The following is a 1,153,433-nucleotide window of genomic DNA, read 5'->3' on the forward strand; positions in this document are numbered from 1 at the left end:
AGCATGAGCCATTTGCGAAATGGCGGTCCTGGGACGACTACCTCAATTGGTTTAACTGTGAGGAAAACTAATCAAAACGTTTTTAAAAAAATCACATGCTAGTATGGGTACCCACAATTTTGGACATGTGGAAATAACTACTGCTTCTAAACTCTATATTTTGTTTCCATTTTATAAATACATAGATGTCCTTCATACCTGTTTTTACCCTCTTTACATTTCACTAAATGAATTGCTATATACCTGGTACACAATGAAAAACCATTCCAAAATGCAGCTCAGTTATTGGCTCTGGGTTCCTCGGGTTCTTGGTGAACCTACAAGTCCTATGTATTCCGACAACAAGAAGGGTCCACGGATGTAACGGTATATAGTTTTAAAAAATGTGTCCTTTTTAGAAGAAGTTACAGGCGTAAACATTGGCACAAATGGCTGTTTCTTTCAACTCGTTTTCAACATTTCTTATTTTCAACTGTTAGTTTATATAAAAAAACCTTGAAGGATCTACACAAATGACCCCTTTCTGAATTTAGAATGTTGTCTACTATTCAGAAATGTATAGCTTTCCAAGATCCACTATTGTTTTTACACCATTTCTACCACTAACTGGAAGGAGGTTGAAAGCCCAAAAAGTAGGAAAAAAATAAGTTATGTCCCAGTAAAATGCCAAAATTGTGCAGAAAATGTTGTTTTTTTTGGCAAAATTCTGCCTGTCTCTGAAAGCTAGGAATATGGTGATTTCAGCACCACAACCTCTTTGTTGATACCATTTGCAGGGAAAAAACAGATGCTTTCTTCTGCAGCACTTTTTCCTCCTTAAAAAATAAAAACAAAACATTTGCTGTATTTTGGCAAATTTCTGAGTCCCCTTAAAGGAATTCACAAATACTGGGAACATTTAAAATGCCCATTATGTTGGAAGAAGAGGACAAAACATTATAGGGGCCTAGCGCGAACTACGAACAGGGGGAAAAGCGATGAAAGGGTTAAAGACCATATGAACCATTAACCATGAATGAATGGTCTCTTTTAGACAGCACATTTATTTATTTATTTATTTGCGGTTTTTATAGAGCGCATCAATCATCCCGAAGGATATCACGGCGCTAAGAGCCAGAGAAGCTGCTAGGGTGACAGCTGGGATTTATGGTTTAGTATAGAGATACGTTTTGAGATTCCTTCTGAACTGAAGATAGTTGGAGGTGTGTCTTAGCTTGGGGGGGAGCTCGTTCCATCTCTTGGCTGCTAGGTGGGAAAAGGAACGTCCACCTGTTCTGACCTTATGGATGCGTTTAGGCTTTGCCAATGCAGATTGGCAAGATCGCAGATTTCTGTTAGGTTTGTAAAATTCGATCCTTCCTTGCAGTATCGAAGGGCCAGTTCCATGTAGGGTCTTGTGAGCATGACTGAGTAGCTTGAAGGCAGCCCTCTGACGCATTGGGAGCCAGTGGAGTTTATTTAGGCACTCTGATGCTGAGTCGCGCTTACTTTTGTTAAGAATAAGTTTAGCCGCCTGGTTTTGCACAATCTGCAGACGTGAGAATAGATGGTCGTTCATCCCATTGAAAAGTGCATTACCATAATCCAGGCGACTGACCAGTAGTGCCTGCGTAACGGACCGTCTGCAGTCCAAGGGTAGCCAAGGGAATATTTTAGCAAGGAGTTTGAGTATGGCAAAACTTTTCCCGCAGAGTGATCTGACATGATCTTTCATGGAAAGAGTATCGTCCATAATGATTCCCAGGTTCCTGGCCTGTTGACTGGGAGAGGGGGCCGTTCCCAGTGAAGGGGGCCACCATGTGGCATCCCATACATGTTTTGCTCCCCCAAATAGTAGGATCTCTGATTTCCCGGCATTCAGCTTCAGGGAATGCTTGTGCATCCAGTGGGCCATCTCTCCTAGACAGTTGTGTAGTTTGGATTTGATGACCTCAGGGCCTTCATCCATAGTCACCACCAGCTGTGTGTCGTCAGCGTATGAGCAGACTCCAATGCCCCACTTCCTCCCAATGTCGGCTAAAGATGAAACATAGACATTGAAGAGGGTGGGGCTCAAAGAGGCACCCTGTGGTACCCCACAGCCGATGGTGCTTGGTTTAGAGTGATACTGTCCCATGTGTACAGCTTGGGTACGGTTGGATAAGAAGGAGTGGAGCCAGCCCAAGGCTTTGGACTGTACTCCCTTGCTTCGAAGTATATGAAGCAGGTGTTCGTGGGAGACCGTATCAAACGCCGCTGACAGGTCGAGCAATATCAGCGCCACCGCCCCACCCTGGTCGGCGGTGGATCTGATACCGTCCGACACTGCCAGCAACGTTGCTTCGGTACTGTTATTGGCTCTAAACCCTGTTTGGGACGGGTCTAGGAGGGAGTTGGTCTCTAGGTATTTAGTCAGCTGTATGTTGACCAGTTTCTCCAGGGCTTTTGAGAGAAAAGGGAGCTGTGATATTGGTCTATAGTTTTCGGGATTTAAGATGTCGGTTCCAGCTTTCTTTAGTAAGGGAGTGACAGAGGCTTGCTTCCAGGCTTGTGGGAAGGTGGCTGCGGTTAGTGATTTATTGAACAGTTGGGTGATGAGGGGACAAAGCGCGGATATAATTTTTGAAAACACAAAATGGGGGCAGGGATCTGAAGGGGATCCAGATTTAATTGTGTTCAGTACTGCCAGGACCTCTTCGGTTGAAAATAATTCGAAGCTGGTGAGATTGGGCCCGGTGTCTAGGTCTGAGGAGTTTAGGAGGTCTGTACGGGATTCTGATGGGGGGATTCTGTTCTTTAAGGACACAATCTTTTTTCCTAATCCGTTTATAACTCTGTTAAATGCAGCTTGAGAAAAGGATACAAGGCTCATCTGCCCTTAAAGTGGAATGGGTCAAGTTAAAATGTTGCTGTGCTGTGGTGTTTCTGTTATCACTTATTGCTTCCAGCACAATTGTGCTTAGTGTACATCTTGGATCATTTTTTAGCTTACTGCAGAATTTCAGGTACGGTCCAAGACTACTTGTGCACTGCATCCTAAGGCCAAACTATAAAGATTTGAGCCAGCTGATGTTCGCACCTTTTGCTCTTAAAGGAACCTCTCTTCTATGCAATGTAGAAACCCAAGTACAGTCTTTAACGAACTCCAAGGAAAGTCAAGGGACATCAGTAGTGAGCTGCACACAGAATACTGTTCTAAGGGATAAAAAGTTGCCAGGAAAGAATTCAGATACAAAAGCTCATTTAGTAAGAAGAGGCCATGTTGGTGATGGAGCAAACATTTCAAATAGGGCCTCATTATGACTTTGGCGGTGTGGAACTGCCGCACCGCCAAACCAGTGTGCTCACCGCCAACCAGATAATGACTTTTTCAGTCACTGGTGCCTCTTTGGCATTCCCACAGAAGTGCATAGGAAATAGGCACCACAATGGGAACTTCCAAAGGGAGTACCTGTACCGCATGGACTGTGGCAGTCCATGCTGTGCAGGTACTGGGTGCATGCACACAGATGGGCACAAGATGTAACCCAGAGGCAACAAGGGGCCCTGAAGGGAGTCCTTTGTTTCCTCTCCGCCAAGGTTTTCATGGAGGAGAAACCACCATGAAAACCATGGGGGAGAGAAAACCCGTAATATTATTTGCGGGACTGCGGCTGCCCCAACAAGCATATTGCGGCCTCAAGATCACTGCGCCACCAACAGGAATCTCTGATCCCTGTTGTTTGCATCAGTGCAATTGCAGTCTGACCTCCATAGCTGTAATAATGCAGTTGGATTTCCACAATCGCCGTGCCCACGCAGGTCTGGTTGTCTATAAATTGCCAGACTCATAATCAGGCCCATAGTGACCCGTATCAAGAAGCAAATCATCCGGGCAGTACTTTTCAACTGCAGCTGGAGAAAATGTAGGAGTTTCCTGTTTAATACATTTCTTGAGAGAGATTGCAGTCTTCAGTTGATTTATTTTTACAGAAGGAACTACATTTTAGGGGGACTGAAAAAGATTGCTTTACGCATATCCTTTGAAATCCAGTGCAATCTTTAGAGCTTTCACAGCAACTATTAAGGGAAAGTCCCTGTTCATCTTGTTTTGTTCACTTTGAGATAAGAAATCTATTATGCCCAGGGGTTGTGTGAATGATTTATTGCTCAGATGTTGGTGTTTTCAAAGAACATGCCATTTCTTTAATTTGCCTTGCAATTGTCAATGAACAGTATTCTCTCCTTTGTTTATTTTTAGTGAAGCACATTCAAATCACACCAAAAACAGACCGTTGTGAAATCTCAAGAAATATATGAGCTATGCAAAGAACAGTTTAAGAAACTGTCGTAAATAACAATTAGAATTATTCTCCATGTATTCTGTCAGGTGCATATTTGGTCCATTACCAGCAGGGTCCACCTCTACCAAGAACCAGCTGCTGTTTTTTGTCTACCCCTTCACCTTCCTCCAAATAACGTAAATGTAAATGTAAATGTATTGGCATTTATATAGCGCACTACTTACCCGTAGGGTCCCAAGGCGCTTCGACCGCTTCAAAACCCTTCCTGGCTTCCCTGAGAGATGGTCCCTTAATGGGTATCTCCAGGGTGAGACCAGGCATCCCCGGCGGTCTGGTGGGGCCGTTAGTGAAGATGAGGCAAGCTAATGCCCCGAGTTGCCGAGTGTGATCGCTGATCAGAGTGGGCACCGAGGCGAGAGAATTATCGAGTCCGCTGGCCCTGGTCCAGAAACCTGCCACGCCGGGAATCGAACCCTGGTCCCGGGTCGTCCTCTGCTCTCGGGTCTGCCGCCTCTAACCAGTGAGCCACACTACATAACCAGTTCTTGAGTTTCCTGTAGTAGGCTCAGGTCCTGTTTCAGGATATACAAAGTCAAAATTTCATCTCAGCATATGACATCCATGCAGACCAAATCAGGTTCCATGACACCTACTTTCATTAGGGTAGTTCAAGTATTGTGGAGCTGGACTGTTTTTGGTTGATTTCGTTTTTGTGTCAGTCTTGGAGGCTTAGTCGTGCCATATCCTTCCTTAGTTCTCCAACTACTCGTTCATCAGGATTTCGATGTACTTGTCTGATTTCATATGCCCGGGCTGCGCTCCTCCTCGCGGTGGTCGTTCTTGCCAGTCTCGAACCCCTACATTGTATGTCTGGCAAGAACAGCGCATGTGTGCACACGCGCATGTTCAGACCTCCCAAGACCTGTTTACTTCAAACCCACTATTTGAAAAAGTACTTACCTGATTTTGATTAACTTGGTGTCTAAAATTATATAAAAATATGTGTTATTTTTATAACTCGGTCATGTGCATAATTTATTGACTATTTTGTATATGTGCAGATATTTAACACTCTCTGATAAGCGTGAGGCTTCTCGACCACATTACCCTCTAGAAGAGCACCTCAGAATTGCTAGAGCAAGCCCCTGTCCACTAAAAAGGAAATACTTGGACTTTTTGCTCAGCATAAACATTTTTGGTATACCATATAAGGAGCCAGCTTCCTACAGGAGGTAACACACTTGGAATAAGACAGACAGGAAATCCATCAGGTTTGTGATGGAGTAACTCATCAGCAAAACTCTCACTTCCTATATTCTTTTGAACCCAACAGGATTTGCTTTTCTGTAGGGGTGGGCATAACTTGTATAATTTTCTGTAGCATAATTACACTAAATTAAAGCAATAGTATACAAGATTACGCAAAACCACTTCAGGAGCATTATCCAGCATGTAGCAATATTTTCTTATCGAAAAATGCAGCAGCTGCTTATGCTTACTTAATTTGTTGTTCCTGTGATCCTGTTGTAAGGATTTTGTAGCAGATTACTCATGATTACACCAACAGGCACAATCATGGAATTTTCAGTAATAGCGTATAAAAATAATGCAAAATTATCAAAATAACTCTGGCAAAATTGAAATTTCACCCAGACCCACTTTTCTCCTCTCAAGGCATAGTAATAATGTGTGGATTGATGAGGAGTAGCGTTTTGAGAAGTGGAGTCAATGGAAAGGTGATAATTTATTATTTTTTTCAAAATTATGACACCACAAGTATTGGCAACAAGGAAAACTATAAAAATAAAATTTAATTTGTTTATCGAATTGGCCACAACTTAATCAGAAAGATGAGAGGTTTTAATAGCCTTAAGCAAGCTGATACCGGGGCTCTTTCAAGAGAAACGGCCCTATTCACAAAGGTAAACTGAGCCGAAATTCTAACTTTTCGACTTTTGGTATTCACAAAGGGTATTTACGAGTAGTAACGTTAGACTTTTGTCTCAGTTAAACTTAAGTTGTGGTGTAGAGGCAACAGGGGACCCTGTAGGGCCCCCTTTGGTCCATATCCACCACAGTTTTCATGGCAGACTCACTGCCATAAAAACTGTGAGATAGAGGAATCTCATAATATGCTTGGTGGGGCCGCTACGGCTCACCAAGAATATTGCGGCCTCAAGACCACTGCAAAACTGCCAGGGATCACGGATCCCTGGCGGCAGCAGCATCCCATGGTGATCCGAGCACCCAACTTGTTATAGGGCAGGGTTATGGACCACTGGTGCAGCGGTAGCCGCATCCCCACAGTGAGTTTGGTGGTCCAATAGACCGGCAAACTCATAATAAGTCTTTTTTTGGAGCTTGATTTTCGCAAGTGGGACAAGCCAGGAATCTGTAGCCATCTCAAGTCTTATTTTGAGTGGCCTAAAACGTGTTGTGTATAAAAATATTTTTAACCGAATTGAGGACTAGTGAGAACGACTGATTTGAGCGACTTGTCAGACATGTCAAATGAACTGTCATTGCGCTCGCCTTAGGCTTTGAGCTTATCCTAGAAAAAAATATGCTTATGCAAAAGCTGTTCGGGAGAAGCAGTTTAAAATAGTTACTATACTGCAGTCGTTTGTCAGTGCCAGTATGTAATGAAATTTGTCTTGTGGACTTTTATTAACTCTATGGCAGGACCGGAGGCTTCGGATTATGCCATTCTTTCATCGCTTTATTCTCCACAGCAGCAAGAAAAAATATATCACAAACTACTTTTCCCATGAACATTCGGGAAAAAAACAAAGTCAAACATGAGTCCTATCACAGTGTCCATGCTCCGGTAGCTCCCATCATGCTCCGCTGTTCTTGCCTCCTCCTCTTTCTTCGCTGCTCGCAGCAAGTTAAGTTAGTTTTTTTCTTCTCTCCTGGGTTTTTTCGGGCTCTGTGTGGTACGCTTAGGCTTTGGGCCAAGTGTTGGTTCTGTTATTTCTTCACAGATTCCCCTCTTCAGTCGCGGGACGCCTAGTGCGCTCCTTACGCGATTCTGGTGCCCAGTAGTGTGCGGTGCGGTTGATTCGCCGCTAGGGGCCGGTGTCTCATCTGCTGAAGGGCCGTTGTCAGGTGCTTTCCAGAGTGTTCTGGCACGGTTCTGTCACCAGCGGGTAGCCCGTGCCCAGCCTCCCGGCTCTGACACCCTTCGGGGTCGCAATTAGGTCTTCCCTTGTTTTCTTGACGCCCTCTGGGTTGTATTGTATTCTTGAACACCCTTCGGGGTCGTAATTGTGCCATGGTTCGGCGTGGGAACGCTTTGCCGGGGGGCACCCCAGAACTCTGAGGGCTGTAGCGTTTCCAGGGCTAGGCCCGTAAATTGTGTGCCTTTGGCCACCCATATCGCTGGGACACCCCCAGACCATAGAGTGCCCTGTGGAGGGTCAATTGGGTTTCCTTACGTCCTCTCTGCTCTGAGCCTAATTGACCTCACCATGCAGAAGGATTCGGACCAGTACCCGGAGGAGGACCCTCTGAATTACGTCCCCTTGGACGATGATTTTTACCAGGCAGTCAACGACTCGATATACCGTGCGGTGGACCAGGCTATGTTCCCCCTCGAGCAGCGACTCTCGGCACGCCTGGATGAGGCTTACGCTAAGCTCGCCGCCATTATTCCTGCACCTGCTCCGGCCTCCGGCCCGGACACAACCCCTCCCGCCCTCCTCCGAAAAAGCCTTGCACTGAGGGGGTTGACTCGGCGGCTTTCGCACGGGTGAAGAGCGCCTTCAAGGCCTTAGAGGACTCGCAGCCTCCTCAAACCCTCCCTTCGGAAGTTCCTCCTCCTTCACCCCGTACTATGTCCCCAGAACCGCAGCAGGACGACGACTCTCCGGACTCGGAGGAGGAAGCGTGTTCTTCCCGTTTGTGGCTGCCGTCACAACCCTCCTCCTCCGCAGGTCCATCCGACATGCTGGACCCGGACGACATCGTCCACCCCAGATCCTCCGAGTGGGTCCCATGCGACAAGATGACCCAATATGTCGCGAATCGCCTGAGGAAGCCGGTGGATAAGGATGCCCGGAGCCGCCTGCGAGCGGAGTGTCCCCGGCCCTCGTTGGAAGGTAAAGTGGCCATGACCCCTGATATCGACCCGAAGATGGCGACCTTCCTCCAGAAGTTGGTCAAGGATCCCCGGAAAGGGATCGACAGGTCCTGGCGTACCTGCCAGGACAAGCTTTTGGACGCCATTGGCCCCATGACAAAAATTTTGGACATGGCGGAGGAGGCCAAGGTGTCGGGCGACGTGATTTCCCCGGAAGTACTATCCAACTGGGCCCAGAGGGCCATCATTTTTTTTTGGGCAACGCCAACTGCGCCCTCTCTACGGAGAGGAGGCGCTCTCTCCTGATCAAGGTGGACCCCAAGCTGGGTGACCTCGCCTCGTCGGAGGCGGGCGCTGTGGCCCAAGGGGGCTTGTTCGGTGACCCGTTTATTAGGGAGCTCAGGAAATTCGTAGCTACCTTTACTTCCCTAGACGGTGCTCAGTCAAACATCAAGAAGGTTTTCGCCCCTCGTGTTTTTGACAAGACCAGACGAGGCAGGGGCCGCTCGTTCGGTCGGGGCACCAGCTCAGACAGAGGACAAGGCTCCGGACACGGGCAGTTTCAGGACAAGGCCCGATTCGAACAATTTCTACCCCACAAGAGGGCAGAAGTTTGGAGGACGTGGTGGTCAGAGAGGCCAACAACAGGGCGGTGATCGAGGTGAGTGTGCTACCTTCCGCGAGATTGCGAGTGGGGAGGGCGACTGGCGCAGTTCTTTCCAGCGTGGGCCTCCCTTACCAGTGATGCCTGGGTGCTGCAGACGGTGCAGGGCTTCCAATTGGAGTTCCATGGCCGTCCATGTCAGCTTCAACGTCCTCGCCCCATTACCTTTTCCCAGCGCGATGCGGCTTTGGTGAGCGAAGAGGTCGCGACCCTCCTCCAAAAAGGGGCGATTTGTTGCACTTGCGAACACCCCTCAGGTTTCATCAGCAATCTCTTCTTGGTCGACAAGGTCGACGGGGGCAGGCGCCCGGTGATCAATTTAACCCCTTCCAGGCTCATGACGAGCTGGGCTCGTCATGGTGTAGCCTCCTCGCACACTGATGACGGGCCCAGCTCGTCATGAATAATGGGATTTATGGAATGTCAGCACAGGAGGGGAATTCAACTAGCGCGGATGTGGTTAAAGGAGTTCAACGAATGGCTGGTTTATCGCCTTTTCAAAATGGAGGGGATTCATCTCTTGCGGGATGTTTTACGCCCGTCTGATTGGATGGTCAGGCTCGACTTAAAAGACGCCTACTTGGCAGTCCCGATCTTCCCTCCACACCGGCGTTTCCTCCAGTTCAGGTGGGACGAACTGGTCTACGAGTTCACCACTCTACCTTTCGGGCTATCCTCGGCGCCATGGTGCTTCACAAAAGTGTTGCGTCCGGCAGTGGAGGCCTTGAGGGCCCAAGGTGTCAGAATGATCATATATCTAGACGACATGCTGCTCATGGACCAATGTCTCAGACGGCTGTGGTCTCCGTTGCAGTCAGCAGTCAACCTTCTGCAAGGCTTAGGGTTCGTGATCAACGAGAAAAAGTCTCTTCTGGTTCCCGCGCAGTGCGCGACCTTTCTCGGCTTCAACATAGACTCGGTATCATCCACCTTGAGTCTGCCGGCCAGGAAGATGTCGAGGATCACACAAGAATTGCGCCAAACCCTGGCGAAACAGTTGATAACCTTGCGTCACCTGGCGCGGTTAGTGGGCCTGTTGTCGTCTTCGATTCAGGCTATCTTCCCAGGCCCCCTCCATTATCGCGCCATGCAACGCTTGAAGGTGTACCATCTCCGGAGGGGGCTAACGTACTCTCAATTGATTCCTTTATCGGACGATGTGAGGGACGAGATGAGGTGGTGGCTCACACACATGGAACAAAAAGTCAAGAAGGGATCCCTGGGATATATTTATTAGATCGTAGTATCTTTACCCATACAGTTATACCATGGTACCCAAGTTACAGGTTACCATAGATCACTGTTTAACAGGACGAAATTTATATAATGATTCCCACAAAGAAAGAATATTTGTTAACAATCTAAATTTTTATTAAAATGAAAAGATCATTCACATTAAAAATACACACGTTTAAAATTTCAAAGGAACTTTCCCTGAAAAGTAAAAGTTAATCTTTACAGAAACAATAGACAATATGAAACAATAAAACATGTAAGTACATTATATATCACAGACTTCAAGATTATATTTCCAAAAAACAACAATACATAGCATAAAGTAAAATAAAGTAAAAAGACCCCTATTAAAACGGTGGCACTCAGATATTATTACCACTATAGATTACTCGATCCACTGGCTACAGATGGCATGTACACAAGTAGAGAGCAGATCGAACGAGGCAGAAGCTAGGAGCCACGGAAAAAGAGAACATATCCAGTTCCGGCGAGGCCCCCAACATATGCCCGTTCGAAGCAAGTTTTAAAATATTACAGATACCGTGTCTTAAGAAAAAGAAATTGGAAGACAAAAGAACACCATTAGAGGAGTCTTAAAAAGACATAGAGGCCAAAACAGCCATCGATCACATAGAATTGACCTGGAAGAATCCAAGTGGTGCACACTACCCAATCTAGGGAGAGTGAAGCCCCCTGTAGCTTGGAAAACCCCTGCTAAGAAGTCCTGAAGAAGGTGCCACATTATCGAGTGTATCGCACCGAAACGCGTCGACGCATCTCTATACGAGAATCCACTTTAAGCTCAAACACACTGGATGTACATATATTTTTGTCACATGTGTGTATTTGTGTACATGCCATCTGTAGCCAGTGGATTGAGTAATCTATAGTGGTAATAATATCTGAGTGCCACCGTTTTAATAGGGGTCTTTTTACTTTATTTTACTTTATGCTATGTATTGTTGTTTTTTGGAAATATAATCTTGAAGTCTGTGATATATAATGTACTTACATGTTTTATTGTTTCATATTGTCTATTGTTTCTGTAAAGATTAACTTTTACTTTTCAGGGAAAGTTCCTTTGAAATTTTAAACGTGTGTATTTTTAATGTGAATGATCTTTTCATTTTAATAAAAATTTAGATTGTTAACAAATATTCTTTCTTTGTGGGAATCATTATATAAATTTCGTCCTGTTAAACAGTGATCTATGGTAACCTGTAACTTGGGTACCATGGTATAACTGTATGGGTAAAGATACTACGATCTAATAAATATATCCCAGGGATCCCTTCTTGACTTTTTGTACTTTGTACCCTGTTCCCTGGTGAAAGTGGGTAACCTCTCTTTTGAAATCTCACACACATGGAAGCCTGGAATGGCCGTGCGATTTTCGGCTCGGCTCCCGACATTGTAATAGAGTCGGACTCCAGTCTTTCAGGCTGGGGTGCCAGATGTGGAGATTTCTCCACGGGCGGCGCCTGGTCCGCTTTCGAGCAATCCTTACATATCAACTGCTTGGAGTTGCTAGCGGGCTCCTTCGCAGTGCAATGTTGGACCAAGGACAGAGTGCAATCTTGGGTCCTTCTCAGGATGGACAACGTGTCGGCGGTCCGTTACATCAACCATCTGGGCGGCACCAGGTCCAAAATGCTGGCAGGCCTCGCCAGGGACTTTTGGCACTTTTGCCTGGACGATCAGGTGTCGGTCACGGCAGAATATTTGCCGGGACGCCAGAACGAGGTGGCCAATTGGCACTCAAGGAATATCAAGGACACCAGCGTTTGGAAGCTGGATCCTCTTCTGTTCTCCAGACTCTCGGACCGGTGGGGTCCGTTCTCGGTGGACCTTTTTGCATCCCGCCTGGATCATCAACTCCCGAGATATTTCAGCTGGCGCCCGACCCTCTAGCAGAGGCGACCGATGCATTCCTCCAGGACTGGTCGGGCGTGCAGGGGTATGCTTTTCCACCGTTCTCGATGATAACGTGCGTGTCAGCGTTGCTCCGCCGTTAGTTAGCGCAGGTGGTGATGATCACTCCGTGGTGGAGGTCACAAGTTTGGTTTCCGGTTCTACTGGAACTTTCCTGGGATTCTCCAATCCTACTCCCCCAGTCTCCTCACATTCTGCTGAATCCAGAAGGAGCTCCCCACAGGTTAGTCCAGGAGGGCTCGCTGCGCCTGATGGCGTGGAGGCTCTCAGGCGTCGCTGGACGCTGCCTGGCCTTTCGGGAAAAGCAGAGGACTGGCTTTCCAAGGCTTGGGCTGACAGCACGACCAAACGCTACCGATCAGCATGGCATAGTTGGAGCCGTTGGTGTTTGCGATGGGGTTTTGATCCCGTGGGGGCAGCTGTAGTCCATGTCCTGAATTTTTTGGCCGACCTGGCTCACCAAGGACTGGCTTATCGATCGATCAATACTTTCAGGTCTGCGATCTCAGCGGGACACGATCTGTTGCAGGGTTCCCCGGTTGGTGAACACCCTTTTGTTTGCAGGCTTTTGAGAGGTATACGGCTTTCATTGCCGTCGGTATTCCATCCTGTGGGACGTGAACAGGGTGTTGAATTTGTTCCTTTCTTGGCAGCCGAACAGGTTCTTATCTCGTAAAGAGTTGACGGCTAAGTTGGCCATGTTGTTGTGCCTGGTGTCTTGCAGGCGAGTCTCGGACGTGCGAGCGCTGGATATCACGGTCAGGGTTTTTTCTCCGGAGGGAGTTTCTTTTACTGTCAGCAGGCGAACCAAGACCCTTACTAGGGTTATTTCCTACCCGGCCTTTCAGGACTCCCCCAAACTGTGTGTTGTACAGTGCCTCTGTGCTTATGAAGATATGACTGAAGATACTCGCCCTCCAGGTGAGCGGCAACTACTTATTGCCCTACGAAAACTGTATAAGGCAGTTACTTCGCCAACGATCGCCCGTTGGGTGCGTTGGGTGATGCAGGAGGCGGGGATTGATACCAAGCAATTTGGGGCTCACTCGCGAGAGGAGCTATGGCCTCTAAAGCTTTTGCCCTTGGGGCTCGACTGGAGGATTTGATGAGAGCGGCTGATTGGTCCTCGGACTCCACGTTCAAGAGGTTCTATTTCAAGCCAGTTATCGAAGTGGCTCGGCTGGTGGTCGATAAGCTTTGAACTGGCATAATCCGAAGCCTCCGGTCCTGCCATAGAGTGAGAATTTGCCTAGCCTTGGTGCTGGTAAGTTCCAATTCTATTAAGGACTCGGAGGCGAGGATTATCCCCCCCAGTGACTTCCTTGAAGTGGACCCTTCCCGTATGCATAGTAAGTAAAGCGTTTATGTTCCTCTAATGGATGTACGGCTATTGCTCTGCGATGTAATGCTCTTCCTTTTTACTGCTGACGTTCTGTTGGAACGGGATAGATTTGATGATGTGTTCTCTTGCAGGTACGGATAATTCAAAACAAGATGCGTGATTGGACTAGGGTTAAGGCTTCGCGCGAAGAAAGAGGAGGAGGCAAGAACAGCGGAGCATGATGGGAGCTACCGGTGCATGGACACTGTGATAGGACTCATGTTTGACTTTGTTTTTTCCCCGAATGTTCATGGGAAAAGTAGTTTGTGATATATTTTTTCTTGCTGCTGTGGAGAATAAAGCGATGAAAGAATGGCATAATCCTCGCCTCCGAGTCCTTAATAGAATTGGAACTTACCAGCACCAAGGCTAGGCAAATTCTCATTCTTCGTCATAACTAAGAGGGGACAAGATCAGTGTAATCATGTCCCTGCTTAAGGCTGTGAGCTTTTCCAGGTGAAAAGTGCTTATGCAAGAAGATAACTTATGCAAAGGACTATTTCAATGCAGCAGTTAAAAGTAGTTGCCTTACTTCAGTCCTATGGCTGATATAGCTGGTTCTGCCCCAGGAGTGGTAAATGCTTCCATATATGTCGTTAAGCCGGGAAACTTGTGGAGAGTTTGGCTTCCTTGTTTCCTAGGATACCGGATGGAGGTATTTAGGAAATGGGTCTGAATTGAGTGGGGGTGCATATTCCTTGGGAGGGGCAAGTGTTTGAAGTTGGCAATTTTGGTTTGGCTGATTGGGTGTCTTCCTTAATGCCCTGTCGACTCCTTAGCAGTATTTAAAATGTCTGGATTTTACTTTCGGGACTCAAAGAGTACAAGGAAGGCTAATGTGGCTTGTCTGCAAGAATACATGCTTGCATGATTCCAGAAAGTCTGCAGCAGTTGTCAGCGAAGGCTTAAAGTAGACCTGCAGAGGCAGATGGTGTGTATTTTGTCCTCCTTTGGGTGACTGCACAGCCTGCAGGCCACTTCTCCTTCTGCCCTCAGTCATGGTGCCACACGTGTGTTTGATGGAAGGATGCCTAGGCAGTATTTTAAGAAGTTGCCTTTTATCCTGCTGCCAAAGGCCTTACTCAGGTATTGCTGCAGGTTTAGAGAGATATAGCTGTTTAAACCATCCAGGCATTGACACGTTTCTCAAGGGAAATCCTGTCTTCTAGGGACGATTCTTCTTTTGATATTTGATTGACAACTCTTTTGAAAATGTCAAGGCTGGGCAATGCAGACCACAGCTGTGCTAGTCCAAACAAGTTGGTTGATCTTATGGGATAGTCTCCGGCCACTGAATGGGATTTGTCGGTTATTTTCCGCCAGATGTTGTGTTTATGGTGTTGTTGTTAGTGGACTTGAACCTGTAGCATATGTTGGTAAATGTGGCACGCCTGGTGACTGACTGTTTGACTTGACCAAATTCCAACCTATTTTGGGTGGATGAGGTGTATCTGGGGAGTTGAAAGTGTTCCCTGTAGATTCTTACCATGGTTGTGTCCAGGGTTTGTGAGCCCCTAACTAAAGGGCCTTGCTTCTGTATGCCAGTGTTAGCCCTTACTATTTCTAAGTTGGGGCCTTACGGCAGACTGTTCAAATTTCTAAACAGAGCCTTCAGCTCTGCTGCCAGTGCAAATCCCTTTCTTTTTCTCTCCTCTTTTTGGGGCTTAAGTTCCCCTTGATATCAAATATAAGACCAATGCATTTATATTTGCTGACTTTATCAACCTAGGTGGAGTCAAGAAACCAGCTAACTGTGCTACTTGTTTTTCTAGAACAGTTCATGATTTTGGTTTTCTTGGCATTGATGGTTGGGCTTTTTCTCTCTTGGGTGGCATTCAGAAGACATTGCAGCCCGACCTTTGTCCGGCTAATCAGCACCAGGTAGTTGTCGTAGAAGAGATTTGAAAGGTATGTGGAGCCAGAATTTGGGGTGGTGTGAGTTGATGGAAGACAAGAATTAAGGAAGGTCTGCCAGAAAAAAATTGAAGAGAAAGGGGGCCAAGACACACCCCTGTTTGAAGCCACAGGATGTTGGAATTGGGCTAGAGAGGTTGACCCGCTGCCCAGCTTAATTATGAACCAGGTGTTTGAGTGCAGATTTTCAATTGCTCTTTAGAGCACCAGTGTTACTGACCAATATATTAGTATTCTCCAAAGCTTGTTTTGGTTGGCAAAGTTGAAGGCAGCTTTGTAGTCAATGTAGCAGGGATGAAGAGGCAGTTTGGCAGTTTTAGAGTAGTCGAGCAGTAGTGAGAATGCCATGATGTTTGTCAAGATCCTGTTTTTTTTTTGGAACCCTGCCAGGTTGATCGGGATGAATGAGTTTGTGCTAGCCCAATCAAGAAGCTGCTCCAACCGAATGCCAGCCTAATGCTTCGCCTCCTTGTCAATAAGGGCTGTCAGTCGATAGTTCATGGCCTTTGATTTGTTGCTTCCCTATAAAATGGGTGCTATGATGGACCCTTTCCAGGATGCAATTATTGTAGTTCCTTCTAGAACATGATTGAATAAAGGGACCATATACCCTGGCCATTTCATTTGATTGATCTTGTAGGTGGCCTGAGGGATTCCGTTATGGCCTGGCTCCAGTGGTCTACCTTTATTTAGCTGTCATTGGATTGCAGTGTCATCTATGCTTTGCTCATCGTCTATTTTGCTGGGCACAGCTGCTAATATGCCATGCCCCCATTTATGTTCTGGTGCATCCGCTGTACTTTTGTTTTTCTTAAAATGTGCAAAAAAGAAGGTGGCCCAAGCTTCTACAGACAGGCTGGGTTCCCCATTAATTCTTCAAGGACCCTCCACTACAGTGGTTCATGGAATAAGAGCTAGATTCTGGTTTGACTAGTGTATTTTTTAGGACTGAGGAGGGCATCAGTGGTGTTCTCATTTTCCCGAGCTCAGTGCTTTTGGCTTTGGGTGTGCTGATTTTAGATGTTGACTCAGGCTGTTTCATCTCCTTTTTGAGGAATCCGACCCGGTGGAGGTGGTTTACCCATGGTTGCTTGAGGCCTAAGAACATCATTCAGAGCTTTTTTTTTGGAACCCTGCCAGGTTGATCGGGATGAATGAGTTTGTGCTAGCCCAATCAAGAAGCTGCTCCAACCGAATGCCAGCCTAATGCTTCGCCTCCTTGTCAATAAGGGCTGTCAGTCGATAGTTCATGGCCTTTGATTTGTTGCTTCCCTATAAAATGGGTGCTATGATGGACCCTTTCCAGGATGCAATTATTGTAGTTCCTTCTAGAACATGATTGAATAAAGGGACCATATACCCTGGCCATTTCATTTGATTGATCTTGTAGGTGGCCTGAGGGATTCCGTTATGGCCTGGCTCCAGTGGTCTACCTTTATTTAGCTGTCATTGGATTGCAGTGTCATCTATGCTTTGCTCATCGTCTATTTTGCTGGGCACAGCTGCTAATATGCCATGCCCCCATTTATGTTCTGGTGCATCCGCTGTACTTTTGTTTTTCTTAAAATGTGCAAAAAAGAAGGTGGCCCAAGCTTCTACAGACAGGCTGGGTTCCCCATTAATTCTTCAAGGACCCTCCACTACAGTGGTTCATGGAATAAGAGCTAGATTCTGGTTTGACTAGTGTATTTTTTAGGACTGAGGAGGGCATCAGTGGTGTTCTCATTTTCCCGAGCTCAGTGCTTTTGGCTTTGGGTGTGCTGATTTTAGATGTTGACTCAGGCTGTTTCATCTCCTTTTTGAGGAATCCGACCCGGTGGAGGTGGTTTACCCATGGTTGCTTGAGGCCTAAGAACATCATTCAGAGCTTCAAAGAGGATGCTTAAGGTGTCAGGAATAGCAACTTAATCGAGGATGGGGGACATGTACACCTTACAGTTAGCTCCATTGACTTATTTTGAGTTCTTTTGATGAGGTTTTTTTAGTTATTGATTTTCTTGGACACATGCATTGCCAGGATATTCAGTATCTCTATTGGTGAGCCCATTTTTGCTCAGTGAAAGTCCATTGCATCAACCACGGATTGGATAGTTCTTAGCATGGAGGGCCAGCCTCTTTTATCTGGGGAATTGTTCCCTTTTGCAGCATTCCTTTGTTGAGGGGTCCTGGCCGGTGATCAGGTTTTCTATTGTGTGACGTCTTGATCATTTTCAGTGGTGTAAGAAGCTAGCATCTTGTCCCATTCGTCCTTTGTTAAGTAGGAGAGCTCCATATGCTCCCTGGGTTCCTGGGCTGTTAGCTTGGTTCTACCTTCTTGGCTTTGAGTTGTTCTTATCTTCCAATTGGAGGGGGGCAGTCCTAGGAAACAGGGCTGTTGATTCATTTGGCACTGCTGGGAATAATTACTTGGCGTAGGCCTTGAAGTGTCATGCTGTTCCCTACCTTGGGATTGCTTGCAGCCATGGTAACTTGATTGATTGGCACTTGCCTGGGTTGTAGGTTACATCAATGATCTCCTCCAGCTCGGAGTACCTGCTTGCTGGACTGGCTGGACGACCCCCTTCAGCCTTGTTTTTGTTGCCTTTATGGCCAGGTGTTGGGATTGACAGTTTGAGGTCCCCTCATGAGTGGTATCAGACGTGGGGGCCATATCCAGGGGCAGGCACCGGGATGTGGTCCTTGTGCGTACTATAGTTGGTGTTAAAGGGGTTAGTATGTCAATACTGTCAGTTGTGCTCAGAAAAATGGCTACATTTATGTCGTTCAAGAACTAGAATTTAGAAAAGATTTTGGGTTGGTTGTCAGAGAAGGCCACTGGGGCCTGAACCACTGTAGTCAATCGAGTGAGCTTTCTCTGTTTGCTCTCCTGCAGCAGTGAGTGTATGGTCTTCTCTAACTTCATGCTACTGGTTCGCTGTTTGGAGTGAGTTTAAACAGTTCCCACTATGCCAAGTCTTGCTAGGCCAAAATGGAAGTTGGGAAGGGACGACTCTTGTTATGTACTACTCCAGAGCCTATTTCTAGGGTAAGTCTGGGCTGCGCGCTTCAAGTCTCTGGGTGCCAGGCTCTTGACCTTTCGTAAATCAATCCCTGCCACCTTTTATGAGCTCCCCTAAGTGATACACTACTGCCGGTTGCAGGGAAGAGGCATGAGTACGCTTTTCTCAAGTTCCCAAGGGCCTTAGGGTTGTGGCGGTTATTTCTTTTTGCAGTTATAATGCTTGATGCTATAGCTTAGTGCATCTTTTGTGAGGGGATTGGGGTTATTGCGCCAATGGGATTGACAGTCATGTGACGTCGCTGGGCCCTCAGGTTTGTTTGGCTCGCTGGGCCTTTCTTTTACAGGATTGGGGTGGAAGATTCGTTAGGAGGCCCCTTGTCTTTGCCTTCGTAGCCTTGTAGTGTCTTGAACTTGAGCTTAGCATGGGCCAGCCGCTAAGTCTCGATATTGGAACCAGCACAATGCATTCGGAACTGATGCTTCAGAACCAGTGCATCACCGTCACTGCATGGAGAAGATCGACACATCACTTCTACTTTGTGGAGAAACCCAGTGCATCACCTTCAAAAGGGATGCATCACTGACATTGTGTGGAAAAAATTCACGTATCAGTCCAACAGCATGGGCAACACCTTGACTGCACCTCACATCTTTGTTGATGCAAACCAGAATTAGGTAGTTTTCATCAGTGGGCCTCACTGGGTCCCTGTACCTGGCCCCCGCTCCAGTGTGGTCAGCCTGAACTCTAGATTTTGTCCGGGTCCAGCATGAGCAGATATCCCATATGATCGCTTATTGATTCCCCACGCTATTTTACAGTTTATTCTTTAAAAAGTAATATCTTAAGTTCTACTTATTGGATTTTTTTTATTTTAGTCTGGTTTTATTTATAAAATTAAGCTCTATTATTCTAACCTGGTATATGTTTGTGGTGCTTTCACTGTGTTACTGTTCAAAGTTTTACACAAACACTTTACACATTGCCTCTTAAGCCGAGCCTCACTGCTCTTTACCAAGCTACCCGAGGGTGAGCACAAGATATCTTAGGGAGGGTATGTGACTTATCAGGACTACGATTGTGATTGCTGCTAGGCAGGGTGCATACCTCTTCCACCCAGAAACCAATTTTCAACACAGCCCCTTTATCTCCCTGAAAGAGGTCCACCCAAGACTGTATCTATGATAATGTACAATCCTCTCCTAACTAGCCACACTAAACTGGTTCCAAGACCAGCTCTTCTCCTAATGTTATTATTAATGGAGCTGGAAAAGCTCACATGTACACTGGGATCAAAAAGCCTTTGCTCCTCAGGTGCTACCTTACACTAAAGTATGAATCAACAGGCCTCACCCTGATCCCTTTAAATTTAATTAATTTCTAGAACTTCTAAATGGTCCTTCCTTAGATACACTGAGCTACATTGCTCAAACCTATGCCGTCCCGCCAAACAGCATAAGCCATGGTTTCTTTTTTGGAATCAGTTTCACACCTACTCATGGTGTGAAGCAGTGGTAGGAATGGCATTCCAGGAAGGCTAAATGCTAAATAAGCCAACTGGACCTTCATTCAGAAAAAGTATAATTTTCAAAGTTTCACTTTTCCTTGATATTTATCAAAAATCTGATTTCACTATTAGTTTTGAAATGTAAAAAATATTAGAAAGAGTAGTTAAATGGAATGCACCATTTTTCAAACCCAAGATGCAACCTATCATTTAACAGTACCCTAGTTTTTCCCATAGAAAAAGCTACAGCTCCTATGCAATGAGAATAGCTTTTGTAAGGCTAGTTAATTTGGGAAAATGACAGCCTTTCATTTCTACATTTCCACTTTTACATACCTGGCACCCTGCCTTGTGTTCTGCAAGCCTTGATCAGGGGTGATTTATTTTGTATTTAGAAACAGGTTTTTCTCCTGCCAGCAATGTTTTATTTTGACAGGGCTGCCTATAGGTTTTAAAGCTGCAGCAGTCAGTTTATTAATGCATGTGTGAAGCCATGTTTTTGTCTGGTCTGCATAGTATATGGCATAATACACGCTACAGTCCACAAGTGACATTTTGTTTTGTGTTGTCATTTTTTTATTGAATTAGGGGAGTCTCGAACTCCATGTTGGCCGTATTTGACACAGACTACAATTAGGGGCATTGTAGTTTTTCCGGGCACTCGCACTAACGAGAATGAGTAGCCTTGAATTATGTAATGGGCGTCTATTTTTGCCCCCTGCACACAGGGACTCTCTTTTTTACCAGGGGTGCCTTGAACTCCTTACAAGCTGTGTTCACATAGCGGACTACAATTGCCATCGATTCATAAAGAATTGTGGTTTGTTGAGGTGTACACAAATATCTGAATGGGCTGGCGTGATTATTTCATGTGTTGTCCCCTCTTTTTAACAGAAGTGCTTGGTAAACTTTATCAAGTGTTTAAGTAGCTAACTTCGAAGCAATGTTGCTTTTCTCGATTTCTAAAACATCGTTTGGCTTGCTCTTACAAGACTACAATTCGCAATACTCGTTGGGTTTTTGTGTAGTTTTGGTCACGTGTGCCGGATGGTCACGTGATCGCGTTGTGCTTTGGAGAGAAAACAAATACGGACAACGCTTGTACACCAGCGCCCCCCAGATTGCTCAGAGGGACGCCTGGTGTACCGACGGACAAGTTAGTACTGTTGTAACCTCTTGCGGATATTTGGAGCAATTACACCACCTCGCTCCATTTAAAATGCCAAAAGTAGAGAGCATTTATTTGGCAACACGATAATGGGTCCTCGTACTTTGAGTGGGGTGGGTTAATGTCACCACACTGCTTTTCGCGCGTTGCACTACTAACAAACTGTTCACAACATCTTTGCCTTCAGCGGCAGTTATCAAGTTGGGCGACATTGCTGGGAAGCATTGTCTAGCCCGTACAGTATTTGTTACCTTCATTCTGCACTATTTACGCTTCACTAGAGCACCTGAACTCGATGCACTTATCACGCTTTATTAGAGCATCTGAACTTGATGTCATTTGGTCGTGCTCTACATTATGCTGTGTATGGTGCTTGATTAACGATCTGATAAATCTATATAATCATTATAAGCTGACTGCACCATGAGACGGGCGCTCCTAGGTGATGTGAGTCCTAGAGACTGTTCCTTCACTTATTATGATTCTAAAACAACATGCCTGTGAATGTTTAAATGTGAGTTTGTCTTGTTTGTTCTGTTTTTTTACCAGAGCGGTGCTCCACACACCTGAGCTGCAGCCAGGTGGGGTGAGGTAATTTCCACCTACCAAATAGGTAAGCAGGGGTTGGTTTGGATAATGGAATTGATTACTATATTCATGTGACATGGTGTACTAGAGGCACTTAATGGTTTAACAACATACTAATGTTCAGTTTTCTTCTTTTTTTCTCCTTGTGGTTCTCTGTGTTTTCCTGTTTGGGCGCAAACTTTTTCCTCAGTTTTTTGGAGGAGATTGAGCAAGACCTGAAACTATACCGGTGACAATTTTTATTATTATTGCAGTAGCTGTTAATACTCCGGTCCTGAAGATGCAGTGGCGTAACTCTAGCCACATTTGCCGAAACATGTCGACCCTACTTGCAGGCAGATATTTTGTTAAATCTGTCTGTTACCTATACTTTTAATATTGGGAGAATTGAGAGAAATTATTAAAATTGCCTACCTTTACTCTATTCTACCCAATTGTATAACACTTCACTCTTTTTTCACTTAACACCCATGCACTGCAATTCAGTTACCCTGGTGTACTAATTTTTTCGGTTCCACCCTTTATCAACAATTTCCATCTTGCTTTGTTTGTCTGTCACAAAAAACATCTAGTGGCAGACCAAACTTTCTCCTGGGTTAGGTGAGCCCAGATGATGAATAGGGTGTTACCGAATGGGAACTGATGGGCACTTTTTCCCTACTTAAGAAATTTAGTGCGTTCTGTTGCACATTTGCACTAGTCACTTTTTAGTTTGCCTTGGTTGTGCTACACTTTAGGTTACACACTAGAACCCTATTTCTTCTTTTCTGACCCACAGACATATTTTGTTATGTATATGCAGTTTGGGGGCACATGTCTGTTATGGGTCGTTAATCTAGCCCTTGGACCCTCACCAAGTTGTTTATTTTTTGTTTACACTTGAAAATATCACTCACCCGGCATGAAAAAATACATATGTCAATTGTGGTTTAGCTATGTTTACCATGTTCTAGGGGTCAGGGCACAACATTTGGAACTAGACAGCAGCGTCCTAGTGGGCAGAGTTAAAAAAAAAACAATGGCATCAGTCTAAAAAATGGGGCGACCATGCAAAAAAGGCAATTTCTGACATTCATGGTATAGGCTTTGACATTAAGAATGCAACACATTCAAATTCAGAATAAAAATTAGAAAGTCAAGCCACAAGTTGGCTCAGAGTGCAGTCTCGACAGCTGAATCTCATCCTTGAAAGTCATGCATTCTCCGTTTCAGTGGATGACTGCACCTAATTAGCTACATTTCTAAAGTTATTGTAGTCTTCTTCAATGAAGTTGTCCATTGAGTCCACTACAGAAGTGAAATGATGGTTCAATAAACCTATCATTTCGGCCAGCACATTATTAACATTCACCTTTCTCTGTGGTACATGTAAAAGTGACTATTCCAAGCACCTGAATTTAATACCTGAGGTACCCATGTCACTGCGAAGGGAATACAATGTAGATACACTGTGTCTTTGGCATTTTCTTCTAGAGCCTGAGATAGCAGGTGCATGTGCTTGAGGTTGATGTGTCTGTGACACATTTGATATATAATGTCCTGGTGCTGTAGAGGTGATGTCATGGGGGATGAGACTGGTGATCTCCTTATCATCTGTATCGTTCTGAATGTTTCTGCTTTTTTTGTGAAAATCAATGGGTTGTTATGGTGATGGAAAAGGTCTTGTATTTACAAAGGTATACTTAAATATATAAATGTTTAGGTGTGAGTCAATTCAAGCTACTATATGACACTTCTGTAGAATCCTTTTGCATTGAGCAACATGTGAACAATTTATATTGGTGAGTGTAAATAATCTAATAAAGGCAGAACTGTTAGATTAGATCGCTTAAGTTTTCCAGTTGATTACATTAGTAGCGTATTAATTTAAGGTTTTTAGTAGTCTTCCTTTTTCTTGTAGTGTTAAATTGAAAATGGCACGTACAGGACAAGTAGCAAAATTGAAGGAAAAGGACCGTTAATGGATGACCTGATAATGCTTGGCCAAAGATTACTTGGAAGCTCTGTACAGTGCCTTCTGTGGTATAACTATTGTAATATGTTCATGTGATATTCTATTTAACTGACTTTAATACACCCATGCAGTAAGTGACTATGTAGAATAGCTGTTCTTCATGTCTCTGGTACCCAGAGTTCTGTTCTCTTCTGTTAAAACTTTGGCCTAGGAAGTGCCTAAATATCAATGCCACTGTACAATTTACATTTTTGCAGCTCAACTCCTAGGTTCAGATGTACTAAGCATGTTAATGGTTGCAAAAACTCCAATTTGGCGTTTGCGACCATTAACATGATTTTAATTAGGTACTAATCACATTTTAGTTGTTCTGATTCTTAAAATGGGAATCCAAATGGATATTGATTCGATATCTAGAAGGGACGAGTTATAGCTTACTCTCTGAAATACCAAATCAATATCTTTTGTTTCCATGTTTTCAGACTAGAATCCAAGCGGAAAACATTGGTATTTTACCAACGTCTCAAAGAATGTTTTAATGCATTTACAAAACAAAGTTGATCCTTTGGGCCCCCCTTCTCTTTGCGAATATAATTTTTTTTATAGGAATAAACAGTGGTACAGAGGACCACTAACATAGCTTAAATAAACTAAAACAGTGAACTTTACTTCATAACCAGAGTCCTGTTTACTTTAAGGAAATAGGCTGCAATAAAAAAAAAACAATCTTCATTTAAAAGGAAACACAGACATGGTGGTATACTGACTCCAGCAGGCCACCATCCATGTGATGAACTCCAACCATAGTAAGTTGCATTTTTGAAACCTACCTCATTAATATTCATGAGGTGTTGTAATTCTAACCCTCTAAGATTCAGAATTATGAGAACCAATCTAATAGTATTAATATTACTTCTTACAATTCTTTACTTGTCACAAAAATAGTGGTTCTAAATTGGGATCACTATTTTGCAATGAGTAAAAAGTACATCTGGCCCCTGAGTTATGCTGATTATATCTGTGGTGACCATTGGCGTTGAAATGCATAAGTTATTCTGTCTCTACTAAACAAAGAGAGAGTAAGGGTATAACAGATCACTCTCGTACCCCCAAGGAATGACTACAAAAACAACTGGAGAGTGATAGAACAAACCACACTTAAAAAGAAATTTAGGTGGGAAGAAAGGAGTAGATAGAAGGTGAAGGAGAACCAAAGGAGGTTTAGTAAGAACCCTCACTCACCACCTAGTGGTGACATGCTTCATCACTGGGTTCCCACTGGAAAGACCTAGCGTCTTTCCAGTGTGCTACAACGCCTGTTTTGCAGCGGAGCTGGTTGTTGTGAGTGTTGAGGAAGCAGACGTGAAGAAACCAAAGAGTGCTATGTGAGTGCAAATTAAAAAGTGCGTAGTTGTGACAGTAAACTATTTTATTGAAGGTCCAATTAGCACTAGTAAAAACAATGTTGAGTGGAAACTTAGGGAAGGTATCTGTAATTAAAGACACCTAGTCCACTGGGTGAAAAAAATGGTCGACATGTTTCTGCTATTGGTGAGCCCAAGTTGCTCAGCTTTCGTCAGGACCAAAGGACAGTGATCCTCCGGTGGTATGCACACACTAAGGTGCACCCAACCGTAAGGAATGTTATGTGAAAAAAGATTTAAAATATCCGGAACATTGTTCCAAAATAAATAACGGCTTAGAGCCGGTTGTGACCCATGCAGCCAGTCGCTGGGGTCTGTACCTGTAGGGAAAAAAGTTATGTACTGTTACCATAACATCATTCCGATACGTTAGTCACAATAATCATAATCTATACCTGTATACCGCAGGATGACACCGTCAAGGTAGTAACAGAGGTCCTTGAACAAACAGAATGGAATTTCTCAGTACCAAAAGGCTTTGTGGTAGATTGTGCCACTTTAGCACTCAAGAGAAATTATTTTGAGTATGAGAACCAAATCTATCTCCAAACCACAGGGACCTCAATGGGCAGCACGTTTGCCCCTTCGGTGGCCGGACTGTACGTGTACAATTTTGAAAAGAAGTTCACTCTGAGTCACACGAACCCTTTCAATTCCAATATGATCTTATGGCAACGTTATATTGACGATGTCCTGTTGCTATGGAAGGGAGATGAAGCCTCTCTTATTCCTTTTTTCACATGGATAAACACCTGCGACCCCCATCTGAGGTTCACACATGAATATGCCAGTGATAGCGTCACCTTTCTCGATATCACCATAAATAATAGAGAACATCTGCTTCACACAAAGACGTACTATAAGCCGACGACGAAAAACAACTTGTTGTTGTTTAATAGTTTTCATCCCCGTCCTCTACGGGAGAATCTCCCCTATGGACAATATCTTCGCATTAGAAGAAATTGTAGTGAACAGTCTGATTTCAAAAAACAAGCAGATGATTTGACAGAGAAACTGGCAGCACGCAATTACCCAAAGAGGATCCTCAACAAGAGTCGGAAAAGAGCCTTAAACCAGAACAGAGACGCTCTGCTGGAGAACACCCCTAAAAATACAGCACAAGAATTCCCACTAACGTGTGTAACAACTTATAACACGATGTCCAACATGGTGAGCCGATGCATCCAGAAAAATTGGAAAATTCTAACAACAACAAATTGAAATGGGAAAAACCGCTCTTTTTGTACAGAAGAGCGAGCAGTCTGAAGGACGCGCTAGTCCATACACGCCCAGCCAAAAAACAAAACAACGCTGTTTCTACTGTCCTATCATCCTGGGGGCTCCCAGCAGTGAAGGGACATTTCCCTTGTGGAGATTGTAGTATTTGTCACCTTACCACCCACTCGAGATTTTTGAACCGTGAACCAGGCAAACAATGGGAACAACGTGGTCATACCAATTGCAATACCAGTAATGTGGTATATTTGATCATCTGTACTTGTGGTTTAAAGTATATTGGTATGGCCACCAGAAGAGTAAAGTTGAGAATCTGCGAGCACCGCAGTAACATTCGGTGCAAACGCAATGCAACGAAACTCACCAATCATTTCATTGCCAATAATCACACACCGAATGATATGCGGTGGACGGTGGTGGAGCACGTCCAGGGTGACGAAAGACTTCTGTTTGAAAAAGAGCAGCGGTGGATTAATTGTCTATCAAGTCACAAACATGGATTAAACGATGATATCCCATGGGGTTCTGTACTTAGGCGTTAAATGTGATAATAATCGATACCCCTATAAAGCAGATACCCCTTCCCCTTCTGTTCATGAAATTACCCTCTCAGAGCTCTTTGGGTAAACTTATGAGTATAAATTTGATATTGAACATCTAATCTAGCACTCAGCCACGCCATGTGCCTGATCGCAGGTACTTATGCAATAGCCTGCCTCAGCCTCCCTCCGCTTGACACACTACTAGCCGGAGTCCTACGGGAGCTAGTAATACACAAATTAGTGCACCAATATCACCATGGTACACTGACTCCTAGTGGGACAAAAAATACCTGATATAATTATTGGATACAAACCTTTGGTATCGAATCCCTGGTGACAAAGCTCAGTCACGCCATGCACAGGATCTCCTGCATTGATAAACAGCTTGCCATTTAGGATCTCCTGCACTGATAAACAGCCTGCCATTCCCGATCCCTACCTCTGCTTGAAATACCATCAGCCTCAACCTCCATGACATTTAATCTTATATAGGCAGTTTACTATTTTATGATCTATGATCTACCAATGAGTTGTATAATAACTAACTAATTTTCCAACATGCAGTAGTTATCACTCTACCGAATACGATCAGTTCACATAAATTGCACGCTCCCAAATAAAATATTGAAAAACGATTGATCTTGCGATATGAATACTGATAACTGCGATGTAATTATAAAAACTCAAACTGTATTACAAATTGTTTGCAATAATGCCATCTGTTATAACGTAAACTGAACCATGAATTAATAACGACGGGGCCCCTTTAACTAACCATGGCTCACACCAGGTCACGTATTCATCACGTGACCTCGTCATAGACATTGTAAACCCATACTGCGCAGACTCGGCGTTCTTCCGGGCCGCGGTGTTTGACGAACTTAGGTCCCGAGTGGGGAGTCGTCAGCGGAAACGTAAGTGTTTTGTATTTCACCCCCAGAGCCCACGCTTGTATACAGCTTGTTGTTAGAGCTCAAATCTACCACTAAGTACGGATGCTTATTTAAATGTTAGCCGCACGCAGCACAGCTCAGATAAGACCGACGCTGCGGAGGAGACTTCAGACATAATGCATTTCAATACCGGAGTACGGATGCTAATTTAAATTTAAGCTGCACGCATCACAGCTCAGAAATGACCGGCACTGCGTAGGAGACTTCAGGCATAATGCTTCTTAATACCGGAGTCACCGGGTAGAACTCGCTGTTTATCTGCAGGCTTTGTTTTCCTTTACTATTTCCAAGATCGGGCACATGTGCAGGCTTTGTGTTGCACATTAATAACCACCGACGTGCACATAACAACCTGTATTAATGTGCGCAAGGCACTGCCATACCAGACATCTTATCAGATGATGTTAACTACTATTATGATGTGAAACACTATGATTGTCTCTCCCCAGAAACGCGACGTGAAGCTTTCCCTCCATCGCGTTTTGCCCATGAGGTGAGTTTGTCTTCCTCCAAAAGTGAGTTAGAGCCTGACTCTCACCTTCCTGACTTAACCCCACCGCTTGGCAATAATTTCCTACTCACTTTATCATCTCTTGTTAAGAGTAGATATGGACTTACTATGTTTCTTCAAATAATTGCTTGCACCTTGGGCTAAAAGAGCCGTGATTTATAGATTAAATCCCTATTACTTCTGAGGATCTGTTTATAAGTAATGGGACAGATTAGTGTTCATGATGAGTATTAAAAATAATATTGGACCCACATGACCCTGATAATTATGAATTATCGTTGGGAATCCTTTAAGAACGATTGTACAACATGTCATGACTCCCCATGTAGCATAAGCATTGACACTGCCCGTTGATATTAGTTCCATCACCCGGGTGGTTAGTTGTGGTGAAGGATTATCATGATTTAATTATTATTGTGACTAACGTATCGGAATGATGTTATGGTAACGGTACCTAACTTTTTTCCCTACAGGTACAGACCCCAGCGACTGGCTGCATGGGTCACAACCGGCTCTAAGCCGTTATTTATTTTGGAACAATCTTCCGGATATTTTAAATCTTTTTTCACATAATATTCCTTACGGTTGGGTGCACCTTAGTGTGTGCATACCACCGGAGGATCACTGTCCTTTGGTCCTGACGAAAGCTGAGCGACTTGGGCTCACCAATAGCAGAAACATGTCGACCATTTTTTTCACCCAGTGGACTAGGTGTCTTTAATTACAGATACCTTCCCTAAGTTTCCACTCAACATTGTTTTTACTAGTGCTAGTTGGACCTTGAATAAAATAGTTTACTGTCACAACTACGCACTTTTTAATTTGCACTCACATAGCACTCTTTGGTTTCTTCACGTCTGCACCCTCAACACTCACAACAACCAGCTCCGCTGCAAAACAGGCGTTGTAGCACACTGGAAAGACGCTAGGTCTTTCCAGTGGGAACCCAGTGATGAAGCATGTCACCACTAGGTGGTGAGTGAGGGTTCTTACTAAACCTCCCTAAGTTATTCTGTCACCAGGGTGCTCTCCATTATGTGTTGCACTATTATGCTGGGTCCTTTTCCAGTCATAGGAGCCTAATACAGATCACCAGGAAGATGATCCTTGCTACCAGAAGAGATATCATACTACCCTTAGCAAATATGTTCTATGCTGTAATATGTGTTTTGAACAGAATTGATACATGTATAAACTCAATGACATTTTCTTATGTTGACTCCTGCACTTTTCTCATAGTATTGCCAAAGCTTCAGTCATGTTCTGCAGGTGGTTTTTATGTGGGTACAAATGCCTTGTCAGTAGGCATTTGTTTCCATCTCCTCTGTTCCTCCTGTATGAGCTTGTTTCCTGGCTGGACATGTGTGAATTTCTAGGCATCTTGTGATACCTGCCTTACTGGACTTGTCAACTCCTTAGTTGCATTGTTTGTTTGTAGCAGTGGACACAGGTTTGTGATGTCATTATTGACTACTACAGTAACAGTTGCAATTTGTGACAACATACGAATTGCATGTTATACTTTTTTGTTTTGCATATGTCAATCATACTGATTTCTTTTTTTCCTGCCACAGCAGCTGTTTATATATTCAGTTTAGCATTTCACAAACTAGCATCGATTGGATTTGTAATTAGGAAATTATTAAAATAGTTGTTTGTACCTCTGGCTCTACACTTGTTTGCACTATGCTTCTATTATTAATGTACTGTGAGTGCAATTGTTCATGTGATAATGTACTTACATTTAGATTTCAATGCATCTTTTGATTTATACTTTGCTCTTTTTAGCCATTTCTTCATCACTTTTGAGTGGTGACACAAATGGAGCTGTGGGTAGACCTGCAGCTACTCACATATGTAAATAATACCCCTGGATATGACTAAAATGTCAAAAGAGGCTGGTGTGTAGTACTGTCTATAAGCTGGTGGAGGGCACAACTTTGGTTATAACAGTATAGTAGCTACTGTATGTAGTGTGTAAGAAAGTGTTAGTTTAAGGAGCTAGTTGTCGCCACTGGATCTCATCATTAAGTCCCTCCTTCCATGTGCGAAGGCGGTACACCCATCTCTGTTCTCTGATGTGTGGTGCTCTAGTTAGGTCGGTCTTCTGTTTCTTCAGGACTTCAAGGATCTCCATTTGAGATCTGTGTCCCTGTGATTGTATTCCAGGACGTGTCTAGTGAGATTGGTATTTTTTTTTTACATCGCATGGTGCTCCGATGTTCATTGATGCAGATTTTGATCTTCCAGGTAGTCATGCCTACGTACTTGAGGTCACATGGGCACATAAGGAGATAAACCACATTCTCCGTTTTGCAGTTGCTGAAGGTATTCAATCTCCAAGTGTGGAAAATTAATACAGTTTTGGTGAACATTATCTACGCCATCTTGCCTTTCTCCGATGCCACACTTTCCGTCATGCACATCTGCCATATTTTAGCCGTCACGATCAGAATCACCCTCACGTAAGACCCCCCCACACCGGTCATTCCCACTCTCACATGCCTTGCGCATAGGCAGCAGCCATTTTGAGCATCATGGTCTCCCGGCCCCTCGCTGATAGCCAGCGCGTCTCTCTCTCTCTCTCTCTCCTAAACCTCGCAAACATCCCCCGCACGTTGACAACCCCGCTCTCTCATGCCTTGGGTCATAAACCCCTCTTCAGCGCAGCTCCGCCACAGAATCCCATCCTGTCCCCAGCGCGACACCTCCCTTCATTCCTTTCATGGTCTCAGATCCTTTTGATGCAAACCCCCTTTTCCTGTGTCCCCGTTTGTCTTCCTTATTCCCAGGCCGCCACCTGGCCCTGCGGATACTGTTTATTACCCCGTACAGTAGGAAGCTTCCCCTCCCCATCAAAAGACCCTCGAGCCGATCAAAGCCCCCACCCTATGAGATCCGATCAACCCCATGCATTCCGTGAATCGGCGGAATGCCCTGCTGCGCGACAATCATCACCTGTTGTGACCGGGGTGGGGAATTCAACTGTAAATGTATGTGGGAACGGGCCTGTAGGGGAGATTCCGAGGATGTTCTTTCAAATATCAAAGTGTTGCGAGAATGTGTTACGTGCAATAAAGGTCATAAACCCTAGTATAAGAGGCCAGGCCTCAGAAATGTGGTTAGAGCACCTCGTGACGATACTTGCTGTCTGAATTGATGTGTTCTCCTCCGGAGAGAATAAAATCCTCGTTTCCTGCCTTCCAGTCTCCAGCGCCTGCTTCTTCATTGATTAATATTGGTGGGTCATAGAGGCGGCACCGCCGGGCAACAGAAAAGGGTCTTTGGTTACTGGTTGTCTTTGAACCCCTTTTTACAATTGGCGTCCCAAACGTGGGGCCCATCAGCGACTCGTGGATCCAGTGGGAGAGGTCCTGACGACAGAGTGAACGACTGCAACGATCGGAAGGTACCCTGTCCGATAGACCCTCGTCTGACAGCCGATCATCCGAACTTCACTGGTTCCGAACAGACCTCTCTCGAGTGATCTGCGGTCCTGACTGGGAACCATCAGGAGTGCCACGTGGATTATGAAGAGAAGAGGACGATCGGGCGCTGGATTCGGAAGACAAGAAACTGTCCATGCGGTCCGGGTAAGGTCGTGTAAACACGACGAATTGCGAAAGTGATTGATAATTGAAAGTGATTGATAATTGATGAGAAAATACTAGTATTACTTTTTGTTAATTTATTTGGAGATTCGCTGTCTGCAAACGGAGAAACAACAGGCTCTCCCTTTATAAACAGCGAAGGATAGGTACGCATCCGTCGGACCTATCTTTCTCCCCCACTGAACAATTGCCCCTCCCCCATTGATTAACTGTTATAGATTGTTTTCTGGAGATTCTCTGTCTGCAAACAGGGAAGAATAGGTCCCCTCTTTGCAGATAGTGAAAGGGTAGGTGACGCGGACCTTTGCGAGCCTACTTATTCTCCCCATTGACCATATTGATTTTTTATTTTTGACCTAACATTGATTGCTCAAGATTGGTTCATGAGGTATTCACTACCTGCAAACAACGTAGAATAGAAATATTCTGTCTAGTCTTTGCAAGCAGTGATAAGATAGGTAGTGCTGACTATTATCCCATTGTGATCCGTCATGCCTGTCTTCTCCCCACTGGTTAGTAGCCTGTTTAGCCCGGACCGCTTATTAGAGATGAACCATCCGGCTCCGCTGGAAGGCACCCCTAATAAGGACATGTTCATGAAGCATGGATTGATCGCTATAGCCTATAGTGAGCTGTGGCATAATTATACGAAAAGGGATCGAGAAAGTCAGTGTCCACTGAGAGGATCCTTCGATCTTGACAAAATAGAAACGGTAGAAATAGCCCTTCATAGGAATGAAACAACACCTATTATGCTCGATAGTCTCGGTATGTGGCGCAAAGAAGCCACACGACGAAGGGAAAGCGGCGAATTCAGAAAAGGTGAAGGGACACGGCGGACAACCCTCCAAACGTCTAGTAGGCAAAGGGAAGGGCCAGCGATGGCACAGCTCCGAGGAGTAGACATGAAAAGGGAACGGTATAAAGGGATGTGTCGACAGGACAACCCCGGGACGCGACGACCCGAAAGTAATCCCCCGACACTATGCACAGGACGAACAGATTTAAAACAAAACCAATGTGCTTTCTGTAGACGTCTCGGGCACTGGAAAGCCCAATGCCCGACTCTGCAGAGCATAGGTAAGAACGAAGGGTCGACAGAAAGAACAGGCCGACAGAAAGGGAAAAGGCGCGAGATAAAAACCAATCAGACTAGTGCAGACGGAACAGATAGAACCACCCCGTTTGATTATGCTCGATGGCATAGATTTCGTCAGACCAATTTTAACGACATGTTAGAGTTCTGGGACTGATTGCTCTCTGTTGCTCCCCCCGCTCTGAAAAACAAGCACAATTACAGGCCAGTGTAAACAACCCCCGTTAGAGAAAGGACTCAAGGAAGCCAAACGTCTATTATATAACTTAGGATTTAATTACGGTAAAGAAAACACACAACCAACGGTAAATAGAATAACTAGTAGAACTCTCTCTAAAACAAACTGTACTAATAGGAGAAATACAAAACATATTATGCTCACTCCGGAAGTCCTCGAAATGTAACAGTTCGATGGTCCCGCCCACCTGAAACACATAGCACGTGTGGGGCGGGGCCTTCCAGCAGCCATGGACCAAAAGAGATCACCGGCGAGAAGGTACCGGAGGCTCCACAAAGCAGGCAATGAAATGGTCTTCCCATACTACCCTTCCAGGGATGGCGTCCCCCGGGCCGCGAGTAGGGAGGGGGCGGATGCAAATGACCCCCTCCCTCGTATCTCCTGGTCCGGCCATCACGAATTCCTCCATCGAACGGATGCAGGGTGGGCGGGGAGGGAGAGGCGACACGGACGAGCCCTCTCCCGCCTCCGCAGGTAGGAGGCCTCCCTGCCCTGGTCCGGCGCCGATGTCCTCCAGCCGGGCGACGGCCATATACCTGCGCTGCACAGAACTTACAATGTCCGACTGGTATATTTGCGCAGCACAGGACATACAATGTCCGACGGGCATACCTGAATAGCACCGGACGTACAATGGTCCCCCAAGAGTCGGAATCAGGGGTGTAGGGTGGTCATCATGTGCACCCCTGATTCGAAGGGACGGCGTGGGATGCGCCGGGAGAGGGAGGCGGCACGGACGAGCCTCCCTCACCTCCCCAGATGAAGGCTCCACTGCTGCACCCTGGCGCCCCGAACCAAAATGTCCTGCTCCAACAGCATGATGTTCTGTCATTTTCGCCACAAGAAGTTTCTTCCACTCCTGAAAGATACGACGGAGGGCGGCTGCCGCAGGGTCTCAAAATGGCGTCTGGGCCCTCGGAAGGCGGGTCTAGGCCTCTGGAGTAACTTTGTCCGAAATTGCAACTCGGGCATTTGCCCACCTGGGCGCAAGCCCCCACCATCGACAAACATCCCCTCGACTTTGAAGATTCTACCAAAGTCCCAAGAGCCCTCAGCCCCTTCAGACTTCCGGTGGGGAACAGCTGCATTGATCACAAATGAAATAACCACGGCACAGCAACAAGATGGCGGTGCTCTCGTGTCTGCATCAGCTTCCGTCTGAACCACCCAGGAACATTATGGGCTAACGAACTCGAGTAAGTTCCGGCTGAACATCAACATGACCCGGTAAGAAAGACTCTACCCCCCCCTCCCTCTCTTGATTGACGGTCCACACCACCAGCCCCTCTGTTAGCACAGGTTTTTTTGAACTGCCGAAAGGGACCCTGGTCCAACCGCCAAATCGTCGGAGACATTTTTTGCCCCTGATGCTACTTCCGGACTAAACCGGCTTCGCCCAAAAATGGCGCCGGTATCAATAGGAACTAACAGATGCCTCGTGGTTTTCCTTAGCCACTGAAACTTGATGTACTAAGATTTATATACGAACCTTTGTGCACTTGATGAAAAAGGGAGGAGGGTTCACTTGACGAACATTTGAAAGGGGTCCCGTAAAAATGTTGATTTCAATGAACGATTTATTTTGATATTTATTTTAACTGGTACATAACGTCGCTTATGATGCACACCCATGGTATACATCTAGGAAATGTGATTACAATGAGCTTGACTGTGTTTCCATTTATGGACTGAAATGCCCCTGATCCCTCATCACGCAATGAAACGTTTTTAGTTACTTGCAAATAATTAATTAGGCCTTTTTAACATGTTCTTGTGCCGCAAAATAACCCCCTACTGTATGTGCTTCCATCGTCGACATGTCCGACCAGAATATGATTGCGCTCTCACATTTTACGTACTGAACGATTATGCAAATAAAGGTTTTCCAAACTATGAATAGGCATCACATGCTTTTGTAAATGTGGGGATTGGTGGGAGGGCTTTTTCTGTGCACAACCGTTCTGCTCTTTTTTTATCTGAGAAATGGTTGTTCGACCCTGAATTGATGATCGAATCAAAAGGTATGATACGCTGCCTCCAAAATATGCAACTAAGATGTGTGAACTAACGTATGAAGAAGGACCTCGACTTCTGAGAATGGGTAAAGTAATGCGGTGTGATTGTTAAAATGTTATAAAGGTATGGTGGTCGAAAATACTAAGGGACAGGGTTGACCGAAGAACTGATATGCCTTAGAACATCACAGCTTTGGGAATGATTTAAGGATCCCGGTGGCCAGATACATCTACAAAACCGGGTACCTCGCGCTAGGCACCTCTGATTCCTCTTTTTAGCATTTCCCTACACACGATCCATAATGCCATCCTCGAACCCCCCCATGAACCACCTATCACACTGTCCGCCCCCTCGACTTCAGAAACCAAGACCCTAGGGATTATATCCCGAGGAGATAAGTACGAGTATGCGGTAAGTAAAGGACTTTCGTGCCCGTACATTTGATGTGCTCGAATGTTGTCCCCCTCCCTTTTCCTCCTTTTTTCCCTCTGCAGGTTACATTGGAGTCCCGATTAGGGTATCGTAAGGGATCTGGAGTCGCGTCACGTCCGATGCATGAAAACGGACTAACGCTGCAAGACGACACAAAAAGACGCCCTACCCAATGCGCGACCTTTTTGTACCTGACCTAATGCTCTTCCGTCCCAAAACTGCATGCTTTCTACATCCTAACACAGACCCGAAACGACTAACGTTGGGTAACGCACTGAATAGCCCAAACAATACACGGTCATTCTCCATGTCACACGTGTACTGTTTGGCCTATTGTTACTCTCTCTCTCTCTCTCTCTCTCTCTCTTTCTCTCTCTCTCTCTCTCTCTCTCTCTCTCTCTCTCTTTCACCCCTCCACACTTTCCCTCTTCCTAGCGACTGGCACCTAATTGGCGAACCTGGTGCACCTCCTGATTGGCCCCAAATACCACAAGTATTTGCACAAATTCGTCCTAAATAAAACTGTATCGATACCACGTTACTACCTCTCCTTTTCTGCTAAATATGGATGAAATTTAAATTGGCCAAAAGGAAAGGGACAGGTAAGACGACTAAGGTTCCCTAAATTTGACCCACAGTCAGGGAGCTATTTGTCAGTGGCTTCTATGATAAAAATGTGTCTGTGGTAATGCGACCTTCCCCATTCCAAATTGTCTCCATACCCCAAGCAGTAAGAAATGATCGAGACACCCCCGTCTTCCCAAAATGCCCCCAGTTTGGTATCAGCTGCCCTGAACGAGAATCTGAAAAACGCCCTTGCTCCAATTCGCTGTGTTCCTATCGTTTTCCATAAGATCCCACCCGCCCCAAGGATAAGTTTAATAATGATCGCAAGCCCCCCCGAGTTTTTGTAGTAACCAGGTTGCGAGAATTTATATAGAAAGTTAGAAAGATGTGTGCAAAGTTAAAATTAGATCGAAAACCGAAAGAACTTGTTGCAGTAAACCTTGTTGAAAATAGGATGTTTTGATGTAATGGAGAGTCGTTTAGCCTATGTTCATCCCTCAGAAGGATGCCTATCAGACTATGGTGAATAGCACGTTGCACTTTTTCGTAAGATACAAAGCCCTGAAGACCGGCCTAGCCTTGCAAGACTCGTACTAGGGAAATGGGTCTCTACCAGAAGAACTGACATCTACTGTAATAGACGAATGCAATGAATGGGTACCAGACCTCATACCACGACAAATGAATGTGATAACCAACAAAACGCCAAAGAATTAGCCACAAAGGAAAGTTGTAGGAAAATCCAGCAAACCCATCATCAATTGTTTATACGTTGGCTGCAAATCTCAAATGTAGCGGGTGTTTACCCCAGTTGCTTGGTGTTGGGAGAGAAATAGATTTATGTAATTACCTTCTTCTGCAAAATCTCTAAAGACTGTCTTTTCAAACTCATTTAAGGGAACCACTGTCGGAGGAGAAAGAGACCGGATGTGGGAGCACGCGGCCTGACTGCGGATCGTGGAACCTCAGCGACGGAGGCCAAGGCGAGAACACAGCAGTAAAGAGTCGCAGGATGAGGCACTGTTTCAGACAAAAGCTAAGGAAAGGGCTGACCCGAAGCCCCTGCTCTATGATCGACGTGTGCCAAAAAGTCCCCGCTCTCTGAACCTGGTTATGGACCCGCCTGTCTCAAATTCTCCGTCCCCCTGATCTGTTCCCGACTTGGCCCTGCTCCATCCCCTCCTCCTCCGACCTACCATAAGGACTGTTCACACACACACCTCTCCACCTGAACTTCCAAGTTCCTCCAAATCCTACTGAGCTATCCAGAGAAGGGTATTCCCTGCGTCAAAAGGGAGGGAGCTCCGACTAAGTAGACCACGAACTATGTTAATCTCAGAACGGTGACCTAGAACTCCACCAAGGGTCGCCCCTAAAGAGAAGATGAACGAAGTATGTGGTTCTACCCGCTGCTGAACGCCTCGATGATGATGGAAGCAACAGGAAATACCCACCACAGAGACTCAAGAAACAAACAGACCCCACAACTCAAAGACAATTGCACTTTTCATCACAATCCTTCCTCTGCCTCCTAATAACTATGCTCTGGGTCACGGAAGAAAATGCACCTGCTCCAAAACCGTAACGCATTTCTCCTATGAGGTCTGGCGAAACAAAACAAAATGTACCCCTGCCCGCAGACCTCCAACGGCTCAATCCACAGGAACATTCCTGTTGACAGAAGGAATTGTAATCCGGGTGCTTAACAGTGCCAACAGAAGACGACAAAGACACTGTGAACTCTGATTTTTATTTTTATTATATCTCATTTCTCTCCCAACCACCATTGGACTGACTATGCTCTCGCCGAGTACAAAAAGGACTTACTTATATGATAACTTACCAGTTCCTATTCCAAATGACTATAAGTATCTATGATCTGTACCCAACGCCCTCGCTACATAATTCTAGTCTGATATTGCATTACGATGACTTTTTCTGCAACCAACTTAACGATGAACCCACCTACTAGACGATGTGATGGTTATAATGTGATGTTTATGTACAGTTCATTTGCCTAAGTCCCCTCTCCCTTATTTATGACCGCTGCAATAGGTATAGATAGGAAATAGGCCAGCAAGATGTCTTGGAAATGTTAAAGGGAGGACTGTGGAAAATTAATACAGTTTTGGTGAACATTATCTACGCCATCTTGCCTTTCTCCGATGCCACACTTTCCGTCATGCACATCTGCCATATTTTAGCCGTCACGATCAGAATCACCCTCACGTAAGACCCCCCCACACCGGTCATTCCCACTCTCACATGCCTTGCGCATAGGCAGCAGCCATTTTGAGCATCATGGTCTCCCGGCCCCTCGCTGATAGCCAGCGCGTCTCTCTCTCTCTCTCTCTCCTAAACCTCGCAAACATCCCCCGCACGTTGACAACCCCCGCTCTCTCATGCCTTGGGTCATAAACCCCTCTTCAGCGCAGCTCCGCCACAGAATCCCATCCTGTCCCCAGCGCGACACCTCCCTTCATTCCTTTCATGGTCTCAGATCCTTTTGATGCAAACCCCCTTTTCCTGTGTCCCCGTTTGTCTTCCTTATTCCCAGGCCGCCACCTGGCCCTGCGGATACTGTTTATTACCCCGTACAGTAGGAAGCTTCCCCTCCCCATCAAAAGACCCTCGAGCCGATCAAAGCCCCCACCCTATGAGATCCGATCAACCCCATGCATTCCGTGAATCGGCGGAATGCCCTGCTGCGCGACAATCATCACCTGTTGTGACCGGGGTGGGGAATTCAACTGTAAATGTATGTGGGAACGGGCCTGTAGGGGAGATTCCGAGGATGTTCTTTCAAATATCAAAGTGTTGCGAGAATGTGTTACGTGCAATAAAGGTCATAAACCCTAGTATAAGAGGCCAGGCCTCAGAAATGTGGTTAGAGCACCTTGTGACGATACTTGCTGTCTGAATTGATGTGTTCTCCTCCGGAGAGAATAAAATCCTCGTTTCCTGCCTTCCAGTCTCCAGCGCCTGCTTCTTCATTGATTAATATTGGTGGGTCATAGAGGCGACACCGCCGGGCAACAGAAAAGGGTCTTTGGTTACTGGTTGTCTTTGAACCCCTTTTTACACAAGGGCATGTAGTGCCAATGTCAACTTCCTTGGTAGACAGAGTGAGTGGACATGCAACACAGCCATTGCAGGCGTAGTGTCCTGTGGGTCCTTGGGTATTCCAGAGGGTCATTTGGTCATTCCTCCCTGGGGGGGTCTTTAGCATGTACCAGCTCGTCTAGTAAATTCTTGGTTCTCTGGAACGCAAACAGTGGTGGTTCCCAGCGTTTGCCTGCACCATGGAGGATGTTCCAGTTTTTTCTTATAATTTTCTGGACGGTGTTGGATACTGGTGTGTACGTAGTAAAACACACAATTCTGTTTTGCTTGTCCCTTTAATTATTCTCCAATAGTGTCGCGATTATTATTCCTCGATCTTTTCTTTGCTTTTCTGACCAATTTCTTGGGGTAGTGTTGGTCTAGTAGTTTCATCTCAAGCTCCTCTGATTGTTAAAGTACATTTTCCATCTCTGAGCAATTTCTTCAGACTCAGAGGAACTGGCCCATTGGTAAATTGTCCGCAGGGCCTTTGGGTGGTAGCTTTCATAAAGCAATAAACTGTTCTTATCTGTCAGCTTAATATGTGCTTTAGTACTGATGCCATCCGTCTTCATCGTGATGTCCAGATCCAAAAAGACAGCATGATCTTTGCTAATGGAGTGGGTGAATCGCAGATGTTGATCTTTTGTGTTTTACAAAGGTTCTGGCTGTGTGTCTCCTCGCCAGAGGATGAAGATGTTGTCGATGTAACGCTTCCATGTCCTCAGATTCTCTGCGTAGGGATTGCTTTCATGGAAGATGTAGTCCTCTTCAAACTGGTGCACATATATGCATGCCAAGCTTGAAGAGAAAGTGCTACCCATTGATGTGCCAGTGATTTGATGGTACTGCACTTCCTCAAATTCAAAAAAGTTTTCAGTTAAGGCTACCTCAGCGCATTCTATGATGAAGTGCCGTGGTGTGAGGAATTCCCAGTCGGTATTGAATAAAATCTGTTCCACGACTTCCAGTGTACGCTTTTGTGGGATACTCGTGTACAGTGCCTCTATGTCCATGGTGATGAACATGTCTTCCGTGTGATTGGTTTACAGGTCTCTCAGGAGACAGAGTACATCTTTTGTGTCTCGAAGGTAGGAACATGACTTCTGAAGAATTGGTTTAAGGAACCAATCACAAAACTGTGATAGAGGTTCAAGAATAGAACTGATGCCGGTCACAATCGGTCAACCCTATGGAGGGATCTTCCCTCTATGAATCTTTGGCAAGGTGTAAAACCGCGGTATTCTGGGGTTCTCATTTGTCAGGAAGTCAGCCTTTTGGCGAGTGATCCAATCGTTGCTCAATGCTTCATTGGATAGGCATAGAGGTGGGGATCATATTGTGTCACAGTAAGAGTATGAGTGGGTGGATGAAAGTTTTTTCCTTTTCAGGCAATCAGTTCCTGATACACTACTGAAGCCCACTTGTGGTCTCTGTATTTTTTACCTACCTTATTCATCTGGTACCCTATTGTTTCTCTCCCAACTTTTTTTTACCAATTTCGACCAAAGGGGTCTCCTGCCTTCACCCTCCTATGGGGCACAGTGTCCCCAAGTCTGGGTAAGCCACATGGAGATAACTGCTCCATTTTTCTTTGGTGCACAGATGAGTGTCATGACTGATGCACCTATAGCCACTCACAATAGACCTGTGTTGTTTGTGGCTGATTGCATATTCATCTATACTGTGTTGTTAGTGTTTTGTTTCACTACACCTTGTCCAACCACTTTGTTTTCTCTTTCAGGCTCTAGATACAGACCCTACCTTGGTGGAGAGTGATTAACATCACCCCACTCAGTGGAAACCCTCTCACAATAGTTTGGTAAGAGTGGAGCCTGCATTCTGCATTCTGGGATAAGATACAACAATAGATTACATAGTATTAGCAAATGATATAAAAACATTACAAAAAGTCTATAGCCAAAAAAGAACCAGTATTAAGGGAGTCATGCTGTAGGGGTCGACAACCAGGGCAGACCCATCAAGCAGATGCCCCTCTGTTAGAAATGGGATTTCTGGTTGGCACCTAAGGCAGGCAGAACCCACCACTCTAGTCACGGTGTTACCCACCCAAGATAACCCCTTGGTAGCTTGGCAGAGCAATCAGGCTTACCCTAGAGGCAATGTGTAAATCGCCTCCACTGATTTATATGACCGCGTTTGGCACTACCAGTGATCGACTATGACTGGTGCTTAACTTACTCTAAGGCTCAGCTGCAGTACATTTAAGCCTGTTTTTTTCAGCGTACTACAGTAGTAGATTGAATGAGTAGTTTGCAAATTGTAATTTTCATACTCCTATTTTGGTATGTTTTTGTATTTCCATGTCCCTCCCTACTTCCTCCTTGAATATCTTAATCCCACTATTTAGGAGCAATATTCCAATTTACAACCACAATTTAACAATTGTTAAATCTAAAGTGAGAAGAAAATATTTTACGAGTAAATTATCCTCTACAGACAAGAAAACACACTTATATCCATATTTAGGGCTCGAATAGGATTGCGGTGAATCCGCATCCTCCGTGCCAGCGGAAGCCACCGCCGGCCCGGAGGATGCGGATTCACCGCTGCGGTGCATGAAAAGACCCCCCGCCACATTAGGATGGCTGGGGGGTCATCGGCGGATGGGAAGACCGTCCGCCGCTTTTCCGCTGCGGTCGGCTTCCGACCGTGGTGGAAAAGCTCTAATATGGTGGCGGTGTCCATCAGACACCGCCAGCCATATTAGGATGTGCTGCAGGACATGCCTTTCCCTGGCGGCAATGCCGCCACAGAAAGGCATACAGTCTTTTCTTTGGGGGCCCGTTGCGGGCCCCCGGGGTGAAGGAGGGGTGGGGGGTGCACATTGGGGGTACCTATGGTACCCACCTGCATTTGCATGCACAATGCAGCAGGCACTGCGCAGTGCTTGCCGCTTTGTGCATGCAAATGCACAGCATGCATATTCAACTTTGCGGAAGGTGCTGCTTAAAGCAGCACCCGTCGCAATGTTAAATATAGGGGATGTGACCACCAGGGTGGCGGTCACATCCTAATTCAACCAGAGGGACCGCTGCTGCCCCTGCGGACGGTCCCTCCACCTCGGGGGTTGGGGACGGACGCAGGTCCGTCTGCCATCCTAATAGGCGCCTTAGTCTGGCAGCATATGAAGAAGCTTTTTGACTATGCCAATTTATATGATATGCCTTTTGGATGCGTGAGGTTGTTTTGCACTGTTAGAAATGGGGGTTTCTAGTTGGCAGTGGCATGCACTGTGTCCAAGTCAGGACCTATCCTTCTAGTCAGGGTAAGGGAGTTACACACTCAGACAACCCCTGCTCACCTCCATGATAGATTGGCTTGAGCAGTCAGGCTTACCTCAGAGACAATTTGTAAAGCATTTGTATATAACACATGGCGTAACTCAGTAAAAAAACACAAATGGACACCACATCAGCTTAGAAAAATAGAGTATCTTTATCTAAATAAAACAAGACCAAAATGACAAAAATACAACCCACACAACTCAAAATATGATTTTTAAAGGCTTAAGTAATTCTGTCCATAGAACTTTATGGATGCAGTGATTTACACATAGTGCCTCAAATGTGTCAAAACAGCCACAAAGGAGGGAAGCATCTGAAAACACAGCAATACTTAGGTTCTTGAGTCCACTGGGAGGTGATGCGTCAGCTCTGCTTCACGCAGGAGAAGTATTGCGTCAAATCCAGAAGTTAGGGGGAAGAAATGCGTTGAAATTCAGGATGCTTCTGGTCTGAAAGTGATGTGCGTTTATATTACTAATATTGCCGGTCCTATTAATCACCAATGGTCCTATTCAAAGGATTCAGATAACAAGGATGAACCTACAATGAGGATGCAGTAGTGGGTATTACTCATACTGTGGTGTGATAGATTAGGTAGCCTGGTGATGTAGGAAAAGCTTTTACATCCACTGAGTAGAACCATTTGTGATTAATAGGACTGGTAATATTGGTGCTTTAGGCTTGAGCCTAAGTGCCCTTAGGTAAGCCTTGCACCTCCTTTATAATTCTAGTAGCCCTTAGGTTGTTTTATGTAATCCCTTTAAATTTGTAATGATCATTTTGACTTTACCAGTAAGGATGATTTATCATTACAATGCCATAGGTACTAAACATGACAGTTCTACCTCCTTCTAATTATGAATTGCAGCTTATTAGAATCCCCAAAGTTAACCTATGGAACGGGTATGCCTCACTGTAGTGTAAAACAAATGTGTGAGTTTTTACACTACCAAGACATGGAAAGCTCAAACGTACATGTTCTACCTTTAAATTACACATCATGCTGCCCTATGGGCTACCTATGGCCTACCTGAGAGGTGATGTATATTTAATAAAAGGGGAGTTTAAGACTTGGCAAGGGCTTTTAAATGCAAAGTCGACAAGTCAGTGTAACCTGTGCACACAGGCTCTGCAGTGGCAGGCCTGAGGAATGTTTAAAGAGCTACTTAAGTGGTTGGCACAATCGGTGTTGCATGCCCACTAGTAGCGTTTAATTTACAGGCCCTGGGCACATGTAGTGCACTTTATCACCGACTTATAGGTAAATTAAATATGCCAATTGTGGATAATCCAACAAAACCAAGTTTAGCGAATAGAGCATAAGCGCTTCAGCACTGGTCAGCTGTGGAAAAGGGCACAGAGTCCTATGGCCAACAAAATGAATTTAGCAAAAAGTAGTAGGAGGAAAGCAAAACATTTGGAGCCAGCCTTTCAAAAAGGGCCTTATCCAACAAACGCAAATAAATTGCATGCATGAATTAGATTTTGAAGCAGTGTAAATATATATGTTTATTGTAGTCAGCTAAGGTAACCTGCAGGTAGTAGAACAGTATGATCGCTCAGGTTAAAAATGGCACCAGCATAAAACGTTTCATTGTGTTATTGTTTTGGTGAAAATTACAAGCAACCATTGCATGCAAAATCTACTTGCTTTGCATATCAATGAGGTTTCTCCTATAATTCAAATCCATGCTTATTTATTAGTAGTTTTATTGAGCCGAAGCAGGCCAGGCGCATAAGAGTGATTTACACAGAAGATTTCACATCATTAAAAAGAAATAGAAACGTCCTGAAAAAAGGAGAAAACATTTTGTACTGTCGCCCACTTCCACCAATGGCACCACTGCTCTTGCCACAGGTGCAGGCCCTATTATCATTTTCAAACTACTTTAATCAAAGAAAGAATGACTGCACTCCAAAAGCCATTATCCTTTAGGCTCTATTGATTTTTCTAATGTTGGAAACATTTCCACTATGCACCCTTGTAAACAGCAATTACGAGTGCAACCCCATTCAAAATAAAGTGAACAGTTCAAAGAAATGGATACATATACTGTTTAATATAATTGTTTAGTGTAGGGGGTCGTGACTTACAGGAGGTGAAGCCTTGCATGGGTCATTATCTCTCACCCCTCAACTTTGGTGATGGAAATACCATTATACTCTGCAAATATCCATATCATTTCGTGATTTTCAGAGGCCTCCTGTCTATCATGAGAGTTTATTTTCTTAGTGTACATTTTTCATGTAATCCGTCAAGCTGTAAACAGCCTATGTTATTGTCAATTTTTTTGTACCGTGGTAATGAACTAGAAATTGATATGTGCAATATAGAAATACATGCTTGAATGTCTGTTTATTAGTGCAGCTATTAGATTATTGGTTGAGAGAAGGGGAAGCCCCCCTCAGACAACAATCACAATTCTTTTCAGAGCGAACCTTAAACATCACTAAATGAACCTGTGCTTAACCCTCTGGTAGCTTGACAAATCAGGCTTAACTTAGAGGCAATGTGTAAAGAATGTATGCAACACACAAACAGTAATAAAGAGGGCACACAGCATAAAAGTCCCCCCAAACTAATTTAGACAAATAGAGTACATTTAAGAGAAAATAGCACCTGAAAGCATAAAGCACCACTCACGGTCATTTGGTTGCACTGGACTGGGGGAAAGTCACAAGTTTAGGCCGGTCACAATGGATCACTGGTCGAATACATGAACCAGATTAATCCAGCTGAAAAGTTACCTTCAAAGTCTGGCGCAAAGAGTTCTGTTTGCAGTGGAGCAAACCGCAAGGAGCTGGCTGAGCATTACAGATGGTCATTGCTGTAAAAAGAAGCTTTGCAGGAGGTCGTTGCTCTAGGTTTACATTGATGATTGTCATGGGCTGCCTTTCTTTAGTGCGAAATGCAGGTCTTGTGTTGCTGGTTATTCTTTGCGGTCACTGTTATCTTAATGAGCAGGTCTCACCAGAATGTAGAATGACAATTGGTAACCAGTTCCAAATAGGGCGCACAGCTAAGTAAAGGGAAAGTAAACAAGATAAAGATCTTATACGGTGCTCCTATGGGTGTAGGATGTGGTTACCAAACACACCCAATCCAGTCCACATAAGTGGATCCTTTCAAAACATAAGAAGTTCTCCATGAGCACCCTAACCTAATATATAAACCAAATGTCCTCAAAGTCTATAATTATTTCAAAAAGTAGTCCAATCGCAGGAAGTTAGAAACATTCCATGTATTGATCCAATCGACAATTCCTTATATTCTAGATAATTTTATTTCATCGAATGTTCACTCCAAAGCGGCAGCCAACACGTGTTTCATTGTGCTATGTGAGGCACAATGACTTCGTCAGGGCTTTCTTGTACCGTCTCACATAGGTCTTCCTCAGCTTCTTTGCAAAGAACCAGTAAGCTCAATAACCATATAGTTGCAGTCCATTCTTTTGGCAAAACTGGGAATAGCTATGCATTGGAGTTCCCCCACGGGACCACCGGAAGCGGCGTGGATAGGCGCGAAGCATAAGTGGGGCAAGGCGGAGGAGGAGATACTCCGGAAGGAGGAAGTGAGGGGACACCACAAACACCCCATATCCTTAGATTGGGCCCAGTTAATGTACAAATTTACACAGGCAACATGCCCCCAAGAGTCCCCAACGGCCTCGCAATCCCAGACACGAATAGCCACACTAGCCCCCGCACCTCAATGACACTGCCCCGAACATCGCAAGAAGCCGCGCCCCAAAACCTTTGTGACTTGACGCGCGCCACTAACTCCCCACACGCTGTTGTACCCTGTAACCCAGGAGCACTGACACCACACCCCGACACAGCGGTTCACCCCCGCTCCCCCCTAGACTCCCCCCCACCCCACCAAGTTCACCCCTAAGTTTTGAAAAAGTTTGAAAGTTTAGATTGGAGGGGTTATTACCCCCCTACTAATGGTTCATTGGGAAGACCCATAGATATTGACATCATGACGACATGCAGCTACGGATCATGCTGACTTAGTCGGCGCTATTTGCGACGACCAAATAACAGTTAGCACACCATGAGGTTATTACCTTGCCTAGAATAGTAGACCGCTCACCACAGACAGTCTTTGCTCTTCTCAGGGATGAACAACCGGCCCTGCAGGGGACCATAAGGTAAATGTTACTGGACCGCACAGCTAGGTGTGGTCGAAGGACACGTGATTACTGAACGGGACAGACTACTAAGTGTTTTTCTGGAACTGTGTACTTATGGTCATGCATTACTATACCGTATAATCACTTTCATGTTGGTTGTAAAATGCAAACAAAAACCCAATAAACAAATGTAAACAAAAAAAACATATAGTTGCAGTCCATCGCCGTATAATCACAAACTTACTATCTTCTGTTAGTAAATCCTCTCCGTGAGTATTTGTCAATATAGTTGTAGTCAATCGCCGTGTAATCACAATCTAAATATCTTCTGTTAATAAATCCTTACAGTATATATCCTTCCTCTTGTTATCCAAAATGCACAAACTATGTCCTCTCCAGCTCCTCATCCCCAGTTAGCAACACACCTGAGTACAGGTACCCAGGGTTAATCCAGGATCTCTTCAAAGACGTATCCCCATCTCCGGTAGCCGGCTGTTTTGAAAGGTCTCACCAGAACTTTGCATTGGCGGTCATTGTAGGCGGGAGAATCTTGGCACAAATTTGCCCATTCACAGCTACAAAGAACCCAAACTTCAGGATTTTCACTTTTTCTTGAGAAAGCATATGCTCTGATGCCAGACAAATGTCCAGGACCTTGGAAGGTGTGTCTTTGGGATCAGTAACTCACTGCAGCAGAGGCGAGCATAGCTCAGTCAGGTCCAGTTGTAGGTCCAGACAGGTCCAGTAGCAGCAGGTCAGCTATACAGTTGTAGGGACACCTCTAAAGCTTGCTGTGAACCTGTAGCTCACTCAGGGGGCCAGTGAACTGACTCTTGGGTTCACTCTGGGTTAGCCTGGGATAAAGGTAAGCAGGTCCAGACTTCCTTCTCAGACATCAAGTCACTCCTCAGCAGCAGGGTTGTCCTCTGACAGCAGGGCTGTCCATTTTCTGTAACTTCCACAGACCAGGAGTGTTCTGAGGAGTGGCTTTGGAGGTCTAATAGTTATACCTGGTGCCTGCATTTGTGTGGTGAGATTCCTTGAGCTGCCCCACACTTCTGGTTTTGCAAAGTCTTTCCCCTTCCTCTGTCAATGTTCCAAACTGTCTGGAGGTGACAAAAGGCAGGGCAGGCCTGGTCAGATTCATTTGTGTACTCTGGAAGCAAAGCTCTTTGTACTATAAGTGGGGCTAGGTTCAGCTCCTACCAGTTAATCTGCCAGGATAGTATATCCTGCCCACATGTAAGCCCTCTTTGTGTTACTGTCTGGAAGTAGCATACAAACCCCAACAGCAGAGCCATTCACAAGGATGTGACCGAGGACACAGGCAGCAGGCACTCAATGGTTAGGACAAGAAAATACCAACTTTCTAAATGTGGCATTTCCAGAATTGTGACTCAAAATCCAACTTTACCAATGAAGAGTATTGTAAATTACAATTCATTTGAGTGTAAACAGTAAATTTCTATCTTTTTCCATTCCAAAGATAGCACTTATTAAATGTAATAACATAGCCCAGCATTAGTGAATTGGATAGATAGGCCTTACAATGGTGAAAAACAAACTTTATGAGTTTTTGACTGCCAAGACATGTAAAACTTAAGTGCACATATCATACGTTTTTAGTACAATGAACCCTCCCCCTATGAGCATTTAGGCTCTTCCTTAGGGTTGACTTATATGTTTTAAAAATGAATGGTTAGGCCTAGCAAATGTTTATTTTTCTGGGTCAAATGGCTGTGTAAACCTGCACTGCTTGATGCAGGGGCAGGCTTGAGACATATTTAAAAATGCTACTTTAGTGGGTGGCACAATGAGTGCTACAGGCCCACTAGAAGCATTTAATTTACAGGACCTGGGTACATTTAGGACCATTTACTTGGGACTTATAAGTAAATTAAATGTGCCAATTAGTTGTAAGACAATTTCCACATGTATAAAGGTGATAGCACAAGCACTTTAGCACTGGTTAGCAGTAGTAAAGTGCTCAGAGTCCTAAAGTCAACAAAAACTAATTAAGCAACACTCAAGGGGTGAAGGGAAAAATGCTTGTGGGAATACCATTCCAAGAATGTCAGGTCTAACATGTGGTTCCCCGCAGATGAAAGCAGGGAGAACTACCCACTATCAAGCCAGTTTTCATCACTATGGTAGAAGAGCCTTAGAATACCATCAGCATTGGCCCGGTCCGTTTCAGGGCAGTGTTCCACCATAAAGTCTATTCTCTGTAGTGAGATGGATCACACCAACATTTTGGGATCCTCATCCTTCTCTGCATTAGCTATCTGAGAAGTCTGTTATCTGTCTGAACCCAGAAGAGAGTTCCAAACAAGTATCAATCAGGACTCTGTTGACCAACCTGTGGATAGATCAAACATATAAAAGCTGATGGGAGGATGCTTGCAATAAGTCTAACCACTAGCAATTGTTTAGGGGAGCAACCCAATCCATCATTCTTTTGCCCACCATGACACCTCAGATTATACCCAGCTATATGCATTGCAAAATAAGTCTTGACCCAGCTCCAGTAGGAACAATCCAACCCGGACTGCCAGGCCCTCTCCGACCTGAAACACAAGCGTCCCAAGACCAGTTTTACCCTGATTAGTACTTTTCAGCAGATGTCACTTGGTTTCAGTGGTACAGTGATCAAGGGAATAGATACTTGAATCTTCTATAGGGTAATTTAACAATATGTGCTTGCTATAATAGTTACTATCCTTCCTCGAATACCTCTTCCTCATCATGTACTTGTCATTAAAAACTTATTGGGAACAATTGTGGAAATGATGGGCAAGGGTAGAATAGTTAGTTGTTGTATTTACATAGAGGTGTGCGCTGCAGAGGGAAAAATAGTACTACTGCACAATATTTGGGTAAAACACATTTAATAGGCATTAGTTTCACTTCTAATGTAGGTTTATGCTGCAATTGAATTATCAAGGGGATTCTCATTATAATATAACAACACACTACTGTTTGTTAATAAAGGGGCTATAGTACACAAGGTGAATAAGAATGTAATTACTCTGAGTAACGGGAATTTTCACAACCCCTCATATATATCTTCTGTTGTCATCCACAGATGGCTAGCTGTGCCTGCTATTTCTTTCACATGCGTACACGTTTGAGTATGTCACATTTTGCCACCACGTTTTTGCCCTGGCTAGTAAAGTGGTGTACATACATAACTCTAGTTCGCTCCTAGCTTTTCTGAAATCTCTGTACACTTTTTGTGGGAACAAGTCAATTTGTGCTGGTATTGGAGGAAGTCTATTTTTCTTTCTAATTCAGCTTGTGTTCCTTTGGCACCCTAAGAAATACAGATGTGGGCCTTATGTTTGCTGCTTGTGTACCACCCAACATGAGAGGCCGAGACATGTTTTGCTACCGAATGAAAGAATGTCCATGAATATGATATCATTGATCCTCTACTGTCTGGTATACTTATCTAATGAATCCAAGTCATTTACACTGGACATGCTTTGATAGAACCTAGGGATTTATCAAAGAGTAAAATAAGCACTGTGCCAGGAGAAATGAATACATTCTAAACTTACTTTGGTGGAGAGGCGTGCGACCGGCGAGTCAAGATGGCCGCGCCTTAGGGAGCTCCGATGTGACGAGCGGCGCTCGGAAAACAAAAGGCGATTTTTTGGAGGCGGTTCCTGGTTTCAATTGCAGATTCCAGCGTCGGAACCATCATGCTAACCCAGGGTGTATTTGCACTTGCCAAAGTGGCCGTTTAAGTGAGTTTTTTCGCACTTTTCACTCCTCCTGTGAAACTGCCGCCATTTTTTTTTTCAAACGCAGCACTTTTTTTTCTTTTCGTTCCCTTCTTACTGTTTTTTGATGCTGGACACTCGCTGCATCTCTATTTTGATTCACAATCAATAAGTGTAGCTGTTACTGCTCCTTGGATCTCAAGATGTGCCATTATCCTCGCTGAACATCTTTTTATTATGCTGCTGGCTGCCTGCATCTATTATACTTCTTGACTGGTATTTCGGTTTCATAACTCTTCAAGTCTGGATTACTCAGTCACTTTTCTCCTCATATTTTCTCTGTCACAATGATGGCCCCTTGGCAATTGTCTCATTGGTGTTTTTTTTGCTGCCATTTAAAATTTTTGGTTCCAGGTGATCAATTCTTCTTAATAAGTGAGCTTCTTTTTTCAACATGGACACCTCTCATAAATCTAAAGCACATAGCAACGCCTCTAACTTGCGCAAAGACCCCACAACTGGCAAGCGTCTTAAAAAAGACCCTCTATCGCCTTCCAAATCTCCGCTTCCTGTCACTTTGGAAGACATTATGGAGGAATTAAGTCTTATTCGCCCTTTTATGACAGACACAGCCACAATTTTAAAAAGGTTGGATGATAAATGGTCTAGTCTGGCTATGAGGCTAATGGATGTGGAACAGGGGGCTAGTGACGCTCAGGATGTTTCTGCCAAGGTCGCCAATCTAAGTAAGGAAGTCGACCAACTTAAGAAAACCTCAGAATATTTAGAAAATCGCAACTGACGTAATAATCTCCGAATATATGGAATTCCGGAAACCTCTGAAGGAACAGACATCATTCAATTTTTTAAAACTCAAGTCCTTTCTATAACTGGTATTCCTAAGCATTTATATGTAAATATTTAAAGGGCTCATCGTCTGGGACCGCAGAACTCCTCCTCTACTTCAAAGCCCAGAGGGATCATTGCGTATTTTCTATTATATTCAGATCTCATGATGATCCTTCAAAATGCCAAGCAACATAAACAATTACTATGGTCTGGGCATAAGGTCTTTTTCACTCAGGATGTTTCCAAAGCAACTGCTGCTCGACTGAAAGAATTCCTGGACTCAACCTACACTTTGCTCAATGAATGCTAGATATGGCCTCATACACCCATGTTTCTTCAAAGTAACCTACAAGGAACGCTCTTTCAGCTTTGACGATCCGGCTGACCTTCGCAAATTCATCCATACCCACAAAGATGATCCCATGGAACTCAGCAAAACCTAGTTCTTGTGTAGTTTTATTTGTTGTCTCTTCGGTTAATATGTTGGTTTTCCTCACTTCTCTTTCCATGATAAAATGTTTCTAATATTTCTTCACGTTATAGGTTCCCCTTCTGAAATTTTACTGCATCATTCCCTTCCTCATGTTATCCTGATGTTTGTATTATCCGACCCAGCCCGTTGCCATTCCTTCCTACTCAATGGTAAGTCGCCTTTGCTTGTTATTCTTAGTCGCAACTAGCCATTGGTCTTTCTTTTTCTACTTGTTTTGTCTTTTCCCTCTCATTATGACTATTGTGACTTCTGGTTTCTCTTAATTTTGTCTCCTGCTCGTGCGGTAGTCTGTTTTTCGCCGCCCACCTCTCACTTTATTGCTTTTTTTTCCTGCATGTTTATCGTGACTGAAGCCGCGTGGCTTTTTGTCTTCTTTTTTTTGCTCATTTTTTTAGAGGTATTATCCCTCTTTTTCCTTTTATCTTCTTCCTACGTCTTCCCCTTTACACTTTTCCTCCTCCCTCTGCTCTGTTTTCTCTGTATTCTTGATTCTTTCTCATGCTCTTCCTATCATCTACTCCTGTACCTTTCTTTGAACCCTCTTACTGTTCACTCACTTTCTGTTTCTTTTGGTGCAGTTACAGATAGAGTGCATTTTCCCTATCCTCTTTTCTTTAGCTTTTTATTCATTCTTTCCTGCTTTTTTTTCTTCCTTATCTACTTTCCACTTTTTTTTTTCTCTCAGGTTTTTCAAATGTTTTCTTACTCTTTCCATCTCCTTTTAAATGAATAGTCTTAGAATAATCTCCTGGAATGCTAAAGGACTTCGGAATCCTATAAAAAAAACAGTGTGTCCATTCTCCCCTAGGGAGATTGAAATGTCAGATTGCTCTTTTGCAAGAAACACATTTATCTTTACAGGATTTGTCCTCATTGCGCAAACAATGGGTTGGAGCAGTGTTCTGCTCCCCAGCTGTTAATAACAAAAAACAGTGTTATTATTTTATTTCACAAATCGTTAACTGGTCAAGTGTTGAATGAATCACAGGATACTGATGGTTTATGGTTGTTTTTGGATTGTATTATTAATAATGTTAAGCTTTCTTTTTGCAATGTTTATGGTCCGACTGGTGTAGACAACACATTTTGGAATGATTTTTCTTTCCTCCTTTCCTCTTACGATACTGAAGATTTAATTTTGGGGGGTAATTGCAATCAGCTAATGGATCCCTTTTTAGACAGGAAATCGAAAACTAAATACATTCCTAATAAAATGCAAAAGTCTTTTCATAAGGCAATCTCCTCCAGAGACCTTATCGACTCATGGAGAATATCCCACCCTGACTTTCTTGAGTTCTCCTTTTTTTCCCCAGTTCACACCTCACACTTCTATATTGACTACATTTTTCTCACCCAACATTCTTTTCAGTTCATGACTAATTCAGAAATAGCATCTATCCTATAATCTTGGATATGGATTATCCTTCTCCTGTTCCCTCTTCCAAACGCTGGCGCTTTAATAATTCCCTCCTTCTAGACCCTTCATTTGTAGAGCATTTTTCTTTGTTCATGACAGAATTTTTTCATACTAGTCTTCACTCCACCTCTGAATTTCACTTTATATGGGACGCTCTTAAAACTGCTGCTGAGGCTGCATTATTGATTTTGTATCTTGTAAAAAAAAGCCATAGCCCAATCCACCCAATTTCATAAACAAATTAAGAATCTGGAACATTTATATTTCACTACTAACTCCCCAGATACACTGTCTTCTCTTATTAAAGCCAAAATGCAGTTCAACAAACATTCATGGGGCTCTGCTTCTAATAATCTTCTTAAATTCAATGCAAAAATGTATGGCGGACGCAATAAGGCGGGGTAATCACTTGCAAATTATCTTTAAATTAAAAAGCAAAAGAATAAAATCATTTCTATTACAGACTCTCAGGGTGTCTCACAGTCTTCTGATGCCAAGATTCTTGATTGTTTTGTTAAACATTATTTTAATCTGTACACTCCAGAATCCAACCCTTCCTCAGCACAGATTGATTCTTTCTTACAATCTATCCCTAAATCCTCTACAAATGTTGTCGATCTCTCCTCTTTAGATGCTCCTATATCAGATACTGAAATCCTTTATGCCATCACACTTTTACCCAAGGATAAAACGCCTGGCCCTGACGGCTTTACAATATGTTTTTATCTGCATTTTAAATATGTTTTAATACCACATCTACTTTCCTTAATTAATTCTTTTCTTGCTAAGGGTGAATCACAAGGTTCATTTACTCAAGCCATGCTCTGTCTCATTCCTAAAAAAGACAAAGACCCCACCTTATGTAAAAATTATTGGCCAATATCCCTTATAAATACTGACTGCAAAATATATGCAAAGATTTTAGCTTTACGGATTAACCAAATTATTCCTGATCTCACAAACATATGTCAGTCTGGATTTGTTAAAGGAAGATCCATTACAGACAATTTGAGAACTCTTCTTAATATTATTCACCTTGCCTCTAAAATGAACTCCCCTATTGCGGCTATTACATTGGATGCCAAGAAGGCTTTTGATCGTGTAAATTGGGATTTTCTGTTTGAAGATTTAAGATGGCATTAATTCAGTCCTTCTATTATACGTTATATTCAATTACTTTACTCTGCCCCCTCTACTTCTATTTGGGTTAATGGTGTACAATCTGATTACTTTTCTCTCAGTAGAGGCACTAGGCAAGGATGCCCCCTTTCACCCCTTCTTTTTGTACTTGCTTTAGAACCGTTTTTAGAAACAATTCGTCGCTCCTCTTCTTATACCGGCTTTCTTTATAAAAATATCGAGATCAAATACACAGCTTATGCAGATGACATCATGCTATATATATCCAAACCATCCACTTCTTTACCTGCTCTCTTTTTCTTGTTACCGGATTACTCTTTAGTCTCAGGCTATAAATTGAACATAGACAAATCCAAAGTTTTACTTCTTAATACATTTTGTCTTTCTCATCTCTTTCATAGCTCTGGTTTTGAATGGAACCCTGCTCATATCAAATGTCTTCATGCCAACACCATCAGAGAAACCATTAAAATTAATCATAAAGATATACTTAAAAAACTTTCTTCTCTTATAAATGGTTGGTCTCCCCTCTTCCTTTCCTGGTGGGGTAGACTTGCAACGGTCAAAATGATGTTACTATTAATTTTTATCTTTCTATGCTTCCTATCTCACTCCCGCATTATTTTTTCAAATCCATAAATAGCTTACTAACCAAATTCTTATGGAATAATCGTAAAGCTCGTCTGTCTCTTTCTCGCCTCCAACAACCCAAACACTTGGGTGGTGTAAATTTCCCCAACATTTCTATTTCCACTCCGCTTTTACTCTTAAACAAATATGGTCGCTTTTGGACGATACTGTATCTCCTCCCACAACCGCATGGAGTTCTTTGGAACTTGAGCAAATTGCCCCCTTTTCCTTCCTTAATGCTACTTGTCTTACTCACCCTCCGACATGTTTTCTTTCCCCTACTCTCAAGCACTCTAAAACACTTGCTTTATCTCTTTTTCGCTCTTTTCTCTTGCAAGCTGATTTACATTCTCTTACTCCTATCTGGTATAACAAATCCCTTAAATTTACTAACAAAGAGAATTTTTGGGAAAAAAAGGATAGATAAAGGAATCATGACTTACTCTCAAATACTCAATAATAACGCACTACTCACTTTTCCTCAGATTTGCGATATTTTCCACATTACCAATGCACACTCCTCTCGATATCCTGCATTTAAACATCTTCTAACTGACTTTATTTCGCAACAATCTCTATTACCCACCTCTTCCCCAACTTCCCTCCCCGTGCCAAATTTTTCACTCCCCCTCAAAGCCGCTGTGATTTATAAAGCACTTTTTCTCCAACGGTACTAGAACTCAAACTAAACTTGAATTACTCTGGGAACAAGACTTAGCTCAGGAATTTTCCTTTCAGACATGGGATTATATATTTGGTCTAAAATACACACAGTTTCCTGTTCGGCTAGCACTACACAGACCTGTAACTTTTTTATAACAGACTTTTTTTTACCCCTTATGATTTATGCAAATTTAAGTTACTTGAGTCTCAAAAATGTTGGTCTTGTTCTCATGATAATGCTGATTTCATGCACATGTCTTTTTACTGTCCACTAGTCAAATCCCTTTGGTTGCGAATTTGGTCACAACTGAACAAAATTCTAAATACTGTCTTTCCTTTTGAAATTGTACATATTTTCTTGGTTGGCTTTTCACCTATTTGGGATGTTCATTGTAATTTTCTTAAATGTATAGACCTTGATATAGCAATTTCCTTCCAGATCATCAACACCAACTGGAAAGACACTTCCAAAATATCTTATAATGCCTGGTGGAACCTATTATGCCATCATCATAGACTTCATCGTGCCTTTGCCACCACAACTACCTTACTAATTAAAAGGGAATATGGCTGCCGTTAACTGATTTTCTTTCCAGAAATGTTTGAAGATATGATACCATATGTTTCACCCTTTTCTTCTATTCCATATACATAGAATTGTTCTTATTACTTTTCTACTTAATATAAGAGCTGTTTTCTTAGGCTATTCCCTTCCTCTTTCTTTATTTCTTCTTTTTCCTTCCTCTTATTCTTCTTTTTCTCTCCTTTTCCCCCTCTTTTCCTTTCTTTTCTCTCTTAAAACGGAAATCTTCTTTAAAAGCTTTTTCCCTTAGTAATGCTCATGTACCCCCTTTGGGGTAATTATCTTCAATGTTATATTTTATCAATTCATGAATAGTTCTGCTGCCTATTTCTTATGTACTGATGTTTACATTGTATATTTACTTCAATAAAGCTTTTTAAATGTTAAACTTGCTTTGGTGCACACTGGAATAAAAGGTGTAGACTCATGAATGTGATGTGCTCTCCATTTCTCTATCAAACAAAAATCAATTGCTCTAACCTTGGCTTGTGGTATGCTAGAGTAGCAGTATGGGGTGACAGGGCAGTATGTTGAAGTGGATGACCAAACAGGCTCAATTAGAATGGTGTGGAGGGTCCCACCCAGGATCAGTTTAATGATGATATTTTCAGCTTTTATGTGAGTTAAATACATGTAAATGCTCGACCTCTTCATTGGGATCATATGTTGACACATTTCTGGCTGCCCCGTGCCTCATTGAATCCTTGCACTGTGGCCTTATTTTCCCCTGAGTACATTAAATACGGAAAGAAATATCCACACTCAACAATATTGCAAAAGCGTTGATCTTACTGAAAAATCAAAATTCAACTTGTGACGATTGCAGGCTAGTTACTTCTTAAATAAAAAAAAAGCATGGGATAGAGACAATTGCTTCTATCTGGATGGATACACCTCATCTTTTTTCCCTGCTTTAACTTCATAATCTGCCAGTCCTACGGGCGGCTTACTAACATTGGTATCCTTAAATTTAAGACATCTCAATTAGAGACTAGTTCTAGTTATTTGCTTGTGGTATAGGTAGATTAAAAAAACACCAAGCCTATTACTTGTAAACCTTTATAACTCCTTTGCACAGTCTAATCCCGTGGAACACCTGCTGGCCTTGAAGTTTTTTCTAGAGACCTGTGCAGAAGGGTTTAACTTTCCACATTTGGTGATTCGAGTTGCAGATTTTACATTCACCCATGTGAGCCCTTGTGCCATGTTAATGAGGAGTCAATTTCAGATGATTTTAATTAAGGCCACTTTGAGCATACCAGTCAGGGGAATTTTCTTAATGATATCAGAGCTGACCACAACCTGGCACATACACTTCATAGCAGAAAAGATAAGGATATGACTTGGGGCATGCATACCTTAGTTGGCAGATGTTCGAGCCAGATTATTGATTACATACACATCTCAGCCTCGTTAGTGCAGTTGTTTTTGAATTTTTTTTTAAAGTCAAATGGAATCAGTATACTGATCATAATCCTTTAATCCTAGATATTTAGTGGTGAATGGAGGAGGAAGTTAAAACTAGAGTAGGGCTTATGAATCTTGACATTACACCTTGTGATCAAGCATTCAGAGTATAATGGAATAGGGTCCCCAGACTCCTTTTTTAAATAATCTCCATCTCGAATGTGGCCAGGATATTAGCCTGTGTCTAGGGCTTCAACGCAACCAGAAGTTCTACTGATCTCTTTTGACAGGGTATGCTGGTATGTTTCAAAATGCTTAACAAGAGTGGGTGGAAATCTAAGTTCTTGGTCGAAAGGTGGTTTGATCACAACTGTTCTAAGTCACTTCAAAGCATGCAAGTAGCCTTGGAAAAAATCCAGAGGGGTAACACTGAGATACCAAATTGCAGGAAGAGATATATACTTCTTCAATTTTTGGTGTGATTTTTGAAACGTAGGAACATCAACATTTCTAATTTGATACCAATATAATAGTGCCATGCGTTTAAAGGAGATATTGAAATATCGTATATCATGGGTTAGAAACGTAGGTGCAATCCAGTGATAAAAGCAATAAACTCAAAGTATCACCTATCATTTCCACTATCGTATGGCTCCCAAAAGACCAGGAAACCAACTGCCCAAATAGTGTTGTTGAGCAACAAAGTCAGATAATTATCTGAGTCAGCCGCCAGCTTGTCTCCCTCCAAATAGAAAATTAGCGCGTATACCAGAGCCTTTCCTAGTTTTTTTTTAGAACTGTTGCAATCAAGAGCTAATTTTAGCAAATAAAAAAAGCACACATCTCAAAGCTAACACACCATGTATCTGAAATTTAAAAAAAAGCGAAAATTGAGGAAAAGCAGTAATGAGACATTACAAAAATGTAGAGGCAGCTATCATTTCTCACTGGTCCCCCAGCAACTCCTCCATCAATAAAGACACTTCTTAAGGAAGCAAACATTGTTAGTATTCCTTTAATATTGGAGGAAAATATGTGTCAGTCCCAAACTCTGGTAAAATACAATTTTCCAGTATTTTGGTAGAAAGGTATGTGAAAAAAACACATGATAATTGTTTCCGAAAGCCAACAGCCCTAGAGGTCTCGTGGGGAAGACATAACACCTGAAGACTAAACCTTTATTCCTCTTTATAGAAGCAAGATAAGATTTACTGTCCACATTTAGTTAAGCTTGTAGCATCATCAGAGACTTCTTTTTTTATGTCTGTTCTCAAGTATCTTCTCAGTGGACAGATACATGTGAACTGCTGGTGGCTATCATGATGATGAGACTTCATTCGAAATCAAAATTGCCTTTTGGTTACTACGGATAGATATATCACTTCTTGCTACAGCATACTCTTTTCTAAAGATGCACCTTACTTGGGATCAATTAATATTTATTATTTAATCCACTTTAGACAAATGTGTCGTCCTTACTTTCATCCCACACCCTATAAAAGATAATACTGTCAAAATGTTTCAGGCCCTGATGAATCGATATTTATATTCATAAGTCAAAAAACATGTACTTCCTTGAGATGATCTAGGGAATACCTATTTATAAGTTAATGTTTAAGTATTGTTATTTACCACATTTCTTCAAATTTATGAGATATCATTCTCAGATTCATAGCCTCAGAATCTGTCTTCCTCGTGTATTGCTATGCCCAAGTTGCTGGGTCCTTCATCAAGTAGTTGTTTCAAATGCAATATGTTATTCAATCAAGTGAGAGTGATTTCCTGATCCTCGGAACATGCTGGGATCAGGCAGGTCCAGTTGAAGGTTCAGGCAGGTCCGGAGCAGGAGGTCAGCTGAGAAGATGCTAGTGGGACTTGTTATGGACCTGTTGCACAAAGCAGGTGGCCAGTCAGCTGACCCTTGGAGTCACTCAGCCTAGGATGGAGGGAGCAAGTCCAACTTTCTTTCTCAGCAAGCAGGGTAATGTCACACAGCAGGGCAGCAGGGTGTCCTTCTATATTATCGTAGCTAGAGGTCTAGAAGTGTACTGAAGAGTGGGTCTGAGTGTCCTCTTTTTAAAGCTGGTGCCCACTTTGAAGTGGGAGAAACCTCTGGGATTTACTCAACAGATGTGTCCTGCCACTCTGCCCTGATCCCAGTCTGCCTGGGGAGACAATAGTATGAAATTCTTTGAGCGTGAACTGGACCAATGCCTTTGAAGTGCAAGTGTGGTGGGAAAAAGCTCCACCTCAGTGAGCTTGGGGCACTCATTCTGCCAACACCCAGATCCTCCTTTGTGTAACTGTCTAGGAGGAATATACAAAAAGCCAACTGACAACTACACCTAGTCATCTGACCCAGCAACAAGCTGCAGGTACCATATATTTAGGATACGAAAAAGCCACATTTCTAAAAGTGGCATTTTCAAAATGTTTACTTTATATCCTCTTAGACCATTAAAGAGGGTTTTAAGTTATAATTCCTTAGACACCAAGTATATCTTTCCTTCCATTCCCAATCATAAGTTATCACTTATAAAATGTACTAAGGTAACCCAATATTATCTAATGGAAGAAGTTAGTCTCACAGTAGTGAAAAACAAATGTAGTAGTTGTTCACTACTAGAACATATAAAAATTAAAAATACATCTCTAACTATTTAAATACTTTGAACCCTATCATATGGAATGTTTAGAGCCTACCTTAGGAGTGACTAATATGTACTAAAAGGGGAGAAAAGGGAGGTTTAGGCCTGACACAAGGTTTATTTTGATAGCTCGAAATGATAGTTTAAAACTGCAACCACATGCTGCAGTGGCAGGCCTGAGGCATTTTTGAAAGGCTACCTAAGTGGGTGGCACAAACAGTGGTGCTGGACCACTAATAGCATTTGATTTACAGGCTCTGAGTGCCTGTAGAACCACCTTACTCAAGACTCAAAAGTAAATTAAACAAGCCTATGTTCACCATGTGTAATGCAGATAACACAAGTACATTAGTACTGGTTAGCAGTGGTAAAATTCATAGAGTTCTAAAAGCCAATAAAATAGGTTCACAAACAAGAGGGGTGAAAGCTAAATATTGAGAGTGACCTGCAGATACAACCAAGTCCAAAAATCATGAGTTTTAAATATTTATTTGACTAAGTCCTGATTATCATTCATTGATAAAAAAGAATGCAAAATTATGCTAGAATAAATATATCCATGGTCACAGAAAAGCAAAGCCTTGGCTGTTCCAGGATCAATTTACCAATATAAAATGTTAAATGCTATGCACTTTTACCAAAAAAGACAGTCAGATGCCTGAAAACTGGCATAATGTGAGCTTCTGTAACTGTGTAAGTGTTCTTGAAGCAGCTCATGAATTTTGCATTCTGAAATAGCACTCTATATCTAATCAACAAGTCTGCCGAGCCAGACAAGATCACACTTGCATATATCTGATGGCTTCTACAAATAAGGAAATATCATTCTTAGTAAGCTAAAATAGAAAGCTCCATCATAAATGTAACTGCAGCTAGGCCCAGGAGGAATTCTAATTCTACATGCAGAAGGAGAAACAGCCATTACAACGCAACTTTCACAACGCACTACCATTACAACAAAACTTTTACAACGCAGGATCCATTACAACGCATGCCATCACAACGCAGATGTTATTACAACGCATGCCATTACAACGCAAGTATGGGTAAGTATTTAATTTAATTGTAACCACTACACTAACAAGCACTGACCTATCTATTACACCCCCTTGAGTTAGAATAGTAATTTTAACCCCTACACTAACCAACATTTACACTACTATTACATTCCCATTAATTAAAATTAAAAAAAATACTTACATTGTAATTGCATGCTTTGTAATAGCACCTGCGTTGTAATGGCATGCGTTGTAATGGATCCTGCATTGTAAAAGTTTTGTTATAATGGTATGCGTTGTGAATGTATGTGTTGTAACGTCATACATTCATGCAGAATTGGTGAAATTTGGATAATTCCGTGTAAGACTTGTGACGCAGAGTTCCTGCTGAATTCCATCAATTGGTGCATGGCAGAATGTTTCTGCCCTTTGCGTCTCGCAGAAACAGCCTGGGGCTCCACAATGCATACTTGCAAGCCTGACTGAGATCTTCCGGCCACAGGCAAGATTTCCAGTTGCTACGGAGCCTTCCAGCGCCCTTCTATAATGCTGTTGGATGTGAGCAGTCGTGGTCTGAGAGGGCTACCATTCGACTAGATTTGCTGCCGTTCAAGTAGATTTTCTACTCAAGAAGCAGCAAAATCATCTCAAATGGCTGCACACTCTTGCACAAGGCGTGGTACTGTTTGTTCTGATTTTCAGTGCTGCTCATGCTACCGGCCCTAAATTGCAGCACATTCAGTATATCTTCCACCCGTTGGTGGAATTCCATGGATTCTCATAGAGTCTTTCTGTACCTCTGCAGAATTCTGCAGAGTGAAACTCCACAAGTTCTGCCCACCCTTAACTGCACCGTAGGCATTTACATAGGTGTCTCCTTTCCATCATGGATGGGGAAGGGTTGAGTCCAGAACCATACACCATATTTAGTCTACATCTACACACAAAATATTACCAACCACACACATCCCAGTTTCAACGGTGTTTAGTGGAAAGTCGTCCTCATATATCCATCTCGTTATTGCTTTTATGCATTGATTAATTGAAGACCCAATGACTAACTTGGAGATGGTTTGTACCTCTATGGTTATCTATATGTTTGTCACTTAGTTCAGGAGGGAGATATCCTAGGATTGTATAAGTGTCTCAAAGAGTTATTTTAAATGTTAAAAAATGTGAGAACAAAAAGGATCCCTGTGCACTCTGCAGCTTGGCCTGTGGACTAGGAGTAGCCTAGCAGTGGGCAAACTATTTGCCTGATTCTAGTGCTAATCAAAAGCACCTAATATATCACTATCTTTGCATACAAAATTATGATGCTTCTTTCTACAGTATTGCATCCTCAAATCGCATACTGTCTCAAAAAGCATCCTCTATATTTTTAAATATGGCATGGAAAATTCCTTAACTTAAAACGTTTCACTTTTGCCTCTGATTTTCTTCAAATGTCCCTCAACTTTCCTTCTCAAAGTCACATGGATGTTTGCCTTAACGTCTAAGACTGAATTTCTGAAAATCGGTCACAACTCATATCAAAGATAGCAGCTTTCCTTCTATGAAAATCATTCCCCTATAAACTAACAATACCTATCTCTTCATTTTCATCAACTAACCCCACCAACCATCTACACAAACTAACCTTCCCCTTCACTAATGATCCCGCCTAATTCCTGCCAATTTAATCTACCACAAAAAAACTGGAATGAAGATATGGAATGATTTGCTGAACACACAAGGCTAATCCCAGTAACCAATGATACTGACTAAACGCTAACCTTGGTTTCTGGAGCAGCATGCTGCCCGGCATAAAGCACGTCAATGCCTCGTCATGGGTAGTAAGCTGTATATAAATGCAATTACAATATTTAGATTGTAGAAAATGGATGAAATAATATATGCCTTTAAGGAAGGATCTGGCCCAACTGAGAATGCCATCTCTGATTGCGCTCTCATTCAAGTGAGCCTGCGAATGTTGGCATCAATCACTGCTGACTGCTCCAAAAGTATCGAAGCACGGCCATGTCATCTGAATACTAAAAAACCTTAAATTCCTCACATTTCCTACTCGGCATACATTTTGTAAAATTGCACAAAAATGACAGCAAATTCTGTAAAAGTCTTTAAAATGTACTGTTAGTATCTTGTGTCAAAAACCTGATTGTGAGGACATTGAGCACATTCATATTTCACCAAAGAAACAGCAAATATCTCTAGGCAGAGGTTTTACTGGTCCCATGAGAGATTGTGTGCTTACGCCTGACTTTTGCAAGTGAAAATCAAATGAAATTTCCAGCAGCAAAATCTCAAATAATTGCGAAGTTCATATAACTTGAAATTTACAATTTTCTCAAAATGTCATGGAAATAACACTAAATTGCCTTCATCTAACTTAAACTGAGCATGGTGGATATCATCGAGCTTACTGAAATCAAGAGAGGATTGGAATTGATAGCTCATCACTGTCGCCTTGAGATTTGGTCGCCATGATTTGATATGGATGATAGTATTTCGGAGAGTACAGTGAAGGTTTTTTTGAAAAGGTAAGGTCTAGAGGCACAGCTCATATGGTAGTGATGCATTTATGAGGTATGGGATAACCCTAAAGAAGTTTCAGCAGGGTGGAATGTGCCCGGTCATTTACAGAATGAGTGTGCGAACAAGCTTTTAAAGTTGAGAACTGGGCCTTTTAAATGTTATCCATCCCCTGATGTGTGCATGGATTACCGACATATTTTGCCTCTGGTCACTGGAACTTTGGCAGTAGTGTTCCAGTACATGTTCAGCTGACTACAAATAACTACGAATGACTGCCTAATATCAATCAGAGCATTTATATATATATAGCGCACTACTCACCCGGAGGGTCTCAAGGCGCTAGGGGAGGGGGGTCCGTTACTGCTCGAACAGCCAGGTCTTGAGCTGCTTCCTGAAGGCAAGGTGGTCGTGGGTCAGGCGGAGGTGGGTCGGGAGGGAGTTCCAAGTCTTGGCGGCCAGGTAGGAGAAGGACCTTCCTCCTGTGGTGGCTCTTCGGATGCGGGGGACGGCGGCGAGGGCATGGCCGGTCGATCAAAGTTGGTGTGTTGGAGCGTAGAAGTTGAGGCGGCTGTTGAGGTATCCTGGGCCTTGGTTGTGTAGGACTTTGTGTGCGTGGGTGAGGAGACGGAAGTTGATTCTCTTGTTGACCGGTTAATAATTTACTAAAGAGCTGGCTATGCTTTATATTGACAATTCATTCTTGTAAAACCAGCTCTTCTTTGGACGGCTGTGTGATCTAAACCAGAGACTTTTGTTTCTAGAGATATCTTAAAAGATTGTCACACCCTGGGTCATGCCTTCAAGATCCCTTGGCTCCATATTCACGTTCTTTTAAATTAGCTGGATGGTCGCGATCTTCCAAAAACCCAGATGGCCATAATTCGCTACTCCAAAAAAGATCTTACATTATGAGTTATTGAAATGAGAGAACAGGAGAGATTAGGGTTGGAGCCCAACCAAGCACCACCTAAAGACTTGCCACCTATTGAATATTTGCTTAACGTCCCGAATTTGTATTATAGATTCGTTTGAACACACTTCCGATTAGACTTTGTACACCAAATGGTAGATATCCCTAGAATGAGACAATGGAATTAGGAAAGGCATCCATGCCCCTGTAATTAGACATCATCACACAGGAATAATAGAACATTGTTATATGTTGTATGTAATACAGTTGTAAGCAATGTGTGGCAAGAAATACACATTAGGATATGACTAACTCTTTTGGAGAACATGGACTTTGAATTATTGGTTGTGTTACATTGATTGTTTTACATGTACTATCATAAACTGCTTTTAATTATTTATTGATACCAGGATGTTTGATGTTTTATTAATGTTCTTTTATGGTTTATGTATTCATCAACTGAATAAAGATGTTTGAGCTCAGCTGAACTAAACTGACATGGTTAACTTTTAAGTCAGGTCACAGTATAATGGTTCAGGAAGTGCATCAGTTGTGTAAAGGTTAAATGTCACGAATCAGCTACATAGTACATTTCTGCTACTCTCATTACTTTAAAAGCAAGTTTCCAGGCCTGCAAATGGTCTACTGTGAGTAAAACTGCATCGGTCTCATGCCTCTTGGTTCTCTCAGCTTGACAGCCTAAACAGTAGTTGAACCATCCCCGACTAGGCTATCCGTTCTCCAGTGACAGTGAGTAGGTTTATTGCGATTTGAAAATAGGCGAGGCTTGCATTCAGGAATGTAGGAAGGTGTCAATTATGAGCTATTCCCTGAAACATATCTTAGAATGTCAGAAATGGGGAATATGATGGTAACTCAAAGATCAGGCAGCGGGCAGAACATTTGGCCTATTGGTGAAAGTCGGGCTCTTATGTGAGGAAGCCGTCTAAGGCTGACCTGTTCACAGGCAATTTGTTTCCGCTAGCAGCAGGCTAGGACCTGTCCTCAAAAAGGCTGAGATTAATGCCACTTCCTAAGGAAAGACTTCCTTGATGGTGGGCATTCAGTCACTTCACCCTCAGTGTCTCTCTAATTCATGTCATCATTCAACAACCTCCCTCAAACTCAATGATCAATGGTTATCTCTTTGGAAGTCTAAGGGGTCTTCTAATTGGACCATTTCTGTGTGAACAAGGATGATAGCTGAAATTATGATGTTTGATGGGTTCCAGCAGTTTCAAGGTGGAGGAAGAAAGTACTTCATTGTTCTACCAAGGATTACAAAAAAATTGCTTACCCATCAATAACACAAGATACATAAAACTTAACAGGATGCTAAAGTAGTGCTTGTGAATTCTACCAAAGGCCCAAGAACATAATAACAGCATTAATTAACTGGAACCCCTGCAAGTGATTAGCATTGTTTGGCCTATAACTAAATATGAATAAAGAGGATCCATAAAATTAATCTCTATGTCTTATTGCTGGTCAAGGCATTGTGAAATGAGTTGTAAGATGTCAAATTCCACACTGAAAATGGTGCCCGAACAATGACTAATAACTGACAATCACCCCTTTCAAACATGGGCCATCTACAACATGGACATTGTTGGGCTGACTCAGACGTTCATCCTTAAAGTCTGATTTTAGCTTTATGCGTATTTTCATGATATTTAGACACTCATATTCAGTTTCATCACAAACCAATTAATTTACTGACATTTCTATATTTCTATAGGCAATGAGAGAGCGCAGCAAATTGATGTATTTTCTTTCAAATAAACTTTTATTCCTAGTGCTAGGGCGCCCCATTTTTTCTCTTTCAACTCTAGGAATGCTTTTGTGCAATTGTTGTCCAATGGAAGCTGATCAGACACATCCTTATGTGTCAGCCTCAGTAAAGGCTTAGCCACTAGGGAAATGTTTAGTAACTACTCTCTACAGCAGCTAACCATTCCCAAACATTTCCTGACTTCTTTCTGAATTTGAGGTTGATTCATCTGGTAAATTATTTCCACTTTCTCTGGTGACACCTTTCTACCTCTCTTTCCAATTTTGTGTCTCATGTATTCATCTTCTTTTTGACAGCACTCCTGACTATTTATTTGAGTTTTAACTAGCGCTGGCTAGACCCGGAAGTATCACAGAGCTTAATATAAGGTTTCACATAATTACAAAATTACACCAATTACAAGTTGCATCAGTTACAAGAGAACATTTCAAGAGCGTTGGAAGATGTAATAAATGGAGCTTAGAAGGGTAAGGAAGTGGGGTAAGATGTAGGAGGGCGAAAGGATGGAGATAGGATGGATGGAGAGACAAAGGAGAGTCTGCCCAAAGTCCGGCTTGGTAAGTGACGGCGGAGGGGGAAGTCCACAGTCCATCTCCTCTACAGCTATCAGGAAGCTCCACCGGGCGTCAGTCAAGTGGCTAGGTCTCAATGAGAAACCAATTAGAGAGCAAAGAGGAGGGATATATGGAGTATAGAAGTGGGTGAAGTAAAGGGGTATGATGGAGAGTACGGCGGAGAGACAAAGTAAGATCTGCCCAATGTCCGGCTGGGTAGGTGACGGCCGAAGGGGTAGCCCACAGCCCATCTCCTCTATAGCTATCATTTAGGTCTCCATGGTCGGAGGCAGGTTCACAGATTTGGTATACTGGTGGGTAGGCTGGATGGGGGATGTCTTCGATGTCTGGACGAAGTGCATTTTTTTCTCAGAGGAGTAGCATGATGTGGTAGGAAACACGGTGGCAGTTATCGTGGGGTCAGGCAGTCCAAATGATTTTAAACAAGTGATCTTACATTTGAGACGGAGGCTGGTGGTAATCCTGTTGCACTTCTGCATCATCGCTGGAGGGTTGTTTCCGCACTGAGAATTGCAGTTTTGGCTGCTTACCCTCAGTGCGGCTCATTGTTCTCCTCCCTTCCCTTAGGCTTGATTCAGGTCCCAAGTAGCAAACAGTGATCGCCTCCAGGAGCAACAAGGACAAGACTGCAAAGGAGTCACAGATAAGCAGAAAAGGGACGATTATGCTCTCTGCACCAGGGTCTATGTGGTGCCGCACATCTTCCCATCACTCGCAATCATGGGACTAATGGGGGCGCGAAGCATACACTGCAGCCCACAAGGTTCACAGGACGTTATCCTGCAGTGTGTGAAGAGTTAGTGTAAGTCTTCTGCAGAGAGGTGATTCTCCCATGTTTCAATGCCACAATTTGGAAGGTGCATATGCAATTGGTTGTGCATTTGTGGGGTCCACGGGCACTCCCACAATCCACTGTTGCTGTGCTCAATGCATGTCATGCACCGCTGCCGACACTTGTACCAATTAGTCTTGTGATGTGTCGCCTGCATTCCCTGCGTTCGGCACCCAACGTAGATTCGCAGTTGTAAGCAGACTCACGCTTCTGTATTATGAGCCGGAAGCCCATGCCCACACAAACACCATGGAACATCTCGCAGGGGTCTCGGGCTGTTAGTCTATGAGGTAGCAGACCACACCCGCTGCTGTGCAGAAGCTGCCCAACTCCGCAATTCCGATGCACTCACGTGTACGTCCGCAATATACTTGTCAAATAGATGTGTCCCTGGGCCTCTCCAGGCAGAGTAGCACTGTATGTGGGCTTCAGAGCAATCACCCCGTATGCGCTCCACCGGGAGAATAGCAGCATTAGGTTGGGCAATCACCCGCGCGGTGGATCCTGCAGGCAGCGCGTCTGTTTCCTGAGCCTCTTTGCAGGAACCATGGCGTCCGCTCAGAACAGAATCCCTGACGGGTCTCACCAGGATAGTTCAGCCGCACCGGTGGCCCCCACATCCAATCCCAGCTGGCTCCGATATTAAATGAGCACAGGAGGCACAAAGGTAATGCCACGGCGATACAAAGTGCCTCGGGGGTTCCAGCTCTCACCTCCTTAAAGCCGGGGTGCCACCTCGTACCTCTCAATGTGTGAAGGCAGGTGTAGTCAGAAATGGGAGTTCGTCCCCCCCGGAGGGCCAGCCAGCAAGCCCGTTAGTTGGGAAGAGGGCAAGAGGTGATGAGAGCCTCATCTGCTGAAAGGGTGTGGTTCAGCAACATCACAGGTGGATTCTCTCAGTAACCGGGTGCCGTCTAGCAGCTCCTCGGGTGCCATCTTATTGTCCGCGTCTACGGGGACGTCGCGATTCAGTTCTCGGTCAGGTAGGGTCGGAGCGAGGCAATGCTTAGTTTTATGTAAGCTGCCTGTATTCCGATTACAAAGAATTGGTTTTCCAATGGAAATTGAGTGCGTAAATGCACCGCTCTGGGACTGGTGTGTGACTTAGCAACGGAGCATCTGCTCCGAGCAGGCATCTTGGTCAAGAATGTTCCAGTTCTATTCTCATGCAATGGCACTGTGACATGAACTTTGCAAAAAGCAATAAAAGTAAGCCATTCTTCAGCACATGTAATGTGAAAATATGTATTGGCTGGATTCGGTTCCACAGGACAACATGGAAAAAATATGCTTTTAAATTTCCTGCACTATTCAGTTCTTTTCATTTATTTTCTGTGAACCTGTGATCAGAAAGTTACATAAACTTCCAATCAATTCCATCAAAAATCCTTTTATTGCTAAATGTCCTGCAACTGATGGTGTTCCTGAATACATGTCATTTGGTTCTAATTTTAATAAGACATGTTCTGCACAATTTATTAATCTGGCATCCTTCTCTGTGAACTCTCTTATTTCTGTGTTTATTATTTCTTTCAAATCAGAAGGTAATTTTTTCAACTGTCTTTTCTTCAAGCAATGCTACAGCTGTCTCTTGTTGGGCCATTTTAAAATGTACATCCTCGTCAGGAATCTGATATTTGACCTCATCAGGTGTACGGTAATTTGTGCTGTTTAATTTGCAAAAAAATTGTTTTCCTGCTAGGCCTAAATCACAGACAACAGTTTTGTAATCTTCCTCAAATGGGCCTATTTTGGGTGCAAATTCTTCTAAAACTGGGTTCGTAATTTCTTTGTTTAAAACTCCTGCATCTAAATCTGGACTTTCCACTGCCAACACAATGGACTTGGTAACTTCAGAATTGTGAGGGTTAAAACTCTCATTTTCAAACACAGCAATCTGTTGGACTCTGGAAATAATTCACATTTGCTCTGGACAACCTATTTAAATTAGTTTGAGTATTTTCCATATTTTCTGGGACCATCTGTGCTTGAAAAATTCCTGCCATTGGTACCTGTTTCTGAACTGCCATTTGCATTTGCTTAGCTGGCATATTTTGCATCTGCTTTTCTCTATGTCTTTGTGCATCATTTTTAAAGTTATTTTTCTTCTTCCAAAGCTCAAATCTGTTATAAAGATGGCAAAAGGACACATTTTCCAGCAGTACAACATCCATACTTGAATTTGCACAAACCAAAACACCCTTACTTCCATCCAGTGTTAATTTAATATGTACCCAATCAACATCCTTTGCTGGCACCCTTCAGGAAAGTAATCACTGCTATGTTTTCCTCCATTACAACGGAAAATAATGGTGCATTCATGTAAACCCTTTTCTTTGTCTCTTCACCTGGCATTTGCACAACAACATTAGATTCAAACCACAATTTAGTCTGCATGGCAATGTAAAAGAACAATTCCAAATTAATGCACAAGTCTTTTATATTTTCAACAAGTCCATCATCTTGTGGGTACCACAGCATATGTCTGTCTCTCAATTGTGGGAATGTGTTCAGAATTGTTGAAAGTTCACTTTTATTCTGTGGCATATGCACATACATTTCTCCCACCATTTCTCTCAATGAGTAAGCAAAAGCTTCTCCCTCATTCTGCTTATTATTTTTCTCAACTAGATCTGGTAGCTTCTTTTCCTTATCCAGTTTCCTTGCTAGGTCTGGTGGTTTCTTTTTCTTCTCATGTTTTCTTGCCCACTTGTCTCCTAATTTCTCAAACCCATTGCATTTAAATATATTTTATTACTGCAATGTGCAATTGCATTCCCGAAGAACATATTTTCTCATTTGCTTCATCATCCATATGTACCCTAAAACTTTTCTGAAATGGAAAACTTCCTGAACCAACAGTTTCATATTTCTGAGCCAAATCTGTCAGTTCATTATGTGTAGTTAATGCTGTTTCCATACTCAGGGAAATTAATTATTTTTCCTGACACTGGTTCACATGTTCATTATTTACACAGCAGGAACTGTTAATTTCATCATGTTCAAATGCTGAATTTAAAACACTAAGCTGTTTCTCTTTTTCAGGGTCTGGGTTAATATGTTTCCCCTTGTTCTCCATCTTTTTATTCACTGCTGGTTCCTCTAAGCAGGTTTGAAAATCCCATTTTCAAATATATTTATTTTATCCTGGGCTGCAGATGTTGTAAATACCATTTCCCTCACCTTTCAGTGCTTGGGGTAATTTCTGTTAAAAAATCTGTGTATTCTGAGTTTCTGAAATAAACCCTGCCATAATCACTCCTTCTGCAGCTATTTGAACCTTTTCAGTAGGGACCATATTATTCGGGACAGTCATAATTTTTCTAGGCATTATCTGTGCAACTGCAGTTTGCAATTCTTGGACTGAATCAGGCACATTTGAAGCACTAACACCTGGAGGTATCACCGTCAGTGCTGAATCAACAGGTATTGGGTCAATATAAAATGTCTGCACAGTTCTCTCAGTCTGTGTTTCTCTCTGTTCAACAGAAGCAGTAGCCACTGTAGTACTTAATGGTACACTATGCTCAGTATTTTTAATGGGAACCACATAAAGTGGTGGACCCTCAGTTATCAATGCATCAATTATTTCATTCCCTAAATCATTATTTATTTGAAGCTCTTTTTCATCATTAATTCGCTTCTTCTGCATCTGGTGCTTTACCTTTTTATCCACATTTGCTTTGTCTCTTGCTGTCTTTTCCCCCAGGCTTAAGGCCTCAAATTGTGCAGCTTTATATGGTGTCTTTATTTCACATAACACTTCCCTTAATTTGTCAATAATTTGCAATTCAAAAGTACCATCTTTTGGAAACCTCAAAGCACCCTCTTTTTCAGTAATCTTGCACCATTGGTGAACCCACTTTCAGTAATTTTGTCCCAAATTGGTAGACATAAAATGCACAGGTGTTCCTTCAGGAGCATCACCAAAACAAAACTATTTTTTCATTTTACCTCCAAACAGTTTCTTTAAACCTTAAAACATTTTCACTTTTTTGCAATAGTTAAATGCAATTTCTTTTCTCCAAACCTGTCAGTCTCAATCTTAGCCAGTTGTACTCCTACCACTGACCCTCCTCAAAATCTTACTGCAATATTTTCTGAGTTTCCTTAATCACAATTCTGTTAATAACAACATAAAAACGTTTGCTACTCTGTCTGTTCCACTAAATAAAGGATAGATTTATTTTCACTGCAAGTAACACATTCCACACACTCTTCTGAAAGTAAGAACTTCCGTTTACTCTTCAAACACCACAGGTAAATCCCTTCCGCTTACCTTTCACTCAAGCTCAGAAGAACCTGCTACTCCTTCAGTGTTACCCTTTCTATGTTATGTAAGACCAAAGTTTCACCAGCGAACTCTTTTGCTGTCAATCAAGCTCAGAATAACCTGCTACTCCTTCAGGGTGACCCTTCTCTAGGTGATATCACACCAAAGTCTCACCAGCGAACTCTTTGCTATCAATCACTCACACTTTTACACAGAAAATAGTCCCTAATTTAACACTGCCAGCCCTACTTAGCTTCTCAGTGTTATTCTAACTGACGAGTAACCTCGGAGCAGTGTGGCTTCCATTTACCACCCGCTATTCCTTCCCAGGATTCCCGCAGGTGTGCATACCTGCGTTTCCAGACAATATAGAACAAGACACTAACTTACTTAACATGAAGAGTTAAAACATGAAATCAATAATCAAAAAAAATACGTCCTATGAAATTACCAATATAATCAATAACACCATCAATTCAAAATGAGTAAAATTTCACCAACAGTCAAAAAAACCTTATTATTTTCAACACTTCAAAAAATACATCCTAGCACATTAACAACATTTCACAACCCTATTGATACTCACACTACTTCAGCAATCACCTTTTTGCATCACCTTCCAGTACTGCTTTGCCAGTCTTCAGGTTCTGAGCATTGGAGTCAGGAATCAGGACTTGAACATTTATCTAACTTGGGCAAATATTTTACTTTCCTACTAGGGTCAATGATCCATTAGTTGAATAATTGATGGTGAAATCAGTAATCATTAATCACCAACTAATCAATAATAACCATCCTCTGCTACCAGAAACTGATGCAGCGGTAATTTCATCTGGTAATTTCTCAATGCAAACCCTCAGGCTACCTCTATTTACCGCTGAAAAGGTGTTGGGTCTTTGACACCATGTATTACCTTCAGGAGACATCAAATACACATGCCCAGTCAACATTGCAATTATTATTTAAGCCAATAAAGAGAGTTGTTGAGTATTTTAAAGGGTTTTATTTTCTAGTCAAAAGTACATTTTTCTCTGACCCTTTATTCATTAGTAAAATATCAATCAGGTAACAGAATTTGGAAAACAGGAAAAATAGCATTAATACAGAACATATTACAGTCTGCATATAAGCATCACATGTAGAAAGGAAAATGTGGCGCAAAATATCAGTCAAAACTCTTCTAAGAAAAAAAGTGGGTTTGCAAGGCTAATAGTTGGCAAAAATCTCCCATAAAGAGAAATAAATGCATAAGACAAATAAATCCTTGCAGACCTAATTAATTAGTCAAAGCATTAACTTAAAATTTAGCATCTAATTCTATCCTAATCCACTGCACTTTCTGCATCTCTGTGTCTAAAGAGCAAATAATGAGTGAGACAGCCCACCCTTCACAGACCACAGAGGAATGTGGCCTGCCGTGCCAAAAATATGACGTGCCAGGACTCTCTGAAAAAACCTCCCCTCTCCTTGGTAGCAATCTCCACCCTCAGCAATTTCCTGAAACGTTTCTCGTACCTAACCCATATGAATGAAGCAGAGTCTGAGCCAAAGCCAAAATGACCTAAAAAGCCAACCACATCTCCAAAGAGGTATTTATTTATACTGTAATTCTTGGCAGACTACACAAAAATTTTGCATCTTCAAGAAAACTTGTGCCTGATTGGTCAGCCACGATGGCATGATGTCTCCTAGTCCTGATTCATTCTAAAATTCTAGAGCATACCAGTTTTAACAAAAGAAGCAGAAATGATGAATACATTTTATATGTTTAGCAACATTTACTAGGAAAAATGTTTCTATCTTTTCCTCCCTACCTGACATATGGTAGGCTGGACAGATACTTTAACTAACTCTGGTACATTGGCACAATCACAAGAATGTACAGTTCATGGTAGCCTTGACTCCCTCTTGTCATGAGGAAAGCTGGCAAAATTCTGCGCATGCTCTCTTCTTTTAATGCAAGTCACAGCCTTGCTGGTTTCACAGGAAGCCATGGTATTTGTAGGCCCCAAAACAAACAAACAAAAGAGAATATTAATTTTATGTAAATCAGCTCATTATGTTTCCCTCCCTCATACTAATACCCCCTATAAATGCATACCTAGCCAAGCTATTAGTTTAAAGCAGCTTTTTCTATCACTTGTGTACAACATGCAAAAATGTGCAATGTCCAACATAGCATTATTGTGCATTAGTGTAAAATTTAAAAGCGCACACAGTTAATACAGTGCACACAGTTAATACAGCGCACACAGCAACATGCTTTAATGTTTTAGAGAGCTCCGGTGCAGCGGGCTCACTTTCGCTACATTTAGGGGAAAGACGCTTCCCTACCTCGCTCTTCCCTGACCCTGCTGCATCCAGCACCAGACCCTTTGTCTCCAGTGTTGGTCTCCCTCCGCTGCCGCAGCCACCAGAACAACAGCGCGGACCCGGAGTGGGGGGGACTATGTGTCCCAGGAGCCTTTGTGGCCGGAAGCCGCACAGGAACATCCCGCGCCCGCTGGCGCTTAAGAGGAGGAGAGAGCTCCGGTGGAGCGGGCTCATTTTCCCTACATTTAGGGGAATGACGCTTCCCTACCTCGCTCTTCCCTGATTCCTGCTGCATCCAGCACCAGACCCTTTGACTCCAGTGTTGGTCTCCCCCCGCTGCTGCAGCCACCAGAACAACAGCGCGGCCGCTGAGTGGGGGGGACTATGTGTCCCAGGAGCCTTTGTGGCCGGAAGCCGCACACGAACATCCTGCACCCGCAGGTGCCTAAGAGGAGGAGAGAGCTCCGATGGAGTGGGCTCACTTTCGCTACATTTAGGGGAAAGACGCTTCCCTACCTCGCTCTTCCCTGATTCCTGCTGCATCCAGCACCAGACCCTTTGCCTCCAGTGTTCGTCTGCCCCTGCTGCCGCAGCCACCAGAAGAACAGGGCGGCCGCTGAGTTGGGGGGACTAAGTGTCCCAGGAGCCTTTGTGGCCGGAAGCCGCACACGAACATCCCGCGCCCGCTAGCGCTTAAGAGGAGGAGAGAGCTCCCGCGTCGCGGGACTTGCGCGGGCGGCGCCGGGAAAAGCCCGGGCCAAGGGCGGGCCGGTCTGTGCCCATCAGGGCCAGGAGGAGGCCAGGGCAGGGCCCATCCCCTTGGTTTTTATTTACTTTAATTTCTATTTTATTTTATTTTTATGCTTGATTGATAGTTTTTTATTCCCCTACATCCATTTATCCAACTTTTCCACTGAGCTGAATGCCCTGTGCATTTTCATTGACTGAGCAAACCATTTAACGTGTTCATTGTTGCCTTCCTATACCCTGTGGAACTTTACCCTTTTGATCTCGCCCATATGTGATTAACTGCCTATCTGCAGCTACCGGAGGATAGCCTGGTACATCGAGGGGGCCTCCGTGCTTGAGCAGATCAGTAAGCTCCGCCAAGAGCCTCCATTGCTGAGCTGACGTGTGAGGACTATATACTCCAGCGTCCCACCGCGCTAACACTACACGGGGCCACGTGCACCAGGAAGTGCCTTAAATTGCGAAGGTGCGAAGGGGCTACTGCTGCGTGGGACGCGTGGGTGCGCCCGTTATAATTTGACAGAGACTGAACTGAGCCATCTCTTCGATTTTTGGTGCCCAAGATGGTCGCTATCTCCTACTAGCTGTCGCTAACTGGTGTTAGTGACAGCTAGGTAATAGGGAGATAATTTTATCTGCGCTTTCTTGGCTATTAACCCCTTTAGTGCTTCTGACGGCCAATGGTCGTCAGAAGCACTACCTCCCAGGTGCTGCGCACGTCCATTGGACGTCACCAGGGAGGGTTGTATTTCATTATTTGCTGCATCGCACCTGTGTTTTTTTTTTAATGGTTTGCTGTGGGGGAGACGTGGAAGGCTTCAGGCATCATCTCCCGCCCCCCTTTCCGCCCATCTGTGACGTCAGCGCGCCACGAGGCGCTCTGACGTCACTGAGTTCCCCACCGGAGCCGAGGACAGCAGCAGGTAAGGCCGCGCTCGACTCCGAGGGGGAAATCTCGCTGGAAACAGCCTCCCCAGCTTTCAGGGAGGCCTCGTTTGAAAGGGGAGAATCTCCCCTTTCAAACGAGGCCTTCCTGAGAGGGTTTCCTGGCCGTGGATCGCACCAGCGCTGCGATCAACGGCCAGGAAACCCCACTAGACACCAGGGATGTCTTTGGGGGGGTCGGCCTTTGTGGTGACGGGTCGTCCCCCCCCCCTGGGGGCACATTTTTTAATTATTTGTCTCTGCTTTCCCTGGGGGGGTGCGATCGACCCCCCCAAAATATCGATAATACGCAGTAAATAAAAAAAAAAATGGCGGCGATATTTACAGAGGGTCGGTCCTTTTGATCAGTGGCCGACCCCCTCTGGGGGACATTTTTTTTTTGTATGTATATTTCTAAGGCCCAGACTTTACCCAAAGGTCTCTGTGCGCCTGACATTACGTTACATGAGGCAAACGTGCCAATTGTGAGCAAACACATGCAAGAGGTAGCACACAGTACATTGCAGGAGGAAAAGGTGATGTGTGTGCAGGTTACAGAAGCATACAAAGTACAAGTTGAGTATCTGCCATTGCAGTATTATACCTCTAACTCAAGATCAAACGTTAGGTAGGCAATGGTGGCACTTGTGCAACTATCAAAAGCAATCAAAATGTAAGCTTTGAAAAAAGTGACGTGTGCATGTTACAAAAGTCAGAGAGCTTCACAATAGCATCAGTACTGATACATGATGTGAAATTTGTAACTGATCAATTTACAAAAGCAAACATTAGGGTACATGAGGCATAAGTGACAATTGTGAGCAAACACATGCAAGAGGTTGCAAACAGTTTATTACAGGATGGAAAAGGTGATATGTGTGCAGGTTACAGACGCATACAAAGTACATGTTGAGTATCTGCCATTGCAGTATTATACCTCTAACTCAAGATCAAACGTTACATAGGCAATGGTGGCACATGTGCAAGTATCAAAAGCAATCAAAATGTAAGATTTGAAAAAAGTGACGTGTGCATGTTACAAAAGTCAGAGAGCTTCACAATAGCATCAGTACTGATACATGATGTGAAAGTTGTAACTGATCAATTTACAAAAGCAAACATTAGGGTACATGAGGCATAAGTGACAATTGTGAGCAAACACATGCAAGAGGTAGCAAACAGTTTATTACAGGATGGAAAAGGTTATATGTGTGCAGGTTACAGAAGCATACAAAGTACAAGTTGAGTATCTGCCATTGCAGTATTATACCTCTAACTCAAGATCAAACGTTATGTAGGCAATGGTGGCACTTGTGCAAGTATCAAAAGCAATCAAAATGTAAGATTTGAAAAAAGTGACGTGTGCATGTTACAAAAGTCAGAGAGCTTCACAATGTCAAGTCAAAGAATTTATATAGCGCACTACATACCCATAGGGTCTCAAGGCGCTTAGGGAGGGGAAGAGGATTACTTGTCAAATATCCACGTTTTAAGTTGCTTTCTGAATGCTAGGTGGTTCTGGGTAAGGCGAAGGTAAGTGGGGAGTGAATTCCATGTTTTAGCAGCCAGGTATGAGAAGGATCTGCCTCCCATGGTTGTCTTGTTGATGCGAGGTACAGTGGCGAGGGCTTGGCTGGAAGAACGTAGTTGGCGGGAGGGGGTGTAGAAGGACAGTCGTGAGTTGAGGCATTCTGGTCCGATGTCGTAGAGTGATTTGTGTGCGTGGGTTAGCAGTCGGAAAGTGATCCTCTTATTGACGGGTAGCCAGTGGAGGTCTTTCAGGTGACCAGAAAAGTGTTCGTTGCGCGGGATGTCTAATATGATCCTGGCTGAGGCGTTTTGGATTCGTTGGAGTTTCTTCTGGAGTTTAGTGGTAGTACCTGCGTAGAGGGTGTTTCCGTAGTCCAGTCGGCTCGTGACCAGAGCATGGGTGACTGTTTTTCTGGTTTCGGTGGGGATCCAGCGAAATGTTTTTTTGAGCATGCGAAGAATGTTGAAGCAGGATGAGGATACGGCGCTGACTTGTTTGTTCATTGAGAGTGAAGAATCCAGGATAACGCCTAGGTTCCGTGCGTGGTCTTTCGGGATGGGTGCTTTTCCAAGGGCTTCCGGCCACCAAGAGTCGTCCCATGCAGAGGGGGATGTACCTAAGATGAGGACTTCTGTTTTATCTGAGTTCAGTTTCAGACGGCTGTGTTTCATCCATTCGGCAACTTCTTTCATTCCTTTGTGTAGGTTAGTTTTGGCGGTGCTGGGGTCATTGGTGAGAGATAGGATCAGTTGAGTGTCATCCGCGTAAGAGATGATGTTGAGGTTGTGTTGGTGGGCGATGGCCGCGAGGGGGCTCTAGCATCAGTACTGATACATGATGTGAAATTTGTAACTGATCAATTTACAAAAGCAAACATTATGGTACATGAGGCATAAGTGACAATTGTGAGCAAACACATGCAAGAGGTTGCAAACAGTTTATTACAGGATGGAAAAGGTGATATGTGTGCAGGTTACAGAAGCATACAAAGTACAAGTTGAGTATCTGCCATTGCAGTATTATACCTCTAACTCAAGATCAAACGTTACGTAGGCAATGGTGGCACTTGTGCAAGTATCAAAAGCAATCAAAATGTAAGATTTCCAAAAAGTGACGTGTGCATGTTACAAAAGTCAGAGAGCTTCACAATAGCATCAGTACTGATACATGATGTGAAATTTGTAACTGATCAATTTACAAAAGCAAACATTAGGGTACATGAGGCATAAGTGACAATTGTGAGCAAACACATGCAAGAGGTTGTAAACAGTTTATTACAGGATGGAAAAGGTGATATGTGTGCAGGTTACAGAAGCATACAAAGTACAAGTAGAGGTATAATACTGCAATAAATGGCAGATTTTCAAACACAAGATCAAACGTTACGTAGGCCATGGTTGCACTTGTGCAAGTATCTAAAGCAAACAAAATGTAAGAGTAGAAAACTGTGTAACAACAGAAAAATGACGTGTGCATGTTACAAAAGAGTACCAAAGACAAGTAGAAGGATAATGCTGCAATAAATGGCAGACACTCAAACCACAAGAATACACAGGAGGCACTTACATAGTCATGGAGAATAGAATTTTCTATAATGCAAGGGATTCCTTCAGATAAAAGAGAGGGCGTGAATTGAATTTGGAAGTGTCTTTGAAGGAGGAGAATTTTGAGGTCAGATTTGAGTGCCTGGGAGGAGGTGGTGGTCTGGAGCTGATGCGGAAGTGACTTCCTGATTCCCAATTTTTTTTTAAAGTAAATGAAAAATGGTACTGATATTGACAGGGGGTTGGGCCTTCTGATCAGTGGCTGACCCCCTGTGGGGGACATGCAATCAAGTATGGGGGCATACTTGATCATTTATGTGCCTGGATTTAACTGGGGGCGAGATCGCCCTTCAAATATTGAAAGACAAATGTAATGGAAAATGGTAGCGATATTGGCAGGGGGTTGGTCCTTCTGCTCAGTGGCCGACCCCCTGTGGGGGCAATGTTGAAAATCTATATATATCGGAAAATATTGGAATTTCTGTTGGGTGCACCATTGGCTTCCAGGAGAGGCATAGGCATGCACATAGCAAAGTGCATATGTGAAGAGGTTAGTGGGTTACTGCTTTTGTGCCCTTTTGTTTTTCGTGCTTTCCCAGTATAAGGACTCAAACTATATTGCCTACCAGTATAGATGGCATGTTACTGCTAGACTACATCATGTCCTGTATGATGTAGCATTTCCTATAAAGTGATGTGCAAATGTCTCTGTGCAATGTGTGTGTGTTGTAAAGTGCTCTGACAACGTACACTGGTGTGAGTGTTATTATAAAAGTGAAAGAATCTGAGACACAGTTGTTATTGAAATTTGAGGGGCACTATGGAGCTTGTGGGGGAATCCATGGCAGAGGTGGTCATTGGTGGGCTTCCTTTGAGTTATAGTATAGCTTGATTTTTATTTGGAATAGTAAAGCGGTGATATCGCAACAAAACACTGGTCCACCTGGAAGGGCGCCTTTTCTTGTAATGATTTATGTGGATATATATATAGGTATATATAAATTCAGAAACACAAAGGATGCTGTACTCCAGAGATTGGTTTCTGCGTTGTTTTATTTTCACCACAACAGGTGGTGGTGAAAATAAAGCAACTATGAAACCTGTAGTGCGGCATCCTTTGTGTTTTCGAATTTCAATCTTGGGTAAGGTTTCTACCCGTTGCTGCCTGCACCAGGTATTGAGCACGCTGACATTTTGAATTGTTATATTTATATACATATATATTTGCAGAGATATTTCTTAGTGCTGAAGATCTGCATTATGTAGTCAGGTAGGTGGATAAGTAAAGCCACACAGTAGAAACACTTTGTAACAGATTAAGTGTATGTGAGAGAGGGGCTATGGAGAGATGAGGGGCACGTTTGCAAGATTGGTAGTGGGCGCATCAAAGATGGTCATAATGTGCAATTGTAAATCACACGTTCCTCCGTAGGCATCTTGGTGCCAAAATGATGGTCGCACTGGCTCCCACCAGCGCTAAAAGGCTGTGATGATGGGTATGTGGCAAGGTAAAGTAATACTGCGTTTTTGTTTCTTTCTTTCTTAGTCTTTTTTGGAGAGTTTACTGATTTTTCAAAGGTAAGGTGACTTCGTCATTATTGATTGAAACACTTTACTCTTGCACACACCCACTTACACGTTAAAACCAACAATCTATCTGCCTTCTACATAGGTTAGTGTTTTAAACGGATAGTTTAGGCACTAAAAGAGATGGCCCATCGTTGGATGAATGCCACCCAGGCCCTAAATCTGGTTCTGGAGTCCAGCTCTGAGGCGGGATCAGAGACTGAAACAGCAGATACTGAAACAGCATCTGAGGGAGAGGACAACGGAGCCGAATCTGGGAGTGAATTTTCAGTCGGCGCAGTTCAATCCGATGACTCATCGTCCAGCGATTCTGAAGGAGACGATGTCAGTTGTGCTGTCCCTTTGCCAGCACAGTCTGTGCAGCAGGACACCCGTAACCGGTTACCTCAACCCAGAGTGCAGGCACGTGCGGCTGCACACACAGACGGTGTGCTGTCTTGGCAGCCTCCCAATTTAGTTCAGCCCCAAATTCCGCCTTTCACTGGCGATGCTGGATGTAAAGTCGATACTGCAAATTTTTTGCCAATTGACTACTTCCATCTCTTTTTTGGGTTTGACTTCCTAGAAAAAATTGTGGAGCAAACAAATTTGCGTGCCGAACAATTTCTGAGGGAGCAAGGAGGCACTCTAGGGCCTCATTCTCGGGTGCGCAAGTGGACTCCCACTTCTGTAGGGGAGTTGAAGATATTTTTAGGCCTCACGCTTAAAATGGGGATAGTGCATAAACCAACCTTGCTATCCTATTGGTCTACTCGCGCGGTTTGGTTAACCCCCATCTTTGCACCATACATGAGCAGAGATCGTTTTTTGCTTTTGCAGCGCATGCTGCATTTCAATGACAATTCTGCTGCATTGCCCCGGAACCATCCAGACCATGACAGGTTGTTCAAAATTCGGCCTGTTGTGGATCATTTGTCTGCCAGGTTTCCAGAGGTTTGTACTCCTGAAAAGAATATAGCCATCGATGAGTCCTTGATCTTGTATAAAAGGCGGCTGCTGTTTAGGCAGTACATTCCGAGCAAACGTGCTCGCTATGGCATCAAGCTGGATTGGTGTCAGTACAACGCAATGTTTTACAACGCGTTCCGTTACAACGCGATTTTTACATCGCAAATACCATTACAATGCATGCCATTACAACGCATGGCATTACATAGCAGATGGTATTACAACGCATACCATTACATCGTAAGTATTGGTAAGTATATCTTTTTTTTAAAAAATGTAATAAAGTTAATTAAATTAATTTAAAATAATAAAAATAATATAACATTTTTAAAACAGTAATTAATTTAATTATAGTAATTTAAAATAATATAATTAATGATATATAAAAAATTTATAAATAGAAAATAATATAATGCAATTAATTACAATAAATATAATTATAATTTAATTAAGTTATAAATAATACATAATATAATTATATTTAATAAAATTAAAAGAATTTAATTAATTAAACATTTTTAAATAATATAATTTAATTGTAATCGTTTATTAATACAATTAAATTAATAATTGTAAATATTGTTATTAATTTAATTAAATTAAATAAAATTAATTTGATTAATTTAATTTATATAAAGTCGTAATACCCCTGTACCCCAAAACCCAAACCCTGCCCTAAAACCTAAAAACACCCCTGTACCCCAAAACCCAAACCCTGCCCTAAAACCTAAAAACACCCCTGTACCCCAAAACCCAAACCCTGCCCTAAAACCTAAAAACACCCCTGTACCCCAAAACCCAAACCCTACCCTAAAACCTAAAAACACCCCTGTACCCCAAAACCCAAACCCTACCCTAAAACCTAAAAACACCCCTGTACCCCAAAACCCAAACCCTGCCCTAAAACCTAAAAACACCCCTGTACCCCAAAACCCAAACACTGCCCTAAAACCTAAAAACACCCCTGTACCCCAAAACCCAAACACTGCCCTAAAACCTAAAAACACCCCTGTACCCCAAAACCCAAACCCTGCCCTAAAACCTAAAAACACCCCTGTACCCCAAAACCCAAACCCTGCCCTAAAACCTAAAAACACCCCTGTACCCCAAAACCCAAACCCTGCCCTAAAACCTAAAAACACCCCTGTACCCCAAAACCCAAACCCTACCCTAAAACCTAAAAACACCCCTGTACCCCAAAACCCAAACCCTACCCTAAAACCTAAAAACACCCCTGTACCCCAAAACCCAAACCCTGCCCTAAAACCTAAAAACACCCCTGTACCCCAAAACCCAAACACTGCCCTAAAACCTAAAAATACCCAAACACCCCAAAACATATACATCAGTACCCCAAAACATATACTCCTATACTCATACTTATTTTAAAAAATACTTAAATTAATATATTTAATTTATAATATTTAAAAACGAAATAAATATTTTTTTATAATTAATAATAATTAAATCAATAATAACATATTAAATAAAATAAAATAAAAATTAAATACTTACCAATACTTACGATGTAATGGTATGCGTTGTAATACCATCTGCTATGTAATGCCATGCGTTGTAATGGCATGCATTGTAATGGTATTTGCGATGTAATAGCTGCGTTGTAACAGCATTACGTTGTAAAAGATGCGTTGTAGCGGTAACACACATCAAGCTGTACATGTTGTGTGAGAGCACGACTGGCTATGTGTATAGCTTGAGAGTGTATACAGGGAAGGACACAACGCTTAACCCTGTAGGTTGCCCTCCTATGCTAGGAGTCACAGGAAAGATCGTATGGGAGCTTGTCCAGCCACTTCTTCACAAAGGTTATAACCTTTATGTGGACAATTTCTATACAGGAGTAGAGCTGTTCAGTGAGCTCTACAAAGCTGGCACCGTGGCTTGCGGTACAGTTCGTTGTCGCCGCAAAGGATTTCCGCAGGAGCTTGTTTGCAAGAAGCTCCAGAAATGCCAGAGCCTTGCGTTGCGTTCCAAAGAACTGCTCGCAGTCAAGTTCTCAGATAGGCGTGACGTGTATCTGCTCACTACAATTCATGATGAGAGCACTTCCCCTGTCACGGTTTGGGGTCAAATGGCCGAAGTCCACAAGCCTACATGTATACTTGATTACAACAAGTACATGGGCGGTGTGGACAAGAACGACCAGGTTCTTCAGCCATACAATGCGAGTCGTAAAACTCGCACTTGGTATAAGAAACTGTTTACGCACCTGATGCAGATGTCAACATACAATGCGTATGTTGTTTATCGTCAGACCACCACAGGAATTCACATGTCTTTCCTTGACTTTCAGTTGTCCGTGATTGAAAGTCTTACTGCAACAGAAGCAGCGGCCTCTACTTCAGGTGTTCTGGAGGACTTGGCAAGGCTGCAGGAGCGACACTTTGCAGATCAACTTCCTGCAACAGGCAAAAAGGAGCGACCATGTCGTCGTTGTAAAGTGTGCTCAATGCAGGGAAAAAGGCAGGAGAGTCGTGTTTACTGTCCTCAGTGCCCAAGTACGCCCGGCTTATGTTTTCCTACTTGCTTTATGTTGTATCACACTAAAGCAAAATACTGGGAAATTGACTGAGGTGGAGCTGACAATAGGTTAACCGTTCAGTTGGTGTGCATGGATACCTACTGTGGGCCACACCTTTATCTGTTTTCAAAACTTGGTAGTTGTTCTGTTCGCCAATTGACAAGTGCATTATAGTCCCCAAGCTGCTCATACTGGTGGACAGAACATATGCCACGTTGTCATGGAGTATCCGCGTTTCCCATTCCACCGTTCATCGTAGTTTATTATTTTCTTTTTTGCAAGTTTTTGAAAATTCCAGCATGTTTGTCTTAGTTTCAAAGGTAGATATGCTTGCTCAGCTCGAGATATGGCCTTGCGGAATACTCGGGCACCCACCAACTTGCATCCACACACTGGAGGGAGTTGGATAGAGCATTGTGAGAGCATTGATTGCTCGTGGCAGAAATGATCACTCAAGCTTCAAGTTGCTAGTGATAGAAGGCATTAGTATAGAGGTTCTTAACAATTTGATAGGGTTAGTGTGGACTCTGAGGACAGACACACAAACGGGTTAGAACACCTTACGGTATGTATGCTTTCCAATGGATATTACAAAGGTAGAAGGCAGATAGTAAAGGTAGTATAGATACACGTTCTGCCTTTTTTCTTCTCCATAACTCGAAATCCATTGCTGCCACATTCACACTGAATTTCCTGTAGCACTTATGGGTCAATGCTGCTTGCCATGTTCATCCTCCGTTAGAACTTAGTAGATGGTCAGTTTGCTGTTTGATAAGTGCATTACAGTCACTGCACATAACGGTTTATTGCACATATGCTACGTTGTCACGGACTACCCTTGGTTCACAATCCTCCGTTCATAGTTTATATCGTTATTTTTTGAACATTTCCAGCATGTTTGTCTTAGTTTCAAAGGCAGATATGCTTGCTCAGCTCGAGATATGGCCTTGCGGAATACTCGAGCACCCCCCAACTTGCATCCACTAACTGGACGGAGTTAGATTTAGCATAGTGAGTGCACTAAAGGTGCATGAAAGACATGTCTTCCTGAGCCTCATGTGGCTGTCATGGAAGCCATTAGTATAGGTTCACTGGGCATGCATTTGGTAATGTTTCTGAAAGGTGGGGGTAGAGACTTGACAGGTTGGTAAAAAGTCATTATGTTTTGTGGCATATGACTTATGATATGTTTTGAACATTTTCAGCATGTTTGCCTTAGTTTCAAAGGTAGATATGCTTGCTCAGCTCGAGATATGTCCTTGCGGAATACTCGAGCACCCCCCAACTTGCATCCACAAACTGGAAGGAGCTGGATTTAGCATAGTGAATGCACTAAAGGTGCATGAAAGTCATGTCTTCCTGAGCCTTGTGTGGCTGTCATGAAAGCCATTAGTATAGGTTCACTGGGCATGTGTTTGGGAACATTTCTGTAGAAGGATGTTGAGACTTGACAGGTCTGTAAAATACAGTCAAAGTCATTATGTCTTGTGGCGTATGAATGTGATGGGCCCTTGCATGGCAGCAGTATTTTTCTGTGAGTGCAAGTGAAATGGTTGTTTGGGCCCGTGGCTGGCGGTATGGAAGTCTTGTGTGTGGTGTGTGAATGGCGTGTGAATGGACCATAAAGTGGTTGGTGCCATGACGTGGCTTTATGGCTCCCCTTCAGAAGGCTTGGCTTTAATATTTTAATATTTTAAGTATTTGTCCTTTGAAGCCAGCGTTTCTGGAGGTGCTAAAACCAATCTGTGTAAGTGGTGGATTTGCTTTATCAAATTAGTGTTAGATTTATATTTGTGTTGGTTTAATGGTCTTTTGTGAGATTTTGTTTTTTTGTTAAAATGGGTAGCAGGGGACTTTCCGCCCTACCTCAATCCTCACATAGGCAAACCTTTACATTTTTGAGTAGTAGGAAAACCATTGTCACCATTGTCAAAACCACCAGCTTTTGCAAGAGGGGTTACCTGGGTTTTTGGCCCCGTGCTAGACGGCCATCTAGGGCAATCTACCAAACCCACACATTTCTGAAAAGTAGACACCCGGGGGCTTCCAAGGAGGTATGGCTTGCGTGGATCCTCCAACGTCCCTTTACCCAGAATCCATTGCAAACATCAATTTTTGCAGAAAAAATCATTTTTTTCACACTTTTTTTGTGTGGGAAAGCGTGGCGTCACTGGGCTCACACAAATTTCCTCCCACCCAGCGTTCCCCCAGGTCTCCCGATAAAAATGGTACCTCACTTGCGTGGGTAGGCATTGTGGCTGCAACAGGAAACGGTTCAAATCGAACGGTGGTGAATTTACAACACCCAATTGCAAAACAACCTTGATTTTTGGGGGGGGCACCTGAGTTTACGGCCCGGGGCTCGGTGGTATTCTTTGGAAAGTACTAAACCCAAACAGTTCTTAAAAGTAGACACCTGGGGGAGTCCAGGGAGGTATGGCATGCGTAGGTCCCCCAATGTTTTCCTACCCAGAACTCCTTGCAAACCTTAAAATTATTTAAAAATATCACTTTTCCAAACTTTTTTGCGTGGGATCTCCGTGCCGGCAAAAATGTCCTACCACCCAGCGTTCCCCTTGATCTCCTGAGTAAAAGGATACCTCACTTGTGTGGGTGCCCCAAAGCAGAACAGTCCGAAAATGAATTTTGAAAAAGTAGTATTTACGTTTTACAAGTTAAGCCCCCCTGCCTTAGTCACAGGCCTTGGGCCCACCCACACAAGTGAGGTATCATTTTACTCGGGAGAACAAGGAGAACGCTGGGTGGAAGGACATTTGTGCCGACACGGAGATCACACCCAAAAATGTATGGAAAACTGTTTTTTTAACCTAAATTTATGGTTTCCAGGGATTTCTGGGTAGGAAAACATTGGGGGACCCACGCATGCCATACCTCCCTGGACTCCCTAGGGTGTCTAGTTTTCAGAACTGTTTGGGTTTGGTAGTTTCCAAAGATGCCCGCCGAGCCCCGGGCTGTAAACTCAGCCTCCCCCCCAAAAAAAGAAGGTAATGTTGCTATTGGTTATTGTAATTTCTCCACCGTACGATTTGGACCTTTTCCTGTTGCAGCCACTATGCCTACCCACGCAAGTGAGGTACCATTTTTATTGGGAGACCTGGGAGAACGCTGGGTGGGAGGAAATTTGTGTGAGCCCAGTGATGCCACGCTTTCCCACACAAAAAAAGTGTGAAAAAACTGATTTTTTTCTGCAAAAATTGATGTTTGCAAGGGATTCTGGGTAAAGGGACGTTGGAGGATCCACGCAAGCCATACCTCCTTGGAAGCCCCCGGGTGTCTACTTTTCAGAAATGTGTGGGTTTGGTAGATTTCCCTAGATGGCCGTCTAGCACAGGGCCAAAAACCCAGGTAACCCCTCTTGCAAAAGCTGGTTGTATTGAATGTCAATAACACCAGTTTTTGCAAGAGGGGTTACCTGGGTTTTTGGCCCCGTGCTAGACGGCCATCTAGGGAAACCTACCAAAACGAAACATTTCTGAAAAGTAGACACCCGGGGGCTTCCAAGGAGGTATGGCTTGCGTGGATCCTCCAACGTTCCTTTACCCAGAATCCCTTGCAAACATCAATTTTTGCTGAAAAAATTCAATTTTTTCACATTTTTTTTGTGTGGGAAAGCGTGGCATCACTGGGCTCACACAAATTTCCTCCCACCCAGCGTTCTCCCAGGTCTCCCGATAAAAATGGTACCTCACTTGCGTGGGTAGGCATAGTGGCTGCAACAGGAAACGGTTCAAATCGAACGGTGGTGAATTTACAACACCCAATTGCAAAACAACCTTGATTTTTGGGGGGGGGGCACCTGAGTTTACGGCCCGGGGCTCGGTGGTATTCTTTGGAAAGTACTAAACCCAAACAGTTCTGAAAACTAGACACCCTAGGGAGTCCAGGGAGGTATGGCATGCGTGGGTCCCCCAATGTTTTCCTACCCAGAAATCCCTGCAAACCATAAATTTAGGTTAAAAAAACAGTTTTCCATACATTTTTGGGTGGGATCTCCGTGTCGGCACAAATGTCCTTCCACCCAGCGTTCTCCTTGTTCTCCCAAGTAAAATGATACCTCACTTGTGTGGGTGGGCCCAAGGCCTGTGAGTAAGGCAGGGGGGCTTAACTTGTAAAACGTAAATACTACTTTTTCAAAATTCATTTTCGGACTGTTCTGCTTTGGGGCACCCACACAAGTGAGGTATCCTTTTACTCAGGAGATCAAGGGGAACGCTGGGTGGTAGGACATTTTTGCCGGCACGGAGATCCCACGCAAAAAAGTTTGGAAAAGTGATATTTTTAACTAATTTTAAGGTTTGCAAGGATTTCTGGGTAGGAAAACATTGGGGGACCTACGCATGCCATACCTCCCTGGACTCCCCCAGGTGTCTACTTTTCAGAACTGTTTGGGTTTAGTACTTTCCAAAGAATACCACCGAGCCCCGGGCCGTAAACTCAGGTGCCCCCCCCCATAAATCAAGGTTGTTTTGCAATTGGGTGTTGTAAATTCACCACCGTTCGATTTGAACCGTTTCCTGTTGCAGCCACTATGCCTACCCACGCAAGTGAGGTACCATTTTTATCGGGAGACCGGGGCGAACGCTGGGTGGGAGGAAATTTGTGTGAGCCCAGTGACGCCACGCTTTCCCACACAAAAAAAGTGTGAAAAAACTGATTTTTTTCTGCAAAAATTGATGTTTGCAAGGGATTCTGGGTAAAGGGACGTTGGAGGATCCACGCAAGCCATACCTCCTTGGAAGCCCCCGGGTGTCTACTTTTCAGAAATGTGTGGGTTTGGTAGATTTCCCTAGATGGCCGTCTAGCACGGGGCCAAAAACCCAGGTAACCCCTCTTGCAAAAGCTGGTTGTATTGAATGTCAATAACACCAGTTTTTGCAAGAGGGGTTACCTGGGTTTTTGGCCCCGTGCTAGACGGCCATCTAGGGAAACCTACCAAAACGAAACATTTCTGAAAAGTAGACACCCGGGGGCTTCCAAGGAGGTATGGCTTGCGTGGATCCTCCAACGTTCCTTTACCCAGAATCCCTTGCAAACATCAATTTTTGCTGAAAAAATCAATTTTTTCACATTTTTTTTGTGTGGGAAAGCGTGGCATCACTGGGCTCACACAAATTTCCTCCCACCCAGCGTTCTCCCAGGTCTCCCGATAAAAATGGTACCTCACTTGCGTGGGTAGGCATAGTGGCTGCAACAGGAAACGGTTCAAATCGAACGGTGGTGAATTTACAACACCCAATTGCAAAACAACCTTGATTTTTGGGGGGGGGCACCTGAGTTTACGGCCCGGGGCTCGGTGGTATTCTTTGGAAAGTACTAAACCCAAACAGTTCTGAAAACTAGACACCCTAGGGAGTCCAGGGAGGTATGGCATGCGTGGGTCCCCCAATGTTTTCCTACCCAGAAATCCCTGCAAACCATGAATTTAGGTTAAAAAAGCAGTTTTCCATACATTTTTGGGTGGGATCTCCGTGTGGGCACAAATGTCCTTCCACCCAGCGTTCTCCTTGTTCTCCCGAGTAAAATGATACCTCACTTGTGTGGGTGGGCCCAAGGCCTGTGACTAAGGCAGGGGGGCTTAACTTGTAAAACGTAAATACTACTTTTTCAAAATTCATTTTCGGACTGTTCTGCTTTGGGGCACCCACACAAGTGAGGTATACTTTTACTCAGGAGATCAAGGGGAACGCTGGGTGGTAGGACATTTTTGCCGGCACGGAGATCCCACGCAAAAAAGTTTGGAAAAGTGATATTTTTAACTAATTTTAAGGTTTGCAAGGAGTTCTGGGTAGGAAAACATTGGGGGACCTACGCATGCCATACCTCCCTGGACTCCCCCAGGTGTCTACTTTTAAGAACTGTTTGGGTTTAGTACTTTCCAAAGAATACCACCGATCCCCGGGCCGTAAACTCAGGTGCCCCCCCCAAAAATCAAGGTTGTTTTGCAATTGGATGTTGTAAATTCACCACCGTTCGATTTGAACCGTTTCCTGTTGCAGCCACTATGCCTACCCACGCAAGTGAGGTACCATTTTTATCGGGAGACCTGGGGGAACGCTGGGTGGGATGAAATTTGTGTGAGCCCAGTGACGCCACGCTTTCCCACACAAAAAAAGTGTGAAAAAACTGATTTTTTTCTGCAAAAATTGATGTTTGCAAGGGATTCTGGGTAAAGGGACGTTGGAGGATCCACACAAGCCATACCTCCTTGGAAGCCCCCGGGTGTCTACTTTTCAGAAATGTGTGGGTTTGGTAGATTTCCCTAGATGGCCGTCTAGCACAGGGCCAAAAACGCAGGTAACCCCTCTTGCAAAAGCTGGTTGTATTGTATGTCAATAACACCAGTTTTTGCAAGAGGGGTTACCTGGGTTTTTGGCCCCGTGCTAGACGGCCATCTAGGGAAACCTACCAAAACGAAACATTTCTGAAAAGTAGACACCCGGGGGCTTCCAAGGAGGTATGGCTTGCGTGGATCCTCCAACCTTCGTATACCCAGAATCCCTTGCAAACATCAATTTTTGCTGAAAAAATCTATTTTTTCACATTTTTTTGTGTGGGAAAGCGTGGCATCACTGGGCTCACACAAATTTCCTCCCACCCAGCGATCTCCCAGGTCTCCCGATAAAAATGGTACCTCACTTGCGTGGGTAGGCATAGTGGCTGCAACAGGAAACGGTTCAAATCGAACGGTGGTGAATTTACAACACCCAATTGCAAAACAACCTTGATTTTTGGGGGGGGGGGCACCTGAGTTTACGGCCCGGGGCTCGGTGGTATTCTTTGGAAAGTACTAAACCCAAACAGTTCTGAAAACTAGACACCCTAGGGAGTCCAGGGAGGTATGGCATGCGTGGGTCCCCCAATGTTTTCCTACCCAGAAATCCCTGCAAACCATAAATTTAGGTTAAAAAAAACAGTTTTCCATACATTTTTGGGTGGGATCTCCGTGTCGGCACAAATGTCCTTCCACCCAGCGTTCTCCTTGTTCTCCCGAGTAAAATGATACCTCACTTGTGTGGGTGGGCCCAAGGCCTGTGACTAAGGCAGGGGGGCTTAACTTGTAAAACGTAAATACTACTTTTTCAAAATTCATTTTCGGACTGTTCTGCTTTGGGGCACCCACACAAGTGAGGTATCCTTTTACTCAGGAGATCAAGGGGAACGCTGGGTGGTAGGACATTTTTGCCGGCACGGAGATCCCACGCAAAAAAGTTTGGAAAAGTGATATTTTTAAATAATTTTAAGGTTTGCAAGGAGTTCTGGGTAGGAAAACATTGGGGGACCTACGCATGCCATACCTCCCTGGACTCCCCCAGGTGTCTACTATTAAGAACTGTCTGGGTTTAGTACTTTCCAAAGAATACCACCGAGCCCCGGGCCGTAAACTCAGGTGCCCCCCCCAAAAATCAAGGTTGTTTTGCAATTGGGTGTTGTAAATTCACCACCGTTCGATTTGAACCGTTTCCTGTTGCAGCCACTATGCCTACCTACGCAAGTGAGGTACCATTTTTATCGGGAGACCTGGGGGAACGCTGGGTGGGAGGAAATTTGTGTGAGCCCAGTGACGCCACGCTTTCCCACACAAAAAAGTGTGAAAAAAATGATTTTTTTCTGCAAAAATTCATGTTTGCAAGGGATTCTGGGTAAAGGGACGTTGGAGGATCCATGCAAGCCATACCTCCTTGGAAGCCCCCGGGTGTCTACTTTTCAGAAATGTGTGGGTTTGGTAGATTTCCCTAGATGGCCGTCTAGCACGGGGCCAAAAACCCAGGTAACCCCTCTTGCAAAAGCTGGTTGTATTGTATGTCAATAACACCAGTTTTTGCAAGACGGGTTACCTAGGTTTTTGGCCCCGTGCTAGACGGCCATCTAGGGAAACCTACCAAAACAAAACATTTCTGAAAAGTAGACACCCGGGGGCTTCCAAGGAGGTATGGCTTGCGTGGATCCTCCAACCTTCGTATACCCAGAATCCCTTGCAAACATCAATTTTTGCTGAAAAAATAAATTTTTTCAAATTTTTTTTGTGTGGGAAAGCGTGGCATCACTGGGCTCACACAAATTTCCTCCCACCCAGCGTTCTCCCAGGTCTCCCGATAAAAATGGTACCTCACTTGCGTGGGTAGGCATAGTGGCTGCAACAGGAAACGGTTCAAATCGAACGGTGGTGAATTTACAACACCCAATTGCAAAACAACCTTGATTTTTGGGGGGGGGCACCTGAGTTTACGGCCCGGGGCTCGGTGGTATTCTTTGGAAAGTACTAAACCCAAACAGTTCTGAAAACTAGACACCCTAGGGAGTCCAGGGAGGTATGGCATGCGTAGGTCCCCCAATGTTTTCCTACCCAGAAATCCCTGCAAACCATAAATTTAGGTTAAAAAAAACAGTTTTCCATACATTTTTGGGTGGGATCTCCGTGTCGGCACAAATGTCCTTCCACTTAGCGTTCTCCTTATTCTCCCGAGTAAAATGATACCTCACTTGTGTGGGTGGGCCCAAGGCCTGTGACTAAGGCAGGGGGGCTTAACTTGTAAAACGTAAATACTTCATTTTCAAAATTCATTTTCGGACTGTTCTGCTTTAGGTCACCCACACAAGTGAGGTATCCTTTTACTCAGGAGATCAAGGGGAACGCTGGGTGGTAGGACATTTTTGCCGGCACGGAGATCCCACGCAAAAAAGTTTGGAAAAGTGATATTTTTAAATAATTTTAAGGTTTGCAAGGAGTTCTGTGTAGGAAAACATTGGGGGACCTACGCATGCCATACCTCCCTGGACTCCCCCAGGTGTCTACTTTTCAGAACTGTTTGGGTTTAGTACTTTCCAAAGAATACCACCGAGCCCCGGGCCGTAAACTCAGGTGCCCCCCCCCAAAAATCAAGGTTGTTTTGCAATTGGGTGTTGTAAATTCACCACCGTTCGATTTGAACCATTTCCTGTTGCAGCCACTATGCCTACCCACGCAAGTGAGGTACCATTTTTATCGGGAGACCTGGGGGAACGCTGGGTGGGAGGAAATTTGTGTAAGCCCAGTGACGCCACGCTTTCCCACACAAAAAAAGTGTGAAAAAACTGATTTTTTCTGCAAAAATTGATGTTTGCAAGGGATTCTGGGTAAAGGGACGTTGGAGGATCCACGCAAGCCATACCTCCTTGGAAGCCCCCGGGTGTCTACTTTTCAGAAATGTGTGGGTTTGGTAGATTTCCCTAGATGGCCGTCTAGCACGGGGCCAAAAACCCAGGTAACCCCTCTTGCAAAAGCTGGTTGTATTGAATGTCAATAACACCAGTTTTTGCAAGAGGGGTTACCTGGGTTTTTGGCCCCGTGCTAGACGGCCATCTAGGGAAACCTACCAAAATGAAACATTTCTGAAAAGTAGACACCCGGGGGCTTCCAAGGAGGTATGGCTTGCGTGGATCCTCCAACGTTCCTTTACCCAGAATCCCTTGCAAACATCAATTTTTGCTGAAAAAATCAATTTTTTCACATTTTTTTGTGTGGGAAAGCGTGGCATCACTGGGCTCACACAAATTTCCTCCCACCCAGCGTTCTCCCAGGTCTCCCGATAAAAATGGTACCTCACTTGCGTGGGTAGGCATAGTTGGTGCAACAGGAAAAGGTCCAAATCGTACGGTGGAGAAATTACAATAACCAATAGCAACATTACCTTCTTTTTTTGGGGGGGAGGCTGAGTTTACAGCCCGGGGCTCGGCGGGCATCTTTGGAAACTACCAAACCCAAACAGTTCTGAAAACTAGACACCCTAGGGAGTCCAGGGAGGTATGGCATGCGTGGGTCCCCCAATGTTTTCCTACCCAGAAATCCCTGCAAACCATAAATTTAGGTTAGAAAAACAGTTTCCCATACATTTTTGGGTGGGATCTCCGTGTCGGCACAAATGTCCTTCCACCCAGCGTTCTCCTTGTTCTCCCGAGTAAAATGATACCTCACTTGTGTGGGTGGGCCCAAGGCCTGTGACTAAGGCAGGGGGGCTTAACTTGTAAAACGTAAATACTACTTTTTCAAAATTCATTTTCGGACTGTTCTGCTTTGGGGCACCCACACAAGTGAGGTATCCTTTTACTCAGGAGATCAAGGGGAACTCTGGGTGGTAGGATATTTTTGCCGGCACGGAGATCCCACGCAAAAAAGTTTGGAAAAGTGATATTTTTACCTAATTTTAAGGTTTGCAAGGAGTTCTGGGTAGGAAAACATTGGGGGACCTACGCATGCCATACCTCCCTGGAGTCCCCCGGGTGTCTAATTTTCAGAACTGATTGGGTTTGGTACTTTCCAAAGAATACCACTGAGCCCTGGGCCAAAAACTCAGGTGCCCCCTCCCCAAAAATCAAGGTCGTTTTGCAATTGGGTGTTGTAAATTCACCACCGTTCGATTTGAACCGTTTCCTGTTGCAGCCACTATGCCTACCCACGCAAGTGAGGTACCATTTTTTTCGGGAGACCTGGGGGAACGCTGGGTGGGTGGAAATTTGTTGATCCACGCAGATTCCAGAACTTTCCACCACAGAAATGTCAGGAAAATGTGTTTTTTTGTCAAAATCTTAGCTTTGCAAGGGATTCTGGGTAACAAAACCTGAGGGTAGGCAACGGAGTCACCCCATCCTGAATTCCCCTGGGTGTCTAGTTTTCAAAAATGTATAGGTTTGCTAGGTTTGCCTAGGTGCTGGCAGAGCTAGGGCGCAAAAACAAAAGGTAGTCTTTTTGTCCAAAAGGCCAAAATTTCATTGGGAAATTGAGGTGCGACCATGTTGCGTTTTGCGCTGTTTCATGTCGCAGCCACTATGCCTTCCCACGCAAGTGAGGTACCATTTTTTTCGGGAGACCTGGGGGAACGCTGGGTGGGTGGAAATTTGTTGATCCACGCAGATTCCAGAACTTTCCACCACAGAAATGTCAGGAAAATGTGTTTTTTTTGTCAAAATCTTAGCTTTGCAAGGGATTCTGGGTAACAAAACCTGAGGGTAGGCCAAGGAGTCACCCCATCCTGAATTCCCCTGGGTGTCTAGTTTTCAAAAATGTATAGGTTTGCTAGGTTTGCCTAGGTGCTGGCAGAGCTAGGGCGCAAAACAAAAGGTAGTCTTTTTGTCCAAAAAGGCCAAAATTTCATTGGGAAATTGAGGTGCGACCATGTTGCGTTTTGCGCTGTTTCATGTCGCAGCCACTATGCCTTCCCACGCAAGTGAGGTACCATTTTTTTGGGGAGACCTGGGGGAACACTGGGTGGGTGGAAATTTGTTGATCAACGCAGATTCCAGAACTTTTCACCACAGAATTGTCAGGAAAATGTGTTTTTTTTGTCAAAATCTTAGCTTTGCAAGGGATTCTGGGTAACAAAACCTGAGGGTAGGCAGAGGAGTCACCCCATCCCGAATTTCCCTGGGTGTCTAGTTTTCAAAAATGTATAGGTTTGCTAGGTTTGCCTAGGTGCTGGCAGAGCTAGGGTGCAAAAACAAAAGGTAGTCTTTTTGTCCAAAAAGGCCAAAATTTCATTGGGAAATTGAGGTGCGACCATGTTGCGTTTTGCGCTGTTTCATGTCGCAGCCACTATGCCTTCCCACGCAAGTGAGGTAGCATTTTTTTTGGGAGACCTGGGGGAACACTGGGTGGGTGGAAATTTGTTGATCCACGCAGATTCCAGAACTTTCCACCACAGAATTGTCAGGAAAAAGTATTTTTTTTTTTGTCAAAATCTTAGCTTTGCAAGGGATTCTGGGTAACAAAACCTGAGGGTAGGCAGAGAAGTTACCTCATACTGAATTCCCCTAGGAGTCTAGTTTTAAAAAATGTATAGGTTTGCTAGGTTTGCCTAGGTGCTGGCAGAGCTAGGGCGCAAAAACAAAAGGTAGTCTTTTTGTCCAAAAAGGCTAAAATTTCATTGGGAAATTGAGGTGCGACCATGTTGCGTTTTGCGCTGTTTCATGTCGCAGCCACTATGCCTTCCCACGCAAGTGAGGTACCATTTTTTTTGGGAGACCTGGGGGAACACTGGGTGGGTGGAAATTTGTTGATCCACGCAGATTCCAGAACTTTCCACCACAGAATTGTCAGGAAAATGTGTTTTTTTTGTTAAAATCTTAGCTTTGCAAGGGATTCTGGGTAACAAAACCTGAGGGTAGGCAGAGAAGTCACCTCATACTGAGTTCCCCTAGGTGTCTAGTTTTGAAAAATGTATAGGTTTACTAGGTTTGCCTAGGTGCTGGCAGAGCTAGGGCGCAAAAACAAAAGGTAGTATTTTTGTCCAAAAAGGCCAAAATTTCATTGGGAAATTGAGGTGCGACCATGTTGCGTTTTGCGCTGTTTCATGTCGCAGCCACTATGCCTTCCCACGCAAGTGAGGTACCATTTTTTTCGGGAGACCTGGGGGAACGCTGGGTGGGTGGAAATTTGTTGATCCACGCAGATTCCAGAACTTTCCACCACAGAAATGTCAGGAAAATGTGTTTTTTTTGTCAAAATCTTAGCTTTGCAAGGGATTCTGGGTAACAAAACCTGAGGGTAGGCAGAGGAGTCACCCCATCCTGAATTCCCCTGGGTGTCTACTTTTTAAAAATGTATAGGTTTGCTAGGTTTGCCTAGGTGCTGGCAGAGCTAGGGCGCAAAAACAAAAGGTACTCTTTTTGTCCAAAAAGGCCAAAATTTCATTGGGAAATTGAGGTGCGACCATGTTGCGTTTTGCGCTGTTTCATGTCGCAGCCACTATGCCTTCCCACGCAAGTGAGGTACCATTATTTTCGGGAGACCTGGGAGAACGCTGGGTGGGTGGAAATTTGTTGATCCACGCAGATTCAAGAACTTTCCACCACAGAAATGTCAGGAAAATGTGTTTTTTTTGTCAAGATCTTAGCTTTGCAAGGGATTCTGGGTAACAAAACCTGAGGGCAGGCAGAGGAGTCACCCCATCCTAAATTCCCCTGGGTGTCAAGTTTTCAAAAATGTATAGTTTTGCTAGGTTTGCCTAGGTGCTGGCAGAGCTAGGGCGCAAAAACAAAAGGTAGTCTTTTTGTCCAAAAAGGCCAAAATTTCAGTGGGAAATTGAGGTGCGACCATGTTGCGTTTTGCGCTGTTTCATGTCGCAGCCACTATGCCTACCCACGCAAGTGAGGTACCATTTTTTTCGGGAGACCTGGGGGAACGCTGGGTGTGTAGAAATTTGGTGATCCACGCAGATTCCAGAACTTTCCATCACAGAAATGTCAGGAAAATGTGTTTTTTTGTCAAAATCTTAGCTTTGCAAGGGATTCTGGGTAACAAAACCTGAGGGTAGGCAGAGGAGTCACCCCATCCTGATTTCCCCTGGGTGTCTAGTTTTCAGAAATGTATAGGTTTAATAGGTTTGCCTAGGTTCTGGCAGAGCTAGGGCGCAAAAACAAAAGGTAGTATTTTTGTCCAAAAAGGCCAAAATTTCATTGGGAAATTGAGGTGAGACCATGTTGCGTTTTGCGCTGTTTCATGTCGCAGCCACTATGCCTTCCCACGCAAGTGAGGTACCATTTTTTTCGGGAGACCTGGGGGAACGCTGGGTGGGTGGAAATTTGTTGATCCACGCAGATTCCAGAACTTTCCACCACAGAAATGTCAGGAAAATGTGTTTTTTTTGTCAAAATCTTAGCTTTGCAAGGGATTCTGGGTAACAAAACCTGAGGGTAGGCAGAGGAGTCACCCCATCCTGAATTCCCCTTGGTGTCTACTTTTTAAAAATGTATAGGTTTGCTAGGTTTGCCTAGGTGCTGGCAGAGCTAGGGCGCAAAAACAAAAGGTACTCTTTTTGTCCAAAAAGGCCAAAATTTCATTGGGAAATTGAGGTGCGACCATGTTGCGTTTTGCGCTGTTTCATGTCGCAGCCACTATGCCTTCCCACGCAAGTGAGGTACCATTTTTTTGGGAGACCTGGGAGAACGCTGGGTGGGTGGAAATTTGTTGATCCACGCAGATTCCAGAACTTTCCACCACAGAAATGTCAGGAAAATGTGTTTTTTTTGTCAAGATCTTAGCTTTGCAAGGGATTCTGGGTAACAAAACCTGAGGGCAGGCAGAGGAGTCACCCCATCCTAAATTCCCCTGGGTGTCAAGTTTTCAAAAATGTATAGTTTTGCTAGGTTTGCCTAGGTGCTGGCAGAGCTAGGGCGCAAAAACAAAAGGTAGTCTTTTTGTCCAAAAAGGCCAAAATTTCAGTGGGAAATTGAGGTGCGACCATGTTGCGTTTTGCGCTGTTTCATGTCGCAGCCACTATGCCTACCCACGCAAGTGAGGTACCATTTTTTTCGGGAGACCTGGGGGAACGCTGGGTGTGTAGAAATTTGGTGATCCACGCAGATTCCAGAACTTTCCATCACAGAAATGTCAGGAAAATGTGTTTTTTTGTCAAAATCTTAGCTTTGCAAGGGATTCTGGGTAACAAAACCTGAGGGTAGGCAGAGGAGTCACCCCATCCTGAATTCCCCTGGGTGTCTAGTTTTCAGAAATGTATAGGTTTAATAGGTTTGCCTAGGTGCTGGCAGAGCTAGGGCGCAAAAACAAAAGGTAGTCTTTTTGTCCAAAAAGGCCAAAATTTCATTGGGAAATTGAGGTGCGACCATGTTGCGTTTTGCGCTGTTTCATGTCGCAGCCACTATGCCTTCCCACGCAAGTGAGGTACCATTTTTTTCGGGAGACCTGGGGGAACGCTGGGTGGGTGGAAATTTGTTGATCCACGCAGATTCCAGGACTTTCCATCACAGAAATGTCAGGAAAATTTGTTTTTTTTGTCAAAATCTTAGCTTTGCAAGGGATTCTGGGTAACAAAACCTGAGGGTAGGCAGAGGAGTCACCCCATCCTGAATTCCCCTGGGTGTCTAGTTTTCAAAAATGTATAGGTTTGCTAGGTTTGCCTAGGTGCTGGCAGAGCTAGGGCGCAAAAACAAAAGGTAGTCTTTTTGTCCAAAAAGGCCAAAATTTCATTGGGAAATTGAGGTGCGACCATGTTGCGTTTTGCGCTGTTTCATGTCGCAGCCACTATGCCTTCCCACGCAAGTGAGGTACCATTTTATTTGGGAGACCTGGGGGAACACTGGGTGGGTGGAAATTTGTTGATCCACGCAGATTCCAGAACTTTCCACCACAGAATTGTCAGGAAAATGTGTTTTTTTTGTCAGAATCTTAGCTTTGCAAGGGATTCTGGGTAACAAAACCTGAGGGTAGGCAGAGAAGTCACCTCATACTAAATTCCCCTAGGTGTCTAGTTTTCACAAATGTATAGGTTTGCTAGGTTTGCCTAGGTGCTGGCAGAGCTAGGGCGCAAAAACAAAAGGTAGTCTTTTTGTCCAAAAAGGCCAAAATTTCATAGGGAAATTGAGGTGCGACCATGTTGTGTTTTGCGCTGTTTCATGTCGCAGCCACTATGCCTACCCACGCAAGTGAGGTACCATTTTTTTCGGGAGACCTGGGGGAACGCTGGGTGTGTAGAAATTTGGTGATCCACGCAGATTCCAGAACTTTCCATCACAGAAATGTCAGGAAAATGTGTTTTTTTGTCAAAATCTTAGCTTTGCAAGGGATTCTGGGTAACAAAACCTGAGGGTAGGCAGAGGAGTCACCCCATCCTGAATTTCCCTGGGTGTCTAGTTTTCAGAAATGTATAGGTTTAATAGGTTTGCCTAGGTGCTGGCAGAGCTAGGGCGCAAAAACAAAAGGTAGTCTTTTTGTCCAAAAAGGCCAAAATTTCATTGGGAAATTGAGGTGCGACCATGTTGCGTTTTGCGCTGTTTCATGTCGCAGCCACTATGCCTTCCCACGCAAGTGAGGTACCATTTTTTTCGGGAGACCTGGGGGAACGCTGGGTGGGTGGAAATTTGTTGATCCACGCAGATTCCAGAACTTTCCATCACAGAAATGTCAGGAAAATGTGTTTTTTTTGTCAAAATCTTAGCTTTGCAAGGGATTCTGGGTAACAAAACCTGAGGGTAGGCAGAGGAGTCACCCCATCCTGAATTCCCCTGGGTGTCTAGTTTTCAGAAATGTATAGGTTTAATAGGTTTGCCTAGGTGCTGGCAGAGCTAGGGCGCAAAAACAAAAGGTAGTCTTTTTGTCCAAAAAGGCCAAAATTTCATTGGGAAATTGAGGTGCGACCATGTTGCGTTTTGCGCTGTTTCATGTCGCAGCCACTATGCCTTCCCACGCAAGTGAGGTACCATTTTTTTTGGGAGACCTGGGGGAACGCTGGGTGGGTGGAAATTTGTTGATCCACGCAGATTCCAGAACTTTCCATCACAGAAATGTCAGGAAAATGTGTTTTTTTTGTCAAAATCTTAGCTTTGCAAGGGATTCTGGTTAACAAAACCTGAGGGTAGGCAGAGGAGTCACCCCATCCTGAATTCCCCTGGGTGTCTAGTTTTCAAAAATGTATAGGTTTGCTAGGTTTGCCTAGGTGCTGGCAGAGCTAGGGCGCAAAAACAAAAGGTAGTCTTTTTGTCCAAAAAGGCCAAAATTTCATTGGGAAATTGAGGTGCGACCATGTTGCGTTTTGCGCTGTTTCATGTCGCAGCCACTATGCCTTCCCACGCAAGTGAGGTACCATTTTTTTTGGGAGACCTGGGGGAACGCTGGGTGGGTGGAAATTTGTTGATCCACACAGATTCCAGAACTTTCCACCACAGAAATGTCAGGAAAATGTGTTTTTTTTGTCAAAATATTAGCTCTGCAAGGGATTCTGGGTAACAAAACCTGAGGGCAGGCAGAGGAGTCACCCCATCCTGAATTCCCCTGGGTATCTAGTTTTCAAAAATGTATAGTTTTGCTAGGTTTGCTTAGGTGCTGGCAGAGCTAGGGCCCAAAAACAAAAGATAGTCTTTTTGTCCAAAAAGGCCAAAATTTCATTGGGAAATTGAGGTGCGACCATGTTGCGTTTTGCGCTGTTTCATGTCGCAGCCACTATGCCTTCCCACGCAAGTGAGGTACCATTTTTTTCGGGAGACCTGGGGGAACGCTGGGTGGGTGGAAATTTGTTGATCCACACAGATTCCAGAACTTTCCACCACAGAAATGTCAGGAAAATGTGTTTTTTTTGTCAAAATATTAGCTTTGCAAGGGGTTCTGGGTAACAAAACCTGAGGGCAGGCAGAGGAGTCACCCCATCCTGAATTCCCCTGGGTATCTAGTTTTCAAAAATGTATAGTTTTGCTAGGTTTGCTTAGGTGCTGGCAGAGCTAGGGCCCAAAAACAAAAGATAGTCTTTTTGTCCAAAAAGGCCAAAATTTCATTGGGAAATTGAGGTGCGACCATGTTGCGTTTTGCGCTGTTTCATGTCGCAGCCACTATGCCTTCCCACGCAAGTGAGGTACCATTTTATTTGGGAGACCTGGGGGAACACTGGGTGGTGGAAATTTGTTGATCCACGCAGATTCCAGAACTTTCCACCACAGAATTGTCAGGAAAATGTGTTTTTTTTGTCAGAATCTTAGCTTTGCAAGGGATTCTGGGTAACAAAACCTGAGGGTAGGCAGAGAAGTCACCTCATACTGAATTCCCCTAGGTGTCTAGTTTTCAAAAATGTATAGGTTTGCTAGGTTTGCCTAGGTGCTGGCAGAGCTAGGGCGCAAAAACAAAAGGTAGTCTTTTTGTCCAAAAAGGCCAAAATTTAATTGGGAAATTGAGGTGCGACCATGTTGCGTTTTGCGCTGTTTCATGTCGCAGCCACTATGCCTTCCCACGCAAGTGAGGTACCATTTTTTTTGGGAGACCTGGGGGAACACTGGGTGGGTGGAAATTTGTTGATCCACGCAGATTCCAGAACTTTCCACCACAGAATTGTCAGGAAAATTTGTTTTTTTTGTCAAAATCTTAGCTTTGCAAGGGATTCTGGGTAACAAAACCTGAGGGTAGGCAAAGAAGTCACCTCATACTGAATTCCCCTAGGTGTCTAGTTTTCAAAAATGTATAGGTTTGCTAGGTTTGCCTAGGTGCTGGCAGAGCTAGGGCGCAAAAACAAAAGGTAGTCTTTTTGTCCAAAAAGGCCAAAATTTCATTGGGAAATTGAGGTGCGACCATGTTGCGTTTTGCGCTGTTTCATGTCGCAGCCACTATGCCTACCCACGCAAGTGAGGTACCATTTTTTTCGGGAGACCTGGGGGAACGCTGGGTGGATCGAAATTTGTTGATCCACACAGATTCCAGAACTTTCCACCACAGAAATGTCAGGAAAATGTGTTTTTTTGTCAAAATCTTAGCTGTGCAAGGGATTCTGGGTAACAAAACCTGAGGGTAGGCAGAGGAGTCACCCCATCCTGAATTCCCCTGGATGTCTAGTTTTCAAATATGTATAGGTTTGCTAGGTTTGCCTAGGTGCTGGCAGAGCTAGGGCGCAAAAACAAAAGGTAGTCTTTTTGTCCAAAAAGGCCAAAATTTAATTGGGAAATTGAGGTGCGACCATGTTGCGTTTTGCGCTGTTTCCTGTCGCAGCCACTATGCCTTCCCACGCAAGTGAGGTACCATTTTTTTCGGGAGACCTGGGGGAACGCTGGGTGGGTGGAAATTTGTTGATCCACGCAGATTCCAGAACTTTCCACCACAGAAATGTCAGGAAAATGTGTTTTTTTTGTCAAAATCTTAGATTTGCAAGGGATTCTGGGTAACAAAACCTGAGGGCAGGCAGAGGAGTCACCCCATCCTAAATTCCCCTGGGTGTCTAGTTTTCAAAAATGTATAGTTTTGCTAGGTTTGCCGAGGTGCTGGCAGAGCTAGGGCGCAAAAACAAAAGATAGTCTTTTTGTCCAAAAAGGCCAAAATTTCAGTGGGAAATTGAGGTGCGACCATGTTGCGTTTTGCGCTGTTTCATGTCACAGCCACTATGCCTACCCACGCAAGTGAGGTACCATTGTTTTCGGGAGACCTGGGGAAACGCTGGGTGGGTGGAAATTTGTTGATCCACGCAGATTCCAGAACTTTCCACCACAGAAATGTCAGGAAAATGTGTTTTTTTTGGCAAAATCCTAGCTTTGCAAGGGATTCTGGGTAACAAAACCTGAGGGTAGGCAGAGGAGTCACCCCATCCTGAATTCCCCTGGGTGTCTAGTTTTCAAAAATGTATAGGTTTGCTAGGTTTCCCTCGGTTCTGGCAGAGCTAGGGCTCAAAAACAAAAGGTAGTCTCTTTGTCCAAAGAGCACAAGATTTCACTGGGACATTGAGGTACGACCACGTTGCGTTTTGCGCTGTTTCGTGTCGCAGCCACTATGCCTACCCACGCAAGTGAGGTATCATTTTTTTGGGGAGACGTGGGGGAACGCTGGGTGGGTGGAAATTTGTTGATCCACGCAGATTCCAGAACTTTCCAACACAGAAATGTGAGGAAAAAGTGTTTTTTTTCAATTTTTTTTAGGTTTCCAGGGGATTCTGGGTAACAGAACCTGGTGGGAGGCAGTTGAGTCACCCCATCATGAAATTCCCTGGGTGTCTAGTTTTCAAAAATGTATAGGTTTGCTAGGTTTCCCTATGTGCCGGCCGAGCTAGGGTACAAAAACTACAGCTAGGCATTCTGTCAAAAATGGGTCATTTTTCACTGCGAAAATTGAGGAGTGTCCACATCGCGTTTTACGCCATTTCCTGTCGCAGGCACAAGGCCAACCCACACAAGTGAGGTACCGTTTTTATTGAGAGACTTAGGGTAATTCAGATTTGTAAAGTAACTGTTATTGCCTGTTGATTTTTGATGCTTTTCTGCCTTCCAAATGAAAGACATTGTGTAAAAAAGAAGTCATTTTGAAAAATGACCAATATTTCTCATGCTAGTATGAGTATTCCCAATTTTGAAAATGTGTAAATATGAACTATTTCTAAAATCTATAATTTGTACCCGTTTCAGAAATACATTGGTGTATTTCATAACGATTATTCCAAGTATACATTTTCAAAGAATAATTGCTCTAAAGCCAGTAGATAATAAAATTCCATTGCAAGTTGCTGCGCAGTTTTTGGCTCTGGATTCATCGGGTTCTTGGTAAACCTACAAGTCCTATATATCCCCACAACCAGGAACGTCCAGCAAATGTAACGGTATATTGCTTGCAGAGAGCAGTCATAAATATAAGAAGTTACAGGTGAAAACGTTGACACAAAAGGCTGTTTTTTTCAACTAATTTTCATTTTTTCCAAAAAGTAAATGCATGTTTCTATAAAGAAACCTTCATGGATTTAGACAAATAACCCCATTCTGAATTCAGAATTCTGTCTACTTTAATTAAATGTATAGTATTCCAGGATCCATTATTGCTTTCATACTAATTTTTACCATTAACTAGAAGGAGGTTGGAAGCACTAAAAATAGCAAAAAAAGGCTATGTCCCAGAAAAATGCCAAAACTGTGTGAAAAATGTTTTTTCTATGACAAAAGACTGCCATTCCCTAACAACTGGGGAAATGGTGATTTCAGCCCCACAAACCCTTTTTTGATACCATTTTCAGGGAAAAACCCAGAGGCCTTCCTTTGCAGCCCGTTTTTCAAATTTTTCAAAAAAACCTAAAAATTCACTGTATTTTGCTTAATTTCTGGGACCCCTCAAAGGGGATCCACAAACTCTGGGTACCTTTAGAATCTCCATGATGTTGGAAGAAAAGGACGCAAAAATGACATGGATCCCTTATGTGGTCAAAAAGTTACAGAGGCTTAATCGCGAACTACTACAAATAGCCAAAAAAGGGCTCAGCACTGGGGGGGGGAAAGGCCCAGCAGTTAAGGGGTTAAAGCCAAAAAAACAGAGATAAACCCCCTTGATAATATGCCCCTGTGTCCTGTGTATCCAAACTGCAATCAAGGAAACAACCATGAGCAAGCGTAAGGGAGCACCGGCCACTTTAGACGCTTTTTTGTAAGGGCTGAAACCCTCATAAACCATGAGATCCAGATTGCTGAAAGAAGGCTGTCTTTAGAGCCCACTTTTGCACGGAGCGATTCATCGCGCCTTTCAGGGTCTCCGTTAAATCAATCACGGCCCTCAGAGTTTCTGGTATCCTAACCGCGGATAGCCCCAGTTGTTGGGGAAGAGGGTGTTTTGCCCCCTGATTGTATTGACTTATCTGTCTCCATTGAATCAAATGATAAATCTAGTTTACATATGGAGACAAGACCTTGAAATAAAAATCGACCAATGAGGAAAAAAAAGATGCCAAAAACTCAAATAAAACATTGGTGTCTAGGAAATCCAGGACTAGGGGGCGCTGGGGACACAGCGTCAAGAGGGAAAACAGTAACCCCCACAGAATCAAACAGAGCTCTTGGGAAAGATATGTCCACGCAGACAGAGCCCTACTATAATGAATGTTACCCTGCTTCTGTTGATTACAAAAAGGATATTGAATCTATTTTAAAGAAATCTTTGGATTCTGCTAGGGAAGGAATCCTAATAGATCTAGCATTTCATATTGGTTAGGCCCTAAAACCATTAGAAGAGAAGTTGGCTCTTTTTGAAAATGCTATAGGTCAAAGGAGCACTAGTAGCTCTGTTGCAGGGGAAAGACCTAAGGAGAAAGGAAATTCCCAAAGACCAAGTAACCATGCAGAGCATCAGCATATTCCCCTTGAACCTATGATAATTATCTGTCGAGACCAGGCAGGGAGTAACCCCAGCATAAAAAATAAACCTTCACCTAAAACTAGAGAAGTTTTCATGGTTGCTAAGCCAGGGGGCAGCACACTAGTTTGTGAAACTATAGATTGTGCTTCACGATCAAATCTAGAAAGTGATAGGGGTAAAAAAGATAAACCACCCATATACAGCCCAAAATGTACTGACCTAATCCCCAATGAGGAGGTTCTCATGCTTCCGCGAGAATCATGCCCATACATGCTAATTCTAACAGGGGTACCAGTGCTCAGGAGAGAGCAGAAGGAGAACTGGCCTAGCCTGAAAAATATAGTAATTAACTGGCTGACAAAATTCAGGCAATTTAACCCAATGAGGGAGGCAGACATTTTGATGGTACGTAGGGTGGGATGGGTAGGAGACTCCAAGAAGAACATTAGTGGTGATTGTGTAGTAGTGAATTTTAGGCATCCATAATTAATAAGAGCAATCCTAGGTATAAAATACATGACTGACCGGGGGTATACAAGTATCAGCACCCTACCTCTGGGACATTTTTACAGACCTAGGGAGGCGAGTCACGAAGCCACATAGATTATATCTTGGTGTCACTCGGCTGCTGGTGTTACTTGCGTGATCTTAAAATAGATTTTAGAACTGAGAGTGATCATCTACCTCTGGGTTTGAAGATTTCACTGGAAATCCTTTCTATAGTATTGCCTGGTGGAGCTGTTACTGGTAGTATAGATGATGAAATTATACTGAAGAGGAATAATCGGGCTATAAAGTGGCAAAATATCCTAGGGGACAAAACGGCGATGTCTTGCATTTATTCAATCTTCGCAGACATTCTTTCTCCTTTCACAGATGGAAATATAGACCCATTGGTACAAGCTCTAGGCCCAGTTTTAAGTAAAATTCCTAAAGCAAGGAAGGCAGAAACATCTGAAAGAGTTAGACATGGTAAGCCATGGTATAGTAAGGAGTGCTGAACTGCGAAACATGACCTAATCAAAGCTATACAGGGCAAGGAGATTGGAAATATTAGGGAAAAAAGGAGCACTTACAACCAGATATTAAAAACTGCAAAGAAAATATGGGATGAGGAGATATGGGCTGACCTAATATGTGCAGCCAAAGCTAAGGACCAGGCTGGATTCTGGAACCTGACAGCTAAAGATAATAGGACAGGCAAAGCATGAAGAGATCTCTTTTTAGATGAGGACACCTGGGTAACTAATTTTTCCGCACTCTATATCGAATCCAATGAAGACAAATTTGAAATTACAGAGGATATGATTAGGAAAGCAAAGACAGCTAATTTACACTTTACACTAAAGGAAACTAATCAAGTTTTAGATTTAGTCAAATCCGGTAAAACACCAGGACGGACAAGATACCCGGTGATCTTCTAAAACATGATCTGAACATCTGGGGACCATATATAAACAAGCTTTGTAATGCAATTGTAAATTTTGGGCCTATACAAAATAGCTGGAAGGGGGCAGAGTTTGTAACTGTTTTTAAAAAGGGGAACAGACTTGATCCGGCGAAGTATCGCCCAGTCAGTCTGATTCATATCCCACAAAAAGTATTTGCCAGGCACATACTGTCCAGGTTGCGGTCCTGGATTGATCAGGTCGATTTATTAACAAAATTTCAAGCAGGGTTCAGAAAGCGGACCAGTACTATTGATCTGGTCTTCAGGTTCTTATGCCTTTGCTGGAAATACATAACGGTAAGGCATGGCACATTATATCTACCTTTCGTGGACTTGAGAGCTGAGTTCGATTTTTTCCCCAGAAGTAGCCTTTGGTCCTATTTGAAGAGCCTAGGGATCCCTATTGAACTATTAGTCCAGATAATAAGGTTGCATGATGGGAACTATGCAAAAGTGAGGTGGGATCCAAGGGGAGAACTTACAAGGGAAATACCTGTCAAGCGAGGTGTACGACAAGGGTGCGTGTTGGCACCTACCTTGTTTACACTATATGTAAATGATATTCCCTCCTACCTGGAAGGATGTAAAAAAGATTCACCTAAGCTGAAGGGGGGAGGGATTGGATACCTGCATTACTCTTCGCTGATGACACTATTTTAATTTCTCAAACTCCCATTGGCCTCCAAAACTTGCTAAACTCCTTTAATCTGTACTGTGCTAAAAGGGGACTTGAGATCAACCCTACCAAGACTAAATATATGTCTATCAATCCAACTAAAGCTTTTAAGAAGAATCTGGAGCTTAATGGCAAAAGGCTAGAATATATGAGTAGTTTTAACTACCTAGGAATTACATTGGACTCTAAATTGTCATGGAAATCACAATTAGAGAAAAACAGATGAGCTCTGCTCCAAAATTGTAACCCCATTATAAAAAAACATAGCAGGAGCTCCTCTAAGGCGGTTTCTCCCGCCATTGAGGTTTATAAATTCAAGGCCCAAGCAGCAGCCTTGTATGGGGCAGAACTTTGGGGACCACAATGCAAACATAGTTTCGAATCGCAAGAAAATAAATTCATCCGCAAGCTACTTTTACTACCAAACAGAAACCCAATGCTTCCAGTTTTCTTTGACATAAACTTAAAACACACTGATAGTCTTGCTGCACTACGCCCCCTTTTATTTTGGGTTAGGATTTGGTCCACGGAAGAGCTCTCACATTACAAAAAGGGGTTACAGGAGATAATGCCTTTTGGTGTCTCAAAAGGCATTCCTTGGTTTAAACACATCTCGAGTTGGTTTAAAAAAATAGGATTATCTCAATATTGGGACAACCCTCTAGACCTAACCAGGGCATGTAGAAAAATAGTAAAATTATCATACTGGAACTACTTAGGTAACAATCTGCAAGATGATCCCACTTTAGGATCCCTAACCACATCTTTTCTCCTGTTTAAGGATATTCCCCAATTTGAAACACTGTTGGACGAGGTAAACCCACTAACTGCTAAATTGTTATATTTAAAATTTAGATAAGGGGTCTTACAAACTAATGATAAGACATCTAAATGGGGTAGTACTGCAAATGAGAAAGCTGCTGATAAGTGCATTTTCTGCAAAAACCAGTTGCAAGTAAAGGAGGAGGATTTGCATATTTTATTTTTCTGTACTGCTTATGAACAAGCAAGGAAAAAGTGGATTAAACCCCTATGTAACAACTTAAAACTAAGACATTGTGGCCAGGCGGAACGGATTTTACGTTCCGACACAACACAATAGGTGATATTTTGTGTATCGAGATTCCTCTGTAATGTAATGTATTTTAGAGCCAAGAATGGCTTGAAACTTTAAAAGTGGTAAGATAAAAAACTAACAACTAAATGCTAACAACTAGCCTATTTAATCTATATAAATTGATTGTTCTAAACCTGTTAAAAATGCTGCTTTATACTTATTTAGCACTGGGACGAACTTACAGTAACATTGTGATTGTGTTCAAACAATTGAATTTCCTGGTAGCAAATGTTATTTTAAGTTTTCTACTTGTTTTTAAATTTATATTTATTGAATCTGTAAATTAATTGTTTTAATTGGAAATAGATGTTTAAACTGTGGAAAATATGACCCCGTTTTAGCCTAACAGTGATTCATTTGGAAAATAGCTGCGATCGTGGAATAGATGTGATGTAAATTGTTTTATTTATGAACTTTTATGGTCTAAATAGACCGAAATAAAGTACTGATTGATTGATTGATTGATTGATAGCTTTTCATGCAAAAAGCATTTAGCCCCATGTGTAGTGTTTGGTGCATTTGTTAATTTACACTCATTATAAAAAGAGGTGTTATAAACTGAAGTATACATATATTTTTTTAAATATATAACATGCTAAAGTCCTTTAAGACAGGGACAGGGGTGTACATTATAAGGAAAAGGCTGGGAAAACAGAACACATTGTATAGTTATTCTTCACAACTAAAAAGGCCACTTCTCTCTACACTGCAAAAACCTATGTTAAGTCAGCACAAGAATTTCAAACTGACTAGGCCTCACTTTCATATTCTTCATGTGCCATGTTTTTAACTTGCACCAAAATATGCTTGTCAATTTAAATGCAGTCTGTCTGAAGCACAAAAAATAAAACAATGCCTGACTCCAGATGGAATCTGCTCCATCACCCTAGCCTATATTATTAATATGGTTTGTGTGGCTATACAGATAGACCACGAAGGACATTGCTGGTGTTAATAGTTTTGGACTCACTGGCAGTTTCATTGATGACCTGATCGCCATGCCCCAATTCAAGATTAGCTTGTAGATAGTTTGGCTCACTTTACAAGATCCATTAGTCTGCTGAGGAAGAAGGACGGTGTTAGGTTTACATGGAAATTTGATTACATCTGCAAAAATAATCAAAATCTAAAAATCATGTTACTTAAATTTATGAAATGCAATAAACTGTGCAGAATACAATTTCACGTACATGTTTCAGGGAATGCACTCTTCACTTAATAAAAAAGTCTTGTGAGATACGGGTCAAATATTGTTTTGCTGAGAGACTCTGTATATAAAATGTTTGTTTTGGCATTAGTCACCCAAGTGGGGCAGGTAGGCCCAGGCGTGGGTCTTGTGCTCTCTGTGCAACTAAAGTCAAACTAGCCTGGCTGATGAGGGGTGAAACCCTGAAACTTGTCTTAGGATGCTTGTTTCAATTCCAGAGAGGACCTGGCCTGGCAGTTCAGGCTGGACTGTTCCCATGGGAAGCAGGGTCAAGTCTGATTTGAATATGGCTGGGTTTAAACTGGAATAGCATGAGGAGCAAAAAACGATGGACTTATGCCCAGATCTCCGTGGGGTGAATGTCTGACATTGTTCAACATTCTGTCCATCAATAGATTTTTTTGCATTTGTCAACCCTAGTAGGACGGGTATGCCAAGATGTGGGTCCAGTGCTCTCCATGCTACTGGAGTCAAGCTAGCCCGGATGATGAGGTTTGAAACCCCAAAACCAGTCTGATATGCTTGTCTCCAGTCCATGGAGGACCTGGTCTTATAGTTCGGGCTGGACTGTTCCTATGGGGAGCTGGATCAGGACTGATTTGCATATGGCTGGGTTTAAACTGGAATGGCATGGGGAGCAAAAAACAATGGACGTTGGCACATATCTCTGTGTTGGGGTGAATGTTTGACATTGTTCAACATTCTGTCCATCAATTGTTCTTTTTGCATTTGTCACCTTGAGTGGGACGGGTATTCCCTGCCGTGGGTCCCGTTCTATCCATGTCACTGGAGTCAAGCAAGTCTGGCTGATAAGAGGTGTAACACTGAAACCGGTCCCAGGATGCTTGTTCCCCGTCCAGAGAGAACCTGGCTTGGCAACTTGGGCTAGACTATCGCCATGGGGAGCAGAGTCACGACTGATTTGTATATGACTGGCTTTAAATTGGAATGGCATGGTGAGCAAAGAAAATTATGGCCTTAGGCCCAGATCTCTGCACTGGGGTGAATGTTTGACATTGTTCAACATTCTGTCCTTCAATAGTTATTTTTGCTCAAAAGAGTCTCCTGATCGTCTCTTGCAATCTTTTTTACATGAAATGCACACACCCCTAAAGAACTTATGCAAGATACCAATAACCCACATTTATTCCTGACAGAGCAAATTTGCACAGTTCAGGATAATGTTCATAGAATTTTGTATGCCACTGTGTAAGAAAATGGGATGTTGGTTGACTGGGGTGTGAGCCTTCTCAAGCAGCAACCACAATCCTTATCAGGGTAATTCGAAAGCCGACCCTAAATTAGCCTGTTCTCAGCCCTCTTGTAGCTTGGCAGAGAGAAGTCAGGCTTATGTAAGAGGCAAGTATTTGTGCAACAAGTCAAGCAGTAATAAAGTGAAAAACACCACACAAAAAGGATCCCACACCAAGTTAGAAATATGGTTACTTTTAATAAATAAAACATGGCCTAAATGACAAATATCTAATCAGTACAAGAAGAGATTTGTAATAATAAATCATTCAGTAAAAGTAGCACCAACTATGGGTATTTGGCCACACCAGACCAGAACAAAGAGACAAGTTCGGGCCGACTATGATTGAGTACAGACTGGCTACAAGGACCAGGTTAGGCACACTGAGCAAAGTACCTGAAATCCTAGTGTCCGGTCTGTACAGCGTTGCTTTGGAAGGCACCGCACTATCCGTTCTGAGGAAGCTATGTGGTGAGGCTTTGCAGGACTTGGCGCCACTTCGCATCAGTTTTGGTGAGCTGTGTGGCAAAGCTTGGTGGGGCTGTACATATTTTGGCATCGGTTCCAATGGAGCTAGCAGCTCAGTGATGAGGCTTTGCATCATCCGCCCTTGGTTCCACTAGCAGTTGTGCGGTGAAACTTTGCAGAGTTTTGCAGCACTTCACATCAGTTCCGATTGGGACCACATCTGAGTTTAGCAGAAAAACTTTCAGGGGTACTTCCAAGAGCCAAGGACTGGGGTGTCCCCACTTGGGAGGGCAGGACTCACAGATGGCAGAATCCAGGCGATGGGTCCAAGGTTGTTGGAAGCTATTATGTCCCTTAGGCTCATTCTGGTGCTTTAGGCTCAGAGTTTCAGGTTAAGTCCTTCTCACCCAGGTAAGAGAGCACCAGGCAGCAGTTCAGCACAGCAGGACAGCAGTCCTCGCAGCTACACAGCAGTCAGGCAGTCCTTTCAGCAGCACAGCAGTTCTTCTTCCTGGCAGAGTACCACAGGTCCAGAAGTGTACTGAGGAGTCGGTGTTTGGGGTCCAGTATTTATACCTACAGAGCCTTACAAGTGGGGAAGAAGCATCTTGAGCTTTCCTTTGGAAGTCCCTGTGAATACTGACTTCCCTGCTGTGGCTCCAGACTAACTACAGGGGGTATGGAGGTAGAACACAGCCTATGCAAGTTTAAGTATGGCTGGGCACAGGTACTCCCTCTAATCCTATCAGTGATGGCCCATCCAGGAACACCTAGGCTCCCCTTTGTGTGAGATTGTCTAAGAGGAATGCACACAATTCAACTGTCAATCACACCCAGTCTTGTGACCCAGAGACAGGCTGCAGGCACCAAATGGCTTAGGCAAGAAAATACAAAAAAGTCACCACTCACTCCCTACGGAATGACTGCAAACGTCAACCAGCACCACTGCCCTTGGTTTCCCATCTACCTTGGTACCTACAGCATGAGCCAACACCTGCCTGGCTATCCTTTCAGGTGCCACAATCTGCTGGAGTGGAGAAAAACAAGATCAGAACAGCCATCAACTCCTCTACACACTTTTGTGCTCAATTCTCCCCCGACCACAACGCCCAGGTGGCCCTCAGTGGGGAGGCCATAATGCCATATTCATTGATGCCTATACAGTGCCAGAAAGCAACCTGTCCCCTCTAAGACACTCCAACTGCAGCCTGGCTCACTCCCCCTGTCTTTGCACACAGTCTCTATGTATTGGCGCTTTCCCCATGTAACAGTATCTAACCCCTTGTTATCTCTACCATCTATGTAAAGGGCTCTGAAACCTTCGTGTCAAATTTGTGCTATACAAATAAATAATAAACAAATAAATAAAGAAACCTAAAACCAGTGTTGCCCTACTTATGGGCTCATCAGGCAGGCACAGCTCAGTTCATTTGATGCACTGTGCATGTTACCTATGTGTGAGAATACCCATCCCACATAGGGTGACACAATTAGTATATAAAACAGAGATGGATGGAATACTTGAATTAATCTAAGCCACTGGTGATCACTCAGGCCGAGTCCCAATCCATCGATATTCTGCACATCATGACACCTTAGTTTGGATCCATCACTCTTTTGTATACTTTAGTGTGCTGTCCTGAGTAGGATGGTTATTCTAAGACATGGGCATATTCACACTGTGTCACTGGAACCAATCTGTACTCAGCTCATGAGCCCATAGCAAGGGCGAAACTGGTCCTGGGTCGCGTGTGTCTGGTTCAGGGAGGACCTGACTTGGCAGTTCGGTCTGGACTGTTCCGTTTGGAGCAGGGTCAAGACTGATTTGGATATAACTGGGTCCAAATTGAAGTGAAAGGATGTGCAAATTAACAATGGGATGCAGCCATAGTATTACCTGTGGCTGAGAGGGAATGGAAGTAATGCATGAAAACATTAAATGCTTTAAAACTCTTCATGGAGCAAACCATGCCTACTCTACAGCAACTGGATTATAAATGGTCATCTCTAGACACCAGAATCTCAATGGTGGAGAAGAGGGTTGACGACGTACAAGATACTCTATCACGCATAGCTCTTTTGTAATAAGAAATCTTAACACTTAAGAAATAAACGGAGGACCTTGAAAACCGAAGCCACAGGGACAATATACAAATTTACTGCCTTCCTGGAGAAACTGAAGGCTCAGAACCCATAGCTTATTTTCCGACATTCCTTCCAAAACTCCCACATCTACCTAATACTATATTCTTCAATGTTCAGAGGGCTTCCAGACTTGGCCTAACAATTTTGTCTAAACCAAGAGGAGCTATTTTGTTCTTTCCACAATATACTGATCTTCAAAAAGTTATGAATCTTGACAAAACTAGGTAGCAAACATTTTGGAAATAATGCAGACTCTTTTTTTCCAAAGATGTAGCAAAGGTTACTGCAGACCACAGGAAGCAGTTTTTTGGACATGCGACCTACTCTCAGAGCCATGAATGCTAGATTTGGCCTACTCCACCCTTACTTATCCAAAGTGATTTATAAGAACAAAACAACTACTTACGAGGATCAAGCTGCTCTCAAGACATTTCTTCAACGACATGTAGAAGAAGATATGCATACCTCAGTTATACCTAAATTGTTTATCTTCTCATTTGTGTCATATTTACTATGCATTTTCACATCTTCAGTAATATGTTCTACTTACAAGTTCTTATTTCTTTTTTATCTCATACATATCTTTGGTCCTTGCATCTAGTTCTTCCCACAATCCAATTCCATGTGATGTTTTGCCATATTCCCTACCCACCCTGCCTGTCTATGGGGTGAAGTTGTTGTTGCCATTGTCTTGTGGTGTTGCCAGTCCCCATTCATGTTACGAGCACATATAGGTAATCTTTCAGTTGTAATTACTTTGATTGGTACTGTCTCCTCTTCCTTTTTTTTTGTACTATCTCTCTCTCCCTTTTATTTCCTCTCCTTATCCAATCATATTGTTCTACCTTTCTCGCCTCTACATGCTTACTTTTTCCCTTTTTTCTTTTTTTCTCCATTTTCCAGTTCATAATTGATTCATTGGCGTAATGCTCATGTATGTGATTATCTCAAATTTGTATTACTACTTATTACTGTAGACATGTATATTGCTCATGTTATGATGTTGATTTTATTCTTTCATGGAATGTTAAAGGTTTAGGCAACCCTATCAAATGACAAGCCATCATTTCCCATTTTTCAAAGCTTACAACTGATATCACACCTATTCAGGAGTCACATTTATGTGAACTAGAAGCTGTTAAATTTAAGAAATGTTGGGTTGGCAATGTTTTCATCTCCCCTGCTTTGGGTAAAAATGGTGGTGTATTAATCATCTGTCATAAAAAAGTACATAAAAAGTACAATCTCAGTTGTTAGTCAAGAACATAACTCTGATGGCATATAGATTATAGATAAACTGCTTGTTAATTCCGGTTGGAGACTGGGTTTGTGTTAGGGAGTAGGACGTAGTGGCGCTCTAAGCAGTATGATACTGTAGCTGAGAATGGTGTGCAGTAAGCACGCGGTGCAAGACAGGACAGGGGAACACAAACCCTTCGGAAAAGAGACCCCTGAATGTGGTCTAGGCAGGTCTAGACCAACTGTACTGAGAATGAATCCTGTGCAAACGCATGTGTGGTTGATGGTCCGATTGTGCGGACTGCGTTATCTACTCATGCAGAGTAAAAGGTTGAGAAAGAAGCGTAAGATTCAAATTTCTTGTGAATGAAGTTTTTTATAAGTCAAACAATGAACAGTACAGTGAGGAGGTAGCCAGCTGACACCTGTTCTGGGTGGTGGAATACCACATCCAAGCAGTCAGACGCACGGACTCGGTGCGCTCGTTTCTTACCCAGCCCTGATGAGTCACATCTCCTTCACGGTGTGAGGAAACACGTGTCGGCTGGCTACCTCCTCACTGTACTGTCCATTGTTTGACTTATAAAAAACTTCATTCACAAGAAATTTTAATCTTACGCTTCTTTTTCAACCTTTTACTCTGCATGAGTAGATAACACAGTCCGCACAATCAGACCATTAACCACACATGCGTGTGCACAGGATCCATTCTCAAACTTCTTGTTAATAACTTTCCAATTACTATCTCCAATGTATATAGGCCAGTTTCCGTTGACAATACTTTTTGGGTCAAAATCTCAAATAAATTAAATGAGAACAATGATGAATATACTATTGTTGGGGTGACTGTAATCAGGTCTAGCATCTCATTCTAGATAGGAGCTCTAAAGTCAAATGTATCCAAACCAAAATGCATGGACAATTCAAATCTGCAATCAATAGTGAATCTCTAATTGAAGTCTGGAGGCAATGCCACCCCAACCTTCATTAATTCTCCTTTTATTCATCACCACATTACTCTCAGTCTCGTATTGATTATCTCTTTCTCAGCAAGAATCTTACTCAACTCATCCCGCAATCTGTTATAGGTTCTATTCTATTTATTTATTGATTTGAGGAGTTGTATATAGCGCGAACATGACCCAAAGGCGTCAGAGTGCTTTACAAGGTAAGCACAACTGAATAACAGAAGAGACCTAAACAGTAAATAAAAATACATAGTAGCGATAAAAAAGTAAATGATAAACAGTGGGATATGTAAACAAAATAGCAACAATTACTCAGGTTACATAATCGTAAAAAAATAAAAAGTAACAGATTCTAAAAACTTTAAACACAACAATATACTGTAGACTATGTGAATACATGGTTCTGATGTAGAAGAGGGCGGTAGTTACAGGGTGGGGAGAATAGAGGCCTAGTTTTCTCAGAGGTAGTAATGCACAGGTTATGTAGGGGTGGGGGGAAGGGCTACCAGTGGCCTAGTCCTAGTGAGAGAGGAATTTGTTGGATAGAATTATTTTTTACTTCTTTCCGGAAGAGGGATGTGGATGGGTTGCATCTGATCTCCTTGGGTAGAGAGTTCCAAATGGTTGTGGCCATTCCAGATACGGAACAGTTTTAGGTTTTCTTTGTCTTGAAATTTTGTGGCTTGAGAATTAGGAGCTCATGCTTCTGGAGGATCTATTTCCTCCGGATTGGGTCAATTTCTGGACAGGTTGGATGGTATATTGTGGTGCAGCGCTTTCTCGTTCATGCATATGACTTTGAAATGCATCCTGTCCTCAAAGGGAAGCCACATCAATGCATGAAGGTCAAGGGTGATGTGATCCCAGTTTTTTAACCTGTGATGAGCCTAGCTGGCGCATTAAGGGTAGCCTTCAGAGGTGCAAGTGAGTTTTTTGGGAGGCCTACAAAGGTAGAGCTACCGTTGTCAAGTGCATGAGTTGTGAGGTCAGCCGCAGTGAGGAAATGTTTTAGTTTCCCAAGGATATGCAGCTGATGGATAGCTCCTCTAGTGATAGCTCTGATGTGTTTATGCATGGATAGGCCTTTGCCTTGTGTTATACCTAGGGATGTGATAGAATCAACGATGTGTGGAGTGCAATTCAAGGCAGAGAAAAGAGGGAGCCAGTCGGTGACATTAGGGTTAGAAGTGTGTGAAGCAATCAGTAAGAATTCAGTTTTAAGGGCATTGAGTCTGGTTATGAGCTACCCATTGGTGTGTTCTTGTTAGGTTGAGATTGAGAGTGTGGGTATCTTCAATGGAGTTTTTCTCATGTAGATTTGGGTGTTGTCAGCATACAAATGGTAGGAGATGTGGGAAAGTTTCTGGACTTCAGTAAGGGTCTCCATATAGATGTTGAACAGTGTCAGGCAGAGGACAGAACCTTTGGGAACGACCAGCAATTGCTGCTTGGAAAGAGTGTGATTGATTAGGAAGCACTGTAATCAGTTCTTATAAGAAGGAAGAGAACCTTTTTAGCATGTTGCAGAAGAGGTCCACTCTAAGTTCTAAAAGGTCAAGTAGGGTATCATAGTTGATGGCGCTAAAGGGGTCAGGCATATCCAGCAGAATCAGGAGGCAAGATTAATTTTGCTTGAGGGCATTGTTGTCAATATGGACCATGGCAGTTTCAGTGCCAGGATCCCAATGTAAGCCGAAATGACAGTGGTCAAGGAGCAGGAATCATTCAATGGGATTGTGGAGCTGCACATTTATACATTTATCTAGGAGTTTGGCAAAAATGGGGCGGTAGTTATACGGGTCGGACAGGTCAGAGTTGAAATGTTTTAGAATTGGGTAACATGACCAATTTTGAGGTAGGGAGCCTTGGGTGAGAGACGTATTGATTATCCTAGTGGGAGTAGGAGGTGAATAGACTAATTAAGGAGTTTGGAGGGGAAAATCAATGAAGTGGTGTGAATATTTCAAGGAGGTCAGAAGATTGAGAGTGTCAATCTCATCGAAGGGTAAGAAGCTAGACCAGGAGCTGTTATTTTTGGGTGAGACAGGGCAATCATACAGGCATGCTTCATTATCCATTGTGGATGGGTGTTGGAGGGATGGGTGTAGGAATAGAAAAGAAATCTGGATGTAGAGGTAATTTGTGAGGTTTTCTCAATGAAAAAGGAGGCAAAGGTTTTACAGTCAGGAGGTGCTATATTGTTGGTGGAAGCAAGGTCGCTTCTGTAAGCAGATTGATTCCTGATGAGTTTGAACAGTTTCTTGGGTCTATTAGAAGCAGTGTCTAGTTAGTATTGAAAGAAGACTGCTTTGGAGTTCCTAAAATGCCTGTTGTAGGCTATGTGCCTTTGACGCAGGAGTGTAAAGCTGGGCAAAGAAGGGGTGTGTCCACGCTCTTTCCGCAAGTTTGAGGTATCACCGTTCCATTCTTCGTTAAGGTTACTGTTGAATCGGGGTGGATGGTTTTGATGGAATTCTTTTCAATTGATTAGGGCTTTGTACCCATGGAGTTCAAAAATGTGATCTGTGAGGTCCTGAGCATTGGCCATGGTGTGAGGCGGGAGCAGGGTCTCATTACTGATTGTTGACCTAGTGTGTGAGTTAATGTTTCTGGAGCTCAAAACTGCTGCTGATCTTTTGTTCCCAATTCTGCTGTGCAAGAAAACCAGTTTCACCGTCTACAACCTGTGCTGGCTGTTTGGAGCTGACGTTGATTGCTCACCGTATCGTGGCGCTGCCTCCCCCTGACTCGCTGGTGTGAGCGTGAGCTGCACTCGGCACGCTCTGCCTGTCGCTCCCAGCTGGAGTCAGAGGGGTTGAGGCCAGGGTGCAAACAGCGAGTGCACCTAGCCTGGGGGACTGCGAGGACCAGAAACCTTAGCGGAGATCACCTGGTTCCTCTTCCCCCAGGCGACCCACCCACGGACACGCCCCCAACGAGCTGGTTATAGATTCGTGACACCCGCTTTGCGGGCGCCACTCACTGGAGCTCAAAACTGCTGCTGATCTTTTGTTCCCAATTCTGCTGTGCAAGAAAACCAGTTTCACCGTCTACAACCTGTGCTGGCTGTTTGGAGCTGACGTTGATTGCTCACCGTATCGTGGCGCTGCCTCCCCCTGACTCGCTGGTGTGAGCGTGAGCTGCACTCGGCACGCTCTGCCTGTCGCTCCCAGCTGGAGTCAGAGGGGTTGAGGCCAGGGTGCAAACAGCGAGTGCACCTAGCCTGGGGGACTGCGAGGACCAGAAACCTTAGCGGAGATCACCTGGTTCCTCTTCCCCCAGGCGACCCGCCCACGGACACGCCCCCAATGAAACGTATATAGATAACATCTCGCTCCCCGCGACGCGGGACGAAGCGCGGGGATAAGCCCGGGCAAAGGGCGGGCCGTCTGTGGCCGTCCGGGGACGTCTGAGGACGGGCCGGGCCCCCCCCCTTTCATCCCGACTATTACTACAGAGTACACCGCACTCGGTAAGTCACCTAGCAGCTTACATCAGAGCTTACATCGGTGTTATTGCCTGAGAACCCATAACCCACAACAATCTAAAGTATATAGGTTAATAAATGGGCTTCAAAAAATTACGTTCCCGCACGATATTTATGAAAAGAATGGGGACAGAAAATGCTGTTCGGAAATCTACCGACAAGGCAATTAAACCTGGTCGGATAACGTTAACACCGGCAATTAGCACATACTTTACTCCACTTACAACTAAAGACACCCAAGAATTGAATACATTTGCCAGAGAAGCCTCTCCCAACGTTTCCGTAATCTTAAGGGAATTAGAAAGCACTCCAACGATACCTAACCAACAATCAAAACTGTGTCTTCTGGCCACCGATCTAAGTAGTAAATCACCTTGCACTCCAGCTGATTTACTAAACCCTCAACAAGAACAGACTACTTTAAAAACTTCTACTCCTATCAAAAACGGAGGGAGTTCAGCGCTATTTGACAACTCAAATATCAATAAATCAGTTCTAGGACTGCAAAACTTGGAACATGCAGCAAGCCAGAACAATAAGGATAAAACATCTCTTCCAATCACCTTAATCGATCTCTCATCCGATCCTTTCAATATCAACTTTAAAACAAATAATAATATTATTAACACGACATCACCCATATCAAAAGCCCTGTTTACACTGCAAGAGATTCTAGAATCGGTTCTCTCCTTCCTGGGAAATATTCTTGATAATTCTGATCAAACCCTGGACGTCCAAATAGGGATACTAAAACATCTAGTTAATAAGAAAAAGAAAAAAGACCTCCTCTTAGTAGAGGCAAACAATTTACCAACGAAAACAAAATCTGAGCAAAATGATATATCGAAAGAACATAATAATGAACAGAAGAAAAGTACACGTGATTTCGGTACCCAAACTTTTAAGACTCAAACACAACAAAAACAAAAGATGGAACATCCAAATGATACAACAATATATTCCTTAAAAAAACTTTTCAAAGAAGAACATCAGCAAAAAATTAACAATTTCCCAATATTCAAAAAAAGAAGCGAAACAACTACACTGGTAAATAATTCTGTATCAGATAACCAGGAATTACATACGTCTAATATATCAGTACAAGATAATGGAAAACCTACAGTTAAAAAGAATTTGGAAAGTGACATCGAAGGAAGGAAAAGAAGGAGAAAAAAAACAATCAGGAGGATTCAAAAAAAGAAAGCTCACAAACTAAAATTTCGACAGTCAGCTATAAAACAAAACCCTGAAGAGGAAAAAGTTGGAAAAATAATAGCATCTGAAAGTATTGCAAAATCAGCAATTAGGAAAAACCTTGAAGAGAAGTCGCCACAACTAGACCCAAGAGCGCAAGAATTTGTCTCTTTCAGACTTCTAGAGGAACCAACTCAAATAAATAATAATAAAGCCATGGAACATCTAGACAGGAACAAACAAAGAGAAAAAGAGTCTTCTCCTAAAATTATACAATTCGAAGAACTTTTTCCTAGTGACTCATCCCCACTCAACAGAAGAAGGATAATACATCTACTACGCCATATTAAGCCTCTACAATCATTGAGTAGTAACAAACTTGATTTAGTAACTTTTCCCATTAAAGACAACACTAAATTAGCAAGGGTAACATTTTGGTCGTCTGTTATCCCAGAAATCATCCTGAATGATAAGGAGATACTTTACAAACAAGGCTATGATGTTGTGGAAAGAAAAGAATCAATGGTCAGTATAGTTCCAATTGGGTATGATGCCCAAATCAGTGCACTCGCCAATTCATACAGGAAACAATTTCCAAGACATGATGAAGCGTTGGAAGATCAAGCAATCATGCACTCAGATACTTATTCTGTAGGGCAAGAAAAACTAAAAATTCTGGTGAACAAAAGTCAACGGGCCGTTTGGTATCAAGCTCCTAAGATACCTGTGAACGATAATAGCACAAAATCTTGGGCTTGGGTCTCAGAGACTCTAAATAGCAACAAGCCCAAGAGATCTCAACAACAATCTGTTTAGCACTGGCATAAAAATAACCTCCTGGAACATCGCAGGTGGAATTAAGAACAAACTGTCCACTGCTACCAGAAATCGGCCGGATATCTTGATTTTACAAGAAACATGGGCAACCGAACCTATTACTGTTCAAAACTATTATGTTTACGAAATTCCAGCAATAAACACTCATCGAGGTCATGCTAAAGGCGGTTTAGCTATTCTATTAAGTGAAGAATATCTATGGGCCCAGGAACTATTAGATACCAACTTAGAAAACCTACAGTGCATCAAAATCTCCGCTAAAACATGCAGTACAGCTCACCCTAAAACAATTCTCCTCTTTAATGTATACGCTCCTCCAGGTAAAAAGCATGATATAATACTCTTAAATATCATGGAAAGGATTGAGATCATAACAGAAAACGATCCTCTCTCATCCTTTTTAATTGTCGGCGACTTCAATAGTAAAATTTCTAATTTTGAAATTAATAAATGGGCAAAACAACACTCAGAAGAAGGTCTGGACATCATAGCTCCACAATTCCCGGAGGGCATACTGACTGACAAAAGAGGGAAACTGTTATTATCAACACTAACAAACATAAATGGAGTAATATTGAATGGTAGCATGGAAGGGGATATCCCTGCAAATTATACCAGACAGGGAAATGGGACATCATCTATAATTGATTATATAATCACAAGTAATGATTTGCTAGAAACAGTCTCATATCTGCTCAACCAGTTCTGTCTAGAAAGCGATCATGCCATGATGCACCTGACAACAGATTGGTTACCTAAATCTTCTGCAGCCTGTCACATAATATATCAAAAAAGCAATGTAGTGGTGAACAATGAAAAGAGACGCATATTCTGGAACTCTCATACCATCGACAAAATTACGTCTCTGATTGATCATTCACAACTCTTAACGAGAATATACTCAGAAAATCCCATTGAAAATGTTGAATCCATCATAAAAGAGTTCAGATCTCTCATCCTTAATATGACAGCAAAGGATTCAGCAGGCAACAGTAAGAATAAAGATAAAAATCAGCGCACCTTTAAGAACTCTGAAGTAAAGAAAAAACTAAACAAATACATACGCGCCCAATATATGAATCCCACTCCAGAAATAAAAAAGGAAATAAATAAAACCAAAAATCAATTAAGACGTGAGAATCTGAAACATAAAAAAACCTTACAAGATCGTAACTGGGTAGATATCCAGATAGCGGCAAACAAGAACGACCAGCGCAAATATTGGTACCTAATAGGAAAACTTACTGGATCCAAAAAGAAATTACAATCAATACCGGTCCCTCCGGATGCCTGGGAAAGTTTTCTGACAGACCTTTATAGACCAAACTTAATAGTTCCATCGGAAAGCAGTGGGGTCTACAATAAAGAAAAAGTTAAACTTCCATTAAGTAAAATCACCGCAACATCTGTCGAACTAAACATACGTAAAGTTTCCTTTGTGAAACCTACAGCATGTGTTAGCGTGGATGATTTCTCACTGCCACTTTGTGAAGAGATATCTCTGTTTTTCGAGAATAAAATCAACCTTATTTACGATAAAATCTTGAACAACACCTCTACCAATATCTGCAGCCCCACCCCCATTGTTAGCTCCGCTAACACCACCTTTCAACAAAAAACAATATCATTACTTTCCTTTCCCCTTATATCCGACACCGATCTCCACCTTCTAACTAACCATATAAAATCTGGTTCCCCTAACGACCTTATACCCGCAAGAATGATGGCCCCTCTCAACTCCTTTCTTGGCCCACTCCTACAAATCATAATAGATCAATCCCTCGGTGAAGGACGGGTGCCTTCTGAGTGGAAACAAGCAGTTGTAAATCCAATTCGGAAAAATACCACTCTGCCCTGGTCTGATTTATCTAACCTCAGGCCCATCTCCCTCCTACCCTATCTTGGTAAACTTACAGAGAAGCATGTGAATACCCACCTGTCTAATTACATCGAGGCAGCGGAGGGCCTGGACCCCTCTCAATCTGGCTTCAGGCCCAACCACAGCACTGAATCAGCCCTCCTCTCCGTGACCGACAACATCAGGATGTCACTGGACAGGGGGGAATCAGTGATTCTAGTGCTGTTGGACCTGTCCGCTGCCTTCGACAAGGTATCACATGCTCTCCTTCTCGAAAGACTGAGTAACGTAGGGGTAGGAGGAACAGCTCTATCGTGGTTGCACAGTTTCCTTTCTGATCGAACCCAAGGTGTCAGACTGGGCTCCCATTCATCACCATCAAGAGAGCTAACTAAGGGTGTGCCACAGGGCTCGTGTCTCAGCCCCACACGGTTTAACATTTACGTGGCCCCCTTAGCTAATTTGATAAGATCTTTTGGATTTACTCCTGTACCATACGCTGACGACACCCAGCTGCTTTTCCCCTTCCAAACCCTCACGCCGGCAACTCAATCATCATTTGCCAGCGGGATGAGGGCAGTAGCACATTGGATGGCTCAAAACTTTTTACAATGTAATGTATCCAAAACGGAGGTCATGCTGTTTGGAGGGGCCACTCTTCTCTGGTCCCCAGATTGGTGGCCTCTGGAACTTGGCCCCATCCCTAAGCCCAAACAAACAGCAAAAAATCTAGGTGTTAAATTAGACCAAGCGCTCCTGCTTAAAGAGCACACCACGCAAGTCGCAGGTGCCTGCCTCCATGTGGTGGGGCTTCTGAGACGAGCCTTCCCGTTTCTACCCCCTAACCATAGGAAGACTCTCATCCAGACCCTTATCATAAGCAGAATGGATTACTGCAATGGTTTATACATCTCAGCTAATGAAGCACAGCTGAACAAACTTCAGGTCGTACAGAATACGGCGGCCAGACTGGCCCTCAACGCCCCTCCCAGAACACCGTCCAGTCCCTTACTTCACCAACTCCATTGGCTACCCGTGAAGCAGCGCATCAAATTTAAAATCTGTAATGTCATACACAGATGCCTGTTTAGCACCAGCCCCAGCTATCTAAAAGAAAAATTCCTGCCCTACATCCCTGCCCGCACACTTCGGTCCAGTAACCATCTCTTGCTTCAGGTCCCAAAGATTAGAAGGGCCAGACAGGGAGGCCGAGCACTGTCCTACAGAGGGCCAATTCTTTGGAACTCCCTGCCCACTGAACTAAAACAGACTAGGAGCCTGGAACTATTCAGGAAGAAACTGAAAACCTACTTGTTTACCATGCTTTAAAATTTTCAGGTTCTCTTCCTCAGCTCTAATCCTTGCAGCAACCCTCTAATATGCGAGCACCAGCGCAGAGATATCCCTTCGGGAATTTATTCATGCGCTTAACAAGCAAATAAATAAATAAATAAAGCAAGATCAACAGGAGCGTCTGGCCCTGATCAGATTCCGATCAAAGCACTAAAAATCGCCCCAAAAGAATGGAGTCAGTTGCTATATCCCCTTTTCAATTATATCTTAGATACTGGCCAAGTTCCAAAATCATGGCAGGGAAGTATAATCATTCCGATCCATAAAAAGGGAAGTAAAACTCGGGCAAGCAATTTCCGTCAAATAGCACTTATGGACTCCGTGGGCAAGGTATTTGCAGCAGAAATCTTACACCGTCTAAAAGAATGGGCCTTCACGACTGGCCAGATACCGATGTTTCAAGCAGGTTTCAGACCTAAACATTCGGTAACTGACAACATCGCTGTTATCCAAACCATCATTGACAAATATATAACACAAAAAAATCAGGTTGTATACGCTGCCTTCATAGATTATTCTACAGCATTTGACCGGGTAGACCGACCAACATTGTGGGAAAAATTGAGGAAACTTGGCATAAACGAACAACTACTACAGTCTATAATTAGCTTACACACCAATACTTGGTGTCAAGTCCAAATGGGGGGAGAAAGAGGTTACACGGGAAGAATTAAAACTGAAAACGGACTAAAGCAAGGGTGCCTCCTAGCCCCAATATTATTCTCCCTCTACCTAAGCGGCCTGTGCCATTACCTGCAATTGGGCTCCAACCTACCTCCAAAAATTGCTGATCAAAAAATAATTGCTTTACTGTATGCTGACGACATAGTGTTGTTGGATCTTACCCCTTTTGGACTACAAATGTCACTTGACATTCTGCACAAATACTCTAAAGAAAACTACCTAGTCCCAAACATTCAAAAAACAAAAGTGCTGGCCTTCTCGGGGAGGAAACAAAGCGCAAAATATACCTGGAGATTAGGAGGGGAAAAGATAGAAGAAGTTAAGGACTATCCCTACCTTGGCAGGATCCTTTCAAAAAACGTATCTAACACCGTGCAACTGAATAATTTGTCAAGGAAATCAGATATACATGTCGCGGCCCTTCTGAGACTCTATAGCGCAACAGGGAATAGACATTTCTCCTCTCTGATAAACCTTTATAAAGTAAAAATATCTCCTGTACTTTCTTACGCGACGGAGTACATCCCCATAAAACAATGGGCTTTTATGGATCGAAAAGAGGGGAAGATTTTAAGAAAAATTGTGAAACTGTCAGATGCAGTTCCTGTCCAAGCACTGAGACTGGAACTATCAGTGACAAGTTCCTATGCAGTAGCAATTGCAAATGTAATAAGGTGGGCCTACAACTTATTGCACGCAAAAGAGAACACACTAAGGTCACTGTTGAAAAAAGAAACCTTTGAGCATGATGCTAAAAAGCAAGTCTTCAGAGAGAATATGGCTGAAGCATTTCGTGTAGCAAATATTACCGTTGAAATGCTGCTAAATTGGTCACCAGCACAACTAAAACTATTCTTAAAATGCTTCACCCCAAAGCTCAGCTACGAAGTGGACTCTCGACACTGCACCAAATTACCTACCTATAAACCATTTGTTGATTCCTTAGAATTTAAACAAAGTCGGCCTTATATTGGGCTAACCTTAACACATGGTGCAAGGAGAACAATTGCTATGCTTCAACTGGGCATCCTCCCCTTACTTTCATTTACCTCAAGATGGTCCCCGGGGGAATCTGCTTTATGTACATTGTGCGCAGGGGGTGATCAGACTCTGGAACATGTTCTATTTGTATGTCCGAACCAGATCGTAATTTCTGCCCGCACTAGATTTTTAGCACCAATATATTGCTCATGTAGAATCACGACAGTGAGAGAACTTATCGCTCTTTGCAAGCAACCTCCGAATGAATTTGTTTGTTTTAACTTGTATAAATTTCTAAAATCGTTTTTATCTCTGTATTGACAAAATTGAATCTCTTTTTATATGTAACTTGTATAATATATTTTGTGGTCCTCTGTTGAGTACCAGAACAAATAAACTTTTTGACTTTGACTTTGACTTTGACTTTGATGTTTCGGGTGTCACAAATCCTGTGTATGGCTTTCTTTTGTTGGCCTTTGGAGGTGATTGCCTCTATATTTAGGGAGAAGGGGACACAGTGCTGGTTGGTCCAGTAGCATGGGAGAATATAATCAACTAGTACTTGTTCTCTTTAGCAATGATTAGGTCAAGGGTGGTTCCTTTTTTATTTGTCAGGCTATTGCCGGTTACTATAATCTCTGACCATGCCCCAGTATACACAGATTTAGATTGTATTACCTTTTCACCACATTCTGGTAGATGGTGTTTCAACATCTCATTATGTTTAGCCAAAAGTTTGACCCCTCATTTTAAAGAGTTTATTCAATAATGTTGTACCATCATTAACACAAAAGAATCTTTTTAAGGCAACAGCTTGTGGATTCATCATTAATTATAATCACATAAAATGAAATTTATGGAAACCCAATCAAATAATCTTCTGGATAATATTGAAAAACTTGAACACACATTTTATCATTCAAAAATTGAAGTCTCATTACAGGAACTAATCAATGCTAAGTTAAAGTTCAATTGTCTTGCCACTACTGTTGTTTCTGCCTATTTATTAAATTGCGGTACAAAAGGGGGTGGTGATGGACGGAGCATCTGAATCAATCAAACACTCACACCCAGTCAAAAGACCTGGGTGTAATCCATCACCGTATTTATTAAATTGCAGCACACACTACCATGGAGGACAAAATAAGATGGGAAAGCTACTCGCCAATTACTTAGATGTTAAAAAAGAACGTTAAAAAATGTAATCTTTCCTTAGTCAATGGGGATGTCCTTCTTAAAGTTAAAGACATTCTGAATACATTTTTCCAGTTTTATAAACCTTTACATATCCCTAAGACACAAATCCCTCTCCACCAGACATATCTACTTTCTTTCAAACTACTAACTCATCATGAGATCCTTCTGTTGATTTTGAAACTTTAGAGGGGATTTCTATCTAATCTACATCACTAACATAGTATCTCCTATAAAGAAGGGGATAGCCCCTGGACAAGATGGTTTTATCATTGAATTGTTTGTTCATTTTGCAAAGATTTTTCTCACATACCTTCTACTTTTTTTTAATTAAACAAGATGCTTTTCAAGGTGGTTTTCAGGAAGCGATGATGTGTTTAATTCCAAAAGAGAATGGAGATCATAATTGTTGTGTAAAAGTACAGCCCCACATCCTTAATTAATACGAAATATAAAATCCTTGAGAAAATACTAGCCATGTGCATTGGTCCTATTCTGCTAGACCTTATTGGTCCGGAACAATCTAGTTTATTATTCTTTAGTAACCACTGTTTTGGATGCTGAGAAAGCGTTCAACAGGATTGGGTAGAATTTCATGTTTGAAGCATCAAAATTGGTAGACTCACTTCATTACGTTACACTGGCCCTAAGCTGACATTTTTGTTAACTGCATTATATGTGATTATTACCCTTGATTCTGGGGAGTACATTATGGGTACCTCTTATCAGCCGCGATCCATGCAGGTAACAGCAGTGGGGCCAAATATGGGGGGTTTTCAAGGGATGATGCAGAGGAAAAATTACATAAATAATCAATTTTTCCTCTCGAAATCCAGCCATACTGGGCCCCACAGCCCTAACGCTGTTACCTACACAGACCGCAGCTGCCTCTTATCCTGTCTGCTATTTATAAATGCACTGGAAGCCTCCATGACTTGGTGATAAGCATGTTAAATTATCTTTGTACGCCGATTGTAACACTTTTTATTGCTCCAACCCTACTCAACCCATCCCATCCTTCATGGATCATGTTTCAGTTTGTTCTCTTCTCACCGATTATACGTTAACTACTGACAAATCGGAAATACTCTCTTTAACTAGCCACTGCGCCAAATAACATTTCGAATCTTTCGACTTCACTTGGCAATCTACCAAACCATTAAAGACACTATTAAATAAAATGTTGATTGTATTATCAGCTTACTTACTTAATTCGCCCTCTCCCTATGACTTTTGCTGGAAAATCCCTAGGAGCACCCTTTTGATTTTCAAGATGCACTGTCATTTATTCATATTACATCGCATTCTATGGTACCTACATTCTATTTTTCATATATCTCGCCCCAATCTTCTACAACAATTTATTTGGTGTAACCACAACATCCAAATGAATTTATAGACTTAAAGACATGAAGGAACAGAGGTATACATGTTTTGCCTTCGCTCTTTACTAACGGTCAACTTTTATCCGTTCTAAAACTTCAGAATACATTTCCCCCACTTTCTTTGTCTAAGAAGCAATGTGATCTCCTTCACACATCTCTTACACAGATTATATCAAAAGTACCTCAAAATCTTTCTTCCTCCTCTAACTCAGATTTGCTGCTTCAACTATTAAACACTAGTATCAAGGCTTCTGCAATCTATGAAACATTACATTCTTCTAATGATAGAACTAAATCAAAAACTGCAATTGCACGGAAAGCAGACAAAATTTGGACCAAGATACATACATACACCAGAGCTTCCAATACCTTACAATCCCCTTTTAAGTTTCGCCTACACATGGAATGTATGGGGTATGGGTACAGTTCAGAAGCGGCATAGGATGCATGCGCAGCTACAGCATCGTAAAGAGCACGTAGTATATTTACAAGAGTCTCACATGATAGGAAGCGAAGTAGCGAAACTGCGCAAGAAATGGAGGGGGCACATTTTTTCCACCTCTTACTCCAGTTATGCAAGGGGAACCACTATTTGGGTATGACATGGAGTACCATTTATAGCTCTGGAACAGAGGGTGGACAAACTAGGAAGATACATATTTGTAAAATATGATGGGCAACCCGTAGTCCTGGGCACAATGTATGCTCCGAACTTCAAACAAGATAAGTACTGGGACATAGTGAGCGGGGCACTGGCGGGATGGGAATCGCAGCCTTGGATACTGGGTGGAGACTGTAATGCGGTAATGGACATGGCCCTTGATAGGCCGCATCCGCCACTACATGGGGTGAGTGTGTTCAAGCAAGCTGAGGCATTGGCTAGGTGGGCACAAGGATGGGAGTTATCTGACGTCTGGAGGATGAGACACCCCACGCACAGGGAATACTCCTATTATTTAGCAGTGCATGACCTACACACCAGAATAGACATGATATACTGCTCCACCAGGATAGCAATGCAAACACTTCAATCCACGTATGTATCAAAAACCTTTTCGGATCACAACCCAATGGAGATAACTAGGGCATGGGGAGGGTACCCACACCAGTTCCCACGTGGTGTTTATGGCCACAGCTGCTGGAGGACTCCGTAATGAACTCTCAGTGACCATTGACCATTATTTTCCTGAAAATAGCAATACAGTGATGAACAGGCTCATAGAGTGGGACGCTTTTAAAGCTGTGATTAGGGGGAAAGCGATAAGCACGACAGAGGGTGTCCGACAGGAACTCTATAAGGCTTTGATAGATGTAGAAGACAACATGGGTAAATTGGAGCAGGAGGCTGTAATGAACAATGACCAAAAGGGGCCACTGCAAGAAGTAAGAATAAAAAATGCAGAACTTTTAGAGTCTCTGCGGGTCATAGACTATCAAGCATATACAAGGAAAGCACACATCGAAGCGTATAGATATGGGGCCCTACTTGCCAAATTGATCTGAGATGCCCCCCCAGGGTGAATATACATGAATTTGTAACAATGGCTGCGTCAAAAGGTAATACACAGGCAGATATCAACAATACTGCACAGCATTATACAGTGAAACAGACCATAACGCGAAATCCCAAACAGAAGTCTCTATAAACTGACATACCCAAGACTCACAGCTGCAGCTCAGAAAGCTCTCACGAGTCCCATCACCCAATCCGAGATTAGAGTAGCCCTGAAGGGACTTCCACAGAACAAAACCCCTGGCAAAGACGGTCTCCCCATAGAATTCTATTGTACGTACACAGACTGCCTAGTACCTCAATTGGAGGTGTTATCTAAAACAGCATGGGAGATGGATTATCTACCAAGTACAATGGTGAAAGCATTAGTAATATCCCATCTGAAGGCGGGGAGGGATCTCACGGATATGGCAAACTACTGGCCGCTGACCCTCCTAAGTATTGAATATAAAATCCTAAGCAAGGTACTGGCTAATAGGCCACTGCCATCTCTGTCCGCATTACTCCACATTGACCAAACCAGGTTCTTGCCATCAAGTAGCACATCAATAAATATTAGGAAGTTACACCACTTAATGACGGAGGCCCCGAGTAGATACCCACAAGCAGGCTGTCTTTCATTAGATTTAAGACAAGCCTTTGATTCCATTAACTGGGAATATATGTTTCAGGCCCTGGCGAAATTTGGGATACCTGAGGGGTATATCACCTGGTTATGTCTGTTGTATAAGACCCCTACGGCGAGAGCCCGCACTGGTAACCACATTTTTGAGGACTACTCAATACATAAATGGATTGGGCAGGGCTTTCCCCTATCACCTCTTATTTTCATACTTGCACTGGAACCACTGGCCATAGAACTGCGAAAAGAGTTTGCAGGTTGGGGCATATTGCTGGGAAATACATTACACCTGTTCTCAGCATATGCAGACAACATCATTTTGTATCTACAGGACCTCAATACGCCACTAACCTCAATATACAACACATAATGTCGATTTGAAACTATGTCTAGATTGGCTATCAATGTGGGGAAATCACATACTTTCTTCTTCACCAAACATGCAGAACTTGAAAGTACAGACTTTGGAGATGCTCGACTAGCGGTGGCCCAGACTACATTTAAATACCTAGGCATACAAATTTATAGGGCACGTGAAGATATGCTAGATGGTAACCTGCACAAAGCAATCCGGGCACTGAGGTCTAGTATTGTTTTATGGACGGCATTGCCACTATCTACTATGGGGAGGGTGGCCCTAGCAAAAATGGTAGTGCTGCCGAGGCTCTTGTACTATTTCACAAATTTACCATTAATTGTACTGCAGGCCATGTTCAAACTGCTAAACACGATGTTTACTGACCTTATTTGAAGGAACGGTAGAAGGCGTATAAGCTTGAAGAAGCTACAAATGGGCACACGACTGGGAGGCCTGGTTGTCCTGGACCTGCGAGCGTACTACTATGCAAGCCAGCTGCAGTGGCTATCATACTGTACGGCGGGTCACAATTTACAAGAAATAGGGTTCACTGAGACAGACATTGATAATGTTGCATTGCATATGCTATTATTACCTGGTAGTAGACCCCCCAAAAGACCTTCCTCCATTGTTGGCCACGGCGCTCCTATGCTGGAAGGCGGCACTACAGTACACACGAGCACCCCCGGCATATGCAGGTAACATCCCTCTGTTGGGGCTCCCACTAACGAGAGACAAAATCATGAACGTAAGCTGAAGCCCTGGTTGGAGCAGGGGTTAGCACGGTGTCAGATCTGTTTGGGGATGGAATATTGCTAGACCATGATACATTTGTCAACGAGACTGGGGTCCCGGCACACTTATACATACTACATGCCACATTGCTGAGATACATAAAAACGCACAGGGCCCCGTAAAGGCAGGAACCCCCCACCAATGACCTGGTCAAGATGATATATTACATGGGGAGAGGTGGACACCTTATAAGATGGCTCTATACAGGAATCAGCACACATACGAAGGCCGCTCTAGACACACTGAGGATGGCATGGGCCGGGGACATAGGTAAGGACATAACAGATAAAGAATGGACAAAGATACTGGAACACCCAAGTAAGACATTGAGGAACACGACATTTAAATTCATACAGACAATGGTGTTGCACCGAGTCTATCTTACTCCACATAAATTAGATAGAATGTTCCCCCAAACTCACATTATTGCCCGAGATGCTTACTAGAAGGAGAGCACTAACACCACATGTTATGGACCTGTCCAGAGGTGCGGGGATACTGGGACACTGTCAGCCAAAGAACAGGGGAACCGGCAAGCTGGAAAATACAGAACACAATAAAGGAGTGCATCTTAGGACTCCACAAACAATTATCCAAACACAAAGTGCAATACCGCTTTATAGATTTAGTGCTCATCTTAGCTATACGTAATATAACTATGAGATGGAAATTGTGGAAACCCTCAGATGTATTGACCTGGCACATGGAATTACTGCGATGGGGTACTGCTGAGAGTGTGGAATTGCATAGAGAAGAACTAAAGGGCCTGCGAAAAAACCCAATAGCAATGGAATGGGACGTGATGCTGGAAGCCATAGAATCAGTAGATGAAGTTTAAGGCCATAATCAGAATATACAACTGATTATGCAGAGGGAGACCTAAGTCTAGTTAACAACGCATAATCAGGGGGATGTAATATGAACACATACAGATACGAAGTGCGCATCTACCGGATGATGCAGAATGCACAAGATTCAGACATGTACGTGAGACTCGGGAGGGACGGGAGGGGGAAGTTGGGGACTGTTTACTGTACTAATGTGACAATGTACTACAATCACTTGGGATTGCTAACCCAAAGAAAAGTGACTTGTTGCAAATATTGTATAGACTGGTTATAGACAATTATACTGCAGCAGGAATATGTTGCAAATGTACGTTTTTGACATACAGAGAGCACTATTAATGTCACAAGAATGTAACATGATGGTATATGATATATATAAAGCTTCAAAAACCAAAAAAATGTGTTTAAGAAAAAAAAGTTTCGCCTACACAGCTGTGTTTGTGAAAGCTTTTGTATTGAATATATCTTAAAATGGGCTTTCATCCCACCCACTTGCTTTTCTTGCTTTTCATTGGTTTGTGTAATTGCCACTTACTTTTCCTCCAATTCTATTGGCCATAGAATATTTTCCTGATTTTAACAATGCGTTTTCCTCCAGTTGCTTCTCTTATCAGTTTCTTGCCATCCACTTTTGGAGAACTATTTCATTATGGTTTTGCATATGCAGCACTTGCTTTCTCTCTGCAGTTGGTCATGGATCCTCATCTTGTTCTCCAACCCCTTTTCCCTCCTCGCACACACCACTTCAACAACCATTTCTACACAACCCGGTCTCCTCCATTGTTAGACTGGTGCCATCCTGGAGTCATGTTTCATATGAGAATGCAATTTGTGATTTTCTTGTGAATGAGACAGGGCAATAATGAAAAAAAATGTATTACTACTTATGTACCATGTTTACAGCTGAACCCTCAATGGCTTTAACTTTGCACCTCTAATTCATATACATGTTAAATATCTTCCCCTCTGCACAGTTATCTTCAATATCTTAGGATTCTTGGGATTACCTTGCTTTAGTCCCTCATTACTATCTACTCCTTATTTATGGACACAATGCTCAGCTCCCTTAATTGCTACACAATTCCCTTTTGCCTTGACTGCCAGTGTTGTCTGTTATGAAAAATGAATCACAGAGAGATAAAATAATTTGTCTAGGTTCACACAGTTTTAGGGCCAGATGTACGACCGGGGCATTTAGCGACTCGCAAATTGCGCTTTATTGCGAGTCGCAATTTGCGAGTTGCTAAATGCCTTGGACAACAGTGTCAGAGACACGGTTTACGATTCCCTTTGGGGTTACAAATTGCATGCCTCATGAATATTTGTGACCCCATTGGGAATGGCTGGGCCTCCCAGGGATGGTGGCCTGCTGAGCTCAGCAGACATACACGTCTGGGACTGCTTTGAAAAAAAAAGTTTGTTTTAATGCAGCTTGTTTTCCTTAAAGGAAAATGGGATGCATTTAAAGAAAAGAAAAATTAAACGGAAACGTTTCATTTTCTAAGTGTAGGCAGTGGTCCCAGGGACCACTGCCTACTCTTAAAAAAAGTTTGCACATACATTTCCAAAGGGGAAGGGTCCCTTGGGGACCCCTTCAGCTGCAGCTGCAGCAGGTAAAAGCGGTGGGCCGTGGGGCCGGCTGGGGTGGATTTCCAAAGATGACTACGAGGGAAAATTAGCTATTTATTTAAATGTCCCTTGTGGTTGTCTTCTCGAAATACCCCCCGTTTCCCCCCCCCTCCCCCCCCCCCCCCCAGCCAGCCCCACTGCTAATACCTGCAGCGGCCGCGCCTGGCCTCATCCACCTTGCAAGTGCTTTACCACCCTCTTGAAGAGGGTGGTAAACTGTGAGTATTTTGCATAAATTGTGGTCGCAAAACATTCCTACATGGCTTGTGGGGTCGCTATTAGGAAGGGAATGCCACTTCCTGATAGCGAGTCGCAAAACACTGGTTTACGAGTCGCAAATTATATGTGAGTCACAAAATTGTGTTAGTACATTGCCCACAGGATTTATGCATGCGCAAACGGGTCGCAAACCCGTTTACACATGCAATTTTCCATCGTACATCTGGCCCTTAAACATTTAGACCAGTGTCAAACATTAATAATAAACTATTGTATATTAAACTATGTGAAAGTATGCTATGTGGTTGCACAGGATATAAAGACTTCTGGTAGAGATAGTATATGATTCAATTGTGAAGACATTTTTAAATTCAAAGATAAATTCAAAAGTAAAGGTATTATACATCTAGGTTTGTTCAATTTGAGTTCACCATTCGGGATAGTGTTTAATATGTCACCTAACTATGTTGAATTGTATGAGTACATTTTATCTGACCAATACTGTGCGCAGTCTGTTGCTTAAAAACAAGAGAGGTTACTGGTAGAAAGGCATGGCTCTTCATATGCATTGCAGCAGCCGGATATGAAACCAGTTGTAGTGTAGTATTCACCAATGCTTATTTTGTAAACAGATACGTGTAGAGCCCCAAAGTTTTTCTTAGAGTAATCCGATGGCATTGCAAAATACTGTGACTGCCTATTCCACCTAGTTCCTCTGTCTTTAACCACCCCATATCTCTTGGCCTAATCTCATTCTTACAGGTTTTTTTTCAAACCTGCTTTATCCTTTCTCAGTGGCTTTATCCTTCTCCCCTTCTCCATTTCTTTGTTTTGCTCTGTGCCAAAGTCTAAGAGTGAAAAAAAGTCATGTGAGCAAAAATGAGTGCCGATGCCCGCAATTGTACAAATTAAACACTGGTGTTTGATTACTGATGCCATGACCTGCCCTCTCTAAAGGTAGGGGTAGATCGGCAAAACCTGTGCAAATCAATCCTTACAAGCGCCCCTGTTGGTTTGCCTATTTTTTACTGCCAAGTAATGCCTGTCCATTTTTGCCTGTGCATCATTTTCTCTTTACTGCATCAACGTGCACTTAGTCAAATGTAACCCTACTTGCCTTCAGTCTGGCAGATTACCTTCCGCACTCACATCCTTTTGCTATGCGGGCATTTTTCTGTTTTGTAATCATGGTCACATTATCTGCAAAGAAAGATACTTGACCTCATATGGGTTGCAACTACTTGAACAAATCTCAATTGCCTCTAAACCAACAATCAATCAACAATTAGGAGTCCTACAGCCCATGGTGAGGAGAAAGATAATGGAGATCCTACTAAAAGTTGCAGAATCCCTTCTGCACATCTAGCAATGTAAAATCACTATTTAATGACTATTGGAAGCAGACTTTCCACTTGTGGAACAGCTCTGGCTACATCATCATCCCCACCTCCACCGTCAGCTACGCCAACACTGTAACTATCATGTTTTGCTTGTGTATAAAGTAAGATTCTTCAATGATGTATTAGAGTTGGAGCTCTAAGAGATAATACTAGCCACATAGGACGTTACAAGCAGTGTGTCACCGTATAGAACCTAGGAGCATCAAACATTTTTCAGGAAACATTTTGTTGAAATGTCACTTCACTGGTGAGACAAAACATTTGCTCGGCCTCTGCTTTTTTGTACATTATTGCTCCCTCCATCCATATTGTTGAACTTATGCACGTTGAGCGAAACAAACATGATCCTGCCCATTTGTGCACTCTTCTATTCTATGCTCCACAATTTTTGTTTTTAAAGATTGTTTTTAGAGACTCCTTTTAAATGTAACCTTACTTTCTTTTTAACCTTTTATGTTTCTCCTAACATAGCACACATGCGGTGGCATGGGCAAGAGATATATTTTTTATATAAGGGGTTGGAGCCCACCCCATTGCTTACCATTTGTTGGCTTCATTGTCACAATTGGCCGGGGGGCCGCCAGTTCCACTTCCACTCCTTTCATAAAGATCTGTGACCTTGATGAGGATCAAGGACTGACCTGGTTCTTTGTGTTCATTGATGACTTGGCTCTTAGGTAAGAAGATGGATTCGACATACTGGGTGACTGCAAGTCACATCTGCTGTTAACCCTGAAGTGTGCCCGAGCCATACCTTACAGCCCTCTGAAAGGCCCTCAGATGTGCGCAGTAACATCGCCACATTGATGCTCCTTAAAAGGCTATTCCCTTGGATCCCACTAGAAAGCAGGACGACCATCACACAGGCCCTGCTTGTCAGCAGGCTGGTTTATGGAAATGCACTTTTTGTTGGCATGCCAGATTACCTTTTTAAACGCCTGCAGGTCATACAGAATGCAGCGGTTAGACTGCTGTGCAACGAGGGCAGATACAGTTCCGCGACAAAATGCCTGAAGCAACTTCACTGGTTGCCCATATTCCAAAGAGCACGTTTTACACTCCTAGGACATGCCCAAAGGGCATTTTATCGCACAGGCCCCAAGAGTCTCCAGAACAGAATCATATTTTACATCCCACCCAGATGCTTAAGGTCATGCTCCTTAGCATTAGCTGAGACTAAAGGAATCAGTAAGAGCAGGACAGGTGGACGTACTTTTTCGCACCTTGGAGCACTTTATTGAAATGAGCTTCGCTGGAGTTACGGCTAACTGAAGAACACATGGTGTTCAGGAAGAAGCTTACAACATTTTTATCTCCCTAGCAACTGCCGTTCTTGCCATCAATTAAAATAACCTGACTCATCACTCTCCAGCTACAACTAGCACTGTGATATCCCACTGGAATACATGTTGCGCTTTATAAATACATAAATACATAAATAAATAAATAAATAAACAATCACCCCGAAAAGATGAGAGGTACGGAGAGGTATTGTCTGTGGCATACTCCAGGTTGTTGCTTTCTCTGGCGCCCTGCCACTTTAACAGTCATACCTTAAAAGTGCACAGGGTACAGCACATTCTCTTTCTCCACAGAAGCCATGCTAATGCTGCAATATATATTTCAGCTTCACTTAGCATCTTCTGCTCAAATGACCTCCGAAATGCAGTACAGTCCTGCCAAGGCATTTGTTATGTCCACTTTTGACACTAGGGGCAATATTACATACAGTGCCCCGGGAGCGCAACAGGCATTTGCACTCACTCTGCGCATCCCTGGGGCACTTTGGTATTACAGAAGGGGTAACAGATGCTTGTGTTGACTCTTCTATGATACTGATAGGGCTTGTCCACATAAAGTGGCAATGCTATCTGAATGGGTGCTCCCTCATTTGCATGAGGGAAATCATTTGCCTAAGTGCCGTATTTCAGACTCTGCCACAGGTGCAAAGAAGCCCTCAGAAGGCGCACTGAGCGTGCACCATCTAAAAGGTGGGCAACTGACAGTGTTCCCCCTGATGGCAGCCCTCTGCAAGGGTTTCCATGGACACTCCTGACACCTACTTGCAGACGGATGCAGTCACTGACAGCACCCACCTCCAAGTGGATCTCTAAACCCCTTCAAAAGTACAGGCAGGTTGCTGCCTGCACTGTGAAAACACAGAACAGCTGTGAAAGCATTGTTCCATTTTTCACAGGAATGTACTGCCCCCCGGGCACCACAAGTTTGCGGCTGCCCTGGGGGCAGTGCATTCATGGTAATAGGAAGCAAACAATGAAAATGCGCATTTACCATAATACATCCCTAGGTCTGCCAGAAAGCATCAGCGTGAGTTGCCCAACGAGATTGCTTTCAGGCATGGAGACATTTGCTGCCTTGTGAAATTCTGGCTTCCCCCACTCATTGATAAGCTGATTTTGTTGTAAGTTGTAGCTTAGTGAGCAGTTGTGCAATATAAGTTTCTGAAACCTTAATGATTTCCAGGCCATTGCATTTCATTTTCTTTAGCATTGCCAATATGTTGAGAGCTGTGTTCCTCCTTTACACACTTTTGCAGAGATTCAAAATTGCAATTGGCATTATCTTGTTGACTCATAGGAGTGCACAATATACAGCCTTGCTCCATAAACAAGCCATAACACTTTAACGGATTTTCTGTAACTTATATTGCACAACTGCTCACTAAGCTGCAATTTACAACAAAAACTGCTTATTAATTATCACATAGGTGAAACCGATGCATTACCAATGCTTGTTTTCATTTACCATCATTTATTGCTCTCTCCTGTCAGACTACACCATTTGTCTTCTGATTCAAGCCCATGTTGTTGGTCTTGCAGCGTTTTACAAGCTGATTTAAAATATATGCTCTTCAAATATCCTACTATTCACATATTTTGGAAACAAGTATGGAATCAGATTAATACAATTTTTAAAATCAACATTGCATTTTCGTTTTCAAATATTTTCCTAGATAGTATTGCCGCTACCTAGTCTGACTTTTCTCATGGATTTACTGCATAGATTGGTAGCAGTGGAGGCTCCTCCACTAAGGTGAAGGAGCGTGGCCTCACTGCTGCGCAGTAGCGAAATAAAGGAAAAATAAAATGATAATAACTTGAGGATAGTATAATTTTATTTTGTCCTGCTGCGGCAGCTCTGCAGGGTGGCGGGTGGGCTACTCTGACACAGGAGGCATGGGAGTAGTGATCACACTTTGCAAGTGTGCATGAATGTTTGGACGGCCGTCTGGCTCCGACCAAACATTCATGCACACCTATCATGTTCTCCACCCAGGCTGCAATATAGCCTGGGTGGAGAACATGCCCAAGCTCCCATTCTTTAGCTGAGCACTGACAACTGAGTCCATTAACAATGCTTTAAAGCGTTGTGATTGGCTTATGGGAGCAAGGGTGTGCTTCCTGATCCTTCCATTGGTGCTGAGCAGCTAGAAAGATAAACGGAGAAGAGACTCAGCAATACGGTAAGTTTAAAAGATTTTTTAAAAATTATTTTAATTTTCCTTAACCCCCTGTACAACTTCCCTCGCCCTGCTATCCCCGATCGGTGCTGGACGCGACTGACTGGTAGACTTACTGTTGGTTGTTGTCTTTTGTGCAAATGAGGAAATCCCTTTGCCTCAGAAGCGGTCGTTCCTCACGCTGCACCCCGCTCTCAACCTGGTATCGTAGCGCCATACTGTCAAATTGCTCTTTGCCTTAAAAACCAGCTGTCCGTTGCATCTATTTGTTCCTTATTTGTGCTTGATTGTAACTGCATCGTAGCGCTATATTGCCTGCTGAGCTGCGCAATATTTAATTAATCAACTGTGCATTGCTGCCTTTAGCTGATTGAGCTATTGTGCCTGATTGTGCCGGTGACGCTTCCTTTTTTAGACCGATTGTTGGGTCCCAGTCTCGTCCTGTTTGGCTCTTGGCTTACTGCCATTTTGTTGTTTGTTGTTGTGCCTTCCCAGCCCGGCTCTCTGCCCCGCTCCCGCCTCCTAGCTGCTCCTCCCTCGCCCCGCCCCTTCCACTATCTACATATGACAGATGCTTTTGCGCGCAGCATTCAAGCGCAGCGATTGCGCCCCATGCTCGCCGAAGGTGCGCCAAAGGTACGCCCGTCCATGCCTGGACCGCGCCCAGCGCCAGACCCCCTGGCCCTCGCAAAAGCCACTCCACCTGCATAACATACGACGCCGCAACCCTCTCTGCACTTAATCCCGGCAAACTCCAAAACTGCAACCTAGCCGCCCCAGGACAAACCCATGGACCCTTCACCTGCCACTCCTGCAAGTTCGACTGCATCAGGATCCACACCAAACCCACAGACTCCACACAGAACTCCGACACTAACCACCTGAAGTGCATCCTACTCAACACCCGCTCGGTCCACAGACACGCCATTGAACTTTGGAACCTACTCGACACCACATCGCCGGATGTCGCCTTTCTTACAGAAACATGGATGAGCGCCTCATCAACGCCCGACATCGCCATAGCCATCCCGGAAGGCTACAAGATCATCCGAAAGGACCGCATCAACCAAACTGGAGAAGGCATCGCTATCGTCCACAAGAACACTATCCGCATCACGACCAGTTCCGACGACAACCTCACATCCGCCGAACACCTTCACTTCCAGATAACCCCAAGACCACACTCAGAGGCACCCTCATCTACAGGCCACCAGGACCCGCACACAATTCAGCGAAGACATCACTGACTTCATCAGCCCACACTCTCTCCCCTCCGAGGACTACATTCTACTTGGAGACTTCAACTTCCACCTGGAAAAGAAAAACGCCAGCAACACCACCACCCTTCTGGACAACCTGGCCAACCTCGGACTCGAACAATTGGTTGATACTCCCACCCACTATGCCGGGCACACGCTCGACCCAATCTTCACCTCCAGCAAGCACATCTCCTTCAACCACACCACAGCTCTCTATTGGACGGACCACATCTGCGTTCACTTCAACTACAAAAAGACCACGACCCACAACCTCCCACAACCAATTCCCTGAAGAAACTGGAACAAAATTACCACCGACCAGCTCTTCACATCGCTTCACCAAAACCCTCCTGCCAAATCATCGGACCCAAACCAAGCAGCCACCAACCTCACACAATGGATCACCCACAGCGCCGACGAACTAGTACCCTTGAAAAAACAACAAATCAAGCAAGGTAGCAAAAAAGCCCCCTGGTTCAATGATGACCTTAAGAAATCCAAGAAGTCCTGTTGCACCCTCGAGAAAGCCTGGAGAAAAAACCCAACCACTGATAACCTGACCACCTTCAAGAACGCCACCCGCAAACACCACCAACTGATCCGATCCACCAAGAAATCTGCATTCAAGGATCGACTTGACAACAATGCCCATAACAGCAAGGAACTATTCAACATCGTCAAAGAATTTACCAACCCCACCGCCGGCACCAACGATATCACTCCCTCTCAAGACCTCTGCGACTCCCTAGCCTCATTCTTCCACAACAAAATCGCCGACATACATAACAGCTTTGAAAACCAGTCCGGAGACCAGTCCAATCCACCCACCTCCGAATCAAAAGCCCCCTCGAACAACCTTTGCGCCTGGAACCCAATCACCACCGAAGACACCATCCACCTGATGAACTCCATCCACTCAGGATCGCCAACTGACCCATGTCCCCACCACATCTTCAACAAAGCAGACTCCATTATCGCACCCCATCTCCGAGACGTCATCAACTGCTCCCTCAACTCCGCGATCTTCCCGGAAAGCTGGAAACATGCCGAACTCAGCGCCCTTCTGAAGAAATCCACAGCAGACCCCACTGAACTTAAGAACTACCGCCCCATCTCGCTCCTCCCATTCCCTGCCAAAGTCATTGAGAAAGCCGTCAACAGTCAGCTCGCCGCCTTCCTTGAATCCAACAAATCCCTCGACCCCTCACAGTCCGACTTTCGAGCCAAACACAGCACCGAAACCGCCCTAATCGCAGCAACAGATGACATTCGAACACTACTGGACAACGGAGAAACAGTTGCCCTCATCCTACTTGACCTCTCCGCAGCCTTCGACACAGTCTGTCATAGCACCCTCATACAACGCCTCAGCAACGTCGGAATACAAGGAAAAGCATTGGACTGGATCATCTCGTTCCTCGCCGGAAGAACCCAGAGAGTCCGTCTCCCCCCTTTTAGATCAGAGGCCACCGAAGTCATCTGCGGCGTACCACAAGGATCATCACTCAGTCCCACCCTCTTCAACGTATACATGAGTCCCCTCGCATCCATCGCTCACCAACACAACCTCAACATCATCTCCTACGCAGACGACACCCAGCTGATCCCCTCCCTCACCAAAGACCCAAACACCGCCAAAACCAACCTACACGAAGGGATGAAAGAAGTAGCCGAGTGGATGAAGAACAGCCGTTTAAAACTGAACTCGGAAAAAACGGAAGTTCTCATCTTAGGATCATCCCCCTCTGCCTGGGACGACTCATGGTGGCCACTGGCCCTGGGAACCGCACCCATACCTACGGACCACGCACGTAACCTGGGCTTCATCCTGGACTCCTCCCTCTCGATGACCAGACAAGTCAACGCTGTCTCATCATCATGCTTCAACATCCTACGCATGCTCAAAAAAATCTTCCGTTGGATCCCCACCGAAACAAGAAAGACGGTCACCCACGCACTGATCACAAGCCGACTGGATTACGGAAACACCCTGTACGCCGGAACTACAGCCAAACTTCAGAAAAAACTCCAACGCATCCAAAACGCCTCAGCCAGACTCATACTAGACTCATACTAGACATCCCCCGTCAAGCTCATATTTCCAACCACCTGAAAGACCTCCACTGGCTCCCCATCAACAAGAGAATAACGTTCCGTCTCCTCACCCACGCACACAAAGCCCTCTACGATCTAGGACCCGAATGCCTCAACACGCGCCTGTCCTTTTACACCCTCACCCGCCAACTACGATCGTCCAATCAAGCCCTCGCCACAATTCCACGCTTCCATAGATCCACCATGGGGGGAAGATCCTTCTCCTACTTAGCGGCCAAAACCTGGAACTCTCTCCCCACCCACCTCCGCCTTACACAGAACCACCTCTCCTTCAGAAAGCAACTAAAAACTTGGATATTCGATAAGTAGAGTACCCCCCCTCCCTCAAGCGCCTTGAGACCCTCTGGGTGAGTAGTGCGCTATACAGATTACTGAACTTGAACTTGAACTTGAACTCTTCACCCGTGCCCTATCACAGACACGGCGGCAGAGGCAAAGATGCTCTCAGGAAGTGCACTGACAGTGCGCCCCCTGAGAGCAGTCCTCTGGAGGGGGAAAAGGGGGTCCTATAGACGCTCCCCAGATATCCCTTTGCCGGTGGATGCAGTCACTGACTGCACCCGCCTGCACGGGGATCTCTATTCTCCCTTAAAGTGCAGGCGGATTGCCGCCTGCACTGTAAAAACACGGATTAGCTGTAAAGTAGCCCCTGTGTTTTTCACAACATGTGCTGCACCAAGGGCAGTACGAGTTCACAGCTGCCCTGAGGACAACGCATTGAAAGTAATAGGGCGCATTTTCATTGTTTGCGCTGGGCACAAACAATGCAAATGTGAGTTTACCATAATACGGCCCCTGGTCCACAGATTTGTAAAGCTAATTGTCATATGTCTCTGTTCATTGCTGAAACTGATAAAGAGAGAGTAGAACCGCCATTTTAGAATAAAATAAGTAATATAGCCACAATTTCTAAATTGGTTTGGTATGGCTCTGCTGTGCTTTCACTTTATTAGAATTTCTATTGTATTTGCTGCTAAGTTAAGCCTGGTTTATTTGTGCCAAGCTGCCAAAAGAATAAGCAGAAGGTGAATTTAGTTACTTTTGTGGTTCACCTTGACAAGGACTGTGGTTGTTTTCTGAATGGTTGTTGACCATTATCCAATCACCCAATTTCATAAATTTCCTTTAACCAAAATATGGATGCATTTGAAATGCAGTGTAAAATATCAATCATCTTTCAATTTTTCTGGTGTTCTTATTGATAGTGCAAGAGAGCAACTGATTTAGGGCCCGATTACGAGTTTGGCAGCGTGGGCCGCCACGCCACCGCCACACTCTCACACCATCAAACAGGGCTGCTGCCCTCCTGACAGATTACGAGTAAAATTGTGGTTTGGTGGGCGGGCAGTGTGACAGTCCCTTTTGTAATGCAGTAAAAAGGCTCAAATGTGAGCCTTAATGCTGCATCGCCATTGGACTGCCACAGCCCATTCCAACACAGCATGGACTGTGAAGTTTATGCCATGCTGGAACTGTGGGTGCATGCACACGGGGGGACAGCATGTGCCCCCTGCATGCACCAACATGCATGGGATAAGGATGGCTTGGAGGGCCCACTTTGATTCCTGACCGCCAGCAGGTTCATGGAGTAAGAACCTTCATGAGACTGCTGACGGTCAAGAAACTCCTAATATGGATGGCAGTGCCGCAGTGGCACTGCCAGCATATTGTGAGCCCTTGCCTGCTCTGCTACCACACAGGAATATTGTTCCCTGGTGGTTGTGGCAGTTCAATGGCCCACCACCAAAGTTGTAATACGGAGGTCAGACCACGAGGGCAGCAGTGGCCAGACTGCCACCACCGTGCTACCACAGCGCCACCATGAGTTTAGGAGTCCATGGACCACCAAACTCCTAATCAAGCTCTTAATCTGAAAAAAGACTGCTTGTTTTTGATTCATCCAGAAAACAATTTCAGTGACTGGAAATAAAACTTGAAAATAAAATAAATGTCTCTGAAACATGATATTAACATTGATAAAGCCAGCTAATTGTCAGGGTACGATAGATTTGATTAACATTTTACTGAATAACAAGTGAGATTTCACTTCAAGCAATGCTTTTAGGGAAGAAGTAGTGATTAAATATTCAGTTCAGAATTCTGATTAGCAATGGAAAAGAAAGATGTACTTTGCTTATTAGAGTAGAAAACGCTTTCAATGTATCCTTTTAGCACAGATAAAACATGACTACATTTTAAACAGTTTTTTTGGTAGAAATTATTATTAACCAGAAGTTTGACGGCAGGGATATTACAGGTTCAATGAGTGACAAGCGTACCGCCACTTGTTGTGATCTTAGTTAATTGAACATTCTTAAATCTTACATTTTCCTTTGTTTTTTATAAGCACATACTCTACCTGAAATTAGAAGAGTGCACAGCCATAGTTATAAATACTGTATCAAAAATAAGGTAAATAAAATGAGTGGACTTTTAAAATTGCCTTTTGAATGTTTTGGTCTACGCACAAGCTTATTGACCTAAGAGTATCTCAGGCTCACAAAATCAACTTTTGATGTTGCAAGCCTAGTCCTGGTAAATACACTTATAAATGTGAGAAATATACAGTATTTCCAGGACTATAACTATGGGTTTGAAATACGATCCCTGTGCAAAACAATTTTAGCAAATAAATAAGAATTATGAGTTTTTTGATAAGTATCACTGCATCTTTTTTCCCCTCACAGATTTCTTCCACTTTCTCCCTCAAAGCATAGCAATTGACAGGACAGGAAACTAGAACTAATTTTGTGGTATTCTCGGCTCTTTCTGAGATTGCAGATTGTAGAAATATCCCATAGTTTGCAGCTGGAATGCTACTCAGGGCAAGCTAATTGAGGCAAGCCAATATGAACCTCATTGAAACATTTCCGACTTTGGAATATTTGCTTTGCTTTGGGCATTATGAGAGCTCTGCAATAACTTGCATCAGGATTTTGACAGTCTCTTCCTCCATCTCTTTCATCACCTACCGGTGGAAAATGTTGGAGTCCGGTCTTTAAAATTGACTAATACATTCACACCTAGAAATTGGTCAATAGTCGAAACATCAGATGCAAATAATAATAATACACTTCACAAACTGTAAAACATGTCTGGAGACATAGTGGATCTTAATTCGAAGAACATGAAATACACCATGCATCCAAAACGGCAAATTTTTCATTAGCAATCTGTTTCAAATTGCATATTATTTTAAATGCAAAAAATTGAATAGTAGTCAATTTAAATTAAACATATTTCTGGTCTCTTCTTTTTTATCATCTAATTTCATCCATCATTCCTACCACAATCCACACTCATTAAATGCTGAAGAAGAGCTGAGGAGGATCTAAGGAGTCGCCATGGCTAGTGGGTCGAGAGTTTACTTCTGATGTAGTTCGGGACAGGCTGTTTTGATGTTTGTGTGTCAGGTACAGTGCTTTAAAGATTATGACCTTCATTACAGACAGTAAGTGTAAAGTTTTAGAAGTTTGGAGGGAGAAGAGTGGCTCAGGGGCCCTAGGAATAAATCTAGTTCCCATATTTTTCAGCATCTGCAGTTGATGTATGAGGGACTCGGGAATGCCTATATATTGTGTATTGCCATAATCCAGGTGTGAGGGTAGTAGAGTCTGGATCAGGATCTTTCCTTCAGATTCAGGTTAGAGATGCCTCTTACATAGTTTAATTGCCAGGGGTTACCATCCAAGATCAGACATCAATTCCTTAAGGAGATATTATTGTGGAGATGTGCCCTACCTGATCTGTATAGGCTCTATCATCAGTTTCTAGTCTCCTCTCACAAGAAGTCTGGACAAATTCCATATATAATGTATTCATTCATTTGTGAGATAAATGACCCATCTGGGTATTCAGGGCACATACTAAGCCTATTTTGTGTACTGGCAATATGGCGAATATATGTCATCCATCCTCCAGGTTAACCATAGTCTTTATTACTCTTGCATGTAAACTATTGTGTATGAAGATGGTGACACCTCTTTTCCAGTGGATCAATAATTAGGAGAGTGACTTCTGATTCTGATTGTGTCATCTAGAAGTGGGGATTACTTTACCAATCCAGCCTCTTTTTAGTTTTTATTATTCCTTTTTAGAAATATCAGTTTCTTGAAGCAAAACAATCTCGAGTTTTTTTGGGTGCTAGAAATGTTAGAATGTTTTTGCTTTTAATGAAAGAGTATTCATATTGAAGGATAACAGACATAAAGCTCTAATAGAAGGAGGTAAGTTGGGTTACAATCTATGATCGCACATAGGTTAAACTGATTAAATTGCAGCTTTTGGCAATTATGAAGGGTCAAGGTTGTGTGTTTGAGAGTATTCAAAAGTGAATTACCACGTGTGTTGTTATTAGGATCAGTGGGCTCTGACGGGAAAATGTACAATTCCGAGTGTTAAACTATATGAACTCTAATATACTAATATAGGGGTCAGTCAAAAGGTTAATGGAAAAAGAAATTGCGAGAGTTCGACGTTTGCTGACTGTCTATATTTTTAACATTATCCCCTTCTTCGAACATAGGCCGGCTCGTGTCCTTGTTTTGCAAGGCTGGACTTAAGCCTATTGGGCATCCTTATGGACCTTCTATGAACTTCTATGAACTTCTCATCCTAGTTTTTTGTGCCTTTCTGCCCTCTATTCCACTCGTTTTTCCCTAGTTTTTGTGCCCCTTTTGCCTTCTGTTCCACTCGTTTTTTTGTGCCCGTCTGCCTTTTGTGCCACTCATTTTTCCCTTGTTGTTGTGCCCCTTTTGCCTTCTGTTCCACTTGTTTTTTGTGCTCTTCTGCCCTCTGTTCCACTCGTTTTTGTGCCCTTCTGCCCTCTGTGCCACTCGTTTTTCCCTTGTCTTTGTGCCCCTTTTGCCTTCTGTTCCACTCGTGTTTTGTGCCCTTCTGCCCTCTGTTCCACTTGTTTTTTGTGCCCTTCTGCCCTCTGTGCCACTCGTTTTCCCCTCGTTTCTGTGCCCCTTTTGCCTTCTGTTCCACTCATTTTTTGTGCCCCTTTTGCCTTCTGTTCCACTCGTTTTTTGTGCCCTTTTACCTTCTGTGCCACTGGTTTTTCCTTCGATTTCGAGCCCCTTTTTCCTTCTGTTACCTTCATTGTCCCTCACTGCCCTCGCCGCTGTGTTCCCTGTGGCCCCGCCCCTCCTGATGTCCCACTGCCCATTTGCTGGCCCCACCTCCTGCCAGCCAGCTGATCCTCCCTCCCACCTCCCCATATATGCCGGTTGCTGCGCGGCCGTGCTGCTGGCACGCCGAAGGCACACCTAAGGCAAGCCCGTCTGCGCCCGTCCGCGCCTGGACCACCCCCAGCGCTAGAACCCCTGGCCCCCGCAACGATGAATGCCGCCACTACCACGCCAGCACTCTGCACGCTCTCAACTCTGGACGGAGCCACACCTGCTTCAAGGCTGCCCCGAAACGCACACACACACGGCCCCTTCACCTGCCAGAACTGCAGGAACACCAGCCTCAGAGCCGATGAACCACCTGCCAAGAAAGACACTAACTACCTCTGATCCATACTACTGAATACTCGTTCCGCGTGCAAGCAAGCCGTAGAGCTCTGGGACCTGCTCGATACAACATCCCCAGACGTCACCTCCCTGACAGAGACCTGGTTTAACAACTCCTCTGCACCCGACATCGCCATAGCCATCCCAGACGGCTACAATATCACCCGCAGAGACTGCACCAACGGAGTCGGAGGAGGAATCGCCCGCGTCCACAAGAACAGCATCAGGGTCTCGACTAGCACTGATGACGCGCTCAGCATCTCCGAACACATGCATTTCCAGATCCACACAGACCCTAACTCCACCCTCAGAGGCACCCTTGTCTATCGACCTCCCGGACCCCAACCCCAGTTCAGCGACTCTATCGCCTACTTGATAAGCACGCACGCCCTGACCTCCACCGACTACATCCTCCTCGGATACCTGAACTTTCATCTTGAGAACAACAATAACAACAACTCCACAACCCTGATCGATAACCTCACCAACCTTGTGCTGAAGCAACTCGTCACAACGCCCATCCACTCCGCCGGCCACAGGCTCGACCCAGTCTTCTCTTCAAGTTCGCACGTCTCCGTCAGCCACACCACTGAACTCCTCTGGGCCGACCACCGCTGCATCCACTTTGCCTTCCAGAAGCCCACCACACACCACCGCACCCAACAGATCCCCCACCGCTGCTGGAGCAAAATCTCAGAAGACCACCTACACGCAAACCTCGCTCTCAGCCCGCCCACTGAACCGTCCAACACCGATGACGCTAGCCTCCAAGCAAGCCTGCTGAAAACTAGAGAAGAAATGGCACAAATGGCACTTTCAAAGAACGCCTCGACAACAACGCACAAAATAGCAAGGAGCTCTTCAACATCATGAAGGATCTCTCCAACACCAACGACATCCCTTCTGCCCTCGCTGACTCCTGCCCAGAGCTGCCTGGTATCGTGTGCATTGCGCTGCTGAGCTTTCCTGACGCTTTAAGTGGCTTGCTGCACTGTACTTTCACTTTTGCCTGCATAGCGCTGCTGCCCTCATTAAGCGCTTGAACATGCCTGCCTGTTTGTGCGCTCGACTGTGCCTGCATTTATTCAATGTGTTGTAATCCTTTTGCTTAAAACCTGCATTTGTTCACTGTTTTTAATCGTTTTTGGTTAAAACCTCTGCTCCTTCCTCTAACCCGGTCTGCACTCGCGTTATAGCCGCCATTTGCTGTGTTTTTGTTGTTTTGCCCTGAGACCGCCCCCTCCACCACGCACCCGCCTCCCATCTGATCCTCCCTCGCCCCTCCCCCTTCCCTACCCACTTATGACAGATGCCATCGCGTGCAGCGTTCACGCGCAGCGACCGCGCCTCATTCGCGCCGAAGGTGCGCCAAAGGTAAGCCTGTCTACGCCCGTCCGCGCCTGGACCGCGCCCAGTGCCAGACCCCCTGGCCCCTGTACCCCCCACCCCACCCGCATCCCATACGACGCCTCCACCCTCTCAGCCCTAAACTCCGGCCGACTCCCCAACTGCGCCCAAGCCGCTCCCGGACACATCCATGGACCCTTCTCTTGCTACTCCTGCAAGTTCGACGGCACCAAGAACAACTTCTCATCCACGAACACAAAACAGATACCTGACACCAGCCACCTACAATGCATCCTGCTCAATACCCGCTCAGTCCACAGGCACGCCATCGACCTCTGGAATCTACTAGACACCATCTCTCCAGATGTCGCCTTCCTAACAGAGGGCCAATGGGCCTTGGCCTCTGAATTTTCAGACGTTACTCCAAGTTTGAAGTTGAATATGTTTTTATTCACATTATATCAACATTGCAGTATATTCAAATATCATATATTCAATTGTAGATTGGTTATTGGAATCGTTATAATCCTTTAGAAATCCCGTAGTTAATCCCAATGCATTTCGGGACAAGAAGTCCCTTCATCAGGGGATCTGGTGAGGAGATAAACATCGTATTAGGGCGGACACTAGGGTAAAGCTCATCTATCACCCGTGAAATTAAAGAAACAGAAAAGTGAAATGCGTCGCGTAAACCCAATCTGGTTACTAGTTATAGGATCCATTCTGTGTCGAGGTGATCTTAGCATGCAGGTGATTTAAAAAAATATGGGCGTCCAAAAATCTAGCGTCAAGAGAAACGGCATAAAAATAATAATAAAAGTCTGGCAGGAATCTTTGCGAAAGTGCTCCAGTGATCGAGAACGTAAACACACTGTTACACGCGAGGGTAAAGATCGAGTGTATGAATCGACCCGCAGTCAGGATAGTTATAGTGAATAAACAAGAGTGCTCGAGTTATAGTGAATAAATAAGAGTGCTCGAGGCGCAACCAGTTCTAACGGACTCAAAGGTCCGGTGTAAAGTGCCTGTTGGAACTCACCAAAAGGTCGGGCGTGCAGTTAGTAATCCGGCGTTTCCGCGTTCTGTGAAGCTGGATGGCGTGTTATGGCAGTTAATAAAGTAAAAGACGGACTGCGTGATTAGGGGAGTACGTGAAACGAAAAGTGGACTAAAAAACGGACTGCGTGATTAGGGGAGTACGTGAAACAAAAAGTGGACTAAAGTGGAAGAATTATGGGTGAAACAGTAACAAGTAAGAAAACGGACCATAGGAGAAGGCTGAGATACTTGACACAAACAAGGGACTATGTAAACATCTAACGAGGGAGTTTGCTGCTAAACATGACAAAATCTAAATCATAGACATTAAATGATGCGGTTAAAACGAGAAAAAATGATATATATAAAAGATGATATATATAAAAAAACACAAATGGTAGAACTGAAAATATGAGAGATAGAAACTGAGAGTAAGAAAGTTATAAAGGTGGGTAAGGAAGATAGGAGAAAATGAGTGAGTGAAGATGAGCTGGAAGGTTTGGAGAAAGGACAGTTTTATAAGAAACAACTAAATTCTGTACGGTCATTAAGACCAAAAGGTTGACACGAGTCCAAGATTTTCATCCATATTAGTTCTCGTTGTAAAAGTCTTTTATGATTGTCAACTCCCGGTCTCATGGGGACAACCTCCAGTGCCAGGAACCTCAACTGACTGATGTTATGTGAGGCAGATATGAAATGAGCGGCTAGCGGAGATTTAGTGTTTTGGGTTCTGATGGTACTTTTATGTTCCGTGAGACGGGTCCGACCAAACAGGAGGAGGCATCACCATCGTCCATAAGAAATCCATCAGCATCTCAACCAGCTCAGACGTCAATCTCGCCAACACTGAACACCTTCACTTCCAGATCCACATCGACCCCAAGACCACACTCAGAGGCACCCTCCTCTACAGGCCACCAGGACCCCGTGCACAATTCAGTGAGGACATCACGGACTTCATCACCACACACGCCCTCCCCTCCGAGGATTACATTCTTTTGGGAGACCTCAACTTTCACCTTGAAAAGAACAACGACCGCAACGCCACCACCCTTCTGGACAATCTCGCCAACCTCGGACTTAAACAACTTGTCACTACCCCCACCCACATCGCAGGTCACACACTCGACCCAATCTTCACCTCCAGCAAACATGTCTCCTTCAGCCACACCACAGCTCTCCTTTGGACGGACCACAGCTGCGTTCACTTTACCTACAACAAGACCACAACCAACAACCATCCTCAACCCACTCTGCAAAGAAACTGGAACAAAATCACCATCGACCAGATCTCCTCATCGCTTCTTCTAAACCCCCCTGCCCACTCCTCAAACCCCGACCAAGCAGCCATTAACCTCACCCAATGGCTATCCAACAGCGCCGACATCCTAGCACCGTTGAAAAAACGTCAAATCAAACTAGGCAGAAAGAAGGCCTCCTGGTTCAACGATGATCTTAAGAAATCTAAGAAACTCTGTCGCTCCCTTGAGAAGGCCTGGAAAAAAGACCCAAACACCAGCACCAAGGACGCCTTCAAAAACGCCACCCGTTTACACCACCAACTGATCAGGAATGCCAAGAAAGCCGCTCTCAAGGACCGACTAGATAGCAACGCCCACAACAGCAAGGAATTATTCAACATCGTCAAGGAATTTACCAACCCCTCAGCCAACTCCAACAACATCACCCCCTCTCAAGCCCTCTGCGACTCCCTAGCCTCATTCTTCCACAACAAGATTGCAGACATCCACAACAGCTTCGACAACCGACCCGAAGACCAACCCACTCAACCCTCTGCAGGACCCCCACCCCCCTTGAACATCCTCAATGGCTGGAACCCAATCTCCACTGAGGACACCATCTGCCTGATGAACTCCATCCACTCAGGATCCCCCACAGACCCATGCCCTCACCACATCTTTAACAAAGCAGACTCCATTATAGCACCGCACCTCCGAGACGTCATCAACTGCTCCCTCAACTCCGCCACCTTCCCGGAAAGTTGGAAACATGCCGAACTCAGCGCCCTTCTGAAGAAACCCACAGCTGACCCCACCGAACTCAAAAACTACCGCCCTATCTCGCTCCTTCCATTCCCGGCCAAAGTCATCGAGAAAGCTGTCAACAACCAGCTCGCCGCCTTCCTCGAAACCAACAAATCCCTCGACTCCTCACAGTCCGGCTTCCGAGCCAAACACAGCACTGAGACCGCACTCATCGCAGCAACAGACGACATTCGAACTCTGTTAGACAACGGAGACACAGTCGCCCTCATCCTACTCGACCTCTCCGCAGCCTTCGACACAGTTTGTCATAGCACCTTAATACAACGCCTCAGAAACATCGGAATCCAAGGAAAGCACTGGAATGGATCACCTCGTTCCTCACCGGAAAAACCCAGAGAGTCCGCCTCCCACCATTCAAATCAGAGGCCACTGAAGTCATCTGCGGCGTGTCACAAGGATCCTCACTCAGCCCCACCCTCTTCAACGTATACATGAGCCTCCTCGCGACCATCGCACGACAACACAACCTCAACATCATCTCCTACGCTGACAACACTCAACTGATCCTCTCACTCACCAAAGACCCTAACACCGCCAAAACCAACCTACACGAAGGAATGAAAGAAGTAGCCGAGTGGATGAAGTACAGCCGTCTTAAACTGAATTCTGACTAAACTGAAGTCCTTATCCTTGGTACCTCCCCCTCCGCCTGGGATGACTCTTGGTGGCCAGAGGCCCTTGGAAAAGCACCCATCCCGATGGACCACGCACGGAACTTAGGTGTCATCCTGGACTCCTCTCTCTCTATGAACAGACAAGTCAACGCCGTCTCATCTTCTTGCTTCAATATTCTTCGCATGCTCAAAAAAACATTTCGCTGGATCCCCACCGAAACCAGAAAATCGGTCACCCACGCACTGGTCACGAGCCGCCTGGACTACGGAAACACCCTATACGCCGGTACCACCGCAAAACTCCAGAAAAAACTCCAACGCATCCAGAACGCCTCAGCCAGACTCATACTAGACATCCCGCGTAAAGACCACATCTCTGGACACCTAAAAAACCTCCACTGGCTCCCCGTTAACAAGAGGATTACTTTCCGCCTCCTAACCCACGCACACAAAGCACTCTAGGAACTTGGACCCGAATGCCTCAACTCACGACTTTCCTTCTACACCCCCTCCCGCCACCTACGATCCTCCAACCAAGCCCTTGCCACTGTACCTCGCATCAACAAAACCACCATGGGAGGCAGATCCTTCTCCTACCTGGCAGCTCAAACCTGGAACTCACTTCCCACTCACCTTCGCCTCACTCAGAACCACCTTACATTCAGAAAGCAACTTAAAACCTGGATATTCGACAAGTAATTCCCCACCCTTCCTCAAGCGCCTTGAGACCCTCTGGGTATGTAGCGCGCTATATAAATCACTTGACTTGACTTGACTTGACATCCACAACAGCTTCAACACCCAGACAGCCTCAACAGACAGCAACACAACAGACCTTCTGCACACCATCGATCACAACCCCCTGCCAGTGTGAGCATCGATGACACCATCAAGACCATGCGCACAACCCATTCCGGCGCTCCGTCAGACCCATTCCTGCACCACGTCTTCAACAGAGCAAGCCGCTCCATCGCACCCCACCTGCGCAACGTCATCAATCTCTCCCTCGAGACCGCGACCTTCCCAGAGATCTGGAAACACGCCGAGATCAACGCCCAACTCAAGAAACCAAAGGCAAACCCAAGAGACCTCAAGAACTTCAGGCCCGTCCCTTTGCTCCCCTTCTTAGCTAAGCTTATCGAGAAAACTGTCAACATACAGCTAACCCAATACCTGAAAGAAAACAGAATCCTGGACCCTTCCCAGTCAGGGTTCCACAGCAACCACAGCACGGAGACTGCCCTCATCAGTGCCAGCGATGACATCAGGACTCTGCTGGACAACGGCGAGACCGCAGCACTCATCCTCCTAGACCTCTCTGCCGCCTTCAGCACCGTCTGCCACCGCACACTACATGCACGCTTCTACGCCACAGGGATCCGAGACGGCTCTGTATTGGACCAACTTCTTCCTCTCCGGCAGAACCCAGAGCGTCCTTCTCCCCCATTCCGTTCCAAAGCCTCAGAGACCTGCGGCGTACCCCAGGGACCCTCCCTCAGCCCGACGCTGTTAAACATTCACATGGCCGTGCTCGCACACGTAATCCGACAGCACAACCTCAACATATTCTCCTACACCGACAACACTCAGCTGATCCTCTCCCTCACCAAGGACCCCATCACCGCCAAAGCCAAACTCCACGAAGAAATGAAGGCCGTCGCCGACTGGATGAAGACTAGCCGTCTGAAGCTGAACTCGGAAAAGACGGAGTTCCTCATCCTCGGCTCCAACGCTTCAGCCTGGGACGACTCCTGGTAGCCGAAGGCACTGGGGGCAGCCCCGACACTCACCGACCACACATGCAACCTGGGAATCATCCTTGATTCAACGCTCTCAATGACCAAGCAAGTCAACGCCGTCTCCTCCTCCTGCTTCAACACCCTCTGCATGCTCTGCAAGATCTACAAATGGATCCCGACAGATACAAGACGGACAGTCACCCAGGTCCTCTTCAGCAGCTGACTCGACTACGGAAACGCCCTCTACACGGGAGCCCCAACCAAGCTCATCAGGCGACTACAACGCATCCAAAATATCTCAGTACAACGGATCCTCGACGTACCACGCCACGGCCACATCACCCTCCACCTGAGAAACCTGCACAGGCTCCCTGTCAACAAAAGGATATCCTTCAAGCTCCTCACCCACGCACACAAGGCACTCCACAAGACCAGCCCAGCCTACCTCAACAGATGGCTCTCCTTCTACATCCCCAACTGCCAGCTACGCTCCGCAGACCTCTCACTCGCCACCGTCCCGCGCATCCGAAGAACATCCACCGGTGGAGAGATCCTTCTCCCACCTCGCTGCCAAGTAATGGTACACCCTCCTACTGAGCTTACGACAGACCCAAGACCTGCTGACCTTCAGAAGGATACTCAGGACCTGGCTGTTCGATCAGTAGTGCCCCCCCGCGCCTTGAGACCCTTGTGGGTATATAGTGCGCTTTACAAATGACTGATTGAGTGATTGAATGATTGATCGATTGATTGATAGACGAGAAGGGTCTACTGCATAAATCAATCACAAATGAAGATACTACAGCACTCAAATGTAATTCTGAAAAAGTGAAAGCCCATAAAGTAAGATTCATAGACAGTAAGTCCAGTTATATCGATTTATTGAGATGTAGAGAATTCAGTAGTCCACAATGCATACGTCATCATAACAACTAGCCGACACATGTTTTGTCATAATAGATAACTTTTTCAGGGTTATTAGTAAGTAGAATATCAAGCACACAATGAGATGTATTAAGGACCCCAAAATGGGTTCCCCATGTTCAGATAGTTTGTCTGAAAGGGTCATTGAGTGCCCATACAGGGAGGTAATAAGGTTGCAGTAGTGCGCGTCCTGAAACTTGGGTCGAAGATCCTTGGAAGGAGGATATACTTCAGGAAAATGGACAAATAGATGTCTGATGGAGAAAACAAAAAATATTTGTTTCTGCTTGTTTCTTCCAAACAAACTGGGGCTGCTGGCACACCCAACAGTCAGTGTGAGACAGAATTCCACAAATGGCTCCCCCACATGAGTCCACTAAGAAAAGACACCTATTGAAGTCCAGAATGGTACCAGTGCTGTGGAAAGTCACTTGTCACATTATGTATGTTGAGGAATCCATGGGTAGATATTCTTAAGTACTAGAAGGTGCCAAGGAAGAAAAAACACTGTAATGGAATTCACAAAACTATGAAGTGTTGTGAAACATGCCCAAAGGACCGGCCAGGAAGTCCTTGGTAAGCTCGTATGTGTGAAACGAGGTTTCAGAATGCAATGTAGCATTCAAATTAAAGGACAGCACATGTGTCGACTTTTGGAATGATGACGAATGCATTGTGGGCTACTGAATTCTCCATGTCTCAATACATCCATAACACTGGGCTTACTATATATGAACCTTACTTTATGGACTTTGACTTTTATAGAATTTCATTTTATTGCTGTGGAATCTTCATTTGTGAACAGTAGCTACTTGCATGGACAAGAGAAGGTATCTTTCAGCAGGATGTATCCTTGTATCTGAAATGCACTACATTGCAGTTAGCCTGAACTTGTGACTTTGCCCCGGTCCAATGCAACCAGATATCCACGAGTGCCTTGTTGAGCTCTTTGGTGCTATTTTCACCTAAAACATATTAAAAATCATATCTCGGGGGCGTGGCCAGGCAAGATGGCCGGGTGGATGTGATTCCAGTATGCTACTTAATGTAAGGGATAGCCAAACACTCACCCAGTCGGTGCCTGAACCACTATGACACCGGCGGAGCAGTAAAGGAGAGTCCTAATGAGTTGGAAGCAGAGGAATCAATGGCAGAAGGGACTGCAAGGCAGCCACGTCAGAGATCCACAAGATGGTGGCGGCGATTGGTGAAACAGCAATCCCGCTGAAAGGTAGTTCTGAGGGACACTGTGGGGACTGGCGCCAACCTGCAGTGAGGTGATTAAGTGCAGAATATCAAGGAGGAAGCAACGCGACTAGGCATCACACCTGGTGCAAAAGACGTTAACCCTGAGGTGAGGCATGAGTCAGCCACTTCTGCACTGATGGTGAGAGGGGAGTGGTGTGGTAGTGCTGACACCCCTGTGTAGTCCCAGGGGCTCTAAACAGGCAGACCCCACAATAATCAAGCAATACTGGAGGCGATTTGGGCTAGCACTAGGTTCCGGTACCAGAATGTCTGATTTAAAGATGGCGGCCGTCCCCAGGGAACCAATGTGGCCATGAGCGGAGGGCCTACATGGGGCTAATGCATTGCGGGGTGCCCAGAACACCACCACAGCGTGAGTGCCCACCTAGTGCATAAAAGCCCTGAAGCTACACGCTATGCTGAAGCTACACACTATGCACACGATATGTGATCTGGAATTGGCCCATTACACCCTAAAAAGTTTACATAATATTCCACCAGGGGTGCTGATCACAATTGGAGGGGAGGAGTGCCCCCCAAGGCAATGTTAGCTACAGGAGGTGAAGGCTGCCTTTGTGGTGGGGTTCCCGGTCACCTGCTGAAGGCTACTTGCACACGGGAGGAGGGGGCACCCGGTCTGCATCTATCTCACTGAAGGAAGTGACAAGCAGAGTTTCCAACTACTTCACCCCTACTGAGAAGAGACAGCTCTTGGAACAAAGGGAAGACACCGCCACCATGGTTCTCACGAAAAATGACCTAATGCCCTCCCCCAGGGAATTCATGGTTTAAATCTACTCCAAGGTTAAATTAGACATCAAGTTCTCAGTGGATCAGCTCAGAGCCAACCTAAACAAGTGCATGTCTGCCCTTCAGCAGGACGTGGACTCCGTGGGCACTACCGTTTTGGTGGTGGAAGCCCGGGAGCAGGACCTGGATAAACGAGCCATGACCACTTAAGACAAAATGCAGGGCCTTCAAAGGTAACTACCATTGGCCCTGCTGAGGACAGAGGATTTGGAAAATAAATCAAGAAGAGACAACATCAGAATCAGGGATCCAGAGGAGGGAGCTGAGGGACCAGATGGCCTCTTTGCGGATATTTTGGGACCACACCAGCCAAAAATCAAGATCGAAAGGGTGCACTGTGTAGGGAACCAATCAACAGGGGAGTGACGTCGCAAGCGCCACATCGTCGTCAAACTCCACTCCTTTAAAGTAAAAGAGGCAATCCTGCAAGCAAGCAGGAAAAAAGATGAGGTAGCCTTTCAGGAGTTCCGATGCCGACTATACCAAGATCTGGTTCCCTCCACATTACTCCAGAGGCAACAGTTTAGGCCATCACCACGAAACTGAGAATGGAAAAGGTCAAATATAGATGGACATATCCCTTTCGGCTTGGTCTTTGAACACAACAACAAAGTGCGTCACATCACAGAGTTGGATGAGAGCCTGAGAGTATTGGGACTCCCTCCATGGAGGCAGAGCGCAGCCGGGAACCTTCGAGGGGGTAGAACGCAACAGCACTAAGCCCCCACAATGGAGTACAAGTTCCAAAGGCGGACGCTCCAGAACATGAAATGAGCAGTGGGAAGAGGGTCTGAGGGTAGGCCTCGGAGGGGCCACACCGCAGGGACATATGAGACGGGAAAGAGGAATTAACTAGAGGATATGGAGGAATCAGATTAATGGAAGGCACCCGCTGCTAGATGATCCTGGCTCCAGATGGATCGTGATACGTGTTGGCTACCTACATCTTGCATGAAAGTCAGCACAGGCTGTGGGCACTGGCCAGGGCATACACCAGCACAAACCTACACTACAAAAATATTATGACTGGAAGCGCAAGGGCCGGCCGGAACAGTTTACTTATGAACAATCATTTTCAATGTTGGGGGAGGTGTTTAAAGGGGGTTGGTGGTGGTCATCTGGGGGAACTGAACCTGCAACATCACTGGGCCAAAAAGACGTTTTCCTCGTTTGCGATCAGCAACATCAAGTTGCCGATCGCGAGCGTGGAAAATAAACTTCCCGGCGAGATTCGCAAAGCGGGGAGGTCAGGTTTCTCATTGCGAGTGGTCGCGTATGCTCTCGACCGCTTGTGATGAGAAACTACCAGTCCTACTCGATCGGCAGAAAATGAACGCTTGCACTTTGCAAGATGCCGTTTGCAATGATTGCACAGTCCGGACAAGCATCCGGCACTGTGTAATTAGTGCGAACAGCATTTTCCTTACCGCACTACGCAGTTTGCATATCTACGCGTAGCTTGCATAGTGCGAAGTGCACTTCGCGTAGCGCTACTATGCAAACTATGCCCAGGGTTAATGGTGATTTCCCTTGCTTCTTCGAACATGAAAGGGCTGAACTCGCTGCTTAGAAGTCATAAAATATGAAAGTACCTGGTAGACCATCATTTTGAACAAGTGGCACTCCAAGAAGCGCACTTAAACGTTCAGGGGAGCATAGGCTGCGCCATAGAAACAACTCCTCAATCTACAGATCCTCAGCGGGCTCCAAACAGAGGGAGGTGGCACTTTTATTTCATAATTCCACTACATTTCAACCAGAGCTTTAAAATCAGATAAAGAGGGCAGGATCATCATGGTGAAGGGAAAGCCGAGGGGTTGACTATGTACTTTTATTTCTGCATACGCACCCAACATAGGTCAACCTGAATTTCTGTCCTCTCTGCTTGACCTGATGGGAGAATATGCCAAAGGCCCGACATTCCTTACGGGGGATTTTAACCTCACATGGCACGCAGAAATAGATAGCACCCAACCTCATAGAAATGCTGCAGGCAGTTTCTCCAGAGGGATTAAACAGGCTCTGCATAAACTGGACCTAAAAGATGCTTGGAGAGTTCTCTACCCTACTACCAAAGATTATATGTTCTTTTCCCACTTACACCAAATGTATTCACGGATTGATTATATTTTTATCAGCCAAAGTATACTGGGTTCTATTCACGCCGCAACAATTCTCCCGATGACTTTCTCCGATCACAGTTTTGTCACAATCTGCTTGGCCTGGGGCAGCACCACTCCCAAGATGCCAAGATGGTACTTCCCTGTGTCATTGACAAGAGACAGACTGTTAAGAGATTAATTAAGGGGGGCTATTGAAAAATGTTTTCAACTAAACTTACCACCAGATACCTTCACCCTGAACAACTGGGATGCATTTAAAGTGGTTCTGAGGGGTAAATGCTTAGAGTTCAATACCACTATTAGACCTGGCACCATTAGCATGGGTCTCCCTTTCACTTTTTGCTGTTGCCTCCTGTGTTTTTCCTATGTTTTTGCTGGTCTAGATGCTGTGGGCACTTTGACACTGCTATTCAGTGCCAAAGTGCAAGTTCTCCCTATTGTAAATTGTTGTAATGGATTAGTGACTCCATGGTTGGCTTATTTGATTTACTTGTCAGACCTTAGTACAGTGCACCATGTTTGCCCAGGGCCTGTAAATCAAATACTGCTGGTGGTCTTGCAGCACTGGTTGTGCCACCCACAGAAGCAGCTTGTAAAATATGGCTCAGGCCTGCCATTGCGGAGCCTTTCTGCAGTATGGGACTGCCATGTCAACTTGGCAAGGGCACCTACTTGCAAGTCCCTAAACCTTCCCTTTTCTACATGTTAGTCACCCCTAGGGTAGGCTCCAGGGCAGGGTACATTGTATGTGAGATATAGGACATGCCCTGATGTGTGTGGCATGTCCTGATAGTGCATTACAGTCAATTTTGTTTTTCACTATTGCAAGGTACCTGGTCCCATGGGCCAGTATGTGCAGTTTGATTATAACATCTTATAATCCTAACTACCCCAGGGAACAAGGTGATGCCTGAACTCAGAATTTTGAAATACATCTTTTGGTGTGGGTGATTTTGACATCCTGTGTTTGAAAATACCACTTTTAGAAAGTCAGTATTTTCTAGCCTAATCATTCAATATGCCTCTGCTAGGTTTGTGTATACCATGTCTAGTTTGTGAGTGAGAAGAGGCTGGAGAGGGCCTTGGCTCCAGCAGTCCAATGGGTCAGAGTTGGGCTGAATAGGACCTGTATTGAATAGAGAGTAGAGGGAGGAGATGTGCTTTCACTTGCCTGAGCGTTCATAGAATAGAGAGTAGAGGGAGGAGATTTCCTTTCAGCTACCTGGGCCATGTCTGCTTTAAACAATATTGTCTCCACCCCCTGTCAGGAAGGTGCAGCAGGGAGGACAGAACTGGTTTTGGCTGGGCACAGACATTCTATGACTTCTGAGAACAAATGATTTTGCAGTATAAATATTGGGGCCCAGACCAAAGAACTTTAGATCACTTCTTGGAATCAAGACAAACTCTTGGCCAAGTAGAGAAACCAAGGAAGCTGAAGGAGGAGACTGCCCCTGTGCTGTTTGCTGTTTGGGTTTGGCCTGCAGTGGTTACGTATTGCCAAGGAAAGGAGAAAAGGAACTTTGTGTGTCCTCTTACTCTCTTGAGGAAGATCTCCAAGGGCTTGAAGCTGAGCTTACCTCCTGTTCTGAAGTCTCAGGGACATAAAGACTTCACCACCAGCTCCCCCTGAATTTCCTTGCTGGGAATTCTACCTGCAGTGAGGTGCAATCTGTTGTTTTGGGCCCTCTGGAGACTGCGTGTCGCTGGGAGCTGGAAGCACGATGCTACAACGAAGAAGCTTGTCGCCACGGCAGCAGTTGCTGTTGCCTCACAGAAGAAGTGTGTCCCGCTGCAGCTGTTTGCTGTTGCATCTCTGAAGAAGCGTGTTCCATCACAGAAGAAGCGGTTTGCCGCTGCAGCGGTTATCGTCGCATCACCAGAGAAGCGTGACGCAGGGCCTGTCGCAGCTCAAGAAACCATGGATTTTGCCACACGGCCATTGGGCATGCAAGCACCATATCCAAGTTGTCGCATCACATCAAAGATGCCATTTTGTCGCCTCCCACTGGATCGTCATAGCGCATAGAGGCGCCAGCTTGTCGCATCGTAACCGGAATGCAGTAAGAAACCGACGCATCATCTTCTCTCCGGTAAGGAACCGACACATCACCTCTCCTGAGCTGCAGTAAGGAACCGATGCATCACCTTCCCCAAAGCAAGGAACACATGCATCACCTTCCCTGCGACCCTTTTGTTTGTTTTGTGTATGCATCCAAGGTACTTTGAGAGTAAAGTGTTGCATTTACCATCTAAATTGAACTAAACTCTTTCTGCCATTTTAAAGTCATATTCTTGATATTGTGTTGTAGATTTTTGTCGTTTGGTCTTGTGTGAAGTCTAGAAAAGATTGCTTTTTTTTCTAAACTGGTGTGGTGTCCATTTGTAGTGTTTTCACTGTATTACTGTATGTGTTCACAAATGCTTTACACACTGCCTCTGAGATAAGCCAGTGTGCTTGTTCCAAGCTACCAATGGGGGTGAGCAGGGGTTATTTTAGGAGTGTGTCCCCCTTTCCCTGACTAGAAGCAGGGTTCCCTATTTAGACAAAGGTGCAAACCATTGCAAACTAGAGACCCCCATTTCTAACAGCCACATTGAATAAATGGAGGGTCAAAGAGAGGATAGCCTTGGAGTCGGAACTGGAGATAATTGAAAAGGAACACAAAAAGTCACCCTCCCGGGCTCTGCTGTGTAAATTACGTGCCCTAAAAGGGAAAATCAAAGTAATCTACACCAACCTTGCTACGACTCCGTCAAATTTCATACACACGAGGTAATAAAGTGGGAACCCATTTAGCCAGACAGCTACGGGAAAACAGGGAAAGAACACATTCGAGGCATATGCGATGGAGGGCAATATAATGCACTCCCACACAGACAAGGCCAACCTATATAGGGCATTCTAAAAGGAGTTATACACATGTTAGTCACATGACACAGCTACACAACACCATTACTTGCAGTCGCTGGAGATACCGCAGGTCTCCTGGGCCTGGAATGATACTCTTAACACACCCATCACCGACAAGGAGGTAGGGAAAGCGATCAAGACACTTAATCCCAACAAATTCCCCGTGCCTAATGGCCTGACGGCTCACTTTTATAAAACATTTGCATCAGATATCATTCCACATCTCACCCAGCTGTTTAACACTTTGGCTGAGGGCGCCAGGGTGACACTAACCATGCTCCAGAGTGCAGGTTAATGGGACCAGCTCAGATCAGTTCCTGCTGGATAGAGGGACAAGGCATGGCTGCTCGCTCTCGCCTTTGCTATTTTCCTTAAGCATAGAGCCGCTGGCATTGCGGATTCGGGCATCCCCATTAGGTTTGGGTCAGAGGAACATAAAATGTCATTATTCTGATGTTCTGATGATGCTCACTGCCCCTGACCACTCGCTTCAGACCCTACAGGGGGAACTACATGAGTTTGAAGATGTGGCGGGTTTTAGAGTCAATCTGATCAAATTGTCCATACTAAATCTCATGTTAGCAGAGGTTGAGGCTAATCTTCTTTGTGAGCGTAACCCCTTTTAGTGGGCCAAACGCTCGCTCCAATATCTGGGCATACAATTAACACCATGACTAGAGGGCCTCTATATGGTAAAACAACCAGCCAGTCTTGCTCCAACTCTAGCAAGCTCTCAAACGCTGGAAACCAATATTCATTTCTTAGCTAGGATGCATACATGATATAAAAATGACGGTGTTTCCCAGGCGCTTCCAATTGACCTAGATATGGAACTCCTGACTAGAATGCGCTCACTGATCACTCAATATACCTGGCAGAATAGCAGGGCTTGCCTTCCCTTCCACACCCTGATACACGAGAAGAACGAGGGAGGGGTGGCTCTTCCTGACTTTAGTCTATATTACAAAGTTGCCCAACTGAAGATAAGTGGATAAGCACTGGTTGCATATGGACAGGATGATAGTGGAAAGAACAACATGAGATGTAATATGGAAACATAAAAAGTCAGATCCACAAATGCTTACATTAGCACCCCTCCTTGAACTTAAGGTGTGAGACGAGGTGTCCAGAAGAATGGGGTGGACTACATTTCCGTCACCCTATACTCCGATCCATTACAATCTGGAATTCCCCAATGCACCACATAATGGTCCGTTTGACGCATGGAGGGAGGGTGGTTGTCTCATGCTTTCAGACCTATTTCACAACTACTATATACTCACATTTGAAAGTTGCCAAAGGGAGTTTCAAGTATCTTCTAACAAGCATTTCTGCAACTCAAGCTCTGGGCCCTATACCTGCAGGTCAGGAAGGGAGCAACACAAGAATGAACACCAATAGAAAAATTTTGTGGCTGGTGGGCTCAATGAGGGGAGTAATCTCCTTTTTATACACATTGCGGCTTTCTACACAACACTCACCAAGACCGAGATATTTGAATTTCTGGGAACATATGACAGGGAGGGAAATCCTTGACATTGAGTGGAATCACCTATGGATAGACATCACCAAGAAGAATCACTCCCTAGACTTGAGGGAAGCTCATTATAAAACTCTCTTCGATTGGTACATGTATCCCAAGAAACTTTAAAAGGTATTACTGCACACCTCAGGTCAGTGTTGGAGGGGGTGTGCCCTTCTCTGGGACTTCTGACAAATCTGGTGGGATTGCCCCACAATCAAAACAATTTTGTAGGTAATCCTGGTACACATGAAAGATATGTTGGGTTACCCTATTCCGACTTCCATAGAGGGGACTCTCCTGGGTCTGCGAGACCCAAAGCTGGAACATCAAACTAAAGCGGACAGAGCCATTTTGTGGGCATGCATTGGTGCCGCCAAAATTGCAATCGCTGTGGCATGGAAGAAGAAAGCGTTACCCGAGGTGCCGCAATGGCACTCATGCCTCTGGGAAATTCTCACCATGGAACGAATGGCAGACATTTTCAGAGACCACTACAAAAACTTTGAATACAAATTGGGTCCTTTAGTCACATATCTCATACAAGGCCTTCCCTTGGTGGTCTGCCCACCCTCACTTCGGCCTATGAACTTGTTCCAGTTTTAGACCACACAGCACTTGGTAGTTCCAAAAAGGTGGAGGGAACCTCCTCTGTGGGGATATGATTGGATCCCAGAGCCCTGTAAAGTGCCTTTAGACTCACACTTCACGCTACATGGCCAGGGAACATACCACTTACCTACCACCACCTTTGTTTGTTCTTTGTTTGGGGGAGGAATAGGGGGGGGGGACAGTTAGATAGGGGTTACCAAGTTAGGTGAACTACGAGGCTCAACACATAAGAAGGGTAGGGATAGCTTGATATCAGATCGAAGCAGACGATACCGCTCCCCCATGTGAAGAATCTGTACCTTCATTGGCGTGCTTCACAAATGCGGGAAGTGTTTGCTTCCCTTTAATGTAATATAATCCTGCTTTTTGCTTATGTCTAATAAAAGGACATTTAAAGACACAAATGGCAATGCCCAAGGCCGTCATGGTTACATAAAATTGAACAGGGACTTGGTCCCATGAAGCTATTCTACACATTGGGTCGTTAAGGATAGTGCTGTACTGTGCTGTACTAAACATTGGAGAGGGCGGCTTGAGCTTATCTGAATACTGTAATGATATGCTATATTGTGAATTGACTACCATGTAATGCGCTGAGCTGATACGTTTGTCAAATAATAAACCACATGCTAAAAATAAGTTTGAAAAAAAATAATATCTCCAGTTCTATTGATTAAATTGTTATCATTTTGTTGAATTTTATTTATTTATTATCACTCTATTTTTTTAAATCAGATTCACATTTGTATTGACTAGTTTTACTGGCTGAGTGCTGCCTAAATACCTTGCCTCTATGGGGAAGCCTCACTGCTTTTGTGCCAAACTATCAGAGAGTTAAACACAGTTTTATTTAATGAATTTTGTTGTTCACCCTGATGAAGATTGTGGTTATTATTTGAGTGAGTCTTCTACCCATCGCAACCAATAACCCAATTTCTTTCAGCTCTGATATACACAAAGCACACAGTTCTGTCAGTGGGAAAAGTCACACCTGAACTAATGTGGCCTAGTCAGACAATGTCTGTGGAACTTAAATAGTAGTCTAAAAATCTTTGGAATAATCTCCAGTTTACTAACAATAAGGTCAGTTGAAGTGTTTTCTATCATCTAGAGCCCCTGTAGATGACAGATGATAAGCCTGTTCTATCGGATGACTAAGATGGGCACCACCTTGGGTCCTAAAAGCAAATGAGCTCTTTTAGCGCTATAATCCAACAAATGATTTTAGGAAGAAATACATTTCTGAATCTCGACCAGCAGATCTGTAGTTATATTTACAAATTTCCAGATATCCTATTGAAACATCACACCCAAGGACCTTATGGGAATAATATTTTCTTGTAGAATGTCACAGGAAAGACAATAGTGGGATATTCTCAAGAATGCGCGATAATCATTGTCAAAATCAGTTAATGCAATCTTTCATTTCACTGTATATCGCGGGAAAATTACTCTGTGTCAACGTCATATTCTCAACACGCCGGTAACATACAATAGTTTTCCGACAATGTGTCAAATGTCCATGATAAAAGTCCCTGGATGGCAATAAAAATCTACACCGACGCACTCCAACAGCTCAGGAATATCACTGTCCCCCCCCTGCAGCAGCAGGGCAGCCCAGCTGCATCCATGAGACCCCACCCGCTGCACATACCACACAGCAGGAAGCACCCACCACTACGGCTGTCTCCCAGGACCCCAAAGACCAACACATGGGCTTCCAACGCTGTGTGTTAGGGTACCAGGAGGAGATGTCTGACCAGCTGCGGGTGGGTTTCGACCTCATGGCAGCCAAACTAGGTGCCATATGTGGGTGTCTATGTCCCATCAGGGACCACTCACAGTCCCTAATAGACACCCACTGTCCACCCCTTGCTCTACCACAAGCCATGGCTGACATCGCTGGAGTCATGACTCTGAGCCAATAACAACTGTCTAGTCAGAGTAGGTCCAGCAATGTCATCCGGGAGTTGGGACACATGCCGAGAAACATGGAGAACATGGAGCGGATGCAGGTGGAAAGAATGTTTGCCATGACTGCACACCAGCAAGATGTAGCTGCGATCTTCCATGCCCTGCAGATCCTTGTCATGGCATTGCCACCACAAGGCCAGGCGCGATGGATGCTGGTGCTACTACTACATCCACAGCTGACAAAACTAAGATGGAGGCGTTATCAGGACGGAGCTCTGGTCTGATTTCGAATGGTGTGGTCCTTCTTCCATCTCTCAGGATAGAGAGTGCTTAACGTGCCTTACCAATATGGCGCTTGCTTAGCACGCCGTCATTTCTCACAAGGACTTCTTGCCATACGGGCAGGATGCCACTCTCAGGTATTTATACCATTACAAGTAGTGTTCTGGTTTATTTTGTCTTCTTGTAACCCTCATTTTCCTGTTGCCTTGGATAATAGACATGAGACTTATTTAGTCTCAGTTGTACGTTTAGAGCCAATGGTAGAGCTCTGACACTTACCGGTGCGTTTCAAATCTTTTTGTAGAGGGATATGTATTTTGTTAATTATCAATGTGATAATCAGCTTCTATGCTCCCGCGTTTATCTTGATTACTTGTCGACTCTTTAAATTAAACTTTTGTAGCGATGTATTAGCTAGTGCTTCCTCTAATTCGGACCCTTCTAACGTCCTAAACATGCTTGTTCTCATTATGATATTATGTATACGAGCGATTACATTAAAATAATTCCTGGTCCTTGATGCAGGTTAGCACCATATAAGAACGGATTACTTTACTGGATATGGCATTTTTTCCTAATTTGAGACATGAGTGGTGATTGTATTTTAGGTGTCATATATGATAGTTTTTAAGGGTGCTTTTTCCTTTTTCTGTTCATTGGATTTGTGGCTGATTGTGACCACTTTTAAACATTGTATTATTGACCACCGAAATACGCGTACCTTACAGATGAGTGGAGACGCTTAGGATTTTGGGTATGAATTATATTTCCTACTTTTGCTTACTTTTGCATTTAAATTATTAACATGCACATATGCATGAAAGTTAAATATTGGTCATCATGGAAATATGACCCTATGTATAATGTGTTTGATGGAAATTGCTATTGTTTTTTATTTACATTGCATGGTGACATACACCTGTATTTAAGGTTACTGTGCCTTTGATTATTCCAGGAATTTAAGAAACTACCTTTTTGATACTACTGGGAAACACAAGATGTTCTTTTTTTTTGTTCATTTGGTAAGCGCACTTTGCACTTATATAAATATGCACTATAGGGTTAGGGGTGGTTTATTATTACTTTACTACTTTATCCTCATGTCTCCTTGGGGTATGAGGAAGACTAGCATCTTTTAATTTTATAATTTCATATTTTTATCTTTAATTCCACTTTTATATATTTTTTCCCAACTTTGTGAGCACACTTTGATTGTATTTTTGAGTTTGTTTGAGGTCTTCACTTCACTCACAACTTGTCACTTCCCAGGATTCTAAGGGAAGTAGATAGTTGTTCTTTTCTTTGCACTTGGTCATTCCTGTTCTCACCAACTATCCATCTGTTTGTCGCACTAGCAGTACTCTATATGGGTGATGGACACTAATTACCCTATGTGTATATAACTATGTGCAGTAATGTAATTAGGTCAAAATGTTTCTGTTCTAGCCCTGATGAAGTCTGTGACTTATAGCCAGATGGACAAAACACGTGTTGACATGTACTTTGGCTTGAACTTACTTTGTTAAGAAGATGGATATCATGAAAATACTTCTTGCAAACATGGAATAAAAACAAGAAGAATATATCCATTTACTTATGTGCGCTGCGCGATTGCATCACTTGCACTTCTACGGCACAGTATTGTCAAGCCTGTCTGCTCATATCCACAAGCCTGACAATGATACTGTGATGTTGGCAGTTGACGGCGGTGGGACTATGGTAGGGATAGGGTGAACACAGATGTAGAGTACATGCCTGGCTGAACTGGTGCTGCTAATGTGGCTAGGCATTTGCTCATGCTGCGGCAATACAGATACACAAAACACTGGCATGTATGATCCTGGACCCCGAGCGGTTTTGCGCTCCTTCATTACTCTGTTCGTGCGCGCCCGCCCTCCAGGTGCATGCTACATTGCAACATTGTCGCTAACAGGGGGGGATGACTTAGCTACATGTCCAAGCTCTTACACACTGCCTGAAGTGATATGGTTGCGTCCGCTGTCCATAGCACAATGTAATGTGGTAGGGCCCGGGGCCATCATTCATACATAAGGACCACACTGACACACTTGAATAGGTAGTGGAACTGTCTACCGGCATGTGCGCCCTGCCCCTTTTTATTACCAGGATCACATATCTAGTGACGCCTGTGCTGAATGGGTGTACGGTGAGCGTGAGCCAGCCCCCAGTGAGTGGTTGGTGCTGGCAACAAGCTGAACAGTGATCACTATTAAAGTGGAAACGGAAAACACCAACATAACACAAACAACTGCGAAGCATCATAGAGGAGCCAGAGCAAGCACAGAGGTCATTCAATATTCAATCAGAAGGGGCCATAACTTGTGGTGCACTGAGGTATGGGCACCAGAACTGAGCGTGCTCATGTGAAGAAATTGTCAATGAGTGTGTCCCTTAGGGATATTCCTGCTTCATCTGCAGTGGGGTGTGTTACATCTGCCTCATCTTCATCATCATCGTCCCAGTCTTCCGCACTGCCTGAGGTGACATTGTAGCGGCCACAGTCCACAGCAGGAAACAACCTTTACAACGCAGTCATCACATCGCACTACATTTATATCGCAGTCATTAAATCGCAACATCCTTTACAATGCATGTCATTACTTCCACCATTACATTGCATGTTACTACAACGCATGACACTACAATGCAGGCATTACATCGCATGTCATTAGAAGCCATACCGTTAGAATGCATAGTACCCCTACACTATCCAACACTTAGCCTACTGTTGCAACCCCTGGAGTTAGACTAGTAATTTTTACCCCTACACTATCCAACACTTACCCTATTGTTGCACCCCCTGGATTTAGAGTAGTCATTTTTACCCCTACACTATCCAACACTTACCTTAAATGCAATGTAATGTTATGCGTTGTAATGGTATGCATTGCTAAAGTATAATGCGATGTAATGGAATGTGTTTTAAAAAATGTGTTGTAATGGCATGCAATGTAAATGTATGCATTGTAAGGGATGATCAGGAATGGATTGGATGTGTGTGAGCCCTTCTGACCGCAGTGTAGGCCGGAGGCAGAGGTCAGCAGGGGCCCACAGCTACGTGACATTGACTTGTGGTGCACAGAGTTAGTGGCACCTGAAGCGCTCAGGGGGTGCGCAGCCAGCGATGATGCATCGCCCGTGAAGGTTGAGAATAGATTGGATGTATGTGAGCCCTGCTGACCACAGTGTAGGCCGGAGGCAGAGGTCAGCAGGGGACCACAACCACGTGGTGTTGACTTGTGGTGCACAGAGTTAGTGGCACCTGAAGCTCTCAGGGAGTGCGCAGCCAGCGATGATGCATCATCCGGGCGGGACGCACTGGGAGCAATGTCTTTTGCCTAATGAATTCTGCCTCAATAAGGCCAAGTGGCATTGATTTGTGGTGCACAGAGTCAGTGGCACCTGTGGCGCTCAGCGTGTGCGCAGCCTGCAATGATGCGTGGTCCGGGTGGGCTGCACTGGTAGCAATGTCAGTTGCGTACTGGACTGCGTCATTTTTGAGGAAGCTATCGCTGGAAAACTGGCGATATCGGCAGTTTGCACCAGCTTGAGAATGGGGCGATAATTCTTACAACACTTTTGCTGCACTAAAGTGCTGATAACTCTGTGATAAGTCCTTGAGAATATGCCCCAATGTGAGAAAAAGTTTGTGAAGCAGTTACTGGATCGTTGCTTACTCCCATGTTTGTAAGCATTGTAGCAAAGTTTCATTTGATACATTTATTTTAAATCCATTTGAAATGTTGATTAATATCTTCAGTATATCGAAATACAAAACAATAACATTGTGTTATAAGAATAGAAATATAAACAGAAAGGTTTCAGATGATAAATTATGTTAATTATGATAGTAATGTCATCAGTGATATCACTGACCATGTCATGAGTGATGTTATATGTGTGGTCATAAGCAGTGCATTGTGGGGGTGTGAGTTGTAGGTAGCTCAGCTAACTATATCTGCAGAATTTCTCTCGTTTTATACGAGTGTAATATCAGCCTAACTAGAACGTCCTTGTAAAGTTTATTTTTTCAGTGTTTTTTTAATTCCATTTCCAAACTATAATGTCCCTGTAATCTTTGTTTTTTTCTGTGAATTTCCATGTTTTTTAACTAATAGTCACTTTTGCAGAGTGGTGGAGACAGGGAGCTGGGACTTCGACCAGCTCTCAGGAATCTCGCTGTGTAGGACTTACAAGAGGAACCAGGGTAGCTTCTTGGCCCCCAAGGTCCCTCAGAAGTAAATTGGACTTCTAGCCCAAACCACTAGTGAACCTTGAACTGTGTTTGCAGAGTGATGGAGAAAGTGGGAATGGCCTCCAAAGAGTTCTTAGCAAACCCGCTGTGGGTTACATATTGGAGAAAACAAGAGGGGAAGATGGCCCAGAAGGATGTGCTTGGGGGCCTACTGCCCCTCCTGTTACCACCAGCAAGTCCCTCACAGAGGTATTGCTGAGAGATTTTTGGTGACTAAATCCCATTTCTCCACCACTCTACAAATGCGCCTCCTGGCACATTACTAGTTGGGGGATGAAGTCTCCTTGACTCTTGAGGGTCTATGGGGGCAAACTAGCCCACCTGTTACGTCCAGTAAGATCCACACAGCTGGATTGCTGAGAGGTCATCAGAAGGCAAGCCCCATTTCTCCACCTCTCTGCAAATGAACCTTATTTAGCAAGATTAGGAATAGATAATGAAAGACAGGGAAAAAAACATTACATACTAATCTATTTCATTCAATTTGCATGCAGCTCTTTGATGACAATTCATGACAGTCACTGTTCTATACATGATGCACATTCTTTGCAGCAGGCATATTATTCCACTGCATTACTTTATGGGGTGTCAAAACTGCCACTAGTCAAAACTCCGATCTCATTAGGGATCTACACGATGCACATTCTTTGCAGCAGGTATAATATTCCACTGCATTACTTTATGGGGTGTAAAAACTGCCACTAGTCAAAACTCCGAACTCTCTAGCCGGAACATTAAGCACAAGAGTTATCTTGATATTTTAGTTGCTGCCTGAAAGCTGGACACACAAGGAACTCTGCAGCAACTGTTTTTAAATCCTAAGTTATTGCTAAGCACAGCGCCCCCCTCCCCAGATGTGTGCCCAGTGTGGCCAAACCGGCGTCACCGCCCTAAAGCTGGCCCTGGCATAGTTTTTTCTATTTGTACTTATAATGTGTATATTCAGTGAACGTTACTATTTTAGCCCCATTTTAGAAGTTTTGGGATCCATTCTAAAAAGTGTGTATGATAACTCAAAAGAGTGCACCTGCAGTACTACTTCCTGTATGCAACAGGTCCTTTGAGAATCGACTTGAAGGGTTAACCTGGCGCAGAACATTTCGAGTGCATCAATCGTCCAACATGTGCTTGCTCGTGCCCTTGTTTCTTGCTGCAAACAAGGCTATGCTTTATGGAGCCACAGCATTAAACTTTAACCTTCAGCCTCTACTGTTCAGGAGAAGGACGCAATGAATGTATTGAGTTAGTGACACCTTTTGTCAGGCATTGTAATACAGGTCGTCCTGAAATAGAGGTCGGAAGTAGTGGAACTGCATTATTTACTGTAATACAGAATGACATTCAACTGCATGTGACCACCAACACAGCATAGTACATCTTCATGATTACAAAATGTCCTGCCCTTTGAGCACCTGATTCGTTGCAAAAAATGGTGCATATATCAACTTCATTTTTTGGATAACCTTTGTCAGCTTGTTATGTAGGAAGGGCAGACGGCATCAGATAAGCAAATTCACTGACTTTACTTTCAACCTAGCTATTTTTGGTTCAGTAGAAGTGAGCTAGTGCCATTCATCTGAATGTCCTGATGGAATTAGTGTTCTGGAAAAAAGAGAAGAGGTATTCAGTATTTGGTTGCTTGAGTTGTAATTGTGAGTACAGAATCATGCAGCTTGTAAGCGATGAAACTGCAAAAGTGTGATACGGAAAGCTAGAAGTAAAAATACTACACTGATTGCAGGGAGAAAAGAGAATCAAATTTAAATTTCTTGGTGTGATCCATAAACGCATAAGGCACACACAAATGTTCACCTCCTTATAACTTTGTACAGTTTTTAGTGCTTAAGTTGTGCAACAATTAAGTGCAAGAAGTTCAAAGGACCCCCACGGTGCCCGAGGCCAGCTCTGCTGAATGCCAGGTATGCTTAACATTAACATGTCTAGTCTTGCTTCCACTTCAGCCTTTTTTCTTTCACCACCTTCTGCTCCACTTCCCTTCATCTAACTCTTTGAGGTTCTTTTTCATTCATGCTTTCTACCTATGTCATTGTCCCTCATGAGTAAAGTGATTTCAAGTCCCAACCAGTAGTGCACCTTGTAAATGTAAATGTACATGTATTTATATAGCGCAAATCACTGACCGAGGTTGGTATCTAAGTGCTTGCTTATGGAACCCGTCCTGGTATTCCCCTGTGAGATAACCCCGCCAGGGTATCCACAAGGTGAAAGCCAGGCATCCCGCCGCGAGGGGCCGTTGTGGAGATTAAGCAAGCTATTGCCCAGAGTCGCAGAGTGTGAACCCGTGAGTCGAGAAGGCACCAGAGCGAGAATTATCGAGTCCGTGGAATTTTTTAGCCCAAGACCCGCCGAGGCGGGGAATTGAACCCTGGTCCAGGGCCAATCTCGGCTTCCGGGTCTGCCGCCTCTAACCCCTGAGCCACACTTCTCCACAAGCCTCCTTGAGCCGTGTTTGCAGAGTGGTGGAGAAAGAGGGTGTTGCCTCCAAATACCTCTTACCAATCCCTCTGTGTAGGATTTATTGGAGAAAACAGGGGAGATTGTTTTCCTTAGGGGACGTCCTAGGGGACGTCCTAGGGGCCCCCAAGGACGTCCGGCCAGCTACCCCTCCTGTTACCTCCAACAAGTCCCATACAGTGGGTTTGCTAAGAGGTTTTTGGTGGCCATGACCCTTTCCCCACCACTCTGCAAACGCAGCTCCTGGCACACTACTAGATGGGGGATGAAGACCACTTTGGCTCTTGATAGCTCATGGGGGCCAACTAGCCCTCCTGTTATATCCAGTAAGACCCACACAGCTGGATTGCTGAGAAGTTATCCAAAACCATGCCCCCCTTTCTCCACCACTCTGCAAACATGCCTCCTGGTGCACTGTTGCTTTGGGAAAGAAGTCCACTCTCAGGAGGAAAGGGCAGTGCGCCGAGAGGCACATTTGGAGAGTAATGGAGAAAGGCAGCATGGACAACCTCATGGAAATCCCACTGTGGTCGGTTTGCTGGAGGTAACTGGAGGTCTTGTTGGCCCCTAAGGACCCTCAGCAGCCAAGGGGACTTCATTCTCAACCAGCAGCGTGTCAAGAGGGATGTTTGCAGAGTGGTGGAGAAAGGGTGCGGTGCCTCGGGCGAGTTGCCAAACTTTTTGTTTCAATGGGATGGGTGGGCTGCATAGCCCCCTTCCTTGGGCTGATTGTGGCCCCAGGGACCCCATCCTCTTTGGCCAGGCATTATAAGAATGGGGAGGAAGGCTGCGTGGCCTGCCTGCTTGGGCTGATTTTGGTTCCGGGGACCCCATGCCTCGGGATGTGGCCTTACTTTTTCTTTTGTTTCTTTTCTTTTTTTCCTAGTCATTGTCCCTTTGTTAAATTCCACCATGTTCGACCTGCTGAAATGTAAATAAGGGCGTGATTTTTATTGTGCCTATAATTACAAGGTGCAATACGCATCGTATTTTTTTTTTAAGTTTGATTTATTAAGGAAAATAAGAGGGAAAATGAGGGGAAAGGGAGGCGGGGAGAAGAGTTACAATAAGCAAATGGCAAGAATGAATATGAAAAATAAAAAACATCATAAAAAAGCATTACAAGCATGAAAAAGCATGAACATATCATAAAGACAGAAATATTGAAGCAGAGATATACTGTAAAGAAATACAATAATAATGTCAATCAAGTATGAATACACAAGTAATAAAGAAATTATGGGGGTTTACGGACTTCAACTATGTGTGGAGCGGGAGAGGGAGGACCTGGAGCAGAAGAGGAAAGATATGTTACCAAAGGGAGCCAAAGTAGATCTCGTTTAATAGCCAAGGAAATGGGAGATACGTAGTTGGTGTCTAAACGGTGATTAAAACAAATTGCATTCCACCAGGATTGATAAGTAACATTTGCAGCTTGTTTCCAATTAGAGGTAATAACATGAAAAGCTACAGCAAGGAATAGGTCAAGTAAAGAATATTGGTTGGGAGGATGGGGAAGTTCTGACGAAAGGGAGCCTAGAAAAACTAGTAAAGGTGAAAAGGGAATCTGGAATTGAAAAATCTTTTGAATTTGTTTCCAGACCAACTGCCAAAACTTGGAAATAGGGGGGGCATTCAAACAACATGTGTTTGAGATCAGCAGAGGGAAATGAACAGGACCAACAGGAGGAGGGAGTGTCTGGAGCAAAGCGGGATAGGGCGAGTGGGGTAAATAAAGTTCTATGGTAAATAAAAAATAAGGTTTGGGTAGTGTTAGCAGCTCTAGAGGTCTTATGGATTTTAGTCCAAATGTTGTCCCAAAGAGGAACTGGCCATGTCTGAGAAAAGTCCAGTTCCCAAGCGAGTTCAGTTCGAGATTTTAATCTATCGTTGGTAAGGCGAAAAGAGTTATATAAAGCAGAGGCAGAGGGGGACGAATCCAGTAAGAGGGAAGTGGGTTTGTAAGATGCCGGAATTTCGTCAGTAGAAGGGAGAGCTTGAAGATATGAAAGTAAGGCTGGATGAAGGGCGTCGTATTGAGCTCGCGCAGAAGCGGGTAAAGAAAAAAGAGATTGAAGGCGTTGAAATGATATAGGTAAATCCTAATTGTGATATCCAGGAAAGGCCTCGAGAATGCCAAGTTTTCCAATATATGGTACGGTTTTTTATTTTAAGAAGGGCATTATTCCAAATTGGTTGTTCATAAACAGAAAGAAGAGATGAGTACGAGGACGAGACGTAAGGTGAAAGGAGAGTACGAGAGTATGAAAGAATAGGAGAGCGAAGACGAGATAAGGAGGATGAAAAAGATAAGAATTCTTGAAAGGTGAAGGGAGAAATGAAAGAGGATTCCATGCTTAACCAGACAGGGGGATAATAGGGTAGGGTAGATGATAACCAACGAGTTGTTTGCTTCAAAGAGAATGCGCGATGATAAAGTCTGAAATCAGGAAAGCGAACTCCAGAGTTAATTTTGTCTTTGCGTAATGAAGCAAGGGCTATACGGGATCTTTTACCATTCCAGAGGAATTTCAGTAGTAGGGAATCAATTTTCCTAAAAAAAGAAAGCGGAATGTGCAAAGGGAGCATTGAAATAGTATAAAGAAGTAGGGGAGATAGCATAATTTTTATAGAATTAAGGCGACCCCACCAGGACAAAAAGAGTGGTTGCCAGCGAGTGATAGCTGTATCCATTTAATTATATACATAATCAAAGTTTAGCTTGAGAGTATCAGAGATTAAAGGAGCAAACCAGACCCCTAAATATTTGATTTTAGAGGGTTGCCATGAAAAACCTGTAGAAGAGAAAAAGTGCTTCTGACAAAGAGGATTTAAAGGTAGAATTTCACACTTATCAGCATTCAAACGATATCCGGAGACCGCAGAAAATGAGGAGACTTGATTAAGAAAAGAAGGAATGGAAGTAGCAGGGTCATAACAATAAAAAAGAATATCATCGGCATATACCGAGAGCTTAACTTGTTGAGAGCCAAAAGGAAAACCAGAAATGGTGTCATCTAAACGAATTTTTGTAAGGAAGGGTTCCAAAGCCAAAACGAAAAGTAAGGGAGATAGTGGGCAGCCTTGTCGGACTCCTCTATGAAGGGAGAAATAGTCTGAAGTCATGCCATTAACAGAAGCTTGAGGGTTAGAATAAAGCAAAGAGATAACAGAGATAAATTTAGGAGGAATGCCAATCCAACGTAGAGCTTGAAACATAAAATCCCAACTGATGCGATCGAAAGCTTTTTCCGCGTCAAGGGAAATAGCAGCAAAGGGAAGAGTAAGTGAAGAAGATTTACCAAGTATGTTAAGAAAAACTCGAGAATTGTCGGAGGAAAGACGTCCTTTTACAAAGCCAGATTGTTCAGGTCCAATGAGGTCCGGTAAAAGAGAATCCAAACGTAGGGCCAGTATTTTTGCTAGGATTTTATAATCAGTATTAACCAAAGATATTGGTCTGTAATTTTTGCATAGGGAGTGATCTTTATTCTCTTTTGGAATCAAACAAATCAAGGCTTGTTGAAAAGTGCCGCTAGAGAAACCAGATTCGGAAAAGGATTGAAATAAAAAGAGGAGTTTGGGAAGGAGAAGAGAAGCGAAGTGACTGAAAAACTCAATTGTAAAGCCATCAGGGCCTGGAGACTTACCATGATGAAGTTTAGAAACAGCATGGGAAAGTTCAGAAAGAGAAATATCACGTTCTAAAGGATGAAAATCAACATGTGAGGTTGAGGGAGAAGGCAAGGATTGAAAATAAGCAAGAAGATTATCAGGAGTAGGAGTTTGTTCAGGAGTATAAAGTGCATCGTAGAATTTAGCGAATTCTGCAAGGATCTCTTTATCTTTAAAAGTGGATTCACCAGAGGAGGTCTTAATAGACTGAATTTTTGTGCGCTCCTTACGAATCTTTAAATAGTTAGCTAGAAGTTTTCCCATTTTGTTCTTACCTCCGTAATACCTAGAATTACATTTGAGGAGAATATTGGAAGCGGCTTCAGTTGTAAATTTGTTGAATGAGATTTTGGCATCAATAAGGTCTTTAAGGGAAGATTCAGATTTAGAAGTAAAATAGGCTTGTTCTAAGGTCTTAATGTCGGCTAGAATTTTCTCTGATTTGGCCGCAAGTAGTTTTTTCCGTTGGGACACAAAATTAATAATAAAACCCCTAGAAGCTGCTTTAAATGAATCCCAAACCATAACAAAGGAAGAATCAGGGGTTTGATTCAAAAGAAAGAAATCCTTAGCAAAAGCAGTAAACTCAGTGTTAAAAATGGGATCTGTAAGTAAAGCATTATTAAAACGCCATCTACCAGCATGAGGAGAGAATGGAAGTAAGTCCAGGTCAACAAAAACAGGGGCATGGTCGGAGAGTAAAATGGAGCCAATCTCTGAACGGATAGCGTGTTGGGATAAGGGTTTACTAAGAAAAATATGATCAATACGGGACTGGGATTGGTGAGGAGCGGAAAAGAAGCTATATTCACAGAGGTCGGGGTTACAAAGTCTCCAAATATCCACAAGGGCATTATTGCTGAATGAGTTGAGAAATTGTGCGTGCATTCTAGAGGGGTTAAATTTAACTTTTGAGTGTCTATCAAGGAAAGGATCGACAATCTGATTACAATCTCCAGCGAGGAGTATATACTCTCCAGTAAGGGAAGATAATTTGGTGGAAATACTAGGCCAGAAAGATCTATCAATTGCAGTGGGAGCATACACATTAAAAAGGGTGAGAGGAATAGTATCAATAAGTAAATTAACAATAAGCCATCGGCCATCAACATCACATTCATGGGTAATCGAAGAAACATTCAACTTTTTGTGTAATAAGAGTACAACTCCATTCTTCCTAGAAGTAGTAGGTGAACAAAGAACATGGCCCACCCAGCAACGCTTAAGTTTCAAAGCCTCAGATTCAGTAAGATGAGACTCTTGAAGGAGGGCAACATCAGTTTTAAGTCTTGCTAAATGCGAGAGAACCCTCTGTCTTTTAATGGGATTATTTAAACCCTTAACGTTCCATGTCGTTACACGGAATGAAACAAATTAGAAACTAGCTATAAACAACATGCTTAATAATGCATAAAAATACATTTGAGAAGAAATGCGAAAGGTAGAAAAGAAAGAGAGAGAGGTGAAAGATAGTCTAGAAAAGGAGGAGAAGAGAATGCAAGAAATGAGAAAGGGAAAGAAAAAGGGGACAGAGATGAGCATAGAGACAGTACAAGTTCGAAGTGAACGACTGAAGGACATACTTACGAGAACGGAAAAACTCGAACAGGAATGGGGGTGGTGGTCGCAGGAGATGACGACGCTAACAACCAGAGCGGGCAACCAACCAGTGATACGTAGAGCCAATGGGCAAGACAGAAAACATTAGGAAGCATCAAAAGGGGTCGACGAGAGGAACATCTAAAGGAAGGAGATACAAATTAGAGAGTAACATATGAAGTGACAATGAAAACACAACTCCATAAAATAGTACAATATAGAAAACAGAAAAATGAATTAACAAGATCAGAAAAAAAATGAGAGAGAAAGCAACAACATCAAATGCTCAACATTGAAGAAGAACAAATAGAAAACACAATCAGGCAAGAACAAGTAGATACAGTTAGCAATAGCAACAAGTGTCCTCAGCCAGGTTTGAAGATATCCATAACATCCGGATTCAGTTGGCAAAGAAAAGCTTGCAGGACCGCAGGATCATCATAAGTGGTGGTTTTGTCTTTATACGTGACCTTGAAAAGGCAAGGATGTAATAGACCGTATCTGGCGTTGATAGCTCGTAACTGAGGTCTCAAGTCCAAAAATCTTTTCCTTCGATCTGCAGTAGCCCTGGAAACATCTTGTGAAAGATAAAGACGGTGACCCTCCCAGATGATTTGTTTCTTGAGCTTGGCAGCAGAGAGGACCTGCAGGAGGTCCGTATATTGTAAGAATAGCATGATAACACCTCTAGGCTTGGTAGCGACTCTGGGGCCAAGACGATGTGCTCTCTGGATATTTATGGAGGATAAAGCCGGAGTGTCCAGTACCTTTGCAAGAAAGGATTGGAAAAAGACAGTAGGGTTTGACCCTTCTGAAAGTTCCGGAAGGCCGTATGGCGAAGGTTGTTCCTGCGGTTTCTATTTTCCAAATCTTCAGTTTGACGCCGGAGGAGAAGAAGTTCAGCCTCTATTGATGGGATCCGGGAGCATGAATAGTGTAAAGAGTCCGAGGATTGCTCCAAAGTAGCAACTCGAGAGTCCAAAGATGTCCATTTCTCCTGCATAGCCTGCATATTCTTTGTGGTGGCTTCCATAAAAGATCTGAAGGCTCGAAGCTCCTCCAGAATGAGGTCCATGGAGGAAGAAGAAGAAGAATTACTCCCAGGTGAAGGAGGGTCTTTCTTCAGCCGTTTGGAGGAGGTCAACGAAGATTGTGCCTTTCCTACCGTTTGAGCTTTAGGGATAGCTCCATGGGCCGAATCAGATTTTGAAGATTTGCTTTCTTCCATTTCGAGGGTCGGAGAATCAGAATCAGATCCAGATGGAAGTTTCGGCAAAGGAGTAAGCTTCAAGGTACGGAGTTTCCCCATAAAAGACAACCAAGCACCAGTAGATAATGAAGAAAGAGGAGAAACCCCACAAAGTCAGTTGAGAGCATGTGAATAATGATGCCACTGTTTAGAGTAGACACTCCATAGCCAGTCAATCAAGAACTCAGGGACAGAGGAAAGTTCTGTCAAAAATGACCAAGCATGAGGAGAACTGAAGCGCCAAAAATGAGGAGAAGCGCTGTACTTGGAAAATAATTTGCAGAGACTATGAGGGAGCGGACGTAGGAGTGGGTGTGAGGCAATTAGTTCCAGATATGTATCAGAAGATGTGAGTGGCAGTACTGGAGAGAAGAAGGCATCTCACTAAAGTTCAAAAAGCAATGTCGTGGAGGCGAACGTTGCATATAAGTAGATGAACATGAGCGGAAACAGTCCTTGTTAAATAAAACATTAGCATTCGTTGTAAATGACACCAATGATATGAAGCTGGATGTCAAAAGAGCGAATGCAGGATCTCACAGAAGCTGAGCAGTGACCGGTAGTTGTAAATGAGGCAAGCTGTGACACAACTTATAGTGCAGTGCAGTTGAGAGACCACCCGAAGGGCAATGAAGAAAGTGTGCAGTAGAAGTACAGATGATAGTCTCCTGAAGTGCTCCCGGGTCACATGTGCAAATAATTACATTGCGTTTTATTCAATGGTGGTAGAGGCTGAGTGGAAAGCGCTCGAGAGCAGGCAGTGAAAGCATAAAGCTTACCAAGAAGCACCCTCGAAGTCGGTGCGCAGCAACTGCCGTCCGGTCGCGGGAAACTGCCAGGTGAAGAGAGTCCTCGGGTCTTCAGCAGTCGCCGCGCTCCGCGGCCGATAATCAAAATGGTGGCGGTAGCCGCGAACGAAAGTCGTCACAAAACTCCCTCGGCAGGTCGCAGAAAGTGAAACCAAGGAGAGCGCCGTGTTCCGCTCAGGTTCCGATGCTTGGAACTGCCAGTGGACTGGAAAACCTCGCCGACATAATGCCCTTCGTGAAGTGATGTAGAGCAGTCGGTAGCGGAGCGCTCGGTTTACGCCGCCATCTTGGCCGGCGTACAAGCCACCGCAATACGCATCGTATAACTTGCATTTGCGATCACATGGAATGCAATTAGATGGACAATTGTGACGAGGCCCTAAGTAGGATTTTGCTTTAAAAAAAGTGCATAAACGTATGACTTTGCAGTGGCTGGTAACGTGACTGTATTTTGAATCACTTTAGGGCTGGTGAAAAAATTATTCATTATTGAACCTTGTTAGTTGAAGACACAGTGATCTTTCAGAAATGGAAATTCCATCTGCTTTAAACATTGATATCTGGCTGACTGATATGAGCAGACAGCTCGAAATCAAGTGCATACCTTTTAAAAGGAGAGAGGATCTAGATAAGATTGAAGATATTTTGGCAATTTACTTGTAAAGTTAATAACGTTCTGAATATTCTGAAGAGTGTCAAGTGAAAATCTTTTCAAAGGTATTTCGACAATGCGGACGTGTTCTCATTTGTTTCATTTGAAACATCTTATTTTCGTTACCTGAAGTATGTTGATGTTTTTGAGTGTGGTAGTCTAGTGAGAAGTAACTTTTAGATTATTAACAGAGCATAGAACTAATTAATTAAAATGGTATTTAAAATGAATATATCTTTAAGGTTTGTGGTTTCAAAATATTTCTATTGATCATGGTGCTAGTGTACTAAAATACGTAGAGACTGATTCACATACCATTTGTGAGAACAGGAAGGAATACTAAAGCAGTACTCCTTTACGTACACTTACACACGTTTATGAATCCATCTGAATCAACCAACTCCCTAGTAATAAAAGTGAAAAAACAAGGCACAGTCCAAGGCAGGCTTTAGCACAGGTGGCGCCTGGTGGCCAGATTATTTAAGGCACCCTCCAAAAAGACCTCCTCCTTCTCGGATTTCCTCACTGCCACTAGGTAGAAGTGCCCCTTATCTCTCCACAGCCCTCTCCAACACGCATTTCATTTGTTTTAAAGTACTGCAAAGGCAGGCTTAATAAGAATGTATATGTACCCAAACACACCCTTTTTAGCAACATTAGGAATAAATAATGACATGAAATACAGGAAAAAAAACATAACGTTGTAACCTATTTCATTGAATTTGCATGCAGCTCTTTGATGACAGTTTGAAACAGTCACTGTTCTATATTAGGGATGTATCGTATAAAGTGCTGTAACAAAAGCAGTAATCCAGTCAGCCAGCCGCATAAAATGCAGATCTGTGATCTACAGGTATGCGTACTTTGCAGTTTTACAGTATGCATATTAACCCACTGATTCACTTTATGGCAAGTCACAATTGTCACTGTACAAAACTCTGATCTCTCTCTCTAGAGGGAGCATTAATTACAAGAGTTAAATTGATATTTTAATGGCTGCCTGAAAGCTGGACCACAAGGAAATCTGCAGCAGGTGTTTTCAAATGGTAATTTATTGCTAAACACAGACCCTCCCCCCAAGTCAGCGCCGCCCTACCCAGGTGTGCACCCAGGGCCTCATTTATGAGAAATGACGCATCGCTGCATGAAAGCAGCGATGCGTCACTTCTCAGTGCGCACTCCTTGCGATATTCCTGATGCGTCATATTTAATGTATGACGCATCATGTTGCAAGGAGTTACAGATACGTCAGTATTTCTGACGTATCTGTAAGCGCAAAAGTGACGCATTGCTGGAGTGTGTCACAAAAGTGACGCAACTCCAGCAATGCGTTCTTTCACATGGGACAAGCCCCATGTGGAAGGGCCTGTGTCAGTCTTACGCCTGCTGTGAGGCAGGCGCAAGATTTTGACGCAACGGCGTCCTAAAAGTGACGCAGTGAAATCTCATAGATTTCACTGCGTCACTTCTACAACCCTTCCTTGCGTAAATACGCCCCCCTTGCATACATTATACCTGGCACAGGTATAATGTGGCGCAGGGGTTTCCAAAGTGACGCATCTACCTAGATGCGTCACTTTGTAAATATGGCGCAACAAGGAGCATTTTTTTACGCCACTGGTGCGTCACAAAAAGTGACGCACCGGCTGCGTAAAAGTGACGCACAGCCTCATAAATGAGGCCCCTAGTGTGGGCCTGTAGAGTTGTGGGCCCTAGGCCCACATGCTACTAAAATGATGACAGACACTGTGGCTATGCTTAATAAAGTGGCCTTGAGCACATGCACTCCGGACCTTGTATTAGCAGGCTCCCGTCACTCATGACGCTTGTGCTGAATGGGTGTTGGTTGTGAGCATGTGTGGCCAGCCCTCCAGGGAGTCGCTGGTAAAACAAGTTTCTGCTGAGACACTAGAATGTGTCCTGAAAGATACTATGGGGCATATTACCAAGGAATAGCGATAATTATCGCTATTGCTTGGTTAGCGTGAAAAAATAATCGCCGAGCTGCGGCGATTTTTATCGCAGATAAACCTTGGTATTACCAAGGTTTATCGCAAATGCGATAAAAATCGGCCGCAATGCATGAATATCGCTGAAAAGTCAGCGATATTCATGCATTAGCGAGCTAATGCTCTTAGCCATGTTATCCACCTCCCATTGGATAACATGGCTAAGAACTGCTCAGGGCAGGTGTTAGCTTTTGGAGATATTCGCGCTTAGCGCGAATATCTCTAAAAGTTGGTAATAGGAGATAGCGATGTTAGCGACTGTTTCCAGTCGCTAACATCTTGGCACGCCCACTTTGCATGTCATTAGTGATAAATATCACTGACATGCAAAGTGGGGCCCAAGATGGTCGCTATCTCCTACTGGCTGTCGCTAACTGGTGTTAGCGACAGCTAGGTAATAGGGAGATAATTTTATCTCCGCTTTTTTGGCTTTTAAAGCCAAAAAAGCAGAGATAAACCCCCTTGATAATATGCCCCTATATTCCTACCAAAAAATGATTGAAAGACAAAATAAAACACCAGTTCAACCTGTGGGAGTAAACTAAAATCAAATAAACACCACAGGGTCCATCAGCCTCTAGAATCGTGCAGCGGAAAATAGCAGACATGGGGCTGATGACTAGGACCGCAGCAGGGCATCTTTGCGTGTACTCATAATTTAACCTGACTGGTTCAGGAACAAATGTTGGCTTGGAGATGTCACCCACAGTCTGGCAGCATATCAGTGGACACATGTCCTTTGGTTTGAAGTTGCACGACTCATCTGACATTGTCAATTAGTATGGTAACGGTGTAGGAATCCAGTCCACTTGTCCGGTACTCTAGGGATGGTAGTGTTTGGAGCATTTGACATGGTTGGCGTGATGGGGTTGCCAACGTGTGTTGAAACTGGACAACCTTTGGTGAGGGCTTGCCCTGATGATTTCAGGCCATTGTTCTTGAGTCGTTGATCACCGGGAGTGAGGGGGGCAGGCCTTTCCATTTCCTTTAGGGAGGCATCTGCATCCTCGCGCATGGATGTCTTGGGTTACTGAGCCATCAGTGAATTTGTTCGGATAGGCGCGCTAAGAAGCGTGAGGCAGAGACTCTGTTTGTGCATGCTTGCTGCTTACTATCAGGTGTTTCGACGTGCAATTGTCACTTCGCTCTTGTATCATGTCACATTGTTAGCTTGCTGCTTGTGTGTCTGGATGCACTCCTTCAGCAGCTTGAGTCTTCTAGAGGTTCAGGTCCCATCTCTCACACTTTCTCCTCCTAAACTTGGTAGGTCAACAGGGCCTCTCAACATGTAATGGTCTCTGGCCCATGCAGGTGAGACTTCCAGTCACATGAGTCTCTTATTCCGTGTGCAGCGGCAAGTATCTTCTCTGGGGTTAGTCAACTGAGCCGCGCTGTGGTCGACTGTTTGCGCAGTCCTTGCACAGGCATCGGGTGTTGGGCCCCAGGGCAGTCGCTGTTCTGTTTCTCCTCTTCCTTCTGAGTGCTGGGTGGTGTCCAACAACATGTCTTAAGTGTTCCTCTTCAGGGACCTTTTTTAAGCTCCTACTCGTGGTGTTCCCTTTTCTGGAAAATTGCTTCCACAGGCGGTAGGAAGCTGGGGGGTTGGCAGCTTGCCTCTCAGGTTGTGCGACTCTCCTCTTTGCTGTATTGGGTAACTGGCATCTCCATTTTGAGGACGTGTTGGGAGGACACACTCTGTGTAGTCTTTGGTCCACTGCGGGGCAGTACTAGTGCAGATGTAAAGGCTCTCCCTCCTGCATCCTGGCGACGCTAGGCCTTTGCTCCCCTCTCTTCTGGGGGGAAGGCTGGTGGGCTTGGCGTTGTCCATAGTCCCTTTTGCAGGTGCCTGACAGGCACCCAGGCTTCCTGTAAATTCTCTTAACCCCTTCGATGCTGATGACGAGCTCAGCTCGTCATCACCCACGGGTGGCGTGTGCTGATGACAAGCTGAGCTCGTCATGTAATGCGGAAAAATGAAAAAAGCCGCGTAGCGCAAAAATCGCCGCAGCAGCGATGCGGTTAAAGAGTGTGCTCGCCTATGTTCTTATGGTTTCACACTGTATGCATTGCCTTTTTTGGAAACAACCAAAAACAACTTTTGAACATGAAGCTCGGCTGGCTCGTTGTATGCTTGCTTTGCTTTGCTTTGTGTGTGGAGGTGGCAGACAGGTGCTAGGAGGAGTGCATGTACAGCACACGCTTGCTCACTTTGTTTGTGGTGGCAGATCAGTACTCAGTCTTTTCCACTGGGTTTAGAGTCTGTTGGCATGTTCTCCTCACAGGGAGTGTATACTGTCCGTTGTCAAATCTGTTGACCCCTCTCACCTTTTCTCCTTGCACCTCTCAATGCTCACTCTGGGAGGCTGCAACAGCTTTGTTGACGCCACTGCTGGCTTCTTAACCAGGTTTTTTTAAAGAACTAAGTAATCACCACTAAGGGTCTCAAGGCACTGGGGGCCTTCAGGAAGATTACGCAAGCTGTTAACCAGAATCACATGGTGCTGGGCTGAGCTGCCGTTAGCTCCGGGATCGAACCAGGGGCCTTGTGCCCCGGTGTGAGCCACCCTGACCACTGCGCCACACCTCTCCCACCTTTTTGGGGTGCTGTACTGGAGCTTAATGTTGCAGCCCAGCCTAGTCGTGGATGGGCTGTTTCGGCAGGCCTCTCTTGACCTCCAGGCACCTACAGACATGTGGAGACATTCTTAATGTTCACTGTGCTGATGTTCTACCTTTGCTTACCACCATGGGCAGCAAAAGTCTCTTTTGAAAATGCTTTGCTGGGGCTGTTTTTTGTTACTAGCCTCCATGTTTGTACTGCCGGAGCTTGCGATGCAGACCTGCTTGTCTGCAGTCGGTGTTGCATTTTCATTGACTCCTTTCCACCCTGTCACGGGCTCCACGAGGCCATGGAGATGCAAATGCAAGGAGCTGATTCTGCAGTACACAGTGCTCCCTGTGGCTTGGTTGCTGTATAGCAGGGCTTGCTATATGTGCTGAACCATTCCTACTCCCTCTGGGGACCAGGAAATCCTTGCTGATGTTATGCCTTGTGATTCTCCTTACTGTGATTCAGTAGCCTGCGCTGCATTGTTCCTCTTCCCCCTGCTAGGCACTGCCTCTGCTTATGCACTGCTGCGTGGGGCTTCTTAGATCTTTTTGCTGGGGATTAGCAGTCTCTCCCCTTCTTTTTGAGCCATTCAGTTCAAAGCAGGGGCGTTGCAGGCCATGATATTGTCTGCTTGGGGCAGTGCAGCTTGGCTTCTTAAATTTAACCTGTACGGGCTACTTACACTGTTTATGCCAGGAGATGTGGAATCACCCATTGTGCTTTTGGAGCTGACGGTCCATACTGGGGCAGTAAATGCAAGTGCAGGGCTGTGCACTTGGCTGCCACCAGGGGCCACGGCAGCCACTGTCCTCACATGTGGTAGGCACCTCTGTCGTAGTCTCCACACCTCACAGCTTCAAGCACAGCCTCCCTCCCTAGGAGGCGGTTGCCAAATCCAACATCACGAAGAGATGAGAGCCATCTCACCCGCAGGTAATGACAATGCGGTGCCGGCCGAATTGCCGGGGGATGCTGCATTTTTTTCTGTCTTTCCCCCTCTCCTCTGGGGAGACTCTGGGTAGTGCAAAGCTTTCAGTACTGCTGATGCAGGCAGATACTTGCAGGATGCCCGTGGTCCCTGCAGGGGACCCCATAGGAGGGCAGGCCCCTTAGGAGGTCCGAGGGTAGCCGGGTGGCCCATCGCTCAGGGGGGGGTTTACAGGGCGGCGCCACCCTAAGGGGGCTGGGCGAAGGGTGGGGCTAATGGGGGCGTTCTTAAGGGTGGCCCCTCCTTTCGCACGCTCTCTTTGCTGCTGCCCCCCTTCGCACATAGACGTCCTCTGGCTGCTCCCCACAGTAGCCCCTCTCCCTGCAGATGCTAGACCCCCTTTCTTCTCGGATCGTCGAGTGTCAGTTTGAGGTAAGCAGACACTTGCTGGCCTCCCCCTGGGCCCTGTCCTTGGGCAACACCCAAGTTGTACGGGGCCCCGTGACCACGGTCACGGGGGGGGCAAAAGGTCCGTGTGCGGATTTTATGTTGTGTTGGGGGCAAAGGGGGCAGCAATATTGGAGGTGGGTGTTTACCGAGCTGGCTAGGCCTCGGCCAGGCCGTGCGGGCCTCGGCCACGTGGGTAGGCCCTGTGCAGGTTTTTGAATCACGGGCTTGGCATTCAGGAGGCCGCCGGTGCAACGCACTGCAGCCCTCGCGCAGCACGGGTAACGCCAAGTGTTAAATCGGAAATGTTTCCCAGTATGAACACAGTCAGGAATAGGTGGGGAGATGCGGGGCTCAACGAGCGGCAGATGTTAGGCCGCGGCCAGGCAATGCGGGTTTCGGCCACGTGGGTAGGCCCTGGACAGAATTTTGAATCGCGCTCGGCATGCAGGAGGACGCCGGTGCAACGCACCACAGCCACGCGCAGCAAAGTTAAACGGCAGCTAGGCGAAAAGTCAAGGTGCCAAAGTCGGCCTTTACGCTCATGTAGACCTTTAAACGGGTGACGCCAGGTGTAAATCGCAACGATTCCCCATTTTATCCAACCAGGAATTGCAGTGCCTCGCGGCTTACATCTCTGCTATGTGGGTCTAAAGGATATCACCCACAGAGAGGGCGTTGAGTCTGACACAGGAAATTATTTCAACACGCCAGATGACTGCTCCTCCCCGGGACATCTTTTTTAGAACCCGGTGCTGTTAGTTAACAAAGGGTTACCTTGTTTAAAACCCGGCACTTTTATTTAAGAAAGTAGTTATATTGTTTAAAACCTGGTGCTTTTAGGCCAGGTTAGCGTGGCCGAGCGGTCTAAGGCACTGGATTACGGCTCCAGTCTCGTTGTAGGCGCGGGTTCGGATCCCGCTGCTGCCAGCTGATTGCATGAATAATCTAGTACCATTAAGTTTTCATAAAGTAGTTGGGAGGATCTGCTTGCTCATACCTCATGTATTGCTGAGGTGAACGTGAATATTACGAACTTCATTTGGTCATCATCAATATTGCGTACACCATGTGGAAGCCATCAGGATTTGCGATAACAATGTCACGGGCGGGAAAGCCAGGGTGGCGGGGGGCAATGGGCCCAGCAGAGTGAGCCTCTTCCTTTGCAACTACAGTGGGAGCGGCAGGTAGAAATGCCGAGCGGTTCCTGGCAAAATGCCGTGCGGGTCCCTGCAACCCCCTCCCCTTCCTCCAACTAAAACTTTGTGCAATAATACGGGTAAACTGAGGTTGCCGGTGAAAGGTTCGACACCAGCCGGACGGGTAAACGGAGGTTGCCGGTGAAAGGTTCAACATCAGCCGGATCGCTAATTTTACTGGCTTTATAATCGGCTTGGCTACAAATAATTTATATCGCAGACCCCGGGGATAGCAGCCTCTGTGAGCGGGTGATTCCTACCCCGCATCGATATAGTTCTCATGGCCGTTAACATTAAATTAGCTTGTGTTGGCTTATCGGCTAGGGCGCACGTCCTCGAACTGGGTGAACTGGGTTCGAGTCACAGCAATGTCACTAGGGCGTCCTGTGATTCTGGGCAAATCACTTAATTTCTCATTCGAAGCAAAACTGAATGTGTGTTTTAATGTGATAAAGGCCTATCTTATACCGGCCCGACTTTCAGGGAACAATTAAATCAAGTATGTCCTCGAACTGGGTGGACTGGGTTCGAGTCTCGGTAAGGTCACTAAAACATCCTGTGAGTCTGGGCAAATCACTTAATTTCTCATTTCTAACAAAACTGAATGTGTGTTCTGATAAGGGCCTATCTTAGACCGGCCTGACCTTCAGTGAGCAATTAAATCAAGTCAAATAAGGAGGCACAAACATTTTTGGAGAGCAACACTTGAATACCGTAGTGCAATGTCACCATTGGGTGTGTGGTCTAGGGAGGCACGTCAATTATAATACGTTTTAGTGCGATAAGGTCTGCCTTTCCCAACTGTGACTGACGTTATTAGTAGATGTGTAACGCGTGTTCCTTGTTACAGGCAGGGGTGGGCAAGCTCCACGGGATCTCAAGAGCACGGGGCAAAGGCACAGTAAGAAGGTAAGCGCGAGACAGGGGGGGGCGGGGGTGTTGGTCAACAGTTTGGCCGAATGTTAAATACACACGCCTCCGGGCGACCGGGGTACTTCCTCGTTCCTCTTGCTTCCTCCTCAGGACGGCTGAGGCAGGCTAGGACGTATTTTGAAACGATGCTCTTGTCACAACAATACGCAATACAGGTGCAGGACGCTAAGTCGGATTAGCGATCGCATCATCACTGGAAGACCGGTCGACGTTCATTAGGCATCGCAGAGCGCAAGGGCACGAAGGAAGTAAACAAAGGGCAAGGTATCGGCGGAAGCAAAGGGGGGGGAGGTCTCCCAAACCAGCTGTGTTTTCAGATGGCGCTAGGCCAGTTGGTCACCGTCCAATTTTCTTACAGGAGTGAGAGACCACGCAGGATGTCCGGACAAAGATCGGCACCCGAGTCGGCAGCAGACGTGCAAGAGGCGACCTTTTCACAGCTTGTCAAGACCAATGGCCTGCCTTGGGCCACCGATCTGCTCTATGCCAGCACCCCTGACTCGTGTGGTCATAACGACATTATAGCCATTGAGGAGGATGACATGGTTGGGGCAGGACACTCTCGTGCGTCAAAGAAGGTGTGGGTTACCACCAACAAAGAATTCTCAGCCCCGCGGGGCCAAAACGACAATTGCAATGGTACATGATGCACCCGGCCCCTCGGGATTGCATAACGCTGCGCAACCTACGGCGGAATACGCCACAAAGAGCGATCTTGGTAAGATCATGTCCACCTTAAACATGCTTATGACAGAATTGAAAGAAAGTGTAGCAAACATTGGTGGGGGGGCCGGCCTAGCGAACTTATGGGGCTCAGGCCCCAGCCCCGCCGCACCCGCCCGGCCAAGCGCTGGGACCTCCCTTGCGGGGGCCTCGGCGGTACCGCTACCCGATCCCAATGTGGCACCTGCACCCAGGGTAACTGATCTAACCTCCTCCCCGGCGCCAACACCCCTGGTCCAGACACCCCGGTACCCATGACATTACCCTTGGCACCTGAGTTACCTGCACACGCACCTCCAACGATACTTACCGCACCAAGTACGGTGCCAACCCTCCCGGTAGCCCCGATTCCTCCCTTGCCAGCTCCCTCCACGGCGACGCCACCGAGCGAGGAGGAGGAGGTGGTGCTGGATGCTCCCTTGCCGTCAGGGCGCTCTTCCCTGGCATGGGAGGTTCCACTAGCGATGAAAGAACTCATCTGGAAGAGGGAGTTCATTGATATATTCTCGCTACTAATATTAGGGCAACAAGGTACAGACATGCGTGCGCAGGGCAGGGCTAAAGGAGGATGGAAAGAAAGTTACGTTTCAACCATGGCCGGAGAAAATTATTGACACTTGGTTTGAAGCTTTTGCCATACTATCTTCCATAGTTATGGAAAATTTTCAGATCAAGGCCCCGCCCTGGTACAGTATGGCAGGCTTATCCATACTGAAGCAAAGAAATGGGGGGGCGTAGGTTGGTTGAACTTCGACAGGGAGTTCAGAAAGAAATTGTCCGGATCTCCCAAGATGCACTGGGATCATAAAGAGGTGCAACTATGGTTGGATCACATGGGTTCTAGAGCACTCTCGGGGGTTGCAATAGACAGCAAAGTGCAGGTCTCACAGGTGGCAACAACTGATATAAAGTCGCCCTCAGCAGCATACTGACCAAGGCAACCCGCCCTTTCGGGGTGGCCACCGGGGGAAGGGCCAGAGAAGTGGAGGCGGGAGGCCCCAGGCCGGGTCTTGAAGGTTATTCAACAGCGGGCATTGCCACTGGTGTAAGTCCTGTAAGTTCACACACACGCATGCAGTAATTGTGGAGGGCAACACCAGGCAGGTTCATGTAGGACGCACAAAGGGCAAAAGCAGGGAGGAAATTATGGGGGGAGAGGTGGCGCTTGGGAGAATAAGTAGCACAAATGTGCAGCCCCCATCCACCCCGCCGCACATCCCCCCCCTTAAAACACAGTGCGCCGCCTCTGCACTAGGCAGCATTCCCTTACGCCCTGCATTCATTCCCTCCCCCATGCAGCCATCCATCCAGGCAATAGCAGTGAAGGGTCCCTCTCCTGTTAATTTGGCGCGCCTGATCCCTGTGCTGAATAAATACCCTAACAAAGTAGACGGGAGACTGCTCCTGGGGGTCTTTGCAGAAGGCTTTGTGATACCTTATATAGGAACCCCGCAGGCGCGAGATGCTCAAATTTTGAAGTCAGCTAAGGACAATCCAGAGGTGGTAAGAGCAAAATTTGGGAAGGAATTGGAGTTCGGGATAGTAGCTTTCCCTTCTTGCAGCCACCACTCGCAAATTTCATAGTCTGGGTATAGTACCCAAAAAAGACCCTGGTGCATTCAGACTAATACACCACCTGTCATACCCGAGGGCGAGTCGGTCAACCACAACTTGGAAGAAGGAGTGTGCTCAGTGTCCTACTGAAGGGCAGGCAAGGGGGCATGGCTAGCCAAAGCGGATATAGAATCGGCCTTCCGCCTGCTGCCGGTGCACCCCAGCAGCCAGCACCTACTGGGGTTCCAGTTGGGGCAAGAACACTACTATGACAAATGCATGCCGATGGGATGCTCCAATTCATGCGTGTTTTGAGGCATCCACCACCTTCCTCCAGTGGGTACTGCAAGCAACAGAGGGAGTTGAAAGTTTGACTCACTATTTGGATGATTTCCTGTTTGTAGGAAGAGAGGACTCGCAAGACTGCTCGGAGGCGTTAGCGAAATTCCAGAAGGTTACTGAGACACTTTGCCAGACATCGTTCTTGGATTTTCCTGCAACCTATCTTCACTTCTTGCGGAACACGCTTCGCGGGTCCCGCTGCGGCGTGCCAGCCACCCGCGTGCAGAGACTTGGACTGTACCTGCGAGGGACTGGGTGAGTGCAGGGCTGCGAGCGGCGGGACAGGACTACGTTTCCCAGCAGTCCTGGTAACCGGCACCACCTGCCACCTGGCCGCTCTCCCTGCAAGCCCCGCCCCACTTACAGCCTAACTCTCCTCCTTTAAAATCAAACCTCATTCCCCGTGTCGCGGGAGCGTGCAGGAGCGCCCGGGGCTAAGCCCGGGCAAAGGGCGGGCCGTTTGAGGCCGTTCGAGGACTGGAGAGACTGGACTGGGCCAGCCCTCTAACTTCTAACTTTATCGCAAACTATATTATTTCTGCTCTTCTCTCCTCATCTCGACGACATGCAAACTAGAGGTAATAAATCGAAACCAACTGGGAGTGTGGGAAAACTGTTAGGCCCAATGGATGATTTCATCACAAAGGCGAATACTTTCATAGATCAAAGTATTTTGCTAATGGAGGAAAGAGTCTCCCTGGACATAGCGTTCGCCAAAAGATCCTCTATGGGACTTCTGGCCGACGCTAGAACCCCACTGCCAGGTAATAACAACGAAGGGCAAAGGGCCCTTGGGGAGGGTAGGCGCAGTCTACAAAACAATGTGGACCTGTCGGCTTCTCAGCTTTCAGACCTACACTTAAGTTCCGACCTCGAAAAAACACCTGATCTATTGCCACAAACACCTCCGAAAAACAACATCAGCTGATAGAGAGAAAGCGAGGGGAATAAGGGAATGAGCCATAAGAAAAACAAAGTTACAATCGAGAAAGTCCAGATCCAAGGAGATAGTTAATATTCCCGGAACACCACAGATTCCACCTCCTACTAGAGAACAGATAGTAATACCTGTAATGGTTCATCATCCTGTCCCTGATATACCCACCCCTATCAATTTGGAATCTCCAATCCCTTCTCCTTGCAGCAAGGATTTAATGGACAGAGGTAATTCCCATCTGTTAATTATGATCGCGGACCTTTTTAAATCCTTATTGCAACCAGTCGAAGCTAAGCTTGCACTAATGGAATCCCAACTATCTAAATTGGTCAACCTCTCACAGCAAAAACAAATGTTAGGGCCACAACAAGCGGGGGGTAAACAAAACAAACAAGCACCTCCCAAGTCTGGTAACATTGTTTTGAAACCTGTAACTATCCCAAAAAACCTATCTTTAGCCACAACCCCTGCCCCAACGAAAGGAAAATCTATAGCTAGTACAGCTACTACTGCCACAACCACCACACAGGGAAACCCCACTCTAACTATAACACCTGCTCCGAAGACAGTGGTAGATAATAAAACAACATCTAAAACTTCAGCAACACAAAATCCTGCCCCTAATCCACTGATCCCTGCTCCCAACAAAGATCCCACTAGTGTATTTACTGAATTTAAATTTCCAAAAGACATGCCTGCGGATGCATCCCCTTACGTTGTGGTAATGACCGGAGTGCCTGAATTGGTGGACCATAGTACTGAACCCACATGGTCCCTGAAAAATAAGGTTCAATATTGGCTACATAATAACTGACCAATGCCCCCGAACTGGTATGGTAGAATATTGACAGTACGAAGGACCTCATGGGTGGGAAAAGGTAGAAAAACGATCCCAGGAGATTGTATCGTGATCACTTTTGAAGATCCTCAAGTGGTAGAATATATTTGTTCCCGAGACCATCCGAAGCTAAACGGAGGGGTTGATATCAAACCCCTTTCCTTCTTTTACCCCTCTAGACAACCCCATGGACCTTTTCAGAGCCACAAACTCCCCTGGTATGCACCACCCTTACGTCCCATAGAATCTACAAATACAAGACAATTTGGAGGCCCCCGTTACCGTGACCAGGATAATCCCTGGCATCTTGTGGGGTCGCGTCATCAGGGAGGACGTTGAGATGAATGGGCCCCACAAACGCTGAGGCCTATTTACAGAGAACCGACCTATAGAGATCCGCCACACTGGGATAACTGGTACACCATCCCGGTGAGCAATAGATTTAGCGGCCTCGAAATGGTCGATTGACCATCAACGGAAACCTATTCCAACAATCTAAACGTACTGCAAACACCGTTAAAAACAGATATTTTCCAAACACTGTCAAAAATAGATACCTCCCCGGCTATGACAGAGCCCGCAGCAACAAACCCCGACAATTCTTCCATATCCATCCTTGTCTGGAACGTAGCGGGCTTACGCCCTAAGGTAGAGGATGGGACAGCGCACCAGTTCTTAAAATCATTTAAAATAATTTGCCTCCAAGAGACGTGGACCACAACTGAGCTCCACCTCATGGGATATAAAACGTACTTCGTCCCAGCCGTTCGAAGCTTAGCAGGTAGACCCAAAGGTGGGTTAACAACATACATTGCAAATACCATAAAGCCTCTTAGAGTGACCAACGATCACTCTGACCCAAACTTTCAAATTCTCTCGCTCTCCTTCGAGGATAAGGAAACGATTACCCTGGTCAACTCCTATAACAACTTGGAGGATGACCAATTTTTTGTGTCTCCTACAAGATGTTCAGGAGAAGCTAATCCACCCCCATCGGATGAAGCGAGGAAATGGGGTAACTCATCTCTTGTGGGGAGGGGACTTTAATCTTCATCCTTGCCCGTTGATAAAATCAGCCCGTTGCGGGATTGTTGATGAATCTGGTGCACCACTAGTGCATTTTACCCACACAAAGGTGGGAAATGCCTTGAATAACCTACTTCTCTGGATCTTGAAATAGCTAGCACCATAAATCCAGACCAAAACACCCTGAATCCTACCTATATGGGCAGAGGCCACCAAACGGCAGCAGATTATATCATGCTGTCTCCGGGGCTGTCGCAGACAGCTCGAGCCTTTCAGGTTATAGCCAATTCATTAAGTGATCATAATGCACTGAAGTTAGACATCACCTTAAAAAACTAGCCCCAAAAGACAATGATAGCAAAAACCCTTGAACAGAATAATCTATCCTTGGGCAAATGCAACGGCTATAGTATAAAATGGGGAAAAATAAATCCTGATGAAATTACAAAAAAACTTGTGGCCGAGGTTCACCCCAATATTAATAAGTGCCTGGACTTATCGGCCACGCACAAAGAAGTCCTAAATAACTTTGGCCATATTCTTGAGAAGATCAAGGGATTACTAACAGTAAATTCTAAATCTAAGACCCATACAAAGAGTGGATGGTTCAACCATACTTGTACCGTCGCCCTCACTAATTTAAAACTTGCACTACATACTAAACCTAGAGACGCGGGCCAAATTCAACTTCTTAGATCACAATACGTAAAGGCACGCAAATTAAGAATAGAGGAACTTAAAAAAAAACTATGGGAAGACCTCCATACGAGTGCACTTGAAAAAAACAGTGAGGTTTTCTGGCGAACGGTTAGCGCTCCGTACTTAACCAATAACACCAGCCCAAACATTGAAGTGGCCATTGATGAAGATACATGGGTCGCTCATTTCACAAACATCTTCAAAAATACCTCTATCACCACCGATCCTGTTAATATCTTCCCCACAGTGGAATACCCAATTCCACTATATTTTGACATCCATGATATAATGGTGGCCCTAGATTCAAGTAAGAGTGGAAAAGCCCCTGGCCCAGACGGGGTCCCAGTAGACCTCTTTAAATACAACGTAGAGCTCTGGGCCCCCATCCTCACTAGAGTATGCACAGCAGCTGCTAGCGTAGGCCTCTTAAACTCCTGGACTAAGTCCATCATGGTCCCCATCTTTAAGAAAGGGGACCGCCAGAATGTGAAATGCTACCGTCCCATCTCATTGCTGGACTCGCTAGGAAAGGTTGTAGGGAGGGTAATACTCGAGCGACTCCAGCAATGGGCGGACGATAGTGCCATCGTCTCGGACCTCCAGTTCGGTTTTCGAGAGGGGTTCGGAACGGTGGAGCAGGCCCTAAATCTTAGCCTGATATTAGGGAAATATATGCAGGCAAAGAATAGTGTGGTATATATGGTTTATGTAGACCTGTCCGCAGCTTTCGACTGCGTTTCGCACACGAAACTGTGGACGGTTTTAGGGCAAATGGGAGTGGATCCCTCCCTCCTAGATTTCCTGAGGGAACTCTATTCCAGAGCCTAGGCCAGAGTGCGCTCCGGTCTGAATGGAGAGCTGACGGCGTCTTTCGGAGTAGAACGTGGAGTCAGGCAGGGTTGTGTCTTGGCCCCCTTCCTCTTCTCGTTGTATACCAACGGACTGGAGGTGGAGATGTTGAGGGGGCCAAGGACCTCCCACGAGTAAAACAACGCCTGATCCCCGCGTTGCTCTATGCCGACGACGCCGTCATCCTCGCACGCACACCGCGAGAATTACAGCGCGCTCTGAACAGGTACACAGCCTTTATGGGCGGACTTGACCTGAAAGTGAAAGTTAAAAAAACGTTTGTCATGACCACTGCCCCTAGAAAAAAGCGTGTAAAAGACATCTACCTTGATAATCAAACACTCAAGGTTACCTCTCAGTATCCATACCTCGGAATCATGGTAGACGAAAAATTGTAATGGAAGCCAGCAGTGGAGGCAAGATCCCATTTGTTCAGAAGATCCACAGCGGCTTTAATGAGTTTCTCCCAAAGACTAGGCAAGAGAGAACCAGTAGAGCTCCTGAAAATATATAGCGCGAAGTGTCAGGCCATTGCTTTGTACGGAGCGGGAGTATGGGGACACACAGACACCAGCCCACTGCAGGTAGTGGAAAACACTTTTTTAAGATTTCTTTTAGCGACCCCGAGAGGAACATCAATTTACGCTTTGCACCTGGAACTAGGAATAGCATATCTAGAAGATCTGGTAAAGTTCCAACCATTGATGTTGTGGAGACGCGTTTGGACCTCGGACAAAAACGTCTTTACCAAAACAATTGTAGCAGATACTATGGCTCTTGATCAGTCACAAAAAGTAAAATGGCTTAGCTACGTTAGAAGCTTCCTAAAAGATCTTGGTTTGGAGAATTATTAACTCCACCCAGAGACATTGATCAACCTCTCTAGGAGGTCTCTAAAGAAGCTAGCACTCAGTCATTTAGAGTCATTGAGACTGATGTCTGAGGTATCCAAACCTTCGGTTTTGCACGCAAATATGGTCCAAATAACATATTTTATTCAACCGTATTTAACTCTCCAGCTCTCTACATATGAGAGGATGTTACTAACAAGATTCAGATTGGACACTTTCTTCAGATTGGTGACATTCCCCGAAACTAATAGATGGGGCCAGATTCTTCCTTTATGTCCATGCGATGGGGAATCAAAACAATCAAACATACACGTTATTATGTTTTGTAAATTTCATCACCCACATAGGAGAACCTCGATTTTACCAACTTTGAGGCGATGAGGTTGTAAGCAATACCGCCCCGCAATGCTTCGCCTCCAAAAGCTTGACTCTGAATTTGTTTGTTACATTGTCTTAAACTTCCTGAAATGTATTAGGAAACACAGAAGAAATCTTTAAAAAAGTCATATAGGCTTAGTTTTAACACAATAGATTGAATAGATCACTATGAATGTTTATGTATGAATTTTCTTGGAACAATGAATCGTAAATTGTATGTTTGTGTAAATACTGTATAAATGTATTTTTTTTAAAAATGTTCCTTTTATGGTTTTCCAATGTGAAAAGCGGAATAAAGAAATTTATATATACTGAGCACTTAGGAGGGCCCCTGGCTCCAGGGAAAACAGTTGGGCCAGCGCAAGTACTAGTCTTCCTGGGTGTAGAGATTGACACCAAGGCAGGGGAAGCCAGACTCCGGGCGGACAAAGTCGGCGAACTGCCCTCGCAGATCCAAACAGTGTTAGGTCAAGAAAAGGTATCTTTGGAGGACACAAAGAGTTTGCATGGCAGGTTAAATTTCACGACCAAAGTGATCCCCGCGGGTAGGGCATTTGCGCGCAGACTGGATTAAGCGGAGACAACATGAGGTGAGGCTGAGCATGGGCGTGAAGGATGATTTGAAGATATGGGGGGAGTTTGTGCAACAGTTTAATGGTTATGTAATCTGGAGAGAACCCTGGACTAGCTGCCAGGAACTGACGCTGTTTACTGATGCGTCAGGCAGGGAAGGATTTGGCGCAATCCTGAATAGGGAGTGGTGCGCGGAGAATTGGCCGAACACTTGGAGGAAGAAAAGAATAACAGGGAACATAACTGTCTTAGAGCTATTTCCAAATGTGGTGGCATTTCACCTCTGGCCGGCCATGTTAACTGCAAAAAGGGTGGTCCTGTGGTCCGACAATCTAGCTGTGGTCCAAGCCATTAATACCCAGTCAGCCAGTTGCGCGCTCGTACTAAGTTTGCTCAGGGAATTAGTGAAGGTATGCCTGTACAACAACGTAGAAGGTAGAGCCAGACACATTACAGGAGCGCAAAACACGGCTCTTTCACGTTTTCATTGGCAGCGTTTCCGGGAGGCGTTGCCGAGAGCGAGGGTAGAGATGACACCTTTCCCGGCACGGCTCTGGCACCTGCAGCGGTGGCGCAGTGCATTAGAGAATGAGGCGAGCTGTCCCTGGCACCACAGACCATGAGGAGATATCAGACATCCGTGGATAGTTTTGTGGAATCATGGGCCCCTGGGAGCAAACATCTTACCCCAGGGTGGACAGGGTGCAGGCTTTTATGAATTGGGCCAAAGATGGGGGGAAGAGCCACTCTTGGATGACAGGGCACCTATCAGCCATCGGGCACCATCCAGACTGCTCGGCCAGGATTATCCTACCGCCCTATTTACGACCAGGGAGACGTTAATAGGCTGGGCCAGAGTGGTGCCCAAGCAGCTTGACCAGAGGGCCCCCCCAATGACTATGAGACTTTACAGAGGATGGTGGAGGCCCTCCCCTCGGTTGCCCAGTCCGCCTACGAGGCAACACTCTTTGCCGCCACTTTCAGCTTAGCGTTCTGTGGGGCCTTTAGAATAGGTGAACTGGTGGTACGCTCTAGACAGAAAGCAACTCCAGGGCACTACAGATGAGGGATGTGCGCTTGACAGCTGAATCAGTGGAAATATTCCTGCAGTACTCACAAACGGACCTGGCGGGCAGGGGGAGGGGCATCTCCCTTGCATCGCCTGGGTAACAACAGCTATTGCCCGGTAGCCCTGCTGGCTGCCTTCCTGTCCTGCCGGCCACGCACGAATGGGCTATTACTGATACACAAGGACGGCTCCCCGGTCACGAATTATCAAGTGGAGCACGTAATGCAGGGTTGCCTGTTTCTAGCGGGTTTCACTAGGGGGGGCCAAGTACAGCTCCCATTCATTCCGGATTGGGGCGGCCACCACTGCTTTTAGGGAGGGTCTGCCAGCAGAGGCAATCAAAAGAGTGGGCCGATGGGATTCCAATTGCTACAAAATATATGTGAGACCAGAACGAATGTGCGGGTGTTGGGGCATTCCCATGTCGCAAGAATTGCAAGATGGGTGGAGGCAGTCACCTGGAAGCATGGTTTCAGCAACACCAGGATAGCTTGGTCTGGTTTCCCGGGAATGCATTGGGCAGACCTCCGAGGAACGCTGCGCAGGACTCTGAGGGAGAGTAGCCTCCTGCCAAACATCATAGTGGTACCCCTTGGGGGGAATGATTTGGCAGCTGAAGGCAAGAGGCGGCTGCTGGATGCATGAGGATGGACCTTAGAATACTGAGCAGTGAGCTGGGATCGTGTGGCTTTTGGTGGTCAGAAATACCTCCTAGACCCATGTGGCATGGGGCTAGATCCCAGGAGGCACCAGGAGTGGCCCGCAAGCGCGTAAACGCAGCCATGCGTAATTCACCGAAATGCGTGGGTTGGGTTACATAAGACACGGTTGGCTACATGCGAAATCCATTGGCTGCTGGGAATCTGATGGGGTGCATTGGTCCAAAGTAGGCATTGCTATATTCCTGTTAGACCTGGGGGAGGCTCTAGAAGCAGCGGAGTACAAATAAGGGGAAGTAGGGAGCTAAGTGGTGGGGGCTCTGGGCGCAGAGGTCGCCACGCGCAGGGCTGTGGAGGAGTTACAGGGCGATCCCTATACAAGACAGGTGCAGGAACAGGACCTGTAGCCTCCAGTGCAAGCGCACCATACTAAGTCATACATGCTCCAAGGGGTCCTTCTTGGGAACTTGGGGTACGACAGCGCCCCGTTAGTCCTTAGGGCGGTTGTAAACCTGAACAACCGGGGGCTTGCTTATAGCGCTCCGACCAGCTGTGGAAGGTGTGAGTTAACTCTCCCTTGTTCAGAAGGCGGAGAGGGTTGACGATAGGTCCGCCGGTGAGAGGAGTAATCCTCCCAGGTACAACACCGGGCTATGGCCGCAGGTGTTCTCTTTGACTAAAACTTCAGGTACCCTGCAACGAGAGGTTGCGGGGCAGACGAGATCGCAAGTAAGATAACCCACCTTTTATTTGTACAACAAATAAACCTGCAGCTTCTTTTCCATATACCTGGTGTCTGTGTGTTATTTGGGATTGGGGGCTGTGGGCAGCGGCATACCGATGGAGATACTATGCAGGATGCCCGTGGTCCCTGCAGGGGACTCCGTAGGAGGGCAGACCCCTAAGGAGGTCCGAGGGCAGCCGGGTGGCCCATCCCTCAGGGGAGGGGGTTTACAGGGCGGTGCCACCCTAAGGGGGCTGGGAGAGGGGTGGGGTTATGGGGGGGTTCTTAGGAGTGGCCCCTCCTTTTGCGTGCTCTCTTTGCTGCTGCCCCCCTTCGCACCTAGACGTCCTCTGGCTGCTCCCCGCAGCAACCCCATATTTAGGTAGACCCTCTCCCCGCCAGACGCTAGACCCCCTTTCTTCTCCCCTCCCTACCACGCACCCGCTGAAAGGGGGGAAGTGGGGAGGGGGACTGTATTGATGTATTAATGTTTTGTCTCTTGTTGCAGGAGGAGTTACAGGGCGATCCCTATACAAGACAGGCGCAGGAACAGGACCTGAAGCCTCCAGTGCAGGCGCACCATACTAAGTCATACATGCTCCAAGGGGTTCTTCTTGGGAAATTGGGGTACGACGGTGCCCCGTTAGTCCTTAGGGCGGTTGTAAACCTTAACAACCGGGGGCTTGCCTATAGCGCTCCGACCAGCTGGGGAAGGTGTGAGTTAACTCTCCCTTGTTCAGAAGGCGGAGTGGGTGGACGATAGGTCCACCTGTGGGAGGAGTAATCCTCCCAGGTACAACACTGGGCTATGGCCGCAGGTGTTCTCTTTGACTAAAACTTCAGGTATCCTGCAACGAGGAGTTGCGGGGAGGACGGGATCGCCTGTAAGATAACCCACCTTTTATTTGTACAACAAATAAACCTGCAGCTTCTTTTCCATATACCTGTTGTCTGTGTGTTATTTGGGATCGGGAGCTGTGGGCAGCGGCGTACCAATGGAGATACAATGGTTCGGGCACGGTCTGGGGAAGTGGGATGCTCCAGGGAATGTGGAAATGTGATATCCACTCCTCTCACCTGCTGGGACTCCAACAGCCGTCCACAGTACCTCTTCCGGTGTAGCAAGGTGTCAGCGGTGCAGGCTGCTTTACTTGCATTAGTGGCCGCCTGGGCCTGAGCGCAGCAACAGGCTTTTGCCATATCTCCATGCTACAAAGGTGGGTGATAGAATCTGCAGGGCGGGTCCGTGCTCTTCTTGCCTGCCAGTCTTGAGGCCACTTTAGTGTGGGCCAGTGCTTTAAATGGAAAAAATAAGTGAAGTTACTCACCAAAAGGAACAGTGGGCAGAGTTTAGGGCTGGGCTAAGGGGGAACAAGGGGCGGGGTTAGCTTTTTGAACGTGCCAAGGTTGTATGCATGAAATCTGCATGTATTTTATCAACCGATTAAGGATTACATGCTACTTCAGCCTGCCTTAAATCGAACCGGTGGCCTACAGCCCACCGAGCCATCTGTCCAGTACTGGTACTTTTTTGTAACATGCACACATTACATTTCTCTTGTAACATACTGTTTGATACCTCTTACATTTTGTTTGCTTTAGATACTTGCGCAAGTGCCACCATTGCCTCATGTAACGTTTGTTCTTGTGCTGGAGTGTCTGCCATTTATTGCAGTACTATACCTCTACGTGTACTTTGTATGCTTTTGTAACCTGCACACATATCACTTTTTCCTCCTGTAATGTATCGTTTGCTACCTCTTGTATTTTGTTTGCTCACAATTGTCACTTTTGCCTCATGTAACTTAACGTTTGCTTTTGTAATTTGTTCACTTGTAATTTTCTCCTCATCTATCATTACTGTTTCTATTGTGAAGCGCTCTGACACCTTCGGGTAAAGTCCGCGCTTTATAAAAACGCTTACAATAAATAAACAAGGCTCCCCTGGAACATTTGTAAACCGGAGTTAGGGCCAGAGCTGACAACGTCTGTACTCGGGAACCAGGTGCCAATATCCACATTTTTGATTGGTCTTAAGGTCTGTCCAAGTTTTATGAAATAGGAATCAGCGAGTGTGGAAGTGGAAGTGTGCAAGAAAGCAATTCAGATTCGTGGCCACTGTAAAAGCCTTCCCATACATTCTTTTGTTATGTCCTGAATAGTGCCTCCCACCGCCACCCATTAGATTTTACAGCCCCCTCTTAGCGCCCACTGTGAAAGATCTTTGGATAAGCAAATGACTCAGCAGACACACCCCTGCTCTGATTGACAAAGCAGCTCACGCTGGGTCCTGGTGACGAGCTCCATTGATTCATTCCGTGCAGTGCTTGAAAGGTGCTGCCGTAGTATAACTTAAGGGATAAAGGGAGCGCGCTGCCTCGGTTAAAGTCAGATCCCCAAGAGTACCGGTACTCTCTTTCTTCTAGAAAAAAGTGCCGGCCCATTTAAAGCACTAGTGTTGAAACAGTCTTGCGCACCTTGCAGTGGCATAGCTAGACTTACTGCCACCCAGGGCAGACCTTAATTTTGCCGTCCAGTGCAGGTAAGAGTGGGGGTGTGTGGTGGATGACTTGTTCCAGGGGGGTGTCTAGCGGCCATCGGGCAGCTTGTTCTTGGGGGTGGTGGGATGGTGGTAGTCGACAGACACAACCTGCTCACCCCCAATCACAGTGCTGCCCACTGCCCCCTCCGCCCCCGCAGCTACGCCACTGGCACCTTGGTCTGGTCACTACGGTGAGTGGTATCAGAGGCGTGATCATGCAGGAGGCTGCAGTGGCCGTACTGCTCCAGGTCAGCCTGGTGGGCAGTGCTGCATGCCCACCTTGGGGGCCGACATCCGGTATCGTTGGCCTCCTCCAACAGAGCTGCGTGCCCTCTTCTTCCTGAGCAAGAGATAGTAGCAGTTCCTTATGTGCTGCTTACTCTTCTCCCAAAGAGGAACTGCAAGGAGGCTGCTACCCCACATGCAGGATAAGGTCCACTCAGTGGCATTGTAAAGTTGTTGGCCCTAAGCCCACATGCTTCTAAAATTATGACCTAGACACCATGGTTATGCTTAACCCCTTCCCTGCAGGGCTAATTTCCCCGCTGTGATGGGGGGAAGCGGGGTGCGCGTAGCACCCCGGTGCTCGTGACAAGCTCAGCTCATCATGAGCCACGGTGGCTGTGTGCTCATGACGAGCTGAGCTCATCATGACCACGCCCGTACCAATGGAACGCCCAGCACAGCAGGGGAATTATCCCCGCGTTGGCTCGGCGCAACGGTATGAGCACATGGCCACCGTGGCTCATGACGAGCTGAGCTCGTCATGAGCATGGGAGGGGTGTTTTAACTGGCCTCAAGCACGTGCATGCGGGCCCTTTTATTAGTAGGCTCATGTCACTTGTGACGCCGTTGTTGAACGGGTGTGGGGTGTGAGTGTGGCCTGCCCTCAAGGGAGAGGCTTGTAAAGTAAGTGCCTGCCGAGACACTAGAATGTGACCAGCAGGACACTACAGGGCGGATCTGGGTTGCACTGCCCTAAAGCCAGCCCTTGAATAGTCCTTTCTACATGTACTAATTATCTGTATAATAATGAATGTGCCTATTTTAGCCCCATTTAAGATGTTTTGGGATCCATTCTCAAAAGTGTGTAAGATAACGTAAATAGTACTCCTGCAGTACTACTTCCTATATGCAACAGGTCCTTTCAGAATTGACCTGAAGGGTTAACCTGGCGCAGAACATTCTGAGTGCATCAATCATTCAAAATGTATTTGCACTTGCCCTTGTTTCTTGATGCAAACAAGTCTTTGCTTTATGGAGCTGCGTCATTAAACTGTGCTCTGTGCTGAAGATATTAACCTTCAGCCTCCACTGTGCACAAAAAGGACGCAATAAAGGTATTGCGTTAGTGACCCCTTTTGTCAGGCTTTGTAATAAAGGTTGTCTGGAACTAGAGGTTGCAAGTACTGGATCTGCATTATTTACTGTAATGTAGAATGACATTCAGCTGCATGTAACCACCAGCACAGCAGAGTCACTTTTCATGATTACAAAATGTACTGCCTTTTGAACACCTAATTTGTTGCATAAAATGGTGCAAATTCATTTTTTGGATAACCTTTGTCAGCTTGTTATGTAGAAAGGGCATAAACAACAACAATTAAACCTGCTCAGGCAAACATTTTATTCACTTTATGAGAGGACAGTAGGAATTTAATTTCTTCCTCAGCCACAACCTTTAATTTTTTATAGGTGTTGTCCCTACTCATATGTTCCCTATATCTTATTCTTTAAAAGAACCAACCTATGAGTCAACAGTCACTGTGTTCAAGCAAAAATACCCTACAAATTAACAGGTATATATAACACACAAATGCGTACCAATGTGCAAAATAATTGTGAACAAACAAGGTAGTACCTCACGTGCACACCACCAGAGGGGCTTACTAGTTAACCTCATCGCTGCTGCCGATGGCCAACGGCCGTCACGTGCACTACCTCGGTAGTGCTGCGCATGTCCGTTGGCCGTCGTGGCCCCGCCCGCTCAATAGAACGTTCCACACTAGCGCGTAACGTTCGTCGCAGTTAAGAGGTTATTTATCACCAGTTATGCCCACTTTTCTCATGATAGGTCGCTACCTCGTACAAACAAAAAATATTAGTGTCCAGAAAATCAGTGAAAACGGTGAACATGTGTATAATAATAACATAACTCAACCCCATGTGAATAAAATTGAGATAAGCCACACAGTCACCCATGAGCCACTTCTATTCTACACTCGTGGGTTTATTAAAAATAAAAACATACTGCATGTTTGCAGTCCATGTAATGATGGACCGACATGTTTCATTTCCTGGAAATTGTAGTGGCAATTTCTTCAGGGGACAAGGACTCTGTCCACCTTTTTTGGACCCGTATTATGAACACACTGGGACAGGTAGTAGCCAAGGCCCCTTGTACCAGCCAGCCACCTTTTCACCCAGGGGCTATATATTCTTAATAACCCTGTTTCATAAAAAGGACATTTATGTTGTCCATGTGCACATCTTGATACACAATAAGCCTCGTCTCATTCCAATAGAAAGGACAGACAGCATCAGATAAGGCGAATTCATTGACTCTACCTTCAACCCAGATATTTTTGGTTCAGAAGAAGTTGGCTAATGCCATTTATCTGAATGTCCTGATGGCATTAGTTTTCTGGCAAAAAGAGGGAACGTATACTGCATTTGGTTGCTTGTATGGTAATTATGAGTACAGAATCATGCTGCTTGTAGGGTGTGAAGCTGCAAAAGTGTGACTTTGCAGAGCTAGTACTGAAAATACTATACTGCTTGCAGATAGAAAAGAGAATCAAGTTTAAAGTTCTTAGTGTGAAACATACATGCAGAAGGTGCACACAAATGTTGCCCTCCTTATAACTGACTTAGTGCTTAAGTTGGGCAAAAAATAAGTGCAAGGCGTTTAAGGTTTCCCCTCAGAGCCCATGGCCAGCTGTGCTGAATGCCAGGACTGCTAAATATTAAAGCTAGTCTTGCTTCCACTTCAGCCTTTTTTTCACCACCTTATGCTCCACTTCTCTTCATATAACTCTTGCAGGTTCTTTTTCATTCATGCTTTCTTTCATCATTGTTTTGCTATCTTTGTTTTCTACCTTTTTACTCTCTTGCTCAGGGTCATAGAATGTGGACAAAATAAGTCCATGTCTCCAAGAATCAAGTGATTACACACTTCTTCAGTTACCAAAAAATCCTACATTAGCATATTATGGGAGCCTTATGCACACATAATGCATTGGGTCATTAAACTTCAGCAGTAGTACATATGATCATTTTTAGCTCATAATAGTTTTTGTCCTTTAAAAAGTAATGCTTTTGTACAAATACTTTGAAATGCTGCCTGGACTGATGGGTTTCACTGAACTTTCCATACAGACTTTTCTGAAATTTAAATCAGAGTTAGCTGGGTGCTCCTACAGGAACAGCAAGAACAATTTAAAACTGTCTGACACCACCAAGACTTGATACTCTTTGAGGGTACACCATACTGCATATTTTAGGAACACTTACATTTTCTAAAGTATGCCCTCATTACACACAATGTTCTTATTAACATTGGGCGTAAAACTCTGTTCTGCTAGCGGAGTTTGCATAATTTTGGCAACTCTGCGTTCCACGTAGAATGCAGAGTTGCCGAAAAACTCTGCATTCCGTAACAGAGCAGAGATTCTTTTTGTGTTCACGTGCCCGAAATGCGTTTTTGTTTACCTGGTAACTGCAATCGCCGACGAGATTTCCCAAGCCATTCACGAGCGCCATGAGAGTTGCTAGGTGGTTGCATGGTCCTGTAAGAGTTTATGAAGGCGAACACATTATTCGAGCATTCCAGCGGAGTTCCAGTGGGGGTTTTCAGAAGATCACAATCCCAAAAACACAGGATCGACCGTGTCTAGAATCTGGAGAAGGTTTTCTCCCTGAGCAGAATCAAAACCATCTTGAAATGACGGTTTGGAGTAAAACAAACTCCTCAAATTGACAGTTGGCTACACTTTTGTGTGCAATAAGTCCTTTTTCTTTATTTTTCAAGAAGAAGTAAGTGCCCCAGACTCTTGAACTTCCTGGTCCTGTCCAGTAGACTCCGCCCACTGCTTTGTCCATCTCCTGGTCACTTTTCATTTGTATTTGGAGCTGAAAGGATCACTCTTTCTGTCTGCTGCATGATATATACCATTGGATTAGAGGACTTTGAATTTGAGATTTCAAAAGTAAGTTAAATAAATAGTGTTGTTTGTTTGATTGGGGCCATGCACCTAGATTTATTTGTACTTTTCATTGTTTATTTTTTTTTTTACTGTGGTGAGTGGCCTGTAGTTTCAGTAGAGGCCTAGTTGTTTCTTTGTAAGTAATTTTTCTTCTTTTATAAAGGAAACTTGTTCGACAGTTCACTATATTTTTCTCCATGTTTTGAAACCAATTTGAAATATTTATTTAGTTCTCTATGTAGCCCAATAGTCTGCCAATAATAGGCATTTCTTAGCCAGTAGGCCTGGAGCTATTCATCATGGGTGCATGAAACAAATGATCCTGTTGTCTCTGTTGAATTTAAACATCATTTTGGCCATGGATTAAAAATATAAAATGTGTTTTTTGTAGTATTTCACCTTTTTTTCATATGTGTTAAATTAAATGCCTTTGTTGCATGTGTGTGTGGTTGTAACTTGCAAACCTTTTTAGCCCTGTGGATTTTCATTTTTTTTTGGCATTGTTGCTTTAAAGATGTATTGTTTAGCATGCCTCCTTTTTCTGGCCAGTGTTTGAGTGTGTTTTTAACAGTGGGCCAGCATTTTCCTTAGCTGAGCCACCCCATGTGGCCATGGGCCATTTTGTAATGTCTGTGTCCATATAGGCCTGCTTGAGTTCATTGTTTTCCAGGCCTCCTGCTTGTTGTTGTTGTGACTGTGTGGCTAGTAGTCATTTTGTGGAGGCAGACAGTGTGCTTTTACCACAGGCCTGCATGTCTTCCCTTTGTTCCTCTTGCCTTACTGCTTCTTGTTGTGGCGGCCTGGCCATGTGTCTGGCAGCCATTTTGTGAAGACATTAAAATGTGTGCTTTTGCCATTGTCCTTCAGGTCTTCCCTTTGTTCCTCCTGGCTTATTGCTTCTTGTTGTGGTGGCCATTTTGCGAAGGCCGCCAGTGTGCTTTTTCCATAGGCCTGCATTGTCTTCCCATTGTAGGTTTATTGCTTGTTGTTGTGGCCTGGCGATGTGGCTGGCACCCATTTTGTGAAGGCAGCCAGTGTGCTTCTGCCAATGGCCCGCATGCCTTCTTTGTGGTGGTCCTGTCTTCTTGCTGGTTGTTGTTTTGCATGCTATTTTTACTTCTTTTATTCAGCAAAAATGTAGCAAAGTTCACTACATTTTCTCCATGTTTTTAACAAATGTACAAGATTGATATGAATTGATTCCCTATGTGGCCTAGCCTGCCAATGGCGTTTCCAACCAATAGGCCCAAAGCTACTCTTGGGTGCATGAACCAACTGTTTCTGTGATGTATGTTGAATTTAAGCATCCTTTGGCCATGGATGGCATTGGATTAAAAATACAGAATGTGTTTTTTGTGGTCTTTCACCTTTTTTTATGCATGTTAAATTAAATGCCTTTGTTGGAGGTGTGTGGTTGTAACTTTCAAACCTTTTTACCACTGTGGATTTTTGTTTTTGGCATTGTTGCATTAAAGATGTGTTGTTTAGCATGCCTCCTTTGTCTGGCCAGTGTGCGAGTGTGTTTGTAACAAGGAGCCAGCATTTTCCTTGGTTGAGCCTCCCCATGTGGCCAGGGGCCATTTGGTATAGTGTGTATCCATATAGGCCTGCTTGAGTTCATTGTTTTCCAAGCCTCCTGCTTGTTGTGACTATGTAGCTGGGGGCCATTTTGTGGAGGCAGTTAGTATGCTTTTACCATAGGCCTGCATGTCTGTCTTCCCTTTGTTCCCCTAGGCTTATTGCTTTCATACATTGTCATTTGTCAGCTGCAACTCCTCGAATACTGCATCCCACATGATGCACGAAGCCAAACTGTTAAATTTCTATTTTTGCTGTTGTTGTTCTTCTTTCCTATACTTCCTGAGTGTACTGTACAGTACACCTTGAAAGCACTTGCTGTTGTCAAAGTCTCACAAATTGATACACTGTATTGTTAATTGTTTTAATGACTGAGTTAATAATAATATTAATAACACTAACACGTTTGACCCTTGACCCACCAGGTAGGTCGCTCCCCCTCTGTACAGCACCACCTGTGTGTCCCCTCCCCCAGCAGCCACTGCTGAGGAAGTTCGAGGCCCTCCACCACCCGCAGGCTACCACCTGCGCCTCATCCCTGGTGGCCAGTGGTAGGCTAAAGGTTGGTTTGTTCATCCTTCACTTTATTGCTTTTGTTGTATTGCCTGTATTTTCATTGTTGTGTCTGTGACTGCTGTTGTCTGTCTTCCCCCGCTGCCTGTATGTGGTCCATGCCCCTTTTTCTTCCCTTTGTTCCCCTCGCTGTCACTGTGCTCTCTCTGCCCGGTCTTTCCTTCTGTACCCCACGCTCCCCCGTGTCTCTGCCCGGTTTTCCCTTCTGTTCCCCTCGCTGCCCCTGTGCCTCTTTGCCCATTCTGCCTACTGTTCTTAGCTGCCTCAGTATTTCTATATTCTGTATTTTGCCTCTGTGCCACTCATTTTTCCAGTATTTCTGTGCCCTTTTTGCCTTCTGTACCACTTGTTCTTCCCTCGTTTTTGTGCTCCTTTTGTCTTCTGTTCCACTCATTTTTTGTGCCCGTCGGCCTTTTGTACCACTTGATTTTCCCTCGTTTTTGTGCCCTTTTTGCCTTCTGTTCCACTCGTTTTTTTTGTGCCCTTCTGCCCTCTGTGCCACTCATTTTCCCCTCGTTTTTGTGCCCCTTTTGCCTTCTGTTCCACTAACTTTTGTGCCCTTCTGCCTTCTGTGCCACTCGTTTTTCCCTCATTCTTGTGTCCCTTTTCCCTTCTGTTCCACTCGTTTTTTGTGCCCTTCTGCCCTCCGTTCCACTCGTTTTTGTGCCCTTCTGCCCTCTGTGCCACTCGTTTTTCCTTCGTTTCTGTGCCCCTTTTGCCTTCTGTTCCACTCGTTTTTTTTGCCCTTTTGCCTTCTGTGCCACTAGTTTTACCCTGGATTGTTGTGCCCCTTTTCCTTCTGATACCTTCGTTTTCCCTCACCGCCCTTGTCGCTGCGTCCCGCCCCCCTGACTGCTCACTGCCCATTCGCTGCCCCCGCCTCCCAGCTGCTCCTCCCTTCCACCTCCCCATATACGCCAGCTGCTTCATGGCCACGCCGCTGCATGCCTAAGGCGAGCCCAACTGCGCCCGTCCGTGCCTGGACTCTACCCAGCGCCAGAACCCCTGGCCCCCGCACCTGCCATGACGACCACCCCCACGACGACGCCAGCACTCTGAACGCTCTGAACTCTGGACGGAGCCACACCTGCTTCAAGGCCGCCCCGAAACGCACACACGGCCCCTTCACCTGCCAGAACTGCAGCTACACCAGCCTCATAGCCAATAGACCACCAGCCAAGAAAGACCCCAATCACCTCCGATGCATACTACTGAACACCCGTTCCGCACACAAGCATGCCGTCGAGCTCTGGGAACAGCTCGACACAACATCACCGGACGTCACCTTCCTGACAGTGACCTGGTTTAATGACTCCTCCGCACCCGACCTCGCCATAGCCATTCCAGACGGCTACAAGATCACCCGCAGAGACCGCACCAACGGAGTCGGAGGAGGAATCACCATCGTCCACAATAACAGCATAAGGGTCGCGACTAGCACCGACAACTCACTCAGCACCGCCGAACACATGCATATCCAGATCCACACAGACCCTAATTCCCCCCTCAGAGGCACCCTTGTCTGCGGACCCCCTGGACCTCGCCCCCAGTTCAGCGACTCCATCACCGACTTGATCAGCACGCACGCCCTGACCTCAAACGACTACATCCTCCTCGGAGACCTAAACTTTCCCTTCGAGAATAACAACGACAACAACTCCACAACCTTGATCGATAACCTTGCCAACCTCGGACTGAAGCAACTCGTCACAATGCCCACCAACTCCGCGGGCCACACGCTTGACCCAGTCTTCTCCTCAAGCCTGTACGTCTCCATCAGCAACACCACCAAACTCCTCTGGACCGACCACCACTGCATCAACTTCGCCTTCCAGAAACCCACCACACACAACAGCACCCAAGAAGATCCCCCGCCGCTGCTGGACAAAATCACCAAAGACCAACTACATGCAAACCTCGCTTTCAGCCCACCCACCGAACCCTCCAACACCGACGACGCTGCCCACAGTCTCAGACGATGGATCGAGCACTGGGCCAACACACTCGCCCTGCTGAAGAAACCCCCACAGAGACACCAGCAAGAGGGCCAGCTGGTTCACCCCAGAACTCCTAGCCTCCAAGCAAGCCTGCCAGAAACTAGAGAAGAAATGGCACAGTGAACAAACTCCAGACAGCCACGCAGCACACAAGGACGACTTCCGCAACCACCACCTCCTCATCAGGGCGGCCAAGAGGACCTCCTTCAAAGACCGCCTTGACAACAAGGCACACAATAGCAAGGAGCTCTTCAACATCATGAAGGAACTCTCCAACCCCAGCTCCAACACCAACAACATCCCGCCATCGCAAGCCCTGTGCGACTCCCTCAACAACTTCTTTCACCACAAGATAGAAGACATCCACAACAGCTTCAACACCCAGACAGCAACACAACAGACCCTCCGTACACCATCGACCACGACCCCCAGCTAGCCTGGGCCAGTGTGAGCATCGATGACACTATCAAGACCATGCGCTCAATCCACTCCGGCTCTCCATCGGACCCATTCCAGCACAACGTCTGCAACAGAGCAAGCAGCTCCATCGCACCCCACCTGCACAATTTCATCAATCTCTCCCTCGAGACCACGACCGTCCCAGAGATATGGAAACACGCCTAGATCAACGCCCTACTCAAAAAACCTAAGGGAGACCCAAGAGACCTCAAGAACTTCCGGTCCATCTCTCTGCTCCCCATCCCGGACAGGGTCATTGAGAAATCTGTCAAAAGACAGCTAACCCAATACCCTGAAGAAAACAGAATCCTGGACCCTTCCCAGTCAGGGTTCCACAGCAACCACTGCACCGAGACTGCCCTCATCGCCACCACCGACGACATCAGGACCCTGCTGGACAAAGGCGAGACGGCAGCACTCATCCTCCTAGACATCCCTGCCGCCTTGGACACCGTCTGCCACCGCACACTATGCGCACACCTCCATGCCGCAGGGATCCGAGACAAGGCTCTCGATCGGACCACCTCCTTCCTCTCTGGCAGAACCCAGAGCATCCCCCTCCCCCCATTCTGTTCCAAAGCCTCTGAGATCATCTGCAGCGTACCCATGGATCTTCCCTCAGCCCGACACTGTTCAACATCTACAGGGCCCCCGCGCTTCAACACTACCTAAACATAATCTCCTATGCCAACAACAGTCAACTGATCCTTTCCCTCACCAAGGACCCCATCACTGCCAAATCCAACCTCCACGAGGAATGAAGGTTGTCGCCGACTGGAGGAAGATCAGCCGACTGAAGCTGGACACGGACAAGACAGATGTCCTCATCCTTGGCTCCAACCCTTCAGCCTGGGATGACTCCTGGTGGCCGACGGCCCTGGTGGCAGCCCCGACACCCACTGACCATGCACGCAACCTGGTAATCATCCTCGGCTCAACGCTTTACATGACCAAGCAAGTCAACGCCGTCTCCTTCTCCTTCTTCAACACCCTCTGCATGCTCCCCAAGATCTACAGGTGGATCCCAACAGATACAAGAAGAACAGTCACCCAGGCCCTCGTCAGCAGCAGAATCGACTACGAGAACGCCCTCTACACGGGAGCCCCAGCCAAGCTCATCAAATGACTGCAACGCATTCAAAACGCCTCTGCACAACTGATCCTCGATGTACCACGCCACAGCCACATCAACCCCCACCTGAGAAACCTGCACTGGCTCCCCGTCAACAAGAGGATATCCCTCCAGCTCCTCATCCACGCACACAAGGCGCTCCACAAGACCGGCCCAGCCTACCTCAACAGATGACTTTCCTTCTACATCCCCAACCACCAGCTCCACTCCACCGACCTCGCACTCACCACCGTCCCTCGCATCCGAAGAACAACCACCAGTGGGAGATCCTTCTCCCACCGCGCCATCAAGACCTGGAACACCCTTCCACTGAGCCTGCGACAGACTCAAGACCTGCTGACCTTTAGGAGGCTGCTCAAAACCTGGCTGTTTGACCAGTAGCGGCCCCCCCAGCATCTTGAGACCCTCACGAGTATATAGTGCGCTGTACAAATGACTGATTGATTGATTTACCACTACACAGACATGTAGGTCTGGTATTGTTGTTGGATACTTTTAAGCAGATTCAAAGTCATCATCATCCAAATCAGTTAGTTTCAGTGAATTTGAAAACTTCCATTGTCTTCTGGTGGCAGTTTTTAAAGTAGTTACGCTCGCGCCCATGCCCTGAGTCATTCTGTCATCTCTGATCCTCCTGAGTCTGACTATGACTACGAGTATGGTGCACAACTCTGTACCAACAGTTTACTGAGTGAGTACGACTCCTGAGTCCTGACTCAATATATGGATCAGCGTGTGGTAGGTCAATTTTGTTATTGAACAACAAGAAGGGCAACATTGACTTGAATGACCAACTGTTGAGTAGACTACAGTATGGACTAGATTTGTGTTTACAAGCTTTGCATTAATTAAGTAACTGGTGAGGTCTGAGTCTTAAGTCTCAAATCAAGTTGACAGACACATGATTGATGATAAAGGATGAACTGACATTTCATCATTCACAAGTTGACATCACAACATACCACCCTACAATGCATGCTATCGTTTCCCTGTTCTTCCAGTGTGCTCACCATGAGCAATTGGTGTTGGCACACCTCAGAAAGCAGATCATCCATTGCTTCACTGTAAATCGAATTATTAATAATCTCACATGTGGGCAGGGCAGTCCCTCTAGGCTAGGATGAAAGGATAGATAGAGATGCGGGCACACATTTGTTTGTATTCATTTCTCCATTGAATGTCTGGCTAGAGGGAAATGGCTTAGGGCAAGTTGGGACTTCTTCACTGCGCACAGTTGCAACTCAAATCTGGCAATAAAATGTGTTTAAGAGTAAGACGGTGGGAATGGATTGGCCAACCAGACACACACCCAAATAATAAAGTAAATAATATGTTCCTTAGCTATATCGTTTTGGGAGTTTTTTTGGGACGTCAAAGACAGAAAGAAATTAAAGCCTAGTTGTCAGGGAAGTAGAGCTTGTCCTCAAACTCTGCTCGTTCACCCAAAAGTAGGTCACCTAACACACTACTTCCATGACCTGAGTCACTGTCATCATGTCCCTGCTGTGGTACGTCAGGTATGGTGTAATCCGGCGGTATAAAGTGCTAATTCATTTTGATCATGGTTATCCTCTCACATTTTGGGGCAAGTGACTGGTCCTTCTAACTGTCAGAAAGGTACTCTCAGCACTGAAAACATGCTCAGCAGAGATACTTGCTATGGGGCAAACCAGATAGTTTATTGCCAGCCTGCTGAGCACTGGCCATTGGTGCCTTTTCCCATACCAATACAGCAATGGATTTTGATCAAAGTAGACCTCTGTTGTGTCATACAGAAAGGCCTGGACCATCCGCTCAATGCTCATGGGCGCTCCACTTTGCTCAGCCTCTTTTGCCTTTGCCTCAGCACTGGAATTAAGCCCTGCCTGTAGAAACCATCCCTGTGCTGATTTGGGGGCTGATGCACCTGTTGCTGTTGTTGTTGATGTTGTTCTTTGTTTCTTAAATTGTTTTGGCTCCTGTGAGCCAACCACACTGCCCTCAGGCTTTGAAGTTAAACTTGAAAGCTGCCTTGTGGTACTTGTTGTGCCCTGGAGGAGTGGGCCTCTAATTCCTGGCCATTCTTTTTCTAGCTGACTGGCTTGCACAGCTATCCAAGTTTTGTAGCTTGCAACATCCCCATCTGAAAAAGGAATGAAAGTGACCAGTAATGGTTTGTACCGTGAATCAAGAATTGTGGCCGAAATGCAATGGTTGGAAGACACAATGCTTATTTGCACCCTTGTATTTTCAGATAAGTGAAAGATTAAGCTCTCCACCATCTCATATACTTCTTTTTTTCCTCCACACCTGAGTATACTGCAGACCCTGCTTGGCCCATGGTACAGTCCTCCTTGCTGACTTCACGTTTGAAGACCTCAGAAGGAAGCAACATCTCTGTCAGGCATTTAACTAGTCCCCATTGCTCCATCTCAATGATAATACCTTTCACAGTAGCATCCCCTCTTTGCATGACATATTCATTGATTGGTCTGTACTACTGAGACAGACATTCAGAAAAGTAATAAGTTGAGTTCCAACGTGTTTGCACATGTCCTGGATGAGTGCTTTAATTGGCATTCTATTATCACGTTGAATGATCCTCAGCTGCTTCTGGTCATTAAAAGAATGGCTGAAATGTGTGCAGATTCTTCTGCAGGTGATCAGTAAGTTGCTGACTCTGTCTTTTTTTTCAGAAAGTCTTGAACAATGATGTTAATGCAGTGCGCCAAACACAGGACCCTGAAATAGCGATCATCAGCCACGGCCTAAGCTATATTACTGCCATCGTCTGTGGCAACAAAACCAATGTTAAGCCTTCTTGGTGGATTAAAAGACCTTAGAGGTAAAGTCTTCCAAAATGTTTGCAGCAGTATTGGATTGCTTCACGACGAACATGGCTACTGTAGCATGCTTCTGAGAGCCATTAAAAATGTCAGCATTGTCAACACCTGCAGATATCTTTTCTCTAACCCCCACAAAAGAGATCCATTATGCAGTGATGCACATATAATCAGTGGCTTGGCAACTGATCCACTTGTCTGTTGCCAAGTGGATAGTGTGAACAGCACTCTGCTGCAAAGCTAGTCCAAGCAATTCCAGCACATCGTGATGTATTGCTGGAACAGCAACTCTGCCGAAATAAGACCAGCTTGGAACCTTCAATTTCTGGCAGATGGCTGCCACAAGTTCAAGAAAACCCACCCCTTTCACAAAAGAAAAAGGAAAGAGGTCCAGTGCTAACATTTTAGTCAGCTGCGCATCGTACAAATGGGCCGTTGTGTGGTTGTGTTCATGGTGCGTGGCCTAGTGGTGACATGCTTCATCATTGGGTTCCACCCTGGCGGCCTAGCCTCACCAGGGTCTGCTACAACACCTGGAATACAGTGGGTAAGTACAGAAAAAGTGTGTTAAAATTGTCCTGCTTTAACTTAGTGGGGAGATACATTTTATTTACAAGTAACTGGACAATATTAAAAAAGTGTGGTGAGATACTATGAGGGTAGTTACGACCAAAAGTATCTCTATATGTGTACTGGTCTACATGTTTCTACCTCAAATGAAATGTGCCAGGTATTCGTCAGGACCAAAAAACAAGGAAGTGGGCGGTCTGTGCCCCCTAAAAGGCACACCCAATCCTAGTTCCTTGTGACCAAGTTAGCCAAACTCGCTAATGGTGAAAAACTCTTACCGCAATGGGCGAGTAAGTGAAGAAAAAAATAAAAAGACTCCTATTCTGATGTCTGTTGCATCGGAGGGCAGGGAGTGATATCACCACTAGTAAGAAGTTAAAAAAGGGGCAAGAGACTGGGGTCTACAGTCATCTAGCAGCGGGTTAGGAGCAGGATATTGCGCTCAAGATTGTCAAAGCACTCCTCCCTCCTGCCCTCTAGACACACCATCTGAAGGAGCATGCAGTGATGAAGGTTTTACAAGAACAGGGGTAGAAACCAGTGGTTGTGGTTGCCTTGGGGTGGGTGGCTGCCAGACCACAGTGTCGTAAAACCAGAGGCACTACTGGAGCCTGTTTGGGGCCTGTGCATTGGAGGCTGCAGCTGCTGCCTCCTCCTCTTCCTCCAGCACCTCCAGCCACCGATATTCAGCCCTTATGGCCTCCAGCTTTCTTTGCAAGGTCCTCACAGCTCTCATCTGCCTATCAGATGTTGTTTCTTTGGCAGGAGTAGCTATATCAGGAAAGAAAAAAGATACATTGTAACGAGTACTCTTAGTAAAACAGTAACACATAAAATCATTATATAGTGGCACAGTAGCACTAGCAGTACATAACATTTGTGGTATCCTATATTCCTCTGCCCCTAATATTTAGATGTTATTGGAGTTTCAGGCATTAGTGTTAGGAAGTGTGTTCTGAGTATAGCTGGTACCCATATTATGCATAGCCACTAAGTGGAGTCATTGCCTTAAAACACACTGTTTAAAGATGTATTCAGTACTATTGAAAACAAGTGGCAATACATGTGTACATATGTGCTTAAATGTTTATTCACAAAAAAATGATTTATTGTACAAATTCCTAAACTTCCAGAACTAGCATGATGGTAATACAAAAAAAATGTTGCTTCCTCAAATAACATGTGTCATAAACAATTACCGTTCTGACAGTTGGCTGCGTGTTCCACGTGTTGACCTAACAAGTGGCCACCCATCTGAACCCTTTAAAAGCATTACGAGAACAACAAGGTAAGCTTGCTCTCGTCATTCCATTCCTACTCACCTGAAGTGGCCGCTGAAGAAAGTTTGCATTCCGGATTCCTCCTTTGATCTTCGAAGATTTGTCCTCAGATGTTCTTCAGTTCCTTGTTTCCGGGGCAATGCTCAGCTCTTCTTATTGCTTCTAAGACTCCCTTTCAGCCTGCAAAAAAAAAGACACGTAAGGTATTTCCGGCACTTTGCTTTAATTTTTAAAGCTTTCTAAACATTTAACGTTCACATTGCAAAAGAACAATCAAGGCCTTTTCCGTGCTAGGCGCTTCGTGCAAAGAGTGCTTGGAGACATTTATGTGGCACTTCGTGTAAAGATTGTTTTGAAGATATTTTCAGTCCTTTGATTTAAGTTACAGCCTTATAGACATTTAATCCACAAATAGCGATACTCATCGTTCATTATTGAAGAGCGCTTCATTCAGTGACTTTGAGGCTTCTTGCTGGCATCTCTGGTAATGATTTGTGATATACGTGAAGAGGACAGAACCATTCATTTGTGTAGTAATCACACAGGAACAAGTACATGTGAGAACAACTTATTTATTGACTGTCCATCTCCACAGCTTTCAGTGACAACTGACAGACAAGTGCCCATCGGAGTTCAAACTATAACATTCTATTTCCATGACAGTGACATAGTCACTTCTGAATAGCTAATTAATATGTACAATAGAAAGACTACTATAACATCTCCTTTCTTCCCACATAACAAGACCAAGAAAAATAGAGGAGATAGAAAACAGATAAATAAGACTGAATAATAAAATAAAAATCAAAAGAGAAAAACAAAAGAAAATAAAAAAACTAAAGATCTAAATATTTGGGAGGGAGAATTCTGCTTCCACTCTTGCGAGGAGTAACATACTCCAAAGACAGCTTGGGAGACCGAGATATTTGCAGTAGACCTTGTTGAACTTGATTTGGATATCTTTCTGACTCCAAACCCAGTTGCAACACAACTCTCCAGGAGACTTTGTATATTCTAGACAAATTCCACCAACTCCTCCCATTGACCCTCACTGCAAAGCATGATGTGGCATCCACCTTTACAGGAGGACCATATTTTGACAGACCTTTTGCCCTGTCAATGGGAGATTTAATTCTTACCCAATCTCCTACATGAATACTGGACTTAAATCCACCCTCATCATGTACAACAGGACGGACTTGATTGCTACTCGCAGTCTGAAAATTTGCAGTCAAAGATCACGCACCCCATTTTTTCATTCATGCAGGGCACGTATGGAAAGAAGCCTCCCTTCCATGAAGCAAAACATAGGGACTAGAACCTGTGATGGGACTGGGAGTGGTTTGATGAGCCCACAACATAGAAACATCCCACTGAATGCACTCCACTAAAATCTGGTTTGTGTGCTCAATAACACCTTTTGCCTGTGGGTGATATAGAGCAACACAACAATGTGAAATCCCCATTAATTAAAAAAAGCAGACATCTATTTGGAGGAAAATTGCACCCCATTACCAGATACAATCTCCTTTGGGAAACCCTCCCTGGCAAAAAGACACTTAATAACTTCTTGTGAATTTGGGTCAGACATGAATTGAACCTCCCACCACTTGCTGAAATAATCAACAACAACCAAAGCAAATTTGAATTTACCAGGCAAAACATTAAAAGGACCAACAAAATATATGGCTTACTTCAACCAGGGAGCATAGGGTACATAAACCTCTTGTAAGGGGTGAACAGAGACCTTGATGACTTTCAGCCATATTCATGAACCTGAATTGCGCTCGCAAATGGCCAGATTCTGAGAATCTGGCCGTTTGCGAGTGCGTTTTTTGCATTTGGGATTCATCATCCCAAATGCAAAAATCGCTATTACCGAAATCGCATATTTGCGAGGAATTGGATTTAAGGAATCTCTAATAGAGATTCCTTAAATCCAATTCATCACCCATTTTGAAATTGCGAATTCGCAATATTTGGTCGCAATTTACCACGAAATCTGACTTTGTGGTAAATTGCGAAAAAAGAGTAAAAAGCACTTTAGTGCATTTTTTTCTTTTGCATGTTACACACACACATGTCCTCTGGACATGTGTGTGCGCAACACCTGTTCAAATGTGCGTTTGAGGGATGCTACAGGGTGTCCTTTGGACACCCCTGGCACCCTTCAAATCGCAATCTTTTGGCCCATAGGAATGAATGGGGAGTTTTTCCTTATTTGCGATTAGCAATTTGCTAATCGCAAATAAGGAATCAGTAGGAATCGCAATAAATTTTGCTAATCCTACATGAATCCCATTTTGCGAGTCCTTAATAGCGAATCGCTATAATTCGCTATTAGGGCCTCGCAAAACGGGAGATTGATGAATATGGCTGTTTGTCACTTGTGCAACACGTCACACATCCCTCCACAACATCATTGACTATGGGATACATGGAAGGCCAACAGTAAACAGAACAAATCCTCCTTTTGGTGCTTGACTGTCCAGATGACCCGCATGACCAATCTCAACGATGCGAGACCTCAAAGACTCAGGAGGAATACATTTATCTCCCCACATAACCACTTCATCACCCTCTAAAGAACGCTTATCAGCAACTTTGGCAAAAGGATTGAGCTTACTACCTAAGTGCTTCTATTTAGGCCAACCTGACACTATGAAACTTTTAACTTTTTTTGAGCACAGCATCCGAATCAATGGAACGAAACCACTCAGGTTCAGTAAAACATCCCTGACTGCACAAATCCACTGCAGCAATTAGACATTCTTCATCAGCATCGTCATCAAACAGATCATGTTTTCTCAAAGGTAACAGTGATCTTGAAAGAATGTCTGCCCTTGTGTTTTTTCCGCCAGGCATATGTGCAACTTCAAAGTCATATTGTAGCAATTTAGAACTTAACCTAGCAATTCTCGGAGTATGATCTTTAACAATATTGCCATTGAGAATAGGGATAAGTGGTTTATGATCAGTTAATAATTTGAAGGGCTTTCCCCATATAATACTTTTAAATCTTTCGACAGCCCAACAGCATGCCAGCGACTCTCTTTCAATTACAGAGTACTTTTTTCACTAGGACACAACCCACATGAGGCAAACGTAACATTGTGCTCTTTACCCTGCTTGATCTGAAAGATCATACCACCCAAACCATTCAAACTTGCATCCACAGACACAGTACACTGGCAGTGAGGATAAAAAGGTGTGAGTGTTTTGCAATATCCTAGTTCTTTCACAATGTTGGTAAACTCATCCAGACAATTTTTATTCCATATGAAAGTCACCTTTCTTTTTAATAAGTTTCACATATGTGCAGTTTTTGCTGCAAAATTAGAAATAAACTTTGTGTAGAACTCACACACACCCAAAAATGAGGAAATCTGTTCTTTTGAAATAGGGAACGGAGCATTCACAATCGCTTCAATCAGACCTTCTCTGGGTACAATACCGTCACCAGAAATTCGATGACCCAGATATTCAATTGTCTCTACCCCAAAAATACATTTGAGTTTATTTGCAACAATACCTTTTTCTGGTAATCTCTTCAAAACAATAGAAAGATTCTTCTCATGGGATTCCCTGCATTTTCCTGCAACCAGTATGACATCTTGAAAAACGACAGTGTCAGAAACATCCTCCAAAACTATCTCCATTACCCGTTGAAATTCTGAGACTGCCGAGGCTAGCCCGAAAGGCATCCTTCTAAACTGAAAAGTCCCTACAGGAGAAACAAAAGCAGTAAGATGCTTACACTCTGAATCCAATTCCACCTGGTGATAGGCAGAGGCAAGATCGATTTTTTTAAAACAACTTTGTCAAGACTGCTCACGTCAATACACACCCTAGGACTGCCATTCTTCTTAGGAGCGACCACCAAGGGAGACAACCAATGAGAGGACTCAATGGGTTCAATGACACCCGATTCACACATCCTTTTAAGCTCACTTGACAAATCATCCCTAATGCTAAAGTGTACAGTAACTAGATTGTGTTTGAAAGGTATGGCTTGCTCCTTAACCTTGATAAAATGTTTGAAACCCTTGACACATCCCAAGTTCTCAGCAAACATTGGGATATTTATTGTGCCACACACTAAAATTTTCACCACGAGGAATGTCATCAACAACTGAGACGTGTTCAGCAGTACCAGGTCTTAGGGTCATGCCAAACAAACCTTGATGATACCACCCAAGTATGTTAAGTCTTTTCTTTGCCACAAAAACCTTTCCATTGATATGTTGGTCCTTGAAAACAAGACTAGTTTAAAAAAATCCCTTCAACTCAATTCTCCTACCCTCATAAGAGACAAGACTTCTGTCCGGGGAATTGAGAGATTTTTCTCCCTAGACACTCTCAAACAATTCTTCTGTAAGCGTAGTCATACGTGCACCAGAATCCACCAATAATTGTAAGGGTTTCCCATCAACCAAAACTTTGACTACTGGATCCACACAATTTTCAGAATCATCCTTGACAACTACCATAAAATCAGTAAAAAAACTCACAATCTCACTTACAGGATCATCATTATTCCCTTCACAATAAACCACATTGACCTTACTTTTGGAAAGCACACCTTAGCAAAGTGTCCTTGTCTGCCACACTTCTGACAAGAAGTATTTTTGGCAGGACAGACCTGTGAATTAGGAAAATGAGAGGGAAATCCACATTTAGTACATATATTTCTACCAAACCTTACTTTTTCTCTGACCTAACAGGAATATACCTACCCCTCTTCTGTTCAATGTGAGATTTGTCTTTCTCTGCTTGAATTTTGTCTCCTTGATATTTTTGCTCTTTGACGACATTCACCATACTCTTCTCAGGTTTTAGCTCCTTCAATGCATTTTGGGACAGTTCAATACTTTTAACAATGGTAATTGTTTCCTCTAGAGAGGGATTTTTCAAAGTTAACAATTTTTCTTGAACCTTCTTATCTTTAAAATAAACGACAATCTGATCATGAATTAGCTGAGAAGAAAAGTGTTCGAATTGACACTCAGAAGCTGGAATGTGCAACGTTGCCATATAATATACAATACTCTCATCCATGTCTTGTACTCTAGTAAAGAACTTGTGTCTAGCTACCACAAGACTTCTTTCTACGTCAAATTGCTTTTCCAGCATTTTTTACTGCCATATCAAATACATTCAATTCCTCCTCACCTACAACGACGACAAGAGGAGGTATGTGTTCTAGGACAGCTTGTCCTTCAAACCCTGAATTATGCTCCAAAATGAATTAAATCCTCTCCTCACTAAACCTAAAACCCCCATGGCCCCTAAATACTTCTCAAATGCCCTGTACCATATTTTCCACCTAATCGGTGGATCACCCGGAAGCTGTAAAAAAGGAGGCAGGGCTGCACATTTCGCATTTTGACTAACAGCCATATTCATGAACCTGAATTGCGCTCGCAAATGGCCAGATTCTGAGAATCTGGCCGTTTGCGAGTGGGATTTTTGCATTTGGGATTCATCATCCCAAATGCAAAAATCGCTATTTGTGAACTCGCATATTTGCGAGGAATTGAATTTAAGGAATCTCTAATAGAGATTCCTTAAATGCAATTCATCACCCTATTAGAAATTGCGAATTCGCAATATTTGGTCGCAATTTACCACGAAATCTCACTTTGTGGTAAATTGCGATAAACGAGTAAAAAGCACTTTTGTGCATTTTTTTCTTTTGCATGTTGCACACACACATGTCCTCTGGACATGTGTGTGCGCAACACCTGTTCAAATGTAAATTTGAGGGGTGCTACAGGGTGTCCTTTGGACACCCCTGGCACACTTCAAATCGCAATCTTATTTGCGATTAGCAAATTGCTAATCACAAATAAGGAATACTCCCCATTCATTCCTATTGGCCTTTTGGCCCATAGGAATGTATAGGGAGTTTTTCCTTATTTGCGATTAGCAATTTGCTAATCGCAAATAAGGAATCAGTAGGAAACGCAATAATTTTTGCTAATCCTACATGAATCCCGTTTGGCGAGTCCTTAATAGCGAATCGCTATAATTCGCTATTAGGGCCTCGCAAAACGGGAGATTGATGAATATGGCTGTAAGTCTTTAACAACGAAATAACACAAAAACATCAAATAGTAAACCTAAACCTGTGGAAAAAGTAGTTAGTTACACTGCTACAGGCTGTAACCATACAATATTAGAGTTAAATATATGGCGATTTCATATGAAAGACTTGCAAAGAACAAAAACTACTGAATGACACTGCTGGGTTATAATTTCTTCTTGTTCCAATTTCTCTTTCTCTTTTAAAACTTGCGATATACTTCACCATGAAACTAGATAGCGTTCTACATCATTTTGCAAAACTAATTTCAGACATGTGCTTCCCATGCATGACACTCACTAAAGAGATTGCTTTGTGAGGATGAAAAATAAATAACTTTCACTGATGACTGTAGAAATTCAAACATTTAAAATTGAAAAACAAATGATGGAAGTGGAAACGAGGTTGCTACATGTTGGTGAAATACTGGCACTCCCCAGATGAATATTGGAGAAAAAATAAAAATAAAAATTTCTCACCTCAATTTCGCACGCTGCATGTAACACACTTGTAAAGAAAAATAATATGTCCTCAAAGGACACTCAGCACGCTCGACAGTGATCCACATACGAGCATATCAAGAATGTGTAATCTTGATTCTTCCTGACGCTGCAGTGACACTGAAACGAATGCCCAGAAATTACGAGAGTGCAAGACCACTTCCTAACACTGAAACAAAATGCCCAGAAATGACGAGAGTGCAAGACAATGCACACGCAGGCTTGACACTTCCTGATGCTTCCTAACGCTGCTGAGAGTAGAGGGGGAGTGTCCAGGAATGATGACGCATTCTCAAGAATCACCGATACCCATGAAAGATTCATTTGCGTCATCATTCAACACTTGACACACTGGCAAGCACGTCTTCAGCTCCAGAAAAGGGCAGTTGGTAAGCAGATTAAGCGATACGCCACACAGCACATAAAACGCTCACCCAATTTACATGTATACTCGACACTTAAAAGGCCACCAGGGCTCTTTGCCTCAGCTCACAGTTGCAGTTGTTTTGCACCACTACGTAGCCAGAACTATGCGCAGAAGCAAAGAGGTGTAGATCTGTAGAAAATTCAGCCGGCAGCTACAAAAGGGAAAAGAATCTTCCAATTGCTCCTTCCAATTGCTGCACAGATTTCTTCAGACGCTTGAAAAACATGAAACCCTTCCAAGGAGTCAATCACAGCAAATCGGATGCCAGCAGGAATGACACATAAATGGAGTATCTTGAAGACTTCAAAACAGCAAAGGCAGCACACATGGGTGGAGAGAGGGATAGTCCAACTTGTTGCCAATTTTGTAGTAATCACACTGGAACAGGTAAGTGTGAGACCAACTTATTTATTGACTTTCCATCTCCACAGCTTCTAGGAACAACTGACAAGTGCCCCTCGGAGTTAAAACTATAACATTCTATTTCCATGACAGTGACATAGTCAGCTCTGAATACCTAATTAATATGTATAATAGAAAGACTACTACAATTTGTAAGTGCGGTTGGTTGCTTGCAAAATCTTTCTGTAAGAGTATTGGCATATGTATACTTATTACTACATATTAATGTTTCTTGTTTATTTTGCTGCAGACAAATGATCAATATGTTTTTGGCATAATTGTTGGGAACCAGGCAGAGTGGAATAAAGTAAGCAAATCAAAAGGAGACTAGCTAGAAAAAGGAGGTTAGTCTGACATTATTTTGTTATTGTCATAGCGACTCAGTGTTATTGGCGGTGGCACCTGTTGGGTGTCTTTAGAAAGCCCTCACCCACCAACCTAGTTGGTGGCATGCTTCATCATCGGGCCCACCCAGTGACACCTAGCGTGTCCCGGGTGTGCTACGACGCCTGATTACAGCGGAGCAGGTATGTCACTGTGTGTGCGGTGTGAGGTGTACAGAGAAGTGAGGTTAAAACGGCTTGGCGGATGGTCCCTGGGGTGAGAAAACTTTATTAAAAGGGCCTCCGTCAGCGGTTAAAAATAAGGCTGAGGGACGTTAGAGGCGGGTTACGACCTCCTACGTCCTAGATGTGTCAACATGTTTCAGCCAGTGCCTTATATTAATCTGGCTTTCTTCAGGACAATAAAAATATGTGTAGGTTAAAATTAGGGTAAGTGTAGTGTAGTCTATGTGTCTACACGCCCTAAAGTGTATATAACTGTGAGAGGGGGGATTCCCTTCTCAAGATCACGCTTTTTTAGGCTTGCTTGTACTCCAAGGCTATTGAAGAGGCAAGGGGTGGCCAGGATTTCTGGTCAGCTCCAGCGTGGGACCTGTTGTGCCTCCTTCGCATAACCGGTCACCGGTTATGCGAAGGAGGCACAACAGGTCCCACGCTGGAGCTGACGAGAAATCCTGGCCACCCCTTGGCGTGATCTTGAGAAGGGAATCCCCCCTCTCACAGTTATATACACTTTAGGGCGTGTAGACGGAGGCCCTTTTAATAAAGTTTTCTCACCCCAGGGACCATCCGCCAAGCCGTTTTAACCTCACTTCTCCTCCCCTGCGCCATGTCCGCCGCTCCTCCTCCGCTGCCGGTCCTCTGCTCCTGACGTCACCGCTCCTCCCCCGCGCCATGTCCGCCGCTGCAGGGACTCTACTCTTCCCCGTGCTCCTAACATGACCACGCACGTCCCGGCCGGCGCTACTTTTGAGGGACTACTTTTTTTTTTTATCTAAAATTTTAAATAACGTTTATTTTTTTAATTTATGTAGCCTGTAACCATCTACACACCCTGCCGATTTCAACGGTGTATCAGGTGTGTAGATTGGCGCAGTGGTTTCCGAGTTTACCTGCCTCAAAGCCTGAAAAGTTTCTGTTTATTATAGTACTATAGATAATCTAAAATTTTAAGTAACGTTTATTTCTTTAATTTATGTAGCCTATAACCATCTACACACCCTGCCGATTTCAACGGTGTATCGGGTGTGTAGATTGGCACAGTGGTACCCGAGTTTACCCGCCTCAAAGCCTGAAAGTTTCTGCTTTATTATAGTAGTATAGATGTATGAAGAAGTAAGGCAAGGTAATAGTGAGACTAAAACAAATACACTATGTTTTCCAGATGTTCTAAGACAAGGATCTTTATTGTCCACTATCTTCCAGAGGGAGGTAACAATCGCACAGATGTTTTCGGATAAGAAGATAGCAGTGTCTTTTCTTTTCTTATTTGATCCCATTTACCCCTTCCCCTAGAGGTCTTCTCACGCTTTGATGTTGTTTGAGAGCATCTGAGCAGGAGTAGACTTTTGGGGGTGAAGGGACCTGTTGTCTCATCTCTCAAAACAACATCCTGGTATTCAGGTGAGTGGTAACTTGACAGCACTATGGTGTAGACAAGTTTTCTTCTTCTCCTTCTTGTTTAGCTAAATTAATCTTGTAGTTGTAGGCATGCCAGCTCTGTTTGTTAGTTGCACCCTAGACAGACATGCTCGTATCACAGACTCATGTTACTTTCCTACTGTGTGCAGGTGGAGCAGCTTTATTGCACAATTATGTATTTTTCTATTGTGGCCACTCTGGTAACTCAATGACAAATGCTTAATTTAAATTTTACCTTAACTTCTACAACAAGGCAGATGATATGAGTATATGAATGATGATATAATTCACGACATCACTTAGACTTGAGGTACTACTATTGTAACCAATCATGTAGCCGATAGGCCACCCATGGCTGACTATGTCGAGCTGACATGGGGAAGGAGGGAGGGAGCGGGCCTCGGAATCGGAGTGAGGCGATTGATGATGGGTGGGTAGGTACATACATAATAATATATATGTTGTGCTTGCAAACTACTGTGAGTCAAGGGAGTAGTCTGAAAGACAACCTCAAACGTTTGAATCAAAAACATTGGGAAAAAAAAACATTACTTGTTTATTCTTCTTCCCTGGGATTTCTCCATTTATCATTGCATTGCTCTTCTAGCATTATTTTGATTCTTCACCCTTGGCTTTGCTGTTCTGTCACGGTTTAATTTTCTTTCATTTTCTCTCCCTGCAGTCTTCACCTATGACTGAATACGACCCAACAGCCTGACTAATAGGCGCACTTCTCCTTTGTGGCTTTAGACCTGAACCAAAATTAACTGTGCCCACTGTGATATCACAATGTCACATGCGCCGTTCTAGCCACCCACTGTAAATATTCTGCACTTTATGCACAGTGCGCCGACTACGCTGTTTTCTCTCACTTGCGTCGCCACCTGCACTATTTATTCACGTTTGTTGCACCAAGTTCCATGTGGTTGTCAATACATTCTATGCAGTGCTGTTTCTAACTGTGTACATCCGACCTTTAAATGAATGTTACCACATAAAGCTGAATAATTACCTTTTGAAAAAAAATGAGTTGTCTCCTTCTTGCCCACCCAAGTAATGCTATGTGCATGCTATGAATAATGGTCTATTGACTTTTACCTTTCAGGACATTGTATTCTAATTGCACCTTACCTACCCAGTCCTGGCTTGGTCTATGGGTTATACTCCTGTCTTATCTGTATGAATACCATCCAGGCATCAATCCAAACATGACTATTAAACTCAACAAACCAGGCAGGAATCCTTTCTTTCACTTTTCACCCATCCTTCAGCCACCTGGTATGCATCCCGGGCCCCCTACACCTAGGCATCCAGTCATATATAACAAGTCACTCATCCTTGCTCCTTACATCCTTCTTTCTCTTTTCCATCAACCCTTCAAGGAGGTGCTGAGCGGCTGCCAGTTACCTGCATCGTGATGACTGACTGATTGCAGTGACTGTGGACTAGTACACATTTGCAGTTTTAAATGGGAATGCAGTATGCCGACGAAGGGCAACCACCCGGTATAACTACCAGAGAAAATTGGTGCAGGGTGGACAACTGACCTTTACCCTGAAGAAATTGCCTCAAGATTACATAGGCAATGAAACATGTTGGTTTTAATTGAGCAGACACACACACAGAAAGAAATAAAGTGGTATAGCTATTGGCTGTCTAGCTCGTTTTTAGACTAGGTGTATTGGGTTTCCTACATCAGATCCCGGTACTCCTCACAGTGTTCATACACACCATACTGAACACGTTTTTGTTCTCCTTTTTTCCATATCACTTATTTGATTTATAAGTTATCAGTTGCTAATGATGTGAACCTGAGGATGCAGGTGAGTACCAGTCTGTAAACTCCCATGGTGTTACTCCCGTGAGGCACTGCTAACTTTTCCTCAATTTATTTCACTCTCAATTACTCTTCACATCAGTGGGAGAGCTATACAGGGAGAGACAGCACAAGCACTAGGTTTTAAGACAAATCAGTGATTGAGGCAACCTATGGCAGATTGGGAGATATTGATCCACTGTTGTGTCACCCACAAGTGTGTGGGTGTAAAAATACATGGTGGACGCCCATAACAGTTCATACAGTTGAGAGAACAGGTCTTATCTTGTGTTGAATTCTGTGAGTGGGGGCGACCTGTTCTTTCCCACCCCCTTGGCTCCTATTTGTGTATATTAAACTCAACAAACCTTTCACCAGCATACATTTGTCATTTAATCACCCATGTGTCCTAGCTTGCCTTTAAGTTTGACCCATCAAACCACTGGAGCATTCCTTTCACCCATAGAGTTTCACCCACCCAGGCAGGAATCCTTTCTTTCACCTTTCACCCATCCTTCAACCACCCATGCATCCAATCAGCCACCTAATATTGATCCCGGGCCCCCTTCACCTAGGCATCCTTCTCTGCCAGTCATACATTACAAGTCACCCATCCTTCCTCCTTACATCCTTCTTTACCTTTTCCATCAGCCCATCAAGGTCTAATTCTTAGTCTTAGCCCAGTGGTCAATAGCGTTGGTTGAAAACGATGACCCTATGCTGTATAGCCTTTCTGTTTTCCAGGAAACCCTACGACGGATGTTCGCCCGCCATGCGTTCATACAAGCTGCAGACAATAAACTCCTCATCCTTAAACAAGGCACTTCTGATCTACTACATTACCACCTTCAATAGACTAGTTATCAAGGCAAGATGACCAGAATCCAAAAAGAAGTCTTTTTTTGTACAGGGGATTGCGGGATGAGGTCAAGTAACTTATTTCACAACTATCCAAACCCCCAGAGGAAATTGAATCCTTCATCGACTTGGTGGTCAGAATGAACTACAAATTGCAGGAGCGGAAAAACGAGAAATCCAAAGGCACCTATTCCCAATTCATTGCGTTCAGAGACAAAACCACAAATAAACCGGTGAAAGCAGCTGAAGCACCCGAATCAATGCAAAAAGGTGGAGTCCATGGTCCCCTAACCCGTGAAGAAAAAGAAAAAAGATGAAAACAGAAATTGTACCTGTATTGTGGCAAAAGTGGACACTTCCTCAGCCTGCCAAAACAAGATCCAATAAACCCTACGCTCTTTCCGAACCCTGCAGGGACGAAACAAGAAAATGACAAAACCCAGTAGGTGAAGAGGTCGGTCTACTGGGTTCCTCCTCCATGCGGACCCCCATCTCCAGATCCCTTGAACACATCCAACACATTGGAATAGCGGTAACGTTGCAGTCACTACGGGCCAGATATGGATAGTCATAGCCCTCATCAACTCTGGTGCTACGGAAACTACATTGATACTCAGTACATGGAAGGTTTGGGCATCTCTATCGTAACCAAGGGAAAACCAGAATGCGTGAAGGCAGTGGACGGCACCGACCTGACCTCTGGGCTTATAAGTTTCCAAAAAGAAACCATGAGGATGACGTATGGGAACGGACACAGAGACCATCGCCTTTGACGTCATCGACACATCTCAATTCAAGCTCATTCTGGGTCTTCCATGGCTGGTGACTCACAACCTACATATCAACTGGGGAAACGAATCATGACACTGGACTGCTCTCATTTCACCTTTGGCTGCTATCCACTGGAGAACGAATCCGATAGGCGTGAGATACAAGCCCGCTCAGTGCCCTTAACAGGGATGGGTACGGTTACTCAAGGGAATGTACCCAAGGCGTATGCAGACCTGGTCTCTGTATTCGAAAATAAGGGGGCTAATACCTTGCCACCACACCGCTCCTTCAATTGTAGGATAGATCTCATCCTCCCTCACGGACAAAGAAAATAACCACTTACGTGTCTATCTGGACTAGTTTCTACAAAACAGATTCATATGCCATTCCAAATCGCCTGTCTTTTCTTCCATCTTTTTCATGGCAAAAAAGCAGAATGTGCATTGACTATAGAGCCATGAACACCATAACCATCAAAAACCGGTTTCCCTTAGCGCTCATTTACAACCTTTTAGATCAAGTGAAAGACGCTAGTATCTACACTAAATTGGATCTATGTGGAGCCTACCATCTCGCCAGGGTCCGGCAGGGCGATGAATGGAAGACCTTGTGCCGAACAAAATACGTCCTGTTTGAGTACCAAGTCATGCCCTTCGGACTCTGCAATGCCCAAGCAGCATTCCAGTACTTCCATCAACGAGGTATTGAGGGAATATGTAAATCGTTTCGGTGTCGTCTACATCGATGACATCCTGATTTATTCCAACAACGTAGCTGAGCATATTAGTCACATTTGTGCTGTCCTGCAAAAGCTACAACTCCACGGCCTCTCTGTCAAGCTGGAAAAAAGTATGTTCCACACCACCATGGTGGAGTTCCTTGGACACATCCGAACACCTGAAGGAGACAGAATGAACACCAGAAAGTTGAAACAAACCTGCAATGGCCGTCGCCTTTTTCGGTCAAATAGGTCCAAAGATTCCTGGGGTTCGCCAACTACTACAGATGCTTCATTGCAGGATTTTCCAGCATCATTACTCCCATCACTAGCCTACTGCGCAAAGGGGTGAATTCATATGGGACCACAAACCTAAGAAGGCGGTTCAGGACATGAGGAGAAGGTTTACTAGCGATTCCATCTTGAGGCACCCTGACCCCAAATAACCCTTCATAGTGGCAGCTGATGCCTCACAAACGTGGGGTGTGTTGTCACAACACAACACCAAAACTGGCCTGTTAACATCTATGACCTTTTACTCCCAAAAACTGCTACCAGCAGAACACAACTACACCATTTCCGACTGTGAACTGCTTGCTATCAAGGCACCATTTGAAGAATGGAGTCATTATCTCAAGGATGCCTGACACCCAGTGACCATATACATTGACCACAGGAATTTACAGTTCCTCTGCTCTGCCAGAGCCCTCACTTCCAGACAACTGAGGTGGTCCCTGTTCCTCCTCCTCCTTCAGCCTGTTGTATGAAGACCTAAAGCAAAAAGACCCAGAAGAATGGATCGGTGACCTTTGCGGATCACTGAATGGGATGGTTTTCTGTACAGAAGAGACCAGTACTACCTCCCATTGGAATACCATTAGCAACATGCCCTGTACATGTGCCATGACCATCACGTATCCATCCATCTGGGATTTAATAAAACCTTGGACCACTTGCACAGACACTTCTGGTGGCCTCCCATGGACACCGCCGTTCAGTCCTATATAGCCCGTTACGTTTCTGCACAAGGAAAGTTCCATGCCAGACCAATTGTAGGGCTATTGAACCCCATCCCCGTACCTCCTTACCCCTGGCATACCGTATCCATGGACTTTGTTGTCGAACTACCTAAGACCAAGACAGGCTTTACCACCATCCTTACCATTGTGGATCACCTGACGAAAATGGCGCACTTCATGCCTTGGAGGAAGCTGCAGTCAGAATTTGAACTGGCTCTGAACTTCACGCACAACATAATCTAGTTACATGGTTACCATCAGTGCTGATCATAGATAGGGGCTCCCAATAAATATCTAGGTTCTGGTTTGAGGTGTGCAAAAACATGGGAATTGAAACATGTCCGACGGGCAGGCAGAACGAACAAACCAGACCTTGAAACGATACCTTTGTTGTTTGCTGTTGTCCATAGAACAAGAACGGTCAGAGGTGCTCTGAATGGTGGAATATGCGTACAACATCAGCAAGCATACGTCTATAGGTATGTCGCCCTTCTTTTGTCTTCATGGACAACATCCACGATCAGAGCCATGGGAAAAACCGCAGACCTGTCACATACCCACCGTGCAGGATCACCATGCCCTTCTACATGACCTGTGGCAGAAAGCCCAGTTCGTGCTCGCCATAGCCAAGGAAAGCCGCAAACATTACGCCGATGCTCACAGACAAGCAGAACCCAACTACAATGTAGGGGACAAGGTGTGGATTTCGATCAAGAACCTCAACATACATGGACCTAAAAAACTGCTTCCGTGATACGTAGGCCCTTACCCCATCGAGAAGGTCACCAAACAGGTGGCGGTGAGGCTCTCCTTACCGCAGTAGATGAGACTGCACCCGGTGTTCCATGTCTCTCTCCTACATCCTGCCCATCCTGAGAGCTGTGTAGTTAGCCCTCCACCTCCCATCCTCAGGGATGATCATGAAGAATACAAAGTGAAAGCAATCCTTGATTCCCGTAGGAATCGGGGGTGGCTTTTTTATGTGGTGTACTGGAAAGGGTATTGGCCAGAGGAACCTTTCTGGGAACCCTTGTCCCATGTGCACCACGCTCCCCTATTGGTTCGTGCCTTCAATGCACAGTATCCGTCCAAACCACGCCCTGCCACCCCTGTGTAGATGGGGGTTTTGTCTTGGGAGGGGGTACTGTCATGGTCCTGCTCCAGGAAGGGTTAACTGGTATATGTGTTGGTTCAGGTCTGGCGTGCGTAACTGCAGGACTGGTTAGCAGCCTAGCCTTCCAGCCAGGAAGTGCACCAAGTCAAGTGAGAAGCACTACCGGGTGAGACCGCATAAAGCCCGCGGTACTCCACCCATCAGCGCTTCAAGTACTGACTCCTGCCTAGAGACCTGTCACTCGCTGCTTCACCAAAGGCCCTTCCGGACTCAGCCTGACTGCCTTAGCAGAGACTCTCCTTTGCTGATGCATTGAAGTGTCCTCCTTGCTGGCAAAATGCGCAAGAGCGCATTGCTGGTTTTCGCCTTGCGACACGCTCTGGGAACGCGTGGTCGTGGTTGCCTTGTTTTTTCCATGCACAAGAGCGCCTTGTTGCTCTCCCCTTATTTGCGACACACACTGGAACGTGTGGTCGTGGTTAACTTTTGGTTTCACCACCGTGCAGGAGCACTTGTTGTTTATTTTTCCTTTTCACCGTCACGCACAAGAGAAGCGTGCTTGCATTTCTGCTTACCTATCACACAGGAGAGCGATGGTAGCATTTTCACTCTCCTTGCACTAGCGCTGGGGCGCTGGGGTGCTGGTGTTCTCCCTACCATCAGTGGCAAGCACAGGAGCAGGTTGTCGCCAAACTACTTACATCACACACAGGTGCGCTGGTGACACCCTCTTCTGGTGCAACAGGAACTGGAGCCTGCTTTGCCTGCCCTCATGTTCATCCTACACCTCCCACCTTGAAGACTTCCTATCCTTGTTCAACCTTTTCATTTCCAGCTGACTATATGCCCTTGAAACAACACCCCTAGTGTTGGTGTGATTGATGTACGTGTATACCCGAGGAGAAGGGTGGGCAGACGCACTAATTATTTGGTTATTTTCTTATCCAGCTGGGGATACCCAGGAGAGTCCCCTCAGTCTCAGTGAAACTCCTTACCAGGTCTTCACAGACGACATCCCCTCCCAACGCCATTACGACTACTTCCCCTGGTCCCATCCTTGCCTAGGTCAGTATACCCACCTTTGATAAGGTGAGGAGGGGGACGGTGGAGGTTGTTTATGTTGTCCCAGAGAGATAGTTCCATGACTACACAAGGTAAGACTTGTGGAGTTCTGACACCACCGCTGATGACGCTCCCGGACCCAGGCCTGCAGCCCTTCTGACAGGTTGAAGGGGAGGTGGTGCTGCATGAAAAAACACAAGACTTGCCACCGCCACCTCCGAGAACAAGGCCTGGGGCTGCACCCCTTCCAGGTGCCACTGTCTGCAATGAAGGTGACTCCTCTTTCCCCAGGTAGCACTCTGCCAAGATGCTGGGGGGAGGGGGTGTGGGCATAAATAAAATGGAAAGAGTAAAAAAGAAAGGGAGGGGAAGAAGAAAGAAAGTAAAAAAAGAGACAACATAGAAAAACAGTACAAAACACACAAAAGTAGAAAACAACACAACACACTTAACTAGACATAGAGAAAGATAATAAATAAAAAAGATCAGAAAAAAAGTTTTTAGAAAGAAAGATTGAAAAGATTAGTCCAGGATTGAGAAGTAGGCTCCAGCACCATAACAGACAGAAGAAAACAAGATGGCTGCGCCCATGCGCAACTGCATGGTGCAGTTCGTGCAATATTTGTACAAAAGAAACATCAGATGATTGGGCATAGTTGCAACTTGCCCGCTCGCGGAACTCCGCGTAGTGTAGCAGAGTTTTTTTGCAGCTTTATGGAGTTCCGCATAGCGTGGCTACACAAACCTTGTCAAGGGTTAGTTCTTATGCTAGGCATTCAATGAACACAATTATTCATGCAGTGTTTTCAAAGGCACTTGCAGTATACACACGTTTATGTTATGACTTTTTTTCAGGTATACGTATAAACAATGCATAATTTGTGCATAATTTGTGCCAGTGTTTTTGCTGGTGACAATAAATAAGTGTCACTGGGCATCATTGGCACTTATTTATTAGAACAGGCGCTCTTCGATGAATTCTCACGGGCACAGTTTTCATTGCTATTTGGATGCTGCTGCAGTGTGTTCTGTCCCCCCCCCCCCCACTCCGTCCAGGTCCAAACATGCACGGCACAACCTCCTCTGGCTTTTTTGTCACATTTGGATTTGTTTCAGCACAGTAGTAGCAGGCAGAAGTAACAAATGTTGTTTCAGAAGTACGGCATACAGCAAGTTTTGGGCACCTGCTGGAGGGAGGCGTGGAGTAGGCGCACTCAGTTGTCATGAAAGACCAACATCACCAGCTGGTGAAGCTGGCCAATACAGCAACAAAGACCTATGGACATCAACTGATAGAGACCACTATTCAGTCAGGGTAGAAGCCAACTGTATAAAGGTTGGCAGAACTGGAACGGGTCTAATAGCAGCCCTGGTAAAAAAATTCAAAGCAGCCCCACTCCCTTTGTCTCTTCATGCTAGCTCTCTCTTTCCACTCATCCAGTAGATCTCTCTTTCTCTTCTCACTCTCTTATTGCATTCTCTCTACCTTCCCCTTCCCCTTCCCCCTTCCTCCCTTTCTTTCTTTCTCTCCTAAAGTCTCCCTGTACCTTCTGCAATTAATTCTTTGGAAGCTTGGGAGATTGAGAGAAGCATGAGGAGCGGCCATTGGCTTGGTGGAATGAAAGGCCTGTCAGACCGCAAAGTATGTCTTTTACATTCATAACACTCTAAGTCTTGCAAAGCATCCAGGAGTTGAGTGGTGGAATGGCATATAGTGTAGGAATGAGGACGGATGGTGATACTTGGCGAAGGTAAGTTTATTACTTCAAGAGAAATCCAACATAAAAGTGGAGATGCTCTTTCTCCCATATTATAGCAAAGACATGGAACAGCCTCCCCATGCACCTCCAGATCATCACCTCACTTACTCAATTCCAAATGTCCATAAAGACCTAGCTGTTTCAATATGTCTTGGGGGCCTACAAGCTTCTGGATACCCTATCAATTAGCCGTTCTTTATACATTCTGATTGATTGATTGATTGATTGAATGCCTGCCTGCCATCGCTGCTACTGTACCTCCTCACCACCTCTCTCCTCACATACATTTGCCTTCAAATCAATGCTTTTTTCCTCTCTGCATTCTACCTCACCACTCTATCTCTACTTTACGCTCTAACCCACGCAGAGCAGGGCAGCCAGCACAACACATCTTATGCCTTTGTAATGATGCACAATTAAGGTAATACATGAGTTAAATAGCAAAAAGGATGATAGTGAATACCATAATAATAATAAAGCATGTGAAACATATAACAAACAACAACAAAAATAATACTATAAGTAATAAACTTCCGTACATGACAAGAGTAAAAAATAAATTCTAGGATGGATTTAACCCAGATCTGTGACTGGAGGTGAATGTATGATTAAATCAGCATTACGTCCATTGTCTGTTCTTTTTGCATTTGTTGCTCTAACTGGGAAGGCTATGCCCTGTTGTGGATCTCGTGCTTGCTAAGCCACCAGATTCAAGCTAGTTTGGCTGATGAGGGGGTGATACCCTGAAATCAGTCCCAGGATTCTTCTTTCTGGTCCAGAAAAGACCTGGGCTGGCAGTTCGGGGTGGACTGATCCCATGGGGAACCAGGTCAAGACTGATTTTCATATGGCTGAGTCTAAGTTGGAATGGCGTGGTATGCAAAAAAACGATGGATTTCCCCCAGATCTGTGACTGGTGGTGAATGTTTGATTAATTTTACCCATCATCTGTTCTGTTTGCTATAATATAAAGAAGCTGAGTCAGATTTGTCACACACAGAAGAAAAAGAATCAAACTTCTGGGCCAATGCTTTTCTACTACCCCTTAGTGACGTAGGGCAATGTTCCTATTGTCTAGAGTTGAAAATTTCACACAGAATACTAGCTTTGTGTAGAAAATGATGTCATAATGCTGAAAACAAACATCAAAGTTAGCTGTATCATTATCTAGCTCATCGGAAGAAAACACAGTTGAATGTTCTATGTCTTCTAACATTTAAGACACTGCCTCAATGTCCGAATCATCATAAACACTACTAGGGGTGATACTGTCATTTAAAGAAATTTTTTAAAAAATGTGGAAATCAGTGGAACCACACACATCAAATGATACCTTATCCCATACAATCCCATCCAAAACTGGAACAGCTGAAATGTGCATGAGGTATAAGTCTCTCTGTACAAGATGAGATGATGCCTGTGGTTTCAAAACCAAATTTACCAGAGCAGAGCGTTCTTGGATAAAATATCTGTTCTGAAGCAAAAAGAGCAGTCACAAATCCAATTCAAATTAACAGGAAAAGCAATGCAATTGTAATCTAAAGGTATAACCATAGAAAAACAAAGTATGTTCTTTTCAGCCAAAGATAGAAGACCCGCTCCTTTAGTTCAAATGGTAGGGGATGTAGAGGTGGTGGGTTTGGTGGGTACTCTGATGTTTCGGAGAAGTCATCAACGTTGATGAAGTAACCAGAAGCCATCCAGTCTATCTTTGGCAACTCAGCAGGTTGTGTTGAACTTGATGAAGACTTAATTTGTGATACATCAACGTAGACCCTGTTATTTTCAGAACGTCAAATTGCAAATTGTGTTTCTATACTTGTGGACTGTACAGTTGCCAGTGTTTTTGCAACAGGTAGAATACTTACCATGTAATTGTTTTGTATTGGTTCTTGTTGGAGAGAGCAGGGCTCATTTGTAATTAAAGCTTTCACCTGAACCTACAGAATGGTAGCGAGAGGAGCCTGGTAGGTACCCAGGAGCCCAGGATGCTTACTGTTGAGTATAGGCAACATAGTGTGGGTTGATCAGATCAATGGAAAGAAACATTTTGATTTGATGGCCGGCAAGGTGTGGGAGAAGCATGGTTCTTGTACCTTCAACAGCCAGGACAGGGACAGTCACTCTGTAGGAATGCCCGAATTCATTCCTGTTCACAATCATTTCTATGACTCAATCCCCAACCTCTGGGATCCACCCAGACCTTGCCAGAACTACCTTCACTAACCTTGGTGGTGTGTTTGTATTGGATGTTGCTTTGTTCATCCCAGAAATCATTCAGTTCCTGTAAAACAGCCAAACGTTCATTGATGTCAAATGATGTTTCCGCTGCCACTATTCTGGGAGTTCATTCATAAGGAGTCTTACCACCCAGGGATTTTCTTGGCATATTCTTTAAATCCTTCTGGACCCCATATAGGTGATGGACCCAATGCGATCTGAGCCTAAGACCCTTAAAGACTACTTTAAGTCACGTTTTATCCTCTCCACTACGGGGTTCCCTTGGGATGGTATGGAGACAAGAAACACAGGGTCACACCTAAACTTACCCTGGCTTTTTTGTAAATCAGAGAGCTAAACGTCCAAAAGTCCATGGCCGGAATGTAATGTGGCAACTGCGTATGTCCCAATGAAGGCGCGCAGATAATTTATAACAGTTTAGGCATCAGCCAATCTCTGTGGCTAGACCCAAAGGAATCAAGAGCAGGATTCCACTACCACCAATATACACTTGTAAATCCCATGTGATGATAGGGGCAGCAGTGTTCCAAGTCGACACAAGCCAATGGCTTTTTTTTTTAAATCAGCAGAGGCATCTGAGGTGGATGCACCTGGGTGGAACCCATCATCAGTTGACAGATGTCACACCTGAGGACAAAGTCCTTGTTCTGGTTGTAAAGACCAGGCCACCAATAGTGTTGTGACAATAGTGAAAGCATAGCAGCCACCCCTGCATGTGCAGAATCAACACCCTCGTGTGCAACTGGAAGTACTTGAGTAGAAGACCTTTCGGCTGGTTTCTGTAATTGTGAGCAGCAGTGACAGCCACCATGATGTTTCTGTCTATCTTCGTACTAGAACAAGTGTTTGCAGCCACTGCGGCAGTGCAAACTGTCACCGTTGCAACTTCATCAGCCATAGAATTCCCTGCAATGTCAAAGCCAACACGTAAATGGCTTAGTCTGTGAATGACATGAGCCCATGGCAACCCTTCTTACAGCTTTGCCATCTGTTCCCAAAGCAGCTTGTGCCTTATTGTGCAGCCTTTTGTATCCCTGAATCTATTCTGGCTCCAACAATGGAGGTACTCGTTATATGACTGTACACATTAATAAAAAATCACATACCAAAAAGTGTGGGGAATCCAGCATCTGTATTCTGTAGTGCCATCACTGGTGCCTTCAGTTCTGCCAGCTGCAATGCACACACACCTAGTAGTGACTGCATCTAGGTGTTTTCAGGATGTATTTCTTCATCATGCGTACACCCTTTTACAACTACGTATGCAGCTCAGTATTGGTGTGTTTTGTCCCTACAGCAGGTCGAGCTCAACCATTAGTGTAAATGATACAGCAACAGCGATTTAGAAGCATAATTTCAATAGGCAGAGGATATTCTTGTTCATACCGCAGAAATGTTTGTGCATGTAGTTTAGACTCAAATCTGCAATCTACATATGTTGCAGTGAGTGAATTAGCTCACTGAATCCATCTTTAGCGTTCCAAACATTTGCTCTGGTAACCGCCTCTTAGACTGGTATTGGGGTCACAACAATAATGCGTTTCCCTTGAGCCAGGTCTCACTTTCTCACTAAAGCAGTCTGTACTGCTATAAGTACTTTCTCAGTAGGTGCAAACTGAATTTCAACATTGGTATATGAATTAGATTTATATACTATTGGTACTGTATAAACTTCATTAGACCTGACATATGTGCATCCAGATGCACCAGTAATTACACAGATCACCAGGTTTGTAGTGTTTAAACCTGTGTATAGGTGTTTGGAAGCTTTCATGTCAGCTTGAGCAGAATGTAAAATTTCTGTGTGCTCCTATGTCCATTGTGTTTTTGACATATCTGTGCACCTCTCTATAAGTACAGCTCTAGAAAAAAGGAAAAAGGAAGATGAAAAGACTGTCCACAAATTTGGAGCTGTCAAGGTGTCAGACTGAATATTCCCACCATCAAAAAAGGGGGAGACCTCTGTTAGGACAAGAACACTCACTTGAAGGTGAAATGCTTCATCATTGGGTTCCCTCCTCACACCAAGGCCGCAAGGTGATTGATGTGGGCTACAACTCTCCAAACTTTGAAGAGGAGCTCATGTGCTGTGTTTTCAGGGGAGGAATCAGAAGAATTGGTGTTAGGCGGCCGAGTGCAAACAGGAAGGGAGTAAAACAGTGTACAGGAGGGCAAATAACATTTATATTGTGATGTCTAGGGACTGGAAAGAAGAAAATGAGGACTAGGAGATGTCAGCAAATATAGCCCTACAGTAGGTCAACCAGTTTCTGCCCTGTTGTTCACCGCTCGGGTGTAGGGGCATTCTTGAGGACCAAATAACTAGTCACTCTGCGTGAAAAATAAAATAATATATAAATATGTATATGTTGTCCACCAGGATTCAGCAGCCTGCTGATTTTAGCACTGGCCCGGGTTTGTGGGGGCAATGGCTCCACTGTCTATCTGAAATACATAATCAATAATCAACAAAACCAATAAAGCATGTCTTGATATGTCCTATTGGTTTCATACACCAAGGTCTTCATCTCAAAACAAACTACCAAACAGAAATTGAACATTGTTGAAACTCAGTGGTCTTCCCTATTGATGATGTAATCAAGACCATTCACCAGGCCTATTGTTTTTTTAGAAACAAGGGGAACCCATAGGATAGCTAAGGACCATGGGTATAACTACGTTATAGAAAACAAAGGTTCCTAGCTCATTCAAAATCAACACAATACAGTATAGGACACAATGGAATACTATACGTTATTGGTGACACCACTATTTGCCAGGGTAAAAAAAGAAGAATCAAAACCCTCTCACCATAACCTCATATTATTTAGCTTAGTATAAAAATGAGAATGTGGTTGGCCTAGAAGTAACCCCGGGCGGAGCACTACGCTACGCTCGCATAGTTTGTGAAGTTTGCGCAATTTCGCACTATGCGAGCTGCACGTAGCACCGTGCGAACACGCGTAGTGCAGCGTAGCGTAGTGCAGCGGTCATTTTTTGCTTGTTCATGGTCCTCAACGTCATGTTTGCGACCGCGAGCAAGCAAAATGACATCCCAGGCGAGATTTTTAACACGGGGAGGTCAGGTTTTTCATTGTGAGTGGTTGCGCATGCTCGCGACCGCTCGAGATGAGAAACTACCAGTTCGCGTTGAGAAAGCTGCCGCTCGAGTAAAAATCTACTTGAGCTGCAGAAAACCACAGCTTGCACTGTGCAAGATGCCGTTTTCAATAATTGCACAGTCCCGGATGCTTGTCCGCACTGTGCAATCATTGCAAACGCATCTTGCCCAGTGCGAACATGCTACTACGCAGCTTGCGTAGTGCTACGTGAAGTTCGCGTAGTGCGAAGTGCACTTCGCGTAGCTTCGCGTAGTGCAACTTCACGAACTACGCCCACCCTTACCTAGAAGTAAATGTGCCAGATACTTCCCAAGTATCTAGATTATGAAATGATAACACATAGGCGGGTCTGGATTTATTACATGTAAGAAGCTAGTGTGTGAACTGATGCCCATTATGTGTTAAATGCTAGTGCGGTGAGATTTTCTGTAGGGCTGTAGTTGCAACTGGACTGATGTGGGTTCCCATGTATTGCATTGTCTAAATATAGACAGTGTAACTCTGGGTTACATACGTACTGCGGATAAGATGAGTGGAGGGTGACTGCCACTAGTGAGTAACCGCTCATGTGTAAAAAGACAAACAAAACTGCGTGGATGTTATAAAAGGAAAGCAGGACAAGCCCACCGCACTAGACCATGAGAGGAGCACGGCCCAAACTCCGGCATGCCAGGCTACGTAAACCTTACTGAAGCGCACCTTCATGAAGTCCGTGTTCAACTAGTGTAGTGTCCCGGCGAGAGGCAGAGGACTCTGCCAGGATAGAAATAATTCAAGGAAGGTGGTTGCACTCTGTATTACTCATCGGAGAGTGATGCTTTCAATCATAGAAAATGTAGTTTTCTGATGTGTTTGCACCCAGCATGTCTCATATTCCGAGAGGTGTCCAAGTAGCACCCATCGGAAATGTAGTCCCCCGATACAGAAATCTGCATCATTAAATGATGTGTGAAATGGTCATTATGGTGCAGTGAAAGTAAAGGTGCCTTGCTGCTGGTAAAACTGTAGGAGCAATAAAGATGAAAAAGTGAACTGTGACAAAGTAATTGGATTTTCAGCAGGCAGGTCATCTGTAACATAGGGGGGTCGGAGAGACAGGGATAGTCATTATATCTGCAGAATAAATGCTCATCTGTGTGTAGAGTACATATGGATCCAGTATATGGGGAACAAACACACTGAGAGAAAACAACAAAATAATGGCATGTTTGAAGGGTGTAGTCATAATTTTGGGTGTGGTTGCATGAATACTGTGTAGATGGAGAACAACAGTGAAGTTCCAAGTAGGAATGCTGGTAGAGGGTGTTCAGGCAACCGGTGGGTTGAGGTCGTGATGACAACCATTGGGCTAAGAACATAGTGTATGTTTCTAGTGCCCCAAACTCTTCTAGGGGATCTCCTCATTCAGGCAGCAGACACTGAAGCTCTATCGTTGTTCCCTGCAGAACAGGACGGATTCATTGGAGCCGCTTGTCAGGAGATAGTAGGGCTTGTCTATGACTGCCCATTTGATGTCATATTCTGTGTGGTCTGCATCAAGAAGGTATCTAGTGAGTGTGGTATTATATTTCTTACATATTATCGAGCGATGATGTTCCGCTTTCTGAAGTCTTACCTTCTGTGTGGTCATACCCACATAAATCAAATTACAAGAACATTTTAGCATATAGATAACCCCCTCTGTGTTGCAATTAGTTAGGATAAGTAATTCCCAAGAGATTGTAAGGCCTAGATCTATCTTTGAGGTGGGATTGATGTAAGGGCAGACAGAGCACGACCCACAGGAATAGTAGGCCTTATCAGGCAAAGCCAACCATAGGGTACTCTGGCATGTTTCACTCAAGTTAAGGGGTGGTGGTTTATGTTTGGGGTGTATCAGGATGTCCCCAATGTTCTTACTGCATTCAAGGGCAAATAGGGCTTTGGGTAGCTGGTCAATTCCTATTTATTGACTTTTTAATGGTGTTAGTCAGTTTTTGGATGCTTTGTGAATGAGGTTGGTAGGGTATAACCTCTCGGACAGGTGGGCAAATAGTGTGTTGGCATGCTCCTTGGATTTTGATATTTTGTCGCAATTTCTGCCTATCTTCCAAAGTTGTACCACTGGTAGATTATTCCTCAGGGTGAGTGAGTGGAAACTGGTGTAGCATAGTAAAGGGTTGAGTGCCAGAGGATTTCTATATAGCTCTGATCATATCCTATTATCCTTGTGATAGATCAAGTAAAGTGAGGGAGGTCTTGATGAATTCACACGTCAATATTAAGCGGGGATTCCTTGTAATGAACCTAATGGAGAGGGTCTCTAGTGACTCTTCAGTGCCATCCCATACCACTAGTATGTCGTCAATATATCGCCTCCATACTTTGAGATTGGGTTGTTTGGTGGGTAGATGTGTTAGGACTCGAAACTGTGCATGTAAAGGTTGGCCATGCTAGGGGCAAAAGTGCTGCCCATCGAAGTCCCAGTGATCTGTCCGAACAGGTGTTACTGAAACTGAAAGACATTCTCTTTCATGGCGATGGTGACACAGTCCATCTCAAAGGAGGTGGGGTCGTCATGTCATCCTGTAGTCTGTGTTTCAGAAGCTCCTTCACCATTTGTAAGGACTTATCTTGAATGGTTTTACCCATTCTGTGAAACCTGAAATGTATGTTCTGCCAAAATGTATAAATCCTAAAATGGATTGGAGTCTTTTTTGAATCATTGGAGATTGAAGCAATGCACATTTTTTCAAAATACGGGTCGCCAGGCTTTAGCCCTCACTTATCAACATGCATCCCAAAAATAGCACACTGAGGTGGGGAATATTTGATTTTTTTAAATTAAATCTATCGTCCATGTGAGCAAACTTTAGGACTATGCAATCAAGTTTGGTCAAGTGTTCCATAAGGTCGTCATCCCAAAAATATATTTTATCAACATAGAACAATTCCTGACCATCAATATTTTCAAATATCTGCTTCCATACGCTATATTTTGGCAGAAAAATCCATTTGAGATAACTAGTGTTTTTTTGTATGCCTTCTGCATGATGTTATTCAGTAGTGCAGCCGTTTTGGGCATTTTATACTGCAACTGTGCTAGTAGCTGAATTTCAGTGTCTGTAATCTAATGCTAAACAATATGAATGATCTGGTTTCATTACGGTAAACAAAGGATTAATCGTTAAAGAGGTGTAACTTTCTATTACACCTTCGTGTTAAAGTTGTTCTAGGATTTCACTAACTTGCTGTTTACCTTTGTTCCTATTGTCTTTGTGGTTGTGGGATTATCCTCAATGGAATGTCATGATAAGGTTCATCGTCATCCCACCCCACATGGTTGCAGTATGATGCAGGAGCTATTGCAAGAGCCCACTCCTTGGCATATGAATGTTTAACTGATTCTAGAACAAGGTAAAAAAAGGCTGGTAAAATTACTCTTTCCCTGTTTGTGCAATTCATTACGAAATCAGGTGGCCAATCCTTTTTGACCAGAAGAATATCAGACCCTTCAGTGAGTTCCTCCCAAAAGAGGACATTAATAAGTCTGGGTACGACCCCCCTACAACTGTAGTTGGACTTTGTATAAACGATGTGGATACCCTAGTATCTGGTATTTCCACCATAATATACTCACTCAGTGCAACTCCCACCAGAAAATCCATCAGGTTCTAGTGAACTATTGTGACTTTTGCTACACTGTCAATCATTGTCAATGCCCATTCTGCATTTAGAAGTCCTCAATGTTCAGGGCATGCCTCATCTTAAAGTCGGCTACTTTCTTCTTTTTGAATTGATGCTTAAGGCTTAGCTTCCTGCTTAATAATGTAGTCAGATGATCATTTTGAGTTCTTTCTTGGTTTCAACTGCTCTTCTGATCTTCGCTTTGACAATTCTCCTCTCGCCGAGCATTTATTGGATGCTTATGACCTCACATATTACATCTCTCATGACATGGCCATTGACATTACAAATTCAGCAAAACAGGAGGAGTGAAGCCAAAATGTGTGGGGGATTCCCTGTATGATTTGTATGGAGAGGGTGCGATGATGCTTGATCTATGAGGTAGATAGATCAAGCATCATCCCACCTACTCCAAACAAATCATTGTCTTTCAAAAGCAACTCATTGGTGCCCCAGAATTGAATTATCTTACCACATGAAGTCCACCAATTAAACCTACTATACTTAAATCAGCAACACACACATCATCTTTCAGAGAGAAAACCTGAGAGCGCTAGATAACTGTGGAGTAGATTACTGACTTTGAGTCATAATGCAAGCAACTTAACATTTTGAAACTCAACGAATCCAATACCAAGATCCTCACCTTTTTAAAGTGGAAGAACTTAACTATGTTCCCCTAAAGGTAGGTACAGCTTTGGCGTAAAAAATGGAAGATAGCAGAGTTTGTGAAGTGTTCTCATATTCCTCTTCTCCCAGTTCACACTTACTCCTTAGAAATTATATTGCCACATACAATAGGTCTCAGGTCGGAACGTATGATACCAGAACACTCCCCTCATAGTTCATGCCACTTATCCTCACTTTTAAAACATACACAATGATGGATATGTATATGTGCTATTTCTCACTAATCGTCACCAAACTCCATGCTGCAAAGCACCTAAACATGGCACACCAACAAGACCACTCTGGTTATCAAGTCAAATTAAAGATAGCTTTATTCGATTTTACACTTTAAAAATCATAAAAGCAGTTACAAAAGACAATAATAAATGCATTACAATTGATTTCACATCAGTTTACCAAAAAAGGTACAAAACAGTGCAGTTTGTAGATAAATAGGTAGATGGTCAGTTAATGGATTGCCTACATCTAATCACATTTTTCAGAAAATTGGACATAAGATACATAAACATTTCATCTTTCAACATCTGGAGTTTCAGGAAAGCCGGTCTGCACGTCTCAGACCCCATTTTTTCAATAAAAACATCAAATATTTGTTCCGGGCGAAAGAGTAAAATTTACAGATCAACACTCAATGAATTGTGGATTGTTGTGAAATATCATCGCATGGCCACGGTGGTACATCTCTTGACCATGAATTTATTTCTGGGAAGGTTACCAGTCGGCGCATTGCTGGAGTAGCGTCGCAAGTGCGACGCAAGTCCTGCAATGTACAGAGGCCACCCATACATATTTGGTGCGTCACTCCTTACGCCTGCTTCAAGCGGGCGTAAGGATTTGACGCAGCAGCCTCGTAAAACTGACTCAGTGAATTCTTGTAGATTTCACTGCGTCAGTTTTACGGGGCTTTCCTACGAGGGAACGCCCACCCTGCGACAGAACGCCCACATGAAACCTGACGCAGGTTTCATGTGGCGCAGGGCTTTACAACGTGACGCATCTGCCTAGATGCGTCACGTTGCAAATAGGTTGCAGGGATGCGCCACGTTTCCGCGCCATTGTGTCACGCAACGGCGGCGTAAAGGTGGCACAAGTCCGTCATAAATCTGCCCCTAAGTTCTTTAATAAAATGCAGAAGAGTAGTTTCAATGCCGATTTGCGACAGTGTTTCCCGTAGAATTTCATGACTCAGGCAATCGAATGCCGAGCTCAAGTCGACAAAGGACAAAAAGAGGTTGCCCTTTTTTGCCACCACATATTTCCCCACAAAAATAGCCAGATTTAAGTCTTGCTCGACAGTTCCAAAACCTGCCTTGAAGCCGTACTGAAATTTGGAAAGGATTCCTGCCTCATCTGCCCATAGTTGCAACCTATTCAATAATGCTCGTCCTGCCACTTTCTTAAGAGCATCCAGAAGAGCGATTGGCCTATAGCACTTAGGGTTGTTGCGGTCCCCCTTTTTAAAGATTGGGACCACTACCGCCTCCTGCCAGGTACCAATAAAGCCTATTTCATTACTACTATTAAGAACATTTGTCAAGAGAGGTGCCCATAAATTTGTATCGTGTTTATAAATATCTACAGGTACCCCATCTGGACCAGCCGCTTTTTCTGACGCGCTTTCTGCTATAGTTAGCTCAATTTCAGGTAAAATGAAAATTATGCTCAAAGGGAACAAACTTTGGATACTGGCCTCTTCCCTCTCCTGGATGTCATTATATACTGCTACCACTATTTGTGTACTATCACTAGTCTCTGAGAGGCAGATTATGAAGTCATTTTGGTACTCCTTTAATAGAGATTCTATAAACTTCGTAGGGTCTACTCTATTCCATTTTATGTTGTACCAATTTTGTCTAGCTAGTGCTATCCCATAGTTATAGAGATTTCCAGCTATGTTGCTATGCTTATTATTCTTCTGGGCGAATGTCATAGAGAGACAAATGGGATAGTGATCAATTAATACAAGCTCTCCTGTATGGCAACTAAGTACGTAGCAAGAGAGACTAAATTTGAAATCAGGGCAAAATCAATCACCGTTGTGCAGCCCCTTCCAATGAAAGTTGGTAAGAAGGGGACTTGCGAGCTACAAAGTTTGTTTCCAAACCCTAAGTCCAAAAGATGAATCAGGGAATTAAAGACACTCCCGGTACTTGAGTGTTCAAAGTGAGTGCAGGGGTCACCCTTCAAATTTACCATCCCACAAACACCTAGGTTGCTTTGGGTACATAAATGACAATTTAGATCCCCCATCAAAATCACACATTCATCACACTGAGAGTTTTCCCCTAGGCGTTGCAGGCTTTGCACGAGACCCTCCAGTATCCTATTTAAGTCGTCCCTAGGAATATTGTTACATAGATTGATCAAGGTGATGGTTTGTGTACCACCCAAAGATAATATCAAAATTTGGCAGTAATCTCATCCTAAGAGACTCTTTTTAACCGCAATATTTGCAGTGTTGGCTATATAGATACATAGCCCCCCTGCATTCCTATCCCTCTTTGACAGCTTGGCAGGTGAAAAGAAGGTACAGAAACCACTTAAATGTGTCTCCTCCCTATCGCAGCATTCTTGAAAGCAAATAATAGTGAATTGTTCTATATTAGAAAAAACACTGGTTCCTCTATTTTACTAGATAGCCCTGCTATGTTCCAGGACATTAAGGTAATGGAGTTGTTGTCGGCCATCAATTTTTTATTTGAGGCCTCTGCCTTGTTTGTATACCCGGAAATAGTTGCTGTGCGTGTGTCCACTCCCCCAAGATATACCGTGCTCCCTTGTTCCTCTACATGTGGTATTTTTCTGGGCAAGGAGTTTATCTGGTCATCCATGGAGCAGTTTCTCCTTTGGCATGTATTTCCGTCTAATGCTGATACATCCTCCCTCACCTGTCCCATTTCCCTCTTTTGATTTAATGGGCATGATCTATTTGATGGATTTTGTCGGAATTCTTTCGTGTTAGCCTGTCTGATCCTCATAGATTTCTTTTTGAAGCTCTGACGTCAATCCACCATTTCTAGGCAGCTAAAGTGATTATCTACGTGGGCACCTCTCTACATTTCCTCAGGCTTGTATACATGGTTTTGCACCCTGCCCCTTGTATGATGTGTGACCCTTGTCTATTCATTCTCATACCTTGGTAAAATATTTTGTGGGTAAAAGTATGATAGGGGTAGGGCTTCTATGGGTGACCGGGAGCTATAATTCCTCCAGCTGCTCCAATTACAAATATGCTCAATGGTGTGGGTGTCACTAAAACTAACCAATACACAGTCACCCGGAATTGTTTTAGAGGTACTACCCACCCAGGCTGCTCTACGCACCATTAATATTCTACTAGTTGAATGGGGCGGCAAGGGCCGATTAGTATTTAACCAATGCAACACTTTGTTCTTTAAAGTCGCAAAGGATTCCTCCTTGGGTGCTCTCAACTCTGGTACACCCATTAATACAATCATATAAGGGCTAGCTTCAGGGAGTAAATTTATAGTATGTCCTCTTTAGCTGAATTATTCCCAGCTTTATCGACTCCCTCTACAGGTTTACCTTCAGTTATTGGTTTAACCAGGAGATTCTGTGTTGCTGGGTTTTTGGCGTTTTGATTCGGGGATTGTGCAGGACTCGTTATGTTGTTGGTCTTATGTACCACAGGTTTAATAGTTTTAAACATTGTACATTGTGGTACTATTTTTCCTTTCATCACATCTGTCCAACCCCTGGAGTTTACTTCCAAGCAGGAGAGTTGTTGTTCAATCCTCTTAAGCCTATTTTCCAACGGAGCAAGCGAGATTTTAAGTAATGCCCCAAGTTTTATTAATAATGGATCAGCGGCCTCATCTCCTGTTTCCGTGATTTCTATCATTGAGTCAGGGGCTAAACCATCACCCTGTGTTGCCAATAACAGAGGGACATCTCTTACCTCAGTATCTTTCTGCTGTTGGGGTGCAACCATAATACTCACACCCTTAGCTACTTTCGCTTTTCTTCCTCCCCCTACCGTTGTATTTGCCCTTTTTCTTTTAGGTTTTGCTCCCTCCTCCCTTTCACGTAATTGCATTTTTACTATTTCTGTATCGTCCCTCTCTGGGGCATCTATATTGTCCTCAGTTGTTTGTGACAGATTTAAATCAGGGATTGACTGAATATCAGACTGATCTATTGTGGTGGGTGAACTATGTACAAGTGCCTGGGTTTCTACTATGTTGTTTCTTAGGGGGTTTTCAGGGGTGCGGGCATTCGCAAGATGGCTCATGGAAGATATTTTCGCCATGGCCAGATCTTGAGAAACCCGTCGTTCCATCAATGTAATCCCCTGATCTATTACAGAATTTGCCCTTGTTTTAAAGTTATCTAAAGTTCCAGTTAGAAGGCAACCCCTACCGCACTTTAATTCTTGCCCCCACGTGTAGACATACTAAACAATACTTTGTAAATAGAATTTACTAATTAATCAGTGAATGCAAGCAATTCTTCAATAAACAACTCAAGAGGGTGAGCCAAGTCCAGTCGCTTTCGGGCTCGAACGGGCTACAATGGGCCCGCCCTTGGCCCGGGCTTCAACCTGGCTTGTCCCGCGCGCTTCCTGCGTTGCATGGGAGTAGCCTAGTTAAATAGGGCGGGTAGGCTGGTTGATTAGGGGAAGAGGCACCAGCTGATAGCATCCAGGAATGCTGGTCCTCGCAGTCCCCAACACCCGCGTCAACCAGGTATTATCGTGGCTCAGACTCAGGTACCACACCAGCAGCAGGGACCAATAGAGAGTCAACACAGTCCAGGAACCTCCGCAATCCTTCGAAGAAACACAGGAATGAGCTCAAGCAGCGAGCGGCACCCGCAAAGTGGGGACCGCGAGATGTTAAGTAGCTGCGAGCGGCAGGCCGGCTGATTAGGGGTAGAGGCACCAGCTGATAGCAACTGGGAATGCTGGTCCTCGCAGTCCCCCACACCCGCATCAACCAGGTATTATCGTGGCTCAGACCCAGGTACCACACCAGCAGCAGGGGCCCACGGAGAGTCAACACGGTCCAGGAACCTCCGCAATCCTTTAAAAAAAAACACATGAATGAGCTCAAGCAGCGAGCGGCTCCCGCGAAGCGGGGGCCGCGAGATGTTAAGTAGCTGCGAGCAGGCAGGCGGGCTGATTAGGGAAAGAGGCACCAGCTGATAGCAACCGGGAATGCTGGTCCTCGCAGTCCCCCACACCCGCGTCAACCAGGTATTATCGTGGCTCAGACCCAGGTACCACACCAGCAGCAGGGACCCACGGAGAGTCAACACAGTCCAAGAACCTCCGCAATCCTTCAAAGAAACACAGGAATGAGCTCAAGCAGCGAGCAGCTCCCGTGAAGCTGGGGCCGCAAGATGTTAAGTAGCTGCGAGCGGGCAGGCGGGCTGATTAGGGGAAGAGGCACCAGCTGATAGCAACCGAGAATGCTGGTCCTCGCAATCCCCCACACCCGCGTTAACCAGTTATTATTGTGGCTCAGACCCAGGTACCATACCATCAGCAGGGACCCACGGAGAGTCAACACGGTCCAGGAACCTCCGCAATCCTTCAAAGAAACACAGGAATGAGCTTAAGCAGCGAGCGGCACCCCGCTGGTTATCATGCATGACACCAAAACACTTTCCACAGGCCACACTACAAACTCATGTAGGTGACAAGCCTGGAACTAAACTTGCATCCTGGCCATATATCTCATTTTTCGAAACACAGAGGAACTTGGTTTTACCACACTAGAATCATGTATCCTTTTTCTTCATGTTGCATCATTTAACTGTGTTTTCATTGTCTTTTTCCTACTATTCTCAATCTTATATTAATCACAAAGATCCTTTTTGAGAGTTCTACTATTAGTGGGAGGATTGCAAACCTAGATGTTGTTAAATAATTTACAAACATCATTGCTTTTGCCATCAGTTACTGATCATGAACTGCATGCATTTTGATTAATGTGTACCTAGTGTTGCACTTGTATTTCAATATGATATTTTGTTGTTCTATTGATTTGTCTGGTTTCTATTGTTTGGTTATAACTTTTCTGTAAATATGCTAATACATCAGGGGCATTATTAAAGAGTTTTCAATTTGTATACATTATATAATGTAACAATTATGCCTTTATATTATATATTGCTTCAGCTGTGATACCAATGTTACACTACATCACATCTCACCCTTAATTTCCTTCACTGCAAGGAGCCAAGGAAGTCTGAGAGGCTCTCTTACCATTTCATAGGGAATACCAGGGGCCATATTATCAAGAAAGGGCGATACATTATCGCCACTTTTATCGGCAGGAAGCGGCGATAATGGGCTTGATAATATGCCCTTGTGAATTCCTATAGAAGCCCAGGTTAACACCAGAACCTGGGCTTCTATGGGAATTCACAAGGGCATATTATCAGAATCCTGAGTTGTAGGGAACACTGATAATTTTGTAATAGAAATTGCTGAACCCATCATTTGCACATTTTGGTTTGTTAAAGGACCAGCAGATTTCGGTCATATGAGAATCCAACTTCAATTAGGGTCCTCAAAAAGATGCCTTGACCCTGCCAAAGTTTTCTCACTACACTAGGGTCGAAAATCTCAAACGCATCACTACAGCCGACTGTTTTCAAACATGGATTCAACATATTTGATACAGAACTCCCGGCCTAATACCACCTGCATCTAATTTCAGCATCACTTCAACAGACAGTTAACAGTGATTCAACCCAGAAGAGACATAGCCACATTGACTGTTTCTAACTAGATGTTCGGAACACTTTGAACTAGTGGAATTGAGACTTCCAGCTAGAGCAGCAAATGTTCAAATTATGTTCAAACCCCACATATTCCACCTCACCAAAAAGGTACGCATACATGGTTAGTGCTTTTTGATTTGCTGAGTTTACAAATGAAGACTATTTTTCAGGCCTGGCCGTAGTTCATGGAGCTTCACTAAGTGGATCTACGTAAAATGAAAAAAAAACTCAGCGGAGTCATGCAGTGGCAGAGTGCAGTGCGAACTGCCCTTCGCGATGGTCTTCCTGCTGCTTGGGTAGAAATTTTACCTGAGCGAAAGCTTGCGCTCGTGAGCGGGGGAAAAAACTCTGCTGCACAACGCATAGCGCAGTTTACTGCTGTCCGCGAGTTCCGCGGAGTGCCGAAAACGCCACAGATGGAGTGGAGTTCACCGCCCAGGCCTACTATTTTTGCAATGTTTATTTTTGTGAACATTTTACAATTTTGCCTTGTTATTTTTTTTTAAAGTTTCAAATGAACACTCATAGTGATTAATTTAAATACAATAAGGTAATACATTCATAAATGTAACAAGAATATGATAAAGAATATGAAATATTGCAAGAACCTAAGAGAAAGAGAACAATCATAAAGGAAAAGTAGAGGAAAAAAGGGGAAATCCGATATAAGAAAGAGAATAATAAGAGAAATGTTTGTATAGTGCATAATAATGCGGTATGCCTATAAGCTCAGTTAAAAAAAATACAAGTATTATTATCAGTAAAAAAACAAGCATTTGCAATGCAAATTGGTCCCGCATTTGTGAGAGTTAGAGGTATTGGTGTTGTAAATGACAATGGGCCAGATGTTCGACCATTTAATTTTGCGACGAGCTAATTGCGACAAATTGCGAGTCGCAATTTGCAAGGTGCAAATTTCAATGTACAATAGTGTCTCAGACACTGTTTTTGATTCCCAATGGGGTCACAAATTGCATGCCTCATGGATATTAATGAGGCTGTCACAAGTTGCAATCCTATTGGGAATTGGGATGGGGTCAGCAGACCACCATGTCTGGGAATGCTTTGTCAATAAAGCAGTTTTTAAAAAAGTGCAGACCATTTTCCTTAAAGGAAAACGTGATGCATTTAAAAAAGAAAAATTAAACTTTTCAGTTTCCTTTTTTAAGGGTAGGCAGTGGTCCCTTGGACCACTGCCTGCTCTTGAAAAATATTTGCGCACCCATTCACAAAGGTGAACGCTATTAGGAACACCCTTGGCATGCCCCTTCCTAATAGCAAGACGCTAACCCTAATTGGCGAGTCACTAATAGATTAGCAACTCATAAAATAGGGTTAGTTCATAGTGCATCCATTTTTTGCTGTCGCAAACAGGCAAATGACCCTTTGCGTCTGTAAAAAACATCTGGCCCTATGTCTTTTGCCTACCAAAGGAATGAAAGAGGAAATAATATGGAAAATAGAAAGGATGCTAGAGAAAAGAGGAAAATGTAATGTAATGTAATGTGCACTTATATAGGGCAACTGTCACCCAAAGGGTATCCTGGCGCTCAAATTACCAACCAGCGAGGACAGAGCAAAATAGTCCAAGATCACTATCTGGGGAATAGTCTAGTTTTCAGTTCCTTCCTAAACCGTGACAGGGCATTTAGTTGCCTGAGTTCCAGGGGTAGTGCATTTCATAGCTTGGCTGCCGTAAAGCTAAAGGATCTTCCACCCATTCAAACTTTTTTAGCTTGGGGAACGCAGACCAAGTTCGCAGAGGAAGAGCGCAGAGATCTGGCAGAGATCTGGCGGGGGCATACCATACAAATTTCCTTTGTAGGATTTTAGACCCACTTTTATGTACAGCCCTGTGAACAATACCGAGTGCCTTAAAGTGTACTCTTTGTACAACAGGCAGCCAATGGACCTCTTTTAAGGCCAGGGATGCCGAAGCTCCACGTGGCCGGGTCAATGCCAGTTTAGCCACCATAGTCAGTATTCTTTGTAGTTTCTTTAACAAAGAGCCTGGGACACCCAGAAGGAGTGCATTACAATAGTCTATTCTGCTCAGGACAATACTCCGTACCACTAAAGTTCTAACAAGAGTGGGTAAAAACGGGAGGATCTTCCGAAGGGCTCTAAGAAGATATAGATAGGTGCTCACTTTTTTGTTCACCTGTGAGTCCAATTGTAAGTTGCTGTCCAACATCACTCCCAGATTACGTACTGTATTGGCAGGCACAGAAGAATTATTGGACAGATCTGGCCTAATATCTGCTGGAAGGGGGCGTTGAATTTTGCCTAACATACAGCACATAACTTCAGTTTTTTCCCCATTGAATTGTAAGGAATTCTCTTTCAGCCAGGCTGCTGTTCTATGCAGGCAATTGTGAACATTTTCTAGGGAGACTGCATTATCGCCATCAACCGCGAATACAAGCTGTGTGTCATCTGCATAGTTGATGACATCAATGCCAAAAGATGTTATTAAACTGATGAGCGGGTGGAGATAAACGTTAAACAAAATTGGGCTGATGGCCGAGCCCTGAGGAACTCCTTGTTTAACATCCCTGAACTGAGAAGTAAACGGCAATAGCGTCAACGCCTGCTGTCTGTTAGAGAGATAGGAATGCAGCCAATCTCTCGCCCCACCCACAACATTAAATTTCTCTAGCCTCTCAATCAGGATCCGATGGTTGACCATATCGAACATGTCAAGCAGCACCAAAAAGGCTGCCTGATCACTGTCAGCCCGCATTCTTAGTTCATCCTAAATTGCTACCAAGGCAGTCTCGGTTCCATGTGCAGGGCGAAACCCTAATTGGCCTTAGTTCAGCAATTCGTTATCCACGATGTATCTTGAGAGAGATTTTGTCACTACCCTCTCCAGAATCTTACTTGGGTAGGGCAACAAGGAAATTGGTCTATAGTTAGCGGGGCATTGGGGATCCAGGGATTCTTTTTTTTAGCAATGGGGAAACAACTGCTTTTTTCCAGCAGTCCAGAACCAGAGCGTTGCTTAAGGATTGACAGCAAACTTGATAAAGGTGCGGAAGAAGTTCGCTGCCAAAATATTCCAGAATTTATGGGGGAGTGGGTCCAAAGGAGAACCTGAGGAAATACCAGCAGCAATTGCGTTAAATTCCTCTAATGAGGGAACCAGGAAGTGGAGATGGAACAAATCTGGAGAAGGGGGCAACTGGGGTGAAAATAAAATAAAGGGGAAAATGGAAAGGGCACAATAAAGATAAAATGATGAATATAAAAATAGAAGTAAAGAAAGCAAAAAAGTCCAAAAATTAATGACGTAAAAAAGCAGGAAATAGAGACAAACAAATGGAACAAGCATTGAAAATGCAATAGGCCTCGCCTATGGTGGGGTTAAAGCCATTGGCTTTGCTAATGGTATTGCATAGCAAAGCAAATGGCTTTAACCTAATGAAAGGCGAGACCTATTGCTTTATTAGTAATACCCATTGTAGGGGAACATGAGAACACATTCAGGTGTATGGCACATTACTGATGCAGGTGCAGAGACCCATGGGCCCTCTTAGGTTGCGCCAACTAGGATGATCCTGGGATGTTCTTGGGAGCACAGGACCCGTAAAAGGGGTACACGGTTAAAGACAGCAAGCCTCAATTAAGCCACGTCACATAAATATGCGCTGCTCGACCTAAAAAAGAGGCGTGCAGCTCTGTTGCCCAAGCCAAGCACTTCACGGTCGAGCCCACGCCCAAGAATCTACCGCGAGCTAAACAAACAATGAGTGGGGCCCGCACTGGGACGCCAAAGCTCCTGGGCCGCACCATTGTTCTACGCAGCCCTGATTGTATCTCGCTCTTCATACTGGTACTAACATGTTTTAAGTGCGCCCTTTACTGGACCGTGAAGTAATTTCCCAGGAATGTCAGTATCACACCAATGTGGTAATGAAGTGAGGATGTGTGTTTCTGCTCCTGACTGCTGCACAGGGTATCCGTTCCTTTCAACGCCCTCCAGGGGTTTCATGTGAATAGGCTGAAAGTGAAAGCGCTGTGTGCACACTAAATATAAACAAAGCACGCCGTCCGGTCCTCAATCTAAACAAATCACGTTGTCCGGTCCTAAGACAAACGTAATAAAGAACAAATTGCTGAAAATAATTAGGGGGTAGGAAAACAAATGGTCGCGAGGGTCTCAAACAGTCAGAAAATGAAGTACATAAAAGTTAGAGACAGGCTGATAGTGGTGGAGAGGGCATCGCAAGCGGAGGAAAAACAAGCGCGGCTGCTTGTTATTGCAACACATTATACGAATGGGGAAAAAAATGCTGAGCTAATAATTACAAGAGTCTGTGTACTGCCGCCAGTAAAATATCCAGTCCAAGTGGGCGGGGCCAAATGTGGAAAGGGTGGCAACAAGGAGTGACTAAAATGCCTCCTTAATAATAGAATGCCAGCGTTCTTCAAGTGCCCTTCCAAAACCGTATTGATTACAAGAAGCTCTTCCATGGCGAGGGGAGCGCATGCGCGCTGCTAACGCCAGGCGAGACCTGAAAAGGAGAAGAAAATAACAAACGAAAGCAGAGCATAACAGAAAAAAGCAAGGTTTATGAAATGGAGCAGAAAGGCATGGATTGCTAATCCATGTTTCTAGTTTCCATGAAATCCCGCCTCATAGATCAACAAAACATTTTATGTGTTTAATTTTGTGCAATTTGTAGGGAAAGTAGCCAATGCATAAAATCAGCATAATAGAAAATTGTTTGAAACTTAAAGGCTTAAACTGTATCCAGATTCCACTCCCTTTGGTTATTTATTGCAATAACCGAGTCAGGTGTAGGGCTACCAACTGGTAGCACAAAAAACCATCTGCAGATCGCCTGATATCTATTGAGGTCTGCCCTGCAGATTAAGCGATTCAGGTAGAAGAGTAATGTCTTGGGTGATATCATTTTAGAGTCCGAGAAAGCACGATTTGGCAATCACAATGTTGAAAATAATGTGTTCAAATAAAGACATTTGATCATTATTTTTTTATGTGCACGCCACGTTGACAGTGCTGTGCAATACACTCCATTGTTTTATATGGCTATATCTGTGCTGCACAAATACTGTAAATAAAATACAGCAAGTACGCCTGTGCACTGTCAAAGACATGGCCAAAGAGGGCATAAATAGGTTGAAACTGAGTCATAAATTCAAAGGTGTTCCGAACCGGGGCCTCCAAAATACGTTTGGCCCTGGACCCCCAAACACTTCCTATGTCCATGTCAATGAGGGATACTTTAAATGGAGCAAAAATCTCCACCACGCATGTTGCGACGAGATGCTATGGCCGAATGACTGTCGAGTGCATCTCCTGTCGAATGTTTATCTGGGGAACTGAAAGGCTTGAGGTTTACCCACAAATCAGCTGAAGGTGTATGAAACACCCATGTGTTTGTTTAGACACACGCCTCTGGAGTCTTTACGTTGTTGACCCAGAACCGTTATTTTGGAGTAATAAGGAGAGCCCGAACTGTATGTCCCTGAAGAGGAGGTTGGCTGTACCTCCAGGGTTGTGTCCCCTAATTGTATTGGGGGGGACCGCGTGAGCCATTAAAAGTACCCTTGTCCTGATGAAGCCACAAGATACTGTTGGCGGAAACGCGACCGCGACTGCGTCGACATCTGATTAAAGGAGTCCTACCATACTGTATATTTTGTAAATAATATCAAGCGCTCTGTATAATCATTACTTTGTTTTTGATTAGGAGAAATAATAACTTTTGCGCTATAAGGACTACCTTGGTTGTGATACTCCACTCAAATTGAGGAGTGGGTATTTACAGAAAATTGATTGTGCTTTTCTCTTTTTTCTTTTTGTTTAGGGTACACACTGTTGTATATATAATGTATATATTGCATCAATAGGTTTCTTTGTTTTGTTATATATTGTACATATGTTGACCTCCTTGTCTTTTGACTCCGAATACTGTCCTTCTCTATTCATATCATTTAATGACGACAGAAATCACTGTAAAAAACAGGATAATAAATTGTATCTTGTTTTGAAGTAGTCTATACGTTATTGATTCCTCAGTACCTTCCTTCCTATACTTTTTCATCTTTATGATGCTCCTTGCCCAGGTATGCGAGGGTAATTTGGGCAGAACCCCTGTTCATTACATAGTAGAGATGCTATGTGCTAGCAGCAAATCTGGAGTACTTCTTTTCATTGCCATCAATGCGAAGATAAAGTGTAAAAGTTTAGTTTTTATTTATGGACTTTGTTCATTCTTTAATAGGTCTCTATTACATTTGTAATTCCCAAAATACCCATGAATGCTTATTTGATAGGTAACGGTACTCATAAAATAAGTCAAGGCACAGGTGGATGAGCAGAGTGTGATGATAATATGGCATTCTTATTATTCAGTGTCAAAGTAAAAAATTGGTACATGGTCAGTCAAAATGAATCTCCTTCAGAAAACAACAATGTGGTCATTTTTGTTACTTTGAGTTTTCTATAGCGTGGACTAGATGAGGAATAGGTATTAGGAAATACGCAGCAATGAATGGAAAAATAATACATGCAGCAAATAGAAATAGTGACAATGAGTTTGACCACATTTTGTTATTGCTTGCTATCTGAGTTCTTTGTTTTCATCGCTGATGCCTTGAGTCTAATTACACACACTGTGGCAGCGAGTGTGTGTAAACAACAGGAGAGAGGATATGGCCTTTCAGAGCCGCAGACTGGACCAGCATCATTGGAACACATAGTGATTCTTGGCAAATGAACTAATCGCCCAATGCCTGAACAAAATGAACGTAACTGCTGCCCATATAAAAGCTCTCCAATGCCTATGGGTTTGCAGAACAAAAAACTGCAAAAGTAAAGCATGGGAGTGGGGTAAAACAAGAAAGCAATTGAGCAGGGGTTTGGTAGGGACACAGAGGAAAGAGCAACACCCGGCAGCGGAGATAACGCACAAAGACTGAGGAGGAAGAAGCACAGCGCTGAGAAGAGAAACTATATTGATATCCATTAGAAATAAAATGTATCAGACACAATTTATGGCCAGTGTCTCCATTTCAATATGTTACTTTGAAACAAATGAAATACATAGAAATACATAGAAGAACATCCCTTCAAAGATTGATCAACAACCTTGCCTGTTGAGATTGACGTATTTGATGTGTAGGGCCCCTAAATGCTCATGTAGAATGATGAAGTCGATCCATATTGACAAATCACAGCAGCGTTCAAACACGTGCCCTCATCTTCACAGGGTGCTGGGCTGAGGCACATACTTTTATGTGCGACGCCACTCTTGAATTTCCCTGTACCACTTTATTCTGAATAGATAATGGAGCAAATGCACACTCCTTGCTTTCCTCTACACAGGTCTAAGAAATGAGTTAATACGGGGCTGTGTGACAACTCGCAACATACTCATGCACATTAAATCATGTGATCCAAGCCAGCTATCCATTACTCCGCCAGCCTCCAACACATTCAACGCAGAACAAACATCGAGCACCCTGCTGCTCCAGCACTTTATTCATATTTAATGCTAACAGTTCATATAGTGTTAAGTTTAGCCTCACATTCCTTTACTGTGATGTGCATCCTCTGGCATCTTTCGAGACGAGGAGTGCAGCAGAAAGCATCAGGCGTAGCTCACTTCCATCCACATAAGGTCAATGCCAACAAAGGAGAGACAAAGCAGTGCCAGAAATATCCCCTGATGCTGAACTCTACATGTCCATCAGGCAGCACTAGCCCTGTTGCTACCATACACACATACAGACCAAAGAGAAGCTACGGGTGTGAAACGATGAACGCCCACCTCACTGCACTATCACACTTATTACCCAGTGCTCAACATGCACTGACCTGCCGAATGGGGTTCAATAGTGATACCAAAGGGGATGATGGACGGAGCGTTTGAGCAAATCAAACACTCACCCCCAGTCAACTGATCTGGGTTTAATCCATCATCATTCTTTAGCTCACTCCACCACACCAGTTCAGACATTGCCATATGCAAATCAGTCTGACCCTGTGCCTCATGGGAACAGTCCAGCCCGAACTGCCAAGCTATGTCTTCCCTGGACCGGAAACAAGCATCCTGGGTCCGGTTTCGAAAATGGGGTTCAATAAGCACGGTGCCTTTGGATAGTTTAGTAAGCTCCCTGTAAACACAACCACACCCTACGAGAAATGCCTATAGTGAAATGACCCCCACCTTCCTGCAGGGATGATGATTCCAAAGGCAAGGCGAGCCCTCCTGCTGGAATTCAGCTGGGCATGCTTCGTTTTCTGATTCAAAATACGATCCCTCTCGACTTTTATGCAGAGTGGGAGATGGCGTCTCACCTAACCCATGCACCACAATTCCAGCCCTCACTCCCGGTTACTGGAGCTGTCCCTTGGGAGAGCAGCACAGACTGTGGGGAGAGGGCTGGAACAGCACTGCCACAGCTTCTATGCAACCAGACACAGGCATTCAGCACTGACCCCATGCTGCACACATGTGCGTGGAGCTCACACCTACAAGCTGGCAAAGTACCCCCCACTGTATGTTACGTCAGAGTTGTCTTTTTTTGCGCATGTGTGTTAAAATGAATAGGACTCAAATATTAGTCGCCCGCTTATGCAACTGTTAAACAACCACAAACCCCTGGGAATATAAAGCCATATTATTTTGAATAATATTGTTTATTGCTCCCTTCAGTCACTATCCCTTTCGTGTATTTGCATTCCAACAGTGTGGGCGTATCGATTTCAGGCGTTAAGCGGCACGCAGAAAACAAGTAACGCAACATGAGAATAAAAGTTAAACAGCGTGACGAAAGGCGCAGCCATTATAATTCCAGATAAAGTGCTGCTTTGACACAAAAATGAAGTAAACTATGGTGAAATGTGATGGGTGGTGTAGAGTTCGCATTCTAATGCTCGGATCGGCGTGGTGACGTAGCACGCCGATCCGCCATTTTAGGTTTAGCGCGCGCGTATTCATTAGGGCGACTGGAGGGCCACAGGCTCAGCGCTCTCTGTTAAGATTTCTTTAATAAAAGTGATATAGCCTCAAGAAATTGTCCTGTCATATATGGAGGGGAGATAACATTACAATGGGGACGAGGACCGGATGACAAAAAATAAAAACGTAACCACACGGAAAAAAAAAAACTAACCCTCGTGCAGGCAACACAGACAAGGCAGAGTCTGTTATTCACAGCACACGCTGGAAAGGACTACGAGCGATGTCCTAGGACAACAGAGAGCGCGGCAGAGCAGTGGTTGGACCCCAGAGCTGCAGAGAGCAAGTGCAACACAGACAAAGTTACTAGGTACGAGCGCCTTGGACATAAGCAACCCCACGCACACAGGGTGAAGGGGCAGAACCCTAAGGGCCACAACAGCAGGGCGGTTGGAGCATACAGCGATCTGGCCAGCAGTGGAACGCAGAGCAGAGACGCAGGACCACCACGTCCTGCCACAAACCGGCTGGGCATAGCACTGGTGACTTCAGGGGGCAGCAGCGGCGGTGAGGCCCCAAGCGCTCCACTGAGCCCGAAAAGAGAAGGGGCTGATAACGCACCAGGGAGCCCCAAGAGTCAAGGCGAGACGACACCGGCAGACAAGCGTGAAACCATGTGCACACAAGCGTCCTCCACGACGGCGCCCATACCTTTTCTACGGAAACCAGGCGAACCCCTAATGAAGTGGGAGGACTGGAGTGACTACATCACCAACTATATAGAGGTGCTAGAGGATGAGAACGAAGAACCATTCACTAGCAAGAGGAGAAGGAGGATACTGCTTCACAACTTAGGGCCGGAGGGGCTGAGGGTGTTCAAGAATCTGGTACCCAAACAGAGACAGGGTACGGATGATGACGTATATGCCCATGCGATAGAGGAACTAAATGAACATTATAGACCGGTCGTCTGTGTTTCGATTGACCGATACAACTTCCAACAACGCAAGCAGGAAGTGGGGGAGTCGATCGAGGAATATGTGGCGGCTCTCAGAAAACTAGCGTCCACGTGCAGGTATGCGAATTTCCATGACAAATTTATAAAGGATCAGATAGTGATGCACACGACGAGTAAAGCGGCACAGGAAAAGTTGTGTGCCAATGGAGACTCATCCTTGAAGGAGGTGATGGCGATTGTACAAAAGGCAGAGTTGGCAAGGCGATGCGCAGAGGCCGCAAGAAAGGAAACACTAGCCAGACCCATAGTCAACAGAATTGAAGAGGAGGCACCTAGGAGAGATAACAGGATCAAGGGAACACCAAAGAAGGGCCCAAACAAATGGCAAGGAAACTCAGGTCCACCTGGAAACTACGCGAGGGGCGATAGGAACTCATGTTATCGGTGCGGCAGCACATCTCACGAAGCGCATGATAGGAAGTGCCCGGCGTTTCGCGCCAAATGTCTGTTCTGTGCGATCATGGGACACTACGAGAAGGTGTGTCGGAGGAAGACAGCGAAGAGTGTAGTGAAATTCGTGGACCACGGTCGAGAGGACCAAGAAGACAGAGATCACGAAGAGGATGACACAGTCCTGTGCATCTACGATCAGGTGATGTGCGTGGATACCAAGAGATCAAGCAAACCTCTGCTGGACATGCACATTGGAGGAGTGCCAATCAGCATAGTGGCGGATTCGGGGTCACCCTACATGATTGTGCAACAAGCAGTATGGGATGAAAAATTTAGGCCGCACCTGGGCCCAGAGCTGGAGCAGTTGGACATACGACCAGTATCGTACAATAGTGACCGAATACCCATGGCGGGTTTCAGACCACTCAAATTTGAATTCAAAGGACGCTGTGCCTACTGCAAACTGTATGTCTCGGAAAAAGGACCGTCGGTGCTGGGATGGATGGACCAGGGTGACCTTGGCATCAAGTTGGACCCGGGAGGTGCCGTGCAAGTCTTACTAACGGAACCGGAGCAATGGCCGAACTTGGAGAAATGGAAGAAAGACTATCCCAGAGTGTTCGGCGGGAGAGTAGGGAAACTGGAGAGGTTCGCACATAAAATCATCCTGAAAGCAGAAGCCAAGCCGGTGGCACACAGAGTAAGGAATGTGCCCTTGGCAGTGAAAGAAGCAATACAAGTGGAACTCCAGGAGTTGGAGAAGAAGGGCATAATTGAGCCTATCATATGCGCAGAGTGGTTAGCACCATTGGTGGTGGTGATGAAACCGAATGGCAAGGTCAGGCTCTGTGTAGACCTGCGCGCAATAAACAATAACATTGTGGTGGAGAAGTTCCCGCTGCCACGCATTGAGAAGATGTTGGCAAAAACCAGAGGAGTCAAGTGGTACTCCACCATGGACTTACCCTCAGTCTTCCACCAAATAGCACTGCATCCAGAGAGCAGGAAACTTACCTCGTTCATCACACCCTTTGGGTGCTACCAGTTCTGCAGGATGCCGTTCAGACTGGCGTCGGCGGCTGCAGTATTTAAAAAATTGATGCACCAACTCTTCAAGAATATGGAAGGCATCCAGTACTTCCAGGACGACATCTTGGTTATGGGCGAGGACAGGATGGACCACGATGCAAAGCTATCCAATGTACTGAAGGTGTTGGAAGAGAGAGGATTAACGGCAGAATGGGAGAAGTGCCGGCTAGGAATGGAGAAGGGGACCTATCTAGGACACGAGATTGGGGTGCAAGGGATCACCCTGAAGACAGAAAACGTGAGGGCCATTTGTGAGGCACCAGCACCGGCCAGTAAGGAAGAGGTCAGGTCATTCCTGGGCATGTCACGAAAAAGTGTGCTGTTCTGTAAACACGTAACAAGCGAGGGCGTGGATAGGAGAAATTACACTAGGCTGAAGAAACTCCCATCAGCCCACCCTTGTGGCGGAATCTCATCATGTGGGATACGGATGGTAAATCCCAATCTCGCCCAATCCCATCTAATGATGGTGCAGAGATGGATGACCGAGGTAACCTTCTAGCCACAGTGTATTTCGAATGGTGCTGATAGTTGTGCAGTGCTCAGTGAAAAAAATGGGTGAAATTAAAAATAACTACTAGTACAGAAAATATGTTTATTAGGAACTGTGCTAGTGTTAAGATTAAAAACGCCTAATAGTTTGAAAATATAACTATGTATTGGCGCTGTGCAGTGTGGTCAACATGTTTCAGCTATACGGAGTGAGAGTCTCCAGCTTTCTTCAGGACCGTGATGGAAGGAAGCTACTGCAGAGTGAACAATTTTACAGTGTAAATGCACACAATATACATACTCCTACCAGAAACTTGGAGCCCCAATATTAGCTGGTGGAAAGTCAGATAACTCGTCCTATTCCTAAAAGAAAGGAAGATAGTACAGACAAGTATGTATCGTAAATATCCACCATGATCTCAAAAGTCACAATGAGGACAGAACAAAAACACACGACATTAAAGCTGCCTAAGAAAATATTAGTAAAAGAGAAAGGTAACTTAGAATGAAAATTGGAATGAATCTGATTACAAATTTGTAACCGAAAATTATTAACAAATAGACATGTAGATGTTTTATATACGCCTGTTGTGAATGACATGACCAACAAATATCTGGAGTATTTGGGTATATTATGTGTAGGGTCGAGGGGAATATAGGTGTCTGTTGTGAGTATAAAAGAGGGTTTGCCCGGTATTTGCTGCATGAGAAGATTTTCTACGTTTGATCAAAACCTGCCTCCACAATAATATGGCCATGTTACATTTAAATCTTTTGCCCATGATAATTCAATACCGGTTTCATCTCTGATTAGAATAACTATTCATATATGCTTATAAATCAAAGATGCCTTTCGGACCTTGAGTAAGAGATTATGTAAGTCAAATTAGGATTGCAATCAGTTTGAAAATGAGTTTATGTGTTAAATATTATGTTATGTAATGTTTGAAAAGCATTATTAAAAGAGGATGATAGACCAAAACTTAGTTTTGCTTGAGTGAATGTCAAGAGAGTATTATTAACAAATAGTTGCTTAATCCATATTAAACACTTTTTTCTCTATGCTTTCCAAAAAATGGGTGTACTGTTTAGTTGTGTGAAATTATTATGCCAAATAGTGAAATATAGATATGTGGGGGCAGCTCTGCAAGGAAGTGCCGCAGCGTGGCACCGCAAGCCCTTTGGCTGTGCCACGCTGCGGAACTTCCTAAGCACAGGGATGTGACATATTTACAAGTAAGTAAGTAAGTAAATTCTTTATTGCATGATTAATTAAAATCTTTGCAATTGGTCTAAAAGTACTTGATTGAGAACTTTTGCAAAGTACATAAAAAGGCACAGGATAAAAGGAAAACATTTCATTACATTCACATTAGTATGAAAACGTTTCGAAATTTGCAATGTTAATAAATATGAAAAAGAATAAAAATGTGCACAAATGGATTTTTAGCTATCCTTAATAAGAAAATAATTAAAAACCCAGGGATTCCTGTGAGGCAATGTCAGTGTATGATTTTTGTTCCTACAATAACTAGAATAAGGAGCTCTGTCAAGGATTCGCAAATGAGTGTTCTTTACATGTAAGAGTTTTTCGCAGATCATAGTTTTTTCAGTTCAAGGACTAATGGCTTGATTTAGTGCGGTGTTATCTTATTTCATAAAGCGAACCAGTCTGCAGGCTAATTGAATGTTCTCCCCATTAAAGCATGCCAACAATGCCTGTCAGCGAGTTTGTAGACATCTTTGGTTCCAAAGCTGTGTTAGTTGTCTCCTTCGTTCGATATCTAGGGCTTTGCAGCTGCATAACAAGTGCAAAACGTCCCCCTTTGGAGCTTCGCAGAGTCTGCACCTTGTGTTTGATTCCAAGCGTTTCCGCGGAGGAAGATGTTCTTTTGATGGTATTACCCCCATCCTCAACTGCAAAAAGGATTCCTTCGCTGCCCTTGAGAAGCCAGTTCCTAGGTAGACCAGTGGTTGGGGCCAGGTGTATCTCTGAATCACGAACCCACCCGTGAGCTCTCCTGGTTAATGCTACTTTGTCTTCTTCCAGGGATTGAGTCTTCACAGTTTTGTTGACGAGCCGTTTAAAGCATGTGTGTGTGCAGCTTGCTTCCCGGAGGTCTTTTAGCACACGGGTGCTTATTGCAGATTGGAGATAGACCATTGCAAGGCTGTCCATGTTTCTTTCCAGCTCTTTCCATAAGAAAATATTCAGGGTGCCCATCTCAGCTCTTTTTACTTTGTGCCAGCATTTTACATAAGCACCCTTACGTGCTATTTGTTGTTTCTGTGGGCCGAACTCGAGCCTTAGTTGAGCTGGTGAGGTATACGGTGGGAGACTGAAGAGTATTCGCATTGTTTTTGCTACAACATTGTCTAATATGGACTCATCTCTCCCTCTCATGCATTCGCTACCATAGGTTATCGATGGCAGTAGTCTTGCTTGTAGAACGTCTAGCAGAGGGATTAGGTTTGGTCCCGCTATTTTGTTCTTGATGCTCTTTAGTGCAATGGCCAGTGATATCCCTCTGTTCTTAATTACCGTTTTTTGTTGTTTTAAAGAGCCTTTCGAGTCGAAAATTATGCCCAAATATTTATATTCATTGACTGTTTCTATCTCTGGTCTAGCAGAAACCACTGTGGGTAAGACTTTTAAAATTTTTGATTTAATATCATCACCTTTGATTTTCCTAAATTTATACTTAGTCCGTTCTTTTCTGAGAAATTACTTGTGTTGATAAGGTGTTGAAGGCCAAAAGGGGTTTGGCTTATTAATAATAAATCATCCTCGTACAGTAGGTTCTACAGAGTGAAGCCCCCTAGCTTTGGGGCGTGGTAATTGCATTTGTCAAGGACCTCGGAAAGATCAGATATAAAGAGGTTGAACAGGGGCGGTGCGAGCACGCACCCCTGCTTCAGACCTTTTGTAGTTGTTATTTTTCTTGATAGACAATTACCTGCCCCCAGTTTTATTTGGATCCATGTATCTGTGTGCAGTAAGATCAGTAGGTTCAACAATTTGGGGTCGGCGTCCCAACTTGAGAGCTTGGCCCAGAGTTTCCCTCTGTCTATGCTATCAAATGCGGCTGAATAGTCAATGAAGCAAACATATAGCGGTGTTTTGTGTTTGTTTGTAGAATCTATTAGCAGGGAGAGGGCTAGAATGTTTTTTGTTGTCCCTGTATTTTTTTGGAAGCCGGTCTGATTAATGCAGATAAAATTTTTCTGTGATGCCCAAGCTGATAGCTCTTCTAGAAGGAGCCCCGAAAAATGTTTGGAATCTATGTCTATAAGGGCAATGAGCCTGTAGTTCTTTGCTTCGCTCTTATTGCCTTTTTTGTGAATCAGGGCGATTATTGATCCCTTCCAGGAGCTCGGGATTTGTTCTGCCACCCAGATTTTCATGAAGAGTGGGAGTATTTGCTCAACCCAGTAATTTGGTTCTTGCTTTAGAGGGCAGGGGGAATTCCATTTGGCCCTGAGGCTCCCTCTTTCCGGCCTTTCGCTATTCTTCCCTTGATCTGTGATATTGAGCCTGGGAAGTTGGTGTCCTCAGCTGTTGGCTTTTGGCCCTTCGTGTCCCGAACTTCTAGATCTTGTATTGCTTTGTTGGTTTCATTGTTGAAATGGTTGGTTAAGTGTTTTACCCAGGTCTCCTCCGTTATATGGGAATTTATTCTAGGGGCTTTAAGATTCTCAATTTTGTTAATAGTGTTCCAGAATCTCGTGCTGTTGTTACTTCTGGCATCGTACAGCAGTTTCGCCCAAGTTTTTTCCGTGGAGTCCTGTTTTATTCGCCACAGGATATTGTTCTTATTGATCTTTAATAACATCAATTCGGTCTGTAGGTTCTTGTCGATCCCGTTTTTCCACAGACTGCGCAGTGTTCTATTAATTGCTGTTTTTATTTGCGTTAATTTGCAATTTCGGGGTGTCCGAGGGTGAGTTTTTGAATTACTTGTCACCAGGCATGTTGTTCTTTTTGTCTCATTGGTGCATAGATTTCTTGTGAGGAATCACTCTTTGAGTTAGCTAGGCCAAAAGTTTTAAGAAAGGTTTCCCAGGCAGTTATGTTGTTGTCGTAGGGTGGTTTAACACTTTCCCAGCAGATCTTGGCATCTTTCGCGAGTTTTTCTGGATCGCTTGTTTTGCATTTTATTCTTTTACAATTTGACGTGATCGTTAATTTTTGCATGTCAGTCATAACTGTTAAAGCTGTCCCCTGTGCCATCAGTGTCAGTTCCTGCGGGCGATGATCGCTGCAGTGGACGAACCAATTTTAAAGTCATTTACTAATGAAAAAAGTGAATAAGAGAAAAAGGTGTAATCTATCGCTGTGCTAGAGTTTAAGTTGTGGAAGGTTGCAGCTTGGGGTCGATCCCCCGGTGATCGGCCGTTTATTGAAATGAGGACCAGATTTGTTAGGTCCTTTAATAGGTTTGTAGACAAGATTGTTTGTTTTCCCCATGGGCACTCTTCTAATATAGGGATCCCCCTTTCATGTAATTGGTCATCTATTGGGTGGTTGTTTCCCTTGCTCTTTGAGAGGAACATGTTAAAGTCGTCCCATACAATAAGGTTTGGAGTTTCTCCTTCGGTTATAAGTTTCGTCAATTCTGACACCAAGGACTTTACACCTCTTTTTTTGCCATTCCGGTGTAAGTACGTGTTAACCAGCTTTAACTGTTGTCTACTTTTTCCCGGTGTTGAAAATTCCAGCTGTACTGCATTTATCCCATTATCTAATCCCGATGTATTTTTACTTAGCAGTTCTTTTGCTGTGTTTATTATTTTTATCGAGGTGTATGTTGTTAATCCACCTCTCCGGTGACCGAACTTTGAGATTCTGCTGGCTGGGAGATGGTATCTTTTATAACCGTAGAGGTGAAATGGCTCTGCCAACCAGGTTTCTTGTAGTGAAATTAGATCAAACTGATGGAAATATAACAATAGGTCTTTGTCTGTAGTTTTTTGACCTAGTCCGTTTATGTTCCAAGAATTCAGTTTTAACGATGCCTTAATTTTTGACAATTTCCCGGAATGCTCTTCGGACTGTCATGGGCCAATATGTCTGGTGTTGATAGTTTTTGCTACCCAATCCCAGTCTTGTCTTTGGAACGGTTCGCCTTTATATCTACCCCACAAGAGATCTCTGTCCTTTCGTTCGGCTGAGCTTCCCCGAGCTCCTCTTATTATAGATTTTTTGGATACTCCAGGGAAATTGTTTCTCTGTGTTTGGCTAGTGTTATCCTGACTGCGGAGTAGAAGTTCGGGGTAGCCGGGATAGTAAAACCGTTTTATTCGCATTGCCCATGCCTTGAGTTGCCTTTCCTCCTTTAAAAATTTTTCACCCAGGTCTCTGGCAATCCAGGTGGGTTTTGTTATTTCCTGTTACGACAGCTGCTTATGACTGATGAATTCTCCGGCCTCCAGACCGTTGGTGTTTACTCTCCCCAGGTTTGTGATTGAATTTAATAGTCGAAGGATGTTGCTTCTATTTAGAATGTCCTCTTGGATCTGTACTCTGGGATAAATAGTATAGATTTATCATCATTGAGATAAGTGTTATCCAGAGGTTGTTCGGGTTTTATTTCGATTTCTGTTCCTTGGGGCATTCTGGGGGTTTTGGGCGCTTGCCCCATCTGATTCAGTGATTCCATGTTGGGAGTTGGATTGTGGTTATCGTAATCAGTGATGTCCAATGATTGTTCGGATTTTATTTCCTGTTCTGTTCTTAGGCATGATCCGGTGATTTGTGGGGCTAGCCCTCTCCGGTTCAATGATTCAATGTTGAGCTTTACCTCGAGTTCTTTTTTCCTTGTTATAGGGGCCATGTTGAAGGCTAGTTCCTGGACATCTGAGGCCCCTGTTTTTTGTGAGGCCTTGTTTCCAGCTGCTTTACTTCCCACTTTTTGCACTCCTGAGGTGTTTATTACACTCTTATTTTTTATCTCTTGACATTCTTGCCTGACCATATCTGCCTCTAATCCTCTGGTCTTGTTGGCTTGAGAAGGTTTGGACTGTGGGGACGTTATTTCTGGTCCCGTTGGTCCATGATCGTTGAAGGGATTTGGGTTGAGGTTTGAGTTTGGTTCGTTGGTGGTGTTTCCTCGAACCGTCTCTAGTTCGACTGCCATCTTGTTCGCCGGTTGGAAGAAGTGTTTTATGGTGGTTGTTTTATTTCTCCCTTTTCTCTTCATTTGCTGTCGTTGTTTTGAAGTTGGCATTCTGCTGAGCCTTTGATCTCCGCCTTCTGGTTTATTTAGCGGCTCTGTGGAGTTAATCTGCTGCTGTTCTTGTTGGAGCAGGTGTAAGGAAACCACTTGCTCTGATCTCAAGCTTTCAGTTGTTTGTAGTTTTAGTCCATCCTGAACACCCTCATGGGCTGTGCTCATTTCGTTCCTTGCATTAGTGTGAGTTTTTGTGCTGTTTGGTTCCTTGGTTGTTTCGCTGTGGTTCGGTTTCTCAGTTTTTTGCTTAGAGGCATGCCCCTAATTTTTTCTTTGATCACTTCCAATTACCTCTGCTGCTCCATTTCCTTGGGAGTAGTTTGCGTACTTTATGTCTGTTAGAAGATCGCTCATTACAGCCGGAAGGGTGGATAGTTTGTCATAATGGCGTAATAGGTGCAGCTTTGGCGATTGATTGCAGTTTCTGATTGGGCTCCTTTAATCAGCCCATTCAGATCTAGTAGCTTGTTGTCGATGTTGATGACGTGTGTGGTTAGGTGAGTTAGAAGGGTCAGTTGGATGTCCATCTTATCCAAATGGTATTCCATAGCTTTTGTCGAAAGATTCATGGTATTTAGAAGGGATGCCCATAGTCCACTCTCCTCTGAGGTGAGAGTCTTTGGCGCTTTGTGTATCTTGTCTTCTATGTCCTGCGGTGGTATATCACACTTTGCCTGGGAAAAGGTATTGACCTTTTTTTCTCACTCTTCCGTTGTCAGAAAGAACAAAATAAATCCGACTATACCCAATGATTGATCCTGTGAGTTGTTGATGTTCTTATTTTCTGGGGATGTTGTTTTAGCTTGATCCCAATTGCCATTTATTTTAATTATTAAGGATTTATCTGTAGATTTGTCTACTAATAAGTTTTGAGGTCTTCGGTCTCCTTCTCTTTCCTGTTCGAGGATGTCGTTGCGTCCCTCCTGTGCTCCTATGGGGTGAGGAGGGAGTGGGAGGGGAGCAGATCCGTTAGCGGCTGTTGATACTGAGTCTCGTGTTGTATTTGTGTTTGGCCCAGGGTGGCAAGGTTGAATTTTAATTGTTGGTTCCAGCGCCACTCTTGGGGTTTCCAGGGGTCTTAGATGGTGCTTGAGGTTTTGTGGTCCTTCTCTTCGTCTTTTTCGTCTTTCACGTCTGCCCATAGTTGGGGCTCTTCTTCACTGCATTCTACATGTTTCCTTTGCCACCTGGGTTGGTTCCTTTCTTTTTCATTAACTTGATCTCTGATTTCTTCCGTGTTGAGTTCAAGCATTGACTTCAAGGAGTGTTTTGTTGTTATATCATTGTTCATGGTGCTCGCCGTCCCTGAATCTAGAGTATCTGGGCTTTTTATGGGAATTTTTTCTGAGCACATGGGGGAGGGGAGGCCCTTCTGTGTGGAGCTGGTGTAATTTAACACTGCCCCAGCATCTTTTGTGAAGGAATATTTGGAGTACATTTTTGGATGGAAGAGAGGTTTATTTTTGGATCTGATGTGGCACTGATCCCTCTGCTTCTGTTTCCCTTTCCAAATCCAGATTCACTAAGAATTCATCCTCCTTATTGCTCAGTGCGTCTGTTCTCGTAGATCTCTATTGGGTGTTGGCAGGCACCTTGAGGATCTTATTTTTCTTTTTTCGATTGCTAATCACTGTTGTGACAGTCCGCCTTTCTTTGCCTGATCTCATGACTAGTTCGTTGCCTGAGGTGTCTATCAGTCTATCTGTCTATGTCCGGGAGGCGATGTTGGTCGTATTATTCCTGCTGTCCTAAGAAATGTCGTCTTACTCCTGCTTCTACGCCTCTTAATTGGTTTACCTAATGGCTGTCTGAGCTTTTATGCTTGGTGGCTTCCAGGTGAATCCAGGTGGAGTCGGGTGAAGTCGGGTGCCAGGCGGCCTGGTAGCGTTTAGTTGTTTTTGGCCAGCCTTGTCCTTTTTTTTTCTTTATTCTTCCAATTTTGTCGCTTTACCACTTTTAACGCCTTTATCTCCTTTTCACCTTATTTTACTAAGTTGCTTAGTTGTTTCTTAAATTGATTGTATTTCTGTCCAGCTCCACCTCCAGGATTAGTTGCGTGCCCAGACGTATCCTTCGTGTCCCACTGTTAGCAACGTGCCGCTTGTCCTGCCCTGTCTTTCCCAACGTGGTACACTGGGCATGACACCCCTGAGCCGCTGGACCAGTGGAGCACAGGGTAAAAGGCAGGTAAGGCAGGTAAGGCAGGTAAAGGCAGGTAAAGGTGGGTAAGGCTGGTTAAGGGCTGATGGAGGCAGGTCTGCCAGTGGGAGATAGATAAAGGGACGGATGGATCTGTCTCTCTGGGGATTATTTGCTGAGGTGGACAGTAGAAACTCAGCTGCAGACTGCCTGCTGTGGTCAAAACACAGCTGCCAATCTCAGCGTGAGGGCTGAAGTTCGTGCAGTTAGTGCAGTTAGTGCGGATAGTACTACTCATGTGTATAATTGGACTCTGGTGTATTTTTCCTCTTTCTGAAGCTGGGAATGAAGAATGAGGACTCAGGTAGTGCTACCACTGTAGTTTTCAGGGGAGCTGAGGACCAGCGGCTCACCTCAACTCAGCTCCGCTCCTCCCTGCTTCGATGCCTCTGCTTGTGCTGCCGCCTCCGCTGATTCCGTGCTGGCGTCCGGCGTTCTCTTCTTTCCTTCTTTGGAGGTCTCTGCCGCCCGGTGGAAATCGGCTGCACTTGCTCTCCCTTCGCCGCCACGCCGCACAAGTAAGCCGATAGATGTTGCCGAAGGTGGGAGGGAAGCCGCTCTCTCACTACCCCGCTCTGCTCCACGCCTCCACGCTTCCGCGCCTCGATTCTCTCGGATCGATCCTCTCGATCTATTTACAAGAATATGTCACATCTCTGTGCTACCACTGCGCTGGCGCACAAACTGCAGCCATGCGCTGGTGTAGGCACTCTTGAACCATGGTGAAACGATGCCTGGGTCATGGGGAGATTGTTTTTGTGCAGGACGGGGCACCTTCCTGCACAAAAACAATCACTACAGGCATTTCCCTCTTTCAATGCATGCTGTAGAATGCAGCACGCATTGAAAGAGGAAAAAACAAGGAAAAATGAAAACATTTCTCCTTGTTGCGCCTTGCTACGCCACCTCCAGGGTGGCGTAGCATTAAGATGCATCCCCAGATTTACTATTTCTCGTAAATCTGGAGATGTGTCTTGTTCCATGGGTGTTGCGTGGGAACACATACAGCAACACCCATGGAACGCCCCTTCAACGCAAAGTGCTGCGTGTGAAGGGGCTGTATTTACCAGGATAGGAAAAGTCATGCAGAGTGGCTTTTTCTGTCCTTGTAAATAAGGAAGAGCCCCCTGCGCCAACAGTACATCACAAAAAGTGAAGTACTGTTGGTGCAGGGGGCTTCTAAATCTGCGCCGTGGTATCTTGAAATCTGATAATAGTGGAATGTAAAAATGTGGTAATAGTGGAATGTAGAAATGCGGTGCCTTGTATTATTTATTATTCTTTAATCCCTTGAACTATTTCCTTCATTAGATGTTTTTAATTCTTTACATTTTATCACTTACTAATGGTTGTGAACATTTAAGTTGCCTTTTTAAACATAGCCTCTCACCTATTTTATCCGAGGATTCCCTGTAACTCTGACCTCCCTACTAAATTTGAGCCAACAAACGTTAAGAGAATCTGGTTTTACTTCGTGGCCTGGATGGTGGGAGTTGCAAAGTACTACTTTCTAACTGGTGGAATCAGTGGAATTCTAACTTGTGTGTATCTAACATAAAATTCCATGCAAACGGCAAGTGTCACCATTTTTCTTTTTTTCTTGCGATATTTCATGGTTTATGAAAACTAATCTTAATTCATTTCAATATTTTATGTTTACATCATTTAAAGGCATATTCCTCAGATTTATAGTTGTGTACAGAAGTATCAGCCAGATTCATCAAAGTAAATTCGGCTCGCAAAGGGCCAGATTCTAAGAATCTGGCCCTTTAAGAGCGCTATTTTTGCATTTGGGATTCATCATCCCAAATGCAAAAATCACAATTATAGAAATCGCTAAATTGTGATGAATTGCATTTAAGAAATCTCAATTTGAGATTCCTTAAATGCAATTCATGAACCATTTAAAAATTGCGAATTCGCAATCTGGGGCCGCTATTTACCACAAAGTTAAACTACGTGGTAAATAGCAAAAACTTTGAAAAATGCACTAAAGTGCATTTTTCAAAGTTTCATGTTGTGCACACACATGCCCTTAGAGCATGTTTGTGCGCATCATATGTGCACCCATCAATTTCAGGGGTGCAACAGGGTGTCCTTTGGACACCCCTGCACCCTTGAAATCGCAATCTCAATTTGCGAATCGCTAATTGCGATTAGCAAATTGAGATGGTCTTCCCATTCATTCCTATAGGCCTATAGGCCCATAGGAAGGAATGGGGAGATGTTCCTTAATTGCGACTCGCAATTTGCGACTCGCAATTAAGGAATTATTAGAAATCGCTATTTTTGAATGGATTTCTTGATGAATAGCATTTTGCTATTCCTTAATAGCGAATCAGTATTTTTTACTATTAAGGAATCGCAAAATGTGTTCTTCATGAATCTGGGTGTTTATTTTAAGTGTATCTTGCTGCTTCGCAGATTATTGAATGCACTTGATTGAAATATTCATATCTTCTGACCCCAGTGCAATCGGCTCTGAAAAACGTCCGTGTGACTTAGCGGCTTGAGCCGTTCGTGCATCATCGCTCATAATTACTCTCACAATTTGTAGGTGCAAATCGCTTTGTTAAGAAACACGTAGTGTTACTAGTTATTAACGCAGTAAATTAAAACGGAGCGAAGTACAAGCTTGTTTGCTTGGGTGAAATTAATTGCCTCATTAACTTTAAGAGTGGCTGTATGGTGACATCCTGAAGGTGAAAGAAATGAAAAGGTTTCATGTGGCCAACAGAGTTTGAGCATGAATCAATTAATTCTTCCCTTGAAGGAAGAAACAGTGAATGTAAGAGTAATTACATCAGCATTTGAATTAAAGGATATGATTTAAGTTGGCAAATGAAAATATAATTAGTTTACTATATTTTGAGATGTTTGTTATATTACCTAAGAAGAAGTAGACAATTAGATTTTCTATGACTTTCCATAGCAATAAAAGTTAGTGCCAACATAGTGCATGACATCGGTTATAGTGGGTTCTGCATTTTTCAGTACCGTGAGTGAGTTTTTGTCGTGGTCATTTTCGCCATGGTTGATCTACCGAAATTGACCTAGGGAAACTTGCAGAGATTCAGGGCCTTATTTATGAGGCCATGCGTCGGTTTTGCACAGCTGTTGCGTCACTTTTTGTAACTCAACAGCAGCATAAAACATGGCCCAGTTGCGTTCTATTTACAAAGCAATACATCTAAGCAGATGCGTCACTTTGTAAACTCCTGCACTACATTATACCTGCGTCAGGTATAATGTATGCAGGCAGGGCGTTCCCACGCAAGTAAGCCTCGTAGAAGTGACTTAGTGAAATCAATGAGATTTCACTGCGTCACTTCTAGGACGCCATTGCGTCTATATCTAATGCCTGCCTCACAGGAGGCATAAGAATGATGCAGGCTCTTTCACATGGGGCTTGCCTCATGAGAAAGGACACATTGCTGGGGTTGCGTCACTTTTGCGACACAGTTCAGCAATGCATCTTTTTTGCACCTACAGATACATCAGAAATACTGACGTATCTGAAACTCATTGCAACATGATGGGTCATACTGTAAATATAACGCATCCAGCATGTCACAAAGAGGGTGCAATGAAAAGTGATAAAAACATAAACACAGCAGGGGGGGGGGGAGGGTCCTAGGGAAAGTTTAATGACCTACCAATGCTACAGTTCCTACGTCAACAGTTAAACTAACAACAAGTAGCAAGCAGTCAGCAAAGGCAAAACAAGGATCAACCAACTATGTAAATGTGAAGGAGATTCTTAGCTAATAATGTGTGCTAATAAAGTCACGCTTAGGGTATCCCTTCTTTGTAAAAAGATTCCCATCAGTCACCGACCGAATCCGCCCTTCATCATCTGGGATCCTTCGCACCATGAAGGTAGAGTCGTATGCCCACAGCAGACTGGCAGATGTGAAAACCAAGTCTAGTTTGTGGGACCCAGTGATTTAAGTGTAAAGTGGGGTATCCGAAGGTGACTGAAAAGAAGTGCAATAAATGTGAAATTAAGTGAGTGAATAAGTGAAATATAGATGATGGTAAAATTGGGTAGAGAAGGGGAAAGGAAAATTTAATATACTCCTCTTCAATCCCAAATTAATAAAAAGTGCAAAGTGGCATAAACAAATAACCACTACAAAGAATGGAATGGTCGACATGTTTCTGCAGACTGACTAGATCCAACAGGTATCTTGCTGCTTCCTCAGGACCATTAACGCTACTGCTAGTGAGAATATAAAAAGGTAAAATGTCACCTGGATAGTAGTGATATCATCCTTCTCCTGACTTCATAATTCAACGGAATGCCAGACCACTCCCAAAGAAACACATACATAGAAAGAGAGCACAATACAGATAGTCATAATTAGATCACCGTGTTTTAGAAAAAATCTTAAAAACTACAGTAATCTTATTTACAGGCAATGTATGTGTATCCTCAATTGATAGATAAATCACATTTAGCCTGAACATCAAATGTGTAAGCTCACTTACCTAGGGGGCAGGAGAGAAAAGCTCCACCTCACCTGGCTGCAGCGCAGGTAAACAGAGCACCGCTCTATGGAACAAATGTAGATAAAAAGGGAGTTCTGACACACAAATGTGTTGCTGCTATCATCACACAGCCATCAAGGGTAGAACTCAGTGATTTATTAGCTTCTCGAATATTGCCAATACTATTCATGTCAAGGGAGCATCTCATCCCTTGTTAGGTAGAAAACTCAGCGATTGTGCAGTAAGATGGCATTCTGCTTTATTTGATTCATAATTAGAATCTACCATATAAAAGTGGAGAGACTGCCAGACACTTTGGAGCTCAATTATGTGGCGCCCTTGTCTTCTCACCCTCTCCGGTAAAACATGAGAAAAATGAGAAATGCAGCTCATCTCACCCCACTCTCATTGTGAACAATCGTCTTGGAACGACTAGAAGGAGCCAAATGAGGATTTATTGGTATTTTCCCTCAACTCTCATTAGAAACAAATATCTTACGACGGCTAAATAAAACCGTTCAACCTTGTATATGTGCCAGCCGGTCTGCTCGAGTGTAAGTGTTTGAACCGCTGTACAAAATTGCGGCATCTCCGCGGGCAATTAACTCGCTGATGAATGTGAGCCTTAAGGCAAGCGAGATAAATAAAATGGACACCGATGGTTCTACCGGTGACTACAATGACGGTATCGTCTGGGGAATGTGTCGTTTTTACACAAACGTGGTCGCTAGTAACTAAGAGCTAAAATTTACAGGCAAAGCTGAATGTGCCAACCAATACCATGGACAGTGATAGTTCTAGTGTCCACGCTGCCGGCATCGTCATAGGAGTGTGGCATGTTTACACAAACGTGGTCGCTGGTAACTAGGAGCTAACAGATGACAGGCAGAGCTACATATACCCACAGAAACCATGGTTTGATGTATGATCTGCTTCTCGCACTCACCTGTCCGTTGGTACTCCGGACGTCCCTCTGTGCTGTCGTGGGAGGTACCGACGTGGTGTGCAAGGAAGCGTTATCTACCGGTTTCCTGTGCGTGTGTGTCGCATCAGATGACTGCGACGTCCAAGGCCACTGGGAAATGTAGTTTATGACCATGCTAAGTCTGTATACAGCTCATAGAGCGCTCTCCTTGTCTTCTGTTTTCCCGTACGTGTTCGTCGCGTCACATGCCTGCGACGTCACAAGACTCTGGGAAATGCAGTGCGCTCCATTAATAGGCCCGTATTCAGCCCATGGAGCGTCAATAGACTCGCAGTCCCCGGGTCTGTTTTAAGATATGGAAAGTGCAATGTAATTACTGTCCAAGCAGTCGCGACTCGCTTGAAGGCACTCTGCATAGCGCATAAAATGCCGAAGTATTATGTTCTGCCCAAAGCGCATCCCTACCCGTACTCCCATTAGACCCAAGACTCTTTAACCCTTTGTTATATTGGAAAATGATCTATGTATAACTGATGATAGTTAGTCAAAGTATACATTCTTGTCATTCCAGAACTCTTTTGTATCGAACAGTATAAGGGATTGTTAACGGTCAAAACTTTCAAGACTGATTGCGCTCTAAATGTCATAGTTTATATGGTTTAATATCTTTGCAATGTGTGCTATTTGTCTCATCAATCACAATGTAAATCTACTGTCATGGTATTCCTCTCAAGTAGCTCTAACCGTCCAAGTTTTTAACTTGACATCACAATCAGGTCTCAACACACAAGGATCTTGATGAGATGATAAACAGGTATACTCTCTGTCCACCGTCTTCAGAGTGACTTCCAAGGGACTTCTTCGTTCAGCCCAATCTTATCAGAGTTGAGTTTATATACCCATCTCTGCTCTTTTTTAAATAAGAAATTGCTTACATCAGTCACATGCGGTGGGATCAGTGGTTGTTCAATTATAGTGCACTTTAGGTCGGTGGGTAGATGTCCAACCTCAATAAAATGATTGGGGAGTCTAGTCGCTTGTTTTGAACATCTAATTGAGCTCTTGTGCTCCGAGATCCGCACTTTTACTTTGCGTGTGGTCATCCCTACATACTTCTTATTGCAGGGACACGGGATCAAATAAATTAGGTTCTGGCTGTTACAGTTTGTGAACCGTCGTTGTTCCCACGGGCGATCAGTGCCAATATCAATGTGTGTTGATTTTGATGTTGTGGGACAGGCTGCACAGTTACCGCAGGGATGATGTTCTGTAACTGCAGGCATGTCCCACAAGGTCCCTATTGTGCGGGGGATGTTACTTTTAGGTCTCGTGTGGACCAATTGGCCCTTCACATTTCGTCCCCGCTTAAATGCGAACAAAGGGGGTGGTAAAGTGTTGGTCCCAGTGTTGAGAATTGCCCAATGTTTCTTAATGATTTTTTGTATCTGGTTCCACTGGGTACTGAAATTATTAACATACGTGATCCGCTCCTGCTTTGGTTTCGGAGGCAGTAATTCCAGTAAGCCCTCCCTGTTGTTGTTAGAGGCTCTTTTTTCAAGAACCGATTCCTCCTATTTAACCTTGCATGAAAGTTCTTGAGATCTCAAGAACTTTCATGCATGGTTAAATCGGAGGAATCAGTTCTTGAAATTTACCATTGAATACAGCAAACAACAGCTAGCATTCTTAGATCTGTTAGTCACCTCTACATCTACCGGTTTACATTCAGAGATCTATTGAACACCAATGGCCAGGAACTCTTTACTGAGTTACGAAAGCTTCCACCCTAAAGCACTATGTGACAACCTGCCCTACGGGCAATTTCTTCGTATACAACGTAATTGCTTGACCAATTCTGCATTTGAGGAACATGCTAAGACTCTCGAAATGCATTTGTCTGAGAAAAAGTACCCTAAACGGCTGATCCGGAATTTAAAAAAAAGAGCCTCTAACAACAACAGGGAGAGCTTACTGGAATTACTGCCTCCGAAACCAAAGCAGGAGCGAATCTAAGCATGGGCGAAATGTGCGAATTCGCGTTCCGCGAATTCACGGATTTCCCCGCGAAATCGCAAACAAAATCTGCAAATTCACGAATTTTCTCGCGAAATCGGATCGGATTTCTTGCGATTTGCCCTGAAGTACTTTCTACTGGCTAATCCAGTAAGTGCTCCCTCATTGGGTAAATGTATAGTGCTTTTACTACACTGCAGCTGCGTAAAGGGCCAGAAGATGTGTCTCCAGTGACCATGTGTGCCTGTAACACAGGCACAGGCACACATGGCCACTGGAGACACATCTTCTGGCCCTTTACGCAGCTACAGTGTAGTGAAAACACTATGGGGCAGATTTACAAGCCGCATGCGCCTCATTTGCGCTGCAGTTGTGTCACTTTTGTGACGTAGCGGCTGCACAAAAGATGTGCCATGGTGCTGGGTATTAACAATGTGACGCATCTGAGAGATGCGATTTATAAAAGGGGGTGGTGATGAACAGAGTGTCTGAGTTAAACAGACCACTCTTACCCAGTCCAAAGATCAGGGCTTGATCCCTCACCGTTATTTATCTCACTGCCCCATCCCAGCTCAGAACCTGGCTATATGCAAATCAGTCTGTCCCTGGCCCAGTGCATCATGGGAACAGGGCAGACTAAACTACCAAGCCAATTCTTCACCAGAAAGGAGACAAGCTACCGGGGACCGGTTTCTGGCATTTCAGCCTTCTTCGGCCCGGCTTGCTTGAACCCTGATGGAGCAGTGAGAAAGGGACTCATGTCTGAGTATACCCTGCCACACCTATAGTGGCCAAAAACGATTTATAAAAGGGGGTGGTGATGAACAGAGTGTCTGAGTTAAACAGACCACTCTTACCCAGTCCAAAGATCAGGGCTTGATCCATCACCGTTATTTATCTCACTGCCCCATCCCAGCTCAGAACCTGGCTATATGCAAATCAGTCTGTCCCTGGCCCAGTGCATCATGGGAACAGGGCAGACTAAACTACCAAGCCAATTCTTCACCAGAAAGGAGACAAGCTACCGGGACCGGTTTCTGGCATTTCAGCCTTCTTCGGCCCGGCTTGCTTGAATCCTGATGGAGCAGTGAGAAAGGGACTCATGTCTGAGTATACCCTGCCACACCTATAGTGGCCAAAAACGATTTATAAAAGGGGGTGGTGATGAACAGAGTGTCTGAGTTAAACAGACCACTCTTACCCAGTCCAAAGATCAGGGCTTGATCCATCACCGTTATTTATCTCACTGCCCCATCCCAGCTCAGAACCTGGCTATATGCAAATCAGTCTGTCCCTGGCCCAGTGCATCATGGGAACAGGGCAGACTAAACTACCAAGCCAATTCTTCACCAGAAAGGAGACAAGCTACCGGGGACCGGTTTCTGGCATTTCAGCCTTCTTCGGCCCGGCTTGCTTGAATCCTGATGGAGCAGTGAGAAAGGGACTCATGTCTGAGTATACCCTGCCACACCTATAGTGGCCAAAAACGATTTATAAAAGGGGGTGGTGATGAACAGAGTGTCTGAGTTAAACAGACCACTCTTACCCAGTCCAAAGATCAGGGCTTGATCCATCACCGTTATTTATCTCACTGCCCCATCCCAGCTCAGAACCTGGCTATATGCAAATCAGTCTGTCCCTGGCCCAGTGCATCATGGGAACAGGGCAGACTAAACTACCAAGCCAATTCTTCACCAGAAAGGAGACAAGCTACCGGGGACCGGTTTCTGGCATTTCAGCCTTCTTCGGCCCGGCTTGCTTGAATCCTGATGGAGCAGTGAGAAAGGGACTCATGTCTGAGTATACCCTGCCACACCTATAGTGGCCAAAAACGATTTATAAAAGGGGGTGGTGATGAACAGAGTGTCTGAGTTAAACAGACCACTCTTACCCAGTCCAAAGATCAGGGCTTGATCCATCACCGTTATTTATCTCACTGCCCCATCCCAGCTCAGAACCTGGCTATATGCAAATCAGTCTGTCCCTGGCCCAGTGCATCATGGGAACAGGGCAGACTAAACTACCAAGCCAATTCTTCACCAGAAAGGAGACAAGCTACCGGGGACCGGTTTCTGGCATTTCAGCCTTCTTCGGCCCGGCTTGCTTGAATCCTGATGGAGCAGTGAGAAAGGGACTCATGTCTGAGTATACCCTGCCACACCTATAGTGGCCAAAAACGATTTATAAAAGGGGGTGGTGATGAACAGAGTGTCTGAGTTAAACAGACCACTCTTACCCAGTCCAAAGATCAGGGCTTGATCCATCACCGTTATTTATCTCACTGCCCCATCCCAGCTCAGAACCTGGCTATATGCAAATCAGTCTGTCCCTGGCCCAGTGCATCATGGGAACAGGGCAGACTAAACTACCAAGCCAATTCTTCACCAGAAAGGAGACAAGCTACCGGGGACCGGTTTCTGGCATTTCAGCCTTCTTCGGCCCGGCTTGCTTGAATCCTGATGGAGCAGTGAGAAAGGGACTCATGTCTGAGTATACCCTGCCACACCTATAGTGGCCAAAAACGATTTATAAAAGGGGGTGGTGATGAACAGAGTGTCTGAGTTAAACAGACCACTCTTACCCAGTCCAAAGATCAGGGCTTGATCCATCACCGTTATTTATCTCACTGCCCCATCCCAGCTCAGAACCTGGCTATATGCAAATCAGTCTGTCCCTGGCCCAGTGCATCATGGGAACAGGGCAGACTAAACTACCAAGCCAATTCTTCACCAGAAAGGAGACAAGCTACCGGGGACCGGTTTCCGGCATTTCAGCCTTCTTCGGCCCGGCTTGCTTGAATCCTGATGGAGCAGTGAGAAAGGGACTCATGTCTGAGTATACCCTGCCACACCTATAGTGGCCAAAAACGATTTATAAAAGGGGGGTGGTGATGAACAGAGTGTCTGAGTTAAACAGACCACTCTTACCCAGTCCAAAGATCAGGGCTTGATCCATCACCGTTATTTATCTCACTGCCCCATCCCAGCTCAGAACCTGGCTATATGCAAATCAGTCTGTCCCTGGCCCAGTGCATCATGGGAACAGGGCAGACTAAACTACCAAGCCAATTCTTCACCAGAAAGGAGACAAGCTACCGGTGACGGGTTTCTGGCATTTCAGCCTTCTTCGGCCTGGCTTGCTTGAATCCTGATGGAGCTGTGAGAAAGGGACTCATGTCTGAGTATACCCTGCTACACCTATAGTGGCCAAAAACGATTTATAAAAGGGGGTGGTGATGAACAGAGTGTCTGAGTTAAACAGACCACTCTTACCCAGTCCAAAGAGCAGGGCTTGATCCATCACCGTTATTTATCTCACTGCCCCATCCCAGCTCAGAACCTAGCTATATGCAAATCAGTCTGTCCCTGGCCCAGTGCATCATGGGAACAGGGCAGACTAAACTACCAAGCCAATTCTTCACCAGAAAGGAGACAAGCTACCGGGGACCGGTTTCTGGCATTTCAGCCTTCTTCGGCCCGGCTTGCTTGAATCCTGATGGAGCAGTGAGAAAGGGACTCATGTCTGAGTATACCCTGCCACACCTATAGTGGCCAAAAACGATTTATAAAAGGGGGTGGTGATGAACAGATTGTCTGAGTTAAACAGACCACTCTTACCCAGTCCAAAGATCAGGGCTTGATCCATCACCGTTATTTATCTCACTGCCCCATCCCAGCTCAGAACCTGGCTATATGCAAATCAGTCTGTCCCTGGCCCAGTGCATCATGGGAACAGGGCAGACTAAACTACCAAGCCAATTCTTCACCAGAAAGGAGACAAGCTACCGGGGACCGGTTTCTGGCATTTCAGCCTTCTTCGGCCCGGCTTGCTTGAATCCTGATGGAGCAGTGAGAAAGGGACTCATGTCTGAGTATACCCTGCCACACCTATAGTGGCCAAAAACGATTTATAAAAGAGAGATGCGTCACGTTGTAAAGCCCTGCGCCATCAGGAGGCGTTCCTGCGCAGGAACGCCTCCTAAAAGTGGCTGAGTGAAATCTACAAGATTTCACTCAGTCACTTTTAGGCCAATGCTGCGTCAAAACCCTGCACCTGCTTGAAGCAGGCGCAAGGCTTGACACAGCATTGGGGAGATTGGGCCCCCCAGAACACTGCTGGAGCTGCGTCGCGCTTGCAACGCAGTTCCATCAATGCGCTGCTTTTAAGGCACTGTGCCGTTTTTGCCACATGGTTATAACTGTTCCCATGAGGCACAGGGTCAGACTGATTTGCATATGGCCATGTCTGAACTGGGGTGGCTGAGTGAGCTAAACAATGGTGATGGATTAAACCCAGATCAGTTGACTGGGGGTGAGTGTTTGATTTGCTCAAACGCTCAAACGCTTGGTCCCTCATCCCCTTTTGTATCGCTTTGTTCGCCCTAAGTTGGCAGGGTATGCTCAGACGTGAGTCCCTTGCTCACTTGGCCACTGGATTCAAGATAGCCTGGCTGATGAGGATTATGAATCCGAAACCGGTCCCAGCATTATTGTTTCCGGTCCAGGGAAGAGATGGCTTTGCAGTTCGGGCTGGACTGTTCCCGTGAGGCACAGTGTCAGACTGATTTGCATATGGCCATGTCTGAACTAGGGTGGCTGAGTGAGCTAAAGAATGGTGATGGATTGAACCCAGATCAGTTGACTGGGGGTGAGTGTTTGATTTGCTCAAACGCTCCGTCCATCATCCCCTTTTGAAGCATTATAAATGCGGCGCACCATGGGTGGCGGAGCAGCGGCGCAAAATAACTGGTGCATCCCTGGGGATGCGCCAGTTATTGTAAATCTGCCCCTATACATTTAGCCAATGAGGGAGCACTTACTGATTAGACAGTAGAAAGTACTCCAGTTGAGTAGAGGTATTGCACAAAAAGGTGGCATCTTCGTGGACAAACACGCAGGGTTGGATTCATTCTGCCCCCTGTTAGACTAGTTTTTTGTGCCCTTCTGCCCTCTGTTAGACTCGTTATTCCCTTGTTTTTCTGCACTTCTGCCCTATGTTAGACTCGTTTTTCCCTTGTTTTTCTGCCCTTCTGCCCCCTGTTGGACTCGTTTTTTGTGCCCTTCTGCCCTCTGTTAGACTCATTTTTCCCTTGTTTTTCTGCCCTTCTGCCCTCTGTTAGGCTCGTTTTTTGTGCCCTTCTGCCCTCTGTTATTCCCTTGTTTTTGTGCCCTTCTGCCCTCTGTTAGACTGTTTTTTTGTGCCCTTCTGCCCTCTGTTAGACTCGTTTTTGTGCCTTTCTGCCCCCTGTTAGACACGTTTTTTGTGCCCTTCTGCCCTCTGTTAGACTCGTTTTTCCCTTGTTTTTCTGCCCTTCTGCCCTTTGTTAGACTTCTTATTGCGCCTTTCTGCCCTCTGCATCACCACATCATCACTCAGCGCTACCCCAGCATCACTCAGCACCACCACATTATCACTCAGCACCATCACAGTATCACTCAGTACCACCACAGCACCACTCAGCACCACCACAACATCACTCAGCACCACCACAGCATCACTCAGCACCACTACAGCACCACTCAGCACCACCCCAGCATCACTCAGCACCATCCCAGTATCACTCAGCACCACTACAGCACCACTCAGCATCAGCACAGCACCACTCAGCACAGCCACAGCACCACTCAGCACCACCCCAGCATCAATCTGCGCAACCATTCAACAACAACTGGTTCAAATATGTTCTCTCAATGTTTCAAGCTTTATTACAAATGTCACAAAAAAATGTTAGTATTTCACTGCTGTTCTTGGATTTTCGTCACAATGAAATACACTGAACATAATCTTCACAAAAGTTATTTACAAAATTCTAAGCTATTGCCATTATAAATTAAAATCACTTTTATTTAAGTATTAATTATTTAAAAAAATTAAAAGCCATTGTAACTATTGGCATTGTAAATGACAAAGCTATTAATTTAGCTATTTTCAAAACCAACACATAAATAAAAAAAATTGTTATTTACAAGACCAATAGCTCAAACTTTCCTAATGCGAGACCTATCGCATTGCAAATGCTTGTTTTTATATCTGTCAGTGCTTCCTGTTGAGGTTTAATTTTCGTGACAGGTGCCTCATTGCCTACTTGTAACTATTCTCTGACCCTTCTTCAAGGGTCAGAGCAGGATCAGAGAATAGTTGCAAATAGGCAACGAGGTGCCAGGAAGCACTTTCAGGCTTACAGCAGCAGGTGCCCAAGTTGAAGTTATTTCTTTGTAACCCTTTTGTAAAAGGTTACAAAAAATTAGCTTCAACTTTTGCACCTGCTGCTGTAACCCTGTAAGTGCTTGGCTGAAAATTCGTCTCCGCTGATTCGTGGATTTTACCGCGATTTCACGAGATTCGCTGGATTGCGAAATCGCGAAAAATCCGCAAATTCCGCAAGCGGAACAAATTTTCAGCCCATGCTTAAGCGGATCACGTGTGTTAATACTTTCAGTACCCAGTCGAACCAGATACTAAAAATCATTAAGAAACATTGGGCAATTCTCAACACTGGGACCGACACTTTACAACCCCCTTTGTTCGCATTTAAGCGGTGACGAAATGTGAAGGACCAATTGGTCCACACGAGACCTTTAAGTAACATCCCCCACGCAATAGGGACCTTGTGAGACATGCCTGCAGTTACAGAACATCATCCCTGCGGTAACTGTGCAGCCTGTCCCCAAACATCAAAATCAACACACATTGATAGTGGCACTGATCGCCCGTGGGAACAACGACGGTTCACAAACTGTAACAGCCAGAACCTGATTTATTTGATCACGTGACCCTGCAATAAGAAGTATGTAGGGATGATCACGCACAAAGTAAAAGTGCAGATCTCCGAGCAAAAGAGCTCAATTAGATGTTCGAAACAAGCGACTAGATTCACCAATGATTTTATTGAGGTTGGACATCTACCCACCGACCTAAAGTGGACTATAATTGAACAACCACTGATTCCACCGCATGTGACTGATGTAAGCAATTTCTTATTTAAAAAAGAGCAGAGATGGGTATATAAACTCAACTCTGATAAGATTGGGCTGAAAGAAGACATCCCTTGGATGTCACTCTGAAGGCGGTGGACAGAGAGTATACCTGTTTATCATCTCATCAAGATCCTTGTGTGTTGAGACCTGATTGTGATGTCAAGTTAAAAGCTTGGGCGGTTAGAGCTACTTGAGAGGAATACCATGACAGTAGATTTACATTGTGATTGATGAGACAAATAGCACACATTGTAAAGATATTAAACCATATAAACTGTGACATTTAGAGCGCAATCAGTCTCTAAAGTTTTGACCTTTAACAATCCCTTATACTGTTTGATACAAAAGAGTTCTGGAATGACAAGAATGCATACTTTGACTAACGATCATCAGTTATACATAGATCATTTTCCAATATAACAAAGGGTTAAAGAGTCTTGGGTCTAAGGGGAGTACGGGTAGGGTGCGCTTTGGGTAGAACGTAATACTTCGGCATTTTATGCGCTATGCAGAGTGCGTTCAAGTGAGTCGCGACTGCTTGGACAGTAATTACATAGCACTTTCCATATCTTAAAACAGACTGCGAGTCTATTGACGCTCCATGGGCTGAATACAGGCCTATTAATGGAGCGCACTGCATTTCCCAGAGTCTTGTGACGTCGCAGGCATGTGACGCGATGGACACGTACGGGAAAACGGAAGACAAGGAGACCGCTCTATGAGCTGTATACTGACTTAGCGTGGTCATGAACTACATTTCCCAGTGGCCTTGGACGTTGCAGTCATCTGACGTGACACACACGCACAGGAAACCGGTAGATACCGCTTCCTTGCACACCGCGTCGGTACCTCCCACGACATCACAGAGGGACGTCCGGAGTACCAATGGACAGGTGAGTGCGGGAAGCAGATCATACATCAAACCATGGTTTCTGTGGGTATATCTAGCTCTGCCTGTTATCTGTTAGCTCCTAGTTACCAGCGACCACGTTTGTGTAAACACGCCACACTCCTATGACGATGCTGGCAGCGTGGAAACTAGAACTATCACTGTCCATGTTATTGGTTGGCATATTCAGCTTTGCCTGTACATTTTAGCTCTTAGCTACTAGAGGCCACGTTTGTGTAAAAACGACACATTCCCCAGACGATACCGTCATTGTAGTCACCGGTAGAACCATCAGTGTCTATTTTCTTTAGCTCGCTTGCCTTAAGGCTCACATTCATCAGCGAGTTAATTGTCCGCGGAGATGCCACAATTTTGTACAGCGGTTTAAACACGTAGGCCCACATGCATCAATCTCGGCTTTTGCGATTTCTAAATTGCGATAAAAATCGATTCGCAATTTAGAAATCGCAAAAGCCTATGCATGATTATTTTTTAAATATTTATGCAATTCGGTAGAAATCGCTATTTCTACCGAATCGCATAAAAAATGCTATTTTGAAATTGCGAATTCGCAATTCCCATTCATTCCTATGGGCCAAAAGGCCCATAGGAATGAATAGGAATTGCGAATTCGCAATTTCAAAATCGCAAATCCTGATTGCATTTCAAGGGTGGTGAGGGGGGTTCAAATGAACCCCCCCTGCACCCCTGAAATGTATTTTTCGCATCATGTTGCACACACACATGTCCTAAGGACATGTGTGTCCGTAACATGAATGCTTTTAAAATGCGTTTTCTGTGTTATTACACTTTTTTCAAATTTACCGAGTAGTTCAACTACTCGGTAAATTTGTCCCTCTAATTGCGAATTCGCAATTTCAAAAGTATTCATGCATTGCTTTTAAGAAATCGCAAGTTTGCGATTTCTTAAAAGCAATCGCATTTTTGGAAATCGCAAAAATGTTGCGATTCCTAAAAATGCTTGATGCATTCCAAAAAGCATTTTTGGAATCGCAAACGGCCGATTTTAAGGAATCGCACCGTTTGCGACTCCAAAAATGCTTGATGCATGTGGGCCGTACACTCGAGCACACCTGCTGGCACATATACAAGGTTGAACGGTTTTATTTAGCCGTCGTAAGATATTTGTTTCTAATGAGAGTTGAGGGAAAATACCAATAATTCCTCATTTGGCTCCTTCTAGTCGTTCCAAGACGATTGTTCACAACGAGAGTGGGGTGAGATGAGCAGTATTTCTTATTTTTCCCATGTTTTACCGGAGAGGGTGAGTAGACACGGGCGCCACATAATCGAGCTCCCAAGTATTCCACTTTTATCTGGTAGATTCTAATTATGAATAAAATAAAGCGGAATGCCATCTTACTGCACAATCGCTGAGTTTTCCACCTAACAAGGGATGAGATGCACCCTTGACATGAATAGTATTGGCAATATTCGAGAAGCTAATAAATCACTGAGTTCTACCCTTGATGGCTGTGTGATGATAGCAGCAACACGTTTGTGTGTCATAACTCCCTTTTTATCTACATTTGTTCCATAGAGCGGTGCTCCGTTTACCTGCGCTGCAGCCAGGTGAGGTGGAGCATTTTTCTCCTGCCCCCTAGGTAAGTGAGCTTACACATTTGATGTTTTTCAGGCTAATGTGATTTATCTATCAATTGAGGATACACATACATTGGCTGTAAATAAGATTACTGTTTTTTAAAGATTTTTTCTAAAACACGGTGATCTAATTATGACTATCTGTATTGTGCTTTCTTTCTATGTATGTGTTTCTTTGGGAATGGTCTGGCATTCCGTTGAATTACGAAGTCAGGAGAAGGATGATATCACTACTATTCAGGTGACATTTTACCTTTTTATATTCTCACTAGCAGTAGTGTTAATGGTCCTGAGGAAGCAGCAAGATACCTGTTGGATCTAGTCAGTCTGCAGAAACATGTCGACCTTCCATTCTTTGTAACGGTTATTTGTTTATGCCACTCCGCACTTTTTATTAATTTGGGATTGAAGAGGAGTATATTACATTTTCCTTTCTCCTTCTCTACCCAATTTTGCCATCATCTATATTTCACTTATTCACTCACTTAATTTCACATTTATTGCACTGCTTTTCAGTCACCTTCGGATACCCCACTTTACACTTAAATCACTGGGTCCCACAAACTAGACTAGGTTTTCACATCTGCCAGTCTGCTGTGGGCATACGCCTCTACCTTCATGGTGTGAAGGATCCCAGATGATGAAGGGCGGATTCGGTCGGTGACTGATGGGAATCTTTTTACAAAGAAGGGATACCCTAAGCGTGACTTTATTAGCACACATTATTAGCTAAGCCTCTCCTTCACATTTACATAGTTAGTTGCCCCTTTTTTTGCCTTTGTTGACTGCTTGCTACGCAATGAAAAGTGATGCATTGCTGTTTTCACGCAGCAATGCGTCACTTTTCATAAATGAGCCCTCAGTGTTTATCATGATACAATTCTGTGTACTGTGGCTAAGTAGAAGCGGCCAGCCATTTCTTACCATCTACTGGCCACACATTAATAAAAAAAAAAAACAGGTAGTGCATGTTGCATGTGCACTGACTGCTGAGCTCAGAAACACACTGAGCCGTTTACTCCCCAATTCCAATCTCTGGGGCTGTTTTATGAACTGAACTGCTAGGTCAGCACAAAGCCAAACATCTGTACTTTGTAGCATCAGAAGTGCTCAAAATCCATATTTATATCTCAAAATGTCTCCTATTTAATGTATGTAATGCGGACAAAACAAGTCAAAAACAGCGAGCAACTACTGGTGAACAACCTTTACAACGAAACTTTTACAACGCACTACCATTACAACGCGGTCATTACAACGCAAACCATTACAACGCATTGCGCTGGGGGGCGCTCTAGGATAGGGAATAAGTTTAATTTACTATCTAACACCTTCCCTAGTGTCCACGGGGACTGGTGTTGGAATAGTAAATTAAACTTTTCACTATCCAGCACCCCAAAGCGCTATGCGTTGTAATGGATTGCGATGTAAAACCCGCGTTGCAAAGGCAGGCGTTGTAATAGCCTGCGTTGTACCGTCATACATCCGCAACTACTGTTTGCCTCTCTCTTTTGATGAGCGCTGTATTGGCTTCTTACGTTAACGAACAGACATTTTGAGTGATTTATTTGAAGTTTACAGTCCTCAAACACAAAGACAAATGTAAGATCAGTGCAAAACCAGCACACCTGTTCAAGATACAACTCCTGCTGTCTATAAATCTATGCACAAACGTAGAGATTTTCAGAGTTAATATTGGTTCTGTAAAAGGAAAAAAAATGAAATGAACAGACCTCTTCTGCATCAGGGCTAGGCACATTATGGAATTCGGATATAGTCTTTGGTAATTGTCCCATTCAAAAAATTCCAGAGGGGTTGAAATTCTGATTCCTGTACAATCAAGTGATTGCACAGGGATCAGATTTTAGCCCCATCCTCAGAACTGTGAAGTAAAATTCTTCAAACATAAGCCTTAGCAATATGCACTGACATGTCAAACAAATACAATCAAGCTCACTTATGAATTTAAGCAAATATAATGTCAAAGGAAAAGTAATTTATAGTGCACCCTTAAAATGTATATCACGGCAAACGAACATAACACACAAGTTCTGTACTAAGCAGAAAGTTTCAAAAAATTGAGGTGCAGATTTACTAACAGTCCACACAAATCAATGCAGCTAGGCACGTTTCTGCTCTGCATTATGTGAACAAAAGAGTGCTGAACAACAGTATATTTACAAAGCTATGGTGTGTGTCAGCTTTCTGCCTGTTCTGGTGTACTTGTGGTTTCCTAGCACCAACACAGGTACACTTGAAGCTTTCTGCATTAAAGGCAGGAATGTTTTTTGGAGTAACGGATACCCTCATGCACACAAAAAATCCTTAACCCCTTCCGTGCTCGCATCGGCCAACGGCCGATGCAGCTCCGCCCACTCCATCAAAAGCCCACACCGCCGGGAAAATTTCACCACGGTAAATGGGTTAAAGGCCTATTCCTCTTTGTGTGCTGTAGAATGTAGCACACATGGAAAAAGGATGTTATAAGGAGAAATTAAGATATTTCTTCATGTTGTGGTCTCTCTTGTGTAGCGCACCATTTTGGTTCAATTCCAGGTTTACTGCCTTTAGTAAATCTGGGTTTGCATCAAAATATATTGGTGGATGCATGTGATTACACATCATCCACCCATGTAACGCCTACCTGATGCAGTGCAATCAAAACCAGCACAAGGCTTTGCATTCTGTAACTTTTTCTTTTTTTAACATAGTCATGCAAGGTGGCACAAATGAGTCCTTGCATGGCTTTGTAAATCTCAACAAGTATTTTGCGTTGTGGATGTGCCAAAGTAATAGTGCTGCAACCATAATGCAAAATGTTAAGGAAATCAGGGCATAAGTCTGTAAAAGGCACTCATAATTTGCACATCCTAAAGGGAATCTCATCCGTGTCAGTTTTAAATGTTGTTGCTACACTCAACTCAAAGAAGAATAGATGGTCCTACTGGAACACTTCACTGCAAGATCGGGACCATACCCTAAATTACATCACAGCAATTAATATTCATAACTCTGAGTCGTCCACCACTGGTCCAGACAATTCTTCTGTAGTAGTTTAACAGTAAATATTCAGACTGCATCGATTTCTTTTAGAGACATGCAACTGCTATAAAAAGGGGCTCAAGATAGATTAATTGCTTTTAGTTGTTAACAGTCCATCCACTTGGTGTTTCAATGTGTGTGCAAACCAGTAATAGGTTTGCCGTTTTATTATCAATGGATGAGAATGGTTAACTGAATAAAGGCTAATAGCCTTTCAGATATCCAGGAGCCTCCCACTCTTTATTATCATGAAGATGATGCATAGCTGTGTGAATGTCATACTAATTGCGAACCTGAACTGGTTATTCTTCAGCCCAGAACTAAAAGGCACTTTCATAGTCCTTCCATCAAGCAATGCAAGTGCTTGATTGACATCTACAAAGCTATGCAAATAAGCCTTTGGCAGTCCAAAACCTTCCATTTTAATGCATATGTCATCCCTAGGCTATGACCTAAAATGCCCACAGGACAGGGTGCAATGTACTTAACAAGTAAACCTGGGCGCTGAACTCTGCTCCGCTTGCAGAGTTTGCGGAGTTTGGCACATTACGTGGAGCGCTTGTCAACATCAAGTTGGTGAGCGTAAGTGAGGAAAATCCACCTCCAGGTAAGTTTTTTCCTCATTTGCGCTCATCAACGTTATGTTGGTGAGGGCGAGTGAGGGAAATCAACCTCCGGCAAGATTTCTCTTCCTGGGTGGTCAGATTTCTCACTGCGAGTGGTCACTTTTGCTTGCTACCGCGCACATTGAGAAACCGTCAGTTGGCGTTGAGAAAGCTGCAGCTTAAGTGCAAAATCTTCTCGAGCCGCTAAAATGAAGCTTGTGCTGTGCATGGTGCCATTCGCGATAATGTAAGTTCTGTTAACAGCATTTCTCTAACACATTCTGCCTCTTGGGGAGCTTACGCAGCGAGACAACGTTTTTATTTCTCACACGGAACTCTGCAAACTCCGCCCGGCTTATTAAAAAGTAGAACTTCTTAATAGTGAAAACCTCCTAAATAAACTTTCACTATTGCCAGGCATATCTCCCCCATAGGATAGCATTGGAGTTAACTTATGAAATGTAATACGCTCTAACTTTCAAATAGGAACAGGTAAACAGTTCATGTTTAATTGTAAGAAATCATAATTTTTTATGGTAATTTCGGAATTTCTATTACAATTTTAAAAATGCCACTTTAAGAAAGTTGCCATTTCCCAGCCTTAGCCAATTAGTGCTTGCAGCCTGACTCTGGGTCACGTGACAGCGTGCAGTTGGCAGTTGATCTTTCTGTATTCCTCCTAGACAGTCACCCAAAATAGAGAGCTTTGGTGTGTCTGTCTAAATGGTCCATCAATGGCAGGATGGGAGGGCGGAGCTAGGTACAGCCCCACTTACACATGCGAAAGCTATGTCCTGCCTTCATACAAAGGATTTCATACCCCCCTGTAGTTAGTCTGTAAGCTGGGCAGGGGAATCAGAACACCTGTGCACTTCATCGGTAAACCTCTAGATGCTTCTCCCACTGTAAATGAGGCACCAGGTATAACATTTAGACCTCAGACATAAACTCTTCAGTACACTTTAGGGCCTGTGGAAAACTCACGGAAAAAGGACTGCTCTGCTACTGCAAAGACTGCCACCCTGATAAAGTATTGCTCTGAAAGACTGCCTGCCCCACTGTGCTATCCTTCTGCCCTGCTGCCCTGCTGCCCTCCTGACTTGGTGAGAAGGAATAGACCTGGAAATTGTACCCAAGACCACCAGAGTGACACCAAGAACCTATACTTAGCAACTGTGATTTCTACTGCCAAGTGGTACCATCCCAGTTCTGGACCCCTGGAAGTGGGCCCAAAGGTTCTCTGCCAGCCCAGGTGTACATCCAGCAGAGTCGATGCATCTCCTCTGTTGTGCGGCGCATGCCCAAACAGAGCCAATGCATCACCTCTGTTGCAAGGATTCTTTCAGTGCAAGTACTCTGCATTGACCTCGCAGCCCACAGCCACATTGGAACTGCAACTGCGTGATGGATCCCTGATGCAGGCCCTTGCATCGCAAGCCTTTTATTATTTGTCAGACTCAGTGATGAAGCAGTCTCTTTGGAACCAGCCAGTATGTCACACATCCTAGAATCAGGATGCAGGACTCCACAAAATAAGCTTCCTTCATCGGCAGCCTCCTCAATGATGCTGCAGGACCTTACATGCAGCCTCCGCGGACCGGACACATCGCCTCATCTGTGTGATGGCTCCTTGACGTGGGACCTTGCAACACTCCACACCAGGATTTAAGGTACACTTGTTCAGTGGTCCTAAATGTGTCCCTCTTGCCATCCCGTGCTCTGTCGCAGTCGACCTGAACTTGCGACTTTGTCTCGGTCCAGCGCAACCAGATACCCACAGCTGGCGCTTTGTTGTTTTTGGTGCTATATCCAATTAAACCTTTAAAGTCTACTGGTTCTACTAATTGGATTTTTGTCATTTGGTCTTGTTTTATTTATTCAAATGTTCTCTATTTTTCTAATTAGGTACGGAATCCTTACTGTAGTGTGTTTTCACTGTGTTACTTTTTTGAAGTGTTGTACAAATACTTTACACTTGGTCTCTGAGGTATACCCGACTGCTCTGTGCCAAGCTACCCGAGGGTTGAGCACAGGTTAACTTAGGGTTTTCTTGTGGCTTTACCCTAAGAAGGATTATGGTTCCTGCTTGAGTAGGGTTTCATTCCCCTTAACTAGCAACCCAATTTCTCACATATCCGAGTACTCTTTACTCCTCAATGTATATTGTTATGATGTATGCCCAATCTATGTCTCAATTGTATCTGAAATTCTAACTCAAACACATTCTAACTGTTTACAAGATCGAGTCACAGTTTCACTGGTTTCTTCAGGTCCCTATAATAAGTTCACTTTCCTCCTATTCAGTTTAGCAGTTAATTACTTGGTCAGTCAGTAGTAGACATGTCTTGACACATATCTCTTAGTTGTGCCATTTTTAAAAGAAATGTATTACTTCCACTTGGGAGTGGTTACATCCTACTTACATATTATGGCAGTGAAACAACAAATGAAGGGTAAAATTTGCAGAGAAATCATGCAACGTAGAATAGCAATCAACGTTGTTGCAATGCTTTTCATGAAAGATAAAGATAGACCATAGGACGGGGGCATATCTACAAAAATATGGCATCGTCTCCCTCTACGCCACCCTGGTGCACTTCAGACTGTCTTATGCAATTCTCACACCTTTGCACCATTGTTCAAGTATGTCTGTGTGGTTTCTAACCATAGGTTTTGTACTGGAAAGGTATCCCATCTGTACAAGACAGATCCTTAGTTATAGTTTACCAAAAATCAACTTTGCATGTGTGCTGTACAGTACAGCCCACATGGAAAACTGTAAGTATTTGGAGGGAAAAAAATCTGAAACTTTACACATGCCTTGAGGAGGTGTGACATTCTTGTGCAAAGCCCTGTCTATATATGTTAGTAGATTGTTTGTTGCCTCAACATCTATGCATGGTTGTGTGCGATGCACCTTCACACAAAATAGTGCAAAGCTCCACACAGCACCACTCTGCATTCATTTAGGTCTATTTTCCAATCCAACACAAGTTTTACACTTGAAAGTGAATTTCAATCAAAAAGTTGCACCAGTGTGCCTTTAGTATGGTGACATGACACGGAACTGTCACAAAGTCTTAACCCCTTCGATGCTGATGACAAGCTCAGCTCGTCATCACCCACGGGTGGCGTGTGCTGATGACGAGCTGAGCTCGTCATGTATCGCGGTAATTTGAAAATTGCCGCACAGCGCAAAAATCGCCGCAGCAGCGATGCGGTTAGTGACTGGTCTGAAGTCTAATACACTCCACTGATTAATGATACAAATTTGTTGATCTATCGTTAGTGTCCTCTGAGTTTTGTGGCTAGGTTTCTGGAGTAAAAATGTCATAGCTAATTGTTTGACCTGCAAAGTGTGATCTGAATGCCTTCCAGGTTATTTGTAAGTCTTTAGATTGCGATCAATTGCACAGCATTGTTCTGTTTGAGTTAATCTGAAGATGAATCGAGCCATCCTCAGTCAAAGGTTTTCGATGAAACCTCCATCATCTTTCAGACGTAAGCAATTTCATTCAGGGTATTCAGTTCCAATGGATCAAAGGTAAACTTACACTTTTGTGTAAGTTAACGATTGAGTGGTGTTCACAAAGGGATTTACTAGTAGTATCTTTAGGAGTGCGGAGTCTCCGCATATAAAAAGACAAGAGAACTGCCCCATCTAATGATATGCGAATACTTCACTCTGGTTAATATATTACTCATAAATCCCTTTGTGAAAACCCAAAAATTATAAACTTACAGAAAAGTCTAAATTACCTTTATGTATCAGACTCCTAGTTTGGAAGATGTAGTAGATGTGATCATATCTAGTAGTAATAGTTTAGTTGTTCAAATAAAATCAATTTGTGATTATTGATCGAATTTATTTAACAAAAATGTGCACTCTATTAAGCATTGTAATTCTGAGATCTTCGTACAACCATCTATCACCTCTGTACTTATGGCACTCGTTGTCTGGAATTGCGGATCACCTTGACGCAATCAAACACAAAATAAAGTACAGGATCAAAACCACAGTGAGGAAGTGCTATTGTGCTGTTTGATCTTTATTGCTGTGTATTGTGGTGTGGGAAAGAAAAACTAAAAAACATTGTTGTTGAACTTGGCCTCTTATACAGGGTGACACTCCCAGACATTTGCCTTATGTTGCTGAACCAGTTTGTTGGCATTAGGACTCTATGAACTTTTTCTTGCAAACCATTTGTAAAGTGCTTGTGCTCACTCCCTTAAACATGCATAGCATATACCTGATTGGTACATTTAATTTACTTCTAAGTCCCTATTGAATGGTACCACATGTACCTAGCACCAGTAAAGTAAATGCTACTACGGGGCAGCTGCACTCATTTTGCCACCCACTAAAATAGCTTTTTAAAACATGCCTCAAGCCTGCCACTGCAGCCTGTAGGTCAGTTTGAAACTGCCATTTCAACTAGGCAAAATAACACTATTAGTTTATTAAATGTGTGCTCTGAACTTCGAGCACGACCCTCTGGGCGCTGCTTTGGAATCGCTAACTGTGATAAAATAAATGTTCTCAATATTCCAAAATAAGGTGAGAATAAGGTTGAAGGCAAAAATAATTTATTTCTTCAATTATGATAATTTTATGCCAATTGTATCTTTATCCTTCTGTAAATGTTGTGAATCACATTTACAGTTGTTACACCAGTTCATTGTATTATAATAATCATTGTACAATGGTCCCAATGCATTTTGTGCCCATAGGGCACTTCATCAGGGTAATCGCTTGTCTCAAGTTCTGCTGCTAGAGCGGCGAGATTCAGAGTGTGTTCGTAATGCATTTCGTGCCCATAGGGCTCTTCATCAGGGGAATATAGAAAAAACTGATAGTAAGTGTGTATGAGGAACCACATGATTAAATTGAGTATGCATAAGGCTAATAAATTATGCGTGCATTCCAGAACGGTGTAGTGCTATTGAATCATCTAAATCAAGTAACGGAAAAAAGTTGTGCTAGTGAATCGTCAAAACACGTGTGACTTGTTCAACAACTTAAAGGTACAGAGAAGAATGCGTCTCACCAAAGCTGTAACGATTGTGCATAATGAGGTCCAGAATGTGAACGGTTAGAAACCTGTGCTCTCGTGGTGTAACTGAAACTCTCACAAAACAAAACGCAGAAACGAAGTAAAAGGTAGCAGTCCTTTTTTTTAGGGGAAGGCCAAAAGGCCAGCGAAGACCCAGGAGGGGTAAAAGAAACAGAACAAACAACAACAAATTTGAAAGTGCGTGTACAAACGGGCAAACGCAACCGGGGGAAGAAAACATGAATGATAACCAACTAGTGATTAATATCTCTTCTTATGTATTTAACAAAACAAAAATACAGACCTTACAGAAATGTACCTCTTTTGTACCTACGCACCAAAACAACAAACTGGAACTAGACGTTAGTCTATTTAAATGGATGCGTAACTTGAGACTCCGTCACTTTTTTGACAACATAGTGCAATCGGAGCACAACCCAGAAATTGATCAACAACTCAAACAGTTGAGAAACAAGAGCAATTATCAGGCACCTTTGAGCCACAAGACATTAGACACTTTTGAAACACAAATAAGTAATGACATCAACAAATTTAACTTTAAGCGACGTACAAAACTTCAGAATCTTTCAAAAAAAGAACTCAATACGTTGAAGAAGATCTCACAGAATCCAAACATAATTTGCCAATAAGCGGATACAGGCGGTGCATCGGTGCTCATGGATACAAGTTTTTATTCATCCCAAGTGAATGCGCATGTCAAGGATCTCGAGATGTACATCCTGTTAGGATACAACCCAACAAATACATTTCAAGATCAACTGATTCAGATCCTGAATAAGGCTCATGAAGAAGGAACAATATCTGACAAAACCAAAAAATTCCTCACTGAACAATATCCAAGAACACTTACAATTTATATGCTTCCGAAAATTCACAAAGACCACAGACAACCACCATTTCGTCCTATCGTGAACACAAGAGGAAGCATTCATGAACCAATCAGCCAATTCTTAGATGCACATCTACAGGATTTTGTGATTAAAGCTCAAACATATGTAAATGACACCACCTATTTTCTGACAAAAATCACTAAGATTACACTACCTGAAAACGAAGAAGTATGGCTCTGTACCATTGATGTAAAATCACTTTACACCTCAATTCCACACAACTTGGGCTTAGAAGCAGTTGAAGTGACACTTTTACATTCACAACTAGATCACAACTTTCAGGTCTTCCTCATGAAACTGTTAACCTTTAAAGTATACCAAAGCTATTTCAAGTGGCAAGATGAACATTATCTCCAGCTCTCAGGCACTTCTTTGGACAATTGCGCAGCTCCATCCTACGCCAATATTTTCATGAACAAATTTGAGACAAGCTACATTCTTAGTCTTGAACATTGGATAAAACATGCACGGATTTTCCTACGTTGCATTGATGATATTTTCGTATTGTGTCAGGGCTCTCAAACAATTTTGATGCAAGCATTGAATGACCTTAACACTTTTCACAACTGTATACAATTTACTTATCAAGTGGATAATAAATCAATATCTTCCTTGGATGTTCTATTGAATATCAATCAGAACAAAATAGAAACCACCCTATTAAAAAAATGCCACAGATCGTAATAATCTGTCACATTACAGAAGTTTTCACCAGCTACCTCTGAAGAATCATTTACAACGTTCTCAATTGTACAGAGTTAAAAGGATAATCTATGAACAAACTTAATTACAAATTCAAATGAATAACATGATTCAAAGTTTTCAAGAACTAGGATACCCTCCCTAAATCCTACAGAAAGCTCAAACTCGTGAAGAATTACTTAAACCTTCAACTCAATCTGCTAAATCTCGAGTTGTAGTAGTTTCACGATACTCAACTAAGAGCTACCAATTCAAACAAGCAATCCTTAGACACTGGCAAATTTTAATTAACGAACCAGATTTCAAAGGCATTTTCCGGGAGAAACCGATGTTTGCTTACAAAGGAGAAAAAACATTCAAGAACTGTTGAAACCCACTATTCAAACTGAAGCATCCATCAATCATAAAGGAACGCTACCCTGCCACAACTGTAACAATTGTCACTCCATAAACAAGGGAGTCACCATCACACACCCCTTGAGAGGGACACCCATTAGATTAAAATCAACCACGACCTGTGATTCTACTAATGTCATCTGTTTACTAAAGTGCCCATGTGGCGTAGGCTATGTAGGAAAAACCACCAGGAAGATAAAAACCCACCTATCAGAACATAAAAGCAACATTAGAACAAACAATATGAAATCCGCTGTTGCTGCCTATTTCAATGAGAGAAGATATAACATTTCCCAATTACAATTCACCATCTTAGAAACTGTTTCCAATGTTGTAAATTGTGACATCAATAAGATACTGTTACAGAAAGAAATTAGATACCATGAATCCCATTGGGCATAATGACCGTCTGGAATTCTCGGGTTATCTGTAATTTAATTACATACTGTATGAACTGTGTCTTTCTAATTGACGTTTTTTTGCTCTAGGCACACAATGCTTTATTTAAATGTGCATTCTCTTATTAACTTGGAGCCTTATGTTTTGTCAATCCATCATCTTACCACAATTTTGTGTGAGATATCTTCTAACCACATCTTCATATTCTTTTTATCCCTTTCACTTTTTTAACTTTTCGCGCTTACACACACGCTTTTTTTAATTTTCATTTTTATGTATCTCCTTGTTGACACCACTTTAAGATGGTGTCTAAAATCTGGGTGTTTCACACACAATGTTAACCCTTCATCGATGTCTAGTACATATAGACGCCAATCACAACATGGCGCCACTCATGAACACACTTTGAAGCTCGCCGCTTGAGCAGCAGAACTTGAGACAAGCAGTAAGACTACTGCAGGCGATTAATATGTTTGTAATTTGCCATTTGGAGATATGCTTACACGTTTTAAAATCTTGGGAGCACTTTTATTTTCATTATAGCTTTACGGACACCGGACTCGTTGTTTCCCCGACACGTAATTTGCACGCTCTATCAAGCCTTCAGTCGCACTTGCTTCGTTTCCACGTTTTGTTTTGTGAGAGTTTCAGTTACACCACGAGAGTACTGGTTTCTAACCGTTCACATTCCGGACCTCATTATGCACAATCGTTACAGCTTTGGTGAGACACATTCTTCTCTGTACCTTTACGTTGTTGAACAAGTCACACGTGTTCTGACGATTCACTAGTACAACTTTTTTCCTTTACTTGATTTAGATGATTCAGTAGCACTACACCGTTTTGGAATGGATGCATAATTTATTAGCCTTATACATACTCCATTTAATCGTGTAGGTCCTCATACACACTTACTATAATTTTTTCTAGATTCCCTGATGAAGGGCCCTATGGGCACGAAATGCATTATGAGTACACTCTGAAGCCCGCTGCATGAGCAGCAGAACTTGAGACAAGCGATTCCCTTGATGAAGTGCCCTATGGGCATGAAATGCATTAGGACCATTGTACAATGATTATTATAATACAATGAACTGGTGAAACAATTGTATATGTGATTCACAGCATTTACAGATTGATATAGATACGCTTGGAATAAAATTATCATCAGTGAAGAAACAAATTCTTTTTACCATCCACATTCTTCTTCACCTTAATTTTGGAATATTGAGAACATTTATTTTATCGCAGTTAGCGATTCCAAGGCAGCGCCCAGAGGGTTGTGCTCGAAGTTCAGAGCACGCATTTGATAAACTTATAATTGAAAACCTTTAGGTCCACAAGGTGATACCTATGTGGCGCTCTACAGACTGTACAAATATTTACACTAAGCTTGTGCGCAATCAACCCTTTTTATTCAAAATAACACTATTACGAGGTCTAAACCTTCCTTTTACTTATAAGTCAACCCTAAAGTAGGTCATAAAGGCTCATAGGGTATTGTGCATTGTATTAAAAAAGTAGGACACAGGTACTTATGCCTTACATGTACGGGCAGTAAAAAATTTCTGAAGTTGTTTTGCACTGTTGTAATGCCCATCTCTCCAATTGGCTAACATTGGGTTACCTTATTACATTTAATGAGTGCTAACTTTGGATTGGGAGCTGATATGCTGTTTAAATGAAAATGAATTGCAATTTAAAATAATCTTAAATGGCAAAGTTTGGTTTGAAGTCACTATTCTGAAAATACCACATCAATTGTTCTTTTTACATTTAGAAAGTTGGCATTTTCCTGTACCAAATATGTCTGCATTCTACTAGTGTCCTGGGTCACGTGACTGTGAATGGCTCTTAGGTTGGGGTTTCGGTATTGCTTACAGCCAGTAACACAAAGGAGGACCTAGTATTTGAAAGAATGGAAAATCCTGGCACAATGACTGGGGAGAAGCTATACTCAACCCCACTTACACTTCAAAGGGCTTTACCTCCTGCACTAACACATAAACCTGACAGCAAGACTGCCCTGCCTATTGTCACTCCTAGACCAGTTGGAGTCTTGACAGGGGAAGAACATTCCAGAACCAGATGTGGGTAGGACTGGAAGCTTCCCCACACAAAGGCCACAAAACACTCCTAGACATGTGGAAGTTACAGAAGGGCGGCTTTGCTGCCAGAGGTTCTGCCCTGCTGATTGAACGTCTGCCCCGCTGTCTGGGAATGAATATTAGACCTTTTAGCCCTAATCCCAGGCTACCTAGAGTAACTCCAAAGGTCAGTTGCTTGAACTCGTATGTGAACTAAAGGGGCAAATCAATCTTTAAAGGCCTCCCTACAACTGCCCAGACAACATTTCTGTAGAGGGAATGTGGTTTAAAATTAAAGTTTTTGGTCCACCATCATCTGGGCTACTCCCAGTTGTCTTCATGTCAGATGGATCTTTGCTGTTGGTTTAGAGAAGATCAAGAGCTATACATCACAATAAATATTAATCGCAAATACTAAACTATTTTCAGCCAATAATGAGAGCTTGTTATGAGTTAAGGGGGTTTTAATAATCAAATCTTTTAGTTGTTCATCTTTATTGTAAATCACAAGTTACAATATTATTAATCTCAATCATCAATATATGACACCAATAGAAAATCAATATTGGTTAATCAGAGTATGTAATAAATGCATAAAGTGCATTCCTGAAAGTAAAGAATCCCTATTCTAGGAATGGGGAGAAAATGGTGTTAGTTAGAATCAATAAAGACCTTCAATTTGAGTGAATGAGAGAAAAGCATAAAGCTTTGGCATCAAAAGTAAGCTATATGAACTAAAAAATCAATAAAATAAGACCTTTTCGTAAAGAGAAGTGCAAGAACCTCATCAGAGTCTTAACACGATGTAAGGGTCTGGGTACATATCTGGATGCAAATGTGGAAAAAGTGGTACACTACTCTAGGAATACACACTAATATAACCCACACATGTTATCATTGTTGCCACTTGTGTCTTATTCCTTCTTAGCCCCCAAGTCATCTTGCAATGCTCTCATGGGAACAGGATCACTCCTTGTTTTCTCACAGAAAAGACAATGGCTTCTGCATAGCAGGTTCAGTGTCACTTATATAACATCAACTAGAGGTTACATTTTGTTTCTTTGTATTATTTTTCTCATTCAGAACTACTTTCAAATGGGGGATCTTCATCTCTACCATTCTAAAAATAAATAAACTCATTATTGGTTAGCACTGATCATTTTATAAGAGAAATATTTTCAGCATTAAACAAAAACATTTAGTAACTATCACTCATTATGAAAAGGAAAGGTCAGGAAAAATACATTTTAGAAGCATTTAGCATTTACTAGACATCACCGTTGGTCAGGTAACCGTTCCTTCAGCTAATGATGACCAGTGCGGGTAAATATGGTGGCCAAATACAATTTTTGCATTTAAAGGCCTTTTTTTCATTAAAGCTTCACATTAATTTCTGCACATTATTATAAACTCTATCTATTTCTTAATATTATAAATATGCTCCCCCAACCTGCTGACACTGAACCTGCAACTGGCACTTCTTGAGCCCTGATGGAGTGAGATCTGATCTCCACGAGATAGCCCTCCTGCCTTTGCTGGCATAAGAGTATTCTCCTCCTAAAGTGAAGGCAGTGGCAGCTCCTGCAGGTAAGCGCAGTGGGAGAGTGGGGGATGTCGACAGAAGACAAAATCTGATTCATTTATTTAATTTTCTCTATTCTGTTGTCTGTCGACATCCCCCAACCTGCTTGCCCCACCCCACCACCCCAGCGCCCCACTGTGCTTACCTGCAGGAGCTGTGACTGAGCGAAGGTGAAAATCCTGAAGTATTGGTTTCTTGCAACCGTGAATGGGTCTGTTTGCGCCAATACTCTGCAGCCTGCACTGACTGCCAATGCAAAGCTCCAGTGAACCCTGCTGTTCTGGGCAACAACGAAAGTCTGCAGAGAACATCAATGAGAGACCTGCATTTTGTGCTACATAAGAAACAGCCTGCAATGACCACCAGTGTGATGTTACAGCAACAACCATGCACAGTGCTCAACTTGCTCTTCACACTACAGCGACAACCGTCTGCAATGCCTGGCCTGCTCTTCATGCTAGAGAAATGACCATTCTCAACACACAGCCTTCTCCTCACTGCCTCTTTCACCGCAAATGGAACTCTTGGTGCCAGACGTAGATAGTAACTTTTCAGCGGTACTAACCTGGTCCCTGTATCTGAGTCGCAGTCCACATTGGTCAGCCTGAACTTGTGACTTTCCCCATGTCTAGCACAATGAGATGACCACGAGTGATGCTTTGTTCTTTTTGGTGCTATTTTCACTTACAACTTAAATATCTCCAGTTCTACTGATTGGATGTTTGTCATTTTTGCATCAGAATGCAGCACATATACAAAGAGGAAGAAACAAGCAGAAATAGAGATTTTTCTCTGCGTTATGCCTCCCCTGTGAAAGTATTAGATTTTGGCACATAGGAAAGTCCCCTATGAACTATTACAGCTTATGTTGGTTCTGGCACGGCGTAGGGTAGCCATTACCTGGATGGGGAGGAGTGTCCCTGAGATTTCTGCATGGCTGCGGGATGTCTGGGAGTGGTCGTTGGCAGAAGAGACTCGTATGCAATGTACGCCTATAGACGAGAGATTGCAGGACGACCTGTTGGCGTGGAGAGTGATGTGTACTGCCGGTTTGACCTTGAGTGACTCTGAGGGGAATAGCGCAGAACTGTTCACCTCTGTGGGATCGGGAACTGACGGGGAGGGGGAGGGTATTGGGGACGGTTAGATCCGGGTTGTCTTTGTGCGCTCGGGCGCTGCCTCAACTCACGGTTGCCATGTTTTGATCGTACTGTAAGGTTGCTTTTACAAGCCCAAGGCCTGACTGATGATTAGCGGTGTTTTTGTCCCTGATGTGCCTTAAAGAGGTGGTCGGCCTGTATGCAACGGTTCTGTATGATGCCACAATTGGGGGGGAAAGTTTATGTCTTTTTGCTGCATAATCAAAAATAAAGTTTAAAAAAAAAGAAAAAAAAGATTTTGGCACATCCCCAGGTTTTCAAGTTCTTGTAAATCTAGGGCTGCATCAAACTCCATGGGCGTTGCATGGCAACACCCATGCAACGCCCCTTGAATGCCTTTGCAGGGCAGACTAACACAATGATTTGCACTGCATTTCGTAGTTCCAGTTTTTTTGAGCCACGCAAAGTCATATCGTTTGAGTCACTCTTGCACCACGTTGCGTTGCACAAGAGTGACACAAACAGCCTTATAAATAAGTTCCTTGGTATTATCTGCAAAGGGGAAGAGAAAAAACCCATTAATAATCATTTGCCTATTAACCTGTTCATTGAGAAGAACATTTTCCTAAAGAAATAACAGGGACATTTTGCATGGAGGGCTTTTAAAGGGCACTTATGGAACAATTACATCTCGTTAAAGAAGTCAATTAATTCAGCAATTGCTCATGTTAAGAACGCTATTAAAACTCTTTTTTTTAAAAAAAATGAATCGTTTTGAACTTCAGAAGCACCAACGAATATGACTCTAGAATGCTTTGATCTAGACAGGTTGGTCCAATTCTTTCAAACAATTGTGGAGAGAAGATATCTTGTAATTTTAATGAAAGGCTGGTTGTACATTATTGATTCTGTCTCATTCTGACAGCACAAACATCTAAATTAGTTTAGGTTCTTGTTGTACCTTTTAGTCAGATTGGTTCAAACCCACTAACAGTTATGCGGTATTTGGTTGAGAGCAGATTATCTTCACGTCACTCATCTAAAATAGGAATCCGGGCAGCCGGCTCTTGCCCTCCCACATGCCATAAATAGGCTGGCCTTCCATGGCTTCTTCTGTCTCGCTGAAATAGATTTCCGGAACTGAGAACACTGCTAGCTTCTGATCTTATGCTTATTTCACAATGTTCATTCTCCTTCTGGTCTTGGGAGCATCCATGGCTACCTCGAGGGTGCAGCAATAAAGAAGAGGCCTGGCAGGTTATCCCAGCACCTCAACATCATCACTAATCAGGAAGTTTCAACATAAAACACTCGGATGGCCTTTCTGTGCATCAGTTTATTTAAGTTGTCATTGTCAAGGAATGGAAAGGATTGGAGAACCTTAATATACTATATTTTATGACATGCTTATATTTTGTTTGTGTGGGTAAAACAGATGTTCTAGTTCAAGTGCTGTTGACACTATGGGCCTGATTCACAAAGGTAAACAAACACTTTTGGACATGTCTACCTTTTAATGTGCATAGTCTCCGACACGAGAGCGGAGGCTCAGAAGTTTTAACATTTCTATTAATAAAATTAAACTCATAGCTTTTGAATACCAAAAAAATAGTAAACTTACACGAAAGTGAATCTGGCCCCTGGAGGTATCTTTGGTGGGCAGATTGCCAATGGCTCATAATTCTGCCATACAAGCCCCTACTGGCAGGAAAATTAATTCTCTGCACAATGTCTGTTCTAGAGTGAGTTTAAGAGCAGAGATTAATGGAGCATATACTACCCAGTCTTATGGACAGCCTTCAAGGAGTAATTTAGGGCAGCGGTGAATGGCACAGAATACTCGACTCTATGAATGAATTAAGAAATAAGGAGCTTTACGCTGCTGCTCTACCTGGAGGGTATCTTTTGCGACCTGCAGGAATTTTCTATTAAAAGATTGACACAAAAATGAATCTCAAAAAGCAACTGCCTTTTGCATGAAATTGACTGGAAAAGATTATTTTGTGCATACTTTTAAGAACGTATACATAAGATATTCAAAAATTAAGACACTATTTCTCCTTCAGGAAGCAATCAAAGAACTATTCCAATCTGTCTTCTTTCGATCAGCTGCTGAAAAAGCATGAATTATTGCAAAGTTGTAAATAACAGGACAGAGGAAAATGTAATCTGAAATGCAAGAAACGGCAACTAGCTGCATTGAATCAAAATAATGTTTTTTGACTACGTCAAACCCATCCCTCAAAGCCCAGCTGTGAGGAGGATTAAACTGTTTCTATCAAATTGGGAAACATCAATTTCAGACCAAGGGGGTCTCAATAATGTCTAGTCGGGATATACCATAGAGTATGGCCGGGATGCCCGCCACCCCCTCCCAACACCAATTCCCCATGAGAGGAGACAAACACAAGTTTGAGCTTTTGGAAGGCGGGGGGGAGTTACCCCCCCGGCCGTATTTATTAAAATATGAAACAAATTAAAACTTTAAATTAAAACGTTTCATAAATTATGTACAATTTTACTTTCATTACATTTTGATGAAGACATGTTCTTTGGCTAACCTTAACAAATCTCTAATACAAAGGTTTCCTAGCAGAGTCTAGCATCCTGAAAATGCATAACATTCTAAAATAAAATTGTACATCCTAGCATTAAGGGCCAACGGCAAGGTCTTAACCGGTGTCAGATCCCTACTACCAAATTCCCGCCCTCACGGTGTGAGTGGCGCATGCGCAGATGACTTTACCCTCGTTGCCAACTGTAACTTCCCTTGTCGTGGGGGCCCCCTTTCACTCGACGCCATCTTAAAGGTCGTCCGAGTTCCCGTGTGAGGTATCTGTCAGAAGGACAGCGTGTACTCCCCCCCTTCCCCACACTCTCTTCCGCCGGAGCGGATATCCGGCCCCCGGGAAATTCGTAGGAGGGGCATATAGCCGTCTCCCCCCTGGGAGGGGCCTATGGCCGTCTCCCCCTAGGCGACCCATCCGTAGTGGGTGCCGCCTCCCTGTGGGAGGGGCCAATGGCCGCCTCCCCCCGGGCGCTCCCATCCGTACTGGGTGGTGCCCCCCCTAGGGACCTTGAAATCACTGCTCACCGATCATGACCTTACCGCCACAGGCCGGATAGTTGACCGACTATCCGGCCCCCCCACACCTCCTCATGGTCATGCCTCCTCAATCCCACTAGCCATGCTATGAAGTCTCCTATGAGTAAATCATTCCCCGCCCTGGACAAGTGAACCCCATCATTCAAGTAATAGTGATCACCCCGAATACACCCATGGGGGATGCTTTGCAAATGCGCGGAGCGAAACAATTTCCCGGTTTTATTGTTGACCCTCTTTACCGAGTGGTTCAACGCCGTTACATAGAAACCCCCCCGCCAGACTTTCCTGGGGATCATGTGGGACCAGGCAATTGTGCACCCCGGGAGCCTCCTGGCCAACCAGCTGACTGCCGACAATATGTGTTCCACTAACACCCGTCTTCCCAGTCTTCCCAAGTCGTTGCCCCCCAAGTGCACTATGATTACAGATGGCAGTGACCTTTGCCGCCCTAAGAGCCCCTCCACAAACGCTTGAAATTGGTCAAAACAGAGGCCCCCCTTCCCATGGAAGGTCACTCTGAACCCGTATTCCCCAGATGCGTGAGTCGCGTCACCTGCCATGAATACATCCCCAGCACGCCTCACGTATAAGTGGCCCACGACCCATACCACTTGATCTCCAGACGGTGATCCTTGACCGCTGGTCCTCTGGTGTTGGGTTGATCCCCAACTCCGCCCCGCGTCACAGGCTTGCGAAACTGTAATTCAAACAAAAGACAACAAGTGTGAGTGCATTTCCTCAGTCTTTTACAACATGTGCAGCCGCACATACCTCTTGAAACAGTTCGAGGACCATCGGCCCAGCCGTTTAACCTCTTCCGCACCCAGACCCAGACCCCGGGCCGTAGCCTCAGTAGCGGCCCCTATTCTGAATGAATGGGTCCCAAAATCACACGGGTTCAAGCCCGTCGCAGCAATTGTAAGTGCCAGCACCCTCTGAAACTGAAATTTCGTCAACGGGGTGCCGTCCTTGTGTCTAAGCAGGCTCCCTCCCCATGTCGCCGGCCTCTGTGCCAGGTAGTCCTCCAAATACCTTATCGGACAACTGGGGCTCCCTCGGGCGCGCTGCACAACAACACTACTGCCCGAAGCTTCCTGGTCTGTCTTGGACCTGGCTATCGAGATTAACATAGAATCACCCCGTATTTGAACGTGATCCCTGCCCAGGCCTCCCTCCACATCCTTCTTGTTCCTCGCCACAAGTTCACTTACCCGCATGGCCCCATGGAATGCCAATGCGAAAGCCGCTCGGAACAGAACTACCTCGGAAGGGGAGGAGCATGTCTCATCAAGTTTTGCTAATAGCAAAGACAATCTCTCTAAACCAATTGTGTGCCTTGTATCTTGTCTGCGACCCTCCAGGCGCTGTCAACCACGGAGCGCCTTCCTGGCTAGGAAGGAATCCGTCGGGTCCCGTATGCCATGGAGCTGTGCCATGAATGATATAGCCGCCCTATGTCTGTTGGCAGTTGCAGCTGATCGGCCTCCTTTATGAAGCGCCACTAAGAACCCCAGGAAGGATTCCTCCTGCCCCCAGCTATGTGTCCCCACCGGCCCCAAGAAGGCGCAGTATGAACGAAACGCTCCCTCATAGGCTTTCCTCATCCTGGGCGCTAAGCTGGCTGCCACGAGGTCCTGTAATCCGGGGCACCGATCAGCCATAGTGCTTCGGGGAACGGTACCGCCACTAGATCCGCTGTAGGTAGATAACCCCTGAAAGCCTGCATGTGTGAACGAGAGAGTGCATCAGCTGCATTATTCAGTACACCCGGCACATGTTTTGCCCTGAACTGTACATAAAATCTCATGCATTGCAATACAATTTCTTTCAACAGTCTCAAGATCCACTTGCAGCGTGCTGCCTGGTGATTAACGCACTCAACCACCGTCATATTGTCAGACCAAAACACTACCGAGCGGTCCCTAAAATCTTCAGGCCATGCCAGCAGAGCCACCCAAATGGGAAATAGCTCCAAGTACCCAATGTTACCTGTTAGGCCACTGGTGTGCCACCACGTCGGTCATACTTGCGCCGACCATCGGTTACCAAAAATTGCGCCAAATCCCACGCTCCCAGCTGAGTCGGTCCATAAACCCAGTTCGTCAGACGATGCTGGGGGTCTGTTCCACGCCACCCGACCGTTGAAGTCCGCCAGGAATGCCAACCAAATGCGCATATCCTGGCGAACCTCTGCCGACAGTCTCGTGCGGTGGTGTCCCTCCTTGAGGCCGACCATAGCTTGTGCAATGGAACGTGAGAAGGGGCGAGCCATCGGTATTACTCTTAAGGCAAAGTTAAGCTGGCCCACTGTTTGTTGTAACTGATGCAGGGTCACCTTCTCTTTACCCAGGCATTGTATTAAGGAAGCCCTGAACTTGGCCACCTTCTCCATTGGCAGACGGAAGCATCCTTCAACGGAATCGAGCTCAATTCCCAGAAACTCCAGTATAGTAGATGGCCCCACCGTCTTACCTGGCGCCAATGGGACCCCAAACTCCTGCATGAGAGTGCAGAAGTCTTGCAGTGTCTGTGCACATTTCGTAGTGCCTGCCGGCCCTAAGAACAGGAAATCGTCTAAATAGTGCATTACCTGTCTATGCCCAGTGGCCTCGGTGAACGCCCATTCCAAAGAACAGCTGAACATTTCAAAATAAGCACAAGAAATTGCGCAACCCATGGGCATGCATTTATCCATGTAATACTTCCCTTGGAACGTGAATCATAGCAAGCGCTGGACCCGAGGGTGTACCAGGAGCAACCTGAATGCTGATTCAATGTCCGATTTCGCCATCAAAGCACCGGGGCCCAGGTGATTCAGTAGCTCGACGGCATCGTCGAACGATGCGTATCGAACCGAACATACTTCAGGGTCAATGGCTTCATTCACCGAGGCCCCCCTCAGGTCCGACAGATTGTTTATGAGTCTATACTCCCCTGGGTCTTTCTTCGGAACCACCCCTAGTGGTGAGCACACAAAATCCGCCACTGGTGGGCATGGAAACGGCCTTGCTACCCGTCCCATGCTGACCTCTTTGGTAATTTTCTTCGCGGCCACTGCCGGGTTGTTTAGAACAGATAGCTGATTCTTACAAAAGGGGCTCCCCCGAAAATTCCCCGCCGGGATGTTGAACCCATACAAGAAGCCATTCCTCAAAATCCTGGCGGATACATGATCAGGGTATTTGTTCAGCCAGGGAGTCAAAGCCAGGATGTCGATGGGCGAAGATGATTGCTTACCAGGCATCACATCAATCCTGCTTGGATCCCCCCTTTCCTCCCGAACTACCGTTCTTGGACCTACAGCTACTTTCTGGGTGTGAGGAGTTCCCACAGCCCGCAAAGCATGCCGGAACCTACATGTTCCCTGGGGCCTGCTACAGTTACCTCTGTTAAAACCCCAACAAACCCCACGCCTGCCCCCGTTCCCGCCAGCTTTGGGCTGTGATTCCCCACCGGCGTTTGCACAAAAGGGCTGCGCCGGTCTTGGCTGGACTGTCCCAGACCCGCTCCCGCCTGGCGAGGACGTACACGCCGATCCAGGCAAGAGCTGTTTGTGCCATGACACCGTGTCGAGACAATCCCACGTTAAAGTCACATCAAACTCTTTAGCTTTTCGAAAGTGAACATCATAACCCTTCCATTCATTCCCCCCGTACATTGAATAAAAATCCATGATCCTGTTCTGGTAACACGATAAATCGGGCCACACTTCGGGTTTACGTTCCCCATTACTGCTGTGAATATAGAAAAGGCCTTCTCCCAGTTCGCCATGGTCTCATCAACCCTAAATTCCGCCATCTTGGCCCGCCATACGCTGGGGTGCCATAAATCTTTCTGGGTTTTTGCGTACTCTATCTCACGATGGTCGGTCAACAGTGAAAACATATTAATATATTTGTCCCCCCATATCATTTCCTTCGTGGCCGCCGGGATGTGTTGAGACAACCTTTCCCGCCTCGAAGGCACTGAACTCTCCCCAACCATTGGCAATGGGTTGTTACCGGGTTCAACCGCCGTGTCCGCTGTCTTTGCTCGGCCATCCGCCGCGACTCCTGGTGCTACCTGTGGGGGAATATAAGGAACATTTGCCGTCCCGGCTTCCCTTGACTGCCGTAACTGCTCAATTATTATTCTGGCTTCCTCGGCCGGATCCCCCACAGCCACTGCCCCCCCATGCCTTCTTCTTTAGCCAGGGTAACACTGCCGCTAACTGAAGGGCCAGTTAGGGTACATGTTCTTGTTGCCTGGTGGCATCTGATCATCCTCAACTGGTGTTATCACAACGGGGATCGGTAAACCCACGTCCGGACCTGGAACCGGACTGTCCACCGGTGCGACTGGACCTGCCGGGGGCACCTCTGGGATGGGCCCTCCCCAGAGCCCGCCCTTCTCTTACTACGCTTCCCCTTACCCTCCGGGCGACGTCCGGCAAGGCCGGTCCTATCACTTTCTTAGGCCGCCCCGAGGGATTGTTCTGGGCTGCTATCTGCTTCTTAACCTCTGCTAAGCCCCGACCGATTGAATCCACTTTACCCAGTTTTCGGTCCATCACCGCCATGCGGTTCACCAAGGTGCGTAGCATCTTCTCCATCTCGGAGCTCTTTCCCGCTTTCCTGCCAGACATGCCTTCGGTTACTCCGTCCGACTTGATCCACAAGGTCCTAGAGCCTCCGCCCGCCTGGCACTGAAAGAGAAACAACAAAGATTACAAGTTTTTCAAAATTGCTGCTTGTTCCGTCGAGGACTCACGAGCAATGAGTGGTGCAGCCTTCCGAGCACTGGAACAAGAGGACGCTTCATTGGATTACCGCTCTATTTATCCGTCTGCGGGAGGGCGGGGACCCTCCTCGTGTACGACCATCCGTGCGCAGACTTCCGGGCGGGTGTCTAGGACAACCCCTTCTGGGCGGGAAGGGCGTGCTCCGGCTACGCCGCTTTGGGCATACCAGCCGAACCACGCCCCCCGCCCAAAACGGTTTCCCGGGGGGATCGGGGCACCCATCCATACGTTCGGGGGGACCGAGTGGTCTTCCCTTTCCATTCTTACCCCTGCACAGAACAGGACGCAGGATTCATCTTGCCACCCTGGCCTTAAAACCCGTGAACAGGCTGAACTAGAGAAATTACTACAGGACATATGGAACAAGAATTCCATTATGCTAGTAGTGTAAAACCAAACGGGTAGAAGAATATATTCAATACATTTTCCAGTGCCCATGTTGTCAAGGAGCTTCACTTGATGATAGTCTTCAAGAACATGTACAAATGGTTCAAGTACAATACAGTCAAGACGGAAACACAGTAGCTCATAAATCCCTTGTAATCACCAGGTGACATTCTAATAATCTTAGATCTGATTGATGCATACATGCACATGCTGTTGGCTAGCAAATCATAGTTTTAACTAAGATCTGCAACACAAGATCAGTATTTTCAATTTAAAGTGCTATCCCTCTACCATCGATCTTTCCCAAGGGTTTTCATAAAAGTTGTTACTCCAATTGTTTCATTTCTGCAGCACAGGAGATGACCCTATTTCTTTATTAGAATGACTAGCAAAAAGCTATGTAAATACAATTATAGGCAGTAATGACATGTCTCAGGGACTGTTAATCAATCTGACAAAATCCAATCTGAGCCCATACAGGGTAAACATTTTACTAGAGCAAGCTTAGGAACTACACTGAAGCTGTCACTGGTTTGTCTTCCACAGGACAGGATAGAGAGGTGACAGAGTCCTCCAGTTTCTTTTATATAAAAGCTCAGATCCTAAGACAGATGATGCTTGTGCATGATGGCATAGGTAATAGGTTTTATGGTTCTTGGGCCAAGCTACATATTTGCCTACGTATTTCATATCTGCCGAATCATTAGCAACCAGCTTCCAACCAATTCAATTTTCACCTACCCATCTCTCAACTTCTACGATCATGTCTAGTGTATTGGCTACATCTTACACAGCTCTAGAACGGGTTTCCCTTTCATCCGTCTTGGCAGCTGGTGGTAGCAAGAGACCTAAATAGTTTGAGGTAGGGTACTAGTCAGGGCCTGAACTGATTCCAAAGAAAATGGTCCTTACAGAAGAGGTGAAGATCTACCAACTGGAGGTAGATTGCAGTAGTTTCACTTTCTCTCAAGTAATTTCTTCTACTTGTCAAGAAGTAACCAGTTCTAGCACACTTCAACAATTCAGTAATAATTGTATATATAAACCACCACGTAGGGTACGAGATCTCCTTCACTAGATAATATGGAGTTCCAACAGGGGTGCTGGGTAGAACAAAATCTTCTGTCACATGAAAAAATTACACATTTAAGATATAACATTTCCCTAGTAGGCACACCTAGCAGCAGCCTCTTTCCATACTACTAAAACATACTTATTCACCCTTAAATTTTAAGGGGGGATCTGAGAAATATTTAGAACACCAACTGTCAACCTGTTTGCCATTAATAGAGTGGCCTTACCAGCATACTTGTGCAATTACCCGATTGCTGAATAATGGGAGGGAAAGGGGAGAGATATGAATGGCAAAATAAAAAGTAGGACTGGGAGTGATTAAGAGTACCAGTCAGTAATCAGGGTGTGAGAAACTGGATTGTGGGTCCTAGCCTTGGTCAAGCAACAGCCACAATCCCTTGCAGGGTAAAACACAAAATGTCACTCAATTAACCCGTGTTTATCCCCGGGTAACATGGCACGCAAATCAATCAAGCTTAACTTAGAGGAAATGTGCAAAGCGATTATGAAGTAAACAACAGTAAGAACGTGAAAACACAACACAAGAAAACTCCTACACCAATTATTTTACACCAAAATGACAAAAATACAATTAGTAGACCAAGTGCTCTGAATTTTAAAGTTTTTAGTAAAAGTGTCAACCGCAGACATATGTCTGCCTGCCATGGAGTGTGGTTTAGAAAAAAAATGTGAATTGGGCCCAGTCAGCGCTTACCTTCAGACTTAAATGAAATTCTGAGAAAAAGTGTCTGAGATGATGATGAGATAAACTTATATCGCGCAACTTAGCCCATCGGGCATCAAGGCGCCTAACCAAAACATAATCAGAAAACATAATCCTAGGTCCGAGAGCATGTCTATGGGTAGGCCTCGTCTTTAGGGATTTCTTTAAAAGCGCCATGGAAGATTGTGCTTTTAGCTCGGAGGGGAGGGCGTTCCACAGTTTAGGGGCCACAGAGGAAAAGGCCCTTCTACCCCATCTGGCTCTGTTTATCCGAGGGACGGATAGAAGGTTCTTGCCAGCAGAGCGTAAGTTTCTACTGGGGGTGTAAAGGACCAGAAGGGAGCTTATAGCTTCAGCACAGCTGCCAGACAGAGCGCTGAAAACCAGGCACAGGATTTTAAAAGAGATCCTGGCCTGGATCGGGAGCCAATGCTGACTCTTCCTGGCGAGAGTGGCTGAGAAGATGTTAGGAACATCCAGGACAAATCTAGCAGCCGCGTTCTGGATGGATTAAAGACGTTGGATAAGTCCTTTATTGATGTCTGCATAAAGCGCGTTGCAGTAATCCAACCGTGATGTAACTAAAGCAATCACAGTCTGTTTGCAGGCTTGGGGGGAGAGGTAATGGGAGATTTTTCTAAGAATCTTAATGACTCCCCAGCAGGTGGACACAGTTCTATTGACCTGCTGTGTCATGGTAAGCGAGGTGTCGATTATCACGCCCAGATTTCGGGCGGATTTCGAAGGCAGAGGACAGGCTCCAAGAGAAGGAGGCCACCAATCGCTTGACCATGTGTCTTGATCCTTACCAAAGATCAAGACCTCGGTTTTCTCTCCATTCAGCTTCAGAGAGTTTAAGATCATCCATTCAGAGACTGCTTGCATGCAGTTCCTGAAGCTGATCACGGAGGTACTCACCGAGTGGGAGAAGGACACTATGATCTGGGTGTCATCAGCGTATGACACCACCTCCATCCCATGCGATCTTACTAGCCTGGCAAGTGGGGCCACATAGATATTGAAAAGGGTCGGACTCAAGGCCGACCCCTGTGGGACCCCACATTGCACAGGTGTAGCAGGGGAGAGGTACTCTCCTAGCTTGACCCTCTGCTCTCTCTGGTTAAGGAAGGAGGTCAGAAGGCTCAATGCTAGTCCCTCCACCCCTATCTCCCTCAGACGAGTTGTTAAAGTCGAGGGAGATAGGGTATCAAAAGCTGCCGTCAGATCGAGCAGGACCAGAAAAGTAGTCTGGCCTCGGTCGACCTTTGATCGGATGTTGTCTACGACTACCGTAAGGGCCGACTCGGTGCTGTGAAATTTCCGGAACCCATGCTGAGATTGATCCAGGAACCCAGACGCATCAAGAAAGGTAGTCAAATGCTGATTAAGATGGAATTCAAGCATTTTAGCCGGGGCAGGCAGCAGAGATATAGGTCGAAAGTTTTTGAGGGTTTCCGGATCCAGAGTCGGCGTTTTAAGTAGAGGCTTGACTATAGCTTTTTTCCATGCTGCTGGAAACAGGCCCTCATTTATGGCACGATTCATCACCTCAAGAAGAGGGGGGAGCAACGTTTCCCTGCACTCTTTCAGGACCCTCAAAGGGCAAGGGTCCAGAGGAGATCCTGATTTAGTTCTATTCAAAAGTGAGTCAAGATGATCGAGAGTGAGGAGAGGGAAGTTGGTAAGACTCTTGGAGGGATCCTTTGCCCAGCACTCTAAAGCAGGCTGAGCCGGAACAGGATGGGAGCACATTAGATCTCTCTGATCTGAGAAAGTAATGTTCCATGCGGAAAGGCAGCAGGAGGTGTCCGAGGAGGGAGCACTGCTGTCAGATAGCCTTGGGTTGAAGCAGTGGTGCAGATTTCTACATTTGGACCTAGTTTCTGAAATAGAAGTCAAAAATCTCCAGAGGGGATGAGGCAGAGGGATATAGAGGAAGACAGTTCCATGAGGCTTGATACTGCTTTGGCAAAGGACTGCTGAAATAGATTTGCTGCTGCAGAAAAGAAGGTAGTGCGAGGAACTGCAAAGTCAATCCGACGAGTGATGCAACTCTGGTGGAAAGGCAAGCAGGTTAGACCATACTTCTTTACATTTGTTTTGGTTTGTATGGTTGGGTCTGGAATTCATTGACCATATTGGAGGCAGATTTGTCAATCATAGGTTTGGTTTGAAATGGAGATCCACTTTGGGGGCTATTCCTTCCTCTTGGTCCAAATCTGCACCTATTTCAATCTCAGACAGAGGAGTGGATGCCATGGCGTGAGCATTCAGTGACCTTTCAAGAACATCTTTTACATTGATATTCAATTTATAATACTGACCATAGTGTTCAATGAGGCAATTTACTATACTAGTAGATATTTTAATAGTTTAATTGGAATAGAATGCAAACATGTTAATGTACATCTAATAATGGTAGCATTTTGGCAATGGGTGTTACTCCCACAGATTACGAACCGGGACTAGATTTGTTGGACCCTTATTTTGGGGTGACTTCCTGAGATACTGCGTTTCTGTTACAATTACGGAAGAAAGTACAGTACATTCCTCTTGATATATTGAGGTGAGGCGTTACGTATATTTGACTGTTTTTCTGATTATTTTTGACTAGCCTTAGATTTTTTCTCTTTTCTTTGATATATTCTCTCCCTTTGCTTCTATTCGGTACACTTTCTTTGAAATTTGAGACACTAGAGCTATTGTTGCTCCCTCAAATACAGTATTTGATGTTTATGCTCAGAAAGTTATTTTTGGACTTATGCTTTTCCAGGTATTGACTATTTCACTGTGAGGGTACTATATAAAAGCAGTGTGTATGCTATGCTGGTATTTTTGTATATATGCTGATATATGTGGTTAAAATATCTTTTTTATGGAACCTTTCGTGTATACATGATATATATTGTTGTATAGAATTGTTGTGTGGGCCATCTAACCACTAGATTTCTAGATTGTTAATCATTTTATGTGCACCATTTCAAAGTCATTTTTGGTGTAGTGTATATGTACTGTTCACGTTTACATGTACACATATAATCCTGTAATTCTGTGATGCCATATATTGTTTTTATATGTGATGACTCATATTATGTCCTGTGTGATTGTTTCAGCCCTGATGAAGTTCCTTGGGTCAACCATTTTTATTCCTGTTACCAAGCAAGCAAAATAATGGACTAAAATATATGATTTGACTTCATATCTGGTGCATCTTCCATTTCTAAAAGACTTTGCTTACTCTGGATACCAGCGGCACTGAAATGCGGTAAGTGCCGGAAGCAGATGCACAAATCTCTGAATTTGTACAAATAGGGATTGATGTGCTGAACCTGGGTTAGCCATTGTAAGGAGTGTTTGATTGCTTAGTCCAGGTTGTCTCCTGGTTCTCCTGGTTCTCAGAGCACTAGCAAGCCAACGTTGGTCTAACTTCTCAGTTTTGGATTTTGGCCATCTGGACACTTTTAGCTCCACTTCCAAAGGTCCAGGACTGAAGGGGCACCACTTGGAGGGTCAGGACTCACTCAGGTTGGGTCCAGGTGCGGGTTCAAGATGGAGGCACTCCTTTGTGTCACTGTGGCTCTGATCAGGAGGCCAGCAAATTAGCCCTCGTGAGTCACTATGGAGGTCCTAGGATAGATGAAATTCCAGTCCTTGTACCCAGGCAGAAGGCAGCAGAATAGTAGGGCAACAGGTCAGCAATCCAGCAGGACAACAGTCCTTCAGAACAGCTGCTCAGCATAGTATTAGTCCTTCCAACAGCACAGCAGTCGTTCTTCCTAGCAGAGTATCCACAGGTTCAGACGTGAACAAAAGAGGGGGCCTGAAGGTTCTATTTGCATACCCTGGAGCGCGTCCTCTGGAAAGTGAGAAAAACGTTTAGAAAGGTTATTTGAAGTAAGTACATGGAATTTTCTGCCTCCCCTGCCGTAGTTCCAATCTGGCTGCAGTGACAATGTGATCTTTTGTGTGAAGGCAGTGCACAGGCTATTCAGTTGCAAGTGGGGCTGTGCTCAGCTCTACCTCCCATACTTCCAGCAGATGGCCCACTGAGGCACACCTAATCCCTCTTTTGTTTGACTGCCTGTGAGTAGTTCACTGTCCACTACACCCAGTCTTGTGAACCAAGACAGGCTGCAAAGCCATACAAAAGGGGATGATGGACGGAGCGTTTGAGCAAATCAAACACTCAGATATTTCATATCTGCCGAATCATTAGCAACCAGCTTCCAACCAATTCAATTTTCACCTACCCATCTCTCAACTTCTACGATCATGTCTAGTGTATTGGCTACATCTTACACAGCTCTAGAACGGGTTTCCCTTTCATCCGTCTTGGCAGCTGGTGGTAGCAAGAGACCTAAATAGTTTGAGGTAGGGTACTAGTCAGGGCCTGAACTGATTCCAAAGAAAATGTCCTTACAGAAGAGGTGAAGATCTACCAACTGGAGGTAGATTGCAGTAGTTTCACTTTCTCTCAAGTAATTTCTTCTACTTGTCAAGAAGTAACCAGTTCTAGCACACTTCAACAATTCAGTAATAATTGTATATATAAACCACCACGTAGGGTACGAGATCTCCTTCACTAGATAATATGGAGTTCCAACAGGGGTGCTGGGTAGAACAAAATCTTCTGTCACATGAAAAAATTACACATTTAAGATATAACATTTCCCTAGTAGGCACACCTAGCAGCAGCCTCTTTCCATACTACTAAAACATACTTATTCACCCTTAAATTTTAAGGGGGGATCTGAGAAATATTTAGAACACCAACTGTCAACCTGTTTGCCACTAATAGAGTGGCCTTACCAGCATACTTGTGCAATTACCCGATTGCTGAATAATGGGAGGGAAAGGGGAGAGATATGAATGGCAAAATAAAAAGTAGGACTGGGAGTGATTAAGAGTACCAGTCAGTAATCAGGGTGTGAGAAACTGGATTGTGGGTCCTAGCCTTGGTCAAGCAACAGCCACAATCCCTTGCAGGGTAAAAAACAAAATGTCACTCAATTAACCCGTGTTTATCCCCGGGTAACATGGCACGCAAATCAATCAAGCTTAACTTAGAGGAAATGTGCAAAGCGATTATGAAGTAAACAACAGTAAGAACGTGAAAACACAACACAAGAAAACTCCTACACCAATTATTTTACACCAAAATGACAAAAATACAATTAGTAGACCAAGTGCTCTGAATTTTAAAGTTTTTAGTAAAAGTGTCAACCGCAGACATATATCTGCCTGCCATGGAGTGTGGTTTAGAAAAAAAATGTGAATTGGGCCCAGTCAGCGCTTACCTTCAGACTTAAATGAAATTCTGAGAAAAAGTGTCTGAGATGATGATGAGATAAACTTATATCGCGCAACTTAGCCCATCGGGCATCAAGGCGCCTAACCAAAACATAATCAGAAAACATAATCCTAGGTCCGAGAGCATGTCTATGGGTAGGCCTCGTCTTTAGGGATTTCTTTAAAAGCGCCATGGAAGATTGTGCTTTTAGCTCGGAGGGGAGGGCGTTCCACAGTTTAGGGGCCACAGAGGAAAAGGCCCTTCTACCCCATCTGGCTCTGTTTATCCGAGGGACGGATAGAAGGTTCTTGCCAGCAGAGCGTAAGTTTCTACTGGGGGTGTAAAGGACCAGAAGGGAGCTTATAGCTTCAGCACAGCTGCCAGACAGAGCGCTGAAAACCAGGCACAGGATTTTAAAAGAGATCCTGGCCTGGATCGGGAGCCAATGCTGACTCTTCCTGGCGAGAGTGGCTGAGAAGATGTTAGGAACATCCAGGACAAATCTAGCAGCCGCGTTCTGGATGGATTAAAGACGTTGGATAAGTCCTTTATTGATGTCTGCATAAAGCGCGTTGCAGTAATCCAACCGTGATGTAACTAAAGCAATCACAGTCTGTTTGCAGGCTTGGGGGGAGAGGTAATGGGAGATTTTTCTAAGAATCTTAATGACTCCCCAGCAGGTGGACACAGTTCTATTGACCTGCTGTGTCATGGTAAGCGAGGTGTCGATTATCACGCCCAGATTTCGGGCGGATTTCGAAGGCAGAGGACAGGCTCCAAGAGAAGGAGGCCACCAATCGCTTGACCATGTGTCTTGATCCTTACCAAAGATCAAGACCTCGGTTTTCTCTCCGTTCAGCTTCAGAGAGTTTAAGATCATCCATTCAGAGACTGCTTGCATGCAGTTCCTGAAGCTGATCACGGAGGTACTCACCGAGTGGGAGAAGGACACTATGATCTGGGTGTCATCAGCGTATGACACCACCTCCATCCCATGCGATCTTACTAGCCTGGCAAGTGGGGCCACATAGATATTGAAAAGGGTCGGACTCAAGGCCGACCCCTGTGGGACCGCACATTGCACAGGTGTAGCAGGGGAGAGGTACTCTCCTAGCTTGACCCTCTGCTCTCTCTGGTTAAGGAAGGAGGTCAGAAGGCTCAATGCTAGTCCCTCCACCCCTATCTCCCTCAGACGAGTTGTTAAAGTCGAGGGAGATAGGGTATCAAAAGCTGCCGTCAGATCGAGCAGGACCAGAAAAGTAGTCTGGCCTCGGTCGACCTTTGATCGGATGTTGTCTACGACTACCGTAAGGGCCGACTCGGTGCTGTGAAATTTCCGGAACCCATGCTGAGATTGATCCAGGAACCCAGACGCATCAAGAAAGGTAGTCAAATGCTGATTAAGATGGAATTCAAGCATTTTAGCCGGGGCAGGCAGCAGAGATATAGGTCGAAAGTTTTTGAGGGTTTCCGGATCCAGAGTCGGCGTTTTAAGTAGAGGCTTGACTATAGCTTTTTTCCATGCTGCTGGAAACAGGCCCTCATTTATGGCACGATTCATCACCTCAAGAAGAGGGGGGAGCAACGTTTCCCTGCACTCTTTCAGGACCCTCAAAGGGCAAGGGTCCAGAGGAGATCCTGATTTAGTTCTATTCAAAAGTGAGTCAAGATGATCGAGAGTGAGGAGAGGGAAGTTGGTAAGACTCTTGGAGGGATCCTTTGCCCAGCACTCTAAAGCAGGCTGAGCCGGAACAGGATGGGAGCACATTAGATCTCTCTGATCTGAGAAAGTAATGTTCCATGCGGAAAGGCAGCAGGAGGTGTCCGAGGAGGGAGCACTGCTGTCAGATAGCCTTGGGTTGAATCAGTGGTGCAGATTTCTACATTTGGACCTAGTTTCTGAAATAGAAGTCAAAAATCTCCAGAGGGGATGAGGCAGAGGGATATAGAGGAAGACAGTTCCATGAGGCTTGATACTGCTTTGGCAAAGGACTGCTGAAATAGATTTGCTGCTGCAGAAAAGAAGGTAGTGCGAGGAACTGCAAAGTCAATCCGACGAGTGATGCAACTCTGGTGGAAAGGCAAGCAGGTTAGACCATACTTCTTTACATTTGTTTTGGTTTGTATGGTTGGGTCTGGAATTCATTGACCATATTGGAGGCAGATTTGTCAATCATAGGTTTGGTTTGAAATGGAGATCCACTTTGGGGGCTATTCCTTCCTCTTGGTCCAAATCTGCACCTATTTCAATCTCAGACAGAGGAGTGGATGCCATGGCGTGAGCATTCAGTGACCTTTCAAGAACATCTTTTACATTGATATTCAATTTATAATACTGACCATAGTGTTCAATGAGGCAATTTACTATACTAGTAGATATTTTAATAGTTTAATTGGAATAGAATGCAAACATGTTAATGTACATCTAATAATGGTAGCATTTTGGCAATGGGTGTTACTCCCACAGATTACGAACCGGGACTAGATTTGTTGGACCCTTATTTTGGGGTGACTTCCTGAGATACTGCGTTTCTGTTACAATTACGGAAGAAAGTACAGTACATTCCTCTTGATATATTGAGGTGAGGCGTTACGTATATTTGACTGTTTTTCTGATTATTTTTGACTAGCCTTAGATTTTTTCTCTTTTCTTTGATATATTCTCTCCCTTTGCTTCTATTCGGTACACTTTCTTTGAAATTTGAGACACTAGAGCTATTGTTGCTCCCTCAAATACAGTATTTGATGTTTATGCTCAGAAAGTTATTTTTGGACTTATGCTTTTCCAGGTATTGACTATTTCACTGTGAGGGTACTATATAAAAGCAGTGTGTATGCTATGCTGGTATTTTTGTATATATGCTGATATATGTGGTTAAAATATCTTTTTTATGGAACCTTTCGTGTATACATGATATATATTGTTGTATAGAATTGTTGTGTGGGCCATCTAACCACTAGATTTCTAGATTGTTCATCATTTTATGTGCACCATTTCAAAGTCATTTTTGGTGTAGTGTATATGTACTGTTCACGTTTACATGTACACATATAATCCTGTAATTCTGTGATGCCATATATTGTTTTTATATGTGATGACTCATATTATGTCCTGTGTGATTGTTTCAGCCCTGATGAAGTTCCTTGGGTCAACCATTTTTATTCCTGTTACCAAGCAAGCAAAATAATGGACTAAAATATATGATTTGACTTCATATCTGGTGCATCTTCGATTTCTAAAAGACTTTGCTTACTCTGGATACCAGCGGCACTGAAATGCGGTAAGTGCCGGAAGCAGATGCACAAATCTCTGAATTTGTACAAATAGGGATTGATGTGCTGAACCTGGGTTAGCCATTGTAAGGAGTGTTTGATTGCTTAGTCCAGGTTGTCTCCTGGTTCTCCTGGTTCTCAGAGCACTAGCAAGCCAACGTTGGTCTAACTTCTCAGTTTTGGATTTTGGCCATCTGGACACTTTTAGCTCCACTTCCAAAGGTCCAGGACTGAAGGGGCACCACTTGGAGGGTCAGGACTCACTCAGGTTGGGTCCAGGTGCGGGTTCAAGATGGAGGCACTCCTTTGTGTCACTGTGGCTCTGATCAGGAGGCCAGCAAATTAGCCCTCGTGAGTCACTATGGAGGTCCTAGGATAGATGAAATTCCAGTCCTTGTACCCAGGCAGAAGGCAGCAGAATAGTAGGGCAACAGGTCAGCAATCCAGCAGGACAACAGTCCTTCAGAACAGCTGCTCAGCATAGTATTAGTCCTTCCAACAGCACAGCAGTCGTTCTTCCTAGCAGAGTATCCACAGGTTCAGACGTGAACAAAAGAGGGGGCCTGAAGGTTCTATTTGCATACCCTGGAGCGCGTCCTCTGGAAAGTGAGAAAAACGTTTAGAAAGGTTATTTGAAGTAAGTACATGGAATTTTCTGCCTCCCCTGCCGTAGTTCCAATCTGGCTGCAGTGACAATGTGATCTTTTGTGTGAAGGCAGTGCACAGGCTATTCAGTTGCAAGTGGGGCTGTGCTCAGCTCTACCTCCCATACTTCCAGCAGATGGCCCACTGAGGCACACCTAATCCCTCTTTTGTTTGACTGCCTGTGAGTAGTTCACTGTCCACTACACCCAGTCTTGTGAACCAAGACAGGCTGCAAAGCCATACAAAAGGGGATGATGGACGGAGCGTTTGAGCAAATCAAACACTCAGATATTTCATATCTGCCGAATCATTAGCAACCAGCTTCCAACCAATTCAATTTTCACCTACCCATCTCTCAACTTCTACGATCATGTCTAGTGTATTGGCTACATCTTACACAGCTCTAGAACGGGTTTCCCTTTCATCCGTCTTGGCAGCTGGTGGTAGCAAGAGACCTAAATAGTTTGAGGTAGGGTACTAGTCAGGGCCTGAACTGATTCCAAAGAAAATGGTCCTTACAGAAGAGGTGAAGATCTACCAACTGGAGGTAGATTGCAGTAGTTTCACTTTCTCTCAAGTAATTTCTTCTACTTGTCAAGAAGTAACCAGTTCTAGCACACTTCAACAATTCAGTAATAATTGTATATATAAACCACCACGTAGGGTACGAGATCTCCTTCACTAGATAATATGGAGTTCCAACAGGGGTGCTGGGTAGAACAAAATCTTCTGTCACATGAAAAAATTACACATTTAAGATATAACATTTCCCTAGTAGGCACACCTAGCAGCAGCCTCTTTCCATACTACTAAAACATACTTATTCACCCTTAAATTTTAAGGGGGGATCTGAGAAATATTTAGAACACCAACTGTCAACCTGTTTGCCATTAATAGAGTGGCCTTACCAGCATACTTGTGCAATTACCCGATTGCTGAATAATGGGAGGGAAAGGGGAGAGATATGAATGGCAAAATAAAAAGTAGGACTGGGAGTGATTAAGAGTACCAGTCAGTAATCAGGGTGTGAGAAACTGGATTGTGGGTCCTAGCCTTGGTCAAGCAACAGCCACAATCCCTTGCAGGGTAAAACACAAAATGTCACTCAATTAACCCGTGTTTATCCCCGGGTAACATGGCACGCAAATCAATCAAGCTTAACTTAGAGGAAATGTGCAAAGCGATTATGAAGTAAACAACAGTAAGAACGTGAAAACACAACACAAGAAAACTCCTACACCAATTATTTTACACCAAAATGACAAAAATACAATTAGTAGACCAAGTGCTCTGAATTTTAAAGTTTTTAGTAAAAGTGTCAACTGCAGACATATGTCTGCCTGCCATGGAGTGTGGTTTAGAAAAAAAATGTGAATTGGGCCCAGTCAGCGCTTACCTTCAGACTTAAATGAAATTCTGAGAAAAAGTGTCTGAGATGATGATGAGATAAACTTATATCGCGCAACTTAGCCCATCGGGCATCAAGGCGCCTAACCAAAACATAATCAGAAAACATAATCCTAGGTCCGAGAGCATGTCTATGGGTAGGCCTCATCTTTAGGGATTTCTTTAAAAGCGCCATGGAAGATTGTGCTTTTAGCTCGGAGGGGAGGGCGTTCCACAGTTTAGGGGCCACAGAGGAAAAGGCCCTTCTACCCCATCTGGCTCTGTTTATCCGAGGGACGGATAGAAGGTTCTTGCCAGCAGAGCGTAAGTTTCTACTGGGGGTGTAAAGGACCAGAAGGGAGCTTATAGCTTCAGCACAGCTGCCAGACAGAGCGCTGAAAACCAGGCACAGGATTTTAAAAGAGATCCTGGCCTGGATCGGGAGCCAATGCTGACTCTTCCTGGCGAGAGTGGCTGAGAAGATGTTAGGAACATCCAGGACAAATCTAGCAGCCGCGTTCTGGATGGATTAAAGAAGTTGGATAAGTCCTTTATTGATGTCTGCATAAAGCGCGTTGCAGTAATCCAACCGTGATGTAACTAAAGCAATCACAGTCTGTTTGCAGGCTTGGGGGGAGAGGTAATGGGAGATTTTTCTAAGAATCTTAATGACTCCCCAGCAGGTGGACACAGTTCTATTGACCTGCTGTGTCATGGTAAGCGAGGTGTCGATTATCACGCCCAGATTTCGGGCGGATTTCGAAGGCAGAGGACAGGCTCCAAGAGAAGGAGGCCACCAATCGCTTGACCATGTGTCTTGATCCTTACCAAAGATCAAGACCTCGGTTTTCTCTCCGTTCAGCTTCAGAGAGTTTAAGATCATCCATTCAGAGACTGCTTGCATGCAGTTCCTGAAGCTGATCACGGAGGTACTCACCGAGTGGGAGAAGGACACTATGATCTGGGTGTCATCAGCGTATGACACCACCTCCATCCCATGCGATCTTACTAGCCTGGCAAGTGGGGCCACATAGATATTGAAAAGGGTCGGACTCAAGGCCGACCCCTGTGGGACCCCACATTGCACAGGTGTAGCAGGGGAGAGGTACTCTCCTAGCTTGACCCTCTGCTCTCTCTGGTTAAGGAAGGAGGTCAGAAGGCTCAATGCTAGTCCCTCCACCCCTATCTCCCTCAGACGAGTTGTTAAAGTCGAGGGAGATAGGTTATCAAAAGCTGCCGTCAGATCGAGCAGGACCAGAAAAGTAGTCTGGCCTCGGTCGACCTTTGATCGGATGTTGTCTACGACTACCGTAAGGGCCGACTCGGTGCTGTGAAATTTCCGGAACCCATGCTGAGATTGATCCAGGAACCCAGACGCATCAAGAAAGGTAGTCAAATGCTGATTAAGATGGAATTCAAGCATTTTAGCCGGGGCAGGCAGCAGAGATATAGGTCGAAAGTTTTTGAGGGTTTCCGGATCCAGAGTCGGCGTTTTAAGTAGAGGCTTGACTATAGCTTTTTTCCATGCTGCTGGAAACAGGCCCTCATTTATGGCACGATTCATCACCTCAAGAAGAGGGGGGAGCAACGTTTCCCTGCACTCTTTCAGGACCCTCAAAGGGCAAGGGTCCAGAGGAGATCCTGATTTAGTTCTATTCAAAAGTGAGTCAAGATGATCGAGAGTGAGGAGAGGGAAGTTGGTAAGACTCTTGGAGGGATCCTTTGCCCAGCACTCTAAAGCAGGCTGAGCCGGAACAGGATGGGAGCACATTAGATCTCTCTGATCTGAGAAAGTAATGTTCCATGCGGAAAGGCAGCAGGAGGTGTCCGAGGAGGGAGCACTGCTGTCAGATAGCCTTGGGTTGAAGCAGTGGTGCAGATTTCTACATTTGGACCTAGTTTCTGAAATAGAAGTCAAAAATCTCCAGAGGGGATGAGGCAGAGGGATATAGAGGAAGACAGTTCCATGAGGCTTGATACTGCTTTGGCAAAGGACTGCTGAAATAGATTTGCTGCTGCAGAAAAGAAGGTAGTGCGAGGAACTGCAAAGTCAATCCGACGAGTGATGCAACTCTGGTGGAAAGGCAAGCAGGTTAGACCATACTTTACATTTGTTTTGGTTTGTATGGTTGGGTCTGGAATTCATTGACCATATTGGAGGCAGATTTGTCAATCATAGGTTTGGTTTGAAATGGAGATCCACTTTGGGGGCTATTCCTTCCTCTTGGTCCAAATCTGCACCTATTTCAATCTCAGACAGAGGAGTGGATGCCATGGCGTGAGCATTCAGTGACCTTTCAAGAACATCTTTTACATTGATATTCAATTTATAATACTGACCATAGTGTTCAATGAGGCAATTTACTATACTGGTAGATATTTTAATAGTTTAATTGGAATAGAATGCAAACATGTTAATGTACATCTAATAATGGTAGCATTTTGGCAATGGGTGTTACTCCCACAGATTACGAACCGGGACTAGATTTGTTGGACCCTTATTTTGGGGTGACTTCCTGAGATACTGCGTTTCTGTTACAATTACGGAAGAAAGTACAGTACATTCCTCTTGATATATTGAGGTGAGGCGTTACGTATATTTGACTGTTTTTCTGATTATTTTTGACTAGCCTTAGATTTTTTCTCTTTTCTTTGATATATTCTCTCCCTTTGCTTCTATTCGGTACACTTTCTTTGAAATTTGAGACACTAGAGCTATTGTTGCTCCCTCAAATACAGTATTTGATGTTTATGCTCAGAAAGTTATTTTTGGACTTATGCTTTTCCAGGTATTGACTATTTCACTGTGAGGGTACTATATAAAAGCAGTGTGTATGCTATGCTGGTATTTTTGTATATATGCTGATATATGTGGTTAAAATATCTTTTTTATGGAACCTTTCGTGTATACATGATATATATTGTTGTATAGAATTGTTGTGTGGGCCATCTAACCACTAGATTTCTAGATTGTTAATCATTTTATGTGCACCATTTCAAAGTCATTTTTGGTGTAGTGTATATGTACTGTTCACGTTTACATGTACACATATAATCCTGTAATTCTGTGATGCCATATATTGTTTTTATATGTGATGACTCATATTATGTCCTGTGTGATTGTTTCAGCCCTGATGAAGTTCCTTGGGTCAACCATTTTTATTCCTGTTACCAAGCAAGCAAAATAATGGACTAAAATATATGATTTGACTTCATATCTGGTGCATCTTCGATTTCTAAAAGACTTTGCTTACTCTGGATACCAGCGGCACTGAAATGCGGTAAGTGCCGGAAGCAGATGCACAAATCTCTGAATTTGTACAAATAGGGATTGATGTGCTGAACCTGGGTTAGCCATTGTAAGGAGTGTTTGATTGCTTAGTCCAGGTTGTCTCCTGGTTCTCCTGGTTCTCAGAGCACTAGCAAGCCAACGTTGGTCTAACTTCTCAGTTTTGGATTTTGGCCATCTGGACACTTTTAGCTCCACTTCCAAAGGTCCAGGACTGAAGGGGCACCACTTGGAGGGTCAGGACTCACTCAGGTTGGGTCCAGGTGCGGGTTCAAGATGGAGACACTCCTTTGTGTCACTGTGGCTCTGATCAGGAGGCCAGCAAATTAGCCCTCGTGAGTCACTATGGAGGTCCTAGGATAGATGAAATTCTAGTCCTTGTACCCAGGCAGAAGGCAGCAGAATAGTAGGGCAACAGGTCAGCAAACCAGCAGGACAACAGTCCTTCAGAACAGCTGCTCAGCATAGTATTAGTCCTTCCAACAGCACAGCAGTCGTTCTTCCTAGCAGAGTATCCACAGGTTCAGACGTGAACAAAAGAGGGGGCCTGAAGGTTCTATTTGCATACCCTGGAGCGCGTCCTCTGGAAAGTGAGAAAAACGTTTAGAAAGGTTATTTGAAGTAAGTACATGGAATTTTCTGCCTCCCCTGCCGTAGTTCCAATCTGGCTGCAGTGACAATGTGATCTTTTGTGTGAAGGCAGTGCACAGGCTATTCAGTTGCAAGTGGGGCTGTGCTCAGCTCTACCTCCCATACTTCCAGCAGATGGCCCACTGAGGCACACCTAATCCCTCTTTTGTTTGACTGCCTGTGAGTAGTTCACTGTCCACTACACCCAGTCTTGTGAACCAAGACAGGCTGCAAAGCCATACAAAAGGGGATGATGGACGGAGCGTTTGAGCAAATCAAACACTCACCCCCAGTCAACTGATCTGGGCTTAATCCATCACCATTCTTTAGCTCACTCAGCCACCCCAGTTCAAACAGGGCCATATGCAAATCAGTCTGACCCTGTGCCTCATGGGAACAGTCCAGCCCGAACTGCCAAGCCATGTCTTCCCTGGCCCGGAAACAAGCATCCTGGGACCGGTTTCGGATTCATAATCCTCATCAGTCAGGCTATCTTGAATCCAGTGGCCAAGTGAGCAAGGGACTCACGTCTGAGCATACCCTGCCAACTTAGGGCGAACAAAGCGATACAAAAGGGGATGATGGACGGAGCGTTTGAGCAAATCAAACACTCACCCCCAGTCAACTGATCTGGGTTTAATCCATCACCATTCTTTACCTCACTCAGGCACCCCAGTTCAGACATGGCCATATACAAATCAGTCTGAAACTGTGCCTCATGGGAACAGTCCAGCCCGAACTGCCAAGCCATGTCTTTCCTGGACCAGAAACAAGCATCCTGGGACCGGTTTCGGATTCATAATCCTCATCATCCAGGCTATCTTGAATCCAGTGGCCAAGTGAGTACGGGACTCACGTCTGAGCATACCCTGCCAACTTAGGGCGAACAAAGCGATACAAAAGGAGATGATGGACGGGGCGTTTGAGCAAATCAAACACTCACCACCAGTCAACTGATCTGGGTTTAATCCATCACCATTCTTTAGCTCACTCAGCCACCCCAGTTCAGACATGGCCATATGCAAATCAGTCTGACCCTGTGCCTCATGGGAACAGTCCAGCCCGAACTGCCAAGCCATGTCTTCCCTGGACCGTAAACAAGCATCCTGGGACCGGTTTCGGATTCATAATCCTCATCAGCCAGGCTATCTTGAATCCAGTGGCCAAGTGAGCAAGGGACTCACATCTGAGCATACCCTGCCAACTTAGGGCGAACAAAGTGATACAAAAGGGGATGATGGACGGAGCGTGTGAGCAAATCAAACACTCACCCCCAGTCAACGGATCTGGGTTTAATCCATCACCATTCTGTGCTCACTCAGCCACCCCAGTTCAGACATGTCCATATGCAAATCAGTCTGACCCTGTGCCTGCAGGCCTGAGGCTGCAAGCATAGATGACAAACTGCAGGAAAATGCTAACTTTTAAAAGTGTCATTTCCAAAATTGTAACGAAAAAGCTGACTGTACCATTAAAGAGGGTTTATCATGTTTTTGTCCATCTGACATATAATGACGAATTTTATATTTCTGTACACTGCACGGAGTACATTATTATTTTTTGTTTACCTATAAGAAATACTTCATAAAATTATTTGAAATCGAAAGAGGGTTTATCAATACAATTTCATAGATATCAAACATGACATAGCCCCTGCCCCTAATTAGAAATTACTGCTCATTAAATGTAATAAAGAATCCCCAATGTTATCCTATGGCATGAGTAGGCCTCACAGTCATAAAAATTGAATTTAGGAGTGTTTCACTAGCAGCACATGTAAAACATAAAAGTCCATGTCCAAAGTTTTAATTACACAGCATCCTGCCCTATGGGCTCCTTAGCGCCTACCTTAGGGGTGACGTATTCGTAATAAAAGGGGAGTTTAAGGCTTGGCAAGGGTTTTTAATGCCAAGTCAACAAAGCAGTTTAAAAATGTGTTCAGGATTTGGTGGCAGGCCTGAAACATGTTTTAAGGTGCTACTGACCCCATGTCAAGCTGGTTTCCGCCCACGACACTCACCTGAGAAGGTGGTGATCTCGGTCATGGACCAACTTAGGGAGGGACTCGACGTCAACACCCCCAAGATCCTGGTCCTATTGGACTTATCCGCCGCCTTTGACACTGTGGATCATGACATCCTGTTGTCACGTGTCAGGGCGGCGGGGATAGGGGGATCGGCATTAGCTTGGGTCGAGTCCTTCCTGATGGACCGCACTCAGACAGTTCATCTAGGCACCTTCTCAGCTCCTTTGTGTAATGTTAACTGTGGTGTTCCCCAGGGGTCTGCTCTTTCCCCCCTATTATTTAATCTTTATATTTTTTCACTGGTGTTTGCTTTACAGAACATGGAGGTCACTGTATATAACTATGCAGATGACCTGCAACTCATCTTTGATCTATCTTCCCCTTCAGGAGTTGGCAGCTTCCAGTCCGTCATGCTATTTATCCGAGACTGGATGAACATCAATCAGTTAAAACTCAATCCGGATAAAACAGAACTTGTGGCGACGGGCGGTGCTGCCAACCCCTGGTCCCCCTCCTTTTGGCCCCTCTCACTTGGGCCCCCCCCTCTCCCTTCTTTTTCAGTTAAAACACTTGGGATCACGCTTAATAATCAATTAACTCTTCATTCACATATCAACTCGGTGGTTTCTTCCTGTTTTTTTACACTACGAGTTATTCAGAAAGTTGCCAGGTTTTTTTCCACCTCTGCTTTAAAGCTGATCCTAATGGCCATGGTCCTGTCAAAGATTGACTACGGCAATATCATCTATAATGGAGCTCCTGCTTATGCCCTGCAACGCCTGCAGTTGGTACAGAATCAGGCGGCCCGCCTGGTTTTTGGTTTATCCAGGTCTCATCATTCGACCCCTCTGCTCAGGAGCCTACACTGGCTGCCTATAAAACAACGGGCCAGGTTCAAGCCGGGGTGTTTGACTTTCCAAGCAAGAGCGGGCACAGCCCCTGCTTTTATCAACTCTGCAATTTTTCCCTATGTTCCCCCTAGGGATCTTCGCTCCTCTAGCCTGGCTTTGCTAACTACGCCTCGCTTTAAAAAGAAATGGTCAGGGGGGCAAAAGTTTGCTGTACTTGCACCCACCTTTTGGAATGACCTCCCTATATCTTTAAGACTCCCCTCTTCCTATATGGAGTTTCGGAGGTCACTAAAAACGTTCCTATTTCAGCAGGCTTTCGGCTCCTAGCTCTCTTCTTGCTCTCACTCAGTGACTTCACCAGCGCCATGCATGAAACTGATTCAGTGTACGTGCGCTTTATAAGTCTTTTTAAATTCAAAATTAAATTAAAAAAAATTCTTAAGTGGGTGGTACCATAAGTGCTGCAGGTACACTGGTAGCATTTATTTTAGAAGTAAGTTTACATGCCAATTTGGCATAATCCAATAAAACCATATTTAGGAGAGTGAGCACAAGCACTTTCGCATGAGTTAGCAGTGGTAGAGTGCACAAGGCCAACAAAATGAAGATCAGCACAAAGATGGAGGTAGGTATGCAAAATTGTTTGGGGAAATATCACACAGAGGCTGACAGGTCTAACACAAGGCATTATTGTTTTTCAGCTTTCTGATTGCCATGTTATGGCCAGCAGCAGTGCCCTACTGAGTATACAAGACAAACTTTCCTTTACAAGCAGAATTGTGTGGCCTCACTACAGAAGGCTCCAGCTCTTGGACACAGCCAGCATGGTATACAGTTCTTCATAGATTCAACCATTGCTCATTAATACATGGCTTTCTTGTAAATCTCTATTCCTTGATTGTAATTGGTGACTTCAATGCCCATTCTTTATTTTTCCATCCCCTTGCTTTGATTGTATATGGTGAGCAACCTTCCACCACTAACATAATGGAACAATGTTTTGTTCTTGTTTCTTACTGTCATTACTTTTTTAGCACTCCACAGGAGATTTTCAGAGTGTTCATCCACTTAATGTTCACCCCAATGCCATCCATCCTTCCCCTGTTGTTGTTGCAGTAGACATTTAGAGGGAATGGTAGAGGATGTGGTGGTCCTGCCGACAGCTTCCAAGTGCTAGTAGGCAGCTGAATACGATGCCTTTGGGGGCAAATCAGTGCGCGTATTGTAAAGAGAAGGGACATTGGTGTAGGATTGAGACTGCCTCCTACTCGTGCAAAGAGATCTTCACTATCGTGAGGGAATTTACGGCCCCACGCACTAATACGACCCAGGCAGCTCCTTCGGAGCCATGGGTAAGCGCCCTTGCCAATTTTTTCACCACTAAGATAAAATCGATCCAGGACTCTTTCCCCCTGAGGGTGGCTGGATTATCTCTCAGCACGGAGGGTGGATCATATTTTACAGCTTGTTCGGATCCGGTTCTGGCTGACTTCCCTCCACTCTCAGTTTCCTCGTCTCTGGAACTCATGGCCAAACTTAAATCTGGATCACCTCTTGACCCGTGCCCCGCCAAATTTTTGGCGAAAGTGGCTGAAGTCATTAATCCTTTGGTGAACCCCATTCTGAATCTCTCCTTGAGTGGGGGGGTGGTTCCGCAGGCCTGGAAGCAGGCGATGATCATTCCTCTACTCAAGAAGACTGGTTTAGACCCTGAGGCTTTTGCCAACTACAGGCCCATCTCTCTCCTGCCTGCTTTTGCTAAGATCTTGGAGAAGCATGCGCATATTGTGCTCTCCAACTTTTTAGAATCCCACAATTTGCTGCATTCCACCCAATCCGGCTTCCGTACCAACTTAAGCACCGAAACAGTGCTTTTGGAAGTGTCGGAGGCAATCAAGGAGGTACTGGATTCAGGAGGCAAAGCTATGCTTGTGATGCTTGATCTGTCGGCGGCCTTTGACACCGTCCCCCATGAGGGTCTCCTCGCCAGACTTCATGAGATCAGTCTGAGGGGGACGGTGCTTAGCTGGTTTAGATCTTCTTTGGCTGGCCGCCGACAAACGGTCTGGGCCCCCCCTTGCTCTGCCATGATGCCGCCACTGGGAGTCTTAGTCCCGCAGGGCTCAGTGTTGAGCCTGACTGTTTTTAACATCTTCATGACCCCCCTGGCAGCACTGGTGGAGTCGTTTGGGGCCCAGATCGTATCCTTTGCGGATGATACCCAGCTCCTCTTTACGTGTGGGAAAGGAGCAGATTTTTGACAGAGAGAGTATTCGCGGGTGCCTTGAGGCTGTTTTTAACTGGTTCCAGTACAATAGCCTCAAGTGCAACTCAGATAAATCTGAGGTACTCTTCTTCGGCTGCCGGTCGGATCCAGACTGGCAGGAATGGTGGCCTGTCAACATGTTTCCTCCAGCAGCCTCTTCCCAGCTAGCCAAGAATCTGGGGATCAAGATCGATAATGGCCTGATGTTGAGATCACAGATCCTGGGCCTAACAGGTACATGCTTTGGCCTCCTTAGGATGCTCCGCAAGTTTCTGCCGTTGCTCCCGGAAGATAATAGGAAGATCACGGTCCAGGCTTTAATTGGCTCGAGATTGGAGTATTCCAATGTCCTTTATCTCGGCTTGCCGGAGTATCTCTTGCAACGGCTGCAGGTGGTCCAGAACTCGGCAGCACAGGCCATTTTTAGCCTCTACAGGCAAGCTAGAACCTCCGGCCTCCTGCATTCACTTCATTGGCTGCCTATCTAGAAGCGGATAGTTTTTAAGGCCTTGACCTTGGCCCACAAGGCTCTTCACGCCACTGGAGCGAAATAAGTGGCCTAAATAAGTGGACTCCTGTCAACAATACTGAAATTTAGAAAGAAAAAATGTATGTCCATGTTAGTCCAAATGCAACAACAATTTAACAGTCCTTTCTCTATAACCCTGCTCAGTATCAGAAGCATCAAAGAAGTCGTACACATACTGCACCAATACATTACCTGTGGAAAGCATAAGGCAATCCAATTGAGACTTTAAAGCATGACTGTAAATACGGAGGCTCTCAGTATAGCCCTGAGGAGCTCGACAGAGCCTAAAGCTTCTGCCAGCTAGCGTAAACCCAAACAAGTATCTGCTTTCTGAATGAATAGGAATACCGAAGAATGCATTTTTCAAATTGATGACAGAGAAGAATTTAGCAGTGGAAGAAATCATTGTCAAAAGAGTAGTAATGTCATAGAGCACTGGAAACTGGGGAACCACTATTTTATTAACTTCGAGTAAATCAATCACAAAACAATAAACATCTTCATGATCGTCAGAGGAACCCAAAGGTGTCCGTTTAAGAATGGGAAGAATAGGGCTATTATAAATATTGGCTGTCATCTTCTCAACCACTCCCTTCTCAATCAACTCCTGAATATTGTGCAATAAGGCTTGCTCTCCTGCCTGTGAAATTTTATACTGAGGGATATGAGGTAAAATAATGCCATCCTTAACTTTTATCGAAACTGGTGGTATCTGCAGCAGTCCTACACCTGTATCACCTGTTGCTCACAAAGTGGGTGGCAAATCAGCAAATTCAACAGGAGGAGGTGCATATTTGGACAAACACTGCTCAGAATGTACTACATCTGGACCCATTGTCATATAGACACCTGCCAGAGAACAATAAATCGTAGCATGCAGTTTTTTCAACAAATCCAAACCCATCAAATTTTCACCACAATTAGATGTCAGCTAAGCATGGGCGAATTTTGCGGATCTCGCGTTCGCGAATTTTGCGGATTTGCGAACTCGCAATCCGCAAAATCCGCGAATTCCCGCGAATTTGCGGATTTTTTTTTTTTGTGTTCGCCCGTGTTTCTGCCAGTTCGCGAGGGTTTTTACAATTTCGCAATTTGCGAACTTACCTGTCGGGTCGCAAGTTTTGCGAACTTGTTGTTTCTACGTGTCCAGCCTGTTTGGGACACTCTTCTTCATCACTGCCACTCTCTGTCACCACTGCCACTCTCTGACTACTCATGCCACCCTCTGGCCCACCCATGCCACCCTCTGTTTCATCACCACAACCTCTGGTTGTCCAGTGTACATTATTTTCGGCAAAGCAAAGCACACCTTCCCTGCCTCAAGTGACCTGAATTAATTTGGGGCTGATTAATGTGTCACAGAATATTTTTTTAGCTGGCACCTGCTTCCTTAGTGCGCCCTGATTAGTGATCTTTTGCACTTGCTAAGTGCTTTCATTGTTGCAAAATTAGTTACAACACCTGCCCTGCCCCAACTGACAATAATGAATTAGGGGCTGATTAATGGATTTTAACTTCCAGCCTGGCTCCTGCTTGTCTCCCTTAGCTGTAATTCAGGACCTTTGTGGCATATTTGTAACTATTCTGAGGTTCAGAGCAGGGTCACATAATAGTTTCAACTGGCAACTGAACTCTGGAGGGGCCCCTCAGGAAGCACTACAGGAAATGGCTACTAATGATGAGCCTGAACTTTTGAACCTGGTAAGTAGTTACTTTCAGTTTTGCTAAGATCGTATTTCTGCAATTTTGCACTTATTCGCGGGGCGCGAACTCACGCAAACAGTGCGAGCAGTGCGAGCAAAATCCGATTTTGCGGGAGATTCGCGAATCTCGCGGATTGCGAATTTCCCGAAAATCCGCAAAATCCGCGAGCGGAACGGATTTTCCGCCCATGCTTAATGTCAGCCAAAATGGTGAATTCACTGTAAAAGGTCCAATGGTTAATTAAAGGAGTCTTGAAATAGGGCTTACAACTGGTATTCCAGGAAAACCTACTGAAACATTATTATGGCCAGACAGAGTCACCCCAGGGAAAACATTTCAAGAAACAGAACTTTTTGTCACACCTGTATCCACCAAAAATTCCTTAGTTGAACCTTGCAGTTCCGCTGTTACATAAGGACCACACCTATCTACAGGCATAGGAACTAGTTTCCCACCCTGTCCCTGGCTGTCCTAGTTATAAGACATTCCTGTCACTTCCTCCATATCATAATCATCATTATAATACTGTCCCTCACGAGGTTCATCAAAGTAATTGATATCAGAACGACCCTGTGAGGCTACAACATTATAATCTCTGTCAGCCCAACTGGCTCCACGACCCCATCCATAAGAACCCCGTCCTCTAGGGACTGCCACCTTCTGCCAAAGCACAGGACACTCTCTGTTAATGTTAATGTTATAAAAATCTTCTATAGCGCGCGGCTACTCCAAGGAGTGTCCCGGCGCTTTATTGTAAACCTGTAGTAGAAAACATAACAAAGCAAATAAACTGAAACGGAGATCAGAAGAAAAGAGCATATCTAAAGAGCAAAAAGCCAGGTTTTAAGGCCCTTCCTGAAAGCCAGCAGATTGGAGGTACTCCGCAGTGCCACGGGCAGAGTGTTCCAAAGCTGTGGCGCCAACAGCCTGAAAGACCGGCCCCCAGTGCGTGCCCTTTTTATTCGAGGGACCACGGCAAGGAACAGAGATTCGGATCTCAGGGAACAGGCCGGACGGTAGAAGGCAGGCCTCTTATGTCACCTACTGTCATAAGAGGGTAGGAGCGTATCAGTACCATTGTTAAAAAGCCCATCCCACAGACTTAGAAAGATGTTGTCAGGATCCATCGGACTGCCCACCACCTTCCGCACTCCAGCAGTAGTGGGGGAACTTTTAAGGGTGAACGTCAGGCGCATTTCACTCACTTATATCCTACTTAGGAAGACTGCCTGTTAGGTAGGGGCTCCTAGCAGGTTCTCAACAAATGCCTCTCACCCTCGCCTTGTCCCCACTTTTACTCCCCATGTTCCCGAGGAAAAAAAGCGGACTTATATTTCTTTAATTCTCTGCTCTGGTATGTGGTGGTGTTTTCCTTATCTTTGTTTCCAGGCCATGCCATAGTTAGACTCAGCAACCTCCATGACTCAGCGGACTCTGTGACTCAACAAGCCTCCATGACTCAGCAACCTACATGAATCAGCAGCCTCAATGAGTCCACAACATCCATGACTCAGCAGCCTCCGTTACTCAACAAGCCTCCGTGACTCAGCAGCCTCTGTGACCCAGGAACCCCCATGACTCAGTGGCCTCCGTGACACAACAAGCCTCCATGATTCAGCAACCTCCATGACTCATCAGCCTAGCAAAAGCTATTTAACTCTCACCCAGGCTCATCTTCAATGCTTTGCATTGATTTTCCTGTTGTAGATCCTACGGCGTGACAGCTCTTCTCTGTAGGTCCTGGTCGGACGAGTCCTGTTTCATCCTTGCTGCTGCTACTCGCAGATAAGTCTAAATCCTTTTTGGGCTACATTTAACTCTTGTGCTCAGTGGAATTCCATTGTTTTGACTCCATGGCTCATTTCTGGTTATCAGGGAGATCTTGGTTGACTGCGCAGTCATTTACTTCCTGACTTTGTTTCCTATATCATTGTTCCCTCTCGTTCCCACTCACCTTACTTTACGCTACTTGCCTGGATTTTGGTAATTTCCTCCTCATATCATTTATATATTTCTGCAAATTTCTTGCTAATAGAAGGGTATATTATTATTGCAGTGTTTATTGTTATCCTGTTACAGATTATGTCTTATCTCATTGAAATACGAATGAATGGTGTGAATGAATGAATGAATGAAAATTGCACTTGTATAGCGCTAAAACTACCCGGAGGCCTCGTAGCGCTTATGGCTGAAATTGCTTCGCGCGGGCTCCTGGCAGATCAGCAGAATTTAGCGTACAAGTGTGTTTTCAAGGCTTTCCTGAAGAACAGGTGGTTGCTGTTACCTCGAAGGGGCAGAGGGAGGGTGTTCCAGAGCTTGGCCGCAGTATGGGAAAAGGAGCCGCCTCCCCATCGGGCTTTCCTGACTCTGGTGGAAGTGGCCAACTGGAGGGTGCCGGAGCGGAGGGAACGGGACGGGACGTAGGGAGTGGCCAAGGGATGCAGAATGGCAGGACCTGTGCGATAAAAGGCTTTGTTTAGGATACACATAGCCTTGAATTGTACTCTTGCCGCTATGGGGAGCCAGTGAAGCTCCCTTAGGGCGTTCCTTGCTGACTGCCAGCGAGGGAGGTTGTAGAGTAGGCGGGCCGCACTATTTTGTGTGACTTGGAGCTTCTGGGTGGCAAAGGTCGGAGCTCCCATATAAAGGGCATTCCCATAATCCAGGCGAGAGAGCATGAGGGCCTGGACCAGGATCCTCCTCGCCTGGAATGGGAGCAGAGGGAGCACCTTCCGCAACATCCGCATAAGCCCAAAGCAAGTGGCGGCGGTCTTTGTGGCTTGGACTGAAAAGTCCAAAGCTTCATCGAACCAGATCCCGAAGCTTTTTATTTGGGACTTGGGAACCGGGGGCAGGCCCAAACATGGTGGCCAGATGGAGGCAAGAACAGAGGGAGAAGGATTGCCCAATAAGATGACATCTGTCTTCTCCCCGTTCAGTTTTAGGCAGGAAGATTGCATATTGCATCCATCTGGCGACAGTCTCCAGACAGGGTCCTAGGGTGTGGGACGATCCCTCAGAGTGGTCTAAGGAGACCACCAATTGGGTATCGTCCACGTAGGTGACGATACGCACACCGAAGGCATGGACTATCCTGTCTAGGGGTTCCATGTAGGCATTAAACAGGGTAGGTCTCAGGGAGGAGCCCTGAGGGACCCCACACCTGAGTGTGGGGTGTGCTTATGTGTAATCTACATTGGCACAATATTGTTTGAGTGTTTATTTATCTTTGGCGCAATATTGTGTGAGTGTGTATTTATCTTTCGCGACATATGGTGTAAGTGCAGTTCTGATTTATTCTAATCATTCTAAAAAACCTCTTTTATCGTGACCCAATGCAGATGTTTATGCATGATATTTCATTGATTTACTACTGCTGCTGGAGCTGGTCTCCACACTCATTCGTAGCTTTAGGACAGATGTCCCAGATTGTTCTGCGACCCAGAGTTTGCTTCTCCACCGGCACAAACTTTCTTTAATTTAGCTTTTTGTTTTGACTATTTATTTGAGTTTATTGTTTGTTCCCAAACCCCCTTCCCTTGAGATCATCGTATAAGCACCGGTGTCTCTGGTTTAGTGTTTGTCGGATGATTTCTGGGGATAGTTGGGGCCCAGCTGTCTCTGCGTGTCCAGCAGAGAGAAGAACGTGTTCCAACGTTCATCTTCCCATATTGGTTCCTGATAGACGTGCGCGCTTTCATAGGTATCACTTCCTACTGTCGGCAGTGGATACCTAACTACTCCTTACTAATCAAACCCTTGCTTGCACTAACCACTAAACACGTGCATGAGCCCCTGCCTTGGACACCTAAATGACAGCCGTCTTTTGAGCAATTGAAAGGTGCTCTTTGTTCAGCCCCAGTACTTGGCACCACAGACTCTAATAAATCGTTTGTGTAGTTCGCCATGAGATGGCTAGTTGCGCGCTTTCTGTTTTAACACAAAAATGTGGATATAAGCAACAGCTGTGTGCTTATTTTTTTGCTGTTCTTGACCCTGTCTAAAGAGCACTCCTGAGCTGTCTAACAGCGGTCACGGCTTTGGCCATCTCGATAAGACAATCGGCTGGACTCGTACTTGATACTGATCTCACAGTCTCACTGTGGATACAGTCTTGAATAAAACTAAGACACAGCACCTTAGCAGTGCACGTCTGATTGACCATGAAATAACATTGTTCGCTAAACACATTGACGATTAAAAGATGTGCCTCTCTGAATTCAGCAACGTTACTGCCCCTCCCTTCTGAGAGTGATGAGATTGATGAACATGATTGTATCTTCCGGATGGAAGAAGAGATGAAAGGATGGGTAGACTTGACTGATGTTCCTTTATCTGACCCACAAGGGGAACTATATGTCGATGGCTCTGGTTTTAAAATACCAGATGGCACTACAACTGCTGTGTATGCTATTACCACTCTGTGTACTGCAGTTTAGACATTGCTAGTCCCTTACCAGTTGGCCCAAGTTGCTGAGCTTGTGGCCTTAATACGACTTGCTAATTAAGTGAGGGACTAGTTGTCAATATTTACACTGACAGCCATTATGCCTGCGGAATCATGCACACTTCGGCGACTCTGGGCTGAGAGAGAGTTTCTTACTTTGCATGACACTAAGATTCAGCATTCCCTTTTTGGTTAGGCATGGGCCAGGAGTCACCCCCACCCACAGGCTAGTACAAAGCATAATTGTGCCACCTGTGGGCACCTTCTTCAGAACACTACTAGACCTGCAGAAGACACAGGAAGGACTGCACCAGCGTTTTAAACCTGAGAGGAGAATCCTAATGGCTGGAACACTTGACTGACCTCCTTTTAAGCTACAGGGACACAAAAGCTGAAAGAAGCACACTTTCCTGAAACAGCCAAGCTGACCGCAGTTGGATCTGCACTGGAGCTTGCTGATGACTTCTGTTGGGGGTGATTCTTGACCTGAAAGTGCTGCTGCTGCAGTCCCTGGAAACCATGGCTGGTGTCAAAGTGTTCTTCTCCTGTCTAAAACTATGAATCTAACACTTGTTGCTTAATTTCTGCCTGGAGAACTGTTGTGGAACCAGGACCAACATGCCAACTGATCTGCCAAGGGTGCATTGCCTGTGTGCCTGACATCACAATAAATCCTGCTTTATTCTTCTCACCACAGCAAATACAATTCAGGGGTCCCAATGCCGACCACCATCTGATGACATCAAACCCTCTCCATCTACAGCTTGCAGCCTTGCCCCACTGAGGAAATCTGACTTCCGGAAAAGATTATAAAATAAAAAATAGAAAGCTTCAATGGGCCTGATTCCGAGCAGCATTCAATCATCGTGACAATTTCCAGGGCTTGAACTCTGGACTGTTCCTGCTCTGGGCTTTTCCCACCATTGTTGATGGCTTTATCAAGAGCTTATACTTTGTCAACCTGTCATCCTTTAATTCACCCTACCGCATTCCCATGGTGAGGACTATATTCTTTCTTGGAAAATTTCTAAATTTTAAGATAACTCTTAAATTGGACAAATCCAATCTGTACGCCGTTATTCCCAAAAGTACACTTATACTTTCGGAAACGTTTATAATCGTTTGCTATTCACAAATGGATTTAAGAGTAGCATCTTTACGAGTGCAGAGACTCCACACATGAAATTACCCCATCCTCAAAAAGGGACTACTTGTATATCCCTTTGTGAATAACAAACAATCATAAACTTACATGGAAGTGCAAGTTTACTTTTGTCATTCCTGCTCTGCTTATCCAACCTGCACATGTGACAGGTTGGCTGCCATGGGCAACTAGCACTTTTTGTCCCTATTTAATTTAAAGTTTTGAAAACTCATATGCCTATATAGGATTTTCATCATTTTGGTGTCATTCTGTTCTTTAAAGTACTTTCTAATTTTGTAAATTGAAGTGAGCTATTTGTTGTATTTTTTACGTTTTAACACTATTTTGTTACTTCTAAATGGGTTGCTCATTTTCTAAAGTTAAGCCTGCCTCCTTCATGCCTTAGCTATCAGAGGTTGAGCTCAGGTCTAAATTACTGAAACCTGTACTGAACCTAAAAAGCTTAGTGCTATTAATATTTGTGGTGGAATAACATCCACTAATAATTCACTATCCTACAATTCCTTTTCATACAGTAAGTACATTCTCAAAAATGTTGTTACTCATTGGACCTTTTTCTTCCAGGGGGTTAATGGTGCATATGGCTTGTCAAGTTCTGTTCAATTGTTACAGTTGCAGTGTCTCCAGTAAGAACCCACAAAGTGCTGGAAGACATTTACAAGAGAATCACTTTTTTTCTGTGCTAGGTAAATGCTCATCATATTTACATACCTTTCTCTACAAAGAAAGTAGAGAAAGGTATGTAGCATTTGGCATACCCTCTTCTCTAGCATACACAAATGGACAAATGTTGAGAATCTAAATTATAGCAGAATATTTGGCTTTAGTCTCTGTTGTTAGTGTCTATCTTGAAATGATTTGAAAAATGTAATACAATTGCAATATCTATGAGGGCATAATTTATTAGAGCAAGGCTCCATCTGGAATTTGAAAGTATGCTACCATCAATTCCAGCAACAGTTGGAAAAAATATCCAGGTAACAAAAAAGGGTGATATGCCTCTAAGCAAACATACAGTTTGGAAGAAAAGAACAATACAGCAATGTTACTGAGAATTGTGTCTGGATAGAGGCAAAGCCACAAACTTGAGACAGTTTTAAAGGAGAAAAGGCCTTTTGGCATAGAAAGGAAAATTACAGTTTTCTAAAAGTTTATTTCAGAAACAGTAATAATAAATATGACTCGATTTGATTTTAAATTTCTATTAAGTGAATCCTTGAATATTTTTTTCTAGCAACTCCCAAACTGAAATTAGGCATTATAAGTTGTTATAATATAACCTAATGTTTTCCTAAGAGATAATCAGCCTTGGTATAGTGAAAAAAAACATTTCACGGCCTTGGAATTTGGGCTTCAGTGTTGAATACCCACACACATGAGGATTGAAAAAGTCATATGCCAGCAATGCCTGATAGCCCTGGTAGCCGCAAGAAAGCACAACTGCAGGGTACAGCAACATACCAAAAGTAGAGAAGGCCTCAGCCACGGGCACCATAAAAGCAAATTGCAGCAAATCATATTCTGTTCAACTCAGAAGCCTGATGCTCTACGCCACCAGGACTGATTAAAATAACTCACAGAAATTCCATCACTTGATGAAAAGTACATCAGATATACCTGACCTTCTTCATTAAAAAAACTGTCCACGCCCCGTTAAAGGTCTTGGAAAATTATATTTCCCATTGAGATCAGACTGCAGTGGAGTACTATGGTGCCCATACATCAAGCGGACTAAAACCCTACCCTAAAATTCAAGGAAACTGAAAAGCACCCGAGCCAGGACACACATCATGACTTACTTTCTCCTTTATAGCCATTTTTTCTAAGATGGAGATACAATCAAAACCAATAAATCAGCAATAAGACTTAAGTCGGTACCATGACTCACAAGTTATGCACCCACTTTCTGAACACATGAAACCACTTGTTGTTAAATGTGCATACTGTGTTGTTTAGATTTCTTTTATCAATAATGTACAACTATGTGTTAATAAATGCCTTACAATATTGCACTCTTTGAATATATTAATGCTACATCATAAAATAATTCATCTGTGACAGCAAAGAGCTTGGAATACTTGAAATGTAAAATGTTGTTGATAAAGAAATGAAACGTGAAATGAAGAAAAAGGTCCACATGGTGCTGACTAAAAAGTATTTAGAAATCTGTGGTGAATGAGGTTCTAATATCAAATACCCCTACCCGCATTTCCCTTAACAGGGTCCAGCCTTACATCTTTAGAAATGGGATTCATTGAGGTTTGAGGTCGGGGCAAGATGGCCGCTGACTGACTGCAGCGAGGTCACCGTTTCTCTCTCTCCCCCTCCCTTGGCGCTAACTATGCTGTGAGGAATGCTGGAGGCCCCTTGTCAAGTTAATCTCTGGTTAGCTCCCTGGCCTCAGGACTCTTCTCTGCTCCAGTGGTTGCCTCAGATAACAGCAACTCTGATACATCACTATTATCCGGATCGGCTCTCTAGGTGGCTACAGCAGCTGAGAGTCAAGCTCGGCATGGCACCTAAAGGGGCTAAACAACTGAAGGACGCTAATGCCCAGAAAAATCAGCATGAGAATGGTGGTGTAAACTAAGCGCTAAAGGACCCTGTAGCTTTGGCTCCCATGCAGCGCCCTATCACACAGCCGCGGAGAGGAATTAGCCAAAAACTCGATGAGCCGCAAGGCAATGGCAGCAGCATGAATCGCGGTATCCAGCGGCGGGAAAGACTTGTTGGGAGCAAGGATCTTCACTCAGTCCCACCCTCTTCAACGTCTACATGAGTCCACTCGCCTCCATCGCGCGCCAACACAACCTCAACATCATCTCCTACGCTGACGACACCCAGCTGATCCTTTCCCTCACCAAAGACCCCAACACCGCCAAAACCAATCTTCACGAAGGCATGAAAGAAGTAGCCGTATGGATGAAAAACAGCCGCCTAAAACTTAACTCAGACAAAACGGAAGTGCTCATCCTAGGATCATCCCCCTCTGCCTGGGACGACTCATGGTGACCTTCGGATCTGGGCTCAGCACCCGTACCCACAGACCACGCACGCAACCTTGGCTACATCCAAGACTCCTCACTCTCGATGACCAAACAAGTCAACGCCGTCTTATCCTCCTGCTTCAACGTACTTCGTACGCTCAAAAAAATCTTCCATTGGATCCCCACCGAGACAAGAAAGACTGTCACCCACGCACTGGTCACAAGTCGACTAGACTACGGAAACACCCTCTACGCCGGAATTACAGCCAAATTACAGAAAAAACTCCAACGCATCCAAAACGCATCGGCGAGACTCATTTTGGACATTCCTCGCCAAGATCACATTTCCGGCCATCTAAAAGACCTCCACTGGCTTCCCGTCAACAAGAGAATAACATTCAGTCTCCTCACTCACGCACACAAAGCCCTCTACAAACTAGGACCCGAATGCCTCAGCACTCGGCTATCCTTCTACACTCCCACCCGACAACTAAGATCCTCCAATCAAGGCCTCGCCGCAGTTCCGCGTATCCAAAGAACCACCATGGGAGGTAGATCCTTCTCCTACTTGGCGGCCAAGACCTGGAACTCATTCCCCACTCACCTCCGCCTTACACAGAACCACATCACCTTCAGAAAAGAACTTAAAACCTGGCTATTCAATAAATTATGAACCCCTCCCATAGCGCCTTGAGACCCTCTGGGTGAGTAGTGCGCTATATAAATTCTCGAACTTGAACTATACACAAATCGGCAGTAACAAAAGCTGGCACAGAGGGGGTCAAATCTAGGGATCCTAAGGAATCGGTATTGTGGCAGCCTACTTTGCAAGAGTCCTTCTCCACGAAGACGGCAGGAATGGTTGAAAATGAGCCGGGAGGTGTGCGGCCTGAGGACGCTGAAAGCCCGGTTGCTGGGCAACAAACTGTAACATTGTTGCAGACACTTTCCGGCAAGAAGCAAGATAACTCAAGCGCTCTGTTTAAGGGGCCATCACTCGAGCTTCAGGACAAGCAGAATCTTGAATGAGGCAAGCCTGCTGATGGGGCACAAAGCCAACCACATCAGGGGAGACAGAAATGGTTGGTTCTAATCCCAAGTCAGATGCAAGTACTGCCGGCGAGGGTGAAAATCTCTCAAGAAGACAACGTGAGTAACCTTGAAGTGACTCCCCTAGGAATCTCTACTGTACCTGGTGAAGTAGGGACTGCAAGACAGGTTCATGGGCTAACACAGGACAAGGGAAATCCTGGCACTCCAAATGGGGAATTTATTTTTTCCCTTAACTAGAATACAGACTCCCTGCTGTCTAGTGAAGGAAGCTTTTCCAGTGGCTCTGACTCTGCAGTAAGTTCTTCTTTCCAGAAGGTGCCTGTGACTCATAGGGGTTTCCAATAGAAGAGAAAGACAAAAACAAAGTCTAAACCTCCTCTTAGTCCATTAAACGTTGGGGCTAATAAGAAACTTTTTTGGGACTATTCCGCCACATCGCAACTTTACCGTGAGGGTGGGGGAGCTGATATGCAGCTGGGACAGAACAATGCAAGTAGCCCACCCCAGGCACCCTCACTAGACCTCCTTTAAACTACCCTGAAGCAAATGCAGGGTGAAGCCAGGATAGAGAGCCGGAGAGCTAAACAAGCAGCAAAGAAATTTCAGAGCTATATGAGGAAAATGAATAAGTTGTATGAAGATATGGCTGATAGGGTCGCCCATGGTATAGCACAGCACGACGTCTGAGATGGGTGGGCAGTCACAGAAGGTGTGTTAGTAAAAGAATGAAAAAAAATTCAGTAGAGACAAGGAAACCACGTAGTGATGGGTTGGTTAATTGGATGGGACAGGCATTTGATGTATTTTAATGAATGTAAGGGTTGCATCTATCAAAGTGTGTGGTCTGAATGACCATCTGAAAAGGCAGCGTGTTGCGGCTACCCTGAGATCAATGTGGCTTGATCTTGTTTGTCTCCAAGAGACACATGTAGAAGGGATAAGGGGTTATTTAATGGAAGAGCTAGGATTTTCTTTGCTTGCTCATTCAAAACAGGAGACTAAGACCAGAGGGGTGGCCATATTGTCCAAAAGAAAGGATGTCAAAGGTAAAAGAAAAAAGGAAGATCAATGAGGTAGATGGAGTGCATAATTAATGATGAAATAGTTACCATAGGATCAGTATATGGATCAATAGAGGTTGACAGGATGACAGGGATTTCTTTGCATTTTTAGATTTAGAGTTGGCTTCTTGGCCCGAGCCAGTTATCCTGTGTGGCGATTTTAACATAAATGGGTTTGGGGGCCTAGGTACAGAGCATGGGCAACGTTATCTAGGCCGGAAAAAAAAAACACGTCGAGCGATAGTTAGTCTGGTAGATGTGTGGGCACGTTTGAACCCACTTGATAATGGCACCACTTACTATTCCACTCCGCATAAGGTCTCTGTCAGGCTGGATTATTTTTTCATATCAAACTTTCTACTGGCAAGAAGTCAGATTGAGAAACTCCCTCGGATTGTCTCTGACCATAATCCCCTGGTTTTAACATTAAAAATGACAGGTGGGGACTGGCAGGAGCGGGTATGGACTTTTAAAAGAGGGTTAATTAAGGATGAGGGCTATCTTAAGCATATGATGACTGGATAGTAGGTTTCTGGGAGAATGATTAAGGTTAGCACTTCTTCAGGAGAAAGGTGGGACACTTTCAAGGCTGGCATTCGTGGGGAGACATTAAGCTACAGTCTTCATAGAGGGGACTAGAGTTAAGAAGTTAGTTAAAGCAGTCTCGGACGCAGAGGAAGAATTTAATTTGGCAATCCTCTTCCGGGCCTCTCTAAATCAAATACTCCTAAAAATTGTATGTGCCAAATCAGAGGTGAATGAAAGTATTGCTATCAAGGTAGCTGCAACCTATTTAACAAAAAGGGAACAATGCCACGAATTAAGGGAGCGCATGGGACATATACTTGCTGTCCGTACAAGACGGAGATCAGCCTCTGGAGTAATTAAAGAAATATCGGATGGTGAGGGAGGAATAGCTGTGGACTCCGAGGGGGTCAGGAAGGTTTCTAGACAGTTTTATGCCGGACTATATAGTGAGGAGCACCCAGGGGATCTTTTAGATATCCAACAGTATCTCATGGATGTCTCAGGCCCTTTTCTTTCCAAAGGAGACAGGGAGGCACAAGATGTCCCCTTGACTCCTGAGGAAATTTTTGCGCCACTTAATAGTCTTCCTTCGAGTAAAGCTGCAGGGCGATACAATCCTGCAGGCCCAACTTGGAAAGTCTGTCCCAAAGTCGTGGGCAGGTCCTGATATCGTGGTGATACTAAAAAAAGGCAAACCACCTTTGGAACCAGGGTCTTACAGACCTATATCCCTTATGAATTTGGACGCCAAGATTTACTCTAAGGCTATGGCTCGCAGGCTATGTAAGATTATAGGACAGTTGGGCAATTCTACCCAACATGGTTTCACCCCAGGAAGATGTACTGCACAGCACGTCCGTAAGGTTATCACTCTCTTTGATGTCATGGAAGTCTTAGGAGATCCCATCGCAGTTATGTTTCTGGATGCAAAAAAAGCATTTGATCGGGACTTTCTTTGGACGGCCCTGACTCGGTGCGGTATTGGGAAGGGGTTTATTAGGGCAATCCAGGCACTTTATCAATCTCCCACGGCCCGACTAAGAATTAATGGAGGTTATACCTCGGAGGTGCAGATTAAACGTGGCACTCGCCAAGGGTGTCCAAGTTCGCACCTGGTATTCGGGGAATATATCGACCCGCTGATCCACAAATTGGAAGCAAATGAGAAGATCTTACCTATTTGGATTCAGGGCCAAAGATTTTAAACACTGGCCTATGCAGACGACATGCCAATAGTGACTCCCTCCCCTACTAGTGCTATACTGGAAGTGGAAAGGGAGGCCGCGCTATTTGGCAAGATTTCTGGCTATGCATTAAACAGCCCCAAGACCCAGATTACTATGAATAGTCAGGTGGTATGTGACAATAAACAGGTGGTCAACTCTGCTGTGTATTTGGGGATAAGCATATCAGCTGACTTAGATAAGATCGTAAATAGAAATATCAAACCGGTAATTGATAAAGTTAAGAAGGACCTTGATAGAATGAATAATCTCAATTTTTCCTTGGTAGGGTGCTGCAAAGTTGTGAAAATGATAATTTTACCCAAGTTCCTTTATCTATTTAGGGTAATCCTGTTGATATTTGAGGGCAAATGGTGTGTTTTATTAGAACATTTAATTAATAGATTCATTTGGGTGCAAGGGAAAACCAGGAGAGCCCTTCTTTTCATGACTCTCTCCAGGGACAGGGGAGGATGGGCAGTTCCTGATTTCAGGATGTATTATTGAGCAGCAGCCTTCCAGTACATGTGTGGGCTGCTGGGTTGTGATGCCTCAGATCCACAGCTTAAACTAGGTTCAACTGATCTATATGCAGTACTTATCGGTGAGAATGCAGAGAACTGTTTTCTTAAATATACCAATTCCAGCTATTTTAAAAGAACTAGATTTAAGACACTTATGGCTGCTTATAAAATCTGGGCAGATTCAATGTTTATACCCGGATCGAAAGGAATATCTCTCTACCAGGAGAAATATTTGCAGACTCTGTAATGGCTGAATGGGGCGACGGGATATTGGAAAATTTGGTGATCTGATTAGAGTTGATGGAGTACTTCAGTTCCTCTGATATCCAGGAGATGTATGATATCGATAGCAATAATGCTTTTAAGTATCTGCACGTCCAGAGTTATCTAGTAAACAAACGGGGAGGCTCTGCCGGGTTTTGTAAGAACAGGATTTTGGATGTTATTGAGGCTAGGCGGAGTGCTCTATTAGAAGATATTACTCAGAGCTGTCTGCCTTAAAGGGAGATGATCTGGAAAAATATGGGAAGAAGTGGGCAGACAAACTCGGGGTGGACCAGGATAGTTTCAAGATTGTGTCAAACTGGGGCGGACTACACTCTGCTCGGCAGGGTTGCAGGCCCAACACTACAAAACGAATTATTCCCTGTATCATACACCTGCCAAGATAGATCAGTGGGGGGGATACTGCAGGTACTATGTGTCCCCGGTGTAATAGTGCTGATGCTGATATAATCCACATCTTTGCATCCTGTCCACAACTCCAGTCACTACATAGGGCTATTGAATCCTTTTTGGACAAAAGTTTAGGCATTAGCATTACTCTTACACCAGCTTGCATTATCCTTGAGGTAAGCGGTGGCGACGACCAATGACACTACATTACTTTTAATTTATGGACATGTTGGTTCTACGAATGTGTGTGGCAATGGCATGGTTGGATAAGGCAGCCCCAACTTTTCATCAGTGTTTGTCTAGGTTGCTTTTTGTGTATAATTTAGAAAAAGGGATAAATGATAGAAAGGGGAAAAAAAGGTGAAATTCTTGGGAAACATATTTGGGATCCTATTGTGAGGTGGAAGGAGAATGTGTACAACTTGGAATTTTGAACTTTGTATTTATGTTAATCCCTTCATACTGCAAACATTGATTGTTTTTTTGTTTCTTCTATTTACTTTGTGCATGTTGGATGAGTGTCTGTGCTATATGTAAAATTGTTTGTTGATTTATTATCGTACAGAAATATAAAACCTAATAAAAATATTTATTTAAAAAAAAGGGATCCATCAGGAGACACTGGTGCGAAGAATCTGGTTAATAGGGAGGTAAAAGTGGATGCACAGTAAGAGCTCAGTTCACCTGCACTTAGCACATAGATTGTCTGTAATCACCTTTGACAATATGATTAAGTGCCTTATTTAGACCCTGGTTGTCCATACTCCATTCAGCCATGGTTGTAGAGGGATGTACTCTGTTGCCCTGGCAGACTACATCCCACCCTATATAAAGTAGCCTGCCTTTCTGGCGTGTATCTTTGTACTCTCAGAGGCAACAAAGCTGCGTTGTTATGCTTATGCTATGCTATGCATGTTTAATGCACCCAGAATGCAAATGTTTTGGTTTATCTGAAACTAAAGTTTGTTTTGATTAAACAAAAAAATATCACTGACCCTGAGAGTATCCTCCTAGCATGTGAGGGGGGGCACTTCCATCTTTTCAGGTTTTGGATGGCTAGACTTTCCATTACTATCCCAAAAAGGGGAAAAGCACATCAGAACATCTACACTAGTTAAGGTGGATGTGCTAAGGTACTTTGAGCAAGTATCCAATATCAGTCAGGCAGGCGGACACAGGTTTTCTCTAGAAGATCCTATAGCAGTTTCACCTGAGGACATATGGTGTTTTACCTGACTCCCTCTAAAGCAAGTGTGCCAAGAGTATGCAGACATGGTACTCAGTGATACTCTAAATAAGCCTCTTAATCATGTTTGGAAAAGAATACCCAGATCAACTCATGATATATGCTACTGGTAGTTTGAAGCACTTGGAACTGGGCTCAATAGTTCAAGTGATGGTAAGATAAGAAGATGTTTATGATGAAAAAGAAAATCAGTGGAAAGGCTTACACTTCTGGATTAGTTTGCATTGGCAGCCATTGCTATTGACATACTATTTTCATAGAAGTGTAATAGAACTCAATATTGTTCCATGTGTGAGCACATCACATTTTCATAACTTTTGTTTCTGTATTTTCCATATATATTTTGGATTGTAGATCCTTTTTTGGGGGACATTTCTGATGCAGTCTCATTATATGTTTATTTATATTACATGACTTTTAGATGATAACCTCTCATGCATAGACATCAGTGTTGTATATCTTCTAGTGTATATTTCTGACAGTCTTTTTTTCTAACATTTCTAGATCCAATTTAATCCAATTGATGCTCATCTTTCTTCGTTACACATTATTTTAGGCTGGCTTTTAAATGTTGCATATTGTATCTTATTTCAGAGTTTATCATGATGTGAGCTCTGACACTCCTTTCTATGGCATGATAAAAAGGCCTCTGTCCACCCTAAAATGTTGTTACTAACCTTATTATTCTGGTAGAAAAGCTTGAGACACTCAAACCCAGTTGGTTGGATGTCTTTTAGGATATTTTGATAAACCACCTTCAAAGTACATTGCGATCCGAATTTACTCCAATTCTGGAGAGACTATACGATGTAGAGGTACCTGTGAAAAAAGCTGGGCTTGCTCTTAAGTGTCAGTGTTTAAGTGCTAAACCCAGACCTCCCAGAGCGTTCCACAAGTATGCATTAGATCCTCAAATCCTGGGTGCCTTACAAAAGACCCGGCCAGACCTACTGGGCAAGAAAAGGACAAGGCATCAGAATTGAGGCAAAAGGGCATCCATGATTTCATTGATTTTAGGGGTCTCCCTGTGAGAAAAGAAGAAGCAGGTTTATTTTCCCAAGGATCAAGGAATCTTCCGGTAATAAATCTACACCCAGAAGCTGTCTTGACGGGAGTTCCAGGACTAAGACATGGCCAGACTGAATCATATGTGGAATTTGATAATTAGTGTCTAAATTGGATGGGCAAGAACAGGAACTTTCCAATCTCATAGGCAAGCAACATCCTGTTTACCAGAAGGGTGTGGTGACCAGGGTGCGGGTGAAATACCTGTCCTAGAGATTGTGTCATTATTCATTGTAAAGAGCCAGCGGTGGTGGTACGCAAACTGTTGTTTGACGATGGCCCAGATTACGTGAAGGGTCCTGGGTTGAAACTCTTACCATTAGCTTTGTTTTATAAACCTCTCCCAGGACTTGGACTGAACCACTCCCAAGCCCCAAAAATCTTTAATAAATCAAAACCCCTGCCTCTCAGTGAAAACTAGCTCCAGTTAGGTGGTATGTATAATATTCAGGTATGCAATAGATTTGGGGCTTTGGATCTTGGGAACTGACTTAGTGGGCCAGGAGCTATGGCATACGTTGATAGAGAACGCAATGGGAACTAGCTAATTGGATAATTGTAGGGAAGCATGACCAATGTTGTGCTAGCATGACGATCCTAATCTTTGACAGGGCAACAGCTATGGGTACCTTGGTGTCCTCCCCTTATGATGACAATATTAGTCAACTGCAATCTCTTATAGTTAAAGCTATTGGGGTTAAGGAGAACATTGAGCCACTTTTCATGATATTGCCACTTTCCCATTTTAATCCTGGAAGCCCTAATTTGGACAACCTGAAAACAGCAGTCATGGGAACTGGCCTAATGCGAGGGGACGGCCTAATGCTAAATGATGGTTTGGTGAACCATAAGGACGTTCACGATTTAGGGACCAAGACAAAATTAAACATAATTATGTGGAATATTGCCGGAAAAATTGAATAATCAGGGATCAGAAACTTACATCAGTTCATTTGATGTTTGCCTATTCTGAGACACTAGGCAAAGACAAAAAACATAATTTTGCTGGCGTTGCCACCTTCAGTGTTGAGGCAAAGTCTCATGGCAGGAGAATACCCTCAGGGGGATTGATGACGTGGATTGGGTTGCATGCAGGCTGCAAAGTGGTAGGTTCTGAATCAAACAATAATGAGATTTTCTGTGTAACCATTACATTTCCAACTGGATGTAAAATTAACATTCAATTATATTTATTTAAGATCAACTGCACATTGCCTGGAATCCATGTTGGTTGACCTGTTGGCTAAACATATGGCTGGGCTCCATTCAAATATCTTGAAAATCATTGGAGGCGATTTCAATTGCCTCCAATAATTTTCCAATGAATCAACCCAAGAACAATAAACTCAGAATTCACTGGCATGCAGTGGCCCAATCTAAAAAAACCTTGAGGTCTATATGTAATAAGATGGAACAGTCCTGGAGAGCTTTGCTGCCTTATCCTAGCCTCCTCATAGGAGCCCGATTTAACTTAGGTTGGAGATGTACATAATTCCCTCTTTAAGAGCCTAATAAAATAATTTCTTAAAGAAGTGAGAACCAATGACCAAGGAGAAGTTTACCATCCTGGTTAAATTGACAATGTAGATTGGCTAAACGTGCTTTAATTATTCTATCATGAGCCAGAGGAAGGGAGAGATTCAAGTTAAAAGACCTGAATTTAAAAAGATGCTTGTTAAGGAAAAAAGGGACTGGGGCAATGACATTTGTGGTCTCTCAGTAGCTGTCGCAAGGGACAAGAACCAAACTTGATCGCCATAAAAGACAGGGAGGGAAATTTCAAGATAGACAATATTGTCGCTCTGGAGGCTTGGATTGTAGATTTTTCTCATGTATATCAAGCAATGCTCAGTGAGAGTATGCCATCTGAAGCTCTTGCAATCTTTTCTTGTAATAAAGTTGTTGGAAATTCATGGTTCTTTCCACCGATATCATACAGAGAGGTGAAACAGGCAATTAGAAAGATTGCACCCCTCAAAGACCCAGGCCTCTATAAGATACCCAGAGACCTGTTCACATCTGAAATTGATTTCTGGACCCCTTATCTCACTCTTAAATGTGCTAAACATTCCCAAACCAAGGGCAGGGGCTGAGGATTTTCCAATATATAAAAAGGGTTGCCCCTTGGATCCAGCCAACTATAGGCCCATTAGTTTGATTGACACCACCCAAACATAATTTGGCAGGATTATTCTCACTAGGCTACAGTCATGATTAGAAGAGAATATAATACTTTGTCCCTTACAAGTGGGTTTCAGTGCCAATACTTCTACTGTAGATCAAGTGTTTTGACTACAGATGATCTATTGGAAAACCGTGAAAATCGAAAACGGGTGGCTGTATGCTGTTTTGTGGACCTCAGAGAAGCATTTGACCTGGTCCCAATAAGCCTACTGTGGAAAAAGATAGCTGTGTTGGGAGTTACATCATTTGTGGGTTTACACCGGAACATTTGCAGTATAGTAGTGGTTTGGATGAAATACTTAAAAATCTCCTTGCCATCAAAATCCCTTGGATCAAATATGTTAAGGACTAATTTCAGGAGATTGGTCTTGCTAATCTATTGCTTTTCTAAAAGGGCAAAAGAATAAAAGAATCAATTTATAATATATACGTTTAATAATCTTTTAATGCATGCACAATGTTCTTTAACAAATACCTTTTAAGCAGTTAAGGGTACTTATTTTTTAGAAACTTTTCTTTAAACAGATTTTGCACCCCTTATTGTTCTGCTTCACAATGTACCCCAATCATCTCCGAGCCTTTCACCAACATTTACCTTGCCATTGTCCATCACCACCCCCTTTTGTACCGCTTTTGGCCGCCATAAGTGTGGCAGGGTATGCTCAGACGTGAGTCCCTTGCTCACTTTGGGCTGGATTCAAGCAAGCCAGGCTGAAGGAGGCTGGAATGCCAGAAACTGGTCCTCGGAAGCTTGTTTCCGGTCCAGGGAAGACGTGGCTTGGCAGTTCGGGCTACTCTGTAAATGTAAATGTAAATGTAAATGTAAATACCAATTTATAACGCGCGACAATCGCTCCAAGGAGCATCTAGGCGCCCAGAAAAGACCACCAGATGTTAGGTAGTTCCTATGCTTACTTGACCGAGACCCGAATTACACTAGACTTTGGGCAGTCGTGTCTTGTAGATTAAAGATCCAGGTTTTTAGGTGTTTACGGAAATCTATTTCTTTATCCAGTGATCTCAACTGGGGGGGAAGGGAATTCCATGCTTTTGCTCCCAGTACCGCCAGGGATTTACCCCCTCGAGTTTTAAGTCTGAAACTTGGGACAGTAAGCAAGTTGGCCGTTGAAGAACGCAGTGCTCTGGTTGGGCAGTATCTGCTGAATTTTTTCCTCAGGTAGGATGGGCCTAAGTTGTGGACCGCTCTAAAAGTAATTAAGAGTACTTTAAACAAGACCCTTTTTATAATAGGCAGCCAGTGTAGTGCCTTAAGGGCTTTGGTTGCAGATGATCTTTTCGGCCACTTTAAAACCAACCTCGCAGCTGCATGTTGCACCATCTGAAGTTTGTGTGTGACAGCTTTATTTGTGCCAGCGTAGAGGCTATTACAGTAATCGATGCGTGATGTTACTAGTGCAACCGTAACTGTTTTCCTTGCTTCAAGGGGCAAAAGATCAAAGAACTTTCTCAGCCCCTTTATTACCCCAAAGCACATGCCTGCCACTCTAGCCGCTTGTTGTCTAAAAGACAGGTCAGAGTCAAAATGTTGACTCTTCTCTTCTCGACTCTTCTCTTCTCGACTCAGTCTGACTCTGTTCCCATGAGGCACAGGGTCAGACTGATTTGCATATAGCTATGTCTGAGCTGGGGTGGCATAGTGGGCTAAAGAACAGTGATCGATTAAACCCAGATCTTTTGACTGGGTGCGAGTGTTTGATGGATTCAGATGCTCCGTCCATCACCACCCCCTGTATGTACCCCAATCATCTCCGAGCCTTTCACCAACATTTACCTTGCCATTGTCCATCACCACCCCCTTTTGTACCGCTTTTGGCCACCATAAGTGTGGCAGGGTATGCTCAGACGTGAGTCCCTTGCTCACTTTGCCACTGGATTCAAGCAAGCGGGCTGAAGACGGCTGGAATGCCAGAAACCGGTCCTCGGAAGCTTGTTTCCGGTCCAGGGAAGACGTGGCTTAGCAGTTCGGGCTGGACTGTACCCATGAGGCACAGGGTCAGACGGATTTGCATATAGCTATGTCTGAACTGGGGTGGCAGAGTGGGCTAAAGAACGGTGATGGATTAAACCCAGATCTTTTGACTGGGTGCGAGTGTTTGATTGATTCAGATGCTCCGTCCATCACCACCCCCTTTTGTACCGCTTTTGTCTGCCATAAGTGTGGCAGGGTATGCTCAGACGTGAGTCCCTTGCTCACTTTGCCACTGGATTCAAGCAAGCCGGGATGAAGACGGCTGGAATGCCAGAAACCGGTCCTCGGAAGCTTGTTTCCGGTCCAGGGAAGACGTGGCTTGGCAGCTCGGGCTGGACTGTTCCCATGAGGCACAGGGTCAGACTGATTTGCATATAGCTATGTCTGAACTGGGGTGGCAGAGTGGGCTAAAGAACGGTGATGGACTAAACCTAGGTCTTTTGACTGGGTGCCAGTGTTTGATTGATTCAGATGCTCCGTCCATCACCACCCCCTTTTGTACCGCTTTTGGCCGCCATAAGTGTGGCAGGGTATGCTCAGACGTGAGTCCGTTGCTCACTTTGCCACTGGATTCCGAATGAATTCTGGCCCCCAGAGTTTAGAGACAAACCTCTGCCAGTTCCCTCGGTTCGCAACCTGGGAGCCATGCTTGATAATAAATTAAGTATGGAAACCCAGGTGACGAAAACTGTGGGGATCTGTACAGCCCTGCTTCGCTCACTGCGGAAAATCATGCCTCTCCTCCCGGCACAAGCCAGGGCGTCGATAGTCAGGTGTACGATACTCAGTCGCCTTGACTATTGTAATGCCCTGCTCCTGGAGTCTCCAGTCACGCTGATGGATCGACTACAGCGTATTCAATCTGCCGCCGCCAAGCTGGCTCTTGGATGGACGAGGAGGGCTTCGGCTACAGCAGCTCTGTCTGAGCTACATTGGCTACCCCTAAAACAACGAGTGGCCTTCAAGTCCCTCTGCATTGTCTTTAAGGCTCTGCATGGACTTGGACCTAAACCTTTGCAAGCCCTGTTTCTGTGGTACACTCCAGCCAGAGACCTACGCTCATCCTCGGCCTGTCTGGTAAAGGTACCCAGATTTAATAAAACTAGAACAGGGGGAAGATCCTTCAGGGTTGCAGCGGCCAAGCTGTGGAACAGCTTGCCCACTGACATACGTCAGATGTCACAGCTTCTTCCATTCAGGAGACGTATCAAGACCTGGCTTTTCCCCCAATAATTGTCCGTCTGACTGCTCCCCTGGTTCTTTCCGTTAACAGAGTACTCTCCAGCGCCAGGAAGCCTGCAAGGTATCAGTCGCGCTCTACAAATTCTCAAAATAAATTCAAGCAAGCCGGGCTGAAGACGGCTGGAATGCCAGAAACCGGTCCTCGGAAGCTTGTTTCCGGTCCAGGGAAGACGTGGCTTGGCACTTCAGGCTGGACTGTTGCCATGAGGCACAGGGTCAGACTGATTTGCATATAGCTATGTCTGAACTGGGGTGGCAGAGTGGGCTAAAGAACGGTGATGGACTAAACCCAGATCTTTTGACTGTGTGCGAGTGTTTGATTGATTCAGATGCTCCGTTTATCACCACCCCCTTTTGTACCGCTTTTGGGCGCAATAAGTGTGGCAGGGTATGCTCAGACGTGAGTCCCTTGCTCACTTTGCCACTGGATTCAAGCAAGCCGGGCTGAAGACGGCTGGAATGCCAGAAACCGGTCCTCGGAAGCTTGTTTCCGGTCCAGGGAAGACGTGGCTATGCAGTTCGGGCTGGACTGTACCCATGAGGCACAGGGTGAGACGGATTTGCATATAGCTATGTCTGAACTGGGGTGGCAGAGTGGGCTAAAGAACGGTGATCGATTAAACCCAGATCTTTTGACTGGGTGCTAGTGTTTGATTGATTCAGATACTCCGTCCATCACCACCCCCTTTTGTACCGCTTTTGGCCGCCATAAGTGTGGCAGGGTATGCTCAGACGTGAGTCCCTTGCTCACTTTGCCACTGGATTAAAGCAAGCCGGGCTGAAGACGGCTAGAATGCCAGAAACCAGTCCTCGGAAGCTTGTTTCCGGTCCAGGGAAGACGTGGCTTGGCAGTTCGGGCTGGACTGTTCCCATGAGGCACAGGGTCAGACTTATTTGCACATAGCTATGTCTGAACTGTGGTGGCAGAGTGGGCTAAAGAACGGTGATGGATTAAACCCAGATCTTTTGACTGGGTGTGAGTGTTTGATTGATTCAGATGCTCCGTCCATCACTACCCCCTTTTGTACCGCTTTTGGCCGCCATAAGTGTGGCAGGGTATGCTCATACGTGAGTCCCTTGCTCACTTTGCCACTGGCTTCAAGCAAGCCGGGCTGAAGACGGCTGGAATGCCAGAAACCGGTCCTCGGAAGCTTGTTTCCGGTCCAGGGAAGACGTGGCTTGGCAGTTTGGGCTGGACTGTTCCCATGAGGCACAGGGTCAGACTGATTTGTATATAGCTATGTCTGAACTGGGGTGGCAGAGTGGGCTAAAGAACGGTGATGGATAAAACCCAGATCTTTTGACTGGGTGCGAGTGTTTGATTAAGTCAGATGCTCCGTCCATCACCACCCCCTTTTGTACCTCTTTTGGCCGCCATAAGTGTGGCAGGGTATGCTCAGACGTGAGTCCCTTGCTCTCTTTGCCACTGGATTCAAGCAAGCCGGGCTGAAGACGGCTGGAATGCCAGAAACCGGTCCTCGGAAGCTTGTTTCCGGTCCAGGGAAGACGTGGCTTGGCAGCTCGGGCTGGACTGTTCCCATGAGGCACAGGGTCAGACTGATTTGCATATAGCTATGTCTGAACTGGGGTGGCAGAGTGGGCTAAAGAACGGTGATGGACTAAACCTAGGTCTTTTGACTGGGTGCCAGTGTTTGATTGATTCAGATGCTCCGTCCATCACCACCCCCTTTTGTACCGCTTTTGGCCGCCATAAGTGTGGCAGGGTATGCTCAGACGTGAGTCCGTTGCTCACTTTGCCACTGGATTCCGAATGAATTCTGGCCCCCAGAGTTTAGAGACAAACCTCTGCCAGTTCCCTCGGTTCGCAACCTGGGAGCCATGCTTGATAATAAATTAAGTATGGAAACCCAGGTGACGAAAACTGTGGGGATCTGTACAGCCCTGCTTCGCTCACTGTGGAAAATCATGCCTCTCCTCCCGGCACAAGCCAGGGCGTCGATAGTCAGGTGTACGATACTCAGTCGCCTTGACTATTGTAACGCCCTGCTCCTGGAGTCTCCAGTCACGCTGATGGATCGACTACAGCGTATTCAATCTGCCGCCGCCAAGCTGGCTCTTGGATGGACGAGGAGGGCTTCGGCTACAGCAGCTCTGTCTGAGCTACATTGGCTACCCCTAAAACAACGAGTGGCCTTCAAGTCCCTCTGCATTGTCTTTAAGGCTCTGCATGGACTTGGACCTAAACCTTTGCAAGCCCTGTTTCTGTGGTACACTCCAGCCAGAGACCTACGCTCATCCTCGGCCTGTCTGGTAAAGGTACCCAGATTTAATAAAACTAGAACAGGGGGAAGATCCTTCAGGGTTGCAGCGGCCAAGCTGTGGAACAGCTTGCCCACTGACATACGTCAGATGTCACAGCTTCTTCCATTCAGGAGACGTATCAAGACCTGGCTTTTCCCCCAATAATTGTCCGTCTGACTGCTCCCCTGGTTCTTTCCGTTAACAGAGTACTCTCCAGCGCCAGGAAGCCTGCAAGGTATCAGTCGCGCTCTACAAATTCTCAAAATAAATTCAAGCAAGCCGGGCTGAAGACGGCTGGAATGCCAGAAACCGGTCCTCGGAAGCTTGTTTCCGGTCCAGGGAAGACGTGGCTTGGCACTTCAGGCTGGACTGTTGCCATGAGGCACAGGGTCAGACTGATTTGCATATAGCTATGTCTGAACTGGGGTGGCAGAGTGGGCTAAAGAACGGTGATGGACTAAACCCAGATCTTTTGACTGTGTGCGAGTGTTTGATTGATTCAGATGCTCCGTTTATCACCACCCCCTTTTGTACCGCTTTTGGGCGCAATAAGTGTGGCAGGGTATGCTCAGACGTGAGTCCCTTGCTCACTTTGCCACTGGATTCAAGCAAGCCGGGCTGAAGACGGCTGGAATGCCAGAAACCGGTCCTCGGAAGCTTGTTTCCGGTCCAGGGAAGACGTGGCTATGCAGTTCGGGCTGGACTGTACCCATGAGGCACAGGGTGAGACGGATTTGCATATAGCTATGTCTGAACTGGGGTGGCAGAGTGGGCTAAAGAACGGTGATCGATTAAACCCAGATCTTTTGACTGGGTGCTAGTGTTTGATTGATTCAGATACTCCGTCCATCACCACCCCCTTTTGTACCGCTTTTGGCCGCCATAAGTGTGGCAGGGTATGCTCAGACGTGAGTCCCTTGCTCACTTTGCCACTGGATTAAAGCAAGCCGGGCTGAAGACGGCTAGAATGCCAGAAACCAGTCCTCGGAAGCTTGTTTCCGGTCCAGGGAAGACGTGGCTTGGCAGTTCGGGCTGGACTGTTCCCATGAGGCACAGGGTCAGACTTATTTGCACATAGCTATGTCTGAACTGTGGTGGCAGAGTGGGCTAAAGAACGGTGATGGATTAAACCCAGATCTTTTGACTGGGTGTGAGTGTTTGATTGATTCAGATGCTCCGTCCATCACTACCCCCTTTTGTACCGCTTTTGGCCGCCATAAGTGTGGCAGGGTATGCTCATACGTGAGTCCCTTGCTCACTTTGCCACTGGCTTCAAGCAAGCCGGGCTGAAGACGGCTGGAATGCCAGAAACCGGTCCTCGGAAGCTTGTTTCCGGTCCAGGGAAGACGTGGCTTGGCAGTTTGGGCTGGACTGTTCCCATGAGGCACAGGGTCAGACTGATTTGTATATAGCTATGTCTGAACTGGGGTGGCAGAGTGGGCTAAAGAACGGTGATGGATAAAACCCAGATCTTTTGACTGGGTGCGAGTGTTTGATTAAGTCAGATGCTCCGTCCATCACCACCCCCTTTTGTACCTCTTTTGGCCGCCATAAGTGTGGCAGGGTATGCTCAGACGTGAGTCCCTTGCTCTCTTTGCCACTGGATTCAAGCAAGCCGGGCTGAAGACGGCTGGAATGCCAGAAACCGGTCCTCGGAAGCTTGTTTCCAGTCCAGGGAAGACGTGGCTTGGCAGTTCGGGCTGGACTGTTCCCATGAGGCACAGGGTCAGACTGATTTGCATATAGCTATGTCTGAACTGGGGTGGCAGAATGGGCTAAAGAACCGTGATGGATTAAACCCTGATCTTTTGACTGGGTGCGAGTGTTTGATTCAGATGCTCCGTCCATCACCACCCCCTTTTGTACCGCTGTTGGCCGCCATAAGTCTGGCAGGGTATGCTCAGACGTGAGTCCCTTGTTCACTTTGCCACTGGATTCAAGCAAGCCGGACTGAAGACGGCTGGAATGCCAGAAACCGGTCCGCGGAAGCTTGTTTCCGGTCCAGAGAAGACGTGGCTTGGCAGTTCGGGCTGGACTGTTCCCATGAGGCACATGGTCAGACTGATTTGCAGATAGCTATGTCTGAACTGGGGTGGCAGAGTGGGCTAAAGAATGGTGATGGATTAAACCCAGATCTTTTGACTGGGTGCGAGTGTTTGATTGATTCAGATGCTCCGTCCATCTCCACCCCCTTTTGTACCGCTTTTGGCTGCCATAAGTGTGGCAGGGTCTGCTCAGACGTGAGTCCCTTGCTCACTTTGCCACTGGATTTAAGCAAGCCAGGCTGAATACGGCTGGAATGCCAGAAACCGGTCCTCGGAAGCTTGTTTCCGGTTCAGGGAAGACGTGGCTTGGCAGTTCGGGCTGGACTGTACCCATGAGGCACAGGGTCAGACGGATTTGCATATAGCTATGTCTGAACTGGGGTGGCAGAGTGGGCTAAAGAACGGTGATGGATTAAACCCAGATCTTTTGACTGGGTGCAAGTGTTTGATTGATTCAGATGCTCCGTCCATCACCACCCCCTTTTGTACCGCTTTTGGCCGCCATAAGTGTGGCAGGGTATGCTCAGACGTGAGTCCCTTGCTCACTTTGCCACTGGATTCAAGCAAGCCGGGCTGAAGACGGCTGGAATGCCCGAAACCGGTCCTCGGAAGCTTATTTCCGGTCCAGGGAAGACTTGGCTTGGCAGTTCGGGCTGGACTGTTCCCATGAGGCACAGGGTCAGACTGATTTGCACATAGCTATGTCTGAACTGTGGTGGCAGAGTGGGCTAAAGAACGGTGATGGATTAAACCCAGATCTTTTGACTGGGTGCGAGTGTTTGATTGATTCAGATGCTCCGTCCATCACCACCTCCTTTTGTACCACTTTTGGCCGCCATAAGTGTGGCAGGGTATGCTCAGACGTGAGTCCTTTGCTCACTTTGCCACTGGATTCAAGCGAGCCGGGCTGAAGACGGCTGGAATGCCAGAAACCGGTCCTCGGAAGCTTGTTTCCGGTCCAGGGAAGACGTGGCTTTGCAGTTCGGGCTGGACTGTTCCCATGAGGCACAGGCAGGGTCAGACTGATTTGCATATAGCTATGTCTGAACTGGGGTGGCAGAGTGGGCTAAAAAACTGTGATGGATTAAACCCAGATCTTTTGACTGGGTGCGAGTGTTTGATTGATTCAGATGCTCTGTCCATCACCACCGCTTTTTGTGCCACTTTTGGCCGCCATAAGTGTGGCAGGGTATGCTCAGACGTGAGTCCCTTGTTCACTTTGCCACTGGATTCAAGCAAGCCGGTCTGAAGACGGCTGAAATGCCAGAAACCGGTCCTCGGAAGCTTGTTTCCGGTCCAGGGAAGACGTGGCTTGGCAGTTCGGGCTGGACTGTTCCCATGAGGCACAGGGTCAGACTGATTTGCATATAGCTATGTCTGAACTGGGGTGGCAGAGTGGGCTAAAGAACGGTGATGGATTAAACCCAGATCTTTTGACTGGGTGCGAGTGTTTGATTGATTCAGATGCTCCGTCCATCACCACCCCCTTTTGTACCGCTTTTGGCCGCCATAAGTGTGGCAGGGTATGCTCAGACGTGAGTCTCTTGCTCACTTTGCCACTGGATTCAAGCAAGCCGGGCTGAAGACGGCTGGAATGCCAGAAACAGGTCCTCGGAAGCTTGTTTCCGGTCCAGGGAAGACGTGGCTTGGCAGTTCGGGCTGGATTGTTTACATGAGGCACAGGGTCAGACTGATTTGCATATAGCTATGTCTGAACTGGGGTGGCAGAGTGGGCTAAAGAACGGTGATGGATTAAACCCAGATCTTTTGACTGGGTGCGAGTGTTTGATTGATTCAGATGCTCCATTCATCACCACCCCCTTTTGTACCGCTTTTGGCTGCCATAAGTGTGGCAGGGTATGCTCAGACGTGAGTCCCTTGTTCACTTTGCCACTAGATTCAAGCAAGCCGGGCTGAAGACGGCTGGAATGCCAGAAACCGGTCCTCGGAAGCTTGTTTCCGGTCCAGGGAAGACGTGGCTTGGCAGTTCGGGCTGGACTGTTCCCATGAGGCACAGGGTCAGACTGATTTGCATATAGCTATGACTGAACTGGGGTGGCAGAGTGGGCTAAAGAACGGTGATGGATTAAACCCAGATCTTATGACTGGGTGCGAGTGTTTGATTGATTCAGATGCTCCGTCCATCACCACCCCCTTTTGTACCGCTTTTGGCCGCCATAAGTGTGGCAGGGTATGCTCAGACGTGAGTCCCTTGCTCACTTTGCCACTAGATTCAAGCAAGCCGGGCTGAAGACGGCTGGAATGCCAGAAACCAGTCCTTGGAAGCTTGTTTCCGGTCCAGGGAAGACGTGGCTTGGCAGTTCGGGCTGGACTGTTCCCATGAGGCACAGGGTCAGACTGATTTGCATATAGCTATGTCTGAACTGGGGTGGCAGAGTGGGCTAAAGAACGGTGATGGATTAAACCCAGATCTTTTGACTGGGTGTGAGTGTTTGAATGATTCAGATGCTCCGTCCATCACCACCCCCTTTTGTACCGCTTCTGGCCGCCATAAGTGTGGCAGGGTATGCTCAGACGTGAGTCCCTTGCTCACTTTGCCACTGGATTCAAGCAAGCCGGGCTGAAGACGGCTGGATTGCCAGAAACCGGTCCTCGGAAGCTTGTTTCCGGTCCAGGGAAGACGTGGCTTGGCAGTTCGGGCGGGACTTTTCCCATGAGGCACAGGGTCAGACTGATTTGCATATAGTTATGTCTGAACTGGGGTGGCAGAGTGGGCTAAAGAACGGTGATGGATTAAACTCAGATCTTTTGACTGGGTGCGAGTGTTTGATTGATTCAGATGCTCCGTCCATCACCACCCCCTTTTGTACCACACAAAGGTACAAGGCAAGGATGCCTGCTTTTACCCATGTTGCTCGCACTGGCACCGGAGCCCCTGGCCCGTTCATCCAGTGAATAACTGGGGGTGGAGACAGGGAAGAAAAGATATCCCTCTATTCCGACAATATATTGCTATATGTTACCATTCGTTCAAAACACTTTATTCGGTTACTGAAGACCATAAAAGTAGCATTCATTAGAGTACATGAAACACATAATGAACACAGTAAAAACACATACATTACAATAATAGGGTGTTTTTAAGAAATTTATGGCGGGAATAAAACTAAATTCATGAATGCATAAAATCTTCAGTATGGTTAAAACAATAAGGGAAATACACCATTACAATAAAAATAGTTTAGTGATAAAAAGGCAAGTATGAAAAAAAAGAGTAACATGGGCTTAACAGTATTCTTATACCAGCATGGGGTGCCGGATTTTTGTAAGTCTCATTGCTGCGAAAAGAAAGCTCGTAATATTAAAAATCTCCCATTGATCGTTATGCTTTTGTAAGTCAGTCAAGTAATCTTTATTTCAGTCACAGACCATAAAAGATACATAGTAACCTTTCATAACCATGCTAAAAAACATGAGCCAATGACAATAAATATATATAAAATATGAAAATTAAAAACTAGACAGCATCGGCAGATCCAGATCGAACCGCAGCTCACAATCGCGGTCCAAAACACGCATGGACAAGGAGGCACAGGAGGCTACGGACGAAGTACCATGACTGTAGGGTGACAGGAAGAAATTACCGTATTATCTGTTTGTTAGCGCTGGCCAGGGCGCTTTAGCTTGGCTGGGAGCCACGCTTGCTCAAGGTTGGGAGCGGGCCACTGTCTAGTTACCATGTGCTGTGCTGAGGGGATCCATTGGAAGTTGTGCTCCCAGGCTCCCCGTTGGGGCTGGGAACACACCCCGACCACGACAGGTGCTTCCATGTTTGGGAGGTGCGGGCGGGGGGCTGGAGGGGGGACTGCTAGGAGTTGGGGTTGTTCTGGTTCAGGGAAAGGTGTGTGCTTGCTGTGCTGCTTTCAATCCGTGATGAGGGTTGCTCTTGTTGCCAGTGGCGCGACTTGTCTAAGTTATATGCTTTTACACAAATGTCATCTGATGCTGGGGGTTCGCGACTAGGTCCCTGTGGGACACGTATACTAAGCTGGAATGTACGAGGAATGTTGGACAAGGTGAAGAGAGGGGCTGTGTTTACCTGGGCTAAAAGAAGGGGAAATGACATATTACTACTTCAGGAAACCCACCTATTGGGCACGAGAGCGCTATGTCTTCAGCGCAATGGCTTCACGCAGGCCTTCCATTCAGGGTTTACGAGGGGGTCGCGGGGGTGGCCATTCTGATACATCGTAGAGTCCCATTTACACATAGACGTGCATGGCTAGATGCGTAGGGCAGGTATGTGTTCGTGCAGGGAGAGATTGGAGGTGAGTTAGTCATCATTGGTAGTGTTTATGCCCCACCCCCACTGCAATGGGCCCTGGTGGAGAAGCTGATGTCTCTATGATTGGATATGCATGCAGCTCTTTCTATTGTGGGGGGGGACTGGAATGATGTCATGGATGTATCGAATAATAGATGGTGGAGCGTTGCAGGCGAGGTGACTGGGAGGAAGGGGCAGGTGTCCCGACTGAAGGCCCTGGTCATGGGATTGGACTGGATTGACTCCTGGAGATACAAACGAGGGGCGAGCAGAGAATACACATATTTTTCCTCCGCGCGAGACTCGTTCTCGTGCCTGGACTAAATCTTCCTTCCGCGGGCGATGGCCAACAGGCTCCTGACAGCAGAGATCCTGCCTCGGGCGCTGTCGGACCACTCCCCGGTCTCTGTATTGCTAGACACGGGGCGCTCCAGGCAGCCGTTTTAGGTGGCGCCTGTCTCCTTGGCAGTTAACGCAGCCCTTCTATCGTGCCCACATTACTTGCGAACTTGCACACTTTCTATCCACCAATGTTGGATCGGTGGCCTCCCCGGCAGTGCTATGGGAGGCCATGAAGCCCACTATGCGGGGCATTGATATATCGTGGTGCTCAGCGGGCGGAAAGAGAAGGGTAGGGACCTGGGGCGGAGGGAGGCGGAATTGGAGGACCTAGAACGTAGGAGCCAGGGGGCGGACAGCGAATGAGAGAGATGTCAGTTGGTGTTGGCGCAACAGCAATATACCTCAATACTGCTGGACGAGGCCCACCAGGCTTGGCTGGCCACGCGAAGCCGCATATACCAATGGGGCAACAAGTCCTGTAAAATGCTTCATCGCCTGTGTCAGGGCATCATGCATGCACAGCCACTGCCCCAGTTAGCTGCCCCGGATGCGGGGCCGCTTTTGGAACCCGGCGAGATAGCGGGTAGCTTTGCCTCCTACTATGAGAATCTATATGCTCCCTGAGAGTGCCTGGATGCCGAAATAGTACAGCGGTTCATAGATGACCTCCCACCGAGGGCCGTGTTGGATGAGGTTCATGACACGCTGGACTGGCCACTGATGGACGACGAGCTGGCTGCGGCCCTGGGAGAACTGAACCCTGGCAAGGCACCGGGTCCAAATGGGTTTCCGTGCGAATTCTTTCGCCAATATGCGACACAGTTGTCCCCACACTTTCGGCCTGTTATCGAGGAGGCACGCAAGAAGGGTACGCTGCCTCCTGACTGGAGACATGCGGAGGTAGTGGTTTTTTTGAAGCCAGGGAGGCCCCCTGATAGACATGAGACCTACCGACCTCTCTCGCTGCTTAATACCGAGGCCAAGATTCTGGCGAAGGCCCTCGCCAACAGGCTCAAGCCCCATATCACAGACCTGGTCCACCCCGACCAGGCCGGCTTCATGCCCCAGCGAGCCACTCGGCATAACATTAGGCGAGCTCAAGTTGCGATCTCTGCTAGGCGGGGTATGGAGGAGCGGGCTGCTCTGCTGTTGGCGGACATGGATAGGGCGTTCGACTCTTTGAGCTGGACGTACTTATTTGCCCTCCTAAGCCGTCTGAACTTGGGCCCCCGCTTTTTGGCGTATATACGGCTCCTGTATACGGACCTAACGGCAGCAGTGCGCGTGGGTGGAGGAATTTCCCGTTCCTTCAGCATCCAGCGGGGTACTCGACAGGGGTGCCCCCTCTCCCCGTACTTATTTGCACTCGCTATGGAACCCCTCGCTGCATGGGTGCAAATTGATGCCCAATTGCGGGGCTTTCAGTGGTCGATGGTGTGGCGGATAGGATAGCCCTCTACACCGATGATGTACTGTTTTTACTCACCGACTTGGATCGGTCGGGCCCCGCATTTTGCGGATCCTCCAGATTTTTGGAGAAACATCTGGGCTTTATATGAACCTCGGGAAGTCCACCCTCTGGACTTTGGGAGGCCCGCAATCGCTAGGTGAGTGGGCCGACGGGCTTTAAGTGGCTGTAGATGGAGTGAAGTATCTGGGGGTGTACCTTACGGAGGATGCATCTGTGGCTATGGAGCGTAATATTACCCCTGTCTGCGACCGCACACGGGAAGATCTGAAGGCATGGGCCAGGATGCCGCTCTCCATTCAGGGCCGCTCTGCTATTTTTTAAATGGTAGCTCTCCTGCGCTTGCTATATCAATTACAGAATCACCCGGCACTGGTTCCGCAAACTTGGTTCCGGCGCCTGAATGCAGCGCTGAGCGGCTTTCTATGGGAGGGGGGCGCGGTGCGGGTTGCGCTGCGGACTTGCTTTCGCTCCACTTATACAGCAGGCCTGGCTACGTCGGATCTACTGTCCTACTACCAGGCTTCCCACCTCTTAGTGCTAAATGATTGGTGGTACGCAGGCAGCAGAGATCCTGCTTATGCGGTGGAGCGTGTCCTCATGGGCTCTGCCTCCCTACACACGCTGCTGTACTCTGCATCTCTTCGGAGGTCCCTGCCACCCATCGTCACGCAGGTGGTCGTTCAGATATGGAGACAGGCCCTGCGCAGGATTGGCTGGTGGAATGTTCTGACACTGGAGACCCCCATGTGGCAAAATGGTAGATTACCTCAGCTAGCGGCCCTGGGGGGCTTCCAGGGATAGGATGCGATAGGCATCTCTACATTGGGTGATGTCTTGTCGGGGGGAGCGCTCAAGTCCTTTGCCATGTTGCGGGAGGAGTTCGAAATGCCACACACACAATTCTACAGATACCTCCAATTCTGCCACGCTCCCGCCCCGTATCTCCAGGGAGTGGAAGACGTACCAGAATTTAGTCCTATAGAGGCCAAAGTCTTTATGGGAGAACTGCCGGATAAAAAGATATCCCGCATATCCCAAACCCTTGTGCGACACAGCGCTTCGGACCTTGCCCATCTCAGGACCCGGTGGGAGCAGGATGTTGGGGAGTTAGACAAGGAAGATTGGGTGGAGGCGCTAGAGGGACCCAGGGGAGTGGCCATTTCCACACGCTTGCGACTGATACAATTCAGGTGCCTTCATCGCACTTACTACACTAGACAGCACTTGTGGAGAGCGGTATTGATAGCTTCCCCCGATTGTATTAGGTGCCACACAGAAGTGGGGACGCTACTGCACACGGTGTGGGACTGTAGGGTTATTCAGAGATTCTGGGACAGAGTGTTTCGATGTTTGAATGAGGTTCTGGCCTGGGAGATACAGAAAGACCCCAAATTGGCTCTCCTCCATGTGCTGGCTCGGGTGGGGGAGGCAATCGCTATAAGCGCCACTTGCTACTGTTGGGATTGACCCTGGCCAAAAGAGACATTGCCAGATCTTGGAAGGCGCCCCGTGCCCCTCCCTTCATGGCTTGGCAGAATGTAATGGACTTTTGTATGGGCCTGGAACAACCTGTGTATGTTGCAAGCGGGTGCCCGCTCAAGCATTACAAAATATGGAAGCGGTGGGCAGACTATAGGGGCCTGGACCTGGACCCAACCCCAGAGGGGGATGCACCACAACTACTCCGGATGGCCTATGATATGGCGGACATTGCAATGCACCTAGCACGAAACGGACGATGTGAGCAGCAGCACGCGCGGGAGGGAGGGGGGAGTTGAGGGTAGGGGGGGCGGGGGGTTGTACAATATTGCATTTCCTTGATATTGATTCGACTGTATATTGCATTTGAAACTGTCTGCATGTCAAAGCCTGCGATAATTTGTTCTGGTGATTGCCTCTGGATATTAGAAGATTACTTGATGTGTTCCTATCATGCGACAAATAAAATCTGTTTTAAAAAAGAAAAACTAGACAGCATTGGGAATACATGGATTACAATTCATATGTGGTTTCTACAGGCTAAAAAATATTCTACAAAAAGCATCTCCTGCGCCACAAAGCATCAATAAAGCGTGAGATTGAGAATACAACAGGGGTAGAAGTATTACTCTAAAGTACTCTTAGGGCCTCTTTATAATGTCTAAATCCCAAGTTTTTGCACAGTTGGATGAGCCAAGGTTGCCGTATATTTTTATATGAAGGGCAGAAGAAAAAACATGGGACTCAGATTCTTATTTGTAAGTACAATAGAGCAGGTTTAACCTGAATAAAGCCTCTCCCTTTTAAGATTGGGACTAAAAACCTCCTGCAGATAGCACAATAATGATCACAAAACATAATAAAGTGCATTGTGTCCTGTATCAAAAAATGATCACAGGTACAGGGACCTAAATCACACGTCCTGTTCCAGCCTTGTGAATTTTCCAGATAAAAATGAATCAAGATAAAATGGAATCTCATTAGAAGCAGACGGGTAAATGGTTTAGTAACAATCCTCAGATAGGGTTCAATCTCAGGGATAGTTTTTAACAGGAAATGGATTTTAACCATAGATTTCATTAGTTCAGTCTCCTCCCTCTCTACCTTCATCCTATCCAATAAATGTATTTTTACCCATACCAAATCATCTTTAGTTACTTTATCCGGAGAATTGAATAAGTCTGGATGTCTAAGCTTAGTTAAAATAATCTTGTCATAATTCAGCCATGGAGTCCAGGAGACAAAAGGAGAGGCAAGGGAAAAGAAAAGTTTGAGAAAGTGTTACGTGGTCCATAGGGACATTGTCGTTTTTTCACCAACTTAGCATGAGCACACTACAATTTGCCTGTTGCTTTTGCACACGTTACTACACATCTTAACTTTTTCAATACTTTCAATAATTGCTTTCACATGAGAACTCATTGCTGTGTTCACTCTCTACATGTTCCTGGGATGTTGACTGAACATTATGTGCAAGGTCGAACAGCAATGCACCTTGTTATTTTGCTTTGGCAAGACTTTAGCCCTTAGACAAAACATACCGATGTAGCTGTTGTTTGGATAGCATACTTGGATTTTAAGTGGGGTACACAAGTGGGTGTGACATACTTGTAGAGGGACCTTTCCAGGGAGAAGAGCGATACAGTGCTTATGTTGTAGATCTGACATCTATAGGCTAAGGTATGGGGTCTGCAGATAAAGCCCGGAGGTCTTCTATTATATAACAATACTTCTTCTTAGCAAGGGGAGGGAGGTGTTAGGCACTACAGTCTTTTCTCCATTGTCTTTTTATGATGTAAATGTAAATGTAGGTATACTTATATAGCGCAACCTGTCACCACAAAGGGCATCCTGGCGCTTGCCTAGGGAACCCGTCCTGGTATTCCCCTGTGAGAAGCCCCGACAGGGTGTCCACAGGGTGAAAGTCAGGCATCCCGCCGCGAGGGGCCGTTGTGGAGATTAAGCAAGCTATTGCCCAGAGTTGCAGAGTGTGAACCCGTGAGTCGAGGAGGCACCGGGACGAGAATTATCGAGTCCGTGGAATTTTTAGCCCAAGACCCGCCGGGGCGGGGAATTGAACCCTGGTCCAGGACCGATCTCAGATTCCGGGTCTGCCGCCTCTAACCCCTGAGCCACACTTCTCCACGTCTGACATCTTTCTTCATGATTAATAGACTACCTGCTATGCTGACTATATTTGGGCTATACATTTTTCTATTTGTTGTCGCACATATACTGCATGGTAGGGCACGTTATTTAAAATAAATATTTTAAACTATTCTGTGTCTCTGTCAGATCTTATTGTGGACAAGTACAAGAGTGCGAGCAAAAGGGTGTGTCTTGTTACCACGATTCCTGAGAGATCTGGGAGTATTGTGTTCTTGGGTGTCTAATCATATGCTTCTCTATAAGTGAGTTTGATAGTGAGTGAGACACTATAGCTAGTCAGTTCAGGGTTCATGGGTACTAAGTTGGCAGGAACACCCAGTCCATATACACCAAGGTTCCATAATCCTGTGCATAGTTCTGTGTTTGGGCAGAATCCCTGCAACAAAAGGCTTAGACTTATGGAAAAAGATGACGAAGATGATGGAGTCATTGTGGCAGGTGACACAGAGGGGTCTGACATTTCTATTCGACCTGGTCCGAGGGATATGGCACAGGTAGCTCCCCGACCAGCTCCCATAATTGCAAAGCCCCAGCTAAGCCCTGCACCAATCCTTACCTTAAGAGAAACAGAGAGGCAATCAAGAACACACCCATCTAACTCCAGTTCTTCTTCAGGCTTTGGCAGCGGCAAAGTAAAAAAAGTGTTCCTCCCCAAATTTGGACTATTTTACAGTTAGCAAAGAGGGGGATCACATTGCAGTATGCAGCATTGGCCAAACAAATGTTCAACGAGGTAAGCCTGGTACAAATTATGGTTCTGGAGGCAAAATGATCCATGTGAAAAAACACCACACAATCAAGTGGGAGGAGCACATTAAAACAATTGCTGAACCTGGTTGTGATGTGAGAAGCGCCAGGGAACATTATCTACGAGTCCAATAATGGTAGAAGTTTATGATAAGGATGAAGAGGGTGACACCTTCACGCAAAGCACCCTATCCCAAAAGTGCACCAGCAGATTCACCCACCTCTGCGACTTCAAAATGCCCAAAGATTCAGCGTGAGATATAGACATACAGTGACTGACCCACCACTCTAGGAGATTTAGAGACATTTGTGTGGGAACTTGCTAGAGGACTTCTTGACAAAAGTCACAATTTGTGCCCAGATAACGTCTATAACTTCTACGTCTACACTGCTGTACAATTGTTTAAGGAATTGTTCAAAGTGGACACTCTTGCTTGTGGCAAAATCCGCTCTAACCTTAAAGGTTACCCAATAGAGCTTGTTTGCAAAAAGCTTCAGAGGGGACAGTACAGTGCCTTTCATAGTGATAAACTGCCAGCTGTGATATTTGTGGACAGGAGGGGTATCTACATTCTGACTACCATCCATACTAAAGGTAGCTCACCTTTGACTGTTTGGGGTCAGGTTGCTGAAGAGCTCAAACCTGTATGCATTGTAGGCTACAATAAGCATGTGGGTGATGTAGATAGAGTAGATCAGAGGTTGGAACCTTACACCTCTGTTCTTAAGTCTTATATTTGGTGTAAGAAGTTGGACATCCATCTCGTCAACTTTTAATGCTTTTGTTGTGTTTAGGAGGTGGTCTACCGCATATAGGATGGCTTTTGTTTAGTTTCAGGAGCCTGTGATAGGCAGCCTTGTTGTAGTGGAACAGGCAAGTGTTCTTACAGTTGGAGTGGTGAAAGATGTGGCTAGATTCTAGGATCGCCACTTCCCTGCTTAAATTCCTCCCAGGCCCAAATGTTTCAGACTGTATTACACTCAAAAGAGTTTTCGGGAGCAACTGTGAATCTATAGTGAACTGCCTGGTCTGGATTGTTTTAATTTTGTAGTTCTGTTTCATAGTTGGCATTAATGATATATTTAGTTGCCACTGTTGTGTCTGTAGTTGTAGTTTTGTATCTAGTTCCAATTGGTTTGTGTTTTCTTTCTTGTTAAAAAAAATTGATGATAGTGTGGTGGACTGGAGTTTGGCAAGGTGGTGTTCATGGACTGTGCCTTAGCTGGCGGTGTGCGTGGACTGGCGCTTGGCTGGTGGTATGAGTGGACTGGTGCTCAGCTGGTGGTGTGGGTGGACTGGCACCAGGATGGTGGTGTGTGTGGACTGGTGCTTGGGTGGTGATGTGGGTGAACTGGAGTTTGGCTGGTGGTATGCGTGGACCAGTGCTTGACTGGTGAAGTGCATGGGCAGTTATTTGGTTGGCAGGGTGTGAGTCTTGACTTGCTATTGATCTTTACACAAACTGCTAGCCAAACACCACTGCACATACTACGTCAACTGCCAGCAGGGGTGATTGCTGTGTCAGTCATATGGGCGCATGAAAGTGATGAGCCCTTGATGGTGCTGTCAGCTGATGTGAATGTTGTAATGTGCTGGGCCCACAGCTGGTGGTGTGAATGGTCTTGTGTGTGTATCACGTATGAAAGGTTTGTGAATGGCATGTAAAGAGGTTGTTGCCTGGCCATGGCTTTACAGCTCACGAGCTGTGAGTCATTGTTTCAGGTTTTTAAACTTTTAATTATTAACAGTGCATTTCCTTTTACTGAAATCTCCTTTTAATTAGACCAGGGGGGTAAATTCCGTTCAGTACGCGGAATTTGTAGAATTTAGGTAATTTCGCGTTCTGTGGGGAATGCGGAATTGCCAAAATTCCAGGATCCGCGGCTTTGTGGAATTTTTTTCTTGTTTGTGCTTTCAAAATGTGTGTTCGCAAGATATTTCTCCCCGAGCATGCAAACAGCGTTCACCAACAGGAAAAAGCATTGTGAACGAGCTGAACAAGCAATTCCGCTTGTTCGTGAAACTTTTGCGTGCTCACAGAGATATTTTAAAATTTGGCAGAACTATGCATAGCGTGACTATGCCCACCCCTACTTTTAATAAACTATACATTTTGAACCTTTCACGCACCCTCGTTCCAAATCCAACCAGTATGTATGTGTGTGTACTTGAAGAACAGATAGATAGGCAGTCATATTTGTCTTGTCTGTCTTTCTGTGAAAAAGTGTAGTTTGTTTCTAGGGATATGCAAGGGGGAACTTCACAATTTTGAGAGGCAACGTGAAAGTGTTTTATAAGGTGCAGATAGATGATATGAGGCAATGTTGGCACAGTGGGATAATGGAGCTATTATCTTCTTAATCCTGCCTACACTAGCAGCGATACTGGTAAGTAGTTGTAATATTTGATTGTTCATGTCCCTTCTGCTTGTACCCCTTTCAGGACTAAGGGGTGATTCAGAGTTTGGTGGTCCATGGACCACCAAACCTGGGGTTGTGCAGCAGTGGCGGTGAGACTGCGTGGCCTGACTGTTGTATTCTGTTTTTGGTGGTCCAATCGCCGTTCGAACACCACAACCACCAGGGATCCATGATCCCTTGACGGTAGCACAGCAATCAGAGGCTATAATAAGCATATTTTGAGTTTCCTCATCGCCACTATTTTCAGGCCTGATGCCTCAGGGCCATTGGGATGCATGCAGGGGGCACATGGTGGGCCCGCCTGTCTGCATGCATGCCCAGTTAATACACCGCATAAACTTAATAGTCCATGCCATGGAGGAGCTTGCTTTGGCCTTCCCATTGTGGTGGCTTTTTAATAGGCACCACTGTGGGACTGTAAAAGGACCGCTGCCAGACAATGAGGTACATCGTAATCTGTCAAAGGACCACTGCCAGACAATGAGGTACATCGTACTCTGGCAGGAAGCTGGTAGTGAGCTTTGGAAGTGTAGGAGTGGCTGGTAGTGTGCCACCCCACTCCCACACTGCCAAACTCCGAATCAGGCCCTTACTCCCTCTTTACAATGTTGGTTGGACTGCCACTGACAGGCCGTCGGGCAGGTCCAAATGACCGATAGCCCTTTGGTTCTACCGCCCGATTACAATCTAGGCGGTCAGACCCTAAACAGTTGGGGGAAGACCATCTCCTCTGGCAAGAGCAGTAACCCCATCGGGGCGGCGGTTGGAATCCCAATCCCAATTGGAGGTGGTGACGAGGCAGGCACCGCTGTCGGGATTACTATATCCCTTTCTGACAGCCTTTTCATATCAGAAAGACTGCCATGAAAATGATGTTGGAAATAGTTTGGGGGCCCGAAAAAGGGCCCCCTTCCATTAGAGACCACTGTAAAGAGGCACAGGGGGTACATGTAGTGGCTAATGCATCTCCATGCACCTTGTACCATGCACTACTTGGTGCATGGAGGTGCCGGAAGTGCTCATTTTCTCAACAGCTTGTGCTGCTGCCCTTTTCCTAGGCCGCAGAGAAGCCGCCATGTAAAGAAGCACTTTGCGACTGCCTGCCTGGCGTTCTTCACATTGTTATGTGGCAGCTGGTCTGCAGCTGGACTGCTGACTGCTAGTCGTATGGTCTCCTGACTGACACAATAGCGGTCAGCACTCCGACTGACATCATAAAAAGGCCCTAGGTACACCTTAACCACACTAGTAACACAGGGCAGACCTTTTTGGTTGCAGTAGTCCATTATCTACTTTTGGGCTATCTTGGGATTGTGTCTGTATGTGAACTGTGGGTACTGCAAAGCCTGAGTTCTTCAATGAATTTCCCGCACATGGTCCTGTTTGAGTGAAGCAGAGCGTAGATTTTTCCAGACAGGTGTGAATGCCTTGGGCCAGAAAGATTGGTTTCAGTAGTTTCCTCCTAGGTAACTTTAGCTTAGAACAACAACACACGAGGTGTAGCTATGGTTCATGTCTGTAGATGCTTAACCTGCACTCCCCTCCCCCATCCTGATGGGCCCATGCTGGATTAACTTCTGTCACTGGTAGACCTAGTATTGCATATACAGAATTGCTCTGTTCACTTGCACAAGTCGGTAGGTGTCTAAGTACTAGTAGGGCTTGAGTGAAAACTTTCGCTTCTAGATCCAGGAGTGCTATAAGGTGATGACCCACTGGGACTTGACCTGCTAGGAAGGCAGGAATGAAAAGGGGGCTTAGCAGACTTGACCATGGTGCATTCACATTTTATGGCAGGGAGGGCATTAGAGCTAGGCGCTCCATCTTTTTTTTATTAGCCTGACCATTCTACGGGCCAAGGCAGCAATGTTTGTCATTTTGCTTTCAAATAATTTATTAAAAGTTGCTCCATTTCTGTAAATTGGTGTGGGATTTTTTTATTGTGTTGATTTTTTATTGTATCATTGTTAGTGTTTTGCATAAATACTTTACACATTGCCTCTAAGTTAAACCTGAGTGTGTTTGTGCCAAGGTACCAGAGTGTTAAGCACAGGTTAATTTAGTGACTTTTGCAGTTCCCTCTGACAGGGTTTGTAGTTATTTCTTCAGCGGGGTTTACACTATGGGTGTTTAGAACTTATGGGGTTTAACTTCATGGAGTTCTGTGGAATTATCCAAAGAACGTTGCATGACTCAACAGAGTTCCGCAAGCAGGAGCTGCTCATGCAGTAAAGAGTGGTGGGCCAGTGAGGTGGGGTGGGAGGGAGTCGACAGACAATGACGAGGGAAAATTAAATTAAAAGAAAAGAAAACCACTTACCTTGCACTCGCCACATAACCGCTGCGGGGCTGCAGTGAGCACAAGGTAAGTGTTTTTCTTTTTTTAACTTTTTTCTATTGACTCCTTCCCCACCCCTCTTACCTGCCCGAGCCGCTCCTGTCCGCAGGTGTCAGAGTTTCAATTTGTCATGCTACTTGTGCTGATTTTATTGCACCAGATGTTTGTCCCATGCTGTAAAATCGCACGAACAGAGGGTGCTGCTTCTTTCTGCAGCTCGAGTAGAATTTCTACTAACGTGGCAGCTATCTTAACGCAAGTAGTAGGGAACACCAAATCTCACCAGGAGGTAGTCTAGCACTTGGAAATCTTGCCTGCGCTTGCCAACGTACTATTGGCATGCCATGCATGAGAAAAATCCAGCCATTTGGCTATTGGCAGATTTTTTCCAAAACACGTAGTGTGGAGTTGGCAAAACTCGGTAAACTCCACCAGGGGAGGTTACCACCCACAAGTAGTAAACACCCCACTCAACCAACAACCCAATTTCGAACAGTTTTTCTATAAAGTATATCATCGTATGTGTAGATATATATGTGTACATTTCCACACATGACAAAAGCGTGTGAAGATCAGAAGGAAGAGAACAAGTGGGAGAGAATGTCATAGGGAGATGTGAGACAAAATATTTACATGACTATATGAGTGATGTATGCTGATATATTGTGCATTTCCAAGGTAATGTGTGGTTGGTGCAACAAAGCTGTGCAACAGTAGTGTCTAAGTTTCGATGCTGACGTAATCCACTTTTCAATTACTCTGTACTGTCCACTCACTGCATCCACTGTTATTCAACAACCAATCTATATACTTGTTGAAGAATACAGGATTGCCGGTTGGCACACAAATGCAGAACGCTTGGATTTGGTTATGGATTACAAGGGGACCTAGTGCAGGATTCATGTTTACATATAAATCAAGCTGTAAGCAATGGTGGGGAGCATGCAAGAGGTAAGCATAATTTTGCAAACAACATCATAAATTTGACGAGCACCCTTTATGACAAAGGCATTTGAAGTGCGAACTGAGGAGGCCAAAGTATGCTCAATTATGGCTCAAGAGTGTGCTTGTGCACTGTTGGACTTCTGTTGACGCTGAGTGGGTTGGAGTCAGAAGGGAGTGAGGGGATGATGAGCTGGGCAGCAGGTGAAGTGATTTGCTTTTCCCAGTCTGCAACCATTTCTAGGATCACATCTGAAAGGAAGCAGTATCTTGCCTGTACTGATTCTCAAAATAAACCAAATAGCTTGAGTTATAATTCAGGAACAATCATAAAGACCCAGGAATGTCTGCGATATCTGCACTGAGAAAATCCTTGCTTACGTGTATTTGTAAGCATCACACTACATCAATAAAAGAAAATCTACATATGCAAATATTGCCAAATAAATTTGAAAAACATAAGCTGCATAACCTTATACGTAAACAGTAAACAAAAAAATATTGTTGACAAAAATATTCTGGAAAAAACATCCACACATATCATAAAAAAAAATAACACATATGATCTACTCATTAAAACTAAAGAAACATAACAATAATTACAACAAAAAACCTATCGAACAGAGTTTAATCAACAAAATATTATATTACATTTATAACCACATCTAAATAATGAAATATTTCACAGGTCCTAAAAGAAGTCAGTATGAGCTCACAAGAGACAGCAAGAATAATAACTGCACATAATATACCAACAATTCCTGAATAAACAACAGGCCAACTTACTTTTGGAAAAACAGATACATCCAGTGTAAAAAAAATATATATATTCAAAAACAAAAACCATATAAACCCACCTAAAACAAACTTATAGCAAAACACAAAAACACCTGAAAATCAATGAGAAATAAATAGAACACACATAGAAAACCATTAAACATCACTCTTTCAATAAGGCCAATATCTAAAGCTAATTAACACCTTAAAAAGAAACTAACAGAACAGCCAATTACAAAAACAAGCTGAACCAAGTCTAAACACCTCCTACTACAAAGAAAACCCTTAGAAAATAAGTTTGAAATAGTCATACCGGAACTGGAAATCAGAAATAGGAAACCATAACTACAAGTTCCAGGAAAAGCCTAAGAAAGGCATCAAAGTCAAAAAATCTGAAAAAAACAGCTGATAAAAATCACATGTCAATTATAAATAAATGTTACAAACCATATTTGTTTAGTACTGTTTATAAATAAATAAACTATAAATAAACTATAAATTCTATAAATTATAAAATAATAAGAAACATGTTAAGAAGGGCAAGAATGTTAATATGTTAAACAATGTTTCATGTAAACATATATATTAAAACATATTTATAAAAAGGTACACAAAGATTTTTCAGAAATCTTTCATATATAATAATGTTTACAATCATGAATAATGTAATAATTATGTTAATTGAAAATGACTACATGTTTAGAAATATATTTATATTTTCAAATAAAACTGAATGTACACTACACCATGTCATGTGTGTAATTACAGTGATTCTGAAATAAACATTTTTTTTCACTAGGAAGTAAAAAAATCCAAACATTGTTGTAATTATTTAATGCACATTACAAATTATACATAATAAAAGAGATGTTTAGATCATGTATATCACAATAATGTAAACAACTTACTATAATGAAAACAACATTAAAAGTAAACAAACTATTTATACTACAAATGATTACAACTTTTTATTGTAAAAAATAAAACTTTTAAACCAATGCTAAAAGTTTAAGGAAATTCTGTATTTTGAACACTCACAATTAATGAATACAACAAATTATAATAAAAATTAAACTAAAAAAGAATGCATCATAACAATAAATGTTTATTAGCCCACAAACATACAAAATAGATTGAGATAACTACCAAAAAGAAACATTTACTATAACTAGAAAATTGATAATTATTTTGAATTAAGGAATGTAACAAAAATATTAAATAATATACAATATTAGAAAATATGAACTTAAGTATCACACATGTAAAATGCAAAATAAAATACAGAAACAACTTAATTTAAAACCAATACATATATTACAATTAAATAAAGATATAATAATGGATGTGTAGAAGCTACCCGCTACTCAGTTCTTCAGGTCTCAAGTTGAGTTTTCATAACTTAAGCAGTAGACTACAGTTTTGCAGTAAATCAGTGAATCAGAGACTTAGGGGTCCATTATGATGGGGACGGATTGCCCCCGCCAGGCTGGCGGTGGCCACCGCCAGCCTGGCGGGGGCGATCCACCCGCCATCATCCCTCGTTTTCCCTCGGCCATAGTAGTATGGCGGGGGACCTCGGCGGACGGTCTTTCCGTCCGCTGTTTTTCCGCCCCGGTCGCCTTGCGGCCGGGGAGGAAAAGGAATAATATGGTGGAGGTGTCTATCAGACACCGACAGCCATATTATTATGGGCATTTTACAATTCCTTTCCGTGGCGGCAATACGGCCACGGAAAGGAAGGCAGACTTCACTCTGGGGGGCCCCTGCGGGCCCCCAGAGTGAAGCACAGTAGGGGGTGCACACGGGAGGGTACCTATGGTACCGCCCTGCATTTGCATAATGAAAGTGGCAGGCACCGCGTTCATTATGCAAATGCTGCAATGCATTTTTAGCATTGTGGTGGGCGGTGGGCGGTGCAGAGAGCACCACCCGCCACAATGCTAATAGTACATGATGTGCCCGCCACTGTGGCGGGCACATCCTAATGCCATCCCCGGGACCCCCGCCCTTAAGGCAAACGGTCCCGTTTACACCGCCCGCCATCCTAATGAGGCCCTAAATATCTTAGAATTTCAGTTTGCTAGCATTTATACCACTATACTTACTTTTAAAAAGAAAATTGTCAACACTGGGGGCCTGATTACGAGTTTGGTGCAGCTCCAAACCCGTGCAAAACCACCCAAGGACCGCTGACCATATTACGAGTTGGAAATGCACAACTTATAATACGGTCAGTAGTTATTTGCTAGTCACATGGTGGTGCCTAGAAAACAGGCACCACAATGGGAACAGCCGTGCTGAAACTTTGTGGGAGTACAGCAATGTATCCCCATGGCGGGGCCTCCTTTGTTTCTGCACCACCACCATTTTTATGGCGGGTCTCCGACATTAAAAGGCTGGCTGTCCAGGAACTCATAATTTGCTGAGTGGGACTGCACCAGTCCCCGCTCAGCATATTTCGTTGTGGGGCTCCCGTGCCACTGCTAGGGAATGACTGTGCTTGGCGCAGCTGACGATCCTCCGCCGCATTGACTTTAGAAGGTGTAATCCGGCAGACGGTTGACTGCCACTGCTGCGCCACTGGAAATCTGGCAGTTGAAAGACCACCAGACTTGTGATCAGAGTCTGAGATAACACCAAAACCATTGCCAATTATGGAAAACTGTGAGATTCAATGTTAGAAAATAACTGCCAACAGGCTTTAACACTGTAGTTAGGTGGAATGTTAAGCACTAACGATGAAATGAGCAGCAAGCAGAAAGCCTATTACCACTGTTTGGTGAGCGGTCGCAAACTCTAAGAAATTAAAATAAATAGCTGTCAAAGCCTAATTCATTTAACACATGCTTTTAATAATAGCTAAATCAGGGCTACTGGCTTTGTTTTAACTTTTCATTCTAAAAAAATCAAACTTATGAAACTTAACAAAAAGTATCCTAATGAAAAACTAATGAATATAGCCTGTCACCATATTAAACACAGTCCTAAGAGTGGGAGACCAACATTAAAACAACCGTCAACTACAGTAATATGTGAGATTTCATATATAAATAACTGTCTACAGCCTTTAATCCATGATTAAAGTCCTATTGCCTTTATCAAATGTCTTTCAATAAATAAAACAAGCCTACTATGTCATCTTTCTATCTATCTATCTATCTATCTATCTATCTATCTATCTATCTATCTATCTATCTATCTATCTATCTATTTATTTTTTCACGTAAAAGAAAAAAATTGCTGAAATGTGATTCTATTGATGAATTTATATACCACAAAACTAATATCTAAAAAACAAAACCTGCTGAAATTTACCATTTGTAGACTGTTAGAAATTGGGTATCTGGTTGGCAGTTATGTACCTATCTAAGCAGGAACAACAATCCTAGTCAGGGTAAACCAGATAAATTGACCTGTGCTCAGCCTCTGGTAGTTTGGCAGAGAGCAGTCAGGCTTTACTTAGGAGGACATGTGTAAAGTTTTTGTGAAACACATCAAACAGTAACACAGCAAAAACAACACAAACAGACTTCAGTTCAGTTTAGAAAAATAGATTATGATTATATAAATAGAACATGACCAAAATGACAAAAAAACAATGATCACAATTCAAGCTATGAATTTTTATTTATTAAATACAAAAATAGAGCTTAGAAGCAGTGAGTGCATAAAGACTTAATTTGTCTCGCTAGACCTAGACAAAGTCAATAGTTCAGGTAAACCGCGATGGAGCACAGCCCACATGCAAAACACACGCAAGCTCCGCTGAGCAAATGTATCTTAATCCTAGATACAAATAACAAGATGAGGGGTGCAACCAAGGAATGGGTTGGTGTCGACCCCGCAGTAGAGGAGATGCATTTGCTTTCTTCACACAATGATGATGGTGTGCCGGTTCCAAAGATGAAGCGCCTGTTCCAGGATGTGTTGGTCCGGAAGCAGATTTGCCAGGTTTTTCCACACGGTCGAAGGGATGTGTCGATCTTTCTTCTGCAGTGGCAGTGATGCAGTGGTTCCGATGCAGTTGTTACAGTGACAATGTGCTGGCTCTGAGTGTGATGCGCTAGTTCTGTTTTCCCAAAACCATTGATGCATTGATTCTGTTATATCTCAGCAGAGGATGCATTTGTTCCTCTAGAGCAAGCACTTTGGTCCACTCTCAATGAACAAGACACAGGAGCAAGATGGAAGACTTTGATGTCTCTGAGTCTTCTACTATAAGAACAAGAGGTTAGTCAGCTAGCCCTTGGAATCACTCTGAGTCAGGTTATGAAGGTCCAGGCTTAAAGAGCAGCAGGCAGCAAGGCAGTGCAGCAAGGTAACAGACTTACAGAGCAGCAGTCAAGCAAAGTGACTTTCCTCAGCACAGCAGTTCTTATTCTTGGCAAGTTGGTTTCAGGTCCAGAAGTGTCCTGGTTTGGGAGGCTCAGAGGTCCAGTATCTATGCCCTGTATGCCTTTGAAGTGGAGGATGACTTCAAAGAAGGGTCTTTGAAGTGGTCAGAGGACCTTTCTTCCTTCCCTGGTTTCAGACTGTCTACAGGGGGTTATGCAGCCCTATGTTTAGTTTTTTTTAGTTTGTTTTTATTTGTTTAATTAATTAAAATCTTACAAAACGGATAAGACTTATACAAATCTAAAATACTAATACTGTACATATATTCAAATACTTCTCATAAAACATTTAAAAAGTAATCTGATCCTTAAAATGTTTCCATTAATCATCTTGACAGTAGTTATAGACTATTCAAACACAAACGTCCAACTTTTCTTTGGCCAATATGAGAAATTTCACGAATGCTGAATTAATGGCTAAGTCATCTGGATCTAAGTTTGCCATAAGAGCCTGCCTACAAGTCCTTACACCTTGTTCATTAAATAGTTTCTTAAGTACACCTTTTCTTTCCGCTTCCAGGTTCGGGCAGAGGCACATTAGGTGTATGATGTTTTCTTGACCAGATTTACAAATCGTACAGGTCCAGATTTCATCAGTTCTTTTCCATGGAGCCAAATGACATGAGCCTGGAAAGATATTGAACCTAGCATTCATAAAGATTTGTTTATTTTTTTTCGTCCATGATGTTTCCAAATTGGTTTGGATCTTTTTTTTCTTAAAACCATTTACTATTGACCACGCATGCTGTCTTTTAATGAAATTATCAAAGAGAGATAGTCAGTCATTTTGTTTACTGTCTTCTTGAAACTCTCCTGCTTGACCGTGTTGTTCCAAATAGGAGCTAAACCATAGTCCTTAATTGCCAGGTTTAAATAGGAGGCAATAGTTAAGGAACGGTTGTTGCTTACTTCTTGCCGAAGAAGACAAGACATTTTGTTGTCATAATCATTTTTTATTCTATTCCAGACTTTCATTATATTTCCTTTTCTTGCACAAGATTGGTCGTTCAGACCAAACTCCAACCTCAATTGGGCTTGTGAGGCATTCTTAGGGAGTGAAAATAAATGACTATAGGATTTTGCTACTGAGGTGTTTATAATCTCTGCGTCACTCCCGTTGAGCACCTCACTCCCATATGTTAGAGAAGGCAGTAGTTTAGCTGCTATTGATTTTAATAAAGGGCGGTAAGACAAATCTCCAATGGATTTCTGGATAGATCTAAATGCAGCGATAATGGAGTTCGCTTTCCTTGTAATTTCACGTTTGTGATATGCGAACTTGCCATTATCGCTGTAAGTTACTCCCAAGTACTTATAATCCTTTACTTGTTCCAATTTTTTGCCTTCCAAAAACCAAGTATGCACATGCTTTAATCGTAAATGTTTGGTGATTACCATCAATTTAGTCTTGGCATCATTTCTGTGCATACCGTTTTCCTTGGAGTATTTAGATATCCCATCGATCAGTTGTTGCATACCCACCTTTGTATAGCTCATTAGAACAACATCGTCCACATATAGCAGGTTTGATATCGGAGTTTGAGCCAATCTTGGTGGGTGGGCATTGATGTCGTTTAGGTCAGAAGTGAGATCGGATAAAAATAAATTAAAAAGTAGGGGAGCTTACACACAGCCCTGTTTGAGCCTATTCGATGTTGGAATTATTTTAGTTACCTTTGAGCCATTACCCATCCTCACTCTAGCCCAGGTATCGAAATGCAAGAGTTTAACCATTTCAAACAGCTTGACTGGAATTCCTTGTTTTGCAAGCTTGGCCCAAAGAAGTTCACGATCAACACAGTCAAAAGCAGATTTAAAATCTACAAAACACAAATATAAGGGTAATTTTACTCGTATTGCCTTTTCAATTAATATTGCTAAAATTAAAAGATTTGTTGTTGTACCAAGGCCTTTGACAAAGCCTGTTTGGTATGGGGGTATTACCTGCACTTCCTTTGCCCACTCTGTTAAGTTCATTAAAAGAATACTGGCAAACAACTTTGCATCTGACTCCTGCAAGGTAATTAGACGGTAATTTTCTGGCTGTAGCCTTTTTTAAATATTGGAATTATAAGCGAGCCTTTCCACGAGTTCGGTATTTCTCCTCTCTCAACCACATCATTGAAAACATCTGTAAGATGATCTGACCAGAAGATGGCCGATTCCTTAAATAAAGCAAAGGGAATGCCATTTGGCCCAAGGGCACCATCTTTTTGTTTTTTTATCAGTCTTGCCACTTGGCTGGTAGTTATAGTGACATCTGTATCTCCTTCTTTGCAAATCTTTGTTACAGAACTTTTGACATTAGGTTGTGTCAGAGACAGTTGGTTAGGGTTGCGATGAGTTTGTAGAAATATTACTTCAGATAAACTTGATCCAATTCCCAGATTCTTTGGTCTAGATAAGCCATTAATAAGTCTCCAGAACTCCCTTGAATTTGCCATTAAACGTGCATGAAATATTTTTGGCCATAGGTCTTGTCTTGCTTTATTCTTTTCATACCATATCACTTTCCTTAGTTTACGATTGTTATTCATCAATGAGGTTGCTATATCTTTGTTAAACGGAGACCTCATTAGGTGTCTTCTCAGCCTGTTTCGTTGACTTCTAAGTTTCCTTATAGCATATGGTAGAAAGATAATATTTACTGCACTTTCCCCTTTTTTGCAATATAGACTTTTCCTTCCATGGGTGATTGTGAATGTTATATTATAAGTGACTACTTTGTGTGTAATGTTTTCCCATCGTTCAATGGGATTTAAGCTTTTTTTGATCATAAATTCGGTCGCCAGATTTTTTGCCCTAGCCGTGATCTCATCCGTGTTTTCAGGTTTCCATATTAGTTTCGCATAATTAACAGTACAGATTTCACCAGGCATTGTCTGGAAGGATTTGGATTTTGGACATTATATATTGATATCAATAATTTGCTGGCTGTGTTCACTTTCCGTCACTTTGTTCAAGGAGTAGGATATCACCTTAAGGATTAGAGATAAAGACGTCAATTTTTTGAGTGAAATGAGCAAGTCGGTGGAGAGTCAGTAAGAAATCTGCCGTTCAATATTCTTAGACCTAACGCTTCCATATCATTAACCAGTTTTACCCCGATTTTATTTGATCGACTAATGCATTTAAGATCTGTTAATGGGTCAGGGATTGCCCATTGTTGATTTTGAGATTGCACAAATTCACTCCGTACTAGGGGCATTAACAAATTGGCGTTAAAATCCCCTGTAACAATATAGTCAGCTAGAGGCTCATCCAATATTTGCTCCAGTAATAGATTATTTAAGGCCTTGATCAGCCCATTCTTTATAAACCTGTTCGGAGGTAAATATACATTTACTAGAGTCAAGATTTTATATGGTATATTTTTACCTGGTTTATAATTAAATTTTTAGTGCCAAAAGGTTAGAATTGTTTGTGTGAATTACCTCATGTTTCACATTAAGGTCATTTGATACAAAGATTGCTAAACCTCCACAGGGCCGGCCAAATTTCTGATGTTTTATGGCTGGTTCAAAGTAATCTGTATGATGTTTTAACATAAAGGGGTCAATTGCCCATGTTTCCTGCAATAATATTATGTGGGTTTCTGTTGAAAAACTTTGGATTTTAGCTTCCTTCCACTGACCAGAGATCCCATTAGTATTCCATGAGCATAACTTCAATTTAGACAATACCCCGTAATTTTCTTGGGATTGGATTTGCGGTAAGTTTGGTCAGAGGTCCTTGGAGCCATGAAGAGATGTCTTAATCCAGAGGTCATTTACCTCGTTTCTGTCTGCTTTCTCTGCTTTCTCTGCTTTCTCTGTTGGAATTGCACAAGATTCAACTTCAAGGTATATTGTCCCCTGGGGATTTTTTAATATGGAGAACACCGCTTTAGATTCAACAAAAATTACTTTACGTATGTAAAAGGGGTGTTGGGTAAACCTGTGGCAAGACTTGACTTATTATTATGCCCCAATCACGGAAACAACCATGCTCCTTCAATATGGAGTCTGCTATTGGGCCTATGGGTACTGTTATCAATGTTAGTTGCAATGTACCTTCAGAATTTGGCTGGAAGCCTACTGTTTCGATATCTTCTGTTGATATATTACTTAAAGTTAGTAAGTTTTTCATTAGCCTGAGGATATTTCCTCGATTTAGGATATCATGGGGACCTCTAGATTCATATACTGGTTTGAGGGCTATTTGTGTGGTCCTTTTTATATTTGTATTTGTTATCCCAATATTTTCCCTTATTCTGCTGTTTTCCATGCAGGTGATCTGCCTGCTCTTCCCTCTTTTTACAATAACTAAGTTTTCTTGTAATCTATACTAATATAATAAAGAGAGAGCCCAAACCTTTGAGGCGGGTAATCTCAGGAACCACAGCACCAATCACAACACCCAATACAGCGTTGGAAAGGGCAGTTTCAGCAGAAGGACATAGGCTATGCAGACGCCCACCATATACATTTAAAAGGTAAAAGAACTGTGCCAGCAAAGTAGTCCCTTGTGGGCGTGTCTGCGTTGTGCTCTTGGCGTGTGCTGGGGGCGTGACAAACGCTGGGGGCTTGTTGTATGTTCCGCCCTTCATGCCATGTCTCATATTGTGTGCTAATGCCTCAAAACCCAAACCTACCCCTGAACCCTAAAAATACCCCTGTACCCTGAAACCCAAACTTACCCCTGAACACTAAAATACCCCTGTACCCCAAAACCCAAACCTACCCTTGAACCCTAAAAATACCCCTGTACCCCAAAACCCAAACCAAGCCATGAACCCAAAAAATAACCCTGTACCCCAAAACCCAAACCTACCCCTGAACCCTAAAATACCTCTGTACCCCAAAACCCAAACCTAGCCCTGAACCCTAAAATACCCCTGTACCCCAAAACCCAAACCTACCCCTGAACCCTAAAATAACCCTGTACCCCAAAACCCAAACCTACCCTTGAACCCTAAAAATACCCCTGTACCCCAAAACCCAAACCAACCCCTGAACCCTAAAATACCTCTGTACCCCAAAACCCAAACCTAGCCCTGAACCCTAAAAATACCCCTGCACCCCAAAACCCAAACCTAACCCTGAACCCTATAAATACCCCTGTACCCCAAAATCCAAACCTACCCCTGAACCATAAAAATACCCCTATACCCCAAAACCCAAACCTAGCCCTGAACCCTAAAAATACCCCTGTACCCCAAAACCCATACCTATCCCTAAACCCTAAAACTACCCCTGTACCCCATAACCCAAAACTATATCTGAACCCTTAAAATACCCAAACCCCCCAACACATATACCTCAGTACCCCTAAACATATACCCCTATACCCATACATACCTTATCCAAACATTTTTAAAAAAACATGCTTTTACCTTTCATGCATTTACAACAAATTTCATTGTAAATGTATGCGTGGTAAAAACATATAAAATGTAATGTCATGCGTTATAATGGCATTGCGGAGTAATGGTACTTTTGTAATGAAAGTATGCGGAGTGATGGTATGCGGAAAGAAAGTTGCGGAATAATGGATGTTTACCCTCCCCCGGTAAGTACATTGGTGGCACGGCGGCCCACATCTCCAGCAACATACTCATATTTTTTCACCACCCATTTGAAAAATGCACAGGTCTCTCTAATTGATGGCCAGCACTGACACACACTTTTAGACACACCTCCCGCCACAAGTTCTAGAATTGCGAACTTTAGAGCTGGGGAGCTACGTTCGAATTTCGGCATCAGCTCAACATCCTGTGATTCCAGGCAAATCGCTTTGTCTCCCCGTGCCTACCACAAATGAATGTGTTCTTCTGTAAGGTAAATTGTGCTCATGCCATGTTGTCGAGTTCGCGCTATATAATATTGCAAGGAAAAATAAAGTAGGGAAACTCGAGTTCACACACTACTGAACACGCACTCTTAAGTGCATCAGCAGTGCACTGTGAATCGGAGCGTTTCACAGGCCTGTCACAGATAAGAAATGCTATCTACACAAAATCCTACAAAACTATATACTACTGGCCAGCAGCAATTCATACCCGGACAACGTCGGGACGGGCTACTAGTTTATTATAATTCAGTTCATTCAGCGTTTCATTTCGTATGGTGCGGTTTATCATTAGACCTTTATTTCCCATTTCGTTATCTACTGGCAAAGCACCATGTTTTTTACAGGTTCTCAATAGATTGGATGGGTTGTTTTCTTTGCATTCGCTCTGAATTTGTTCTTGTTGACTCGTGTGGCTATGCTCGTCATTCTCCTTGGGGACTAAAGTTCCTAAGACTCTTGTGGGATTGACCTTACTATCTTTAATCATACTCTGGGTTTCATCATGTTCAATTCCGAAAAAAGTGAGATCATTTATTATGTATGCATTTGAATTAATTTTATTTATTAGTGTTTGAGCCTCCTGGAGTGGTTTAGGTTTTACCTCATATACTCTGGAGAATGGAACAGAGGTTACAATTGCACTAGTTGTTTTATCTTGGTTCAGTCTTTGTTTTAACCTAGGAGCGAACGGTTTTGCGATCGCTTCAACTGTGTTCTTTGAGATTTTAGCTCGTGATGTCCTAGGATCTCCTCTATTTGGAGTTTTTTGATTGTCCTTTTTTTGGTTAATAATCATTGTGTTCTCTTCTACGTTGGTTGTTGTTACTTTAGTTTCTAGCGTCCTCATTTCTCCTCCATTTGCTGGTATTTTCAGTTTGTTTTTTTTGTTTGGAGTAGTTGTAGGTCTACTAATTGTGGAATCAGGAGTTCTAGTTCTTCCTTTGTTCGTTTCGGCTATATCTGTTTCAATATATAGCCTATTTTCCTTGTTTACCCTATTTCTTTCTTCCCTTAATTTCTTTTTTTGTCTTTTTGTTAGATCAAAAGCCACTGTAACCTTGTCTCCTGTATTTTGGATACTCGACGAAACTCTGGGTCTCTTGATATCCTTGGTATAAAATGAGTCATCACTCGATTTTGTTTGATTAATCAAATTAGACTTATCACTATTTTTAATGGACCGATCGGTCGGTTGCTCCTGTTTATTTTCCGATATTGAATTTTTCCTAGGTTGGCTTCCCAACCCCTTCCTATCTTCCACAGTCTGTTTGTAAATAACATGTTTGACATCCTCCAGTATTGTGCTTACAACATCTGGAATTAATTCTAATTTGGTTATTATTGGAGCATATGTGCATTCAATGCAGGTTGGAGCCTATTTCACTTGAACTTTTATAATTAGGTTTTTAGGTCGGCTAATTTAGTCTCAATTCCTGCAACTGCATTTGCCATAAGGCCCAGAATATCAATTTGAATGTCCATTTTTTGTGACTGTGAGGCTACAGCTTCCAGGGTTAGTACAGAGGTTTGATAATGAATGCCCCAAATTGTTCCGGCATCCATTTTTCCTAATTGCTTTGGATTTGAGTCAAAATGTAATTCATTAATATTTAAGGAACTGATGTTATCGAGATCCTTCATTACAGTATCGGGAAAGCCTTTGTGAATGATTGATGATGCATGCTTTGGATATACTCCACTTTGTTGGCAAGGAGTGTTTTCTTTTGTAAATAATGATCCATTTATTAAATTTGATTGGTTTTTATTTGTGGATCTGTTTGCCAATGCTAATACAATACCATTTGCAGATGATTGTTGTTGCATACTTCAAATTTCGTTGATAGAACATTCTGGGCTCTGTAAGTGACCATTCTTTGCCTGCTCTAACGATTCCTACGGATCATATTTTAGCATTGACAACCCGTTGTTTTCTTCTGTAGAGTGGTTTTCTAGTACATGAAAGAATTTTGCTCCTGTTAATACATTCTTAATAACTGGTTTGGGTGCCAGTAATAGATCAAAGGGAGTAAGAAGTTTGTTAAGATTTTCGACCGATTTGGCTTCTGGCAGTATCCGAACAGATTCAAGACAAGCTCCCTGTATGAGGTTAGATTGATTAAAAGGCTCTAAGGATTCCACTGTTTCCCCTGGGCAGTTTTTTGGTTCTTGCACAGATAGATTTCAGAATAGATGGTCATTTCCTAGGCCTATATGAGGGTCTATTCCCTCTGGATTATCTTGCAGTTTAGCGGGGGAATTAATTCCAACTTGGACGATTGGGTCCCGGATCACATTCCTTGCTTTTGTTCCATTTGTAGGTTTAAGTGGAAACTGTAAGGATTTAAGATCTTGCTCCGATTGCATAGGCATAGGCATAGTCATAAGTGCAGTTATTGGGTCTTTCATTAATTCAAATTTCTGAGGGATTTTTGTCGCTTTTTCGAACATCCTAGCAATAGGAGAGATTAGTGACTTAGTGGCCCCCTTTGTTTGCGCTTTTACACAGGCCTTTTTTTGAAGATTGGATGCTTGTTTTTTTCGGGTTCGGGCTCGTTTCTTAGGGGAGCCCAATGATCTTTCTTTGCCAGAGCGCATTTTCTAGCCGCAATTATCTTGCCTTGTTTGTTAGGATTTGTAAGAGTTGCAGATGGGAGCCGCTTGCTAGTGGATTACTTATATTAACAGGGCACACTCCTATATTAGAAGTGAGATGAAGCAAACCGGAGACTGTTGAGACAGCTACCAAAATGTAGAACCGGCTAAAAGAGATTGGAGGGCAGGATCATTGACTGTAAGCTCAACCCCTGCTCACCCCCGACATCTGCCAGCCTCTTCAAAATAAACTGTGTGGTTGGTTTGGTTTGGTTTGGTTTGATCAAGACGCAAGCTAAAATGAAAGTTGTTGAGAGCAACCAACCTAAACTTCTTCAGTGTACAGCTTCCAGCTAGAGGGATATGAAAGGAGGCAGATGAAATCGGAGGTTGAAAGAACTCGTTACCATACCATAGCAACCCTCATGTCAGAATGGTAATTCTCACAATTCCCTGTGCCACTCCCGCTCCTGTGTCCGGGTCGAATCTTTTTCTCAATGCTTTGGCTTCTGCTTATACTCTTGCCAAATCTCAATGGTACTCAGGGTGCTCACAGCTCCCTCTTCCCTCTTTCCTCTTTCCTCTTACCACTCGGGGCAGGGGCAGGGGGCAAATACTGGGTGACAGTAATAAGTCGCTAGGATGTGGGGTTCGAGAGACCAGGTTGAAACCCCAACTAACCTTGTCTCCGCCACGGCGTCGCTCCGCCACTGGGTCTACCTCGGGATCAGCCAGCACCCACGGCGCACACACCGCATCTCCCAGCACCAGGGCGATTCAGCAGCAATTCAGCCAGGAACCGCACACCGACCCCTGTCTGGTAACCGGGTCTGAAGGAGCGGTCGGGAGCAGCAGAATTGGCTTACCTACTACGATGTCCCGGCGGTGATGGCTGGGACAGTGGGGAGGGGGCGTCAGGCTCTCTCCTTCTCAGCACGCTGCTCTGTCCGAAGCTCTTGTAGTTTCAGTCGCGGTTGCGGCAAGGATGTAGGGCGGTGAAGCAGGTGCGGTATCGCTCAGAGAGCACAAATCACAATCACAAATCGATGTAGCCCCTGGAGCCGCCTGCCGCTTGCCTAAAACCGCGGGACTACAGGAAACAAGGAACAATGGTGGAGAGGTTCAACGGAGCTGCTCCTCGCTCGGCTGTGATCAGCTGGCCACTGGCAGCAGCTAGCAGCTAGCAGCAAAACACGGATTGGACTGGACTCCGGGTGCAGTCTGTCAGTCGAACTCAATACGTTTTCTGAGGCCTGAGCTGGTACTGAAGAGAGATAACAGGGCAGTCAGGAGCAGGGCACACTGGGACACCGCAGCTGCACCCAACCTAGTTGAGCCGCTTTACGTGGCGCACCCGGGCACAACACTCTGCAGCCTCTGAAAGCAGAGACCGCGCTCCAGACCCTGCACTCCGCCCGGGTGTGGACGCAGGCTCCTTGCTGGTTACTCGCTCTTTACCGCAGGCTGCCTGTGTTGTGATGGGGGCAGCGGCATCGGTCAGCAGATCGTAGTCCTCTGGGTGCAGGCCGTCTGGAAAACCGGGACACTACCGTGATTTGCCGCAATTTACCGACTCTCCGCGGTCCTGGCTCCACGGGGCGGGCCCCGAAGGGGGCCAGGCGTCCTCAGGCAACAACGGTGGCAGCCTTCTCCTCGTCTGCTTCTCGCTCGCCTCGCTCGCCTCTCCTCGCCTCTTCTCGCAATCCTGCACTGCACTGCCACCTAGCGTCCAATCTCCAAAGCTGTGACTCAGCCCTGTGTGTGTGGACAGGGCCGAGCCTATACAGGTAGATGCATGAAGTCATTTCCAGCCTTCATTGTATACAGCTTTCTAGAGGGAATACACAAAGTTAATGTGTATCAAGTCAAGCCAGTGATAAGAGACAGGCAGCAGACACCAAATGGCTAAGAGCGGGAAAATGGCTAACGTTCTAAACGTGGCATTTTCAGAATACTAATGGAAAATCCAACTATACCATTAAAGAGGATTTATCATTGCCATTCCATAGATACTAAACATGAGAACTCTACCTTCTCTCAATTAGGAAATCACAGCTTATTAAATGTCATCTACCTGTTGTTACAACCCATGGCAGTGGTTGTATCCTAACCTTAGAGCACTTGTTAGTATGAAATATAAAGAAGGTTATATATAAATATATACTATTTTGCGTAATTTTCCCCTACTGCCAATCTGTTGTGAAAAGCTTATTAAATGTAATAAGGAATCTCCAGAGTTATTTTTTGTAAATTATATTTATTAATTTTCAGCGAATTGTGCAAATATTATGTACATCAATAATCATATGTATAGCATTACAATGACAATTGCCTGAGTGGCTCAGACAGCACGTCCGCGCATAACTAATACAGGGGGATTAAGCACAATGCTGACTTTAGTCGCCTACAATTTTTGCAGGTGAATATAAAATAATTAAAATACAAGTTTTTATAACATTGCAAAACATTCAGACTAACAACTGTATAAATGAACAAAGAAAAAGAAAAGAAAAGTGATCTTGTCTGTCTGGTCCAGGTACAACCTTGGTTACTGGTGTATTGGGGCTTGGGGCAAGGCATGGTACCGAATAAGTGTATAAGTGTGCGTGCATGGGGAAGGAAAGTGGGGGGGACTAGATTATGTTTGTGGTTCATCTCAGGGGACCCAGCAGACTCCTCCCCATGTATTGTAGGAATATGTTGTGTTTACATATTAATGTGAGTATGGTCCGCTAACAGTATCTTGCAAATTTACAAATTATGTTAGGGGCGGTTGCATCACAGTTAATTTGGTCTCAATGGATAAGGAATCCCCAGTGTTGACCTGTGAGAGAGGTAGCTCTGTCAGTAGTGAAAAAGTAGTTTAGGAGTTTTAAAACCTAATTGCACATGTCCTACCTTTTGATTACACAGCACCATTCCCTATGGCCTACCTCAGGGGTGACTTATATGTAATAAAAGTTGAGTGTAAGGCTTGGAAAAGGGTATTAACTGCTAAGTCAACATGTCAGTGTAAACTGCACACACAGGCTCTGCAGTGGAAGGCCTGAGGCATGGTTAAGAACTACTTGAGTTTGACGTACAAGCAGTGCTGCAGTCCCACTAATGCACATGTAGTGAACTATAATAGGGACAAGTCAATCAAACCATGTGTAGTGGAGATAGCACATGCATGTAGCAGTGGGAAAATGCTCAGATTCCCAAAAAGGATTCAGAAAAAATATGAGGCAAACAGACAAAAATTTATGAGAAGACCACCCTAATGCTGTCAGGTCTAACATAGATAAGTTATAGTTTAATGAGCTAACTATAACTTGAACCCCTGCCTATTACCTCATATATTACATCACTCATGACAAGGTAATTTATATCACTGATGACATCCTAAATGGATAACACATGGTCTTATACAACTTTGGGGCTTATTCCAATCCTGGAAAAACGCTGTACAAACCGTGGTATGGAGCGGTTTCTCCATACAACTCGTACTTGTAAGGAGGCCCCTACAACCTAGGAAGTACGATCCGTACAAATAGACGCACTCCATACAAATTGTAAAAAAGACCATACAACTCATATATACAAGCGATTCCTATTCGGATTGCCTAGTACGCGACGTTCCAATGTATTCCCAGCAGCAGTTTACAACCCGGCAAGTACGATTCGTACAAACGGCATGCGGTACGGCTCTTTTTTTACAAGAGCCAAAAAGTGCGGGAAAAGTCTTGTACGTCCATAAAACAGTACAAGACAGACCCCCCCATGTACGCGTCGTACACCCCATGAATACAGGGGTACGGTGCGTATGCAGAGTGCGTACGGATGACACGGAAAGTGGGGTACGGTGCGTACATACGCGATGAAGGGGTACTGGTCGTGTACGCACTGTACAAGCACCGTACCCCAAAATCACCTGTGTACGAACCGTACCCCAAAATCGCGTATGTATGCACCGTACCCCAAAATCGGCCGTGTACGCACCGTACCCCAAAATCGCGTATGTACGCACCGTACCCCAAAATCGTCCGTGTACGAACCGTACCCCAAAATCGCGTATGTACGCACCGTACCCCAAAATCGCACATGTACGCACCGTACCCTAAAATCGTCCGTGTACGAACCGTACCCCAAAATCATGTATGTACGCACCGTACCCCAAAATCGCCTGTGTACGCACGTACCCCAAAATCGCGTATGTACTGTGTGTAAATGCGTGATGTTGGGGTACAATGCGTACACAGGCGATTTTGGGGTACGGTGTGTATATATGCGATTTTTGGGGTATGGTGCGTACACGGGCGATTTTGGGGTACGGTGCATACATATGCGAATTTGGGGTACGGTGCGTACATACGCGATTTTGGGGTACGGCGCGTACATGGGAGATTTTGGGGTACGGTGCGTACATACTTGATTTTGGGTTAGAGTGCGTACTTGGGCGATTTTGGGGTACGGTGCATACATATGCGATTTTGGGGTACGGTGCGTACACGGGCAATTTTGGGGTACGGTGCGCACATATGCGATTTTGGTGTACGCACCATACACATGCCTCGCATGTGGGGGAACCCCTGTACGCCTCATACCTCTATACGACCCGTACCCCGGTATGAGTCGTACCCCCAGAACGAGTCATACCAGGGTATGAGGCGTACAGGGGTTAGCTTCGTTGCCCGGTACGAGTCATTCCCCGTATATAGGACATTTTCCATACAAATCGTATGCTGACAAACTGGTACGAATCGTACTTGACGGGTTGGACAGCCTTTTTACAATTTGTATGGTCTTTTTTACAAGTCCGTGTCGTACAGCTTTTCCCAATCCGATTTGTAAGGATTCGGCTGATCTGTATGTATTTTTCCCGTACGAATCGTACTACACGGTTTGGAAGGGACTTGTACAATTTGTATGGAAAAAAACTACAAATCCTATTTGTATGAAAAAAAAAATCCAGGATCGGAATCAGGCCCATAGAGTTACTGTGTGACCACTTGTATGTGCATTGCTGGAAAATGGTGTAAGTCCTGGAAGTGTGGTTGTGCATGGTAACATTTATATGGTGCACCATTTATAAATCTCTTATGTGACAGGTGCAAGTATTACTCCTTAATAAACAAACTAAAGGCTCAGTGAATGTAATGTGGGTTACAGAGGTATGTTCCAAAGTAGGTTATGGTGTAAAGCCAGAGGCTGTTTCAAAAAATGTGTGCAAAATGCCAAAGCTTCTGTTGATAATAGATTATCCACCATTGTTTATCAGTACACATCCCAATTTTAAATAGTTGTAATACCATGTTAGATCCACCTTCTATGAAGCAAGGCTATTTATAGGGTTTTGATGGTTATTTCCAGTACTTTGCTGAAGAAGTTGTGGGATTGGTAATTGTACTTATAATACTATGTAACCCTACCTCACCGAGCTGAATATTTGACTATGACTCAAGCTTTACGTTATGCACCTCTTAATGCTAATGGCACAGGCGCTAAGAATTTATTTATCTAAATCGCCCTAGATAGTATATCACCATCTACCTCACCTGTTTTGTTTTGTTGTTATAATTGCTACTATAATGTCAATCTGTAATCGTCTATGTTAAGCGCTCTGATACCCACGGGTCTTGTTCGCGCTATATAAAACACTATAAATAAATAAATAAATAAATAAATAAAATAAATTGGTAATTGTTGAATAATGAAAAATGTAGCATGTCTCATTGAGATGTGGGTTTGGGAAGCATGGCTCTAAGGTGTAGGCCATCTCAGGTATGTGTATAGTAAAATATGCCAAAATATGAAGTGCTGTCCATTGGGCCTGGCAGAATATGTATTTTCAGTGAAAAAAACATACCTGTCAACCTCTTGACTTAAAGTTGCAGGTCAGTCATGTGAAGTTTTTAAGAGGGTAATCCTAATAAGGTGAATAGACGATTGGCCACAGGTGCCCTAGGGGAACAACAACTTGCGCCTCCGCTATGTACAGCCTTCTCATCAATTTTGTAATTTCAAATGTTACAATGATGATATTTACAGGATGTCATGAGTGATGAAATATGTGGGGTGATTAGTTGTGCATGGGGAGGACGTGAGTTCTAGTTACCTTACGACAAGAGCTATAGTTACCAAAGATAACTCTAAGTGGCCCATTTCTGTGTTTTTTTGTTTAAAACAATAAGTTGTCATTGACATTTTCACTTAACAATAACATCTATTTAACCTTTGGATATTTCAGTTAATTTCTAGAGGTTTTTTTACATAAAGTAGTACTTTATTTCCATGTATAAAGCCAACTCCCCCACCGCGCACAGGGAATTTGGCCCCTGCAGGAAGCCAACCCTTGCTGTGCTTGGCATTCAGCCGTGCGCGGTGGGGGGTTTGCCACAAGCCAGGTCCTAAGTCCAACTCGTAGTACCCAGGAAGACTTACTGACATTATAAGAGAGCCACATCACCACTATATATATAGTGGGCATACTGGCTTTATCAAGTGGAGAGGATACCAATATACATAATGCAGATCTATAATTTTTATCCAAAACTGACCAGCATTATCAAATGTATATTTCAGTAATTCACGCAATGTGTTGTTTATTACAATTGGTTATTATATACATTTTATTTTTAAGTTGTAAAAAAATAAACATGTCTGTGACAATTTTTTCTTTTTATAACCAATGTTTTTGTTTTTTGTAACAAAGTTTACACCATGTCCTGCAGTAACTGGTTGACGATAAAAAAGTAGAACATCATCATTAAGAACAAGGCATCAAGGGACAAATTATTAAGAACTGCGTTAAAATTATTGCCGCTTTAGCCGCAGGAAACTGCAACTAAAGCAGCGATAATGGGCTTGATAATTCGCCCTTGTGAATTCCCATAGAAGCCCATGTTCTGGTGTGAACATGGGATTCTGGTGAGTAGCCAAAATATCGAAATTAAAATATCGACATACAGTAATATCGATGTTTTAATTTTGATGGTACAGAATATCGATGTGCAATAATATCGATGGGCAGTATATCGATTTTAAGGTAAGTAATATTGATCGTTTTATTATGGAAGTTAGTAATATCGATATCAAATATATCGATGTTACTAATATCGAAATTGTGTTTAGTGTTATGTATTGTATTACGTGTTTTATGTTTGTTAAACATGTTTTTTAATGTATGTTTAGAAATTAGTAATTTTGTTTACATTTTGCATTTTAGTATCAGAGCGGGTTGTGAGTTTATAGGGGAACAGGGTGGGAAGTAATTTAATTATAAATAATTAATTATTATGTTTTTTAAATATTATTGCTTATTAATTAATTGTTAATTAATAAATAATTGGTAATTATTTATTATTAATTCGTTGATCGAATTAATTAGAGTTAAGTTAATATTTTTTATTTTTTGTTATTGTTAATTAATAATTAACTGGAAATTTATTATTATTAAGTGATTAATGCCTAGATGCATCAAGGGTTTTTGCATTCGCAAACGGTGCGAATCGCAAAATTCAGCCGTTTGCGAATGCAAATCCGGTTTTTGGGGTGCATGAAGCATTTTGACATTTTTGCAATTTAAGAAATCGCAATTTTATTGAGATTTCTTAAATTGCGATTGCATTTAAGAAATCGCAATTTTGCGATTTCTTAAATGCAATGCATGATGACTTTACAATTGCGAATTCGCAATTTGGAAGGGGTAAATTAGCATGAAGTTGAACTTCATGCTAATTTACAGAAAACTTTCAAACATGCACTATTTGCATATTTGAAAGTATTAATTTACACACACACATGTCCTTGGGTCATGTGTCTGTGTAAATTGCATTTACAGTTTAATTTCAGGGGTGCAGGGAGGGGTTCTTTGAACCCCCCCTGCACCCTTGAAATTGCATTCACATTTTGCGAATCGCAAATTGAAATTCGCAAAATGTTAATGGCTTCCCATTGACTGAGGCCCATAGGAATCAATGGGAAGGGTTTCCCTTAATTGTGATTTGCAAATTGTGAATTGCAATTAAGGAAAATTACCGAATCGCAAAACATTTTGCAATTTTTTGATGCATAGCATTTTGCGATTTCTTAATTGCAATTCCTTAATTTTCGCAAATAAGAAATTGCAAAATTTTACAATGATGCATCTAGGGGTAAATGATAATAAAAAATTGTATGTGATTTATTTATGCGTAGTGGGTTGTGCATTTATAGGGGAATAGGGTGTGAAAAAATTAAATTAAATTAATTAAAGAGATTGTATTTATTTATTGGTATTTATTATTAATTAATTGGTAATTCGTTTTTGAAAATTACTTTATAATATTAATTATAAATAATGTATTAATAAATATTGTTTATTCTTATTGTAAATTAATTTCTTGGTAATTAATTATTAATTGGTCAATAATTATTATTGGTAATTAATATTTGTTAATTAGTTAATTTATAATTACATTAATTTATTAAAATTAATTGTTATTAATTGATATTTAGATTAATTGTGTTTTTTGTATGTGTAGTATGTTGTGTGTTGAAGGGGGAGTAGTGTGGTAAAAAAAAATTGTTATTTAAGTAAATATTAATTATAAATATTTGGTATTTAGTAATATATTTTTGTAAATAAAATATTACATCTTTTTTTGTATAAGAAATACGTAATTGATAAGTATGTTAATATAACCCCTACGCTATCCTGCGCTTTCCCTACTATTGCACCCTCTGGAGTGGGAATAGTTATTTTTACCCCTATGCTATCCAGCGCTTTCCCTACTGTTGCACCCTCTGGAGTGGAAATAGTAATTTTTACCCCTATGCTATCCAACGCTTTCCCTACTGTTGCACCCTCTGGAGTGGATATAGTAATTTTTACCCCTACACTAACCAACGCTTTCCCTATTGTGGCAACCTCTGGAGTGGGAATAGAAATATTTACCCCCACGCTATCCAACGCTTTCCCTACTGTTGCACTCTCTGGAGTTGGAATAGTAATTTTTACCCCTACGCTATCCAACGCTTTCCCGACTGTTGCACTCTCTGGAGTGGGAATAGTAATTTTTACCCCTATGCTATCCAACGCTTTCCCTACTGTTGCAGACTCTGGAGTTGGAATAGTAATGTTTACGCCTACACTATCCAACGCTTTCCCTACTGTTGCACTTACTGGAGTGGGAATAGTAATTTTTACCCCTACGCTATCCAGCGCTTTCCCTACTGATGCAATATGTGGAGTAAGTATATATATTAATTTATATGTAGAGTTTTTAATTTATTTGAAATGTATATGTATTAGTTATTATTTTTTAAATATGTTTTAATGTTTATATCTATAATTTTTTTAATTATATGTATTTCTTAATTATTTTTACATTATTATTAATACATTTAAAAAAACGATATTTTTTACTCTGATATTTTTATACTACGATATTTTATTTTGATATTTTTGTACTTACCTTTATGTAGATACAACTTCCATATTTTTGATGTCGATATTTTTGCTTCGATATTTTTGTATGTTTATATTTTGTCTTTCGGTATTATGTCATACATCCTGGATTCTATGGGATTCTATGGGAATAATATCAAACCCATTATCGCCACTTTGCTGCAGTTTCCTGCCGCTAAAGCGGCAATAATTTGAATGCTGTTCTTGATATTATGCCCCCAAGTTCAACATAAGCACATGATGGGGAAATTTCCAATACGTTTGTCACAGCGAGCCCAACCCAACGTGATTCTAACATTTGCCCCCAGATCTTTGCATGTTTCTTAGGACAGCCTCTGACCCGTGCACCGGCTTTTCTTGTTGTGCACAGCAGTCCACTCCATGGTGCCACTGAGACAGCTACTGCGAGTTGGAAGTGTTCAACTTACTGGCTATGCCTCTTTTTGACACCATGGTGGCCATGCTCAACAATGCTTGGTCAGCCTTCGTTCCTCCCACCCCCTCACAGATTTATTAATTTTATTTTAGAGGTTTTATATAGCGTTGGCTCCACCCAGGGGTATCAGAGCGCTATACATTGGAACGATGATAGTACATGGAATACAAAACAATGGTAACAAAATGCAGCATTAAGATATGGCACATTTAAAGAACAAAAACAGTAATATATCTTGTTTTGGAAAAGAGTGCAACATGTAGCTATTTATGAAACAAAATATGAATACAATAATAACAAATTATAAAACAGTATATAAGAGGTAGACTTGTTTTTTGTCAAAGAAGGGTTAGGCGAGTGTGGAAAAGAGGGGGCAGCAGATTGTTTAAAGAGCAGTGGAAGGAGGGAAGAAGAAGGTGAGGATGGTTAAGGCAGGGGGTGAGTAGGTGAGGTAAAGCACAGGAGGGGTGAAGGAGAAGGGGGAAGGTGTGGATTCAAAAAGAAGGGAGAGTACAGCAAGTATGGTAATAGACGGATTAAGGACCCCAATATTTGTTAAGGAGGTGCATTTTAAGATTTTTTTTTAAACTGACGTATGAGGGGTTAAGTTGTAGATCTTTAGTGAGGGCATTCCAGATGCTGGGGGTCTTACTAGAGAAGGAGCAAAATTGTGCGGTTTTCTTTTTTAACAGGGGGAGACGAGGAGGAAGGAGTTGGTGCTTCTCATTGGACAGGCACTACCCACTTTTTTGAGTTTGTTTGAGAAGATCTACCTTCGATAGGAAGCCATTTAAGGGTCTTAAGTATCGGTGAGATGTGGTTAGAGCATTTGCAGTTAGTTCTAAAACTGAGAGGAGTGACTTCTGCAAAGGTTCCACCTCCCATCCCTCCCAGAACCTCGGTTAGTTCTTCAGCAATAGTAGTCCAATAACTCACAATAACAAGATTAGAGAAGACCATTTGATAGAAATCTGCGGGAGCACATGGGCACCTGCGCTTGTTGGACTTGGAAGGAGGTGTGCTCTTTGGAGACAACTGGGGGTTTTGTAGGCACCATGCAGATAACATACCTGAACTAGCTGCAGTCTGCTGGAAATTGTAATAATGCTGGGGCCATCATAGCATCATGCCACTTCTCATCTACCAGTTGTCCCACCCAATCCTCCCACTGAGCCTGCAGGTGTCTCAACATGTCTGGTGTATTGAGTATCAGTGACTAATATATTTGGGAGATACCACCTTTTGACAATGCACCCATCTGGATTTTCACTTCCACGGGACTGAACTCCAGGAGTGTTGTGTCTGGAAGAATGTTCTTTTTGAAGTGTGCCGCAACCGTAAGTATTTATGAATTGTGTATGTGACAGGGCATATGTAGATTGAAGTTCTTGAAAGGAACATACTTGGGTGCCAGATCAGACATCCCCCAGATGCCTATAATATCCCATTTGAAGAAATCCCTCCAAGCTAGCAGTTTTATTTATCCACCTCCCCCTCCACTAAGGGGATTGTTGGGTGAACTTGGATTCCCAGCTGGTATACCGGAGCGCATCACGCCAACTAAGAAAGACCACTACCTCCGGGAGTGGCTGCGGAACTCAGGTGCTGTACAACAGCCCCAACACTGCTTCAAACCACAGTGAGACAATGTCAGTCTATACTCTGGGTCTGACCATCGTCTGGTAAGCCAATCATTTATAACCAAGGTCTGAGATGCTAGATAGTATAGGTACAGTGTGGTCATTCATAATCCACCTTTGTATGTATCCGCTGACACCTTGCAAGAGCTAGCTTTGGTCTGGATTTGTGCAAGAGAAAGGACATTGCCAGGTAGTTCATCTCCCTGAACCACTGCAGGGGTATTAATTGTGGTAAATTTTTAAGGAGATATAAAAAGTTTGGCAGGAACATCATCTTATATACAGAAATTTGCCCTAACACAATGATTGGGAGGAGCCGCCATTTTTGCATGTCCACTTTCACCTTTTGGAATAGTGGCATAAAGTTAAGAGTCCTAGCTATGTCAGGATGGAGTGAAAGTTGGACACCCAAATACCAAAAGCTCAGATGCTGCACCAGTATGGTGTCCTGCCACTCAATGCACTCTCGAGAGGGATGAAGAGGAACTGGCACTGACTTTGCATGATTAAACTGCAGACCAGAGGTCTCCCCATAAAACTGAAGGAGATGAAAAGATTGTGGGCCAGTCTCCTCAGGTTTGGAAAGGAATAGGAGGACATCCTTGGCATACAGTGCACTGCCATCATTGTGTCCTGTATACCACTACCAGTCTTGTAACTCTGCATCACTGCATATAAGTGAAGCTAAGGGCTTGATGGCAAGTTTAAAAAGGAGAATATCCCTCCCTAGTACCTCTGCAAAAGGGGAATAGATCAGAGACCACATGGTTAATCTGCATTTGTGCAGTCGGTTTGGAATAAAGTAGCTTGACATAGCTACAAAAGCGAGGCCCCAGGCAAGTCTAGTCCACTGTGTCAAATGATTTCCCAAAGTCTATTAACAACAGGGTCAGAGAAGATGATGGGAGATGTCTGCTAGGTACGTCAACATGGAGGCGTGTACAGTACCTTGTGCCCCAAACTGGCATGAAAGCACATTGGTCTGGATTTATGAGTGTGGCAATAACCGTTTTAAAATGCGCGGCTAGAATAATGGTGAAGATGTTTATTTCTCCTTCAATAAGTGAGATGGGCCGATATGATGCAGAGTTTGTGGATGGAGGGCACAATTTTCGGATGACCACAGTAGGGGCCAAGTCGAGCTCATGTGAAGAATGATCAAATTCAGTGGTCTCGCTATAAGGGGCAGGCAAGTGTGGAGAGAGAATCTCCCTATCTTCACTATACAATTCCCTAGGGAATCCATGAGGGCAGGGTGTCTTTCCTGTCACCAGGGCAGATACAGCACTAGCGATCTCTTCAATCATGTCATGAGGATTGGTTACACTTTCCACTTTGGGACATCCAAGGCAACAAGACGTCATTCAAAAGAGGAGTATCTAGTTACACGTATGGCTGTGGGACTTCTGTGTATGGGTGAAGGTAGAGGTCTGCAAATGTTTGTACTATGCCCGGAGCAGTGTGCTGGGAGATACCAGCAGCATCCACTATCTCAGGAATCACTTGTGTACTCATGGGTTGGGTAGCTAGCCAATACAGTAATTTGCCATTCTTTTCACCCTATTCATATAGTCTCTCCATGGATGCACATGACACTTGTCATGCTGTCTCCAGCGATAAAAGGCAAATCTTGGCCAGGGTCTACCCCGGGGGAACTTCAAGAACTTATGCCTCTAAACAAAGGGCTTGGGTCTTTAGTCAGTTACCTACTTGAGTTTATCTCTCTCCTTTGAAAAATACTCTTAGCATGCACCTGACTTTAGCTTTACACACTGCCCATAATGTGCTGTAGCAGCCCTGTAGCCCAGGTGGATGAGCACAGGTGTGTGATCAGATATTCTCTGAGACAGAATCTGTACTTCAGACACTTGGAGGCCATCAGTGTCTAGCAGGAGGATAAGGTCTATACGTGCATGGGAGTGATGAGCTGCTGAGGTATGAGTGTACTGTCACTGTTTAGGATTCCATAGATGCAATGCATTGCATAGGCCAAGAGAGCAGTTGTCCAAATTGAAAGGTGACAAGCCCTTGTGTATCTATGGCCAGAGGGAGAGCAGAGTCAGCAGCAGTATCAAGGACTGCATTAAAATTGCCTCTTACCATTGTGGTACCATCAGGAAGTGGCAAGATTAGATTTGTGAGAGTCTGAGGGAGGGACTCTGTTGCAGAGGGAGAAACATAGAGATAAGGAGATTCAACCCATGGCTCCCCACCCCTGTCCCTGAGGATCGGGGACCACAGGGAAAGACTAATGTAGAAAAACCACCACCCCTCGAGACTCTTGCCTCTAACCAACATGGTAGACTCTATCATATCCTTGACAGAGCATGAAGGAGCAATGATTACCCATCAGGCGTGGCTCCTTGAGCATCAGAATGGCTCTAATGAAGCGAAGGGCATAGCGAAGGACTGCTTAGTGTTTAAATCGGTCTAGCAGCCTGTTAACTTTCCAAAAGAGTACCTGAAATTCTGAGGAGTTGGACATCCAAAGAAAGGGAGGGTAGGAAGAGTGCACAGTTTGAAGTGGCCATTATGAAATCGAATGGTGGAGTGCTTGCATGAAGTGTTTGATGTGTTAGAAACGTTGTGTGTGCTGGTGTGGTGGGACAAAATATAATAATATTTGCAAATAGCCACTCAAATGTACAACAGCGGAAGAAAAATCCCCATCCCCAACAACCCCAAACCCATACTTCTAGCCCAGAAGCATATGTTGCCCTCAAAACTAGAACACAACCTCGTAACATTATATACTGAACGTGGAGTGGTGGACCCATTCTGTTTGCAGGATCTCAGTTAGCCAATCCCTAGAAAATAAAAAAAGTACAACATTTAGAAAATTAGGTATTCTTCAGGTTATGTCGCTGGCATTCTATATCAGATCATGGGACCTGAGGTCAGTCTTTCAACCCTATCAGTGTGGTGAACAATGACAGAGCACTCAGGTGGTTCTGTGTCTGTAGCAAGCCCAAGAGAGGCAGTATTTGTCTGAGGAAACTGTCTCTTGTCCTTCAAGTGTGACACAGATGTGTCAGAGTCTGGGGAGGGTGAATCTGTCACTAACTGACTGCACCCTTTGCAGGATCACGTCCTTGGCAGATGCCGGCTTTTTCATCAGAGGCTGTCTTTCTGTAGGACTGGGAGATGGGTCAGGATGATGAAGCTGCTTTTCCTCAGTGCGCCAATTTCATGCCACCTCTGGAATTTCAAAAATATTTTTTTTTCTTCATAGATCACCTTTAGCCATGCAGGAAATAGGAGCATGAAGGAGAGGTTAAGGCCTTTTATCTTCTTCTAGACTGCCACATAGGACCGCTGTTTGGCCTGCACATCTTTATCATGGTCTGGAAATATCAATATCTTAGAGTTTTTGCAGTGCAGGTCTGCGAGATGCCATGCTTCCTAAAGAATGAAATCTCTGTAAAAATGTGGGTGATCATGGATCTATGTATGGCTCCCAGGGGGCCTCGGCACCAGATCCCTGTGTGCCAGCTCTACTACCAACCAGGTAGCTACTTATCTGGTGGCATCCATGACCTAATCCACTGTTCCAGTAACTCAGTAGAATGAGACATCTCAGCTCCTCCGGAAGGCTAATAAATAAAAAATTGTTGTGCAGTGATCTATTTTCAGCATCATCTGCCCGATTGGGCATCTCTGTATATTGAGACATGAGGTGGTACACTTTGGCTTCAAGATTGTTTATCTCCTCTTCTCCTATCAAGAGCCATCCCTCAGCTTTAGTAATTCTGCCAGGGACGTTCTGTAAGTCTTGGCGCAGGAGCACCACATCCACATGGACCACTGGAATGCATGAATAACCTGAAAGATTTGGGGGAGATTTCATGTACCAGTAGGCAAAAGTGTCTCCAAAGCCTCTCTGAGGGCAGTCCTTGGGCTTGTGGTGTATTTATCCATGTGAGTTTAGGAAGAGTGAGAAGGGTGCCTTATCTTTCCACACAGTTGTGGCAGTTAGGATCACTTGAAAGCAATAGTCTAGGTGTCTAATCCATGTGCCGCAATTGAAACAACAGGACGAGAGCTGGAGAACCACTTAGGGAAGAGGGAGCAGTCAGAGAGTCCAATATCAATCAGAGGGTATTCACCTGTTACAACGCATTTTCTATAACGCACTACCACTACAACGCAGGCATTACAACGCATACCATTACAACGCATAGCGCTGGGGGGAGCTCTAGGATAAGAGGTAAGTTTAATTTACTATCCAACACCTTCCCTAGGGTCCACGGGGACTGGAGTTAGAATAGTAAATTATACTTACCACTATCCAGCACCCCAAAGCGCTATGCGTTGTAGTGGTATGCGTTGTGAATACCGCGTTGTAATGGTATGCGGAGTAAAAGTATGCGTTGTAACGTCATACATCCCAATCAGAGATGTAATGGGTCCAAAAGACAGAGTGATTTGCAGCATGTAATATAACCCAGAGATCTCTGCCTTGCAAGTCATCTAGCTATGGGGTTCTCAACAGCATGAATTGCAGTAAAGTAGACCCATGCACTCATTCACAGTATCCAGAAGTGTAGGGGTCAGGGGGGAAGGGGGTAAGGGAAGCAGACATAAGAGGTCATGGGCTGGGTGCCTCAGTGGACTATTCAGGGACCCATTCAGGAGACCAGTCACAGCCAGTAATTGAAGAGGGGCAACCACCACCAAGGCCCAGAAAAAAGCCCCCACCAGTGCACCACTCATCCCTGCCTCTAATGTTAAGTTGAGAAGCCTGCATTATCAGGGAAGCATGGGGGCCATTGGTGAAGGCCACCCTTGTTGCTCAGTCACCTGCCAGGTCTCTCACCCAAAAATATAATCCCCTGGTCCCACTTGTGAAGGCCCACCTCCTCACAGGGCTCCCATGCAGATAATGTGGAATCCATGGATGCGCATCAGTGCCAGCAGTGTCTTACAGTTATACCCTCTCCACAATCACCCTTGCCATCATTTTATCCCAGAGCCTCTGGCCAGAGTCTTCAGCACAGGCATCCATAGCCCATAGATATCTCTTACCGGACAGTCCATAGGGTTCTACTGTGCGACAGGGGTTGCTGTAAGGAGCAGCCAGGCAGAAGTCGACACCCCCACTGAGGTCCGGTCTCAACTCTGGGTATCAGTTTGGGTGGTCACCCGGCATCAGCTGGACCCCAACAGGCCCCAACAAGCCACCTCGGCAAAATCAGTGCCAAATGGCTCACAGGGGAGATAGAAGCCACAATCCCAGCCTCTCTTCTGGCCACATGGACTGACTGTTACCACAGCTCCACCCATCACACAGCTGACCGCAGCACCAGGCTTAGGGTTGCATTGGCTTCAGGGTTCAGCGACCCACCATCTTGATTGCTGCCGAGGCCACCAAAGGAGATGTCTCTGTTCTCCGACAGTCCAAGCCTCAAGTTATTTCCTTTTCAATGCCAGGGCACTCTCAGAGTGCGACCAACATCTTGACGCATCAGCCCCATCCCCTAGGGTGTTTTAACAAAAATTATGAGGGTTTCCAGCCACCTTTTTCGTCTTAAGGTTCTCGGGTACGCCATCCCTTGGGGCCTTAGTGGGTTCCCCATTGCCCACAGATGACACCTACATACCAGGTGCTGATGGGAGCCAGCAGTTTGTCTTTGCTGTCACCCAGATGGAGCAGCTGTGTATAACTGCACCTGCTGGGTGGAATCAAAGTGGAGTTTACTGCAAGGGGGAGTGTGAACACTCTCCATGGCAAGGATACATATTATGGGGTAGGTCTGCCTGGAACAATGTGCAGTATCTTACCCCTGTGTCCCTGGAGCAGAGAGAACCAAAGGAGGGGGCAGACCTCCTTTCCTTTTTACATTAGTTTTGGCCCCAGGAGAAGTTACCCTTGCGGTCGTTCACGGGCGCGGCCATCTTGTTTGCATGACGTATTTCCGTTTCCGGGCGCGATGTGTAATCTCGCAAAGTGTGCGGCTCGCTAGTACAATTTCGCGTGTGATTGCGAGGAAAATCTCGCGCGAACTTACCCATGCGTCGCGAATGGGCGCGGCCATCTTGTTTCTCATTCATTGCTATGGTTCTGGGCATGATTTTTGTATCCTCTCTGAATCTCTGCCATCCTTTGCTTGTTTGAAGTTTTTTTTAATCTTTTTTACTTATTATCTATCCCTCTATTTTTCTAGCTCTATATTTTTGTGTTTTCTGCTACTTTTGGTTAATTTTAAACTACTTTTTTAAACTCTTTTCTTTTCTTCTCTTCCCTATTCTATTTTCTTTATTATTTAGCTTCCTTTCTGCCCAGACCATGGTAAAGGGATCCGGGAAGCATCCCGAGAAGGGGAAGGGTCCCGCACCCCGTGCCCGGCTCCCGTGCAGGCGTTTGAGGTTGGAGCAGGTCGCACCCCGGGAGATCTTCAGCCTGGAGGAGGTGGCCGCACTAACTTTTTTATGTTCAGCGCCACCTCCCCAGGACCATCATGGCAGGCGGCAAGATCGGTAGCGGGTACGGGATCCGGGAGCGCCGGAAGCGGTGGGAGAAGGTGTGCCGGGCCATGTACCACCACTCTCGGGTCCGGCGCACCTACAACCAGGCCACCCACCGCTGGTCGGATGTCCTGGACCGGGCACGCCATCTGCTCAACCTGCTCGGCCTTGAGATCCCGGGGCTTGGTGAGTAGTAGTAGCTATTTCTTTACTATTCTGTTGTCTCCTGCTCTGTGTGTTATTATATTGCTAATTTTTGTTTTTTACTAAGAGCATTAATGCTGCTGATTACATTGTTATTGTTGTTATTGTTAGGTGTATTTGTAAATCGCAACATTCATCCTACAAGGATATCACGGCGCTGCAAAAATAACAGTAAAACCAAGACAGTAACCTGGAAGCAAATTGATTATTCAGAAGTAGGGAATAGTGCGGTTTTTAGTTTTTTCTTGAAGGTGGGGTAGGAGTCCGTGAGTCTGAGGTTGATGGGTAGTTCATTCCAGCATTTCGCAGCAATGTGTGAAAAAGCACTTCCGCCCATTCTGGATAGCTTAATCCGAGTGGTGGCTGCTTCGGCTGAGGCTTGTGACCTTAAGTTCCGCGCTGGGGCATAGAACTTAATTCTGTTTCGTAGAATGTAAGGGCCAGTATTGTGAATTGTTTTATAGGCAATACATAGCATTTTGAACGTGGCTCTTTGTCTCATGGGCCACCAGTGTAAGGCTCTCAGACAACTTGTGGCAGAATCGTACTTTTTCTTATTGCAGACAGCTTTTGCTGCGGCATTCTGGACCAGTTGTAGTTTTCTAAATAAGTAGTCCGACATTCCTACAAATAGTGAGTTGCCATAATCCAGCCTGCTAACTAGTAACGACTGGACTAGGATCTGTCTACATTCAAGTGGGATCCAGGGGAAGACCCTTTTCAACCGTTTTAATATGGCAAATCCTTTGCCACATATTGAGGAGACATGGCATTTCATTGATAGAGTGGTGTCCATCTGAATTCCTAAATTTCTAGCAGACGATGTGGGGATTGGTGGAGAACCTAAGGAAGTTGGCCACCAGGTGTTATCCCAGAGCTGTTTGGCCCCACCAAAAAGTAGAATTTCTGATTTGTCAGCATTCAGTTTTAAATCATGGCCGTGCATCCAGTTGGATAGCTCTGACAGGCAGTTGTGTAGCCTACTTTTGGCGTCGTTATCTCCGTTTAGGGTAACCATCAGCTGAGTATTGTCAGCGTAGGAGCAGATATTAATGCCCCATTTCTTGCCAATCGATGCCAAAGAGGAGACATATACATTGAACAATGTTGGGCTCAATGTAGCTCCTTGGGGAACTCCATATTTAATCTTACGGGGGTGGAGGTAAAGTTGCCTAAACAAATAGACTGGGATCTGTTTGATAGAAAGGACTCCAGCCAGTTTAGGGCTTTACCTTGTATTCCTTTTGCGGCAAGTATGTGGATTAACAGTTTATGGGACACGGTATCAAATGCCGCTGATAAATCGAGAAGTATCAGGGCAACCGTTTTGCCTTTATCGACCTGCATACGGATGTCGTCCATTACGGCCAGTAGCGTAGTTTCTGTGCTGTTATTAGACCTAACACCTGTTTGGGAAACATCAAGAAGTTTGTTGGTTTCTAGATAACTTGACAGTTGTTTTGTTACCAGTCTTTCTAGAACCTTCGATAAAAAGGGGAGCTGTGAGATGGGGCGGTAGTTGGCTGGGTCGTTTATATCCGCACCCGCCTTTTTTAGTAATGGAATTACTGCCGATTTTTTCCAAACTTCTGGAAAAACAGCTTGCTTCAGAGATTGGTTAAGAACTTTTGTAACTACGGGGCCAATTATGGGAGTCAGTTGAGAAAAAATAAAGTGTGGGCAAACATCCCATGGTGAGCCAGATTTAATATCTGACATGGCTTTAGTGACCTCATCTTCTGAAAATGGGCCAAAAGTGGAGCAGTTGGTTTGCAAAGTAGGGTCAATCCGATACTCCACAGGGGCCTGGGCGTTGTTTGTAAAAGAGGTATATATTTTATCAATTTTATCACAAAAAAAATTACTAATTTTTGTGCAGTTCTCCTGTGATGGTGTCAAGTTGGATGTAAGACTAGGAGGATTACAAAGTTCTTTTACAATTTTAAAAAGCTCCTTGGACGAATTTTTATTCTCTAGAATCTTTTGAGAAAGGTAGTCTTTCTTTGCTTTGCGTATGGCAGTATGGTATATTTTCAACTGATGTTTGTAGATGGCTCTGTCTTCGGCGTTTCTACTTATTCTCCATTTATGCTCCAGTGAGGTGCATTTTCTTTTTTCAATTTTTAGGTCTGGGCCATACCATTTCTCAGAAGTTTTTGATTTCAATCGATTGGTTGCGCGAGTCCGTGAACAGTGGTCAAGTGCTTTCTCTATGTTTTCACGTAAGAGACAAATTTCTTCTTCGCATGTCATTTCAGGGCTAGAAAAAAAGGAAAACTCTTCCTTGAATTTTTCCAAAGAGAATTTGCTCCAACATTTGGTGGAGTTGGCCGACTGGGCTAGCGATCTGTTAATTTTTAAAGGTAGGTTTAAGGTAAAATCTATCCTATAGTGGTCCGTCCATGTCAAAGGGGTTATATTCGTGATATAGGTAAATTATATTTCAAAATCTTCTGTGCATTTCAGGTGCAATGCTCTCCTTCTCAGTAGTGTTGCTACTATGCTTCTTTGTTTTCGATTTTGTGTTCATTTCATTGGCCTGTGAAATTATGTATGAGTGTAGTTTAAAGAACTGCGTAATGCTACACACTAAGGGTCAGATTTTTAATTACCGGCGCATCCCTGCAAAGTAGCAGGGATGTGCCAGTAATTGTGCGCCAAGCCACCACCACCCATGGTGCGCCGTATTTACAATGCGGCGCACCATGGGCCCAAAACGTCACCAAAGCGTTACGCATCTGTGCCGTAAAGGTGGCGCATTGCTGGAGTTGCGTCGCAACGATGGTGCAGCTCCATCAATGCTCTGGGGTGCCCTATCTCCCCAATGCTGCGTCAAGCCGTACGTCTGCTTCAAGCAGGCGCAGGGTTTGAGTCACGCATCATTGTCCTCAAAGTGACTGATTGAAATCTTGTAGATTTCCCTCAGCCACTTTTAGGATGCGTTCCTGCGCAGGAACGTCCTCCCTTGCGCCGGAACGCCCCCTAATGGCGCAGGGCTTTACAACGTGATGCATCTCCCATATGCGCCACGTTGTTAATATACGCCGCACCAAGGCGCCTCTTTTGTTCTGCCACTGCGTCACAAAAGTCACGCAACAATGGAGCAAAAGAGCCGCAAGGGGCTTCTAAATCAGCCCCTACAGACTCAAGTCCAGTCCTTCCTTTGTACACATGGCGATAAGAAGAAATAGTGGTGGTGGATTGATAGTGTGAGTATTTTAATGACTGGGTAATGTAGTAGGAAACTTTAGTGTTGTTGCTGATCTGCAATCACAATGGACTTTGTCTGTCACTTCGCGTGCTGCGGACTGCTGCCTGCCAGTCCTAGGCAAACCTTTTTAGTACTTTGTTTAGTGAGTTACATAAGAACTTTCCAAATCCACGGTCCGGATATCAAGCAATACTAATAACGTAGTAGACCACATGAGATCGGTCAATATATCCCGTGGAATAGTTGTCTATTTGCTATTTCGCCTAAATATTTTGTTATTGTTCTTTTGAAATGTTTGATTTGGTTTGGCTAATATCATCCATGTTTTCTGGTCTTTCTTTCTTTCATGTTGTACATCAGCTTCCCCCAGGGGCAAGAGGACACAGGAATAGGAGGAGGGTGCTGTTCAACAGGATGCAGGCCAGGATCGGGCAGGCGAGGGCTCCTTTGCTGGCCCCAGTAAGTTTTAATTTTAATATAGATTACCTATTTTTTCCTAGCGTTCCTCATTCGATTTTTTCTAAATCGTCTTTGATCTTCTTGTATACTGGATCTAAATTCTTATCCTGCCTTGACTATGACTACCTGTGGTATTACTAGATTATTCTTATTAGTCTGTCTGTGTAGCTAACTAAGATTGCACATTTGGCAATTCCATTGGACTCCCATTCTAGTCAGCAATAGCTCTATGCACTGAGTGCAGTCCTCTGGGATTGTCCATAATGTCTTTTCAAGTCTTCTAAATGTTTATGCTTTGACAATTGCCAACAATAAAAAGGTGAATGACCACCAAGAAAGAATAAGATACTACTTTACTTTTGGTTTGTATAGGAGGACAATCCATTCTACTACTGTTGCAGGGACAAATCTGCACAAACAGAACTATGGACACTAAATAATGCATTGCTTAGCTTATCAATTATAATAGGCGCTGTTAGACTTTCCACATACTTCAGTGATAACAGACTTTGTAGTTGAACCCCCAATCTCCTTACTGACTAGATAGTGTGGCAGAGTCATTTAGCTCCCAAAGTCACCGATGATTGATCCCCAATGATGATTAGATTATCCAACGCAGGACAAGAGTACGGAGTCAGAGTCAAGAAGTGTCAGAGGCACGGACTCATGCTTGCAAAAATTCCAAAACCTTTAGCTCAGCCACTCTAGTCTGGAGGACCAAAAACCACAGAGTCTATTTAAGTTTAAAAGATTTATTAAAAGTAAACACATTTATTAAAATCAAGTTTGTCATAAAACTAAACGTTTAACTGAAAATGGACATGTGCTTATTGCTGACGATTAATTGGACACATTTCTTGTGGTCGAGCCAAGCTCTCACCTGGTTTGAACTTGATCTTGCTCGTGTTCTTAGAAGTCAAGCTTCTGTCTGTTACGAGAAAAAGTGGTGCGTGTTAATAATAGAAAGCAAGCATTCATCAGTTGTGCCAAAAAGTGCAGCAAGACAACAGCCTTCCCTGGAAAAAGGGACATTTTTACTTTAGAGTAGACAGCCACAAATTATTACATTGTTTGCTGTTTTTTTAACATTTCTTTATTCTTAGACCAAATATTATATAGTAGTGAGTGGTGCATTCTAATATTCTTAAATGTACTTTGTAGGTGGAACACCTGGTGGCGGGGCCAGCGTGGGGGTGGTGGTGGTGGATGAGGGGAACACTTCTGGGGAGGATGCGGTGCAAGTGCCGGACAACACCATTGTGCCTGTGAGGGTTCACACGGTGGTAGCGGACAGAGGTAAACTATATATTCCTTACTTATTGAGATTGAAGACTGCAGAGTGTGCTATCTGGGGCTCTGGGAGGGGGACGGGGAGGGGTCGCACCAGCAAGTGCAAGGAGCCTGCGCCCGCTATCTGCACGGGTGTAATATAAATCAACCAGGTAGTAGCCTCCTCTAAATGTACTTCGACTTAGCTGTGTAGTTTTTGGCGAGAAGAATCCCAATCAGATCTGAGATGAACTTGATGGATGGGATGAACGAAAAGCGAAAGAAGGGTGTAAGTAAGTGTGGAAGGACGAGAAATTTAATGATGACTGGCAAAGAAGAATGATATATGTTTGCTTGGTCCCCGAGGTGGCTGGGAAGGAAAGAATATGGTATGGTGCATGGCTGGGTGAATGATGAAGCAAGGATCGGTGGAAGGAGAACAGCCTGGGTGGGTAAAACAGAAACTGTATGTGTGCATATACTTTGAATGGATGGATGCCTGGGTCATGGTACTATCTGACTCTTAGGTAGCATATACTCTTAGATAGCATATGTGATTCTAGAGAGAGTAGACGGTTACTGGATGAACTAAGTGTTACTTTGAAGAGCATGTAACACCGCACCCGCACGTCCGTTCCAGTGTATGAAAGGCAAGGAAAAGAAGTTGTAATTTTGTCCAAATACTACCATGAATAGTAGCAGTAGTTTGTATTGCAACTGCAAGCACAGCATATATCCGGTTCTTACGGTGGACACTCCCTACCTCTCTTAATAACTTTAGTTTCGTAGTAGCAAGTCATTCATGTGTGGGTGTATCACTGTTCACTCAATAATAAGCAAAGCACCTAAAGTCATCCAATATGTAATCAAATACATCCCATGTGAAGTGATAGATTATTTAGCTTCTTCATTTTCCTTTTCTAGTACTCATTTGCACTGTAGGGTGAAAGCTAAATTAATTAAGCAGTAGCCCTTTTACCACAGTATTCTCAGTGCCACCCGTAATAGAAAAGTAAGAGCTACACCACCTGCATGTACTGGACCGGTACAGTAACGCAAGTCTGTCTCACTCATCATGGTGTGCGTCGGTTTTTCTCGGGTGCAAGTTCACTGCGCTGGCATTATGCCGGCTTGCATAAGATAACGTACCAATTTTCCTAAACAAGAGAGAAGAAGAAGAATAAGACTGGTGTACTGTCATAGTCGACTGTAATGGAAGTCCATAGTGCTCGTAGAATTAGTTCCTTAAACTCCCACTAATGTTAGAGCAAGGATAAAGAAGTGGGAGGTTAGATAGATACTGTCCTCAATAGTTATGTACTGTGCTTTCAATTTGCTACTTGTACTGTGACACAACTTTCTGCTCAATCATTTTGTGTTAATCTTAAGGAGCATTGGTTACAGACTATGTCTTTCTTTTTTCATATAGTTGCCCCTTCCAAATCAAACAGACCATCAAGGAGGGAGCTGGCTCAAATGGCCCGGCAACGGAGGCTGGATGCCACTGTCGCCGAATATCGGCGGCTGGTGGCCCTGGAGGAGGAGGACACGCAGTCTACAGGTACAACATCCACTGGGGCAGCTGCATCCTCCTCTGTGCCCCCACGGGCTGCCAGCCAGCGCAGTGCTCCAGCGGTACGGAGCCGGGCTACCAAAGCCAACCACCACCGCCGAGCAGCAAAGACAGCAGCTGCCCTCCACAGGAGTTGCAAGGCACACCAGCGCCGCTTATGCCTCAGAGTTTCCTACCTGGAGCAGGAGGTCCTAACCTATAAGAACTTGGTGGAGGGCCTCCGCTTCGACCATGCCACCCTCCACAAGGAGTATGATGCCCTGGCCGCTAAAGTCAACAGCACCCTGCCGTAGTGTCCCTGGCCCCTTTTTTAGAGACTTTTGGGGGGTGGGAATTGGGAGTTGGGTTGTTTTTGGGACTTTTGAAGGACAATCGTTGGGGTTAGGGAGGGTCTTGCGGGAGATTATTTTGTTAGGGCTACAAAAATATGCTTTTTGAAACTTTATCTGACGATACCTGTGTTTTACTGCTTTTGAGTCTGGTGAGTGGGGGTTTAACAGTAAGTTTGTTTTCCTGAAGAGTCCTAGGACTTTAGTAGTACTACCGTCAATCTCTCGTCTCTCCTAATACTCCATTATACTACCTCCCACCAAACGCCTATCTTACCTGTAATTTGTGTTTGAAAGTAGGGCTAGGCCCAGGGCTGGCTCCACGGGAAATGGCGATTAAGGTTGGTAATCCTGGGCGGATGAAATGTCCTCATTGCGGTGGTACTAGTGGTGTGACACAGTGGCAGTTGCATGCCTATGGAAAAAAAAGAAAATGAAACCTGGTTTGTCCTTACTGTAGCATTACAACGGTACGATAGAGAATATAGCAGGTGACAGTACACTAGAACAGTGCCACAATGTAGCCTAACGAATGGTAAAGTATTGAAAGTATGACTAGTACTTGCGTTGAATTTCTTTGACATTGGCTACTACTACAAGAAATAGTACTGAAGCTGAGTAAGTCTAGAATATATCCTCGGATTCCTTCACCAGCCTGTTGCTATGACCTTATCCTCCCCAGCAAGTGTGTGGAATTATTGATGTCATTTAATCACACATCAATAAAAACCACAGCCCGGGGGAAGAGGGTTAGGGTTTGTAAAATGGATGGGAATGGGGGTTTCTTCTTGGGTAGGTTTTGAAGAGAGAAGAAAAAAAAAGCACAGCATGGACAAACAATAATTGAAGATAAAGAAATCTTTGGTTACACAGCTAACCATAAATCTTTTAAGTGACATAAAGGAAGTGCATGCACTACTGCATGCATTGTTACTGAAAAGTAAGTAGTACTTTCGACAACCGTGAATGACAGAATGCGACAGTACAGGGCTGCAGCGTTTTCACTTGCCTATCTCTGCACTCAGAGAAACACTTCTTACATTAAATTAGGTTTAAAAAATAGCCGAAGTAAAACCTATAGAATGGCTGTAGGGATCAATTTAGAAGCAGAGAGAGATCCAAGAAATGCAGTCACACTCATAGAAGAAAACAATGGATACTGTATCTGTATGTTGTTGTAGTTGTCCTGTTGAATTTGGTAAGTAAGTTGCACGCATCAAACAATTCCTCTTATTAGCGGCACTCCTCCATTCCAGCTGACGCTTCGTCCATCAATGTTGGTGACCAGAAGACACCCTGTCCACTGCCTGCCTGGCGGATGCTGAATTGCGGCTCGCTAATGTGAAGCCTGACTCCATCCTTTTTTTCCCATTGCACAGACTGAAACCCGGCCTGTAATTATTGACGGAAAAACAGGAAGTGATATTAGAACACCACTGATAAATAAATATAAGGTATGTATGCTGTGTAGTGCAAAAACGTGTAGGAGTAACAGGAGGGGACCCATAAACCAGGTTGGGATGGGTATATAATGTACAAAGAAACAATTCCCAACAGGTATTATTTAAGAGACAGTTCTCGGAATGTATGCAATAAGCATTACTGGAAATGAGAAACAAGGAGTCACTTGCGTTCTTTTGAAAAACGGTATTATTCACCAAGAAAAAAACAAGTAAGAGGAAAACAATTTTTGGGGATCAAACAGTTTAACAGCACTGTACAGAAGCAATCAGGTGACAACCCAGTAGCACTTGATATGTGGTGATATATACAATAGATAACTGTGAAAGTGCAAGTGCTTAAAGTGAGCAGCGTGATCGGCGCATAGTGACAATAAATAAAACAAAACAATGGTGGCTCCTATGGAGAATCAAGTTGTAGTCACTCAAAACATGATTTGTAACAGTTTAGCAGGAGCACCAAGCTTAATATGCGTCTTAAGATTATGCTGTAAGGTCGACGGCGTTTCGATCCCTCTGAGTTGGGATCATCATCAGGACGGGGTTGTCGATTGTGGGCAGTGAGCGTCAGCCCGGCGGGAAACTCGTGGGCTGGGTGGCTGAATAGAGTAGGCTCCGAGATAGATATCTCGTTGTCCAGGAGAACGAATCAGGACAGCGTGGATGGAGTGGGGCGCCTGTATTAATCAGGGCAGTGTCGAGCGACGGGGGCTCTGTTCTGTAAATTTCGGAAGGCAATGAATGCCGGAGATATCTATCTCGGAGCCTACTCTATTCAGCCACCCAGCCCACGAGTTTCCCGCCGGGCTGACGCTCACTGCCCACAATCGACAACCCCGTCCTGATGATGATCCCAACTCAGAGGGATCGAAACGCCGTCGACCTTACAGCATAATCTTAAGACGCATATTAAGCTTGGTGCTCCTGCTAAACTGTTACAAATCATGTTTTGAGTGACTACAACTTGATTCTCCATAGGAGCCACCATTGTTTTGTTTTATTTATTGTCACTATGCGCCGATCACGCTGCTCACTTTAAGCACTTGCACTTTCACAGTTATCTATTGTATATATCACCACATATCAAGTGCTACTGGGTTGTCACCTGATTGCTTCTGTACAGTGCTGTTAAACTGTTTGATCCCCAAAAATTGTTTTCCTCTTACTTGTTTTTTTCTTGGTGAATAATACCGTTTTTCAAAAGAACGCAAGTGACTCCTTGTTTCTCATTTCCAGTAATGCTTATTGCATACATTCCGAGAACTGTCTCTTAAATAATACCTGTTGTGTAGTGCAAAAAGTCACACTTTGAGTTTCCTAATAGACAGTACAATATTTTTGAAAGTGCGTACTCTGTCTGAGTCTCCTTTTGAAGGATAAATAAGTATGGGCAAATTAATTTAGCAGATCTTTCCCCTCAAGCTAGGTGTACTGTAAACTGTGTTCTAGAACAAAATTAGACCTTCACAGCAGTGCTCCCACCCAGACCCTTACTAAAGCCAGTCACAGAAATGTAGAAGACCCCAATCAGATCTAAAAAAAAAGAGACCTAGTAGAAAACTGGTGACAAAACGTACTTTGAAAGTAAAAGTAGGCCCAAATACCCCCTTACCCACTGTGGATTGTATTAAAACCACTTGCAAGCAAGCAAAAGTATCCATACCCAGCATCGCTCCAAGACTCGCAAACCCCCGCACCCAAACACATGCAATACAAATACTGCTAACCCTAACGAGCCCTAAGTTAAGAATAGTGGCAAATGCTTTCTTTAACTATGCCAAATTCCCCCTTTCCCACCATGGATTTTCTTCAAATCACTTGCAACCAAAATTACACATTCCCACGAGTGCTCTAATACCCCAGAACTCAGTTGCAAAAATCTAGAACACCCCGAAACACATGCAATCCTGCTGCTAGGGCTAACCCTAACGAACCCTAAGTTACAAAAAGTGCCAAAAAGCTTTTCCTTATGGATTTTGTCCAAACCACTTCTATCCGGTATTAGACCTTCCCAGCAATGCCCCAAGACCCGCCAACCCACCCACAAAAAAGCACAACAACCCCAAACAGTCAAAAAGGAAAATCTCATACTTACAATATTTATCGGCCTTCGGTCTAAACGCGCTGTGCAGCTAGGTCATAACTCCCGTTTTCCACCACGCACGGATTTCCTGAAAAGCAAATGCAATCAAAATTAGACTGTCCCAGCAGTGCTCCCAGACCCCAAAACTCACACACAAACACCCGGAACCCCCCCCAAAGACCACCACAAAGGCAAGGAAGTCAGCAAAAATGCAAACAAAATTTCACCTCCGATTTGGCCCAAACCACTTTTATCCGGTATTAGAGCTTCCCAGCAATGGCCCCAGAGCCGTCAACCCAGGCGAAAACTAGTAGAAGACCCCCAAACAACCAAAAAGCAAAAGTTCAAAAGTGGGGACTTAGTCATTTTCTTGGCAATTTCCAAAATCACTCCGCGCGCGCTCTGCAGCTAGGCCCTAACTCCCCTCTGCCACCATGGATTTGCTTCAAAACTCTTGCAATCTAAAGTATCCATATCCAGCAGTGCTCCCAGACCCCGAAACCCACCCACAAACAGCTGGAAACCCCCCAAACAGGCCCCCGAAAACGCTTCATTGAGCAAAATGACAGAAATAGCAAAAACAATTTAGCATGGATTTTGTCCAAACCACTTCTATCCGGTATTAGTCCTTCCCAGCTATGCCCCAAGACCCGCCAACCCACCCACAAAAAAGCAAAACACCCCCAAACAGACAAAAAGGAAAATCTCATACTTACAATATTTCTCGGCCTTCGGTCCAAACGCGCTGTGCAGCTAGGTCATAACTCCCGTTTTCCACCACGGATTTCCTGAAAAGCAAATGAAATCAAAATTAGACTGTCCCAGCAGTGCTTCCAGACCCCAAAACTCATGCACAAACACCCGGAACCCCCCCAAAGAGCACCTCAAATGCAAGCAATTCAGCAAAAACGCAAAAAAAAATTCGCCTCCGATTTGGCCCAAACCACTTTTATCCGGTATTAGAGCTTCCCAGCAAATTCCCCAGAGCCGTCAACCCAGGCGAAAACTAGTAGAAGACCCCCAAACAGCCAAAAAGCAAAAGTACAAAAGTGGGGACTTAGTCATTTTCTTGGCAATTTCCAAAATCACTCCGCGCGCGCTCTGCAGCTAGGCCTTAACTCCCCTCTGCCACCATGGATTTGCTTCAAACCTCTTGAGATCTAAAGTATCCATAGGCAGCAGTGCTCCCAGACCCCGAAACCCACCCACAAACAGCAGGAAGTCCCCCAAACAGGCCCCCGAAAACTCTACATTGAGCAAAATGTCAGAAATAGCACAAAAAAAATGTAGCATTGATTTTGTCCAAACCACTTCTATCCGGTATTAGACCTTCCCAGCAATGCCCCAAGACCCACCAACCCACCCGCAAAAAAGCACAACACCCCCAAACAGTCAAAAAGGAAAATCTCATACTTACAATATTTATCGGCCTTCGGTCCAAACGTGCTGTGCAGCTAGGTCATAACTCCCGTTTTCCACCACGGATTTCCTGAAAAGCAAATGCAATCAAAATTAGACTGTCCCAGCAGTGCTCCCAGACCCCAAAACTCACCCACAAACACCCGGAACACCCCCAAAGAGCACCTGAAAGGCAAGCAACTCAGCAAAAACGCAAAAATATTTTCGCCTCCGATTTGGTCCAAACCACTTGTATCCGGTATTAGAGCTTCCCAGCAATGGCCCCAGAGCCGTCAACCCAGGCAAAAACTAGTAGAAGACCCCCAAACAGCCAAAAAGCAAAAGTACAAAAATGGGGACTTAGTCATTTTTTTGGCAATTTCCAAAATAACTCAGCGCGTGCTCTGCAGCTAGGCCCTAACTCCCCTTTGCCACCATGGATTTGCTTCAAACCTCTTGCAATCTAAAGTATCCATAGCCAGCAGTGCTCCCAGACCCCGAAACCCACCCACAAACACCAGGAAGCCCCCCAAACAGGCCCCCGAAAACACTACATTGAGCAAAATGTCAGAAATAGCAAAAATAAATTCTGCATGGATTTTGTACAAACCACTTCTATCCGGTATTAGACCTTCCCAGCAATGCCCCAGGACCCGCGAACCCACCCGCAAAAAAGCACAACACCCCCAAACAGCCAAGAAGGAAAATCTCATACTTACAATATTTCTCGGCCTTCGGTCCAAACGCGCTGTGCAGCTAGGTCATAACTCCCGTTTTCCACCACGGATTTCCTGAAAAGCAAATGCAATCAAAATTAGACTGTCCCAGCAGTGCTCCCAGACCCCAAAACTCACCCACAAACACCCGGAACACCCCCAAAGAGCACCTGAAAGGCAAGCAACTCAGCAAAAACGCAAAAATATTTTCGCCTCCGCTTTGGTCCAAACCACTTTTATCCGGTATTAGAGCTTCCCAGCAATGGCCCCAGAGCCGTCAACTCACCCGCAAAGAAGTAGAACACCCCCACAAGTGCAGAGTCTTTCTTCATTGGGCGTAATCCAGCCCTCTGCTTTGATGGAAATAGGAGTCTGGAGGAGGAGGATAGAGGAGCATGTTCTTCTGAACTTGTGAACCTGAGGAATGCAGACTGCGGCACCTTCAAATCAATAAGCAAACAAGTGAAGACAGTCTGCTGATGGGCTTGTTTTTGTGATTAGGTGATTAAAGTTTGAATTATATTAACTTTGCACAACAAAGAAAGACAGACACACAGGAATAAAAGAGAATAAGGACGAAAAAGAAAGTTATTGATTCATTGTCTCATTTTCAGGGCTCGGTGTCAGTGAATAAGAATAAGGCTTCGTCATCATACTCTGCGAATTCAGGCAGGGTGAGGTCAGTGTCACCTAACAGAGAAGAAATTCCCTCATCTACGTTCCTGTCCACCTCGTCTTCATCCGGCGTGCTTTCTCGTACTTTGTAATCTGGTGGTATGAGGTGCTGATTCATCTTGATCATTGTTAACCTCTCCACATTTTTAGGCGAGAGGCGGCTCCGTTTGGAAGTTACAATGCCACCAGCAGCACTGAAAACACGTTCAGAAGACACGCTTGTGAGTGGGCAAGACAAGTAGTTTATAGCCAGGTTGGAGAGCTGTGCCCACAATTCTTTTTTCCCATGCCAATACGCCAATGGGTTAGCATTAACATAGACCTCTGTTGAGTCATTCAGATAGTCCTGCACCATCGACTCAAGGTCCTCCAAGGTTCCTCCACTTTGCTTACTTTTTGCTGTGACCTTTTGAGAACCAAACCCAAGCCGAGTTAGCCAATCCTCTTCTGCATCCAATGTTACAGTTGTGTTTGGTGCAGATGATCCGGTTTCCGGGGTCTTTAACGGCTGAGAGGTCACTTGTGCCACAGCCACAGGTGCAGAAGTGGATTCTTTTGACTTGGGATGGCCTGCTGATGCTGATGTACTGCCTTTTCCTTCAATGTGCTGCCGTTCTCTTTCAAACCTCTTGGCTGACAATGCTAGCCAACGTTTGTACTTTGTAACATCTTGATCACCAAAAGGAAAGAATGCTTGGCCTGCCAGCGCCTTTTTGTAGCGTGGATCCAGAATAGTAGCACAAATGTAATGCTGTTCTGAGTGGATCATTTTAAGACGTTCATCACCAAGTAGGCGCTCTAATAATTTCTCCGCCAAAAGAAAAGCGTCTTTCTTTTCTTCATCTTTTTCAAACATAGAAGACACCGCCTTCAGTTGGTGCTCCAGCATGCGCAACAATGGGATAGCTTTTCCCAAATTACAGTCCTCCTTGCTGACTGAACGCGTGAAGACCTCAAAAGGACGAAGCATGTCTGTCAGGCTTTTAACTAGGTTCCATTGTCCCGCATCTAGTCTCAGGTCCTTCTGAGCTGGACCCACTGTTAAGAAATAGTGATTGAGTACCGTATACTGCTCATACAGATGCTCAAGCATGTAGAAGGTTGAGTTCCAACATGTTGCCACCTCCTGGATGAGTCCTTTCACTGGCATTCGACGTTCATGTAGCAGGCTCCTCAGATGCTTCCGGGCCTTAAAAGAATGGCTGAAATGGTTGCATATTCTTCGGCAGGTGGCCACTAACTTGCACGCTGGGCTGTCTTCATCATTCAAGAATTTTTTAACATACAGGTTTATACAGTGCGCCAAACACGGCACTCTGAAATACTCACCCAGCTCCATGGCCTTAACTACATTGGCGCCATTATCCGTGGAAACATAACCAATCTGGCGTTTTTTTGGGGACAGCCATTGAAAGACCTTTATGTTAAACTTATTCAAAATGTTTTCTGCTGTGCGACGTTTCTCCAAGCCAAACATGGCTAGTGTTAAATGTTTCCGAGCAGCTTTAAAAACTTGGTCCGGGTCAACACCTTCGTTTAGCTTTGCTTTAACCCCTGAATAAGAGACCCAGTGTGCAGTGATGCACATGTAATCAGCGCCTGCGCCACTGGTCCACATGTCTGTTGTCAGATGTATAGTGTGAACAGCACTCTTCTGCAAAGCTGCCCCAATCACCTCCAGCACATCTTCATGTAGTGCTGGAACCGCAACTCTGGCAAAATAGAACCGGCTAGGAACCTTCCATTTAGGGCAGAGCGCTGCCACTAATTCTAGAAAACCAACCCCTTCTACAAAAGAAAAAGGGAGAAGGTCCAGAGCTAGCATTTAAGCCAGCTTAGTGTTATACAGACGCGTCAGTGGGTGTTTGCGTTCATATGGCGCATCTGAAAAAAGCAGGTTTCTAATGTTGCCCTGGACCAGGCATTGCGGGCCCCCTAGGTGAAGGGGGAGTGGGGGGTGCACATGGGGGGTACCTATTGTACCCTCCTGCATTTATATGCAGAAAGCGGCAGGCACCGCGCGGTGCCTGCCTCTTTCTGCATGCAAATGCAACGCATGCATTTTTAACATTGCCGCGGGTGCAACTTGAAGCCGCACCCGCCGCAATGTTAAAAATAGAGGATGTGACCGCCACCCTGGCGGTCACATCCTAATCGCACAGGAGGGGACTCCGCAGCCCATGCGGACGTCCCCTCTTCCTCAATGATCACGGACGGACGCAAGTCCGTCCGTGATCATAATCGGCCCCTTAGTGTGGCTCACATGGGGTGTGCTGCTGACAGGGGTACTGGGTGTAAGTGAAGTGTTTGACACGTCTTCTTCCTCCTCGTCATCATCAGATGAAACATCAACGTTTTCTTGACTTGCAATTCGGGCTTCCTTGATCTCCTTTAGGTGCGCAAACCATTGGACAGCGTGCTGTCTCCTAAGATGACCTCTCTGGCCTCCGGTACCATAGTTGGTACCAAACTTACCACGACTAACTGCATGCATACAAATGCTACAAATGGCGAAGTTTTCCCTTTTTGGGCAAACACTAAGGAAGTCCCAAACTGGGGACTTGAATTGTCTGTGGGGGCCGGAGGAGGCGGCGATACTGGTAGTGGTGGTCATGCTGCTAATGCCAGATGAAGTGGAGGATGTGGATTGCCGAACTTTACTACTTTGTGCACTTTCGCCACCACTAATTGAGGTCGAGGTGGATGGAGGTCCCTTCTGGCGAGGAAGAAATATGGAAGCGGTAGGTGTTGGTGTACTAGTTAACTCCAATGATTGTGGTGTTTCCATTGCCTCCTCGTCGACAACATCATCATCATGCTCAGCAGCTTCTCGGGCTAGGGTCAAAATGTCTGTTTGGTGCATGCCCGCTGAGGCTGGAGTGAAGCCTATGATGACTGCATCATTGTCGTGAGAGTCTTCATCAGCAGCAGTATCCGCCACTTCTTGTTGAGCCTCATCACACTCCATAAGTATGAGACTTTGGACAAGCTTCCTTTTACGCTTAACTACCTTTGTCAGATCATGGTGTGCCTCACTCTCAGACGGCAGTGGTGCTGGTTCCCAATTTTGATCCATATCATCAGAAGGAGGTGTGCTTGAAGAAGATGTAGACACCACCCTTGATCTCTTCCTTGCTAGGGGTGTGGAAGACAATGAATGATCATCAGGAGGAGCGGCTTCCTCAAATGATAACTCGCCTTGATTGTCGATTTCCTGATGTGCCCCTACTTCGGGAGGAACAACTATTGTGGGCACTTGTGACCCTCCATGCACCTCTGCTTGCACATCTCCTTGCGCTGCCTCTCCTTCCACTTGTACTTGGGCTTGTACTTGCACATGTGGTTGTTGTTGCGGCTTTGGTTGTTCAACACTCGTCAGATGAGTTACAACAACCTGTGTTGAGTGAGGGACATTGCTGCTACTTTCTTGCGATGAGCCAACATCACTAGTCGATGGTGATTGAACAACTAGACTAAGTGCCTCTGCAGCACTCAAGGGCTTGGACTTAAGTTGGCGTGGTGGTGGCACTGAGCCCAATGGAGCGGGGGTGCTGCTCCCAGCTTGGTCCCCAGCAGATCCCGCTGCTGCTGCAGGCGTACTTTTTTTTTTACTCCCAGAAAATGTGGCGGGCGGCACACCAGTCTCCTTGGTAACTTGCTTCTTCTGCTCCTTACTGGCAACGTTCTTGCTAGAGGAGCTACGGGGAACTTTTTTTGGGGCCATCTTCTTCAGAGCAGGTCAGAACAGCAGGCCGCAGTTGCACAAGTTGCAGAGTTGTCTGTGACCAGACGTGACGTCGCGTGACGTTATGCTGCACACACACACCGCTGCAGGACTTCTTCCTGGCACTGGTGGTTCTCTTAAGTCTTGTGCACCTAAAAGCAATAGAAGACAGAGGAACATCAGTTCAGTTATACACCCCAAAAAATCGACAATCACAGAAAAATCAGCACAATCCCAAGCCCTCCATGATGTTTAAATTCAAGACACCCCACAGAAAGACTAGGCCCATGCACCACTCACTAACCCTGGTGAAAAGGCCAAAACAACAGCCAAAAAAAACGAAAATCACAGAAAAATAAGCACAATCCCAATCCATCCAGGCCCTCCATGATGTTTAAATTCAAGACACCCCACAGAAAGACTAGGCCCATGCAACACTTACTACCCCTGGGCATAAAGGTTTAAAGCTAGGCAAAATGGTTGCAGACTTAAGAACACTGCCTGCATTCAAAATGGCCCCCTGCCTCCCAGCACATGGCCAGGGCCTGCCTGTAGCTGCACTCAAAATGGCCACCACCCACATGGCCTGTCCCCATGAACACCCCAAAAAATCGAAAAACACAGACAAATCAGCACAATGACAACAGCAACAACATCATCCTCATGCTCAGCAGCTTCTCGGGCTAGGGTCAAAATGTCTGCAACAACAGATGACATTCGAACCCTACTGGACAAAGGAGAAACAGTCGCCCTCATCCTCCTTGACCTCTCCGCAGCCTTCGACACAGTCTGCCATAGCACCCTATTACAGCGCCTCAGTAACATCGGAATCCAAGGAAAAGCACTGGAATGGATCACCTCGTTCCTCACCGGAAGAACTCAGAGAGTCCGGCTCCCTCCATTCAAATCAGAGGCCTCTGATGTCATCTGCGGCGTGCCGCAAGGATCGTCACTCAGCCCCACCCTCTTCAACGTGTACATGAGCCCCCTCGCAGCCATCGCTCGCCAACACAATCTCAACATCATCTCCGACGCTGACGACACCCAACTGATCCTCTCACTCACCAAGGACCCCAACACCGCCAAAAACAACTTACACGAAGGAATGAAAGAAGTAGCCGAGTGGATGAAGCACAGCCGTCTGAAACTGAATTCAGACAAAACAGAAGTCCTAATCTTAGGTACCTCCCCCTCCGCCTGGGACGACTCTTGGTGGCCAGAGGCCCTTGGAAAAGCACCCATCCCGACGGACCACGCACGGAACCTGGGCGTCATCCTGGACTCCTCACTCTCAATGACCAGACAAGTCAACGCTGTCTCATCATCTTGCTTCAACATTCTTCGCATGCTCAAAAAAACATTTCGCTGGATCCCCACCGAAACTAGAAAAACGGTCACTCACGCACTGGTCACGAGTCGCCTGGACTACGGAAACACCCTATACGCCGGTACCACCGCAAAACTCCAGAAAAAACTCCAACGCATCCAGAACGCCTCAGCCAGGCTCATACTAGGTATCCCACGTTAAGAACACATCTCTGGTCACCTGAAAAACCTCCACTGGCTCCCCGTAAATAAGAGGATTACCTTCCGCCTCTCAACCCACGCACACAAAGCACTTTACGAACTTGGACCCGAATGCCTCAACACACGACTGTCCTTCTACACCCCCTCCCGTCACCTACGATCCTCCAACCAAGCCCTTGCCACTGTTCCTCGCATCAACAAAGCCACCATGGGAGGTAGATCCTTCTCCTACCTGGCAGCCAAAACCTGGAACTCTCTTCCCACTCACCTTCGCCTTACTCAGAACCACCTAGCATTCAGAAAGCAACTTAAAACTTGGATATTCGACAAGTAATTTCCCCCCTCCCTCAAGCGCCTTGAGACCCTATGGGTATGTAGCGCGCTATATAAATTTCTGACTTGACTTGACTTGACTCCATGATGTTTAAATTCAAGACACCCCACAGAAAGACTAGGCCCATGCACCACTCACTAACCCTGGTGAAAAGGCCAAAACAACAGCCAAAAAAAACGAAAATCACAGAAAAATAAGCACAATCCCAATCCATCCAGGCCCTCCATGATGTTTAAATTCAAGACACCCCACAGAAAGACTAGGCCCATGCAACACTTACTACCCCTGGGCATAAAGGTTGAAAGCTAGGAAAAATGGTTGCAGACCTAAGAACACTGCCTGCATTCAAAATGGCCCCCTGCCTCCCAGCACATGGCCAAGGCCTGCCTGAAGCAACACTCAAAATGGCCCCCACCCACATGGCCTGTCCCCATGAACACCCCAAAAAATCGAAAAACACAGAAAAATCAGCACAATCCCATGCCATCCATGCCCTCCATGATGTTTAAATTCAAGACACCCCACATAAAGACTAGGCCCATGCACCACTCACTACCCCTGGTGAAAAGGCCACAACAACAGCCCAAAAAAACTAAAATCACAGAAAAATCAGCACAATCCCATTCCATCCAGGCCCTCCATGATGTTTAAATTCAAGACACCCCACAGAAAGACTAGGCCCATGCACCACTCACTCCCCCTGGTGAAAAGGCCACAACAACAGCCAAAAAAACGAAAATCACAGAAAAATCAGCACAATCCCAAGCCATCCAGGCCCTCCATGATGTTTAAATTCAAGACACCCCACAGAAAGACTAGGCCCATGCAACACTCACTAACCCTGGGCATAAAGGTTGAAAGCTAGGCAAAATGGTTGCAGACCTAAGAACACTGCCTGCATTCAAAATGGCCCCCTGCCTCCCAGCACATGGCCATGGCCTGCCTGTAGCAGCACTCAAAATGGCCCCCACCCACATGGCCTGTCCCCATGAACACCCCAAAAAATCGAAAAACACAGAAAAATCAGCATAATCCCATGCCATCCATGCCCTCCATGATGTTTAAATTCAAGACACCCCACAGAAAGACTAGGCCCATGCACCCCTCACTACCCCTGGTGAAAAGGCCACAACAACAGCCCAAAAAAACGAAAATCACAGAAAAATCAGCACAATCCCAAGCCATCCAGGCCCTCCATGATGTTTTTATTAAAGAGACCCCACAGAAAGACTCAGTCCACCCACCACTGAGTACCCCTGGGCAAAAGGCCCCAACAACAGCCCAAAAATCGAAAATCCCAAAATTGTAGTTGCAGCAACTGTAATGCCCCAAACAAACTTACTTGTGAAATTTCTAATCCAAAAGTGATCCAAAGAAAGTCAAAAAGGCCTCAAATCCAAATATCCAGCAGCATCCACAAAAAGTAATCCTTCCAGGTGAAGAATCCGAATGAAAGTGACCAGCACATGAAGAAAGCACTGGGAGGAGCCTGCTGGACAGGAACAGGAAGTTGGAGACTGTGGGGAACTTCCTTCCTCCCCTCCCCCCAAAATGGACTCCTTGCAAAAAAAAGGGCAGGCAAATGTCAACCTGAGAAGTTATTCTGATAAAAATCCTCATTTCCAGAAGGTTTATGCTCCTTGCTGGTGGATTTCTTGTGCAGAATTGCAAATTTTGTATTTTCGCGAGTGCGAGATTGTTGCTGTCCGCCGCATCTACGTGTTCGCAATTGCGAACTCCCGCGATACGTAATCATGGCGTACTCGCGCTGACAAACTCTCGCTGTGCAAGGTGGCAAGCCGCGATGACGTAATCCCGCAGCAAGATCCAAAATGGCGCAGCACTCGCAAAATATTGAGAAAAACAACTCGGCAAATGCAGAATGACGGTAAGTGAACGCCGCGCGCCGCAAAATTGTATCACCAATCAAAAAAAATCCGCTGCATGCGAATTTGCGGATTTTCTGTAAATTATCGAGCGTTCGCGGATTGCGAACTTACCGAAAACACGCAAAATCCGCGAGCGGAACGGATTTTCCGCCCATGCTTAATATATATATATATATATATATATATATATATATATATATATATATATATTACCTACTGGCGGTCGCCAGTAGGTAGTTATAGTCAGGACCTAGTTACCATAGGAAAATCGCAACATTCTATTCCCAATAACGTTGGCGCCGATTGACAGGAAACTTTAGACACGGCTACAGCCCGTACTGCTTAGAGGTAATACAGAAAATTTGGAAAAAAGCTAAATCTGTTCAGTAGTTGCTGAGAAAATTGAAATACAAAAATATCGATATTTAGAGGCGCGCAGGATCCGGGCACCCTCCCGATCACAAGCTTCATGCTAATTAGCTGTCAACACTCCAAACCAGGAAGTGTTGGCAGCTATCTTGTGCCTCGGTTCTACCGAGGCACAAGAAAACAGAAAAACAAACGCGAAAAACAAGAAAAGGGGGCAGGGAAGAAATACCCTGACCCCCTAGGCCTGCTTAGGGGGTTCCACAAGGACTCCCAGTCGCTGGATGCGCGGAGGATCTGCGGATCCGAGAGCGGGAAAAAAAAATGAAGCACGGACTCCCACGCTTCAATATTAATTAGCCCCCGGGTGCGCCAAGTCCCAGGGCAATGTTTATAGTGTAATGGGGGGCCCAAAGGGACCCCCCAGCCCCGGGGACCCACATCCTGGGGCTTCTCAAAAGTATTTGCGGGGGGCTCGTGGCCCCCGCAGCCACAGGGACCACCATCCCGGGGCTTTTATAGTAAATGGGTGGGGGGGCTCAAAGGCCCCCCTAAGCCCCAGGGACCGCAACCCCCGGGGCGTTTATAAAATATTTGTGGAGGCACATGGCCCCGGGAATCGCCTCCCCCGTGGCTTGTTTATTAAAAAATAACTACCTGTGTGGGGGGGCTTGAACCCCCACATGACCCGGGGACCGCCATCTCCCCAGGGCTCCAATTATTAAAATTGGAGGTCCATGACAGATCCCGAGCCTCAGGGACCACCACCCTTCTGGCCCTCGATGGCCCCGGGACACTGCAGTTTACTATGGCAGGGCTGGAGCCTCGCGGCTACCGCCATGTCATAGCAAACTCTGCTATAGTTTTTGGAAGAGCCAAAAACCAAAGCTGATTGCTTTTCCACACGGGGAGCTGCATCTTAGCAGCTACCCATGTGGAAAAGCAATGCCGGCTCCCGAAGGAGGTGGGTAGCTGGCCGGCTAGTGGGGGGATTGGGGATCCCCCACGGTCCCCAACGGTCCCCAAGGGAGAGGGCCAGCCCCGGGGGATGGGGTCCCCGGGGATAGAAGTGACCGGGGAGGTGGCCCCCTCCTCAAAAATTAAAAAATATAAAAAAACAAAAAAAAACAAAGTCCTGCCCCGGGAGATGGGGTCCCCAGGCCATAAATGGCAATGCAGCCCCGCTCCACTAATTAAATGTTTTTTTTAAAATGGCCATACCCCGGGGAATGGGGTCCCCGGGGCCTAATATGGCCTCAGGAGGGGGGCCACGCCGCCACAATCCAATTTCTTTTTTACAAAAAAATTAAATAGGGGTCAGGCCCTGGGGGATGGGGTTCCCAGGGCCAATACAATAGGAAAGGAAGGAGGGCCACACAGCCCCTCTTCTTAAAAAAAAAAACAGGCATTGCGCCAGAGGCCCCGCCCCCTCCCTGCAACACTCTGCAAGTGCACCCCATGGCACATTTACAGATGGGGAACTAATTCCCCTTGAATACTGGGGGTCCCTGTGGGCCAACTAGCCCACCAGGAACCTCCAGTATGCACCAATGAGCTGCATTGCAGAGAGGTGTTCAGAGGCCACTCCCCTTTTTACACCTCTCTGCTCTGTGGCGCTTACTGGAGGTACTTGGTGGGCTAGTTGCACCCTAGGGACCCCCTGGATTCAAGGGGACTTAATCCCCCAACTTAAAGCGAGCCACGGGGTGCATTTGCACAAATGTCACCTCAGGCCCCGCCCCCTTCCTTCACCATTGTGCAAACGCGCTCCTGGCAAGTTGTAAGTTGGGAAATGAATTCCTCTTCAATACTGAGGGTCCCTGAGGGCCAACTAGCCCACCAGGTACCTCCAGTATGCGCCAGGGAGCTGTGTTGCAGTGAGGTGTTCAGAGACCAAGCCCCTTTTTACACCTCTCTGCAAAGCAGCTCTGTGGCACTTACTGGCGGTACCTAGTGGGTTAGTTGGACCCTTGGGACCCTCAGGATTCAAGGGGACTTGATCTCCCAACTTAAAATGTCAACAGGGTATGTTTACAGAGTGGGGAAGGGAGGGAACGGGGCCTGAGGTGACGTGTGCAAACACGCCCTGTGACACGTTTCCAGTTGGGGAAATAATTCCCCTTCAATTCTGAAGGGCCCCCGGGGGATAATTAGCCCACCAGGTGCTTCCAGTAAGCACCACTGTGCTGCGTTGCAGAGAGGTGGTCCAGGCCATGCCCCTTTTTATACCTCTCTGCAATGCAGCTCTGTGGCATTTACTGGAGGTACCTAGGGGGCTAGTTGGACCCTAGGTATCCTCAGGATTCAAGGGGACTTAATATCCCAACTTAAAACGGCCACAGGGTGTGTTTACACATTGGGGAAGGGGTTGGGACGGGGCCCGAGGTGACGTGTGCAAACATTCCCTGTGGCCCGTTTTATGTTGGAGAAATAATTCCCCTTCAATCCTAAGGGCCCCTGGGGCCAGCTAGCCCACATGGTGCTTCCAGTAAGCGCCACTGAGCTGTGTTGCAGAGAGGTGGTCCAGGCCATGCTCCTTTTTACACCTCTCTTCAACGCAGCTCTGTGGCACTTACTGGAGATACCTGGTGTGCTATTTAGCCCCCAGGGGCCCTCAGAATTGAAGGGGACTTTATCCCCAAATTAAAATGGCCACGGTGCGTGTTTGCACACATTTCACCTCAGGCACCCCACTCCCTTCACCAGTGTGAAAACGCGCCCTGTGGTGCGTTTTAAGAGGTTGTCTTAACCCCCTTGCCCTATAATGTACTAGAGTCTTACAGAGAAGGTTATAGTAATCACAGGGGTACACCAATGCATAGTGATCCCTAGTGTATGTAGGTGTTTTCACTGTATTATAAGTGTCTTAGGCAGATTCAGTTACCACCAGTACCCATTTGAAAAAGTTGTGGGCACAGGAGGACTTTCTGCTTCTATGTTGGTTCTTTCTGTACATCTCTTCTTCTTCCTGCACTTTTCTATGTCTTTGTGGACTTCCGTAGCTTCTTTCTGCATTTCTATTTTTTCTTTGTGTGCGTTGTTTCTTCTTTCATCACATGTCCTACCTCTGAAGGCATAGTTAGAAATTAGCATTTAAAAAACCTTAGAAATTAACTGAAAAAACATTGGTTTCAGGCACGTTATCGTTAGAAATTAGCATTTAAAAAACCTTAGAAATTTACTGAAAAAACCATAGGTTTCAGAGGTGTTATAGTTAGTTGGACATTTCACTCGTACAAAACCATAGAAATTCCCCCAATATAGTTAGCTAACTATAACTTGCGCGCCCTTAATGCACTGCTGATGATGTCACATATTACATTACTCATGACAGTGAAATCACTCATGACATCACTGATGACATCTCAAATGACATCACTGATGACATCACTGCTCAAGGGTTAGCAGAGAAGCATGGACCTGCCAGTGGGACAGGGGCAGAGATGGCATCCTTGGATGGGTGACCAGCCCAATGGGATGAGTTGACGTTGGAGGTCAGTACTACTGTCGGGGCCGGGTGAGGGAGGTGCTGCTAGGGAAGCAAATCACAAGTGGCTGCGGCTGAACTCTACTGCAACCTTAATTGGAGAGGGCTGGATCGGGATGGAGGATATGTCTGGACCATACAGCTGGGAGCGATAGGATCATGAGATGGGGACATGGAGAGACCCCTACGGCTCCCAGTCTGCCTGGGTAGCGGCCTGCCTTGGTATTCGATCCACCTTGTGAGGAGAACCATGAGTGGGGCTGGCCCAATCACCTTATGAAAGAACAAACCCCAAAGCCTCCTTGTGGACTGAAGAGAGACAGGTGATCAGGGCCCTCCTACTACTGGGCTTCTTAACTATGGATGGACCGCAGCATGGGACTCCCAAAGTGATTAGTGCTGAGGTGGAGTGACCACCAAAGCCCGGAGCTAAAAATCAGGTACAAACCCAGGGGATTAATCAACGAGAGAGGTTTTGGGTGCAGGAACCTGGCAGATTCCTGTTATATTCCACCGGGCTTGCTGTCATATTTGTAGACTGTGGTTCATACACATACTCTCAGTTGGGGCCCATCTGGACAAGCGGAATCCCTCACAGTATAACCTGCACAGCATGATGTGTAGACAGAAGCAGAAGATAGGAGGTGCACAGCCCAAAACAAGAGAACCCTCCCCACAGCCCATAGAGAAGGAAGAAGGGGCGATACAGGCACAGAAGCTTCGCTCCATCTACCCCAAGACAAAGAGCTTAGCAGCCATAGCCAACACCAAGGCAGCTCCACAACAAGATGTTGGAGCTGCTTCAGTGGGATAGGGGCTACTACTGGTGGAACACCATAAGCTGACAGACAGAGTGAAAACAGTGGAGTGTTCAACTGGAAAAGAAATTGACAAGCTCAAAGTTAGAGGAACTTACGGCTTGGGTTGCAGTCCTGGAGCGGCTTGCAGAAGATGCCGAAGGGTGCAGTCACTGCAACAATGGATGTATGACGTTAGCACGCGTACTATTACCACGCATACCTTTACAACGCGGTATTTACAACGAATACCGTTACAACGCATAGCGCTTTGAGGTGCTGGATAGTGGTAAGTATAATTTTATATTCCAACTCCAGTCCCCGTGGACACTAGGGAAGGTGTTGGATATAAAATTAAACGTATTCCCTATCCTAGAGCGCCCCCCAGCGCAAGACGTTGTAATGGTATGCGTGGTAAGGCCTGTGTTGTAATGGTAGTGCGTTGTAAAAAATGCGTGCTAAACGTTGTATACAACATGGCTCTTATCTACTAGATAACAGTAAATTATTATTATTCCTGGATCTTACGGCCAGGTTTCAGGCCCAATGAGCATCCTTTACCGAAGCCAAAAGGGCACTTCGAGAAGCAGGTCCCCAATAATCCCTAATGTTTCCGCAAAATTCCAAATTATTCTAAATAGAACCACTCATTTCTGCACCTCTCCAGATGAGACATGGTCATGGCTCGAAACGTATAAACTGGGAACACCTTTGTCAAATCCCAAATTGGGCACCCGTGACATAAAGAACTCCACTAGGATGAGGCAGAGGTGCTCACCACAACAAACACAATTGCAAAAACCCACGGCCTCAGAATATGGCAGGAAGCAGCACTGCAGGCAGTGCTGCAGATCATCACTCCTCAGAAGCAAAATCAAGATACAAATGCCCCCACGTATTTGAAAAAGGTGGCATCGGACTCAGAAGACTCCACTGGCTGTGAATCACATTGCCAAAAGTGACCCGGCTCATCTGATGACATTATATAATCATTAAGGGTGGTGAACTGGGTCCCATCAATCACCTCTTGGCAGGATGCATAAGAGTATTGTAATGTCATGATGCTACCTATGTGCATTCTCCTATAGGGCTTGGGAAGTAGAGTGAGATTAGCGTCCCAGGGGCTGCTGTAGCAGATCTCCACTGCAGAGGAGACCTGGGACGGGGTCTATGGCTTTAATTTACTCTAGTCTCTTCCTCCCCACAATAGAGTGCCCTGCCTGATAAGTTAGAGGCGGCGTTCTAACCAAAATAGGTTTATTTGTTTAGAGGTTTGGGCGGCCGGCAGTTGCACGGCTCTCCTCGGGTTGGGGAGTTACGGTGTGGGACCTATTGTTAAACGTCCAAGGGCCAGTAATCCAGTATCCTTCTCTGATAGAGGGGCCAAACCAATTATTGTGATGGGGGCATTAGAGAGGAGATATACCTACAACAGCCATGTCAAATGAGACTGCCTCCACCGGGGAGTCAACACTCTTGCCCTGGAATATTTGAGGCATGGGATCCCCAGCTAAACATCATAATGTCCATAGTTTGATATATTAGAGGTGCGCACATAGTTCTGCTGCAAGAAACGCATCTCACGGAGGAAGAGGGACTGCATCTCCACCGGAGATGGCGGGGGGCAGCTGTTCGCAAACACAGACTCAGCATACTCACGAGGAGCCCTGTTGTGGATTCGACCGGGGATCCCCTTTGAAGCAACTAATAAAATTCTTCATCCAGTGGGGCGAAATGTAATAGTGAAAGGCAAGCTACTGTGTAGAGAAGTGATGCTGGGGAGCACATATGCCCCGAACCAGGAGCAGACTCAGTTTATCCATCAATTATCTAAGCCCTTTCACAGTGTAGCGGCAGGTGATTTGATCTTGGGAGGAGATTACAACTGCGTGACAGACATGCAGCTAGATAGATCCACCTTACAACTACATGGCAGGTTGGCAACTGCAACCTCAAAGGGCCTTTGAGACTGGATTGGGCATTGGGAACTCCTAGATGTTTTGAGGTTGCAAAATGGTCATCAACGGGACTACTCGTTCTTTTCACCCCTATATTGCTTGCATACCTGGATAGACATGTTTCTCTCTGCAGTAAAACTTAGTTAATTCAGTGGTCACAAGCGTGGAGTACTTTGGACGTGCGCTGTCGGATCATAGTCTATTGCTCCTAAGACTGTCCCTGGCCCATGAGGGTATGCCATTCCGGTTTGGTGCCCTGATCCCACCTTTCTAGAAGAGGCTTGTTTTAGACAATCACTGTCCACCTCCATATCTGAGTATTTCCGAGTGAATCAAGACACGGCAACCTCCTCCTTAATTAAATGGGACGCATTTAAAGGGGTGCTGAGAGGTCAATGCATAGGTCTGACAGTAGGTGCGAGATGAGAACTTAAAAGAGAACCCTGTGCCTTGGAGACGCAAATCCACTCACTAGATAATAACCTAGGGGTGGAAGAGGAGACCCAAAGACAACTTTCGGAAACCAGGAATAAGTACAACAAATCCTTAGAACGCTTGCACCTTCTAGACCTCAGTGTTTACAAGGAACGCCAACAAGTGGAGGGTGGTAGATCAGGAAGACTGATTGCATGGCTTGTTAGACCAGAGTGTAGGGGTACACTTAATACTTGTTTGCAAGCTACCAATGAGGAGGTGATATACTCGCCTAGAGTCATCAATTCCACATTCCATGAGAAGTACACAGCCCTGTGGGGAAAACTAGGAGACGTCCTCAAAGATTCCATAGATAGATACTTGGAAGCACTTTGCCTATGTAAGGTGGACCACACAGTGCAGAAAATACTAGGAGAAACAATCTCTACACAAGAAATTCGAGCTGCGATCAAAGACATGGCCAAGGGATAATCCTGTATGGACTCCCAGCAGAGTTTTACTCTACCTTTATATCATTGCTGACACGCCACTTGGTGAAGGTGTATGCCGAATCATTATGTCTTGGTCATCTACCAACTACTACAAGAGAGGCATTAGTGGTTCTGCTCCCCAAGACCAAGTCAGATCTGCCCTGTCCAGTGGACTTCTGACCTCTCTCCATGTTAAACATGGATTTTAAAGTACTCAGTAAAATTTTGGACACAAGATTGCTCCTGTATGTGCATGAACTGATTTACGTTGACCAAAATGGATTGATCCCATCCAGATCGACCTCCGGGAATCTAAGAAAACTATATCATATCCTATTCCATCATAGCGTCTTCTACCCAGAGGCAGTCGACCTAGAAAACGCCTTCAACTCACTTAGATTTCCTGATGCATGTAATTAAAGCAATGATACTGGGAGAAGGATGGCTGAGATGGATGCAGTTGCTCTATATGTGCCCCATGCCCAGGGTCAGAATTGGAGGAATGGTCTCTGCAGCGGATGATATATACAGAGGAACCAGCCAGGGATGCCCATTATCCCCACTCTTGTTTGCTTAGCAATCGAGTCACTGGCAGAACACTTCCGACAAGAGGGCTGTGTTTCAATGGGAATGTGCACATAGAATCTCAATAGAGACAGATGACATACTGCTGTACCTCATTGAGGGCACCCGTGGGATACCCCACACCATGGATATTCTGCGGGTGTTCACCAGGCTGGCAGGGCTCCGAGTTAACACACTTAAAAACACATGTCTTCCCAATAACAACCTCTATGCTCAGACCCATGATCCTCCAACGGGTATTAACTGGAATCCTAGTTCCTCGAATAACTGGGCATTCAGGTGTTCCACGAGCAAATGGATCTCATGGAGGGTAACCTTAGCCGGGCGCTCTGCACCCTAAAATAGAGTATATCATTTTGGCACTCACTCATGCTAACAGTGGCACTCTCTAAAATGATCATCCTCCTGCAGCGCTTATATTATTTTGTCAATCTTCCAGTAGTGATCCTGCAAGGATGGTTTCAAATCCTGGATTCAATGCTTAGAGATCTGATCTGGGGTGGGGAAAAATAGATACTCCCTGGAAGTGCGGAGGCAGTCACTGGAGCTGGGTGGTCTTGGTGCACCAGATTACGAAGCCTACTACTTAGCAGCGCAGCTGCTATGGCGTGCTCAGTGGGTGTATGGAAGGGGACTGGAGACACTGGGTACCCCGATGCTGACAAGCCAAAGGTTACTTGCAAAATTGCTCAACCCGAAATCCTAATACGGTCCCCTAGGGGTCTACTGCAAGTGGCGCTAAAATGCTGTCACAGAAGCACCTGGCGCCTGTCTGGGATTCCCCTTTATGCACCAGATCTTCCACTGGTGGGTTTGGTCACAGGGTAATGATTCCTCCTTTTTTACAGATAGCCAGTTAAGAGATTGGACTACAGCGGGTATAACAACTGTCCGGGTCTGTCATCAAGAGGGGGAATTGATCCCCCTAGACAAACTACTTACCCAATGCAACCTTCGACCGGGCCAGTTCTAAACTACTGTGCATTAGTGAAGACCTTTAGTGCAATGTGGGGTAGAGGTAATCAGGAACCAGTTACACACGCAGTGCTGCAGGTGATGGTGACACTCGGATCAGCAGGACATTTAGTGAAATGGCTCTAAAGAGGAATCATGACGACGATAGAGTCGCTATTGAACTGTCTACAAGAAAAATGGGGTGACCTGGTGGGGAGGTACCAGCCAGAAGCAGTGTGGAGAAGAGGACTGAGTAGCCCAAAGGAAATCACTAGGAACTCCAGTTTTAAATCTACTCAATTCAGTATTCTACACATGACCTATATCACCCCACATAGGCTCAACATAATTAACAGTGACACGACAGCAATGCCCGAGGTGTGGGACCCTGGATGCGTGATTGGCACATGTGGTATGGGATTGCCCTGGTTTGCAAACTTACTGGCAACAGATTGTTGAAAATCTAATGAAGATTTGGCACGCTCCTTAACCTGCAGTGCTTGGGTCTGTCTACTGGGGCTGTTCCCACGACCTAAACCAAAGAAGGTGGGCACTAAATTCCTGGATCTAGCACTAGTACTAACAGGAAGGTGTAAAGCCCTCAGCAGCGGGCGGTAATGTGCCCAAAGTGACTGACTGGAAAAGGATGTATCAGCCTAGGTAAGAGCAGAAGAAAGAGCCTTGATAAAAGAAGATAATTAAAGTAAGAGGCATCCACCACTTGCAGGATAATGGGCTTATGTAGTGCAAGCATTGGATAGAGAAGGGGGGTAAAATTAGGAGGACTTCACCAGAAATACACATATTGGTGACTGAAAAGAGGGAACTGTAAACTACTCCTTTTACACCCCGAATATGGAGTCACAATGCTCAAATGAATTCTGAAATACCCCAACTTGACATGGAATTAAATCTAGAGACTCCTAATATTTCAGAGAACGATGAAGATACTTAATTTAGGTGTAATAAACCTAGACACTGGCCACAGGATGCATTCGTTGTTGATTAGTTTTTTAAATTGAATGTTATTTCTCTCTGCGACAATGATTCATGACTCCAGAAAAGGTGTTATGCACCAATTTTAAAGATACAACCACTGGAAAGGTTTCAAATTACAATGAGATTAATGTGTTTGAACTGTGTCCGCACCCTGAATTGAGCACATTAATGTTTTCTGTCTTATTGATTTACAATGCACAATGCCTAGAAATGTATAAATTGATGTTTAAACGAAAAAGCCAATAAAAAACATATTTATGGAATTCCCACAATAGGTGGGGGACAACCAAGTGGACCAGGGGCGGGAGAACTCAGTTAAGTCTGTAACCTAGATGTTTTAGCCAGGATTTTTGTATCATTCAACAAAGAAATTAGATGATAGCTAGAAAGATTCAGGGGATCCATGCCCAGTTTAAGAATAAAGTGAGTAAGGATCTGTTAGCTTCAGTGAGGGTACTGTGAGATGGTGCGTCTTCATTATAAACCTTGCTAAGAAAGGGGGATAATATATCCTTGTGCGTTTTATAATATTCAGACAAATTGCAGTCAAGCTCAGGGCTTTCGCATACGCTAGTGTGGTATATGTCTTCTGTTTCTGTTGTAGTTCTTTGCCTTTTCTTTAGTTCTGTAGTTCTATTACCTCATTTAGATTTCTAAGTATGTAATTCAGAATCCTTTTATTGTGTGTCCAGATTCTACTTCAGTGAAGCGGTTGGAGCTGTCCTGAAGAGATGCCTAGACTCTAGCACCAGTGGGTTTTAATACTGCTTTAAAAATAAATAATTTAAACCTAATTATTGCCTCCTGCCGCTCTTTACAGCTAGGCCATCAACTGTCTCCTGAATTTCCTCTGGGGTGTAGTAAGCTTACAGGGCCTGGCTCTGGTCTGCCATGATGTGCAGGGTTGCATTATGAGCCAATAAGGCTGCGATGTCATCAGGAGTGCATGCGGTTCTGAGGTATAAAGGGTCTCGTACTAGGTCTTGAAGGCCCGCAGGATGTTAAGCAGGTGTGTGAGATGTTATCCATCATCCGGCCAGATGGCCGGTATGATGCGGGAGGAGCCTGGCTGTCATAATTGCATGTGCAGTGCCATAAGCAGGCGCCCTTTGTTGCCAGCTCTTAATGTCTCTGTTTAAGGCAAAACAGTGCTGTTTCTGCCTTGGAAGTAAACAGTGCATTGTGCTCGTATCTGAGTTCGCAGTGTGGACTGCGAATGGGATCAAGCATATTGCGCTGTGAGAGAGGCGAGGTGGATTTGAGTTGGACTTGCATGCTTAAGGTCTTGTGTTTTGGGTGGGAGGTGTCACACATTAAGTCCCCCCTTCTTGAGGCTTTGTCGGCTACCCACATGGTCCCTAGGGAGTTAATCGTTCCGTCATTAATGTCCAAGAAGGTGCAGAGATTGGAGTGCAGCCTTTCCTTATCTGCCAGATGCTTGTAATAACAAGTATTGGCATAGCCAATAGGTCTCGCCTTTTGGGACCTTATGTGTTTGGCCAGAACATTTGGCTATGTTGTAGAGCATTGTGGCTGCTGTGCATTATGTTGAAAAGTGTTAAAAAATGTTGTTACCTTTATGCAAACAAAGGCAACATTATATGCAACTGAAACGGTGCACAGACATAATATCGAGTCCAAAATATCGATTGGACATAATATAGCGTTTTTATTATAGACTGGACAAAATATCGACAGTACAGAATATAGACAACAAAAATATCGTTTTTAAGGTAAGTGAAGTAATATAGATAGTTAAAATATCAAAGTATAGAATATAGATAGTAAAAAATATCGATTTTTTAATAATATATAATTTTTTATAGTGTATTTTTATGTTATAATATGTGTGAAAAGTGTATATTTATGTTAAAAATAATTATATTTAATGATTTTTGTTTTTATAATTATTGCGTAATTGAATTCTGTAGCGGGTTGTGGGTTTACACGGGAATAGGGTGGGAAGTAATTTAATTATAATTAATTAAATATGTAAATTAAATTATTGATAGTAAATTGTAATTAATTGTTAATTAATTTATATGTGTTAATTAATTTAATTGTAATTGGAAAATAATTATTATTGATTGATTAATTGGTAATTATGTAAATTTTACTAATTTAATTCTGTAGCGGGTTGTGGGTTTATAGGGGAATAGGGTGGGGAGTAATTTAATTATAATTAATTAAATATGTAAATTTATTTATTGATAGTAAATAGTAATTAATTGTTAATTAATTTATATTTGTTAATTAATTTAATTATAATTGTTAATTAATTTATATTACTTGATTAATTGGTAATTATGTAAATTTTACTAATTTAATTTATGTAGCGGTTTGTGGGTTTGTAGGGGCATAGGGTGGAAAGTAATTTATTAATAATTAATTAAATAATAAAAATAGTTAAAAATTATTTATTTGGAAATAATTGTAAAATAATTCTTAATTATAAAATAATTAATTGTTAATGTTTAATTAATTTGTATTAATAGGTGGTTAATTGAAATAATTATTGTTAATTAGTAATTGTAAAATATTAACTATTATATTAGATAACATTATTTTTTTTTAATTAATTATTAATAGATATTCATTTTTAGATTTTTAATAATATATGTTTATTGGTAAACTGTGCGATTACTTAAAATCTTTACAGTGTAAAATACAATGAATTACAATAAAATGCAGTAAAATGCCCATCCCTCCCTTCTCGGCCAAAACCAAGTAAAACCATTAGTGCAACTATAAAGTTACAAGACTGACCGTATTAACTATATATGAAATATTTACTTTCACTAATGTTGTATTCTCTGGAGAGGGAATAGTAATTTTAACCCCTACACTATCCAACGCTTTCCCTACTGTTGCACTCTTTGGAGTGGGAATAGTAATTTTAACCCCTACGCTATCCAACACTTTCCCTACTGTTGCACCCACTGGAACGGGAATAGTAATTTTAACCCCTACGCTATCCAACGCTTTCCCGACTGTTGCACTCTTTGGAGTGGGAATATTAATTGTAACCCCTACGCTATCCAACACTTTCCCTACTGGTGCACCCACTGGAGTGCGAATAATAATTTTAACCCCTATGCTATCCAACGCTTTCCCTACTGTTGCACCCACTGGAGTGGGAATAGTAATTTTAACCCCTACGCTATCCAAGGCTTTCCCTACTGTTGCACTTTATGGAGTGGGAATAGTAATTTTAACCCTTACGCTATCCAACGCTTTCCCTACTGTTGCACTTTTTGGAGTGGGAATAGTAATTTTAACCCCTACGCTATCCAACGCTTTCCCTACTGTTGCACCCACTGGAGTGGGAATAGTAATTTTAACCTCTACGCTATCCAACGCTTTCCCTACTGGGAATAGTAATTTTTACACTTTTGTTATTGAACGTTAATAATATTGGCTATTATTTAATTATATTTTGTTACTATATATATATGTTTTAAGAAATATGAATTAAAGTTTTTTTTTTACTTTCATTAATTATTATAAGTTAATTTGAGTATTTTTAAGTATATTTTAGTACTTAATTTTTAATATTAATTTAATTTAACATTGTTTTTAGTAAAGTCGATATTTTTTAAAACTATATTTTTGTAAACGATATTTTAAACTCAATATTTTTATACTTGTTTGTAGATAGAAACTCGATATTTTGTTAGTCGATATTTTTCAACGATATTCTTGCAGGTCGATATTTTGTCTCTTGATATTATTTCAGTGATCCAACTGAAACACCTGATTAAAAAAAGATTTTAACATAAACATTGTCTTCTACTTTTTTTGTGCTTGCACAGCAAGGCTACTTCCTGCCTGTTCTCATGCTTGTTTGTTATAATTTTTTTGTTATGGGGGAGCGGGACATAAATAACGGGGGAATGGATGTTTGAAAACAGTAATTTAATTAGAACACGAGCAGTGGACAGACACTAGGGGTGAATCAACAGATGCCAGATTCCAAGGGCAGACTGACGTTATGTTATGTTAACAGTGGTGTTATAAAGAGCTCAGCTACTCAAAAGAGTGTCCCGGTGCTGAGACAAAGGAAAGATGCATGGTCACAATAGAAAGAAAAGCGTTGACATTAAAAAATAAGAGTGCTCAGCCTGCTTGTTGGAACGGCCAGGTTTTCAATTTCTTCCTAAAAGCCAGAATATTTGTAGTTTGCCTAAGCGGAAGAGGGAGCTTATTTCAGGATCTGGGCACCAGCACCTGGAAGGAACGGTTCCCCACAGCGAGCTTTAAGACATTTAGGGGTTGCCATAAGGTGTTGGTGAGCTGACCTAAGAGATCTGCCAGGAGTATAGAATGATATTCTTCTGCGGGTGTAGACTACCCCCATGCCATGCAGAGCTTTGAAAGGCAGGACCAGAGCTTTGAAGAGTATTCTGCAACAGACTGGTAACCAGTGCAGTTTCTTCAGATGATGGGAAATCCGGTCTCTAGGACCGAGGCTCAGAACTGCCCTTGCTGCCGCATTCTGCACGACTTGTATTCTGGTAAGCATAAACTCTGAGAGGCCCAGGTAGAGGATTTTGTCATAATCCAACCTGGAGGTAATGAGAGCCCGTACTACTGTCTTCCTGTGTGAAATAGGTAGGAAGAATAGGAACCTGCAAAGCATTTTCAGAAAACCAAAACAAGTGCCTACAACCAACTCTACTTGAGATTTCATGGATAAGGTCTCATCCATCTTTGCACCCAGATTCTTTACGATCTTAACTGGTGTTTGAAAGGGGGACATATTGTTTCCATGCGTCCAGAGGGGGGGTGCCGAAGAACATGATTTCAGACTTCTCTGAATTGCATTTGAGATGGTTCAATCAAAACCAGGCAAAGGCATCTCTCAAGTATTTAATTATCTTCTCCCCATTAAATGCCTCTCCCTTCTTACACGTAAATAGTAGTTGGGTGTTGTCGGCATATGATATATTTACAGCCTCACCGACTTCAAACAGTCCGGCCAAGGGGGCCATATACAGGTAAAAGAGCACAGGGCTCAAAATGGATCCCTGGGGTACACCCACATTCAAAGGAGGTAGACCAGCTGAGAACGGTAGTGACAAAACCTCTTGCTGTCTTGCCTCCAAAAAGGAGGACACCCACTTAAACACCGTGCCCTCAACACCACACTCCTGCAGTCTCTGTAGTAGGTGGTCATGGGGCACGGTGTCGAACACCACAGAGAGGTCAAGTAAGACCTAAACCGCTTTTCCCCCTTTATCAAGAGTCTCCTTATTGGAATCCAAGATCTCCAGCAATGCTGTCTCAGTGCTAAGGTTCTGACGAAAGCCAGATTGGCTTGAGTGAAACAGGATATTAGTTTCCGCAAAATTGCTGATCACCGAGTGAACATATTTTTCGACTGTCTTAGAAAAAAAGGACAGCAGAGAGATAGGTCTATAGTTAGTAAGGATTGTGGGATCCCCCATTGCCTTTTTAAATAAAGGAATCATTTTAGTGCTCTTCCAGCCGGCCGGAACCTGACCACTCAGAAGTAACGCGTTCATCACCCTGTTTACTGTGGGATTCAAAATGTCTGCCATCTCTGCAAAAAATTTGGCCGGGCACGGATCTGCCAGCGATCTCGATTTAAGGCCCTTCATGATTGCCAAGGATGTCTCAAGGGACAACGGGGGAAAGGTGAGAAGGGTAGCCTTGTCCTTATCGCTCTGGGGAACAATCCAAGGGTAGGCCATTGGATCAATCTCATCCTGGGCATCGAAAGAGGATTGAATTGTTATAATCTTCGTATAGAAGAAGCTGGCTAGTTTATCAACCCAATCAGAGGAGGCAGGGGACGCCCTCATCACGGCCCTCGGAGAGGAGAAGCTTTTAACTATATTGAAAATTTCTTTGGCCTTATTTCCTGCTGACTCGATTTTAGACGCCAAGAAGCTCTTTTTGGCTAACTGTATCTCCTTGTGGTAGAGTCAGATGGCGTCTTTATAGCTCCTTTTATCCTTAATATCAAAATCCTTCCTCCAGGCTTGCTCCAAGCATTTGCAATCCTTTCGACATTGACGCAAAGCATCATTAAACCAGGGGGCTGAATATATGGTATTTTTAGTGAGGCTCAGTTTCGGGGGAGCTAGGGCGGAAGTTCCTTGCACGATCCATTTTACTAGGGCCTCTGCGTCCTTGTCAACATTACCCAATAGAGTTAGCGGGTGAAGATCGAGTTCATTTTTAGGGGCAGTCAGGGAAATCTTGTTAAAGGATATGGGAGTGCAGGCTGGTCACCTAGCCTGGGAAAAGAGCATTTTTGTAATTTTGACAATTAAAAACCCACCAAATAGTGGTATGACCAGGGTAGCTGTAAAGGTAACTCTGTCTGAATAGTGCAATTTGCAAATATTTGATCAAGACTATGACCTTTTACATGGGTGAAGGGAAAGACCTGCGGTGCGAGACTGAGCGCATCTAGGGCTTCACACAGCAGGATAGACTCCAAAGTCTCCTGTTTGTCCATGTGTACATTGGCGTCACCTAATACCACAAAGTGTTGGAATATAGAGGCAACTGGTGCAATAGTCTCACTCAAGGATTCAGGGAGGCCGCTGTAGGCCCAGGAGCTCTATAAACTAAGACTCCTGCTAAACACTGATGGGGAAACAGAATAGCCTGGAAACAGAGGCATTCCACCCCTACTATTCCTTCTAAAGGAATACAGGTGATCGCTATGTACGCTTTACTGATGTTAGCAACACCCTCTCCCCTGGTTCCTACATGGTCTTTCCTTAAGATCAAGTAGCCAAGGGGAAGCTTAGGTGGTTCGCTGATGAAAAATGGTGGTGGTGAATGATGTTTGGTGCTCAGATGTTGACACCGTATGGTGTGGATTGGAGATAGGTTGTGCATTGTGGAGTTTAGGAGTTGAAATATGTTGTTTGGTGTGGATTGGAAATGTGTGGTGTTGAATTGTGTGGCCTGGAACTGTGGTGTTCTGTGAAATTATGCTTAGTGAAATTGTGTCATGGTGTCGAGTACATTTTGTATTAAGTGCAGTGTAATTGTGTAGCAAATATATTTATGTGACCCTGGGAGCTATTGTGTGGAGTGTATGTTGCATTCAGTAGAGTGTAATTATGGGGCACTGAGTGTTATTTGGAGTGTATGTTGCATTGAGTGCAATGTGATTATGTGGCGTGTAATTATCTGGCACTGAGTGGTATTTGGAGTGTATGTTGCATTGAGTGCAGTCTATTTATGTGGCGTGTAATTATGTGGCACTGAGTGGTATTTGGAGTGTATGTTGGGTTGAACTCAGTGTAATTATGGAGTATATAATTATGTGGCACTGAGTGGTATTTGGAGTGTATGTAGTATTGAGTGCAGTGTAATGGTGTGGCGTGTAATTATGTGGCACTGAGTGGTATTGTGTGGAGTGTGTGTTGCATTCACTAGAGTGTAATTATGTGGTGTGTAATCATGTGGAACTGAGTGGTATTTGGAGTGTATGTTGCATTGAGTGCAGTGTAATTATGTTTGCATCTAACTATGTGGCACTGAGTGGTATTTGGAGTGTATGTTGCATTGAGTGCTGTGTAATTATGTGGCGTGTAATTATGTGGCACTGAGTGGTATTTAGAGTGTATGTTGCATTGAGTGCAATGTAATTATGTGGCGTGTAATTATCTGGCACTGAGTGGTATTTGGAGTGTATGTTGCATTGAGTGCAGTCTATTTATGTGGCGTGTAATTATGTGGCACTGAGTGGTATTTGGAGTGCATGTTGGGTTGAACTCAGTGTAATTATGGAGTATATAATTATCTGGCACTGAGTGGTATTTGGAGTGTATGTAGTATTGAGTGCAGTGTAATGGTGTGGCGTGTAATTATGTGGCACTGAGTGGTATTGTGTGGAGTGTGTGTTGCATTCACTAGAGTGTAATTATGTGGTGTGTAATCATGTGGAACTGAGTGGTATTTGGAGTGTATGTTGCATTGAGTGCAGTGTAATTATGTTTGCATCTAACTATGTGGCACTGAGTGGTATTTGGAGTGTATGTTGCATTGAGTGCTGTGTAATTATGTGGCGTGTAATTATGTGGCACTGAGTGGTATTTAGAGTGTATGTTGCATTGAGTGCAATGTAATTATGTGGCGTGTAATTATCTGGCACTGAGTGGTATTTGGAGTGTATGTTGCATTGAGTGCAGTGTAATAATGTGATGTGTAATTATGTGGCACTGAGTGGTATTTGGAGTGTATGTTGTGTTGAGCGCAGTGTAATTATGGAGCATATAATTATGTGGCACTGAGTGGTATTTGGAGTGTATGTTGCATTGAGTGCAGTGTAATTCTGTGGCGTGTAATTTTGTGGCACTGAGTGGTAATTTGAGTGTATGTTGCGTTGAGCGCAGTGTAATTATGTAGCATATAATTATGTGGCACTGAGTGGTATTGGGTGTAGCGTATGATAAAGAAAGCCAGAGACAGAGATAATGGGAGGCTGCGAGTGTCAGTCGCTGGTAGGATGAAGGGGGTAGATTGGGACAGGGATAGATACTGATGTGCAGGGATGAGGGGGTGGGAGAGACCATAGGATAGCGAGGGTACCAGACACTGGTAGGGAGAAAGAGGTAGATTGGAACAGAGATAGATATTGATGGGCAGAGATAGGCGGGAGGGGGCTTCGGAGGCCGGGAGTGGAGGGCAGGGACATGATTTTTCTGGCTAAATCTCATGATTCAATGAGCACTGATTAGGGGCTCCTTACTTTGGACAGACCATGTACCAAATGTGCAAACGGAGCTGATCCCTGGAGAAGCAACCAGAACGGATCAATTTTCATGATTAATCAAGATTTGCAATAAGTTGGCGATGAAAAACAAGAGCTTCTGAGAGCTCACAGATCTTATACACTCCCCAAAACAAGACAATGTTTGTGTGAAATTGAACAAAGGATCAGACAACACCTGAGCAATTAAAACTATAATTAATTACTTTATTTACAAAACGTATTTCAACAAGTTTAATAAACAATGTTGAATAGCATTTGGAGTGTGGATCAGTTAAAATCCTTTTTATAAATACCTCACAATTTTGTATAAAAGAAGTAACGGGGTCGTAACAAACTCCACCCCCAACGCCGGCCCCTCCTCCATCACCACCACCCTGTAGTAAGCATTCCACAGCTCCGAGGTGCAACATATGAAAGGGGGACATATTGTTTTCAGGCATCCAGAGGAGGGGTGCTGAAAAGATGATTTCAGACTTCTCTGAATTGCATTTGAGATGGTTCAATCAAAACCAGGCAAAGGTATCTCTCAAGCATTTATTAATCTTCTCCCCATTAAATGCCACTCCCATCTTACACGTAAATAGTAGTTGGGTGTTGTCGGCATATGACATAATTACAGCCTCACCGTCTTCAAACAGTCCGGCCAAGGGAGCCATATACAGGTTAGAGAGCACAGGGCTCAAAATGGATCCATAGTGCACACCCACACTCACAGGAGGTAGACCAGCTGAGAACGGGGGTGACCAAACCTCTTGCTGTCTTGCACACCGTGCCCCCAACACCACACTCCTGCAGTCTCTGTAGTAGGTGGTCATGGGGCACGGTGTCAAACGCCACAGGGAGGTCAAGTAAGACCAAAACCGCTTTTCCGCCTTCATCAAGAGTCTCCTTAATGGAATCCGAAATCTCCAGCAATGCTGTCTCAGTGCTAAGGTTCTGACGAAAGACAGATTCGCTTGAGTGAAACAGTTTATTAGTTTCCCCAAAATTGCTGATCACCGAGTGAACATATTTCTTGACTGTCTTAGAAAAAAAGGACAGCAGAGAGATAGGTCTATAGTTAGTTAGGATTGTGGGATCCGCCATTGGCTTTTTAAATAAAGTAATCATTTTAGCGCTCTTCCAGCCGGCCGGAACCTGACCACTCAAAAGTGACGCGTTCATCACCCTGTTTACTCTGGAATTCAAAATCTCTGCCATCTCTGCTAAAAATATAGCCGGGCACGGATCTGCCAGAGATCCCGATTTAAGGCCCTTCATGATTGCTAAGGATGTTTCAAGGGACAACGAGGGAAAGGTGAGAAGGGTAGCCTTGTCCTTATCGCTCTGGGGAACAATCCAAGGGTAGACCATTGGATCATTCTCATCCTGGGCATTGAAAGATGATTGAATTGTTATAATCTTCGTATAGAAGAAGCTGGCTAGTTTATCAACCCAATCCGAGAAGGGAGGGGACGCCCTCATCACGGCCCTCGGAGAGGAGAAGCTTTTAACTATATTGAACATTTCTGTGGCCTTATTTCCTGCTGACTCGATTTTAGACGCAAAGAAGCTCTTTGGCTAACTGTATCTCCTTGTGGTAGAGTCAGATGGCCTCTTTATAGCTCTTTTTATCCTTAATATCAAAATCCTTCCTCCAGGCTTGCTTCAAGCATTTGCAATCCTTTCGACATTGACGCAAAGCATCATTAAACCAGGGGGCTGAATATCTGGTATTTTTAGAGAGGCTCAGTTTCGGGGGAGCTAGGGCAGAAGTTCCTTGCACGATCCATTTTACAAGGGCCTCTGCCTCCTCGTCAACATTGCCCAATAGAGATAGTGGGTGAAGATCGAGTTCATTTTTAAGGGCATTCGGGGAAATCTTGTTAAAGGTTATGCGAGTGCAGGCTGGTCACTTAGCCTGGGAAAGGGGCGTTTTTGTTATTTTTGACAATTTAAAACCCACCAAATAGTGGTATGACCAGGGGAGCTGTAAAGGTGACTCTGTCTGAAAAGTGCAATTTGCAAATATGTGATCAAGAATATGACCTTTTACATGGGTGGGGGCAAAGACCTGCGGTGCGAGAATGAGCGCATAGTCTCACTCAAGGATTCAGGAAGGTCCCTGTATGCCCAGGAGGTCTGTAAACTCAGAATCCTGCTAAACACGGATGGGGAAACAGAATATCCTGGAAACAGAGGCATTCCAGCCTTACAATTCCTTCTAAAGGAACACAGGTGATCGCTATGTACGCTTTACTGATGATAGCAACACCCTCTCCCTGGTTCCTACATGGTCTTTCCTTAGGATCGAGTAGCCAGGGGGGAAGCTTAGGTGGTGCGCTGATGAAAAATGGTGGTGGTGAATGATGTTTGGTGCTCAGATGGTGACACTGTATGGTGTGGATTGGAGGTACGTTGCGCATTGTGGAGTTTTGGAGTTGAAATATGTTGTTTGGTGTGAATTGGAAATGTGTGGAGTTGAATTGTGTGGCCTGGAACTGTGGTGTTCTGTGAAATTATGCTTAGTGAAATTGTGTCATGGTGTGGAGTGCATTTTGCATTAAATGCAGTGTAATTGTGTAGCATATATTTATGTGGCACTGAGTGGTATTGTGTGGAGTGTATGTTGCATTCAGTAGAGTGTAATTATGGGGCACTGAGTGTTATTTGGAGTGTATGTTGCATTCAGTGCAGTGTAAGTATGTGGCGTGTAATTATGTGGCACTGAGTGGTATTTGGAGTGTATGTTGCATTGAGTGCAGTGTATTTATGTGGCGTGTAATTATGTGGCACTGAGTGGGATTTGGAGTGTATGTTGAGTTGAGCGCAGTGTAATTATGAAGCATGTAATTATGTGGCACTACGTGGTATTTGGAGTGTATGTTGCATTGAGTGCAGTGTAATTATGTGGCGTGTAATTATGTGGCACTGAGTGGTATTTCGAGTGTATGACCGGATTCTTGGACCAAGAATTACCCACTCACCTAGATGCAACCAACCCGGCCAAAACGTAACACCATCCCTTCCCGGATCCTATTTACAACAGTTCCTGAGTACTTACCCGGGAATGGGGAATTCGCAATATACAAGGCTATACCTTCAAAAACACTGCTAGATCTAAGGGATTACTAAGAATAGTCAATAATAACTACAGAATTCCATGTCTCATCCTATGATCTCACCTTATAGCCCCGCAACAATCTGGCCCGGACTATTCTACCCTCCCTCTCATATTGGAGAGCAGCCCAATCTACCACACCAACCACAATTGGTGTTCTCATTAACACCCTATCTTGAGCGATCTCATTACACACCAATCACAAATGGTGTTCTCATTAATGCCCTATCTTTAGCCATCCCATTACACACCAATCACAATTGGTGTTCTCATTAACGCCCTATCTTGAGCGATCTCACTGTCCTATTAATACCTTCTGCTCTCTCTCTGTTGGAAAGTTCCTAAGTACCTAATATTTACTGGGAGTATCTTCTATCTTCTATCTTATATGAATTATTATCCCTCATGTGATAGATAGGAGATCCAAACTTCTCACACAAGGACTAATAATCCAATTCAACTCACTGGAAGTTATTGCCTATCAAAACTACCCTGTCTTCCATTTCTCAGTTACCTGTAAGAAGGGAATTGCCCATCCTTCTATACCACAGCACCTGGCTAAAAAGAAAGGTTAATTCTGTCTTAGTAAACAACTCTCAAGTGCAATTACTACGTATTGGGGCCTCTTTACACACTAATAGGATGACAAGGAGAATAGCAATATAGATGAGAGGAAAAATAATTAATCATGAGAATGCACACATACACACCTAAAAGATACACAGATATGACAAATGCATTTGCAGTTATTCTCTGATCAGAAGCAGTACACTTCACTGTCTTCAGTTACCTGTAGGGAGGGGATGGATCACCAGCCTCTGTACGTCAGCACCTGGCTATGAAAAGCCCACTTACTCCCTCCCAAAGGAAAACATACAAATGATACTAATGCACATTGGGGTCTCTTTATTAGAAAGAGAACAATACAAAGAAAACATTGCAGTAATACAGTAGGGAATTATTGATGCAAACAGGAACCTAATTATAACCTAGAAAACAAAAGGGGATGAATGATTATACATAGTGCAAACTAGCTAAGAATACCTCACCCTGTTAAGAAGGGTTCAACTGTCTAGTCCTCTCTCTGGTGGAATCAGGACTCTCTCTCCTTCACCATCACCAACGTACTAGCTTCACTCCACTGGTTCAACTTCTGGCGTTTTTCCTGGCATCTGTATTTAACTGACTCCAACTACACTGCAAATGTAACTTCATCGTCTGCTAACGATTCCAACTCTTCCATCTGCCTGGTAACTGCTCCACAGATCAGCTGTCCAACTCAAAGCTCCAGCTCACAGCTCCAGCTCTGCAAACCAACTGACTCCATCTGCCTTTGTCCACTCCAAATACCAACTGACTTCTTCAATTCCAAAAACCATCTGACCACTCTGCTCTTCTGTTCTCTGATAATATGGGAGGCTCTCTGCTCATGGAAATTTCCAGCAAGTAACCTGCCTCCCACCGAATTCCTGTACCAAGCCCTGCGCTCCCTGCGCTCCCACAGTGGCCAGCTGTAGTTGCGTCTAGAACCCGGGGAAGTAAGCACATTCCTTCGATAAGGGCCGGTCCTCACCGGTTTCCAACTAGTGAATAACAGGCTCAGCTCTAAACATCATTTCTGACCTACAAGCGCCTCAGACAACTGAGGCAGGAAGACAAGATGGCTGCTCTCTAGTTTAGGCCTTTAGGCCCGAAAAGAGGCAAAAGAGACATAGAATCATGTCAAAGCCAATAGGCAAACATTGCAAATAGATAAATACTGCAAAGGAAAGATGGCTATCCTCTAGTTTAGGCCTCTAGGCCCGAAAAGAGGCAATAATAAGCTAAAAATAGGGATCTAACCACTATACTAGGATGGTAGTAGACCAAAGTCACCATTATTCAGAAATAAAACAAATTATCCGGTCCCTACAAGCATATAATTATGTGGCACTGAGTGGTATTGGGTGTAGCGTATGATAGAGAAAGCCAGAAACAGAGATCATGGGAGGCTGCAAGTGTCAGTCGCTGGTAGGATGAAGGGGGTAGATTGGGACAAGGATAGATAATGATGTGCAGGGATGAGCGGGGGAGAGGGACCATGGGATGGCGAGGGTACCAGAAACTGGTAGTGTGAAAGAGTTAGATTGGGACAGAGATAGATATTGATGGGCAGAGATAGGCAGGAGGGGGCTTCGGAGGCCGGTAGTGGAGGGCAGGGACATGATTTTTCTGGCTAAATCTCATGATTCAATGAGCACTGACTAGGAGCTCCTTACTTTGGACAGGCCATGTACCAAAAGTGCAAACGGAGCTGATCACTGGAGTAGCTCCAGAACAGATTAATTTTCATGATTAATCAAGATTTGCAATAAGTTGGCGATGAAAAACAAGAGCTTCTGAGAGCTCACAGTTCTTATACACTCCCCAAAACAAGGCAATGTTTGTGTGAAATTGAACTAAGGATCAGAGAACACCTGACCAATTGAAACAGTGTTGAATAGCATTTGGACTGTGGATCAGTTAAAATCCTTCATATATACATCACAATTTTGTATAAAAGAAGTAACGGAGTCGTACCAAATTCCACCCCCAACGCCGGCCCCTTCCCCATCACCACCACCCTGTAGTAAGCATTCCACAGCTCCGAGGTGCAACATATGGACCACAAATCACTGCAAATTCAGGCAAAGCATTGTTATATTGTAGTACATCCCGCAGTGCACTAAAGGCATAAGTAGAAAACACGTACAGTGAGGAGAATGCCATGGCAAAGCACACCTTTCTACCTGGGCCCAAGGTACTTCCAACATGTGGCAGGCACATACTTTAATAACAGTTTAGGGACGGGGAGGGATGAAGTGAGCCTTCCTGCTACACGCCGTGGGCAGCATGCTCAGAGAGAGACCGGTGTGTGTACTCAGCTAATATTACTTGTTCTCTGCTCTCGGAGAAGCAGTACTCTACTCAGGAGCGGAGGACACACGGTAAATGCCCTGTAAGCTTCCAGTCAAGTGCAGAACTTCCAAAAACACACACCATGGCGATAACTTCTCAAACAAAGGAGGTCTGAAAGGAAATCATGCCTCCCTGCCGGCCTTGTCGCAGCTTCAATATAGTACATGCAGAGATTAAAAAAATATTTTCAATTCACTTACCTAATACAGTCCAGTGCACACTCTGGTGATTAAACAACTGACAGTTCCTTTTCACGAATGACTGCGGCATGCACACACTTATGTTGTTTGTGCATGTACAGCTTCGTCTGAAGTCCTGCCGTTCCCCCTGGGCACAAGCAGGCATCCACTTCTGTCATTACGCTGATCACAGCAAAAAGACAAAAGTGGATGCCTAACATTATAAAACAAGCACGCTGTGCCTCACGCTGCAGCAGGGGGCGGGAGAGTGGAGGGGGCCTGTGCCTGCTTCCTTTACGGGAATGAGCACTGACACCATATGTTTGCAAGTTAACTACAAACATATGGTGTCAGCACTCAAGCCAGCAAGGGAATAGCCACATGTGCACGCGTTGCCATTGAAGGCAATGGAACACGTTCACTGTTGTGGCTTTAAAAGGGGACCGATGGCTAAAGTTCTCCTCCTCTGCAGCGCATGCACGCTACATAGGCGAGACCTAAAAAAAAGATTCTCTCCAGTGGGGCAGGGGAGGGTGCAGTACACTCAGGTTTAGTCGGAGAAGAATTGCATCCTAGTGAAATACCCCATTGGGAGCTGAGTCAGCATCTACCAAATGTCCAAGCAACAGAGCGTTAAGTAAAAAGAAGTCTATTGTAGACCTTGTACTCTATAAACAAGAGGTGTAGGTATAGTCTCTCTTGGTAGGATGGAGCAGTCTCCAATGATCAGTCAGAGAAAAGTCCCAGATCAGTTCTTGGAGAAGGCCTCTTTCCGTGGTGTTATGTGATAAAGGATGATCTGTTTTTCCATGTACAGGTAAGGGACCATGTTTCAGTCACCCACCAGGAGAAGATTTGTTTTGGGGTGCTGTTAAAGGATCTGGACCAGGGCAGCATAGGTGGATTTCTTAGAGTGGGTCAGGCGTATTTAGAGCTTATAAGGAGAACTTGGCCATTCATGAAGACCTTAATGAGTATGAAATGTGGGTCTCACCAGACCTTGAGGTTTCTCGAGGACAGGTGCTCAGTCAATAATATGGTGACACCACCTTTACAGTAACATTTGTTGGAGTGACCTTCACCTCTGCCCAGTTCAAATTCACATGTGTGATAATCCCTGTCCATCGATACCTGGCAGAGCTTTGACTTTCTGCATCAGAGTGCAGGGTTTCATGTAGGAGAGCAATGTCAGTCTTCAGAGATTTTGTATAACTACAAATCTTCTGCTGTTTTGTGTAGTGGGTGAGACTGTTTACATTCAGTGATATCACTGTGAGAAGGTGTCTCTGTGTCATGTCCCTCAGATTTGTGGGATCCATTGCAGGGTTTGGGGGGGGGGGTGGGTGAGTTGGCTGGGAACTATCTAACAGGAAGGTAAGGAGGGTGTGGACAGAGAGGACTGGTGCTGGCATAGTCAGACCTGCACCTAAGAGAAGCTTTCTTTGGTCAGGTCGGAGTGGATGTGCTTAGACATCAGGGCGCAGCAACCGGGGTCTCTCAGGAGTGCAGTGTGTGTAGAGGCCTAGGGTGGCCACCATATATTAGGTTCCTGAGACTGGTAAGAATGTGGTCCGCAGCGCATGTGTGGAATTCCGTACAACCCTACTTCAATAGGGTTTAACAGGGAGGTGCATGGTCCGGAGAAACTGACAATCAATTAGCTTTATTTGAGCATTAAATATGATCATAAAAGCAAAAACATTAAAAACTCACATGATTTTAAAACCATTAAAACAGTGCATTAAAATCCTGACCTTGGTGCACAAAATCAAAAGATCATATGACTCCCAAAACGGGGTGCGATTTAAAAAAAAAGCACTGACAACAAAGCAAATCTGTGGTGAGCTCAGTGACTGTAGGTGTACAGGGCGAGTCTACATCTGGTTATCCCTGTGCCCCTCAAAACAGGAATTAGATAGCATCTTGTAAAACAGGAGTAACATCTACAGAAAAACACAAACTGCAACAAACTCTGAAGTTAATTTTTGTTACATGGGCAAACCGGAATGAACAAGGATTCATATTTATAGAGGGAGAAACAAAGCTGCTGTCTAATATACCCAGACCTAAATCTAGTTAAGAAGACCCTATACAAATTAGAAATCATGTGTTCCAAGTAGGGTTTGAGCTCAAGGGTGATTTGTATTAAAACGTAATCCTTATTCTGGTTCTTGGTTAGTTCTCGTGTTTCACTTTCTCCCTTGCTCATTTTGAGGAACAATTTTTTTGCTGGGATTTGTCATTCTTACACAGCCCTTCTAGTTTTTAGGAAGCAGTTCTGTCGGTCCAGCAAGTAACAAATCCACTTGACATAGGCCAGCGAAGGAGTTTGAAGACCCATGGTACATGATAAACAGTACTCAATAATATCCTTATTAAGTAGGGCTTCAGGATTGCTCCAAATGGAGCACCACAGTTCCTATGGGGCCAAATAAATGAAATCCTGAACATACTCCAAGCCAAGCTCTTTGTGCAAAATGAAGCTTAGGCTACTTGATGGAGGCCTTAGAGCCTTCTGCATACCCCATTGCCCTCTATTTGAAGGCTAGAGGTGTTTCTGTAGCCCCAAATGCCTGAACCATAGGTTAATATCGAAAGGCAATTCCTCATTTAAATTTCTGAAAAACAGGCAGTGTTGTTTTTTTTCAATAAAGAAAGCCAGGCTAGAATTCAACCCCATACAGTTAAGAAAATGAATTCTAGTCCTGGATGCACATGCAATCCAAGAGCCCTGCTAATTGAGAGAAACCCCAATGGGTTGCCATCTATTGTCAAGGTCCTCATTCTGACATTTCTTGATCCACTTGCCATTACAAATTTCAGGAGGGACAGTGGTCTTCAAAGGGTAGCCAGAATTGTACCTTGGTTCAGGCTCTTTGCTGGTGTGGCCAGCTCTTAGGACCTCCAGACAACTGTCTGGTGATTTCCTCCAGTCGCTGTCTCTCATTCAATGGGGTCCCCAAATGGATACCTGCTTTTTCAAGGGCTGATTTTCCACATGGCCAATGGCAAGATCCAGGTAATATCATTTGTTGAGACCGTGTCCAGGTAAACGACCAGTTGGCCAGGCTCATGGAACTCCATCGTCTTGTTGTCATGAGTGGTCATCCTTATCGCTTGATCCAGGTGCCCATTGCGGATGTGGCAGAGGAAAAGCTAAAGAAAATGTTACAGGTGTTCTGGGTTTCAGGAGAAAAGTTATCTTCTGCCCATCAGACAAAAAAGGGCCATTCTTTTTGCTGCCTGAATCATCTGCCTGACCTGTTGGTGTCAAAGAAGCATGTGATATTCTGCATCGTGCCATCTAAGTGGTTATTGGCACTGCCTTGTCCTGTCATGTGCTTATCTAGGTTCCTGATCGATACTGTGACCTTATGCCCCTATTCGGCTATAAAGCCCTTTATTCCCTATATTGGCATAACCGTTCAAGTACGATTTTCTGAAAAGTCATCTCTGGCCTCACACGAGCAGAGCCACAGAGCCACATTCCAGCATGACTCTCTGCTACTTCCTTTGCGACCAATTAGTGCAATGACAGAGCAGCAGTCACTATCTGATATTCCTAGATAACACTCCGAGTTCTTCAACAAGATAAAAACTTAGCAAACCTGGAAATCCCCGCTTGCTATGTTTTGATTAGTAATAGAACTCTAATGAGCAACTGATAGCTGCCACTTCCTAGTGACATCTTTAATTGACGTCTTATGTCCAGCAAACTTGCGTCAAACCCGGCACCTGTCAGGTATAAATATTACCAACGTTGCCTTAAGCAATGAGCGGTGCGTTGCCTGTTGCTGATGCCAGCTGCCTGCATGACCAGTGTTGGTAAAAACTAGCACTCTGTCGCTGCAGCCTGCTATCCTGTGGTGGTGAAGCTACTGATTACCATTATCGCCGCTACAGCGCGAACTGTGGTTCAGTACGCTTGAGGAGCCGTGCAGCCGTCCTCTGCGAAGACATCCAGCCCAGCTGCCCGCGGACGCTGTCACCCCTCCTTCCTCCCGACGCGCTGAGAGAAGCCGCTGCCTTTCTCGTGCAGAGAAATCCAGTCCCGGCGCTTCCGGTTTACCCTCGCGGGTGACTGGGATATCGAGAGAGACCCCTGAAGGAGATACCAATCCTCCATCATTCTATTCAGAGGTATGGTGTTGACTAAACCCTTAAAAGAGAATTCTTGAAACAAACCTTGGCAAAACCAACTTAACTTAAGCTACTTACTTACTTCCCCTTCTCACGTGTTAGGCTTAGGTCAGGCACACCGGGGTAGGCTTAGTTAGAAGCACCAGTTGAGTATGTTAGCCTAATGTATATATGACTGTATATATGTTTTATTACTCTTAAACCATTGTATGGCTAAGAAACCATATCAATGCTTTTACAGTTCTATTTCACAATTCTTATCTTACTGTACGTACTTTTTATAATAACAGTTATTGCAATTGTGGCAATACATTTCTCTTGTACGAGAAGAAAGACTGTTCAATAAATGTTAACCTTTATTGATAAACGCCCGTCTCTCTATTCTCTACATATTGTGAAAGTAAACTGCACCAGACTGACTGAGTGAAATCTATGTCTATTGTTTCACACGACCCTAGAGATCGACTCTTGATCTGAGGAGCAAAGTTGTCATGTTGCACGGTTGTTGGAAAACTGAATCCCTTCTTGTCTGTGCCAGGGAAGCTGATCACTTCCTATGCAGAGAAGAAAGTTTCCAGTGACCTCTGAGCTAGTTGGTAACACAACCCAATTAAGTTTAGCATAGTCAGTGGAGGCCTGGAATATAGCCAGTTCCACGTCGATACTACTGTTTATGTTATTCCAATGCGCAGGGCCTAGTGGGAAACTAGGAACTACACTACATGGCGCCCTAACGTTTGGTAAGGCGATAAACTAACGTAAGACTTGTAGAGTAACTCAGTCGTGCATATTTCACACCCCTTTCACCCGTAAATACTCCAATAGACGTCTGGAGTGGGTGAAAGGTTAAAATCCGCCCGACCTTAGTAGGAAGAGATTCCTATGTAAAGCTCCGGTTTATTCAACGTTGAAGGATACAGTGTTCCAAAATATTGTGCATCTAATCTTTGTCTCCTTGGAGACCTACTCTGCAAACCTCGCATTTTTACAATGCCAGAAAACGGCACCTCTGGGGCCGCAGTAGATGCGACTCAGCAAGGTCCCGAACAAGCAGACCCGGATGCTATTATCATCCCGGTCCAGTTAAGAAGATCTATAACTTTAAAACTTATAGAAAACGGACTGCCACCTCAAGGTGGTACAGTAATTTTCGTGATAGAGGCTCACGAGTATCGGCAGACAGAGGTATTCTATTCATGGATAAACTTTCCAGCGGTAAACGCAATAACACAAGAGTTTCACTATTACAAAATAGAGGAACCTCCGGGAGAGTACGCTCCTTTCGAGGAGATTGAAATCCCACTTAAATTTCAAGAGCACCTGCTCTGGTTTAATGGCGCCCTAAAACACAATGATCACATAACTAGGCTCGGTCCACTAGGTAGACCAGGAGCCACGTGGCCGGTTCTAGCCAGCTACACACCACATCCTGACATTATAAGAATGTCAAAAGAAGAGCTGTTAGCACAGCTAAACACATTAATAAAAATACATAGGCAATTAGTCCAATATGTAATACGGACTGCAACAGTCCAGCCAGCTGTTAATTCACCACAGCTGACCCCTCATCAGGGGAACACAAATAAAATTACACCACAGAACATACAGTCATGTCTTGGTAAAACACCCGTAAAACGGGAACAAATTCCTTTCTGGTTAGCCCAGAAAATCACTCAAATAGAGGCAGTATTTCCTGATACTACCCCTATTGAGAAACACAGAATCTTGACCATTTGCCTTCCTATGGGAATCGCACCACACGTGGAGGACTGCGACACTTGGGGTACAGTCTTTGCTTCCATTTACACAAAAACACACGGTGTTCCGTCTATGGCGGTAATACCAGACGTGCTAAAACAGATTCAAAATGAATTCGGTCCAGAGCCCGCTTTAAATCTAGGTATGAAATTACTGAAAGATTTCAAGCAGGTCACGGCTATATTATTAGCCAATGTAAAGGGAGAAGCAGCATCTGTGGCGATTCGCCAGAAGTTGAGGGAAACAGATATAAAAGATCCTGTTGAGCTTGCAAAAATCATAGAAAAATGCTATGAAGAATTAGGTAGAGACAGCTTGGGTGGAAAACCAGTTAAGCCCCAACTGCTCGAAAATCCTGAAAAATTATTTATTAAAAATAATTTAAATACTCCTAAAAAGAGCTGGGATGGAAATAAACAATCCACTCCCAAGGAAAAAGTTTTCCAGACCAGAGGAAGGTCTCCTCGACGGAGGGAAAGAACTCCGACTCGAGAACGCCAGTCTCCCCAACGGGAGCCCTCTGAGAAAAGATATAACCTTAGAAATAGGGATAATATAAAAAAACCTGACAGATATCAAAGTATTGATACACGTCCCTCTCGATCTTTTCCACAGAATTCGGAAAGAAGAGGACGGTCAGACCCAGGAGAGCACACCAAGTCCAAAGACAAGGAACCTGCTCAAAATAAGAAATCTCAATTTCAGAAAAAGAAGGTAGCCAGTATTAGAGTAATCAACCATGCCGAGAATACTGAGGACACAGTTGAAAAACGGGGAGTGGGCATTGACAATGTTGGACAGTGCAGCAGAGATCAGTATAGCACGCAAGATCTTGATGAGTCATCTGGAGACAGTGGACACGAATGAATACATTCAGGTTGAAACTGCCGACGCCAGGCTTAGCGAGCCCCATAAAATATACGAAATAACATTGCGTATGGAGGGTGATAAGACTAGGAAAATTAAGGGTCTATTTTGGGATAAGCTCTCAAAAGGCTATGATATTCTGTTAGCTGAAAAAGATTGGCCCCCGGAGTTTGTCAGGGAGTGCCCTCGTGGCGAAGAAGTGATTATGCCTGCCTTCTCGAATCACATTCCGATTCATAAAAAATACACATATGCAAGGAAATGGGCAGTAGCCCAGGCACCTGCATTGTATAAAAATCATGTAGGATGGGATGAGGATTCTCCGCCTCACAAAATCCAATTAAAAAGTGAACCAACTGCCCAACGGCAGTATCCCATAAAGCAAGAAGCTAAAAAACAGGTCAGGGAGATCTTAGATCAACTTGAATACCAGGGGGTGATTGAAACATGCACCTCTCAAATGAACAATCCTTTGTTTCCTGTCTCCAAGCCAGACAATTCATATCGTCTAGTTTTGGACTACAGACATCTTAATACATGTTGCAAAACTTTTGCAGTACAAAACTCGCATAGTGCAGCCCTAATGAATAACATAGTTAGGAAAAAATACAAAACGACATTAGACATTTCTAATGGTTTCTTTTGTCAAAACATTGCACCAGAAAGCAGATACTTGACCGCTTTCTCTGCATTTGGGTCGCAGAAAAAATTCTGTCGACTCCCACAGGGGTTCAAGAACAGCCCAGGACTATTCTCAGCTAGGGTAACAGAGTTACTACAAATCTATGATGATGAAGCATTATCTTACGTAGATGATATTTATCTCACAGACGACGTCTTGGATACTCACTTGAAGAGAGTGAACACCATTATACTTGGGTTCGCAGCAGAGGGTTACAAATTCAACTTTAAAAAGTCCCGAATTGCCCATCTGACAGTACTGTTTTTAGGGTACGAATTATCAAGTGAAGGGAAAAGCCTAGCGGACAACTTCTTAGAGAAATGCGCTGTACTCCAAGCTCCAAAAACGCTGAAGAATTTACAATCAATACTAGGTTTTCTGAATTTCGGAAGAACTTACATCCTAAATTATGCAGAGAGGGCTAAACCTCTCTACGAACTAATGAAACCTGATTTAAAACAAATCAATTGGACTCAAAAACACACAGAGATTTTGAGATCACTGCAAACAGACATGTTAGCAAAAACAAAATTAGATACACGTGACAACACACGCGATCTGGTAATCCGAGTCATCCCAGGAAGATGCGGATTCACATACCTAACCCTTAATGAGGGAGAGAAGGTACCAATTTCAATTAAGTCTCACTTGTACACACAAGCAGAAAAAACATTCAGTCGCACAGAAAAAACTGTGAACGCAGTGCAAATCGCATTAGCAAATGAAAGAGAACTAGCACACGGCAAACGGATTAATATCCTCACAGCGGAATCCGCCTTCGAGGCGCTATTCAGCCCAGTAAACCTGCCTACGGTGTCACTGAATCCAAAATGGATACAGTGCATAGATTCTCTAGGAGCGGAAGATGTGAAGTACTATTTCGCCCCGCAATACACAGAACTGAATGATTTAGATTATGAAGAAGAATATCCTCTGCCAATCGAAATCCTGCCTCTCCCACAATACGCCTGTATAATCTACACAGATAGCTTTGTACAGCATTTCAACGTAGAGAGAAAATCCTACGATGCAGCATGTGCGATCATTAAATGTCGTTGGCTGTGCGGTAAAATCAAACCGAAAATAACAAAAACTGAATCAGTCAAGTACTGTTCGGCTCAAAGAACTGAAATCAGATCTTTAAAGATGGCGCTCGAAAATGCAGAACGCGAATTCCCCACACTTATAGTGTGCGATTCTCATTTTTGCGTAAATTCTTTCAACAACAAACTGCAGAGTTGGATCGAAAACGACTACAAAGATGACACAGGTGCCACAATAAAGCATAAAAAGCTCTGGAACGAGGTAGCTCTTTTACACAAAGAACTACAAATGACTCACGTGATTCACGCACAGAGTCTTCAACGTGATGGCGTTCACGTTGCAGGGAATTCATTGGCTAATACAGCCACCACGGAAGCAACTAACCCGGCTTCCGTAGTCACAAAAAAAGCGTACAGATAAGTATATAGACGGGGAAACAATGCTGGCAGTAAAAACGACCGTAAAAGGCGACTGTGCAGCACTACCCGTAAACTATCCACTCAATTATGCATACATAATCGATGCAAACTCCGTTCCTTTTGCTCGAATCCCTGGAGTGGGGGATAGAGTAATTCCAAACAGGAGCAGGAGGGGCTTCCTCTTACTGGAAGCACACATGGGGTTGGGACTGAGACACCAAACAATCAAAGCCTCTCTGAAAGAATTGCAATCAGAGTACTGGTGGCCAGGAATGAGTATAGATATTCAATGTTTTGCTCAAAATTGTGAAGACTGCAACAGAGATCGCAGTAATGAACAGGCCAGGGTAGTTTCAGGATCCCTTCTAGACAGCATAAGGCGGTCTATCTGCGCAATCAAAGAAGAGAAGCGCGTCCCAGTGTACAACGTTTAAGACGAAATACACTTAAATAATGAGGCCTCCAGCACTCGGCTGACGCTAGAACTATTATAAAAGATTAGCGAGTCCATATCGGCACATACGCAATTACCACGTTCCATTCTGACCAGGGTCCTGCTTTTGGCTCTTGAGCTATGGGGAGGCCATGGCCAGCATGGGAATTGGGTTGTGGTATTCTTGTCATTCATACATTAGTGTGATAGAAAGAAAAAACCGGGACATAAAGCAATCTATAACAGCGAAGGTATTAGGTTCAGGCGCTGGGTGGGTCAAACATTTAATAAGTGTCCAGACTAGTCTTAACAACATGCCAAGAAATTCTCTAAAAGGTTTCAGCCCATACGAACTATTGTTCGGAATTAGAATGAACGTTCAGGACCTCGATAGTCAGATGTCAGTGGTACAAAAAGAAACAAAGCAGTTTGAAGTAAAAGACCGTTTGGCTGTTTTACAGGAACTGAATGAAACAAGAAAATCATTAAGCAACATAAAGTTAAAGCAACAGCCAAATACCACTGACGAGGCACCACCCGCAACAGCCCCAGCAAGGCCTGTCTGGATTCCAAAGATTGGGGATCTAGTCAGAGAAAAGATCGCGGTGAAGAAGGAATTTGGGCCTTCTTACAGAAAAGCAGTACCTGTCTTGGCAGTCACCGGAACAAGATCAGTTGTGCTACCGCCCCTTGCTGGTAAAAAGGAGAACAGAATCGTGTCCATCGATCTGGTAAAACCACAAGTATGTGGCCTATAATCAACAGTAGGCCCAGTGGACTCCCAAGAAACAACAGAATACCCAAACTTGCAACAATCCAAGAGGTTCAAACTGAAAGACTCATCACATTCGATCAGCCTGCAGTGCACAATGAAGGACTATGCAATACAGCCATGGAACTCGTGCCTCTTGAAACACAGATTGAAACAGTTCGTCAAGAAACAACACCAGTCTACACTAATGTGGCATCAGAAAGTGCTACCGAGAGACAGATTGAAAGAACAATCCCATCAATTGACAGAACTGCCTCTGGTTATTTCATCAACTTCGACAACTTCTCTGAAGATTTTAACGACCCCGAAGTGATGCCAGAAACAAAAAAGATTTCTAAAAAAAATGAAACAGGACTCCTTCAACAAATCAAAGAACTATATCTGGATTCACCGTTGATTGAGCATTGGATCATCTCAGGGGTATTCATACTCCTACTATGCCTAATTTTAGTTTTAATTTTAGGGAAGTTCATTACAATTGAATGGACACAGCAAGTCAGAACATCAACCTAGTCCTGAAACCACACAGATCATCCCACGTGAAGAAAAGAGAACTGTCAGCAGTAAATGTCACAGCAATTCCAATACCTGGTGGGGTAGTATGGGAGAAAAGAGACTATGAGATCTATGGTCCGGTCGAAATCCTGAAGTATCCTCATCAACTAAAGGTTTCCTTAAGTGACTTTGTTACACCAAGTACATTCTCTGATGATTGGGACTTTAACAGTATTAATGACATGATGTCTGATTTAGTAATGTCAGCTAGATTCACAGATCATGATTATTTACAAGGTTCATCTAGTTATGAGCAGTTATTCTGTTACACCCACTATGGGGATCATTACTTGCATAAATCTGCACAGCCTAGAAATGTTTTTATGTATAATCAATGGGAACATTGTTCTACACCACCTAGAAGCAGTTCTAAAGCATTTTTTGAGAAATTCAAATACTTCTCAGGGTTTAACACAAGTGATGCAGAAACGTTTTATTATAAACTGTTAGATAAAACAGGAATGAAAACAATGCTGACAAATTCTAAATTGATATATTCAGAAGCATTTTATGACAAAATGATGACATTTGGTTTTGATTATTGGAAAAATAATATTGAAACGAAAACAATTTGGGGTACAAAAGATTGGCAGGTGCAAGGCATAGAAGCACTATTTAGAACCTGCATGATACCAGAACAAATGTTATTTTTAAATGACACTGTACACCAAACATCCTGTCTTGGCCTAGCTAAGAACAAAGAAATGAAAACACCGTCTATTCCAAAGCCAATAGCTGAGAATGCAACTGCAGATAATGAGTTAGACGTGTCACACATTTTACATTTCAACAGAACACATCCTGATTGGAAAAAGTGGTTAATCTGGCCTACAGACACAAATAGCTGTCAAGATAGATTCCTGAATAAAACACAGGGTTTAAAAATGACCAGATTAGACTCAAGATATTCCCAGAGACAACATCCAGGAATAATAACAACATACAGTGTAGGTAAACTGTGCCTAGAATGGCTAGCTACATCCACACTGGCTGAAATTAAGCAACACTTGTCTTTATTAAAAGATGGTGCTGATTTGCGCGATTTCATTCTTGGACCACGCAAACAGCGTCAAAAGCGTTTCATAGCGACCAGCATCTATGCTTCATACAACGAGGCTTGGAAAGTAAAGCAAATTGAAACTGCTGAAAAAATACGAGAAATTGATCGTATTAATTTGGAGAAATCACTATCTGTAGTAGACAATGGGTTAATGACTCTGTCTTCCAGAATATATTCTTTGGACAATATTGTATCATCTGCCTTTGATGTGATAGACAGAGATTTGCTAATGTTACAACATGGCCAGTCTCAATTACGCTCTATTATAGAACTAGGCTGGACGCTGCAAAATCTTCGTTCAGGCTATGTGCCTTGGCGTCTGATAAACACAACGTCATTGTTTTCCATTTTTAACCTTACTGATAAACAGATCAGTTTGGCACAGAAAGGAGCAGACTATACAATCTTGAGCATCGAGAAACTCGAGCGATTACCATTGACAATGTCAGAGAGTCCTGTCATTGAATGGATAATACACGGAATTATCACAATTCCGATAACAACTTTCCGATTTCATAAGTGCCTTGAGTACATACCTGCTGGCCAGTATGAACAATTGGGTAAGGGATATGTAAAATCCGAATGGAAATTTCCATACACTCATTCTTGCTATAGTGACAATGACAAAAATGTATTTCTTAGTGGTGACAACTGTAAACACTCACTAAGCGGTATACTTTTGTGTCAGGGTATTAATTTACACGGAGCATGTGATGGAAATTCAAACAACCTTTCATGCCACCAGCTAGTCACACCTGCAACTCAGATAGAGCCCTTCTTTATGCAACTCGCAAACGGGAGTTACATTCTAAGAACGGATCACAGGTGCTGTGGCCTCGCGCCCGGACTAAGTTATCTAGTAGAAGTAACGTCCATGGTCAAATGCTGTATGCAAGCATTGTTCCCGAGCGGGCCTCCAGACATAGTGACTCCCCTCTGGCCTCGTCTGAATCTCTATTCTATACGAATTGATACATTAAGCAAAATGAAATCTGTGCTTTTACAGACAACAGTGCCTATAACGTCATCTAAAGAGACGTATGATCTTCTAGTCGCAAGGACGGCTACGGAAGTCCATGACCTTTTATCAACAAATTGCCCCGTGCATTTCGTACAAATGCTCGAGCAACTCCTTAACATGTCTAGAGCCACGAGCATCCCAGGCATATTTAAGACAGTCTTTACGGGACTACTAACACCCTTCCAGGCAATTTTGGGAATCTTTCCTAATTTTGTGCACTCCATCTTTGGTGGTATTCCACTATTTTTTGGACTCATCGCAGGGATTCTATTTTTGACCATCCTGCTACGTTATGGCAAGCCTCGGCTCAGACATAGCTCCCATGGGAATGGAAGAGACAATCCTAGCAATGCGCTACAGGGACAGGATAACTAACGTCCTCGGATTGGCCAGGCTGAGAGATCTAAACATGACCTGGTTCCTTTCATTCAGACCGATATGGCAAAATTGCATTTTACCTGTGCTACGGTGTATGCTTTGCGGCGAGGAATGCGTGTTGGACATCTGTCTTTCACTTCCATCAGCAGTACCAATGGACGTCGATACTTTGCTAAGTCCAATAACGGCTCACGCATTGTGTTGTCCCCAGCGGCTACCAATCCTGATGACGGCATTCGTGGAGACTCCTGTACTACAGCCAAGTGGTAACAGTGGAGCGAGTGACAAAAGCAACATCATCCAGGTACAACGTTCTGTGAGCGGGACTGGTACTGTCTTCGATGACAGCAATCATTCTCACACCTGCCAAGTTACAGCACTATTTAATTTGGTTGAACTATCACCTGATTTTGTAGACCAATTCTTTGCGAGCCTGTCTGATACGATGTTCTCACCCATAGAGAAACAATAACTTTTGAGAAGCTTTCCGACACACAGCGTTCCTATGAACTCTGGATTCGGCCTTCAGTTTTGATCAACAAAAAAAACTGCCAGGAGCTTTGGTAAACTGATTTTTCTTTGAATTGGACAATTTTTCAAATATTGACCCTTTTCTTTTTTGGCACGAACAATTCTTTGCTTAACGTAAAAACTATTCTTAGAGAACAGAAGCTTCACACTTCTATTTCTAAACACATCTAGAGACATAACAACATTACACCAGCCTCTAGCACACATGTTATTACAATGCATTTTTATGTGATGATTTATCTCGCATTTCTTCTGTCAGAGATACTTCATGTGTAATTCTTTATGCATAATCGTTCATTTATTTCATATGCAATAATTTTTTGAATGATTACTATGCTTTTTAAAACTACGTACAGTACCTAAATTCCATGTATTACAAGTACGCCTATTTCGAATGCATTTATGTATTTTGGGGTGGGCTATGTTACACAATGTTACACATGCATCTAATTGCTTAGTTTTAGTAATTTTGATGGACATGAATTCGTGGAGTGGGTGTCATGTGCTTATCTAGGTTCCTGATCGATACTGTGACCTTATGCCCCTATTCGGCTATAAAGCCCTTTATTCCCTATATTGGCATAACCGTTCAAGTACGATTTTCTGAAAAGTCATCTCTGGCCTCACACGAGCAGAGCCACAGAGCCACATTCCAGCATGACTCTCTGCTACTTCCTTTGCGACCAATTAGTGCAATGACAGAGCAGCAGTCACTATCTGATATTCCTAGATAACACTCCGAGTTCTTCAACAAGATAAAAACTTAGCAAACCTGGAAATCCCCGCTTGCTATGTTTTGATTAGTAATAGAACTCTAATGAGCAACTGATAGCTGCCACTTCCTAGTGACATCTTTAATTGACGTCTTATGTCCAGCAAACTTGCGTCAAACCCGGCACCTGTCAGGTATAAATATTACCAACGTTGCCTTAAGCAATGAGCGGTGCGTTGCCTGTTGCTGATGCCAGCTGCCTGCATGACCAGTGTTGGTAAAAACTAGCACTCTGTCGCTGCAGCCTGCTATCCTGTGGTGGTGAAGCTACTGATTACCATTATCGCCGCTACAGCGCGAACTGTGGTTCAGTACGCTTGAGGAGCCGTGCAGCCGTCCTCTGCGAAGACATCCAGCCCAGCTGCCCGCGGACGCTGTCACCCCTCCTTCCTCCCGACGCGCTGAGAGAAGCCGCTGCCTTTCTCGTGCAGAGAAATCCAGTCCCGGCGCTTCCGGTTTACCCTCGCGGGTGACTGGGATATCGAGAGAGACCCCTGAAGGAGATACCAATCCTCCATCATTCTATTCAGAGGTATGGTGTTGACTAAACCCTTAAAAGAGAATTCTTGAAACAAACCTTGGCAAAACCAACTTAACTTAAGCTACTTACTTACTTCCCCTTCTCACGTGTTAGGCTTAGGTCAGGCACACCGGGGTAGGCTTAGTTAGAAGCACCAGTTGAGTATGTTAGCCTAATGTATATATGACTGTATATATGTTTTATTACTCTTAAACCATTGTATGGCTAAGAAACCATATCAATGCTTTTACAGTTCTATTTCACAATTCTTATCTTACTGTACGTACTTTTTATAATAACAGTTATTGCAATTGTGGCAATACATTTCTCTTGTACGAGAAGAAAGACTGTTCAATAAATGTTAACCTTTATTGATAAACGCCCGTCTCTCTATTCTCTACATATTGTGAAAGTAAACTGCACCAGACTGACTGAGTGAAATCTATGTCTATTGTTTCACACGACCCTAGAGATCGACTCTTGATCTGAGGAGCAAAGTTGTCATGTTGCACGGTTGTTGGAAAACTGAATCCCTTCTTGTCTGTGCCATGGAAGCTGATCACTTCCTATGCAGAGAAGAAAGTTTCCAGTGACCTCTGAGCTAGTTGGTAACACAACCCAATTAAGTTTAGCATAGTCAGTGGAGGCCTGGAATATAGCCAGTTCCACGTCGATACTACTGTTTATGTTATTCCAATGCGCAGGGCCTAGTGGGAAACTAGGAACTACACTACAGTCCTATGTTGGCGCAGGATTACCAGCTCAGTTTATCATTCTCACCTGGGCCCATAAACATTCACACTTTGAACCAGTAATCCAACTTAACTTCCTGCCTATCAGAATTTATTCACCTTTGGACTTATAACTGTACACCATGACTTACCAAATCATTGTCACTTGTGCTCTAAGTCCTACTTCTAAGGATCAAGTGAGTTAGAATAATAGGTAGATGCTTACATTCACTTTATGAAAAATAAACTACAGACGGGGCAACGTTTTAAACACTTTATCTATGCAATATTGTGTGAGCGGGTTGCCATGACAGTGAGATTAAGGATTTGGAAACTAAGAAAATAACTATTAAAACATAAAATTAGAAGGACTTAAGAAAACACATTTAAAGATTGGTACCTGGGAAGGGTGAAAAAGAGAAACTGTACAAGGACAAACCACACAGATTATATTTGCCTAGAATGGTGTGAAGACTAACCCTTGCCACGGGCTGGGACAAAAGAAAGGCTACTGACTAATCAGATGCCGACAGGACAGGCAACATCCGCTAAGTGCAATGCCAGCAGCACACCCCTCTCTACGGCTACTCTTGGTCCGCGACTGGGTAGATTGATTCTTCTTCCTCAGCAAAACTACTGATTCTTCAGTGAAAGTGCTCGACTAGCACCCTCCTCTCAATTCTCCTTCAGCCTACGTTGGGGCAGTGACAGGTCTGTGACAAGTCGGACAATCTAACTGACTAAGCCTACCTTAGTTATACCATTTCAGTGCGTGTACCACCCCCTTAATGTTGCAAATTCTATGTGTTCCCTTCATTTGATTGGTCAGAAAGACAAGGAGAGGTCATCACACCATACCAATATGAGATCATTTCTATTCAACATAGTTGATCAATGTTCCCGCCCATATTTAACTTTCCCATGCTTTTTTTCCACCAAGCAATATTATTTAAATTCACATACAATGTATAAAGTTCTGTGTTTTCTCTTCATCTTGTTCCCGGTGACTAGGTAAGTTTCCCACGAACGTCCCAAATAAGATGGGAACTGGCATCAATTCAATGTCAAAGCTGTGAGGGTTTCGATGTCATCTGGGCATGACCAAATGATTTCAAAATGGAGTTTGCGATCCCCTTCAGGCCCAAATACGAGCTATCAATGAAGTCAAAGAGAGACACATTAGAATATGAAAATAAATTAATGCACTGTATACCACTTAATTCTACTCTAACCCCATTACTTTATTTTAACTATAGCATTAATAGTTAAGCAGAACACACAAGTTTTAGTTGGAGCAGGAGCATGTGCATTAGTATGTGAAGCATGAAGCGGCCATCGTTGGCACTGGTGCGCAGCTGCAAGAAATTCCCACTAAAAGCAGAGATACGCCACACTATGTAGATGTAGTAGACGCAGGTGCAGAAAGATTCTCGCGTTTTCGGCGGCCATATTAGGACACTCTGGTTACTGTTAGTAAAAGCACATAGGTAAGCCTCCCTTAGATACTAGAAATGTTGTGTAGTGCAGTTTTAGTAATCACAAAACATGTTGGTTAATAAGTTACATGTTATTTTCGAGAGGATTGAATATGAGCAAGTTTCTGTACTCATGAAACCTTGCTTCATCACCTATGAACCCAATGAAACACCAAGGGCGAAGAAAAGGTCAGGTTGGTGATCGTCGGTCGAAAACAGTAAAGAAAACCCAGAATGTCCATCCTTTCCAGTTCCACTAAGATCCAGAAAATGTCTATGTGGGGTTGATCTTCTAGTTCTGCAAGCTCCTTTAGGAGGTGCCAGTGATCCTGTTCCCAGTCCAGGAAGGCTGCTAAGTTCTCATCAATCTGGCCCAGTCATGGTTCATCCATGGACAGTCTGCCATTGAAGGAGGAGATATCCTGGCGGATCCCTTGAGTGTCTGCGGAGGTTTTGGAAGTTGTTTCTGCCACCTCCTAGATGGTGCTGGTAATTGCTCTGAGCTCCCTCTAGATAACATGCAAGGCTGAGTCTGATGACTGTTTTTTATCCTTCCCAGGCTTATTCTGTTTCCAGGCATTGGCTCCGTAAACAGGAGCTGTCTGGAGGGTTTTGACATGGTGGGAGGTAGGCAAAGAAGCATGGAGGGTAACGGAGATTGTAGGTTCAGTGGCGGATTGCATGAGACCCCCAGCAGACGAACAGACCCAGAGACTTCCTTGGGCACCCCTGGACACTCGTCACAAGTGTAGTGAAGTTTGTTGCCTGTGTAAAGTAGCCGAAATGCGACTCCCAGGCCCTGAGTCAGGCAAAGTCTAAATCTGACTGCTGTGTCAATGGGCCCTGAAAGTGTATACAGGCCTTTGGGCAGCAGTGAAAGGTCAAGGAGCTTGGCCCACAAGAGGGGTCCAATCCTTCAACTTGCATAGGCACTGTCTCTATGCTGGAAACCTGATTTGGCCTCTGTGCTGGGTCTATGGTCATTCCTGTTCTTCCAATGATAGTCAGTGCAATTAAAGGCCGCAGTCATGGAAAGCTAGAGCTCTTGAAGGTGGTCAGCCTGACTATGCAAGGAGGCCAAGTGTGGAGAGGCGATCAGGGCTGCAGCCTGCACCATGAGGGTGTGGCTCCTTCCTACTGTTGAATTGCCTGTCGTTCCCGTATCTCCAAGAGCCACTGGCGTACTAGCGGTTATGGTGTCAAATGTGATGCTGCAATTGCAGTGGTTCAGTCCCCTATTATCAGCTGTGCACCCCACAGCTCAGTGTTTGGGTGAGAATGAGGGAGAGATGTCATCTGAAGCCTGCACAGAAGCTGCTATGCCACTCGGGATTGTCTACTAGGCCCCCTATGAGCATCAGAGGACATGTTCCCGCATCTTGGCAGCACCGCTGAGCAAGTCACAGCTCCCTGGTGACCTGACACATCTCTAGGGAGGTAAGTCCTTCATTTCCATGCAGCACCCATTCTGAGAGGCAGGAGGGAAGTGTGGTTGCTGTACACTGGAGGACGTTCTACATCAGGGCCATCATATTGCCCAGACACTAAGCTCTGACCTCCAACCAGCACATTTCTGAAAAAGGGGTCCCTACTTGATTGCTTAGAAATTGAATTCACAAAGATAGCTGTCCCGAAATGAAGAATGTAATTATCTCTACTGCTGCTTTGAAGGAAGATTTCAAATTCGGGAGTAACATACAGATATGTTATGTTATGTTATGTTATATGAGTCTTATATAGCACAACGGCTACTCCAAGGGAGTGTCCCGGCGCTTTGTGCTCCAGACCCAAAAGGAGACTGAAAAACATAACAACAGAGGAAAACAGAAGCTAAAAATGGAAGCGCACTAACCAGAAAATAACCAAGTCTTTAGACCCTTCCTAAAGGCAAGCAGATTGGATGTGGACCAAAGGGACAGCGGTAAAGAATTCCATAGCTGGGGGGCCAAGAATCTAAAGGACCGACCGCCCAGTCGGGCCCTCTTTATACCGGGAACCACAGCAAGTGCCAGTGACTCCGATCTCAAGGATCGTGTCGGTCGGTAAAAGTCCAGCCTCTCTTGTAGGTTTTTTGCACCAGTGGCATGCAGGGCTTTATGGGCTAATGTCAAGGCTTTGAACATTATCCTCTTCCGTATGGGAAGCCAATGGAGGGATTGCCGCAAGTTAGAGGCACTGGTACGGCGATGCAGGCCAAAAATCGCTTTTGCTGCAGCGTTCTGGGTCACCTGCATGCGCTGTAAGAGATATTCCGGCAGACCCAGATACAGAATGTTAGCATAATCCAATCTGGATCCTATGAGTGCCTGTACAGTTATTCTCCGATGTTCCTCAGAAAGTAAAGGAAAGAACTTTCGAAGCATCCTGAGGATACCGAAACACGTCCCTGTGAGAGTAGCCACCTGGGATTTGAGCGTGAGCTCGTTGTCGATTTTAATTCCCAGGTTCTTAGCCCATTTAGATGACTGAGCTGGGGGGAACATGTCGGCAGGCCACCAACCATGCCAATCCGGTTCCGATGGGCATCCGAAGAAAAGTATCTCGGATTTATCCGAGTTGCACTTGAGGCTGTTCAGTTGGAACCAGTTGAAAACAGCCCCAAGGCACTCACGGATACTTTCCCCATCGAAATCTTCGCTCTTACGGCAGGTGAAAAGAAGCTGGGTGTCGTCAGCATATGAGACGATCCGGGCCCCATAGGACTCCACCAATGTCGCCAGAGGGGTCATAAGGATGTTAAATAGAATAGGGCTCAATACTGAGCCCTGAGGAACTCCAACTCCCAATGGCGGCATTTCGGCAGATCCAGGTGAGGCCCAGACCGTCTGTCGGCGGTTGGCTAAGAAGGAACAAAACCAGTTGAGCACCGTCCCCCCTAGACCGATGTCATGTAATCTAGTGAGGAGATCCTCATGGGGGACGGTGTCGAAAGCCGCCGACAGATCTAACATAACTAACATCACCCTGCCTCCGGCATCCAGCACCTCCTTCACAATCTCTGAGACTTCCAAAAGCGCTGTCTCGGTACTTAAGTTGGATCGAAAACCCGATTGAGACGCATGGAGTAGCTCATTCGACTCCAGGAAGTTGGAGAGCACGCTATGAACGTGTTTCTCCAAGATTTTAGTAAGTGCTGGAAGGAGCGAGATCGGTCTATAATTGGACGGGGCTTCCGGGGCAAGGTTGGGCTTCTTAAGGAGAGGAATAACCATGGCCTGTTTCCAGGAGTGTGGCAAAGCTCCCTGACTCAAGGAAAGGTTGAGAATAGGATTGGCTATGGGGTTGACAACACCTGCCAATCTAGCTAGGAACTTCGCCGGGCAGGGATCGCGAGGTGAGCCAGATTTAAGATTCCTCATCAATGCTAAAGATGAGGATATCGTAAGAGGCGGGAAGTCCAGCAGGACAGGGCCAGAGGTAGGCAGGTGAGCTATCTCGTTAGACAGAGTCGAAGGATCAGCTGTCGGTCTTGGGGGAAAGGAGTCCTGTATCTGCCTAATTTTGGTAGTAAAAAAATTAGCAATGGTGTCAGCCCAGGTCTCAGTCGGGACTTCCTGTGCTGAGATTGAACGCAGGGTGGTAAATTCTCGTACAATCGAAAAGATCTCCTTGCAGGAGTTTGCTGCTTCCTCAATTCTTTTAGCAAAGTAGCATTTCTTTCCCTGTGGGATTAAACCATGATAAGATTTCATCATGGATTTGTAAATCTGTTTTGCCTCGGTATCATAATGGGCTCTCCATGCCAGTTCGGCGACTTTACATTGTCTACGGGAGTGGGCCAGCTCCACCGTGAACCAAGGGGCTGAGATCCGTTGAGTATCAGATCTGGGTGGTTGTAATGGGGCCAGCTCATTCAATCTAGCTAAGAGCCAGGACTGCAGGATGTCAAGGTCGTTATCCAGATCACCAGTGTAGGACAGAGGATGGTCCACCAGGGCCTGGGCTAACAGATCTGGAGTCACCCGATGGTACGCCCTGTAGTTACTGCCCTGTTGTCTCATGGCACTGACAGCTGGTTTCTCAGTGGCAGATATTTGAAAATGGGCAAGACGATGATCAGACCATAATACTGGCAGAAGTGCGATAGCCACAATTGGTGAAGTGGAAAAGACCTGGTCTAACGTATGACCTTTGTCATGGGTCGGGCCGAAGACATAAGGGGACAAACCCAAGGCAGACGTGATATCCAGCAGCTTAATAGCATCCTGATCCTGATGATCTTCCATGTGGAAGTTGAAATCTCCCGCCAATAGACACTGCTCAGATCTCAGGACTAATGCAGACAAGACCTGCTGGAGATCATCAAAAAAAGATCCCACAGGACCCTAGGGCCTATAAACTACGAGACCCTTCACCGATTGTTGAGGTGATAGGGATAGGGTAAAGGCGAGGGATTCGGCGCCCGAGATGGTCTCTGTGTACATAACTGTGCACGTGAGAGATTTTTTCACAACTAGGGCGACTCCTCCCCCTCTTCCCTTAGCTCTATCTTGTCTATGGATGTTATACTCAGAAGGAATGGCTGCCACTAAAGGTAAGAGATGCTGATTAGATAACTGATGACGCTTAGTGGGTTGTAGATAATTGTGGATGTTGCCTTTTATATGGCTTTCCTGATGACCAACATTTAACATGTTAAATCACTGCATTCTTCAGAGAATGCTTGAAACCACAAATAAATGGATGGAATAGTCCTCATCTAGTCTTCCCCATTTAGATAACCAGAATCAGCATAGAAATAATAATTACCTCCCTTTATGAGATTTAATCTTTGAAGCAAGATGCATCTCAGGGATAGAATGTGTCCTGTATCTTTCCCATTATCTACATTTTATCGCTTGGATCCTTCTTAGTCATTTCAACATCGAAATGTGATCACCCCATCTTGATAGAACATCACTGGCTCTATTTGTTGACTGCATCATTTACAAAACCATCACGACCCCCACCCTTAGTTATGTTGTACATACCCCCACCACCTCTTGTGGTTTGCAGCACACCAGCAGCTAAGACACAATCAAACTGCAGACTAAGAAATGTACAATTGAAGAAAAAAAACAACAGGCTTTGTCTATCGATGCACCCAGGAGTTGGAACAAAATCCCTATATTCATCATGGATGCTCCAATGCTGCTCTAGTCAAGAATGCTCCAATGCTGCTCCAGTTTAGGAAAGAGTTTAAGATGCACATCTTTAAAGAACACTATATCACAATGCATTAATCATCAACAGCCAAAAACCAAAGCGTTAATTAAAGCTTTGCAGATGCAGGACATCGGTCAAAAGGAGGTTCAGGGTACATCTGCCTATTTTTGAAGAATGCCCACCTGTCTAACAAAACAAAATACCTCCCTACATCTGCAAGAACCTAGCAATTTACAAGAAACAATTTGGGACACTACATTCCTGAATCAGATTTCACAATAATAGTCCAATACTTATGCTATTGTAGCATGGACAATTGAAACTCCTTACTGTCTGGAAATTCAAAGTTTCTCTTTGCACCTCTCAAAGCTGTCATACATTCTGTAGCCAAGCTGGTTTCAGGAGCAAAATATACACAAAAGCGTGTTATTCTCACTAGACTTAAGTGGCTTTCTTTGAAACTTGGAGTAGTTTCACTTTGAGCTGCTTTGTACACGAGCCACTCCACCATGGTGCCTCGAACAAAACCTGGAGTGAACATTCTATATTCATTTGAGATCTTAGCTAGCTGTAGAATTTGGGCTTTTGGGCTTCCTCCTTCAAATAGCTTTTTTTTAAACTCAACACTTTCTCAATCATTCACAGGCAGTACTGCAACGATGTAAAAACGCTCCCAAGATCCAGATAACCCCCACGTGCAGATTGTGATAGTAATACACACAGACCGCTCATGCATGATCTGTACTGCCTCACAATCCAACATAACATCCAGACTTGATATAGCAGGTTTTCCTTTGACTGTTCTATCTGTCTATAGATCTCTAACCTCTGGCTGTTACGTTTTCGTTGTAATAGTATATATTTATATTATATCAAAGAAAATATGTTATATGTACATGTGTGTTTTTAGTTATGTTTCCTAAAATAGCAACTTCTTTCAATTGACATTTTTTCCAGTTCACCATTTTTAAAGTGCAGCAATGAAAGCATTCTTACTTCGCTGATGCGTGGCCTATGCCTTTTAAATCTTACACCTATATTAAGGTAAATGTATAATTTCTACGTTTGATTTCCCTAAAGGGCAGAAATGCTTCTCTCTAAATACCTAGTTTAGTGAGTGTTTCAGATATCTTTGGACTCTAGTAACCTTTTTTAAAATTTTATTGAAGATGCTTATTTTTAACAACCAAAAGTGCATCAAAGTCTGACTAAGCATCACCCTCATACATACTCAGTACACTGCAATCTAATATTTTCTACATGCTTCTCTCCAACCTAGCTTCATGAATAAGGTTTTTGAAATATTAGACTGAAAAGTTCCAGTCTATTCTATTTTATGTTGACTATTTTTACAGTGGTCAGTCAGTAGGAGCCTGAGATAGAATTCAGGACATTTTACAAATAGGCAGATATGGTGTAAGTTCCTAGTGAGTGAGGTATGCTGCTTTTGATTTAAAACGGCTCGCTCATTTTTCTGATTGGAAGGAAGAGAGAAGACGATCTGATGTTGATGGATATTATATTACAGATCATGAGTGTGAGAAATTGGGTTGGTGGTTGACTGGGATGCAATCCCTGGTCAAGCAGCAGCCACAAACCCTGGCAGGGCGAACCACAAAAAGTCTCAAAATTAACCTGTGCTGAACCCCCGGGTAGCTTGTAACAAAAAGCAGTCCGGCTTAACTTAGAGACAATATATGTAGTGTATTTATGCATCACAAATAGTAATAAAGTGAAAACACAACACAGGAAAAATCCCACAACAATTGTAATACATTATTTGACTCCAAAACAACAAATATCCAATCAGTGGACCCAGAACAATGACATGGTATTGATTTAAGTGAAAATAGAGTCAAAAAGGCACAAAACGCCACCTGCAGCTATCTGGATATTCAAGAACGGATGACAGTCACAAGTTCAGGCCAACCACGATGGAGCATGGGTCAGATACAGGGACCAAGGCATTTGCGAGAAGCCCAAAAACTTTAGAGAAGCTCAACTGAGGTCACACCAAGGGTTCAGCACTAAGGGCACCACTTGGAAATGAGAAACTCACTTCATCTGGGTCCATGAGCTGGTTCAAGAGGTGGGAGCCTGTTATGTCTCTGTGGCTATGAACAAGAGCCCAGCAAAGGAGCCCTTGACGTCACTCTGGTAGTCCTGGGTTCAGTTGAAATTGTAGAGCTCAACAGCGGGGCTGGCCCCTGAAGGTTCACTGTAAGCTTCAGACAGCAAAGCAGTCCTTCCAGGTGCAGCAAAGCAGTCTTGTGGGGTATACAGCAGGACACAGTAACAGGCAGACTTCGGAGAGTCCTTTCGCAGGTCCAGAAAGTGAACTTACTGAGTCAGTATGAGGGCTATATTTTTATATCTGGTGCCTTCTTTAATGCTTGGAGGCATTTCTAGAGGTTTCTCTTTGAAGTGCTTGGAATTTCATAAATCCCCTGCCCTGGCTCCAAGCTGGCTGCAGAGACAATGCAGTGGGGACTAGTCATTTGTGTGAAGGCAGAGCACAGCTTATTCAGTTGCAAGTAGGGCTGTGCCCAGATCTGCCCCACGATCTTACCAGAAAATGGCGCACTGAGACCCTCTATTGTGTGACTGTCCGGGAGGGATTCACAAAGTCTTTCAGTTGCATCCAGACATGTGACCCAGGGGAGGCTGCAGGCAACAAATGACTAAGGGCAGGAGAATGTCAAAGTTCCAAAAGTGGCATTTTAAACATTTTCATTTTCAATTCGACCTTACTATTCAAGAGGATTTTTTATTATAATTTCTTCGATACCAAACATCAACAGATGATCTGTTCTGAATCAAAAGTTAGCATTTCTTAAATGTAAAAAGGCAACCCAGTGTTATGCTATGAGACATGTAGGCTTCACAGTGGTGAAAAACAAATGTAGGAGTTTTTCACTACCAGGATGCGTAAAATTTAAGAGTGCTTGTCCAACCTTTTAATTACAGTGCACCCTGCCTTATGGACTACGTAGGTCCTACCTTAGGGGCGACTAACCTGCAATAAAAAGAGAGATTAAGGTTTTGCAAGTGGGTTATATTGTTATGTCAAACTGTTAGTTTAAAACTGCATTTAGGCTGCAAAGGCAGGCCTGGGACAATGATTTAAGGGGCTGCTTAAGTGACTGGCACGATAAGTGCTGCAGGCCCACTGGTAGCATTTAATTTACATGCTCTGGGGGTGTGATATACCACTCTACAAGGAACTTATAAGTAACTTAAATATGCCAATTGGGTGTAAACCAATGTAACCATGTTTAGGGGAGTGAGTACTAGCACTGTAGCACTGGTTAGCAGTGGTAAAGTGTACAGAGTCCTAAGACCAACAAAAATAATTTAGAAAAACGTAGAGGGTAAAGGCAAAATGTTTGGGGGCGGCATTGCAGAGAGAGCCAAGTCATACAATCGCTGCTTGTTAGGGAAGGCTTGACTTCTGGTCTTTTCCTTCTTCATTTTCTTTATCTCCAGTTTGTCAACGCTTTGCTCTTGGAGGCGGAAAGGTACTGTAGGTATTAGTGGGTATTAATTCATTTTCTACATTGGTAAAAAGAATTGAACAAGCTGTGACTGCGAAAGAGTTACAGAGGCTGGAAGCATAGAGGGAAAATACTTGCCTGCTGACCACTTCCTACTTTTCTCTAGAGGTCTCCAATCAAGCAACAGCATTCAGCGTATAGCCTGTTTCCTGCTTGGTGTATTTTTCCTGTCACAGTATGCATGTGTAAACGAATTGTGTGATTTGTTTCTACTCATACGATTAAGATTCTATGAAAACACTGACAGAACATTATAACTTTCTGGTGTGCAACTAGACCTGTTGCGCCCGGCAGTGACGAATGAAAATGAAGCATACACAGCGTAGCTTCCTACATTCAATTGTGTCTCTCAACAGGAGAAAAAAAAATCTCATTTGCTTTCCGTGGACATCCTTAACCCATTTGCTTTTTGTTGCCAAGGAAACGGATCTTTGCAGAGCTGTAGTCTCTTTGATGTCAGTGTACACGACTAAAATGGAAATATTTAACGTTTGTCTACCTCATGGGAAAGAGCTGGTTCGCGATTCACCCTGGATTAAAAATTATTCTAAGCATGTAGGATTGCAGCAGCTTTTACAAAGATCAAACTGGAGAGTAGGTGACCGCAGCCACATTGAATCGACATTTCATAACTGTTAATTGTGTAGTGTGAATATTTAGTTAAGAATAATTAATAGTAAACTAATCACTATGACTATAATTTAGCCTACTACTTGATGTGACATCGATAGAACATATCTAATATAATCAAGGATAATGTATGTGAAGCAGAGCGCTATGTCTGCCAGAGCTGACCGCAAAATGCAGAGTTAGAGAAATGAAAAAGATGGGTCACTACTGCTTTACCCCGGTAAAAAGGGCAATGTTTATAAATTCAGTGCGCTGCCCTCTGCTGGCTAAATATAGATTAGTAGAATACACTTTAAATTCTTTCAAACATAAGACAATTCACAGAGGAATTAAAATGAAAGCATCTTTGATTCTAAATATACACTAGATTCAAATAATAAAGATATAAAGACATTGGACTATCAAGTGCATGTATGATGGAAGAAAACCTTCCTGTATGGTGACTGTTAAGCATTGTGAAATTATTGTTAGGACCCAGAACGGAAAATATTTGGGTGAAGGGGAAGGGAACAAGGAGGAACAGAAAATGTCTGCATATCCACAAACTCTTCAGAATATAGGGGCATATTATCAAGGGGGTTTATCTCCGCTTTTTTGGCTTTAAAAGCCAAGAAAGCGGAAATAAAATTATCTCCCTATTACCTAGCTGTCGCTAACCCCAGTTAGCGACACCTAGTAGGAGATAGCGACCATCTGGGGCCCCGCTTTGCATGTCAGTGATATTTATCACTAATGACATGCAAAGTGGGTGTGCCAAGATGTTAGCGACTGGAAACAGTTGCTAACATCGCTATCTCCTATTACCAACTTTTGGAGATATTCGCGCTAAGTGCGAATATCTCCAAATGCTAACACCTGCCCCTGAACAGTTCTTAGCCATGTTATCCAATGGTAGGTGGATAACATGGCTAAGAGCATTAGCTCGGTAATGCATGAATATCGCGGACTTTTCAACGATATTCATGCATTTTGGCCGATTTTTATCGCTTAGGAGATAAACCTTGATAATAGCAAGGTTCCTAAGCGATAAAAATCCCCGCAGCTCAGCGATAAAAATATCGCCGCTAAACCAGCATAGCGATAATTATCGCTAGTTGTTGGTAATATGCCCCATAGTTATTCAGAAACTTTTCCGATGACCATCACAACTCTAGAATCATTTGTTCCATTGATTTAAAAATAGTAGACTTAACTTTGCCTAGAGAGTGGAAATGTGAAACAAACAAGGAAGACAGCGTTTTCCATCTTGGATAGTGAGATTACACTCAGTAAGACAAACAGAACCTACTGAAAAAGTGGGTACGGTTGCCCCTGGAAATTTGATCTCATTGTTTAGAAAGGATTCAGGAGTCCCTACCCACGCGCTAGTACCACCCATAAATGTGGCACCCAAAGGCTCCCTCCTTTGAACACTTTCTGGACCTGTGGAAGAACGGAAGAAAGACTACATCTGCTGTCTAAGACCTGTGAGGAGACAGGAGGGGTTGGGCCTTCTCTCTCTGGTACCCAGGACAAAGAGATGGACACCAGGTTAGTTTGCTAACCTGCCACATGGTTACAGGGACATAACAAGCTCCGGTGCCTTTTCTTCCTGAGGTCCTACTTGACCAATTACAGATGAACCTGGACTAGACCCTGCTGGTGACATATGTCACAATATTGTGCACATTTGAATTTTGTATTTGATATTCCCGATCTACAACTGGCTGGAGTGAGCCAAGACCCCTAAGTCTAACGCAAGCAACACAAGCATTAGAAGGGCACACTAAGAAGTCTTTCTTCTTATAAGCCAGCCCTTGTCTATGGATGCCAACAAAGATTAAATAATGGTCTGTCCAGAGAACCAGTTGCATTTTTAGAGAAACATTAGCATAGTGATGATCTAGAGGGTGCCCTTCGATGTGTGTATGGCCTGATACGTTTTGGTGTACAAGAAATGTTTTAAGAAATGCAGTGGCACTAGGATCTTTAGTGTGTAGATTAGAATCCCCCAAGAGGAAAAACTCCTGAAAATAAATAGACATTAACCTGGCAGCTTCAATGGTTTACTTGAAGCTATTAGTACACTCACTAGGCAAGCAATAATATAGGTTTTTTGTCAAGTAATGAAGAAAGGATTACTAACCGTGGATTCAGTTCACAAGATGAAAAAACGTACTTTAATATCACACCTACTCGCATAAATCTGCCCTTTAATGATAACAGTTGGACATTTAGCTCCATAGCTTCCCTCATACATTTGGAGTATATTTCTGACATTTGGCAGAATCACAAACATCCCATTGAGTAGTTTTAGAATTCTACAAGTTATAGGGTTTCTTGAGTATTTTACTCTACTCTTCGTAGACCCGGATTCTGAGTAGCTTGGAAAAGAGCTAGGTATTTAAGCACCCAGTGTAAGAGAGTGAATTATTACTGAGTGATGATTAATGAATGATGATAGTCAACCACAGAAAATACATCCACTAACATTTTAGGTAGGTCCAGACAAAGGTTTTAGTAATTTCAACTTGAGCTCAATCCCTGGTAATCTGTGGCACAGAGCAGACAGGCTTAATTCAGGGAAAATGTATAAAGCATATATAAGTGAGGAGAGGATGTAGCCTAACAGCTTGGGCAGTCGACCTCAAATCTGAAGATCCGGGTTCGTTTCTCAGCAATGACGCTCAACATCCTGTGATTCTGGGCAAATCACTAAATCTCCCCATTCCTAACAAAAATGAATGTGTACTTATGTAAGGCAACAGGTGCTCATGCAAAGTGCTTTCATACCCGATACCTTCGGGTCAAGTTTGCGCTATATAAAACTCCAAAATAGAAGAAAGTGCCAGAATATTCTGACAAGAGGTGTTTGGCAAAACAGAAAGTGTTTGTTTAATTAAACAGTTCAGCCGGGAGAACCGGTATAGGCACTAGGTCTGCAAACTGTCTCAATTTACATTTGGTTTGTGTCTTTCTTATATACAAAATACAGCCATATATGGTGCGGAATTGTGGTTAGTGTCTTTGGAGTCATAAATTAATGACCAAATAGTCATTAAAGGTGGGTTTCAACCTTGCGGGGACACAGTGACACAGTGGAGATCATTTCCAGATGTTCGCATGGGGAGCGAGTGCAGGGCTCGCTCTAGGGCGGTGCGACCGGTGCCGCCGTACCGGGTCCTGACTTCGCATGGGATTGCCTGTTTTCTTATAAGCACCTGCTGCTCCGGTCCTGGCCTCAAGCAATGTCAAGTCAACAATTAAAATGTCAAGAAAATTCCATTGATTAATTTTCTTTCGTCAAGATCGAGTTTCGTCTAGTAGAAGTTTTGACTCGTGGAAGTTTTCATTTATGGTCAGGTAGTGCAGAGGGTTAATGTGCCTGCTGCAAAGAACATATACCATGCAGATCACAAACTGCACATAATGTAGACAGGTCAGTGGGTTACTGCTTTTGTCAGAGACTTCCCTTTGTTAGTTGCAGTTTAAAGTGAGCTATTAACTGTCATCAAAGAACTGTGTGCAGATGTTAAGGTATGGATTAGAGCCTGTGGATTTTTTTCCCAGACTTTCATTGTTCTAATGTTGCAAAAAGGGTTAATTTGGGTACAAATCTGTTTTTGTTATTAAAGAGAGCGCCAATCCATTGTGTTACATTTTAAATTCAGAGTCTATGCTTCTCCACACCAAGTACTCTTCAACTATACTGCCTACCTGTATAGATGACATGTGAATCCACCCCTTGTTGTCCTGTGTTATGTAACATTTCCCATACACTGATTTACACACCTATGATTGATTGTCTCTATGTAATATGTGTGTTATGTAAAGTGCTGACCCCCTTCACTTTTATGAGTGACGCTATAATATTATATTAATGAATCTGCGAGAGAGTAATTATGGAGAATGTTAAAGGGTGGTAGGGAGGGAAACCGTGGTGGAGGTGGTCATGGGGGGGAGGCAAAAAACATTACTAAAGCCAACCCTGAGCGAGTGATCACTACGTGTACTAGGTCCTGATTGGCTATGTGTTCCTATCACATGTTAAATCTGACTTTATGGTTTTTTTTGGAGCGCATGCACCCCCTATGGCCAAGTGTGCTTTCGTGGAGCAATCTCCCTTGGCCATTGCAATGTTGATGCACCTATCTGTGGGATTGATCAAGAGTTTCTTGTCCAAGTATTTGCCTGCCAGCTTTACACCCTCCCACCTGTAACCTATCAATCAACAATTCCCGGGCCTAACTACACATATGCAAGTCGAGGTTGATGTAGAGTTCACATCAGGCAATTCTGTTAATAAAGACAATATTTCATTTCCATCGATGTATACCTTTTTTTTTCCATTTTAACATACCCACCCTCTAGTTGATTTTTCAACTACACTACCTGACTCATGCATTCCAACAATTATTGTACTTGGTACCTTTTGTTGTTAAGTTTGCTATTGACAACCAACACCTCCCTATTTACTTGCATTCTATCCAGTTTGAAGACTGCTTTTTTACATCAGGTAATTGCATATTGTATAACTCCACATATCAATAAAAACACATTGATAACTTGCAACAGTAATTTACATAAACCGGATATTGATCATGGGAGCCATGAAAACCAATTCAAAAACCACTCCTGCTCAGGGGCTTCCTCTTCATGCATGCTTCTTTTTAGATTATGCAGTGCTTGAATGGCAAGCATCAGTGTTCCATTGTTCATGTCGTTCCCTGAGATAAACGTGCAGCAGGTGGCACCAATATTGCACAGACCACTCCCTCACATTTATTCCTTAATTGAATTGAGTACAAGTTCAGCGCTGCTCAACATTTTGAGCATTTTCCACCGGGTAATCTGCAGCCAGTGGGCGTTAGCTTTTGTTGCAGGGTGAAGAAGGGTATGGACCACCCCGTTCCCCGCCCCCCGGCTGTGCTTCCATGAACAGCCTAAATTCTTCTGGAATGTCTTTGGACTGGGCCCAGGCAAAATAGTCTGCCAATCTCCTTTCACAAGCGTGGTGCAGAAAGGTCGTCTTTTTCCTTAGCGGTTGCTGGTACAAGCCTGTTAGCTCTTCTCTAGGAATGACCAGGCTCGGTGTGTGAAGTGTGACCAAGGAATACAATCCTCTCCATCTGGGAACCAGCTGAATGCAGACATGCTTGCTGCACTGGCAATAAAAATCCATAGGCATGAAGAAGCCCCATTGCATATCCGAAGTATATAGTATCACTCCGCAGTTAGCATTCGTGCCTATTGGAAGCGTTCCTTTTTCTCTGAAACATAAAAAATACAGAGTAAGCTTTCATACAATCAGAGGATGACCTTTCCCTTCTAGCCATGTGTATCCATCAACCTCAGTGTACAGTATTTCTTGAAATTGGTCAGTCATACTTTCATTAGAGCCTGCCCATTGTGACCCATTCCCTTTTTTATTCCTGAGCTGGACGGCCCTACACAGGAATTCCATGTCCGGAGACCACTTGTTTTTTAGGAAGACCAACCCAGATACACTAAGAGCCACTCTCGGTCCACAGATGAACACTGGAGCAGATTTGTTTGTGCACTGACTTGGGGGTTTTGCAACCTCCGAAAATCATTTCGATGTGAAATCTCAGGGCGAAGTGATATCTTCCTCCATTGTACCCTTCCTTCGCATCCTGTCCAGCTTGGTTTGAATATCAGTGGGTTCATTAAAGATGTATAGCGCTGTTGGATTGGTGTCGTATCTGGTCAGGTTTACAACTACCCTGTGTGGTTCTTTCTTGTTGGATTGGATGTTGCTCCTGTCGTACATAGGTAGGGGTGTATAAGGCATTTTGCTTTCTCGGGGGCTACTACCTGGGACAACTAATGGCTATCTGCGCCTACAGCATGTGGGATCAACGTGGAGATAGCACAACCTGGCTGATGCTTGGAGCCAACCTCCGTCATGTGCAGGTACCATGTGTTAGGTAAAAGGGTGCTGTGCAGTGCATGTGGGATGCTGAAGTTCGGTTTAGTGTAATTGTAGGTGACGTATGATAGGTCTCTACACAGGCGCTTATTTACCCCTTAGTGGCTCTCTTTTGACTCAGCAGTTCCACGGTAGTACTCAAGTGTGGGACTTCACATGGTAGGCAGATCATACATAAGCACAAAAATATACATAACTTTTGTTGTGATACTGTAGTTCAAGGTATGGGTCTCCTGAGAGTCATCTGTGCCTCTCCAGTGACTGTGTTCCTCTGACCAGTTCAAAAAGGATTGCAGTATTTGGTTCAAAGGTGTCATCATCAAGGAAGGTTCAACTGTATGTTGGGACAGTGCACCCATGTGGGTGTTAAGCAGGACTCCTAACTTAGGGCCCATGAGTTTTACCTCCTTCCAGTGGCATAAGTTCGAAAATATCCTTTTCTCTTTCAGTCGTGGAGGTTGATTGCAAGCCGGCGTTGGTGCACTTTGTTGATTTTACGGGTACCTGCTTTAAAAGAACTTAGTTGTTTGTTAATTAAGCTAGCTAAAATGCTCAAATATTAATGGTTTTGGAGACCCTGAGTTTTATTACGGAGGTGTGATCCCCTCAATCTACTAGTCACGATCTAGTGTGGTATCAGAGGGCATACCCTTTTAGAAACTTGTTTTGTGATTTGGTCAGTGATTGTGATTGTCATTCTCTAGACAAATCTTATTTTTATAAGCAATTGAACCCATCCCTAATCCTACTTAGGTGATTTTGGACCATCGAAGTATAGATTCTGAGTGATCAGTTCTGTGCTAGGTATGTTTGATAGAGGTGGGCTCATGAGTACAGGAAGGTATAGAATTGTGGCTTTTAGCAGGAGTCCTATGGGTCCACAAGTTTTGCCAAAGGTGCTTCGCCCGGTTCAAGCCTAAGAGTGCGGTTGATGTGAGGCACCTTCCTGAGGCTATTTTCCTGCTGAGGGCAACCTCTTTTGATATTATCCCCAGTTCCACTTGCTCTGTGCTGTGTAGTTCAGCATCGTTATATGTGTGTGGAAATGTGGAAAGAAGGATCGTGTTGCCAATTGGTGTTCCTGGTGTTTGCCTCGTGCCCTGTAAACATGTTTTGGTGCTTGTGCATACCCCTTTTCCTGGTCATGGGTTGTGTAATGTTGACCTCCCCGTGGCCTCAGACACCTTATTCTGCTGATCGCGACCTCTTCTTTTATCTGGAATGTTGCTTTAGGGCTGATTTGGGGCAGTTTTTGGTTAAATGAATACTGAAAGTCATAAAGTTCAACTTTTGATATTCTCAAAGGGCATTTACAAGTAGTAAATTCCCTTTGTGGATACCATCTTGGGAAGGGCTTTGACGCTCTTCCAGCGCCATCTTGAGTGTACTGAGGGCCGCTTTGCTCCCCACCTGGAGGGACTATTTAAGGCGGTCCCCGTGTGTTGTACACCTAATAGAATTTATTAGCCAGGTACTGGCAGCTTTAGCAGCTCTTGCGCAGCGTGGTGAGCGCGTTCTGCTTTTAATACCCTGTTTTTGGCATTTTTGTTTGTTTTTATTTTCCTTCACCCCGATTTTAATCGGCAGCATTTTCAGGGCTCTGCCCTTACCTGCACTATAATTGTGAGAGCACTGCTGCTTGAGCGGGCCCGGTTCCGGGGTGGCTGAGGGTTTCTCTTGCTTCCCTAGCGGGCGCCATCTTGGGAAGGGCTTTGACGCTCTTCCAGCGCCATCTTGAGTGTACTGAGGGTCGCTTTGCTCCCCACCTGGAGGGACTATTTAAACCAGTCCTCCGAGCGCAGCGGGATCGCGCAGCGGGTCGGCCTCCGCTTTGCCGGAGTCTTGCCAGAGTCTTGCCAGAGTCTTGCCAGAGTCTTGCCAGAGTCTTGCCAGAGTCTTGCCAGAGTCTTGCCAGAGTCCTGCCCGTCTGCGCCCGTCAGCGTCTCGGCAGCGGACGGGGCTGGACGGCTATGTGTCTTCTTTTGCATCTGACCCTCTATGCTGTTTTATAGATATGATTAGCTATTCCTCTGCAGATTTACTTGCTTTACGCCCTCCCCATAGCCAATGTCATCATATCTTTCCTGGCGGTCGGGCCTCAAGGAAAGGGTGCTCGATCTGCGGTTGGCGTTTTCCGATGTCTACTGGAACCGCGCTGGACAATATCCCGGCTCCTTTTTGTTGTAAATAAAAACATTCCCTGCTCAACCTTTCCGGTAGAGAAAATTCAGGGATGTGAAGCCCTCGGCTTCACTCTTCATTTTTCTCCCCTTCAGGCCTGTACCGGGATTCTTCTGTATAGAACCCCGGGACCTGCAGGGCTTTTCTTTGATGAACTTCAAGTAGCGCTCTCAGTCCCCTGTCTTAGGTCTGAGCACTGTGTTCTTCTTGGGGATCTTAATGTCCACATAGATAATATGCTTGACCCCGATGCAATGAAACTTAGTGACATCACAGCCCCATTAGGATTGTCTCCGTTCCTGCAAGAACTGACACACAATAAAGGCCATACCCTGGATCAGGTTTTTTCAACGAAACCTATTACTATAACTTCCATTCAACCAGTACTGTGGTCTGATCATTTCTTGATTTCCTTTTCCGTGCCTGCCACCGCTCTTACTCGGGTGAGAGAATCAATATAGACCACGCGGACTTCGCGCCCTTTCCATCTACTTTCGGTGGATGTGTTATCTGAGGCCCTTACCACCTTTCCATGTCCTCTTTTGGGCAATTTGGAAGAGAATCTTGCTCTCTTCCATAAATGGCTGATAACCAGATTTGAGACCTTAATCCCCGAAAAAAAGCCTAAATCAGGTGAACGTAGAGCGTCGGCCCCATGGTTCACTCCCCAGTTAAAGATGCAACGGCAGGGATGTAAAAGGGCTGAGAGAGTGTGGAGAAGGACCTATGATCCAACTGAAAAATTGACATATCGAGCGATCACTAAAGCCTACCATCAGTCGATCTGGAAGGGAAAAAAAGGCTTATTTCGAGCGTCGAATTGATGAGGCAGAAAATGGGTGTAAAGAAATTTTTAAAGTTGTTCTGGAATTTACTTCTCCAGCTACCTGTACTCCATCTCATACTCATTCAGAAGTATGGATACAACAGCTTGCAACTTTTTTCATTAGTAAAATCACAACCATTCAAGCCTCTCTTTCCGACTCTAGCTCACAGTTGGTTTCGAGCCCTTCATCCCTCCCTTCATTCATGGAGGGTCAAGGCCCTATTCTTTCAGAATTTCCCCACCTGTGTCTTGTGACTTCTCTCGAGCTTCTGTCAAGTTTGAAATCAGGATCTCCACTTGATCCGTGCCCGGCTAAATATCTGGGGAAGGGGGCATCTGCCTTAAATGTCCTGCTGAACCCTCTTCTGAATTCTTCCCTGTCAACAGGTGTGGTTCCGCAGGCATGGAAGCATGCTTTGATCCTGCCGCTGATCAAGAAGCCTACCTTGGACCCCCTTATCCATGCCAACTATAGGCCTATTTCCCTTCTCCCTGCTCTTGCGAAAGTGGCAGAGAAATTTGCACATCGGACGATTTCCAATTTCATCGAAGGAAATGATCTGTTGCACGCCACGCAATCTGGGTTCCGTGCAAATTATAGCACGGAGTCTGCTCTTCTCGAGGTCATGGATGCCATCAGGGAAGTACTCGACTCTGGGGGAAGAGCCATGTTGGTAATGCTTGACCTGTCGGCGGCTTTCGACACCGTTCCTCACGATCGCCTCCTTGCAAGACTCTGGGAGAGCGGCCTTCGGGGAACGGTGTGGAATTGGCTTAAATCATTTCTGGCCGACCGCCGGCAAATGATCTGGGCGCCCCCTTACTCCGCTGATATGGCTCCGCTAGAGGTGGTTTGTCCTGCAGGGTTCCATTCTCAGCCCCATGCTGTTTAACATCTTTATGGCCCCTCTGGCGGTAGTCGCGGAGTCCTTTGGCGCCCAGATCGTATCCTACGCCGATGACACCCAGCTCCTATTCACTTGTGATAGGGGCGGTTCATTCGACGGCATACAGATCAGGGATTGCCTTGGTGCGGTCTTTGAGTGGTTCAGGTGTAATGGCTTAAAGTGCAATTCCGATAAGTCGGAGCTGCTCTTTTTTGGATGCGCCTGTGAACCAGACTGGAAAGCGTGGTGGCCACAAGATATGTTTCCCCCTGACAATGTGTCTCTCAAGGCTAAAAACTTGGGAGTGATTGTGGACAGTGAACTGTCCTTTGGGCCACATATTTTGTGCCTTTCAGGTAAATGCTTCGGCATTTTACGGATGCTGAGGAAGTTTCTTCCTCTAGTGTCTCTTCAGCATAGGAAGATAATTGTTCAGGCCTTGATCGGATCTCGACTGGACTATGCAAACGTTCTCTTCTTGGGTCTACCCAAATATCTTCTGACCCGTTTGCAAATAGTCCAGAACTCGGCAGCCCGTGCTATCTACGGGCTCCCGAGAAGAGCAGGTGCCACTGTCCTACTGAACACCTTACACTGGTTACCGATCGCAAAGAGAATTCTTTTCAAAAGCCTGACTTTTGCCTTCAAAGCTTTACAAGGCACTGGCCCCAAGTACATAAGGAAACGTCTCTCCCGATATGTACCTAGTAGGTCCTTGAGATCATCCTGTTTATCCAAGATGACAGTCCCGGCTATCAGGCGGACAAGGATGGGAGGTCGATCATTCCGCTACCTAGCTCCGAAGGCTTGGAATGAACTACCACTTTCCCTTAGACAGGCTCCCAGTCTCCTTGCTTTTAGAAAAGATCTTAAAATGTGGCTTTTACTAAATAATTTTTTCTCTCTCTTTTGTCTGCATTTTAGTTGTTATGTTGTTGTCTTACTTGCTGATATTCTTCGCCAAAGCGCCGGGATGCTCCTCAGAGTAGCCAAGTGCTATAGAAGAAATAAATTAACATAACATAACATAACATAACTTTACCTTTGTGAATTGGGCCCATCGTGAATATTTATGCCTGTTGCAGTCTCTAGTTGTTTGGCTCAAAATATGTTCTTCAATATTAAAATGATTGTCTAAAATTGTTCATTAGCATTAGACGTTTTCAATGTCTTTCCAGGAGGGAAGATTTTGACAAAAATGAAAGACATACTCATTTTTGTAAAAGCTTCTGTTTCTAATTAATCATTGCTTCATTGTGCTATTTATTTACTTGATTGATTTTCTTCATTTTTTTACAAATGCTAACTTCTTCATAACATTTCCTAATGCATTCCACGCTGATCTGACACTCCATCAGAGGAAAGGTCTAAATTATCAAATATTCAACTCACACGGAAATCAAGATACAGTTCACCTTTACATTTGACCTCTGAAAAAAGGTGCTACAATGCATTCAAGCCATCTGGCTCAAACCATCTGAGGGTGGGTTAATTAGGTAGTGAATCCACTGCCTGCTGTCAGCAGCTCTCAAGGTCTGTAGATGCCTAATCCTTTGAAGGTTCGAACAAAGGGACTTGGACGCCTTTGACTGTAAACCTTTGTTTAATTAATTGCAGAACCATGTGCCATGGCACTCAGCCTATGCACTCAAAATAGGGTGAAACACATAAGAAGTATTCGGTAAAATTCTTGAAGATTTTGGAAGTACTATAAAAAACAAAAGAGAAAGCAAGGACTGGTTGTGGGCCGTCCTTGTCCCTGGATAAATATTTACAAAAAAACTAGTTCGGACCTATCTGGCAGAATGTCCGACACTGCAATGACCAGCACCACAGGTATTTGTTAGAAGACCCTCACACACCAACCTAGGTGGTGTCATGCTTCATCATGGGGTTCCCAGCTGAGTAGCCAAATGCTACTCAGCAGCACTGCGACACCTGATTACAGTGGAGCTGTTTTTTTGTGAAAGTATGATGAAGTGTTGTATTAAAAATATCTCTGCGACTCTAACTGATGATATATTTTATTCCTAGCAGCCCAGGATATAATAAAACAAGTGGATAACTACAAGAGACTATTTAATTGAGTCTCAGTTATCAGGTAGGTCGACATGTTTCAGCCCATATAAAACAGTGTCTGGCTTTCTTTAGGACCTTACTCACAGTGAATTAAAAATATGGTGTATGTGAAAATGTGAAAGTGAGTGGCAAAAAGTAATTACGCCACATGTGTGTGCATTTCAAGCAGCAAACACACTAAGGTATAGTAACTTGTGCTGTGTGGACTGACCATATTACGCCTCCATCTGCTGTAATGTACATTGGTTACGAAAATACAACGTAAATCAGGACCCAGGGGCGGGAGACCCTTAGCCTCACTATTTGTGTTGAAGGGCTCACCGTCTGAGAACCTGTTCTGGACTCTGCGGGACCTGGCTGGTCACTTCATCACACTTTCACAAAAAAACAGCTCCACTGTAATCAGGTGTCGCAGCACAGCTGAGTAGCATTCGGCTTCTCAGCTGGGAACCCGATGTGGAAGCATGACACCAACTAGGTCGGTGTGTGACGGTTTTGGAAGTGCTGCCAGATATATTACCCTATCATGCTTGTGTTGCTCAAATATGCATTTAGCTTAAAGAAATTAAAAGACAAGAGGCGTTTGTCAAAACAAGAACATGTTGGTTTAATTAAACACAGCGATTTGAGAGTCTCATCAGAATGTTGAAATTCTTTTAGTGTTTAAAATTTTGGCTGTATACATTTTGTGAGGTTCAATAAAGTAACTTCTGCATTCCTGAAAAATATCTAAGTCATAAATTAACAAGTACGGGCATTTTATAAGGTCACAGAGGGCTCTTGACCTCAGGAGGTGCTAGTGTGGGCCAGTGTGTATGTGTCCAGATGTCCGGCATGAGGAGCACGTGATCACTACGTGTGGTGTGCATGTTGTGTCCCGATTGGCTGAGTGCTCCTATCTACATGTATTATCTAGCTTTGTGGTATTTTTGGGGAACGCAAGCCTTTGACTAAACGTGTTTTATTTGGGCCAATTTCCTTGGACCTCTTTGTGGCACAACTATCTATCTATGGTATCTATCATGGTTGTCCCTGGTTGCACATTTGTCTTTTGGTTCAGAGAGACCCTACCGGTGAGGTGTCATTCGAGAGACATGGGCTTAGGTAGCATGACCTGCCTGCCCACGCATCTCTGACTCAGGGTTGATAGGAAGGTCACTGTGGGTGAAAATGACAACAATGATACGTGTTCATCAGAACTTTTGAAAATAATATGTCAGTCACTGCTATCATTTTTATCGGCATTCTGAACATTGTGCATACAGCTGTCATAGCGCACATCAAAATTGCCTTTACTGATTTTGACACAGTTCGGCTTAGCTAGGTCATAGCGTACATCCTCATTGTTTCTACTGGTAACAACATTGTCATTCATCCATGGATTATGGCATGCATTGACATTGTTAATGCCTATATCCATCGAAACTGGTGGTCTGGAAAAGAAATATGTAAAATAGTCACAGAAAAAGGGTAGAGGCAAGACCCAAAGACAAACCACTAGCCTATATGACAGCTAGTAGTGGTAGAAAATTCTGACACAAGTACAACTCCATGACAGAAGAAACCCTGAGGAGGGGAAAGAAATGCTAAGGATTTCCATCAACTGCCCTTCGTGGCCAGTGTCATCATTTGGAACTCCAAAGGTATCCCTGTCACCGCAGCTCTTCTGGCAGCAAGCCAAAAGCTGGTGGACTAGGCGTGATATGAGACCGATGATACAAAAAGAAAAGTGACTGGCTAAGTATCTCCAAGGTATACTGACCAAGCGAGTAAAAATGCAGTGCAGAGACAGAAATGTGAGTGTAGGTGAATTAAAAAAGATACAGCAGTGGTCCAAGACACATTTATTGGTGACCACTGATGAACTTGTTAAAAAACACAGTATCGGCTTTGAATTAATCTACCGAAGAAAAATGGTCAACTAGTTTCAGCTGTAGTGGGCACAAGGACCCCGGCTTTCTTCAGGACCTAGAAGTGATAGCTACTGCATTAGGTGCAATTTTTGAAAACAGTGAGAACAAAAAAAAAAATATGACATAAACTTAGGAATCATCACAATATCATTATATGTGACCAATCACAGTACCTCTATGCAGGATGGATGGTTATTCATACCTGTAGAGATAAAGCAAGCATCAAATACAGAGAACGCATTTCCCACCATGTCAATCACCTCCTCTTAACCTGTTCAGTGTTTGCAAAGTAAGTACAAAAAGTAGTACTCCACTCACCTATCCTGTGTGAGGTAGCAAGCCTCACCTCACCTGGCTCTGACTCAGGTCAAGGGAGGCACCGCCCTGCAAGTAGGAATGAAAATATAACAGCCCGGTGAGCCACCTGTCCTATCCAAATGTGTATGGACAGAGTCATCTGAATGTGAGGGCTGATTTCTAAAAGAAAAGTTCCCATGTCCTCATCAATTAAAACCAGTGCATCAATCTCAACCCAAAGCAACTCTTGTACAAGAGCATGGAGGGGGATTAGCGAGGGTCTCAGATAGCTACCCTAGCTCGAAGTGGATATTCAAGATATTACCAAAGAGCCGGACATAGCTTCTCCCAAACCGCTATAGGGCTCGCATTACTGATACCATCTGTGCAGCAAAAGCAGAACAAAACGGAATATAGTGCTGGTCTGCCCTAGCAATGTAAATGTATTCCGCTCCGCTAAACAAAATGTATTGGTCGTTAAATGGACAACGCTTACCTCTCCGTCGATACCTCTGGTGGTGTCCTGAGGCAGGGGGAGGTAGCGTTTCTCCGTAGTCAGTCGCCATTAGAGCCTCACGGTCCGGATCACGTGACGCATGACGTCACGGAGGCTTGTCCAGTGGTGGGCTGGAACTACAAAATGACGTCAGCGGACTTCGATATGTAGTCCGGAAGGGAGGCACCATACAGACTAAATTTTTCATAGAACGGTTGATAATAAATGGGCCCGTTGTCTCCAAATCATTACCCAAGAGGTATAACTGGCAGGTCCTGAAGAAAGCCGGGGTCCTTGTGCCCACTACGGCTGAAACTAGTTGACCATTTTTCTTAGGTAGATTGATTCAAAGCTGATACTGTGTTTTTTAACAATTTCATCAGTGGTCACCAATAAATGTGTCTTGGACCACTGCTGTATCTTTTTTAATTCACCTACGCTCACATTTCTGTCTCTGCACTGCATTTTTACTCGCTTGGTCAGTATACCTTGGAAATACTTAGCCTGTCACTTTTCTTTTTGCATCGTTGGTCTCATATCACGCCTAGTCCACCAGCTTTTAGCTTGCTGCCAGAAGAGCTGAGGTGACAGGGGTACCTTTGGAGTTCCAAATGATGACACTGCCTCGAAGGGCAGTTGATGGAAATCCTTACCATTTCTTTCCCCTCCTCAGGGTTTCTTCTGTCATGGAGTTGTACTTGTGTCAGAATTTTCTACCACTACTAGCTGTCATATGGGCTAGTGGTTTGTATTTGGGTCTTGCCTCTACCCTTGTTCTATGACTATTTTACATATTTCTTTTCCAGACCACCAGTTTCGATGTGTTTTTCATGATTAGAATTGGGGATTGAAACTGGTTTGGTCTTTAAACATTCTCCCTGTGACCCCCTCTCTCTCCCTCTCCGGGAGTTGAGTTTTTTGTGAATAATGCCTATATCCACACTGTTGTTCGGGCACAAGTCATGGCATACATTGACTTTGCATTGAGTGGCATTGACATGGTTATGACATACATTGATAATGAATGTATTGATATTGCCATTGTTGGGCCTGCACAAGTCATGGTATTCATTGATATCATATTTACTTATTCATACACTTGTTCCTTAGCACCACAGTTTCCATCCAGGCCGAAGAACTGTCTGCTTTGTTGTTGGCCATGGATGACTTAAGGAGGACTCTTTATTAAGGTGGCAAACTAAGTCCTATTCTCCTAGAACTGGTGGTGGGGTTCAGTACGGTAGACCATGCTATCCTGCTAGGCAGTCTCAAAGATATCGGTATGGTTGGGACAGTTGTAAGCTTCCTTCCTAGCTAATAGGGCAGTAACTTTGCTCTCACCCCGATAATGATAGGATAGTAGGGTAATTAAGTGTGGAGTGACTCAAGGGACCCCAATTTGCCCACTTCTTTTCAGCATATACATGGTCCAGGTACTTCAGCATTATCAAGCAGTATAACTGTTGGGCAGTCATTAACGAGGAAGATACTGAGCTCCTTGTACAGTACCATTCATGTGCTCTCTATTTCATCGCTAATGTAGGAACATGCCCGCCAGACATCCAACCATGGACGGGAGTGCATTTTCTAAAGCCTACCTGGAATTAGTCTGACATTCCTAAACACATTCTTGCAAACCATACTTGCAACCAGCAGTACTCGATCTGGCTTCCTTCAGGCACACCACCTCTATGGTCCCCAAAGTAAAGTCACAAGGATTCTTAATTGACAAGAATCTTACTCTAAATCCAGAGATTAGTGCTCACACCTCTTAATTATAATATGTATATATAAAAAACATAAATCGTGAATATTCTCCCTATCACTTAAAGCCAGCCTTAAAATCACTTGCATTTCAGCAACCTTGAAACATGCCATTTTTATTGTTCACTGTCTCTCTTAGCTCCTAACAGGTAATCTCCTTCACAAAGATGCCCTTGCACTACATGTGCGCCCGATACATATTAAAAACATCCCAAAAATAAAATAGGTGAAAAATACCTGTGTAAAAACGCACCACATGCACCATGCTGTTCTTTATACAGTGCCTCGTGTTGGAGATCTTTGAGGCCCACACAGGACTGTAAAAAGATCAAATGTGTTTGTCTCAAACGTTTCATCTCAAGTCATGATTAGAAAATGCATGGACGTGATACCTTCTTATTGATAGAAGATAGAAAAGAGTATAAAAACATTGAGGCTATTTCAGTATGTGAAAATGTTGTTTACATACCAAGGCAATATGACTGCCATGAATGTGGTTTCTGGCATGGCAATGATGGGTTACATACAGGAATAATGGGAATTGAAGCAAGGCAAAATTGCTTTAAATATCAGGGGAATATGGAGCTTGGCAGGACAATGTGGAATATGTTGTTGCAACGGAGCATGATATAATATTTTAATGTGTATTCTCACATGACAGCAGTGATCTACAAATGGGGAATATAGGAACAATGTTGAGTAAGGATGTCAAAATTGCTTCAAGTCAGTGATTAATTTGAGCAGGTGCTAAGCACTGGATCAACATTGGCGAGTTCATGAGCACCAGCTAAGGACACATTAATATACAAACAGATTAAGTGATTTTCCCAGAATCACAGGATTTTCAGCTGACGCTGATTCTCGAACATGGTTCCCCAGCACCGAAGTGTGCAGCTCTGTCCATTACCCCACATCCTCTCCCCACTTTTATGGTTAGCAGTTGGCTCTGTTTTAGGGGGCGCTAAAGGAAGAAATGGGCTGGTGCAAGATGCCTACTGACGAGAGCCCAATCACTTATTTGTTTTGCAAATTAACTACTGCTTTAAGAATCAGGGATACATGGATTCTGAAAGGGTTGCCATGTTGAGGAATCGCACAACAGAATTGTTCTTATGGTGGCCAGCTAATTAGAGTCTGGTCGAATTTTTCAATTCGGAGCTAGATTCATAGATCCAGAATGGGCAACAGGAGAAAAGCTACATACTCCAATTCTCTGCCTTTATTTTTTTTAACTGGATTTGCAGGTCCTCCCTTGATTTATAAATCTACAAATGATTCTCAGATTAATGGTCCAGGTAGCTGTAACATTTAACCTCTTCTCACACAACCTGAATTACTTTTTGAACACTAATTTCTCAAACAAACTACTGAACAGATTTACACCAAAACCATGGAAGGCACATCTCCTTCAGAAAAGAACTCAAAACCTGGCTATTCGACAAAAAATGATCCCCCCTCCCCAAGCACCTTGAGACCCTCTGGGTGAGTAGTGCGCTATATAAATCCCTGAACTTGAACTTGAATACATTTCTGTTTTCGTACAATGTTCATTATAATCCGGTTAATCTTTTTCTTCTCTGCTGAGAAGAATTAAAGAGCCTGATAGTCTTTAAAGTGAGAAAAACACTTTTGGGACCCCTCTTATTTTTGGGTCCTGGCTTGATAAAACTGCATAAAACATAACATAATAAACCCATGATGGATAGACTTTGTTTAGAATGTTTTGTGCAGATTCATTAAACAGAAACAAGGGTTTTAACAAAATCTAAATGACTTCTTTGAGAATTCTGACCTGACAATAACTACACTAAATGGGACATAGGAATATATTGGAAAAGGAAGTAATGCAGAAATAGTTGCAAGGCTTGGAAAGATGTCCAGTACTGGACAATATTATGGCATGAGGATGCCCTCAAACACTTGTGAAAATAGGGGGGAATAATGTTAATATTTAATGTGCATTAACTTGGATGGTGTACTTGTATCACTGATGTAGTCACTTCTTCTAGACATTATTTACTATTTTCACTTGATGTCAGAAGATAAGTGACATACAACTTTTAGGTAGGCAAGTGGTTAAAAATATGTACCTTTGTGGTCCATACTGCCATTTAAAGCTGCAGGTAAAGTGTTGTAGCTGTCAAATGTTTTATTTTTTAATGAAAAGGAAATAACATTTTTAAAACAAGATTTACAAGATGTGGGGGATTTTTAAACAACATTTCATACTTGTGCCCAAACATGAAATATTTCAGGGGATTCATGAATCATATGTTGTAATAAGCCAACAGTTCATTAATAATGCTAACTCAAGGTTGGCATGGAATTCTATGTAACTTGGCTGGTGCCCACAGAGAATTGCATACAACATTCTTCAGAGCCCACATACAGGCTAATCATTTTAAAACAAATGAAGTGATTACTGCCAAACTCTTTGACTATGTTGGCAAATACAAAATCGTCAAAAAGCTTAGAAATAAATCTGTAACTGTGGTTGACAACAGATACATACTTCCAGTGCATCTGTTAGTTTCATAGATGGGAATTAAAAAATGATATAAGATGGTTGTAGAAGAAGAACATAATATGCAGATATGATTTCCCTTTGTCACTGTAATTTGAACATGGCGCCAATACTTCATATCTATTGCACTTAGAAGTCTTTGACTCAGCATCTGATATTGGAGACCGCAAATTCATTGACAGAAGGGACACTGGGAAGGATAGTTGATTACTTCTCTTTCAGTGATAGTGACTCAATATATTCCTCAGAGTCTTGAAGGTGATGCTAAGAGAGGTAGTCAGTTGAAATCCCTCGCCAAGGTGGATTTGGTGGTCAAGAACAAGGAACCCAAGCATTTATCCATAACATAGAATCACACTAAATGCATGAGCCTTGCTCAAGGTATGAATACATTCATTGACCAGCCATGGCAGAAATAAGATTGAGGAAAACTATTGTCCTAAAAGCCATCAAGAGAAAAGGAAGACTTTGAATTTACAGGCGAGACTTGAAGTAGAGTTGAGTGAGGTTAATGTTGGATTACAATCCCTCATTTTATGCTTTCATTCAGAGTAGTAATAATTCAGTTATTGATGCTTATCAGACTGCTGCTGCTCCATGGACTCTCCATACCCCTGATAGGGTTGTAAGATGGAAAAACACTGTGAAATAGTCAACATGTCTTTACAACACAATTTTTAGCCTTTTTTTAGGTAGAATATGCTTACAAAGTATGCCTTTGCCACACATTGTTTATACATATATTTATATATATAAACAATGTATTTGTAGGGGCAGATCCCACTCGCCCCTGAACTTAACCTTAAATGCATGGTAAACGCAGAAGTTATAAAAGCATGTGTGATCCAAAAACATGCAAGTTAAAACATGTGTGGTAAAGTGACAACATGGTAAAAACCATGTTGTAAAGGCTATTTCTACTCTGATAGACACTACCAGGACAGTCCCATGGATGAGACTCACAGTTGGGTCCTTCACGTACTGATTAGAAAAGCATGTGGATGATGTTCTCCTGAAAAAACTTTGAGAATACTGTAACTTAAAGATTGGTACATATGAATGGCTCTTGGTTTTAGGGTCATCTTTTCAAATCAATCATTATATCAATTGATAAGGTGGAAGTATGACTAATGAGGTATTGCTGTTATTGTCAAATCAGTGGCCCAGTCTATTGATTGTGTAGGTGCTCATACATCTTCAGTTTTAACTCTGCTATATAAATTGAACCTCTTCCTTTCATTTGCATGAAATAAGTAGAATTTAAACAGTTGAAAGAATTTTATACGGTCATGGTTTGGATGAATTATTTATGTTACAATTATTGAGTTACTACATACTATGTTCTATTCATGATGCAGATTCTTAGTAGCCTAAAAAGAGTTCTAAGTATGGAAGACTGACTTATTGCCTAAAGGTCTCTCTCTCTTCAAGACTTTAGGAGGATATCTGTTTCAGCACCTTTGTCTGTATTATGCTGCTGCCCATCTTAGAGATTAACATATCTATTGAACAATAACTCTCCAGCTAGCAAAAACATTGTATCTCTATTAGAAAGGGTGTGCTTTACTGATTTCTTCATTTACCAACTCATCTGGTCTCCTACTTAACTTCCTCCTAAACAATAAGGGGAAAGATCACTTTGCCCAATCCAATTTTTGTAAAAACAGCACTTTTTATGTTTCGGTTCTGATTTTATTGTGTTCCTTTGTCCTTATGAAAGAATAGAGAACAGATACATTACAACAAACAGTACAGAGTTTAATTCATAGACCTATGCACCAGATCGATTTATGATAGTTTCTTAAATTGTCACAATTGCCTGCTATTTTCAATGTACTGTAAAACATGTGTTTCACTGAGCAGCTGTCCACATGGGCATTCTGAAGCCTTATAGATGAGCATGGGAGAACACTGTAGGTGATCAAAATAAATATTAAAGTAATACATTAATATTCTCACTGCAGTGGTCACTGCAAAGCACATTATATGGCAGTGAAGAGTTGGACATGGATGGTGTGGTGGAGTGAGGTGGTTGTTTTTGACTGGCAACAGTCCATGTAATTGTCAGATATGGGAGAATAGAAGCTAATTATTCAAATAAAAGTGATGATGGTTAGCAGTAAATTGTATAGGTGATTGTCAGCAACACTAAAAAAGTAGGAGCAGAAAAAGTTTCTAGCAGTTTTGCAAAATATTTTTGACAAATCATGACACTGAGGTTTGTTTGTAATCAGAATGCTAAGTGTATGTGTGCTCAGGCCCTGCATCCAACCCCCTGCGTTGCAGTCAATTACACTTTACCCCAGGTCTTTTCAGCTATGGGACCTCATACCCAGGGACCAAATTATATATGTAAAGTTAAATGGGGTAGGTTCCCTCCCGAGCCAAAAGGGACCCATCCCCTGGGCCAAACCGTATATGTAAGGGAAGGGAGTATGTGCCCCCCAGAAACCTCATCCCAGGGGCCTAATTCCAATGAATAAAAAGAAAGGCCTCTCCCTGAGCCTTGATAGGCCCTGGGGATTCCACTCCCACTTAGGCTGAGTTCAAATAAAAAGTGAGTGGGGTTGCATGCCTCACAGCAATGAGCCATACCAGGCCTCGGGAACCTCATGCCTGGGGCCTCTCTAAATTATAGGTAGGTGCCCTGGTGCCCAACCAGGGCATCCACCAAGCAAACACACTGGAGGCCGTAGGGGGAGCCCCAGGGCACCAGCTGCAGTCAAAGTCCCAGCCAAGTCCACACAAATTGCGGGAGCAGCTGCTTGTGTGAGCTTCGGACAGATGAAATTCATATTTGCTTCCCTGACTGCATCAGTGTGGGCAGGGACTAATTTTAAATCACCTGCTGGGTGGCAGCAGACATGCCTTTCCTGCCCACATTGCTAGAGGAAGGAAAGGCATGTTTGCTCCAGACTGGCGGGAAATTTAAAAATCCTCTAGACAGGTGGGGGAAAGGTAAGTTTCCCTGCCTGCACTAGCGCAAGAAGGGAAACTTTTGAGTCCCAAGGAGGGGTGTCTGGGACAGAGTGCTTGAACCAGCCCCAGGGGATGGGGTCCCGGGCCCTTTATAGGCTCAGGGAGAAAGCCATATGGTCCCCCTCCCATTTTGATTACACTACGGCCCCAGAGGATGGTACATTTAGAGGGCATCCGTCACTTGATAGATCTCCCACAAAATACCATTTAGGAGCTGAGGTGAAAAAAAAAATGTTTTCAAAAGTTTTTCCAAAAGGTTTCAAATTTTGTTTGGCTTATATCTTTGGCACCGTTTGACAAATAGTAACAAAATGTGTCAAACAGTGCCAAAGATATAAGCAAAAAAAATACATTTCCTATGGAAACACGACCTATAACTAACCAGTAGGTAGTTATAGTTAGGACCTTGTTTCTATTCAAAAAGCGTTTTTTTCTTTTGTGAATATCTTTGAGCCATTTGACGAATCTTCGTGAAATTTTCCAAACTTGTCTTGAAAGTTTTGGGGTGATTCGTCAAGTGGGGGCCGAGAAAAAAGGGGGGGGGTCCCAAAAAGCGTTTTCCACATGTTCATTTCCAAAGGAATTTTGTAACAGGCTACAGCCTGAACAGCTGAATGGAAATACACCAAATTTGGCAAAACGTTAGATTTTGGTTCAGAATGCGCCCTATTTTTAAATGGTGTAAATCCGTTCAGTACTTGCTGAAAATTAAAAAAATTAAAACATCAATAACTGACCACTGAGGAGGATTTGTGAATTCTCCCGAACATGAGCTTCATTCTGATTGGCTGCCAACACTCCTAACCAGGAAATGTTGGCATCCATCTTGTGATTCGGTAACTGAGTTACAAAACAGCAGTTTAAAAAAGCATAAAAAACAAGAAAAGTAGCACCCTGCCCCCCTAGGCCTGCTCAGGGGGTCCCACAATGAACCCCAGAGCCCAAATAAATGTTTTTTTCTCAAAAAACCAATTGGTTTAATTCGTGCTGGGTTCACAAATCTGGCGGAGAAAATTTTAAAAAAAACAAAGAACTGGGCTCCTGTGCTATGTTTTCCTTAAGCCCCGAGGTGGGCCAGGTCCTGTGGGCAATGTGTATTTATATAGAGGTAGCCCCCAGGGGCCCCGTGGTCCAGGGACGCCACCTCCCTGGGGCTTTATCCATAATGTGCGGTGGCACGCAGCCCCCCTGCAGCCCCAGTGACCGCCACCTCCCCAGGGCTCTATTTATATATATACGGCCCAAGGCTTTCTTAAAGTAGGGTGGGGGACCTTGTGGGCCCCCCAATCCCCGGGAACTGCCCCCTCCCCGGGGCATTGAATATGTAAATATGGGGGTCCATTGAGGACCCCCAGCCCCGGGAAACACTACCTCCCAGAGGTATTTTTTTTTTTAAAGGAAGGGGGCCATAAGGCCCCCCTCCCGTAGCCCCTGATGGCGCTGGGGACCGCCACCCCCAGGGTCGGCTACAGTAATGTCCTGGGGTGCTCACCCCTAGAACATGGAGGACCTGTACCCTCCCTGTGCCACTCTACAAACGCGCCCCCTGGCGTGTTCTTACTTGGAGGAATGAGTCCCCTTCATTCCTGACGTTACCTTGTGGCCAACTAGCCCAACAGGTATCTACAGTAAGCCCCACACAGTGGAATTGCTGAGAGGTGGTCTGAGGCCATGTCCCTTTTTACATCACTCAGCAAACACAACTCTTGGCGCACAGCTGGTGGGGCAATGAGGTCTGCCTTTGTCCTGAGAACCTAAGGACCCAAGTGGACTTCATCCCCTGAGCAGGAGTGCACCAGAAGACATGTTTGCAGAGTGGTGTGAAAAGGGGGCGTGGCCTTTGAGCACTCTCAGCAAACCAGCTGTATGGGGCTTTCTGGAGGTAACAGCAGGGCTAGTTGGCCGCCATGGAGCCTCATGAGGAAGGGGGACTTCATTCCCCAACCAAGAGTACACCAGGAGGAGAAAGGGGCACAGACTGTGTCCAACTCTCAGCAATCATAAAGCCAAACACGAGGGAACCACATGGGTCCCTTCCAAGCTGCACTGCAAAAGGAATCCAATGAACCAAATTCATATTTGATATTTAGACCGAGGATGTAATAGCATTGAAATGTTATATGTATTCAAGTGTTAAAGCTTTTGTAATTTAAAATGAGTGGTTTTTAGTTTATGCATTGTATCACTTGTGATATTTGACTGATGGTTTTTAAATGACTTTTTCCTAGATTCCCCTGATGAAGGGTTGTCCCGAAATGCATTGCTTTTTTTAAATAAAGATTGGAATGTGGAACATCTGATACTCCTGCGTCTTTTGTGAAAATCTGTGAATGGTCAAGATAATCGAGTAAAATGGATTGAATAAACTAAGGGTAAAAAAATGAAGTAAATGAAGTGAAAAGTGGAGCAACTAAGGAGTTAAACATGAATTTGGTTAATTTGATTCGTTTGGCAGTGCAGCTTGGAAGGGAACCATGTAGTTCCTTCGTATTCGGCTTTATGATTGAAGCTTTGAAGCTTTTATTCGATATGCAAGATATCTTGTAAGCGTACACAGAATACAGCAATTTACAAAACTAGAAAAAGCATTTTTTTAAAAAGCAATATTGAATGCACATTTAAGAGAGATAAAAGGACATATAATGCCAGAATAAATTAGCTAAAAATGAATTAAACCGCTATTGACAATCTCTTGCATCGGATCAACCAAAATTGCTTTAAAAATTTGGCTACACCACAAACAATGGGGGGGGAAGTGTCCGTCATTAGGATGCGAAGGGCTACTAGATAGCTACGCGTGCCTATATTGCGACAAAGGGGTTTAAGCTAATAACTCCTGGGTTTAGCCTAGTCCAGACATTCGAACAGGATATGTGTAATGGACTCTATCCTAGTGGAACAACATGCACAAAAAGGGGACGTGTGAGCACCTGATTTCCACTTTGACACCAGGGCCCCAACTGGGAGGGAGCCCACTCTGAATTTAAAATACAGTGCTCGATCAGCTGGAAGGGTAATTAGGTCCAGGTAAGGCTCGTAAACTACTGCATCTTTTACTGTTAAAAAGGCAACTGTAGATTTACAATGACCAGAATTTATAACTAACTGATCCGCAACCCAGTTCCAGTATAATTTTTTCAGAACCTCTTTTGGTGGAGCCGATCTTGATAACCAACAGTCCCTCAGTCCAAGTTCCTCCAAAAGTTTTTTGGTATCTCTCAACCACTTAATCTTTGCCCAGCCGCCCAGGCTCATTATCTCAGCCAACCCTTCAGCATACGATTTTAGCTCTTCACCCCTCCAGATACGTGTCCATAAGAGGAGTGGGCGAAGCCGGGCTTGATCTTTAATATTCTTACATCCTGTGTCCAACAGCACAGGCACTGTTGGAGTGCTCGGAGGGATGGCGATTAAGGATTTCAAGAGCTTGCTCTCGGCTGTTGCCAGGGAATCCAGACAGCAATGCCCCCACAGTTCTGCCCCATACAAGGCTGATGTTACTCCCTTTGCCTTGTAAATGTCAATTGCTGGGGCAAGCGACCTCCTCGGTGATGCTCGGAATTCCCTCAGAAGAGCACCTCCTACTCTCTTATGGTTCAGGACCATCTTGGCAATGTGAGGTGACCAGTTCATGCTATCCGTGATCCGAATTCCAAGGTAATCAAATTCGGATACTTTCTCCAAGGTAACAGAATTGAGAATAGGAGGGCGGCCCAGTTTCCTTGGAGGGTTTAGGATTAAAAACTTAGTTTTATCCACGTTGATTACTAAGCCCCTTGAAACACAGAAGTTCTGGAAACAGGTTAGCAACTTCTGGAGGCCTTGCGGAGTCTTAGAAATCAAGAGCGTGTCGTCCGCAAAAAGCAGGGTAGGGATCCGCACTCCTCCGAGACAGGGAGCGTCGGCTGGTTCTTGCTGGAGATATTCCACCACCCCATTCACATATAGTGAGAAGAGGGTGGGCGCTAGGACGCATCCCTGTCTCACACCCCTAGACACTGGGATTTTCTCTGTTAACTCTCCATTTCTTCCCCAGCGAACCTGAGCAAAGGTGTGGGCGTGAAGGCTAATAAGGAGGGACAAGATGTAAGGAGGCAATCCCAACCCATAAAGCACCCTCCATAACTCCTCCCGGGGAACTAGGTCAAAGGCAGTCCTCAGGTCTACAAAAGCCAGATATAGACTGCCCTTGCCTAGCTCCACCACCTTCCAACCAAGGAGTGCTAGCCTAAACACCTGCTCTATCGTCCCCATTCCTGCCCGAAAACCTGCCTGGAAGTCTGATAATATTTTATTTTCCTCCACCCAATGGAGAATCCTACCAAGTATAGCTTTACCTGCTATCTTTTGGGTGGAGTCGATGAGGCTTATGGGGCGGTAGTTCCCCAGGATTTCTCTGCATCCTTTTTTATAAATCGGGACCACCACCGCCCCCTTCCAGGAATCGGGCACTGGCCCCCCCTTCATAATGTCATTAAGGAGAGCTGCAATAACCCTTCCCCACGCCACTGGATGTGCCCGCATGAGATCCCCCGGTAGGCCATCTGGACCTGCTGCCTTCCGGGGGGCTACCCACCCAATTACCTTTTCGATCTCTAAAGGTGTAAAGAGATTATAGCCATGGGGTTCAGATACTAGTGGGGGGATCACCCTGACATTTAGTTCCCCATCCGCCGGAAGGTATGGAGCCCCAAAGTGTTTTACCCAGCTTTGTGGGGGAATATTACAGGGTCTCATAGCTTCGTCGGGCCTGTTCCGGGAGCCTACAAGGTTCCAAAAGCCCCTTGAGTCTTTACTTTTGCTAGCAAGGAGTAGGTCCTCCCAAAATTTCTCTTCCCACTCCATCCTAGCAATTTTAAGGGATCTATTGTAAGCCTTCCTTGCTTCCAGTATATCAATGTGGGATTTGTGTTTCACTGCCTCTACAAGTCTTGATTTGTGAACCCTACATATTTGTGTGTACCAACCATTACCTTACTTTACACCTCTTTTGTTTCCTGGCTTACTAGAGGGGATGGTAAACACATTTGTCAGAGCCTCTACTAAAGAGACAAAGACCCAGCTAGCCCTACCCACCTCTTCCGGGAGAGACCCCAGATTTGACACTGCTTGATTTAGAAGGGTTGAGATTTCTCCAACCCTTTCCTCTGAGAGGACCAATTTAGCCCATTTTAGGCGCCTTCCACAGAGAGAGACTACAGACTCATCAGGGGGAGCTACTGTGGGGTTTATGGGACCCTTTTTAGGAAAACACCACCACTGGGCCATAGTCAAGGAAAGTGGGTTGTGATCACTATCAATTGTCGGGACCACAACCATATCCCTCACTTGGCTCCAGAGACATATATCTAGTAAGATATAGTCGATTCTAGAAGTGTGTCCTGGTCTATTATATGTATGAGCCCCCCCTATCTGAATTTGTCCTCCCATTCACTGCCCTTAGGTTTAGTTCAAGACTCAGGGAGTATAACTGTAACGCCACCTCTGACCATCTCCTAATGGGTGGAATCTCCAGGGCTGGGATCCCTATCCTAGCATCCTCCTCATCCTGGTCTAGGGCAACATCCGAGCCCAAGGGCTCGAACGTGCAGTTCATGTCACCCGCGACCAGGATGCACGACTTGTGTGGAGTTGTGCTCAAAAGGGTCTCTAGAAGAGATAATACAGAGGACTTCCTCCCGCCCTTAGTCCCTCTGGCGTACACATTATAAACATTCAGTATTGTTCGTCCCCTGGGATCTCTTAAAATAATGTTTTGTATATCCGGACAGCCTGTCTGTGACTCCTCTATTCAGCAGTCTAGGGAAGCTGCTACCCATATGAGCAGGCCACCCGAGGGGCGTCCTCTCCCTGATTCCGAGATTAGCGCAGGAACAAAGTAGGAGGAAAATCCCACCCTATGTACCGACTCCAAACTCCAGGTCTCCTGGAAGATGCATATGGCGTGCTCATCAACCAAGGCATTCCAGTCTGGGAGGGACAACTTTCTTGCGATCCCTGCGACATTCCAGCTGAAAACCTTAAAGACTCGGTCCGTCACAGCTGATGTGTCGCTGATCGCGAGAACACTACTGTCCGCAGACATCACAGGAGGAACATGCAAGTTACAATCCAGAGGAATGGGCAGAGAGACTACCAACCCACTGTCGCTTGCAGTTGAGGGTGAAGCTATTCGGGGTGATGGTGCTATCTTGGAGCCTATTCTATTGACAGTTACCATATCTGTAACGGCAATTTCCCTCGTATCGCCCCCCTCCAGTCAGCAACTCCCTGGTCCCCACGGGGGGTTCAGCCTGTTGAACCCAAGACCCCCAACCCAGCGTGGGTCCCAGTTTTGGCCTAAGCCAAGTGTACTAGGACCCTCCCAAGGCGGCATAGCAATTTGCCTGGGGTAAAAAAAGGTTAAGTCCACTACTTTAACCCCTACCGTATCCATGCTTTTTATAGGGCCACAGATGGAGCTCACTACTCTGGGATCTTGGAAGTTTATTATTACACAATCCCCCTCCTGTGTTTTTTCCTTGCCCTACCCACCCTACTCTGCGGACACTTAGAATAAGCCCATCCACACCAGTCGGAATTGGCTTATTTGACTTTAGCCAGTGGATACACTAGTTCTTAAGAGACTGGTGGTTCTCAAACTGGTCTTCCTTCAGTGGGGGAACATTTACTAATACGGCAACAAAAGGGTGGCAATCTGGTGGGAGGTTGACAGGGGAGATCCGCCGTGGGAAATTTCGGGGGGCCACTGTGGTAACAACTGGGGTTATAGGTTGAGGGGCAGTTTTGGCGACCGTTCCTGTCGCTGTTCCCTTGCCTTTGTCTTGTGTACCAGGTGCTTGGCTAACTTTAACTTTACCTCTGCTTGCCAGGGGCTGCATTTGTGGAATTGGCTTAGGTGTAATTTTGGCAACCTCAGAGGATGTTGTCGTTCCCTTAGGTTGGGGCCCTACTTTGGGTGGGGGAGGAATTTTAGGTGCTGGAGCTTGCACTCTGCTAGTTTCAGCCTTATTTGTCCTGTTTGGAGGATTAGAGTTTGCCTGTGATGGCAAAGAAGCTACTGGGGGCACACTCCCCTTTGGACCCATGTCCTGGTTCTCACTCACTCTTTTTAGCTGTTTAATTGTAGTTTTAAGTGAGAAAAAACCGTCGAGGGTAGATTGCTCTAGTTTATCTATTCTAGCCCCCAGGCCCTTAACCTGAGTCAGCAAAAGCATCAAGAGACTATTTACGCTCTCCATAATGCTGTCAATAGTCTTGGGGTCAATAAATGTGGGGACATTAACAGCACTATTACTAGGGGACGGGCAGTTATTTAAACCCGTGTGTGAGTCCACAGAATCCCCCTCCACCCCAGCCTTATCCTCTGGGACCGGCCCCTTTGCGTCTTTCCCGCCCTGCCCAAAAGACTTTCTTGGTCGTTTGTAGAGCGCGGCCTGTCTCACCAGCCTGCCCTTATTAGAGTTGGCTGCCTTTTTGTTTTTGGCCCTTTTATTCTGCCCACTTGAGCCATGTACAGATGGCGCCCCATCTAGGTTTACTGTGATGGGGACGGGTAGTGTTGGCAATAATGACTGAGTTGTACCTTTATTTGGGGGCGTAGGTGGTGCAGGTGGAAGTGATGTACTTGAACTACCCTCTTCCACAACTCCACTAGGAAGAAGCGCAGCCAAATGTTCCAACCTGTCTATATTTTGCCCTATTTCTAACATCTGGGGGGGGGTCTATAGGGCAGCCCGGGACACCATGGGGGCAGATTGGACCCGCTCACAAGCCGGTGTCAAGGCCTGGGCTACAGCCCCCAGTGATGAGCGTCTGGAAGGGAGATAGACCTCGGAGAGACGGCGTTCGGACATGGCGATCTCCTTTTCTATAACTGCCGCCACTCTGGTTATAAAACGGTCCATAGTTCCAATCACTGGCAAGAAGCAACGCAGCAACCTCCGGTAAAGCACCCAGGTAGAACGTTAGGCTTTATGATTGCAGCGCGAGTCGACGGAGCGCTAACCAAGCATGCACGCCTTTACAAGGTGAAATGAAGAAATATTAATATCAAAATGAAAAAAGGATTTGGATAAATCAGGAGTGCATCTCACCACCTTTGTCCTATATCATGAGCTCTCAGCAATCCCACTGTGTGGGGTTTACTGGAGGTAAGAGGCAGGCTAGTTGGCCCCTAAGCACCCCCAGCAGCAAAAGGGACTTCAATCCCCATCCAAGATCATGCAAGGGAGCAGGTTTGCAGAGTAGTGGGCAAAGGGGGGTAGCCTGTTATAAGAACTTAGCAATCCTGGTGTGTGGTACTCACTGGAGGTAATATGAGGGGTAGCTGGCCCCGAAGGATGTCCCTGAGGGCCAGCTACCCCTCTTGTTACCTCCAGTAAGTCCCACACAGAAGGATTGCTAAGATGTCTTCGGAGGCCACGCCTCCTTTCTCCACCACTCTGCAAACATGCCACCTGGCAGGCTACGGGATGGGGGTGAAGGCCACTTGACTCCTGAGGGACTTTGGGGGCCAAGAAGCTCTCCTGGTACCTCCTGTAAGTCCTACGCAGCGGAATTCCTGAGCCCTGGACAGAGGCCTAGCACCCTTTCTCTACCACTCTGTAAACGGGACTACTGGTTAAAGAAACATTTGCAATGTAATAGGTTTCCTATTTGCGTGAGTTAGAGCTATTGGCGTTGTAAATGTAAACGTTTTTACTAATGCTTTTTTGCTGAAGAGTGGATGTATGTTGTGTGTAGTGGAATTATGTGGTATGTTGCTCAGTGCAATTATGTGAATTGAAAGTGTGTGGTATTTAGTGTATAGAAATTATATGCAGTGGGATTATGTGTTTTGGAGAGTAATTATGTGGTATTGTAGTCTGTGATGTGGAGTGGTAACCTCAGGTTTAGTCTTCCTCATTTCCATAGAAGCTAAACTATAAACTCTATGAGACATAAAAAAAGAAGGAACCGCTGAGGAGCACCTCTGTTGGTTCTTTCTGTACCCCTTTTGCCTGTTTATACAACTCTCTTGCCTCCTTCTGCTTCTCACTTGCCTCTTTCTGCACTTCTATTTCCTCTTTCTGTGCCTCTCTTGCCTCTTTCTGAACCTCACTCTCTTCTTTCTGTACCCCTCTTCCTTCTTTCTGCACCTCTCTTGCCACTGTCTGCACACCTGTTGCCTCTTTCTGCACCCCTTTTGCCAGTTTCTTTAACTCTCTTGCCTCTTTCTGCAGTTCTCTGGCCTGCTTCTGCACCTCACTTGCCTCTTTCGGCACTTCTATTGCCTCTTTCTACTCTTCTCTTACTTCTTTCTGCAAACCTGTTGTCTCTTTCTGCACCCCAGTTGTCTCCTTCTGCACTCGCTTTTCTCTTTCTGTACTTCTCTTGCTTCTTTCTGCACCTCTCTTGTTTCTTTCTGCACCCATCTTCCCTGTTTTCCATTCCTCTTGCCTCTTTCTGCTGTTCTCTTGCCATTTTATGTACCTCACTTGCCTCTTTCTGTAGTTCTCTTGCTTCTCTCCACACCTCTGTTGCTTCTTTCAGCAATTCTCGTGTCTATTTCTGCACTTCTCTGGCTTGTTTCTGTACCTCTCTTTCTGTCCTCTGTTGCCTCTTTCTGCACCTAACGTGCTTATTTCTGCACCCCTCTTGCCTCTTTTTGCATACCTCATTTCTATTTCTGCACCTCTCTTGCATCTTTCTGTATTCCTGTTCCCTCTTTCTGTTCCTTTTGTGCCAGTTTCTATACCTCTCTTGCCACTTTCTGCACCTCTGTTGTTTCTTTCTGCACTTATCTTTTCTTTTTGCACCCTTTGTGTCTCTTTCAGCTCCTCTGTTTCTTCTTTCTGCACTTCTCTTCCTTCTTTCTGCTCCCCGCCTGCCTCTTTCTGTACTTGCCTTGCTTCTTTGTGCATCTCTCCTACCTTTTACTGCACCCCTCTTGCCTCATTTTGTACCTTTATTGGTCTTTTCTATACAGCTCTTGCTTCTTTCAGCATCTCACATGCCTCTTTATGCACTTCTTTTGCTTCCCTCTACATCTCTGTTGCTTCTTTCAACAATGTTATTGCCTCTTTCTGCATTTCTCTTGCTTGTTTCTGCAATTCTCTTGCATCTTTTTGTACCTCTGTTGCCTCTTTCTGGACCTCACTTGCTTCTTTGTGTACCCCTCTTGCCTCTTTCTACACCATTCTTCCCTCTTTCTGTACCTCTCTTGCCTCTTTTTGCACCCCTGTTCCCTCTTTCTGCACCTTTCCTGCCTGTTTCTGCACCTCTCTTGCTTCTTTCTGTACCTCTCTTTCTTCTTTCTGCACTACACTTACCTCTATCTGCACCTTTCCTGCCTGTTTCTGCACCTCTCTTGCTTCTTTCTGTACCTCTTTTTCTTCTTCCTGTACTTCTCTTGCCTCTTTCTGCACCCCGTTGCTTCTTTCTGCACTTCTTTTGCTTCTTTTTACACCCCTTTTGCCTCTTTCTGTACCCCTTTTGCCTCTTTATGCACCTCTCTTGAGTGATGTAATATGTGACGTCATCAGCAGTGCATTGCGGCGGCACAAGTTATAATTACCTCAACTAACTATAACGGCCGAGTTTCTCTGGTTTTGTACTACTGAAATGTCCAACTAACTATAACATCCCTAAAACCTGTGGTTTTTTTCAGTGAATTTTTAAGGTTTTTTATATTGTTATTTCTAACTATAACATCCCTACTGGCAGTCGTCAGTAGTTTAATATATTTAGGACACAGTTTCCACAGGAAAAGCATTTTTTGATTGGCCAATATCTTTGGTGCCGTTTGATAATTTTTCAAAACTAATGGGGCGCTCCAGTCAGCTCCTGTCTTGAAGGTTTTGGGGTGATTTGTCAAGCGGGGGCGAGAAAAAAGGAGGGTCCCAAAACACATTTTCTCAATTTAATTTCCATAGGAAACTTTCACCATGGCTAAAGCCGGAACTGCTGAACGTAATTTCACGAGATTTGACTAAAAGGTATCTTCTTGTCCAGAAAGCACTCTTTTTTTAAATGGTGTAAATCCGTGCAGTAGTTCCTGAGAAATTCATATATAAAAAACATTAATATCTGATGACCACAGTGGATTCGCAAAACTTACCGATCACGAGCTTGACTCTGACTGTTTGCCAACACTTCAAACCAGGAAGGGTTGGCAGCCCTCCTGTGACTCGGTTGAACTGAGCCACAAGAAAAAAGGTAAAAAAAGTATTAAAATCAAGAAAAGGGGGACAGGGTAGAAACACCCTGACCCCAGAGGCCTGCTCAGGGTGTCCCACAGGGACCTGATGGTAAGAAAAAAGCATTTTTAAATATTTACAGCAGAATTTGCGTAGGGTCTGCGAACCCTGCTGAAAAATGTAATTAAGCCCCTAGGTGGGCCAGGTCCCAGGCGAATTGCAAAAATGTGATGCCGGAGCCATGTGCGGCCTCCGTAGCACTTGGGGGCTACTAACTCCCTGGAGTTTTTAGTTAATAAAAAAGAGTGGGGGGCTCCTGCCCCCCATGCTGCCCTGGGGGCTACCACCTCCTTGGGGCATTGCTTAAATATGGGTGAGGGGCTTCACAGACCACCCGCAGACCGGGGCACACCCTGGCTTCAATTTTCTAAATGAAGTGTAGGGGGGCTCATGCCCTCTCCCACACTGCCCCAGGGACCACCACCTCCCTGTGGCATTCATTAAGTAAAATACAAGGGTCCATAGCAAACCTCTGGCCCTGGGGACCACCACCTCCCTTGGGATTTAAATGTGTTGGAGGGGGGCTGCGCAGCTCGCCTCATGGAGATCACCATGGTTCTGGAAATCACCACCCCCCATGGCCAGCTCCAGCAATGTTCTGGGGAGCCTACTCCTAGAACATTGCAGTTTGCTATGGAATGGCAGGACAGGACACTGCTTCTGCTATGCTATAAAAACTATTCTTTGCTTCCATGAAGGGATGCAGAATTGCTTTTAGGCAGAGGGAGCTGCATATTTGCAGCTCACTTTGTCCAAAAGCAATGCTGGCTCCTTCAGGAGGCAGGGCAGCCAACAGGTACTGTGGGGGCATTAGGGCTCCCCCCGCGGTCTCCAACATGAGGCCAAGCCCCAGGGCCAAAAATGGCCCAAGAGGGGGCCACTCTGCCCCAATTCATTTTAATTATTATTTTTTTAAACATAAGGTTGGGTCTTGGGGATGTGTTCTGTGGGAACAGAATTGGCATCAGGAGGTGGGCCATGTGGCACATATCCAAAATATATATAAAAAAAGGCAGGGCAATCCTGGTGGGATGGGGTACCAAGGGGCAAAAGTAGCCTAGGGAAGGTGGGCCACATGGCCCCCTTCCATAAAAAAGTTTTTGTACTTGTCTTGCCTATTTCTGCACCCTTCATGCCTCTTTTGGCACCTCTGTTGCTTCTTTCTTCACCTGTAGTGCTTTTTTTCTGCACCCTTCTGGCCTCTTTCTCTACCCAGCCTTTCCGCTTTGTGCACCTCTATTGCCTGTTTCTGAAAATCTCTTAACCCCTTTCTGTAGTTATCTTTCCTCTTTAGCAACTCACTTCCCTTTTTTTGCACCTCTCTTGCCTCTTTCTGTACTTCTCTTGCCTCTTTCTGTACCTCATTTGCCCCATTCTACACTTCTCTTGCTTTTTTCTGTCCCTCTTTGTTTCTTTCCGCACCTCTGTTGCCACATTCTGCACCTTACTTGCCTCTTCCTGCACTCTTCTTCCCTCTTTGTGTACCAATCTTGCCTCTTTCTATACCCCTTTTCCTTCTTTCTGCACCTCTCCTGCCTGTTTCAGCACATCTCTTGCCTCTTTCTGTACCCCTCTTTCATCTTTCTGCACCTCTCTTTCTTCTTTCTATACCTCTCTTGCCTATTTTTGCAGTTCTCTTGCCTGTTTCTACACCTCATTTGCCTCTTTCTCCTCCTCTCTTGCCTCTTTCTGCACTTCTCTTGCCTCTTTCTGTACCTCACTTGCCTCTTTCTGTACTTCTTTTGCTTTTTTCTGTAACTCTCTTATTTCCTTTTGAAACTCTCCTATCTCTTTCATCAATTCTCTTGCTCCTTTCTAAACCTATGTTGCTTCTTTCTGCACTTCTCTTGCTTCTTTCTGTACCCATCTTGCCTCTTTCTGCACCTCTGTATACTGCACCTCTATTTCTTCTTTCTGCACCTCTATTGCTTCTTTCTGCACCCCTTGCCTCATTCTGTATCACTTTTACTTCTTTCTGCACTTCTGTTGTCTCTTTCTGTAGTTCTCTTGCCTCTGTCTGTACTTTGTTGCTTCTTTCTGTACTTCTCGTACCTCTTTCTGCACCCCTCTTGCCTCTTTTTGCATTTTTCTCACTTTTTTCTGCATCTCTCCTGTTTCTTTCTGCACCTCTGTTGCCTCTTTCTGTACCTGACTTGCCTTTTTCTACACTCCTATTCCCTCTTTCGGTACCTCTCTTGCCTCTTTCTGGATCCCTTTTATTCATTCTACACCTGTCCTGCCTGTTTTTGTACTTCTCTTGCCTCTTTCTGCACTTCTTTTGTCTCTTTCTGCAGCTCTGCTCCCTCTTTCTCTACCTCTTTTGTGTGTTTCTGCAACTCGCTTGCCTCTTTCTGTACTTGTTTGCTTTTCTCTGCACCTCTTCTGCTTTTTTCTGCACCCCTTTTGCAACTTTATACACCCCTCTTTCCTCCTTCTGCTCCTCTCTTGCCTCTTTCTGCTCTTCATTTGCCTCTTTCTGTACCTCACTTGCCTCTTTATGTACTTCTTTTTCTTTTATAAACACCTCTCTTGTTTTCTTTTGCAACTCTCTTGTCTCTTTCATCAGTTCTCTTGCTCCTTTCTAAACCTCTGTTGCTTCTTTCTGCACTTCTCTTGCCTCTTTCTGCGCCCCTCTTGACTCTTTATGCACTTCTGTTGCTTCTTTCTGCACTTCTCTTGCTTGTTTCTGTACCTCTGTTTATTCCTTCTGCATCTCCATTGCTCCTTTCTGCACCCCTCTTGCCTCTTTCTGTATCTCTCTTCCCACTTTCTGCACTTCTCTTGCCTCTTTCTGCACTTTTTTTGCTTTTTCAGCATCTTTCTTTCTTTTTTCTACACCCATTTAGCCTCTTTCTGCACCCATCTTTCCTCTTTGTGCACCGACTTGCCTGTTTATGCAACTCTCTTGCCCCCTCTCTGCAGTTCTCCTGCCTCCTTCTGCATCTCAGTTGCCTCTTTCTGTACGTCTCATGCCTCTTTCTGTAGCCTATTCCCCTTTTCTGTACCTCTCGTGCCTCTGTCTGTATCACTTTTCCTTCTTTCTGCACCTCTCCTGCCTGTTACTGTACCTCTGTTGGCAATTTCTGCACCTCTGTTCCCTCTTTTTTACCTCTTTTGCCTGTTTTGCAATTCTCTTTCCTTTTCTGCACTTCTCTTGCTTTTCTCCACATTTTTCTTGTATCTTTGTGCACCCCTCCCCTATTTCCTCTTTCGGCACCTCTCCTACTTTTTTAGTTCTCTTGCCTGTTTCTGTACCTCACTTGCCTCTTTCTGCTCTTCTCCGGCCTCTTTCTGCACCTCCCTTGCCTCTTTCTGTACCTCACTTGCCATGTTCTGTTCTTCTTTTTCTTTTTATGCACCTCTCGTGTTTCCTTTTGCAACTGTCTTGTCTCATTCATCAGTTCTCTTGCTCCTTTCTAAACCTCTGTTGCTTCTTTCTGCACTTCTCTTGCCTCTTTATGCACTCCTCTTGTCTCTTTCTGCAACTGTTCCCTCTTTCTCTATTTCTTTTGCCTGTTTCTGCAACTCTCTTGCCTCTTTATGCACATCTTTTGCTTTGCATGGCACCTCCCTTGCTTCTTTCTGTGCCCTCTTGCATCTTTATGCACACCTCTTTCCTCTTTCTGAACCACTCTTGCTTATTATTTCAGTTCTCTTGCCTGTTTCTACACCTCTTTTGTCTTTTTCTGTACCTCACTTGCCTCTTTCTGTACTTCTTTTTTTTTTCTTTACCTCTCTTGTTTCTTTTTGCAACTCTTGTCTCTTTCATAATTTCTCTTGCTCCTTTCTAAACATCTGTAGCTTCTTCTGCAGTTGCCTTGCCTCTTTCAGTGTTGCGGGGATTCTGCTCATGCACAGAACAAGCGACTTATGGTACTCACAGGAATGGTGGGACTAAAGAACACTCTTTCATTTTTATTCTCATAACAGTTCACAACATGAGTAATCAGAGATACAGAAAAGTTTAAAATGTTTATTTTTAAGTATGTGCTCTAAGATGCAGTATTTCGGCTATCATAAGCAGTCATATGATTAGAAATAAAACAATCAGCATTGTAACAATTCCATAACACACAAAGGAAGAAATCATATTACAATGTTAGTGGAAACAGGTCATATAGCGCCTTGTGAACCACCCTCTCCTGCTAGGAACTAGGTTTTATAATAATAGAAGGTCTCCTAGGCTTAAATGAGGAACCCCATACCTCCAAGATCAGCAGAGGTGAATCACATCTCAGGATCAGCAAAGCTTTCTGTGTCTGGAAAAGGTGTTTCTCCAAGTGCTCAAAAACCTGTATGCAGTACAATATTAAAGGCACTAGAATTTCAGCTGGTTGCAGCTGTGTGTGTGTTGTGTCTAGCGCGTGGGTCGGCCAACCTGAATCACAGCATACATTGTTATTATGACATTGAAGACTTCAGCATGCAGAGTACAGACTAAGGTCATGGTGTAAAACTAGAGATGTGAAAAAGAGACCGTTCTCATGTGAAGAAAATCGAGCAGTCTAATGTACAACAACAGTTACATGTTGTGTCGTGTGTAAAAGTTGCTAAGTGGCAAAATGGCATTTAAACTTCTGATACTCTTATGCTAACATTGCGCTGTGTGCAAGCAGAACCCTGTCTTCACTACACTCTCCCCTGATCGGACCACGAACAAAAAGGGAAGCAATTTAGGAACGCAGAGTTCAAGTTCGAGTGAGACAGAACCAAGTTAATAATTTGCTAAACTGGAGAATTGAAAGCCATAATTTTGAATTTGTTAGGTAAGAGGCAAAAAAAAAAAGGGGTGAAATACTGCCCATTACGGAGAAGAAGAAATGTAAAAAATGACTTTGAATACTGTACGCATTGAAGATGGATAAGTGCCAATTCAATCCATCAGCGTATAGGCACAGTATGTTGACACAGCCTCCAAAAGGAAGTCATTGTTTTCATCAGCAAAGACGAACATTCAAGTTCTTTGATAGCTGGAGCCTCTAGACCCATCAGAGGACAACTTGTGTGTTCTTCAAGGTAACTTTGTGCCAGGAAGTCATGGGCTGCTGCACATATATCCCAATTACCTAGAACTCCGTAGGCAGCTGCAAAGGCCATTGTCCCGACACCAGAAAAGACCAACTCATGGGCCACTAAGGGACTCATTAGTAGATCATAATCCGGGGCAGGAGACAACGTATTTGTGAGACACAAATGCAAAGCCCATTCAAAACACCAATCCATGCAATGGAAAACGGGGTGCACGCAAGTAAAGTTTGAGAATCAGAAGAATAATCCATAGGCTACACTAATGATTGCCAGTTGTAGCGTTCCATAATATTCAAGCATCCGGTTACAAAGCTGGAGCAGCCGGGGCAGCCTGTCTCGTGACACAGATTGTGCAGCCATTTCTGAGCAAGTAAATCAACAGCAGCACACCGGCAGCCAAGGCAAGAATTAATGGTAACCCACCGAAGATGCTGTAAAAAATAGAATGAAAAAAATCCTATATCACACCTAATATAGTTTGGAATGAAGTCACAAGGCCGAGGTAAATTGAAGGAAAGATGGAGGCCTGCTAGGAGGCTCCGTCGTGAGCTCCTCACCCAAACTTGTAAAGAAGATCTAGCACATAATGAAAACGAGGATCCTACATTAAAATAATTACCCTACACTAAAGAGCGACACGACGTGCAGTTAATCGGGAGAAATTCAACAGAAACTCCCCAGCAACATTCCACTTCTGGGTCCAACGCGGAGTCCGACGCGGGAGCCCAGCGTGTAATTAGGGAACAGGTTCGAGTTGCCTCAGAAGTGAGGGGCGGAGTTACCGAGGAGGATCAGGAGTGGGTACACTGTCCTTCTCGGTCAAGGTGGGAAGAGACATTGGCAGGCGGTGGTGGCAAGCAGCAGCGGCATGCGAGGAGTTTGGGGCGCTGATGCTGCATTCTCTGCGCTCTCTGCATTCTTTTTCCTGCAGAAGCGAAAGAGTCAACAATGCTAATACTCTCTGGCGAGTTAAAAAGGAAGCTAACATGCACAACATACGATAGATAAACCCTTTCACATCAACTGAGAAAATATAACAGATGTTTTCATTTAAGCCAAGAGGAATTTGATGGAGGAATTAAAGGAATTTTAGTTATCATCACTGTTACTAGTCCCTTATAAGACCACATATGCTGAGACTTTCTATTATATCTATCTTTCCAGCACACTACTGTCCTCTTTCATAAAGGCAAGCCAAACAAATATATCTATATGCCATCCCTCATTAAAAGTCACCATTTTCCCGCATTGCTAGAGCGGAGCACTGGCAGCGCTAACAGCTAACAGCTGAGAGGAAAGCCGAGAAGAGAGCGAGTGGAGGAGATGCCAGAAGGCAGCGGCAGTGAGGGGCAGTGAATGGCGGTGTGTGAGGCACTGGAGGCATGATCTGGATGCTGGATGCTGCATCCCTTGTATTCTTCTAACCGCATTGTTGGAGTGGAGCGCAGACAGCGTAAACAACTAAGAGTGGGACGGAGGTGTAGCCCTATTCATATGTGGCTCTGGGCGCTGAAAAGTTGACATTACTTTTCTCGCTTTGTTTTGACGCATCCCCAGAGCATTTCCAGAGCTGAGTGGTAGCATTTAGAACTGAGGAGAAGGTGGAGGTGCAGCAATCTCACCGAGACCACGCTTTCCAGGTGTGGTCTGAAGCAGCCAAAGCATTCCAGAAGAGTAGGAGTATTACTACATGACTGGTAATGAAGGTGAGAGTCTCTCGGCAGCCTGCTACTCCAGGGAGAACTTGACCCCAGGACAACCACTTTATTGAGGTAAGTGAAGATAAAGCGCTAAGTTATCTTGTAAAAAGTTTTCCTAACCAAGGGCGCAACGTACACACCCTTATAGTAATTCTTGAGAAAAAGAAATCCCATACCTAGACTCAGGGTGAACTGCGGGAGGGAGTGCAGGAGGTGCAGGAGGTGCAGGGAGAGCATGGGGGGAGCAGAACGCAGAGCTGGATAAGCAGGAGACAGAAGGGGTAGATGAGGTGAGAGTGAGTAATGATAAAGAGAATGCAAATCCAAAAGCATTAACTCCCCCTCAAGGGCCGTAGGACACAAAAAGGCCATCAAGAGAACAAGGGGAAAGTATAAAATACTGTTTAAGGAGTAGAACTACCCTATCAGTCGATCAACACCTAGAGCAACACGAGAGCAAAAGTCAGGTGTAGTACGCCCCCCAGAAGCAGTAACATTGTCAGGCATATCCTCCCCGATTGTCCCAAAAAGCATAAAAAAGAAGAGGAATCCAAAGGCAACAGGGAAACTGCAATATCCCACATCTAGAGCAAGCCAAGCCAATCTAATATCACCCGGTCTGACAAAACAAAAGATAACCCCCTCACTAAAGTCCTTTTTCAAAGTGCAAGAAAGCTTGAGAGACAACCTGGAAAAGGGAAAACTCCAGGATTAGATCCGGTCTGATAATCAGGAAGAGACTTATAACAAAGAGACACTGACAAAAATGTCACAAGTAAGCACCAACAACGGGTATGCGGTTTTAGAAACACCAAATCAGCAAGATACAGAAAAGGATGCCCACGACCCTGCAAGTATAGAAACACCAGAGAGCTCATAACGCCACAAAGGAAAAAGGATTGTCTGGAAAACATGATGACCACCATGATGGGGGAGATGAGATCGAACTTTGAGAAGTAAGAGAGAAACTAGAAAAAAATCCAGGAATTGTGCGAGGAGATGGACCAGAAGATAAACAGCCAAATGGACAGAGTAGCCTCAGTCGAGCTGGAAGTTAAGGCCTTAAGCAAGAAAGTGGAAGAAAATAAAAAAAAAATAGACCAACTCAAGACCTCTGAAAAAATAGACATAGTGGTCTACGAGAGGCTGGAAGCAATGGAAAATCAAGCAAGAAGAAATAATCTAGGAATCCTAAACGTACCTGAAGGCCTGGAAGGTGAAGATATCAAAACATTTGTAATCAAGCTACTAGAAGACATGTTAGCATGGACAAAAACCGTAGACCTGGCAGAGGATATTCAGAGAGTCCACCGGGACCCATTTGGCAGGAACAAGATCAGAAAGAACCTAAGAAAAATCCTAATGACTTTCAAGAGCTACACCCTTAAGGAAAGAATTCTGAGCGAGGGCCTGAAAGCAGGCTCGTTCCAGATCAAAGATTGGGCTTACAGGATAAGATCGGACATATCCAAGACAATGCAAGACAGGCAATGGCAACTAGGCCAGTACATGCAGCAGCAATGACATTAGAAGCAACAGTTCAAATGCGGTTTCCATCAGCATTAAGAATAATGTGGCAAAACAAAATGCATAACATCAGAGAGCCTAAGGAGGTAGAAAACTTTATAGAACAGATCAAAACACAAAAGTAGGATCAGTGTAGCACAATGCGAAAGTATGGAAGCAAAAATCATTTACCAACTCACCTATCGGACCACTCAGCTGTGGTGTTACAACTTAGTTGTAGCGAAGTAATGCATACACATAGATACACAGTAGATAGGGGAATATTCCTAGATGCTGGCTGCTTAGAAAATCTGTTAAGAGAAACCAGGGATTTTTTTCAAATCAATAAAGAAGGAACCTCAAGTCAAATTTCATGGGAGGCTTACAAAGCTATATTAGGGGCAAATTAATCAGCCTTGCAGCCCACAAAAACAAAACCAGAAGGAACAAGATTAAAGAATTAGAGAAAGGACTAGCAACCTTAGACCTTGAGATTAGTAGATCTGCGAGCCCTGAAGTGAAATCTAGACTTAAGGAGGAGAGAGATAAAAAGAAGATGGAGCTGGTAGACTGCCTTGAAGTAATCTTAAAAGACAAATGGGATGCGAGCAAAATAGCTCACTACAAGTATGGAGATGTGGGAATTTATTGGCGTGGAAGCTTAAAACCAATGCAACAAGAAATAGAATAGAAAAGATTCAGGTGGGAGACCAAAAATACACGACAGAAGAGGAGGAAATCAGAAAGGAATTCGCAGCATTTTTTGGCAACTTTTACACCAAGGAAGAACCTCCCACGGAAGAAAAGATACAACAAGAGGAAATTGCCCTCCCAAAACTCGCACAATAACAGAGAGATAGGATAAACAAAGAAATAACCAAGGAATAAAGAGGATGAGGTGTGGCGCCGCGCCTAGGGCGACTGACTCCCGAATCTGGGGATCACGTTCGATCCCCGGGACAGGTGGCAGATTAGCCCAGCACAATTTGACTCTGGGCAATAGCTTGCTTAATCTTCCCAACGGCCCCCAGCGCCTAGAGACCCATTACGGGTGAGTGTATAGCGGCATGCCCAGACTCACTCCCAGATTAGCTGTACAGCCATCTGTGCGAGGAACTAGTAACTCCAATGACGGAACTGTTCAACAATATATTTTTAGCAGAACAATCACTACCAGGCTCTTCGAATGAGGCAACAATCAACCTAATACTAAAGCCCGGAAAAGATTCAACAAGAACCAAATCCTACAGGCCAATATCTCTCCTAAATACGGACTACAAGGTGTACACACAAATTCAATCCAAAAGGCTTGGGGAGGTTGCAGGCTCAGTGGTTCACGTAGACCAAAAAGGCTTTATTAAAGGACGGCACATACAAGAATTAACACATGAGCCTGTCCTAGCAATTAATATTGCAACACAATATGATATACCATTGTCCTTCTTGACCCTAGATGCAGCTAAAGCATTCGATATGGTAAGATGACCCTTTTTAATGGGCACCCTAGCGAAGTTTGACTTAGGTGAGACATTCCAAGAAGCAATGAAGCAAATATACAATAATTCTAACAGATTGGGTGCCAGTAAATGGAGTATTAACCGACAGCATAACAATAAAAGGAGGGACAAGGCAGGAATGTCCCTATCACCTCTGCTATTCAGATTATACATCGAACCATTGGCAGAAAAAATAAGGAAGGAAGCAGGAATTAGCCCATTTAAACACCAAGGATGGGAGAAGAAGGTTGCGCTTTTCGCTGACGACCTAATGATATTCAAAAGCAATCTAGAAACTTCTTTACCCAAAATAGATGGAATATTTGAGGAACATGGAGCTGTATCAGGTTACTTAGAAAACCAAACTAAAACCGAAATCCTACAGTGGGGTAATCAGCATAAAGACCCTAGAATAAAATAAAAAATAAAATATCTGGGCATTGACATTCTTGTAAACCTTAAGGAAATCACAAACCATAACTTTGAGAGAGTACATAAACAAGTAAAAAAGTTGCTGAAAATATGGGAAGGTCTCCCACTATCATTCATCGGAAGGTCCAATATAATCCAAAGAATAAACAAACTGGACAGGAGTGAGAATAGGCGGAACGCACACAAATTTTGGATAATTTGGGAGGACTATATAAACAAAAGTTAATCACAACGATAACTACGCAATTTTCCAATGATTTAAAGCAATGCACTAGAACACTTCAAGTGGGAACTTGAAGGAGTAGTCAAAGTGACTAGCTTACCCCAGAACCACTACTAAAGTGGAATGGACACACAAGGGGCCTGAAAATACTTAAGAAATCGGGAAAACGACTATTCTCCATGCATCTGTTGCGCTTACCCAGGAGAAATCCCAGAAGGTTGGCATTTCTAAGTAAATTGGGCACCTGATACTTCTAATTCCCAAACTATTGTTTTATGATGGACAAAAAAAACACAGAAAAAAAACCGAAGTCACAAGGCCGTAGCTCACAACTTTTAAAAAATGTGCCAGGCCAGTTGTTGACGAGGCATTAATATGAATAAAAGTGCCAAAATGAAGTAGCAGATCAGTATTTAAAAGGACATGCACCTCAGTGCGGGTGTCAGCTATGTGAAAGACAAATGCTTCTTGGGAAGAAGTAAGGACGACTTCTCTTTGGGACAATAGAGCCCTTATTCTAGTCATCTTGTTGAACTCTGCTTTCAAGAACGGAAGCAAAGGACAGATGGATATGTCAAGTCTCGCATGCAGGGGTGGTAAAAGCATATTTTTACAGCAAACTACACGTTGGGAGATGGTAACAAAGTACAGGATCCCTGCCAGCATACCGCAGGAATCGTCATTAGGTAAAAGCAACTAACTACCGTTAGCTAGCAGTGTTAAAATCGGTGTTGTAGCTCGCACTGGATTACCTTTTAAAATAAAAGCCAAATTCAGGACCTAAGTGTTACACAAGCCATGCAATTGTATATTGTTGCCAACCAGTGAGGGACCAGTTGTAGAAGTGCAGTCTTAGCCATTCATTTAAACTTCTTCACCCTCTCTCAGGCACCTATAGGTGAATGGACTAGACCAAACTTCATGGAGATAGGCGCTGCCTAATGGTTCATATCTGCCTAGGGCAAAGTGTTTCATGCATGAACTGCATTTAAGCAAGGAAAATGGAAGTGTTATCAACCCATGGATGAACAGTTGACTGGGGGTGAGTGCTTGCAATGTTCAACACTCCATCCATCATTCCCTTTGGTTTTGCTTTGTTCGAACTTGCTATATAAAACTTTAAAAATAAATAAATAAGTAAATAAGTTGGCAGGGTATGCCCAGCTGTGGGTCCCCTGCTCACTTTGCCACTGGATTCAAGCTAGACTGGCTGATGATGGCTGATTAGCCAGAAACCGGTCCCATGATGCTTGTTTTTGGTCCAGGAAAGACATGGCTTGGCAGTTTGGGCTGGACTCTTCCCATGAGGAACAGGGTCAGACTGATTTGCATATGGCCATGTCTGAACTGGAGTGGTGGAGTGAGCTAAAGAATGATGCTGGGTTAAACCCAGATCAGTTGACTGGGGGTGAGTGCTTGCAATGTTCAACATTCTGTCCATCATCCCCTTTGGTTTTGCTTTGCTCCGCCTAAGTTGGCAGGGTATACCCAGACGTGGGTCCCTTGCTCACTTTGCCACTGGATTAAAGCTAGCCTGGCTGATAATGGCTGAATTGCCAGAAACCAGTCACAGGATGCTTCGTTCCGGTCCAGGAAAGACATGGCTTGGCAGATCGAGCTGGACTGTTCCCATGAGGCACAGGGTCAGACTGATTTGCATATGGCCATGTCTGAAATGGGGTGGCGGAGTGAGCTAAAGAATGATGATTGATTAAACCCCAATCAGTTGACTGGAGGTGAGTGCTTGCAATGTTCAACACTCCGTCCATCATCCCCTTTGGTTTTGCTTTGTTCGCACTTGCTATATAAAACTTTAAAACTAAATAAATAAATATGTTGGCAGGTTATGCCCAGATGTGGTTCCCTTGCGCACTTTGCCATTGGATTCAAGCTAGCCTGGCTGTTGATGGCTGATTAGCCAGAAACGGTCCCAGGATGCTTGTTTTAGGTCCAGGAAAGACATGGCTTGGCAGTTCAGGCCGGACTGTTCCCATTAGGTACATGGTCAGACTGATTTGCATATGGCCATGTCTGAACTGATGTGGTGGATTGAGCTAAAGAATGACGATGGATTAAACCCTGATCATTTGACTGGGGGTGAGTGCTTGCAATGCTCAACAATCCGTCCATCATCCCCTTTGGTTTTGCTTTGTTCGGCCTAAGATAGCAGGGTGTGCCCAGACGTGGATCCCTTGCTCACTTTGACACTGGATTCAAGCTAGCTTGGCTGATGACGGCTGATTAGCTAGAAACCGGTCCCAGGATGCTTGTTTCCGGTCCAGGAAAGATATGGCTTTGCAGTTCGGACTGTACAGTTCCCACGAGTCACAGGGTCAGACTGATTTGCATATGGCCATGTCTGAACTGGGGTGGCGGAGTGAGCTAAAGGATGATGATGTGGATTACACTCAGATCAGTTGACTGGGGGTGAGTGTTTGCAGTGTTCAACAATCCGTCCATCATCCCCTTTGGTTTTGCTTTGTTCGCCCTAAGTTGGCAGGGTATGCCCAGACGTGGGTTCCATTCTCACTTTGCCACTGGATTCAAGCTAGCCTGACTGATGATGGCTGATTAGCCAGAAACAGGTCCCAGTATGCTTATTTCCGGTCCAGGAAAGACATGGCTTGGCATTTCACGCTGGACTGTTCCCATGAAGCACAAGGTCAGACTGATTTGCATGTGGCCATGTCTGAACTGGGGTGGCGGAGTGAGCAAAAGAATGATGATGGATTACACCCAGATCAGTTGACTGGGGGTGAGTGCTTGCAATGTTCAACACTCCTTCCATCATCCCCTTTGGTTTTGCTTTGTTCGCCCTAAGTTGGCAGGGTATGCCAAGACATGGGTTCCTTGCTCACATTTGCCACTGGATTCAAGCTAGCCTGACTGATGACGACTGATTAGCCAGAAACCGGTCCCAGGATGCATGTTTCCGGTCCAGAAAAGACATGGCTTGGCAGTTCGTGCTGGACTGTTCCCATGAAGCACAGGGTCAGACTGATTTGCATATGGCCATGTCTGCACTGGGGTGGCAGAGTAAGCTAAAGAATAATGATGGATTAAACCCAGATCAGTTGACTGGGGGTGAGTGCTTCCAATGTTCAACACTCCGTCCATCATCCCCTTTGATTCCAATGTTTCAATATGAAGTAATGAATATGTTGCATCCTTCATGGACGTGAACTGTTGTTTTTCAGTCAAATTAAATGGTAAAAAAAGAGAAGAGGTATTCATGTAGTCCCAAGGAACTTTCCCAGACTTTAAAGTTTGTAAAGTCCAAGCAAACTGCATGAAAGACCGTAATTGATGTTGGCCATGGTACAAAACAGACACTTCATCTTGTACAACAATTTCAACAACGGATAACATTTTTTAATCTAAAGTCTAAATTCTGGAAGGAAGAGTATTAATGCTATTATCAACGACAGCAAGCAATTTTTCTAAATTTGCTTGATCAATAGCCCCTCAATCTGGAAGCAGCTACAACTTGAGACAACTTCCATACTTCGTTTTAAATAGCTTAAATCCATCTTTTTGACCTGCCTCCTACAGGGCCTTTAACAAAGTTATTTAAATCAACATTGTCAGTAAATTGTGATAAATGATGTTTAACTGATGCTAAGGTGGAATGTTTAAGCCAGTTTTGACACAATTTACCTACAGAATAGGTAGTAACAGAATGTGAGCTTTCAAAACGGGGGCCCACCCTAACCTGCGTGTAGCCTAAAGCCAGACCCAGTAAACGATGTTGACAGGAATCTGAACTTTTTTGCCATAATATCCAACATCTGGGATCCAAGCTGGAAAATTTGAAGGAGGTATTAGTAATTAGGGACTGCTATTCATCAATAGACATGTATGTGTTATTGTCCCATTTGGGATAAGCACTTAGATCAGGAATGGTAGGAGCATTCATTTTTTTAGAAGAAGCAAATACAAAGAAGATAGTTTATTAAATCATAGATTTCAAAAACAACATGTGATAAGGGATAAGACATGCACGATGCAAAGCTTCAGTGCCTTATACCTGCCTGCTTTTGGGACCCCATACAGATTTAAGATCAATTGTATCTTTCTACAGCTCATAGCCCTCTCTAGCTAATTGATCCATAAAGGACTTCAAACACAGTAGTTTAGTGTGGTTGAGTCTCACTTTGGAAGAGGACTTTGCAGTCATTTTGAAATAAAAGGCTTGAGGATTGAATCGATTAAAATCAGTAAAATATGTACATTTTTTCAAAAGAATTTGCGAACTGCCTTTAATGGGAGCTGGACAATGTTTCCATTGTGTATAGTTAACCACATTTCTAAATGTATTTGATTTATGCATGAAATGATTGCCACAGTGCTGATAGCAGAATAGATCTGCATAATTAGCAGAATCCAAGTACAAATCTTCAACAACAAATGCAGTATAATATTTCAAAACAGAGATGAGGGCCTCTACGGCTTGGACAATCCAATCATCAGAGCTTATGTTTTTTTTAACCACATCCCCCATTGAAGCTTCGAACTACATTGAGGACATTTATCACCTTTCTAGGGCTAAGAATTTGAAATGTTACACCATCCCATACAATCCCATACAACACAGGCCAGGCAGTGATATTAACAAAAGTCTGTGTGATGAGGAGTGAGGTGCCAAAGTTCCATCAATTAATCTAATTGAAGATATTTCTTTAAGATAATGTGCATTTACAAGACAAAAAAACATAACCACAAATCCAATCGACTTGAACAAAAAAATGAGCACCAGCCAAATGTAAGTCCAAGGGGGAATTAAAAAGTGTCTTTTAAACCACACTGAAAGAATTGAAATTTTTGATGGGGCTCTCGATGTTGTAGAGTCAGAGTCAAATGAAAAACGTGACTGGTCAATTGCAGTTGTCTGCACACAAGGCAACGACACATCTGTGGGATAGGTATACTCAGTATCTTCTTGGGGATCCCCAGCCGGTGGATTCAATAATGGATTAGTAACTGTAGTCATCTCAATGGTTATGTCAGTCCTGTTGGTGTTAGCTTGAGCCAACACAGAATTTCTCAGCATTGCTGGTCAAGAGACCGCTGGAGTCATACTGAGAAGAATCGGCCACTCGTTGTAATTTGACATTGTCAATGGAGATGTACCTGCTTTCTTTGTGACCCGGAAGTGGAGGTAAAGTTACTGTTTTTGTACCCTGCATGCCAAGCACTGGAACAGGTGCATGATAAGAGAGGCCAAACTCCTTCTTGTTCTCCACCTTTTTATGGACCAGGTCACTGACTTGAGGAAGCGAGCCAACTACCGGAATCAAAAGAGCAGCATCAGTTGTGGAGGGCAAGTGTTCCTTTGCAAGACTGTCTTGAGTCTCTTGTAGGTTCTCTAATACAGCAGAAGGATCATCTACATCAAAGGGTGCAGCCAACGCCGCCATGTCCGGACTCTCAAGGTCTGAGACAAATATCTTTATGCCATAGAGCATTTCTATGGGGTACGCAGTCCCAGAGACCTTCGAGGGAGATTATTCAGTGCACGTTGAACGCTATACAGATGGGCCAACCAGTTTCTGCCAGTACCTAAAACCCTAGCTGTCAAGGATTGCTTTAAGTCATGGTATATCCGCTCCACAACCAAATTGCCCTCAGGCCTGTATGGAGACGAAAATTCGACCTGCACCCCTAAAGACCTCATGGCTTCTTTGTATGCCTTAGAGCCGAACGTCGGACCCTGGTCAGACTGGAGGGTGCCACATGCAAAAATTCCCACAAAGACATGCAACTCCCTGATGACAGTTCAAGCATCAGCGCTGCGTTTTGGCCAGACCAATAACAAGTGTCTGCACTAATCCACTGCAACTAAGACAAACTTATAGGCAGTATCGGTAGAGAAAGGACCGCAGTGATCTAGATAAACAGTCCCAAGATGTTTATTAGATATGTACAGCTGTGTTTGTGGTGGACGCGCAGCAGTCGAAGGTTTAATCTGCTGAAAAACATCACAATTAAGGACATATTCACGAGTCTGTTTGTACAATCTGCGCCACCAGTAACATTACTTCAAGATAGTGACAGTCGCCGAAACGCCGGCATGAGCCGAGGCCATGCCCTCGTAAGCGGCTGTTTTCAAGTAAATCCTGCGGTCCGCGATCGGAATCAATCTGTCACCAACGTCGGTAACTCTCACATAGGAAACTTTAGCAGGACTTAAATAATAAGAGTATTTAGAAGAGAAACCTCTAGAGTAATCACTTCCCTTCTCTGTTGCAGCAATGGCAGCCAAGATGTCATAATCAATCTTAATTTTGGACCTTGTAACTGCTGCTACTAAATATGTTGCCAATGCAGACTTTGCTGCTTTGTTAGCAAAACTGTTACCAACAGCGTGTACTCCTACGCGCTGGTGACCAAGGGTATGAATTACATTCATGAGAGGTAGACGTTCTTTTAGCTCTGTGACTCGAACCCAATGCATTTTGTGTTTATTTGTGCTACATTTGTAATCACGATATTCATTCTGAGTCCAAAAGAATAAATTGTGATAGAAAGACTGAACACAGTAGTAAGAGTCACTTTCAATAAGGATAGTCACATGAGGATCAGCAAACTCTAGTGCAAGCACCAGAGCACGTAGCTCTGCCAACTGGGATGTACAGTCCCCTAATATCTGAGTCCAAAAGAATAAATTGTGATAGAAAGACTGAACACAGTAGTAGGAGTCACTTTCAATAAGGATAGTCACACCAGGATCAGCAAACTCTAGTGCAAGCACCAGAGCATGTAGCTCTGCCAACTGGGCGGTACAGTCCAAAAATATCTGCGTGTGAACGACATTGGACTTGACTTTACCATGATACCCACCACAATTGCGCATGCCGCTAAATAAGCATGCTTAGATTCCGTCGCCAGTTGCGCCAAACTGTCAGTGTAAAGGATACAATGGTAATCCTCAAGCGGACGCAAGGGCAAAGGAGCAGGATGAACAAATTCATACTGTAATTACTTCTGAGTTCGCAATGTGGAATCAAAGATAAACGTGGCATCCAGAGACGTCAGTGAAGTGGCCCATTGTATCCAACGCAGATGCAAAGCTTTAGAATTAGGTACACTGGCCTTCGTCACTGCCTTAAGGGCAGGATAAGGTGTAACAACCAACATGCGTTTCCCCTGCATCAGCACTCTCTCCTTTCTCTCCTGCAGTGGAAAAATGTTCGACAGTAGAAAATCTAATTTCAGCCGAAGTGTACAAGTGTGACTTGTAAGCAATAGGGACTGTGTCTCCTTCATTAAACGTAAAGTAAGTGAAACCCACTGTACCTGGCACAAATTGTATTACCAGGTTTGTGTGGTTGTCACATGTCTGTAGGTATTTAGATTGAAGAAAATCAGACTGCAAAGGTTGCAGTATAGCTGACTGTTCAGGAAGCCAGCATGATTTGGAAAAAGTAGGTTGTACCAAGGCATATAATGACTTGATACGCTGGGCATGATCGTGAATGTATGTACGCCCAAAATTTTTAAAAAACTGTAAAAGATTATAGTTTTTTTAGAGTTGTTGGAGCACGCAACTGTGCGCACTTCTCCAGGAAGTGAGGTGCTAAACCTCGACCTTCATTGTTAAGCTCATAGCCCAGCAACAACACTGTGTACTCTACAATGTGTGATTTTACAAAGTTAAGTTTGTAACCGAAGTCCGCAAACATAGCAATGATGAGGTTAAGGCCACACAAAATTTGTTGTCTGTGAGATAAATATCATCAACACACAAGTACGCATCAGGGTCGATGCTCTCTAACAGAGAGACAACACATGCGGAAAAAATGCCTGGGCTGTTTTTATAGCCCATGGCTAATCTTTTTAACTGTTTTTGTTTGCCGTGTGTGTGAAACTAAGGAGGATCACTTCCTCCACTCTTGGAGCGGCCAAAACGAAAGGTGGCACCCAGTCTGCTTCCGCTAACAAAATGTCATATGTCAAAGTCAGATTTTTCCCAAAAATCCCTTTTATTTTACGTTGTTTGTCATCTTCAGTGAAAAGGACTATTTCATATAGCCTGTCAGGGGGAGCCACTCTAGTGTCATAAGTTTCCACCCTGATAAAAGTATCAATTGCTGTTGCCTTCATATATGGAAGCAGTGCTTGCCACACTACTGTCAGCTCCATTGCGCTGTATAGCAGCATTAGCGCCCATGTCAGGTTCCGAAGCTGTGTTCTCACCATCAGTGGCATACCTTGCAGTTAAATCAGCAACTTTCTTCCTCTGAAACTGAGGGCGTTGACACTGAGAGTCTTCCTGCTTTCCCTCTGTTGGGCGGGGCTGCACACATCCTTGTGGGGTACCCCGGCCTCTGCCGCGTTCTCCTCCACCGGTTTGTGAGACTGATGTTTCCTGCAAAGAACGAGGAGCACGTTGATCAGGAACCTGATATCTATCAGTAGACTTAAATTTCGTGCGGGCGTGCAAATCATATGTGCGTTCAGTAGTCTCAGGTATTGGTGATGCAGGACTCAACCCTATGTTTTCTTTTGCTGCTTCCCCTGTTTTTTATTTTTCCAATTCTGTTTAGGATTAACTGGATGGTTGTCTTTATTGGACTTAGCAGTCTGTGTTTGCGGTTGAGCTGTTGTTTCGGCAAAAGGCTTAACACCCAAACTATTGTGGCCAATGGCCTTATAAGCCTCCGCAATAATCTTCGGCAACTGCCGGGTTTTATCAGCTTCAGGGAAATTGCACAAAGCATTAGACACCTGAAAGTTAACCGTATCTCCCTTGACGTTAGCAAGGATGAGATCAGAAACAACGTCAAACACCCCTACAAGTCTCTTTCCCAATTCAACAGCCACCTCCGGACCGTTTTTATCCTGAACACGTTTGATCACGGAGGGCAGAACAGTCATAGACTGCGTGCCGAAGCACTTTGCATACACTGCCGCAAATACTTTACCCCAGGATTCACAATCGGCCTCTTCAGGCACCAAGTCTTTCTGCAAACTAATGGTCACAATTCTGTGTTTCTCAACAGGAGTCGTATTAGGAAATAGAGCTTCCAGTTGGTCACATTTCTCACCAAGCCAAAAAGGCATTTCAATCTTATCCTGGTGGCACTTGCCCATAACCAAATTAACCGTGACAGGACTAATTTTTATCCTGGCCAGTCCAACTCGTTGCGCCACAGCTCCAGGTGCCCCCACCTGGATGTTGCGTGAAACATATTTCAGTAAAACCCTATGTACCCCAAAAATGGAGGCATAGAGTAATCGTAACTCAGCTATAGGGACTTCTTGATAACGTGGGTGCAGTGTTAACCTGGCTAAGGCTGGCCAAGTGGCCCCAGGAATAGACAAGGGACCTAACTGACCCACAGATAGGGAGTGGGGGAGGGCGCTATTAAACCAAACTTGATGCTGCCAAGCAGAAATCAGAATTTCCCTTGTCCCATACTTCGGGTACCACCCGGTGTGCGTAAGTATGAAAAGTACAATCATCCGCATTCGCTGCAGGAAACGTGACCCAAGTGTAGAAAAGCTAAAACGGGAACTCTGCATCAGTACTAGGGATGGGGGGCAAATTCCGTTCTGCTCGCGGAATTTGCTAAATTTCAGCATTTTCGCGTTCGAGCGGAACGCAAAAATGTCGACATTTCGGCGATCCGTGGCGGAACGGAAATTGTATTGCAACAGTGGTGTCTTCTTGGATAAATATACAAAGCAGGATTCTTTCTGGCACAGTGCTCCTGTCACAAAAATTAAACCTCGACAGGAAGCATTCACAGATATAAATAAAGCAGGTGCCCGAGTTGAAGCTCAAATTCAGTAACTCATTAATCAGCCCAAAAAAATCGTAAGCTTTGTCTAGGCTGGGCAGGTGTGCATTCTTCCCATATCTACCGTCGAAAATTAGCTGTGATGCTTGATGGAGGCCTTTGCATTCTTGACTTTAATGAGCGCAATCCCCGTGCAGTTCCAACGACCAGGAGCTTCTTTCTCCTCATCTGCTGCTCTGATCGGTCTCTGAACTTTGATAAACACAAGAGGCATGTGAACTCGCATAGAATCCTGCCCGTTTGGCCCCGCCCCACACACTAGCAGTGTGCACTGTCTTTCTGCCCTTTACCCACTAGGAGGGATAGCTCACTCGAGGGACCCTGGCGCCCTTCGGCACGATGGCAAAGTTACATACACATGGTCACTGGAGACAACTCTTCTGGCCCTTAGTAGTGTAGGAAAAGCACTATACATTTACCCAATGAGGTAACACTTACTGATTAGCCAGGAGGAAGTACTCCAGTTGAGTAGAGGTATTGCACAAAATGGTGGCGTCTTCTTGGATAAATATGCAAGGTAGAATTCATTCTGGCACGATGCTCCTGTCACAAAAATTAAACCTCAACAGGAAGCACTCACAGATATAAATAAAGCAGGTGCCCTAGTTGAAGCTCAAATTCAGTAACTCATTAATCAGCCCCAAAAAAACATGAGCTTTGTCAAGGCTGGGCAGGTGTGCTTTCTTCCCATATCTATCGCCGAAAATTAGCTGTGATGCTTGATGGAGGCCTTTGCATTCTTGACTTTCACGAGCGCAATCCCTGTGCAGTGCCTACGACCAGGAGCTTCTTTCTCCTCATCTGCTGCTCTGATCGGTCTCTGACCTTTTATAAACACAAGAGGGATGTGAACTCTCATAGAAGCCCGCCCGTTTGGCCCAACCAAACACACTAGCAGTGTGCACTGTCTTTCCGCCCTTTACCCACTAGGAAGGAAAGCCCACTCGAGGGACCCTGTCGCCCTTCGGGGCGATGGCAAAGTTAGTTACACACACATGGTCACTGGAGACAGCTCTTCTGGCCCTTTACGCAGCTGTAGTGTAGGAAAAGCACTATACATTTACCCAACGACGTAGCACTTACTGATTAGCAAGTAGGAAGTACTCCAGTTGAGTAGAGGTATCGCACAAAACAGTGACGTCTTCTTGGATAAATATGCAGGGCAGAATTCATTCTAGCATGATGCTCCTGTCACAAAAATTACACCTAAACAGGAAGCACTTCAAGGTGCCAGAGCTGAAGCTCAAATTCAGTAACTCATTAAGCATCCCCAAAAAATATTGAGCTTTGTCGAGGCTGGGCAGGTGTGCTTTCTCCCCATATCTACCTTCGAAAATTAGCTGTGATGCTTGATGGAGTCCTTTGCATTCTTCACTTTCACGAGCGCAATCCACGTGCAGTTCCTGTGACCAGGGACTTCTATCTCCTCATCTGCTGCCCTGATCGGTCTCTGACCTTTTATAAACGCAAGAGTCATGTGAACTCGCATAGAAGCCCGCCCGTTTTGCCCCGCCCCACACACTATCAGTGTGCACCGTCTTCCCGCCCTTTACCCACTAGGATGGACAGCTCCCTCAAGGAATCCAGGCACCCTTTGGCACGATGGCAAAGTTACACACACATGGTCACTGGAGACAACTCTTCTGGCCCTTAGTAGTGTAGGAAAAGCACTATACATTTACCCAACAAGGTAACATTTACTGATTAGCCAGTAGGAAGTACTCCAGTTGAGTAGAGGTATTGAACAAAATGGTGGAGTCTTCTTGGATAAATATGCAGCGTAGAATTCATTCTGGCACGATGCTCCTGTCACAAAAATTAAACCTCAACAGGAAGCACTTGCCGGTACTAGAGCTGAAGCTCAAATTCAGTAACTCATTAATCAGCCCAAAAAAATTGTGAGCTTTGTCGAGGCTGGGCAGGTGTGCTTTCTCCCCATATCTACCATTGAAAATTTGCTGTGATGCTTAATGGAAGCCTTTGCATCCTTGACTTTCACGAGCCCAATCCCCGTGCAGTTCCTGTGACCAGGGACTTCTATCTCCTCATCTGCTGCCCTGATCGCCCCACACACTAGCGTGACTGTGCACCGTCTTCCCGCACTTTACCCACTATGATGAACAGTTCCCTCAAGGGACCCCGGCACCTTTCGGCGCGATGGCAAAGTTACACACACATGGTCAATGGAGACGAGAGACAACTCTTCTGGCCCTTTACACAGCTGGGATGTAGAAAAGCACTATGAACTCGCAAAGAAGCCCCACCCCCAAAAATCTTCGCAAACATGCGAAATCTCAGTGTGTTCGTGGAGATTTTTTGCCGTTTCGCGGAAGTTTGCAAAAAGTCAATTTCACAAATTCCGCCCACCCCTAATCAGCACTAACCACAAAGAGCACCAACATAAAATCAGCTGTTACCCAGTACTGTGTCAAATGATTTCGGAGTGGTACGCGACTATGCTGAGCAATATCAACATCACCCATAAGGACACAGTACAGAAAAAACAATCTATATGAATTGAAGCTCAAAAAGGGGATGTAATCCAATGTGAACCTTTGTATAAATCTCAAGCTTGAATGAGCCTATAACACATTTGATTAGGTAGGTTAATCCTTCACTCATGTAATGCGGAAACAGTAGTGATGATATTGTGGACTGATATAAGCACTAACCAAGTGTCTCGAATATGAAACCAAACGTTAGGTGCGCCATGTTGCTGGGATTCTGCCCATGCACCGAACTATGCACAGGAAACAAGGACCTCAGTGAATTGTGGTGTACCAAACAACTCACCTCAGTACCCAGAAACCCCATCCGACTAGCATCAGTGTCTCATTAGCTCCCCGTCATACAGAGAAGCTACAAATGATTCGACAACCCAGAACATGCAATTTAGGGTACTCTCAGGAATGGTGGGAATCAAGAAAACTCCTTCGTTTTTATTCTCATACTAGTCCACAATGTGGGTAATCAGAGACATGGAAAAGTTTAAAATGTTTATTTTAACTACGTGCTCTAAGATGCAGTATTTTGGCTAATATAAGCAGGCATATGATTAGAAATAAAACAATCAGCATTGTTACAATTCCTTAAAACACAAAAGAAGAAATCATATTACAATGATAGTGGAAACAGGTCATATAGCATCTTGTGAACCACCCTCCCCTGCTAGGAACTAGGTTTTATAATATTAGAAGGTCTCATAGGCTTAAATGGGGAACCCAATACCTTCAAGATCAGCAGAGGTGAATCACATCTCAGGATCAGCAAAACTCTCTGTGTCTGGAAAAGGTTTTTCTCCAAGTGCTCAAAAACATGCATGCAGTGCAAAATTAAAGGCACTAGAATTTCAGTTGGTTGCATCTGTGTGCCTGTTGTGTCTAGCGCGTGGGTCGACCAACCTGAATTACAGCATACATTGTTATTATGACCTTGAAGACTTCTGCATGCAGTGTACAGACTATGGTCACAGTGTAAAACTAGGGATGTGAAAAACAGACCGTTCTCATGTAAAGAAAATCAAGCAGTCTACAATAACAGTTACATGTTGTGTCGTGTGCAAAATCTGCAAAGTGGCAAAATGGCGCTTAAACTTCTAATACGCTTATGCTAACATAGCAATGTGTGAAAGCAGAACCCTGTCTTCACTACACCCTCCCCTGATTGAACCACAAACAAAAAGGGAAGCAATTTAAAAACGCAGAGTTCAAGTTCGAGTGAGTTAGAACCAAGTTCATAATTTGCCAAATTGGAAACCATAAGTTTGAATTTGTTAGGTAAAAGGCAAAACAACAAAAAGGAGTGGTAAACTACCCATTATGGAGAAAATAAATGTAATAAATTACTTCAAATACTGTACGCATTGAAGATGGAAAAGTGCCAATTCAATCCATCAGCGTATAGACACAGTATGTTGAAACAGCCTCCAAAAGGAAGTCATTGTTCTCATCAGCAAACGTTTCAGCCATCCAATTCAATAAAGTGAACGAACAGTCATGTTCTTCGATAGCTGGAGCCTCTAGAACCATCAGAGGACAACTTGCATGTTCTTCAAGGTTAACTTTGTGCCAGGAAGTCATGGGCTGCCTCACATATATCCCAATTACCTAGAACTCCGTGGGCGGCTGCAAACGCCATAGTCCCAACATCAGAAAAGACCAACTCATGCGCCACTAAGGGACTCATTAGTAGATCATAATCATGGGCAGGAGACGCCGTATTTGTGAGACACAAATGCAAAGTCCGTTCAAAATAACAATCCATGCAATGGAAAAGGGGTGCACGCAAGTCAAGTATAAAAATCGGAAAGATAATCCATAGGCTACAATAATGGTTGCCAGAGGTAGCGTTCCATAATATTCAAACATCCTTTGGCGATGGGGCAGGCTGTCTCATGATACAGATTGTGCAGCCTTTTCTGAGCAAGCAAATCAACAGCAGCACACCGGCAGCCACGGCGAGAATTAGTGGTAACCCACTGAAAATGCTGGAAAAATTAGAAGGAAAATATTTGGAACAAAGTCACAAGGCCGGGGCTCACAGCTTTAAATAAATGTGCCAGGCCAGTACTTGACGAGGCATTAGTATTTATCAAAGCGCCAACATGAAGTGGGAGATCAGTATTTAAAACCACATGCACCTTGGTGCAGGTGTTAGCTACGTGAAGGACAAATGTTTCTTGGAAAGAATTAAGAGCCGACTTCTCTTTTGGACAATAGAGCCCTTATTCTACTCATCCTGTTGAACTCTGCTTTCAAGGTCGGAAGCGAAGGCCAGATGTATATGTTAAGGGTGGGAAAAGCACATTTTTAGAGCAAACTACACGTTGGAAGATGGAAGATGGTAAAAACATATGGAATCCCTGCTAGCATACCACAGCAATCTTCATTATGTAAAAGCAAATAAATACAGTTAGGTAGCAGCGCTAAAGTCGGTGTTGTAGCTAGCACTGGATTGCCTTTTAAAATACACGCCAAATTTGGGGCCTGAGTGTTACACAAGCAGTGCAATTGTATATTGTTGCAAATCAGTGGGTGATCAGGTGTGGAAGTGCAGTCTTAGCCATTCAACCTCTCTCAGGCACGGGGCGTGGCTTGAGGCTCAGCGAAAATGGCCGCACTGTAGTGCAGCTCCGCTCGCCACTATAAGAAATCCTTACATTATCCTTCCCCAACTCTAAAGAAGCAGTGGTTTCCAGATGGAACTGCACCCATAACTAGAAGCAACATCTATTGAAGCGAGCCGAAGCGGTGACGGAGCCGGAGATCGGAAGGTGGCACAAAGCTGGTTCACGGTAGTGGGTCGGCAAATGGCGGCTCGAGACTGAAGCCTGTTGTGCTTATCTCCCCTGCTGAGTACTCCTGGGTCCCGAGGAGCAGGGTCGTGTGAGCGGAGAGTGTCGGGTGGTGGCAAGGCGTATCCGCAGCACACAACACATTGGAGGTTACACCGAGATGCGACACTGACGCTCCAGCGGAAGACGTCGGAACGACCCTGCCGGCAGTGACAGCTACGTCAGCGCCCGGCTGTAAGGTGAGGAGCAGGCTGACGAGCGTTGCACAGAGAGCAACTGCAGATGCAGACGCCATCGGCCGGCGAACCCAGAGGCTGAAAGACTATATTTGCTCATGAGGGAGAGCCTACAATAGTCGCCCCAAATTGGACACAGTGCTGAACCTAGGAGGCAGGCAGGCAGCAAAATCAACAGAACTGCAACGGGTGAGTGCTGCGAGGGCACGAGGTGAACGGCTGGCGCACTGAATAATAATATAGGAGCGTGAGACAGTGGACGACGGCCACTGAGGGCCCATGAGGACAGGTCTTTGTTTGCAGTGCTACACAATTTGGACACCCTGACGAACCCACAAGCGGGACCACTGCAGCGGCCGCCATTTTGTTGAATAGAGACGTTGGCGTGGAACTGGGCGCACATTCCTCAAAAAGCCATCAGACCCAACTGAGGCTCCACTGACTACACTGCGCAACCCGCGTTAATGGCGGTTCTCCTTGCGTCATCCTAGCGCCTGAATATAATGATCCGCTGCCACGTGCACAGTGTCGCTGCACGCATCGGCTAGGCCCTGGGTGCCATTTTGACCACACTGCACGCCATTCAAGAGAAACCTGCTGTGAAGTCTGCCGTCTGCCGGGAACTTAACCACACAATAGGACGGTGGCGATTCCTCTGCCAATCTGTAAGGGCAGCAGGGCGGGTTTGGATACTGGAACGCCATACATTGCAGGCGTACACTACTAAAGATTGTGATTCTCATCTCTGAGGCCATGGGCAAGCTGGATAAGTCGCAGCCCAAACTGACATTCGAACTAAGGAAGAGTGCTAAGCCTGGCGGAATGACAGCGTCGGACTCCGAATTGGAGGCACTGGACAACCCCCCCACGGCCCTTGAGAAGTCGCTGGTGGCAATTCAGGCGAGTCTGCAGGCCATAGATGGCAAAATAGAAGCTTTGAATGGCAGAATGGACCAATTTTTGAGTAAACTGGACAAGCAGGCGTCGTGGCTCGGAGAGGCCGAACAGCGAATATCGAATGCGGAGGAGGGGCTACAACAGGTGGCAGAGAAGACCAAAGATATCACCAAGCTATTAGCGGTGATTCAGGCCAAGAATGAGGACATCGAAGTGCGCTCGCGTCAGAATAATATACGCATTTTTGGCCTGCCAGAATCCACAAATGTAGGGCGACTCGAGGAATATGTGGAGGGGATGATCCGTGACATTTGTGGAAAGGATGAACTCTCTCCTTTATTTGTAATAGAACGAGCGCACAGAGCACTTGCAGCGCGTCCTCCGCCTGGAACGCCCCCGAGACCCATCATCGCAAGGCTGTTGAACTTTAGAGATCGGGATACAGTGCTAAATGTGACTAGAGCGAAAGGCTCCATTACTTATCAGGGCAATGCCTTATCCTTTTATCCGGACTTCACGGCGACCGTGCAGGCAGCGCGGAAGGAATTCCAGGCCGTAAAGAAGGTACTGCAGAAAGAACAGATCCAGTACGCAATGTTATATCCTGCGAGATTGAGAATAGGCACCATGGAACACGGCAAGATCTTCGTCAATCCCAAGCATGCGATGGAGCACACGCGCACGCTCAGGCGCGAGAAGCAGCATCCACCCACATCCCAGATGTCGGACATTGAGGACTGAACAGTAAGCGGGGTACAGCGAGCCTTCCCGAATTGCTCCGTGTAGTTCTGCAAAGAGTATATGGGGGCTGGATATGAAGGCTACGTTGGCTGCGTGGTCGACATTAGCAGTCCCATCCGTTGTTCAGAATTGTAGTGTGTACATCTTGCACTGAGGTTTGAGTTGGGGAACAAATAATAACTGAGGTGGCACCTTTCCTGGTTCTTACTGGGAGGGGATTGAGTCGCCGCGACCCCCAGTGGGTGATCCCCGATGGGACTTGATTTTGTTGTTTCTGAATTGTCTCAGGGAGTTAAATGGGGGGAATGGCTTTAGCAGGTTGGGAACGCTGAAGTGGGAGGCGGGAGGCATTGGGATGTTTGTTTATTCTATGCCAACGTCATATTCAGTGCGGTTCATTATGGTATGAGATTGCAATAGCTGGGGACGCCCCCAGAATATTAGATTAGCAGTGACCACTAGAATTTACTTCCTGATGCATGGCTGGGTCTACATATAACTGTGTCACATGGAACGTGAGGGGGCTCAACACACCGAAAAAAATTAGGCAGGTGTTTGCACAACTAGAGAGGCAACATGTGCACATTGCGCTTCTGCAGGAAACGCATCTCACCGGTGTGTCGGAGAGCAGGGTAGCAACAGGTTGGGCGTCATACCGCTTGGCCTCCTCATATTCCAATTATCCCAGGGGTGTCCTCATACTAGTAAAGAAAGGAGTAGTCTTCACCGCACTACACACACACACGGATCATGAAGGTCACTGGGCGATGGTGATGGGGAGACTAGGTCAGGTAATGATAACGATTGAAAATGTATATGGCCCAGTCACAGATGACACTACGACCTATTTAAATATGTTCAGAGTTCTACGAGACTGGCCTGAAACTGAAATTCTGATGGGTGGAGACCTCAACACATACCTTGATCCAACCGTAGATAAGTCGAGTCCGCAGACGGCATGAATGGCGAAGGTCGCACAGTGCGTGAGAGATGGCATGCTTGAATTTGGACTGATTGATGCATGGCACCACAGAAATGCAGGGATCCTGGAGGGGACGCACATTACACCTGGGACGAGAGGCTGGTACCGCTTAGATTACTGGCTCTTGAGTGAGAGGGCACACAGCTGGGTTACAGGCGTCAGGAACCTTCCCAGAACGCTGTCCGATCACAATCCAGTGTTGTTAACAGTACACATCCCCAGCAACCTTCATAAACCGTTCACATGGCGCTTTCGTGCAGACTCACTTCTAGACCCAGTATACGCAGATACCCTAAAATCCGCAATAGTGCAATATTTTGAGATCAACACAGGATCGGTTGACAGTCAGAAAACACTATGGGAGGCCTTCAAAGTTACTATTAGGGGCACGTGCATGGGCACGACTGCTGGGATCCTGAGGGACATACAAGGCCAGCTCACCACCATAGAGGCAAAGTTGCGGGAGGTTGAAGCACAGTATGAAAGTAACCCATCGACATCCTTGCTCACAGAAATACATGGTCAGGTGGATGAGTACAATACACTTGCAGAAACCGAGGTGAACTACCTATCCCGGAGGCACACAGCTTGACGCTACGGGGAAGGGGGAAGACCTGATAGAATGCTAGCAGGGCGCTTACACAGTAGAGGCTGTCAGCCCCCAATTGACAACATCACAAGTTCAGATGGACAGTCACACTTCACTCCTAACGCCATAGTGGGACAGTTTCGCAACTTTTAATCCACCTTGTATACCTCCGCCGGAGGGATGGATGAACCGACCATGGACACATACATGGACGATATCGCTCGTGCGTGGCAGTCGGATGTACACCTCAAATATCTAAGCCTCCCGATAGACGTGGAGGACGTAACAGACGCCATTAAAACACTCCCAAACGGGAAGGCTCCGGGTCCCGATGGACTGACTGCAGAATTCTACAAAGCGCATCCTGACATTTTAGCCCCTCATATGCTCCAGATGTAAGCAGAAGCGTATGACACTGGTATCCTTCCCCCCTCGCTACGTCAGGCAATGATAATTAAAAAAGGATAAGCCCCCTGATCACTGCGACTCCTACCGTCCATTATCCCTTATAAATTTAGATGCCAAAATTCTTGCGAAGATACTAGCCACAAAACTACAGCCTCTAATGCCGCTCCTTATATTGCCTGATCAAGCCGGATTCATTCCCGATCGCTCCACCTCCCTTAGTCTGCGCACTATATTCGCTATGCTTCATGTTTTAATTCCCGAGCTACCTGCAGTTGCGGTCCTGTTGGATGCCGCAAAGGCATTCTACTCTATAGAATGGCTTTACATGATCTGCGTACTACGCAGGATAGGCTTTCCTTCGATATTTGTGAGATGGATTCAGATACTATACACAGACCCATCTGCAAGAGTCCGAGTAGGTGGAGACACTTCTGAGCACTTCGCAGTGGGCAGAGGCACCCGTCAGGGCTGTCCTCTCTCCCCATTACTTTTTGCTATCGTCCTGGAACCACTGGCTTGCAAAATATGTCAGATGCACAGGGCTGCAGCTCTGAACTTTACTAATCGTCCGGTAGGGATCTCAATGTATGCGGATGACATGGTCCTGTATGTTTGAGAGCCAAACACATACCTATCCCCCATTCTGCGCGAGTATGTTAAATTCGGCCTGTTCTCCGGTTTGAATATTAACTGGGATAAGTCTATTATCATCCCCTTGACGGAAATAACCACCCCTCCTGCAGTTGAATACCCACTAGTTTGGTCAGCGGATCCTGTCAAGTATCTAGGGGTATGGATACATAGGGACCCGAAGACCATGCTGACCAAACACTATGGCACAGCGTATACGGCACAGGTTGCAATGTCTCCCATTGTCTCTAGCAGACCGTATTTCCATAATAAAAATGGTGGTCTTGCCGAAATTCCTATACCTATTCAGTAATGTACCAATTCCACTCACCCTACACTTTTTTTAAATGCTGCAGACACAGTTACTGAGGCTGGTGTGGGGCGCTAAGCAGCAGCGCATTAGCTGGAAAACTCTGACCCTAGAGAATGACAGGGGGGATTCAATGCACCAGACTTTTATGTCTACTACCTATGCTGTGAAGCACAATATGCGTATTATTGGTACAAGCCACACAACTTTGTTCCGCATGTCGCGGTGGAAGAAGGCGACGGCCACCCCATTCCACTGCGTGATATATTGACACACGCTCAACGACACACGCCCAGGACGGAGATTAACGCTCTAGATACCACGGTACTGGCGTGGCAGGCAATCGGTCGAAGGACGAACAGACTCCCATTGTATTCCCCTGCCTTACCCATCGAGGGACATGCAGCACTGTCAGTTGGGGGAGATCGGGGGTCCATGTGGGCACTAAGGGACACAGGCATTGCACACATGAGCGACCTATGTATTGAGGGCACATACATTGCAGGAGAGGAATTAGCTTACATTCAGAATCCAAAACTCTTTTTCCAATTCACGTGCTATAGATTGAGGCGCGCAATGAAAGAACACTACAAGAACTTTCCGGAAGAGCCCGAAGCCTTGCCCGCTTTGCAAATGGTCATAACCACGCCCACTAAGCACAAACTTGTCACTAAACTATACAAGGCGGTACAAAAAGATACGCCATACAACTCGGCCTCATACATGACCCGCTGGAACTCAGATCTAGATGCTAGCATAACAGAGGGAGAGTGGATGGAAATCTGCTCGATAACGGGACACTTGTTGTCCAACAGCAACCTTCGCATCATTCACATAAAATTTATACACCAAGTATATCATACTCCTCACAAGCTGTGGAAAATGGGGCTGAGACCGACTGCAAGTTGCAAAAGGTGTGGAACGGGGGAGATTGGATTTGTACATATGGCATGGCAATGCACTCGAGTCTTCCAATATTGGGAGAAAGTGATGACTTTAATGGCGAACATGACTGGGTTGCCCTTGATTAACGCACCTGCTATGTGTCTACTGGGGTATGGCCAGACCCTAAAGGGAATCGTCGGTAGATTTGCACAGTTGGCCTTATTATTGGCAAAGAGGCGCACCCTGTTTACATGGGGCAGTAAACAATATCCAAAAGTGGAGGAATGGCTCAAGGACATGGTGTACTGTAGCGATCAAATGGAAGCATATGCAGAAGAGCTGCCCCGTGCCTCACGTCCTAGGGACATATGGTCGCCACTGCATGAATACTTGTTGACCCAGGCTGAAGTTGAATCTGATTGATCGCGCTCACTCCGCCCAAACACCAATGCAGAATGATCACCTGTGCGTTGTAAGACCATCTGTATTGGAGAGGTCTGATGGGGCGGGCAGCCTGCAGAGAGACACACTGAGTTGTGAACTAAGGAAACTGATCGCAATACTATTTCTGCAAGAATGTGCGCTTTGACATATGGTACTGTTTCTTTCTGTTCTGTTGTTAGTTCTTATTTCAGAAGATTTGGTTATGTGATCCAGAGCGCAGCAGTGTGATGATGTCGCTAAATATGATGCAAATATTGTATGTGATGCTCTTATGCTCAATAAAACTTTACAAAAAAAATAAAACTCTCTCAGGCACCTATATGTGAATGGACGAGACCAAACTTCATGGAGATAGGTGCTGCCTAATGGTTCATATCTGCCTAGGGCAAAGTGTTTCATGCATGAACTGAATTTAAACAAGGAAAATGGAAGTTTTATCAACCCATGGATGAACCAAACAGCAGAAATATCTTCAGCGACAGAAAATGGTAATGGATGCTTGTTTCTGGTCCAGGAAAGACATGGCTTGGCAGTTCGAGATGGACTGTTCCCATGAGGAACAGGGTCAGACTTATTTGCATATGGCCATGTCTGTACTGGAGAGGCGGAGTGAGCTAAAGAATGATGATAGATTAAACCTAGATCAGTTGTCTGGCGGTGAGTACTTGCAATGTTCAGCACATCGTCCATCATCCTCTTTGGTTTTGCTTTGTTCAACCTAAGTTGGCAGGGTATGCCCAGATGTGGGTCCCTTGCTCACTTTGCCACTGGATTCAAGCTAGCCTGGCTGATGACAGCTGTTTAGCCAGATACCGGTCCCAGGATGCTTGCTTCTGGTCCAGGAAAGACATGGCTTGGCAGTTCAGGCTGTACTGTTCCCATGAGGCACAGGGTCAGACTGATTTTCATCGGAGTGAGCTAAAGAATGGTGATGGATTAAACCCAGATCAGTTGACTGGGTGTGAGTGCTTGCAATATTCAACACTCTGTCCATCATCCCCTTTGGTTTTGCTTTGTTCGGCCTAAGTTGGCAGGTTTTGCCCAGACATGGGTCCCTTGCTCACTTTGCCACTGGATTCAAGCTAGCCTGGCTGATGATGGCTGATTAGCCAGGAACCAGTCACAGGATGCTTCTTTCGGGTCCAGGAAAGACATGGCTTGGCCGGTCGGGCTGGACTGTTCCCATGAGGCACAGGGTCAGACTGATTTGCATATGGCCATGTCTGAACTGGGATGGCGGAGTGAGCTAAAGAATGATGATGGATTAAACCTGATCAGTTGACTGGTGGTTAGTGCTTGTAATAATCAACACTCCTTCCATCATTCCCTTTGGTTTTGCTTTGTTCGCCCTAAGTTTGCAGGGAACGCCCAGACATGGATCCCTTGCTCACTTTGCCACTGGATTCAATCTAGCCTGGCTGATGACGGCTTATAGCCAGGAACTGGTCCCAGGATGCTTGTTTCCGGTCCAGGAAAGACATGGCTTGGCAGTTCGGGCTGGACTGGTCCCATGAGGCACAGGGTCAGGCTGATTTGAATATGGCCATGTGTGAATAGGGGTGACGGAGTGAGCAATAGAATGAAGTTGGATGAAACCAAGATCAGTTGACTGGGGCGAGTGCTTGCAGTATTTAACACTTCATCCATCATCCTCTTTGGTTTTGCTTTGTTCGCCCTAAGTTGGCAGGGTATGCCCAGACGTGGGTCCCTTGCTCACTTTGCCACTGGATTCAAGCTGGCCTGGCTGCTGACAGCTGATTAGCCAGAAACCGGTCCCAGGATGCTTGTTTCCGGTCTAGGAAACACATGGCTTGGCAGTTCGGGCTGGACTTTTCCCATGAGGCACAGGGTCAGACTAATTTGCAAATGGCCATTTCTGAACTGGGTTGGCAGGGAGAGCTAAAGAATGATGATGGATTAAACCCTGATCAGTTGACTTGGGGTGAGTGCTTGCAATGTTCAACACTCCGTCCATCATCCCCTTTGGTTCCAATTTTTAAATATGAAGTAATGAATATATTGCATCCTTTATGGACATGAACTATTGTTTTTCAGTCAAATTAAATGGTAAAAATAGAGAAGAGGTATTCAAGTAGTCCCAAGGAACTTTCCCAGACTTTAAAGTTTGTAAAGTCCAAGCAAACTGCATGAGATACCATAATTGATGTTGACCATGGTACAAAACAGACACTTCATCTTGTACAATATCAACAACAGATGAAACAATGTTATCTAAAGTGTAATTTCTGGAAGAAAGAGTATTAATGCTATTATCAATGACAGCAAGCACTTTTTCTAAATTTGCTTGATCAATAGCCCCTCAATCGGGAAGCAGCTTCAGCTTGAGACAATTTCCATACTTCGTTGTAAATAGCTTATATCTATCTTTTTGACCTGCCTCCTACAGGGCCTTTAACAAAGTTATTTAAATCAACATCGTCAGTCAATTGTGATAAATTATGTTTAACTGACGCTAAGGTGGAATGTTTATGCCAATTTTGACACAATTTACCTACAGAATAGGTATTAACAGAATGTGAGCTTTCAAAACAGGGGTCCACTTTAACCTGCGTGTAGCCTGAAGCCAGACCCAGAAAACGATGTTGACAGGAATCTTAACTTTTTTGCCATAATATTCAACCTCTGGGATCCAAGCTGGAAATATTGAAGGAAGTATTAGTAATTAGGGACTGCTATTCATCAATAGACATGTATGTGTGATTGTCCCATTTGGGATAAGCACTTAGATCAGGAATGGTAGGTGCATTCATTTTTTTAGAAGGAGCTAATCCAAAGAACGTAGTTTATTAAATCATAGATTTCAAAAACAACATGTGATAAGGGATGAGACATGCATGATGCAAAGCTTCAGTGCCTTATACCTGCCAGCTTTTGGAACCCCATACAGATTTAAGATCAATTGTATCTTTCCACAGCTCATAGCCCTCTCTAGATAATTGATCCATAAAGGACTTCAAACACAGTAGTTTAGTGTGGTTGAGTCTCACTTTGGAAGAGGACTTTGCAGTCATTTTGAAATAAAAGGCTTGAGGATCGAATCGATTAAAATCAGTAAAATATGTAAATTTTTTCAAGAGAATTTGCGAACTTCCTTTAATGGGAGCTGGACAATGTTTCCATTGTGTATAGTTAACCACATTTCTAAATGTATTTGATTTATGTGTGAAATGATTGCCACAGTGATGATAGCAGAATAGGTCTGCATAATTAGCAGAATCCAAGTACACATCTTCAACATCAAATGCAGTATAATATTTCAAATCAGAGATAAGGGCCTCTACGGCTTGGAAAACCCAATCATCAGAGCTTATGTTTTCTTTAACCACATCCCCCATTGAAGCTTCGAACTACATTGGGGACATTTATCATCTCTCTAGGGCTATGAATTTGAAATTTTACAGCATCCCATACAATCCCATCCAACACAGGACAGGCAGTGATATTAACAAGAGTCTGTGTGATGAGGAGTGAGTTGCCAAAGTTCCATTAATTAATCTAATTGAAGATATTTCCTTAAGATAATGTGCATTTACAAGACAATAAAACATAACCGCAAATCCAATCGACTTGAACAAAAAAATGGGCAACAGCCAAATGTAAGTCCAAGGGGGAATTAAAAAGTGTCTTTTAAACCACACTGAAAAAATAGAAATTTTCGATGGGGCTCTCGATGGTGTAGAGTCAGACTGGTCAATTGCAGTTGTCTGCACACCAGGCAACGGCACATCTGTGGGATAGGTATACTCAGTATCTTCTTGGGGATCACCAGCCGGTGGATTCAATAATGGATTAGTAACTGTAGTCATCTCAATAGTTATGTCAACACAGAATTTCTCAGCATTGCTGGTCAAGAGACCGCTGGAGTCATACTGAGAAGAATCGGCCACTCGTTGTAATTTGGCATTGTCAATGGAGATGTACCTGTTTTCTTTGAGACCAGGAAGTGGAGGTAAAATTACTGTTTGTGTACCCTGCATGCCAAGCACTGGAACAGGTGCATGATAAGAGAGGCCAAACACCTTCTTGTTCTCCACCTTTTCATGGACCAGGTCACTGACTTGAGGTAGCGAGCCAACTACCGGAATTGGAAGTGCAGCATCAGTTGTGGAGGGCAAGTGTTCCTTTGCAAGACTGTCTTGAGTCTCTTGTAGGTTCTGTAATACAGTAGAAGGATCATCTACATCAAAGGGTGCAGCCAACGCCGCCATGTCTGGACCCTCAAGGTCCCGGGACAAATATCTTTATGCCAAAGAGCATTTCTATGGAGTACGCAGTCCCGGAGACCTTCAAGGGAGAGTATTAAGTGCACGTTGAACGCTATACAGATGGGCCAACCAGTTTCTGCCAGTACCTAAAACCCTAGCTGTCAAGGATTGCTTTAAGTCATGGTTCATCCACTCCACAACCAAATTGCCCTCAGACCTGTATGGAGACGAACATTTGACCTGCACCCCTAAAGACCAATCCAAAGCAAGTAGTTTGTGAAATCGTATAGTCAGAAACAACATGTGGTTAGGGATAAGACATGCAAGATTCAAAGTTTTAGTGCCTTATACCTGCCAGCTTTCGGAAATCCAAACAGATTTAAGATCAATTGTATCTTTCCACAGCTCATAGCCCCCCCATAGCTAATTGATCCATAAAGGACTTCAAATACAGTAGTTTAGTGTGGGTGAGTCTAACTTTGGAAGAGGACTTTGCAGCCATTTTGAAATAAAAGGCTTGAGGATTGAATCGATTAAAATGAGTAAAATATGTATATTTTTTCAAGACAATTTTGGAACTGCCTTCAATGGGAGCTGGAGAATGTTCCCATTGTGTATATTTAACCACATTTCTGAATGTATTTGCCTTATGCAGGAAATGATTGCCATAGTGCTTGTAGCAGAATAGGTGTGCATAATTAGCAGAATCCAAGTTCAAATCTTCAGCATCAAATGCAGTATAATATTTCAAATAAATGAATGAATGAATACTCACTTATATAGCGCACAGCTACCCATACGTCATCCCAGTGCATAAAGTAAACCCAATCATTCAACATTAATCAGGCAAAAAGAAAGGTCTTCAACTGTTTCCTGTACCTAAGATGGTCAACTTCAGGGTGGATGGATTCAGGAAGCTGATTCCAAAGCCTGGCCGCGTTATAGGAAAACAGCCGTCCTCCCGCCCGAGACCAATTAATCTTCGGGCCTAGCAGTAGTTGTTTATTGCTAGATCTCAATGTCCTCTTGGTGTTATATAAATGCACCAGGGGCTGCAACAAGGCTGGACCTTTCCCCGAGATGCACTTATGGACAATGCACATTGCCTTGAACCTGACCCTTTCTGCAACAGGAAGCCAATGCAGTTGTCTAAGTGCCAGCTTAACTGACTTACGCCTAGGGATACCCATCAAGAGACGAGCCACACAATTCTGTGCTATCTGAAGTTTCCCGATAGTTCCCAGCAGCGCACCCAGGTAGACTACATTTGCGTAGTCCAACCGTGATAAAACCAGGGATTAAACCACCATGCGCCTGATGTCAAATGGCAAAATGGGAAGAATCTTCCGCATCATCCTGAGTAGGCCATAACAATTTGCGGCCTCCTTGCCTGCCTGGGCTTTAAGATTCAATTTAGAGTCCAGCCAGACCCCAAGACTCTTAATTTGTGTCTTAACGACAGGTGGCGCACCAAGGCAGGTTGGCCACTAAGAGTCCAGATTGTGAGGAGCTGGATGACCAAGAATCATAATCTCAGTCTTTGTGCCATTAAGGTTGAGAAAGGACGAATCCATCCATTCAGAGACCTTCGCAAGGCAAGCCCCCAGGCCTGAGTTAGAGTCAGAGATAAGGGCCTCTACGGCTTGGACAACCCAATCATCAGAGCGTATGTTTTGTTTAACCACGTCCCCCATTGAAACATGAAGTACATTGGGGACATGTATCACATCTGTAGGGCTGTGAATTTGAAATTTTACAGCATCCCATACAATCCAATCCAACACAGGCCAGGCAGTGATATTAACAAAACTCTGGCTCCTCTCCATTCTGTGTGATGAGGAGTGAGGGGCCAAAGTTCCATCAATTAATCTAATTTTAGAACTTTCTTTAAGATAATGTGCATTTACAAGACAAAAAAAATACCCACAAATTCAATCGACATGAACAAAAAACTGGAAAAGAGCACCAGCTAAATGTAAGTTCAAGGGGGAATTAAAAAGTGTCTTTTAAACCATACTGAAAAAATTGAAAATTTTGATGGGGGTCTCGATGTTGTAGAGTCAGAGTCAAATGAAAAACGTGTCTGGTCAAATGCAGTTATCTGCACACAAGGCAACGACACATCAGTGAGGTAGTGTGGCTCACTGGTTAGAGGCGGCAGACCCGAGAGCAGAGGACGGCCCGGGACCAGGGTTCGATTCCCGGCACGGCAGGTTTCTGGACCAGGGTCAGCGGACTCGATAATTCTCTCGCCTCGGTGCCCACTCTGATCAGCGATCACACTCGGCAACTCTGGGCATTAGCTTGCCTCATCTTCACTTGCCTGGTCTCACCCTGGAGATACCCATTAAGGGACCATCTCTCAGGGAAGCCAGGAAGGGTTTCGCAGCGGTCGAAGCGCCTTGGGACCCTCCGGGTAAGTAGTGCGCTATATAAATGCCTATACATTTACATTTACATCTGTGGGAGAGGTATGCTCAGCATCTTCTTGGGGATCACCAGCCGGTGGATTAAAAATGGATTAGTGACTGTAGTCATCTCAATGGCTATGTCAGGCCTGTTGGTATTAGCTTGAGCCAATACAGAATTTCTCAGCACTGCTGTACAAGAGACCGCTGGAGTCATACTAAGAAGAACCGGCCACTCGTTGTAATTTGACATTGTCAATGGAGATGTACCTGTTTCCTTTGCGACCAGGAAGTAGAGGTAAAATGACTGTTCTTGTCCCCTGCACGCCAAGCACTGGAACAGGTGCATGATAAGAGAGGCCAAACTCCTTCTTGTTCTCCACCTTTTCACGGACCAGGTCACTGACTCGAGGTAGCGAGCCAACTACCGGAATCTGAAGTGCAGCATTAGTTTTGGAGGGCAAGTGTTCCTTTGCAAGACTGTCTTGAGTCTCTTGTAGGTTCTGTAATACAGCAGAATTATCATCTAGGCAAAGGGTGCAACCGACGCCCCCATGGCTAGACCCTCAATGTCGGGGACAATCATCTTTATGCCAAAGAGCACTTTGTATGGAGTCCGCCCACCCAGATACCTTTTAGGGAGATTATCAAGTGCACATTGAATGCTATACAGATGGGCCAACCAGTTTCTGCCAGTATCTAAAACCATAGCTGTCAAGGATTGCTTTAAGTCACGGTTCATCCGCTCCACAACCGAATTGCCCTCAGGAGACGAAAATTTAACCTGCACCCTCAAAGACCTCATGGCTTCTTTGTACACCTTAGAGGCAAACGCCGGACCCTGATCTGACTGGAGGGTGCCACATGCAAAAATTCCCACAAAGACATGCAAATCCCTGATGACAGTTCAAGCATCAGCGCTGCCTTGTGGCCAGACCCATGAAAAGAGTATGCACAAATCCACTGCAACTAAGATAAACTTATAGGCAGTATCAGAAGAGAAAGGACCACAGTGATCTAGATAAACATTCCCAAGTGGTTCATTAGATATGTACAGCTGTGTTTGTGGTGGACGCGCAGCAGTCAACGGTTTAATCTGCTGGCAAACGCCACAATTGAGGACATATTCACAAGTCTGTTTGTACAATCTGTGCCACCAGTAAAATTGCTGCAAGATAGTGACAGTCGTTGAAACGCTGGCATGAGCTGAGGCCATGCCCTTGTGAGTGGCTGTTATCAAGGAAAGCCTGCGGTCCACGTTGGAAATCAGTCTGTCACCAACGTCGTTAATTCTCACATAGGGAACTTTATCAGGACTTAAATGATAAGAGTATTAAGAAGGGAAACCTCTAGAGTAATCACTTCCCTTCTCTGCTGCAGCAATGGCTGCCAAGATGTCATAATCAATCTTCATTTTTGACCTTGTAACTGCTGCTATTAAATATGTTGCCACTGTAGACTTTGCTGCTTCGTCAGCAAGACTGTTACCAACAGCGCATGCTCCTATACGCTAGTGACCAAGGGTATGAATTACATTCACGAGAGGCAGACGTTCTTTTAGTTCTGCAGCTCGACCCCAAAGCATTTTGTGTTTAATTGTGCTTCCTATGAAATCACGATATTCATTCTGAGTCCAAAAGAATAAATTGTGATTAAAAGACCGAACACAGTAGTAAGAGTCACTTACAATAAGGATAGTCACACGAGGGTCAGTAAACTCTAGTGCAAGCACCAGAGCACGTAGCTGTGCCAACTGGGCGGTACAGTCCCCTAATATCTGCGTGCGAACGACATTGGGCTTGACTTCACCATGGTACCCACCACAATTGCCCAGGCCTCATTTTAAAGAAGCATGCTTAGATTCCGTCCCCGGTTGCGCCAAACCGTCAGTGTAAATGATAAAATGGCAATCCTCAAGCAGGCACCAGGATGAACAAATTCATACTGTAAGTACTCCTGAGTTTTCAATGAGGAATCAAAGATAAACGTGACATCCGGAGATGTCAGTGAAGTTTTCCATTGTATGCAACGCGGATGCAAAGTTTTAGAATTAGGTATACTGGCCTTCGTCACTGCCTCCAGGTTAGGATAAGGTGTAACAACCAATATGCGTTTCCCCTGCAACAGTGCTCTCTCCTTTCTCTCCTGCAATCAAAACTTTTTCGACAGTAGAAAATCTAATTTCAGCCAAAGTGTACAAGTGTGAGTTGTAAGCAATAGGGACTGTGTCTCCTTCATTAAATGTTAAGTGAGTGAAACCCACTGCACCTGGCACAATTCGTATTACCAGGTTTGTGTGTTTGTCATGTGTCACTAAGTATTTAGATTCAAGAAGATCAGACTGCAAAGATTGCAGTATAGCTGAATGTTCAGGAAGCCAGCAAGGTAAAAGTAGGTTGTATCAAGGCATATAATGAATTGATACGCTGGGCATATATTCGGGAATGTATGTACGCCCAAAATTAAAAAAAAACAGTAAAGATTGTAGTTTATTTTAGAGTTGTCGGAGCACGCAACTGTGCGCACTTCTCCAGGAAGTGAGGTGCTAAACATCGACCCTCAGTGTTGAGCTCATAGCCCAGGAACAACACTGTGTACTCTGCAATGTGTGATTTTCCAAAGTTAAATTTGCAACTGAAGTCCGCAAACATAGCAATGATGTGGTCAACGCGACACATAATTTGTCGTCTGTGAAATAAATATCAACAACATACAAGTACTCATCAGGGTCGATGACTACTAATAGAGGACAGGTTATGACTGAAAAAGCCATTGGATATGTCAAGTGTGGTCTTAAACCTGTTTCTCACGAGACTATCAACTAGGGCTGAACTGTGAGTATTCTGCACTGTGCACGTCCGATAATGAAAGTTTAAATTCCGATAATCAAAAATTAGGCGTTATGACCCATCAGGTTTGGTTACAGTGAAAAGAGGGTTATTCATGGGTGACACACATGTTTCAATTACACCTTGATATTCCAATTCTTCTGAAACGGGAGCTTTTCGCCTCTCGCTGCATGGGATTTTGGGGTTGAGGCTGTGGCATAGACCGCAATGTAATCTGATGTCTGGGTAAAAGTTTATCGTATCCAACCTGAGTAAGGTGTAAAGCCGGTACTAACACCTGAGCCCACTCCTTTGCAAAAATCTGCGCCTGCTCCTTTGACACAGTGTGTGCAAAATTAGGGAGGATCACTTAGCCTAGCCATAAGCACTATGAATTTAACCTGGGCGGTGGAGCGAAGAGTGTGTGATGGCAAATAGAGTTTGACTAGATTTTGCAAATTCTGAAGAGCAGTGCCCTACTTGACCCTGAACATGTAGCTCACAACTTTAAACTTGATCCGGGTCTCAACTCTCAGCCAATGGAGGTCTCTCAGAGAGCCCGCGATGGATTTAATTCTAGGAACCTGACAAAGCAATCTTGCAGCTGAATTCTGCACCAGCTGCAGCTTGTGTGTCACGTCTTTATTGGTTCCTAATCCTAAGTAGAGCATGTTACTGTAGTCCAGTCTAGACGTTACCAGTGATTGGACTTCGGTTTTCTGGGTGGAGCTTGGCAACATCCAAACAATTTTCTTCAACCATTTCAAGATGGTAAATCAGGTTGCAGCCACCTTCAGGGCTTGTTGATGCATAAAAATTAAGTCATCAATGATAACGCCAAGGTTCCAGACATGAAGAGACAGGCGAGGTAAACCACCCATTTCTGCTGGCCAATTGGGAAGTCCCCAGAGAGGTCTTCAGAGAACCAGCTTGGTTTCTTTCTGGTGTGGCTGTTGGAGTCCTCAGAGATCTTTGTTTTTTCCCAAGATCAGGACCTGAGTTTTTTCACCATCAAGTTTAAGAAAATTGGCCTGCATCCAGGATGCAATTTTGCTCAGCCCAGACTGGAGAACAGATGGTTCGGCCTCCTTGCCCCCAGAGATCATCTGGGTGTCATTAGCGCAAGAGAATAATGACAACCCAGTGTCATCTGCAATCGCTGCCAGGGGTCTGACATAGATGTTAAATAATAGGCGACGACAGCACCAAGAGTGTTGGTGCCGTCGTCGATCCACTGTCTGAGGTTGCAGGCTGCGGTGTCAGGGTCGGTCGGGTGTGCGGGTGGGCTTCGGGTGAGGGCGGTGGTTAGATGGTCTTCAGTGACTTTGCTCCAGCAGCGGCGAGACATCTGCTGGGTGCGATGTTGTGTTGTGTGTTTCTGGAAGGTGAAGTGGATGCAGCGGTGGTCGGTCCAGTGGAGTTCGGTGGTGTGGTTGAAGAAGACCTGGGAGCTTGCTTAGAAGATGAGGTCCAGCGTGTGGCCGGTGGAGTGGGTTAGTGTTGTGACAAATTGTCTGAGTCTGAGGATGGTGAGGTTGGCGATCAGGTTGGAAGTGTTGGAGTCATTGTTGTTCTCGAGGTGGATGTTTAAGTCCCCTAGGAGGATGTAGTCCGTGGAGGCGAGGGCGTGTGTGCTGATGATGTCGGCGATGGAGTCCCAGAACTGTGGTCTTGGTCCAGGGGGTCTGTAGAAGAGGGTTCCTCTGAGGGTGGTGTTGGGGTCGATGTGGATCTGGAAGTACAGGTGTTCGGCAGTGTTGAGGGTGTCATCGGTGTAAGTCGAGATTTTGAGTGTTCCTGTGGACGATGGCAATTCCTCCTCACACTCCATTGGTTCTGACCTTGCGGGTGATCTCATAGCCGTCCGGGATGGCAATGCCGATGTCGGGTGGCAAGGAGGGGTTCAGCCAGGTCTCTGTCAGGAAGGCGACATCTGGGGTGTTGGTGTCGAGCCGAATGCTGGTGTTAATGCAAATCCAGCAGGACAAGGGTCCTTGGGTGCGCTTCAGGGCAGCCAGGCAGCAGGTGCGTGTTCGTCCGGCATTGAGTGTGTGGAGGGTGCTGGAGTCATAGCATGGACGGGCGTCATAGCATTCGCTGGGGCGAGGGGTTCTGGCACGGGGTCCGGTCCAGGCGCGGACAGATGCAGACGGCCTTAGGCACGCCCACTACGAGTGTCCACTGCGTGGCTGCTACACTGCCTCCATATGAGTGGAGGTAGGAGGGAGGAGCAGCTGGGAGGCGGGAGCAGGGTGGCGAATGGGCGGACAGGGGGGCGGGCCGCAGGGATGCAGTGGTAGGAAAAAAAATGGGAGGAGTATGGCGGGGGAAAACAAAGGCAAAACAGGGCACAAAAGGAAATGGCACGGAAAAAAAATTTAGATTAGGCAGGTGGGAGAGAGGAACAGGGAAATTAGGCAGTGCGCAGACATAAAAACACGACAGTAATCACAGTAGTAGTCACAGATTACCACAACAAGCAGGACAGTAATACAGCAGCAGTGCAGGGGACAGCCAACCTGGCCGTGCACAGCTTGGGGATCTACCTGCCTTTTCACACAAAGGTTTATTATTGAGTGTAAAAAAATAATATTCTAGAAGGTATACATTTGTTTAGAAATGTTTTAAAAAGATTTTTAAGGATGCTAAGGTAACGCGGACTGATTGCAGATCTTCACGTTTGCTGCGCGAATCTGTAATACAAATGCAAGTCTAAAAAAGGTACTGACAATGAAATAATATATTTTTTAAACAAAGAGGTTTATTATTGAATACAAAAAATTAGTATTAGTGTAGTTGTAAAGTATTTTCTAAGATCTTTAAAACACATTTTTATGTACGCAACACCATTGCGCACTGGTTGCGAAGGAGTCGCGAACCCTTCCGGCATGTATTTCCATGATTATGTGATTTTAAAAAGTATGAAATATCAATGTTGCAATTTTAAATATCTGTTTTGCTTAAAGACTTTCCACTAAAATAGTTTCAAACACAATTTGACTAATAGAAATATATACTTTTAAATTAATTGTAGCACATTTTATGGGTGCGCAACTCTTATACGACTCCATGTGACATGGAAAGAAAGGTTTTTATTAGTTAAAAAGCTTTTCATTCTCTTAGAGAGAGGATCCAACACCTGTTTAATTTCTCTTCTTTTGGGTGTGTCTGTATGTGTAAACTGCTTTTGTGTAGGCTTTACTAAAACCTTTATATTTTTGGGTGTTTTGACTAACTAATAACAAAAAATGGCAACCTCACATCCAGAAGAAGACCAGCAGGAGGAGATTTAAGACATTGAAGAGCCAGGTGAACGAACTAAAGGAGAGCATTGTTTGGGCCTTTTGCCCCATGCCAGCGGAGAATAAAAGGTAAATGCTCCAAGGGTCACCTGTACCATATGCCACAAAGTCCCCTCCAGAGGATCAGAGAAGAAATATTCTTGTGGCACATCATCAATGCAGAAACATCTAGAGACAATACAACTAACTCGTCTTGCGTGAGAAGTGATGGCTCGGGAGAAAAGGGAGCAAGCTGCAGCAGATGACATTAATCAACCTCCAACATCAGCTGGAGCTGTTCTTACCACTCCTCGAACTTGGTGATGCAGGAATACACTGCAGGAAGTTTTTAACAACTTGCTCCATTGGTGAACTTTCCAATGATGCCATCATTAATCTGTTAAAATCACATAAGTGTTACTTTTTTAATGGGTTTGAACTTTTTCTTTCTTGAGGAAAAATTGAGAAATGGGCCCTCACGATTTGTCAACAAAAGTTCAAAAAGGAAAATCAAACGTTCTTTGAAAAATTCACGTGCATGGTTTTTATTTCATATTACATCTGCGGAAAAAGGACAGCCCTTTCACAGAACGTTTGATTTTCCTTTTTGAACTATTGTTGACAAATTGTGAGGGCACATTTCTCAATTTTTCCTCTACAATTACCCTTACAATGGCTCTTGGGTGAAGCCTTTCGCGAGGAATGTACCACAACACAATTGGGCCCTGACAATTGTAGCACCTAAGCCCAGAGATTTCCACCCAAATGGTTTTTCTTTGTTGTTTAGAAACACTAAAGTTAGATTTCTTAGGTTTTTTTCACTTAAAAAATTCAAAAACACCCCAAAAAAGTGTTAGAGAATACAAAAAAAAACTCAAAATAGTTTTAAAAAAAAAATTCTTACGGAACCACCTATTCTGGTTAAAAATGGAAAAAATTTATATAGTGAAACTGATTGCTTGCATAAATGTGTGTGATGAATGTAAGAATAGTGCCTGGATGATTGAATGAGTGCATAGGTGGGGCGTCAGTGAATGCATGAATGTAAGGATACTGCCTGAGTGAATAATTGAATACAGAAGTACTGCCTGGGTGATTGCATGAGTGCATGGATAGTACCTGGGTGAATTAATGAGTGTATGGATAGTGCCTGGAAGATTATTCCATGAATGCATGGGTAGTAACTGGATGAATAAATGAGAGTATGAGTAGTGCCTGGGTGATTTCATGAGTGCATAAGTAGTGCATGGGAGATTGAATGAGTGCAAAAGTATTGCCTGAGTGAATGTACGAGTGCTTGGGTACTGCATGGATGAATGGTTCAGTTGAAGGATAGAGCCTGAGTGATTGGATGAGTGCATGGATAGTGACTGAGTGAATGGCTGAGTCCATGCATTGTTGCTGGATGAATGAGTGGGAGCAATAGCAGTGCCTGGGTGATTTCCTAAGTGCATGGATAGTACTTAGCTGAATGAATGAGAGTAAGGGTAGTGCCTGGGTGATTGTATGAGTACATGGGTAGTGCCTCTGTGATTGGTTGAGTGCATAAGTACGGTCTGAGTGAATGCATGAGTATATGGGTAGAGACTGAGTGAAGGAATGAGTGCATGCATAGTGCCCAGGAGATTGGATTGTAGTGTAGTTCCTATATTCCCAATAGGCTAGGTGCATTGGAATAATATAAACAGTAGTTTAGACGTAGGACTGAGGTCGACAAGGTCTCTACTGACTATATTAGACTTAATTAGTTTTGCCAGCTAGCTCAGAGGTCACTAGAAACTTTCTCTAAGTTCAGGAAAGAGTTAACTCTCCGGATTAGACAAGAAGGGATCAGCTTCTGACTACCATACAAACATGACAACTTTGCTCCCTCAGAATAGAGTGTATCTCTAGAGTCGTGTGAAAACAATAGGCAGCTATTTCACTCAGTCAATCATGCATACTTAGTTTCACCAGAGTGCTGAGAAATAGAGAGACGGGCGTTTTTCAATAAAAGGTGTTATTTTATTGAGCAGTCTTCTTTCTCATGCAAGAGAAATTAATTGCCACAATTGCAATACGTATTATGAAGTAAAGTGCGTACAGTAAAAGTAGTATTATGAAATAATACTGTAAAAGCATAGATATGGTTTCTTAGCCATGTGATACTTTAAAAAAGATAAAATATATATACATACATAAAACCATTGACTAACGTACTCAACTCGTGCTTTTAACTACGCCTACCCGATGTACCTGACCTAAGCCTAATACTTGGGAAGGAGTAAGTAAGTAGCAGTTTAAGTTAAGTTGCTTAAGATTGTTTTTTGCCAAGGATCTGAATCAAGAATTCTCTTTAAGGCTTTATTCAGCTCCGTACCTTGGTAATAGAATGTGGGAGGTCTGGTATCTCTTTCTTCAGGACTCGATCTCCCAGCAACCCGCAAGGGTGACTCGGGAACACCGGAGCTGGATTTCCTCGTGAGAAAAAGTAGCTTCTCCAGCGCGTCAAAGGGGAGGGGCGGCTTCCGTAGGCTCTCGCATCAGCTGGGCTCTCGGGCAAGTAGATAGCCGCTCTGCTTCAAACCACTGTGTGTTTGCTTAAGGCAACTGTTGGTATTTTATACCTGAAAGGTGCCGGGTTTGACGTAAGGTTGGACATAAGACGTCACTAAGAACTAACAGTTCTTTCTGGACTCCAGGAGCTCTTGTTCAAATCAAAACAAAAGCAGGGGGGAATTTCCCGGGCTGCTGGAGGCTTAGTTTGTTTAAAGAATGCGTTGTGCTTTCTAGGAGTCGATGGGAGTAACCATGCTGTGCTTTGGACTGCATGGGCTATTACTGAATATGGATATGATTACCTTTATAAGGATATTATTAATTATAACCGCACAAGGGCATGAATCGGGAATATCAAATTACTGTCCTAGATAGAAATACAACAGGATGAGTACAAGTTAAATGCCTGGGTGATTCTATGACAGCATGTATAGTACCTGTAAGAATGAATGATAGCATAAATAGTGCCTGGGCAATTGGATGAGTGCATGGGGAGTGTATAGGTAAATGGAAGAGTGCATCTGTCCTGACTATATGCATGGGTGCATATGTACTGTGTAAGTGAATGGTTGAGTTGAAATATAGTATCTGAGGGATTCAATGAGTAATGCTTGGGTGATTGGATGAGTAGTGCCTGAGTGAATGGATAAGTGGAAGCATAGTGCCTGGCTCATTGAAAGAGTGCATGGGTAGTGCCTCTTTGATTGGAGGAATAAATAGTTACTGCCTCGGTGATTGCATGACTGCATGGACAGTAAATGGATGAGTGCATGGGTAGTTGCTAGATGAATGAGTGAGTGCAATAGCAGTGCCTGTGTGAATCGATGAATGCATGGATAGTACCTGGGTGAATGAATGCGTGTATGGGTAGTGCCTGAATGATTCCATGAGTGCATCCATAGTGCCTGGGAGATTGGATGAGTGCAAAACCAGACGTCAAGACTTTTCATATGCATTACACGTGTGAGATACACATACAAGTAGACTCATTCCTCAGTCACAATAGCATGCAGACATTTAAACTTGTAAGACTGCTATTCCCATACCAAGCAGACAGCTAAATGTATATGCCTACTTTGAGTGCACCTTTCCAAAGACTCATACAAAGCAGCTTAATCCCTAATCCCTCTACCAACATCTTTTAAAGCTCACTTTTATTTTGATTATTTTAGTTTTCACCAATGCTGTGCCCAGCCAAATTAAAAATGGCAACCCTTCCCAAGTCACTTTTGTAAGTCTCACAATATTTTCCAAGTCATGCATGTGTCTATCTGTGCCTTTTGTTAGTGGTATGAGACATAAAAACCATACAAATAGTGGAATAGCTCCTTTCTGTTCATAGAACAGGGCACCTGGGTATTACACAGTCTATTTGAGAGGCTCTATAACATCTACATACATAACACATGACTGCCTGTGCAACAAAATGACAGAGTTGTGAATCCTGACAGAAGTTCAAAAACCTATTTCCAACAATACTAGCATTACTTTCTAAAAACGTTCCACTTCTAAACATAGCACTGATTTGGGAAAACTTACTTTAAAAGCATATCACTTATACATAACTTACCATTTCATATTTTTAAAACACAGTGAACTTGCAACCCTTCCCCCAAACTGTTTAATCCTAGTTTCCATTGTATTAGTTTCTGCAACATTCAACTGTACTTGCAGGTCATAAGTTCACTGTATTTTCAAGTTCAGCACACTAGCTTACAAATGCAAATAGCAGGTGTGATTGAGTCTTGTGAATACTAGCTTATGCTGTCTACTGTATCTTTCAAAGCTTTCTCTATAACCAATCAGAAATATGCTTTTTTCACAAAGTAACACGCATCCTATTTGTTGAGTACACAATGTTTTTCAAAAACAGCATGGATTGTTAACCACCATTTTAGATACTTCTCATTGTCCCAACTGACTTACTCAGCTACGGACTTGTTTATGCCTTCCACTCACCTCTTCAAAATGCTAACAGAATGGATTGTAGGACACAGCTATGTTTTCTGGGGTAAAATGTATGCTGAACATAGAGATATTGACAAAGACCTAGGATTGTAAAAAGTGCATATTAAATGGTTTGCAGAGAGAGGATTAAAGTGGGACCAATTGCTGCCTTTGTTAAAACCTTTTTCCATCTCTAACCCCCTGACCTCATGATTGTGCAAAGTGGTGGCAATGATCTAGGCACATTGAACGGGGAAGGATTGGAAATGATAATAAAGGATACCCTATGCACAACTGATGTCGCTTTTCCCTCACACTGACTTTGAATATCCCCCTTTTGTGCTTTTTCAAGATTCCTACATTTGGCAGTATGACTCATATGCCAAACCCGATTGTCACTTAGTCTAGCAAAATTCTTTAAACATTCCACTACCTTTAATGGTTTAGAAAATACACTTTCGCCTTTAGCTACCCTACCACATTTCTTAGTTTTCACCCAATCTCCAACATTTAAATCTTCCATTTTTGTCACGTTCTTGGTAACATAATTCTTCTTATATATTTGTTGTGCTTTAATTATATTTTCCTTTACAATTTTTGGTGACCATTCAATATGTCTTGTACTATCCATCCACCCTATGTTATCTTTAGAGAATGGTTCCCTTCCCCTCATTAACAAAAAAGGACTATGACCTGTAAGAGATGGCATTAACCTATATCCCCGGAGCATTTTTTTAATCTCCACCTCCCAATTTTTTTTTATTTTCACAAGCAAATTGAATAGTGCCTTTAATAACACGATTACCTGAAGGATGATACACCGATGTTTTAGCATGAATTTCTTTAAAAAAACTCTTCTACCTTCTGGGCTGTAAAATGAGTACCATTGTCAGTTATTTTTCTTTTAGGCAAACCTTCTTTTAAGAAGATATCATTTAAAAATGCTATTACAGTATTGGCATCAGCCCTTCCAACAACTTCTAATTCAACCCATTTGCTAAAATAATCAATTAAAACAATAATAAACGTATTCTCCCCGTTCCTAGTTTTCACTGGACCAACAAAATCCCACACCATTTCAGGTCACTCAACGGGCATCAACTGTGGTTTCAAAATCTTTAGACCTTTATCAGAATTTGCACATTCCTTTCACTCTCTCACAATCCACTCTACCTCGATGTCTACTCCTGGCCACCAATATGAACATTTTACTGTTTTCTTTGGTCTTACAATACCAAAATGCCCTTTGTGGCATAACTCAATTATTCTTTTTCTCAAACGATTAGGTGGTACAATCTTCCTCCTCTGCTAATAAATCCAGCCTCAACACTCAACTCATTTCTCACTTCCCAAAAACTCCTTTCCTTTACAGCATCCGGTTTCCTTTCTCCCCAACCTTTTAGAATTCTTCCTTTTACTCTTTTTAACAACTCATCTTTTTCATATTCTGAAATCCAATCTTTCCTATGAACAGATTTTAAAGTATATTTTTCAACTATAGCAACCTGATAATCATCCCAAACACTCTTAGGTACTTCCTTTATGGGTAACAGAATCCTACTTAAACAATCTGCTATCATATTCTGCACACCAGGAACATACTTTATCCTGTAATTAAAATCTTGTAATCTCATAGACAGTCTCGCTATCCTTGCTGATGCTTTTAGCATTCCATCAGTAGTTAACAAATGTACCAATGGTTTGTGGTCTGTCCTCATATCAAATTCATTTCTCCACAAAAACACTCGAAAATGTTCCATTCTCTTTCTATGACATAATATAATTCTTCTGTTTGTGTTAAGCTCCTTGATGCAAAACCTATTACCACTTCCTTATTTCCATTTTCAATTTGTGTTAGAACTGCACCCAAACCTCTTCCGCTTGCATCCACTGTCAAAACACTTCTTAACTCTGGGTCAAATCCTTTGATGGGTGTTGCATTACAGATATCTTTTTTTAAGGTCTCAAAATTTTCTCTGCACGCACTGTTCCACACAAATTAACTTCTTTGTTTAAGTAGTTGTCTTAAATCATACAATTTTTCAACAAAATTTCTTACAAATTTGGAGCAAGTCCTAGAAACGAATAAAGTTCCTCCTTGTTCATCGGTTCTGGTGCTTCTTTCACAGCTTCAACTAATTCCTTCTTCGGGGAAATTCCATCCTTTCCTATATTGTGTCCCAAATATGCAACTCTATCTTTAGCAAATTTAAATTTTTCATATTCAGCAGTTAACCCTCTCTTCCTCAAAACGTTAAATACATCTTCCACTCTTTTATCATGTATTTCTCTATCTTCACCCATTATAAGAATGTCATCCTGGAACAATAATACTCCTGGAATGTCCTTCAGAATTTCGCTCATCAATCTTTGAAAAAACGCTGCCGCGGAGGCTAGTCAAAACGGCATGCGGATACACTGGAAACACCCAAATGGAGTTATAAACAATGTTATCTTTCTACTTTCCTTATGCATTTGTATCTGGTGATATGCGGATTACAAATCCACAGTAGAAAACCATTTCATTCCTTTTGCTCTAGACAATAACTAATTAATCTTTGGCAAAGGATATTTATCATCTTGAATTTCTTTGTTCACACCCCTCAAATCCACACACCACATAATCTTTCCATTTGATTTCCTTGCCACAACAATCTGAGACATCCATTCTGATGACTCAATCCGCTCAATCACTCCTGCTGTTTCCAACCTTAATAATTATTTTTCTAATTCACTCCTCACCACAAAAGGAACATTCCTGACCTTAAAATGTACTGGTACTACATTCTCCTTAAGTTTAATTCTATGTTTAAACACCTTGAGCATACCAATCTTTCCCGAGAATACATCTCTGAAATTTTCGCTTATTTTCTTACTTAAATCGTCATCATCATTAACTGCCAGAACTTATTCCTTGCTATTTGGATTAAAAATTATCTTCAAACTTCCCTGATCTTTCCAGCCTAAAACATTAGGACCATATTCAGCAACATACATCCTCCCTTCTGCCTTCCTCCCTTTAAACTCAAACGTAACATCTCTATATCCCACCATAGGTATACTCTCTCCAGTAAAACTCATGGTATTTACATCACAAACGTTAAGTTCTTCTCCAATTTCTCTTATAAATTGATCTTTTCACATTAACAATAGTGTATGGCGACCCTGAGTCCGCTAATAACACTACCTTCACCCCAGCCACTACCACTTCACATGATGGTTTACTTTTGCCTTTACTCTTTACATCTAGAATTGTATCATCAATCATGAATATCTCGTCATCTTCTTGCGATGACCCTTCCTCAGTTTCACTTCCCTTTTCTTTTCCACTAACATACTTAACTCTCGTTGTTTTGTCTTTCCTATTACAGGCCCTTGCAAAATGCCCTATCCATCAGCATACAGCACACTTTTGATCTCTTGCCCTGCATAGTTTGCTATTAGCTAAATGACTATTACTTCCACATCTATAACAAGCTAAACTCCCTTGAGTTTCTTTTCTCACAGGATTGCTATATTTCTTTTCAATTTTAACTTCTTTAGTTTTCTCTTTCTCAAAGCTTTTAACATTCGGTTTACCCCCTTTCCTCACAACACAAACTTCTTCCTTCTCTTCACCTTTTTCTTCATCTAATGCTGCTTTAGCACATCTTACCGATACTTCTGCTTTCCTCACTACTGCAAGTACCTTATTTAATGTACCGTCACCCATCGTCCACAATCTTTCTTGTTCTCTCGTGTTGTTGCTCAACATAATATTCTGATCCCTAATCAATTCTTCCTCCAATGGCTCAAAATGACATCGCTCCGCCATCTTTCTTAACGCACTCAAATAATCATCAATTTTCTCATTCTGATCTTGTTTCCTCCTGAAAAACGTATATATATCAATGGCAACACAAACAGTCGGTGCACAGTATTTTTCTAAGTCTTCCAATGCGTTTGCATATACATCTACTTCATCATCACTTCTTTCTTTCTTCTGCATCTGATGATATTGCCTAATGCCTTCCGGTCCAAGTGAATGTAATAATATGCCTTTCTTTATCTCCGGTGTCAAGTTTTCATTGTTTATGGTGACCATATAATTTTGATGCGTGGTTCTCCTGGTTCCGGTAATAATGGGATGGGTGGTGTTAATGTGAAGGTTTGTGCTGCACACATTTTCTTTAATTCTTCCCTGTCTTTTACTAATTAAAACTAAAAAAAAACTTTATACCTCTTAAACTCTTCTGTGTGCTAAACAACAATCATTTTTCCTTTTCTTTTTTTCAAAGGTGGGCATATCACCGATATGCAAATCTTAGAATGTAAAAAAAAATTCACAATAACTTCCTTTTTTTTTACTTTGTTAATCCTCAAACGAAATGTTTTAGTTTTAGCAGGTGTGCATATCACCGATATGCAACTTGCATTACCAATCGATCTTGTTAAATATTCACATTAACAGTATTATTAATTCCAAAAGCACTAATCTGAACTCGCCTCTTTCCTTCACTGCTACTGCGCTTAATTAACTGAAGCGTTAATGAGAACACGCTTCCTTCATTTCCTGCTGTTGCAGTCATAGTAAGAAATATCCAGCCGATAAACGCGCTCGCTGTTTCACTCACAGTAAGAATATGCCGCCGATAAATGTGCTTCTTCCCTTCACTGCTGCCGCACTCACCGCTGCGCTTAATTAACTGATGCGCTAAGGATAACATGCTTCTTCAGCTCCCGCTGTTGCACTCACAATGAGGATTATGCCGCCAAATCTTTTCTCAATGGTTGCAATGCAATTTAATCAAATGTGAAGTTTCCTTTCTTAAAATGGCCACCTTATGTGTGACCTCACCGCGTTATGCATCGCGTTTCAGAGGTAGGCAAGTACTTTCTCGCTTTCTACTGCCTTGAGTCTCTCACGCTGACGCTTCAACTTCAGTCATTACTACGTCACAGCTGCTGCATCACGCACTTCTCCCACGCTAGCACTCTCGCTGTAAGTCAATTTCCTTTTCTTTTAAAATATGCTTTCACTCTTTCACTTTGTCCTGTGCCTCACGCTTCTGTAATGTCTACAGTCTCCGCTCACCTTCTTTTTTTTGTTTCTTCGTTTTTCTCCGTCACTTTCTGTTCATCAAAATGTCTCTGTTATTTTGTTTTCATCACAATACCTTGCTTGCATTCTGCAGAGTTGTCCCTCGTCGCCAGCATGTAAAGTATACTCAGATCGCAGTGAGTATAGTTAAAGTAGTAGTTTATTGACAACTCTGCATTTGTAAAGTAGATCAAGGCAAAAATAGCTGCACTTTTCGTTTTTTGATACACACTGGTCCTTACAAAGATAGTGTGTGTTTGGTTCTGTCAGGATTTACCCACACCATCAGAAGTAATCCGGTCCTCACAGCATGGAAATGCTTGCCCACACATAGACATACATAGGTACACATACACACACACACACAAACGGAGGCCAATTCACAAAGGGCCTCCACCCTCATGGCATGGGGCCTGCAGAAACCCTGGGCGTAGGACTATGATACGTTCACGGAGTGTGCATAGTTTGCGCAACTACGTGCTACGCGTATTGCACGTAGCACAGTGCAAAAACGGGTAGCAGATATTTTTTGCTTGCTCGCGGTCCTCAACGTCAAGTTGGCGACTGCGAGCTAGCAAAATAACATCCCGTCAAGACTTTTTCCTCGTTCACAATCAGTAACATCGATTTGCCGATTGCAAGCATGGAAAATAAACCTCCTGGCGAGATTCTCAACGCAGGGAGGTCAGGTTTCTCAATGAGAGTGGTCACGTATGCTCCTGACCGCTCGCGATGAGAAAACTACCAGTCCAGGTTGAGAAAGCTGCTGCTCGAGTACAAATCTACCCGAGCGGCAGAAAACGACTGCTTGCATTGTGCAAGATGTGGTTTGCAATGATTGCACAGTGCCGACAAGCATCTGGCACAGTGAAATCAGTGTGAACAGCATTTTCCCTACCGCACTATGCAGTTCGCGTAGCTATGCATAGCATGCATAGTATGAAGTGCACTTTGCGTAGCTACACGTAGCGCTATTATGCAAACTACACCCAGGGTTAGCCTGCAGTCAGGGCTAGGTCCCCGCATTGATGACAGGATCTCTGCCTTGCAGTTTCTCATCGCAGAGGTCCCACCATGAGTGCCGTCCCCACGCCATGACTGCGGGGTCTCCACCATGAGTCTGGAGGCTTTTTTGGAAATCAGCCCGTTATAAATCTAATATGTTGTTACATTTGCCAGAGTCTCCAATTTAAACTCCTCAGATCAAATCATGTATACAGCATGCATGCATAAAGGACTGTAAGGGGAGGAAAAAAAAGAAAATATAATTATCGCAACTTCATTCTAAGTCCCATTGAGCAACAAGCTACTAAACCAGGAAACTAGAGGGCTTTTTTCCCAGGAATAACACATATTTGGTAATGTAATCAAAGAGGATGTCCAAATTCCGAAACAATCATACTTTTTCTTTCATGTAGTAATCAATAAATCACTCATTTGTAGAGTGCACTAGTCACCCGTGAGGTGACTGAGGGGGGGGGGGGGGGAGGGTTGCAGCTACTGCCAGAAGTCTCCTGAAGGTCAGCAGGTCCTGGGTATGTCGCATATGGGTGGGGAGGGTATTCCATGTCTTGGCGGCGAGGTAGGAAAAAGATCTGCTGTAATGGGTTGTTCTGTGGATGCGTGGGATGGTGGCTACAGTGAGGTCAGCGGAGCAAAGGTGGAGGTTCGGGTGTAGAAGGGGAGCAGTTTGTTGAGGTATGCTGGGCCGGCGTTGTGGAGTGCTTTGTGAGCATGGGTGAGGAGCTTGAAGGTCATTCTCTTCTTAATTGGGAGCCAGTGCAAGTTTCTCATGTGGGCTGTGATGTGAGTGTGGTGGGGGATGTCGAGGATGAGGCGTGCGGAGGCGTTCTGTATGCCTTGTAGTCTTGTGGTTGTGGTTCCTGTGTAGAGGGCATTGCCATAGACCAGTCTGCTGCTGACGAGGGCCTGGGTGACCATCCTTCTGGTTTCAGTGGGGATCCATCTGCAAATCGTGCGAAGCAGGCATAGGGTGTTAAAGCAGGAGGAAGAGACCGCGTTGACTTGCTGGGCCATTGAGGGCAAGTCCAGGATGAACCCCTGGTTGCGGTGTCGTGAGTTGCAATGTGGTTCCCAACGCGGCCAGCCACCAAGAGTCATCTCAGGCAGAGGGGGTGCAGCCGTGAAAGAGGACCTCTGTCTTGTCTGAGTTAAGCTTCAAGTGACTGTTCTTCCTCTAGTCAGCGACGGCCTTAATTCCTTTGTGGAAGTTGGTTTTGGCGGTGACGGGGTCCTTGGTGAATGAGAGGATCAGCTGTGAGCGGACGATGTTGGTGAGCGGTGCCATGCAGACGTTGAAGAGGTTTGGGCTGAGGGATGATCCTTGGGGCACGCTGCAAGATATCTTGGTGGCTTGAGATCAGAATGGGGGTAGTCGAACCCTCTGGGTTCTGTGGGTGAGGAAGGAGCTGATCCAGTCCAGGGCTTTGTTACGGATCCCTGTGTCGCGGAGGCGTGTGAGTAGAGTATAGTGGCAAATGGTGTCGAAGGTGGCGAGAGGTCCAGAAGGATGAGGGCTATGGTTCCGCACTTCTCCAGTAGGGTCCTGATGTCATCTGTAGCAGGCATGAGGGTGGTCTCGGTGCTGTGGTTGTTACAAATTCAGGATTGGGGCGGGTCCAGGATGTTGTTCTCCTCGAGGTAGTGGGTCAGTTGCCTGTTGAGGATCTTCTTGGTGACTTTCGCCGGGAACTGGAGCAGGGAGATGGGCCGGAAGATCTTGAGGTCCTTTGCATCTGCTGTGGGTTTCTTGAGAAGGGCGTTGATCTCGGAATGCTTCCAGCTTTCCAGGAAGGTGGCGGTCTCGAAGGAGCTTTTGATGATCTTCCGGAGTTGGGGTGTAATGATGCAATTTGCTTTGTTGTAGACGTAGTGAGGGCAAGGGTCAGACGGTGAACCGGAGTGGATGATGTTCATGGTTTTGATGGTATTGTCGTCATTGACGTGGGTCCAGGAGACCAGGAGGTTGGTGCGGTTGGGGGGTGGAAGGTCGGCGGTGGCGGTGGCTGTCGAGAGGGTCTGGGTGTTGAAGCTATCATGGATGTGTGCGATCTTGCAGTGAAAGAAGGTGGCTAGGGAGTCGCAGAGGTCTTGCGAGGTGGGATGTTGTTACAGCTGGAGCTGGGGTTGGAGAGTTCCTTCATGATGTTGTAAAGTTTTTTGCTGTTGCATGCATTGTTGTCAATGCGTTCCTTGAAGGAGGTCCTTTTGGTGGCACTAATGAGTTGGTGGTGCTTGCAGCTGGCGTTCTTGAGGGCTTAGAAGTTGTCCAGTGTTTGTTCTTGGCGCCACCTTTTCTCGAGTCTTTGGCAATCCCGCTTGGATTCCTGGAGGTCGGTGGTGAACCAGCTGGCCTTTCTGTTGGTGTGCCTGTTTTTTGAGAGGGCATGAGTGTTGGCGCAGTCATTGATCCATTGTCTGGCCTTGTTGGTGTTGGTTGGTGGGTTATGGGTGAGGGTGGCGATGAACTGGTCTTCTGTGACCCTCTTCCAGCTGAGGTAAGGGTGGTGGTGTGTAGTGGGTTTCTTGAAGGTGAAGTGGACACAGCGGTGGTCAGTCCAGTGGAGTTCGGTGGTGTGGCTGAAGGTGACGTGGTCGCTGGCGGAGAAGATGGGTTCAAGCGTGTGTCCATCTCAGTGGGTGGGGGACGTGATGAGCTCTTTTAGTCCATGGTTGGCGAGGTTTTCGAGCAGGGCGATGGAGTTGCTGTTGTCGGCGTTCTCGAGGTGGAAGTTCAGGTCTCCGAGGAGGATGTAGTCTGTGGATGCCAGAGCGTGTATGCTGATGATGTAGGTGATGGAGTTGCTAAACTGTGGTCGGGGTCTGTGGACGAGGTTTCCTCTGAGGGCGGTGTTAGGGTCGGTGTGGATCTGGAAGTGCAGGTATTCAGCGGCGCTGGAGGAATCTTCGGTGCTGGTTGAAATTCTGAGGGTATTCCTGTGGACAATGGCGATTCCTTCTCCTAGTCTGTTAGCGTGGTCCCTTTGAGCGATTTTGTAGGCGTCCGGCATGGCTATGGCTATGGCAATATCAGGTGCCAAGGAGGGGTTCATCCAGGTGTCTGTTAGGAAGGCGATGTACAGGGAGGCTGAGTCCAGTAGATCCCAGAGTTCGATGGCGTGCTTATGGACAGAGCGGGTGTTGAGTAGTATGTATCTCAGATGATTGTGTCTGGCCCTGGCAGGTGGGGTGGGATGTGCAGGTGTTCTGTGGCTGGTGCCAGCGCCAGGAGAAGTGTCTGAGCTTCGGGGTGGCATGGAAGCGGTTTGGTGATCGTCTAATGTTGAGTTCGGGAGGAAGTTGGCCTTGTAGTGGCGTTGGGTGTCATGGCTTTCGCAGGGGTCAGGGGTTCTGGCGCTGGGTGTGGTCCAGGCTTGGACGGGTGCAGACGGGCTCGACCACATAGAAGCCGCCATTAAGAAGGGGAGGGGGCGGGAGTGGAGGTGGGTAGACAGGAGCGAAGCAGCGACGGCGGGAAAGCTTAAGTTGGGAATAAAATAAGTGATGAGCTTGGGAGCGCGGGGAAAAAGGTTGCAGTGGCAGCGAACTGCCGGCACGAACCTGTGAGGTGGGGAGTCCAGGTGTTGAAGCAGGGAAGCACTGCGAGTGGAGCTGCTGGGGAGAATGCTGCCTGGAGAGGAGGTCTGGGCGTCACACTTGCTCCCCCGCAGCGGCCACCATTAAGTAGGGGAGAAGGGGTGCAACTGGAGGTGGGGAAGCAGGAGCAGGGCAGCAACGACGGGAAAGCTTAAGGCGGGAAGCGGGCGGCAAGTCAGGAGCAGGTGGAAGCTGACTGTGCCCAGGGAAGTAAAACCAGGGAAAGTAAGCCAATAAAGTGAAAATAACTAACTAAAAATAAAATAAGTAGGGCTGGGCGTAGTTTGCGAAGTAGCACAAAGTGTACTACGCGAACTGCGTAGTACCCTGTTCGCATTCGCACTGTGCAAGATGCCGTTTTCAATGATTGCACCGTGCAGAGAAGCATTCGGCACTGTGCAATCATTGAAAACGGCATCTTGCACAATGCGAGCTGTAGTCTTTTGCCGCTCAAGTAGATTTTTACGTGAGAGGCAGCTTTCTCAACGCGGACTGGTAGTTTCTCATTACGAGCGGTCGCGAGCATACGCGACCACTCGCAATGAGAAACCTGACCTCCCCGTGTTGAGAATCTCGCCGGGAGGTTTATTTTCCATGCTCGCGATTGGCAACTTGATGTTGCTGATCCTGAACAAGGAAAAAGTCTCGCTGGGATGTCATTTTGCTTGCTTGCGGTCGCAAACTTGACATTGAGGACCGTGGGCATGCAAAAAATGACCGCTGCACTACGCTACTCTTCGCTTCGCGTGTTTGCTCTGTGGTACGAGCAGTTTGCACTGAGAAAAAGGTTGTGTGGCGGCGAACTTCCGGTGCGAACCGGTGATGCGGGGAGTCCAGGTGCAGAGCTTCTGGGGTTTCCTTTTTTCCCAGGCTCCTACAAAGAATAATAAATATTTGGTAACGTAATCAAAAGAGGATGTCCAATTTCCAAAACAATCGTACTTTTTCTTTCACATAGTAAATGTCTATTATATATTTAACAAAAGTGGATGAACAAGGATCTCACCCAGAACAACACAGCATGGCAAGCAATACACAGAAAGATCAATGTCGGGAAATTGCTCAATTTTGGGATACCAATTATGTGTTCCTTAATGTGGTCAATGTAGGACCTTAAGAAAAAGCCCCCTCCAACTGAAACACAGAGAGCATGGTATACATCATCACATGCCCATATGGCTTAAGATATGTGGGTATGACCGTACCAGAATTAAATTAAAATAGAAGTAACATCAGATGCAAGATAGACACTATGAGGATGACAATTCATTTTTTTGATGTACTGTAGACAGTTCATGTACCAAAGAGGGAGAATGCAATAAAATTATAACTCTGTAGGAAAGACCATTGAGTTTACTACCTCAGGACAGATATCAAGAGATTAAATGATGAGATTAGATGGTTACAAGTCATGTTAACTATTTTTTGGTTTAAAACCATAAAGTATATCATATATTGTACTGTCACACCCAACTTGTATTTTTTGTAGTTGTGCTTTGAATATTCCTTTATAAATATATGTCAACTAATGCCACTAGGTCAAATACAACTACACATAGATGTGGAGGTATTAATCACACTATTTTGCATGAATAAATGAGCAGCTTTAGGCTCTAACATGAGGTTTTACCAACCACATCTTTATAAGGGTACCAAAATTACTCTAGGGGTGTCCAGTTTTTGCGCTACATTCTCTACTAGGAACATTAATGATCGTGCAGATTTATTGTGATAATTTGAACATGCCTCTATGACTAATATGCGTGATCCATTTTCAGTGCATGGGTTTGTAGTAAAACCATCCAATTCTTGTGGGCCCCCTCTAATATTTAGTTAGCCATACTAGAAAAACATTCCACTTGACTCTTATTCTTATATTTTTTGGTGCCCCACATTATTTGGTACCAGAGGCAAAGGTCACGGTATAGGTTTTTTCATAGTTCTTTAACAGAGTCAATAATAAACACCCAGGACGCCCTATGTGTCATGTGACCACATGCTGTAGTGTGTAATTGTGCACCACATGATCACATGGTGCGCAGGATGATTTGGTGTTAGGCAGTCTCTGAATACTCTTTATTTACCTGTTTCTCTCTTCCACTCGCATCGCCGGTGGGAGCCAAAACGCCAAAACAGGTGAACCAAGTGAAACACTTTACCATGGGCATTTCCATCATTTTTGTGAGTATCCAACCACTTATGCTTTTTTTCATTTACAGTGTTTGACTACAAGGCCACCATCATTACCTCCTCCATAAGGGTTTCCCTAGTTTAGTAGTGGGTATGTAAAAGAGTCAATGCGCTATAGGATTCGCATGTATATCTGTGATCACGATTTGCATGTTTTGAACATCAGTTTGCAGTGCATTACAGAACTCTCACTTACTCTATGCACAAACTTTATCATGAATATACAGTTGAGTGCATTAGACTTCATCCACTTGTACAGCATGACTTCTCACGATTGGCTGGAATTCAGCATAGTTTCCTGGTTATATGTTCCTTCTCTCTTTCTCTGTAAATTTTATTTTTCTGTCAATTCAACTTAAAATAACAACTATTTCCATTTTTATTTTTGTATACGTATCATTGCAGGACCTTCTTAAATATACGCTGAGGAAGTGCTGCCCTACTTAGCAGGAGAGAAGATTTACACTAATGGGTATTGTGTGTATGTGTGCCTGCCATACGCGTAAGATTTGTGCTTTAATAACCCAGGGCATAGGGATCTCTAGTCATGAAGAAAGCCATGGGACCCTTATGAGTCCATTGGCTGAAACATGTCGACCAATTAGCTGCATGATTGATGATGACTCCTAAGCATCGTGTGAGCGTTTAATCACCTTTACTCTCACAACGAAATAAAACTATCACCTAGTGAAGGTTCCTGAGATTTGTAACTTTTGCCTTTTCGTGGATTCTACCCTAACCTTTGTCCATATTGGCTCCCTACTATGTAATTGGTGTACAGACACACCAGTAGATAATGTAGACACAGGGAAGGATGGCTGATGAAGATTAAGACCCAGGGGGTGTGTGAAGCCACACCTTTCACATTTTTTAATTGACTTCCAAGAGTTTTTTATTAGGGTCCTACACTGACAACATAAAGGACTTGTTAGCGTCTATAGCATCTTTTGAAATAGGGGAATTTCCAGACATTGACCTTTCTATGTCTCATTTGTCTTGCTGTGTCTAGTGGAATGAAGGATGCAAATGAAGACAACCCACCTTCCCTCTCAGTCCGTTTACCCCCATGCGGCACCCTGTCAGAAGGAGCTTCGTTAGAGTCTCATAAAAAGGTCCTTAGATGCAATGCTATTAACTTTGCACCCCTGTCGTTAACAATACACTAGGTCCCTTTTGGGTGGGAATTGACATGGATTCCAAGTTGAACAATGAGGCTCCACTAAGTAATGAGAAATTACCCTTGGAACTGGCACTTGTATGTACAATTACCCTGTCAATTTCTAATTCTCATCCCCAACTAATCTCAGCAGCTAAAAGCAGCTAAAATGTCTGGGACCCTGCAGATCTATAATTCCTGATGGGGCCAGGGACAGGTTTAACATCCCCACTGGAAATTACAAAACATTCCGGGCCTGTTTCACAAAAGTAAACTTAGACCAAAAGTCTAAGTTTAGACCTAAAGTCTAACTTTACTACTAAAATTAGACTTTTGGTCTATGTTTAGACCAAAAGTCTAGCTTAGACCAAAAGTCTAACTTTACTAATGCTAAAGTTAGACTTTTGCTCTAAGTTAGACTTTTGGTCTAAACTTAGACCTAAAGTCCAACTTTAGTAGAAGCAAAGTTAGAATTTAGGTCTAATCTTAAACTTTGGGTCCAACTTTACTTTTGTGAATCAGACCCTCCATAATGAGGGTGCCTGTCTTGTCAGAGGTTCATGCATGTAATCCATGACTATTCCCAGCCCCTGCATCATGTGTAAGAACACAGGTAATATAAACGTTCAATGCACCAGCGTCCAAGAAATGAACACATAGAAGTTCAATGAAATCACCAAGATCCAAGAGATGGACATCAAAAAGTTAAATATAATCACTAAGAATATAAAACACCAGCCGGTGCATAGGTATCTGTTGTTTTAGTGTGCTACATATCACATAACTATGTAGGGCTTCACCATTGTTGACAGTGGAGTCTAGCAACAATTTAAAAACAAACAGTACCGTGGCTGCTAACATGTAGGCTGTGTGTGTGCATACACACAATCTAGAAAACATTCACAACACATCAACACTAAAAAAGAAAAACAACATTATAACGATAACAACAAAGCAATCCAAAGCATTTACACAACACAAACTAACAAATCAACACAACAAAATATCAACACAGCCTAACACATTATAAATGTAATCTTTTGGTGGTATTGTGTAGTTCTGATGTGTTTATCTATATGAGATGTAAGTGACTTGATTCGTGTATAGTGCTGGTTCTCCACCCTGAGACGCTACTAGCAGTAAATCTGGAAGCTCAAACACACATCCCTTGCAGACCTCATGAATGCTGGTACCAGCATCAGCAAGGAAGCCTCTGCCATTGTCAGAGATCACAGCACCTACAGCCACTCCAGCAACATCACCCCCTCCAAAACCCTGTCAACAATCTTTCAAACTTCTTCTGTTACAAGATCATATATACATACTGCAATTTTGACCCACAACTGCACTCCTTTGACTTCATAGCACGTTTCCCTTTCTCTGGTTAAGGAAAGTTCCTGCCCTTGTGGCCTACCATCACTATAGGTGAAACTCCCATTACATTGAAGTCCTACCGAGAAACACAAGGGAACCCAATATGCAATTGGTCAGTGACTTTGGCTGTGTTACTATTGCTAAAGACAATGGTCCCTAGACAGTATGATATGGTACAAATCAATATAGACTCAAGCAGTGCTATATTCTCTGTCCAGCCGGACAGGTTTTAATATACAATGAATGTATAACATAAAGTAAGGGAAAAGAATCCAAGTGGGACACAGCCTGCGTCCTACTGACATAAACAGACAACATTAAGTAACGGGTTCAGGCAAAGAAAACGTGTCTGTATATAAGTTTGACATAAATGAAACAGATATAATATTGTGGGGACACCATTACATATTCAACTTTTCATTATAGTGAATGTATATGGCGTACATTTTGTCGACTGCGTTTTGTTCCCTTAAATAAATAGTGGGATCATCATCAAGACAATGTAGCACTGATTGAGTCTCTATTGATTTCTACCTCATTACATTGAAGTCCATCCTCAATGGAAGCTAGGAAGCACACCACAGTCACCACCTTGCTCAGCAAACCCTCAGTAGGCCCAATAAAGCTCGCTAACTGCAGACCGATCTTTCTACCATCATACCCATCCATGCTTTTTTGAGAAACTCATCAACAGACACCTAGCCAACCACCTCATCAATCACCAGCTCCGTCAACAAGGAGTCCCAATCATTGCACTCAAACTGCAATCTTTTCTGCAAAAGATGGCATCCACATAATCCTGGACAGAGGAAATACTGTGGCCCTCTTCCTCCTTGACCTCTCGGTGGCCTTCAACATTGTATCACACCCCTCCCTCATCAGAGGCTTACACAAGATCAGCATTTATGCTCTCTGCTTTATCGGCCCCTTTTTGACAGAAAGAACTCAAATTTTCATCCTAATACTGTATACCATGGAAGACTGTAAACATATCTGCATAGTGCCTCAAGGTTCATATCTCTGTCTCACCCTCTTCAACACATATATGACTTCACTAGCCAACATCACACACACCTACAGTTACAACATCCACTCATGCACTGACAACACACAACTTCTACTGTTCTTCTTGGAAAAAAAGTCTGCCACAAGAAACTAGTTCAACACCTGCATGACCAAAGTCACCACCTTAATGAAACACAACTATCTCAAGCTCAACATTGCGAAGACAGAAGTAGTAAAACACCTTACCTTGGAACTCCACTTTGTGGCAGCCAACCTCAGACTCACACCCACTCCCAGTTCCTATGTCAAGAATCTTGGGATCATCATTTACAACATGCTGGACATACCCGTAGAAGTCAATGCCATCACGTCTTCATGCTTCCACACTCTGAAGATGCTGAGGAAGATATTCAAATGGCTCTTAAACAACACCAGAAAAATCACCCACATTCTTGTCACAATCAGTCTGGAATATTGGAACACCTACTATACTGGTATAACCAAGCAACTCGCCAGGTGACTACAAATCATCCAATGCAGCAGCCAGACTCATCCTTAACCTTTGATGATTGGTCCACATCACACCACATAATTCAGGGAGTTACAACAGCTCCCAATACAAAACTATGTGCAGTTTGTACTCCTCAGCCACACATTAATATAATTAGACAACACAGGTCCAAACTACCGGAAAAATTGCATCTTCTTCCATCAACCAGCCAGATACCTCCAGTCACCTGGATTTCTACTCACACACATCCCATGCATTACAGAAGTCGAGCAGAGGTAAACCTTTCTCATATGTCACTCCTAAAGCATGGAATGATCTCCCACTATACATCAGATCCTACTCCTCTATGCTTGAGTTCCACAAGAAGATCAACACTTGGCTTTTCAAGTAACCTCCAAAAGACATCAGGCTGAGGTCAATATACCTGCTCAGTACCAGGATACTCTTGTTGATAAAAGAACACTTAACATATACTCCTAACTTAACATTCATTTAGTTTTTGCAGTAAGGAAGCATGGAATGCATCTGTGTGTGCTTCATACTGCTGCTGACATTGCTGGCATCCACCATCTTCTAGGACATCATACCCATTCAGGAAATCAAACCTTATGCAGTGGCCTCATTGCATATGTCTTTTGTGGCAGTGTTCCATGTAACAATGTGTTCCATGGAAGCTCGCCCCAAAAAACTAAGACCCTACACACCTATGGGGCAGCAAACAGTGATCTGCAACATCAGTTAACAATTCACTCTAAAATCAACAAAGGCAGGTACCATAAATCTGAACTATGACTGAAGACAGTCAGCCACAGGACACCCAGGAGTCCAAGAATGGACACAGACCTCAGAGACAAACAGGAACAGGATTATAAGTCATACAATGTATCTAAGAACCCCTTCAGTTCCTTGTGACAAGTGAAATGATGCACAGGTTTTCATGGTACGGTTATCAAAGAAATCTTTCAACATCCATGAACACAATTGTCAGGAAACAGACTCTCCAGCAACTGCCCTAAGAGCTTTTAAAGACAAAATGTTACCCTCATCATTGCATTACTTCATGGTGAGACCCAACAGGTACCAATAAAAATGGTGGCAGGTCAACAATTATTAATTTGTTGCCAGACACTCAGTCCATGAAGGCATTTTTGAGGATGTGAAGTAATACTCCAGGAGCAGTACTTCACATATTCCTAAAATCCTTTACAAATCATCCATAATATCTCCAACTCACTGCAAGCAAAAGCTCACTAATTGTATGTGAAACATATCTGAATATTCCCATTTACCTCCCATTTTTCTGGTATTTTTTCAGGGCAATTTACAAAACATGTATTATTATATGAAGTAGCACTACATTGCATACTCATATATGCCTCTATGTATTGAACCTACGGTTTTGGGTGTGGGATATGCATCCCGTGGGACATTTAGTGCACCACTGTTGACCTGTCTAAATTGAGTGCAATGATCTGGGGTAAGTTGGTCCCGTTCATAATGATTACATATGAAAAATAATGCCCTCGAAAAAAACAGTTAATGATAACAAACTACTTGTGATATTCTTTGGTGCTCCTGTCATTACAGATACCTTTATATTACAGTCAATATTATTTTAGTAAGATGAATGTTTTGTACAAAAAAGAAGATGGCTGTTCTGCACAGAGAACATTTTGGGCTGATGGCCCTGAACTGTGCACTATTAACTTGCATATGGTTAGACCCTGTGTGCTCTGCCAGTTTAAGAAAAAAAATGGATTGGAATGTATATTAATATAAACGCCAGTGGCTGCGGGGGGACGTGGCCTCATGCCAATGGAGACAGCATCCTGAGTCTGAGCTCCCACCAGTGATCCCCCTTCCAAGCCCATCCTGCGCGCTACAGGGTGTAGCATCCTGCTACCAATGACCACAGACACCACTACTTGTAAATCACGGAGCTTTATTGCGTGCTTCCAACTTGCTTCAGGTCCCTGCTCTAACTGCCCTGGTTCCGGTCACTGGCCCCTCCCGTTCCTGTTCCTCCCTCTTAACTCCACCCCAACCACTAGACCACATTGTACAATCTGACATCTCCCCCCTTCTTAACAAAATGAACTTAATTTCCACAGTGTTCGCAATTCTTCAGTCCACCACACGGGTTGGCGGACAGCTTGTTCTTCAAGTATCAGTAGCGTCGAATCCGTGGGGGTCCTGACGTTGACCAATCTTTCCGGCGTCTTAGCCAAAACATCCTTGACTACCGGATTGCACTTCTGAGAGTGTGACCCATTGTGTATGGGCGGCTTATTATCCAGTTCCGCAGTTGTCATGGTTCTTTCATGTTGTGTGACTGCTGCTGGCTCAACTCGGCAGTGGCAGTCTGCTTGCCTTGGTGACTCTTGTTCTGTTGACGGTTGATCTTCTTTGGGAGTGGATAATGTTCCGGTCTTCTTCCAAACTCCCTCCTGTAAAGTTATTTCTCTTTGTCTCGTCCGGTTGGGAGCAACACTGTTCATCTGTGCACCGTCGGGCACGCCAGACGTCAATGTACTATCTGAGGTGGGTGTCCTGTCTTGATTCTTGGCCTCATTTGCTGCCACTGTTCGTTTCTTCCCTTCCCGCTCGTGGTTGAGGCTGGCGAGACCCTTGACCACCTGGTCATGTGTCTGTTTGTCTCTCATTTGGTGGCAGCTCGTTTCTGTCACCACGTTCGGTCCTCCCCGTAGGGTGACGGGATAGTCCTTTGCCACTAAATAGATATTGTCCCATCTCTCTGTTCTCCTTCCATCAGTTCTTTTAGTCAACCTCTCTGACCCCATCAGGGGTGACGGTATCTTATTCATGTCTTGAGGTGGCGATGGCTGACGTGACGTGTTGACCTTTGGTTCTGTTGTGCGTCCGGGTGATTGATGCCATGGCTGTGGTCGGGACCATGATTTTGTTGACCCAAATGATCGGACAGACATGTCTTCCGACTCGGAGGAGTCGGTTGCCGATTTCCTCTGAGAACGTTCTTTTGAGGGCGTCGTGACTGATATGTTTATTGAGTTGGTATTCTGGGATGACATGCTCCTGGAGTCGGAGCTGTTTACGGAGCATTTCCGTGGGTATGTTTCTTTTTGTGTCCTCTGTGTTTTTGCTGTGGGGGGATCGTTTACGTCATTAGTTTGATCTCGGAGCATTTGGTCTTCACCCTTTCCACGGGACATCAATTGTCTCTTCTCCACTTTCTCGTTGACACGGGACATCAATTGTCTCTTCTCCGCTTTCTCGTTGACACAACTGCCTGTAGTGCACATGCTTCTCCCTTTCTGGTGTCTGAGTGGCTTGCCACTCCTCATGTGGTTGGTTTCTTTTTCTCGCTTGTTGTTTGTGTTAACGTCCGTGCCATTGGGGTGATTTGTCTCACTGCTTGATGCTTCCTCGGACTCATCTGTAGACTTTAGTGCATGGCGGGAGGATGGCCGGGGTTGTCCGCGTGCTGGTTCCCGGCATTGACGGGATAGGTCCCTTCTTCCGTAGGTCATCTTTCTTACCTTCTTGTTGAGCAATCTGCCATCTTGTCCATGGGTGTGATTTGTCCTGCTTGACACTTCATCTGTTTCATAATCGTTCTCGTCATCGGTTGACGGACTCCTTGAGGTTGAATAACTTTGTGAGGTTGTATCAGTGTCCTCATCTGTTGACTGACTCCTTGAGGTTGAATAGCTCCATGAGGTTGCATCCGTACCGCTTTCGCGATCCTGATTCATCCTGGTCTTTTGTGATGGTGACTTGGAGTGATAACTTTGTGAGGTTGTATCAGTGTCCTCATCTGTTGACTGACTCCTTGAGGTTGAATAGCTCCATGAGGTTGCATCTGTACCGCTTTCGCGATCCTGATTCATCCTGGTCTTTTGTGATGGTGACTTGGAGTGTTCCATGACGCTCTGTCTCTGGATTCTTGACTCTGATTCACCCTCCCTCTTTTCAGCTTTGTTTGTTTCTTGGGCCTCTCCCTTAGGCATGAAGGGTGCCTCTTTCCAGACATCCATGCGTCTTGCATTTGATTGCACGTCTTTCGAGAAGTCTTTTGCTTTTATTCGCACTCCAGCCTCGGCCCCTCTGATGATTCTCTTTAGCGACCATTGCTCCTGAAGAATCTTGCGCTTCGTGTCTGCGCTTGAACAGCCTTCGATTATTCGGAGCCGAACTGCTTCCTCATTAGTAAATGTGTTAAAGTGGCAACAGGGTACCAGACTTAGTAACCGGGTAATGAATCTCGGCAGTGGTTCTCCTGGTTCCTGCCGCGCTGTATTGAAAACGATGCAAGCATGATCCACTTCCACCAGTGCATGGAAATGGGCACGTAGCTTCACTTGGAGTCTTCCATAGCTCTCTGTGTCCCTTTTGGTAAATGATCTGATTAGGCGACGGCCCTCATGACCGACTAGCTGGAGGAGTAGTGTCAGACATTGTCCATCCCTTTGTTCATCGATTGCATCAAGAAAATCGTCCAGGGAATCCAGCCACCGGTTCCATTCGGGACCCAAGTTCCGACCGTCAGTCTGTGACACTGGGGGTGGTACTTCAATGCAAGGACTGGGCCGGTGGGTTGTTTTCACCGCCGCCATGAGGAAGGTGTGTTTTGTCTGCGACCGTCGTAGAATTGTTCGCTTTGTTTCCCGTCTTGTCTGCTGACTTTCTTCGGCCAGGATCCAGTCTCTAGCCGTCTCCTTTGATTTCGGGCAGGTTCGCCACTCCTGGGTGACTGCTGTATTCTGTCCGCCTTTAGCACGACTGTTTCAGGAGGCTTCACTGATTTAGGCTTGGACTTCCTGATTTCGGAAATGGCCACCACTCAGCTGGTCCACACGTGACACTTGGCTCAGCACCTTCCCACTTTTATTGGGATGGCCTGCTACCTGCAGGTGATTTTGGGTTCTCTTTGCTGTTGATCATTTGTCTTTGCGTGACGCGGGAAGGTTGCTTCGGTGCTTCCTTTTGTTCGTTACGTTCCAGGCCTGTAGTTGCTCATTTGTCTTTGAGTGACGCGGGAAGGTTGCTTCGGTGCTTGCTTTTGTTCGTTACGTTCCAGGCCTGTACTTGCTTGGTGCATTTAGGATGCGCATTCGCCTGTGCCCGCTGACTTCGGGACTTGTATTTATCCGTGCTTGGTATGTCCAGGTCTGTATTGGCTCGTGCTTGTGGCGTTCTGGGTTTGCATTTGCTTGTTTTAGTACCTTTCGATGTTTGTGCCAGCTTATGCTTGTTTGCAGCAAGGCTTGCTTTTGCTCATGTCTGTTTATACTTGAAGCACGTACTTGTTTGTGCTTGCTCTCAGTGTGTCTCTTGCACTTGCTAGTGCTTGTTGTGTCTACAGTTGTCTTTATTTGTATCTTGCGTTAATTGATACTCGTTTTGTTATCGGTCTCGCATTCACCGTTGCGTGTCCTAATGCAACTCCTGCATTTGCTTGTGCTTGTTTGTCTTTGTTATTGCTTTTGCCAATGCTTGCTTACTTGTATCTGTCAATGCGCGTCCATTGACATAGTCCGTCGCTGTTGTTGGTCTCGCATTCACCTTTGCGTGTCCTAATGCAGCTCTTGCATTTACTTGTGCTTGTTTGTCTTTGTTATTGCTGTTGCCAATGCTTGCTTACTTGTATTCTGTCAATGTGCATTCATCGACATAGTCCGTCACTTGCCAGTGTTCATTCCATGTCATCATTCCATTTACCAATGCTTGTTCTTTTGGTTGTTCCCTTGTGTTTGTCAGTGCTTGTTAGCTTACACTTACTGACGTTTGTTTCTTTACCTCTATTGGCCTGACTTCAAGATGGCCGACTCAGATTCCTGACAGGGGATTGGAGGAAATTGCCTGTTTCTAAGATGGCCGCCGACTTGGAGATCTCGTTTTCTACGAGATCTGGGCCCTCATTGCTTTCTATTCATTTTGTTTTGCATTTCGGTGCTCACTCACCGGGCCGGGCGGACTCAACGGCCGTCGGTCCCAGGGACGTCAGCGCTTCTCCAGGTCCCTCAAGTGTCCACAGGTGAGGTTGGAGCGAGTACCCGCTTCGCTGCGCTAGGGGAGGGGGGGGCCGCAGCCACTCGGCGACAGCGCGTCAAAGGCACACGCATCAGGCGTGAGGTTCCTAACGCCGGGGCCACTCAAGCTCCGGTTCTACGCGCTCGACAGCGCTTACCGCCAGGTCTTCTGGGGGCGATGCTCTTCGCCCGGGGCACTCCTTTCCGCTTCTTGGGCGCCGGACAGAGTCGGGGTGGGCTCCCGACCTCTGCTCTATCTGTCTATGCTGGGGTACGTGCATCCAGCAATGTCGCGTTTCGGCGCGAACTGTTCCGACTTCTTGAGCGCTCCGACGCTCGTCACCGCGGCTCCCTCTCTTCTCCCTCCAGGCCTCCGAAAGGACAGGGTCACCGGCTGCCAGCCTCTCTCTGGGGCAGCTCCGTGCAGCGGCGGTTTCTTCTTCTTGGTGCCGCTTTCCTTCAGCAGCGGAGCTCGCTTCTCGACGCTGCAGGCACAGGATGATTCCACGAGGTGCTGTGGCTTGTGGGGTTTTACTCATCCCACCCTCGTCGCCAGTTGTAGCATCCTGCTACCAATGACCACAGACACCACTACTTGTAAATCACGGAGCTTTATTGCGTGCTTCCAACTTGCTTCAGGTCCCTGCTCTAACTGCCCTGGTTCCGGTCACTGGCCCCTCCCGTTCCTGTTCCTCCCTCTTAACTCCACCCCAACCACTAGACCACATTGTACAATCTGACATCGGGGGCCCACAGTTACCGAAACTGACTCCCAAACCGTCGGAATCCACTGAGATTATGAGCAACTGGGGCACAAGCCGGAAACTGCTGGGAAAAAAAACGAAACCAGAGACGGACCACAGAGCCGCGAGGCTACTCAAGATGGCTTGGTAACAACATCAGCAGAGAGCGGTGGCAGAGGCAGACCCGAGCAGGCACCATCAGTGCCTGCTGCATATACCCATCAAGCGGACCCGCAGCTGAGCACACACGAGGGAAAGCGGGCTGTTCAGCAAAGGTTGTGGATTGATAGAGGAGGACTGGCGCTGGAATCAGGGGAGTGCTCTGCCATACGCATGGCAGGCCTGCATTGCGAGAGGAGTGGGCAATTGACCTCAACTGCACCCTTTGCTTGGAGAGGGAACCCATAGCACATAAAGTGCCATTGGAATTGCCAGAATACAGGAGCGGGCTCGGTGAGTGAGGCTGCCGCCAATTCTGTTTGCAGTTATAGGGAAGAACACTCTGGGGCCATTAATTTAAGGTTGCATCTGTGAGAGCACGATCCCCAAAGCTCCCAGGCACAGGACAGAGTGTAAAATAACCTCCCTTGCACTGGAAAAAGGGCAAAAGATCCTCCCTTGAACCATTACATTGGGAAGCGTAAACCTTGCACAGTAAATCACTAAGAACGGTGCAGCAGAAGACTGGCACACACATAGAGGCCGGCAGGAGGAGGCCTCATTGGAAATCAGTCAACACAGCAATCGCTAAAACACTCCCGGAAAGCAGCGCATAACACCCCATCCCTTGGTAACAGTGGGAAGACAGAGGAGGGTGGCACTTGTGGCCTTGTCTGCACCTTACAGTGTGGACCCCATGAAGGTGGTCAAATCGCAAACTAGTACACCGACTCCTAAAATGGCAGCAGAGGTGATTGTTGAGTAAGGGCAAAGAGCAGGCAGATGTGACCGGGACCAACAGACAGATCAAGTGGAGCTGTGACTGGTACTTCGGGGGACATAAAAAGACTCGCCAGAAGGAGTGGTAGCTCGGGCATACCTGGATAATGTGAAGGATTGTTTAATATACCCCAAAAGAGCCCACGGGCAGCAAGGGACGAGGGCTCGGGCGCTGCGATGCCACAGGACAGGAACAGAGGAGAGCACTGTTCGAGACCTTGTAACACCGGGGGTTGTAGAGCGAACTCTCTACACAACGTGTCCATTAGTGGCCAAGTAAAAGGGCGGCGGCCAGCGCCAAGCTGCATGCCAGGAGCTGAGTTGGCGGGCATATTGCTGGTGAAAGATATTTGAAGACGGGAATCACCCTAAACTCCCCAGATCCTGGTGTTACGGACTCGGCAGAGAATGCGAAGCACACGTCGTGAGGCACAGCGAAAGACTGGAGCGTGGCTCTGACTGGCCCGGGCGCCACTCCGAAACAGAACAATCTCAAACTAGCTGTGTGCACCCACACCCCATAAGATCAACCTCCTTCCTGGCTCTGGAATCAAGTACTCCCGTAGGGCTGACAGTGACTGCACCATGGTCTCCACAGACGAAGCAAACCCAAAATGAAACATGAGTAGAATTACCAACAGACGAGATACGGAGCAACATGAGTCAGTGGGCAAAGATAACGGGGAGCGCGCACATGCACAGGGACCCGCAATGAGAAAGCTACAACCTAAGGTAAACTGTTGCTTCATGACATCCTGCAGGCCATTGAAAAGTCACAGATGGCGGTGGAAACCAAAATTGACACACTCCGAGAAGATTTGGGCCTTCTGAGAGCTGACCATAGAAAATTGGCAGACAGGTTTACTGCCATGGAAGGAGATGCACAAGACTTGAAACCACAAGTGACCACGAACACATGTGAGTGCAAAAAAAACAGTTGATGGACAGAATGCAGAACAATGTCATACATTCGCCCCAGTACAGAGATCTGGGCCTAAATCCATCGTTTTTCTGTGCTCCACACCACCCCAGTTCAGACATGGCCATGTGCAAATCAACCTTGACCCTGTGCCCCATGGAACAGTCCAGCCCGAACTGCCAAGCCACGTCTTTCCTGGACCTGAATCAACCATCCTAGCACCGGTTTCTGGCTATCAGCCGTCTTCAGCCAGGATAGCTTGACTCCAGTGGTGTGGAGAGCATGGGACTCACGTCTGAGCATACCCATCCCACTTGGGGTGACAAATGTCACCCCAATAGGAAACTCTACAAATGCTAGAAAACATACTATTTATGAAAGATTGGAGTCATTGTACTCCCTGGCATTTTGTCCCGGAATGTTTTTGCAAAGCCATGGCACTTCCATGGGGAGTGCTTTTGCTCCATCAGTAGCAGGTCTATACGTCAGTGAATTCGAAACTCGTTTTGTACTCACTGACATAAATCCTTTCGTATCCAGTATACTCTATTGGAAACGATATATAGATGACATTCTAATGATTTGGAAAATTGAAAAGGACCTAAACTTATTTATTGAATGGCTTAGAGAGAGAGACAAATGGTTGAAATTCACCTTTACAGCTGATAATACCAACATAGATTTCTTGGACCTGACAATTTTTATTGAAAAGGGACGGATTGAAACAAAGACATACCATAAACCGACAGCTAAAAACAGTCTCCTGTCATTCAACAGTTTCCATCCCAAACCACTGCGTGATAATCTACCATACAGCCAATTCCGGAGGCTCACAAGGAATTGCAGCAAGGCAATTGACTGCAAGATACAGGCACAAGAATTAAGTCAAAAACTGATAAACAGGGACTACACACCGACGACAATAGCAAAATATCGGAAAAGAGCCAAATACCAACCAAGAGAATGTCTCTTACAAACAAATGTGAAAGAACCAATCCCTGATCTTATGACATGTGTCATAACATACTCCCCAGCAACATATGCGGTGCAAAAAATAGCCAATAAAAACTGGTGAATCCTATCAACAGATAAATTCAACTGGCCCAAGCCTAGATTCGCTAACAAAAGGACGCGGAATCTGAAAGATATACTTGTGCATACACGACCTGCAAAACTCCGAAAAACAACACAAGTAAGAAACATTGAGATGGTCCAGTCATTGGCCATTATCCATGTGGCACCTGCCTGGTGTGCAAATTAACAATGATGACAAAATCCTTACAACTTACGGGCTCACTGCACTGGATACAGAGACAGCACACCAACTGTAACTCTACACATGTAATTTACATGATATGGTGCCCTTGTGAAATGAAACATATTGGCATGACTTGCAGGAAAATAAAAAACAAGGATTGGGGAACATAAAAGTAACATGAAGCTAAAGAAAAACACAACTAAGCTGTGCTCCCATTTTATTGAATATGGTCACAAAGGGGAAGAACTAAGATGGACAGTGATAGAAATGCTCTATGACAAAAACTCAAATGCAGAAAGGATACTGTTCGAAAAGAAGCAACGATGGGTAATCGGCTTAAAGCACATATAGACGGACTGAATGACAATATACCCTTGCACCAATTTGCATTAAGTAGAGGAAACTACACAGAACAGCTCCCCTTGTCAAAATAATACTATATGCACTACATTTGATATCTCTGTCTAAGAACAGAGTTATAGTAGGTAGAAACATCCCCTGTCTACAATAGAAAGTGTGATGGATTTGTATAGTCCATCTTTAGTGTCCATGAAATGGACACTATGAGACTGTGTTACAACTCATAGATACTCACTGAGTAGCTCTATAACAGTCCCGTAAACTTATGGACTATTTAAAGACATTTGGAATTGACCTGAAGAATTGTGAAATCGCTATCCATTCTTGTAAAATTACACCGATCACTCTCCCAAAACAAATTATCACTAAAAACATCGATAATTATAGAGATACTATTTTTTCTATCTCTATCTCGTAAATAAAGTAGATAAATCTTTACGAACGAAACGCCTAAAAAAGCGCGCGTAGTCCCCTTTCTATTTTGAATATAGTATAAGGAAGCAGGAAATGAGACCTCTGCGTCTAGGGGCAGAGCCAGCACTAGACACAGAGTAGTATCCACATGCGGGTGAGAATGGCGGCAACATCAAACTAACAGCGTTCTTAGCCACGAGTCCAGTAATGTAAACGCCCGTGTATTTCTTTTTTCAGCCTGGGACCAATGCGTCCGTTCCTCCTGTAGAAATACGGCGGTAACCTTATCAAGGTAAATATGCATATGATCGGTGTTACCATGTATGAATGTGACTAAAAAAGAGTGAATAAACGTAAAAAGGGCAACTAAAAACAACCCGCAAGCCTACTTTTAAAATCGAGCGGATACAATAATGAACATACGGACATTGAAGTAGTACTGTAGTCACCATTTTTTAATCATTTATGGGGTGTAATGAGTGAGTCTATCACAGCAGACACAGCAGTGAACAAAAACCGAGTTACCATAAATAACATCTAACGGTATACAGGGGTACTGAGATATCTATAATTCCCCAGATCATAGAACTAGCTAGAATCTACCCACAATGTTGTAAATAATACAGTCTCCTAATATAGCGATAACATGATGGTCTCCATAGGGACTGCTCTTTTGAATTCTCTTTTTTGTGTGCATCAAATTTGCACCCTTCTCTTTTTGTGTCTCAAATTGAGATTTACTGAGAGTGCTGAATGTGTACCCCCATACTTGTTTGTGTGTTTCTTTCATTACAGGTATACCTCACCTATCTAGAAACAGAGTGGTAATACAAAAAAAACACGTAGTACTTCACAAATTGTGTGAGTAAAGCATTTTTATTTTGTATTGTTTGTCCTGACGAATGCCCCTTAGACCCGGCTCGGCGAGACGGGGCAGAAACATGTTGACTCTCTTTAAAGTGATATAATGAGATCTAGTAACACAATCTGCAATTATACCCTTTGGTTTTAATAACAACTTCACCCTATGGCAATTAAAGTTTCAACCAGGTGAAGGTTTGCTCCTATGAATACAATCTTTTCTTGGGGGTGTCTATATATCTCTGGACACTACTACGCTGCACCAGAGGTTGCCTCAGGCTTGAGGCTGGCACACAGCACGAATTTGGAACACACATTGATAAATGCCATAACGCATATGTGGGGTGGAAAAACGATATAAACCGTACAATTAACATAGCGTTTATGAGGGTGATCTAACTAACCTACCGTAACGTAGTTACAAGTGTCCATTCTCTCACTTGAATATCTGGTTACAATATGGTGACCTATCTGGAGAACTGGCTGCGAAAGGAAGTGGCAACAGAGGGTCTTTCGACGTTCTTTGCCCTAGAAAGGGTACACAGAGTTCCCGCTCGGGCACCCCTGCCTCGAAGACCACCAAGGCCAGTGGTGGACCGCCTTCTATTTTATAGAGATAGACACCATGCATTGAGCCAGGAGTGACTCAAAGAACAATTCAAAATAGACAATAATATTATCAGGATCTTCCCCGACTTCTCCAAGGAAGTGCAGTGACAACAAGCATCCTTCGTCTCAGCTAAAAGGAAACTGCATCATATGGGGGTGTCTACTCTATGGTGTTCCCAGCTAGACTCCACATAGGACATGCGGAGGGAACAGAGTTCTTCAACACCCCTCAGGATGTCTGGGACTGGATCGAGAAGGAAGACCAGTGAGACCGACAGCGTGATGACAAAGATCCACCCGGGAGGGACCACACCCGTTCCCCTGGCGGAGGGACAAAACCCAAGGGCCTCCCAACACTGGAAGAGGCACGCTGAGACAGAGAAAGCACAGTGGCAGCGTACCGGGTACACAGGATGAACCCTCTCTTTCTGGAGAGGAACAAAGGGACTCAGACTCTGAAGCCAGCTCGGGCACAGTTGGGGACGCCAGCCAGATCCTACTGGATGTATTCCCCAGATCAGCGGACGACTTGATGTGATTCACCCACGGCACGCAAGTAACACCTGAATATTTATGCTGGGGGTCCAGCGCCGCTCTGAATAACGCACCAATGGGTCCCAGCACTACAGTATAAGAGCTACATACTAGGAGGGGTTATCCGGAGGGGCGTGGAGGATGGCCTTCCTCCAAGTAGATATTGGCCTAGCCACCACGGTTGGACTCTGTCTGTTAGAGCATTAGAGTGCACAGTTATGATGGGAGAGATGTTCTCACTTGTCCTGGGGAGGGGGAGTTGTACTGGGATGAATGTATGACATTGTTCTGCATTCTGTCCATCAATTGTGTTTAGCTTTAGGTTTGCTAACATTTTGTGGCAATTTGTTTGCACAACATCGGCTCTGGATTTCACAGTTGGTATTCCTTCTCTTTTACGTGGAGGCCAGGCATTTCACTTTTTCCATGTTTATATGCATACTCTTGTGTCCCCTAACTTTCTGGTTTAGTTTAGCATTGCTGTTAAAGTATTTTTGCTTCCAATATGTTTAAGAATAATGTGAACAATTGGTAAGTCTCTTGTAAACTTGAAGCTTGTAATTTAGTGTTCTTGTTGGATGAAAGTGTTTTTAAGGGATTGATAATGTGGTCTAATCGCTTCTTGGAGAAATAATGACATTAGAACGCGAGATGTAGAAATCTTGTTTGCTAAGGATGAAGTGACTCGTTTCATACAAAAATAGATGCAAGCTGACATTTCAGAACTGTTGCAGCCGTGGAGAAAGAATTTAATTATAAGTCATTGAATAGGTTAGATGATTCCACTAATGGGACAGATTAAAGGTTAGAAAAGAAACTATAAGAGTAGCAATTATTGAACTTCCGCTGCTAATGTAATCAGCAGTTATCAAGAGATTGATCTAATCAGCTACATAATTTCCCTAGAATGCATAAAACCTAGAAACTGCTACTTATTTCGTGAGTGTCTATAATCAAGCCGTATTTACAACAGTAGCTCTTTTTTCAATACCATAGCCACGTTTTCAGGAATTGATTTATATGGGAAGCTCTGATATGTATTTTATAAATAAATAAATATAAATATATATATATATATATATATATATATATATATATATATATATATATATATATATATATATATATAGAGAGAGAGAGAGAGAGAGAGAGAGAGAGAGAGAGAGAGAGAGAGAGAGAGAGAGAGAGAGATATTGTTAATGTAAATGGGGTTTGATCATTAACAATGGTTTACAATTTTTTATTAAGAGGTTTGATTTTACTTGATTTTATAATTTTCAATCATTCGTTCCGTTTTCTTTTTAGGGAATTATTTAAATAATTACATAACATTAACTCATGCTTAGGAAATCTTCTTAGTAATGTTGGAAACACAGAGATGTTAGCTTGTATTTCTTCACCGAGTTTGCTAGAATATCATTTCATTCAAAACTATTTTTTGATGATGACTTGACTTCTTCAACCAGGGGTGCAGAGTTATTTGTCTTTTCGTCACGGGTCATTCCCTGTCCCTGATCATTCTTCGGAATTTGTTGCCATGTGGGGATAAAACAATTAGTAGAGAGATGATTGCCCTCATTCTAACTGGGCCACTAATAATGCGTTAGCAGCCACACACCCAGAATTCTAAATATCCAAGTTACAATAATTTAAGGAAATGGGAAACTTACAGTGTTCTAAGTGTGGCCCTGAGGAGTCGCTTAAAATATGGTATTACCAAGAGAATTGGTGTTTACTCACACGATGTGCGCAGTAAACACCATTTTTGACTAGTTTCTGGACATAAAAAATCCATACAATATTATTTTGTCCCACAATTAAAGGAATCGTGCAGTATTGCAGCATTTTCCCATATTAAAAAAGTGAATATTTTGAATGATGCAGTAATAGTGATCATGGTAAAAAACACACACTCAGCCTATTTGTATTTACTGGGTGCAAAATGACGACTGAAAATGAGACCAATTTGCTTCCATAGTAGTCAAGTCATTAGATCCAGTTGCAATGCCTTCATTAGGGCAGAGGAGCGTTGTCCACCCTGCTGCCAGTGCCCCACACCTGAAAAAAATGATTTTATTACCATTTTATTTTTCAGTGCAGCAGCCATCCCGAGCAAAATGTTGGGTCGGGCCATTGCGGCTGAATGGTAGCAGGGGATGAGGAGTGGTGCACACTTAAGTTTAAAGTGTGTATGTCACTTTGGCCACCTGTCTTGTGACGACCATCCTGGCATGCACACGTTAAGCCTCTCCATAAAAGCAGTCTTAGACAGCTGGGTATATAGCAGGCACAAGCTTCCAGTGCCTGTGAAAGCACTGATGCAGCTCGCTCCAACCAATCCTGTCACTTCCCTCATGCTGGTTTGGGCTGTTGGCTCAGGGACCACTTGCTGCCTTTTTGCAACAGACTGTAGTGAAGTAGGTAAGCACTTTAAAAAAAAAAACTTTAATGTACTGTTTTAAATTGTTTTGTACACTGGGATGACTGATTAACTCACCCTGCCTTCAGCCTCAACTCCAGAGATTTTAATGGTGGCCTATTATAAACACGGATTATAACAGCAACGCTTGAGAGCTTTGGGTCAGGGCCGTAGCCAGAAGAATATGTTTGGAGGGGGCATGGCACCATATAATGACAAGAGGTAACGTAGGTTTTCTTTCTACAACATTTGTTTGAAAAAAATATTTGAATTTTGATATTTCAAAATAGGCAATATAGAATTATTGCATATTCTTGGGCATAGATAGTATGATTCTCTTGTGTTATGGAGGAAACGGGAGACAAATAGTTCAGTTTAAAACACCCTGGAGTTAAAGGAAAGACACTTCACTGGGTTGGGGCTAATGTGAATGATTTCTTGAAACATTTGTACCCAGTGTTGCAACAAGAACATATTATGCCAATTGCCTTACACAAAAGTGATAAAGAGTTATAGAGTTAAAGCCAGCTGTACAGGATGATTAGGGGTCCTGAGGGCTCACATGACAAACTCGGTTATTATTTAAATATGGCTTTAAAGTGGATTGGGGGTTCATTGCCAAAACTTTTTTGGCAAAATGATGTAAAAAAATACATGATTCAACAATACAGGCAAAAAACAAGATTTTATTAAAGATGACTTCATAGGTTGGGTGGCTGTTTGTTCACTAAGCAATGGTAGAGTAAATATATGTCACTAGTACATTTTAAAGCATATTTGCTCAAAAGCAACAGTGTCTCTGATGACGAGACGCGCAAGGTCATGAACTCCATCCACTCAGGATCACCGACAGACCTGTGCCTACACCACATATTTAACAAGGCAGGCGCAACCATCGCACCCCACCTACGGAGGGTCATCATTGTCTCCTTCGAAAATGTGACCGTCTCGCAAAGCTGGCAGCATGCCGAAATCAACGCCCTCCTCAAGAAACCCAAGGCAGACCCCAAGGACCTCAAGAACTTCCAGCCCATCTCCCTGCTCCCGTTCCTGGCGAAGGTCATCGAGAAAATCGTCAACCTGCAGCTGACCCGTCACCTGGAAGAAAACAACATCCTGGACCCGTCCCAATCCGGATTCAGACGAAACCACAGCACCGAGACAGCCCTCATCGCAGACACACGACATCAGGCGCCAACTAGACATCCTCCTGGACCTATCGGCCACCTTCGACACAGTCTGCTATCGCACACTAAAGACCCGCCTCCAGGAAATCGGAATCCAAGAGAAGGCCCTCGACTGGACCACATCCTTCCTCTCCGGCAGATCCCAGAGCGTCCGCCTCTCGCCCTTCCGATCTGAAGCCACCGACACCATCTGCGGTGTCCCCCAGGGCTCCTCCCTCAGCCCGACACTGTTCAACATCTACATTGCCCCCCTCGCTCAAGTGGCCCGACACCACAACCTCACCATCATCTCCTACGCCGACGACATTCAGCTCATCCTCTTCCTCACCAAGGACCCGCACTCCGCCAAATCCAACATCCACGGCGGGATGTGTTATCGTCTATAGACCCCCTGATCCTATGCCTCTCTTCCCCAAACTCTTCAGCGATGCTATCGCTCAACTGATTATCAACCACGCTAATATCATCATAATCGGTGACTTCAATTACTGGCCAGCCGATGTCCACAAAAGCCATTTATCAGTGGAATTCACTGAACTTCTCAAAGGCATGAACCTTTCCCAACATATTCACTCCCCCACCCATCTGAAAGGTCATACTCTTGACCAAGTCTGGACATCTAACCTCGACATCTCACCCCCCTCAGTCCTTCCATGTTCCTGGTCCGACCACTATTTCATCTCCTTTCACCTTCATCTACACACCTCGTGTCTTCCCACCCGTACTAAGAACAAGATGGCTCGCAATTGGAAAAGGGCTAATCTTCCTGACTTCCATGCTTCACTGGCATCCACTGCACCCTCGCTATTATCCTCAGTAGAGAATCAGGCTGAGAAACTCGAAGAATGGTTACGCCAGGCCAGCGACAAAGCTGCCCCCCTGAAAACAATCAAAGCAATGCGCCCCCATGATGCTCAACGTTGGTATACGGACCAACTCAAAGCAGACAAACTCGCCCTGCGGCAAACAGAACGCCGTTGGCGTCGCCACTACGACCCTCAGCTTAAACTCGTATACATTGAGACCCTAAAAACCTACAAACAATCTATTCTGCAAGCCAAGACGGCCTACTTTTCACAAAAAATTCTGAACTCGAATAACAAAACGAAAGACATCTTTTCAATTGTAACTGAGCTCTCCCTTCCAGACCGAGTCACCCCCCAACCTCAGCCGACACAAATCCTTTGCGACTCACTCAATTCTTATTTCATAGAAAAAATCACAACTATAAAACATAATATCCCTACCCCGGCATCTCCTACGTCTCCTCCTCTGCCCCCCCCCCAAATACTAGCACTTTGACTGAATTCCCACCGATATCTCTACAAGAGTTTTCATCACTTCTTCATAAAGTCAGCTCGGGATCCCCCAATGATTGCTGCCCCCCGCAGGTTCTTAAGGGAGCCCTTCTTGCTTGCCCGGGCCCCCCGCTAGCATTACTCAACAACTCTCTCGCTACCGGAGTGGTCCCATCTTCCTTCAAGCAAGCTGCTGTTTTACCAATTTTGAAGAAACCCAATGCAGACCCCACAATACTCAGCAACTACAGACCCATCTCTCTCCTCCCTTACTTAGGCAAGATCCTGGAAACCTACGTGACCCGCTGTCTGAGCTCTTTCATAGAGCAATCATCTTTTCTAGATCCTCAACAAGCAGGATTCAGACCCCTCCATTCCACCGAGGCGGTCATAGTGGCAGTCATGGACACCCTCAGGAAAGGAGCCGACAAAAACATCTCTCAAGCCCTTGTCCTACTGGATCTCTCAGAAGCATTCGACACGGTCGATCACACCATCTTGATCGACCGTGTCCATAACGCCGGCATCCAGGGAGTGGCCCTTGACTGGCTCAGATCCTTCCTTCACCAGCGCTCACAGTCCGTCCACCTCTCCACCTTTTCTGCACCCTACACCCCCCTTCACTGCGGTGTCCCACAAGGTTCGGCACTATCCCCTCTCCTCTTTAATTTATATCTCCAACCACTTTTAGCCTCCCTCCGTGACTTCCCGGTCACAATCTATACTTATGCCGATGATCTGCAGTTAATTTTCCCTGTTGACTCCCTCCCCTCCTCCCGCACCAACTTCCAGTCCACCATGCTAACCATAGCGGAGTGGATGTATCACAGCCACTTAAAGTTGAACCCCACCAAGACCGAGCTCGTCCTGGTGGGTGGCCCCAATCACCCATGGAATGCCTCCACCTGGCCTACATCTCTGGGGACTGCACCCACTCCTGTGAGCTCTGTCAAAAGCCTGGGGGTGATCATCTCCCAAGATCTATCAATGAGACCTCACATCAACGCGGTCACTTCTGCCTGTTTCTTCCATCTCAGGCGCATTCGCAAGATCAGCAGGTTTCTTAACAAAGAAGCCTTGACCCAGGTTGTCATTGCGCTCATCACCTCCAGGCTTGACTACGCCAACATTTTGTACGCAGGAATCCCTGCATGTCACCTTCACCGACTTCAGTTGGTGCAGAATCAAGCTGCCCGCCTGATTTTCTGCCAGCCAAAAAACCAGCACGTCACCCCCCTCCTCCGTAGTCTGCATTGGCTCCCTGTTTCCAAACGCTGCATCTTCAAACTGGCATGTACCACCTTTAAGGCCCTCGAGGACGCAGCTCCCAGGTTCATCTCATCGGCCTTGTCCCGTCACATTCCTGCCAGAGCTCTTCGCTCAGCATCTTTGAACCTCCTTGAGGTCCCCAGATTTAAAAGAAAAAGGCATGGTGGCCTGAGTTTCTCTGCCCTGGCTCCCGCCACCAGGAACTCCCTACCCCTCTCTCTCCGTCTCTGTCCAAAGTACGATAGTTTTCGTACACTCCTAAAAACTCTGCTTTTTCAAGCGGCATATGACTAATCCCCCTTCCTGGATCAATGCTATTTTTATCAAGGAGCGCCAAGAAACCGATGGTGATAGTGCGCGGTATAAATAATTTTAATAGAATAGAAGGCCATCGCCGACTGGATGAGGAGCATCGGTCTGAAACTGAACTCGGACAAGACGGAGGTCCTCATTCTCGGACCCACCCCCTCAGCCTGGGATGCCTCCTGGTGGCCGACCACCTTGGGAACAGCACCAACGACAACCGACCACGCACACAACCTAGGGTTCATCCTCGACTCCACCCTCTCTATGTCCAAACAGGTCAACGCCATATCCTCCTCCTGCTACAACACCCTCCGCACACTCCGCAGAATCTACAAATGGATCCCGACTGAGACAAGAAGAACAGTAACACAGGCCCTCGTAAGCAGCAGGCTGGACTACGGCAACGCACTCTACGCCGGAATCCCAGCCAAACACCTGCGTCGTCTCCAGCGCATCCAAAACGCCTCCGCCCGAACGATCGTCAATGTACGCCGCTGCTGCCACATCACCCCCCACCTGCGAGACCTCCACTGGCTCCCCGGCGAAAAGAGGATCACCTTCAAACTCCTCACCCACGCACACAAATCACTCCACAACGCCGGACCTACCTACCTGAACAGCAGACTCAGCTTCCACACACCCTCCCGCCAGCTCCGCTTTGCCAGCACACCGTCCCCCGCATCCAGCGTACTACCTCCGGCGGCAGATCCTTCTCCCACCTTGCCGCCAAAACCTGGAACACCCTACCTACCCACCTACGTCAGACTGAAGACCTACTTGCCTTCAGAAAACGCCTCAAGACCTGGCTTTTCGAACAGTAACGGCTCCCCCCCCCAGCGCCTTGAGACCCTCACAGGTAAGTAGCGCGCTATACAAGTCCTCTGATTGATTGATTGATTGATTGATTGATTGATTGATTGAATTCTAATGTGAATGCAATAAAACAAATTATCTCAATAAACATATACATGTCAACTCACCAATGTGGGACCGAGAACATATGCTTGTTTTATGCTTGTACTCACATGGTGCCCGACAACTATGCAGCAAAAATCTGACCGTGGCCAGTTATTTCAAGTTCAGGATCAGCTCTACAAATCTTTGCCAATATGTTAAAATTCCCAAATGTATAAGCCTGCCCCTTACAAAAATGACAACTTTAAATGTACATAAACACACACATACATGCCTGTACTTAAATGGACATTCTTTGTAGACTGATTATTTCTATGTGTTCAGAGCATTATGTCCCTAATTTTAGATCACCTATGCCCTTGATAATTTTAAGGACAACAACATGCAATGCCTCTCAAACACATTCGTATGTGCTCAGGATATAGCAAACACCAATGCAGGAAGGCATAAAGGTTCAACAGAGTGAAGCAGTCTTTGGACAGCAGTGAAAGTAGAAATTGTGTGAGCTCAGAATGTTGAAGAAGTGGTGGCAAATGATGTTTTATAGTGCTGGGGAAAATATGCCTGCCCCAAACTGCATTGAGAAATCAAGCACAGTTTGTAAACCTCATTCCCTCCATACTATTTATAGGGTTGAGTGGTTATATCAGATAATCTTTTTGAATAGTAGGAAAGTAACAATGTGAGGAATCTCACACTATTATGTATGCACAGCTAAGCCACATATTTTGCACGTTTATTCCTTAGGCCACAGTGTTCTTACAAGTTTAAAGAATGCTCTTACAAGTTTGAAGAAAGCACTACCATCAAAACAGAGATCAACTGGTCCCAGCCCTTGCTCCTAAACACAGGGAAACTGTTTCTTTCAGAAAGTGACTTCAGAACTGCTGTTCAAGCACATGCACTGCTTCATCTCGATAGTGGAAACTCGGTTTCCTCGCCTATCAGACTCCATACTGGCACTCCTTCAGGCATCCTACATGCCACAGTCTGTCTCATCCAGGGCCTGAATAGAAAAGATCCCATCATCCCCATTTTCAAGGCTCTTCATGGTCTCCTCTTAAAACTGGCCTCATCTCTAAAACTAGCAGCATCATGTACAAAGTCATCACGACCAATGCTCCACTTATCTTGCAGACCAGGTCACAATCTCTAATGGGTGAGTTGAGATCCAGTCATGACACCATCAGAATGCAGAATAGGAAGTGTAGAAAAGTAAAAAACAAGGCAGCATGCATTTCCCATCTATGCACCGAGGATCTGGAATAGCATCCCTGCATCACTCAGGGCATTATCAACTCTGATCCAATTTAGGAAAGAGTTGAAGATTCGCCTCTTAAAAGAAAACTGCATCACACTACATTACCCATTAACAACCTCTCTACCTCTACTATTATTTGTTGAACCTATGATTATCTTGTGCAGAAAGAAGCAACAGGTGTGCAGAAGGAGGCAAGAGAACTACAGAAAGAGGGAAAATAGTTGAAGAAACAGGCAAACGAGGTATATAAACTGAGGTGCAGAAAGAAGCATGGATGGAAAGTACAGTATTAAGCAACAGGGAGGTGCAGAAAGAGGTAAGAGAGGTGCAGAGAAAAGCAAGATAAGTGCAGAAAGAAGCAACAGAAGTGCAGAAAGAGGGAAGAGGGATAGAGAGAGAGTCAAGAGGGGTGTAGAAAGAAGCAAGACAGATGCATAAATAAACAAAAGAAGTGCAAAAAGAAGGAACAGAGGTACAGAAAGAGGCAAAAAGGGTGCAGAAAGAAGTATGAGGGGTAGAGAAAAAGGCAAGAGAGGTGCAGAAAGAGGGGAAAAGGGTGCAGAAAGAGGCAAAAGTGATACAGAAAAAAGCAAATGAGGTACAGAAAGAGGCAAGAGAGGAGCAGAAAGTAGAAGAGATTTGAAGAAAGAGGCAAGAGAAGTGCAGAAATAGAAAGAATGTGCAGAAAGAAGCACCAGAAATGCAGAAAGAGACAAGAGAGGTGCAGAAGGGAACAAGAGAGGCTTGCACACCATTAATACCAATTTAACACCCACATTTAGCAATAAGTAACACTTGACCATTCTAGGTTTGCAAAGGGCCTTCCACCATGCTGTAAGACTTGTTGCTGCATTTTTAGTAACGTTTGAGCCAGAAACTAGGCTTTTTTTGTTCAAATCTGCAGATTAGGGAGCAGATGATGATTTATGTGGCTAAAGTAGAAACTGTATAATTGTGTGAAAGTCGGTGCAGCCAAACAGTCGCATAATTCCAGTGGCTCTGCTCATACCTCTGACTAGGTCCACAATTGCTCCTCAGTGGAGTGAACCCTTTTTTTGTCTCAATAAGTTCATAGTTGAGGTTCTATGGAAATGAGGAAGACTAAACCTGAGGTTACAATTCTACAACACAGACTACCATACCACATAATTACTCTCATAAAACATAATCCCACTCTACATAGGTCCCATACACTAAATATCACATACTTTCTATCTACATAATTTAACTGCACAATATATCACATAATTCCACTACACACAACGTACAGCCACTCCACTCCAAAAAACATAAGTAAAAAATGTTTGATTTACAATGCCAATAGCTCTAACTCTCACAGATGCGAAACCTATTACATTGCAAACACTTCTTTAACTAGTAGCCACGTTCGCACTGTGTGGGGCTTACTGTAGGTACCTGGAGAACTAGTTGGCCCCTAGTGACCCATAAGATTCTAGGGGACTTCCTCCCCAACCCAAAACAAGCCAGGAGGTGTGCTTGCAGAGTGGTGCAGGGAGGCTACGGGGTCTCCAGCAAGATGTCGGCTTCTGTTTTTTTCCTTTTGTTAGAAGGGGGGCTGTATGACCCCCTTCTCTTAAAGGTTTTTAGGCCCTGGGGACCCCAAGGCCTGAGCATTTTTTAATTAAAAAAAATGGGAAGGGAGCCACGTGGCCCCCCCTCCCATGGGCCACTTCTTACCCCGGAGGCCCCATCCCTCAGGGCCTGGCAAACCTGGAATTTTTGTGGAGGGAGGCGGAATGTCCCTTCTCCTTAGACCAATTATGGCCATGGGGACTCCATCCCCCGTGTCCGGCCTCCCATTTAAAAAAAAATTAAATGGGAGGGGGCAGAGTGGTTCTTCTCCCAGGCCACTTCTGGCCCTGGGGACCCCATCCCCCGGGGCTGGCCCTCAAATTGGGGACCATGGGGAAGCCACAATGCCCCCACAGTCTCTTCTGGCTCCTCTCCTACTGCGAGAGCCGGCATTGCTTTTGGGCAAGGGAACTGCTGACATGCAGCTCTCCTTGTCAAAAAGCAATTCTGCGTTGCTTCTTTGAAGGGAGAGCAGGTTTACCACTCTTGCTTCCACGTAGCAAAGCAGGAGTTTGCTATAACAGGGCGGGAGCCGTGCTCCTGCCCTACCAAAGCAAACGGCAATTTCTCGGGGTGAGCACCCCAGGACATTCCAGAAGCCGGCCCCGGGGCCATCGTGGGATCCACAAGGGGGGCCACACTGCCCCCCCTCAAATAATTGATGCCTCTGGGAGGTGGTGGTCTCAAGCACCCCCACTCCATTTTTTTTTTAAATCAGAACCCTGGGGAGGTGGCGGTCCCTGGGGCACAGTGGGGAGGCAGGAGCCTCCCCACCCATTTTATTTTATAAATAAGCCCCGGGGAGGTGGCGGACCTCGGGCTGCGGGGTAGCAGCATGTCCTTCGCACATCATGAATGAAGCACCTGGGGGCTTAAGAAAAAGAAGCGTGGGAGTTCATGCTTGTTTTTTTATTTATATATATATAGAATATTTTTTTTATGTTCTTGCCCGGATTCGCGCACCCAGTGCAAATTTGAACTATATTTTTAAAATAATTATGTTTTTAGCTCTGGGGGTCCTTGTGGGACCCTCTGAGCAGGACTAGGGAGTCAGAGTTTTTCTACTGTGCCTCTTTTCTTTTTTTTTTACCTTTTTTTTTACTTTTTTCGTGTGACATGTTTACGGAGTCACAAGATGGCTGCCAGCACATTCTAGTTTGGAGTGTTGGCAGCCAATCAGAAGTCAGCTTGTGCTCAGGATTAGTTGTGACTCCTCCTTGGTGCTCAGATATATACATTTTTATGTCATCAGTGATGTCACTGACCATGTGATGAATGATGTAATATGAGACATCATCAGCAGTGCATTGCGGTGGCACGAGTTATAGTTAGCTCAACTAATTACAGCGGCCAAATTACTCTGTTTTTTTTATGAGTGAAATGTCCAACTAACTATAACGTCCCTGAAACCTATGGCCTTTTTTAGCATTTTTTTTAAAGTTCTTCAAATTCTAATTTCTAACTATCATGTCCCTGAAACCTATGTTTCAGGGACATGATAGGATTCCTAAATGCTCATTTCTAACTATAACGTCCTTGAAACCTATGGATTTGTCAGTGAATTTCAAAGTTTTTTTTAAATACTAATTTTTAACTATAACGTGCCTGAAGCCTATGTTTTTTTCAGTGAATTTCTAAGGCTTTTCAATGTTAATTCCGAATTATACCTTCCCTGAAACCTATGTTTTTTTCAGTGAAATTCAAAGGTTTTTTAAATGCCAATTTCTAACTATGCCTACAGAGGTAGGACATGTGCAGAAAGAGGAACAAAAGCGCAGAAAGAAGCAAGAGAAATGTAGAAAGAACCAACAGAGGGACAGAAAGAGGCCTTGTTGAAAAGTCATCCTCTGCCCCCAACTTTTTGCTGACTGGTACTGGTGGTAACTGACTCTGACTAACCAGGCCCAGAGCCAGTGGTATGCTGAAAGGTACTTATAATACAGTGAAAACACCTACATACTTGAAAGGCAAGATGGCAGCCGCAGTTGCGGACGTGTAGACAAGCGTTCTTGCCGCTCCCAACTCCCGACTCTCTGAACTTTGTGGATACACTGTTGCAGGATTAAAAATTGGGACGAGCGATACATAATAGCGCTCCTACCTAGTTGCGGGAAAAGTTTCTCTGAAGCCGGTTTCGCGGTTTCTCATCGGAACGTGTTGAACTTTGCGGAAGCTTTGGACTCTGCTTGGCTCTATGGTGTGGCAGAGCAGCTGTTGATGGGCGGTCCCAAAATCAGCTAGGTGCTGAAGAAGCATTGAGGAAGACGCGGCCGGACTGGAGAGCCCCCCTGCTCGTCGGTGGGGTGAGACTGCTGACGGCACTCGTTGGAGTGAAGAAAGGAGAATCATGCCCCCTAAAGGAGGATGCAGCAGGCTTCAAGCGCAAGACAACACGCAGGGCGCTACCCAAGACATGGGAGCCTTAGAAGCGGCACCGACCTTGGGAGCGAATACTGGAGCTGGGACCGCCAGCTCAGAGGTGAGAACTGGTGGCGTGCAGAATGTATTAGTGGCTGCAGAGAATGGAAAGGCTCCAGATGGCGCTGCTAGGGGAAAAGCGGCTTGCGGTACATTACAGGTTAACAAGCTATCTCTATTATAAGTTATCATTCTAGTCTTTGTAGAATTCCTGGTATGTATTCTGTATTCTACATTCTGTACTTTGTATGTTGAGTATTCTGTGATGTGGCAGTTTACTGGGTGCCTCTGCAAGGAAGGGTCCACTGTTGACCTACTCTTTATCTTGAATAAAGAACCCTTCTCACTCTACCTACTTGGCCATTGGAACTTATTTACTACACGGCTCCAGAAGCAAAAATAAATACTGGCGATATTTTCAGTCAACAAAGAAAAACGACGTGGAAAACAACAACCCTCTCCTTCACCTTCTTTACCCATAAATGCTGGCTCTGCAGTGCTTAGTCAAGGGAATCGGTCTGCTTCTCCCAGCATGAGCATGAGTCTGAGCAAGGAAGTTGAGGCTGTTGCACAGAGTGCAACAATTAATGAGGCATCTATCCAGGAATCCCCAGGGACTCTGACAAAAAATGGGGTATATATGTACACCAGTGACATGCATGGCTCAGGATATTGGGGTGAACAGGTAACAGGTGAACAGAATGGGGATACAATATCAATGACTAATGCAGAGGGCGTAGTGGCTAGCGTGATTGGCGTAACTGATGGTTAACTACAAATGCACAATGCTGAGTCAGGGGATTATAACTCTTTTTCTGAACAGTCAATGTTGTCGTGTGAAGACCTTGTGCGTCAATATCGGGCACAATGAATGTTAATGAAGGCAGTGATCACAGTAGTTTATTGCTGGAGGAATTGGGGGAACAAAGTGAAGGAAAGTGGGATACAGTCCGTAAGCGGTTAGAGTTGACATTGGTGGACGGGGCGAGTGCAGTAGGTTCGGGTCAAATACAATCACATCAGCTCGCCGAAGAAGATATTTCCCTCTCACTAATTTATCAGTCTATAATGTCCCACCGCACTGAAACGAGGGAAGAGAGTCAAAGAATGCAAAATATTTGTAGGAAGCTACAGAATTCAGTTCGGTGAATGTCGAAGTCTCAATCAGACTTTATCTTGCGATTTAATGAGGCTGAAACCCGAATATCTAACTTGGAGGACGAATTATTTCAGCAAAAAACAGTGACTGCCTCCCTTCAAGCAGTTAGGGATGACACAGTCTGGAAAATGGCGGACATCAAAAACCGGGCACTGCGGAGTAATTTATGTATCCTTCAGATTCCAGAGGGGAAGGAAGGACAGGACCCTCGATGTTATATTGTGGAACTATTTAAAAAGGCTTTTCCTGAGCTTTGTAAATGGGATTGGGACCGCGAAATTGAAAGGGCGCATCTTTTTCCTTTTACTAGATGTAGTTCTTCTAATGCCGAGATCTCAAATAAAAAACCTAGAGCTTTTCTTATTTTATTTATTAGTTTTTTGGCATGTGAAGATGTCTTTCAGCTGGCTCGTCCTTATAAAAAATGATCTGGTGGCGATTTTGATTTTTTTGTACAACCTGATTTTTGTAGATTTACAATTGAACAACGGTAGCAGCTACGTGAATTAATTGCTCAGTTTCAGGGTAAAGGCGCTCAATCTTACCTGTTGAATCCAGAAAAATGTAAGGTAGTCTATAAAGATTGCACACATTTTTTTACTAATGAGGGTTCTGCTAAAGACTTTCTGAAATCGATCTAGTTGAAGGTTTAGGCTGAATCTGTGGTTGCAACAGAGTTTCCCGCTGTTTAATACAGGGGTATGTGTATATTGGCATATATGAGTTTTCGTATTATCTTTTTTTTTTTTTTTGCAATGTGGCAAAATACACATGAGTATGAATAGCAGTAGAGTCGTGAGGGCAGGCAAGGGGATACACGCTTATCTGCATCTGTAGGACAATAAGTCCTAAAGCCTTGTTTCAGGGGGAGTGGAGGGCTAGGATCTTGTGGGGTGAGAGGGGGGTGTGGAGGTAGGTCACAAGGGTGGGGGGAAAAGGGTGAAAATTCCACAGTTATTCGAGAAATAAATAAGGAGAATCATTGGCAAATACAAAAACATTGGGTGGTTTATAGTTTTAATTTGCAGTATAAGATCGCAGTGACAGAAACACTAATTGATTAAACAATATTGCAGCTAAGGGGGTAAAAATATGCACTTGGAATGTCTCTGGTCTAAACAACTGGAGTAAAAGAAAGCGTGTCACAGCTGAATTACGTAATACTCAGCCTGATGTGGTCTGTCTCCAAGAGACGCACCTACCCTGGGCCCAAAGAACACTTTTAGAAACCTTGGGATATTGACTGGTAGTCGCTTCACAACAATCATCTATTATTAGAGGAGTAGCAATATTAGTTAAGGAATATAGGGTTACTGCGGGACGGTGTTTAGCGGATAAGTGTGGAAGATAGGTCATTGCAAAATGTAGTTTTGGGCGGGTTAAATATACAATTTATGTTATATTTGGACCTAATGTGGATGATGCTTCTGTTTTTGAAGAGTTAAATATTGAACTAGCACTATGGGGGGGACCGCTGATCCTATGTGGGGAAATGAACATTAATTTAACAAATTTGGAATTGCACAAAGGACCACGGCGATATTATGGGCGCAAACCACGGGTGTTTAAAGTTTTGTATGATTTTGTAAATGATCATGGTTTGATCAATGTATGGAGCAATTTAAATCCAACAGACCCAGGGTTCACCTATTATTCTTATCCTCATAAAAAGTTTGCTCTCCTAGATTATTTTTTCTTATTTATTTCTTTAAAAGGTGATGTCGCAATCCAGATTTTACCAAGGATTACTTCTGATCACTCTCCGATTATATTGACATTAAATGTTATTACTCAATATTCGTCCTATGAGGACATTTTCATTTGATCGAAAACTTTGCCTTAATGAAAGTTTTAAGGAACATATGTCCAGGTGAATTATTAAGTTTTTTACTAATAATAGAAATTTGGTTCACTGCTCTATAGTTTGGGATTCATTTAAAGCATATTTTAAGGGGGAAGTGCTAAGCTTTATATACCGGCAAAACCGGAAGAAAAAGGTAGAGATACAGGATTTGTATGTAAGGCTTAAGGACGCCGAAGGCAAGTTAATTCAGGGGGGTTAGATCAGGGGCAACTAACATCGTTGAATTAGAAGAAGCTACTGAACAGGCGAGGGCTAAAATACAAGGGATTTGGAACAATGAAAATGCTCGTAAATACCTGGCAAAAGTAAAACAAATGCATGAATATCGGTAAGCTGTGGGCCATTGTTTGGCAAGGCGGTTACGTAGGAAAGAAGCTATGGGGCGGATTAAGGCTCTGAAAGATAAGGATGGGGTACTTTGCCAGGAACCTAAAGGGATTCTATTGATTCTTTATCAATTTTATTCAGATGTATATACTCAACAAGAACAAGATCATAGCCACTTCATTAACTTAATTGATGGGGTTATGAAACATTTAGACCCTAGTGATATTGCACTGTTGGGTGAGCCTATCTCAATGGAAGAGGTAGAGACCGCCGTCAAAGGTCTGGGCATGGGAAAGGCTGCCGGGCCTGATAGATTGCCCACAGAGATTTATAAGCTCTACTTTAACTTAATTAAAACAGATATGTTGAATACATTTAGGGCAGCACAGGAGGGATGTGCTCCGAAATCTTAGGCAGAAGCTACTATTGTAGTGTTCAATAAAAAGGGTCAAGACCCAGAACTAGTTGGCTCATATCGGTCAATATCACTATTGAATTGCGATAGTAAAATTTACTCGAAGATACTGGCTACTCGAATGTCTAGAGTTATTAGCTCTTTGGTCTTGCGGTCCCAACATGGGTTTTTCACAGGACGTAATACAACTTCGCATAATAATAAGGTAGTGACATTATTCGATGTCGCACAAGTTGAGAAACGCGATCTGGGCTTAGTCCTATTAGACGCAGAAAAAGCTTTTGACCGTGTGGAGTGGGCATGCCTGTGGGAATTAATGCGCCATTTGGGTTTTGGTCACCGTTTTCTCAAAGACCTGCAGGTTTTGTACACTTCACTGGTCGCTAAAATTACTGCAATGGGATTATCATCTGAGATAGTGAACATCACTAGGGGCACTAGACAAGGGTGCCCCTGCTCACCATTGTTGTTCGCATTGTATATTAATCCATTTATTGAACAATTGGGCAACAATGATTTGATAAAACCTTTTTTTACATAATATCCCATATTCGGTATTTGCATATGCTGATGATGTCGCAATAGCTATCTCGGATCCCTAACTGCCACTGCAAGAGATAGAACAACTGGCTACAATTTTGGGTCAAGCATCAGGATATAAACTAAATGCAGCTAAAACACAAGTATTACTTTCAGAGACGGTTATTTTGGATGATGTTCGCATCGAAAAGGTAGTAACATACTTGGGTATTAAAATTCGAGCATCTATGCAGGAAATAGTAGAGGTCAACTGGGCTACGCTAGTAAATAATATTCAGAATTCATTAGATAAGTGGTCACGACTTCACCTCACATTAATTGGTAGAACCATTGTTATTAAGATGAACGTATTAGCTAAGGTATTATACCTGTTCAGAGCGGTTCCATTAGAATGAACTGCACTTCAATTACAACATTTACAGTCTATTTGTTCTAAATTCTTGTGGGCACCTGGTAAACCGAAAACTATGCTAATTCTGACTCTACCAATTGAGCGGGGGGATTAGCTGTTCCTTGATTTTTCCCTGTATTTTTAAACATGTTTCTTGCTAAGAATACAGATACTTCTGACTGGAGAAGATATAGGTAATGAGGAGGAGGCTCCCTCAATTTTTCAAATGCTGTTAGGACCAGAAGCACGACAATGTCTATTTAAAGAAATAGATGGAAGTTATTTTTAAACGGACTAGGTTCAAGGTGTTAACAGCGGCGTTCAATGTTTGGAAAACAATTCGAAAGTTATGTCAAGTGGAGAAATTATCTTGGTATACCCCTACTAATGCTATAAATGTTTACCTTCTAATTTTTGGGATGCTGTGGTTGCTGGGTGGCGGATTCGAGGTATTGTTCAATTGGGCGACTTTGTAGGTACAGGTAGTTTGTTATTAACTTTTGCAGATTTGTCTCGATTGTACAATTTTCCGAAGCTACAATTCTTCAAATATTTGCAAATTCGTGATTTTATGTTACGGAAAAGAATTACATTGACTCCCAATCTAGTTGTAAAGGCCACGCAACGACAGGCAAAAATTGGGGAGGTGTACCAGCTACTGTTGTCAAATAGAAAAGATGACTTAGAGAAACACGCTGATAAATGGTCTGAAGTCTTGGGGGTTGATAATGTAACTTTGAAATATGCTATCTTAATATAAAAGGAATCGTTATTGTCTGCCAATTTGCGAGTGCAATGTTATAAAATGTTTTTAAATTTGCATTATACCCCAGCACGTATGTCTAAGTGGAAAACCGGACTAGATGGAAAATGCGCTCGATACAGGGAGGACAATGCCGATATGCTGCATATTTTTTTCAGTTGTGGCCACTTGAGAAATTTCATTGTTAATATAGAACAGTTTTTCAGTAGAATAATTGGGATGTCGATTGTTATAACATCCACAATTATGCTTTTGGGTTTGAGGCCGCAATTTCTGAAGGGTGCTCTTTTATTTAAACACCGATATTTAATTTTTATTGCAATGACGGTAGCAAGGTTGTGCATTGCGGTAGATTAGCTTCAACCTGAAGCTCCATCTTTTGTACGTTGGCGGACTAAAATGTATAGTTTATTTAATCTTGAGTTTAGTTTATATTCAGTTAAAGGGGTGAAAAAACCCAAGATTGGTATTGGAATATTGGGATTATTTGCCGAAGATATGCTTTTTTTAAGTGATATAAATTGATATATCTATAGTTGGTTGTTAATATACTGTGGAATAAAAGAAAAAAAGAAAAAGAAAATAAAAAACCTACATACTCTAAGGTAAACTATGGGTTCGGGAATACTTGTGATTGGCATGACCTCCCCTGTAAGGCCTAGCACATAATAGGGCAGGGGGATTAAAACTACCTCTAAGTCAGAGGGGCAGAAAGAGTCAAGGGAAGTACAGAAAAAAGCAACAGAGGTGCCAAAACACTCAAGAGAGGTACAGAAAGAAGTGAGTGAAGTGCAGAAAGAGGCAACAGAGGTGCAGAAAGAGGAAGGAGGGGTACAGAAAGAAGCAAGAGAAGTGCAGAAAGAAGCAACAGAGGTACAGAATGAGGCAAGAGTGGTGCAGAAAGAGGGATGAGAGGTGTAGAAAGAACCTGAAAAAGTGAGGAAAGAAGCAACAGAGGTATAGAAGGAGGCACAAGGGGTGCAGAAAGAAGGAAAAGAAGTACAGAAAGAAGCAACAGCGGTGGTGAAAGAGGCACGAAGGGTGCAGAAAGAGGCAAGAGATGTGCAGAAAGAAACAACCGAGGTACAGAAAGAGGCAAGGGTGGTGTAGAAAAAGGGAAGAGAGGTGTAGAAAGAGGGAAGAGAGTTGCACAAAGATGGAAGAGGAATGCTGAAAGAGGTAGGAGGGGTGCAGAAAGAAGCAGCAGAAGTGCTGAAAGAGGCAAGAGAGGTGTAGAAAGAAGCATGTGGTGTGCAGAAAGAGGCAACCGAGGTGCAAAAAGATGCAAGAGTGGTGCTGAAAAAAACAAGTAAAGTGCAGAAAGAAGCAACACTGTAGTGCAGTTCCTAGTTAATAGGCTCTGTGCATTGGAAGAAGACACATATAGTTTTGGCATAGGACTCAGGTCAGTATGCCACTATCGAGTATATTAAACTAAATTACTGTGTGTGCAAGCTAACTCAGAGGCCACTCGAAACTCCTTGTAAAACAAGAAGGGAGTAGTTTTTGGCAACCCATAAATATGACAACTTTGTTTCCCTTTGGTATCGGAGCATGTCTCAGAATCGTTGACACAATAGATAACAGTTTCACTCAGCTAATCGTGCATGCTTCGTTTCTTCAGAGTTCTTGATATTAAATGGTTTATTTTCCACCACTGTGCGTTTACATTCAAGATCTGGAACCCACATTCTTGTCCCAAATAGAACCTCATATGGAGTGACCCCCCTAGAGAACTTCTTGACATATTATTTGATGAGCGTTGGACCTTATAAAGATGTTTGACCCACCCATCACCCAAACCTAATACCCTAGCTGTTATAGACTGCTTTATGTCCTGGTTTATCCTTTCCACAACAGAATTTCCCTCATGATGGAATGGAGAGGAGTACTGCAATGCTATACCAGACTGGCCATTGCTTCTTTGTAAGCCAGAGAGCTAAACACACAGCCCTGTTCAGAATGTAGTGTGACAATTGCTTATGTGCCGATAAAGACTCGCAAATCTTTTATATCAGTTCGAGCGTCAGCCGAGAGGTGAGAACACATCCATAAGAACCTTGAGTTAATGTTTATGGGATTGCATTTGTCCAAAAGGACACCTGCGAGTCTAATGCTGTCTAACAATGGTGTCTGTACTGGGCTGGCTACTTCGTAGTCTGGTGGCGTTCTGTACTACACTGTCTCTTGCAGTCCCTGCAGTTATTGATGACAAAGTGAATCAGTGTATTCATTCCAGGATACCAGTACATCTCTTTTAATGTTAATATTGTTTTAGAGATCCCCTGATGTGACAGACCCTCCCCCAGATGTGCTTCATAAATCAAAGCTGCTCTACGTTCCTTGTTTGGAATTACCCTATCCCCCACTCCAGGGATTTGAGCAAATGGAACATTGTTCACATCAATTACAAATGAGCATTTGAGTGGAAATTTTTTAGGTAACACTACACCACTGCCTTTGCTTGAAGCATTGACAGCCAACAATATCTCATTATCTATTCTCCTTTTGGAACGAGTGATCGCAGCTACGGAAGCCGTTTGCACATCCCCGTTTGTGGCTTTATCAGCCAATGAATTCCCTGCAACTTGAATGCCATCACGCTGATGACTCAGCGTGTGTATCATATGGGTGTTTTGTGGTCTGTTTTTCAACTAAACTACTTGTTCCCAAAGCATTTTATGCTTGATTGTGCCACCTTTTGCATCTTTGAAACCATTTTGAAGCTAATTCTGTAAATATTCATTATATGACTGAACACAGTAAAAGGAATCGCACACTATAAGTGTGGGGAATTCGCAATCTGTAATTTCAAGTGCCAATTTGAATGCTTGTAGTTGAGCTCGCTGAGCAGTACAATCTCCTAGAGATTGAGTTTTTGTGACCATTGGTCGGAATTTACGATCGCAAATGCGACCTTTAACAATTGCGCATGCTGCACTGTAAGCTTCTTTACTTTCCATAGAGGGTTGTGCTGATCCGTCAGCATAAATTATAAATTTGTACTGATCAAGAGGGAGAATCTCAACAGGCAGAGGGCATTCATGTTCATATTGCAGGAATGCTTGTGTTTTTAAATCAGGAGCAAAAACATATTCAATATCTGTTGCAACAATAGAATTACCCCATTGTATCGATCTTGGATGTAAAGCTTTTGCATTTGGAATGCTCGCTTTTGTAACTTCCTCTAAGGCTGGTACTAGAGTCATGACAATAATGCCTTTCCCCTGAGCTTGAGCTCTTTCTTTTGCTACAGCGGTTTGAACTGCTGTCAGGATTTTTTCTGTTGAAGTGAAGCGCATTTCTGCTTGTGTGTACAAATGTGATTTGTATGCAATTGGTACTTTCTCACCTTCATTAAATGTGCATTAACCCAAAATTATTTGGATCAATAAATTGTGTGTATTTATGCGTGTTTGTAAGTGATTTGTTGCTAAAATGTTCGCTTGGAGTGAAGGCAATATTTCTGTGTGTTCTTGTGTCCAATGTTTGATTGAGAAATCAGGTTTGATTAATTTGTAGAGAGGTTTAGTCCTTTCTACATAATTTAAAATGTAAGTTCTTCCAAAATTGAGAAAATCTGGAATCAACTGTACATTTTACAGTGTTTTTGGAGGTTGGAGCAGATCACACTTTTCTAAAAAGTTAGCTGCCAGGCTTTTGCCTTCACTTGAAAGCTCATATCCTAGGAAAAGGACATTGAGGTGGGCAATTCTGGATTTTTTAAAGTTGCATTTATAGCCCTCAGACGCGAAGCCCAGTAGAGTGGTATTCACCCTGTTCAAGTGCCTATCTAGGTCATCATCTGTCAGATAGATATCATCGACATATGACAATGCTTCGTCATCATAAATTTGTAGTAACTGTTACTCTTGCTGAGAATAACCCCGGGCTGTTCTTGTTGGAGTCAATAAAATTGACCCTGGATTCCCATTATTGAGAAAGCGGTTAAGTACCTACTTACAGGTGCTATGTTTTGACAAAAGAAACCATTGTCTAATGTGGTTTTATATGTTTTCACGCACAATGTTATTCATTAATGCTGTACTATGTGCATTTTTCACTGCAAATGTTTTAGAACAAGTGTTCAAGTGTCTGTAATCCAAAACTAGACGAAATGTTTGTATGGTTTGGATACAGAAAGGCTTGTTCATTGAGGAGGTGCACGTTTCAAAAACCCCTTGGTATTCAAGTTGAACTAAGATCTCCCTGACCTATTTTTTAGCTTCTTGCTCAATTGGGTACTGCCTTTGTGCAGTAGGTTGATTTTTTAACCGCATTTTGTGGTGAGGTGAGTCCTCATCCCATCCTACATGATTTTTATATAATGCTGGGGTCTGGGCAACTTTCCATTTCCTGGCATGAGTGCACTTTAAGTGAATTGGAGGGTGGCCTAATGATGTCTTTGCCATGTGGGCACTCCCTGACAAATTATGGTGGCCAGTCCTGTTCTGCTAGAAGTATATCATAACGCCTTGAAAGTTTCTCCCAAAAGAGGGCTTTCACTTTTCTTGGTATGTCTCCCTCTCTCCGGAGTGTTATTTCCCAATGATAGTCTGGATGTCTTTAAAATTCCCACCCCGATACCCACTCTGGTATTCGAGGAAATGTAGGTAGCGACAGCCCTCCCCTGGCCCCGAGTGGTAGGGCCCCGGGCCTCGATTGTGTTCCTGTGGATTTATTTGCCCATGACAAATCCAATTGGATGACATACCTAACCTACCTAGCAAATGCCATTGCTAGTGGTGGGAGTCTTCCTGCTACCTGGTCTGGTGCTGTTATAGTACCGGTGTATAAGAAGGAGGACCGTGCATTACCTGGTAACTATAAGCCCATTGGCCTCATGGACTCTATACAGAAAACAGTGGCGAGGCTAGTACTAAGTCGAGTACATCAGTGGATGGAGGAGTTTAACAGATTATCTTCTATCCAGGCAAGGTATCGTGCACATACCTGTACAATCTACCAAGTACTTAGATTTGTAATAATATTTTGGCGTGTTATTATTCTAGGTAGGGGTACGCTATATGCGGCCTTCATTGATTTAAAGTCTGCATTTGACCTTGCCCTCGAAACAAAATGTGGCGAGCTTTTTTGGAGGCCGGGATGCCGACGGAGCTGTTAGTAATTACAAATAGATTCCCGGTAACTAAGGGTGTGCGCCAGGGTTGCGTCCTCGCCCTCACCCTGTTTTCACTATTCATCGACAGGGTGGTACAATACTACTCCACATGCCCCACCGATGCTCTAACTTTTGAGAGCCTAAAATCACTGCTGCTCATGTTCACGGACGATACCTTGATTTTAAGACTCAATCTGGTCTACAGGCTGCGCTGACCAGATTCGAGGAGTTCTGCCGCGATCATGAGTTGGTTGTCAACGTGGATAAAACTAAGTTGATGGTACTACACTCCCAAAACGCCAAGAGGGGCAAGGTCTATATGAATAATGTTCTTTTAGAGCAGACTGAGATATTTACTTCCTTGCGGGTAACTTTAAGTAGGAATCTGCACTGGAAGTCTCAAATCGATGTCCTTGCTTTGAAACATGCGCCGGTGGCAGGCGCTCTTCTAAAAGAGCAAAGGCTTTCATTCACTAAACCCCTAGCTCCCACATTTAAAATATATAAGTCCAAGGTTGTGAGTGCTATTTTATATGTCACGGAACTGTGGAACCAGGAAGACATTACATCGATAACCACAGCCCAAAATAAATATATGCAGGCATTGACAGGTTTGCCGCAATCTACTCCTTTGATGCCCTTGTTTTTGGATTTAGGGTGTATTAGTAGTGATGATTTGGCCAGTTTTTGGACTTTAGCACTATGGAGAAGGCTGTGGGCCACACCGGAGCTGTCCTTGTATGCTAAATCCCTACTGGATTTTAGGGAAGTTGGATTACTAAGTAAGATCAAATGGCTTCGGCATATAAAAAACACTCTGCCAGACATGGGGATGGGTACACTGTGGGAGAATCCAGAAACGTCACTCTTCCCTCCACAAAAAGAGTTTAAAGCAGCTTATATGGACATGGTGAAGTCAAAAAGGATTTCCTCTACTACCATACCAACCTTGACTAGGGATTTCCTGTCATTAAAACATGAGGCTGATTGCGATCAGTATTGGGACATCATCTTAAAACCACTAAACAGGAAGCTTTACCACCAGTTTTGGATAGGTTACCTTCCTACCAGAGCTCTTTCTGGGAAATGGCTCAAAACAAAGTCTGACTTAGGCCCGCTGTGTCTAGGCCAGCCTGAATCAATTGCCCATATCCTACTTGTATGTTCAGCCTGCAAGCAACCAAGGTTGAAATGGCTCAAACCCACTTGTTCCAACCGAGATAGAAGAGATTCTGTAGCTGCTCTACGGATCCTACAGACCTGTACACATGAATCCATTGTGATTGCTGTGTCAAAATACTGGAGTTGGGTGTGGCTGATAAGGGCTAACAAAATCAAGGGCTTATCATCCTAATTTCTTTTTACCTGGTTTTATTCTTCTTGTATTCTTAATGAAATTGTAATGGACTGAGATTTTACTCAATTTTTCTAAATGATGCTCATAACAGTCATCAGTGCTGCAAATTAATGGTTTAATGCTTTTTTAGGTAATTTATTGTGCTGATTTGGTTTTATGTGCTTTTATTATTGGTAATATAAATGTAACCATGGATTGTATGTGTTTATTCACTTGATAGTATGTCTTTTATGGTTTTACAATCGAAATAAAGACTGATGATACTGAAAGTGTTATTTCATATTACCTTTGTGGAGAACTAACTCTGGTGGCTACAGTCTCAACTGTGATGTACTCATTCAAGTCCACTATCTCCAGAAGTTCCATCAGGTTCTGGTGAGCTATAGTTACTTCTGCTGCACTGTCCAGCATTGTCTGAGCCCATTCTCTGTTCTTGAGTTGTGTTCTCAGAATTCTCGGCATGTCTGATCTTCAGACCTACTACCTTCTTCTTGGTGAATTGAGGTTTTGATATTTTTTTCTGAACGTGTTGATCAACTTTGGACTTCACGCGTTCTTCTTTGTGATCTGACCGTCCTCTTCTTTTGGATGTCTGTGAAGATATCTGAAAAGTACGAGAGGAACGTGTATCAGTATCCTGATACCTGTCAGGTTTTTTCAAACTATCCATATTTCTGAGGTTAAACCTCCTTTCAGAGGGCTCCTTTTGTGGAGACCTACCTCTGGATTGAAAACGTTTCTCTTTTGAATGTTGTTTGTTATGTTCCCACTTCTTTTTAGAAGATGTAAGATTTTGTGTAATAGAGTCCTTCTCAGACAGTTGTGGTTTCAAACTTTTCCCACCCAAACTGTCTCTACCTAATTCTTCATAGGATTTTTCTATTATTCTGGGTAGTTCTTGTTGATGTTCTGTTACATCAAATCCCTTAAGCGTTGGCGGATCGCCACTGATGCTGGCTCCCCTTTAATATTAGATAATATTATTGTTGAGACCTGGTCGAAATTTTTCAGTAATTTCATACCTAAATTCAGAGCAGGCTCTGCTCCGTCCTTGTTTTGAATTTGTTTCAGGACATCAGGTATTATTGAAATTGACGGAACACCATGTGTTTTAGAATAGATGGCAGCAAAGACTGTGCCCCAAGTAGTGCATTCTTCCAGATGTGGTGTGATCCCCATTGGTAAACAGATTGTTAGAATTCTGTGTTTCTCATAATTTTTTGAGCTAACCAGAATGGAATTTGTTCACGTTTTGTGGGGATTTTACCCATGACTGCATGTAAAGTCTGTGGAGAAATGTTAAATGTATTACCCTGTTGAGGGGTTTGATTTGGAATGGTCAATGGTGGACTGTGAAAGTCTGCATGACGTATTGGACTAATTCTCTGTAAATCTTTATTAACTCTTTGAGTTGAGTGAGTATTTCCTCGTTGACATCTCTTCGATGTCAGGATGAGGTGTGTAGCTGGCTAAAATCGGCCATGTTGCTCCTGGTCTACCTAGTTGACCGAGCCTGGTAATGTGATTGTAATCTTTTAGGGCGCCTTTAAACCAGAGATTTTGCTCCTGATATGTGAGTGTAATTTCAATATCCTCGAAAGGAATATATTCCTCAGGTGGTTCATCTTCTTTAAAGAAGCGAAACACTTTTGTTATACTGGATTTGAGTCTGGGAATACTATCCATTATTAGAATACCTCTGTCTGAAAATATTCATGTGCCTCTCTGACGAAAACTGCTGTACCACTTCTTGGTGTTGGGTCATGTTTTATAAGTTTTAGAGTGATGGCTCTCCTTAAATTTGGATGGATGTTTATAACACCCTCATTAGTTTGATTTAAACCTGTAAGATTAAAAGCTGTTACGACTGGGTCAGCCACAGCTACGCCGTGCTTGGTGTTAGTGTCTTCATTCTGGGACATTGTTTTTTGAAAAATGTAGTACAAGTTTTAAGGAAACAAAGATAAGGTGCACAATATTTTGGAACACTGTATCCATCTACGTTGAACAAACCAAACAGCTAATACATAGGATTTTCTTCCTACTCAGCTATGACGGATATTAACCCTACCCACTCCACACGTCTTATGGAGTACTATGAGTAAGGGTCTCTGAGAAAACGTTGGGAGCCATGTAGTGTAGTACCTATTTCCCTAACAGACTCTGCGCATTGGAAAAATATACATATAGTTTTGGCATGGGACTGAGGTCAGTATGCCCCTATTGAGCATATTAAACTTAATTACTTTGTGTGCCACCTAACTCAGAGGCCACTAGAAACTCCCTGTAATACAAGAAGAGAGTAGTTTTTGGTAACCACATAAACATGACAATTTTGTTTCCCTTTAGAATCAGAACACGTCTCATAATCGTGGAAACAATAGATAACAGTTTCACTCAGCTAATCGAGCATGCTTAGTTTCTTCAGAGTTACACAGAAAGAGATCGACAGGCATTTCAATAAGAGGATTTATTGAACAATCTTGTTTCTCGTGTCAGAGATATGAGCTGTTACAGTCGTAAGACAGTATGCAAGATATATTAAGTAGAACGTAAGCAGTAGAAAGAAATAATACTGCAATAGCATTGTCTCTTCTTAACTATGACACATATTCATATACATATACATAAATAACAGGCTAAAATGTGAACACTCGTTTGATGCTTCTAATTAGTTCTACCCCAGTGTACCTAACCTAAGTGCAGTACAAGGTAAGAAGTATGTGCTGTAAGCTATAGTCTGGTAAGCTATAGTTTGGTATGCCAAGAGTCCCTCTAGGTTCTAGTCAGCTCCATACCTTAGCATGAGACAGGTGGGAATTTTTTTCCGGGTCTCAAACTCTAACACCCCACAAAGGGAGTCAGAACACTGGATTCTCTGTGAGCAGGGATGACAGCGTCTGGTCAGTGCGTCAGGATGGGATACGAATTCCTTTAATTTGTGGTCTCTTCCAAAGTTGGTGTGGCGAGCCATGCCGAGTCGAATCAAGCTGAGCTGTGATTTGCCATGGTAAGGGAAGGTATATTTATACCTGGTAGGTGGCTAGGAATGTTAGCATTGACGTAAAGTTGGGCAGAGGAAGACGTCATGAATGAACCCTTCATCATAGATTAGTTCTTGGAGAAATCAATAGTCCTAGGCTAGTGAAAGTCCCAATGGCTTAAGGGTCTGGTTTCTAAGAACTCGTTGTGACATTGGGGTGGATGGATGTAGGTGACCGTGCCATATTTAGAGAGCATGGCTAAAGCCTAAATAAGGGCTGGAATCTTATGGTTATATAAGGGCAATTGTGCCTATATTAGGACATGTAGCGGGCAAACCTATACACAGACATCTAAACTGAAACACAACAACACAGGTGTAGAAAGAAACAAGAGAAGTGCAGAAGGAGGCAAGTAAGGTACAGAAAGAAGCAAGAGCAGTGCAGATAGAACCAATAGAGAGGCATAAAGAGGCAAGAGGGGTCCAGATAAAGGTAGGAGTGGTGCATAAATAGGCAAGGTAGCTACAGAAAGAGGCAATAGGGGTGCAAAAAGAAGGAAGACAACTACAAAATGACCTAAGAGAATTGATGAAAGAAGCAACAGAGGTTAAGAAAGAAGTAAGAGAAGTAAAGTAAGAGGCAAATAAGGTGCAGAAAGAAGCAAGAGCAGCTCAGAAAGAACCAATAGAGGTGCAACAGGAGACAAGAGGGGTGCCGAAAAATGTAGGAGGGGTACACAAAGAAGCAAGAGAGGTACAGAAAGAGGCAGAAGGGGTATAGAAAGAAGGAAGAGTAGTGCAGAAAGATGTAACAGAGGTGCTGAAAGAGGCACAAAGGGTACAGAAAGAACAAGAGAATTGCAGAATGAAGCAAAAGAGGTACAGAATGAGACAAGAGAGGTGCATAAACAAACAGGAAAGGAACAGAAAGAGGTAACTGGGGTGCAGATAGAGGCAAGGTAAGTACAGAAAGAGAAAAGAGGGGTGCAGAAAGAGGCAAGAAATCTGCAGAAAAAAGCAACAGAGGTGCTTAAAGAGTCAAGTGAGGTGCAGAAAGGGGCAAGAGATCAGCATAAAAAAACAACTGAGGTGTGGAAAAGGGCAAGTTAGTTGCAGAAAGAAGCAAGAGATGTACATAAAGAGGCAAAAGAAGTGCAGAAAGATGCATCAGAGGTACAGAAAGAGGGGAGAGGGGTGGAGAAAGAGGAGAGAGAAGTGCAGAAGGAAGCAAAAGAGGAGCTCAAAGAGGCAAGACATGCAGAAAGAGGCAACCACAGTGCAGAAAGAACGAAGAGAAGTGCAGAAAGAAGCAGCAGAGGTGCAGAAAAAGGCACAAGTAGTGAAGAAAGAAGAAAGAGAAGTGCAGAAAGAAACAACAGAGGTTCTTAAAGAGGCACGAATGGTGCAGAAAGAGTCAACTGAAGTACATAAAGAAGCAACAGAAGTACAAAAAGGGGCAGGAGTGGCGCATAAAGAGGGAAGAGATGTGTAGAAAGAGACAAGAGAGTTGCACAAAGAGGGAAGACGGGTACAGAAAGAGGCAAGAGGGGTGCAGAAACAGGCAAGAGAAGTGCATAAAGAGGCATGAGAATTGCTGAAAGGAGCGACACAGGTGTAGGAAGAAGCAAGAACAGTGCAGAAAGAAGCAAGTGGGATGCATAAACAGGCAAGAAAGGTACAGAAAAAGGGAAGACGAGTACAGAAATAGACGTCAGGGTTGCAGAACGAAGCAAGACAAGTGCAGAAAGAAACATGGAAAGTGCAGAATGAAGCAACAGGGGTGAAGAAAGAGGCAAAAGAAGTGCAGAAAGAAGCAACAGAGGTGCAGAAGGAGGCAAGAGAACTGCAGAAAGAGGCAAAAGAGTTGCAAAAACAGGCAAACGAGGTACATGAAGAGACAACAGGGGTGTTGAAAGAAACAAGACAAGTGCAGAAAGAAGCATGGAAAGTGCAGAATGAAGCAAAAGGGGTGCTAAAAGAGGCAAGAGAAGTGCAGAAAGAAGCAAGTGAGGTACAGAAAGAGGCAAGAGAAGTACATAAAGAGGCAAGAGAGGTGCAGAAAGAAGCAAGATGAGTGCAGAAAGAAGCAACAGAAGTGCAGAAAGAGGGAAGAGGGGTGGAGAGAGATGCAAGAGTGAAGTACCGAAAAATATATTACAACCCAAACAGAGCCATACTTACAAATAGCCCCAATACCAATTACCAATAATCAGTCAGTTGGCAGTGTAGAAGGTCCAATAGTTTATTATAACAAACAAACTCTGCCAGAGGAGCTCCTTGCGACCTAACCCCATGAGGTCCGCCAAGAAGACTGCTGGCACATTATCAACAGATCACATATATACTGTTACATTTCGAGACCGTTACCTAAGAAGGAAAAATACAAGTTGGTACAGTTGGTGCAGGGGAAATACCATATATGGGAGACAAATGTAGTGTTCTTGCATCTGGTTTATGTTATACATGCTCTCTCCACTACCAGTCCAGCTTGTAGAATGTTGCAGCTATGATGCACAAGAGAATGTTAGGATTCAGTGGGCTGAGGTCTACAGTTGGCATTGGGCTGAGCATCATGCTGGATGCTCCTGGTGGGGCTGATTTACCATCTTATCTGCATAACCTTAAATAAACATCTAAACATCATCTACTGCGTGAGACTCAATTACTACAACAAAGCTCTTTTAGTTAAGCCCAGCTCGCAATAGCAAGGTTGTGAGGGTAACTCCCTTCTGCTAACTCCGAGAGAGTCCGCACAGCACCCCTTGGAATGTGCTTATACAGCCTACCCCCACCTACAACCTTGACAGGCCTAACGTGCAGAAGCAGCAGTTTGCTACAGTGGTACTATTTCTCAGGAGAACGGCTTGAGCGAAATGCAATGGTAGGTTTTCACTAATGCTGTAAGTGGACCAGGCCACAAAATGGCTCCAGTCGAGTCAAGCGGTACTGCCTATGATTAGATGCAAAAACGTGTAATAAGTCGTATACTAATCCCTAAGTTATTACATGTAATGTGTGTATTAGTGTTTTTCATCCTTATGTTAGCCGACTAGGTACATCATGCTAACTACTAAAAGTAACTACGTGTTTTACTACACCCAAATCGAATTCTGGTTCCTCAAGAGGGGTGAAGAAATGTACAGAATGCAAAAAATTAAGTGCGTAAGAAGGAACAGAGCTGCAGAAAAGGGCAAAAAGGGTGCAGAAAGACATAGGAGGAGTACAGAAAAATGCAAGAGAGGTTCAGAAAGAGACAAGAGGGGTACAGAAAAAAGCAAATGAGGAACAGAAATAGGCAACAGACATGCAAAAAGAGGCAAGAGAGGTAAAGAAAGTAGAAGAGATATGCAGAAAGAGGCAATAGAAGTGCAGAAAAAGAAAAAAATGTGCAGAAAGAAGCATCAGAAATGTAGAAAGATGCAAGAGAGGTGCAAGAAGGAAGCAAGAGTGGCGTGCACACCATTAGTACCAATTTAACACCAACATTTAGTTGTAACACTTGTTGCTGCATTTTTGGTAATGTGTGAGCTATTTGAGCTAGAAATAAGGCTTTTTTTGTTCGAATCTGCAGATTAGGGAGCAGATGATGAATTATGTGGCTAATGTGGAAATTGTATAATTGTGCGAAAGTCGGTGCAGAAAAAACAGTCCCATAATTCCTGAGGCCCTGCTCATACCTTTGACTAGGTCCACAAGTGCTCCTCAGTGGAGTGATTCCTTCTTTTTGTTGTCTCACAGAGTTCATAGTTGTGGTTCTATGGAAACGAGGAAGACTAAACCTGAGGTTACAACTCCAGAACACAGACTACCATACAACAGGATTACTCTCCATAACACATAATCCAACTATACACAATTCCTATACACTTACTACCACATACTTTCTATCTACCTAATTTCACTGCACAACATACCACAAAATTCCAATACACACAACGTACAGCCACTCCACTCCACTCCAAAAACGTTAGTAAAAAACTTTTACATTTATAACGCCAATAGCTCTATCTCTTGCAAATGCGTAATGTATTACATTGCAAACACTTCTTTAACTAGTAGTCGTGCTTGCAGAGTGGTGGAGAAAGGGTGCTGGGCCTCCGACCAGCGCTCAGGAATTGTGCTGCGTATGACTTACAGGAGGTACCAGGAGGGTACCTCCTGAAAGTCCCTCAGGAGTAAATTGGACTCCATCTCCCATCCCGTAGTCTGTCAGGAGGCGTGTTTACAGAGCGGTGGAGAAAGGGTTGCATGGCCTCTGAAGATGTCTTAGCAATCTCACTGTGTGGGACTTACTGGAGGTAACAAGAGGACCTCAACACCCCACCAGCAATGCGACAAGAGGGGCTTTTGCAGGGTTATTTAAAAAGGGGCTTTGCCTTGGACCACCTCTCAGCAATCCCACTGTGTGGGGCTTGTTGGGGGTACCTGGACATCTGGTTGGCCCCTAGGGACCCTTAAGATTCTAGGGACTTCCCCAACCCAACATGAGCCAGGAGGCATGTTTGCAGAGTAGTGTAGGGAGGGGATAGGGCCTTCGAGGAATTGCCGGCTTCTGTTTTTTTTAATTTTGTTAGAAGGGGGCTGTGTGGCCCCCCTTCTCTTTAACTTTTTTGGGCCCTGGGACCCCATCCCCCAGGGACTGAGCATTTTTGTAAATTAAAACAAAAGCGGGAAGGAAGCCGCATGGACCCCCTTCCCTGGGCCACTATTACCCCCACAGTCTCCATCCCCCGGGGCTCAGACTAATTTTTTTAATTTATTTTTGCTGGGAGGGGGGCCGCATGGACCCCCTTTCCTAGGGCACTTCTGGCTCTGGGGACCCCACCCTCCAGGGCATGGCCAGCCTGTAATTTTATGGGAGGGATGCTGCGTGGCCCCCCTCCTAATGCCAATTATGGCCACGAGCACCCCATCCGCTTTGGCCAGCCTTCTGGTAAAAAAATAAATAAATAAAGGTGAGGGGGGCTGACTGGCCCCCCTCCCGGGTCACTCCTGGCCCAGGGGACCCCATCCACCAGGGTTGGCCCTCAAGTTGGGGACCGTGGGGGGAACCACAATACCCCACGGTCCCTGCCGGCTCCCTACCTGGGTGATTAAGTCTCCTGGAATCCTGAGGGTCCCTGAGGACCAACTAACCCACCAGCTACCTCCAATAAGTGCCACAGGGCTGAATTGCAGATTGATATAAAAAGGGGGCGTGGTCTTGGACCACCACTCTGCAACGCAGCTCCCTTACTAGAGGTAACTTGTGGGCTAGTTAAAGGAGATTTAATTCCCCAACTTAAAATGCACCACAGGGCATGTTTGCAGAGTGTTGCTGGGAGGGGGCAGGGCCTCCGGCACACTGCCGGTCTTTTTTTTTTTAAAGGGGGCCTTGTAGCCCCCCTTCTTTTCCATTTTTTGGGCCCTGGAGACCCCATCCCCCAGGGCCTGACCCCTTTAAAAAATAAAAAATCTGAACAGGAATGGGCTGCGTGGGCTCCCCTCCTGTACCCAATTATGGCCACAAATATTACATTTTTTAAGAATGGGGCCTGGATGGCCCCCCTCCTGAGGCCTCTATTGGCCCCGGGGACCCCACCCCGGGACCAGACTTTTTAAAAAAATATTATTTTTGTTGGGGGGAGTGGGGCCTCTTTGTCCCTCTCCCGGGCCACTCCTATCCCCAGGGGTGGGGGGAGCCCGAATGCCCCCACTGTCCCGCTGGCTCCCTACATCCTGCCGGCCCTGTGTGTTGGTGATCTAAAAGGCCATCAAGGGTTTCTGGAGGGGGGCCATGCAGCCCCCGCCCTTACAGTTTAAAGCTCCAGGGAGGTGGTGGTCCCCGGGGTTCGGGGGTTCATAAGGGACCACCATTTGACATGTTTAGTGCCCCAGGGAGATGCTGGTCCCCGTCGCGTGTGGGGGGCTCGAGCCCCTATACTCAGGTTTAATAATATTTTTAAATAGAAGCATCAGGGGGGTGGTGGTCCCCAGGACTGTGGGGCAGGTTGTGTGCCCCCACGAATATCTGACAAAAGCCCGGACGGTGGCGGTCCCCGGGGCTTGTGGGCTTTGGAGGCCCCCCACAAATTAAACAAGCCCTGGGGTGGTGGTCCCCGGGGCTGCGGGGGCCCCCGCTAATATTTTCTTGCAATGCCCCTGGGACCTGGCCCACCCGGGGGCCTCAATTAAATAAAGCGCATGAGCCTGCACTTTTTTTTGTAAAATATTGGCGGTATTCCTAACCCTAGTGCTCATTTTGCCTATCTTTTTTTAAAATATTTTTTTCACCCTGGGGGCACTGAGCAAGCCTAGGTGGTCAGGGTGTTTCTGCCCAGCTCACTTTTCTTTTTTCTTTTCATATATATATATTACCTACTGGCAGTTGCCAGTAGGCAGTTATAGTTAGGACCTAGTTTCCATAAGAAATCCGCAACATTCTATTTGGAATAACTTAGGCGCTGGTTGACAAATCTTCATGAAATTCTCAAAGAAGATGGCCTGCTCTGCTCTGCTCCGCTCCTTCCCTGAGTGGGGTGATTTGTCAAGTGGGGCCTAGAAAAAAGGGGGGTCCCAAAACGTGTTTTCCCCATGCAATTTTCCAAAGGGACCTTTAAGTGAATTAAACCAAATTTGACAAAAAGGTAGAGTTTGGTTCACAGATTACGCTTTTTGTTAAATGGTGTAAATCCGTTCTGTAGTTCCATAGAAAATCAAAAGTAAAATCATAGATATATTTGCGAAGTTGTACCGTTATGAGCACGAGCTGCATGCTAAGTGGCTGTAAACTATCTGTCAACACTCCAAACCAGGAAGTGTTGGCAGCTATCTTGTGCCTCGGTAGAACCGAGGCACAAGAAAACAGAAAAAGAAATGCAAAAAACGTGAAAAGGGGACAGGGTAGAAACACCCTGACCCCCTAGGCCTGCTTAGGGGGTCGCACAAGGACCCCCAAGGCTCAAAAATGTTTTTTGTTTTTTTTAAATCGCGTACCCTACCGATAAAAAAAATAGAATTTGTTTTGCCACTGGGGGCCAAATCCCGGGGGCAATTGACTCTTTCTAAAGTGGGGCCCAGAGGGGTCCCCAAGCCACAGGGACCACCACCCCCTGGGCTTGTTTTATTTGCAATAATGGGGGGCCCAGAGGGGCCCCCTAGCCCCGGGGATCACCACCCCCAGGGCTTTTTTTATTTGAAATAATGGGGGGCCCAGAGGGGCCCCCCAGCCCCGGGGACCGCCAATCCTGGGGCTTTCATGAAATGTATGCAAGGGGCTCATGGCCCCCCGCAGCCCCTGGGACCGCCACCACTTGGGGCTTCTTTTAAAAAAATAAAAACCTGTGTCAAGCTGCCCCACATGCCCCAGGGACCGCCACCTCCCTAGGGCACTAATATTCAAAATAGGGTGGTCTGTGACAGACCCCCCAGCCCCGGGGACCGCCACCCCCTGGGGATTTAAAGTGTTAGGGGGGGCCCCCTCATGGAGCCCTTGATGGTCCTGGGGACTGCCACCACCCAGGGCCGGCTCCTGCAGTGTCCCGGGGTGCCTACCCCCGGGACACTGCTGTTTGCTATGGTAGGGCAGGAGCCTCGCAGCTGCCACCCTACCGTAGGAAACTGCTTTGGTTTTTGAAAGAGAGAGCAAGAAGCCTGCTCTCTCGTTCAAAAATCTGCAAGGAGAGCAGCATGTTAGCTGCTCCCCAAGCAGAAAAGCAATGCTGGCTCCTGCAGGGTGCTGGGAGCCGGCAGGGACTGTTGGTGGCTTGGGGACTCCCCCACGGCCCCCAACGAGGAGGGCCAGGCCCCTGGGGATGGGGTCCCCGGGACCAGAAGTCCCTGGGACCCCATTTTAAAAGGGCCGGCCCCGGGGGATGGGGTCCCCGGGGCCAAAAGTGGCCACAGGAGGGGGGCAAAGCAGCCCCCCTCCTAATTAAAAAATAAATTAAAAAAGGTCCATGACCTTGGGGATGGGGTCCCCGGGGTAGAGTATGGCCTTGGGAGGGGGGCCACGTGGCCCCCTTCCTGATTTTTTTTCTCCAAAAAATTACACATTGGAGGTAGGCCCTGGGGGATGGGGTCCCCAGGGCCAAAAAAAAGAAAAAGAAGGGGGGCTACACAGCCCCCCTTCCTAAAAGTAAATTTAAGAAAAAATGGGATCGGGAGGAGGCCATGCCTCCTCCCTGCACCCCTTCACTCCTCTGAGGTGTAAAAAGGGACGTGGCCTCATTACACCACTCTGCAACGCAGCCCCCTGGCACATACTGGAGGTTCCTGGTGAGCAAGTTGGCCCCCAGGGACCCCCAGTATGCAAGGGGAATCAGTTCCCCCTCTGCAAACGTGCCAGGGGGCTGCGTTGCAGAGAGGTGTAAAAAGGGGCATGGCCTCAGAACACCTCTCTGCAACACAGCTCTCTGGAGTATACTGGAGGTACCTGGTGGGCTAGTTGTCCCCCAGGGACCCCCAGTATGCAAGGGGAATTAGTTCTCCCTCTGCAAACGCACCAGGGGGCTGTGTTGCAGAGAGGTGTAAAAAGGGGCGTTGCCTCATTACACCTCTCTGCAACGCAGCCCCCTGGCGCATACTGGAGGTTCCTGGTGGGCTAGTTGTCCCCTAGGGACCCCCAGTGTGCAAGGGGAATTAGTTCCCCCATCTGCAAACGGGCCAGGGGACTGCGTTGCAGAGAGGTGTAAAAAGGAGCATGGCCTCATTACACCTCTCTGCAACGCAGCCCCTGGCGCATACTGGAGGTTCCTGGTGGGCTAGTTGTCCCTCAGGGACCCCCAGTATGCAAGGATAATTAGTTCCACCTCTGCAAACGCACTAGGGGGCTGCATTGCAGAGAGGTGTAATGAGGCCATGCCCCTTTTTACACCTCTCTGCAATGCAGCCCCCTGGCGCATACTGGAGGTTCCTGGTGGGCTAGTTGGGCCCCATGGATCCCCAGTATGCAAGGGGACTTAATCCCCCAACTTAGAATGTGCTACGGGGCACGTTTGCACAGTGGGGAAGGTAGGGGGCGGGGCTTGAGGTGATATGTGTGCAAACATGCCCTGTGGCACGTTTTAAGTTGGGGAATTAATTTCTCTTCAATCCAGAGGTCCCCTAGGGTCCAACTAGTTCAACAGGTACCTCCAGTAAGCGCCACGAGCTGCGTTTCAGAGTGTTGTAAAAAGGGGTCGGGCCTCTGAATACCTCTCTGCAACGCAGCTACCTGGTGCATACTGGAGATACCTGGTGGGCTACTTGGCTCACAGGGGACCTCAGTATTGAAGAGGAATTAATTCCCCAACATGAAACGCGCCACAGGGCTTGTTTGCACACATGTCACCTCACGCCCCGCCCCCTTCCTTCACGATTAAGCAAAATATTCCTCTAAAATCAGCCGAACTACGAATTTCGATTTACTCACCTGTTATCAGGAGAGACCTCAGTGTTGCATCTTTCAGACCACTACTGAGCTTGAAAAGTAATTCTAACCATACTTACAGTAACTTTGAATTTCCTTCCATTGACTAACATTGACATTTTCACTTGGGAATTGTTCTAAGTGTGGAGTTTTGGAACTTTAAAAAAATCCTCTAAAATCAGTCAAACTACGAATTCCGATTTACTCACCTGTTATCAGGAGAGACCTCAGTGCTGCATCTTTCAGCTCACTACTGATCCTGAAAAGTAATTCTAACCATACTTACAGTACCTTGAATTTCCTTCCATAGGCTAACATTTACTAACATTGACTGGTTTCACTTGGAAATTCTTCTAAGTGTGGAGTTTTGGAACTTTAAAAAATTCCTCTAAAATCAGTCGAACTATGAATTCGGATTTACTCACCTGTTTTACTCATCTGTTATCAGGAGAGACCTCAGTGCTGCATCTTTCACCCCACTACTGATCCTGAAAAGTAATTTTAACCATACTTGCAGTACCTTGAATTTCCTTCCATAGGCTATTTCACTTGGAAATTCTTCTAAGTTTGGAGTTAAGGAACTTAAAAAAATTCCTCAAAAATCAGCCGAACTACAGATTACGATTTACTCACCTGTTATCAGAAGAGACCTCAGTGCTGCATCTTTCAGCCCACTACTGATCCTGAAAAGAAATTTTAATTGTAGTTACAGTATCTTGAATTTCCTTCAATAGGCTAACATTGACTGTTTTCACTTGGAAATTCTCTTAAGTGTGGAGTTTTGGAACTTTAAAAAATTCCTCTAAAATCAGCCGAACTATGAATTCCGAAATACTCACCTGTTGAATGAATGTGTGTCATTGGGTGGGACGTGTACAACTGTCCAAAGATGTGTAAATAGTTCATTTAGTAGGTATATGAGGTTAAGAGTGTATGTGGAAACAGTTGTGTGAGTGAGTGAATCTCTTTATGGGTGTGGTGATGAGTAAATATATTTCTGAATGATATATGTCTAACAAATTAGAAATATACTAGGCAGTGTATGTGACAGTTGTTGTATATAAATAAGTATACCTAAGACTCAGTGACTGTATGAATGACTGTAAGGATAACTGTATACTTGTAATAGTGGTTTTATAGCACACTGAGTATGACTTTGTAACTATATGAATAAATAAAGTGGTATTTGTGTAAGTGTGTAGCTTATTAAATATAAGTATGATCAATTGTCTGCATAAGTGAGTAGGATGTCTGCATAAGTGAATAGGATGTGTGCTGGTGTGTAATGTTGATGTAGGGTTATAAGTATATTTAATAGTATTCTATTGATCTTTGTTAGCATGTATGACTGAATGTATACGTAAGTGTTTAGATGTGTGTGTGTAGATGTAGGAATCACTAAGTGGGTTTTTAGAAACTTGTATTGGTGTTTCAATGGTTTCAAACATGATAATCCATATTTTATAATGAGTGTTGAAAGGTTATGTTACTGTATGATGTGGTGTATCAGTTTGTCACATGGATGATGTCATCAGTGATGTCATTTGAGATGTCATCAATGATGTCATCAGTGATGTCACTGATCATGTCATGAATGATGTATTTTGTGACATCATCAGCAGTGGATTGCGGGGCGTGAGTTATAGTCAGTACAACTAAATATAACGGGGGAATATCAATGATTTTCTACGAGTGAAATGTCCATCTAACTTTAACACCCCTAAAACCTATGAATTTCTAAGGTTTTTTAAAATGGTAATTCCTAACTATAACATGTCTGAAACCTATGAATTTCTAAGGTTTTTTAAGTGCTAATTCCTAACTATATCAGGCCTCAAACCTATGTTTTTTTTCAGTGAATTTCAAGGCGTTTTTAACTGCTAATTCCTAACTATAACATGTCTGAAACCTATGTTTTTTTTTCAGTGAATTTCAAAGGTTTTGTAAATTGCAATTTTTAAATGTATTTATTATTTATATTTTTTATACTGATTTTCTACATTTTTTTAAACAGTTTATTTTTAGATGTTTTATTTTTTAAATTACATTTTAATTATATTATACATTACATTACAAAATATACTTTCTCAGAATGAATTACTTTAGTTTAAATACTTTGCAAATAGGCAATAGACGTTTAAGTACAGTAGTTGCAGTTGTTGCCATGAGCAACTCAATTTCAAACACAATGCAACGTTGAGGTCAATGTGAATTTCTAGTTAAATGCAATACATTATTTTTTGGATTACTTTTTTAACCACAGGACTGGATCCTAAATTTAGCCCTGAGACATCACCAGTAAACAGTTGAGTAAAAGCGTTTTGGTTACAGTAGTGATTTTTAAGGAATTTTATTGTATTTTAAAAGATGACAGAAACTTTTTCACATAGAATCACCAATGTTATCCTATGGGAGAAAATTCACTTATCAGGTAAGTAGTGTTAACGTTACTTTTTCTTACTCAGTGGTGGATCCTGGTTCCAGCACGTGTGCATCTCCTGTAAACAGTCGAAAGAATACGTTTAAGTCCTACAGGCAATTTTTAAGGAATAATTTTAGTTTGTGAAAATAGACACAGTAACTTTTATGGTGAAAACCACACAATGGATTACTAGGGAAGGAAATACAAGTTTCTGGTAAGTATGGTTAGAATTACTTTTCCGGATCAGTACTGGGCTCAAAGAAGCAACACTGAGGTCACTCCTGATAACAGGTGAGTAAATCAGAATTCGTAGTTCTGCTGATTTTATAGGAATGTCTTAAAGTTCAGAAACTCCACACTCTCACCATTTGGAAAATCTTTTAACTTTTAAATTGCACTTCGTCGTTATAGCGCCGCATTTACTGTATTGCGCTGCTGTATTTTACTTTTCCCTGCTGCTGCCCTGATAATCAGCCCTTAGGTCTTACCTGCACGTTAAAAGGATCTTCACCCCGCATTTTGCGGGATTCAGGCCAATTTAGAGCTTTTTTGGGATCGCGTAGCGGCGATTTGGCCGCCATCTTGGGAGAAGGAACTCAGAAGGTGCCGTTTACAGGCGCCTTCTTGGTCGTGGGTCCAGAGGCTGACTCCTCGGACTTTCGCGCTTGGAGGGGGAATTTAAGAGCAGGATTCGCCAGCGCGCAGGTAGACTTAATTTTCACAATGCTGCAGCGCGTGCGTTTACTTTGCCGCTCCTCTAACCATTTGGAAAATCTTTTTACTTTTAAATTGCACTTCGTTGTTATAGCGCCGCATTTACTGTATTGCGCTGCTGTATTTTACTTTCCACCATTTGGAAAATAGGCAAACAATGACAAGGATATATTTTAATCCTCAACAAGCAGGTAACTGAATTAAATCGATTTGGAGTCTTATAAATGGACCCTCTGCTTTTCCAATATTTCCAGGGTAAACTACAGTTTTCCTACCTGGGTTCATTTGCTGACAAATGAAGCATATCTGGCAAAGACTCTCTGCTACGTTCTTGAACCTCGCATTAAGTCAATCCTATCTGAACAGTCTTATCATTGCATCTCTGCCTATGTGTGTGTATCCATTAAACATCCTAGCCATAGGTGCAAGCATACAGTCAGGTAACACAGGTCTCCCATCTAAGTAAATTATCACACCATCCTCAGTCCTTCTCTGACAAACAATTTTCTCCCATTCTTCCTTTTCTTTGGGTGTTGCTTCATTTTGTAGATCTCTCACTTCCTCCCATGTCCCTACGCCACCTAATAGCATAAGTTGGTAGCTGATTCCACATGCATTGATTTTCTTGCTTACCGCCCTTTTATATTTGGAACAATGTTGGACAACTTGATCAGCATAACGATTACCAGTTGTCACTTTGTCATTTCCAAAATGGTGAGCAGCACACTTGACCACGGCCACTTCTTTTGGTAATTGGATTGCTTCAATTAATTCTTTTACAAAATGTCCATTTTTAATAGGGTTCCAGAAGAAGTCATGAACTCCCTCCTTCGCATCCAAAGCTGGCCAAAATCCTGCACAACCCTGTAAACATACTGACTGTCAGTGTATATGGTCACTCTCCAATATTGTCCCAATTTTGCAAGCTTTGAATAAGGCTACCAATTCGGCTATTTGTGCAGATTTAACTCCTGGTAAATAGGAGGCTTTGACTATACCAACCAATATACACATTATAAGCAGCACTTAATCCTCCTTGCTGATGAAGCATGAATGAGCCATCTACAAAAAGTTCATGTTCTGGATCCTTTAAAGGTTCTTCCTGTATGTCTGGTCGTGGTTTGGTACTGTTTTTAGTGAGGTCGATATAATCATGTTCGACTTTTTCCTTTACCTCTTCAAAATGTGAATTTGGCAACAGAGTTGCAGGATTTAGAACAGTACATCTGACTATCGTCACATTTTCCTCACCTAGAATAATTTGTTCAAACTTAGTCAGCCAACTAGGAGTTAGGTGCTGTGTACAGGTTCTTGTTAACAGAATCACAACTGCATGTGGAACATACACTATCACAGGATGTCATATCACATCGAATTCACTTTGTTCTAGACTCATGCAAGTTGCAGCTACAGATTTTAAACATCTTGGTAAGGCAGTTCCACTGGGTCAGGTGTGGCAGAGAAATATGCCACAGGACGTCGCATTAGGCCATGGGCCAGGGTTAGGACTGAAGAAGCACAATTGTCTCTTGCATCACAGAATAATGCAAACTCTTGAATAATTTGGCATCCCTAATGCAGGGGCTGCACACAGACAGTTGCGTAATTTCACAAAGGCTGTCATGCTTTCATCATCCCAGTCTACTGGGTCTCTTGTTCGTTTCTTATTTAGTTGTATCAGTGGCTTAGCTAGCACTGCAAATTCCACAATCCACTGCCTCCAGTACCCTACATCTCCGAGAAACATCCTGATTTTTTTTGCGTCTGTGGTACCTTTATGTTTCTGATCAAGTTGATTCTTTCTTAAGTCACTCTTCTGATGACTCTTTCTATTTGGTGTCCCAAATGTTTGACTGATTTAGTACAACATTTTAACTTTTCAGGTGACACCTTATGTCCTCCTTCAGCTAAATGATTCAGTAATGCAATTGAGTCATTTTTGGTTTTAGATGCTACCAATAAATCATCAATATACTGCACCAAGACAGAATTGTTCAATCTGGATTTAATGGAATGGAAAAGAAGGCATGACATAAATCAATTACGGTGAACCATCCTGCATTCCATGGTATTTGATACAGAATCACTGCTGGATTTGGCACTACTGGGCAACATGGGACAACAATTTTATTTATTTTCAGCAGGTCTTGAACTACCCTATATTTGCTGTTTGGTTTCTTTATGCCACTTATAGGTGAATTACATGGATTGCTAATTATTTCTTTTAAAATGCCTTGATCAACCAAACCCTCAATGTCTGCTGCACCACCTGCTTTTATTTCTGGGCTCATTTTGTATTTCCTAGTATTTGGGTAGATTGTACTCTCTTTTACTGCCACTTTTGCTGGGTCGACATTTGCCATTAATCCAACTTCTTTTCCTGTAAAATCCCACATATGGGTTTATGGTGGTTTGAATTTCTTCTGATAAATCTTTTAGAGTCATCTTTTTAATTACAGTTTCTTGCTTGGCTAACATGATTTTATACACTTCCTCTTCATCAGGAGTTTGAATTGCAACACCCTCCGGTGTTCAAAATCTTGTGCAATTCATTTTGCACAATAAGTACCTACCTAATAGATTCACAGGACTCGAGTCACAGACTACGAAGCTGTGCATCTCTTTAAAATTGCCAATTCATACCTCCATTGGTTCTTTACTAGGGGTCCTAATCTGTTTACTAGAAATGCCCACTACTTGGATCGCTTCTCTCTAGAGGGGTAGGTTTGGAATGTCTGGTGTTCTCACAGTGGAACGGGTAGCACCAGTGTCCAACAAGAAGGTGATGTCATTTGCCTCAACCTTGCCGTCTATGTAAGGACCCGACTGATCTACCGGTAAGGATGCGCCAAGTACGCATTCCTCTTCCCCCTTCTCAGGAACCGTCAATATGTGTCTTCTTCAAAAAAATGTGTCCTGTAAAAGAAACTGTGGTGTTACCATATTTTTCTTGCCACTTCCCTCTCGAAATTCGGTGTCCACACTGTATTTGGCTTGACTTACAATATCTGGCATAGGGGAAGATGGCAATTGATTCTGTATTACCTATTGAGGTTGCCTCATTGACACCTCATTTTGCATCTGCGGATTTAAATTTTGAGTTTGGACATTATTATTCTGTTGTAATTTACACTTGTTTTTCCAATGCCCCAATTTACCACACCCGTGACAGGGAAACTTTTTCTGAGCCTCTTCTTTTCTCATTCCCACTCTAGGCTTGCCCCCACTACTTTCACCTTGACCTTCCCCTCTTCTTTGATTATTTGCCTGTTGACTTAACTGGAGTTCCTGTTGCTCTGCTAATTTAACTTGACCCACATTACCTTTTTCATTTCTTTTGTCTATTATCAATTTCATCCCCATAGTATTTTCGCATACTTGAGGATTTCATCTATAGGCCCTGCCTGCCAACATAATTTATGCTCCTTTGTCAGTTATGATATCTCTGGCTTTAGTCTAGACACAAAATGATAAATAAAGTGTGTCATGTCCTTATTATCAATAATTTCCAACCCACTATACTGTTTGAACACCTGCAATAGACGCTCATATTATGCATGTACAGATTCATCTTTGTCTTGGGTTTTTGTCCAATCTGTTTTTTTGGAGGTACGTTTCCTTTTAAATAGGTAAATACCTGATTATATTTCTTCATTTCTTCATCTGACGGGGCTCCTGTCTTCGCATCTCTAGGGTACTTATCATTAGGCCAGTCTGCTGCAATTTTGCATTCCGTCCATAAATCAGCAGGAAATAATATGTCAAACAAACCATCTAAATCTTTTAACCTCACTTTTGAAACTTTCACAAATCTTTGGACTTGCCTGTACCATTCTAAGGGTTTTTTCTCTGACTTTTGGGAAATCATCTGTAAATGATAAAATATCCTGTTGAGACCATGGGACATGTACATAACCCCCTACTAGAACTTCTCTCATCGAACATAATCTTTCAACCTTTTCTGGTTCTTTCATCAAATACTCAGATGTTGTTCAATTAGCCTACGCTTCTTCCTTTTTCTTTGTCCACCTAGTTTTCCATCTATCCAAGTTTCCCCATTTCTGTAACAGTGTTAATAAATCTTTTATTTGCAATTTTCGTCCTGACTTATTCATGTTTTCTAAATCTTTGTCAGAAAATTCTGCTCTGTATGGTTTTTGAAACACTTTAGATTTACCTATGTCTATTCTCATTTCTGAAGCCAAATTCATTAACTTTTCATGAAATATTTTTGAATTTCAAGTGATGCTTCTACATATGAATAACAATTCCTCTTCATTGAAGAAATGTAATCTCTCTAGCCCTACATTTCCAGCTATAATTTCTTGCAATTCTATTCTTAGTTTAAAAATGTCTAATACCTTTGACTATGATTTTGGCTTCACTATATCTTGTGTCCATCTTTCTATTTCTTCTGGGATTACTACTGTGGCACTTCTCGGTCCTGTGGATGTTTCAATCTGTACCTCTCTAGAGCCTCAACTGTTAACTTTCCTGATCGAATCACTTATTGGTTCTCTTATAGGAAAAATCCATTAAGGAAATTACTGACTCACACTCACTTGCCTGGTCATCAACTATTATTTTTTCTTTTCTGGGCTGTATAACTGGTGTAGTTAGAACGGGAGTTTTAGGACTGGGTTGCTTATCTCTATATAAGGGAACAACGGGTCCCATAGTTACTGGTATAGTTAATGCTTCCGGACTTGCATTGAATTGGGTTATTTTCTGAATTAATTCACTTCTCTGTTTATTTATGGCTTCTTTTTCTTTTTCTTGCAGTACCTTTTCTATGGTAGTTTCATGTACCATCTGTGGAACCAAAGGTTTATTTAAGAACGGGGCACTAGGGGTAACCCTATTTGTCTCTTGTTGAGAAGATGGCGGATTTTTCATTAATAAATCTTCAAAATAATCCTCTTCTGAATCTCCACTACTAGTCATTAAATGTTTTGTTTTTGCCGAACACCTACTTCCTGCTGGTTCTTCTGTACTAAATACAGTATATAATTCTTCCACTACCATAGACTGTCTCCATTGTTTTATCTGGTTATCTCTTGTCTCTCTGGAAAATCTGGGATCAAATTTACTTAAATCCCTGTCACATCGTGATCTGTCTAGCTCAAAAGCCTCAGTCTCCCACTCTTCTAATGCTTCATATTGCGTTAGTCTGGGTCTTGGTTCTAATCCAATAGTGCGACTTCGCCAATAGTGCAAAATTCTTCCATTAAATGTTCCGTATTCTGGAAATGCTAGTATACCATCATCATTTGTGTATTATATCCAATTTTCTAACCATACTCAAGTGTGGTAGACTTTCTATCATCATGTATGACGCAGGCGTGATCTGTGGTGAAATAATAATTCCTTCTCTCGTTTTATAGGGTTTATCCTTTTTAAAATAATTCTTAATTTTCTGCAAAAATGAAATGTTTCCCTTTTCACCATACACGTTTTGCTTTGATCTAATGAACTGCTCAGGAGCAAAACCTAGGTATCTTTTATATGGAGGAGTCCCTATAATTGTTGGATCTAGTCTCCACATATAATTGCCACTATCTATTAACACTGAAAATTCAATTATTGCAATCTAATCAAATGCTTTTCCCATATCAGTGCATTTCTTATTTTAATGACCAATCAACGTTCGATTTACAAATTCACTTTACCCAATCCTTGCACAGCTTTTCTGTGATGCAATTCCTCACTCTCTGTTCTCACCCCTCCTTTACAATATTACCTCAGCTGCACACCCGCTGTCTCAACCAATCCCAGTGAGGCTCTCTGTGACGTCAGTGCTGCATCCACAACTAACCTCTCCATTGTTAGGTAATACGACAACTCAATTTCTTTCAATTTAAATGCACATTTAATTAATTAACACATAGAAACATTTGCTACTGGGCCTGATTGACTAAATTCAAAGAAAGACAATTTCTCTCACAGCATATAAAACCCTTCCATTTACCCTTCATACACTATGAGTAAAACCTTACCGCTTACTCTTCACACAAGCATCAAAGAACCTGCTATTCCTTCAGACTTACCCTTTATAGGTGATTTAAGACCAGAGTTTCACCAGCGAACTACTTTGCTATCACTTATTCTCACTTTTACTCAATAAAATATGATCCCTAATCAGTGCTTCAAGTTCTACCTAATTTTTACACACTTCATCAGGCCAGTAACCTCACTGCAGTGTGGCTTCCATTTATCACCCCCTATTCAATATCCCTGGGGATTTCCAGACAACATATAACAAATACAAACAGGTTTTGTTTAATACATAAAATCAATACAAATCAATTCACAACTAACTACCTATCCTAACTAAACCCTAACCATAACTCTGCTACCAAGAAATACTGTTGGCGCGAGATTACCGGCTCAGACCACCATACTCACCTGGGCCCATACATATTCACACATTGAACCAGCAATCAATTCTTCTAAGCTGCCTGTCAGAGTTTTATTCACCTTAAGGAATTATACCTATACACCATAACTTACCAAATCATTGTCACCTATTCTCTAATTCCTAAATCTGATGGGTCAAAAGGTGTTAGAATAATAGGTATTGAATAACATTTACCTTACTACACGAAATAACCACAGACTCGGAGAAGTTTTAAACACTTTATGCAATATTTTGTGAGCCAATTACCAAACCAGAGAAATTAAGGACTTTTCAAGTGAAAATATAATTATATAATTATTAAAGCAAGAATCTTGTGAACATTGGTACCTGGGAAGTGTGAGAAAGGGAAACAGTACAAGGACATACCACACAGATTATATTTACCTAGAATGATGCGAGGACCAACCCCTGGCCAATGGCTGGGATAAGAAAAGGCTCCCAACTAATCAGGTGCCAACAAGACAGGACAGGTGCGAAACAGGACAGGTAACCTCCGCTAAGTGCAACGCCAGCGTCACACCCCTCTCTGAAGCTACTCTTGTTCCCCTTCTAGATGACAGAGTCTTCTCCCACAGTAATCTCCCGATTCTTTTCTCAGAGTGCTCGACCAGCCCTCTGAAGTCTGCAGTATCCACGATCTCCTTCAGCATACGTTCGGTCAATGACAGGTCTGTGAAAAGTTGGACAGTCTAAGTAACTGAACCTACCTTCGTGATACCATTTCCCAGTGTTGCAAATGCATGTATCCCCTTCATTTGATTGGTCAGAAAGACGAGGAGAGGTCATCACACCATACCAGCATGAAATCATTTTTATTCAATGTAATTGAATAGATGCTCTTGCCCATAATTTACTTTCCAATGATTTTTATTCCACCCAGCAAAATTAGTTACAATTCATATACAATGTATTAAATGCAGTCAGTATTTCTTCCTTTCTTCGGGTCACAGGGTTAGATTATCAGGCACATCATGGGTAAAACAGGATTTGGCTGCCGTTCAATGACAGGGCTTCAAGGATTTCAGTATTCGTTTGCGCATGTACATCAATTTCAAAATTGAGTTTTCAGACACACTTCAGGCCCAAATATGAACTATTAATAAAGTCAAAGAAAGACACATACAAAAATAAATGAATGCACTGTATACCATATTCTTCTACACTAACTCCATTACTTTATTTTAACTATACCATTAATAGTTAAGCAGAACATACAAAGTTTAGTTCGAGGAGAAGCATGTGCATTAGTATGTGAAGTTTGAAGTGGCCATCTTAGGCACTACTGCGCAGCTGCAAAGAATTCCCACCAAAAACATAGATACATCACACTACGTAGATGTAGTAGACGCTTGCGCAGAAAGGCTCCTGCATTTTTGGGGGCCATTTTAGGACTGTTAGTAAAAGCACATAGGAAAGCTTCCCATAGACACTAAAATGTCGTGTGGTGCAATTATTAGTACTTACAACTAGTAGTATGTTTATTGTTCAGTTAAAAAAAACTCACAATTTTAAAACATACAAATATTACAAGTCAGTACTTCTTTTAAAACAGAAGGGAGCAGGGCTCCAGTCTTTAAAAGCATAAAAGTCTCAGCTTAGGGTGCTTATGATTCGGTTGGGTTTACGTGGCCATAATGCTTCCAGATTTCCAGGGGAAGATAGGCAAATGTTCTTACTGTGTTGTTGTTTGGCCAATGCTTTGAGTAAACCCTCTGGTTTTTTCATTTAGTCTTGTGGCCACTATGTCGAAGTATTTTGTTGTTCTACAGTTCAGCTGAGTTTGTTCAGGGTTAAAACAAAGCATCATGGCCTGCCTACAACTCCTTATGCCCTTCTGGTTCCATAGGGCCCGAAGCAGAGAGCGCCTTATGTCCCGGAGGTTAGTGCAGATGCAGATTATGTGCATGAGGTCCTCTTTCCCAGAAAGACAGAGGCGGCAGGGATTTGCAGGATTTTCCCTTGTCCATGGTGCAAGGTGCGGAGCTATAGGAATTTTGCCCAGGCGCATGTTAAGGAACTTGTTTTTTGTCTTCTGTGTAAGGCCCGTTGTTAAATACTCTTGTGGTTTTAGTGCGCTGTAACCTTTCAGCACGACCCATCCGTGTGCTCTCTTGGCTAAGGTGGCTTTGTCCTCGATTAATGAGACCATCTTAGTGACTTTCGACACCACTTTTTTGAAGGTGCCTAGGTCGGTTGCCGACTCCCATAGGACTGTTAGTCCTAAGGTCTTCAATGATTCATCTAAGTAGGTCCTTGCAGGTGAGTTATCTCTGCCTATCAATTTGGTCCAGAGATGGGCGTTTAGAGAACCGTGGTTGACTCTGATTTTCCGCCAGCTTTTTATATATGCGCCTCTTCTCTCCACCGCTTGTTTCTGCAGGCCGAATTCAAGGCGGATTTGAGCGGGCGATGAGTTGGTGGGAAGATGAAATATTGCCCTGTATGCTCGGCTGATGATTTTGTCTACTTTTGTTGCATCTTTGCCTCTCATGGACTCGCTACCCTAGGTGAGCATGGGCTGTAAGCGAGCTCTTAGTACCTGTAGGAGAGGGCCCAATGACTGATCGGGGAGTGCTTTCTGCAGAGGCTTTATTGATAGGTGGAATGTCGTGCCCTTTCGACGTATGGCCTCTAGTTGGTGTTTAGAGGAGCCATTTCCGTCTATTATGACGCCTAGATATTTGTAAGAGGCTACCTGGTCTAGCCTTTGTCCGTCCAGAAACCATGCGGGTTTCGGGTTTCTGTAATAGTTCATTGTCAAAACTTTTGTTTTGTTTAAATTAATTGTTAATGAATTCGTTTTTGAAAATGCATTGGTTTTGTCGAGAAGGTGTTGCAGACCGACGGGGGACCGGCTAATAAGGACTAGGTCGTCTGCGTAGAGAAGGTTTGAGAGCATGATGTTGCCTAGTCTGGGAGCGTGGGATTTACTGTCTCTAATTCACCAGGGAGGTCTGCAAGAAAGAGGTTGAACAACATGGGGGCTAGGACGCAGCCCTGTTTCAGACCTTTGCTGGTCTTTATTTGTCTCGAGAGATGCGTGCCAGGTCCCAGTTTAATCCTGACCCAAGTGTCAGTGTGTAGCATTACCAGCTGCTGTAGAAGTGGGCCTGGAATTCCCCATCTGTCCAATTTCTGCCAGAGTTTGTGCCGAGCTACATGGTCGAATGCGGCGCTGTAGTCAATGAAGCACATAAAGAGGGAGCTCTTGGAAGCCTTTACTGCGTCTGACAAAAGGGTTAGCGCCATGATATTTGTCGAGGTGCCCTGGCCGCTGCGGAATCTGGTTTGGGTTGTTGCTATTGCCCAAGATGTTAAATCCTCCAAGATGAGGCCCGCATAATATTTAGCCTCTGTGTCAATTAAGGCTATTAGACGATAGCTTCTTGGGTCGTTCCTGGCGCCCTTTTTGTCGATCGGGCTTATTATCGAGCCACTCCAGGATGTTGGTGTTTTTACTGTTTCCCTTATTGCGTGGAATACTGGTGTCAGGATGTTGCTCCAGAAGGCAGGGTCTTGTTTAGATAGTATTGGCGGGATCCCGTTGGGACCGGGGGCCCCCTCGAGTTTCCCCTTTAGAATTAGTTTTCTTAGCCTCTCTGGTATATCCAGGAATAAGTTATCTTCTCCAATTACGGGTGGGTCGAATGTCGATGGTAGACCTTTGGTTTCAGTTGGAGTTTGGTCCTGGGTTGAGTTCGACCTATGAGCTTGGTTCTCTTTGTGGTTAAGTATGCCGAAATTGTCAGAGGTCTATCGCGCTCCTTCTGACCTGTCTCCCCCTGTTGTTTTGACAGTTGCTGTGTCAGCTGTATTGAAGTGAACTGATAAGTAGGTTGCCCAATCGGATTCGGATATGTTGGAGTTTATACCTTTATGACCTGACTGTTGGAGGCTGTGAATGATCTTCCAAAAGCCGAAGCTATTCTTCTGTTTGGAGTTATAAAGGATTTTTGTCCAGAGATCCTCGTTCAGTTGCCTTTTCCTTTCCCAGGTCTTCTTTTTTAACAGTGCTTTTAGTTTACGTAGTTTCATTTGGGTGTCTCCATGTTAGGGTGTTTTCGGAGTTGTTTGAGAGTCTTTTTTATTTCTCGCTTAATGGTTTTTATCTCTGTGGTTGTTAATTTGCCATGTATGAACCCATGAACCTGGTGGTGGTGTTATCTTTTGGGATTTTTAGCTCTGTAGCGTGTTTAGCTCCTAATTCCGTTACAAAGTCTACCCAGGCATCAAATGAGTTGTTGTTTGAGCTGGATGTCTGGTGTATGGTTGTTTTTGCGCTGTTTGATAACTTCTAAGGCTCAGTCGGCTAGCATCTTATTCTTCTGTAGTTGATTGTGTATTCTGTGGCAATGTATCTTCTTTCAGATACTTCATTCACGCAGGTCAGTCCAAGATTGGCTTCTAGTGGCAAGTGATCGCTTTGGGCACTTTCTCCTATCTTGAACGAGTTTATTTTCTCGTACAGTGGAAGTGACATGAGCATGTAATCAAGGTGTGAAGAAGTACTTGATGAGAAATATGTTGGTGCTTGGGGGGGATGTCCTCTTTGAAACGTCCGTTAAGCACTCTTAGGTTTAGTTGTTCAAGTTCTTTTACCAACTGGGTTGAGGTTTTAGTGTATTTGTATCGGGAGGGGATGGATTGGCTTGGGATTTTCCAGATGGTGTCCATTTCCTTTGTCATATCATCCTTAGTTTTATCTCCATAAAGGGTAAGGTTAAAATCTCCTGCCACTAATATGTTCTCCATGTCCCCTTCAACCATGAGCTTTGTCAATTCTTTGAGAAGTTCGCTAGACCCAGATTTCTTGTGCTTCGGATGTATGTATGTGTTTATAACTTGTAGCTGTTGAATGACCTGGTTGTTTTTGACTGTAAATGATATAAGCTGTATTTCGTTTGATGGTGTAATGTTTGCTCTTTTTACTTCCTTTGTGCCAATGGTTGATATTGAGGCAAGTATTGCCAGTCCACCTGAGCTTCGACCATATTGAGAGCCTCTGGTTGCCGGATGAGTCAAGGTTGTGTAGCCTTGTAAGGAAATATCATTTGTTTCCCAGGTTTCCTGGAGGAGAATTAGGTCAAAACATTTTAAGTAGTTTAATGTGTCAGGGTCCTCCAGTTTGTCTGAAAGGCCGTTGATATTCCAGTTGCATATTTTGATATTAGTGTGAGCCACAGAGTCGGGGTTGAGACTGGCGCTATTTGTCAGTTGGTGTCGCCTCCAGGTATGGTACGTGTTATTGTTAAGCTGCATGGTAGTGGTTGCTGAGAGATTGGGTTATGGGAGAACAATGAGTGTTTTTCCAACCCTGGAGAGTAGCTAAGTGCTCCTTTCAGTATTGATTTTGCCAGTTGGGGGCGTTCTTGTTTGCTTTCTTCAAGGAGCAGAGTAGGATAAGCTAACCTTTTACCTACTTCGAGCATGATTCCCCACTGTGAAAATCTGGGAGATTCGTTCATGATTACGTTTGCTACCTCACTTGTTGTCCATGTGGTCTTTGTTATTTCGTTTCCTTGTGGGTGAGGGGCTGGTTGAAACTCAAGTGTTAACAGATCTGACGTTTTTATGTTTTTTAATTTGTCTATTGAGTTGATTAACTTTAAGATGTTGCCTCTATTTAGAGTATCCACTCTCCCTCTGGATATAAATTCGGGAATGAATAAGATTATATCCGAGCCTTGTTCCCCGGGGGGCGATGTTTGCTGGTGTGTTTGTTGCTCAATATGGGTGTTCCCGTCTGGCTGATGGATATGAAAAGCTATTGATCTACAATTGGGAATCAACCCCTCCGATTTCTCCTTCGTCTGGCTACTTACTGTATTGGGGACACTTGTTGTTCGGGGATTCTTTGTTATTCTGCTAGTTTTGGTCTCAGTTTTATCACAGGTGCATTATTTTGAGAGATTTTTTGATATGGCTTCTGTTTGGATTGATTTGGGCTCCTCTCGGGCCTGCTTACTGGCTTCCAAGATTGGTAGCGCTGTTGCTGCTTGGCAGAGCCGTTGCCCTTTTTGTTCCAGTTCTAGTGGGTTTCGGGTTGCTGGGTTGTCGATTTGACCGGCAGGGTTCTGCTCTGAGTAGAGGCTAGGGGCCTCTTTTGAGAGTGTAAGGGTTCCTGTTCCTACTGCTGTTGGCGTCGTTGTGTTCAATGAGTTTATGGGTAATGGTGAGAGATTTGTGAGTTCCCTTTGGTGCTTACAGTCGCCAAGCAGCTCCTTGTCCCTCGGTGTGGTAAGTAGGCTGTTCTCTTCTCTGCTGTCCGCTTCTGCTGTTTTCTTATTCCGGCCCTTTCCTTTTTGCTTTCGTCGGGCCCGGGCATTAGGTGGATTCTCCGGTGGCTCGGTTCGTCCTCTTGGGAGGATCTTCAGGGAGGAATCTTCAGGTATAGTTGTAGTGGTTAGAGGCTGACACCACTGCGTGATGGTTTTTTGTGGGTCTTTGCTGTTTCCTGATGCCCTATCGTTGGGAGGGGTATCAGGCCTGGCCTCTGTTGATGAAAATTTTAGTATAGTTGATTTTGTGTCGTTCTTATCAGGCCTGTCTTTTGTTGGAAGAGGCCTTGTGATGTTTGTTTTGATGTCTTCCAAGAGGTTGCCCAACATCATGGGTAAAGATGATAGTTTGTCGATGATTGGCGAGCAGATGCAATTGGTTCTTTCAGTTTGAATTAGTTTAACTGAATCTTGTCCTGTTTTTATGAGGCCGTTAAGGTCAGCGAGTTTTCTATCAATCCCCATAGTGGCCTCTGCTAGCCTTTGTAGGACTGTCAGTTGGAGGTCAAGCTTGTCGGATTGGTACTGAAGTGCCGTTGATGATAGCTGTATTGTATTGAGTAGGGTTACCCAAAAGGAGTTGGCGGGGTCTCTGGTCCCCTCTGTGGGCCGGTGGGAGCTTTCTTCGCTGTTACTGTTGGGAGGTTCCGCAACGTTATACGCTGCCACTATATCGCTCCATTCTTGGGATACCAGGAAGGTCATGTCCCTGTCTGGGGAACTTTGGTCCCCTCTTGCAGTGGTTGGTGGTGAATTTTCGGGGTCGGCTTTTGGTACCGGTATGTAGGGAACCTCAGTGTGGCCTTGAGTTTTTTGTTCTAAGTTTAAATAAGCGTCGGGGTCTTGATTTGTTGCTGCTTCTGCCACCACCTGCTGAGTGTTTAGAGAAGGAGTGGTTGGAGATAGATGACAGTCTTTTTTTTGATGCTGTGAGGCCCCAGGGACCCTTCCAGCTCTAGGGCGTGTTTTCTTGATATGTCCCACGTTGATGGAGGACTTGTTTGATTTGTTTCCTCGATGCGTCCCGCAATAATTCCCTCGATGGGTCCCTCTATCGGAGGGGCTTGGCTGGTGGCGCCTTCTGGTGACTTTTGCCTTCTGGTGTCTTGTGCCCAGCGGTCCCCTGTGCCTGCCTCGCCTCCGGTAAGGTCCGTTCTCTCCCTTGGTGTCGGCACCTTGTGTATTTCTGCTGCTATGTAGTTTTTAATTTGAAGCAAGACTTTGTTAGTGCTAGCTGGTTGCATTGGAGATTGGAGGCCTGAGATGGAGTCGTTTGTAGAGTAGATGGCATTACCTGGATTTTTTTAAAAGGCGAATTTTGTGTAGATTTTCGGCTGAAAGTTGTATTTTGATTTCGTTTGCTGTCCCGCTAAATTAATTAGTTGGTGGGTGTTTTCTCTTTGCTGCTTCTGGGTTGTTCCGGTAATGGGGTAGGACTCCGGTCAGAGTCTTTGTCGGGTGACGGACCGTCGGTTCTGCTGATATTGGTTTCGTTAGGGCTAATTTCCGGCAAGGTGGTGTTGCTATATGTTTTGTCTTTTTCTGTGGTGTTATTAGATGTTCGCTTATTTTTTCCGGTGACACTGAGCTTGTGGTTGTGTTATTTCTCTTTTGTTTGGCTGGTTGTTTTGTTGGAGGTCTTCTCTCTCTTCCCTACCTCATGGTGGTCCACTGAATCCCTTTCTATGTCTCTTGTTGTCTCTCAGTGCCTACGTATCTCCGCGTCTATGTTCCTCGCGGTGACAGTGCTGCTCACTGCTGTGGCCGCTGTCTAGGTGCTCGCTGTCTAGGTGCTCAGCTGCTACTACTGGGTCAGACGGGAGTGGCTTTCCCGCAGCTCTCCGCTGACCCTCTGCTGGGCGCTGAACGCTGGACTCAGGACTTGGGGCTTGGCGTGGCGTGGTGGCTTACTGCTCACTACTCACTTTTGGCCTGGTCTCTCCCTCACCGCTCGGCTTTCAGCATTCTGAATTCAACTTTCTCCTCGCTGATATGAGCCTTCTACTAGTTCTGGTAGATGCAGCCTTGATGCAGCCTTGACCGCGTTGATAGCGCTAATCTCGCTAATCTTGGCTCCCGCCGCGTTGCTGTATCCCTTACAGCTTGGGGCACAGCTCACTGCAGCTCCGGCAGTTTGCGAGCCGGTGCGGCCCCCCAATGCGGGAAATTTAGTGAAGAAACACCAGGAGCGGTGGAGCCGTGGAGCGATAGAGACGTTTCAGCGATTTCTTCGGCGTCTCCGCTCTGACCCCGCTCCCGCTCTGCTCCTCTGCCTGCCTGCTTCTGCCTCCGGTCACTCCGAAAGCTGGAGTGGAATCTCTGGAATCTCACTAAAATGAAAGAGAGTCTGCCTTACAGCTACGTGATCAAGGGCACACTTTCACTCAAAAATTATTGCAGCAGCTTTCTAAGGGCTTCAGGGCTCTCGGCTCCCCCCCTCGGCGCACTCCCGCAACTGTCCTGTACCCGGCTCCCGCTTCTCACCGCTTCTCTTTCTGGCTTCTCTTCTCTGGGGCAATTTGGTGCGATGCAGTGTGGTGCACGGAGCCTTAGGATACGGGGAGCCTCAGGACACCAGAAGACTCTTGATGTTTAAAATGCGCTGCTCACGTTCCAGTGCCTTCACTTGTGACACCCGGGACCCAGCAGCGCTTCGCTGCCTCTTCAATGCCGTTGCTTCCGCCCGCGTTCAGCTCCCGGCTCTCAGCACGACTGCTCGCACTGCTCGTGCTCTACTGCTCTGCTCCACAGCGACCTCTCTCTCGTGAATGGGTAAATCACCAACTGAGGAGATCATTTGAATAACGGCAGAAAGTCAGGGCACGGGGGCTCCTGCTGGCGCTGGATAGCGTGTGAGGTGAAGCAGAGTCTCCAAGTTACTTTATGACTTTGGAGCCAAAGACATATTGATTAATAAGGTACATGAGTCCAAGCAAGTTTCTGTACCTTGCTCCATCAGTAGCACTGGGTGGATTACAGCATATATGTAGATCAGTGTTGACAATTGCCTATTTTTTAATGTTGTTTTTAACCCTAGCTTCGTGACTTGATCATTGTGTGTTCTTGGACAAATTACTTTGACTAAATATACAATGGATTTTGCGTGTGTAAGTGAAGATTTCTCTCGAAAAAGAGATCAGCAGGTAGGAATTTAGGGCCAGATCTATGAAGACCATGTTTTGCGATTTCCTAATTGCAAACCATTGAGAGTCCAATCAGGAAATTGCAAAACGCCATGCATGAAAGTGTGTTGAACACTTTCTGTGATTCCTAGGGGATCGCATTTGACCTACCTCATGAATATTAATGAGGTAGATCACAATTTGCGACCCCCTACGAATTGCAAAAATCACAAGGATGTTGGCCTGCTGGGTCAGCAGAGCACCATGTCCGTGATTGCTTTTAAAAAAAGGAAATTCTTATTTGTAAAGCATCCCAGTTACCTTAACGGAAAACTGGATGCTTTATAAAAATGAAAATTATTCGTTTTCCTTTCATTTTTTAAGAGCAGGGAGTGGTCCGTGGGACTACTGCCTGCTCTTAAAAAATGCCTTTACAAACATTCACAAAGGGGTAGGGGTTCCCAAGGGAATGCGAATTTGCTAATGGGTTACCACCTACTTGAAGTAAAAGTAAGATGCGAATGTCGCAGAACATTCATACATACCGATGCTATTCAGTATTAGGAAGGGACGCCCTAAACACCCCCCTTCCTAATAGCATATCGCAAACCCATTTTGCAATTCGGTAACAGGTTACCAAATCGCAAAATAGGGTTTGCTACATTGGAAAATCATTTTTTGTGTTTGCCAACGGGCCGATTCTGTGAATCGACCCATTTCCGAACTCAATGAGGCTTGATACATCTGCTCCTTACTGTTTAGAAATCAGGCCAATGATTAGTAAACATTTCAGACATAAAAATACGGAAAATCCACTAGTAGAGCAGATTGTACAGAAAGTGATATTTTCTAGTGGCTGGGCATGTAACACGTAATGAACACCCACAAACCTGATGATGTAGTGGAATGCACAGTTTACAGATTGTTTCACACTCTGAACACACACACAAGTGTCCATGTAAAAAGTTTTAAAAGTCTCTTTTGAACTCAAACAAGGAAAGATAGCATCCGCATTTTTCATAGGAATGTAGCAGAAGTCGTTTTCCATGGAAAAAATTTTACAAAATGTTTTTGTGCATTTCCATCATGCCTAATACAGGTGATTTATGGTGTGGTGGACAATCGAGTGAGGTCACCATAGTGGCGAAGAGTATACTTAAGAATCAACAGTTTTGTGAAAATCAAACATGACCCATCTAATGTATCAATTAACAAAATTGTTAACATTTATGCACACATAAATGTATAAGTGAAAATTGTACATTGATAGTCTACAAATGTACACATTTCTTGTGAATCAGATCATTTTCACAATGAAAATGCTTCACTTAATGCAAATTAGGGTTTTGGAATTGGGCCCAGTGTCTTTTTTTATAATGGGTTGCTTGAAGGTTTTATTGGTGCTAAGAGATATTGATCTTGGTTATGACATCAGCATTTTAACCTATTCACGTAGGTGAGAGAAATTGTAGCTAATGGTGTTTTCTACAGCTGCCACATGAAAGGTCCCACTTGCCTCAAACATCACATTATTCTTAGTGCCTTTGTGAATTTAGGTAAGCAATGATGCTCAGAAGGAGATTTGAAAAACACCACTCTGCCTGAAAGCTGCTTCAAACTATGAAAACTATGGGCCATATTATCAAGAATGGCGCTAACATTATCGCCGCTTTAGCAGCAGGAAACTGCCGCTAAAGCAGCGTTAAGGGGCTTGATAATATGCCCTTGTGAATTCCCATAGAAGCCCAGGTTCTGGTGTGAATCTGGGCTTCTATGGGAATTCACAAGGACATATTATCAATCCCAATATTGCTGCTTTAGCTGCAGTTTCCTGCCGCTAAAGTGGCGATAATGTTAGCGCCGTTTTTGATCATTTGGGGGCATATTAGCAAGAACCTCGTTAAAATTATCGCCCTTCTTAGCGGCAGAAAACTGCCGCTAAAATGGCGAAAATGGGCTTGCTAATATGCGTTATAGAATTCCAATTGAAGCCCAGGTTAGATGTCCTGCACATCTAACCTGGGCTTCTATTGGAATTCTATAACGCATATTAGCAAGCCCATTATCGCCGTCTTTCCTGCCGCTAAAACGGCGATAACTTAAATGAGGTTCTTGCTAATATGCCCCCCGGCCTTCACTTTTTCTGTAAAAACAACACGCGCTTCTAATTGATGAACTAAATAGTCTCTTGATCGCAACAAAGACCGAGTATTCAGCCTAAATACATTTAAGAGCCAAAAATGAAAGTAACCTGAGGTGATACTTCTGTCTCAGTCTCAGAGAGAAGGACATTCCTATTATTGCCCAATTGTTAAGGTACGTATTGCACTGGATTTCTATAGGGTATCTAAAGTGCCCCTTTCCACCAAGACTTCTCCAATTTCTGTTTAACAAGATGTTGTTCCATTACTTAAAAGTACTTTGTCCCCGTCAACACCGATCTGAGATCACATTATAATCAGAAAACTATTCTGCATCACACTTTTGAAAGGATTAGCACTACTAATATTTTCATGTTGTCTTATTGTTACATGTGTAAAAAGTTTAGGATATTATTAAATAAAAGGTGCATTTGATAATGTTTTTGTATAAAAATACATGTTCTTTTTTATAGGGGATCGTGAAGCACTCACAGTTGTACGCACTATTTATCGTGTACTTTTTCATGTGGTTTGCAAAATGCTTTGTTTTGATCCTGATCATATTTTTTTAAATAGACCGCACAAGTCTTAAATGTGTTTCCACTGCTTCTGAGCTTTTCTATCGCTATGTTTTGCCAAGCGTTGAAATTGAAGTCACCAGTCTGCGCAAGTAAACACACAAATAGAAAAGCATGTTAAATGTTTCACTTTGAACGCACTTGTAATTTCAGAGGGAAGATAAACATTTCCCTTTTCAACAATTCTGTCATTAAACAGCTACATACAGGGGTAGTTAATTGCAACTCCGCAGCTTACTGTGCAGTTTTTTCCAATGACCAGCAGTTATGGGCGAAATAGACTATCCTTTTGGGGCAATGAAAGCAGTTGGCACTAATTAGTGGAGACCCACTGACGTACCGAAATAACATTATGCTGCTGGGGATTTTTCTGTATCCAGGGGCGGCTGAACTACTTAGTAAGAATAAAGAAACCCATGTCTGCCTTTCTGTTTGGCGACAGAATGAGGAGATTGCAATAAACAAGCTTACGCCTGATTTAGATTTCGGCGGACAGTTACCCAGTCACACTGGTGACAATTATCGTGTAATTCGAAATGTAAACCCCATAGGATATTATGGAATTTATATTTCGGCGGTCTGAATATGAATGAATGAATGAAAAAATGTATTGCATTTTTACCTAAAATCAATGCAATTGCATATATATAGAAACAAATTAAAAACAAATGATATTAAAAACAAGTTCATCTTTGATTGGAAAATATATTTAAAAAGTCATGAGGACCGACGATTGAGGATTCGTTTGATAGCAGACACTGAGGGAGGGTGTTTAACTATAATTTGCAAACTTGATTTAGATTATTTGCATTGTTTGAGGCCTGAATGATGGGTGATAATTTTTCCTGAAGATGATTGGCCCTTTCACACTTAACAAGATTTACTTATAGGGTCCACTCCTTTTTTCTGGTTCTTCAGAGACCAGACAAGTCACTTTAATTAACAAACCAAACCCTATTTGAAATACTGCAATTCAGTTTCTCTCATTGTTCTTCAACAGCAGTGCACAACATGTCTATCTTGCTTGGTTTGGGACTGGGAAGGAGTTACTAAAAGACAAAAGGAGGATGGAAGAACTCAGGGTGGGACTAACTCATCACAGCTAGTAGAAAGAAGTTATCGAATTCAAAGGGAAACCATGAGTCTTAATCCTAGTACTTAGCTATGTGGAATGAGGAGAGGTGCATTGATTTTAGAAATGCTGCTGAGTGTATGTGTTGAATTGGTGGCAAAAGTGTCCTCTTGTTTTTTTGCTCTGCCTCAGAGTGTTCTTGGTACAACGCTCATGATGCTAACCTTTCTTCTGTCCTTCTCTTTAACTCAGTTTCTGTTTTACAATCCACAAGCCTTCTCGTCTTGTGCACAAACAAAAGTCGAAAGCTGAGCTCAACAATCCTGTTACCTTTTGGATGACTCTAGACAGGCAACCAAGACTGACGGACATTCCCAAAGAGAATGCAGATGTACCACACAATTTTGCAATATTTGCAATATAGTATATTTTAATTTTAAGAATCATATTTTTAGAACCGGGTGTGCTCACTACTCAGTAAATTTTTTTCAAGCCTAGAAGACAGAACACTTAGATATCTGATAACTTGGGTCTCTGAGGTAGAATGATTGTGTGCAATGCATTTGACTGTACTGTGTCTTATTTATTTCTTAGTTTCCTTCCACAACAGATTGATGACGATGATGTGCTACTCATCACCCAAAAGAATATTGTCCTTGTATGGTGTTTGTATTTGTCACACCTTTCACCAAATACCCTTTGCCATCCATTCATCAAACCCCTCTCCCTCTCCACACATGCTGAAAAAATAGAAACCTTCTAAGGGGTTCACTGATACACTTGGTCCTTAAACCAACAAAGAAGATATTGGCACGGAAACTGAAATATAAAAACAATGCATTTATTAACCTCAGAAGAGGGAGACTGCATCATATGGTACCCTCAGGCCACTGTAGGAGCCAGTCTAGGGGGAACAGAGAACAGGGGCCTTATATATGCATAGGTTACATAGTCAGTATAAAACCAAGGGGAGGTCCTGGCACATACAAGCATGGCTTGTTGACTAATATGGGAATACACAAGTAGTAGAGCACAAGAGGGAAACAACACCGATTTGTTTTGTTTAGAAAGCCCTCACTCACCGACCTGGTCGGTGATATGCTTCATCATCGGGCCCCACTGGGAGTGACCGAATGTCACCCCAGTGTGCTTCAACGCCAGATTTACTGCGGAGCGGGTAATGTGAAGATGTGAGAGCTAAGTGATGGATTTTGTGAAAAGAGTGACGTGGTGAATTAAAAATGCCTTGATTGTATCAAAAATTAATTTAATGACTGATCAACAAGGACATGTTAAAAAATGTGTTGGTAAACACGACCAACTAACTTGTGTGGTAAATATTTAATTACCGTCCTAATTTCTATGCAGGTAAGTACTATAAAATAACTCAGTCGGAAAGAAAGAGACAGAGTCCGTGGTGTTAGAGTTCTAAGGGGTTTTATTCCTTAAAAAGGAATGGTTCTGAACCGGATATCATGTTCCTGACACCGCTGGGGTTCAGGAAGGGATAGAGCATACTTTATTGACAAAACACAACATTTATAGTTAATGTACAGAATGGTAACCAATACAGAAGGCGTAACAGCTGAGAGAAACGAGATAAGAACACACACGTGTTAGCAATACGTAATCAGAAGGCGTGAACTAGGGCGTACACAGGGGTGTGTGCTAGAAACGTCACATGAAAGTGTCACAAGTGGGTGGGTACATAGCAGAATCTTGCAATGTCAGCAGAAATCTGGGGTCTGGATGCGCGCGCAGCTGCATGACGTGTGATTGACGTGAAGCTGGAGGGTGCAGGGGACTTGACATTTACTCTAGAGGAAAGAGACAGAAGTCTGGCATGTCAGATCAACTCGTTCCTATATCATATCTGATATCTGATGTTTGGGAACCATATTATCTAGAAGGAAAGGTCTCTTGGGCAGAGGCTATCCTATACTGACTATGAATGCGTGCATATGTGCCTACGTGTCTGTGTGTAAAGCGAGGGGGCCATGGGCCTACCATGGTAACGGGAGCTATGAATTACTTGCATGGAGACAGAAAGGCCGGGCCCTTTGCTCTGCAGCTGAGGGGTTGTTTATCTACCCTGCTAGACTGAAATGTGTTTTCGGGAAGCTGAGCTTGGCTATGCTGATAACGTGAAGGTAAAATACTGTCTTTGGCAGGCAAGCAGGCCGAGCCAGGCCCCGCTCGCCTCGCAGGGAGTAGGACAGAGTTCATGGGGGCATCCCACGTTGCAGTTTAAGGAGGCAGAGATGACTTTGTAAAAGAAAAGGCTCGATGACAGAAATCGGGGCCTAGCTCACACAGAGCCAGGAATACAGGAAGTGCACCATACAAAGACGGTGGCAAGGCATACTTAGGAACGGAATATCCGACCCATTCAGGGTGGATCTGAAAGAGGACATGTTAACGTTGGACGCACATGTATTTGCGTCTTCATAGCTAGCACAGGAGGGAAGTTACATGCACTTTAAGCTCGTACATGGAGACGGTGGGGTACACGTTAGGGAACATTCCTGACCATAAAATTTCTATTTCCTCATTCCCTCCTTGTTCCCTACGGACCCTTCATGATATATCAATCTTCATTAATCCATTTATCTGTGTAGTGAGCATCATCTGCTCATCCTTTCTCAAACGGGATTTAGAACGTTTACTTGAATGGGGAGTGCAGGATGTGGCGCACAAGCCGCAAATCGCTGGCCCATATTGTAAACATAGACAGCAACTGAATACTATAAGTAGTATTATTCCAAGGAGTGACAGTATTTTCCATCCCCAAGCTGAAATAGTAGTCCAGAGCCAACCGGACCAAGTCCAGGTGCCTGGGTTCTGATGTATCTGACTAGCTATCTTATGAAGACGGGTAATAGCCTTATATACGGACGGAGCATTATCTGGAATGAAAACACAACAAGCTGACCCGAGGACCCTACAGGCTCCTCCTCGATCGGCTAGTATGACGTCAAGAACAAGACGATTTTGAAGAACGACAAGTCTCATAGCAGACTGTTCTTCGGTCAAGTTACCTAGGGCGGAAGTAGTCTCTTTCACTACTGCTTCGAGAGTTCTGGTCAAGTGACGGATAGACTTACTATTAAAGATGGCACCTAAATAGGGAAAGAAACCTTTATTGAAATCTGTGTACTGTTCCCATGCTGTCTCAGTATAGTCGACAATTGGGAGATTTCTTTTGGGTCTGTGAACTAGACGGGAATTTCTATGATAATCGGGTGGAGCTAGGAAGACAGGTGGCAGTAAGAATCCAATGTAACAGGTACCATCCCAATCTAGTGGCAAACGTATGTATGCTGTCTGACCACAAATGAAATAGGAATGATGGGTAGCTTTGAATGTGGACCTGCCCTTATCACTAAATTCGATCACAGTAGTACATTTACTATGACCCAGGTGTACTGAACCATTCTTTCTGACACATAATTCACCCTTGACTGGTAATACTGACATAGTGGGCAAGTCTGGCTCGGTTTCGGATTCAACATTCAGAATCATGAGGTTAAGTGTAAAATTTCCTAATCCATATACTTCATTTTCTAGATCAGTCCCTGTCCTTTTGGGAAGTCCCTCCTTGTCAGGATAACATATTTTATGCAGAACTGTGTTCAGGTTTCCCCATACCCAGTTACCCTGATAAACTACGGAATTTGAATCTAAAGAATTAATCAAACTAAACCATGCGCCACATGAACCATTGTGTGTGAACGGGTACGGGAAGAGGGGCAGAACCCCCTTACCGGGTCTGATGGCTCAGTGGACTAATGCGTCCATTGCAGGGGCCTGTGTTCGACCTCATGGTCACAGGTTCAAATCCCGGGGGTTCACTCAGCCTTTCATCCAACTGAGGTCGATAAAATGAGTACCATTGAGTTGGGTAACAATAAACATCTGTTATTCAGCGCCAAGATACCCAAGGGTGAACGTGCGCTTTACAAATACACATGTTATGTTATGTTATGTTATGTTATATTTCTGGTAGGGAGGGAGTCGGCCACATATCCAACAATTTGTAGCATTGCTGGTCTGATGAGAGTGATGTAACATACTAATGAATGTATTGTTGCGCAGCGCAAGTCGGTAAGACAACTCGTGAGGCGGTAATTCGCTGAAAGAATGCTCGGCAGTGTTATTAGAAGAAGAATGTGCACGTGTAGCAATAGGAAAATAGATATGCAAAATTACACTTGTGACAATAATCGTAAGACTTAAAGAAAACATGATCCATAAGGTAACAATACAGTAACTTTTGAGAGATTTGCAATATCGTTGCTTCTTGATCTGTTTCTCTCTATCTCTCTCTCCATTGGGGTCTAGGGGATACATGTCAGAAACTATTTAACCGATTCACCTAGGGGAGGACTTAAACAATTAAACTGTCTGACTTGCTAGACCGCAACTTTGATTTATACTCCTCTTGCGGAGTTTTCTCTACCATGGGAAGTTTAGAGTCACTAGAATCTGGGCAGTCCTTTGAGGGGGTGGAAGAGTCAGTCTCTGGCAACAGTTCATTACATTTCTTTACATGACTCGAATGGATCCACCCCTTACGGCCTTCAACTTTGATTGCAGTCCTCGTGGTCAGAAGGACGAGCTTCGGCTCCTGCCAGCGGGGCTCCAGCGGACTCCTCCTATCGAAATTTCTCACTAGGACAGTATCACCGGGACGGACATCGTGTGGCTTTACATCAGTGTTGTCGGGAAAAGCTGCAGCAACCTGTGAACGACATGATTGGAGTGCAGACATCAAGGAGGCAAGGTAATCTGTCAGCATATTACAATCAACATCAGTTATTCTCTTGGGCATGGGCGTCCCCCACATATTTGGTGGCCCTCATACGGGGATAGTCCTGATCTCGAATGTGGGACCATTCTCATATAGAATAGTTCAACTGGCAGGGCGACTATCCAGTCGACCCCTTTCTCTTTACAGATTTTAGCAAGACGTGTTTTCAGTGTCTGATTCTGCCTCTCTACAAGGCCAGCTGCCTCGGGATGTCGGACGCAATGGAATTTCCACTGATATCCTAGCAAGAGTGAAACCTGCTTCATAAGCTCAGATGAGAATGGCTGTCCGTTATCTGAGTACACGATACGAGGCAAGCCGTACCGTGGGAAGAATTCTCGAACCAGCTGCTTGGCAGTGGTCGGGGCAGTGTAATCTGGGACTGGATATGCTTCTGTCCAACGGGAAAGTGCACAAACAACTACGAGGACGTACTTGAATCCTCGACAACGTTCCATCTGGATATAATCCATCTGGAGGACTTCAAAAGGGTGATTGGGAGGATGAAATCCACCTTGCTCTACAGGGACGCTTTTACCTGGATTGAACTGACAACAGATCATGCAAGTACGCACTTTCTGTTTTGCTGCTGCTCGTAAATGTTTGTTGTACCAGAGATTCTGTAAACTGTCTAACATAGCCTTTTCTCCTAAGTGTGCTGGACTATGTGCTGTATTAATTATGACTTGAACCATAGAGTCGGGGAGAAACCATGTGGCTTTCCCTTTTGTCACCCATCCCTGGTCTGTCTGGATCCCTCCTAGTTCAGTCCATTTCTTGATTTCGTCTGGAGTAGCATGCGTCTGAATATCAATTACATCTAGTGTGGGATCCCTAACTGTCATACAATGTGTCGGTACTATTGTCTTTGTCACATCAGTTGTCTGGGTGTGAGTCAATGCTGTATGTTTTGCTGTTTGGTCTGCCAGGTCGTTACCCTGGGAAATAGAATCTGTAACTCTAGTATGTGCTTTACACTTCATGATGGATATGCCTGAAGGCAGATGTATTGCTTCTAACAGTGCTTGAATGAGGGGACCGTGTTGGATCTTGGCTCTGTGAGAGGTCAAGAAACCTCGTTCTTGCCATAACATTCCGAAGTCGTGTACAACTCCGAAGGCATAACGTGAATCTGTGTATATGTTAACATTCCGGTTCTTGCTAGTATAAAGGCTCGGGTCAGAGCAATAAGCTCTGCTGCTTGAGCGGACAGTATATCAATACGGTGTGTTTCTTTGACTTCAGTTTCAGTGGTCACTGCATATGCGGCCACTAATTCTCCTGTGCTTGTTCTCATACATGAACCGTCCACGTAAAGTGTCAGGTCTGGATTAGTCAGTGCAACATCTGTCAAGTCTCGTCGGGGCTTTGTTACTGCATTAATGATCTCTATACAATCATGCAGGGCTGAATCTGTCATAATCGAGGGTAACAATGTGGCAGGATTGAGTATGTTACAGCGTCTGATTTCTATGTGTGGCTGGAATAACGTCAATTCATAACCTGTCAGTCGTGCTATAGTCAGGTGTTGAGTCTGTGTTCTATTTAGCAGGACTTCTACAGAATGTGGAACTTGTACTGTCAATGGATGTCCTAATACTATTGAATCGCTTTGTCTGATTGCTAGAGCTGTCACTGCAACTGATTTTAAGCACGCAGGCAGAGCCTGGGCCACAGGATCTAATGTACTTGAAAAATAAGCGCAAGGCTTATGTGAACCTGCTTGATCTTGTGTGAGGACAGACAACGCTGTACCATCACGTTCTGTAACAAAAAGTGTAAAAGGTTTGTTGTAACATGGTGTCGCTAAAACTGGTGCTTGACATAAAGCTTTCTTTAATTCCTCAAAAGCCTGTGTATGTTCCTGAGTCCAAGGGAGGACAGTCGAAGTCGCTGCCTCCTGTGTTGTCAACTGTATCAGTGGTTTAGCTAGAAATGCATACTGAGGAATCCATTGTCTGCAGTACGAGGTGAGGCCTATAAAGGCCCGCACTTCCTTTTGTGTCTTGGGTTGTGGTAACTGTGCAATTAACTGAATGCGATCAGGTGTGAGCTGTCTCCCCCACTTGGACAGCAAGTGCCCAAGGTACACCACTTGCTGAACACAGAATTGTAGCTTCGAAGGAGACACTTTGTGTCCCTTGTCAGCCAGAAAATGTAAAACTGTCAGTGATGCTTGTTCACATTCGGTTTCACTTCGTGCGGTGATCAGCAGATCATCGACGTACTGTAGTAAGGCAGTGTTAACTGGCATTTGGATACAGTCAAGTTGTCTTTTCAGTGCTTGGCTATAGATGCTGGGGCTTTCTGTGAATCCTTGAGGTGCGCGTGAAAATTTGAAGCTTCGGCCATTTAAACAGAATCCGAAGAGACATTGGCTCTCCGGATCAATGGGTACACTGAAGAAGGCGTTCTTGAGGTCAATTACAGTAAAGAACGTCGCCTCTGAATCAATAGCAGTCAACAATGATGAGATGTCGGGAACCACAGGATACTGTGGTACAATGCATTTATTTAGTTCTCGTAAATCAATCACCAGCCGATATACAGGCGGTGCATTGGGATTAGTACGTTTAAGAATCGGAATGATAGGGGAATTACAGATGTTGGAGTCGGTTTCTATGACCACTCCTTGGGCAATGAGCTCTTCAATGATTTCCAATAAAGCCACTACAGCATCGGGTGGTAACTTGTATTGTCTGATTCGGGGTAATACAACTCCTGGCTTGAGTGTAACACGGTATGGTGTGATGTGCATACAACCTACATCGGTTGGGCCTTGTGCCCACAGGTGTTTCGGTACATTTTTCAATCTGACATCAAACTCTCGCAGTACATAGTGACCCTTAAAGTCACGTAAGAAAAGTCTAACTCCCTCCGGAGAACAACATATCACTGCTCCTAGAGCCTTCAGTGTCTTGATACCTAGCAAGTTTTCTGGACATGATTTCGTGAGTAACAGGTCTGTAACACGTGATAATGGACCTACTGCTAGGGGGACAGGTTTTGATACTTCATTTACAATAGGCTGTCCTGAAAAACCAAGGGAAACATTCTGTGAGCCTGAGAGGGGTTCCCCTCGAACTTCGTCATGACTGATCGTGGTGCGACTTGCCCCTGTGTCAATTAGAAACTTTCTGTCTTTTCCCAATACTTGACTATGTACATAAGGACCCTCTTGATCTACAGGAATTTCAATAAGAGGCAAGCCAACCTCCCTCTCGAGGCTGTTTCATGTGTATCGCTGATAATCGGGATAATCAGATTGGGCATACTGGTACATCTGCTGTGAAACTTGCTGCGTCGCTGCAATAGGCTGTGGCTGTGATACCGCTACGGTCTGTACTGCCTGTGGTGGAGCATGCATAGGCTGTATGTTCTGTGAAGTCTGTTGCTGGACCTGATCTTGTCTAGGCTGACGTGGTCTCTCTTTAGTTTTACCTGTTGCTATATTATGTTTTAGGACCGAACATTCATGTACGTAGTGACCTGGCTGCTTGCAATAGTTGCATGTCCCTTTAACGGGAGCCGCTGAATTACTTGTCTGTGTCACACCCTTTTTCTGACCGTCAGCTGGAACTGACTGGGCAACTAGCATTTTCATTTTCGTGTCTTTCATACGTCTCTGTTCGTGATCTTGTTCTTCTCTAATTCTGTTCTGGTGATATTGTAACATTTGTAACATCTGGGATGGCGTATTTGCCTGCCAAGTGCTTTCGACTTTATATACACGATTCTTAACCTGTGTCAGGGAATTCTCGACTAATTTTGTTACAAAAAGGTGCGGGTATGACTCGCTACTTGGTTTCAGGCCACTATTAATAATAAAACATTTCTCGAATCTTGAATAGAAATCACTAGTATCTTCATCGTGTTTCTGTTTACAGGCTGAGATTGCGTCCCAGTCTTCCTTTTTAGTTGTCAATAGTCTTGGCAAAACCTGTACTATTAAACCTGGTAATGCTTTAGCTTTTTCCCCAAGGCCCAGCCCTGGAGTGCGACCTTTTTCCTCGTCTTCTATTTCAGTCCAAATAATCTTTTTATCTCCCACCAACCATTCTTTTTCCTTGAGTTTCTCGTAAATGCCTGTGGGCAATAGTACTTTTAACATTTTCATAATATCCGTATACGTGTAATCTCCCATGAGTAACATGTCTTTAATTTCTCGGTGGAAACCTGCCGGGTCTTTATCGTGGCAGGGTACTAGTTTCTTCATTTCTAGTAATTCCATTTTAGTTAAAGGTGTATATACAAATACGCGTTCTAGCGTGTTATCATCTTTTCTGACTGGATGTACTTCTCGTAAAGGATTCTGTCTGTCGAGGTAAAACATTTTTCTTTCCGGGGGCGGAGCTGAAACATATTGTGGGCCTAAGAAAGCGTTATATCTGTGCCGTTGTTCTAGAATTATTCTAATTAAATTGGTACTTAGGCCTCTCCATCTATTTAAAAGTAGTGCTTCTAATGTATCAGGTAGGGGACCTGGATCAGAATGTTGATTTCTGTATAACGTAATGAGATGCTGAATCATGTACATACCAGCTAATTTCTGCTCGTCTGGGGAAAGATTTAAAAATGTCTGAGCTACTGTATCATCATTATATGTGCTAGGATTGTCAGCCCATTGTACTGCTGACCGGGCTAGTTCTTGTTCATCCATAGAATTGAGTACATGGTACCCCATTCGTTCTTGAAGTATTTTATCGGTAACCTGAAACAGATATTCAGGAGAGCTCGTTTTTGAGATGCCAGAGAGAAAAACTCTCTTGCTTTCTGGACGAATGCCTTTCTTAAGGTAATTTCCCTTACCTACATATGCTATCCTTTCTTTGGTCGTGTCGTTATCCTCTGGTTCTTCCTCCTCTGAGGATTCAATCTTGTCGCTATCTCCTTCCCTTTCTGGTTCCTTTCTTTCATGTATTTCTATTACTGCTTTCCTGTTTCTTTTATACATATTTGCTATACAACTCTGTTTATCATGCTTTCCGTCGGCTATATTCTGGCCCCACTTGTTTAGTGCATCCATCTCGTCCTTGTCTACACCAGGCCTGTCTCGTTCTCTTATTAGACAATTTATGAAGAAGCGTAATATACAACCTTGAGTGTCAGTTTTCTGGTGAGCCATGGCCTCTTTAATACTTTCATGACCTTCCCCTGTCTGGATAAAATGATATATTCTGTCTAGATGATCAGTCATTCCTGGTAATAACATTAAATAATCTGTAACTCGTCGTAGGCGTAGTGATGCTAGCTCCATTCTATCGGCTTTACCGGGTACTGGATCGTATCTGCAATCTGAAAGGGGTTCTTTAAGTAGGTCGTAACTCTGTATTCGGGGTGTACGTTGCTTTGCTAGGTCCCTAAGGGTCAATCTGTGTGTTTGCGGTGGGGTCTGATAACCTCCTGTCGCACCTCCTGAGGCGGAGGCTTGAACATGGCTTGTCTGTGGAGTCTGTATGTGTAACGGAACTTGTCTTTTACCAGGATCAGGCCCAAAAGGATTTAGTGGATTAATAGTAGGAGCGGGAAGTGGTGGGGGAATAGGTGGTACAGGATGTTGAACGGGTGTAGCTTGTTGCGGTACTGGCTGGGCATTGTCTTGGGGTAGGTTGCCATCTCCGTCACCGTCAGTAGGCGGTACGTGGGCACGTGGATTTGTATAAGCGGGAGCTACATCGTCTAGATAGGAAGAAAGGAATATGTCTTTTGTGGTTTTGTGCCTTACTTTAGTCGGAACCAATGGTGGCGGCAGATTTTTCGGTATTTCTGGAGTGGCCTTAGGCGAACCCTCGGCCACTAGATACATGCCATTTGCAAGAGTGTTTCGTATACGGTCTACTTGTTCCGCTTGTACTCGGATACCTTCAGCAACTAATTCGTTTTCTCGGACCTCATCCGACTCTTCTCTATGTTTTTCTGCTTTTCGGAATGCTTTTTCTGCACGTTTATGCGATTCTTTACGCCACAATTCTATGGCGTCTTTCTGAGATTGTCTGGCTTTCTTTTTCCATAGTGCTTCCTCTACTCTCATGATGCACTCGGCATCCCATGTCCCGGTAACAGGCCACCTATGTTTCTCTTCTAGGTGCTTGGTATAATCGGCCCATAAATCTAGATACAGTATGGCATCTAGGCCATGTTTATGGTACATAAAATTTACGGGAGTGTCCCTAGGCGGGACAGGAATCGCTTCCTCTAGTATCCCTTTCCTAGTTCCTAACTGTCTTAATTTATTGAATAATGGCATCCTGTTGCTTGGTACTTGATACTCGATACTTGTTACTTACTCTAACTCGAACACAGTTAATATACAAAAACACAGTAATGTACATCAAAACAGTCACTCATACCACGACATTAATCACATGAAACATTTTGAACACATATGGACTACCCTTGGACTCCAGAAAACGAGAACAAAAATCGAACCCTTGAATACTTGATATACTGCTAAACAGTACAGATACACTGTCTAAAACAGTGCAGACCGTGTTTGTGTACCCAAACCCGTCTTTACCGGATACATAATAATGCACCCGTCTAGATGCGTCCCCAGCAACGGTACTCACCGGGAAGCACGGAACGGAAGGCCTCGGACAACTCGACTGGACTGGACCGGACTGGACTCGACTCTACTCGATAAAAGGAATACTTCGGAACTGGTGGGCCTCTTGACACCTCGGACCTTGTTTCTTTCGGCTAGGCTCTGGTCGGGATCCTCCGCACTCCTCACCGCCTCGTCTGGGTGCTGATCGCAGTCTCCGTCACCTCCGTAGGCCTGAGGGAGATACAGGAAATCCTGCGGGTACGCGTAATTGTCCGTCTTGACTGTGGCAGGGGGCAAAGGCTGCAACGCACCTACCGGCGCGTGGGGTGGGGGAGGGGTCCCTATTCGGGCGCCAAATTAATGTGGTAAATATTTAATTACCGTCCTAATTTCTATGCAGGTAAGTACTATAAAATAACTCAGTCGGAAAGAAAGAGACAGAGTCCGTGGTGTTAGAGTTCTAAGGGGTTTTATTCCTTAAAAAGGAATGGTTCTGAACCGGATATCATGTTCCTGACACTGCAGGGGTTCAGGAAGGGATAGAGCATACTTTATTGACAAAACACAACATTTATAGTTAATGTACAGAATGGTAACCAATACAGAAGGCGTAACAGCTGAGAGAAACGAGATAAGAACACACACGTGTTAGCAATACGTAATCAGAAGGCGTGAACTAGGGCGTACACAGGGGTGTGTGCTAGAAACGTCACATGAAAGTGTCACAAGTGGGTGGGTACATAGCAGAATCTTGCAATGTCAGCAGAAATCTGGGGTCTGGATGCGCGCGCAGCTGCATGACGTGTGATTGACGTGAAGCTGGAGGGTGCAGGGGACTTGACATTTACTCTAGAGGAAAGAGACAGAAGTCTGGCATGTCAGATCAACTCGTTCCTATATCATATCTGATATCTGGTGTTTGGGAACCATATTATCTAGAAGGAAAGGTCTCTTGGGCAGAGGCTATCCTATACTGACTATGAATGCGTGCATATGTGCCTACGTGTCTGTGTGTAAAGCGAGGGGGCCATGGGCCTACCATGGTAACGGGAGCTATGAATTACTTGCATGGAGACAGAAAGGCCGGGCCCTTTGCTCTGCAGCTGAGGGGTTGTTTATCTACCCTGCTAGACTGGAATGTGTTTTCGGGAAGCTGAGCTTGGCTATGCTGATAACGTGAAGGTAAAATACTGTCTTTGGCAGGCAAGCAGGCCGAGCCAGGCCCCGCTCGCCTCGCAGGGAGTAGGACAGAGTTCATGGGGGCATCCCACGTTGCAGTTTCAGGAGGCAGAGATGACTTTGTAAAAGAAAAGGCTCGATGACAGAAATCGGGGCCTAGCTCACACAGAGCCAGGAATACAGGAAGTGCACCATACAAAGACGGTGGCAAGGCATACTTAGGAACGGAATATCCGACCCATTCAGGGTGGATCTGAAAGAGGACATGTTAACGTTGGACGCAAATGTATTTGCGTCTTCATAGCTAGCACAGGAGGGAAGTTACATGCACTTTAAGCTCGTACATGGAGACGGTGGGGTACACGTTAGGGAACATTCCTGACCATAAAATTTCTATTTCCTCACTTGAATGGTCTGTTTCCAATAACATTAGGTGGTGGTCAACATGTTTCTGCCAATGTTGGTGTAATTAACCTGGCATTCGTCAGGACCTATTGTGAAGTAAACCCGGGCGGTATGGGCACGCTAAGGCCCACCCTACGAAAAGACGTGAAAGTGAAAATGAAAAGTCGTCTGTGAAAGTGCAATTCGAGACGGGGCCACACAGAACAAAAAAGTCGGTGGCACCAGCCCCTAATAGTCTCTGGATTAGAGACTTCAAAAATTAAAATGCACCTGTGGAGGCAAACGACACGGGCAAACATAGAGAGACAAACAAACAATTAGTTATTGTTCTCGAGTTAGGGAGTCTCAATACTGTGACTTGTGCTCGTGTGGACCTGCAGATGAAACACACTAAACTAGCTGTAAAGTTAAGTGACACCCCCTGCAGGAGTGTGTCGAGCTGCGTCCAGGATAGCAGTTTGGTGTACTGCCGATCAATAGAGAAGTGCCCGTGCCAGTGGGCAATGGAAATTGCCAACTGGAGCGCGTGTGTGATACCATGCGCCAAGTGGGGCCAAAGAAATACGTGACACTATGGGGGAGGGGAGCTTTAGAAGTAAGCCCTTAAACAAGGCAAGGCGCGTCATATGTGTGTTACAGGCGGATCAATGGACCAAAGGCCAGTGACCCCTAACTCCCGCAATGACATAATAACAATGCGAAGGATCTCACTTGAAAGGTGAGAAAGTATCACCACATAGACCGCGGGAGGGGGGTAATGGTGTATTTGGCACATCCTGCAAAGACACAAACAAAGGGACGAACTGTTAAAAGAAGCCATGAGAAGTACTTAGCTGGTACTGGTAATGTTGCCCAGGAAACACTCACGCTCACGAAACCAGGCACCCGTTAGTGAACCTGCACGATCCCTCTGAACCGGGTCTCGACGATGGGGACCCGGTGGAAAGGGGCGGCATAAGCAGTGAGGGCTGAATGAGCATTGCTCGTATTTCCAGGTTGAGGCGTGGCTTTTTTGCGCATGCTCAGAGTACACCAATGGGAAGCAGCCGCTGATGACAACACAGCCGTGTCACCGAGTAGAGACTAGAGCGCTGAAGCGCTCCTATTGATGCAAAACCGGCAAAGCTTTACTCATCTTGTTTTTATCGAACGAACACCACAAGGGAGTCTTGGCCGGCGGTACTGTACATATTTGCAAGGGACAACGTTAAATCCACGAGAGAAACAGAATTGGGGTGCCAATATCAGGGTTATATATATGAGTTTACAATTGAGAAACCCAGATGGCTACAAAAGTACAAAATGACAGACGGACTTCTTACTGGTCAGGGAATGTAAAGGGTTCTTTCACTTAAGGATCGAAGACCAGGGTATGTCATCATTCAGATCATTAAGGTGTGTGCCAAGACGATAGACCCACCTCTGCTCCCTCAAAAAGTCTTTCCGCAATGTTAGAGCCCTCAGTGAGCTGTTCTATGACTGTCCGCCTGAAATCATTGGTGGTATGGTTGGTTTGTAAAAAGTGATCGCTCATCTTGGTTGTCGCTTTACGACTCCTGATGTTGAGCCTGTGCTCGCACAAACCTCTGTTTAATTTTTCTTGTCATCATACCCACGTATCGATGCATGCAGGGGCATGTGATAAGGTAGACAGCGTTAGCCGAGTTACAATTTGTGTGTGATTTTTGCCACCAGGTTTTACCTGGTCCAGAGACAAGGATTTTGTAGCCGTGGTCAAATGACAAACCGAGCAATTGGAGCATGGGTAATGTCCAGTGACCCTAGGTAGGTTCCAAGCATCGGTAATAGTGCGTACTGGCATTGTGATGTGTTCTTTCGGCCTGGTGTGCAACAAGGAATCTTTCAAGCAGCATCCTTTCGTGAACGATAAGAGTGGTTTTTCCAGTTCTTCTTGGTACTGGTGATGATTTTCCAGTTTTTATTGATAGATTTTTCCTCAAATTGGACAGGGTGCTGCAGGTGGTGACACAGGTGAGGGGAGGCTCCTCCGGGGTTCTGTCAGATGGTTCTAGTAGGACTTCACGGGGTTGGTTGCGTGCCCGTTTTAATCCTTTGTTTATGATGTGGTTAGGGTAACCTCTTTGTTGCAGTGTGTCAGTTAGGTCAGTTGATTGCTGTTTGAAGTCATCAATGCTATGCAATTGCGCCTGATCATTAAATATTGACCATAGGGCAAGTTTTCTTTTAGCGGGTGCGGGTGGAAGCTGGTAAATTGTAGGAGGTTGTTTTTGGCAGTTGCTTTAAAATGTGTTTTGGTGGTTAAGGCCGTTCCAGTGTTTGTTATCACTACGTCAAGAAATACCACTTCAGTAGTGCTCACTGTGTGGGTGAATCTCAGGTACTTGTCAATGGTGTTGACCCATCCTAGAAACTCCATCAAGCGTTCCATGCTCCCTAGCCAGATGAGGAGCACGTCGTCTATATAGCGCTTCCAGAAAAAGATGTTGCAAAGGGATTGGTTGTGGGTAGGATATTTTTGGCCTCAAAATCAAAGACATATAACCCTGCCAGACTAGGGGCAAAGGTGCTGCCCATCGAAGTACCAGTATCAAATAAGGGGTTTTATCCTACGGGGCCAGGCTGGACTATATACGTTTTAGAAAATACAAATGTGCCTGGTCTCGGGTTTGATGCTGTTTTTTTATTTTACAGCGGATCAGAAGCTTCTGACTAATCGTAAAGCTTCCATGATTTATTTAATGTTTTACCTCTTTTCACAATGTTTTTTGTTGAACAGATACGAGGTTTAAACACAAACTTTAACAGAAAATATTTCTGACATTCAGTGAAAAACAATTATACTCAAATTAAACAACATTTCAAATGCAATGTAAACAAAATGCTCATTTTAAACAGTGTAAAGAAAAACAAGTTGATAGGGTACACCAGAATAATTTATCACAGTCCTGTTGGCTGAATTTCTTTTAGCTATTTAGGACTGAGGTCACCATAGGCTTTTTATTTATTAAACTCAAGTCCCACAGCCTGGGACAGATATTTAACGCCTTTGGCGAAAAGAAGGGATGAATCCTTTAGGAAAGCTGACGCGTTTCCAAACCCGGTCCGTGAGTTTGCTGGTTTTTCCTCAGGGCTACCTGGGTACCTATTGGTGTAGATAATAAAGAGAGCTTCTTTTAGTTCCTACTCCTATTTAGTTAAAACTGAGCTTAGCGCCATAATGGACATATGAGTACCTTTGTGTTCCAGCGCTTCCGTTTCTTCAATTTTCAGGGGGGAACGGTTTTCAGACCTGTGTTTAAAAGAAAACTGTTTGATCTTTTTTCTGAACGGGGGGCATTTCTTGTTATTTCGTAAGTGTGAGACTCACTACTTACTTGAAAGTAGGCTTGTGATGCAGTTCGATTTCACTGAATCATCTATCTTGAATTTGGCACCGCCTGTCAAAGGGAGGCAGGTTTTACTTATATATAAATTGTGTGTATTGAGAAATGCAAGGCTGATTCGAAATGGACCACACTGCTTACTTTTTAAGACGCCGTCTTGTTAATGGCGGTGCATCTCCATTGCTTAAATCGGCAACCTCGGGACTTTTCTCCTGCTGGATTAATAGACAAACCTGTGTTTAGGCTTATTGCTTATTAGGTCTACTGGGACTGAAACTTATTTAAGTCTATAACTTCTCACCTTAAAGTAATTTCGTATTTTCTGCTACGCTTTCTCCTGTTGCTGTTCGGTGCGTGTCTCCACTGTGTTTGGATCAATCACGGAAGTGTTCCGTTTGATCACGTGGTTTTATGTGGAAATGAGGATTCTGGGACTTGTAGTTTGAAAGTGAAATCAAGCTGCATTTTGATCAACAATCAGTTTTATTTGTTTCCCTGCTAATATGATTTCTGACTAGCAGGGGGTATAGGAGTGTCGGTGGTGTGCAATGAGGTCAGTGGATGTTCCTCTGTAGTTCAGACAATTTGTTCATTCCATCATTCACGCAATTGAACTTAACCGCTTCCGCGCTACCGCTTTTTCCCGCTGTGCGCTGAAGATTCGAAAATCGCGGGTTACGTGACAAAGCCAGCTCGTCATGTGCGTAGCGCAGGTAACGCCCATGACGAGCTGGCTTTGTCATCCGCGCGGAAGGGGTTAAGAATCAGATATGCTTCTCTTTGCATGAGTAATGCATCTATGTCCCCACCACGTATCGGAGTTTTAATGGCAGATAACACTGTCCACTTGAAATCCTTTTCGGTGTGTCCTTTTTGTTGAAAGTGTTGCACCATTGGAGCTGTTACTATGTTTTGTTTGATTCGGGAGCGGTGTTGGGCTATTCGCTGATTTATTTGTTGTGTCGTCTTACCTATATACAGTTTTGGACAAGGGCAGGTGATTGCATATACCAAATTGCGGCTTTTGCAATTTGTGAATTCCTTATGTGTCCATGTGATGGCATTTTGCTGGAATTCAGTACCTTCCACTGTGTTGGCACATGACACACATGTGCCACATTTATGGTGTCCCTCTATGGGTTTTAATCTCCATAGAGTGCGTAAATCAGTACCAGAGCATTGGAGATACAGTTGTCCTTTATATATGAAGACATTTTCTTTGAGCGCAATGGTGGCACAGTCTACTATGAATTCTTTGGGAGTTGTGTATTCCCATGTGGCAGAATGGAGCGCTGCGCTCAATACTTTGATGGTCTCGTCTTAAGGGATACTCGTGTACGGGCTCTCTATGTCTAGAGTAGCCAATATTACTGAGTTTGCTTCAAATGTAAATGTAAATGTAAATGCACAGGAATTTATATAGCGCAAATCACTGAGCGGTTTCTAAGCGCTTGCTTAGGGAACCCGTCCTGGTATTACCCTGTGAGATAACCCCGGCAGGGTATCCGCAAGGTGAAAGCCAGGCATCCCGCAGCGAGGGGCCGTTGTGGAGATTAAGCAAGCTATTGCCCAGAGTCGCAGAGTGTGAACCCGTGAATCGAGTAGGCACCGGAGCGAGAATTGTCGAGTCCATGGACATTTTAGGACTCAAGACCCCGCTGAGCCGGGAATTGAACCCTGGTCCCGGGCTGACCTCTGCTTCCAGGTCTACCTCCTCTGACCAGTGTGCCACACTTCTCCACTTCAAAGGACATGGTTTGTAAATGGTGAAGCAGGCTCTTGGTGTCCTTAAGGTATGTGGGAGTATTTTGGATGATGGGTTTCCAAAAATAGTCACAGAAAGTGGACAAGGGTTCGGGTAGAGACCCAATGCCCGAAACTATAGGGCAGCCCGGAGGTGGCACTTTGTTTTTGTGGGTTTTTGTCTTTCACAGACGACTTTCCATTTTCACTTTCACATCCCTTAGTAGGGTGGGCCTTAGCGTCCCATACCGCCGGGGTTTAATTCACCATAGGTCCTGACCAATGCGAGGTTAATTACACCAACATTGGCAGAAACATGTTGACCACCACCTAATGTTATTGGAAACAGACCATTCAAGTTAGTTGGTAGTGTTTACCAACCCTTTTTTTAATATGTCCTTGTTGATTAGTCATTAAATCAATTTTTGATACAATCAAGGCAATTTTAATTCACCACGTCACTCTTTTCACGAAATCCATTACTTAGCTCTCACATCTTCACATTACCCGCTCAGCAGTAAATCTGGCGTTGAAGCACACTGGGGTGACATTTGGTCACTCCCAGTGGGGCCCGATGATGAAGCATGTCACCGACCAAGTCGGTGAGTGAGGGCTTTCTAAACAAACCAAATCGGTGTTGTTTCCCTCTTGTGCTTTACTACTTGTGTATTCTCATAACAAGTAACACTCTTTCATTGTCATTTTTCAAGTCATAGTGGGGATTAAGAGTGTTACTCCCGCAATACATCTCTCTTTGTTGATATGTAATTAGCAGCGCACAGCTGTGAGAGTTACTTTAGACCAGGACCCCAGCACTTGATTCTGGGCTCTCCCTATGACCAGCCGATTGGTGTCTTTAATTGACTATCTGACACCTTTTTCATCCTGCATCATGGCAAACTTGGGACTTACTTACACAGAAGCCGAAATAGAAGCAATCATGTCAGACTCCTTGCTTTTTGCAGATCCGGCTATCTCGTAGGCCATAGCACACACCTCTGACTGGGAGAAGCTGACCGAACAAAAACTGGATCGGATTAGGACAATTTTGCCTAGTACGATTCTGAAGCGATATTTAACATCAAATACTGCACCTAGAGGCCTGTTGGTGACTAATGGACCCCGCATCTTTCTCAATGATGCAACATTTCGGAAGGAATGGGCCATGTACATGTGGCACTGCACGCGGGATTGGCTCGTCCTCATAATTAAAACCGCTTTACGCCTCTCCGAGGATCTGATGGTTGAGATTCAAGAAACTGAATCACAATCCAGAACAACAGTAACCGGATATAAAAAGAAGCTTTATGATATCAACCGGGAACTTAACTAATACAAAGAAAACCTGATGCAGCCCAAAGTTACCAAATTTCGAAAGGACTTGAAAAGGTTTGAATTTAACAAAGTCTACTCTTATGCTGATCCCAATTTCACGATCCCAGCCAGAAATAATAAGGGTTCTGACCATTCTGATGACAACTCCTCCAACAGCAGTGGGTCTAGTACTGGCTCTAACAGACAATGACAGAGACGAGGGAATAGGGGCAATCGAGGGAACCAAGGATACCAGAACCATCAACCAAACTGCCCAATGGCACCTCCTCCTGGATGTGGACCCCCGCCTTTCCCCTTCCCCATCCACATTTTCCTATGATGGGCTGGAGCCCTGCCTGGCATCAACCACATTTTCAGAATAAGTACCAGCAGGCTTTTTTAGAGAGGGGCCGGAGAGGCAGAGGCAAGAGCAGAAGAACACCCAACCAAGTGTCATGGCAGACGACCCGGGCGGAAACCACACCCGGAGCAAAACACCCTAACCCGGGACAAGCAACCAGTGAGTCTTATCACAAACCTGTCAGACTTGCAATTAACGACTATTGAACAACAAATCCTTGAGAAAGGTCTGGGCTTTGTACCAACAGCCCGTCCAGACAAATTCAGATTGCATTGTGAACTGACTGATTTTTTCAGGAAGTTAAAATTAAAAGCCTTCTTCGAAGGTAAGGAAGACCCTAATGCAGACCTACGCAAAGGCGATACTGGTCTCAGACTTAAATCTACATTTACACCGCCCACCCATACAGTACCAGCTGCTATTACAGCTTTTGAGCAGGCAGTATTTCAAGACTTGGAGACCTGCCAAGAGCCTACCACATACGGGAACTTCAGCACTGAAGAGTATAAAGCACGCGAAACACTAAAGAACAACACCAAGATCACAATTAAACCCGCCGACAAGGGTGAAGGTATTATCATCCAGAACACCACTGACTACGAGAAAGTGTATCAAGATCTACTGAATGACATTAACAACTACACTCCCCTCAATCATGACCCTTCTGCTGATCTCCAAAACCGAATCACCGATATGGTCAAGGAAGCTGAAAAAAATGGACATTTATCTAAAAATGAGGCGGACTTTCTCTCAACCAGCAAATGTACTGTCCCCTACTTCTACACTCTCCCAAAAACCCACAAAAACAAACTGCCACCTCCGGGTAGCCCTATAGTCTCGGGCATTGGGTCTCAACTCGAACCCTTGTCCACTTTCTGTGACTATTTTTTGAAACCCATCATCCAATATACTCCCACATACCTTAAGGACACCAAGAGCCTGCTTCACCAATTACAAACCATGTCCTTTGAAGCAAACTCAGTGATATTGGCTACTCTAGACATAGAGAGCCTATACACGAGTATCCCTCAAGATGAGACCATCAAAGTATTGAGCGCAGCGCTCAATTCTGCCACATGGGAATACACAACTCCCAAAGAATTCATAGTAGACTGTGCCACTATTGCGCTCAATGAACATTTCTTCGCATATAAAGGACAACTGTATCTCCAATGCTCTGGTACTTCGATGGGCAGCACCTTTGCCCCTAGTGTGGCAGGGTTATATGTCTTTGATTTTGAGGCCAAAAATATCCTACCCACAACCAATCCCTTTGCAACATATTTTTCTGGAAGCGCTATATAGACGACGTGCTCCTCATCTGGCAAGGGAGCATGGAACGCTCTATGGAGTTTCTAGGATGTGTCAACACCATTGACAGGTACCTGAGATTCACCCACACAGTGAGCACTACTGAAGTGGTATTTCTTGACGTAGTGATAAGAAACACTGGAACGGCCTTAACCACCAAACCACATTATAAAGCCACTGCCAAAAACAACCTCCTACAATTTACCAGCTTCCACCCGCGCCCGCTAAAATAAAACTTACCCTATGGTCAATATTTAAGAATCAGGCGCAATTGCAGTAGCATTGTTGACTTCAAACAGCAATCAACTGACCTAACTGACAAACTGCAACAAAGAGGTTACCCTAACCACATCTTAAACAAAGGATCAAAACGGGCACACAACCAACCCCGTGAAGTCCTACTAGAACCATCTGACAGAACCCCGGAGGAGCCTCCCCTCACCTGTGTCACCACCTACAGCACCCTGTCCAATTTGATGAAAAATGTATCAATAAAAACTGGAAAATCATCACCAGTACCAAGAAGAACTGGGAAAAACCACTCTTCTCGTTCAGGAAAGGACGCAGCTTGAAAGATTCCTTGGTGCACACCAGGCCGAAAGAACACATCGCAATGCCAGTACGCAGTATTACTGATGCTTGGAACCTACCTAGGGTCACTGGACATTACCCATTCTCCAATTGCTCGGTTTGTCACTTGACCACGGCTACAAAATCCTTGTCTCTGGAACCAGGTAAAACCTGGTGGCAAAAATCACACACAAATTGTAACTCGGCTAACGTTGTCTACCTTAAACAGAGGGTGTGCAAGCACAGGAGCAACATCAGGTGTCGTTTGGCAGCCATCGGCAACCCCAGAACACGGCCTATCCCTGCTGACGAGGGGTAATACCCCGAAACACGTGTCCAGGGATGGCGAAGACAGCGAAGATAGCGAAGATAGCAGAAGATCAAAAGATGATGCATCGTGAACACGTAACTACATTAACCAGAGTCCTTAGGTGCGACATCGCCGGTGTGTGAGTAGTGTGCGACCCCACCCCCATTTGTAACATTAAAGCTCCCTTGAGCAGTTGGATGACAAGCCTGGGATCCCGCACCTAGGCGCCTGAGTGGTACTTAATCTGGCAGATATTTGGCAGCCACCGTCAACCCCAGAGCACGGCCTATCCCTGCTGACAAGGGGTAATACTCCGAAACACGTGTCCAGGGATGGCGAAGACAGCGAAGATAGCAGAAGATCGAAAGATGATGCATTGCGAACACGTAACTACATGAACCAGAGTCCTTAGGGGCGACACCGCCGGTTTGTGAGTGGTGTGCGACCCCACCCCCATTTGGAACATTAAATCTCCCTTGAGCAGTTGGCTGACGAGCCTGGGATCACGCACCTACGTGCCTGAGTGGTACTAAACCTGGCAGATATTTGGCAAACATCGGCAAACCCAGAACACGGCTTATCCCTGCTGATGAGGGGTAATACCCCGAAACATGTGTCCAGGGATAGCGAAGACAGCGAAGATAGAAGAAGATCGAAAGATGATGCATTGCCAACACGTAACTACACTAACCAGAGTCCTTAGTGGTGACACCGTCGGTGTGTGAGTAGTGTGCGACCCCACCCCCATTTGTAACATACCACCAATGATTTGAGGTGGATAGTCATAGAACAGCTCACTGAAGGCTCTAACATTGCGGAAAGACTTTTTGAGAAGGAGCAGAGGTGGGTGTATCATCTCGGCACCAACCTTAATGGTCTGAATGATGACATACCCTGGTCTTCGATCCTTAAGTGAAAGAACCCTTTACATACCCTGACCAGTAAGAAGTCCGTCTGTCATTTTGGACTTTTGTAGCCATCTGAGTTTCTCAATTGTAAACTCATATATATAACCCTGATATTGGCACCCCAATGCTGTTTCTCTCGTGGATTTAACATTGTCCCTTGCAAATATGTACAGTAGCGCCGGCCACGACTCCCTTGTGGTGTTCGTTCGATAAAAACAAGATGAGTAAAGCTTTGCCGGTTTTGCATCAATAGGAGCGCTTCAGCGCTCTAGTCTCTACTCGGTGACACAGCTGTGTTGTCATCAGCGGCTGCTTCCCATTGGTGTACTCTGCGCATGCGCAACCAAGCCACGCCCCAACCCGGAAATATGAGCGTTGCTCGTTCAGCCCTCACTACTTATGCCGCCCCTTTCCACCGGGTCCCCATCGTCGAGACCCGGTTCAGAGGGATCGTTCAGGTTCACTAACGGGTGCCTGGCGTCGCGGGCGTGATTGTTTCCTGGGCCACATTACCAGTACCAGCTAAGTACTTCTCATGGCTTCTTTTAACAGTTCGTCCCTTTGTTTGTTTCTTTGACGGATGTGCCAAATACGCCATTACCCCCCTCCCACGGTCTATGTGGTGATACTTTCTCACCTTTCATGTGAGATCCTTCACATTGTTATTATGTCATTGCGGGGGCTAGGGGTCACTGGCCTTTGGTCCATTGATCCGCCTGTGACACACATATGACGCGCCTTGCGTTGTTTAAGGGCTTACTTCTAAAGCTCCCCTCCCCCATAGTGTCACATATTTCTTTGGCCCCACTTGGCGCATGGTATCACACACGCGCTCCAGTTGGCAATTTCCATTGCCCACTGGCACGGGCACTCCTCTATTGATCGGCAGTACACCAAACTGCTGTATTGGACGCAGCTCGACACACACCTGCAGGCGGTGTGACTTAACTTTACAGCTAGTTTAGTGTGTTTCATCTGCCGGTCCACACGAGCACAAGTCACAGTATTGAGACTCCCTAACTCGAGAACAATAACTAATTGTTTGTTTGTCTCTCTATGTTTGTCCGTGTCGTTTGCCTCCACAGGTGCATTTTAATTTTTGAAGTCTCTAATCCAGAGACTATTAGGGGCTGGTGCCACCGGCTTTTTTGTTCCATGTGGCCCCCTCTCCAATTGCACTTTCACAGACGACTTTTCCTTTTCACTTTCACGTCCCTTGGTAGGGTGGGCTTTAGCGTGCCTATACCGCCGGGGTTTAATTCACCATAGGTCCTGATGAATGCCAGGTTAATTACACCAACATTGGCAGAAACATGTCGACCACCACCTAATGTTATTGGAAACAGACCATTCAAGTTAGTTGGTCATGTTTACCAACACATTTTTTAATATGTCCTTGTTGATCAGTCATTAAATCAATTTTTCACGAAATCCATCACTTAGCTCTCACATCTTCACATTACCCGCTCCGCAGTTTATCTGGCGTTGAAGCACACTGAGGTGACATTCGGTCACTCCCAGTGGGGCCCGATGATGAAGCAAGTCACCGACCAGGTCGGTGAGTGAGGGCTTTCTAAACAAACCAAATCGGTGTTGTTTCCCCCTTGTGTTCTACTACTTGTGTATTCTCATAACAAGTAACACTCTTTCATTGTTATTTTTCAAGTCATAGTGGGGATTAAGAGTGTTACTCCCTCCCTACCTCTCTCTTTGTTGATATGTAATATGGGACTACAACATTTGCTTGCTCAGCAAAGTGGGAGGTGAGATATTTCTCCTTACATCAGCAAGAATAGCCTGACAGTTCTTTATTAAGAGCAGGTGCATTCTACCAATTAGGCCTTTCTGAGCATGTGCAAGGCTCTGGAAGAGGGAGAAAGCACATGGCGTGCAAATGGCTACCTTAAATGACTGCCAAGAATAAAATGGCTTTCAGCTCATGATAACAGCAATTCCTGCAATCTTTAACAAGGCAATGCATTTCATTGAGGTTTGACTTAATTTACACCATAAATAGATATCTCACTTGTTGTGATGGATATGTTGGAAGCGACACCAACTCACTGCAGGATCTTCTATTACCTAATCAACAGCCCACATTGGCCCCATTTACCCACCCATGCATAAAAGTGATTCATATTTTAGATATAGAAGAATATCAGTCATCAGCATCATCAATCAGGCCTTGTGTTGTGTAAGTGCTTGTCCTTGTCCACTCCAGACTTTGAGTCCACCTTTCCTGACTCGGGGATTTTGACGTTTTAGATTTAAGTAAATAATAGCCTCCCATTGCTCAGAAGATGTTACTATTGCTATTTGTTGTTCTTTTATCATTATCTGGTATTCTTTGTTGTGCCATGTAGTAGTCTGGTCTCAATCTTCTGTGATATAATTTATAACACACTAACTCAGTGTTTTTATTTCCATTTAGTTGCCTGGAATGGATAATCCTTCGGATGAATCATACAGCCAACTTGGGTGGGAGTGGGACCACAATTGCAGATTTGCGATGCCTTCCCTGTTATTGCTTCACCTATATTTGGGTAAGATAACAATGGAGTGTAGTGAACTAGTTAAGTCAGTAAGTAAGCATCTAACTGCTTCAGCAGATAAGTAATCATTTATCTGGGTTGTTGTAGGTAAAATAAATCATGGCTGCATCCCCCCTAATGGTCAAGATAGTTACAGGCAACACCACCTGCTCACGGAACTTTGCATAGTGCAATGGAGTTCTGTGCCCACTTCACTGAGCTCCATGTTTTTTGACTCTGCAAACTTTACCCAGGCCTACTTTTAAGAACAGACACTTGAAAATAATGGAAAACCAGTAAACTACAATAGGCGAGTGAAGATTCCCTGGAGTTGATCAGTTTGGAAATGATACTGGGTTCTAATTTCTTGTCTAGTCAGCGTATTCGTATTTACACAAGGATTGGAATAGCAGTAGTTTCTGAACGTGACAACAAGTTCTACAGCTGTCACCTATTTCACACAGGAAGGAATAGTACTATAATGAATGTAAATGTAGGGAGTGACTGTAGCAAACTGATATGTTGAACACAAGTTGGACAGTGTTTATTAGTTTGGCTCAAATCAAAGGGTCTGGGCAGCTCTGGTGGTGAAAGAATTTCAGGAAGTATAAGTAGCACTAAAACCTGCTGGTTACGACCAGATAAAATGGAGATTTAGATGAAGAAAATGATTGCAAACTGGGCTAAGTGAATACTGAGAGAGGCTGGCTCTTCATATAAAGGACCAAAACGAGATACCTTGTGTAAAGAGTCCAAGCAATCTCTATTTGGTCTACAGAGGCACAAATTATATCCCAAATTCTCTTTTTGATGGTAGTGGGAGCGAGCAGTTAGGGACATCATAGGGTAGTGCTAAGCATGTGTTTTCTTACTCATAGGCAATAAATGAGACACACACTCAAGAATAAATCTCAGACCAATTATGAAAAATAAGTTGCATTTTTATATAAATTTTGTTAGCAAGAACTTTAATAGCACGTAAATACTTTTTTGAATATTTAATTTTGCAGATAATTAAAACAGTTAAATAAATTCTCATTTAGGCACAATTTAGGCATTTATAGTTCGTTTCTTGGGCTTTCCTTCATTTTTTAGGGTCGTAGGGGGGCAAAGGTTCAAAGTACTACCATAAGTTTCTAATTACCTGAGCTGGAGTGTCTAGGTTCAGAGGTGCTGGCTGCATTGGTAGTTGTGTGTGCTAAGCAGGTAATGAGAAGCGGTGCCACCTAGAAACAGGCTGCAGAGGGGGACTTGGGGACAAGTTCTAGAGCTCCAAATGGGGGGGCTCAGTTCACAAGGGTCCAGGGGACAAGGGAGCACAGTTAGTTCATCGGTACCTGAGCTGGGGGCTTTGTGCTTCCTGCAGCCTTGCGGTTGTCAGTCTTGCCAGTTGAGCATGTAAAATAAGAACAACTGGAACATCTACTTGATCTCAATGTTAGATTCCAGATTGGACTCTCACAGTCTTGGTTTACTGCAATTCGTCTGGTACCCCGGATGTTGGTCTTGTGTAGCTCTGGTTTGTCCTAGTGTCCTCTCCCTTAGTGGGGGTATGGATCAGATATTCTGGAGCACAAGTACCTCTTCCTGGGGGGTTGCGGTGTCGGGCTAGCCAGTGATCTGCAACTCTGTGAACTGGACTTTGCTTGTCAGTGCCTCTGAACTGAAGGGAAGTAGCTCCTCTACTCCAAGCGATATTACTGGGGAATTTGCTAAGGCTGGCAGTCTCCCAGGGTTCCTGGATGCTGGTCAGCTGCAGGACAGGTCACTTGTCATGATTTTAAAAACGTTGTGCGGGCAGGCAGGATTTGGCACCGAAAGTCCAAAGCAGTCTTAAGTTCTCACACCTTCTTGCAGCCTTTATTTCTTGATTCTTTCAAATCTGAATTCCTGGTGTCAGGGGTGCAACCTAAATACTCAATTTAGCAGCCAATGGGCTACTTACCTTTATGGTGGCTACACCATCTATATGACCACTTGCTGTTGAAAGAGGGCATAATCCTGAACCAGAAAGCCTTAATTCTGCCAAAAACTAAGATGGTGGAATTGCAAATGTTGTGTCCACTTCAAGTAGTCTACCTTCGGGGTATAACTTGCCTGAGAGGGGGGTATGCCCCCTGACTAGCTAATTTTCCCTCCTGTCCTGGTGCCAAATGGGCCCAAGGCTTGAGATGGCATTTCCGCTGTCTGGGAAAGTCTTAGGTTGCATGTAAAAGGATTGTAAAGGCCTTTGAGGTCTCCTGCCTTGAAATGCTTATTAATTAGCCATCCTGCTTAGAAGAGGTGAAAACTCCTCTGGCTAGAGAAGGCATTGTTTCCATCCTTAAGGAGCATAGGCTCTCATCTGCAGGTAGTCAGAAACCTGTCTGTTGTAACAGGCTGGTGTGCACCAGTCAGCTAGTACACAGGTTCTCAGTAAGTTTTCAGGGGGCACCCCTAAGGTGCCCTCTGGGTGCATGTATTGTTAAATCCATCACTGGAATCAGTGTTGGCTTAATAATACAAGATGTTTGATAGCAAAAATCTATAATTTCAGTGAAGTCATCATGAAGCTGGGGAACTCGTAAACACCAGGGTCTTAAACATACACTTAAAATGGCTCACAGGTCCATTTGCAATATCTAAGAATCAACTCAGACATTACAGGAGCATGTCTGCTCATGCAGGTATGTTCACACGTGTAGATTAGTTCAACATGCCGTAAGGCGTTCTGTAGGGGTGGCTTACCTATAATGAATGCAGTGTCTGCAGGCATGGATACAGGAGAGGTGTCATGTTGTGTTTTTGCTTTTCTCTGCGCCATAGCATGCAGCCTGCAATGTCAGTTTGCATGTGGGTGCTGAGAGGGTCTCTAAGGGTGGCACAAACATGCTGCAACAGTTAGGGGCACTCTTTAACCTCTTTTCCCTAGGTATCAGGGGTAATATTTACCAGGGTCTTGCGAGGAGTTCTACAGGTATTGCTAACTTTGAGAACAAGTGTACAGTTTTAGGGAAATAGAGTGGGAAATGGAAACCTTGATAGCAGGAACCCATTGCACTTCACCAGGCAAAAAGTGGAGGTGACTGTGTCCAAAAGTCAAACTTTACTACACCTCCGAAACTGAAAGACAATGAGACTAACCTTTCCCAATAGAGTCTTCATCATTGTAGTGGAAAAACCTGTAAAGGTCATCTGCCTTTGCATGATCACTCCCATGCCTCTGCTTCACTGTAAATTCCATACCCTGTAGCGAGATGGAACACCTCAACAGTTTGGGTTTTTCACCTTTCATCTGCATTAGCCATCTGAGAGGCCTGTGGTCAGTTTGGACAAGGAAGTGAGTACCAAACATGTATAGTCTCACCTTCTTCAAGGACCAAACCACAGCAAAGACTTCCCTCTCAATGGGACACCTATGCCACTCTCTGAGGAATAACCTCCTTCTAACAAAAGCAACAGGCTGGTAATGGCCATCATCTTTGGTCTGGGAAAGGGCCTCTCCATTCCCATGTTCAGAGGCATCAGTCTGCACTATGAACTGCTTTGGAAGATCTGGAGCTTTGAAAATGGGTGCTGAGCACATTGCTTTTTTCAGGGTGTCAAAAGCCTTTTGACAGCTAACTATCCAGTTTACTTTCTTTAGCATCTTATTGGAGGTAAGTTTTGTGAGGGGTGCAACAATGATGCAATACACCTTCGCAAACTGTATGTAGTACCCGGTCGAGCAGAGGAATGCCCTGACTTGGGTCGGTGTGGTTGTAGCTTACCAGTCTAGAAGAGTCTGGGCTGTAAAAGTTGAACTTGGACTCCACCTACAAGGTGACCCAAGTATACAATTGTGCTGGGCCCTATCTGCCATTTGCTTGCATTGATAATAAGGTCTGCAGCTTCTCGATCCTTCAGGACCTTCCTCAATGTGGACCAAGTCATACTTCCAAGGGGAATTATAGACAACAATATGCCTAAATATTCCCCGCTAAACGTTTCCAACCCAGCATCCCCGAAACCATGGCTGGGGCATTCTTTAATCCACGGGGCTTAACACTAAACTGATAATCCCCATCTGGGGTGGAGAATGCTGATTTTTGTCAAAGTTACTGAGAACGACAGTTGCCCCCAACCTGTCAATTAACACTTCAGCTCCAGTAATTGGGTATGCATCTGTCTTGGTTACTGCTTTGAGGCCCCTTTAGTCCACACAAAACTTCAGCTCTGGTTTTCCACCCTTGGAATGATGTTTGGGGATTAACACAACTGGGCAGGACCAGGGGCTCTCAGTGGGTTCAATGACTCCTAATTCCAGCATCTTGCTGGCCTCAGTTCTTATAATCTCCTTAACTTGATCAGACTGTCTTTATTGTCTCCAATGTCCACAGCATGGGTACACCAAGTAGTCTGACCAGGGGTTAGAGAGAAGAGCTCAGCATACTGATCAACCACTTGCCTCCAGTCATCTTGAGGCCTAGGCAGAGTTCACAGAGTTCCCCAATGCAGATCTCCGCAATGTGACCAAAATCCCCAGCAGCGCTGTTCAGAGTTCCGCAAGTGTCAGAGTACATTAGGTCACGCCGTTTGAGCTGATTTTTAGCGCAAAGGGTTAGTCCTGCACTGGAAAATCAGCACAAATGGCACCATGCCCAGCACAAGATGGTTCTGCTTCTTTCTGCCACTCAAGTAGATGTCATACTTAAGCGGCAGCTTCCTCAACCTGAATGGTTGGTTTTTCAATGTGAGTGGTAGTGGGCATCAGCAACAGCCCACCTTGAGAAATCTTGCTGGGATGTGGTCTAGAGTAAGATTTTCTAGCTCGTACTCTGTAACTTAATGTGTAGGAGCGCGAGCGAGAAAAAAACTCCATTTTGCAGAATTTTTCAGAACTCATGTGCTACACAGAGTGGAAGAAACTCTGCAAACTCTGTGAGCACAGCGGAATTTCACACCCAGGCCTAGTCAGTTTGCTGTTAGACAGAGAGGGTGTCTGAGAAGACAACTCCATCTACTGACCCATCTTTTGGACCGTAGGGGAGGAGGTCAGGGAGAAGTTTACTCTCTGCTCCCTGATCCTCATCAGTGACCATGTGCATAGTCATTTAAGCCCTGTCATAGCAAGGCCTTAGGCAGTTAACATGGATGACACTGTGAGAACTACTCCTAGTGCTAGACCTACCAGATAGGTGACCTCACCTTTCCTTTCAAGGATAAGGTAGGACCAATCCACTTGTCCTGGAGGGCCCTATGTGACACAGGCTCCAAAACCCATACATTCTGTCTTGAGTGAAACTCCACCAGTGCAGCCTTTTGATCAGAACTCCACCAGTGCATCCTTTTGGTCACATCAATGCTTCTGAAGCTCTTGGCTGGACTCAAGGTTTGTAGATACATTTACCAATGTACTCTGTCATCCTTGAATATAGACCTAGTACATAGTACACAATGTCTTGTTTAGGCTCTTTGCTAGGTTTATTCCTGCATTCTCTCACAAGGCACAGTGTTCCTCTTACAGGATGCCCAAACATTAGTACGCATGGGAAAAATTCTCATTCCTTCTGGTGTACTTTCCTGAGTGCAAAAAGCAGGTAAAAAGACATCCCATCTCCTTCTGAGTTTTTCAGAGAGTCCCATGATCACACCTGTCATGATTTTGTGAAATCTGTAAACTAAACCTTTTGTTTGTGAATGATACAGGGCAGTGAGCTTATAAGTCACACCACATCCATTCCACATTGCTTTCAGGAAGCCAGTCTTGATATTACTACCTTAGTCTGACACCACCTCTTTAGGGAAACCCAATCTCATAAAAATACTTAAGAGGGCCCTGGAGACGGAAGGAGCAGTGGCAGTCCAAATGGGTATAGCTTTAGGGTACCTGGTAGCAGGATCCACTAATACCATTATGAATCTGTTTCCTTATGCTGTTGGAGGATCCAGTGGGCCAATACCTGTAAAATGCTACCCTTTAAAAGGGAACCCTCAACCACAGGAAGTGAAATCAAGGGGGCCTTTGAGTGGTTACCTGTTCTGCCACTGGTTTGGCAGGTAACACAGGATTTTCAAAACTCCTTCATCAGTAGAAGCATTTGACTATCCCACCCAAACCAAGTTGTCGAGCCAGGGAATGTCATGGCCAATGAGAGTAAAAACTCTCAGTATTGCTGAGGCACTACCACAATCCTAGTGGCACACGGTTTGGGTGCCATTGGGCCTTTGTCTTTGGCCTCAGTGTATAGGAGCCCTTCCTCCTAGTAAGTTCTGTGTGAGTCACTGACATCTCCCTTTCCCTGTGCTGCTGCTTGCTACTTCAGGCTTTCAAAGGTCAGACAGGTCATCTGTCCTTGGCACAGCTCTTGCCTGGAGGGCCACCTTAGGAGCTCTGCCAGGTAAGGCCCAAGTTCCTGGGTTTTAGTTTCTTCTGGGGAAGACGTCATCATCCTAAGGAGAGGGGACCTGAGCTTGAGTTTGTTTAGAAGTTGGCATCCCAGTCATCCTACTTTGTTTCTTAGAAGGTTGGGACACTCTTTCAGACACCAACACCTCTTTTAGACCTTTGGCTTTGCGTTGTTCTCAGGTTTTTATGCACACCCATTCAGGGATTTTCAGCATGGCTGCGTGGGATCTTAGCTCTACCTCAGCCCATGCTGAGGACTCCAGAATATTCCCTAGCGTGCATTCAACAGGACTTTCAGAGGAAACAACCACTTAATTCTTGCCCGTAACTCCTCCCCACTCCAAGGACACCATAGCCATGGATTGAACCATGGCCACATTATCAGCAATGGGGACTGGATAAGTCTGTCCAGTCAGATATTGTCCTGGACATACCAGTTTTCTGTCACCTTGGTGACACTTGCACCTGACCCTCGCATTACTTCAACTCTAATTCCTATTAATCAAAGGCTGCTGTTTGTATTTTTACCTGTTAGTTGGCCAAACAGCCAGGGCAGCTACATCCACCCCACCCTCAGAGACTAGCATTGTTTCTGTGTGTCCACTGGCCTGGACAGTGCATATCAAGGATTTCTTAACCCCGCAGGAGTGCCTGTAAGAGTACTAGGGGGGCTCTTCTGTGGATAGTTAGAGTCTTGCATTTAGTGACCATTGGCTTTGCAATTAAAGCATCAATCCTTCTTGAGATGCCAGCTCTTACCATGGAAACCACCCTTGGTCTGTGTATTGTCTTGGGGTCCACCCTCCTGAGCAGGTATTTTCAGGTCTTTAGAAGACTCTTATTTTTTGTCTTTAGACTGTTCACCATCTATCCCTGGGGCGTGCTTAGCAACCCCTTTCTTTTGGTCACCCCTACCATTCATTTTCTTGGTTACCCTATTCTTGTCTTAGTGGTCAGCATTCTTTCTCAGATCTTGGGAAGAGGCTGCACCTAGGTCCAACAAGTACTGATGCAACTAAATCTTTATGAAGAGGAAAAAACTTTACCCACAAAAAAAGTGTAAAAAATTGAAAATCGTGCTCCCATTAAGGAATTGCGACATACCCTTGAGGGTCGCCCTTTTGGTTTGATTAGGACCGTTTGATATTTGACTATAAACTGAATTAGTCTGCTCCAAATTTTGCGATATTAAGCCTCAGTATATGTTTTAAACTGAAAGCCTGAAGAAGGTGGTTTGGACTTGGTATTGCCACCGAAACGCGTTGCCTTTTGGTCTTGATTGATTGGATAATGTTGTATAATTATTGATGCTTGTGGATATACATATGTGTTGTGCTATAACAAATTTTTTAACACTGATTGTTTTGTATTTTGTCTAAACATTATCTTGATGTATTTTGAATAAAATTGCAGGTCATTACATTATTTGTATCCAATGAAGTTTCTTAACCTCTTAGAATGATGAAACACTGTTTTATATGTTTTTTAACATTTGCATTCACCTGGTGAGTAAAGCATTCATACATTTGATTTCTTGGCTTCTGCTACCCTTTCTATGTGGATTAGTTTGAGTGAGAAGTGATTGTTCAAGTATGCTATTGTGGTTTCCTAAAAGGAGCTTTTCTTCGACATAGTGTCATTTCAGGTCATGTCCCTTTGGTGAGTGGGACCACTCCTCAATTTTTTGAGCAACTGAGTCTCGGACATGAATTTACCTGAAAGAAATGAAAAGACAAGAGGTGTTTGGCAAAACAGGAACAAGTTGGTTTAAATAAATGAGTTTGAGCTAATTTGCAACATTACATTTGCAAATGTTAAACTCTGATCCTGAATGAATTGGTTATTATTTCACAAAGCATAGATTTACTAACATGTTATGTTACTAGGAATTTGTAGAGCGCACGCCTACTCAATTGAGTGTCACGGCGCTTAAACAACCTGAGCGTGACAGCCTATGAGCTCTTAGCTCGCTAAGTAGTGAGCTAATTCTGGAATAACCAGGTTTTTTAACTTCCTAAAAGTGAGGAGGTCCTGTGTTAGTCAGAGAGCCAAAGGGAGACTATTCCAAAGTTACGCTGCTCGCATCTGGAAGGAGTGACCGCCAATTAGTGCATGGAGAAATTTGGGGTTACCCGCATGCTGGAACACAGTGGATCTCAGAGTACGACGTGGGTAGTAGAATTGAACTCTTTTCCTGGAGTACGGGCCCAGTTCAGTGGAGTGATTTATAGGCTAAAACCATCACTTTAAAAATTATCCTCTTGCAGATCAGGAGCCAGTGCATGGTTTTAAGATGGGGGACATCCGTGTTCTGGGGCCAAGCACGAGTATTGCCCTGGCTGCTGCGTTCTGGGTGACCTTTATGCTTGTCTGCAGGTATTCTAGGATTCCCAAATAAAGAACGTTAACGTAGTCCAGTCTAGATATAATTAACGCATGGACCACAATTTTTCTGTGTGCTACCGACAGAAGGGGTAAGAACTGCTTGAGCATCTTGAGCGCTCCAAAACAGGAGCCCACTGCAGGTTGTATTTGGGAGTTCATGTATAAATTATCTTCCAACATGACCTATGTTTTTAACTGTCTTGACCGAGGAGGTGAGGAGAGACATGTCCTGGGGCCACAAGTTATGGCACACATTGTCGGTTGGAAGATCAAAAAGAATTATCTCTGATTTATTGGAGTTAAACTTAAGTTGGTGAAATTGGATCCAGGCGAACACCTCTGAAAGACAAGTGTTTATCGCTTCTCCTTTCAAATCTGCCTCCTTATCTCAGGTGAAGAGCAGTTGTGTATCGTCGGCATAGGATACAATTTTGGCCCCATGGGCTTTGGCCAAATACGCCAGGGGGTTATATAAAGATTTAAAAGTGTAGGGATGACTATTGAGCCCTGCAGGTCCCCACATTGAAAGCGGGGATGGGAGCTGCGGAGGGAGGAAACCATTTGTTGGCAGGCTTTCAAAAAGGAGTAAATGTAAATGTAAATGTATTGGCATTTATATAGCGCACTACTTACCCGTAGGGTCCCAAGGCGCTTCGACCGCTGCGAAACCCTTCCTGGCTTCCCTGAGAGATGGTCCCTTAATTGGTATCTCCAGGGTGAGACCAGGCATCCCCGGCGGTCTGGTGGGGCCGTTAGTGAAGATGAGGCAAGCTAATGCCCAGAGTTGCCGAGTGTGATCGCTGATCAGAGTGGGCACCGAGGCGAGAGAATTATCGAGTCCGCTGACCCTGGTCCAGAAACCTGCCGCGCCGGGAATCGAACCCTGGTCCCGGGCCGTCCTCTGCTCTCGGGTCTGCCGCCTCTAACCAGTGAGCCACACTACTTCACACTACAGTGCCCCCACAGCCACACTCCTGAAGTCTCAGAAGGAGCTGATCATGGGGCATGGTATCGAAAGCTGCTGATAGATCCAATAATATCAGCACGGCCTTCCTGCCTTTATCTAAGGTCTCCTTGATGGCCTCCTAGACTTCTAGAAGCTTGGTTTTCGTACTAAAATTTGACCTGAAACCGGACTGGCTCTGATAGAACACTAGGTTAGTTTCAGCATATGTAGTGATAACACTGTTAACTTATTTCTCAAGAACTTTTGAGATAGCAGGGAGCAGAGATATTGGCCAATAATTGGTGGCAATCTCTGGGTCTAACTGGAGCTTTTACAACAGGGGGAGTATGTTTGCCTTTTTCCACCTGTTAGGGACAAGCTCAGACTCCAAGGAAGCATTGAGGATCCGATTTAACATAGGGTAATTACCTCAGCTATTGACGTCAGCACTTTGGCTGGACATGGGTCAGACGGTGATCCTGTTTTAAGGGCTTTCAAGATTTCCAGAAATTTCTCCAGGGAGATGGGGGGAAAGTTTGTTGGCAGTGAACCCCTTGGTTGGATAAATGAGGTAGAAAATCCTAGATTTCCTCCTTTGGCCAGGGGCATCAGAGAGAAGGTATCTTGAATAGTTTTCATATTCTCATAGAAAAGGAGACTAAGGTATTCGGGTGGTTGCTGAGAGTAGCCATTAGAGTGTCAGCTGTGAATTGGATGAATAGTCTATAGCTGCGGGAGTATGGTATTCCCTGAGGTTTACAATGGTGGTGTACTTTCTCAATAGCAAAGTCAATGATAAAGTGATCGGACCATACTAAAGGAACTGGGGCGGGAGTCACTATTTTTTTGGTAGAGAAAATCTGATCCAAAATATGGCCCTTCTCGTGGGTCGCCTGAAAAGCAAAAGGCTTCCAATTAGGGATAGCCAGTGACTCTTGTAGTCTAGGGGGCTGTTCAGTGAGATTATCAATTTGGATGTTAAAATCGCCTAAAACTAGGCAATGTTTATATTTTTAATGGTGAGGGGAGAGACAGCATTGCTAATGGAGTCAAGAAACCTACCTGCAGGACCGGGGGCTCTATAACTTAGGATGACTGCCTGTGATTGATGCGGTGGCAACCCTACGTGAAACCCCATACTTTCGGCACCAGCTATATCTTCTAAAGGAACCTTGTTGCAGGAGAAATGATGCTTAAAATATAGGACAATGCCTCCGCTGGTGCTCACCGAGTGATCCTTCCTGATCATCAAATATCCAGGGGGAACAGCCACGGCAATAGTGGGATTAGATGTACCTTTGAGCCATGTCTCTGTTAAAAAAAGAAAAAACAGTTTCCCCCATCTAGCTTACTCTCATAGATATAACATTTAAAGAAGCCGTACATTGCAAAATATAACAGCACCACAACATCAGTTCATTAATAAAACAGAAAATCTACAAGAGACAAAGAGAGAAAAAGAATGGAAAAAATGTATTTCTTTGTCCAAAAAATCTTAGCCCCCTCCCAGTGCCTATGGACTGAGGAGAGGGGATGAGCTGTGGATTGCGCAGAGCTAAGTGAGCATGATCGTCTGTCACTATCGGCTCTGAGGGCAAAGGTAGCCGAGCTTTGTGTTGAAAAAAAGGGTGAACCTTACAACTATCAGCCCTCTGCAGCCTGACACAAGCTATGCCTCATTTCACCAAAGTCTGACCTTACCCTAAAGTTCCGAATTACACCCTATGTCACAGCCAGGAGTAGAGTGCACTGACTGCCTGATGTACAGCGGTCCAAGCACAAAAATCCACTTTTTCACTTCTTTTAAATCCCATCAGTGTTAAGAAGCTCCAGATGTCTCTAAGAAAACCAATTTGCCTAAAAAATAAGATTGAGGTGTTGACACTATATAACACACCAAGGGTCTGCAGTGTACAGTTGTGTTACATCCAACAGTTCAAGATAAAATGTAACCCAATAAAACACATCTAGGGTCAGGAATGTAATGTTGTGTCAAGCCCAACTGTTCATGCTAAAAAACTGTACCTATCTTCACCATTCTTAAGCGTTCTGACTAGGGAAAAATTATCTACGCGCTTGTCTTAGTTTGCCATATGCCACATGATGGCGCTAAGGATCAGATGTAGCCTCTTACCCTTGTGACAGTGGCCCCTGGATGGACTTCCGTCCAATGGATACAGAAGAACTTCTAATCAATTATACAATCTGTTTACAGATCTTGTTTGCATAGATACATTAGTTCGGGCATAGGTCCTTGTCCTTCAGCAGCAGTCTAGCTTGATGAATCAATCTCTTCTGGCTGGCTCACCAAAATGTTGCTCGGATATGAGTTTACCTTAAAGAAATGAAAAGAGAAGAGGCATTTGGCAAAACAGGAACATGTTGGTTTGATTAAAAGTAGCAGCCAGGAAAGTCTTGACAGAATGCGACTGAGGAAAGTTTCTTGGTATATAAAGTTTTGTCTGGTATTATATAGATCTCATGGGGTACAATAAAGTAAATTCCGCATCCCAGAAATGATTCTCAGTAATACATTAACAAGCTTGGGCATAAGATAAGGACACAGACGGCTCTCGACCTCGGAGGTAACTAGTGTGGGCCAGTGTGTATTTGTCCAGATGTCGGCATGGTGACCGCGTGATCACTACATGTGGTGTGCATGTCATGTCCTGATTGGCTGAGTGTACCTATCTACATGTGGTATCTAGCTTTGGTTTTTTTGGAGGGAACTATTTCCTCGGACCTGCTCGAGGTGCAACTATTAATCGGTTCCGATCGACCAGGGTTTTCCCTAGGTGTGTGTTTTTCTTTGAGTTAAGAGAGGCCCCACCTGTGACCTGTCACTCGATAGGCATGGGTGGGGGTCGCAGGGCCGACCTGACCACATGTTTCTGACTATGGGTTGATGGGGAGGTCACCTAGGGTGAATATGACGGCAATGACATATATTTGTTGGAACTCTGGCGAATAATTTGGCAGTCACTGGTATAATTTTTTATCGACTTTCTCAACATTGTGCGTACAGTTGGTATATCGTAGATTGACATTGTCCTTACTGCTATGATACAGTCATGGTTGCCTAGGTCATATCATACATCAACATTGTTTCTACTGAAAATAACATTGTCATTCATGCATGGCATTCATTAACATCATTACTGCTTGTATCAACACTGGTGGGTAGGCATAGATTAGGGCATACATTGACATTGCATTTATGGGTATTGATATAGCAATGCGGGCACAGGTTATGGCACACATTGACATTGCATTAATTGATATTTAGGTTGTCAGGCCTGCACATATAATTACATATATTGACATCATAGTGATATTTTCAATACAACCTTTCGGAAACACAATACCTTAACATATGCTCTTTTTATAATAAGATTATAAAGCCTATCATTGTGTTGCAACATTGCTGCCTTTTATCCAGCCACCTGGTGTTTTGACTGAGGTGACCAGTCTGACTCAATGTTTTACGTCTTTTGCTGAACCTTAGCCTGTACTCCTCAATGGTGAGTCCAAGGCTATCAATCAAGGTATCTTTAAGGTGGTCATAGAACACAAGATCTGCCAAATTTAATGTCAGGAGTCTATCCCCACACTTTTCTGAAAATAGCTCTCAAATTAGAGAGCCCCAAAACGTTTGGCTGAGTTTCCTCATTTTGCAATCCCTTTTGGGATTTTAGAGTCAAAAGCTGTAAATTTCTCCCTATTTATAAATCTGCTGCCACCAGAGGTAGGTCCTAGCCCCATCTCAGCTCTCTCTTTTCTATGACTAAGATTTTGGTTTCCAAAGCTAGTCTCCTAACTAGGTTATGCAGTTCAGGATCCTCATCCTTTACTTCATCTGGAGTTTTCTAGTGGTTCTTCCAGTAGAGGTGCGGCAGGTGGGGGGAGGGGGTCCAAGGACTCATCATCGCTGGCATCTGCATCCTCTGGGTTAATAGAAATTCCTTCCATTGCCATGGATCTATCATGCTCAGTGTGGAGCTGGGTCTTATTAGTCTTAGTCCCCATGGCAAGGTTCCTTGTTGTGCCGAGACTCTTAAGTTTGATCATATTTCTTGTAGGGACCCAGGTTGAGTCCTTTGGTGTTACCCTCTATCCCTGACATGGTATTTAGATCAGTTGGGACCTTATAAGAAGTTAGAAAAAATCTAGCAGCTATACTTTTGGAAGGCCTAACTGTCCAGGATAGCTTTTGCAAATTGAATACAATTGAACTGGGGACTTTAGCAAAGCCCTAGCAGAGCAAGTTTTAGAAATTTTAAAAAATTTACAAAAATTCAAAAATCTATTCTAATATCAATTGTGGATATACTTTGTTGAGTCACTTACTGTCCACGTGGTATCATCAAATGCAATGTCTTGCACTCCAACATAGAACCAACAATGTAGGAATCTAGATCCTTAAATAGTGGACCAAAACAAGGTACACTGTGCAAAGAGTCAAAGTAAACTGCATTGGTTGATGGAGGGACACATTATATATCCCTCTTGTGGTAATGTGGGCGAGCAGTTACGCTTATCAGAGCGTAGAGCTAAGCATTTGATGGCACCCCCAAGGGAAAAAATTAGACAAACGCTCAAGAATAAATCCGAGACTAATTCAGAAAAATAAATTGTATTTTGGTGCTGTGATCTTTAATAGCAAGTAAGTAATTTTCTTTAAATATTGAAGATTTCAGGTAAGTAAAACAGTTACTTAACTGCACCTTTATGCACAAAGCTTTCCAATGGGAGGAAAGGGATAGATATCATACAGATAAATAGGGTTGGCTTATGGGGGTCTCCTTTCGTTCATATGGATGGTTGTAGAGGGCCAAGGTATAAAGAACTACCAGCAGGTTCTTTTTAACTACCCTAGGTGCAGAGGTGCTAGTCACTTTGGTAGCTATGCACGCTATGCAGGTAAGGAGAAGGAAGGCCACCTAGAAACAGGCTGCAGAGGATGATAATGGGGTGTTTGAGTCACACGGGTCCAGGGGACAAGGGAGCACAGTTGGTTCATCGGTAACTGAGGTGGGGGGCTTGGGTGCAGAGCAAAGATGTCTGCAGGGCTATGTGCATCATTGAGCTTTGCTGTTCTCAGTCTCACCAGTTGATGGTGTAAAATAAGGACAGCTAGGTCACTCTCAAAGAGGGTCTCTGCTGTGCTGATGTTCCTTAATCACTGCTCAGTGTTGTTGGAGTCCGGATTGGACTTGCACGGTCTTACCTTGCTGCAAGTGGGTCATTATCCCAGGTATTCGTCCTGTACAGCTTCAGTTGGTTCTGGTGTCATCTCACATGTTGGGAAGACAGATCTTACCTTTAGGGGTAGAAGTAACTCTTTCTGGGGGGTGCTGCGTCAGGCTGGCCCTTGAGCTGCAACTCAGTGAACCAGACTTTGCTTCTCAGTGCCTGTAGACCGCAGGGTAGTAGCTTCTCCACTCCAAGTGAGATTACTGGGCAATGTGAGAAGGCTGGCAGTTTCTTGGGGTTCTTGGAAGCTGGTCAGTTGCAGGACAGGTTGCTGGTCAGGATTGATGAGACTTGTTGCTGGCAGACAGGGTTTGGTGCCAAACGTCTACAGCAGTCTTCTGTTCTCTTTCTTTCTTGCTGCACTTGATGTCGTCTTCTGCTTGGTCCATTGAATCTCAGTTCCTGGCATCAGAGGTGCCACGTAAGTACTCATTCTAGGGGTGTGACAGGGAGTGACAGGTAGTAGCCAAATACCCACTTTCCTTTAGGGTGTCTAAACTCTGTATATGACCACTTCCTGAGGTAAGTGGGCATAACACTGACCTAGAAATCCTAATTGCACCTAAACTAGGATGGATGGAATTCTAATTGTTGTGTTCACTTCAGGTAGCTCATTTTAGGTGTGGTACTAGTCTGAGAGGGGGGCCCACTTCCTGGGCAGATAATCGTCCACCTGAGCTGGTGCCAAATTGGTCCCGGGCAGGGGATGACATTGTCAATACCGCTTGTTCTTCCTTTGGTAAAACAGTGCATTTGACAGATATCTTAACTGTCAGGATTATGTCACAGTGATTCCATGCACACTAACCCTGGGCGTAGTTCGCCTAGTAGCGCTACGCGTGGCTACGTGAATCGTACTTCGCTCTACATAAGCTACGCTTAGCTACGCGAACTTTGTATTGTGGTAGGGAAAATGATGTTTGCACTGATTGCACAGTGACGGATGCTTGTCCGCACTGCGCAATCATTGCAAACTGCATCTTGATCAGTGCAAGTGGTTGTTTTCTGATGCTCGAGTAGATTTGTACTCGAGCAGCAGCTTTCTCAATGCAGACTGTTAGTTTCTCATCATGAGCTGTCGCGAGCATACGCGACCACTGGCAATGGGAAACCTGACCTCACCGGAAGGTTTATTTTCCACGCTCGCAAACGGCAACTTGATGTTGCTGATCGCAAACTGGGAAAAAGACTTGCCGGGATGGTATTTTGTTTGTTTGCGGTCGCCAACTTGACGTTGAGGACCGCGAGCAAGCAAAAAATGCCTGCTACGTGTTTCTGCACTGCGCTACATACAATTCGCATAGCGCATAGTTTCGCAAGCTTTGCGCGCTCCGCTGTTACAGGTGGGTAAGTGTCATCAGGCTGCTCATCTTGGTGAAGAGCTGGACTTCCCTCATGTTGGTATGCAGGAATCAGCTAAGCTGGAACTCCCACATAAAGGGACCTCACTTTGTAAGCTGAATGCTCCTCTGCCTCCACACATAAGTAGTAGCATATTTATAATAACAAAACCCAAGTGGCCATGCTGCTACCCTTGTCAGCGCTCAATTGTTTATTCTAGTTGTAAAGCTGTCACTAACCAGACAAATAACAAATATGACATTTGTGTAATCAACTTTCTCCCTCATACTAAATGTTCAAAGTGTTGTGATAATATACCCTTGAAGTAGAAATGCAAGCAATGTAGATTCAGAGAATGATATCCTGCATTGACACACATGCATATCTATTTCAAAAGTAATTGCATGTAAAAGAGAAGGCAACTTAATAAACACAAGCATGTAAATGACGGTGTTTCTGCTAGGCCTTTGATGACCATGTGACGGCATTTCCCCAATGTGGGAAAGTCTCGGGTTGCATATCAAAGTCAGCAGAGGACTTTGTATCCTCCTGCCTAGATATGTTGATTACTTAGCCATCTGGCTTGGAGGAGGTGACAGCACCAGCCTGAGCAGGCATTATTTCTACCCACAATGGTGCATGCTCTCATTTGCAGGAGGTTAGAAATCTGTCTGTGGTGGCAGGCTGGTCTGTACCAGTCAGCCAGTACACAGGCAGTAGATAGGTTTTCAGGGGCCACCTCTAAGGTGCCCTCAGGGGGCATGTATTAATCCAGTGGCAAAATGAGCATGGGACCCACGTCTGGGCATATCTTGCCAACTTAGGGCAAACAAAGCAAACACAGTGGCTTACCTTGCCACTGGATTTAAGCTAGCCTGGCTGATGTGAGTTACCCCAAAACCGATCGAAGGATGCTTGTTTACAGTTCAGGTAAGACCTGGCTTGGATGTTCGGGCTGGACTATTCCCATGAGGAATAGGGTCAAGACTGATTTGCATATGGCTGGGTCTGAACTGGGGTGGCAAAGTGAGCTAAAGAACAATGATGGATTTAACCCAGATCTGTGACTGGGGTGATGTCTGAAAAGTTTCAGTCCTGTATCCATCATCTCCTTGTGTTTGCTTAACTTTTCTCTGCACAATGGTACACAGCCTGCAAAGACAGTTTGCATATGGGTGCTGAGGGGTCTGTTAGGATGGCAAATAACATGCTATAGCCCTTAAAGTCCCTCTTTACCCTCTTTACCGTAGCTACCAGGGGGAGCATTTACTAGGGTCGTACAAAGGGTGCTGAATGTATTTTCAATTGGGCGAACAATTGTACAGTTCTAGGGAAAGCAATCTGGCACTGAGGACTTAGATAGCGGGAACCCATTGAACTTCTGTCAAAACTTCATCAGATACCAGGCAAAAAGTGGGGTTGACGATGTCAAAAAGGGGCACTTTCCTACAAAAACGGATTAATATTAAGATGTCACTTTGGTTTTCCATTAAAATAGTTACAAAGACACAAACTGGTTTAGGAAAAACAATTAAGAGTAAGAGAAACTGACCTGCAGTGGAAAGGGTTAACTTGTAAGGGTGTGCAAAGTTGCACAGTTGATCTTTGCTTACTTGACATATTCACACTCAACCTAAAGTGTGGTATGCAAGGTTACCACTGTCAAATCAGAACAGAAAAAATAACAGGTTGTAAATCCCCATACAAAAGGCTCTTAGGGGACCTAAATATACATGTTGCAACAGAGTAAAAGACTTGTCAGACATGCAGATTCAGAGTTATTGCCAGACATTTCTGCTTCAAAACAAGTCTGGTAATGGAATTTTACATAATCAACATAAAGTAAGAAAAATGGAAACAATATATAATATGAATAGCCTAAACATATGGATATATGTGAGACAATGCTCACCTACTCATACTTTCACTCACACCATTTGTGTTCTGATTAATCCAAAGTATTCAAAAATATTTATCAAAATTACTACAGCTTTATCATATTCATGAAAAAAGTGCCATCTGATGCTTGAAGCAACTATGTTATGTTATGTTATGTGAATTTATATAGCGCACGGCTGCCCCAGCCAAGGGGCGTCCCGGCGCTGTGAACTGACCAAAGGGAAGAATGAAGATGTACAAAAAGCAGAGTTATTGAAAAAGATGGGTTTTGATGGCTTTCCTAAAGGCTAGAAGATCATGCATCCCCCGTATGGTTACAGGCAGGCTGTTCCATAGCTTGGCGGCAAGAAGGCTGAAAGAGCGTCCCCCAACTCTGGCAAGTCTGGTGCGTGGGATGGTCACTAGATGTTGTCCCTCTGAACGGAGAGATCTGGTGGGTGTATACTCAGACAGGAGGGGGCTCAACAGTGGGGGAGAGGCGGTTTTAAGGATCTTGAAGGCTAAACATAGAGCCTTAAACTGGATCCTTCTTCCCACCGGGAGCCAATGCAGTTTCCTTAAAGTTCCTGAAACAGAAGAGTGGCGAGGTAGGCCGACCAGGGCTCTGGCAGCCGCATTCTGGACTCTCTGCAGTCTGGTGGTTTCGGCCAGGTTTGCTCCTAAAAGGAGAGAGCTGGCATAGTCCAGTCTAGAAAGGATCGTCGCCTGGACGATAAGCTGGCGGGTGCGGCAGTCAAAGAACTTCAGGATGGGCCTGATGTTGCGTAAGATGCCGAAGCACGTGGCGGCTACTTTCTTAGTGTGGGTGGTGTATTTTAGAGCCGAGTCAATCCAGACACCTAGATTTTTAACACAGTCTTTCGGCTTGGGGGGGGAGCCCAGAATGTCAGGCCACCAGTTGTCTCCCCAGGAAGCGGTGTTCTTTCCCAAGAGGAGAATCTCGGTTTTACCGGTGTTTAGTTGGAGAAAGTTCGCCGTCATCCAATTGGTGATGTCGATGAGTGTCTGTTTGAAATGACTGGCTTCCAGACCATTGTTGTTATTCAAAGCCACCACCAACTGGGTATCATCTGCATATGATACCAAGGCCATTCCATTCTTTCTGGCCACCTCCGCTAAGGGGCGGACATAGACATTGAACAGGGTAGGGCTAAGGGACGAGCCCTGCGGCACTCCCTGTCCAATGCTATGCTCCTTCGAGATGTAGGGGGGGGTGGAGACTCTGAAAGACCTGTTAGACAGGAAGTCTCTAAACCACCCCAGGGCAGCCCCTGTAACTCCGATTTCCTCCAGTCTCATCAAGAGGACCTCATGTGACACCGTATCAAAGGCAGCACTGAGGTCCAATAGGACCAGTGCTGCAGTACCGCCGGCGTCAAGAATGGAACGGAGGTCCTCAGAGACACTGAGCAGGGCTGTCTCAGTGCTATGGCCAGCTCTAAACCCGTGTTGGGAGTCGTCCAGAATGTTATTGGACAGGAGGAAGTTGGACAAGATGTTATTGACATGTGCCTCGGCCACTTTAGCAGGCCAAGGGAGCAGGGAGATCGGCCTAAAGTTCTCTGGGAGTGAGGGATCCAAAGTGGGTTTTTTTAGAATGGGGGATACCCATGCCTGTTTCCATTTGATTGGGACACTGGCAGTGGAGAGTGACCGATTGATGATGTCACGAACATGGTCTGAGATGAGTGCATGAGCGTCACAAAAAAGGTCAGGTTTCAAGGGATCTGCCGGAGACCCGGATTTAATCTTTCTACAGATTTTAGAGAAAGTATCACAGTCAAGTGTGGGAAAGCACGTGAGGGAGGGTCTGGTAGGATCAAAGGTAACCGGTAACTGTGGGTCTTTGGGGAAAGTGTCGTATATCTTCTTGATTTTGTCTGTGAAGAAATTAGCCATTTTATTACAGAGGTCGGGCGAGGTAGTGATGGCATTGACAGTTTTTTTTGCCGTGAGATCTTTTAGAATTTTAAAAACCGATTTTGAGGTATTAGGGCTGTTGTTAATTTCACTGGCATAGTATGCCGCTCTCACTCTGCAGACTTTCCGATGGTAGGATTTTTGGAGCAGGACGTATTCTTGTTTAAGACTGGTGTCGTAACTTTTCCTCCAACGTCTCTCTGCCTTCTTACATTCCTTTTTCAAAATGGCAAGGTCTGAGTTGTACCAAGGGCTCGCCTTGTGGGTGCGGGCCTTGGTCCATCTGGCAGGGATAAGCGTGTCGAGAGCCTGGGTAATCCAGAGGCAGAATTGGTCGTATCCTGCATCCAGGTCTTCACTCAGGAGTAGGGGATGTAATGCCAGAATGTCATGGAGTTCATCAAGATGGAGTTTTCTCCACGGCCGTTTCTGAACTGAGGAAGTGGATGCTACAACAGCACTTAACTTGCAGGGGATGGTTAACATCACTAAATAGTGGTCAGTCCAGGTCATGGGAATAGGTATGCCCGAGGACCCGCCCGTGATGTTGGTGAAAATGGGGTCAAGGAGGTGTCCTGCTCTATGGGTGGGGCCATAGACAAGTTGCTCGAGTTCAAAAGCCGCAAGATCCGCTAAAAAAGTTGCCGCTTTAGACTCGGTATTCTTGTCGAGATGTAGATTAAGGTCGCCAATAATCGTGAAGTTGGCAGAGTTAATAACATTGGCATTAAGATACTGTAGGAGAGAGTTAATGAAGGGAACTTCAGCGCCGGGGGGTCTATAGACCAGAAGGCCAGTAACACAGAACTGGGGGCTGACTTTAATCGAGAAGCGAGCACTTTCGCTACCTTTGATATCTACTTTATCGAGTTGGCACTGATAGTGGGATTTGATTATGAGCGCGAGCCCGCCCCCTCTCGAGCCTCTGTTCACCGTATAGATAGAGTAGCCTGTAGGTGTTACCAGGTTACAGACCGAGTCCATCTCATCAAGGAGCCACGTCTCGGTCATGAACAGGGCATCTAGAGAGTGGTCAGATAGAAGATCATGTATTTCTGAAGAGTGTTTGTGCATGGATCTAACATTAAGGTGTCCTAGCCTGAAGGTGTGGACGGGAAGAGGTTTAGATTTAAATTTGGAAATAGAACACAGTTGGGAGGGAGTAACAAGCGGGTGGTGTATATGAGCAGGATTGCGTCTGGTGCAGAAGCAAGAGGAATGCTGAAGACTCAGCAGCTCGGATTTAGAGTAACACATCCTGCCGATTTAATGACAGGATGAGGGGCAGAGTGCCCGGCGGCCGGCGCGACCTTTGCGCGGACGGGCGCAGACGGGCAGCTCTTTGGCGGGTCTTCGGCGGGGCTGCGCGCGACCGCTGCGCGCTCCGGAAGATGTGAGGGCTAAGTAGCCACAGGAAGTTGTGCACTAGAGCGCTAACCGCTCTGCAAGCTGGCCGACCGGAAGTACCCCAGCGAAGCGATGCAGGGAACCGGCACCTACAATCAGTGAGGTGGCGTGTGATGCAGGGGTGAGTGAATTTTAAAAAAGCGCTAATCACAGGGTAAATACTAAACTAGCACTGAAGACAAGTGGTTCTTCTAAAGGCTGATTGCCGGGGGTATGGCCTGGTGACCAAAGAAGATGGCAGCACCTCCGTGACTTCTTGTAGGATGGCAGGGGCTTTTTCTTTTCAGTGGCACTTCTTCTTAACGCCAGTTTTTCTGTTCACTTCAGAAGGTGATGTGAGCGGTGGAAGCATATTTCCACCATGTCTTGAGCTTCAGAGGAGATCTTGTTTTCCCTCTTGGATTCATGACACGTTCCTTCCCTCACAGTGACCACCTTTTTTGGGAACTTTCAGATGAAGCAGTACTCACAATGGAGAGAATGGGTCCCAACAACCTGGCCAAAATCTCTGGTGCAACCCTCATTTGCGTGGAGGATTCTGGATAGGTATGGGTGCTTTTCATCAGCAGCACCAGCTACATGTTGGCCCCAGCCCCCATGTCCCCTATCACCACTCCTACCCACCCGAGAAGGCACAGTTGGTGTAGGCCAAGTTAACACTGAGCCTCCTTCATCGTTGACAGAGAAGCTGTTGTCTGCTAACTCCTGAGTGCCCTGTGTTGCTGTGCTGTCAGTGGTGGCTTGGGCTGCTGTGTCAGTGAGGGCATGGGTCAGCTGGGTGTTGTCAGCTGATGTGGGAGTGGTCACAGAGGATCTTGAGGTAGCCGCTGATGGTGCTGAGGGGTTAACCACACCTGTGGGACAGGTCGTTCCTCGTCGTCCAAAGATGGTTGAGAGATCTCAATGCCGGAGACCTCCTGGTCGACCAGAGTCTGGGACTGGATGTCCTGGTTGCTTTCAGTGGTGTTACTAGCTCTCTCTGTGAGTACAAGAAAGACATGATTGTGTGAATGTCTACTGCCCCTCAAATTATGCACATTAAATAGGTTTCTGAACCAAATGATGAGTTAATGTACATCGATTGTACTCCTTCATCCATGATGCATGCCTATGTTTTGGGGGTACAATGAAATTCTGGCAAGATGGGGATTAATTAACATGTCCAGCTATATGCATAAATGGGCATGTTGTGTTTAGTTCACATTACCTGTCTAAAGACATTGACTGGTTTGTGTCACCCTGTGAATGACCAATAGCGGCAATGTCTGAAGAAAAAGCAGCAGCTATGGCCTCCACTTACAACTCACCTCCGACAACCTCCCCCAACTCTAAAATTCAAGTAATCACGGGCGTCAGAAGAGACTCACCCCCCCCCCCACAAAAACCCCCAGACCTCCTCCCCCCACCTCCATACCTAGGGCCCCTCCGGGAAACAGTCTCAGCAAATCAGGGTTCTCCACCAACTGTATGCTCATCAATTGCAGATAAGCCACTAAACACGCAACAGAATTAGCAGAAGCTATCCTCTCTCAATACATTGACATTGCATTTATCAGAGAGACTTGGCTAAATGGGATCTCCAACCATGCTTAGATAGGCTTGTGCCTCCTGGTTTCACTATCATGAGCAAAGATAGGAAAGATCAACGTGGTGGAGGTATAGCTATCATTCACAAGGACCACATCAACATCATAGAAATAGACATACGTAACTACAACTCCTTTGAATGCCTTGCTGTTAACATCAAAACTAAGACCAACAATCCAATAATCTGTCACCTTCTCTACCACCCTCCACGTAACAATCACCAATTCAGTGAACATTTCTGCGACCTAATTTCAACTTGCACTCTCGGAAACGCCAACAAATTAATCCTGGGTGAACTGAACGTACGTTGGAACGAATCGAGCAACACGCTAATTCAATCCCTAAGCAACCTTCTATGTCACATTTATCTATTCTAACACTGTACAGAGGAAACTCACAACAAAAGAGCTACCTAGGATGCCATCATCGCTCACCGAGATGCAATCACGATTCACTACATTCTTCCTGTTGACTGGTCGGACCACCACATGATCCTATTCCATATCAACCAAAAAGTGCTATTCCAACCTCCCACACAAGACCCACCCAAATGGTCTAGGAATCTTACCAAGATTCCTCTGGACGTCATGGAAGGGAGACTAAGTACGCTACTCCCCAGTGGCAACAAGCTTCTCTCTATAACAGATCCTCGCTCTACAACTGGAACATGGGGTGCCTGCTGGATCAACCAGCTCCCTTGATGAAAAAAAAAGCAGAGCCATCCCTTTCAGATCATGGTTTGACTCAGACATAAACGAAGAAAGGAGACAATTAAGAGCCTCTGAAAGACGCTGGAGGAATACCTACCCATATCCACTGTGATCAACTCAGATCAGTCCTCAAGAAGAAAAACATCCAGATCAAGAAAAAAAAATCTTTGTTCTTACGCTCCGCACTGGACAATGCAAAGAATAGACCCAAAAAGCTCTTTAATATCATCAGACAAGAAACATCCAAACAAGCCACGTCCACTGTTCAGGCATCCAAAGATCTTTGCGAAAACTTCACCACCTTCTTCAATGATGTGATCTCCAAGATAGAGCTCTCTCAGGTCCATAACAGCTCCCTTCTCAATAGCTGCATTACTGGATCCCTTGGCACCGCTCTCTCACCCAACACCAAACCCTGGCTACTCTTCCACTCTATTCATGAAGCCAAGATAATCAACTTGATCTCCAACTCCAAGCACTACGCGCACGTCTTAGACCCTTTTAGCTACGCAAATGACCAAAAAACTGAAATGCGCCCTAGCCCCACTTTGGTGCAAGATTATAAACAGTTCCCTTAATAGAGGAAGTGTCCCCGACTGACTCAAATTGAGTAAAGTTACCCCTCTGCTGAAAAAACCTGGCCTAGATACGTCAGTTCTGAACAACTTCAGACCCGTCTTCAACCTCCCTCTTCTTTCCAAAATCTTAGCAAAATGTGTGTTACAACAAGTAACGCAACACATGGAGAGTATCAACTTTCTTGACTCCCATCAATCTGGCTTCAGGAAAGGCTGCAGCACAGAAACGGCGATCCTCAACATCATTGATGACATCCACAAATCTCTGGACTCAGATCAATGTTGCCTCCTCCTTCTCCTCGACCTATCGGCTGCATTCGATACGGTAGACCACAAACCTCTCATCACATCTCTGCAAGAAAGGGCAGGGCTTGATGAGATAGTCCTCAAATGGTTCTCCTCTTTCTTACACAACCGCTCCTAGAAAATGAAAATCAACAACTTTTATTCAGACCTGCACCCAATCAACAGGGGAGATCCTCAAGGGTCAGTGCTCTCCCCTCACCACCCTACTGAAAAAAGCCAACATTCCCTTCCATCTGTATGCAGATGATACGCAGACCTACTTGGAAATCTCATCTGCAAAGGACATTCAAAGACTCAATGGCATACTGAAGGAAGTTCAACTCTGGTTGACAAGCAATCCCCTAAAACTGAACCCTGACATAACTGAATTACTCCTCATTACAAACAAAGCAGAGAAACCCCAAATGGTAGATTGGCTAAAAACTATTGATGCGCTCAATGGAAACCTCACCCTGGCGGACTGTTAAATCAATAGGCATCTCGCTAGACCCAAAACTGGACATAACCAAACATATAAAGAAGTCAGCCAAGAGCACCTTCCTCAGCTTAAGGTTATTGAACAAAATTAAACCTTTCATCCCACCCAAAAAACTCAAACAACCCACTCAATCATTGGTGCTGTCAAGACTAGACTACGGTAATGCAGCCCTCACAGGAATTCCAAAAGCACATCTTGCCCCCCTTAAAACCACCCTCAACGCGGCTGCCTGAATGGTCACTGGACTCAAGAAATTTAAGCACATCTCACCGGCACTAAGAGAACTCAAATGACTCCCAGTCAAAATGCGGGCTAGTTTCAGAACAGCTTGTCTTACTCGCAAAGCCCTATACAGCGGCAAACCCGAATACCTGGCGGCCAAACTAAAATAACAGGACAAAACATGAACCTCAGAAGCTCAAACACCCTTCTACTCATTCCACTGAAAGCTTGTAAACAAAAAACAGCGGCCAGATCATTTGCTGAAAACGCGGCCAAAATATGGAACTCTATTCCTCCCCACATCAGAACTAATCCCTCCTTTACAAACTTCAAAAGCGAGCTCAAACTCCTGTTCCTCGATCGATCCCTAGTGAACCGATAGGACTTCTTGGAGCGCTACTTATCGACTCCGCACTCTGCCTTGCTTCTACGTCAGCAAGCCCACTATCTTATTCTCTGGCATTGTGTCTTCTCAGTTTCTGTATTTCGGGATTGTTTGCATCATTGTATTTGTGTTTAGCATGTCCTGTAATTGTTGTAAAGCGCTCCGATACCCACTAGTCAGGTCAGCGCTATATAAAACTCTGCAACAAAAAAAAAAAAAAATAAACATGTCAACTCTCATGGTGACATATGTTCTCTTTCTCTACCAATGCATGTTTTTTGTGGCAAGGGTACAGGGCTTAGTGCATGTCTTTGGCAACTTATGGCCTTGTGCTCAAAACAGCAGTCCCCAGTGTGAGACACGTTGCCAGTACATTTTGAGTCACCCTCAGAGACTACATAGTCCCTGTTATGCTGTTTGAACTGGGTGGGAAGGTGTGTGTGTGGCAAGCCTGATGGGGGATGTAGTCAGTGCAAACACTCCTCCTACCAGGCAGACCAACCAGATGCCAAGGGAGAGTGCTGTCTTGATCATGTGGGAAGTGTACATTCAAGATGTCTGATAGTGATGCCTGCTGTTTGAGTTGATTACAACTCCTATGGAAGCCTTGTGCTCCAGACACCATGTAGCAGTGTCATCCATTTTGCCAGTATTTCTCCACTCACTCTCAATCAAGCATGGTTCAAGGTGGGCCTGCTGTCTTGTGTGGGAGGAGGAGTGTTTGCTGTGTCTACAACTCTCATTAGGCCTTTGCCCACACCCACCTTCCCAGCCATCCCAACCAGCCTACATTTGACTCAGCTTTCCTGAGAGTGTGTGTAACTGTGCTGGCAAGATGGCTGATGTTGGTGACTGGTATTTAGAGCACAAAGTCTTGCTGTGAGTTTGTAAGTAGTATGTACATGGTAGAAATTTAACACCTTTTATTTTTCATTGCAGGTATTTTGTTTGCCATTATTGCATACACAACACCTGCTCATTTACTCTAGCTTTTAGAAAGTTTGAAAACAGTCATTTGTATCACTGTATCCTTGACAGTGATGTCTATGGAGGTGTAATTGGTAACAATATTCAAATGTGGAGTAACTACTCACCATACTCTGGTGCCCCCGTGATTCCATGGACGCCTTCTGGTGGAAGGATGTCACACACCTTCCACTCCCAGGAAGTGAAGTGCACATGTTTTTTCTTCGCACATCGTAGTACCTGTTCCTGATATCATCCATTGTGCACAGGCAAGGTGCTTGAGCGATCACTTAGTTAACTATCCTGTACCACGTCCTTATTTCTCTGGGACAGGGGGTTCTGTTGGACTTGGTTCCCAAATAAACTGTGGCTCTACTCTGACTATTTCATCTACAAGCACTTCCAACTCCTTATCTGTGAACCTTTGCTGCTTCCTTGGGGCCATGGTGGGAGTGAGTGTGAATGTCAAGGTGAGGGTGACTGTGAAGGTGAGGGTGAGTGTGAATATAAAAAAGAGTGCATGTGAGTATTCATTTTTTTAAATAAAATCTGTGAAAGTTGTGTGGTTGGTGAAGTATAAAGTGTGCGTATGTGAAACAGAGAGGCAGAGAGCAGGGAATGTGGAGAGACTCCTGATACCTGACAGCAGTTGTTTTAGAGCAAAGGATCATGGTCATGTGTTTGGTCCTTTTTATAGATTGATTGGTGGGTGTGACAATTTTTTTTAAGTTGCTAATGCTTGCTTGTGAGATTTTCCACTTGCCATTTGTAACACAAACAGATACACTTCAATAACCGTGTTGGATGCATCGCAATCTGTTCGCGGGGTAAACCAAGTCTGATTCCTAACAGAAATACTATTCTTTAGGGTTTGCGAACGTGTTGGTCACATCAAACCTTTTCCGGATGAATCGGGAGGACGTATTACATTCTAAATGACTCTGTGGGGCTTAGCATGCATTGCATCATGATCTGTCCTTCGGGTCGTTCAGAAAGTATTCCGGTATGATTCAGTATGAATGCTTTCCTAACAATGTTGTAATCAGCCCCATTGTATTTTAACGCACCTTTCTAACCTTAAAGCTTATATTGCTCCTAGTATTTTAACATATTTAAAACGTTATTAAAGATGGTGCAACGTAGTTATTTTAAATCTAAATTGAAAATAAAATGTTACTTAAGTCTTAAAAATCCCAAAAAAGAAAAGAAAAAACTGGTTGTATGTACACAGTAAGTTTAAACAAACAAAATGACAAATCAAATGAATTCATTCCAAACAATTAACCTCAGAATTGTTTTATTACATTCAAACTCAGGTATATTTATATATCAATTTTTCAAAATAGAAAGTTTAACAAAGATGTACATTTACATTTTTAAATACTTTTTTACATTTTTCCTCAGTTTTACAACTGTATTCAATGGGCAAAATTGTCCTTTTTTCGTTTTTACTTTTGCAGATGACGTACTCGGTTGAGCATTTCTTTCTACAGTCAGTGGAGCGTTGTGGTCAAGAATGGAAGCAAGGAAGAGCTGCGGTCAGGTAAGACTGGAGGGAAGTAGTTAGATAGATGTAAGTATTTAGAACTATTGTTCAGATTTACAACCTCCCTGCACCACCAGTACAGCACTTTTTGTGACTTACTGGAGGCGCATTTCACTTCTCCATATTTACAAGGAGATGAAAGGCCCCCCTGCGTGACTTTTCCTCTCCTTTTAAATATGGCCCCTTCACACGCAGCACTTTGTGTGGAATTGGCGTTCAATGGGTGTTGCTGTGGGTGTTCTCACGCAACACCCATGGAAACAGACACATTTCCTGATTCATGAGCAATTGTAAATCTGGAAATGCGTGTCAAAGCTACACCTCCGCAGGGGAGGCGTACCGAGCCACAATGAGGAGAAATCTTTTCATTTCTCCTTGTTTTTTTAGTTTTTTCCTCTTTCAAAGCGTGCTACATGCTACAGCATGCATGCATTGAAAGAGGAAAATGCCTGTAGTGATTGTTTTTGTGTAGGAAGGTGCCCCTTCCTGCACAAACACAATCTCCCCATGACGCAGGCCTCCTTGCACCATGTTGCAAGGGTGCCTGAGCCGAAGCATGGCTCTAGTTTGTGCGCCTGCACAGGGGAGAGCACAGGAATACAACATATTATTGTAAATATGTTGCATTTCGGTGCTTCCGAAGTGCTGGAGCATGGCACAGCCAAAAGGCTTGCATTGCCGCACTGCGGCACTTCCTTGTAGAACTGCCCCTATGCTTTTAAGTTTTTAACAACGTAATTCCTATGTAGGTAGCAGTTGTATGATTAGGCCTTTCTTTTTAACACTGTTGGTTTAAAAAAAAAGAGAACACTATAAAGAGAGGGACAAATATTTCTTTTACACCCAGGTGTAAGAATAAACGATAAAGACAAAAGTCTTGCAGGACTTTTGATTTTTACAGAAGAGCGAGAGTAGAAGAAAGAAGACAACTGAACGTAGGAACCAGTTTTTTCAAATGTTTGTAAGAAAATGTTTTAGAAGGAAATCAAATTCCAATTTAATTTAAAGAAATGCAAAACAGGCAAGTAACATAGAGTAGGTGTTAGTGAGAGTTGAAAGTGAAGTATGTGTGCAATATTGTCTTGGTAGTTTGAAGCCACACTCAATGAAATCTGTTGGATCTGCCCCAATAGTCTTTCTGACATTTCTTTTGTTCTTTTTGAAATTTGTGGGTTCAGACTACTGATTGCGCTATTCTCATTTTTCCTTTTTCAAAATTTCCCAAAAATGCTAAATGTTTGGGGTTGGTTTTCCAATTGATTTATTGAAGGAGTTGTGCCATCCTTCTATGGCTTTATTGGTCTTTGCTACTCCCTCTAAGCAGGTCTTGTAACAGTTCGACCATTTGACAGGAAATCTTGGATTCCTTCTGCGACCCGACCTGCTTAGATGGCCAATCCAAGTGTCTTCAAAGTAATTTAGTAGGGTGCCCAATTTTTCTCCATTTGCAGTAAAATAGTAAGATTCAGTAATTGATGTGTAGTATTCATCTATACAGTCAGGTGGAACAAAGCAAAATGCTGTTATCTTTTTTTTGTTTAAATTGCAGTTTACTGTCTGATATGTAATCCTCAACTAAGCATGTTTTTTGAATTTTTTCGCCAATATGCTTGTGAAAAGTGAAAAGAATCCTTGAATTTGGGTTTCCAATTACATTTTAGTTATCATGTTAATCATTGCACTGTTATTAATTCAGTGTAAGTTGAGTATTGCTTAGGATGGAGTAAATTGTACACTAAGGGAACTACAGTGTTATTAATGTAGGCATGAATAGTGGCGACGCAAGTGACAATGTGAACAGCAAAGACGGCGCAAGGTGACTTGTGTAGGAATATATACAGTGACTTGAGGCAACAATATGGTTCCAGCTGAATTGTGGTTTATTTGGTTCTACTAAGGGCTGGCTATAGTTTTAGGTGAACCACATTGTATGTTGCGTCTTCGATTACGCTGCGTGGTCTTTGCTGTTCACATTGTCACTTGCGTCGCCACTGTGCACATCACTTGCACTTCTTGAGCACCAAGTACAATTAGGGTTGCACCAATTGATTTGTTTACAGTGCTGCTACAACTGTAACTTGTCAAATTCCTGTTTTGGATAAATATGATGCCATGAGCACATTTATAACTAAGAATGAGTCTCCTTTTTCCTTTCTGATAATGTTTTTAACATATCCGTTGTAATTGTCTTTAAAAAATACCAGTTGGGATATCATATGTCTATATTATACTATTCACCCCAATACCAACGTGGTTGATGGGTTTTTACTCCTGTAGTTCATACAACACCCCTAGTCTGAAGCAGGGATCTCCAACCTTTTCTGTATCGGGAGCTGCTTCTGCTCAAGAAAAGTCCTGCTGAGCTACTAGCAAATGGTATCACCTTGAAATAGTGACAACATATGTTAACATTAAACTATGACCACCTAAGCAGAATTATTAGTAGTGAGCACCCAAGCATTACAGACAAGGTTACCAAAAGAAATGAGAGGAACATGTTTCTCAGTATCAAATGCTTCAATCTTACTAATGAAGTAACGTGCACATTTTTACTTGATCTGTGGAAAAAAAGACATAACCACTGCAGTTTTTCTCCTAACTTAGCTTGAATTATCATTCAGCTATCATCTTTAAATGTCTTTTAGAACTGCAATATTTTGTGTTCGTCGTCATATTCGTTTTTGAAAAAACAAATTTTTCTATCAAAAGCTACTTTCCATCTTGGGCAAACAAAGTAAATTATCCAGAAGGAAAACTTGCTCTGAAAAAACATTGGGGCCCATTAGGATGGTGGGCGGATTGCCCCTGCCATGCTGGCGGTAGCCACCGCCAGCCTGGCGGGGGCAATCCGCCCGCCATCCCTCCTAAATGCCCCCGCCATATTAGTATGGCAGGGGGACAGCGGCAGACCCAAAGACCGTCCGCCGCTTTTCCCGCCCCGGTCTCCTGGCGGCCGGGGCGGAAAAAATTCAATATGGTGGCGGTGTCTATTAGACACCGCCAGCCATATTAGTATGTGCCAAAACAGAAGCCGCCACAGAAAGGAATGTGGTCTTCACTCTGGGGGTTCCCTGCGGGCCCCCAGAGTGAAGGAGAGGTGAGGGGTGCACACGGGGGGTACCTGTGGTACCCCCCTGCATATGCATAAACAAAGCTGCAGGCACTGCGCAGTGCCTGCCTCTTTGTTTATGCAAATGTATTATTGTATTTTTAGCATTGTGGCGGGCGGTGCTGAGAGCACCGCCAACCACAATGCTAAAAATGCAGGATGCGCCTACCACTGTGGCGGGCACATCCAAATTTCCCCCCGGGACCCCGCCCTTATGGCGGGCGGTCCCAATCCCCTAATAGGCCCCATAATGTTTACCATTAAAGTACCAGCTTTCATTAAAAAAAGTCAACAAATATCAGCTTGTCATTTTCATCAAATATTACCATGTAAAAATACCTCACATGAACAGATTCTACTTTGAATAAGAGGTAGTACAAACATAGGTCATGGATGCTCACCCTAACACCCAGGATGCCCATGTTATGCCAATAATGGCCACCATTGGTGCAATGTTCACTGTATAGCAGTCATGCCCATTATTATGCGCAGAGCAGTAGCAGTCTTCCTTCTGTCAGGGGTGGCAAAAAGTAGGTCAGTCATGTTCTTAATATGTCAATGATGGCAGCCTTTCTGACACAACTAGACTGAAAAAGGCCCAATATTATCAAAGATAACCCTTATTATATTATTATAACCATTATTATGCGATAGGCACTGTTATTCCATGAACCAACACTATTGCGCCAGGGATAAAATTCTTATGACGTGGGCCGGCAAGCAGGTTTGACGGCCTTTAATACTAGGAGTGGCTTCCAGGAAACAACACTATTTATTATGGAGGGACACTATGTCAGACAGACACACACATAAATAAATGCTGATGAGGCTCTTAATTTTTCTTTCCCCTGAATCCATACCCTACTGTCCTCAGCTCTTGTGGAGACTGATCATGCTTCCAACTAAAACATTTTCAGTCTGCCCCTGCAGTCCCACATTTTGGCTAGTCAGCACTGATTACTGCTACCATCTTTATTTGATAGTGTATTGTTCATCTGTGTGGTGCGACTAATAGAGCAGGGCTTATAAGATGGCCAATTTCCTTGTGACTTACATTTAGAGTGGATATAGATGGCCAATGGAGCAGACCGCATAAGCCAACACAGTTTGTGTGTGTTTGAGTGTAATTATCATGTGCTACCACTGGTTTGGTTAGATTTCACTCTGAGGGTTTTGAGATGAGCGTTGTTGCCTTTATTGACTCTATGAGATTGTCTGGTCTTGTCTTCACCTCTCAGAGCTACTTTGAGGGTGCTGGCGAGCTACCAGTAGCTGCTGAGCAACTCATTGGAGACCCCTGCTTTAGAATAATAAACCCAGCTATGGGAAGGCTTTGAGGAACAGTGGACTAATATGGGTAAAAAAACATTTGTTCATAATTTATTTTTGACTTTTGTACAAGCTCAAACTTTTTTTCATTCCCTTATTCCTTTCAAAATAAATTTGACATCTTATAAACCATTAAAATGGAAGCCTTTACTCATTTTCAATCCTGTGCAAATACTTCTCCATTGCATTATCGTTAGCCGTCCTATACTGGACATAAATAAAGAGCCAGCCTAAATCCATAAAAGATTGGTCAACAGCGCTTCAACAGGTGCTAACCTCCCTCAAACTGAATGATGCATGAGATCTCAACATCATCACTTCAGTCTCTCTAGATAAGATCCTGCCGACCAGCTGTGATAACACTTTTGAGAATCGGGTCGCTGCAGCTTGCTTGTAGGGCAACAAAGTATTACCAGCAAGTAAATAGCATGGAGATTAAGCAAAAACGTCCGAAGACAGAGCTACTTATAAACATCAGCTAAAAGTATATAACACAGCTATACGTAATGCAAAGAAAGACTATTTTTCCCAAAGAATACTAGACAACAAAAACTCTTCAAAGGAGCTTTTTAAAATAGTAAAAGAACTCTGTAACCCTCCGAGTCTCACCTCAAACTTGACTCCTTCACTTGAAAATTGCTCTAAAATGAGTGATTTTTTTTGTGAAAAAATTGACAAAATCTATTCTTCCTTTGTAAATAATAGCCAGGACCATGTAGAGTATCAGGTTGATTCTACTCTGCAGGCTAGCTGTTCTACTTTCGGCCCTTTTTCTGAAGAAGAAGTCAGCAAAGCTATGTTAGAAATTAAATCAGGATCACCATGGAATGTTTGTCCACACTATATCTTTTCCCAACTTACACCTGTAATTTGTCCAGCAGTTACAAAAGTTCTTAATTTTTCCTTGGATCAAGCCGAATTCCCAGAAATCTGGAAAAATGCAGCTGTAATTCCCCTACTAAAAAAAGCTGGCGCGGATATAAATGATCCAGCCAATTACCGTCCTATTTCTCAACTTCCATACCTATCAAAGGTTTTAGAACGATTGGTAACTAAACAGTTGTCAAGCTTTCTAGAAATTAATAACCCGCTGGACGTTTCTCAGACTGGTTTTAGATCAAATAACAGTACTGAGACAACACTCCTGGCTGTGATGGACGATATTCGAATGCAGACTGATAAAGGCAAAACGGTCGCCCTGATATTACTTGATTTATCAGCGGCGTTTGATACCGTTTCCCACAAACTGCTAATAAATATGCTAGCTGCTAAAGGAATACATGGTAAAGCCCTGTACTGGCTGGAGTCTTTTCTATCGAACAGATCCCAGTCCATCTGCTTAGGAAACTTCACCTCCACTCCTCGGAAGATCAAATATGGAGTGCCACAGGGAGCAACATTGAGCCCAACATTGTTCAATGTTTATGTCTCTTCACTGGCATCTATAGGCAATAAATGGGGTATCAATATCTGCTCTTATGCTGATGATACTCAGCTGATGGTAACCCTCAATGGTGAAGAGGGCGCCAAAAATAGGTTACATAACTGCCTGTCAGAACTATCTAACTGGATGCATGGGCACTACTTGAAATTAAATGCTGACAAGTCAGAAATTCTTCTATTTGGCAGATCCAAACAGCTCTGGGACAACTCTTGGTCGCCAAACACTTTAGGTACCCCACCAAACCCAACCCTGACCGCTAGAAATCTGGGAATCCATATGGACACCACTTTATCCATGAAGCATCATGTTACCACAATATGTGGCAAAGGATTCGCCATACTAAAAATGATGAAACAAGTTTTTCCCTGGATTCCGATAGAATGCAGACAGATTTTAGTTCAATCTTTACTGATTAGTAGGCTGGACTACGGCAACTCGCTGTTTGTTGGTATGGCCGATTATCTATTTTCAAAACTACAGCTGGTCCAGAATGCGGCAGCTAAAGCTGTCTGCGATAAAAAAAAGTATGATTCTGCTACAAACTGCCTGAGAGCGTTACATTGGTTGCCTATGAGGCAAAGAGCAGTTTTAAAAATGTTGTGCATTGCTCATAAAACGTTGCATAATACTGGTCCTTACATCCTGCGGAACAGAATTAAGCTCTATGCCCCAGTTCGTAACCTACGCTCACAAGCCACAGCTTAAGCTGTCACCACACGAATAAAATTATCCAGGATGGGCGGGCGCGCCTTTTCGCACCTTGCCGCTAAGTGCTGGAATGACTTGCCTATTGATCTTCGATGTACTGAGTGTTACTTTACTTTCAGAAAAAAACTAAAAACTGCATTATTCCCTAAATAGTATAAATAATAGTCCCTGGTATCTTGCTTATGGCTTACTGTTTAACTGTAGCGCCGTGATATCCTGTTGGATGTATTTCGCGATTTAGAAGTACATATAACAATAACAATACCAACAATAAATAAACAGCTGCAAACACAGTGGGTGGAGAGCAAGAAGGCTGACAGTGCCAGTAAGGCCCACAGAAAGGAATCTAAAATAAAACCATATTCATCTAAGCTAATGGCACATCAACAATACCTGTGAACTTGTATCTTCTCGAGTTGTTCAAAAGTTCAATGGCCAAACCTGACCATGGGTCATAATTGGAGTAGAGCTGATGGGGTGACTCGCAGAGTATGCCTCCTAATCAGCACACACCACTACAAGATGGCGCCTAAACAAGATCCCCACCCCAGGAACCGGACCCGCTCTAAAAGCGGTGAAAGTGCTGATTACGATGCAAGTGAGGGGAGAGATTAATCCCTGGTTAAAATCAGGGGGAAAGCAACAAAGTTAAACACAAATAGTAAAAAGGTAGTTTAAAAATGTGATGCAGCAAATAGAGCGTGAAGCGCTAAGCAGCGTTCAGGTACCTTGTCAGCTCCCAATGATAGAACTAAATTAGATATGGAATTAGCTTAGGAATGTGACTTGGGACTATCTTGGTCCGTTTCACCTGAGGCTAAATCTGGTTGAAACTAAGGAAAACTCCTTCTTCTGATAAAACCATTCAAACCCTATTTTACATTCATTACTGACTTTTCATTTCCCCTTCCACTCTTCATCAGATATATCCAGATTGCTCTGACAGCTGTTGGTTTTGCCTTTCACAACCTGCTGTCATATTATATTTACTATTCAGTTGTCACGTAGTACTTACTTTTAGGATAAAAGTCTGGAATCAAATTAATTCTATTTTTAACTCATCAGTACCTTTTTTTGCATTGCTAATCCTTTCTTAGGTAGTTTTCTAATGACTGGAAAGATGTTTCACCACACACAAAAATGAATGACCTCTTGTTGGCACTGGCAGTAGCATTTCAGAAAATCATTAAGAATTGGAAGGATGTTACCCAAATATCTTTTCTAGATTGGTGGTATGCAGTTTGGCACAATCACAGACTTGATACTGAATATATAAACCCTCCATCACTTGCTCTCAAATGATCTGTCTTATGGTCTCCCATCACAAATTTCTTAGACAAATGTACAAAGTCTTCTTTTCACTGACGACCCAACTCTGAGTAGGTTCTTAGAACGTGTTGACTTCATTTGTCAACTATATCTGATTTATTTATGGCTAAAGAAAAAAACATTGAGAATGCTGACATAATGATTTCTTCTTGTTATCAGATTGTTTCTAATTCTGACCTAGTATGATCTTATGTTTATATTATCCTAATTTTAAGTCCACCCCGTTATTTCCATAAATGTACCTCTTATATTGTTTTTAATTGTCTTACCTTGTACTTTGTGAGTTCTAATAAAATCCCTTTAAAATAAAAAAGAAATCTTATTCAACTCAAGCTGGTGATAATGTTACTGCTCATGTGTGGAAGCTGCATCAAAGCTCTGTCCAGCTGCATGTGAGTAGTGAGAAAGTGTGCATGCTACCCCTCTGAAAATATATTTAAGCTATGCATCATATATATTTATGAAGGGAGGTAGTTCCTGATTACTTGTAATTAGTCACCAGGAACCTGATGGACACATGGCTTAAGACATGGGTGGATGATGAAACTGTCAGCCCAAACAATCTTGAGCTGTGAGTTCTAATGATCTCTGAAATTAAACAAAAATGCATGCTCTATCTCGATAGAGGAGGCTGATTCTTCAGACCTAAAAAAGCTATTAACCTTTAATTCCTGACTTTTGTAAGGGAAGTACATTGGTTAAAGAATAAAACAATAGGAAAATAGCGGGCAGTTGGGGTATACTGAGTACTTGCAATGTTGGATCCTGTGGGACAGATGTTGCACAGGAAGATTAACATGCACATTTAGACACAAGCTAAATCAATCTACTTCTGCTAGTTCCTGCTGGCTTTTGAATGAACGAAGCTGCAGTAGTGGGCTGGAAATACAGCGTGACCACATTTGTAAGACACAGGGGAGCATGTAATGTTTTCCTCTCAGCCAGCCTATTTTCTCTTCTTTCTAGCACCTTCCTCATTCCTCCCCTCTTGAACTGCACTGAGATCTGCACATGCTCTCGTTTATTACCACCTCAGACCAGAGCAAGAAACCCCACAATTGAGAGTTCTGTGTGGAATTTCACTCTGTAAAATGGGATCTGCAAAGTTGTTTCCCATTCTGTGGGAACCAGATTTATGCTTGAGGATGTTAGCAGGAAATGTTACCCTCTAATATCAATCCATATTTCTTGCAGGGTTTCTGATCGTTAGAAGTGTCAAGCAAGGATTTCTTTTGGTACCTTTCTTTTTAACATGCAAAAGGTTGAATTTGAAAAAATGCTAATACGGAAAATTAATTTGCCCCCAAGAGTGTCATTGTGGTGGCAAGATGATGACACTCAATGCAGAACAAGACTAATACCATTTAAATCTGTCCAGTTGCATGTGAGTAGTGAGCAAGTGTGCATACTACCCCTCTGAGAATATATTTAAGCTATGCAAGGAATGGATTCTGAAGATATTATTTAAACAATGTGTCTAAGCCCACAAATGCAAACGCCTTTACCTACCAAAATTTAATTAGAAATGCCAAACATTAAAATGTCATTAAGTTTAAAAATTCCCCAACCACAATAGTAACATGCCGCACATAAACAAACTCACAATAAATGGTGGGCAAGAAGAAAGTAGCTAAGAACAAAGGAAGACTACATGGATCTCTTCTCAAGGATCCATCCCAAAACTAGTCATCAATAAGCACATGCAGACAAAAAAAATTCATTACATTTCGCTTTTAGTCCTTGGCCTTACATCACAACCCCCTAAAGGTTTTTAAATAAAATATAGCACAGCAGCAGTGAGAATGTGAACAATACATCAAAAATACACCGAAAGCTTACTGCAGGACAGATAGGGCCTCAAACAATAATAGTGAAAGAGTACACAAACCAGTACAAAATTCACAAAACCCAGACAAGAAAATGAAAAAGTATATTGAACCCTAATCTTCCACCATCAAAAAAGTGCAACCATTTCTAGTTTAAAAAAAGTCAATCTCATGTTTCCCCTCCGCCCCATGCCAAATGCAAAGTCCATGTCACTCACTGACAAACATTCAAAATATTTTTAAAAAACTATAAGGAACAGAAAATACTGGTGCATGCCCTCCCTCATACAAATGTTTTCGAAAGTGCTGTATACTTGACTTCAACAGTGTGGATTCAGTAGGGATTACAGACAAAGAGAGAGAGAGTAATGTTTTCCTTTCAAAATCCCAAAGTGACCAAGAGCTAGACAAAGGAGAGGAAGGAGTGTTTGGGACAGGAATAGGAAGTTGCTACTGTGTGTACAGTAACCCACCCCCATCTCCATTGCACTTCCTTCCTGTTTCAATTGGATAAACAAAAAATATTGTGGTAGCATATCAACCGGAGAATGCCTTTCAAGTTGTTTTTTCAGTAGCTTGAGTAAAACATATACCCAAAATTATGACTGGTGACCACCCACATTAAAGTACTTTCATTTCCATTCAAAATGAACTCTGCATTCGCCAAAAGATATACGCGGGTGCTTACAATATCAATTTGTTTCAGTGTTTCTTAAGGTTCAACTTTACCCAAACAGGAGCACCTTTTACGCGACGTGGCATTTTAGTGGTAAAAGTGCTAATTGCCATCACAAGACCAATGCAGGACTAATAAATTACTCCAATTACATTTGCTCACACAAAAGTACGTTTCTGTGGTTTGTGCTTGAAATAACCTCAATCTAGAGGGTAAGGAGCAAAAAGTAAATATCTCTGTGTAGATTGTGCATCATGGAAATTGAGTTTTATTGGGCATATCTTTTTTCCAATGCAACAGGATAAACGTGCATAATATTCTTCAGCTAAGACCATTATGTATAGAAACAAATCTTAATTCTGAAGAAGAGTTAAACATGGCAAAGCAGGTACAGCACAATAATATTTGCTGTACGATAAATAATTTTCTAGGCACAGTGACAATATTGCAAAATAGAGAAAAATTATTCTACTGGTTACATTGATTACTTTATGTTATTAATTTGATCAAGGCTTCAGTTTTTTAAATAATGATAAAACATTAATTTGCAAACTGTATCTGGTAAAAATGTTAATGCTTGGAGAACAAATCATTCCTTTTTTTTTCTAGGAACTGTGCTACCTTTATTACACACTGAATCTATAATGCCCTTTAGGTTTGTATTCTAATCCAGCGCATTGTAGATAATGATGTATAACCTAGTTTCAGCTTCATTGAGAAAGCAATTTTTCATTGGAACAATAAGGCATGCAACATCTATATCAACTCCTCTATGGAGCAACTAAGCAGCACAGGTATTGCTGTAATGATAAACATCAATCTTAAATGCAACAATAGGCTGAGAGGTGGGTAAGAAAACCTCAACATCAAATGGAAGCAACAAAATGGATCATCTTTAGTTTGTAAATCCATAACATAAATTGCCCTGCTCATAAACTGCATTTTGTAGTACATTTTGTAGTATCGCATACTGTACTGCAAAATGCTATTTGCAAATCTACATGCAGAGTTTCTTACTCTGCATCTACTATCTTTTTCTGTGTAGATAAATCCTCAGGAGTGTGTCGAATCCACACATATAGTTATTTGGTTTAATAGTATATGTGGGAGGGATGTGATGAGTGGATGGAACATGTGAAATACTTAGTACTATAGGGAAAAGAAATAAAGAGGAGTAATGAGGGGTTAAGGGAGGACTAAAAAGGGGTTCAGGTATTGACATGTATCAACACACAAAAGAGTAAGTGCCTGATTACGAGTCTAGAGGTCATAATCTGGTTAGCGGTGTGCACACAGGTTTGGCAGTGCAGGAGTGATGCAGCAGCGTGGAGGTCTCACTCTATCACCGCCAAACTAGTAATCAGGCCCTAAGTTTGTTGCTATCCACAAACTTCTAAAGTTACTGCAGGCCAAATAAAACCCAGAAATAGCGGCAAACAATTCAAGCTCAGAACTGAAGTAAGTCCAGCACCACACATGGCTGACCACTGGTATTGCAACACCTTTTTACCATAGAAATTAGTGGAGGCAGGAACCTAAAATGAAAAACAAAGTGGTGGCTTGTCAATAGGGTGACAACCGAGGGCTACCCCACAGCCGTGCTTTGTAACTAATTGAGTGACTTATTGCAGTTTTTGAACAAGAACAAATGCTCTCATGGATAATTTGTTAGCAAAAAATCACATTGGCAAGAGAAGAAGACTCCACTAGCTGTATTGCACATGTGTCAGACAGGAGCTGTTAAAGCCCAAACTCTCACAGTCACAACAGATTTCTAACATTATCTGACATGCTGCGCTACCTTCAGGCAGTGCAGCATTTCAGTTAATGGAGCTTCAGGGCTCATTAGTTATGCCCATTCAGAAGTCAGTATAGAGAAAAAGACCTAGGGTGGTTCCTTCAATCCTATTCCAGCATCTGATTGGGTAAAAGCTTGTGGACATGGCCCTGGTGTGGTGCTTGCAAAAGGCAGGAGATGGGACTAGGGAATCGTGAAGAGCACAGAAGGTCATTGTGCAAATGGTTCACTAATATAATATTGCCACTCCTAATACCGACCTACAAAATTACAGTCACATTATTATTGTTAGTAAAAATATCATAATCCTATACTTAATGAAGAAAAAAAACTGATATTGAAAAAAAATATTGTTAGTATAAACATTGATTTAATTAATATCGAAAACAAAAATATTGTCACTATTAAATAATTATTGCACATATTAAAAATACAAAACTAAGGGCCTTATTATGACACCGCCGCATCAGCTTTCCAACCGCCCCCTTACAGCCTGGGCAGTCGGACCGCATTGACTCCACCGCCACCGCCACTGCTAGACATCATAGATCCCTGGTGGTGTTACGGCGGCCTTGAGGGTTTAATATGCTTGGTGGGGTGCTGGATTTTGCCTGGTAACACCCACAGCAAAACCCAGGGAATGTCCATTTCACACAGAGTAATGCGTGAATGGGGCTCATATTTGAAAAGGCCCTAAAAAGTGTTGCAGGTTGAATTTACCTGGCCTTGTAAATATGAGCAAGCCCAAAACAGTCGCTGGTGCGTCCAAAAAAGTGATGTTGCAGCAGCACAATGGGCTTGTAAATAAGCCCCATGGAAAGGTAGAAATTCCACCTGAGCTCACAGTAACACACTTAGAGAAACAATTTCTTTTATATGACAATAAAAGTCATAAAAAATTATTTATCATGTTTGCTAGACCTACACATTATTGGAACGTAGCTAATGAGAAACATGGATGATTGATGGAACATTTAAAATATGTCCCAAACCATTCTACCAACCTTTTATCTATGCAGTATTACCCAATGAACAAACAAATACCTATATCGAACTCCCGACCCAAATAAAACAGCAAACTAACAACTACTGCAGCAAAAGATTACATGCAGCCATACAAGGTGCTACCACCAATTTAACCAGGTTATATGGTGTCACCTACAAAAATCTACCCTAAGGGCCCTATTACAAATTTTGGTGGAGTGGGCGGTACACCACCACCAAGTTCCAGCTGTGTCATAGCCGTGATTTGCAGCCTACCAGATTAGCAGTTTCCTCCCATCTAGTGGCCTTTTTTTGGGGGGTTCCCATGGCAGTGCCTTTAAAAATCAGTACTGCTATAGGAACACCAAAAACTGTTCCTGCACAACATGGACTGTTAAGTCTATGCTGTGCATAAACTGGTGTGCATGTACAGAGGGGGGGCACATGTTGTGCCACCCATGTGCATCCACATAGAGTGAGGCACCAGGAGGCCCAGTAGGGCCCCCTTTGTTTCCTCTCCACCATGGTTTTCATAGCGTTGGAACTGCCATGAAAACCATGGAGGAGAAGAAACTCAGGGGGCAACCCCAGGGGGCAACCTCTGGTCCAACTCCTGGCCAAAAGAGCTAGGTCTTACTCCAATACAGATACCAGTTGTGAAGAGCTTGGGCATCAGGTTGGATGACACGCTAACATTGAACAATCAGGTGACTGCTGTGGTGGGGAATTGTGTGGGCCTTATGAGGCAACTCCGGAAACTTGTACCCCTCCTGTCCTTTTCCACCATGCATACCGTAGTGTCAGCACTAATTGTGTCATGACTGGATTTCGATTATGCGCTTTATATCTGGCTATCTGATAAACTATCAGGGAAGTCTTAGGTGGTTATGAACGATGCGGCTAGATGAATCTTCAATCTCTCCAGGAGAGCACATGGTACACCACTGCTGCAACAACTTCACTGGCTTCCATTCAAGCAGAGGGATAGGTTCAAGGGCGTGTGTATTGCATATAAAGCCCTGTACGGAACGGCACCTGACTACATCGAGGAACGGCTGAAGAGTTATGTGCCAGAGTGATACCTCCGTTCATCCGTGGCAAGTCTGTTGGCCTGTCCTTGGTTTGACAAAGCCACCTTGGGGGGTCGAGCTTTTTATGTGATGATACCTTAGCTTTGGAACAAGCTACTGGAAAGCTTGCGTAGGGAAGTTTCCCTTCTCCCCTTCAGGAGGAAACGAAAGACGCTTTTGGTTAAGCCTTACCTAGATTGACCGAGTTTCGGGCTGTGAAGCTCTGGTAGGGTTTTATGTTTCTCACAAGTGCTTAGAGACCATTGGTTATTTGGCACTATATAAATGATAATACCATAACATATGTTTGGTGGGACCACTGTTGTCCTGCCAAGCTTATTGCGGCCTCAGGACTGCCATGCCACTGTCAGGGAATGGGGGTTTCCTTGCAGCAATGGCAGTTCATGGTACGGCGGTGGCTGGATTGCTACTACTGAGCCACCACGATTCTGGCTGACCTTGGACCGGCATACTTGTAATTTAATTGTGGGTTTATATAGCGCTAGGAATCGACTCCCGGAGGAGTATCTCCGCGCTTCGACCGCTGGGGAACCCGTCCTGGCTCACCCTGAGAGATGGTCTTGAATGGGTATCTCTAAGGTGCGACCAAGCCTCTCCGGCGGTCTGGGGGGCCCATTGTGAAGATGAGGCAAGCTAATGCCCAGAGTTGCCGAGTGTGGTCCCTGACTGGAGTAGGCACCGAGGCGAGAATTATCGAGCCCGCTGACCATGGTCCACGACCCTGCCGCGTCGGGAATCGAACCCTGGTCCCGGGCCGTCCTCTGCTTACGGGTCTGCCGCCTCTAACCAGTGAGCCACACCACTCCACTCCACTGTAATTAGGCCCCAAGTGTAGAGTATGCAACAAATAACTGCTTTGCCTGTGAAATAAAAAAAATATATAGCTTAGGACTTCATTCCTATCGCTGAAGTAGCAAACCACGATAACCTATTTATAGAAAGTCCTTTCTCCCATACTAATGAAGATGAACTCTCACACTTATTGAATTATTCAAAGACACGTAGGAAGGGAGACTTCATAGATCAGGACACAGGCGCCTGCCAAAATTCCATATTCCATGGTGGAATGTGTACAACATTACCTTAGTCCAACAAGCTCAAACTAAGAATGCATTGAAAGGATAGAATAATGCCTTCCAATCCACAATGGGAAAAACTAACCTACTCTTTACAAACTACTAGAATCTGTACAAAAAGGACAAAGTTACCAGGCACTCAGGGAATTATAATGACTACGGAGCTCCATCAGACTGCTGTGGCCACGGTAGCAGTGTGGGCACTGCCGCACCGTGGGTCTGACCACCACATTGCAACTTGGGTAGTCGGTCCGCATTGGCCCTACCGCAACGACCAGGGATCAGAGATACTTGGTGGTGTTGAGGCAGTCTTGAAACTACAATATGCTTGGTGGGCCGCTGTGGCCCCCCAAGCATATTACAAGTTCCTCAACACTGCACTTTACGTGACAGTGCAGCCATCATGAAAAGTGTGCCTGTGAGGAAACATAGGGGACCCTACACAGCTCCCTTATGCAACTGCGCCATGAGGCAACTGCATATAGGGGAGCAAATGTTATGCCCCCCTGTCTGCATGCACCCACAGTTCCTGCAGGGAATTGACTTGACAGTCCATGGCTTGCAGGACTTGCCTTTGACGCTCCCTTTGCAGAGCCTTTTTCAAAGGCACCTCTGTGGGACCACCAAAGAACTGCCCACCGGGGACTTTAAAAGTCTACTCTGGGGGGAGGAGCCAAGAAGGCGTTCGAAATGGCCGCATAGTCGCTCCGCTCTGTGAGCCCTTTCGCCCCACACGACTATCCTGGCGTTTATCCTGATCTGAGCGGGGCGTTGACTCGGCGGCCACGCCTGTAGCGTCAACGGCCGTTGATGGCGACGAGGAGCCTGCCGTTGGGTGCCGTTGACGTGAAAGACCGCTTCTGGCGGTGGAGACCCGGTCCGCTTGTTGGCGACTCTTGAAGAGCAGTGGGGAGACATTGGACCGGAGGGGGTGCTTGAATCTTGCCCCCCCATCCCCAAACTTTGCGTCCAGGACATAACCAAGGTCTACCCCCGATATAGGCGGGCGGCTCCCGGCCAGGACTTTAGCCTTTTGGTGGCTCTCCTTTCTGGGGCCTGGCCCACAGTTTGTTTGCCCTGAAGGCACGTTCCGTGGAGCCCGCATGGTGAGGCCTAGTCCCTGAGTGTGGTGAAGAGGGACGGGGCCGGCTGGATCAACATGGCGGCGGATGCACTTCTCTATGACCCAAGTCCGGATCGGATGGCTGATCTGCAGGTGGGGCTGAGATGCTCGCATCATACAAAGGAGTTCATTTCCCGGGACGTGATAGCTGCTCTAGCTGTTTTGCACAAAACTATGCTTTGCCATGCCCGAAACTTGGGCGGAAGAATGGACGCCATCGCGGTTTTGCCGTCCTTGGTGGCCACGCCCCGACTCCACGGGACTGCCAGTGAATTTGCTGCTGACCCACTGGAGGTAACTTCGGCTTCACGTAGGCACTGAGGACCGCCTGAGGTCTGTGCTCCTGTGCGGGCCGACTCGATTGCTTATTTGGATGTCACCTTGGGACATTTGCCTGGTCGGCGGCTGGAGACGGAGTGCTGTTTCTCTTTTTGGAATGGAATGGTCGTGTCGCAGCGATGGCTGGATTGTGTGACTCTCTTCTCCTGGTTGGCGTTGTCGCCTGTGAGCTTTGGGAATCTTCCGGGACCGATGTTGATATCATTTTTTCTTGACGGTTTACACTTTGACGGGCTTGGATTATTGAACTCTTCCATGGTAGCGTCCCAGCCGGACCCACTTGTACTGTACGAACTTTTAGGATAGTGCTCCAAATTGATCAACGAGAGGACTTCTGGCTGTGTTACTGCTAGACAGGGTCAGGGATGATGTGGGTCATGTCTATTGGTGCTATTATTGGTAGACGGTGCAGTGGGTATGTTCAATTGATATTGTATCGTGTTTATACGAGTGGTTGGTTATTCTCCAGTACAGTATTGCTTTCATTCTGGGATTTCCGTGGTGTAGGGGTGAAGGGCAGGGCTGGGCGACACGATGAGGGCCCTCCTTCGCTTATTTTCTTCGCTTTTCTCCTAGAAAGGCCATGACCTTCTGCGGGTGTGCAGGGTGGGGGTAGTGGGATGGGTGTTTGTTTCTTCTTTGTTTCTATGGCCCCTTAGTCTTTCTTTCCCTTTTTAGTGTTTTCGTCGCGCATGCTCTTTGCGATATGTTTGGTGTTGAGGGGCGGGGGTTAGGTTTGTTACCCGATGGGGCTGTGCCCACCTTTCTCCTGCTTTGTATATCCTGCCCCCCCCGATGACTCCTTCGTATCATTGCTGTTTGCCGATATCCTGATTTGCACATTGTTGCGGGACTGTGTACGATTGTGCGACACCTTCTTAGTTTCTTATTTGAAAAATGAACCTCTCGAATCCTGATTTTCAGCTGTTGTGTATGAATACAATCTGCACACTGTTATCCTTTCCCCTGGGGGCCACACTGCTTTAACCATGCATAATGCTTGCTTTACTCCTGTTTAGCAGCCGGCCGGGATGGTTGTAGGCCCATACCTGTAACTACATGCAACATAAATAAAGGTTAGAAAAAAAAAAAAAGTATACTCTGGTGTTTTTTTTATGGGTTTGGAGGTCTCAGAGTGGTGCTGCAGCATGGCAGCCCTGCTCCAAGACGGCAAAAGTCAAAATAAGGCCCTTAGACTAGAGCAATCAGTTCACAAAACTCTGCCTTAAACTAATTAAATAATCCAAAACAATGTATGAACATTTACAATACAAAGTTATGAGTCAAAAAGACTGTCAGAATACAACATCATAATCGGTAGGAGGGAAAAGATGTCCTTAGAGCTGTGCGAATCAGCTCAGACGGACTCGGATTCTCCGAGTGCTGGTCAGAAACGATTCAGAATAACCAAACGGTTCCCCTTCCAACCACGAGCCATCGGAATAGGTCGCTCGTAATTGTTTCTGACCGAGTTGGGCAGATGGATCCCGACACGGTCTAGGAGAATCTGCTTGTCAGTTGGAGTCTTTCCAACCAACACCGGAATTGGCCCAAATGTTGTTTACTTTTTTTATTTAATAAGAATCACTTGATTTTTAAGGATTTTATTTTATTGGTGTGTAGGTAAATATATATTCACTATAAAGTTGGATAGGCGAACTCTCGGGAGCAGCAAAATGTAGTCACAGTGTTGCAGGAAGCTGTTTATTCACACAACGCGTTTCGGCTGTTCAGCAGCCTTGGTCAGGTGTGCAGGCATCACTACTAGGTTGTCCTTAAAAATGCATGGTAGAAATAAAGAGAGGGACACAATAAAGTCTAATGTGTCGGCCATATTGGAACATAGTTCGATAGAGTCCGTGAGAGTAGTACCTGTCATGGTGACTGTAAATCATGCCAAAAGGCTGAATGACAAAGCCAAAAGCAGAAAAAATGATAAGGACAGATAGCCCATTAGTTAAATGAATCGCAATTGGCACCCAAATGGTGAAGGCCAGCTCTCAGGGGCATAGGGCTCCAAAATGTTAAATGCTACTGCTGACTTAGAACAAAGAACATCACCTGGCAGGCCTGTAAGCGTGTAGGCTTGTAGGCATAGTGCCTAAATGGTGCCACGTTCAATGGTGATTCCCATGTAATATGGTTAGGTCTGAAGTGAATGGCAATGTGGCAAATGTCGAAATGATTACTCAAAATGAGTGTGTCATGGGTACCGGACAAGTGTCCCTGTCCCCACTCACGATTAACCATAACTGCATAATGGATCATGTTCCACTAAATTATGCAACTACAAACATTCATTCTTGAATTTTATCTTTGATGGAATCCCGGAGGAGAAGATGGAGATAGGTGAAGGGAGACCCGTGCAGGTGAGTTTGTGGTAAAGGTTAACTTCCTTTCCTTCTACACAGAAGAAAAAAACACAAAAGATAGTTAGCATCAATATGCAAGTTAAAAACACTTAATGGACAAGTTTCCTTCTCATTGCAGATGAAAAAAGAGTACGGCTAGGTATAGAGGTGAAGAAATCATTCCTCTTTGAGGTGAACTTTAAGTTCCTCATCCTGGTTAAGCCCTCCCAGGATTTTTTTCTGCAAGTCAACTTTGTATTTGCACTCAATTGTTCTGTGTTTCAGAGTCCTGTCCCCACCCCTGTTTAAAGGCACAGAATGTAAATTGGGATGAGTCTGAGAAATGCTTGTCTTGGAAGGGTCGGGCTACCGGATACTAGTGATCCCTGTTGTTGATGACAGAAGAGCCAGATGTGGAGGCCGGTCGCTCTCCTACAATCTGGCCAAGATCTGGAACTCTCTCACCCTCCCAATCAGATCATAATCCAATCTACTCACTTTCCAAAAGCTTCTTAGAACCTGGCTCTTTAATAAAACTTCTACCTAAATCTCAGCTCCACTAAATCCAGCGTTTCCGGTTCAACCTACTCTCCTCTGCAGTGCTGGGACGCCCCTGGGTAACCATCGCGCTATATAAATCCTCTTTCCATTCCATTCCATGGCCCTCATGTGTACTAAGATTCTCTTCTTGGACATCAGGGTAGTACTACCTACGTACCAGACTTTGCAAGGACACTCAATGATGTAGATGACGAAATTAGTGCTGCATGAGAGTAATTGTGAGATAACCTTCTTGGTATGCCCTTGTCTAATTTCCTTGCACGTCAGACTGTTTTTGCATGCCTTGCAATGGCCCGGGGAAAGTAACCCTTTAGATTATGCCTGTTGCCCCCATTAGTCGTAGTGATGTCACTATGGGCTAACATATCCCTGAGCGTCACCCTTTCCTGTAGGGAATGCGAGGTCTATCTTCCTTGCTGTTACCTATGGTCATGTCACTTCTAAGGATGTCCCAATTTTTTACAAGAATCCGTTTGACATTGCTGGCATCGCCATGATATGTCAGAATGATCCTGGTGCTGTCGTCAGAACATTCAGTTCTGGCGTTGGTCTTCTCAGCAAGTGTCTCCGGTCTGGGGATGCTGTCAGCTCTCTCACTGGCCCACTTGAGGACCCAGTGTGGGTAACCTCTTTCACTGAATCTCATCAACATGATCTCACGTTCATGTTGATAAGCTGTCTCAGTGTTGCAGATCCGTTTGGCTCTTAATAACTCCCCATAGGGATTGCTCCACTCAGGCTCGGGATGGGTGCTCAGTGCATGCAGTAAGCTATTGCCAGCTGCACTCCTGTGAAAAAGTTCAGTGTGGATGATTTTCAGCCTGATGGTAATCTTGATGTCTAGATACTCAACCGTGGTGTGGCTGTTACTTGTATGTTTCGGTTGTTATTATTCAGCTTTTGAATGAAGTCAATGGCCAATTTCTCAGTACCTCTCCAAATAATGAAGAGGTCATCTTTGTACCTGAGCCATACCACACCCATGCCCAAGATCTTTTGTGAGCTCTGAGCTCTGGAACTATTCCTCCTCCTACAGGCCCATGAACAGGTTAGTAATAGGTTAGCAAAACTCAGTGCAAAGCACCAGCCCATGGCAGTCCCCGTGGTCTGCCTGTAGATAGCACCATTGAACAAGAATATATTGTTCCTGAGACAATGTGCTATAATTTTCAGGATTATGATGGTATGTTCCCTGTACGTGATTTGTCTCCTGCGTAAAAAGTGGTGACATGCTTCAAGTCCATGTTCATTGACTAAAATGCTGTACAGTGAATTGACATCAAGGGGGATCAACAAGTAATCATTCTCCCATTACATGTTCTGTAATTTGCATTGAAAGTCTTTTGTATCCCTGATGTAAGAGTCCAGTTTGAATAAACTGTCGAAAAGTGGTAAATTTTTTTGGACACATGTTCCAGAACACTGCCCCTGATGGCACAATGGGACATCCTGGTGGGACAAGAAGGTCCTTGTGTATCTTAGGAAGAAGATACAAAACTGGGAGCTTAGGATGGTCCTTTTGGAGAAAACAGTATTCCTCCCATTCAAGTATATCCTGTCCCTCCATTCAATCAAATTGTCCCATATGGTGGTGATACTATCAGTGTACTCCTCTCTACAAATGGGAACGTAAAATCTGTGGTCACTGGAGGGACAGGGGGATACTTTGAAAAAAAAAAAAATATATATATATATATATATATATATATATATATATATATATATATATATATATATATATATATATATATATATATATATATATATATATATATATATATATATATATATATATATATATGTATATATATATATTACCTACTGGCGATAGCCAGTAGGTATATATAGTTAGGATTTTTTTCCTATGGGATTTTTGAAAATTCTATGTCGAATAACTTTGGCTTATGATGACAGAATTGGCTGAAATTTTCAGGAAAATGGAACATTTTGTTTCTGAGCAGCCCCTGAAAATTTGGGGGGGTTTCGTCAAGGGGGGGCCGAGAAAAAAGGGGGGTCCCAAAACGTGTTTTTCCCATGCAATTTTCCATAGGGCGGTTGGCCTCACTTTTAGCCTGAACGGCTGGATGGATTTACACCAAACTTGGCAAAATTGTAGGGACTGGTAGCCCGATGTGCCTTTGCTATGTCTCAAGATATAGGCTCCAGTGGTTTTTACGAAAATTTACTTTGAAAAATATATATTGGGCTACATTGGGCTATATATATGTTGGAGCCCAAATGTAGCCCAATGTAGCCCAATGTAGCCCAATGTAGCCCAAAGATGGCCACCAGAGACAAAAAAAACCAAATGTAGCCCAAATATCAGCCAGATGTAGCCCAACTATAGCCCAATGACAGATTGTCCCAGAGTGTTCTAAAGAACAACTAGAGTGCTAACAGTCCTACTTATTACAAAGGTATGGCACACCTGAAGCCATCTTGATTGGAATAAAGTGGTAACTCTTAAAACATTTAATTTAAAAAGGAACAAAATGAGGGGGTTCATTTTGCCATAGAAAGTATGATTAGCGAATATATGACGAAATCCCGCATACCATCAGTCCGCAAAAAAAATCCCGCATGTACTATTAGGCCGCAAATTAAAATAACGAAAACTTTTAGAACGAATATGCCTTTAGCATACACTAAACAATTAAACTACCCTAAACCCTAAAACACTACCCCCAGCATGACCCTACACTACACAAACAGTACAACACTACCCTAAACCCTAAAACACTACCCCCAGCATGACCCTACACTACACAAACACTACAACACTACCCTAAACCCTAAAACACTACCCCCAGCATGACCCTACACTACACAAACACTACAACACTACCCTAAACCCTAAAACACTACCCCCAGCATGACCCTACACTACACAAACACTACAACACTACCCTAAACCCTAAAACACTACCCCCAGCATGACCCTACACTACGCAAACACTACAACACTACCCAAAACCCTAAAACACTACACCCCAGCATGACCCTACACTACGCAAACACTACAACACTACCCTAAACCCTAAAACACTACCCCCAGCATGACCCTACACTACACAAACACTACAACACAACCCTAAACCCTAAAACACTACCCCCAGCATGACCCTACACTACGCAAACACTACAACACAACCCTAAACCCTAAAACACTACCCCCAGCATGACCCTACACTGCGCAAACACTACAACACTAACCTAAACCCTAAAACACTACCCCCAGCATGACCCTACACTACGCAAACACTACAACACTACCCAAAACCCTACAACACTACGCCCCAGCATGACCCTACACTACGCAAACACTACAACACTACCCTAAACCCTAAAACACTACCCCCAGCATGACCCTACACTACGCAAACACTACAACACTACCCAAAACCCTAAAACACTACACCCCAGCATGACCCTACACTACGCAAACACTACAACACTACCCTAAACCCTAAAACACTACCCCCAGCATGACCCTACACTACGCAAACACTACAACACTACCCTAAACCCTAAAACACTACCCCCAGCATGACCCTACACTACGCAAACACTACAACACTACCCTAAACCCTAAAACACTACCCCCAGCATGACCCTACACTACGCAAACACTACAACACTACCCAAAACCCTAAAACACTACCCCCAGCATGACCCTACACTACGCAAACACTACAACACTACCCAAAACCCTAAAACACTACCCCCCAGCATGACCCTACACTACGCAAACACTACAACACTACCCAAAACCCTAAAACACTACCCCCAGCATGACCCTACACTACGCAAACACTACAACACTACCCTAAATCCTAAAACACTACCCCCAGCATGACCCTACACTACGCAAACACTACAACACTACCCAAAACCCTAAAACACTACACCCCAGCATGACCCTACACTACGCAAACACTACAACACTACCCTAAACCCTAAAACACTACCCCCAGCATGACCCTACACTACGCAAACACTACAACACTACCCAAAACCCTAAAACACTACACCCCAGCATGACCCTACACTACGCAAACACTACAACACTACCCTTAACCCTAAAACACTACCCCCAGCATGACCCTACACTACGCAAACACTACAACACTACCCAAAACCCTAAAACACTACCCCCAGCATGACCCTACACTACGCAAACACTACAACACTACCCTAAACCCTAAAACACTACCCTCAGCATGACCCTACACTACGCAAACACTACAACACTACCCAAAACCCTAAAACACTACCCCCCAGCATGCCCCTACACTACGCAAACACTACAACACTACCCAAAACCCTAAAACACTACACCCAGCATGACCCTACACTACGCAAACACTACAACACTACCCAAAACCCTAAAACACTACCCCCAGCATGACCCTACACTACGCAAACACTACAACACTACCCTAAACCCTAAAACACTACGCCCAGCATGACCCTACACTACGCAAACACTACAACACTACCCTAAACCCTAAAACACTAGCCCCAGCATGACCCTACACTACGCAAACACTACAACACAACCCTAAACCCTAAAACACTACCCCCAGCATGACCCTACACTACGCAAACACTACAACACTACCCTGAACCCTAAAACACTACCCCCAGCATGACCCTACACTACGCAAACACTACAACACAACCCTAAACCCTAAAACACTACCCCCAGCATGACCCTACACTAAACAACCACCACAACTCTACACTACACTAACACAACACTACACTACACAACACTACACTACACTACACAATCACTAACCCACGAAAAAATTAACACAAACCCACTTACCTCTCTCGTCATCGTGGTTTTCACAACGCAAATGCATTTACCATACATGCCTTTAAAACGTAATTCTTTGTAAAGGCATGCGCGATAAATGCACATGCGTTTTGAAAAAATGCGGGATAATGGTATGCGAGCTCAATGACCTTGCGGGATAATGGTATGCGGACTGAAAGTCTGCGGGATAAAAAATGCGGGAAAATGGCTGCAAACCATGATTAGCAGCAGACTTCCCTGGTGAGCACTAGCTTTACTACAGTGATCTAATGAGCAACTAGAGTGCTAACATTCAGAATTTATGGCAAATGTGTGACACATCTGAATGCCTTCTTGATAGAACCAAAGTAAACAAGCATTGAAAATGCAATAGATCTCGCCCTCGTTTAAGTTAAAGCCATTCTGTTTGTAATGAGGTGGCTTTTTAGCTTTGCTTTTATTAGTGTTTTTAAAACTTTCATGTAAATAACATGCATATGTATGCATATATGTATATGTATGCATGCATTTATATTTATATAGATATGCAGATTACATATGTTTATATATGTATATTACCTACTGGCGATAGCCAGTGGGTATATATAGTTAGGATTTTTTCTCTATGGGATTTCTGAAAATTCTATGTCTAATAACTTTGGCGTTTGTGGACGGAATTGGCTGAAATTTTCAGGAAAATGGCACATTTTGTTTCTGAGCAGCCCCTGAAAATTTGGTGGGGTTTCGTCAAGGGGGGGCCGAGAACAAAGGGGGGTCCCAAAACGCGTTTTTCCATTCATTTTTCCATAGGGTGGTTGGACTCACTTTTAGCTCGAACGGCTGAATAGATTTACATGAAACTTGGCAAAATTGTAGATATGGTTTGCCCGACGTGCCTTTGCTATGTCTCAATATATGTGCTCCAGTGGATTTTGAGAAATTAACGTTTAAAAAAATATATATATCTGTGACAGCGCTCCGGTTAGCGTACCTGACGCGTAACGGAACTTCGCGAAGCGAATCTGATTGGCTCTCCGGTGTCTGTCAACATTCTAAACAAACCGGAGCGGCCGCCATCTTGTCTCTCGGTACGATCGAGAGACAAGATGTGGTGAAAAACGAAGGGGGAAATGAAGGAAAGGGGGCAAGGTAGACCACTCCTGACCCCCTAGGATTGATGAGGGGGATATTAAAGTGCCCCGCGGGGTAAAAAATTTTGCGATTTTACGCCGTAGAGGCGCGTCCCGGTACGCGAACCGGGCAGCTCACCGGGCAGCTAACCGGGCAGCTAACCGGCAGCGTAGCTGTCAACATTGTAAACAGTCCGGAGCGGCCGCCATCTTGTCTCTCGGTAGGTTCGAGAGACAAGATGTGGTGAAAAAAGAAGGGGGAAATGAAGGAAAGGGGGCAAGGTAAACCCCTCCTGACCCCCTAGGATTGATGAGGGGGATATTAAAGTCCCCCGCGATTTTTCGCGGTAGAGGCGCTTCCCGGTACGCGAACCGGGCAGCTAACCGGCAGCGTAACGGGAGTCCGCCATCTTGTGTTTTTGGAGCGTCCGGTTCGCGTACCGGGTAGCGTCCCGGTAAGCGTAACAAGGGGAAAACCAAGAGAAACAGTAAAAAAAAAATTAAGGGAATAGATTTCCAGCAAACTTGGCAAAATTGTAGGGACTGTTTGTTTGATGTGCCTTTGCAAGGCCTCAAGATATGTGCACGTGTGGATTTTGTCTAATTAAGGTTAAAAAAAATATATATATCTGTAAGCGTGCTCCGGCACGCTTACGTTACGGGTTTTGTTTGCGCTGCAGAACCGATACGTCACGGTTATGCGACGCGTCATGAGGCGTCTCACGTGGCTACGTGATACGTCACGTAATAAAGAATATATTTTACAGCTATAGATATTAGCTTTTAAAAAACCAATGAAATTCACTGAAAAAACCATAGGTTATAGACCATATATAGTTAGGAATTTGCATTTACAAAACCTTGAAAATTCACTGAAAAAACCATAGGTTAGAGACCATATATAGTTAGCTGGACATTTTATTGACATAAAACCAATGAAATTCCATATATAGTTAGTTGCACTAACTATATATCGCGCACCCGCAATCCACTGCTGATGATGTCACATATTACATCATTCATGACATGGTCAGTGACATCACTGATGACATCACTGATGACATCTCAAATGACATCACTGATGACATCACTGATGACATCTCAAATGACATCAGTGATGACATCATGACACACCAATACCAGTTACTACATACGCACTCACTGATTCCTACGTCTACACACACATTCACTCATTCACCCATACAATCACTCATACATACAGTCACTCATTATTACAACACTATCATATGCACTCATACACCTATGCAGACACTCACACACTGCCACTCATCCATGGAGTTACTCACACACCTAGTCAGTCCTGTAAAGAATCAATCACACTTCCATTTCCTCATCTATACAGTTAAACACAGAACACCATACTTCAGTGACATCACTGATGACATCACTGATGACATCTCAAATGACATCACTGATGACATCTCAAATGACATCACTGATGACATCATGACACACCAATACCAGTTACTACATACGCACTCACTGATTCCTACGTCTACACACACATTCACTCATTCACCCATACAATCACTCATACATACAGTCACTCATTATTACAACACTATCATATGCACTCATGCACCTAGTCAGTCCTGTGAAGAATCAATCACACTTCGATTTCCTCATCTATACAGTTAAACACAGAACACCATACTTTTCACACATATACTAACACATACTTACTCTCTTATACAATCACTGATACAAGTACACATTGATATGCACAGAGTCACACACCTCCCAGCCAGCCACACACACACTCAGTCTTCCATACATCCACTCATTCTTCAATATGTAAAACATATTTAAACTTTACAAAAACACACAGACACTAGATGATGTCATCAGTGATGTCATTTGAGATGTCATCAGTGATGTCATCAGTGATGTCATTTGAGATGTCATCAGTGATGTCATCAGTGATGTCACTGACCATGTCATGAATGATGTAATATGTGACATCATCAGCAGTGGATTGCGGGTGCGCGATATATAGTTAGTGCAACTAACTATATATGGAATTTCATTGGTTTTATGTCAATAAAATGTCCAGCTAACTATATATGGTCTCTAACCTATGGTTTTTTCAGTGAATATATATATATATATATATATATATATATATATATATACTAGCAGCCCGCCCCGGCGTTGCCCGGGGCAGAAGGGGCTGGGGGCAGCATCACAGCAGGAGAGACGCAGCAGAGCGGCCGTTTTGTTGGTCCTGTCCGCTTCTGCCCACGCTTTGTTTTCCCCGACGTCCCGACTTTGTGGAAAAGGCTTTCTGTGCACTCAGTGTTCATGGCCCCCGCCCGTCGTAGGTCCTGGCCGCCTCTGCCCACGCTTTGTTTCCCCCGACGTCCCGACTTTGTGGAAAAGGCTTTCTGAGCACTCAGTGTTTGTGGCCCCCGCCCGTCGTAGGTCCTGGCCGCTTCTGCCCACGCTTTGTTTCCCCCGACGTCCCGACTTTGAGGAAAATGCTTTTTGAGCACTCAGTGTTCATGGCCCCCGCCCGTCCCTTCGTGCGCACCCGCGGCTGCTTCACTTACCTCATCCGCCTCTCCTCCCCGCGCTGCTGAGTTTACCGCTCCACTGCTCCTCCGCTTCTCGCCGCTCCTCACCGCTTGTCCGCTCGCCGCTCCTCCCCACCTGTCCGCAGCTCCTCCCCACGCTCATGTCTGCCGCTCTTCCTCTTGCTCCTGTACGCCGCTCCTCCCCACGCTCCCGATGTCATCACGCACGTCGAGGCCGGCGCTACTTCCAAGGGACTACTTTTTTTTTTATTCGTAAATTTTTTAAAGAACGTACATTTTTTATTTTTATATAGCCTATGTCCTTCTGCTTGCCATGACGTTTTCAAAGATGTCTTGGGTGTTTGAATTGGTGGTGTACTTTTCGAGTTTACCTGGCTCAAAGGACACAGTTCTCTCTTTATAATAGTAGTATAGATATACTAGCAGCCCGTCCCGACGCTGTCCGGGTATGAATTGCTGCCGGCCAGTAGTATATTGTTTTGTAGGATTTCGTTTTGATAGCATTTCTTATCTGTGACAGGCCTGTGAAACGCTCTGATTCACAGTGCACTGCTGATGCACTTAGGAGTGCGCGTTCAGTAGTGTGTGAACTTGAGTTTCCCTACTTTATTTTTCCTTGCAATATTATATAGCGCGAACTCGACAACATGGCATGAGCACAATTTACATTAGAGAAGAACACATTCATTTGTGGTAGGCACAGGGAGACAAAGCGATTTGCCTGGAATCACAGGATGTTTATTATTTATTTATTTATTAAGATGCTTATAAAGCGCGCGGCTACCTCCGACGGGGGTGTCCCGGCGCTAAGATTACAAGTAAATCACAAGAGAGGTTGCCAGGTTCAGAACCATCCAAAAAGACCAGCAGGGAAGCCTTAATTATGTCAACGTTTGGAAAACAGCAAGGTTTTAAGTTTGCGTCGAAAGACTTGCTCCGATTCAATGAACCTAAGGTCCAGAGGAAGGCTGTTCCAGAGCTTGGCTGCAATAACGGTGAAAGTTCTACCACCACTACGAGCCAGTCTGAATCTGGGGACATTCAGTAAACGGAGGCTATTAGATCTCAAATGCCTCACTGAAGAAGATATCTTGAGTCTTTTGCTCAGATAGGCCGGGCCCGTTCCATGGATTGCCCGGAAGGCAAGGATCAGGATTTTGAAGTCAATACGTCTGGCTATAGGCAGCCAGTGTAGCTCATCTCGATAACCTCTGACCGAGTTGCGAGCGGGGATGTTGCCAATAAGCCTTGCTGCCGCGTTCTGAACGATTTGCAGTCTGTCTATAAGATATAGAGGGGCACCTGCATATAAGCTATTGGCGTAATCAAGGTGTGCCATAATAAGTGCCTGTACAATCGTTTTGCGGGAGGACTGGGGAAGATAGGGAAAGATCTTCCTTATCATGCGAAGTTTATTGAAACAGGCCGTTGAAACTTTATTAACCTGGGCTTTACAGGACAGAGTATTGTCGAATAAAAAGCCCAGATTACGGGCAGACTGCACAGGTAAAGGAGGGGGGTTCAGGACGGTGGGCCACCATAAGTTAGCAGGGGGAGTAGACTTCTGGCTAAAAAAGAGGACCTCGGTCTTATCCGTATTTAGAGCCAAATGATTGGCAGCCATCCAGGTGCAGATGTTGCCAAGGCAGTTTCTGAAGTTGGAGAAGAGGGAGTCAGAATGGTCTCTGAATGAAAAAAACAAGCTGAGTATCATCAGCATATGAGACCACCCTGACCCCCCAGGACTCAACTACCCTGGCAAGCGGGGCCAAGTAAGCGTTAAATAATAGAGGGCTCAAGGTGGAGCCTTGAGGCACTCCACACATGAGGGGTTTATCCTCTGATTCAAATGGGTGCATCAGTACCCTTTGGGTTCGACCGGATAGAAAGGATTTAATCCAAGCTAGGACTGTGCCACCAATCCCCAGTTGGTGTAGACGGGCAGTGAGTATATCATGTGATACGGTATCAAATGCAGCGGACAGGTCAAGGAGAACCAACATGGCCTCCTCGCCCCTGTCCACTGATTCCCTAATAGTCTCAGATACCTCCAGCAGCGCAGTCTCGGTGCTGTAGCCAGTTCTAAAACCGGACTGAGTATCGTGCAGCAACTGATTAGTTTCTAAATATTGAGCCAGCTGTTCCTGAACCACCTTCTCTGATGTCGAGATTCGAACGTAGCTCCCCAGCTCTAAAGTTCGCAATTCTAGAACTTGTGGCGGGAGGTGTGTCTAAAAGTGTATGTCGGTGCTAGCCATCAATGAGAGAGACCTGTGCATTTTTCAAATGGGTGGTGAAAAAATATGAGTATGTTGCTGGAGATGTGGGCCGCCGTGCCACCAATGTACTTACCGGGGGAGGGTAAACACCCATTATTCCTTAACTTTCTTCCCCATACCATCACTCCGCATACTTTTATTTCGAAAGTACCATGACTCCGCAATGCCATTATAATGCATGGCATTACATTTTATATGCTTTTACCACGCATACATTTACAACGAAATTCGTTGTAAATGCATGAATGGTAAAAGCATTTTTTTTTTAATGTTTGGATAAGGTAAGTATGGGTATAGGGGTATATGTTTTGGGGAACTGAGCTATATGTTTCGGGGTGTTTGGGTATTTTAAGGGTTCAGATATAGTTTTGGGTTATGGAGTTCGGGGTAGTTTTAGGGTTTAGGGATAGGTATGGGTTTGGGGTACAGGGGTATGTTTAGGGTTCAGGGCTAGGTTTGGATTTCGGGGTATAGGGGTATTTTTAGGGTTATGGGGTAGGTTTGAGTTTTGGGGTACAGGGGTATTTCAAGGGTTCAGGGCTAGGTTTGGGTTTTGAGGTACAGGGGTATTTTTAGGGTTCAGGGCTAGGTTTGGGTTTTGGGGTAAAGGGGTATTTTAGGGTTCAGGGTAGGTCTGGGTTTTGGGGTAAAGGGTTATTTTTAGGATTCAGGGCTAGGTTTAGGTTTGGGGGTACAGGGCTATTTCAAGGGTTTAGGGCTAGGTCTGGGTTTTGGGGTACAGGGGTATTTTAGTGTTCAGGGGTAGGTTTGGGTTTTGGGGTACAGTGGTATTTTTAGGGTTCAGGGCTAGGTTTGGGGTACAGGGGTATTTTTAGGGTTATGGGGTAGGTTTGGGTTTTGAGGTACAGGGGTATTTATAGGGTTCAGGGCTAGGTTTGGGTTTTGGGGTACAGGGGTATGTATAGGGTTAAGATGGGTTAGTGTTTAGGGTGTTGGGGTATTTTAAGGAGTAAGGGTGGGTTATGATTATGGGCTGCAGGGGTATTTAAAGGGAGCAGGGTGTGATTAGCACACAATATGAGACATGGCATGAAGGGCGGAACATACCACATGCCCCCAGTGTTTGTCACACCCCCAGCACACGCCCACAGCACAACGCAGACACGCCCTTAAGGGACTACTTTGCTGGCACGGTACTTTTACCGTTTAAATGTATATGGTGGGCGTCTGCATAACCTATGTCCTTCTGTTGCAACTGCCCTTTCCAACGCTGTATTGGGTGTTGTGATTGGTGCTGTGGTTCCTTTGATTACTCACCTCAAAGGTTTGAGCTCTCTCTTTATTATATTAGTACAGATATATATATTACCTACTGGCGAAAGCCAGTAGGTATATATAGTTAGGATTTTTTTCCTATGGGATTTCTGAAAATTCTATGTCGAATAACTTTGGCGTTTGTGGACGGAATTGGCTGAAATTTTCAGGAAAATGGCACATTTTGTTTCTGAGCAGCCCCTGAACATTTGGGCGGGTTTCGTCAAGGGGGGGCCGAGAAAAAAGGGGGGTCCCAAAACGCGTTTTTCCCATTCATTTTTCCATAGGGCGGTTGGACTCACTTTTAGCTCGAACGGCAGAATGGATTTACACAAAACTTGGCAAAATTGAAGATATGGTTTGCCCGATGTGCCTTTGCTATGTCTCAATATATGTGCTCCAGTGGATTTTGAGAAATTAATGTTTTAAAAAATATATATATCTGTGACAGCGCTCCGAGTAGCGCCCCGGTTCGCGTACCGGACGCATAACGGAACTTCGCGAAGCGAAGCTGATTGGCTCTCCGGTGTCTGTCAACATTCTAAACAGTCCGGAGCGGCCGCCATCTTGTCTCTCGGTAGGATCGAGAGACAAGAGGTGGTGAAAAATGAAGGGGGAAATGAAGGAAAGGGGGCAAGGTAGACCCCTCCAGACCCCCTAGGATTGATGAGGGGGATATTAAAGTACCCCGCGGGGCAAAAAAAAAAAAAAAAAATTGGGTGATTTTTCGCAGTAGAGGCGCGTCCCGGTATGCGAACCGGGCAGCTAACCCGGCAGCTAACCGGGCAGCTAACCGGCAGCGTAACGGGAGTCTGAGGAGAAGCTGATTGGCTGTCAACATTGTAAACAGTCCGGAGCGGCCACCATCTTGTCTCTCGGTAGGATCCAGAGACAAGAGATGGAAAAAAAAGGGGGAAATGAAGGAAAGGGGTCACCCTAGGATTGATGAGGGGGGCTATTGAAGTGCCCCGTGGGGCAAAAAAAAAAAAATTGCGATTTTTCGCGGTAGAGGCGCTTCCCGGTACGCGAACCGGGCAGCTAACCAGCAGCGTAACGGGAGTCCGCCATCTTGTGTTTTTGGAGCGTCCGGTTCGCGTACCGGGTAGCGTCCTGGTAAGCGTAACAAGGGGAAAACCAAGAGAAACAGTAAAATAAAATTTAAGGGAATAGATTTCCACCAAACTTGGCAAAATTGTAGGGACTGTTTGTTTGATGTGCCTTTGCAAGGCCTCAAGATATGTGCACGTGTGGATTTTGTCTAATTAAGGTTAAAAAATATATATATATCTGCAAGCGTGCCCAGGGGCGCTTACGTTACAGGTTTTGTTTGCGCTGCAGAGCCGATACGTCACGGTTATGCGACGCGTCATGAGGCGTCTCACGTGGCTAAGTGATACATCACGGAATAAAGAATATATTTTACAGCTATAGATATTAGCTTTTAAAAAACCAATGAAATTCACTGAAAAAACCATAGGTTATAGACCATATATAGTTAGGAATTTGCATTTACAAAACTTTGAAAATTCACTGAAAAAACCATAGGTTAGAGACCATTATAGTTAGCTGGACATTTTATTGATATAAAACCAATGAAATTCCATATATAGTTAGTTGCACTAACTATATATTTCACGCATCCGCAATCCAATGCTGATGATGTCACATATTACATCATTCATGACATGGTCAGTGACATCACTGATGACATCACTGATGACATCTCAAATGACATCACTGATGACATCCCTGATGACATCTCATTTAACATCAATGATCACACCACTGATGATATACTTCATGTGATAATACAATGCACCTCCTTACACTCTAATATAACCTCTGTTACACCTAGTGTAAAATACAGAGTATCATTTTTGAAACCATTGACACATGAATACCATTTACTACATACACACTCACTGATTCCTACGTCTACACACACATTCACTCATTCACCCATACAATCACTCGTACATACAGTCACTAATCATTACAACACTATCATATGCACTCATACACCTATGCAGACACTCACACACTGCCACTCATCCATGGAGTTACTCACACACCTAGTCAGTCCTGTAAAGAATCAATCACACTTTGATTTCTTCATCTATACAGTTAAACACAGAACAGCTTACATTTTCACAGATATACTAACACATATTTACTCACTTATACAATCAAATCCTTCATCCATACTCTTATACATCCACTCATTCTTCAATATGTAAAACATATTTAAACTTTACAAAAACACACAGACACTGGATGATGTCATCAGTGATGTCATCAGTGATGTCATTTGATATGTCATCAGTGATGTCATCAGTGATGTCACTGACCATGTCATGAATGATGTAATATGTGACACCATCAGCATTGGATTGCGGATGCACGAAATATATAGTTAGTGCAACTAACTATATATGGAATTTCATTGGTTTTATATCAATAAAATGTCCAGCTAGCTATATATGGTCTCTAACCTATGGTTCTTTCAGTGAATTTTCAAGGTTTTGTAAATGCAAATTCCTAACTATATATGGTCTATAACCTATGGTTTTTTCAGTGAATATATATATATATATATGTGTGTGTGTAGTTAATTATATTTTTATATTATATAACATTTTTGAAATTATAACATAAATTAAAATGATTAGTTTAATAATTGTTTTGTAAGTAAATATATGTATTTATATATTCAATATTATATATGTGTGTTTAACTTTTATAATTACATATATTGTTATATTTGTTAAAATATATATTAAATCAATTTTTTATTAATGTTACTATTTAATATATTTAAGATGTATTATTTTAATTTATATATATTTAATACAACAATATTTGTACAATTATATTTTTATCAATATTTTAGTCACAATATTTTTGAAAGGGGATATTTTGAGGGTCGATATTTAGCAGGATTGTTGTTTCTGTAGAACTTAAACTAACTTTAAAGCCTTTCTTGGAGGACTTCCAAAGCTCTACTAACCAGTACCACATAGGAGGTCAGTCTCGCCTGGTAAGTGGATAATTCTCTGAAAGATGAAAGTTTTTGCTTTTCGGTCAATTTATATGAAAATTGAGTTAGAAAATTCACCTTTTTATCTGACTTTAAAAACAAATTCTCACAATCCCCCCTTTTGTCACTTGTGTTGTGTTTGGTAGCTGCACATGCTTGTAGTGGAATTTCCACTATTTGGTGTTTCACAGTTCACCAGCCAACACTGAAGGAAATAATGTTAAAATAAATCTAATTCATTCAAATAATAAAGAATCTAAATATTTTAACAAATGTTAAAGCGTTTTTAAAAATAACACAGCTTTTTTATTAGAAATGAATCATTGTTGTTCAAAATAAATACATTTTACAAGAGGTTTTATGAAATATACCTAAATAACTTAATTAATTCCAGACATGAATTGTATTAAATAATAATGGATAAGAAATTGATGAAAGGTTTTCTTTAGTTTTCTTTTATTTTCATTTAAACTTCAGAATTTTTTTATTTAATGTATTTACTTACATTAAATTTCAATTGTGAATCAAAATGTATAGTGCTGCTTTTTTCAGTAGGTCTACATTTAAAATAAATATCTCAAAACCATTTATATTGATATTTATTATAAAAATATTTGTACAAACTTTTCACAAGTTGAATACAATTATTTACTTTTCCCTAGCCTTTACCTTCGGGAGACTCTGCAATTGGAGTGGAAATCTCCATATAGTAATGTATAGGGAAAAGTAAAAACGTTTATGACGCATGGTTATATAGTCATTTTGAATGTAGAACAAAAGAAAAACATAGCGTGGTGCCTCAACTTAAAGGTTGTTTAATTTTTGAACCTGGGGAAATGTGTATGTTTTTACAGCTTTGGAATAGTACCTTACAATCACGTGTTTGACATGTATTCTACAAGGCTACATCACTTGCAACACACCAGGTATTGAAATGAGAGATTGCTTTGAATGTCATCAACCATCTCCAGATAAAACTCATTTAAACAGCAAACAATCACAGCCAGGATGACCATATGAGTAAGAAACCCACACAACAAACCCATTTTCCAGGCTTCACTATGTCATTGAACATCTTTACAAGTTTTCTCGATCTATTGAGGAGGAATCACTTGAAGAGGAGGAAATAAGGCTTTACAGATAAAGAATCAACATATTTGTTATGTTCAGTGAAGCTGTCATTGCCAGATACTGCTTTCAACTTGATGTGATCCTAGACCAAATTCCTGACTCAGAGAATTAGCTAGATTCACCTAAATCCCACTCCCAGGAGATCCCAGTGAATTTAAAAATACTGTTTGCACTTCATTTAATGACCACTTGATGTTTCCAGAGGGCCTTCTCTGATAATGGTGGTATCTCACACGCAAGCTGGCCCGATGCTTACATGAGGTCCTAAGATGCATCATTTATTAAAAATCAAATATATTTCTTTTTTTCAGATGATGTTGGGTATGCTCTCCATCCACTCACTCCTTATAGATGTTCAACCACAGAATCTCAGCAGAGGCACAGATACATATAAGAGCCATTATTGAACACACTTTTGTGGTCCTGATGTTGCAATTCAGATGTTCTGGCCATACAGAGGTGGTAAGGAACTCCCCAAGCACTGGGCATGATTATTGTCGCTTGTTGTGCATTACACAACCTCACCATATGATAGAGTTTACATATAGATGTTGGCCCTGACCTACTGCCACATGAAGGCACCCGTGGTGGGTCCCAGAGCATAGGTTAGGATGTGCATTTGCAGGATTGGCTGGCCAACTCACATTTATCTTGAGCTGGTAGTTTGGTTAGTGCATTAATGTGGTTGCACAGTCTGTAGCCAATGAGCAATGGTAGACGTCTAATACACTGTCCATACATACCATCCAGAGAAAACTCTATTTATTTCACATAATGATTCCAACTAACATTCTATTCTCAAGTGAAAAAAGTTGCCTTTATATGTTCCCAAACATTGTAAATCTTATCCAGACCAACAACTCCCTCCCACATGCAGAGCCTCCACCACATGTGGGAGGGTTTTCCTTTAAATGCAGTGCAGAGTCTTAGCAACTGGGGTGGAGACTCCACTGTTGGGGTGAAAGTCCCTCACTCAAGGCGGAGATCTCCATCTACTCCACAGGAAATTGCATACAGGAAGAGGAATTTGGCCATTTAGTTTCTATTCTGAGCAATTCATTTCTCCAAGCAATATCCTTCTCCAGCCTGCTGCTTCTTGCCATAATATGTCCCAAACTTGGTTAAGGGACTGTAAAATAATGACCTTCCTTTTTCCAAGACTGAACTGGGAAGCATCACTGAGGGGGTCATTGCTAAGTAAACCTCACTTTGTTTTGGGACCTGATACAGAGCTGCACAATTCAGCTTGTGACAAAATCTGGTGGGACATTGCCAAGCACTGTTGTGGTGTGATTGTCCACACCTGGCATGGGAAGTTGTGCCATGAGTGCAGGGAGGACCTTTGTCCCTGGGCCAACAAAGGGCTTGTCTTCCCAACCACATACATAGCACCCCCACATGACACCACTGTATTGGAAGATCCTGCAAGCTACCTAGCTGACCCTCGATGCTCAGCTGGAAGAGGTTGATTAGCAGGGAGATGGTAAGTTAATGTGGCACATAGTGCACAAGAGGGTGATGTGTATTCACTCTGAGCTTTGTCATAATATTGTTTATTCTATTTAACATGCTTTGCTATATGAAAAAAGTTTAAGTTCACATTAAATAACATGCATGTTTATTATTTGTATTGCTTGGCTTGACTACTAGTCTGTTTTTGACATTACAGAAATGCTGACATTGTGTACATTTTACCTTACTGCCTCACCAGCATACATTTGTCAAGTTTTACGCTCTAAGTTCACACAATTGTTGAATAAAATATAGAACATTTGATGTCTAAAACAATAGATCAGTTCAACCTCCTTAAAATGCTTTGTAGGCTGGTAAGAAAAAGAGCTCCTCTTAGATACCAATTTGTGGCACCTATCATGAACTTGCATTTCAAGTAGGTAAAAATGAATGTTTTACATAACTCAACTATTGTCAGCCCTTTTATATGATTTGAAAGGCTGATTCCACAGCTACATTGAATAATGAATTAGCAATGTGAGGGTCTTTAAACTTTCAGCATTTTAGTATAAAAGCACACGATAGTGAGAAGTTCGGTGAGTCTCAAATTCACAGCTACAATTATGTCTAAATGTATTATTGACCCAACAATTTCACAAAGTTATTTTTTCACATTTCTTTACTGTGGACTGGGCTATCTAACAAAGAGGAGAGGAGAACCAGAGATAAGAACAACCATCCTCATCTTGGAGGCTGGTGTAAATCACTAAAAACCACCAGCAAGAAGGAGGACACTGCCACCAGCGTCTCTACCCAAAGAGTTATTAGATCAGCCTCCAAGGGAATCTAGGTGGAGGATGAACAGTCAGATAGGGGGTGGGCCCTACCAGCCAGGGAGGCAGGCATTGTTGGTTTCTTCTCCTGGATTTGAGCAAGAACAATCTATGGTGTTCCATGAGCATACCCAATACCTTCTGGGTCTGACTCCAGACCCTCCTTATCTGCTGAGGCCCCCATTTCAAATGGGCTTCTAGCTGCACCTCATGCATTGCATCCTCCTCCCAGTGCCCATCGAGAAGAACTTGAGTTGAAGAACACTTCTTCCTCAACACCTAACAACCTACTTGTGCTGCACAATCATTTCCCACCAGATTCTGTGACTATGGCTGCATTCAAGCAGCTCAAGAAGCAATTGTAGAGGCTTTGGAAGTGCAATCTTTTGACATTCAGTACTTAATTGGAGAGGTCTGGATGATTCTAGAGATGGTTGTTTGGCAACTATAAAACCTATGGGTCACCATAACCTCATTGACTGTAGCTATTGTGTCTCATCTGCCTCTCCAACCCTCCCTACCTCTTGAAGTTCCATCTTCCAGTCTGACTTTCCTCATTGTTTTCACTGCTACCATATGGTTTCATTCTTCACATGGGGTGTCCAGGCCTGCAACAGCCAATAACCTATGTCTGTATCAGAGGAGGATCACAACAGCATTGTGAAAGCTGGGCATCAGGATCGCAGGTGAATTTTGTACCCAAGACAGAAATCTTAGTTAGAAACATACTTTAGCTTGGGGGGGGGGGGGTCCGAATTTATCTTATTTTTTGGCAGTGACTCTAGGTTTTGAACTTTTTATAGGCTACTCTTTGTAGCCTATATACTTTATTTTTCTCCTTCTGTATATATTGGTTCCCGTGATGCTACCTGATGTGTTTTCAATTTTTGCCCAAACCCTCTCTCTTAGTGTTAAGTAAAGATGACACAGTAGTAGATGAAAGTGTGTTTATTCTCATTGATCCTCATGCACCAACTGACAGGCAAGACTCCCTGAACTTTCTAATGTGAGCTTCACATGAAGATTTTACGGAATGGTAGGTACCAACTGGGTTAGAATGGTGGGGAGAGGTGTACAAGAAAAGGAGGGTAAAGGAGGAAATGCAGGAAGGGCGAATATCATAACATATTACAACACATCTCCCTTGCATTGCGAAGAGAAAATAGAAAAGATAGATAGAAATACAATAACGTTAGAAACAAAGTATTGTTGATATAAGATATTGAAATAGAAACGGTTACATTTCATAATCAGTTTGCCAACTGGTCAAAAGACGATTCGTGACAACCATGGATGCTCTGCAGCTTTGAATTAATGTGTTTGATCCTTCGTCCTTGCCAAACTCAGGAGTGCACACTTTGGAACAACTCGCCACATGGTCCATGCTCTAAGTACTGCCATCTTCCAATAACACCGAGTTGTTAGTAACACGTTTAATCTTCAAGGGTTTAGAGAAAACAGAAAGTTTTGAACGATTAACATTAGGTCTTTTGATAACAACCCACTGACCCATGTGCCACTCTCTGTTGCTTGTCCCCCATTTTCGATCGTGCCTGGATTTTTAATCTGTTTGCTGACTCTTTACTTTGTCTAAGACTGTCATTCTGTCTACCCAAACAGGACAACCACCACTGAGCTAGTTAGGTGTCCATTTTTAACCTGGATTCCTTCCCTTGAGAGAAGTGAAGGGAGATACCCCTGTAACACTATTGGGAGTAGGGCGGTATGACCATAGCATCTTGCTTATGGCATCATCAACAGGTTCTTTGGAGACAAGAGCCAATTGAATGGTATCCTTTATCATACTGTTTGCTCTTTCGACCAACCCATTGGCCTTTAAACAATAAAGAGGGGATTTTAAGTGAGTGATGGACAAAGTTCTCAAAAACTGTTTCCTTTCATCGTAAGTAAATTGAACCCCATTGTCAGTAACTACTGTGTTAGGAATACCTTCTTTGGAAAATGTATCTTTAAAGAATTCAGTCAGTGCAGAACTGGTGATGGTAGAGACAGATTTGGTGGACATCCAGTGAGACTGATAATCAAATAACACGAACATGAATCTCTGAGAGAAATTAAGCAAATTGAGGGGACCAATGATGTCAAGCTCCAACTTGTCCCATGGCTTAGAGGGAAAAGGAACGAGGAGGAGGGGGCCTTGCACATGATTTTAGTTTTATCACTGGAATCACAAGCCAAACAATCCTTTACCACTTTCAATATCATAGAGTCCATATTGCGAAACCAGTAGTAATTTCTGATCCTACTTTTTGTCATACTCCTACCAGGATTGTGGTCATCGTACATGCCTTTGGGCGGTATGATCTTTTTGCATCTGTATATGTGGTTATTAATTATGGACAATTCGTCCCTTACAATCCAGAAAGGTTTAAGGTTTTCAGGAACTTCCTTAAAGGTTCTTGGGCTACCCCTTACTAATGATGACGTTAAGGGACGATAGGGTGTTGACGTCCTGTGCACATGTTTCCCATTCATCCTTACTGTCGGCTGGAATGTCTATGGAAAGAATTGCATAATCAGAGGGCTTAGTGTAGAAATCTTCTACGTCAATAGGAAGTCTATACAAACAGTCTGCAACCTGGTTCTTGTCATCTGGTACATATATCATATTATAGTTAAAACCTTGTAGACTCAACACCCACTTACAGATGGGGGTCCTTCTCAATACATTTAGTGGAAAACATGGGTAATAGAGGTTTATGAACAGATCTAATGTTGAATGGGATTCCCCATAGAATGAATTTAAAATTATTTATGGCCTAAAAACAAGCAAGAGCTTCCTTCGCTATGATGGAGTGATTGCATTCAGGATGTTTAAGAGTTCTGTTTGCAAAAGCTATTACCTTTTCTTTTCCTCCCACATATTGTGTGAGTGAGGCACCTAATCCCGTCATACTAGCATCTGTGGTTAAGGTGGTCTTAGTATTGAGATTAAACCTACTCAAAAGAGGTGCTTCCGTGATGGCTTTCTTCATATGTGAGAACCCATTCAAAAAAGGTACCCTTCTTTAACAAGGTACTAAGAGAATGCACACGGTAAACAATTTTTTTTCTCCACATATTTGGACATGTATTCCACTAGGCCTTGGAAGGACTTAAGTTCTTCCTTATTGGAAGGCACTGGTGCTAATTTGACTGAGTCCACAAGACAGGTTTTGGGACTTATTCCTTCACCTGTAATAGTGTGACCAAGAAACACTATTGATTCCACCCCAATTTAGCATTTGTCTTTCTATGTGGTTAACCCAGCTTTGCTCAGTTTTCTCAGAACCTCTTCATGGACTTTTTTGTGTTCCTCAATGTTGTCCTGAAAGCATAATGCCTTGTTAGTGTCCTGCATTATGTTTTGCATTACTCGCTGGAACACGGTATCGGATCATTGTTGTAACTGCCAGGATTAATGTCTGGGGGCAGAAGAGTGTAGCTCTTGTTCTTTGAATTGGCTCTAAATTAGGATTCATTAATCAGAGTATAAGGGGAGCATGAAGCATGAACCTTATCTAAAAGTATATTGCATGTAGGATAATTGTTGTTGGAAACACTTACATTATCTGCAATTTCAAAGATGACATCCTCACCCTGAACCTCCTCATAGTGGAGAAGTGTGGCTCAGGGGTTAGAGGCGGCAGACCCGGAAGCTGAGATCGGTCCTGGACCAGGGTTCAATTCCCCGCCTCGGCGGGTCTTGGGCTCAAAAATTCCACGGACTCGATAATTCTCGTTCTGGTGCCTCATAAAATCTGGCAGCTCATCAGAACCACATCACAAGAGAACGTCACACATCTATTTGCGGGAACGTGTCGTGCCATTGAGCCATCAGATTTACAGTATTTGAGATCACGCAACAGCTGTTACTCCATCCGAGCAGGATCATACAACCAGGGACTGTCATATACCTATTTTTAGAACGTGATGCAGCGTTGAGCCATCAGATCTGCTGTAGTTGACATCTCACAACAGATTTTACTCTTGTCCAAGATCCCTTCGTCGGATACCCATTTTTATAGATACATATATTGTGAATACATCCCTAGTAGATACCTCAGTATCATACCAGCAATTGAAAATACAGAAATCCTAATGAAGGCAACTCGCCGAAACGCGTTGGATTCAGTTTTGTATTTGACAATAATAATCAATTGTTGATCTTTGCTTTAGTGCTGGGATTATCAATTCTGGTGATTAGGAATATATTGATGTTTAGAAACTTGTATAAATTATTGTAAAAAGTTGTATATATGGTGAATTTAAAATAAAGTGATAAAAAGCAAAATAACATTTGTGAGAGAAAGAAAAAAAGTAATTAAAAAGAAGTTTTATAAATCCACAATTTTGGGTATTTCAATCTATATAACAACAATATGAGATAGAGTTCTAGAAATACACACATAACCCGGTGTTCAAGTGAACTTTCAAAAAGTACTTTTGCAAAGTGCCCATGTCGATTGCACTGCCTAAATATTACTCCTCTAGTACGGCATCTGATATTGTTGGACAAATGGTTTGAGTTACCACGCCTGAAACATTTACATTTTTCAAGATTGATTTTTCAGCTTGGGATTTTCAGTAGTAACAGGTCTGATTTTATCCTCTCTCCCTGACAACTTGTACACACTTTTTGTCACTAACTTGCTTGACGTCTACTGTATCTCTCATTTCACTCATACAAAAAGCGGTATGTTCTATGCTCGTTCCAATGTCTATGGCTTGTTTGAGATCAGGAGCATCAGCCAATGACTTTTCTTGAATCTTTTTATCACTGGTACACCTCACCAGCTGATCCCTGATTAAGGATTCAGTCAAAGTGCCAAAATTGCATGTTGCAGCTAACCCCCTCAAAACTGCTATATAGTTATTTACTTTTTCATTCTTTCCTGGTGATCTAGAAAAGAATTCATGGCGTTCTAAAACAACATTTAATTTCTCCCTATACTGAATTTATAATTTCTTAAGGGTGTCATGATAAACATCAAGTTGAGTGTCACCCAGAGCATCCTCATTGATTCTTTGATTTTCTTCTTCAAGATCAGGAACATCATCAAAAATTTCTCTGGCATGTTTACCCAGATCATGTAAAAGACTATGTTGTTTCTGCACTGATGACAATCTATCACCTCCTATGGCAATTAAATGGGATTCAAAAATATTCACCCATTTTTTCCATGGAATAAGTGGTTCATCCACATCATTCAGGAAAGAAGGTGGTTGTGACATAGCGAAAGAAGTCATGGTAAGCAGAAAGTGTCATATAGTTACTGCTTACCTATATACCGTGTTATGTTAGCATGAGCTTATTAAATGTTTAAACGCCATTTTTACCTTTTTGCTGCTTCTGCACACGACCCATAATTGTTGCTCTAGCTTTCAGCCTAGAAGAGCGTTATGATTTATAGGAGAATAATATGTTATTGCTCTGATAACATTCCTTAGCAGACGGCGTCTGTACTGTGAGTGCTATAGCCTTGAAGGATGAGTAAACACGGTGTTATTGTAAGGTCTGATCTTCGCACTTTCCTAGACATAGCATAAATGCAGCTGCTGGCAAATCTGGCTTTAGGCGTGTTTTATATTGCTCTGCACAAGAACAGATAAACACACTTGATGGTGCTTCGCATGCAGAGAGCTGGTGGAAGACGATGTGATCCTCTGCACTGAGAGATTGAGGTATGGGGTCGCCCTGCTAAAGCCCAAAGAGACCTTCTTAGATATAATATAATATGCTAGTTAGGGAGGGTGAGAATTAGGTGTTGTTAACTCCTATTCATTTCAACATTTTAGCATGTTGTCACCTTTTGCATTTTATGGACTAGTAACTATGCTGATAACATTGCTTCTTATAATATGTTTGCTTGTATTATCTAAGATACTGCGTTTGAGAACTCGGCATTAGTAAATAAATATTTCAAATATGCACGTGTCCTCATTCACTCCAAGTTCTGGTTTGAAATGACTGTATAACGAAAGAGTGTCTATGTGTTCCATGTGACCGGAGGTATTCTATGATCATGTTCTGGTTTGTCTAAACATTGGGAGTTTGTTATGACAATGAGACACTGTAGCTAGCATGGTAAGGGGATTTTGGGTACTAAAGTGAGTTTTGGGCCATCCTAATTCACTGAGGTTCCAAATCTCTATGCACAGTTCTGTAGGAGAATGGAATCCCTGCTACAAAAGAGTAGAAGAAAATTGAAGAAAAGTACTTAGAAGAAAAGTGAAGAAAAAGAAATAGGAACTGCTAAGGCAGCGCTGAGGAAAATCCGGATGACAGACAGCAGTAAAAGAAAAAGGAGGCATCCGCTCACTGCGCAGTCGCCTTCTAGACAAACACGGTTCTAAGGAGACCTCAACAGTAGAAAGGTGCTCAAAGATGACTCGCCACCACAATAGAGCCACTCAAGGAGAAGACAAAGCAGAACAGTGTGACCAGCAGGGACACAGACAACAGGGAGGCGGCGCAGCGAATGGCTTCACCACACTGAAGGATGTGATGCACAGAAAATGAAGGACAAGGCAAAGCAGGGCAGCGCTTCAGTGTAGCCCTCCGTGATGGTTGAGAAAAGACAGGTGCCTCTCCACTTTACAGGAACAGAAAATGTGCATGAGTGCAATCTCCATACAGTAAGGGAAAGGTCGCTTGCTGCACTGTGGCAAGGACAAGCTTGCAGGCCAGGAAATCACCTCAACGCAGAACAGATGTGACAGTCAAGAGACAGGAGCTGATGGAAATCATCATGGTGGCAAAACAACGCAGGCAAGAAGACCTCCCCTCAAAACTGGTGTTATTCTCAAAATGACATCACCAGCAAGAAGAAGGCAGCAAACATCAAGCTGTCAGAGCTGAGGCCCGACGAGGCAGCACTACTCCTAAACATGAAGAAGAAGAGATACACACTACAGTTGACTCACCACATGGCTCACTGATAAGGCATGTTGAACTGTATTAAACTGCTCAGTGTCTTCTAATTGGTTTGTAGATATTCATGAAGTGGTGTAGAAATCTTCACCAGGTTACTCAGCACACTAGTTGGTGATACAGAAATAGGGGTGAGGATCATATTTTATCACCAAAATGCTAAGTCAAGATGACACAATAGTAGATGAAAGTTCATTTATTTTCATTGACCCTCGAGCACCAACTGACAGGCAAGACTCTTTGAACATTCTAATGTGAGCTTCACATGAAGATTTAACGGAATGGTAGGTACCAACTGGGTTAGAATGATAGGGAGAGGTGGGCAAGGAAAAGGAGGGTAAAGGAGGAAAAGCAGGACGGGTAAATAGAATACCATATTACAACAGTTAGCATCTCCCCACACTATGTTTTCTTTCCTTTTGGCCCCTTCCCAAGGTATTTTTTTCCCCACAATATATGTTTTTGTTTTTTATTACGGAATATATATACATCTTTTGACCTCAAGCTTCACCCTGCTGATGAGCCCCCAAGTAGGGCTAAACTGGTCAGGGGTTGCTTGTTGTCCCTTCTGGAGAGGGCCTCACCAGGAATTTCAGAACAGGCTGTTCCCATGAGGAGTTGGGTTGCTACTTATTTTGTATAAGGCAGACCTTTGTCCAGTGTGTCAAGGTGGGTGGAAAATTATGGAATGGGCTGCGGCCCGAGTGATTGCCAATGGCTGAGAGTAATTCAAGCATTCGACCCACCACCTTGATGTTATATATACCCTAAATGCGACTGGTTTGCCCAGACATGGGGTTCACTGTCCCATAGGACGCAAGCTTAACCATACTGATGATCCACAAGTAGGGTGAAACTGATCTAGGATTGCTCATGATCAATTCTAGAGCGGACCCCTTCTAGTAGCTTAGGAGAGACTGTTCCCATGAGCAGCAGGGTTTGTCAGATTTGCATAAGGATGGCTTTTGTCTAGAGTAGAAGGGAGGGTAAAAATTAATGGACTGGAATGTGGCCCTAGTGATTGCCAGTGACGGATAATATTTCAAGCACTCCATCAATCAATTTGTTGTTGTTGCAGTTGACACCTGTTAGAAATAGGGGTCTCTAGTTGGCAGAGGTTGGTACCTTTGTCCAAATGGGGAACCTTGCCTCAGGGCAAGGGGGATACACTCCTAAAATAACCCCTGCTTACCCCCTTGGTTGCTTGGCACAAGCAGACAGGCTTATCTCAGAGGCAGTGTGTTAAGCATTTGTGAACACATACCATAACACAATGAAAACACTACAAATGGACATCACAACCATTTAAAAAATAGGTAATCTTTATCTAAACCAAACCAAGACCACACAACAAAAATCCACAATACAGTATTAAAAATAAGGCTTTCAAAAGGTAGATATAGTTTAGTTCAATGCAAGTTATAAATACAACACTTTTCTCACAAAGTACCTTGGATGCGTCACACAAACAAACAAAATGGCTGCAGGGAAGGTGATGTGTCGGTTCCTTACAGCAGGGAGGGTGATGCATCGATTCCTTGCTTCAGGGGTGGTGATGCATCAGTTTCTTACTGCGTCACAAACGATCTGACAGTCTTGGTGCCTTGATGCGATGCATTGATCCGGTGCGATGCATGGTTTCATGCAGCCAAATAGCAGGCTTTTGTCGGGATCAGTGCAGTGACCTCGGGCTTCAGAGATCGTTGCACCCGATGCGTCGTGCAGGGATTTCTTGAGCTGCGGCAGGCACTGTGATGTTTTCTTCTGCGGTGCATCGCACTCTTCTTCGATGTTGAGTCGATTTTCCCGCTCCCAGTTACAAACAGTCTCTAGAAGTTCTAAACAGCAGCAGGCACCTCTTTGCAGGCTGGAGTTTTTAGCAAGGAAGTTCAGGGGTGCTGGTGGTGATGTTTTTGTGTCCCTGGGACTTCAGAACAGGAGGCAAGCTCAGTTTCAAGTCTTTGGAGATCTTCTTGCAAACAGGTGACAATGCAAACAGCAAATCCTTTTTCTCCTTTCCTTGGCTGCAAGCAGCCACTGCAGGACAACCCCAGACAGCAAAGAGCACAGGGGCAGTATTCCTCTTCAGTTTTTTTTCCTTGGCAAAGGTTCCTCCTGATTCCAAGAAATGATCTACAGTCTGGGGTCCGGGCCCCTCTTGTTATACACCAAAATCCTTTGGCCTCTGAAGGTAGAGAGTGTTGGTACCCAGCAAAAACCAGTTCCGTCCTCACTGGTGCAGCTTCCTGGCAGGCGGTAGAGGCAGCATTGTTATAGGCAGACTAGGTCCATTCAGGTGAAAGGTTATCTCCTCATCCAAAAGCCAGACCTGCAATAAGCAAACCTAGCAGAGGCACACTGGATGGTTAGGCAAGAAAATACCTACTTTCTAAAAGTGGTATTTTCAAACATAGAATGTAAAAATCACCCTCACTAAAAGACGAACTTTAACATTCTGAGTTCAGGCATACTAAACTTTATTTTTTTACCTTGTTCCTTGGGCCAGTTATGTTAATAACATGTTATAAACAAACTCCCCATTCTGTCCCTTGGGAACATGTATGCTTGCCATAGTGAAAATCTAAATTGTCAGTATTTGACTATCAGGACATGCCACGCATGTCAGGGCATGTTCTACCTTTCACATACAATGCACCCATGGGCCCACCTTAGGGGTGCCTGCCATGTAAGAAAAGGGAAGGTTTAGGGACTGGCAAGTGTGTGCACTTACCAAGTCGACATGGCAGTCAAAGACTGCACACAGGCTCTGCAATGGCAGGCATAGCTACATTTTATAGGCTGCTTCTGTGAGTGGCACAATCAGTGCCGCAGCCCACTAGCAGCATTTGATTTACAGGCACTGCGCACACCCAGTACACTATACTAGGATCTAACAGAAAAATGGAATATGCAAATCATGGAACCACTAATCCATTACAATAATTTACAAAGGGAGCACTTGCCCTTTCGCACTGAACAGAAGTCCAACACACAGCAAACACCCAGGAGGAAATGGCAAAAAAATACAGGGGATATCCACGCCAATAGTGCCCGGTCTAACAACACCATAGGTTTAATGGGTATGCCAGACTTGGGTCCAGTTCTCACGGTGCTATAGGACTTAAGTCAGACTCTACTGATGAGTCGTAATTAGGGGAAACTAGTCTGTGGTTGCTAGTTGTCCCTCCTGGAAGTGGCTTTGCCTGGTGGTTCAGGATGAACTTTATCTAGAGTGGCATGGTGGGGGGAAAACGATGGACTATAGTGCATCCCTAGTGTTAGTCAGTGGCTGAGATTAATTTGAGCATTCCAATCATCACCATGTTGTTGTTGTAGTTGATTTCATTCAGGTGCATATTACTTTCCTATTAATTGCCATGCAGTGGTCTGATATTCACTGGTAGGTGTCTGACCCAGGATCAGACATGCTGTCCCTTGTACGGAGTTCTCCTATTAGCTACTATTTGGAATATTTTCACTTGTAGTGAAGAATCCACCCGAGTGCGGAAATTCTGCCAGACCTACAAATGGTAATAGGTTACATGTATTAACTATATGGTCATCATTTACAATTCTTCTGACTCCACCCTGTTAAGGACATTTTTGAGTAAATTTATCCTTGGATGTTGTGAATTACCAAACGTTGTACATTTACCCAGACAAGTAAGAGTATATTGAATATGTGAATGTACTCACAAATGTAAGATACCTTTGTAAATTGCCCAAATAGTGTTTACATTTCCAAATATTTATTGCCCTTTTCAAATTAACATATTTAAAGGCAATGGACCTATTAATAAACAACATTTTGTAGTATGTAGCAGCACAACAATAGTACTACAAAATACTATTAAAAAACCAACTGCCCGAGACCTTCACCTCTACTGTCTTTTCTAAATGGACAGCTCTACACACATTTGTTATGGGAATTTATGTGAGAAACAAGGAGGAGTGAATGCGGCTTCGGTAAGGGTTAAGAGGGGCTTAGGGAGGGACTTATAAATTAAAAAACCCACCCATAAAGTGTAAGTCAATTTCCATTCAGAAACTGCACTTCTAAGCTTACTACAGCCAGAAAAGCAACAAAGCAGCAGTAAATGTACTCCAACAAAGCCTTGCAGTATATCCTTCACGCTAAATGACCACTAACAAGTACTACAATGCTCTCTCATATAAAATAATGGAGCAATATAAAAATATAGAAAAATACATATATACTTTTTTCAATTCAGATCCAATTCTTATTATTTTGTGGTAAATAATTTAAGATTTTATAATATGTTTACCAATATTAGCAACTCACCTGGAAATATAAGGTATAATGGCCCTGGAATCCACCACCCTTCTACAGGTGAAGCACGCCATGACATCAACCAGCAATTATTTGAGGAGGAGCAAGAGGGTTTGCAGGCTGTTGCTCGGATATGCATTTACCTTGAAAAAATGAAAAAAACAAGAGGTGTTTGGCAAAACAGGACCAAGTTGGTTTAATTAATTGCAGCACCCAGGAGAGCATCGACAGAGTCACGTCTGAAGACAGTTTCAGTGGTTAGAAGTCTAAGTGAGCATGTGGGTCTGAGCGTAGTTCTCAATCATGAATGCAGCCACCTGATAAAGGAGGCACAGGTGGCTCTCTGCCTCAGGGAGAGCTAGTGTGGCCAGTGTGTAAGCCTGCAGATGTCCCGCTTGGGGAACGCATAATCACTCTGGGTGGTATGCATGCAGTGTACTGATTTGCTGAGTTTTCCCAACTATATGTGGTATCTAACTTTGTGGTATATTTGAAACATGCGCTTTGGCCAAACGTTATTTATTGTTGCCAATTTCCTTGGACCTGTTTATGGTGTAAATGCCTATCTGTGGGTTCGATCAGGTTTTACCTGGTTGTGCATTTGTCTTCCGGCACAGTGTGACTCCATCTGTGGCCCATTATTTAGTAGGTCTTTTTGTGGGTCAAAGGACCTTTCCAACCACTTATCTCTGACTCTGGGTTGTTGGGGAGGTCACCGTGGGTGAATTCAACAGCAACAGTATGAGTTTGTTGTTGCATGTACATAAAACATGGCTGCCATTGATATCATATTTACCAACACTCTCATTATTATACGTACAGTTGTGATAGTGTATATCAACATTGTTTTTACTTGTATTGACATTGTTATGCATGCATACTTTATGGCTTACATTGATATTGCATTTATTGGTATTGCCACGGTTGTGGAGGCATATGCCATGATGCACATTGACATCCCATTCACCAATATTAACATTACCCACATCCTTTTCCTCGTATGTCATGACAGTGGTGTTATTGGAAACAGTATGTGCTTCTATAGTGTCTGCTATTCTTTCCCTAGCTATTTGCATACTACTTTATTTGAGGACTGCTTTTTTCTAACAGGAAACCCACATTTGTAGGAAACCACACAATAGTACAAAAATGAAAACTGGTAGTAATGAAGTGCGTAGTTTGGACAATCATAGGTGGATCCAAGTAAAAATACTTTGAAACCATTCCAGCACGGGGGCACCTCTCTCCTTCATGTCAGCTTGTTGACAATGCACTGCTAGGATGGCATGAGTGAGAGTTCTGTTTTCAAGATCACTTCCAGGAATACAAATACAACAGGAAGCACCACTCCATGCACATATCACACCCTCCATCAGGATCATCAAGTCCAACACATGCCAATGTAGCACCACCATAGGTGGATGGCTCTTAGTTTTTCCTTGAAAGCCTTTAGGCAGAGCTTAGTGTCATTGATCATCTTCAACATTTCGCATCTAGTCATTTGTTACCAATGGGAGTTAGCCTTCATTTACAAGGTGAAGAAGGGTATCAACCCTCCTGCATTTACTTTCAGAAAACAGTATAAATTCTTCCAGAATGTCCTTGTACTGAGCCCAGCCCTAATACTGAGCAGTTCTTCTTCTTCAAGCCTGATTCAACAAAGTTGTAGCAGATGTTGGGTCAACTCATACAGATCTCCACCAGGGATGACCAGTGATGGAGTGTGTATGGTCACGAGGCTGCAGAGACTCCACCAACATGGGGACAAGCTGGGTGTAGGCAAGCTCCCCGCACTGCCAATACATATCCATCAACGTGGAGGTACCACTCGTTGAAAACAAGCAGCATGGGTCCTTTGCCTCTGAAATACAAAGAATACAGTGAAAGTATCTGTACAAGTAGGGGTTGCTCCTTTCCCTCCAACCATATGTATCTATTACTCTCAGTATCCCACATTTCCTGGCAGGAGGTGTCCATGTTGCCATTTGACCCCCTCTCATGGGGATCATTTTCCCTTGTCTGGTCAAGGTGAGCGGCCCTGCACTGGAATTCCATATCCGGGGTCCACTTGTCATTATAAAAGGCAGCCCAAATATGTTAAGGGTCTCTCTGGGGCACAGACGGAGGCTCGAGTGGACATATTTGTGTGCTGGTATGGTGGTCTTGCTACCTCTAGGAACAGCTTTTCTACTAAGTCCAAGGGCCAAACCGTGTCCTCTCCTGTAGTGCCTCTCCTATGTGTTTAATTTTAATTTGATTTAATGGTTGATGGTGGGGAGCACCAGCACTAATTTTTGGTGAACTCCACTTGGTCCTCCTGATTGTTCTTTCCTGAAAGAAAGGGAAGGAAAATCACACAAACAGAAAAAAGGAGGAAGGGAAAGAAGGATAACTGTCACAGAGGAAGAAAGCAGGACCCTGCATGAGTGAGATAAAGGGGTAGGAAGTGTCTGTCAGTGTATTAAAGAGTACTGAAATGAATTCAGTACTATGCAGCCTAGGCAATGGGTGCACTGACATTCATGAGAGCCAGGCATGTGCTTCCAAGTGGTTCTTTGTGCACCAACACTCATTATTCTTTAAACTAATCACTGTTCAAAACTCAACCTTCAACCCTTTCATACAATCCAAGGAAGCATCTATGCACTAAACAGATCCAAACATTCCTATTTCTCAAGGCTGATAAGGCTGCTTGTGGAATTTGGTCACACTAAAATTCTGGCAGGAGGTGATTGGAATAGTACCCAATTTCCATTTCTAAACCAGTCTGAATTACCAAAATAGGGTGGAAACAGGCATTTTAGGACCATCAAAAAGACTATGCACTGTTTGATCCCAAACAAGAAAAACTGCAAAATATACACACACCCACATAATACTGAAGCACAGATTGCTTACTTTCTGGTATCTAGAGTTTTATCTCTCTTTTTGTGAAATTACCAACGATCAATAAGACTTCGTCCTTATACAGATGGAGAGAGACCTTGTCAGACCAAGGAAAGGAGGCTGGATAATGCCAGTTTGAACATGCAAGGACCCAGAGACAAAACAGAAGTTGAAACAACAGCTGCAAACATATTTGTTGATTAATAAAGGCTCATTGACTCTCTGCAACATTTATGGTAGGAAGTAAAGCATTGATGAGAGGCCAACTGAAGGACGAAAGAAGAGAGGTAAAAATTGGAACCCCAAATGCACCTCATATGAGATCAATACTATCAAAAACCATCACCAGACAATCAGAACTGTCTGTCATTGGCCAATATAGATACAACCTTGGCATTCACTTCCATTGTGAAGAGAGCACTAACTGGAATAAAACACAGGCACTTAGTATTCAGAGAAAAATCAGGACATATCCTAAGTCCAAAAACGAAAGAAAGCTGAAACATATTATTCTATTCCAGCAAAACGAACTTTAACAGGATTGCTCACAAATCCAATGCAGTTTAAAGAAGAATTTGCAGCTTTCTATAAAAATCTTCATTTCTCAGAAGATAATGTTGAGGTTTTACACATTACAATAGACTTCTTTGATGCCTTGTTCTCCCCCGTCTTAATGAAGTATCTGCAAACATCCTCAGAGGTGATATCACAGCTGATGAAATACAGGAAGCAATGAAAAATGTGCCAGGAGGGGAAGATGGCTTCCTCATTGAGTACCGCAAAGTGAATATTTCGCTTCTGACAGCAATCTTGTGCAAAGTTTTTGTTGCTCAGATATGAATTTACCTTAAATGAATGAAAAGACAATAGGCATTTGGCCAAACAGGACCAAGTTGGTTAAATTAAACGATTTGTCTGGGAGAACCTGATAAAATGCATCTGCTCAAAATCTCTTGATGTACAAGTTTTGGCCAATGTACATTCCAAAAAAAGCATCTCAGTTGTAAATTAACAAATGCAGGCATCTGATGAGAACTTAGATGGCCCTCGGTCTCGGGGAGATCTAGTGTGGGCCAGTGTGTATGTCTCCAGATCTCTGGCATGAGAGGCGTGTGAATACTACGGGCCCGATTCACAGAATGAACTTAAGACTCAATCCTAAACTTACTACTATTTTGGTATTCACAGAATGCACTTACTACTTTTGGCATTCACAGAATGCACTTACTACTTTTGGTATTCACAGAAGTTAGGATTTTGTCTTAAGTTTGTCTTAAGACAGACTTAAGACAGACTTAAGACAAACTTAAGACAGACTTAAGACAGACTTAAGACAAAATCCTAACTTCTGTGAATACCAAAAGTAGTAAGTTCATTCTGTGAATACCAAAAGTAGTAAGTGCATTCTGTGAATACCAAAATAGTAGTAAGTTTAGGATTGAGTCTTAAGTTCATTCTGTGAATCGGGCCCGATGTGTTGGTGTCTGTCGTTGCCTGATTGGTTGAGTGTGCCTATCTACTTGTGGTATGCCACTTTGTGGTATTCCTGGGGAACGCAAGCCTTTGGCCAAATGGGTTTTATTGGGTCTATTTATCTCGGACTTGGTTGTGGTGCAAATATCTGTCTGTGGAATTGATCAGGGTTTTCCCAAGGTGCATGTTTGTCTTTGGTTTATGGGGACCCAACCTGAGACCAGTTACTCAATAAGCGTGGGCATGAGTCACAGAACCTGCCTGACCATGTATCTCTGACTGGGGATTGATGGAAAGGTCTACTTGGATGAACTCTACAGCAATGATGTGAGTACATTGAAACTCCTAAAAATAATATGTCAGCCACTGGTATCATTTGTATCAACATTATCATCATTACGCATTCATTTGTTATTTTGTCTATTAATATTGTTTTTACTGGTATTAACAAGGTTGTGCTTGCTCTGGTCTCAATGTACATTAACATTGCTCTTATTGTACAAGCATCGACCATGGAATACATTGGTATCATTATTGCTGATGTCGGCGTTGCTGTGCAGCAGAAGGTTATGGTATACATTGGACATTGCATTGATGAGCATTGTTTGGGTACAGGCTGTGGCATACATTCACATTGCATTTACTGATATTGCTATTGTTGGGCCTGCACATATCATGAAGTTCATTGATGTTATATTTACACATTCCAACATTCCCCCCTCTAGTTGATTCATTAATGAATCTCTCTTTCTCGTTTGTCATGAAAGCTATAATATTTGAAAGTGTGTGTGTTTGTTTGTAATGTTGATCGCTTTTTCCCTAGCTAAGTGCACACTACCTAATTTACGGACAGCTAGAAGCACCTTTTTGTAGGAAACCACATTAGAGAAGTACAGCAATGAGAATCAGTTCAAACGGCGTAAATAGTTTGGATATCCATTATGGGATCCATGAAAAAGTACTATGCGACCAGTTCTGTTCCGGGCAGCCCCCTCCTTTTTCATGTTGGTTTGTAGATGATGCAGTTCTTGGATAGCATGGACTAATGACCCATCATCCAGGTCATTCCCCGGGATAAAAGCACAATAGGAAGAAAGAATCTTGGTTCACACCTCACCGTTCATAGCAGTCATCAATTACAACACATACCGATGTTGCATCACCATAAGGTGTAGGGCTCTCAATTAATCTTTGATAGCATTAAGGCCAATCTCAGTACTGTTTATGAGTTTCCTCATTTCCCATCTGGTTATTTTCAAATACAGACCCATCAATGTAGGGGTATTGTACTGCAATGCTGACTTCTGCCCAGTGGTAGGGTTCCTTTGCCTTTGAAATACAAAGAGCACAACATCCATTTCCGTAAAACTCTGGGTTACCCTTCCTCTCCATCTATGTTTACCTATTGATCCCACGATCCCAAATTTTCTGGCAAGGAGTGTCTACGCTGGCAGTTTACCCCCTCCTATGTGACTCATTCCCCCGGCATGATTAAGATGAGTGGCTCTGCACTGGAATTCTATATCCAGGGTGCATTGAATGTTAATAAAGGTGGCCCCATTGATATGAAGGACCGCCCTGGTACCAAAGAAGGAGGCTAGAGTGGACATGTTTAAGCACTGGTGTGCTGGTCTTGATAAACAAGGAGATGATTGACAGTGGTCTGAAACTTTTCAGACACTCACCACCAGTCACAGATCAGGGTTTAATTCATCATCGTTCTTTAGCTCACTTCGCAATCCCAGTTCAGATGCAGCCATATGGAAATCAGTCTCTTATGGGAACAGTCCAGCCTGAACTGCAGAGTCAGGTCTTCCCAGGACTGGAAACAAGCATCCTAGGTCCGGTTTTGGGGTTTCACCCATCATCAGCAAGGCTAGCTTGAATCCAGTGGCAAAGTGAGCAAGGAACACGGGTCTGGGCATACCCCTCCAACTTAGGGCAAACAAAGCAAACACAAGGAGATGATGGATGAAACGCTGAAACTTTTCAGAAACTCACCCCAGTCCCATATTTGGGGTTAATCCACTATCCATTATTATCACAATGTTCATGTCTCATGTTTTGTGCTAAGATCACTCCTACCAGTTGTTACTGGGTGGGGGCAAATATGATGTTTAAGACAACATTGCTGCACTGTTGCTGATGTTAATGCATAATAGGTTTAAGCTAAGTGTACCCTTACCAGTAGTTGTGAGTTGTGATGCTGTTACAGCCGCCCGATTGGCCCTGTAGTGTGTATAATCCCTGTAAAATCATACCAAGTGCCAGCTGGTACTGTGCACATATGTGATTAAATTCTAATGTGTTTTATGAGTAATACAAATCCTATTTTCGATATAACCTTGTGTGGAGCTTCTTTTGTGGTGTGCCTAGTGTGTTGCTGCTGTGTGTGTGTTTTGCGCTTAACACATTGCCTCTGGAATAAGTCTGACTGCTCTGCTAAGCTACCAAGGGGGTACGCAGGGATTATCTTCAGTGTGTAACTCCCTTGCCGTTACTTGAGTGGTGGTTTCTGCCTGGCTTAGGCACTTGCCCTGGCCAACCAGAAATCCCATTTAACAGGTGCCGTCTGATTTCAAGAACACCCGTCTCCTCCATCTTTGTGGAGGATCCATCAATGAACAGTACTTTGCTGCCAGGGTGGGATCATCCTCAGTCATTTGTGGCATTGGGTTCTCCAGGCCTACATATTCCGCAAAACCCGCTACACCATAAAAGATGTTGGCACGGAAACTGGAAAATGCAAAAGACAAGTTTATTAACACCCCATGGGGTGGTGGTACATTCCTACAGCACCCTTCGGCAATGCAAGAAGTATCACACCGAACATCGGTGCGAGACCTCTTTTATACAGTTTTACAGTAATAAAAATGTAGGCGGAACATATTTACAGAGTTTTAGGTACATATATGGTCATTTTTGGAACACAGCCAACTCATGGGAGGAGTTACCACACCACTGGTCAGTTTGGAGGGACATTCCTAAGTGATGACTGTCCACCCGTACAGAGGGTTTAACTGCGCATGTGCGAGCTTGACCAGTACTAAAAATAGCCTGTTGCTGGGCAATGTCGAGTGGTCAGTGGTACAGAGGAAGGACAAAGGGTATGCTGGCCACGGGGCGACGCATTCATATAAAATGGCCGTCAGCGTATTCAAAATGGCTCCTGGAAACCATAGTCAAGATAAGGGGAAATACGTGTAGCAAAGCTTAACGCTAACCCGATCACCGTCAAATTACGACAGACGACCCTTTTAGCGTTTAGCTGAAGCTACCTCATAGTGGACATAATCAGGGTATTCATCTTCAATATCAATGGACATAATTTTCGCTACTTCTCTATGAATCATTTGTTCATTTTTTACAATAGCTCCTTTGGACGGGATACAGACAGAAAGGCACATAGAACACAACATAGGGCCACATTGAATACAGAGACATAGGAAGAATAATATCCCAATGATTACACATAGAATTGTCAGCAACTTCCAGCCCCACGTACTAAGTAATGTCCAAAACCACCCCAAAAGTGTCCAAGTACCATTATCAGGATGTATCTCAGTAGCAATTTTATGTAATTTAGATATTGCATCATATACAGAAAGTGAATTATCTGGCACGTATACACAACAACTACTTCCGATAATACGACATGCACCTCCACGGTCAGCTAATATTACATCTAACACCATACGATTCTGGAGCGTTACAATTCTGGTAATCTGAAGTTCCTCTGTTAAGTTTCCTAAGGCAAAAACTGTCTCATTAGGGACAGCTTCTACAACACGTGTCAGTCGTCTGATTTTTCGACTATTTAAAGCAGCCCCAACAAATGAAAAGAGGCCTAAATTAAAATCAACATACTGTTGCAAAGAAGTGTCAGTTTGGTCGATCTCATCGAGAACTAATGTTCTCTTCACTCTATTCAATGTAAAATCATGATACAACACGTAATCATTATGATACATAGGCAGGGCAATAAACACAGGGGGTAATACAAAAGATATATAACATGTCCCTAACCATCCTATAGGGAGACGGTGATAGCCTTTATTTCCACAAATAAAGTATGTGTTTCGTGAGGCCACAAATGTGATACCATTTGGAGTGTCAAAGGTAAGAGTGGTGTGGCATTCACTTCTTCCTACTGGGATTGTATCTTTATTACGAACGCATAGATCAGCTTTCGTATCAATGACAGTAATCACGTGCAAATTAGACATATTTACACTTCTTTGGTTGCTATAAATTCATGGCGAGGATACGTTATCAGGTCTGTACTCTTCCCATTCAAACTTAGTTCCTTCAGCTTCTGGATAACCATCTCGATCATTAAAGCAAATTTTATTAAGTCGGAAAAGTATTCCACCTTTTGTTGGCCATCGCAAAGTAAACAAAAGCGTATACCAGGCATTGCAAGAACCATTATGAGAAAACAGGAGTGGGATAAGTGGAGTGCCTCCTTTCTTTTGATGTCCAGGCAACATCCCACATAACCAGCAGTTCGAAGTGTTTGTCATGTTATGTGTATGATGCAGAATCTGGATGAAGCTGTTATTCAAATAGGTCTGTCTGTGTCGTTCTTCATGGTAAGGCAGAGTAAAATGAAAATGTTCAGACGGAATTGGGGTAGTTGGCAATAAATGTTCTCTTGCCGGCACCAGGAGTTCTACTACCTAAGCTATCACAGCTATCACCACAATCGTTATAACAAATAGTACTGCACCAAAAATTCTCTTATTTCTCATTGTAGAAGATGCCATAGTTCAAAAGTTCAAAATGTCTCAAAAACAACTAAAAAAAAAAAATATATATGAGTGCTAAAGCCCCGAGGTAGCCGTTGGTTTTTTCTCCGAGATTCAAGACGCTACACTTGGCAGAACAGATCCCCCCCCCCCTTGATATTCCCGGCTTCCGTTTCACAAACCTGGAGCAGTAACTCAACCAGTCTCGCACAAAATAACTGCTTCTCTCGGCCGTAGGGTGTATCTCTCTCTTCCAGAGACGGTGTGGTCCGGGAAGGCTCCCTCCGATTCAGTAGACGTAACAGCTGGGCTCTTCTCCGCGTCCAGAATGTCTCGATAATCAGACAGCACAGTTGGATTCACCAGATCCGGAGAGACACGGCGGCAGTGAGTGGAGTGCACCCACCGCTTCCTGTTGGTAACTCTCACAGCCGTACGAGTTGCGAGTAACACCTGCTCGGGGCCACGCCACCTCGGCTCCAAGCTGCTTGTTCTCTCAAAGGATCGGACCATCACATGGTCGCCAGGACGAAGATTGTGAGCCTCTCCAATGGAATTGTCAGGGAGCGCTTCTCGAACCTGTTGATGAATGGAAAGTAAATCATTTGTTAATCGTGCCAAATAATCGTTCATCATTATACAAGGCACATCATGTAACAATCGAGGCTTAGGAACTCCCCATATATTCATAGGCCTTCCAAACACCACTCCATAAGGTGTGAGGCCAGTTCGGGAATGGGGCACTGATCTGATAGATAGCAATGCCAAAGGCAGAGCATCCGGCCATTTCAAAGACGTGGCTGCCACGATCTTTGCTAGCTTTAATTTCAGAGTAGCATTATTTCCACGAGACCTGCTGTTGCGGATGAAATACAGCATGAAACTTTTGCTGAATTCCCAATCCCTTCATTACATATTCCACAATTTTCCCAACAAAATGAGGACCGTTATCGCTCCACAAAAATTTACAAACACCGTAGCGGGGGAAGTACTCCTTGAGCAAAACCTAAGCTGTTGTCAGCGCTGTATTATCCTTCATGGGGAAGGCCACAATCCATTTGCTGAAAGCACACACCACCACTAAGACATACTTAAGGTTATTGCAACGCTCAAGCTGGATGTAATCCATTTGTAGTACTTCGAATGGTGCAGTAGGTGGAACAAACCCTCCTTTCGGAGTATACGTCCCTTTTGCAGGATTGTGCTGCAAGCATATCAGACAGGTCTGCACTACTCTTTTGACCGTATTGGCAATCTCAGGAAGCTCCCAAACTCGCGATAGCAATCGAGTAATTGCAAGAGCTCCAACATGTGCCAATCCATGTGTCATTTAGACCATTGCTTGCAAGTAAGCTGCAGGCAATTTCCATCTTTCCATATCTTTACTTCTCCAACAACCCTCATCATCCAGCACTCCCTCCGTTGCCCAGGTTGCGAGGTTCTGCTTCAGACGCTGACTTCTGAATATCTAATATCTCCTCTCTAGCATCATGCCATCGCTCAGCCTGTGATTTCACTACATACATTGGCGAGGCATTTCGTAACATAGCAGTTTCCCTCGCTATGCTATCTGCAAAAGCGTTTCCTTGTCCCACTTTGTCAGTCACTTTCTTATGTGCACTGCATTTGATTATCGCCACTTTCTTTGGACAAAGTAACGCATTCAAAATATCACGCACTAGTTCTCTGTGCATGATGTGCACTCCGTGCGAAGTCAAAAACCCTCGCTCTCTCCAGAGTAGGCCAAAATCATGCGTTCCTCCAAAGGCATACCGGCTATCAGTGTAGATGTTCACACATAAGCCAGCACTCAATTCACATGCTCTTGTTAAGGCTATCAGTTCCGCTGCTTGGGCCGATTTCTGTGGTATTCGTGCTGCTTCTACCACTGTCTTAAGTGTTGTGATCGCATATGCTGCAGAAGTTGTACCATCTGGCAGCCTCAAACACGATCCATCAACCCACAGTTCCCCATCCACATCTGGAAGTGGCGTGTCCTGTAAGTCGACACGACCCTTTGTTTGTTCATCAGTCAGGAAAACACAATCATGGTGTTCTTCCTCCTGGCCCTCAGCAACTGGATACGGCAATAAAGTAGCGGGGTTCAGGGTAGCACATCTCTTTAGTGTAATGTGTGGCGCCAACAGTGTGAGCTCATATCCTGTTAAACGTGCACTCGTGAGATACTGGGTCTTTGTTTGGTTTAACAGAGCATCTACCGCATGGGGAACTAACACCAGCAATTTGTGTGACAAAACTATTCCCTCACTCTGCCGTATAGCCACTGCTGTTGCTGCAACTGCTCGAAAGCACCCAGGTAATCCTCGTGCTACAGGGTCAAGTATTGCCAAAAAATACGCACAGGGCCTCTGCTTATCCCCGTGTGTCTGCACTAAAACTGACAATGCACACCCATCTTTCTCGTGTACATACAACGTGAAAATCTTCGTGTAATCTGGTGTACCTAACACTGGTGCAGAGCAAAGAGCTTGTCTCAATTGTTCAAAAGCATTCTGGCATTCATCTGTCCATTCAAGGGGCATTGGTGTAGTTTTGGACAATAACACTAAAAAAGGTTTTATAATGTGTGAAAACCCCATTATCCACTGCCTACAAAAAGACATTAGGCCTATGAAAGCGCGCACATCTCTCTGAGTGCAGGGGACTGGTGTATCTAAAATTGCTTGAATTCGATCAGATGTTAATGCACGCCCCTCCTTAAACAAAAGATGACCGAGGTAGGTCACCTTTGGTCTACAATATTGTAGTTTCTTCCTAGATACTTTATGAATATTCTGTTATATAAACACAACAATGGTCCCTGGCAAGGAGACGAATAAATGAAAATGAATATAGACTCAGTCAGTTCTATATTAGCGAAGACATGCCCAGCCGGGCAGAGGTCTTCAACGTTTATATTTAAGTAAAGGTTTGCAAAACACAATAACACCTTCAACAATTCACGTGTGTAGGACACAAGCCTGTGCCCAACCACAACAATACACAGACAAGAACATACACAAAAGGGCTTGTAAGGCAAAATCAACAGTCTCTGTAAGATTCCAAATTATCGAAAGAGAATTACTCATAGGTACCATTACATAGTTCTGTATAGAAATCTCACAAGTATATGGTACACAGTAGGTCGACGACGTTTCGGACCCCCTTACTAAATGATGGGGTCCATCATCAGGACAAAGCAATGGTTGCCTTTTTAGTTATTAGACTCTTTAGCCTAAGGGGAGGGAAGGAGGACAAAAGGTACATTAAATCTTTCACACGCATAATGGTGGTGACATTGTGCAGTGATTATTGAGCTAATTCGCGTGTATCCTGGTGGAGACAGCGAGTGGCCTTATTTACTGTGTCAGCAGGCATGTGACTAGGTGCAGAAGCACATGCTGGTAGTGACTGAGTACGTGCCTAATTGTGACTGAGTGATTCTCAGAGTAAAAACAGAGGGTGACTGCAAGGTCAATTAAAAAACGGCGCATTGGTATGGTTATAATCCAAGGAGAGGGTGGCACAGTGATTGTTGGTGCAACGGTGTATTTATGTTACAAAAAACATCATAGTACAGTGAAAAAACGGCGCAGTGGTGCGGAGTGAGTTTAAATAGAGGGGGATAAGCAATGTGGTCAGAAGTACAGCGAAAATTAGAGCTCACCAAAGGGCATATGGTAAGAGAGCTCACATGAGAGCGCGCAGGCAATTGGTTAATCCAGAACGATTTGGAAATTTGGTCCGAACTTTCGGTTTATCTAAGAGAGGGGAGGTAATAGCCACAATGCAGGACGTGAGACAGCCATTTGGTAAAGTTGGCGGTCGGTGAAAAAAGTGAGGCGGCTTACCATGAGATCAAAATGGATTATTTCCAGGGTCCAGGGGTGGCGGAGGATAATTATCCTGCTTCCGCATGTACCTATGTACAAGGTATACGTTTTAGAAGCAGGAATCTAAATAAACAATAAGCGCCGGCACATTGTAATAAGCGCAGGTACATTGCAGTAAAGCCGAGTGGGGCTTACCTTTTGAACCGGATAATACCGGTAGCGCCGTATCGCGCTGGGGTCCTGGAACCAGGATTGCCTGCCGGTAGAGGAAGGGGATATCAGACAAGGGAGAGCGTAGCGCTGGGCTGTAGTAACGAGCGGGGAGCGCGTCTAGGGCTTACCGGGTCAGTCGGCACGACTTGATTTCCTGGTTAAGGGAGTCATGTGAGCACAACACTTTTTATTGTGCTCGGTCATTGGTTGACTGGAGGGCATGGGAATAAAGGAAGGACAACGGCCCGGCGGCCATGTTGGGGAAGGGGGGGTAAGAGCTCTAGATAGATAGAGACACCGTAATTAGAGATAAGTACATCGTAGTGACATTTGTGAAAGAAAAACCAATTGTGACATTGCAAAAACAACATAAACATTAAAATTAGAGTACATTGGTTTTACATAGGAGTATCTGCGTAGGCCAGGAAAGTTTTTGTTCGTTCACTTAAGTCTTTTCAGTTGAGGAGCATGATCAAATTAGTGTTGTCCAGTCCTCTTGTTGGTTAAGACCAGAGTTCAAACTATCAGTCCTTATGATCCATTTTAGTTCCTCTTTATTAAGTAGGAGACTCAGGTCGCCTCCTCTTGGTGGTATTGTGACTTGATTTATGACCGTCCAGCGGATATCGTTTTCCGTGTGCTCCTTAGAAGTAAAATGTTCAACCAACGGAGCGTTGGGGGTCTTACAACGTATTCTGCTCCGGTGTTGGGAAATCCGCAGTTTTACTTTTTGCTTGGTTTGTCCAACATAAATAAGATCACATGGACAAAAAATTGCATATACAACATTACAACTGTTGCAGTTTGTAAACGTATTCAATACATTTTTAGTTTCTCTGTCGATAATTTGGAATCTTACAGAGACTGTTGATTTTGCCTTACAAGCCCTTTTGTGTATGTTCTTGTCTGTGTATTGTTGTGGTTGGGCACAGGCTTGGGTCCTACACACGTGAATTGTTGAAGGTGTTATTGTGTTTTGCAAACCTTTACTTAAATATAAATGTTGAAGACCTCTGCCCGGCTGGGCATGTCTTCGCTAATATAGAACTGACTGAGTCTATATTCATTTTCATTTATTCGTCTCCTTGCCAGGGACCATTGTTGTGTTTATATGATTAAGCTCCCCGAGGTCCCTCGCTGATACTTATTGGGGTCCCCTTGTTGTTGAAAATAGATACTGTGCGCAATCGCTTGATTGCAAGGGTCTCTTTGTTCCCTTCCACTTCACCTAAGTGGGTCCTCTCCTCCCTGCCCTCCCACCTTCCACTTCACCTAAGTGGGTCCTCTCCTCCCTGCCCTCCCACCTTCCTGTGGTCCACATCACTGTCCACTGCACCTTGTTATGTCTGACGACGCCCCCCTTTATTCTTTAGAGTATATTAAAAAATCTGTGAAGGCCCTTCCCTATTCACTGATCTAGAGGAACCAACAACGGTTGCAAGTACTAATCTTAGTGAGGATTTGGAAAAACAGAAAAAGAAATATGTTCGATTTGAACTTATGACTATTATGCTGACAGACTACTTAAGGTCCAACACAATTCCGCTAGGTCTCCAGGTTAGGAACATACCAGGGGTGTTTACTGACAACCCGAAGTATATTCAAGGATTTAGCAATATAGGGACTACCTGTTCCCGGCACTGGTTAGTCCTAGGGATTGAAACCGCCTCTGAGGAACTCAAAAAACTGGATGAGATAATCAAAGATTTAGAGAAGCAAATAACCGAAAAGAACACTAATACTGAAGCTAAAAAACTCCTTGAAAAAATTGAAAAAACGGTACAGGAGTTTCATAGAATAGAACAAAATAAGAAGGCCAACAAAGTGAAGAAAGATATTAAATCATTTACCTCTGAACGGGCATACCCCTACCTTCAGAAGGATTTTTACACCAATCGTAATTTTAATCAAAATCAATTCACACCTAGGCCTTGGGGCCGCTATAATAGAAGGAACACGGTTGTTGGGTTCACTGACTCTTCAGTCGACTCCTCAGATAATTCAGACGGCGGGGAAGGCTCGAGTGGCGGACCACATAGTCACCAAAACCATTTTTTAGCCAGAGGCCAGCAAGAACCCCCCAAGAGAGGCCGTGTAAAACAACCAACACGATGGCAGAACCCCCCGGGAGAACGACAGACCCGGAACAAATTCTACCAATGGTGACAGAGGCTGTAAACACAGAACCTACTATTCCTCTGTTTAATCTGTCAAGTCATATATTGTCTTCTCATGAAATCTCCGTCCTTAGTAAAGGCTTATCTTTTGTCCCTACTACCTACCCAAACTTCCTTGATTTACAGTCTGAACTTATGACATTCTTTCGGAAAATTAGGCTGCGTGCTTACTTTGAACTCAATCCAACTGACCCAAAACCTGTATCTACACCTTTCAGACCACCTTCCAAATTATCCCCCTTGGCGGGCATGATTCCCAAGGAAATCTTAACATTTGAGAAAGTGATTCTCAAAGAAACCACTGATCTGGCAAAATCACACATCTTTGTACCATACAACATTTCTGTAGATGAGAAATACGCCATCTCAACACTTAAAAATAATTCCAGTCTAATCATCAAGCCAGCTGATAAGGGTGGAGGAATTGTATTGCAAGACATCGACAACTATAAAAATGAGTTACTCCGTCAAGTATCAAATTCGGACCACTATTGTAGACTCTCCACGAACCCCACCAAGGAAATCCAAGCCTTAATCAGAGTCATTACTACTGAGGCTTTGGATAATGGATACTTAAGTAAACACGAGTTTGATTTTCTTAACACTCCCAATCCTAGAACACCCGTGATTTACACTTTACCCAAAGTGCACAAGAACCCTGACCAACCCCCAGGCCGCCCGATTGTATCGGGTTGCGGTTCGGTTTTGGAACCCTTGGGCTACTTTGTTAATTTCTTTTTAAAGGACTTTGTCCCAACGACCAGATGCTATATAAAAGACAGCACCCACATGATTAACCTTGTTGAGAACTATCCATTTAACCATAATACTGAGACCCTTTGTACCCTCGATGTTGAATCATTATATACAAACATCCCTCAGAGAGAATCATTGTTGGTAATGGAGACTATCCTTGATCAAAGAACTTGTCCTCACAGGGTCCCCACACTTTTCATAATTCAGCTCCTTGAAATCTGCCTTACACAAAATTTCTTTACGTTTGATAACCAGTATTTTCAGCAGGTCCGCGGAACCTCCATGGGAGCCATTTTTGCTCCAACTCTGGCTATTCTTTACATGGACTGGTTGGAGTGTAATACGATTCTTGTTGACAGCAATCCATTCTACCAGGGCATCCTCACATGGAGACGTTATATAGACGATGTCTTCATGATATGGGGTAATGAAATTGAGGCCTCCCCAGCCCTACTACATTGGTTGAACAACAACTGCAGTGGGCTCACATTCACACTGACTCATAGCAAAACCTCTATTCCTTTTTTGGACCTGAACATCCAGCATGAGAATGGCCTGCTCTACACCTCTTTATACCACAAACCCACTGAGAAAAATACGCTCCTAAGCTATAGTAGCTGTCACCCCAGGGCCCTAAAAGATAGCTTACCCTACTCACAGTTCCTCCGGCTGAGAAGGAACAGTTTCCACAAAGAGGATTATTTCGATGAAGCCAGTCTCTTAGCTACCAAATTGAGACAAAGAGGCTATCCTCGCCGCCTCATAAAAAATTCTATGAAGCGTGCTTGGTATTGCCCACGTGAGACCCTCTTGGTAAACAGACCCAAGCCCACCACAAATAAATTAGTGTGTGTCACAACTTTTTCCAGCGTGTCCAACAAGGTTACGAAAACCATTAAAAAAACTGGCACATTCTAAATTCAGGGCAACTGAACTGGGATTGCCCACTGTTTGCATTAAAAAAAAACAAAAATATCAAAGACCACTTAGTGAGGGCAGCCTTACCTTCCCCTACCCCACTAAAAAGAACAATTAATGACCATTGGGCTACAACACCCCTTAGGGGTCATGCGAAATGTGGAACATGTGTGGTATGCGACCTCACTATTGAAAGTAAAGAAATTATTTACAAGGAAACTAAAAATGTATTGAATACGTTTACAAACTGCAACAGTTGTAATGTATATGCAATTTTTTGTCCATGTGATCTTATTTATGTTGGACAAACCAAGCAAAAAGTAAAACTGCGGATTTCCCAACACCGGAGCAGAATACGTTGTAAGACCCCCAACGCTCCGTTGGTTGAACATTTTACTTCTAAGGAGCACACGGAAAACGATATCCGCTGGACGGTCATAAATCAAGTCACAATACCACCAAGAGGAGGCGACCTGTGTCTCCTACTTAATAAAGAGGAACTAAAATGGATCATAAGGACTGATAGTTTGAACTCTGGTCTTAACCAACAAGAGGACTGGACAACACTAACTTGATCATGCTCCTCAACTGAAAAGACTTAAGTGAACGAACAAAAACTTTCCTGGCCTACGCAGATACTCCTATGTAAAACCAATGTACTCTAATTTTAATGTTTATGTTGTTTTTGCAATGTCACAATTGGTTTTTCTTTCACAAATGTCACTACGATGCACTTATCTCTAATTACGGTGTCTCTATCTATCTAGAGCTCTTACCCCCCCCCTTCCCCAACATGGCCGCCGGGCCGTTGTCCTTCCTTTATTCCCATGCCCTCCAGTCAACCAATGACCGAGCACAATAAAAAGTGTTTTGCTCACATGACTCCCTTAACCAGGAAATCAAGTCGTGCCGACTGACCCGGTAAGCCCTAGACGCGCTCCCCGCTCGTTACTACAGCCCCGCGCTACTCTTTCCCTTGTCTGATATCCCCTTCCTCTACCGGCAGGCAATCCTGGTTCCAGGACCCCAGCGCGATACGGCGCTACCGGTATTATCCGGTTCAAAAGGTAAGCCCCACTCGGCTTTACTGCAATGTACCTGTGCTTATTACAATGTGCCGGCGCTTATTGTTTATTTAGATTCCTGCTTCTAAAACGTATACCTTGTACATAGGTACATGCGGAAGCAGGATAATTATCCTCCGCCGCCCCTGGACCCTCGAAATAATCCATTTTGATCTCATGGTAAGCCGCCTCACTTTTTTCACCGACCGCCAACTTTACCAAATGGCTGTCTCCCGTCCTACATTGTGGCTATTACCTCCCCTCTCTTAGATAAACCGAAAGTTCGGACCAAATTTCCAAATCGTTCTGGATTAACCAATTGCCTGCGCGCTCTCATGTGAGCTCTCTTACCATATGCCCTTTGGTGAGCTCTAATTTTCGCTGTACTTCTGACCACATTGCTTATCCCCCTCTATTTAAACTCACTCCGCACCACTGTGCCGTTTTTTCACTGTACTATGATGTTTTTTGTAACATAAATACACTGTTGCACCAACAATCACTGTGCCACCCTCTCCTTGGATTATGACCATACCAATGCGCCGTTTTTTAATTGACCTTGCAGTCACCCTCTGTTTTTACTCTGAGAATCACTCAGTCACAATTAGGCATGTACTCAGTCACTACCAGCATGTGCTTCTGCACCTAGTCACATGCCTGCTGACACAGTAAATAAGGCCACTTGCTGTCTCCACCAGGATACACGCGAATTAGCTCAATAATCACTGCACAATGTCACCACCATTATGCGTGTGAAAGATTTAATGTACCTTTTGTCCTCTCTCCCTCCCCTTAGGCTAAAGAGGCTAATAACTAAAAAGGCAACCATTGCTTTGTCCTGATGATGGACCCCATCATTTAGTAAGGGGGTCCGAAACGTCGTCGACCTACTGTGTACCATATACTTGTGAGATTTCTATACAGAACTATGTAATGGTACCTATGAGTAATTCTCTGTCGATAATTTGGAATCTTACAGAGACTGTTGATTTTGCCTTACAAGCCCTTTTGTGTATGTTCTTGTCTGTGTATTGTTGTGTTTGGGCACAGGCTTGTGTCCTACACACGTGAATTGTTGAAGGTGTTATTGTGTTTTGCAAACCTTTATTTAAATATAAACGTTGAAGACCTCTGCCCGGCTGGGCATGTCTTCGCTAATATAGAACTGACTGAGTCTATATTCATTTTCATTTATTCGTCTCCTTGCCAGGGACCATTGTTGTGTTTATATGATTAAGCTCCCCGAGGTCCCTCGCTGATACTTATTGGGGTCCCCTTGTTGTTGAAAAGAGATTATGAATATTCTGAGCAAGAAAGGAGAGCAAAGCAAGAGTACTCTCCTCACAATGTGCATGCGTGTCTGCAGCAAGTAGAATATCATCGACATACTGAATAAGGCAACTCCAGGCTGCAAATCAAAAGAATCAAGCTGTCTTTTTAAGGCCTGGCTATAGATGCTAGGACTTTCTGATAGCCTTGAGGAACTCGACAAAATCTCCACGATTTATTATTTAATGTGAAGCCAAATAGATTTCTGCTATCGGGATGTATGGGAATGGAAAAGAAGGCATTTTTTAGGTCTATCACAGAAAACTTGGTAGCAGTGGGCGGAATCAAAGTAAGTAAGGTGGTAATATCAGACACCACCGGGTACTGGGGCACTACAATCTTGTTAATTTCCCTCAAATCAATAATAAATCGATAGACCTTGTCATCAGTATCTTTCTTTAAAATCGTAAGAATCGGGCTGTTACAGACATTATAGGGAACTTCCTCCACTAGTCCTGCAATAATCAAATCGTGTACAATGTGAGTTAAGGCAATTTCACCTTCCCTAGAGATGTTGTATTGTGGTACACGTGGCAGAGACACACCCTCCTTAACAGTTATTCGAATAGGGGGAATAAGCATCTGTCCCACATCCGTGTCCGAAGTAGCCCATAACGTTTGTGGGAGAGAGGCTAGCGCTTCAATTTCTTGCATAGTGCACAGTATTCCTACATCTGGATAATTGTCATTCAAGATGACCCGCACTCCTTCAGGAGCGCAGCGTATTGTCGCTCGGAAGTATTTAAGCAAATCTATTCCCATAATATTGTCTGGAGTATTCAGCGACAATAAAAATGGGCACGGACCAAAGAATCTGTCAATGTAAAACGTAAGGGGTTGTGACAATGGGCTAAGAGAGGGTGTTCCATCGAACCCTATAGATGTAATCGTTTCGCCAGACAGGGGAGCCCTTGGAACCAAGTTTTTAGACAGAGCACTACGAGTAGCTCCTGTATCAACCAGGAACTGATCAGTAGAACCCAAAACATCCGCTGATACATATGGACCTCTTTGATCTACTGGTACTTCAACCGATTCCACACCCCAGCCTACACAATCCTACGCATGCACGTAGTCCTGAGACTCCACATTCTCACCCTCCGATATCTGATACTGATTCCGTCGATCAAAAGTATTATGATCATCCTGACCACGACCCCTCGCCTCAAACCTACCACGATCGCTTGCTCCGCCCCTCGCTCCTGAATAACTATTCCGTGTCCTTCCACCTCCTCAACCACGCTGATTATGTTGTTCACGAAGCACTGGAAAATCTGAAGCCCAATGTCCAAACTCTTTACAGTATGCACACTGATCTTCAGCAATGTCAGTACGACCAGAAGACGCACCATACACTCCACGCCTGCCTCTATCGTTCCCTCTCGGCTGTGTAGCACGAACCTGAGCCATCACTTTCGTCTTTAATTCCTTCGCTTTCTTATCAGTACTTTCTTTGGCCTCTAATTCCTGTCGCTCATAATACTGGGCAATAGTCAATAAGGACGCAGGGGTCGCCGTGGTCCAGGACTTTCGCTAGTCTTTAAACGCTTTGCAATCTCCGGCAGGAGATTAGCCACATACTTATCAACAAACAAATGCCTACCCGTGTCATCTGTTAATAATTGCCCACTATAATCATGGAATGCTTCTTCAAAACGTGAGAAGAAGTCAGACACCGACTCATCCGCCTTCTGTTTGCAAGACGCTAACATAGTCCAATCAATCTTTTTAGGGGGGACAAGCGTTTTTCATTTGTTTAGGATAGCCGTCGGAAGATCTAATATTAATTGACACGGCTTACATGCAGGCTCCCTGTCTAAATCGGCTTGGGCTAAAGCTTTCCAATCCGCTCCCAAGGTTGCTTGATCGTCAAACTTACGAATCGCTCTCCACATATCAGGGGGCAATATTAACCCAAAGAAAAGATCAATATCAACTAATGTCATAACACATGAGGAAATAGCCCCTTCCACTCCTTCATAGAAAGCTGCCGGATTTTTACGGGGATCAGGTAAAGCGTTTTTCAGTGCCATAACATCTGCTCTATTCCAAGGTGTATAAACCCAATTATATACAAAATAGCCCTTTGCGTCCCCGGACAATTTATCGTCACTTGTACCTTGCCCTTTAGAAGGGACATGCAAAGGTGCAGCTTCACGCATAGGCATAACATGAATCGTAGAACTCTTATCTGTTCCAAAGATAGAACACTCTTTGGATATCTCCGTCGACCCCGGGGCGCAGGCACGTCTGATGCTTTTCGTGCTTCCCGTAATCTTGACGCCTCATCCCGGAGCTGGACCAACCGTCGGAAAAACTCATCCGCATCTGCAATAACAAATAAACCTTTACGCATATTCTCACGACTAACTGATATATCCTAAGGCTCTAAATCAGTCGAATGTTTCCTAAATCGTTCTACAACTTCATCTCCAAACTGGCTCAAAAAATACAACCGTTGTCGTTCGGACCACTTACTCATTTCATCATTAATCTCTGACATAGTTATTTTATTCAAATTTAGTTTACGGGCAAAACTGCGCAATTCCGCAGCCTCACTAGCACTTAGCCTGACACGACTACTCCCTTGACCATCTCCGTCCGATTCCTCATCTGGGGCCGTAGGCAGAACATACGGAGGCGGGCACCGGCCTAATAATGAAAAATCATCAACTTCATTAGTAAGGACAGGATAAAGAGGACGTCGAATAGGGAATTGACCATTCGTTTGCAAATTACGTTCCCGTGCCTCCCTCTCTTTCTTCTCCTGTAACTCCTTCTCCTCCAGCTGTAAAGCCTTATCCCGAGCAGCCTTCCGCTGCTCTTTGTCCGCCAGGGCTATTTCACGCTTCAGTCGTTCGCGCACTGCTTTCTCCCACATTCGTACACAATCAAACATATCTTGTCTAGACCTACGCTGAAACAAACATTGCTCCACATACTGGACCTTTCGTAAATCAAACAACCCATGTAGTGGCCATTGCAATTCAGGATCATGTTTCGTGTACTTATGCCATAATTTACTATATAAAATAGGCGTAAGGCCAAATTTGATATACATTCCCCGATTGGGAGTCCCCTCTGGGGGAGCCGGCTGAGATTCATTTAATCGATAATTGGTACCATTTCCAAGACAGCATATTCCTCGCAGTGTGCTTAAAACAGGCATGTCAAAAATATCACGAAAACGTGATATCACAAAATGGCACTTAATATACTCCACACAAATGTGCCGTTCAAACAAAAACAAGTCTAGAGAAATATCTCTACATGCCCGCCTATGTGAAGTGCACTGCACATATAATTCAAATCATAGAACCAAATGTTAGCTAACTTAAAACATATTCAAAGAGCCACAGTAAGCGTCCGTAGACTATCTTACCAATCTCAAGCTTACCAAATTCTCAGATATCCAGGTTCCAACTGCCAAGGTCTTTAATCGAATCAGCCAAACCGGCACTGTACGACAACTCGAACGAGCAGGATCTCAGTCGAGGACCGGCGCCACCTGGAAGGTGAGATCAGAAGGAAAGGAAGAAAACACCGTGGGTGCCAAGACTCGGGTCACTCAGTGGCAGCGTACGCGTCCATGGCGAGTTTCCAATCCTTCGTCACGACCTCTCCTTCGGGCATCCGAGTGGCCGATGGGTCCCTTCGTGGTCGCCAATTTGTGGTATTGGGTTCTCCAGGCCTACATATTCCGCAAAAACCGCTACACCATAAAAGATGTTGGCACGGAAACTGGAAAATGCAAAAGACAAATTTATTAAGACCCCATGGGGTGGTGGTACATTCCTACAGCACCCTTCGGCAATGCAAGAAGTATCACACCGAACATCGGTGCGAGACCTCTTTTATACAGTTTTACAGTAATAAAAATGTAGGCGGAACACATTTACAGAGTTTTAGGTACATATATGGTCATTTTTGGAACACAGCCAACTCATGGGAGGAGTTACAACACCACTGGTCAGTTTGGAGGGACATTCCTAAGTGATGACTGTCCACCCGTACAGAGGGTTTAACTGCGCATGTGCGAGCTTGATCAGTACTAAAAATAGGGCATTGTTATTTTGCTCACCAAGCCACCCCAGTTCAGACATGGCCATATGCAAATCAGTCTTGACCCTGTGCCTCATGGGAACAGTCCAGCCCATACAGCCAAGCCATGTCTTCCCTGGACCAGAATTAAGCATCCTAGGACCGGCTTCTGGCTATCAGCCTTCATCAGCCAGGATAGCTTGACTCCAGTGGCGTAGTGAGCACGGGACCCACGGCTGGGCATACACTTCCCACATAGGGTTAACAGCAAAACACACAAGATGATGGACGGAATGTTGGACGATGGCAAAACATTCACCCCCAGTCACAGATAAGGGTTTAATGCATCGTAATTTTTCTCACCAAACCACCCCAGTTCAGACATGGCCATATGCAAATCAGTCTTGACCCTGTGCCTCATGGGAACAGTCTAGCCCGAACTGCCAAGCCATGTCTTCCCTGGACCGGAATCAAGCATCCTAGGACAGGTTTCTGGCTATCAGAGTACCACCCATGACTCCAAACCTTTTGTTCCAATTACCATCTATCTTTTTTTACTGTCTTCTATTTTCACTGTCAAGGACCAGATTTGAGAAACCCTAAACAGTTTCCTTCTTGTTTGCCAGAGAAATGGGCAACTCTTCCCAGTAACCACAATGTCATTCTGGGCTTCTATTTCTAACCAAAAGTTTCCAAGTGTCTCTTTAAAAGGATCCAAGATATGTGAAAAAAACTGATTGGTAAAAAACCTCCTTGGCAGTCTTATATTCCTTGATTGAAGTTTAGGAGTGGTGCAGAAGTAGATATACTAGTCTTCAAGGTCTCCCTATCATAGTGGATAGGAATACATACTTACTTATGCCTATTACCCCTGTTGTAGTGTAGGCCATCAACCAAGGTTCTCCATTCATCACTGTCCTGGACTTTTCTTCCTTCCTCTTTTTCTTTTACCTTGAGAAATTAGGCGAGGGCTTGTCTTGTGGTTTTTAATGCAGGCGTGCGAAGGGTGTGACCAATCTAGCCTAACATCTTTTCACGTTTTCTTCATGAGCAGGAATTGGTAAAGTCTGGTACCATAGGTTGTTGCTGCTGATGGTATTTGAGGAGCAGATTTGAGAATTTTCTTCAAACAGTTGTTGATGAAGGTCTGGACTTTGTTGGAGGTGGTCACTGTTGTCCCTCAAGTTTCTGCTCCATACAAAAGTACTGAATTTACATTGGTGTTAAAAAGCCTGGTCTTTGTTTGCAGTGTTAGGTCCTTGTCGCTCTAGATCTTTTTCAGTTGATTGAAGGCAACCCTCGCTTTGCCCATTCTTGCCTTGATGTTTGCATCTGTGCCGCCATGCTTGTCAATGAAACTGCCCATGTAGGTGAAGGCCTCAACCTCTTCCAGTGCATTGCCCGCATGAGTGAATGCAGTTATGCTGGCCATGTTAGCTTTCAGAATTTTGAAACTCCTCCACCACTACGGTGTTCCAGATAAAATTGTGAGAGTCATCAGGAACTCTTACGAGGGAATGCCCTGCAGGATAGTCCATATAGGACCACTCACATAAGATTTCAAAGTGAAGACAAGAGTCCGCCAGGGTTGTTTAGTCTTGCCTTTTCACTTCCTTTGGACCTTAGACCGGAATATGAGGACATCCACAGTAAGGAAAAGAAATGGGCTCCAGTGGACATCTTGGTCGTAGCTTAATGACCTGGACTTTGCGGACGACCTGGCCCTACTCTCCCATACTCATCCACAGATGCAAGAGAAGACCAACAAAGTGGTAGTCACTTTGGCATAAGTTGACAACAACATCTACAGGGGGGGGAAAACAAGATCCTGAAGGCTAACACGACCAGCACAACTGCAGGCACAGGAAAAGAGCAGCGCAAAACATTCAGATGACAATTCAAAGGGACATCCGGTTGCAAGAAGCAAAAATCAAGTGCAAAAAATTGTACCAATTCGATGAAAAATAAACAAATGAAAGCACTACAACACATCATCTACTCAATTCTATTCAAAGTAACTTTATTCAGTTTCAAAAGAAGACCATAAAAGTTCATAAAATCATCATAACAAATTATTATTCCAGTGATCTATTTACAAAACAGCATAATAAGCAGTTCATACACATAATTTCATTACGAAGAAAGGGAGTAAAATATACACCTTAAAAAAATCTTCTAATAAAAATACAATCTATATTGCAAGGCACTTACCACCATTACGACATGCAGCTTCCGCCATAAAAATACATCATACTTAGGGTTGTGTGGTAGAGAGTTACACTAATCAGGTTCAGTAATAATGCCTAATACCGTTTCCTAATAGCCATAGCAACTTTAATGTAGTTGTAAACCATAGAGCAGATATCATAAGTGGCCAAAGAAAATAGATAATAAAAACCTTCAATATAAGAACACAGCCTAATTTCTTTTAAAATCAGGACTAAAAATCATCCTCTTTGTTCGTATAGAGGGGGCAGAATAGCATAAAGTGCACAGTGCTCTGAGCTGCCAAATTATCACACGAGCAAGGCTCCCATTTATCTTCCCACCCGATTGTTTTGGGAAAGCCACGAGAAAGTGCAAGGCAAGTAAGTGAAATCTAGTTAAATAAAATCGAATCTGTACATTTATGGTAAATGTTAAATAAAATTACTGTTGATCCAGGGATAAGCAATAGCGGCCTGTTACATCAGGGTGAGAGCTGGATATCCTGTAGAATGCACCTCTTTCATGATGTTTTTGGCATTTTCAGGGATGCTGTCTTGACAAATAAAATAATGTCCCAAACCTAAATTTTAGAAGCTATCCTTCACAAATCGGATCCCAGGGATAAACAGTGCTCCATCAAGATTCATACAATCTTTATTAACCTCTCTGGAAAACACTAACTCTTCAGACAGCCACATTTTAACCCATAATAACAGAGGGGCAATGCATATGGAAGCCTCTACGAAGTCAGGCCCCAGCTCCTGATGACAGAAGATTGGGGGCACTGTTTGGGGTCATCAATATTCTTTAAATACATATGTTTTCCATAACTTGTAGCTGTCAACTGTAATGGTATCCCCAAACTGCTGCGCCGTATGTTACAACAGGCACGCAATTGGTTTTGCAAAGTGTAACCAGCTCCGTTAATGGCTTATGGCCCAGCTTTCTAGCGAAGCGGAAAAGCCCCTCAACTACCCTTGCAGTAATGAGCGGATCCCAACTCAACCTATTATTAAAACCATTCCCTAAATAATTAAAAGTGTTCAGTTTATCACTTCTCTTATCTCCCATCATGTATTTCCTTGTTTTTATCATTTTAGGGCCACACACCATAAAATTCGATTTTATAAAATTAACTTTTAGATTAAGAGACAGCATAAAATCTGTGAATGTGTTAAACAGTTTTTGGAGGCCAACTGTTGTCAGGACCATTAACACAGTGTTATCTGCGTAGGAGAGAAGAGGGACCTGTGTGCCACCAATGCGCGGATAATTTATTGAAAAGGCCACTAATCTATTGGTGTAAATAATAAAAAAGGTAGGCCAAGATACATCCCTGTCGTACACCTTTTATGGAGGCTAGGGCCTTGTAGTTTGCCCATGGGGGCCATATCATATAACGACGGAGGTCGATGCATGAAGCCTGCAAAGAAGAGAAATCAAAGCCTCCTTCACTCCATCTCCCCCATAGGAGCCCACAACTTCTCTAGATTTACAGTGTCAAAAGCACTGGACAAGTTCAGGAAGGCCAGGTGGCTAGAACCCTTTCAGGCCCTCATGTACTTGCTCATAATCAGTGACAAGTTAAGGCACTGTTCATTGGTGCACATCTCCCTCCTGAAGCCATACTGCGTTCTTGCCATCACTCCATTTTCTGTCACCCAGGTTTCAAGCATGTTTCAAGTCGGGCAAGGACGACCTTCCCCTGAAGCTTTGCTGTGATGTCAATAAGAAAGATTGGCCTGTAGCAGGCAGAGTCACTTCGATTACCTTTCTTGAATACTGGGACAACAACAGCCTCTCTCCAGGATACTGTGATAGGGTTAGTAACCACTGCTTTAAAAACATTGGTCAACATTGGAGCCCATAGCTGGGGATTACTTTTAAAAAGATCTAAAGGGACTCCATCTGGGCCTGGCACTTTCATGCAAACTTCTTTAGCTAATGCTTCCTCAACCTCTGCCTCTGAGATAGATGAGCTTAACTTGGAAGCTGAGGCTAAGTTTAAGGGTAGATCCCCACTGGAAGCCTTGGGATGGCGTCCTTAAGGATTAAATATAGCTAAGGAATTAGTGTTCTACACTTCCCCTAGGATCAAGGAATCAATCCTCCTCACCTCTTTGGTGAAAAAAGGACTATTTGTAACATCTTAGAAGCTTTTGGAGTCTTTGAGGGAGCTGGCTCTCTCCAAGTCATCCAAGGATAATGGCCTTAGTTCTTATCTTCCAGGCCTTTTTTATTTGTGCCAAGTCATGTGGATTAGCGTTGAAAGCCGATTTTAAAGTTTTTTTTAGCATTTAAGCAAGCAGCATTAAACCACCTTGTCTCCGGGAGATTCCTGACCCTGGCCGATTTGGTCATGTTTTTGCTATATATGAACATATCAGTTCAAAGTCACGGATGATATCAGCTGGTGGTGAACCATGATTGTTAGAATTGGGGGTCTCTAGTTAGCACAGGTAGGTACTTGTGACAAATAGGGACCCTCTCCTCTAGTCAGAGTAAGGGGGATTACACTCCCAAAATAACCCCTGCTCACCCTCTAGGTGGCGTGGCGCAAGCAGTCAAGGCTTATTTCAGAGGCGGCGTAAGTTAAGCATTTATGACCACATACAGTAACCCAGTGACAACACTTCAAATGGACACCACACAGGTTTTATATAAAAAAATAAGTTATAGATTATATAGAGTTACCACAAGACCAATAAACAACAAAAAGAATCCACAGTACTATTAGCTTTCAAGAGTTCTTGTTGAAAAGGCTTAAATCAAGGTTCTGTGTGAGGCGGTAGCCCGGACGGGCTACTGCGTTGTTAAAAATAACAGAATCTAGCAAATCCAGCGGACCACGTCGATACATGCCCACTCAAGGGACGACAGACTCAATCACAGTACCTTTTACTTGGGGCGGCTGGTACGGATGTGCGAGCCAGTTCCGGTGATCGTGGTGGTGAAGAAAGGGAAGCGTTGCAGGACGCGTTGTCCCTCGATGCGGTGCAGGCAACGGCCACTTGACAGAGTCAGTGGATCCAAGGCTGCGTTGCAGAGCGAGACAGTGCTTCCGGTGCTTGCATCTTGTGGTGCGGTGAATGAGCCGGAGTTCGGGAGCTGGCGTCGATCAGACCAGACAGCGTGCGAGGCGGTGTCCAACTTTGGTGCGGTCACAGGACTCGAAGTCAGCAGCAGTGACAGCGTTGGTCAGACCAGTACGATTTGGTGCAGCGAGGCGTTGCACATCGTGGTCTCTACCAGTCGTGGTGCAGGCTACGGCTTGGTGACGGCATCAGGACGGAGTCGGTGAGCGCAGAGCTTGCGTTGCTCGAGGCAGCCGTTGCTTGATGCAGTGCTTACAAGACACCGGGCCGGTCATGGGAGTCGGTCACAGCTCCCTGCCTCTGTACCCACTAGTTTCCAGCAGCAATTCACAAAGGCTGGTGAAGTCCACTGGTCTTGGTACTTCGGTCAGGGGGCAAGCTCTCTTCCAAGCCCTTGGAGATCTTTGCACATGTTGAAAGAAAAGTCCACAAAGTTCTTTCTCCTCTTGTTGGCAGTCAGGCAACCACTGCAGGCCAATCCACTACGCAGCACTTCAGCTTGGAATGGTCTCTCCTCAGTTTCTTCAGGTTCCATCTCCTCGGCAGAGGTTTCATCTTGTAAGTCTAGAAGTGATCTAATATCATGGGATCAGGGTCCCTATACTTATATCCCTAATTCCTTTGTTCTCTCAGGGGAGAGGGACCTGTGCCCTCTCCCCTGAGAGAACAATGCACCCTGCCCTTGGGAATTTGGGGGTGACTAATATGAAGAAAAGGGAAGGTTTAGGGACTGGCAAGTGGGTGCACTTGCCCAGTCAGCATGACAGATCCAGACTGCACGCAGGCTCTGCAATGGCAGACCATAGACACATTTTACCAGGCCGCTTCTGTGGGTGGCACAACCAGTGCTGCAAGCCCACTAACACCATTTGCATTTACACGGCCTGGGCACACTCAGTGCACTGTACTAGGGTCTAACAAGTAAAGCAAATATCCTAACAGGGAACCACTAATTAATACATCAATTTACAGTAGGGAGCACTAGCACTGTGGCACTGGACAGCAGTGGCACAGTGCCCAAAGCATCTAACACCAGCAAAAACACATGAGGAACAGCAAAAAAATAGAAGCGAGACCCACGCCAATGGTGCCAGGTCTAACAATGATGCAGACACCTCATGATTGATTCAAAGTTGGCTATAACGGTTTGTGCCTCAAATTCAGATGGGTTTACTTTATTCCAGTTGTATGTATGTATGTATAGGGTAATTGTCAACTTTGCCAGACTGAGATAGTATACTAAAAGCCGCTATGAGGGCATTGTGATCACTGGCATTATTTGGTTCCACCTTGAAATCTTCAAGAACGTCAGTGAAATAAACATACAATCAATTAAGCTTTCCCTACCCCCTCCAACAAAGGTGGAACACTGTATTAGAGAATTGCTAGCTAACTCATTTATGAGGCCTACATTGTTTTCCATAATATTAGAGCTTAGGGGCTCACCCTGGGGAGTATGAATAAAGTATGGGAGGGTCTGCCTCTCTGTTTTTGGCAACTCACAAATATAGTTAGAGCTATGTGGGCAGTAAGAACAATTAAAGTCACCTACCCAAAGAATGCATAATGGTTGCCTTTTCGCACAGGTGTGGTTAAATTGTGCCCGCAGAGCCTCAATAACCTGAAAAGTTGTTTTGGTTAAAAATATTGTTGTACCAGTTCGCAATTAAAAGCTTAACATGTAGCAAATTAACAATTGGAATCAATTGGAACCAAGGAGATGTTGTCATGACTTGCCAGTTGCGCCTGCAGAACCACAAGTCCTATAAGGCTTAGCGTCTGGGAGGAGCCGGGAACACCATTTAAGAAGACACAACGCCTCGCGGGTCGTACGTGATTCGTTGCTTGAATCTGGACCCAAATCAGTGTTTGGTTTGTCTCATCTCGGAGGATCCACCGCCTTCTCATCTGAGACGCTGTTGTGGCAGTATTTCCTGTTTCTTCCGTTCTTTCGTTTCGTTCGACTGCTGCCGAACGCATTTCCTTAGGATATATACCATTGCCGTGGACAGAAGCTTCTGCAGAATCTGGCTTCTCGTGTTCTCGGCTGAGACACGAGCTTCAGCTAATTGGGAATTAGCGTTCTCGGACGAGACGCTGGTGGTGTCGGCTTCTGCTGCTGGGAGGCTCTTACGTCTGGCGGCTGCTGGATGATTGTTCCCTGAATCTTCGTACTCCGTTGAACTGCGGCTAGTATATCTTCCTCCCGGTCAGGGGTGTTTAAAAGATGGCCACAATGGATGATGTATTACAGGCCTTAGCTTTGGTACAACAAGAACTGGAAGCATCACGTGCAGAAACAGCAGCCTTAAAAGAAAGGATAGATAGACAAACTAGGAACCCATTTGATGTAACGGCTGGTGGTTCTCAAATTCAAGTCACAGTACCTCCCCTCATACCTCTGGCTAGTCCGGAACGGTATGCTGGAGACCCTCTTAAAATACAGACCTTCTTGACTCAGATAACATTGCATTTTTCATGTAGACCGGCTTAATTTCCTGCTAATTTGTCAAGAGTGGCTTTTGCTATTTCATATTTAACCGGGGATGCGGCCAATTGGGCAGTGCCGTTAGTACGCAATGATGATCCCCTGTTGGCAGACTCGGATGATTTTCGAAAAGAATTTGAAAGAGTCTTTGATAGATGAGCAACCACGCTTAGCGCTGATCGGGAACTTTTGGGTTTGCGACAGGGCAGAGAAGAGCTTGTATCATACATGACCACCTTCAATATGTTAGTAGTAGAAACCTCCTGGCCGGAGGAAAAGAGAATTGCATTGTATTACCAAGGTTTGAACGAGGACCTGAAGGACGTTTTGGCGAAGATAGACCCTCACCCCACCAATTGCACTGATTTAATAAACCTCACATTGAGGTTAGATCACCGTATTTCTGAGAGGGACGGAGATCGTAAGAGAGGAGACAGACCAGGATGTGGGTTGGAACTAACAGGATGTACGGGTACTAAGGAAACAGGTCCCGAGCCTATGGAGATTGGGGCTGTTCGACCTCCTTTGACTAAGGCAGAGAGAGAGAGTAGACGCGCTCAGTGTCTCTGCATGTACTGTGGTAGAAAGGGGCATTATGTTAGAGAATGTACTTTGAAGCCTAAAAAGAGAAACCCCTTCTATTCCGGTAAACAAGTAGCCGTCATGAAGGCAGCCATAGTTCCTGAAGCTCCTCTTGATAGTATAAAAGTTCTGCCAGACCAAAGTCTATCCCAAGAGTGGAAGATACCTTCCTTAGAGGTTTCCACACGAAAGAGCACAGAAACCCACATTGTATTGTCCATGTTCTTAAACACGGAGCACCAAAGACACCTCGTATCGACCATGATCGATTCCGGAGCAACCAGAAATTTTATAGATCAAGGGCTAGTAGATAGATTGGGTTAGTGAGAGTGCCAAAGTTTAAACCAGAAACAGTCCTGGCGGTAGATGGCACTCCTTTGAAATCAGGTCCCATCATAGCACACATTGAAGTTCTGGAACTCACCATGGCTGGGGATTCAACAGACCACATCGAAGGAATTGTGTTGAATATAATTGAGGCTCCTCAATACGAGGTGATCTTAGGCATGCCGTGGTTGTGACAACACAATCCTTCCATAGATTGGAAACAGAAATCTGTTTGTTTTGATTCAGAAGGGTGTGTGTCTCAATGCTCAAGATCATCAGTGTCGCAAGTTTTTTTATTGGCTCAAGCCTTTACGGTCCCCACAGCTGCTGAGAAGGAAGTTGTGTTGCCCCAGGAATATGCAAGATACCAAGAGGTGTTTAGTGAGGTAAAGGCAGAAATACTCCCACCTCACAGGAATTATGACTGCCGGATTGATTTGGTGGAAGGGGCAGTGGTGCCTTTGTGTAGGGTGTATGCTTTGTCCGCTTCGGAAACAACACATCTGAGGGCTTATCTGGAACATTTTTGTTCCATTGGATTTATACGCCCTTCGCGTTCTCCGGCAGCCTCTCCGCTTTTCTTTATTTCGAAAGCTGCGTACTTGTATCAATTTTAGACAGCTCAATAAGATCACAATCAGAAACCGATATCCGCTTCCACTCATTCCCGTCCTGTTAGATCAGGTGAGAGAGGCAATTATCTATACACGTTTGGATCTGTGGGGGGCCTATCATCTGGTCCGTATCAGGACAGGCGATGAGTGGAAAACGGCATTTAAAACCCAATTTGGTCTGTATGAATACCTGGTAATGCCGTTCGGGTTGTGCAATGCCCGCATTCCAGTATTTTTTTAATGATATCATGAAAGAGTATCTGGCCCGTTTCGTTGTCATCTATATTGACGACATTCTGATTTATTCAGAGTGCCCAGCTCAACATGTTAACCATGTTCTCTTGATTTTACAGAGGTTACAGGAGAATAGCTTGTATTGTAAATTCAGAAAGTGTGAGTTTAATGTTTGCGAAGTAGAGTTTCTGGGAGTGATTCTCAATCCAAGAGGGTTCAGAATGGCGGGGAGAAAGGTGGAAGCGGTCCAGAATGGCCGGTTCCTAGGAATGTGAGAGATGTCCAGTGTTTCCTGGGGTTTTCAAATTACTACAGGAGGTTTATTTCTCATTTTTCACAGTTAGATTCTCCAATAACCCGTCTGTTGAGAAAGGGTACTCCGTTTTATTGGACACCTGAAGCCATGAAGGCTTTTGAGCAGTTGAAAAAAGCCTATATCACTGCTCCTATCTTGACGCATCCACAAATGGATGTGCCCTTCATAGTGGAAGCAGACGCATCTGATGTGGCTATTGGGGCTGTGTAGTCACTAAGAGATAAACAGTCTGCACAGTTGCATCCGGTGGCGTTTTTGTCGAGAAAACTCAATTCCGTAGAAGCAAACTACACAATAGCAGAGAAGGAGCTTTTGGCAGTGAAGAAGGCTTTCCAAGAATGGAGGCATTACCTGTGGGGAGGGCATCATCCTATAACTGTGTATTCTGACCACCGCAACCTTCAATTTCTGAAAACAGCACAGCATTTGTCTCAGCGTCAGATGCAATAGATACTTTTGTTTGTGGAATATGAGTTCACAATAACATTCTGTCCGGGAGCTGAGAACAGGAAAGCAGACTCTTTATCTAGGCAATTGGATTTGGAAGGACACCAGAAAACTGATCCAAGGCCCATTCTATCTCCGGAGGTGTTGTTGTGTTCCATACAGGTGGAACATTTCTTGGAGGCGGTTGCTAAACATCGTTCTTCTCAGCAATGGAAGGAGTGGGCTGATGGAAATGTACAGTGTTCTCTTAAACATGGTCTACCAATGTTTCAGAATCGACTGTTCCTCCCTGTGCATGCCCTTCGGTTAATGGCTGGTGTCACAATGCAATGGTGGCAGGTTACCAGGGACATAAAAAAACAGTTCACGCATTACAACGTCATTTCTGGTGGGAAGGCATGACAAAGGATGTGAAACTATGAATAAGTCAGTGTGAGACGTGCACGTGCAAAGAGTGGTCAATCAAAAGCAAAAGGATTGCTCATGCCACTTCCTACTCCTTCCAGACCGTGGCAAGTGATCAGTATGGATTTTGTGTTGAGTCTACCTTTGAATAAGGGTAGTAATGCCATCTTGGTAGTGGTGGACAGTTTCACAAAGATGGGACACTTTATTCCCTGCAAAAATCTCCCTACAGCTTCGCAAACTGCACAGTTACAGTTGTCTCAAGTGGTTGGTCTCCATGGGATACCCCAGGTCATAATATCCGATAGGGGTCCGCAGTTCATTGCCAGGTTCTGGCAAATTTGGTATAAAGTGTTGAACATTTCTGTTGCTCTATCGACAAGTTTCCGTCCTCAGTCCGATGGACAGACAGAGAGGCTGAACCAGACTCTTAAGAAGTATTTGCCCTGCTATGCTGACAAAGCAGCGGACTCGTGGGTTTCTTTGTTGTGGTTGACTGAACTGTCTTACAATAACGCCTGGCATTGCTCCACAGGTGAGACGCCTTTTAGGGCCAACTCAGGTTTCCATGCCAGTACTCTGCCTATGACTATTCCTAGTGACGTGCTGAATCATCCCAGAATGGCTGGTCAGGTGAAGGCCCTTCTGAAGATTCACCTGAGGGTACAAGCACACTTGGAGAAGGCCAAGGTAACCTATAAAAAATGGGAAGACCGACATCGTAGAGAAGGTCCAGTTTAGAAGGTGGGTGATCGGGTATGGCTCTCCATGAAGAAAATTTGCTTCCGTTTCCGCAGTATCTTCCATCCTCGTTTCATCGGGCCTTATATGGTGGTTCGCTGTGTGAACTCAGTGGCGTAAAAACTACGGCTCCCTGAATTCTTGAGAATCCATCCAGTGTTTCACTGTAGTTTGCTGAAGCCGCCCGATCTGCTTGACGCAAGTTGGTACCTCCTGTGCTTTGGGATGGGAACCTGGAGTATGAGGTGCGTCAGATCTTGGACTCCCGGTATCGACAGGGTAAACTCTGGTTCCTGGTTTCGTGGAAGGGATATTTTGCAGAGGATAATTTGTGGAAGCCGTGCTCAGGTGTCCTTGCCCCCAGTGCGGTGCGCAGGTTCTATGCTCGTCATCTGGAGAAGCCTGGAGCTAAGAGGCGCTTGAGAGGAGGGCATACTGTCATGAATTGCCAGTTGCGCCTCCAGAACCACAAGTCCCATAAGGCTCAGCATCTGGGAGAAGCCGGGAACACCATTTAGGAAGAGCAACGCCTCGCGGCTCGTACGTGATTCGTTGCTTGAGTCTGGACCCGAGTCAGTGTTTGGTTTGACTCATCTCGGAGGATCCACAGCGTTCTCAGCTGAGACGCTGTTGTGGCAGTATTTCCTGTTTGTTCCGTTCTTTCATTTCGTTCGGCGGCTGCCGAACGCATTTCCTTAGGATATATACCATTGCCGTGGACAGAAGCTTCTGCGGAATCTGGCTTCTTGTTTTCTCGGCTGAGACACGAGCTTCAGCTAATTGGGAATTAGCTGTCTCGGACGAGATGCTGGTGGTGTCGGCTTCTGCTGTTGGGTGGCTCTTACGTCTGGCGGCTGCTGGATGATTGTTCCCTGAATCTTCGTACTCCGTTGAACTGCGGCTGCAGTAGGAGTATTTTGGAAGGGATAAGCAGTACCGTGGTATCTGTGAGTACCTTGCGTTCTTGGAGGAGACGTTCCCCGTTTCACTGGGATTGGAGAATTCTGTGCTTGCTATTTTGATAGTAACTTTAAGAACGTGATGTTCGTGACTCTTTGTTTCTTCCTGGATATTGATACTTTGAAGGAGGATTAATTATTCACTTGTTCTTTGATATTCCTTTGGTGCAAGACTGTTTATGACAGTTGCTGGATCATTTGTTATTGATTTTACCACCCTAATTTTTGGTTATTGGAGAAGGGTTGTTTTCTTTTTATTATTTCTGGTTGGGAAGGCTTGAAAGTATGTCTGAAACATAGAGTGGTATGACTTTTATCCCTTGGGTGTAGAATGTATGAATGATCATTTGTTCTGGTTTTTGTATTCTAGAATACTATGATAGGGTATAGAGAGACGTATCTGATACCTACCACGAAGGGAGAAGGACAGCCTACAGCTAGCTGCTTTTGGTACATGATATACTAGCGAGACTCTACTGAGAGTAGTTAGAATTAAATGCACTTACCTCTGTGTTTCTTTTTTCTCGTTTCAGCATCCCTTCCCGTTCCAGCCCCTTCCTTACCTTTTCCCTCGCCTGATTTCCTTTATGCTCTGTGTATGTTATCAGTCAGAGTGTAGGGAGATCTGGAGGTGGACCCCTTTTAAGCATCATCCTGATCCCGAGGAGGCATCATCGTGACAGATGTAACAACAGGGGTGATTTTTATGGCCTCGTATTAAACTGAAATCCTTTTGGTCTTCCTGCTGGGGAAAGTGTTGCATGTACCGTGTAAGAACAATAACCATTCAGCGCTATATCTTCCTTATGCCACGTCTCCTGTAGAAATAAAATCAAAGCCATTAATATAATTTAGCCACATCTCATCAGTCAGTTTGGAATAAATTCCTGCTATGTTCCATAAGCCTGTATGTGACCCTGGTTTACCAATCCATCAAATTTGTCGTCCGTAGGTTGTTCATCTATGGTAGGAAACAAGTGCTGCTCCTGACTAATAGTAGTCACATTTGGAGCCTTTATGCTACCCTGGTTTACCACTCCCACAGGTTCTTCGTCCATAGATTGCTCAATTACGGTAAGTGATAGGTACAGCACCTGGCTAGTAGTAATGACATTAAGAGTCAAATTGAGTGGTAAGTAGATTAAAGGTGTATCTCATCTCTCCCTACTTGTATTTAGTCTAGAGGAGGGGAATTTGAAAGATTCCACTGAGCCCCTATTAGTGTGTTCGTCTATATATGGCTGAGATACCCGCCACCCCCTCTCAACACAATCCCCAAAAGGAAGGGAAACCGGAAACAGTTCTTGAAGTTTTTTGGATGTGGGGAGGGAGTGACCCTCCCCCGGCCGTATTTATTAAAACAAAAATTAAAACATTAAACGTTTCATTTTATGTACAATTTCATTATCACATTGCGATGTTTGGCTCACCTTAACATATTCTCTAATACAGAGTTTCTCCTAGCCGAACTAGCATCCAACAAAACATTCTCTAGAAAAACTGAAATTGTACATCCTAACGTTTAAGGGCCAACGGCAAGGTCATAACCGGTGTCAAGATCCCTAACCAGACTTACCCCTCCCACTTGTGAGGGGCGACAGCACAGAGGCTTACCTCAAGTGCAACTACTAACAATTTCCCTTGACTTGACGGGGGCACTTAAGACTCGACGCCATTTAAAGGTCGTTCGAAGACTTGTGTGTGGTATCTAGAAGGTATCGTGGACCTCCCCCCATCCCACACAACTTACCGCATCTGCCGTCGCAGATGACCCTGGCCCCGGGAAATTCCCCAGGAGGGGGCTGTAACCCCTCCTCCAACGGAAGGGGCCTTGACCGCCTTTCCTTTACTTCCGGCGACCCGCCCTTAGACGGGACCGCCTCCCCACTGAGGGGCCAATGGCCACCTCTCCCGAGCGCTCCCATCCGTGTTGGGTGACGCCCACTCATAGGGATCTACCAATTAGTGCTCACCGATCATGACCTTACCGCCTACCAAAAATAAATACGACAATTTTTATTCAAACCTACAAAAAACATTGGTCGCTACGACCGAAGGAACATGCTAAAAAATTCAACACTACACCAAATCATTTTAATCGAAACAAACTACACAATATTCACCATACTTTATTATGATCAACAACAAACTGATACTTTCACAGCCTGTAAACGGAATGGAAAAACAAACTTATAAATTCACTTTATTGCACAACAACTTGCTGTCCTCAGGGGCTGGTGGGTGGGTCAAAATTGGCTCTTCGTTCTGTCCCGAGCTCACGTGTAGCGAGGAGGTGCAGCTTCGGAGCACAAGAACAAGAGGACGTCTTCTGGTCTTGCGTCTCTTTTTATCCGTCTTCGGGGCGGGCGAGAACCCGCCCCTGCCCGCCCCTAGGGCGGGGCTGGCTACGTCGGTGTCTAGGCCAGCCCACTCTAGGGCGGGAAAAAGCGCGCCCCGGCTACGCCGCTTCGGGCATACCAGCCGAGACACGCCTCCCGCCCAAAAATGGCTTCCCGGGGGGATCGAGGCACTCCACCATACGTTCGGGGGGACCGAGTGGTCGCCCCTTTCCATATGGCTGAGATACCCGCCACCCCCTCTCAACACAATCCCCAAAAGGAAGGGAAACCGGAAACAGTTCTTGAAGTTTTTTGGATGTGGGGAGGGAGTGACCCTCCCCCGGCCGTATTTATTAAAACAAAAATTAAAACATTAAACGTTTCATTTTATGTACAATTTCATTATCACATTGCGATGTTTGGCTCACCTTAACATATTCTCTAATACAGAGTTTCTCCTAGCCGAACTAGCATCCAACAAAACATTCTCTAGAAAAACTGAAATTGTACATCCTAACGTTTAAGGGCCAACGGCAAGGTCATAACCGGTGTCAAGATCCCTAACCAGACTTACCCCTCCCACTTGTGAGGGGCGACAGCACAGAGGCTTACCTCAAGTGCAACTACTAACAATTTCCCTTGACTTGACGGGGGCACTTAAGACTCGACGCCATTTAAAGGTCGTTCGAAGACTTGTGTGTGGTATCTAGAAGGTATCGTGGACCTCCCCCCATCCCACACAACTTACCGCATCTGCCGTCGCAGATGACCCTGGCCCCGGGAAATTCCCCAGGAGGGGGCTGTAACCCCTCCTCCAACGGAAGGGGCCTTGACCGCCTTTCCTTTACTTCCGGCGACCCGCCCTTAGACGGGACCGCCTCCCCACTGAGGGGCCAATGGCCACCTCTCCCGAGCGCTCCCATCCGTGTTGGGTGACGCCCACTCATAGGGATCTACCAATTAGTGCTCACCGATCATGACCTTACCGCCACAGGTCCGGATAGTTGACCGGCTATCCGGACCCCCCACAAAACTCCTACCTAAAGGTCATGTCTTAATGATTTTAACCAGGCTAAGAAGTCTCCTATGAGTAACTCATTCCCCACCCTCGACAAATGCACACCATCCCCCAGATACATACTGTCATCATTAATACAACTATGCGAGATCGAATGCAATGTCTTGGAACGGAACAACCTACTCACTTTGTTATTCAGTTTTCTAACAGAATGATTTAAAGCAGGGATCGAGATAGCCCCCCGCCATACTTTTCGTGGGATCATATGAGACCACGCAATTATGCACCCCGGAACTCTCCTTGCTAACCAACTTACCGTGGAAAGCATAGTCTCCAGGAGAAGTCGTCTACCGGTAGTGACCAAATCATTACCCCCTAAATGCACTATGACTATGGACGGCGGTGACCTCATCCGCTCTAACAAACCCTCAAAAAATGCCTGAAACTGGTCAATACAGAGACCGCCCCTTCCGTAGAAGGACACTCTGTACCCGTATTCCCCAGGTACGTGAACCATGTCACCTGCTTTGAATACGTCCGCGGCCCGTCTCACGTATGAGTGGCCCACGACCCACACCTCCTTCCTTACAGCCGGTGATGTGCAACCGCTGGCCTGGTGTTGGGTCGACTGCACAGTCCGCCCTGCCTCGTAGGCTTGCGCAACTGAAAACAAACAAAGACAAGAGGCGTGAGTACATGATTACAGCTTCACAACATGTGTAATCGCACGTACCTCTTATAACAATTGGAGGACCAACGCCCCACACGTTTTACTTGTTCTACATTAAGACCCCTGGCTGTAGCTTCAGTGGCAGCCCCTATCCGAAAGGAATGGGTCCCAAATTCGCCCGGGTCCAAGCCCGTTGCGGCAATGGCCATTGCAAGCACCCGCTGAAACTGAAACCTCGTCAGTGGGGTGGCGTCTGCATGCCTCAACAATGTCCCCCCCCATGATGCCACCCTTCGTGCTAGGTAGTCTTCTAAGCACTGTACCGGACACATGGAGGATCCGGGGGTCCGGCGAATGATCGTGCAGTCCCCCCTCCCGTCTTGGTCGGACTTGGACCTGAGAAAGGAGACAATCATCGCATCGCCCCTGATCCGGACATGTTCCCTGCACAAGCCCCCCGACACATCCTGTTTGTTCCTTGCAACCAGCTCACTAACTCTCATAGCCCCGTGAAATGCCAGCGTAAATGCAGTCCGGAACAAACAGGTCTCGAAAGGGGACGAGCACGTGTTAGGGAGTGAGGCCAGTAACTGGGCCAACCTATCCAGACCTATCGGTCGTCTTACGTCTACTCTGCGACCCTCTAGGCGTTGCCACCCACGCAGCGCTTTTTGTACCGTAAAAGACGCTGTCGGGTCCTGGATGCCATGGGCCTTGGCAACAAAGGAAATGGCGGCACGATGCCTTTGGGCCGTAGCCACCGATTTCCCAGCCCTACGTAAAGACATCAGAAAAAGTACTACGCACTCTTCCTGCCCCCACAGTCCCCCTCTCTCTTCCCCCAAAAAGGCTAAATAGGCCTGAAACGCCCCTTCATATGCCTTCCTTGTCCTGGGTGCTAGACTCTCTCCCACGAGGTGACGAAGTTCGGGGCACCGAGAGACCAGAGAGCTTCGGGGAAGGGTGCCGGCTCTGGGTCCGCTGAAGGAAGGAAACCCGAGAAAGCCTGCATGTGAAAACGAGACAGTGCATCAGCAGCCTGATTCATCACCCCTGGGACATGTTTTGCTCTGAATATCACGTTCAGTTGCATACACAGTAAGACAATTTCTTTGAGCAGCCTCAAAATCAATTTACAACGGGCTGCCTGACTATTGATGCATTCTACCACGGTCATATTGTCGGACCAGAACACGACAGAATGATCTCTGAACCCGTCTGGCCATGTACTCAGGGCCACCAGAATGGGAAATAGTTCAAGGAAAGCTATATTACCCGTCAGCCCCTTCTCGTGCCACCATAGGGGCCACTTTTGTGCAGACCATTTTGTGCCGAAGATGGCGCCAAAACCTATACTTCCTGCTGAATCTGTCCATAGCCCAAGCTCTTCGGAGGACACGGCTGGCTTGTTCCAGACGACTCGGCCATTGAAGTCCGCCAAAAATGCTAACCAAATCCGCATGTCCTGGCGGACTTCGGCCGATAATCTCGTGCGATGATGCCCTTCTCTTAAGCCAACCATTGATTGGGCAATCGAGCGGGAAAACGGGCGAGCCATTGGGATCACCCTCAAGGCAAAGTTCAACTTTCCCACTAATTGTTGCAACTGGTGCAGTGTAACCTTAGGTGCATTTAAACATACTTGGAGGGCTGTCCTGAATTTCAACACTTTGCTAGCTGGTAAACGGAAACACCCCTCCCTTGAGTCCAACTCGATCCCCAAAAACTCGAGGCAAGTCGTGGGACCCATAGTCTTACCCGTTGCCAATGGCACACCAAAATGACCCATCAACACACAGAATTCATCTAAGGCCTGGGCACATTCGGGACTTCCGGCGGAGCCCAGGAACAAAAAGTCGTCAAGGTAGTGCATTACATTTCGAAAACCCGTTTTCTTAGTAAACACCCATTGCAGGAAAGTACTGAATTGCTCAAAATAAGCACATGATATAGAGCAACCCATTGGCATACACCTATCCATGTAAAATGACCCCTGGAACCCGAATCCCAAAAGACGCTGATCGTCTGGGTGTACCGGGAGCAACCGGAACGCTGACTCGATATCAGATTTCGCCATCAACGTCCCGGGCCCCAGGCGATTCAAGATGGCTACTGCCTCATCAAACGATGCGTATCGCACCGAACAAACTTCCGGATCAATTGCGTTGTTCACCGAAAGACCATGTGGAGCAGACAGATTATGGATCAAACGGAACTCACCTGGGTCCCTCTTGGGGACCACCCCTAACGGAGAACAAACAAAATTCGGTACCGGGGGTACACTAAACGGGCCGGCAACCCGTCCCCGGCTAACCTCTTTCTGAATTTTCTCATGCACTACAGATGTATGTTGCAACACGGAAAGTTGATTTTTGCACATCCCTACCCCCTGAAAGTCCCCCACCGGGATGCGGAAACCATGTGAAAAACCGTTCCGCAGCACCCCGGCAGAAGTACGATCCGGGTATTCGCTGAGCCAGGGAATCATTGCCAAGGTATCAATCGGGGTTGGTAACGGCGCCCCTCGGCCAAGCTTAGACCTGTTTGGCGCCCCCCTTACCCCCATTCTCACCCGTTCTGGCTCTGCACGATGACTCAGGATGGGACGACCCACACGTACTACATTCGTGTTTGAATTTACACAATCCCGGAGGCCTGGTACATTTCCCTTTGTTAAAATTAAAACAGAAACCCTTTCTCCCTGTATTGCCTGCGGGCCTTGACTGGTCGTCGGTGCTCGTACTTGGACGAAAGGGCGTCCCCACATTTTGGCGGGAGTAATCAATAACATTGCTCCCAACCAATGGCATTCTTAACATTCCCGATTCTTTCATTTTATCCCATGTTATAGAATCGTAACAATCCCAAGTCAAACTCTTGTTATGTTCCTTCTCTTTCCTGAACAGGTTGTCATAACAAAACCAATGGTTACCTTGATACGATGTCGAGTACCCCATAATTCGTGATTGATAAACGGGAAACTCAGGAAGCAACTCGGGCCTACGACCCCCCAAAATCGATGTGAAAATACCCCACGCATTGCCCCAGTTGCCAATATTCTCATTCACCTTAAAGGCGGCCATTTTTGCGCGCCAAACACTCGGATGCATTAAGTCCTTCTGACTTTTAACATGCTCCATATCATAATGGTCAACAAGCAAGGAGAAAATATTCACATACTCCCCAGACCAGATCTTTTCCTTTATAGCCAAAGGCACATGTTGTCCCAGTCTCTCTCTACGAGAGGGTGCTGACTCGTCCCTTGCAATCGGCAATGGCCGCTTACCTGAACCGGACGCGACTTCTGCCGCTTGCGGCTTGTCTTTAGCCGCCTCCCTTTTCTCACGAAGTCCTTTTATCAGCGCCTGTGCCTCGGCAGCCGCGGCGCCATCACTACTATCCCCCAACCATGCTGCTAGCTGTGCTGCCAGCTCGGGGGGCATGTCTCCCTTGGGTGTCGGGGTGACGACAACAGGGATTGGATTCCCCTCGATCGGTACTGGGGTCGGCGCCTCGAGCGGGGTAGAGGGAACCGGGACGTCTCCACCGGCTGGAACCCTTCTCGGCCTCTTAGGTCTCCCTCCAGCCGGCGCAGGGCCCGTACCCTCCTCCCCGTCTCGTTCTGCCAACCGTTTCTTTATGTCGGACACTTCTTTGCAAAGGGCCCGCACCATCTGGTCGGTCGTCATTCTCTTCGCGCCTTTCTTGGGCATCACCCCGAGGAAGTATCTAGAAGACAAAGAAAAGGATCAAAACGCTCAAAATTGGCTCTTCGTTCTGTCCCGAGCTCACGTGTAGCGAGGAGGTGCAGCTTCGGAGCACAAGAACAAGAGGACGTCTTCTGGTCTTGCGTCTCTTTTTATCCGTCTTCGGGGCGGGCGAGAACCCGCCCCTGCCCGCCCCTAGGGCGGGGCTGGCTACGTCGGTGTCTAGGCCAGCCCACTCTAGGGCGGGAAAAAGCGCGCCCCGGCTACGCCGCTTCGGGCATACCAGCCGAGACACGCCTCCCGCCCAAAAATGGCTTCCCGGGGGGATCGAGGCACTCCACCATACGTTCGGGGGGACCGAGTGGTCGCCCCTTTCCATAAGTTCCTCTCTCTTAAACATAACAGCCCAAACCCAATCCAAACTCTGCAACTGATTGGCTAGAACATCCAGGTAGTCAGTCATTTTCAGACAACTGTGAAAGGACATCAAACTGGTTAGGGTGTATGCATGAGGAAGGCTGTATAAAGGGATGTGAATTTGAGTCTGTCCATACAGACAGATTTCTTGCAGTAAATTCTCGATATTGGGGATAAAAAAGCCAAAATGAAGGGTCTCTATCGAGTCAACAAGCAAATCTCTATAACAAGCATACCATGAATTAATAAAGTTAAGCACGACACACTCCTATCCCCCCAAATTTGATTGTATGACCTAGCCAGCTCACTCGCCTATCCATTATAATTTTTTCAGACCAATTTAACTTCAGCAAAATGTTCTTATAGCATCAGTGAAACAATTTATTAATAATGCTTTGGCAAATTTCCTGCTGGCCAGGGGTCAGACAGGGCACTCCTCTCAAAATCACAGTATATGGTGTACGTCATCTACCCATTCATGTCTCCTTTATATATGATTCAAACATGATCCGATGTCACAGGAACAGACCAAGTTTTATCTTAAATTGGGAACCTTGAAAAGAATCTGTTGATCAGATCACCAGCTTGTTAAAGGACATTCATAGGGCTTGACCACATCCCTTTCCAGTAACTCATGGAGTCAGCTTAGAAAGCAAAGTAGAAGCCCGCGTTTGACGCCTTTTACCAAATGCTGAAATTCACTGCACAATTACTACTCTTTCTCTCTTTTACTCTCTGTTAATTAGAAAGTATAACCCTTGGTGATCACATATGCAGATTCCCAAGTGAGTCGTCCAAATATGTGGATATGCTGCCATGAATTGAGCACAGCCTTTTCATAGATGTTGCCTGGCTTTGCAACAAGTGCAGTGTCTCATAATCTCTCATCATGGATGTGATATGTAGAGTGTAAAAACTGCATTGAGGTAGTTGGATATTTCACCCACCATAACTAAGATTAAAAGGAATTAAGGCTGTCCTGATCCTCCTCCACAAGCTCTCAAAAATGCTGATGAATGTGATGAGAGGGCCCCCAACGTTTTCAAGATGAAGTGGAGGTGATTAATGACCAGCACTACCCTCGACTGCATGGAGAAGAAGAGAGGCTGCTGAGCAATAAAGCATGCCTGGCAATCAGGGCAGACATATCCAGACATGGCAGAGTAGTGAATATTTACACGCACTTCACTGAACTAAAGAATGCTGGAAATACTGAGAGGATATGCCTGTAGGCACAGGACATGCTAAGGATATCCTCTTAGCCACAGCAGGGTATATTTGATTTATCCCAATGCACAAATGGGTACTGAATACAGCTTGACCAGACCTTCATGGTCCAGCAGAGATTCATAATCAGCAGTAGCAGCACATGTGTAAGGTGATGCATTATCTGTGGGCTCAAAGAATTGTGTTATGTCCACTGTCTCCTAGATGTTGACACCCTCATGATCTCTCTGTCATTGAGGCATTCACAAAAGTGTATTTGAGAACATGATCAAAGTAGCTGTTGTCTTCATGCATAACATTGGTCAAAATATTATAATCAAATTAATTGCTGTTGTATCACATGTTGGCATCCTGGCACTTGGTCATGACAAAGCATGTGCCAATTTCAAAAGGATGTTATGTTATGTTCTATGTTATTGGGTTCTTTTATAGCCCATGACTCACCCAGGGGCATCTCAGCGCTTTACCAATGGAAATCTGGCAGACATAAACAGAACGTGTTATACCATGACCGAGTTAAAATAAGAATGTTTTTAATTGTTTCCTGAAGATCATATAGGTGCTAGATTGCCGCAGAGCAATCGGTAAAGAGTTCCAATATTTGGGGGCGATGTATGAAAAGGCTCTGCCGCCACGACGGGTTAGCCTGATACGCGGAGTCTTCAGGAGAGCTAGGTCATTAGATCTTAGGTTACGTTCATGTACTTGTTTAAAAAGTTTATTATAAAGATATGCTGGCCCCTCAACTCAGAATGCTTTAAAGGAGAGGCAGCATACCTTAAAAACAGATCTCTTTTGAACAGGGAGCCAATGTAACTGCCTGAGCAGAGGAAGGGAGGGAGATCCAGATGGCACATTCAAAACCATTCTGGCAGCGGTGTTCTGTATAACTTGTAGTTTTACCAGAGTGGTGGAACCTATTTACGCCAGCAAAGCATTGCCGTAGTCTAACCTGCTCACTATCATGGCCTGTACCACAGTGCGGTGATGATCGAAAGGAAGATAGGGAATGATTCTACGTAGAAGGCGTAGGTTATGGTAGCATGTCCTTGCTATGTTTTTAACATTAACTTTCATGTTTAGCAAGGCATCCAGCTGGATTCCCAGGCTTTTCACTGAGGGGGAGGGTGTAGGCGCTTCTCTCAACTGGGGGGCCACCATTCCAACGTCCAAAATCGGACATCCTTCCCTAAGAGCATAAGCTCTGATTCAGTTGTAGGCATCATTCTTTCATCCAATTAGCAATCGCTAGCATACCACTCGAGAAACTGAGTTTCTCGTCCATTATGTTTTTTCCTATGGGAATTAGTAGCTGCGTGTCATCGGCATACAAGACTATCTCAAAGCCGAAAGATTGAACAATTTTTGCCAAAGGGGTTACGTATATGGTAAAAAGGGTAGGGCTCAGGCAGGAGCCTTGTGGTACCCCCTTGTCCATCAGGAATTAGATTTTTGAAACAAATGATCCCAGTGAGGTAGTCTCCCATCTGTCTATAAAGAAGTTAGTCAGCCACTGAAAAGCTTTTCCCCCAATGCCACACTCAGTCAGTCTCTCCGCTAGCCGTTGATGAGATATCGTATCGAACACAGCGGAGAGATCTAAAAGAATCAGGATCGCAGATCCCCCGGCATCGAGGGTGCACCTCAGCGAGTCAGTAACAGCCAAAATTGCTGTTTCTGTACTGAAACCAGTACAACATCCTGATTGGGAGGAATCCAGTATGTTATTGGCCTAAAAATATAATATTGACTGAGCTGGGTGTTTATCATGCATATATGTCCAAATGTTTAACCTCTGACACTCTGAATTGCTAAATCCACATAAGACCTATGGGTATTTGAATCAAGAAACACAGTAGTCCTTCTTCCTGCAGAGTATCCTCAGGACCAAAAGTGTACTGAAGAGTTGGTGTCTCTCCTGCACTGGCTCTAAGCTGGCTGCAGTAACAATGTTGGGTAGTTAGGCCCTTTGTGTAATGGCAGAGCACTGGCTAATCAGGTGTAAGTGGGCTATGTTCACTTCCACCCCCATCCTGGCAGCAGATGGCCCATTCAGGAACACCTAATCCCTCTGCTGTGTGACTGTCTGGGAGGAATTCAAAAATTCTGTCAGTTACACCCAGTCATGTGACCCAGGCCAGGCTACCGGCACAATACTGCTAGGGGTAGAAAAATGGCAACTTTCTAAAAGCTTTTCTAACATAGAGAGGGATGGGAAGGGTTTTGTTAACGGGCTCCAGTGTATGTGCCCTGACAACAGTTAAACAAAAAGAGTACGCAGTACCCCTGAAAAAAACTTTTTAAGACAGTCTCCAACTGTCTTAAAAAGGTTTTTTGCGTACTCTCTTTGTTTAACTTCATTTTTAAAATTGTGATAAAAAACCTCACTTTAATATTAAAGATACGTACATGACATAGCTACCAGTTCCCATTATGACATTACAGTATATTAAATATAATAAGGAATCTCCAATGTTATGTTACAGTTGTACAAAATATGTGGAGTTTTTCACTACCAGGACACTTAAAACATATAAGTACCATGGGCTACCTAGAGCCTACCTTAGTGGTGACATGTAATTAAACAGGAGTTTTAAGGCTTGGCAAAGGGTTTTATTGTCAATTTGATATAGCATTTTACAACTGCATTCAGGATGCAGTGGCAGACCTTGAAAACAGGGTGCTACTTAACTGGATGGCACAATAAGTGCTACAGGCCCACCGGTAGAATTGAATTTACAGGCCCTGGGTATAGGGTGTTTCACTCTACAAGGGACTTGCAAGTAAATTAAATATGCCAATAGTGTGTATGTTAATGTAACCAACCATGTTTTAGGGGAGTGAGCCTAAGCAGTTTAGTATTGGTTAGCAGTGGTAAGGTGCACAGAGTCCTAAGGTCAACATAAATAGGTGCAGCACAAATTGACGAAGTAAGATAAAAGGTTTAGGGGAAGAGGAAGACCACCCTAAGGCAGGCAGGTCTAATAAATGTCCCCCGCCCTGAAGGTTGGGAGAATTACCCAACCCCTTGGGAGTTGTCTTCACTAAGAATGAAAAACCTGGATAGACCATCATCATTAACATGGTCTAACCCAGGGCAATGTTTCACTATAAAGTTCAGTCTCTGTAAAGAGATGGACAACTATACAATTTTGGAATCCCACCCCTCATTTGCATGAGCCACGTGAGGGGACCTGTGGTCTGTCTGAACTCAGAAGTGATTCCCAAGCAAGTATGGTCTCAGCTTCTTTAGTGCCCAGACCACAGCAAAGGCTTCTATCTTAATAGTTCTTTATATGTGTTCCTTGGGCTGTAGCCTTCTAAAGATGAATACTTCAGGTTGGTCTGGACCATCCTAATTTATCTGTGATAGGGCTTAGGATTGCACAATAAACTCCTGGGAAATGCCAGGGGCCTTGAGCACAGGGACTGTGCACATGATCTATTTTAGGAAGTCCAAGACTCACCTCCTTGGTTTGCTTCTTGTATGTCAGTCCAGTCAAGGGGGTAATAATGGTGCTATATCTGGCCTTGACACACCTTCAGTACAGGCCAGGAAGGCCCTCACTTCTGTTTGAATTTTGGGGGGCCCCAGGCAAGGATAGTCTCTAGTTAGGCCTGGAGGGGCTGTACCTTACCCCTACTCACCAGGTGTCCCAGGTACATCACAGAACCCATGCCCTTACTTGCCTTGTTGCAGGGCCTGAAGCAGTTCCTGCAGGTGAAATAGGTTGTTCTGCCAGATGCAGCTGAAGACAGGTATGTCATCTAAATATGCAGGACTAAAGACCTCTATCCCAGCTAAGACCTAGTTCAGAAACCTCTGGAAGGTGGCAGGGGCATTCTTGTTTCCAAAGGCCATCACTGTAAACTGAAAGAAGCTCTCTTGGGTAGAGAAAGCTGCACTCTCCCTAGCTCCCTTGGCCAGGGCAATCTGCCAGTACCCTGAAGTCAAGCCAAAAAGGCTCTGGAATTTTGCAACCCCTAAACTTTCAATTAGCTCATCAACTCAGGGAAAGGGGTGTGCATCAGTCTTGGGGACTGAGTTGAGTCCCCTGTTGTCAACACATAACCTGAATTCTGGGGCAATGTCCAATGGTGTCGCCTTTGATACCAGCACCATTGGGCTGGACCAGTGACTACTGGAAGGCTCACTGACCTCCAATTCAAGCTTAGAGACTTCTACTTTGATGCTGACCCTCACTTTTCTAGACAGCCTATACAATTCAATTCCTGGCTCACATCTTCACTAGACCAACTCCTCCCGAAAACCACCTCTCTTAAACACATAAAAAGAGTGGCTCCCGCTCCCTGGTATACTCCGGCGCTCAAATCTCTGAGACAGGAATGCAAGAGATCAGAACGCTTTTGGAGGAAGGACAAATCTAACAAAAATAAGGAAGCCTATCACACCGCCTCACAAATTTACAAAACCGCCCTCCGCAAAACCAAAAGTCTATTCTTCCAAGAGAGAATAGAACACTCCGCTAGCTCCAGTAAAGAATCTTTTACCATTTTAAAAGAACTCCTCAAAGTCCCTGACTCGGGACCGAGAGACCCACCAGACCCCAAAGCTGATGAGGAAAAGTGCCACAAGCTGGCTAATTTCTTCAAGGAGAAAATCCAAAAAATCCTCGACTCTATTCCACCTACTAGTTCGAGCGAGGAGAGAGAAGCCAGCAACTCTCCTACCCTCCCATGCATCACTTCCTGGGGACAAGTGACAGTAGAAGAAGTCAAAGATACGCTGCAAGTTATTAAAAGCGGATCTCCCAGGGACCCTGCCCCTTTACGTATTCTCAAAAAGGTAGCACCCTCAATCGCCCCTTCTCTCACTCACCTCATCAACGCCTCCCTTCAACAAGGAGTCGTCCTCCCTAGCTGGAAGGCGGCAGTGGTCAAGGCACTTCTAAAAAAACCCTCCCTTGACCCTGTCGACCTGGCAAACTATAGACCAATCTCCCTCCTCCCGGGAACCAGCAAGATCGCGGAAAAAATGGTGAACAGAAAGCTGTCACAATTTTTGGAGAACAACAACCGTCTAAAAAATTCGCAGACCGGTTTCCGCCCCGGGCAGGGCACCGACATTGCCCTTCTCAACGCGGTGGAGGAGGCCAGAGCACTCTTAGACGAAGGAGGATCAGTGGCAGTGATCCTCCTCGACCTCAGTGCGGCCTTCGACACCGTCAACCATCAGCTCCTCATCCAACGACTCATGAGCGTCGGTGTGGAAGGAACTGCTCTGTCCTGGATATTGTCTTTTTTGAGTCAACGCTCCTTTCAAATCTGGGAGAACAACACCTGCTCCTCCGACACTCCCCTCCAATGTGGCGTGCCTCAGGGCTCCTCCCTGAGCCCCACATTATTCAACATCTACATGTCCCCGTTGGAGGAGGTTGTTATCCCGTTCGGAGTGAGCATCGTCAGCTATGCCGACGACACTCAGTTAGTGTGGTCCCTTTCTCATCCGAAACAACAACCTGCGGACCTTTACAACTGTCTGACGCAGATACAAGGATGGATGAATAGATCGTCTCTGAAACTCAACGGCTCAAAGACTGACATTCTCCTCCTTGGCCAGAAGGGACCCACTTCACTTCATAACATCTGCCACCCTGTTTAGGCCCGATCCCATATCCGAAACCAGAGGTAAAAAGCCTGGGTGTCTGGTTCGATAAGGAATTATCTTTTGCAACACAGGCAAAAAAGGTAGCCGGTACGTGTTTTGGACTGCTCAGGTCAATTCGAAAGATCCTGCCCCTACTCCCCCACAACTCTCAAAAACTGCTGATCCAAGGACTGATTCTTTCTAGGCTCGACTTTAGTAATTCCATCTACTTAGGGGCCCCAGAGGCAACCCTGAATAAACTACAAAGGGTCCAAAATTCAGCTGCCCGGATCCTTACTAACACCCCGGCCAGAGCCTCAGCCAAACCAGCGCTGAAGTGTCTCCATTGGCTTCCGGTTAGAGAACGTGTGATGTTCAAGGCCCTCTGCCTAGCACACAGATTGCTCCAAAACAATGGTCCCCCAAGCCTAAAAAAAATTATCAAACCATACAAAGCCCCTAGATCCCTCCGCTCCGACCAGGAACACCTCATTGTCACCCCCAGAATTAAGAAGGCCCGAACAGGAGGAAGACGTTTCTCGGTTCACACCGCACGTCTCTGGAACGCCTTACCGCACTACCTGAGAACCGAATCCAACTACCTACGGTTCAGGAAGCAATTGAAAACCCACCTCTTAGCCCCTAAACTGTCTCTCCCCTTCCCTTGCTGACTCCTAGTTGTACTGATTTTAGCGCTGGGATACTTACGGGTGACTACGCGCTCTATAAAATTAAATAATAATAATAATAATAATAATTGCATGTATATTTTAAGTTTGACAGGCAAGATGTCGCCAATGTCTATATAACGGATACACAAGTGTATAAATCCAGTAGTTAGAGAAAATAAGTAGGCAAACTGTTTCACTAATTGACAATATTCCCTCTTCAGCTCTGGGGCCAGGGTAGGGCAAAGGTTGACACCTTCCACTGACCCATTCATTCCTTTTGATCACAGGAGTATAGCGAGAGGCTCAATCTCTTGCTCCTTCACATCATCTGTTATCAGCAGCATGGTGACATCAGACCTCACATAGTGTGGTTTGAGATAGAGTACCCTTAGGGGATTTCCTGGGTGCTTGAGGTCCAGCAGGTAAGTGAACTCCTCTGTCCTCTCTACCAGTGGTCCTGGAGAGCCCTCGGGTCCACCAGCTCCCTCACCCACACTTTCTGCTCATGTTCAAATTCCATCATTGTAGCTGCTTGGTCATTCAATTGCTTTATTACCTCCTGGCTAGCCTACAAGTTCTCAGAAGCCTTCTTCTAGAGCCTGGCCATCTGGTTCCTGTCTTAGGAGCTTGCACCCAGCCTTCTTTGACCAGACTGAGATGTCATTTTACAGGATGGCCATACAGACGTTCAAGTAGGCTAATGCACATTCCAGTCTATGCCACCTCTATGTAAGCAACAGGCAGGCATGGCAAGAGGAAAACTCACTTCTGCTTAATGGACTCAGGCAGGCCCATAAGCATGATCTTAGAAGTCTTGTTGAATCCTTCCACAAGCCCATTGGTTTGTGGATGGTAGGGTGTGGAGATCCTATTAGTAACTCTGCACATCTTCCACATAGACTTCATGTATGCAAACATGAAGTTGGTGCCCCTGTCTGACACCATTTCCTTGGGGAACCCCACTCTGCTAAAAATCCCCATCAGAGCCTTAGCCACTACAGGTGCAGTGTCTGACCTCAGATGAATTGCCTCCAGGAATCTGGTGGCATGGTACACCAAGACAAGGATACACCTTTCGCCTAATGCTGACTTCGGGTCCAAGGGCACTACTATATCAATGCCCATCCTCTCAAAGTGTGTGACAACAACAGGCATGGAGGTTAATGGCGCCTTTAGCTTTTTCCCAGTCTTTCCACTAGTCTGGTAGAGACAAGACCTATAGAACATATTTGTATCTGTACTCATCTGGGGCCATTTAAACTGGTTGACTAGCCTGGCAAATGTCTTGTTTTGCCCTAAATGTCCTGCCAGGGGTATATCATGGTCCAAAAACCAAAAAGGTATGTGGAGGGTCAAGGGGGATATTTAGTGACCTGTCTGCTCATACCCCTAATACAAGATACAGAAAACACAACAGAGCAGACCAGGTCTGGAAAGGTGTGTAGCTGTACTAGCCGAGGTGTAACCGTGGATGCATGCATGCACATAAGGTGTTGTAGCACACTGGCTAGATAAATCCCATCAGACCACCCTTTATGGTGGAATTTACGTCATGTGGGATGTTTATTGATCATTCCAAATCACAACCGACTTAGTAGTGTCGATATAAAATGGATGTCAAAAAACTAGCCGTGATGACCATCGTGAAGTGGTATTTACTAAAGTACAGTGCTTAAAGGAAAAATAGTGAAAATAAAATTGACTACACGGGCATTGTAAAGTATTCAAACTACACAACATGTGTCAAAAATTAAAAACACGCCGAGTAGTAAGACTACCCCATGGCGTTATGTGCAAATCGGTCGACATGTTTCAGCCCGTGGGGCATTGCCCCGGCTTTCTTCAGGACCATAAACAGAAAAGCTACTGTAACTGTCAATGATTTGTTAGATCAAGAACAAAGAATGTACTAAGAAAAAGGTACATATCTACCAGGAACCTTCACTTTTGACTGCCCACTGGAAGGAGAGAAGAACATCTTCTTCCTAGAAAACAAAGATTGTTTCACATACAAACACCATATTACACACACACATCCACATGTGTACACAAAGACCGCACAGACAAAACACACCTGCATGAATGAATTGCATTCAGCATTATATGAAAAGCATTATATGAAAAGTATAATAGCTTTGCCACCACGAGGCATTTCCTCATGGTGTTACTCACCCAGCTTTTTGTGGGTGACGACCTCACCTCACCCGGCGACCGCTCGGGAGAATGAGGCCCCGCTCTACAGTGTAGAAAAAAGGAAACCATGAGTACATGACTCTATGGTGTCCAAGCCAATTGCTCTACACCAAAACCCAACAGACGTGTGTTAGTGCCCCAACTGCTCAACCCTGAACACACCTACATGCATGTCCATAAGACGCTTGGAAAACATATAGACTGAAAGGCTCTTTTATCATAGAGCACAAAACTAGTGTATAAATTAACCTCAAAGCGTGCTATAAATAGCTCATAAATGGCTTGCCTGGAATAAAAGTATATGATTAAATATAGCAGGTCCTAGAAATATTAATTAGGACTAGCCATGCTAGAAATATTAATTAGGACTAGCCAAGCTAGAGGGCTATTCAATTGCCCAACGACCTAGAACAACAGAGTCCTCGATGTCTAGGGCTAAAGGGGCCGACCTACACTCATCAAAACGAGTAAGTTAAACTACATCACTACAGAAGGAAAAAACACCATAAAACTGACCTGTCCGTCGGTGCCTCTGATGGTAAACCGAGCGGAAGTGGAGGTGTCAGGATAATCGCCCTTTGCCCTTTTTATAACTGCCGGTTAATTAACTCGGCGTTAGTAGCAGTGCAATGTGGACGATAGCGTGAATAAAGAGACACTGCTAATACGCGCATGCGCAAAGCTATGGGCGCTGGCGTGGGAGGAGAGACACTACCCTCGTGCACATGCGCTGTAGCCATAGTGCCCGAGAGATGGCATGTGTTGTTTATTATCGCTGCCTGTTTAGCGCGCGGAAGAAGAAGGGGGGCGGTTATCCGAAACTGGCATCTAGGGGGTTGCAGGAGGAATTGTAAGGAACAGAACCTAAAGGAAATACTGCTCAGCTTGTAGAGCGTATAACAAGTTTAATGGTTTCTGAGGTCACAAACCAACCCTGGATACAGGTACATAGCCAGTGGGGAAACACTGTATTCATGTCAAGCACCCCTTGGTTATTTACACGAATGATTTAGTGAAGGTATCTCGTCATGAGTGAACATGTTATAGATGTACTAGGTCCCAAATCCATGGTAATTAATCCATACAGAGTCACTCTGTGGTAGAAAGTGACATCCAATGCAAACTAGTTGTTATAAGAGAGGACTGAGCCTCTGAGTGGAAACTGATAGTTTAGATCATAAAGGGTTGCTATTTGGAGAAGCGTAATATGGCCCTTATAAAAGATCTTTATAATTACTTTGAAAATTATTTTTGTCTCAAGTGTCAAAAAGAAAATAGGTGTCAGGACTGGGTGAGCAGAAGGGAAGCGCACACAATTATGTTGGGTGAGCTTGGGGTGCAACAAAAAATGCGTTGCATCCGTTCAAAAGTGACCCGCAACTGAGAAGTTGCTCTGAATATCAAAAAACAAAAAGGTATGTGGAGGGTCAAGGGGGATATTTAGTGACCTGTCTGCTCATACCCCTAATACAAGATACAGAAAACACAACAGAGCAGACCAGGTCTGGAAAGGTGTGTAGCTGTACTAGCCGAGGTGTAACCGTGGATGCATGCATGCACATAAGGTGTTGTAGCACACTGGCTAGATAAATCCCATCTACTAAGTCGGTTGTGATTTGGAATGATCAATAAACATCCCACATGACGTAAATTCCACCATAAAGGGTGGTCTGATGGGATTTATCTAGCCAGTGTGCTACAACACCTTATGTGCATGCATGCATCCACGGTTACACCTCGGCTAGTACAGCTACACACCTTTCCAGACCTGGTCTGCTCTGTTGTGTTTTCTATATCATGGTCCAGCCTAATAGATAGACCCTGTAGCTTTGGGGAACTACCAACACACAAGTTGCCCCATGCATAGAAGCCTTAGTCTCACTTTACGGGAGGTCATTCTCCCAATATATGATGTGCTCTCCAGAGGTGTCACCAGCTGCCTGGGTTTCAGATTGATGCCTCAGGACCTCAAGGGCTGGGTACTCCTTTCGTGCCTTGCAGAGCTCCTCCCTGGTTGGTCTTCCTTCCACTTGCATCCAGCAAGTTCGGTCAGGGTACCAAGGCAAGCAATGTCTTCCACAGTAGGCTCCTGCGCGGACTCCTCTAGTGCCCCATTCACCTGTACTATGGGACATTCAGAGGCTAGTTTCCCATCCTTTTTGCCATTTCCTTTTTTAACCTCTTCGCCGCTAATGACAAGGGTAACTCGTCATGGACTTTCCATTGATTTCAATGGAAAACAAATGAGCAGTAAAATAATGCCTTAGCAGCCAAGTGGTTAACAGCTGTCTGGGCCACTTTTCCATGCTTCAGACCTTTTTGCTCCCCTTCTGGGAAGCCATGGACCTAGTGGTCGAACAGACCCACTCAGGCAACCCTAACTGTTCAAGGTGTGACCTGAGATTCACTTACTTCCTGACAGTGTGCTCCAAGTCATTCCCTGACAGACAGTCCATGGCATAGCAGGGCTTTCAGCAACTTTCAGAAGACCTGAGACCTCCACCCTCACCACAGGAAACCAGAGCCCTCGGGCAGTGGCTATCCTGGCTGTCTACTACCACAACCTGGTGCAATGTATTGGGTATTACCTGCTCGGAGGACACCAGATGACACCTGACAGAAGTCATACTGGCTCCTGTGTCCCTCAGAACCTCCCACTTCTGCCTATTGATGGTAACGCATTGCCTATACTTTTAAGTATTGGAAGGCATGTGGGCTTTGGGCACCATGTCTATATTACCCAGGGTAATGCCACTAATCCCCCTATTGTCCCCAGGCAGAAGGTAGCAGAGCTGCAAGATGACCAGGGCAGCAATAAAGCAGGGAAGCAGTCTTCCAGAGCAGCATTCCAAAACTCGAGCAGCACAGCACTTCTTCGTCCTGGTAGAGTATCCGTAGGCCTAGAAGTGTACTAAAGACCTGTTGTCTGAGGTCTCTTTTTATACTCTGGTGCCCTCCTTCTGGAAGATGGGAGAAGCTTCCAGACAGTGGCTCCAAAGTACATGAAATGTCCTGCCACCCCTGCCTGTGCTCCAAGCTGGCTGCAGTAAAAATGTGGGGTTGTTATGCTCTTTGTGTGGAGGCAGAGCGCAAACTATTTAGGTGTTAGTGGGGGCGTGCTCAGCTCCACTCCTCATCTTGCCAGCAGATGTCCCATTCAGAAACACCTAATCCCTTTATTGTGTGACTGTCTAGGAGGAATTAACAAATTCTAACTGTTAGTAACACTGAGTCATGTGACCCAGGCAAGGCTATAGGCAAAATAGTTCTAAAGGCAGAAAAATATAAACTTTTTCTTAGTAGGATTTTTTAAATTATGGTTAAAAAGCCTGACTTTACCAATATATAGGGCTTTCCACCAAAATTCCCAAAACACCCAACATGACATAGTTAGCAGGTCCCATTGGGAAATTACAACTAATTAAATGTAAAAACGGAATTCCCATTGTTATCCTCTGGAGGGGTTAGCCTCACAGTAGTGAAAAACATATTTAGGAGTTTTTAACTACCATGTAAAACTTAAAGGTACATAACCAACCTTTTAATTACACAGCACCAGGCCCTATGGGCTTCCTATTGCCTACCTTAGGGGTGACTTACATGTAATAAAAGGGGAATTTAAGTCTGAGCAAGGGGGTTTTATTGCCAAGTGAACATGGAAGTTTAAAACTGCATTCAAGCTACAGTGGCAGACCTAGAACACGTTTTAAGGTGTGACTTAAGTGAGTGGCACAACAAGTGTTGCAGGCCCACAAGTAGCATTTAATTTACAGGCACTGGGTATATGGTTTACCTCTCTACAAGGGGACTTACAATTAAATAAAGTATGCCAATTGGGTATAATACAATGTAACCATGTTTCAGGGGATAGAGCACAAGAACTTTACGACTGTTTAGCAGTGGTAAAGTGAATAGATCCTAAGACCAAAAAAATCAAGTGCAGCAAAAATGGAGAAGGTGAGGCAACATTTCTGACAGATCTAACACACTCCATTCTATTTGCAGTTCTGGTGGCGTCGTGTGGTGGGTCTTCCTCTTCATCTAAGCTGTCCAGGTCTGTCTGAATTGAAGGCCCTTTTTATTGTGTAAGAAAACACAAATTCACATAATGATCTTGCAAGCCATTCAGGAGAATATATGAGTGCGTAACTACTTATGTAAAGGAAGCAATACCTTACATTAAGAAGCCCAAAAGGCTGCTCAATAACATCCATGGTTCAACTGTGTGTAAAATGGTACCGGTGTTGGATATTTATAGTAGGATTGACGTATGGGGTCATTACCAAAGTGCGCAGAGCATAAGCACTGTCACCTGACACAAAAGGAATACATAAATAAGAGAGACAACTAAATAATATATTAATAAAGGTTAATGTACATCATTATAAAGACCGAAAAGAAAGTTATTCGCAAACTTTCCTCTTGAAAACAGTTGCATCCCTGGCAGAAGATATAGAATCGTGAGTAGATTCACATAAGTTAGCCACACGATCAGTATTTAAAGAACTAGTATTATATACAATTTGCATGTTTAATAAGCTTTGGCTCTTCTTATTCCAATATAAGTTTTCTGTTGCATTTGTAGGACAAATAATTCATGTGCACTGTCAACACAGCCTATATCCAGTGGACATTGTGGTAAATAAAATACATTTTTTTTGCTGTACCTCTAATTGAGTATTAGGAAATGAAATAGATATACTATTAAGGAGCATGGTATACCAAACAATTCCTAAAAAACATGAAAATCAGCTTTGAAACCTCTCCTGTGGCATCAAACCCTTGCTATCTTCTTGAAGCTAAAAGGTGACGTTAGCAAAGTACCTGAATGTGTGTGGGCATGGACATGTGTATGTAGACTAGAGAGGATCTAATTCCGAAATGTAATCAAATATCACGTTGCTACTCAGCCTATACTTCTCATAAATCTCCACCTCTATCTGATGGAATGACATCACTCTGTCTCTAATAAAAACGCTCTTGTCTTAGCCTTCTCCTGTGATGGTGTAGAGCTAAAAGCCTCATTCTCCACGGCATAGCATAGAGAACACCCATTGTGGGACAAATAGAAGTTTCCACCCCTTTTATATTTTGCACATGATCAACACCTGTTTTTACTTAATGTTAATTTGCGAGTAATGAAACCTGTTTTGCAACCATTAGCAGTTAACAACAAGATTGTATATTCTAAAATAAGAAATGCAAATTGGGAATTTGTCATCGGTAATTGTTAATTCCAGTCACAAAAATGCAGAATCAGTTTTCATTCCAATTCTTGCAATTGTAATTGAACCATGCATTGATACATTCCCAACTTACTTTGTGCCTGCTGATAACCAATTCGAGACCAATTTCTGAATCTGGCCCTAAATTTTCATTTTAGTAACATGTTCATAGAGATAGTGTTTATTGTGAGTAAAAAGAAAATGCAGATACAAATGAGTCAAGACACCTATAAGAGGATAATATGATGCATGAGTTCAGTAGAGTGAACATTTTGGTCATAATACTTTATTGTTGCCAATCAAAATGCTATTCAATGGATATGTAGGGAGAACATTTGTCCTAAGAAATCAATATGGTGTTCTATGATGTCCTTCATAAGAAAGAATCACGGGGCATATTATCAAGAACAGGCGATAAAATTATCGCCGATTTATCGGCAGGAAACTGCCGCTAAAGCGGCGATAATGGGCTTGATAATAGGTCCTTGTGAATACCCATAGCAGCCCAGGTTAACACCAGAACCTGGGCTGCTATGGGAATTCACAAGGGCCTATTATCAAGCCCAGCAGTTTCCTGCTGATAAAGAGGTGATAATTTTATCGCCTGTTCTTGATAATACGCACCCACATTTTTTATTTAATACCACACATTTAACAGTTTTCTCCTACGTCACCTTCCGCTTTTTGTCCATACCTAGCTAATGCATCATGAAAGGAAGACAAGAAAAGGTACTCTCATGCCTGCCTCTGTGAACATTTATAAGTGATGAGCAGGGCAATAAATCAGGCAACATTAAAGGAGGCATAGCCACCATGAATTATAAATACCAATTGGTTTGAATTATGATCTGTTTGTGTAAATATGTGTCCAAGTCTTCACTAGCTTCCAGGTTTGATGGGTGATTGGCTACAATTGGCACCACTCACACTTGTTCTAAGCAATCCTTTTTACAATGATTACCCCAAGAAATTGAGGGCATTTAACTCAAGTAGAAATTGCAATGACCCACTAATCAAATATGGTCTGAATTAAGATATAGCATGGTTTTGGGTAGATTGCACAATCAACAGACGGACACCAGCGAGAAGGTGGTGTGTTCTGATTGTGGGACCTCTGCTTTTGCTTTTACAGGCCCAGTCTACGATCTATTTGCCTTAATCTTGTATACTTTCACAAGGCATCCATCTTACCATAGGATTTGTTTTCTCATTTTTTCCATTTCCTTTTTTAGCAAATGTTCGGTAATGTTAGAGATGATCCAAGGTCAAGAAATCCATCCATCTGAAGCACCAATTCAGTCCAGGCCCTAATAGGTGGATAGGCTCTGGAATTCCCCAGTGTAGATCCTCATCATTAGGATTACCTCCGTTCAGGCCATACAAGGGCTCGTATTGACAATTAAAATCTCCGCCCAAAATCACAGAGAAGTTAGCAGGGATGGTGGATAGAAAGGCGGTCAACTGATCAAGAGTTGATGACTCTTGAATATAGCCAACCGGTCGGGAATAAACTTTAACTAGGGTGAATCGAGCCTTTCAAGGAAATATCAGGAAAGTAAAAAGGACATCATTTGAGGATGTCTCAATCTGTTTGGCTACACAATCCAAGTGTACCCCAACCTAAGTACATAGCCCCCCTAAGGGCCTTCCCTTGCCTCCAGAAGTGGAAGTTACACTAAACGACGCATAGCCTAATCTGTGCATGTCCACCCTAGCCCAGGTTACCTGGAACATGCAAATCTCATATTGATCTATAGGTGCCCCCCACTCCAGATTATCTAGTTTGGTGATGAGTCCATGATGAAACCAGCAGCCTGGGTGAGCACAAACAGTGATCTGACTTGAAAGACTTGCTGGAAGACGTTAACGGGGTATGTACCTGTTGGAGGGGGCTGGTCCTCCCCAAACCCATTGCCCTTGAACCAGTGCTGACAACAAATGTATCAACTATGGGGGATGGGGATTTAAATATTAAAGGATTAAGAGCCTGCTTAGGCTTGTAGGGTGGGTCGGACGAGGGTCGGTTTGTTGTGGTCCTAAGCGAGTTGTCCATTAGAACAACTCCCTCTTTGATGACACCCCTCTTCCCCTAATCGATGTCCCGCCTTGGGAGCACACTCTCTTGAAGGGACACCCCCGATGGTTAGTTCTTCCCAGGGCTCCATCTGACTATAAAAATTCTCAAACGAGTACCATGCAGGAGTGAGTCAGTCCACCAGTTCCAAAGTCCCAAATCAATTTGATATGGGTAGGCTAAATAATAACAAACTGGCTTGACCCTGACTAAAGTTAGCAGGTTGATTATTCTGATTCCACATTCCTACCTCATGACCATTCTGCTTACTGAATTGTTGGATTTGCCCTAGGGGATAAAAATAGCCCAGTGGCAAAGACCTAATACCCCCAACCTACCTGTGGTGGTTCCAGTCAAGGAGAACTTGTGCGACCATTGGATTTCTGAAGTTATTCACAATGCAGTCCCCTTGAACATCATTTGACCTAAAATTCACCCAGCCAACCCTTCATGTCGAAAGAATTTCGCCCACATTTTTATAGGAACATTGCATCTGCTCGGCCGGCCAAAACAAACATTTATTCTTAATTTCGAAAAAGTGCTTAATTCTGCCCCATTTTGAGCTCTGATACTTCAGTTAAAACAATGACAAAAGGCGTTGAGGCAGGTGGGAGATTGATACAGGGCAAGACTGTATTTTCTTTCTGCACGTGTAACAAGCCCATTATTGCTGGGGCTAGGAGGAACAACCTCCAGATGCGGGCCAGTACTAGATGTTTCATAAACCGTTGCTTAGGCCCTTGGCTGGGACTTAGGTAAGTAAGTGGCCAAGGCTGGTGAGGTATGCGAGGCTTCAAGATCAATCAAGGGGAAGTCTATGTCCTGGGTTAGTGATAATTGCCTTTCGGTCAGTTTGATTTTGGTGGACACCACACCTATAGCCCTCTGAAGCATCCTGTCAATCGAGGTTGGTTGGAATGTTGTTGTGGTTTGTAGTGGTGGCATTCGTTTCTTCCTAACACAAGTTTACTTCCCCATAATTGTACAAGTTTGCTTAGCATTAACTATTCTAAAATTACCCTTCCACTGACTACAGGTGTAAGTGGCAGCCAAAAAATTGTCGAGACCAGAAAGAATCAACGGAGCCAAACTTAAAAAAAGCCTGGGAAAGCTGCGTAAAAGGTAAAAGGACAACAAATATGGACGAAGTATGCACAAGAGTGATATGAGGATTTCCAGAAAGCAGAGGCACTAACCTAAGGCAGCAAAGAGTGCCCGGTCCTTGTAATGAGTTCTATTTCCCGTGCTGCGGGAGGCTCTGCAGCTTTTTGTGTGCGTCCTGGCACTGGCAGACCGACGTGTTGGCGGCTCACGGGCCATGAGGAGTGCCGGGAATTAGAGTCCCCCGGGTCTCGGTAATGAGTTCTCTCTACCGTGCTGCAGGAGGCTCTGTGGCTTTTTGTGCGCCTCCAGGCATCGTCAGACTGATGCATTGGCCGCTCAGGGGCTGCGAAGAGTGCATGGAATTAGAGTCCCCCGTAGTCCCAGTAATGAGTTCTCTCTACCACGCTATGGGAGGCTCTTCAGCTTTTTGTGTGCCTCAGGGCTTGGGCAGACTGACACGTTGGCGGCTCACTGACTACAAGGAGTGCCAGGAGTTAGAGTCAAATCCTGAAAGGTTCTTGATGTCAGATAAGAAAGGGTGCACTGCCATCCGTGGACGCATCTATTAATAGTGCGCTGTGTAAAGATGGTGCAACTTGGTGAGTGGGAAACCCTTGGAACAACTCTGCAGTTAGTAAATAAATCTACTAACTGAATGAATAAGAGAAGTACCCTATGCACACAAAAGAAATCAATTCAAAGTTATGTAACAATAAGTATACAGTGTACAAAGAAACAAAGCAACAGAATGTTGTAAAAATCTCCTGTGGGAGAGTAGTCCGATGAACTCCTTTATTACTTTAGACAGCCAGCCGACACGTGTTTCATCGCCTATGCGAATCCTCAGGGCTGAAATAACAAATAAGTAACAATGGAGCAACTCATATGTAGTTGTACAGTAATATTAATTACCACAAATCATAATGTGTGAAAACATATCGTGGCTTCCACTGGTGTTTGAAAAACATTGTATTGAAAATGAGTGCACCCAAACGTATACGTGGCGGTTGTGCGTATAAAGCGTATAAAGCGCAATTCCTGGTTAGTGCTGGTGGTGTATCATGTGAGGAAGTGAAAGGGATCCGGGCAAAGAGAGTCTAGGAAAAGACTCCGTGATGACATCACGGCATAGTCAATGTATCCACAAAGGATATAGGAGTTTGGTAAAAAAACGTCCTGTGTACGCTATTATGCAAACGAGTGCAGCTAATTGTGATCGATTCAATCATACACTTAGTGCCAGGCAACAAAAAAACAGAGTGACGTGAGGGTGCGGCTTCATCGTGGAAATAGCCCATACCTATATGTGGCTGTGTCAAATCGGGAGGTCTGTGTAAATTAAACAATTAAACAAAAAGAAGAAAGGGGAGGAAAATATCATGAGTAAAAAGATCTCTCTGAGAGCTCGGGCATATAAGCTAAGAATCAGAAATAAAGAAAGCGGCTCACCGCTCTGCTGGTGATATTTCTGACCCAGCAGGGCCTGTGACCTTGGTTGAGTGTCTCTGGGAATTAAGGTCTACACTGTACAGGGATCAAACAATATGGGTGGTGAGACAATATGAAGGTAACCAGCCAGATTCTCAATGTATTGAATCATAAAAAGAGGCCTGTATAGTTCTATAACTGATTAGAAAGCCTGTGCCTATTTGCGGTATAGTACACAGGAACATAAAGGCACTGAGTTGTATCTGTATAATGGGTATAGGATACGTACTCTAAAATAGTGTGCATATGGTAATCCGCACGTATATCGGGAGCAAAGTTAGAGAATTGACAAACAAAAAATATCTAAACCATATCCAGGATGGTCAAGTATTGGAAAACACTGATTCCCCTGTGCTCAGGAGTAGGTTATCTCTGTGAAGAATCCCAAAATTCAGCATTGACAACGCGTGGAAGAACCGTGCAATTTGTGCGATTCTATCAAATAAAAATATATACATAGGGATCGGTACCTCTAGACCATATGGCAACACGTTTGAAAAGTAGAACAAAGTGCATCAAGGGATTCCAATAAGAATGACCCTGGACGCTAGCTCACCATCTTAGCTACAGATATTGTAGAGACGTGTTGTACCCAGGAGTCGTGTGCGAACTCGATACATATAGCCGATTGTCAACGGAAAGTCTGGGAACAAAAGAGACAGGGTGCTGTCAGATCTTAGGCTCAAAATGTAAAATATCAGCCTAACCGGAAAAAGCAAACGGGTTGCAGCTCAGGTAACTAACATGCTACCTGATTAATGTGAGTGCAGTGAAGCCGCGTACTCCCGGGTCGCCGTGTTCCTGTGTTGACATGTGACCCGGAAGTCGCGTATGTTAAATAGGAAGTGTAACGTAACAGACACTAAAATAAAAGCTGGACCGCTACTGGTATTACATGCGTCCAGCGTGTAAGAATTCATGAACAGTGCTGCTCGTCATAATCCCGATGGACAGTGTACCCCTTAACACAATAGATATGTTCAAGCGGAGTCACAAAAAATTGAAATTCCATAAAGCCGATCGCTATTTCAAATCATACCCAGAAAAAACATCTTGAAAACCAGTCTGGAGGGATGATCAAAAACAGTTTGAAGAGAACACAAACATGCAATAATGTTTATGCGCGAATGTGTACATGCGTGCAAGTCCCACTCATACGTGGCTGAGTAAAGTACATTATGATATTTCCAAATCGTTAACTAACAGTTGTATTGCTCATAAATACATAGACGACATATCAACCACACCTTTATAATATTTCGGAAGGTATATAGTGGCACCGTCAGTGTCTAAATGTATGCAGCACATATCTCGCACAGAAGAAACACACTTATTTCTTTATATAAGTGGTGAGCCACTTTCTTTATTTCTGATTCTTAGCTTATATGCCCGAGCTCTCAGAGAGATCTTTTTACTTATGATATTTTCCTCCCCTTTCTTCTTTTTGTTTCATTTACACAGACCTCCCGATTTGACACAGCCACATATAGGTATGTGGTATTTCCAAGATGAAGCCGCACCCTCACGTCACCCCGTTTTTTTGTTGCCTGACACTAAGTGTATTAATGAATCGATCACAATTAGCTGCACTCGTTTGCATAATAGCGTACATAGGACGTTTTGTACCAAACTCCTATATCCTTTGTGGATACAATGACTACGCCATGATGTCATCACGGAGTCTTTTCCTAGACTCTCTTTACCCGGATCCCTTTCACTTCCTCACATGATACACCACCAGCACTAACCAGGAATCGCGCTTTATACGCACAACCGCCACGTATACGTTTGGGTGCACTCATTTGCAATACGATGTTTTTCAAACACCAGTGGAAGCCACAATATGTTTTCACACAATATGATTTGTGGTAATTAATATTACTGTACAACTACATATGAGTTGCTCCATTGTTACTTATTTGTTATTTCAGCCCTGAGGATTCGCATAGGCGATGAAACACTTGTCGGCTGGCTGTCTAACTTAATCCAGGAGTTAGAGTCCCCCGGGTCCCAGTAATGAGTAAACCATTTCAAGATACGCTATCTATCACATAAGGCTTTTCTTGGCTGCTCTACAAAGATTACTCTAAGGGTTTTTCAGCATTATCAGCCATTCAGACATCTGAAGTTGGTCATTCTAAACTAAGCCACACTACATCAGTCATGCTTTCGAGGCATATGCCTTCATCCACAGGGCATATCAACCTGGAACTTCATGTTTGAATTAGTGAGACTCAAAGAAGACTTCCTGTACGTCCTCAAACGAATTAAAAACTACACAAATCAGAATGGTTCATATTTAGGTGTTATATCATCATGAATGCTTGCCATCATCCTATCACATCTATATCCCTGTTCATTAAAAAGCAAGATACTGAAAAATGAACTTGACAGGGTATGATTATGCACTACACAGGCCTCTATTTCAGTTTCCTATTTAAGTGCATGATTCAGGAGGGATTTGAGTACATGCCTTTAGGGTATATACAGTAGTTGAGTAGCTGAAGTAACTTCTGGTAAGTAAAGACATTCTGTAAATGTGTGTATGTCTGAGGGTGAGAAACTGTTTGTGTCTGTGTGAGTGTGAAACTGACTTAGAGAATGAGAGTGAGTGAGCATGTGAGACTGTATGTGAGTATGTGAGCGAGTACAGAGTTTGAGACTGTGAATGAGATGGCGTGAGAGAGGTGGAATTCATAGGAAGAAAGAGAAACAGCCAAGGAAGAAGCAGAACGGGTGGGTTTGCAGCTGCTTCTTGAGTGAAATAGAAATACAGTGAGGCTATAAATGAGATAGAGAGTAAGCATATGTGTATGATAGCATATGAATGTGTGACTGTGGCTATGCATAGATGAGAAAGTGTGTGTATTGGAGAAGTGTGGCTCACGGTGTAGAGCAGGCAGACCCGGAAGCTGAGGTCAGACCCGGGACCAGGGTTCAATTCCCGACGCGGCAGGGTCTTGAGCTCAAATGTCCACGGACTCGATAATTCTCGCTTCGGTGCCTGTTCTAATCATGGGTTCTCACTCTGCAACTCTGGGCATTAAGCTTGCTTAATCTCCACAACGGCCCCCTGCGGCGGGATGCCTGGCTTTCACCTTGGGGATGCCCTGTAGGGGCTATCTCACAGGGAAAAGCCAGGACGGGTTCCCAAGGCAAGCGCCGGGAAACCTCCGGGTAGCTGTGCGCTCAATAAATGCAATAATAATAATAATAATAATGGATGGCTCAGTTGTGGCAACTTCCTCTTCATGTATGTCTTTTTCTGTTTCTAAAAGTGGGGGGACCTCCACCCTGGCAATAAAGCTCTCCATTCACTGCAGAGTTCTCTACCTATAGAGGAGGTGGACAAACCATCCAAGTCATTGAAATACCCAGCACAAATAAGGATTTGCAGTGTATCTTTAGTAGTTTCATACTCCATTTACAATATCAATACTCTCAGGCAAATTGAGTCAGAGAATATGAATATTCTTATGAGTGATGTACTTCTAAAAGTGTAATTCTACATACATCATATTTGAGATGCAATGATAGGACTGTGACTTTCATGTGTGGTTAAATGATGTATGGTGCTTTAAAATGGAGTATATGGGAAAAATAGGTGAGCGTGCATTATACTATTCTAAATGCAAGTTTCAATGTGACATCATTTATTTATTTAGTCTTTTCTTATATCACCCACTAACTCTCATAGGCATTTAAGCACTTTACATTTTACTAAAACACACTTAGAACAACATTCAATAATAGCCAGTGGAAGAAAACATTGTGGTAAAACAACATGGATGCAGTAGGAAGAAGGCAGTGGGGCAACACAGGAATTAATTGAGTGAAACTAGATGAGAAATGTAAGCAGGGGGTAGGGTTGATAAGAGTAGGTGAGTAAGTTAGAGTTATAATTGAGTCGACTCTTGAGTGGGTATATTAGTAACAAATGGAAACAACCATGGAAGAGGCAAAACAAATTGGATTTCAGATGTTTTCTGTATGAAATAAGAGTAGGTTGGGTATTTACATTTTTATGTAGAGAGTTCCATGAAAAATTGCTACTCCAGAAAAGGATCTGTTTTGTTCAAAGGAGTTTCTGAATTTCAGAGATAGGTGAAATGTGATTATATTATTTTGAATAAGTTACTAACCTGGCCACAGTTAAAGTATGGCACTTAATGGTGTCAAGTATGAATGAGCATCCACTGCTAGGGTAGAGGTACCAAAGTCCACGTGACTGATAAAAAGGTTTCTGTTCCTTGGGAATGGGCCCCTTTTGTCCATATTACTGATGTGAGGAGTAAAACTGAAGCTAAGAGATTTTACAGTTCAATTTAACAGTTTTGAGAATAAGAGAGAATTAGTCACAGAGTGCTGTAGATAATGGCTTGCATTTTGATTAGCATTGGAAGAATATGAAGTATGTCTTTTCTGGGTTCAGTAGACTTTTAATGTTGGTTGTAATCAGACACTTTCATCAGTGGCTAAAGTTTTTGATGGTTAGGATCTTTTAAATAGAATTTGCATGTCATCTGCATATTGGTGGAATGAAATGCCAATGAGGGGAGTAGTTCCAGGCATAGGCAAGTGCTTCACCCCTACAAATTAGCCATTCACTCTTTCTGCCTCCAAGGGGCAGAAAAAGATATTTCTTTATAAAGAGAATGGGGCAGGGCCAGCCTGCCCTGTCATAAGGATGTTACCCTACCCACTAATGACCACAACAATCAATCCATTGCCCTGGAGTTAGATTGAAGAGTTTACCCCTAGTCTGCTTAGAGCAGTGTGAGCAGAAACCCCACTAGACACAAAGGATTATCTTAAAAAAAGAATGTGGTGGGGCAGCCTGCCAAGCCATTGGGGCGTACCCTCACACGTAAAAGGTTTAAAAGTTTTTCTGCACACCAGGGATGTGATTCAGAGTTTTACCTCAATCTGTTAACCTGGGGGAGGGAGAAGAGGACACTACATACTAGGGATGTTTTTACTAAAGAAATTGGAGTAGGGGAAGGTCACTTAGTGTGGGATATAGTTTTAATCCATTCGGGGTCCAACAGACATTCTGTCCCCGTTGGTGCCTGATTATGCAATTTACCCCAAATATAGGTGCCACTAGGACAGGGATTTTTTCAACAAACATAATATGGGGTAGCCAGCCCAGGCACTGGACCTGATTACATCCCCAGTGGGCCCAACACTTTTTCTACCTCCCTAGGAGAAAGATGCAGGTTTTCATCCAAATCAGCCATGCCGGGGGCAGGTGGGCCCATGAAACCCACTCATCCCCTTGGATATTTTTTTTTACAAAGTGCTCAGGCATAAATCCCAACGCCAAAGGACTTATCATTCTTGCTATCTTACTAGAATCTACAGCATACATATCACCATGGCAAGCAAGACAACATTTGGATTATTTTGGGTTTGGTTTTGACATATGAACTGGCATAGAGGGGGTAAATCCAAATTTTCTCTCACTTGCCATGGAGAATGGCTGCAATATTCAAGCTCTGGGAACCCTACCAACTTTGGGCATTTCTAAAAACTAGACCCTAGGGGAGTTGAGCAGTCTAGTGGAGCAGGCTTTAAATGCACACCAGCAATTCATTTTACTCAGAATGCCCTGCAAATATCAAAGTTTGGATAAAGAAGATCTTCTTTTTTGTATTTATGCACCAGAAAACTCCAGAACTTCCAGCTAATTGCCAAAGTCTGATCGCCCAGCCTCATACACTTTTCCCACTGGAAACGCTGCCACCCTTGTGTTGGGGGACAAAACGCACATCGTTGGAATGGGCAAAAACTGTAACAATGTGAAGACATCATAGCCACTATATTGACATTACATGGTTCACCTTTTGAATAGTTCCTGTTGCGAGCGATAGCTTCAGCCACAAAATTGAGAGAACAGTTTTTATTGGCAGAAGCGTGGGAATGCTAGGTTGTAAAGTTTTTGTGTGTTCTTGTAGATTTTGGAACTTTCCCTCACACAAAAATCAGGGATAATATGTGATTTTAGCCAAAGTTTGAGGTTTGCAAAGCATTCTGGGTAAGGAATCATAGAGGATTCCAAGCACGTCACACAACTCTTGAGTCCTCTCATCTGTGTGTCTAGCTTTCAGGAATGTCTCAGTTTAAAATGTTTACCTGGATGTCAACCAAACCTAGACCTATATTCCAAAGATATCCAGATTGCCAAAATGGATCAGTTTTCATGGTGAAAAGTTGATGTTTACCTGTGGAGTTTCGGGTCCTATCATGTCATGGAGATTGGCCCAACCATGCAAGTTGGGTACAGATTTTATCGGGAGAAGAATGAGAATGCTGTAATGTAGGACGTTTGCAGATTCCCCAAGATTCCCTAACTTTCCTTCGCAGAAACAAGAATAAAGTGAGTGGTTTTAAGTTTGCAGGACATCCCGGGAAACCTTGTGGGATCGATGTAAGTGACACCAACCTGGACTCTCCTGGGTGTTTTGTGTTGAGAACTTCTGGATTTAATAGATTTCATTCTGTAGTGGCCAGACACAGCACAAATATTGCTGCTACACACATTGCGAAAATGTGTTAATTTTCTGCTGCAATGTTGATGTCTCTACATTGCGAATGCATGCAATATGCTCAGCTAAACAAGTGGGGCACCCTTTTTATTGGCAACACAGTATGGTAGGAATTTTGTGGATCTTCACAGCTTCCCGAACTTTCCTTCACAGAAATGGAAGGAATGTATGTAATTTTAGCAAAGTTTGAGGTTTGCAGAGGCGGGTAAGAAAAATAAGGAGGATTCATGCAAGTCACACTAACCGGACTACCCTGTATGTCTTGTATTCAGAAATGTCTGAGTATTGTAGGTTTTCTTGGGTGTAGGCGGGGCCCGGGCACAAATATTGCAGCTACACACATTGCAAACATGGATCTATTTTCAAGGCAACACATTAAGGTCTACATCTTGCCTTTTGTGGCACCCACCATCTGGTACTGTTTTTATCAGCTGAAGTGAAAACAGAAGATGGGAGCATTTCCCTTTCAGCTTCCCCATTGCAATAAGCCAAAAAAGCCTACAGTTTTTTAAATGCCCTCTGAATCATGACAGTATGGGTAACCATAAATTGAGAGTTCTACAAATAACCACTATTCCCAAGTTAAGGATCTGTGGCACCTAATAAAAATGGATAGCTTTCCCCCATGCCCATTTTTCTTCACCAGATTTGTCCATACAGAATGGAATAACATTATAATCTACAGCTCAGTTGTTGGCTTTGTTTATTTGGTAACCCCAAACAAACACTATATATATTGTGCAACCAGAGACATCTGGCAAATATAATATTACTTTTGTAGAGTGGTCATCAGGGCAAAAAACTGCACATGGAAATGTTCTCACTTACTCTTTTTTTAAATGTTTTAAAATGTTTTTATTGAAGTCCTTTTGTGACATTACTGATCAATAACACAAAAGCAAAATTCATCATAAAACACATCCAACCTGCAGATACAACAAATAATTACAGTTAGCTTTCCTCCTCAGTATCCTATATAGAACGTAATCAAAATATGGTCCCCAGATTTTATCAAATTTTCTTACTCCCCCTACCCGCAATGCATACATTTGTTCACTTTTCTTAACTCTCCTCATTTTCTGTAGCCAATCCTGCACGGATGGGATCTGTTCTGACCGCCAATACTGCAATAGCAAAGATCTGGCCACTGCCATTGCAATGTATGCTAATTTGGCTAGCTGATCGGAGAGCTTAAGATCTGGATTGAAACCATAAAGCATCAATTTTACATTTAAAGAAATCATAATATTATAATGGGTTTGGAAAAAAAGCAAATATTTCATCCCAAAATACCCTGATTGTAGTACAGTGGACCATTACATGGGGCCAATTGGCTGGAGCATGTTTTAGGCATCTAAAGCAGTTGGATGGATGATTTACATACATTTTAGAAATGGCCGCGGGTGTACGGTAGAACAACCATTTACCAAAGAATAGCATTCTACACCAATTGGTGCCCGCAGTGTGTTGAAATTAAATTTGTTAATAGTCCTCCAGGTATTCAAAGACAATACATGATTTTCCTGTTCCTGCCATTTTTTGATTGCGTTTTGGGTTAAATCCACCTCCCTACTCTGCGCTAAACAACGCTTCCAGTCCCCGGGTTTCCTTACAAGTTCATTCACAAAAAGGTCATTGGCCAATTGGGTTGTTTGATTGAGCTGTATGGCATCCAATTGCCTCAAAAATATATAAATCATATTATAAGTCCCTAACAGCTTAACATTCCTGTGAATTGAACGTGCCATCTCTATCGGGGTTATCCATACTCCATTTCTCAAAAAATCGGTTACTTCAACAAATCCTGCCCTGGCCCAATTTTCCACTATCTCTGATCCTCTTTTAATCCCTAATAACAGAAATATACTAGACAACAGAGTTGTTGAGTTAATCAGGGGAAGTGAATATCTTTTAAACATAGCGCAGCGTTTTTTAAAGAACCATAGCAATGTCTTATAACGAACTAATTTGGGAGATTTAAGTACCTGCAAGGGAGGGGAGGTATCTGATTTTCAAGGCAAATTAACTCGAATAGAAATGTGTAAATAAGTTTTTACCTTGAGTTTGGCTTTTAAATCTCGATAAATACTGTGCGAAATATGCATTATAGTAATTCCTGAGATTTGGCAGAGATAGGCCTCCTTGATCTGACTCCTCATAAAGAGTGCCTATTGCTATGCAAAGTGTTTTTTTCGCCCAGACAAAGGACGAAAACAAAGATTCTAGCCTAGAAAAAAAGACTCTTGGCAAAAAACAAGAAATAGTGGAGAACAAAAAATTGGATTAAAGGAAGAACGGACATCTTTATCAAGGCGACCCGGCCAAGGTTCGATAATGGCAGTGAGTTCCATGGGGCAAACATTGCTCAAATCTTTTGAAGAAGGGGATCAAAATTAAGCCTATACAGGTCTTTAACTGATGCTGAAAAAAACCCAAGGTATCTTTTAGGTTTAGTATTGATACAACAACTTATATCAGGATGCAGTTCTGGATCTCTGCCCCCAAATACCAAACTTTCTGTTTTCTTTTTATTAATGCGATATCCCCCCAAGGATTCAAATTCCTCAAAAATCTGGAGTACCCTCACTTGCAATTGTAATTCGGGCTTAATTAGCAGAATAATGTCATCCTTATATAGTTTGATCTTAGCCATTAAGGGAACAGGAGGAAGAAATATTGTGCAATTGCTTATTGCGACTGCTAAGGGTTCAATAAAAAACACAAAAAGAATGTGATAATGGGCAGCCTTGCCTCGTGCCAAGCCTTACCGTATTTATGATGACATTAGCTTTGGCACCAGTGTAGAGATTTCGGATTAGGTTTATAATTTTATCTTGAATACCAAAATAATATAAAGTGTCTCCCAAACCACCAAATCAAAAGCTTTTTCTTCGTCTAAGAACAAAATTAACGCTGGAATCCCTTGTGTCTCAAAATAATCTAAAGCTTCAGTCAAATAACGCATATTCGTAATCATTTGCCTGACTGCGATGAAACCATTCTGATCTGGGTGAATCAAACCTGTTGAAATTTGATTAAAATGCATTGATAGTAATTTTGTGGCGATTTTATAGTCGGAATTTAATAAGGTAATGGGTCAATACGAGTTTGGGTCTTTAGCATCTTTCCCCTTCTTCAAAAAACTCACCACAATTCCTTCCCGAAAGGAATCTGGTATCGGGCCGGCCTCCAACATAGAATTAAATAATTGTAAAAAAATATCGGAAAAGGCATACAAAAAAACTTTAAAAAACTCAGCGGGCAAACCGTCTGGGCCACAAGCCTTACCATTTCGGAGGTCCTTCACTACCAATTCTACTTCTTCAATGGAAAATGGACTAGCCATTGTCAATTGTTCAATCTGAGAAAGAGAACGTAATGTGTACTTTTCTAAGAATTCTGCTAACTTTTGCTGGTCTATGTTATGTTGCTGACTATAGATATTGTAATGGGTAAGCGTTAGCTTCTCTATCCCGGCCGGATCTACTGTGTCTGTATGGGTCACTGGGCGCTTTAGACCTCTGATCAAATTAGCAGCAGCTTGCTCTCGAACCTGCCAAGCTAAAAACTTCACAGTAAAATTACTTTCTTCATATATTTTTTTATATTGTCTACGGAAAATCTCCTCGCTCTGGGCATAAACATTTGCGCTGAGTTCCCGTTTTGCCTCATTTAGTTGATTGCTACTTGAGGGATTCAGCTGCCTTAAATCGCTTAATACTTGTACTCTTTGTTCCAGCGAGTTCTTCTTAGATCTAGCTGCTTTCAGTATGGCTGCATCCTTACCTATAACGACTCCGCGGATAAAAGCCTTTAAGGCATCCCAAACAATATTAAGTGGGGCTGATTAAATATTGCGAGAGACAAAATCTCTGATCTCTAATTTCAATTATGCAACCCATGTTTCGTCATTCAAATATTGTTTGTTAAACAGCCAGCGTTTAAGGAGTTTTTACATTTTTCCCTAAAACAAACTCAATAACTAACATTACGTGATCAGAGAACCCGTTATGTAGAGTCCTCTGCTTACACAAATTAAGTTGTCTAGAAGCGAGAAAAAAATCAATCCGAGAGGACGACTTAAATCTCCCTGACCAGCATGTGTATTATTTTTTTGCAGAGTATAGTGTACGCTTGGGATCACAAAGGTCTAGCGTTATTTTATAGTTAAGGATAGTTTTCAGCGATTTAGATTTAGGCTGCTTTCTTGGTTGAGTAGTTGAATCCAAATTTAAATTATTGAGGACATTAAAATCCCCTCCAATAATAATATCTTCTACCACCGTCAGTAAAGATTGAAACAAATCTTCATAGGCTCTAGGGTTATCTAATACTGGTGCAAAGAAGCTTACAAAAGTAATGGGTCTCTGTCTATTTTCAACTTTACATATAGCCCAACACCAACGCCCTGAGCCACCCTCTTCAGTATGTATAATTTCAGCATGGATGTTCTTATTTAGGAATATCGCAAACCCTCGCTGAGATTCTGAAAACGAGGAAAAGCCTCAATATGAGGCCCATGTTTTAAACATTAAAAACTCTTCAAGGTTTGAAGACGAAATGTGTGTCTCCAGTAATAGTATTACAGAGAGATTTTCGGTCTTAATCCACATTTCTATGGCCTGCATTTTCTTTTTATTATTTAGGCCATTAATTTAACATTGAAAGAAATTATTTTCAGACAATCCCTACTAGACATTCAAAATTCATTCCATATTTTCCGCCCAAATCTCTCTTTTTACATTTTTCAAGTAGCCAAAAACCTGTCAAAAGCAAAAACATTAAACAGAGTAACACCAAGGTCTTCATTTTTTCATTTCTTTTTTCCCCACCACCACCCCTTCTAACCTTTCCCCTCCCCCTCAACCTACACCAGTTACCCGTGACACCTACCTCCCCAACCCCCACCAACCTGTGGCCCTTCTTCACTCCCCCACGCCACCCACGCCACCCTATCCCCTAATAGTAGGGTATCCTGTTGTTACACCCCTTGACCCCTGGGACCCCTAGCACTCCTCCTCCCCACCTCCCCCCTCTTGTGACCACTATCTACCTCTAGAAAGTTTATACAATCGAAATTCACCATACCGAGCACAACTCAAATCTTTTAGTTTGTGGTTTATAAAACGCCATAAACTATGATCAGAAGGAGAACACTTCTTAGGCTTTTCAACATTATTCCCCCACTTTTCTACCCCTTGTGACCATGTGAAATTTCCTTCAACAAATCCTGTGCTTCATCTAAGTCAGACAACATGTAAAATTTGCCCTTCACCAACACTTTCAGTTTAGACTGCTGAGCAATCATGGCTTGGGCGCAGTTGGCTTTAAAGAGATTAAGAATTTTCACGAACTCCTTCCTCCTCCGTGCGACAGCTGCGGACATGTCTGAAAAAATTCGACACTTAATTGTCTCATTCACTGCAAAATGTCTTTGCTGGATAGCTTTAGATAGAATAGTTTCTTTTATCCGGACATCTGAGAAATTTAGCAAAATTGTACGAGGAAGTGTGGAGTTAGAGAAAGGTTGAGCAGATACCCGGTGCGCCCTGGTAATTGTTAATCCCCTTCATGTTCTGGAATCACTTTCTGTTTTAAAAAGGAAGTCACCCACTACACCGTGTTAGATCCCTCTATCCCTCAGGGACCCCCACTATTCGGTGGTTAGATCTTCTGTTATAATTTTTCAGATCATCCAGTTTTGTTTCAAATACCCGTGTGCTCTTGGAAATCACTTTAACATCTTTTTTAGCCTCCGTCATCTGGTCCTCCAAATTTGAGATTTGGCTCTCAGCTTCTTGGAGATGGAGTGGAAAGGTAGAGACTAAATCCTCAATCTTTTCCAATCGCTGATGAATTGAGGCAAGTTCAGCTTTTTGAAATCTTTTCAGCTCCCGCACCTCATCTAGAATTAGGTTCAGCATGTCCTTTACTGACATCAGGATTTCACCCATAGTCTCGGTGTTTACATCTAAGATGGGGCTGAATGGGTCAGTCAAATATGTAGATCGGGTGTCTACAGAAGGTGAGAGTGGCTTACCAGATATTACCTGACCAGTATTGGAGTCGATGACAGTCCCAGAGCTCAATTGGTTGCAGCCTCGCGATACTGCTGCATTCGCCTATTCATCTTCTCTTTGAGCTAAGGATACCGATATCTTTTTGCCTTGAAGTAAAGTCATGGCAGGCACTGAGATAGTATTGAGCACCATATTGAGCGCTGGGTCAGAGTTCCCTGAAAACACAGTAATGGCCGATGTTTCTGGAAGATGGATTGATGCCGAGAGAATTACTGGTTGAGCAGGGCTGCTAATGGAATGTGTGATTGGTATTTTTTCAAACAGACGGCATTGCTTTGGGCCCTTAAGCGCACCAGGCGTCTTAACTTTTTTTACATAATTTTGGCCATCTTAGACAGGTTGGACAGTTTGGGGTACCTTCTAACCAGTATTCACCTTCCCTGTCTCACCCGACCCCGTATTTTCTCCTGGGCCAGTTTGAGTAAGCATTTCAGTGGAGGACCCCTCTAACTCATTTGAACTTTCAGAGGAATCTTTATCAGCCAGCTTAGCAGCATCCTCTGCTTCCTTAGCCTGCTGTTGACGGGCTTTCGCTTTATTTCGTGCATTGAGAAGCTTGCCCATATTGTCCAGTCTTTGTCTCCCCTTTTTTTCCCTTGAGAGAGACCGTTTAACAAGTTAGCTCGTTGTTACTTGTCAAAAGAAAAGAAAAACTTCTGAAATTCTCATTCCCCTAGGTAAATAAGAGTCAGCGTGAGGAAGCAGAACGAGAGAGAGACTCTGTGAGGCTGTGAAGCTTGTTTTCAGAGGCAGCCCGTCCACTGCAGTATACTGTGACTTTGCCAAAGACTTCAACGCAGGGCAACGCTCAGGTGCTCTCAACCATCACAGGGCTCCTTTAACACCCTTAGCACCTGAAGCATTGGGGAAGCAAAGCATGCTGGATAATGTAGTCCTGGCTCCCAAGGAAGGGAAAGATGCCTCCGTTCAAACTCGCAAGAACCGCGAGCTGTGCCGCCACTTCCACTGGTTTCACAATGCCCCAGTAAGTAAGTGCCACAAAAAAAAAAAGACCAACTTTTTTTAAAGAGTCAGAAGCCTTAAACAAGCGCGCGGCTCGTGCCACTCTTCTCGCACCTCCCGCTGCCTATGCTTGAGTCTGCCACCATAAATGCTGGTTGCAGCTGTTGCCCCACGCTTGGAAAGACTCAACCACCACCGCCGCCGAAATCAGGGGGCAAATTTATGTTAACTGGCGCATCCCCATGGATGCGCCAGTTAACGTGCGCCACAGTGCGCCACAGCTCTGCCACCCATGGTGCGCCGCATTTGTAATGCGGCGCACCATAGTGCAAAAACGGCACAGATGCGTGACGCATCTGTGCCGGAAATGTGGCGCATTGCTGGAGTTCGTCGCAAGCGCGGCGCAGCTCTAGCAAGGCTCGGGGGTACACCATCGGCACAATGCTGCGTCAAGACCTACGCCTGCTTCAAGCAGGCGCAGGGTTTTGACGCAGCATTGTCCTGAAAGTGACTGAGTGAAATCTCATAGATTTCACTCAGCCACTTTCAGGAGGCGTTCCTGCGCAGGAACGCCCCCCCCCCCCCTGCGCAGGAACGCCTCCTTATGGCGCAGTGCTTTACAACGTGACGCATGTCCTAGATGTGTCACGTTGTATATAGGGCGCATTGTTTGCGCCGCAGTTGCGTCAAATAAAGTGACGCAATTGCGGCGCAAAGAGGCCGCAGGTGTCCAGAGTCGATGTAGCAGAAAAAAATGCGGTCAAAATGCTGTCTCTGTCAGGGTGCTTGCAGGCACAGCGTGGGTCAGCAAGACTCGGGCTCCAGAGGATAGGCTGCCGAAACTACGCTTTCTCGGATTTTTTCAAGTCTGAGCTACTGCTGCTGCTCCAAAATGCCAACTTATCGAGGAAGCCGGGAGCACCAGGAACGCCCGCTACCAGCCACCATCAGCAACACGGGGAGGGAGGAGCACGGAAGAGCGAGGATCCCAGGTGCTACGCGGAGGCGTGGAACTCCGTCATAGCCGTGATAATACATGTTCTCACTTACTCAATGTTTTAAAAAAAAATGTTTTGCAATCATTACTTTCCTTAGGAAAATAATAAGCTGCAAGCATTCTAGAAACCACAAGAAATCTACAAAATTAACTATCCTTTAGAAAAATGCAAACAATATGGTAAACATTATTCTTTTTACATCTCTGTTTGTTCCTGAAAGTTGGGAAGATGGTGCTCTCAGCACAGGAAATGTTTTTTGATGCATTTTCAGAAAACAACACACTTTCTTGCACAACACGTTTGTCTAATTTTTCCAAAACAACTCAATGTTTTGATGTACTTTTGCTCTTGTCTCCTTTCTTTCTAGGAGAATGCACAAACCTTGGATAGCTTTACAATCTACAATAAGTAAAAAGGACACACATTTGCTCAAGGATACCTTTTCTTGAAAACATATTATGGAGGCCTAACCAAAACCTACCCGAAATATCAGATAAGGCCTTAACAATCTATGGGGGAAAAGGCTTTCAAGCCAAGTAGTTCAGGACAAGCCCTGTGATGCCTATCTAATATTCTAGAATATCTAAAAGTCTTTGATGAGCAACTGTACCTAAGGATTTCAATAAGTCAAACGGCTTCATCAAGGATGTGATGAATGTCATTACCGTTTCTGTTCTAGGTCCTAAAAGAAAAGCAAATGTAAATGTTCGATGCACTCAGTCAGTTGATTGGCTGCATGTTGTTTAACTGCTTCCCCTAACAAAGAGAGGCTGACAAGTGGTGAACAGTTGTTTATAATTAGGCCTGGGTGAAATTTAATGTCAATAATTTTTTTTTGCTCTTACCAGAATAATGTTATGACATTCATTGACGTAATAATTTTTATTTTTTTTATTTTTTTTGTTTTAGGATAAAAATGCTTCTTGAGAGCACAGGAACAGAACAGAAGCAGATGCTGTTTCTGTTGCATTAAGTGCTATTTTCTTAGTGCAACATGCATCCTCAAGTCCATTTTGGATGAAACAGTGCAATGTTTTGCTAGGAAAACAACGAGTGCAGGATTATACTCCTTACGTCATCTGTATACCCTCTCGTAATTTTGCTCTATTTTCACTTAATGATGTTACAGCGAATTACACAAGTTATGCCCACTCCTAGTTATGATGTTCGGAGAGTTTGTTTTTAAAATGGACTTAGTAAGGGTGAGCTTGAATGATTTTGGAAAGGGTCTTTGTGTGAGCGAAGAGTTTGTAATGTATAACCAGGTTAAGTCAAAATTAGGTTTTATCATCTTGGAAGTGATATCATTTAGGAGTAATTTAGTTGGCGGAAGCTCCTTGATGATAAATGTTGGTGAATTTGTATCTAATGGTTTGAAATTCTGGTAAGAATTCAGAAATTTGTCAACACATTCTGGGTTGTAGGTGGGGGAAAGTAATAGCTCAGGAAAAATTGAGGCCACTAGGATACAGCTCCTTACATTGTTGCGTGCTTATCTAGGTTCCTGATCGATACTGTGACCTTATGCCCCTATTCGGCTATAAATCCATTTATTCCCTATATTGGCATAACCGTTCAAGTGCGATTTTCTGAAAAGTCATCTCTGGCCTCACACGAACAGAGCCACATTCCAGCATGACTCCCTGCTACTTCCTTTGCGACCAATTAGTGCAATGACAGAGCAGTAGTCACTATCTGATATTCCTAGATAACACTCCGAGTTCTTCAACAAGATAAAAACTTACCAAACCTGGAAATCCCCGCTTGCTATGTTTTGATTAGTAATGGAACTCTAATGAGCAACTGATAACTGTCACTTCCTAGTGACATCTTTAATTGACGTCTTATGTCCAGCAAACTTGCGTCAAACCCGGCACCTGTCAGGTATAAATATTACCAACGTTGCCTTAAGCAATGAGAGAGATACGAGCTGTGAGTTCGTTGCCTGTTGCTGATGCTGGCTGCCTGCATGACCCTGTGTTGGTAAAAACTAGCACTCTGTCGCTGCAGCCTGCTATCCTGTGGTGGTGAAGCTGCTGATTACCATTATCGCCGCTACAGCGCGAACTATGGTGCAGTACGCTTGAGGAGCCGAGCAGCCGTCCTCTGCGAAGACATCCAGCAGATTCCAGCTGCCCGCGGACGCTGTCCCCCGCCTCCTTCCTCGACGCGCTGAAGAGAAGCCGCTGCCTTTCTCGTGCAGAGAAATCCAGTCCCGGCGCTTCCGGTTTACCCTCGCGGGTGACTGGGATATCGAGAGAGACCCCTGAAGGAGATACCAATCCTCCATCATTCTATTCAGAGGTATGGTGTTGACTAAACCCTTAGACGAGAATTCTTGAAACAAACCTTGGCAAAACCAACTTAACTTAAGCTACTTACTTACTCTCCTTCTCACGTGTTAGGCTTAGGTCAGGCACACTGGGGTAGGCTTAGTTAGAAGCACCAGTTGAGTATGTTAGCCTAATGTATATATGACTGTATATATGTTTTATTACTTTTAAACCATTGTATGGCTAAGAAACCATATCAATGCTTTTACAGTTCTATTTCGCAATCCTTATCTTACTGTACGTACTTTTTATAATAACAGTTATTGCAATTGTGGCAATACATTTCTCTTGTACGAGAAGAAAGACTGCTCAATAAATGTTAACCCTTTATTGATACACGCCCGTCTCTCTATTCTCTACATACCGTGAAAGTAAACTGCACTAGACTGACTGAGTGAAATCTGTGTCTATTGTTTCACACGACCCTAGAGATCGACTCTTGATCTGAGGAGCAAAGTTGTCATGTTGCACGGTTGTTGGAAAACTGAATCCCTTCTTGTCTGTGCCAAGGAAGCTGATCACTTCCTATGCAGAGAAGAAAGTTTCCAGTGACCTCTGAGCTAGTTGGTAACACAACCCAATTAAGTTTAGCATAGTCAGTTGAGGCCTGGAATATCCGCAGTTCCACGTCGATACTACTGTTTATGTTATTCCAATGCGCAGGGCCTAGTGGGAAACTAGGAACTACACTACATGGCGCCCAAACGTTTGGTAAGGCGATAAACTAACGCAAGACTTGTAGAGTAACTCAGTCGTGCATATTTCATATTTTGAAAGGTTAAAATCCGCCCGACCTTAGTAGGAAGAGATTCCTATGTAAAGCTCCGGTTTATTCAACGTTGAAGGATACAGTGTTCCAAAATATTGTGCGCCTAATCTTTGTCTCCTTGGAGACCTACTCTGCAAACCTGCATTTTTTGAAATGTCAGTAGAAAACGGAACCTCTGGGGCCGCAGTAGATGCGACTCAGCAAGGTCCCGAACAAGCAGACCCGGATGCTATTATCATCCCGGTCCAGTTGAGAAAATCTATAACTTTAAAACTTATAGAAAACGGACTGACACCTCAGGGTGGTACAGTAATTTTCGTGATAGAGGCTCACGAGTATCGGCAGACAGAGGTATTCTATTCATGGATAAACTTTCCAGCGGCAAACGCTAGAACACAAGAGTTTCACTATTACAAAATAGAGGAACCTCCGGAAGAGTACGCTCCTTTTGAGGAGATTGAAATTCCACTTAAATTTCAAGAGCACCTGCTCTGGTTTAATGGCACCCTAAAACACAATAATCACATAACTAGGCTCGGTCCTCTAGGTAGACCAGGAGCAACGTGGCCGGTTCTAGCCAGCTACACACCACATCCTGACATTATAAAAATGTCTAAGGAAGAGCTGTTAGCACAGCTAAACACATTAATAAAAATACATAGGCAATTAGTCCAATATGTAATGCGGACTGCAACAGTCCAGCCAGCTGTTAATTCACACCAGCTGACCCCTCATCAGGGGAACACAAATAAAATTACACCACAGAACATACAGTCATGTCTTGGTAAAACACCCGTAAAACGGGAACAAATTCCTTTCTGGTTAGCCCAGAAAATCACTCAAATAGAGGCAGTATTTCCTGATACTACCCCTATAGAGAAACACAGAATCTTGACCATCTGCCTTCCTATGGGAATCGCACCACACGTGGAGGACTGTGACACTTGGGGTACAGTCTTTGCTTCCATTTACACAAAAACACACGGTGTTCCGTCTATGGCGGTAATACCAGAAGTGCTAAAACAGATTCAAAATGAATTCGGTCCAGAGCCCGCTTTAAATCTGGGTATGAAATTACTGAAAGATTTCAAGCAGGTCACAGCTATATTATTAGCCAACGTAAAGGGAGAAGCAGCATCTGTGGCGATTCGCCAGAAGTTGAGGGAAACAGATATAAAAGATCCTGTTGAGCTTGCAAAAATCATAGAAAAATGCTATGAAGAATTAGGTAGAGACAGCTTGGGTGGAAAACCAGTTAAGCCCCAACTGCTCGAAAATCCTGAAAAATTATTTATTAAAAATAATTTAAACACTCCTAAAAAGAGCTGGGATGGAAATAAACAATCCACTCCCAAGGAAAAAGTTTTCCAGTCCAGAGGAAGGTCTCCTCAACGGAGGGAAAGAACTCCGACTCGAGAACGCCAGTCTCCCCAGAGGGAGCCCTCTGAGAAAAGATATAACCTTAGAAATAGGGATAATCTGAAAAAACCTGATAGATATCAAAGTATTGATACACGTCCCTCTCGATCTTTTCCACAGAATTCGGAAAGAAGAGGACGGTCAGACCCAGGAGAGCACACCAAGTCCAAAGACAAGGAACCTGCTCAGAGTAAAAAATCTCAATTTCCTAAAAAGAAGGTAGCCAGTATTAGAGTAATCAACCATGCCGAGAATACTGAGGACACAGTTGAAAAACGGGGAGTGGGCATTGACAATGTTGGACAGTGCAGCAGAGATCAGTATAGCGCGCAAGAACTTGATGAGTCATCTGGAGACAGTGGACACGAATGAATACATTCAGGTTGAAACTGCCGACACCAGACTTAGCGAGCCCCATAAAATATACGAAATAACATTGCGTATAGAGGGTGATAAGACTAGGAAAATTAAGGGTCTATTTTGGGATAAGCTCTCAAAAGGCTATGATATTCTGTTAGCTGAAAAAGATTGGCCCCCGGAGTTTGTCAGGGAGTGCCCTCGTGGCGAAGAAGTAATTATGCCTGCCTTCTCGAATCACATACCGATTCACAAAAAATACACATATGCAAGGAAATGGGCAGTAGCCCAGGCACCTGCATTGTATAAAAATCATGTAGGATGGGATGAGGATTCAACGCCTCACAAAATCCAGCTAAAAAGTGAACCAACTGCCCAACGGCAGTATCCCATAAAGCAAGAAGCTAAAAAACAGGTCAGGGAGATCTTAGATCAACTTGAATACCAGGGGGTGATTGAAACATGCACCTCTCAAATGAACAATCCTTTGTTTCCTGTCTCCAAACCAGACAATTCATATCGTCTAGTTTTGGACTACAGACATCTTAATACATGTTGCAAAACTTTTGCAGTACAAAACTCGCATAGTGCAGCCCTAATGAATAATATAGTTAGGAAAAAATATAAAACGACATTAGACATATCTAATGGTTTCTTTTGTCAAAACATTGCACCAGAAAGCAGATATTTGACCGCTTTCTCCGCATTTGGGTCGCAGAAAAAATTCTGTCGACTCCCACAGGGGTTCAAGAACAGCCCAGGACTATTCTCAGCTAGGGTAACAGAGTTACTACAAATCTATGATGATGAAGCATTATCTTACGTAGATGATATTTATCTCACAGATGATGACTTGGATACTCACTTGAAAAGAGTGAACACCATTATACTTGGGTTCGCAGCAGAGGGTTACAAATTCAACTTTAAAAAGTCCCGAATTGCCCATCTGACAGTACTGTTTTTAGGGTACGAATTATCAAGTGAAGGGAAAAGCCTAGCGGACAACTTCTTAGAGAAGTGCGCTGTACTCCAAGCTCCAAAAACGCTGAAGAATTTACAATCAATACTAGGTTTTCTGAATTTCGGAAGAACTTACATCCTAAATTACGCAGAGAGGGTTAAACCTCTCTACGAACTAATTAAACCTGATTTTAAACAAATCAATTGGACTCAAAAACACACAGAAATTTTGAGATCACTGCAAACAGACATGTTAGCAAAAACAAAATTAGATACACGTGACAACACGATCGATCTTGTAATCCGAGTCATCCCAGGAAGATGCGGATTCACGTACCTAACCTCTAATGAGGGAGAAAAGGTACCAATTTCAATTAAAACTCACTTGTACACACAAGCAGAAAAAACATTCAGTCGCACAGAAAGAACTGTGAACGCAGTGCAAATCGCATTAGCAAATGAAAGAGAACTAGCACACGGCAAAAGGATTAACATCCTCACAGCGGAATCCGCCTTCGAGGCGCTATTCAGCCCAGTAAACCTGCCTACAGTGTCACGGGATCCAAAATGGATACAGTGCATAGATTCTCTAGGAGCGTAAGACGTGAAATACTATTTCGCCCCACAATTTGAAGAACTGAATGATTTAGAGTATGAAGAAGAATATCCTCTGCCAATCGAAATTCTGCCTCTCCCACAATACGCCTGTATAATCTATACAGATAGCTTTGTACAGCATTTCAACGTAGAGAGAAAATCCTACAATGCAGCATGTGCGATCATTAAAGGTCGTTGGCTGTGCGGTAAATTCAGACCGAAAGTAACAAAAACTGAATCTGTAAGAAACTGTTCAGTTCAGAGAACTGAAATCAGATCTTTAAAGATGGCGCTTGAAAATGCAGAACGCGAATTCCCCACACTTATAGTGTGCGATTCTCATTTTTGCGTCAATTCTTACAACAATAAACTGCAGAGTTGGATCGAAAACGACTACAAAGATGACACAGGTGCCACAATAAAGCATAAAATGCTTTGGGAACAAGTAGCTCTTTTACACAAAGAACTACAAAAGACTCACGTGATTCACGCACAGACTCTTCGACGTGATGGCGTTCACGTTGCAGGGAATTCATTGGCTAATACAGCCACAGCGGAAGCAACTAAACCGGCTTCCGTAGCCACAAAAAAGCGTACAGATAAATACATAGACGGGGAAACCATGCTGGCAGTAAAAACGACCGTAAAAGGCGACTGTGCAGCACTACCCGTAAACTATCCACTCAATTATGCATACATAATCGATGCAAACTCCGTTCCTTTTGCTCGAATCCCTGGAGTGGGGGATAGAGTAATTCCAAACACGAACAGGAGAATATTTTTAATAGCAGACGCACATATGGGTTTGGGTCTGAGACACCAAACAATTAAGGTTTCTCTGACTGAATTGCAATCAGTATACTGGTGGCCAGGAATGAGTGTAGAACACCAAATATATGCAAACAACTGTGAAAACTGCAATAGGGATCGCAGTAGCGAACCTTGCTACCGGCTACCAGTCAGAAAGAGCGTAACGCTGCCTGCACCCCAACCTGCGTCCTATTAATTAGTTAAGACGAAAAGCACTTTTTAAAAATGAGTCCTCCAGCACTCGGCTGACGCCTAGAACTGTTATAAAAGATTTGCGAGTCTTTATCGGCACATAGGCAATTACCACGTTCCATTCTGACCAGGGTCCTGCTTTCAGCTCTCGAGCTTATAAGGAGGCCATGGCTAGCATGGGAATTGGGTTGCGGTATTCTTGTCCGTCGCATCCCGAAGGGAATAGTGTGGTAGAAAGAAAAAACCGTGACATAAAGCAATCTATAACAGCAAAGGTATTAGGTTCAGGCGCTGGGTGGGTCAAACATTTAATAAGTGTCCAGACTAGTCTTAACAACATGCCAAGAAATTCTCTAAAAGGTTTCAGCCCATACGAACTATTGTTCGGAATTAGAATGAACGTTCAGGACCTCGATAGTCAGATGTCAGTGGTACAAGAAGAAACAAAGCACTTTGATGTAAAAGACCGTTTGGCTGTTTTACAGGAACTGAATGAAACAAGAAAATCATTAAGCAACATAAAGTTAAAGCAACAGCCAAGTACCACTGACGAGGCACCACCCGCAACAGCCCCAGCAAGGCCTGTCTGGATTCCAAAGATTGGGGATCTAGTCAGAGAAAAGATCGCGGTGAAGAAGGAATTTGGGCCTTCTTACAGAAAAGCAGTACCTGTCTTGGCAGTCACTGGAACAAGATCAGTTGTGCTACCGCCCCTTGCTGGTAAAAAGGAGAACAGAGTCGTGTCTATCGATCTGGTAAAACCACAAGCATGTGGCCTATAATCAACAGTAGGCCCAGTGGACTCCCAAGAAACAACAGAATACCCAAACTTGCAACAATCCAAGAGGTTCAAACTGAAAGACTAATCACATTCGATCAGCCTGCAGTGCACAATGAAGGACTATGCAATAATGCCATGGAACTCGTGCCTCTTGAAACACAGATTGAAACAGTTCGTCAAGAAACAACACCAGTCTACAATGATGTGGCATCAGAAAGTGCTACCGAGAGACAGATTGAAAGAACAATCCCATCAATTGACAGAACTGCCTCTGGTTATTTCATCAACTTCGACAACTTCTCTGAAGATCTGAACGACCCCGAAGTGATGCCAGAAACAAAAAAGTATTTTAAAGAAAAAGCAACGGAACTCTTTCATCAACTGAAGAAAATCTACCTTGTTTCCCCTTGGCTAGAGTTCTGGTTCGTTCTAGGTGTATTTTTCCTCCTGCTTTGGCTCATCATGGTACTGTGTTTGGGAAAATTCATTGAAGGAAAATATATTACAATGGACACAGCAAGTCAGAACATCAACCTAGTCCTGAAATCACACAGATCATCCCACGTGAAGAAAAGAGAACTGTCAACAGTAAATGTCACAGCAATTCCAATACCTGGTGGGGTAGTATGGGAGAAAACAGACTATGAGATATATGGTCCGGTCGAAATCCTGAAGTATCCTCATCAACTAAAGGTTTCCTTAAGTGACTTTGTGACTCCTAGTACATTCTCTGATGATTGGGACTTTAACAGTATTAATGGCATGATGACTGATTTAGTAATGTCAGCTAGATTCACAGATCATGATTATTTACAAGGTTCATCTAGTTATGAGCAGTTATTCTGTTACACCCACTATGGGGATCATTACTTGCATAAATCTGCACAGCCTAGAAATGTTTTTATGTATAATCAATGGGAACATTGTTCTACACCAGCTAAAAGCAGTTCTAAAGCATTTTTTGAGAAATTCAAATATTTTTCAGGGTTTAACACCAGTGATGCAGAAACGTTTTATTATAAACTGTTAGATAAAACAGGAATGAAAACAATGCTAACAAATTCTAAATTGATATATTCAGAAGCATTTTATGACAAAATGATGACATTTGGTTTTGATTATTGGAAAAATAATATTGAAACGAAGACAATTTGGGGTACAAAAGATTGGCAGGTGCAAGGCATAGAAGCACTGTTTAGAACCTGCATGATACCAGAACAAATGTTATTTTTAAATGACACTATACACCAAACATCTTGTCTTGGCCTAGCTAAGATCAAAGACCTTAAAACACCGTCTATACCAAAGCCAATAGCTGAGAATACAACCACAGATATTGAATTGGACGTGTCACAAATTTTACATTTCAACAGAACACATCCTGATTGGAAAAAGTGGTTAATCTGGCCTACAGACACAAATAGCTGTCAAGATAGATTCCTGAATAAAACACAGGGTTTAAAAATGACCAGATTAGACCCTAGATACTCCCAGAGACAACATCCAGGGATTATAACAACATACAGTGTAGGGAAACTCTGCCTAGAATGGCTAGCTACATCCACACTGGCTGAAATTAAGCAACACTTGTCTTTATTAAAAGATGGTGCTGATTTGCGCGATTTCATTCTTGGACCACGCAAACAGCGTCAAAAGCGTTTCATAGCGACCAGTATCTATGCTGCTTACAACGAGGCTTGGAAAGTAAAGCAATTTGGGGTACAAAAGATTGGCAGGTGCAAGGCATAGAAGCACTGTTTAGAACCTGCATGATACCAGAACAAATGTTATTTTTAAATGACACTATACACCAAACATCTTGTCTTGGCCTAGCTAAGATCAAAGACCTTAAAACACCGTCTATACCAAAGCCAATAGCTGAGAATACAACCACAGATATTGAATTGGACGTGTCACAAATTTTACATTTCAACAGAACACATCCTGATTGGAAAAAGTGGTTAATCTGGCCTACAGACACAAATAGCTGTCAAGATAGATTCCTGAATAAAACACAGGGTTTAAAAATGACCAGATTAGACCCTAGATACTCCCAGAGACAACATCCAGGGATTATAACAACATACAGTGTAGGGAAACTCTGCCTAGAATGGCTAGCTACATCCACACTGGCTGAAATTAAGCAACACTTGTCTTTATTAAAAGATGGTGCTGATTTGCGCGATTTCATTCTTGGACCACGCAAACAGCGTCAAAAGCGTTTCATAGCGACCAGTATCTATGCTGCTTACAACGAGGCTTGGAAAGTAAAGCAATTTGAAACTGCTGAAAAAATACGAGAAATTGATCGTATTAATTTGGAGAAATCACTTTCTGTGGTAGACAATGGGTTAATGACTCTGTCTTCCAGAATATATTCTTTGGACAATATTGTATCCTCTGCCTTTGATGTGATAGACAGAGATTTGCTAATGTTACAACATGGCCAGTCTCAATTACGCTCTATTATAGAACTAGGCTGGACGCTGCAAAACCTTCGTTCAGGCTATGTGCCTTGGCGTTTAATCAACACAACGTCATTATTTTCCAGTTTTAACCTTACTGATAAACAGATCAGTTTGGCACAGAAAGGAGCAGACTATACAATCCTGAGCATCGAAAGACTCGAGAGATTACCATTGACAATGTCAGAGAGTCCTGTCATTGAATGGATAATACACGGGATTATCACAATTCCGATAACAACTTTCCGATTTAAAAAGTGCCTTGAGTACATACCTGCTGGCCAGTATGAACAATTGGGTAAAGGATATGTAAAATCTGAATGGAAATTACCATACACTCATTCTTGCTATAGTGACAGCGACAAAAATGTATTTCTTAGTGGTGAGAACTGTAAACATTCACTAAGCGGTATACTTTTGTGTCAGGGTATTAATTTACACGGAGCATGTGATGGGAATTCAAACAACCTTTCATGCCACCAGCTAGTCACACCTGCAACTCAGATAGAGCCCTTCTTTATGCAACTCGCAAACGGGAGTTACATTCTTAGAACGGATCACAGGTGCTGTGGCCTCGCGCCAGGGAAAAGCTATCTAGTACATGTTACGTCCATGGTCAAATGTTGCATGCAAGCATTGTTCCCGAGCGGGCCTCCAGACATAGTGACTCCCCTCTGGCCTCGTCTGAATCTCTATTCTATACGAATTGATACATTAAGCAAAATGAAATCTGTGCTTTTACAGACAACAGTGCCTATAACGTCATCTAAAGAGACGTATGATCTTCTAGTCGCAAGGACGGCTACTGAAGTCCATGACCTTTTATCAACAAATTGCCCCGTGCATTTCGTAGAAATGTGCAGCCAACTCCTTAACATGTCTAGTGCAACAAGCATCCCAGGCATATTTAAGACAGTCTTTACGGGACTGCTAACACCCTTCCAGGCAATTTTGGGAATCTTTCCTAATTTTGTGCACTCCATTTTTGGCGGCATACCACTATTTTTGGGACTCGTTGCAGGGATTCTATTTTTGACCATCCTGCTACGTTATGGCAAGCCTCGGCTCAGACATAGCTCCCATGGGAATGGAAGAGACAATCCTAGCAATGCGCTACAGGGACAGGATAACTAACGTCCTCGGATTGGCCAGGCTGAGAGATCTAAACATGACCTGGTTCCTTTCATTCAGACCGATATGGCAAAATTGCATTTTACCTGTGCTACGGTGTATGCTTTGCGGAGATGAATGCGTGTTGGACATCTGTCTTTCACTTCCATCAGCAGTACCAATGGACGTCGATACTTTGCTCAGTCCAATAACGGCTCACGCATTGTGTTGTCCCCAGCGGCTACCAATCCTGATGACGGCATTTGTGGAGACTCCTGTACTACAGCCAAGTGGTAACAGTGGAGCGAGTGACAAAAGCAACATCACCCAGGTACAACGTTCTGTGAGCATTGCTGGTCCTGCCTTCGATGACAGCAATCATTCTCACACCTGCCAAGTTACAGCGCTATCTAATTTGGTTGAACTATCACCTGATTTTGTAGACCAATTCTTTGCGAGCCTGTCTGATACGATGTTCTCACCCATAGAGAAACAATAACTTTTGAGAAGCTTTCCGACACACAGCGTTCTCATGAACTCTGAATTCGGCCTTCAGTTTTGATCAACAATAAGCTGCCAGGAGCTTTGGAAATCTATTTTTCTTTGAATTGGACAATTTTTCTAATATTGACCTTTTTTTTTTTGGCACGAACAATTCTTTGCTTAACGTAAAAACTATTCTTAGAGAACAGAAGCTTCACACTTCTATTTCTAAACACATCTAGAGACATAACATCATAACACCAGCCTCTAGCACACATGTTATTTCAATGCATTTTATGTGATGATTTATCTCGCATTTTTCTGTCAGAGATACTTCATGTGTAATTCTTTTTGCATAATCGTTCATTGATTTTATATGCAATACCTTTTGAATGATTACTATGCTTTAAAAAACGTACAGTACCTAAATTCCATGTATTACAAGTACGCCTATTTCGAATGCATTTATGTATTTTGGGGTGGGCAATGTTACACATGCATCTAATTGCTTAGTTTTAGTAATTTTGATGGACATTACCCGTGGAGTGGGTGTTGCGTGCTTATCTAGGTTCCTGATCGCTACTGTGACCTTATGCCCCTATTCGGCTATAAATCCATTTATTCCCTATATTGGCATAACCGTTCAAGTGCGATTTTCTGAAAAGTCATCTCTGGCCTCACACGAACAGAGCCACATTCCAGCATGACTCCCTGCTACTTCCTTTGCGACCAATTAGTGCAATGACAGAGCAGTAGTCACTATCTGATATTCCTAGATAACACTCCGAGTTCTTCAACAAGATAAAAACTTAGCAAACCTGGAAATCCCCGCTTGCTATGTTTTGATTAGTAATGGAACTCTAATGAGCAACTGATAACTGTCACTTCCTAGTGACATCTTTAATTGACGTCTTATGTCCAGCAAACTTGCGTCAAACCCGGCACCTGTCAGGTATAAATATTACCAACGTTGCCTTAAGCAATGAGAGAGATACGAGCTGTGAGTTCGTTGCCTGTTGCTGATGCTGGCTGCCTGCATGACCCTGTGTTGGTAAAAACTAGCACTCTGTCGCTGCAGCCTGCTATCCTGTGGTGGTGAAGCTGCTGATTACCATTATCGCCGCTACAGCGCGAACTATGGTGCAGTACGCTTGAGGAGCCGAGCAGCCGTCCTCTGCGAAGACATCCAGCAGATTCCAGCTGCCCGTGGACGCTGTCCCCCGCCTCCTTCCTCGACGCGCTGAAGAGAAGCCGCTGCCTTTCTCGTGCAGAGAAATCCAGTCCCGGCGCTTCCGGTTTACCCTCGCGGGTGACTGGGATATCGAGAGAGACCCCTGAAGGAGATACCAATCCTCCATGATTCTATTCTGAGGTATGGTGTTGACTAAACCCTTAGACGAGAATTCTTGAAACAAACCTTGGCAAAACCAACTTAACTTAAGCTACTTACTTACTCCCCTTCTCACGTGTTAGGCTTAGGTCAGGCACACTGGGGTAGGCTTAGTTAGAAGCACCAGTTGAGTATGTTAGCCTAATGTATATATGACTGTATATATGTTTTATTACTTTTAAACCATTGTATGGCTAAGAAACCATATCAATGCTTTTACATTTCTATTTCGCAATCCTTATCTTACTGTACGTACTTTTTATAATAACAGTTATTGCAATTGTGGCAATACATTTCTCTTGTACGAGAAGAAAGACTGCTCAATAAATGTTAACCCTTTATTGATACACGCCCGTCTCTCTATTCTCTACATACCGTGAAAGTAAACTGCACTAGACTGACTGAGTGAAATCTGTGTCTATTGTTTCACACGACCCTAGAGATCGACTCTTGATCTGAGGAGCAAAGTTGTCATGTTGCATGGTTGTTGGAAAACTGAATCCCTTCTTGTCTGTGCCAAGGAAGCTGATCACTTCCTATGCAGAGAAGAAAGTTTCCAGTGACCTCTGAGCTAGTTGGTAACACAACCCAATTAAGTTTAGCATAGTCAGTGGAGGCCTGGAATATCCGCAGTTCCACGTCGATACTACTGTTTATGTTATTCTAATGCGCAGGGCCTAGTGGGAAACTAGGAACTACACTACAACATCTGTTCTGTATCCCACCCCGGGACCATGAATGGAGCTTTAGTTCATGGATTTTTCATACATGTAAGCCTTGTCCCGTGGCAAAGTGGTGAAACGCGCAAAAGGCTACAATAACCTTGTACACTACTTCTAGTAGGTACTGATGCACTACTCCTTTATAGAAAAGGCAAATGTGTTCAATGATTTTTTGTATACATATGGTGACACAGTAGGAACAAAGCGAGCTTAGAAATGCATGTTCCGACAATGCAAGCGCTACCACACTTGCCTTAACCACGCATATGCCTGAAGTAGACATATGCGTGGTTGAGGCAGTGTGCGGTCTAGCTGCTGGCCGAAAGCAGGTAGAGGAAGGATTGATGGAGGACACAATTAGGTAGGTGATGCTGGGGTTTGGGAACGAGTCGGTTGGTTTGTCAGAGTTGGGGGTAGTTTTCAGTGCTGGGGGGTCAGGGTAGTTTTCAGGGCTGGTGGCAGATAGTTGTTAGGGCTCTAGTAATTTTTAGGGCTTAGGGGAGGGCAGGGTTGTATTTAAACGTCGGGCAGGAAGGTTTTCAGGAGGGAAGGGGTAGTTTTAGACGTAGGGACTTGGGCTTCTTTGGGGCCATTTTAGGACTCGGGGCAGGGGGTAGGGATTGGAGTACTTTGTAAGGATTGGGGGCAGGGTAGTTTTAGGGCTCAGGAGGGTTGGGTAGTTTTTAGGGTTAGGGGAGCGCGGGTAATTTTTAGGACTGGGGCAGGAAAGTTTACAGGGCTCGGGTTGGTTTTCAAGGGAAAGGGGTTTAGTTTTAGAACGGATACAAGGGTTGGGGGATAGGACTTACCTGATAAGTCTTAACCACAGATATTTCCTTACCATACATGCCTTAACAACACATATTTCATCATAAAGGCATGCATGGTAAATGAATATGCATGGTTGAGACTTGCGTGGAACCGGGATGCATGGTAAATGCATGCGTGGTTCCATCACACAACGATATATATGTGTTCCCTATTGTACCTGTATTACGGCTCTGTGGATAGTTTTCAAAAGTTTTAAAGAAAATTGGGAGAAAAGGTATACGTAGCATCACCTGTAATAAAAGTAAGTGATATTTGTTTAACGTAGTTTCACCTCTGAAAAGATTCTATGCATTCACATGCTCAATATTTATCTTGAATTGGGAAGGGTATGCCCAGACGTGGGTCCTGTGCTTGCTATGCAACCAGATTCAAGCTAGCCTGGCTGAAGAAGGGTGTTATCCTCAAACCAGTCCCTGGACGCTTGTTTCTGGTGCAGGGAACACCTGGCCTGGCAGATCGGGCTGGGCTGTTCCCATGGGGAACAGGGTAAAGACTGATTTGCATATGGCTGGGTCTAAACTGGAATGGCGTGGCGTGCAAAAAAATAATGGTTTTAACCCAGATCTGTGACTGGGGGTGAATGTTTGATTAATTAAGCATTCTGTCCATCATCTTTTTTTTTTGCATAAGTAAATATGTAGCATCACTGTGAGTTAGAAAAATTCGAAGGAACCAAATGTGACTGAAATACCTAGGAGTCAACTGATGTGCAAGAGTGTCGGAAATTGTAGGTGTCTTGTGTGCATTAAGGAAATGCACTGTACACAAAACTCAAGCAGTCCCTGGCATATCGATAGAGTGTCTGTGGTATCTGTGCCAAATTGTCATATCCATAAAAAGTTTCAAATGGCAATTGCGTAAATGTCTTATTTATTTATTTATCAATTTATAAAGCACATGTTTATACCTCCGGTGTGTCCCCGCAGGAGCGCAAGTTCTGAGTAATGTTGTTACGAAAACTATTCAAGAAGAGTGTCCAGAAACATACTCGGCAGTCGAAGATCATGATACTAGTGAGGGTGAGAACAACCATGATCCAGATCCAATTTTTAGTCCCCCTGGCAGACTATTCCAGATCTTAGCTGCTAAATATCCAAAGGAGAGAGCTCCCATCCTAGCTTTCTGCATTCTAGGCACAGTGACCAGTGCACTGTCTTTTGATCTTAGATTACGTGTCAGTGTGTAAGCTGCTATCATATACTGGAGATAGTGCGGCCCATTTTTCTGCAGAATTCTGTGGCAATAACACATGGCCTTGAACGTAATCCTCTTCTCTACAGGCAACCAATGCAGGGTTGCTAGGGCCCTAATTTCTGCTGTCCTTTTTGGGAGGTTCAGCAATAGGCGTGCTGCCACATTTTGGAATGACTGGAGCTTGGTCAGTCCTTCCTTAGCTGCTCCAAGATAGAGGATTTTCACATAGTCCATCTGGAAAGTGACCAAGACATATACAAATGTCTTCCTCGCAGTGATGGGTTAAAGCTCAAGGAGTTTCCTTAGGACTTTAAGAGTCCCAAAACATTTCCCTGCTACCTTCCTGATATGACTTTCAAGCGTTAGTTTATAATCAAGTCAGACCCCAGCGCCTCTTTATTGTTACCATTGAGATCCATACAGTGGTTGGACATCCTTGCGGCTAGCTCATCTAAGCATAGAGAGAATTGATTCTGAGTTAGGCGACAATCAATTGTGCATCATCGGCATATGATATTATTGTCACATTGTGTCCTTCCACTAATTCCGCAAGAGGACCAAAATAGAGATTGAACAGTGTAGTGCTTAGAATTGAGCCCTGTGGGAAGTCTTGCAGCAGGGGAATGCTCTTGGAGGTATGTGGGTGCTGAGCAACTTGAAAACTCTGTGATGAAAGAAAGGACATCATCCTGCGCAGAGCTGAACCCCCAACCCCGCATTTACATAGTCTTTGGAGAATAAGACTATGAGATACAGTGTCAAATGCACGCTGAAGTCGAACAGGATCAGTGCAGCAGTCTGCCCTGCATCCGCGCATAAAACGGTACAAAAGAGGTTTATGATGGATGGAGCATCTGAATCAATCACACACTCACACCCAGTCAAAAGATCTGGGTTTAATCCATCACCGTTCTTTAGCCCACTCTTTCACCCCAGTTCAGACATGGCTATATGCAAATCAGTCTGACCCTGTGCCTCATGGGAACAGTCCAGCCCGAGCTGCCAAGCCATGTCTTCCCTGGACCACATGTCCCTTAAGTTTCAGTTGCAAGGAGTAGAGCCAACTCTGTGGAATTGGTGGCTCTAAAGCTGGATTGTGAGGTGTGGAACAGGTTGGTCAGGTTAATATGTTTAACTAACTGCTTATTGTCTACTTTCTCGGCACTTTTTGCAGTGAAATAGGGTGCATGTTTCTTAACACTGAGGGATCTATTTGTGTTTTTTTTTTGCAGTGGCCACACTATCGCTTGTTTCCATTTTGGAGGAATTTTACCCAGCTAAAAGGAACAAGCAATTAGCTGCAAAACAAAGGAAAAAATAGCATTGCCTCCTTGCATTAAGATCTTGGGAATGGCTAGGTCCAGGGGAGATCCAGATTTATTCACCCTGGCCATACTCTTCAGCTCTTCGATCTCCGGCACCCTAATTTCCTCAAGGGTTACTCCCTCAAATGTTATTGCAGGAAGGTACTCTAGAATCACACCCTGGCGTGCTCCCACCGGGAACGAGTCATAGATTTTTGACACTTCATCTGCAAATAAATTAGCAATTTTATTACAGTTCTCCTCAGAAATAGACATTGTGGCTCACTGGTTAAAGCAGGCAGACCCTGAAGCAGAGGTCAGACCCGGGACCAGGGTTCAATTCCCGACGCGGCAGGGTCTTGAGCTCAAATGTCCATGGACTTGATAATTCTCGCTTCGGTGCCTGACCTAATCGTGGGTTCACACTCTGCAACTCTGGGCATTAAGCTTGCTTAATCTCCACAACGGCCCCCTGCGGCGGGATGCCTGGCTTTCACCTTGGGGATGCCCTGTAGGGGCTATCTCGCAGGGAAAAACCAGGACGGGTTCCCAAGGCAAGCGCGGAGATACCCCTTTGGGGGTCGATTCTGGAGCTATATAAGAAATATAATAATAATAATAATAATAATAATAATAATTATGCATTCATGCAATTTGACCGTTTTCAGAATAGAACACACTTTTTTCATGGAGTTATTAGCAGTTTCAATTTTTCTAGTATGAAAGTCACAGCGTGTTTTACCAATAAGCACATGATATTGTTTAATTTCTTTTTTATAATTATCTCTCTTTTTTGTGCAAAAGTCCTTTTCCACCTGTGCTCTAGTTGCTTGCATTTTTTTAGCCATCATTAGAGTATCAGTAAACCAGGGTGCTGATGTCCTCACCCTATTAGTGCTCAATGTTGTCCATGGTGCAGTTTTGTCAAGTGCATCTGTTAACCAATTTTCCACATCCGTATTTGCTATGCTGATGTCCTCCTCGAAGTTTGGGCTGGTTTTCAAAAGTACTTGAGGGAAAGTATCAGGGTTAAATCTAGACCACTTCCTCTGTATAATTACCTGCCTAGACTTAACAATTGTGTGCCTTTGAGAAGGTACAGAAAAGGACACTAAGTGGTGGTCTGACCAGGGGACTGCCTACGGCATCTCCATCTCAATCTCTGCAGAGTTGATAAATATTGGATCTGGAATGTGTCCCAGTTGATGGGTAGGATCTTTCACTTTTTGCACTAGGTTCATAGACATAAGGTCCTTGCATAATGATTGTACTTCAAGGTTCTCCTTATTGTCAAAGTGCAAATTAAGGTCGCCCAAAACGAACAGATTGTTATACCACAGTGCTGTCTGAACCAATTTCTCCACCAGGTTCAATATAAATTGTGCGGCAAGACCTGGTGGGCGATACATTATAAAACCCGCTATATTTGGCCATCAGCTGAGGAAAGGGTAAAAAAAGAAGGCCTCACAGTTCTCAAGATTAGCTTGCTTTATGCAGCATTTCGGCGACAATTTATATATTATTGCACTTCCTCCTCCTCTTTGTATTGAGCAATCCTGTCTAAGTATCCCAAATACTTGTGGATGTGCATCAACATCAGGAATAGAGCACTCTTTCAGCCATGTTTCAGTGAGAAACAAAGCATTAGGTTTTATATTGCTTACGATCTCAAAAATCTCACATTTGTGTTTCACTAGTGAACAATAATTTATTGAAAGTGAGTGCAATTTAGATGTATGATGTGCAGTCTGTTTCTTTGGTTCAAAATCAGTTTTGCAGATAGAGCATTTTAATGGACCGGGGTCTACTGTTAATTTATGCCAACATGTTTCAGAAATCGGAGGCGCTAGGCTACGGAGAAGATCGGATGTATATTATAGTAGTTGATGGGTCTCGCAACTGGCAGGGGTTCTGACCCCTGGTCTCATCCAGAAGCTGACGGGCGTAGACTAGCTTGCCTTTGGCACGCCTTCGGTCTTACCTATTGCTTTTCCTTCTGTGACTCTGGCACGATGATAAACTGTTACTCATGGCTGGTGAATCATCTCAATGACTGTCACAAGCAGCATGATTAGTCCCCAGAAGACTCCAGAGTATAATGATGGGTATATCAATATAGAGTAAATTGGCATAATGATGTGTCTGTAGGCCATTTCAAAGATGACCAGTCCTATGTCGAAGCATGGGATGTGGGAAGCATTGGCAGCTCTTCGTGGTGAAGAAAGAGGATGTAGTCATCTTATTTACCTGAAGTAGTAAGTGGTTTAATTTGAAAGACTGCATTAATACTCCAGGTTCCTGACATTGATGATGGTGGCCGGTGAAAATCCTACTTTGCACAGCTAGAAGGCGACGATGAGGCGGATGAGACAATTTTCCTGGGCTGAGGTTTTCTGTTTTGTTACAGCAGATCTTTAGGAGGTTGATAGACATCCATTGATCTACTGCCAGGAGACATTGGCCAAGAGATCAGAAATCAGCATGTAAGGCATCCACTTGTAAGGGATTTGCCTTGCTCAGGCTAGTGCAGGTATTAGTTATAGCAGGTGAAATCAAATGATTTAATGATCTTCAGATCTTCAGAAGGAAGCTGAGAGAAGCATTAAAACATTTGAAGTTGAACTATTGTAGATCCCTTGAGGAAGCCTATATTAGAGAGAAAAGCACAATATACAAGTGGAGAGAGGGTGATAGTGTGAGATCATTTGATGATGTCTGATGAGATTCACTCCAGGCAATGCCTTTAACATGAGATCGTCCAGTCTCTATCGTGGGTTTCAAATACATTCTGGTCTTTGGAGAACTTTAGGTAATCCTTGGTAGTAATTTGGGAAAATGTTGTTCTCTGACTTGGCTTTCCAAAGATGTCTAAGGTTCTATACTTGTATAGGATGAGCACATGAGCATCTGTAGCTACAAAGAGCATATAAGGCCTATTTCTGCACTCTTTAAGCTCCACTTAGTTTACGTGTAAACATGCGATTAGTGTGCCTTGACATTTGATGCTGCATCTAGTGTGCAGCATAGCCTTCCCTGGGTATATTCTAGTTGCACCTATCTATATAAGGGCTAATCCTGGTATGGCATCAATCTAGTCGATTTTACAAGCATCACTGAATAGCTTATTTTCTGGAAATACCTTAAAAATCTTATATTATGCTTTATTAGAGAAATGTTATCTGGATCATAAGACGTGTACCATTATTTTGCTTGATGACATTGATGATTGAGGATTAAAATTATTGACACCATCATGGCTTTATAGACAATGGGACAAGTCAGATATGTGCCCATACTAGAAGTCAATTCAAGTATAGGCTTAGGGCAAAGTGAACTTCCACCACCTGAGAACTTTTTGGCGATGGGCCATTAAAACCTGCTCTTGCCTTTTGCACAGAAGTTGTCATATGTGGCGTGAAGATGGGGCTGTAGTTGCAAGGTATTATTTAAGCTGTTCATCAGTAAACAGCTATGAGGCTCCATCTTATTTGTGATGTTGAAAGGTTGGAGGGATGTGTTTTTCATTCTTCTAAGCAGCTTCTTTCTGGATGTTGTTCATCAGAGGCCCGGAGAGACAAAGAGGCATATTTACATAAACTGGCAGGGCGTGGGTGAGCTGCAAAATTGCTAAAGCTTCGCTCTGTCAGTTTAAAAACGCAGGGATGCACCATATTCACAAGAATGCGGTGCACAACTGTGTTTCTCCTAGCGCTGGCACGAAATCTAGCTGCCTAGCACTAACACAGGCACCCTTGTACCATAGTGTGAAGGTGTGTGCATTGCAGGGTATGATTGTTCATGGACAGGAAGGTGTCCCTTCCTGCACATAAACAATACATACTGGTGGATTGTAACTTTGTGCAGCACACATAGAAGTTGCAACTCATCATTTCAGGTTTTCCCTGGTCTTATTTTTAGTGCTGCCCTATATTTACTCCACCCTTGTAAATAGGGGGGTACGAAAAGCAATGGGTGCTGCAACAGAACCCCCACCGTGGCACCCATTCCCCACCCCTTTCATGCTAAGTGCTGCTTGAAAAGGGGCCTTGTTTTCAAGGCATCGTTATGTGGCTTAACGTAGCCTTGGAAAAAAGGCGCTGGGCTTATTGCCACCAGAAATCCTGAAGAATGTGATGTTATGGTGACGATAAGCCCCTGTATATTTGCCCCATATGTAAGCTTGTATATCTGAGAAGAAGGCCCCTTAGGTGGACTCGAAAATCTTCAACAGCCATCCTTTCAAATGCAGATAACTTAGCTACATTTTGTTTTTTACAGTCATATATTATCCATTTCCGTACTTGTTTTACTTGAGAATCATATATTAGTATAGGGAGCCACAAAGTTAATCTAGATAATGTAGATTTCCACTGCAGGGTAGGCAGAAAATCTGAATATGATTTGTAATTCAAGGAAGCCTTATAAATGTTTTTCATATTTAACGGTTGCATAACTTGAAACAATTCCAGTTTACTATTATTATTTTCTGCATTGTTGCAGCTTTCACAAACCCACATGACTCTGAAGTTCATTTGTGTAGAACTTCTTATTGCTTAGGAACAGTTGAAATGTTTGAAAGTGGGTGAAAGGAGTAGACTCAGCGATGTACAGCTAAATGACTCCTTCGGTTTGAGAGAAGCTGATGTGGTACAAGGTAATTTACGGATTTAAGCTGATAATGCAATTGTAAAGTACGTTTTATTTGTTTCCCCTTATTCTAACTTTTTTCTGGCAATGTTTCAGCAGTGTGAGCACTGCCATTTACTTTTTAATTGCAGTCCTCACTGCTGGTGCTGCAGTATTATTTTCTGCAATGCACTGTAAGAGCTCTTGAGATACCTTTTTATTTCCGAAAAGAGTTCTCTGTTCTTTTTTGTGGATTTTGTTTTAACATTTTTAATTTTAGGTATACACTGATGTTATATCTGAATGTCTAAATTTATCTGCAAACGAACAATAGTAATAGGAAGATATTTAAACATAGGCACCTGCACCCATGTCGCACACTACAGCGGCGAGGGGTAGTAGTTTTGATTAGTGCAGCGTGTGTCTCAAGCTTGTGATGAGCCTAGCCAGCCCATATTAGTTTAATCTGGCTTTTTCTTCACAACCAGAGGGCAGGAAGGGCTATTTACTTTGCTTACATCAGGGCTCATGAAGCACATGTGCCAGGCCAGCGGAGTGGGCACATACAATGCTTTTCAAAGGGCCGGGACGATTTGTTCTATACCTGCTCTAGAGACACAAAAGTGATGGTTCTTTTTTGAAGCATGAAAGTGTAAATGGGAGAAAATCGTTAATACTGAACCTGAAAACTCCTGAGGCGGAAGCCGGGAGAACGCTGAAACCTGAAAACCTGATTTTAAAACTATCACCTTTGTATTTTGTGTCACTTACTAAAATTGTATTTTTAAAAAGCGCACTCACCCGGCAAACAGTCAGAGCGGGCTAGAGACACGCTGAAACAGCGACTCCTTCGCTGCAACGAGCAAACCCTTGGAAAACTATTTCCCGCCGCCATTTACGGCGAGGAAGCAAGGCCACGCCCACCTGAGGCCACGCCCACCCCCCTCCTTAACCCCATAAAACAATGTGCAATTACCGGACGCGCAGCGGACGGGCGCAGCGGGCGCGCCGTCAGCGCGCCGAAGGCGCGCCAAAGGCAAGCCCGTCTGGGCCCGTCCGGACCCGGACGGCCCTTGGCCCTGTTACTCTGCCAGGTGACCCTCAGGAGCGAGTGATGTATACAGCTGATACTTTACGAGCCCTACGTCCAAAAACCACCTTGACTTGTTACCACACGGTTACGGAAGGTAAGGTCTTTTCGACCTGCTCACACTGCAATCCGACCCCCCTCCCTAAAAGCACTACACCGGCTCTGAAAGCTGGACTTCTCAATTGCCGCTCCCTTCCGAAACACGCCACCGAAGTAAACCTCCTAATCCATAATCAGGATTACGACCTAATGTTCCTAACAGAGACATGGCTCTCTGACTGCACCGATCCGGATGTCGTCACAGCTCTCCCCACAGGCTATCTCTGCCAAACGTTAAATAGACCCAAAGGGAGAGGAGGTGGGGTAGCCATAATCCACAGGCAACAATACGTCTGCAGGATGAAGAACGCTGACATTGAGGATTGTGAGTGCGGCCAGTTTTCCATCCAAATCACTCCAGCCCTCACTGTAGCGGGGCTTCTGACCTATCGTCCCCCTGGGGCCCCGGGCAATTTCTCCAACTCTATAGTTGAAGCCATTTCCCAACTAGCCTCCTCCACCTCCAACTTCCTGCTACTAGGTGATCTCAATCTCCATTTCCTTGACCCAACGGATCGTGTAGCCGTGGACATTAAACATGACCTTACAGCTTTAGAGGTATGTCTGGTGAACAACGAGCCCACCCACGAGAAGGGCCATCTATTGGATCCCATCTTTACCAATATTCCAACGATGACCACCGACCCTCCGGTGACCCTTCCATGGACTGACCATTTCCTGGTCTCGTTCTCTTGGGAAACTCCCATGTCTAATCACTCTATTCCTAAAATCCAGGTTACTGATCGCCAATGGCATAAATTATCATCTGACATTTGGGCCCGTTCTCTTACCGATTCCACTCCCGAGCTTTCTGCGGACCCTAATGTGGCCGATAAACAATTCAGTGACTGGATTACGTCGTCCCTCGACGCTCTGCTCCCAAAAACCACTACCCTCAAACAACCTAAAAAGATATCCCCTGCTCCATGGTACACTCCAGAGCTTAAAGCCTTACGGCAAGAATGTAAAAAGACCGAACGCTCATGGAGACGTGATAAAACAGGATCAAATAAAAATATCTACTCCATCTCCCTTCTCAATTATAAAACCGCTATCCGGAATACCAAAAGCATGTTCTTCCAGGAGAGAATAGAGAGAGCAGGTGGCTCCGGGAAGGAATCATTTGCTATCCTTAAAGAACTCTCAAAACCACCAGAACAAGATCAGGGACCCCCCTCTGACCCTAAAGCTGATCAAGAGAAATGCCAACAATTAGCCAACTTCTTCCAGGACAAAATCCGATTAATCCTGGACTCAATTCCTCCCCTGTGCCCGAGGGAAGAAACCGTTTTCCCATACCCGACCCCTCCCACCGGCCTGTCCACATGGGGCCAGGTCACTTCAGATGAAGTACGGATGACGCTTAACTCCATGAAGAGCGGTTCCCCCAGAGATCCCGCTCCTCTTCGGATTCTTAAAGAGGTAGCCCCTTCTATCATCCCTGCCCTCACTCAGTTGATTAATACGTCACTTCAACAGGGAGTTGTGCCCCAGAGTTGGAAGAAGGCGGTGGTAAAGGCCTTATTGAAGAAACCCACTCTGGACCCTGAAAATCTGGCGAATTATCGGCCCATTTCCTTACTCCCAGGAGTAAGTAAAATTGCGGAAAAACTCATCAACAAAAAACTTTCGCAGTACTTAGAGGCCAACAACAAACTGAAAAACTCCCAGACGGGCTTCCGACCAGGACAGGGCACGGACATCGCCCTCCTGGCGGCGGTAGAAGAAGCCAGAACGCTGCTGGATGGTGGAGGATCAGTGGCAGTGATCCTCCTCGACCTTAGTGCAGCGTTCGACACTGTTGACCACCAACTCCTCATCGAAAGGCTGGCAGGAGTTGGTCTAGAAGGCACAGCTATATCCTGGCTCTCTTCCTTCTTGACACAACGATCTTACCAGATCTGGGAGAAAAACGCCCGCTCCTCCGAAATGCCCCTCCAATGTGGTGTGCCCCAGGGCTCCTCCCTGAGCCCTACATTATTTAACATTTATATGTCCACATTGGAGGAGGTCATCACCCCTTTCGGAGTGAGTGTCATCAGCTATGCTGATGACACACAATTAGTGGTGTCTTTGTCCCACCCCAAACAACAGAAAGCCGATCTCCTTAACTGCCTCACGCAGGTCCATCATTGGATGAACATATCAGCGCTAAAATTAAACGGGGCAAAAACCGAGGTCCTTGTACTCGGCTCAAAAGGAACCTCACTCCCTCTGGACATGTGGCCAACATGTCTAGGTACCCCCCCAGACCCAAAGACAGAGGTGAAAAGTCTGGGTGTCTGGATCGACTCGGAACTCTCATTCGCCCCGCAAGCAAAAAAGGTCGTAGGGACCTGTTTCGGTCTTCTAAAATCCCTGAGGAAAGTCCTGCCCCTTCTTCCTCCGAAATCGCAAAAACTATTAGTCCAGGGTCTTATTATATCAAGACTGGACTATAGTAATGCGATCTATTTGGGTGCACCGGAAGCAACATTGAATAAACTGCAAAGGATCCAGAATACTGCTGCCCGGATCATTTCCAACACCCCGGCCAGATCATCGGCCAAACCTGCCCTTAAACTCCTGCATTGGCTCCCCATAAGGGAGAGAATTAAATTTAAAGCCTTGTGTCTGGTGCACAAAACTCTGAACAACCAAGGCCCTCCAATTCTCAGAAATTTCATTACCCCTTATATAGCCACAAGATCCCTCCGCTCTAATGCAGAAAATCTTATCAATGCCCCTAGGTTTAGGAAAGCACGATCAGGAGGAAGACGGTTCTCGGTCCATGCGGCCCGTCTTTGGAACTCCCTCCCGCGGGATCTTCGTCTGGAACCCCAATACCTCCGTTTTAGGAAACGGTTAAAGACACATCTTTTCCCCTAGCTCCTATGTCCTTTTCATGAACTCAGCCTCAGCCCTCAGTTTTATGTTTTAAGGTTCATCAGCGCTGGGATACTTCCGGGTGACTACGCGCTTTATAAAAATAAATAATAATAATAATAATAATAATAATAATAATAATAATAATAATACACAGGCAATTATTCAACAATTCTTCTTACCACATACAGTCAACGGACAACTAGATAAGGTTGGTTAATTTATTACAAAGTCAAAAATAACTGCACATTGAGGCACCTCAACACCAGGGTATAAAAGTATAACAGAATTAGCATGAAACCAAATCCATGCATCCAATATAGATGGTGTAGCATGAACAGAACTATTAATTCAAGAAGTAGGATACAGAAAAACAGGAAGCATGTGTCCAAATTTCCCTGCATCAAGGATTGATGAGTATAAATCATCAAACTATCCCTACACTAGCTCTAAGGTGACATATCTACAAAATAATTTTCAATGAAAGGCTACCTAGGAAGTGGAGTTTTACTAAGAAGTCATTCCACCATCAGTGGAGTCAAGTAGCATAAAGGCACTATCAATAGAAATAGCTTGTTCTGAGATGCTCTCTCTCTGAAGGCAAGAAAGAAGTGGGCACTTTCCCTAATTCCAATACACAACTATACACAGGTAGTATTCCCATGATGCACTTCACTTCATGCCATCCACTCTGGGTGCAGTTTGGGGTCTATTTTTCAACAGTATTGCCCATGAGCCTTCATCACAACAAGTTGTCCTTGGTGCCCATGTCTTCTCCTGTGTGAAAACATCTCTGCCTTTATCAACTCGAACCCATGTAATTATCATGTCTTCTCTCCTTGCTTAGCTTGTTAAAACAAAGACATTACTATTCTTAAAGAATGCATTCTCCACCTGCACTGGGAACATAAGAAAGAACAGATTCTGCAGTGCACATGAAATTCAACTATTAAATCTAAAGCAAGAGTTTCCAGAGTCTTGCATTTCAGGCCTATGACTTCGGCTAAAATAAGAACGTGTCAGTTTCAGTTTCAGTTTCAAATCTTTATTCGGTCTTGCCAGCAAAAGACCATAAAAGTTCATATAAAGTATTGCACATAACTGTGAAAACGCATTAAAATTTGGATCAAACAAATGTAAAAAAAAGACATACAGTGTGTGATACAAGATATGAGATCAGTCCGTCAAGTGTCTCCATGACATAAAATTGATACCATGCAATTTCATAAACATATTGCACACAAAATACATCAGGCATCAGAAATTTAAAAAGAACCAAAGGTATAAAGAACATATTCTGAATAAAGTGCACTGTTAAGGACTAAGGGTGAGAACGCAGTTATAGCACCAAGAAGCAAGAACAGAGAATGGGGAGAGGGCAAAGAACTCAAAAGGGTCCGACATGCGCTCCCTCTACCCCCGTTAATGAGAGAAACCCGCTCACCTACCGAGATCAGTGTACTTTGCCAAGCTACCCATAAAAGATTTAGTCAGATTAATCCTGCATAGTTTGTCTGGTTCTGAGTGCAGCTTTCAAGAAGGCACAGATGTGGAAAACAATTTTGGGGGAATGAGAAATTGTAAGTGAAGGAGTACAGGACTGCAATGACGAAAACCTGACTCCTTAATAAGGGAATTCGAAAGTATTGACGTGCTAATCTGTGAAAATTGCGCAAAACATAAAATTCAACAAAGATTGGCCAGAATTGTTGTCACACGGGCACAGAGATCTTACTTCCCTTTGAATCTAAATAATGTTTAAAAGATAAATACCAGTAGATTAAGCCAGTTTTAAAGCAAAAAAGTATAGATCGCTACCATCTGGTCAGCTACAAGGCCAAATACTGCTGAGGATCAATGGTATGAAAAAGACCGTAATATTGCTTCACCAGGCGTTTGGATAGCTCGGTTTTCAGCCTATTTTTTGCACAATGACCCTTGAATAATAATTTCACCTTAGACTTAGCGTTATTGGGGATATGATTAGGTTCAGTGTACCACCAGGGTACGCCAAGGGAGCTAAAAGTTTCACGTAATTAGCTCAGCCACAGTATGGCGGAAATGTTATCCAACTTCTTACAGTTGGAAATAATGACCCTACAAAGTTTAGTGGCTGGACTCAACCAAATTCTAACCCATAGTAGGAGCAGCGCCATCTGGATCGTATCCTCAATAAAACCCTGGTTTAGCTGCAGGTGCTGTGTGAGGATAGGGGTAGATGGGGGTGCAATTAACATGTCATTTTATCATTAGAGTTCGGATAATCATCATAGTATTTCAAATAATACTAATTAGAAAACGTCCTTTGACAAGCACAATTAATAAGTGATTAGTGCCAGCTTCACAGCACGCATATCACATGTTAATGTTTTAGCTAGTTACATTTATTTCCTACATTATTTCTCCATAACACGTATCCATGAACTAAAGCACATCACATAATTGCGTTAATACATTTCACAATTCTACCTCATGTTAGTATAAATTGCACAATTGTATGCAAATGTGTTCTACATGTGATCATAATGCACCTGTACATTTTAAATGAGATTCCTGCTCCATCACTTTAAAGCACCTGAGCATGTCTAGACGTTAGGAGTATGGGAAAAAATGTAGGCCCAGATTTACTAAGTGCAAGTTGACTCAAAGACAACACAAATGCTTTGTTTAAGGGCTGATTGCACCACTTGCATGGCTTTGTGATGAATAAAATGTAACCTAGTGGCTAGGGCTGAGTTACATTACATTTTGAGCTGGGAGGTGGTTTACTAGTGGAGCATTTGTGTTGCCGTGCAACCACCCATGGATTTTACACAATTGCAGATTTTCACAGGTTTGTAAACTTGGGATTGTGACAAATCGGGGCCTCTCCCATAGAATGGCATAACAAGGAGAAAAATCTTTTGTTCTGCTTGTTATATGTTCTTTCTATGCCTGATGCATTCTGCTTCTGAATCATGCATAGAAAGAGGAAGATGCCTCTTTGGATCGTTTTTGTGCTGCAAGGGACCCCTTTCTGCACAAAAACAATTAGACCTATTATGCAACACCTTGTGCAAGGGTGCTTGCTTTGGTGCTCGGTATCACGCAGTGTGCCAGCACCCAAGGTTTCCTTGCTGCACCATGTGCATAAAATAATAATAAATATGTCCCTTTATTATGTATTGCAGTGCTGACTGGGAGCATTTGTAGCCCTATGTCCCCTGTCAGTGGTGAACTTTGCATCATATTAATTCTGTGGTGCAGCATAATTTTCACTGCTGGATACTTCCTGTTTTGTTCTGTACATGTATAAAATACTCTTGACATTATCCTCATGAATTTGTTTCTCAGTACATAATAATATCCAAGCTAAGCATATTTTCTTATGAACATAGTTTTGATATCCACTTACAGACAATAAAGAAAAATTTGCACATATATTCCGTGAACAAAAGGTACCAGAGTCTATTGAGTACTCACAGAATTTCCAGTCATATCTTTTTTTTTCATTTGCTTTAAGGAATAGCCATGGCTTACTCTTTTATATGTTATGGGATAGAAACGGGCTCAGGCACTCACAGAGTACACATAAACAATATCAAAAAATGTTATCTTCATATAAAATTGAATGTTTTTCTTTAAGCTCAATACCATAGTAAAGAAAAAGAGTGATAGTTAATAACCACTTATGGGGTATAACGCTGCCCGTAATTCCAGCTGCAATAAATACAATATTGGGCAGCTTCAATGTAACCCGGATTCCTTTACCTCGGGAGATGTTATCATAACACCCATAGGCTCATCGATGAGTGGTAGTATTCCCCGGTTACCCGATGACCCCATGATCAGGAATGTACCCCCTCCCCACATGAGCCCTCTGCCCAACGAGGCTGCAAGTTCAATAGCGAGAGGTTATAAGCTGGGGAGTTGGAATATTGCTGGGTGGAATAACAAGACGGATCGTTTAGGGTGGCTAGAATTTTTAACCCAATTCGACATCTTATGTCTCCAGGAGACCTGGGCGACCGAAGATGTCCACCTTGATGGTTATGCTGCCTATAATTGTCAAGCCCAGCCATCCAACATGGGTAGAGCTAGTGGCGGGTTGGTGATACTGCTATCTGTGAGGCTGCCGGTACAAGTGAAAACCTATCTGACTGTTGGCCTGCACTCGCAGTTGTTATGGTTGCAACATAGGAATGGGTGGAATGTCCTAGTAATAAATCACTATAACAATGTTTTTAACCACTCAAATACTGTTATGGTTGAAGAACTTGATGCGGAGGTCGATAGGCTGTGTGGCCGTAGCAGAGTGTCTTTTGAAATTCTGTGGGGAGGCGATTTTAACATTCACATGTGTCCCTTTGCCGGCATGAGGGTGTGCGGGTATGGTGGGGAGGTTGGGGAAGATCAGGCCCACTTCCTACATTCGGCCTATGGTGACTCTTTAAACACTCTCGTGCTCAAACTGGATCTATGTATTATGTTATCTGGTGTAGACAGTGAGGGTAATCCGGTACCAACCTTTACAGGTAGGAACTGTGCCACGGTTATTGATTACCTCATCGTCTCCTCCAGTATTATTGCTATGTGTACCTCCCCGGAAATAGTAGACTTAGCCCTTAGCGACCACAACTGCTTAACAATGTACCTTTCTTTGTGGGGGGATAAGTCAAAGGTGTCGCATGGTACAGTGACAGACGTAGTTCAACACAGATCAAATGGCCCCAGAATTAAATGGGGTAGGCACAATGAGGAACGCCTACTAAGTACCATAGTGTCAGCCTGTTTAGATGAGGTAGAGTGCTGTCTTGAACCTGACAAAGGTAGTGCCGACATATTAGCTAGTTTTTATACCATTAATAAAAATATTGCAAAAATCTTAACTGGTACAAAACCTAAAGGCACTAGGACTACTAGTGGATGGTTCAATAAAGAATGCACTAAATCCCTACAAAAATTAAAAGCCGCCCTTAATTGTAAACCTAGGGATAGGGAAGCAGTTAGGGCCCTGAGGAGGGATTATACAACTCACCTGAAGGCCAGGAAACAGGAATTAAGGGAAGAGGCCTGGAACAACCTGACTATGACCGTGGATCTTAAGGATGCCAAGCTATTCTGGTCCACGGTCAATAGTCATTTTCTTCAGAAGGATGAAGCGCCGGTATTGTCTGCCCAGGTGAGCGAAGAACAGTGGGTTGCTCACTTTTCCAGCATTTTTAACCCCGATGGATTAGACGTAGGGAGTGATAGGGATTCTGTGGTTGCCACCCCCCTACCCCTTAACATTACAGTCACCGAGGTGGATGATGCCATTTGGTGTAGTAAGGGGGGAAGGCACCGGGCCCCGACGGGGTACCCGTGGATCTCTATAAAGCTGAGGTATCCCTTTGGAGTCCACTGCTGACCAAGGTGTTTAATGCAGTAGCAATGACCCTGGCCCCACAGGCCTGGGGGGAGTCCATCATTATCCCTATTTACAAAAAAGGTGCGAGAGGAGAGGCAAAAAACTATCGCCCGATTTCACTCCTTACTGCCTCCCTAAAAATCATGAGTAGGGTATTATTGAGCCGTTTGGAGGACTGGGTTGAAGAAAAGGGTGTCCTTGCGGACTCCCAGTTTGGATTCCGCAAGGGGTTAGGCACTATAGAACAGTGCATAAACCTGGACCTTATCATAGGCAAATATACACGTGCTAAGCAAGGCTCGCTGTTTCTTTGCTTTGCTGACCTCTCCAGTGCCTTCGACCTGGTTGACCATGGTCTTCTGTGGTCAACTCTACTGGATATGGGCGCCCCACCGGAAATCATTTACTTCCTGGCACAATTGTATAGGAACTTAACGGCAAAGATACGTTATGGGCAATTAGGTGAGTGTTCCCCTAATATTCCGGTAGGCTCTGGTATTAGGCACGGATAGGTCCTTGCCCCCCTTCTTTTCTCCCTTTTTATCAACGCCATTGAGTCTGAACTACGTGCTGTCAGTGCTGACGCACCGACCGCCGACGGCATACCCATTCCGGTATTGCTTTACGCTGATGACACGGTCCTACTTTCGAGAACCCCTCTTGGGCTGCAGAAACTCATGGACAAATTTGTGGGTTTTATCAATGGGAGAAAATTAAAAATTAACAATTCAAAAACTTTTATTATGGCCTGTGGCAAGAAAGTCAAAAACCTAAGACCTTTTACAGTTATGGATCAAATAATATAAGTGGTTGACAAATTTTGCTACTTAGGTATCACTTTTAATAGTGGGGGGATGTGGGCATCTGAAATGACTAATGTAAGAGCTAAAATGGGCAAGTGTGCCTTCAGCATATTTAAGTTTGCATCTAAGCTAGGCTCTAGGCGGATACCCGACATGTTGTACTTATATCGCCACAAATGTGTTGCCCTGGCCCTCTATGGTTCAGGTGTATGGGGCCATTGTAATCACAATATGCTCCAGGTGGAGGAAAACAAATTTGTCAAAAAGCTTTTGTGTTTACCACCCTCTGCCTCAACCAAACTGATCCACCAGGAGGTTGGTCTGGAACATCTCTCTGATTTGATCAGTCTAAGACCACTTTTAGTATGGAGATCTATTTGGATTAAGGAGCAGACAGGGTTCACAAAAAAGATCATTTTAGATTGTCTCCACATGGATAAATGTTCCTGTATCCCCTGGCTCAATTATATTATTTGTGTATTTAAAGATGTCTTCAATCTATTTGTGTGTGAAAACCCACTTAGTGTTATAGACATCCCCAAGAAAGAGCTTAAACATGTTTTTATGAGGGCTAGTATTGTAAAGAGTAACGCTACCACCTCTCAGTATTCTACACATGTTTTCTACGATAGGTATAACATGTTAGAACCGGGATTCGCAGGATACCTCAAAATGGTTTCCATTCGTTCTCACCAATATGTATTGACAAGATTGCGGATGGGGACTGTTTACTTGCTTGTTGCGTATCCACATATTAAGACTCACACTATCGCCCCCTGTCCATGTGATGGGACTACAAAGCAAAGCTCGGAGCACTTTTTATTGGTATGCCCTTTTTATCTTCATCTCCGTAAAACCTACTTGAAACCACTTTTCAAAAAATACGATGTATCCACTATTGAATCCGCCATGAGGCTTTTATTCGGACTTGATTCGCAGGACATTTGCTTTTTTACTGCTGTATTTATTTTAAAGTCGGTACACCTGAGGAATAATATGTCCTTTGATACATGATTATTTTTAAATCAGCTGTATTTATATGTATTTTATCGATTTATGTATGTTTGTACTTTTATGATTATTGTCATCAAATGATCGAATAAAGTTTTTTGAATTGAATTGAATAGTTAATAACCACTTCTGTTTGAGATCACACATCACTGTTCTTCTCCTAAAAGTGACTTTCATGCACAGTATTCCATCACAATTGAAAACGTGAATGTTCACATATTTTTTGCACCCTCTGTACTGATGCAGCCAAAGTACTGGTGTGTTTTCAGGAAAGTCTATTGAGTCTGGGAGTATTTTTTGTGTTTAAATTTCCCTTTGATGCTTTGTGTTAGACTATTATATATGTTCCAGGATCGATGCCAAGTGCAGTGCCAAAAAGAGTAGCAAGGGCTTACCAAATAATTTATATATGGAGAGGAGGAAGGAGTGATTAAAGTTACTGACCAACAGCATATTGTTCGAGGCTGTGTTTAGCTCATGTCTGGTCATCCTCACTGCCTGAATTGTCTACTGTCTCCATGTTCTCAAAAATATTCCACGCAATGCTTGAAACACAATACGCAACTGGTTCTGCTGGGGCTGCAGAATGCAGTGCAGTGAAAATTATATCAGACTTGGGCTTCTGTTTTACTGCCAAATGAATGCCATGAATTGTATCTGATGGAGCAAGGTGGAAACAAAGATTTTTGTATAACCCTTGCAAAATCGATTCTCCATCACAGGAACATGTATTAATTGTGTGGTTTTGAAATTATTCAACATAGAATAAAATGCACCAACACAAATACACGTGGGATACTAAATTGCATGTAATTGCCCAGCGTAATTTACTAATTTGTTATGCATCTCATCATAAAAAGTACGCATTTGTCGTAATTTTATCAGAAACTGCATGAATGTGCTTTTTGTCTGTTTATTTGTGGCATAAATCATGAAGATTGGTAAGTAAATTTATGCATATGTGTTGCTTGAAGCTAAGTAAATACTAACTGGGATATTAATAGAAGGGGGGAGGTAAACAGAAGGGCTTTATTTCTCAAATTTACGTTTATTTGTGTTTGTTTCTATAATAGTGCATAAATTGAGGACATGTGATCAAAAGAAAATGGAAGCTGACTGTGATTCCGAGGTGGCGGTTTAAGAACGCATGCGCCTACTGGAAGCGCGGGCTGCCTGTGCCTGTACTGTACAGTATGGGTCAAGGATAGCGTGGCCTGCCGCATGGAACAGATGCCAAATTTTATGAAAGTCAGCAGATGATCCTTGGGAATGGGGCATTGAATAACAATTTAAAGGACACTTTGAAGGAAGTAGAACATGAACAATGGCACCACTATTATTTTCAATCATATTGATGACTCCGCATAAATTGAACAGTAAGGCGATGAGGTGATGTTCATCCACCTCTAAATCGACCGATAACGGACACTCTAGGACATGAGAGTTACAAATTTAGATAGATAAGTTAGTGAAAAGGGGTATAAAAGAGGGCATTTGGGACATTGAAAAAAGCTTGCTTTTCGACTTAAACTGCATCCCGAGATACTGTCGGTCTGCGCAAATTTTCTATGGCGCAGGGACTTTGACATTTTTCTGAACTTTAACTTTTGAATGAGTGCGAAGTCCTATGAGAGGGGAACGTCAAGAGAGATAGAGAGGTGTGTCTTTGGGAACTATTCTGTTCTATGCTGATGTCTGCCTCTCTACATCTTGGTAATATGATTTGCATTATTTTCCTAAACTGTCATGCTAATAAATGAATGTTTTAAATTTAATTTTTTCTTTCAGGTTTATTAATGTATAACTGAATTTTTCTTTCAAGTAAAACGTAGAGATCATGCTAGGAGGTTAAATCTCGAAATAAAAATTAAATAAATGGCAAATTAAGAAGGTCTATTGTCCTTAAGTTAACTTTTACTAGCTGATCCATCGAAAATAAATAGTGGGGTGTTTTTAAGTCTTTCGGTTAGAGAAAAACCATGGTGTTAGAATTAAAACTGGAGATGTAAATAATGTATAAAATCTTAAGTTATACACTCCGCTATAAGCCTGCGGCTCTCCTTTTGGTCTTCACTGAATCCTTGGAGCAGAGTAAATGTGTGAATGAATGAATTGTAGCGTTATGGGCCCACTGGTGAGAAATTCGTGATTAGCTCCTTGTGTTAAGGTGATTGTTTATGAAGAATTTCTGGAGCCCCGCTGCACCAGTAATACTTGGTAGCAGAGCATAGGTTGCTATAGGTTGACTAGGATATATGATATGTAGAGTAGTATATATAGAATTTTGATGTACAGAATTTTGAACTAACATCTGTTGAGTTCGTATTACGTTATATGTAGTCTGGAAAAGGCTTCTGGAAAGTGTGGGAAGCTGGTCAATCTGTCTGCAGGCAGAGGAAGTGTGGCAAGTGAAGTCGCACATTACATAGTCTGTTTCAAAGTGGTGACATCGTCGTTTGTTACAAGTTAGGGACCTTTAAGTGTTAAAGTGGTGAATGTATAGCAAGGACAACCTGTGAAATCTTGAGTATGAGCTTAGGCATCATTGCGTATTCTGGCTAAAACTCTAATAGGAGAGAGCAATAAAGTTTAACCTAAGTTTGAGAGAAAGGTAAGGTAGAGGGAAGTGCTACTTCATCGGCAAAAGTAAAATTCTGTGGTAGAGAAGAGGTAAGCGCTGTCTACTGGAAATACAGAACTCTTGTGTGATTGAGGAAACTATCACTCTGGCTTTAGCGAAACAGACCAATGGAGTTGTTTAATGTAGTTACTAACTGATTTTGCTGTATAAAGATGTAAATACGGAGCACCGATACATTTTGTAAAGGAGGGGTTGGTCGAAGCTGCAGAAGCCAGAGCAGGGCTGACGTCAAAAGTGTCGCACTGGGATCGGTCCGTATGATCAAGGCAGAGTAAGGGCTGATAGGTGCATCAGCAAAAGCAGCGAAATAATTGGTTGAGCAATAATGAAACGTATCTTGTTCTAATTGGTGCGTTAGTGTGAACCGCGCTGTGATAGGCTGGTGTTACAAATCAGTTTACAGAAGAGTGCGCGCTCTTTTGAAAGACAGGAGATTAATAGCAAAAAGGAATTTTATTACGGAATGGAGAAAGAAAGATCTTCATGGTTCCAAAAATTGAAAAATGTGTTTAAAAAGGATACAGTAATTGAGACAAGGGAGGGAAAAATAATTCCTCTGCCGAAAACGCCTGCATTATACATGATGACAAAATATGGCTACCATACATGCATATGGTTAGAAAATAGGGCAAGGTATACTAAAAATGATGGTGCATTAGCTTTCCCAGAAGTAGGATCTTTCAGTATTGCAGTTTTGAGGAATTTGAGAGAAAAGATGATGAAGCTTGAACCAAGACCTAGACCGACTCAGTTTGAAGCTTTAGCTAAGTGGGAAGATGAAATGCATGATTTAGAGCAAGAAAGGTTTGGAGACTACATGGGACCAAGGAATAGAGGTCGTGGATTTTAGAGAGAGACACATGAGACTAGAATGTGAACGTGGAGAAATGCTAACATGTGTGATGGAATGTATCCAGTGAGATTGGTTGATGAGGAAAAAGGGCGAAAAAGTACAGAAAAGAGGAATAACATAGAAACAGGAAAAAGAAGTTATGAGGATTGTGGGTCCAAGGATGCAGTGCTGGAGGAGATCCTAAATAGGAGACCACCGCCATACCAACCAAATTCTATGGGTAAAACTCCAATTGCTCCACAGTCAGAGGATAGACTGGCAGAAACTCCAAAACGATTTTCGAACTTTAGAGATGTTCCGGAAAGAGTAGAAATGAGATATGATTCAGGTGTTCCATTAAGAGAAACAAGATACACTGGAACACCTAAACAAAGGGATGGAATAGACACAATTGGAAAAAGAGTAAAACAACAAATTGAAGCACAACAGAGTACTTCTGAATATATACATTCAACAAATGAATTGGCTGAAAAGATACAGGAACTTACTAAAAATATAGAAGCTGTAACTGTTCCAGTAAAAATAGGCCCTGTAATCCCAGTGTTTGAAAATCAGAAAATAAAAGAACCATCTTTAACTATTCCATAAAATCCGAGTTTAGAAAAAGTAAAAGAAAAGGTTTACCCAGACTTGTCAGAAATTAAACATACTAATCAAATGACACCGCCTGATTTGACTTTTAATCAGATTCTTCCGTATAAATTTCCAAACGGAGCGGAGTCTGGTTCTATAACTCCTGAGAAAAGTGTAGAGAAAATTGATTCAACACAAACTCCAGTAGGACCATCAGAGCAGGAATTAAGTGATTGGATTAAAACTTTAAAATTGAAAGAAATTGAACCAAAATTGATAAATGTGGTGAAACTAAAAATTGATATGGAGGAACTAATAATTGAAATGATTGGTACCGATAGATTGAAAAATTATCAGGACAATGAAATAACATTTATGTGTAAGAGTATTATGTGGAAAAGAAAAAGCATGCATGATCGATTTGAAGGGTTGGGGATAGAGATTTTTCAAAATATAAAGCATTGCAGAAACCTTATAGAGTGGATTTTACAGACAAAGATATAGAAAATATGAATACAGCAGGGAGAATTACTCAAATAAAAGAGTTGATTGTGTTATTGAGAAAATGGGGAGACATTGATCAGTGGAAAATGATTTGGACAAAGAAAAGAGAGGAAAGCCTTGACAAATCAACATTAGCGATTCCAGAAAGGGAAAAGGAATAAGTGGTAAATGAGTTTCCTATGAGAGAAATACCATGTGGAGGATATGTGCATGTCCCCTGGAGTAGACAAGATATTTTATCATTCACAAATGATTTTCCCAGATGGAGAGAGAAACCAGTAGAGTGGTATAGGCAAGTAGATCGATTTGTGAAAGTTTCAAAAGTTATGTGGGAAGACTTAGATGGGTTATTTGACATAGTTGTACCAGCTGGTATATGGTCAGAGTGCAAGATTACAGTGGACTGGCCAAAAGCTGAATATCCATGAGATAAAGTAACAGGTGCTCCTGGACCTGAAGTAATGCGAAAATATCCGCAAGGGATAGTGTTTCTGAAAAACAAACTTCTACCAAAAGAGACAGATTGGGTAAAAATAGATAGAACAATACAAGAAGCAAAAGAGTCAGTTCATGCATTTTATGAGAGACTGTTATTAGTGTTTAAACAGTATAGTGGGTATGAGGAACTGAATGAAAAGGATATGAGTCATTTTGTATATCATTTTGTGTTCGGATTGAGACCAGAAAAAGGAGATATGATTAAGCATAATTTAATGGGATGGCAGTCATGTTCTGTGGGCGAAGGCTTGAGACATGCAAAATACTGTAGTGATGAAATTGAAGTAAAACAAAGGAAACTTAAGGAGAATGTCATGTGGGCACAAGTAAAGGTTGCAGCGCTTCAAGTAGCACAATTAGAAAATAAAACTACAGAAGGGAACCAAAATAGAGTAAAGGGAAATTTCAATAAGAAAAGAATTATTGGAAATATAGAAGAATTAAAGAAGAAATATCCATGTCATAATTGCGGTAGGATGGGGCATTGGAGGAAAGAGTGTAAGTTCCTTCGAAAGTTAATTCAGAAAATACATCATCGAATCTGTAGGTCCAGAATGAGGTAATTCAAAAGCCATCACCAACACAACAGGTAGTTAATCCACAGTGTCAGGTGCCACAACCTCCACTTCCTCAAAATGTAAACCTACAGAGATACAATACAGAGAAAGGATTCTGCGCAGGAGATCAGGTAACTAGAAATCCCAGAGTGCAAGTGAGTCCACAATATTGGCTGAAAGAAGACGGAAGGGAGTCGGATGACAGTTTCTGGCAGTGCCTGAGAGGGGGAGAAGAGTGTGTACTTGGCGCAACTCTAGGGGTAGATCAGTCTGGTCCATATGTGAATGGGAAGGTGAATGATGTAGATGTGACTTTCCTAGTGGACACAGGTGCTACCCGTTCTACTGTTAGATCAGTGGAAATTCAAAATCTTCCTCTCTCGGGTGAACACATTTAAGTTGTAGGTGTAGCTAATCAGCAGAATAAAACATCCTTAACAAAACCAATTGAAATAGAAATTGGAAATTTCAAAGACATGCATCAATTTGTGGTGTGTGACAGTAGTCCTGTTAATCTTCTTGGAAGGGATATACTGTGCAAAATGAACTGTGCCATTTACTGTTCACCAGATGGCATTACGCTTCAAACTCCAGACAAGGATAGATTGTATAAAATGACAATGACACTAATAGAAGCAGAAAAGAATAGTATGTTTCCTTTGTTTGATCGAGAGAAAATACCTGATAAATTGAAAGAGGTAGTCAAAGAACAGGTGTGGGATTTCACCGGAGAAGATAGTGGCTTGATGCAAAACGTAGATCCTGTGAAAGTTTCTGTGAAAGAAGGAATAGGTTTTCTGAATATTCCCCAATATAAAATGACAGCTGAAGGAATAACACCAGTAATAAATTGAGCAAGGGATTTTGAGAGAAATATAAAGCCTTCCTTGTAATTCGCCTATAATGGGATTGAAAAAGCCTAACGGAACCTTCAGAATAGTACAGTATTTGAGAAGGGTAAATAAGATTGTTGTTCCATGTTGTCCAATTGTGCCAAACCCAGCAGTATTTCTATACCAAATTCCACATGGTGCAGAATGGTAAACAGTCATTGATCTATGTAATGTGTTTTTCACTATTCCATTACACCCTGAAAGCCAGCCAATATTTGCGTTCCGATTCAGAGACCGTATTTTGGCATGGTGCCGAATTCCTCAGGGGTATGCTGATAGTCTGTCTAGCTTTAATCAGTTGTTAAAGAAATCATTAGAAAATGTAAGCATGCCTGGAGAGTGAGTTCTAGTACAGTACATTGACTATTTGTTGGTGGCATCAAAAACAAAAGATGCATGTGTTTCGGATACTGTTACACTGTTAAATCATTTGGCGGAAGAACGACATAAAGTGTCACCATCAAAGCTACAATTTTGTCAGAAAGAGGTACAATATTTGGGCCACAATATTGCTAAGGGAATTAGACAAGTCACAATAGAAAGAATTAGAATGATACAAGGAATGAAACCTCCAAAAACACAGACAGGTGAGAATGTTTCTTGGAATGGTTGGATACTGTCGACAATGGATTAGTGGATTTTCACTAATAGCTAAACCCTTACAGAGATTGAAAAAAGCAGATATAAAAGACCCAATAATACTGAATAAGGCAGAACTGGAAGCTTTTGAGCAGCTAAAAACAAGTCTATGTGAAGCACCAGCATTGGGAATGCCAGATAATGAAAAAGAATTTGAAATATATTGCAGTGAGGGGGAAGGATGTGCATTGTCAGTTCTAATACAAAGGCATGGAAAACTGAGAAAGCCAATTGCATACTTTTCTGCTGTTTTAGATCCCGTTGCAAGGGCATTGCCGGGATGCTTAAAAGCAGTAGCTGCTACAAGTATGAGTCTTGAACAAAGTGAAGGTATAGTGATGGGATTTCCTTTGAGAGTGTATGTACCTCATTCGGTGGAGATTCTCCTCACTAGACCCAAAACACAGTACCTTACCAATAAAAGAATGACAAAATATGAGAAAACCATTCTAGGTGCCGACAACGTAACAATTTCAAGATGTGTAAATGTGAATCCATCTACATTATTACCTGATGTCATGAATGTGGAAGTAAGAGATGAAGTCGATCACAAATATTTTAATGTTCTAGAATATTTTACTAAACCAAGGCCTGATATCAAAGATGTACCTTTGCCTGAATCTGATTATGTGATGTTTGTTGATGGATCATGTTTAAGAACAGATGAAGGTGTACTGAGCACTGCATTTGTTGTTTGTACAGTAGCAGATGTCCTAGAAGCATCTTGTTTGAAAGGAATTCATTCAGCTCAAATTGCGGAATTGATTGCTGTGATTCGAGCATGTGAGTTGGGAAAAGAGATAAGGGTCACCATAGTGACTGACAGTCAGTATGGATTTGGGGTTGTACATGATTATGGTCAACTGTGGTCCCAAAGAGTTTATATGACTTTGGCAGGATCCCCCATTAGAAATGCTGAATTTGTGAAAATGTTAATTGATGCCATTCAATTACGATTAGATAGCTGTCGTGAAATGTGCAGCACATAAAAAAGGTGATGATTACATCACTCGCGGTAATAAATATGTAGATTCAGTTGCAAAATACTGTGCCAAAAATCTTGCATCCATAAATCGGGATAGGCAAACTGAACATGTTTCAAGTCCTTTGATGCTATCAACAGTAGTTGAGACATGGCAGGAGGTAAAACAAATGCAGGAAGAAGCTAGTGAAGAAGAAAAAGATAATTGGTTAAAAGCAGGATGTAGACAAAGAGAAGAAGATGAAATTTGGGTTTACAAAGATGAAAGACCAGTAATGCCTGATAACATGATCTCAAATATGGCCCGACTGTATCATGGCCAAGCACACATTGGAAGAGACGCTATGATCAGGATGTTTAGACAGACCTGGTATAATCCTAAGTTTAGGATGATTGCCGAGAGTCTCTGTCAGAGATGTCTTATGTGCCAGCAATTAAACCCAAGAAGGAAAACTGTTGTGAGTTTGGGAACCATAGGATGGGTGAGAGGTCCATTTACAAGAATGCAGTTGGATTTTATCGAATTACCACCATGTAACAGACTTAGGTATGTACTTGTGATCATTTGTCTATTTTCACGCAGGGCCGGACTGGCTACCGGGCAGTTTGGAATGCTGCTGGGCTGGGGGCTGATTTCGTTCATGGAGACCTGCGTGTGCTAAACGAAATTCGCTTTGCTTTTATTTTTTTCGAAAGCACATGCAGGTCTCCATGAAAAAAATCAGCCCTCACCGCTGTGAAAGCAGCCACCAGATCGGCAGCATTCCAAACTGCCCGGTAGTCAGTCCGGCCCTGTTTTCACGATGGGTTCAAGAATTCCCCACTAGGAGGAATGATGGAGTAACTGTTGCCAAACTCCTGTTACGTGAGATAATACCACGCTCCAGTTTCCCAGTAACAATTGAGACAGATCGTGGAACTCATTTCCATAATGAACTAATGCAAATGATTTGTGGAGCACTGGACAGTCGTCAAAAGTTACACTGTGCTTACAAACCAGAAGCTTCAGGGGTGGTTGAACAATTAAATAGAATAAAAAACAGAATTGCAAAAATGTGTTTGGCCAAAGGACTAAAATGGCCCGATGCACTGCCACTTGTTCTAATGACCCTGAGGAGTACTCCTGACAAAAGAACAGGATTAAGTCCCCATGAGATTTTGATGGGAAGAGTAATGAGACAAGCATTTGTACCAGTTGAAAATCTGTTGAGCATAAATGATGATATCATTCTGATAACTACAAAAATCTGTCTGACATAGTAACTTCTGTGTTCCATCATGTGGGAACTGAGGCACAAATGAAAGAGAAACATCAAGCTCATGATCTAGTCCCTGGAGAGTGTGTTCGGATAAAAGTTCACAAGAGAAGAAACTGCCTAGTGCCTCGCTGGCAAAAACCTCAACAAGGTATTCTGGTTAGTACCACTGCAGTTAAATGTGCTGGAGTCAAAAGGTGGGTGAATGCCAGCCACACTATTCGTGTGCCTGAGCCTGAAAATCTGCAGGATGAAAGTGAAAGCACCACTGACTCAGACTCTGGGGTGAACCAGAAAAATATCCAGATACTGAAGCTCGACCTGTTCGTCGACATCTACAAATATCAGATACTAGCTCTGCATCAGAAGGAGAAAATGAAATTGTTGAAATACCAAATTTTGAAGATCGACCTGTACGTCGAGATTTGGTAGAGACTGATACCAGTAAGGACACTGAGCTAAGTGAAAATAAAACTGGTAATCAAGGAAATATTGAAGGACTGTCTGAAAGCTCTGAAAACAGGAACCGAGATCTCAAAACTGGTAAAAAGGAAATAACTCAAGATGGTACCAGCTATGGAGAAGTTCCAAAAAGAGTGAAAGAACTTACCAAAGAGAAAATAAGCTCTGAAAAAGAATCAGTTCCTGTAAAATTCAATATAAATGAAACTATAGAACGATCTGAAACAGAGACGGATGACAGTGATGATGACACTCAATTAAGGAGAAGAACTTGGAAAGTGGAGCGAAACACTACTAAACCTGAAATAAAAAGAGTTCGAAAAGGAGATAATTGGCCTAAAGAAACTGATGGACTGCAAATTAAACTGGTTACGATGTTGAAGGAGTCCCTCTCTTACACAGAGGAATATATTAACTCTCTTATGGTCGGTCCCTCTCTTCTTACCCATGTCCCCCCTTCTCTAGCTTCTTCCACCCCTTCCACTACTTCCAAAACTCTACTTGAAAAACTAGACAAACAAAAAAAAGAAACAAATCCGAACGGACCTTCATGCGCGAATGCTCACAGATTATCTGAGATCAGGCACCATTCCTGTGGGGTTACGAATACGCAATACCCCGACCATTTTCACAACAGACCCCTTGTTCCGAACTAAATTCAGCCATCTGGCTACGACCTGTTCCAGACATTGGATGGTCCTTGGCATAGACACAGCCATCGAACAGAGCCGTTTGGAACTCCTTGAGATAGCAGAACTCGAAAAACGAATCTTGGAAGATTCATCTATCTCTGATGCGAAAAGTCTGCTAGAAAAAATCAATAACACAATTGGCACTTTCAACACCTTTGAATTCAACAAAAAAAACAATAAAATCCAAAAAGACATCAAGAACTACAAGGTGGAAAATATCTACTCTTATTTGTACAAAGCATTTTACAACACCCAACACATTCCACCTAGAACACGTAACTGGGGCCGCTTCAGAAATAATCAGCGGATAACATTTTCTGATTCATAAAATACCTCAGTTGAAGACTCTGATTCGGATAACCGCCCAGGTAGCTCTACATCCAACAACAGACCTCCACCTCTAATTCCGGCCGTTTTTTTTGGGAGAGGCCGCGGACGCGGACAACCACCACCTCAGAATCGTCCAAACAGAAATCGCCAATACCAACCACAACTCCCAGGAGAACGACAAACACGCAACCGGTTCTACCAATGGGGACAACAACAATAGAAAATGAAGATCCAACGGAGACCACCGATTTACAAATACCAATCTTCAATCTATCGAATCATGTGTTCAACAGCGATGAGATCAATCTCTTATCCCGAGGACTAACATTCGTACCCACTGAACGCACAGACTTCCTAGACCTCCAGTCCAGCTTTCTGAAATTCTTCAGGCGGATACGATTAAGACACTACTTTGCAGATAAAATGGAATCGGCACCTCTAAATGCATCACCCTTCAGACCGCCATCTACCTTCAACCCTCCCTCACATGCCATGCCACCTGAAATCTTGGCCTTTGAACGACTAGTACTCAAAGACGTGATGGATCTCAAAAACCAATCACAAATCATTCCTTATAACCTCCCGCTGACTGAGAAACTAGCCCTGAAAACGTTATAGGAAAACAATGATATCATTATCAAACCGGCTGACAAGGGCGGAGGTATAGTCATCATGAGCACAAACAAATACGACGTAGAAATTAAAAGACAACTTGCAAATCAAGAACACTATCGACCTCTTCCGAAAGACCCCCTCGAAGACATCCGGAGCAAAATTCTATCTGTGACCATGGATGCCAAAGACAAAGACATCATCACCAAAAAGGAATTTGATTTCCTTAATAATGCCAACCCCCGCACCCCAGTACTTTACGTCCTACCCAAAACACACAAAGACAGTCTAAATCCACCGGGCAGACCTATTGTATCTGGGTCGGCTCAATCCTGGAACCACTTGGAAAGTATATAGATTCCATCATCAAATCTTTTGTCCCTGAAACTGACACCTACATAAAAGACACGATGGACCTCATTAACACCATCGAGGATCTACCCTTTGATACCAACTTACAAGTGATGGCAGGATTGGACATCGAATCCCTTTACACCAACATCCCCCATGATGAAGGCCTTCAGGTCATCTATACCTCACTTGTTTCAAGACCACAACCCACATGTATCCCCACAGAATTTATTATGGATTTGCTACGTATAGCATTGAAAAACAATTACTTCCTCTACAAAGACACATTCTTTCTACAAATAAAAGCAGTTTCTATGGGCGCATGTTTCGCTCCGAATTTTGCCATTCTTTTTGTCCATCACATGGAAAAGACACTGATTCTGACGCCATTGAATCCTTTCTTTGATAACATCAATCTGTGGCGCAGATATATAGACGACGTTCTATTACTGTGGACCGGCACAGCTGACACACTACGACCCTTCATTGACTGGCTTAACCACTGCCAAGAACACCTCAAATTCACTAGTGACTGCAAACAAAATGACCTGCCTTTCCTAGATGTGACTATCCATGTGGAAGAAGGACTTTTGGGTACCTCACTATATCGGAAACCAACCGAAAAGAACACTCTTTTGCTTTACTCCAGCTACCACCCACGCGAATTACGTGACGGCCTACCATATGGACAATTCCTCCGAATCCGCCGTAATTGCAAATGGAAAAAAGACTACTTTAGGGAAGCAGATATTCTCACTAAAAAACGTATACATCGTGGATACCCCAAACGGTTGGTCACCAGAGCAAAGAAAAGAGCATGGTATTGCCACAGAGACCACCTCCTCACTACTCAGCCCAAGGAACCGATGTCAAGGATACCCTTTGTTTCAAAATTCAGCCCTCACAGCAACTAAATAAACAAAATTATCAGAATAAATTGGCCTCTGTTGCGGTCACATGAACAATTCAAAGCATACTGCTGCGTCATACCAACGCAGCAGTAATCTAGCCAACCATCTGGTACACGCCATCACCTGGCCACAAACCACACATGAAAGGAACACTATTACAGCGTCCTGGGGCCTTGATCCTATTGTAGGGCACTACAAATGCCAGAATTTCAGTGTTTGCATTCTCACCACTAACACAAAAGAATTTGTTGCTAATGGTTGCTCATACAAACTGAAAAAACATACGAACTGTAGATCACAAAATGTTATTTATGCTATCAAATGTCCTTGTAATTTGATCTATATCGGACAGACAACACAAATGATCAAACAACGCATCATACAGCACAAGAGCCGCATCAATTGTAAATTCATGTCAGCCCCATTGGTTCCACACTACCTACAACATGACCATCTTGATACGGACATACAATGGCAAGTAATTGAAAAACCAACTTTGCCCTTTCGAGGAGGGGATATCAGAACTCTCCTCAACAAGGCAGAATGCAAATGGATGACGATCTGTGATTCCATCTATAAAGGACTAAACACTATTAATGAATGGAATGGCACTGTCACTACTTGAACTCATTCCTTTTAACCCTGATCTAACATAGAGCTGCGCTTCCTGTCCTGCCTTTGGCATTCTGAATCTAACAACTTCTAGCCATCGGCCCCTCAACCGGGTCCTTGTAACTACTTCCACCGCTCTGAGAGCTCTACTCTCCCATTTGTCAATTGCCTTCTGAACCCAATTCCTTAGCCGCTGGCCCTCACATCCAGTCTTTCATGGCGTCCACTCCCGCCCTTCTCACCCCTTTCCTAAACAGTTACGCGAAATCTCTGACCCAACAGACATTTTCTAAGCTGTGAATTAAGGGTTGCTTATATTATTACACCGTGTTTAAGTTGTATAGAAATTAGAAATGTCTCTCTCCTTAGGGTGTCTAATAATCATAATGTGCAACTGTTTATCACCCCCTCACTGTCGATCGAGCGCCGATTGTTTTTAATCCTCATTAACGCTGTTTTTATGAACTTTTGTCAATTCCTTTCTAAATGGTCCTTAACCGGTTTCCTACATGGTTTTTCAAACTACTATTCTGCGCTTCCACATCTGTGACGCTCCACACTTTAATACGCGAGCGGTGCCTCCTTGCCGAGTTGCAACAGAGACGCGACACCACAGCAACCAATCTCCCCCCTCCCCTCACTCCTTGCCCTATCCCCGCTGCCCGACACAACACACCGCTGCTGATGTCATTTCCCCGCCCTCAGCCCCTGGCCCTGTCCCCGCCCAAACGCGGAAGTATAATCTCATTCCCCGATCGGCCCCGTTCACAACTGCTGACTCTTGCGACCGTCTACACGCGCTGATCAAATCAGGTAACAATCCAAACGACCCTTACTTCTCTCCGGCTATTTTAATTATCCATGGGCACCAATGGGCACTTATACTTACGCTGCACTTACTCCCCAGTGCAGACACAGCACGGCCGATTCCTATGGCTGGCGAACATCAAACTCCCCAGCAAAAATATATATCAAGCACGGCCGACTCTACGGCTGGTTAGAACGCGGAAGTCTCCAGCGAGGTACGTTATTGTCAGCCTCTAGCCTACGTGGTGCTCTTCTCTCATGCCACATCAACTGTATGTTTTTTCATGCTCATAATTAATTCATAAATTGCTCAATTAGCCATGCTCCCTCTCTCTCCCCAGCTCCTCCCAGCAGTCCATACTTTATTTATACTGCGACTCCCCAAACTGCCTCGAGTTATCCTCCATTCGTGGGTTACAAGGTTTCAATACATCCAGGATCCTTCCAGGTAACCCCCAACATTCTCCCCTTCACCTGCTCCTTGACTGAGCAATATAGGCCCTTTCCCTAATATCTCCTCCCTTTCTCCACAGCACTCCCCGATTCAGACAACCAGTCCTGAAGATGATCCAAAAGGATCTGGATCATAACGCCGTCGACCTGACAGCCTGACCAATAGGCGCACTTCTTCTACGCGGCTTTAGATTCAAATTAAATCAACTGTGCCCACTGTGATATCACAATGTCACATGCGCCGTTAAGCCACTCACTGTAAATAGTTTGCACTTTATGCACAGTGCGCCAACAACGCTGTGTTATTTTCACTTGCGTCGCCACCTGCACTTTTTTCACGTTTGCTGCACCAAGTTCTATGTGGTTGCCATGGTCCTGTGCCGTTCTCTGCTTCTGGGTCTGCCGCCTCTAACCAGTGACCTACACCACTCCACTCCTGTGTGAGACTGAGGCGGTCGGAAACAGCGGATCGTACCGTGGGACCCTTGGGGATATCCTAATTTCCTGTGTGGTGTCACCGCTTTGCTTGCGGTGGGTTGTAGCTTTTCCGCAGCGTTTCCGACTGCCGCAGTCGATTTTTGGAAATCACCGCCCGCATCGGGCAGTTTTGGTTTGTCCGCTACCGCCGCGGTCGGTCTTTTTTGGCGGTTGATCCTAATTTGACAGCTGGTTTATCCGCGGTCCGGGCGGGCGGTTGTTTCCCGTCTCCCTGGTGATCGGGGTGATTATCAGCCCGCTATCCTAATGAGGCCCTAAATAGTTTAAGAATAAATATGATTTAAAATTTCATTTCTATATGATAAGTACTTTTTATACATTAAATATGCTAATTTTATACATTATTTCAAAAATATATTTAAATGAATACAAATTTTACAATACAGTTTTCAAATATAACAATATTGCAAATTTTACTACACAAAATTAAAATTCTGAATTTTATTTTAGTAATAATAAAATAATAGCAACTTTTATCCCATATAAAAATGACATACAAATCCAAAATAATAAAATATTTAGCAGAACAATTCTATAAGTTATTTTAAAAACGTACATGAATTTAAAGCTAGCATTCAATATATAACATTTTATTAACATGATTCAGTTAATTTATCAAATAAATAATACATAATCATAAATGTTTAAACATTTTAAACTTAATTTTTTCAATTAATTATTGTACAATTTAAAAAATGTTAAAAATCCAATCCAATTCCAAAATTATTTTTTTAATTTGTATTTAAAACAAATATTAAAATAAAAACAATTAAAAGAAAAATAACTTAAAAGTACCTCCCTCTTCCTCTGTATGCCCTTCATTTGACTCATAAATATTTTTAAAACATACTTTTAATTGAAAGTCAAAACAATACAACAAAATAGCACGACAAAAAAACACTTTTTACTATAAATATATATAAAATCAATACTTTTCTATTAAATTTGCATAAAACAAATTATAATGATATCACAAATATGATCCATAAATAACCAACAACACAATATTATATACAATGGTATTTTTCGTAAACAATACATTTTATTAAAACCAGTGCTTAACACAAGATTTTAATCTTCCATTGTCAAGTCCATTGACTTCTCAATATACCTGCAATTATATTTCTGTAGCACAATATTTTCCGACATTTTGTCCAGATCAATGGAGAACAGAAGACAGAGTGATTCATGCTAGCAGTTTTACTATTCAGAGAAGTTTAAAAAAAAGTTTTTAAAGAATTTGGTACTTACCTAGTACAAGGTGCTAACTGGACTGCCTCTTAGGTTAGAAATTGATCTTGTGCAAGGTAGCCAAAGTGCATAACCCATTCGGTATCGTCTCTGTACGTAAAAGCATGGCATCCTAATGTCCTAATGAACTGCACCAATGGTTTAACATAAATGTTCAACAGCATTTGGACTAGGATGGTTACAGAGATGAACTCTTTGAAACTCGACAATGCACATAAAAATGCATTGTATCAATAGAGAGAAAAGCTAAGAGACTCAACGTTATTTTAAGAACGATTATGAAGATTGAAGAGAATATTATGATCTACTCTGTCAAACAAAGTATATAAATTCAGTAGGATCACTGCTGCCATGTCCCAGTCATCAAAATAGTCAGTACCTCCAGCCTGCCAGTCATCTGATACTGACCACAAGGTATGGGAAATCTGATAATGTCTGCAAATGTATAATGATTTTGGAGATGGAATTATAACTGGTTGCTGAACAAATGTCATCCAGTCTCGCAGACATTTATTTGTGTAATTGTGATGAGCCGTAATTTAATGATAACTACAAAGTCCACAAACTGAAATAATAAAATGTGTCATTCTAAAACAAATAGGGCCTAATTATAATGCCAGACGTATTGCCCCCGAAAGGCCGTCGGTTGCAGTCTGACCGACCACCAGCCCTTCGGTCCAGCCTCCACATTATGATGCAGGAGGTTTGACCCTTGTTGGACATTGGACAGACCACTTCCTCGGACATGAATTACTGATAATAGCGGGACGACGGTCAGAATCGCAATACCTAATGACGGTGGGGCAGAGGCAGGCACTGCCATTCGGATTACAATGCCCTTTTCCGACAGCCTTTTCACAGCAGTCAAATCGGCATCAAAAGGCTGTTGAAAGGGACTTTGGGGACTCCAAATAGGGCTCCTTTCCTCGTGGGCCACTCCAAAGTGGCTCCAATGGCTCGTGTAGTGCCCCCACACATCCACTGTGTGCATATCCAGCCACACTGTGCATGGATGTGCACAAACTGCCGTTTAACACTGTGGCTTGTGCTGCTGACCTTTTCCTTGGCTGAAGCACAAGCTATATAGTTGAAGAGCATTTTCCGACCACCAGCACAGTGGTTCTATTTTTATTGGGTGGTTGGACTGCTGACTGCTTGTCAGGCGGTCTCGTGACCACCACGATAGTGGTCAGCGCTATGACCGCTTGATATTATAATTAGGGGGAAAATATTGGCTCAAAAAAAAGTTTTACATTAATATAAAAAGTAGTTTTATTATATAAATCCAATTTACTGAAAAAAGAAACAGGAGACCAAAGTGTGCTAAACCACATCAGCAGCCATTACCAACTGGAGTCATGATTAAAACAAAAAAATAAGTCAGAGCTAAGGGAGACAGACACATACCTCGATTTCACTTATGGCTAGGCCATGGTCATCTGACTGTGGGGCCCTGAGCTTTGTTGTAATTTATTCAAGGGAATTATAAAGTTTGTATTACAAAATTGTAGTCTCACAGAGATCCTGATAATGGATGCATTCATATCTTTCTTCTTCTACGATGGTGTCACACACATTTAATTTTCTCTCACAAGTGTTAGATTGCAGTGGTAACTCACAAACATTTTGTAATGAAGCGCATACCTACCTTAGCTTTTTAGTGTAGTATTTCTCATTAGTACTTTGGAAACGTAGTGGGCCTATAACCTGTGAGCATTGTGTGGGTAAATGTATGCCTTGCTTAAATGTTCTTCTCAAGTAACTCAACAAAATTACACTAACATATGAAATGCTTGCATATCTTCTGATCCTCATCCGGACGTCTAGCTCCCTTAGAATGTCATAACCTGTGCCTTTTTCTTATTTTTTTCCAAAAACAATGTTTCCAAGTTGCACACCTCGGCACTTTTTCATAGAGTCTATCAATAATCAATCAATATGTGCATCCATATGTTAGTTGCTGTCACAGTGTCCAGATATGGTTTTCTTTCATAATAATTTTAAAGACTAAGAAAATGCTATGTAAGTAAAATTGAAAGAATGGCCCAAAGCCCTGAGCTCTTCTTGAACTTTTATTCCGTTGAAGTGCAGTGTTTTTTTAGGAAAACGAATACTGTTCCAATCTCTGCACCATCCACTTTAATTTTGCTCGTGCTGCTCTGTGCTTTATTGGACAAAGGTTTGCACATTACAGTATTGGAAACCCTGTCACAAAGCAATTTCATAAATGCTTTATGTTTATGAAGTTTGAATTGTCTATCAATTGCTATGCACAAACGACTTCCTAAAAGGAATTTGTTCATTTAATTAATTAACTCAAACACATCCTTTCAGTTCCTGGCACACTTTAATGGGAATTAGGGACTGATTGCGTGTTTGGCAGTTCAACTGCCGCGACAGCTGTCTCCTAACTGCCATATTACGATGTCTCTGATGGGCCGACAGCGGTCTTTCGGATGGCGGTGGATGTTTTTTCAGATATGTTGATGCATGTGTGTTTAGCTTGACTCCACAGATGTCGAATGTACACATAAGCATGATATATGTGGAAAAATACCTCCTTCCCATTGCTGGAGTCTGAACAATATGTGCCCAGTACAGTCAAAGGACTTACACCAAAAGGGTCCTTTTCTTCTTGGTCAACATGCTGCTGTGCAGGGGGGACCTGCAGTAAGAGATCCACGTCAGGGACTAAATGGAAGAAAATGTAAATGGGTGAGTATGCACCCCAAATCCTTCATTTCCGACATCCCGAAGCAAGCAGACCCACCACTACAGTTGGCTTGTAGGAACGCCAACTCATAATTCGGAGGACGGAGAAGCTTCTCTGCACCAACCTATGGCAGCTGCTCTCCTCCCGATCAGCGATGCGGAGGTCGGCGAATGGCTGGCGGTGTCGGCGGTGCTCCAGTGGTCACTCAATATCGTAATACTGTGAGAGGACCGCTTAGTCGGTGGCAGTAAAGCCGCCGTGACCACGGCAGTGGGATGGCCAAACTCTTAATCAGGCCCTTATTGTGTAACTTCTAAAAGATCTTCTTTGTGCTAGAATCAGGCCAAGGGGTATTAGTAGCTTTTGCGGGTCTGAGCTATCTGGTCCCTCTTTTAGTATTGCCTTTCAAATCATTTTAATATTAACATTGACCTATGAAAATGCAGCATTAAATAATGGCTGCTATATGCGGTACATAATTATGGTTTTGTAGGTTGGGTAGCATGCTGAAAATGGGTCTCCTGGCATCCTGAAAACTATGCCTGCACGAATGTTATACAAATAAATTCAAATCTTTGGTTATTACATGCCCTCAATTAGCCACACAACATGAAAACACAATTGTTGAGCATCCTTAAAACATCTTCATCATAGACTAACACACCAGGGTTGCAAAGAACGGGCCTTTGCATTATTATTTTATTATTTTATTTTTTTATTTATTTATTTATTTGCTTATATAGCGCAGGAATTCGACCCCCGAAGGGGTATCTCAACGCTTGTGTTCTTACCAGAGGCCAAGACCAAATCATGAATAGTGCAGGGTTTATGCTGTCGAAAACAGGTATGTCTTTAAGGATTTCCTGAAGGCTCGATGGTTGGTGTTTTGCCTAAGGGTAAGGGCAGAGTGTTCCACAAAATATGGCCCAAGCTGTTGCTGATTTAAGATAACACTTTGGCGAATTTCGTCAGAAACGTGCACATTTGCAGCTTCTCAGTGTCCATCCAAAATGCTTTAGGGTGGCTGTGTGGTGTTATATTGTTGTCGGAATTATTTTTTCTTCTATTGAATCTTTTGATAAAGTTCTCGCTCTGAAAGTCTGCTATGAGCTGCCGGGGAACATAATTTGAACTGTCAGACGGCCATTGATTTTGGCTGCACTTTCCAGAGTCACAGAATTAGCGTGGCAATTGATTTGAAGTGGTTGGTAATTGCTTGCTGTTCATCAAACATTCATAGGAATCAATCTGTTTAGGAAATACTTGATACCATTATTGGTAAAACAGTTCATCTGCAAAGCTTTGGAATAAATTGTCATGGTTTATAAGTATACTATGAACGAAATCATACAGCCTGACTCTCATTGTCTTTTACACAAACGGACCTTCAGTAAACTAATCTTGTATAACTAATGTCCTTTGCCTGATGAAGCCGTCATTATCTAAGTTTCTTTATTTTCACGCAAACCTAATCAGGTTTTTATGATATTGGGAACAGTGATCAATCAACAAAACTGAAATTGTTCGTTCATATTTGTTATAGATACAAACAGTAGAAAAAAAGCACCAGAGTTTTGGTATTTTATTAATAAACAGAATTAGATATGTAAAGCTCATGATTCATTAACTTGCAATATAGCACTTAAAATAGTTTTAAAAGTTAAGGCTAGTTCTGTTCCTATTGTGTTACTGATTAAAATCAGCTGCAGCGAGTTCGTCAGTTTTGATGTGGGTTTGGAGTTAAATGCGAAATAACATCACATCACAGTGCCAGAGTCAGAATGCAATTATCTCTCCAGGAAGAGGATGCTCCACCTTGATATAGCCATGCTTTTAGTTCGCGTCCAAAAAAACATACGTTCATTTATTTCAGTTATATTATTCTGCTATTGTACAGCAAACTATACGCCGTCTGCTTGGCATTTTAAAACTGTAAACTTTTTGCCATTTTAAAACTGGGAATTTTTCACAGGGGAGTGTAGTCTTTCACCCGTCAACCAAAACAATGTTTGTAGGTAATTGCCGCCCTAGTTTAATAGTTCCAGGTCTCTTATTGCATGCCTCCTCATTAGTGTTGATGAGTTTCTAAAAATAAACCTGCTACACCACCAGGTGGTGTGTCTAGAGGGCATAGTCTTTTCTGATATTCCACCAAACCACTGAGACGTAAAGTGGGCCATCCGTGGGGCTTATGTTGTGGAAGTAGGTATGTGGCCCGTGCATGGATTATTATGCAAGATAATTCCTGCAAGCCCCTGCATGGCTAAAGAAAGATAGCCTTCGGACGTTGTTAGAAATGTGATTCCAGGTTAGCTCAGGTATGCACCCAGGCCCTGCAGGAACCACCACCTTAGTCAGGTTAAGGTAGATACACATTAAACAATAGCCTGTGCTTATCCTCTGGTAGCTTGGTACAGAGCATCCAGGCAAGGTAAAGAGGCAAGGTATCTGTGCAATACACACACACACAGTAACACATGAATACACCACAAAAAGACTCCACAGAGGTTCACAAAAATAGACAACATTTATCCGAGCAAAATAGGACCACAACAACAAAAATCCGATCAGTAGAAGTCAAGATATTAATTTTTAAAGATTAAATGCAAATTTAGGGCTTAGAAGTCAATAGCGCTAATAAGTTACTTGAGGTTGTGCTAGAACCAAGTAAATCCACAGTTTAGGCCGAACACGATTGAGGGAAGGCCAGCTACAGGACTCAGACAGGACCCGCTAACAAAGAACCTTGGGTAGAGAAAAGTGTCAATGCCAAAGACTCGAGGTGAGGAGTAAGTATGTGTGAATTTTGCGAATCAGCGGTTCGCGATCTCGCGCAAAATCGCAAAAAAATCTGCAAATTCGCAAATTTCCTTGTGAAATCGCGGATTGTTTTGCAATTTTGCACCATACTTAACTGGACTACTTTCTACTGGCTAATCAGTAAGTGCTACCTCGTTGGGTAAATGTATAGTGCTTTTCCTGCACTGCAGCTGCGTAGGGCCAGAAGACTTGCCTCCAGTGACCATGTGTGTGTAACTTTGCCATCGCACTGAAGGGCGCCGGGGTCCCTCGAGTGAGCTGTCCATCATAGTGTGTAAAGGGCGGGAAGACGGTGCACACAGCTAGTGTGTGGGAGGCAAATGGGGGGGCTTCTTTGCAAGTTCACATGCCTCTTCTTGTATGTATAAATGGTCAGGCACAGATCAGAGTGCCAGATGAGGAGAAAGAAGCTACTGGTTACAGGAACTGCACGGGGATTGCACTCGTGAAAGTCAAGGATGCAAAGGCCTCCATCAAGCATCATAGCTAATTTTCGACTGTAGATATGGGGAGAAAGCACACCTGCCCAGCCTCGACAAAGCGCACAAGTTTTTGGGGCTGATTAACTTTGACATCGTGCCGAAGGGTGCAGGAGTCCCTCGAGTGAGCTGTCCATCATAGTGTGTAAAGGGCAGGAAGACGGTGCACACCGCTAGTGTGTGTGGGGGGCAAACGGGGTGGGGGCTTCTTTGCGAGTTCACATGCCTCTTGTGTGTATAAAAGGTCAAGCATCGATCAAAGCAGCAGGTGGGGACAAAGAAGCTACTGGTTACAGGAACTGCACGGGGATTGCACTCGTGAAAGTCAAGGATGCAAAGGCCTCCATCAACCATCATAGCTAATTTTCGACGGTAGATATGGAGAGAAAGCACACCTGCCCAGCCTCGACAGAGTGCACGATTTTTTGGGGCTGATTAAGGAGTTACTGAATTTGACCTTCAACTCGGGCACCTGCTTTATCTATATCTGTAAGTGCTTCCTGTTCACGGAGCCTCTTTGTCTACTTGTAACTATTCTCTGGCCCTGCTTCGAGGGTCAGAGCAGGGTCAGAGAAAAGTTGCAAGTAGGCAACGAGGCGCCGCTCAGGAAGCACTTACAGGGTTACAGTAGGTGCTCAAGTTGAAGTTAATTTCTTTGTAACCATTTTGTAAATGGTTACAAAGAAATTAGCTTCAACTTGGGCACCTGCTGTAACCCTGTAAGTGCTTACTGAGCAAAATTTGTCCCGCTGGCGAATTTGCGGATTTTGCTGCGATTTTGCGCGATTCGCAGATCGCGAAATCGCGGAAAACCCGCAAATTCTGTGAGCGGGACACATTTTCCGCCCATACTTAGTGAGGAGTCAGGAAGATGCTGTATCGTTGTCGAAGTGTGGATGGAGGTGACCTTCAGTGCTGATCTGTGTGATAGTTGGACGATTTGGTGTCAAACCCTTTTGCGATGTAGGTGCAGCATCGAGCCACACTGTACATTGGTGTAGAGCTGCGTCTTCTGTGGAACCACTGTTGTTGAGGGATTGCTGCTTTGGTATTGAAGACGATGCATGGGTTCTGATCGGTGCTAAGCACTGCTGCATCAACATTGATGTGGAAGAATCTGCAAAAACCCACTTCTGAGGCCCAGAACTTCCCTAGCGCTTATGGGCAATTTAAAATCTGGGTCTCCGCTTGACCCCTGCCCTGCCAAGCTCCTGGGTAAATTGGCGGAGGTGGTTAATCCACTGGCGCACCCTCTTCTCAACCTTTCGTTGAGTCTGGGAGTGGTGCCACCAGTGTGGAAGCAGGCAATGGTCATCCCGTTGCTTAAAAAGCCGGGACTTGACCCGAAATCTCCAGCCAATTATAGGCCAATTTCGCTGCTGCCGGCCCTTGTAAAAATCCTGGAGAAGCACGTTCAGTCGGTGCTCTCCAATTTTCTGGAGTCCCATGAGATCTTACATGACTCCCAGTCGGGCTTCCGTTCAAATCGTAGCACCGAGACCGCGCTCCTTGAGGTTTCTGAAACCATTAAAGGGGTGTTGGATACCGGGGGCAAAGTCATGCTGGTGTTGTTGGATTTGTCGGCGGCTTTTGACACCGTCCCCCATGAGGGCCTGCTCGCAAGACTCTTTGAGATTGGTCTGCGGGGGACGGTGCTCAGATGGTTTTCATCTTTTTTAGCCGGCCGCCGGCAAACGATCTGGACATCATCTGACACCGCTGTAATGCCGCCTTTGGGAGTCGGGGTCCCTCAGGGCTCTATACTGAGCCCGACCCTTTTTAACATCTTTATGACCCCTTTGGCGGCGGTGGCGGAGTCATTTGGTGCCCGGATCGTGTCGTATGCCGACGACACCCAGGTCCTCTTCTCTTGCGAGAGAGGGGCTGACTTTGACGGGGAGAGTATCCAGAATTGCCTTGGGGCTGTGTTCTCATGGTTCCAACTGAACAGCCTCAAGTGCAATTCCGATAAATCTGAGGTACTCTTCTTCGGGTGCGATACGGAGCCTAGCTGGCAGGCCTGGTGGCCCATCGACATGTTCCCTCCGTCCGGCTCTTCTCCCATGGCTAAAAACTTGGGGGTTAAGATGGACAAGGGGCTGACGATGAAAGCCCAGATCCTGGGGGTGACCGGCACCTGCTTCGGCCTTTTAAAAATGTTGCGGAGGTTTCTGCCTCTCTTGTCCGAGGAGCACAGGAGGCTGACTGTGCAGGCTCTGATAGGCTCCAGGTTGGATTATGCCAACATTCTGTACCTGGGCCTGCCAGAGTACCTGCTGCAGAGGCTTCAAGTTGCACAGAACGCGGCGGCCAGGGCCATCTTTGGCCTAAGTAGACGCACCAGCGTCTCTGGGTTGTTGGTGACGCTACACTGGCTACCCATCCGCAAACGGATCGCCTTTAAGGCTCTGACTTTGGCCTACAAGGCGCTCCATGCTGTGGGAGCAAAACATCTCCAAAAGAGACTGACCTTTTACCCCCCGGCTCGCTCGCTGAGGTCGGAATCTCTACTTTTGGTGGCTGTTCCGCGTGTGAAGAGGGCTTGCCTCGGGGGCCGCTCTTTCAGTCTGTTGGCCCCACAGATGTGGAATTCATTACCGCTCCCATTGCGGGGGGCGACTACTCTCCTTGATTTTAGAAGAGGTCTCAAAACCTGGCTGTTTTCCCAATAGGTTTGCTAGTAGTTCCTCTTTTTTGTTCTGTTTGCCTTTTAACCTCTTTTAACTGTGTTGTGTTATTCTGAAATCTGTTCTCCTTACCTAAAGCGCCGGGACACTCTTTTTGAGTAACCGTTGCGCTATACAAAAGAATAAATAACATAACATAACATAACAGAACTAAAAGAGGGCACCGTAGGAAAGAGTAGACCCACAGTGGCAGAGTACATCTGCATCAGCTGTGTCCTCCGCTATTGCAGAACATTCTGAATTCCAGTGCACATGTCCCCGCATGTCTCACTTACTGAGTATATTCCTGATTGTGCCAGTGTGTTCCCATGACAGTGTCTCCTGGGGCATCTCTGTTTCCATTGTCTGTGTCTCCCTTCATTTGTGTCTCCGCAGTGTGAGTATTCATAAAGTTCCAATACAAGACAACTGGAATTATCCGGTTTTGTTTACTGTCTAAAATATAACAATGCTTTTGGTACGTTTTTAGACAAAATTTGCTAAAAAAGTATTAGACAATGCCTATGCAAAAAATCACATTCTAGTTGAGCTGTGTATCTTTCATAAAGGCTACTCACCATAGATCAGCATGCAATTCTAACACTGTTGTCAGCGAAACAAAGTAGGATTTGTGAACAATGATGGGGTTACCTTGAACTGCTGCAACTATTTGAAATGCGTACCTAATGCCCTGTCACATTTAATGTTAGAACAGAACCCATTCAATACGTTTAATACAGGACAATATTTATGATGTGATGTGCATGTAGTGTATTGTGCTTCGAAAATCGATAAAAAAGATTTTTTTTTAAAAAGGAGACCCAGTATTTTTTTTAAAAACTTAAACGAGTGCTTTACAATGACTGAGTATGCTGTATTTTAATAACAATCTGTATGGAAAAAAAAATTTTGCATTGCCTAATTGGCGTGATATCAAACTGTTAATTAAATCAAATGTGTCATAGGATTCATTGCCAAGAGTGCACGTTCTATATCGAACAGTCTTATAAGTGGTAGGAGGTGGCTAAAGGTGTTTCTGCTTGCAAACTCCTAGTATAAGTTATAGTAAATTATAGCCTACAGTGAGCTTTACTTTAAGCGACCTGTTTGTTGATGCAAACATTTGGTACTCTGTGGTCCTGATTCAAAAAGATTTGCTTACCCTAAGAAAGTAAGTTGTAAGTTATACCTCTCGGATAGAGATCTTCCGGAAACCTCTCTGTAATATAAAACTGTCACAAATTTTAAAGAAAGAATTATCAAAGAAAGAATGGCAGGCACAAACAGATAGTCTTTGTGGGATAGAGCACCCTTTTAATACAGATAAAAAAAATTTAGTTGCTTAAGGATGTTTGGATTTTTGTGTGAGATTATCCCCTATTAGATGTTCAAAATAAGAATTAGGTCAGTGAGTGGAAGAACTATTAGCAATTAAAGATATTGAAAGAGTTCAATACAGATATTGTGAGCTATTGAACTGTGATAGGTTTCATTTAGTTCCCTTCCACTAGTACCCTTAGTGTTAAGTCCTTTCTTGTAACTTTAAATCATTGTATATAAAGTAATTGTAGAGATTATGGAGAATACTGCAAAGGAGTGTGCTCTACAAGTTGACCTGAGGGATTGCCTGTAAAGACTAGTCATTATTGAGGTGGTCCCAAATGGTTTATGGCAAAGGATATCTTTCAAAGCGCCATAGGAAGAGGATCCTGAGGGGGATCAGAAGGGCAAATATGAACATGGTGCCTAACTATGTGATTTCCTGGTCCACACTACAGCAACACTAGGTTTTAGGCTAAACCCAATTGGGAGGAGGGATTTTACTCAAAGTATGCTAGTGATACTGCGGGAACTTGCCTTTGAATTATGTTATAAGGAAAATTGCATCTAAATAGCACAAAGATCTAGATTAAGATTCCATCCTCATTAAAAAATACTTAATCAAAGACTTTGAGAAAAACTTTCCATAGACAGCCAAGGTTACTACTATGCTTGCATCTATGGCATCTACCTTTAAACCTGAGATAGAAGACTCAACTCTGCATGATGTAGTGGATAAATGAGGTCTTGCCCAGTATTTAATTTTGCGTTGAGGGCAAACACTTACTCAGCTTATACAATTCAGGTGCTATTCAAATAATTTCAGGCTCTGTATTGTATTCAGGATAATGAATATTTTTCTGTTATCCTGAGTAAGATGGAGTTGGTTGCCAAATTTCTGACAGATGATTCATTTGATAACCTGTGGGCAGCTGCATCCTCGGCTGGAGCCAATGTAGCCAGTCAGAGGCTTGCTGTGTGCCTACCCAGAGGAGTCTTATTCAGAAATTCTTAGGGGAAGATGTGCTTGGAGCTGATCTAGGTGAGAAGGTGAGAAAGGCAGTAGAAGAAAAAAGGTTCTCTAACCATTTAAGTTAAGATGCAGGAAGAAGTTGTGTCCAAGCCTGTGGTCAGGAGCCATGTTTGGTAGCAAAACCCAACCTAATTATTCCGGTGGCCAGGACCAGTCAAGCAAATTACTATACGATAGTTGGAGCAAGCTTACATCTCTTCTATTATAAGAGTATGCCACAGACTGTTGGCTGCTTCAAATAGTAAGGAATGGACTCCAAACTGGACACTCATTATTGTTACAAGTGCACACCATTACCAAAAGAAAGCTCAAGAGCTTAAACAATGCTTCTGGATGTGCTATCTTTTGTAAAGAAGAAAGCTGTGGTTCCTGTTCCCTTAGATAAAAAGGGACAGGGATTTTACTGTACTGTCCTGTACTTGGTGCCCAAAATGGATGGTTGACTAAGCTCTGTTCTTAACTTAAAACACCTGAAACTATATCTGTCCCTAGAGGCCTTCATGATGATTTGTTTTACAAGGCTTCATTCCCTGGCTATCAGAGAATTAATTTTAGTCACCCTGGATCTTCAGAAAGCATACTTTCATGTCCCTTTTCACCCTTCCACCTAGAAGTTCCTGAGGTTTGCTCTGGAGGATCAGCATTACCAGTTCCAAGTTCTTCCATTTAAACTGGCTTCGTCATTGAAGATCTTTAGCAAGGTACTAGCTCCTTTGTAGCACTATTTCAATTAAGTAGTATTGCAATTTTCCTGTGTCTTGATGACTGGTTGCTCTGTGCTTCTTTCTGTTTCAAAACACGAAAAGGGGGACCTGGCTCAATCACGCCTTAAGCTCGTATTGCTTTAGAGCCACAAACAGACAATTATTCTTTCTGTTTGAATGGTTTATTTATTTTAGCCACTCTTTTTGGCTATCAAATATTTTTTGTCAGAGAAATGTTTAAATGTGTGAAAAGTAGAGAAACAATTATTTTTCAAATGACATACACTGGTGTTCTTAACATTCACTAAAGACAATAATCATAAACACACAACATTAATACATACAATACTTTTGAACAACATAACCTTGTTACATTCGCATCAAAAACATGTGACGACCACAGTGAAATTGTCGCTATTCTATCTGTTTCAAGGAACAACAGAATCTGTTGGCAGTGACAAATGTTCTGCACTAATTGTACTTCTTGATCAATGTCCTGAAGTCTAGCATTTAAACAGTTCAGGAGAAGATATTACTTGAAGCACAGATCAACACTATCCTGGGAAGTATATTTGAGCTAACTGAGAATTCCTGTGATTCATTACAGCATATCCTAGCTACGGACTCAGACATTTGCTACAGCTCATGTTTGGTTAAGAGTTTAGGGCCTATTAGCAGCAACATCTGCAAGAGTCCCATTGGCTGGATTTCATTTCAAGCCACCTGGTGGTCACCAGCTTCAGGGGACTGTGATCTCCTCATTCCGATGTTTCTTGACATAGTCCCAAAGTTGCAGTGGTGATTGATGGAGGACAATTTGGCAGTAGGTTTCAATTGTGGCATCCAACTCCAGTCCAATTAACTACTGATGCCAGTTTGTGTGGCTTGGAAGACACCCTAGTGCACTTATAGTTGAGACATCTCTGATCACTGGAAAAAAGTCTCTATTCATCCAAATTGGATGGAATTGATGGATATGCGGCAAGATCTGCAGGCATTCACACCTCACATATAAGCAAAGAAAGTCTTAGTGAGGACCGACAATGGGGAGATGGGTTGCAGCCTCATTTGTGAAGGTGGTACAAGGTCCAGGGAATTAAATCATCTGCAAGAGTTGATCTTCTTCTGGGTGGAGCTCCATCTACTTGCTCTGGGAGTGGTCTACATCTGAATTTTTGAATGGACAGCCTGAGTCAGAATCTTCTATCTTCAATGAATTAACATCTGTGAGGTCAAGAATTTCAGTCAGATATGCTCATATCACATTTCTGGACCCTCTTGATAGACCTATGTGTGTCACCTCTCAACAAGATGCTTACAGTCTTCTGCACAGAGATGTGTTGTCCACAGACTTGGGCCACGGATGCTCATTTGAGTTCCTGTCTTCAGCTAACTCTGTATGCCTTCTCCCAATGCCATTCCTCCCAAGGGTGCATTGGAAAAATTGTGAGTAGCAGATTATTATTAGTGACTTCATTTAGGCCGAGACAACCATGGTTTACTCTGCAGATGTCCATGGCGGGAGGTTGGTTTCAGCACCTATCAGTACAGCTGTCTCCCTACCAGTTCCCACTGTTACTATTGCATTAGATCACTCATCTCCTGTTGATTGCCTGATTATTTAATGGGTAGATCTTGAAAGCTTGGCTTGTTCAAAGTCAGTTGCATTGAACATTCAGTTGTCTAAACCACCATCTACTTTCCGTCCTTTTAAAAAGAACTGGACTTCCTTCCATATATGGTGTGTTTCAAATAATTTTGATCTATCCTTTTCAAATACTTTAGTTTCTAAGAGAGGAGTCTGTAAAAGGTTTTGTTCCATCACTCTTGGGCGTTCAGTGGAAAGCTACTAAAGCACTAAAGGTTAGAGATGATTGTGCTAGAATTTCACCTTTGGTGGTGAGATTGTTGAAACGTTTTGCAGCAGTCAGTGGTTAAGAATTTGGAACCTTCTAGAGCTCTTATTTTAAAAGGTCTTCAACAACGCACATTTGAACCCTCAGAACAAGCAGAATTGCCATGGCCTTCAACGAAGACAGCTTTTCTTGCAGTGATCACATCAGCTAAAAGAGGAGGTGAGTTGGGGGTTTTGATGGCATATTTTCCTTTACATTTTTTCCAAGATCAAGTTGTGGTAAATCTTGATCCCAAGTTTGTCTCAAAGGTTGATTCTCATTTTCATTAGTCACAAGAAATTGCTCTGCCTGTGGTTTCCACTTCAGCTTGTGAGTTGCAACAATTCCTATATGTGAAGAGGGTTTTGACAATTTATCTGGACCATACAAAGGGGTTTAGGTTATCTCCCTCTCTTCTTAGAGGTGGAAAGGCGACTTTGTAGTCAATCAGTAGTTGGATTATGCAAGCAATTTGACAGGCATATGTCAATAAGGGAGTTGGTCCCTTATTCCATCCAGAGTAGATCAACAAGAGAGGTTTCAGTGTCTTGGGCGGTAATGGGTGGTGCCTCTCTCTTTGAAATATGCAGATCATGCACTTGGACTTCAGACCTTATGTTTGTGAAACATTGTATGCTTAACTTACTGAATGATAATTTTGGTTCAGCTGTTTTGACAACAGCAATGCAGTAGTTGTTGATGTGTTTATCAAATATTTTATACAGCATTTCCTGACAAAGCAATTTGTTGTTCTTAGTAAATCATCATAATGTTAGAAATGGGATGAAGAGAACATAGAATGTGGGGGTAATGGCACACTTACTTACTGGTAATCTTTATTACCCCGATTCGTAATCCATCTTGTCCCACTCCACTTCCCTGCGTCCCTTCCCTTTGCACTTTCAATAATGTACTTGTAAAGGTGTAGGGAGGGGGAGGGGAGGAGCATTATTGTGGGGGTATAGAAATAGAAGAAAGCTTTGTTTACATGGACCTTCAGCCCTGTTGTGTGTAATAACCTCATAATGTTAGGACAGGGACGAGGAGGCCTGCAAATCATAGAAATGGTTCTTGCTGAGTAAGTAATTGTGCCAGCTTCCAGTAAAGGTCTCATAATGAGCTTTGAGATAATACCCACTTAGTCCTCTACATGAGGTACCAACCGAATACAGTTTTAGACTGCAAATAGTGCTGCAGTCCTGAGCTTTTATCTGTGCACTGTTTCCAGAGAAAAATCTTTTCCACTGCTATTCTCATTCTCCAGCATCACACTAATAATGGTGCAGTAATACTGCACTCAGGAATTACTCCAGGGTATTGGGATTCCAAAGAGAGGCATTACTGTATTGGATATGAAGAGGACCCCATAACCAAGTCTTTACTTCTTTGACCAGAGTATCTCTTGATAAAATGCTACACATAACAGGTCTATGATTTGTTTGGGAAGTGCAAAGAACACAGAGAAGTATCCACCAGTAAAATGTTATCATCATATAGGTCTTTGGAACTGAAAATTCAGCCAGTAGACTTTTGTATTTATTATTTCATTCAGGAACCAAGAAAACTTATTTTCCCACCCAACTCTTAATTGTATCCTAATGTTGTATGCTATATCAACACACAGAGAGAATTTGGAGGACTGAACGACCAAAGAGGAAAGCCCCATAATCATAGCAATGAAAAACATTGAGTACTCATGGTCAAATAGGAGGACAATAGAAAGGTTTTCTTAGGTGTATAACTCCTATCGATTTAAAGGTTGGTAGCTGATATGGCATGCTTTCTTGCCAGGCCCCTCCTCACACCAGCTCCACAGGTGGTATTTGACTGGGTTACAACTCTTGAGAGAGAGCGAGAGCGAGAGAGAGAGAGAGAAAGAGAGAGAGAGAGGGGAGATCCTTACTAGGTATGTGTAGTAGATTAAGCATTGTCCCAGCTTTGGTACAAATATTTAATTTATTTATTTACTTTCTGTTTTTATTTTTTGTATGTATATACTTAGTTTTTTATTTACTTATTTCAGTTTATTCATTTTTAGAACTTTAAACTTTACGGCACGTCACCGCCCTGCAAGTTGAAAGCATTTGCATATAGAACCAAATAGGGGTATATCAAAAGGTAATTGTAATGTTGAATACAGCTAGATGCAGCAAATTATCCCATTTCAGGGTACATCAGTCTCTCCCAGTGAGGCAATGGGTCTCATCAAATTCAATTTGGGCGAACATAGTTCCTCTTAATCTCCTCAAGTGGAGATAGGTGGGTCCTCTATAGTGTCTAGCGCTACCGAAGTTCAAAAGTGTTGGGTCCTCAACCACCAGATATCCTTTGTATTTTTTAGGTTGAAATCTTGTAGATGAATTTAGGAAGAGGATACCCTACTGGGGGATTGAAGGGATGTAATGGGCTGTCAGTTTCCCAGGTTTTTGCATTTATATAACCGGTCTTCCAGAACCACTGAGTTGTCCCTTAGTTCTTGTATAATTTCTCAAGCTGGCCAGGGCCCTGGGTGAAGGTGTACATGTGTATGTTGCTCAGTAATTTAAATGTGGGTAGGGAAATAGTTACATTGTCTATCCTTGGATTGGAGACAGTTTAGCTCTTTGGGCATTCCATAAAATAGATCCGACGAATATGTTGGAAAAGCTTGCACAATACCAACCAAGAAAGATGTTAAGGTCATGAGAACTCTAGCTTCTTGAATTTCCTAGATTTAAGCTGGAAAGAAAGGGAGTTAGGTCTTTTTCCATGTTGGCACTTAAAATAAGGAACAATGTATCCTTAGCTCACATGGTTAGAAAGAAACCACTCTCTCGGAGTTCTAGTTAATAGAGGCCTATCCAAAATGATTTCAGATAATCTCAATCCTCTTATAACACAAATGGAAATTGGTTTTGCTAAATGGTCTCTTTTAGGCTTTTCTATGTGGGGAAGGGTGCAGGCTGTTAGGATGGTCACCTTGTCTCGCTTCACTTAAATATTAGGAATGCTCCCGATAGTTATTCCCTTATCTACATTGCGTCAAATGGACAATTGTATTAGGTCTTTTGTTTGGGGTTCTATCCATCCTCGCTTAGCTGCCACCAAACTAATGTCTTGACGTCTTTATGGACCCTCCACAGTGGGTTCACATAGAACACTCTCTTCCTAATAGAAATGACAGCATTAACTTTCTTTATGGTATTAGATATCCATGTTCTTCCCCTCCACATCCGGTGATGCAAGCTACTTATCAAGCATGGCATCGAGCACATCGATTAACATAAACTGCTTACCGATTGCATTATAAAGCTCCACTTTGACACAATGAAAGTATTCGAATAAATAGTAAATGTAATGTAATGTAATTTGTACTTGTAAAGTGCACTAATACCCCAACTGGGGTGTCCTGGCGCTGCAACGCATACCGCTGTGGAACCCTTCCTGGCTTTTCCCTGTGAAATGTCCACTCCTGGGCACCCCCAAGGTGAAGCCAGGCATCCCAGCGCTGTTGGGGCCATTGTGGAGATTAAGCAAGCTATTGTGCAGAGTTGCAGAGTGGGACCCATGATTAGAATAAGCACCTAGGCGAGAATTATCAGGTCGGAGGAAATTGAGCCCAAGACCCGCCGAGGCGGGAATTGAACCCTGGTCCCGGGCCAGACCTCTGCATCAGGGTCTGCCGTTCCAATCATTGAGCCACACTTCTCCACTTCTGCATTTCAATGGTCTATTTGGATGTCATGTGGCATCAATACACTTGATCAAGTTTTATCAAATGGGGAGCTAAAATCATTTGATCTGCTTCATAAAGAATTTTCTCTTCCATTACATCAAATATCACAATACTGTCTAAGAAGATGTTTAGGTTCTCCCCCCTGGTTATTAAACCCCTCACCAATACTAGATTATCTTTGTGTTTGGGGACGGCACAAAGGAGTGATGTCAGGCTTATATAATACTTTAACTCGTCACTTATTTTCACAACCACTTGCTAAAACTCTTCAAATTAAATGGCAGGCACGCCTGCATACTACTATTAAAGATAACGTATGGTTGGATATCTTGGAAGATCTTGATAAAGGCACCCGAGAAGCTCGCTTGAAATTCTGTCTTTTTAAAATCTTGCATGACTGGTATTGGACCCCTTTGAAATTACAAAAAGCAGACCTATTGTCGCACTCTAAATGCTGGAGAAGCGCGAAACTTAATTGTGATCTTCCCCATTTACTTCATGATTGCCCCTCCATATTGAATTATTGGACTTTTATAGGGACCACACTACAGAAAACTATTCTATCCCTTTGTCTTCCACTTACCCCTTCTATCACTTTATTAATTGATTTTCTTTTTTTGGATTTCAAATCGTTTTTATTAGGAACACAAAGGGAAAGTAATCAAAAAGGAATACTGACAATACAAAAGATACAGAATGTACTGAATGAAAATAAAAACTAGAAGAGTGGCAGTGGTGAATTCAAAGAATTACATGAATGAGCACATACATCAATCATAAAAGAAGCATAGACATGAGCATGATACAAAATAAGTAAATTACAAAATACAAATTACAAAATGCTGAATACCAAATGCCAAAAACAAAACACAAAATACAGAATACAAAATACAAAATGTATAAGCAGAAGAATTGCATATCATATACCAAAGGTGACGATCAAATCTCAGATGTTACAATGGTAAGAAGTGGCATACACATATCAAGGTCTCATAGGGCAGGATTACACTCCAACAAAATCAGCCATTAGTCAGTGGTGCGAACAAGTACCAGTAAGCGTAGGCATCATCATAAATCCTCATCGAGATTCATAAATAGTGATGTAGTGAATATATTGGCAAATAGTATGTACCTCCTTTACCAGAGGGCCCGTCACTAAAGGCGGTCCTACGGGGGGTCAAAGGAAAAGGAAGAGGCATCGAGGGATTTCCAGAGCTTCTTATTGGAAACATGCAAAGGGGAGGAATGTAAAGCATGATTATCTGCTCCTCTGATGCAAGTTACCCATTCTTGCCACATTTTAAAGGATACCTCAGAGGCGTTCTCCCATTTACATAGTATTACCTTACACGCCAGGGAGAGAAATAAGTCTAACAGTTGACGGTCATTATCGTTGGCTGGATTTGGGTCTAGGGCACCCAATATGAGATAAACAAATTCCCTTGGGGGTTTAATCCCCAGGATATGTTCTATACAGTCAAAAATTATTTTCCAAAAGTTGCCTAACGAGGAGCAATAAAAAAGCGTGTGTGCCAGGTCCCCTACATCTAATTTACAGTTGCAGCAATTGGGGTTGTCTTTTAATTGAAGCTTAAATAACCTGTGTGGCGTCCAATATGCCCTGTTAAGTAGCATGTATTTGGTTTGTGACAGTATTGGGGAAACTTTGTTCACAAATGCTGTAGCGTGGATTTTGTCCCAGTCGAAAGTAACCCCCGTTGAGTTGGGCTCCGCCTCCTACCGCAATTCATTACGCTTTTGGGCTTTCCCTGGTGAAGGGAGGAGAAGCTTGTGTACTTTGGATTCAAAGCTACCTGCCGCCCTAATGCGCGCTAGTTGGGACTTGAGCCATGGTTCTGAGGGTTTGAGAGAGCGTGTGGACAAGAGTGACTTTAATTTGAGGAAATCATAGAAGTCCATCGGTGTGAGACAGTGTGTTGCCTGGATCGAGGAGAACTGTAATGGGTGTTGCCCATCATATAGATCACTGACCATATTAATACCTTTGTGGACCAATGTTCCCAGTTGAGGGGTTCCCCATTAATTCTAAGGGCAGGATTATGCCATAGGGCACTGAGGTGGTGTTTTTAAACTTGAGGCCCGTCTTGTGAGCTTGGTCTAGTCGTAAAAGGGCACGTCTCATGTTCAATAAGATGTATTTCGAATGGGGAAGGTGTGTCAAGTCCATAGTGAGTAGCGCAGGGAGGGGAGTTCTGCCAACGAGAGACTTCTCTATATCTAACCATAACGGGACATACATTGGGTCTTCACTTAGCCATTGTGCACCTTGCTTACATAGGAACGCAGTTTGGTAATTCCTGAAATTGGGAAGACCCAGGCCGCCTTGATCTTTAGCTAGTTGCAGCTTCTTCATTCATACCCTGGGCTTCTTCCCTTGCCACAAAAATGTACCAAAGAGCTTATCCACTTTGTGTAAAAAGTCTTCCGAAAAGGTCATTGGAAGCATGCTCGCTAGGTAGTTCCCTAGCGGGGTCAACATAATTTTTAGGGTCTCAGCCCTCCCCCACCATGACAGAAACTTAGGAGACCAACCATCAAGCAGTTTTGAGCTGGTCCTCGGTAATTCGTAGGGTAGTAATAAGGTCTTTATCGAAGTCTAGTCCCAGATACTTGAAGCAGCACGGCTGCCACGTTAAACCCAAAACGTCCTTATTTCCTTGGTTGTTCACTAGTTTAACCTCCGTTTTGTCCTTATTTAATTTGTATCCCGAAACTTTCGAGAACTCCTCAATAGTGTGCATAAGGACTGGTATCGCCTCCTCTGCTTTTTCTGATACGACTAGTACATCGTCTGCGTACGCTGTGAGTTTTATCGTACAGTCTGAAATGGGATTCCGACAATGTCTTTATTATGGCATATGCGATACAGAAACGGTTCTATGGCCAAAATGAATAACGAAGGGGACAGGGGGCACCCTTGCCTGGTTCCTTGTTGTAATGTGAATGATGAGGAGAACGACCCTCCCGCTCTAACTCTAGCTGAGGGACATGAGTAAAGGGACATAACCAATTTTGTGAAGGACTATCCTAGTTCAAACGTATGTAAAACAGCCTCTAAGTACGTCCAGTCGACCTTGTCAAACGCTTTTTCGGCGTCAAGCGTGATTGCCGCAGTAGGAGTGGTGAGGAGTCTCACTTTTTCAAGCACGTGGGCCAAGGTTCTGGTGTTGTCGCTGGATAGCCTATACTTCAGAAAGCCGGCCTGGGAGGGGTGTATCAGTTTTGGTAAGACCTTCTGGAGGCGGTTGGCTAGGATTGAGGCTAGAAGTTTTCAGTCTAAATTGATAAGCGAGATAGGCCTATCATTCTTGGGGAGCGTTGGATCCTTCCCCTCTTTGGGCAGGACGGCTATGATAGCCTCCGCTAATGTACCTTTTACCTCCCCTGTCTCATTGATTTCACGAAAGATGTGGAGGAGTGGGGAAGATAGTGTGGAGGAGGAGCATTTATAAAATCTAGCTGTAAACCCGTCGGGTCCAGGGGCCTTTCCGCATTTAAGAGACTTTATAGCTCCTTCAACCTTTGTTTGCGAAATAGGGCTATTGAGGCCTTCTTGGTCCTCAGGAGAAAGAGATGGTAGCGCGCAGTTCTCTAAATAGTCTTTAATCTGGTCTCCTTTCACAGTCCATTTTTAGCATATAAATGTTCATAGAAATCTTTAAATATCTCTGCAATTTTGAGAGGGTCGGACCAGGCCACTCCGGATTGATCTGAGATAGAGCTAATCGTATTTTTTTGAATTTTGAATTTAAGATAGGCTGCCAGGCTTTTCCCAGCCTTATTTGAGTCGCATATTTAAACCCTTTCCTCCTATTTAGCCACACCCCAGCTCTCTCACTTATTATTTTATTGTATTCATACTTTTTATTAGCCAATTTGTTCATCGTCTCATCTTTCCTATCCTTCAGATATTTAGCTTCCAGGGAAGAAATGTCCTCTTCTAGCGCTTCTAATGCCACGTTATAATTTTTGTTTATGGCAGATTTAAGTTTAATGATAACCCCCCTTACAGTACTCTTCAGGGCTTCCCAGCGTGTCAAATCAGTGGTATCGCCCCTCTTATTAATCTCCAGATAGTCTTTTATGGCAGCTTCAATAGTGCTTCTGTACTGCTCCTTTTCGAGGATTTCCTTGTTGAGGCACCATAAAGATTGGCGGAGTGTTGGTTTTATATTGGAAACGGAGAGTGAGATGCAAACCGGTCTGATATGACCCTTGGCTCTATACTCGTTTCTTCAATTCTGGCGATGGCGTTTTTTGTAATAAATAAATAGTCAACTCGGGAGAACAAGTCATGCAGAGGGGAGTAAAATGTGTATTCTCTCCCATCCGGATTTTGTAGCTGCCAGGAGTCTATCAGGTGGAACCTGCTGCAGAAAGTAGTGAAGGCTTTGTGTGACTTATTAGTGCGAAAGGTGCACCTGGAGGCCCTGTCAAGGATAGGGTCGAATGGCAAATTAAAGTCTCCAGCTAATATGTGAACGGCCGTGTCAGGGATAGTGTCTAGCTGCTTTGTAAGATCCGACCAGAAAGTTAGGTCGCATGTGTTTGGGGCATATACATTTGTAACGTAGAATTCTGTGCCATCTTTAAGTAATTTGGCTGAGACCCACCTCCCCTTAGAATCAGCCACGGAGGAGATTAAGTCTACATTGGATTTCCTAGATATCAAGGTTAAAACACCATTCTTTTTCGAAATCGCTTCGGACCCTATTACCTCCGTATAAAATGTGTTCCTAAGCGTGTAGAATTGTTTGGCATCCAATTTGGACTTGTGCAACAAAACAATGTCACCTTTCTGCCTGCGCAAGTAGTCTAGGATTTTCTGGCGCTTGACGGGCTGATTAAGGCCTTTCACATTGAGGGAAAGGATTTTCAGGTTGCCTACACTTGTTACCCCCAGGGGTGTATCAATTGTGAACGACGACATGTGAACATAGAGAAAGATCAATAATCAGAAAGGAAGCCATGCATCTGTACAAATGGCATAATGTTGTACTGGTGAACCCATGTGTAAGCATAGTAGAGACGAGTTAAGCAGCAATCTGAACAGCCCGAACTGGACAGCAGCTGCCATGAGGACAGTAGTGACTGCAGGATAATCAACGATAGCACTAAAATATTGGTAATGTGTGGACTCTGGCAACGATATGCAACATCGGAAGGATTCATATACGCAAATATGAGCAAAAGCTAAAGTAATAGCAAAAGTATTAGCAAAAACCAAAAAGAAGAAAAAAGGACAAACCCTTACCACACCCCTTCCTCCGCCCACACCCACCCCCAACCCGCCCACCCCTCCCCAAACGTAGATGTAGGGCATGGTGACTATGAAAAAACAACAGCGCTGTAACCTCCATGGCAACAGACGCATCATTTCAAATATTGGGAACTAGATCAACTTTCGAACATCTGAGAGTGGCATCAACTATTAGTTGAGAATCAACTCAAACAATTAATAGCAATTAACGGCATCGTACAGCTGGTCTCATTGCATTACATTGCCCCATGCAGTTTACAAATAGCAAGATCATACCTGTCAGTGGTTTGGCTAGTAATTTGACCAATAATTGGCACATAGGGTGAACACAGGGTTATTACATGATTTTCAAACTCTTCCTTCCTTTACACGTCCGCAACGTCGCCTTTTACAAACTGCACTCTCCACTGCTAAAATATGCATCTTAAGACATTCACAAACATCTAACCCTCCCTTGAATGAAGAATGGCTTGTAACGATGGTGCAAACAACGTCTCATGAACGTATTATATACCGACTTCAAGATCAAGAGGAAATCTTTCAACAAGTATGGAATCCCTTTCTTAAAGACCCCTAAACACCCTTTTTCTCCTTTCATATATTCTCTTTACTTTCCACCTCTTTAATGCTTAAGCAAGGAGTCTGTCTCTCTACATCTTAATCTATTTCTACAATTACCCTTGTATAAACTTATTTCTTTATAAAGTTGTATCTATTTAAATTTTACTTCCGTGATTACTTGTGTTAATATTCACTTATGTATTCTTCTACTTACTTATGCTTGCTATTAATTTTTCCTACTTATTTCTGTTTATTTTTCCTTTTAGCTTATTTTTTTTATTTTTTTATTTACAATTCACTCCCTATCAATTTCCCTTATATCTTTCAATTCTCAACCCACTTTACCCTTTTTTTCTATATCTTTATAAATATCTCAATGATACTTGCATATTGAAATAAGTTTACTTATTTACTTACTCTTTATATCATATAAGATACCTTATGTACATTTCTAATTTTCTACGTTTTATGTGATAATGATATTCTATATGCTTAAAATGTGAATTGCAATTATATATATTTATATATATATATGTATTTATTACAAATGTTTTCAATAAAAAATGTCGACACAAAAAAAAAGAAAGAAACAGCTCGAGATTTGATAAACATCTTAAAACGTGTCTGTTCCAGCAAATATAAATCGAATCAGTTTAGCTCCAGGACACCCAATCTGGGTTCTCAAGTTCCCGCGTTGTAAATACAAGTCATCAATATCATCATCATCAGTTCACCAGGAGTCAGGAGATTACTTTCATGACGGCTCCCACTTCTATCTGGGTTCAAACAAATACTGCGTATCTGCTTTTGCAGCCATTGCAGTAAAGGAGTGATCTTATTCGGGGAGACTACTGCAGATTGTAGTCTGGCAGTCCTGGTGCAGCATTACCAAAATCTCTAATAAAGTCTACTGAATAGATATGTTGAAGAGATGTGAGGGTGATCTGTATCATGATTATATGTATAGATTGACTCCTTGCACAGTATGTATCTGCAAAACCTTTACATCAAAATGTAATCTAACATAAATCCTGGTTATTGGATTTCGTGTAATGTTTGTTTTTCTTACATTTACAGTGTTCATGCACTTTTTACATGAGGAAACTTTGTTCGAGCACAAAATGCCTCTTGAGAAATGCGAAACTGTTCTGTGCCAGAGGGAGCCAGGGAGGTGCGTGCAGGAGCAATGCTCACTTCCTAGCTTAGGAAACAGAGTTCAGCTGGACGCTCGCGTGCCTTTTGTACACAAGGGCAGATCATCGCCTAAGCAGACATCGCACAACACTCGCAATTCTTGCAAGAATTAGGTGAAAAACGTAGTGACATTTTCGCGATGTTCCCCACCCCGAAGGAAAGCTGATCTCGACTATGAAAACGATCTTATATCAATATGACGTGGTCGTGCTATTTTGAACATTTTGGCTCGCTAGGTTATTCTTCAGATGGGGGTAGTTGCGATTTTTATTTGTTCAGATTTGTAAATTCTCTTTTACCTGAGCTACACAATCAATAACATTGATAGATAACCGGAGGACCACTCAATATTTACACTTGTCAGTGATGTTATCCAGTAACAAAAACAATGTGTATTTTGACAGCAGAAATTTTTTTTAAAAGTATTTGCTTGTGTGCCAACAAAGCAGCACTGACTACTCAAGAAAGGAATGTAGCTTAATTACGCGCTCGAACATGATTTAATGTGGTGCTAAATAGTGGTGAATTTGCAAAACAAAGGCAATGTAAGGTATCAGCTCTGTCTCTCTTGGACTAGGCGGAGGCCTCTGCAAGGACTGATTCCTTAACAGTGAATGAAATAATGCAGGCATTTCAAATACTCATATACGTTTTGTTTCCAGTCCCTAGAGAGTAAAGTCGCAGGAGATGAATTTCCTGAATATAGTGCAAGATGAATTTATACGTCGGCAGGCTCTGATCGTATCCGTTCAAGCAGTCTTTCAGCATATGAATAGCTGAATATCAACTCCCCGAGGAACTTCACAGATGGTTTTCAATAGATGAATACCAGACAGGGTTTTTTCTAATAAAGTTGAAAGATGTCTTCATTCTGTCCCTCTTCGTGATGATTCCTCCATCAATAATTCAGAATGCATCTGCTGCGCAGATTACAGGGGAGAAAAGGAAGATCACTAGCTGAGGAGGCGCATCTCTGCATCATGTTGTTTGACCTGTCTTGGAAAGGATGCAGTGTATTTATGCTCCTTTATATTCTAAGGTTTCGACAGTGTGTGGTCAATAGAGAATAAGAACAATAAATGCCCTTGACAAATTCATCACAAAGTATCCATCGACTGCATAATAATTTCTTATGACCCTTTGGAGAAGTGAGCAAACAATGGGCCAGAAATGTTTCTCCCATAGTAAACGAGTGTTCACCCCTACTCTGAGTGCCTGACTACCTGGAATGCTGACTTCTTATTGGCCCTGTCATCATTCAAATCAAGCATTTACCCAGTGGCATGACCTGTCCCACGTAGAGTGAGTAGCACAATGTGTTCTGTGACCCGGAGGGTGCAAAAAGCCAAGCATCCCATCCAGTGACGTAGCAAGGGTGGGGGTGCAGGTTGTGTTTTTGGTGGGAGCGGCAGGAGTCGTGTGTATCCACTGCCACCATGCTCCCGGGTCTGACAACAATCATCCGTCAGCCCCCCTCTCCCCCAGAACAAAGAAGCAAGTCAGTCATTGGCCACCACCTCCGCTCTTACATGCACCCAGGCTGCAAACTTAGGGGCCACCCCATGTAGCAGTACATCAAGCTATATCACTGATACCATCACTGTGGGCAGTGGACTACTATCCCTGCCCTGGGTGCATCACATAAAGTGGAAGTGCGAATAAGTAATATATGACCAGACCTTTTTTCTGTGTCAAGGAGAGGGGAGCTTACTAGGAGAGGATGTGGCTAAAGCCAGATCTGCCGACTTTGGAGTTGTGGAACAAGGTCCAAGTCCTAGCGTTGGCTCGACATCCTATGGTTCTGGACAAATTGCTTAACCTCCATGCCTAAAAAATGTATTAAAGCAGGGAAAACTACCCAGCCTCATGGGAATACTCATCATTAAGGCAAGACCAACAGCATTGGTGTGGTCAGTCTCAGGTCCACGCCTATCCTCCAGTCCTTCCCTGTAGGTAGATGGACCGACTCAACAGTTTGGAATTCTGACCCCTCATCTGCCTTTATTATCTGAGAGGTCTGTTGATCTTCTGAGCCCAGAAGTGAGTCCCAAACAGGTATGGTTTCAAATTCTTCCGTATCCAGGCAACTTCAAAGGCTTTCCTCTCAATTGCCGTCCATGCCTGCTCCCTGGGTAGCAGCTTCCTGCTGAGGAAAGCTACCATTTTGTCCAGCCCCCTCATCAGTCAGCTGTGAGAGAACAGCCCCTGTGCCATGCTCAAATGTGTCTGTTGGGACAATTAATTATTTGGAGAAGTCTGGTGTCTAAGTCCTGTTCTGTGCACTTGAAATCCTTCAGTGTGTCGAAAGTGTACTAGCAGACCTCTGTCCAGATCATCTTCTTGGGCTGTTTCTTGTACATCAGCTCTGTCTACTACAAGAGACATGTCCCTTGACATGTATCTTGTAGTAACTCGTGAGGCCCAAGAAGGCTCTCACCTCTGTCTGGCTCTTGAGGGGTTCCCACGTCAGGATAGTCTGATCTTGGTCTGAAGTGACTGCACCTTGCCCCCACTGATACAAACAACCCTGCTCTATCTGGCACTTACTGATGTTGGTAGTGGAGCCTGACTTCTGCAGGCCATGAAGCACTGCCAAACGGTGGTTCAGGTGGTCATCCCAACTAGAACTAAAGACTGAAATGTTGTCCAAGTAGGCAGCAATAAATTCCTCCAGTCCACCTGGCACCCGGTTGGCCCACCTCAGGAAGGAGGCAAGGGCATTCTTTAACCCAAAGGGCATCACCTGAAATCGCAAGTGTCCGTCTGGGTGGGAGAATGCAGCCCTCTCCTTAGCCCCCTCAGTTAAGGCATTTGGCTAGTATCCTTACGTTAAGTCAGATGTACTCCGAACCTTTGCAGCTGCCAATTGGTCAATTAGTTCTTTAGCTCAGAGGATGGGTTGTGTATCATTCAATGTGACTGAGTTGAGGTCTCGATAATCCACACAGAACCAGAGTTCTGGTGTGGCACCAATTTAAGTGGCCTTGGGTACCTAAACAACTGGGTTGCCCGAGCTCTATTGGAGTGATCAATCACCCTTAGATTGATTCTTTCTATTGAGTGTAGGAATGAGTCAGAGGCCTGCTTGGACTTCTTGTATTTTCTCCTTCCTGGAGAGGAGGAGCCATTGCTACTCGCAGTTTCGTGGATTATGTTTGCCGTTCTTTTATCTGCTCTACACTCTCCGCTCTCCAACCGTGGTTTAACGTCACTGCCCTCGCCCCCGCCTTTGCCTCCGATACCGCAATCACCACCACCAACTCCACCTCATTTGCGATGGTTAGAAGGCGGGAGGGCGCTAAGCGGTCAGAGAGTTTGGAGTGTGGAGTCCGGGGAGTCGGGCAGCAGTCGGACAGCAGTTACTGACACTGGAGCGAGAGCTTCGGGCAGAGTGCGGAGTGCGGCATTTGAGGAGAAATTGACTGTGGGCATTGGAGTATTGGAGTATACCGGCGGCAGTGAGAAAGCAGCCGCCTGGGGCTGCGGCGGGGGCTGCAGAGCTGCAGAGAGCTACAGAGAGCCGCAGATAGAGGAGCAAGGAGTCGAGAGGAGTCACGAGGAGAAGATTGTAGAGGGGTGCAGTAACTGTGGCTGGTGCTGCCAGCAGGTACAGTGTGGCTGCTGTGAGGGGTCATGGGAGCGAGATTTTACAGTGTTGCATAGTCACATACAGCAAAACCGTACAACTGTACCAATGCCGACTTTTGGAAACCTCTTCTTGCACCCACTTTCAGCCCTCCCAGCCATCTTTGATCCTCGACTGCTATTTGGTTTCAACTTGGGTGGAACCTCATTCTCTTATCACAACCATTGAGAGAGCACTGAGAGAGCGGTGAGTGCGGGAGCGAGTACAGGAGCGGCTCCTACAGAGCGTGCCTTTGGGGGTCCATGTAGATCCTGTCTTTTGCGGTCAGTGGTACACCCAGGAGTGCCTGATTTTTTGGATTGCTTGATATACGACCGTAGGGTGTATTTAAGGGAGTCTATTCCCATCAGAGGTCCACTTAAGTGCACAGCCCTCAAAAAGAGGTTTGGCGAGTGGAATTCAAGGGGATCTGAGCCCAGTAGATAAGGAAGATTAGATCAGGGAAAGTTCAACAGACATTGCTGAATAAATCAAAGAGGAGTGTCCCTATAAAAGACTCAAACTCAATTGCAAATAAAAGGAGAAGGAAAAAGAAATCAAACTCTCTAAAGGAGAGGCTGACACCGGCACCTACACCTGAACAAACTTTTTTCAAATTTGGGAAGAAAAATGGCAAACAGCGATTTCACTTCCTAAAGGACCCAATGGTGGCAATTTATGCCCTCGATGGGGGCTTAGGTTTGCCAAGTCCAATTATTCCTAATAAATCCGGAGAAATTAGTCCTCAGTTACCTGGATGCTCAGAATTAAAGGCAAAATCAACTCAATTCGATCAATCAAGAGAAATCTCCTCATATATAAGGAAAATAAGTCAAGAAACAAGCTTTAGAGAGTTTGACAGAGAAGTAGACTCCATAAAAAAAGTTTTGATAAAAACAACTGCGCGGTGCAATTACCCATGGATTTGCCAGATCAAAATTATGAAGGGAATTGTGGAAAAAAACGTTAAAAAACAAGGAGTTCAAGGAAAGATGGGAGCACAAGATAATGTTCAAACGGATGAGTGGATTTGTTTCTTTTCTATATCAAATGATGCAGATCTCATCCAAGATCTTGAAATAAATACTCAAAGCAAAGAGGATGCTCAGATTCAAGAGCAAGAGGATGCTCACATTCAAGATCATGGAGAAATTCCTGTCTTTGGTTCACCACCGGATTGGCAAGACAGGGAGGAAGGGAGGGACGCTTCCACCCCAATACAAAGTCTAGTCTGCATGGAGCAGCAGGAGGGGAAGAACCCTACCCAAGCTGTTTACCCTCTGGAAAGTCAAAAGGCCCTGTCATCTCCAATCACAACTTCATCAGTCATTGGGTTTGAATCAAGGATGTTGGTGCAATCAACGCATTCTGCCACATGGAGTGAAACACAGTCAAGAACCCTACAGAATGGCATTGATGTATTACATTTTAAATCTGATAAATTAGAGGTCCAGATTGATTCAATTAATCTAATCGTGGTACATATTGCAGGTATAAATTCAAAATTGGACATGATAACTGTACACATCACAATAGAAAAGAAAAGTAGGGATCAAGGCAATGGTTGTTTGTCAAATTTAAATTGTGGACGTGGGCAGATAATAGACAAATTGGCATCCCTCCCAGAAATATTAACAGACATTCTATCTGTCTTAAAACCATCAGAAAATATGGGACGTTCAGTTACGACAGAACTAATAGAAGGAAAACAAGGCAGAACAGGTCCTGAAATGAAGGAATGCAATTCCCAACTGGATAGTAGTATAAAAAATAATGAAATAATGGACATAAATGGAACAGAAAAACAGAAAACTACCCAGCAATTAACATCCACATTTGGCCTATCAAATGTGTACAAACAAAAAGACAACGTAAACGAGCTCGAAAGGCCAGACACAATGCAAGTAAACAAGCTGGCCAGGAAATGAAACAATTGTATCTAATATTTTCCAAATTGCCAAGTCATGAACTCAACCATCAAAGTACTAAAACCTCAAAAGAAGATTTAGGTAATGTAAGGCCACAACGGTAAGATCTTTGTGACAGTTTTATTAAACCCCTTCAAAGCGATTCATCTTCACATGAAGAAGGAAATAATAAAGCATCCCAATGTGAAGCTACTAAACAAGCAAAACATGTCAAGGAGCACATTGCATCTGCGAAATTGCAAGACTCAGCCTTCATTTCTGAAATATCTCTTCTACGTATTACATCTGGTTGTTAAACAAGAAATAAATAAAATCCTCCAAAGCGAAGGAATTAAGCAAACAAAACATGATAAGGAGTACTTCGTAATTACACACTCGAGACTTGACCCTAAAACCGCAATGAAAAAAAAAGTGGGCAAAAATAGTAACTTTGAAAACTCACAAATCATTCCTCCAATTATTGAAGAAAAATCTAACGAATATCGAGTGTTAAGTACAAACATAAAAATACAAGAAGACCAGAAATCCAAATAGGATAATAGGTCATTAACAACATCGGCAAAATTGCCGGGAACCCAAATGAATAAAATGGAAATGTGGAACAGGAGTCAAATAAAAATCACCCTCGGCAAACAGGGACATTTCTCTATATTACCAACTGAAAAATACAATAAACAATAATCTGTAAGGTCAGTTATAGGACAAGTTATATGTCAAAATGAGGTGAAACCAGAAAGGGTATTAACTAGTGAGGGCAAATTGTATTTACCCAAACAAGAAAGGACCTTGTCTGACAACGCAGTTCAAATCAGACATATGGCCAATGAACCATTAAATGTACAAATTAGGACTAATTCGATGGGTACCCGACAATTTTTTTTTAAAACATGGCGACTTCTTTCATCTCGTCATTTTATCTGAATCAGCACGAGACGGACAATTCATTTGACTTGTCTATTGTTTGCCTTGGTGCATCTCCGCATTTACATATGACCGGCTATATCGTTTAAAACCTTGAATTCCTTGACATTTTAAAATATTAGCCCAGATGAGAGCTGTGTGATTGTTTCCCTGTGATCTTGCCCCATTAAGAATTTTCATTTTATTGTCTGCATTGCCCATGGATATCAATATCCGTGCAACATCTTCCACCGTACCTGTTTCCTGAGTGGCATCTTGGAGCCAGCAAACCAGGTCTGGTGTGATTGATACATCTATAGACTGCGATTTGAAGTTGATACTACATTTACATACAGAAAGATTTGTGGCCCTCCTGATGAAGGCTCTTCTAGTGCCGAAATGTGCGTTGAGAAGATCCATCTTTTAGCCACCTCATAATATTTGGTCTTGTTTTCGTAATACTGTTTTTTAATATGTCTATGTACATGTATTAATGATTTGTCTATTTTAGAACAATTTTTGGCTATGTGATATCAGGTTGATTTTGTACTAAAATTATGTTGCATCAGATTTCCGTATTGTTTATAACATTATTTGAATGAAAGTCCTTTTAAAAAAATTAATTAAATACATTTCTAACATGTTTTAATGTAGCTTAATTATATCCACACTGAGTTTTCCTTATCATGTTCTCTATGTTGATGAGTTGTTGAATTAGTTGAAACCATCCTTTGCCTAGGAATTTTGTTTTCTACTGTACCCAACAAATTGATCCAGTAGAGATACCCCATACATTGATTTTCATGCTGTAATTTGAAATAAAGGGCTGGCCGGACAGCCTAAACAGGGGAAACCTAATGAGATTGTTCAAAGAGTTTCCAAAACTATGTTTCATTGAATTAGCAGAACTCTTGGCTGTAGAATTTCTGGAAATGGTAAACAGACCAAAAATATAGGTGACCCACACAACCTGGTTTTCAAATGAAATACCAGCTCTGATATACTCAACAAGAGAGGACTTTGAATCATGGGGCATATCATTATCATATCCAAAACGCCCAAAATATCTGTATTCATTATTATCAGTCACAGCGGCTTCACATCATTCAGGATACGAGTCACGTCTAAACTCTTGCTTAAGAGGGGCTACAAGCACCACTCTTAATAACACAGTTCCATTAAGCAACATGTCGGAAAAATTAAGTCAAAGCCCACCTTACCTAAAACAACAGTCAGAAAAAGCTCAAGATTGGTTGTGAGTGGCTCACTTCTTGAGCCAACAACGATCCTGATGTATCTAATGGGAAACAAAAGAAAAAGTCTTTAGAGGCACATTTAAGACCGCCAAAGGAAGAAACAATCTCAATTTGTTCATGGAACATCCACGGTTTCAGAGAAATGTTTCAAGACTTTAGCCTTTTCACAAAGTTTTGATATCATCTTATTGCAAGAAACGTGGAACCTGATTCCAAAATCCATTATTGGCTTTGAAGAATGGCTTTTTGTAATTATGGACATTCAAGGGGGGGGGGGGGGCAGACTGTCAATATATGGCACAGAAATAATAGACTGGCAAAGGGAAGATCTCAATACGGGTGAAATTTGGCTTCAAGCAAATAGAAAAGATCACCCTGCCAAGGAAGATAATCAATGGTCCCAGGTGGGATCCAGTTCTGGTTAGAGGGGAGCAATATCCAATGAATACCTAAGACCAAGAAAAAAGATGGACCGCAGTCAATTCATTCTTTATAGAAAATATATATTTTTTATTTTATTTGTTTTAAAAATCATAAAACCATCAGTACTGTTCATCATTTCATGGGGGGAAGGAAATTCATAGGAAAATACAGTGTTCCACTCACTTCGGGGGTAAAACAGGGGGCTCAACAGACACTCACATCTAACAAGGATCATTCATACTCTAACATGTTCAGTCACTTCATACGGGTAATTCACGTTTTGCCTGCAACAAAAAAAGATGGAATTATGGTTGCATGGACGCGGGTGCAGCTTGGGGAAGGCAAGTAGGTAAAATATTGTTGCCGTTCCTGGTAGTAACGCCGTAATAACGCCAACGCGCGTTTCGGTGTGGGGCACCTTCGTCAGGGCTGGCAGAGATGAGGGGGGAGGAGAACACACTGGCTGAGGTTAGCAGAGGTCGTGGGTCTAGATGGCGAGGTCCTTTCTGGAGGGTCAAGAAAATAGGTGGCGAGAATCCCAGGTTCAGTGAATAGAGGGGTCACGCTGATTAGCTGGCGGACGGAAGATCAACAGTGGACATTGACGGTCGATTCAGGAAGGAGTAACGATCTAGGAGCTTCCATTTATAGATCAAAGCTGGTGATAATGGCGCGTAGACTACTGCGTCTGGATGAAGGCAAGACAGAGAAATAGGAACTAGAACCGTCTTCGGATATCTTTAAGCAGGTTAGATAGGGGCTGGTGGTAATGGAGCTTAGACTGCCGTGTTTAGATGATGGAGAGACAGGACAGTCGTCACAGGAGCCGTCTTAGGATATCTTTAGGCAGGTAAGAAACACCCGGGGGGATCTCAAAGAGTGTCAGAGGAGCTCGTATCCAGAACGTGGGATAACATCGTCTGGGGATTCGTTCGCGAAGTCGGGAAACCCGGGATCTTCCTTGGCAGGGTGATCTTTTCTATGATACTTTCGGACTTTCAGGCTGGGTTCAGGGCCGGTACAGGGACGATAGAACAATCGCTAAGGCTACTCATGATCTACTGGAAGGTCGTCACGATTGGGAAGGGTACCTTATATCTGGCCTTCATCGACCTCCGGACGGCCTTCGATTTGGTGCCTAGAAACAACTTGTGGAAGGTGCTGTGTGACCTCGGCATGCCACCCTACCTGCTCCATTTGATCATGAGGTTCCACGAAAATAACTACGCCCAAATACGCTGGGGGCCAAATGGACAAAAGACCTCAAGAATAGAGGTGAATAGAGGTGTGCGGCAAGGCTGTGTACTTGCCCCAACCCTATTCTCCCTATATGTAAATGGGGTGGTGGACTTCTTGACCCAGATACCAGCAGACGCGCCCCGTCTGGCAGGCCGCTTAATCCCCACCTTGCTCTTTGCTGATGATACTTTACTTTTGTCAAAATCTCCAATGGGCCTCCAGCAGCTTCTTTCAGGATTTGACAACTTCTGCAAGCAGAGAGGTCTCTGTATCAACACAGACAAAACTAAGTATCTCATTTTGAACCCCCCACAAAAGCCCGGCCCCCCTCCAACATTGGGGCCAGTTGCACTAGAAAGAACTAAGGTGTTTGATTATTTGGGCATCCGCTTGGTGGACTCCATGAAATGGGACTGCCATTTGACTAAAATGTTGCTGAGCCTAAAAAGAGTGACTGGGGCCCTGTTGAAAGAGCAGAGAGCAGCATCTACAAAACCAATAGCGGCAGTAATGGACATCTACTCCGCCAGAGGAGTGAGCACAGCACTTTATGGGGTGGAGCTCTGGGGGATGTCAAACATGAAGGAGCTAACCCGAGCTGAGAACACCTTCCTGAGAAGCCTAATGTCTCTTGGTCCTTCTGTCCCTATTCTACCCTTGCAACTGGACATGGGCTGCCGGGCGATCGAAGATCAAGCAAAATTACGCCCCCTGCTACTGTGGGCCCGCATCTGGAGAGTGCCAGAGCTCTCAAGCTATGCGGATGGCCTATGGGAGATAATGAACTCTACTAGTTGGGCAAAAATAAAATGGCTTAGGGACATCAAGGCTCTACTTGCCAATCTAGGGCTGGAGGAAGCATGGCACCAACAGTCAGCCCCACCTAAATCCATGCTAAAAAAACTCTACTGGTCATGGGTGGCAAGCAAAAGAAACTCTTCCTCAATGTCTTGTAAGTCCACCAGAAATTTCGTGGAGTTTAAAGATGTCCCCATCAGAGAATTGTACCTGGACATTATTACTGCCCCATGGGATAGATCCCTGTACTTCAAATTTAGAGTGGGTCTTCTCCCCGTAATGGAGCTCACATGCCATTGGAAAATTCCATACCAGACTGCGCCATGGTGCCCATTTTGCCCTCAGCGTCGTGAATCTGTCCCCCATCTGTTATTCGAGTGCCCTGCCTATAAGGTCCCTCGCAAAAAATGGATTAAACCAATGTGTCTCACCTTGGGTACCAGACATTGTAACGTGGCACTACGAATTTTAATTACAGACACTCGTTCATTCTTCGCATGCGCCACCTCGAAGTACCTAGGTTGGGCATGGCGAATACGGTCAAAAAGAGTTAGGCAAATTGTTTAATCATGATTTTAACATATGGTCTGTTACTGACCCATTACCTTTTTTAGCTAATTTAAATAATTTCCCCTTTAGAAATTGCAGAAAAAACGTTGAGTCGTAGCATATTAAGGGTTTTTTATGTTTTTTATCTAGTAATGTTTTAAATGAATTTATCATGTATGTATGCTTTTTAAGATATTTCTATGTCGAAATAAAGCCTATTTGACTTGACTTGACTTGACTTGACTATATGCTTATGTGTTTTCCCCTTCTTTCCTGCCTACATCATTTATTTGCCCTGGGGAACCCCCTTCTATTTCATGCAGAAAATTGGCTTCAAGTCATAAAATTGGAGAGTAAAACACCCGTAAATCCAAAGCCTTGGCAGCTGTTGATTTTAAACAAATATATTCACTGTGACAAAAAGGAGAAGAAGAATACATTTTACTGCCTGATAAATTTGATAAAGGTTTTGCAAACCTGTCATCAAAATAGCGAGATGATAATTACAGGCGATTTTAACACCAATATAAAAGGGTGCAATCCAAACAAGAGAATGCATCAAAATGAGCCTGAGGTCATAACCTAAAACAGGAACTGGAAACCCCAGGATTACATATTCTGAATGGTAAGACAAAGGGAGACAGGCCAACCAGCATTAAAGCAATCAACTTTGATTACACTATGGTCAGTAAAGAATTTCTTTATTTAGTTGATTCTTTTCATATACATTCCACCCAGAAAGCTACCACCTCCAAGTTTTGCTTTGCATGCAAAGCTGTTTCAGAAAGTGAGCATTACAACCTCAACAGAAATGCCTGTTATATATAACCTAAGGAAATGGAAATGGCGCAGCACTAACATCAACCAAATTATGGATGTTGTTCATTAACATATAAACAGCAAAGATGGCGCGCATAGCATCCAATCATTAGAAGAGGCATGGGAGAACTTAGGTAAGATTCTATTGAATACATTTCCAGTACTCCCAGGATGCTCAGACTCTCGAGGAAGAACATACGAACCATGGTACAATATTCAGCTCCAAAACCAGAAAAGGGAAATTGCAAGGGAGGTGCGAAAATCAGCAGGAGCGGGAAAAATTGTAACCAAGAGATTCATCACAGATATGAGGAAGAATTACAAGGAGAGGTCTGGGGAGGCAAAAAATAAACATATGGAAAGCCTCTGGGAGAAATTACTTTGGACCAGTAAATTGTCAAATAGTTGTGAATTCTGGGGCTTAATAAATAAGTTCGCAAAGGGAACAAGAATGCAACCAACTGCAGGAATCAGTGAGGCAACATGGACACAGCACATTCAAAATGTATATAATACCACAAAGAATGATAAGACACTTAGGGGTCCATTAGGATGTCGGGCGGTGGCACTACAGCGGTGGTGGCGGGGCGGAAAAACTGCGTTTTCCGCCCGCGAGCAGCGGTACTCACGTCCGCCACATCAGGATAGCAAAAACATAGGTCCTTTCCCGTCCACCGTGGAGCGCCATGCACCGCCATCAAAGTGCACCCGCAACCGCGGCGGTGTGAGCCAATCGAGACTCACCGCCGTGTGGAATGACGTCCGCCCGCTCAACAAATTAGGATGGCCCAAACAAGCAGACGCACCGCAGCGGAGACACTGCCCAACCTGAGCAGGCGGAAAACTCCACAGCGGAGCAAGATAGCCAAGACACGGTCATGAACGCCATGGACCCAGCCCTCCATATGCATCCGGTGATGTACCTCCTACAACACTACTTTCAGATGGTCTGCCACGGACGCCGCCGCAGGTACGCAACTACACAAATACAACACAAAACACACAGGCCGACACACAGACACCCTGCTGGGGGTCACAACACATCCACAAGGGCACCCACACATGATCCATCTGACAACAAGGCACCCCTCAGCACACATCGACCGCCAACCAGCAGCACCGTCCCGGTCCCGGTCACGTCACCACCGCGGTCAACACATGCGCACTATGCAGAAGGCAAGGCCACTCCAAGGCATGGGCAGGGCACAAACACCACAGGGACACACCAACCTAAACCTCACAGCAACACACCCCATCAAGTCACAGGCCAGGTGCCCATCCTGTGCACCCCCATGTACACCAACAAGCACCTCAACAACCAAGCACAATACACACCCTGCACCACACAGCACACAACCAGGGAGACAGCCACTGCAGGAGTGGCTGACAAGGAACACATAACACCAGTGCCACACACACTGAAGGCTCACAATCCTTGCCAACACATACACACACAAACAAACACATACCCTGGGTGTAGTCACAAACACAACACAAACACACAGGGATGCCTCAACAGATGCCTGCACAAGAACAATACACAAACACTACAGGAACAAATACTGAACCCCAACAGAAACAGACATACCCTGTAAGCCAAACTGGGGAAAGGCAATGGGAGCACAGACACAACAGAAGTTAAATACATTATCCCTCAGTAACAAAACACACACACCATAACACATATTACACAAGAAGTGCATCAGGACAAACCCACACTGCCACATCAAACCAACCACAGATGCACATGAAACACTAATCAACAAACACCAGAGGACATCAGGGGATGCACATCAGGCAATGCCAAGAACACATACACACAGCACTGCATGCACAACAAGCAGTGTGTGTATAACAAGCACAACAGCCACACACAGACATGATTGACACAACCTCATCACACAATACCACAGCCAACACACACACATCCAACACAACAAGTACACATGCTACACTCTGTGATACAAGAGCCAAGCCATCTCCACCAAAGCACTGGGCAGCACACACAGCTGAAGTGCACATGACCACCACAGAATTACCAATAGCACAAGGACCAAAAATAACAAAACTGGGTTTTGGCTTCTACACAGTAGGGCTAAGCCAAAGCTATAAGAAACAAAACAAAGGCCAATACTGGACCTATTATCAAATGTTTAGAAGAACCCTCTATGAATGAAACATATCGGTCCGTGTTTTACTAACGTCACTAGTTGTTTATTTATTTAACACTAGTTGTGCATTTTAATTTTTGATATTTTTTTGAAAGATTTTTATGCATGTACAAACATTTACAAAAATCAAAGACAATACATTTACATATTTACACATATCTATACACATCACATCCTACCTACACCATTCATACTTCACTCACACCTATATACAAGAAAACAAAGCAACAATGTGGACCCCTGTCAAAAGATATCTACAAGTATCTAAACCAAATAGATCAAAAATGTTGGACTCATTTTGCAAATGTTCAAGTTATATACAAGGAAAACAAATTCATTGTTTTTCAAAATTGAATTCTAATGGTATTTAATAAAGTTTGGCAAAGAGTCCTGTCAAATTATGTCAAGTCAGGTAGACGCGTTTCAAACCCCTGGGTTTATGGGGTTCTCTTCAGGACCAAAACGTTTTCTTTTAATTGCGGTCTAACCACATAGACCAAAACCTCACTGTTTGTAATCTTCAATAACGTGGTCACACTCTATAGATGAGAGGAGCTGTGCACCCGGCGGTGGACGGCTTCGTCGATAGCCCAAGTTGTTTGTTTTTATTTAAACCGTTTACCAGATGCGTGAACGCCGAACGGCAATTGTGTGCAAGGACAGCACACATACACATTGTGACAATGTCCAGAGGGGAACAACACTCATGGCCCAAGAATTGCACCGCAAAGCACAAGCTCACAAATGAAGTGATGAGGAGGCACACACACATGGAAACCAAGGGGACAGCTGACATCAAAGTGAAATACCCTGCATGTCAGTAGCAGACGTGTAAGGGGTTTACCAGACACAAATAGAAGAAGAGAAGACCCACAATGGCCAGGCACAAGTGGCACACATAGGGGATGGCTTAACAACACTCATACCATGCCATACAGGAGTAGAAAAGCCACCATGTGCCTGCAATGCATGACAAACACAAACACAAACACAAACACAATGACAGTGTGGAGCAGCAGGGCCACACAGTCTACACAAACACACCCAAGACACATTGAGGATCAAACAAACACAACACTGATGTGCAACTCACACACTTTGCATACTTCTAATTTACCAAAACACCAAGGAGGAGTCACACACAACAGCATGGAGACACCAACACACAGCACAGTGCACAACAAACAGCTCACACAAGTGCATACTATCTTATAAACAGGGCAAGACAAAACAAACCACAAGCACACAACTCCTGGGTGACACATGTGTGTCTCTCACAATCCAGGGGCACTCACACATCCACTACAAACTTACACCCGTCACATTGCACACCTCTGCTACACCCAAGACCACGCATCTCATGTAGGCCATGGTACCAGGACTAAGGGCCAACACAAGATGACCATACACATACACGGCTGGGCACAGATAAAGGACCTACACACATACATCATTACATATCCCAGCCTGCTTCCAAACCTTTGCACAGCATCACACCCTGTGCTGGCAGTATCCCCTAACCTTCCATGTGAACAGTGTAGCCAACAATAGCAAATCACCAAGAAGAAAACTGCATGGCCGGTAAAATAGCCATCACAGAATACACTATTATCAGGTTCAGAATGGACAGAAGGCCCTGTCACCCCTGTCTAAAAATCTGATGCATGCAAATAGCTTAGCAATTTTGAAGTGATACATAGAGCATGGGGCACAGCTAATCAAATGCAAACACCAAAAGAACTTTAATCATCAAGGACACTGACAAAACACACAACAGGAATAACTGTATTTATTCAGATATTGCTCAGCTGTAGCAGTAGAACAATAGTAGACAACAGCAAGGCACAAAATGATGATCATATGCAAGAGACCATGCACAGGATAAATACAAACAGGAAGGCCAGTGTCCATAGCACAAGGGGAGAGCCCAACACAGCAGAGCAACAGGGCCAGTGTCCATGGCACAGGTGAGACAGCAAGTACATGAGAGGCTGCACAGGGGAGAGTACAGCACAGCAGAGCAGCAGGGCCAGTGTCCATAGCGCAAGGGGAGAGCCCAACACAGCAGAGCAAGAGGGCCAGTGTCCATGGCACAGGTGAGACAGCAAGTACATGAGAGGCTGCACAGATGAGTGTACAGCACAGCAAAGCAACAGGGCCAGCAACACACCCAGGTTGTAAACAATGGTTGGGAGTAGCACACCTGTATGAGGCACTGGCGTATGAGGGGGATGTCAACTCACTCCTGGCTGTCATGCGGACTAGGAGCTGGCTGTGTGTCGGGCACAGCAGGCCCACTTGACTGAGGTGACAGAGCCCCAGGTGATATGGGGCTAACAGTGGCATGGCAAGCTGGAGGGCTGTGTGGACCAGGTGGCATAGTGGCACGTGGAGGTGGAGTTATGCCGACCTATGACACAGTGTGGGTGGGGGAGGTTTGAGGGGTGCCCTTCCACTTCTTGGGACTGTGAAATGGCTTACCTGTCTTGGGGTTGATAGGAAGTAGTGATGACACAACAGGCACACCCACCAACTGTCCCACATGAGGTGCAGACACTGGCACTAACTCTGGTGATGAGCTGGATCCTGCGGAATGCTCGGTCTGGCTATGCCTCTGGACCACCTTACCCTCTTTGCCAGGTGTACCCCCTACAGTGCCCTCCTTTCCCTTTTTGCCAAGGGTGGTCTCTACAGTACCCTTCTTTCCCTTTTTGCCAGGGGTGGTCTCTACAGTGCCCTCCTTTCCCTTTTTGCCAGGGGTGGTCCCTACAGTGCCCTCCTTTCCATTTTTGCCAGGGGTGGTCTCTACAGTGCCCTCCTCCTCCTGCCTCAATGGTCTTGGAATTGGCATTTATGTGGTGGGTGGATGTGTCCCTGTGCTCTTCCTAGGTGTACCCCTGATATGCCACACCTCCTCAGTGGGCACAGACACTGCATGAGTAGGTCTGTGTGTTTTTTTCAGTGACAGGAGAGTCTTTTGCTGGTGATGCTTCTGCGGCATCTGAGCCTGATGTCTGCCTCGTTGCTCTTTTGGCCTTGCTTTTCCCTGACTGGCTCTTGTCTGTGCATTCTGGGGTGGCCCTGCTCTTCAGTGGGGATGGTGTCTAGGGGCGGGTGTGCTTGAGTTGTGTCTGTTGTGTGCTCCTTGTACTGTATCGTTTTGGTGACGCTGGCGAACCGTGGTCACTGTCATCTGATGTGGCCACTGACTGGGGGTGGACAAAGGCACCTGAGCTGCAATGGGAGCATGTGCCTGTTGAAGGGCAGACTTCACTGTGGATGACAATGCCTGGACTGTACAGTGTAGCCCACCCAAGTCAGAGTGTATTCCCTCCATGTATGTAACCACCTGGCCTAATTTCCTGTTATGGTCGCTGAAGGCATTGAGCAGGGCTGTCTGGCCCACACAAAGCTGGCGCAGGAGCTCTACACACTCTGCACTGAGGGCAGCAGGGGGGACAGGTGCAGGGGCAGCGGTGCCAGGTGTGAATGTGACTCGTCCCCTCTTAGTGACACGGATACGGGCAGCACCAGAGGAAGTGGATTGGAGGCTGGGCACTGGCCGCTGGGTGGTAGATGATGATGCAGACTCCCTATCCCCTGTGCCTGCCAACATGGATGCATCCCAGCTTCCATCAGATGATGTGCTACTCTGTGTCTCAGCCACGGATTCCTCCTGCATACTTCGGTCCCCCTCAGTTGCGCTGGTGGGCTCTGTGTCACTTGCCTCTGCTGCAGCTGTTGTGCTACTCTCGCCACCACTGGTTTCTGGCTCATGTTCCACCGTGGTCTTTTGTGAATCTGCATGAGAGAGAGATACAGGGTTGTGTAAGTGCCATCATCTGGTCACACAAATTCAAATCAATGCACTACAGGAGAGGCCCAAATCTACATGGTAACCACCACACCTTGAAATCACTGTGCAGCAACACACAACATAGACCGCAACAGTGCCTGTAACGCAGAATATATGCCATGAGTGAGCCATGTTGATGCCACACAGCACTACACCATGCCCGTAGTTGGAGTGCACCACACACACAACTTGCCCTGGCCTCACCTATGGACTTGTTGTGGGTACAACACTTATTACCACTGACAGACCTTCAGGGAACACACACCTGTAATGACATTACAGTCCACAATGCCAAGTAGGCCATAGCAAGCACCATGTGGTAATCTGGGGCACATTGTTTTCAGATGTGTGGGCCTCAACGATGATGGTGCATGCAAAGTAGGCATTAATGAAGTCACACTCAGAAAGTGGACACTGCTGTTCACCCCATAATAGATTCCCCACACTATCCCAATGATGAATGACAATGTGGAGCATAACACATCTGGCAATGCGAAAGCACAACAGGGAGGATCAGCTCATTAAGGCCAGGGTGGCCCAATGCCTCATACAAGTACACATCCCAGCAGCCACTCACATGACACAGCACAGCAACACACGCACATCACATGGGTCTCCGCTGCCACAGGCACAGTACACATGCATCCACTCCCAGCAAAAGGCCCCCTCCCCAGATACTCACCACCCCTGCTTTGCTGGCGATGCTCCTTCGGACGTGCATCCAGGTCTGGATGAGTCACTGCCAGGATGCGGCATTTCAGTGGAGTCATGCTGCGCTGTGCCAAACAGCCTGTGCGTGGTAGCATCCCCAAGTTCATCTCTGCCACTGGCTTTGCCAGCCGGCTGATCACGGCCCACCTCTTGTGACAGTGGGTGCGTCGTCTGTTCGATACCCCCAGGGCTCGCACCTTTGCTGCAATGGCCCTCCACACGGCCTTATGCTGGTGAACCTTGAGCTGCAGGTATGAGAGAAAAGAAGGGTAAATAACCAGTTACACAGTGTATCAACATCTATCAGTACAGTAGCACGACACAGACTCAGGACCAATTGTAACCTCCCTCCCTCCAAAACTGGAGCACCCCTCACAAGAGCACTCTGCATGGCCCAAACAGATGTGATTGCATGCACACATTGGGGTGTTGAGGGTCCATGACAATCTCACAAATGCAGGATGCCTCAGCACAATATGCATCGACAGAAGTGTGTAAGTGTGCAATTATACAGGACACAGATGGGCCATATCTACTATTCACTGTGAAGGAACTGGAGCAAGGAGCATGTTAGTCTGGTGATGTTTCTCGTTTGGGTGGGCAGGCACTGGACCTACTCCCTGGGTCACACTGAGTCAGACAACAGGGGCACACTGAAATTTTCACACAATCAATTACTTACCTGGCACCTACATGGCTAACATCCGGTGGCTCTGTATGGCTGACAATGTAACACACCCCACTCACACATACAAGTACAGCAATGGAAAAGAGTGATTTTGGGACACACACACTCCCTTGCCCTAGAGACAACTTTTCTATCAGTGTTTGACACAACCCCACACCCCCAGGCATATACTGCAGCTGCACAACTACACGTCTGACACCCCCCTGCCCTACAGCTACCTTCATGGTGACTTACCACTACATTGGGACCACCAAACAGCCTTGGGTACTGTGCCAGCACCTCGTCCACAAGGACCTCCAGCTCCTCACCTGTGAATGGACTGGCACGGATCTTCTCTGTCCTTGCCATCCTTGTGGACATAGCACACCTCTGGTGGAAGTGAGTGGTGAGTGGGGAGGGGTCCCAGGCAGGTAAGCTCATGAGGCAGCAGCAACAAAGGGTCCCAGGCAGCAGGCTCTTGAGGCAGCAGCAGGAGAGGGTCCCAGGCAGCAGGCTCTTGAGGCAGCAGCAGGATAGGGTCCCAGGCAGCGGTCTCTGTGAGCAGTGGAAATGTGAGGCTCACTCCCACAAATTTATAGCCCCCTGGGCTCGTTTGTAAGCAGAAAAGCTGCTATAATTGGTTGTCCAGGTCTGCCTCTTTCAAAAGCATTCAATGACCGCCTCCCCGGTGGTGGTGCACCCCTTCCGCGATTTTCAAATCTGCATCATGCTACCGCTATCATTGCTGTAGGCAATGCTCCATGGCGGTGATGCACCGGGGGGCCCGGGGTGCACTACCGCGATGGTGCATCTTTCAAAAGCATCCAATGACTGCCTCCGCGGTGGCGGTGCACATCTTTCACGATTTTCAAATCTGCATCATGCCACCGCGATAATCGCTAAAAAAAAATTGATGGACAGAATGCAGAAAAATGTCATACATTCACCCCAGCACAGAGATCTGGGCATAAATCCATCGTTTTTTTTGCATTCCACACCACCCCAGTTCAGACATGGTCATATGCAAATCAGCCTTCACCCTGTGCCTCATGGGAACAGTCCAGCCCGAACTGCCAAGCCATGTCTTTCCTGGATCTGAATCAAGCATCCTAGGACCGGTTTCTGGCTATCAGCCGTCTTCAGCCAGGATAGCATGTCTCCAGTGGTGTGGAGAGCATGAGACTCACATCTGAGTATACCCATCCCACTTGGGGTGACAAATGCAAAAACAACAATTGATGGACAGAATGCAGAACAATGCCATACATTCACCCCAGTACAGAGATCTGGGCCTAAATCCATCTTTTTTTGCACTCCACACCACCTCAAGTTCAGACATGGCCATATGCAAATCAGCCTTGACCCTGTGCCTCATGGGAACAGTCCAGCCCGAACTGCCAAGCCATGTCTTTCCTGGACCGGAATCAAGCATCCTAGGACCGGTTTCTGGCTATCAGCAGTCTTCAGCCAGGATAGCTTGACTCCAGTGGTGTGGAGAGCATGGGACTCACATCTGAGCATACCCATCCCACTCGGGGTGACAAATGCAAAAACAATTGATGGACAGAAGGCAGAATAATGTCATACATTCACTCCAGTACAGAGATCTGGGCCTAAATCCATCGTTTTTCGCACTCCACACCACCCAAGTTCAGACATGGCCATATGCAAATCAGCCTTGACCCTGTGCCTCAGGGGAACAGTCCAGCCCGAACTGCCAAGCGATGTCTTTCCTGGACCGGAATCAAGCATCCTAGGACCGGTTTCTGGCTATCAGCTGTCTTCAGCCAGAATAGCTTGACTCCAGTGATGTGGAGAGCATGGGACTCACGTCTGAGCATACCCATCCCACTCGGGGTGACAAATGCAAAAACAATTGATGGACAGAATGTAGAACAATGTCATACATTCACCCCAGTACAGAGATCTGGGCCTAAATCCATCGTTTTTTTGCACTCCACACCACCCCAGTTCAGACATGGCCATATGCAAATCAGCCTTGACCCTGTGCCTCATTGGAACAGTCCAGCACGAACTGCCAAGCCATGTCTTTCCTGGACCGGAATCAAGCATCTTGGGACCGGTTTCTCGCTATCAGCCGTCTTCAGCCAGGATAGCTTGACTCCAGTGGTGTGGAGAGCATGGGGCTCACGTCTGAGCATACCCATCCCACTCAGGTTGACAAATGCAAAAACAACAATTGATGGACAGAACGCAGAGCATTGTCATACATTTACCCCAGTACAGAGATCTGGGCCTAAATCCATCGTTTTTTTGCACTCCACGCCCCCATGGCCATATGCAAATCAGCCTTGACCCTGTGCCTCATGAGAACAGTCCAGCCCGAACTGCCAAGCCATGTCTTTCCTTGACCGAAATCAAGCATCCTAGGACCGATTTCTGGCTATCAGCCGTCTTCAGCCAGGATAGCTTGACTCCAGTGGTGTGGAGAGCATTGGACTCACGTCTGAGCATACCCATCCCACTCATCCTCTAATGCCGCCTAGTCCAGAGGGGTAGGTCCAGCGATATCTAATGTTGTCCTGCCTTGTTTTCTCTGTGATAGGTCTGAGTTGTTGGCTGCGTGCTAGAGTTGATGGTGCCACATCTTGATATAGTTGACAAGTGTGCCCTTGGAACTTCACTGTTTAAAGACTATATGATTATGTCACACATTTTGGCATTTATAGATTTTCATAGCACATATGTATTGTGAATTCATTAACATAACTTTTTTCTCTCTCATGAATACTTTTTCATCTCAAACTGGTTTGCAACTGCATTGCATGCTTTCACGATGCAGATTGAACACTCCTGTGTTTCACGAATCACACTGTCAGTCAGTTTCTTAAGTATGTATTAGTATCACCCTATGTATTAGTGTCACCCTATTAATTGAGCAGGATATGATCGAGACGAATCATTCTAAATTAATTACACTCCATCAATGCCAATGTTCTCCACTAACCTAGGAGTACCCATGATAATCACGAGGATGATGGCCTCCAGTGGGCACATTCGCAGCAGTCACAGGGCAAACCAGAGTGCCATGTGTTGTCACCCAGCGACACCTGCTGAACTGCCTTCAGTGTTCCTTTGGCAATTCCTCTGGTGCATTGACAGGGAAGATTCGGGGGATTCTGGAAGTTGTTTGTGGCTTTCATCACCAAGGTTGTAGGAATGAACATGAATACAGAGGTAAGAATACGCTTTTACTGAACAATAGCTGATGCGTCCTGCAACATCTCTAGTCATGCAGCAACTGCTCATCTCGAATCTCTGTCCCCCGAACTCCAGAACAAGAACCCGGATAAAACTTAGTAGACCACTCAATTAGTTATACATAGACACGCCTACATTCGTCTCCCCCATCACAGTTTCTCTTCATTTACATTCCCTCTGACATGCGAAGTAAACTCCACATTTCATTTTTCTGCAGGTTAAGCCTCGCCTCTAATTTTCCTTCCAGCTGCTTCCTCATTCATCCTGACCATTAATTTATTTTCTGTAGTACATCCCTCTTTCCCTAAATTACGTTACACTTAACATCTCTAAAGTAGCGTGTTACAGAATATATTTTTTGCTTTTAAAATCTGAATTATTTTCCCAATAAGTACTCCTAATAGTAGAATAGTGTGCCACTATTTTCCACCCCTTTCCTAATAAGAAGTCAGTATGATATAATATCTACCACCCAGCACTTCTAAATAATTTGTTGTTTAGAAGCCCTTAAGCAATAATTGAGAAATACTGGTAACAAATGAGGCCTCTCGAAGCAATAAGTCACTTATGGCCAGCTTACAAGCTGAATTTTAGACCTTCGACCCAATTAACCCCCGGAGAGCCATTAGAACATCTAAGGGCACTGCCAAGGAATCCATCATCTGCTGCTTAGTTCTATCGTTGCCAAAGAATGAACCACCCTCCACAGCAAGCTCATTAGGCATGATGCTTTTAAGTGCCAATTAAACACTCTTATCTGAGAACAATATGCTATTACTTTCTAGAGTTCGACATTTTTGCCACGCTTTGCAACCTCTCTTAATTGTAGGGCCCTGCCGACCGCTAGCCCCGGGAAACCAGAAATACATATAATTGATAATATCATATATAGCAGTCAGCAGTTTTCAGAGCTATGATGTGATTATTTACGGGACATAAAGAAATATCTGGCATGCATAATTAGGTTGACTTATTTATTGTATGAATGTCACAAACAGTATTCAAATAGCTTTATTCGACAAATTAAGTCATAAAAGCATTTAACAAAAACAGAAAAAAGCGTAAATAAAAGCAATTTCCACAATATAATACATAACCTAGTTAAAGCAGCGTGACAATGAAAATTGACCTGTAAAAAGAGAAGAAGTAAAATATGTACAATTTACTCTAAACTCAGTATATTAAAACCAATTATTGGGCACAATAAGTTTTACAATTTTCAAGGTGAAGAACAGGCTTCCCACCAAGATCGATCACGCATCTACCAGAACGTCTCCATTAGAAAATGTAATTAACTAATGCACTTTTCTTAGGTTTGGTGTAGGGAATTAGATCTTAGCGCCCACGACCACCCTAGATATTTTACAATTGCAATAACAATGGATGCAGTTGTATCAGTGCGCAAAAATCTTTCAGCATCACTGGCCCTTCAATCAATCAATCAATCAATGACACTTATAGAGCGCGCTACATACCCGTAGGGTCTCAAGGCGCTGGGGGAGGGGGGGTGCCGCTACTGCTCGAACAGCCAGGTCTTCAGCTTCTTCCTGAAGGAGAGGTGGTCTTGGGTCAGGCGCAGGTCGGTCGGGAGGGAGTTCCAGGTCTTGGCGGCCAGGTAGGAGAAGGACCTTCCTCCTGTAGTCGCTCTTCGGATGCGGGGGACGGCGGCGAGGGCGTGGTTGGCTGATCGGAGGTGGCGTTTGGGAGCGTAGAAGTTGATCCGGCTGTTGAGGTAGCTCGGGCCTTGGTCGTGTAGGGCTTTGTGTGCGTGGGTGAGGAGGCGGAAGGTGATTCTTTTGTTGACGGGGAGCCAGTGAAGGTCTCTCAGATGTCCGGAGATGTGGCTGGTTCGTGGGATGTCGAGGATGAGTCTGGCTGAGGCGTTCTGGATCCGCTGGAGTCTCTTCTGGAGCTTGGCGGTGGTACCGGCGTAGAGGGCGTTGCCGTAGTCCAGTCGGCTAGTGACAAGGGCCTGGGTGACGGTCTTCCTGGTCTCGGTGGGGATCCACCAGAAGATCTTCCGTAGCATGCGTAGGATGTTGAAGCACGCCGAGGAGACGTTGTTGACTTGCCTGGTCATGGAGAGGGAGGAGTCCAGGATGAAGCCCAGGTTGCGTGCATGGTCTGTCGGTTTGGGTGCGGTGCCCAGGGCGGGAGGCCACCCGGAGTTGTCCCAGGCGGAGGGTGAAGAGCCCAGGATGAGGACCTCCGTCTTGTCAGAGTTCAGTTTCAGGCGGCTGGTCGTCATCCACTCGGCTACCTCTTTCATCCCTTCGTGCAGGTTGGCTCTGGCGGTGGCGGGGTCGTTGGTCAGGGAGAGGATCAGCTGGGTGTCGTCGGCGTAGGAGATTATGCTGAAGTTGTGTTGGCGTGCGATGGCCGCGAGGGGGCTCATGTAGACGTTGAAGAGGGTGGGGCTCAGAGAGGATCCTTGAGGGACGCCGCAGATGACTTCGGAGGCCTCTGACTTGTTCGGTGGTAGGCGGACTCTCTGTGTTCTTCCGTCGAGGAAGGAGATGATCCATTCCAGCGCCTTGTCCTGGATTCCGACGTTGCTGAGGCGCTGTACTAGGGTGCGGTGGCAGACAGTGTCGAATGCCGCGGAGAGGTCTAGGAGGATGAGGGCCGCTGTTTCTCCGTTGTCCATCAGGGCTCGGATGTCATCGGTGGCGGCGATGAGGGCGGTCTCGGTGCTGTGATTGGCTCGGAAGCCGGACTGTGAGGGGTCGAGGGATCCATTCGTCTCGAGGAAGGCGGCCATCTGCTTGTTGACGGTCTTCTCGATGACTTTGGCTGAAAACGGGAGGAGCGAGATGGGGCGGTAGTTCTTGAGTTCGGTGGGGTCCGCTGTTGGTTTCTTGAGTAGAGCGCTGAGTTCGGCGTGCTTCCAGCTCTCAGGGAAGGTGGCGGTGTCGAAGGATGTGTTGATGATGTCCCGCAGGTGGGGTGCGATGACAGCGTCGGCCTTGTTGAAGACGTGGTGAGGGCAGGGGTCGGTCGGTGATCCGGAGTGGATGGAGTTCATCGTGCGGATGGTGTCTTCGGTGCTGATCGGGGTCCAGGCGTGGAGGGTGGTGGTGGTTGTTCGGTCATGGTGTGCGTTGGTTGGTTGTTGAAGCTGTTGTGTATGTCCGCGATCTTGTTGTGGAAGTATGAAGCGAGGGAGTTGCAGAGGTCTTGCGATGGGGTGATGTCGTTGTTTCCTGCGCTGGGGTTGGATAGCTCTTTCACGATGTTGAAGAATTCCTTGCTGTTGTGTGCGTTGTTGTCCAGCCGGTCCTTGAATGCAGTTTTCTTGGCGGCGCGGATCAGCTGGTGGTGCTTCCGAGTGGCCAGCTTGAGGGTGGTCCTGTTGTCCGGTGTAGGTTCCCTTCTCCAGACTTTCTCGAGGGCTCGGCAGTTCTTCTTGGAGCTCTTGAGTTCGTCGGTGAACCACGGGGCTTTCTTGCTGCCGGGTCTGCTGGGCGGGGTCCTCAGCGGGGCGAGCTCGTCCGCGCAGATGCTGATCCACTTCGTGAGGTTGTCGGCGGCCTGGCTGGGGTTCGCTGAGCTGGCAGGAGGGTGCTGGCTCAGGGAGGTGGCGAGCTGGTCTGCTGTGATCTTGTTCCAGCTTCTGCGGCGGCCTGTTGCTGGTGGTGGTGGGTCGTCATTCGCTTGAAGGTGAAGTGGACGCAGCTGTGGTCCGTCCATTGAAGCTCTGTGGCGTGGCTGAAGTCGATGTCTGTGCTGGAGGAGAAGACTGCGTCGAGTGTGTGTCCGGCGAGGTGGGTGGGGGTGGACACCAGCTGCTTGAGTCCAAGATTGGCGAGGTTGTCGAGCAGGGTGCTGGTGTTGCGGTCGTTGTTGTTCTCCAGATGGAAGTTGAGGTCCCCCAGGAGGATGTAGTCAGCGGAGGGGAGGGCATGCGGGCTGACGAAGTCGGCGATGTCCTCGCTGAATTGGGTGCGTGGTCCCGGGGGTCGGTAGATCAGGGTGCCTCTGAGGGTGGTGTTCAGGTTGGTGTGGATCTGGAAATGCAGGTATTCGGCGCTGGTCAGGGTGTTGTCGGTGCTGGTCATGAGACGGATGGTGTTCCTGTGGATGATGGCGATGCCTCCTCCCATCTGGTTGGCGTTGCGGTCCCTCCGGACGATCTTGTAGCCCTCTGGGATGGCGATGGCGATGTCGGGAGCTGAAGAGGCGTTCATCCAGGTCTCCGTGAGGAAGGCAACGTCAGGGGCTGTGGCGTCTAGGAGGTTCCAGAGTTCGATGGCGTGTCTGTGGACGGAGCAGGTGTTGAGCAGGATGCACTTGAGGTGGGTGCTGCTGGTGTTCGACTTGGCGGGTGCTGGTGCGAGGCAGGTCCGGATGCAGGTGAATTTGCAGGCGTGGCAGCTGAAAGGTCCGTGGGTGCGTCGTGGTGTGGCTTGGTGGCATTCTGGGAGTCGGCCGGTGTTGAGTGCGATGAGGGTGGCGGCGGAGTACGTCAGGCAGGTAGGTTGGGGTCTTCGTGGGCCAGGGGTCCTGGCGCTGGTCGCGATCCGGTCGCGGACGGGCGCAGACGGGCTTACCTTTGGCGCGCCTCTGGCGCACAATCGGCGCGCCCGCTGCGCGTGACCGCTGCACGTTCGCACGGTCGCCATATAAGGCGAAGTGCGCAGGTGGGCGGAGCAGCTGGGAGGCGGGAGCGGGGAGGGAACAGAAGAGAAAAGGGGCGGGGCAAATGGCGGTGGCGGGAAGCGGGGAGGGAGAGCGGAGGGCGGCGAGGTAGGCGGGCAAACAGGAAGGAAACTGTAAACACGGCACAGAGATAACAATAAATGAAACAGGCACAAATGGAGGGCAAAATAAATGGCGAAAACAGGAAGGAAAACGATAACACGGCACAAAATATACAAGCACAAATGGAGGGCAAAACAAATGGCGAAAACAGGAAGAGAAACGATAACACGGAGCAAAAAAAATACAAGCACAAATGGAGGACAAAACAAATGGCGAAAACAAATGGGGAGCGACCAAGGCGGCAGCGAGGCCGGCGGCGAGGCAGTTAGGCAGGCAATGGGGCACACGCAGCAGCTGGTGGCCGTGCGGCGCGGGGGTGTCCCACAAGTGGGTCACACTCACCTGCGTCGCACGGTCGCCATATAAGGCCAAGTGCGCGGGTGGGCGGAGCAGCTAGGAGGCGGGAGCGGGGAGGGAACAGAAGAGAAAAGGGGCGGGGCAAATGGCGGTGGCGGGAAGCGGGGAGGGAGAGCGGAGGGCGGCGAGGTAGGCGGGCAAGCAGGAAGGAAACTGTAAACACGGCACAGAGATAACAATAAATGAAACAGGCACAAATGGAGGGCAAAATAAATGGCGAAAACAGGAAGAGAAACGATAACACTGCACAAAAAAAATACAAGCACAAATGGAGGACAAAACAAATGGCGAAAACAAATGGGGAGCGACCAAGGCGGCAGCGAGGCCGGCGGCGAGGCAGTTAGGCAGGCAATGGGGCACACGCAGCAGCTGGTGGCCGTGCGGCGCGGGGGTGTTCCACAAGTGGGTCACACTCACCTGCGTCGCACGGTCGCCATATAAGGCCAAGTGCGCGGGTGGCCGGAGCAGCTGGGAGGCGGGAGCGGGGAGGGAACAGAAGAGAAAAGGGGCGGGGCAAATGGCGGTGGCGGGAAGCGGGGAGGGAGAGCGGAGGGCGGCGAGGTAGGCGGGCAAACAGGAAGGAAACTGTAAACACGGCACAGAGATAACAATAAATGAAACAGGCACAAATGGAGGGCAAAATAAATGGCGAAAACAGGAAGGAAAACGATAACACGGCACAAAAAAAATACAAGCACAAATGGAGGACAAAACAAATGGCGAAAACAAATGTTTCCTAAAAGCTTACAGATTGGTGACAAACAAACTCGACGTGGAGCATCATATCCAGCACAGACAAATAGTAAGTGTGCCAGAGATTCAACGCTATCCTTGCATATCAAGCACGCTTTATCACTAGATGCGTTCCAACTAGCTGTAAATGCTCTCACTGGCAGCGTACCTACCCTAAATTGGAAATATATATTGTATGAATGTCACAAACAATTCAGGGGCATGTGTACAAGTCCCTATCGCCATCACAACGTCACTTTTACTGACGTGGTGGCGACAGAGGCAGTGCCTTATGTGCAAGGCAGCGTTAAGCCACTTGACGTGGCGTAACTCTGCTTGTACATAGGGCCGTGGGCAGTGGGTGTTGCGGTGGGCGTTCTACTGCTAAGCCCATTCATTTTGACGCTGCCTCCTATGTACAAGGGTGGAGTACATAGGAGGCAGCACCAACATTAAGACCAGGAAAACCCTTGTCTTAAAATGGCGAAACAAGGAGAAATGCATTATTTCTCCTCCTTTTTTCTTTATTTATGTGTATGTGTGCTGCCTTGTGAAACACACATGGAAAAAGCAAAATGCAGTGGTTTTTTTATGTACAGGAAGGTGCCCCTTACTGTACATAAACAATCTTTTTTTTAAAAGTGACAGAATGGCAATTTAGGATTATTATTTTGTGCAGGAAGGGATACCTTCCTACACATAAAAATCCTCCCCTGCACGAAGACACCCTTGCACTATGGTGCAAGGGTGCCTGCCTTGGCAGTAAGTTGCTAAACTTAGCGCCATTGCAGGGGGAAGCTCAAGACTGCACAACATTCTTGTAAATATGGTGCAGTCTTGCATTTCAGAAGTGGCGGAGCGTGGCGTTAATCAAAGGAAGTAAACACCGCTCTCCGCCACTTCCTTGTACATATGCCCCTCAGTTTTTTAAAAGAGGCCTTGTTAATTCTTCTGTATTATTTGTGCGCAATTTTTAATGCAGAAACTGTTCTCATCTAGAATACAGCTTGTTAGTCTTCTAGAGAGTATTCACATTGTAGCAGATTTTTTTCTCCCATTTAAATGTTTTCACTTCATAATTCCAGGCTCTTGGCAATAACAAAGTCAGCATGTTTTTCTCAATGGAGAAAAATGGAATGGCTTTTCTGACTTAACTTTTCTTTCAGAAAATTCATAGTTGTAAATGATGCGGTTCATTACACAATGGGACATAGACTATCAAATAGTGCCACAAGGCTTTCTCTTCAATCAGGATTATTGTTCTTATCCAGACATACAGTTTTTTATTTATATATTCAACTAATTTGTTTAGCATTGGCTTGTCACAATCAGTCACTTTCCTGTTGCCACTATATTGGATAATCTTCACAAGTGTCTCTACCCTCAACATTGGAGCCATATTATGGTGCGATTCTTGTACTCACAACTACCGGCTTTAGTGAATGGAATGTTATTCTCAGGGGTCTATTGTCCCGGGCCAGTGGACGTCAGAGTAGGTAATCAATGAAGGGAACGTTTTGCCTGGTATTTGTTAGCATTAAGACTCTGGTCACTTTACCACTGCTAACCAATGTTAAAGTGCATGCACTAATTCCCCTAAACATGGTAACATTGATGTATCCACAGTTGGCATATTTAATTTACTCATAAGTCTCTAGTAATGTGCACTACATGTGCCTAGGGCCTCTAAAATTAAATTCTGCTAGTGGGCCTGCAGCACTGATTGTGCCACCCACTTAAGAAGCACTTTAAACATGTATCAGGCCTGCCACTGCAGAGCCCTATGTGCAGTTTTAAACTGTCATGTTGACCTGGCAAGTAAACGTTCTTTTTTATTACAAATAGATCACCCCTAATGTAGGCCCTGGACAGCCCATGGGCAGGGGGCAGATTATATCAAAAGTAGGACATCTACCTTAAGTTGTAAATGTTCTGGTAGTGAAGTACTTTTACATGTGTTTTTCACTACTGCAAGGCCCATCTCTCTCATAGGACAACGTTGGGATTGCCTTATTACCTTTCATATATGTAATTTCCAATTGGAAGAGTAGGTGTAGGAAAGTAGGATCTGCTTTTATGGTTACCACCACTTTTTGCCTGTCTAGTTCTGTTTTTGACTAGACTGGCAGGACCCCAGTCACTGTGCTCTCTCCTTAAATTGGACGATGGTAACTACTTTGGTTGGAATACTACCCCAACCCTGAAGCCAATGTTGGATGTGGGATCCCATGGACTAGGGGGTTGTATTACCGGTACCAGCCTTTCAGGGTCTAACAGCAAGCTGTTACTGGTGCCAACCAAAGACAGAATTCTTCCCTCCTGCTGCTAAAACAGGCTCAAGCAGGAGAAGTTAGAACAATAGGTTTCCTGTCACAGGGAGATGTGACTACCTCCCAGATAAGACTGACGGGCCTAATACGATGTTGGTCGTAAGGCTCCAACCTCAAGTCAGAGGCCTTACGACCAACATTGTCGGTTTCAATTCCAACTAGCATATTTTGAGTCAGCCGGTCAGAATTGAAATGGCTGGTCATTTCGGCTGGCTTCGGACAGGCTCAAGGATAATCCAAATGGATGGTCGTTTATGCCATCTGGATTATGATGCACGGTTTCCGGAAGGGTTTCCATGCTGGCCTTTTCTACATGGCAACCCTGTCGGCAAGCGTGTTTGGGGGCCCTTTGTGGCCTCCAGTTGGTGGCCATAGGTGCCCCCTTTCAATCCCTGCACCCCATGGCAGGCACCATAGGTGCTTGCCACGGGTTGCATGGATTACCACCACCTCACATTTCCCTATGGGAGCCTGTACTACAGCCAGTTTACGGCCGTAACATATGCTCCCATCAGGAATTGTCAGAATGAGATCGCACCATGTGTGGTCACATCATATTGAGGCGGGCGGTCCTGCTTCTGACACGGTCTGGCCAACATCATAATAGGCCTATTAGTGTATAGGGCTGGGGTAAGGGCACTTGGATAACTGTTTTTCTAAATGGCATCATTCAAACACCAAAGTCTACACACAATCTTTGTCCCCCAGAACTTTTAAGCGTAATCCTAATGAGTGACAACCAATCAGAACATTCAACAGGTCAATAATTTCCTTTAAGCATAACTCCTGTAACATTTCCTTTCTTCCCATAAGAAAAACACATTCCAGATTTTTTAAAACAGTTCTCCCATTCACCCACACACAAATTGTGTGTTTGTAGTTTTTGTACTTGACTGCATCTATTCTGAAAACCTCTCTAAACTATTCACTCAACTAAGCATGCTTTCCTTCCAAACATTCATTCCTCCCAATAGCATATACAGGTGGATTAGCCCTGGGATCCAGTCTCATCCCATGCTCCTTTTGCTTGGGCCATCCTAAAATTGCTACACCTCTTTCTGCAACAAACACTTTGCCATATGTTCTCCTTCAAGCTCTCCTTCTGACCAGAAGTATTCTGGTAACTCAATGGTACAACCAGAATAACTCTCTGGCTGCATTGTAGTTTGTTTTAATGGTCTACCATTCCACAATTTTGGGTACAGTTCATAACCAATGATAGTATACCATGCAAACCAGTCCACCATCACTCCAACCTGTCCTCCATCCATAGTCATGGTAGACTCTGTAAACTCTTACACTCAGTAGGGCTTGTAGCATCCTGCACACACAATACTACTCAATCCTCTTGTTCATAGTCTTCCAAACAGATTCCATTGTTTGGAATCACACAATTCCTTGTCCTTTTAGATTGATCCTTAAAACACATGTCCAAAATGACGACTACTTTTAGATTTCTTACAAACTTTGTCTCCACCTGAAAATGCTGAGTATTTTCTAGATTACTGAAACTGCCAAATCGATAGCAACTGGCCATATGTTCCCGGTTTGTGATCTCAGTACTCCTTGCATCATTTTGTATATTACTCTTTCCTTCATTCTGGTTCCCACTGCTATATCATTTACTAACTACCCATGGTCTGTAAACTTATGAAAAAATACATGAACTCCAGTCAATCCACATTTCTAGAGTCACACAATCTTTCACACTAGTCCCAGACGAGTTTCCACCCGCGCCTGTGCCCCGAACCAGCCCTTGTCTCAGTAGTAGAGGAATCTAATATGATTCTGGATCAGGAAGGAGTGGTAGCGGTTATTCTCCTAGACCAAAACGCCGCATTTGACACGTTCAACTTTGACATCTTGATGAACCGGCTCAGTAGTTTGGGAGTGTCAGGTGCGGCCTTAGAATGGATACAATCATATCCCAACAGTAGAATCTTTCAAGTCTCCTCAGGAGATGTAACCTCCAGTGGCAGACAACTCAGGTTTGAGGTCGCACAGGGCTCATTTCTAAGTCCCACCCTATTCAACGTGTACATGATACCACTAGCGAAGTAGTTCTTCCTTTTGGGATAAAAATCATCACATATGTGGATAACACCCAGTTAGTGGTCTTGTTAAAACACCCGCACAATGCCCCCTCTGACTTATAAACCCGCTTGGAAAGGGTGGCAACATGGATGCAAAATTCCTGCCTTAAGCTTAATGGGCAGTAATCCTAGATTATGTTTTATGTTTATGATTATGTTTTTGGGGAATCTATCCAATACAGATTTCAAACTACGATGGCCTACTTGTCTAGGACAAGCAAGTTTACACAAGCTGAAGATTAAAAGATGGGCGTGTGGCATTAAAGTTCGATCAGCAGACGGTGGAAGTGGCAGGGAGGTGCTACGGCATCCTTAAATTATTGAGGAAAGTTCTCCCTCTTCTCCCCAGTGTGGCAAGAAGAACAGTGGTCCAGGCCTTGGACTATGGTACCTCCCTGTACTTGGGAGCGCCTCACACAACCATCCGGAAACTCCAAGTTGGACAGAATTGTGCAGCCAGGATGTTGCTAGGAGTTCCAAGAACGCAATCTACGAAGCCATGTTTGAAAACTCTCCACTGGCTACCCATTAGGAAAAGAATTACATTCAAGTTCCGTCTGCATTGCTCATGAAATCCTGAGGGGCAAAGGTCCCATCATCTACAACTCCCTTGTAAACTTTTATCATCCTAATAAAACCTTCGCTCCCCAGGTCTGAACCTGACCACTGTCCCTCAAGATCAAAGGAATTGCAGTGGTGGAAGATCATTCTCTTACACTGCAGCTAGGATGTGGAACACATTGCCCCTGCATTTGCGCTCAGAGACGAACCTCCTTACATTCCGAAAGACGTTGAAGACATGGTTGTTTCTGAATATTTGCTGGTAAACTTCCCCTTCTTTGCTCTAGGCAGCTAGAGCTGGGATGTCTACGGGTAGCTATGTGCTTTAGAAATGTTAATTAATAATAGTATTAATAATAATACAAAATAATAATAATATTAATAATAAATAATAATAAATAATAATAATAACTACACACACAGGCAATGTAGCACTCTAATCTTATGTACCTTTGGCACACACTTTTCAGACAACTTACTCATTGTAATTGTGTTACTTCCTTCAATGTAGTAGTTCCTGCTCCTGCCCACAATCTTTCCTTAACATTCTTAGATTTATTTTTCATCAAGAACTGGTCCCATAGGACCTTATCACATGAAATATGCTCAAAATTGCAGGAAATGGCTAAAGCTCTCAAAGCTGGCCCAGACTCAACAATCACTTCACCTACTTTCTGGCACCTTCAATACAATGCAAATATTTCAAGAACTACATTAACTTGTTCGCATATCTCTCTTGAAACTGCTTCACAGCCCTATGATACGCATTGATTTCCTCAGCATTTTCCAAAAGAGGTACGTTTTTTAATTCCTTCAATTCCACAGCACCCAAAGATAATTTAGGCAATGGTAGTTGTTTACCTGGCGAGCATTCAGCCTCTTCAAGCACTTCCACATAAGCTTGAAAAAGGTCAATCTGCATATCCCATTCAATTGGTGGTTCTAGTCACTCTGCCAAAAACAGAGGTGGTGTTCGAAATCGGGAAATGTTAGACACCCTATTTGCCTTGTAGATTAAATAAAATGAAACACAAATTGATGTATAGTCAATGCCATTAACAGGAGTGCCTGTTACCAAGACAATGCACGTAAGAATACACAAGTGTCAAATGTTTGGTGTATAGGCTGTGCTGTATACTGGTGTACCTGTCACCAATAAAATAACTGAGGGGCATATTATCAAGGGGGTTTATCTCCGCTTTTTTGGCTTTAAAAGCCAAGAAAGCGGAGATGAAATTATCTCCCTATTACCAAGCTGTCGCTAACACCAGTTAGTGACAGCTAATAGGAGATAGCGACCATCTTGGGCCCCGCTTTGCATGTCAGTGATATTTATCACTAATGACATGCAAAGTGGGCGTGCCAAGATGTTAGCGACTGGAAACAGTCCCTAACATCGCTATCTCCTATTACCAACTTTTGGAGATATTCGCGCTAAGCGCGAATATCTCCAAAAGCTAGCACCTGCCCTGAGCAGTTCTTAGCCATGTTATCCAATGGGAGGTGGATAACATGGCTAAGAGCATTTGCTCGATAATGCATGAATATCGCTGACTTTTCAGCGATATTCATGCATTGCGGCCGTTTTTTATCGCATTTGCGATAAACCTTGCTAATAGCAAGGTTTATCTGCGATAAAAATCGCCGATGTGCGGCGATAATTTTTGTCTCTAAACAAGTTAGAGACAAAAATTATCGCTAGTTGTTGGTAATATGCCCCTGAATTCTGTACCTGATGTACTTCAATACTTCAGCAGAGTTATATAATGATAGCTAGTTGCAAATATTTCGAAACTTACACCGTGATGGGTTTTACCAGCATTGCCAATGTCCCAACATGACCCTGTCCTCTGATCTTTTTTCCCTTCTGCTAAACTTCCGGCTTAGTAAAGTCAGACCACCTGACCTATTTTCAGAATGTGCAGTTTCATCTGTGCAAGCTAAGCTCTGCAGATTTTTGTTTTTTGATTTAGAGTGTAGATAACACATTTTGAGAATGTCGGTTCCACTACGCCGTCACTCTTGATTTCTGCATTATTTTCAAGGATTATTAATATAATTGTATCTGTGAGGATCATCAGCTCAAATACTGAAGCTCTGCGTTCTAATACCATAAAAGCCACTGATGACACTTCTATGTTAGAAGTTCTGCCTGCATATTGGCCAGTCTCATTACAATTTAAAGTGATACTTGTGTAGGAGGAGTTTTAGGAATGTGCCAAAATCTAGCTACAAATTAACTCAATGCCAATATATTTTGTTTAGGTTTAAAGAAGAAAATGTTGGAGCTCAAGCAGGCAAATAGGATTCTGCATGGTATTTCAACAACCTTGAATAGCTGGCAAAGCTCACCTTCTCGTATAGAAATATTGGTCTTAGTAATGTTGGCTGTGATATAATTTATCATGAGGTGTTAATAATACTACAACTAACTAGTTTGGGGAATGAGACATACTTCTATTATATCAAGTCCTTTACTTGAAAAAAAGATTCAGATTCTATGAGGGCCTATCAAAACAAACTCCGCTTTGGTTTCTCAGTACTCAATTCTGGTGCAGAGGTGGTATAAGACCTCTACCCTCCTCCCTCCCATTTTCAGGCAGGAAATATTAAGTAAACATTTGATTATATAGGTAACTAACACTATAATCCAAGTCAGATTTAGTTTCCCTTGCCCTCATTGAGAAATCTGGGGCGTGAAGTATCAAATGTTTCCCCCACTCTCTGTTCATACATATGGCCCCTAGGTGCCGTATGAATGTGGCGGAGCTGGTTTATATGCTTCCCAGACAAGATCAAGTTATGACAATGGATTCAAATTCTGATTGAGGGTGTAGCAAATGAAACCGAGTCGACATTAATCAACTTGTTTGATTATAAACTCAATACCAATGCATATTTTGGGGATATATTAAAAAAATTATTAATTTCACAGCCCTGCCTCTGGGAACCATTTTCTTTAATCAACTCTTTTATACATGAGCTTACGCCTGCTTAGCATTATGACTCATGATTTTCTCCTCTGATCTAAACTTGCAGAATAATTCAAAATCCATCAACTGTGATTAGCCTTGATAGGGTAAGAATTGTTTCTCCTTTTTTAATTTTTTTTGTGAAAAGGGACTATTGTGGTTAATAGCTTATAATCTGTTGTATGGAAATATTGCAGAGGGTCTTCTTGCTTCACTATCATTAGACAGGATGCTTTGAAATGCTAATACATATCAAAGACATCACATTAGATATCTGTATTGGCATTTTACCTTATACTTTTCCATATTATCGTACATACAGGAATCTTTAAGTTTAAACCGCAATTCTTTACACATCATTTTTATCTTGGAGTTGTTCACCCCTCCACGTTATCAGTATACATATCACACACTACTATCTCTGGGTCGTAGGTCACATACTATACAGTTACTCTTTATTACTGATCAAAATATCATTCCTGTTTGCAAAACAATATCTCCAGTCTTGGAGAGTTGCCTCTCTATACTTGTTGGGAAGACACATCTTTTATTATAAACTTTTGAACTGTCTGAAATCTTGGGAAACCTTTAAACATTACTCTGTTCAGTGGTGTATTAAATGTGCGTATTGTTCTCCATGTTATCTCTTGAAGGGTATATGGGATCTCATCTTCATCCTATAGTCTGTCAGAGGCGGCACCATCCCTACCTGTATTCGTCTCTTTGTCCCCCTGCTCATTGTTCTATTCATCCTTCCTACCGGACCAATGTCTCAATAGTTCCATCCATAACTCAGCTATAGAACGCTTTTGAAGCCCTATAGCCTCCTCTCTTTGCAACGCTCTCCCCTCTGGCTTGCTCTATTTATCTATTGTCTATCCCAATGTCTTTTTTGAGGGGCCTTTTGGCGCTTTCCAGTTTATGGCGATTGGTCTATGATCCAACACTACTATTAAGTCTGTGAATCTAGAGCCCACTTTCTAAGCCTTCAGCCTTGGAAACAATCCCAGTAGGCACACCCCAACTGTACATTCAAGAAGTCTGCCCGGAGTAAGTTTTATCTGGGCCAGTACCTTTCTCCAGTATTCCTGCAGTAGTCCACATCCCCCCATCATGTGTGTGAACTCCACATATTGCTGCCCACATGTAGGGCATCCTCTTGTTTCCCACACATACATAACATTCAGCCAATGGGGTGTGAGATAAATCCTATGCAAGTAGTTAATTTGGATGAGTTGTATTGCGGCATTCCTAGAAATTTGTTTTCAACTACTCAATACTTCAGACCATTTCGTATCTCTAAGGTCTCTCCCTATGGCCCTGTTCCATACCACTCTCAGACCCACCAGTGGCATTTTCACCATGCTGATCAGTGCCTTATATGGCCACTTTATTTAATGCCTGGCCGATCCGAATGTCAGCTGGACTTGCAGACTCTTGTGTGTTTGAGGTTCCCGTTGGGCCTGTTCCCATATTTCTTTAACCCTACGTACCACCACATTGTAGGTAAGGAATTGGTGACCAGTCAGGTCATAATGTTCAAGGAATTCCTCTAATGGGATCAGCATTCTATCCTGGTAGCAATCTCCCACTGTTGATATTCCAGCTTCTGTCCAGTTAGCCATTTGGGCACTTGAAAGCAATGTGGGTGTTTTGACCCCCGAAAGTCCCACCAAAGGCAAGGCGTTCACTGTGCACCTACAACACCTTTTCCAGCAATATAGTGCTACCCTTAATAGGACATCCGGGTGCTGTATTGCCTTTGAAGGAAAAACTAACCCGGCCAGTAACTGTTGTCGCGTAGTAACCAAGTTTGTCGTGTGCAGTGTCTCAGCGTTCCAACCTTCTAGCCACTGGGCTAGCCATTGCACTTGGGCTGCCAGGTAATATAGTTCAAACTCCCAGTCCCCTCTTCGATGGTTCTGTGAAATGTGGATAGCGCAAGTCTATGTCGTCCCCCATCCCAGATCAGTTTGCGCACCAGCTTATTAAGTGCAGTAAACCACTGTGGCAAAATTATCACAGGAATGTTCTCGAAGTAGTAGAGCAATCTGGGGAGCATAATCATTTTAGCAAGAGCAATTTGCACCATTGTGGGTAATTTAAGTGAACACCAGAACAATACTGCTGCAAGGTTTTCTTCACAAAGATCTTCCAGATCATGGAATACCTGTATTTCTCGACATCTAAATGTACAGGGTGCCCAATTCTAGTCTGCAGAGAAGTCCTACGATGACGTTCATCTGATGTGGGGGATTCTGCAGGACCACAGCAAGGAGGAGGAGGGCAGCCCGGAAACGCTGCAATAAAGGTAAGTTTTGTTTTATTTATTTTAATTTTAATTTTATAAATATTTATTTGAGGTGGGGTGGAGGCGGGAGGGTCCCGGGGTGAACTCCTCTCTACTGTAGAGTCAGGAGTTTTGCATGAACTTCGGTTTCTCTGTGGAAAGCGGAGTATGCAAAAATCCGCAAGCTCCACCAGCGGAGAGGAGTTCCAGCCCAGGGTTAGTCCTGTGATCACCGCACTGATCTTTGGAGAGTGAAGCTTGCTAGTCAGTCACCAAAGCATGCACTCAGTAATAAAAACTAAAGCGTTTTTTAAATTTTAAATTACATCAACTATTTTGTGAAACAGGAATTGAGTTACTCTATTACTACAACTAGTCAGACTGCAAGCAGACTGCCGGCACTGCTGGGATTATGGGTCCTGCTGAGACGGCGGTCTTTCCCTGGGAAAAAATATGCAGGTGTGCTGCTGCCTGCACTACTAACAATATTTTGAGTGGAGTTGTATTTAATGTATTGTGAAGCAACTGATGTTTTTAAAAGAAAAAGAAATCTCCTTTATATAACTTTAAAAAAATATTATTAGAACTATTTTTAGTATATTGTTATGGTCTTAACTAAATATAACAATAAAGTATTGCTCCACTATAACAAAATTGTTGACTCACCGCTACCTTTTTCATGGCCATCACACTGCCATGAAAAATGTAGCAGTGAGGAAACACTTGCCCCAGCGCATGCAGGGGGGCACATACTGTCCCCCTGTATTTTTTCACTCTCTGTTCCTGCACGAAAAGGAATGCACAACATGCTGTATTCCTTCCCATGCAGGAATGTGCACTGGCGGGCCTGTTGTAGTGCCGTTTAGGGCTCACAATGATCCTTTAAACAGCACCACCACTGGATTGCCATGCCTCCTGCTTGCCAGACCACAAAATTACTTGTAATCTGCTGGGCGGGTGTCGGTAAATTCTGGTGGTCCTGGAGCAGCGTGGTGGCATGCCAGCCACTCCAGGACCGCCAAAACTCATAATCAGGCCCTTAGACTTTATATCTATGTTTACCTTTGTAAATCGTGCAGGGAGTTAGGGCTTTGTGAAGCCAATGTGGCTAGTAACTTAAGTTACCTGCCAATATGGATTACAATATATGCATTAACTCAACAGATCCTGTCTCTTTCACCAGGACACTTTAGCTACTGATAACTGCCCTGGGTGAATTTCAAGGGAGAAATAAGGAGTTATCTTTCCTTACCCTTCTTACTTTATCTACTAGGAGGGGAATATCATGCCCTAGTAAAGCCCATTCATAATGAAACCCTTAATGTTTAGTGATATGTGCAGGAGTATATATAATTGCATACATTTTTCATTATGCCAGAGTGTATCTACTGTGTTTTTGATGGGTTAGGGTATACAATGATGGTGGAGAGGCGATCCATGATCCAATCCATCTTGTTGCCATGCCTTTCTGATTTTTTTTCAGTGAACATCATATTTGATCTTTGGGGAGTGATGCTTGCTAGTAAGACACCAAAGCATGCACTCAGTAACAAAAACAAAAACTAAAGCGTTTTTTTAAATTTTAAATTACATCAACAATGTTACAGTTCATTGGAGAACTGATATCATTTTATTTTGATTTGTTTTAGGTTGTCATCTGTTAAAGAATTTGAAAATACTTGACCTGACCCCTCGCAAAAACATATCTGTTTGAAAGAAAGAAGAGGGGATGACTTGTTAGCTTCCACCTCACTGATAGAAGACAGGTGATCAGTATTATAGGGCATTTCTTAAGTCCGCTTTTTGTGATTCTTGTCCCCTCCAAGAGGGACTGATCCATATATCCTCAAAAGATCAAAAATGTAGTATCATTAAATTGGGTAAGAGTAGGATGTGGTATGTAGGACACAGAAACAGCAGAACAGCTGTATAAAATAGATGCTTTTTATTTTGTTTGCATACTGTACCATTTAGAACATTTTGTTCCGGTATTCACATAAGCCAGACACAATTAGCCATAAATGTTGACTCATATGAGTCACCCCATACCATTTTGTCTTTGGTGAATGCACTTAAACTCATAACCTGGGGTAACATTAATGCCAAACAACATCACTCTGTGCCCTCATATCCTCTAATGCATTTCCTGTTGGATTGAAAATCTTTATTTGATTATTAAAAATAATCATAATGGAATGATGCATCATAAACAACAGCTAAGTTATTATGAATGTAAAACATGACAGCTTAAAGAAGAGATATAAAACACACACATAAAAACTACTGAATTAAGAACAATAGATCTTAAAAAGTCAATGTATATACCATAGACAATAACTTTGACCCTTAGGTTAGAGCAAGATATCATTGGGAATTCATTATTTTATTCCAAAAACATAGCACTTTTTAGAAAGGACCAAATGGTATATGACACAGCAGGCTCAAATAACATTTGGAGGTTAAGGAAATCTAGTCTGTATTGTTAAAAACCACTAGAGTTAAGGATAGCCACCTTATACCTGTGCCAGGGTGGTCATAAAACCTACAAAATAAAAGCAGGAGTTCCAGTGTCTGGAGCGAGCTTCCATCATAGAGACAAATCATTATAGAACTTGATTCACATTACCGGGGAGAAAAATATAGACTGGGTCAAATTCACCCCAATCGCCCCTTTGTTAGCAGAGATCTTTCCCAGGGATTTTTAACTAGAGAAAGATAAGGCTCAGGGCCATTTTAAAAGTCAAATAAGCTCTCAAAATAGTTTTTTCCAAAGCAGTGTTCTCTCCAGCCTCAATAAAATGCTTTAGGAACAATTCTTTAGCTTTCACTCTGTTGTTTTTATTTATCGACTTGGGGGTAAGATACAGTTCTGGGTGAACCAAAGTCACTAGAGTACTCCTGATGAAATCGAGCAACATGAATGTTGTAATTGTGGCCCAATCAAGACACACTTGGATCATATCCCTATTAAAAAGCAGTGTGTTCACAGCTCCAGACAGTTATCCACAAGAGCAATGGGACACATTTAATAAAATCTTCAATATAATCAAGATTAAGCTCTTTATGCACAGTAAAACTGGAGCTGGAAGGACCCAAGCCTAAAAATTTCTTGCAAAATAAATTGATTCTCCTCATGTTGAATACTCAAGCAGTTATGATACCCCCAAATAGCTGTGCCATATGTTAAAATGGGGAAGGACTTCATTCTATATATTTGGAATAAAGGTATTATAGAATTATTGCCTGCCAATGCGGCAATCCTGAAAAGGGTACCACACACTTAGTTAAATCGCAGCAACAATTTGCTAGACAGGGTATCCAGCTGTTCTGTTGGTCAAAAATTATACCTAGATTAGAGAACACACTCACCCTTGCAACAGCCTCCCCCTTAATAGTTATAGGTCTGATCTTTGAGGAATGCCATCCAGATGCCAAGAAATGTGTTTTGGCTATTTTTGTGTCCAGGTCTATCTCGTACATAAACTTAACAAACATATTTTCAAGGGTCTTAAGGACATTTTGGGTACGGGAAAGTAACACAGCATCGGGAAATGGAACAAATGCAGATTTCACTTTAGGAGTGTTATTCCAGTTACCAGATAAGAGTTCAGGCCATTAATGTATAGTAAAAATAAAATTGAGGACAAACCAAAATCTTGCCTAAGCCCTGTGGGAGGCTAACAGAATCAGTGCATTCCTCTCCAGTACCATAACTGACAAAGGCATCAACATCTAAATGTAGGGCCCAGAGAAAATTAATCAATGGCTGGGGCATTCCAAGATTGGATAAAATACTCCATAACTTGGACCTATTAACCCCATCAAAAGCACTACTTAAGTCAATTAATGCCAGATAAATGGTCCCTTTTTTTGCTGTGACATATTTCCCTATCTTCAAATTGAGATTCAAACTCTGCTCCAAAGTTCCACTACCTTCTCTGACACCATACTGGACTGGGACACAATGTTATTGTGATGGGCCCAGTCTTCAATTCTTTGTGCGATGATACAGCCCGTAACTTTAGTTACAGAATCTATTAAGAAAATGGGTCTGTAGCAACGAGGGTCCTGTCTATTGGCCTTCCTAAATATAGGTACTATGATAGCAGCTTTCCATGAGTTGGGGATTTTAGTTGAGGTGGCAGCCTTTAAAACATAGTTATCGGTGGGGCGCAAAAGTGGATGTTTTACTTATGAAGACTCATTGGTACCCCAACATGGCCAGCGGCCTTATTGGAAGGACTGGCTAAAATAGCAGAACGCACGTCCTCAAGCTCAAAGGAGATACCCATTGACCCTCTTTGCCCTAATGAACAAATATGTTTGAAATGCACCACCCATTGTTGAGGCATGATGTTCAAGCCTAAGCCATCAGACAAGGTTAAAGATACCTGCTTCCCTTTGACGATCTCCCAGAAACCTCTGGCAACTCCAGAGTTACGGATAGAGACCAAGCACTCCAAGGTTGCCTCTTTAACAGCTTGCTTCCGGCTCCTGATAGCTTTCTTTTAAGTTGCGCTTGCTGAAGCAATATTTTGTTAATCTCTTGGCCGTGACCCTTTATCCAAACAGCCAATTTTACAAGTTCCCCTAGGCCCAAAGAGATTGAGCATGATTGCTTTTCTGGAGTGGTTTAGAGACTGAAAGCCATCTAAGGTAGCAGCAGTAAGAGTATCGGATGTGAGTAATAAATCCATGATCAGGCTCACAATAGAGCACACTAGTGTATTTAGCAGGACAAGGTTCAGTATACTTTGCCATTTAATCCTAAGGCTCATGTTGGTCAAGCCAGGTAAATTAGGAGTGGCAACAGGATGACTGCTAGCTGGAGGCGAAATAATGAGCTTGATAGGTTTGTGATCACTATGAGACGTGTCATGTACCCTCAAGAACACACTAGAAATTCCAAGGCTCTAGATATAAAGACAAAATCCCCTCCCAATATCACATTGAACCACTTGAGCATGGAAAGAGGCCTAGACTCAAGGACAGACAGCACCTGAACTAAAGTCTCGTTCTGACACCCTGGGTCATAAACTGAATTATAAAAACTAACAATAAAAAAATTAAACTCGCTAAATAAGAAAATCCACAGGATCTAGATCCCCCTAATATTCGTCAGGAGGGAATAACTTTAGATGTTTGGAGATACAAATCATGATGGTCAATCCACCTAGTGCTCTCTGCCCTAGTTAGCAATTTCTGGGACAGAAAAACACTTGGACCTACATTTCCTGGAACATAATCACATCAAGCTGGGTTTCGAAATTAGGCCTCTCTGGATCCAATAACTTGGACCTATAACCAGCAAAATTAGAGCAGAGGAGCCTTAGGATAGAATCCTGTTTGGGCATCACAGAACTGGAGGGGAAACAAATCATTGGTAGCCTGACGGAGCTAGAGGATGAAGAATTTAGTAGTCAAAAGATTAAGGCCCAAATCTGACAAGGGAAGAAATCTGTTATACATAGAAACATATGGTTTCTCAAACTCCTTCACCCGTAGAGGAAACACGAAGGGCCCGATTATGATGTTGGACGGTCCCCAACCAGCAATTAGGATGTGACTGAAACTTCTCTGTCTTTACAATTGGTGCATGCATTCCAACTGGAATGCATGCTCTCATTGCGAAGTGCTGAGGTACCGTTCATCCCTGCACCCCTTGGCACCTCAAGTGAGGTGCATTAAGTTATACTAGCAATATTTGCAGAAGAAGTCTTGCCCACACCCACTGAAAAACCCTAATAAACTGGTTAAACCGAAACTGAAGAAAGCTGAGTATTAGTACTAGCATATGACTTGCTTAAGGCTAAGACTACAGTTTTTAAATTATGCAGTCTATCTGCCAAGTGTGTGACACACTGTGCTATAACAGATTTAAACGTATCCAGGATGAGGTCCTAATCAAGGGATGGTGTTTCAGTGGCATCCTATTGATCATCAGGCAGGTAGTTGTGCTTTCTTTGGTCATGAATGTAAGATTTACCATTAGTGGTTCATTTAGGTTTGTGCTTTCTCTTCTCCAATGGGGTACAATCACTACCATTTGAGATATCAAGACCATTGTTCTCTACTGGCGGCTCAGAAACAGTAGGCAGCATACTAAAGGGGACAGTCAAATCCAAGAAACCAAGACAGGGTTGAAGGCTTGGCTGGTTTGATACGAGAGAACTGGGGCCCTCCTCTACATCTAGGGATAGCCATCTCTCTACAAGCTCACTTTCCTTGGGTATCACACCCATCGCACGGGGTAGGTAAGAATCCAGTGTGGCACCATAGGATCGCTTATTTGTGGTATTCTTGTCCCAGGTCAATTGCATTTGCCCATGCCGCTCACGTATTAAAGCCCAAAACAGTTTGGGTGTGTGGCTTAACCCACCAGGGAAGATTGAGGTGCCCATGTAGCTCTTGTCTGAACGATGGGGGATTCCGACAGCAGTTTCTTCACTGCAGACCTACTGATGAGCCTGCATAGTGGTCCAGAGATGTGGAGAGCAGCGTACTTCTTCTGGAGAGGAGCGGCACCTCCGCAACAGCAGTTTTGATGTTCTTTTTGACCGCTCTCTCTCCTCAGAAGCGCCCACCATTTTAGATTGTGGATGCTACCTCTCGTTACAGTTGATCGCTGAGACAGTGCGCTGAAGATTATTATTTTTTTAAACATTTTTAAAACCTTTATTTTCAAATAGTGCACACAGCTATTCAGCCTTACATCCCGGAGGCTAGGCAGCAACTCAGAAGACACAAAGTGCAAGAAGCAAGGTACCAAAACGTGTCAAGGTTATAATTTTCAATTTTTTGTATTTTTTGTGAAAAAAGAACAAGTATAGAAAGAGGCGCCAGAACTAGCGCTAAGAAAGAAGGCAATTAAACTATTATGCAGTGGGGCCCAATCTAGAAGTCGGTTAGGCACAGTGATCACTATTAGGTTCAAAACAATATGGATGCATAGAACCACGGGGGAGGGAAACACAGGATAGTAGTGACACCAGGACGTCAGTTGGAGTTATAGGCTATGGGGTCAACTGTTCTTCCAGTGGGGCAGTTTCTGGTGGTATGCAGATGTCCCCCCTATACTCGTTCCAGGCCCCCCACAGCTTCTGCCATTTTTTGGGTTTACCCCTGGCTACATACACAGTCTTTTCTCGGAACATACACCAATCCATGTTGGCATTCCACTGTACCACATTCGGGGCTGTTGTCGCTCCCCACATCTGTGCAATGTCCCGTTTTGCGACCATATTCCCCAGGGTAACCCACTGGGTTTGTGCAGTGTTGTAATCCGTTGGACCCCAGATATTCAAGAGGCATCTCCGGGCCTCCGCGTGAACTTCCACCCCGGTCACCTCACTCATGATCATGTGTACCCGCCTCCAGTAGGAGGCTATCGCACTGCACTCCCAAATGATATGCATGAAGGTGGCCAGAGCGCCACAGCCACGCCGACAGAGGCCATCAACCGAATGTCCCATGTGTATTAATCTGGGGCCAGTGACATAAACTCTGTGCAGAATCTTCAATTGCACCAATCGAAGCCGGGCGGGGATAGCAACCTCCTTGGGGGACGACACCGCATATTGCCAGTCCTCGTCGTCGATCTCTATCCCGTCCCGTACCCATTGATCTCTCACCCCCAGAAGAAGGTCCGTGCGAATATTAATCAGTTTTTTATACGTCAGGGAAATAGCGCTGTCCGGCATGTGGCCGACAAGTACCCGATCTTCCAGGGGAGAACATTCGGGGATTGCCTCGCCCTCCGGCATGGCTGACAGGAGTGCATGTTGCAGCTGGGCGTACCAAAAATATTCCGTTCCTCCCAGCTGGAACTCTGTCTGTAGTAGGGCAAAATATTTCACCTCCCCTCGTATCATCATATCCTCCACCCTAGAGATGCAGATCATGTCCCACTTGTCGAATCCCTTAGTGTGCCAAAATTTACCCAGAATCTCAGAGTCATAAAGTGGAGTTGCCATTGTGAGCTTGTCTTTCCACCCCTGTGCCTTTGTGATCATTCTCCAAATGTGCACAGCTGTTTTCATTGACCCAGACATCCGCCTATCAAGAGATCTCGTGTACAGCGCCCTATGGTATTTCCCACCATCCAGGAGCCACCGATCCATGGCATAACCCGGACTATCTGCCGGGCCGTAAAGGCCGTGATTAAGGGCTGCCAACTGAGAGGCCAAATAGTATCTCCGCACGTCGGGCAATGCTATACCCCCATCCTACCACGGGAGCGTGAGCTTCGTGATAGCAATGCGTGGCCGGCCATCCCAGAGCAGGGCACGTTGCAAGCTCTCGATTTCCCCAAAGTATCTGGCTAGGACCGGATCCTGAGTATTTTGCAGGGCATACAGGAACCTGGGTAGGGACATCATTTTAAATAATGCCGCGCGCCCAAGAAGGGAGAGAGGAAGTTTACGCCAACCCTCTACGTCACGTCGGAGACGAATAAGAGGGGGATGCAAATTGTTCTCGTAGCGTGCCTTGGGGTCAGTTGAAATATAGATCCCCAGGTATTTAAATCCCTGTCTCGCAACCTGTATGCCACAGTCCCTCGGAAGACGAGGTGTCCCCCCTCTCAGAACGTATAGGTGCGACTTTGACCAGTTAATGACCAGGCCAGAGTGCCGGCCAAAGAGTCGAAGCACGTCACATACTACCATGAGAGATTTGCAAGGGGAGGTAAGATACAGGAGGATGTCATCTGCATATAATGACACTCGGTTCTCGAATCCAGGGGACCAGCAAATGCCATGCATGTCAGGGTAGTGCCGTATCCACGCTGCCATTGGTTCAAGAGCCAGTGCGAACAAAAGGGGCGACAGGGGACAGCCCTGCCTAGTGCCCCTATGAAGGGCAAAGGACGCGGATACTCGACCGTTGACCGTCACGTTAGCCAGCGGGCTGGCATATAGAAGTTTGACCCACCCTACAAATTCCGGACCGAAGCCGAGCTTCGCCAACACTGCCCACAGGTAGTTCCATTCGAGGGAGTCAAACGCCATTGTGGCATCCAACGACGCCAGAACAGCTGGCTCCCTGAGCGTGTGAGCCCTAGCCAGGGCTCCGTGGAGTCTCCGGAGATCATGATCGTCGGTAGGAGGTCGGAACTATGGGGGGACAGGTGGTGGCCTGCGAAGTTGGGGCCGGCCCCCATTCCGGTCACAGAATTAAAGAACCTAGGAGTATGGATGGATCCCTCCCTCAGTTTTGTGGGCCATACGAAGAGAACCGCGGCCTGTTGCTTTGGTATTCTACGGTCGCTGCGTCCCGTCTTGAAGTTCTTTGACCATCGCACCAGGCAGCTGATAGTCCAGGCTACAGTGTTATCTCGCCTGGACTATGCCAGCTCGCTTCTGGTAGGAACCAATTTGGCGGAGGTTACCCGCCTCCAACGCGTTCAGAATGCCGCGGCGAGAGCCATTGTTGGCTTACCCCGAATATGTTCCGTCTCCGGGACATTGAGATCACTGCATTGGTTGCCTATCAGGGCAAGAATCCAGTTTAAAGTGCTGTGTTTGGCGTTCAAGATTTTGAGGGGTGGGGGTCCTCAAATTCTTGCGGACCTTCTGTCCTGGTATGTGCCTACCCGGTCCCTGAGATCTTTGGGTCAAGCTCTTACGGTGATCCCCCGATACAGGCTGTGTCGGGTCGGTGGCCGATCTTTCCGGGTCAGAGCGGCCGAGCTCTGGAACTCTCTTCCTGTAGAGATGCGGTTGCTTGATGATCTTTTAGCCTTTCGTAAAGCTTTAAAAACTTTTCTGTTTGAATAATTTGCCTTTTTCTCCTCTTCTGTTATGTACCCTGTAGGTGTTGCTTATTACCTGCCATGCGCCAGGACGCCCCTTAGCTGGGGCAGCTGTGCGCAATACAAAAGTTTGTAACATAACATAACATAACATGTAGTCCCCCCGCCACCCTCCATATTGGGAAGAAGGATATACACCATAAAGTGCAGCAGTATGGCTTTTTGGTCATTGTCAACAGGACCACTGACCGACAAAGTTAGTGAAATGAGTTCTACTCCTGATGCTCAGGGCCTCCCGAGGCGCCCTCCGAATGTTCTTCTCGTTCCTCGTGTCTGTGCGGCAAGGTGTCCAGCCAGTCGCTCACCACTTCGGGCATGTCGAAGAATACAGCACGGCCATTATGTTCAATACGCAATCTAGCGGGGAACATCATCGAGTACTTCATCCCCAAGTCTCTGAGACGCCGCTTCACTCCCGCAAAACTTTGGCGCTGTCTTTGAACCGCCCTAGTAAAATCTGGGTAAAAGTTGACATCCGCGTTCTGGAACTTGAGGGGCCCGTGTCGTCTTGAGGCATGCAGGATCACGTCCCGATCTCTAAAGTTAAACAGGCGAGCTATTATGGGCCGTGGCGTGGCGCCCGACTTGGGCGGCCCACCCAGCATTCTGTGGGCCCGCTCAACCGAAAAGAAATGGCTGAGGCCAGCAGGGGCCAGATGAGTCTTTATCAGTTCTTCGACAAAGAGATCGGTGGCCGAGTCCTCTGCGCCCTCCGGCACCCCAATAATTCGGACGTTCTGCCGCCTGGCACGTCCCTCAAAATCTTCTAGCCACCTCGAGAAAAGATCGTTGACAGACCTCAGGTTCCGGACCTCTGTCTGCAGGTCCGAGACATCAGTCGTGAGGCTCGCAGTTTTGATGTCTAGCGATTTCACCCTGTCATTGGTCTTGCCAAGGTCAGCCCTGATCAGGTTAAGGTCGATCGCCAGAGTATCAACTTTGTGCGTTAGGACCTCGTGTTGCTTGTGCATCTCCGTTCTGATGCCAGCTATAGACCCCATGATGTCACGGAGTGTCGGCTCTGGCTCGTCCGGCGAACCCGCCCGTTGGGTGTCTTTTGAATGGGCGGCCGCAGTCGGCGAGATCCTTTGTTGGGCATAGCGATCAATCTTGTTTGTCTGGGGTTGAACCGTCTTCCTACTGACCCGGTTCACCGTTTTGTCTGGTTCGCCCCTGCCCGCCATGTTGGAGCCGGGAAATTGAACAAAGGGTGGTACACCAAAAACCCCTTCGGGTACGCAAGCAGGTGTGGAGCGTAGCAGCCGCAGACGTTTGTTCAGAGAAAGGCCACTTCGCAACTTCGCATACTCCGCCAGCCGGCGCAGGAGTCACTCACACAGCATATCGGTCATGCGTTTCTGTGTGGCTGCCGTCGGCCATCACCGAGACAATGGTCCGTCCCTGGCACGAATCTTCAGCACGACGTAACTCCGTCTATAAGTGTCAGATTTTGAATCGGACAGCAGATCCCGTCTCAACGACCATTCACCAACAAGAATCCACCACCGTGAATCAGGATTTCGATCAGGATTTATGCGGAGGGTCGGAGGGTCTCCGGAGCTCCGAGCTTACGCGGCCATCTTGCTTGCCCGCGAAGCTCCTCCAGCGCGCTGAAGATTATTGGCTCAGTGATGCATACCATTGTATTTAAGGTATGTTTTATACAGCATTTTTGGGCAGGTCTGAACATGTAAAATTGTATACATATTTCTTGATCCTTTTGTTTCTCTCTGCTCTTCTGATATGAAATCCTGAGCAGTATTTAGCAATGCAAAACATTGTATTTTCTCTTTTATTCCTAATGGTACCTTGGAAGACCTTTTAGTTTTGATGCCTGACACATGGGAAGCCTGAGAAGAGCTGATTCTTTTGCCCTGCCCTTAAAGCAAACATGTGTTAAAAATTCTACGATTTTCACGAGACTTGCAGCCATGGAAGCTTCCTTAGCATCTCTGTCAAAGAATGGTGCTGCTACAAACACAACCTTCATGCCGGTGACCTCCCGGAAAGCCTCCAAGAAATATTTTAAAAAAGATCCACCATCTCCTACAAAGTCACCTCCTCCTGCCTATTTGGACCTACTGCTTGAAGAAATTTGCACTTTGCGCCCTTTCTTGAAGGAAACTAATAATAAGCTGTAACACCCCCCCGAAAGATGGTCCCAAATGGATGAACATTTGCTTGCAGTAGAGCACAACATCTCTTCCTATGGCGTAACTGAAAATAAACTAAATTCTGCAAAAGCAAGTTGAAGAGTTGGAAAACAGAAATAGAAGAAACGACGTGCGGATTTTTGGCCTACCAGAAAACCTTCTTAGAGAAATTTCTTCCTGAATTGTTAAGGCTACCTCAAGGTAGGTGTGGGCGGAAAATCCGTTCCGCTCGCGGATTTTGCGGATTTTCGGGAAATCCGCAATCCGCGAGATTTGCGAATTTCCCGCAAAATCCGCAAATCCGCGAGCAGCGGATTTTGCTCGCGCTGCTCGCACTGTTAGCGTGAGTTCGCGCCCCGCGAATAAGTGCGAAATTGCAGAAATACGATCTTGGCAAAACTGAAAGTAACTACTTACCAGGTTCAAAAGTTCAGGCACATCATTAGTAGCCATTTCCTGTAGGGCTTCCTGAGGGGCCCCTCCAGAGTTCAGTTGCCAGTTGAAACTATTATGTGACCCTGCTCTGAACCTCAGAATAGTTACACATATGCCACAAAGGTCCTGAATTACAGCTAAGGGAGACAAGCAGGAGCCAGGCTGGAAGTTAAAATCCATTAATCAGCCCCTAATTCATTATTGTCAGTTGGGGCAGGGCAGGTGTTGTAACTAATTTTGCAACAATGAAAGCACTTAGCAAGTGCAAAAGATCACTAATCAGGGCGCACTAAGGAAGCAGGTGCCAGCTAAAAAAATATTCTGTGACACATTAATCAGCCCCAAATTAATTCAGGTCACTTGAGGCAGGGAAGGTGTGCTTTGCTTTGCCGAAAATAATGTACACTGGACAACCAGAGGGTGTAGTGATGAAACAGAGGGTGGCATGGGTGGGCCAGAGGGTGGCATGAGTAGTCAGAGAGTGGCAGTGGTGACAGAGAGTGGCAGTGATGAAGAAGAGTGTCCCAAACAGGCTGGACACGTAGAAACAACAAGTTCGCAAAACTTGCGACCCGACAGGTAAGTTCGCAAATTGCGAAATTGTAAAAACCCTCGCGAACTGGCAGAAACACGGGCGAACACAAAAAAAAAAAAAATCCGCAAATTCGCGGGAATTCGCGGATTTTGCGGATTGCGAATCCGCAAATCCGCAAAATTCGCGGATTGCCAATCCGCAAAATCCGCTCATGCTTACCTCAAGGCACCTCTTTAAATATTCAAAGTGCACATGTACTGGGGCGTGCACCTGATACAGTTCTTCTTCAAAACATCCAAGAGGTGTAATCCTGTATTTTCTGGAGTATACAGATCTCCTCAAAGTCCTTTCAGCGTCTAATTCAATAAACCGTATTTCCTGGTCAGGTCATGCCTTGTTTTGTTCCCAGGACTACTCAAAGAGTACGCTGACAGTCCCAGAGAATTCCTAAGCATGAGGCCAGATCTTTGCTCGTTAGGTCCTCACTAGGGTCTCTTTCACCCCTGCCTCTTCAAGGTTACATACAGAAATAACACGAATACCTATGAAGATGTTAATAAATTAAGAAGCTTCATAAACTCTTGCAAGTTTGAAAATATGGACACCTCACGATCTTTAACTCCTCACTCTGGTTATAAGTTTAGAGTTTCATTTACTTCCAGGAATGTTTCCTGTTTTAATCTTATGGATTGTGTTAATATGCATTTGCGTAATGTCTCTGATGCTTGACTCTCTATATTGTTGTTAACTTTTAAAAATCTGTTTTCTATGCTTATGTCTTTTAGATACCCTAATGTATGAGCTCATCATTGTTTCATATCATGTTGACTGCGGTCGTCCGCTTGTTCTTTCTGCAGAGTCTGGATGTGCCATCTATCCATGTGGTTTCACGCCCCCCATCCTTCTTTGAAATTTTTTGGTATGTGTTCCCCTCTCTATGTTTCTATTTGTATTCCTTTACTTTTCGTTCAATTCCCCTCCCCTTTCTTGTCACTATTATACTCCTTTTATCAGCATTTTCTCAGGTTTTTCTATCTTTACTATGATTATATTTTTTTCTTGATGATCTTTTTGATACCTATGCTTATATTTGTGGTTATACGGTTAGCACTGTACTATTCCTATTACATGATTAACTTGGTTTATTTCCTTTTAACACTGAAATTTCAATGTGTTTGAAAATTATTTCATGAAATGCACGAGGCATGAATTCTCTCATTAAAAGACAGCATGTTCTAATGCATTTATTTAAGTTAGAAGCTGACATAGCTCTAATACAAGAGACACTTCTTACAGAAAGCAAATCTTTAAAATTAAAAAGAGATTGGTTTGTTTTTCACAAGGAGACGGTAAAAGAAATGAAGATGCTACTTTATTTTATAAATATCCCTGTGTTCAGCTAATCTCCGAGGAATTTGATCATGTGGGATGCTGGCTGTTTACTGAACTGTTGTTTGGAAAGGTTCCACTTTCTGTATTTAATATTTATGCCCCAACTACTTTTGATTCTTTGCTTTGGTCCAATCTTACAAAAAGTCTTCTGCAATGCTCTCATGATAACATTATTTTGGCTAGGGATTGCAATCAGGTTATATATCCCTTTAATGATCGTAACTCCTTAGCCTCTTTTTTGCACAGACTAAAGCCCATAAGCTTTTTGTACAAACCATAAAACAGCAAAAATTATTGGATGCTTGAATACTTTGTAACACCACCCTAAAATAATTTACTTATTTCTCCATGGTACATCACAGTCACACATTGATTATTTTTTTATATCCCATAATGTTTCACAGTCCTTATAATCTGCTGACATTAGGTCTTAATAATCTCTGACCATGTCTCATAGAGAAGACACAATGCTATAAACTTGCCACTGAACTTTTCACAGAAATAAAGAGATTGGATCACTCTTATTAAACCTCCAGGTCAAATGAATGCTTATCTAACCTCATAGCTACTAAATTCAAATGTAATAAAGAATCTATGGACAAGGCTTCATTATATTTTTTAAAATCCAGTGCAACATTTTATGGAGGTAAGAATAAATCAGGCAAACTACTAGCAAACTATCTCAAAATCAAAAACAACAGACTCAATATTTAATCCATTATAGACACTCAACAAATTCTCAAGTATGAGGATTCAGATATTCTAGAGTAGTTTCATAATTTCTACACATTTTTATATGCACCAGATACCTCACCTTCAGGTAGTGAAATTATAGATTCTCTTTCCACTATAAAGACATTCTTTGATACACAACTAAACCATGACCCATTAGAACTTGATGTTTCACATGATGAATTGCACTCAGCATTACATACACTGAAAAAAAGACAAAGCTCCAGGCTTAGATGTGTTCACTGTGGAATTTTTCATAAACTGGCAGCTCTTATGTCTTCCTTTTTACATACTGGTGAATTGTCTGGGACCTTTTGGAAGATTTGATCTACCTCATGCATTATTGTAGATATTATAGGCCCATTTTTTTAGTAAACCTCAATTATAAAAATAATTCCAAAACCTTAACCTTGAGGATGGAATCTTTCCTATCTGGTTTTGATAAAGGGACGTTTTATCACAGATAATACCCATTTATTTTTTGACATACAATCCAACACCTCCCTTCATATCTGACTCCTTAGCCACAGTTGCAATAGATGTGGAGAATGCATTTGACACGGTCCAACTGGCCTTTTCTTTTTCAGTCACATAAATGGTTCAGATTTGGTCCAAAAATCACATCTTTGATTTCTCTTCTCTATTCGAACCCAAAAGCAGGTATTTTTGTTAATGGTCTAACGTCCTCGTATTTCACTTTAGGCAGAGGTGTTAGACAAGGATGCCCCCTGTCTCCTTTTCTTTTTAATCTAGATCTGGAATCTTTTTGGTCTAAAATACGTCAACGTCCGGAAATACACTGTTTTAGTTCTAACAAATTACAAGTTAAATTAGCAGTTATGCTGACGATATTCTATTATTTAGCATTTATCAATTTTGAAACCCTAATCCTCCCTTCCTGTTTTCCTACAAGAAGTAACTTCTGATTCTTCTGGTTATAAATTAAACAATGATAAATGTGAGATACTACCCTTAACCAAATTTACGTTTAAAGCTGATTTTACTATGTCCTATGTTACCTCGAACTCTAAGCATATAAAATATTTGTGGTTATATTTTACCTCTTCAATTAAAACATCCATTTCCACGAACATGGAAAAATTTTCACTTAAGTTATACGCTTTGACTGATAAATGTCATCCTTTTTATCTTTCCGGGTGGGGCCAATTAGATACTATCAAGATGATGATATCCCCTCTCATACTTTATATTATCTCTAATATGCAAATTCCTATACCCTCTAAATCCTTTAAAAAAATCAATTCCATACTTTCTTCTTTTCTTTGGGGTAATAAGAAAGCTTGCATGTCTTTACTAAATCTCATAAGCCTGAGACTAGAATGGGGAGTTCATTTCCCTGATTTTTCTAAATATCACAAAGCATTTCAGTCCTCCAAGTGGCTCCCCCACTCTGGGTATCACTTGAACAATCTTACCTGCTTCCTTTCTCTTTCCAAGAGTATTTGTCTTTCACCCGTAAACCTCAACATTTATCTACTGCAATTTTTTAACACTCGAGTAAACTATTAGAATCGGTTTGACTATATCTGCCTACAGATTCCGAAATGTTACTTAAATCTACTCTATGGCATAATAAATTCATACTGATTGAAGGTAAACTATTTCATCAGAAAACCTGGAGACAAAAAACCTAATTTGGGTAAATTATTTGAAAATAATACTGTGATCTCTTTTTCTCATGCTCGCCTTCTATTTGATCTCCTTTCTGAGCAAATATCAACTATTGCAAAGCCCTCTATCTCTCGCTTTTGCCCAATTTAGTTCGTCTCCACTTCATACACCCCAAACCATCAATTTCACAATCTCCTTAATACAAACCCTAAGACCTCCATCATATATTCTTATTTATGCATGTCCAGTATCACTGAAGACACAACTAATGTAGAACTGACCTGGGAACAGAATTTTAGTAGGGAAAGGTCCACTCTCCCCTGGAATAAAATCTGGACTAAAATCAGGACAACTTCCCGAGCAGCTAACAAAACTCAGACACTCTTTTTTATATAAAATATGCTTCTTCTCTCTCCCATGACATTACATAGGATGAACAGTGATACATTGGATGCTTGTTCGTCTTGCTCATGCTGGCATAAAACATTTATTTTTTACATGTCCTTTAGTTCATGATTTTTGGAAGGGTGTTTGGAATCAGATTACTTTAATATTTGATTTTGTAGCTTCTTTTTCCTTAATTAATTATTTTCTAGGCACTTTATTGGATGATTGGCACAAATATACGTCAAATATACAAATTTTGGACTTATAGCAGTAGAGTTTCTACAAATCACTAAGCATTGGAAATCTTAGGCCTGGGCGGTGAACTTCGCTCTGTTCGCGGAATTAGCAGAGTTTCCTGCACTCCACTGAGCTCACAGAATGCCGAAAACTGTGTTTCGCTATGTGCAGCAGAGTGTTTTTCCCACTTGCAATCGACAACAGTAAATTCGCGATCACGAACGGTAAGTTTGCTATCTCAAGCTGCCGCTCGGGTAGGATTCTATCCGAGCGGCAGCAATACCAGCACAAACTGCAGTTCGCACTGCACTCCGCCACTCATGGAACTTTGCAGAATTTATGGGGAACTTCACTGAGTTCCGCGTAGCAAAACTCTGTGAACTACGCTCAGGCCTTGGAAAGATCTCTCTAAACTATCATTTCAAGCCTAGTGGTATGCAGTTTGTCATAATAAAAGATTAAACACAGCTTGTACATCCTCCTTCCCTTTTTATGAAACACTTATTGCAATGGTCCCATGTCACTAAGTTCCTTGATATTAATACAAATCCTTGTTCCATGCGTACTCCCATGGAACAAGGAGTTTTGAAGCCTCCTTGACATTCTGAATTGTATGAATATAAATATTCATGTTTGTCTAACAAATATATACGATTATATGTTTGTACTTGCTACCAGACTGGGTTTATCATGATGTGCCTTCCTTTTTCTTTTTGTGGATAGTATAACTACAGCTCTTTATATGACATTAGGTTGTATTACTCTCTTTAATAAACTTCCTTTTTTATCAAACTTAAAAAAACAATAATAGCCAAAAATAGTAAAACATATTAAGTTGAGGATACCATACCAGTGTAACAGTGGGCAACTTCAGCCCTCCTAGAGGGGTAATGCCCAGCAGTAATTTTTAGAAATCAGATTTAAGTCAGGTGGCCCAGCCTCTTCAGGCCCATGACAGGCAAAACGAGCCCAGGCGCATGTCAGTCTGAGGGAGAGAAACAGGCTCTTAAAAGCACCTGAATGGCACACAATACACTTCTCGCATCCTCGCGTCATTCAGGACACACTGGAGCCTGTAGCCCAGTGCCCCCGACACCTGTTGTCGTCACACACTGAAGAGGCAAAGGGGCTCTTTAAAGCACCCAAATGGCGCAGAGTACACACTCCTTCTGTGGGCTGCACTCAGGGCATACTGGTGCTTGTAGTCTGCTTGTGGGCTGCCCCCACCTCCTGTTGTGGTAACATTTTGCAGGAGGGAAATTGCTCTTTAAAGCACCTGACCAGTGCACCCCGCCTCCTTGCTCCACTCAGGACACACTAGAGCATGTAGTCTACTTGTGGGCTGCCCAAACTCCTGTTTCAAAGAAGGATGATGGTAGGCCACAAAGATTAGGGCAGACACTGTCAATATATATTTGTTAACACAGTACAATTAGATAGATTTACATTGCTGTAATTGTTTAAAAAACGTGTACCCTTTAATATGTTTGATGAAATGCAGTGATTCATTAGTCAAAATCAACATTGCATCCAAATCAATTTGTTAATGTTATTGTTACTCACATTTTCGCAACGTTTGTTCACCTGGGGGTATAATGACGCTAAGACCAAAAAAAACTGTACTGCTCATGGAAGAACCAAAGGTTTCCTTAAACAACCAAGATTTCAGTGCATGTCTGAAAGCTTCCATTGTGAGTGAATGGATATACAAGAAACAGAACTGCAAGCCTTAGGGGCAACACTAACAACTGATGTCCTCCGACGCTTGTGTTAAGAGAAGTGGGTACAACTAAAAGCCTGGCCTTGGACGAGAGCAATGCCCTTGTTGAGACATATCTTGTTATTAATCCAATAAGAAAAACTGGGGCTAATCCATGTTTAGCCGTCAAAATTAGGTCACAGACTTTAAATTGAATACACTGATTTATTGGAAGCCAGTGTAGCTGTTTTAAGGGAGGTAAAGTTTGTGATCTACGAGAATCCTTCAACACCAGCTTAACCCAATGCAATTTGAAGTAGCTGTAGTTTCCTTAGATTACAGTCTGGCAAGCTGAGGTAAACACTATTGGCATAGACTATTCTACCACTGATTGTTGCTGCCATGTTAATTTTCATGGCTCTAGGCAATAGACTGTTGAGCGAATAAAAGTACTTTTTCTGACCAATTTATTTATTTGCAGTTTCAAGGACAGTTAGTGATCCACTATTACACCCAGACGTTTTGCAGATGCTTTAGGTATCGGTTGTAGTCCCATTTCACTAGACCATTGGTGCTTGGTCCAAGATCTAGAGTTGCCATTTGAATGGGGTAACTGTATTTTAGGGGATACATTGCACACTTTATAATACTATAAGCTTGTGCTCCAAAATATATGAGAGTTTTAACAAGCTACAACACAAATTATGTTTTAGTCTTTATTAATTACCGGGGGCACTATGGGGCCGATTCCGATCTCGGTCGGAAGGGCTCCTAATCGAGGGCTGAATTTCTGTCTGGTTTGTACACGGGTCTGGACGTCAAAGTATGATGCGAACAAGTGCAAAATCTCTGTCCTAATGGTTTCCGGGTCTGAACCGCTACGTACAACTCGGCCGTAAGCTAACCGCGGTGCGCAATGGAAACTTTTCACAACCGAGCTAGTACGATGCTCGATTCGGACAGCCTGATCGAGTCGGAGCTTCCAGCTCGCAATAGCTCCCGGAGATGGACTTTGGGGGTCCGCATTGGAACCACTGTTACCCGCAGCCTTACGACTCGGGCACAGGGGTAGACTCATGGGTCTCCCCAACACAGGCATGCACTGTGCGGATGGCACCAGTGCAAACTCACTGTAGGGGCCGCACTTGTCCGCAACATACCCATTCAGTCAATGGGAGCCCATGTACGCGCTGTAGGACCGGTTCCCATTGACTTATATGGGATCCGACCGAATCGAGTCTGACAGCATATGGCCGCATCGTACTCGCTCAGTCGGACTGTAGGAGTCTTACTTGAACAGTTGTTTATCCGTTCATTTTTATGAAACAAATTTCTATACAGTGCGAATACTACAATGTAGGCGCTTTCTGTACTGCATAAGGCTAATAGTTGATCTTTTAGGAAATAGTTATATTTCCTGAAGATGAATAAATGAGTGAACCTGATTGGTATCCAAGACACACTGGGAAGCAAATTCACCATGCCATGTCTGCTCTCCTTATCGGCAAAGCTAGAGTCTGATGTATTAAGCATTGGTGGGGTTGCCATAGCTGTGACTCTTAAAATCACCTCCTTTGCAACAGCAGAAATGCAAGTCAAAATGTATAGAAAACACACTGCAATTACGAAACGGATTTCTGACTCACAAAATGCCAACTTTGACTGTATCTCGTGGGGCAGCTACCAATGTAGAAATATGTGCTTTTGGCATAAGGACAGAGGACATTGGCTCAAGTGAACACTCCCTGCTCCCTAATATCATTCACTGAATGGCAACTTGTATTTTTGAAGGCTGCCTCTCTCTCTAGAAAGTCTACATGTAAGCGTTAACAGTCATCTGCAGGGAAAGTGTTTTGATATCCCTGCGAATGCACATTTTGCAATTGGATTAATACATCAGTACTATCACAAAATGAAGATGGAGTTGCAAACTGTTTGATGTGCAAAAGGACCAACTAGTTTGGTAACCCACATTCTTACATCAGGCCTCATGATGATGAGCAGCCTCTCAGAGGAAGATTACACAGATTAATATCAGCATTAGTGAGCTAAGATCTAGTCAATGTCATTGCCAGAAATGGGGTCTCTAATTGGCAGAGGTTTTAGCCTGTTCAAGTAGAGACAACCACCATAGTCAGGGTACGTCAAGGAGACACCCTAAATTTACCTGTTCTCATCCTTTGGTAGCTTAGCACAGTGCAGTCAGGCTTAACTTGAGAGGAAATGTGTAGAGTATTTGTGCAACACTTTACTTACAGTAACTCAAGAAAAACACCTAAAAAAGACTCCAAACAGGTTTAGAAAAATAGAGTATATTTGTATGAGTAAAACAAGATGAAAAAACAAACATTCAAGCAGTGGAAGTCAAGACATGGATTTCTGAAGATTAAGTGTGAAAACAGTACTTAGAAGTCACTAGTGGTGAAAAAGTTACTTGATGTTGAGACGTACCGGGGGAAATTCAAAGTTCAAGCCAACCACGATGGAGGGCAGGCCGGGTATAGGACCCAGTCTAGACTAACTAGAGAGAATGGTATTATATGGGAATTAATTATTACAAAGGTAATTTCCACCTTGATAGTCTAAATTAGTCACTGGTGATGTATTTGATAATACAAAACCTTATTTATTCTGATTTATTAGCATGCATAAAATCTTCACTCCAGGTACTGGTACCTGAAGTGTACATAATACAACACATATGACATACAATTATATGTAAATTACACAAAATTAACAAAGAAAAATTATACAGTGCTGTACAAGTTCAGATTTTACAATTTGTGTAGCCACTAGAAGTTTTTTTTAGTCTTCCAGTTGTTTGTACAAGTTATGGCTGTGTTTCTTAATTATTGCACAGTCCCTACACGAGGTAGTCGTAGAGGGAACACTACATTTGCCCCCTGTTCCTAGTGTGAATCCACAGTGTTATCTTTTGAAAGATTTGCAAAAAGAAATAGGAGACTCCTACAGATACTGGTGTTAACACGTTTCAGCCCTTTAACATTCAGAGCCTCTTCAGGACAGTGGAAGAATGAACAATGATACAAAATTTGGTTGGAGCCGAAGCAAAATAGAATGCATCCCTTTGTGCAGAGAGAGGGTGTGACTACAAGACACAAATCTAGGAATGTGGAGAGAGAAAAAGAGAGGAGAGTGGGCATTCATATGTGAAAATGAGTGGGGAGAGTGAGACATGCCAGCACATTAGAGAAGTATGCGAGAAAGAAAGAGAAGGAAAAGAGAAACATACATTTGGAGATATATAAAAAGAATGTGAGAGAATGCAAGAAATGGGAAGAAAGAGAAAATGATTATGGGACTATGGAGGAGGCTTGTGTCTGTGCAGTCTTACCCTTTAAATATTATTATACAACTTCAATGGGTTATTCAGCTCTGTTGGGAATGTGAAACTGTGATCTGCAGGTCTGTAGGCAGGTAACTGACCCTGTGTTCAACTCAGGCTCACAAAAAGCGCATGCTACAGTGTACCATGTTTACCCTTACAGCGTCGGCCTTCAAACTCTTTATTATAAATCACACTTCTAGGAGAATTTCTGTTTGAATGCCATTTTTGTGTAGTTATCAGCTTTACGTACCTAGTGTTCTATGTTAATATTGTTTGCAGTCTCTCCTATAGCACCTCTTATTTAGGCTACAATGGCACCAGTTAATAAAACTCTGCATGAAGTACTAAATCTAAACAATTCTTATGTACTCAGCCCTTGTTTCTCTAACTATCATGCAAAGAATATTTATTGCACAGAGTTGTCCTCTCTGTTACCTTCACAATATTTGAGTGGTCCCCTAAAACAGTCTATGGTAGTAAATGTCAAAACTGTATATTATCTCAGATTAGGTAAATCCAGAAAAATATAAAGGATTACTTGTGTTATGCACTTAAAATGACAGTGATTTTGTGTTAATCACATTTTAAAATGTGGACGAATGTTCCAATATCTATGGACTCACAAGCCTCCTTTTCATAAAATATGGCATTGTGTATTTACAGTAAGACATAGATGTTAGAATTATGCACTTTAAAATTATTAAGTTTGCATTTCCTAAAAAAGTAAAAACATATATGTATAAATAAAACCTGAAGTTCATTATAAAGGAACCAAGGACAGAGAGCAAATTGTGTTTTTGGCAGAAGACGGGCATCATGCATACACTCAGATACAATCATGAATGCATATATAAACACAAACACACATGCAATCAAAGTCATACACATGCTCAAGCAAACACAAGCTATTAATACAATTTTACCTTGGAACTCCGTGTTCAACACCTACATGATCCTTGCTCCAATATTCTGCCTCCCATTAATCTTGCGCCATTATAAGAAATTTGAACTTGTTATGAGTGATAGTTGTTTGCTTATCCAGGCCTGAAACATGATCTACTGCTCAAACAGATGCCTGGATAGGTCTGTATGTGGGCTCTCCATCTCTATTCTGGCTTCTGATATGATATGGGAATGAAGAGTCACAAACCCCACTGAAGTCTCATTAGCAGACATGCTGCACTGCCTGGGGCCATTGCGTCATGTTGGCTATATCTATTGGGAATGTGTGAGCTGGTCTGTAGAAGCAATTGCCTGGCACATGCACAGTTCCAAAGTGACAGTGGAGCCTCTTTTGTTGCTGGCATGATGTTGCACTTTAATTTAGAAACAGACAATTGTTTTCCTGTAACAATATAACATTGTGTCTGCAGCCAGTTGAAGGTGGAGACAGGACTGGCCCATGTGTTGGTGGGTCAAAACACTTTAATTATTATTAATTTTTTCAGTTTTATATGTCGCATACAAGACCCTTTTGGGTGACAGGCCACTTTACAGAAAATGTACAAAAACATGGGATAGGACAGGAAGTAAATCATATTGCAGTAATTACAAATACAACATATACACATATATATACATACACTAATGGTGAAGAGAGAAATAAGAGCACACATTATAGCATCAGACCGGGCCTGGAATATTAGAGTTATTCCTGCATATGGACGTGGATGTGTTGCATCTGATTTTAGTCGGGAGAGAGTTCAAAATGTTGGGGGCAATTCTGGAGAAGTGTTTAGTTGTATATTTCTATTTTTTATTTTTGTGACTTTACGAGTAAGGAGCTAGTACTTCTGGAGGGTCGGTTCCCACACAATAGGGTCAGTTTCTGGGTCAAGTAGGTGGGGGTATTGTGATTAAATGCTTTGTGGGTCATACAGGTTTGAGTGTGAGCTTGGCCTAGTCAATAGTGGTAGTAGTAGGAGAATCAATTCATTAAGGAGTTTGGATGGAAGAGGATAGTTGAAGTAGTTGGAGTATTTCAGGGTGGTCAGTAGATTTAGGATGCCATTTTCATTGAGGGTTTTGAAGTTAGACCAGGTGGTGTTATTTTTGGGTGAGATGGGGGGGGGTTTCTCGGGCAGACTTCATGATCAAGTGGAGAGGGATTTGGAGGGGTTCATGTGGAAGTGGTTTAATGCAGTTCTGGATATAATTAGTGATTAGCATCCTTTTCTCTGTAAAAAATAAGGTAAAGGTTTCGAACTTAAATAAAGTTTTGTTGTTTTTTGATAATATCGAACAGTTTTTTAGGTTGATTGGTTGCAATGTCTTGTTGATTTTGGAAGAAAGCTGTTTTGGAGTTCCTAATGTGCCTATTGTAGGCACTGCGTCTTTGTCATAGACGTTTGAGGTTGTCCACGGAGGGGGTGTGTCTCCATGCTCTTTCTGCGAGTCTGAGGTGTCAATGTTCTTCGTTAATTTTACAGTTTAACCAGGAGTTCAAGTACCAGAGGAAATAATGCACTTGTAATACGGCGGATAGGATATCCATCACAGTTGTGACAGAGCAACCCAGTCCGCCAAACTCTGAATCAGGCCCTAATTCTCGGATGGCTGCTTTGTTATGGGTCGGGCTGCTGCAGTCTTGAATAAGTTTGAGGTCCTAGAGGAAGGATTTGAAATTGTTTACGAGAGGGTCATTATAATTGTTCCAGTGAATATTGAAGTCACCCAGGAACATCTGGTTATATTCTTCATGATCTGTATGATGAATGTGAGGATTCCTCCGGTCAGGTGATAAAATATGTGGAGGGAGCAGTTTCAGTTCTTATTGGTGGTGATGTTGATCTTGAGATATGTGCAAGATGGCAGAGACAGAGTGTGTGAGCATTTCACAGAGAGTGTAGATACAGACTACTGAGCATCCTGAATGGTCTAGCCCAATGATGCCATGGCTGAGGGGACAATTGTGTCCACAATAGGTCCTGAGGATTCATTCAACCAAGTTTTAGTGAGCATGAGCCTGTCCAGGTCCTGGTTAAGTATAAGTGTGGCTATGTCAGCCGTGTGTTTCACGGCTGAATAGCAGTTTAGTAACATGTCTTTCAGGGATGTTTTGGTGGTCATTGTAGATGTATATGAGATGCAGTGGCATCACTAGGAGGGTGCGGTGGGTGCGGACCTCACCGGGTGTCATCCCATCATGGGGTGACACCAATCTGGTTACACTGCTGGCTCGCTGTGTAACACTGCAAACACAGCTCTGCACTGCAGTGCAGCCTCAAGCCTGTTCGGTTCCTGCTGCTTTATTATATAGTGCAAGCGCACGCAAGGCACTAAAATACTGCAGTTAGTGCAGTCAGTGCAGACAGTGCATGTTGCCACGCACGCATGCACCTCCTACTATAGAGTGGTGATGTGCTTAGCGTACCCAGTTTGTGGGTCCCAGGGCCGTCAATCTTTAGCGCTACCAATGACGGCCATGGGGCAGCCCCCGCGCGCTGTGTTCCTCTGACGTCGGCACCACGTCTGTGGAGAGACAGTCTCGGCAGGGAGTGCGTGCGCAGCGCTGCTAGAATAAATTGTGCATATTACCTCCAGTAAGTACCTTTTGGTATGTTTTTCACTTTACAAAAATATTTTAACCTTTATTAAATTACGTCCGTAATGTAACATTCAGTTAAATGGATGCCTCTAGTTTTACTCCTAGGAGGACCGAGTCAACATTTCTTCCATATCCTTTCTGATTCAGAAAATTGAGCATTCTCGAGGTAGGGAAAACAGCTATTTTGTAAAAGAATGACAGACATTGTTAGACCTGACATCTTTTGGCGTGATTACCCCTATCTTTTTGCCTCGGCCTTCTGTATTTTTGATGCTGTGCTGGATTCGTTTTTGCTGGTTTAGATGCTTTGGACACTCTGCCACTGCTGATCAGTGCCAGAGTGTAAGTGCTCCCTATGTAAATTGTTATCATGATTGGATATCCATGTTTGGCATATTTGTATCACCACGAAGTCCCTAGTAAAGTGCACAGGGTGTGCCAGGGCCGGTGATGACGAATGCTACTAGTGGGCCTGCAGCACTAATTGTGCCACCCACAGGAGTAGCCCTAAAATGGTGTCTCGGGCCTGCCACTGCAGCGCCTACGGGCAGTTTAGAACTGCCATGTCCTCCTGGTCGGCGTCCCCGCTGACCAGGCCGAACCCTTCCCTTTTCGTGCACATCAGTCACCCCTATGGAAGGCCCAAGGTACCCCCCTGGGCAGGGTGCCGTGTATGGGAAAGGTAGAGCATGTACTAGTGCAGGTGACATGCTCTGGTAGTGAATTACAGCCATTTTCGTGTTTCACTATTGTAAGGCTATCTTGCTCCATAGGTTAACATGGGGGATGCCGGCTACAGTGGCTACGGCATTTCTTCCCATAGGAGCAAGATGGGACATAAGTATTTAGTATCCCTGAACTCAGAATCTAATAACGCATCTTTTAGGAAAGGTGGTTTTTAGATCCTGGGTTTGAGGACAGCACTTTTAGAAAGTTGCTGTTCTCTTGTCTGACCCTTCTGCGTGCCTGGAAAGGTTTGTGTATTGACTGTCTGGTTTGTGAGTGACAGGGGCTGGGGAATCCCCCCAGAGGCTGGATGAGTCAGCACTAGGCTGAGTGGAGCGATTGCTACCTGAGTGGTGGGAGGAGTTAGCACCGGGGCTGAATAGGGCTGTGCCTGCCTGCCACAATGCTGGCTCCACCTCCTGCTGGGCGGCGGAGGACTCTGCCCCTCACTCTGAAAGGAAAGATGCAGCCAGCACGTCAAGGTGCTCAGGATCCACCCAGAACTGGTTCAGACCGGGCTCAGGGCCCACATGCACTGAGAGAACAAAGACTTTAGGGGTATAAGTACAGGACCCCTGACAACAGAAAATTAGATCATCCTGGAAACCAAGAAGGAACCTCTGCCAAGGAGAAAGCTGACGTGGAAGAAGGAAGACTGTCCTGCTGTTGCTCTGCTGGACTGACCTGCTGTTGCTTTGCTGCCAAGGAGAGGGGAAGGACTTTGCTGTGAGCTGTGTCCCCTGTCTTGTAAGGAATCTCCAAGGGCCTGAGAAGAGCTGGCTCCCTGTTTCCGAAGTCCCAGGAACAAAAGGACTTCACCCCCCAGTCTCCCCGAACTCTGCTGAGAGAGTTCTGTCCTTCGTAGAGTGCTTGATCCAGTTGTGGGGCCTCTAGAAGTTGAACCTGAGCTGGGGAGCTTGAGACTAAGCCGAGAAACTTGTGAAGCTGAAAAGTGTTGCATCGCTCGCTGGCGGAGCGCAACCCCGACAGTGCGAGGAGTTCCCGCCGCTACGAGGGTCGAGATCGGCGCAGCACCTGACATCGCTGCCGAGACCGTCGCACCCTTCGTTTGCGAGACGCACCAGGCCGGTGCAGGGGAATCAAACATCGCTGCGAGTGTCGTCGCAGAGCCTGTCGCTGGGTGAGATCACCGCACCGCTTGCTTGCGGACCGCATCACGTCGCTGCGAACATCGTCGCAGAAAACATCACATCGAGGAGCTGCGAGAGAGAGGGTCACCGCTGGACTGCGCATCGTCGCCCCGGAGATCATCGCAGCCCCTACGAGATCATCGCATCGTGCCTTTGCGAGAACAGACTTCCCACGTAACCTACGCACCGGAATCTACGCAAGCTGCCTTCCTCCCCTTACAGACCGGATTCGTCGCCGCACGCCCGCTGCTGCAGCGGGGCTGTCGCATCGCCTCCCCAGGGTCTCAGGAGTAACGCATCGCTTGTTTCCACCGCACCAGCTTCCTGCTTGTGGAACTTTGTGCATCTAAAAGGTACTGTGAGTCAACGTGACGCAACTGTGAACTTTTCACGCATCTGTGGATCATTTGATCGTAACTTAAAGAACTTTGATTACAACCTGAAGAACTCATTTGAAACCGTAACCTTGCATTGTGTATGTTGGATTTCTGCCGTTTTGGTCTTGTGTAGTTTAGAATAAATATCTTTATTTTTCCTAAACTGTTGTAGAATCAGTTTGTGGTGTTTTCACTGTGTTACTGTGAGTGTTGGCACAAATACTTAACGCATTGCCTCTGGTTAGCCTAGACTGCTCAGGCCAAGCTACCTTGAGGGCGAGCAGGGGTTATCTGAGAGGGTTATCTCCTTGTCCTGACTAGAAGCAAGGGTCCCTATTTGGACAGTGGTACCTACCTCTGCCAACTAGAGACCCCCAGTTCTAACATTGGTGGTCAGGCGGTGGGATTTGAACTTGTATGTGTACTTGACCCACAGTAATTGGTGTACATCACTAGTGAGTGCAGACCATTACGCCACCGCATACTACTGGTTTTTGAGTTTTTGCATTCTGTTGTTGAGTAACTCTTCGGAAAGCATCATGTCTCTGAATGGGAAAGCGCCCAGTGAGGAGGCAGAGCTAGATTTGGAATTCTCGATTGAAGATCTGTACTCCTACCCAGTAAAGCATCTTAGGTACTTCTGCCAGCAGTTTGAGTGCCCCATAAAGAGCGCCTACAGGAAGGAGGAGCTGCAGAAAATCTTGAAAACCTATTGGGAAGCACAGGAAGGAAATGAGGTTGAGGATGTAGACAGTGCTTTTCAAGGCAAAGACCTGCCAGTGGGCAGAGTAGGCTTAGGAGCTGGCAGCAACCACTCCGGTAGGGGCCTCACCCCGGAAGAGTTACAGGAAAATCAAAGAATAAGAGAATATGACCTGGAGGTCATGAACATGAAGATGAAGCAATTGGAAGTAGAGAAGACCGCGGAGGAGAGCAAAAATGCCCGCGCCTTAGAGGAAAAGAAATTGCTTTTGGCTCACGAGTTGAGAATGAGAGAGCTGGATCTGCAAAACAAGGAGGCGGATGCCGGTTCAAATGGTGGCAGCGCACAGCCAGTGCATGGGGGTAAAGTATATATTCCCAAAGACCTGGTACAGAATTACCATAGGAGTGAGGATATTTATGCCTGGTTCACTTCGTATGAAATTGCATTGAAGATGAATGATGTGCCTGACAAGTATTGGGGGGGGGCCTGTGGAAACATTTTGAGGCGTCTGGGAGGAGTGCTCTAGAGCCCTTAGAGTTGACAGGTGCCATGACCTACCCCAATATGAAGGAGGCCTTATGTCTCAGGTATGGCCTTACTCCAGAGCAGTACAGACTGCAGTTTAGAAACTCCAAGAAGAAAGAGTCTGAGACTTGGATGGAGTGTGTGAATGGGTACTCGCGTGCACTGGAAGGTTGGATGAAGGGCAGTAAAGTAACTGATTTGAAGGGGTTGTTGCATTTAATCAGTTGGGAGCACTTGAGTAGTCTTTGTGTTCCAGAGCTGCGCCAGCATCTTTTAGACAGCAAGCTGACCGACCCCATTGAGCTTGCTAAGGAGGCGGACCGCTGGTCTAGTACCAGGGTCCACCGAGGAATTGTGGGTACCACAGCCAAAGGTGGGCAGGGTCCCCAGCAGAAGAGTGGGGGGGACAAGGGTAACCAAAAGGAGTTCTCGCAAGGGCCCCAAAATAGTTCCCAGGAAACGGATTCCCAAACCCCCAAGCCTAAACAGCCATGGCCCTCTAAGGGTAGGCGGGACAAGAGGAATAACCAGGGTCCCCCTACCTGCTATCACTGCAACGAGGTGGGCCATATTGCTCCGAAATGTCCCAAGAAGAAGCCCGCACCCACTGGTGCTCCCGCCCCAGCGTTAGCTAGTGTAGCTTTGGGTGGTGATTTGGTTTCTAGTGACTGGGGAGAGCTAGCAGTCATGACCCTTGTCTCGCTAGGAGACCGAGAGATGTTCCCGGAAACCTTACTGCCCTCTAACACTAAGAAATATGGGCAGAAGGTGACCATCAATGGGAGGGAGGTTGAGGCTCTGAGAGACACCGGAGCCAGTGTGACATCCGTGAGGTGTCAGTGGGTGTCTGACGAGCAAATCATCCCTGGTGTACTCCGCCCTGTAGTGGCCGCTGACAGCTCAGTGCGCCTCTGCAAGTTAGCGAAGGTTTCCTTTGAATGGGGAGGAGTCTCTGGTCTTTTGGAGGTAGTTGTCAGCGATGCCTTGCCTGTGGACTGTCTGTTAGGCAACGACCTGGAGAGTTCTCCATGGAAAGACATAGAACACCGAACTCACTTGGAGATGTTGGGTCTGCCTGCGTGGATCTGCGTGACCACGCGTGCTATGGCAGCCAGTAAGGGTGAATCAGCAGCACTGGAGCCTGAAACAGTGGCCCAGAGACCTGCCAGGAGAGGAAGAGGCAGAGGGCGCGGGAAACCAGCCCCAGCCGTTCCCACGGTCCAGGAGGAAGCAGAACCTGAGGGGGATGCCCTGGAGCCTACAGGGGAACAGGTGGCCGAACTGGGAGATCTGCCTGAGCTGACCCATTGGCAGCAAGAGGGTGGTCCCTCCAGGGAGGAATTCTGCCAGGCGCAGAAGGAGTGCCCTTCCCTCATTGGTCTGCGGCAACAGGCTGTAGATCAGGCAGCAGGTGGAGCAGTCAAAGATCACTATGTCTACTGGGAAGGTGACCTACTTTATAGCGAGCCTAAGTTTGCTGATCCCGGTGCAGCCCTTGTGCTGGTGGTACCCGAGCGCTTCAGAAACTTCCTAATGGGTCTGGCTCATGGCGTGCCTCTCGCAGGACATCTGGGGCAAGACAAGACCCTACACCGGCTTGTCACCCACTTCCACTGGCCCCAGATGAGGAAGCACGTCGGTTCCTTTTGCAGATCTTGCCAAACCTGCCAAGCTAGTGGCAAGACTGGAATGAAGTTGAAGGCCCCCCTTCAACCCTTCCCAGTGGTGAGCACCCCTTTCGAGCGGGTGGGCATAGATATCGTAGGGCCCCTGGACCCCAAGACAGCCTTAGGCAACAGGTTCATCCTGGTCTTGGTGGACCATGCCACCCGGTACCCGGAAGCCGTCCCTCTCAGGACAATCACAGCACCCGTGGTGGGCCGTGCATTGATGGGGATCTTTTCCCGTGTGGGGTTCCCCAGAGAGGTGGTCTCCGACCGGGGTACCAACTTCATCTCTAGGTACATGAAGTCTCTGTGGGAGGAGTGTGGGGTAACTTATAAGTTCACCACTCCTTACCATCCTCAAGGAAATGGGCTGGTTGAAAGGTTCAACCGGACCCTGAAAGGTATGATTATGGGCCTAGCGGAGCCCATGAGACGGAAGTGGGACGTCTTGTTACCATGCCTATTGTTTGCCTACAGGGAGGTGCCTCAGAAGTCCTTAGGGTTCAGTCCCTTCGAACTCCTGTATGGCCACCTTGTTAGAGGACCTCTCTCGCTGGTGAAGGAGGGTTGGGAAAAGTCCCGCGGGAAAACCCCCCAGGATGTGTTCAGCTATGTGCTGGCCATCCGCAACCAGACACAGCGCTTCAGGAAGCTCGCTCAGGCGAACCTGGAAGCAAGCCAGGAAGAAATTAAAAGATGGTACGACCAGAATACCACTCTGGTCGAATTTCAACCTGGGCAGAAAGTGTGGGTGATGGCGCCAGTGGAGCCTTGCGCGCTCCAAGACAAGTGGTCTGGGCCATACGAGGTGGTGGAAAGGAAGAGTGAGGTAACCTACCTGGTTAACCTGAAGACTCCCAGGCAGCCCCTGAGAGTTTTGCACGTGAACCGCCTCAAACCCCACTTTGAGAGGTCTGTAGAAACCATGCTCCTGGCTACAGATGCAGGGATGGAAGAGGATAGCGATCCTCTCCCTGACCTCCTGGCAGCTAAGGAGCACGACGGGTCAGTGGATGGTGTGGTCCTCTCGCCCACCCTGACCCCAGAACAGCAGAATGACTGTCGCCAAGTGTTGGGTCAGTTCTCCTCTCTGTTCTCCCTGACCCCAGGAGTCACCAACTGGTGCGTCCATGATGTGGACACTGGAGACAGTCTGCCGGTAAAACAAAAGTTTTACAGGGTAGCCGACAAGGTCAGGGCCAGCATCAAGGAAGAGGTTTCCAAGATGTTGGCGCTAGGGGTGATTGAGCCCTCCAGCAGCCCCTGGGCTAGCCCAGTGGTCTTGGTCCCCAAGAAAGCTGCTACCCCCGGTGGCCCGCCAGAACTCCGGTTTTGCGTGGACTACCGTGGGCTCAATGCGGTCACGAAGACTGACGCACACCCTATCCCCAGAGCTGATGAGCTCGTGGATCGGTTGGGAGCTGCCCAGTACCTCAGTACATTCGATTTGACTTCGGGGTACTGGCAGATCGCCTTGACTGACGGGGCCAAAGAGAGGTCAGCATTTTCAACGCCAGAGGGGCACTTCCAGTTCCGTGTCATGCCCTTTGGGTTGAAGAATGCCCCTGCCACATTCCAGAGACTGGTCAACCAGGTACTGTCTGGGCTGGAGGAATTCAGCGCCGCATACCTGGATGACATTGCTGTGTTCAGCTCCACGTGGGAAGAACACTTGCAACACCTCTGCGAAGTGTTGAAGGCTCTGCAGAAGGCAGGCCTCACTATCAAGGCCAGCAAGTGCCAGATAGGGCAGGGATCTGTGGTGTATTTGGGACACCAGGTGGGGAGCGTCCAGGTGACGCCCCTACAGGCTAAGATTGATACCATTCTGGCTTGGGAACCCCCCAAGACCCAGACAGAGGTGAGAACCTTTTTAGGACTCACCGGGTATTACAGACGTTTTGACAAGGGATATGGCACCATTGTCGCCCCCTTGACAGAACTCACTTCCAAGAAGTTGCCCAAAAGAGTTGACTGGACTGACGCCTGCCAAACTGCTTTTGAGGCCCTGAAGACTGCGATGTGCACAGCACCGGTGCTCAAGGCACCTGACTTTTCCAGTGAGTTCATAGTTCAGACGGACGCTTCAGAGCATGGTGTGGGAGCAGTACTCTCACAAGCCACTGAGTAGAATGGAGACCAGCCAGTAGCTTTCATTAGTCGGAGGCTACTCCCCAGGGAACAGAGGTGGAGTGCGATTGAAAGGGAGGCTTTTGCTGTAGTCTGGGCTCTGAAAAAGCTGAGGCCCTACCTGTTTGGGACTCACTTTCGTGTTCAGACCGACCACAGGCCCCTCAGGTGGTTAATGCACATGAGGGGTGAAAATCCAAAACTGTTGAGGTGGTCCATCTCCCTACAGGGAATGGACTTTACGGTGGAACACCGCCCTGGTACGGAACACGCCAACGCTGATGGTCTGTCCAGGTTTTTCCGCCTTAGTGAAGAGAACTCCCAAGAGGGTGGGTAGTTCTCCCCACTTTCAGCTGGAGGGGACACGTGTTAGACCTGACATCTTTTGGCGTGATTACCCCTATCTTTTTGCCTCGGCCTCCTGTATTTTTGATGCTGTGCTGGATTCGTTTTTGCTGGTTTAGATGCTTTGGACACTCTGCCACTGCTGATCAGTGCCAGAGTGTAAGTGCTCCCTATGTAAATTGTTATCATGATTGGATATCCATGTTTGGCATATTTTTATCACCACGAAGTCCCTAGTAAAGTGCACAGGGTGTGCCAGGGCCGGTGATGACGAATGCTACTAGTGGGCCTGCAGCACTAATTGTGCCACCCACAGGAGTAGCCTTAAAATGGTGTCTCGGGCCTGCCACTGCAGTGCCTACGGGCAGTTTAGAACTGCCATGTCCTCCTGGTCGGCGTCCCCGCTGACCAGGCCGAACCCTTCCCTTTTCGTGCACATCAGTCACCCCTATGGAAGGCCCAAGGTACCCCCCTGGGCAGGGTGCCGTGTATGGGAAAGGTAGAGCATGTACTAGTGCAGGTGACATGCTCTGGTAGTGAATTACAGCCATTTTCGTGTTTCACTATTGTAAGGCTATCTTGCTCCATAGGTTAACATGGGGGATGCCGGCTACAGTGGTTACGGCATTTCTTCCCATAGGAGCAAGATGGGACATAAGTATTTAGTATCCCTGAACTCAGAATCTAATAACGCATCTTTTAGGAAAGGTGGTTTTTAGATCCTGGGTTTGAGGACAGCACTTTTAGAAAGTTGCTGTTCTCTTGTCTGACCCTTCTGCGTGCCTGGAAAGGTTTGTGTATTGACTGTCTGGTTTGTGAGTGACAGGGGCTGGGGAATCCCCCCAGAGGCTGGATGAGTCAGCACTAGGCTGAGTGGAGCGATTGCTACCTGAGTGGTGGGAGGAGTTAGCACCGGGGCTGAATAGGGCTGTGCCTGCCTGCCACAATGCTGGCTCCACCTCCTGCTGGGCGGCGGAGGACTCTGCCCCTCACTCTGAAAGGAAAGATGCAGCCAGCACGTCAAGGTGCTCAGGATCCACCCAGAACTGGTTCAGACCGGGCTCAGGGCCCACATGCACTGAGAGAACAAAGACTTTAGGGGTATAAGTACAGGACCCCTGACAACAGAAAATTAGATCATCCTGGAAACCAAGAAGGAACCTCTGCCAAGGAGAAAGCTGACGTGGAAGAAGGAAGACTGTCCTGCTGTTGCTCTGCTGGACTGACCTGCTGTTGCTTTGCTGCCAAGGAGAGGGGAAGGACTTTGCTGTGAGCTGTGTCCCCTGTCTTGTAAGGAATCTCCAAGGGCCTGAGAAGAGCTGGCTCCCTTTTTCCGAAGTCCCAGGAACAAAAGGACTTCACCCCCCAGTCTCCCCGAACTCTGCTGAGAGAGTTCTGTCCTTCGTAGAGTGCTTGATCCAGTTGTGGGGCCTCTAGAAGTTGAACCTGAGCTGGGGAGCTTGAGACTAAGCCGAGAAACTTGTGAAGCTGAAAAGTGTCGCATCGCTCGCTGGCGGAGCGCAACCCCGACAGTGCGAGGAGTTCCCGCCGCTACGAGGGTCGAGATCGGCGCAGCACCTGACATCGCTGCCGAGACCGTCGCACCCTTCGTTTGCGAGACGCACCAGGCCGGTGCAGGGAATCAAACATCGCTGCGAGTGTCGTCGCAGAGCCTGTCGCTGGGTGAGATCACCGCACCGCTTGCTTGCGGACCGCATCACGTCGCTGCGAACATCGTCGCAGAAAACATCACATCGAGGAGCTGCGAGAGAGAGGGTCACCGCTGGACTGCGCATCGTCGCCCCGGAGATCATCGCAGCCCCTACGAGATCATCGCATCGTGCCTTTGCGAGAACAGACTTCCCACGTAACCTACGCACCGGAATCTACGCAAGCTGCCTTCCTCCCCTTACAGACCGGATTCGTCGCCGCACGCCCGCTGCTGCAGCGGGGCTGTCGCATCGCCTCCCCAGGGTCTCAGGAGTAACGCATCGCTTGTTTCCACCGCACCAGCTTCCTGCTTGTGGAACTTTGTGCATCTAAAAGGTACTGTGAGTCAACGTGACGCAACTGTGAACTTTTCACGCATCTGTGGATCATTTGATCGTAACTTAAAGAACTTTGATTACAACCTGAAGAACTCATTTGAAACCGTAACCTTGCATTGTGTATGTTGGATTTCTGCCGTTTTGGTCTTGTGTAGTTTAGAATAAATATCTTTATTTTTCCTAAACTGTTGTAGAATCAGTTTGTGGTGTTTTCACTGTGTTACTGTGAGTGTTGGTACAAATACTTAACGCATTGCCTCTGGTTAGCCTAGACTGCTCAGGCCAAGCTACCTTGAGGGCGAGCAGGGGTTATCTGAGAGGGTTATCTCCTTGTCCTGACTAGAAGCAAGGGTCCCTATTTGGACAGTGGTACCTACCTCTGCCAACTAGAGACCCCCAGTTCTAACAGACATAATGCAGTTTTTGTGGAGTCATTCATTCTAATAAATGAAATTGTTTGACTGGCAGCCAGTACTGCGGGGATTTCATTCTCTTTGGTAAATGTCCCATGGCACGCGAGTAGGGCTTTCAGCGGCGCCACCAGACAAGTCCACGTGATGGGGCCCCCATGCTACACAGCACTTTACTGCCATTAGTTAAAGCAACGCATCTGTAACCTCTTATAACAATAGGCCCGTCTTTTTTACATTCATGACGTGTGTCCTGTGCTACACCGAGTTAATAATCCTTGCTTTTTCCTGGTGCAGGACATAGCTGGTCAACTGTGCTCATTTTTGTTTTTTTAGTAGTAAATACATTTATTTCGGCATACATGGCATAAAAGTTTTCAAATCTTCGTCAACAATACAAAAATAAAAGCACTTGTAAATTGAAAAGGTAACAATGCATGACCTGATTCTACAATTACACATGAAAAACATATCCTAAGGTGCCATTTTTAATTTAATACCAAAATGACCGACGATACAGGGGTTGGTCTGGATTAAATAATGCCTTTTCCAAAGGGACTGATGTAAAAAAACAGTTTTCTTAATTATCTTTATTAGACAGCATTATTCTGTGCCAAAATACAAGGACAACGCATTCAGATCATCAGCGCTGGGCGCATTTCGGAGCAATGACAGCAGATGCCAGCTTTATTTGAACTCTTGCCCACCACACAATGTGTCCACCACACAAGGCTCTGTCTGGCATGCATCTCCCACCCCTTCCAATCTGCCTCTCCTTCTCTAGCAGATCCCTTTGTTGACCATCTGAGATCAGAATAACTGCTTGCAAAACATAGAGAGTATCCTGAGTTTCAAATGTCCCCTCAATTGCTAGTTTTCTGGATAGTGTTATGTGTGAATCACAACAGTTAACTGCATCTATCCCCGAATTTTCATCAGATTCGTGGTTGAGTACTTTAGTAAATACAAAGTAACGCAAAGCAGCGCAAAGTGCTGCCTTGCGCTACTTTCTATCTTGTAGGCATTACATGGGTGCAGCATGGGTGTTCACTTGCATCCACCCATGTATTTTGACACAAACCCAGATTTACTCCTCCATCTTGGACAAGTATATTTATAAGATTTGGATAGTTGCTTCCAGAACATGTTCTTTGTTTTGTCCCACCTCAAATCTCCACTTGCCGCTGACGTATGCACATGGCAAGAAAAACACAAGAAGCTTGTGAACCTCACATGGACAGTGCTTAGGTCATGCACAGAATAGTAGACAGTCTGACCCTACCACAAAGGTGACCCCGACGGACATTACAAACATTGAGGACTGGCAAGGGGACTAGTCACCAGCGTCCATTTGAAAAACTGATTACAATCATTGATATGCGGAGGTTCGTCATTTTAGCGTGATATTATGTAGATTAGCACAGAGCAGGCACTTTTCCAATGTGGCAAATCAGGCATACTTTGGAAAACAGTTAAGGACGCATTTACTATTTTTTTTACGCAACGTGGCGCAGCAACAGAACTTGCTGTGCCGTTCATCCTGAAAGGAAGAAATAAAAATGTCTCCATATTTACAAAGATATGCAGCATTTATGCTCTCTTCTTGCTCTGGCTCACTGTGAGCTGCCTAACTCCTCTGCAGGCACCTTTGCCCATAGAATAAGTGTGCCTGTGTTACAGGCAGGATTGTCCTTGTGTAGGGAAGGACACCTTCCTACACAAAAACAATCTACACATGGAAAGAGCAATTAAGAAGGAGAAAAATATATTTCTTCTCGTTACATCTGTTGGGTAGGCGAACCATTTTGCCGCAAAGTCTCGTCAGGGGAACTGTAAATGACAATTGATCAATAATTAGAAACCCATTTCATCAATATGTAAACAAACATTTCATTTTAACAACATTTCTTACTTTTCATCACAGGCTCAGCTATTTGTAATCTCTGAATGTATTATTAACATTTCTCAACTCAATAACCCCCAGCCACTCTATCAAAAGCTCAATGTTTTCATTTGCCACTAACATTATTAAACGTAGTTACACTAGGTGAATAATTACTGTGTTTTCTACAACTACTCGTTCCTACAGTCCCTTCCTTCCCCATTAGTGCTCTCCTAACCAAACCTTCCCTTGAGTTTGTTCACATATTGATGAAATAGGTTTCTAATTATTGATCAATTGTCATTTACAGTTTTCCCTGACGAAGGGGTTTGAATAAACTGCTACCCATGAATTTGGCTTATGTCGTGTTCTTGATGAAAGGTTCGGAAGGCCAAGCTGGAACATTAGAAACTTGGGAAATTGACGCAATTCCTTGCATGCAGAGTGGAATGTTTCTGAATATAAGAGTGATGATAAAATGGAGTGAATAATAGATGGTTAAGAAAGTGATTCAGCAATGAAGACAGTAATGAAAATGTGCTGCAAAAAGCAACTCGCAGTGCCAGTGGTCAGGGGTAGAAGGTTAGCCCTAATGTTGGAGTTCAGTTTAAGACGCGTGTCTGTTGGGCTGGGCACAACACCATTGAGCACGCTACGTCAAAAAGGATCTCGATAAATTTGGAGGAATTTGGGAAAAAAAGCAAGGTGTCGCAACCCGTTTATATACAATGTTTATGTTCAAAATGCCACACCGGGTTAGCGCCCTAAAAGAACAGTGTACTATATGAAACATTTTAACAAATGTGTGTTTCATCCTCATGCAAGGCGGAACATCGTTATTCATGAAGAATGTTTATTTTTTGGTGTCAGAAGAAAAACGGAAAACAGTGTATTCTCTTCAAGATGAACTTTGATCAAACACCACGATGCAAACTATTGACATTTTTTTGAAAACAGTTTTGTAATGTTATAAATCTAAAGACATCCAAACTCAATATTTTTTCCAAGTAAAATGCAACATGGGAGTTGTAGTGATTAGAGAAGGCTCGGGAGGTTGGAAGTGGCGCAGGTGATAATTATGTGGTGATTAGGGGGTGGGCTGCTAAATGGGAGGAGTGAAAGCAGTTTAAAAATAGATGAGAGATAAGGGAAATGGAGATTTTGGTCGAGATGGTGAATGGAGGAAGTTTGTCTGTTAGCAGGTATGTGATTAAGTGATGAAAGGTAGCAGGGTGAAGTGAGTAAAGGGAAATGGGCTGTCATGATGGGGGAAAGGAAAGGGAAGGTTTGGTTAGTAGAGCGCTAATGGGGAAGGAAGGGACTGTAGGAACGAGTAGTTGTGGAAAACACAGTAATTATTCATTGAGTGTAACTACGTTTAATAATGTTAGTGGCAAGTCAAAATATCGAGCTTTTGATAGAGTGGCTGGGGGTTATTGAGTTGAGAAACGTTAATAATACATTCAGAAATTACAAATAGCTGAGCCTGTGATGAAAAGTAAGAAATGTTGTTAAAATGAAATGTTTCTTTACATATTGATGAAATGGGTTTCTAATTATTGATCAATTGTCATTTACAGTTTCCCCTGACGAAGGGCCTCCTTAGGCCCGAAATGCATTGGGTTTGAATAAACTGCTACCCATGAATTTGGCTTATGTCGTGTTCTTGATGAAAGGTTCGGACGGCCAAGCAGGAACATTAGAAACTTTGGAAATTACCGCAATTCCTTGCATGCGGAGTGGAATGTTTCTGAATATAAGAGTGATGATAAAATGGAGTGAATAATAGATGGTTAAGAAAATGATTCAGCAATGAAGACAGTAATGAAAATGTGCTGCAAAAAGCAACTTGCAGTGCCAGTGGTCAGGGGTAGAAGGTTACCCCTAATGTTGGAGTTCCATTGTCTGACAAAACAGTGCCTGGGATACCCTCCCTCCTGAAGATATCGTTAAACACCTTTATAGTGGATTGTGTATTGATACTCTTCATGAACGCAACCTCGACCCACCTTGAAGTCGAATCAACCAGAACCTTAGCAAATTTCTCAGTCTCCAGAAGTTCATGAAAAGGGCCTATAAAATCTATGCAAACCTTTGTCCAAACTCCTTCCTCAGATACAATATGTCCACCTAACCTTGAACTTGCTCCTACCTGAAGCCTTTTCTCTAACTCCTTACATGGCTCGCAGAGTTCCAACCAAACCTTAACCTGGGAGTCTATCCCTGGCCTCCAAAAGCTCTGTTTAAGACGCCTTGCCGTGAGAGTCTGACCTAAATGACCCTCATGTGCTATGGCAATGATGCGAGGTCTCAATGACGTTGGTGGAATGTACTTTTCGCCTCTCACTACAACGGAATCTCCATGCATCGATATTTCGTCCTGCAATTGTACATAAGGTCTAAGATTAAGTGGTACCGTGCTCTGCCTGTAAACTCCTTCCCTGCACATCCTAACTAAACTTCCCATAAGTTGATCTTCCTCCATGGCCCGTATCTATTCTTCTTATTCTTCTTTAGAAATAGACTTTGCAAGATCCTCTACAAGGTCTTCCAAGTAAGCAACAATGTTTTCAGTAACTAACTCTTCTGGCCTAGCCTTAGTGTCAGGCAACCTGGATAAGCAATCGGCCACACTGTTGCACCACCCCGGTACATACTCCACATTGCATGTATAATCTTGAACACTAACTGCCAACCTAGACAGTCTGCCCAAACAATTTTTGATGCCCCCAGTAGCCAAAACCTTCAAGAGAGGTTTGTGATCAGTTATGAGTGTGAATTGAACACCCCACAAATAGACCCTAAAATATCTTGTTGCCCATGCGGCTGCCAATGCCTCTCGCTCGATGACCGAGTAGTTTCTCTCACTTATAGTCAACGAACGAGACGCAAAAGCAACCGTATTTAAGTGACACCACGTTTCTGCGTCAAAACTGCCTCATTACCCACAGAGCATACATCCACGGGGAGAAATGTAGGCAAGGAATGTACGAAACTTGACAAGATATTAGCATTCATAATAATATTCTAAATTAATTCAAACGCATCCCTTTGTGCTGCCCCCCACATAAATACTTTCCCTTTTTTCAAGATGTCTCTCAGGGGTTCAACCTTCTCTGCAAACTTGTGCACAAACTTGGCATAGTACTCCACCATGCCCCTGAAGGAATGAAGTTTATCCTTCTCATCAGGTTGTGCTAAATTACATATTGCACTAACAAGGTCATTTTTCGGATGAAGACCCTCCCCAGTGATCTGATAACCCAAATAATCTACTTCTTTAGCTGCAAATACACATTTGTCTCTGCGTAATGTCATTCCAGCTTTTGTTAAGCACAACAAAACTTTTTCCAAAATACAATTGTGGTCATTCAAATCAAAGCCATATATTAATATATCGTCTTGGAAAAAAAACACTTGTTCAATGTTCTTGAGGATATCAGTAATGATCCTTTGAAAATCACTTGCGGCTGAGCATAGTCCAAAAGGTAATCTCTTGAACTGATATGTACATTCCGGGGTGATAAACAAAGTATACTCCTTTGAATCTTGATGAAGTTTGATTTGGTGGTAAGCGCTTCGTAGATCGAGCTTGGAAAACACCTTACCACCACCCAAGCTTAGTACAATTTCATTTGTGTTGGGCAAAGGAAAGTTATCCATCACTACCGCTTTGTTCAAGCTTCTCATATAAACACAGAAGCGCAATGAGCCGTCCTGTTTTTGCGTGATGACGACAGGACTCAACCATTGTGTGGCTTCCACTGGTTCGATAATGTCCTCTTCCAACATTTGATTGATAATCTTCCTCACCTCATCTCTGGCAGACAAGGGTATTTTACGCGCAACATGTTTCACTGGCACAGCATTCCTTTTAATTTTAATAACATGCTGGTAACCTTGCGCCTCTCCCCACACCGTGTCAAACACTTTCCCATATTTACACAAAATAGCATCTACATCATTGTTATCGTCATCAACACACATAACTGTTGGATCAGCCCTGGGAACTACTGTTATATTTAAAGCATATTGATTTAACCAGCCCAAAATTGCGGGACCATGAGGTGATACATATATCTTACCATGAGTGAGTCTCCCTTTGAAAGTGATGCGTTCTTCAAAATACCCTAACACCCCAATGCTCAGCACTTGATAACGCTTTAGAATGACATCCGAAATGATCAATTTTTCTGCGTTACAAGAAATGTCATACAATTTCTTAGGGATGATTGTATACAATGAACCTGTATCTACCATGAGACTCAAAGTTGTCCCATTTGCATCAAAGTCTGCTTTGGGACGAGATAATAAAATGTGATCAGCCTTCCCTGAATCATCGTTAGATACAATCATCATAACCTCCACCTCTTCATCTGATGTGTCATCTTCAACCATTGCTATATTTTTAGTCTTGCCTGATTTGCACATACGTGCAAAATGACCCTTCCGCATTTCAAGCACTCTTTCGTCAAAGCACTACAATTTCTTGAATCAGCTAAGTGAAATGGACTACCACATCTAGTACAGGAACGTACATTTTGTTTGTATCTACTCTGTTGAATTGGCTTAGAATATGAAGTGGCACCTTTATTGGTAGTCTTAATTTGTGAGCTCTGTACATGCTTTGTGCGTATGGGGTTTATGGTTTCATTACTGTCAACACGTATCGCTGCAATCTCCAAGGTGTTAGCTTGCTGAATAGTTTTTAATTCTTTCATACACCTATCACTTTTTTCTGCCACCTTCGCTATTGTGATAGACTCAGTGAGTGTAGGATTCTTAGCAGCCCACAATTTTTCTTGTGTTTTCTTACTGTGACATTGGACAATCAACTGATCCCTGATCATTTCGTCCCAAATACCCCCAAATTGACACTTCACCGACAACTCACTTAGTCTGGAAACAAAATCATCAATAGATTCATTTTGTTTTTGCGGCTGGGTGTAAAACTTGTGCCTTCTCATTACAATATTCTCTTGCATAGCAAATCTTGTATATAGTCTGAACAATGCATCTTTGTAAACATCGTCAATTTCAACTGGTGGAGCTGGCAAATACTTTAAGATCCTTTGACCCTCCTTGCCTAATGCTCCTAGTAGTAACGCCTTCTTCCTAACAGATGAGAATTTTGTGCCATCTAACGCTATAATGCAATTCTCAACAGCCTCACACCAATCATCCCACTCCATGGCTGGTTCCCCGGGAACAACTAAAAATGGAACAGGTGCTTAAATAGTGTTATTAACATTCATTGTGAATAAGGTTGTACAGTGTGCAGCAAAAGGCAATGTCTGTGTTTCACAGTGGACCAATAAACTTGAACAAAGATGATACACGTTACGTTGTGTGTGTATCACAGTTGAATAGATATTCACAAATAATTGATATTTCAATTTACTCCAAAATGTTCCTGCAATCAGTCACAGGGATATCCGTGGAGGAATATGCAATTTTCCAAACAGTGGGACCCACCTCTTGAGTATCGCCGCTTTAATATGTATTTCCATTTTAATTCCCTTCAAAAACGGTAGGGGCGTAGTACTGTTGTTATCTCCACGATGCGAAGAGAGTATGTCAATCAGTGGGACCATCAAGCCCAATATTGCCGCTTTAAGTCTAATTTCCGTTTTAATTCCCTTCTAAAATGGAGAAGGCGTGGTATCACCGCAATTTCCGCTAAGCAAAGAGACTGCGCCACAGTTGGATGCACCTACGCTCCAAATCCAGTGCCTGCGCCAAGGTAAAGTACCGCTTTTCTTTTCTCTAAATGTTTTAGCACGTACTTTAGCCTCGTAAATGTAGATTCCCAGTTCAATACCTTCAGAGTTACACGCTGTCGGGTTTTATTTAACCTACACTCTTCCGCTCCGACTACTTCATTTATACAGATTTCTATGAATGCATCTTTATAATACACCCCAGGGGGCATTGTTAGATAGCAATAGCAAGCTAAGGCCCTGATTATGAGTGGGCTGTTAATGTCCAATCCTTGAACAAACTCCTGTTCGTGCTGGATTCGATTTTCAAGTAACATTGAAATATCACATCTATACACTTTTACCTGGTGATTTTTGGCAGGTTAAACCTACTGAAATTAACCAGTTGAAAAGCTTGCAGTATATTTCAAGCATCCTGTGAGTATAGGCAAATCACTTAATCTCCCTGTGCCTAAAAATTAATCTATATGTCTGTAATGCAACTAGTGCTTGTGTAAAGTGCTCCTATGCCTTTTGGTCATGTTTGTGCTATATACAACTTAAAAAATGGTCTGGCTGGCTTTTGTAAATTCCTGGGCATCCTGGTCATCTGCAGGGGTCGCGTTAGGCTTTCTATGCCGCTCATGACACTAGACTGGGTCTTCCCGCCTGTCATCCTCTATCAGTATTCCCTCCTTCTCATTGTCATCACCTTCATCCTCCCCTAGGGGAGACTGCACCTCTGCACTTCCTCAAATGCTCTGAGAGCTATCTGGACATCCAGTTTGGACCCCTCTTGTCTGCTTTCAGTCCCTTCTGCTTACAGAGCTTCAGCAACTCAGCCCTGCTGAGGGTATCTATTTAACACAACTCCACATCCATTGTGCAAAAAGGGAGGTAGGGCACTTCAATTTAGAAAAGGTGGGGAAACAGCCAATAAAAAACTAGGAAGGATGTTGAAAAAGAGGCCACTCTGATGTCAAAATATTTATCTGGGATTTTTGTGTAACAAAAAATGCTATACTAATGAGCGTTACAGAATGGCCAGTGTTGGTCACATCTGAAGAACTAGGTTTAATGACAAGGGATTTGGATGACGTATTACTTATGAGGACACCAAAGCAGTGTAGTAAGAATATAAAGCATACCTCATGAAAAAAAAACTTTAGTGTGTGATCTTTTTTTTCTAGTCGTTGGTAGATTCAGCAATGAACTACTCAAAAAAAGAAAAAATGAAAAGTAATTTGAGGGCGAAACCAATTTCAAGTATTTGAAAGAGATTCCTCATCAATTCTGAACCAAGGTAGATCCTACCTGGCCATATAAACATACTTTCTTGTGTGACCTGCTATTAACTTCAACACTTCGTACTGAGTGGTCTGGAGTTTATACAGAAAGGATGTTGACACTATCAAATGCAGTAAAGTTCTGTATTTAATTAGTGCAGCAAAGATTAATGGCAAGGCCAAAGTGGGAAGCAAATAATATATCATTTCAAGACAGGAGAGACAGAAAACATGGTTAAAAAACAATTTGTTCCTGGGGTGTCCTGGAAAAAGTGTTCATCATTCAAACAGAATGACTTGGTGATATTTTGATTAGACTGAGAACAATGGCTATGGACCAAATCGTACAGTGATTCAGAAAAGGGGGTGGTGATGAACAGAGTATCTGAATTAAGCAGACCACTCTTACCCTGTCCACAGATCAGGGCTTGATCCATCACCGTTATTTAGCTCACTGCACCATCCCAGCTCAGAACCCCGGTAGCTTGTTTCCTTCCCGGTATAAGAATTGGCTTGGTAGTTTGGTTTGCCCTGTTCCCATCATGCACTGGGACAGGAACAGACTAATTTGCATGTAGCCAGGTTCTGAGCTGGGATGGTGCAGTGAGCTAAAAATCGGTGATGGATCAAGCCCTGATCTTTGGACTGGGTAAGAGTGGTCTGCTTAAGTCAGACACTCTGTTCATCACCACCCCCTTTTCTGAATCATTTTGTCCACCATAAGCGTGGAAGGGTATACTCAGATGTGAGTCCCTTGCTCATTGCACCATCAGGATTCAAGCAAGCCGGGCCGACGACGGCAGAAATGCCAGAAACCGGTCCCCCGTAGCTTGTTTCCTTCCCAGTATAAGAATTGGCTTGGTAGTTTGGTTTGCCCTGTTCCCATCATGCACTGGGACAGGAACAGACTAATTTGCATGTAGCCGGGATCCGAGCTGGGATGGTGCAATGAGCTAAAAAACGGTGATGGATCAAGCCCTGATCTTTGGACTGGGTAAGAGTGGTCTGCTTAATTCAGATACTCTGTTCATCACCACCCCCTTTTCTGAATCATTTTGTCCACCATAAGCGTGTAAGGGTATACTCAGATGTGAGTCCCTTGCTCATTGCACCATCAGGATTCAAGCAAGCCGGGCTGACGACGGCTGAAATGCCAGAAACCGGTCCCCAGTACCTTGTTTCCTTCCCAGTATAAGAATTGGCTTGGTAGTTTGGTTTGCCCTGTTCCCATCATGCACTGGGACAGGAACAGACTAATTTGCATGTAGCCAGGTTCTGAGCTGGGATGGTGCAGTGAGCTAAAAAACGGTGATGGATCAAGCCATGATCTTTGGACTGGGTAAGAGTGGTCTGCTTAATTCCGACACTCTGTTCATCACCACCCCCTTTTCTGAATCAAATCGTACAGTGAACAAAGCAGAAAAACAATATGAGGGAATAATTGGGAGCACCATCAAGGTTGACCATAATGTAGGTGTTATCAATGTATGACTGGTAATGAATGTTTTGGAATAAAGATTGAAACTAGTCTTGCAAATATTTTATAAATAACAGTCTTGCTTACCCTTCCACACCTATAATCTTGCCAGAGTACCACTTTGAATGATACTGAGACAACCGGTAACATTAGCATTAAAGTTACCACTAATCTATGGACCAGTGGATAATATTGCTAATGTGTAATTTTATTTGTAGCTTTTGTAAACCATTACCAGCACACCTGTGGTTGCCTCAGAACACTTGATGGAAAGGAAATATATGTTTGGGAATAGCGACTTGCATTATGATACATTTGTCAAAGCAGAAAACTAGTGGATCCAAACAGGATACAAATATGTATCAATCTGTCATGTAACGATCTACATCCTGTTTTTCTGGATTCAAAGAAACATTGCATATTGAGATGCTTTAGTGGTTACTTTACTAACCTAATGTTTGAGTGCTTTAATCAATGCTGGGAGATATGCAATGGGGAGTAGTTGCAGCTTTGTGCTAGGTTTTGTTATGTTAAATAGAAACAATGAGAAGACTGAACCCTCATGTAAGCAGCATGACGCTGTTTGTGAGAATGTGGGTTATTAATTGGGGTGAATGTGAGTCTACAACAAGGAATAAGACCCCAAAGCTGTCATGGGAGAAAACACTGTTTTAATACTTTAAACCTAGACTTCACCCCTTGGTAGCTGTGGTACAGAGAAAACAGGCTTACAATGTGTGAAGTATTTAGCAGTAACAAAACAAATAAAAAGTCAAAGCATAACCCAATATGAATCACGCAACCAATTTATAAAATACTGAAGTATGCAATGAGGAAAATGAAAGTAAAACATGAAATTGTAATAAAGGGAACAGGAGATATGACTTTTTAAATATTTAAGTGCCAAGAAAATGTAAGGCATCAATTAGTATTCACTTTTTTGCAATTGACTTCGGCACAATTTGAAATTGACTGCTATGAAGCAAGAGTTAGATGCACCAAGCAGGTCATACTGAACAAAGATTTTACCTTCTACATTGCTATTGAACTGGAAGTCAAAATCTTTCAACAGGATAAGGCTGTAGGCAGTTTCTTCCAAAGTCTTCCTGAAGGAGGCTAGCTGTTGAAAGAAGGCCTGCTGGGGTTATCGGTTTTTGGCATGAAAAGCTTCCAGTCAGAGAAATTTAAATTTCATAGCCACTGATGTACTTGCATCAGGCGGATAATTTTTGTTCCTGCACTTCATCAAGGTTTCTACATTTGGCATGATTTAAATTATTATTAAACAGTTGTAAAGTACAAACGTTTACTCAACGGGCATCTTGGCGCTGAATTATTATTAAAAGACTGTAGAAAATCTCACACACAGAGTAGATATAGATGAGGGAAAGGGTTTGTATCTCTCGTAACCAGAGACCATGTTTTCAGACCTTTTCTAAGACTCAGCAAATTTGGATTTCATCTCAAGGAATTCAGGAGTCTATTCCATGTTTGTGCAGAATTGACTTGGAAGGATCTCCTGCCAAATCGGGCCTTTTAAAAACTGGGCCCACAAACACAGCTTGCAGTGGAATATCTTAAAGATCTTGAGTGTCTATAACACCAGAATTATCCTGTAGCAGCATGGGTCAATGCCCATTGGGAGCTTTGTGAATTAGGCACATGGTCTTAAAAATACATCTCTTGAACTGGTAGTCTGGTGCTCCCATCAAAAGAGATTAGCAGTAGTCTAACCTGCTAAAGACAGTACCTTGCGCCACCAGTTTTGTTGCAGGCTGAAGTAACAAGGGAACGATTTTCCTCAAATCCTTCAATAGTTCCTGACATGTAGCCAGTGTTCTGTTGAGATGTGCCTCCATAGAGAGTCAGTCATTGGTCAGTACTCCTAAATTCCAAACTGATTGCACAAAACGTGGGCTATTGTCCTTTGAACACAGCCACACCTTATATGGCAGCGGATACTGTATTTTACCAGAGGAGCAGCACAAATATTCAGTTTTGCTACAATTAAATTTGATACTGTTAATGCTGAGCCATTTTGGCATCTCTACTAGGAAGGCATGACATTTTTCAAACTGAACTGGATCCTTGTTGTCAATGGACACTAGTAATTATAATCAAACAGTGTTACAAATGATATCCAAAAAGATTTGATCATAGGCAGAAGTGACCAAAGATAAATGTTAAACATGATTGGGCTCAAAACTGACCCCTGAGGAGCACCATGGAGACTTGCTTTAAATTTAGACAAATATGGGGGAAGAGATATTGCCTGAATTCTGTCAGTAAGGTAGGATGTATTCCAGTCAAGAATGATGTCATCTATCCCTACGGTAAGTAGAATTTGATGGCTGACAATGTCAAAGTCATCCAATAGGTCTAGCAGAACCAAGACCGCTAACTGACCATCATTAAACATAATTCTTAGCTCGTCCGTAGCTATTACCAAGTCTGCCTCTAAGCTATGGGTTGGTCTCAAGCCCATTTGCTCTGGCTCTAATAGTTCATTTTGCTCAAAGTAGCTAGTCAGTATTGTCCTGACATATTTTTCAAGGTTCTTAATAGGGTAGCGGAGCAAAATATTGGATGATAATTAGAGGGACCCTTGATTTCGGCCTGGAATTCTTTAACAATGGTGTCACCATGGCTTTCTTCCACACATATTGTACAATTCCTGTAATTAAGAACTTCCCCCCAGAAATAGCCTCCCACAAAATACACACTTTAGTGTATATGCCGACCATGTGGTCATATTTGACCTAACCTCGATTGGCCTACAGCGTAGCTTTGATGCATGTTGTAAATGATTACTTCTCTTAAGGTGGCTGCTCTTTGTTATATTTTTCTTTCTAGTTGTTGTTATATTACTACCTTCCAGAATACCTCTGTAACATACCATTTCAAAATACCTGCGTGTATTCTTGATTCTGAATGGAGATTCCATATTACTACAGTTGGTGGTTGGTCAGCGGGCGTTGTGCTTGTTGTGGTTGTTTCCTGATTAAACTAAGTTGATTTACTACAAGAAGTCCAGAGCATTTCTTCAACAATTTGGCGACGATCGTGGAACAAAGTGAAGTGAAGCTGACCATATCACAGGGAAAACAATTGAATGGTCGACCACAGCATTTTAAAGTACTTTGCACACAGAACCCTCATAGAACCTCTACAATCGAGCAGAACATTAGAAAAACCTCTACAGATGAACAAACGACAAGTAAGAAGAAACAAGTGAAATATTTACTTACACAAGGTCGGAGAAAATGTGCATGGAGTTCGGAAGACGTCAAATACCAAACCGTGAGTTGTAGCCTACTTGCGCGCGCTCACTCCTTGCAAGCTCCTCTACACCTACGTCAGAACTCAAAGTCAATTCAACTGACGTCTGCATTTCATGCCTCTCTCAATGGCACACAACGTTACACGTCAGCATGCAAAGAAACCATCTTTGTAATTCATTCTGTGTGTGTGTTCCAACCCTCATTCTGAATTACAAGTACGGTCATCACGTGCGGCAGCCATATTGATGCAAGTTTATCATCGATCGTTAGGCAACCGGAGTTGTTGAAGTACGCGGTGTGTTTACTCAGCGTCTCTCAGCATTTAAGTCAAGGATTTTCAGGGCGTCAATTTCAAGCGGTGATGCGCACACCTTACAGTGGATTCATTATTCAATTTTTCATGGACTAACATTTAAGGTATTTATTTGTATAAAACTCGAGTGCTTATCTTTATCCAACATTTGACTGAACATTCAGTATTTTACAATTATTACACCATCATTATCGTTGCGCATTTGTTTAGAACACAGTACATTATACATTACTACAACATAAGTTATATTTGGTTTGGTTGAGAACACCAGATTATTTTTTGTTGTTGTTTTTTTTCTTCTGTTTAATAACAAACCACTATACCATTGGTCATGGCACAAGTTATTAATGTCACCTTGCCACCTTCTTTCCTAAATGAATCTGGTCCTCCTCCAATTTCGTGGGAAGATTGGATTATAATTTTTGATAACTATTTGGATGCGCTAAGTGGTCAGGAATTTTCTGGTAAAATGAATAAAGCATTTCTCCAAAGCACTCTAGGTAAAGAAGGACAGAGGATTTTCAGGTTTTTGCCACAAGTACTTCAAGCTAATGGACAGTCAATTCCAGACGAATACAAAGAAGGCATCTGTAGATTCTCAAAAGAGGAAAATTTAGTCATGAATCGCTATAAATTTTATACCCATCGTCAAAGAAGTGAGGAATCTATTGATGATTGTGCTGCTCGTCTAAGAAAACTATCTGTAAAATGTAAATTTGGCCAGATGAATGACAAAATGATTAGGGATCAATTGATCGTTCAATGCAAAAACAAAAAGATCCAAGAAAGACTTTGGGCAGCTAAAAACCCAACTTTAAAAGTGGCCATCGACTTAGCTAAAGTTATAGAAGAGTCAAAGAGTTGCATGAAAGAACTTTTAAGGAAAAACAGCACTCAACAAGTGGTATCTGAGATTTCAGAGAAAAATCCACATGATGAAAGTGTTGTGGGTGAGGAAGAATCAGTTGCTGCAGTGAAAAACAAATTGAGGCCAGTAACAAGGTTTACATTCCTACAAAATCTACCAACAAGTTTTGTTCACCGTATGGCAGTAATAGCCACACGTCTGACTCAAGATTTTGTTTTGCTTCCAACAAGAAATGTTTGAAGTGTGGACGATTGGGACATTTTTCTAAAATGTGCAAAACTAAAAGTCGTGCGAAAGTAGCAGTAGTACAAGACTCTTCTGGTGAAATATCAAATATGAAAGAGAGATTCTTGGTTGTAAGTGATGTTGACAGTGTTTCTAATGATGACACAAGACAAAATAGACCAAATGCTATTTTTACCATAGATGGACGAGAGGTGTCTCTCATGGTTGATACAGGTTCCAGGTACACCATCATTCCAGGGGCTATTTTTAGAAAGCATTGGAGTGATAAAGCTCTGCGTGAAAGTGACATTTCACCAACAGGATATCAGGGAGAAATTATCGATATAGTAGGTTATTTAGAATCTGATATAATCTTTAAGCACTGGTCTACTAATAGTAAGGTTTATGTGTCAGTTGATGGACCTCCCATATTAGGATGGGTTCATCAATATGATCTTCACATCATTATAAACCAAAGAGCATCCTCTCAGGTCATGGTTGTGGATGAGGACTCCTTGGAGGACATGTTGCAACAATCTAAAGAGGTATTTAAAAGTGAATTGGGTGAATCGAAAGGGTACTCAAATTTCATTCATTTAAAAGAGAACCGTCTACCCATTCAGCATAAGTTAAGGAGAATTCCCTTGTCTGTAAGAGATGATGTCAAATCTGTGATAAATTAAATGTTACAAATGGTGTAATTGAACCTGTTGAGGCATCTTCATGGGTTTCTCCGGTTGTAATCATGAAGAAATCGAACTGCAAATTAAGGTTCTGTTTGGATCTAAGATCCCTAAACAAATGTGTAGTAGCAGACACTTTTCCCCTACCAAACATTGGTGAGTTACTATCTACCTTGCAGGGAGCAAAATATTTTTCGAAGTTTGATTTGAAGAGTGCGTATCACCAGGTTAGATTACATGATGATTCTAAACAACTAACTGCTTTTATAACCACTGAAAGGATCTTTCAGTTTACATGATTTCCTTTTGGATTGATTTCAGCGGCCAGCGTTTTCCAACGGATGGTTACTGAAATCTTCAAAGGGATTAAAAAGGCAGTGTTCTTTCAGGACGACATATTAGTGTTTGGTGATTCTGTTGATGATCATAATCTTGTGCTCAAAGAAGTTTTACACAGAATTTTAGATTCTGGCCTTACACTACAGAAGGAGAAATGTTCATTTCTGGTACAACAAATTGAGTATCTGGGTTATGAAATATCAGCTATGTGAATTAAACCAAAGAAAAACCTCTTGGAAGCGATTCGCTTGGCTCCTTGTCCCACTGATAAAGATCAGCTCTGGTCATTTTACTGGGTTAATAGAGTACTACTCCAAGTTTGTTAGGAATTTTTCTGACAAAACATTGCAGTTGAGAGTGCTTTTAAAGAAAGGTGCAAAATTTGTGTGGGGAGAGGATCAAAACACTAGTTTTAATCGCATCAAAAATGAAATTTGTGAAGCCAACATTGTGAAGCCAACATTTGAGCTCCTTTTGACACTAAACGCATTTCTGTGCTCATGGTGGATGCTAGTGCCATTCTGTTACAGAAATATCCTGAAGGCTATTGCTTTTGTCTCTCGTACCCTCACATTATTCTGTAATCGAGAAAGAAGCATTGGCGGCCGCTAGGGGAGCACAGTATGTTCGCACTTATTTGTGGGGTACAACATTTCAGCTAAAAACTGACCATAAACCATTAATTTGCATTCTGTCCCCTGGTGGAGCTGGCAAGGGTTCTCCAAGGTTAGCAAGATTAGCCGCAAAACTTCAAGAATACCAATATGAGTTTTCGCATATTCAGGGATGACGGAAATTTCAAGCTGATTGTCTGTCTAGGATGTCTATTGAATGGAAGGATCTTAATGATACTTCTTTTAACTCAGATAATGAAGAAGAAGTAGTTGCTTCAGTTCATGATGTATTACTGGCAAGCGAGGGTACCTTTATACATGAAGATTGGTGCAATGCGATGAATAATGATCATGTACTTAAAGAGGTTATTCGCCTTGTTAGATTAGGTTTGAGACGTGAAAGCAGTGTACATGTTTCCGCTCTTTTTTTCTTAAAAGTTTTGGATGAATTATCACTATGCAGTGAGAATGTACTAATGCGTGGTGATAAGTTCATTCCTCCTTCCAGCTTAAGAGAAAAGTTAATCAACATAGCTCATGAGGACCATCTAGGCCAAACACTCACAACACAGACTCAAAGTAAATTTCTGGTGGCCTAGCATGAATGGACAATTTGCTTCATGGATTGAAAGTGTTCAGCGGAGGGGGAAAAGAGACTCAAGGTAGCTGTTGGTACGAGCACAAGTGACTTGTCCTCTCCTGCAGGTCCTTGGCATAGTATTTGTCTCAATTTCATTGGGCCAATGGAGGAACTACTCCTTACCAACGCTTTGCCATTGTTACTATTGATATATTCTCAAAATGGCTTGCTGTTGAATTCGTCAAGGATATTAATTCTGCTTGTACCATCAATTTCTTAAACAAACTGTTTAATGAAGAAGGTTATCCCACCATTTTAATCACAGATAATGGTAGACAACTTGCTTCCCATTACATGTGTTCATTCTTATCTAGTTGTGGTATTACACATCATCGCACTAGTTTATACAATCCACATAGCAATTGTTTATGCGGGAGAGCCAACAGAATAGTCAAAGGCATTATTCAAATTACCAGTTCTACGGGAGCTTGTGCCTTTCAAATGTTTCAAGACATGGTTTGGGCATATCGTACTACCATTCTAGGTTCCAATGTGTAATCCCCTTTCAAAGTTATGCGTGGCAGACTCCCTGGTACCAAATTAAATCATCCATGGTTTATAGAATGGTTAGTAATGGTTGTCATAATGATTTGTCACCTAAAGCAGATATGTCTAATGCTCACATCTCAAAGGGAGATTTAGTCAAGGTAAGGCCTGGAAGAATATCCACAGGTTTGTCAAAATGTAAAGGTCCTTTTGAAGTCAAACACGTTTTTCCTCATTATGTTGTTTTGAACAATGGTGAAAAGTGGAATCTTCGTAGAGTAGTTCTCTATGAAAATAAAGCAAAGGAAGTTTCAGATAATATAGACTCTCAGGGTTCTACATGCAACAGTGGTTATATGTTGAATTCTATGCATGATGACATTTCCTTACCTAACAATAAAAGTATTATTGGTGGTGGTGATGTATCTGATTCTAGAGTTACTTTTCACAACTCTCCTAATAGTCAGATTGCGTCTTCGCTTGGATGTGGGAGAAGCTCAAGGTATCGCTGTTAACACTTACTTTGTTTGATCTTCTTTGTAAAGTACTAAGTGGGTATTAAATCAGCTATGCGCTAGCTTTTATTCACTTAAGTAAGTTAGTTTACTTTCTTATTTGTCATTATGTTTCTCTATTCTTTATTCTGCATATTTAATTTTTTTTTCATTTCCATAAAGGAAGAAGATGTGTTGTAAATGATTACTTCTCTTAACATGGCTGCTCTTCGTTATATTGTCCTTTCTAGTTGTTGGTATATTACTACCTTCCAGAAAACCTCTGTAACATACCTTTTCAGAATACATGTGTGTATTCTTGATTCTGAATGGAGATTCCGTATTACTACAGTTGGTGATTGGTCAGTGGGCGTTGTGCTTGCTGTGGTTGTTTCCTGATTAAAATACGTTGATTTACTACAAGAAGTCCCAGAGCATTTCTTCATCAATGCGCTCTTAAGCTATACTGAAGAAAACGTCCGGAAAATAAATATCTTAAAGACAAAAGTGGTTCCATGTTGGGAAAGAAAACACCATACCCACTTTAACTGGAAATTGGGAGGTAAATCCGTAGATGTAGTAAAGGAATATCTGTATTTAGGAAGAGTATTCACACAGACTCTCGAAAATTATTCTTATCTTCGGCACTTAGATTTGAAGGCTACAGCACACGCAAGTGCACCAAAAAGTTTTTACTCTTTCACAGGACAGGGACATTTCTATCCTTTCTTGGAAATTTATCAAGTCAAAATTCCATCAACCCTGACGTTTTCCTTTCCAATAGACAAATGGACTTTTCTGTATGATTGTGAAGGGAAACTACTACAGAAAATAACTAACGCTAGTCAAGCCCGGTCCAGGGACTCTGACTAGAATTGTCCTTTACTTGTGCCTATGCAATATTTTTTGCCAATACAATCAGATTGCCATGTAATGTTACATGCAGGTAATCGTACCTTTAGAACTTTACTAAAGCTCGAAATCTTTGAGGTTGGGACGTTATATTTAACAAAACTCTCATAGCAGCTTTATCTCACTTTAACGGTTCAATTCCACTTTTAAAGTCCTGGACACGGGCCCACCTAAAGTTATTCTTAAAAAAAAAGGACACAACATCTTAGCTTTGACCTAGATGTTGCTTAATGCTCTCAATTATCTCACTACAGGTCCTATTCAGTGTCTCTTGAATACAAGACCTACCAGCTGTATTTGATTTATATACTTGAACGCAAGAGTCAATGCTGTATTATCATGCTATGCTTAGGGATCTTGCCTCTAGACTCCCATACTAAGCATTAGGTTAAAACAAGTGATAACACAGGACTATGTAAGCTCTGTAATGGAGGGGACAAGATCTAGGCCACATGCTATATGTATGTCCAAATAAATTAGTAGTAGATACCGGAATCTGGTTCTTAAACCCAATATACTTTAGACCAAGGTAGTGGTCTAAATCAATTAACAAAACAATCAAGCAATTAAAAAAAAGACTGGTTACTGAATTTTTTGTAATGTTGGAAATAGTCACAAACATGACTGATATCCTGTCAATCATATTACAAATACATTGGATATAATGGATTTGTAATACAGCGGATGGGATATCTGTTATGTTTGTTATGGAGTACCCCATCAGCAGAACTCAAAATCAGGCTCTTGGTCTTTTTTATGGAGATTAACAGGCCTGGATTTGGAGTCCTCTTGAAATAGGCCATTGCTGTCCCCAGGTCCCGCTGAAGATCCAGAAGTCCAAAAATGATCAAAGTCTCAACTTTTCAGAATTTCTGGAGCAGGTCCCCTTGGTTACACTTAAGGCCCCTTGGACCAGACTGAGATCCCTTTGGGGCCCGGACTCTCTCCAGTACATGCCACCGACAGAGTCCAGTCCAGGTCTAATTGTTATGGGTAGTTTGGTCAAATAAGGAAAAAGGCCTCTTCCATTTTACAAATGCATGGGACCTTCCAGCTGACACAGGTGTCATAAAGGCAAGTTCTGTCTTCTGTTAATCCACAGGTCCAGATAATATTTTGATGTGCTGTGGTTAAGGTACTACTTTAGTAGTATTCACTAGCCAGTGGATGGGGGTTATTCTTTTACATTCTGTAACCAATGAGGAAGCATTTTGCAATGAGAAACCTTCCCAAATTTGCAACCCATCCTTTTTGCCTTACTGCAAACTATCCCACACTGCACTGCTCTAAACAAAATCCAAGATGGCACAGCTGTTCTGTCCGTTGAAGTGTTTTTTGTGCCAGCCAGGGTTGTGCCTAAGAATATGAGCAGTCCCCTCCTCTTCCACTACACCAGATTATTTTCTGGGACCGGCTCCCTCTCCTAATGGGCTAGAGCAAAATTGGCTACAGTACAGAGACCTCAGTAGACAAAAGGCTTCTCTGCCACATGTTTCCTTTGCACTAACTATTGCTTATCAGGCCTCACCCTGGTCCCTTTTCAGTTAATGAAGTTCCTAACCACTCCCCAACTGCCCTTTCTGAGGTGGTATGTGTTGCATTCCTCATGCCCAGGTCTTACTGTCAAAAGTTCTAAGCTATTATTTCAGATTTAGGAACAGTTTTCATACTTCATTAAGGGGAAGCACTGGCTGAGCCATCTGCCAGCAGGCAAAGTTTAGCTAGTCTACTGGAGGTTCAGGCAGACAAAGTCTACATTTTCACAAGTCACTTTTACTAACTATTCATTAAAAATCTGCCTTAACCATTAAATTGGAATTTTTATAAACATTTACAAAACTGGTTGAATTACTCTGGTAGGTTGTCCCAAGCCACAGCTAGCAGATTTATGATTTAAGCCTGAACTTTAGATTTTTTCATTGGTTACCTACAGCCCTTCACAGTGAAAATAACGTTTCACAGCAACTCATTGTAGGTTTTAGGTGTAAGAGCTCATACAATGGGGACCAGACATCAGTACTCATGTGTGCAGGGTTCCAACACCAGCAAACCCAGTCAGCAAAAAATAGAGGATGACCACACAAAAAGAGACACTTTGTCTGCTATACCATGCAAAACCACAAAAAAAATCTTGACTACTTTATGTTAATGCAAAGATGTCAAAGAAAAATAAAACTGGCATTTGATGTTCAGTATCTGAACCTCCCATGGAGCTATCTGTACTCTACATAGTCCTGAAGTTGCCTGAAACATCTTTGTATCGGATTTGATCAGGTTTTGTGATTAGCCTGCACCTGGTACTCAAGTTTTTTTTGATTATGGATGACAGAGGTTTGACGATATTATTAACTGCCACCTTTTTACACTGAGGTAGTCTCCCCGAGTTAAGGCAAATTAATTAATTCAGTAAATGATCTAATTTCAGAATACTTTGAATGCACATTACATATATGTATCTTTGTTTTTGCAGTTTGGGGATTTAAATGTTTTACATTTGTAAATCTTTTCAAGTATGCAGAATACCCCAAGTTCTGCTTTATGTCACTTTGAGAAATTGCAAGCCATTCAAGGTAAAATTTACTGCAAATATGACATTCACGCTAATGTATCTTGAATGGACAGAAAAAGAATGTGAGTGGCTGTTCTTTGTAGTGCTTTGTTTCTTTTGCACTTTCTAGTGCAAAATGTATCCTTACTTTAAAAGTTGAATCCCATGGTGGTGGTGCAGTGGTCTGGGGCAGCAAAATGCACTGCCAAGCATATTACTACGTTCAAGACCTCCTCACTTGCAATGGAGGTGAGCCCACTATGGGAAATGTGGCAGTCAGATAGTACTGGGGCCCTAAAAGGCCCATTTGTGCTGTTTTGCATTGGGGTGCATGCAGGGGGAACATGTTGTGCCCCCCTGTGTGCATATGCCCCTGATCCCGCTTGGCATGGACTGCACTGTCCATGCTATGCAGAAACGGGCTTCGACCCTACCTCGGCGCTGCAGTTCCATATGGGCTTTAGAACTGCACTGCTGTGGTACCGCCAATGCACTGTCTGCCAGATCATAAGGAAACTCTTAATCTGGCAGGCATGTGGTAGTCTGCTTTGGTGGTGTGGGAACATGGCAGTGGCATGCTGGCCTACTCCTTCACTGCCCAAAAAAGTGTGCCAAAGATCTGGAATTATTTGCCACCACATGGCCAAGGCCTAAGAAGCCAAGGCAAGGTTTGCTTTTAAAAGAGACTTGAAACAGCACTACATGAAAAACTCCTGGTAGTCTGTATACACCTATTGTCTTCCAGCCTGTCCTGCAAATATATCAGTATTCTGTCAAAGACGTACACTCAAGTTTCTATGAGCTAGTATATTGCTTGCTTCACTGGTATTTGAACCCCACTCTCTGCAAAAGGTTTTGCCATCCTGTGCCCTTGCTCCATCAAGCATTTAAGTAAATATATTCACATAAATCGGAGACATTTCTTCAAGCTAACAAAGTGTACAACTGACTTTCAGTGTGAGAGAGAGAGAGAGAATCACTTTCAAGCTCATGTGTCTTGACTTTCAAAAACCAAATGTGCCTTTCTGACTTTGTCCTGGGTAACATGACTGTAAATGACTCTCCTGTTGTTGGTTGTGCTTTGCTTCCATACAATGAGACAAAAAAGTCCTAGATATGAGTGGAGAGAAACTTTCTGACAGGATTGCTGGGTAGGAGTTGTGCCCTGTCCCGAATACACTTCAAAGGGCCCCACCCAGAGCTCACACCAAGGAACCTGACACCAGGCCTGCCCTTGCCTTTGTTGCGCTAGACCACAGCTTTCAAAACTTGACACACCTTTTTTGGTAATCTTCCTTTAGGGACACAGTAACACGTGCGTGGCCTAACCACCTAAGGGGCGTTCAGTTTTTTTTTTGTAAAGTAGTGGATAAATGGTGCATTTCCCCAAGCAATTTTGAGAAAGCAGGATACAGCACAAGAACATAAATGGTTGAGGTGGTATACACACATTCAAATGTGTCAATTTGCAAAACCATCATAAATATGGGTTGAAGTTTTTTAACATGGGATTTGGCATTCTAGAATTTCTAGTTTCTATTGGTCTATTAGCGCTCTGAGTCTGCAAAGCTATGATCTGCAGCATTTTACAAAAGCCTTAAAGTAAATGCATTACAGTGACAAGAGTTTGAAAATGCCAGCATGCAAAGTGCTCTTGGTAACTAAGCCAGATTTGCCTCGAAGATGCCACACATGACATTGGCCAATTAGCAGCTAATTACCCCTGGGGAATGGGGGGGCATTTTGAATTAAAAGCTGAAACGCGTCTATTGTTATTTATATAGCGCGCCTATTGTTATTTTTACACCACTGGCTATTTAAAGCATGTCCCCCCACCCCCAGCGCAGCCAAACCTGCTGTCCTGTGTGGAGCTATCGCCGCACACACGGGGGGCTGCTTTGATGGTCGTATGCCCCACTTTACACACTGAATCTTGCCCCCCGCTGAGGCCTTCCTGAACCACACGCTGCCCAAATGGCCCCTGTAATGACTGCCTCGGGCCAGCGGTGATCACTCCATGAACTTGGTCAGTTGTTTAGACAACAGAATGAGAAGAGGGAAAAAGAGATGATGGGAGAGTGCCAGAGGGTGAAGCGAAAGAGGAGAAAAGTAGAGAGGGATGTCAACAATGTTATAACAATTTCCGAAATTTCCCTTACCGAGCGCCTGGGATGGGGTGCCTAAGCAGTTTCTTGTCACTGGTTTGCAAAATGAACAAGGCCGCACGCTCGCCTTTCACTTCTCCTTCAACCCCGGGTACTCAGCTGCACTACGTCTGCGTCTCTGAATACGTTCAGCTCAAGAGAGCTTTCACGCGACACACCCAGAAATGGAAGGCGACGCACTCATTTGTCACCACGCACAGTTTGGAAAGCACTGCCCTAGACGCTATAGGCCACGGACCAGGGGAATCGGTTTCGTGGGGTTCACTAGATAATTCTCCACATATAGGCTGGCACAGGGTATAAATGTGGCACCTTCAAAACCTACTAACAGATCACTCCTGAATCTGTGAAAAAATCAGATTGAGGGATGCCCTGCTGTTTGAAAAAGGAAGATTGGACATGCTTGCCTTGAACCTAGGCTACCAAGAAGAGGGAGAAATCTGTATTTCATGAACAGAGAATGCCCCTTGCCTACAGGATGCTTTTGGTGCCTTCGCTCAGCCTTTTGAGTTCAGGTTTATTCATCCAGCCTGGTAAGGCTGTATCTTGTAACAGATAGGGCTCCCTGAAGCCTGATACCTTCTCCACAAGGTCCCACTGAATCAGATGTGTTGCTGCGGAAAAGCTCAGAGTGGTAGCAACCTAAATCTTCAGCCCAGCAGCAATGCACCCTGGTCAGATAGGCTTGGCAGGATTGTCCTGGTCCTTGAGTGGTCTTTGGAGCTAAGAATGATTGTAAGTCCCGGGCTTCTCAGGATGTTAGGAGAAGTACACTTTGACATAGTTCTGGGTTACTGTAGCCCAGGAACAGCAGTTGGGGTTAAAGATTCACTCCAGAAAAGGTCAACAGAAGGCTAGGTCCAGTTGGAACCTGTCAGCTACACAGTTATAGAAATGGCCTCTTGTTGCATCCCTGTAGCTTGAACAGGAGGTCATCATTCTGACACTTCTTTGCCCTGGGTACAGTCCTTCAGGTGGCTTCTAAAGTTTCAGACAATAGGTTCAGTCTTCTCCTGATCATCCACAGGCCCATTAGTGTTAAGAGAAGGGTATTTCGTAGGACACATTTATGCCTGGAACATCCTATGGGTGGAGGTGATCTTAGCTCCTCCATAACCAATTGAGTAAACATTATCAGGGGTTACTGTAACTCTTAGAGGATTTCCAGTGTACTCTACTGCAAACAATCCCACTGCAACCCTTTCTGCCTAACTTCAAGATGGTGAAACCCATCTCCTTTTTTGTAACGTCTGTGTGCACACAACTTAGAGGTGTGGCAGGAAAATGACCAACCCCTCCTCTTTTGACACTACAAATCAGTTTGGAGCTCCCTCCCCAATGTGGTTAGAGCCTGGGTGACTGGGAGAACAAAGATGGGGACTGTGCATGTGTTACATGACATCTGCCTGGACACTCATTGAAAAAACACATCCCCATACCCAAGCTTTTGTTTCTGTTCTGGGAGCAGTTTCTGAACACATCAATCAGGGTTAGGTGCTCGGAGTCCTACAATTGAAGGTAAATGTCAGTCAAAATAGTACATCACATAAAATATGGTAATTTAATACACCATGCCTTTATTTTAAAAACAATATGAGCTTTGCTGCGCTTTTTTTATATTGTACCTCTCCAAAAGGGAGTACAATGATAGAATGGAACATGTAAAAAAGGATAACTGCTGCCCCTTGACATGTGCCTATGCTAAATTGGTGATGCTAGGGCCTACCATTGGATCATGACTCCTAGGTGTGTATGAGTGAAGATGCATGCACATGTGTATGTAATTGAGTTTTATTTTGGTAGATACTGTTCTTTTTTGCTTTTGACTAATGCTAAATTGCAGAGTAAAAGGCACTGCCATAGCCAATAGGTCTGCAATGGCACAGCAAAATATTGAGACCTGCAATCCTTGCCTATGCCTTATGGGGTTCTCGTCATCTGATGACTCTTCTCGTGATGCTATCTTCACCTGAGCAGAAGTTGAAGGGATGGCATGCAGTTCTTACACCTACAGCTTCCATGTAATTGGTGAGATTAGAGGTATATTTGCCCAATTTGAAATGCGTGAATACCACATTTAACCACCCACTGTCATTTCATTATGTCAAAATAATGTAGAAAAGTTTAGCATTTTAAAGTATTGCAGTTTTTTGCTGGATGAATTAATTCACTAAGGGAACATTAACATGTCTCAGCACTTAAAATGCCACACAACAATGTAGTGTCAATGTGGTGTAATTCTATCAGATTCAAATTGCTGTCAGAAAAAGATAATGATTATTTTTTGTACAATGCAGCTGAGAGCAAAAATGGTGTAAAGAGGAAAATGGGAAGAAGAATTCATTAGAATACATCACATGAGTCTGTAACTACATATTCAATTTGTACTGACATCATTCATTTTGGTATCTGTTCTTAAAGGTCAATCCATCTAAAAATGTCAATGTACCTAGTTGTTAACAAGTGTCTTAATTTTTTTCTTGCAATCAAATTTGTGGGAAATCATGTTAAAAATGAAAATACTTTCTAGTCCCCTCACTTTATAAAGATGGTAGGGTATGATGTCTAGTCCTAATTAATTCATGATAGCTAATATTCAAAGGCTTGAAATATTACCTATTATAAAAGGGATGGCACTTTTAAGTATGAAATAACAGTTTTTGCGCTTGGCTAGTTCTTGGAGCTTGTTCTCTTCCTTAAAGTTGTACTGCTGATATCACCGGCATCCTATTTCTGTGCCACTGATAAAAGCCATTAACAAAAAGTACCTTATTGTACACAGCAAATTGATGTAGATAATGTTGAGATATATGAATTCCTGTGAAACGTGCCAGTGTAGACATTAATGGTTACAGGTATTGACAAAGACAGTAGGTCTTCAATAAGTCACTATGGGTATTTGATTGGTGGGGTTGTTTGTGAGTGTGTTTAGGTGTATCTTTGTGTGTGTGTGTGGAATAATGAGTGAGTGCTTGAATGGGTGGATGAGTGAGCACAAATATGGAAGAACTTGTAAGCAATTGAATGAATTGGTCAAGAATGGATTGAGCTCCTAATTGATGGCTTGGGCAATTTTATGCTGATCCCAGCTTGATCACTTCAATGAAAATTTCTAAAAGGATTAATAAAACCATTGCAGGTGGTCCTCTTAGCTGTCACAGTGTAGTGGAAGCACTTCTTATACTGGAAAGCCCCAAAGACATTGGAAACTCACACATTTTCTGTTGCCTCAGAGCCATGGATCAGAAGATGGACTCGACCCATCTAAGATTGAATGCTTTCAAAACGTAAATACTCACATGTGGCGATTGGAAAAATTATGACCCACTTGCCACCTAGCAGGATGATCTGGGAACACCGTATACAGTATATAAGGAAGTGCAAACCTCGGTATTACCATAGACTCCAAGCTATCAATGAATGCCCAAGTGGACAAACTAGCAAGATCCATCTCCATCATTATAAAAACTCTGTGATGCATTCGCCCCACCTGAGATTTTCACACAAGGTCCAGACTACTATCTCTCTTGTTCTGTCAAAACTCAATTACGTCAATATCCTCTTCCATGGATCATTTATAACAACTATGAAAAGACTCTGACCTCTGCTGCCAGACTACTCTTACATATGAAGCTAAGGGCCCACATTTCCCCTGTCTTTCATGTCCTCCATTGGTTACCCTTTGCCAGAAGATCCACGTGCAAGCTACTTTGTACTTCCCCAAGAAGGTACATAGAACAGGGCCGCTCTTCATCAGGAATAAAAGCACCAAGTACATTCAACAAAGGAACCTCAGCTCTAGATTGGTACCTCGCCTCAAAATTCCACCATACAATAAAAAAAACATAGGTGGCAGATTATTCTATGAAACCCATCATCCAGAAACATAAGATCCACAGAAAACGACCTTACCTTCGGAAGACTGCTAAAGAGTTGGCTCTTCCCAACATAACCACCATACTAAAAAATATATATACAGCATATCCCTGTGTATTTAAGCAGTGTTTTGAATTATATAGTGCACCTAGATATGTGTATTCCATTGTATAAACATGTATATTAACATTGTTTATAAATATATAGATTTTCATTAGTTCAGCTTAACAAATGCACATATTAATTATGGTCACTGCATAAATAAGTGCATTTATGTATAACTATTCATCTACAATTGCTTCACTACTGGTAGGAACCCAATATATATTACCTACTGGCGGTCGCCAGTAGGTAGTTATAGTTAGGATTTTTTTCAATGTTAAATCTCAAAATTCTATTTGGAATAACTTTGGCGCCGGTTCACAAAATGGCCTCTTCGAGCTCCGGTCCTTCCCTGAAAAGTTTGGGGGGGATTCGTTAAGCGGGGGCCGAGATAAAAGGAGGGTCCCAAAACGCTTTTTCCCCATCTTAATTTCCATAGGGCGGTCGTCCTCACTTTTAGCCCGAACGGCTGAATGGATTTCCACCAAACTTGGCAAAATTGTAGGGACTGTTGCCCGATGTGCCTTTGCTATGTCTCAAAATATGTGCTCCAGTGGATTTTGAGTAATCTAGGTTCAAAAAAATATATATATATCTGTAAGCACCGGGGCGCGAACCAGCGCGCTACGCGACTTGCGCACGGAAAGCTGATTGGCTCTCGGGTGTCGGTAAACATTCCAAACAGTCCGGAGCGGCCGCCATCTTGTGTCTCGGTAGGATCGAGACACAAGAGGTAGCCAAAACAAAGGGGAAAAAGACCATCAGGGGCAGAGTAGACCCCCCTGACCCCCTAGGTTTCATGTGGGGGCTATAAAAGGGCCCCGCGGGGGAATTTCTTTTTTTTTTTTTCCGATTTGCATGGGGGAAGCGCCCGGTACGCGCAATGGGTAGCGCACCGGGGAGCGCACCGGTCAGAAAAGAGAATGGCAGAGTTTAAAAATGTAAGTCATTTTATATAAATGGGAGGTAGTTCTGAAAAGAACTGTTTTTTTTTCTTTTTGTTTTATACTTTTTTTATTGTTTTTTTGAACATTTTTTACTTTTTATGGCTTTTCTGAACAGTTTTATATTTTTTTTGTATTTTTTTGGGGGAGAAACAAAAAACAGGGAATTGTAAATGGCTCAACTGGAGCAAAAAAAATTCTGCAAAAAATTAGTGTTTTTTCGGGCACTTATGGTTATCCCCAGCACAGATGATAAGTTTAACACTTTGCTCACCATAGCAAATTAACTTACCACAATATTTGCACATGATTTTAAAATCGTTAAATTTGGGTTGTATGATAGGCATTGTCTCTGTTGCCTCTGAACCCGATGGAGTTGGTTCTTTTGATGTTGAGGGTCTAGATGTTGATGGGGGTAGCTTACTGCAGAGGTCCCTTACCTCTGCAGCAGAATAGTTGATTGGGTGCCAACGGATCATGTACCGAATCATGGTATGATTCCCGAAGGAATATTTTTTGTTAGGGTTCCCCCTGGACAGCTCTGCATCACAAATCAAACAAGTCACCTTCGCAGCGTTGACTTTTTTGAAACCCCTTGGGATTTTGTAGAACTGCCATACGAAGTGCTCTTTTGGTTTGTAGGGCTGATGAACTTCTTGCAGGAATTGCCTTGAGACTTCCTCCTCTTCCTCCTCCTCCTCTTCTTCTTGACCACCAATGTGATCTTCTGGTGGTCTTTTTGATGGTGGTGGTGGTGGTGGTGGGGCAGATGCTCCAGCTGCTGCTGTTAATGTAGCCATTTTTAAGTAGAATATATTAGAGACAGATCTCAAAAGAGGTCTTCCTCAGTCAAAGGACAAAGTCAGAATAAAGAAAAAAGGAGGGGGCTTTCATCATTTTGAAAAAAAAACTATTCTGGACCAATGAGAAGTGTTATTTTCAAGTCACATGACCAGGGCTTTCATCATTTGGAAACCAAAAGTGTTGTGAACCAATGAAAAGTGTTATTTTCAAGTCACATGAGCAGGGCTTTCATCATTTTGAAACCAAAAGTGTTGTGAACCTATGAAAAGTGTTATTTTCAGGTCACATGACCCGACGCACTTACGCTACGCGACCCGGGGCGCGCCGTGGGTCGCGTAGCGTAAGCGCGTCAGAACGTTTTTGATCATATGCGCATGCGTGCTTCCGCGTGCGCTTACGCTGTGCGTCATATTACGCATCACGCGGCTACGCGATACGTCACAATGTTGTTTTCGTTCGCGGCAATAGTGCTAACGGGACGCACACCGGTACGCGCCCCGGGGCGCGCCATAGCACTGCGCTATCCGGTGAGCGCATCGGTACGCGCCCCAGGAGCGCACCAAGGCAAACAAATAAAAAAAAATATATATATATATATTACATAATTATAAAATATAAAATTCGTTATAAAAAATATTACATTTCATACCTATAGAGATTTGAAATTTGAAATTCACTGAAAATAAAATAGGTTTGAGGCCCTATATATAGTTAGGAATTAGCATTTTAAAAACCTTTGAAATTCACTGAAAAAACCATAGGTTTCACACCAGTTATAGTTAGGAATTAGCATTTAAAAAACCTAGTAAATTCACTGAAAAAACCATAGGTTTCACACCAGTTATAGTTAGCTGGAAATTTTACTGACATAAAACCATTGAAATTCCCACGTAATAGTTAGTTGGACTCACTATAGCTTGCGCGTGTAATGCACTGCTGATGACATCACATATTACATCACTCATGACATGGTCAGTGACATCACTCATGACATCACTGATGACACCATCCAGTGAATGTGTGCCTTTCTGAAAAATAAATATGTTTTATATATGTATATGTAAAGGTCGATGGAAGAATAAATGGTTAAATAAGTGTCTTAATGGATATTTTTTTTTTTAAATGATTGGTTAACTGGCTTATTAAGTGTATCATAGTAAATACATATATTAGCGAGTATTGTTTCAATATTTAAATGTTTGTATCAGTGTTTTACTTTGTATATAAATGGGTGCATGGGTTGGTGAGTAGCTACATGTGTGTGTATATGGGTTATTAGATGTTTTTTTAGTATCAGTATAAGTGTCTGTATGATTTGGTGGGGGTGTTACTTAGCACACTGATGCATCAATGACTGACTCACTGTTTGTATGTGTTTTGAAAACAGCAAATGTGCCAGACTGTATGGGTGAGTGAGTGTGTATATGTATGTGTTAGTAAGTGAATGACTGTCTCACTACTGTCTTTATCAGTAACTACATATGTTTTAATCTAGTATATGTGAGTATTGGTGTATATAAGTGAGTATATGTGAGAGTGAGAGATTGAAAGAGTTCTTGTTTAAATAAGTATGTATTTCTATAAGTCATTGTTTAAGAGAGTAAGTATGTGTAAGTTTCCTTAGAAGTAAGGTGGTAGTATGTGTATAGCTGTATATGTAAAAAAATGGATGTTCAATAGTTTATTTGCATGTGTGAGTATGTGTGTGATATAGGTATCTCCACTTTTTTTTAAATGTTAGTTTCTATTTTTGAATATGTGTTTCAAGGGTTACTTTACAGTGAAAGGAGGTCAGTCACTCTGTCACAAGGATGGTGTCATCAGTGATGTCATGAGTGATGTCACTGGCCATGTCATGAGTGATGTAATATGTGATGTCATCAGCAGTGCATTACACGCACAAGTTATAGTTCAAGTTCAAGTTCAAAAATGTATATAGCGCACTTCTCACCCAGAGGGTCTCAAGGCGCTTGAGTGAGTCCAACTAACTATAACGTGGGAATTTCAATGGTTTTATGTCAGTAAAATTTCCAGCTAACTATAACTGGTGTGAAACCTATGGTTTTTTCAGTGAATTTACTAGGTTTTTTAAATGCTAATTCCTAACTATAACTGGTGTGAAACCTATGGTTTTTTCTTTTTCAGTGAATATATATATATATATATATATATATGTATATATATATATATATATATATATATATATATATATATATATATATATATATATATATATATATATATATATATATATATATATATATATATATATATATATATATATATATATATATATTCACTGAAAAAAGACCATATATAGTTAGGAATTAGCATTTACAAAACCTTCAAAATTCACTGAAAAAACCATAGGTTGTAGACCATTTATAGTTAGGAATTAGCATTTACAAAACCTTATTTTACTCACACAAAACCATTGAAATTCGCATATATAGTTAGTTGCAGTAACTATATATCGCGCACCCGCAATCCACTGCTGATCATGTCACATATTACATCATTCATGACATCGTCAGTGACATCACTGATGACATCATTGATGACATCTCAAATGACATCACTGATGACATCTCAAATTACATAACTGATGACATCACTGATGACATCTCAAATGACATCACTGATGACATCACTGATGACATCTCATTTGACATTACTGATCACATCACTGATGACATCATTCATGTGATTATACGATGAACCTTTTCAGACTCTAATATAACCTTAGATACACTCAGTGTAAACAGACACTCACAGACTGTCACTCATCCATGGAGTTACTCACACACCTAGTCAGTCATGCAAAGAATCAATCACACCTCCATTTCCTCAACTATACAGTTATACACACCTTACTTATTCAAACATATACTAACACATATTTACTCTCTTATACAATCCCTGATACAAGTTAACAATGATCCATATAGCCACTCACACATTCACTGGCTCTTATGCACAGTTATTTATATATGTCAACTCTCACATGTACTGTGTTTTACATATGTACTTACTTTGACATGTAGCACTGAGATATCCATTTACTCACCAATACACTCATGCACACAGTCAACCGCCCATACAGCTGTTTCCACATGCACTTTTGAACCCATTCATCTAGTGAATCAACTGCTCACACATCTATACACCTCCCAGCCACCCACACACACACATATGGGCCTCCTCAGCCACCCTCAGAAAACCTAGGGGGTCAGGATAAGTCTCCCGTGCCCCCTTATACCCATTCCCAACATTGTTTATCCTCCATCTTGTGACTAAATTCATCTGAAACACAAGATGGCGGACTCCCGTTACGCTACCGGTGAGCTACCCGGTTCGCGTACCGGGTAGCGCTTCCACCGCGAAAAATCTAAATTTTTTTTTTTTTTTGCCCCGCGGGGCCCTTTAATAGCCCCCACATCAATCCTAGGGGGTCAGGAGGGGTCAACCTTGCCCCCTTTCATTCATTTCCCCCTTCGTTTATTTCCACCTCTTGTCTCTCGATCCTACCGCTCCGGACTGTTTAGAATGTTGACAGTCACCGGAGAGCCAATCCGCTTCTCCTCGCGAAGTTCCGTTACGCGTCTGGTACGCGAACTGGGGCGCTAACCAGGACGCTGTCACAGATATATATATTTTTTTGAACGTTAATTTCTCAAAATCCACTGGAGCACATATCTTGAGACCTAGCAAAGGCACATCGGGCAAACAGTCTCTACAATTTTGCCAAGTTTCATAGAAATCCATTCAGCCGTTCGAGCTAAAAGTGAGTCCAACCGCCCTATGGAAAACTCAATGTTAAAAACACGTTTTGGGACCCCCCTTTTTTCTCAGCCCCTGCTTGATGAAACCCCCCCAAACTTTTAGGGGACGCTCAGAAACAAAATGTGCCATTTCCCTGACAATTTCAGCCAATTCCGTCCATTAACGCTAAAGTTATCCAACATAGAATTTTCAGAAATCCCTATTTAAAGAAAATCCTAACTATATATACCTACTGGCGACCGCCAGTAGGTAATAAATAAAATTTCTATGGCAAAATGAAACCCCTCATTTTGTTCCTTTTCAAATTAAATGTATTAAGTGTTACCACTTTATTCCAATCAAGATGACTTCAGGTGTGCCATACTTTTGTCATAAGTAAGACTGTTCTTTAGAACACTCTGGGACATTCTGTCATTGGGCTATAGTTGGGCTACATCTGGCTGATATTTGGGCTACATTTGGGCTCTTTTGTCTCTGGTGGCCATCTTGGGAGACTGCATATCAGAATTTTTTTCATGAAATATAAGAGGATTTGAAAAGTCACTCAAAATGTGCCCTAATTTTTCTTTCTTCAGCACTAATCATAATTTCTATGGCAAAATGAACCCCCTCATTTTGTTCCTTTGCAAATTAAATGTTTTAAGTGTTAAAACTTTATTCCAATCAAGATGACTTCAGGTGTGCCATACTTTTGTCATAAGTAAGACTGTTAGCGCTCTAGTTGTTCTTTAGAACACTCTGGGACATTCTGTCACTGGGCTATAGTTGGGCTACATCTGGCTGATATTTGGGCTACATTTAGTTTTTTTTTTGTCTCTGGTGGCCATCTTTGGGCTACATTGGGCTACATTGGGCTACATTGGGCTACATTGTGCTACATTTGGGCTCTAACATATATATAGCCCAATGTAGCCCAATATATATTTTTCAAAGTTAATTTTCGTAAAAACCACTGGAGCATATATCTTGAGACATAGCAAAGGCACATAGGGCTACCAGTCCCAACAATTTTGCCAAGTTTTGTGGAAATCCATTTAGCCGTTCTAGCTAAAAGTGAGTCCAACCGCCATATGGAAAACTCAATGTTAAAAACACGTTTTGGGACCCCCCTTTTTTCTCGCCCCCCGCTTGACGAAACCCCCCCCCCAAACTTTTGGGGGGCGCTCAGAAACAAAATGTGCCATTTTCCTGAAAATTTTAGCCAATTTCGTCCATCAACGCCAAAGTTATTCAACATAGAATTTTCAGAAATCCCTATTCAAAAAAATCCTAACTATATATACCTACTGGCGACCGCCAGTAGGTAATATATAACATTTCTATGGCAAAATGAAACCCCTCATTTTGTTCCTTTTCAAATTAAATGTATTAAGTGTTACCATTTTATTCCAATCAAGATGACTTCAGGTGTGCCATACTTTTGTCATAAGTAAGACTGTTACCGTTCTAGTTGTTCTTTAGAACACTCTGGGACATTCTGTCATTGGGCTATAGTTGGGCTACATCTTCTGGCTGATATTTGGGCTACATTTGGGCTCTTTTGTCTCTGGTGGCCATCGTGGGAGACTGCATATCAGAATTTTTTCAATGAAATATAAGAGGATTTGAGAAGTCACTCAAAATGTGCCCTAATTTTCCTTTCTTCAGCACTAATCATAATTTCTATAGCAAAATGAACCCCCTCATTTTGTTCCTTTGCAAATTAAATGTTTTAAGTGTTAACACTTTATTCCAATCAAGATGACTTCAGGTGTGCCATACTTTTGTCATAAGTAAGACTGTTAGCGCTCTAGTTGTTCTTTAGAACACTCTGGGACATTCTGTCACTGGGCTATAGTTGGGCTACATCTGGCTGATATTTGGGCTACATTTGTTTTTTTCTGTCTCTGGTGGACATCTTTGGGCTACATTGGGCTACATTTGGGCTCTAACATATATATAGCCCAATGTAGCCCAATATATATTTTTCAAAGTTAAATTTCGTAAAAACCACTGGAGCATGTATCTTCAGACATAGCAAATGCACATCGGGCTACCAGTCCCTACAATTTTGCCAAGTTTTGTGGAAATCCATTCAGCCGTTCAAGCTAAACGTGAGTCCAACCGCCCTATGGAAAACTTAATGTTAAAAACACGTTTTGGGACCCCCTTTTTTCTCAGCCCCCACTTGACGAAACCCCCCCAAACTTTCAGGGGACGCTTAGAAACAAAATGTGCCATTTCCCTGACAATTTCAGCCAATTCCGTCCATTAACGCTAAAGTTATCCAACATAGAATTTTCAGAAATCCCTATTTAAAGAAAATCCTAACTATATATACCTACTGGCGACCGCCAGTAGGTAATATAAATATATATATATATATATATATATATATATATATATATATATATATATATATATATATATATATATATATATATATATATATATATATATATATATATATATATATGTGTATATACTGGCGGTCGCCAGTAGATAGTTATAGTTAGGACCTATTATCCATAGGATAGCCGGATAACCGCAACATTCTTTTGGCGTTGATTGAGGAATCTTCTGGAAATTTTCCAAACTTTTGGCCAGCTCAGTTCCACTCCTTTCCCGGAAAGTTTGGGGGTGATTGTTTAAGCGGGGACCGAGAAAAAAGTGGGGTCCCAAAACATGTTTTCCCCATGCAATTTCCCATAGGATCTTTAGACACAGCTACAGCCCGAACAGCTGAACGGAATTACACCAAATTTGGCAGAGAGGTAGTTCTCAGTTCCAACTTGTGCCTTTTGCTTATCTGGTGTCAACCTGTACAGTAGTTTTTCAGAAGATTAGGGTTAAATTCATTAATATATCTATGGTTATGGTGGATCCGCGGATTGTGCGAGGATTGGCATTGTAGCATAAAGGCACCGTCCGGATCACGAGCTTAATTCTAATTGGTTGTCAAGTGGACTTAAACATTCAAAACCAGAAACTGTTGGCAGCCATTTTGTGCCTCGGTAGAAGCGAGGCTGAAGAAGTCAGTGGAGTATGTGCAAAACGTGAACAGGGGCCGGGTAGACACACCCTGACCCCTAGGCCTGCTCAGGGGGTCACATAAGGACCCGTAGGGCAAGTAAAGTAGGATTTTTTTTTTTTAAAGTCGCGGGGTGCGCGTAGGATCTGCTCATTTCGCTGTTGAAAAAAACACATGTATTTTTGAGATATACATCAAGCTTATGTGTTTAGATCTTGGGTGGCTCTAAAAAGAGCCCTTGTGTTTATTGAGATATTTTAGCGCCTACAAGTAAGTACCAATGCAGAGTCTAAAGTTCATGAAGAAGACTCTGTTCTCTTCATCCGTAAAATGGATACCATCTCTCCTATAGATGCCATGCATATTGAAACTTAGATTGTTGTTGTATATGGATCCCATTTGATAGTCCCAGAGAAAAGCTGAAACTGATTTATTCACATGTGTACTAGCTTTCTCAATCTGTGGACAAAATTGATTGGACCAGTTCCATTTCTGCCTTTGGCATATGTTGGAATAGACAAAGGCAGTTTGGGGAAAAAGTGACATCAGTTCTTCAAAGGTGTCCTTCATAAGCATTTCCAGACCTACTCCAGTCAAAGTGCCTAGGTCAATGGCACCACATTGCACAATTATGAGGTCAGGGTGTTGGAGATGTAAAAAGGATTTCCCCAATGGCATCAATTGGTGCCACTTTAGTCCTCACTGTCCAATGCATTTAATGTCTACGTTTGGTAAACCTAGGTCTTTGTGAAATCCTTTCTGATCTGAGTACCTTTGGCTCCAGAAAATAAAGTTGTGTCCCACAATCCACACTCAAAGCATGTTGAAGGGAGGTCTGGATGCACTCAAATGGTCTCTGTAAATGAAGTGGCAGTTGGAAAACTAAGATGTTTCTAAAATGGTGGATAAGATGCACTGTTGAATAAAGAAAAGAAATGATTGGTTGTTTGACAACATTCTACTCTGAAAACTAGGGTGCATGTTTGTGTTTTTTAAAAGCATTGTTCTTATTGGTTATCAGAAAGTGGTTGAAAAAAACATTACATAGGATAAGCTGGTATATTGAGAAGTCAAGCACACTTGCTGTTTTCATTAGCAACATTGTGTGATGAACGTTTTACCTGTGTGCTCAGTGAAGTGTTTATGAAGTGTTTTGATGGTAACAGGCAGAAGGCAGAATGGGGGTAGGGTTTAAATATATGTAGTTTGGAAAGGATTGAAATGTCTAACCAATGGAAATGTGTGTTTGGCTTTGAATTAATGTGGGAAGCAATGTGATTTGATGTGAAGGTGTATATGTGTTCAAAATGAGAGGGAAACTCTGCCATTCTATGGTTCTGGTGAGAGGTGTTGAAAACAGAGATTCTGAATAAGAAAATCTGCTGTGTGACTGACATACTGGTGGGGTATTAATGTGTGAGGGGATGTATGTGGTGCATTTTGATTTAAATCAGAGTAATGTGTTTGTCCTGGTAAAGTGCAGGGAATACTTTTTTCCCTAGAATTTTATTGTGCGTGTGTGTGTATTTAGAAAGTATTCTGAGATCAGCATTTGTTTATTTTATGTGTTTGCACAAAGATAAATATGCTGTTCTAATGTTTTGGTAGAATTAGAAACCGGTTCTTTTTTATGTATTTGCAAAATGAGTGAAGTTTCTACATTACAATGCAGTACTCACAATGAAATGTGTTCTGGTAAAATAGAAGCGATAGTGTTGTTTGTCTAGAATCACATAGTGAGTCTGTGCATTTAGGAATCACTCTGAGAGATGCATTTTGGTAGTTTATGTGTTTCCCGACATGTTATTGGTTAAAAACATTTTGGTAGAATTAGAAAATAGTCATTGGTTATGTGTTTCCAAAATGAGTTTAGTATTAATAGTAAAATGCAGTTCTGAAATAAATGGAATGCATGCTTGATGTTTTTGCAGAGAAATAAATACATGTAGTCTTGCAGTGACACTACCCCAGTATGACTTCCTACACTACTCAAACACCACTGCATTACTGTAAACCCTTAATCTACCTCCAGCATGACAACCTACACTACGTATTCACCAATTTACTACCCTAAACCTTAAATCTACCTCAGCAGAACATCCTACACTACCCAAACACCAATTTATTTCTTATAACACTACCCTACCACAACCCCCTACACTACACAAACACCACTGCACTACCTTAGAGCCTAAAACGCTATTCCTAGCATGATCTCCTATGGTACATAAACACCACTGCACTATGCTAGAACTCTACCCCAATATGACTCCCTATGCTACCTAATGACTATTTCACTATTCTAAAGCTTAAATCTACCCCAGCAGAACCTCCTACACTACCCAAACACCAGTTTATGTCCTTGAACACTACCGTACCAAGATCCCCTACACTACACAAACACTACTGCACTACCTTAAACCCTAAAACGCGATGCCTACCATGACGTTCTACAGTACATAAACACCAACGCACTACCCTACTACACTACCCCAGCACGACCTCCTACACTACCTATTTACCAATGCACTACTCTAAAACACTATAACAGCACTACCCACTACAGTACCCAAACACCATTGCACTACCCTAAACCTTAAATATATGCCAGCATGACCCCCTACACTACCGAAACACTATTGCACTACCCTAAAACACTACCACAACACGACCCTATATACTACACAAAAACCAGTGCACAATTATAAACTCTAAATCTACCCCTAGTATAACCCCCACACTAATTAAACACTACTGTACTACCCTAAGCACTAAAACATTACCCAGCACAACCCTGTACACTACTTACACACCATTGCACTACGCTAAACATTAAATATATCTCACCACAACCTCCTACACTACCCAATCATGACTGCACTACCGTAAAACACTACTCAAGCACAATTCCATACACTACACAAACACCACTACGCTACCTTAAACTCTAAAACACTATTCCTATTATGACCCCATACACTACATAAACACTACTGCACTACCCTAGAACAGTACCTTAGCACAACCTCCTTCACTACTCAAACACTATTGCACTACCCAGCATGACCCCCCACACTACACAAACACCACTGCACTATCTTAAATCCTAAAACACTATCCCTAGCATGATCCTGTACACTATATAAACAGCACTGCACTATCCTAGAACACAGTCTCAACAGGACCTTCTACACTACTCAAAAACCACTGCACTACCCTAAACCTTAAATCTACCCCAGTACATCTACCTACACTACCGAATCACCAGTGTAGTACCCTAAACTCTAAAACACTACCCTAGCACGACCCCCATACACTAATGAAACACTGTTACACTACCCTAAACCTTAAATCTACGTCGGCTCGACATCCTACACTACTGAAATAGCACTGCACTACCCTCACAGTACCTCAGCTTGACTCCCTACACTAGAGAAACAACATTGCACTACTGTAAGTTCTAAATCTGTACTGTTGCAAACCTATAGTGAGTGTTTATGTACTATGTAGTAATCTATTTACTAAAATAAAAGTGATCCAATTATGAAATCACTCTGTGTCTTTCCTTATAGTATAGTAATCATTTAGTAAATATGCATGTAGTCATACAGTGCTTTAGGTTCTAGTGTTATGGAGTGCTTCAAACTGCTATGCATTGTGTATGTAGTGCTCTTATCACCTTCACAGTTGTGCCTCAGGCCTACAATTTTTTAGTCAGAATTTGTATGAAATGTGTTTGTATAGTAATAAAAATGTATATATTTTTTTAAAGTTTTTAATAAATACTTATTTATGTTTATTGTTTACAGATACTGTTTATCATTGTTAAAATAAAGTTATCATGCCGCAGAAAGAAAGAAGAAGAAAAAGTCAGAAAAGGGATATTTATTTGAAAAAAACTCAACGACAAGTATTGGAAGACCAACATAATGTGACTAAAAAGAGAATATTTCTGGTAAGACTAAAAAAGATTTCATAAAAAACATTACTAGATTCAGAAAAAAACTTGAAAAGCAGTGAAAATGTTACAAGCACAAAAAAAGTGCAAAGAATAGTAAAGGCAAAAAAGGCAATGTAAAAACAAAGGATACAACTTATAGTAAAAGAAGAGAAAATCAATATAAAGAAATTCGCCAAAAATTATTTTACAACAGAGTTGTCAATAATTTACTGAAACACACAAAGAAATATAGAAAGAGAACACCATTTTATAAAAAGGAGAAGCATATCGAATCCATTGTTGAAAAAGCTTTTGAAGTAAAGAGGAAACTGTTCATTTTAGTATTGAAGAGAATTTGTTCACTAGATAAACCAATACATTTAATGAAGGCAAAAAAATAAGAGGAACAGAGTAATTAACAGAAGTAATTTGTGTAATTATTTTTTTAGGGCAATGGAAACACAGTTCAAGTTCAGAGCCTTTTTTTTAATGACAGAGCAATGATTTGTTGCATGCAGTTGACACCAGTGGTCGAGCTTATGAGGTTAAAAATGGTTGTCCAATTGAGAAACAGCATATGGCTGAGATACCCGCCACCCCCTCTCAACACAATCCCCAAGGATGGGAAACCGGAAACAGTTCTGAAGTTTTTGGAGACGGGAGGGAGTGACCCTCCCGGGCCGTATTTATTAAAATATGAAACAAAATTAAAACATTAAAATAAACAGTTTCATATTATGTACAATTTCATTACCACATTGCGATGTTTGGCTAACCTTAACATATCCTCTAGTACAAAGGTTCTCCTAGCCGAACTAACATCCTACCAAACATTTACTTAACTTTTGAAATTGTACATCCTAACGTTTAAGGGCCAACGGCAAGGTCGTAACCGGTGTCAAGATCCCTAACCCAGACATATCCCCCTCACTTGAGAGGGGCGGCACGGAGGCTTACCTCAAGTGCAACTACCAATTTCCCTTGACTTGACGGGGGCCCCAATAAAACTCGACGCCACTTAAAGGTCGTACGAGGACTCGTGTGAGGTATCTAGAAGGTAGCGTAGACCCCCCCCAAACCCCACACAACTTACCACATCTGCCGTCGCAGACGTACTGGCCCCGGGAAATTCCCCAGGAGGGGGCTGTACCCCTCCTACCCATGAAGGGGCCTTGACCGCCTTCCCTTTCCTTTCGGCGACCCATCCTTAGAAGGGACCGCCTCCCCGTTGAGGGGCCAATGGCCACCTCCCCCGAGCGCCCCCATCCGTAATGGGTGACGCCCACTCATAGGGATCTTCCAATTAGTGCTCACCGATCATGACCTTACCGCCCGACCAAAATAAATACGACAATGATAACTAAATAACTAAAGACTAAATATAACAGACAGTAGCAACAACAACTTTATTCAAAGCATGCCTACTGATGAACACTAAAGCAGAATACTTTATTTGCAAAACATAACACAAAACAATCATTCTTTATTGCGTACTCAAAATCTTCACGATAATACCGCAACCTGTAAACGAAAATCAGAATTATCAATCAAACTTTATTTAAAACCACTCGCTGTCTTCAGGGGCTGGTGGGTGGGTTCAAAAATGGCTCTTCGTTCCGTCTCGAGCTCACGTGCAGCGAGGAGGTGCAGCTTCAGAGCACAGGAACAAGAGGATGCTTTCTGGTCTTGTTCCTCCTTTTATCCGTCTTCAGGGCAGGCGTAAACCCGCCCCTGCCTGCCCCAAGGGCGTGGCCAGCCGCGTCAGTGTCTAGGCCAACCCACTCTAGGGCGGGAAAAGGCGCGCCCCGGCTACGCCGCTTCGGGCATACCAGCCGAGACACGCCTCCCGCCCAAGATGGCTTCCCGGGGGGATCGTGGTACTCTGCCATACGTTCGGGGGGACCGATTGGTCGCCCCTTGCCATATGGCTGAGATACCCGCCACCCCCTCTCAACACAATCCCCAAGGATGGGAAACCGGAAACAGTTCTGAAGTTTTTGGAGACGGGAGGGAGTGACCCTCCCGGGCCGTATTTATTAAAATATGAAACAAAATTAAAACATTAAAATAAACAGTTTCATATTATGTACAATTTCATTACCACATTGCGATGTTTGGCTAACCTTAACATATCCTCTAGTACAAAGGTTCTCCTAGCCGAACTAACATCCTACCAAACATTTACTTAACTTTTGAAATTGTACATCCTAACGTTTAAGGGCCAACGGCAAGGTCGTAACCGGTGTCAAGATCCCTAACCCAGACATATCCCCCTCACTTGAGAGGGGCGGCACGGAGGCTTACCTCAAGTGCAACTACCAATTTCCCTTGACTTGACGGGGGCCCCAATAAAACTCGACGCCACTTAAAGGTCGTACGAGGACTCGTGTGAGGTATCTAGAAGGTAGCGTAGACCCCCCCCCAAACCCCACACAACTTACCACATCTGCCGTCGCAGACGTACTGGCCCCGGGAAATTCCCCAGGAGGGGGCTGTAACCCCTCCTACCCATGAAGGGGCCTTGACCGCCTTCCCTTTCCTTTCGGCGACCCATCCTTAGAAGGGACCGCCTCCCCGTTGAGGGGCCAATGGCCACCTCCCCCGAGCGCCCCCATCCGTAATGGGTGACGCCCACTCATAGGGATCTTCCAATTAGTGCTCACCGATCATGACCTTACCGCCACAGGTCCGGATAGTTGACCGGCTATCCGGACCCCCCACCACACTCCTACCTAAAGGTCATGTTTAACGTCTTCAGCCAAGCTATGAAGTCTCCTATGAGTAACTCATTCCCCATCCGAGACAAATGAACACCATCCCCCAAGTACATGCTGTCATCATTAATACATCCATGCGCGATAGAATGCAGTGCATTGGAACGGAACAACCTACTTACTTTGTTATTAATTTTTCTCACAGAGTGATTTAAAGCAGAAACCGAAAAAGCCCCCCGCCACACTTTTCGTGGGATCATATGGGACCACGCAATCGTGCACCCTGGAACTCTCCTCGCTAACCAACTTACAGTGGAAAGCATCGCTTCCAGGAGAAGTCGTCTACCAGTGGTGACCAAATCATTGCCCCCAAGATGTACTATGACTACAGACGGCGGTGACCTCGTCCGCCCTAGCAAACCCTCGAAAAATGATTGGAACTGGTCAATACAGAGACCGCCCTTTCCGTAGAAGGACACACTGTACCCGTATTCCCCAGCTACGTGCACCATGTCACCTGCCTTGAATACGTCCGCGGCACGCCTCACGTATGAGTGGCCCACGACCCACACCTCCTTTTTAACAGCCGGTGATGTCTGACCGCTGGCCCGGTGTTGGGTCGACTGCATAGTCCGCCCCGCCTCGTAGGCTTGCGTAACTGAAAACCAAACAAAAACAAGAAGCGTGAGTACATCATTACGGCTTCACAACATGTGCAAACGCACATACCTTTTATAACAATTGGAGGACCAACGCCCCACACGTTTAACTTGTTCCACATTCAGACCCCTTGCTGTAGCCTCTGTAGCAGCCCCTATCCGAAAGGAATGGGTCCCAAATTCACCCGGGTTCAAGCCCGCAGCTGTAATCGACATCGCAAGCACCCGCTGAAACTGAAACCTCGTCAGTGGGGTGGCGTCCGCGTGTCTCAACAAGGCCCCCCCCCATGATGCCACCCTTTGTGTTAAATAATCCTCTAAACACTTCACTGGGCACATGGACGACCCGGGAATCCTGCGTACAATTATGCAGTCACCCATCCCACTCTGGTCGGTTTTGGACCTCACAAACGAGACAGTCATCGTCTCCCCTCTGATCTGAACGTGCTCTGCGCACAGTCCTCCCGTCACGTCCTGCTTGTTCCTTGCCACTAATTCGCTTACCCGCATAGCCCCATGAAATGCCAGCGTAAAAGCGGCTCGGAATAACACTGCCTCAAACTGAGATGAACAAGTTGTAGGGAGTCTGGATAATAACTGGGCCAACCTATCCAAACCTATCGGGCGCCTCTCATCTACTCTGCGACCCTCAAGGCGTTGCCACCCACGTAGCGCTTTTTGCACAACGAAAGACGCTGTCGGGTCCTGGATCCCATGAGCCCTAGCAACAAAGGAAATGGCAGCCCGATGCCTCTGGGCCGTGGCCACCGTTTTCCCTGCCAGATGTAATGACATCAGAAAGTCCACAACCCCTTCCTCCTGGCCCCAAAGCTCCTCCCCAGCAGTCCCCAAAAAGGCTAAATAGGACCGGAACGCCCCTTCATATGCCTTCCTCGTCCTGGGTGCTAAACTCTCTCCCACGAGGTTACGAAGTTCGGGGCACCGAGAGACCAAAGAGCGTCGGGGAAGGGTGCCGGCTTTGGGTCCGCTGTGGGCAGAAAACCCCAGAAGGCCTGCATACGAAAACGAGAAAGGGCATCAGCCGCCTGGTTCATTACCCCAGGGACATGTCTTGCTTTGAACAACACATTCAGTTGCATACACAGTAATACGATTTCCTTGAGCAGCCTCAAAACCCATTTGCAACGTGCTGCCTGACTATTGATACACTCAACCACGGCCATATTGTCAGACCAAAATACCACAGAGTGATCTCTGAAACCTTCGGGCCACGTTCTCAGGGCCACGAAAATGGGGAAAAGTTCCAGGAAGGCAATGTTACTTGTCAGTCCACTGTTATGCCACCATGTCGGCCATTTTTGTGCAGACCATCGAGCACCGAAAATGGCACCAAAACCTACACTCCCTGCGGAATCTGTCCACAGCCCCAGCTCCTCAGAGGACACGGCTGGTTTATTCCAGACGACTCGACCATTGAAATCCGCCAGAAATGCCAACCAAATGCGCATGTCCTGGCGGACCTCGGCCGAGAGCCTCGTGCGATGATGGCCCTCCTTCAATCCGACCATGGCTTGAGCGATCGAACGGGAAAAGGGGCGGGCCATAGGTATAACTCTCAGGGCAAAATTCAACTGTCCCACTAACTGCTGTAACTGATGCAGCTTAACCTTAGCTTCACTCAAACACATTTGCAGGGATGCCCTGAACTTTAACACTTTATCACTTGGTAAACGAAAACAACCTTCTCCAGAGTCTAACTCGATCCCCAGAAACTCGAGGCAAGTCGAAGGACCCACCGTCTTACCTGGTGCCAATGGCACGCCAAACTGATTCATTAAAACACAAAATGCAGCCAAAGCTTGCCCACATTCTGGATCCCCGGCTGCCCCCAGGAACAAAAAATCATCGAGATAATGCATCACATGTTGAAAACCCGTCTTCTTTGTGAAGACCCATTGTAGAAAACTACTGAATTTCTCGAAATAGGCACAAGAAATTGAGCATCCCATCGGCATACATCTATCCATATAATACTGACCCTGAAACATGAAACCCAGTAGACGCTGATCGTCTGGATGTACCGGGAGCAACCGGAACGCTGACTCGATATCAGATTTTGCCATCAGCGCCCCGGGCCCCAGGCGATTCAAAATGGCCACGGCCTCATCGAAAGATGCGTACCGCACCGAACACATTTCCGGGTCTATCGCCTCGTTTACGGAAAGACCACGTGGGGCTGACAAATTATGTATCAGCCGAAACTCACCCGGGTCCTTCTTGGGGACCACTCCTAAAGGTGAACAGACAAAGTTAGCCATCGGCGGTACACTAAACGGACCGGCGACTCGACCTCGAGTAACCTCCTTCCGGATCTTTTCCTGTACCACGGTCGTATGCTGCAAGACTGATATCTGATTTTTGCATTTTTCCACACCCTGAAAGTCCCCCACTGGGATGCGGAAACCGTATGAAAACCCGTTCCGCAACACCCCAGCAGAAGCACGATCCGGGTATTCACTGAGCCAGGGAATTATTGCCAAGGTATCAATCGGGGTAGGTAGAGGTGCCCCTCGGACTATGTTAGACCTGTTTGGCACCTCCTCTACCCCCGTTATCACCCGTTTTGGCTCTGCACGTGGACTCAGGATGGGATGATTGCCCACACCCACTACATTCGTGTTTAAATTTGCACGATCCCTGGGGCCTAGTACATTTACTCCTGTTAAAGTTCCAGCAAACCCCTTTTTTACCTGTATTACCGGTAGGCCTCGAGTGATTGTCGGTACCCGTACCTGATCGAAAAGGCGTCCCCGCATACTGACGGGAGGATTCGCCCACATTACTCCCTACTAATGGCACTTTCAACATACCAGTCTCCTTCATTTTGGACCAAGACACAGAATCATAACAATCCCAAGTTAAGTTTTTATCATGTTCTTTTGATTTTCTGAAAAGATTATCGTAGCAAAACCAATGATTACCCTCGTGTGATACCGAGTAGCCCATGATCCTTGACTGATAACTCGGCAACTCGGGTAGCAATTCGGGCCTCCGTTCTCCCAAGATCGATGTGAAAATTCCCCATGCCTTGCCCCAATTGCCAATGTTTTCATTAACCTTAAAGGCGGCCATCTTTGCGCGCCAAACACTCGGATGCATGAGATCCTTCTGACCTTTAACATGCTCCATCTCATAATGATCAGTAAGCAACGAGAAGATGTTTACATATTCCCCTGCCCATATCTTTTCTTTAATAGCTAAAGGAACATGCTGCCCCAACCTCTCCCTTCGAGAGGGAGCCGACTCTTCCCTCGCAATCGGCAATGGCCGCTTACCTGAACTGGACGCTGTCTCTGCGACTAAAACCGTCCCTTGTGGCTTCTCTGCGGCCGCAGCCGGCGTGGATACCTTCGCTGCTTCACGAGTTTCCCGCAGTTGCTTCATTAACACCTGCGCGTCAACAGCCGTGGCGCCCTTGCTACTTTTACCCAACCACGCTGCTACTTGTGCTGCCAGCTCGGGCGGCATGTCTTCCCCGGACACGGGGGTGACCACCACGGGAATCGGATTCCCCTCTTCCGGCACAGGAGTGGGTACTTCGAGCGGGGCACTGGGACCCGGGGTATCTCCCCCAGCTGCTCCTCTACTGGGCCTCTTGCTTTTTCCTCCCGGGGCCGTTCCCTCCAAAGGACGTTTCGGGCCCCCTTCCTCGTTTTTATCCATCCGCCTCTTTAGGTCGGTCATCTCCTTCATGAGAACACGCAGCATCTGTTCGGTAGTCATCCGCTTTCCCGCCTTCTTCGGCATTCTCCAACAGAGTATCTGTAACACAAACGAGAAAGATTACAACGTTCAAAAATGGCTCTTCGTTCCGTCTCGAGCTCACGTGCAGCGAGGAGGTGCAGCTTCAGAGCACAGGAACAAGAGGATGCTTTCTGGTCTTGTTCCTCCTTTTATCTGTCTTCAGGGCGGGCGTAAACCCGCCCCTGCCTGCCCCAAGGGCGTCAGTGTCTAGGCCAACCCACTCTAGGGCGGGAAAAGGCGCGCCCCGGCTATGCCGCTTCGGGCATACCAGCCGAGACACGCCTCCCGCCCAAGATGGCTTCCCGGGGGGATCGTGGTACTCTGCCATACGTTCGGGGGGACCGATTGGTCGCCCCTTGCCAAATGGTTCCTAGAAATGCAGAAGAAATGATAGCTGATGAAGTTCTAGGCAGAGGTCCTAAAGACCCAGTGTACACTTGGGATTGTAGTAGTATTTGTAGTGTATGACAAGAATCTATTGATAAATTATGTAATTTCTTATGAGAATATTGTAAAAAAAGTGTTAAACAAAAGATGAAGGTGTTGCAAGGACTAGTCCCTTGCAGAGTGAGAAAACACACTGGTTTGCAAGGTCAGTCTCTGGTTTGTCTTTCCAGGAAAGTATGTCAAAGTGTTTTTCACCATTTCAGGATGTTGGCAGTGCATCATACTCAAATACAGAAGTTAGTGAGAAGATTGTATTATGCAAAACGTCCAGCACTAAAGTTAAATGAGTTGAACAGTGCTCTTTTACGTGGGTCAGTATCACATGTGTAAAAGGTTTATGATGCTATTGATTTTTGTTACTTTGTTCAAGAAAAAGAGAGTGAAGAAACTCAAGAGAATGTTGAACATAGTTGTACAAAAAATTTTGAAAATTAAATTATAAAGTTTAAGGTAATTTCAGGTGAAAGGCCACATTTTTCTTGTATTTGTTGTTGCCAAACTCACTATAAAAATCAGACTAGGAGTGTTGATCTGTATTTAAAAAAGTGAAGAAGAACATAATGATAAGTGGAAGGAATTGGCTACTTACTTTTTGGTAGAGAATTGTTTTGATTTGGGTTCTGATCAGCATATTTGTAAATATTGCTATAACAAATTAGATGAGAATAGAATGCCTGCTAGAGCTGTGCATAATAATTGAGATGGTTGATATTCCTCCAGAACTGACAGAACTCAATACCTATGAGTCTATTCTAATTCAATGTGTGTACCCGTTTCAGGCTATTGTTCGTATGGAGCCTTAAACAGGTAAATTGCCTCCTTCAGATTTACAAAGAGGATTAAAAGCAAGAGTTGTGTATTTACTGTTAGATTTAAAGAAAAATATTGAAACTATTGGTGTAGACAGTGTAGAAAGTTAACCACTAGTTATTCTTGTTAATGGTGTGCCAACTAAGAATAAGAAAATCTGGCAGGAGTTAGTGGATGTTAGGAAAGTGCAAAAGGCAACGTTGCATTTCATAAAAAACAGTACATACTATAAGAATGTTTATGTAGGAGAAGAAGGAATAGTTTTAGCAGAAGATACTGAAACGTCAAGTGAACAAATTGAAAAAGTAGATATGTTAAGATGTGAAGAAATATATGAACACTACAGTGTAATGTAATGTAATGTAAAGTTTTATTTATATCGCGCAGCAATCGCTCCAATGGAGCATCTAGGCGCTACCTCCGGCAAATTACCAGATGACAAGGTGACTCAGAGTTGGACCAAAAACAGAGGCAAGCATCAAACTAGAGTTCTGGCCATGCTATCTTGCAGTTTAAATATCCAAGTTTTTAATTCTTTGCGGAACTCTGTTTCTTTATCCAGAGTTCTCAGGGCAAGAGGCAGAGTATTCCAAGCCTTTGCACCCAGTACTGCCAGGGACTTTCCTCCACGGGTTTTTAAACGAAACCTAGGAATCACCAGAGTATTGGAATTTGATGATCGTAGGCTTCTGGTTGGGCAGTATCTCTTGAATTTTTTCTGTAGATATATTGGTCCTGTTTTGTGCATTGCTCGAGTGTGCATCCACTTCATTCTACAGAAGTGATGGGAAACACTATTGATTTGTTCCAAATGAAAAAAGCAAAAGAAAGTCTCATGAGTGTATAGGAAGAGAGCTTGGAAGCTCATTGCTTTCCACAGTTGTTCCCAACTGTAAAAGGAGGACGAGGACGATATGATGAACGTCCTGTGCAGATTTCTGCCTCTGAATATCAGACAACAAGATTATATGCAGAAGAATCAAGAATTTGACAATGTATCCCTTATATATTTCATATTTTGTTTTAAAGTGACTTGTCTGGACTTTCATATGCAGTCATCCATATTCTAAAATCTGGAATGTTTCTCAAAATGTATCTGCAAAAGATTTTTTGGAAAGGGGCGACCAATCGGTCCCCCCGAACGTATGGCAGAGTACCACGATCCCCCCGGGCAGCCATCTTGGGCGGGAGGCGAGTCTCGGCTGGTATGCCCAAAGCGGCGTAGCCGGGGCGCGCCTTTTCCCGCCCTAGAGTGGGTTGGCCTAGACACTGACGCGGCTGGCCACGCCCTAAGGGCAGGCAGGGGCGGGTTTTACGCCCGCCCTGAAGACGGATAAAAGGAGGAACGAGACCAGAAAGTATCCTCTTGTTCCTGTGCTCTGAAGCTGCACCTCCTCGCTGCACGTGAGCTCGAGACGGAACGAAGAGCCAATTTTGAGCGTTGTAATCTTTCTCGTTTGTTTTGCAGATACTCTGTAGGAGAATGCCGAAGAAGGCGGGAAAGCGAATGACTAACGAACAGATGCTGCGTGTTCTCATGAAGGAGATGACCGACCTAAAGAGGCGGATGGATAAAAATGAGGAAGGAGGCCCGAAACGTCCTTTGGAGGGTACGGCCCCGGGTGGAAAAGGCAAGAGGCCCAGGAGAGGAGCAGCTGGGGGAGATACCCCGGGTCCCAGTGTTCCGCTCGAAGCACCCACTCCTGTGCCGGAGGAAGGGAATCCGATTCCCGTGGTGGTCACCCCCGTGTCCGGGGAAGATATGCCGCCCGAGCTGGCAGCACAATTAGCAGCGTGGTTGGGTAAAAGTAGCGAGGGCGCCACGGCTGTAGACGCGCAGGTGTTGATGAAGCAACTGCGGGAAACTCGTGAAGCAGCGAGGGTACCCACGCCGGCCGCGGCTGTAGGGAAGCCTCAGGGGACGGTTTTAGTCGCAGAGACAGCGTCCAGTTCAGGTAAGCGGCCATTGCCGATTGCGAGGGAAGAGTCGGCACCCTCTCGAAGGGAGAGGTTGGGTCAGCATGTTCCTTTAGCTATTAAAGAAAAGATATGGGCAGGGGAATATGTAAACATCTTCTCGTTGCTTACTGATCATTATGAGATGGAGCATGTTAAAAGTCAGAAGGATCTCATGCATCCGAGTGTTTGGCGCGCAAAGATGGCCGCCTTTAAGGTTAATGAAAACATTGGCAATTGGGGCAAGTCATGGGGGATTTTCACATCGATCTTGGGTGAACGGAGGCCCGAATTGCTACCCGAATTGCCGAGTTATCAGTCACGGATCATGGGGTACTCTGTATCACACGAGGGTAATCATTGGTTTTGCTATGATAATCTTTTCAGAAAAGCAAAAGAACATGATAAAAACTTATCTTGGGATTGTTACGACTCTGTGTCCTGGTCCAAAATGAAGGAAACTGGTATGCTGAAAGTGCCATTGGTAGGGAGTAATGTGAGCGAATCCTCCCGTCAGTATGCGGGGACGCCCTTTCGATCAGGTACGGGTACCGACAATCACTCGAGGCCTACCGGTAATACAGGTAAAAAGGGGGTGTGTTGGAATTTTAACAGGGGTAAATGTACTAGGCCCCAGGGATCGTGCAAGTTTAAACACGAATGTAGTGGGTGTGGGCAATCATCCCATCCTGAGTCCACGTGCAGAGCCAAAACGGGTGATAACGGGGGTAGAGGAGGCGCCAAACAGGTCTAACATAGTCCGAGGGGCGCCTTTACCTACCCCGATTGATACCTTGGCGATGATTCCCTGGCTCAGTGAATACCCGGATCGTGCTTCTGCTGGGGTGTTGCGGAACGGGTTTTCATATGGTTTCCGCATCCCAGTAGGGGACTTTCAGGGTGTGGAACGATGCAAAAATCAGATATCGGTCTTGCAGCATACGACCGTGGTAAAGGAAAAGATCCGGAAGGAGGTTACTCGAGGTCGAGTCGCTGGTCCGTTTAGTGTACCCCCGGTGGCTAACTTTGTTTGTTCGCCTTTAGGAGTGGTCCCCAAGAAGGACCCGGGTGAGTTTCGGCTGATACATAATTTGTCAGCCCCACGTGGTCTTTCCGTAAACGAAGCGATAGACCCAGAAATATGTTCGGTACGGTACGCATCTTTTGATGAGGCCGTGGCCATTTTGAATCGCCTGGGGCCCGGTGCGCTGATGGCAAAATCTGATATCGAGTCAGCGTTCCGGTTGCTCCCGGTACATCCAGACGATCAGCGGCTACTGGGTTTCACGTTTCAGGGACAGTATTACATGGATAGGTGTATGCCGATGGGATGCTCTATTTCTTGTGCCTATTTCGAGAAATTCAGTTGTTTCCTACAATGGGTCTTTACTAGGAAGACGGGTTTTCAACATGTTATGCATTATCTTGATGATTTTTTGTTCCTGGGGGCAGCCGGGGATTCGGAACGTGGGCAAGCTTTGGATGCATTTTGTGTTTTAATGAATCAGTTTGGCGTGCCATTGGCACCAGGTAAGACGGTGGGTCCTTCGACCTGCCTCGAGTTTCTGGGGATCGAGTTAGACTCCAGAGAAGGTTGTTTCCGTTTACCAGGTGATAAAGTGTTAAAATTCAGGGCATCCCTGCAAATGTGTATGAGTGAAACTAAGGTTAAACTGCATCAGCTACAGCAGTTAGTGGGGCAGTTGAATTTTGCCCTAAGAGTTATACCAATGGCCCGCCCCTTTTCCCGTTCGATCGCTCAAGCCATGGTCGGACTGAAGGAGGGCCATCATCGCACAAGGCTCTCGGCCGAGGTCCGCCAGGACATGCGCATTTGGTTGGCATTTCTGGCGGATTTCAATGGTCGAGTCGTCTGGAACAAACCAGCCGTGTCCTCCGAGGAACTGGGGCTATGGACAGATTCGGCAGGGAGTATAGGTTTTGGTGCCATTTTCGGTACTCGATGGTCTGCACAAAAATGGCCAGCATGGTGGCGAGACAGTGGGCTGACAAGTAACATTGCCTTCCTGGAACTCTTCCCCATTTTGGTGGCCCTGAGAACGTGGCCTGAAGGGTTCAGAGATCACTCTGTGGTATTCTGGTCTGACAATATGACCGTGGTTGAGTGTATCAATAGCCAGGCAGCACGATGCAAATGGATTTTGAGACTGCTCAAGGAAATTGTATTATTATGTATGCAATTGAATGTACTATTCAAAGCGAGACATGTCCCGGGGATAATGAACCAGGCGGCTGATGCCCTTTCTCGTTTTCGTATGCAGGCTTTCTGGGGTTTCCTTCCCACAGCGGACCCGGAGCCTGCACCCTTTCCCGAAGCTCTCTGGTCTCTCGGTGCCCCGAGCTTCGTAACCTCGTGGGAGAGAGATTAGCACCCAGGACGAGGAAGGCATATGAAGGGGCGTTCCTTTCCTATTTAGCCTTTTTGGGGACTGCTAGAGGGGAGCTTTGGGGACAGGAGGAATGGGTAGTGAATTTTTTGATGTCTTTACATCGGGCAGGGAAATCGGTGGCCACGGCCCAGAGGCATCGGGCTGCCATTTCATTTGTTGCTAGGGCTCACGGGATACAGGACCCGACAGCGTCTTTCACGGTGCAAAAAGCGCTACGAGGGTGGCAACGCCTTGAGGGTAGCAGAGTAGACGAGAGGCGCCCGATAGGTTTGGATAGGTTGGCCCAGTTATTATCCAGACTCCCTACGACATGTTCATCTCACTTTGAGACAGTGTTATTCCGAGCTGCTTTTACGCTAGCATTTCATGGAGCTATGCGGGTAAGCGAATTAGTGGCGAGGAACAAGCAGGATGTTACGGGAGGGTTGTGCGCAGAGCACGTTCAAATCAGAGGGGAGACGATGACGGTCTCGTTTGTAAGGTCCAAGACCGATCAAAGCGGGATGGGCGACGGCATAATTATACACAGGATTCCCGGGTCGCCCATGTGCCCAGTGAAGTGTTTAGAGGATTACTTGACACAAAGGGTGGCATCATGGGGGGGGACCTTGTTGAGACACGCAGACGCCACCCCACTGACAAGGTTTCAGTTTCAGCGGGTGCTTGCGATGTCAATTACAGCTGCGGGCTTGAACCCGGGCGAGTTTGGGACCCATTCCTTTCGGATAGGGGCTGCTACAGAGGCTACAGCCAGGGGTCTGAATGTAGAACAAGTTAAACGTGTGGGGCGTTGGTCCTCCAACTGTTATAAAAGGTATGTGCGTTTGCACATGTTGTGAAGCTGTAATGATGTACTCACGCTTCTTGTTTTTGTTTGGTTTTCAGTTACGCAAGCCTACGAGGCGGGGCGGACTATGCAGTCGACCCAACACCGGGCCAGCGGTCAGACATCACCGGCTGTTAAAAAGGAGGTGTGGGTCGTGGGCCACTCATACGTGAGGCGTGCCACGGACGTATTCAAGGCAGGTGACATGGTGCACGTGGCTGGGGAATACGGGTACAGTGTGTCCTTCTACGGAAAGGGCGGTCTCTGTATTGACCAGTTTCAATCTTTTTTCGAGGGTTTGCTAGGGCGGACAAGGTCACCGCCGTCTGTAGTCATAGTACATCTTGGGGGCAATGATTTGGTCACCACTGGTAGACGACTTCTCCTGGAGGCGATGCTTTCCACTGTAAGTTGGTTAGCGAGGAGAGTTCCAGGGTGCACAATTGGGTGGTCCCATATGATCCCACGAAAAGTGTGGCGGGGGGCTTTTTCTGTGTCTGCTTTAAATCACTCTGTGAGGAAAATTAATAACAAAGTAAGTAGGTTGTTCCGTTCCAATGCACTGCATTCTATCGCGCATGGATGTATTAATGATGACAGTATGTACTTGGGGGACGGTGTTCATTTGTCTCGGATGGGGAATGAGTTACTCATAGGAGACTTCATAGCTTGGCTGAAGACGTTAAAACATGACCTTTAGGTAGGAGTATGGTGGGGGGTCCGGATAGCCGGTCAACTATCCGGACCTGTGGCGGTAAGGTCATGATCGGTGAGCACTAATTGGAAGATCCCTATGAGTGGGCGTCACCCATTACGGATGGGGGCGCTCGGGGGAGGTGGCCATTGGCCCCTCAACGGGGAGGCGGTCCCTTCTAAGGATGGGTCGCCGAAAGGAAAGGGAAGGCGGTCAAGGCCCCTTCATGGGTAGGAGGGGTTACAGCCCCCTCCTGGGGAATTTCCCGGGGCCAGGACGTCTGCGACGGCAGATGTGGTAAGTTGTGTGGGGTTTGGGGGGGGTCTACGCTACCTTCTAGATACCTCACACGAGTCCTCGTACGACCTTTAAGTGGCGTCGAGTTTTATTGGGGCCCCCGTCAAGTCAAGGGAAATTGGTAGTTGCACTTGAGGTATGCCTCCGTGCCGCCCTTCTCAAGTGAGGAGGATATGTCTGGGTTAGGGATCTTGACACCGGTTACGACCTTGCCGTTGGCCCTTAAACGTTAGGATGTACAATTTCAAAAGTTAAGTAAATGTTTGGTAGGATGTTAGTTCGGCTAGGAGAACCTTTGTATTAGAGGATATGTTAAGGTTAGCCAAACATCGCAATGTGGTAATGAAATTGTACATAATATGAAACTGTTGATTTAATGTTTTAATTTTGTTTCATATTTTAATAAATACGGCCCGGGAGGGTCACTCCCTCCCGTCTCCAAAAACTTCAGAACTGTTTCCGGTTTCCCATCCTTGGGGATTGTGTTGAGAGGGGGTGGCGGGTATCTCAGCCATATGGAAAGGGGCGACCAATCGGTCCCCCCGAACGTATGGCAGAGTACCACGATCCCCCCGGGAAGCCATCTTGGGCGGGAGGCGAGTCTCGGCTGGTATGCCCAAAGCGGCGTAGCCGGGGCGCGCCTTTTCCCGCCCTAGAGTGGGTTGGCCTAGACACTGACGCGGCTGGCCACGCCCTAAGGGCAGGCAGGGGCGGGTTTTACGCCCGCCCTGAAGACGGATAAAAGGAGGAACGAGACCAGAAAGTATCCTCTTGTTCCTGTGCTCTGAAGCTGCACCTCCTCGCTGCACGTGAGCTCGAGACGGAACGAAGAGCCAATTTTGACCCACCCACCAGCCCCTGAAGACAGCGAGTGGTTTTGAATAAAGTTTGATGGATAAGTCTGAGTTTCGTTACAGGTTGTGGTATTATCGTGAAGAATTTGAGTATGCAATAAAGAATGATCGATTTGTGTTATGTTTTGCAAATAAAGTAATGGTGCTTTAGTGTTCATCAGTAAGCATGCTTTGAATAAAGTTGTTGTTGATACGGTCTGTTATATTTAGTCGTTAGGTATTTAGTTATCATTGTCGTATTATTTTTGTCAGGCGGTAAGGTCATGATCGGTGAGCACTAATTGGAAGATCCCTATGAGTGGGCGTCACCCATTACGGATGGGGGCGCTCGGGGGAGGTGGCCATTGGCCCCTCATCGGGGAGGCGGTCCCTTCTAAGGATGGGTCGCCGAAAGGAAAGGGAAGGCGGTCAAGGCCCCTTCATGGGTAGGAGGGGTTACAGCCCCCTCCTGGGGAATTTCCCGGGGCCAGGACGTCTGCGACGGCAGATGTGGTAAGTTGTGTGGGGTTTGGGGGGGGGTCTACGCTACCTTCTAGATACCTCACACGAGTCCTCGTACGACCTTTAAGTGGCGTCGAGTTTTATTGGGGCCCCCGTCAAGTCAAGGGAAATTGGTAGTTGCACTTGAGGTATGCCTCCGTGCCGCCCTTCTCAAGTGAGGAGGATATGTCTGGGTTAGGGATCTTGACACCGGTTACGACCTTGCCGTTGGCCCTTAAACGTTAGGATGTACAATTTCAAAAGTTAAGTAAATGTTTGGTAGGATGTTAGTTCGGCTAGGAGAACCTTTGTATTAGAGGATATGTTAAGGTTAGCCAAACATCGCAATGTGGTAATGAAATTGTACATAATATGAAACTGTTGATTTAATGTTTTAATTTTGTTTCATATTTTAATAAATACGGCCCGGGAGGGTCACTCCCTCCCGTCTCCAAAAACTTCAGAACTGTTTCCGGTTTCCCATCCTTGGGGATTGTGTTGAGAGGGGGTGGCGGGTATCTCAGCCATATGGATAAAGTGCACCAGAGAGATGATCATCCAGAATCTCAGCTCATTAATTTGATGGTATGTCAGCGTGGGACTAATGAATATTGGTTCCGTCGTCATGGAGAATTGAAATGTATGCTACGGAAATTAGGAACTCCAACATGGTTTCTTACCCTGAGCTGTGCTGAGTATGCTTGGGATGATTTACTAGAATTTCTTCGGGAGTCAAATTCGAATGTAAAAACATTGAATACAAGACACCTGGAGAATTGTGCTCTTTGGATCCTGTTAATGTATGCAGGTATTTCAATCATAGATTCGAGGCTATGATGTATTTTATCTGCAATAAAAAAATCCTCCTCTTGGAGAAGTTGTGGATTTCTTTTGGAGAAAGGAGTATCAAGCAAGAGGTGCTCCTCATATACATATGCTGTTATGGATTAAGGACTCTCCCAAATTTGGAACAGACGCAGATGATACTGTTTTGAGTTTTATTGAACAATATGTGACATGGGCTGCATCGAAAAGCACAGAAGAAAACAACTTAAGAGCACAAGTGTTACGATTCCAAAGCCACCGATGTGGAAAATACTGTCGACAAAAGTACAAATCTAAGGACAAGTTCTACACCAAATGTCGTTTTAGATTTCCACGTCCTGTAATATCGAAAGGAAGAGTGAACAATTTGATGACATCTTTGTGACATACTATCACAAGAAAGTCTCCATAAAATACCAACAATTTAAGAAGATATGAAGAGTCAAAATACAAAAATGACTACAACCCAGTCATTTTGTCCATGTGGAATGCTAACATGGATATTCAATATGTTGCAGACAATTGCATTGCTGTTGCTCGACATGTAACATCTTATATTACACAATCAGAAAAGATAGAATTGAAAGAAATGTGGGAAGAGATTTCTCACGAGAAGACTCTAAGTAAGAAATGATACAGTTTCAGTTTGCAAATGTTATCGCATTGAGAATTTGGATCTAGGTCTTTCAGCCATGCGAAATCGAGTACTGTAATCTTTACAAGAAATTGAATATTTAGCAGCAAAAGATCCAGAAAGTACAGCTATTTTGAAAACGAATATGTTGGATACATATTAACCAATCAAAAGTCATCATCTTGAAAATTTGTGTCTCTATGAAGTGCTGTAAAATTACACAATACTACAGAGAACATCAATGATGGAAAATATGGAGTCATTGGTTCCGAAGGATTTTTGGTGAAATAAATAAAAGGACATTTGATTATTCACAGGAAGCTGAGTTGTGACACTGCTGATAAAAGGGATATTTTACTATTTAGCTCTTTTACAACTATTTAAACCATGGCGTTCAGAACTGGAAGTACTTGGAGATTTTCAGAGCTATGAAGATTCCTTTAAAGCTTGTAAAGATAGCATACAATGCAGTGCTTTTGCAAATTATGTGAAAATGTTGAACAAAGAAATTGATCAAGAAGCTACAATTGCAGCTGAGATTGTTAGAGACAGTTCTCAAGACAGTTAAAGTTCTGCTGCGCTGAGTCAAGATCCACTAGGACAACCAATTGTTGAAAGCGAAGCAGCAAACACCATGAATGAGGTGGAAACAGCAATGTATCAAACTCAAGAAGATGTAACAAACTTAGGAAACTTGGAAGAACAACTAAATGTTGAGCAAAACAAATATATGAGGAAGTGAGACAACAGATTGACCATGGATTACTTCATGAAAAGAAAGAGTGCTTGTGCATGTCATTTCAACCTATCCGAATGTACGTGAGTGGAGAAGCTGGAACAGGAAAAAGTTTTTTAATTAAAGTAATTACAAGTTATCTACAGAAAACACCTGAGTCGCATTTGTCTTGTGTTGTCACTGCTCCAACTGGGTTGGCAGCACACAACATTAAAGGAATTACTTTACATCGTTTACTAATGCTACCAGTAGAGCATGAAAACACATTGGAATACCACAAGCTATCTGGCGAAGCTTGTAGTGAAGTTTCAAGAGTCTTGAAGAAAATGAAACTTCTCATTATTGATGAGGTAAGCATGGTATCAAACTTAATGCTTGCCTTTGTGCATTTTAGATTGCAGCAAATTCTTAAAACAGAGTATGATGTGTTATTTGGAGGAAAACACGTCAAAGTTTTTGGATATCTAATTCAACTGACACCTGTAAAAGGACAACCAGTATTTAAAACACTTGCTCATGAAGACACCATAAAGACTCTGGGTAGTGTTGGAAACGTGAACCTTTGGTCATATTTTGAATACAAAGAACTCATTACAAATATGCGACAGGCAAATTATGTTGATTATGGAACTATACTCCAAGATATAAGAATTGGATTACTGACAGAACATGGCAAACAAGCTTTGCAGACACGATTACTTTCCAATTTGTTCCTAAATGAAAACATAGTTCCTGAGAAAATATACATGGAAATTGCAGATAAGAAATCTGTAATCTGCTTAAAGCAAACACTGCGTGAGTGTTTTATATTTAATGAACAACTTTTCAAACTGGAAAATGAAGAAAAAATAAAAATGGAAGCCATCGATAAAATAGAACATGAAGGAATCACTACTATTTTGACTGAAACAGTGAAGACAAAATTGGATTCTTTAGAAAAATCAATATCTAAAACTGCTGGTGTAGAAAAGAATCTATATGCATGTAGGAACTGTCGGATAATTTTAAGGCGTAATTTGGATGTAGAAAAAGGTTTCGTAAATGGAGCAATGAGCAAAGTTGTGGATTTTGTTAATTATCAAAATAAAGATGGTATTGAATTCTTAAAGATTAAATTTGATCAGATTGAAGAAGTGAAACAAATTGGTAGCTGTTCTGTTCATTTTTTGCTTGTTAAAGATTTATATGTGCGTAGAAAACAGTTTCCATTTTCTCTGACATATGCAGTGACTATTAATAAATCTCAAGGTTTAAGTGTTGACAGTGCTTTGGTGAACATTGGAAATTCTGTGTTTAAAGAAGGTATGGCATATGTTGTTTTGTCCAGAGTCAGAACATTATCTGGTTTGTTTTTAATTGATTTTGATGATACTGAGATTACTGCAGATGCCAACTGTGTCAAAGAGTACAATAGGTTAAGAAGAAAATATGCTCCTAATTTAGGTCAATATCCTGTATTTGAAAAGCGTGTGGTTGCTTTAAAAAGAAGGTATGAGAAAATCTGTACTGAGGGTATAGAGAAGGGAAAAAACAGGATAATGTTGTGATTGTACGCAAAAAGGAAAAGAACACTGTTGAAGATGGTTAGTTTTCAGTTTGAAAATAGGTCTGGTGTCAACTGCTATGCTAATGTAGTGGTAAATGTTGTTTTATTTCTTGAAGGTTTGCAACAGCAAATGATGGAGAATCGGGAAAAAGATTTTGTTCCTTGTTACATTATCTTTATGGAAAAATGAGAACAGATAAAAGTAAAATACAAAGCGTTTCTGATGTTCGTAATCTTTTGGATGTATTATCTGGCGCTATACAATTTACACAAAATATCCAACAAAGTGCTCAGGAGTTTCTAAAGTATATGCTTATAGAATTGGAAAATGAAGGTGTAGACATAGAGAATATTTTTGGCCTTTGTCATAAATAGGAACATCAATGTGAAAATTGTATGTATACATGTATCACTAATGTAGACACTGAAAGATTTTTAGATTTTACATTACTCTACTGTAAATCAGTGTCTTTCAGTAAATTAGTTAAAGCTGCAAACCAAAACATGGAGTGAATGCAATGCAAATCAGAAATGTTATCAACATTATTTATCCAAAGATATGGAAAATATATAATTTTAATGATGCAACGTTGTACAGCTGACTGATGAAAACTGGACACTTTATTAAAACATTTTGTAGCTACACAACTATCAATATCTGGAAGGACTTTTGTAGCAGTAGCAATAATTTTCCACAATGGTCCTTCAATAACATCTGGACATTACACTGCATATCTCAAAAGTGAGAAAGGCTAGAGTCTTTGTAATGATGCTGAGTTGGTTTTCAAACAATGTTTGCCTTTTGAATTACCAAATTCCTACCTAATATTTTTAAAGCCAAAGTTTTAGGAAGATACTTCAGCCTCTGATGAATTTATTGTTATAATTGTATAGGATTATCATTGGACAATTCACTTAAAAATTTGTGCAAAAATACAATTTGGCCTCAAGGAAATGTATTACTTTGAATTATGGACTTTTTGTTGCACATTGTCTCGGTGTATAATTTTAACTGGCATTATTTATAGTGTTTATAAATTTAAAATATAATATTTTCTTAGCAGTAATCATTTTATATTTGTGTGATTTGTATTACCTAGTATTTTAATATAGAGGTATTAGTGTTTTTTTTTAAACAATCTCATGGATTGTATTTCTTTGCCCGCTGTTATGTGATGAGCACAATTGAAATCACTGTTTCTAGTGAAATTCAATATATTCTGAGATCAGCAAAAAAGGCAATGAAATAACTTTGTAAAATGTTATAATTATGCTGTGCTGTTAAAAATGTTTTATTATGTGTTATAACTATTTTTTTTTACAGATCTTAATTTTAACATATCAGATTTACTACCATTTAGAAAAACAAGTGAACAAAATGTGTACTGTTTTTTACATATATTACTGTTGAGATAAGTTTTAGTAAGTCTTAAATTGCACAATGCACTGTGTTTCCACACAGTTGAAGAAAAGAAACATGGATGGACTAGATTTCTGTCAGACTATTGTAATGCAAAAAGGTATAAAATAAGGGACAGCTTTAAAACATCTGTCTGCAAGATATATGGTATAGTACAGAATAGACTAATATGGTTGTATTGCAGGTCTTGATAATTTCAGAATTAAAAGAAATGAAATTCTTTAACTTAAACCACATCAGTCAGTGGTTTTGGATATGTCATATTAGATTGCATTCCTTCCCTTCAATAATTATGTCCTATCAGCTTCCTAAAATGTAAGTACTTGTAATTGCTTGTTATTCTTTGTTATCAGTACACAGATGTACTCCTATAATAACAATTGGCCTAGCCATTAACTCTGCTTCTTATTTATAAGGTGAGGAAAAGGCATTCTGTATACCTTTTCTTTTCCATGTAAATATAATCTCATCATACACAGTAATTTGCATTGAAAATGTGTTCTAGAGGTTTGCTGTGCGTGTTTGCACAGAACACTCATAGAACAAGACACATCTCCAGAAATCATAAATCTGGACATGTTTGTGAATGCTACACCATCCTCCTATTGGTGTAGCAAAGTACAACAAGGAAAATTGTTTTTTTTTCTCCTCATTTTTTCACTTTTACTATATGCTGCAATGCAGGAGAAAAATACCTTTACTGATTGTTTTTGTGCAGGAAGGTGTCCCTTCTTGCACAAAAACAATCTCCACATGACATGGACATCCTTGCACCATGGTGCAAGGGTGGCTGTCTCACCACATGGCTGCAGTTTGTGCAGCTGTGCAGAGCGAATTACAGAGTTGCAACATATTTATGTACATATGTTACATCCCAGTTCTTCGGAAGTTCCACAGCACACTGTAGTTAAACATTTTACAGTGTCATGCTGCAGCACTTCCTTATAATTCTGCACTTATGCATTCACCACACATCATAAATGTATTTTTACAGTCAATTGTGCACTACACATACATTCATCTTAACTTTCACACACTAGCATACCTGTTTAGATCTTTCTTTAAACAGCATAGTTAGTTCTGAAAATAACTTTTTTATCTTTTTGGTGGTTTTTTGGGGGGGGATTTTTTGAACGATTTTGTATTTTTATTTGTTTTTTTAAAACAGGGGAAAAGATGAGAACTGGGAAAGGAGAACTAAAAACTGGGAGTAGAGGAGAAAAGAAATCTAACAATGGTGGTGGTGGTCAACAGCTCGACACACCAGATCCACCGACTGCTCTCCATATGCTATCAGCCCTCCACATGTTACACAGTTCATTCTAAGTTTCCCTAATTGGGGACAAATATCACGGTGTGCAGTAGAGGTTGATGGTGTTGCTCCACTCGTACTCGGGCCTTCTGATGAAGCAGGAGGAGCCTCTCTCAATCTCCTTAACTCCTCCCTTGCAAAGTTGACCGGATACTTAGATTGCAAGTGCTTCTGCATACTTGCAGTCCTGCAAGAATACTTTTTGTTGGGGTCTCCCCTTGAAAGCACTTCGTTGCATATAAGGCAAGTAACTTTTCTTGCATTCACCTTTTTTAAGCCTGGTGGAAAGGTGAAAAATTTCCAAACAATGCTGCTATATTTTTCCTTTGGTGGAGGGTCAGGAACAAATTCTTGCTCTAATGAGTTCTCTGAATCAGAGGATAATGGTGGATTAGCAGCCGTAATATAATTAACACCATGCGTGCTAGCGGAATTCCGCTCGCACGCTGGGATTTGCGAAAACGCACTTTACGTGATGAGCTGGGCTCGTCATCAGCGTGCGAGGAGGCTACGCCATGACGAGCCCAGCTCGTCATCAGCGTGGACGGGGTTAAATGAATCTCTTCTCCAAAAAAGAAAGAGCAGCAGATCTTCTCAGGAGGTCTTTCCCTAAGAAAAGTTCTAATAAGAGTGATTAAAATGGGTGAGGGTCCTTCAATAGTTTCATTAGGAAGTGTAATAAACAAATCAAATCTCTGTTTTTGAAATCACATGGGGTGTGCGTAGGTTGCGCATAGGATGCGCACACTCAGCCTGTTTGCATCGTGCTCGCGTCCAGCGCGACTTCGCGGAATTGCATTTAAAATATGATGTACTTTTTAAGAAAGTTAAAGAATATTATTTTTATAACAACCTCAGATAATACCTGTCTTAATATTTATATTAAATATATAGAAATAAGTTTTCCAACATTAAAGAAATCGCGGAAGTCGCACAGCCACCACGTCCGATACTGCATGTCAGTCACGTTGCGTAATACGTACATCTCACGTATGCGCCAAGCGTCGCGCACTAGTCGCATAGCAACCCCGTTGGAAAATTCATACCCGTTGCACACACTCCGCAGATCCTAGACAGCGACCCTAAAAGGACGGCCACGTTTCGTTCAGTAAACTAGCAGGGTATTCGTAGGGTGCGCAACTCCAAAAAAAAAGAAAAAATATTCAAAATAATTTAAGTATATTACGAACAATATATAATAATGGAAAAATATTTTTATGTAAAAAAAAAAGTTTAAAAAAATGTGTAATGTACTTTAAAAAGTAACATCTACAAATAAAAAGATTTAAAAAATGATGTCATCAGTGATGTCACTGACCATGTCATGAATGATGTAATATGTGACATTATCAGCAGTGGATTGCGGGCGCGAGAGTTATAGCTAGTACAACTAACTGTAACAGGGGAATTTCATGGTTTCATACGAGTGAAATGTCCAGCTAACGATAACACCCCTTAAACCTATGGTTTTTTAGTGAATTTCTAATGTTTTTTAAATGCTAATTCCTAACTATAACTTGTTTGAAACCTGTTTTTTTCTGTGAATTTCAAAGGTTTTTTAAATGACAATTTCTAACTATAACATTTCTGAAACCTATGGTTTTTTCAGTGAATTTCAAATATATATATATATATATATTAATATTTATTCCATACGCCACAGAAACAATCCAGAAAAGATCCACAAGCCTGCTCAATCAGGTAGATTATTTTTTTATGCTTTAAGACAAAAATACGCGTTTCGACCTTGTCTGAGGTCTTGTTCACCTGATCCCATCCTGGGTCATACACCATTATGTAAGTTTGCTTTGTGGTCACACCCGCACCATGTGACCTCATAATTGAAATGGAAAAATACATATGTTGGAATTTACAGTTTTTTCTTTTTTCCAGTGATTGACATTGAACATAAATTTCACTTAAACATACACTGTATTGCATTGTAATTGTAATGTCCAGGGAAGTTATTCTCACATTTCATTGGTTTACTTAATTTTTAATTGTAATTGTGCCTGTGAGCTGTAGTGTCCTGGATCATGTGGTTTACCGCTAACAGTGGTCAAGTGTTTGTTTGTATCAGTATAGTGTTGTTTGCTAGATGTACTTGTGCTGAGTCAGAGTAGTCTGAAAGGGCCCATGGTTGCTGTCATGATAGGTGAGTGTCTTGGTATAGTACAGTGTTTATCACACTCTAGAACCTTCATATTGTTGTGATTAGAGTCCCCTTGGAAGTAGCAATATAGTACCCTTTAGTGTAAAAAGGATACCAAAGTAGTCTATCAACTCTGAGTGCACATACATTAATCGTGGGCGAATGGGCTACATTTCCATCAATGACGTGAACTCCCTGTAACAGAAAGACACAACACCATATATTAGTCTATAGTCTTCTCACATGCTTCCCAACTCTGGAAAGTTGCTAGCAAATGGTTTATATCCTGGTCACACTGCTTAGAGCATTTAGACACATAGGGGCCGATCAGGATGGCGGACGGACTTGCGTCCGTCCGCCACTCTTGAGGAGGAGGGAACGTCCGCAGGGGCTGCGGCGTTCCCTCCGTCCTGATTAGGATGTGACCGCCAGGGTGGCGGTCACATCCTCAATATTTAACATTGCGGCGGGTGCAGCTAATAGCATGTGTTACATTTACATGCACAAAGCGGCAGGGACCGCACGGTGCCTGCCGCTTTGTGCACGCAAATGCAGGGGGGTACCATAGGTACCCCCCATGTGCACCCCCCACCCCCCATTCACCCAGGGGGCCCGCAACGGGCCCCCAAAGTGAATGTCCGTATGCTTTTCCATGGCGGAAAAGCAGTTTTACACAAACATCATAATATGGCGGACGGTGTCTTATGGACACCGCCTGCCATGTTATAGCTTTTCCGCCGCGGTCGGAAGCCAACCGCGGCGGAAAAGCGGCGGACGGAATTCCAGACCCACCAGCCATCCTAATTTGGCGGTGGGTCTTTGGTGACTCCGCAGAGGATTTTCCGCCTCCTCCGGGCCGGAGGTGGCTTCCGCCGGCCCGGAGGAGGCGGAAAATCCTCCATCCTGATCGGCCCCATAGTCATGAAGAACTATGTGTGAAGGTTTTGACAAAACAGTTCTATACAGACAAATGTTTCAATAAAAGTGCTCATACAATAGTGCCTGTGAGAATGTTAAAATTAGTCCCATAGGAGGATTCGTCAAGGAATTGAAAGGGGCGGGAAGGGTTGGGGTGATGGGGGATGGTGGAAGGTGAGGTTTGCTACGATTACAATTTGACTTGTTTCTATTCCTTCGACATATGTGATTGCATCTCCTCGTCTAAGTTCAACCCTCCCGGGAACTTACTACTGGAGGATACATTGTGACTCTAGTCTACGCAGGGCTCCTACTCTGATGCCACCTCTTGGATTTAGATTAATGCAGTCAAGGCGACATTTTTTTGCCTTAGTCCAATCTCCATTGTGCTTGGGTGTGAAATGCCTAGCCGTGTTGTAACTGTTTTCCAAGATTCTTTTCTTCACTGGGAATGTGGTGGAACCGATAAACCACAGACTACATGGGCACACTACTGCCTAGACCACTAATTCAGTGTTGCAGGTTATTCATTTGGGTATTTTCCATGGGACCTTGATGTTATTAAGGGTGACTTCCATTACATTGTTGCTGTACCTGAAGGCCTTGCAATTGCCGCGTTTGTGGAAACCTTTTGCTTGTTTGAGCCAATTGCATTCCTTTGCTTGCAGGTGGCTGTGCACTAGCATGTTCTTAATGTGCTTCTCTTATAGGATATGGATGGATTGGGGCGTAACTTATTTCTGAGAATGGGGTCCTGCCTTAAGATACCCCATCTGTGTTTGAGGATTTTGTGGAGTTGTTCCACCTGGCTGCTGTACCTAGTGATAGGTCTGACTGGTTCAGTGGTCCTGCGGTTGTTGTCGTCTGTGGAGTTGGCTCTGGGCAAGATCTAATGCCTTCACTGGATAACCCCTCTGCCTGAATCTTTCTTTCATGGCTTATGTTGTTTGCTCAAGTGCTGTGGCTGTCCTGCAATTTCTCTTTGCCCTGAGGAATTCACTATATGTGATCTCCCATCGAAAGCTTGGTGGGTGATTGCTGGCTGCGTGCAGAATGGAATACCCAGCGGTCTTCTTCCTAAAGAGATTGGTACATATAGAACCTCCCTCAATCAACAGTTTCAGAACCAAGATATCTATTGTTTCCTTACCGTAATGCCTAGTGAATTTCAAGTTGACATCATTGACTTTCAGTGTATCAATAGACAGGTTCAATTCAATTTCACTCCCTTCCCACAGAAAAAACACATCATCGATGTATCTGAGCCATTTCTTGACATTGTAAATCCATTTCTGAGTGAGGTAGTTCAATATTACCTGCTTCTCCCACCAGCCCACCATAAGATTGGCATAGCTGGGGGCAAAGCAGGTGCCCATGGAAGTCCCTTGTAGTTGTTTGTAATGGTTCTTTTCAAATATAAAAACATTTTCCTAAAGACATGTGTCTATCATCTCTAAAAGCATGTGTGTATGTTCAAGTAGTTGGATATTGTGTGTTTTAAGAAAGAGTTTACATGCCTTGAGTCCGTTGTTGTGTCTAATGCCAGTAATGAATGACTCCTCGTCTAGACTTACTAGCCACTGGTTGTCCTTTATGACTATGTTATTAATCTTTTCAAGGAAGTCACTTGTGTCTCTTAAGTATGAATGCAGTTAAGTCACAAAGGGGAATAAGAAGTAGTCAACAAAGGTTGATGTTTTTTTTCTGAAAGGCTATTTTTGAGGAGACTATTGGTCTACCTGGGAGTTCTTGTGCATTTTTGTGGACTTTGGAAAGGAGGTAGAATGTGGTTGTTGTCTGTGTCTTGTTCTTGAGAAACCTCCTCTCATCCCATGCCAGCCGTCCTCCCTGGTGCCAGCCATCTAATCTGTCATGGTACCTGTGTTGTAGTTCCCCTGAGTATTTTTTATCTACTTTGCGGTAGCATTCAGTGTTACTACGTTGGCGGTAGGCTTCCTTAGTGTACAAGGTTCTAGTCATAAGGACTTCATTACCCCCTTTATCTGAGGGTTTTATTATCAGATTGGCGTCACATTGGGTTGTAGTTATATTCCCATTGCGTGATGTTGTGTGTATCAGTTTTTCTAAGTCGTGTGCGACTTGGTTACTAAAGATGTCAATGTTGTCCTTTGCTGTCATGGGTAAAATTTTGACTTTGCTCAGGACTCCGTAGTTAGAGTTCCCTTGAACCTGTGTTCAGGCAGGTCACTCCCCATGCTGCACAGCTAGCTCCACCTGTCTGTGCCTGTGTAAACCCTGCTGCTGCCGCCACAAGTTCATGCCTCCTGTCGCTGCCACTGGGCCCGCTCCCGTTTTTCCGCTGTATTTGGCCCACTCCTCTGGGCTACTGTGTTACACTTGTCTTTAAATTTATTTTTATTTTTCTGCCCTCCCGGGCATTTGTCTCTACTTTTTATTATATCATGCCGCCCTCCTGGGCCACTGTGTTGCTTTTGTGTTCTCGCCCTCCTCTCCCGTAGATCCCTGGTTCTGCTTTCCTGCCACTGCATCCCCTGCAGCTCGCCCCCTCGCGCCCTTTCGCCCGCCCACCCGCCCCCCAGCTCCTCCTCCCTCCCACCTCCCCTTCTAAATGGCAGCCGCTGCGCAGTGAGGGGAGCGACCCTTGACCCTGTGGCAGGTCTTTCCCCATGCTGCACAGATAGCTTCACCTGTCTGTGCTAGTGTATTACCCCCGCTGCTGCAGCAAGTTTGTGCCTCCTGTGGCCTCCCCTGGGCCCGCTCCTGTTTTTTCCGCTGTGTTTGGCTCACTCTTCTGGGCTACTGTGTTGCACTTATCTTTAATTTAATTTTTATTTTTCTGCCCTCCAGGGCTACTGTGTTGCATTTGTCTCTAATTTTTATTTTATCTTCCCGCCCTCCTGGGCCACTGTGTTGCTTGTTTCTTCCCGCCCTCCTCTCCTTGTAGATCCCTGGTTCTGCTTTTCTGCCGCTGCATCCCCTGGGGACTGCCACCCTCGCTCACCCATTCGCCCTGTCACCCGCCTCCAAGCTGCTCCCGCCTCCCACCTCCCCTTCTTAATTGCAGCCGCTGCACGGCCACGCAGCTGAAGCGCAGAAGGCGTGACTCCGGCAAGCCCGTCTGCACCTGTCGGTGCTGGAACGCGCCCAGTGCCAGACCCCCTGACCCCCGCGAGCGCCACCACACCAGATGTTACTATGATTCCAATCTCCTCCACGCACTCAACACAGCCTGGTCTACCACCTGCTTTCAGGCCACCCCGAAGTGCACCGAAGAACCCTATAACTGCCAAAACTGCAGCTTCACAAGCCAGCATGCACCAGCACATCCTACCACCTCCACCAAGACAGGCCACAACCATCTCAGATGCATACTGCTCAACACATGCTCCGTCCACAGACACGCCGTCGAACTCTGGAACCTGCTCACTTTCCTGATGGAGATATGGGTGAACACCTCATCAGCACCTGACGTTGCCATAGTCATCACGGATGGCAACAAGATCACCCGCTGGGACCGCACCAACAGACCAGGAGAAGGAATCGCCATTGTCCACAGAGATTCCCTCAGAATCTCGACCAACACTGAAGACACCTTCAGCACCTGCACTTCCAGATCCACATCGATCCCAACACAACCCTCTGAGGAACCCGTGTGTACAGTTCCCCCCAACCCCAGACCCAGTTCAGCGACTCCCACACAGACGTCATCAGCTTGCACGCCCTGGCCTCCACAGACTACATCCTCCTTGGAGACCTGAACTTCTGCCTCGGGAACACTGATGACAGTAACTCCACCACACTGCTGGACAACCTCACCAACCTCGGTCTCAAACAGCTCATCATGACCCCTATCCACTCCGCCAGACAAACACTCGACCCCATCTTCTCTGCCAGCAGACATTTCTCCTTCAGCCACACCACGGAACTCCATTGGACCGACCCCAGCTGCAACCACTTCTCCTTTGAGAAAAACACACCACACAACCACCTGCAAAACATCCTCCACCGCAGCTGGAAGAAGGTCACCAAAGACCAGCTAATCACCACCCTCGCCCAGAACCCACCGACTGACCACACCACCACCGACCCAGCCGCCCGCAAAATCAGGCAATGGATTAATGACTACACCAACACCCTCGCCTAATCAAGAAACCCTCAAACAGACGCACCGACAGAAGGCCCATCTGGTTCACTGCCGACCTCCAGGCATCCAAGCAGACCTGCCGAAGACTAGAGAAGAAATGGCTCCATGAGCAAACACCGGAAAACCAGGCATCCCTCAAGAACGCCAGCCGTAGGCACCACAAACTCATTCGAACCACCAAAAGGACCTCCTTCAAGGAACGCTTCGACAATAATATACATAACAGCAAAGAGCTCTTCAACATCATGAAGGAACTCACCAACCCCAGCTCCAGCTCCAACGACATCCCGTTGTTGCAAGAACTCTGTGACTCTCTAGCCACATTCTTCCACCGCAAGATCATAGACATACACAACAGCTTCAACACCCAGACCGCCCCGGCATCCGCCGACACCCTGGACTCACCACCCCCCAGCCACACCGGCCTACTGATCTCTTGGAACCACATCAATGATGAAGACAAATTCAAAACCATGAACACTATCCACTCCGGGTCACCGTCATACCCCTGCCCCCACCACATCTTCAACAAAGCAATCTCCATCATTGCACCCCAGCTCCAAAAGATCTTCAACAACTCATTTGAGACGACAACCTTCTGGGAAAGCTGAAAATACTAAGAGATCAAAGCCCTACTCAAGAAACCCAGAGCAGACCCGAAGGACCTCACAAACCTCCGTCCCATCTCCCTGCTCCCGTTCCCGGCTAAAGTCATTGAGAAGATCGTCAAAAGACAACTGACCCGCTTCCTCAAAGAGAACAACACCTTGGACTCTTCCCAATCTGGATTCTGCTGCAACCACAGCCAAGAAACTGCCTTCATTGCTGCCACCACCGACATCAGGACCCTGCTAGACAACGGTGAAACCGTAGCTCTCATCCTCCTAGACCTCTCGGCTGCCTTTAACACCATCTGCCACCACACCCTATGCACACGCCTCTACAATGCAGAGATCCTCGTGAAAGCCCTGGACAGGATCGCTTCCTCCCTCACCGACAGAACCCAGAGAGTCCAGCTCCCCCATTCCGATCCGAAGCCACCAAGATTACCTACGGCGTAGCCCAAGGATCATCCCTCAGCCCGACCCTCTTCAACGTCTACATGACACCGCTCGCCAAAATTGTCTGATCGCACAACCTCAACATCATCTCATACGCCGATGACACCCAGCTGATCCTCTCCCTCACCAAAGCCCCGCCACCGCGAAAAACCAACTTCTACAAAGGAATGAAGGCAGTTGCCGAATAGATGCAAAGCAGTCACCTGAAACTGAAGTCGGACAAGACGGAGGTACTCATCCTCAGCTCCACCCCCTGCACATGGGACGATCCTGGTGGCCGGCCCCGCTTGGAGCTGCGTCTACACCCACCAACCACGCACGCAACCTGGGGTTCCTCCTGGACTCCTTGCAGTCAATGACACAGCAAGTCAACGCCGTCTCCTCCTCCTGCTTCAACATCCTTTGCATGCTTCACGAGATCTACAGATGGCTCCCCACCGGAAACATAACTATGGTCACTCAGGCTCTCGTCACCAGCAGGCTGGACTACGGCATCGCCCTCTACGTGGGACCCATGGATAAACTCCAGAAGAGAATTCAACTCATACAGATTGCCTCTGCACGCCTCACCCTCAACATCCCCCGCCACAGCCACATCACCGGCCACCTGAGGGACCTGCACTGGCTCCCGTCAACAGGAGGATCACCTTCAAGCTCCTCACTCATGCTCTCAAGGCACTCCACTACGCTGGAACCGCATACCTCAACAAACGATTCACCTTCTACACTCCTCCCAACTGCCATCTGCGTTCCGCTGTCCTCGCCACTTCTACACGCATCCACCAATTGACCTCCGGCGGCAGATCCTTCTCTCACCTCGCCACCAAGACATGGAACACCCTCCCCATTCACCTGCAACAGACCCAGGACCTGCTGACCATCAGGAGACTCCTCAAGACCTGGCGGTTCGAACAGTAGCAGCGGTTTGTGGGAAAGCCGATAGTGTGACCACATACAAGGAATAACGCACATCCTGAAGTAAATAAGGATGTTGGAAGTCACCTGGGAGCTCCATAACTTTATAAAGGAACTTTGCCTTCAACCTTGTTCCTCTGTATGGTCATGGAACTCCTCACTGACTTGCAATTTCCTTATAATGTAGCGCAGGGGGGCTTTATACCATAATGTATTCCCACCAGTTTACCAGTGTCCTAATGTGTGCACCACTAAAACTCACTTCTAAGGACAGTATAAGAGTCTGTGGTATATTATAAGGTTTGATGGCGCCACACAGGAGAGTGGCACATATATATTTCTATTCCAATCTTCGGTGACAGTGCTGCAAGGTAAGGAGAACCAGTGACCTCCCTAAGCTAGCGGCCAAAGCCAACTAAATGCATATACAAAATAGTCCTGAGCACCCATTGAGGGTGCCTAAAATTTTTTAAAAGCTATGCAGTATAAGCACAAGTATAAGCCAGGACGCTCCTTCGCTGGAGCATCTGTGCACCTAATAAAAACGCATAACATAACATAAGATAATATACAAATAGACGAGGCCTTTTCTTATTTTTCAGGATCTTCAGACAGCCAACATGTGTTTCGTCGCATACACGGGAATTCATCCTGCTACTTTATCAAGACTGCACAAAACAAACAAGACAAGATAATGTACCACCATACACACTATCAGGTGTACATATACTCATAAAGCACCAAAACATCGTGAATGTGACAGGTACAAAGTATTTTTTTTTTTAAAACTATTATGCAAAAATGCACCAGGTGGACCAAATCTGCAATAGAAGTCAAAATCCCAAATGAAAAAAGATAAAGTTATCCAAGCTATTGTACAAAGATGGAGTGTAAGTGAACATACATGTCATCATCCGTGCAAAGAATAGAACTGCGTGACACAACTTTTTGTTGGTTTCTATTTACACGTCAATTTGGAAAGAGAAATGTAATCAGGAAAGTGTCTATTGGTGTCAAGAGAAAATCTGTGAAAAGTTTCCAAATCATGAGAAAATAAACTATCATTGGTCCACATATAACCCACGTCGTGAGTTAAAAGCGACACAATAAATACCTACATCTTCTGAGATGTGATCTCTATACAGTAAAAAGGGACAACCAAAGGGATTAGCATGTTTGTCCAAATCAGAAAGTAATCTGTACTGTTGAGCTGTGCGTATAAAGATTATAACCTACTATACTTGTGTTGATAATTCCGACCCACAAAGGAGTTCTGTATCTCAAGACGTTTTAATCGCAGCCGTGTGTCTATCTGTGGGAGTCCAATATATTCCCAAAGTCTCCAGCTATACTGAAACAGAATTCAGAATGGGGAATTCTCAGACAATCAGTTGAAATGAAGTCATTAGCACAGTTTACAACTATACATATCTCATTCGTCACAAAAAGCTTCACACTATGCTACTTTAAATATGAGCTCACAGTGATTGCTCATGGAATATTGTCGCTTAATATTCACATTTTTTGCACAGATCACAAAACATATTTGTAATAACGTCACTATGAGATTCCTTTCAGCCAGCAGCAATGTAATTTTTCTGACATGTTTAAAATACGAATTTGCGTGTTGTCTTGCATTACACAGACTACTTTCACACTTACCTAGTGCCGGTGAACCAAACAAAACATTGTGAGTGAGGAGACGAAGATAAATCAACTTATCAAAATGTAATAACCTCTCCCTCCCATTAAAAGATGCCTGCATTGCGTACTACAGATAATATATCACTAGTTATTGCCTGGAGCTCAGGGGATGCGGGGGCTTGGTCATTACCAGATGTGCATCTCTTCCCTCGGGAATTTTCTGTTTCTCATTCTAAATAAGCAATCTCACAGAGGCCGTCGCCAGAGGACTGCTTTTCCACGCAGGTAGTTGGTTGTTCAGTAGGAGACGCACCATAGATCTAAACTTCCATCCAAAAGCAGTACAATAAAGATGCCAGTGTTATAATAAAATAAGCTAAGGAATAAACACGGTTTCATTTAATACTTAAACATTCATTACATGTTTATATAAAATATACCTACAAAAACAGTATCAGTTCCCATCATATTCCATTGTTATTTCCAATCTTTTGATATCAGACTTATATCAGGATCTTATACAATTATAACATATTACTCGACAAGTGTGGTACAGCGCAAAGTTGCCAATTCTTTACAAATCACACATTTTGACAGAAAATGTTAACAGATACGTGATGTGAACATGCACTTAGCACGTGCCTTACTTCAGTCAATGAAAATATTTCATTCAACATTACTATCAAAGAGCGCCTTTATTGTAGAACTATCGAATTTACTCACGAGTGTGTTTAACCATGCTAATTAAGATGTTTTATGGTTTAAAGTATTTTATTCATGCAGTGACACACCAAAACAGGTATACAGCAGTATGTGATCGGCAAATGGAAAAAAGGCAGGAATCGGCATGAAACAACATTTAAATATAAACACCCCCCCCACCCCACCCCAACGTTCCATTACCCCACTCAACTCCCCCCCCCACCCACCCCACCCCTGTCCAGTGCGCTACTAATAAGCCATCTGTACCCAAAAGCTCTATGTGATCGGGGAAGAGGGCTGTACTGTACTCAGTGAGCCGGTGTCAGCGGGCTCGTGAGCCGCAGGAGGCGTAGGTATCTCGGACATGTGAGCTCCCTGAACTCTGTAAGCAGCAGAGAGTGAAACGGTTGCCATAGCTAGTTGAATTGCGTTACATCCCCAGCCACTACTAGAGACAGTTTCTCCATACCTAGCACGTGCCACAGTCTGTGGAGCCAGCCCGTGATCGTGGGTGTCGTATCTGTGCGCCAGTGTATCAAGATGTTCTGTACAGCGGAGCCAAGGGCGATGGCGATCTGCCTACCTCTTCTAGATCTAAGGTGATACATTAGGTCATTCGGGAGTCCCAGCAGGGTATACGCCGGGAAGCGCGGGAGCTCTATGCCAAAATGCGAATCAATTTCGTCCAGCACTTCCTTCCAGTAACCAGTTAAAAGAGGACAATCCCATAGAATGTGCGTGAGTGTGTCCCGGTGCTCGCACCCCCGCCAGCATGTATCTGTCTTACTATGGTCGAACTCATGGATCCGTTCAGGCGTATAGTACCAGTAAGTGGACACTTTGGTGAAGGTGTCAGTGAGGCCCATGTGATATGCAGAATGGCGTGCCCTGTAAGATATGTGGTCCCATTCCATGGGGCTCAGTGTCCTCCCAAGCTCCCGCTCCCATCTCACCCTCCCGGGATTATGAAAGTGTGTTGAGGGTAATTGTAAGAGCTTATACAAGTCCGAGATAAGTTTCGAGTCCGATTTACGGGACAATAACCATCTCTCGCACGGCGAAAGCATCCTATCCGCTACATCCCTCACTTGAGACTGAAGAACCCAGTGTCGGGCCTGCATATAACGGTGTCGCTCCGTTTCGGGGAAGGGGAATTCCTGTCGGAATTGTGTGAATGGGATGACCCCCTCGGGCCATACAGGTGACACAATGCCCTACACCCTGCCTGCCGCCAATGTTTGAAAGCTCCCCTCTCCATTCCGGGAGTGAAGGCAGGGTTATCCACCAGCGGCGAGAGCGGCGAAGGAAATGTAGTGAGGTCATACTGAAGGTAGGTCGCGTCCCAAACCCGCAGAGGCACCCCAGTAACAAAAGAGGCGTAGAGGTTCTTAGGCCGATGGGCCCAGTGTAAGAACGGTATCTCCTGCAGAGGCCGTCCTGCCACCGCCTGATCCTGAAAGAGCCAGTGCTTATCTGACTCCCACCTGCACCATTCGACCAAATACCTCAGTTGCGCTGCTTGAAAGTACTTACAGAAATCCGGAATGCCTAGACCTCCAGCCTCAGGAGACAAAAGGGAGAGAGCCCTGCGTAACCTAGGCTTTTTCCCCTGCCAAATGAAACGGGCCACATCCGACTGCAACTGCTGTATCCAACCCTTCGGTGGTTGAAGCGGTAGGGCCCTGAATAAGTAGAGCACCTGCGGCAAAATAGTCATCTTGACGGCAGCAATCCTTCCCAACCAGGAGAGGATGCTGCGGTTCCATCGGCCTAGTTCGTGCTTGATCTTAACTCCCAGGGCTAGGTAGTTAGTCGAGACCATGGCCGGCAACGTGGGGGCTATCTGAATCCCCAAGTATGGAACCGCCTCTGAGGACCAAAGTAGCGGAAATCTGTTCTGCAGATATGTTTTGGTGCCAGGCGCCAGGGAGATGTCCAGGGCTACTGACTTCCCCATATTTACTTTAAAGCCTGAGACCGTGCCGAACGACGCCAGTTCTTCCATACAGGCCGGCAAAGCTACCCGAGGTGCGGCTAACGTAAAGATGACATCATCAGCGTAAAGACTGATTGTATGAGTAAATCCACCCATCTTGATTCCCTCCACTGCCGGTCGCGTCCGCACCTTTTGAGCGAACGGCTCCATTTTTAACGCAAAGAGCAGGGGCGAGAGCGGGCAGCCTTGCCTGGTACCTCTCTCAATGGTAAAGGCTGCGGAGGTGTGGCCATTCACTCGGACTACTGCTGAAGGTTCCTTATAGCAGTTAAAAGTCATAGTGCGAAACTTTTCCCCAATACCCGCTTTCACCAGTACCTGCTCCAAGAAGGGCCAGTGCACGCGGTCAAATGCCTTCTCCGCTTCAACCGCGAGCATCATCCTCTCACCCGGGATCCGGGAAGCCTTTTCCAGTAAGTGGACCACCCTCTTTGTATTATCTACCGTCTGCCGCCCCGTAACAAACCCCGCCTGATCTGGATCTATAAGACCGGGCAGGTAAGGCGCAAGACGATTGGCTAAAATCCCAGTATAGAGTTTCAAATCGACATTCAGGAGGGATATCGGTCTATAGGACCCACAGCATTTAAGGTCTTTCCCTGGTTTGGGGATGACCGTGATAGAGGCCCTCAGGAGGTCCGGCGGAATGGCTCCAGGTTCTGCGAAAGAGTTGAAAAGACGGGTGAGGACTGGGGCCAACGATCCACAGAATGTCTTATAAAAGAGGGCAGAGTAGCCGTCCTGGCCCGGTGCTTTGCCATGTTTGAGTCTGGCAATGGCCGACACCACTTCCTCCATGCTAATGTCCCTGTTTAGGTGGTCCGCCTGCAGAGGCTCCAAAGAGGGCAGGGTGACGGAGTCCAAATAAGAGGTCATAGCCGGCACATCTGATGGGTCACCGGCGTATAGGTTGCCATAAAACCCCCGCAAAACGGCCGAGATGCAAGCGTCGTCCGTTACTGCGGTGCCCGTGGGATCAGAGAGATCTTTGACCAACTGACTCTGCCTAGTGGCCCGGAGTCTATTGGCCAAAAGTTTGCCACAACGGTCCCCCCCAGTATAAAAGGTATGGCGCAGGCGGAGAGCCGCGTATTCCGCTCGGTCCATATTCAAGGCGGCAAGCAGTTTCCTTGCTTCTTTAAGCTGCCGCCAAATCCTTGGTGCCCCAGTCCTACGGTGGATCAATTCCAACTCCCGGACCCTACCAGTGAGCTCATCCCTCTTCATCTTGCGCTCCTTGTTTTCGGCCGCGGAGATCGATAGGAATTCCCCCCTGAGAACAGCCTTCAGAGCCGCCCATTGTGTGGCCCGGGTGGTATCCGTGTTGTCATTGTGAGCCAAGTACTCACGGAGCACCTGCTCAATACGTTCTGTTACCATTGTCCTATGCAGCAAAGTATCCCGGAGGCGCCAAGTCCTTGCCGGGCATGCAGAGGACGGCATGGAGAAAGAAGCCTCGACCGGACCGTGATCTGACAAAGAAATGACCCCCATGTCCACGGCGGATGCCAAAGCCTGCACCGGAGAGGTGACCAGAAGGTGATCCAGCCTTGCGTAGGTCTTATGCGCGTGAGAGTAATACGAGTAGTCCCTATCTACGGGATGCGTGTGGCGCCAAAGGTCCAGAAGGTCCACCTCTGCCAGTCAAGCTCTACAAGCCGCCGAAAATTCCCCTACCTGCGGGGAGCGCTGCGCAGATCTATCTACAACCGAATCAAAGACCATATTAAAATCGCCCCCGAGGATAACATGTCTATCCGGTGAGGAAGTGATCTCTTCTATCGCAGACTGCAAGAACCGCTCCTGTTTGTCGTTCGGGCCATAAAGGGAACCTATCGTAAATATAATTCCTCCCACCCTGAACCTATGTGCCAGCAATCTCCCTTTAATTTCTGCCGATTTGTGAATGTGTTCTCCTCTAAAGTGTCGAGCTACCAGAATCGCCACTCCAGCCGTCTTAGTGGTACCAGAGGAAAAAAATTGCATCGGGAATTTATAGGAGCGTAACCTGTGTGTGTCTTGTGGTAACAAGTGTGTTTCCTGAAGGAGGCATATGTCCGCATGGGCGTTTTCTAACAAGGACAGCACCGCCCGCCGCTTAACAGGGTTGTTCAGTCCTTGAACATTCAGGGTCACCACTTTAAAGGTGTGAGGAGGCATAATGATAGATGTGAGTAAAAGCGGTAGCGTCCTGCGCAGTGGTCATGGTGGGCGGGTGTACCCCCCGCCCACCAAACAGCAAAGCAATCTGCCTAAAGCCATAAACAAGGCCAGTCCCCCCTGTGATGCGCAGCCGAGCGCCCGCCAAGAACCCCAATGTGACTCCGTCTCCCTCCCGACACCAACCGTCCCCCCCCCAACCGCTACTCTCGCCTCCCCTCCCCCTCTGAGCAAGACAAGGTAGAGAAAGACAAACAAAGCAATAAATCCTAGCTCCGCGCACTGGACAACCCCTACCCCCACACCCAACTCCCACAACCCCTCCCGGATCCCCAACATCCTAACCCAACTCCCCTCACACCCAGAACACTGTCCCCGTCCCCCCAAAAATGGAGTTGAAGGAACCATTGTCCAAGCCCAGCCCAAACAGGCAAGTCTATGGAAAGTCTCTAAAGTGGACGTCCAGCCACCACACAACCCCTGCTCCCCCCCCACCCCTCCCAGGCCCCCAAACCTGCAGCTCAAAAAGAAGCGATGATGATCTCCCCCCGGAGAACTTCTAGGCTGTCAATGCGACCTCTCCAGACGCCGTCTCTCTGGCGACCTCTCTCACAGCGTTGTCCATTTCCACCCGGATAGTAGGTGAGTCAGGTCTCACCGAAGAGGTCGAGTTCCTGCGGTCAGGGACTGATTGCCAGTCATCCCTGGTGGTCCGTCTGCGACGCGGCGTGGGAGCATCGGAAAATAATACGAAAAGGGTGACCCCAAGAGTATTGAGTACCATGTTCCCGCAAGAAGTCAGTTACAATTTTGAAGGATTTCCGCTTCTGCAGGGTGACCACCGAAAGATCCTGATAGAGGGCTACCCTATGACCTCTGAACTCCAAAGAAGGCTTGGTACGAGCCACTCGCAGGATCCTCTCCTTCAGTGGATAGTCCGGCAGGTAGGCTAGTAGGTCGGGGGGAGCCGGGGCCCTGCGTCGTGGGCCCACCCTGTGCGCTCTGTCGATCCTGAGAGGAAAATCGGTCGGTTCATCTAGGATATGCCTGAACAGATCTTGCAGGTAGTCCGCTACGTCCTCCCCTTCTTCTCCGAGAGGAACACCCCGGACCCCCCTGATGTTGTTCCTCCCGGAACGGTTCTCAAGGTCTTCCACGTGAGATTGGAGATCAATTTGTTGGTCCCGGAGTCTGATCACTTCTTGCTGGAGCTGCGTGAGCTCCTCATCTCGGGCATGACCCGCCTCCTCCACAGACAAGACTCTCTCTCCCAGGCCGTCGACCTCTCTCCGGACTTCTCTCACCTCCCCTGCAACCTCCTGCTTGAGTGTCTGGAAGTCCTCTCGTAAGGAGCTGAAAAGCGACTCAAGGAAAGACCTGGTGACCGGCGGTTCCCCTCCATTCGTCCCCTGCGAGCTGCTTGACTGACCCGGTGAACTTGGGCCGTGGTCCTGCCGTGCGGCATTTCTGTTCAGCAATTCCGGTAAGGTGCGGTCCCCCTTCTTGCTCCCTCTTTGGCCGGCAATGTCGGGCAGTGGGCGAGGTCTCAATCACCGCCAGTGCCAGCAGCGCGCGCTCTGTCCCTGAGCCGTCAGGTGGTCAGTCAGCTTCAGGGGTCCGAGCCCGCAGTGTGCCCACTCTGCCGGTTGTTAATTGAGGCCTGCAAATCCAAGCGGCTGTAGGAGGCCAGTCACAAATGCCAGTCCAGGCCTACCCACAATAGGGGCACGTCCAGCCTCCTGTGGTGGGGCCCCCTTGTTCTCCAAACGCCAGCTGCACCCAACCCCCTTCAGGTCCTATCAGGACCGAGAGCCAAATCATATAAGGCTCCGCCAGCCAGGTCTCAGGGAAAGGCAGAGCCCGTTGCGCATTCCTCGACAGACCGGGTGTGCAATCTCAGTCGTTTAGGCACCACAGGGTTTCTCCCTTTGTTCGCAGTTCTTGTCGAGGGGGGAGTAGCAAAGGCCAACTCCACCGCCGCCTCCAGGCGCCGCTGAGAGATTAATCGCACTGGAATCACCAACTGCGTCCGTTATGCCCCGCCGAGCTCTCTGCTTGCAGACCACCCGGCCTTTCACCACCCCCTCAATGTTGCTCTACACTGCATTGCAGCAAAAGTCCAGGGGGACGGGATCCTGCTTCCCTGCTGTAGCCGCACCCCTCCGCCAACTCGTTCATGCGCTACTCGCCTCACTGGTCACTGGGGGGCACGCAGGTCCCCGACCCCCTCCAAATCGGGACTTCACTGAGCCACACTGTCCATCTGTAACTCCTGCTCCCCAGGCTCCCAGCAACACCAGACCAGGCACGAGGTCCGGTCCCGGGGCAGCACCTCTGGACCAGAGCAGGCCGGCGGAAACACCCAGCGCAGGCCGGCTCCGGGCTCTCTCCACTCGGCACCCAGCCCGTAGGCCCACGAAGCAACAAGGCCGGCTGTAATGATAGCGCCCTCGTGTGCCACCAGGCCCGTGCCCATCCGCTGCGCAGGAGACCCGCTGTCGGCTTTAAGGTTCGAGGCGGAGGGCGGCTCCGCTCCGCTCCACGTTGCAATCCAGGCAGGCCCCTAGGCCCTCGCCGCGCCGCCCTAGACCCACCTGCGTCCGCAGGTCAGCTTTCCTCCGCGGCGGGGTTCCGGCTTCCCCGCCGCTCTGCTTGCTCCGGAGTCCTGTCGCCGTCCGCCAAACTTTGCTGCAGGAGCGGTGGGCTGATCAGAGCCCCGTCTCTTCTTTCGCGGCGTCCACGGCCTCCACCTCGCGCCCTGGGCCAAAGTAGCGGCAGTGGGCGGGACGGACAGCACTTCCGGCGGGGTCGCAGCTCATGCGGCTCCCGGTCCAGTCTCCAGGGACCGCCACAGATGTCTCCCGGCACTCCGAAAGCCCAACAAACGGGGTCCACAGGCTCCCTACCTCCTCCGCTGCCTACGGCTAGCAACGGTGGGGGGAGATCGGCAATGCAGAAGCAGCGTAAGGGCCTGGGTCGGAGGAGGTCGCCGAAGTCGCGTCCACCTACTCCGTCATCTTGGCCACGCCCCCCAATTAAGATGTTTTAAAGGAATTAAATGAATATAAATCCATTCTCGTAAATAGATAATTTACTTACTCTGAAGAAAAAAACAGACTTTCCTAAACATGTGCTATAAGGTATGAATAATAATATGACTTGAAACTTAACTGACTTAAATGAGCAAACTTTGGGCCTCATTAGGATGGCGGACGGACCGGCGTCCGTCCGCCACCCCAGAGTAGGAGGGACCGTCCGCAAGGGCAGCGGCGGTCCCTCCGTGCAGATTAGGATGTGACCGCCACCCTTTGCCATTTCTCATTCCACATCTGCACCATTAAACTATAACAAAATTAAGCAATACAATGCTACAAATCGCCTTCGTGGTTTCCAGAATAAAAGGTAATTGAACTCCAACGGATCATCATGTTTCTAATTTTAAAGTTTGTTGACGGATCAGGTGTCGTTCGCTCATCTGAGGTCTCTAATTGGTGTCTGGTCCTCTTCTACAAAAGGCCTAGGGTGTGAGTAGCATGCCGGTACATTTAACTCTAACCTCAACGGGAAGCTAGTGAAGTGTTTTAGAACAGTTCTAGTTTTTTTCTTTTTTGTATTAAGGTTTTGACTGGCTGCCTTCTTTTGCAATCATCAAGTGTTTGCCGAATTCGACAATGACTTGAAGACCAACTTTGACTACATCAAGGATCTCAGTAAATGCTTGAATTGATGTTCAATTTGAAGAGGTGCCTGAGTTTTCCTGAACAACATTTTTCTGAGCATGGTAAGGGAGTTGATTCTTGAACATGCATGTGAGGGTGGGACATGAGTTGCAAATTGCATTTAAGATTCACACCCTCAGTTCCGGGAATATCCACATTGAATAATTAGGCTGTTTAAAAGGAGGGAAGCATTCCTTCTGATGCTCACTGCAGTCGCCTCTGTTTGGCAGCATTTGGGGCCAGATGTATGACCATTGACTTTTGCGAGTCGCAAATTGCGAAACATTGCGAGTCGCAACTTGTGAGTCGCAAAAGCCAATATACTACAGTGTCAGAGACACTGTTAGCGATTCCCGATGGGGTTGCAAAATGTGAGGCTCACAAATAATAATGAGCCACTCGCAATCTGCAACTCCATTGGGAATGGCTGGCCCTCCCAGGAAGACTCAGCAGACCTCAATTTCTGGGACTGCATTTCAATAGAGCAGACTTTTTTTTTTTAAATGAAACCCGTTTTCCTTAAAGGATGCATTGTAAAAAAACACAGTTTCTGCTGTGTGTGTGGGGGTTCTTTCGTGCTGCCTAAACGCTCTGGTGGGACTGGTGTCCCAGAGAAAGAAGAAGTGCTGCTGCTTGCCGGTTTTTCTCCTCCCTTCTGCTGTAAATACCATTTCCCAATAGCGTTCCTTCAACTTGTCCTTCGAGGGGAATGTTGCATTAGATGGATTGGTCCAAAGTTCAGTTAAACCAAGGTTCCTCAAGAGGGATCTGATTACGTTTAACCATTTTACCTTGTGGGACGAATCAGCTCTTATAACGTCCATAAGACCGCTAGAGTAATGAGTAAGTTCCTCTGTACACCAAAACCTCCGCCAATAAAGTAAGGGGCGAAGTTTTGTAAGATGTTCCACAGGCTTCTTACCAAGTTCTAGTAATAGTGGTCTTAGGGGAGTGCTTTGGGGGAGGCTTGTTATCTTGCGTAAAAACGCATTCTCCAATGTGGTCAAACCCTTTAAATTCTCAAACCCCCACAGCTCCGCTCCATAGAGACAAGAGCTCAAAACTTTCATTCCATAAATATCCAGAACTGGACTGATGGGTTTTGTGAGCGAGGTTTTGAACTTAGTTAAAAGAATTCCAACTTGTTGTTTATGCAACAAAACTGCCCGGTCTAGTTGTCAGTTCCATCTCATATCGCTCTGTAATGTGACCCCCAAGTATGTAAAGGAAGTAACCTGTTCCAGGGGCATATTATCCATAAGTACATTGCCCTTGAACGACTTATGCACGTTAAAGGACATGAACTTCATTTTTGCGGTGTTCACCTCCAAACCATGCAATATAGAGAATTCTTCAAAGAGCCGGAGCGCTCGTTGCAAGCCACTAGGGGTCTTGGAGATTATTAGGGTATCATCTGCAAACATGAGGATTGGAATGAGTGTTCCTGCCAACCTCGGAGCATCCGTGGATGACAGAGTGAGGAAGTCGGCCACCCCGTTGACAAAGAGCGAAAACAGGGTAGGTGCCAAATCGCAACCCTGTCTCACACCCCTGCCAACATGGAAGTCTTCTGTCACTTCGCCCATGCCCCCCCACCGGACCCAAGCAAAGTTCCCCTCATGTAAACGGATGATTAGGGATAGTAGTTCTGGAGCCATCCCCATTTCCCTCAAGACCTGCCATAGTTTCCCTCGCAGTACTAAATCGAAAGCTGCCCTTAAGTCGACAAATACCGCGTGGAGGGCACCTCTACCTATAACCACCGTCCTTCAATACAGATTGATAAAACAAAATACTTGGTCTATTGTGCTGGTTCGGGACCGAAATCCAGCTTGTACAGGACTTAAAATATCGTGGAGCTCAATCCAAGTCTAAATCTTTTCTAAAACCAGTCTGCCTATCACCTTCTGCATAGAATCTATTAGACTGATTGGTCTATAATTAGCAGCAAGGGACTTGTCGCCCTTTTTAAAAACTGGAACAATCTCTGCCCCCTTCCAAGAGGGTGGAATATCCGCCCCTTGGGCAATTGCATTAGCGATGCTCGCAATGTAAAGACGCCACGTTTGGATGTCATTTTTAAAGACGTCTGCCGGAATGCCATTCATACCCGGCTCTCTACCCTCAGTCACTGCGTCTAATGCCCTATCTAGATCTGCTGGGGTAAAGATCTCCACGCTATAGTGTATATTGGGGGGCATGTCAGCGGCCACTGCGTCATCACTTCTAGCGTACTGTGGCTTGAAGTAGTCGACCCAATCATTTCGTGCCACATTGTTCTGAGGGCGATCAGGGCGACCTCCCTTGTCCCATTTAGCAACATCCCAAAATAATTTGGGGTTCCTCGCTGCACTAGCTTCTTTAAGCTCCTTCCACATTTCTTCATCCCACATTTTCTTTGCCTCTATCATCGCTTTCTTATATTGGGCACGGGCAGACCTAACCGATGATACATCTCCAAGCTTGAGTGCTCTGCCTAGATTGGCCCGAGAGTTCCGACAAGCTTGGTTGGACCATCCCTCTTGTTTAATTCCCTTTGTTTTCTTCTTTGTGTTTGGTCTGCAGAAGTAAGTTTTTAGTCCTTCAAAAAGTTTTGCATGGACATCAGTCACATAATGTTTGTTGTCCAGGCTAAATGAGACAGAGCCCAACTCTACTAATGCATTAGATACCTCCTTATGAATCGCAGCTACAATTTCCGGGATCTCAATGATTCTGCACCATTTTAGATGGCGCATATCATTGGATATAACAAGGTCTGGTGCTAAAGTCCCCTGTAGGGGTAATGTATCCAACGACATAGTCAAGTTAAAAACGGAGGTAAGCTGATGGTGATCACTCTCTATTCATTCTATGACCTCCATATCTACTAAATGGGACCAGAGCTTTAAATGAACTAGGAGATAGCCAATACGGCTCGACCTAATGCCGTTAACAAAAGTATTTCTGCTGGACTTATCTGACAAGCCACGCCCATTAGCTGCCCTCAACTGGCTGCCCATGCACAACCCTTCCACCTGGATTGCTGCTTCAGTCCACCTTTTTACTGGAGCTGCCTCAATTGTAGGAATACCCCATCTTGGGTCTTCTTCTTCTGTTAACAGGGGGTCATCATGTCCTAGGGGCTCAAAAGTGGTGTTAAAATCCCCTGCTACCAGGGGAAGGGAATTTGGGGGCAATGCCCCTAGTAACTCTACTAGATCATTAATGACCTCAGATTTTTTGCCCCCTGGGGTACCTCGCACATAGACATTAATAATCTCTATACATTCCCCCTCAGTGGTAGTAACTCGATTAGGTAGCATGTCCTTATTTGGTGCAGTAGTTTGCTTGATTTGACACCCTAGGCCCTGCCTAACCCATGTTGTTAATCCCCCAGATGGACGGTTCCTGTTTTTTTTGTAGGTGGAATATAAAAATTAAGGTAACCATCACGGAACGCAGGTTCTAGGAGCCAGGTCTCCTGGAATGAGCATATATCAAATGTTTCAATAAAATCTATCCACTCAGGCAAGACTAGCTTTGAACCCAACCCAGCCAAATTCCATGAGATTATCGAAATACTTCCTTTTTCCTTAACTATACCTTCTACACAGTCCATCCCTGATGCGGGGTCGCACCTGCCCACTTCATTTTCAGGACCCAAGACACTGACCATCCCCTGGTCCGCCCTATATAGGAAGTCATGGCCACCATCTTTAATGGTGAGACTAACAGGGGGCGGTTGGATCTCTATTTCCCTGAATATATATATTACACTCTCTGATCTAGGTGGTGGGTGTACACTAAATTCTGTCACCAATGGGGTCTTATTGTAGCGAAACAGTGCAATGTCCTCATCCCCATTCCACCCCCCCCCCCCTTCAATGACTTACTTCCCCTAGTTTCTGCTAGCTGGGGATGGGCTTGAATGTTAGACTCTGGTCCAGGCAAGGATGACTGTCAATCGCAGTCATCCTGCCCCGAGAGTATGTCAAACCCATTATAGGTACTGCCCCCACCCATGGTGGTTACCCAGTTGCCTGAACCTCTTGAAAGTAGGTTACTTGAGCTGTGTTGTGGTGGAGCATGATAGAAGTAGGTAAGGGGCAGAGTCTGAATTGAATGTCCCGGACTTACATCGTACCAATTACAGATATGTTCGACTGCCTTTCTGTCCCTAAAGTAATCACCCTCTATGGACTTACGTAAGGTACCCACCCAATCCACTCGTCTAGCAAACAGAATTTCTGATGAGACAAGCGGAGGAAGGGGGCGATTGGCATTAAGCCAATGAATACACTTATTCTTCAATTCCCGATACTCTTCCCTCTTATCCTGTCTTAATGGGGGACCCCCCTGCTAGTATCACAACATAGGGAACGGATTCCGAGGGGAGATCAATGCGGGGCAACCTTTATATAGTTTGTATGCTAGATACCTCTCCCCTGAATGAATAAATGAATGAAATAAAACGTATAAACGCGCAACTTTGCCCGGAGGCGTCAAGGCGCCTACAAAGAAAATGAAAAGAGCTAAGGGTAAGCTTTGACCTTAGCTGCGAGGTGAGTGGACCTTCACTTACGACAGCCCTCCTTCCACCCCACCATCATTTGCTGGATTACTTGCTACAACATTAACATCAACATTAGTTCCTATGCTCAGAGACAAAGACATTCACCTGCGTCCACTAGAGAGGGGGAGGCAGGGCAGTGCCACCCATTTTGCTGTAGATCACCAATTGTACTTTGCGGGTTAGACTCTGTAAGTCTATTCACCAGCTACACTATCCACTCTCTGCTGAACTGTGTGCAACTACTTGATTTTATTTTGTCAAATTAGAGTGTTGTCTAACTATTGGAAGGGTAGAGTATTGTTGACCATTTCCTTATTTTTGGGCACTGGCCCGCTCCTAAGCTTGTCATGATAATTCCACCCTTGATGGTTGTATGTCCAGTTTGGTACTCGGTTAACATACCTGTGGAAAGAATCTGAGGGTGGGGAAGAGTGGCTAGCCTGACTTATATGGGTATAGGCTGCAGTCCTCCTTCTACTTCATTTGATACTTACACTCTCTGTATGGTATATAACTTGTTAATTACATCAACAACCAACCAACGCACACCATGACCGAACAACCACCCCCCACCACCACCCTCCACGCCTGGACCCCGATCAGCACCGAAGACACCATCCGCACGATGAACTCCATCCACTCCGGATCACCGACCGACCCCTGCCCTCACCACGTCTTCAACAAAGCCGACGCTGTCATCGCACCCCACCTGCGAGACATCATCAACACATCCCTCGACACCACCATCTTCCCCGAGAGCTGGAAACACGCCGAACTCAGCGCCCTACTCAAGAAACCAACAGCGGACCCCACCGACCTCAAGAATTACCGCCCCATCTCGCTCCTCCCGTTTCCAGCCAAAGTCATCGAGAAGACCGTCAACAAGCAGATGGCCGCTTTCCTCGAGACTAACGGATCCCTCGACCCCTCACAGTCCGGCTTCCGAGCCAACCACAGCACCGAGACCGCCCTCATCGCCGCCACCGACGACATCCGAGCCCTGATGGACAATGGAGAAACAGCGGCCCTCATCCTCCTAGACCTCTCCGCGGCATTCGACACGGTCTGCCACCGCACCCTAGTACGGCGCCTCAGCAACGTCGGAATCCAGGACAAGGCGCTGGAGTGGATCACCTCCTTCCTCGACGGGAGAACACAGAGAGTCCGCCTACCACCGTACAAGTCAGAGGCCACCGAAGTCATCTGCGGCGTCCCCCAAGGATCATCTCTGAGCCCCACCCTCTTCAACGTCTACATGAGCCCCCTCGCGGCCATCGTACGCAAACACAACCTCAGCATAATCTCCTACGCCGACGACACCCAGCTGATCCTCTCCCTGACCAACGACCCCGCCGCCGCCAGAGCCAACCTGCACGAAGGGATGAAAGAGGTAGCCGAGTGGATGACGACCAGCCGCCTGAAACTGAACTCGGACAAGACGGAGGTCCTCATCCTGGGCTCCTCTCCCTCCGCCTGGGACGACTCCTGGTGGCCTCCCGCCCTGGGCACCGCACCCAAACCGACAGACCATGCACGCAACCTGGGCTTCATCCTGGACTCCTCCCTCTCCATGACCAGGCAAGTCAACAACGTCTCCTCGGCATGCTTCAACATCCTACGCATGCTACGGAAGATCTTCTGGTGGATCCCCACCGAGACCAGGAAGACCGTCACCCAGGCCCTCGTCACCAGCCGACTGGACTACGGCAACGCCCTCTACGCCGGGACCACCGCCAAGCTCCAGAAGAGACTCCAGCGGATCCAGAACGCCTCAGCCAGACTCATCCTCGACATCCCACGAACCAGCCACATCTCCGGACATCTGCGAGACCTTCACTGGCTCCCCGTCAACAAAAGAATCACCTTCCGCCTCCTCACCCACGCACACAAAGCCCTACACGACCAAGGCCCGAGCTACCTCAACAGCCGAGTCAACTTCTACGCTCCCAAACGCCACCTCCGATCAGCCAACCACGCCCTCGCCGCCGTCCCCCGCATCCGAAGAGCGACTACAGGAGGAAGGTCCTTCTCCCACCTGGCCGCCAAGACCTGGAACTCCCTCCCGACCGACCTGCGCCTGACCCAAGACCACCTCTCCTTCAGGAAGAAGCTGAAGACCTGGCTGTTCGAGCAGTAGCGGCTCCCCCCCCGCCAGCGCCTTGAGACCCCACGGGTATGTAGCGCGCTTTATAAGTGTCACTGATTGATTGATTGATTAATTCTCAAGTGCTTCCTTTGAGGTTTTTTTTTTTTGTTGGGTGGTTTTACTGCATGTTTGTTAAGGACCTATATTGGGTAAACACACCGGTACTGTCAACTGGGCTGGAGCTGAAATTGTCCCAGTTTTTAAAAAGGGCTCACCACTCCTACCTGCAAACTACAGACCGATCAGTTTGATCGATGTCATGCAAAAACACTTTGTGCAGATACTTTTAGACCTCCTCCAGGAGTGGATGGAAGAACATGAAATACTCAGCCCATATCAAGCCGGATTCAGAAAGAACACTTCCACCGTCGGCCAAATATATAGACCCCCAACTCATATTTTGGAAAAAGGTGCGAATGGAGGGTGGCAGCGTCTATTTGATTTTTGTGGATCTGAAGACAGCTTTTGATTTGGTGCCCAGAGCTGAGCTACAGGGGCTACTTAGAGACATGGGGATCCCCTGCAATCTTCTTAGCATGCTTATTAGATTGCACACAAGGAATTTTGCCCAGGTAATATGTGGGTGGGGAGGTGAACTGACTACTTTTTTCCCTGTTGACAGGGGAGAAATGCATGGGTGCATCCTTGTATCTACCGTGTTTAACCTCTGTGTCTAAGCATTGGTTGCATAAACTCACTGAGGTAAAAGACAATGATGCCCCCAAACTAGCAGGTACTAAGTTACCACCAATTATGTTTGCGGATGACACCCTACAAATGCCAAAATCGCCTATGGGCATCCAGAGGGTTTTGGATAGTTGTGTCACCGTTTGTAACAGCAGGGGACTGGAGATCAACATCCAGAGACAGAGACTGTAGGTATTTGAATACGTGGGTGTCACTCTGACTGAAAATATGGAGCGGGGGCCACAAATAGACAAAGCTGAGCTAAGCTAGTTCTTACTACAGAGGGTATTACAAAATTACTATGAAAGTCTTCCGCTAAATTACCTGGGCCAATAGTAGAGATTTACAAGGTGCAAGCTAGGGGTGCAATAATGTATTAGGCGGAATTATGAGGCCACTGCTCTTGCACCATGAGTAAAGAAGAGAATAGTTTTATGAGGCAGATACTACATCTCCCCTTAAGCACCCCTTTAATTCCTTTACGTTTGGACCTAGGAATCAGGTCAATTGGAGACGAGATTGGCCTCAGACCCCTAATCTTTTGGCGTAGACCGTGAGTGACACCGGAGTTGGCAGCCTATCGATCAGAATTAAAGGAGCTATTGAGTTTCCCAGGCGTTGAAAAATTCCTTGGTTTACATGTATTAAAGCAGAATATTCTAGTTTGGGAAAGCCTAGTCTTTGGAGTAACCCAGAGTAAGCATGTTTTGCAATCTCTCACTCTAAAGTAGTAAAAGTCTGCCAAATGTCCAAACTTGCAGCTATTGGAATGAGCTCAACTGTAGGACCTTTGACTGCTGATTTTCTGTTAATGAAAGAGGTATATCTAATAGAGCTCTTTCTGGATGATATCTGGCCTCCCCTGAAAAGGAAATTACTTCTCCAGTTCAGACATGGTAGCCTGCCGCTTCGCGGTTTTTCATGCAAATGGTCAAAAACAGCCTTGCGCGGATGCCCTGCCGGTAGCTGTGAGGAAGAGTCTAAGCTCCATGTTTTTTTATCTGCTCTGGCTATAAGTTTATTACACAACGTTGGCTCATCAAGTTCTGTAGGAATCTAAGGTTTGTGCACTGTGGTGAGGCATTTAGAGTCCTGAAAACTGACACTCGTACTTCCATTGTATTTGCCATACCCAGATTTTTTAATTCAGTGTGGCGTAGATGAAGGAACCTTTTAAAATTGTTACCAAAGCCGTAAGTGTACATAAATTTAAATCTTAAAGCCCTTTAAAATGTAATAATATCTCAATCTGCTTATGGCTTAACCCCAATTTTAAGGTTGTATCTTTTTATTGTTATCCTTTAAACTCCAATCTTATTGATGTACCAAGTCCCTATAATGTTTGTACGTGTATTCTTTAAAACTCAAGGTGGCTTGGGAGTTTTCCCTGGATTCAACATTTTTATGATTTTAGCAAAGCATTTTAATGTTGTCCAACACCAACTGTATTCTTATAGCCACAAATAAAAAGTTGTACTTCATGTTGACTCTTGCCTATTGAGGCCAACGGATCTGGATGTTTTTCTGTAGACTGTTTATTGAAATATTAAGATGATGCACATCCCTCTGTGTAAGATGAATGGATTCCTTCATATTATCTTATCCTTTTTATTTAAATGTATTGTATTGCATATCTACTTTCATGGTCTCATCGGCCAAAATAAAGTTTTTCTGAACTGAACTGAAAAACACATGAATTGTTTTCGATTCATTTTTTGAGAGCAGATAGTGGTCCCTGGGACCCACTGCCTGCCCTTAACTCCTTCACTGCTGCGAATGTCCATAGGCTGTTGCGACCCCACCAATTGAGCTAAACCACCACACCGCGCCGGAATTGCCGCCACAGTTAAGCGGTTAGGGGGGACCCCTTCCCATTTGCAACTCCATTACCACGCTCTTGAAGAGGGTGGTAAATTATGAGTGTTTTACTACGCAATTGCGGCTGCAAAACATTCATACATGGCGTGTGAGTTGCTATTAGGAAGGGAGCACCCCTTCCTAAAAGTGAGTCGCAAAACCAATTTAGTGAGTCTCAAATAAATTGCAACTCCCTTAATAGGCTTTGTACATTGCCCTTTAGGTTTTTTGCATGCGCAAACGGGTTGCAAACCCATTTGTGCATGAAAAAACGGGTCTGACATCTGGCCCCTAGACAGAGATAGATTCCTGTGCTTGACTGTTAGTGATGCTATCCTTGTTCCCAGATCTGTTTGCAGGTGAACGTCGATAAAAGGAACTGGATGTTGTGACGTTTGATTACCTCTACTGTGGACACATGTCAAAAGCAATGAGGTGACCCGTTGCTAACAGCCCCCTTTTTCTCACAGAGTTTTCACTTTATAAAGAGTAAAAAATAAATATAATGCAGAAATGCCAGTTCATCATATTACTAAAACAACTTTTTAAAAAAATGTTCAATAAATCACATTTGAATGCTACATTTCCTTGTGAAAAGATCTTCCTCGTTTTATGAATGTTCTGCAGCTCTGAATATCAAATATACATGTATTGGGTAATACTGAAAGAGAAAGAGCTGCAATCAGTAGCTCAAATATAAGTTCATAATTGTGATTGTGAAGGTAAAACACCAAATACCATAGTCAGTTATCCTGGATCAGCAACAGAATACGTTTTTTAAATATGTGTGGCTGTTTGCAAGACATTTAAGATTTCAGAAAGAAAGTTTGAGATCTTTAACTGGAAGTGCTGAGCGCTGACTTTTTTTTATAAATCTTTTTAATAATAACAGTGATCAACTTCTATATCTTACAATCAATGGAATAGATTCTGGTTTAGCACATATTATACATACAGAAATCAATTATATCTTTCAATACTTGGTGGTCCTGTTTTACATTATTTATGGTGTATTGCCTCACATTTGCAACCACTTTTTCGGGGAGCCTCTGCCAATATAAACAGTTATTTGCCTCATCAAGCTCCAGTCCATGTCAGCTTTCCAGGCCTCCAATGTAGGTGCCGCATTTGCGCCCCACATTCTGGCCACGTTTCTTTTAGTTACCATCAGGCCCATTGTCACCCATATTTTATCCCTGCTATTCAGGTCTGTGGGTTCCAAGATGTTTAATAGGCATTGTTTTGCATCAATTTCCATTCGCACCTCGAGGACCTCCCTGAAGCAATGGTGGACTCCTGCCCAGTATCTCCGAGCGTACACACTCCCATAATATATGCATGAATGTACTCTCCTGGCCACAATGTCTCCAACACCCAGAGTCATCCGTTTTACCCATCCTAACTGGCGTTGGTCCTGTGACGTGTATTCTATGGAGGATCTTAATTGGAACATTCACAGTTGAGCGGAGATCGCGACCTCTCGAGGGGAAGCCAACACTTCATGCCACTCTTCCTCGTCGAGCTCTGGAACATCCCTCTCTGAGTGTCCATGAACCTCTCCCTAGGGGTCTGGGGCGTTATGAATCAGTTTTTTATATGTTGGAAATACTGCTTTTGTTTGCATATAGCAATCCATTAGTCTCTCCTCGAGGGGTGAGGCATCAGGCAAAGACCCTCCCCTTGGTATCTGTGATCTCAATACGTGTCTCACTGGCAGGTAGCGAACACGGTCTATGTCAGCCATCTCATATTCCTGTTGTAGGGTAGCAAATGATATTACCCCTCCCCCTTTCCATAGGTCACCTACCCTTAAAATCCCTATCAAGTCCATCTATCGAATCCCTTCATTTTCCTCAGGGTGCCCAGCTGCTCCGAATCCCACAGGGAAATGGCCTGCGTAATTTTCTGCAACCAACCCATACTACTACTGCCACCATGCCACACCTGTACTGAATACCCGGTCTGCCCTGTCAGAGAAAATGTTGTGGGTTTAGAGTAAAGAGCCACATTAAAGTAACCCACTGGTAAAAGCCATTTGTCCATCATATAGCCCAGGTCATCCCAATAACGATATGTACAGTGATTGATAGCAGCCAGATGGGCCGCCCAATCGTATTTTTTAATGTCAGGAAGTCCGATTCCCCCATCATACCAGCTTCCTTCCAGTTTCGGGAATGATATGCGGGGTTGTCCATCCCATAGCAATTCTTTCTGAATACTTTCCACCTCTTTAAAGTACTTCGCTAGAACCAGGTTTGGGAAGTTCTGAAGAGTGTATACGAAACACTGTAATGACATCATTCTCAATAATAAAGCTCTTCCCAATAACGATATTGGAAAATGTTTCCAGTTTTCCATGTCTCATTTCAGTCGCTGTAGCGGGGGGAGTAAATGTTGTGCATAACTAGCCCTAGGTTCCATTGGTATGTAGATTCCAAGGTACTGAAATCCGTCTTTCGCCACCTGCACAGGGCAATCCCTAGGCTAGGAACGAAACTCACCACTAATGACATAGATCAGGATTGACTCCAGTTGATTGTATATCTGGAATATTTGCAGAAATTTGTAAATATATTGAGAACTCTATGGCTTTGGGGGATGCCAAATACAACAAGATGTTATCTGTGTAAAGGGAGATGCGGTCCTCCCAATTATCAGCCCATTTCACACCCTGAATAATGGGGTTCCTACCAATCCACGCTGCCAGGGGCTCCAGAGTGAACGAAAAGAGCAAAGGGGACAGCAGGCATCCCTGTCTAGTCCCACGACCAAGTGCGAATACCTCTGATTTTTTCTTATTAATGACTACTTGTGCCAGGGGTTCTGAATATACCAGACACACACATTTGACAAACGTTGGTCTGAATCCCATCTTACTCAACACTGCAAAGAGGTAGGGCCATTCAATGGAGTCGAAGGCCATTGCAGCATCCAATAATACCACCACTGCATCCTCTCTGATAAAACCATGTCATCCCAACACTCCATAAAGCCTCCTCAAGTTAAGTACTGTGTTTCTGTGTGGCATGAAGCCCGATTGATCTGGGTCTACTAGTTTGTTTATTACCTGGACCAGACAACCCACCAGTAGCTTTGCCAATATTGTCTGACCCTGTGCCTCATGGGAACAGTCCAGCCCGAACTGCCACTGGATTCAAGCAAGCCGGGCTGAAGACGTCTGGAATGCCAGAAACCGGTCCTCGGTAGCTTGTTTCCGGTCCAGGGAAGACTCTTGGCAGTTCGGGCAGGACTGTTCCCATGAGGCACAGGGTCAGACTGATTTGCATATAGCCATGTCTGAACTGGGGTGGCAGAGTGGGATAAAGAACGGTGATGGATTAAACCCAGATTTTTTGACTGGGTGGGAGTGTTTGATTGATTCAGATGCTCCGTCCATCACCACCCCCTTTTGTACCACTTTTGGCCACCATAAGTGTGGCAGGGTATGCTCAGACGTGAGTCCCTTGCTCACTTTACCACTGGATTCAACCCCTTTTCTGAATCATTTTGTCCACCGTAAGCGTGGAAGGGTATACTCAGATGTGAGTCCCTTGCTCATTGCACCATCAGGATTCAAGCAAGCCGGGCCGACGACGGCTGAAATGCCAGAAACCGGTCCCCGGTAGCTTGTTTCCTTCCCAGTACAAGAATTGGCTTGGTAGTTTGGTTTGCCCTGTTCCCATCATGCACTGGGACAGGAACAGACTAATTTGCATGTAGCTAGGTTCTGAGCTGGGATGGTGCAGTGAGCTAAAAAAACGTGATGGATCAAGCCCTGATCTTTGGACTGTGTAAGAGTGGTCTGCTTAATTCAGACACTCTGTTCATCACCACCCCCTTTTCTGAATCATTTTGTCCACCATAAGCGTGGAAGGGTATACTCAGATGTGCGTCCCTTGCTCATTGCACCATCAGGATTCAAGCAAGCCGGGCCGACGATGGCTGAAATGCCAGAAACCGGTCTCCGGTAGTTTGTTTCCTTCCCAGTATAAGAATTGGCTTGGTAGTTTGGTTTGCCCTGTTCCCATCATGCACTGGGACAGGAACAGACTAAGTTGCATGTAGCCAGATTCTGAGCTCGGATGGTGCAGTGAGCTAAAAAACGGTGATGGATCAAGCCCTGATCTTTGGACTGGGTAAGAGTGGTCTGCTTAATTCAGACACTCTGTTCATCACCACCCCCTTTTCTGAATCATTTTGTCCACCATAAGCGTGGAAGGGTATACTCAGATGTGAGTCCCTTGCTCATTGCACCATCAGGATTCAAGCAAGCCGGGCCGACGACGGCTGAAATGCCAGAAACCGGTCCCCGGTAGCTTGTTTCCTTCCCAGTATAAGAATTGGCTTGGTAGTTTGGTTTGCCCTGTTCCCATCATGCACTGGGACAGGAACAGACTAATTTGCATGTAGCCAGGTTCTGAGCTGGGATGGTGCAGTGAGCTAAAAAACGGTGATGGATCAAGCCCTGATCTTTGGACTGTGTAAGAGTGGTCCGCTTAATTCAGACACTCTGTTCATCATCACCCCCTTTTCTGAATCATTTTGTCCACCATAAGCGTGGAAGGGTATACTCAGATGTGAGTCCCTTGCTCATTGCACCATCAGGATTCAAGCAAGCCGGGCTGACGACTGCTGAAATGCCAGAAACCGGTCCCCGGTAGCTTGTTTCCTTCCCAGTATAAGAATTGGCTTGGTAGTTTGGTTTGCCCTGTTCCCATCATGCACTGGGACAGGAACAGACTAATTTGCATGTAGCCAGGTTCTGAGCTGGGATGGTGCAGCGAGCTAAAAAACTGTGATGGATCAAGCCCTGATCTTTGGACTGGGAAAAGAGTGGTCTGCTTAATTCAGACACTCTGTTCATCACCACCCCCTTTTCTGAATCATTTTGTCCACCATAAGCGTGGAAGGGTATACTCAGATGTGAGTCCCTTGCTCATTGCACCATCAGGATTCAAGCAAGCCAGGCCGAGGACAGCTGAAATGCCAGAAACCGGTCCCCGGTAGCTTGTTTCCTTCCCAGTATAAGAATTGGCTTGGTAGTTTGGTTTGCCCTGTTACCATCATGCACTGGGACAGGAACAGACTAATTTGCATGTAGCCAGGTTCTGAGCTGGGATGGTGCAGTGAGCTAAAAACGATGATGGATCAAGCCCTGATCTTTGGACTGGGTAAGAGTGGTCTGCTTAATTCAGACACTCTGTTCATCACCACCCCCTTTTCTGAAACATTTTGTCCACCATAAGCGTGGAAGGGTATACTCAGATGTGAGTCCCTTGCTCATTGTGCCATCAGGATTCAAGCAAGCCGGGCCGACGACGGCTGAAATGCCAGAAACCGGTCCCCGGTAGCTTGTTTCCTTCCCAGTATAAGAATTGGCTTGGTAGTTTGGTTTGCCCTGTTCCCATCATGCACTGGGACAGGAACAGACTAATTTGCATGTAGCCAGGTTCTGAGCTGGGATGGTGCAGTGAGCTAAAAAACGGTGATGGATCAAGCCCTGATCTTTGGACTGTGTAAGAGTGGTCCGCTTAATTCAGACACTCTGTTCATCATCACCCCCTTTTCTGAATCATTTTGTCCACCATAAGCGTGGAAGGGTATACTCAGATGTGAGTCCCTTGCTCATTGCACCATCAGGATTCAAGCAAGCCGGGCTGACGACTGCTGAAATGCCAGAAACCGGTCCCCGGTAGCTTGTTTCCTTCCCAGTATAAGAATTGGCTTGGTAGTTTGGTTTGCCCTGTTCCCATCATGCACTGGGACAGGAACAGACTAATTTGCATGTAGCCAGGTTCTGAGCTGGGATGGTGCAGCGAGCTAAAAAACTGTGATGGATCAAGCCCTGATCTTTGGACTGGGAAAAGAGTGGTCTGCTTAATTCAGACACTCTGTTCATCACCACCCCCTTTTCTGAATCATTTTGTCCACCATAAGCGTGGAAGGGTATACTCAGATGTGAGTCCCTTGCTCATTGCACCATCAGGATTCAAGCAAGCCAGGCCGAGGACAGCTGAAATGCCAGAAACCGGTCCCCGGTAGCTTGTTTCCTTCCCAGTATAAGAATTGGCTTGGTAGTTTGGTTTGCCCTGTTACCATCATGCACTGGGACAGGAACAGACTAATTTGCATGTAGCCAGGTTCTGAGCTGGGATGGTGCAGTGAGCTAAAAACGATGATGGATCAAGCCCTGATCTTTGGACTGGGTAAGAGTGGTCTGCTTAATTCAGACACTCTGTTCATCACCACCCCCTTTTCTGAAACATTTTGTCCACCATAAGCGTGGAAGGGTATACTCAGATGTGAGTCCCTTGCTCATTGTGCCATCAGGATTCAAGCAAGCCGGGCCGACGATGGCTGAAATGCCAGACACCGGTCCCTGGTAGCTTGTTTCCTTCCCAGTATAAGAATTGGCTTGGTAGTTTGGTTTGCCCTGTTCCCATCATGCACTGGGACAGGAACAGACTAATTTGCATGTAGCTAGGTTCTGAGCTGGGATGGTGCAGTGAGCTAAAAAAACGTGATGGATCAAGCCCTGATCTTTGGACTGGGTAAGAGTGGTCTGCTTAAATCAGACACTCTGTTCATCACCACCCCCTTTTCTGAATCATTTTGTCCACCATAAGCGTGAAAGGGTATACTCAGATGTGCGTCCCTTGCTCATTGCACCATCAGGATTCAAGCAAGCCGGGCCGACGATGGCTGAAATGCCAAAAACCGGTCTCCGGTAGTTTGTTTCCTTCCCAGTATAAGAATTGGCTTGGTAGTTTGGTTTGCCCTGTTCACATCATGCACTGGGACAGGAACAGACTGATTTGCATGTAGCCAGGCTCTCAGCTGGGATGGTGCAGTGAGCTAAAAACTGTGATGGATCAAGCCCTGATCTTTGGACTGGGTAAGAGTGGTCTGCTTAATTCAGACACTCTGTTCATCACCACCCCCTTTTCTGAATCATTTTGTCCACCATAAGCGTGGAAGGGTATACTCAGATGTGAGTCCCTTGCTCATTGCACCATCAGGATTCAAACAAGCTGGGCCGACGACGGCTGAAATGCCAGAAACCGGTCCCCGGTAGCTTGTTTCCTTCCCAGTATAAGAATTGGCTTGGTAGTTTGGTTTTCCCTGTTCCCATCATGCACTGGGACAGGAACAGACTAAGTTGCATGTAGCCAGATTCTGAGCTGGGATGGTGCAGTGAGCTAAAAAACGGTGATGGATCAAGCCCTGATCTTTGGACTGGGTAAGAGTGGTCTGCTTAATTCAGACACTCTGTTCATCACCACCCCCTTTTCTGAATCATTTTGTCCACCATAAGCGTGGAAGCGTATACTCAGATGTGAGTCCCTTGCTCATTGCACCATCAGGATTCAAGCAAGCCGGGCCGACGACGGCTGAAATGCCAGAAACCGGTCCCAGGTAGCTTGTTTCCTTCCCAGTATAAGAATTGGCTTGGTAGTTTGGTTTGCCCTGTTCCCATCATGCACTGGGACAGGAACAGACTAATTTGCATGTAGCCAGGTTCTGAGCTGGGATGGTGCAGTAAGCTAAAAAACGGTGATGGATCAAGCCCTGATCTTTGGACTGGGTAAGAGTGGTCTGCCTAATTCAGACACTCTGTTCATCACCACCCCCTTTTCTGAATCATTTTGTCCACCATAAGCGTGGAAGGGTATACTCAGATGTGAGTCCCTTGCTCATTGCACCATCAGGATTCAAGCAAGCCGGGCTGACGACTGCTGAAATGCCAGAAACCGGTCCCCGGTAGCTTGTTTCCTTCCCAGTATAAGAATTGGCTTGGTAGTTTGGTTTGCCCTGTTCCCATCATGCACTGGGACAGGAACAGACTAATTTAAATGTAGGCAGGTTCTGAGCTGGGATGGTGCAGTGAGCTAAAAAACGGTGATGGATCAAGCCCTGATCTTTGGACTGGGTAAGAGTGGTCTGCCTAATTCAGACACTCTGTTCATCACCACCCCCTTTTCTGAATCATTTTGTCCACCATAAGCGTGGAAGGGTATACTCAGATGTGAGTCCCTTGCTCATTGCACCATCAGGATTCAAGCAAGCCGGGCCGACGACGGCTGAAATGCCAGAAACCGGTCCCCGGTAGCTTGTTTCCTTCCCAGTATAAGAATTGGCTTGGTAGTTTGGTTTGCCCTGTTCCCATCATGCACTGGGACAGGAACAGACTAATTTGCATGTAGCCAGATTCTGAGCTGGGATGGTGCAGTGAGCTAAAAAACGGTGATGGATCAAGCCCTGATCTTTGGACTGGGTAAGAGTGGTCTGCTTAATTCAGACACTCTGTTCATCACCACCCCCTTTTCTGAATCATTTTGTCCACCATAAGCATGGAAGGGTATACTCAGATGTCAGTCCCTTGCTCATTGCACCATCAGGATTCAAGCAAGCCGGGCCGACGACGGCTGAAATGCCAGAAACCGGTCCCCGGTAGCTTGTTTCCTTCCCAGTATAAGAATTGGCTTGGTAGTTTGGTTTGCCCTGTTCCCATCATGCACTGGGACAGGAACAGACTAATTTGCATGTAGCCAGGCTCTGAGCTGGGATGGTGCAGTGAGCTAAAAACGATGATGGATCAAGCCCTGATCTTTGGACTGGGTAAGAGTGGTCTGCTTAATTCAGACACTCTGTTCATCACCACCCCCTTTTCTAAATCATTTTGTCCACCATAAGCGTGGAAGGGTAGACTCAGATGTGAGTCCCTTGCTCATTGCACCATCAGGAGTCAAGCAAGCCGGGCTGACGACGGCTAAAATGCCAGAAACCGGTCCCCGGTAGCTTGTTTCCTTCCCAGTATAAGAATTGGCTTGGTAGTTTGGTTTGCCCTGTTCCCATCATGCACTGGGACAGGAACAGACTAATTTGCATGTAGCCAGATTCTGAGCTGGGATGGTGCAGTGAGCTAAAAAACGGTGATGGATCAAGCCCTGATCTTTGGACTGGGTAAGAGTGGTCTGCTTAATTCAGACACTCTGTTCATCACCACCCCCTTTTCTGAATCATTTTGTCCACCATAAGCATGGAATGGTATACTCAGATGTGAGTCCCTTGCTCATTGCACCATCAGGATTCAAGCAAGCCGGGCCGACGACGGCTGAAATGCCAGAAACCGGTCCCCGGTAGCTTGTTTCCTTCCCAGTATAAGAATTGTCTTGGTAGTTTGGTTTGCCATGTTCCCATCATGCACTGGGACAGGAACATACTCATTTGCATGTAGCCAGGTTCTGAGCTGGGATGGTGCAGTGAGCTAAAAAACGGTGATGGATCAAGCCTTGATCTTTGGACTGTGTAAGAGTGGTCTGCTTAATTCAGACACTCTGTTCATCACCACCCCCTTTTCTGAATCATTTTGCCCACCATAAGCGTGGAAGGGTATACTCAGATGTGAGTCCCTTGCTCATTGCACCATCAGGATTCAAGCAAGCCGGGCCGACGATGGCTGAAATGCCAGAAACCGGTCCCCGGTAGCTTGTTTCCTTCCCAGTATAAGAATTGGCTTGGTAGCTTGGTTTGCCCTGTTCCCATCATGCACTGGGACAGGAACAGACTAATTTGCATGTAGCCAGGTTCTGAGCTGGGATGGTGCAGTGAGCTAAAAAACGGTGATGGATCAAGCCCTGATCTTTGGACTGGGTAAGAGTGGTCTGCCTAATTCAGACACTCTGTTCATCACCACCCCCTTTTCTGAATCATTTTGTCCACCATAAGCGTGGAAGGGTATACTCAGATGTGAGTCCCTTGCTCATTGCACCATCAGGATTCAAGCAAGCCGGGCTGACGACTGCTGAAATGCCAGAAACCGGTCCCCGGTAGCTTGTTTCCTTCCCAGTATAAGAATTAGCTTGGTAGTTTGGTTTGCCCTGTTCCCATCATGCACTGGGACAGGAACAGACTAATTTGCATGTAGGCAGGTTCTGAGCTGGGATGGTGCAGTGAGCTAAAAAACGGTGATGGATCAAGCCCTGATCTTTGGACTGGGTAAGAGTGGTCTGCTTAATTCAGACACTCTGTTCATCACCACCCCCTTTTCTGAATCATTTTGTCCACCATAAGCGTGGAAGGGTATACTCAGATGTGAGTCCCTTGCTCATTGCACCATCAGGATTCAAGCAAGCCGGGCCGACGACGGCTGAAATGCCAGAAACCGGTCCCCGGTAGCTTGTTTCCTTCCCAGTATAAGAATTAGCTTGGTAGTTTGGTTTGCCCTGTTCCCATCATGCACTGGGACAGGAACAGACTAATTTGCATGTAGCCAGGTTCTGAGCTGGGATGGTGCAGTGAGCTAAAAAACGGTGATGGATCAAGCCCTGATCTTTGGACTGGGTAAGAGTGGTCTGCTTAATTCAGACACTCTGTTCATCACCACCCCCTTTTCTGAATCATTTTGTCCACCATAAGCGTGGAAGGGTATACTCAGATGTGAGTCCCTTGCTCATTGCACCATCAGGATTCAAGCAAGCCGGGCCGACGACGGCTGAAATGCCAGAAACCGGTCCCCGGTAGCTTGTTTCCTTCCCAGTATAAGAATTGGCTTGATAGTTTGGTTTGCCCTGTTCCCATCATGCACTGGGACAGAAACAGACTAATTTGCATGTAGCCAGGTTCTGAGCTGGGATGGTGCAGTGAGCTAAAAAACGGTGATGGATCAAGCCCTGATCTTTGGACTGTGTAAGAGTGGTCTGCTTAATTCAGACACTCTGTTCATCACCACCCCCTTTTCTGAATCATTTTGTCCACTATAAGCGTGGAAGGGTATACTCAGATGTGAGTCCCTTGCTCATTGCACCATCAGGATTCAAGCAAGCCGGGCCGACGACGGCTGAAATGCCAGAAACCGGTCCCCGGTAGCTTGTTTCCTTCCCAGTATAAGAATTGGCTTGGTAGTTTGGTTTGCCCTGTTTCCATCATTCACTGGGACAGGAACAGACTAATTTGCATGTAGCCAGGTTCTGAGCTGGGATGGTGCAGTGAGCTAAAAAACGGTGATGGATCAAGCCCTGATCTTTGGACTGGGTAAGAGTGGTCTGCTTAATTCAGACACCCTGTTCATCACCACCCCCTTTTCTGAATCATTTTGTCCACCATAAGCGTGGAATGGTATACTCAGATGTAAGTCCCTTGCTCATTGCACCATCAGGATTCAAGCAAGCCGGGCCGAGGACGGCTGAAATGCCAGAAACCGGTCCCTGGTAGCTTGTTTCCTTCCCAGTATAAGATTTGGCTTGGTAGTTTAGTTTGCCCTGTTCCCATCATGCACTGGCACAGGAACTGACTAATTGCATGTAGCCAGGTTCTGAGCTGGGATGGTGCAGTGAGCTAAAAAATGGTGATGGATCAAGCCTTGATCTTTGGACCGGGTAAGAGTGGTCTGCTTAATTCAGACACTCTGTTCATCACCACCCCCTTTTCTGAATCACTGGATTCAAGCAAGCCGGGCTGAAGACGGCTGGAATGCCAGAAACCGGTCCTCGGAAGCTTGTTTCCGGTAAAGGGAAGACATGGCTTGGCAGTTCGGGCTGGACTGTTCCCATGAGGCACAGGGTCAGACTGATTTGCATATAGCCATGTCTGAACTGGGGTGGCAGAGTGGGCTAAAGAACGGTGATGGATTAAACCCAGATTTTTTTACTGGGTGTGAGGGTTTGATTGATTCAGATGCTCCGTCCATCACCACCCCCTTTTGTACCAATATCTTAGACTTGGCATTTAGGAGTGAGATAGGCCTATACGAAGAACACCTGTTTTTGGGTTTATTGACTATGTATACTAACCAGTGTGGCCACACTCTGATCCCGAGGAAGCACACACAAGCTACAGCTTTCCTTAAACTTGTCTCTCAGGTATGGGGCAACTATGTCTGTCTTCTACTTATATCGCTCGATTGGCTACCAGTTAGGGCCCATGGACTTTCCTGATTGAAGCCTTCTTATTGCCTGTGCCACCTCATCATTAGTGAAGGCACTTTTGAGCAGGTCCATTTCTTCTGTCATCAAAGAAGCGAGTGTTAGGTCTACGAACAGGGCTTTAGAGTCCCCTTCTTGAAATTAGGTACTTGGGGACATATGTAAGTAGCTAAATACTGTTCGGTAACTTCTGAAATTCGGTAAATTTGCCGTTACCGACCGGTATTTAGGCATTTGAGATGTAGGTGGCCAAAAGTAAGGATTCGGTAATTATGAATCGGTAAATACCGATTCATCATTACCTATTTCGAAATTACCAAATCTAAATTACCGAATCCTTATTTACCGAATCGGTAAATAAGAAACGGTAAAAATGAGAATAGAGATGTAGTTAACTTCTATAATACAGAATTTCATGGAATTAGATACTTAAGAGTTGGTAATTACCATGGACTGAAAGCAGGTGGTAACCAGGTACAGGCCATAAAACAGGCCCCAAAAGGCAACAGAGTGATCAGAATGGTGGCTTTCTATGTGATTGCAAGGCAGCTATGGCTACTGGCAGCAGGAGGGAGGATTTGGAGACAGGAGGAGTAAGCCTACAGACAGCGGATCACACTCTTCCAACTTACTGAGGCAGAGATCCATGAAAGGTACAGGTTTCACCCCCACACCCTCCTGGACTTGATAAGGGACCTGCACCCAACACCAAGGGCACACGCCATACCACCACATGTGCAGGTGCTCTGTAGCTTACACCTGCTTGCATCTGGCAGTTACCAGGGGGTGATAGCTGCAATAGGTGGGGTTTCCTAGAGCTGCCTGTCCCATTTCTTCAGGAAGTTCCTGGAGGCCAAGATGCAGAGAATGCATCATTACATCAGCTTCCCTGACATACATGCTGAACTGCTGAAGACCAAGACCGACTTTTACCAAATGGCACAGTTCCCACATGTCATTGGCTGCATTGATGGCATACACATCCCATTCTGCCCACCTGCAGCCACTGAGTACATCTACAGGAACTGAAAGTCCACCCACTCCATAAAAGTGCAGGTAATCTGTGATGCTGCCAACATAATCACAGACATCGTGGCCAAATTCCCTGGAAGCACCCACGACTCCTATATCTTCCAGAACAGTGGAATCTACACACGCCTGTCAGCGGGCAAATTCGGAGAAGCATACCTGCTAGGTAAAACACTGTGACACACCCTGATAGATACTGCAGATGTAGGTGTTGTTGTGCATGTGATTAATGGCCCTCTCTTTTCCACATAGGTGATAGCGCATATGCTGTCCGCTCGTTCATCCTGACACCCTACCTGAACCCATCAACCCAGGGTGAGAGACGATACAATGTGGCACACAAATCTACAAGCAACATTGTAGGGCGCACCTTTGGGATGTTAAAAAGCAGTTTCCGCTGCCTCCACAAAGCGGACGCGCATGTCAGTACTCACCCCTCATCTGCTGTAAAATCATTGCAACTTGCGCAATGCTGCACAACCCTGCCACTAAGAAAAGAACAGCAGTAGAATTAACGAGTATTGAGGATGATGATGATGAATTTGCACACCCTGAGCCCAACACAGCAGGATTGGCGCCAGCAACAGATGGGAGACAGAGATGGGCAGAGATCACACGCAACTATTTCAAAGTAAGTAAGGAGACACAGCCAGTTGTAGTATATACATGACGTATCATTAATATTTTGGCAATACGGCAGTACACAAAGGCCCAAATATGCCATTCCAATTATTGTCATCCATTATGAAAGTCCTGGGTTACTTCACCCATTCCAGGTCAGGTAGTGTGGGCATCATCAGTGGTTGCGGGCACGCCTACCGGTGCTGGATGCCATTGGCTGGCTGTCTTCACTGGCTGTGTGGGCAGTGCTCGCCCCATGGAGCCTGCTGCTCCTCCGGGTGTCAGTCACGGGGGGTCATGCTGCTCCTACTGGTGGTCTCCTCGCTCTCCCCCACATCCAGAGCAACAGTATTTGCTGACTGAGTAGTCAGGAGCACCTCAACTGCACTTGTCACCCTCACAAGGCCCCTGGAGACTTCACTGCTGCTGTGTGCCAGTCCCTCCTGCATGTTAACACAGCGCCTACAAAGCAGGGAAGTGGCAGTGGCTAGGTGGTTCACCACCCTTGTGTGTTGTTCTGACCTCTGCCGCTCCATGTGCCTTGTTGCCCTGTCCTCGTCCAGCTTGCTGCACAGCAGAAGCACTGACTGGGACATGTCCCACATGCCCGCAGCCATCTCTCTCATTCCCTCTGCCATTGAGCTGATGCCGTTATCAATGTTTTTCACATTTTCATTTAGGTGCCTCATCAATCATTGGACCGACTGGATGGCCTTCCCCCGCATGCGCTGCACCTTGACCATACTAGCCTCCAGTCAACAGAAGACACCAGGACCCTCGCCATGTTGGTTTTGACTGCTGTCTCTGGCCCTGCGGCCTCTGGCACCTCTGTGGGCCCCCTCGGCGGTGGACTGCTGATTAGCATTGCTGTCCTCACCCCCCACCGTGTCTCCTGCGGAAGACTCCATTTCCCTGAGTGTGGGCACGACATGCCTCTTGGTTTTTTGCACTGCAGGTGTTGTTGCAGCCGGTGGCGCTACCGATTCAGGTGAGGACAGGAGTAGTGGTGAGACAAACTGCTCTTGGGAGGCCAGCAGTTGTGGTGACGCTGGAAGGTCTTGGGAGGCCAGCAGCTGTGGTGACGCTGGCAGGTCTTGGGATGCTGGCAGTGTTGGTGATGCAGCAGTTGCTTGTGTGGTTTGCCCTGCGCTGGTACTCGCCTCCTGTGTGTGTTCCCTCCGTAGTGCACTACCTTCCTTGCCCTTGGGACGCTTGCGAGATGTCTCGTCTGTGGACAGAAAATCGTACATTAGCTCTTTGGTCCTGCAGACCTGCTTATACAATTAAATTCTCATCTCTGAAACACTGTCGCTATTGCCTCAGCTTGCTCATCACTGATGTGTGTCGCATGCCTTGTTATTTGGTGTGCTGTCTTACATGGTAGGTGTTTCAATGACTACATCTCCTATTGCTGGTGTATACTAAAACCGGTCCTGGAGTGGGGTTAACACTACCACATTTGGGAAGGGGAAAGGGAAGGGGTGGGGGTGATTGCTGTGCATGCTTCTTACCTTTTCTGGTGGCATCTCGGGCTGAGCTGTCTGCATCCCCAATCCCACAAACGCTGTCAGGTTCAATGGTGGACTCCACCAGCTCCTCAAGCTCAGTCAGGGCAGGTCCTCTTGTCAGGTTTGCTTGTTTCTGGAGCTCAGTCATTTTTTGCTTTGTCACACTCCGGAGGTCATACCACCTCTTCTTGAAGTCATCAATGTCCAGTGGGGTCACTCCAATGGCATTAACCTTTGTCTGTATTGCCAGCCAAAACTTCCTTTTGGCAGATTCTGCCACCTGCAGGGACAGCTTGCCAAATAACTTGTGGTGTTCCTTCACTACCTCCTCCACAAGGACCTGTAGCTCCATGGTGCTGAATTTCACCTTCCTCTTTTTCTTTGCACCTTCTCTTTCAGTGTCTTTGCTTGTCATTTTGCAGGTTTCCTGGAGTAAGTTTCCCAGTGGCTCAAGGGCTCTGCTCTGCTCTCCCAGCCTCTCCAGCAGCTTTAGATTTAGTGCACCTGCATGGGTGTGGCCACTTCCTGGTTGGGAGGAGGGGTTGTTGCACCGGATTGGCTGATTTCTTAATTGTTTCTATTTTTGAATTACTGATTCGGTATTTACCGTTTCGGTATTTACTGAATCAGTATTTACAGATTCGGATGTTACCGAATCGGTATTTACCGATCGGTGTTGGGGATTCGGTATTTATTTACCGAATAATACAGATTCGGTAATTTTTACTGATTTTTTACCTACATCCCAAATACCGAATTCCTATAACGGATCCGGTAACATTTGTTAAAAATCGGTATTTGGAATTTACCTACATATGGGCCTTGATTGGTAAGTGGCACGATAGTAATTGGCAAATTTATTGGCAATCTCATGCCAGTCTACTAAAGTAATTTCTGACTCTGTTGTTAGTTTGGTTAACAACCAATTTGCTAGTTCTTTTTTATCAAGCCAGGCTAAAAATGTTCCAGCCTTGTACCCCAACTCATACAGTCTACCTGCCTTGTCCCTGCTCAGTGTTCTGGCCATGTCAGTAGCAATGGTTTTATATTCCTCTCATTTGAGGTGCAGTGAGTGGAGCCTATCCTGTTGCAATGGCCCTGATGCTTCCTTTTTAATGAGGAGAATTTCGTCTTCTAGCCTAACTAATTATTTTCCTTTTCCTTACGCAACTCGGTAATCAGGGAAATTACCTGCCCCCTTACCACTATTTCAAAGCCTCCCAAAGAGTTTGAGCTAACCTCACTGACTTTTCATTATCCAGAAAGTAGCTCGATGGCTGCCAACAGTTTTCCTTTAACCACTGGATTCCAAAGGTACCAAGTGTGAGAAAGTGCCATCTTTCTTGCAAGGTATGCCCCCACTTTTTGCTGAATTGCTGTTGTGCTTTGACTGAGTGTGCCCTGGGTCCCTGCCAATCAGGTACCCAGGCCCTGTGTTCCTGCCCTAAAACTGTGTTGAAAACCCAATTGGCATCTCTGTCCACAGGTAGGCCCCTGGTAATTGGTACCTAGGTACCCAGGGAACTGTGACCATAGAAGATCCCTAAGGGCTGCAGCACTTATAGTGCCACCCTTAGGGGCCCTGTACCCTGACACACACACACTGCCTCAGCAGGCTGAGTGTCTTGGTGCAACACTAAACAGAGAGTCGACATGACACACATCCCTGTGTGCCATGCCCACTAACACACTGCCCTGGCATACATCAGTCACCCCTCTAGCTGGGTGCACTAAGCCCGTAGTGTGGGCACAGGTGCATGAGCCCTGTGTCCCTGCAGTACCCAGGGCCATTCCTGGGCACTGTAAGTGCAGTGATGCCATTAAGAGTATATGGTGCTGGAAGGTTGTCATTACGAACTCCGCAGCACCATAACGGCTACACTGAAGACTGACACATTTGATATCAAACTTCTCAGCACATTAAACCCACACTGATGCCAGTGTGGGATTTAATGTAAAATGCTCTACAGAGGGCATCTTATAGATGCCCCCTGAAACCTACCCTACTACCAGTGTCCTGAGAGGCTGCCTAGGCTGCCACACAGCAGACATGTTGCTGGACCCCTGGGTAGAGAGCCATCTGCTCTCCTGGGCCTGCAACAATGCACATCCTGGGACGAGGGGCTAGGTGTCCTCCCCCAGGATAGGCAGGGGGAGCTTCAAAGGCATCCCAGCTTTGTGAACTTCTCCAAGCCACTTGCTGTACTCAGCAACTGGCCCCCACTGGTTCTGACCCCCAATCTGGAGGGAAGACTGGCCGGAAAAACAAAGGAAGGGAAGGGGGTGTGGCAGCCTCTGGCAACCCCACTCCTCAGGTGAGAGAGGCGTGGTGAAGCACAACTCTGGGCTCCCACCATCTTGATGATGGGGAGCCCTGCCCAATCTTTATTTATTTATTTATTGCCATTTGTAAAGTGAGACAAATACCCGCAGGCGTCTTGGCGCTAAAGAATATTTGCATAGGTGTTGCTCAGTGCGGCTAGCAGCGTCCGGGATCGTTCAATCATATATAGGCTCCTGCCCCCTCCCACAGGATAAAAGCAGGATAGGGGGTGTACTCACCACAGGACAGGGACCTATTGGTCCTTGCCCTTACCCTACCTGTAACACCCCTAAATCTAGTATTTAGGGGCACCCTGAACCTTCCTTCAGAAGATCCTGATTTGAAAACAAGAAAGAAGAACAAGAAGAAGGATGACCTGCCGGTCAGCTGCTAACAAGAGGACAACACCAACAGACTTGACCCCAGCCCTACTGGCCTGTTGATCCTCGAACCTGCTCCTGCTAAACGCCGATGTCTCCTGCGGACAGCAACCTCAAAAACCCTGGAGGATCTACCTGCCTTGCTCAACTGAAAGACTGGGACTACCATGAACAGTGGTTCTGCTAAAAAAGAAACACCCCATGTGCCAGCCAGGAGCTGCGAATCCAGCACACTCTGCACCCATCAAGCCCAGCCTGTGCCTGAGTGGACAAAAACACTGAGGACGTCCCCCCAGTGATTGGGACCTGAAATCCAGTGCCCAGGGACCCTCCTCGATGACCCAGACTATGCCTGCAGCGTCACAACCAGGTACCCCTCCAACTGCGACCAGCTGAGGGTAAGATTTCCCAACTTCAAAAGACACCCCTGCACCCGGAGCACCACCGCCCCCTGTGCACAACTCCTGGGTGCCTACCTATCCTCTAAGATCCTAACTGACCTTTCGAAATGGTTGTCGCACCTGAAGAATCTCCGTCCCCAAGCCTGCAGCCTTTGTTCACCTTCCAGCTTTTACATTGAATAATATTGCGTGCCCGATGGCTCATAAGCATCCTGCACCCAGCTGCCCGATTGCCCCTGGGAGTGCAACCTCTGTCCTAATATACTTCCCTATTTGCCCTGATGAAGTGACCTGGAGCCCAGCTCCCAGAGGCACGTGGCCTGTTTTTCAGCAGCCACCAACCAAAGGCCCCCTGCCTCCCATAGGATAACATTGGGCCTACTCTCTCTGCACCCAGATGAACCTGTGTCGCTGAGGGTATAACAACTGTACCTACCAGACCCTGGGAGACCACTGAGTCTAGTCCCAGAATCTTAACTCTGGCAGTCGAGTACTTACCCAAAAGCCGAAAACTTGCTTTTCTTCTATAGGTATATTTTGATACCTATTGTTGGTTCCAAAATAAAACAACTATATATTTTTATACAAACCATTGGCCTAGACTTCAGTTCTTGAGTGTGTGAGACCATTTGCTGACTGAACAACAAACTGCTCGACCAAGCGACCACTTTAGAGAGTAAGGTTATATCTAACTTTAGCCTCTGTCAAACCTCTGGGGACTGTGGATTCTGTGCACACTGTACCTAACTTTGGTCCAATATATACAGAGCCACTTTCTTACAACAAGGGATTGATCGGTGCCCACCTGCATCTCACGCAGGGTCACCCTGACACATATTGTTGAGTGGTCTGATATGCCTCGGATAAGGTATCTAATTTTCTGTATATTCCCTATTTGGGCTGCCGCTGTGAGTATGTAATCTTTACGGGATATGCCCCATAATCAATTGATCAATCAATCAATCAATCAATCAATCATTTGTAGAGAGTGCTACTCACCCGTGAGGGTCTCAAGGCACTGTGGGGGAGGTGGTGGGTGCTGCTACTGCTCGCACAGCCAGGTCTTGTCAATTCTCCTGAAGGTCAGTAGGTCCTGGGTCTGTTGCAAGTGGATGAGGAGGGTGTTCCATGTCTTGGAGGCGAGGTGGGAGAATGATCTGCCGCCGGTGGTCATTCGTTGGATGCGATGCGATGAACGGTGGCGAGGGCGAGGTCAGCGGAGCCGAGCTGGTGGTATGGTGTGTAGAAGGTATTTGTTTATTGAGATATGTTGGTCCGGTGTTGTGGAGTGCTTTGTGAGCATGGGTGAGGCGCCTGAAGGTGAACCTCTTGTTGGCCGGGAGCCAGTGCAGGTCTCTCAGGTGGGCAGTGATGAGGCTGTGTCGGGGGATATCAAGGATGAGGTGAGCGGAGGTGTCTTCTCTGTTTTTTGGCCGGGATTCCCGCGTATAGGGCGTTGCCATAGTCCAGCCTGCCACTGACGAGGGCTTGGGTGACCTTCTTTCTAGTTCCGGTGAGGATCCATCTGTAGATCTTGCGAAGCATGCGGAGGGTGTTGTAGCAGGAGGAGAAGATGGCGTAGACTTGATGGGTCATTGATAGTGTTGAGTCCAGGATGAATCCCTGGTTGCATGCATGGTTGGTGTGTGTCGGTGCCCCTCCTAGCATGGTTGGCCACCATGAGTCATCTCAGGCGGAGGGGGTGGAGCCGAGGATAAGGACCTCCGTCTTGTCAAAGTTCAGTTTCAGGCAACTGTTCTTCATCCATTCTGCGACGGCCTTCATTCCTTTGTGTAGGTTGATTTTGGTGGTGGGGGGGTCATTGGTGAGGGAAAGGATCAGCTGGTTGTCGCCGGTGTATAAGACTATGTTGAGGTTGTGCGATCGGGCGATGTTGGCGAGCAATGCCATGTAGACGTTGAAATGGGTCAGGCTGAGGGATGATCCTTGGGGTACACTTATTATTATTATTATTATTATTATTATTATTATTATTAAATTTTATATAGCGCCTGGTTACCCTTGGGCATCCCCGCGCTGATCCAGAAGGAGACACTGCCACTAAAACACCAGAACTAGACAGTGAATAGATATGTTTTTAAAAGTTTACAAAACCTGAGAAGGCTCGTTTCCGAGCGTAAGTGCAAAGGGAGAGAGTTCCACAGCGTGGCCACATTTACAGAGAATCTTCTACCCCCGGTTCTTGCCTTCCTCACCCTCGTGACCTGCAGCAGGTGTTGATGGTCAGAACGAAGGGAGCGAGAGGCCTTGTAAGGCTGAACCATGTCCCCTAGGATAGGTGGGCCTTTCCCCTGCAGAATTTTGTGGGCCATGCAGAGTGACTTAAACGTCACCCTCTCTCTGATAGGGAGCCAGTGCAGCGCCTTCAATGCAGGGCGAGCAGATTGACGCCTAGGGAGGCCTGTCAGGAGCCTGGCGGCTGCGTTCTGCACTTGTTGCAGTTTGTTCAGGGTAGATTCTGGGGCACCCAAGAACAACGCGTTGCTGAAGTCCAACCGTGAGATGATAAGCCCCTGAATAAGTAACCTCCTGGAGGCCTCTGGAAGGAGGGGTAAGATCTTCCGGGCTGATCGAAGCAAGCCAAAGCACACACCAGCAGTCTTTTTAGCGTGTGTTTTAAAGGAAAGAACTTGCTCGAGCCACACCCCCAGGCTCTTGATCTCCTGCTTGGGGGTGGGTACTGGTCCCAGGCAATTGGGCCAGCTGCTGGGAGATAGAGATGGAGGAGAATTCCCCAGCAGCAACAGTTCCGTTTTGGAGCCGTTAAGCTTGAGGGCTGAGCTGCACATCCACGTGAAGATGTTATCCAAACAAGTGTGCAGCCGGTCGGGATGGTGAGCCGACTGGGAAAGGCCTACCACCAGCTGGGTATCATCAGCATAGCTGATGATCTTGATACCCAGAGGCCGTACCACACTCTCCAGGGGGGCCATATAAACGTTGAATAAGGTAGGGCTCAACGATGAGCCCTGTGGCACACCGCACTGGAGAGGTAACAAGGATGATTTCTCATGGCCTTCCCACACCTCAAAAGACCGGCCTTCCAAAAAGGAAGCGAACCACTTAAGGGCCGTCCCAGAGACCCCCACCCCCAACAGCCGTTGGAGAAGCACCTGATGGTCTACGGTGTCAAAAGCAGCACTAAGGTCCAGGAGGATCACTGCCACCGATCCCCCTGAATCCAAAATGCTCCTAGCATTCTCCACACTGCAGGTGATCTTGGTGGCTTCGAATAGCAAAGGGGGGAGGTAGACTCTCGGGGTTCTGCCGTTGAGGAAGGAGGTGATCCTGTCCAGGCTTTTGTCATAGATCCCTGCATTGTGGAGGCGTGTGAGTAGGATGTGGTGGCAAACGGTGTTGAAGGTGGCTGAGAGGTCTAGGAGGATGAGGGCCACAGTTTTGCCATTGTACAGCAGGGTTCTAATTTTGTCAGTGGTGGCCATGAGGGCAGTTTTGACGCTGTGGTTGCTGCGGAATCTGCATTGGGCCGGTCCAGGATGTTGTTCTCCTAGAGAAAGCGGGTCAGCTGCCTGTTGACAGTTTTTTCGATGACTTTCGCTGGGAATGGGAGCAGGGAGATGGGCGAAAAGTTCTTGAGGTCCTTTCGGTCCACCTTGGGTTTCTTGAGTTGGGCGTTGATCTTGGCGTTTTTCCACTTTCCAGCTCTCCGGGAAGATGGCGGTTTCCTGAGTTGGGGTGCGATGATAGGTGTCTGCTTTGATGAAGATGTGGTGAGGGCAGGGGTCGAACAGTGACTCAGAGAGGATATTGTTCATGATTTTGATGGTGTCGTGATCGTTGACGCGGTTTTCAAACATCCATCCCTGTACTTGCACAAAAGTCAAATTTAATACACATGTGTCCGCAGCACAAGATTCCACTGAATTACAAAAAGAAGAAAAATAACTGTTGATCCTTTCCCATGTTAAAACAATCCCTTGTAGATCTCTAGTAGATATCTGAATATCTGGATATTCTTTTTTATCCCATTGCTTCTTTGTTAGTAGTACTTTTAGTAGTACCTTTAGTGCTGTAAAAAGTGGGTTATTAGTTGGTATGGATGGTAGGCCACTGTAGAAAAATGACTCTTTTTGTATTGTCACACATTTTCTTCTGGACTTACACTTCTCTTTTATTGACTCTGTGCACTGGGCCACTGCTAACCAGTGCATGTGTTCTGTTCCCCTGCAACACATATCGGGTCACCACTAAATTGACATTACAAAGCATTTCTCAAGGTCTGTTAATGCAGTCTAGGTAGGCAGTTTTTGAACTGCAATGCAATGTGGCAAAATAAACCTTTTACCATGCCTAAACCTTTCTTTTAAAACTTATAAATAAGTCATTGCAAAAGTAGGCCCTACTTGCCCGTAGGACATGGTGCATGATATTTAAAAAGTAAGGAATGTGTACCTAATATTTTACAAGCCCTGGCAGTGAAAAACCCCATAGTAATTTTTGACTGAGGTAAGGCTGGCTTTCCTTAGAAAACAACAGTGTCACATTATAACACCTAAGAACATATAATTTCAGTTTGGGAATAACTAGGAAAATGTTTCAAGAACTCATTTTATAGCATCTTAAAATCCAACTTATTTATCTTGTTGGATTTCTATTACTGTTTTGAAAATGGCAATTTTAGATAGTTGCAATTTTTATGCCTGAGCCAAATATGCTTTTCAGCCATTGTTCAGTATCACATTACTGTCAATGGCTCTACCGTGGTGATATGTGTATTTCTCCCAGCCAGGAAAAGAGGGCTTCGGTATACGAGATGCTTTTCTCCTTAAGTAGAATAGCTTAGGGACTTTGCCTAGTACCTTCCAGAGTTTCAAACAAAACTTAGGCTGTCGCTGACAGATGTTGTACACACCTAAGCCTCCCTACCCTTTTTCTGCATAACCAGACTACCTCCAAAATCAATAATACAAAATGGTAACCAGTAATATGAACAGGCGTTCATGCAGATCTGGGTATTGTACTCAAATCAAAATGTACATAGGCGGTGCTCCAGGAAGATTCAGGGTCGGTTACAACAACTCCCACTGCACCCCACTGGTGGAGTATCAAAACAAATGAGAATGTCCTTCCGAGCAGTGCTCGGAAGGACATTCTCATTTACCTCCAAAATCAGTGGGTGAGGGTCTACCTTCAGAGCTTGTTTTGAGCACGTCAAGTAATGGTTTTCCCATTATCGATAGCTCTGGGTAGGATCAGGGAGCTCTGCACAGTGGATGAAAGGTTCTGTGATACTGGTTTTAGGTAATGTAATAATGTACCTATCCTTGCTAGGTCAAGTAAAGGTTTCCATAATTAAACCTGAGCTCATTAGTAGCAGCACAGATCAGAGAGGCTTAATGTAGGAAAATATATTCAGCATGTGGAAATACTAAAACAGTTAAAAACTAAAAACACAACAAAATAGAAATTCAACTTTTTTAATAAAAATAGAGAATATTTTTGTAACAGAATGACGCCAAAACACAAATACAATAAGGGGAACGAGGGATCAGAATTTTTTAAGTTTTAAATAAAAATGGAGCCATAAAGCCCAAAGTGCCAACCACTGGCAACTGGTCTTGGTAGACCAGAACAAAGATAAGGTTTTATGGCCAACCACAATGGAGCGCGGGTTGGATCTGATCTGCAGGTTGATCCTGTTCTTCTTTTGGTTCTCCTGGCAAAAATTCTCGAAAATATTTCTTAGTCCCAGGTTTTGGTGTTAGACAGGCAGAGTACACTTTGACACCAGCCTAAGGTACAAGGATCTCAGAAACAGCATTTCAGTGTCAGGACTCATTCCACAGAAGCCATCAGCAGGATCCAGCATCGGGTCCAGCCGAAAATGGTCAACTGGGCTTGTTCACAAGGGCGGGATCTAGGTCAGGTCCAGTTGAAACTGGTCAACAGGGCTTGTTCAGGAAAGTGGGCTTCTTGCAATAGGAGATGAGCCAACTGAACCTTTGAGTCAAAATCTCAGTTCCTGGTACAAGTGGGAACAGGTCCACTCCTTATGGTTCTCTTCACAGATCTCAACAGCAGGCGCATCACTCACTCTATCGTCCACAGGTTCAACAGTGTTCTGAAGGAGGCACCCAGGGGCGCCATATTTTTGTCTTGCATTAGCTTGTGCCCCCTCAACCAATAGAAAAATGTACCCAAGGGAGACACTGACCCCTTTTAAAGAAGCTCCTGTTTGGTGGCGGCAAGCAATCTCAAATGCACTTCTCTACCCCAAACCAAAATGGCAGAAGATTTCTTCTCCTTTGCAGAGCTCCCAGTGCCCATCCAGAGGTTTGGCTGGGCAACTGAGCAACCCCTCCTCTGTGGTCACTCAAAACCAGCTTTGGGGGAAGCCCTCTCTGACTTGGATTGGTGCTTGACTAGCTAGTAAGACACAAGGGTGGCAATTCCAAACAGGCGCTACTCTGCAAACGTAGACTTGCTGGTTGTAACAGGAGAGGTAGTTGGCCCTCAAGGACCCTCAATAATCAAGTAGACTTCATCCCTCTACTAGTAGTGTGGCAGGAGGCACATTTTCAGAGTGTTGGAGAAAGGGGGCTTGGCCTTCTATCACGTCTCAGCAATCCTGCTGTGTGGGACTTACTCTGGGTAATTGGAGGGGTAGTTAGCCCCCAAGGATTTCTTCAGGGGCCAATAACCCCTCCTGTTCTCTCCAATAAGTCCCACAAGGTGGGATTGCTAAGGGCTCTTTAGGGCCATGCCCCCTTTCTCTACCACTCTGCAAACATGGCTTGTGGTGCACTACTGGTTGAGGGATGAAGTCCACTTTGCTTCTGAGGGACCTTGGGGGCCAGGAAGCCCTCCTGGTACCTCCTGTAATTCCTAAACATCTGTATTCCTGGGAGCTGGTCAGAAGCCCAGCCCCCTTTCTCCACCACTCGCCAAACGCGACTACCAGTTAAAAAAAATAGAAATTCACTGAACAAACTAAAGGTTACAGTGATATCATAGTTAGAAATTAGCATTTAAAAAACTTTAGAAAATCACTGAAAAAACTAAGGTTACAGTAACATTATAGTTAGGAAAGGGAATTAGGAAGTCCTTAGAAATTCACTTGAAAAACTAAAGGTTACAGAGATGTTATAGTTAGTCTCAGGTTTCACTTGTACAAAACCAGAAAAATTCTGCAGTTATAGTTAACTATAACTCACGCTCTCTCAATGCACTGCTTATGACCTCACATATTACATCACTTACGACATGGTCAGTGACGTCACTGATGACATAACTGATGACATTTCAAGCAACATCATTGATGATATAATTCACAGAATCTCTGATGCACCAACTCACAACCTAATATAAATTTTCATATACCCACTCCAACTTCCACACTACCATTCTACCCACACCCACTCACTGATTCATAGGTCTACAAACACATCCACTCATTCACCCATACAGCCACTCATACACCAACTCACTCACTAATATAGCACCTGATATAGCCAATCATACAATCTGACAGCCACTCACACACTGTCAGTCACCCATAGAGCTACTCATACACCTACTCACTCACCCATAGTCACTCACACAGATACTTACTCACCAATACAGTTATACACACACTGACTCACATAGTCATACAAATACTAATACCTGCTTAATCACTGCTACAGTCACTGAAACAAGCACACACTCACCCATACAGCCACTCTCTCAATCACTCACTCACACATACAGTAACTCATACACTCCAACACTCACTTGTACTGCTTTTCATATATGAAGTTACTCACCCAAATACCACTGACACATCCATTCACTCACTGACACAGCCATATTTACACTCACTCACCCATATAGCCCCTCACAGATGCACTCATTAACCCACACAGCCACCTACTTACCTACTCACTAATCCATTTAGGTTGTCACGCACTCTCTCACCCACCCACACAGACACTCATACACATAGGTGCTTAGACAACAAATCAATAACCCATGCAGCCACTTATGTACCCACTCACCAACCCATATAGCCACTTAGACACCATCTGCTTCCTGCGTTTACTTTCTACTTTAGTGAAGTAACTACAGGGATCGCAACGACCAACGTCATCGTGATCTCCAGCCTAACATCCAAAGCGAAAAATAGGTTTTAGAGATGGCTGTTCTAGAAATACACTAGAAAAACATGTGTGTACAGTAATAATCCTGTAGTGTGTAAAATACTGTAATATGTGTTCATATATGTGTTCCGATCTCCCAAATAACTATAAAAACAGAAAATAGATCTGAAAGATGTTTTTTAAAGAAACTTAGTGCTAACATATGAGTTTTAGCATGCTTTGAAAGAAGTATGTATATAGTAATGTGGCTAGTGCAATGTTCACAATGGATTTTTTTACATATTATTTTTGGATGAGTTGGTGGTCAATGAACATAAAAAAACCTTCAGAAAAAAAGTCACAATATTTCGGTACTAGGGTGGCTCTGAATGGAGCCTTTGTTTTGCTTGTGTGCATATGGCTACTAAATATAAAACTGGATGCAGAGATTCAGGTTACTTCTAAACTCCATGTTGCCTTCATCTGTAAAGTTCCCTTCATCATTTCTATAAATTCAATGCATGTCAAAATGCAGATTTTTGTTATAGATACAGCCCATGCAATGGTCTGTTAGGAATACAGAAACAGTTTTATTAACATGTTTCCAGGCTTTGTCAATCTGTGGACTAAATTGATTTATTTACCAAGACAGTGTGAGGGAAAAGCAACAACAGTTCTGCAAAGGTTTTTTTCATTAGGATTTCCATCCCTAGCAAGCCAATGTGCCTTGGTCATTGCCACCTTAGTGCACAATCATGAGGTAAGGAGCTTGGGAATGCACAATAGATTTAACCAAAGCCAGCAACTGATAAAACTCTAGCTAAACCAAGTAATCTTCACATTTGGCAAACCCAATTCCCTGTCAATACCTCTCTTTTTTGCAGCCTCTTTAGCACACTAGATATAGCTGTGGCTCTCAATACACACTCTAAACATTTTGAAGTAAAGGAGCAATAGCAGCCAAGAGAAGGCTGGGGCTGAATGAGATAGTTTTCCAAAGGAAAAGCAGTTAAAGATATATCTCATTGGATGTTGTGAGCATGAAAGTGAATACAATTAGGTAGTGTGTTGGATGCCTGGTTCTCTAAGTAGTTGCTTGAGTCTTTGAGTGGCACTGTCCCTGGGTGCGTCACTCTTCTAGTAAGTCTGTAAGTGGGTGCCTGAGTACCTGAATGGGTACTTGAGTGGGTACATTAGTATCTGCCTGGGTGTGTGACTGGATTTATAAGTGTGTGAGTGGGAATGTGGATGGGTGTATATGTGTCTCACCATAGGAAATGGTTGGAGGGGAGCCTTACATTTCCCCCAACTCTTGCCACTTGCTAGACAACTTGGACAAGACCAGCAAAATGCACATCATGAGCCAACCCCAGAAAGAAAGTTCTTAAGCGCAGGGTTACCACCAGCACACGGGCTGCCCCAGGCTCAGCAACCTTAGGCTTGCTATAAAAGAGACCATTCTCCCAATAAATCAAATGTGCCCAGGCATTTTTGCCAGCTGGTTGGTCCTCGGTCTGCTGCTTGGGACCCACGAAAGTAGGGCATACTTTCTGCTCTGTGCAGAACTCTTCCCTGGTGGTACTCTCTTCTTGCTGCCAATGGGTCAGCTCAGGCAAGTCTCCCAGGTCAGCTAGCTCTTCACTGTAGGTACCAGGGCATCCCCCTTAGGTTCTGCCTCCGCCAAGTCTGTGGGAACCTTAGGATCTATTTTCCTGCATCCTATGTCCTTCCTCTTCCAGGCAGACACCTGGGCCACTGTTTCAAGTTCCAGGTCCTCTTGATTGTTCTAGGCTGCCATGAACCATGTGGTCGTGCACGCCCAATCTGGCAATCCCAACATCTCCAAGTGCGGCCTGAACTCTAACTCCCTCCAAGCATTATGTTCCAGATCATTCCCCAGCAGACAGTTTGCAGGCAAGGAAACTGAGACCCAACCACTTTACAGAAGTGCTCATTGTTGTTTACTGCCACAACTTGGTGAAGTACAACAAGGACTACTTGCTCTTCAGACACCAGGTGACACCTGACAGTAGTCACACTGGCTCCTGTGTCTCTCAGAGCCTTTACCCTCTGTCCATTGATTGTCACCCTCCTCCTGTACTTCTTAATGTTATCAGGCATTAGATTTCTCTGGACCATCTCACTGTCCCCTGTCAGCTGGGTCCCCCTACCCTCTTAGGACCAACTCCTCCCCAAGCGCTACGCTTGCCATCACCCATGTTTGCTGAATGGTTGGGGGTGAGTGCCCACTTTGGACACTTAGGGTCCTTTCTCATGTGACCCTCCTGATCCTAAGCAAAATATTTCCTGGGACCACTCCCTCCAGGCTTCCATGAAGAGTTCCATGGTTTCTTATCCCCTGTGAGATGGGAAACTTTACACTGGGGACTAGTTTTGGGCCCTTTAGAGAATGCCTGTTGTTTATCCTTGTCTCCCCCACTTTTCAAATGGGCACCCTGGCCAACCTAGGTGGGGTCTCTCCCATACATCCTCTTGTAGACCCTAGTGCTGAGCTATTGGTCCGGTTCCATAGCAAGCTTCCTTGGGTCAGTAAGGTTACTGTTAATCAGGTACTGGTGCAGCACTGGAAGACACAGACTGATGAAGTGCCCCCTTGAAATCAAATTGTAAAGCCCTTCGAAATATGTGACCCCAGGGCACTCAACCAACCATTCAGCACACTCCATCCATGTTTGTGACTCCAGCTTCTTATTCTCCCTAAGCGTGATCCTGTACCTCTCAGGAGTAAGGCCATACCTCTTCATTAGGGCTTCTTTCATCTCTGGGTAAGTAAGTGCCTCCGGTGACCCGTGTGTCAACAAAGTAATTTGACCGTCTACTGAAAAATGCTACCACAGACCCACCCTCCAATCTCTCTCAAGCACCCAGTGCATGTGTAAGGCTGCCTCTTACCCAGGAACCACAGATGTATTTCTACCTCCTTGTTGTAATCCTGTGTCAAGCTCTTAGGGATGTGCACTTTTTATTCCAACTGCTCTGAATTAACACTGCCATCATCGGTGCTGGACTCAAACTGCTTGGATTTTAAATCCAGATCCTTCAAATTCACCTTTTATCCAAAGCCTTCTTATTCTCTTTTATTTGGAGCCTGGCCAGATCTAACTGGAGCCTCTCCTCATGCTGCATTTCGAGTCTTTCTAGCTTCACATCATGCCTCCTGGCCTCATGCCTGTCCTCCAGGTCCTTTGGGGACAGACCTTTCGATGAGACACTGCATTCCTGGCAGCTACCCATGCCCTCAATGCCTATTGTAGCTCCTCTTTTCTGGTGAGGCCTTTAAACTGGACTTTGAGGCCACTGCAGATTTACTTCTTTAGTTGCCCATTGTAGGAATCCAACCGTTCCTCCTCAAATATTAAATCTGCAGGGCCAACTGATGATTTTGTAGACCAAGACATGCTTGTAATAGAAAGCTTAAAAGTATCCAAACTCAAGAAGGTAAAAATAAAAACAGGATGTGATTGTGTAATGGTCTGTACTCTGGTAGTTTATGTACACCAATCACTGTACAGCAAGTACAAAAAAAAGTCCTATCCTCACCGCTGACCATCAATTTTTGAAATGGGTGTCTCTAGTTGGCAGTAGCTTTAACCCTGTCCAAGTAGAGTCCCTTATTCTAGTCAGGATAAGGGAATTACACACCAAATATAACTCCTGCTCATCACCTTGCAAGCTTGGCACGAGCATTCAGGCTTACCTATGAGCATTTATAAAGCATTTGTACAAACACACACAGTAACACAGTGAAAACATTACAAAAGGACACCACACAAGTTTAGAAAAATAACCAATATTTATCTAAATAAAACAAGACCAAAACTACAAAATTCCAATATACACAAGCGAAGATGTCACTTTAGAATATTCAAACTGTTCAGTTCATTGAAAAGTATGGATTTGTAATTTTTTAGTGCAAAGTACATGGGATGTGTTAAAGTCATCAGATGAAAACAGGTGCAGGGGAGATAAGGCCCTGAAAAGAAAGCGATGCTTCGATTCTTTACTCTGAGGAGAGGTGATGTGTTGATTCCTTACTGCTACAGGAGGTGATGTGTCGATTCCTTGCTGCGGTGCAGAGGAGGTGATGTATTGATTCCTTGCTGTAAGGGGAGGTGATGCATCGATTTACTACTGTGAGGGAGGGCAGGTGATGAGTTGGATTCTGGATATACATTCTCAGTTCCTTACTGCTTGGCAATATCAATGCAGACTTTGGACACATGTGCGATGCGTGGAAAGTCGAGGTGCACTGGGGTAGATGTGGCAGTGGGAAAACAGGTGCGGCATCAATTCTCCTAGCCGGGAGCAGGTAATGCGTTGAGTCTTCAGCTTCACAGCATGGCCTGCTTCAGAGCAAGTGCCTCAGACTTTGAAGACATGCTCATCGAGACTCTGGCTGTAGCAATCTTGGAGCTGCATGAGAGGTGCTGCATTGATTCTTCTGGCGCAGTGAGGCAATGCATTTGTTTTTCAAATGCACAGCAAGTTTGTGGTGGGAAAAACAGTTGCTGAAGACGGGGTGCGTGAATCTTCTTCTTTTCTTGCAGCAGAAGGCATCTCCCAGGTCCCATAACTGGAATTGGCACAACTTGGCAAATCATAACTCCCCGCAGAGGAGATTAGGGGCTGCAGATAAAGTCTTTGATGGCCCTGAGACTTCTTGAGACTTCTTAACAGGAGGCAAGAACACACAAGCGCCTGGAGAACTGTTATAAGCAGGATAAGAAAGCAAAGTCCAGCACCTTCATTCTCCAAGACAAATGGCAAGTAGTAGTCCAGCACAACACAGAAACAAGCAGAGAGGCAGTTCCCATCCAATTGGTTCTCCAGTTCTTCTTCTTGGCAGAATCTCCTCCCAGTCCAGAAGTGATCTGACGTTATGGTGTCACAGTTCCAGTACATATACCAGTTTCTGCCTTCGAAGTAAACAAACTTCAAAGGATAGTCTTCATAGTGCATAAACCCCTGCCTCTCCCTGACCTGGCCCCAGACACTAAGGGGGTAGAGACAGCTTTGTGTGATGACAGGCACAGCCCTATTCAGGTGTCATTGACACTCCCTCCCACCACTCTAGCTCAGGAAGGCCCTTCAGCACGTTGATAAGCCATCAGGATATGCAGGGCACACCTTAGCTCCCTTTGTGTGATTGTCTAGAGTGAATGCACAACCAGCCCAACTGTCAGATTAAATGAGACATGGATTCCATAGGCAGTCAGAGACACAGAATGGTAAAGCAAGAAAATGCCCACTTTATAAAAGTAAACACACAGGGGACCTGTTCAAGATCCCACTCCAGCTGCACAGCCAAATCTGCTGCCAAATGAATCCAATAAACCAATTTTTTTTTCTCTTTTCATTATATCCATTTTTAAACACAATTCTCCTTCTCTTTATCAGTATTTAATTGATTTATTTTATCAATTTCCGTTTTTTAATTCAAGTATGTTCATGACCAGGAGATGTTTTCCGTAAAACACAACTTTATTTCAACTTCACCCAATGCATTTCAGTTGGAAACCTTCATCAGGGATGTATCGAGAAAAATTAATACATCCATCAGCTTAAATATGCATTGGAAGTTACAATACACCTACATGAAGCTTATCAAAAAGGAGCTTGTCTCTCAAAAATGTTGTATTTCACTCAACTACTTATTAGTTTTCACTTCCATAATATATGTTTTAATGAGCACCATTAACCAACTTGTCAGACCACCCGTTTACTAAAAGGCACCGCACGTCTCTGTAGAGAAATACTCACTAATATTGCATTGGCGTTTGTGTAATAACTAGTACCCCCATGTTATGCCAAAAGCGTAACTTCTGTTTCTTGCTCCGACAGTGTTCATAGAGCACGCTTACCATGTTGTGATGCTTAAAAAATCAATTCATTCTCTTCCCAATTTGTGCTGCATTCATATTTCATCACAGAGTCCCAGCATCTTTTTTCAAACAGAAGTCGTTACAACTGGTTTAAACCTGTGCTCTCCTTTATCATCCCACTCATGGTCACATGCTCGAAACCAAACAGTAAAACCAGTACCGGAGTCTAACTTTTAGTCTACACCACGCTGGCCCTGGAGTTTCTTTACAAACCATACTAGACAAACAACACATGTGCATATGTTTCTTCCACATTAGTACAGACTGGACACTTATCATTATCTGCGGTAGACTATGTGGCTGTAAAGGTCTTCAAGCGTAAACAACCTACTCTAAGCTGGAAATACTATTTACTATCCAATGGCGTAGTAATTATGTCCCAGTAGTCCTCAACGTACTGCCTTGATTTTATTTGAAAGAACTTTCCTGACAGTGTGGCAGCATCAGTTACTCTATTAGCTTCTAGCATGATCAGTTCCCATTATCTTTGCTTGATCAGATTTTTTGATGGAAAATCTGCTCTGCTAGGGTTGGTCCACAGAGATGACATGCCCATACTAGTTAGGGTAGTTCTAATGTCGCGCAACCAGCTGCTTTTATGGAGGTGATCAGCCTCCATATGGTCTTTAAGGCCTTCAGCATAGGTGGCCAGTTCTGGTGTGGACCAGACCCTGCACCAATAAAGAATGGGGCGCAGTCTTGCTAAGTCAGCTATGGCTTTTCTACCCAAATCGTAGCGCAAGGGGAGCATGGGAGAGCTTTGGGGCAAACCTGTAACCCCTAGTAAAAACTCCTTCTCGGATCAGCTGATGGAGCGAGGTGATGAATAAAATTTTGTTCAAACTCGGAAAGTTAAACTTTCATAACCAATGTAACTGTATTAATAAGCATGTGTTGAAATCAATAATCAACTTAGTTTTAAAAATGCATACATTCAGAAAAACATGTGGGACTAATTTATATGCTCTATGTTGCAATTGCAAGTGTGTGAAAAATAATGAACTAACCTTGTCTATTGTCTTTGTCAGTATTAAATGCGTCTGTTTAATTAATGGCATGTGCTTATTTGTGTGCTTATGTTATATTATGTCTTTTCTGTGGCAAAAGCTCGTGAAGAATCCTTGTGGTCTAAAAGAAGAAGGTAGATCTAAATGCTGCTCTGTGTGCTCAGCTAGGTAACATAAATTAATGGGTTAATAATTAGCAAAGGGGTGGGTAACAGAATGGGTCTCAATTCTCTAATTAATTAATGTTTTGTGTTTGTTTAAATAATAGTTTCCGAGAGAGGCCTTAGGCCTGCAAAAGATGGCGTTTCGAATCCTGTCCAGAAAGGAGCCTTGCACAGAAGTGGAAACTTTTACCATGTCAACAATTTTGTCAGAAAAATACAGTTTAATTAGTTGTGCTAAACGTGCTCTTGGAGAGAAAGACTCAAGGACAGGAAGCGGCAAGATTGCCAAGGCAAGGAAGTCATGAACTGTAGCTCGAGTGAAATGTTACATTTTCGAGGAAGCGAAATGACACGAAGGCAAAGGACAATAGGTCTAAAGAAGAGCCCGTTCTTAGTTTGAAAACAGTGATGACACATTATGGTCTGACAATAAATAAATAAAGATTCTTAATTAAAATGCTCTTTCTTTGAATAATAAAGCTAATAAAAATTAGATTTGAAATGACAAGCTGGTCTTGTTTATTCATGGTCTAGTTACCATTAGTTAATCTGTCGCCTTAAGTTACTTAATTAAATGACATATGTTTAAATCCATGGTAAGAAATGATAAACTTCAGTTGTATATAATTATGTAAATAGTTTGTGAATAGATCTGATTAATTAGGTCACATGATTCAGTCGCTCAAAAATTGTCTCGTTAGTTTATGGGCCTTAGTGAGTAATTCATGGTTAATGGTGAATATTGTGGAGATAAGTAGTGTTGGATAAGACAGTTTTTCATTAGGAGCGCTGGATCAATTACTTGGCAGCAGATTTATGGTTACTATGGTAACTAACATGTTACATGGTAATTACATAGGATACATGTCTAAAACATGTTAAGTTTGTTCAGTTGTTACATGTAGTCGAAAGGTTTTTTCCAGCAGTGTGAAAATTCCTAGGTATACTGGCCAGTGCAGAGTAGTGTGACAAGTGAAGTTACACAGGGCATTTGTTCTGTTTCAAAATAGTGGTATAGTTGTATATCACAAGTGTTGTGGACGTACAGCACAAGTTTAGGGATTTTAGGTGTGTTAGGTAGAATGTATAGTGAGGATTGTCTTTGAAATTGAAACTTTTGAGTATAGGGACACCTGTCCTGTTTTAAAACTCACTGTGAAAAGAGTAATAGAATTTATCCAAGCTTGATCGAAGGGTAAGGAAGCGTCGTCTATTCTTACTGGCGAGTGAGGATTTTATTGCCGGGTTAAAGTCCTACCAAAATTTCATGTATGAATGATTAGGGATTCTTTCTGTATGATTGTGTGTGTTAGAAGGGTAGGGCAAGGCTACTCGCTTTATCAACAAATAAAAAAATTCTGTGACAATTGCGTCGTCTATTTCATGCGAAAGAATACTTGAATGATTGAGAAAGCCATCGCTTTATTTTAGTGAAACAGACAAATGGTTTGTTTTTGTGGAGTTACTAACTGAATTCTATTGAAGGTTTTGTAAAATATGGCGCTGTGAAAATATTTTGTAAAGGAGGTGTCAGTATCAGAGCAGAGCGAGGACAGTGAAGCTGCAGCAGCAGAATACGTCACAGGGGCCGCACTGTGATTGGCTAACATACGTCACAGTATTCACGCACTGATTTGCTCATGTGACTAGGTAGGCTTGCAGCTGATCAGTTCATCATTAAATTCAGTAATTCTATTGGCTGAGCAGAATAGTGACATAACTTAACCTGATTGGCTTGTTGGTGAGTTTCACACACGGATTGGCTAGTGTAGCGGAACAACAAGGAAATATTTACGATCTTTTTCAAAGTAAGCGAATTTGTTTAAAAACATGGATTAATATTATAAGAAAGAGGAAAAAAAGCTTTCATGGTTTCAGAAATTGAAAAATATATTTAAAAATGACAAGAAAATTGAAACGAGAGGTGGAAGATTACTTCATAAGTACAAAACACCTGCAGCCTATATGTTAGGTGAATATGGTTATCATACTTGCCTTTGGATGGAGAATTGGATGGAATATACCAAAAATGATAGGTATTGGCATGGCCGGAAGATGGGTCATTTAACATTAAGGTGTTGAAAAACTTGAGAGAAAAAATAATGACTCTTGTACCAAAACCTAGACCTACACAATTTGAGGCTTTAGCTGAATGGGAAGATGAGATGTTTGAATTAGAACGAGAAAACAGAGGTGTAACAAGAGGTACTAGATTAGACATTAACAGAGAAACTCATGAAGACAGAATGCGTCATTGGAGACCTGCAGACATGTGTGATGGTTCGTACCCAGCAGGATTTAGTGAGGGAACTGGTCAAAAAAAACTGAAAAGAAAAATTATATTGGTGAAGATAGTGAATTAGAAGAATCGGTTTTAGAAGAGATTTATATCACAAAATCGAAACCGCCACCTTATCAACCAGTTTGTTCATGGTCTTCCCCGAGAAGTCCTCCAGGAACTTCTCCAAGTGCTCCTCCTAGGGAAATTAATGATGAGACTCCACCTAGATTAAATCAGAATAATGCAAAATTTCCTGAGAGAGTAGAAACAAGAACTAATTCTAGCACATCTGGAGAAAATAGAAATTATGGTGAAACTCCAGTTCAGAGAAATGAAATCCCAAGAAATGTAATGGGAACAGAAAAATGTGGGGATATACCAAATGCCTCAGAATATTTCCTATAAAAAAATAATAATTAATACAACAGTTAACTAAAAGCATGGAAGCAGTAACAGTACCATTAAAAATTGGACCTGTTCTGCCAATCTTTGATCAAAGGGAAATTAGACATTCAGCTCTGATTGTTCCCTTAAATGCAGAAATTCAGAAAGTGGCTGAAAAATGTTATTCAGATTTAACAGAAATTCAACGAGAGAAAATGATGCCCGATTTAACTTTTAATCAAAGTTTGTCAAATGATCAAACTCCATCTGTTGCAGGATCTGATTCTGGAACTCTAATAAAAGAGAGAGGGACCCCAATACCAAAGGGATAGGGTACCACACCTGACTTTTGTCAAAAAAGATTCCCTTTGGGCACCTTGTACTTGAAATAACAATTCTCTCATTCACATAAAACAAATATTGAACAAACACTTATATAAAACTGTAAAAGCAATGCAACAAATATAACAAAACTGTTATAAAATAATCCTGCACATTTTATTCATACACAATTAAAATTCAATTAAAAATTGGGAGACAGACATTAATAGAAGGAAAGTTACATACAAAAAATCACAAATTTCCTATCAGTAAAAAAGGAGATACAAAACAGAAAATTAATTCAGCCAAATGGTCAGAATTATCCTCAGTTCATGTACGGTGTATTTCTCCTTTAGCATCGACGCGTTTCGGTAGATAAGTAGAAGGCCACGACTTGAAATTCGTTGTACGGGGGTTTTTGAGTGTGTGTCTCTTTGTTATTCACTAAGGGCATGCACGTATGTTTTCTAGGTCAAAAGCTCGTGCATTAGCAGATGTTTTTATCGCGGTCGATTTAAAGCCTGAAACGAGTCTACTGTGCATTATTTACAAGCACCTTTGTTTGGTGGATGTAAGTATATCGTCCCCACTGGTAAAAACCAGCTCGATATCATTATCATATATGTCTGATCCCGGAACTCCAGAAAAGAGTATAAATAAAATAGATTTAACACAGACTCCACAGACCCCAGAATTTAAATTACTTGATGTCGCAAAATTGAAGGCGGATTTGGAGGAGTTGATTATTGGCACAATTGGACCTGACAATTTAAAGCTATATCAGGATGATGAATTACTGTTTATTTGTAAAAGTATACAATGGAAAACGAAAACTAAGTATGATCAATTAGAGGAAATGGCTACTGAATTAGAAATAGATTTGAGTAGACAGAAAAAATTGCAGAAACATTACAAAGTGGATTTCTCTGAAAAAGATATTGAAAATATGAACACCACAGGAAGAATAATCCATATAAAAGAATTAATAGTGTTTCTAAAAAGATTAGGAGAATTCAGTAAATGGAGAGTGAAATGGACAAAGAAAAGAGAGGAAGACAGAAGAGAAAGAGGGGAAATAGCAACTGAGTTTCCTATGAGAGAAAAAGCTGGTGGAGGGTATGCACATGTTCCATGGACAAGACAGGACATTTTACTGTTTACAAAAGATTCCCCCAAAAGAAGTAGATTGGGTTAAAATAGACAGAACAAATCAGGAGCCAAAAGAATCAGTACATTCATTCTATGAAAGATTACTGCTGGTATTTAAACAATACAGTGGTTCTGAGAAATTGAGTGAAAAGGATATGAGTCATTTCATATACAGATTTGTTTATGGCTTAAGACCTGAAATTGGTGAGATGATTAGATCAGGAATAGTTGGTTTGCAATCACTCTCAGTTGTTGACATTTTGAGAAAAGCAAAATACTGCAGTGATGAGATAGATGCTAAACAAAAGAAGTTAGGCACAGGTAAAAGTGGCTGAACAACAAATTGCAACTTTGGAAAATAAAAATGTTCACCAGAATCAAGGGAAATTTAAAGGTAATTATAATAATCCAAAATTGATGGGTAATATTGAAGAATTAAAGCAGAAACTCCCATGTTTTAATTGCGGTGAAATTGGACACTAGAAGCGTGAATGTAAGAATCTGCCCAGAAATTTTAAAAATTCATCATTAAATCCACAGATGCAGAATGAGATAAATCAGCAGCAACAGCTACAGCGACAGTTAAATGAGATAAATCAGCAGCAACAGCTACAGCGACAGGTAGTGAATCATCAAAATCAGATTCCACAACCGCCACTTCCAAATTGTGTAAATGTGCAGAGATACAATACAGAAACAGGATTCTGCTGAGGTGAACAGGTAAATAGATTGGCAAGAGTGAATGGGTCGAATGTTTCTCAACAATATTGGTTGAAAGAAAATGAAGGGAGCGATTCTGAGGATTACTTATGACGGTGCCTGGGAGAGGAGGAAGAGTGTGTGCTTGGAGCCACTCTTGAGGTAGATCAGTCTGGTCCGTTTGTAAATGGTAAAGTGAATGATGTAGAAATCACTTTTCTTGTGGACACAGGTGCTACCCGTTCTACTGTTAGATCAGTGGAAATAGAAAACCTACCTCTCTCTGGGGATACAATCCAAGTAGTTGGTATAGCTAATCAACAGATTAAAACAGATTTAACAGAACTAGTTAAAGTTGAAATTGGTAAATTTAATGATAGACATAGATTTGTAGTCTGTAATAGCAGTCCTGTAAACTTGTTAGGAAGGGACATTCTTTGCAAGATGAATTGTAAAATATATTGCTCACCGGATGGTATTGAGCTCCAAACTCAAGAAGAAGATGGTCTTTATAAATAAACAATGTTAATGGTTGAAGCAGAAGAAAGTAAATAATGTTCTGCTTTTGACAAAAATGATTTACCTGAAGAATTAAAAGAAAAAGTAAATGCTAAAATTTGGGATTTATCTGAAGATAAAATGGGTTTGATGAAACATGTAGACCCAGTAAAAATAACAGTAAAACAAGGAGCAGATTATCCAAACATTCCCCAGTATAAAATGAAAGCAGAAGTTATTCAAGGTGTCATTCCTGTAACTGAAAAATTTATAAAACAAAGTGTTTTAAAAGAAATTGAGAGCAGTCCATGTAATTCACCGATTATGGGAATCAAAAAGCCAAACGGAACTTTCAGGATTGTTCAGGACCTGAGAAAAATTAATCAAATAGTTGTTCCATGTTGCCCAGTTGTACCAAACCCAGCGGTAATTCTATATCAGATTCCGCATGATGCAGAATGGTATACAGTTATAGACCTTTGTAATGCTTTCTTTACTGTTCCATTGCATCCAGAAAGCCAACAAATTTTTGCGTTCAGATTCCAAGAGCATATCTTAACATGTTGTCGTATCCCTCAAGGATATACAGAGAGGCCATCTATTTTTAATCAGTTGCTAAAGAAATCCTTAGAAAATGTAGATTTACCTGGAAAATCAACATGAGTGCCGTATATTGATGATCTTCTTGTGGCTGCAAAAACACGAGACAACTGCGTGACAGATACCATTACTCTTTTGAATCATTTGGCAGATGAGGGACATAAAGTGTCTCCTGCAAAATTACAGTTTTGTAAACAAGAAGTAAAATATCTTGGTCACAGAATCGCAAAAGGAATTAGACAAGTGACGATTGAAAGAATAAAAATGATCCAAGCAATGCAACCTCCAAAAACACAGAGACAGGTCAGAATGTTTCTAGGAATGGTAGGTTATTGTCGTCAATGTATTAGTGGATTTTCAGTAATTGCAAAACCATTGCAGAGATTAACAAAAGCAGACATAAAAGACCCGAGTACCCTAACAGAAACTGAGTTAGAGGCTTTTGAGCAGTTAAAAAGAGGTTTGTGTGAAGCTCCAGCATTAGGAATGCCAGGCTAAGAAAAAGAATTTGAGCTGTATTGCAGTGAAAAGGAAGGATGTGCATTATCAGTTTTGATTCAAAGACATGGGAAACTGAGAAAGCCAATAGCATATTTCTCAGCGGTTCTTGATCCTGTTGCAAAAGCATTACCAGGTTGCTTAAAAGCAGTAGCTGCAACAAGTGTGAGTTTGGAACAAAGTGAAGGGATATTAATGGGGTTTCCTGTAAAGGTATATGTGCTCCATTCAGTTGAGATTCTCCTCACCAGAAGCAAAACACAGCATTTGACAAACAACAGATTGACAAAATATGAAAAAGTTATTCTGGGAGCAGATAATGTTTCAATTGCAAGATGTGTGAATTTAAATCCTTCCACATTATTACCTGATGGTACTGTAACAGAGATCAGAAACAAAAATGACATTGATAATGAATGCTTGGATGTTTTAGAATAATGCACCAAGCCTAGGCAGGATATTAAAGATGTTCCATTAACTGAATCGGATTTTGTTTATTTTGTTGATGGTTCATGCTTAAGAACAGATGAAGGTATTTTGAGTGCAGCATATTCTGTCTGTACAGTTGCAGACGTAGTTGAAGCTTCTTGTCTCAAAGGAATTTGTTCAGCTCAAGTAGCAGAATTGATTGCCTTGATTCGAGCATGTGAAAGAGCAAAAGGGTTAAAAATTACCATAGTGACTGATAGTCAGTATGGGTATAGTGTAGTCCATGACTATGACCAGCTCTGGTCTCAAAGAGGGTATTTATCTTCCACGGGAACACCTATCAGGAATGCGAAATTGATCAAAAGGCTGATCGATGGTATTCAGCTACCAGAGAAAATTGCTGTAGTAAAATGTACAGCTCACAAAAAGGGAGACGATTACATGACAATAGGAAATGCATATGGTGATGAAATTGCTAAATTCTGTGCAAAGAATAATATGTCCATTAATCGGGAAAAAGACAATGAACATGTTTTGAACTCACTTATGCTAACATCTGTTGTTGAGACATGGCAAGGAGTAAAAGATTTACAAGATGAGGCAGATGATGAGGAAAAAGGCACATGGTTAAAAGCAGGTTGTAGACAGCGAGAAGAAGATGAAATTTGGGTTTACAAAGATGACAGGCCAGTAATACCAAACTGCATGATTGCTGACATGGCACAAATGTATCGTGGCCCAGGACATTTAGGAAGAGATTCAATGATCAGGTTGTTTAGGCAGACATGGTACAATCCAAAATTTAGGATCATTGCAGAATCTTTTTGTCAGAGATGCTTTATCTGTCAACAGATAAATCCGAACAGAAAAACAGTTGTAAGTTTGGGAACCATAGGACGGGAGGGTGGTCCTTTTACCAGGTTACAAATTGATTTCATTGATATGCCACCCCATAACAGATTAAGATATGTCTTGGTGATAATCTGTCTGTTTTCAAGATGGGTGGAAGCATTCCCAACTCATCACAATGATTCAGTTACTGTGGCAAAGTTGCTTTTAAAGTCAAGTCAAGTCAAAATTTATATAGCGCACTACATACCCAGAGGGTCTCAAGGCGCTTGAGGAGGGGGGGGGATTTACTTATCGAATATCCAGGTTTTAAGCTGTTTTCTGAAGGCTAGGTGGTTTTGGGTAAGGCGGAGGTGGATGGGAAGGGAATTCCAGGTTATGGCCGCTAAGTAGGAGAAGGTTCTTCCCCCCATGGTAGCTTTGTGGATGCGCGGAACAGCGGCTAGGGCTTGGTTGGACGAACGCAGTTGGCGGGTGGGAGTGTAGAAGGAAAGGCGCGTGTTGAGGTAGTCAGGTCCAAGTTCGTAGAGGGCTTTATGTGCATGGGTGAGGAGACGGAACGTTATCCTTTTGTTGACGGGGAGCCAGTGAAGGTCTTTCAGGTGACCGGAAATGTGGTCTGTGTGGGGGATGTCTAGTATGAGTGTGGCTGAGGCGTTTTGAATGCATTGGAGTTTTTTCAGCAGTTTTGCGGTGGTGCCGGCGTAAAGGGTGTTTCCGTAGTCCAGACGGCTTGTAACCAGTGCGTGGGTGACCGTTTTTCTTGTTTCGGTGGGGATCCAGCGAAATGTTTTTTTGAGCATGCGTAGGATGTTGAACCATGATGATGAGACGGCGTTGACTTGTCTGGTCATTGAGAGAGAGGAGTCTAAGATGATGCCCAGGTTCCGTGCGTGGTCCGTCGGTATGGGAGCTTCTCCTAGGGCCATTGGCCACCAAGAGTCGTCCCAGGTGGAAGGGGATACACCTACGATGAGGACTTCCGTTTTGTCCGAGTTTAGTTTTAGACGGCTGTGCTTCATCCACTCGGCTACTTTTTTCATCCCTTCATGTAGGTTGGTTTTGGCGGTGATTGGGTCTTTGGTGAGTGAGAGGATCAGCTGAGTGTCATCAGCGTAGGAGATAATGTTGAGGTTGTGTTGGCGTGCGATGGTTACGAGGGGGCTCATGTAGACATTAAAGAGGGTAGGGCTGAGAGAAGATCCTTGAGGAACGCCGCAGATGACTTCGGTGGCCTCTGACTTAAAAGGGGGGAGGCGGACTCTCTGAGTTCTTCCAGCGAGGAACGAGATGATCCAGTCCAATGCTTTTCCTTGAATTCCGATGTTGCAGAGGCGTTGTATTAGGGTGCTGTGACAGACTGTGTCGAAGGCTGTGGAGAGGTCAAGGAGGATGAGGGCGACTGTGTCGCCGTTGTCCAGTAGTGTTCGGATGTCGTCTGTTGCTGCGATGAGGGCGGTCTCGGTGTTGTGTTTGGCTCGGAAGCCAGACTGTGAGGAGTCGAGTGATTTGTTGGTTTCGAGGAAGGCGGCGAGCTGATTGTTGACGGCTTTCTCAATGACTTTGGCAGGGAATGGTAGGAGCGAGATGGGGCGGTAGTTTTTTAGTTCGGTGGGGTCAGCTGTGGGTTTCTTCAGAAGGGCGCTGAGTTCGGAGTGTTTCCATTGTTCTGGGAATGTGCCGGAGTTGAGGGAGCAGTTGATGACGTCTCGGAGATGGGGTGCGATAATGGAGTCTGCTTTGTTGAAGATGTGATGGGGGCATGGGTCTGTAGGGGATCCTGAGTGGATGGAGTTCATTAGGCGAATGGTGTCTTCTGTGGTGATTGGGTTCCAGTTGAGAAGGTAATTCGGAGGAGGTATAGGTTCAGAGGTGAGAGGGGTTGACTGGTTTACTGGTTGGTTGTCAAAGCTGTTATGAATGTCGGCGATTTTGTCATGGAAGAATGAGGCGAGGGAGTCGCAGAGGGCTTGAGAGGGGGTGATGTCGTTGGAGCTGGCGGCGGGGTTGGTGAATTCTTTGATGATGTTGAAAAGTTCCTTGCTGTTGTGGGCGTTGTTGTCTAGTCGGTCTTTGAGTGCTGATTTCTTGGCTGTCTGGATTAGTTGGTGGTGTTTGCAGGTGGCGTTTTTGAAGGCGGCTTGGGTGATAGTGTTTGGGTCTTTTTTCCAAGTTTTTTCAAGGGAGCGACAAAGTTTCTTGGATTTCTTAAGGTCATCATTGAACCAGGGGGCGTTCTTGCTTCCTTGTTTAATTTGATGTTTTTTCAAGGGTGCTAGTTTGTCGGTGGTTTGGGTTAACCATTGTTTGAGGTTGATGGCGGCTTGGTTAGGGTTCGTCGAATAGGCAGGGGGTTTTTGAAGAAGTGATGTGGAGATCTGGTTGATTGTGATTTTGTTCCAATTTCTTCGCAGAGTTGGTTGAGGGTGGTTGTGGATCGTGGTCTTATTGTAAATGAAGTGGATGCAACTGTGGTCCGTCCAATGGAGAGCTGTGGTGTGATTGAAGGAGATATGCTTGCTGGAGGTGAAGATAGGGTCGAGTGTGTGTCCTGCGTAGTGGGTGGGGGTGTTAACAAGTTGTTTGAGTCCGAGATTGGCGAGGTTGTCCAGAAGGGTGGTGGTGTTCCTGTCGTTGCTCTTTTCCAGATGGAAATTAAGGTTTCCCAGTAGAATGTATTCTTCTGAGGGGAGGGCGTGTGGGGTGATAAAGTCAGTGGTGTCTTTGCTGAATTGTGTACGGGGTCCTGGGGGTCTGTAGAGGAGAGTGCCTCTGAGTGTGTTCTTGGGGTCGGTGTGGATCTGGAAGTGAAGGTGTTCGGCGATAGCGAGGTTGTCTTCTGAGCTGGTTGAGACGCGGATGGAGTTCTTATGGACGATGGCGATGCCTCCTCCTGTTTGCTTGGTGCGGTCCTTACGGATGATCTTGTAACCGTCCGGGATGGCTATGGCGATGTCTGGAGCTGATGAGGCATTCATCCAGGTTTCAGTTAGGAAGGGGAAATGGTGTCGAGTAGGTTCCAAAGGTGGATGGCATGTTTGTGAAACGAGGGGGTGTTGAGAAGGATGCATGTAAGGTGGTTGGTGTCGGATCTCTAATTGGTGGTTGTGGATTTGGTGTGGGTCTTGATGGAGTCGTACTTGCAGGAGTGGCAGGTGAAGGGTCCATGGGTGTGTCCTGGGGCGGCTTGGGCACAGTTAGGGAGTCGGCCGGGGTTAAGTGCTAGTAGGGTGGATGAGTTGTATGTAATGCTGGAGGGGTGGGTGATGCGGGGACCAGGGGGTCTGGCGCTGGGCGCGGTCCAGGCGCGGACGGGCGTAGACGGGCTTACCTTTGGGGCACCTTCGGGGTGGCCGCAGCGCGTGGACGCTGCGCATTGGGACATCTGTCTTAAATGGAGAGTGGAGGGGGCGGAGCGTGGGAGGGTCAGCTGGGAGACGGGAGCGGGGAGGAGACACGGTCCACGAGTGACCAAACAACAAAATGGATGGACTTAAAAACGAAACTGGGACCACAATGAATACAGTAAATAAACAGGCAATGCAGCGCAATATGCAATACAAGTAAATTAAAACAAACGATACCAGGCGCTATGCTCGCCTCTAGGCGCTCTGGAAATGCAGGTGACGTTGGAGCGCGCTCACCGAGGCAGGCAATGGGATTCAGGAGCAGTAACTGGGGCAGGCAGTCGGCAATGCGAGCAAACTCAGCAGGAAGAGGGGAGCAGTCAGCCAGGAGATCGTGGCGGGGAGCGTGGGGGAGCGACCGCTATGGAACTAGTCCAGCTGGCTTTTAAGAGAAATCATACCTAGGTATGGATTTCCGGTAACTGTCGAGACTGATCGTGGCACACATTTTGAAAACAGACTGTTACAAATGATTTGTGAAGCACTTGGTATAAAACAAAAGGTACACTGTGCTTACAGACCCGAAGCATCAGGAGTTGTTGAACAAGTCAATGGTACAATAAAAAACAGGCTGGCAAAAAAGTGTTTAGCTACAGGAAATAAGTGGACTGAAGCACTTCCACTTGTTTTGATGTCTTTGAGAAGTACTCCAGATAGAAAAACAGATTTAAGCCCACATGAAATACTCATGGGCAGAGTCATGAGACAAGCATTTGTTCCAGTTGATAAACTACTAAGTATAAATGATAGTGCAATTATGGACTATTGCAAGAACCTATCTGACGTGGTGACTTCTGTGTTCCATCAGGTGGGAACTGAAGTACTTACAAAAGAAAAAGAACAAGCTCATGATCTGTTGCCAGGAGACTGGGTGAGGACAAAAGTTCATCGAAGAAGGAATTTTCTGGTACCCAGGTGTCAGAAGGCAAGACAGGTGATACTTGTCACAACAAATGCAGTAAAGTGTAGAGGTCTGAAGAGATGGATTCATGCTAGTCATACCATTCGAGTGACACCACCTGAAAATCCTGACGAAGGTGACACAACAACTGATTCTGAAGAAGAACCTGAGAGAAATCCAGATCCTGAAGATCGACAAGGAAGTCGATATCTGGAAGATTCAAATGAGAATGAGGCATTGAATGAAAAAGATCTAGAGATTGTGATACTAGATTAATAAATGATGAATATCTGGTAGAAGAAGAAGCAGAAAAAGAATCTGGTCAAGAAGTGAATCAAGATTAGGAGAGTATTGAAAAGCGGATTGGAAGCTCTGGAAGAAGGAACGAAAATTCTGAAACTGGTTGATTGGAAATAATTGAAGAAGAAGAAGAAGACGAATTACCAAGTACCAGCTATAAGGATGATGTTCCTAACAGAGTGAAGCTGCAGAGTAAAGAAGTACCTGAATCAAGAGCTGATATCACAGAAAGCGAAACAGAGGAAAGTGATGATGAATTCAAAGTGAAAAGATCGAGAAAAAGAGCTTGGAGAGTTGAATGCAATCTAACTGAGCCAAAGAAGAAATTCTCAAGAAAAGGAGATAATTGGCCAAATGAGAATGAGAGTGTGAAATTCAAATTAGTGAACAAATCAAAAGAACAGGTTAATGAAATCTCAAGTCAGAAAAGTGATTCTGATAAGAAAAATCAAGCAGGAAAGAAAATCGAAGTGATTCGTAGTAGAGCAAAGAGGGTGTTAAAACCTAATCAAAAGTATTGTATTGTATTGTATTGTATTGTAGGTGTACTTATATACCGCGGTCCTGTCGCCCCAAGGCCATCCTGTCGCTTGAGATCCGGTCAACAACACTTCCACTGCTCAGGAAACCCTAGGGAAGAGATGCGTTTTTAGGGCTTTCCTAAACGGGAAGTAGTCCCTTTGACTTCTCAAAGAGAGTGGCAGGGAGTTCCAGAGTTTGGCCGCTGTGACGCTAAACGAGCGGCCACCCATCCTTACTCTCTGGAACCTCGGAACCACAAGCAATTGTGCCGAAGAAGAGCGAAGGGACCGCGAGGCAGAGTACCAAGCGAACATATTCTGCAGTGGCATTGGGCCCTGTCGATGTACCGCCTTAAACACTAGGCACGCCGCTTTATACAATACACGCAAGTGCACCGGCAACCAGTGTAGGTCCCTTAAGGCCAAGGTGGAGGAGCTAAGGTTAGGGTGAGAGAGAGCCAGCTTAGCGGCCATGTTCTGCACCCGTTATAACTTCCCCAGCAGATTTTTTTGGGGCCTCCAGAAGCAGCGCGTTGCAGTAGTCTAAACGACTCAGTATGGTCCCGCGCACTACTTCCGGCCTCGCCTGCTCAGGGAGAAGGGGCAAGACTTTACGCAGCATGCGTAACAGCATCATGCATGTGGAGATGGTCTTATTAACATGCATGTCCAGCTGTAAATTTGGGCCGAAAATCACCCCCAAGTTACGAGCTGACTCCGCGGCCGACACTGTCTCGGGGAAAGTAGATGGCCAGAAGTTCTCTGGAAGTACCCGAGGAATCCGGTCCATGGAGCAGTGGAGCACCTCGGTCTTTGTGCTGTTGAATTGCAAGGAATTGGCCCAAAGCCAATCTGCTGTAGCTGCCATGCAGCGATGGAATGTCTCCAGCGGGACCGCATTATTTCCTTCCAGGGAGAAGACCAGCTGGGTATCATCAGCATAATTGAAAGCCGAGATACCAAAAGATTTTATAAGCTGGACCAGATTGTCAAGTACGGTTACCAGCGCGGATTCTGTCCCATGCGCTGGATGGAAACCAAACTGTGTCTCATCGAACCACCCGATTTCTTCCAAGAAGCCCGAAAGGGAGCGGGTCACCAACTTTTCCACGATCTTAATAGGAAAAGGAAGCAAAGAGATCGGCCTGTGGTTGGAAAGACAGGCGGGGTCCAGAGTCGGTTTCTTAAGCAGTGGTGACACGACTGCCAGCTTCCAGTACTCGGGAACCGTTGCCGAGTCCAAAGACTGGAGGCAGATGGAGTACAGAGGCTGAAAGATGTTCCGCCTGAAATGTCTTCCAGAATTTGGGTGGCAATGGGTCAAGCGGAGAACCCGATGACACCGTTCGTGCCAGGCTGCAAAATTCCTCAAAGGAGGGAGTGGGGAAGCGTCTTAGTTGGGGTTGACTGGACACAGCTTCTGGAGCTCCCAAGCTGGAGGCATGACCACTCAGCTGGAGTCGACTGGGCGAAGTGTCCGGGGCTGCCTGGCTAGAGGCAAGCCTACTCAGCCGGGTTTGACCGGCCATGAGGTCCGAAGCTTCCAAACTGAGGGCATGTCCACTCAGCAGGGGTCAACTGGAAGGAGTGTCTGGAGCTCCCAAACTAAGGACTGGGCCACTCGGCTGGGCTCGACTGGGTGACCCGTCCGGAGCTCTCTAGCTGAAGTCAGAGACATCCGGCCGGGGTCGACTGGACAGGCTGCCCGGAGCTCCCAAACCGAGAGCAGGAGGCACTGTGCTTTTTAAGCCTTCCATGATCTTAACGATCTTCTCCTCGAAGGCACTCGCCAGGGAGTCGCACAAGGCCTGTGACGCAGGGACAGTGTTGGCCGCGTACACAGGGTGGGTCAAGTCCCTAACGATTTTAGACAGGGCTTGTGACTTGTTGGGCTCCTGGTTCAAGGTGGTTTCCAGAAAAGCCGCCTTAGCCAGCCTGATCTGCACCTTGTATTCCTGCAGTGCCAGCCTAAAGGAAGCCCTCGCTGGGCCCGAGTACTGCTTCCTCCAGGCTCTCTCGGCACGTTTGCAGCTCAACTTCAGCTGCCGCAGCTCCTCCGTATACCAGGGACAAGCCCGGTTCAATCTACCTCGAGACTTACGGAGAGGCGCAACCTTGTCCAAGGTATTCGAGATGGACCGGCACAAGGTGATATAACTTTCCTCCGCCGAATTACTCAGACAGAAATTATCTGGGAGTAAGGTAGGCAGCGGCGATGAGTTTAGAAGTCGAGACCAGGGTCTGCCCAATTTAGCCTGTCTTGTGCCGGCCTCCCCCGAGGAGTACTCCCCCAAACAGAGAGAGAAGGCAACCAGTGAGTGGTCAGTCCAGTATTGACATAGGATATCATTGACCACTACTAGTTGTACGTCTGCGAAGACCAGGTCCAAGGCATGACCTCTCCTGTGAGTAGCTGACCGGACCAGTTGTTGCAGCTGAATGTCGCTGAAAGTTTGACAAAGTGTCGTAAACGCCACCCGGCCACAGGTTGAAGTCCCCTAAGACCAGCAGCTTGGAGTGGGTATTAGAGAGGTCATATATCAGGTCGATGAAATCTGACAGGGAGGTTGCAGAGCCCGGCGGGCGATAGCACAAAACGCCCGTGAACAGTGTTCTCTCAAGATCTTTAAAAGAGAACCCCATCAGCTCAAAGCCCGAAACCTCTCTAATTTTAAGTTGGAAGAGACCCAGCGTTTCTCTATAAATGACGCCAATTCCACCACCTATAAGTCACCTGAGTGGACTTATATTATAATCCCACCAGTAGTGGAAGTGAATAGTAGTAGCCAAGAAGATATAGATGAAACAAGCGATAATGATTGATTTTGTTTTCAAATAAAGTTGAAAAGTTGTAGGTGACACAAGGTCGAAGAAATTGTGTTAGGTGACACGAGGTTGAAGAAGTCGTGTTAGCTGGAAAAACACATTGCTGTAAGACATAAGGTCGAAGAAAAGCTGTTAGAGGATTCTTTAATTTAAAATAAAAGTAAAAAGGGGGTGTATATTTAGTGTTAGTGATTTTGAAATTTGTTTTTTTTTTTAAAGGCTCTTGTCTCGAAATAAAAGATGCCCAATACTAACAACAATTTGAGATGCTCTACTTTAAGAAGATGTTGCAAAATGTCTTCTATTTGTGTGATCTTAATAATTTTGGTTTGGTTAATTTTAGCTGTCATTTTTCCTTTTGGAATTGATAAAGAAATGTACAAAGCTAATATGACTAGTAAAGTTGTGGCTAAACAAGATATTCATGGTGTAGTAGGTAAGACTAATAAAGTCATTGAGCACAAACCAGAGATCCACCAAGATAGATCTGTTGGTGATTTTTCTAGTAATACCTTTTCTAGACTTTTATCTGAATATGTTAAGGTGATGGATGTGAAAGATTGTTACATTTGTGTGAAACCACCTGCTTCTGTTACGGAAGGGGTTACTTATAACATGCTTCATCTTACTTATGGCATCATTGTAATGTAATAGCTAGTTTGTTTTATCGGACAGGTCGATTAGAGTATAACTACTCTAATTATGATGAGATGTTTGCAAATTTAAAGGTTGACAATAGTCTAAATAAACTGAAACATGCTAAACAGATGAGGGAATTTTTTATAGTGACTAATGAACTCCATTACGAATATGTTCTTAGAAACACTCCTGCTCACGTGACCGCGTGCTTTGTTTACTAAATGTGTAAATGAGCCGCGTACATTTAGTAAACAAAGCACGCAACGGACGCGGTCACGTGAGCGGGAGAAGGCCATAGAGCCGAGTGCGTAGAGATAGAGCAACACACGCCGAGTTAGCGAGGAGAGGAGAGGAATACCAGCATCGGGTAAGGACACGGCTCCTAAATATCTTAAATCAGTTAATTTTATACTGATCGAGGTTAAGCGGTTTACCGTACTGTTCATTTCTATACAGCCTGAAAGAAAAAGCAAATCTTTCAAGGTTAGTATGTAATGCATGCGCGACATTATAAATGGGTTATAAGGGTTATAAGGTGCAGCAGCAAGAATGTTTACACAAGAGGTACAACGTGTATATTAGTTCTGCTACATGAAACACTGAGTAAAACCATGGGTTATAAGAGGCATACACACCGGGGATAAACAATGCATGACAAAAACACGCATGGACAAAATATGAGTAGAGGTTGTATATTACATAAGTACAACATGTTATTATGGTTTACCAAGTACTCAATATGACATATAATGTTTTCAGAGATAGGAAATCCCCTGAGGAAAGGCTTTATGCTTGAAATGCATTTGGACAAAATACCATGTGGAATGAAATGCACAGAAAATGAAAAATGAAATATAAAGAATGAAAAACTCGCTAATAACAAACGTTTGGAAATGAAAATAAAATTTGCAAAAATCATTTGAAAACGTGGAGTAATAATTGAGTGAAAGAAGAAAGGAGTGCAAGGAAGGAGTGGTCCCTTTGGTACAGGAAGCACATGTCATATTATTGTCGCAACTAACCCTGAAAGCTCAGCAGGGTAGCCTACCTATGCACCACCGATAATTGTGAATTCATAAAAACGTCAAACAAGGAGTGCGTTACCACACCCCAAGTATTTTGCATCATATTGTAAAACAATACACCAAAACAAGGTTTTCCTGCATACATAGGGAATGTACAAAAACAGCAGGAATACCACCTACATACTGCTTGCACCCATGTTAAAGATTGCGTGAGGGGCTTGTAAATATGCTTCTCTTTTTTATATTGTTTCTCAATTGATGCTATTAGTTAAATGTCTTTATGCATTTCCACACCATTTCATATTGTTTTCTGTCTGCTTTTCCTATCCTTCTGCATGCATTCACTACCTGCCCCCATGTTAAAGGTTGTGCAAAGGGCTTGTAAATATGTCCCTCTTTTTCATATTGTTTCTCAATTGATGCCATTAGTGAAATCATTTATGCATCTCCAACACCATTTCTTATTGTTTTCTGTGTCCCATTTGTGTCTCTGTGCATGCATTCACTGCCTCTACCTATTGTTTCTCAATTGATGTCCTTAGTGAAATCCTCTTCTTATTTACAATCCCCTTGCGTCACTTTTAACAAAAAGAGAGCATATTTACAAGCTCCTTGCGTCACCTTTATTAAAAATAGGAGCATATTTACAAGCCCCTTGCGTTACCTTTAACAAAAGGAGAAGCATATTTACAAGCCCCTTGCGTCACCTGTAACAAAAATAGGAGCATATTTTCAAGCCCCTTGCGTCACCTTTAACAAAAATTGGAACATATTTACAAAACCCCTTGCGTCACTGTTAATAAAAAGAGGAGCATATTTACAAGCCCCTTGCATCACCTTTAACAAAAACAGGAGCATATTTACAAGCCCCATGCGCCACCTTTAACAAAAATAGGAGCATATTTACAAGAAACCATGCGCCACCTTTAACAAGAAGAGCAGCATATTTACAAGCCCCCTGCATCACCTTTAACAAAAAGAGGAGCATATTTACAAGCCCCTTGCGTCACCTTTAACAAAAACAGGAGCATATTTACAAGCCCCTTAAGTCACCTTTAACAAAAAGAGGAACATATTTACAAGCCCCTTGCACCACCTTTAACAAAAAACAGAAGCATATTTACAAGCCCCTTGCATCACCTTTAACAAAAACAGGAGCATATTTACAAGCCCCTTGCGTCACCTTTAACAAAAATAAGAGCATATTTACAAGACCCATGCGCCACCTTTAAAAAAATAGGAGCATATTTACAAGCCCCTTGCGTCACCTTTAACAAAAAGAGGAGCATACTTACAAGTCCCCTGCGCCACCTCTAACAAAAACAGGAGCATATTTACAAGGCCCTTACGCCACTTTTAACAAAAACAGGAGCATATTTACAAACTCCTTGCGCCACCTTTAACAAAAATAGGAGCATATTTACAAGCCCCTTGCGTTACCTTTAAGAAAAAGAGGAGCATATTTACAAGCCCATTGCGTCACCTTTAACAAAAAGAGGAGCATATTTACAAACCCCTTGCACCACCTTATCAAAAAAAGGAGCATATTAACAAGCCCCTTGCGTCACGTTTATCAAAAACAGGAGCATATTTACAAACCCCTTGCGTCACCTTTAACAAAAATAGGAGCATATTTACAAGCCCCATGCGTCACCTTAAACAAAAAGAGGAGCATATTTACAAGCCCCTTGCGTCACAGTTAACAAAAACAGGGTCATATTTACAACCCCCTTGCCTCACCTTTAACAAAAAAAGAGCATATTTACAAGCCCCTTGTGTCACATTTAACAAAAAGACGATATATCTGCATTTGAGCAAAGCATAAGAAACAATCTAGAAAAAAAGAGACATATTTACTATCCCAATGAAACCATTAGCACTATCTCTATACCAGCATTCAATGCAAGCATGAGAAACACTTTAAAAAGAAGACTACCCTATAAGCTAAGAGATGCAGACTGTGAGAAAACACAGGTAACATTATAGAAAAAGGTGAAAGTATAATTCCTTAATTCACACAAACACTCAGTGTGATCCATGTCAAAAACCTTTAAGCCAGACATATTGCCCAAAAAAACCATTTAGCATGTTAAATTGTTTAAGACACAGAGCACAGCCCATTTAAATGTGCACTACATTACAATGCATAAACCTGACTTGTTATGCTTCCCAATACTGAAAACAGCACTCTCTCTATATTAAATGAACCATTACTCAACTTTGAAATCGTTGTTGAAAATTTAGAACAGTTTCAAACACACATCAGATTTTCTTAAGCAGAATCTCTGAAATGCAGCTCAGACACTGGAACCAGAAATGGCACAGTTTCCCATTAATTCTTCACACATATCTGTGGTCATAACCAATCAAATATCTTCCTACACTATTTCAAAACTAAACTAACATTTTAATTGGTTCTACATTTGCACACTTTCAAACTCACATAATATTCACCCATCCCCCTAGTGCTCATTCAGCCATGGTAACTCCCACCTAACTAAGGACACAGGTAAAAAGTTCATCATACAATGAACCCAGCAAGGGTGTTTGAGCTCTCAATATACCAGCTAATCATGTGCATTGTTCCTTTCAAAGACCTTTTTTTCAACCATTTGAATGGCTTCTTTCAAAAATAAAAACTATGCACCCTAATATGCTGTGTTGCATTTTCAGAAAGCACCAATCATTTCTTAAGCTTCAAGTGCACTGAATGTCATCCTCTTTTTTTCTAAACTGCAAGCTTCCCAACTCCCATTTCATTTACAGCCCTCATCTGAGTACAACCAGACCTGCCTTGAAGATGCCTTCAGTATGGATTGTTGGATACAGCTTTATTTTCTGGTCTAAGAGGTACGCAGCAAACAGAGGAATTCACAACCTTGATTTACCAAATGTGGATATTTTGTGGATTGGCCTGAAAGGATTGAGATGTCACCAATTGATACCATTGATGAAATCCTTTATGTATCTCCCACACCCTGACCTCATAATTGTGCACTGTGGTGGAAATGATTTAGGCACATTGACTGGGGTAAGTCTAGAAATGCTTTTAAAGGACAATTGATGTCACTTTTTCCTCAAACTGCCTTTGTCTATTTCAATATATGCCAAAGACAAAAATGGAATTGGCCCAACCAATTTTGTCCGCAGATTGAGACCGTAAGGAAACATGTAAATAAATCTGTTTCTGCTTACATGAAAGACTATGGAATGGGTAGTATATACCACAGCAACTTGCGTTACAACATGCAAGGCATCTATAGGAGAGATGGTGTACATTTTACTGATGATGGGAACAGAGTCTTTCTCTGTAACATCCGACTCTGCAATGGTACTTACTTGTAGGTACAAAAAAAACCACAATGAACACAACGCTTCTTTTTAGAGCCAAATCACATCTAAACACTCAAATATGTTTTTTACCTATTTTTAATTAATTTTTAAAAAGGTCCGCGCACTGAGCACTTTCCAAGCAATCCCAGCACGCGGACCTTCCGAAATATTTCATATTATTTTTAAAAATAAACATTATTTTTCACCTTTGGAGTCCTTTAGAGGCCCCCTGAGAAGCCCTAGGGGGTCATGGACACTCAACCCTGCTCCCTTTCCACGTTTTCATCTTTTATTGTTAACTTCATTTTAAAACCACAAAATGGTGGCGGTCGGGTTCACTCTCCGAGCACTCACAGGGCACTCTCCGAGCACTTCCCGTGCGCAGACCTAACAATTATTAATTTTTTTAAAATAAACATTATTTTTGACCTTTGGAGTCCTTTAGAGGCCCCCTGAGAAGCCCTAGGGGGTCATGGACACTCAACCCTGCTCCCTTTCCACGTTTTCATCTTTTATTGTTAACTTCATTTTAAAACCACAAAATGGTGGCGGTCGGGTTCACTCTCCGAGCACTCACAGGGCACTCTCTGAGCACTTCCCGTGCGCAGACCTAACAATTATTAATTTTTTTTAAATAAACATTATTTTTGACCTTTGGAGTCCTTTAGACGCCCCCTTGAGAAGGCCTAGGGGGTCATGAACCTCAACCCTGCTCCCTTTCCATGTTTTCATCTTTTATTGTTCACTTTCTTTTGAAACCACAAAATGGCGGCAATATTGCACTCTATACTACAAGTCTTACATCAGACCACAATCACTTGGCAACTACCTCACTGGTTAGAGGCGGCAGACCCGGAAGCAGAGAACGGACCGGGACCAGGGTCCAATTCCCGACGCGGCAGGGTCGTGGACCAGGGTCAGCGGACTCGATAATTCTCACCTAGGTGCCTACTCTAACCAGGGATCACACTCTGCAACTCTGGGCATTAGCTTGCCTCATCTCTACAACGGCACCCCACATTCGCCGGGGATGCCTGGTTTCGCCTTGGAGATACCCAGTAGGGACCATCTCACAGGGATAGCCAGGACGGGTTCCCCAGCGGTCTACAGCGCCAGGACGCCTCAGGGCAGCAGTGCGCTTTACAAGACACATACATTACATTACATTACATTACATCATAAATTACAAACAAACAGATCTTACTTTCTAAATATAAATTTAATCTTCAGAATTTTCAAAATTTAAAAGAACTTCTAACATTAACTGATCTGGTATTTCTTCTTCATTCACATCATCTGGATTCTCCTCATGAAAAGTCTGCAAAGAAATTTCCTGGCACTCTATGGTGTCTAAACATTCTACTAATTCATCATCCACAAACTGTTCAAAGAATTCCACCAGGTCTTCGCCTCCAATATCATCTTGATTATCACTGATACTGTCAATTTCGGGTTCATTGATAATCTGAATATAGGGTGCAGAAAATTCCTCGTTGTGGTGATCCATTTCATATTTAAATTTTCTTGCTGTAATTTGGAAAGAAAAATAAATTACTTTAATTTATCGTTTTTAGAAATACTTAATATTAAACTAGCTTTATCAAGTCTTTAGTAATAAGGATAGTGCACTGCTGTTAGGGTAGTATAAAAAGACAAGGCAGCATTGGTAATTAAAAAATTACAGCAATGCAGTTACATTTACACGGTTCCAATACTATCATGCAATCTCCATGTCTTTACATTTCAATAAGGCTTAAGGATATGAGTAAACTTACTATATAACACAAACATTTTGCACTCCATACTACAAATCTCACTTCATACAACAATTATTTGACCACTACCTCATAAATTACATTTTAAAAAGTTTAATTTCTCAAACAAATTTTATTTACTAAATATAAATTTATTGTTGGGAATTTTAGAAATTTAAATTGTCGTCTAACATTGCATCATCAGCAATATCAACATTGAAAATCTCCCAAAAAGAATCCTCAAACTCAATGATCTCCAAAGCTTCCATTAAATCTGAATCCAAGGATTCATCATAGAAACCCTCCATGCCATCTCCTCCATCATAAAGTTCTCCTTCAAAAGTACTCTCATCAACAGGAACATCGAAGACTGAAGAGAAAAACAACAATATAAAGAAAAAAAAAAGGAATAAGTGAAACAAAAGAATTTTTAGAAAAAGATAAAAAGGAAAAAGAAAAGTGGTTGACAGAAAGGGACACAGTGAGAGAGAGAGACAGACAGAGAGAGTAGCAAAACATTATTCCTATTAACTTAAACTAAACAACATAGATCTCCTTACAAATTAACAACTAACCTTCTAGAAAACTGTTGAACAGTAAATACTGTGTCAATCTCACACGAGAAATTCAACTCAACAATAATCCCTCAGAAGTGTACCTCACTATAATTACAAAATGGCTGTGTTTCCCTCTCATTTCTCATACATATTCAGATACCCAGCCAATCAAATTTCATCACACACAAAATCAAAACCAAAGTAAGATTTTAATTGGTTCAAAATGTCAACACTTTCAAACTCTCATAATCTTCAACCTACACCCACTGCTCTCTATCTATTACCATACTAACTCTCCACAAAACACCTATCTAAACCCAAAGGTGAAAAAGTCACCACTCAATATCTAAACACTCAAACTTGTTATTTAAATGTATTTTTTTTTGTCTTTTTAGACCACCGTCCACGCACGGTGCGCAGAATCCGCGATTTAAAAAAAAAATAATAATAATTTTTTCAATCTTCGGGGTCCTTTAGAGCCCCCATGACAAAACCTAGGGGGATCAGGAATCTCTACCCTGCCCCCTTTTCAAGTACTAGACTTCTGTTTACAGCTACCTTCTGCCACAAAAACAAGATGGCGGACAACACTTCCTCATCTCGACTGACTGGAATGTTGACAGACGTCCAAAAGCCCATCAGATTTGGGAAAATTGAATTTTCTCAACAACCACTGGAGTGCTTTTCACCAAATATAAAAAAGGCACTACTGCATACCAGTCCCTACCATTTTGGGCCAGCATGCCATTGGGCAATTCTTGTGTGCCACGCCCATTGTGGGTGGTGTTCTCAATAAAGTAATCACAGAGACAACACTGGTGAGCATTCATTTTCCCTGTGTAGCAGCCCATGAGGAAGAGGCGTTCCGCCTCGAAACGCGTCGGGAATCAAGAAGGGAATTGAGAAATGAAATGGATGCAAATAACTGCAAGCAGCCTCGAGGTTTCCAGACCGGATGGTAGGAGCTGCATTGTGTGACTTCTGCAAGCTCAAGGGCATTTGGGATGAACATTAAATGCACGGCAGCCCTGGCCGTGGCAGAGGAGCACTATTTCCTATGAACAGAATGGAAAGGCTTGGAAAGAAACCCTATTTTTTCAGTTTAACCATGCAGCTCCATGGCAAAACGAAGCCTGAAGTTTTGCTATCTAACCTACTTAAGTATTTAAAAAAGCTTCTTAAATGAACACAGAGACAATGAACTTTCTAAAAGCTTCTAATACAATACTCACCTTAGGGACCACATGGACCAGCATGCTATCGGGCAATTCTTGTGTGCCACGCCCATTGTGGGTGGTGTTCTCAATAAAGTAATCACAGAGACAACACTAGTGAGCCATTCATTTTCCCTGTGTAGCAGCCCATGAGGAAGAGGCGTTTCGTCTCGAAACGCGTCGGGAATCAAGAAGGGAATTGAAAAATGAAATGGATGCAAATAACTGCAAGCAGCCTCAAGGTTTCCAGACCGGATGGTAGGAGCTGCATTGTGTGACTTCTGCAAGCTCAAGGGCATTTGGGTTGAACATTAAATGCACGGCAGCCCTGGCCGTGGCAAAGGAGCACCATTTCCTACGAGCAGAATGGAAAGGCTTGGAAAGAAACCCTTTTTTTCCGTGTAAGCATGCAGCCCCATGGCAAAAGAAGCCTGCAGTTTTGCTATCTAACCTACTTAAGGATTTAAAAAAGCTTCTTAAATGAACAGAGAGACAATGAACTTTCTAAAAGTTTCTAATACAATACTCACCTTAGGGACCACATGGACCAGCATGCTATCGGGCAATTCTTGTGTGCCACGCCCATTGTGGGTGGTGTTCTCAATAAAGTAATCACAGAGACAACACTAGTGAGCCATTCATTTTCCCTGTGTAGCAGCCCATGAGGAAGAGGCGTTCCGCCTCGAAACGCGTCGGGAATCAAGAAGAGAATTGAGAAATGAAATGGATGCAAATAACTGCAAGCAGCCTTGAGGTTTCCAGACCGGATGGTAGGAGCTGCACTGTGTGACTTCTGCAAGCTCAAGGGCATTTGAGATGAACATATATATATATATTTTTGACACCAGGAACAGGCAGGTTGAGGCGGAAGGAGACCGGAGGAGACAGCGTATTCTTCTGCAGCAACGAGGGGAACAATTGCATCAGAACGACGCTTTGTCATCTCCACGCAACGTTTCCCAGTGACTAAGCAAGATGCCCTCTGGGAAAGGTAGTCACTACACAAGATGTGACTCACCAACAGACATTTGCGTTGCCCTTTTGGCTGAAGGGGGTGGAGCAAAGCTGGTCGAATCAGGAGGGGCGTGACATTTTGTCAGATATATTTGCCGCCGCCTGACTTACCAAAACACCTGTGGCGCTCAAGAAGGCTGAACAGAAGCCGAAATGCATTCGCCTTGACAGCGGGTGTCAATGGTTCCTTACCCGCTGTGGATTGAATAAAAGCTGTTTCCACCTGTTTCTCCTGGGTTGGCCTCTTCACTCTCGGCGGAGGCTGTTGGTGATGGATCGTATATATATATATATCATTAAAAAATATTTTGGACACAGTCTAAAATTTCAGGCACTCCACAATGTTTAAGGTGCTCCTGTGGAAATGTTTTGGTGTGATGATGAATGGGCTTAGCAATGTAACAATATCAACCCCTTATCACCTAAATGCAATGCAGTGTGAAAGGTGTCTGATGCATGAGTTGATGTTTCTCTACGTTGAGTTGATTGTCCCTGATTTGGCACGGAGTCTGGCCAAGACAATGTTGTGACACCAAACTTTGCAGTGGCTAAAGAGGCCTTTTGACTTACATCGGCATGGAAATGATTCATGAGAATCATTATCAAATTTGAAAGTAATCTTTGGGACAGATTTATATACCCACAATCTGTGTTACATTGAACTAGATTTTGATGCCAAAGTTGTTGATGATTTATCATGTCAGTCAGCTCATTGTGAGATGTACTCACGTTGTTATTGTGGTTATATGACCTGCTTTTTGGACAATTAACTGACAATGTCAACTGTAACTGCTGTAAAAAATGACAATTGTTAACATGCAAATCAGTGCTGAGTATCAACGGAGTCCAGGTCTGTTAATACATATCAACATCATTACTCAAATGTATCTTATGAAGTATGTATACTCTGATATGTACCTGCAAAAATTGCTGGAGTTATGTACAAAGTTTGTATTAATGGGCTCAGAAATTCAGTATCTGAAACTATATTATATTCATGTGACAAATAAATCCATGCTCAGTAAATATATTTAACTTAATATAGCAGTGGCCATGCAACATGTGCCCAATGTTACTGATACACATTATATCATGTCAAGGAGCCATGATCATTTGGATCTATAGCTGATATCATGCACAATACATCACACATGGGTCTGTACGTTGTTCACAAATGACATATCCCACTGAATGTGTCATGAGTACTCAGAAACACAGCTTACATCAAATCATTGAGTTGTGGGGACACAGTTGATACCATGAGGGCAAACATGATTTGGTAATGGTAGTACATTCTTAGATTTTTGGTAAATACATCTGTATTTTCATTTTTGTCACAAGTTCATGTCAGAATGCTACAACAGATGTGACATGTTCAGGGGTAGGAACTTATCATCATTTACAACAGTCTACACTTGCAATGGTCAGCACCACGTCTGGCCAACTTGCACTATAATGTCAGGGTGCATAGATGTTTGGTATTCTGAGTGATCGTTTCTATTACATTGCAATGAAATCATCAACAACATGGACTAGTTGTTTGTATATAGCAAAGGATGTAGTGAATCATATGAGGAGTTGCAATATCAAGTCAGGAAGGGCATTGCTATCCTCCATCATCACATGATGCTGATGTGCATAACTCTTGGTTTTATGCTGCATTACATAAGGGGTGAAGTCCATGTGATGCATATCAAGACTGTGTAAAACAACCTACAATCCCTGTGGCATGACTTGTTTATGTCAACACATACAATCCATAGTTAGGGGCAACGCACTCATCAGTGGCATGTGGATCCATGAGGCATCCACATCTCCTTGTGTGATATAGGGCATTCCAGCTGTTGAAAATGTATGCAAAGTAAGATTAATGTCATTAACAGCTCATTTCACAAGACTCACGGACATCATTGACAGCTTCATTAAGCCATTTCATTTACTGTAATAGTCATGTGTGCAGCCGTGGTAAATACATTTTACAATCTTCTATGCCTGTCTGGCCCACAACACATGTCAATTTCAACGTTGTGGCCTAATGGACATTCCAGCCACGACCTGATTGAAAGAATAGACTCCAAATTGTTACACAGCTTCATGATTAATGTTTTGGCTCACCAACGTCAATAGCTGTGACGTTTCCAGGTCAAATGAGTTCATTTTACTCCGCACAGGTATATCACGACCCTTGACATTTTGATGACGCACTTTGTGTATCTCACTGAGATGGGCAACCAGTTGATCATTTGAAGTGTACAAATATCAAAGCACGTGGGAGTGGCAAAGTATATTGTGACAGGCGTGTATTTTAGCCTGATAGCACATTCCATGAGGTGTGCATAGATGTTGTCCTGAACATAATTAGTGCCAGTGGATTCATCCTCTGATGTGATACAGAGTTGGTCATGTACTTACCACCTTGCCTGCCTTTGATGAGTCCCAGGTGATCCAAGAGGTCCGCTCACGCAATCCTGCCAATGGTGCTTCCACTGCTGCACAGTCCTGTCCATACCAAACATTTTCATCATTATTTTTCAGATGTGTTCCCACCTCACCTTCCAGATTTTCACATTGTATCCCTGTAGGAAACGTCCCCCAGCTTCTACGATCTTTGGCAAATACAACTTTACAAGCTAGTGTAAGCCCCCCAAGGCCCCCTCAGACATCCTGCCCTCCATACCCAAATCCAGCATCTCAGAAAACACAGGTAACCCCAGGAAAACAAAACAATTACCCTCAAATAACCCCTAAGAACTGTGAAAATTACAAAGAGACCCTAGGAAGACATCTGCCAAAAAAATCAGACAGTCACAAAAAACATGTATGGACAGAGACACAGGACTCAACAAAGACAGTATGGACAGTAACCTACATCCACACCTCTCTCAAAAACACTAACAACAGCAGACACCTCCACAATTCACAACATACACTAACATTGTGTTTGAAAGAGAAATTGAAAGTGTACAGTACTCCTCCATGGAAAAGGATGTAGACTGACTTTACATGGTGTATATCTTTGAGAATGCAATTATATAGGGCCTTGATATTCGTGCACCTCGGTCAAGGGTCAATCACAAGTTTAAAGCATCATCCTGGTTCGTGGACTCTCTAAAATCTGACAAACTAGCTAGCAGGAAATCTGAACATAAATTGAGAGCATCTAAAAGTAAGGAGGATAGACAGGCTCATAAACGTATTCATAGACGCTATCTAGAAAACATCAAACCAGCCCAAAAAAACGATATCATCAATAGAATTGACAAGGCTGCAAATTCATACAAGGAACTTCACAAGATTTTAAAAGAATTTACCGATCCCTCTTCCTGCCAACCTGACAGCCCATCCACACAAGACTGGGTTGACACACTGTCCACCTTCTTTGAGTAAAAGATTGACAGTATTCATAACACCTTCCTCAATCAGAATGTTGAACAGCAAAATTCTGAGCCTGAAGGTACCTAGATACCCACCATAATACTTCTAGAAGAGTTTGTTGAACTTACTCAAGAAGAAATTAGTACTGCCTTCCTCAAGATTAAATCAGGTTGCCCCGTCAAGCCTGTTTCGCCCCACATTCCATCAGTACTGGCCCCAGTGCTTCTCAAAAGTCTTACTGACATTTTGTAATGCTACCCCTTGAAACCCTTTGAAATAAATCAAAAGTAATGAACATTCAGGGCAATGAAATATTATTTTTTTGCAACTTTTTTTGGTTGTCTCCGAAGTTTGCTTAAAATTGAAAACTCGCTATTATTTTATCAGTTCATGTTAGGTCCTGATTGTAACCAATTTCTGGCTACAGTTCACGATCCAAACTACTTCAAGCGGGTTAAGTTCAAGACTGCTAGGGAAATCATAAGAATTTGGAATTTGATTATGATTTATGGTAAGATCTCTTTTTTTCATGCAGAACTACAACTATGGGGCAATCCAGGACTTCCTGGAATCTTTTCAGATGGTGCAGGGATATTATGGTCCAGCTGTGGTATTAATACTCTAGGTGATCTTTATGGTTCTAATGGATTACTTGATTTCACATTACTTAAATCTCTTGACAAATTGAAAGATGGTATGTACTTTAAATATATGCAAATCCGGGACTTTTTAGTCCGGAAAATGAAAATTAATGAAGTTTGACATTCCGACATTTTATATTGTCTGTTTTCTGATCGGACCAAATCACTTATTAGTGAAGGCTATAGACACTTAATTCAGGTGAAAGCGGATTACTGTTGTAAATTAGCGGCTAAATGGACCACTAGAATGGGTTTAAATATAACATCAAACCAGATATCCGCTTCTCTCTGTCAAATCAACCAGGTGGTTCAGTCTTTTAGTTTAAGACTTAAATTATACAGAACCGTTTGTCAATTATAATACACTCCTCAAACAATTTCCAGTTGTCAACCAAATAATCTATTTAATGATCATACTAAATGTCCTAAATGCAATATGGGAGCTGCCGATCTGGAGCATATGCTTTTCTCTTGTCCCGCTTTGTTTGAGTTCTGGAAAGGACTAGGCTTATTAAGAAGCAAATAATTTTCCCGCCTTTTTCAGTATATTTGATTTTATTAGACTTACTGGATGTAAATAGCCCAAATAAAGATTTGAATACTATTTTATTTGCTTGTGCAAGACTGATAATAGCCAGGGCTTGGATTTCTCCGAAACCTCTGCATGTTATGGAGTGGTGAACTCTAGTCAATGAAATTTACACGATGGAACGAGCATTTGCAATGATAAGGGGGCCAGGCTCATTGAGAAAACGGGAGAAAATTTGGGGAATGTTCATTTGAATTTTTGCAAAAAGGTGATAAGACTATTATAATATGTATCTAGGATATATGTTTTATTCTTCCTTGAAAATTCTGTTATAATGGATGGTATTGCACCGTTACATCGCAACTTTTACAACGGACTTCTATTACAACGCAACTTTTACAACGCTGGATCCATTACATCGCATGCCTTTACAACGCATGACATTACATAGCAGATGCTATTACAACGCATGCCATTACAACGTAAGTATAGGTAAGTATATAATTTTTTTTAATTTTATTTAATATTATTTAATGAATGTAATTAATATTAATTATAAATACATATATTTATTTATGTTTTTTATATTATAAATTAAATATATTAACTTAAGTAATTTTAAAAATAAGTATAAGTATAGGAGTATATGTTTTGGGGTACTGAGGTATATGTTTTGGGGTGTTTGGGTATTTTTAGGTTTCAAGGCTGGGTTTGGGTTTTGGGGTACAGGGGTATTTTTAGGTATTAGGGCTGGGTTTGGGTTTTGGGGTACAGGGGTATCTTTAGGTTTCAGGCCTGGGTTTGGGTTTTGGGGTACAGGGGTATTTTTAGGTTTCAGGGCTGGGTTTGGGTTTTGGGGTACAGTGGTATTTTTAGGTATTAGGGCTGGGTTTGGGTTTTGGGGTACAGGGGTATTTTTAGGTTTCAGGGCTGGGTTTGGGTTTTGGGGTACAGGGGTATTTTTAGGTTTCAGGGCTGGGTTTGGATTTGGGATACAGGGGTATTTTTAGGTTTCAGGGCTGGGTTTTAGTTTTGGGGTACAGGGGTATTTTTAGGTTTCAGGGCTGGGTTTGGTTTTTGGGGTACAGGGGTATTTTTTAGGTTTCAGGGCAGGGTTTGGATTTGGGGTACAGGGGTATTTTTAGGTTTCAGGGCTGGGTTTTGGTTTTGGGGTACAGGGGTATTTTTAGGTTTCAGGGCTGGGTTTGGGTTTTGGGGTACAGGGGTATTTTTAGGTTTTAGGGCTGGGTTTGTGTTTTGGGGTACATGGCTATTTTTAGGTTTCAGGGCTGGGTTTGGGTTTTGGGGTACAGGGGTATTTTTAGTTTTCAGGGCTGGGTTTGGGTGACTTTAAATAAATTAAATAATTAAATTAATTAAATTAAATTAAATAAATAAAATTATATTATTTACAATTTATAAATTAATTAAATTACATTAATTAAATTAAATTTATTAAATAAATTAATTACAATTTTTTAAATTAATTAAATTAAATTATTTAAATTAAATTAAATTAATTAAATTATATTAATTCCATTTTATAATTTAATTGAATTAAATTAATTAAATTAACTAAATTAATTAAATTAAATTAATAGAATTAAATTTATTAAATTAAGTTAATTACTATTTTAAAATAATTAAATTAAATTAAATTAAATTAAATTAAATTAATTAAATTAACTTAATTACATTTTTAAAAAAAGATATACTTACCTATACTTACGTTGTAATGGCATGCGTTGTAATAGCATCTGCTATGTAATGACATGCGTTGTAAAGGCATGCATTGTAATGGATCCTACGTTTTAAAAATTGCGATGTAACGGTCTGCGTTGTAAAATAACGCGTTATAACGTCATACATCTATAATGGATACCTCGGTATTAATAACTTACAGTGAGACGTTGAATATTATGTTTATAATGAATGATTTTTTATTTTTTTTGTCTTTCTCTTGCAATGATATTAAAAACATTAAAAAAAAAAACATTCAGGGCAACGACTTGTACATACTCTATAGAGCATGTCTCCCACCTTGAAACCCACCCCTGTCCCGTGCTTCCTGCACACCATGTCGGAATATGTTTGGTTATTTATTGGATTATTGAAGGAGGCTGTGGGAATATTGGTACGGGCAGACTTTCGGTATCAAGTGATCGTTATTATGATGTTTTCACGATGCATTAAGTTTGAGTTGAGTACAAGTGTCTTACAGTATGTGGATAATCACATTTAACTTAAAGTTACGATGGAAATAAGTCATCAAGAAAAGACAACACCTTTAGCTTAGGAACAGCAGAGTATTGTATCTGTTGCTGAGTAAAGCCGATCAATGCTAAAGCGCACGTTGCGTAATGTGCACAAGATGTCGGCAGTTTCCATGGGTGTGGCAAGGCTATATGTTGCCACACCCATCTTACAGAAACTGCTTTGCCTCCTGCTACGTGACCAAGAGGATGTTCCACCTGATCCACGATGAAGGATTTCCGCTCTTGGTGGGAGATCCATTTTCTTCAGGGCTGCTTTCCTTCAGCTCTACCTCTCATGCACAAAGCTGCAAGAACAGAAAAACAAAGATAAGTGAACATTTAAATTTCAGTTCAGACACCCAATGCAAGAAAGCCAAAAACAAAAGTACAATACTTACCTAGATATTTCTTGGGACATTTGTGTTTGAAGAATCTAACCTGCAAGAAAAAGAAAATAATCAACCCATCTGTACGTTAGGATTTCATGGACTTAAGAGAGACCATTCTTGTGCATTTAGTTAATGATCCACAGGAAAAATATTTGAGAATTGCTGTGAGTTTGGCATATGTTATTTTTTTTATTTTAAATACAGGTTGTGAAGAATAATAATGTTGGAGATAATAGAGAGTAAGTTTAAGTTAAAAACAAAATATTTCTTTTACAAACAAATCTATGTTTAGAAATACAACTTAGAGAGTGTTAGTTATTATTTTCCTTGTTGCCTCGCAGGTTGATAACTGGAAGCAGCTAGCGTCCCTGATCCGGCCCTCCTCCTTGAATCCCAACTGCATAGCCTTAGTGTCCAATTGTTAAACACAGCTTAAAAGTTAGCGTACTAGGAAGTTGGTCCATAACGTCTCTGCGAAATCTACTGACTAGCAACTACCAGGTAAGATTGCTTGTGACTCTGACAGAAGGCAAAGCAAACAAATGTATTACATTATATTTCACAATTTAATAGACTAATGATTGAGGCAGAATGGCCAGAAGAAAAAAGAGTATCTCTTTTTTATAAAGGGTTACGAGAAGAGCTAAAAGACATGGTTACACACATTTTGGATCCTCCTGGTGATATTGAAGAATTCATTGATCGGGTAGTTAAACTGAATTATCACCTATCTGAACAAAAAGGCAAAAAAGGACAATCTGATCATAAAGTATTTATGTTCAAAGAAAAAACTAGTTTTAAATCTGAGCTGACAGCAAAGTCAGATTTAGGCGAAACTATGCAGATAAGTACAATTAAAGGACCTCGCTCCAAAGAAGAAAAAGAGAAACGTAGAAAAGTAAATCAGTGTCTTTACTGTGGTAAAGCAGGACAATTTGTAAAAGAATGTCCGCCTCGTCACAATAAACCATAGAGTAAAACTAATGACGGAGAAATAAACCAGCAGTCGGAAAACTAAAATGCTCAACAAAACAAGAGGTCAGTTTGTCGAGTAATGTAAAGTGATACTTGTAAATTGATACTTGTATAGCGCACTACTCACCCGAGTGAGCTAACTAGTTTGGCCTCCATGGCTCCTGAAGTGACATATCAACTGTTGGACTTGGCACTTTTGGCAGGTTCACCCCGAAACTTTTTGCATTTGTCTAGCCTGTGACCTGACTAGTCTGTAACCTGGTGTTGGTGATTTTAGGCCTCTGCGCACTTTTTCTCTGTGGTCCAGTGTAAATTGCGTGCGCACTCTGTGTATGTGTGGTGAGAGTGGCCTGCCCGCCCATTGGAATGCATGGGGAATATGTGTGTCCATGGTAGTTCCTGATGTGTGGGGAGTGCAGGGTCAAATTTGGTATGTGCGAACTCGTGTGATTAAATGCTGCGCGATGATGTGCACGGATTTATTGTGTCTAGTGTGGAAGTGCATCTTCTAGAAGTTGGCATGTCTGTAGAGTGAATGTGAATTGGCTATCTGGCTTGTGATTAGCTGGAGCTGGCTGGTGTGCCAGGCTCCAGGAGTCAGGATGGATCTGCCCCGGTGGTGAATGGAGAGATCTGCATGTTGATAGGAGGGAGGAGTGCACCTGGGATCTGAATAGGGCTGGGCCTTTCCTCTACCATGCTGGCTCCACCCCCTGTGGTGCGTTTGATGTCCCTAGCCTGGCCAGTGAAAGGGAGAGAGGGGCTGAGCAAAACAAGGTGCTCAGGAGTTTGCCTGAACCAGTTGTAGCTGGTTCTCCCATTGCCTGCACCCTGTTAAACAAAGGGATTGTGTGTATTAAAAGGAGCTTCTTGTGCAAACTCGAATCTACCAGGGGCGTGCTTCTTCTGGGGCCCAGGGGAAGGCTTGCCTCCCTGGGCCTTGCCCAGCCCCTGGATGCCCTGGATGCTGGAGGATTTCTTTGGGACCCTTCTGCCTTGCCCGTGAGGACCTGGAAAGACTTCTGGGACCTTTATTGTCCTTGCCCCCAGAACTTTTGTGAACCTTTTTAGTGCCCTGGGAAGCGCTGTGCTCCTTACTCTGGTTAAACCTTATCTGGAGGGAGCCTACCCCTCATAGCTGCATTTATGATAGCAGCCCAGATGCCCATCACGCTTAGGTTGATATTTATTAGCAGGTGCCTACCCTGCATTATGCCTGTGGTTCTCAAAGCCCTGCTTATTTTATTAATTAGGGTGCACAGGTGCCCACCCTGCGGCTTCATTTTATTTTTATACCTAATGCGGGTGCCCACCCCGCTTCTACTTTTATTTTGATTTCTAGGGTGCCTACCCCTCAGTTTGGTGCTGCCAAAATTGCCCCGGCAGTCCGGCCGCGGCTGCCCCGGAAGTCAGGCAAGTTTGCCTGTGACGGGGGAGTTAGAGCCTCCCGCGGCCGGGGGCTCCTGTGAACTGGGGAGAGTCCCGGGGCCGCCAGCAGAAAGCCACCTGAAGTGTTGTGGGGCACGCATGACCAGGAGGGAGCCCCGTAAGAAGATTACAGTTGTGTTGTGGGGCTCCCATGACCAGGAGGGAGCCCCGGAAGAAGATTGCACCCGGAGCCGTGAGGGCTCCACAACCCGAGATGGGGGACCGGGTGAAGACTGGCGCCAGGAAGCAGCGGGGCTCTCGGTTGGAGAGAGAGCCCTGCCTGCGCCTTGGGGACAAGGCCCCGGTCCCAGAAGAGGGACCTGGCGAAGCAGAGACGGCCAGCGTCCAGAGAGCTGGTGAGTGTTGATGGCTGTAGGGGGGAGAAGGCATCAGAGCGGCCCCAGGTGCTCATTGGGCTGCTCTAACGTGGCGAGGCTTGTTTCCTTGGCCAGAGGGGCCCGTTGTTGCCCCTGTTGGGGGCCTATTTATTCTAAGAGCCAGAGGGCTCCAGCGCATGGGGGCATGTTTTGTTTGAGCCTGCGGGCTCCAAACTCGGACCATACCCGTTTACCTGCACCCAGAGGGGCCAACGCTCATTATCTAAGGTGCCAGAGTGCCTCGGGGCATAGTTGATGTCAGAAGCCAGAAGGCTCCAACGTCGTGGGCATGTTCATGGCGGCAGCGCCAGGGCGCCCAAAAGTGTGTGTGGGGAAAGCTTCTCCTATCTTGGGGGCACCTGTGATTCTTTGAGGAGCCAGTGTGCTCCAGGGGATCTGTTTATTCACAGAGCCCCGCGGCTCCAGCATTTGGCGCAGTTTGTCCGCAGGGCTAGTGAGGGCCCATGCTGCAGTTTATTTTACAGCTGTCCAGCAAGTAGTGGGCATTTCTTTTCAGGGGATATGTCTTTGGAAGCTAGGAGTGAGTCGCACTCCTTCGCCCCACCTTGGCCTTCAACAGCTGCGCAGCACTTAGTGCCAGCTGCAGCGTTTAGGCCCTGTTATTGTTCTCAGCTGCCCAGCAAGTAGTGGGCAGCTGCAACGTTTAGGTTTGCGCAGATGGCGCACCACTGACTGGCACTGCGTTGGGAGCACGCCCTGACATTCTGGACACAGGGCATTTGAGCCCCTTCTTGGATGGCCAGTTGGCCAGGGGGGCTGGTATGTGGATAGTGCGCAAGGCCCTAATGTGAATTATGCGCTAAAGTGATGTGGTGCTAGGAAATGTAGTGTTTATGGTATGTTTTACGCACCCTGTGTTTTATACCGCTAAACTGTGGTTTATGATTATGAGGTTATGTTGCATTTCATGTGGTTATGCTAGTGAGATTATGTTTCACTCTGTGATTTTATGATTATGAGGTTATGTTGCATTTCATGTGGTCATGCTAGTGAGATTATGTTTCACTCTGTGATTTTATGATTATGAGGTTCTTTTACCTAGGTAGGTTTGTGTTAGTGAGATTGTACTTCACTCTGTCCTTTAGGCCCCTAAAATGTGAGTTATACTTAGGAGGCAGGGTCTAATGTGTTTAGACTAGTGAGAGATTTCATAATGTGTTTATGCTGGTAAGGTTGACGCAGAATGTAATTTGCAACTGATGTGACTGTGCATAATGTCGTTTATGTTATAGGTTGAGGTGGAGTACAGTGATTACCAGTAGTTACTGGTTGAAGGTTTATGACCTATATTATGTGTAAATATTTCTCCTAAGGTTTGATTCTGACAGTGGCCCACATGGCCCTGTCCTGTGTAAATAATCCCTTGTGAATATTGCCTATGTGAATATTGCCCATGCCAGTTGGCACAATGTACATTGTGTGATTACTATCTGATGTGTTTTGAGAATACAAAAGTTATTTTTATATAACCTTGTGTGGAGTTCCTTTTGTGATTTGCCTGGGATGTTGTTGTGTGCGTGCGCAAATGCTTTACACATCACCTCCGGGATAAGCCTGTCTGCTCGTGCCAAGCTACCAAGGGGGTGAGCAGGGGTTGTCTTTGGCATGTAACACCCTTGCCCTGACAAGAGTGGTGGTTTCTGCCTGGCTTTGGTGCAAGCCTTAGCCAACCAGAAATCCCAGTTCTAACAGTGGTGATCAGCGATGAGGATTAGGACTTGTGTTTGCGCAGTACTACGGCGACAACTGGCTACATTACAAAACTCAGCATTTTAGATAGTCACATGTGTTTTTGATTTTGTTTTTCCTCAAGAGTGTCATTTTCAAATGGTGTTCATGCGCTTTGATGTTTAGTGGCAGAAGAGAGAAAATAACAGGGCGGGATGCCAGTAGAGGGGGCGGTTCCCATAGTTAGAGAGTCCCTTGCTGGGTCCAGTGCCCAATCCCTGTTCCTGTCCCCAGAGGTATGGGTAGATAGGAAAGAGGGGGTGTGGAGGAGAAATAGCTAGCTCAGGAGGGTAGTTATCGCCTGAGTGTAGTGTGTGTGTCTGGATTCCCCAGTATGGTAGGATCCAGTGGTGGCAGCTAACATGTGTCCAGTGCGTGAAGTCCTATTCCCAGTTCCCAGAGTATGGTGCCTGGTGCTCAGTAAGAGGGGTACAGGTTGCGAGTCAGGGGCAGTGAGGAACTGCCTCACCAGTCTAGAGGGGGAGTATGGATGAGTGGTGTGTTGCACTGGAGGAGTTGGTGTGAGTTCCTTTGGTGATAAAAGAGCTTGAATGGGAGGTGTACCTCTGGTGGTGTGCAGGAGGTCCTGCAGAGGCACTGGACGAGTAGGTGGACCTCTGGCTGTGTGCTAGAGGTCTTGCAGAGGCATTGGGGAGTGATTCTAAAAGGAGTGGCTTGTTGTACCTTTTGGTCCTGTGGAGTGGAAGAGGTTCATGTGTATCCCAGCTTGGTCCCAGTAGAATGGGAAGGGTGAAGGGGCTCACACCCTGTCTCAGTGGAGGCGAAGTGAGTGTGGGACGGTGTGTCCAACGGTGGTCCGAAACCCTGTCTCAGGACCTGGAGGGTTCCCTAAGTGAATGCCAGGTCGGGGGCCTAGGCTGTACTTACAGGTCATTTGAGGAGGATCTTCCTGTGTCTAGAGGAAGGGGAGTGTCTGTAACCAGAACTCCGGCAGTCCTGGTGTTGGGCAGTACTGCTCCTAAGTGGAGGGTGCAGAAGTCCTGGTTGAGGAGTGAGAGGGGGAAAGAGTCCCCAGTGGATGAACCAGTGGGTCAGGGGCCAGCCAGAAGGGCTGAGCCACCTGTGAGTGACCATGGTGATGCTACTTCTGTCCTAGGGGGTCTCTGCACCCTGTCAGGTGGACAGGAGGTCGCGAGGTTAGAGCCAGGCAGACTGTCACATGACACATTAGTTATGTGTCACCCTAAGGGGGGGCATACGTGCTCCCCGTGAAGTCCTGGTTTGCTGGGCATTTGACCGTCTAGAGTGCTTGACCATTTGTGTGGCCTCTGGAGGTCATTCCCCAAGGAGGGGAAGGGCTAAAGACTGAGCAGAAAATTCAACCAGAAGTAGTCAGAGCAATAGAGGGTAAGGAACTAACACTTGGACAACACCACACTGAACTTCTTACAATGACATGCTCTACAAAACATAGTGAACACATTACATTTGATATTATAGACGCTCCTTAATTTTGCCTTATTTAAGGTGTTCCTTGACTTGTACAGCCTAATACCAAGATAGATTGGATACAAAAGACAATTTTATTCAATTCTAATTAATATCACTCTACCTGCTTACTACATCAGATGTCTGAACATCTTGTTCAAGGCCACGATATTCCGAAAGATTCTAAAAGTATTTTGTTTTTAGAGGGAGTACCTATAGAATATTCTGATCTCACAGATGTTTTTGATTACAAAAAAAAGGTCAATACCCTACCTCCACATAGAGACTTCGATTGTCGAATAGACTTGATGCCTGGAGCCACCCTACCATGCAGCAGAATTTATGCTCTTAGCAAAAAAGAAAATGCGCATTTAAGAGAGTATCTTGATGAATATCTTGCAAATGGGTTTATTCGGCATTCCAAATCCCCTGTATCCTCTGTATCCTCCCCATTGTTTTTCATTATGAAGAAAGGGGGAGATATGTGCCTCTGTATAGATTGTCGTGCCCTGAATATTGTCACTATTAAAAACCGGTATCCTCTTCGACTAATCCCAACATTATGAGTTCAAATAATGGACGCTACCATTTATACCTAATTGGATCTGCGTGGAGCATATCAGTTAGTAACAGTCCGCGAGGTTGATGAATGGAAGACAGCATTTCGTACTAAATTTTGTCTATAGAAAGACCAAGTCATGCCCTTTCGGACTCTACAATTTTCCTTCAGCATTCCAGTTTTTTTATAAATGAAGTACTAAGAGACTTTTGGGATGTTTGTTATGTAGTTTACATTGATATCTTGGAGTATTCAAAAGACATATTTGAACATGTAAAACAAGTAAGAGCTATTCTTCAACATCTTTTAAAGAACTCTCTATTTGTTAAACTGGAAAAAAGTATTTCCACACAACTAAAGTGGAGTTTTTAGGTTATTTCGTCAGTCCTAATGGAATTGAGATGTATCCTGACAAGAGTCAGGCAGTCCTCAAATGGCCCAGTCCTTCCTCAGTAAAACAAGTTTGTTGGGATTCGCACATTTTCATAGGCATTTCATTTGTAATTTTTCTCAGATTCTAACGCCTATTACACAACTTTTATGGAAAAGTGTGAAGTTTGATTCGGCCACAGAAGCAGAAAATGCCTTTCAGGACTTAAAACATCAATTAACTTCTGACCCATTTTAATGCATCCAGATACTTCAACTCCTTTCATAGTAGAAGCTGATGCATGTCAATTTGCAATCGGAGGAATTTTATCTCAGAGACAAAAATACTGGCCAAAGGCACCCAACAGCATATCATTCTAGAAAACTTACACCAACCGAACAACATTACGCCATTGCAGGCAGACAGTTATTAGTGCTAAAAGCTGTATTAGAAGAATGCTGCCATTACTTGTTAGGAACTCAATATCCTATAACAATTTATACAGACCATCGTAACCTACAAAGTCTACGTTCCATCAAGGCGCTCACTCCTAGACAACTTCATTGGAGTCTCGTTTTCAATTATTACAATTTTATTAATACTTATCATTCAGGGAAGGAGAATCAAAAGGCTGATGCATTATCTCATATTGGAATTTCTGATGATATGTGTTTTGCACCAAATACTTGTCAACCAATATTGCCTGAACAATGCTTTCAGGTGGGAGCAATTTATACAGATTTTGTTCTAGACATTAAAAATGAATTACAAGGAAAACAAATACAAGTGTGGCAAGAAAAATACACTCTATTACAATGGAAAGATGAGTTGTTATTTATGAATGATCAGATATTTGAACCTACTATACCATTACAAACACAAGTTATACAATTTCATCATATCACTCTAATGTAAGCTCATCCAGGTGAGACAAAAACGTATCAATCAATCAATCAAACAAAAGTTCTGGTGGCACTCCATGTTAAAGGATGTGCAAAAAGATGTAGTAACGTATTTTTTGTATACAGAAGAAATCACAACATCAGGCACCTAATGGTCTCTTACGTCCTCTGCCAGTACCGCCTCAACGATGGCACACAGTGTCTTTAGATTTTATAGTAGAACTCCCTCAAACAAAAAATGGTTTTACTACCATTTTAACTGTGGTAGATCATTTCTCTCGCATGGCTCATTTTGTTCCATTAAAGAAATTACCTTCAGCGAAAGAGTTAACTTTTTTAAAGGAAGTTATTTATTTACCGGAATCCCATCCGTGGTCATTTCCGATAGAGACTTTCAAGTTATATCCCATTTTTGGCAACATTTAGGAAAATCCTTAAATATGGACATTCCTACCTCTTCTAGCTATCACCCTCAAACCGATGGCCTTACAGAACGAACGAACCAAACTATTAAACAATTTTTACTCTGTACTTTAACGTATTATGATTTAGAATGGTCGGATGTATTATGGGTATTAGAGTTCGCTTACAATAACATAGATCACTCTTCCACTAGTATTTCTCCATTCTTTTGTACCTTTGGTTTTCACCCAAAAAATATTCCTGGAGCAATTAATTCACCTCTTATTATACCATCTGTTAAACAACATGTAAAGAGTCTGGTTTCTATTCAATAACAAGCCCAATATCACTTAGCACAAGCAAAAGAAAACCAAAAACTTATTTCAGATTCACATAGAACTGAACAACCAAATACACAGAAGGAGACAAAGTGTGGTTATCCACTAAACATCTAAAAATCAAGACTTGTAAAAATACTGTCCCTGTTCCATAGGACAATTTATCATAGAAAAGATCATAAACCCGGTCAGTGTTAGGTTGACTCTTCCTTCTAAATATCATTGTCATTCAGTTTTTCATGTCTCTTTACTAAAACCATTCAACCCTATGACTCGAACTATATTAGCTCCCCCAGCTATAGATGTTGATGGAACTCCTGAATTTGAGATACAATCCATTTTATATCCAAAAAGAATTTGTGGTAAGTTATTCTATTTAATACAATGGAAGGGTTATGGTCCCAAGGAACATTCCTGGGAACCTCTTGCCAATTTGCAACATGCGCAATGTTTGGAAAAGGCGATTCATTCCCGATATCCAGACAAACAAAAACCTGCACCTCAGGTCTTAGGTGGGATTTTGGGATAGGGGTACTCTCATGCTACCCTTTGAAACCCTTTGCCTACACTTAAAATTCAGTGCTACCCTTGAGATAAAACAAAAGTGATGAACATTCAGGGCTCTGACTTGTACATACTCTATAGAGCATGTTTCCCAGCTATAAACCCACCCCTGTCCCGTGGATCGTGCACACCATGTAGGAATATGTTTGGTGACTTATTGGATTATTGAATGAGACTTAGGGAATATTGGTACGGGCAGACTTTGGGTATCAAGTGATCCCTATTATGAGGTTTTCACAATGCATTAGGCCTGAGTTGAGTACAAGTATATGGATAATCACATTTAAGTTAAAGTTACGATCGAAACAAGTCATCAAGAAAAGATCACACCTTTAGCTTAGGAACAGCAGTGTATTGTATCTGTTGCCGAGTAAAGCCGATCAATGCTAAAGCGCACTTTGCTTAATGTGCGTGAGATGTCTACAATTTCCATGGGTGTGGCAAGGCTATATATTGCCACACCCATCTTCCAGAAACTGCTTTGCCTCCTGCTACGTGGTAAAGAGGACGCTCCGCTTACCTGATCCACGACGAAGGATTTCCGCTCTTCGTGGGTGATCCGTTTTCTTTGCAGCTGCATTCCTTCCTCTCTACCTCTCATGCATGAAGCTGCAAGAAAAGAAAAACAAAGGTAAGTGAACATTTTCTTAACTTTCAGTTCAGGCGCCCAACGCAAGAAAGCCAAAGACAAAAGTACAATACTTACCTGGATATTTCTTGGGACATTTGTGTTTGCAGAATCTAACCTGCAAGAAAAAGACAATAATTACATTCGGATTTCATTGACTTTAGAAAAACTTTTTTTGAGCATTTAGTTAATGCTCTACAGGAACAATATTTGAGAATTGCTGTGAGTTTGGCATATGTTATTTCTTTTATTTTAAAAACAGGTTGTGAATAATTATAATGTAGGAGATAAAAGAGAGTAAGTGAGATATAAAATAAAGTAATGAGGAGAAACTATTATTTAGCAGTGAACAGAAAATTCGAAAATCAGTAATGTATTCTATGTTACCTCCTTAAAAACACAGGTACAAAACATTTCCAACTAAAAGATCAACATCTCAACCAGAACAAACAAACTTCGCTTCACGATAACTACAAGGACGCGACGCTCAACATTTGTAGATCGCAGGTAGGACTCTTTAAGTTAAAAACTAAATGTTTCTGTTACAAACAAATCTATGTTTAGAAATCCAACTTAGAGTGGGTTAGGTATTATTTTCCTTATTGCCTCGCAGGTTGACAACTAGGAGCAGCTAGCATCCCCAATCCGGCCCTCCTTCTGGAATCCCAACTGCATAGTCTTAGTGTCTAATTGTGAAACACAGGTTATAAGTTAGGGTACTAGGAAGTTGGTTCATAACGTATTTGCGAAATCTACTGACAGGCAACTACCAGG

This window comes from Lissotriton vulgaris, chromosome 3_1 (assembly GCF_964263255.1).
Source record: "Lissotriton vulgaris chromosome 3_1, aLisVul1.2, whole genome shotgun sequence".
Lineage (NCBI taxonomy): Eukaryota > Metazoa > Chordata > Amphibia > Caudata > Salamandridae > Lissotriton > Lissotriton vulgaris.